This window comes from Chrysoperla carnea, chromosome 1, assembly GCF_905475395.1.
Source record: "Chrysoperla carnea chromosome 1, inChrCarn1.1, whole genome shotgun sequence".
Lineage (NCBI taxonomy): Eukaryota > Metazoa > Arthropoda > Insecta > Neuroptera > Chrysopidae > Chrysoperla > Chrysoperla carnea.
The window spans coordinates 45,442,239-46,494,858 of NC_058337.1; the positions used below are offsets into that span (position 1 = coordinate 45,442,239).

The 1,052,620-nt window shown below is 28.3% G+C and overlaps 16 protein-coding genes, 1 non-coding gene and 1 pseudogene across 29 annotated transcripts; 7 read left to right on the forward strand and 11 right to left on the reverse strand.

Moving 5' to 3' along the window:
• The first annotated feature begins 387 nt into the window (after window positions 1–387).
• Window positions 388–4,857, forward strand: LOC123305227 (zinc finger protein 436-like). Its single transcript, XM_044886889.1, has 4 exons — window positions 388–568; window positions 1,257–2,046; window positions 2,996–3,475; window positions 4,802–4,857. The coding sequence occupies exons 1-4, from the start codon at window positions 401–403 to the stop codon at window positions 4,855–4,857; spliced, it is 1,494 nt and encodes a 497-aa protein (XP_044742824.1). The 5' UTR covers window positions 388–400.
• Window positions 4,858–6,057: 1,200 nt separating this feature from the next.
• LOC123305235 (gastrula zinc finger protein XlCGF57.1-like) lies at window positions 6,058–8,231 on the reverse strand. Its single transcript, XM_044886902.1, has 3 exons — window positions 8,219–8,231; window positions 6,393–8,033; window positions 6,058–6,107 (listed from the first exon to the last, which is right to left on the reverse strand). Exons 1-3 carry the CDS (start codon window positions 8,229–8,231, stop codon window positions 6,058–6,060), a joined length of 1,704 nt encoding a protein of 567 aa, XP_044742837.1.
• A 207-nt stretch (window positions 8,232–8,438) lies between these two features.
• On the forward strand, window positions 8,439–10,158 carry LOC123305256 (zinc finger protein 2 homolog). The gene is made up of 2 exons (XM_044886923.1): window positions 8,439–8,582; window positions 9,412–10,158. Exons 1-2 carry the CDS (start codon window positions 8,439–8,441, stop codon window positions 10,156–10,158), a joined length of 891 nt encoding a protein of 296 aa, XP_044742858.1.
• A 1,578-nt stretch (window positions 10,159–11,736) lies between these two features.
• On the reverse strand, window positions 11,737–12,407 carry LOC123305727 (60S ribosome subunit biogenesis protein NIP7 homolog). Its single transcript, XM_044887527.1, has one exon. It carries the CDS (start codon window positions 12,322–12,324, stop codon window positions 11,776–11,778), a length of 549 nt encoding a protein of 182 aa, XP_044743462.1. The 5' UTR covers window positions 12,325–12,407; the 3' UTR covers window positions 11,737–11,775.
• A 1,070-nt stretch (window positions 12,408–13,477) lies between these two features.
• LOC123303115 (2',5'-phosphodiesterase 12) lies at window positions 13,478–18,624 on the reverse strand. Of its 2 annotated transcripts, XM_044886237.1 has the most exons (6): window positions 18,597–18,624; window positions 17,764–18,516; window positions 17,565–17,704; window positions 15,829–16,280; window positions 15,256–15,376; window positions 13,478–13,757 (listed from the first exon to the last, which is right to left on the reverse strand). In XM_044886237.1, exons 2-6 carry the CDS (start codon window positions 18,465–18,467, stop codon window positions 13,498–13,500), a joined length of 1,677 nt encoding a protein of 558 aa, XP_044742172.1. In that variant the 5' UTR covers window positions 18,468–18,516; window positions 18,597–18,624; the 3' UTR covers window positions 13,478–13,497. The 2 variants fall into 2 exon arrangements, with proteins under 2 accessions (XP_044742172.1, XP_044742161.1); XM_044886226.1 differs by having other exon boundaries at window positions 17,764–18,610.
• Window positions 18,625–18,657: 33 nt separating this feature from the next.
• Window positions 18,658–19,606, reverse strand: LOC123305389 (mitochondrial fission 1 protein). The gene is made up of 2 exons (XM_044887091.1): window positions 19,417–19,606; window positions 18,658–19,327 (listed from the first exon to the last, which is right to left on the reverse strand). Exons 1-2 carry the CDS (start codon window positions 19,459–19,461, stop codon window positions 18,926–18,928), a joined length of 447 nt encoding a protein of 148 aa, XP_044743026.1. The 5' UTR covers window positions 19,462–19,606; the 3' UTR covers window positions 18,658–18,925.
• A 1,588-nt stretch (window positions 19,607–21,194) lies between these two features.
• LOC123306194 (piezo-type mechanosensitive ion channel component) lies at window positions 21,195–97,995 on the forward strand. Of its 11 annotated transcripts, none has more exons than XM_044888096.1 (36): window positions 21,195–21,383; window positions 26,833–26,906; window positions 59,586–59,681; window positions 61,452–61,826; window positions 62,685–62,931; window positions 63,969–64,125; window positions 66,099–66,242; window positions 70,057–70,231; window positions 70,370–70,482; window positions 71,911–72,177; window positions 73,463–73,583; window positions 73,673–73,872; window positions 74,042–74,190; window positions 74,879–75,180; window positions 76,467–76,777; window positions 76,849–77,184; window positions 77,992–78,647; window positions 78,807–79,312; window positions 79,999–80,061; window positions 82,110–82,228; window positions 82,353–82,553; window positions 85,469–85,759; window positions 85,818–85,909; window positions 86,669–86,755; window positions 88,102–88,224; window positions 90,428–90,698; window positions 90,761–90,924; window positions 91,238–91,414; window positions 92,136–92,384; window positions 92,788–92,935; window positions 93,005–93,219; window positions 94,610–94,895; window positions 94,964–95,211; window positions 95,800–95,987; window positions 96,069–96,564; window positions 97,644–97,995. In XM_044888096.1, the coding sequence occupies exons 2-36, from the start codon at window positions 26,843–26,845 to the stop codon at window positions 97,936–97,938; spliced, it is 7,932 nt and encodes a 2,643-aa protein (XP_044744031.1). In that variant the 5' UTR covers window positions 21,195–21,383; window positions 26,833–26,842; the 3' UTR covers window positions 97,939–97,995. The 11 variants fall into 11 exon arrangements, with proteins under 11 accessions (XP_044744031.1, XP_044744032.1, XP_044744035.1 ...); XM_044888097.1 differs by having other exon boundaries at window positions 86,687–86,755; XM_044888100.1 differs by having other exon boundaries at window positions 70,057–70,165.
• Window positions 97,996–105,476: 7,481 nt separating this feature from the next.
• LOC123305265 (neprilysin-11-like) lies at window positions 105,477–117,598 on the forward strand. The gene is made up of 10 exons (XM_044886936.1): window positions 105,477–105,704; window positions 106,750–108,022; window positions 109,038–109,210; window positions 109,688–109,954; window positions 112,186–112,442; window positions 113,972–114,400; window positions 115,156–115,220; window positions 115,500–115,801; window positions 116,816–116,972; window positions 117,278–117,598. The coding sequence occupies exons 1-10, from the start codon at window positions 105,477–105,479 to the stop codon at window positions 117,508–117,510; spliced, it is 3,384 nt and encodes a 1,127-aa protein (XP_044742871.1). The 3' UTR covers window positions 117,511–117,598.
• Window positions 117,599–237,102: 119,504 nt separating this feature from the next.
• On the reverse strand, window positions 237,103–238,751 carry LOC123305486 (transcription factor MafA). The gene has a single exon (XM_044887210.1). The coding sequence runs from the start codon at window positions 238,529–238,531 to the stop codon at window positions 237,383–237,385; it is 1,149 nt and encodes a 382-aa protein (XP_044743145.1). The 5' UTR covers window positions 238,532–238,751; the 3' UTR covers window positions 237,103–237,382.
• A 21,595-nt stretch (window positions 238,752–260,346) lies between these two features.
• On the reverse strand, window positions 260,347–260,527 carry LOC123291146 (annotated as a pseudogene).
• A 4,563-nt stretch (window positions 260,528–265,090) lies between these two features.
• Window positions 265,091–266,083, reverse strand: LOC123299006 (calmodulin-like protein 4). The gene is made up of 4 exons (XM_044881132.1): window positions 265,785–266,083; window positions 265,682–265,712; window positions 265,491–265,621; window positions 265,091–265,380 (listed from the first exon to the last, which is right to left on the reverse strand). Exons 1-4 carry the CDS (start codon window positions 265,785–265,787, stop codon window positions 265,096–265,098), a joined length of 450 nt encoding a protein of 149 aa, XP_044737067.1. The 5' UTR covers window positions 265,788–266,083; the 3' UTR covers window positions 265,091–265,095.
• Window positions 266,084–269,192: 3,109 nt separating this feature from the next.
• LOC123298998 (mitochondrial coenzyme A transporter SLC25A42) lies at window positions 269,193–272,382 on the forward strand. 2 transcript variants are annotated; one of them, XM_044881117.1, is made up of 7 exons: window positions 269,193–269,381; window positions 269,484–269,724; window positions 269,827–270,015; window positions 270,094–270,229; window positions 270,931–271,063; window positions 271,142–271,322; window positions 272,141–272,382. In XM_044881117.1, exons 2-7 carry the CDS (start codon window positions 269,543–269,545, stop codon window positions 272,283–272,285), a joined length of 966 nt encoding a protein of 321 aa, XP_044737052.1. In that variant the 5' UTR covers window positions 269,193–269,381; window positions 269,484–269,542; the 3' UTR covers window positions 272,286–272,382. The 2 variants fall into 2 exon arrangements, with proteins under 2 accessions (XP_044737052.1, XP_044737043.1); XM_044881108.1 differs by having other exon boundaries at window positions 269,193–269,356.
• A 3,175-nt stretch (window positions 272,383–275,557) lies between these two features.
• LOC123290948 (signal transducer and activator of transcription 5B) lies at window positions 275,558–293,084 on the forward strand. The gene is made up of 10 exons (XM_044871336.1): window positions 275,558–275,766; window positions 277,642–277,812; window positions 279,340–279,523; window positions 279,602–279,683; window positions 279,879–280,012; window positions 280,732–281,846; window positions 281,909–282,033; window positions 282,393–282,548; window positions 283,224–283,380; window positions 291,455–293,084. Exons 1-10 carry the CDS (start codon window positions 275,639–275,641, stop codon window positions 291,594–291,596), a joined length of 2,394 nt encoding a protein of 797 aa, XP_044727271.1. The 5' UTR covers window positions 275,558–275,638; the 3' UTR covers window positions 291,597–293,084.
• A 10,291-nt stretch (window positions 293,085–303,375) lies between these two features.
• Window positions 303,376–306,589, reverse strand: LOC123305084 (solute carrier family 25 member 44). The gene is made up of 6 exons (XM_044886696.1): window positions 306,333–306,589; window positions 305,955–306,271; window positions 305,802–305,894; window positions 305,561–305,742; window positions 305,303–305,486; window positions 303,376–303,805 (listed from the first exon to the last, which is right to left on the reverse strand). Exons 2-6 carry the CDS (start codon window positions 306,250–306,252, stop codon window positions 303,486–303,488), a joined length of 1,077 nt encoding a protein of 358 aa, XP_044742631.1. The 5' UTR covers window positions 306,253–306,271; window positions 306,333–306,589; the 3' UTR covers window positions 303,376–303,485.
• A 1,429-nt stretch (window positions 306,590–308,018) lies between these two features.
• Window positions 308,019–310,708, reverse strand: LOC123305273 (cilia- and flagella-associated protein 20-like). The gene is made up of 3 exons (XM_044886948.1): window positions 310,619–310,708; window positions 309,512–309,710; window positions 308,019–308,668 (listed from the first exon to the last, which is right to left on the reverse strand). Exons 1-3 carry the CDS (start codon window positions 310,700–310,702, stop codon window positions 308,019–308,021), a joined length of 933 nt encoding a protein of 310 aa, XP_044742883.1. The 5' UTR covers window positions 310,703–310,708.
• An 11,843-nt stretch (window positions 310,709–322,551) lies between these two features.
• Window positions 322,552–895,903, forward strand: LOC123305283 (neural-cadherin-like). The gene is made up of 11 exons (XM_044886960.1): window positions 322,552–324,088; window positions 554,222–554,230; window positions 558,691–559,129; window positions 559,834–560,050; window positions 560,114–561,133; window positions 563,204–563,395; window positions 566,022–566,212; window positions 569,059–569,248; window positions 569,613–569,795; window positions 570,823–571,012; window positions 895,867–895,903. Exons 1-11 carry the CDS (start codon window positions 322,552–322,554, stop codon window positions 895,893–895,895), a joined length of 4,197 nt encoding a protein of 1,398 aa, XP_044742895.1. The 3' UTR covers window positions 895,896–895,903.
• Window positions 895,904–928,782: 32,879 nt separating this feature from the next.
• On the reverse strand, window positions 928,783–928,854 carry Trnaa-cgc. The gene has a single exon. It is a non-coding gene; the product is annotated as a tRNA-Ala (tRNA).
• Window positions 928,855–1,033,920: 105,066 nt separating this feature from the next.
• LOC123305553 lies at window positions 1,033,921–1,035,904 on the reverse strand. The gene is made up of 2 exons (XM_044887308.1): window positions 1,035,592–1,035,904; window positions 1,033,921–1,035,433 (listed from the first exon to the last, which is right to left on the reverse strand). The coding sequence occupies exons 1-2, from the start codon at window positions 1,035,759–1,035,761 to the stop codon at window positions 1,033,930–1,033,932; spliced, it is 1,674 nt and encodes a 557-aa protein (XP_044743243.1). The 5' UTR covers window positions 1,035,762–1,035,904; the 3' UTR covers window positions 1,033,921–1,033,929.
• Window positions 1,035,905–1,052,620: the final 16,716 nt, after the last annotated feature.

Consider the following 1,052,620-nt stretch of genomic DNA (forward strand, 5'->3'; position numbering starts at 1 on the left):
ACACAAATTGAAGCTCATTCTTTTATTACAATTAAATTTATGAAATTTAATAAATACTATCTACATACGGTACCACGAATAAAAACTTTCCAAAATAATATTTTAATTCGTTATCATACGATATATCTGAAAACTTTTAATAAGGATTTAATGTGGTTAGATTAATTCTTTGTTCGTTGATATTGAGGTGCTATTTTTAAAGTGATATTCTGCTGTATTTGATTAAATAACCATTGCGATAAATAAGTTCAAGGAAAAATATATCCAATCGCCATAAATAATATAAAAATCATTGATTTTTAATCAGTGCAATAAAAAGTAATAACTCATTTTAATGTTATTCAAATTTTTTACACATCCAAACATTTAAAAACTTTGATAATCAAGAGTACCAAGAAAAATGAATATTTGTGATGTATATTCTATGTGTCGAATATGTCTAACATCAAATTCTATTATCAATAAAAATGCAGAGGATCCAATTTTTATTGATATATTTTCTCTAACACCAAATATTGATACATCTCGTTCAATTGCTTCAGTTATAATGGATTGTGCTCCTGTACAGGTATACTAATAATATTTGCTTATTCGCATTTGCACTATTGACTTTGACCATAATCAGTCTAACGACCCTAGAATAGGATAATCTAGCTATAGACCACCAAATAAAATTGTTTGTGTTTGTTAAAAACCGAATAAATAATAGTGCAGGATTTATTAACAGGCCATTGGAATCATTACCTGACACTTCATCAACAAACAAATCCTCTCTGTTTACTCCTTGACTGATACATTTTACATTTATAGATATTGTAGACCTTCAACTAAAATAAAATTTCAAATCCGCTGATTCGCTCCAATGCTTAGATCAATTTTTTTACTATAAATATGTAGATTTTTTTTAGAAACAGTCAGTCAGTTTTCAAAATATTAATTAGTTAAAAAATAACAACTTTCCATCTTCGCTTCATTTTGTTTTGTCAATGTTTTTTAAAATTTGTTTCTAAATCATTTCTTTTGTTGTAAATCTAAGCCTGCAAGCTCCCTTTTATTTTCCTCTGTTCAAACTATCAAATTAAATAAATTAAACCAACGTACCAGCTGAATCTGGTTACCCGGCCTCTGTGTGTATGTGAGCAATAATACGAATTTTCCAGCTAAGTACAAATTTTGTGTCATCTTTGAAAGAATGTATTTCGTCGAACAATTCACTATAAACACAGTCCAAAAATTACAATGAATTAATATTTTAGATAAATCCCAACGATGGTCTACCTGAATTAATCTGCAATCAATGCGTAAAAAAATTACTGTCAGCATATCAATTTCGAGATATATGCATTCAATCAGACGTGTCATTACGACAACAATTCGATATTCCTTCAATAACAATAATTAATACAACTCCTGAAGAAATAAAATTAATAAAAGTTGAAGATATCATTGAAACTATACCTCAAGAAAATATAGTTAATGAAGACAAGTCATTTATTTGTGCTAGTTGCAACGAAGGTTTTACAACTCGACGTGCTTTAAAAGAACATGAAACCATTCATCCAGGACTGCGACCATATGAATGTGATAAATGTTCTAAGACATTTAAACAAAAAAGTCACTTGAAATATCATATAGGTATGCATTTGGGAGAAAGACCATTTTTATGTCATATTTGTGATAAATCATTCACGCGTAATAGCTACCTAAAACTACATATACATTCTGTACATTCTCAAACAAATAACGAGAAAGAAAAAAATATTTTGAGTAATAATTTAACGAATTTATTAGATGATTCGTTACGATATCAATGCGATATATGTGACAAAAGATATAGACATGCCAATCAATTGCGTGTTCATAAAAGAATTCATACTGGAGAAAGACCTTTTCAATGTAATATTTGTTCAAAAACCTTTATGCATAATAGTGTATTAAAAACCCATATACGAACGCATTCTGGAAAACGACCTTATATCTGCGAAATATGTTCCAAGTCCTATTACACATCGTGGGATTTAAAAAAGCATACTAATACACACACAGGTAATCCAAAAGACTTGTTTGATTAATTTGAAAAAATTTTAACAGGACAAGGTTTTATTTAAAGTTAATATTTTGGTGTGTACTTAAAATGAAAAACAAAAATGAAGTAACCAAATTTTGTTTATCAATTCACATATACAAAATAATGATGTCATGGCACATAATCAGTTCACAACCTAAATTGTTAAAGATAATAATTCGAAATTTGCTGCATTAAGTTCTTGGTTTGCAAACAGTATTTTTCTAATCGATATAATATGCAATAGTAATTCAATTCAAACTTCAATCCGAGCAGTTAAAATTGTGAAAACTACTAAATTAAAACATTCTAAATCCGTGTTATTATTAAAATACTATCAGTAAACCCCCCCCCACCCGCTTCGACACATTCGCACTTATCTCCCCATGCATAACACACGAAATATATGTTATTTTTTATTTTGAAACAAAGTATTTTGCTTTTAAAATTGAAATCGTCCATCGAAGCGAGTGGGTAACTGCCATATTTATAAATTATAGCCTATGTGTTATTCTGATGTATGAGCTATATTATTGTCAAGTTTTATTAAAATCCATTCAGTAGTTTTCGAAATCGTCAAGCGAAGCGGGTGGGTAACTGCTATCCAACATTAAAATAATTTTCAATTCGAACCCGAAGTTCCTAAGATTAGCGCGTTCAAACAAACAAACTCTTTAGCTTTATAATATTAGTTAAGATTACATGTAATGAGAACATTAAGAATATGATTTACTGTTGCAAATATGTTGTCACTGAGTATGTGTTGGTAAATATAGATATATTTTATTCGACTACTTCATTTTTTTAAATTTTATACCGAAATGCGAATTTTAATCAAAACCAAGACCGGCTCAGCATTTATTTCAAAAAATATAATCCTAAATATAAATATTGCGTAAATAATATATTTAACTACAAATTTTTCTTTAGGCTCAAGTAAATATCAATGTGATATTTGTGAAAAAAAATTTAAACAACGTGGTTATTTAATTACACATAAACGAACTCATACTGGAGAAAAACCGTATGTTTGTGATGTGTGTGGCCGTGGTTTTACACAAGTTGGACCTTTAACGGTGCATAAACGAACACATACAGGTGAAAAACCATTCTCTTGTACTATTTGTGATAAAACATGCAATACGGATTGTGATCTGAAGAAGCATATGATGGTACACTCAAATGAATTTCCATTTACATGTGATGTTTGTAATAAGGCTTTTAAGTGGAATAGTAATTTGATAAAACACAAACGATTACATACGGGAGAAAAACCTTACCCGTGTTCATTTTGTAATCGTGCGTTTGTTGATAGTGGTCGATTAAAATTTCATTTATCTGTACACTCTGGCGAACGGCCATTCAAGTGCGATTTTTGTAATGCTAAATTTAAAACAAATGCAACGTTGAAAAAACATCAAAAACAAAATATTTGTTATCTTGTCAATTAATTTGTAAATATTTATAAAATAAATAATACATATATCAACAACAACAGCTATAGGGCTTTTCATTTTAAAATCACGATTCACATTTGTTTCGTACTAAATGATTTATAACCAATGTGATAAAATGCATAACAAATATCTTCTATCTTCCTACTTATTGCTGTCAGTACGAAAAAATAAACTCTGCACTTGCGCATATGACATGATGAAAAGGTCTATTGGGAAGCTTTAAATTTTGACTATGACAACGAAAGAAACGAGTCTTTTTTTCTTTGAACGAGAATTTTTTCAGATATCTAGAAAAATAAGTTCCTCAAATCGATAAATTCTTATTTTCCGGAGTTTTCGGAAAATGTATAAAAGTTATTAGCACCATACTGGAATACACCAAAAGCAATACAAACGCATATTTTCCCTATTTATTAAAAATTTTGTTCACAATAAAGTTGTTTTGATTTGAGAGATAAATAAAAAAATTCGTGAGAAGCAGAGCTCTATTAATAATCATTTTCTCCCGCATGGTATATTTCTTATTAAAAGATGATTTTATTGAAATGGAATTTATGCCTTTACCAGTTTTTTAAAATATGCTATATCTACATAAAAGAATGGTAAGAGGGCTAGAGAGTTGGCACCTTTAAAAGACACATTTTTAAGACTAAACAAACTTTCATACCGACTTTCAACCGTCTATCTTAATTTGAAGAGGCTGTAATGAAATACAAAGCCATAAAAACCGCAAAAAACATAATATTTTGAGATTAAGATAGAGGCCAAATCTTTGACAGTAAGCCAACTTATACTTACAGATTCTTAATCCTCCAGCTCAACTGGAGAAGACTGCTGAAGATCAAAGACATAAAAACGGTTTTCCTCTGGGTATCCCCTTCAAATTTCGGGAATCTAACTCCGCTGCATACCAAATTTTAGCTTATTTGAACTAAAGGACGCCCTTTGGAGAAGCCTTATTTTCTGGGAAAAAAAATGTATCAGAAAGATCCCTAAAAACCCATTAATTTAGTTCTAGAAGTCATGAAACTGATTTATAGCACATTCCCACCCTTTCCCTTTGACCTTCAATACAGTGTATAAGTCGGGTAAAATATAACGAACAAAAATAATTTTAAATCAATACTTTTTATTTTTTTAATAAAAATTTAACAATTTTTTTTTTTATAAATGTTACAACTATATTGTACAAATTATTTCACTCTATTTCGCAACCATCCCGCTTTGATTGTAATTGTAGTAATAAAAACATAATTTGTTCTCATTTTTAAATTTTAAGTAAATCGTAAATCATTTATTCAGCAAATAAGTGACTTAATTGAATTGTTGAATTGAGTTCACTATATGCCGCTTTTAGGATTCGTACTCAGCCTTACTTGCGATTATGTGACATATAAATTGATCATCATCTTCTAACGACAATGTCTTCAGGACATTTTCGAAACCATAAATTTAAAAGTATATTATAAAACGTAATATAGCCGAAATAAAATCAACATGTAAACCGCAACGTCAGTATTTGTATGTTATTATTTAATTGCAAACAATAAATAATCATTTCATTCATCATTTCTGCAAGGTCTTGACTCTAAATAGCCAATTTTTTTCTTTCAAAGTTAATTTCTTTGCACTACAAGATATTCGACTGTTTTGCACTACAAGAATTCGACTGGTACTTGAGGTGCTGATCAAGTATGTACAGTAGGCTAGAAAAGAATGCACCGGAGAGTAGTGAAACTACGACCACAGATATCGCAAATATACGAGTAGTATGCTGCTATCTATTCTTTCATTCCAACTACAACATAGCGTTAAGGATATTCGCTTAAATAGAACGTAGAATACCAGCCGAAAAGAAGAAATAAAATCGAAAGTGGAATAAGTTTATTTTTGGTCTGAACCGAAAAACACTTCATCATCTAATTAAACAGGTAAGGAAATATGTTGAACTTTATTAAAGTTTGTACAGGATTCGATTCCCGGCAGATGTATATGTATATAACTTTTTTTTTGATAACTATTATTCTATAGAACTAATTTAACCAGACATTAGGCAGAATAATAAATTCATTTGTATTCTGGAAAAACGATTTATAAAATATGTACTTAGCTTTAGAACATTCGTGCATTCGTACAAGGCATATTTTTTACATTTTTGTTCTATCTCTAACGGTTTACAAGATGAATCCTACGGACCCAAGACTCAATTGACCTATGTTGCTCATTTATGAACTCGACCTCATTTTTTACGTCCTAAGCACGCTATAAAAATTTCAGTTTGTATATTTCTTTTCGTTTTTGAGTTATCGTGCTTACGGACAGACAGACAACTGGAAATGGACTAAATAGGTGATTCTATGAACACCTATACCAAAATTTTGTTCGTAGCATCAATATTTTTAAGCGTCACAAACTTGGGACTAAACTCAATATACCATGTATATTTCATATATACATGGTATAAAAATATTGTATGTTGTGAAAAATTGTAAGTTGCAGAATCTATTCTGAAACGTTTTAATTTTACATCTATTATTAAATTATATGTAAGTTTTCAAAAATCGTACTAAGTAGATTCATCAAATCTAAAAAAAATATTATCAAAAATCTTAAAATAACGTACAATTGTTAATTTACCATATTGCATATATTTTGTTTTCTATGCTCTCTAAGTTTCGAATTTGTTTTAAATTTTGCATCACAAAACTTACACTTAAAAGGTAATTCACCCGAATGTACAGAGAGGTGTTTTTTTAACCTACTGGTATCAGCAAAACCACGATTACAAAACGAACACCGATATGGTCTTTCACCAGTATGTGACCGTTTATGTTTAATTAAATTACTATTCCATTTAAATGATTTATCACAAATGTTGCAAGTGAATGGAAAATCGTTAGAATGCACCATCATATGTCGTTTTAAATCGCATTCTGTATTACAACTTTTATTACAAATCGTACAGGAAAATGGTTTAGCGCCTGTATGTGTTCTTTTATGTACAGTTAAAGACCCATTTTGAGTGAAACTACGACCACAGATATCGCAAATATACGGTTTTTCTCCTGTATGTGTACGTTTATGTCTTGCTAAATCACTAGGACATTTTAATTGTTTTCCACAAATATGACAACAATATTTACATTTTTCTGTATGGAGTTTCATATGATTTTTCAAATCCTCCTCGGTGGATTCTGTAACGTTACAAATACGACATTCAAACCCAGTATGTATTCGCATATGTATTTCATAATTTGTCTCATTTTCACAAAGCGTATTACAAATCTCACATGTCATTGGATTTTTCCCTGCATGAGTTTGACGATGAACTTTTAATGAACCATTTTGCGTGAAAGCACGGCCACAAATATCACAAACATATGGACGTTCCCCCGTGTGTGTCCGATTATGTCTTATTAAATCACTTCTCATTTTGAAATGTTTTCCGCATGCTTGACAACTAAAATTGAATTTATTTGAATGTTTTTTCATATGACTTTTTATTTCATTTTCATTGCTTTTAATAATGCCACAAATTCGGCAGAAATGTGGTTTTGCTTCAGTGTGAGTATTTAAATGAGTTCCGAAGTCATTTTCATTTGAGAAATTTTCATTACAAATTGTACATGAAAAAGCCTTTTTCTGGGTATGTATTCGTCTATGTCCTTTTAATGATCCATTTTGAGTAAAACCTCGCCCACATACATCACACACAAATGGTTTTTCTCCGGTATGTATACGTTTATGTCTAATTAAATCACTTCTCTGTTTAAAATGTTTTTCGCAATAATGGCATGAATGTTTATTCTTGGAATGAGTCCTCATATGACTTTTTAATTGAACTGTAGTTGCTTTAGTGATACCACAAACTCGGCATTTAAATACTTTATCTTCTGTATGTGTACGCAAATGCAATGTTAAATTGTTTTCATTTTCAAAAAATATTCCGCAGATAGTACAAGATAACGTATTGCTTTTGCTAATATGAATTTGCTCGTGAACTTCTAATAAATTATTTTCAACAGATGGCCTTCTTTTGCTATGGATTCTTATATGCTTCGCTAGTTCATTACGCTTCTGGAAATATTTTCCACAAATATAACATTCATTTTTTGATTTTATGGAATGCGTTTTCATATGATTCTCCTCAAATTCAACTTTAGAAGGTATAAAATCCTTACGAACAGTACATAAAACTGACTCATCTTTATTGTTCGTGCCCAGAAGTACTTCGAAATTTTTCCCATTTTCAGAAATTTGCTCACAACTTTCAAGTGTACTTGTTTCAACAGTTTCATTTTCAGTCTTATCATCCGAAAACTCAGATTCAGAATTTTGATAAATTTCACTTTCTGTTTCTACTTTATTATTAGTTTCCAGATATTCCGAAGTATAACAATTTGGTGGATTTATAATACTTTCAGATTTGGTTTCCCCTTTTATTCCATTTTTAATATTCGTTATTTGGTAACTATTTTGTCTTAATTTAAAATCAGTTTGCAAACATAATTCTTTGAATTTATACGCAGTATTTAAATTTTTTATACATAATACACAAATCAATTTTGAATATGGATCATCCTGCTGAATCTATAATCAAAATTTTTGTTATTGTCTAAAAAAATGTAAATAATAACAAAATTTACATTAACTGACGAACACTCTTTTATTAGAAAGTTTAATGCAAGACTTTTACTTAACATATACATATTTTTAATAGAAAAAATATTTATAAATTTTCCATTATATTTTTTTAAGCATATTCGACAATATTTATTCATCTTTAAAATTACGCCCGTGTTAATTCTACGATTACATTATTTTCGTTCACTTACACTTGCCAATTAAAAGTTTGCAGTTTACAACCGCTCGTTGTGTTTTTAAATTGTTTGAAACTTAATGCAATGATAAAGAAAATGGATACAAACAATAACTATTGTCGAATATGTCTCGATGTTGATAAAAAAGGCGAATTTCTAGATATATTTTCGAAAGCCCAATTAGTTCATAATAAAACAGCTACAATAAGCACACTTGTAAAAGAGTGTTCATCAGTAAATGTAAAAAAAATTTATAGTATTATTGTTATTGGTAAAAACTTATCCTCATAGTATTGAAAATTTTTTTAAAGATACCTAGGATATCTGAGTGGCGCAAGATTAATTGCGTGGCCACATACGCCTACTGATACAGCTTTTCTTAAATATCTCGAAAAGGGTTAACTTTTCAACAATAAGTCCCCAGTAATAAATTACAGCTAAGACAATTTTATAGAAATACGCTCAGAAAATTTTTTCTGGAGTAAAGCCATTTGGGTAAAGCGCTTTGAGTTGGGAAGCAGGATTGTAATTTCTCAAACTTAACTCGTTTTAATTTAATAGACTTATTTAAACATTTTGTATGTTATTTTCAATAAAATTTCAAAACATTGAGTGATACTAATTTCCCGAGTTTTAATAATCAAATATTCACGGGCATAGTTCTGAAAATAAATAGAATGCTTTCAGCACCTTCTCAACACCAGAAGATTTTTAGATCGACCTTAAAATGTGGTAAAGCGATATTCTTATCTTCGAGCGCTTTATCTTACAAATATGGTTACTTCTAGAGAAATATAAGTTGGAACTTATTTTATTATTTGTATTTTGAACTCATATTTTTTCTAGGCATTTGTGAGAAAAACGTATTTTGCTACATTTGACTCTATACAATGAATGGAAAGTTACACCAGAATCATGCTCCATTCGAATCAATGGGGAACTTTTCATACACTAATATTAAGAGATGTTTATAAAGTTTTAACCTTTGACAAATTATTTCATTGAAGCTTTAGTGATACTATTTTAAATTTCCTTGAATCGTTTTATCAGTTAATTTTTTTTTTTCTAGATTGAATATGAAGATGAATTTCCAAAGTTAATTTGTGCATTATGTTTCAAAAATTTAAATATTGCTTATGAATTTAAAGAATTATGTCTGAAAACTGATAAAAAATTGCGGGAAAATAACCGTTTAATGAAACAAGCCAAAAGATATGATTCAGTTTTTGATAGTGATGAAGATTCTGGTAACTCTAATGAAATTTTATCCTGTAACGATTCCGAACCAAATATAGAAAAATCAAATATTAAATTTTCTAATTCGAAGAAAGAATTTATAAACGAAACAAAAAGGGATCTGGATTCAGTGCACAAGGGTCCGATCATATGTGAAATATGTGGAAAAGTATCTGGACATGAAGCTAACTTTGAAATACATATGCGAACTCATACAGGAGACAAACCTTTTTCATGTATTTTATGTGGAGTTTCCAAAACAAATGAAGGTGATTTAAAAAGTCATATGAAAACGCATTCAGATGAATGTAAATATAGCTGCCACATTTGTGGAAAGCCATTCAAGTGGTTAAGTAATCACTTACGACATATGCGATGGCACAATGGTGAAAAGACACATAAATGTAATGTTTGTGGAAGATTATTTTTTGAAGCAGGAAATGTTAAGAAACACATGTTAACTCATACAGGAGAAAAACCGTATGTTTGCCGATTATGTGAACGAGCTTTTATTCGTAAAAATTTATTACGAAAACATTACAAAATCATGCACAATACAACCATGCCTTCTGATTATTAATAAAAGAATTTGTTTATTATTTCAAACTCCCTTTTTTAAAATCTAATCTTAAACGATTTTTATACCATGCATATATGTAATATGCAAGGTATACTAAGTTTAGTCCCAAGTTTGTAACGCTTAAAAATATTGATGCTACGGACAAAATTTTGGTATGGGTGTTTATAAAATCACCTCATTAGTCCATTTCCCGCTGTCCGTTCGTCCGTCTGTGAGCACGATAACTCAAAAACGAAAAAAGATATCAAGCTGAAGTTTTTACAGCGTACTCAGGACGTAAAAAGTGAGGTCGAGTTCGTAAATGAGCAACATAGGTCAATTGGGTCTTGACTTATGGGTCCGTAGGATCCATCTTGTAAACACATCTTCTTAAATATAAAAAATGTTCCTTATAAAAAAATAAACAACTTTTGTTTGAAACATATTTTCGTAAACATCACTGTTTACCCATGAGGGCACAAATTAGGCGTAAATTATAAAATATGTATTATATAAATTGTATATGTATGTGCAATGTGATAGAGTAATCAACAATATTTATGAATGGTATTTCAACAATTAACTCAGTCAATTGTTTGTTTTCACTTGTTTTTTTGTTACAAATAGATTATTATACCAGGAATTCTATGGGTTATAAACTTATTTAAATAGTTACTTTTTTGCATCAGAATAAGGCTATAGAGGGTTGCTAGGCTTGATTCATTCGTAACCATATAATCCCCTTCGTTAAAAATTCGTTCTTAAGGCGTAATTGTTTTCTAAAGCCATACCAATCGATTAAATTTAGAAATTGCTTGTCTTTAAGATCTATGAATACTGATAAAATAAGATACCGCTATTTGATTTCCGGCATTCTCATAGCCCATTCGATGGTGGATTTCGTGAGAGCCCTTAACCATACATCTTAAATATCCAATTATTGGCCTAGTATAAAATCTTGGTAAAATTTATTTTAAAAAAAGAAGTTTAACTTACCTGACTGTGATACCTACATTTTATTGTTTATCGTAAAGTTTCGCACTTGATTTTTTGCATCGAATTAGTCCTGTGTTGAATTAGATCTGCGGATCTTAATTTGCGAATCAAGTCTACAAAAGATCTGCGTGGTGATCACCACTGAAAGCTTCAAAAGAGACTGAGTTAATCATGAACAATGATAACTTTAAGGTGACTGGAACGGAGAGCAATACCGTTTATAGCGAGCCACATATTATATGCTTAGTACACAAATAAAAATTATAATAATCTGTGTAGCGAACTTCCCTCAATCGCGAATAAATTAACAGAACTAAATTATGTTTGTTTTCATAGGTACATAAGAAATTTTCCACTAATCATCAAAATAATGAAAGTATCTCTCCAGATTTTGATTTTTCGAAGACTGAAAAAATTGCTAATTTTCGCTTTATTTCGACGTTAACCAAATTCATTCAAAACTCTTGGTTTCATAGATATTGTTATCGGGCTGACACAAGCACACATCCAAATTTATAAGATCATTCAGACACAGGTTCAATACAAAATCCATCAAAGCTTAAGATTAAAGTTAAGGATTTAGAAATCAAAACAAATATATGAAAAAAAAAAATTATATTTAAAAATAATACTAATTACTATCTAATTATTCAATAAAGTATCTTCAGAACGAATATATTCGCCGATATCAGCTTCATGAAAGCAAACAGTGGCCAGTGGATCTGCATGTTTACATTCGGCCGTTGATTTAGCAGCTACTCCAAATCCCAAAGGTAAATCTGCCATACTAAGAACAATTACACCTTGATATCTTGGTGTATTTTCTGTTATTCTTCCTAATCCAGATTTTGGAACGTTGTGACCATATAGAAATTGCTGTTCTGCTGATGGTTTTACCCATATTTTATATTGTGCATGTTGAGCTAAATATGGCAATGCTGTGATGTGTAGTTTGAATTTATTTGATTTTGTAAATTTTCCTAGACACGTGCCTGCTGATATTAAATGATCTGGTGCAATTGTGTTAGCGAGATGTAATATTTTTTCAGGCATGTAATAAATACGATCTTTCATTTCACGGAAACAGTATGTTTCATCGTTTCGATCAATTAAAAATTTTACATTTGTTCCCATATATTTTGCCAATTTTTCAAAAAGTATTTTTGTACGTTCTTCACTTAATTGTTTCATTTTTTCACAGTTTCTATCCAATATTTATTAACATTAAACTTTCAAACAATTGTTAGGTTAGAAACAAATTATCTTTTGTGCATGCTGCAAGCATGAAGAATCACAGACATATATTAAATACAGACTGATAAGTTGTAGCCACAGACTTATTTTTATGTCTATCTCTGATAAACTGTTTAGTTTGAGTGTGACAATTTCAGTAAAATTTTCTTTCCGTTTTTTTTTTTGTTTTAAAAATTAATTCATGTTCAAAAAATGTCATAAACACTATCGAAAATGGGTTTTGCTTTACTTACCTTAAAGTGATCTTCACAACAACAAAAAAATATAAGGATGCTGAATCGCAGCGAAATTGAGCAAGCCATTTTCTACGAATTTTCTCGCTTAGGGCCGAAATAAATTTCGATGGTGCAGTTGTACCCACATCATTGCGTGCGATTCTGGCGTGTTTGTATGTGACTTTTTCAAGGGAGCGTATTTATTGTAAAACAATTTTTTAAATGTAAATATTTTATTATAGGAACCATTTTTTTTCCCTACAATCTATTCGACGTATATTTGGTACATCGAAAAATTTACTGGAAGTCTGGTCTTATAATGCGACTATGGGTTGTAGACATAAGGATCACCAATCTCATGTGGATGTTTGACTAAAAAAGTATAGACAAAATAGCATTAAATTAACGGGCTAGAATGGCGCTCGTGTAGCGACGATTATTATCCATACTAGCAAATAGTATATATGTGTAATATCTTGCATGTATGGTACATGAACAACATCTCAATTTGAGCCAGAGTTATTGTAAATACGCTCTCAATTAAATATATATCAGGCAAAAACAAAAAGAAAATACATAGCCTGTAGAAAAAGAAGATAAATTGTACAAATTTTATGTTCCATAACTTTTCTCATTATAAACATTTCAATTTACATATTATTATTCAAAAAATTCTTAAAATTAAAAAAATGTTAATGGCGAAATCTTCAAAGGAAAATTGCTTTCCAAGAATTTTATCTTATACATCGCTACTCCTCGAACGCGATAATTACGGAACATCGCTTTAATAAATATATTGTATCGTTTTGCCTTACTCAAAATTATCTTGGATTAAGTCGATCGGGTTAGCTTGTTTCTTAATAAAAATTACAAAATTACGAAATAAATTATTTTATTATTGCCATTGAAAATCTGCTATTAAAGCTATATGATCCGATGGAAAAACAATACTTGGCAGCGCAGTGTGATATGTTAACTCTTGAAGTAGTGGCAACGGAACATATTGTATTACAGATACTTGATCACACTGATAGAATATATAGTCCAAACAATCCGCAAAATCAGTTGTATAATTTGTAAATTTCGGTGTACCGCACGCACTAGCCATTTTAAATGGTTGGCGTAAAGATAAATCTTTTATTTGTTCTTCCATATCTTAAAAGTAAAACAAAATGTATTAGTTAAATTATATTTTAGTTATTGAAATAAAAAAATTATTTGAGATTTGTGAATAAATACATTTATAAACTAGGAGTTATCCATCCCTTTCCTTTCCCTTACTTATTCCCTCTTTTGTTCGCAATTTCATGGGTTTTGATTTTTTGGTCTAAGTTACTTCATATGACATCAGCTATCTACTCCGTTAAAATAAATTAAGGCTTTGCGGAGATTAATCGGAATAAACAAACAGACAGAAAACCAGATACTTCGATTTTATTTATATGTACAGATTTTATAGATGTATAGGTTAATTAAATATAATAAATAACATAATTGAAGAAATAATTTTTATGTTCAAATTACTATTTGTTAAATTTATTAATTGAATTACAAAACATTTCATTGAAAAAAGTTATTTGGGTGTTTTTATTATTTAATAACCGAAACCCGCCCACCTTGCTGGACAATTTTTATTACTGCATAATGTCCTTCAACTCCTTTGCCCTTACTTAGCCATCCTCTCTAACACTGGGAATATAGTTAATGCACACAGCCTTAACACCAGCTTTACTTCCGTAAGTAGTACTTGATAAATTTATGTATAATAATAAATATATCAAGTAACGATGTCTATGTAGAGTCGAATCAATGTAAGATTGAAATTTTCCGTCAAATTGTAAACGGGTAACAGAAAATCATTTCAACTAGCTCTACCACAACACGTATTATTGAAAATTAAAAATCGAAAATGATATCAAGCTGGAATTTTTACAGCAATTGGATCTTGGACCCGTAGGACTCATCTTGTAAACCGTTAGAGATATTAAAAAAGTTTAAATAAACTTTTGTTTGAAACATTTTTCCGTAAACTTCATTGTTTAAACGTGAGGGCGCAAATGAGGCGGAAATTATATAGGATGTATTATTTGGGAATATCAGTTATGTGTTTGTGACAAGTATGACTAAAATTGGCTACCTTTCTTTATTTACATGACGTAAAAAAAACAAGCGATCAACATTAAGCAATCAACACTGTTTATATATGGTATTTCAACAATTCACTTAGTCAATTCTTTTTTTCACTTTAACATTACAAACAGACAATTCAATTTTATTCATTTGTATAGAAGTAGATTTAATACGTAGAAAAAATAGCGGTGTTTCCTCAGGATTTATCGTGATAAAAAATATCCACATCTCAGTAACGCCTTAGAAATAATTTATATTTTCAAGCAAAATTTTAACTTCCTAGGTCTTACAGTTTCGGAAATACATCGCGCAAAGTACACTATTATATAAAGAATGTTTTGTAAATATAGTGACAAACTTCTTGGTTAGAAGTCGAGATTGTAAGGGGCATCAACAGTAACATCTAGCCCAAAAATGTAAATAAAATAATAATTTTGTAATACATATTAATTAATATTTTACCGAAAAGCTCGAATAATTTTTTATTTAATAAATTACACTACCAAAAGATATTGAAACTTACTACTTGACCAATCTGGTTCATCTTCTGATACGCTTCCCGTAGTCATTAGCTTATATATTCCACATTCGGGAACTGAATTGAAATCACCACAAAACATTAAAGTTATTCTTTTGTCTTTGTGCTAAAACATACAATTCCAAGATGGTAATTAAACATATGTCGAATTTAATATTAAAAATTTAAATAGGTTCAATTTAAGTATTAAGTTGTTAAGGCAAAAGCTGTATCCACCCCAAAATTTTTTATCTAATGGCTTAAATTGAAAAATAACATTTGAATTAACATGAATTAAAATTGAATTTTTTCAGATTAATTTCCACAAAGTTTCATTCATCATTATCTATTTTATTTGGTCGGTTGAATATTTTCAGAATTTTTTTATAAAAAAACATACTCTGTTTCAAATCAAACAGAACAATCCACAATAAACTGATGTACAAAAATTTAATTTGTGGAATGGAAAAACTAATTACGAATATTGCTATCAGACGCAGCACTTGAGCTAAGTGAAGGATCCTAGTATCTAATTCTAATAATTATTATAAATTTTATTTCTTAGAATTATCTAATTACCTTTAATTTTAACTGTTCAATAGAATGTTGTAAATACGTCATTGCTAAACCAGCTTGGAAAAGTCGAATATGATCAGCATCGGGATGAAAATATAAATGGGTGTTTCCAACAACTAAAATCTCATTATTACAATCAGCAGATTCGAACACATTTACTTGTAAAGCTGTTGTTCTCGGTAAAACTCTATCCATTAATTTTGCATTTGTACGAATTTTACGCCAGTATTCAATAAAAATATCATTTTTATTAATTTGTTCACCAAAAATTATTACTTCTGACGAGATATTTTTAAATCTATTGGAATCGTATAAACAACATAATCCTTCGGTAACAGTACCACCTTTTTTATGAAAAATACCCGAATAACCTAGTTCTGATAAAACCGGTATTAGATCATAAGTAAAAACTTTTTCATCCACTTCTTGTAAACAAATAAGATCAGCTTTATATCCTAAAAAATGTATGCAAAAGATAAATATTTTTGGTTACCATGTAAAATCATGGGCCATGGGCGTGTTTAAAACGGGTGAAACTTAACCGATAATAAAAATTTCGACTGTAGGTTTTTATCTTAAATAAAAAGTGTGTTTTTGTTTAGATATCTATGTACTTTGCATAAGTCAAGATCACAACAATGTTTTATTAGATACCTTTTGTTACATTAACGCACATTACGTCTTCAATTTAGACCTGTAGATAGATGAGAAAAAATTAAACAGAAGACAAGAATCGAACCCGAAAATTCTAGGTATCCGGATCAATCGCTAAACCTAGCTCTTAGTCAATACTATTGTCATTTTATTAAGATATGTATAAGCATACACGTGCGCCTATTAAAAATTTTTTTTTATATTTCCAAAATATTTAATCCCAACTATTCAGAGCAATGATGCGAAGCATCGCTCTATAAACCGGCTGGCTTTTGGTATTCGAAGTAATGTGCGTTGTATTCGAAGTGTTGTGCTAAAGTAATGGAGCTGTAGTAAAAAAAAATTATTTCCTCTTTTAAGCCAAAAAAAAACATTGGTTTAATAAAAGTTTGTATCCGATTTATATAGAAAAGTTTTTTTATCAGGCAAAACGGACTGGCAGCATTTGAGCAAGGAATTTTGAAAAAAGTTTCGCCTTTTAAGCCGCATGAAAGTTTAGGAGAATATTAATTACCATCTCTTCATTGGGATAAAATTGCAATCCTTTGAACCCAAACCTTTGAACTCAAAGTACCTGATGGTTGGTTTACTTCGCGTTCTAGAGGTTTGAGGGGTGTAAAATGGGTTGAAAATTCATTCAAAACGGATGGCATTGAAACGTATTACTCATGAAAAACCCCCAAGAATCGATAACTACGTTTTTGTCCGTTTTAAACAAAATAAACCTTGATTTGCAGGTATATGTTGAATGTAAATAAAAAAATCTCATTTTTTTACGATTTCAAAAATTAATTTTTCAAGAATGGCCGAATAAAAACGGATAGAAATTTTTTTTCTCAAAACCAAATTGGGATACATAAGATTAAATGTAAAAAAAGTTTAGAAATCACCCCAGAAATTCGAATATCAAGTGCCAGCCGGTTTACAGATACAAAAAAGCAAGGCGACTTTTTTCCCAATTTTCTAGATCAATATGGTATTATATAAAAACGTATTTCGACTACCATGTAATTGCCATAGAAATTTAATTCGATATATCCTAGAGTTCTCATTTGATAATATTTTTAGTTATACAAAATATTCACCTATTAGTTCCTTTAAAATAAGTTGCTTCCTATAATCTATATCAAGTGCTTCTGGTGGACAGTATGGATACAACGTTTCACGTGTATAATCGGAATCACAATATAAATCTGCTAAAATATTGTAAGTAACTACTCGGAATCTGTAAAAAATAAATATTTGTTATGATATAGAATAATTTGATTTAGAATAATATATTACTTATTTTCTGATAATTTATTATTTGTAAACTGGTGTCTAGTTTCAAATGGACATAAAGTTGGACCATATTTAACTTCAACTGTTGATTCACATTCAACAGATGGTCCAATGTTCGTATCATTTCGTGGTTCAACTTCAAGTTTTAACTTGTGGCCTACGTCGTATGCTGTAGGAATATAGAAAAAACGATCACCAACTTTAATCCAATCATCGTTTTGTTTCCGATACCAATTAAAGATACATTTTGATTTATCAACGAAATATGCTTCGAATTTAGTGGGATATGTTGGAAACCCACACAATAACGTATGCGAAAGTGTAATTTTCTCTATCCAAGGTACATTAATTTTTACATTAATTAAATTATTATCGATTAATATTCGTAAATTAGGATTATTGGTAAATACCTCTTTACAAGTAAGAGACCTATTAATTAATTCATTCTGTTCATTAACTAAATCCAAAGTGAATTTTATATTATTTTTATTATCAATTGCTAGATCCTTAAATTTTTTCTTTTTTAAATTTTTATTAATTACTTTTTCGATATTTACGCTGATACGATTTAAAAATGTATCTACTGGTTCAGTTAATTGGCGCTTAAAATTGAATTCCCTATCAATTCCTAGTGTAGGATTTATGTACTTCATAACCATATCAAATTGTTCGGCACCATCTAAACAACGAACATATGCATTTTCCATTTTTAATCTTGTTTTGTGTACAAATTTTACGATTGTATTGTGCTTTACTCTAAAATTTTGAAATAATTTAAATTGCCACATTACAAAATATTTATTTTCGATACCATGTGTTCTGTTGATTTAACTTACATGGTGACAGAATAGTGAACATTTAGAAAAGAAATAAAACTAAATAAAGAAAAACCCTAGGTTCTATTATATTCAATCTTTATTTATTATCCCCAATAGACAATATTTACAACATCATGTACAAAATAAAATTAATTAACAAATATTAACAAATAGAAAATACAATTAAAACAAAAAAAGAAATTTTTCAAAATTGGAATTTTTTATTTAAATAATAAAAATACGTTTAAAAACAGCATTTATGCAACTAGAAATATGCAATGTAACAAAGCATGAAAAAATGAATGTGACTAATAAATTCTGAGAAAAACAAAAACTATGATCTAATGTTATTTTTTTGCTAATGCCATTCCTAAACCTACCAAACCCCCCACAGCTAATACAATTCCACTAACTACCGCGATTCCAACCAGTCCTTCTTTTTCCATACGTTTTTTGATATGTGTTTCTAATGCTAAAACTTGTTGATTACCAGGTTCGATATGTAAAAAACCTCTAACATATTGTAAGGCTACTGAATATTCTTTTATTCTTGCATTTCCAACAGCTAAAAAGTATAAATAATCTCGCTTTCCTTCCGTGTGATTTTTAAATAATTCTTCCAATAATATGATTCCTTTTTTAATATCTGCGGGATATTTACTTCGAACCAAACACCAAGCATACTCAAATTGTGCTTTTGGTGTCATATCATTTTTATATAATTGTTCATGGTATACCTTTTCGAATTTCTATAAAACAGATAAAAAAGAAATACGCATTTAAATATTTTAACCAATAAATGTTCTTAAGAATTTATTTAAAAAAATTTAATACTTACGTTTAGATCTTCTGTCGAAACAACTTCGTTTAGAACGTCGTCCATGGTGTTCAATAAATTAAAAATATAAATATCTCGAGTGGTTTGAAGAAGGTGACAGATTGAAATGACACAAACTTTGCAATAGGTCGATAAAGTGTCGACCTTTAATTTAGTAAAACGAGAGTTTCTACAACAATACAAAATTGAAGATATGTCATATTCACAAGATGACTAATAAATACGTCAAATATGACACAACTCTGTAATAATAAAAAATTTCACGAATTCTCATTTCATTTTACAATTTAAATAACCGGAAGTTTGATGCTAATTTTATTGTTTTAAATTTAAATAAAAGTTTTAGATTCTCTCGTATTCAATATTTTATCAGTTCAAAAATTTTTTGTTTAGAAAAAAACCAAATTAATTATGACGTAATATTAATATAATTTTGAGTATGAGGAAAAATTAAGAAACAAGATTGAATAAAAATGATTTTTAATAACTAATTTTTTTTTTATAAATTGATGTTATTCTGTATAATAACACATGGTTGTTTTTTACCGTAAAATGGTTTTACGATCGCATATGTTTAGTATCTCTGGTTTGTTATTTTTCATACATGAGCGCACAAATTAAATATTCAATGGGCAGTATAATCATTTAAATTTTAGTAAATCAATGTATATTTTAGAAAATCGATTTAAAATAATGAATTCATGAAAAGTAAAAAAGCCCATGAATAAAGCACTTTAAGTATGAGCTAAAAAGATAGTAGTAGCTAAAAAGTACTGATAGACCATTGAAAATTTGAATTTATTATTTTTATTTTCGTCAATAAAAAAATTTTTTCCATTTCGTTTTCGTTTCAATATTTAATAAACGATAGTATGAAGAAATATTTCAAACTTGTTTTTCGTTTTTATAAAATAAAAATCTTTTATTTAAGATATTTCTATATCTATATCAACGCCTGAGTCATTTCCAAAGAGTTTGTATATATAACCTTATCGTTCAAATTAGGCATATTTTTGACACTTGAGCCAGGCATGCGAAACATAAAATTTGTATAGCCTATGTCACTTTAACAATTAAAGGGAATTCGATACCTCACATTGGCATACTCCTTCTAGGGAAGTTAGGTAAAAACCACGCGATTTTAATTTTCTTTTAGCCCAATCCCAATGAAAAAGTCCCCAAAACACTCTAAATCTTCTAAATTAAAAAAAAATCTTTACATTAAATTCGGTTTGTTCTTCTGCGCTCCAAATTTGTAAGGACTTTGTGTATTTTCATTCAGTACGTGATACTGAATTTATTTAAAAAAGAAATAATTCTAGAAAAAATAACTTTGCTAGCTGGATGAATTATGCTGATCAACACAGTTTGACATTTCATTACATTTAATATTATTATCAATGATGATGTTATTAAAAAATTATATGACTAACATTTATCCATAAATCCATTTTGAGGTGAAGCCGAAATCGAAAGCTTTACAAAAAACTTTTTAGCAATCGATTTTACAAAAAAAAAACAAACTGTATTTAAGTTGATTTTAGCAAGTTTGAAGCTTGGAAAAAAAAATCTAAAAAATTATTTGGTACGCTTCTGTTCAATATTAATCAAATAATAAAAATACAGCACCAAAATACTGTCGGCATGACAGTCGCAATCAGTGTGCTGAGATACGGCATCGTGCAATGTTGTTTTATCTGCATTTTAATTATTACAATTCATGAAAATATTGTTATGCCGCTATTTATTATTATGAAAAATCGTGGCGAACATGCGTGAAAAGTTTAACGTATTTGTAAAATGAAGATATACAATCTTAATTAAATTATATACAATAATTTAAAATTTTGTGAATATTTATTATGTTAGTGAGAAAATCTCGCTAATTAATTTGTGTAGTTGTAAATTACAACCGATTGCATGGAAACTTTTTTTTCTTCATTTTTCCAAAAATAAATAAATAAAAGGTAAATAAAATTATTGATAAAAATATCGAACACTTTTGATTGTTAGATAAAAATTTGCTTTAAATTAAATAGAGTACGGCACACATGGTTATAAACCTCAATTTAAAGAGTCCAAGTAAAGTAACTAACTTTTGTGATGAATACAATATAAATAATTTATTAAACATTTCATAAAAACAATTTCAATTTCAGTGATGTTTTCACTTTCATTTGAAGATTACTTACCTCCATGCCATCTGAATTAACCTAAATAGTTTGATCTTAATTTCAAACATTCACTACTTTTCTTGTTGTATAATTTCAATCTAACAAGTTTTGTGGGCAAAACAAAACTGATAAACATTATGATTCATGTCCAGTCCAACAATTCATATTTTCAGTCGAAACAAAAATTTCGGCCTTTGCCCTGGTTTCAAGAAACATCGAACGGAAACCTTTGTAGACTTGTTAAAATTGAATTATATCCTAAAATTTTTTTGTATTTTTTCGGGCTATATTATCTAGAATTATTTTCAAAATTTTAAGTATTTTATGTTAACACGATATCATTTACTGTTTTATGTCGTTACTCTCATGCTTTGTTAATTGGACCGAAACCGAAATTTCAAACTTCAGCTAAAATTAATTTTTTGGTCGAAATTAGCCGAGATCGAAACTTCCACTGGAGTCTAGATTCTTCACGGGCTAGGAAGGATATTTTTTTAAAATTTAAAGCAATTTAAACGTTTTTCATTTTAAATTTGTACTACAGATTTTTATTTATTTATGTACATACAAAAACAGACACAATGCCTAAAAAGTTACATAAATAATAGAGTTTTTCTTGCACTAAATTATAGCAGTTAGTTATTTAGGGTATTAGGGTCTTAAACTAGATACCGGAACCTTACTTTTTTTAGTTCTTTGCCATTGAATAAGTCCATGAAATTTCAGTTTTTTTGAGCGGCCTATTAAACGAAATTGCCGGTTTCTTCTACTCATTGTATTCAATTTGGTCCCATAGTCTGAGCGCTTTAAGCTTTTATATACGGTTTTACATTAGTCACTCAGAGAAAAACTTATTTTTTTACTGTGTAGTGCAAACAATTTTAAATTTATGATTATAAAAAAAAAGCAATTTAGTTTACATATTTTTACCATATTTCTAAAATTTTCATGTTATTGAATTCTTAAGCGCTTTACACCTCTCCTGATATTTTGAGCTTTTTATTTCATCGAGAAGTACCTACTTAAATTTTCAAACAAAATGTTTGACAGTAAAAAATTAATAGGTAAGCAAAAAGTAAAGTTAAATAAAAGATTGCAATACAAAAGTAGCCGAAGGCTGCCGTACGTCCTTAAATGAGCTGACGGAACAAATCAATGTAAACCTGGTATGAGTACACTGGGACATTCCAGGAAATTGCGAAGCCGACGCGCTTGCCAAAAATGGCACAATGCTGCCGGACACAAGCATCAATAAATATCCGGGAGTTCCATTTGCGAACTGCAATTTGCTCCTCAAAGAGGATATCTTAAAAAGGGCCATCTTAGATGGAGGAACGTACTTGTGGTACTACAAGACAGATATGGTCTGAGTACAATCTCAGGCGTTCCGAAGATCTTATATCACTTCCAAGGGCCTCTGTTCGCAAAGTTGTTGCGGCTATTACAGGACACTGGTTGGGCGGCAGGCATGCTGAACGCTTGAGCCTGGCAGTGTATCACGACTACTGCAGGAGCTGTCACAGTGGTGAGGAGGAGGAGACAATGTCTCATCTTTTCTGTCACTGCCTAGCTCTTTTCATGAGGAGATGGACTTACTTGAGCCAGCCTCTCTTTGACGACCTCTTCGACCTAAAGTCCGTCGACGTCAAAGCTCTCCCGCTGTTCTAAAACAGCTCTAAATGGTTCATGGAGTATAATTGAGGATGGGCCAATCCTTTTTCGGTATCACAACGGACCCTATGGTCAAAGTGTGTCCCATCCCAGGATAGCCACTCTAACCTAACCTAACCTTGCAATACAAAACCATCTCCAAAAACTCTATATGTCGTGTTAAAACATAATAATAATAATAATAACTGCATACTTGCAGGATGTCAATATATATATCAGGATGTCAAGTAGACATCCTGCATACTTGCACATCAATCTTGGGAGCAATACCAAAAAAATAGATGTGGGCTTTCTGCTCGGCGTTTCGCCTCGACAGAATCCTATAGCCTAATCTGTTTAAAATTGCACCTCTTACCCAGAGATGTGTCACTTTCATGTGACAGGTTGTTCTCAAGGAGGGCACAGGGGACCCCTCAGTCTACGTCCTATTATTACCAAATAAATCTATAATCCATATTTTAGTCCAGTAACCCTTAAGGAAATTTTCTTGAGTGTATCGAAAGGAGTAGTATGAAAATAATTTGTTTATTATTCATAGGCTGTCTTTTTGAACGCAACATCAATGAATAAAATTAATATAAAATTAATAAACACGATGAGTATAAAGAGTCAAGGTTACGTAAAACTAGTTTTAGTGTACCTACATTAAACTAAATTTTGCATTTTTATTTAAATATACCTAAAACGATTATTCGGATCTATGTGTGTGAAAACACATACAGTGTGTTCATTTCAAAAGTATCCACCCTTAATAACTTTTGGCCTAATGTGATTATTGAGTGAAAAGACATCGATTTATATATCGAGAGGAAAGTTAAAAAATGGTACCTAGAGAATTTTAGGTATCATCCATTCCTTCATCCCTAGCCACCACAACTTTAAAATTTCAAATAGCACCCTCTACCTTGTTATACATCATATGAAAGGGCATAAAATTTTCTATTCAATCATTATAAAAAAATGAAATCGATCGATTGGTTCTTAAAGAAGACTACAAAGAAGATGGAAGGTATGAATTCCATCTTTTGTATAGTCTTATCTTAAGAACCAATCTATTGATTTAATTTTTTTTTTAATCATGGTTAAAGAGAGAATTTTATGCCCTTTCAAATGAGGTATCATTAAAATGAGGTGTCACGTGAAATTCCAAAGGTGAAGTGGGTGAGGATGAAGGAATGAAAACTAAAATTCTCTAAATACCATTTTTTAACTTTCCCCTAGTTATCTATCTAAATCGACATATTTTCACTGAAAACAATAAACACACATCAGATCAAGAGTTATTAAGAGTGGATAATTTTGAAATTAGCACACTGTATAGATCTGACTAATTAGTAAATGATTAAATAATACACATATTACCTCTATAAATAGAAAGAAAACAAGCAATGTTTAGGTTTGTTAAAATAAAAGGGCTTTCCTCGCACGGCATCAAAAATTTCTTACTAGTACCTAAATTTGTTCTTAATTTTGACCTTTTACTTGAAAGTAAGTTTTTATAATACCTAAGGTTGTTCTTGATTTTCACTTTTTATTTAAAAGATAAGTCTCTGTAAATTGAGGAAATTATGAGGTTGTATATTACTGCCAGTCAGTGTCAAATTATTATCTTTATTGGCGAAACATTGTAAAAAATTGTTTTTGCTATTCCGTGATATCATCATTCTTTGACGATTTAAGTCGATATCTCAGAAATTACTCTTCCAATCTCAGAAATATCTCAGAAATTACTCTTCCATTGATAAAAATAATTACAAAATCAAAAAGTGAATAAGAGATGAAAAATGATGCAAACAATACTAAAGTATAAGCCATCTTGATTTTGTATGCTGCAATCGCGGATGTGAGATAAATTTGGCTAAAATTTCCAATCTACGTAATTGCTGAATAAGAAATATCTAGATTTTTATGTATAATATATTCAGTTGACAAATAAATATCTTTAATTAAAAATTATCTCTATTTTTGTAATTTTAAATGAAAATGGTTTAAGACGGTTCTTGTCCTTATATATACATTATTAATGAACGTTAAATGTCTAAAGTTGCATAGATTCACCTACAATAATCTATTCGTATGATTACTTCCTATAGAAATATGAAACTTGGTTTTTAGGTATTTTAAGGGCTGTCATTAAAAAATTAATGGTTTTGGAGGGTTTTGCCCATCTGGACCTTTGATCAGGATGACAATATTACCCTGTATATAGAGTTTCCGGAAATATTAACCAAAAGAACGATTCCATGTTGGATATTTAATGGTGGTCTGTGCTTTTTAGTTTTGTCTAAAAAAACGCCAATTATTTATACACTTTTTTTAGTTGGCAATGAAAATTGTCTAACTTGTTGAAAAGTAATTTTAATATAAATTTCCAATGGTAATAAATTCTTTAAAGTGTTTAGAATACACCATAACTTTTTCAAATTTTTAAATAAATATTTACTATCCTAAAAAAATTAGTGTGAAGTACTCATTTATGTCGCTACTACAACAATCTAAAAATGACGTTAAAAGACCTATTTTCAGCGTTAAATTTAAATTATAAATAATGGAGATAGAGTTCCGGAAGTGGAGATTTTTTATTGAAAGTTTTCTTTATGAATCTTTTTTTCGTTTTTTTTTTTTTTTTTTTATTTCTTAAATATTAATATTAATATTTTATGAAATATTAACGACAGATCTTTTTTTTCACCTTTAATTGTTTGTAACTTTTTTATGTGCTGAAAATCGCTTCTGGTACACTTTTCTCGACATCATTTCCAATCCAACGAGTTATCACACGTATTTTTAAGACCAGTATTTCTATATTTCACCAATTGGAATTTGTTGACTAGACTAAGAGCTAGCTCTAGTGATTAAAGGAGTGAATCCACTATAACAAAATCTCACTAAATCTCATATCCGTCTTTTTTAAGAGTCTTTAATCCCAGTAGTTGGATCGCATAATACTTTTTAATATAGGTGATATCGTATTTTAAAAAAAAAATCAGTTGGTAGACATATTTTAGCGTTTTTAGATTTTAAGTTGTAATAAAAATGTCAAAATGTCAACAATTTTGACCTTGCATCGTTTTAATCTGGTTGCTGACAGTATATTTTTGTTTGTACATTTCGGGATGTCATATTAATGACTATTAGCTATTCTTTAATGTGTTATACACAAAACAAGTTCAGATAGTAGAAAAGCTGGGAAACAGCATCGATTTTAATAAAACTTTTCGTAACATGTTTATAGGCCCATGGCGGGCATATATAGCAAATTTTTTTTGAAATGATTATTTTTTTACCTTTTTTTTTGCAAAGAACAAACAAAAGTACTATGGCCTCTATCGTGGACAGCGTGCGATTTTCTACAAAATTGAATAATTTATCTTTTTTTTTTCGAAAGGGAAGATTTTGACCAAAGGATTGTATAAATTTTTTCCATTATTTTTGTACATTGAATCTCGTATTTTTTTGCAATATTAACAACACTCCCCGTTACCCTAATATTAAAGGAATGTAAAACTTTTTCTTCGTAGCCTTTGCTTGTTCATAATTTATTTTAATACAATTTTATATTTGTTTTCAGAAAATTCATAATGGCCAAGTGGTTAGTTGTAGCAGGTTTACAAAAAATTGTTTTACCAACAATACTTTTAGCGTGTAAGTAGTAATTATGTTAATTAAACTTATATAATATAATATAGGCAACGAAGGAGTTAAAAAACTCATTTTCTCAACGCGGTTGTATTTTTGTGTTCATAAGTTGCCAAATTATATTTTTGCATCGTGATTTTATTGTATATAGGTATACTATTTACCTATTATACCTACATTTTGCTTAGTTTTTTTTTTTGGCACGAAATTTGATATTGTTACAAGCATAGTTTTGATGCCTAATTTTAATGCTGCTTGAATACGATTCGACCTAAAAAATCTGACTCTGCATTCAGCGCCTGTAGTAATAAATATTGAAAAAAATTTTTTAATAAAATATATTTTAGACTAAGAAGCGTATCTACAAAAATGGAACGAATTTATTACATAATGAATTTTTAGAATGGATAGTGTTCATTTATATTACTAAATATTAGCATGATCACTGTTACCAAAACTTGATCTGAGAGTAAGAGCCGACCATAACCGTATTTAAATTCATAAAAAGCTTGGAATTCTTAATAAAATGTCGGTCTTGAATTTGTAAATCTTGATTGTAGTTAAGGCTTCTATACAATCTCTACTGACTTACTTGGTTAAAGCATAAACAAGTCCGTACGTGTAATGCTTAGGATATCGGGCCCGATTCCCGCGTTCACTCGTAGTTGTGATCTGGGGCTGTAGTGCAGTATATCTATAAAGAAGGAGCCTCTCAAAATAATAGCAGAGCTGAAATAATTGCGAAAAAGGGTGGTAAAAGTAAACACATATATGAGGGTATCACAATGGGTTTCTGCTGGTGTCCGAGTGAGTGTCGATTTTACCAAACCTGTCCTTCAACCTACTTATCTACCTACCTCAGAAATATTAATCATAATTACTCGAGCATTCGGAAGTGATAACTCTCTGAAAATCTATTGGTTAGAAGAGAAATTATAGTAAGCTGTAAGTCACAATGAGTACCTACTCTACAAGTATGTGTTGAAAGTTTCATTATTTAATAAATTAGCCTAATTTAACAGCAATTACGGCTCTTAGTTAATTTTTATTTTTATTTGTTACAATCTTCGAAAACACAATTTTTCTTTAGATAAAAAATACGACCCTGAATATAAGGATTTGTAACTTTTCAATCAATTCCAATTTTAAAATTATGTAATTAAATATATTATGTTTATTGAGCTATTTATATAGGGTGCTCAGAAATGATTTTATTCCTTTTATACTGAATTTGATCAATAGTAGAACAAATCCCTGCTTGTCGAGAAAATAGCATTACTATTAAATATTTACTTCACAATAGTATTGCCAGCCGGTTGGTTAAAGAAGGGGACAAGACTGGAAGAAAATGATATGGAATTCCACAGACCTTTGAAATTCGAACTTTCGGTGGAAATTATAAATTATTAGAATTAATTTTTTCGATTCTGTAGGAGAGAGAGGACAGCTACTTATCCCTAACCATCCCTGTTTTTCTGTTGATCTAACTGCAGAGTGATTAGAAATTTAAAAAAAATGAAATTCTTAAAGACAGAAGTACATACAATCATTATTTTACAGAAAAATTTTTAAAATCAGATGAATCTGTTTAAATTTTGAAATAAACTCTAGATATAAAGAAATATTACTCAACTTATTTTGACCACCCAATATATTGCAAGGAAAGAAATTAAACAAAAATTTATTTTATACCTACACATCAATTGCAATATTGGCAATTACATCATATCTTAAATATTTATACTAATCTTTGACTTCTTATTGGAGTAAAACAAGGTGCCGCAAAAGTAATCACGCTATTTGGAAAAGTAATGACTACGTGTGTGAAAATTAAAAAAATTTTAAGCATGCTTTTTAGGCTTTCGTGTTTTTGATCTGGAAACATCAAAATAATATCGGTTAAAATTAGCAATGTAGCTTGCATAGATAAATATAGAGAGGTTACCTTCTTGAAAAAACTACTTTCGAGACGATTTTTATTTTACGAATCAATTATGAAATTCTTTTTTAATTGAAATAAACGATCAGTGTCGTTAAGGATGTTCCAGCATGGTATTTGCAGTTTCTATGTTAAAGCAATGGTACAATTTTTTTTTCGACAGAATTTAACGAAAAATTAAATTTAAGAATTTAATAATGCTTACTATTAATTCCCAAAGTTTCAGAAATTTTGACCGTTTAAAATGGGAAATAATTATGCCAACGTCCCAATTTCGATCAATTTACGTCAAAATTAATATCTCGAAAGTGAAAATTAATTTCTAAATTTTTTTTTTAGAATTGTATTGTATAAACATTTTTTTCTACTTTTTCTTCAATATATAATAATATCATAAAAAATAGTTGGAGAGACCGGACATTTTACATGCTTTAAATGGAACATGAACCTCAAAATCGCGAACTTTGTCTTTAAATATCTCGCGATCTAAACGGTCAAAAATTATGAAATTTTAGGAATTCATAAATAAAGCTATTATAAACCCGAGAAAAAAAATTCGGCCAAATCTGTCGAAAAGTGATTTCATGCTGGTACTACCTTAAGTTTAGTTATATGATGGTTTTAAGACCATTTAAATTTGAAATTATTAACGGCCCAAAATCTTCTAAACTTTACCTAGGTAGTACGACCATTTGGTGAGTCTGATTGCCTATGATTAGTAGACTTTTCCTTTTGATCAGTGAGTCTGTTAAAATAATAAAACAGTCCAACTTCGATCCCAGTTTTGCATACCCTTTCTTTCTGGCCAAAAAATTTTTTGTAATCTCTTTTCACAGCAAAATTTCTTTCGAAGCTTGTACGTAAAAAAAATTTCTTTCTTAGACTCCAAAATTTCTTTCTTAAACCCCAAAATTCGAGGGAGGTTTTTTTCCTCCTGGCTGGAAACATCTATTTATCGTTTTTGTTTAAAAACGGTAATAAAAGATAAAATTCGAAGACCTTATATTGGCATTTGTATTAAATTAGATCGTTTCTTGACTTTACAACAAGGAAGAAATGAAATAATCTTATTTTGAAAGTTTTGATTTCTGTTTATTAAGTATACACAATTCTTTGTGTAACTGACTCAATCACTGGCAGATATTAAATTCCCATCTCAATTTATACTAAAATCATGTGATTTTTTGCTTTTCGTGAAATAACGAGAACTTCACAATCATGTTTCACAATTCATCCACATTCCTCCTCCGAAATAATTCCTTAATATCGTCTATTCCTGAGTGGGATCAAATTACATTTTTACTTGTTTTTTAGAGACATTAATGAGAAACACTGAGTGATTATTTCTCAATGACACGGTTGTCTCACGTTGTTGAGAAGTATGTATATCTATCTAAGGTTTGTCTACGTGTGTTCTAAAAACAATTTACGTTATCTTAAAGATTTGACTTATCTTTATTGAGAACAACTAGCAGCAAATGAGACCATCGGCAGAACCCTGATGCCACACAGGCAGTGCAGAAAGCCAAACATTTCTTTGTCGAATTTTCCCAGGATTAGTTAGACCAAAGTTTCGAACCCAAAAATTCCATACTGAATCTGTATGGACTTGTAAAGATGCAAATAATATTAGAAGTTTTATCATTCCTTTCATACCTTACTAGTGAAATCTTCTCGCTCAAATCCAGATTGTGACGAAGGCTGGATGGTTTAACCGAGGATAGTTACTAAATGAGCTATGAGATTATCTAACTTAACCTGCCGGATGTTTTTCGTGAAATTCCGAACATCATTGCTTGCTTACTAAATAGATAAAAAGCAATTTGTAAAAGAATGTAAAATGTATTTGTAAAAGAAGAGAATACCTTTCGACAGGACGATGGTTTTTGCGTCACCTTGTATTAAGAACGAAATTTATGAATATTTTTTCCTTTTTGTCTCTGTATTACATTGTGAGTGTAAGTAGAAAATAATAGTGCTATTATAGTGTTATAATAGTATTGTTTAGTATAAATTACACTCAGTGTACTGCACCGTGCCAAGAAGAACAAACTTTATAAGTATATTAAAAATACTTTGTAAACATAAATATTAGAATAACGTAACAAATAGTAATAATTTATTTTTAAAATATTGTATAAATATTTGTGTTACACACTAACGCGGGTGTTGTTTTACTTTTTAGTCATATTTTTATCTGTAAATATAGACTTATGCGCTGTATCGAATTTCAACAGAGAGGCGTGAGAGTATGAGGGAAATGTGGTAAGTAATTGTTGGCCTTGATGCAGGATATGGCGAGACAATGAAATTGAGTTGTGGATTTTATTTAATATCCAACAATAAGTAATGCACCATCCTTAAACCAATAATAATATGTAAAATAAAAATTTGTTTCCAAAAATATGTACCTTGAGTATTATGTTAAGGTATACTAAGTTTAGTCCCAAGTTTGTAACGCTTAAAAATATTGATGCTAAGAACAAAATTTTGTTATAGGTTCTCATAAAATTAGCTAATTAGTTCATTTTCGATTGTCCGTCCGCCCGTCTGCCTGTCAACACGATAACTCAAAAGCGAATATCAAACTGAAATTTTTAGCTGAGTCTTGACCCATGTTGTAAACCGTGTTAAAGATAGAACAAAAGTATAAATTTTTAAAAAAATGTTCCTCATTAAAAAATAAACAACTTGTTTGAAAAATTTTTTAATAGGCATCACTGGTTTACTAGCGAGGTCGCAAATTAGGTTAGAACAAGTTAGTATGTATACATGTAGATAGTATGTATACATGTATTGTATTTCATCAAGTATACATGTTTGTATATATGCATGTGTTTGTTTATTACTATGTACATGACGTAAGAAAGCAAAAGATTGTGTAATCAACACTGTCTATACATGATATCTTAACAATTAACTCAGTCAATTGTTTGTTTTCACTTGTTAATATCTGAATTGAGTTAATGTTACAGAAGTGCCTTTTAGTAGCGTTGGCTCTCTAAAAAGCCTCTAATAATAAACATGAAATGACAAATGTCCTATTTCAATAAAAAGTCTAATAATAAATAAGAAGCATCTAATGAGAGGGAAATATGATCATATTGATGGTGCTCTGCTGCTCACGAGTTTTTTGTGTGTCTCTGTAACATCATGCATGCATACATGCCATTATATTTTGTTGGCACCACACCCAAATTTTTAATTCGTTTGGTTTAGTTTCCTTTAATTATTTACTTTGTAGCATTTTATATCTCTCTGAATACTTTATTAAATTTTAAGTATCATTTTATTTATGTTAGAAAGGGCGTATTCATTCAAATAACAAATATTTATGTCAAAGCTCGAACATTTGTATGACCACGTCCATAATGTACATTTTTAGGATAATATTCGTTGTATGTGCCGTAGCCATATTGCAATACGAACTACAAAAGCAAACTCGTTGGGTTGAGATAATGCTGGCTGAGTTTGCAAGGATAGGCCTTTTTTGGAAGCCCGTATTAGAAGATTGATTCTATTTTGGCTAGCCGGAACAAAATGCGAAGATATTGTACAGTATTATAGTTGGGAAATCAACGAATCCTGAAAACAGACGGATCAAACTAAAGTCGAAAAAAATGCTCTCAATGGCATTTAAATCATTAATCACTTTTGTTTATAATCCAAGCATGCTTAAACTTAGGAGATTACAAACCAAATCCGAGAACGTTAAAGTTGCTATTTTACTTGCCTATAGGCATAAATGTTTCTGAAATATATTTTTGAAACAAAGTTTGTTTATTTTGACGGAAATCTGCATATCATTTTTAAACAAATTGTTCAATTTGTTTAAACAATTGCAAATTACATGAGATATATAAAAAAAAAAACTGAACTCGTGCTACGCACTTGTAGTGCAAGTTTCGCTTGCGTACGTTAATAAAATTCTATATAAAAATAGTCAATAAACTGACCTCTTCATTTTTCTGACGAAAAAAAGTTAAACCGACCCGCCTAAGTTTTCCAGTGCTAAACAATTGCTTTCCCCTTTTCCTCTTCGCAGTAGTTTTTCTATTTCTCTATATTTTTAACCCACGAACTAAAACAAAGGGGCGTTATAAGTTTGACCGCTATGTGTGTGTGTCTGCATGTCTGCCGTCTGTGTGTCTGTCTGTCTGCTCTTTTTTGCTTTTGTTTGAAAGGTAGTTTAATGGAGAGTATTCTTAGATATGTTTCAAATGCGAGTTAAGGGTTCCGTACCCGAAAATTTGCCGGGGCTTTTTTTAAATGTTGTACATTTCACTTGTTTAATTTTAAAATAGTGCTGTATAAAATACACATTCAATTATAACAGATACACAGGTAAATCTGGTAAATTTTTATCAATTTTATATCTGAAAAATACAGACCTAGCAGATGTATGGCTGCATTTAGCTAAGCTGATAGCTCAGTATTACTAGGAATCCTAGTTTAGTAAAATAGATTAATATCAATAGATTGAGTGGCGATTCTAAGTGAGAGCATGTGACCGCTTAGTTCGGCAGAGTGCAGCTAACAAGAAAAACAAATAACTACATGCCATTTTATACAGTCGTCGAAAAACCATATGCTAGATTAGATATGACTCTCCTGAACATATCTTGATATGTTTCATTGATGTTTCGGTTTCGTAAGCTCTCTGGGGTGTAAAAGGGGAGCCCATAAAGTTACGAACAAGAGGGCGAACTAAGACACCCAGTATAAATACGTATGGTTCATTTAACTTAATACAAATAATTCGAAAAAGTGCAGGAGCTATGGAACAATTTTCGTTTTACTATGCATTTTTCCCATCAAAGCGTTCCTCTCTATATTGCTATTTCCAGGGTATAGCAGTGTGGAGCAGAATACTAAAGTAGAAAAACTAGCGAAACTATAAGATAAGCATAGTTTTTATACCATGCATATATGTAATATGCAAGGTATACTAAGTTTAGTCCCAAGTTTGTAACGCTTTAAAATATTAATGATATGAACAAAATTTTGGTACAGGTGTTTAGAAAATCACCTAATTAGTCCATTTACAGTTGTCTGGCCGTCTGTCCGTCTGTCTGCCAACACGATAACTCAAAAACGAAAAAAGATATCAAGCTGAAATTTTTACAGCATACTCAGGACGTAAAAAGTGACTCAATTGGGTCTTGGCCTATGGGTCCGTAAGACTCATCTTGTAAACCGTTAGAGATAGACCAAAAGTTTAAATATAAAAAATGTTCCTTATCAAAAAATAAAAAACTTATATTGTATGTATTATGGAGATATCTGTTACGTATGTGTGACATGTATGTATGTGTAATGTGATAGAGTAATCAACACTGTCTATGCTTGGTATTTCAACAATTAACTCAGTCAATTGTTTGTTTTCACTTGTTTTTTTTACATTTGTAAAAAGCGTATACACTGATGATTTATTAATTTATTATTATCTTAAGTCGCACTAATGAAGCACATTACATATTTTTTTATATAAATAATAAATACAATTAATCATTATGTTGGAAAATTATTAGTTTTTATTAAAAATCACATTTATTGCGGTCCAATTAGCCAATTGAAAAAGTTAATTGTTTTTTTTTTTTACATTTGTTTTTAGAAGTTATAATAGAATGAGATTTAATATAAATCATATTGAATCAAGTAATCACTAAAATTAGTTACAAATAATTATGTAAATGACCTTATGACATAACTAAAAATCCTTTAAATCATAATTATTTATGAATTCAAATAGTAGATAAGTTATACATAGTCTATCTGTATTTTATACTTTTATAGCATCAACTGTATTATCAGTGACTTCATACTGTCAGTATTTAACTACATATAGTTTAGTTTAAACTTTAAAAAACATGTTGGTTAAACCATATAATTAATAATAATAATAATAATTAACCTCCGTCTCACAGATCACGTCTATAACAGGGGCCACCCACATCATTATTTTTAATCTTTATTTATTTGTTAAACTACATTCGAATGTACAATTAATTTTATGATGTGGGTGGAGTTGATATCTTCGTTCTTATCTAAGCGACGATAGTGTGATCAATTTACCGCCCCCATTAACTTTTATTGTTCACACGGCCGCTACCTGGATTCGAATCCACAACCTCTCAGCCAGTAGTCAATACAAGTAAAGATCATAGACCATATAATTGAGAAGCTGAGGTGGTGTAAGTAATCCACAAAGTGTATTTTGAGAAAAACGCTAATAAAGAGAAAAATAGTTACTTGAGCCAATTTTTATTTTTGAAGGATATCTTTTGCTTCAATTTTTTTGATCTCAAAAAAAATTTAAAACTGTTTATACGCGTAGTTAAAAAGAATGTTTATTTTTAAGCATTTGTATTTTATAACATAAACGCAATAAATTTGTTGCAAAAAATGTTATTCTCTAATCCGAACATCTTCGCTTTTTGCTGATTTATGAGAACATCAGAATACGAACTAGGTTCTCATATTGAAATGTTTTTTTGGTTTAAACGAATTGAACTGAATATTATTTTCTATGTAAGTTGATGAATTCATCAATATATCATTGGTAGACAATAAAAAAAAAAACGATTCACGTACACTATTTTGCCACCAAACAAGTGGTCAGATAGAGCATTTACTCCGTTAGGGGAGCTGCGCGTGTAAATTTTTGGATTCCCAATTTCAGTCGTATCGCAATGAAAGTTTTATGGCATTGAACACTACAAATAATCTAAAAACAAAACAATCGAAGCAAAATGGGCGTATGTATCCTCATCCAAAATGACGTGTAAATTAATTATACATCCAATCATCTATAAATATATAGGAGACTTCCTATAGATATAGATAGATAGATAGATAGATAGTCACTCATCACGATATCTCTGGAACTATAAGACCTAGAGACTTGAGAATTTGGCAGGAATATTCCTCTTGCCAAGTAGAGGTCAGCTAAGAACGGATTTTACGAAATTCCACCCACAAGGGGGGTTGCGGGGGTGTTCATGAATAAAAAATTCATATTTTTCAATTATGGCTTTTAATAGTTCAAAACTTGGTCAGAATGTTTTAAATTACATTTAGAAATTTTTTTAACCTTCGGAGGGTAGAAAGGTGTAGCGAGAAAGTGGGAAGGAAATATCGAATAATTACAAATATACCTAAGTGGGGTATCAAATAAAAGAGTATGACGTGTACATTACAAAACTGTTATCCAACGCAAGGAAATGTGGAGGGAGGGGTGCAAGTGGGGATGTTGTCCAGCAAAGCGGGCGGGTAACAGCTAGTAACATATATACAGGCAAATCTTGTAAGTTTTGATTAATTTGCTATCTGTAACGTGTAAATTATATGTACAGTATCTGTGGTTGTATTTAGCTGAACTAATCGCTTAGTATTGCTAGCTTAGTATCACTACCACATAGACCTTGAAGAAAAAATAGATTATCAATAGAAGGAATACCGATTCAAAGTGTCCAATCATTATGAAAATGTCCAATCATTATGAAAACTTATAGAGGAGGTCGCAGGCATTATGTACACAACTATACTGGAATAGATTTGACTATCCTGAATATACCCCGATATATTTCAGGTTCGTGGACTCCCTGTGGTGCACGAGGGAGGCCCGTAAACGTATTACGAACAAAAGACCAAACTTTTCATTTAATGCCGGCGCTTTGGGCATTAAATCAATCGCTTTGAAGAGCATATTGGAATTATATGTATAATATGCACAAAATTAAACAAAATATCGTCCTTGTTACATCGTCCATAAAAATTTAGGGACCAATCAAAAAGTTTATATGTATCGATTAGTGGTATGTCGAATATTCGTATTCACGAATATTCACTTATTTTTTAACATTCGCAATTGCAAAAAACTTTGCGCAAGTTTTTGACAATAAATCATCATTTTTTTGTACCACAAATTGCAAAATAACCCCCAACTTCACTAATATGTACATACTTTATATCACTTTTTAATCACAGTTAAATTTGACAGATGAAATTATAGCAAACCAAACTAACCTCAAATAAAAAAAACTGAATTTTGTTTTTAATGGACTTACTCTTTTAATGAAGAATTATTAGTATTAATTTAATACATAACAATTTCCGGGCACTTCATTTAAAAGTTAACATTCTCATTCGCGAATATTATCAATAAACATTCGCATTCACGAATGTAGCATCCAATCAAAAGTCTTGAAGAGTATTTTCCAGTAATATATAATACGTAATTACGCGTTATAACTTCATAAACATTAATTATAGAAAAAAATGTTTAAAGTAAATGTTTCCGGAAATTTGAAGATTTAAAAGTCAAGTTATTATAATTTTTTTGTTTAAACAAACATTACAAGACATATCGGTCAAATAGTCAATAAGTAAATCGCCATAGTCGTATAAGTCATAAACGGTTAGTGATTAAAAAAAAAATTAGTTCAACGTTTATGGAGATATAGCCAAAAACGGCTTTCCTTAAAATGGAGGCACTTCCCCCGCTTTTTTTTGTAAGGATTTTGTGCACTTACATTCAGCACGTGATGCTGAACCTATTTAAATAATAAAATAACTCATGTAATTTAGTGCAAAATGGGCAAGAGTAACTAGCTTCTATATAACCTTCATTAATTAGTATAATTTTAATTTTAAAGATTTATGAAAAGTGAAATTATTTAATAATTCTCTTATCACTTTATGCACACAATTTGTTAACTATGTCTTGGTTCAGCTACTTTTGAACTTGTTTTTAATTTAAAAAAAATTCGATTTGAAGGTCATAATATATTATTATTGCATTATATTTTACCGGAAATTACAGTTGTATTATCCAGTTCATAATTTAAAAAAAATTGAATATATATATTACTGTATTTTATGCCCTATTCATGCTATCATTTTAAAGTCGCTGTATATATAGGGTGATACAATAATACGTTGACAAACTGTAGGAGTGGATTTCTTGCATCAAAAGAAGCAAAAATGTTTATGTAAACCTATGGCTTAAAAGTATTCATTTCCGAGAGACAGGTTAATAAAATTTCAAAATAAAAATTTGCTAATGGTTAGAAATTTATTTATTTGAGATTCCTTGCATCAAAATAACATAAAAAGGTCTTATATAATGATAATATGGTTAAAGACTTTTTAATCTAATACGGCCAAAAAATTTAAAAAAAGCATAATGCTTATATGTCTCGATAATGAAAAATCTTTGGCCTTATATATGAGAAAGCATTGTTAGCCTTTTAAGTAATAACAGTAAAATTGAAATTCTTATAGGTAATAAGCAAACTGGTAGCAAATAAAATTTACCACAATAGATAATCACATGTCATTTTCAATCCCAGTAATATTATCGTCAGATTAGCTCTTTGGTCATTATTATTATTTTTTAGCACGAAAAAATAAAGTTTTTTTTTGCTTAAAAAATCCAAGTGAAGTTTCTTCACCGGGATTATCTTTATTCAGATGCAAGAAATGACCTATGAAAAGTCCATTATTTTTTCAAATATCTCGCAAATTATTAAATTTATGGCAGTTTTAGCGATTATAAAATTTGTGTGTTAATTTTACATAATAGTTTTCGAAATATTTAACTGTGAAAAGTAAGAATAAGTCGCAAACTTTACTACACGTAAAATACAGTAGTATATTATAAGACAAACGGAGTATTTTATAAGTAGGTCAAAATGGACCAAGTGTCATACAAACCTTCATTTTAACCCCTTAGGGGATGAATTTCCAAAAATCTCTTCTTAATGCACACTTACATCATTTAAGGAACGTTTGTGCAAAATTTGATGCTCTCGTGGTTTCAGCTGTGCGTAGATGGATCAGTCAGTCAGTCAGTCAGTTAGTTTTTTCTTATATATATATATAAGAAAACACCCTATATATATATTAGGGTGTCCCAAAAAAATGAATATTTTTTTTAAGTCTCCTATGAAAATATGTTAGTTTATCATGTTTTAAAAGCCCCCTCCAAAGTACAACTAAAAAAATATTTTTAAAGGGTCGCTCCGAATTTTTAAAAAATTACAAAAACGTCGAAAACCGGATTTTTTTTTGTTTTTAATTTTTTTTCTCATTATTTTATTTTTTTCTATGAGAAAAATTATGAAAATCCTGAAAATTTCAAGTCGAAATTTTAATATTGAAAGGTTGCTCCGAATTTTTCTAAGGTTCCAAGTCGAGCACTTTATATTTTTTCGAGCTACCTTTGAACATGAATATTTACGAACTTTTATTTTTTTTCTTTAATATTTCATACTAAAGGATGAAATTAAAACACGAGAAACGAAAAAAATGTTTAATGAACATTTTTCACTATTGTGAAAATTGTCAAAAAATCAAGATGTTCATTAAACATTTTTTTCGTTTCTCGTGTTTTAATTTCATCCTTTAGTATGAAATATTAAAGAAAGAAAAAATGAACTCACAAATAAATTTTGTAATAGCTAAAGCTGCTATAAACTTAATGGTTTAAGAAAAAAAATCTATTTTCGGGACCTTTGACCTTTAATACTTTTTTTAGCACACATGATTTTGCTATGGACTTTTCATGAGTCATTTCTTACATCCAAATAAAGATAATCAATTCACTTGGATTTTTAAGCAGATCGGGAGTTTTATTGTCTTATTTATCTCAACTATTTTATATTGAGAGTGTAAAGTTAAATATCTATAATCGTGGCTAGTAATTTATAATCCCATAATTTTTTTACGAACGTATTTCCTGTTTTATTTGGTAGTTATGTTATGTAGTGTATTAAAATAGTGATTACATCATTTTGGAGTATAATAATTATGTTATATGTGGCTATAGCCATATTTTGTGTTTTGTGATATAACCATATACAGCCTCATGTATACATGTATACATATTTGAAATTATTAACTATATTTTATAATAGTTATTAAAACTTCATTACATTTGAACTAGCTTAATTTGTTTGATGAAAAAACGATGTGATATTGTAAAACAAGAGTTCAAAGTTTGAATTTTCTCTCTCTAGAAGACGCTTGTAAATCTAGCCAGGTTTTATTTATAAAAAAAAGGTTGTTTTATCGGTCTTTTCATGAAAAACTGAAACATACACTGCAAAATATGACTCTTCCTGACATCTATTGGTGTATGTCGTAGTTAACGAAATAAAATACATTACCGGGACATTCGAATTGGTATTTGTGTTGAGACATTTTAAACGGTTTTTATATTAGTGATAAAATTCGGTCAACCAGATATTTATAAAATAAATTAAACACAAAATGTGAGATGTCAGAAAAAGTACCTTATTTACTTACAATTAATTACAACTATCAAATATAAGAAAAAAATGAATTGAACCAACTTATTATTTAGAAGATATTTATTTAGGTTAAATTATTTTTTCACCCCCTAAAAATTTAACATTTAAAAGCAATGTGACCTTTATTTTTACTTCACACTACCATATATTATACAGACAGTATAATATTATGTACGTAGAGGTACACTTCATATTTTGACATTATGCTAAAAAACCGCTACCAAGGAATTACGTAATGTTCACTTGTATATTATTAGGTTATATTCAATATGTACAAAATTTCCGACCTGATTTTTCTAAAAATAAACAACAAAAATTAAAAGATGGTAAACTAATATTATAAAAGTAAAAGTTTTGTTTGTTTGCTAATTTTGTTAGTGTAACCTACAACGTTTATATTAACGAAAACTTTGAAATTGAAGCGTTTTCAAATTTGAAAGACGGGAAAGATGTCAATTAAACGACCTATTGAAAAATATGAATAACCGTTTCCTTTTTTCTTGAATGCAAGATAAATTAATATAATAAGAGAGAATAATAGTGGTCTACAAAATTATTGGGCCCATTAAAATTTTTGTTCATAAAATAGCTCAACTTTCATGTGTTTCGTGGTCTACAAGTGTTTATAATAAAACATATCGTCGTTAAATTGACATGTTTAAGGTGTAGGTCTGAGAAAACGGCTCAAGAAATGTGTAGAGCAGTATGAGCATTCAATTTTACTAATATTTATTAAACATTTCTGTAAAAATTAGCCAGTTATTGATAAACGGCCCAATATTTTTGTAGGCCACTATTATTCTCTCTTCATTTATTGTAGGCCACTTTTATTCTCTATTCATTTATCTTGCATATTCAAGAAAAAAGCAAATGGTTGTTCATATTTTGTCAATAAGTCGTTTTATTGACATGTTTTTCGTTTTCCACATTGAAACCGCCACAATTTCCAAAGTTTTTGTAAATAAAAATATTGTAGGTTCACGAATCATACCCTCCTCTGTACTGTAGACTATAAAATCTATAAAGCCACAGAACTGATTGTTCTAAAACTTTCACTTAGAAGCTGCATATATAGCCAAACTTGGATAAGCAAGAGCTCAAAGGATTGGGAATTTTTAACTTAAATTAAAGGTTTAGAAAAGTTAAACTTTATTGAAGCTGTTTGTAATTACCGAGCAAATGTTTGTAGTTTTACGTTTCTTTCCTGTGGTTTCCAATACTACTTAGTCCGTTGTAAATTAGCGAGGGTTTTCTGCATTTTCTTATTCATGTCTCCTTAGACTCCATATTATTTAATAATTGGTATTATTATCGCAGTGTAAATTTAATGTAAATTGTAGACCGGCTAGATCCCATTTTTCGCTGGGATTATATATAATATACGTCTACGTCTGTAATATATATAATTCAGGAATATAACCCAGAAATAAGAAAATAGTGGATGAATAATTATAACCCAGGAATAAAAAAATAGTGGATGTAAAAATTGTAAAGTTTGGAGAAAATACGTATACCTATTATTTTAGGATATGACTCGTAAAAAATCCATGAACCTTAACTTTCTGCAGTTTGCTTAATAAGCTCCTGAGTCGATGTGGGGCATTTTCCCGCATAGGAAATATATGGGAGAGCGGCTATTTTTGAAATAGAGGTCAAGGGTTAAAATGAGTAAAAATTAAAAAAAATTTTTCCTTGCTAAATAAGTTCTCTTACAACCGCGCAAACGTTACGTAATGCTAGCAAACATATTCCCCCTCCCCTTCCCGGCTAATATCAATCAAACCATGTTACCCTTTTCTGGGCGTTTGGGTGGAGTGAGAGGGAAGGATTAGGGTGTTTAGTTGGTAAGGGATAGTAATATTTCTCAATTTTTAATAGTTTTATTTCCCTCTATCTCGAAAATGGCTCCTCTGCTATATATGTGTTCAATGAGAGAAAATGTTTCACATCGACTTAGGAGCTTATTTATCACGCGGCAGAAAGTTAGAAGTCATGGCTTTTTTTTGTGCCATATACTAGAATATATAGAAAATCGCTAACATATCACAATATTGGCTATAAAGATTTTCCCTGGTAGGCGAATCACCCTCCAAATCTTCCTCTCTCTTTAGCTTAATTATATAAAAAATATCTGAACACTAAAGCCTCAAATGGGAATTTTTTTAAATCACGATTTATGTACTGTGTATAGTTAATAGAGGCGTGTTCCGTTCTCCAAATAAATTTTTTATGGACAACACTTATTATGCGCTAAAACTTCACAATTTTTACGGCAAAAAACTCAATTTGGTATTTATTATCAAAAATAATTTTTTTATAGATTGGTGCCTGTTTAATGACTTGAAGTGTACCTTAAAATTTTTTTAAAAGCAATATGTGTAATTTTAAAATATTCTTTACGATAAATAAAAATATGTTATCACAATAATACGGAAAGCAATGAAAATTGTTGATATGAGTAATAATACTTATTATTGTAAATAATAATTTTTGCATTAAAAAATAATACAAATAATATATTATTTGTATTATAAATAAAATTTGAAATGTCTAGTAAATATCATTAGTGCCGGAGCTGTGTTACTTTGTCTATATATAATCACTAAAATAAGAGCCCTCTATAATTCCTTACACCGATTTTATTTTAAAGATAGCGTTAACACAGCTTCCAAAGGATAAAATTTAGATTTTTTTTTTAAATTCCGGGGGAGGGGAGACAATAGTATGACAACGTCAGTAGTAACTAAAGTTGGTACGAATGGCTAGAATTTTCAAAAGAATTAGTATAACAAGTGAAAAAAAACATGTTAATTGTTTATAAACCATGTATAGACAGTGTTTATTACATAATCGTTTGTTTTTTGACGTCATAGAAGTAAAAAAAAGATAGCCACACATGTATAAAAGTCACACGCATATAACTGATATTACCATATAATACATACTATTTAATTTGCGCTCTCATAGAAAAAAGTTGTTTATTTTTTTAAAAGAAACATTTTTACATTTAAACTTTGATTCTATTCTATTATTATAACGATTTACAAGATGGGTCCTACGGAACCAAGACCCAATCTACCTATGTCGCTCATTTACGAACTCGACCTCACTTTTTACGTCCTAAGCACGCTATCAAAATTTCAGCTTGATATTTTTTTTCGTTTTTGACTAACCGTGTTGACAGACAACACATATTTATTACACTAGCTGACCCGGCGAACTTTGTTCCGCCTTAATGGCAATAAATAAGCAGTAGTTCATATCTGTATAGTTCACTTCACTTATTACGAATGGGCAATGGCACTATCATTACATTATAATTGTTAATTATTTATTTAATAGAAATAGTTTTATTATTGATTTCTTACAAATATCAAATTGTCATCCATACGTCATTACATATCTGTCATTATACGTCAATTACATAGCTGTCATTTGCGTTTTGTTATTCCAAGTCTGATTCTTTTTTGTTATACCACGTTTTATAGTGACTGACGTTTCATGTCAAGTCACACGGGAATGCTGTCGAACACACAGGATCCTATGTACTTCTCCTGGCTCTAAACTACCTCCCTGCCAATTTTCAGCTAAATCGGTTCAGCCGTTCTTGAGTTATAAGTGGAGTAACTAACACGACTTTCTTCTATATATATAGATATATACATAGTATAAAAAGAATAAGTGTTTCCCTCATAATATCGATGAAAATTGGTTCTTTTCTACATGGCGAATATAAAATATGAACGGTCCACCGACCCCGGTCCGTTTAAAACAATATTTAGGATATTGTCCTTCAACATTGGCTTTTATAGATGAAAAATATCCCATTTATTTATTTTATATCCTCCTCATAACCAAGCTCCAGTACTAAATACTCACTTGATGTATTAGATTTATAGTTTTAAATAGTACATTATTCGTTGAGTAAAAAGCCCAGATGTTTAGTGCGCAATCTGTACAACACATTTTTGGGCTTAAATTTTTTCCTTCTTCTTTTTCCAGGAAGTAATCGGAGTGTACGAAAACGTTTATAATTTGTGCAAAAATTGTAATATAATATTCATCGTTTTGATAACAATATAACATTGTAAAAATTATGAATTTAATTGGAAAATATTTCAGATAAGGAATACAAATTTTTTGTTATTTATTTACTTTAGTTCTATAATAATAATTTATTTGTTTACGTTGAATTTTATTGCTAATATTTCTTTTTTTGATCGGTGATTCATTCCTTATATGTTCATTTTTAATCTAAATTGTACATCTGTACATACATACATACATACAAACATACTTCACACCTAATGTGTAGATATTAGTGCATCAAAAGTGTAGATTGCAAGTACGTTTTGACAAAAATAGTGTAAACCAAGTTGCACTCAAACACATTCTGTGGGTGTTATGAAATTACTCCAACATGATGGATTACTTTGAAATGCTTATTTTAACCTGTATACATGAAATATATATCAAGGTATATTAAATTTAGTTCCAAGTTTGTAACTGTTGGAAATATTTATGATACGAACAAAATTTTGTTATAGGTGTTCTTAAAATCACCAAATTAATGCAAACTCAGGATGATTAATATTGTCTATACAGAGTATTTCAACAATTAGCTCAGTTAATTATTTATTTTCCCTTGTTTTTTATAAGTTCGCGTCACCATAGTAATCTAAACTGATCAATGTGTGCTGGAAATTCTGTCTTTTTTTTTAAACGCTTATATATCGAAAACGGTGAGTTTTAGTAAAAATTGTCACGAGTTCCGCATTTTTTTTTATTCAAATGCTTATATCTCGAAAATGGTGAGGTTAGATAAAAAATGTCTGGGATCAATTGCTTAAAATTATCCAAAATATAAAATCCAATAGTTTTTTTAAATGGTTAATAAAGAAAAAATGATGTCCGGGAGTAGGAAAACTCCTGTCCATGGGCGTAAATCGAAAATTCACAAGTTCTCATGAATATGATTTTGTTGAAGACACTCATGCACACATTTTCCCTCGGCTCCCCCAAAAAATCAGGTAGCGTGGAGTTTTTCCTGAGTCAAATGCTTCGTTTCCTACATTAAATAGCCCGATCCTAACAAGAAATACTTAAAATGTAGACATTACCACAAAATAGTATCTACATTTTTCATTCTCCTGGGTCTTGAAACTTTCTAGAAAATTCAGGACAGCTGGCGAGGTGGTTCAGTTTGTAATTCTTTAAGAAAAAACTATTTATGTATAGTAAAATTAAGAGAAGTTTTTTTAGTTCATTTTCCCCGTAACTTTTGACAATATCTACTGTAGAATCTACACATATAGGTTATCTAGCGATTGCGCCCATCTACTAGCAATAAAATTCACATTGCATTTCCTTTTAATTTATTTAATTTACATTAAAATTTCATAACATAGTTAATTGTAAAACAAATAAAATCTAAACAAATGAAAAAAATATCTCTTATTTACAAAATGTAAGTTGTATTTACCATAGGACTTACATTAATTATTAAATTGATGAATAATAATAATTAACGGAATATCTGTTTTAGCGGATACTAAACATTGCACAATGTGGTTCATAAATGAAGTATCCTTAATTGACTTGAAAGAATTTTAGATTCTTTTCCAACTTTTGTTCGAATCATTTTTTTCGAAAACGAATACACTCAGCAGAATTTTAATGAATTTTCTTTTTTTGTTTGATTGATCTCAACTATTCGGTTATTAAAAGTTCTTCTTCCTTTTTAAAATAAGAAAGTTTACCCTGAATGACACTGAAAATGATCTAATAAAAAAATACAACCAGTTATACTTCCTTAATAAGAATATAAAGATTTTGGCTCTATAATTCTGTCGGATGTATTCGTTTTGCGAAAAAATGGTTCGAACATAAGTTGTTGGCTTTATTATGAAGAATAACTTTCCAATTTCTAAGTATGCCTCTCTCATCAGTATTGAGCAAAGGTTGTCTTTTAAAAGACCTCGTAAATCCATAATAACTTGTGTGTTGACTCAGTGCAACCTTTTAAGTTTTAAAATTTTAAGTCCACCTTATGTGTGCCCATACCTGCTTCTCGAGAAATTTCAAGTCTTGCAAAGCAGGAAGTGTTTCTTCTTTGTTCTTTGCCCTGTGATCATATTATTGAAATGATCATTCGGCCTATAATTTGCATGGATATAACGAAAGGGTCTTGAAATATTAATTATAGAGAAGACAGATTGATAAAATCTAAAATTAAAAAAAAATGACTTGCTTGTGTAGGTATGCGTGTATAATCTATCACTCTAAATTTCTATATTAGTCGCGGAAACAGAACACTAAAAACAGTCGAAAGTTCGAAAAATTTGACCAGTAAAACGGATTTGAATGCGGTTTTCTGCATTCGATTCAATAGAGCGTCAGGGAATTTTGTGTCATAAATTAATTGATAAGAAATTAAAAATATGCAATTTGCATAAATAATATGCAGTACTTGAATGACCGAGCTTTACTCATAATTTTTTTTATGAAAAAACTCGTAAATTTTGTCACTAATATAAGAACCATTTAAAATGCTTTTACACAAATACCAATAGATGTCAGGAAGACATCTCATTTTACAGTCAATGTTTTAGTTTTTTCTGAAAATACGGATAAAACGATATTTTTTAAAGTGAAACCTAGCTTCAGAAAACCGTATTCAAATCCGTCTTACTGTTCAAATTTTCGGATTTCAGTACTTCGTTTCTGCGACTATATGTCTTCTTGTTCGCTTACAACCTTATTTTATTTATCGACGATCATATTCTAAATTTAATTAATACCGGTTGTTTGGAGGACACATAACAGCACATAAATTATATTATACAAATTAATAGTGAATATCAGAAAGCACAAATTTACTTTTTTAAAGGACTTCTTGTAGTTTTGTCTTCATATATAGCCTTTGTCCTTTCAGAAGAAATAAAATTTATTCCCAATCTACAGTAAATTTCAAGATAATTTAATAAAATATTTAGTATCATATAATATGGAATAAAATAAATGCGCCACTTTGTACTATGTAGTGTTAATATGCAAATTAATATGATAATGTGAATTTTATAAGTAGGTATGATGTTATTCTACATGTTTTGTTTTAAGAAGCATTTAAATAATATAATAGCTGAAGTATGGCGATAAACTTTATCTAGCGCTCATGGGATAGTACCTACCCGTAATTGAAAGCTTTAAAAATCACTGAAAGTGTTTTTGGGCAACAATTGTGATATTACAGCAAGAGATACTTTAATGAATTTTTATACCAAATTATACATCATGTTATTAGGTCAAATTACACACCTTAAAAACTGCTGTCGTTAGAGCTCCGTATCCATCCTTAAGGTATTTTCAGCATGAATCCACTTGTCAACAGATTTACCCAATTTTTTTTCACAGACTCTGAATAATGTTAGCTGTGAGATTCCGAAGTTGGTTAATTTTTGGTCGTTTAGATTGGGCGATAATCAGCTGCAAAGTTCGTGATTTCTCCATTCAAAGCAACTCTAACTGTCCTCTCCTGTAAAACTCACTGCCCTCCCAGCTATTTTTTTATGATATTAAAAAATTTTCTCGACAGAATGGTTAATCGAATAAAATTTTTTTTTTTCGCTTCAAGTGAAGAATTCTCATTGGACGTGAAAAGTGAAGTTGGTTTTAAAAAATCTTAACTAGGATGCAAGATATGAACGTTTAAAATTCCTATTTAAACAGAGAAGAAAAGACCCACTAGTGACGTTATACGTGGTTAGCGCCATAGAGATTACATATAAAACTTTGTTTTCCTAAAAGAAGCTGGAAAACCTTTGAATGCAATCTTTGATTTGCTTATAACTTCTTTGTTTTTTAATAAAATTTAATTTCACTTTCAAATTTTGTCATAATATCAAGCCTAGTTTTACATTTTTATGGGTAATATGGCCAATTTGACATCAGGATTATCCCCTATTAAAGAAAAGTAGAAGAGGAATGTTTTTAGATAGAATGCTTTTGACGTAAATTGGTCAAAATTGAGAACGTAGGAAAAATTATCTCGTGTTTTAAACGATCAAAATTTCTGAAACTTTGGGATTTAAAAGTAAGCCCTATTAAGTTCTTAAATTTAAATTCTGCGAAATTCTGTCGAAAAAATTTTACCATAGCTTTAGCATAGGAACTGCAAATACCATGCTGGACAAATACATTAAACAGAAAAATTTCCAACAAGACTGGCCCTAATGAAGTATGCCTGATTAAGAAATCGATAATTTATGTCACGCAAAAACCAATAGTTTAAGAGAGAGAACTTTTGACCTGCTATAATTTATTATTGAAAACATAATTTCTTTATGGTTTTTTGCCACGTATTTATAGTATCGAAATGAAGAGAATCAGGGGTAAATGTAATCGATTAAAATTTACGAAATCTTATCTTGTTTATGATAAATTTTATTGAAAAATTTGAGGACTATTATTTTTTTTTTAAAGATGTGTTAAGGGACACGAGCTTCTTAGATAAAAACAAACATTCATCAATACTTTTTTGCTTTTTGAAGATTTGCTGTTTTACGACAGGGATTTTTAAATTTTATAAATTTCATTAGTTTAATTCTGACAATTTATATTACAGACCATTTGTATAATAATGTTAAATTAAATCTTTTTCCTTTCCCAAATGAGTCATTCAATTGCATGACTTCAAAAATATGACAATAGCATGGCATGTTAATTACTATTACGTTGAAAAAAAAAACAGATAAATATCTGGCATGAACATCGCCTAACCTCTGTAAATAAACTAGAATACTATTTTATCTAAGGGTTGAAGTGTATTCACATAAATTCAGTTAAAAATATTTTTTTGTGATATCCGAAGTCGATAAATCGAATGAAATACATTAATACATCGTTAAACACCTACTGTATTGGATACAACTATTTGAAATCGATTTAATCGAAAGGTAAATGTTGATTTGTTTCAAACATCGAAGTATATTGAACACCCCTAATTTGCCAACATCAACTGAGTCCTGTATACTTGTATATAGAGGTAAAATATCATGTAAAAATATAAAATAATTATTAATTAATGATCTAATGAATTTTTGCACAAATTGATAATTATTAAAATTAAAATTCCATATCTTATGTAAATAATATATTGATAGAAATTCTACATAGTTCACATATGTAATTTCTCAATTTTTGTCTCAATCGTCATACTTCGTACATTAGGTAGTCGAAACAGGTAGATAAAACTAGAGTATGAACAGTTACGATCCTAGGGTTATCGAGTTGTGTTTTTGACCCAGGCGCACTCATAAGAAGACATTAGTTAACACATCTTGGGCAGGATGGGAGGTGGTCAATGAAATAAATGTAATATTTGTACCTTATTTCAAGAAAATTTCAGAATAAATTACACAGAATTATTAAGTTAATCAGATTTAATGATTTTGTGTAAATTGCTAAGGTACCCTTCTAGGTATTAATAATCGAATGGTTAATTTGAATGTTTAAATCAAATTTTCAGGCTATGGACTTTCAATAATAAACATCAAGTTTTGGACATTAAGAACCTGAAAATAACAGGCAAAATAGTCAGTTAACAAAAAAATACTTTTATAGTGAGTTAACAAAAAAATAATTAATTTCATTCACTCACTCGTATATCATTTCGTAATATTTGAGTTCAGCTCTTAATTTGACACAATAGGGATTATGAATAAATTTTTGTTATCACTTCAGGTAAATAATTCTCACTGGACTCATAGAAAAGTGAAGTTGATTTTTTTGAAAATTTTTAGTAGTATGCAACATATGAAGGTTTAAAATTCATAATTAAACAAAGAGGAAGATATAGTTTAGTGATGTCATTGCACGGTATCACCATAGAAATTGCATATAAATCTTTGTTTTGATAAAAAAAAGATGGGCAACAATCTTTGAATGCTTATAACTTCTTTGGTTTTTAATCAATTTTAATTTCACTTTCATTTTTTGTATTGGTATCAAGTCTAGTTTTTTATTTTTATGAGTAATATGGAAAATTCCACTTCAGGCAACTACCGTATTGAATAATAAATAACAGTCATAGTAATTTCCAGTTGTCCCGTAAACTGTTAATTTGTAAGTCTATAAATGCAGCTAGCTTCATGGCGACTAGCTTGAATGGTGTTATCCATTCAAAAGCCAGTATATTCAGTCGTTTAATGTTTCAATAGAGCTGGAGCTTAAAAGCTTAGCCAAATTTGATGTAGAACGCTGGTGTTGGGTGGCATTCTACGTCACCTAACACTAAAATGGAACTGAACCCTTAATTTAAAGCATATTAAAAATTTAAAATTTAAATTGATTCGCTTGGTTCCATTTATTATTATTAATATCTTTATTTGACATAAATCGAATACAAAAATGTGCACAATTTAAGTAAGGTTGATTAATTAGACAAAATTATTAAGTAATTAAAATTAAAATGAACAGAACAAAAACAAAAACATAGGTAATAAGTAATAAATTTTCACAAGTTTGTATTATGGGTCATAATTTAAAACATTCCTTAGGTCCAAAATACTGAGTGAGCAATTTTAGGTCAGCAATCTTAGATTTTTTCGAGCCTACAGTACCTGGACAGTCTTCTATCATATGCCGCATTATACAAAACACCCATATATTCTAAAATTCGAAATCGTGCTATATTAATTAATTATAATGTACTTTTCTTTTTAATCATAAATAATACATTAATTAATAAACTACATCAAAACCATTATAATAGTAAGGCTATTATTAATGGTTCTGTGAACTAATCTACACAATCATAATTATGCATGGTCATCAAATAACTGTCCGCTAAACATAATATTATTTAATAGTTGTTATTAATATTCGTGTTTATATCTTTTTCGATTCCACAGGTTTGTGGGAGCAATGAAAAATATTACATTAATAATATTAATAGTCCAATAAAATGAAGATTTAAACTATCATCAAAACGGAAGCCTGTAATATTTTTATACCATAGTATTTTTATACCATGTACAACTTAATATATATATGAAATATACATATTAAGTTTAGTCCCAAGTTTGTAACGCTTAAAAATATTGATGATACGAACAAAATTTTGGTATAGGTGTTCATAGAATCATCTAATTAGTCCATTTTTGGTTGCCCGTTCGTCCGTCCGTCTGTGAACACGATAACTCAAAACGAAGAAAGATTTGAGGCTGAAATTTTGACAGCGTACTCAGGACGTAAAAAGTCGAGTCGAGTTCGAAAATGAGCAACATGGGCCCATTGGTTCTTGGGTCCGTAGGACCCATCTTGTAATCCGTTATAGATAGAATATGTGACGTCACACCAACTGGGGGGCTTCAAAAATGTGACCATCTGTAACAAGAAGGAGGGGGGAGGTTTAAAAATCGTAAAATTGGTCTGACTTAATGTATGGATGGCCCGTAGATTTGTTCCATTTAGATTCCAAGGCTTTGTTTATATGCTACCCTTTAAGCTCCTCCTCCCGCTTATGATGTAGCGCGTAGACGAAGCTTTAGAGTCTACATACGTATTAAATATAGACCAAATCTAGCTACATTGAATGTATTTGTGTTGTGCCTTAACATTTTATAACATAACGTATAAATTAACATAAATATTTGAATAATTACCTCAGATAATAATGACACTGACACAACATTAGTGCTGATAAACAGTAAAACGAAAATAAATATGAAGTTCAAACGTTTGTTTGTAAACTATTAACAGGTTGCTGTTAAAAAATAGAAAAGTGATGTTTAAATATAGAAAAATATTTAATCTTTGAATCTAATTTCTAATATGTTTTTTATAAATAGTGAAATAAACTGTATAGTCTAGTCGACAAGTTGGAATTAGTGAAAAATAGAGATAATGCTCTTAAAAATTATATGTGAGCCATAGTTCGTTGTATTCAGAATGATGTCTAGAAAAATATGTTGAAAATATGCAATTACAATATTGCTTAATTCATTGAACTAGTACACGATATGTATATTCAACGAAATATGCCGGAACCTTTTTTTAGCACATAAAAAATTGAAAAAGTTAAAAAATAAACAATTAAAAATGAAAAAAAAATACATAGTTTTTCACCAATATTTCATAAACTATTAATATAATAATAATAATAATGGGGGTTTAACCTCCGTTTTTATGACACATGCCTTATTACAGAGGCCACCCACATCATTATTTGTTAATCTTTATTTATTCAATTACAATTTATTCAACATATTTACAATTACATTTTTGATGTGGGTGGAATCGGTTACTTCGTTCTTATCCAAGCGACGACAATGTGATCAATTCTGCACTCCCATTAATTATAAATTGTTCACACTGCCGCTGCCTGGATTCGAACCCGCAACCTAAGTCTAAATAGTCCAACGTTCTAAGACTAGCGCCTTAGAACACTCGGCCATTTAGGCTCTAAATTCAAACTATTAATGTTTATGAAATTTTAAAAAAAGATTCTTAAAGAGGAGGAAGTTTCCAAAAAAAACTCTCACTCCCGGAGTTCTATTTGACGCGATTCTTTAAAAGTCTTTTATAATTTTAATTTGACTATGAAAATTGGTCTTTTTTCGTCATTTTTAGATTGTTGTAATAGCGTCAAAAACGAGTATTTCACACTAAATAATTTTTTATAGATATTATTAATTACTTGACAATATCACGTTAAAAGAGTTTAAAAAATTTTAATACTTTATTTATAATAATTTTTTGAACTTGTAAAATATATATACCTAAGAAAGGCTCTCCATGGAGCCAAAAAAGTCACTGCAAAAGTTTTTATTTGTGCTGAATCGAATTTGATGGGCCAATTCCATACTTATTTGGCTTTTCAAAGTAATGCTACGAAAAGATGAATTATAATTACTACTTGGAGAAATACATTAATTATAATTTTAAAAAAAAAATTTCTCTTGACCTTAATTAAAAGGTTTTTCTTATAAAATGAACGATAAACTAAAGAAGTTGTGTATGATATATCATAAACTTTTTTTTTATTTGGAGTAGTATTTTTTGGTAACTTGTATGATATATGATACCACCCAAATGTAACCTGCAGCTTCGCTAGGCAGCGCGTTGTGATTAATATTAGGAAAAGCATGCAACATTTCATGTACTTTCGGACAACATTTGCAAATTATTGAAATTTTTTTATTAAAATAGATGTTCAGTTAGGGTTACTTACCGTGTACCACAGGATTTTCATTGGCTCATATCGTCAATTTTACTCTATTTTTTCCGATTAGTAAGAAATTTTTTTGGTATACGAGCCCTTCGATGATGCTGTGCGTTACGTTTGGCTACTAGAAAAAATTCTGTGAAATACTGTTTCAACAAAAGTTTATGATATCTCATACATACACAAGATTTTACTTTTAAAGTCATGACCGTACCCAGGTTTTGGTCCAAGAAAGGAGAGGCGAGACAATTACTTTTGATGTAGAGAAGGGCATATCAGAAATTTTTTGCCTAAAAATTTTATTATTCAACAGTATTTTGGCATAAATGCATACTTATACAACTAAATCAGTGGTAAATCCAAGTTCAGAGGAGAGCAGATTTCCCGACCAGTCCTCCTCTCCATACGTCCATATTTAAAATTCTACCATTTTATATGAAAAACTCAATTCGAAAATCGGAATTTCAAAAAATTTCTTTTTATTTGGTTAATATGATTTTATAAGTTGATATATAATATACCTTCGTCTAGAATTTGCGACAACAATAGAACATTGTGTTTTTAAAATTATACCCACCATTATATAATATTAAAAGATCATGAGAAAATCGAATTATATGAATGAAAAAACATTGACCTAGTTTTTTTTAATAACTTTATCCAGTCTAAATATTTGATGTTGTTAAGTATCTGTACCTTAATTAAGGTAACTGCACCGCGTTAAATGCTCTTTCAATTCAACCAATATTTTGATCAGCTGTTTATCCTTGTGCACTAACTAATATACGAATATGACCCGATGCCTTTTAAGCTATCATGGCTAATTTATTAACCAAGAAATTGTTTTTGCTCTACCCATTTCGAGAAACTACGTACATGATAATATTACTTAAACTTAATATTAAGCTAACATTTTAAAGTTACAATGCGAAAATGGAACTCACCTAATATTTCTTAGATATTTTATTGATAATTTATTACCCCAAAAAAATGTTATTGCTCCAGTCGTTTTCGAGAAACAAGGAAGGTAGCTTATTATATTAAGCTACCATGACCAAGTCATAACCCTCAAATGGGTCCCAGCTCAATAAAATAGCCAGAAACTATGAGCTAGACCCGTTTTGTGCACTTTGAGATTGTCATGATATCTTAATAATATTAAGCTACCATGTACGTAGGTAATTTGTTTTTCAGAAACAGCTGTATCTTGTGTAATAAATTAGTGTAACAACATATCAAAAAAATATTAGTTAAGTCACATTTGTAAGCTGTGGTATTGTAATGGTAGCTTAATATTAAACTACCATGCATAGTAGAATTAGACAAGGTATGATCTTGCGCAGATGGGTTTAGGATGGGGACATTTTCTCACTCTCGGTAATCTCTCTCGCACGGTACCTAGTCACCGCCATATTGATTATTTGTTTACGTTCGAGCTGTCATGTGGTCAATGTTTTGTTTGCATATTTGCAATGTCGAGTTGTCTCATTAATTATTAATTCTTTGTAAGGAACGATTTTTTCATTACTAATATCAAGAAGGATTGTTCACACAAACGTATTCACGTTTTTTACAACATTTGAATCAGGAAGCAGGAACCAGCTAAGATGACGTCGACTGGGTACGTGCGCGAACTGAACCAAAATTCGTCCTCCATCGAACGTACCTTGTCTAATTCTACTATGTTACCATGCAGGTATTTTGTTTCCTGGAAACGACTGAATCAATTAATTTTTGTCTTGGCTAATAAATTAGCAATAAAATATTCAAAAAATATGAGTTAGTCCCCAACATTTTGGAGCCGTAACATTATCATGCTGGTTTAATATTAACCTACCATCTATAGGCAAATGGGGCACAGAGAAACACAGGGCGCAATGAAACAATAGTAATATTAGTAGTATGTTTTTCTAAGTTAAGTTCAGAACAAAATTGCACAAAATTATTAAGCCTGGTTTACTTAACAATTTTGTGTAATTTTTCACTTAAAGTCTGGTCAAAATTATTAAGTCTGGTTAACTTAATAATTCTGTTAATTTGTTCTGAAATTTTCTTGTAATAAGCTACAAATATTACCTTACGGGTGTTCCACTGTGCACCACCTCCCTGCACCTTGTTTTTCGTAAACGGATGTAGTAATAATATTTTTTCTTAGGTAATAAATTAGACTAATCAAATAGCCAAAAAATATTAAACGTTTAAGTTCCATTAATGAGTTGTGGCCGTGTAACATTGTCATGATAACTTAATATTAAGCTACCATGTACCTTGTTTCCCAGAAATGGTTTTCTTGGGTAATAAATTAGCAATAAAATAGCTAAAAAATTTGTGCTAGGTTCCGTTTATGAGTTGTAATATTGCCATGGTAACTTTATAGACTTTTAACTTTGTCAATTTGCTCGTGATTTCAAACTTTAGCAACGCAAAAGTGGAGTATTAAATATATGATTACGACACAGTTCATAAACGATATGATATGATAACGTGATGACACGCTCACTGACAGACCAAATGCTTTTGTGTACCATTTTGATTTTTTTAATTGATTTGCATTGATTTTTCCATTTAAATTAGGTATATGCGTTTATTGTAAACAATATTGCATGTCTATTTATATATAAAAAAGCGAGAAAGCAATTTTTTAAAATATTTTAAGATTCAACATTTCAAAAATCGATCTTATTCCTAATAGAAATTGGCAAATCTCGTGAAAAAAATTAAAAAGAAGCAGCAGACACAATTTTAGTTTTTAAATGATATCCTGTATTTTGATTTTTTTTGTATTCTTGATTTTTTACCTTTCTGCACGCTTCTTTTACTTTCCTTACCTATCTATTTCCTTTAGATTTCGATAAATATTATTAAGTTATAAAAACCTCCTCCACTACGTAGCTCTTAATTGCATTTATACATGAAAGGAATACTGAAAGAAATTTCACTTAATTTTCACTAAAATTGAGACCAAGATGGTATTTACAATTTGACGCGATCACATCTAATAGTACTCATTTCCCTACAATAATTAACCGAAACCTTTTAATGGGTTATACAATTTTTACTCTTTTGGGATTTGGAAAGTAGTCATTAAAATCCCTTTATCCCACTCACCTGAAATATTTTTTCTGAAACCATTTTAGATAGCAGTTGGTTATGACGATACCTTTTAAAGTCTCAAGGATATAAAAGTAAAACCAATATTAGGTTGGTTTGATAGGAGTTAATACCTATCTTACCTATGGTTTTCCATTAGGTTTGCACAAGGTTAACACCGGGATAGTTCCTTAAGAAGTCAGCTAGAGCTACATACTTCCCCTTCCTTTCATTTTTCCCTATTCCTGTTTTATGACATGCTCTGTAAAATGTTTGTATTGTTTAAAAAGAATGCATAAAACTGAAGTGAATTAAAAACTCCCTTTCGCAAAATAAAGTAACATATTGAAAAACAGACAGTGGTAAATTTGAGCAATTCATGGATAGCTTATTATTATATTATACCTAGTTAGGTAGGTGTATAATATTTTATAAATGTATTGTTTTTCTTATTTTGTAATTATCGTTCAGCAATTTCTGTAATTAAAGAAATTTTCAGGGTTATATCTACATTGTTTTCTGAAATAGCTCATTTGAATGCTTACAAATCTTTTATGGGATTTAAACACAACAATTCGAATTTTATACTTCACAAACAATGCACTGCTACTTTAAAAAAAATTGCATTATCAAAAATCAAAATTATTCAATTATTTGGAATGGAAAATACAATCATCAAGATTTATATCGTTAATATAATCGAATTTCTTTGTTATTTTATCAGCTTTATAGTGATATCATATTTTTTCTTTCGATTGATTGTACGTTTTGCAAGCTATCCGCGAGAAACTGGTTATATTGTAATATTGCAATGTGCAGAATTACGTTAGCTGCTTTTACATTTAACTATTTTTTAGTTAATGTATAGCATTCAAGTTGATGATGGAGAGGAAAACTGTTTTTCATTTTCCAATTTTCCAAAAGCTCCATGAATCAAATAAGCTCCTTTCAAATCCCTATAACCAAATTTTCAGGTAATTGCTAAAAATTTTCAAGCTCGAAGAAGAATTAATTTTGTTGAATGCAGTTTTCGAAAAAAAAACTTTCTCAAAATTATTCTGCTGTTCTGGTACTTTTTATTTTTCTAAAACCCCGTATATTATTTTTACTACATTAATTATTATTAAAAAATATTGTTGTTAATACTTATTTACTCTTTATACCTTGTATTATTGTAATATATATCAAGGTATACTAAGTTTAGTCCTAAGTTTGTAACGCTCGAAAATATTGATGCTATGAAAAAAATTTTGGTATAGGTGTTCATAAAATCACCTAATTAGTCCATTTTCGTCTGTCTGTGGACACGATAACTCATAAACAAAATGAGATATCAAGCTGAAATTTTTATAGCGTGCTCAGGACGTAAAAAACGAGGTGGCTAAGTTCGTAAATGAGCAACACAGATCAATTGGGTCTTGGGTCCGTAGGACCACTTTTGTAAACCGCTAAAGATAGAACAAAACTTTAATATATAAAATATTCCTTTTAAAAAATCAAACAATTTTTGTTTGAAACATTTTTTCGTAAACGCCACTGTTTATCCGTGAGGACGTTAATTAGGACAAACCTTTGGTGTCCATTTTCTCCAAAACTATGAATGATAGAGAGTTGAAAATTTCCATGTCTGCAACTAGTGGTCTTGTGAAATTTCGCATTTTCGCAAAACGAGACACAAATCTAGAAAATACTTTCGTAAATTTTCGAATACCAAATAAATGGCGGCCTTTCGGCCGTCATAATTGTATTGGTTTTTTATACTCTTCTAATTTATAAAAAAAATGCAAGCACTGATTTTCAACACTTTATATACCAGGGATTTCAACAATTAACTCAGTCAATTGTTTGATTTTACTTGTTTATTTCGATATCTATTTAAAAAAAAATCAAGTCCTGTTGATTTTAGGACTATATCATTTTAGTGTAAATTGTTAAATGTAACATATTATGACAACTCATTTCTTTGTGTTATATTTAGAAGACTATATCATTTATTTTTATTAGCGTCCTCATTTTTCTCGTTACGATGTTTTCAATTGTGTAAAAATATTGATTATTTTGTCTTGTATACTATGAGAAATATTTCCCATAGACACATACAAACATACATCACATTCATTTTTAACATCATATCACTTTCATTTTCACCGAATTTTCTACTACAAATAATGTATATTATGAACTCTTCCAACCATCGTGATTTATATTATTTTTACATATTTTATTTATTACATTAACTTCTCTTGAAAATTTTTTATTGATATCAAGTGGGATATGCCAAGCTTGACGATAGAATCGAGACTGGACCAACATTAGTTTATCAGGCCTTACCCTAGCTTTATAAATCAATCCTAGGTTTTCCAATCCTTGCATACTGTTAATAAGTCAATTTTTGCAGAAGCCTTGAATATAAATCGAAAATAAAGACTTGATTTTCCAATCTTTGCCGAAGTCCTAACTAAAGCTAATAAATCAAGCCTTGGTTTGCTTGACCAAGTCTTGGTCAAGGGTAATAAATCATAACATAGTTAGCTAGCTCTTGCACAAGCCTTGGTCAAAGCTAATGGCCCAAGTTTATTGTTAATTCATATTCGTGTTTTTGGCTTTAAAGGTATTAGCGAAAATAATCGTGAAACTAAAGTCATGATTCTACTAGACGGCAGAAGGTAAAGCAGATTCATGAATTGAATGAAGCACTATTTCTTAAAATAGAAGCAAAAATATTAATCTTATAAAACAAACTTAAATAACATAAATTTCTTGACAAAAACAATTCTTACCAAAATTTTCATAATTTTCTTTAAAAAATAATAAAGAAAAATTAAAGCATTGTATACACTTTACAGAGAGATTTTTTAAATTTTATTTTCTTGGCAGATTATTCTGGGGTGGTGAGCTGTCCCAATCTGGACATGTACCGACCATACCTTTAGCTTGTTAAGTATGTTTTTATACCCAAATATTGTTGTTTTTTTAAAATTTCTAAACAAGATTCTTTTAATTAAAAAATATTGATTTGCCCCACCTTGGACAAAAACAGGAGGCGCAACACAAAAAGTGTGATAAATTTGCATAATATTTCTTCGATTCATAATTGCTTAATGTTTTATTTACAGGTACCGCATTTCGACCATGTCTATTATCCGCAATATATTTGATTCTTCTTTTGGTGCTTCCGTATATTCCGCTTGCAACAAAAGAAAACTACCATTGTAAGTATTTAATAAAAAAATTTTTAAATGCATATTTGGTCTATTTTGCAACCTCTGAAATTTCATACGTATATTGCTATTACCGGCCGAAAGTTGATAATTTAATGGTTTTCTTTGGAATAAAGTGTATTTGGTCCTTAATTTTTTATTTGCCAACGTTTCGACTTCAATTGAGTCTTTTTCAAGGATCTACAATAAATTTAACAATCAATAAAGTTTTTTTGTTTTAATAATTATAACATTTATTTGCTAATTGAGCTAAATTATGGTGATATTGTGAAAAGAAAAACTTTTCGCTCAATCTCCAAAGAGACACGATTTTTGTATTTTTTTTTGGATCAGAATTACTCTTGAAAATGTTTGGTACCCAAATCGGAGAACAAATTAAAAAAATGTTCATGCTTTTTACAAATTTTTCAAGTTAAAAATCGAATAAAGAAATACTCTTGGTAAAAATCAAGAAAATTATGAAAATTCTCACTTCGGAATTTAACAAAACTTGGAATGTAGGGCAATTTTGACCTAAAAAATAGAGTTCCCTTAAGAAAGGACTGAATATTTTTTAAGATATCGCCTAAAATCCTAAATGAAAAACTTTTACATCGGAGAGATTCTGGTGATATCTTGAAAAATACTCATGTAATCGTCAAGTGAGCTAGTTTTAATTAGCCAGAACAATCTATATAGACGCAAAAATCTATACTATTTTTCAACGAAAAGCTTTTGAGATATAGGCTGAATAAATCGTTCCGGAATAACACTGCTCGCATACAATTTTAGCCAATATCTCAAAAACTACTCCCGATTTTTGTATTATTTAGGTTTAAAATTACCCTAGAAAATACACAAATCGGGTTACTTTGATTATTGAGCAAATAGTTTCTGAGAAATAGGAATATGGAATATGAGTTGTTCTGCAAACTAGCCAGCCCGACTTTTTTGTACCTTCTAGTTGTGAAATTCAGAATACAACGTGATTTTAATCTATGTTAAGTGGAATATGAAATACTTTAGAATTTTAATCAAGATCCCAAGAATTTTTAATAATTAAAAGAAAATAAATAAAAAGTCTTCGTCTAAGCAACTTACATATCAAAACGCTAAAATTACCAATACTATTTACGATACAACTTCCTCCGCTAACTGTGTCGGACTGACTAAACGCTAGGCGAAAAAAAATCGGTGGTATTTTTTGTCTCTTTCGTATGTACAATTGACTCAACTGAACGACAATATCGCTCTGCGTATAGGATACTGAATATAAAATCCTAGGAACACATTCTGAGAAGGGATTGTTTAATATATATTTGGAAAAATCAGATAATATGTCTCCCAGGCAAGAATAGGTAATAAACCTATATATTTTGGTTTAATTTATGGCCTTCCTTAATGTCGTAGCTAATAAATCACATTACACTTTTAACTAGATTTTCTTCGAGGGACACTGCAGGCTGTTGAGAACTTGGTCCTTTGAATGGTATAATTACGTCAAGAAAATAATTTTTAATTAATTTTAGTGGCTTTTTTAATTTTAAATTATTATATATATACATTTTTCATGATGTTTTAACTGAAACGCTGAAAATTCCTTAGTTTGTAGAACCACCCATAAATGAGGAGAAGCGGTTGCAAGATATTTGCTGATTACTTAGAATAGTTGGCTGCCTTACTTTTTGGAGGAGAAAATTTCCCCGATAGTCCCTTTCTATTTCCACGCTTGTTATTGTTTGACATTTTTTATTAAATTATGCTTTAAACTTTTTTTTCTAGCGGTTACGGGGTTTTATTTACGATTAGTGATGATTTTGTCATTTTTAACGTCCATTTCACAAATTATATTCCAAGTGGTTTTATTTGCATTGCCCCCGTATGCATACTTTTTAAGTAATTGTAACGAAACAGAAAAAATTTTAAGACATGTTGGTTTCATTCATCTTGAAAGTATTCCTGTCACCACTGCAGTTATATGGATCATGCCTGAAGTGTTAATGGTACTGGGTTCAGTAGCAATATATGTTATAATTGGCAAATTAGTAGCTACTATGGAAGCTCCACCAACGGGAACTGAAGAATCTGGTGTACAGAATCCAGTGAAATTTAATTCCGTACTTGGTCTCAAGAAATATCGCTTTCTAATGGAATTTGGTAAGTTGATAAAAATCTAAAAACATCGTCTGATTAAAAAAAAAAAAAACTGAAGCCATTTTAACTTTTAGTAGAACAGGAATTTTTATGATATATATCAATACAAAAATTATTTTAAAAAATTTAATATTATTTAGTAATTTTTGGCGTTTGTTACCGTATTTCTACTTCCCAAATTTTGATGGCATTGGAGTAGAGTTAAAACCTACTAATTACTAAGCTCGAATCGTGTCGTGTCAGAAAAAGTTCGTTACTAAAGAGTAAGCTTAAGTAAGATTCAGAATCGGCAGATGATCTAGCTTTATCTTCCGTGCAGTCAAACCAAGCAAATTATGAAACGACATTTTTTTTTATTTATTTGATAATTAACAGTTTATTACGAATGACTGATGAATGATTTGATAATTAAAAGACTGATTATACTCTAGAATTATTATTTGTAATGTTTATTGTTTTGTTGCCTAAGTGTAGGTATAACCATTGACTGATAACAATTTACAAAATTGTTTTTTGTTTTAAAGTTGATTTATATTTATAAAAATTTTATTATTCTTAATTGATTTTGCCTGATCTAGAAGAATATTTTATGTTTTGGTTTCATTTGTCTGATTTGAAGTGCGTAAGTAAATAAAACATTTAAAACATTTTAGTTTTTTTTAAATATCAAAATTTTGATATATATCGGATATATATCAAAAATATCCGATATTTTGATATTTATAATAAATATCGGATATTTTCGAACCCTGATAATTTAGCAATGCAAAGTATATGCAGGGTGTCTAAACAATTTACTTCGTTGATTGTTATTTTTACTTATTTGTACTAAATTATTTTTAATAATTTATAACATTACAGGTCGATATATTTCATTATTAATGTTATGTATTGCTAGCAGTATGAAACCATCTCTGGTTGGTGCAATTTATTTTATAACATTTATTGGAGCTGCAACTTGGTGGGCGAGTTACAGAGAATTACAACGTGGCTATGCATGGATGTTAAAAGTTATTGAACTAATTGTGGTCCTCCAATTACTTGGTATTTATGTTTATCAAACACAATACATACAAGATTTATTACCACAGGATTCTATTTATGCAAGGTATGTATGCTGGGTTGAAGAGAAATCATTTTAGATTCCCTAATTTGGCTACTAAAAATGGATTTATTTTCCAAGTTTAAAAAAATTTAATTTCCATTATAGTTTTCCGGGAAGTAAAGTCAAACTTTCTAATTTTAAATGGAAATTTAAGTATCTTTCTTGAACTATTTTATAGCTCTTTAAAAGATTCTTCACAAAAATTAAGGAAAAACACTTTATAAGAAAACAAAGTTCAAATTTCAAAAATAACATAACTTATTTTGAGGGGCTCCGCTATATAACTGTTTGAAAATAAAATACTTCTTCGGACTTTTATTCTCGAATAAGTTCCCGAGGGTGTGAATTATTATCTATTTTTAAACTTTTATAAGCGATTTGTGATCAAAAGACAAATTTTCGGATTTAGTGAACGCTTAGATATTTGATTACTACCTCTTAAACACTATCGATTAATCTGGGATATATTCCGTTCTACTAATGAAAATAATCTAAGGTGTTCGCTTTCTAACTGAAAGCCTGCTTATATTTCGTTTATCGTTTGTTTCAAAATACCGACGCTAATGGCCCTTTTCAAAAGTTTTAGTAGAGCACAATTATCAAAAGAATTGAGTTCAAATATTGTATTTTTAAAATCATTTTCTTAAACCCTTCTTAAATAATTTTTATTTTTAAATTAACGGAATAATATTAAATTTTGAAGCAAATTTTCGCCAAGGCATTACATAGAATAAGTGTTTGTTAAAAGTAAAATAATTATCAATAAATTCATAGAAAATTTACAAAAATGTATATTCTAACAGTTAAATAAAATATGAAAAAAATACACATCATGTCGGGAATCGTTCTCTGAATCTTAACTTTATTCGGGTTGAACGCTTTACTAACTGTACTATATGATATTTTGTATAATATATCAATCTGGATATACTACTGAATCATTTAGGATACAAGCCGTTGCAAATATTTTTAATGAGTGTATTTTGGTTGAACGCTATACTGTACAATAAATTTGGTACAAAATTAAATTTTGTTTTTAGACTGTTTGGTTTAGAAGTACTTATATCAGTCAATTGTGATGAACCACGTGATTTTATATATACCAAAACCGAATGGACCAGTTATGTTTCACCAATTACAGTATATTGTATGTATTTTATAATTATACAAATTGGATCATATTTAAGAAATCCACAGGTAATTTTATTTCTTTGTATATTTCTATTTTTTAAATATAATAGTTAATAAATGGGTACTAAAATATAACTAATAATTATTTTAGCACTAATTTTTTTTTTTGTTTAAAGTAGTTCAGTGCTTAAGTTTGAAATATAACATGTATTTCATAATTTACCTTTTTATTAAAAATTCTGTTACGGAATCAATTTTAGAAAATTTTTCAAAAGTAATTGTTTATTTTTAAAGAGAATAATTTTAATTCTTTAACTGATCCTAAACAAGAATACTAAATAGAACAAGATATTTCATTAAGTTAGAATAATATGTATGTAATGAGACTAAGCTTTCTGTTTCCGGAGCAGAATCTCCTCGTTTAAGTATGTGTACTAAAGTATATATAATATGTATTATACATATATTACATATTAAGGAATGTACAATGAAACCCCGGTAATCCGGCAAACGTTTTGTAATGCAGTGTCGAACTATCGAATTTGTCTAATTATAGAGTGTTGCTTAAGATTTCTTATAGCCCTGAATTTTTTGTATTTAGAATACCTTATAATCTGACAAATCGCAAATCCAATGATAAGATTCTATATGTTATACTCTAAAGTACAAATCTTACTTCATTATGTACGTCGAATAATAGACATGTCGGATTACAGGGGGCGCCGGATTAGCCAAGAAACGGTTTAGCGGGATTCCACTGTATATACATTTGATCAGTAGTCTTAATTTGAACATTCTGCACAGATGAAAGATTGAAACTCCTACATTATAGATACCTCACCTCGATATATTGACAACCATATACAATGCATTATTCTCCTTACAGTGGCTGTGTTTAGTGATGAGTACAATAACTAGCAATATGGTAATTCGCTCAGTGTGAGCGATAAATGTGATTTTATTATGTTCTGCCAGGAAGGACATAACCTATAGTGTATATGTTGATAACAACAATAACAAAACTAATTGATAAAAATGTCGGTTTATGCGAGCGCTGTCAAATATGGAGGGTAGAGGTTTTAACAGCAGTGCCATCTTTATTTAATGCTTTTGGGCGGAAACTTTTTGATACACTGAGATTGTCCTCCATATTGCGAAACTGAGCGTGTCATGCCGGCAATTTATTCAGCACTTGCGACCCATACCGAGCGATCATCTCCGCTAAACACAGCCAGTGTTCATGATCTTGAGTATGAAATCTTATGCAAAGTTAAAACATTAAAAAGTTAAAGATGGTAGTATTGTAACGTATACCTTACAAACATGCTTAAATTCTCGACTATAGCTTCATCTGCTTAAAATAGCATAATATTTTGTACTAAGAATGAAACTGGTTTCACTTTGCAAAAGTATTAGATCGGTCATACTTAGGAGAATAATTTTGTTAGGCATAGATTTGTACTTTCGAATTTTTCTACATCGAGGAGTAAATAATAGCTATGAAGAGCGACTAATGAATTCGGGTCTGGTTAATGGATAACATTGTACGTGTAATCTGACCTTTGTTTACGTTAAAAAGTTGCCTGATAACTGCTTGCCTTGTGTTTGAAGCTTTGGAATTCAAGTTTGTCTTAGGGTTTATAAGTCAACCGATCATTTTTATTAAACTAAAGTTATGCCACCTGGTTATTGCCAGGTAACTACTATAGAACTAATGAATTAATTATCCATGATTTAACCACCGCCTTCTCTCCATTTCGACGCACTTGATAGCTATTATCGTGAAAACGCATTTACTCTACCCACATAAAACTGTAATAATTAAAATTTAAATTTGTTAAATTAATTTAAATTCTGAACTACTTTGAACGTCTTTATTACTTCAAGGGTGATTTTTTTTAAGTTGATCTATAAAGTGGCTTGGTATGTGTTTTAGATTTTTATTTTCTGTTTGCTTTTTTTGTATTTTGTATTTTGTAATGAGTATGATTAATTAATAAATAATATGATTTGTTTCTTTGTCATTGGCTTCGCTTTAGTTTAAAAGGAAAAGTGGCACATTTTCACGTTTGGAGCGTGCTAGCTTAACTGGACCTTTAACACGTAAAATATCTGGTAAAGGAATGAGTCGACAAAATACGTTACATGTACGACGTTGGCAAAATGCAACCCGTAAAGTTAAAGTAAGATTTCATTTCCAATCAAATTGGATTTCCTCGATTGGATTGCTTTTCGAAACAAATTGCTTGTCATGAAAAATAGCTTTTAAACATTTTGTATATATTTATGTACATAATGATTTGCTGCATTCAGCTATTTCTAATTATTCGGGTAATTTATAATTAATATTTAAAATTAATAAATTTATTCAATCTAATTATTCTAAATTTTATAGTAAATAAAGTAGTATAAAAATTTCTCCGTAATAGCTGAATATATATTCAAATTTTTAATTTAGATTATTTTAAATCCATTAAGTGGATTTAATGAAATTTTGTTTGTTTGAAATATTAAGCTTAAGAGCTACATGCAATAAAAAGTACCATTCTTGCTAAGAGATTCTTAGAGGATTCCATACTGATTAAAAGTATATAAGATATAACTGTACCCTGCTACGCTTTGCTGTGGCACATTATTCTTGCATGGAAATAGATAAGAAGTTTAACAGCTAGTAATATTTACAAAATTTGATAAACCTCCGATAAAAGAATTCACAACTTTTAAACGGCTGAACTAATTTTCATGTACTTACAGTTAACAGTACAGATGAAATGTACTAATCATGCCCTTTTATTTGATACCTTACTTGGGTATTTAAAAAAAAAAAAAACGATTGTTCATTTTCCCTTCCACCGTCATATCCCTTTGCGTTGAGGGTTACAGTTTTGTAATGTACACGCCATGCCTTTTTATTCACTTAGATATGTTTGAAAATATTCGATTTTTCATCCCCAGTTCCAGCTTCCACACCTCTTTGCGTCGGGGATTAAAAATATATATAAACAATCTTTGAAGCGGATTTTATATCGTGTCAAAACTTGAGCCTAATCGATGCAGAACTTTTTTAGTTTTTGAAGATACACAAACCAACTTAACATTTTTATACAGTTTGGCAACCATCTCGTTAGCCATTTAAAGTATATGAAGTTAGAAGGGTTTTTATGGACGTGCTTATGTATAAGACAAAGAGGAAGTCTTCAGGCAATGTATTATGTGTTATGCGCACGGAATCATAACATTTATTAGTTGTTTATAAACATGACGACAGCCGACTTAAATCGATCAGTTATCTTCGTCAAAGTGTCCCTCACACACACAAAACATTGTCTTAAGACTCTCTTTGTCTTATACATAAGATCGTCAATAAAAACTCTTCTTACTTCATATATATTAAATGGCTAACGAGATGGTTGCCTTGCCAAACTATATATAGATTCGCAAATTTGTTTGGACCGTTATGGCTCGGATTCTTAAAATAAAAGATTCGAGGATATTATATTCCTTTGGCATTTTCAAACATTATAATTCAAATAATAAAATTAAGAATTTTGAGAAAATCCGAATTTGAAAAAAAAAAATCTTTTTATATATACCCACAATATTTAATATGATTATAATTTTTTTTTTTTTTTTTTGCATACACATTTTAAACTTTTTACACTCGGTGTTAGTAGAAAAGAATAGTGTCACCTGGTATATTATAAGACCCTTTTCTACTTAGACCGAGTGTGAGAGTGAATGCGAAATGAATAAAAAATTATACTTGGCACTTATCAACATACGGAGTGTTTTCAAAGGTCAACACATCGCTCTCTCAATTTCAGTTATAGATAATAGTTTTAGGCTGTTGTACAGTGCAGTAAGCGGAATTTACTTTGGTTGGAATTTTGTAATTTTTTGTAATATCTAATCGAGCGTTGTACAGAACTTTAAGAACACTTTGAATGTTAATCCAATTCCCATGGTAGTTTTTTAATGCTTGTAGCTCCAAGTATTTACAGAATTTTAGAACTTTTTACTATTATTTAAAAAAAAAAAGTATTTGTTTCTTTTGTTCTAAGCTGTTTACGTAAATTAAATTTCATAAACAATTTCTTGCTTTAAAAGAAAACATGAAAATATTTGCACTGTCGTCTTGTCTTGTATAGAATTTTCTATCACAAACTTTTTTTTTTTTTGCTGTACTGTTTCATACACTTTTCTTTAGTATGAAGTACGATATAAAAATTATATGAAATATTCATGCAAAAAAGCACTTTTTAGCACTTTTGCGAAGACCGTCTTATGCTTTTATTTACAATGTAATATTTCGTAATTTGTTCTATTTTTGAATTTTTTTTGATTTTATGTTCCAGTATTGTGGGGGAATTTGTATGTGTATTTAAAAAATTGTTTTGTTCATTGTTATTTTTATTTTTAAATCGTACTTTTTGGAAAATTTCTATTATTTTAGGTTAATATAGACAATGCTTTTGCACCTGCTTTGACAGCAACGCCCAGAATTCCAGATATTAATGAAAGAATTCCTGTATGTATTTTTGGTTTTCGACATTATAATTTAATAAAAACGAGCTTTGTTCAATTCTTTTTTTATTTGGGATGTATCAATAATAAATATGGAATGATTTTTTTTTTTTTTAATAAATGTTGTGTGCAATTACATTATAATACATCTAACTTAAATTGCATTAATCCTTCGAGGTTTACATTAAATCGATCACTTGTTTTTTCATCTCAAATTCCAAATAGAATGCCTGCCACCTTAAATCAAAGGGTGCAATTATCTCAGTGTATATTTTGTGAAAAATAGTTATGCAAAATTTTATTATATTTTCAAAAATTTTTGATCGAAACTTTTTGAGCGTTGTAAAAGATTTTTTTGATTATACGGTTGAGACTTTATTCAGAACTAAGAAAATATAATTTCTATCCCTCAATTTTTGAAAACTCCGCAACTTCTTTAACATTCAAAATTTCTTAGAAACATTGCTCTCAACAATTTTTCTTACACCTATTTTTCACGTAAACTAAATATTGATGGAGGCAATTGAAATCGACTTAGAAATTCAAGATGGTGGTTTCTTCAAATGAAATGTTAGTTGGGGAAATCAAAATGAAATCAAATGATCTGATATCTTAATTGGAATTAAAATTTCTCTATCTTCAACTTAACGAAAACTTACTATCATATTGCTGTTAATCGAATTAGATTTCTGAGAATAATTCGCCTAGGATTCAATCTTCCATATTTATAAAAATAAATTGTATAGTAAATGTAGTTAGGTCAGTTAACTAAAATATTCTTATATGCTATATTAAAATCATGGATTTTGCAGGGTTTTTTGATACTAAAACTTTTTTGATATACTATATCTCTTTTCAAGGGAGGAAAGTATGAGGGTTGATATTTTGAAGTAGGAGGGGCGTAAACAGGAAGATATTAGAGGAGGATGACACTGATTCAGATTCCTTCAGTTTTTATCCAAACAGTGACTAAAACAAAATTCTGAATCTTTTTCTGTGTTCTTTTTCGTTTTCGGTAGGGGGTACACCTCCTTGCGCCCCTACCGACGCCCATGAGCTTAAAATTGATATAATATGCGGTGAGGACAATGTTCAAATAATAAGATACTTGAATAAAAAATGCAAAAGTCATATTTCCCAAAAAATTAGAGAAAGGAATGTTTGTTGACATGCCAACACCCTGTTTTGCTTAGTATTATTTTATTAATCGAACCCTTTAGCTCATTACAAAAAACTGAGCAGAAAGTTTATTTAAAAAAAATACATATTTTACCTACCTACGACCTTTATTAAGATGGTGAAAATGAAAAATCAGCTACAACACCCCTCTTTATTAATTGCTCTTGTGTAATAAATAATTTTTGAAATCGGTGATTTTAATCCAGCATATAACAAATCTACGTAATATTTTTACTTATCAGACCTAACTATAAATAGAATAGGATATTTACTTCATGATAAAAAAATTTTTAGTTATTGCGTGCAGTTAGTACATCGCATGGAACTGGATCTAGACTAAGCGCATCATCAAGGAGTGGAGGCGATGCAAGTACAACTGATAACATACCGATGCAGCCAATAGGTTCGAAATTTTCTATAAAACACTTAGGGGAGGGTCGCCGAGATACTTTTGGGGGTTTGAAACAAGGTATGTTATTTAAATATGACGTAATTCCTCGGCGAACCTATTATGCAAACGTTTGATATTTTAGTATCAAGCAAACGTTTGAATTTACATTACAAAAATTTTGATTATTTTTTTTAATGAATAATTCTTTTTACGTAGGAGACGAACAAGAAGAAAGTGTTACCTGCTTGGAAACCACGTTTTATGCAATTTGTTCATTACTATATGTTATAATTCGTTCATCATATTTGGCCACGAATATTATCATGATGGTTAGTTAAATTTTTATTTATGATAGGGAAACATATTGTTTCTAAGAATTAAAAATGAAAGATTTTATTTAAAATTATTTTTCCAAATTATTTGAAAAAAAAAAAAAAAAAAAAAAAAGAAAAGTTATTTAACAACTCAATTAACCAAGAGGATCGAGAGTGACAACCGCAGAATATAAATATATAAAGAGAACGATCATAATGTTAAACAAATTTCTTTAAATTTGATACATGCTTCTTTAATACTAAGGAGCACTGAGATCCAAAGGACGGTTTAAAAACTTGCCAGAGAATATTTTTTTGTAAAAACATTTGAAACAAAACTTTCAAGAAACAAATAAATATATTTTGTGGGCTTATTGGCGTAAACTTGATATGGGCGTTGAAGCCCTAAAGTCACCATTAGATTTATTGTTGAAAATCACTTAAGAATTACTTGCGCTTTATAAAAATGCAGCCCACCTAATAGAATAATCATCTGTTCCGTTACTATATAAATAGAATTTTTGGGTTACCCTAATAGGCTGTGGAATACCACGATTTTTTTAAATGATGAATACATATTTTGATACTTCATGAGTGTTTGTCTTTTGAAAAAACGCAGCAAGGAATTTGTCGGACACTAGGTATGACCACTTAAAAACATTAATAACTATTAAACAATTAAGCAAGAGTGAACCATGTATGTATTTAGAAACAAAACACTTAAGAACGGTATGTTCGAGGTGCTCTTACAAGATCATCGATGCTGTATTTTTATCGGGCAAAATATTTTATTGTTTAATGAATATTAATGTTATCAAGTGGTCATAATGTCTGACAAATTCCCTGCTGTGTTTTTTCACAACCTTTTGGGAAAAAATCGTAGAGGAAAGTTTGGTAAACTTATTAAAAGTAAAGCACTCACGAAGTTTCAAGAAATGCATTTATCATCCAAAAAATGGCCTAGAATTGTATGTAATATTTCCGTATAGTAGAGCCCTGAACAACATCACATACCGCTTGAAATAAGAGAGAGATCCTTAGATCTCTTATGTATTAGAACTATAATGTTCAGTCGCTCGACCAATAGCATGAGTCGCACCTCATGGATAGACTTAATTATAGATCGACTTTATTTATGTCTGATCAACAACCGCTCAAATTTGCTTTGTTTTTTTTTATTAAAGAAAATGAGACGAACTGCATTCACTCTGCCCTCTACAACCTCAAGTTTATTTAAAAGCGCTTCATACGTGCTGGCAACAATATTTTAACGTTTAAAAAGTTTTCTTTGGAAACTATTCTAACCAAATGGATATAATGAATGAAGTTCAAAAATTAGTTTTTATTTATTTAAAAATAAATAAAATTATTTACAAATAATTAAATAATTCTTTCACTTAATTACATGACAAAAAATTTATGCATCTTCTCTATTATTTTTAGACTTGGAGTATCACTTTTCATAGTTGGTTAACATTTGTTTTATTATTGTGGGCAAATATTTTATGGTTATTCCCAAATCAAAGACGATCAATGTTACGTTCAAGTCCTTTATTGGTTTTATATGCTATATTTTTGTTACTTTCTCAGTATATATATACTTTAGACTTGAAAGAAACAGAACTGCCTTCAAAAATTCAGGGATATAATTTAAAGCAAATTGGATTTTATCGACCGGAACATTTTAGGTGTTTTCCAATAATTATAAAAGTAAGTTTTTATTATAAAAAACATCTATAATTTAATTTGGAGTTTGGTTTTAAGTTATCCCACCTTTCATGGTATACATAATTATGACGAAAAATTAAAAATTCAGATTTCTATATTAGAATTATTCATTAATACCTTGGTATCTTGAGAAGTTTTAGTACTGTAATTCTTGCATATAAATACAAAAAAAAAAAAAAAAAAAAAAAAAAAAAAACATTTATTTAACAAAAAGAATATTAGTCCTTCTAAAATCCAAAATATTTGGTTGAATATGAAATTGGAGATCTGATACCAATAAATGGGCCATGCTGAATCCCCTGAAACTGACTTATTAGTTTCGTTTTCATAATTGGTATGGGTATATAAATACAGTGTGGCCAATTAAATCGACATCACACGGGAAACTTTTTTATTATTTGTTTTATAGAAAAAAGTTATTTTTGATAAAAAGTCCTACATGGTCTAAAACGCATAATGAAATAATCATTATATCAATATTTTGCATTCGTATACGAGGTTTGTTGAAAAATGTAAATTTTTCCAGCAGTAAAGTATCTTTATTTTTTACAATATCGACAATCTTTATTAAAAAAAGTTGATTCTAATTGTAAACTATGGTCAGATATCCAATATTATCCATTTCCCATGAAAAAACATATTTTGTTATTTTTACTAATTCTTCTCTGTTAGCATTGAGAAGAGTTAGTAAAAATATGTATTTCATGGTAGATGGAAAATATTGGATATCTGACACCTCTGAGTTTTCAATTAGAATCAACTTTTCTTAATAAAGGTTGTCCATATTGTAAAAAATAAAGATATTTTACTCCTGAACAAAATTTACATTTTCAACAAACCTCGTATACGAATGCAAAATATTGATATATGATTATTTCTGAATAAATGTGTTAGATTTTAGAAGGAGTGTACGGATAGTCTGTAACACCTGATATAGTCATATTTCGATGTTGAATTTACAATATATGTGTGTCTAAATATAGGAAAATTGAAATATCAAAGTCTGAGAATCCTCCTTCATTTTAATTAAATTAAATTAGAAGTTGCATAAGATTCTGTTGATTGAATTGGGATACGTTTCGATAAAAAAATCATTAGTTTCACTAGGAAAAGCATATTTCAATTTTTGTATTATTTTCTACTTAAAACTTATTCATTCTAAAATTTAAAAATTTGATTTTTTTCTTATAACAACGAATTCTTAGTAAATCACGATAAAAAAAATTGACAGATGAAAGTAATTAAGTTTATTTAAATGCAATTTTAGAGTCTGTTTACCTGCATGTTTTGGGTAACAATGCGGCAATACATGCAAGAACGAAAAGAAGCAAAGCAAAATTCTGCAATAGCAGATATGGTATCTCCATTACAAGTAACTATGGGTGCAGGTAAATAACCATATTTTAACTATTATTTAAGAAAACATAATTACCTGCATTTAAAAAAAATATAAATATAAATTTGATTATTCCTACAGCAATGAGTGGAAATGCAGAAGAAATGCAAGAAAATCAATTTGTAAAAAATATCGGTATTTGGGCTAAATCGTTGCTTACTAAATATTGGATATGGATTGTGGCTGGTACTTTGTTTTTAAGTGGTATAACTGGACATCGTATTACCGGATTTCGCATTATATATATGGGCTTATTTTTAATATTTTTGTTTTTATTCCAGGTAATTAGTAAATACAAATTTCCTTTTTGCATAACATTTATATAACTGGTTCAATGCGCTTTCATCCTTGTATAAATTTTAATTAACTTCTTTAATTCACGAAAATTAATTTAGGTAATTATTTAAATATATGAGAACGGAGAACTAATTAAATTGATATTGTTTTTAGGCATCATGGCGTATTTGGTGCAAATTTATGTATTCATTCTGGTTGATTGTAATCATTTATTCAATGTTCATTTTAATTACTGTTTATACATATCAATTTGATAATTTTGAAGATTATTGGAGAAAATATCTTTTTATACCCGTTACACTGTGAGTATCTATAAAGGTTAAATTTTTTAGCGAAAATATTTTTGCGATAAACTATTAACACTTATCTCTCAATATATTCAATTATCTCGTCAGTACAAATACTGCTCTAGCGAAGTCATATAAGTGTGCTCTATTGAAAACTTACCTTGTAAAAATTCATGTTTACATGTGTTATTATTTTATCGCTTGATGACAGGAGTTTTTGTTACTCAACGTTTCAAGTTTTCTCTTTTGACATCTGGTGCGGAAAATGGAAACCAATATATGTACGCGTTTTAGGAATGTCTTGTCCATATACTAATATTCTTTTTTCGAAATAAATTCACAAATCAATTTTCACACAATTCAAATGCTAAAATACGATATAATTATCTCTTTTGTAAATTATATGTGGCTAACTGGACATATAAATATTGCTACGCACAGTTTCGAAATTGAGTTTTTTGTAGATCGGCTCGTTTGTTTTGAAACATAGTGACATTTTTGGCATTGTATAAAAGTTTACTTAAGGCATAATTCTATAGAGATTGTTAATAAACTTTACCAATTTTACTGCCAAACATTCTTTAAAATAACCTTACCTAACTATTATCAAGTGAAAATTGAATATTTTAATCGTTGAAATTACCGAAAACCTATAATATACGAAAAAAAAAATAAAATAAAATAAATGTTTATAATGTTCAAGGCAAAATGACATAGGCCTAGAAACGTATGCTACAGCTGAATTATTTATGCGCCTCTTACAACCAACGTTTTTCGTTATTATTTCTGTCATACAAATGCATTATTTCCATAACGATTTCTTAAAAATGACCAAATTCACAACATCAACGGATACAGAACAAACAGATACCAACACTATACAAACAGAATCAAATGCTGAAGCAACAAGGCATGTATCAATATCTGCAGATCCTCGTAGTGAAGGTGAATCTATCAAACATGGAAAAGATAATTCATCTTCAGGAACCCCGACAAAAAAAAGACGTAAGTTATTTTTAATTTGTTTGTTCTCCGTATAATAAAAGTAGCCGAGAAATCGACTGAAATAAAGATTGCTTTCCTGTATCAAAGTTCTAAATTTGAAAGGAAGCGGCAGTAAACTTTATTGATTGATGCACTATCGACAACTTTATTATTTTTGAAACAACATTATTACAAATAATACTGAAATTTATTATTTACATACCGTTTGACTAAAAAGAGACATAGAATTTAGAAGAGACAAGAACATTTTTTCATTTTATATATATTATTACTAGCAGTTATGCACTCGCTTCGATTGGCAATTTTAACTTTAAAAGCAAAGACAACCGCCCTATAGTCTTCACTTCACCTGTCCTCACTTATCTACCCTTTTGTTTTATTCCGCGAGACAGCACCATTTTTGTTAAATGATCAATACATACTTGAAACTTCCTACAAAAATTTTGCTAAAATATCTTTTTCTACAGGCTTTTCGAAAATATCTCGTAATTCTGAAAATGGTAAACTTTTTCACAACAAGCGCTTGGTATTAAATTGAAGTTGAAACTATATTGTAGGTTTACCATATTCTACAAATGAGTTTTTTTTGTAAAGATGTAACTGTTGATGCTTGACGCTGGCTATGGGCGTCAAATTAGGGTTCCACCTAGGTGAAAAAGAATAAAGTTATGCCCAGCGACAAATTGTAAAAATGAGCGACAAAAAAGTTTATTAATATCGAAAGTCAATATCTCGAGATATACATACTAAAAGTAATTTTCTAACCTCTCATTTTTAATCAAATGCAGGGTAATGATAAATAAACAACTATATTCATAATAGCTGGTGAATATGTTATCAATTGTGGGTTTCTCAGTGCCAAAAGAATTATATGAGCTCTGTCAAAGAAAATATACACCAAAGAAATTTGGTCAATCAATCCTGAGAATAAAAAGCTAAACTATGTTTAGCTTATTACGATGTGGCGTTGCTAAGTTTTTTCCAGATAGCACCACGGCCTAAACAGACCTGGAGACTTAATTTGACGAAAAACTCAGCGTCAACATGAAAATGCACATGAAAGTAAACATTTGTGACATATAGCGCTTTCAATGATTAGAATGTTGCGCTCAAGAAGAATTAGTGCTGCCGCAATAAACACAATTATTATAACAAAATAATATTTCATATACATGCAAATTCTGTATTTTTCTCTAATTTATATATCTATCCTTCTCGGTTGCCCTATTGTTTAAAAATATATGATTGTACCGTTTAAAGTTTCATTTATACCTTTACTTTTCTAGATAAATTTAATTGGAAAAAAATTAAAAGTTTATTATGTGATATTGTGGATGTATCATGGGTTTTCTTTGAATTTCACATGATGAAACTTATATTAATCAGTGCAATGATAGTATGTACATATGATGTTGCGGCAATACACTTTCTATTAGTTGTAATGGCTGTGATCGCAATACCATTGGGAACAAAATTGCGATCTACATTTAGAATTGTAGCATTAGGATTAGTTAGTATAATGCTTTTACTGCGTATGATTTACCAGATTGAATACATACATCACAGTAAATGGGATGTAAATTGTACGAGTGAAGATGTAAGTATTTTTCTTTGGATAGATTACCAAAAAATTCATTTATTCTAACTTTAAGTTTTATTTTGTTTTAGAATCTAAACTCTGACATTTCCGATAATAATGGTACTGCGGATATCAATGATGATATTAATCCCAACAATAATTTAGCCAAATGGCTTGGATTTCAAAAATTAGGACAAAATGAATCATTATTCGATTTACTAAAATGGTATATATTATATATCATGATATCAACGTTTGCAACTGTTGTTGACATCAGGCAATTATATCATCGCCAAAGTCGAAAATTATCGTTAATAAGACCGACAGTTATGTTTCCAAATATCTCAAGAGTTGATGCTGATAAGGACACTTGGCATTGTTTGAAATATTTCTGTAATTATGGATATTATAAGTTTGGTGTAGAGGTTAGTTTACGTTATTATACCATGTATATATGAAATATAAATAGTATATTAAGTTTAGTCCCAAGTTTGTAACGCTTAAAAATAATGATGCTAGGAAAAAAATTTTGTCATAGGTGTTCATAGAATCACCTAATTAGTCCATTGCCGGTTGTCCGTCCGTCCGTCCGTCTGTGGACACGATAACTCAAAAACGAAAAAAGATATCGAGCTGAAATTTTTACAGCGTACTCAGGACGTAAAAAGTGAGGTCAAGTTCGTAAATGAGCATCATAGGTTAATTGGGTCTTGGGTCCGTAGGACCCATCTTATAAACCGTTAGAGATAGAACAAAAGTTTAAATGTAAAAAATGTTCCTTATCAAAAATTAAACAACTTTTGTTTGAAACATTTTTTCGTAAACATCACTGTTTACCCGTGAGGACGCCAATTAGGCCGAAATTTTATAATATGTGTACAAACTATACACTAAATGTCGGTCGGTAATGCAGAAACCTATAAAGTCATTTACATATGTACTATACTTTATTAGTTATGTATGTGTCACATGTTTGTATGTGTAATGTGATAAAGAAATCAACACTGACTATGCATGGTATTTCAACAATTAACTCAGTCAATTGTTTGTTTTCACTTGTTTTTATTTTATTGTTAAGATTTTACCCCCACGAAAAATCCGAAAAATAAATATATTTCTAGGAAAAACAAATTTATCGGCCAATGTAATTTTCAACTACGACAGGACTACATTGATTGAATTTAATATAAAAACACTTAAATGTTGTATTAAAAATAATGAATTATTTTCAGTGCTCTCTACTTGGAACGGCGACTGTTGTCTGTTTTCGCACAGATATCTATGCAGTAATTTATGGAATATGGTTGGTAGCATTATGTATATCAAGTCGTGAAAGAATTCAAAAAATGTGGTCTCTCTACATCGGATTTATTGTTATCGTAATACCTTTGCAATACTTTTGTGTGGTTGGGTTGCCACCAAATTTGTGTATTGATTTTCCATGGAGTGATACAGAATTATTGAGACGAATACAAGATTGGTTCTTTTTAATGGATAATAAAATACCACCACCGGCTACTAAAATTATTTTGGACTTTATTCTTTTAATATTATTGGTGCGCCAGAAAATTGTTTTCTCAATTGAAGATCGATTTGATAGAGTTGATGTGGAGTATGCAGGTGGCAGTAATAAGGATATTATTAAAGATGCTGATATCATCGATTTCGTAAATCCTGTGCCAGATTTTGTTACAACCATTAAGAATTGGCTAGATATTTGGAAGCGTGCTGTTTTTATAGCTTTTCTTTGGATTATTTTAGCAATAATTTTCTTAACTGGTACAAATCGTGTGAATGTATTTTCAATTGGATATCTAATTGGTACATTTATATTTTTATGGCAAGGATCTGATTTATTTTTGCGTCCGATTGCAAATATTGTTAAAATGTAAGTTCAAAATCAAATTGAATTAAATTTTTTTTCTTAAAAACTCGCTTTTAAGAAGATTAAAAAGTTAATTACCCAAGTAAATTGTTGATTTGCCAAATAGAAATTCAGATAACACAACCTCTAAAATATTCATGACAAGGTTCGTTACTGTTTTAGATGGGAGCATTTAATTATTTACAATGTTTTTGTAATTATGATGAAGGCAAGTTTACAAATACTCGGGTGTATATTTATAAGAGTGACAGAAAGCTATTCATGTTGGGCAATTGAAATGTTTGGAATTGGTTGCATTCGATATTTTTCGGATCTATTTGCAAATGTTGCACCAGATCCTTTAGATAATGACGAGAGATGTGCAGTTATACCAAACAGCGATGTTAGCTTAAATTGGGATTTGGCATGTTTTGCGTGCTTAATTTTCCAACGGCGTATATTTAAAAGTTATTACTTTTTCCATATCATTGATGATACAAAAGCAATGACAATTTTGGCTTCACGTGGTGCAGAACTGATTGAAGATTTGCGTGGTAAACATGTGAAAGAACAAGAGGAGAAGGAAAAATTGATATTGGAAAATATTAAAACAAAAATGGATCGCATTAAAGAAAATCAGCGAAAAATTCAGGGTCCTACGTACAAAGAACCTGATAGTCATTATGTCGGTGAGTAATTTCTACATTATTGTTGTTTTTATTTAAATATTAATTTAGCCTGAAAATCGTCATGAACCATAATGATTTGTACTCTTCATAAAAAAGATGGTGTCGTACCTCTCGCGCAATCTTCAAGTTTAACATCTTCTTGTACATCACCAGCTGGATATCATACACCTATAAGTGAAGGTGGAACTCCACCACTCATAGCAGGCTCGGCGCTTCAACCGCCCTCTCCTTGTTCGGCACTTATGACTGTTTCATTGGATGGTTATTTAGATCCACAACGTATGTCATTCGAATCTCCGCCACATTCAGATTTAAATCAACGTGCCCCATCTCTTGATGATAGTTTTCCGGTATTTTCCCCACCTCCATATGGCGATGTTGTTAATGAGCAGCCTGCGTCAATACTAAGACGACGAGGACATCATTTACGACAAATTTCAATTGGCCCACCATGGATGGGTGGTTTAACTACCCCACGACAATCAGTTATTTCATACGCATCACGATCACCACAAAGTCATCATACATGTAACGTTTTCCACCGATTTGTTCTAAAAATGAAGCTGTTAATAATGTGCTTCGTTAGATTTTTATTCATTATCGTTTGAATTTCTTCTTAGAGACGTTTTTAATGTTTTTTTAAATTATTTACTTTTTGTTTGTTTCAATATATTTTCATTGCACAGATCATCTGTTTCGTCCACATCGGCCGTTATATCGAAAAAGGGTACCACGATCATACCGAGAGGGTAATAAATATAAATAATATTTGTAAATATAAAACATCTAAGCAAAGCTTTTTTATAACGCTTATAACAGGGAATAACAGATTGCGGCTGTGATTAACTATAAACGTAAGGTGATACTTTAAATTTGCTTTTACTATTTCTACAATCTTTTTCTGTGATTATATGTTTAATTTTTTTTTCTTAATTTACTAAAATTACAATATTTTAAATAATAATTATAAATTTATATTAATATATGCTTAAAATTAACCATTTGTTTATAATCATTGACTGGCTAGACTAAAATTCTTTTTAATATTATTTAATAAATTGAACTTGTACAACTCATCAACAGTTTTTTTAAATAAAAATCTTTCAATGCATGATATTAAACATGTGAGAGAATTGGACACGGCTATTGTACAAGTCTGAAGCTTAGATAGTAGAGCTCAGGCTCAGATTGCAGGCCCAGCAAGTCCGTAGTTGAAGGTTCGATTTCCGCTTATGTATACCTTTCCTCATATCTACAGCAACGTTATCAAGAATTTTAAAGTAATTTATTTTATTTTATCGCATTTTATCTATAATCTAGATATTTTTATAATATCTGTTCGTATTTGAATACAATATAAACCGATAATAAAGGTACTAATATAATTGGTACTCACTGTCTAGTCTGTCAATGACAAACCTAAAACCAGTAATGAAAACAACCAATTATTTATGTATATACGTCGTGTTGTAAAAAAAAAGACCGAAACTCTAGAACTGTTTGAAAAAAGTAATTTTAGAAGAAAAATGTTTATGCAAAAAGGGTCAATGGAATTATGCCAAGTAGTTATTTGGACTTTCAAGGTCATTAAAAAGTGTACTCTTGGCTCATAATTGGAAAGAAATAGACGATAAGTTTAAATTTACAAAGTTAATTTGTATATTTCAATTTTTTTGGTTTTTAAATTTAAGAGGATAATAAGGGGAGAGGAGTAGATAGCAGTTTTAAATTATTTTGTAAATGCATTATTAAAAAATTTTCAGGATTTATGAAATAACAAAGATATGATGTAGTGAGGTAGTGATTTTCATTACTAGTTTTTGGTCAAAATTATTTATAAAATTGTAAGATTATGTACATTAGCTTAATTAGGTTTTTGGTCAAAAGTATAGGTAAACGTTTTAGTGTAATTATTTGAGGTATCGTGAAAATTTGTGCTGCACTAAAAATAATTTCGAAAATCTGGTAGAAGAGTCGAGTCGAGAGACCTGGCACAGGGCATATACTTTTGTCAGGTCTACGTTTTTATATGTAGACATTAAAAAAATGTTAAATTATAAATTTTCTTAAATATAAAATAGATCTCATTATAGATTTAGGTACTATATGATTATTTTAAGATTATTTTAATTTGCATTCAATGATAATTCGATGATTCGATGTACTATTATTATTAAGTTAAGAGTTTGTTAATTATAATTAATTATACCTGTTTCCATGAATGATGAGTGAGTGACATATTCTCTTCGAGGAATCTTATCTAGAAACTGATATATGTTTTCTATATAAATCAATTACCCGAATGTGATAAAATTTTCCGTGATTTCTTATTTACTTTTGAAAAGTAACGTTTCTTCTAATACACATTAATTAATATACTATACAATTCTACGCACTTTTTTGAAGATAATATTGTTAAATTGTTATTTTATGGGTATAATATATTTTATTGGGTTGCATCTTTTGTAAAATATTGTAATTATTATAAAATAATAATAATCATCACTTACGTTCATTTATTAATAACAGTGTGTTTCTCAGCACGATTTAACGGTTCATTTCGGTGTATTTAACATGAAATCACCCTACTGGCATTAATAAAGGAACGCAAGTATAATAAACTTTTCAGTAAAATAAAATCAAGTATAGTTTTTCAGTTGGAGTTTTTTTTAAAAATTTTTTTTACTGAAAAGTTTTTTATGTGATAACTTTGTTATTTTATATTCTGTAAATATGCATAGAAAATATATTATCACACTCTTAAAAATAACTAATTAATTATATTGATTTATTTCAGCTATTCGTTCTGGAGATTATTACATGTTTGATAATATTGAAGATGAGGAAGATATTGATTACATCCAAAAACAAGAAGAAAGTAAAGGATTAAAGAGTGACGATGTAACTTTGGGCGAGGTGAGCAATTTTAACTTTACAATTATTACCTTTACTCTATGATTTCTAACCCAAATATTAACATTGCATTTGTATTACGAGCAGCTTTACTAATTAATAATTAACGAACATCTTTTCTTAACAGCTCATATCAACCGTATTAAAAACTAAAGATTTTTCAACAAAAACAATAATATTGCATGCACGCTCTTTAGAACGCATTAGAGCTTTACGGCGTGCAAGTATGCCATCTAGCGGTGAACCACTTGTTAGGCGACAACAGTCGACAATATCTGCGCCTTCGCATCTCCCATCCACTACCACTCGTTCCGATCCTAATAAAGAAGTGAGTTTATCCTTTTTCCACTTTCAATGTTTTCAATTTGTTTTGCGCTTTATGAATTCATATATGATTTTATTTCAAGAGTATGCTTTAAAAAAATGTTATTCCTTTGTGTGCACTGATATTTAGATAATTTTTAACCAAAGTTCCTAGCGGACATGTGGAATGTATTTAATTTCAGGTGAAGTTTGAATATCGATTTTTTTAACCTGGATAATATTATACAGCTAAAAATATTAAGAAAAAGAATTGTTTCAATTTGTTATATATATTTTTTTAGAAAACAAAAAAAATATTTTTAATACTCAGTGATTTTGTTAAAAATAATTAAAAGTATAGCCCCTTAAAATATCAGATAGCCTCCACATTAACCAAGATTAAGAGATCATATACAAGTCAGGTGTCCTCTAAGGGTTAAAAATTATCCATTAATCCAACCTTTTTTTTTTGTATTGTCTAGTAAAGATGGACAATTTTCTTTTTTAATCATTTATGTGGATATTGGTTTGTATTATTTATTACAGTTTCATTTATTAAATTCAAATTATCTTGTTTGTGGGTAAAAACAAACAATTTTTTTTACATTTTGGCTTAAATAATTTCATAATTTGAAAAATTGTAAATACAGTTTAAAAGAACATAGTTATACATTGTTTGCCTGACACTTATAGAAACAGAAATTAAATTATTTTCTTCACAGAACACCCAAAAAATTTGAAGCCGATAATAATAGTACCGTTTATAATTATACCATGTATATATGAAATATACATAGTATATTAAGTTTCGTCCCAAGTTTGTAACGCTTAAAAATATTGATGCTACGAAAAAAATTTTGGTATAGGTGTTCATAAAATCACCTATCGAGCTGAAATTTTTACAGCGTACTCAGGACGTAAAAAGTGAGGTCAAGTTCGTAAATGAGCATCATAGGTCAATTGGGTCTTGGGTCCGTAGGACCCATCTTGTAAACCGGTAGAGATAGAACAAAAGTTTAAATGTAAAAAATGTTCCTTATAAAAAAATAAAAAACTTTTGTTTGAAACATTTTTTTGTAAACATCACTGTTTACCCACAAGGGCGTTAATTAGGTGCAAATTTTATAGTATGTATTAATATAGGAATATCAGTTGTGTGTGTGTCTATTTAAAAGTGAATATCTTTTGTTATTTACGTGACGTCAAAAAAACAAACGATTGCGCATCAACACTGTCTATACATGGTATTTCAACAATTAACTCAGTCAATTGTTTGTTTTCACTTGTTAATATTTAAAATTAGCTAGTAATATTGCTATTTAAAACTAATTTTATTTATTCTAAGTCTATTTATTACTATTTCCCTTCCGCGCCTTCTGCCTTGAATTAATAATATTGTCATTAAATACAGTTTAAAATGATCGTAACTATTAAAATCCAAAAATAAAAAGAAGAAATTGTAAGTGCAACTCTATAGATACGAAAGGCTGTATGCATTTCGCATTTATATGAAAGGCTAATGCATTTCGCATTTATATACATCAAAAATCAAAATGATCAATAAGTTATTGCGAGGGATTTTTTTTTAAGTTGTGTTTATTTAAATACAAATATTAGTAAATATCTTAACAAAAATAATAAATTTTGTCAAACATAACAAAATCATGTTCACCCACCTGCATTTTCTGTAGGATAAATCTCTTTAATTTTTGAGAGCATTATTGTAAAGTTGAGAAACAAATCCTAGAAACGATTACGACACCATCCGTCGACAGTTAGTCGTTCCGTATTGTGTAACTAATGCATTGTGTTTACAAATTTTCATTTTACTAATGCATTAAAACTTAAAATTGAAACACTTAAAGTTTGATATGAATCCAGGGAATAAAGAATAAATAAAGGCCGAATTTCGGAATAATTTCGGGAAAGCTGGATTTTTGTGTGAACCTTCTATTTTGGTTCTATACAAAATCTCAAAAGTCGTCCCTATCCGTAGGTCACAAAATAAAGTTTTTCGTGAATATTTCTTTAACAGTTGCTGTTATCGAAAAAATAGTGGTTATAATATTTGTAGATCAGGAAATTGCCTATAAAAAATATACAATTACTTTCCTCCGTAAGACTAACGATTTGTAAGAAAATTCGACTCGAAAAGTTGTAACGTTATATCGTTAAAGAGTGCACTTAGTGAAGTATGCACTCCTTGACGGTATCTGGGTGTTGAATATTTATAATTAAATGCTAAATAAAATATAGATGAATGAAATAAACATTACAAAAAGATTGAATGATTAACTTAAAAAATTTTTGAAGTATGAACTAGTTCCATTTCCATTAACCATTATATTGCAAAGACATCCATCGATACAATTATTCGCTAAGCTTAAGCTTGTATCTATCCATCGTGTAAAAATCATATTTTATTTTCACGTGCAATGACCGGTTGTGATACTACATCTATATTTCTTTATGCTTATTTCACAGATATTGTAAAGGAATGCATACTGAACGTTACAACTTTTTGAGTTGAACTTTCTTAAAAACCGTTAGTCTTACAAAAAAAGTAATTATATGTTTTTATAGGCAATTTCTTGATCTAAAAATTCGATAAACACTATTTTTTTCGACAACAGTGACCGTTAACGAAATATTCGCGAAAAATCGTATTTTGTGATCTTTAACCCCGGGTAACTTTTGTACCGACATTCGGATCGATGGGAACTTTTAGTATTTTGTTTAGAACCATAAATAGAAGGTTCATGCAAAAATCCAGCTTTCCCGGAATTTTTCCGAAGTGAAATGTTTATATTCTCTGGATTATATTAGATGAATGTTTTATTTCGTATTTATGTTTTGCTTAGTTTCGCTTTGTGTATTTTGATCAAAATGTGTATTTTATATTAAGTCTATATCATATTTATTAATTTTCCAATTTATAAGGAAAAAGCACCATTAATGTCACCAAGTGGCAGTACGGAACCATCACCAAGTAAGAAATCTGGTGGTAAACTAACTAGGAAAGGATCAGATGAAACAATACAAGAAGATTATGAAGAATACATATTACAAGATGAAACGAAAACTTTAGGTCAAAAATTACATATTGGGCTTTTAATATGTTGGGCATTTATACGAAGTGCATTGCTTAGTTTGACATTGTTATTGAATAAATTTTCCAAAAATTATCGATTTGTATCGAAAGTTTTAACCCAGGAAAAAAAATTACTAAAGGTAGGTAATTAATTTTATATAAATAAAATTTATTGTAAAATATACAAAATTTTTATAGGAAGGAACAGCTTTCCGAGTAGGAATTCGACGAGGCCCAGCACAAGTGTGGCAACCATTGCCTTCATCTTTTGAAATTTTGCATTCAGCCGGGTATGTGCTATTATTTCAGTTTATTTGATTTGCAAGTAGAGTATGTAGGTATTTAATTTGAGTAAAAGAAATGAAAAAATACATGACAAATGAAAAAATACATGCGATTAAATATATTATCGGTAAAATTTTTCAAATTACTACACCATTGGTCAAATACAGGAATATTTTAGTAATCTCAAATGACAAAATTCATTTAATTATATCTAGATATACTTATAGCTTAAATTCTAATTATTGCTATTTAGACGAAATATTGAATAGTACAAAATTGTTTATTTTGGTTGGAAATATGGAACTTTTCTCTTCATTTCTTGTTTGGCAGTTTAAATTCGATTGAACTTAAATTTTATAATGATGTCTATTTTACTAAAACTCTTGTCCATTACTAATAAAATTTCTGTTATTAAATTTTCCAAAACGGTTTTTGAGATATTAAATTTGAAAATTAAAATAAATTTTGACCGATTGTATATTTGTAATTAAATTAAATTGGCATGGTTTTAGGATTAATAAAATAATGTATTATATATAAACCATTTTAGATATTGGGTCTATGATGTGATTAACGCATGATTTCTTTACTTAATTGATTATTAATCAATCAAATCTTTATAGCTTATTAATTTTTCCATAGTATAATAATTTAGGTATATAGAATATAGTTAAAGTAGCAGTAAACTTGAAATTTCGCAAATGTAGCTTTATTTTGTATGTTATAGTTTATAGACGTATTATTTATTAGTGCTTGTTTAATAGAATTCATTCAAATATTAGGATTGATGCATCTTCAAATGAAAATCCTGCAGAACCATATTTTGAATCAACGGAACCACGCCCCTCCAGGTTTGGTATTACTTAAAATAATTATGCTTAAAAAAGTTATTTAGTTTGTATTGATTTAAATTAAATGGCCTTTATTATATCTAAATCAAGGCTACTTTTAAAAGAAAAATAATAATTTAAAATTTCTTAAATAATATATAAATATCATAAAAGGTAGACAAACTCTTAAAATACTATATTATCAATTCTGTTTAAGTACATATGAGATTTTAAGGATGGACGAAATAAGAAATTTGAGCACCATAAAACTAAATTTACTCTCTGATGTGATACTTTCAACTTTTCCTTTGAATACCTACACTCGAAAAATATTAGATTCTCCTACGGAATCAATTGCGTCCGTCATTCGTAGACATCTTAATATGCAATGAAGCTAATGTCGCCTATCTTAGATATGACAATTCATTAAAGAGACGCCCCAGAAAATATAACTGAGCCAATTCGGAACAATTTGAAACACGTAGCATTTTATGGATACATGTGTGAGGTTCTTAAAAAATGATGGGATTTCTTATGACATTGAAGCCTTACAAGATATTCTTCAAATATCAAAACAAAAAGGAACAATTTTTTATTTGTATTTTCTGTCTTTAATAGAACTTTTTAGATTTCGTTAAACTTAATTGCACAAACAGAACGGTGTACGTACTTAACATTTAAATTCGAAGTTACAAAATCTTTGTTGCGTGCCTCAACACTGAATAAAAACAGAATGCACATGTGTTTGTCTACCTATGTTGATTATATTAAACTAGTTTCTATAATTACTAAAAAACTTTCCCTGCTATTGTAATACTAACATAGTATAAAAAAGTAAAACTTATAAACGCCAATGCTAAGAGAATTGCTAGAACTACTAATTACCTTTAAATATACGTTGTCATAAAATTAAAATGCTCATTATATAATATTTTATCCAAAGCAGATTTATTAATTATTTAGTTACATCGCGATCGTTACCATTTTCATATACAAAATCAAATTTGTACAAAATAATTTGTAAATTTTGAACGTTGGTGGTCTGCTAATTCTTAATTCCTTGTATGGAATTATCTTTTTAATTATTTCAAAAAAGTTCAACAATTAACATCGGAAATCCTTAAATAGACCAACTACTTAAATTTTAATTAACCAAAGAAGGTCCTTTTATTTTAAATAAATACAAAATATTTTCAATGTTTCCGTCGCCAAGTGAATCTTTATTTCACACCCCTCTCATCTTCAAATATATAGACATATTTTGCCTTAAAATATACAGACAGATACATATTATTATTAGCTAGGCCAAACATTTTTAAACTCAACTATTATGAATACCCCAGAGATTTTTTTCTTATAATTATTAGGAGAAAATCCAGTAATGTAACTACATTGCCTGAAATTCGTATATTAGCTCCATCACAGGAGCGAGGTCTCGATGAAGATACTGTTTCAAACGTATCCACAGATTCACATAGTACTAACGGAAGGTAATTTAAGTAACTAAAAGGCTTGCATGGTATTTTGCTTTTGTGTTGGTGGTGTTTGATGAAAAAGATTTATGATTTTGTCATTAATTTTATAAGTATATAAAATTAATATTAGTTATATGCAGAGTAGAGTATCCATAATCGAGACTCAATAAAAACAAGGGTGTTTCGATTATTAGATATATTCCGGTTATTGGAATGGTATGGAAAAATTCATTATGACTAAAATAAAGCATTGTAAAAATAGCATTGGAGCACATTGGAGTGTATTTATTTAAGTGACGCTGTACACACAACATTAAACATGTGTTATTGTGATGTTACTGTGTTTTTAGAATCATAATAATGACGTATATAAAAAGATGTAAATAAAAAAAAAAACAATGTCGAATTATTCGATTATCGAGTATTTTGATTATCGAGACTATACTGTACATACAGTAAATAAAATTTGCGGTCAATTTTAAAATAAAAATGCCTTTGTCAACAAATTTCATTAAATAAAGTGCCTTAAACATTTATGGTCGCACGACTATCGTAGCTTCAAATAGATAAAGTTTTGATTTTCTATTTATAAGTAGTTCTAATGCTTATAATCCAACTTCCTGCACTGGGGTAGTAAAATAGTATACAACACGCGGCCAGAATTTTGTATGCTCTGCTGTTTATAATATAAAGCCTCTACTTTCCCCCTGCCATTATATCGCATAAACAAGGAAATTTTATTTTTTGGCCTAAAGGTTGAAATTTTTTGGTTACATTTTCAACTTCGAGGATGAATTATGTTAAAACTTGATGTAATTAAACGTAATTATACAATTTTTCAATGTCTGTCCTAGATTTCGAAATATTAAAGGTTGAATAATTAAATCAAAATTTTCATTCTCCGATGTTTCGAAAATCTTTTAAACGGCTGAACTGACTTTCAGGTAACTTACAGTTTTTTAATGTTCACATCATGTTCTTTTATTTGATATCAGACTTGGGTATATTTGAAAATATTCGTTCGTTCATGCCCACTTTCGCCCCCTCCTTGAGTCAGCGTACAGTTATGTAATGTACCTGTCATGTTTTTTTATTTGATACCCCACTTTTACGCCCCACCTTTCCAACCCACCCTCCGAATTTAAAAATAGATAAAAACAATTCTTGAAGCTGGTTTTATATCGTGTAAAAATTTGGGATTAATCGATGCAAAACTTTTTAATGTTTTGAAACACCCTTTCATCTCCTTACAGTTCTTTTCGCATAAAAAAGCCTACGCCTGTTCATAAGTAGCCTACGTCCTTTCTCAGGCCTTAGATTATCTCCGTACTAAATTTCATTTAAATCGGTTCAAGGTAGGCGTGATTGCGTAACAGAGAGACAGGCAGACAGAATTACTTTCTCATTTATAATATTAGTAAGGATTAATAGTTCATTTATTAAATAAATAAATAAGGTTTTTAAGAATTTTTTCCAATCTTTAGATATTTAATTATAATTATTATCATGTGTGAAAAAAGATCAATTAATTATTTCTTTCAATTTATATACCAAAATACCAACATTGGCTATATATCATTTATGTAACAATGTTGCCTATCTTTTTTGGTATATGAAAATTGTTTTTGTACAGTATGTTGTAAAGTGGTAAAATATGCAAGCTCTGTTCTGCACGCAACGAATATTCAATTTTTCTACTATTATGAATTACATAAATATCAAAATTTAATGCTTTATGTATTTTAATACTTTGCTTTTCGCTAATCTCTTCTTTTATACTTAAAATTTGTATAATAATTAATTCAACTTTTATTATATTTCTTTTTGTACAAAATTCAGCTTAAACACCCGTCAGAAACTATTACCTTATTGATGATGGGTTTTGTTAAAGGTAAAAATAAATTATTTTCACAAATTTTTATTTTTATTTGCAAATCCACTTTTTATTTTATAAGATTGTTGACATGTTTCGGATTTAATCCCATTGCCGAAACTGTCTAAATTTCAACAATGGGATAAAATGCGAAACATGTCAACAATCTTATAAAATAAAAAGTGAATTTGCAAATGAAAATAAAAGTTTGTGAAAATAATTTATTTTTACCTTTAAAAAAAACCCATCATTATAGATTTCCACAAATTAAAGCTCTCAACAATCAATCTATTACCTTATTCATTATTTAAAAGCAGTTCTTAATTAATTTTTTCCCAAACACAGGTATTCAATGCCACATGATATAATTGAGGATAAACCAGAAGAAGAAATGTCCTCAGCAGATCAACCTGTACCAATTCGATTGGCCTTAGCAATATGGTTTGTTATTTTATCCAATTCAGAAATAGTTTGTTTCTTCATGGTATTTTTAAATCAAATCAAATCAGCATCGATTATTTCACTTCCTTTACCTTTAATGGTATTTCTATGGGGGACCTTAACCATACCAAGACCATCAAAAACATTTTGGGTGACAATGATTGCCTACGTAGAGGTAAATATACCAAAAATTTCAAATTTTATTGAAATTAAAATAATTTCCATTTCTTTTTAAAGGTGATTGTAATAATAAAATGCATGTTTCAATTTCAATTTTTACCTTGGAATGACACTGATTTCAATACGAATCCATTCTTTCCACCAAGAATACTTGGTATATTAAGAAAACCACAATATGCAGTTTATGATTTGTTACTATTGTTGGTTATATTTTTCCATAGGTAAGTTTGCATCATTTTTACTAGAGGATGGGCTGGATAATGAATTTATCAGATAATTCAATACCGAATAATTTATAGATTATTTATGATTAGTTAATTCTGATATCTGCTTCATAGTTGAAATACGTATTTATAAAAAAAAAAAAATTATGAATTTGAAATTTGCTTCATTTATAAAGAAAATCGTATTATAATTTATCTTTTAATTATCCGGTTATTAGGCTATATGTATATTAGATGACCTACGAATGTTAAGTGCATCATTAAAATTTACAGTATAAATATTTGTTCAAAAATGAATTATTACATTCAGGTCGATGCTAAAGTCATTGGGATTGTGGAAAACAAGTTATGCTCCCATTCCTCACTTTGGGGCAAATATATTTCACACAGATGCTGCACCACTTGTTACGAGTTCAATCAAACCTTCAACAACTGTAGACCCAGAACCATCAACATCTCAAGATAAAGATCAAGATATAAAAGCAAGGTATTCAAATAATCTAAATTAATTCCTAACATCCTAAAATCTGTTGAAATTTTTTTATTTAAATAAAAATTTTTTACCTTAGTAATAAACAATTTTTCCAAAAAAATCGCTTTACGAATCACATGTACATGCGAAAAATGAAGCTAGATGGCTTAAATGAAAAAAAGTTTAAAAAAATTGTTTTAAAAGAGATCCTCTATTCATCCAGTTTTCCTAAATCCCGATATAGTGTCGATTATGGCCGAAGGTATTTTCCCATTTATGTTCCTTTTTATTTTCAGGTTGATTATAATATTTTAAGTTGTTTATAATAAACATATTTAAAGGATGAGGAGCTAATTTATTATAATATAAAATTTGAGTAACTTATATTCCAGTTATTTATTATTGGCCGCATTTTTGCACTCTGCTCACACCAAAAAGTCTGGAAACGGTCGAATAACTTGAAAAAAGCAAATCGAAAAAATAATGTTTAATGTTCATTATTTTTAGAGAATTCAGATTTTTTGATTCGAAATAAATGGTACTGTAATTGCAAGAAATTGAGAAATACTCATAATAGTATTTGTTGCAAGAACAGCGCATTTAACGCGAATCGAAAAAAAAAATTTTCGAATTAATTCAAGCCATTTTTGATGTGAAAAATAGTCAAAATAAGCACTGTAATTATAGTGTACGGAATAATAGACTGATTATCTAAAACTCAAACTTGATGTTTTAGTGTAAATGTCGATACATCTGATCACGAAATAGTAACACCAGGTGGTTTACGTTTGAGAAAACAAGCACTTCAATCAACAGAGCAAACTGTTGATGAAGATGGTAATACATCTGTAAGTAAAGTAATAACTACAGCGTACACAATGCCAGAATCATCAGACGATCGCATTGAAGAAGATGATGAGTTAGTTTTAATTACAACACAGCCACATGATCATTACGATTATTTTCCAAATGTCATCTGTTTATCGTAAGTATAATTGAATTGTTTATTTTTGAATTTGTAAGCTAATAGGTTTTTATAATAAAACTAAATTGTTAAGTTGGAGGACGCTTGAGGTCTCGGAAGGGGGTTTTACTTTTCTACTGTGTTTAATTTTTGCTCAGATGCCTTCTTGTACTTAAAGAATAATATTTTTGGGGAAAAAGAGGCATTATAATATTGAGGCAAATCTAAGTTACTGGGGAAAACGAGGAGTAAGGAGGCAAAACTTACAATATGAGTAAATTTGACCGAGCCCCAATTTCCATCCAATTAGTGCGGGGTTATTTCGGGGAAAAATGTAACTTTTTAAAGGGTACCGTGTTTTTGCAAGGCAGTGTAGAAATGGTAAACTATAATTTATGGTATTAATTATCTGTTTATTTTTTAGGTTCAAAAAGCATTTTAGTCCCTTCCAGAATTTCTTTAAAGCTTTATATGATCCAACTTTACGTGTGGCTACTGATGTATACGCATATATGTTTATGTGTGACTTTTTCAACTTTTTGGTTATCATTTTTGGATTTTCTGCTTTCACTGTAAGTATTGTTTAGGGCAAATCACTATTATTATAGCAATGTCATATAATGTATATTAAATTATTATAGACTCAGCAAGGAGATGGTGGCGTTCAAGCTTATTTAACAGAAAATAAAGTTCCAATACCATTTTTATTGATGTTAATATTACAATTTACACTTATATTAATTGACCGAGCGTTATTTTTACGAAAATTTATATTGGGTAAAATTATTTTTCAATTTTTCTCAATTATTGGTGTTCATATTTGGATGTTTTTCATATTACCTGCAATTACTGAAAGGTGCGTATAATTACTTCCGTTATTGTACATTTTTTTAAAAATTAATTTAATAATTTACTAATGCATCTAGTCTATATTTGATTACTATAATAAACTATATATTATGTAGTTTTATATTTCCTGCATAGTATTCAAGTACAAGCATGTCATTTATTGTATATATAATGTATTTATTCATTCTTTACATTTATTTCAATTATTAATTTTACTTTTTATATTTTTTTTTTTATTATATTAAAAATAATGATTAAGCCAGTATTTGCAAATTTGTAAGAACGGTATTATTTTAGTAAAAGTTATAGAACTTTGAAAATTGAAACCCATTTACACCCATGTATAAGACCAAGTTTTGAAAATTTTTTTCTCAAAAAGGGTGTAGTCAATTAATTTGAAATTTTGACAGTGATAATTTTATGTATCAATCTTTCACGATAAAAATTTTCAAAACATCGGTATTACTTTGAAAATTGGTAGCAAACCTCCTTAAGGTAGGGATATATGCCGTTTCAGTTGTTACAGTTAAACTCATAAAATAATATTTATTTACATATTCTAATAACTTAGGAGAGTTTGTCTATGTTTTATATTCTGTGTTTTTAATTCCATTTCTTTTAATAACATAATATTGATTAAATTCTTATTTAAATCTGAGATATGGAGCAAATAATACACAATTCGAGTTAATAATAGGTTTTATCATATTTATTTTTTTTATTGGATTATAAATCTGTTTCGAGTCTTACTTAGGATTTGCTTCGATTGTTACTCAGAATATTTCTTCCGAAAGAGTCTCAATCTATTACCATTTTCTGTCATTCAATGATTGATTAATAATTTACTTGATATTTTCAGACTTTTTCTGAATTTTTCAGAGATAGTTTTACTTCATATATTCTTTTTCTGAATTTCAAACTAAATATTATGACTTCCAGAACAGATTTATTTCCACAATGGCGTATATACATAAACCTTTCAAAAATGGTAATATTTTTCTCCATTACGATTGGATTGCTTTTGGAGCTGAGAGATAATTCGATCCTTTCGTGGTTATAGGTTTATTGAGTTTACACTCAGGAAGTTAGGCAAAAATTTCTACTTTAAATCTTTTCAGCAGCTCAAAGCCTAAAATCTCGAAAACATCGGTTTTCTTATCCAAGTATAGAGGAAAAAAAGTCTTATCACCAACTATCAATCTTTTAATCATCAGACGATTATAATACATCTATCCTATTAACATTTTCAAAAAAATACAATTTACTTACTTTGCTCGAGGCTTCGACATTTGAGGTTTACAGAATTATTAATTTGTTTTTTAAATAAAGTTAAATACATGTCAACTCCTGTAATAAAAGTAGCAATTCGCCTTTTAACTTGAAAATTTTATTTTTAGACAATTCAATGCTCAACTGCCACCACAAATGTGGTATATGGTTAAATGCTTTTATTTATTATTATCAGCATATCAAATTCGTAGTGGCTATCCAACAAGAATTCTCGGTAATTTCTTATGTAAAGGGTACAATTACATAAATTTTGGATTGTTCAAAGGATTTATGTTTGTACCATTTTTATTTGAAATCAGAACAATAATGGATTGGATTTGGACAGATACTTCAATGACTATTTTTGACTGGTTAAAAATGGAAGATATTTTTGCAAATATTTTCCTGTTAAAAGTATGACAAATTTATTAACATGAGATAATTATAATTTTAACTTATGTTTTGTCTTTAATGGTTTTTAGTGTAGCCGGCATAATGAAAGTGAATTTCCTCAAGAACGTGGCGTAAAAAAGCCGAGTCTTGTCAAATATGTTATGGGTGGTTCATTTTTAATGATAATTATTTTAATTATATGGTTCCCGCTAGCATTGTTTGCGCTTGTTAAAAGTGTTGGATTGGTGAATATACCAATTGATGTAACATTAGAAATGCGAATTGGACCTTATCAATCAATATATTCGATGTCAGCACAATCAAATCAAATTATTCCGTAAGTATTTCGCATTTACTTCTATAAACAATATTTACGCATTTAAGTCTAATGAAAATCTAATGGACCGATTTTGATGATATTTTTTGAGTGTATTCAAGTAGATCCGATAATGGTTTATATTCACAATTCAGTCTACTACAACTGTTTTTGAGAGTATGGCACCAAAAAAATTAAATTTCATTAAATGGTGGAGCGCACATAAATTATATATTTCATTATTATTACAACTTACTATGTACTATCTTAAAAAAATAGTATTCAGGTGTAATTTATTATTATTCAGTTATTGTGGATAGGTATTTATTAGAACTATAGCTCCAGCCAGGCCAAAAGGTAGGCTGCCCAATACAAAAGATAGGTGTAATATTTGAGTTTAGTGGGATGTAATGGGGTTTAGCGGAATGAGTTTAGCGAGATGGGGTGGGATTTAGCAGGATGGATTTTGCGTCAGGTTATGGTTAGCGGGTAAACTAAGCAAACGTCTGTCGGGTCCGCTAGTACTATTATACAAAGCGACATATTAAAAAAAATGATTGTGTTTGAAACTTAAATCAGTTTATTTAAATGAAATATATTATGTTCTAGGTTTAACCATCAAAAATGGTCAGCATTAAATTCTTTATACGTAAATAACAAAGATCGAGAGGCCACCACATTTTTATCAAATTATGAATTCGATGATATTGCTCAAGTAGTTTTAAGCGGTAATTCAACAGTAGTATGGAATATTTCACCGCCAGACTTGGAACGTTTAATTGAGGAATTAAATTCAAGTAAATTTATTTAATAATAAATTAATTCATTTTTTTTATAATATCAATAAAATATTTAAAATTTAATTTTTACATTTTTAGCAAATACTATAACGGTACGCGCACAGTTTCACATAAAACGAGATCCAGCCGATACGAAAAATATGCCTTTAGATTTAACATATGGATTGAGTTATGATATTCTTGCAAAGAATGAAGAAGGGAATATAAATCCAACACGTGTTGGGTTAATGAAAATGTTAAAAGGTGAACCAAACATACCACCTATTACAATACCATACATGTTGCCAAAATTCTTAAAAGTAACAAATTTGGGCGAAGTAGCACCAGTGAATAGTTTATTACGAAAATTGGAATATGATACAGTGTTACGTAATATTACTATACAATTAAGCAGATCGCCAGCATCGCCTACGAAACCATCCCAACAATGGTGGGAAATACGTGAAGTGTGTCAAGGATACAATTATGATACATACTTGAATGTGTTGCCGGGTAGCGATTGCAATTTTATACAGATTTATATGTTTAATGAAAAGAAGTTCCCAGCAACATTGAGCTTTATTTCTGGAGGAGGGTAAGTTTTAATTTTTATTTTGATCACCACCTTGTATAAGTACTTTATTGGTTTAATATTAAATATTTTAAGCTTTCGGTACGTCTATGTAGTACCGAAAGCTTAAAATATTTAATATTAAACCAATAAAGTATCTCGCTCTTTATTGTTAACAATAATTTTCAATTTATTTTGAAAAAAAGAAAAGTTAATTTAGGTTAGGTTAGGTTAGGTTAGGCTAGGCTAGGCTAGTTTGATAGATTTGATTAATAGTGGTACGGATTATTCGGAGGTTAATGTCAGATTGAGTCAATTTTGTTCGTGCGGGTCGGATTTACAAATTAAAATACAACTAACTGGATAATATTAGTATGAAAACACGGAAAAAGAATAAAATTTGGATAAAAAGGTTCTTTCAATAGATATATAATTTACATTGTTTTATTTCTTAGCTAGTTTTAAAAAAATATTTTATAAACAAATTTTATACCCTGTATATATGTAATATGTATACTAAGTTTAGCCATAATTCTGTTGGTTTTTTAAACTCTTCTAATTTATAAAAAAATAATGCAAGCATTGATATTCAACACTTTCTATACAGGGTATGTCAGTCAATTGTTTGTTTTCAGTTGTTATTGCTTACTACTCTATTTCATATATTTTAGAAGTCGAAAAATCGTACTTTATCGTAGAAAATACTCTGTCTCTAAGGAGCATATTAATAAAGAAATATTTAAGTCTTTTTTTTACGAAAACGTGCAACTAGATTTGGCTTTTTAGGTCTCTTTTCCTACATAACTTTAACTGAAAATATTTTGTTAGTTCAGTGATTTTCAAAAATTAATTTTTATTTATTTTAGAAAACGTAGCATTTGGAAAAAGTTTCTCTTAGAGTAGGTTTCATAATTTCTTCTGATTTTACTTTTCAAATAAGCAATTGAAAGATTGCAATTTTAAAAATAATTATTTTTAGGGTTATTCGTTATCCTGAAAATTCTTGGTTGCCAAATCCTTTTCCGTTCCTGCTATTCCTTCTGTGATAATTCAAATAAAGTGGCATTATTTTATTAACAAAAACATTATGAAATAATTTTCAGAATAATCAGTTTATATACAACTTTAGTCTTCTTTGCTTCCCGATTTGTTCGAGGTTTCTTCTCTGATCAATTTTCAAAAATAATGTTTGAAGATTTACCTAATGTTGATCGTATCATGCAGTTGTGTCTTGATATATACTTAGTGCGCGAATCTCGTGAATTAACATTAGAAGAAGATCTATTTGCTAAACTAGTGTTCTTGTATAGATCACCAGAGACGTTAATAAAATGGACTAGACCGAAATATGAGCTTGAAGGAGATGATTCTGACAGACAGCCAAGCATTGACAATTAAATTGCCTTAACAAATTACCAAATTTTTAATTATGTAAATGTTTTAATATATTCGATATTATTAATATGAAAAATTTTATAAATTTTTATCTATTTATTTATATACATGAAATTTTATAAGAAAAAATGTTATTGATCTTGTGAAACAATCGTATCGAATTGTTTGTTTATATATTATATCGATTATTAGTCCATTATAGTAGTTGTTTATAAAATATTATGTTTACGCGAAGCATTAAAATTTTTCACCAGTTTAACATCGATTTCAGTTAAACTTAATTTTTTGTCAATTATCGATAACAATAAGAACTCTATTAACCAGAACTAAAGGAACAATTTTGTTTGTTATAAAATAGGCCTTTTCAAACAATCGCAATATTTGAATTTTTTAGCTTGAAGCTTTATCTTCAATACCATAACTTTTTATTTATGTTATTTTTTGTCGCTTTTTAAGTAAGAATTTAAAAAAAATGATTGACTAAATTTATAACCATTCGGAGGCGTAATCCGTTTTTAAAGACTAATTAAACTTATAAAACAGTTTGAAACTTTATTATTTCAGATATAAACTCGCTAGTTTTCATGCTAACGACTTCTACTAAAGCCCATTTGGAAATTTTTTTCACATAAGATAAAAATACGAAAAGTTTTCACCAAATAATTTCCCGTTTTTCTATTATTAAATTTTAAATGCTTTGTTACCCGTTTTCTGTGAACGGTATACTATATTCAATGAGCAAATACTCCGTAAATAATATTTTCCAGGAACGAAAAACAAAACTATCTTTTTGTCTGTAAGTTTTTTTTATGTAAAATGTATACTTTTTGAATTATTCGTAAAATGGAGTGATTTATGGAAATTTTAAAAGAACTTATTATTATATGTAGCTTGTTGTAGAGCCTATAACAAAAAAAAAAGTGTTTCTTTAATTCTGCCGAGCAGGCCTTTTTACTAATTGGAAACTGCTTCATAGACCTACTTTACATGGAAAATATCTTGGCATAAAATTATATTAAATCTTTAACTAGTAAAAGTGATGGAATACTAGCAGAATATGTTGTGGAAAATAATTTAATATAATCATTTCAAACAATAATATGTTATTATATGAGTTACAACCTGCCACGAATAAAACAATGATATGCTATTATATTAGTTACGACGTGCCACGAATAGGTAGCATATTGTTGTTATTGATATATATCCATAGTAGCCATGTAAAATAGGGCTTTTCATTTACAAAATGATTCTTTTTTGTTTCGGACTGTTTTCAATCAAGTAAAGACATATCTTATATCTTCTATCCTTATCAAAAAGCGCTGCTTGAAAAAGATAAAATATATTTAACTTTCTTAGGTTGAATAGTTTTTTGACAACTGTCCGAAACAAAAGCAAATCGATGAAAAGGTCTATTTGCCAGGGACAACGATTTGCCAATTAGTTGAGAAATGCCTTGATATTATTTTTGTCACAATTTTGCTATTATTGATAATTACATATTTTCATTCTCTATAGAAAAAAATTTTCGGTCTAATCTAACCCTTTATTCATACAATTAATTTAATTAAAAATTTTTGATAGGAAATTTATGATAGACGTGTTTATAAATCAATAAAATTTCATAAAAATTATGTCTCATCTGGTTATCAGATGGGTGAAGATCGATTTTATACCGTCTCTTAGACTATTAGTACAGAATCACTTACGCGTCTATTTCGTAATTTTATATAATTTTATCTATTTATTACAATGAAGAGTGTGTCGTAATGACCGCATTTGGAGAATATATTGATAATAGAATCATGAAGTATTATAGAATTGTGAAGTACACTACACAATTTTATGAAAAACTCCTGATTGTTTGCAAAGAAACGAAATTTGATATGTTTATTATAATTTATGGTTAAAAAAAAGATTAGAGATACAGATGTAAATTATTAATAAAAATTTTCGAAATTCTAAGCTAAAGTTTCATTAATAAAATATGGTTAAACATAAATGTAATGCAATTGCAATTTAAAAAAAAAAGAATATGATAATTGAAGGATATGATTGTTTATCCGCTTCAAACAATTAATCAATAATTTTATGAATTATGATACTTTAAAATATGTCGAAAAATCGATCCGTGGTATATGTATTACAAATACCACTTTCTTTAATTTCACAATAAAAAATTGAAATTACATCTAATTGGTCATTTGATGATTTTACGGACAGTTAACCGTCAGGTTATTTTATATCCAATTAAGAGTAATTTAGTAATTCGTGTAGTTATGAAAATGCGATTTGACTTAAATATTAAAATATTAAGTAGGTTAATATTTAATATTTAGTAACATTTTTAATGACTTTTTTATTTTGATTATGATTATATACAAAATTAAAAACATTGTCACGAGATACTCGGTTCATCAAATGCGAAAATATAACTCTTTTTTCAAAATTTAATAATATTTGATATCTATGATCTACTTAACTAACTTATTACCAAAAATTTAAAAATTCATCGATACCGGTAATCATTTTTCAAAATTTTCATGCAAAAATCATTTTAATTATAAAATGGCACGCTTGTTAAATATTGTTAAAATAAAAATTTATTTGAAAAAATGGTCTTTTTTAATTTTATCTCCCCTTAATCTCCTTTATCATTTCACATTTCATAAACTTGAACACAATTTTTTATAAATTCAACGATGGACGGGGTACCAATAGGCGAATGAAAATAAGGTTTTCCCTTCAACTTTAAGTTTATATTTAAAAGTGTCTTATTTGATTATGGTCAATAACTAGAAAAATAACAATTGCAAAAAAAAAACAGCATTTATTATTATAATTCTTAGAAGCAAAAAGTTATGTAAGTTGTTGTAGATGGCTCAAAAATTATAATAATCTCGGGGAAGGGGTTTTATAAGGGAGAGTGTATGAACTAGTAGTAAAAGCCATTAAGACACCGCATTGTATATTGTATTACACACATTATTCCCTAAAAAATCGTTTATCTGGCCCTCCATTTTCATATTTAGATTTTGCATACCAAATTGCTTTTATGTCTTTCAGGGCTTAACACCAGAGATAATTTAATTTTTGAATCTAAAATGCACTCAACAATGTTAACGTAAAACCGGTCCAGGTTTCAAGCACCATTCAAGCATATTATACCAGGGTAGAAAATATGTTGATGCAAAGGTGATTGATTCGAGGCAATCCTTGCCATAATAATTTTAATAAAATTGTTTACTTTATTATTAGTCTAGTCTATCTATTTTCAGTACAATGCTAAATTTTCGTAACCGAGAGACAGCAAACCATAAATATAAAAAGTCGGAAATTTTCCGTAGAATTCAATGCACTATTTATTTACACTTTTAAATTAAGGGATCACATAGAAAATAGCGACCATAGTTGGTCAAAAACGGTTCATTCAAATTTTATTTTTGCCTTGTTTAAAGAAAAAGCTTGCTTTTGTGTCGCAACCTGATATTAGATGAAATAGACAAACGAATTGTTTTTAATACTTTAGAAATTTGAGATTGCGAAATTGATACAATTATACACTTCGTTTTCTTTTAGCTTTCCGGGTTTAAAAAATAATATTTTGGTATTCAATGACGCTAGCTGCTTTAATAATACCAATACATCTGTGTCTTTGCCATATATTTTTATAATTTCTTCTTCCTTTTGTAATTCGATAGCGGCAGTTATTATGAGTCTATCGATATCTTCAACAGCTGTCATTACACATTGTATATTTTCTGTAATTCTGTACATAACACAAAAATAATTAAAAAAAAATTTTTTCATTACAAAGTAATTTTTTTTTTTTGGGAGCATTATCAGTCAAATTTCTTTCCAAGAGCTGGTTTTTTCAATTGTCTACGCATACTGACTTTAGTAATCTAGCATCATTCAGATAACCGTCAAAAACAAAAAATGATTTTGTGTGTAGTTTGTAAACAATTTCAAAGTTTATAGCATAGTTTTACTAGATGCTAAACAAATTTGTGTAGAAAAAAAACCTCTATCAATTACGAAGACTTCACTAAAAATTGTACCAACTAGTAGCAAATATACCAGATAAAAAAATTGAAGAAATAAAATATAGTATTTTAAAATGTTTCGCAACCGATTTTTCGACCGAAATTTCGCATATTACCGATCAATTAATCAAGCGCGCAATATTCGCCCATATTCAAAAAATTTTCACCAAGTGTCGTTAAAAAATATAATTTTTTCAAAGAGATACAGGCGTTTCAAAAAAATTAGAGTTTTAACGATTTTTTATTAATAACTTATTAATTAATTTTTTGAAATAGGATTGGGCTACATCGATTCGAAATAAAGAGTTACACATTTTTTGTATGAAACTTTTTCTGTTACGAAGCGTATTTTTAAAAAAAAAAACCGTTTTTGACCAACTTTGGCCGCCAGTTTCTATGTAATTTTTTATAAAAGTGTAAAAAAACTGTATTGCTGTTTTGCTGTATCTTGACTTTGGCCCGAAAAATATAGAAAGACCAATCTATATCTTTATTTTTTTAATTATTTGTAATGAAATTAAGATTTATTTTTTGAATTTATAAATCCTTTTACAAAAGATATTCTGAAATATTAAAAATATTTAATTTAAGATACTTGCTATAACTGTTTAAAAATTCTAGATTAATATTATGTAGGTTATTTATTGCAAGATAACATTTGAATTTTAAAATGTTTAAATTTTATCCTAGCAATTTGGAAAAAATCAATTCTGGAGGCAAGATGTTAATCAAAGAAATATTTAGATATTTAATTAGGGTGTTAAAACGTCGCTTCCGGAATAGTTTAATTTTCATTTAATTATATCAAGCTAAGACGTTTTATTACCTAAACCTTGCCAAGAAAAATCATAATCGGATTAAGTAAACTTTGAGTCATTTGAATTTTTTTTATTTAACTTAATAAACATGTGTCTTGAAAACGAAGTGAAAATATATAAGTTCATATGTGAACGTGCCTTTTTCTTTTTCGGAAATCTATGACCCATTCAATTTTTTGGTCCATAGTTCAAGACAGTCTGTATATTTAGTAACTTGAGTGGAAAAAATATAGTTTAATCATTTGTTTAAATATTTCAGAATTGTAGCAATGTATTGTGGTTCAGTATATGTTATATTTGTGGTAATGAGAAAATATCATTCTTTATGGCCATATCATGTTGATATTGATGAGATGCCATATGTAAATCGTATATATAATTTATGTTTGGCCATATATCAAGTACGTGCGGTAAAAGAATTTTCACTCGAAGAAGACTTATATGCAAAATTATTATTTTTATTACGCTCAACAGAAGTACGAATTTTCTATACTAGATATCCAGAGCATGCAAATGATACAGGTTATTTGAGATGGACGACAAATGAAAGCGAAGCTGATGCCGCTCCTTAGGACAGACCTAGAATAATGGCGGATTAATAAAATAAGATATTAATAAACTTATATGCATATTAATAATTGTTTCACATTATTTATATTTTTTTTACTTTTATGCAATAAAACTATTTATTTTAAATTATTCTTATATGTATTTATGTGTTCTAGGAACGTATAAGATCCTGCCAAAAAGAAACCTTGCATATTTTGAAAATATGTAAATTCTAATGGTGAACTTTATATATATATATTTTTTTAAAACCCATCGATTCCGAAAATCGTATCTACAAAAGTACTTTTTAGGGTTCCGTTATAAAAAATGATAAAAGGAATTTATACAGTTTAGCATACCACGGACATAAAGTATAAACAATCAAGTTCTGTTTTTTTTTTTTTACTTTTGAATTCTAAGTGCTTTGAAACACTTAATCGGAAGTTTTAAGCACAGGCTTGTAAATAAGGCATGTAAGAAAAGGTTGTGTTTAATCGTAATTGTTCTTCTAAGAGAAATGGTGCTCGGGTAATTTGTGAAATTGTCACCATTGAGGCAAATTAAAAATTTTATGGAAACACATCATTTAATTACACATCATAACATGATTGCGAAAATGATCATACTATTTTTGAAAAGAGGGTTAGTATTTGCTTTAATACTTTACCCAGTTAGTATCACATCTTCAACCTTCCTTTGTTATATCGCTAAAATTTTTATGAATTCATAAAGCTAAAGCTCTTATCTTTGATAATTTTACATTTATTATATGAATTTTAACAAAAAACATATCCTTAGATTTGTCTTGAAAGACTATATGAGTATCCTAGGAAAAGACAATGATAAAAGAACAATTAAACGTGGAGGCTGTATTCCTATTCTATAAAGTGGAAAAAATTGTATTTCAACCATTACTGGATGTCTTAGATCATCCAAATACCCTATCCAAAATTCAAAATATGCTGCTTATTGTACAAAAATATAGTCTCCTACAACTTCCGGTCACATTCGCAAGTGGCTTTTTCAAACTCTGTATCGTAATTGATAAGAAATAGAGGACCACTAAATTAAAATGTTCCTCCAAATCTGTTCTTTCATAATTTAAAATATGGCGTTTAAAGTGAAAATAATAATCTCCTAAATTAAAATGATCTTTAGATATTCAAATTAAGATGAGCATTTCTGTGGGCTGTATTATGCATTTTGTTAAAATATATCCCCTTAAGGACCCACAATAAAAATATTTAGCTAGATTATAAAATTATTAATTAGCTAGACCGGTTTCGATTGCTTTGGAAATCCTCTTCAGTAGCATTAAACCTCTTAAAATTAAAACAATCTTAAAATTAAAAAATATTTACAAATCCGAAAGAGACCGCATCACACTGAAACAAATAATAATAAAATATTACATAATAATAAAATAATAAAATTTGTATTAGAACAAGACTTTTTATATTAAATATTATATAAGATAGTATTTTTGTATTGCGAAATGTAACAGAGTGGAATAATTTTTATAATATACGAAATACATATGTCTTATTATTACACGGACCCGTTGCAATTGCTATTCCCTTCGTTGTTAATCCGCCAATTAATGTTCATTAGACTTTTAAGTAAACTTTAGAAAGTTGTATCCACTGATCAGTTCGTGCAGATCCACTACTATTCTTCCACTCTCAAATATAAAAATTTCCATAATATTTTCCGAGTTCAATAAGGTGACCTCAATGGGCTAAATGGTGGCCATCATTCTCTTAAATTTACTTTAGCTATAACTTCGTATTACTTTTACCCGATGCAGGTATCAGCTTTGAATTTGGATTCGATATTTGAATTAATTCGTTGTAATTACAAAATCTATAACGGATAACGGTCCCATATCAGTCGGATATTATGTCGGCAAAATGTTGGCATTTCCACATAAGTAATTAATATTTTTTATCAATAATTTCTAAACCGCAATTTATTAGATATGAAACTAATAAACCAAATAGCGATAAAAAACATTAAAATTTTACATTTGTTAATTGAAATAAAAATCCGTTTTATTTTAGTATGCTTAAAAATTTATTTGTGTAAATAAACAATTTTAGTTGTTAGTGTAGATTAATTTTTTCTCATAATGCCTGTAAGGAGGACTTACGATGTTGAAACATCAAATTTAGAACAGATGCAGCCATTATTAAAAAAAAATCAGGAATATTTTAAGTCATACATATGCATGGTGTTAGTTACTTTGATAATTTGTTTAATATTTTTTTTAATTGCATTATTTATTGCTAATAATAAAAACCAAAATGTAAATCATGGTGATATCGAAAGTGAATCTGGATTTAATGCTTTAGAATTTGTAAGTAATAAGTTTTTAATGAAATTATTTTAATTTTGTCATCTATATTTAAATCTTCCTAGATAAAATTTTTTTAAACAAAGAATTGCCCAAGTGAAAGTTGTTCTATTTGAAGTTCTATCCGGATTCTGCTCAAATGGGTACTAGATTTTCAAAAGGCTGATTAGTCAAAAATTAAAAAAGCGATAAAAACTATAAAATCAATCACAAAAAGGTACCTATAAACATTTAACCAGGCATATAATTTCAAATTTACCCAGGAACTTCCTACCTATTTACTCAAATTTGCAAAATTCGCAAAGAATTTCAAAATTAGCGAAACTAAATGGTTAAAAAACAATTTTTCGAAAAGTGTGAAAAAAACTCTTTCGCCGTCTTTCGAAGTTTTACGCCAGAAATTCATGCTTCAGGGTATTATAAATACCTGAAACAAAGCCTGCGTAAAGCAAATTACCCCTGTATCGAACTAAGATATATATACGATTTGTGGAAAATTTACGTTTTCTCAGGCGTAGAAAGTTTCGAGGTGAAACTTTCTCAAATTTCACCTCCATGTTGTTTTAGGGATCATAAAAAACATGTATCCATTTTTGTTATTATTATTTTTTAATTGATTTTTTTGACACATTTTCGAAACTTCTATAGTTGCTACGCCGTTTTGCTGTATATTTTTTTTTTCAACACAGCAGTTACCTACTAGTCCAATATTTTTTAAACACTTTACAGATATAGTTCGAAAATTAGATAGTTTTATTCATTGACTCCAAGTATTATTATTTAGACATCAAGTTAGTGATCCTAGATGCTTAGGTATGGATAATAAATAGGTAAGTAAATTTTAAAACGACCGTTATAGAACACAAGATTGATGGCAGAGGAGTTCCTATCAAAAGTCGAAAGCCTGGTATCAGACTAATTTGTGCTTTTATTTTTGTTCCTCATAAATACAGAATTCGACAATCAGCTTCCCTGCTAGTAAATTTTTTTACCCAGTTTCATTGAAACTACTTTGTGCAAATTTTAATATCCTAATTGTTTGTTTAAGAATCGGGAGAATTCATCAATTTTAAAAACAACGTTAGAACACACTTCAACAACCAGAAAACATTATACTACTCCTATTTCAATTATTTTTATCAATCGAACAACATCATCATTGCCGATATCATCAAGCAATGATGAACTATCAAGTTCAACCACTGCTTCATCCGCCACAAATGGATCATCTACAGATCAATTACACTTGTCAGAAAAACTTCACCAGCATGGCTCCACTATTACGCCAACGAACATTATTTCCACTACACCTAGTGATGTAATTACAACTGACGGAATTATATATCTGGGTCTAAGAGAAATTTATTCCACTACGCCAAGTGATGTGATAACAACTGGCGTAGTTTCAGATCTGAGTGTAAAGGAATCTCATTCCACTGTAACAAGTGATATAACAACAACTGATGAAGTTACAGATCTGAGAGTAAGAGAAATTCATTCCACGACACTAAAAGATGTAATACCAACTGACGGAGTTACAGATCTGAGTGTAAGAGAAATTCTTTCCACTACACCAAGTGATGTAACAACAACTGACGTAGTTACAGATCTGGAAGTAAAGGCAATTAATTCAACTACATCAAGTGATGTAATAACAACTGACGGAGTTACAGACCTAGGTGTGTTAGAAATTCATTCCACTACACCAAGTGGTGCAACAACCACTGATGTACTTAAAGATCTGAGTATAAGAGAAATTCTTTCCACTACCCAAAGTGATGTAATAACAACTGACGTAGTTAGAGTTCTAGAAGTAAAGACAATTCATTCAACTACATTAAGTGATGTAATAACAACTGATGGAGTTACAGATCTGGGTGTAATAATTCATTCCACTACACCAAGTGGTGAAACAACTGACAAAGTTTCTTTAGCCACCACAGAATCAACACCTAAGGCATCCTCAACTACCAATTCTCCTATTAGGAGAATAGAAAGTTACTTGGTATCTAGTGATGATTCTAATTCAACTGCTTTGAATACATGTACAAGTAAATCCTGCCATTCTACAGCGTCAAGACTTTTAAATTTAATTGATAAAGATGTGGATAAATGTTATAATTTCTACGATTTTGCCTGTGGACAAAGGCATACCGTTAGATCCAACGAGGAGATGTTACAAAAATTTAATTATGATGTTTTTAAAAAAAGCTTGGACAAAATTAATAATTCATCAGACGAAGGGCAAAAAGGATTTCTACAATTTTATAAGAGTTGCATTGAACATGATCCATTAATGGTTGCATCTAATTTAAGCCAAAGTACGTGTACATTTATTTTTTAGATCCTAGTTAAGGACGGTAGAACCATTATGAACCAAGTAACATTTTTATATTTATAAAAAAAAAGAAAATGTGTTTTCAAGTTGTAACGTTTTAAGTTGTGTTTCACATTAAAAAAATCAATTGTTCGGGAAGTAAGTGGTTGAGACTTCTCGGGGAAAATGAAGCTATATGGTACTTGGATGAGTTTGATATGAAAGAATTATTAAAAATTATGTTCTTTTTCTTGCCCACATACCAAAATCTTTAATTTAAATTTAGTATTTATAATATATCCATTTAAATCTTTTTATATTTAAAATCAGAAACCTTTCAGATTGCGGAAAAGTCAATGTTCCAACTGATATATCAACGTCCATCCTTTCAAAATTTCAAACTTCTATCAATAGCAAAATAGGCTGGGCGTTGATATATCAGTCGGGACATTGCCTCTCCCCCCTCTGAAGGGTTTCTGATTTTAAATAAAATAAAATAAAAAACATTAAAAAAAATTATTAAAGTTGGAGCGGCTATTGAGGACTTCCTGAGAATGGCTATTTTATGTATTCCTTGACGCGACTATTTTTAAGATGGGTGAATTTCTACTTACAAAGTAAGTTTTTCATAATTAGCTCGAAAACCATGGGTTAAATGAAAGTAAGTTTCAAACCTTTTTTTGTTTAATATCTAGAGTTAATATGAAAATTGGCTTAGGGATTTTAATTATTATAATTAAAACATCTAAAAAAATTTAAATAAAATATGAATAGATAAAAAAGTTTTGGTAAACAATAATTTTTACATCTGAGGAAATATTTTTTTAAATAGACTTTAGAAATTCCAAGAAAGGTTACGGAGGAGTTGAGTCCTATTAAACATTGACAGTCTTGTTCCATAACTACTTGACTAGTGCCTCGAAAAAAATTGATGCTTTTAGTCAGTATGTACACATTTCTACGATAAGCTTATTTTTAACTTTCGTATTAAAATAAAAATTTTACATTTTAATTTGCAGTATATGAAATAGTCAAACAAAATGTTAATGGCTTTATTTTGAATGAAAATGATACAATACTGGTTGATGGATTGCATATAAGTGAACTAATATCAAAAATGATTTTGTTAAATCATGCTCCATTATTTGATGTTGACTTTGTTTTGGATGAGAGTAGAACATACATTTTTAAGGTAAATAAATTATTTTTAAATTCGGACTCACGGACAATGAGTAGTCCACAAGCCCACGTTTGAAAACTTATTGATTATGTTGAGACTTTGTATATGAGTTCTTTAGGTCCTTGCGGTTAACGTTTTACACAAAAAAAATTATCGACAAAAAGGCGTTCTTTTTTACGGAGCTCTGAAAATTTTTGTTTGCGACCACAAACTTTAAATTAAAAGATATGCTAAACAAAAATTTAGTAGAACAACAATTGAAAATCATTTTACTCGACATTCAATATAATACGGTGTTCTTTAATGCCAGGCAAAATGATTTTTCGTTTTTATTCGATTATCTTTCTTTTAAAATAACAAAAAACGAATATCCATTAATTTAAAGCTTGGAGGTGCGAAATTTTCCAAGCCCTGTGTAAAAAAACACCTCGCTTTTTGTTAGAATAGGGTAATTACTATTTTCTAATATTAATATCTATTCATATTTAGGTAATGCCTCCAAAATTTAAAATACTTTCAACAATTATGGCAAAATGTAAATTTGAATATGAATCTGAATTAAGGTATTCAGAAACTTTAAGTGATTTTTATAGTCAGTGTGTTCGAAGTGATGTGTATAAGAATATTTATATCCAACATATGGATACAATTTTAAATGTAGTGAAGGCTTTTGATGACATTCAAAATGCTACTAAAAAGGATGAATTATTGAAAGAGCTGAAAGTATCTTTTGAAGATTATTATGAGTTCTATCAGGTAAGAGATTACTCTTTAAGCTCTGTGTTTTATCCGATTATGACTTTTGAATTATTATATTCTGGGATGATAGATCTCTTGTGGTGTTCAATCTATTATTGATTTTATAAAAAACAACTTTATTATATTATTTCAGCCCTTCTAAAGCGGCAAAGTGTTAGTTATATCGTTCGAATGCGTGCTACCTTTGATTTAATTTAGAATGCCTTGAGAGACAGACGACAAATTTTTTAATCAATGTCTTGGATTTTGAATCTTTACCAATTTACTAACCAAAAAACGGGATATTAAGGACGGGTTCCATAAATTGTGGTATACGCGCTGCCATTCAGCTGGTATTATACATGGTGGGTTATTTTATCTTTAATGGCTAATAGCTCGTTTTGTAGTTAACCAATAAAAAAATAACTTAAACAAATGTTGCGTAGATTGATGGAGGACATCATGTTCTGAAATCCGATTGGACATAGTTCTTCGAGTTTCTTTAATAGCCAATGTAGATCTTAAACAGTAAGAGATAGAATAACACTTTGAATTAGAAAGATGCTCCTCATAAAAAACTAACATTTTTTGTCTAAACATTTTTCAGAAAATCGTCAGTTTTCGGAGTAAATGTGACTTAAAACATTATTGCATTTAATCGCTAGAAAACTACGGAAAAAAGCTTTAGCCAAAAGTTGTCAAGGGCAATAGACGACATTTGCCTGTGTATCGATATCGATAAACTTTGAGCGTACTTTCTTTCGATTAAATGCAATAACGACATATTTTTATTCATATTTCCTCCGAAAGCTAAGTTTTTCACAAAAGTTAGACTTTTACAAGAGTAAACTCTCTAATTTAATCAACCGCAAAAACCGAAATACCGCCTAAATTAATCAACCTAGCAATGATGACCATGGAAAACACAAAAGCAAAAGTAAAAATTAACAACAAGCTGAGCGAACCCTTTGACATTACAACTGGTGTCAAGCAGGGAGATGGACTTTCAACAACACTGTTTATAATAGCCTTACACAAAGCCATAAAAGACACTGATCAAAGGGGAACAATATTCTACAAGTCGTCACAAATATGTGCATACGCTGATGACGTAGGTATATTTGCTAGAACCAAAGGCAGATTGATAGAAGTATTTAGAGAAATACAGGAAAATGGTAAAAAATTGGGATTGGTAATTAACGAAAGCAAGACAGTCTACATGAAGATCTCGGCCTCACAAGATCGGAGGACGATGGATGACTTGACAATAGACGACATAACATATAAGGCGGTAGCAGAATTTAAATACCTAGGGGAGCTTGTAAACAACGAAGGAAGAACTAGTGCCGCCATAAAAGAAAGGATCCGAAGTGGAAATCGAGCCTACTTTGCTAACATCACACTCCTGAAAAACAAACTCATCTCCCGGAAGACCAAAATGACAATATACAAAACTCTAATACGGCCCATTATTACCTACGGCACTGAAAGTTGGACATTAACATTGGAGGATCAAGAAAGAATCAGGAGATTTGAAAGGAAAGTAATAAGAAGAATATATGGGGCTATCCGAGAGAACGAAGATGACTGGCGTATCCGAACCAACAGAGAAATCCTTGAAATCCTACAGGGAGAAGACATTGTGAAGTTCATTAAATCACAAAGACTCAGGTGGTTCGGACACGTTCAGAGAATGGAAAACACACGAATGCCAAGGGAAATACTTGAAGCAAAGATGTATGCCACTAGAAGAAGAGGAAGACCTCGACTCAGATGGTTGGACCAGGTGCTGGGTGACTTGAAGGTGATGAGAGTCACTGGATGGGGATCTGCAGTCAAGGACCGCTTTGCTTGGAGGCGTATTGTAGAGGAGGCCAAGGCCCACCCCGGGCTGTAGCGCCATTTGATATGATATATGAAACTCTCTAATTTAAAGTGTTATTATATCTCTTACCGTTTAGAATCTAAATTGGATATTAAAGAAACCCATCGAACTAGGTTCAATCTGATGTCAGAACATGATGTCCCTTATCAAACTATGCAACTTTCGCTTAAGTTATTTTTTGATTGATTTGCTACAAAACGAGCTATTAGCCATCATAGATTTAAATAACCCACCCTATTCTCATACCACAAAAAATGGTATGAGAATACCTTTCCGAATAAAAATTTAAATTCAAATCTCATACTCAATTTATTTTCAGAAACATAAAAAGAAACTAAAATATTACTGCTAATTAATTTTTTAGAAACTTCCAAATATTTTGGATCTTGAATATTCTGAAAGAGCACAAGGTATAAGTGATTGTTCTGAAAATGAAAAACTTTATGAAGCAACGATTGAAGAATGGAATACAGTGTTCAATGAGAGATATGATTCAGTAAAGATTGATTGGATTTATCTATTTAAGAATTTAGTTGGGAAAAATATTACACCAGATGCAAAAGTTCAAATATATTTCAAACCCTTTTTTAACGACTTATTTGAAAAGAAGCTAACAGTGAAGTAAGTAAGCAAAATTTTACCTTTTTTACCATGTGTCAATGAGACACGAGACAAAAATTATATATGCAAGCGTGTTAGTCTATATGGTGGAAGCATATACAGCCAACCCCCCCCCCCTCCATTTAACTTGAGATTAAAAAATTTTAAAAATACACTATGAGGTTGATCTACACTTGCAATGTATTTTTAAAAATCAATACTTGCTAATTGTTGATAAGGGATATAGAGACATACTTTCAATTCAAAAGTCATTTTAGCAAAAACTTTTCTTCGAAACATTTTTTCGAAAAATGAATACATTCAACAGAAATCTACAGCAAAATATTGATTTTCATATTAGAAGTAACAGATGATACCTATTCATTTAATATCATGTTTAAGGTTATTTGGGGGTAATCTTTATAGGTGTAAAAAAATGGTGAAACCAATTTTTCAGTAACGAATTCGAATACCGAATACTTGCGATAAATAAGAAATATTCTACAAAATTTTCTCCTAGATTCATGCAGAATGTATTCGTTTGCCGAAAAAATGTTTCGAGCAAAATTGGTTGGCTTTGTTATGGAACACAACTTTTCAATATAAAGTATATCTCTATTTCGTATTAGTACAAGAGTTAACTTTTAAAAGACCTCGTAAGTTAATGTCAATCTCATAGTGCTGAACCAGTACAACTTTTTCAGTTGTATAATTTTTTTAAAACTTCTCTTTATACAATGTTTTTTCGAGGTCTCAAGTTAAATGGTACGCTCAATTAAATTCCCAAGATTTCTAGAGGTGTTTTCTGAATGAAATATAGAAGTAAATTTATAGGTAGCCTTGTGGTTTATTGACTCTAATATCCTATCGACTAGGCCCAGTTTGTTAATAATATAAAAAACAGCGGGTCAAAGTTAAACAAAAATTTCATTTATAAAAATGGTTTTGAGGAATCTACATGATTTCAAATAAGTTTTACATAAAATAATTTTTTGGTTGAAATTCCAAATTTTGTAATAAAAGTAATTCCAAACAAAATTTTTCTGTAGAGAAATTATGCAAAACAATTGTAAAATTAAACAATTGACTGAGTTAATTGTTGAAATACCATGTATAGACAGTGTTGATTACTCTATCACATAACACATACATACATGTCACACAAATATAACTGATATCCCCATATAATAGATACTATACAATTTGCGCATAATTTGCGCTCTCACGGGTAAACAGTGATGTTTACGAAAGAATGTTTCAAACAAAAGTTGTTTAGTTTTTTATAAGAAATATTGAAACTTATGTTCCATCAATAACGGTTTACAAGAAGAGTAATTGACCTATGTTGCTCATTTACGAAATTGACCTCACTTTTTACGCCCTGAGCACCAAAATTTTGTTCATAGCATCATTATTTTTAAGCGTTACAAACTTGAGACTAAACTTAGTATACCTTGGTATATTTCATATACATGGTATACAAATATAAAAGCTTGTGAAGAATAATTCGTATAATTTTAAAAGGGTAATTAGAAATTTTTTATTTTTAGAAAAATGCACAATTTACTTGTTGCAACATTTATTCGCGATTATTATATTGAATTAATGTTACCAGATCAACAATGTTTAGAAAAAACAATTCAACTACATCCAGAAGTAGCATCGAACTTATATCATGATTATTTGAAACGAAATATATCAAAACTGCAAGATACTGTAACAAATATTTTCGATAACATAAAGAATACTTTTAATAACACCGTTTTTAATAATTCAATTGCTTTCGATTTAAACATGAAACAGGACATGTCAACAATATTGAATGATATTCAATTAGATTTTTATAAACCTTTTCCAAAGAATGCCATTGTAAGTGAAGCATGTGACAAATACTTAGATTGTTTTCTACGTGCATCGAAAGAATTCCGTCAACGTAAATATTTGGCTTGGAATCAAAACATTGCAGAATCTAATTACATGTAAGTACTATACAATGATTTTTTAAAGGTCCATCCAACGTTTTACCAGATAAAGTGCTGCGAAAAATTAGGCGATCTATCTAAACTAACCTTTTAACAAAGTTGCTCCGTTTGGGTCTGCACATTGCACAATCCCAAAGTTAGAAATTTCATTTCTTTTATAAAGGAGAATCAAAAGATAGGATTTTGGACATTACTGAAAAGTTAAAAAATTTTTATATAATAGTTTATGATCTTCTGAAGATAGGTAACTCCCGGGAAGCTTTATTCTTTGAACGATTTGTAGCTATTCAGCAAAAAGATTTGACGTTGACAGCTTCTGCAGTATTCCTGCAGCAGTTGTTTACTATCAAACTCAAGCGTTTGGTATACAATAATTCGCATATAAGTCCGTGGAAGGGAGCAAGGATACTTTCTACCTTCTGAACACCACCGAGTTACGCTCCTTTTCCCACATAATATTTGCCTTTTTAAGGATGATTTCATTCAGGAGTTGTATGATACACCTGATTGTTTGGTATCAACTTTGTGGAAATAAATCTGTTCTGGAACTCTGGAATAATATTTATTTTGAAATTCAGAAAAATAATATGTGAAGTAAAACTATTTCTGAAAAAGTCAGAAAAAGTCTGAAAGTATCAAATAAATTATTAATCAATCATTTAATGACAGAAAATGGTAATACATTGAAACCCTTTTGGAAGTCCCAGATCAAATTTATTTTCACAATAGTGCTAATACTTTATTTTTTTTAGGTGGTTTCATACTGCACGTGTTTACGACATGAATCCAGTGACAGTGTATCAAGCTTATAAAATTGGTATGTAAGAACTAAAAAGGGATAAATATTACTCTATAGTTAGATTTGATCTAATTAGAGCGAGATTTGGTCTTGCTGCTTTAGATGAAATGTAAGAAGAACTGTATACTGCTGCAGGTATACCACGGTAAAGGCAGCAGGTATACTAGATTCAGTGGAAACAATTCGCTAGAGTTTGTTTAGTTAGAGAAAATCTCACTCTAGCTATAGTATATTTGTGCCCTAATAAAACTTGACATAAAATTTTACTACATCTTTAATTAAATATTTTATTTGCAGCTATTCCTTATGGAATGTTTTATGGCTACAACAGTAATTTAGAAGAATTGCCATCTTACTTATTAATGTCAACTATTGGCCGAAAATTAGCTTATCATTTGGCAAATTATTTTAGTATAATTGGCTTGGCACTATTGCGACAAAAGTTTAACAAAACAATTAGTTATTTACATGATGTTGACGTATCATGTGCCACCAAAGAATCTTATAAAGAATATGATAACGATATTTTAAGTTGTATTATAAATCAATATAATGAACCACAAAATTTAGAAATCAAATCAAAGCCTGCTTTCTTTGACGTAAGTAATTTTTGTATATTGGCTGAACACGCAGCTGAGCTTGTAATATAGATATAATAAAAGTGATTCTCGTAGAAAATTCAAAAATTCTCTATGCAAATTCTATCAGTGACTATATTTTTTCTTTTAATTTGTATATTCTGTATATCGGTCGCAGCCAACTAGCTTAATTAGCCGTTCAATTATCAGCTTAAACGCCGACAAACGGTCTGAACGATATCACCTATTTAAGCAAACAGCTAGTCAAATAACCAGTATCGATAACGTTTAACAACTTGCCAAGCCTAGTCATTTAAATTATATTTCACTTTCTGCTACCTAGCGCTGAAATCCACTCACTGTCAATATGGCGCAGTCAAGCAACAACATTTTTGGCGTTTCTCACATTTTGATTGCGTTTATGCAAAGAAAGTAATGGATCAGTGTAATGACAAAAAGTGGGAACGAGAGTTTCAGATACAAATTATGGCGACGAAATTTCAAAAAGGTCAAATTTCTTTGACAGAGGCTATTCCAAATCACCATTGGTGGCCAGGGATTTCAAAAATGTAGCTGTAAAAATGCTTTGAAACAGTGTCGTAATAATAGATGTAATTGTTTTAAAAGCAAAGATCTTTGCAGATCAAAATGCTATGGAAGTTAATCTTTCGTTACCAAATAATATTTTACTAACTTGCATGCGTACTTTGTCTTTAAGTTACGCTATTTGATATAGGTATACTATTATATAGGTATGAATGGCCTAAACATCAGTCAGTCAGTTCATTAAATGTCGTATTTTTCAACGCCAGTGGAAGGACACCGTTTAGTAAAAAGTCTTTTAACTGAATGGCTAATTATTTAAGTTGGCTGTGACATACATATAAAATAGATTTTATATGTATGTCAATAACAAAGCAACTTTTCACGACTAAATTGTTAATAAGCCAATAATTGTAATACAAGGTGTCCCTTAAAGGTCTGTTGAAATTTAAGTGGCTATTTTTAAGTAAAATCAGTTTCCAATCTTTACAGGTTACGGTTGATTATGTACTCAATCAAATTATATCTGATGGCTCTGCAATTCGTTTAGCTTATGATACAGCTTTTTCAAAACGATCTGATCAAAAATTACCATGGATAACAACAGAATATACAGATGAACAATTGTTCTATATTTCAGCAGTACAAGGTTTGTAAGAAATTTTGCATTTATTTGTTACTAGTGAAACGATATTATATTGTTTTCGAAGCTCAATTGTATTCTTCGGACAGAAAATGTAAGTCTTCTTGGAAGTTACTATGTCATAGGCAGATACTCATACAGTCAAATTTTATTTAAAAGAAATATGTAGGAGATATTTTCGAAAGATCCCCAATCGATATTGGATTTTTTGATACTGTCCATATAGCCTTCCAAAAATGACTTCGTAGACGCCCAATGTGTTAAGTGAAAGCTTACATTTACAAAGTTAATAAAATATCTTATCTTTTTAGAGTTTTGTGATTCGAACGAAGACGACTTATTTACATTCAGTAATAAATTGTATCAAGATGGAATGTTGCCAAAACAGGTGCGAGTATTTGATTTCTTAAAAAGTGATACCAATTTTGCGTCAATATTCAAATGTCCAAACGGTACAAAATATAATCCAGATGGAAAATGTATCACATTCCCATATCTTGTAAAACCCACACCTGATCCGGAAGATAACGAATTTGTGTCCTAAATTTTGAAGAAACTAGCCTGATGAGCGAGATAGCCTCATGTTAATTTTAATTTATTAAACCAAAAAATGTACACAGTTAATATTTGAATAAAACATTTTTAGTATCCAAAGATAGTAGCATTTTTTAAAAACTTTTACGGATAAAATTTGATTCTGACAGCTTGAATACTATATTAAACAGTATTCAATGAATAATTCATTTTTTATGAAAATATGTATATTTACAAAGCATTCGAATCGAGTGAAATGGACTATCTATATTGAAATACGATATACACAATACAAATATTGAATGAAATACTCATACGCACCTCTATATAAATGTATTATAATATAACATATTATATTGTGGTTAATTTTTAAGGAAATCCGCAATAACGTAAGATAAGGGCTCATTAATAAAAATTGTTTTTTGACTTGTAAAATTGTGGAAGTTATCAACATACACATTTAAAAACTCTTATTTACAATACTAAAAATATTACAAAATATTAATTTTTTTATATAGGTAAAATCTTTTGATAGCGAGAGGGTATGACTACAATTATACCTTCGGTGATTGGGTAATACGAATATTTCGACACCTGTATTATTTACGATAAAATTTTCAAGGATTCGATTATTTTTGGGTATTTTTATAATCTAATCATATTAAAATTTAACGTTGAAGTATTTTCTGTAGAACTGTTTTATATCTTAAAACGCAGCATCTGATATTAGGGAAAAAAATCCATTTGCACTCATATAAAAAACCCTTTTTTTAAAATTTTTTTGCTATTTTTTAAACCATTCATTTTTTTTCGAATTTTGTATAATAAAGAAAAATTTGAAATAATGACCACAAGCCATTACTCGATCCTTATTGGCCTTAGGCGTAACATAAGTTTACTTTTTTTTATACCATGTATATATGTAATAAAAACAAAATTTTGGTATAGGTGTTCATAAAATCAACTAATTAGTCTATTTTAGGTTGTAAGTCTGTGAACACGATAACTCAAAAACGAAAAAAGATATCAAGCTGAAATTTTTCAGCGTATTCAGGACGTAAAAAGTATCCGTAGGACCCATCTTGTAAATCGTTAGAAATAGAAAAAAGTTGTGATAGAGACAGAAAAATGTCAATTGTTTGTTTTCACTTGTTTTTAATTATTAATATACTGTGTGTTTAATTACTAGGGTCGTATTTGCAGTGTCAACGTATACGCAGTGTCAGCAGGTACTATGTTGTCATATTATATTTATTTTTATTATTGATGATATATAATTGAGTTTACTTAAGTTTAATATTTTGAGAGAAATTTACATTCAAAATTTTAAAATACAATTAGTTAAAATTTAGATACATGATAAATAGTTGTAAAATTTATTTTCTAAAACTTTGATCATTATACAAATTTCAATTTTTTCTGTCGGTCAACAAGTGCTTAATAAACACGTTTAAAGTTATTGTTAAACTATCAAATAATGTTATTCGATATCCTTTTGTTATACACAATACTTTGGTAAAAGTTAATGCACAATAAATGTTAAAAAACTTTGAATATTGACCATTGTTTGCGTATATCGTTATGATTTGCTGCGTTCCACCCCTCGACAAGACTGCGTTTGAGCTATAATTTATCATTGGTCATTATATTATGCTGGTGTTGGTGCAGTCTGTAAACAAGGTACAAGTACCATATGGTACAAGTACAAAAAAAAGAAAATATTTTTGAAAATTTTCTTTTCAGAATTCTGTTACAGTGTTGCGGTATCGTGCTTCCTGCAAAAAGAAAAAAGTAATAGTAGCAGTCTAGTTAATCGTGAAAAATGTTTTTTTTAACCCAAAACGAATATATCATCTATTCGTTGTTATCTCAATACCTCTTTATGCCATTTTATTTAGAGGGTTGTATATGAAAGTACCTATAGATATTGTCTCTTAAAATATTTCATCACATTTCTAATATCGTTGATTCCTTGTTCTATGTATTTATCACTTAAAATACTTATAAAATGCTGACAAAATTTGGTAAATATAAATAGAATACAACAACAATTGTATATTTTCAAATAAAAATGACTTTAAAGTCATTTTGTTTCTTAGGCACTGCTTTTACTTTTATTAAAAGCTTAATTAATTACTTTTAAATAGCTAAGTAAATAATATTAGCTTCATGACCGCCCCCAGGATGACATTTAAGGGGGGGGGGTACTTTCGATATCGAAAAAATCGTAACTATGGGTCGAGGTAGAACATTATCTCCAATTATGGGATATTCATATTAATAGAAAGGTTATCCTTATCAAAGTTTTCATATTTACCTCAACCCGTTAGGAAAACATTAATATCTCTCCATTTATTAAACAAAAGTACCTATAGTAAATCTCAACACATATTTTTGTAGAAAATTGAATTTTTTTTCTACAAAAAAGGAATAAAGCTTTAGGTAATTTTTCCACTAATCTAACCATTTAAAAGATATTGATAGACAAAATTTGGGGAATTAAAAAAATTCTTTTGTTTATTTTATACCTCGCTAATAAAACTCATACAATAGGAAATACATTGTTTGTAGAAAATTATCTGATCTACAAAAATGTTCTCTTTTGTTTATTAGATTACTGTAAGTGTTTAAAAGATATTAGTAACCTAAGTTCAAAGCATACCGATTTTCGAGAAAATACGATTTTAAATCTTTTATTTTTGGAAATATTTCTAAAAAAATTGAGTTTACAAAAGCTTTTCAAACTATTTATAGATAGACACAAGTAAGACAAAGTGTATGATGATAAGCAAACAAAAACAAAATGTGATTTGAGAATTCATTACACCATCGTGGAACAAGTGAACCAATAGTTATACCTTGGACCTCTTATAGTTGAAGACGGTAGATGTGCACATAAAATCAAGAGCTGTAGCTTTTAATTAATTTAATGGTTGTTACTGGCAAAGGTAGCTTTTAACTAATTCTACCTTCGCAAGGGTAGTTTTTGATTAATTTAAAGGTTGTTACTAGCAATCAAAAACATTTCTAAAACAAGACAGACTTGGCCGTGCTATGTGTGGCCTGTGACAAAAAGAACAGAATAACCTCTGAAAGCAGCAGAGATGTGGTTTTATTGATGAATTGAGCGTATTTACTGTACGTTTAATGGTGAGACATGGATTTTTTCGTATGGAACTGAAGTGGAAAAGAGTAGAGGAGGACAACCAATTTTTAATCTTATTTTGTGTATTTCACTGCAAGACAGGGGAGTGCAAGGGCACCACTTTGCACCCCTTCCGGGCGCGCATGATTAGCTTAACTAATTTAGATAAAATTATTCTAAATTATATAAAAATCCTCTACGATTAAAAAATAATAGCAGAATAAATGCTTTTTTACTTCAAGCTTTTAACGTAAGTACCAATATGATAAAATGAAGGATCAAATTTTTTGAGGGAATAATATTGTTAGAAGAACGTGAATATTAATTTTAATAAAATTGCCCTTAAATGATTTTAAAATGAACATTTTTCGTGGTTGCGCACTATTATTAATGGGGTTTAACCTCGGTTTCTCTGACATATACGCCTAAAACATAGGCCACCCACATCATTATTTGTTAATCTTTATTTATTAAACTACATCCATATATACAATTACATTTATGATCCAAGCGACGACAATGTGATCAATTCTACCGCCCCATTATTTATAACTGCTCACATTGCCGCTGCCTGGATTCGAACCCGCAACCTAAGTCTAAGTAAACAAACGGTTAAAGTCGGCCACCTAGGCTCTTGGTTGCGCACTAGTAAACGCAACCGCTGTCATTCGCCAGGCGTATTTCATCCCTGCCTAATTTGAATAAGCAAAGAAATAGTCAAAATCGAACTGTCTTGAAGTTAACTTTTTGTGACTTTGTCAACTTTAATACCGTAAGATTAATGAGAGGAAAATGAATCACCAAGTCGTCACATTACTAATAATACCTTGAGGGTATTCGTTGGGCGCGTAGTCATGGTAGGGACAATCAAATCGACGCCAGCGCTTCCAGTGGATTGTATAGTAAATGTCCAATTAAAATTATTGAAAATTAACAATTAATTAAACTTGTTGCATTAGAAATTGTGAAAATAAGAAAAAATATTTTTTAAATGTAAATTAACATAAATATTGATTTAAATTTGATAGAAAATATTATTAAATTTTCAATGTAAACCTTGTATACAAACCATATAATTATATCCATACAATTAAATTAATTAAGTGGTGTATCGTTACCATGGAAAATGCCACCAAGAAAACTCATGTACGGTATGATTTATATCGGGCAACGTCGGGTATAACTAGTAATGTTCATAAATTAGTAACATTAAAAATGTCATCTAAACCCATACAAGTGTTCAACCATGGATAAAAAAAGTAAATATTAAAAAAAAAAATAATTTGTATATTTTTTAATTTGAAGGGATACTCACGAACGCTACATGTAAAAATTTTGTATTATATTAGTATGTCCTGAATGAATATTGTTTTTTATGATTCTATTGTGTATACATTTGTACGATAGAAAAGTGTGAGTTTTTTTTTTTAATAATATGGTAGGTATGTTAGTTATTTACCAGAGAATCATGTTATTGCCATTCATTGGTGTCCGTTTTGCGATGAGTAGCTGATATAGCACGCGCTGCTCAGATTATGAGAGGTACTTCATTGTTACGATTTATGGTTTACAAGTACATTTTTATCGATTTTCACTATAATTTTTACAATAAATACCGTTCCACTTTTTTATATTTATAATATTTTTAACGTATGTAACCAAACAATTGTATGCCAAAGACTTATATATAGTTATAAGAACTTTCGGATTACCTGAGTAAAATTTACTGTAAACTTTCTTTTTTCTACCTTTTGATTTTGCTAGAAACGACATTATTGGAGCATATTTTATTTATGTACGCTGGATAATCGTATAATCGTCTTTGCCAAAATCTACTTTACACTTAGCTTGGGTATCAAAATCAATTTTCTCTCCTCCGAGTGGAAAATGGCAACTTTCGTTCTTCTGTGCTAAACGAAGTTTCCGTTTTTCCCTTCCATCGAGTAGAAAAATAGTATACATACACACCACGGGAGCAAGTAAAACACAAACAAACAAAATAGTCTTTTTACTTTCTCCGGGCGGAAAGTGTTAACTTTCGTCCCGATGTGCTAACGAGGTTTCCGCTTTCCGTATTCGTCGAGTAAAAAAATAGTATACACACGACGGGTAGAAAAGAATGTCTCAAACTAAAGCATATCTCAGATATTATGTTTGTCACCCTCGGGCAATGATATTGAGTTAAGAGCCATTCTTTCCTTATTCGCCCTAAATGTGTAAGACACTATTATCATGATTGCAATTGTTTTATTTTTCAATATATAAAAATTTATAGTCTGAGTGCGTGTCATTATACAGGGCGGATCATCATCATATGCCATGGCTAATAGCTCGTTTTGTAGTAAACCAATAAAAAAATAACTTGAACAAAAGTTGCAAAGTTTGACGAGGGACATTATATTCTGACATCAGATTGAGATTGATTAGATCCTATAAGTTTACTGATAATTGTAGGTCAAACTTCTAGCTAATGTATTCTTTCGATTAAATGCAATAATGACATTTTAGTCGCATTTCCTCCGAAAGCTAACGATTTTCGAAAAAATGTTTTAAATAAAAAATGTTATTTTGATTATGACCAATTTTTTATTTTAAATATCTTTCTTATTCTATCTCTTACCTATTAGAATCTAAATTGAACACTAAAGCAACCCTGAGAACTAGGTCTAATCTGGTGTCAGAACGTGATGTTGCACACCAAACTCTGAAACTTTTGTTTAAATTATTTTTTTGATTACTTCATTACAAAACGAGCTATTAGCCATTCTACATTAAATGGTTAAATGAAATCTCTAGAAATTCTGTTTTCTTTTAAAGAGCCAAGAAATTTTTGATTGCATTACAAGTTTAAAATTGACTAATATGTGTTTGCTTTCTTATTCTAATGAAAATTTAATACAAATGTGATAAGTTGGCCGAACATTCGTCGATAACATGGAGTTTCAGTTGTTCAACATTCTGAAAATGCCAATTTTTTGTATTTTTCAGGGTGTTGAACCATAGCCATCCTGTTAGTTTGAGCGTTTGACAGAATTTTTTTTAGATTTTTGTACATTATTCAATTATTTTCTTATTTGAATAATCAAAATTGAATATTGGTCAGTTTTAAATTTCTAGTTTATTAAAAACAAAACATTTCCCTTAAAAGAAAAGTGGCCCGCTTTTGGTAAATTTTCGTATAGGAAAAATTTGTTAGGCTGTTAAGAAATACACATAAAGTAAAAAACAATAATTTAGGACATGGAAATAAATGTTAATGTTTGCTTGATGCGGACTGATAATATAATCTTCCAGTTTTGATATAGCTTCTTGTGTTTTATAAATTACATCCAGAAAATACTCGATTTGAAAAAATTTCGAGAAAATCCAACAAATCAAAAGTCTAGTTATTTAAAAAAAAAAAGATACAATTAAAAAAAACTATCAAATCGTTATATATATATATTTGTACACCATACTATTTATAGACATAAACAATAAAAATAAATATTAAAAAGGAAAAACGTTTATAGGCGTTCTATGTAAAGTTTAAATGACACAACGATCAAATCTGTATCTTTTACTACCCCATTTATATTTCACTCACACTATTTTAAATTTTTTTTTTAAACTTATTTTCAAAAGATTATAAATATATTTATTATAAAATGTACATGACGAATATTATATTAATGTGAAACAGTCTTTATAATTTAATCTGATTTATAAGGTTTTAAAATGTTCTCGAAGAGAAAAAGACATCTCATGTTGGTAATGATAGAGTATGTCGACTTTCATAAGATGTTTGTTACTTCTTGTCTCGTAAACTCTCTCTTAAGTTTAAACCTTAGAGGGTAGAGAAAATTTGTTATCATATTTTACTATACTATATGTGACATGCAATGTATTTTTTGTAGTTTTACCGAAATGGAATGTTTAGGTACCGTTCATAAAGTAAGTAGGAAAGATTTATTTTTGGGATAGAAAATCGATATTGAGTTTTCTTTGGAGATTGAGTTCTCAGTATTCGATTCGATAAAATTGTCATTATTGACCATAAAGGTGTTTATATGAATGTGCGAAAATAGGGTCTCGAAATCGGAATGAATCTCGGAATCGGAAACTATAATATTAAATTTTAATAGATATAAATTATTATTACTAAAGGGTAAAAATATTTTTTGGTGATGCTTCTTTATGCCAAAATTTTATTCGTTGCTTTATATTTTTGAGAGGAATTCACTCGACACCTACTTGTTTAGACACTTTACTTGCTAGAAATATTTCCCAGTGGTAAATTTCAATGCATTTATATTTCGAATTCATGCTCAAATTCCATAGGTGATAAAAAATATCAAAGTCGTTTTCCAGTGTCAAAAGTAAATCTAATGTCTACTACGTGAAAGTTGAATACTATTTTAGTATAAAGATGGTGGAGGGTACGGGAAATTGACCTAGTGAATGCTAAGTTTGTAATATTAAATCTATACATATAGAATGCTTTATCCTGAATGATTGACTGACGGATCATTGCACAGCCTAAACCGCTGATCGTAGAGACCTGCAACTTGGAGAGTGTGTTCTTAGTTAACCCTAACGGGCGAAAAAGGGGGTGTGAATTTTGTATATGGAAAACCCATGTTAGTAATTTTATAGACAAACAACGTTTGTACAAAATATTTGAAACAGTGATTATACAGATGTATAAACCTCTAACCGGCAGAAAAAGTCGAGGGCAAGACCATTGAAGATAGAAATTTGAATTATTTTTAAAGATTTCTGAAGGAAAAAGAGTATGACAAATTATCTTACAAAATCAAATATATTAGAAAGAATATTTAATACAGAACTACTAATAGAGTTACGTTTCTACAAAATATCTACTAAATTTTTTCTTTTCTCTCATGAACTCTATGTTCCTATATATTGAAGTATTAAAATAGGTATCCAATTTCTGTTCATAAAAATAAATATTATACAGTGGTCTAAGAGACGGTATAAGGTCCATCATAACCCATCTTATAACCAGATGAGAACATATTTTTTACGAAAATTTTGATTTTTGAACACTCCTATTATATTTTGTTATATCGAAAATTGTTCGTGGCTATTTTTAATTAAATTAATTTTAACCAATTTTTTGTCATTAAGGGTTTTTTACAGGCAAGTCCAAATAATTATTTTCGTAATTAAATTATGTTTTTTCTGAAACCAATTTGGATTGGTTAAGAAGTCGGTCGATGTAGTTACCTATATTGCCTTACACCTGTTCATATGGTGTCAACAGATCTAGGCCGATCTGTTAACCAATCGAATTTGGTATCAGAAGAAGAAAATTTAAAAATAGCTATGAACACTTTTTGATGAAAAAATTATGATAGGAGTGTTTAAAAGTCAATAAAATTTCATAAAAAATATGTCTCATCTGGTGTGTGAAGAGCGACCATACAGCGTCTCTTGTACTAAAGGGTATTTTTAAAAATTCATCCTGTATCGGGATCAAAATAGGGTTTAAAGTGATATTTTCTCATGGTTTGAGATAGAATTATACTGTATCAGAATCAACACTCAGAATTTGAAAGTCTCAAATATTTCCTTCATATACTAATTTTTTTGGGAATGTTCTTAAGTTTTTTACAATGAATGCATGATGAAGATTGTAAAAATTTCATTCTCTGATTGTTAAACAACATTAAATAAATAATATTTTGATCAATTTATATTTTAAACGAAGAAAAACAAGAATATATCTCTATATATACGACCACCGATAAATACAAAGTTTGAATGTGTAGAAAATTTCTATAGACAAGAAATACGTTGAAGATTTTCATCTTGTATGTGTATAAAACGTATAAGCTTGAAAACTCGATCAGTCTGTTGTGTTGGTGTGGCATATTCACTTTGCATGGTTCATTGCATCTCTATAGAAGCCTGTATATAATTTAATACCCTTAAGATCTTTTAAGTTGATAGTAGCCACCATCAAATAGTCTCTTTGAAATAACAGAATAATATTATACAAATAAATTGTATTCAGCCGGTACTTAGTCATATTTTAAAAAAAGATTTTGTATGATAGACGTGTATACATCGATCGAGTAAGAGTATCTATGACATGTTTTCAAGTGCTTATGTTAATGGATTTGTGGAGAGAAAGTGTGTATATGTTAAAAGGAAGAAAAATTTCGCGTCATTCCGGAGATTGCGAGAAATATGTTTCCAGTAACATTGAAAAAAAAATTATGCAAAATAAAGTATCGACAAAAATGCACTGGAAAAGGAACTATAAATAGACCTGCTGTATAGATATCTTGAACGGTAAGTACTCACCGGCAGTCACCTAATCGAAGTTATAGTATGTAAACTATAATTAAATCTTTTTTCGCAAATCTAAATCTTAAATCTAGTACACTTTGTGTATTTAGTCTATTTACTCTTTTACTATTGTCTAAGAGACTGATAACTTCAAAATTTAGGTGCATTTCAAGGCGAGTCAAATAACTTTCACTGAACCGCGAAATTTCTTGACGAACTGTTGGCACTTCGAGACTACGGTGACTGTTATCATTACGCATATACCAGTGAAATTCACTAATTGGTCGTAACACTTTTGATTGAAACCGTTGAAGAATTTCGATGTTATTGTTGCTAGTGGTTCCCCATAGTTGGATCCCATAAGTCCACACAAGTTTTAGAATTTTTTTATATACTAGCACTTTATTGTCTATTGATAACTTTGATTTATGGCCTGACAGCCAGCTAAGTTTTGAAAAATTTAAAGTTAAATTGTTTTCTCTTGGACCAGATGTGTTAGCGTTTTACCTAAGTGAATTTCCAAATATTTTTGTATCCAGGTATTATATTCTTTTCCAGTTTCTTTTCTTAAAGTGAATATTGAAAAGTTACTTGACATTAGTTCTTATGGGAATTAATAAAATTACGATTTTTTAAGTTTTTTCTAAATATTAATTGTAGGTAATTTTTAGTAACCATTATTTTTTAAATTATTTTCTATACAGGTAATAAAAAAAACCTTCGTGTTAAATTTTAAAAATTATGACTTTCCCATAAAAACTGATGATAATTCACGGTAACTTATTTTTTGCAAACTTGCATAATTAATTCTAACTAACTTCTTAACATGTTTCAGAAAAATTTAAATTGTGAATACTAGTTTTATAGGCAGACATTTTAATTAAATGTTACTTAGCATTATAAATGAGACATGAGAGTTTAAAAAAGTTTACAGTATTGAAAAAGAAAATGAGCTCACGCTGTCAAACTTTTTAAATTTTCGGTAGCCAAAAATAGTTTAATGCTGTCGTCTATTTAAAAAATTAAATAATAAATTTTACCACTATTGCGCTATTACTTTTACCGTTTAGAGCAGATTCCAATACAAAGCTCAATATTGAAAAAAATTTAGTTAGGCTACTCTGGCTCTCATGGCCTCAAATTAAGTATATAAGTTCTCTCTAAGAATAATTTCTGCCCTTTACATGGCAAATAATAGTGTTTGTTACTTTTATTTGACTGACACACATAACGAAATAAATCAATATCTTGTTGGTACTGAACTAATGAGATGAATGTTGTGTTGGAGCATTCTATGAATCGAATCGTACATCGAATTTACTTTTCTTATTTTATTGAATTATATCGAAGAGAAATGATTGATTTTGACAGTAAAAAAGTATATTGTTTAAAAAATATAAAAATATTATTATTTTTTAGTAGAACATAAACAATTGTTCATCTTCATGGAAAGTAATGATATAATGTGACCCTTTTAAATGAACACAAGGACATGATTATAAGTTGTGTACCGAAGAATTTAGGTTCAGAATCGGTTTCAATCTCCTTTCACTATAAATGGATTATATTATATGTACCAAAGTGACGAAAGTATAGTTGCCACTTTGACTCAATAGGTACCTCAAGGAAGTCGATATATTATTTGGGAGATAAAATGCGTCAAAAATATTTTCTTCAACGTTTTTTACTTTCTTGTACAAGTCAAAGAAGTATTGTCGCTGAGAGAAAAATTCGAAATTGATTGATTTTTTCAACACAAATATCTATTTTGAGCATCCTTGAATCCATTTTGACTAGTTTCGGTGTGACGTATGTATCTAAAAAGTTAAAACATGTCAGCTGTAGAATGTTGAAATGTTGAAATTGGGTACACGGCGTGTTTGAGCACCCGAGTTTTCATATCTTTACTAGTTATATTATATCAAAATTTTATTAAAAAAAAAGACTTGTTAAGAGATTTACCGAGCCATATTAATTAAAACCTATCTTGCTACAGGAAAAAGTGCGTAAAGTAATTGTAATTTTAAGCAATGTACGGAAATTCAGTTTATTTGCATAAATTTTCATACCAAATTGATTTGTGCAAATTGAATGATCATGTAAGCCCAGGTTAAATTTATTAAAAAACTGTTTTTCGAAATAGTTTATATTATGAACCAAACACGGTAAACGAAATCAATATTACTCAGATCGAATTTTTTATCCAGTTCGTTCACTCTCTTGATATGTAAAGGATAAAGTGATGTTTCTCATGGTTATATTCTGTAGTCTAGAACATAGACAATAAATTATAATATAAATATTTATTATATATGGTCTAGAAAATTTCTGGATCAATAAGACGGCTCTATCATATTTTAAATAAGAAATTTTGATATCAAGTCCTATAAGGTGTATTTTCGACTATTTATTTTACACATCCATTACACATTGTGTATCAATAAATGTCATTTGACGGGAATTTTTAGTTCCCCTTTAAGTCCCAATTTCAGTATATATGTTTTTATTTATTAGTATATATTTTCATATAAATTTTCTTTTCGTTTGTATACAGTTAGAAAACAACTTATCTTGAAATGTAGAAACAACAAAATAAAGATTTTTTCGTTGCGATAATAATATTTATTTAAACGGTAACAAAGCAATAAAACACTAAACTCAAATTAACTAAATGTTTTCCTATTTAGATAATGTAATATATCGAACACATAGTATATAAATTGGTACAAATTGGTATGTAAAGAATGCTCCCTCAAAACTTTTTTACTAGAGGAAGTTGACTTGGCAGGTCTATAATTCTGTAGATATCTATTTAGATATATTTTGAATGACAGGGAACTATTTACTTATCTTCCTTTAAAAATTTGGAACATTGAAGCAATACATATATTTCGCAATCACTGTCACATTAGGGAGTAGTTAGATTTAAAAAACGTGTAGAAATTGAACTTTAGATTACCTAATCTAACCAGTCTTAATTGCGTAATCAACACTGACTAGATATGGTAATCAAAACTACGGCAAACTGATAATTTCGGATTAAACATTAAATTACAAAAATTTATACTAATGATGGCCAAAAGTGACTTTCGATGGTTATAACTTATTATATCAGAAATGGAACAGAATAACAACAACCAAAATTGATGTATTAGAGTATATCGATGCAGCATAATGTTAAGATCGCAAAAAGGACAAAAGATAACAAAGTTATAATCTGCAATTATTGTGTATTTTTAACGGCAAAAAATTTGTAGTTTTTTGCGTTTTTATTTAAAATGTAATTAAATTTTGATAGAGAGCGTGATTTTAAGTATGAAATTAAAATTAGGAAAAAAACGTTGAAGCTCTTATTTCACTGATTTTAAACTGATTTGAAAATTATTATTCATTAAAATAAAGCTTCTACATTTAGTTATATTATTAAAAGAATAATTTTATAAATCGAAAGAATGGACATTATGTTTGAACCAGTTGGTATGAAAGTAGATAGAAATTTATCCCCTAAATACTGATTAACAATAACAACATTGACCCCTAAGACTAAGCTAATGAGTTACTATTGACATTAAATTAAGTTATAAGTTAAATGTTTGTCATTAACTTATCGATATTTTGTTGGGATTTATTTTATTTCATTTTCATTAATTTTTTTCTAAGAAAATATATAGAGTTAGAAGAGAAAATGCAAACGTTCAATATGAATTCATTGGTAATAGGTCCTATTCTAATAGTACCAAAGATTACAAAGTAATAGGTCCAAAGAATTACCTTTTTTTCTATGAAATTGTTCTGTATTTACCCTGGTTACATTACAGGGGCCAACCTTCAGTTTAATTTTAGTAGTTTGATCTTTAAACGCTGCTTTAAAATAACTTTTCTTTCTTCTTTAAAAAAATTACAAATTTCAATCAATCAAATTGTACTAGTAGGCTCAAAAACATCTTTTGAAGCTCCCAAGGTTGGCCTTGAATGTTTCCAGAGTAAACTAAATTCGAAAGAATTTTTAAAAACCTACATTCAGTTTTTCTTGAAAATAAAATTTAATATTAAACAAGTGAAAACAAACAATTGACTTAATGAGTTAATTGTTGAAATACCATGTATAGACAGTGTTGGTGCGCAATCGTTTATTTTTTTGACGTCACGTAAATAACAAAAGATATTCACTTTTAAATAGACACACACACAACTGATATTCCTATATTAATACATACTATAAAATTTGCACCTAATTAACGCCCTCGTGGGTAAACAGTGATGTTTACAAAAAAATGTTTCAAACAAAAGTTTTTTATTTTTTTATAAGGAACATTTTTTACATTAAAATTTTTGTTCTATCTCTAAGGGTTTACAAGATGGGTCCTACGGACCCAAGAGCCAATTGACCTATGATGCTCATTTAGGAACTTGACCTCACTTTTTACGTCCTGAGTACGCTGTAAAAATTTCAGCTCGATATCTTTTTTCGTTTTTGAGTTATCATGTCCACAGACGGACGGACGGACAACCGGAAATGGATTAATTAGGTGATTCTATGAACACCTATACCAAAATTTTTTTCGTAGCATCAATATTTTTAAGCGTTACAAACTTGGGACGAAACTTAATATACTATGTATATTTCATATATACATGGTATAAAAAATGTAAAAGCTCAAATTGAAAGTTTTTGTATTTAAAATAAGATATTAGTGATATTGATGATATTTTCATTTTTAAATTATATACACTTTTAGAGGAAAAATATTTCCGTTAATCTCGTAAAAATGATGCAAATCGTAAATGCAGCACCTAGGCAGCACATCACAATTCACAAATTCACAATATACACTTATGTGTATATATATATGGTCGACAGATGTGTGTGTGTGTGTGTGTATGTGTGTTTTGTAAGTTAAGTGTGCTTTGTGCTTTATTAAGTTATAAAGTATTCGTGTTTTCCTTTGCACGTACTCCACAAACACACAGAACCCACATCGACCTGCACACACCAGGATTATGATTTAGACAAAAGCGTAAAATTATATTAGTATAACATAACTTGAAAAAATTGTAGACTTAAAGCTCGAAATTCAAAATCTTAATTACAGGATTTCGTTTATCTCTGGAAAAGATTTAGAACACAAATCTTATAGAAAGGTTTTTTCTAGATGCTGTAATTGCAAGCAGGTACGAATAAAATCATTAATTTGAGTAATAATAGTGATAGAATAGCAATAATAATAATATCAGCCAGTCATCCCATAGGTTGGACAAAAGGCCTCCTCCAGAATACACCATTTGTTTCTATTGAGTGCTTGTTCAGAAATGGGTGTAAGCTCATCACGCCATCTTTTGTTTTGACGACCATTTCTCCGCGTACGGCTATACGTTGTCCATAAAGAAGCTTGTATTGTCCATCTACAACCACTAATCCGCGCAATGTGCCTCGCACATTTCCACTTAAGGCGCTTTACACTTACCACCACATTGTTACCTTGTGTTTTATTTTTAATTTCGCAGCAGCGAATCTTCTCGGCTTTCCGTATTCCTAATATTGAGCGCTCCACACTCCTTTGGCAAGTTAAGAGTTTTTTTTTTGTAATTCTTGTTTGTGAAGTCCAGAGCATTTATTTTAAGACTTAGAGATAATGAGTTTAAAAAAAAATATATTTTAGAGCCTAAAATCTCTTGCGCGTTGCTTGTTCTTGGAATAAAAATGAAAGAACAGAATAGCAATGAATAAGCGGAAAAAAATCCATTAGCAGCATAATTTTAACTTTATAGAATATTTTTAACCAAAGCAGATTAAGCTTTTATTTATATTCACATATACCAACCGAGAGGGTAAGAACGTTAAGACTCACTGCTTAGCGTTCGCTTAATTGGTATTGGAGAGATACATATTCGAAACCTGACACTTAAAAATTTGTTAGTCTAAAAATCAAGTTAATTTATTACCCACTTTATTAGAAATTATAATAAAGTGTAAAAATTATATAAATAATACTTCAAGTGTAGGGAACTTCTAAAACTGGTCCGAATATCCAACTCGATATTTTCAGCATACCTTTACGTTTCATATTCAGAACAATGTATATACACTATTTTTAGATTGAAAGAAAGGTGATAGCAATCTCGGATTTCGCCAATTATTGCGTAATAACATCAAGGTGTGCTGAAAAGACTGTTAAAATAAGCGTGTAGAAATTGGTGAGTTGTTGGGTGGAGGCAAATAAAACTTGAAATTTTTCTGTCAATAATGTTGTAGAAAACCATTTACACAAAAATTTATCCCTTGATCATTTTTTTTTTTTGTGAAACTAATATTTACTAAACTTTAGCGATACTTGATTTGATGAATTCGTTTAACATTAACAAGTGTTGGGTATTGATCTCAGTATCTTTTACAATAAATAATATTGCAGTGTTTTAGGCAGTCAGAGAAAGATTAATGTGTGAACCATAAGGGTTGCACTTATATAAATACCTTGTTTCATTTATTAATTAATCGATTCTATACAATTTTTTTCAAAAAATAGGCTATACGTAGTTTGTCTCAAGGTTGGCTGGCCTCTGTACGTTTAGTTTCTTAATAAGGTAATGTTTTTTCTATATTCATATTTCTAAAATTTTAAAAGGTCACGTAGATAGAAAAGTTTATGTGATTGTAATAATTTTTCAATCAATGTAATAACGCCCTTATTTTTTATAATGCAGTAAGATGGTATTGCTATTTTTTATATTGAGAAATATGAAAGCATGAAATAAAAGAAATGAAAAAATATCAAATTTTATACAATTTTATTATGGTAATGATTTGGAAATATAAGGTGAGATTTTTCACGCGTGGCTAATCTTTTATTGAAAGAAATCGTTTTTGGACACGTACGTTCTTCAATCATACATGCATATGTAGGTATATTATTAGACATATTACGTTAACAGTAACAATACCAAGTCAGTACAAAAATGTATTCTTACCATCTAACAATACAAATATATAGGTAGTATCTTTACGGGGAAAAGACACTGTATTCGATAAAAACTGAACTATGTCTAACAAATATGTGTTTAAAATCAGTGCTATCTTGAATTTATGCCGTGATATATATTTTCCGCCCGTTTAAATGATATTGTCAAATCTTATGGGACTAAACTTGGATTAAATCTTATGATTCTCTTTGAATATTATGTAATATTTTGCTGATAAAAGTCTGCGATTAATTTAACTTCTTTTGTTATACGCTTATTTCTAGATATTTAAGAAATTTTCTAGACCAGAGAAAGACCGTTTTATTATACAGAGTGTGGCAAAATTTCACTGTACTAATTTAGGTGTATGTTCTCTAACTCAAAACAAGCAAAAAAGTTTATATAAATATATGCCCGAGAATAATTTGTTACCGAGATACGGAAAGCTAAATAATTATTTTCTAAATTGAAACATTATCAAAAGTGAAATCAAGTGGTAAAATATTGTCACTTGTTTGGGTGCTGTGATTAAAAATCTGCCAATTTTCTAGTACCTATCTACTGTGCGTAAGTGAATACTGTGGCTGTTTAAGTTTTAAAATGAGAGATCGTATAAATTATGGAATGGTATTAATATTGCATCCAGAGATCCGATCGAAACAAATACCAGCACACCTATTCATACAGCTAATATTGGACCATGAAAACTAGTGGCAAACAACCGATTCTGCACGTGCCCAAATTTATTGCGCAAATTTATTTTGGGGTAACCATATCGATTGAACTTGACTCGGGATAATGTTTATGATAGCTCGCATCTTTATGTAGTTAATGTCGTGGCTTTGTTAATGTCGTGGCTTTTACTTAATGGCCATTGCGAGTACCACTACTGATGTTTATCAGGGTGCCAAATACTAGAATGGTTCATCATTACATCTTCGTAATCGCAAAGTCAATGAAAATTAAAGCCTGTCTGATTTATATGCATGAAGTATATGTATGAATGATTTACATAAACAAATAATCTATTTTTGATCAACAAATTTTTGCATATAAAATTGTATTGGAAATGATTCTTTAAGTGTATTATATTTGGGCATTATCTTTGTAATATAACTTGAGAACTGGATATAGTATTGTTTACTCTATGTAAATACGCACACAAGTATTATCAGTGAATTATTTTTGGGTAAAACATTTTCCAGTAAAGAGTTTAGTATTTTTTATGACGACCTTATTCCTACAGGATAACTTGTGAATGAAGAATGATTTCAATATTGGATTGAAAGCACAAGAAAGGTAGATTAGGGAGAAGAAACACAAAACACAAATGTATTCTATTTGTATTTGTTAACCTGGAATTAAAATCTCAAATTGTGCATCAATAAAAATTAACAAGTTCTTAGTTTAAAATAATCAAAAGCGCTATACAAACGCAATTATTCCTTTTTTTCTCTTTTTGAAGTTTTGAAAGATCTACTCTACATTATTAAGTTTAGCTTTACTTAACAAAAGCCAATTATTAGCAAAATTTAAAATTTCTAGAATCAAGAATATGCTTTACACTCTGATCAAGATTCAGGTAGTTTAGTGTTCAGATAGAACATACCCACCCGATTATGTGTAGCATCTCAATTCCCCATCCTTTTTTGTAAATATAATTCACCATATCTATTTATACATAAATTATTGTTTAAAATTATACATATTAATAATATACGATAAAGATTTTTGTTTACATTAAATGTAAACAATATATTACATAGAAAACGATGAAGAACAAACAAGTGTAGTAGTATACCATGAAATCAACCCAAAATTCACTTTGTAATATGACCAACTATGTCAATTTATATTGAAAAGCCTTATATATACTGAAAATGTAAATTTATTATACATATACGATACTTAGGTACTTAAGTACTTTACTATTTGTTAAAAAAAAAAAAAAGGCCGTTAACAACCAACACATGAGCTTATTATTAAACACACGCACCTTAAATATGTACCCTAACTTGCTTGACGTTAAATAAGGGTACGTTGTACTTACTTTCTAACAAACTAACTTTTTTATAAGCCATTCATTGAATTTTCACCAGACAAGACTTAATTTTTAATTATTACAATTATATTGAGAAATTTCAAATCTTTGAATCATAAAAAAAATCTGACCAAACCAACTACAAGGAGCTTGCAAACTTGAATGCTTAAATGTCATAGATACTTACAGTTATATATTGGGGAAAAAGTTAAATATTTAGAAACAGTATTATTTTCGATTTGAAAATTAAGTTATACTGCACTCTAATGTCTAAATGCAACTCTTTTAATGATCATTTCGCGCTTTAAATAATTGATGAATTGAAATTGAATTGAATCTGAAACTGAAAATTTACGACATTAATAGATTCGAATGCAAAAATTTGAAGTGCTCAAATCTTTTTGATCATTTTAACTAAAGTCTTTGAAACAAATAGTATAGATTCTGGATCAGAAAGTTGGTTTCCTGGCGATATAATTACATACGCCTGGGTATGCAACATTCTGATTTTGGGTTGTGCACTATTTTTCTATCCCCTCATCGAAACCCGGTCTTAAATTTGTACAGTAACTTCCATACAAATTATTTTAAAACAAAATTTTGTGTTTGCTTTTTATTTCAAAGGTTTAAAAAAAATTTACATATTCTTTAGCCAAAAAACACTTTTTTATCTTAACCGAAAGTAGGGTATTCTCGTATTTACACGGAAAGGCACACATCAGGTCAACAAAAAGATGTTGTTTAATTATCACGCTTTAGCTCTTGCAAGCCACACAAGTTGCTATTCTCAAACTTAAGTACGGTTGACGAAAATACCGTACTTTCGGCAATAGGATCAAGAAAAATTATTTTTTTCATACCAAAATTTGGTGAGAACGTCACGAAGAAAAATAAAGTTACATGGGGGAGAGTATACTTTACAAATTTTTCATTAAATAATCTATTTCCAATAACAGAAGTTTCAAAAATTGTTAAATGAAATCTGTTAAAATCTACACCATTTTCGAAAATCTATATTTTCTTATTTATGGATAATCTAAACGTAGCTTAGAACTGTCATCTGATTTATACCGGGTCTGTCGTTTTCAGCTATTTCTTTTATCGGAAAGTGCACTTATGTTCAAAAAAAAGAGTTGTACCGAAAAAGAGACAAGATAGAAAAGAAAGCAAATTATTTTCATTTTAAAATGAAAAGCTTTCGGAGTATGTCAAAAAAAACTTATGTGATAAAATGAATAACAAATAGCTTCTATCTTCGTCCAACTGTTTACTATCTTCACGAAACAATAATGAAAAAATGAATATTAATTGTACTAAACAGGTCTATATAAAGATCGTAAAAAGCTGAGCATTATCAAAAGCCAAAGTCCCTTTAAATTATGTTAGCTTCTTTATATGAATGATAAAACAAGTTGTTAGTGACAATTTTATTTGTCTTATAGACATCATATAAAAATAACTAAATATATATCAAAAATAAAAAGTAGATATATGAAAATATTTGTCAATATTAAATTATAATCAGTAAGTTATAATAAAATTTTTGAGTCTTACTAATTTGTTATTTTACGATTAGAATAATAGGTATACTTAATATATGTACTTATATCTTAATAATAACAATTATCTTTAATAATAATTAATACATATTGAAAATATTTGCTTAAATCAGCAATAAAATTTAAATGTTTTAAAATAATGATTGCTTATATTATTTCCAATGTAAGTAAGGGAAAATCGTACAAATTTTGAGTTCAAAATATATATGTATCAAGTTTAGTATCTTAGCTATCTTAGCAATGTCAGCGAAATCAGTTCCTGAGGTTTTTGATTTTAAAGTGTACAATAATTAATACCTTATACCAAATTGAAAAATCACAAAGAAGTATTTAACTTGTTGTAACTGTAACGTTAAAAGAAAATTTAACTTTCATTTAATGACATTATCTACATGCCGAGAATAATTAGGTTCAAAAAAAAAATTTTAAGGAGAGTTAAATCGTGTTTACATTCGACGGACGTATCGTACAAAGCCTACGGTCAAAATAAGTTGGATTATAATATATAATTAAAAAAATGTTTTTCCGAAGTTTCCGAAATAGTTTTTTTTTTTAATTAAAAAAATTAATTATTTCTCTTCTACTTTTAATTATTTATTTTTGTCTTAATTTTAATAGTACATCAACATCACATCATATAGTTCAACAGCAACAAATATTAACTTATTAAACACTGCTGATGCTGGTAGAAGGCGATGGTTTTGCTTAACTTTTCCCTTTCCTTTTATCGTAGAATACAACTGACTATTTTTGCTTGCTTTTAATTTTAAGAATAAGCTAAGAATACTTAAATTCCAATTTTAAAATTAAGCGATTAATAGTGTACAATTTACAAAACTAGAACATTTTTGGCAGACACAAAGAAAAAATAAAGCCTTAAAACAGTTCAGTTTCATAGTTAGATACCAAATATTACATAATTTTAAATTAGACTATTCATGAGATTTGTTTTAACAAAAACTACAAAAATTTAGATCGAATTACAGGAACAATAATTTCTTTCACTAGTTTCATTTTTAACAGAAATGAATTTCAAAATTGTGTACATTGGGAGGCGACTATCGGGGCATTTTTTAGTATTGTCAATATTGAAGAAAAATACTAACTAATTGGAAATCTAAAAACGTCACAATTTAAATAGCCGTAAGATTTAGTCAAATCTCCCCTAGGTGTGTAAAATTTAGAATTATTTTATATTTTATATCATAAACGGGTGAATTTTAATTTGAGACATTGACTTGAATGAAAATACTAATAACATTTTTTTTCTTACAATCGCTTTATACTCGAAGAATGAACTGCATGCAACAAAGATTAAATTTCGTTAATATGCTCTTTGGCCGGAACTTTTAGGGAATGCTAGCTATTAAAATGCTTATCGAATTTGTAGTATATAATTAATAGAAGGTACAATTCTAGATAGAAATATACTTAGAAATTTTTATTTCATCCGCTGTTACATCCGAGATATACATTTATTAATTAACGTTTTCAATTTTCAAAACTTTTCAATTTATAAATACTAGTAAAATTGAAATTTTTTTATCAAGCGAAGCTGGAGTAGTGTTAAATTTATTATTATTTGATCATTTTTAACATAATATAGGGTCAATGACCTAAAAATAAAATTTTGTAATTTTTTTAAATAATTAAGTTATTGAGTATTGAATGACAGTAAATGACTTTATATAAATTTTATACTTAAAAAATATTAATTGCAATAAATTTTATCTTCACAATGTTCTTAATTATAAAATTTCACTTTGCTATATGAATGCACAAGACATCCTATTTTTAATATGCAACCCTTTTTCAGAGAGAGCATATTAGACTCTCTTTACGAGTCAAATCCTGTTGATTAGGTATACTGTCGTCAGTCCTTAAAACTGCTCAACTCATCCAAACAGACGATTCATTCTCACAATGACAAAACAATAGATATAACAGTTAAGTCTCATTTTTACCAATATAATATACAAGATTGGAATGTTCATGAATTTGCATATGATTTAGAATTAAAAAATCATTTCTATGATCGATTTTCATATATTCACAGTATACAGAATATCCCATTTCATTTTAGGCTAAGTTATAACCTGAAGAAAAAAAAATTTACAAAAAAAGTAAATTACATAAAAATTTTGTAGAGCATAAAAAGTTGTACTGCTTCAGCAATACATGTGAGGTTAACCTTAAGTAACGAGTTCTTTTAAAAGTCAACTCTTGCTGAATAGATAGAGGTATGGTTTAAATTGCTAAGTTTTATGGAAATATCAATTAAAAACGAATACATTCGAAAGAAATGTAAAGCTAAATTATGTATATTCTTATTAGAGAAGTAACTTTAGGTACCAGCTAGTTAGTTCAAGTCAACAGCAAAGTGTTGACAACTTTTTATACTCTACAATTTTCAATCAGTCTTTTTTTGTAGAACCTTTTTTCGAGTTACTTCTAAGTCTCAAGTTTAATGGAACACCCCACATACCTATATGACTAAATAATTTATTGTTATTCTTTTAAAATAAATTTAATTAAAATACATATTTATACTGATTAATAAGTCGTCTAATTCTACAACTATTATTTAATTATAGTGAGCGTTAATTTGTCGAAGTTATAATCTATAACTATTATTCGTTAAGGGGTCTTTCGAAGTTAAATAAGAAGTATTTACAAAATTAAAATTCCTTCTTAATTATCAAATGCCATATTTGGTTACTAAATGGAACATGAAAAAAACTCTTAAAAAAGTTTGTTATGAGCATATCTACCAAAAGTTTTTTTTAGTAATAATACGCTTATGTGATAAACTTATAAAAAAAATAATTTTAAAAGGAAACAAATTTGATTAAAATACCCCATGACATAATAATCCCAACTTTCGGTAAAGCTTTGTATTTTGATTTACAAATACAGATATTATGTTTGCAAATATGACCCTGTCCTCATGAAAAAATTTTGACAATATTAGTTAGAGTTAAGAATTACTGAATTCTCTGCTAAGGTACCTAAAATAAAATTAATTTTTTGACAATTAACTAGTTCAAAATGTTGGAAACAATACAAAAAATAACGACAATTTTTCCATATCGATTAAAAAAACTCAAAACCGTCTTATACCACTTTTACATTGATTAGCGTTTACAGAAAGTAGTAAAATTGTTTTTGTAATGAAAAATTCTATAGGCCCGTTAGACGATATTTAATAAATGTATAATAAATAATATTTGGCTGGGTAAAATCTGATTGTTTTGCGTCATCAACATGCTATGAATATTGAAAATAGGTAGGCGAGATCTTGTTTGAATTTGACTAATTAAGTCAGACTAATTAAGGTTGTGTGAGCTCGGTAGTGGGGACACAAATGAAAAGATATTTTCAATTTTGATGGTGAATTATGTTATAACTTAACAATATAAGACGAAAAGTAAGAATACAATTTTTCGAGATCTATAGTAGTTTTCAAAATATCGAAAATTGAAAATTTCGTTTAATTATTTAGCTTTCCAAGGCAGTTATCGAAAATTTTATTCTTATTTTTCGTTTGCATTCATGAAGTTATAACGAAATTCATCATCAAAGTTGAAAATAAGGTACAAATAATTTCAACCACAAGTCTAAAGTTGCCTTGGCGCTTGTCTATCTAATTTATATTGTATATCTTAATCTATCCAGATTTGTTATATATTATTGTCCCCTAGAATTGTGGTGGCAAATCCCCGAAAAATAGTACAAATTTGTTGAGGCTCGTTCTTATGTCTTATGTTTCTTTTTTTAAAATACATGTACAAAATTGAGATGTATTTTCTAAAAGGTACAAAAATTAGGTTTAACTTGAATAAATAAGTCAACCCCAAAAAGTGCTAACTTATTTTGATCATCAAAGTAAATATGTGTAAATTTATTTAAAAAGCGCTGTCAACAATTACTTGAGATGTTCTTTGGGTCAAAATAAAATAAAAAGATCAGACTAAATGTCACGTGCTATGAGTATCAAAATATAACCAAAACTTATATAAATATGGGTACCTCTCATCTCATCACCACATAAATTTGTTTGACCATACAAACGATGTTTCTTTCAGTGTAATATTTAACGGGATGAATGCATGCATATATGTATATAATTTTTATACAGTGTGTGTTTTTATATTGCTCTCGATTATGTTTCTGTTCGAATTCTCATTGTTAGGTAAGCTTAAATTTTAACCGGTGTGAACATTGCTCTCTGTGATGACAAAAGAAAGTGCTCCTTGTGGCACTTTCTGTTATTCCATACAAGTTAATTTTTTCACTGGATCATTTTCATCCTGTTTCATTTAATACCCTGCCCACTTAAGTCTAGATGTCTTTATTACATATAATACGTCTGACTCGTAAAAGAAACTAATATGATCTAAATTTCACATTTTTATGCTCCTCTTGAAAATGTTTTGAGGAACCTTGTCCTATCTGCACATGACCCAAGTAGGCACATGATCCAGGATTGAGATTCCTCATTAAGTAATTGTTTTATAAAACTCACAAATAGAAGAATTTGATCAATTTTTCTGCTAAAAACGGGAAAAATAACTAAAATATCTAGTGATAAAAATAATTTTTCCCTCAATTGGAATGAAACTTGATATTCAAACTGATTTTGGCATTTGAAAATCTTAAAGCTTAGGTTGGCGAGCAAAATCAGAGCATGTATATTACGGGTTTATAGGCAAGCACAAAAATATCTATCAGGTTATAGGATTTTTTTCGAACGGACATCTACCTCTATTTACTGATTTTTAGTTATTCAAAAGAAAGAATTCATTTTGAAGTTTGTATCTGGCGAATTTTTTGTTTCTGAATGTTTGAGGTCTACAATTATTTTCTCACGGCTATAAATTTTTTTCGTGCGGTAGGTACGACTATTTAGATTGTGACAAATCTTAGAAATGTTTTAAAATTGATTTTCAAGGTCGCTTAGTAATATAAATTGTAACATTGTACATGCTAATGTGGCTTTAATTTTAAAATGATTTAGTTTTATAATAAATGAATGTAATTTTAATTTGCCAGGTGTTAACGCAATTACTTTCAGGTGCAAGACGTATATCCCCATCTAAATTCAATAAGAAAAGAAGTGTCCGAAATTCAGCTGTTCTAAGCACGCTATTTATCCATATTTCACCACGTAGAATATTTATATACTTTCTGTAAACACTCTGTATAATGTATATCATCTTTACACTACTAAATATTATTATGTATTCAACAAGATTGTGATCTCCCTTTGTATAAGCGCTGACGATTGCCTGTTTAAACTAACTGGCATTGATAGGATCCGAACCGACGACCCTTTGGTCAACATTATACTGACCATTATGTGATGTGTAAAGAGGGTGTGAGATGCGTCTATGCATAACATCGTACGAATTCATATATGTATACATACATCCATAGATATATATGTATTTATAACTAAAAGTTCACATTGAACTAAAAATTGTTTAAAGTATTTTCAGAATGAAAGCACTTTTTTCACAGATTCAGAATAAGTAAGCTGTGAGATACCGAAGTTGCAGAATTTTTGGTCGGTGGGTCAAAGCATGTAAAAATCACTGTCCTCCGATATTATAGGTACGATTAAACATTAATTAAACATATTAACGGTATTAAAAAATTCACTCGCCAGATTTGAAAAAAAAAGTAGAAGAGTTAAAAAAATTGTTTGTAGAATAAAAAAATATAAGTAGCACCACGTCGTCTTATTTTCGAGATATTAATTTTGACATAAATTGTCAAAATTGGGAACTTAGGCATTAATTATTTCGTGTTTTAAATGGTCAAAATTTCTGAAACTTTGGGACTTAATAGTAAGGTTTACTTTCAGCCTGTTTTACCGTGGTAGTAACTGTAAATACCTTGCTGAAAATACATTAAATTTTTGCAATATTTCCACACACCTGGAGACTAAGATTTGTGTTAAATATGATTCTTCGATTAAAGGGATTCGTTACATAAAACTTTAAGAAAAACCGCAATATTTCTGGTTTACACGAGGTTTTTTTAATACTTATAGTAATTTTAAAATTTGAGAATAATTATATGAAATAGTCGGGCTCACGACAACGGAAATACTGTATTAAATTTTGTTTAGAAAAGCATTCGTAATAAAATAAGTCAAGTGTTAAACTACTTATTTTAGTTTTTTTAAACAATTACCTGCTTAGTCATTGTCCAACCAATCGCACAAAGAAATCAAACATATCCCGATTTCTGTACTTAGAACATATTAATATAATTGTGGACTACATAGAAGTGTTCTAAAGAAAATTTTTAGAACCTGGACTATTCCTTATGTTTTTGGCTTTTGAACGTCGAAGCTCTATCTTGTTTAAATCGGACATAGGTACATGATGTGAATTCAACCAAGATCACTTAGCAAGTATTTATAGCTGCTTATTTTATTCGATTTTTCGTATTTTGTAAGAATACATTTTGTTCATGAAATGGGTAAGAAATCTAAATGCATGGTCTCCAGACTTTGGACCATCGGACGTTAACCGTTGGCTTGCTAGAATAAAACTAAAAAATCACAGTTGATTAGATCTTTGTCAAAAACATATCTTGAGTTTTTTTATCAACTACCCTAAAAGTTAGAATATTTAGATCAAAATACATATCGGTTATTAAGTATGAAGAGTTTTCAACACTTACATAACAAATTTTCAACAGCAGAAAAATGGGTAAACATTACGGAACGAAACAAAGATTGGAGTGCAGTGTCCAAAACCATAATAAAATAAAACATATTTGAAATGTGTAATACTGACCGCTTAACATGAATGTAACATGTATGTAAAACATATATATCTCTTTACTTGATACCACCTCATTCCTAGGTGGATTTTAACCTCCACAATTCATATTTCGTACAATAATAAATAGTATAACGAACGAGCGAACCACTTTTGTTAGAGTCAGTCAACAGTGGTTTTTAGATAATACTATACTATAAACCACTTTGACCACTGCCATATAATCATCATACCCATACATTCACCATTCCAGATTCTGTCTGATATACATTTACTAGGGAATTTGGAGAGGGATATCCACTCCACGGTATAGCACTTTTACTTTGATGAGACTTGAATTACAAAAATTTCCTTTAACATGTTTTACAGTTTGATCCGAACACAAATCAATATTTTTTTTAATCAGTTGTATTTTGCGTCATTACACATTGTTTGATAACATGTACGGCTTTCGAATTGTTTACAAAACAAGAAAAAAATTCCAAAATTACTAAAAGAACTGCATCTCCGCCAATGTTTATGTTTGAAAGTCGTATAAAAACTTCAAAATAAAGACAATTTCGAAAGACAATTTTTATTTCTTTTTTGAACTTTTTTTTTTAAATGTCATTATTCCTCTACATTCTCATTTGGTTCTCACTGATCTGTTAACGAGGTAAAGTCGTTGGTTTAGGCTTTCGTATATTTTGATTCTATTACTAAAGTTTAAATGGGCAAATATTTTCAATGCTAAAGTTAAAGGGATTTTCTTAATTAACACGTGATTATGATTTATTTCAAAAGACTCCATAAATGTTTCATTGAGAGAACCTAACTTTTGTTTTGAAGCAGAAGCAAATATATATTAATTTTTATATTTCTAACTTTAAAAAGGACAAATTTGCATTTAAACTTACTCCCCCTATTTAGTTTAGTAGCAACTTTTGTTTTGAACCGTGAGCTTAATTATCACTTTTGACATATTTAATATGTAAAAAATGTGACTACAAAATTGATCAAGTTTTATACAAACTTTCAACTCTCATTTTAACGCCTTAGTTGGTGAATTTCCGTAAATTTCTTAGTGCTCACTTGAGTCATTTAAGGAACATCTGTACAAAATTTCATGTTTCTAGACCAAACGGTTTCAGCTGTGCGTTGATCGATCAGTCAGTCATTTTCTTCTTTTATATACATAGATATGAGTCCTTTTGGATATTATTATACTTCTTTTAAAGTTTACAAAAAAAAATGTTGTATGGGTTTCTTCCGATTAGTGCATTTGAGCTGGTGCGACACTTTACTGGCTTTCTGTAATTAAAAAAAAAAAAATTCAAACGTAACACTCAAAACTAGACAATAAACCTTTAAAAAGTAATTTTTTTTTAAAAACATTTCCTTTGGAGTGTATATAAAGGAAACGAATTAAAAATATTTTAGTTTTTAAAGAACGGTGTCGTAGAAAAAAACGTAGTACCAGTTTGGCAAAAGTAGTTTCGAGTTTAAAATTTGTCGCAGAGAACTACTTTGCATAAAAACATACGCAGGTATCGATAGACGTACCTATAATGTTTCTATGATACTAGGTTAGGTTATATTGCCTGCCCACGAAGGACTCACTTGGGCAACAAAGTCCATTGTGACACTATATGCGTGTTTTACATTTATCATCTTCTCAATTATTTTTGAGTGCACCTCCTTCATGCATATACCATGCAATAAACCAGCCCATCAAAACCATTAACTTCATTAATTTTTGGCGTGACGACGGGAATCGGACCCGCTAATCTAGGCATACTGCGAACGGAATTGGTAACGCCTCAGCCCACTGAGCTACTAAGGCTGACTTTTATAACACTAAGAAACATATTTAATTAAAAAATAGATTTTTTGAAAATTTTAAAAGAGAAAGCTCCTGGAAGGTTTCCTGTATTAGATAGTTTAATATCATATTTGAGTCAGGCATTATCCTACAGATAACACATTACTTCTATTCACAAACACATAGCTATAATAATCATAATCATAATCATCACCATAATAATAATTTGATATAAACGGATATACATAAACTATTTTCATGCAAGTGTTCAGTGTTCTTTTACATGATATAAAATGATAGAGAATGTCCGTTTTGTCATCCCTTTTATACAATACTAGCACGTAACACGTTCACGATCCTGTGTTATCATATTTACATGTTCCTTATTTTGATGATCTTCACAATTGGAATGTAAATCATATTTCTGTTTACACATGTCCTTAAAGGGATATATTGTTGTATTATTTATACATCTCATGAAGGTTCATTATGAAAGAAACTTATCGGTTATTTTAAAAGAAAATTTGATCATTCAAATTGATATTTGAAAGTTTTTGCATTTCGTATTGCTGTGAGAATTGCTATTTATAAGTATCACAAAATTATAATTTAATAAAGTAGAGAAACTCAGAATTAAATATGAACATAAAGATGCTCAACTGAAAAGCTTAGTTATATAATAATAACTGGCAGTTAACCCACCCGCTTTGCTGGACAACTGCAATTTTAAAAACAAAGACTATTGCGTTATACAATTTCACTTCATTTGCCATCACTTATCCCCGCTAATTTCGTTGATTTTAATTTTTTGGTGAGAAGTTTTAATTTTTTTGAAAATCAAATACAGGTCATGTTACTCGCTAATAATGTAGCTTTCCATAGGTGTATCCAATGTACCTACACCTATGTTAATGTATCCAAAGACTTCCACCCGCTTTTTCACCACATGAAGAGTTAAATTTTCTAAAATATTTCCTTAGGACAATTAACATATATAATAAGAGTAACATATATAATAAGTGTAATAACGATTAGCTAATTTATACTGATGATGATTACTTGGTAGTCGAAATACGTATTTATATAATACAAAAAATTGATCTAGGAAATTGGAGCAAAAATCGAAATTTATTTCAAAATATCCTAGAGTTCTCATTTATTATCTTTTATAATATTTATATATGATAGGAGTGTTAAAAAATCAATAAAATTTCATAAAAAATATGTCATATCTGGTTATCAGATGAATGAAAATATGCCTTATACCGTCTCTTATGTGTATTTGTTTTTTTTGATATTGGTCTTCTCTGCGCCAACATAAAAAATACACATTTATGCAATCATTATTAATTTATTATTGTTTTATGAGTTGAGTTGGTTTATAAATTTTTTGTCCAAAACTTGAGCGATAAGTCTATTTTTTCCTAGAATTGAATGTATAAAGACAAAATCGGCTATAACAAGATTAAAGAGACCATACAAAGCGATATGTACATTTGTCAATTGTTCTCTACAGAATATTTAACTTCTCAAAGGAATGGCTCTAGGAGGTAATTTGGTGAGCACCAAATTCCTTAGTGATTCAACTATTATATACGATAAATTTTTTTCTTGGAAACTGTAGGGACTTAATTTTTCGTTGGAGAAGTATGATTTTAGTGATCAAACGCTCTCCTATTAACATATTAATTATTCGAAACTAATTCATATTTATATTGACTATATCGTAACCCACAAAGATTCAAAATATCGTGAATCAAAATTAAATGAATAACGATTAAAACTGTGTATGTTGGTTATTATAGACTACTATTTTTTATAAAATAGATAACCTTTTATAGGATGTTGATTAAGATGGTATATGCGCATATATATTTAAATCTTGTCAATTGGGCTCGTAGCACTTTTCAATTGCATTTTATTTTGTTTTTTATGGAAAATACGAAAATTGGAAAACCTTCCTTTCATTAGAAAATTATACTTTTTTTTGGAGTTGAAATGTGATCCTTATATACTTTGAGTGTTCGAAGACACAGCTTTTGTGGAACGTTTTTGTGATTTTGTGTAATTACTAGCCTCTCTGATAATTTTTTGAACGTTTTAAAGTATAGCCTTCTATACAAATGTTTGCTTTTTTAAACAAATTAAAAACGATTAAATAAATAAAAATAAAAATTGAACTTTGGTATTTGATCAAACAGGGCTAACAACACTGCTAACAACTCCTATTATTATTTATATCTATAAGTGAAGATGAACGCGAGTAAAATTTAGTATATATATAAATGAGTATAAATAAAATAAACCAAGATAGATAATACATACAAGTATGGTACATGTACTACACATGTAATAAATGTTATATTGATTGAATATGTGAACAGATTACATAGAAAACCACTAAATACTCACAATGAATAAACGAATAATTAGTGATGATGAATTGAACAACCACTAATACACTCTATATATGTATATTACATACAATTCATATGTTGTAAATATACAGGATGTTCTGTTATTGACTGCAGATCGTTGGTCTACAGAATAAGCTCATAAAGAAGAAAGGGGAAGTTATTTACCAATTTTCGATCTGAGGCCTACTTTGAGAGATAATTAACCAAATAAATTAATACAATATTAATACAAAGTAAATAGTTTTATCGAATCAAAGTTCACTTAGATATTAAAGGCATTACCAGCCTATTATAAAAAATAGTGGGGTTTCTTACATACATACATACATAAAATAAAAATTATTAATATCTTACAAAAATATAATAAAAATATAAAAAGTGGAATAATTTGACCAAATACATTTAAATAATTTTATACTTTTTAAAAAATTCCTTCCATAATTAAGTGAAATTTACTAATATCTATTGATTATCATTGGCTACTGGTTATCGAATGATATCGAATGATGGAAAAGAGTTTTTTGTTGCTCTTGATGAGCTTATTTTGGTAAGCTGGGTCTGCAGTCAATAACAGAACACGGTGTATAGAGTAGAACGGATCTAAGAAACATATAAGTATAAACTGTGATCCGTGGTATGACACTCTCCCATATACTTCTCTAACTTACCATCTTTTGCACCGTTTTGGTAGAAAAAAATTTTCAGTCCAAACTTTCGAAAATTTCTTATTATCACCGAGAGTACACGGGCTATCTTCCATCAACACCGTGAACCAGATCAATGATATTCGTTATATATTTTTTCCCTTTATTTTCACTACTTTGTTAAATTTTCAATAACCATGTATATCTTATTCATGCGAGATCAATAACTGTATTTCAATACAACCCCGTGATAAGGTACTGGACAGTTGTGGAGAAAAGCGCAAAATTTACAGCTGCTTTATACTCGATAGCTTAGTTTTTTAAAGCGTTTTTCATGAAGTCGAATTTTGTGAGATAAATCCTTGATCAGATATTTCCCTGAATATGGATATATCTTGAAATATTTTTTCATACTAGTTGTCAAAAATGATAAAATTTCTCAAAATTATTACTTGCGATTATATACCCCGATAACTCAATTTTATAGAACACCGGTCTGGAAGTGCTGGTCTAAAAATTGGAAATAGGATATCTATCTTTCCATGTAAGATACGAATTTTTCAATAAATGTTTTCACCAAGAACAATTGTTATTAAAATTGGTTATTTAACCTATTATAATTTTTAATAATCTTAAATATTTAAAAATAAAATACAAATTAAAAAAAAAGTCTTTCAAAAATCAAAATACTTGATTTCCTACAAAATTTGGTGGCTGTAATAACTTTTGATTATTGTATTACAACTTGAAAATAAGAAAAGTTAATTTGGGAAATGTGATAAAAGTATTATATCTGATCATTTTTGAATACTCTGGACATTCCTTTAAACTTCTCTACAATGGTATACTCGTTGAAAATAAAACAAATGTTAAATTTAAAAAAAGTTCCAATTGACGCAATATTAAAAAAAAAAAATCAAAAACAAAAAAGAAACACAAACATCACATCAGTATGTTTTCCTCGTTATAGATCGAGAATCCTATCTACATACAATCAAAGAGAGACAGAATAATATTCATAGATAAAGACAGATATTTTCATTTTAGTATATTATATAGTATATAGTAAATGTATAGTAGTATAGTAGTGTGGAGACAGATTCACCTGATTCAGCAGAATTAGACGTCTGTTTGGTTGAGTGTACGAAGGATGAGTATGTTACTACACCAGGGTAGTTAGTTACGGCCGTGGCAATGCCTATACCGTATATAGTAATATACATTCATGTATATACGTGAACTTCTATCTTGTATATTGTAAATCGTATAACGAACACGTATTTCATGGGGTGAACAATGAAAATTTCATTGATTGGTGTCAGTTTAAAAGCATGTTCCAATTTATTATAATTTTTCATGAATTTTGTGGCAGGTTAATATCAAGATTTCGTTTTTGGCCTAAACGTTTAAAAAAATATTTTTATTTTCGTAATCCTGGCAATAGAAGTTAATCCGATGTTTTTGACACAATATTTTCAGTCTGCAATATTATAAAAAGGAAAGCGTGTGTTTCGATCAAAAGAGAGAAAATTGAAAATTTGGATTGTCCGTAAATAGTCATTAACTAATTTTCGGAATCAATTTTATTTTATAAATGGATCCATATTTAATACGAAAACAATTTTTATTACAAAAAAGAAATTAGATAAAAATAATTGTCCACCAGGATACTCAAAGCCATTTTGCCTGAGGATTAATTACATCATTGCTCTTCACACTGTACTTATGATCTTTCAAAATTATTATTATTATTATTGTTATTATTTATGTGTTGAAACTTGAATATGGTTTTGAAAAATTATTAAATAATAGTAAAAATACCATTAAAAATTATGTGGAAAGTAGCCCAAAAAATGAAACGTAGAAGTTTACGAGCAGAATTGGACAAGAACAATCTCAGCTAGCAAAATAGTATGTATATTAATTAATTGATTTAAATGATATTTGCTACTAAATGCGTGTGTAAAATATTTAACTGATAACTCTATTATGGCAGCTTTGAAACATATACTGACACAGTAATGTTTATTTCTTTATAGTTTATTTTAATCTGTGTATACCACAAATATGTGTTGATTGGTTTTTTCAATCAGGTGGTTATCGGTTTCAATATATTAAAAAAAAAAATTGCTATAATTTAACGTAATTAAACATTGCCATCTATCGTATACACATAACTTTAAGTGAATTTGCGATAAGTGTCAATAGCCCTATTGTAGGATTTTTTATCTTCCTTTTCTAAATACCTTCCAGAAGTGAACGAGCTGATAGTTAAATTTTACCACTATGTTAGTTAAAGGTGGGGTATTTAAGGAATAATTCAAGAGCATCGATTAAAATGACTCACCGTGTATATATAAATTTAACTTAAAATCGAATAAACATCAAAACCACTATGTTACACTAGCTCTGGTAAAATAATAAACAAAATTTTATCTTGTTTTATATTATACTAACCTTTAAGATTAAAAACTTTTCTTTGCGAAAGGGTTGGAAATAGGTTTATTTCATGTATATCTCATTTTTCTGTCTTTCCGTCAATAACAAACTTCTTGCCACCAAACACAAAAATCGAAAAACTCGATTTCCATAACAGCGATACTTGAGCAACGATCAATAATTTATATCCAAACTTACTCCATTAATTAAATTGATCGCATCACTCAATTTTTGTCTTAAATGACCTTTGAACGAGTACATTTATCGCATGATAGCTTGAAATATTTTTACTTTTTACCGTTTTACGAATTTTCGTGGCATTTTGGTAAAATAATAATTATAATTTCTCGCTAAGCTTTTACAATACAATTGCAAACAGAACGATTTCATTCTTACTTTAAAAAATCTATTCATGTTTTTCACAACGCACAAAGCATTTTCTGTAAACTGTATATTGAAAACATTAAATGATTATTGTAATAAAATTTATGTTTAAGTATAAAAGCCAAAAATTTCATATACAGGCAGCTATTATATTGTTTTGTTTATTTGTAAGAGAATAATATAAAATAAGAATATTACAATAAAAAAATAAAAAATAAACTATTTATCTATCTATTCAATTGTTATTTGTTTATTATAAAAACCAATTTTATTTTATGACAAACATTTTTTTATAAATAAAATATTGTAAAGTTTTGTATTCTGTTAACCGAATATAGTAGTCGAAATACGATAATATATACATTGAAAATTCAAAAGTATTTTCATATCACATCATTTCCAATTCGTAATCGTTTGAAGAGAATTAGAAAACTTATGTAAAACATTTTTAAATTTTCACAATCAAATAATATGAAACGAATATTTTCGGATATAAACACACATACATATTGTTTTCAAAGTAATTTTTCTTTCAAAACAACATTTACTTTTACTTAATATTTGTCTGTTAGATTAGTTTCACACTGTCAATATTATTGAAGCCATATTTGTGACTCTGAGTAGAATTTCAGAGACAGCATCAGCTCCAAAAACAGAGAAGTAATGGATACCCATTCAAAATACTGGCGGATCTTCAAAAAAACGAGAAGTGTCGTGGGACGTCCGGTAGGAACTATGTTACTTTCGTACAAATAACTATATTAGTAATTTATAATAAATATTAGTTTTGTGGTACGCTACCTTACAGGTTCAGTGTAATTAGTTTCTTTTAATTGTTTTTTTAATTTATTTCGTCTCTCAATAATTTTTGCATATATGCGCGTTGGAAATTTAAGATTTAATTTGTGTTTTTTCATCTTTACACGATACTGTTTGCATATCTTTTGCATTGGTAATTCTGAAAATTTAAACTATCAATTTAAGAAGTCAAATACTTGTTTAATTGTTTAAAGAATTAAATATTATTATTTTATGGATTAATTGTTATATTAGTTTAAAAAAGAGATATTTCTGATTTAGAAGTCAACCTAATATGTTTGTACATTACCCACAATTTAATTGATCAGGATATTTAATTTCACATAACATAAAATTTCCTTGTATTTACTTTAAATTTACTTTAAATTTTCTTTCTCGCAACTCATTTTTTGAATGAAAAAACATAAATGTTGGATAAAAAATACAAATTGGCAAATTGACAAATCATTTTAATTTTCTTTTAAATTTTTTTCCATTCATAGGTATCTACTATTGCAGTTTCATTATATTCTCCAGGCGATCAACTTTTTGATCAAAGTCGATACTCCTTGACGTTATGAGAATAGCTTTACTATTCGTTAAATATAGTGATACATGATGCATTTCTACTTAAACTTGCTTTATTCAAACTTGCTTGGACAATGCTTAGCCTGATTATAAAAGTTGTACGAAAATGCCTCGAATCAGATTATATAGAGATATTGCGTATGCTATCAAATGCATATATTGGATTTCTTGTTAAATTATCTCGTGCACTCTTTCGAAGTTCTTAAAAAATTATAAGATAACTTTTATAATCCTTCCAACTGATTCAAAACCTAGAAAGTAGAATCTTTCGAATAAGCTGTATGATTTGATATTTGACTTTTTTCTCGTAGATACTGGTGTTAGAAATTTCGGAAATTTTTGAATATTTTTAAAAGCGACGCCTTTTTGATAGCAAGTGAACGTAAATGCATAAGCACAAACACTTCGGTGTATTATCTTCTTTGATTGTCTGTCAAGAGTTGTTGTTACATTTCTTCAAAGAATGACGTTAGTATTCGAACATTCTACATAAACAATGAAAGAAGGAAAATTTGTTTTGAAAGATTATGTATATTGTATTCACATAATTAAATATATTTAAATCAAAAACTATACTATCACAGTGGGGCCCTCGTGATTAGATACCCTGCACATAAATACTTAAAGGAATAAGCGTAAACACTGTTACAAAGTTATTAAATTAACAATAATATATTTATTACTTCATATTTCTGATATAGAACAAGGCAATTCTAACAAATATATTATATGTGTAGGCTATTTAATAATAAATCTTTAACCGGATAATTGTATTCGAACGGTTGAGTGCTGTTGCCTCATGCCTCATGCCTCATGCCGCCCCAACTGTTCTCATTCTATGAGATGATTTATTACTATAGGTATATATAAAATGTTAGTTAGTTCATATAAAGTTAACTACGATATCAAAGCTCTACCATTTCGAACATTAAATAACACCAAATATTATTACTAAGGAAACATATATCATTTAAAATTATAATTGCTTTGTTTTCAATTGGTTTACAATTATTTTTCTTTTGAGTGTTTTATTTATTATCTAGTTTTTTGTTTTTTTTTTATTAATTTATAATATACCGTGATAAAATTATTGATAAGGGAGACTTTTGGATTCTCTTTGATGTTGAAATTTTTATGAAGCCTATTTTCTATTATTGCGATGGAATTTTGATAGAATACATATCATTACTTATAAATTTTGACTTCTTGAATTTAAATCTGATATCAAAATCAGAATTCATGACGATACGTTTTCGAACAACTTTTGGGTTGAATGTAAAAAAATCTTGTTTTACGAGTTCTGTAACATGAACAGACAATTAGGCACCTGAAACATAACTTTTAAATTTTTTAAAGGAAACTGATTTCGACATATTTAATCTAGAATAAATTCGTTTTTTTGGCCTCAAAATTTACATATTATTTGATTTCTCGGATTAAATAAGTTTTTAAATGGATTTTGAATAAGAGAATTTTGTTGTGTAAGAGAACTCAAAAAAAGTTTTTCAACTTTTAAAATAAAATTTCTCGAAAATTTGACATGATGGTGCAACTTTGTAGGCCGATTCGACTTTAGCTAACCAAAATCTAAAAGATAAAGTTACATAAAATGAAACAGTTTTTAATAAAAAATCACAGTGTCATTTTAGAAGCTTTTTAAAAAAGCAAAATATCGGAAAAATTTTCAAGCGAAAGTTTCAGTCTAGTAAAAATGATATAAGCGGTGGGAATTTAAGAAAATATTTTATGTTAACTTAGTTTTTAAATGGTTTACAACTATTTTTCTTTTGAGTATTTTATTTATTAAGTAAAGGATATTAATTTTTAATATACTGTGAAAAAATTATTATAAAGGGATACTTAAGGAAATATTCCCATGTTAAAATTTTCTGAAAACAAAGAGACAAGGCACCATGAAGGAAGACCTCACAATTTTGACAATTTTTTTGAATAATTTTTCACACAATCGACACACGAAATTTAAACCGAAAAAAAATTTGGTCTATAGGGATTTCAATAATTAAATGGTGGAGGCAATGGAAAATTAACAATATTATTATGTTCACTGACTTATATTTTTATTATAAAAAAATGCCTCACGTTAAAGTTTTCTCTTTAAACATATTGTTTAACATAAGTAGCCCAAAAAAAAAAAAAAAAATTTTTTTTTAGTCAAAAAAAGCTTAAATGTCTTGAACAGAATTAATGGTTAAGGATATTTACATTTTATATGTTTACATTTTATCGTAAAAAACTTTCAAAAATAAAAAGCGAAAAAAGTTTTAAGAACAGGTTTTTCTATACAGGTGCTTATACCCCAAAGTGTGCCAGTCTGATTTACTAAAATACATTTATCCTATAGCTTAAAATTTGTGTCAATTACATTTTCAAAAGTTAACCGTGAAACAAAGCTTCAAGTATAAGTAGTCGTTACAACAGGTAATCCACAAGGACGCGTACTGTGAAAATTAAATTAATTAATAGTTGTGATGAACTGGTGTAGTGCATGGTATACGCTTGAAGGAGATGCATTCTGTATCTCAAAATAATTGAGGAACGGATAAATGAAATTATCAGCGGAAAAGGTGGTAAAACACATATATAGTATCATAATGGGCTCTAAGTGTGTCTTTCGCGGACAGACAATATAACCTTACCTTATCTTAATTTGAAAAAATAAGCAAGAAAACGGCCCAGTTGGGCAATTTGGCGATTAATTGCAAGTAAATTTTAAGATTATCATCGAAAAAATGTTTTAAATGATAACATTATGTAAACAGCATGTAAATATATCTTTCTTTCTAAAACAATAAAGAATATCAATTTTTTATCGCATCTTACAAATGTTTATCTTCAAATGTTTATCTTCATAACTTATCGTTAGAAAATAGAAAAAGCAAAAAAAATAACATAACGTACATATACGCAATAGTATCTCGTTGTATCATTTTCATGTTACATAAATCAGGGATGTTGGCATTATACATATAGGCGGCACAACGTTTTTTTAGGAGTTTTTCTAACAAAATTTATAACTATTTTCTATTTTGTGTTGATTCTATTGCCATGAATTTCCCATTTTATTTCCTTCTTATTAGTCCTGTAGCTATCATATTGACAAATCTAACAAGCCTTTTGTTATAGTCTGCGCCTTTTTATAGACAACAATGATAATTTTTACTTTAAATTAAACTTGCATTAATACTTGGTGATTTTTTAGAGGAAAGTATCAAGAATTGTTAATAGCATCAGGAAAAAAGACTCAAAATTTAAACTAAAATTTTTGTAGTAGATTGGTATTTACCCTGAAAAAAATCAGGGCACGACCGACTTAACATCACATGTCATTAGTTGAGAATTAGGCTTATTTTAAACAAAATTTTATAGCTAATGTCATTTTAATTCACATTACATCGTGACATTTTTATATCATGTATATATGTTATATATATCAAGGTATACAAAGTTTAGTCCCAAGTTTGTAACGCCTAAAAATTTTGATGCTACAAAAAAAATTATGGTATTGGTATCCATCAAATCGCCTCATTAGTCCATTTCCGGTTGTGCGTCTGTCCGTCTACGGGCACGTTAATTCAAAAACGAGAAGAGATATTAAGCTGCAATAGCGTGCTTAGGACGAAAAACGTGATGCTAAGTTCGTAAATGAGCTACATAGATTAAGCGAGTCTTGGGCCCGTAGGACCTATCTTGTAAACCGTGAGATATAGAACCATTTTCCATTGTCCAAAGTCCTATTGTCCATTTTCTCTAAAACTATAGATAAGAAACTAAGAGATAGAGATTTGAAAATTTGCAGGAAGTTTCTATGGTCTTGTGGAACATTCTGGGAAAAAAAATTCTGGAAAATGCTTGCGATATTCAACAACACTTTATTTACAGAATATTTCAACATTTAACTCAGTCAATTGTTTGTTTTCACTTGTTTTCACTTGTTTTTTTTTTTTTTATCTGAATCTGATCTGAAAAATTTTGATAAATGCGTATGGACTAGTTACTCTTAAATTGTTAATGAATTTTATTATCATGAAATCCAATCTGCATAGAATTTTGATTACCATTTTAATTCTTTGTTGCTAGGGGCTTAGGAGATTGTAACATATCTACAAAATCTACTTTTACCTCTTGCTTAAATTAGGGAGCTTATTTGGTAAGTATATATGTCCTACGAGAGAAAATGCCCCACATCGACTCAGGAGCTTATTTACCACAATGCAGAAATTTAGTTCATGGATTTTTTGATGCGCCATATCCTAAACTTCTTACTGCCTCGTATAAAAACGCGTTGTACTAGGTGACCTTTTCTATGTGATTGATCCAGAACTATATGTACACACAACTTTCAAAACTATTCTTTTTACATACAACAAATGTTTATATAATGAAATGAATCGCTTTGAATATACCGGTCAAACCTATGTCACAATACGGAAAACAAATAACCTTGAACATTTTAATAAAATTTTCTATGTCAAAACTTTTTTCACTTGAAACATTTTGAATAATTTATTTGAAAATAATTTTTAAATTTATGTATTTTGTACTAGTTGCGCTTTTTTTCGAACAAATAATATATTTTTGTTAAGTTAAAAACTAAATAAACTTTTTACTTTGATTTTAGTTCTAAGATTAAAAAATTTTTGAAAACTTACTTGTTGTCAGCTCTAAATACACATATCAGCAAAATCTTCTTGAGATTTATAGAAAAAATTTTATTGAATGGGCACATTAAACAGTAGGCTACCATTATTTCATTTTTAACTTTAACATAGAGCTTTAAATTTGGTAAAAGGCAGTTCTTAACAGTCTGATGAAGTGCTAGTGAGTCGAAAATGATCGAATATCACATTCTATTACCGTATGAACAATTTTTAAGCTCTGCGGACTAATTTCTGTAAATAAAATACAAAAACCTGATACAAAATAATTGGCATACCTAATTTTTTTTTTGTTAAAGTCAATACATTTTTCAACCTATTAAATCATAGATCATTTTGAATTCAAGTGTCAAAGTGAATTGAGCTGCTATTTCAAGGTTTTAATTTGAAGCACAGTTCTATAAATTATCGATGTATGTGCTATTGTTGATTCCATGATAAATTCCTGGTAAAAACAAGGTTAGTTAACTTTTAATTAACTGGCTTGCTCAGAATTAAGTTAATTTCAAGTTCAAGTTAATTTTAAGAAAAGTTCAAGTTTATGAAAAATCCATAAATTGTAATTCAGGTAATCAAATGACGCGTGAACGGATGGAACAATTTCGATAATTCTTTCTTTTTCAAGTTAATTATTACGAGGAAAAGGTTTTCACGAAAGAAAAAATTGGGATTGAGCGGAACATTAGAAAATTAAAATAAAAAAATGTATTAAATGCAATAAATGGTGGAAACGCAAATAAATAACCTATTTCATTTAATATTACTATGTAATATGTATTTATTTGCGTTCCCACCATATTTATCTAAAATTGAGAGCAAGTATTTGAATAGTGTTGAGGTATTATTTATTATTATTCAGGTATTGTTAATAGGTATTTATTAGAGCTATATGCGAGCGCAGCGTGCTCTACTGCCGAAGGCTACAGCCGGGTCGAAGGCCTATCCAAAAAATAGAAGTAAAATTTTTCTTGAAAAACAACTTTTGATATGTAGTCTCTATGACGTCACCAAGTGGTATTCTCCTTTCTTTCTATTTTTAAATTTCAATAGTTCAAATTTTTGTAGTTATTGATTTCACACGATGTTTTGGCTCGATAACGAACGTCCTCTGAAGCAATAAAAAAATTTTAGTATAAAAGGCCATTATTTTCTCAATGAAATTGCAACTGATTTACAATAATTTTTAAATATATTTTATTAGTTGCGAACAAAATGATACGAGTTGTCGTTGAATAGCAGATTAAACTGGAAAACTGGATGCTTCCTTAGTAGCCACTAATTACTTTAATTATCTAAGTTTTAATTTCCTGAATTTTCTTTATCTAGTTTGTTAATATTTAGGCAACGAAAAAAAAGAAGAAAGAAATCTATGTCGATTTATATGATAGGGGAAACTAGTTTACTATAATGTTTGTTAGTTATACCTACATATACAGTTGATGAGACAAGCCATTATTGGTACTAAATTGTGTCCTGCTTTTAAACAGCCACTGTCCTGTTTTTATCTATTGGATAGTTTATATTCTTTTATTATACATTGTTATCATGAAACATGAAGTAAGACAGACCAAAGAGATGGATAATAAACACGGACAAACAGATGATGATATTTTCCAATGTGTTTTCAAAGATTCAATCTAATAATACATAATAAATAGTGCAGTAAGTTGATGTCGTATGGGGTAAGAATCATATACTTTTTGTTTTAAAAATGCAGGATTTGTTCCGGGATGGTTTTTTAAGATTCAAAAATTAGGAAAATATTATTGGCTAAAACTTTGACCAAAGCGTCTTTAGTTTACGGTATGTTAAAAAAATATTCTTTATTCGGCGATTTTTTTAAATATACTAAATCAAAAATTTCTGGCAATAAAATTTTGTGATATTTAACCGTCGACAAGATATGCAAAAAAAATTTTTTTTTTACATATATGTAGGCATTGTTAAAATTGAAAACGCTCCGTAAACGACTATTGGTTGTATGGGAAAAATTGTACACCTTTTCTGCATCGTTTTTACATGATGATAGAAGTATAACTAGAAAAATTTATTGTGCGCATGAAACGAACTACAACAATGGATAAAAAATTTATAAATTTGTTTAAAATGTCTCCAATGTGTCAAAGTTTTAGTCTTTGCATTTTGTAGCTGATCCAAATGTCATCAATCTAGTAGATTAATCACGTATAAAACATATGATGATTCAAAAAGCAGTTTTTAATCGAATTTCCGAATAAAATTTCTTAATTTTTTGCCAGTATGAGAAATTGAAAAACAAAATTTTGTGTGTGTCTCATTTGAAGAAATCAACAAGAAATCCAGAAACCAGAACAATGTAGAAAAGTATTTTGTAAAAGGTTCATGATTTTCTTCTTGGTACCACATAAATGGTACCGTATATTATATTATTTCCAATACTAGTTAGTAAACACTGATATACCTAATAAAATAGGCAATATATACCATACGACCGATATCATTCCTGTAGATTTGAATGGTTTCGCTATATATGTTGAGCTAGACCTAGTGTTCAGTACTTATTTGAGCAATATGTATGCTTTCTTCGGATGACAAAGGTGATTATTAATTTTTTTGTGATTTCTATTATTCTTGTTAATTTATCACACTTTACGGACTTTTATTGAGCTTTCATTCGGCGTAAGCTGAGCTTTCAATGTTATCCTTCAAAATTTGTAACCGATTATATTTGTTTTTGTATCGGTTTGGTTCTTATAGTTGAATTGAAAGATATTATTCTGTATGGGGCAGAGTCTTAAAAATGTACAAAATGAAGAAATGTTGGTAAGTTCATTGTTTATTGTCTACTCATGCGAGAAAAGTACTCTTTGGGAGAAATAACTAATTGGTTATTGAATTCGCAGAGTTTATCAATGGAGAAGTGTTACATGTAAATTTGTACTCATCCATTGGATTTTTATGGAAAGTTAAAAATTCAGTAACTCGTGTAAAATTAATAACTTTATACCCCTTTTGGGGTATGTGAAAAGTATCTTTTAAATTCCATTATGTTAAATCAATTTTTATTTTTATTTTAATGAACTGAAAACCAAAATAGCACCTCTATGGGAACATAAATAATATAAGCTCGATAAATATGGATTAGAAATTGAATAAAGAAATGCAACCTTAAAACATAGATTAAAATTTCCTTACAAATGTTATAATCTAGGTACATAAAATTGGATTAAGTTCCTGTACAAGACAATTTATTATGGTTGGGTTTCATATTTTGCTATTTTAACTCCTCAAGTATGACAAAGGCATAACTAGAATATTGAAGAATCCTCAAGAATGTTTGATAATATTGTAAAAAGTTAAAGATAACTCCACAAAATTATAGAAATTTTCGGAAGACTAGCTAATGCACTAGAATATTTGGAAATTCTTTAGAATGTTCCAAAATATTCCAGATCGTTCTGAACTTTCGAATGGATAATATATCTTACTAGACCTGTAATAATAATAATAAAACAAAAGGCGGGTAAACTTAGAACCTAGACTAAGAGTACTCTGTGCCCTCCTTGAGAACGATCTACCACACGAAGACGCCTCCGAGGCGCTATTAAAATCAGATGAAGAAAGGATTCTGTCGAAATCGGATGCCACATAGAAAATCCACAGCTTCACCGTTGGGATCTCACCCAGCATAGAGATGGATCTAAGGTTTTGGACCCGAAAATTCTGAATATAACACCCTGCAGATTTTTACAGGTGCAAATATCATGTATGGAGATATCGTCGTCCTCCATACAGACCATACAGGCAAGTGAGATCATTTGAGATCCCCATATTGTGAAGGGGACAGTGTCCTGTTCAATCGACAGTGTCCTGTCAAGAGTCCCACCACCCTTCTCAACTGTGCCCCGGTAAGGTTCGGGCGAGCATAGTCCAAATGGTTAGCTGTGGTTATACACAGCTTTTGTCTGTTGCATGTCCTGTGCAAAGTCCCAGTAATCAATATGGGTTTGTCGTAGCCATTCTTTTATTCTATAAATTACAGAGCATCTTGCTATGGGAATGACAAGCTCAGGTGAAATGGCCGTTTGAGACGACCCTTCTCGTGCCAACGAGTCTGCTGCTTCAATCCCTTTAACGCCAGAATAATCCGGAACAAGTACTAGACCTGTAACTGTTCAGCGAAGCATGAAGTGGTATTGGCTACAAATTAAAAGAAAAGATGAAATTAAAAATCTACATTTGCAACACATCATTTGATATAGTGTTAGACCTTAAGACACAATCACCCATATTAACCTATCCACATCAATCTTATTTAATCACCTATATAATAATATAGATCTTTTATATTGTATATTGTAAATAGTTTTCTTGTCGCTAAAAATGAATCTATTGGGGATAACATATATCTACCTACTACCACTGCACTGTAACTATAGAAAAATATATAGTTTGGTCAATCATATAGTTAAACACTGATATGATAAACAAAGATGAAGAAAACATATTTAGGATTAGGATATTTATATTATGTATGCCACCCGCCCATTTGTACTAACTATTTGACTTTAAATATATGTTCTGTATAATATGTGAAGTCAAATTGTTTGGAGCATTGATTCATAACAATAAAAAAGTGTGCTCTAAAAATAACGTAATGTAGTAGTTATTCTTAAAATGATTTGCTTTTGTAAATTTTTGATGTTGTTTTCTACTAAAATGTATCAAAATATGCACTGAAAAAAATTCTTAATATCAAGCGATATGAGGTTGTCCCAAACTCAATGCGAGATCAAATATGGCGAATGGGGCGACGAATATAATGTAACTAGCGTACGGGGTTGAGTGGTTTGTATGGAAGTAATATAAAAATATTGTTGTTTTGAAATGCAACATAGGTTTAAACAATTTTTTTTTAATTGGTTCTACTACTTATAAATATTATAACAAAATACTGATGTGATTGTCACAACTATATGAGCAGGTTTATTGGGTTCGGTGAAAAAAAAATTAGATTCCTTCGAGTCGGATTAACCGTTAAGTCTACCGTTATACAGACTGTGCTACTAATGGTTGTTAAAAATATATAAATATAAAAACATCCTATGTATAATAAAAATCATCAACAACAATCTTCATGTAGTTGACACAATCACATATGGACTAGACATAAAAGCTTTGTGTTCATAAAAACCAAAGTTTATGTTTTAAGCAAACGCAAAGAAATTTTCTTTTTATTCATTGATTCACTTTAAACTAAAATCAATCTCTGTCATAGAAGTAATGATTTTGTTTATTTAACTTCAATGATTTTGTATCAATGAATTCATATTTTAAATTCAATCCTATTATATTGTATATACAAATATTTAGCTATACTGGTTCATTATGAAATTGTTTCATTATGAAAAAATTTCAAGTATTAATTTCTTATACAGTTGGAATGAGATTCTAGACAGAAATTTTTGTTGGAAATGAGAGTATTTTTCAGAATGAATGTACGCTGAAGCCTGGTTGACACTATTCTCGAATAAACGAAAAATAAAAATTGTCTTAAAAATAATGTTTGATTCGTAACGTCCCTTAATTCTAGCAACATAATGTACCATTGATATATGCGCTAATATATATTACACAACTATATTCTTTTTTTTATGGGTTACCAAGTATAGGTAAGCGAAATATATATAATAAGTGAGAAAAAGAAGTCTCATTCCATTCTAATCATTAAAAATATCAGTTCAGCCTGTTACTGGATGCCCCAAGTAGTAGATGACTTTAAGAGAAACTTGGAAGGTTTTCATTCAAGGACATCCATTGTATAATGCTGTTCATAGAGTGAAGTGTAACGATTGCATGTTGAAGAGAACACCTTCTGGTACAATCAGTGGGAGTGATCCTAGTTACATTAGGGTATATACATGATAAATTATGATATTGCACCAAGAAATACACATAGCGTGTAGGAATAATAGTGCTATAAGGAGAGACAATTTTCATAGTTATATTTTTATGCATGACTTTTAAAAATACAATTGATTCATGGTACGTACTAGACCCTTCTGTAATCATTTTTAAGTTGACGTTGTGATGTATACTTCATACATCAGCATTCCTAATTCCTTTCTTCTAAGGTAAGACGTATGTGCTTGAAAAAAAATTCTTTCTTTTAGGTTTTTCTACTGGCTAAAACTTTCGGTCAAAAGTTCTGGGAAGTGATAGTTCCTAATTCATTCTTCTGGTAAATTTTTGTTGTATTTAATTAGCGTTTATCTTCTGGATGGTTTGTTGGAAGTAAAGAATCTAAGCCCAAATAAATCAATATATGATAATTTGTATATATAAAAAAATACTGGACATATACAAGTTATTTGTGGATACAACTGAATAATGTATAAAATGAATATGTGGTATGAGTCATAAAATGCAAAAACTAGAAACTGGACCTGTTTCTACTAAATATCCTAGGCGATATATGTATGACAAATATCTAACTAATAATATATACTCATAAAATTATCATATAAAAATAGCAGATATATACGTAATATATACAAAACCAAAAGATTATTTTGGTAGATATTACCTTAATGATATCGATAATTTCCATGCTATAATCGTTGATAACTTTCGATATTATCAATTAGTTTTAATTGGTTTATTATAATCAATTCTCGTTTATTTTATGATCTCAGACTCACAATAAATGAAATATACTAAATTTTTATTTTATTACATTTTAATTTTGAAACTCTACTTAAAAACGTATTAAAATTAATTTTTGGGTTTAAATGCTAATATGTATAAAGTTTAATTTAAGATCGACTGGAAATTTCCATTTCATCTGATTCTAAAAGGCAGGCAATCGCCTGACGACTTTCTGATATTAAATAAAGCAGCCTGTTCGTAGTCCGACTCTTTGAAAATTGACTTTCAGATATTAAATAAAGCAGCCTGTCCGTAGTCTCACTCTTTGAAAATTGAAAGTATTGGACTAAGAACACGCGGCTTTGTTGGGGAAAACTCTCAGGGAAAAAGAGTACAATTTACAGGACCTAGAACTTCAAAAGCGTAGATTTCTTAATAATATCCTCTCTTATTTTTGTTTTACTATCTAAAGGGTACGTCCACACAAATTTCTGACTTGTTTGTTAATCTTGTCCAACAGACAGGTTGTCGCCCAGTTTTTTTCTTTCTACAGATAGGGAAACTTGATCTGCCCATCGCTATTTCTACTATTTAACTATTACCGAAACATCCTTGATTTTGGTCTTTAATCTAATCGCAGAGCAACGTATTATTTTCTAAATGCCAATAATTACGTTAGGTAGAGTTACACTTGGAGTTCACGAGAGAAACTTTAATGGAGCACACGGAGAGGCTGAGTATACCTCCTTCATGCACTACACTGGCCAATAACAACTATAAATTAAATAATTTATGCAATGGTGGGAATTAAACCAACTACACTAGGTATGCCGCGCACGGAATTGGTTACGCTATAACCAACTAAGCCGCTAGAGTAGGCAATAATGACGTCAATGGGTTTGTCGATTTTAACGTGACTATAATAAAGGTCACAAAACTAGAACCAATATTATTACATTTTATTTCAAAAGCTATTAAATGAATTGTTTACATTTGAGTATTTTATTAATGTTTCTCCAGGTGGCAATACAAAAAAATATTATTGTGAGATTATACATCTTTATTTTTTATAATAAATCTTAACTTCTCAATCATTAATAACAAAATAATGAATGAAAAAGAATGAGAAACACAAGAATGGGATTAAATAGGGTGTCGTTGTATTATGATTGTATGAAAATTTCATAGCGCAAAACACATAAAAACAAAAAGCGATCAAGCGGACAAAATCGATTTCATTTATTTCAACAATATTCAACGTTTAGTTAACTTATTCTGTATGGTATATAATACAACGAAGTTGATGATATAAATGTGATAATCCCAAAGGACATACTGTTTAAGCGGACAATTTGTCGTATGATATCATTAAGTTATTTCTTCTCACATTGTGTGAATAGAATCAGTACTACTACTATATGTATAGAAAAATACTAAACATTGTGCCGCTCGTTACGATCATGATAGCTTACAACAACCAGCCCCATGGCGATCGTCAACAAAATTACTCACTAAACGTAATCCAATCACGCGGTACTACTTTCAACCACCAAAAAATTTCTATACTTATATGTATAGTATACAAGAATATGATTGTGTTAGTAGTATTTACTACAACACAGCTTCAAACATCAAGAAAATGAATGTCGTATTATTGAGAAAAAGAGTATTATTACATTTGCCCAAAGGGCTCTACCTATGCCATGTACATTATCTGCTATTAGTATAGTGTCTGACATAGATATTACTTGGTTGAATTAGTAGTAACACGAGAAAATAATTACGAGTACACTATCACATTCTAAAGGCAACTATTTAAAAAAAAAATACTGAACGCCTATTAAAAAACATGCCTGAATTTTCTAATTTTTTTTCCTGAACAAGATGTGAGAGTTAAAATTAATATAAGATCCAAGTTGACTAAAAGAGTCTAGGTTGATCCATCACTGTAAATTAACAAAATATTATACATACTGAAACGATTGAAGGTGATGAGGAAAATGAAATAATTGATAAATATTCTTTCAATCCTTTTGCTATTTGGCTCAGCGCTTATTAAAAATAACGCCATTAGTCATATTAGAAAATCATAGTCTATGGAAAATTTTACAACATTGTAGACAGTCAACCATTTTAAAAAAACACTACAAAACTCACTTATTTTATTTATGTTTTTTTCCCTTAATAATAGCTCATTCATGTGAAAAACGGAGAAAAATTGTTTTGTGAATAACTATAAAAAGATAAAATTCATCAAATATTTGTTTGTGCCTCTTTCTAACAAAACAGAATTTACCATGGAGTTCTGATGTCAAACATGGTATACGACGTCAAATACTATGTTCGATCGCTTTGTCTAACATCTATCTAATTAGTAGTTTATAATGCTTACATGATGAGTATTTCTTGACCGATTTAAATTTTAATTTCTCTTTTTGACATCTCTTTTAGGGTATTTTCAAATTTTGTTAAGAAATAAAAAAAAACCTTTCTATACTGTATTGGGAACATAACTAAAAAATTGCATTGCTGGCACAAGCAGTTTACTTAGAGTCAAAATGTTTTTTAAGAAAAGTCGCGCGTTTGACTTTGGTATAGTAGCTCTGGAACAAATTTTTTGTAGTAAAAAAGGCTCAATTTTTCAATTTTTGTACCTTTTATCTCTACCCAATTTTTATAAATGTAAGATATGTTATCAGACTCATTTTTTGATTACAAGGGGCCACTCGCTTGCAAAACACGGATTATTGTCTTGTAATTATGACAAATTTTCAATATGTGGTTTCTCTTCTTATATGAAGATTGAAACATCAATCTTCTTATATGAAGATTGAAACATCCATTAAGAAAAGTCTTTCAGCAACAGAACAGTTTTATAATGCCTTAAGTATCTGCATAGTAGTATAATATGCCCAAACAGACATTTAGTCAAAGTTTTGAACTGATTTGGGGGTTATACTTTTATGAGCTGAGTGTGTATCAGGCATAAAATGATGCACACATTTATAAAACAAAGACCAAATAACGTTATGTACAATTCAACTGTCTTTATTTTTGAAGTTGATTTTTCCAATTGTTATCTGTGTGTATCGTAATATCAATTCGATTTAAACATTTTGAACAATACTACCACACTACTATTGACTACTAGTACTACTACAGGGTGGAGCATAATAACCAAATTTTTTTGAACAGGAAGTACGATTATAGAAAATATATATATTTATAGAAAACGTACAGTTTGTTGCAATACATTCATAGTACTCAAAGCATTTCTTTTTTAGCTCCCACATTTTATAGTAGGAGAGCGGGTGAAAAATTTGGAGTAGGTTCTTAATTTACTACGGAGACTTTTATATTTGTCCTAAAAAGAACCCTAAAGAAGATAGTCGAGGTCTGGCTGAAAGAGAGCAGTACCCTACCAACCATTGAAGTTTTTAAGCGAAAAATCTTAATTAAAAATGTTTTTGAGGCATTTCTCCTGGATACTCGATTTGAACTAAATTGACTGTGCTCCGATCCAGGACACAATCTTACGTTGAACAATTATCTTCAGTTCAATAATGAGAAAAATATGTAAATTCATTATTGAGCCTTCTATTCGAAGTACTTTCAAGTAGTATTGAGTTTCGGGCAGAATTATTATTATATTCGTAGTCACCGATTCGTTATTCGAAACAAAACAATAATACCCGAATATGCGTTATAACATGTTCAACATGCTAACAAATTCATTTTAAAAGAACCAATTTTGGAAAAACAAATGCTTTGAAAGTTCATAAACGTTTTGCAACAAAATTTTCTAATAGAAGAGTAATTCCTAATCAAAAAACATTTGGCTATTATGACTCAACCTGTAGTAGTTCTGCTATAAGTAATCTAGATACTTATCGTTTTGTACAAAAAAAAAAAAAAACATTTTATGAGTATACATTTTTATTTTCTAAAACGTCAGAGTATCGAAATTGCTCTCATCGAAATTTTATTTTACGTTTATTGGTTGGTATTGAGTATGGTGTACATACGTAGTACATATAAGTGTTTTTATTTATTTGAGCTTTTATTACCGATACATGCCCATAATCGAAAACTATCGTTTTTTATATGTGTCATTTCTATACTAATCAAGAATACTACCGTGTGCAACCAGTTCACTAGTTTGAAGGAATTTTTAGTTTGAAAAACAAAATTAATAGACTAATGTACATTTCAAAAATAAATAAATAATACTACAGTGATATATCAAGGTGCTTTCTCGCACCTGGTAAGTTGGTAAGTTCATATGGAAGGAATTGAGAATATTTACGAGATGAGAAATGGAAAAGTTTATTTTCCATGGGAAAATTTCAAAAATTTTGCTAAATTTTTTTATCTTTATTACGATTATTAAATGAATTCCATGATAGATATTAACACCAGCGTTGAAATAAGGACGTAATTATGTTCTGAAAAGCTCTTTTTTTCACTTGTTCAATTTTAATTTAATTGAGTGAGGGCGCAAGCTAAATACTTGCCACAAGCACCCTCGTTACGACCGTATAAGCGTAACTAATTCCATACGCGATATGCCTAGCATCCAAAAAAATTAATATAATTTTTTGTAGACTTGAATGGCTTTCGACCTGATAAAGCTTTCCCCATGAGGGTAGGGCACCGAAAACGTTGAAATTATTTACGAAATCACGTTTGTAATAACATACATTTGCACCTTTTATATGATTAATTACGTCTTAGCTACGGCATTGTCCACTTAAACCAATAAGTCATTAGGTTTGTCTCATTTGACTACTTTGATTTTCAGTCGTGCTCAATGATTTTCAATGCGCATGCGAATAATTAAAGGATCGCTGCTTGTAGTCTAAAAACAGTGGACAAATGAATATCTCCAGTATATCAAAATTTTTAGTTTCGTTCGTTTTATATATACCCACTAAGTTTTCAAAATTACAAAGCTCTTAATCTTTTTTAACTCACTCAACTTACACAATCTGTCATAATTAACTTGGCACCTCCACTATCATTAAATAAAATAGCATGCGGGTGGTCATTAGAAAAAGGTTTTTTTTTATATTAAAAAAAATAGTAAAGCTAAAAAATTGAAATAAAATATTTCAAATGAACACCAAAGATTTTCAAACTCTGAATTTGCTCGAAAATTTTTGAAATTTTACTATCCAGTGAGATTTTTAAATCGAATCATACATAATTTACGAATTTATGAACTAAATGTTAGTTTTGAAACAAAAACTATTAATGCTAGTGAATCTCTAAAATTAATAAAATTAAGGAATTCTAAAACCCTAAAAAGAAGAATATTATCTACTCAGAATTCAATTGTACCACTCACACATGTGTTGGTCACAAATTTGATAACTGAATTTAGTATGTACGGATCGTGTCATCCAATTGCTTGTCATTATTAGTATTCTACACGTAATATTGTCCAGAAACCTGGAAAATATCATTACCGCTTTTAATAGAAGTCAATTTTATTTTTGTTACACATGTATATAGGGAGAAAAAAATTCACTATTTTATTTTCTGTCCTTCGATAAAATATTGAAATAACTATCTCTAATTATTTTTTAACATAGCCGCAGTTCGTTTAAAAAATTCTTTTTGAAATAGATGTAAGTGAGTAGTAAGTTATTAGTCTTAAAAAAGGTTTTACTTTTTAATATTAAGAAGAAGGTGGATTGGTCATATAATTAATTTTAAATTTTCAGGATTTTTGGAAGGTGCCATTAGAAAGTTATAAAATTTTTTTTTTTGATAATAGTGGTGCGCCGCATACGTTCATTCTTTTCACAAAATTCAGTCATTTAGAAGATAATTGATTCACACACGATAACTGACTTGTCGTGCCAAAGAATTCAGTTAAAAGAAAAACGTTATATGTGACAACTCAATCTTTTGTAGAAACATACAAATAATTTGCAATTCCATTTGCTAATTTCTTAAAGAATACGTAGTTATACTTTTACCTAACAAATCAGGATTGAAATAATAAGGAGTGAACTAACATGGTTTGGCCTTTTTTGGTATGTTGCATTAGAAGTATGATACATAAACAAAAATATGTAAAAATATCTTGGGACTAAAAATTAGAATCTGTCGAGTCCTTACAAAATTAAGGGTTCCTACCCCCATACAGGGGGTATTATTGAGGAGGAAATTTAAAAATGCAAATTTTATAAATTTGGCGAGTGTGGTGTTATAATCTATGTATCTTTTGCGCTGAATGAGACCATACTTATACTTATAGGATCAATATTTTTCGTGATATAAAGTATTTTTGTTGAAAAAAATGAAATGTCGCGTTAACATTCGACAATTTTGTGTAATATTTTTTTTTTTCATGAAAACCAAAATCAATTCCTTGCAAATGTTTAAACAAGCCATAGAACAATCTTAACATTACTTACCAACAAAAGTTATTCAAGATGTGGATGTGATGGTAATACTCATTGCTCTCAGTGATGTTGAGATGCCTATTTTGTTGCTTAAACCCAAAATTGATCAAGTTAAAAGAAAATTTTCAGGTTGTGACACAACCTGGTGTTAGAGACTCTACACCTACTACTGAAAGTGCGATGCAACACTCTTTCAGAACATGCCATCAATTCCAACAATTAATGGGTGGGAAATAAACTGAATCCTGAAGAGTCGGATAGCACTACCCTAAATGAATGTTGTACTCATGTGTAATATATATAATCGGATCGTCTTTTGAGAATGAAAATTCACATTTGGTAACCAGAAAAAGCGTTTCTTTACCTACAAGATCCAAAGTATATTATGTAAAGATCATATTCATATCTTATACCTTTTTCTTTTTATTTCAATTTAAAAATATATAAATCTTATTTAATCAGCCTTTACATAATAAGGAAGTAGTAGATCGAGAGGAGACGGCCGTTGCACAACAAATAGACTAGATTCCGATATAAATTTAGCTAAAGTTACTCCAGCTTTACTGTGCAGAAACCTCGACAATCGTTACACATTCGCTGTTTAAAACTTTTCCCTTTTATTATTGGGTAGTTAATAAATAACTGTAACAGCAATATAATTCAATTTTCCAATAAATATTAAAAATAAATCATAAAATAAATAAGGAATTTCCGGTGCATATTTTACACACAAAGATAAATAAAAAATACACTACTCATATCTTTATACCGGATCTATTTTAACGCCTATTTGATCTACAGTTTATGTATTTTAAAGGCACTAGATAATACTTTAAACAGGTTTCCTATATGATATATTATATAATAAAATGGTTTGCTCCTCACTATGAACTTTATTTCCAACCATTCTCCCTTCAATTGCAATGAATCAAATACAATAATGTCACAAAAAAAAAAAGAAAATTGTCAGAATAAGTAACAGAAAAATACTCTTGTGTTTTTATATATGCGCCCTGATATCAATAAGATACATTATTGACTATACACAACGGTTCAAAAAAATAATCCAACAAATATGGAACAACGCATCTTATTACACCTGCATTGAAAATGACAAAAAGTGTCATTAAAAATTGAAAAATTGGACGTTTTTTGAAAAGAGTATAGCAAACACGTTTTAAAATATTATAAAGAACCTTGAAAATGAAAAAGGTTCAAGTCATTTGCACCAAAATTAACGGAGCTATAATAAAAGGAAATTTTCTATTTTGCATAAATTAAATTTTAAATTATTAAATTATACTCAACCAAAGGTTTAAAGGACCAAATTTTCAAACAGCTGTATCAACTTTCTAATTTTGGAATCGCTCAAAAATTTTTATCACTCCTTACCTTGCAGAAGAAACAATAGTATAGCAATTCAACAGCAAAATTGGATAGAAATACAAAATAGAGCAATGATGAAGCAAAAAAAGTACAAAAAAAGTTAGCATGAACAAGATTACTGAAATACACAATTGCATTCAACGAATTATACGTCACTAAAGTGACTTAAATATACAAAAAAAATTGCTTTAAATTTTGCTTGAACTGCCAGTATCTTGGTTCAAAAATTTCCATTTTCAGAAAAAATAAGCCAAATTTCGAGTGTTCTTGACAGGCCACTGCTATAAAATAATTTTTTAAATTTTTGTACGCTTTTACATTGCTTATCCTTTCAACTATCAGTAATAAGCGCGAAAGGGTAATAAAAATTTTTGAGCAATAGATTTCTTAACAAGATTTCATAAAACTTATACTTACCCAAAGAAAGTGGGTAAGTATAAGTTTTCAAATGAGCATTATGAGATTTTAGATGTCGATTTTTATTAAAAAATGACAGATACATGAAAAAAGGTCTAAAATATGGAAAATTTGATGAATGATAAAAGTTTGAGTGGTAAAAGTTTTTACAAAGCAGTATGTCAGGGCTCATATGAAAGCAATTTAAGTTTTCGAATGATATGAGTGTCAAATTTGAGTTGGAAAGCTATAATATTTTGGTCCAAAAAGCTTTTATGGGAATTTTTTATTGCTCATTTTCAAAATAAATAAACAATCTTTAAAAATAAATTTGTTGTAAAATAATTTTTAAAATTTTGGTACGCTTTCAATGTTTATATAAAATTAAGGGCTGACATTCCGTTCCGTTTGTCCATTTTAAAAACATGGTATTTTGATAAATATTTTTAATAAAATTATAACATTGAATCATTGTGTTTTACATAACTTTAAATCAGTTCGTTTTTTTGCACAACTTTGTAACTGATATGTAATAAAAATAAAAATATAAACGCATGTAAACTCAACGTAATAAAATTTATCATATCATAGAACATTTCTGATAGGATATGTCTATAATCTATATATTGTTATTATGACCGGAATTTCTGTATATCACTATGATATTGCATACATTCTATAACTACATACCTATTATATAGTCAGTCATACAAAAAGCTAAAAGCTACTACTACCATATATACATAGTATATCATACTAAACATTATTGAGAAGAAACAATTTAATCCATAAATAATCAATAAAACAAGGATATTAAATGATATGATTAAATATATTAGGGTTTTTATACTCATATATATCATATTTTACTCCTTACCTTTTATGTAAAGTACTAGATTTATAACCGCCCGCTTCACTGGGCAAGAGCGGATTTACGAATTTGCCGCCCATAGGCAGGCATCAAAGTGCCGCCTTTTTTATAAACAAAAATCTGTTCTATTTCTTTGGAAATTGAAAAATATTTAATATAATAAATGAATACCTTTTTAATCATTAGTAAGGTTTACAAAACAAAAAAACATTTTTCAATTATTTCAATGTACATTTTTTTAATTTTTATTAAACAAAAAAATTTTTAATAATTGAAACGAATTTTTTACCGCCGTAGGCACAGGCCTACTTTGCCTACGCATAAATCCGCCCCTGTCATTGGGCTTAAAAGTAAAAACCACCGCTTTACAGCCTCCCCCCTCTCTTGATTTCAACAGTTTTCAATTTTTTTAAATGTCAAATAGTCATAATTCAATTCTATTTCAAATTTTTACAAAATTCTTTAATTTATGGTTCAAAATGATGATCTTCTCCATCTATAATCATTATTTTGAACCATAAATTAAAGATTATTGTAAAAATTTTAAAAATGGTAAATGCCAAATTAAATTAAATTTTTTTATTTAAAAAAAAATATCTTTATAAATTATAGTTCATGTATCATTCTGATATATCAGCTATACAGCTGTACAGTTTCATTAAAAACCAATCGCTAGTTTTAGCGTGAAAGCGTAACAAACAAACAAACATGCTTACTTTCATATTTATAATATATAGGGATATTGTATAAAGACAATTTATTTCTATTTAAAAAAAATATGGCTCATAATGTTTTTATGTCATATTAGTTGTCATGTTATATAAATTTGAAATTCATTTTCTGGATCTTATTTCTTCAAATAGTTTTTATTAAAAATTTTAGTCGAAACTGGTCAAGGTAGTTGCAGTATTCAGGTAGGTCTACTGCAATTTCGTGAATTTTATTTGTTTTTTTAATTTTTCTTGTAACAATGAATTGATTTCACTATTCATGTGTTTAACAATCAATGACAATTGAGGAAAAGTTTTTATAAAATCTTTTATTCGTTTATATAGGTAATATGTTATTTTCATGGTAAGTAATGTGAATGTGATGGCAGAATCATCCTTGAAAAGGGGTAATTCAATTTTATAACGTATTTGATTGTAATATTGAGGAAATTACATAATGTCAACAGTCGGGTCATTTTTGTAGTCCAAGATTCATCATCGTTTGTTTTCAATGGAACAAATCATCAATTATGTAGAATGTAACTATATGACGACGACAAAATTTATCTATTGTCCGTTTTTCAAAAAGCATTTCAGAATAAGCGACCAACATGATATAAGTTTAGTATTTTAAATTATAAATCCTATCGGTCTTATTTTATTACATGGACAAGCCATGTAAATGAAAACAATTACAACAAGTAAAAACAAAATGATTGAGTTAATTGTTGAAATACCATGTATAGACAGTGTTGATTACTCTGTCACATTACACATACATACATGTCATACACATATAACAAATATAACCATATAATACTACAATTTGTGCGTAATAAGCGCTCTCACGGGTAAACAGTAATGTTTACGAAAAAATGATTCAAACAAAAGTTGTTAATTTTTTTATAAGGAACATTATTTTCATTTAAACTTTTGTTCTATTTCTAACAGGTTACAAGATGGGTCCTACGAACCCAAGACTCAATTGACCTATGTTGCTCATTTACAAACTCGACCTTACTTTTTACGTCCTCAGCACACTATAAAAATTTCAGCTTGATATCTCTTTTTGTTTTTGACAGACAGACAACAGAAAATGAACTAATTGGGTGATTTTATGAACACTTATATGAAAATTTTGCTCATAGCATCAATATTTTTAAGCGTTACAAACTTGGGACTAAACTTAATATGTACCTTGGTATATTTCATATACATGGTTCAAAAACCAAATTGATCACATAACAGTAAACCAACGTTACAGAAATATTATAAAAGATTCAAGAGCCTATCCAACAGCTGACTGCGGAAGCGATCATAACCTGGTGATAGCCAAAGTGAACATATCTTTAAAAAAGGTAGCCCATATAAATAAAATTAGCCATAAAGTTAATTTTAAATCAAACAGAAAGAAAGAAATTTGAAGAATCCTTGAGTATATAATACAGCGAAATGAAAATTTAAACATAAAAAAAACAAAAGTGGACTTTAATTAAAAACGCATTTATAACTGCAAAAGAAATTGTGGAAGAAAGTGAAAATAGAGAAATTAAACATAAGAAAAATACTTGGATAACTGAAGAAATTCTAGACTTAATGGAAAAAAGAAGACTCCGAATTGACAAAAAAACTGCAATTCGGTACATATAAAAAACTGAAATCTTCTTATACTCATGAGAATTCAAATAATTGTTTAATAGTCAATTGATATTTTATAAATCTTTTGGTTTTCATATTTATTTATTTAAAAAAAATTATATAATGAGTTTATATTTTATTATAAAGTTATCTCAAATTGTTTGGTACCTACACGATAGTGTTTTAAACGATAATCCTGAAATCCTGTTTTCTTTTAATCTCACCACTTAAATAAGGGAAATGTACTTTACAATGTAGTTATAGTATGCAAACGATACTAACATATAAACGGTCACACTAAATCGAATTGCCACGCTTTACAAATTTTACCATGTCAATTACTATACAAGATTTGTATTACCAAACAGTTCGAGTATGACTTTTGATGCAAATTAAATTTAATTTTACAATTACTAGGCCTTGTGGGAACAGGAATAAGAATCAATTACACTATAGAAGTAGAATTAACGAACAGTTTCTAATTAATAAATATATAGATTCTACTAATACGTATAGAAATGTTTCTGGATATTGATGAATCGGTGCATGTACAGAAATTCCAATTGATAATTCGTAAATTAATGAAATTAAACGTATACAATTTTCCAAAACAAAAAGAAACCCCTTCCTCCAAATTGGTCCCCTTTTATCCGCTCAATATTGTTGCAATCTGATCGTTTTTTAGAGAAGGAATTCCACAACCGCTTTGCAAAATTCAAAGGTATCGGATCAAATTGCAATTACTTTAAAATTAGACTTATATAAAGAAGTGTACAATTTATTATCTAAATTTTGGTAATTGGGATTATATATTGGAGTCATGATCATGTCAGAAAATTGGATTTTGCATACGACGTATGCCGAGCACAAATTATTTTACATTTTTAATTTAATTATTGCGCAAAAGTTCTCCAAAATCAAGCATTGGTTAAATTTGATAAACTTTGATTATATAATTATGCATTAGAAATAGAAATACTCACATACTTAATTGTATAAAACTTAAAACCATTACGGTATTCGCCCTCTCTTAAAATATTGAAGAAAAACATGATGCGGTTATCAACAAAACCGTATCCAATTCATAAAAATAGTTCAATATAATACACACATAATAGTTTCAAAAGCCCATACAGTCTTGTAAAAAAATCTGATTGAAAAACAACAAGTGACTAAAGTATATGCAAATTAGGGTAGTAAAATTATGTATCAGGAAGGGTGCTCTTTAAACTGTGAACAACTGGTATCACAAATAAGGGCGACGTGATCTATATAAGGGTGGAATATATGTATATGAGATGCTCGTTTATTTGATACTTAACCACGATGCATAATTAATATGTGAATATTGGGTGTCATCATTGAAAATAGTGGATGAAAGGAAGACAAAAGATGAAGGAAATGTTTATGAATATTATCATTTGAATTGTTTTTCACTTTATTTTGTTGTATTAAAGGTTGGAACATTTTCATTTTAACTGATATTTACCACATATAAATCTGTGTAAAAATAAATTTAAATATTTAACATTTACACCGTGAGCTTATAATGGAATAAAATTTACTTGATTCTTTTGGTTTGCCTTTATGAGGAGTGATAAAATTTGTGGCTCCAATATTTATGAAAACCGAGAGTTTCGTGTTTTTAAATTTTTTTTCTTTCGTGCATGTTAAAAGGACATCCACCCAAAGGATTAATAAATAACTTTTTTTACAATATCGAAATCTTTCTGCCATTTTTTTACACATGCCCTGTAGTCTATATATCTTTCTTTTAACATACACGACAGATAAAAAAAGTCGCCGATAAACTCGAAACATTAAACAGCTCGATTTCCATAAATTTGACACTCTAGGCTCGATTAACATTTCAAACTTACCTTTATCAATCTTCAAAAAACAGACGTCAAAAAGGATAATGAATATTTGACTTTTTTGTAGACTTAAGGTCTTATTGAAGTTGAAGAGATAGTGATAGCTGTTGCGAATGGCTATTTAAAGCCCAATAGTTATGGAATGTTCTACTTATTTATTTTAGGAAAAATATATGTCAAAAATTAACTCTCTTATTTCAGAAGAGAAAATATTTTTTCTAAGAACACGGAGGATTAATATTCAACAATCGAAAAAGAGTTCTCAATCAAAAAAATGATTTTTGTTTGAAAGAAAGCTTATAGTCGAATGGAAATATCTTATGCGGCATTGAATTCAAGATAAACTAAAAGTATAAATCGCAATTGATAAGAAATGGATTGATAAGAGATACAGGAACACTAAAGAAAGACGTTTCATATTAGCAATTAACCACTTTTTCCAAAAGTGATTCAGTGATTTTATAAGAATTCAATTTAAACCTATTCGTATATTTGTTACCTGAAATAGCACAGTTACAAGGATTTTTCAATATTTGAATTTATGACTTCAATTCAAACTTCAAAAATAAAAAAATCATAATAGATATTTCATGGCTATATGGCTATACATCGATTTGAAAACAACGACGACAAAATAAAGAGCACAAGAACGCAAGAAATGTACCTATAGAGAGATAAACACAAAAAATATAATTTTTAATATACATGAACTAACAGCTACCCACTCGTTCCGGTGGACAATTTTAAATACAAAAATTATTGCATGGTAATCTTCACTTCTTTTGCCACCTCCTCCCTTTGTTCACAGTTTCGTTGGTTTTAACTTGTTGGTGCGGAACCCTAATTTTTTTAAAACAGCCCGTTGCATGTAACTCACTTATGATGTAGTTTTCTAGAAAAGAAATAATTTTTAAAATCGGTTAAGTAGTTTTTCAGTTGATCTATCTTATAAACTTGCATTCCATGTTTCACCACCTTAAGAGTTATTAAATCTTTCCTTAGTGCTCGCGCTCAACTGCAGTGTCAAAGAAATCCACATGAAGTATACTCTCTTTTAAACAACCTTTTTCCTTAAAATTTCCGATATTTTTCAGACTTGTTTCTGATGTTGGTCTTATGAATAATCCGTAGAAATTTTCGATTTTGGCGATCATAACCCTAAACAACTAGTTTTTGATGAAACCTTTTCAGAACGTTTTTAAAGTAGACTTAATTTGCTACAATATGAGACCAGAAGGGACTCTGTAGACCCAATACTTTCCGAGATAAAGCCGTTCAAAATTTATCGACGTAACATTATACATCTGAGCTAACGTCAAATCTGGTAGTTTTGATTTTTAGCAGACTTGTTTATGATATTGTCCCAATGAACAATCCAAGTTTGTGACCTCAAGCGACGAACGCAACTTTGCCAAAATCGAAAAAACCCCTAAAAATTTTAGCTTTTCTTCAGATTTTGGCGATTAGAACCCTAAAATTGTAGTTTTTGAAGTACCTTTCTTATTGCTTTTAAAGTAAACTAAATTTACGACCATCTGAGAGTAGAATTGTTTCTGTAGATAAAATAGTTTCCGAGATATAACTCTTCAAAATTCATCATTTTTTCTAACTTCGCAATTTTGTGCAATATTTCAGACATCAAACTACTACTCTGGATCAAAATTATTTCAAAACAACGTAATATTCGCGAAAAATGATAAACTTTGAGAGAATTTATCTCGGAAACTATTGGATCTAAAGAGATTCTAGTCTCATATTATAGCAAATTTAGTCTACTCTAAAAGCATTTTCAAAAGATACTTCAAAACCTACCCCTTTCAGATTATAATCATCAAAATCTGAAAGAAAAAAGCTGTAATATTTCGGGAATAAACAAGTCTGCTAAAAATCAGATCTACCGGTTTTGACGTTAATTCTGATGTATACAGTTATGTCGAAAAGGTTTCATCAATAAACTAGTTCTCTAGGGTTATAATCGAAAATTTTCACGGATTTTTCGTTTTTTAACAAAGTTGCGTTCGGCGTTCGGGATCACAAACTTGGATTATTCATTGGAATAACATCATAAACAAGTCTGCGACAAATCAAAACTACCGGATTGGATGCATATTGTAATGTATAAAGTTACTGTAATATAACAGAACTGTTCTGATAAACAACTAACGGCTACATAAAATAGCTGATTCTGCAATCCATCTGCGACATGCAAATTTAATAAAAGTTTTTAAAGGAAACCTTTGAATGAATGTTTGAGACGGTTCTTGCCCATATACACGTTATTATTCATTATTATTTTTTGGACTTTTGATCAGGATTACAATACCGTCCTGTATCTAGAGTTCCAACAAATTTTAACAAAAAAAAAAAAAAGCCAATGGTAAATGTGCGGAGTAGTTTAAACCGAAATATTTAATGACCAAACAGAAAAACAAAACTTTAATATCTATATGTGTATCTTTCTATCTATCTAATCAAAACAATATAAAATTATGATTTATTTTATCAATCGACATTAAAAAAAAAGAAAGTTACAATAAAGAAAAAACATAAATCGATGAAATGTCTTGATAGTTTTTCTTCTTGTAACAACATAAGGAGATAGCCGAGGTGGGGTATGAGACTGGCCGATCGACAAGTGACCACAGTATACACTGAAATGTTTTTCGTGTGGCTAATTGAGCGTAGAGGTTACGACGATCACAGTTTTTATCAGAAGAACACCCTAAAAATATATATACTACTACATTATTGTAGTTTTTCCATTGTCCCTTGGTCCTTTCTATTCCACATAAATACACATACCTATAGACAGACATGTATAAATAACTACAGTTAGATATTAAAATAATTTCAACAATCTCATCGGGTATATATGTTATCTATATATTTATATGAATTATTTATGTATTTGCTGGTATCGCTGAACAAATAAATTAATTTTTCAATCGAGCTTAAACGAAAATAATAATAATTTATAAAGTCAGAATTGAATTAAATTGAAAAATTAAAATTAGACCAGTAACCTTTCCGTTCTATCAAGTTGTTTCTAAAACTGAAATTAGAAAAAATTTATAACAATATAGCTTCTTAAAAAAGGTTCGCAACATAACAAAATTTTTGTTATAAATATGCTATCTTTATATCTTCCATCCCTGTTTTTCATTTTCTTTGTTTGAAGTTTTTTTTTGACTCTGGCTAAAGATTTAGGCCATTGAAAATTCGAATTAATTGAAAATTTTTCGGTCCGATTTCGGTATTCGATCAAATTAGGTCAAATAAAACTTTAAATAAAAAATACTTTTTAAGGGCAAGCTTATATTCTACTAAAAAGTAGAAAATAATTTTTGTAGCAGTCATTCATACATGACTATTGTAAAATCTTGTGGCGCTCAATATAAAAATTGCGTTGCAAGATTCCATGCGAACAAACATTACATTCATACATTGAGATGTTCCGAATCATTGTTGATATTTTATATTGAACGCCACAAGCTTTTACCATAGTCACGTATGAGTGACTCCTTAAAAAACTTTTTTTTCTACTTTTTAGTACAATAAAAGCTTGTCCTTAAAAAGTTTTTTTTTTTATTTAATACTAAAATGAGTTTTGGTTTAATAAATTTAGTCTTAAATTTTCAATTCAAAACTAAAAACGCATTTATATAAAATATGGTGGAAAAGTGGGGAAATACAGGACACCACTTACCTTATCATCACCATCTAAACTAAACGTGTTTACAAAACTGCTTCAAAGTAGAGTTTGCAAGATTTCACCCGGACAAACATACATGCATACATTGCAAGTTAAATAAAAGCTTGTAAAAAACAAAAGTTCGAAAAAATTTTTTAGTTTACGTGTTCCAAAACGAATTCAGCCTTCTACCTTTTAAAATTTTGTAAAATACCTCTAATAACTAAATTCAGGCAAATCACTTCCTTTCACTCTTTTAATATTATCAGATAAGCTTCATACTATAGATTAGGCACTATATACCATCTCGAGGTATATACAGATTGAAAATCTTCTATCTTTCATAGTTCTGGGAAAAACGTCTGTAAGCTTTGTTACGCAATTAAGTGTCTCGATTCCAGGGACTTTCTTTGAAACCATAAGAGTTAGAACGTTCCCGTTTGATAATAAAGTAATTTTTTTATTGTTCCTAATACCATACCAACTCGATTTGATTAAATTAAATGGGTAAATATTTCGAGCGCGAACAAAACATCGTTGAATTTATCTTTGCCTTGTCTGGGTTAGAGTAAAAAATAATCATTTCTAATTCATTTGGATAACTTTTCGTATTTTTTAGTCGACTTAAATACTAATTATATCCATTTATGAACAATTGAATAAATTTCGTAGGACAAAGTTAAGATGATAAACTGTTAAATTTTTTAAAATGTCATTATGATGTGACTTTTAATAAGGCAGTCTTGTAAAAGATGGTATTTTATATTTTAAAAAAAAGAGTTAAAGATAATAGAAAAACTAATGAAAATATATTTCGATTTCTATCAGAATTTTATATCTAAACTATGAGATAGAAATTAAAATTATCACAATGTATTTTTTATAGAATACAATGTCCTAAACAACTTTGATTTGAAGTTTTACTTGGCTTTTCTCATTGTTTTGATGAAATGCTCAAAACATTTTTTTTTATAGCAGACAAAAAATTAAAATGATCACATTTATTATACAAAACTTGGTGTTCTATTATGGATGATTTGAAGCAAGTATAAACTGTAATGAAATTAACAATTACACGTTACTAACTCTTCCATTGAATGTGTTTGATTTCAAATCGTATATCAATTTAACGATAAACCAAGTAATATGAAAACAAATATCAAAACTTTTACAATACCCGCATCATTATTTCACAAACTAATAAATGAAAAGCTTTATGTTCCATACCTATAAATTTCATCTTTATTCAGCATACCTACAGTATAATGATATATGTCTTTATCCTTTGTAGTACAGACAAAAAAGTCAAATACTCACCTTCAACTCAAAAATTAAATAAAATAACGAAATAAATACCTCGAAATAAAATTGTATTTTAAGAAATTTTATTTAAAAAATATAATTAACATACAACAGATTTATTTCGCTAAATATCGATCGTTTCGCAACCATCGTCAGTAGCTAAATTTATTCATATAACACATTATAATCATTCTTTGTAAAGGTGAAAAATAAACATGTGAAACATTACCAACAGTTACACACAAAAATAAAATAATAATACAAAAATTATCACCAAAATCGAAAAAATAATATCGAAATTTAAGTCTGTTGAGCGCCTCCAGCTCAACGCCTGAGCGCCTCCAGCTTTTACAAATAGGTATGTATGAGACTCATAGCAATAATTATTTTCTACCTTTTAGTACAATAAAAGCTAATACTTTAAAGGATTTTTATGAAATTATTCATGTTATTTATTTACTAACATTATTATTTCTATAACTACTGCCTAGATACAGCTTATAAGTTGATATTCGAGAAAATTAATAAATGTTATCAGTTTTTCGCGGATAAATGGAAAATCTTACAGCAAATCGAGAATAATGTTATAATTATAAGGCTCATAAAATAACTATGAGATTAGAATGATTATAAATTCTATAAAAATAGTAGTTTCCGAGATATGGCTTATTGAATGCTATATTTGATTCGTGGACAGCTCAAAAAGAAACATTCGAAACAACGAATTTTTAAGAGTAGAAACTAGATTATTAGGCAGAAGATAGTGGACTTGTTTTAAATGAAATAGACGTCGGCAGTATGATAACTCACGGAGCTTAAACGAAAATAAACTTGGTTACAAGCTTATTGGATTGCTCCATTTAATGAGCCATAGTAAAAGTCTTATACTTATACAAGTCAAAACAAATCATATCTCTTTGTTATTTTATCAGATTTATGTGACATTATACTTTTTTCGATTTCCAAACATAAATTTGGAATTTCGCACATTAAAGCCTTATATAACGACATGAATAAAGTACTTCATCCTAAAAAGTAGCATATCTTAGCCAATTTTGATGCTGGAAAGTCGAATAAAAAATGTGCAAAATTACGTCCGCTTAAACTTTTGTATTAAACTTTTTCTTAGTTAAATCATACTTTTTGACCTATTTGAGAAAAACTGATTTCTTGATGTTAATTTTTATTTTTCAAATTTTCTCGACAATTCATGATACAGGATCAATTATTATTTTACATCCTACAAAAGGACTGATTTTTTTGTGTAAATTTTTCATTTTCCAAATTTTCCCGCTCCTCCATGATATTTTCATATTCTTCACGTAATTTTTGAGCACAAATTGTCTGTGCTATTATTAACACTATATATCGATATATATAGGATATTGAAGGTACCTACCTATACCATATAACGCATTCAATTGCATTACATGTGATCATTACTTCGGCACGCACACATGGGGAGTCACTGTTATTTGGGTAAGGGGAATTTGTCGATAGTTGATGATGATAACGACACAAAATATATTAATACACTGCTACCAGTTAGTTCACTGTGTCGCACACCCTTACTATTGAGACCATTAGGTAACACACTAACGGTAACTTGATTATACACACGGTCGGTGACAGGTTTTTAGCTTTCTGTTCGAAATTTATTGTTTTCGCCCTAAAACTCTAAATGTCGTCGACATCAATCGAAAATTTGAATGCTATCATTGTGAAAATACTAATAGGCATCTTATTTATTTAACATTGGAACCAATACGCGTTGAACAGCAGACAAAAATAGGCGCCTAATTACTGATGGAAATCATTTCCAACCTTCGTTTGGTCACTAGAAATTTACAACTAAAACTATTTTCCTTATCGCACGTTCTAATTTGTTTGCTGGTTGGGAAGTAAAACCAAAAAATTGCAACAAATAAAAACGACCCTAGGAAACCAAAACTTTTCGAAATCGATTCAGCTGGACATGAATTTTGAGAAAATGCGAAAATATGTTACAATGTGTCAATTTGTATTCTTTCAAAAATTTATGTTTTTTCATTCAAGAAAATGAGTTGTGAGCTATCAGAAGTTAACGATCATAAAAAATGTCTTGACCAATCCAAATGAAGATGGTGTATGTACAATAAATACTTTAAATTTTCAGAATTACCAGTGCACAGAAATGGAAATAGTAACGTGAAGAGAAAAAATTAAAAAAACCATTACTAATTACACTAAACCTGCAAGATAGCGTACCACAAAACTAAAATTTATAATTAATTACTAATACAGTGATTTATATTTTCAAATAATTTTGATCTTGTTGTATATTTATCATTTTTTTGGAATGTTTTTACAGCAATTTAACTATAAGTCGCGCTGAATATTTAAAAAAATATAGACAGAAAAAAAATCTCAAAATGATATTACAAAATTGTACATGTGCATAATCAGTTCAAACCAACAAAAAAATCGAAGCAAATCTAAGTAAAAAAATAAGCACTACATTTATAATAAACGAAGATGCGTAGGAACATAGCTCCTACCGGGTTCCCGCGACACCTCTCAATTTTTATTAAAGTTAATGAGCAAATTAAAATCAATAACCTGTATTTATCACGGGGAAAATTGTGAAAAATATGAACATTTTTAGACAATGAGACTTATTGTTATATTTTATTAAAAAATTGAACAATTTCCTTTATCAGAAAGTGATTAGTGTAGCTTATGAAAGTCGTATCCTCCACAGGTTCATTTTCATTTTATTTTTATTATGTGTATATATAGGTAGATACATACGTACGTATTACTCAACAAGAGTTTCCCAATTTTCCTATGCTCTGTTTTGTGGTCTGAGGTAAATTAAGGGTGTTAAATACTACCACAAATTGTATATATTGTTTTGTATGTGATTTGATTTAATAAATCAATCGAACCAATTTTTTAGTTTTTCTTTGTTATTTAAGTTTTTCTTCGATTTTAAGATTCTTTTTCTTTCAAAAATATAGAAATAGCTCATTTTTTTTTGTTTTATTACTAATGAATTTAATTCAATTTAGTGGTCCCTAAAACAAACAAAAAGTTTTATTTTTATCACATAATAAAAACCTAATACCAAAATCAAAAGATTTTGCTACTAATTTTTATTATATTTTGAAAAAATAACTAATAAAGTTAATTCTACAATATTGTATTTATAAAATCTATTCTTTTATTCTTTTTAAATTATTAAGAAAGAAACAAAGAAACATTTTTTATTGTGAATTTGTTTTCTTCGTGGAACGATTTAAAAGTATGGTTCAACTAAAATGCCAAATCATTTTTTCCTCTGTTGCCGTTTATTTTTGGAAGATATAATCTTGAGTTCCATATTGCCAAAGGTTTAAAAATTAAAACTTTGTTACATCATCATGAAACTTAAAATATTACAAATGAAAACAAACAATTGACTGAGTTAATTGTTGAAATAACATGCATAGGCAGTGTTGATTACTCACACATCACATTACACATACATACATGTCTCATATATATAACTGATATTCCCATATAGTACATACTATACAATTTACGCCTAATTTTCGCCCTCACGGGTAAATGATGTTAAAGAAAAAATGTTTCAAACAAAAGTTGGTTATTTTTTATAAGGAATAATTTTTTAAATTTAAACTTTTGTTCTATCTCTAACGATTTATTAGATGAGTCCTACGGATACAAGACCCAATCGACCTATGTTGCTCATTTACGAACTCGATGTCACTTTTTACGTAAAGAGTACGCTGTAAAAATTTCAGCTCTATATATCTTTTTTCGTTTTTGACAGACGGACGAACGGGCGGACGGACAACCGGAAATGGACTAATTAGTCGATTTTGTAAACTCTCATACCAAAATTTTTTTCGTAGCATCAATATTTTTAAGCGTTACAAACTTGGGACTAAACTTAGTATACCTTGCATATTGCATATATGCATGGTATAAAAATTGTCACAAAAAACTAGGATAAAGCATGAAACAGAAGAATTTTTAAATGAAAAGTAAAAGTTAGTACTTGGCATAGGTTAAAAAGTGCATACAGGGCTTGGCAAATGCTAGGTAAAGCAATAATAAGTACGTATGTGTACATTTGACTTGGATTACGCTCTTTAAAATTACATATTGTACTAAATGTCAAATGAGTTAAATATGAAAAATTTTTTTTAATGCAATATGGTTTTTCGTGTTTTTCAAATAAAAGTGGCTACATAAAGCTCATTTGTGAACTTAAATTTATTTAATTGGAGTAACCATAAAAATTTCTAATTTGCACTATTTTAATCACAATACCTTTTTTCTGTAAACTTGTGGTAGCAAACAATAAGATATCAATCTCTGTTTTTTGAAATTATAAAATATACACACACAATAAGGGAATTGGTGTCTAAATTCATTTTATTTCAGGTTTAGAGTTAAAATAAATAGGTCTTTAGGATTTCCAACAATAATGCGAAAGGGCGCTTTTTAGGCATGGGACCCGGGAAATGTTTGATTATCCCGCCAGCATAAAATTCATTGAATACTCAATTTTTTTTATTATTCTTGGCTTAAATTTTGAAGATGATTTTTGACTTTTTAACAAGAAAAAATGATCATTATCAATTTTCAGTTAGCCGCGATATTTTATAAGGTGGCGAGTTTCGTACTAAAAAAAAGGAATCTCGTACTAAAAAAACAGCACTTGTTTAGCGTTATAGGATTACCTAAAGACTACAACGATATAAATTTTTCACTTGTTGTAATTAATTCCAAAAAATGTACGGTAACTTTATGACTATTTATGCAATATAATTTACATATTAACACATTATAACTTTTCTTGAAAATAAAATTTATCTATCTTAATATATTTTTATAATAATAATAATAATAATAATAAAAAAACGGATATTTAAACCACTTAAAATCATTATTATAATGTTATATTATTATTATTAAAATGAATATGTAGATAGTACACGGTGGTAAACATGCAAACGAGCAAGCGACAAGCGCACACGAGCAGCCCCAAAAGAGCACTTAATAGGCTTATATGTACTTAAATGTGCAGTTATACTGTTATGTAGTATTATTAATACCGATATAGAGGATACCTCCTTCCCTATATGTGACAAATATATTATGTACTAATTCATTTTATAAAATAGGTATTCTTATTATATACCTATATCGAGATGGGTTACTAAAGTGTATTTATACAAGGTAGGTATACTATTAACTAACTATGAGCTTTTCCTAATAACTTGATATATTATTTTTTTTGTAATTTGTAAACAGAAAGAATGTCAGTAGGTTCGTAGTTAAAATTTTAAAGAAACAAGTGAAAACAAGCATTTGACTGAGTTGATTGTTGAAATTCCATGTATAGACAGTGTTGACGTAATCGTTTGTTTTTTGACGTCAAGTAAATAAAAAAAGATATCTACTTTTAAATAGCTACACACACATAACTGATATTCCCATATTAATACATACTATAAAATTTGCACCTAATTAGCGCCCTCGTGGGTAAACAGTGATGTTTACAAAAAAAAATGTTTTAAACAAAAGTTGTTTATTTTTTTATAGTGAACATTTTTTACATTTAAACTTTTGTTCTATTTAAACGGTTTACAAGACTCAATTGACCTATATTGCTCATTTACGAACTCGAACTTACTTTTTACGTCCTGAGTAAGCTATAAAAATTTCATCTTGATATCTCTTCGTTTTTGATTTATCGTGTTAACAGACAGAGGGACAGACAACCGGAAATAGACTAATTAGGTGATTCTATGAACAACTATACCAAAATTTTTGTCGTAAAATCAATATTTTTAAGCGTTACAAACTTAGGACTAAACTTAATATACTATGTATATTTCATATATACATGGTATAAAAAGCAAGATAATATTTCAACTATATTTCAAACATGAGGCTCTAATCAGCTATACTTGGAATAGTTTAATATTTTTCCACAATAAAATAGTCATAATATCCGAAGAAAGTAAAATTCCAAAGACTTAATATCCCTTCGACAAAAATAGAGCCTGTACAACTCTCATATTGTCAAAATAGCTCAGGGATATTTTATCAGAGCATGCGAATTTTTTGTATTTTTATTTCTGTTTTAGATGTTGAAATTCTTGTGTATTAATAAATTTTCTATATATTTTGATATCTGTCTTCAAATGAGGGCACACACCCAAAATATCGTTATATACAGAAATTAATTTTTTACATGCTCATAAAATATTAAATTATAATACGTCGTGAGTATTTCATATAAATATCGCGAGCTGGCAAAAAGGGATTAAAGCATGGTCGCTGAACACACCTAAACTCTAGAGAAGTTAACGCACGATACCTGAGATATAAATAAGAATCTTTTTATGTTATTTATTTATCTATCACGATGGTTCTTAGTCGTGTTTAACATAATTCTAGAATTTTGTGTATCCTGGAAATTTTATCTTTTCAGGGTGTATGCTCACAAAATATAAATTTCGTTACATGGCTTTTTCTCGAATAAATGTTGATATGCCTTACTTTTTCTTTACATAAAATAATGTAAGTGCCTAAAGTGGTCAAGCGGTTAGACTTTGACCGTTTTTCTACTTAGAATTAGGTTGCGGGTTTGAATCCAGGCAGCGGCAGTGTGAACAATTATAATTAATAATTTATAATTTAATATTACCATACCGTCGCTTGGATAAGAACGAAGTAACCGACTCCACCCACATCATAAATATAATCGTAAATATGGATGTAGTTAAATAAATTATTAACTAATAATGATGTGGGGGCCACTGTTATGGACTTATGTCAGGCAAACGGAGGTTAAACCCCATTATTATTATTATTATTATTATAAAATAATTTATACATTCTTCGTCTTTATTTAAAAAGTAAATTTTTGAGTAAATTCATCATAACCATAGCTGTGGATAGTTTCAAATATTAAGCTCGATTCGAAGTAATGAAAACGTTGATTTCAATATTTACAGCAGATAGAGGTAATGAAGCTTTTAAAAATAATACCTATGTATAGAATTCAATCATTGATATGTTTTACAAAGTATACAACCCAATATTTATAACAAAGTTCATTTTCACCCCAACTTAAATACCAACAACAGTTTGATATATGCTCTACAAGGTCATCAGAACATTTCAAATTGTCACCATATACATACAAATAAGAACCTATATTATTATTATTATTATTATTATCAAATGCAATTCAAATTATTCCTATACAAATATATACATTTGTTTGTATAAATTATAAATAATTCGTTTTTAAATTCCGATTTAAATGTTTTTATATTAGTTATATTTTAGTATCCGATTATCTAGTATTTTAGTATCAAGTATCACTTCTTTATTGCGATTTCCAAAGATGACTTCTAAAGAAATAATGCATCAAAATTTCGTACACATTTTCTCACTTCTTGATGGATGCGACGGAAACAATATATTTGCTCTTTTAAAGTTTTGATCACTGAATATTCAAATCATATCATTTTTTATGATACTTTTATTTTTTTAGAGCAAACCGTAACAACCCTTAAACAAAAAATTTTAGCTGATGGTTTTTAGTTTTTGTTACCCAAGACATCCAAAAAAAAAAAAACGTAATTAATATGGAATTGAAGGACTGATTTTGGAGCCCGGTGAGACTTCCAATTGTATTGGAATTAGAGTCAAATTAATGAGTGGAATGAGGAAGTACAAAATTTATTAATCACTAAATTGTCAATATTTCTTTCAATTTGTGTTACAAAGTATTGGATGAGATTTACATTTTAAGATTGTTACTCATTATAAAATTATCTCGTTTCAACGAACAATTTTGAACGTATAGGAGAAAAGAAAGAATTTATTGCCAATTCCTAATAAATTAAAAAGAGTAATTTTTTTAGTATTTTAATAATTAACTAATTTATTATTTTAATAATACCATTTTTTAAAGTAATATTCAAGGTTTAAAATTGTACCCCATTAATCAAATTTTATTTTGATCAATAGTAGGTATTGTATTTCCTTTTTAATCATATTGTTCTGCACAAAATTTGACATAATTTAATTTTCTAATTAATGAGCTTGATATAAGCATATCCTTTGAAAACAAAATATTTTGAAAGCAAAATAGTTCTAAAATTTATTTTAAAATTGAGGAACAAATTAATAATTCAGTAGCATAAAAATAGCACTATTCAAACAATCTTAAGGTCTAAATCTGTCCGTTTCAATCACTCGGTTCACTTCAATCACTTAAATGTTTTTTTATTCCAAAAAAAGATTGTGTTGATTTTTGTTAATAGTTAAACTTCCTTTTCTGTAGGTGCTGTGTAAACCATTGTAGGTGTACAGTTAAAATGCACAACGAGCATAGTCGAATCAAAAAATTGATATATTACAACTTTATTATCGTGAACAAATACTTATATTGATAATAAAACGAAAAATTTAAGTTTGGTTTACAATGATGTCTTGACAATTATATGTTATAATAATATACTGTTTTCTTTAATAAAACGATTTATTTTTTACCCATTGTAGAGTCTATGATCTTATATTAAAAAAATTCAATAACTTGATCTGATACGAATACGTTATATTGCTAAAAAATCTACAAAATTTTACACATAAAAAATTAAAATAAGTGAAAACAAACAATTGACTGAGTTAATTGTTGAAATACCATGTATAGATAGTGTTGATTACTCTATCACATTACACATACATACATGTCACACATATATAACTGATATTCCCGTATGATACATATTATATAATTTACGCTCTCACGGGTAAACAGTGATGTTTACGAAAAAAAGTTTCAAACAAAAGTTGTTATCTTTTTATATTTCCCCTTTTGTTGTATATCTAACGGCTTAAATGTTGCTCATTTAAGAACTCGGCCTCACTTTTCTAGTTCTGAGTGCGCTGTAAAAATTCAGCTTGATATATTGTTTGTTTTTGAGTTATCGTGTTCACAGACGGACAGACAGCCGGAAATGGACTAATTAGGTGATTCTATGAACACCTGTACCAAAATTTTGTTCGTAGCATTAATATTTTTAAGCGTTACAAACTTGGGACTAGACTAAGTATACCTTGATATATATTAAATATATACAGTAGAACTCCAATTATCCGAACTCCGACTATCCGAATCGCCGATTATCCGAATCACTTTCAGAAAAAAATTTGTCCAAAAAAAGTCTAAGTGCGCTATTATTCTTCCCCCCGCGAAGCCAGTGTTTGCGCGTTCGCTCACTATTGTCCTTCCCTCCTAAACTTTCTGCTGATGTTGAAGTAGACGCTGCACCATCAGCTAGTGAAGCATTTGCCGGCCTCGAGACTGCTTTGAAGTGGATGGAGCGTCAGCCCGAGTGTGACCACTTGCAACTGCTCACCGTCAAGCGAATGCGTGACCTGGCTGCCCGAAAACGGATGAAGACCGCAAAACAGCTTACATTGACGGAGATGTTTAAAAAACAATGATTTTTATTTCTAAACTTGTACATAAGTACATTTTATTTATATTTAACAAAACGTAGCTTTTTTTCTCTCCAATGGCAATTTTTTTAAAAAAACTCCGATTATCCGAATATTTGATTATCCGAATGGGTCCCGGTCCCCATTAATTCGGATAATTGGAGTTCTACTGTACATGGTATAAACACAATTTATAAAAATGAATATTGAAGAAAATTTTCTAATCATATTTATTTGTTTAATAACTTTATAGAATAGAATAGATTTAAGGAATGGTTAAAATCTATATAAAAAATAATTCTCAAAATATTGCAATAGTATTCCCTGTTCCTACCTAAAATAGATATTCAATAAATACGGAGATTGGATTTATCTTCTGTGAAATAAGGAAACAAATAGAGCGTGTATGATCCCAACATCCAGATTGTATATTATATATGTATGTATCTTTCATATTATATTTTATACACAAAACGCAGCAAATTGTTCTTCCCCTACTCACCAGCACTGTATCAGAAATGTATATATACTTAGATAAACTTAAACATCTGTGTGGTATATATGTATATATGATAGAAAAATTTATAAGCCACCCTATACAACTGAGCTAAGAAGATGAAGTCGATGGACGTTGTTATATACGGGAAATAACATGAGATCCAATAAAACAAATCCCATTTATAGATTTCACAAAGATTTATTGAGATATCAGCTGTTAAATTTAATACATGACTTTCTATATCAACGACCATGGTTGGGCATATATTATTCGTATACAGGAGAGTATGAGTTTTAGAATCAATTGCACTAAGTATTTAAATATTCTTTTTAATTTTTTTTCTGTTTAGTAAAATAAATGAAAAATTATATCGAACGTATTAATATTTTAAATAATTATAAAAAGTCTGTGTGTGATCGCCATACAATCTCCGTATAAATGAAATAATAACCTTGGATAAAATGGATACTTAAATTCAGAAAAAAAAATTGATACTTAATGTTCCATAAAAATGGAACTATTTACAAAGTCACTACATTTTGTTTTCCAGTCTTCTATCAAATAGAAAACTTATTATATTATTATAAACTTGATTATAATGAAAAGAAAAATAAATAGAAAAAGAAAATCGCGTTTGGTGATATTGAATATTTACCCTCTTTATATATTTGATATTTTTGACAACATCGGTTTGTTGCCATAAAACCCAAACAGTTTGAAGGCCATTGACATTTTTATTTTTGCATTATTTTGGCCTATACTCGAAATTTTTACAAGTTAATTTTTCATTTTATAACTAATGTGCTATGGAATGTAAAAACTTAACAAATTGGTAGTTTAACATTGTCATTTATTTAAATTAAGTATTATAATTTTGAGAGTAGAAAAAAATAATGAACAAATTAAAAATGCGAATAATGCCATGTAAATCGGTATATGGATGTAAAGAAATGTTCTTAACAACTTTTTCTTCTAATTTTTTTTTTTTTTTTTTTTATATCTCTAACGCGAAACAAAATATTAAGATTGGGCTTATTTGTCAACTTTGGTAAGGCTGAATTTAAAGTCCAAATTTCGGTTAAGTATCTTAAAAAATGTGACCCATCACCCTGTATGACTGTGCAAACATTCAAATCGCTATTCATGTATAAATAACGAAACTATGGAGGTGTCTGACGACGTGTCTGCTACAGCGACCAATATTCAGAGCAATTATAAGATGACGTATCGGCTATAACGACCAGCGCATATACATAGGTACTTACATTGCTTACTTTTACATGCTTTGCCAGTTCAACAAAACATAATAATGCTATTTTGCCTTATATACTTTATTTGGGCCTCATTAGCTCATATCTATTCTAGCGACCATTTGGCATTGGAATTATCTAACAATATTTTCACTTTATTAAGACTCTTGTTATTACGACTATCGATTATAACAACCATAATTGTTAGTTCTTTCATTATCGTTTTAGACAATTTTGTAAAATTATTTTGCTCGGTAAATGTTTTTTTATCAAGTATGGTTGATACCGAATTTTTCTGGGATGCTTAAACATTACTCAAGCAGAATAAAAGCGGTCTAGGTGCGACCCGAAAAGTTCACAGGACTAACTTCCCAGTGGAAAGGATAAAAAAATATCATATGTTTTAATAATTATAATTTTTAAAATTTTGTTTTTGTTTTTTATTTTTCCGTGGACCCTTCAGCGGGGGCTTCGCAACCCCATGACGTTAAGACGATAAGAAACATTTTCAGGACGAAGTCTGATAAAATTTTCATGTGAGAAATCTGAACGATTAAGGCCTCACACAAGCAGAGAGCAGCCATAGTACATCAGATAACATGCCATGATAAACTCATCATCGAATTTTCTGAAGAAAATATTATCTCTAAAATTTCTTAGTCTTATCAGATATATACTGGGTGGACCATTTTATTCGATTATGACAAGAGCTCGTTTTTTAGCTAACCAAACTTAGACAAAAATTGTTAGATAGGAACCGCAACGTTCTGACATCAGATTGAACTTAGTTCTCCGAGCTGTTTTAATAGTCACTTTAGATCCTAATGTGAGAAGGTAAAAGATAGAATAGCACTTTAAATTAGAAAGGTGGTTTTCAAAAAAAAAAAATTAAAATTTTTTCGATGATGCCTTCTACACACAATTGGTATTGAAAATCTGCTTTACTATATCGTATTTTACTTTAGGTACTTTAAAAGAGGTTATTAGTTTTAACCAAACAATAATTTGTACCTATATTATTAAACGCGGAATGATTTACAGCAATGAAAAATAATTGATTCTCTCTGGTATTTTATGAGCTTTATATTACACATTTATATTACACTTTTACTTGAATTTACGGTTTTTGATTTTCCCGCGAAAAACAATAACATAAAAAAAGATATGTAAAGAAAAAAGTAACATATATCATTATGAAAAATTACATCAACTTTTAGAGACATGAGATTCCTAAGATGCATAAGAGATATATCCGTTAACGCCACTGGTAAAGAAAGAAGAATGTATTTTGGAAACGAATCGTTTAAAACCATTTCATAAAATTGGCGAAATAATATGCTCTTAAATTTTTTTTTACAACTTTTATAGTTTTTAAGTGAAATGTTAGCTGTAGACAGTTATTTTTATTTTCGTTATTGATTTACCAATTTTTCAAAAGCTCTAATTTAAAATCCTTCTTCCACTTCTTACAATCACTTCCACTTCTTATAATCAACTTTTCAGCAAATTCCTAACAAATTTGAGTTTAGACTTAATTAATTACTTGTGCTCATTTGTCATTTAGCAAATCCATACATCCGTTAAATTCCTAAGATACTCATTAATGCGTACCCAAATACAGGCTAGATATTATAATAAAAATATTTTTTTTTTCTAGATCATCGTAATAAAGATTTATTATTCTGTTTGAAGTAATATAAATACATGTATATTGGAACATCGCTACCCATCGTCGTATGTACAATATGGGTATTTGTGTGCGGCTTCGTGTTATTTTTCCTTTTTAAATAACGTATATATTGACCATTGAAGCATATGTTTTTTATTGGTTTTGCATGATAATAAAATTGCACTGTCCATTCTTCTTCTTTTCCTAAAATTCACTGTCCATTTTGACTCTTTTAGAATTATATTTATGGGGACATACAGTTTGGCTAAAATTAAATCTCCATAATGTTTTTTCCTCTTCTACATGAGAAAAATGCTTAGGAACAGGCTTATGTAATTTAATGAAGCGGTGTACCATTCTATTCCGTTGCATTATTGCAAATTCATTCAAAAAATCTAAGAAACAAAAATATTAATCGCAGTTGTAGCGATTAATCAGAGGTGAATGAGCCCTACTCAGGTGCCAATTGATAGAAGTAGAGGAAAATAATTTATAAAAAACTGAATGATAATTTATAAAAAAAACAACCAGCTTTGATAAAGCTTTCCTACAAGTAATATTGTCTTGAGGAGCCATGTTATTGATCAAGTACAATATTCCACTTGATATATAGAGCTAAAGATATTGAAATCGTCGAGTATAGACTATACTCGACGAATAATTGATATTAATAGTCAAATAATAGTTGAAATTTTTAGTCTATTAATAGTCAAAAAATATTTAGAAACTTGTACTCTTTAAAACGTATTTAACTAATCACAGCAATCAATCACAACTTTTTCGCGAATATAATGTCTTAGTACAATGACCTTATGTGCAAATTTCACTGCCCTCGGGTTTTTTGCGTATTAATCTGTATAGTTATGGAAAAAAGTTCCACAACCTTAAATTACTCTTAAACAGTTCAAGGCAAACGACTGAGGTATGCGTCCAAGGTGCCTAAAATATGGACCGTTTAATGAAAATACTTTTCAAGTAAACTTATCATGTAAACGGGATGTGGCAGAGTAAACTTGTTTAATGGAACGAGAGGGGAAGTCCGATGATGGTATTTTGAAAGGGTTTCAAGAAGAATATAACAAAATTTGGAAAACTTCGCAACGCTTTTTGGTTGACTAGTTTAATGCTACATTCAACACAACACAAATGTACGTACATACTAGAGGGAGTTTGGAATCAATAAATACCGTGTATTTAACGAGCCATGAAATCCATGTCTTTGGTATGACACACGCACACATTCACACACAATCACGCGTTTTTTGCGCAAGTTTTATGATGATTCGTTATTTTCTTGATTTTGATTGGCTTATTTCTGCCGTGCATTCTTGTCTTTGTGTTGTGTTCCATGTAATAACAAACTGCTAAAACAAACTAGCTTAAATCATCAAAAATTCGTGAAAAAAGCCATAGCGAATAAGTTTAAAATCCGTTGTATTCGTCTTGAAAATCCGTTCAAATAAGCCATCACTCAGGCCCGATCCCTTTAAAAAAACGTACTCCACCGCTCTCACAGCTTATGAAAGGACTGTGTTAGTGGTTTTGTCGTTCAACGGCTCATATTGTCGTCATCTTCAATTTAAATGTTCAATCGAAAAAAGGATTTGAAATCGAACCCTTTTAAGAGTTCGAAATCGAAACTCGTATTACGAAATCGAAATTTTAGGGCTTTGCAACTATTTCTCAGTACAGTATATCCTATGACAAGTACACACATAAAAAATACCGTAATTTTTTTACTTTTTTTGCGTTACAACTGTCTGCATCCGAGAGACAATGTCAACAGTATACAGAATATTAATTTTCTTAGTTACTTTTGCGTTTAAGCAAATACCTCAAAGCTACGTAACACTCAAAGTTAAAGGAAGTAGACTTTTTTAATCCACTCTGCAAATATATTTAAGGTTAAAGGAGGGTGGTATCAGGTATGTATATTTTTATTCACCCATACTCTAATCACATTTACATCACCCTATATCATGTCCAGTTTTGTTGTATATATAGTCAATTTTACTTATTTTTATGGGTGGACATCTTTGATTTTCTCTATAACGGTAGTTATTTGCAAATGTGTCCGAGAAAAACTATATCAGTTTAGTTGTTATAATCATTTCAAATGAGGGGTGAAGACTTTTTTATTTTACTTTTTTTTTTTTTGTATATATTTTAAATACATTCTTTGCTTTCAAGTTTATTTAGTTTTTTCGAACCTTTTTTGTCATATCATTTTTTTTACTGGAACCGATTATTTACTTATCAGGCTTATTTTAATAAATTTCGAGCATACGCGATTTTCTTAAAATATGATATATTCACAATTAATAACAACTCTTCGTACTGAACTGTTCGTATCAACTGCCCATACTCAGCCCGCATATCAACTGACTATTATTTTCACCAGGCCATCCGTTATATCACTTTTTCATATATGTCGTTTTGATAAAAACTATGTTCAATTTTTCTTATCCACAGCCATCTTAAACGCCAGTCTTCTTAATTTCATTCTTTTCTAGAAAACTGGTTCGAAAGTTTTGCGCCAAAATTCTGCTTCCAAAGTTTTGCACACTCAATGGAGTTTTTGCAATTTTTCATTGCACGGACATATCATACACAAAAGAAAGACTTACGTGTTAACTCGGCTTTCATGGAAAATTTCTCACATTCGTTCTTTAAAGGAAATACAATTTATGGAACTTCTCAACTCAATTCATATTTGTAAAATTTTAATTTATTATTATCATTATGACGAAATGAGAAAATTTGATTAAACCAGTGAGAATCGATTGAGTTTACATAACATCCGGTCAAAAAAAAAATTTCAGCTACCGCTTAAGGACATACGAGCGCCAGGACAATTTTGGATAAAATCCTTTTTGAATGAAGTTAGACTAATTCTAAATCAATTGTGACAATTTAAAGGAGGGGGGGGGGGAGATTTGCTGATTATTTTAATAAATAAATGGCTTCAAAAGTAGGCATATTTAACAATGTTCTTATGGGAAAACGGTAGATGGATGATATTTTTTCATAGATTTCTTCAAAACCAGTCGGTGGAAATTTAAAAAAAAACAACTAATTAACGGTTGTACCCGACTAATTAACGGTGTATGAGCACGTTAGTGGAGATACAATTGAAAAAAAATAATTTTTTTTAATTTTGATGATGAAAATTTTACAATATAAGACGAAAAGTAAGGATAAAATTTGTCGATGTCTGGAGTAATTTTCAAAACATCGTAAATTTAGTTTCATTATTAACCTTACAATATTTTGAAAACCAAGGCAGATATCGAAAAATGTTCTTATTTTTCATCTACATTCATGAAATTACAACAAAATTCAGCATAAAAGTTGAAAATAAGGTATAAATAATTTCAATCACAAGTTTAAGCTTGCCTAGGCGCTCGTACTACCTTAAACAGGAATTTTAATGGCTAGACGGTAAAATAATATTATATCGAAATGGCACAAGACGTCGCCAAAAATAAATATGTATTCACAAAAAACAGCGCTCAAAAAAGTATAACTAGCTCTCACAATGTATATTAATAAAAAACTTAAGTGTGGTTTTCAAATATTATTTTATGTTCTAGAAAGATTATTACCATTTTTTATGCATCATCAACTGTTTTTTTTATATATTTAACAATAATTAAAAAAGCCCTATAATTAAAAACCTATGCATTATGCAGAAAAAAATTTTAAATTAAAGTTATAGAAAATATTTTTATCTACGAAAATGGCAATTATTTTTGTCGTACGTCGTACTCCCCTCCGTCTCCGTCCCGTCAACTTGGGCTTATATCCTTTCAATAATCAAAATTGCAGAAAAAATACCCGATAATTGACATTTCTTTAAGAAAAATAGCAACTAATGCACTTTTCAAAGTTAACTTCAAGTCGAATTCAGTTCGCATCATACAAGTATTCGATTTAAAAACAGCGAGGAAAGACGTAGTCATAAAAATAAAATCAAAAAAATATTTAAATCACGTAATAAAAATAATGATCGTATATAAAGCATACAACATTTCCACAAAACGCCTTAACATTTTTATGGTCATCTAACTATTATAAGATTTTTCTTTCCTCTATCCACTTTTATTCTGATTCAAATTTATTATTTTCATCTAGGGTAAAAATTACATAAAATGCAATGACATTCACCCATATTGAATACTATACATACATATACTGTCATGTAAAATAATTGTTTGGAAAAAATAAATTCTAAAACGTGAACAGTGATCACATTCGAATCGGTTCAATTAAAATTTCTAAAAGAATATATATAAACCAAAGTTAAAAAAGCTTTGCTTTTCTAATAAAAAGTTGTTATTTTCATCCCGAAAACGTAATCAAAGAAAAATTCTATATTAGCATGTGGACTAAAAACCACAAAATAATTGTTATGAATGTTATAAAAGCGTGGGATGCTTGATATCTGTAAAATAGCCTTATTATAAGAATGCATATAGAAAGTACCCCACAATTATTAATATTGAATAACTGGAACTTTAATTTAAGACTAAATACTACAACTCACGCCTACCTAATCTATTTCTTCCCTGAACCTGCACCATTCAAATTTCTATTTCGTTTCGCAATTTTCAAATTCCGCTATAATACCACGTATGGAGGGGAATATATTCACAGCCACAAGCAACATTAAAATACATAAAATAATATCCATAACGCTTTAATGTATAGTTTATTATTTAATTTTGCTTCGTTTGGCGGACAAATGCCCACTCTACATCTTAGAAACTAAGTGTTTATAAACTTTGAGTCATAATTATTCCAGAACATTTGTACGATCTTGAATAGATAGAAGACAAGACAAGGACAACACATTCTCAAACTGACGAAATGGTTACAAATAGCATAAGATCATCAACTCGTTGGTCGATTCATGAAAGAATTGGTTACGAAGTCAGAGAAGCCAGAAGAAGACTATATCAGCGCACGTAGGAATCCTACGAGTGGTATCAGCGAATATTACAAGCTGAGAAATGGAGGTATGGTACAACCCCCAGGGATGTCGTGGAGTCCCATTCATCCTAAAGAACAAATAAAAAATACCGTATGAAATCAAGAAACACATGAATAATGGCGTTTATGGTTCAGAGAAGGAAAATGGAAAGTCACATATAGTCCATTTCAATCGATTGGTCCCTTACGACGGGAATAAAGTGATCTTTTGGGATGAAAGATCTTACTAGAGGGGCAGTAGAAGGAGTCTAAGAAAACAACGAAGTTATATCTGGCATCAAAAGTGGCTATGGATAAAAAAAAAATTGAACATGGTAATCATGTTCCATGTATGAAAACCATGAAACCATATATGAAAAAGAATAATTATTGATGTGCTGTGAAAATAACTAATAAGATACCTTTGGTTTACAGTAAAATATATCGAAGTTTTCAAGATAATCAACTAGTGGTGTTTTTTTTTTCGTAAGCTCGATACAATAAAACACCACTAGGTGAACTTTTTTCATAAATTTAGCTCTAAAATATGCTCTTAACTTACCCAGTTTTGGAACTTACACAGTATCTTACCCTGTATAATAATAGTTCATTTCACAAAATGTAGATTCCAAAGGAAAAAAACGTGTAGTTTCTTTAAGATAGTAAAACATATTCACAAGAAAAAGCTTTTCAAGATATTCAAGCCTATTAAAGAGTCAAATGTACGAAAAATTAAAAAAAGGTTTTGGGAAAATTTACAAAATTTTCTAATTAAACCCTTATTCAAGCTGAACCGAAAGAATAATATTCTTATTTTTACGTAATCATCTAGCATTATATTTAACTGATACGTGAAAAAAATATTGATGAAATGCAAATATTTATCATTACCAAAATAACTCTGCTTTGCAATATTGAAAAGTAATATTAATTTAACAGGTGGAAATTTTTTTTAAGATGCCGTTTAGCGCTTTCTATACAAATTTTAATTTTGTAAGACATAGTGAAAACAGGTAAAATTCAATTAGCAATAGTAAAAGTAAAAAATTTCTGAACATAAAAATAATAATTTTATTAAGTTCTAGAACTATTTATTAGAAACCTTGTGTATTACATAAAGACAAAATTAAATGTAAATTTTTTATATAGACACATGAAAGAAGTCTTTCAAAAGAGCATTTATTTAAAAACATTTTCACTATCTATATTCTACGGATAAAATATATCCAACCCCATTTGTTATTTTAATAAAATAATGCGATGCTCAAGGGTGAAGTTTCAATAACTTAGTAATTGATATAGCTTATAAATTACAACTGAAGTTGATCCTAACATTAACCTAAATAATTTGTGTTATATAACAATTTATTAAGCGTATTTTATATTGTAGTAGTTGATCACTTTCTAAACAATTTAGTAAGAAGATGAATACTTTAAAAAACTAAGAAAACACTCTTTTTTTGAAATACTTGACTAAAAATTACAAAATAATAATTAAGTGTAAGGTAAAAGGAGTTCCAAATTTAACACAGGAGATAATTTTCGTAGATTACACTGGTTTGTAATTTCTCACTTTTTTATTGTTTTACAAAGTATATTCAGTTATGTGTATAATAGCATATCGGAAAAATTAAAGCAAATTTAAATTCCAAGTCTTGATACACTTAATATATATTTTGTTAGGGTTTGCCTTCACGACTATTGTGTAATGATAATTTTTGAGCTGCGATCGTTCTTTTTCAAGCAACCACAACTTAACCGTTAGTATTTAAATTTATCTTCTAAGAAGATAAAACGTAGCCTATACCGTTATACACATAAGGAACATATTATACAGTTTGAGTTTGTATAAAGTTTTGCTAAAAAAAAGAATAACGTATGGATCTTTTGAAAATTATTTCCCATAGCGTTTTTCATAAAATCATTAATTAAGTTGGAGTAAATTTAACATGCATCTCCATAACCTTGGTAAAACAATCACAATTCTGATTAATTTTTACTTCAAACTCTCTCAATATAGTGACGGTTGTTCTAAAATTGGATACTTATGCTCCTTAGTTCCATAGAAATAATTTCTTTAAAATTTTGGGAGAACACCCATGGGGTTTTTGTGTCAAAGCTTATTGATAAAATGTGCGTAAGAAAGTGCATTTTTTTTAAATTTTATGTCTTATTTTTGATGAAAATTCGTAAAATTTCTTAATTTTTAAAATTATGTAATCAAGCAATATTTGCCATTTTTTTATAAAGAAATAATCATTTTATGCTACAAACGTTCAATTTCATTTTTCTTTAAAAAAAAAAGATTACTGATCTGTTACTAACCGATCAGGTGATAGTTTGGAAATAACTGAAAAATAAAGAAATGAATATTGAATATATTTTTCACCGCGCTCCCACCATATTATAATTTTGCTGTGTATTTTACATGTGGGCGGAAAATATTGGGATTAACATTTTTTATCCGAGAAACAACAACATATGTACAAACGAACGTTGTAGGATAAGTAATGATGGGGTGAGAAACAAGAGAAACCAGACGATAGGATATGTCTGTGAACAAGATTCCAGATAATAATAAGAATCCTGATTTTCAATAATAATTCGATTGACCCACATCAAATATTTGAGAGGTAGTCGCTTAATATTTAAGAGTCGTGTATACTAAGTTGAGTCCCAATAATGCAACTCTTTAAAATATTGATACTACAAACAAAATTTTGGTATACTTGATATACTTTGGTTTGTCCGTCCAGCTAATTCATAATTATTACTTTTATATGAATACCAAAAAAAATTTTAATTCATTTAACGAGACGACGTAAATCGAAAAAAGACTTTTACAAGTCGAAGCAATACAAGACACATGCTATTATCGTCTCTTCTAGTCTCGCGGTAACACTGAAGATAAGTATGAGTAAATATAACACACCTAGAATATTTAATACTAACTGCAATCAATCCAATAGAAACAAAAAATTATTATAAATTATTAAATCATTAGCTTGTAATAATAGAGAAAAAACATATCTCGTTTTTCGATTGCGTACGAATATTTCCATTTACAGAGTCTCATTGTGGGGAAAACATCAAGGCTTTCGCGGCGCTAATCAAATATCAAACGGTATTTCTAATACAATTTTAAAAGTTTCAAGTATTCAAGATTTATTTGTTGCAATAAAATAAACAGTAGCTGGAGATAAGAATTACGTGCGGATCAAGTAAATTATATTGCCTTTAAATATACCGGCCGATGATTATATTCACAGAGCGTTACTTTTGATGTTCATTAAAATTATTAAACTTATAATATCTTCTTTTTTTTAAATAATAATAATAATACTACAAATTATTTGACAAATAAACGTGTCAATTATTTTAAACAAACTTACACTGAAATAAAATGATTTATTATGAATGACCCTATTATTATGTTGTCATTATGTCAATCATTCTACTAACATTGTGTTATCTGTCATTAATATATCTACGTACCTTTATTTCTCCCCTTTTTTCGTACCAAATTTGTAACAAGTAAATATGCTCTCATATGTTCAAATAATAAATTGTTATGTATACTATGACATTTATTATTGTGACCTTGACTGTTGAAGATCTGATATTTAAATAATGTTGACAAATGATAAACCCCCAGAGCTATTATATTTCCTTAAGAATAAGAAATATCTTCAAAATGAAATTTAATTTATAGCGAGAGATATAAGATCCAATTGACCTATGTTGCTCATTCACGAACTCAAACTCACTCGCTACAACCTGATTACACCATAAAAATTAATTCTTGATATCTCTTCTTGTTTTTGCCGCATCAATATTTTTAAACGTGGTTTAAAACTTGGGACTAAACTTAATATACTTTTATATATTTCATATATATAGAATATAAAAATATTAATACTAAATCTATTATCACTTCATATGTTTTTTATTTTTAAATAAACGTATTTATTTACCAACTTCATTATAGAAAATTTGAGAATAGAATTGCAAACTGCAAACGTAAGCAATTAATAGAAATTGAAAACACAATCTATGTACAACCGTCCGCACCGCATTACTAATCCTTATTCCTATAGGAATATTAAATATAATCTTAATATTCATACATAATTAAAATAAAATTTAAACATATTTATGTAAAAGTTTTTTTTTAAGACAATTATTTAATTTTTTTTTTCTTCATTTTTATCATATAAATTTAAAGAAAATTATAATTTCCATTTGTTAAATATAGTAATCAACTTTATAGTTATAATCTTCATCTTCGTAATTTTAAATAATATTAAACAGTTGTTGTATATTGTATATATTATCAAAAACGTATCCAACGTCATAAATTTACTTTCTTTCGTATTTTCGGAGAAAAAAAGTATAATATGGAATTTTTGTTGAATAAATATAAGATATAACAAAAATTTTCGAAAGTGAAACGGTTTTTCAAGCAAAGCAATCACGATTTCAAATAAAATAGTAAAAATCTGTCAACCGATTCGCCATAAATTGGGGTAGGTAACTTGGTGTGGCTTCTTGAGGTGCCCAGCTTTTATAAAATTAAAAGCAATTATCAATTACTTTCCTTGTTGAATCTTTAAAATCTTCTTTGTAGTAGAAAATGTTTTATTCAATTTAGCCTTAAAATTTTCTCAGACAGTTATCTAATTCAGTAAGTAGGTAATATGACTACCTAAAATATATCGTGAAATATTAATATTTTCAATATATATAGTCTAGTCAACAAGTTCAAGTTGATGAAATATAAAAACAGGTGTCGCAAAAATACGTGTGATAGTTCGTTGGATTCGGAATAATGTCTACTAAAATCTGCCAGAAGCATTTTTTAGCACATAAAAATTTCAAATGTTATAAACAATTAAAGATGCAAAAAAACTTATAACAAAAGAAAACCGACTTCAACTAGGTGACTAACGACTAATTAGGTGATTCTATGAACACCTATACCAAAATTTTTTTCCTAGCATCATTATTTTTAAGCGTTACAAACTTGGGACTAAACTTAATATACTATGTATATTTCATATATACATGGTATAAAAAATATAGTCGAATTGATAACCTCCTCCTTTTTTGTTTGAAATCGGTTAAAAAAAGGAACTTCGTTTTTAGCCAATATTTCCGCAAATAATTATATTTCAGAAATTTTAAGAAAAGAAGAGGAAAATTCCAATACAAAACTTTCATTCCCGAGAGTCTATCTCCATTATTTATAATCCAAATGTAACGCTGAAAGTTTATATGTGTAATATCGTCAAGAATAAGTATCTCACACGAAATAAGTTTTTTAAGGTATTAAATATTATTTAAAAATTTGAAAAAATTATGGTGTATTCTGAACACTCTAAACTGTCATTGGAAATTTATCTTTAAGTTATCTTAAAATTTTTCAACTAGTTAGACAATTTGTTTTGAAAACGGACTAAAAAGTATTAATTTTAATGTAAAATTTAAAATGAAAAAGTGTAGAGTGCTCTTTTTACGTTCTTACTACGATACCTGGCACCCCTCACTGTATAATATTAAATTTTACCTTAAAATTAAATTTTTATTTTATTAACAGAAAAACATTTTGTATCAAACAGAGTATTCTAGTGTAAAACTTGTGTATAGCAAATTGATTGTCTTGAATGTAGAGATAGATACAAAGACTGACTCTGTATGTATTTTTAGTGGTGTAATGAAGCTCACATTTAATACATAATCACATTTTTAACACTATAACAGACAGTATTATATAATCGTTATCAAACGTCACAAGTACATTATCATATCCTTGTATTGTACTGAAAAAGTAGAAAAAAATAACGGAGGGTGATGAACGCATAACGAGTTGTCGATTATTACAAGTATATACACTCATTCGACTTATGTCTAATTGAATTGCCGGCTCAAATACAGCAAACCTTAATACAATATTACACGGTTGTCATTCGCTGATAGTTTTTTAACATGTTCATATTATATACAATTGTGGAAATTGTTTGAAAAAAGGGGTGAAAATTATATAGCAATGATGATACTTCATGATGAGTTTTCACTTTTTATAAAATTTTTATTTTACATTAATCAGTAACCTGTAAAACTTGTAAGATCAAAATTATAGTTCATTTAAGAAATAGAAAATTTGTACCGAAATTGATTCAAACAACTGTGTTGATTATTTTGTCACATTACTTATACATACATGTTACCCATATATAACTGATATTCCCATATAATACATACTATACAATTTGCGCATAATTAGCGCTCTCACGGGTAAACAGTGATGTTTACGAAAAAATAGTTCAAGGAAAAAATGTTTATCGGTTTGCAAGATGGGTTCTACCGACCCAAGACCCAATTGACCTATGTTACTGATTTACAAACTCGATCTCACATTTTATGTCCTGAGTACGCTGTAAAAAAATCAGCTTGATATCTTTTTTCGTTTTTGAGTTATCGAATTGACAGGCGGACGGACAACCGAAAATGGGCTAATTAGAAGATTCTATGAACACCTATACCAAAATTTTGTTCGTAGCATCAATATTTTTAAGCGTTACAAACTTGGGACTAAAACTAGTATACCTTGCATATTACATATATCCATGGTATACTCTATCTATAATAAAATTGTCTGTGCTCAATTACTCATGCAACTCCAGTCGATTTAGTCACCCGACTATGACCACTTCTGTTATTATGAATTCCACTTTTATTCACCAATTTCAATTCTCTATATACATTTGAAATCTGAGTACCTTTGTTTATATTTATTAATAGAAAGCAAAAATGAAAATTATTTTTTCATATATTTGCAATAAATTTCCAAAATACGCCACGGTACAATTAAGCCCATCGATTACATTTCATTTTTTCTTTCCAACATTGTTGCTTCGTAATTAATTTTTTAATAATTTCATCTTTGTCAGTTGGATCTGTTTCCTATAATGCCACAAGTAACCACAAGACCATGACCATGTTGAGAATACCATACTATTGCATGATAATAAAAAAAAGTATCGGTCGATGTCGAACTGTTTTTTTTTTGTCTAGCCGCCATCCATCAAACGCGGGATAAGGAACATAACTTCAAGAACTATTAAGTTAGGGAACGAATCGCAAGCCTTTTAACCAATATTACATCCCATTTTAATAATAAGTTCTGTTTCTATACAGAATTAAACAAGACAAAAAAATCGAAACTGGTAAAAAATGGTTCATATCCAAAATCTCCAAGAAGTTCATTGACAATTCAATGAACTTTCGATGTAATCAAACGAACTAAATATAAGTTCTATTCCATTTAAAAGACACGGCATTCTTAAAAGTTCAAAGACTTCTTGAGATCCAATTTAGAAAAAAATTAAATTATTGAGCTAGGTAGTAATTTTAATTATTGTCTCGCAGAACATTGAAACGTTTTAAAAAACAACACGATACGAATTTCATAAACAGGATTATAGATTACAAACTTTGGAAAAATTTATTGTTGGACGTAGTGCAAAAGAAATAAACTAGGTATCTATTCTTTAGATTGAAAAGTTGATTTAGCTACTACTCGAATGTGAAGCTATCTCATAGAATAAAATTTTTTCAACGACTGAAAAATATAAGCCAATATATAACGTTCACTTTACGCGCAGCGGCGCATTGTATTTATATCACACAAATGGTAGGATGTATACATATATATTACTAGATGTTAGTGACAAAACTACGTCAGCGTTTTCCTAGAGAGACAAGGGCCAAACAATCAATATTGTAATACAAGAATAATAAACTACATAAAACATAGGATTATCTTTGTTTATTTCATATACTATAACAATACCTTTATCTTTATTTTAGAGTATTTTTTAATATTTATTAATCCTGCAGCGGGATGTCTGTACACAGTTATACGCCCGGTCGGCCCATAAACCGCGTTACGTATTATTATTTGCATGTTGTTATTTTTTTATTGTTTGGATGATCCTTAGACGAAAATTAAACACCTATTGCAATAAATGACGTTTTTAATGAAGACTTAAATAATAAAGAACACAAATCTAATATCGGAAAGAAGCAAATTATATACATTAAGATAAAATTTGATTCACGATACATAAAGTTTCAAAGGATAAATAATGTATGTATCAAAATTTGGTACAGATATTTGCAAAATCATATCATCAGGGCGTACTATTGGTATATTCGACAATGTTGGTATTCGGGAATCGCACTGAACAGCAAGATATAAAAAGGCACAAAGCAAAACAAAGTTTAATTTGAGCTTAAAATGACCTTGCTTCACCTTATAAATTAGTTAAAATAGAAACAGGGAAAGTCAAAATGATATTTCTATCGAAATCAGGAAATTTGAAATTTTTATATCGCTGCGTAAGAAGATGAATCACACATTAGATTTTAAGAACAATCCTAAATGCAAAATATCAAGACTTAAACCGTAACATTTGAGTTACGGGAGTTACCGAAAATTTTCGACATTGTTCTTAAAGCAAGTACATAAGGAGGCGTGTACACGTAGATGGTAGAACAGCCTAAATCCAAAATTTCAAAATTCTACGACTGATGGTTTGTGGCTGATACTGTGTATAAAAAAGTAAACATTGCCGGAAATAGTCCAAATGAATTCAGAACTGTTCAAAATGAGTTTTTATACTTTAATAAAAGGAAGTTATGAGGAAAGAAAATGAAATTTCCATTTTGAAACCGATGATGAAATTAAAAGTTTTCGATGATGAAGTGGAAAATCAAGAAGAATCAAGAAGTTGAAGGATGGAAGTGAGAATATTGCCTAATAATCACAATGTGCAAATTACTCCCGACACTGGCTATAATTATATGTCCACTGCCATTTATTTTAAATCAAGCAGGCTGTATTCAATTTTTATACCCATTTTGTAGGTTAAACTATACGTAACTATAAGAGATAATACAAATAACAAGATTACACAGCATCTCAAATATTGATATTCAAAGTACCCAGAAAGAGCCCGTTTCAGTCCATGTATTTACTGATACTTTTGTCTGGAGCGTTTTCGCAAAGTTTCAAAAAATCCACTGAGAATTTGTATCCATAAGGGATGTGCGAAGTACCTGCTTTACTCAAATACATCAGGTGCAATGTATTCATATTTTAACCTTTTACCTTAACATATTCGTCCATTCATAATTTTATTTTTTACTTTTTTTATCTCAAACTGCTTTATTTTATCAAAATGTAAGAACCAGTGCTATCTCGATAACTCTGAACTCAGATCAAAATATGCTCTAACCATAGGGACAAAAACTGTGTTAACATAATTTGTGTTAAAAAAACTTACCACTTACGGCCCATGCTTCAACTAATTATCTTTCCAGGCATTATATTGTGCGGGGTATTATAATCAATATTTTAACTACCCTACTGTTAGGCGTTATTTTGGGGATGCTATTTTTTATGCGATCACTCTTGCGCTTTGAAAATAAAGCTGTACAAAATATATTTTATCTGTTTTTTGAAATATTTCGATACATCGAGAGAAAAAAATTAACGCAATAGAATCCAAATTTTATTAAATGAGTCAAACGGTAAATTGAATAAATTCGACTGAGAGCATTTTTACCAAAAATGATAAAGGTCTAATCTAAGACTCGAGGGAAATGGCGATTGGAAATTGAAGACTTGAAGATTGAGAAGATTTTTAAAAAAAAAAAAAGGTTTTTTCCGGCCAATTCGAGTCTTAGAGTATTTTAGAGCAAAGCATCCTTAAAATCAGTCTCGATATCACCTAAAAAACAAAATAATAACAAAGTGTGATTTAAAAGGACTTTTTTTTATAGCAGTTTTATAACGGTTCAAATATACTATGCGAGCTCGAAGTACTGGAAAATTCCTTTTTTGTTACTAATAAGCTAAAAGTTAAATGAAAATCATTTTATAAACGTCATCGGTGATAATAATTAATCATTTATCCATAATCCAAAGTTAAAAATCTATGTATCAATTATGTTATTATTCACCAATAACAACATTAGGTGAGAGATTATGAATTAATTCGGAAAATATATGAATGTAATTGCATAAGCCATAAATAATTTATGGACCTTATATGGTGTGATTTAATACAGGTTTTAAAGAATTTTTATACTTCGCAATATGACACCAACTTAGTATTGTTGGTCGAATGTGAGCAAGCAATAGACTCCCGACAATAAACGTATAAAATATACATGTATTTGTATATCATATCATGTATAGTATATATGTCGTGGTACAATACCAAGGAAATTGCATCAGCAAAATTTCACTTGCAATCTGTGTCTTCAAATACAAAAAAGTACGTATCAGTTCTTGTACAGTCGTATACAAAAAAAAAATTAATATTTTTATTTCTGAAACATTAAAAAAAAAAGTTTATTTAAAACTTTTGCAATAGGGTATTTGGCTTTTTTCTGGAAATCATCTCAAATTATAAAAAGGTGAGCCCATACAAAGTTTTTGTGTTTGATTATGTTTTTCAAAACATAACAAATAAAAATATTCGATTTAAGCAACCCACCACAATGATATTTGTTGATAATATACCTACTCAATAAAATTTGTGATGTCATAAGTACAATGTTTTATTTTTACAACAGTTGTTTAAGCAATACCACTATTTTCAACTAAATAGCTTTGGTACCTATGGTAGTATAAGACCTATAGCCAATCCAGATTTATAGACGATCTAAGAATTAAAGTTTCTTAAGGCAAGCTTTGATTTCTAAATTGTTTGGTAAGTTATATGGATAGTATTATTTGGGACCTATACAACTTGAAAGTTGAATCTTGTAATTATATTTTGCGAATACCTGTTATACTTACGCTCCAAAAACTTTAACCTGCACCACTCATGCGCTCTCGCCATCTTCATAAACATATATTCTTCTAATACAAAATCATGATTTAATAGAACAATACCTTTAAAAAAACAATATCAAAAAAGATTTGGGCCAGAGGCAGAAGTATCTCTCCTATATATACTTACCTGTTTACCTACTTACCTTAATACAACGAATAAGCCGGAAAAAAGTGTCTAAAGTGATAAAGTAGGGAAACAGAACCGATTTTAATGAAATTTTTTGTAACGAGTTTATAGGACCCCAAGGAACATTCAGCCAACTTAACCAAGTCATAAAGGAGCATAGCAATCCAGTGAGGGGTATATGTAGTCCAAATTTTTTTTAAATGCTTATTTGTTGGATTAAAATTATCATCTAGTTCGTATTTTTGGCCACTGATTACGCATCTGATGTCAAATTAACGGAATTCCGAAAACCGTGCCATTTTTGATCAAGAATTTTAATTTTTTATTCCAAAAATTGCAAACTAAGTATCTTTCGTACAAACTTTGCTCTAGAAGGTATATTTGGTCACCATATTATGATTACAAAACATATATTGGATTACACGGATTCCATGATTCACAATCAGTGAACAAAAATACCTATTAAATAATAGTTTGGACTATAAATACTTAATTTTCCGTTTTTATTCCTAAAAGTAAAATTTCGGGTCAAAAAAGGCACGATTTTTGGAATACGTGACAGAATTAGTGTAATCTGACATCGGATTTGTATTCAGTGACCAAAAATACCTTTTAGATGACAGTTTTAAGCCAAAATAAGCATTTCAAAAAAATTGGTTCTACACATCTCTAAAATCTTTTATGATAAAACCCTCAATATAACACTCAAAGCCAAATTGATTGGCATTTTTTTCAGATAGTTGGTTGGTTGAATATTTTAAAAATATTATATCAATACTTCATATTACTAAACTATGTTCATTGGCATTGTATTTCCTTCCAAAGTTTTGGAATTCATTCTATCCAAGTTTTTAGACAGAATACAAAATTTCTGCCTCAATACGAGTCATCTGAAAATCTACTAGAGATGATAATACAATTAATTCATATAGCAACCTGTAAATGAGCAAATAACTGATAACTCAAGCTTACGTTCCAAAAAATCTAAGCACGATATTGCTATTCACTGCCGATATTACTTTTCATTGGACAACATTTGTATTAAAGTGGAAAAATTTTACTAGAATGTAAGTACGCTGAGGACTGGATGGTAATGCAGGTGTGTTTCGAATAAACCAAAAATAAAAATGTTTGCGATAAAAGTAAAAATTTTTTCTTCCTTTGGTTATACTTTTACAAGCTAACGATGGCATATGGCTTTATTAATCATACTCAACGTAAATCACTGGTTATTGAAGAGAAAGTTATTATACCAGATTCTAGTTTTAAACATAAATTTTAGTTTTCAGCAGGTAGAGTTTCAAAATGCGAAGATGTACCATTGATACACGTTAATATGTATATACTAAAGACAATTATATTCTTTTTTTTTACGTTTCACCAAGTATAATTAAGCGAAGTATAAGTGGAAGAAAGCTGTTGCTGTAAGAAAACCGTACAGGATTTTCAATGTTTCATCTGCGTACTCTTTAACACTCGTATGAGAGCGAATAATTAAATGTATTCGAATTCGAACCTTTCAGTCTATTATTTTTGGTAAAGCAATTCAATACTGATAGAAATGGAGATAAGTCATAAATGTAATCTATTTTTTTTCAGAGGGAATTTTATTTTAAGTTGATTTGATGTTTGAGATCATCTATTGCTGTTTTGCGAAACTTATGTTCGAAACCAACCGTTATATATTTTTCGTCCTTTTTTAAACATTTTTAAAACTCCGTACTCCATATTATTTTTTGTGTGTGTTCTAAATATACTAGGTTCCAAGACATATGACATAAGTCTTGATACAAGTGTGTGACTCTTTCTTCATTTAAGTGTTGTCACTTAAATCTGTTGCAATATCCTGTTCTCGAGAAGACTGTTTAATGGTTATATTTTATATACATACTGTATTTAAATATTTGTTTAATTTTGGTGAAAAAAAGGACACGCGTTTTCTTAATCAACAAACAAGATGCTTTAAAAATTAATAAAAAGTCATTTAGATCAAATTATCATGATATCCACTACGGATAACAACAAAACGGTAAAATTAATAAAAATTTGCATGCGAATTTTGTTACAATGATACTATTGGTACTAAAGGTTAATATCTCATCACTTAAATTAGTTTATTTATAATTTAACCCATAGTTGGCCGCAGTGTATATTTAAGAAATTTTTAGAATTGCACAAATTGCCAGACCTAAAATTATCTATATATTATATAAAATAATAACAGACTGCCTGACTGACATATCAACCGCACAGACCAAAATCCTAGGATTGGAACTGTAAAAATGTAAGTTTTTTACATTGTAGTTGAGCACTGTGAATGGATTTTTGTCAATTTAACACCTAAGATAGTGAGAATATGGATGAATTTCAAAAATTGTCCAACTAAAGTAAGGTACATTTACAGTAAGTAAGAAGGGCTGTTTTTACTTTCCAAAAATTTGGATTCAGATTTTGAGCAAAAGGGGGATAAGTGAGGGCAAGGAAGTGTAACGCGGTAGTATTATAGTATATTACACTAGTCCAGTGATGCCAACTTTTAACAAGTTAAAATATACCTAAAAACCCTAAAATATATAAATAAATAAATAAAAACTATATTTAACATTAAAAAATTGACTAATAGCACTGTCGGTTTGTATAAGAGATTTTATGAAGAAGTCAGAGTGCATGAATTGTATGAAGTTTTTGAACTATTTGAACAAATTTTTATTTAATGATATTTTTACTGTCCCTAAAAAATCGGTTTCTGTATTCTTTTTCTGCAAATTTAGTGACAAACTCCCTAAGTTGACAACCCAGCTTGGCCCGTAATTTGGATCTACATAGTCTATACATTTTATATACTATAGATACGCTAAAATTTAATTAAACAAATTCATCTGTATCAAAATCTCTAGATCTATCCAAATTACCAAGTTAAATTTAAAATAAATATGTGACAAAAACTAAATTATTTTAAATTTACTCCATTTTTTTTTTTTTTTTTTAAATTAATTAACCAAAAATAGTGATTTTTATCATTACTCGTAAACTTCATCTCGCGACAACAATAATTAATAAACAAATTAATAACTGTCCTAGAATCAAACTGTAACTAAAGGGTTAAATAGAACATAGTTTGTCAAAGATAAATAAGCTCTTGACATTGAAATTCAGAAATAAATCAATAATGTATATTTGAACTCATAATCAATAATTAATTTCTCTAATTAAATACAATGTTGCAGTTTGCATAAACAATATGATAACAGACACACAGCTGTAAATAAATAAAAAATATATAAATTAATAAAATTATCTAAAAATAAAATTTTATAAAAGTGTGATCTATCACATGATTGTATCATAAAAAAAAACAATTCTAATCCTTTTTAAAGATGAAAACAATTTTTTATGTAGTTATCGTTGGGAATTAACTATTGCCAGGAGTAGTAAATTTACCAACTAAATACTATTAATAATAATTCATTTAAGAAAAAAGGAACATTATAGGTTCATAATATTTAAAATAATTGAATAGTCAAAAATATTTTATGATTTATTTTAAATAAAAACATTAAATTTAATTTGACATTTACCATTTTTTAAATTTTTAGAGAAAAGTTCAAAATGATTATTATAGATGGAACAGATCTATGATCATCATTTTGAAACATAACTTAAAGAATTCTGTAAAAATTTAAAATAGCAAATGTCAAACAAATCATAGCCCACTATTCTGATATACTCAATGAATTACGATTATTGTACATTGAACAAAATTTAAAACTGTGTATATCAAGAGGCTATAAAGCGGTGTATTTCACTTTTAAGCCCAGTGAAGCGGGCAGGTATTAATCTAGTAAAATTTAATATGTATATCAGTTGAAAACAATTTATAAGATAATTATAAAGATACCGTACGATCGGTATCTTAGTTGGTAGAGTGCTGGTTCGGCAGGATAGAGGCTGTGGGTTTCCTCCCTGCTTGAATGTACTTTTCTTCATGTCAGGTATGGATGTTAAAAAAATTGTTGATAAACTTAGCTATAAACTATGATAGGACTATTCAGCCACAAAAAGTAAACTGTTTACGTATCTGTTACTGTTTACCTAATAAGTTTACCTATCTATGGGGAGTCGTAAATTCTTCTGCGAGACTACGCTTAATTTAAAAAAATATCGACAACACACAATACCTACATAAAAAACCAGCCTGAAAATTTGGTTTTTCCTGAAAAACCAAATAGCCTGAAAATTTTTGGCGCTCGAGTAAATACAAAAATCCCTTCTTGGGCTCCCCCACTATATGAATCATAAATTTCTCGGCTCCCAGTTAACGTATAACAGCTGTACATTCAAAAAAATCATATATCCCAAATAAATTGAGAGGCTCTTTATTTTGAGCCCGTACAAAAAGAGCACGAAATCTAAATCATCCTGTATATATTTACTATAAATAAGATATTTTAAATGATTTTTTGTAATAATATTCATTTATTCATTCATTCATGAATGTTTTGATGATATTGGCAAAATATCTACAAATGTATTATTGACATTCAATTCATTCATAATAATTTTCCATAACATAAATCCTTATGAACTTTCTATAATTGAAAATTATTTCGTAATTTTGTATAATAGAGTTTCAGATTTATATTTATATTAATAGTTGTGGTAAGCTGGTGTATTGCATGGTATATGCATGAAGGAGGTGCACTCAGCCTCTGAAATTGAGGAGCTGATAAATGAAATTATCAGCGGAAAATAACCTTGTACTTTAATCCTGAAAAGGGACGAATTTTAGAACTTATAATCCATGTTCCATCGATTTTCAAATATTCAAGCAAATGGAACACATTTAATAGAAAACCCTTACGATTTCTTTTTACGAAAACTTTTTGTGAAAAAGAATTCCACGCTTCTAAAAATTTTAAATGCTATCGACCAGGATTATATCTTTTTTTCCATGCAACTGGTTTTATTAGTAAGAGTGCGTTGTTACTAATCTAGAACATAAGTGAAATACAAAATTCTATATCTTTATATTACTAACTCAATTTAATAGACGTTTTAATAACAAATAAATTGCTTTCTCCTTTTAAATTGGTATAAACGTTCTTTGGCAGTCCAAGATATATCCATTTAAAATATTACCAATATATCCTTCTTGGGCCACAACTGCGGGGGGCAACTGGGCCACCCTAATGGTTTTTGCCTATATATTGAAAAATATTAAAGTTTCCTAAAAAGTTATGACTTACATTATTTTACAGTTTTTGTTAAAGTTAATCTTTCTCAGTCAATAATTGGCCAGAAGTTTGTCATTACTAAAAAAATTTGCAGTTTTTTGAAATAAGCATTTTATACACGATAAGGAAATTTTTGTAAATATCTATGTCGGTATCGGTGTGAACGCCATACTCATTTGACCATTGAGGTAATCGTAACATTAGCAATATAGTTATAGCGGACGAGGATATGCAGTATGGGCGTCAGGTCTATACTGGTTGGTGATATCACAATACTTCTGATGGATAGCTCCAATCAATACTGAGTATAATATAATATTACTTATGCTAGTATAGATACCATTACCATACCATTGTAGTAAACGCCGTACATTTGCTTACCGCATAGCGTATACAATACTTCTGAAGGATAGCCCTATTCAATACTGTAATATTACACAGTATTGAATAGGGCTATCCTTCAGAAGTATTGTATACGCTATGCGGTAAGCAAATGTACGGCGTTTACTACAATGGTATGGTAATGATATCTATACTAGCATAAGTATAACTTTATTACTCATGCTGGCATAGATGCTATAGTATCTGTCTCTATGCCATACTAGCATTGTCGTAAACGTCATACATTTCTTACCGAATGCCTGTTAATTTGTTGTGAATATTTCGAGAACAACCATTTTCTAAAAATATTTGTAGGAAATATTCGTAGATAATATTCCATTTACCTGGCGTAGATCACAAGATAAGAAATTATTCCCATGCATGGCGCATATATTTTATCCACAAAAAAAGAGTTAAGACTGGCGAAAAAAAATATTTTAATAACTTCAAACTTGCGCACCTAATTTTATTTTTTAATGCTAGATTAAATTTAAGGTCCACCTTACTTTATATCAAACCTTTAATTTGAAACAATTTTCAGAATAAAACCAATTTTACGATCTTAGTGTTTGTGGCAAATTTAAAAAGAAGATTTTATAAATTTAAATAAAATAAAGTTAAAGAACTAATTTTGATGCGGAAGTTACCTTTTATTGAATAGCCCTATCGTTACGGGTGAAGAATTCTCATTTCACAGACAGAAAAGTATAGTCGGTTTTTGAAAATCATTAGAACATTTAAAACTACTAATTAAACAAAGAGGAAGATTAAGACTTTAAAGTGGACTTCATTGTTGAGTATCGCCATAGAGATTACATATAAAACTCTGTTTTGCAAAGAAGGAGGTGGGCAATAATCTTTGAATTCTTATACCTAACTTCTACGGTTTTCAATAAATTATAATTTAACTTTCAAATTTTGTTTAGGTATCAGGCCTACTTTTACATTTTTATGGACAATCTGGCTAATTTGTTAATAATAATAAAACTGAAATGCATTCGAAATGTCAATACCTAATAATAGTTTCATAGGGTCTAAAATACGATTTTTTAATTTTTCAATTTTTTAAAAATCTTCTGTTCTTTTCAAATTTACATTTTTCCTCTAAAATTATCCACATTTTAAAAATTTCATTTCTCTGTATTCTCAGAATTTTTTTGGATAGTTCATTTTTTTTTTTTTTTTACTTTTTAAGGACATTTAAAACAAATCACCTTCTATTCAACAAGTGAAAACAAAAATTAAAAAACCCCCGATAAATTTTTCGGGTACGGAATCCTAAACTAGCACTTGAAAAATATCTAAGAAGATTCTTCACTAAATTACAGTATTCCTTAAAGCTTTTTCTAAACCGATCCAATTTTGAATATCATCGCCAATTTTTTAATTTTTTCGGTGTGGAATGCTAAACTCGCATGTGATAACACTCTCCATTAAATTACCTGTCAAACGAAACCAAAAAACACAAAATCGATTCATCAATTTGAGCGCTACGATGCCACAGACAGACAGACAGACACACACACATCGTTGTCAAACTTATAACATCCCTTTTTTTAGCTCGGGGGTTAATATATAATTGAAAATGAATTAGTAAAAAACTCCATGATTTTGAGTCTGACCCCTTCCTTCTGCTGAAAAATCCACTTATCTCTCCTTGCCCCCGATACCATTCTCGATTTGATATCACTGTACACTCCTTAGAATTCGAAGTTCATGTACATAGGTTTTAATATTAGAAGTCTTTTGTGTGTCTTTGTCAAATCATAGACACAAACCAAAATTCAGTGGGATAGCAGGACAATTCAAAATTCGATAAAAAGCATCAACAAATGTAGATATCAAATTAATTGGTAATTTAGATCACTTGTAATATTTACTACAAAAATTTATTTTCAGCTTGTATTTTTAAGTTTTGTGTTATAAAGAGTCACTATAATTTAAAATAAAAATAATTTTTATTTTTTTAAATTATTATTTATTTAATAAGATACACACAACACTGTATTGAACAGTCGAATATGTTATAACATGGTTTCACTATAATTTACACTAACTAGATAGATATGATACAATTCCTCTCACCTGATCTGAGGTAAGGTGGAAGTAGAAAATGTGAGTACGGGAGATCAAAGGTGAGGTCAGGTCAGTAAAGTGACCAATACCGGTAAAGCCGATTTTCCATTGGCGCCTGGCGCCGCGACGGCGCTCTAATAATAACGACGCCCGCATTTCATATATAACACAACAACAAGTATATATGATATATCAAGTTCTCTTTCTAGTTCGTCTATTTATAGATATGTTTGGCTTACTTTATTTGTACATACATTCTATCGTAAGTGTATGTATATTATACACTCTTTTTTATTATTAAGAATACAAAATTCTAAACAAAGTGAACATTTTTACTGTTATTTATATACAAATTGTTATTATTTTTATTTCCTTTTGTTTTTGTACATAAAAATTTACTTCAGGGACGTGGATGGCTAGCTATACTGTGAGGAGAGGAGTGCAGCCAATACTAGCAGAATGTATAGCATTGTCTTCGCTTCACTATCCCATAAATTTTTATATTGAAATTTTTCATGACTGTTTTACATGTGGCTTAGTTATATAGATATAGCTTTCGACCTCTTCCCTCAAGGCGTTAATAATCGCAAAATTGTGTTGGCATAAAGTAAAAATCCCTATGGTGTTAAATCGCTTGATTATGGTGGTTAATTCTAATACATCCAAATCACTATTACAATCATAGTTTATGCAAAAATTGTGACCTGTATCTGTCAAACGTTCATTGCTTTTAAAATATTGCTCAGCAATCAAAACACTTTGTTTTTATTTTATCAACACTTTACGGCACAATTAGCGTAAAATTCAAATTGTGTGTATTTTGTGGGACTTCCTTTGCACCGATTTTAATTAAACTTTTTGTAACGTGTTTATAGGACCCCAAACATTCACCCAACTTAAGCTAATCAGACCTCATCGGGAGGCATATATTTTCGTAATATGTGACAGAATTCGTGTAATCGAACATCAAATTCGTATTCAGCGACCAAAAATACCTACCAGATGACAATTTTAAGCCAAGATAAGCACTTCAAACAAATTTTGGGTTACATATGCCCCCTTATGGCTAGGTTAAGTTGGCTTAATGTTCTTTGGGGTCCTATAAACACGCTACAAAAAGTTTCATTAAAATTGGTGCTGTTTTACGAGTATTAATCAATTAGTTTCACTGTATTAATTACCACCAATCAATGCATAATATTTGTTAAATCCATGCGTCTATATTTATTGGAGAATCATTCAACTGTATTTCACAATTTTTTTTTTTTTTTTTTTTTGCTCTGCAGTTAACAACATGAATTTAATTATCGAAAATAAACATAAAAATCATAAGTGACAGTTAATATTTGAGAAAAACAAGAAACATTTAATAGACCAAGAAAAAATGTATTATCCAATATTTAAATTCAAACATTTATAAATACTGAAGTAATCATACACTATACAAAGTACTAAATTGCAAGATGATTTTGGGCTTACTTGTTTGGTTAAGAACCTACGACCTCAATCCTCGGTAATTATAATAACTATTAGAACAGTTGTTTGATGAAACTGAGACTTCACATTGATAAGAACGATAATTGCTATGCTTCTTTAATATTTCTACAATTTTCCTTCCCTAGCTTCAGATTCTGTCAGCATAGTCTCCTTTAAAATCGATTTCTGAAGCTTGCTATCAATTACTTGTCTTCATCGTTTTTGTCCCTCCGCTGGTTTGAAATTAATATCATGGATGTAGTTTAAGAAATAACACAAACGATTTCTTTCAATGTCTGAAATTTATACGGACATAACTTGATAATCACTTTCAAAATTTTGCTAACTCGATATAGCCCGGGAAAGTCATGTACAGCTTTGGCTGAGATATGATACGTATCAAACAAATGATGATCAAAAAATTTTAACACCATCCTGATACATCGAAACAAAAACTAAAATTATATTTTATATTGTTTCATATAAAAAATTTCATGAATAATTTAATAAAAATTACTCTATTTTTGTATATAAACTTTTGGGCATATATAAATAATTTGATTAACTTAAACAATAAGATTTTAAATATAAAAATTTTATTTGTTTGAAAACGAACAAGTATGAATCAAACTCATTTATAAATGGCTATGTATAGCAAAAACTGCTTACGCAAGTTTTATTGATTCCGTGAAACATGTGTTTCATCATATAACATATATTTTTTCTATGTGCTTTAATTTTTTATAGATATATTTTTTAATTATACAGTATAGAGAATCAAAAAGCTCAAGCTCATTTTTTTGTTTTCATTTCAACTTTATCATAATATGTACTCCTTAAATAGATTTTGGCTTTAAGCTTGCAAAATTTTTTTAAAGATAATCGAAAGATAATGAAGTAGACTGCGAAATATCTGACCATCTTTTCATTTAATACCAGATTTCCTCGACAATCTGCTTAACTATTTTTAATTTTTGATATTTATAAGCCTTTAAAGAGTTAACGAGGGAGAAAACACTCAATGAGTTAATGTTTTCATTAAAACTTCGCCTAATGCAAAATCGCCAAAGAAAAAATTTATTCATATGATCTTAGCTTTCAGAAAAAGAGGAAAGTTTGTTTAGGTAAACCAGCTATCTAGATCTGCCCACTGCCATTTTTTTGCCTGCCTGTAAGTATTGTGTAAGTTGCCTGTAAGTTGATCTCGGTTATAGGTGTCGTTATAAACTTGAAAGGTCTGGCGTGAATTCATCTTAGTATATAGTAGTAGCACTCATCGTTGGAAATTTTTTAAGGAATAAACTCGTGTTTAGTAGTGATTTGAGATTTTGGAAGCAATAAAACAAAAATTGTGACATTAATGATTAACAAAGAGAAAATAAAACGGAAAACTTATACATTGTCCTTTAATGGGGCATTTTACAACAAACGACCGCCACATCGAATAGTCATACATTTTTGGCGTATTATATCGGGATCTTGAAACCATCTCTTGCTACAAGCTACATCATGGAGATTTTCCTTAATTGGATTTTTCTTTTAATTTTAACATTTATTTTTATTATTGAATTATTGATTCAATTTGTTTGTGATACCTATAGTTCAAAGTACACCATTTCTCAAAGATTTTGCAATAATGTGCTTGGATTGCCAAAATTCTTTCTTAAACAAAAGTTGCAAAGCTTTAAACTTATATAGGAACAACGCACCGAACATTACCTGGTAGGGAATTTCCATTACTACTAGCGATAGAAAATCGGATCACTTTGAATTTTTAATTTAAAATATTTATTACATACGGGAATGTTGTCACGGTCGGCTAAATTTTTTACTTATTTTTATAACTTTCGTTTTAAAAAACATTTGAAAAATCAAAGCAAATGGCTACAAAAATTTAAGTAATGTTTTTATACATATTGCAAATTAGTTAGTCAGATATGCTAAAATTATTGGAAAAAGTGTGAAAAATGAATTGAGTGATATAAAAAGCCTAATTTTATTGATTTTTTCTGCTTTATTGTTCGGAATTATAATTCCAGAAAATGAAATAGCTCGCCGTCATAGGCATCCCTAATATTTGTCTATAAAAAAAAACTTGGCTTAAAACCATATAGATTACGTAGATTTTTAAAATTTTGTGTGAATGCAAGAAAAAATATTTTTACTTTTACGAAAAATACATAAATTAAAAAATGCCACTTAAAGTAGTACGAGCGCCAATGCAAGTTTAGACTTGTGATTCAAACTATTCGTACCTTATTAAGAACTTTGATGATGAATTTTGTTATAACTTCATGAATGTAGACGAAAAAATAGTAATGAAATTTTTCGATATATGTCATGGCTTTCAAAATATCGAAAAATAAATAATTAAACAAAATTTTCGATATTTTGAAAATTACTCCTCACATGGAAAATTTTATTCTTATTTTTCGTTTTATATTGTCAAGTTATAACATAATTCACCATCAAAATTTAAAAAAATATATTTTTTAAATTTGTATCCCCACTACCGGACTCATAAATTCTTAACTAGTCGGGCACAACGAGTTTTTTTTAGTTTTCAATAATTAATTAAGGTTTAAGTTTTAATTTAAATAGTAGTTTTAATTTCCATCGACTAGTTTTGGAGTAATATATGAAAACATATCATCCATCTACCATTTTCCCATCAGACCAATGTTAAATATGCCTACTTTTGTTAAATACCCAATGTTAAAAATGCATCCCTATAAATCATTTATTTATTTCAATAATCTCCCTAATTGTTTCAGAATTGATTAAGACTCAGTCCAACGTAAATATAAAAAAAATAAATTTATCCAAAATTGCCCTGGAGCTCGTACATTCTAAACAATTTAAAAAAGTAAGAAATCTCGATGATGTCTACCTAGACAACTCTCTCCTATATTATATTACCATACACGTCTACTATATTATCAAAATATAATATAAATATTAGATTATTATTATAGTTTGATTAATTATAACGAATAACACGTCATTTAGCAACAATGTATAGTTTTAATTTTATATATACAGAAGGGAACCATTCATTTGTTATTGTTTTTATAATAATAAAATAATGAAAAGAAAATAATATTAAAATAAGAAAAAAATAATAATAATAATTTAACTTCTGAATATTTCAGTTAACTGTAAGTTAACATATTAACTCATTATGCCACCTTTAATCATAAATCGTCATCGTTACACATTCACATATCAGTATAAATAAATAATATAATTTTATTTTTTATACAATGTAATCATATACTTTACCCTCCACATACAGACTACAGAGTAGTATATAGGATGTTTCAGGTACATACGGAAAGTTTTTTGATTGAAACTAACTAGTAATATTATAAATGTAGCTTCCAAAAAGGACCAAAAATCACAACAACCCGTGGTAACTCGACCCAGACCAACTAAACACACAGTGACTTGATTTTCGATAAAAGGTGTTGAGTTCCATTCTTATTGAATGTTTATCGAAGAAAATAAATTTTCTTTTTAATTTTCTAAACTAGTCCACAAAAAATTACACTCTGGGATAGTACATGTTAATTGATTTATTATTATTTTCTTTCTTACGTTTTTTTATAATTAGAGCTTTTGTTCAATCAAAAATTATGCTATAATTAAAGTACACGGATATTCTTGATATTTTGTATAGAGTCATAATTTTTTTTTGCGAGTAACTTTTCTTAGTAACATTTCGCCAACTTATAAAAAAGAAGGGTAGTTTACCAAAAATAAAAATAGTAATTCCAAATTTTTGGCTATCCTGTACATTATTAAGAAGTTTTAAATATACCTACATACTTTCCAGAATTAGTTAAACTTCTTATAAAGAATGACTTTTTTTCTTAAAAGTAAAATAAGGAAATTTACAAGTATAGTTACCTCTATCCGGGGAGACACTATATATCATTTAGGCAAGTGGTATGTCCTTAGCCACTTTTTAATAAGGCCTTTTTTCTAATGCAAGTCAGATACAAGAAAATGCTTCAAGCTAAAGTTATTCGTATTAAATTTTTCTCTAGTTGACTTACTTTAGACGATAGCCGTTATTAAAGGGTGGATAAGGTTTGTTCTATACGAAATTGCTGATAGCAGAGAGGGGCTTAACGAATTTCCCAATTTTTTTGTTGTAAAAAGATTGAGTGTTTCTAGAACGGAATTTTTCGGTGAATTTGTTTTGTTCCAAAACTTAACCTACCCCTGGAAACATCTCAGATAGACGCTATTTAAAATAATGTGGCGAATGATATTATAACGAAAATATAACATAGTTTGTTCAGCTACCCTGTTTATCTATGCATCTGTGCATCTGTGTGTCTGTCCGTGGCAACCGCAGCTCCTAGACGGATGAACCCGTTAGGTTTTTTTTTTTTTTGAAAGGTAATATGATCCCAGAGTATTCTTAGCTATTAGCATAGTTTCAAGTTCGAGATTAAGGTTCTATACCCAAAACAACTAGAAAAGAAATTATGATCTTCAAACGACTGAGCAGATTTTCTTGAAAATTTCAATCAAATTACCAAAAAAAGACAAAAATCCAAATGGGTTCATCCGTTTAGATGTCACAAACGAATCGATCAGTCCTTATTTTATGCCGGGGCTTTCTTTAAATTTCTAATTTAATATCACTACATAGTATAAAACAAAGTCGCTTTCTCTGTCCCTATGTCCCTTTGTATGCTTAAATCTTTGAAACTACGCAACGGATTTTGATGCGGTTTTTTTAATAGATAGAGTGATTCAAGAGGAAGGTTTATATGTATAATAACATCCATTAAATAGTGGAGAAGTACTGCTATTTTTGAAGCCAGAGCGGGCCGCTATGTTTTTATATACAACGTTCACAGTTTTTCTGTAGTGTATTTAGTATCAGCATTGCACCCGTGCGAAGCCGGGGCGGCTCGCTAGTTATTAATAAATTTTAATTTGCTGCAACTCTTGTTTGACAATTTATTTATCACTATTTTTGAGAAAATCCTAAAATACATTTTCTTATGACACCTGCTAAGAATTTAATGCAAAAATAGTGGCAGATTCGAGCTTCTGGAATTTGCTAACGATAAAATACGGTCTTTAACAGGATTTTACTAGTCTATAGTATTAGAGTATTCATACTGTTTCCAATCATAAAACTATCTAACAAACACTATGATATAAACAAGGAATATGTATTTTGAAATGTGCACGATGTATAGAGTGGTTCACTAAAAGTAAGGCTTAGAAAATAATTAAAAAATAACGTTGGTTTGATCGTTTTTTCTTATTTTTTAACAATTTTCTTATACATTAATCAAGTTAAAAGTTAAAAGTTACTGAATAGAAAAAAGGATACAGCTTTTTAATTTTCAATAAGTTTGAAATCCAATAAGATTTGGTAGGTATAGTATCTAATAAAATATTAGATATAAATGAAAACGTGGAAGAAGGCAAAAAAAAGTTGAAGCTACTTGTAAATTTGAAGAAAGAAGAAAATCATTTTTAGGTTCATATTTAGGGATACACGGTAAGAAATGTATGGCGTTTACTACAATGCCGGTATGGTATAAAGACAGATATTATAGTATCTATGTTAGCATAAGTAATATTACAGTAAGTATTTTAAGCTATCCGCCTGATGCTCAATCTAGTATGGACCTGATGCCCAATCTGTATTGACTCGTCCACCATTACTACTGCTAATGTTACTATTCCCTCAACGGTCAAATCAATACGGCGTTTACATCGAAACTGACAGTGCTATGCACAAAAATTTCTTACCATGTTTACTCAACGCCACGGGATGTCGTCCAGATAGAATTATAGAATTATAAAAAAATGAATTTTAAGATACCTGTATTTCCACAACTTATACTACGATCTTAGCCTTTCAAATCCATGTACTTTCAACTTTTTGAAAAAGTAGCTCAAAAATTATTGTCTGGAAAATTGACAATTTTTCGTAGAAAATATGAAAACCAATGTTATTTACTTACTGAAAGCTTGTATTTCATCATTTTTAAGTTATAAACACAAAACATTACTAGACAATTAATCAACAGTTAATATTTACCTGCTATATTCTTTAGCAAAGTGCTGAACAAACTTTTTTCTTTTCAAACCTTCCTCCCTTCTTCATTCAGTTCAAATTTTGCCACAATTCGTTCTGGAATTTACGCTTATGTTTTGGGCCTATTTATAAGCCTATGAACGTCCACACTTCATTCTGAATCTTAACAATATTTTTCACCAAATGCATGTGGAAAGTAAGCCAAGTATTCGGTAAAGTATTAGAGTCCTCAAAATATTCAAACACACCTGTGATTTCTGACTGATCCTGACTTTTAAATTTCGGTGCAATTACAAAATATAATCTATAAATATATAGGAGACTTTCTATATAGTCTAAGATCCCAATTAGGATCGACCTTCACCCATCTGTTTACCGGATGAAAGTTATTTTTTATGAAATATAAAATGTTAACAAATATCCCTGCAATGAGTTGCCTATAAAAATGTGGTCCAGACTACTTTTAGTGAAAATATCAAGAGTAAAATTTTTAGAAATTTTTCACTGACTTGCATATCTTACGAATTTTGATCTACTCGAAAGTAAAAGCCATAAAGAATATGCAGCAGCTATGTTGTTTGCCTTTTTTCGTTCACTATTATCGCATTTATACAAGTTGAAAATAGTAATTACGTGCATCTGTTAATTCATTGACTCGCATATCTAAATAAAGATAATTTTGTTACAATTACGGTGGCATATGATTGGCCACAAAATATTGGTCAAAAATAATGTTTACAAGCTTTCCAAGTTTTGATATTTATATTAAAAATGGTCTGGACCATATTTTTTAAGGCAACCCGTTACAGGAATATTTGTTAATATTTTACATTTCATAAAAAATAACTTTCATTCGGTAAACAGATGGGTGAAGGTCGACCCTAATTCGGATCTTGTACTAATAGATCTATATAGATAGATAGTCACTCATCACGATATCTCTGGAACTATAAGACCTAGAGACTTGAAATTTGGCAGGAATATTCCTTTTGCCAAGTAGAGGTCAGCTAAGAACGGATTTTACGAAATTTCACCCACAAGGGGGGTTGCGGGGGTGTTCATGAATAAAAAATTCATATTTTTAAATTATGGCTTTTAATAGTTCAAAACTTGGTCAGAATGTTTTAAATTACATTTAGAAATTTTTTTAACCTTCGGAGGGTAGAAAGGTGTAGCGAGAAAGTGGGAAGGAAATATCGAATATTTACAAATATAATTAAGTGGGGTGTCAAATAAAAGAGCATGACGTGTACATTACAAAAATGTTATCCAACGCGAGGAAATGTGGAGGGAGGGGTGCAAGTGGGGATGTTGCCTAGCAAAGCGGGTATATTTTACGCCACGCAAAGCGGGCGGGTAACAGCTAGTATTATATATTTCTAGTTAGCTAGTATTTATTTACCTGTTTAAAGTTTCGACTTTTAATTTCCCATGATGCACTAGCGGGCATGATGCACGCTTTGGTGCACTAGATCATCGCAACTAGAGATGAATAAAGATCGTAAGATAATGATAGGTTTTTCACTTCAATCTCTAAGGTGGCTGAAAAGTTTTTTAAGATTTGATCAGATCGAGGGAATATTTCCAAGGTTACCGCGTACAGAATTAATTATATGATAGAACTTATAGTTAAAAACAAGGGGATTAAAGGCTGCATGGGACACAAATATTTAAAATAAGGACCCGATTTTCTATGGAACCGTAAAAATTTTCTGCTTTTTATTTCAGAAGTGTTCTACCAATCGGCAATATGATGGAGAATGCAGTAAAATCAACAAAAATGGCAAAATATTTGTGAATGGTCGGGTAAAATTGTTGCTAGCAAATTTCCTTCAATTTTATCAACACTGAAATACTAGGTTCACCTCCTTCTATGGATTAGTGGGCTAGGGCCCTCCATAGACATTATAATTGATATGGGATAATTATTTCAACGAATTGTTTATCATTTATCGTATTGAATCCATATTAGAATTTAAACAAACAAATTAGTTAATAAATATATACACAAAGTATATTTTAAATAAATAAACAATATTTTATTAATCATAATTATTGTTTATTTGTTTGTATTATATTTAGGTAGTAACAACCAATTGTTGTATACATTAGGCTTTATACAAACAATTCATCTACAACAATTGCAACATCCACACCAATATTTATGTACAGAAATAATTTTAATATAAATATATAAATATCCTATATTAATTTACAAGAGGATGCTTTGAGAAATTTTTCAATTATTGTTTAAAATTCGATATAATTAATCCAAGCAGGATTAGCATTAGTTAACAACATGGTTAATAGAGTGAACAAGACACACCACATGAAAAAATCAAACAGTTTTCGAGTACTTCTCTGCAATTATCTCTAACAGCGGAGGTTTTTTTTTAATTATTTACTGACGGCAATTAAAGCACGGTCACAGTGGAGCCAAAAGCCAAAAGTGCGGCCAAAATTACAAAAAAAAAAAAAAAAAAAAAATTACAAAATTACGGAATTTTCTGTTGCAATATTGATGTTCACAAATTTTTTTACGCATTTCACTAGCGTTCAGACGTAAATTTCGTTTGGTTTTGTAGTATTTCCTTTACTCGAAGCATTTTCACACGTTTATGACTTTTGCCTTATTTGTATCTACAATAATATTGGGCTTGGGAAACTTAATGATGAAAAAGCCTTATCAAGAAAATCATGAGGGTTTAGCCATAACAATATGGATTTAATTTTAAATTTATAAATAAGCTTCTGAACATAAACAAATAGTGAATCGTGATTATTAATTTATTCAGTGCAATTTTACGTTTAGACTGTTTTCTCAATTTCAAAACCTGGAAAATCAATCTACAAAGTCAAATCATATCGACCTGTCATCTTAGCACCCACATTGTGTAAGATCTTTAAAAAATATTTCTACAGAAATTAATGACCAGCTACATTGAATGAGTGGTCTCGTAGATCTTAGAAAACCACTAATTAACAAATTGAAACATGCCTTAACTTACTTTACAAATTTAAACAAAAAAATTCAATGATATATAACTGTATTTCGAAATCATACTTAGAATATAAATATTTCCAAGCCAGAATTGAAGAAGAAAAACTACAATTTATAAAATATTAACTATAAACTTTTAAAGTACCTATAATAAAACTAAATATCTAAAAGGAAAAAAGTGTTGCATCGTTGAAATCTTCCACAGTTGTTTATAAGGTTGTAAAACCTAGAAACCACCCTCTCAGGGACGTGAGAGGGGGTAGTTGGAGGTTTTAACCAGTTTTTTGCAAATTACAAATTACATCAAAAAAAAAAAAAAATACAAATAAAAAGTCTAGTTGATTTAATTGTGAATATTTTTGTTTATTTTTTTGACTTTCTAGCTTCAAGATTGGTCGAGACATGCCAATTTTAAAATGGTCAATTTTTGCTCATTCAATCAAATGGAAAAGGACCCATCTTATAAACCCTTAAAGATGGAGCAAAAGGTTAAATATAAAAGTTATTTCTTATAAAAAAATTAACTACTTGTGTAAATGACTTGTGAAATAATGACTACTTGTGAAATATTTTTTCATAAACATCACTGTTCACCCGTGAGGGCACAAATTAGGAAGATACTTGTGCTCATTTTCACTAAAACAATAAAAGATAGGGAATTGAAAATTTGCAGCGAACATCAGTGGTTTTGTGAAACATTCACGAAAAACAAAAAAAAAATATTGAAAAAATTTTCGATACGCCCTCGCGGGAAAATAGGGATGTATAGGAAGAAATATTTCAAACAAAAGTTGTTTATTTTTTTATAAGAAATAACTTTTATATTTAAACTTTTTTTTTTATTTTTAATGGTTCAAAAGATGGGTCTTTTTCATTTGATTGAATGATCAAAAAATTCTAGAATGTTGAAGCTAGATTAGTTTCTTTCAAATTTTCAACTCTCTATCTTTTATAGTTTTGTAGAAATACTAGCAGATATTCATTAACTTTAAGCTGAACTAAACCCAAAACTTAAGGAGTCCGACTCTTTCAATAACACTATTGCCCAGTACCCTTTGACCTACCTAAGGACTACGTTTTCATAAATTTTTCACTTGACGAATTTCAAAAAATATATGCTAGTTTTATGTAGGTACATATAAATAACTTTTTAGGAACATACCACAAATATTTCTGTATTAACATATATTGACAATATTTATTATAACCGAATTGATTAAATAATATTTATTAAATAATTTATAGGTACCATGAAATTAATTATTATTAAACAATAATATATAGATTTAAATATAAAGGAATGTATAAGTAATATAGTTAATTATAAAATAATCTTTATCGTTCATTCTAAGGCTAGTTAACAAAAATGTTTAAGCACACGAGATGTTTTTCAAGTGTTAATTTAATATATTTTCAAATTAATAAACAATACTTAATTTTAATTAACTATTATAAACAAACTTTTCTAAATGTTATATATATTTACTAATTAATAAATATTTAAACAAAACTCAAACAAAAATATTTTTCATTAAATTTATGGAATATGTACACTATGCAAAATAAAAATACACAATATTTGTAGATATGTAACTTGGATGCCCTTTTAAACTCTACTAATACTCATGAGCTTGATGGCAATCGGAAATTCAGGGAAATTTTTAAAAGGAAAAAGGTTAAAGTTTGTCATTACGCATCCCACAGTGTCAAAGTTATTTTATGAAAACTGTTATTTGTCGTTAGAAAGTGCTGCTTTTCTTCTCCAATTAGTGTGCGTCTCAAGATATAATCATATTTGTTAGTTATTCGCTTAGAATTCTAAGCGAAATGACATTTTTTAACGAATAATATTTCTTTAATTATTTAGGTTTTTAGGTTTTATGATATATTTAATCAACGTTTACAAAACGTTCATATCTTGACAACCAAAAATCTTACGGCTATAAAATACACATCAAATTGAGGAGAAAAAATGGAAATCATATTTTATTTTTGCAAAGTGCATTTTACATATAAAAATCAATTTTTAAAATAATCAATAATAAAATATTTTATAAAAAATTTCATCAATTTATTAGAAATTTGAATGTAGAATAAAATTCAAGCTAAGAGCTCCAAGAACAAAAAGTAATGCTTGAATTTTTTTATTTGAATGAATTCTTACTCATATATGTTCTTTCCAAACTAGTATTTATATACATTTTTGCGTTTATTTTCTTCCGATGGAAATACGATTATCCTTAAAAATGTCAATTTTGGATTCCGAAGAAAATAGAACACTTTCAATTTTACTACCACGGAATCCATTGGCTAGTATAGGAATCTTAAATCTATTTATAACCATCTACTTATATCTTGCTGAAAAAATTGGTGCTTGTGTGGATATTTTCGGAAATATGAATTAACCAAAAAAGACCCAAAATTAAGTAGTAAAATGTAATAGTAAAAAGAACAATTAAAAGTTATTAAAAATAATAGCTATTAATAAAAAAAAAAAATTAATTCAGATTGTCGAGACACTACAGAAAAAGAAACACATTAAACAAATTAAACACATCAACTTAAATTCTTAATGGTTCTTAAACATGTTAAAAGTCACAAATAAATTTTTTTAAAGATCATGCTTATAGTTTTTCAAAAAATAAGTTATCGTAAATTAACATTAGTTCTTATGGGAAAGCCATAATTTTTAAAGAAAATTTTAGATTTAACATTGTTAAAACACAATAATTTTCTTTTTTTGATTATATCAAAATTATTTCAGCTTTAATTTTCATAAAAAAATAATTTTTTACTGAAAATGGATGTACGAGCGCCAGGGCAATTTTGTGTAAAAGGCTTGAATTTATTTCTAAGAAGTTGGAATAAGTCTAAATCAATTCTAAAAATTTTAAGAGGGAGGGGAAGGGTTGCCCGATTATTTAAATAAGTAAATGACTTAATAAGTAGGCATATTAACAATGCTCTTATGGGAAAACGGTAGATGGATATGTTTTCGTGGATTTCTCCAAAACTAGTTAGTGGAAATTAAAAAACAACTATTTAAATTAAAGTTTTAACCTTAATAAATTATTGAAAACCTTAAAAAATCCGTTGTGCCCTACCAATTAAGGATGTATGAGTCCGGTAGTGGGGATACAAATTTAAAAAATATATTTTTTTAATTTTGATGGTGAATTATGTTATAACTTGACAATATAAGACGAAAAGTAAAAAGACAATTTTTCGATACCTGGAGTAATTTTCAAAATATCGAAAATTGTAAATTATTTTTAATTATTTACTTTTTCGAATCCAATATTTCGAAAGCCAAGGCAGATTAAATTAATTGTGACTGAATTTACCATGTCATCAGAGAACGTCTTCACGATTTCTCTTTTTGAAATTATGTTACTAAACAGGAACTGTTTGATCGAATCATGGAAATCTCAAATTTACATATCGATGATAAACGTATACAGTCATCAACCTCTTACGTTTTTCAATTGTATGTCATTGGAATTCCCCAAAAATTTAAAAAAAAAAAGATATAAAAAAGCTATTATTACTATAAAGTTCAAAATTCAGGTACTTCAAACAGCAATACTATTTTTTTCGTGAATGAAAGTCAAATAACCCTGATGTTATACGACATTATATCGACATTATATCAGGCCATCAAAATTGAAAAATAATCCAAAAAAAATTTATATATGATACAAAATGAGTTTAAAACTTAAAAAAAAAACTGCATTTTGCAATTTTCGGGGGTCCTAATCATAGGAATTCAATTAGTCTCTTAAAAATTTCCTATTGTTTAGAAATTAAATATAAAATACTTTTAAATTTTTAAGAATATTTTCTTAAGATAATATACGCAATTCATCAAAAATTGTTTGGAGCCTAAGTTAACATTTATTAGACCTAGTGGTTCATTGAACATCGTTTTAAAGTAATGTTTAAGTAAAATATCTAATTTTGATCTGAAAATGTACTCATTTGATACGTTGCACCCTAAAATGAAACGTATTAAATAAAACAAAATAATTTATCGAAAGAATCAAGTTTTAAACTTTATATACTTATTGTTTATCAATTTTTCTTAAATCTTGCAAATATAAGATTCAAATGATATATTTATTGTACTTCATGTGGCCTTTGTTTCAATAATCTGATTGTCTCGAACTTTTCATGGTGATTTAGGTGACAAATTTATTTTTAAATTTTTATCTCATCAAAATGAAAGCCTCTTTTTTTAATTCATATTTTAAAAAAATGTCTGTTCGTAAGAAAGAGATAGAATATTTTGAAAGTGTTTTTAACTTAAAGTTAGTTTCACTACGCTTCCACCATATTTTAATTATACTAATATGTATTGTAAATATGTTTTTTGTAGCATATTTTCGAACGCAATAAGCTAAATGTGAAATAAGATTCCAATCACTTTTACACAAACCTCACAAATGAAATTCTTAGGCATCAGGGATGTATTTAGGCATCAACAGCTGTTCTATATGAACCAAGATTTGTGTATAAACCTTAAAGGAAGTCTGCGTATGATATATATTTCGAACTTTGAAATTCAAAATAATAGATGAAAACAAGGCTTTCGTCTTTCGGCTAGTGTTACATTGATATAAATCCTTAGAGCTTAATAAGTCTTACTTTCTCAAACGCAAAAATATTTATTAGTTATTTCTTTACTTTTGACGACGTCTTATGTTTATTCTTGATATATTATTGGAGTTTAAACTGATTCATTACAATCAGTATGGAAAAACCAAAAAAATATTTTAAATCCTTTTATATTTAAAAAAAAAAATTGAATTTAAATATATCTAACCTGAAAAATTATTCGAGCCACACGTCTGATCTGGACACCCGTCATATCAATTATTGTAGATATTCTTTTAAATTACTATTCTGGCATACTCCGTTAATTTTCATTCAATTGTTACTTCGATACATAAAGATTTAACGATTTATCTTGCAAATTGATTGGTCGTTAAAATTCAAGATAAAATTACATAACTGTGAACTTCAAAAAAGATAAGGGGCGTATTTTTTAATATTTTAGTGTAAGGTTTAGCTTTATATCAAAACTAAATTGAAATCATTTAATCTCGCAACCAGAACAAAAATTACCGAAACAGGCTGTAATTGTTGTTTAAAAAAATACAACATTTAATTTTAGTATCAAGCAGATCAGAAATCCAAGTAATTTTTCGAGCCAAATACCGGTTTAATAGTATAGAACATTCGTAAACTGTTCTTTTTATTAAAAAAAAAAAAATTCTTCGCTATATATTTTATACAGACTGGTATTCGAAAGATGCATATAAATTGGACGGAAATAAATGGTGGTATTCGAATCATCCATCCATTAAAAACGATAAAAATACCTTATAGGTATCTATAATACTATTAAATAATTTCAAAACAATAAAAGAAAAGTTTTTTAAGTAGTTTTCTACTGTCTTATAATTTTGAATCCGGGAATTTTCGAGGATTATCGACTAGGGGGAGCTTCTCTATGAGGGAAGAATAATCGAAGTTACTGACACTTTTAAAATGATATTTTCAGATACGGAGTAAGTTACTTAAAAATCAAAACTAAAATTGCCCTACTTAAATGTATTTCGAAACAAAATGTTGAAATTTTAATAATAAACGGTTGAATGACCAGAAATTATTTCAGAACACCACTTCCGTATATGTATAGTAACATCAAAAGCTTTTTATTTCTTGAAACATTACCATATTTTATTAAAAAATTATTAAATAAAACTTTCATAACAAAATCAATTTTTATAGAACTGTCCACTTGTCCAAACACGTGAGCAAAAAATAATAATAAATTTTTGAGTAATTACAATCCCTTATTAATGAAAATAGATAAAATATAGGAAAAGTTAAATAAATAAAAAATATATTATTTTTTATCATATTTTATGAAATTTATTAATAAACACTTCGATATTTAATTATAATAATAAGTAATAATCTATGTACAAGTAATAATTATTTAATTAATTATCTATATATATTTTTATATTTTTATTTTTTTTTGAAATTTTTGATCATAACATATAACATTCTTTTAAAATTAATAATTATAACACAACCATTTGACGAATTTTTATTTTAAAGAAAATTTGTTATTTTTTTTTAGTTTGATAAGAAATATTTTTGGTTTCTTTTGACTTTTTTATTTATTTTATACAAATAGATAGTGGTTTATTTTCTTAATGAAACTGATGTCGAGATTGAATCGACTTTATTTCGTCTATTTAATTAATTTTTAGAAATGAAAATTTTCAAATTTCTTTTGAAAAAGGTAACTTTGAATTTTTTTATTTTTTATTTTTTATTTATTTTCGGCTTACAATTTTTTTTCATAGAAAAATATAAGTACATTAATATATGGAATTTTTCAGAGAAATTTCTTATGATTAATTTTTACCCATTTTTTTAACTCTATTTTGTCAAAAATTTTTCTTAATCTATTTTTTTTAGGTAAGATATGCTATTTTTTTTTGGAAATAGAGGTTTTTCATTTCCTGTTTAACAATAAATTTTAATAAAATTCAAAAAAATAAATTAATCCAGTTTTAAATTAGAATTCCAGTCAAATATAAATAAATTCCAAAATTGTATTTTCTTTTTTAGTTTGACCTAATTTTTTTTTTAATTTATTTATTATTTTCTTTAATTAAATGTTTAAGAAAAATAAGGAAATAAAAATTTTATATAATAATAATAATTAAAAATAATAATAATAACAATAAACTTTGTGCAAAAATAACAAGAGATATTGTTTGTTTTGTATGACGTCACTAAGACACACGGAAAATTAAAAAAGCATTTAAATTTCTTTTTTTTTTTTAAATAAAAAAAATTTTATTTTATTTTATTTTTTGTATTTATTTCATTTTTTTCCATAAAAATATAAATTTGTATTTTAAGTACTTCACACAATCAATTTGCGTTGTTCAATGTATGTATATTAATAATACTAAAGGATCATTTCAAGGGTCATTCGTGACACTATAATTAATTAGCGTATACCGTATTTTTCAAAAACAAAAAACAAAAAATGTACATACCATTTTGATTTATGGTATTTTTTTGTGAAAAGAGAAGAATGTGATTCTTTTACACAAGAAAGTGTTGGCAATTGTTTAGCAACATTATCGTCGTAATATTCGGTCTCCAAATTTGATATAAAAACTATTTACTAAATTCATGAGCGTCGACCGACCGACGAATGATACCGTCACAGATAAAATTCCGGTGAACTTTGTGAATCTGAATTAAGATTATTTTGTTGTGGGACAACTCCATTTTGTTGTTGATTCAATGGAGGTTGTGGTGGCCCACCACGATTATTATGGCTAATATGTAATCGTTGTTTTAACATATCACGTTCATGTAAAACTCGTTGTAATTCAGATTTTAAACGATTTAATTCCGCTTGTAATGTACGATTAGTTGTCTCTAAATCTTGTTTTTGCTGTAATCGCTTACTTCGACAATTTTGTGCATACCCACGATTTTTTAACGTCCGCCGTTTTTGCTTTAGCCGCATTACATCGTCTTTATCAAAACCATGCAATCGTTTATTCAATTCTCTAACAGATAATTTCATCAATAAATCATCGCTAATACCTAAATCATCGCTAGCACACGTTGAATAACCACTTTCATTCATGTTTAGCCTTGGAGACATTGCACTACCGCCACTACAAACGGATAATGGTCTAGATTGGAAGGGTTTCGATTGGAAGCTTAATCCATGCATTGATGAACCAGAATGATGATTATGAATATTATGATGATATGGAAAAGGTGCTTGTTGTTGGATGTCATCTGGATGTTGTATTTGTACATATTCCCGTTCACGGATCCATTCTGGATCTGAAACACCAGGATTACTCCCCATACAATGTAATGGTCGTAAGTCTAATGGTTGTTGATCTTGTCGTAATTGTTGAGGTAGCCACATCATTTCGTCCATAAGACCGGTACTTGGACGTAATCCTGTATTTATTGGTGAATGACTTACAGGCGGCGTTTCAGGTGGTGTACCGGGATCACCGGCTAATGCCATATTTACCAAAACCGGCTGTGGACCATACATCGTAGGTTCACTGGGCGGTGGTGATAATGGTTGTATTTTACGATCTTCTAGCCATTGTTGTCGATGATTTATTATTGGATGTCTAGGTGTCATTTCTTCGGGATGATGAACCCATTCTTCCGTAGGTGGTTGAATTGGTGTTCGCACATGAGGTCTTGGATCTTCACGTTTAACTGATACATCTTCTAATTGAGCTAAATCGAATACTTCGAGGTATTTCTCAGCTAAATGTTCAGTTTCCATTCGATTTGTTGGATCACTAGAACGTACAGTCACTGTTTGCATTTTTGCAAAGTTTTTATTATACTTAAAATCCACATACAGTTATTTAAGAACTTTTTCACTCTCAAATTAGTTATCGACAATAACATACACGTTAACACATTCACTATATCTCATAAGCATTGTAATCATCCAGAAGCATGTATATACCATACATAGAATATCTTTGCGATATAGATTCTAAGCTTTTACTACTACCGTTAGTATATTATTTAAGCGTCGGTTTTTCATATGCATTCAACGCGTAACGTTTTCACTACAGTACTGATGAATACTATATGCATTAGAGGCGACGCTGCTTGCCGCCTCCAGTACTGCAACCTAAAACGGGGGTGGCAACGTTCAATGTTTGCTCCGCCTTCGTACATTGTTAGGATTGGTTTAAATTGCATTGCGCATTCACACTTGAATACGGTTTTTGAATATTACAATTAATATTATATTATATTTAATATTCATTTTGGTAGAATTTTCTTTATCCATCAACATTCAACATATTTTGTTTGTATCTGTAAAATAAATTATGGCATCCGACCCTTTAAAGCAGACTATAATTAATAACTACCTCATATCATTTATACCTAAAATATTTTCATTTTTTATAATATTTCATTGAAATTATTCATTGAAGCCAAAATGTTTTCTTTTTTAAAAATTATCAATTAAAATTTGATAAGTGATGAAAATTGGTATATCATAAACGGTATAAACCGCATACTTATACTTAATATACCTACTTAAATATGATTTTTTAACATCAAAACAAAAATATTTCAATTGAAAATTGAATCAGAGAAGCCAGAAAAGAAACCCATAAAAGCCAAAAAAGAAATACTCTATTTTATTATAATAGAAAATTTACCACTCAATAGCATTTTCTACATTAAATTTTACAACATAACTTAATATTGTTACATTAAAAAAAATTAGTAAATACTGTTATCGATATTTCACTAAAATTGCGGAAAAAAAATCTTTTCAAATTCTGCTGTAAGGTATAAAAGGCGTATATGTATACATTTTTATTTTTATATTTATTCAATATTTCAAAAAATTATTTAGACGTCTCTGGGTATTTTAACAAAACTGATAATAAGCACTCAACTAATATAAACGCGCTTTTTAAGTACCATGACCAGTTAATTTCATTTCGAGCTTAAAATCTATGAATATTCGGTTTTTTCCGCATTTTTCTGGTTAATGAAAATTAATTGAATAACAACTTCAAAAATTTTACTCCGCAAAACGACCTGTTGGACAACAGATAACCTGTTTTTGTCCGAAAAATATTTTGTTGTTATTCAATTATGTTATTATAATAACAAACTAAAAATAATAATTTATCCATTTTAAGCTGGTGGGGTAATTTAATATTTGCAGACCCTGTGAAAAGAGCAGCTTTCTCTATACAAGCCATTCTCAGTTTTTTACCTTCTTCAAATCATATACGCATATATAGTTTGGTCAATCAATCACGGGCATAATATAAACTATTGATTTAAGGGATTAGTATCGGGAATGAAGGAGGTAAGTTAGAAAGTTATAAAGTTAAGTTATCAATCTTTTTTTTTTTTAAATTTCTTCAAGTAAATGTGTCATGTGTCATATCAATTTAAACTGTTCGTTAGGAGAAATGTAAATATGTATCATTATTTTTCCAAAAAGCATAGATTAAAATTTTGAAGAAAATCTTTGAGTTTAAAATTTGAAATATACAAAAAAATATTTTCCAAAAATTATATTTTGAGTTTAAGGTTTAATTTTGAGGGGCACTTTATTAAGATGAATAAAACTTTTTCAAAGTGTATCATGTGACATATCTACTGAAAAAGCTCTTAATAAGAAATACAAATATATCTTTTTATAATTTTCAAATTAAAAAAAAAATCCTGAAAATAGATTATTCAATGATGATTTTAGCGATACCTTATCAACAAAAATACTAAGTTAAAATTTTGGTAAAAATATTGAATATAGGAGTGTTTTCAAACAGTTTTTATTATGTGGCGTAAATCTGCCATAAAATGTTCATCGTCATACAAACTCACTGTAAATAAAAACTATCTTTATCATTCGTCGCTTATCATGCATTCAAATAACGCGAAAAATTTTTTTCAAATGTCCATCGATCCTTCCTAATAGATGTCAAAAATGAGAAACTTCGGCAGATAAACAAGGGGTAGGGTGCTCAAAGTACAAAATTTTGAATTTAATCAAAATAAAAAAAATATTTGTATTTTTTAATTAGTTTTAAGTAAAAAAATACTCTTGTGGTTTTTTCTTTAGTTCAAAGTTTTCGAAATAAAAATTCTTGGAAAATTAAAAATTAAATATTCAATTTTAAGAAAAATGTGTTAATTTTACAATCTTTCGAATTCGCTTACCTAACGCAGCTCCTGAACTACGAATTTTTTTTATATCCTTTTAGACCACTTTTATATAAAAATCATTTGTTAAACCTTATTTTGGTATTATATGTACATCAAAGAATTTATTAAATTAGTTTTATGTGCACAATCATTTTCATGCAAATACCCAAATATTGAAAATATTTCTAATACTATTAGTTTACACTATTTTACCATTTAACACTATATCTCTGTTAAATTTAATATATTGAGGTCTCAAGGACATACATTTGTAAAATAAAAAGGAAAAATATTTTATACAAATGAATCTTAAATCTATTTTTCATTTCTAAAAACTAAAAATTCTGATTTTGTGTGCAAACAAACTGCTATAGCTAAATCTCTCCTTGATCCGCGCACCCGCCATTAATGGAATTTCGTTTTACGATATCTCAATGCACATGTCACCAAAACTCATTTTTGTACGAACTTTTTCGCTTCAATCAACATGTCTTCTGTATAGGAACTTTAATTTAAGCTTATGCGGCTTTTTCGCCTTTTAATGGGCAAACCTTATTGGCTTTAGTGTAAAACCGTAAGAACTTAACCAAGTATAGAACAACCATTATAGTATAAAAAAATTATATAAAAAAGTAACATATAAAAAAGACAGTATAAGGAACAAGGTTGGATTTGATGAGGGGCTAATTTCCACAATCATCAGCCAGTATGAAAAATTTCAGCTAATAACGAAAATGTGCTTTAAGGATTTTCATTAGGAACTTTTTACAGCAATTTTTAATTGAGTGTAGCACGTTCAGGAGGTGCTGAATACATTAAAGACACTAAAAATCTTCTCAAAAATATAAAGTAGTTTGTAATATTCAATATTGTTTGTAAGTCGCCCATAATCATGCTGTTTATGCGACTATTAAATAAACTAAAATGTAAAACAAAATCAAAAATTTTTAATTTTAAGCAGAAACATTATAAAATATTTGGTAATGAATTGTCCCAACTTGGAGAATTACAAAAAAGGTACAGAATCTACTGATGCATTATTGTATCATATCATCATGGCAATGATTTGCGTTCAAACATTCTCGTTGCGAAATTTTTTTATACCTATCCATGATGGTGAGTTTAAGGAAGTCTTTACGTTTTAAAATCCTAGATTCCAAAATATTATTTTATCCATTGGCCAGTTTATAAACTAGAAAATTGTTTTCTAACAAACGAAAAGACTTAAATCATTCAAATTTCATACATAAGCTTAGCATACAGAACATAAATTTTCATTTTATTTTAATAATTGAAAAAACTTTTTTTTAAATATATCGCTCACTTTAGGGAGCAAAAATCGAGGAATACTAATTTTTTTTAACAAATTTTTTTTTATTAAAATAAATCTTTTAACTGGGTCCATATACGTTATGAAAAGTTCACATCAAACTTTTATTTTGTTTGGTCTTTTAAGTTTTGTTGATTTTATAAATTTTTGAAATCTACTCTTGAACTGTTCGTCTTAAAAGTTCAAAAGAAGATTAATGACAGTAAACCATTAACCGAAATAAAGAGCGCACTTTTATAGCGAACATAAAAACTTACGGGAGGAAATTACTTTTCTATTTGGTGTCGGTGAATTTATATATGATAAAAACTCAGTTACTTCAGTGAAAGAATCATAATATTAGAAGTTCCGTTTTATATATGAGTTAAAAATCGAAAGTAAATACTTTTCAGTATTTCTACAGTTTGTGTTAAATAAAATTTAATACATCCAAAACCGAATCCAAAATATCTTTAAAACTTTTGTCTATGAAGCTTATAATAATAAATAAACTAATTAAGTAAAATATTATTCCAGAACTGTAGAATTGATAATTTAACCCCGGGACCAAAAAAGGGAAGAGTTTTATAAGTTGTCTGTAGGATCGTTGCTCCTAAACGTTTAGACCAATATTGATTTTTGTTTGTTTGCTGGAAAGCTAATTTAATGTAGACTGTTCTTAGCTATGTTTCAAGAAATCACTTCAGTTTGGAGAAGGCTATAAGGAACAGAGGGCTACAAATTTTTCACAGGGGAATTATTGATTTAACCCGTGTATCTGTGTGTTTGTCTGTGGCACGGCAGCTCTTAAATGGATGAACCGACTTTAACTTTTTCTTTTGAAAAGTAATTTGATCGAGTGTGTTTTTAGCTATATTTCAAGTGCGAGTTTTGGGTTCCGTATCCGATAACAACTAGAAAAGCGGTGATGATCTTCTTGCAGAAGAGTAGATTTTCTTAAAGCATAGCTAAGAACACTCTCGATCAAATTACCTTTTTAACAAAACATAAAATCAAAATCGCATCATTTTAGGACCTACGTTGTCCCAAACGAATCGATAAGACCTGATTTTATACTGGGGATATCACTTAATTTTTAATTTAATTTTATTAAATAGGTATCTATAATAATCTCATGTTTACTTTCTTCATGTCATTTTTTTACTTCTATTCATTAGCACACAATTGGAAGATGAGTTTTCAACCGATCTTTACGTTATGAGATATCTTCATTCCAAAAATTTAATTTTTAGCCGTTGGCCTGTATGGATATAGGAATGTGTATTGTCAAATTGTAACACTTATAGTATTAAATACGGATTGGTAGAAATAAACAAATGAGCTTTCTTTGGCGATCTCCATCCTCACCGAAAAATAGGTATGTGATTGACTGATTTGAAAAATATAATTTTATTTGAAAGATTGTTTATTCAAAGAAATTTTTGACTGTCTAATTATTTGAAAATCATCAGCTCTTAGCACAGTAGTGCAAGACTTGAAAGCTGAGCAAAATTACTTCGAGAATTTCTCTAGAAAAATATTTTAAATCATATAAAGAGGCAGAAAAGCAGTTAAAAATGAAAACATTCCTTTTCAATTTTCTGAAAGAAAATGTAGCTAAAGGTTTTAGATCTATGATTCCTGATAGAGAACACCATTTTAATATTTACAAAGATCCTTTTGATTTTAACAATCTATGTTAATATGGTAGATTCAACATAAAATGGGACCGGCCCAAGAAGAGTATAGATATGAATACATTTTTATATATACATACATAAATATTAATACTCTTTCTATCAGTCCCACTTTAGTTACGTGCTTTCCCAAAATTCGCAAAGACAACCTAGTTCTCGCGCTAGTAGTATTCAAATAATTGACTCTGTTGGTTGTCATATTGCATGGTCAATAATTCTGTTATTATATGCGTAGTAAATTATTAGTAGCTTAAAGATTTATCCGTAAAATTTAAAAATTCCTTAGAATGTTTAAAAATCTTTTTTCTTCGGATACAATAATTTAATAATAATAAACATAAGTATATAATAAAGAATAAAAGAACATTTGCACAAGTCTAAAGTTGATGAATATGCAGTAAGTTTCCTGCCATTGAAACTTTTATGCTGACATTGCATTTATATAGGTTCATTCGAAACTGGACAAAGCGCGCGCGATGCTTCCAATATATTCTTCGTGTATTTAAACTCATACATGTATAAATACTATGTTACTATAGTATAGACAATATTCTATGGATATATGCACATAAAATTTATCGTTGCAATCACCTTTTCCTTTTCTTCATAATATACTTTGTCAACGTAATCAACACGTTGTTACACTTACAAAAGATATCGAATATCAATAATTTTATTTACAAGCTAAATATTACTTCACGTTTTTACGTTCTAACTGTTTACATCCTGTTGTTCATATTTTTATTTATCTGTGATATAGTTCTAATAAACTCTGGTATAACAGATAACAGTACTGGAGCTATGTTGAGGGCAATACTCATGATTGTTTCCCGACGGACTTTTGATAAATCGGAACGTTGAACACAGTGAACAACCACAATCGTATCTTAAAATTTGTAAATAATTAGAAAAACTAATTATACCATGTATATGAAATATGCAAGGTATACTAAGTTTAGTCCCAAGTTTGTAACGCTTAAAAGTATTAATGCTACGAACAAAATTTTGGTATAGGTGTTCATAAAATCACCTAATTAGTCCATTTTCGGTCGTCTGTCTGTCAACACGATAACTCAAAAACGAAAAGAGATATCAATAGGACCCATATTGTAAACCGTTAGAGATAGAACAAAAGTTTAAACATTTTTCCGAAACATCACTGTTTACCCGTGAGAGCGCAAATTAAATAGTTTGTATTATATGGGAATATCAGTTAAGTGTGTATGTATGAATGTATGTATGAATGTATCTTTCTTTACTGATATGACGTAAAAAAACAAACGATTGCCTAATCAACTCTGTCTTTACATGGTATTTCAACAACTAACTCAGTCAATTATTTGTTTCCACTTATATTTTGTACATATTTGTGGCAGTTGTTTCGATCAATTCGATCATATTCACACAAATGTCAATATGTTTATCAATATGATCGAAAAGATCGAAACAACTGTCACAAATTTATACAAAATATAAGTAGATATTGCAAACTAAAAATTAGTTGTTAACACGCTTTTATTAGCTTCATACGCATGTTAGTATCTAAAGGAAACTTTGAACATGATTTTGACCCCTTTCAAAACAACGAATTCAGCGAAATTTGTCATACTTATCAAGATGACAATACAATAATTTAATAAGTTTATTTGATTATCCTGATCAAAAGTTTGAGTATTAACGATTTCCATTATTGAAAATATATACATTTACTTGCGCTCCCACCATATTTATACTGAATTTTTGATAAATAAATAATAGTCTAAAAAACTAAAAACCTCCAAATAAATAATAGTTAAAAAACTAAAAAACTCGCTTTCGTAACTATCTGAACTAAAATGTAGAAAATAATTTCTTTAAATTCAAAAAAATCATGTTAACGTAAAAAAGGTTGGGATGCTTTTTAAGATATTTTATAACGACTTTACTTTTACCAATATCTGTCTGTAAAATGTTTACAATAATTGAAATTTAGCACCCCACGCTTTTTTACGATAGTTGATTTTTATGAATTTTAATTATTAACAAATTTCAATATAAAGCTCTCAACAATCAAGCAATCGTATCTAATTTCAAGAAAATTTACGGTACGAGTTACACAGATTTATTATGAGGTCATGTCTTCATTTTAACACAGTAATTTTTTTTCTGTCATAAGTAAAATACTTAGTTATGCTGAAAATATTGATTTTTGAAAATAATTCAGAGTATGATTTTTTTTTCGTGTTTATTAAAGATACTTTCACTTAAAGGTGGATGCTCAGTATTTTCCTAATTATTGGTTCATAATTCTCAAAAAACTTGAAAATACCGATATCCAAATTTGAAAAGATATCCTTAAGATATTCATATATCAAAAGTGGTAATTTTTGTCTACATGCGGAGTTGGAGTTAGGAAGGATTAGACTCCTTAGTTAAATCAAGAAAACTATGAAGTGAAGCAGTCAATTTTTAATAACAGTACCTTCGCTCGGATCATACGGCATTATGTAACTTGGACTAATGGTTGCTGTGATAACAAAAATGCAAATTTTCTGTGCTTTAGAAGTGTAATAGTAATTTTTTAGATAAAATATTCATTATTGATCTGTATCAGTCTTGTTTCATCGTGGTCTTGTATCAAACAGGTGACAACAACTTTCAAAAAAGGAAGCAAAAAAAATTTCTTGCATGTGGCTATTCTTTCGATGAAATTTTTCATCGTACGTTTTCACACAATTGCTTGAATATATGTTGGAGCAATGACGTAGACTTTATCTTTAACGTAGTCCCAAAGAAAAAAGTCTAATGGTGTCAAGACGCACGATCTCGGCGGCCAATCAAAGTCTCCATTTCGCGAAATCAGAAAGCTCAGAAAATTTTTCACGCAAAAGAGAAATTGTTGCACTAGCTGTACCTCCTTATCTTCAAAGGTGTTCCAGAAACCCTACCGTTTTAATGAACTGTAGGATATTACTGGGCGACTCTTCATTTATTTCTCTTGAGTGTAGATCAGCCCAAACAGAATAATGGTATCGATTAAAAAGTGTTTTATAAGAGTTTATTGCTTTGGCTTGGCCATGAAGGCTTGTACAGTAACGGTTGATTCCTTTATCACCCATTTTATTATTTTAGTTTTATTTGTGCTTTTCGGTACCCCTACAAAGTTAAAAGTTTCAGGGGTAATATTTCTCACCTTTGAAATATCTTATGCCCTTACTGTTCGGTTAGACTGAATTCCTAATACGCCTCAGCCTATCCAACAGATTTTTTTGGTGAACTACTTGGCAGGAGCTAATAGAGATTCAGTTACCAATAGCAGCTTCTCTAACTCAGATAGATTATTTTAAATATAACTAGCTGGTTAATTCCAAAATAGAATAAAATAATTCAAACAAATAAATTTATGTAAATTAATTGCTAACATAAATAAATTTTTTGCTTATTAATCAATAATTTTCATATTCACTAGTAATTAAATTGTATACACTATTGAAATTCCATTAGAAAAACTGCGCAAATTAATTAGCCGTTAATATTAATATAAACAATTTTACAGGTTAACTAGATATAATATAGGTATAATTTGGCAAGGTAAATGTACCCAAAATATTTATGTATTGTGTTGATATTCAATAAAAGTATTAATTAGTAGATAATTATTTTGATTGGTTAACATATTTTATAAAACTTTATACAATATGATTTCTTCAAATACATCAAATTAAAAAAAAAATTCAATTTTCATTAGTTTTTCGTTAATAAAATTTTTATACAAGGCTTTTTACACTGTTTAGTAGAAAAAACAATTGCCCGACTGTGTAAACATCGAAAAATAAAACAATAGACGAAACAGTAAATCGACAGTAGGGAAGCCTACAGTTAAAAACAAAATGATGTTCCTTTTAAATAAATAATGTCGCACTTTTTCTCAAATTGGTATTCTGTTTTATCAAATAAAGATCGTAAAGTTTAATAATATGATGTGCATATACCATCATTTATAAAGTCGGCTAGTTTACTGTTTGAAAATTTCGCCGAAGCAAGAACTGAGACGATTGAGTACGAAACTAATCGTGTAAAAAGATAGCGTCTTCTGAACTCTGGCTATGGACTGTGGAATCTTTATATTATTGTGTATTTCTTTTCATACTTAAGGTAGTACAAGCGCCAAGGCAAGTTTAGAGTTGTAGGTGAAATTATTTGTGCCAAATTTTCAATTTTGATGATGAATTTTGTTATAACTTCCTGAATGTAAATGAAAAATAAGAATAAAATTTTTCGATACCTTGGTGATTTTCAATTTTCGATATTTTGAAAATTACTCCAGATATCGAAAAATATATTTGAAAAATTGAAAAATATATTTTTTTAAATTGTGTCCTCATAAATCTTTAATTAGTCGGGTACAGCGGGTTTTTTTTTGTTTTTAGTAATTTATTAAGGTTAAAACTTTAATTAAAATAATAGTTTTTATTTCCACCGATTAGTTTTGTAGAAATCTATGAAAATATATCATCCATCTACCGTTTTCCCATAAGTCTAATGATAAATATGCCCACTTATGAAGTCATTTGTTTATTTAAATAATGGGGCTACCCCTTCCCATTTTCCGAATTGATTTAGACATAATCCAACTTCATATAAAAAAAATCAAGCCTATTATCCAAAATTGCCCCGGCACTCGTACATCTTCAACGGGCGATTGATAAAAATATTTTAGTCAAAATTAATTTTAATTATGATCTGCTTTTTGGATTTTCTATTATAACCGCTCTATTAAAATCAAAATAACTACGCTGCGAATTAAAAAATAATTAGCACAAAAAAATTTAACTTTAATTTATCATTATTTTTCAACTCATAGAGAGTCTATATATTAATGAGAGATTCTATGACTATGACTCATTTAATAGTGGGTCTAATTTCAATTATATCAGGGAAAGGAATTTTTTAGCATACACAAATATACAGTGCTAGGTAAGAGTTCGGCTCAGAACTTTCGACTGGGTGAACCGATTTTGATGATTCTTTATCTATTTGAATCCTTCCCGCGTGGTCCCATTTTATTTTGATCCAGTTCTGCCTTGTCTTATTTTGATCATTAGTTAGTTAGTGTACTTCAGATTCACTAAAAATCACAAAATAAATAAAAAAACTTTTAACAAAAAGAAAACCGACTTCAAAAAAAAACTTGCGTGCATATTAATTTGTTTTGGAAAAGTTTTTCTTTTGAAGTCGGTTTTCTTTTTGTTAAAAGTTTTTTATTAAAACCAAGTACTTTTATGCCATTGTAAAGCCGCAAAAAAAAGTATTAAATCTTTATAGTAATTGAAATATTTAGTCTATAATAAAGGTTACTTTCCAAACATATATACTTAGTATATCCATCACATGTAGTGAATGCGAGTGTAATGCCTGAAATCCCGGGCATAGCTTTCATCGCTCAAAATACAGGAAATCCCTTGATTATTTAAAAGCGAAATGGGGGTAGATATTTTAATGGCTCATTACATTAACAATTCCTAGTTAAGATAAATGCAAATCTGAAATAAACTAATTATCAAATAAATATAACTTAGCATGAACGAGCTTTCAACGAATATTTATAATAAATGTTATATTAATATATCGACGTTTAAGCGCCTGATCAAATACAACGTCTTTTAAACGCCCATCTTTATGAAGAACAACATGCTCAATCTTCAATATTCATTTTCCTCCCAGACAATAATCCGTTCAAATCATCGTCTATACCTTTTAATTGTATTTCCAGTCGTTAACAATAATCCAAGCGTGCGTTAACAAAGGAAATGAGTATTGGTTACTACAGGTGTATATAAATATTCCTATCGGATTTTAAGGAATAGATAATATAAGAAATGAATACATAATTAAAAATCAATCTTTATTTTAAATAATTTTAAAATGTAAAAAGAGTTAAATGAACCACAAATATAATACAATAACACAATATTATTTCATTATTATAAAGTAAACAAATAATTTTATTATAAAATATTATATAAATTAAATAATCAGCAAAATTAAAACAACACATCTACATAGGTATAATATATATGTGTATAATATATATCTATACATCTATATCTATATCTATAGGGTAAGATATAGTACCAAGATTACAATGTACCTTCAATTATTTTGTAGCTTTTAGACAACTGACAAATATAACAGTTTTACAGACAGCATCTGTATTGAAATTAAAATATTTTATCAGAAGCCAGATAGATAAAGGTCGGTTATCAATATGGTTTTGTTATCAAATAAACTAAATATTGAATATTTTTCGAAAAAGTATCTAAAACTAAAATATTTTGATTTTTCTGTCGATTTACAATCATTGCATATTGTTTTATAAAGCATCCTCAAAGAAAATCATTAACTAATGGTGAGTAAATTCTTATACCATATTCCAGTTTTAAGCATAAAGTAAAGTTTTGAGATGCTAAATTTTTTAATTAACAAAATGATGTACCAATCATTGATATACACTAAATATGATATTTATATTCTTGTTTTATGGTCTTCACATTCACCAGAATTCAACAGAAAACACATTCTCCTGCAAAGTAGTTGATATCTGAAATTAAAAGAGTGGCATATACCGTAATTTCAAGCGGTCATATAGTAATGACGAGCTATTTTAAAACTCAAACAAAAAGCTGAAAAAAATTAGAAAAGATTCGACTTAAATCGTTGAAGTTTGCTAGGCATAAACGTAACCAATATCGTCATCCAAAAAATGCAAATTTCAAGGTATCATTTCAAAAAATTTGAATTTTTTCACTCATGCTTTTCTGGAAAATTGTATGCTTTCTTCAAAAGGTTTCACTGCCCGCTTGTATCTCGAAAATAGCTCAAAATTGAGATACTACACGACGTTGAATACTTTATTCGATTTTGAAAATTCTACAAATCCTTTTCTTGAATTTGCGGGAAAAGTAATGATTTTTGGAAAATATAAAATTTGGCAAATGGAAGCTGTGTGCTGTGTAGTTTTTTTTTTTTGATAGCGACATTGATTACGGTTATAAGTAATTTCAATGATTAAAGCTATTTGATTCGTTTTTCAATTCACCAGCTTTTCCTTTGTGTTTTGAAACAGCTCGAAATTACTATCTGACAGCTCGATATTATGGTATATGTCACTTTTCCATTTTTCGGCATAAACTAGCTTACTTCACTGACCTATTAAGAACACATTTATGTGACTTTTGATTTTAGTTACTACACCTTCCCGTATTATATATCTACGTATTATATTTTATTCTTACTTTACAACAGTGAAATCCATGAAGTAAGCATGTCATAAATACAACATAATAATTTATTAAGAATCATATAGCCGGACGTCATAGATCAGTTCAAAATTAGCGTGTATCTCTTCTCTTGCTTGAAAAATTCTTCAATCAGTAAACAGTACATCTGATTAATATTAATAAAAAACAAGTGAAAACAACCAATGGCTAAGTTAATTGTTGAAATTCCACGTATAGACAGTGTTGATTACGTACTTGCTTGTTTTTTACATCATGTAAGTAAAGAAAGATAGTCACTCTGAGATAGCCACAGTCTTGTATATTTATATGGAACACGATTTAGGTTTCACACACACATAACTGATATTTCCATATAATACTTACATAGGTACTACATAATTTTCGCCCTCGCGAGTAAACAGTGATGTTTACGAAAAATGTTTCAAACAAAAGTTGTTTATTTTCTTATAAGGAACTTCTTTTACATTTAAACTTTTGTTTTATCTCTAACAGTGTACAAGATGGGACCCAAATTCATTTACGAACTCAACATCACTTTTTGCATCCGGAGCTTGATCGTGATCACAGACGGACAACCGAAAGTGGACTAATTGGGTGATTTTATGTACACCTATAATAAAATTATACCACCTATAATACAAATTTGGGACTAAACTTAGTATACCTTGGTATATTTCATATATACATGCATGGTATAATAAAGTGCTAAGAAACATTAGTATATTGAAGCTAACATTTCTGAGCTATTTGCAAAAGCCCTTAACTCAATTTTCTAGTGTTTATATGGGACGACTATTTTAATCTCTAATTAATTATTCGGGTCGATCATTCGAATAATTAACATATTCTCTTTTTTCAGTGCGATTCTAAATAAATTTCTATCTTCTATGTTCTATCTTCAAAGACGCCATTATACTTCACGGACACTATAATATGTGTACCTATATATTAATGTACTAGTTTTACTAACTCGCTAGTTATTAACCGTAGCCTGTCGCTTCGCTGGGCAATAACCCTGTATGTTCTAGACCACTCTCCTTCCTCAATTTACCCTTCTTCTAATTTGGCCCTAGAGTTTGCTTTGCTTGAATTTAATTATTTTCTCTAATTGCCCTCTGGTCCCCTCCTTTGCAGTTCTCACTCAATTCTCTTCAATATACCAAAGAAATAGTAGGTTGTTATAAAGTTGACCAAAAATAAGAAACTGCTAAAAAAAATGTATACTTAATTTGATTACAAAAAAGTTGACCTCTATTGGACCATTAATACGTCTCCAAATAAAAAAACCTAAATGCTATATTTTCATTCTCCTCGAAAATTGATAGAAACCTTTTTCGAAATATTAGGGTTGGAAGTAAAAAAAAAAAAAGTGAAAACAAACAATTGACAGAGTTAACTGTTGAAATATCATATTTAGACTGTGTTGATAACTCTGGCACATTACACATACATACATGCCACACATATATAACTGATATTCCCATACAATACATACTCTACAATTTGTGCATAATTTGCGCTCTCACGGGTAAACAATGATGTTTACGAAAAATTGTTTCAAACAAAAGTTGTTTATTTTTTTAAAAGCAACATTTTTTACATTTAAACTTTTGTTCTATCTCTAACGGTTTACAAGATGGTTCCTACGGACCCAAGACCCAATTGACCTGTGTTGCTCATTTACGAACTCGACCTCACTTTTTACGTCCTTAGTTTATTATAAAATTTCAGTTTGACATTTCTTTTCGTTTTTGAGTTATCGTGATGATAGACGGACAGACAGGCAGACAAGCGGAAATGGACTAATTAGATGATTTTATGAACACCAATACCAAAATTTTGTTCATAGCATCAATATTTTTAAGCGTTACAAACTTGGGACTAAACTTAGTATATGGTATAAAATCATCTGTTTTACTTTGAGTGAACTTTATCAAATAAATAGAAGAAAGTACCTAAATGTTTTTGATTCTCATATTACTAGAAAAAATAATGCCCAGTTTATTTACAGATACATAGATAACTTCTTATTATTTTATTATTCTGGTTGGTTGATGAGTTACATCTTTCATAAGAATCATAACAATAACATTAATTATTAGTATACATAAACTTTATTTTATTTATTTATATAAACAACAAAATATATCTGCTACTTATTATTAGTTAACGTTAACTTTAACGTCTGTTATTTATTATTCTGCTATTTTTCTTCTTATATAAACTAATAATTTGTATCCATAGATTTAAACCATTCACCTTTAATTCTTTAACTAACCTCTCAAGAGTTCTCTATTAAAGAAAAAAACTCTAAGTGATATCTATCTTCTATATACGTAAAAAGTAATAAATATAGTTAACAACATACAAACATGATATACTTTTTTTAAACAAAAAATGGTGGAAGCGCTTAGAAAATATATGAGTCAATTAATTATTTCGCTGTCTTTTCTCTTTTTATTGCCATATTCAGAATTTTTCAAGTAGTATTATGTATGTCAATTCGCATTCAATCATGGGTAAATCGTGGCTACAAATGACATGCACTTATAAAACTCTTATACTGCCGTTAGTACGCTTCGATCGACAACTCAACGATTTCGATATCATTATTTTGTTTCACACACACACACACATATACGCATACTTTTACTCCAAATTGATGTTAATGGCTTGTTTGACCATAAAACGTAAAAATAAGTTGAGTTTTTCTATTTTGAAATTCGGACCCACTACCATAACTGCCAATACCAGGAAGTTAATAAAGGTATGTTTGGTAACAGGGAAATAATGTTTTTATCGTGACTAGAGTGTCGAATTTTAGAATTCTTTTTTCAAAATTCGTTTTAAACAATATTTTGTTCTTTAATACTTTCAACAGTTGCAAACCACCTATCACATGTTTCTACATATTGTCAAATGGCAGCCTTTGATATATACGGCAAAAAAACTAGGTTTCTATAAATACAATACTCTATATAATATTTAAACCTTATTTGAGTTGAAATAGAAAACTTCGTGGCATCGATTGAATAAATTGGTCCAGGATATTAACCTTCATACACGATTCTTATTTTTCATCCAATCGTCAAAATCAAAGGGAATAATCATTTTTAAGCCAAAATTTAACAAGTAAAAATTTGAAAAAATCGAGAAAATTCAACACAGAATAATTTAAACCCAAAAAGAGATGGTTTTTGAGATATCGCTAACATCCAGGGCGGAATTTATTTCGGAGTTATTCAGGAAATAGTTTTAATGGAAATTAGCCCCAATGGGCTAAATAAGAATGTTTGCGTCTGTTACCTACATTGCACACTTCAATCCTAAGAGCAATCCCAATGGAAAAGTTTTGGGTTTCCTACGTGTTTCCTGATTCCGACAGAATTCTATAGCTTCATATGCTTAAAAAAGCACCTCTTACCTGGATGCTTTTCGCCTCCTGGCGACAAGTTTTTCTGAAGCAAAACACATAAGAAATTTTGATCAAAAAGAACGATGAAGCAAGACACAAATGAACCCTAGGGACCCATTTTGGGTACCTTTCTTATTTGTATTATTATTATTATGTGGATATTTTGTTAATCTATCAAATGAACTCAAATCGTTTGGTATAGGTAGGTATATAGTTGTATAATAATAATTATTCTATATTATACTTTTGAACTTTGTTTAACAATCATTCTAAATAAATTGTTAAACAAAAGTTATTATTTACTCACAATTAAAATAAATAACATAATTATTTCAACCACACAGGCAGAGGTTTAACCCCTTCAGTACCAAACAAGAGCTACATGTAGGTACATGCTCTCTATGTCTATACATACACTTACTCTCTATGCTGTTACCCTTTTTAACATCAATTTCCGGTGATGCATTCATGCGCATACTATTTGACTACTGTTATAATTTTCATTTACACACTAAACAATATACAGGGATAATGCCCATGTATTTGGGGTAGATATTTTAACCAATTTGTACAAATGAATTCTTTTAATTTTCTAAAGAAAATTATTGATTTCACCACAAAAAAGGAAATCGAAAATTATCTGATCTTTTTCAGCTTAAAAGCTTTAGTTGGCTAAGTATGTGTTTCAGTTGAATTTGTGAAATTTTCCTTTTTTGTTTCCCCTTATCAAAGACTTCTGCACAAAAAGGTGCATATACTTTTTAAAGATTACTTTGCCAAATGACAAAAATGGTCTCCTTTGAATTTTCTCATATGTGTCCCAATAATTTCTTTGAATCTGATAGTACCTTTAGATAAAAAAATTTAATAGGCAGTCTGTACTCAGTTTTTCTTTCCTTCGGACTTTGAACCATTCGACTCATAAATCCGACAAAACTCAAGAAAACTAAAACAGACTCAAGGAAAATCTTATAGATATTATAACACTTAATAAGATGTTTTATTAATGATCATGAAATAAATGCCACCAAGTTTTCTATTTCAACACAAATAAGGTTTAAATAGTATATAGAGTATTGTATTTATAGAAACCTAGTTTTTTTGCCGTATATATCAAAGGCTGCCATTGACAACACAATATGTAGAAACATGTGATAGGTGGTTTGCAACTGTTGAAAGTATTAAAGAACAAAATATTGTTCAAAACGAATTTTGAAAAAAAAATTCTAAAATTCTACACTCTAGTCACTACAAAAAAACATATTTCTCTGTTACCAAACATATCTTTATTAACTTCCCGGTCATATCATCAACACATCATTAATTCGCTCATCTAGAAGTTTAGGCGCTAGAATGAAATTATGGAAGTGGTATCAGGGTATATTAAGGGGACTCCTAGATAACGAGCACAACTTTTGTGCTCGTATATATTTTCTTGTTTTTAAAAGTTTTTTTCTTTCAAAAATTTCATGATTATTGCAGGTATCCTGGATACAGGACACCATAGTATAAGTAAACGGAAATTTCTAACTATCATAAGTTAAGCACCAGAAAATAAATTATAGGTACTACAATATATAAATGTGTACAATAATTTATTTAATGAGAAAGTTATTAATCTGATTACCAATGGTCAAATCCACTATGCGTTTAATATATGAATTAACAAACTACCAGAGATGTGCATCGTTTACTTAAAATTTAACTTCAATAATCGATCTTCTGTTACCCAAAAAATTAATACGTAATTTGTTTAAACGTGAATTAATGAAAAATAATGAGAAATCAAAAACAATCCATTGTTAACATTAGATTGATTTCAAACATTCAATTAGATTGATTTCAAATTGATTAATGACCATTTATTATTATTTTAATGAATACTCATCCCAAATCTAATACGTTTAAACATTCATATTTCGATTGTTCTACAAACGGGTGAATTTTAAGGTACGCTTCCCATTTTGTTTATTAATTAACCCTAATTATTTCAAAACAGCCCGATATCTAAATACACTCATGTTTTACAAAAAGTTGTCATTTTTCTGGCATGCCTTTTCTTGAAAATAAAAGTTAGTGAACGGAGTTTTTTGAGTATGTAAAGAGAAAATAGTGTAATAATTATGTTTTACTAATAGATCAATTTACCTTTCTTAAGTTAACGGACCACTTTTCGAATTTTCCAACTTTACCATACTGAAAATCATCTATAATTTTTTTAGAAATGGGTCTGGTCCGTTTGCTAAATACTAAATTAATGGACCACTACTTTAAGCAATGGAATTATTACCAAACTTTATCATACTGAGAATTTGCCTTTATTTATTTGTAAATTATTTTATTTTTATATTTTATTAAATTATTATAGATAAAAGAGAAAATTTTAAAGGTAAGATAAAATTATTATTAATAACAAATATTTTCCATTATATTTTCTAGTTTTCGCAAGTCTTGCTATCGCGGTCTTATTGCTACTTATGCCTTTTTCCACAACTTACACTGAGATTAACAACCTAAATTCTGCACAATAAATAAATTTCAACTAGTTATAATTGAAATTTTTATTTTGTAGCTTAATTAATTAAAAAAAATCAGGCTGGTCCGCTAACTTAATAATAAGTTATAGGACCACTATTTTAAACAATGGAATCCCATCTTTACCATAGTGCCATTTTTTTCGTTTGTTTTTATTGGTAAGTGGACCAACCTAATTTTTTTTAAATAGTAACGGGAAATTTTATGGTAAAGTTAGGAAATATTTATTCTTAAAGGTTAACGCTTCGTTAGCTTAATGCTAGCGTAACACCCTGGATTGCTTGAAAAGTAAGTGATCGCCAATATCAGAAATTTCACGAATAATTTACGAATAAATAACGGCAAATGATCAGAATGGTAATATAAATCATCATTTTTAAATATTAGGTATTATATACTTTGTTTATAAAATATCTTCTGGTATTATTTATCTAATTTTTTGCTTTTATCGAATTATTTGTCTTTTGCAAAATTGAAGATCGCTATTTTACTATTATAATTTCGTCGTTTATTGAGCCGTGACTTGAGAATTTTGTAATATATGATAAAAGGTTTGACAGTGCTGGATTACCCATTATTCCGGACTAGGCCATGGCCTAGGGCCCCCGACGGACAGGGGCCTACACGAAAATCTGATATGATTATTTTTAACAAAAATTTTCAATTTCAGGTTTTTTTTTTTCAAATTTCGAAATTATCAATTATTTTGTTCATTTTATTTCGTTTATAACCTTGGAATGATATGAATAGGCTGTACGAATGCTATGAATACACAAATAACGATTAATTTTACAATTATTCAAAAAAGGGGGGCCCCAAAATTTTATTGGCCTAGGGCCCCCGATGGGCTTAATCCGGCACTGAGGTTTGATTTTTTCATTAGTTCCCTTTTTGATAAACTTACTTAAAATGTGATTATTTGTAACTTATTCGAAAATCAAGAGTTGCCTATTCCTAGTGTTTGTGTATGGAATTGATTTTATGTCATAGCCTTTATCAATTAATATAACTCAAATAATTTCAAAAATTTTTTGGGTTCTTTGTAAATTACCTACCGATGATCCAGTGTTTTTTATTATTTAAAAAACGCATAGAAAACTTAGAACTAAGATAAAATTATTATAGATAAAAGAGAAAATTTTAAAGGTAAGATAAAATTATTATTAATAACAAATATTTTCCATTATATATTTCTAGTTTTCGCAAGTCTTGCTATCGCGGTCTTATTGCTACTTATGCCTTTTTCCACAACTTACACTGAGATTAACAACCTAAATTCTGCACAATAAATAAATTTCAACTAGTTATTGAAATAAATACCACGATACTCGAAATAAAATTGTATATTAACTTTGTAAAAAAATTATTTGTAATGTGTTATATGAGTAAGTTTAGCTACTGACAATGGTTGCATTGCAATCGAAATATCGATATTTAGCAAAATGTCATTCTGTTGTATATTTCAACTCGAAGTAAACAAAAAGTAATATATAAATTAGCACTGCACATGTTAAGTTGAACTGCACTTTAAAAAAAGTCTAGCGATGATCTTAACATATCTTGGACAATTATTTTTTAAATAGGAGTAAAATTCTTAATTTGTAATTTTGACAAAAGACAAGATCATTCGAGAGCAAGAGCAGTTTCTGGTAGCTCTAATCATATTATTTTGAGTGTGACACTTTATGTCTCTTATTATTCAGTATTTTGTAATAGGTATATAAAAAACAAAAATAAATTACATTTAAAGCCTGGAATATATTTACTAACCACTTTGTTTATAGTACTTATATGGTTAATAAGAATACTAAATATTATTTGTAATTAGAATTGAAGTAATACATAATGATTAAATTTTTTATTATTTACTAAACAGAGATAATAATTTATTTTTAAAAAAAATAATAGAGTTCAGATCGATTCAATACTTAAGTAAACTTTGATTTTTTCCAACTGTATATATCGATTATTTTTTTAACATCCATTAGAATGGTAGAGTATCAGTACGGATACGGGAATGGGTGCTATTATAAAAAAAAAGATGCCATTATTAAAAGAGATTTGTTACTCTTTAACTTGTCGTTAATTTGGTGTGGTTATGGTTAATTTGGCTTGCAAAGTTTGAAGAAATAATAGTTGTTGGCGTCGCGTTGTGGATAAAAGAGTGTATCTCTAGAAAGATTTTTATTCTCTTATAAACTCTACTATATTATACAGGCATATATAGAGTCAAAAGCAGAATTTAAAAAATTTTAGTGATTAAATTTTTATCGAGACACGGTAGACTAAGTAAAAAAAGTATTGGAATCGCAAATCATTTTTGTTTTTATATTGAGAGAATGAAAATATCTATTTTGACCACTAACGAATCCACCTAATTGACCAGTTTCGATTTTCTATCTCTACGTAATAAATATGTATAACCAACATACACAACTCGCTGTATAATGTTAAATTTTTCATCCTTACCCCGTTTGATTCCGTCAAAAATACGCGTCAGACAAACAAAAAAGAAATGTGTTGTGCATAACGTATATTTGTGATCTATCCATCAATATTTGAACCTACTTTATTTATTGTAAACTAGATTGATAGTCGCCCGCTTCACTGGGCTTAAAAGTAAAAACCACCGCTTTATATCCTCCATCCTCTCTTGATATACACATTTTTTAATTTAGTTAAATGTAAAATAGTCATAATTCATTGATTATATCAGAATAGTTGGCCATGATTTGTTTGACATATACTATTTTAAATTTTTACAGAATTCCTTAATTTATGGTTCAAAATGATGATCATAGATCTGCTCCATCTATAATCATCATTTTGAACCATAAATTAAACCCATGTAGGAAAGTACGGCGGGCCCAGGCTTGGCCCAGGCTTGGTCCAACTATGTAGAACTCTGGGCCAGACTTGTAAGCCAGACTTGGCCCAGACTTGGGTAAAGTCTGGAATGATAATGCTGGCCCAAGACTGGTTACCCCGACTGGCCCACGCCTGGTTGGCAGGGCTGGGCCATAGTTAAGTTTTAAGTCTGGCCCATGCCTGGTTGGCAGGGCTGGGCCATAGTTAAGTTTTAGGTCTGGCGCATGCTTGGTTGGCAGGGCTGGGCCACAGTTAAGTTTTAAATCTGGTCAATGCCTAGTTGACAGGGCTGGGCCATAGTTAAGTTTTAAGATTATTTTATGAAGAATCCTATTTTGTGATTTATTTGACAGGGACAATCCCAGCTGTACTGCAACACTGAGTCAACCCGCGGTAGAAGAGGAGCAAGCTCTTAACAAACTACCATGTTCCAAATAATAGTTTAATATACTGGTCTCGCAATGCGAGACGTAACAGATATTAAGCTGACGAGAACAGATCTTAGCTCATTGAGCCGAGAAGCGATAACATTGTACCGGTAAAAATATGTTTATATACACCTTACTAGAACATCTTATTAGTGAGAGGTTTTAAAAATAAATATTATTTTGTAAAAAGGATAGTGACTAAAAGACAGAGAAGGAGGAAGTTATATATCCCTTGCTTTGGATATATAAATATGGCAAACCAATGTTGGCCCAGGCTTGGATAATCATTGGATTGGCCAAAGCTAGGATGCCTAGTATAGGCCCAAGACTGGGCTCCCTTGCGTTGGCCGTTCTATGGCAAACCAATGTTGGCCCTGGCTTGGATAATCATTGGATTGGCCAAGGCTAGGATGCCTAGTCTTGGCCCAAGACTGGGCTCCCTTGCGTTGGCTGTTCTATGGCAAACCAATGTTGGCCCAGGCTTGGATAATCATTGGATTGGCCAAGGCTAGGATGCCTAGTCTTGGCCCAAGACTGGGCTCCCTTGCGTTGGCCGTTCTATGGCAAACCAATGTTGGCCCTGGCTTGGATAATCATTGGATTGGCCAAGGCTAGGATGCCTAGTCTTGGCCCAAGACTGGGCTCCCTTGCGTTGGCTGTTCTATGGCAAACCAATGTTGGCCCAGGCTTGGATAATCATTGGATTGGCCAAGGCTAGGATGCCTAGTCTTGGCCCAAGACTGGGCTCCCTTGCGTTGGCCGTTCTATGGCAAACCAATGTTGGCCCAGGCTTGGATAATCATTGGATCGGCCAAGGTTGGGCAACCCAGCCTTGTCCCAGGCTCGGGCAATCGTTGGGTCGGCCAAGGCTAATTATTTCATCTTGGCTGAAGCATGGGCCAATATCGGGGCGCCAAAGCTGGGCTCCCCAGTACTGGACCAGGCTAGGCCCCGTCGTTCAACTATGGCGGTTCCTACATGGGAAGATTTATTATTATTTTATTTTTTTTAAATACATCTTTATAAATAATATCTCATGTGTTATTCTGAAGTATGAGCTATATTGCTGTACAGTTTCATTAAAAACCATTCGCTAGTTTTAGCGTGAAAGCTTAACAACAAACAAACAAACAAACAAACAAAGTAAGCATGTACTTTCGCATTTATAATATATAGAGATAGAGATAGGGATAGGGATAAGTAAAATGTTAAGATGATTTTTAGTCTTTAAAATCAAATAATTTTTTAAATAATCAAACATTATTGCACCAACCTCCGAGGACGTATGTAATTATTTTTATCCATCCGACAAAAATACAGATTACAGGCAGGCTGGAAGCATCTGTTTAACAATCTATGTTTTTCTATGAAACTTCAATCGTGATGCATCTTACTCGGGTTTGATAAAAATTTGTTCAATCTTTTAAAAATCATAAGGTTTTTTTCCTAATCGGGCAAAAAACAGTAACAGAGCAGGTATCAGTAGTAGATTTCAATTTTAAAATGGATTATTTCCCACCGCTGTTCTATAAAGATTTTTGTAAACATATTTATCCGAAGACTATTAAGCAAAAAAATTACTGACAATAAGTTATGTAATAAAACATTACTTTATTTTTGAGAGGTAGTAGTTTTTTGTTATATTCCCGGATGACAATACACCGGATGATCCTAGAGTAATGATTTCTCTTGAATGTTGACATATTAGATAATCTGTCAAGTACTTATACCTACCATTCATTCATAAATAAATATCGTTGTCATTGTGTCATTCCATGTATGTGGTATTGGCGTATATTATACTGCTATTATACTACAAGCTCTGGTTGTGAGCTAATGTAAGTTGACAATAATAAAGTTATTAAATAATACTTGAGTAAATATATGAATATTTATAATTGTGTAGTTGCTATATACTGAAAACCATGGACTTATAATAACAAATGAATTCAAAATCCTTATCTAACATAATGCTTAAAAAATTTGTTGCAAAAAACAGAGCCGAAGAAAAATGTATATCCTTCTGAGCAATTACGTTTTCAAGTCGACGCTAACCATATGGATGCTCATAAGAAAATTATTGATTGGAGTCGGTACTTTATTAAAATTAATTTTTACCGGTTTTCGTCGGCTCTTTATGCAAAAAATTTTTATTTTATACTTTTAGTGAGTTTTTTTTGTAAAACACAACTAAGCAATAAATCACCCTTAATTTTTTTCCAAGTTATATGAGGCCAACCTTGAGGATGATGAACCTCTTCCAATAGAAATCGAACTACTTGGAGAATTATCGAATCGAAATCGGACTACTCTGTAAAAGTCATAAATTAAAAAAAAAAAAAAAAAAAAAAAAAAAAAAAAGCGTCGACTTGGTTTGATTAAAAAACAAAAAATTCGTCTCTTAAATTCTTATGCGTTGCGTGCAGAATCGCATTTAGTGCAGCCACGTGATAATATTTGTAAGTCAAGCTTTATTCATTAATTTATTAAGATAGGTAAGTTGTTAGTATTCTTTATTAACAATCTAATAATCTTTTATGTTTATATCATGTATATATAAAAAATATCAAGGTATACTAAGTTTGGACTAGGACTAGGTTTGTAACGCTTAAAAATATTGACGTTACCAACCAAATTTTGGTATAGGTGTTCGTAAAATCACCTAATTAGTCCATTTCCAGCTGCCCGTCCGTCTGTCTGTTAACACGATAACTCAAAAACGAAAAGATATCGAGCTGAAATAGGGAATAAATGAGCTTTTATAGCGTGCTCAGGACGTAAAAAATGAGGTTAAGTTTGTAAATGAGCAATATAGATCAAGGTCTTGTGTCCGTAGGACCCATATTGTAAACCGTTAGAGATAGAATAAAAGTTTAAATGTAAAAAATTTTCCTTATAAAAAAATAAACAACTTTTATTTTATATATTTTTTCGTAAACATCACTGTTTACCCGTGAGGGAGCAAATAATATAGTATGTATTATATGGGAATATCAGCTATGTGTATGTGACATGTATGTACCTATATGTGGCTCTCTAAGATTGGTTATCTTTCTTTACTTACATGATGTAAAAAAACAAACGATTACCTAAACAATACTGTCTATACATGGTATTTCAACAATTAACTCATCCAATTGTTTGTTTTCACTTGTTTATTATTAGTTTATTGTTTAAACAAGACTTGTAAGAATTCTTTCAAACAATTATACAGGAAGATCCATTTAAGCGTTTCAGGCATTTTTCTTTAAATGAATGCATTTTTTATATGTTTTGTACAGGATTTTTTACTAAGCCGATTTGTTTTTGTTGATAAAAAATATGAAACTTTTGCTTAAAACATTTTGTAGCTAGGCTTTAATTTTTTGTATATATGAAAAACTCTTACATCCAAGAATTTTTCTTAAGGGTTAATAAATACTATTTAAAAGGCCCTTAGCCTGGAATATCAAAATGAATCTGACGATACCTGAATAAATAAAATCCATTCAATCTTTTGGATTTTACGTCGTACTTTAAAATAGATGGAATACTCATACCGTAAAGTTTTCAACAGGTTAAATATATTCTGCAATTTCTTATAAAATTGAAAGTCAAATTCAAAAACAATTTATAATAGAAAGATTCCGTTTTATGAAATCAATTTCAATGCCGTTTTTTCTTTGGGTCCAAAACCTCTTGGAGTAATCCCGAATCCATAAATCCTGGGAGAAACCCCGGTGAAGAATTTGTGGGCTTTCTGCGTGGCGCCTGGCCACGACACAGAGGAATCCTTGGGAAGAAGGGTACAGAGAAGACCCCTTGGTCTAGGTGTTACGAATCCATTTTCGGTACCCTTCTTATTTATTGATATTATTATTATAATTATTATCCAATGCCGTTTTCAGCATTGTGCAACGTATTCTTCGCGGGAGGTTTTACTGCAAATCCCATTCTTTTACGAGAAACTAGGCACTTATATGACATATATGCAATATATATTGCCTATCTTAAACTTATTAGGATTATGTTAATTAATGAAGAATTGTTGCTTATATTTTAGATACCATAAAATAATCTCAAACACTCTTTTCTCTGATATAAATTTTTTTTAAAGTTATTTCTATTATCTTATGGCAAGCGGAATTTAGTACAATATCAAGGATCCTATTTTAAGCAATCAACCCCAATATTTCGTCGCAGAAGTCTCTAATCAAAACAAGTTTAAAATAAGATTTGGGAATTTCAAATTTTTGCCCATCAGGAACGTTTTAAATTGAAGCCATGTTCATAACCAGTAAAGGTTATGGGGGGTTTTGGTTGGAAACATTTTTTTCCTGTGTTTTCATTCGAACTCTATGTAGATTAGCATCGGAAATTGATTTTAAAAATTTACCGCCCTATATTGTTAAATAGTTTCATAATTTCTGTTCTATTTATTTTTTATCAACCCTGATTTAATCACTACTCTTTCAAATGCTATCCCAAATTGCACTTCCAACTTATACCTGTGTAGGTACCTTACGTTACAAAGAGAAAAAGTACCAAGATGTATGGAAATCAGATAAATGTATATTTAATAAATTTAAAAAAATCCATAAAAATAGACAATTTTTATTAAAAATAACTCAAAGGCATAAAATATATTTGTTAATTGTTCAAATATGAATTTTAAAAGGATATAACATTAATAATAATCTGGAACCGGTGCACAAGCAATTTTGATAAAATCTTCATAATGAACCTGGCCACCATTATGCACATTAGCTTCACGAAATATATTATCTACCTCTCGTCCTGATAAACGTTCACCCCAATGTTGCAACATGTGCCGTAACTGTGATGCTGGTATTAATCCTGATCCACTTTTATCGCCCGCTTTAAAAGCGTCTACTATTTCTTTAGGTAATTTTTCAGCACGCGCATGCACATACATTACTTCCAAAAAATCTGCAAAGCTCATTTTTCCGCCCTGGAATAATGAGGAAAAAAACTTATTCATTTAGAATACCTTTTAATAACTCTAAATCATTGTTTTAATAACTCTTTAGACCATAAAACACTTTTTTATGAAATAATTACCTTCCCTTTTAAATATCCCGTCAATTCTGCAATTGTTGGCGACAAGCCCAAACTTCTCATAATTACAGTTAACTCATCAAGTGATTTAATTTGTCCGGATCGTGAGAAAAGGTAAAAACATTCTCGATATTCTACAATAAAAACATTTGTTATAGATCAAAAATTGAATTTTACATTATTTATTAACTTACCATCTATATCTTGTTCACGAAAATAACGGGCCTGAAATTTTATTTGTTAAATAATAAGCATAAATATTATATTATTAATTATGGGCAAAATTATCAAACTTACCATTTTTATTTAGTTGTATAGTTAGTGTTCACTTTTGTTTACAATCATTGAACTGAAGAATAGAAAGCAGGTTGCAACGTCACCTGAGAGGTTTTGTATAGGTAGGTACGGTCACCTGTATAAACACAGAAGCGTATTAAGTTTAAAATAAAAAGGTCTGTTAAACTTATCAATATTAAATTTTAATATCAATTATTTCTTTTCAATTTTTACAATTATTTTTCATATTTTTTAAATTAAATTTTGTTTTTGTTATGTAAATAAAATAGAACGGATCCAATCTTTTCACAATTTCGATTCCATTTACTTGAAAATTATTCACTAAAAAATTTATTGATAAATAAATTATTTACCAATAAAGATAAGAGTTAAAGATTAAATTATTTATTTTATAAGTACTATTTTCCGTTTAATAATTGAAAATTTAGTAAATTTTAACATTTGTTCTTAAATAAGCTAACGCCACCTATAGAAATTTTAATAAACATCAATATATATTTAGTAAGCTCTGACACCGACCCGAATAATCAAACAATGTTTATAAATGCATATCGAAAGATGGAACCACCGATTTATTATTCGCTTAATGCATGATTTTTATTTTAGGGAGTTACCATTTAGTAACGATACACTAGTTTATTAATATAATTGTGTGGATAGACGTATAAGACTTTGAATTGTATATATATTTTAAACTGAAAATTTAACACTATTTTCTAGCAAATTTAAACAAGTAATTATGTTATGTTTTATGTTTGTAATTTCGTCTCTTATTTTCACAATTTTTAATGCAACAAATCTAATTAATTTTTATATTTCAATAATTTTAATTTGACATTTACTACACCATTTATATGTAAACAATTGAAAATTAGTTACATTTTAAATAAAACGCATGATTTTTTGCAAAGATTATAAGATAGCAGCGCTGCTACTATGCTCTCTGCCAATAAGAAAAACTCAGTCAAAAAGTGTTATTATCGACACCCTACCCCATATATGATAATTCATTTAATCTTTAAGAAACACTAGGTGCCGCTGCTAGCTTTCCAATCAGTACATCACTCATTTCGCCTCCTTCGGCTAGACCTGGCTAGATGCATCTAATACAACGGCGCAGGTAAATTATTTATCTCATCAATTCAGGGGCGGCAATTATGGCAGAAGTATAAGAATAATATATCATCGCTACCCAAACAATTCCATATTTTTAAAGGATGTAATAGATTTTTTTTTCAAATAATAATTACATACATACTTCCTATATGTATTGTATGTGGGAAATTGAAATTTGAAAAAAAAAATCAATTACATTTGATAAGAATGAGTCAATTTAACAAAAAACTTTCTCTTTCTTAACAAGTTAAATTTACAAAAATTAAAAAAACCCCGACAAATTTTTCGAGTGCAGAACCCTAAACTCGCAGGGGGGTTAAAAATAGCATTTGAGAACATTTTATCTATTTGAACTTTGCATTAATATCTTAAATGATGGCGATCAATTATTCTCGCATATATAGAGCCTTAATATTATTCACCCAATTTCATTTAGGGATCCCTTAAAATCAAACAAGTCAAAATCACATACAAGTGAAAACAAACAATTGACTGAGTTATTGAAATACCATGTATAGACAAAGTTGATTGCGCAATTGTTTTTTTTTTTTTGCGTCATGTAAGTAAAGAAAGATAGCCAATCTTAGATAGCCACGCATACATACATGTCACACACACATAGCTGATATTCCCATATAATACATACTATATGATTCGCGCTTAATTTGCTCCTTCACGGGTAAATAGTGAAGTTTACGATATAATGTTTAAAACAATAGTACTTTATTTTTTATTAGACACAATCTTTACATTTAAACTTTTGTTTTATCTTTAACGGTTTACAAGATGGGTCCTACGGACTCACATTTTACGTCCTGAGCACGCTACAAAATTTCAGCTGGATATCTTGTTTCATTTTTGAGTTATCGTATTGTGGGACGGACGGGCAGACGGGTATTCAAACGGACAACCGGAATGCATTTTATGAACACCTATATCAAAATTTTGCTCGTAGCATCAATATTTTTAAGCGTTACGTACTTGGGACTAAAGTATACCTTGATATATTTCATTTATACATGGTATAAAAAGAAATTGTGAAAAATAAAATAATTAAAAACATTTACAAATTGTTCTATTTTTCAGGCTGCCCTAAATCATTGACGTTTACTGTAAGGCGTTCTTTTTTAAAATTATAATAAAGAAATGAATATTTTATACAATTGTATATCAATTGTGACCCCTAAGTTGATTATTAGACTACGGTCCTGGACAATGTCAAAAATTGTATTTGCCTGATTTACAAAAATAAACACTATATTCAATTTGGCACTGTTGTCTTTTAAATCAGAGTCCATGTATTTAAATACCAGAGTAGCGCAAATTCAGCAATTTAACTTGCCTGAAAGTTCTTGTTGGATCTATCTGAGCGGGCTCATATAAATATGCCAACTTGCTAAGCAAAGACGGTTGGTCATGATTTAGTATCTATGTATTAAATTAATAATTGTTTTTCTGTTATTCTTTGAAATTAAATATTCAGTCTATTAAAAATATTATACAAATTATATTCAAATTCTTATAGTTTCACGATTTCCACAGTTCTTAGTGAAAGGTCATAATATAAAAAACCAACCTTACCTAAATGAGTTATATAAAATATTTGAATCGAATTTCTTTAATACACTTTCTTGTAATCGAAACTTTTAAGATTAATAATTAAACGCATCTACCGGCTACCCCACAATAGTTAAAGGCTTATATAAGTGCCTTAATGTCTAAACCGTCCCTTAAAGAATTACTTATACTGTACGAGCGTATAGAACAAAGGCACGTTGATTAGAAAGTGTGATTATACCTTTATGCGTGTTTGCTTAGCAGTTCGCTCAAGCTAATTTTGTTGAAAAATCACGAAATTAGAGAAAACAGCCACTGGACCTTATATTTCGTGCTATTTTAAACCATTTTTTGATTTCTAAGCATTTTTGTCTTCTTAAGCATTTTTTCCTAAATTCACCATTTTTGAGATACAAGGTAAAATCAAGGTAAAAATCATAAAATGGATTACCCTCGGAAGCCAAGGATATCCTCAATGATCCCAGATATTTCCCGAGTCTCTTCAAGTTTATTAAGGACAATGACTTAATTATACGAACACATTTTGTATTAATGATAACACATGTAAATAATGTATAAATCTCTGCGGTCGCTAATGACCTAGACGTTAAAAGCGACCTTAATTAAAAAAAAAAAAAAAAAAAAAAAAAAACAATATTCTCTACAATGCTGCTATCTAGTGAGTAAGCGAAAAAAGTGCGCTACTCTATTTTTTCACTAACTCTGTCAAATATAGTAAATACTTGAAAAATGTGAAAACTTGACATTTTCAGTAAACTTATTAAAATTAGTTGTGATAAGTATTTCTTTCAAACATGTGTAACCTTTGAACTATTGGTTTAATTTTAATTCAAGACCAAATATTTTGAATAACAAATATTATGAGAAACGCTAAGTTGGTGAGTTAGTTAGAGAAGAACTTTGGTTTGTAGACTTTCAATTATGTAATACTAAAAAAATAACTACATTCTTATCTACAATTTGAATTAAACAATTACCCTAGATAATTTACACCATTTATTTTAGGCAACTCAAAACTGTATGCCTAGAATATCATGAGTTGACACTTTGTACCTAACTAAAAGATGGATTCAAGAGAAGTAAAAATATCAGACAGCGTTGATTACAGTGTTAGTTCAAAACCACGAACAAAGTTAACGAATTCTGAAGTAGTAATTACAAGTCTATTAGCAGGGGCAATTGCTGGTGCCTTAGCAAAAACGACAATAGCGCCTTTGGATCGCACAAAAATAAACTTCCAAATAAGGTAAACCAAAAACTACAATTTTTAACAATGTGAATCATATTATTGCATCTAAGTGTGTTATTTCTAAAAAAATCAGGAACTAGAACACAATAAATATTCTAGCCGGGTGCCTTATTCTGCTGGGAAAGCTTTACAATTTTTAAAAGAAACATACATTAAAGATGGGTTTTTTGCATTATGGAGAGGTAATACAGCAACACTTGCAAGAATTATACCGTATGCTGCTATTAATTTCACTGCACACGAGCAATGGAAACGTATCTTGAAACTAGATCAAAATACGAAAGAGAAGTGAGTTAACCACCCTTTTATACCAACCATCACAAATTTTAGATCATAAATTGATAAACCTTTTTATTGTCATTACAGCAGGGATTCACATATGCGTCGGTTTCTTTCTGGTTCTTTAGCTGGCGTGACTTCGCAAAGTTTAACTTATCCATTAGATTTAGCGCGAGCTCGTATGGCTGTTACAGCTAAAGATGAATATTCAACTCTTAGACAGGTGAGTGAAGTCTATTTTTCTTTGCAAAACTTAAAACTCTTATGAAATATTATTTCCCAATAAAAAACAACTAAAATATCCTTGAATATAAAAATCTGTAAAAACGTGATATCAAAAATAGAACTTATCTTAAGTAGTTCATGGTTGAAATATAATTGATAATAAACAAATGATTAAAAGGATATAAATGATGCGTATTTACCGACTACTCCGATAATTTTCATTCGCTTTTACTTCGAAAGAATTCCAATTTTTTCTATTTTTGTTGAGTTTTGACAGCCTCTTTCAACTTAAAATATACAGTGCCCAAGTTTCACTGCCGTACAGTGTTACTGATCTTACAACAGTCTTGTAAGACATATTTTACCATTTCTTGATGGATACGCTTTCATCGTCAGGTGATTCAAGGAATACTAGCTCTTATTACCTGATGAAATTTGGGCTTTTGTTTAATCATCCAACTCGTTTTGAACGTTTGCTAATGATCCTAAGTACTTAAATGTCTGCACGCATTCGAAATTATAGTCTACGATGGTTAAATTTTTTTCCAAATCTACTCCATTTTTTCTGCCTACCGTCAGATATTTGGTTTTCTCTTCGTTCATTTATTTTAACAGTTAAAAATATTTAAATCTAAAAGTGATTTCATTGATATTTCAACGAATTAAATATAGTTGTTGAATAATTGTTTATGATTTTAGGTTTTTGTAAAAATTTGGATTGAAGAAGGTCCAAGAACATTTTATCGTGGCTACGTTCCAACCATTTTAGGTGTAATACCTTACGCGGGTGTTTCATTTTTTACATATGATACTCTTAAAAATTCATACAAAGGTAAATAATATACAATATTCATACAATTAAGTTTGATCGAATTTTTAAATTCTGAATATGATAAAATTATTTGTTTAGATTATTATGGAGCATTTCCTACAAACCCAATGATTTCGCTAGTATTTGGTGCTGTAGCTGGCGCTCTTGGGCAAACTAGTAGTTATCCATTAGATATAGTTCGTAGAAGAATGCAAACTTCGCGTCCAAAAGCCAATATGCCAAAAAAGACAATAATTCAAACTCTAATTAAAATTTACAGGTAAATAAAAATAATTTAAACTTGTCAAGTTTATTCTATAATTTTCTAAATGACGTATTTCTTAATTGAATAGTGTATTTCGTAAGTGAATAACGTATGTAAGATTCTGAACAAAAGTTATCATTGACCCTATTCTAATAGTTCAATCATCTATTGAATTTCTTTTATGATTTGTTCAAAATCATATGGAAAGTTTTTCTCAGTTACTCTCGATTTTAAATTTTTCTAAAAAATAAACTTGATGCTTCCTTTTAAGTTCTTACAGTTCTTACTCTTAAATTTTCGGAATGAATATTATATGTATTTTAGAATCAGCTCAAAGCAATGAGATACGTCCCGCTCTTGAGATCTATATGAGACTTTCATTTTTCAGATAATTTAAAACACACTATGTGAAATATTTTGTGTGAAAAAGATGTGCTGCTGTCAGAAAACTATGGTTTTTGTTACTGTTCGGTTCTTTCTTACTCAGCTCATTTATCACGTTTCTTGTGTTAAATTGCTCCGGGTTTTCACTGAAGTTTTATCGACTGGCTTGCTTTGTACATTGACTAAATTATTTAAATTTCTTTATAAGAATTTTTTTTAATTCGAAACCATGACAATTTCTTTTAGATTTTCTACTTTCAGTTTTTTTTCTTCCACAAAACAATGAAAAATCTTTGAGAACTTACATACAAATTTTCATAAAACTTTTGGCTAAAAAATTTTGTCTATTGATTTTTATTTGGTTAACTACCATTTTATTTGTCGTTATATATTTACTAAAATTTTTGTTTTGGAGTGTACTTACTAAATGATAAATATTTTGTTTACAGGGAGGAAGGCATCATCGGTGGTTTTTTCAAAGGGTTATCAATGAACTGGGTAAAAGGTCCAATTGCTGTTGGTATAAGTTTTGCTACATACGATAGAATAAAAGAATTTTTACGTGATATTGCTTTTAAAGTTGATATTGTATAAAATAATTGTAGTAAAAGTCAATAAGTTGTTATTTCAAGTGTGATGACGTTTTTCTTCATTTAAAGCAATTTAATTTTTATAAATTATATAATGTTTTAGCTCGTTTATTTAATTGTATTATGTATATTATGTTGATAAAATGTTTATATAGAGATAATATATTAATTCTAATATATAATATATAATTTCATATTATATTTTCTGGAAATAAAAATTTAACTTTATTTTTTTGTTATAACATTTGGTATACACATCATGAGATTATATAACATTGTTTTAATTGTGGGAAAAATCGTGTGTAATGGTGTGTTTTGAGAGACGGAATTTTTTTATAGTGGAACTGATCTACTTAAGGAACATGAAACCAAGGCTGCGTATGTTCTTTAAAACCATCACCACAACATCGAAGTATGAAGTTCAATTTATATATAAACAAAAAGAAGCGTGTTTAGCAACTTAAAAATGCGTCTGTGTAAAGAAAGAAATAAATAATTTTGAAATTATATTATTCTATGCGTAGGGAGTGCTAAATTTACAGAGAGAGAGAGAGAGACCGCTGAATAAAAACAGTTTAGTTACGAGTTTTCTGGTGACACGGTCAAAGTAAGTTGAGGAAATTATATTGAGATGTTTTAAATAACAAACGTAGCCTAAACATTTCGGCTATGGAATCTGATGTTTAAAATTTAAACTGTAATATAGATTTTCTTTGCATATTATATTAGTCCTATTATACAAACCTATTCGTATAAGGGATTGCCTTATTTTGCCGTTACTGTGTATCATTAAAAATTTTTTTTATCACCGACTCGCTTGAGAAGGTGTGTGAGTGCGCGGCAGGTGTACAGTTCGGCTTGTACACACCTTAAAAACAAAGGATGTTACTCACTGAACTCCTAAAAATTTTGCGATAAATTCATATTCTTTTTTTTAATTTAATTTTAATATCTGCCGTTGATTAAAAATTTTGCGTTAAAAGTAACTAACTAAAAGAATAATCAAGTATTCAGGTATAGAAACAAAGATATTTACAAAAAAAAAGTTGATGGATATGGCATTTAATGTTTCGAAACGAATACAGAGTTGAAATTATCTATGGACTGCTATGGACCTAAATTAGTAGGTAGTGAAATTAAGTGTTAAGATTAATATATATATAGATCCTTATGCTAATGATTAACTAAAGTTTATTCCAAGCTACTTGCAGGTTCTTATTGATATAAATCATCTTACAATATAATGAACATGCATGATTCATGTTAAAAATGTCATTTCGGGTAGAAAAGAGCGTATGTAAATAATTTGCAATATCATTACAAACTTGTATTAAAAACTATCCAGTATTTAAACGAGCTGAGAGGCTGAGGCTATTGATTGCCCACGAAAATATTTTTGCATTCACTCCACAGACTTATACTAAATACAGACTGATAACACTTTATGGAAAATATATACTGATACAAGAAAATATGTCCTATGTTGCCAATTATCAATAAATAAGAAATGGAAATCATAACTCTTTGAGCCAAGTTATTAGTTTTTATAAAGAGGCATTATATATAATGTAAATAAAAACGGTAAGAAGTTTACAAAATAATTGAATATACTTTTTCATCTGCTTATTCCTTATTCATGCTATAGACATACGCGCGACTGCAGATATCGAAAAGATAAAACTAAATGGACAATGCTGTTATTAAAAATGAAGACAGTAAGTCGCCATTGATTCATCGCGCTATATGTTTATAATACAAGTAAACGTTAAAGGGATATAGTGTTATGTACCACTCTGCTGCACATGAAATACCAGCTAAGTAAACTTTTGCTACTTGAGCCTATTTCATTAGTTGTATTTTGCCTATAACTACATTGAATATAACCCTGTGGTTTTATTGGTGTTCCAGAGGACCATGCATACATATACACACACTCCGTTACACGAGCGCCATCATTGCCCCTTTATTTATTGATATTTTGTGGCCACTTTTTGATTCAAACAGCCATAAGAGATTGTGCTCCTGTATCGCTACACTCCATAACAATCCGTAATCAGTGTTCAGATACTTGTATTATAAAGGGTCTCAAAAGGATCACAAAAAATTGGGACAACTTTTCCATATCGATGTGTAATGAAATAAATACAAGTTACATGCAATATAAATGGATAGTTAATTTTAAAAAAATATATATATATTCCACGCTTGAGACAAAAACAACGCCACCTCATTTATAAAAATCCCGCAAACCGTTTAAGCTGGGCATTTTCGTCATAGGATTAACGCAAGGGCCAAAGAAACATACGGACCCGCCTTGACTCTTGAAATTCATTATAGGGATGGCCAACTGATAGTACTCGTATTAAGCCTATTGCCAAAAATAGATGGGATCCACTTTAGAAATATTTGAAATTTGGAAAACTCGGAAGGCGTCAGTTTTCTGAGTCAAACATGTTTTCTGCGATCCAAATGAATTTTAGGAAAAACAAAATATAGAACGAATAACGCATTTCCTTGAAAATTTTTAAGAAAAATTTGATACAAGTCCGTTTAAGAGGGAAACTTAGAAAAAAAATGATTTTCCTGCGTCGCAGGATTGTTTTCGGCAAACCGCCGAGGAGAACAATTTATTTTTAAAAAAAATTAGTAAAAAAGTTAATAATTGACTTTTATAGCCAAAAATATTGTAGTTCCACTTCTGCATAATTATTAATTACTATCTTAAATTTCCTCATAACTGCTAACAACAGACAGTATTTCCAAAGCAAAAAAAAAAATCGCTTTGTTTTAACTTTTTTCTAATCTATAAAAGAAAAATTTAATAATACAATATATATTATTGAAGATGACAATAAACCTGTCAATTGTACCTAACCAGAAATTGTATTTTATTAATTTAACATAAAAAAATAATAATTTTGTTTAAATAGATTTATTTATCTAAGGTATTTGTTTATATAAATGTTATTAAACATATTGAATTAGTTATTAATTTGAACAAAACTTATATTTTGATCAAGGTCGAATGCTATATGAATAATTATATGCATATGGCGGCCATTTTACGTACGTAAAATGAGCAGTGCAAAAAAAGAGTAGTAGATATAAAAATAAACATGTCCGTTTTCCAAGAATTTTTATCACAGGGCATTTGTTGGAATTGAATTTTAATAAAGTAATATTGATAAAAATCAGTAAAGTTAAATTATTGATAAGTAAGTTTAAAATTAATTAATTATTAATTAAACTAGTTAGTGTTTTTTATTTCATTATAATCGTAACAAAGTTGACGTTAAAATTTACTACTGTGTATTTCCATTTTTGATGTAGGAAAACCTACCCTTCATAACATTAAAAATGGCTATGTGGGCAGAAATACAAAATTTGAATAGTGATATTCAAGTGCAAATTCGAGGCATTTATTCAGAACATTTTCCAATTGAAGTTCGACACTTTTTAGCAGCATGGCTTGAGGATCAAATGTGGTAAGTTAAATTTTATTATAATGTTTGGTATAAACAAAAAATTTGCTAGTTTATTTTTGTATCAAAACATCATTTAATAATACATGTAGAAAAAAAAATTGTGACTCATACTGCGTAAATAATTTCATGTTAAGATTAAGCAAAATTTTCTTTGATTAAAACAATCCATATTCGTGACCATCAGTTGTTCATATTTTGAAATTAAAACATCGTCAACTGTCATCAATATTATTATACCTACTATACCTAAACTACAACAAACTAGTGAAAATAACAACTAACATGATTAATTGTTCAAATACCATGCCTATACTAAATTAGTTGATTATGCTCCCTCGAAACTCTACTACTGCATAAACACCTTGTTAAAATATCTTCTTGATGGAAAGGCAGGTTCGTGAAAAATAGATAAGGGACAAGTAATAAACTTGTCCCTCTTATTACTAAGCGAATCGACCGCACATTTTCCAGGGCTTGAAAATATCCGATATTTATTATAAATATCAAAATATCGGATATTTTTTATATATATCAAAATTTTGATATTTAAAAAAAAAACTAAAATGTTTTAAATGTTTTATTTATTAAGATACTTAAAATCAGATAAATGAAACCAAAACATAAAGTATTCTTGTAGATCAGGCAAAATCAACTAAAAATCATAAAATTTTATAAATAAAACTCGAGCACATAAAACAATTTTATAAATTCTATTCATTCAATGGTCATACCTACATTTAGGTAACAAAAAAAAAGATTATTACGAATAATCAAGTATATTATAACAATCAGTCTTTTAATTATCAAATAAGTCATCAGTCATTCGTAATAAACTGTTAATTATCAAATTAAAAAATGTCGTATTCAAAATTTTGCTTAGTTTGACTGCAAGGAAGATAAAAGTAGATCATCTTCCGATTCTGAATCTTACTTAAACTTATTATTGCGTAACGAACTTTTTCTAACACGACACGATTAGAACTAAGTATGTTTTACACCAATGCCATCAAATTTTGGGAAGTAGAAATACAGTACGCCAAAAATTACGAATTGCAAAAATTACTAAATAATATTAAATTTTTTTAATCATTTTTGTATTGATATATGTATATCATAAAAATTCATGTGATATATATCGGATATATATCATGATATATCCTCGAACTCTGATATTTTCAGCTACAAAATTGAATCATTTTAAATAGTCTTATCAAAACTTGCAGGTAATATTAAATTTCAATGTGGTACAGTACACTTAATGCATTATGTCATCATTTGTATCAAATTCAGTCAAAATAATTTAAAAACACTGCTGATATAGGCATCACATGAATTTGTTGTAGTTAAACAAATAAAAAAAAAAAATCGAATAGCATAACATTCATTTGCATATATCTCTGTAAATATTAGGTTTATTATAGTAAAAAAGGAAATTGCAATCATTTCAAGCCTCAATAAACTATAATTAGAGCACTCACAACGCTCTAGCTGGATCTATTAACATTGGATGTGGTTATAATAAACGACGCGCTTTTTTAAAAAGTACATGGGTGTAACACGGCTCGATTTACATTTCTTTTTTAAGATTTTTGTCCTCATACCAAATTTTCGACACTTATAGAAATAAAAGGTTTCTCATATAAATTGAATAATAAATTATTAATATCCTCTCTTTTAATATTTGAAATATAAAGATATACTGTGCAAGGTTTGCTAAAATTTACAAAATTAATTTTCGAAAATCTAAAAATATATTAAAATTTTTAATGAATTGGTTCAAACACTTCCTGTACTTTCTCTCACATTTGAGGAATTTTTAACCAAAGTATTGTGAGTTTTTAAAAGTAATTAATGATTTTTCTTTTATTATTACAGGGCTGAGGTCAATCCAGATAATCCTCAATACGATCAATATGTGGCTGCATTAATCACTCAATTCTGCGCGGAAATTGATATGAAAGTTGCTTCAATGAATAATTCGGCAGAATCGTATTTAGCCAAAATGAAATTGTCTGATGCTGTTGCTATGTTTCGACAGAAATACAGGTAAATTGTTAATTATAATTTAATATGTTTCATTTTTAAGTTAAATCTTCCGATTCGTTAATTTGCCGATATGTTTTTTGGAATGCACATGCATTTCAACAAATTGTTGCATGCATCTTTTTTGATTGAAAACTTAAATCGGATCGTGAAAGTCCGAAATTTTATTGTGTAAAAGCTAAAAAAGGTTTTTAATGAATTTTACGTATATAAATTATTCATCAAAAGTCAAAATTTGATCCCAAAATCTTTAACGTTTTCATATTTATCGATTGAATAATTTTTTTTTAAATCTTGATAATCTACAGCTGAAACGAATAAAAACATGTATTTCATCCATATAGTTAAATTTTATCATTTTTTCTTGCATCTGCTAGTTTACAGCATAAAGATAATACAAATAGAGAACGCCAGCAGGGTTGTCAGAAAGTTTTTAGAAGAAGTCGCAAAATATTTTCAACAGTCGCCCAATAAAAGTTTGAAAATACACTAGTAGTACTTACATAGCAGATCCAAATTTACCGCGTAATTTGAAATTGATATTTATACCATGCACCATGTATATGCTTAAAAATATTGATGCTAAGCAAAAAATTTTGGTATAGGTGTTCATAAAATCACTTAATTAGTCCATTTCCGGTTGTCTGTTTGTCTGTCTGTGGTCTGTCCGTCTGTCATCACGATTACTCAAAAAAGAGATATCAAGCTGAAACAGCGTACTGAGGACGTAAAAAGTGAGGTCAAGTTCGTAAATGAGCAACATAGGTCAATTGGTTCTTGGGTCTGTAAGACCCATCTTGTAAACCGTTAGAGATAGAACATAAGTTTAAATGTAAAAAATATTTCTTCTAAAAAAATAACCAACTTTTGTTTGAAACATTTTTCGTAAATATCACTGTTTACCCGTGAGGGCGAAAATTAGGCGTAATTTGTATAGTATGTAATTATGGGAATATCAGTTATGTATGTTTGACATTTATGTATGTGTAATGTGATAGAGTCATCAACACTCTCTATGCATGGTATTTCAACAATTAACTCAGTCAATTGTTTGTTTTCACTTGTTTCTAAATAAAAATGCTGAAGAACTAAAATAAATAAACAGCTAAATGTAATTCGGATTTAGTAATAGTATTTTTATCGATAGGTTGGAATTTATTCGTGATATTTGGTTGAAGACCAAATATTTGTATAGAATTGGCATTAGAAATATGTTTATCCCTCGGTTTATACTTTTAAATCGTTGCCTGTACTGAGGAATAAACAGCGTCTAATTTGCGACTTATCGTCCAAACTTAAAAAAAGATCGTATCCATGAAAAAAATAAATTAAACTTTTGTTGTAAAAATGATTGATCTACTTTATCTTTAAAACAAACAAAAAATGTCTATTACTAAGTATTGTTTGAAATTTTACCTTCCTAGACTTCATAGTTTTTGATAGGATAGAATAGAAGGTTGCCTAGTTATGTTGGCTAGTTTAAAAAAATATGATTTTAATTGTGTATTCTTATGATTTGTGTATTTTCAGTAATAATCCCGGGCAATTATTTAATTATATTCGACAATGCTTGGCTCATGAATTAAAAATTGTCCAAGCAGCTGGTATAAAAAGTCATCCAAATATAAATATTGGTGCAATACTAGGTGCAATACCCCGTGCAGATGATGTTGAATTGATACAACAATTGAATGTACTTAAACAACGAACAAGTGTAAGTTTAATTACCTACCAATGTTTTAATAAACTAATAAAAGTTATTGTAATATTCAATCAATTTTTGATTTAACAGGAATCAAGTGACGATTTAAAACGAATTGATGAAGAAACAGAAGCTTTTGCGCTCTTATATCATGAATGCACAAAAATTGGAGGTAAGTCTTTAGTCTATATTATTTTTTTGTAAAATATTTGCCTGTATTGAATTGTTTATGGATTCAAAATGTGACAATAGTTTAGGGCGATAAGGGACTGAAACAGATAAGAATATATTGAATATAGTAAGAATAAACTTTTAAGAAATCATTTGCACCGTTTTTTTAAATATTTATTTTTGTTTATTTTTCAAGCCATGTTGGAACATATTTCAAACAGCACAAAGACTCAACAGATAATCAGTCAAGAACAAACAATGCAGATTTTGAACAAAGAACGAACAATGCAAAGTCAAAAAGAAAAAATTGAAGCAAGTTTGCATCAGAAGGTAATGTAAATTTAAATTATTGCGACAATTAAATGTTACGGACGTCTTTTCTACTAATAGTCTACAAAAAGTACTCAGATTATGGGATAATAGAACCCTGTGCATTTGGCTGAAATTGTAACATGTTGTAGTTCTTCAATCAATATTTTTGAGATAGGCATGAGCAAATTATAAATATTGGTATTTACACTCGTCTTCATGATCTTATATCTGGCCAAGTCACAGAAACTCTTTTTATATTTTTAATATCTAATGAGTCAACAAAATAGTGTACACTTTCTTTACTGACCAATATACTTTAGAAGCTTTTTGAGTATAGCATATGTTTAATTTAAATTTTTGATTTTAAAATGGATTTATAAATTATATACATAATATTTAAATTTTAATCGATCGATATCGATATAAAAATTTCAATTTAAAAAAATCATTTTTTCTCTGGTCTTTTTTGGAGGTTTGGAGGTATTAATTTAAGGATCTGTTTAGATTTAAAAAAAGCCAAAGCACTAGGAAAAAGCAACCTCCGTTAGCATTTGCAGAGACTATTTTTTTAGATGGTCACTTAATCTTAATTAAGTTACAAAAAAAAAATTAAAAAAAAAAAAAATTTTAAAAGGGTTGTGTAACGTTTGACGATACATCTCAGATCATTTACGTGTATTTGAAAGAATGCGTTATTATATTAAATTCTTCACACAATTCTTTTTTTTATTATTTAGATGTCACATTTAGTACAGATGTGTATTGCGTTGGGTGAAAAATTAAAAGAAAATGTGCAAATATTAAACACATTACAAATTCGTGTATTAGATCACGAATTAATACGCTGGAAACGTGATCAGCAATTAGCTGGAAATGGTGCACCTTTTAATAATAATTTAGATAATATTCAAGAATGGTGTGAAAGTTTGGCAGAATTAATTTGGTTGAATCGTCAACAAATTAAAGAAGCAGTTCGTTTAAAATCAAAACTACAAATCAATATCCCAATTGATGTGCTACCAGAGTTAAGCCAACAGATAACACAATTATTAAGCACATTAGTGACATCTACATTCATTATTGAGAAACAGCCACCACAGGTAATGAAAACAAATACACGATTTACATCGACTGTACGATTATTGGTTGGTGGAAAACTTAATGTATGTATGTCATCACCAGAAGTCACCGTTAAAATTATATCAGAGTCACAAGCAATTCAATTGCTAAAAAGTGAAAAATTAGGCACTAAACAAGGTAGTGAAATGGCAAGCGGTGAAATTTTAAATAATACTGGTACTATGGAATATCAACAGACAACTAAACAATTATCGGTATCTTTCCGAAATATGCAGTTGAAAAAAATTAAACGAGCTGAGAAAAAAGGAACAGAAAGTGTCATGGATGAAAAATTTTCATTACTGTTTCAATCGACATTCACTGTTGGTGGCGGTGAACTGGTGTTCCAAGTCTGGACCTTATCTCTTCCAGTTGTTGTAATTGTACATGGAAATCAAGAGCCTCATGCATGGGCTACTGTCACTTGGGATAATGCATTTGCTGAACCTGGCCGAGTACCATTCCAAGTTCCCGATAAAGTACCGTGGGGCAATGTGGCTGAAGCTTTATCTATGAAATTCCGTGCGGCTACTGGTAAACCATTAACTCCGGAGAATTTACGATTCTTAGGAGAAAAAGCGTTCCGTAATCAAATGGTTGATAACAATACACTGTTAAGTTGGGCGCAATTTTGTAAGGAGCCGTTAACAGAACGTAATTTTACCTTTTGGGAATGGTTTTATGCTGTAATGAAATTAACGAGAGAACATTTACGGGGACCTTGGACCGACGGGTAAGTAGGATTAATTCATTTTATAAAGTAAAGTTTATTACATAATAATATGATTGTTATAGTCTCATTCATGGTTTTGTTCGTAAAAAACAAGCAGAAGAAATGCTTGCCTCTTGTCAAAATGGTACATTTTTATTGAGATTTTCAGACAGTGAACTGGGTGGTGTTACAATTGCATGGGTATCTGGTGAGTAAATAATAAATATTATATAAAAATAAGGGGTGTTAACTTCAAAATTCTACAAACCGGAATCTCATGTTTAACAAAATTTTTAATCCGAAGATTTAAGAACTTTTAATTTCTTTATGAAAAATTGTTAATTATATTTGTTAATTATATTAATTTCCCTTCGAGTCTGGATAATTACTTATGTATCTACACTCAGAGACAAATTTCAAAACCAGGGATTCTGGACCAAACACTCGCTCATTTCGATCAATAATTTCAATTTGCTGTATTATTTAACCAATAATAGTTTTATCTGAAGATGTGTTATTTGTTGCTAATTTCATGGATATTTCATAATTATGCCTGTTACTTTTTAGATAAGAGTGAAGTATTTATGATTCAACCATTTACATCGAAAGATTTTGGTATACGTTCGTTAGCTGATCGGATATTTGATCTACAACAATTAATGTATTTATATCCAGATATTTGTAAGGATCATGCTTTTGGAAAATACTACACACCATATACAGGTATGCTTTTTCACAATATATTCAAAAATTCATTTACAATAAAATTTGAACCTAATTGTTAACAAAAATTGTTAAAATATTTCATTTTATAACACAAAATTTCAATTTTGTATTATTTTTAATTATTATAACGTATTAATTATTAACTATCGAAACTAACCAAAAATTTTTGTTTGTTAAAGGATTAAAAAATGATTGCACTTTTTAAAAAAATTTTCACAAATTTTTGATTCAACGAGAATATTTTTTCGATCTTTATAAAATACTAATCGAATTATTATGAAATTAAATGATTTCAAAATAAATAATTTGTTAACTCTATTTTAAATGTAAAATTCCCATTTTTGAAAAAAAAAAAAAAAAATAGAATAGGAGCTATTATAATTTAGTTATGGGAAAAAAATTTTTATTCTTTCTCCAAATTTGGAGTTTTACACTTCAAAGCTCGTAGAATAAAACTCAAGGAAAAAAAAATTCCGAGGAAAAACAAAAAATTGATCATTTGTAGAATTTTTTCAGATAAAAGTTTTGATTAAAAATAAAATATTTTCCGAAAATGTTTGGTTAAGTGAAAAAATTTCCAAGTAAACAAACATACAAAATGAGGAAAAAAACATTTCATTTGTAGGATTTTTTTAAATAATTTTTATTAATAATATTAATTTTTGTTTTCAGATAATCCACCTGCAAATAATGGATATGTGAAACCTCTTTTAGTAACTCACGTTCCATCTTGGGTCGGCGGAGCTGGTTATAGTAATCCAAATACTCCACAACACACATTTGCACAATCACCAGATCCATCCAGGGATACACCATCGGTTGCAAGCAGGTTAGTTCTTTAAATAGAAGAAAACAAGGAAATTTTACATTTTGACCGGAATATGTGATATATAAATTTATATTATTTAGTCCATACTTGTGGCTAATACTTAATTATTATCACTTATTGATTATTCCGGTTTGTAGTATTCAATCATTTGTGTTTACCATACTAATTTATTATTCCGGTTTTTAGTATTCAATTCTTTGTGTTTACCATTAAAGCTCTTCAGTACATATTCATACATTTTTTAATATACTGGACAATACTTTTTTTTATTACTTAGCCTAAGCTTTATAGTAAACTAATCTGGTTTATTTTAATATACAGTATGTCTTAAAAGCCAAGTACTCATTTTAAAATGGATTAACTTCGCACAATGAATTATTTTTTTATTTTTTTCACTTCAGATTCTTAAAGCGTAATATTTATTTTTTTTCTGGTCGCAAAGATTACGTTTTTTTCCTATGTATGGACATGGTAGTATTTATTACCACTTAGCATTCAAACTATTTAAGTAATTTTATTTATTGAGGTATCGTTAGAATTTTTTTGAAGAAACCAAATGTCCTAAGGTATGGGAAGTTTATTTGACTTGTACATTTTTTAATAATACAGCCACCATGTTTATTTTTCTCCACATCACATACGCTTGACCTGCCAAGACAAATTTAATGATACTCATTAAAAAAATGTATTATAGAAAGTTATTCCATTTTAAAACGGGTCCCTGATTTTTGAGCTACTTTTTGACAAAGTAATGACCAGAACAGCGGACACTAAAAGTGAAAAGGTTAAAAGATTTTATTGATTAGTTCATTTCTATGGAATATGTTTTTATGCGTGATTTTATAAATTATAAAAATAATGTCTTTGAAATATTACAGATAGACACTAAATAATAATTAATTATTATGTGTAAGAATTTTTTAAGTAAGTGTAATTGCTGTTTTTGCTATTACAGTAAACATAAAACTTTAAAGAAGGTGCTCGTAGCCTCTTAATTTCCAACCAACTGAACTTTTATACAAAGGTTTTAACGCAATCGGATATATAATTTTCGATATACGTCAATAAATGTAAAATTTTATAAATAAGGAAAACATAACTTAAGACCTTCTCTGTTGCACCGATTTCCCTACAATTAAATCTAATTTCTACTCCAGAAGAGCACAACGCAACTATAAAATTATAAATACTGTACAAAGGTTTTCATTGTTAACGTAAAAGCAGAAGTTTTCTATGCAGTAAAATTTATATTTCCTTAGTTGCGTGAATATTTTTTTGAAGTAGAGAATATTGTAGAGTTAATGTTTTGCTGTACAAAATCGGAATTATTACTATTTTGGGAAAAAGTCTGGAAAAATGCAAATATTTCGAAAAGTAATCAAATTATTTATTTAACGGTGAGAAAGGCTCTGTCTTCTCTACCACTTCAAGAAGGCGATTAATGTAAAATTTTAAGTATTTCAAACGAAAGGAGAGATTGAAAATGATTTTTTTTAAATTTAAAACAGATTTTTCAATATAGTTGAATTTAAAGTTTATTACTGGGTATGCCGAGCAAAATATTTCACATTTTTAATATTTAAAACGCGATGAAAAGAACGCTATTCGAATAAAAATTCATGTATTTTCATATATAAAATTATATAAAAGATCTATAAAATAGCAACGGGTACAGTATTAATACAGATCTTGTGTTTGTGACGATATCTTAATATTCGGAACGTCACTATGTACATTCATACGCTATGTACAATGTACGTATAATAAATCATTCTCATTGTTAATAGATTTTCAATTTATAAAATTAATTTTTTGTTATAACGTCGTTTGACTATCACTAAAGTCGAAACTAACTCCAGCCAAAGGGTAGATAAAAGCGAACTAGCCATCATTACATATCGACTTATTTAAAATATTGGAAACATATATTTTGATATTTTAATTTTATGTTCATTGCTTACTTTTACAATTTAAATTTTACAATTAAAGTCGTATATCTGTGAAGTCGAATGTACAATATGAGCCATTTTTTGACATTTATGAGAGGTTGTCCACAATAAATGTCAAATAGAGCTTATATTTTACATCGTCCTGCATCCGATAGCGTAATTCCAGACTCTTCCCTGTCCTTGTATATCAGAATAATTAAAATATTTAAACTGGAATATAGGATAGCTTTGTTCTAGATGAATACAGCAATGACTTTCCGTGTATTTTTCGTTTCTAATTGTAATCTCAATGTCTTTAAAAATTGATAAAAAAGTATTGTTTGTTTTAAATAATTAACTACTTTCAATTAAATGTTGAGGACTGTCTATTATTCATTACTAATAATTAAGTCAATGATGTTGAATGTTGAATAATATTCATAGTTTGCGGGGATTCTCGTAATGTTCCCAAAAAAATAAAAAATAATTATAATAATATTTATTAGTGTTGACTGTTGACGGTTGAAATATTTATTAAAATTTGTTTTATATTTATTTAAAATGTGTATTTGTTTATTATTTATTTTGGAAAATATTCTTAATTTTTCGTTAATTAGAATTCGTTATTCATGTATTTAAAAAATAAAATAACCAGTATACAAACTGACAAAAAATTTTTTATAACACACAAGTTCATTAGTACATACAGAAAGTTATAACTTGAAATCAATTACATCGAAAATTTTTATTTTAATAAGTTTCTTATAACTTACAAAACCTGAAAATGGTCATTAAATTTTAATAGTATGGTCATATTATTTCCCTACCACTTTATTAATGTACTCCTACTGTTAATATAATAAATGTGATAATTTTTTATTTCAGTATTCTAAATGTGATAAATTTCTTTTGAGATACGATAAATTTCAAAATTCTAAAATTAATTGTGCATTTACGAAATTATTTTATTTAAAATTCCGCTGGAACACATTTTTTACTGACCAGATAAATAAAAAACATCTTTTTATGTTTTCGATCTTATAACCCACCCGTACTTTTCAAGTTTGGATGCGACTAGAATTTTTTGTATTTGAGCGACAAGAAATAAGCGATACGATTTTTAAGATAACACCCATAAATTACAATAACCATTTTTGTTGACTATTTAACCTTTAGAAGTAAAAATTGCTTATCTAATTTCACCCATTTTGGTAAAATAGAACATATTTTGACTTCCCAATGGAGAATACATCTAACATTATTTAAGTTTACATTCGGTTTTATTACGTACCCCTTCCTCTAGAGTTTATATTATAAATATATATCGGCACAACATTCCTTTTGTAAGTATGAGATTCGATTATATGTGGCTAAATCTAGGTAGTCTGCAAAAATTTCAATGATACAGTTAAAACTTTTAAGTGCTCAAAAATGTTTTTGGACCGTCAAAACTACTTTTGAACTTTTTTATTTGTGAATAAATTTTAACGGCTATAACTTCTAGGTCGAACAAAAGGGTTAAAAACCAACCCAACCTACCTCAAATTTTTTGCAGTTGCAGTTAGAAATTGATTTTGATTAATAATGTGCTGTATTTTATTTTAAACTCTATATTACTGTACAAAAGAGTGATATAAGAGTCTGAAATTGACAACAATATTTATCCATCTGTTTTGCGAAAAACTTGAATTGGAAGAATAAGAAAGTGTTGTTAATTGAAGATTAAAATAATGTAAAAAATTTACTTTATTTAATCATGTTTAAAAAGCTCTCTCTGAGACCATTAAGGTTTCTATTTATTTTTTCTTTATTGCATTCATTACTTAATAGACGGTTAAACCATACTTAAAAGTGCAAAATGCGTAACTTGCAATGTCGGCTAATCGCGAAGGCTCTTATGTTTATTAATCGACATTTCTCTATCACTAATTAATCAACTTTTTTTAATGCAGGCTTTTTTTAAAGTAAACCTGATTATTATCCACCATCATCCAAATCTTGACCAAAAAATACAATTGACCAAAATTTTTTATAAAAAAAACTTTATTTTTTAATCAAAATTAATCCCTACCATTCTGTAAAAAAATTTGTCATTTTGTAAATAAATTTTTTGTAACATTTTTTTAATTTTATACATAAATGTGTCTTTACATAATTTTTTTTATATGTGGTGCCATTTTAATCCTCTTATTTGAAAATTTCTTCAACAAAGCATTTTTTCAAAAAATGAACCAAGTAATTGTTGTATTTGAAGGTAATTTCTTACTCAAAACTTGAGTTTCCGAATCGTTTAAAACCCAACTTATGTTTATAAATGATAAGAAATGGAGGAAATTTTCAAATTAAAAGTTATATTGGTAAAATAATTACATACAACATTGGTTGGAAACATTTTTTCGTAAACCTATTAAATTCGATGGAAATCGAATTCAAATACTTGTTTTGCTTTTTTTTTTTTTTGATAAATGTTTGTTTAAAGTCCGATTTAACTTGTTTTTCTTTATTATTATTATTTTTTTAATCACTTTCTAAATAACTTTTTCGTTTATCTCTTGTGATTTATGAACATGAACTGAATTTTAAACAACCCTGAAAGTCAAGGTTAAATTCAAGGTTTACGAAAGATTCCCCTGATAGAACAACATTTACTTGAATCATTTTTTGTTAAAAACGGTTTAAGAAAAAATACAACAGGGGAAATTAAAATGGAGCATTCTATATAAAAATCTATACGTACTATAATTGTTAAATTGTTATTAACAGGCTTGAAAAATAATTGTTTTGTATTATTAAAAGTGATAACAATTAAAAATTGAAACTAAATTAATTTTTGTTAAAATATAATTTCATTGTGATATTTTTACTGTTCTGGTAAGACAGTTTCGGGATAAAATCGTTTAATATTTTAGAATGCGATGTAAGAAAATTTAACTAAAATTTATACAAAAAATTGCTACTTGCAGTATTTCGTTAATGATTTGTATTAATTAGCCCAGTAATTCTAAACAAAATATGGATGATGCTAAAAGTAACCTAAGTAATCCCTCCCATAGAACCCGAAAGGGTAACATATTTTTTTAAATATTTCCACTCTTATGAATTTAAAAAATTTGTTATTTGTATTAAATTGTTTTGCGCATAGAAAATTAAAAATAATTGATTCGATAGTAATTTTTTTCCATTTGCTATATATATGTAATTTGATACTGATCGTTTATCATAATCGTTTGTGTTCTAGAAAAAAGCTCTCTAAGCAACAGAGTGGTACACAAAATCACGAAATTTATTTCAGTTTGTTAATGACAGTAATTGTCTGAAATTGCTAACAGATTGTAGGAAAAATTTGTATCCTGTATAAATAACAAATTCATCTCTTCTTTTTATTAACCAATCTTTAAACAGACTATATTTTGTTATAACAATAAAACTGCAATATTATCTGCATTCTAAATTTACATTTGATTCCAATCAACTTTTGAGCAATGTTTAGAATTACAGGGTTATCACATACATCGAATAATTTTTCAATATTTTTTTTTATTTGAATCAAAACCCTGAATATTCATTATAGTAATGATTATTTTAAAAAGAAATTTCCTTTCAAAACATTCCTAATAATTCATAACTTAGAAGTTACTATCGTGCAAGAAAATCAACCCAACCTGTAATTTTATTTAAAAAGTGATTTAATTTCAAATGTTTTAAAAATTATTATATTTAAAAAACGATTAATCCTTTTTCTATGAAACTAGATAATTTTTATATGCAGCTGGATAGAAATTCGATTTTACCTTTTTTTTTTAATAAAGTATTTTAAAATTGTATGATTGTTAAATAATGGGTGCTTCGGTTTCTTTGCTTGCAAGTGTATATAAATGTTTTAAACATACATCTTTAATTATTTCATATTTTGGCATATTTTAGATTAAGCGCATTTTGGATACAATAATATAATTTTTTTTGTCGTGAGTAAAGCTTCATAAAATTATTTTATGACAAATATCAGACCCTTATACAAAAGCTATGTATAAGCATAGCCATGAGAACGTACAATGCATCTGGAGACCTACAAGTGTTTACTTAAATGTACATTGTAATTAGCATGCATGAACTATGTTTTCGAACGTGGATCGGAAAATGAAAATAATCTTTCATTAGGCAGTGCACGTTTAGATTTTTCTTATTTAATAATTGCGGGCAAAATTCCAACGTTTGCACTGCAGACGTTGAGAATGAATGTTTGAAACTAAAAAAAGACAATATAAATATAAATTCGTATTTAAAGTGCGCTTAACTTTCATAACAAAATTTTTCAAAAATTTACCCAACATATTGTTAGTTTTAAAAATGTTTTACGGACTAAATAATTATTGCTATTAAAATTTTAGTTGTGATAAAAATAAGTGACCTTTACAAAAGAGCTTAAATCTATTAAAATTTATACACAAAATTATAAAAGATATTTTATATTCAAATTATAATTAGTTTAAATTTACAAAAGTATGAAGCTAATTTTTAGTGTGTGCATGTCAACAAAAAAAAAAAAAAAAAAAAAAACAAAACAATACGAATTTAAAAAAAAAGAATTAGTTAGTAAACAAAGTTGATTTTATAAAATAAGAAAACTTATTATGAAATCGATAATAACTATATTTACGAATTATAATTATTACAGGGTATTAAAAAAGTAATTTTTTTAAAGCTAATTATACAGTATTTTTCAAGCCTTCAATGTTCCATGAAACAAATCGTATGACTTACGAAAATGTCATAAATTAAATGTGATGTAGATTATAATTATAATAAAATTCTAGCACTCAGTAAATATTTAAAAAAATTAATTTTTAATGTTATTATATACATATATTTTTTTGCTTAAATAAATGTAAAATATATAGTTTACCTGGTACAATTACTATTTATTTATTAATTACTCAGGACGCAATTGCGTATTATTATTACAAGTAGAAATAATAGTTTAGTCGGAAGGCTTAATTTAAAAAAGTGTATTAGGTTTTCGATTTACAAATATAACGTTTTTAGTATACCGAGTATCGATGGAATCATTTTTCTTGATCTCTTGAAGTAACTTTAAATGATTTATTAGACCAAGTCTTTAAATGAATGTTTAAAAAGCAAAATAATCACTATTTTTTTCATATCAAAACTTATACAAAATTGCCAAAAATACCAATTCTAACAGCATTATTTTCTAGAGAATATTAAATACACCAAATAATGATAAAAAAACAAATTTTACTTCCCATCAAATCAAATGTAAATTGCCCAAATTCTCTTAGAAATGTGAATTAACCGAGGTTTATCTTTATCAATTACTTGCTTGAAATTTTTTTTTCGCATTTATCTTAGTTAAAAGCATATTTGATTTAAAGGCCTTTTGTCTTGCCTGGTTTAATCCATGTTTTTTAGCAAATGTATTTCATTTAATTTTTAGTATGATGACTATTTAACCTTTTAAATTAACAAGCAAATTAAACATTGGCAGATTTCTGTTTAAAATAAGCAAATTATACTAATTTCCGAGAAAATTAACTTTTTATTAACTATATCTACAACCTGAAAATTTAAATTTCTTTTATTTTTAACCCTTATTGTACAATCCGGTAGTAAACTATCAAGCTTAAGTATTAGCCGTCAATGTTGCCGCCAACGTTTCTCTAAAAGCGTTTGAAATTAGCAATTGTTTGTTGGTAATTAAAAGTATGAGAGTGCAAAATGATATTCTATCCAAACTTGGTATACTTTCATTTTTTAAAAACTCCATTTTTATTTTTATAAATTATATTTAGATTTCGAATTATAATAAGAAAACACAATTTGCAATAGTTAAGTCCCTTATCGTTAATTATATGAGACTTAATTAATATTTCTACTTATTCACTTCCTTACATTTTTCTCTTTCTTTTAAACGGCAGTTGCAGACACCACCAGACATCTGTTAATAAAATATATCAATAATAAAAGTGAGATTTTATTAATTGGTTTTTTTTTTAAATTTATTTTTTATAATTTTTATGTATGTGAGTTGTGTCTGCCTGTTGTTATACAAAGAAGTAATTAGTTTCTAATAAACTTGACATAATTATATATTATACTAACGGATGTCTGGTGTATTGTTTGCGCAGTTATATGGGAGTCCAGTCAATGCCAATAGGTGGAGCAAACAGTGCCATGCTTACAGAACAACCAGATTATTTTGAACAAATCGATTTCAAGGATGCGTTGGATGATTTCTGCATTACTGGTAATATGTATACAACAAAATAAGAAGCATATTTTTAAGTAATTTACAATATTAATTAATGCAATAATCTTATTAATTTTTGGAGCTGTATTTGTAAAATGCGTACGCAGTAGGTGTTCAAAAATTCTATTTTACATTCATTATTTTTACTGCTTTATATAAATATGTGTATTTTAAGCTTTCTCTACTTGCACATATATATTTTTATTTTAGTATAAAATAAGCAGATAAAGTTAAAAGTACAAAATTTTTACTTCTCTTTTTCATACTTTCATCCATTTTGGGATTCTATAGTTTCTGTACTGCCACAAAAATATTAATCAAGAATAAGAATTTTGAAGCAAAATTGTTATGGTTCTTCGGAATTAAAGCGAGATTAGCTGTTTTATTTTAATATTCGTAAACGTGTGTACAAAAATTGAGTAACAAGCTGTGTAACTTCAGGCATCAGAAGCTGTAGATGTGCCACTAGTTAAGTAATTTTTATTCCATTTTTTAGTAGACATATTTTATTTTAAAAAGTAGCTCGTCCACACAGTGATTTCGAGTTTATTAAATACATGATAACTTGATAATTTTTGCCATTTAATGGTGATAATTGGAGGCGCATGTATTTAGAGTACCTTTAAGATGTGTTTCGTAATGGTAAATCGCGTGTTGTAAATTTTAATATGTGATAAATAAGTATGTGTCATTGTAAAAATATTATAAAATGATGATTTTCGTTATCTAATCAATTTGTTTGGCAAAAATTGCGTCAAAAGTATTCAAATTTCTATTCATATAGTTAATTTTATTCATATTTTACATACAATTTAAAAAATGGAAATTTGAGAAAAAAATCAAATCGGTAGTAGTATTTTAGTTTGAATCGATTCTCAACACATAAAGCGTTGTAATTATTTTGCAAATCTTACCTAGTAAAAATTACTTTTAATGTAGTCTGGGATCAAGTAATCGACTTGTATATTGCGCAAAATGTTTTCTAATCTCACACGACGCAAATAATAAATTGTGAAATACTCACCCGTAGTTACGCCGTCCAAATGAAAACCTGACAACGATCAATGACGCGATTATTTCTATTTTAAATCAACACATCTTTTTTGGATGATGGTATTTGAAATATAAGTTTTCAACTTCAATTTATTAATTTTTCGAGCATTTTAACCTCAATCACTTTTTATGGACGAGCTCATTATTAAATATTTTTCTGTATATAAACTGTTAATATTTTTAAAAATGAAACCCATACAATTAAATCAGTTTTATAATTTACAAAGTAGAAACAGAATAAATATCAAGGTTATATGTTTGAATAAGGGAATCGTTCTCAATCGACTGCTTTATAAAAGTAATCGAAATTATGATAAACTTGGATAAACGATTAAAAATGATTTAATTGTATTGAAACATGTTTTATACACAACTATGATTTGGAAAATCATAATGTTAATCACAAAAATTAAAAGTTTAATAAATTGCTAGCAATATTTTTAAAATCTATATTTTATAGATGAACATAATGATGTTCTAATAGTACAATAAGAATGATTTAATTAGAAGTGTTATAATAGTCAATTAAACATAAGATGTCACTAACAAAAAAATTAGGCATCACATTAGTCTACTATCAAAATTTAAAAGAAAAAAAGTAATAAATTGTTGATGAATAGAAAAATTAGAAAAAAATGAAATTAAGTGTCTTAAACACAATTTGAGTGATAACAATTGATTATGAATAAATAAAAAGCTCAATCAACCTAATTATTTATTATAAATAAAACGAAATCAAAATTATTTACTGTAGAATAAATTAGAAAATTTATATTAAGCGACGAAAACACGTTTTAAAATTAAAAGTTTTCAAATAGATTACTTAAGTGTTCCATCACGGGTGAAAAAAAATCTTGAACCTCACTGACATAAGTTCACGAGGAAGTGAAACTTCTTTAGTTTATTTTTAATTTTTTACATAAATTTGTTGTGATACCCAATTCGACAGTTTGATTTTCGAGCGTGGTATAACGGTATCAAAATGATCAATTACCGCATTAGTGAGTTAAGTTTTTTTAAGTAAATACTAATGCAGCAAATGTATTAATGTATTACAATCTATTAGAAAAACCTCTCTTTCTACATTAATTGTACAAACTACTATTCCAAATATAAATATTATCAAGGATAATAAATGAGAACTCGTAAATACGTATTTATATAATACAAAAATTGATCTAGCAAATTGGGGCGAAAATTGAAATTGAGGGGATGATTTTCATTAAATTGTTTTAATACCAAATATTGAAAAATAATCATTGTATCAGAATTTTCAAACATTGTTTGCATACCTTCGAAAAAAGCTTAATTAGCTCTTTTTACTTTATAAACACAATAATTTTTAGCAACAAGTTAAAGTGAATATTTATTCCACTAAAATTTATGTGCTATGACTATCTATTTCTCACATACAGTGGCATTATCTTTATCTCACTTTGTCATGGTATATTGTATTTCTCCGCTTTACAGTGCCATTAAATAAATAACAGATACGACACTAAAAAAGTTTCACTTCAAAGAAAATTTAAAACACTCGTGCTATAAACTACTTTGGTAATCCATTGCACTCATTTTTATACAAATGTATTTTTCGATGAAAAATTTAGAAACAATCAAATTAGATAATCAGAAATTTTAGAATATTTTGTCAATTCAGATCGTATACGTAAAAAAATATCTCTAAAAAGTACATAACAAACTGAAATGTTAATAAGAAAATAAGCAAACGTTGTCATTATAAAACAAAATAGAGGCGTTGTTAGAATTTTTTCCGTAAGAAGGGAAGAGTTGTTTTGCTTGTAAGTAAACTGAACCACGAGCTGCGATCCAGGCTTGTGTATTAGTGTATAACATTAGTAAACATTTTATATATCATCATGGCTAAACGAAAAAATCCTATAAACATGGTATATTTTGGAACATCTGTCAGTTTCTATTTACGTATATCTTGCTTTTTATTCAACCAACAATTTTCCTCGGCGTGCAACATATATTCCCCGGAAAAATTTAGTGCAAAAAGCACTGCTTATCTATTACCTCATTATTCCTATGGGAATTTACACTTTAAATAGCTATAAGGACGTGTATATTAGATTACCATTTCTTGATGAAATTTGGAAGGAAGATGTTTGCATTTTGGAGACAGTCAAATATTTCTTTTTCAAACTAATATATAATGAAAAAGTGTTTCTATATGTGCAAACCAACTTTTATGAAAATGGAGACATCTGATTATAATTCTGGCGACAAGCATTAGCTATTTTTTGACGCCAAAAATATCGCATTTGTGGGCATACCAACCCAACCAACGTCTCATTGACATAAGTTTTTGAATAACGCTTCTTGACTAAAAACAGAAAATTAATTAATTTTCCAAACAAAAAATTTGTTTCTAGTTTAAAAAATTCGAACTCAATTAAGAGTTTTGGTCCTTGAAACAATTTTTATTAATTTTTTTACACTTTATGTTTCTAAATGTGAATAAGTGGTTCGTTCTTTAATTATTTTTCGGGTCTCGTTTCTCTCCTCGACAATGAAAGGAGATAAAATACACAACATGGCTTATAAGGGCGGATTAGATTACTTAGTTATTGAAGACAAATTCATACATCGAACATCATACAACACACGAAATTAAAAATATTTGTTTATTAAAAAAACAGGTTCCATATAGATTTTTAGAATAGTTATTCAGCAGTTTAAACAGAGTTTAATATTTTCGAATAAAGTCGAACTCGTAGTTAAGTGCATATTCGCCGTAATCGAAGGCGGAAAATTCTAGGGCCTTAGACTTTTGCATTTTTAACATTATGGTTAATCTGCCCCTGCATAGATTTAAACAAAAAATAATGTTTAGACTTATTTTTCTACTTAAACTAAAAATTCGAGAAAAATTAAAGGAAGTAAATTACTATGAAATAACTCAAAGAACCATTTTTCACATTACATTTAGAAACCGTTTATGTATCTAGTAAATCAAGTAGCGGAGGCTATTAGAGACAAGAAAACTCAGTTTTAACTATATTATCCATTCTAAATTTATACGATAATGCTGTTAAATTGGTGAAATAAATACGTGAAAATTAGCGATGCCCTTTTATGAACGAAATTTTGTTTTTGTAGTTTCGTTATAAAAAGAGAAAATTTATTTTTATTCAATATCTATGAACTTACCTTTTTTAGAAAATAATTAGGCAACTTAAAAAGGTTTTTCTTCTCCTTAAATAGGATATCAAATTTAACAGGAAATCTCTGTAGTGTAAAGAATATATCGAGTTAAAAAAAATATTTCACGAACCCCTTTGTGACAGGCCTACGTGCAAAATTGAATTTATTTTTAGGTTTTTGTGTTTGAATTATTTTTGTCCGAGTAGCGAACTGAAGATAACGTATATTGAAAATTTCTATGGTATATTAAAAATTTACATTAAAAAAACTCTTCTAATACCCCATGCGACAATATACTTCAATTGAAATTTGAAAATGTTTCAAATCACAAAAAACACACCAGATTTTGTTTATTAAAATTAATTACATTGATTATTAAACCTTTTTGACTAGGATAAAATATGGGTCAAAATTATTAAACATTTAGATCATTGGTATTTTCTTTTGAAACAGTAATTTTGGTGAGTAATATGATAAATTTTATCTGTTCAGGAAACATCTACCTATGTTCATGACTACAACTTGGTAATTAAACTAAAATGTTATTGTTTATTTTTTATGAATTCTCAAAGTTATCGCTTAACTATTTTCGGTACTAAAGTAAGTCTCTGAAATTATCAAATGGATAATGGATTGACTCCAACTTATATTTGCAAATCATCCGATAGCAATTAATCTATTATATGCTATTCAATTCAAAAAATTCGCAAAGACTGTGATGCTTCCGGGCGCATGCCGAAATTTTTGCTTGCTTTTGTCATTTAATTTTTTTTATTAAATTGTTTTTAACACGGATATTAATGATTCATAATAAATCAAACACAAAAACAAATTATATAAATATCAATTTTTACTAATTGTTGTCATTATCGCATAATGGATTTTCATTTGAATACATCGAATATAGTTGTAAAATGCTGCCTATATTAATAAATTGTTTATATTTAAAACTGGAATTGTAAATTCGAATTGTGATACCAACGATGCACATATTATAAAAACATATAAATACCGATCGTAAATGGTATTATTTCATAATGAGCCAAAAAAAATAATTAAATTATCCTTTATGCCTATTCTCATGTGCCTTTTGGATTATTTTCAATTACAGATTTGTGATTAAAATCAAGATTCATTTATAAAATAGAAGTGGTTTGATCAATTTTTGTTGTATTATTTGTGAATATTATCATATCAGTTTATTTTCCTTTTAAATAATTTTTATCAAATAATTGTTAAGGCTGTGTATAATATTGCTATATAGATGTAAGTTTTAGCCAACATTAGTTGGATTTAATATAAACTCATTTCATTTGCAAATAAAAATTTATTTTACGTTGATAATCATGGAATGGAAACGGGTAAGAAAATATGTAAGTGATTTGTAAATGGATTGATGGAAATTTACTTGTTAGCTGGAATATTATTTACGAATAAAAATGTTAAAAATTAACTGATCACTAAAAACATTTAATAATGTAATGCGTTCACGGATGGTACCGACAAAGAGGTAAAATATTAAAATTTACTTAAATAATTATATTTCAATACGGTTAGTAACTGCGTTATTTGACGAATTCTACATAATCTAGACAACTAATTTGCTTTAGACTTCACTAGGGAAAGTTGATTAGCATATGAATTTATTCCTTGCAATTATGAAGTGCGATCAATATTTTTACTGGACAATGAATAGAGAATGATTGAATAGACATCAGCGATTTGAACTTATGAACGTAGGTCATAGATCATAGAATCATAGAATCTGTCATATTGCAGACTAACTAACATGCAACAAATCGTTATTTACGTATTTCAGGTTTTTGCATAGTAATATCGTATTCTCTATAGCAGGATTGTATTATAAAAATGACTTTTCGATGTAGAATCAATAATAATTTTTGCCCTTTTGTTAACTCCATCCGCAAACACATTGTTAAGTTATTCAAAATTTTAAATCATGACAAAAATTTAAAAAAACATTTATTTTTTAAATGGTAAGTAAATATAATACATTTGTGCAATATCGAAGTGAATTTTTAAACTAAGAAGATGAAGATCAAAAAAATTGTAAATAAAATTCCATCATACATAAGTATTCAATAAATGTTGCTTCTGTTTTCTCTTTGTATTGGAAAATGTGCTTTTAATGTTTTTAAGCAACAGACACAACATTATACGTAAATGTTATTTCACTTGAGAATGTTAGCAAATTTACTTAATATACGTAATGACAATGTTTTAAAAATAAATGTTACTTCAAAATATATTTTTGAAAAAAATGTATTTAAAATAAAAAGTTTATATGCACAAAGAAAAATATATTAGATTTACCTAAGAGATAAGTGTACATATTTTGTAATGTTTAATTTAACTATTACACAAATAATTTTAGCCCAATAAATAGGTAAGCTATACCATGCAAAAGGTCAAATACAATTATTCTTAGTTGGTTAAATTATTAACAAATATTTTTCAATTTTCATATTGCATTTTTGAAAAAGAATATCATAATTAACTTACGAATACAATATAATTTTTCTATAAACTTTGACAAAAATGCTAAATTCAATATATCGAATATTATTCTCGAAAAGCTGAGTTCTGATTTGGTTAAATTGTTCGATGCTATTCAAAAAAGGCTGACTTATACGTAGGTACTACTTTTTAAAGATGTTTTGATGTCCGCAGACTTTAAAATAAAGAGACAAAACAAAGGAATGCTCAAGATTTTAAAGTTTCTCATAAGATATGGGCAGTGAGTGAATAGATGAGTCATCTCCAATGCACTTCAATAGTCTTTTGTCTTTATATATTGATCTTTTATAATATTGTTTCAATAAGGATGGCATGCAAAGAGTATATTAAAATATCAAGGAGTGTCTGACAGCTTCGTGTTATTCTAGCTAGCTAGTTTAACAATTTCCCAAAATGCTCTTATCAAATTTTCGTTAAAACTTGATAGGGGCAATAGAAACCGACAATAATTTATCGACATCCAAGTAAACAGTAAACATTAATAGCAGTATACTCCAATATTGTTTGAAACACTTCAAAATCGTAAAAAACAACGGTATTGTGAAGTGATAAAAATCTCAAGAACTAACACTCACGAGATTATTAGTTAATTTTATGCTTTACAAAAAATTATTTTAATAATTTTGTTTGACTTTTCGCAAGGCAAAACTTAAAATTTTTGCTCTATTTATTGGGATTTTCAATCTAACATCAAAGCTAAAATCATTTCACTACAAAAATGAAATTTATGCAGTGAAAACAGTTTGTTTTTGGTTCCAATTTGTTAATTAGGTATTGATGGAACTTGATTTTTTTTTTATTTTATTATTATTATAATTTTTTTAATGAAAATATAATTTTTTGTTATGGAAATAAATATGAAAAATAAAATTTAATAATATGATTTATTTGTATTTTGAAAAATATATTTTAAGACTAGATAAATAAATTTTATTGTATACTTTTTATACTACGATCCCCTTAAATAATGCTGCTGTTTTTATTGTTAAAAGGTAAGTGGACATATTTCTTTTAAAATTTTTTTCAGTAAAGTTCATCGAGGAAATGGGATGTACCGTACACTTTGTTTAAAAAATTAACAAATTATCTATAATTTGCAATTGTATAAAAGCCAAAAATATTTATTTGAGAAATTTAACAGCAACGAATCGAACAACGAAAAAAAATCATTGAGACATAATTTGAAAATTAACCGTCTACTGACTTAGAGACTCGTTCAAGCGTAAATATCGTCGGCTCAACATCCTTAGAAACAAAATTAAACTGCCTAGCTACAACTTTTTGGAAAAAAGTATTCGTAACGAACCATTCTGTAGCGAAAGCATATACTGCAAGTGACTGAAACTGAATATTTGCTACATTAAATCATAATAAATCTCAGTACTTCCGCATTCTTATAAAACTTCAATTGCAAATTAATATATTAATAAAATATATTAAAGAAAATAAATTAAACCTTTCCATTATACATCCACATAAAACATATTTTATTGTAAAAATAAATGATGAACGCAGTTTACTAACTTTCGTCAAATTTTTTTGAAATTTTTATAAACAACTAATATTTTGAGTCTTACATAATTTTGTTTTGTTCAACTGTACAATTAATAAAAATTTGATGAATACGAACCTACGTGGTAACATTTACGTTTATTTTAACAAACTACTTAAAACTAAAACTCATGACTAGCAAAGATACATTTTAAAATAAATTACAACCTCATAATAAAAATAAAATAACAAAATGTATGCATCGAGATATAGTTGCAGGAGTATGATTTTTATTATAATTCAAACGATATTTGTTATTGCGACATACAAATTTGGTGAAATTGGGTTACTGTTTGTATTCTTATTAAGTTTGTATTAAAATTATGCGAATTTTTTATATTCAATAAAATGTGGTGATAGCACAGATCGCAGTTATTGGATACTAGAAACATAACAAACGAGAGAAATGGCAATAAGTAGTAAATACGGCAGTAGTAATTTACTGCAAAGTTGTCATGTCTCATTTAAAATATTTGGCTTTCAAATAATAATAAAAACTTTTTTTTAACCTAAATTGTTACAAAAATAGTTAATGATATTTTATCGCATTGTGATTAAAAATTATATTTTTGTAACTTCTTTTCAAGTTGTATACGTTTTATTAGTTGGGCACTTACAACAACGTTTTATACAATTTTTGATTCTTAAATGAAACGTAGTAAGAATTTGTTTTATTCTTGATTTTTACCTCTGATTATGAAAGCAACAATAAGTAATTTTGTGAAGCTACAATTGACCATGTTTATTATTATAAAGATCACATTCTTGAAAATATCCAATAGCATACATAACATGGAATATATCATTAAATCAACAAGTAATTTATTTCTAAATTGCCTTTAAATTAAAATTAATTTTAGCTGAATTTTGCTTAGTACTTTTAGATACATCACTAATTACTGATTTATTTAAATAATTGACAATAATTAATAATAAAATATTTGCGAATATACAGTGATAAAATTAAAACTATTTCAATTTTTTTTTTATGTTTTGCTACTCGGGCGATTTTTTAACGAATTTTATAAGGCCATGGTTGTTGATGAAAATTTATTGTTCAATCATGATTCTATACCATTCCATTGGTAAATTTGTCGTTCATCGCCCGTCTTTCTTTTCTGAATTTACTCTTACAGTAATTCCGTACTTTTTTCGTGCTTGAATTTAAAATTGATTGAAAGATTTAACACTCCGAAATGAGTCTATTTTTATATCTATAAAATATTACTTTCTTTTGAAAAAAAAAACAACTTTTCTTTCTAGCACATTCTTTGATTTTTTCTTACGAAAGATCTGACATCCCTCTTAGATTTTATGCTACAACGTAAATATCCAATTTTTGCGTACCTTTGAAACATGTTTGACGTTTGTGTACTTAAACCACCAGAAATCTTAAGTCTGTAATTTACAATTCGCTTCCTCTTACTATAATGAGGGAATGTAACAAAGGATTCATCATCATTCTTTAATATAAGCCTATTGGTCGCTGACTTTTAGCCTTCTACTGCGCCGAAGTAGATGTTAGACCATTCGAATTAATCTGATTGTTCATTTAAGTATTATGGTAAACTATCTGCACATTTACTAACTTACTTTATCTTGAAATAAAATTTTATTATTAAAAGACAGAGATTATCGAAAAAATGCAAAATAAATTTATAAACGCTTTTGAGCGCGCTTTGAAATATTTGCAAAAGAATTTATCTATATCTCAAAATAAAAAAATGTTACTGAATAAATTTGAGCTTTGAAAGAAATATATCTAAATATTGTAAGGTGAAACGCGTTGTTTCGTTTTCGAATTTTAAGATTCACACAAATATTGATATATAAGGATTTTGAAATTATTTGTACTTGTAAGTAATAATTTACCTTCATGAAAATTGTGTGATTTTAATTTTTCCAACGATTTATAAACGGAATGGAACAACACTAATTGTGAATCCCAATTGAAAAGGATCAGTCTTAAAAATATGCTTACTGAATTTTGAGTGATTGGCCGTTGATAACCACGTTCAAATATCAATGCCCGTTTGTGTAAATTTTAAAAACTAAGAAACTGATAATTTTTAATGCGTAGCGTTTGAGTCATGTTCGAGTAATAACTACGCCGGGTATTTCAGTTAGTATCTAATATACAATAGAATAGAAAATATCTTAAAAATTGTGTTATTTGAATAAATATACCCAATCTAGAAGCCAAAAAAAATTTTATTCGTGATATCCTATGTTAACATTATTTATTTAAGTTAACTGAAAATATATTTGTGCTATTTTGATAATACTTCAATTTATATTTATTGCGATAAAACATTAGGAGCCATTAGCTGTTTAAGTATACACTGAAAACGAATTGTTTTTATCAAAATAAATTGTTATCGTTTCGTTTAGGTGCAACCCTTACAGAATATGCTTTTAATGATATAATTTACATCAAAAATTTAATTCGAATTTCACTGTTGAATTACAACAAGTTTATATGACTGGCATATTATTAGTAATTCATTACTATAATTCTAATTAATAAATCCGAACAAGATCAAAATTTCATCCCTCAATATAAAGATAAGTGGATTCAAGTATTAACTAGTATTCCATTACTTTTAATTAATACTTTAGAGATGTAAATTATATCAATAAAAATCAACGTATGATGGGTATCATTTATTATTGTATATTACCAAGCAATATTCACGTAATGAATAACAATAAATATGAAATAAAGTTAATAATATTAATCCTCTTAAGAGGGCACAGGAAAGTTCTGGGTCTAGGTACTAGGGATCCATTTGCGGTGGCCTTCTTAAGTAATCCTCTCAAGAAGATGTGATTGTCAAATGGAAAAATGTCTGAGTTGTTTTTTTTAAAACTAAATTCAAATAATAATTCGTATTCATCGTTGGTAGATTTAATTTGACACAAGTTGTTCGATACAAATTGCTGATTAAAACGGCTTGAATGATCTAATATTATTTTATAAATAATAAAAATATAAAATTGTGTAAAAATAATGAAATCATGTATACATGAAGTTTACAGTTTCCATAATTGTTAAAACTTTTCAACTTGCAAGTATAAATCTAAAAAGTCTTTTTATCTTTAAACCAAACGAATTTTTCTTGCTAATAAATCACTACCTTTAACGTAAATTTAATAAAAGTTTAAAGAAAATAACCTTTTTTAAAATTCGTAAAATTTTCAACAACTTATATATGTGAAATAATATTCATTAAATTTGCTGAAATGCATAAAAAGTATTATTTATGCACTCTGATTCCATGAATAATTCCACATATACTTAGGGAGGTACATTGTTTTCAATAAATTTAACTACCATAATGTAGTTAACCAAATTATATTCTAATTTTCTTTTACTAATATGAAATTATATTTCATGGCTTAAAATCATTTGTAAACATTTTTACATAAATATTTTTCGAACGGTGTACTATTAAAAAAAATGATTTTTAATGATAATTCCTAAATTCACAATTTTGTGAATTTTCAAAATAAGATAATATCTAAACTAACCTAGCGAAAAATCAAATTTTGTTAATAGTACTAAGTCAATATTAGAGAAATCAATGAATAAACATGATTCACCAGCGTACAAAACCCTTGTATTCCTCTGTTACAGATATACGTTTTATTGTCTCATATCCTAAAATTATACTAAAACTAAAAGCAGCCGATTGAACCAAACGAGCACTTAATCCTTTAGTGAACATCATTAATTTCTCTTCATGCCACAAATCTTTAAACGCTCGTCGCATGGTACCAATCCTTTGTACTTGTAAACGAGCTCGTACTACATCTAACGGATTTGTTATAATAGTTGTTGTAAATCCACCAAATGAGCCCGCAATACTTTGTATAACTAATTGAGGCATAGATTCAGGCATTATACGGAACAATTCATCTAGAAATTAGCAAAGCAAATATTAAAAATAGCAATGTTAGATTACAAAAAGAGGAATAGCAAAAAATAGATCATTGATCAAGCCAAAATTAAAACTCGTTAGGTTTTGACATCGGTAAAATGATTTAGAATATTTCATAAAATAATTAACCTAAAAGTTATGAAATAGACGTAATTCGCTGATTAATATGAAATAAATCAAACAAATATTGTGAATTTTTGATTCAATTGATTACATCTATTCGTTGAAATCCGTAATCATTAATTTTATTGTATAATTCAGTTCTAATTTAGAATTATTAATTGATTACACGAATTATCTGTTTATCTTGACAGCTTTGCTTATCGACCTAATTCCATGATTTTTTTTATTCTATGTATCTTTAAATTATTAGCTATTCTTGCGTAATGAATTCTGAGATAATTTATACCAGTATAATGGCTTTATAGAAAAGCACAATTGATTGGGCAATATAATTTAACTTTTTATAATCCAGCCAATAGGGTATTATCGTTAGTCAAAATAAATCATGAAATTTAAAAAAAATTTAAAATTTATGTAAAAATATACTTAAATATTCTGATTTCGAGTCATAAAAGTACATTTTTCTTTTAGAAAATTAAAAATCGTAATTTTTAAACTGTATATCACATGTCCTAAAACGCGGGTAAGCCCTGCTGTGATGTCATAACGGTATGAGTCATGGACCATCAGTTAGTTCAATGTAGACAGCTGCGTATAATATATACATAAATAATAAGTATTTATATTTATTATAATCAGATGTCTATGAATAATATCTGTCAAACTTATTTGTGTTATTTCGTGTAATGATACCCATAGTATATATACATACGTCATCAAATTGGATGCCCGCGTTTTTGACAGTTTAAAAAAGATTTAAAATTTAATTTAAGTTTTTGGCAAGAAAGCGTGTGTATTTTTCCGAAATAAATTTTTGGTGGCTTTTTATTAGCAAAATCAACATTTTGAAGTACTTTTTCAAAAATAGTGGAGTGCCCTATTGATGGTCTTACTAGTATGTATAACGAAACACAACCACCTATGTTTATTTAATAAATCTGTAGTTTTAGCAAAGTGTGAGTGTACTTTTGCCCTGAATTAAAATGAACGGAAAGCTTTACAAGTGGCGCGAGAACCATATTCCAATGAACTGAATAAAGTCTATGATTGAACCATATATTTTTCAATTAATAATCATATTTTCATACTGTTCATTGAAACGCTGTGGTCTCATTCGCACATCGATCCAAAAATTTCTCTTAAATTCTAACGACATTGCATTCTAGATAAAATGAAATGTTAAAATTCCGTTTAAATACCTAGTCTATTTTTTAGGGCGCCACAATGACGCAGACAATAATAACCAAATTTTTCTTCTCAAATTATGATAAATCAGAAACTTGACTTTAATATTTATTGCCACGGTGTTATAACTTAAACCCGATCAATCGAGTTTCAAAATCATTACATACCTTGGTAAATTTGATAGAATGTCCACCACAATGCTGAATTTGGTACATAAGAACAAAGACTAGCAGTATAACCTCTATAAAATCCTCTAATGCCATCAATTTGTAATATCTTTTTACATACTAAAAGAAAATTTAATGTTCGATTTTTTTCATTTATTTCTATACCCAATGGGTTCATTTCACACTAAAACATAGAAAAAATAGATATAATAAAAATTACAGGCTTGACACCTTCTAAATTGCTAATTAAGAACATACTTTAGTTTTTGTACACGCTCCTAGAACCATTAAATGTTGACTAATTACATCAAAAGGTACAATTATTGTCTGACCGACCACCGAGGCTGCTGCTCCAGCTATTAATGCTTTAGTTCTCATATCGAAACCATGTTGAGTGCATATATACCTTAATCCTTCAAATGTTGATATGTAAAAGAATCCTTCAAACATAAAAAATAATGAAATTATCTCACATTTGTTTCAAACATAATTTTTTTACCGCTGAAAACTTGAACTGATGAGATCCAAAAACCACGATATAAACCTCTAGGTCCTTCAGATTGATAAATTTGAGTTAATGCATCAAATGTGCCTAGATATTACATCAAAATTAGTATTGTTATTTCTTACATAAAAGGATTACTTATAATACCTGAATAAAATGCGTGATTCTTTTGAAGTTGTAACCTTGTTCGCACAACAGTTAAAGGATATAAAAAACACCTGATTGAAAATGAACTTAGCATTGATAACGGAAAAAATTTTCTTTTATCCATCATTTCCCATTCTATAGATCTAATGATAGGAAAATCTGGAGCTCTAGTAGGTCGAATGATGGAATCCTGAACCAAATTAGTTTTAACGATGGAATTGTGAGCTGCAGTAGTAGATTGGATAGATTCCGGAGCTGTAGTAGATCGGATGGAATCCGTAACCTTCGAACCCTCCATATTTGCTTCGAATTCTTATCTAATGAATACACAATGATTATTACATCACAATATTTTATGTAATAGAAAACAAAACTTACTATCTGTGAATAAAAATACTTGAAAATAAATTTTTATCTATCATGATGAATTCATCACTTTACAGAATGAAAATAAAAATTAATCATCTTTTATAAACGGTACTATGATATTGATTGTAGAAATTTGATTTGAATTTGTCTATCTAATATCATTATTCTATCAAGAAAATACGGCCTGTAAAGTGAATGAATGTCAAGCATAAAATATGACTTGTCAGAATATACAAATACTTTGACATAGAATAGTATCGTTATCATTAATAACCATGATGTTTGTATTGACGAAAGCCTATATATAAATATACGCAAGGTTGATTTCAATTACGTAAGTCGAATTTAACAACTGTAAATATTAAAATGTTCCTAAATAACAACTAATCTTTTGCTTTTTTATTTTTAAATTTAATTTAATTTGACTTTACTAATTTATTTTTCATTTCAAAGTTTTGTATTTATATTATTAAAAAAATAAAAATAAACAATTTAATAAATGATTTCATTTGATTTTTATCACATTTTATAAAATACAAAAAATGGGCGGCAAATTTAATTTAAATAATTTCGTGCTCCATTATATATTCCACTCGTTCTCTTTCTCGTTTCGATAACTTTTCTACCTTTTCAGTATCAATCTTGCGTATTCTCTGACTAAATTCTCGATTTTCACGAATACCAGCATAAGCTAATTGTTGAGCATTTTGTTGATGACGCAGTTCTTTTAAAAATTGGTTACTGTATCTAAAACCATCGTTAAACCATCGACGGCGACACGTAACAAAGCTGAAAATTGTCTTTTTAATTTAGGGGAAATAAAAGTAATAAAAACTGCAAATTGACTTACTAGGCATAACCAAGTCTTGAATAACTTGGATGAATGCTCACATCAGAACGAAATAGTTCATTCTGATATTCCGGTGGTAAAGGTGCAATCAAAATGCTGTTTCTTGATTTTCGCATTTTTTAAAATCTAATTGCACAAGCAATATGGTTGTGCATATTTCATTTGAAAGTAATAAAATAAATAATTAAAACATTATTTACAAAGAAAACTGTTTACTTGATCTAAGAAAGTTGTTTTAAAACATTTTCATTATTGCATTATGATTCAGAGGCTTAACAGCTAGTGCTAATAAACAAAATATGAGAGACAGGGGGAAAATGATATATGTTGACATCCTTACTGTTTAGAGGGGAAGATAGATTTTGTACAACAAACTTGACTTTTTGAATGTCAAAAGCATTTTAGGATCCACCAATTTTATCCAAATCGGATTTAAATTGTGGACGCTAGCTTTCGAGAGTTTATTTTAAGAATTTTAAAAGGGATTGATATCTCAAAGATTGTTTTAAAATTTTTTTAAAATCAATAATTTCCGCAGCTTTTTTCGGGAATACGCACTAGTAAACACAGTAATCGCAATCGATTTCAGGTGTTAGACGTACTTCATTTAATTCCTACTTATAATTTCAATAAAAAAGAGATATCCAAAATTCAACCTTGCTAGTAGCTCTTACACCATTAGTGAACGCGTTATTATTAAAGAAATCAAAGTGATTTCATGGAAGATCGAACTACCTTAACTCTGTTTTAATGAAGAAACGCATTGAGTAAAAATAAGGAATTTCATAAATTTTATTTATATAATTTTTTTAAATATGTAAAATTAAAAGACAAGTTAAATTTTTCTATTCAGTTGCTCCTTCTTCATTTTCCACTTCTAATTCATCAAATTCTATGCCTTCAAAATCTGTTTCCTCTATATCACCGGCAAATGATGCAGGGGGTACTACATTTTTATAATCTTCTTCCGTTTCATTGTCTAGTATTTCTGCTTCGTCTTCAGTCAATCCAAATTCAGATAGTGGTACCTCACCTTCATTCATTGTTAACTCGTCTTTTTGTGGAGTTTCTGCTGCGGCAATATTCGTTTCAGTAGTTGACGGAGGAACGGCTCCTGTTACAATGGGTTCTTTTTCTGCAATACCTGGTACTTTGTTTTTTGCAGTTTTACTCTCTTTTTTATTGAGATCTTTTTGTTGTTTTTTCTTGCTTGCACTTAATGGTAAGTATAGTTTAAATTCTTGTGGCATTTCATCTTCATGGTATAAACGATCTGAAAAATATATGCGACGAATTCGAACATTTGCATGAATTTGTACACGTGTTGTTTCTAAATAGTTGGTCCCGTAAGCTCGTTTAGTAAAATCAGATAAATTAAATTGTATTTGATTCCATCCAGGGCTTAAACCGATGGGCATTGTTGTACAAAACGGTCGAACACTTGTTTTTGATTGAAAATTTGACACTCGAAATCGTCGATGCATATCCTTGTCATCTAATAAGTGATTATTTAAGTGTTATAGGTGCAAGATTATAAAGATAAGTTTCAGAAATATTTTACAGGATAAATCAGGAGGAGCACATTTAATTCAAACCCCATTCATACCGGGTAGCTACTTATACTGATAATTGCTTAAAAGTAGTATTGTGTTATTATGTGGACACGTTTTCTTCATAGGAACTAGTTCTTTCCATAAGAATTTTATGGAATTTAAAATTTTTAATTCTATTACCTATTACTTCACAAAAAATGTGAAGACTATATAACCCCTTCCCCCCAAAGGCGTTCAAAGCTGATTTGTTCCTCTAAACTTCTCTGCCCACAAAACTAGTCCTGTAAACTGTATTTCAAGACGATTGGCAATTTCAACGCATCTAATACTTACCATTTAAAGTGATACGAAGCGCTCACCTTGAAATCGATTTTCTAAGAAATAAACAGGATCTAGATTAAATATTTGAGATTTTGTGTGTTGCACAAGCACAGTCTATCCATAAGCGCTTTGAGTAATCGGTGTCATGTCACATAGTTTTTAACTGCCGTTTATACCCCATAAAGAATTGTATATTACCCATCTAGGGAGCAAAATTCGCCTTGGGCGATAGCGAATATGAGATTTGAGACATTTTTTTCCTGCCGTGATGTGCATCAAATTTTTCTGCTCGACAGAGGCGGAAAGCGGCAGCTTCGCTTAGCACAGCGGGGGGGGGGTTAGAGAAAAAACGGGGGTACATATTTTCCCTTTTGTCTTTTTTGTTTCTTTATAATATCATTTTTTGAAAAAAAATTAATTCACTTTTAAAACCTTCCTCCTGTTTCACCTTATAATAATATTACCTAATATTTGGATTTCGAATGTAAAATATTTTTTCATATTTTTAACAATCATAACTAAAAATGGCAATTTTATTCCAAGTGTTTGTCGTGGATTTGCTGGACATGTTATATACGTTGTGACAACATTTGTACCCATTATTTCAATTACTAATGACCGTACATCTTCGTCAGTAATTCTGCGTATATGGCCATTCTTTACCTATTGACAATAAAAGGTATATTCAAACGGTGGCTAAACTTAACTTCTGTGTTTCAAAGTTTTCATGTTTTGGTCATTTTACATTTTTATTTTCATCAAGCATGCAGAATCAAAATTGTTTCGTAATTTTTTGGGATTTTTATTTTGTTTTGCGTTTTTTTTTTGTCATCTATCATACATAATCAATTCCCAAATTTTCTACTGCTTATTTATTAGTATGCGAACAATAGTCTATGAAGATCATATTCCAGAGTATCTTTAAATTACTTACAATTAGCTTCCAGCTAAATTGTATGGATTTTTGATATTTTGTTGTTGTTCATTACGCATTCTGAATAAATTTACCATTTTATCCACTGATTAAGCAATGCTTCATTATCATTTAAGTTGTAGATGATATTTTGTTGTCATGCATTGTTGAATGAAAAATGAATGACTCCCATTCCACAATGTATGAATGTGTTTAATATTAGTTGAGAATTTTCATGATCACATAAAAACACGCATATATGTGCATAAATAATTTTTAGACGTACAAAAGTTCATTATGATACTGATTTCATGGTTCTAAATACATGAACCTGTTATATAATGTAAATTATTACCAACTTTATCAGTTTTTCTTTGAGCTCATTAGCCGAGGCCTTTATTCAGAATGCTTAGAACTACAGCATATATCAAAAATAAGATTGAATAAAATAATTGATTGATTTATAAAAATCGATAAGATTTAAAAAAATAATTTAAACCGTTTTGTAGTAAACGTGAATGAAATTCATCAGAATTGTATAGAATTGTCGTTTGAAGAAATTCTAAAAGAAATAAGATTTGGAGTTAGATTTAGATTCCTGACCTATTTTTCGGGATAATTACCAGCCTAAAACTAAAAATTAAAAAATTAAATTTACCGATTTATCCCAAATTGCCAAAGGATGTGAACCTACACTATACATAATAGAAAGAAAACCACTTTGGTACGTATTTTTAAACATTTTTATTGAAATTTCTAATTAAATATGTTTAAAAATATTTGACAGTAAACTGTAAAAATATATTTGACAGTAAACTGTAGTTTGAGTAGATTTTTTTGTTTTTGTTTTTACAAATTTCATAAATTCATTTGATAACTTTGATACATTAAATTTATTATGGCGGTTTTCCACTAAATGGATAAAACAGAAACTGATGTTGAATAAAACAAAACTGTAACTTTTCGTAAACTTTTTGAAGACTGGCGAGCTTTGCGCCATTTGGGATTTTGTTTTTGGGGTCCCGCCCAGAAGCGATCACATCAAAAGGTTTCGACGTGTTTTGAAACTCGAGCATCATTTTTTCCAAGGATTTCAACATCAACGAGTCACAATACAAGGACTAAAAAAATTTGCTCATAACATGTTAGTTTAATATTGAAGAAAATTATGCTTTGATTTCCTAGTGACAACCAGATAGAAAAGAACCGAAAAGAAAAACAAAATGCAACCCACTTGATGGAAGTTGTTTCAATTTTGTTTTTGTTTTTCAGGTTCTAGAAAACATAAACAAAAACACAACATAAACTCCACTGTCGGTTTAGTAGAAAGCCACCTTTTGACTTGTAGCTTACCTCCGTTAAAGCTGCTAAATCGTCTCTTTACATTTTTTTATTTACATTGGTGTAAGGAGTAAACGAATTAATGTATTTTTCAAAATAAAACGTCAAATTGAGCTCACAATTTCAATTTGGGTCATAAAATAATTTGTGAATAATACTACTCCAAGAAAATGTTTATGGTTCGATTTGAGAAATTGAAGAAATAGGAATTTTTATTAATGGGTGGTACCCTTCCATGTGTAGAATTGAAAATAAAACATCACATTTTCCTAACTAAGGGATATGGCCATGGTCGTGAAAAACTTTCTAATACCTAGTTTCATGTTATATTTTCTAGAAAAATATTATCTTAATTTATTAAATATGAAACTACAGACTTGTTTATATTATATTTCGATTGATGTGTCTATCCACCCACCCTTCGCCTAATTCAATGAACTATAATAATCCAGTTCAAAACTATGTACAAGCGCTATTTGGGTAAAAAAGTAACTTATAAAAGGTCACTTTTTGTAAAATTGTATAGAATAGATTTTTATTTTTGCCAATTTTGCAAGTTTAAAATTTTTAAATTTATAATGTTCTGTGATATTGTATTATTGAAGAAGCATGTTTTTTCTATCTATGCAAAAGGTATATGAAATATGTAATATGTACTGCATATACGAATTCTACTTGTGCATGTCGGGTAGATTGCAATTTGATAGTTAATACACTAGCGCGGTTTTATTATATTAATACAAATTTGCTTGTGAATAGTATTTTTGTAAATAGTTGAAGGCAGTGCTGGCCATTAAGGTTTAGGCCCTGGCCAATTCAAGAGCAATTCGAATTTTTCAATAAAATGTGTTGAATTATCTAATGATTGAATATACCTTTTAATTTGCCGCAATGTTAATTTTTTATCAATTGGCTTTTATAAATATTAGTTTTTATCGATAAATACTATGGGTTAATCGGATCGAAAAAGTTCAAATGACTTTTACTCAGAATTTAATTGTGAAATAACACAGCAAAAAACATCAATAGCATTTTAATTATATTTTAATTTCTAAACTTTAGACATATAAGCTTAATATTTCAAATAATTTTGCTTTAAATATTAATATATATTATATGATGATTCCACTTCTAATATTTCTTCCAATCGTCGTTTTTCTGCTTTTGTAAACTTAGAAACTTTGTCATAATTTATTGTCAGCACACCATTTGCAAACAACATGTTATGTTTAATAGCATCAAAAGCTGTTCTTTGTAAATTTACTTGCAACGAAGCTTCTTTATTTAATTGTTTATGATATTTTACAGCATTGGCTTTATATCTTTTTTCACATGTTAATTGACTAAAAATAATAGTTGTATTATTCTATCTCCTCCAAGTATTTCACGACCAAAGTTGATTTTTGTCACAAAATAAAATTTTGAAGTGGATCACTGACTTAAATTAGTTATAATTTAAGTTTTTATTACCATCCTTTTGCATTTCAGTGTAATATTTGAGTGGAAAACTTTAAAAAAAATTCAGTTTCGATAGAGGAGTGAATGTAACTTTAAATGACTCACTCATGAACTAAATAATACACTTACACTATTTAAGAAAAAAAGAAAATTATGCAGTAATTGCCTCAACAAGGTTTATATTATTCTAAAAGTCGAATTTGTAAACGAAGCTTTTTACTTTTACAGATACCTCAATTATACCCGTAACTCGATTCGTCAGATGACTTCAAATCAGCAAAGGGTTTCATTTTTGTATCTTCTATAGATTTGATTCTTAATTCAGTCATTTTTTATGAAGATGATACAGTTTTTATATAACTAAGGAAGCTTTGTGCCAAAAATCAGCTTTGGAGGAAATTAATGGTCAAAAATATTTATTTATTGTATTACTCAAGTTTTCGGGTAACACATTAGAAATAACCAAATTTAATAGTATTATTAAATACTTTTTTCTCAGCTACCATGAATTTAACTGGTGGATTAACTTTTATCGGTTGACAGATATAATAAAACGCAAAATAAGATTTTTTCTTCATTCTAATGTACCTAATCAAGTTTCAAAGCGTTTGTATGCAAAAGATATTAGTTTGATGTATATAAGGTTGCCTACATAAATAAATAATATTGTATTGTTTACAAAGTGTCTATAATATAGATATATTAATTGTTGCCATTCTTGTTAATGCCAGTTGGCCCAGTACGACGACGTTAGCGTAAAAACAGGACAGCATACTGGAATTAATAGAGGAACGTAAGCAATAATTCATTAAGAGAATATCAATTATTACATTCGAAAATAAATACACACGAATGAGGATCAAATACTCAAACTGTGGTATTTCGGACCAGTGTTTTAAACAACAAAACTTAGTAGCTTAGCACCTCTTATATACTTCTACGGCTCAGTTGGTATCTTTGTTTATAGCGAGGTTAAAAATGATAAATAATTGAATTATTCAAATGTGGAATCGCATGGTTTAAGCAAAACTATCTGTCAGTTATTATGGCTCTAAATTATGAAATGCAGAAAATAATAAAAAAGTTACAGTTCATATATTCATGTGGAATGTAAATGTGACTTCCCAACTAGAGACTTTGTTACAAAAATCAATTTTCAACCATCTAAAACCGATAATAACTTTGCCATTCGTTGTTTAATTTTGATAAATAGCATTTCGTTGGAGAACTCTTTCAGAGAAACATAAAAAGTTTGAAACAGCTTTTATGTAAAAGATACAAAAATTGTGCTTCTCTCCTTTTTTTTTTCTAACAGAGCTCAATAAGGACTTTCAACGAAAACGAGCGTCAGGAAATTCAAAATTGAATTGCAGATACAGATAATTGAGAATTTGTTCTTGTATATAATTTAGAGGAATTATTTTTTTCTAAAAATAGGTTTATTATCACGTACTGAATGTAAAAACACAAAACCATTACAAATTTGGAGGGGGGAAGTGCTGCCATTTCTCGAAAAACCGTGCACTTTAAGCCAAAAATGGTAATAACCTTTTTTGTAAATAATTAAATTTCCTATCTTTTTAGCTAATTTTTTTGTTCTTGAAAAAAGGGGTGGTCACAATCTTCAAGGGGTGGTCACTGCTTTTGCAGGTAAGTAGGCAAATTATTTATTGCTAATTATGCCACTAACATTAACATTTTTTATATATTTATTGAATTTTTATCATTATGCTATATTTACGCTATGTATACTTTTTTATTAATCTTGCACCCGGTGATTGCAACATTAAACGCGCTATAATTTTATAAATATTAATTTTAGAAAAAAAAGTTTTAAGTGATTGTTTTAGAATTTAAAATTTGTAGATTTAAAAGTTAAGTTATTATCATTTTTCTGTTTAAACAAATATTAGAAGAGATATCGGTCAAATAGTCAAGAAGTAAATCGTCATAGTCGTATAACTCATAAACGGTTAGTGAACAAAAAAATAAAAATTGTTTTACATAAAAGTAGGTAATTCAATTATCTACAATAAAGGTTGCTACCATTTTTGGTCTAAAGTGCACGGTTATGGAGATATAGCCTAAAACGGATATCCTTTATATGGATGCACTTCCTCCGTCTATTTTTGTATGGATTTTGTGCATTTAGATTCAGTACGTTATACTGAACCTATTTAAATAAAAAATAACTCCTGTAATTTAGTGCATTATTGAAAAGACTAACTAGCTTCTATATAACTTGTATTCATATACCAATTCCCATAAAATTATTGCAGAGTTCTTTGATCTTATATGGTGGAAGAGCTGTGAAGCATATATTCATGAAGGTTGATCAGATGTATGCACATTTTTAAATTAAAATAAAAACAAAACGGTATAAGATATAAGGCTATTTTCATTTCCAAATTTAATATACTCGTGGTAATCCGGCATCCCTTGTAATCCGACATAATTATATAAACTATATAACGGTATAATTATAATGCAGATTTATTATAGATACATGAATTCTTCGTTCTTATCACTTTGATTTGTCGGATTACAAGATATTCTTTTCAAAAAAATCCGGACTACAGGGAGCTTGTGGCAGTACTCTATAGTCCGATAATTCGACACCACCTTGCGAAACGTTTGTCAGATTATCGCGGGACCACTTTTATCGCGGGACCAAACACATACCAAGCGGTTAATTTTGGTGAATGTGAACGTGATTCATGAAAACGTGATTCATGATTCATGTGAGTGGGTTTATCGTTGAGATGTAGAGAAAGGTTTTTCATAGGTTTTTTTTTTTTACTTCAAATACCTCAATTACTGCGTTTAGGCAGATCCATTATTATATTGAATTAATGATAATACTTATTTTTTGTTCAATGGCTTCGTGATTGAGCAAAATTGCCGCTCACGACACAACAGTAAAGAATACTGTTCATTATTCATGTTTACATACACAAAAATTAACTTTTTCATGTGCTTTTGTGTTATGGAAGTGTAAATGGATTTTCCAAACAAAATATCCTTGTTTTCACCTCTTAGAGACATTCTTTAGGTGAAATACATTCCCTTTTTTCCGTTATTTATTTCAAAATTAATATAAACCCAATTCGATCGTCTAATATATACAAATAATCTTTAATTTTTCAGTGACTAAAGTATGAACAGAAAATAAAGTATGCTTTTAAATTCAGCTAAATGCGAATATACAGGGTTATTTATATCTATAATTTTGGGGCAATCTGTATACGAAATTCAATTATACACAATTGCGACATAAAATGGAATCAACAAGTGAAAACAAACAATTGACTGAGTTAATTGTTGAAATACAATGCATAGACAGTGTTGATTACTCTATCACATGTACACATATATGCATGTCTGACACATGACACATACATAACTGATATTCCTATATAATACATACTATACAATTTACGCCTAATTTGCGCCCTCACAGGTAAGCAGTGCTGTTTACGAAAAAATTTTTCAAACAAAAGTTTTTTATTTTTTTATAAGCAACATTTTTTACATTTAAACTTTTGTTCTATCTCTAACGGTTTACAAGACTCAATTGAACTATGTTGCTAATTTACGAACTCGACCTCACTTTTTACGCCCTGAGTACGCTGTAAAAATTTCCGCTTGATATCTTTTTTCGTTTTTGAGTTATTGTGTTTACAGACGGACGGATGGACGGGCGGACGGACAACCGGAAATGGACTAATAAGGTGATTTTATGAACATCTATACCAAAATTTTGTTCGTAGCATCAATATTTTTAAGCGTTACAAACTTGGGACTAAACTTAGTATACCTTGCATATTATATATATATGCATGGTATAAAAATGGATATTAGCTTAGATAATTTATACGTTAAAATAGCTACTAGGTTTTCAGAAAATGCAAAATATTTTGAACACCGTGAATTTTCAGTGAGGTAACTCTTAATGAAAAACACTTTTATTTTTACCCTAGAACCTGGAAGTATCATTATAGAAAGAATGTTCCATTTAAAAAAATACAACTTTGATACTTTTCTTGTTTTCCGGATATGCGATTCATTGCGTAAATAATTTTAAAATGTAGAGCCAATAACCCTCCATCTTTCCTAGAAACAAAATTTTAAGCAGTTTAGCTTTAATGTTTCGTTTCGAATAAAGTGAATAACTCTGTATATAAAAACTTGTGGGTATAAGGCTTCATTATAATAAAATAAATATAAGTATACAAAACGGTAAATCAAGTTTCCCGAATACTTTAAACTTGAATAACAAGCTTTTATATATGCAGAGCCGTTTGCACTAAAAGCTTGTAGGAACTACAAGTATTTTTTACTTGACTTTTTTCAAATATTTCTATTTTTCCTTAACTTTATGAAAAAAAAATTAATGATTTTAAAGTCATTTTTTTCTTAAATCCGTAGTCCAATATAATATACCCTTTTTCATGAAAAACAGAAATGCTTTTTGAAAATATAAGTCGAGTAGAGCCTGTAACTCGAAAATTACGCATTTTTAAGAATAAAAACACTATGAAAAAAATTGTAAAAAAGTCACAATATTTGAAATAATTTAAAACGATTTTTTTTGGCTCAATCGCACACCTGATCTGTGTGATGTCAATCCGACAAGTAATGACAATAAAACAGTGTCAACAGTCGTATTAATATATCATTATTATCAACTTTAAATGACGTCAAACCAACCTTCGTGTAACATCGTGTGTTTCCGGATCGTTTTCGCCAATTTGAATTTTAATGATTTTCATTGTCTGTTATTTCGGTCATATGGCTCCAAAAAAACCAGGGAAAAAATTAGTCCATTTATCAAGACATTTACTTTCATTTAAAAAAAAGAAAAAAAAAATGTGAAAATGGTCTACTATTATAAACAGTTAATTTTTCGTTTTTTCATATTTTTTCATATTTGGAAATAGGTCGACCCAGAATACTTTTACCTTGCTTACCCAAATTTCTTTTAAGTCATTCAATTGCCCAAGATGAATTGACACATTTTGTATTATTCACAAGAAGATAGAGAAAACCTTTGCACTTAAATTATTCATCTTTCTCTATGAGTATATTATACTACAATGACAGAATAAATATGACGTAAAAATTGCATAAGAAAGAAATATAGAACGTATAATAAATTAATCCAAGACTCAAACCTAATCTATTTGCATTTTATTTTAAAATTTAGATTATTTTTTATTCTTCTATTCCACATGACTTTATAATTTTTAATATTATAGATTTATTAATTTTTATATTTTTAAATTAATACGAAATTATTAAATAATTTTTCTAAAAAAAAATTGAATAACTTTAACAAATTTAAAAAAAATTATCTACTATTTTAAACAAAACTTAACAGATTCGAAAAATATTAAAAGCTTATATGAAAATAATTTACTTACTAATTATCTTTTGGTAATAAATTTTCTGTCATATTTATATTTTTCGGAATGAAAAAAATATATAGTTCCGTTGATTTAATCAAAGATGTCTGACATTTGTTGTAGATGTTGAATAACAATCATAATAAAGAGGGTAGAATGTAGAATGTTTAGTCAATGTTTTTAAGAGGGTTGAATGGACGACGACGCATGGTGGGTGAGATGGACGCTTTGATGCAGGTCGGTGCCTCCAGCTAGCGTAACTCTTAAAATCGTTCAGTTTCGTTACATAGATTCGTGTATGATCGTATCCATGTACAGTGATGTATAGTAAAAACAGTACTCTACTACTATAATATTTTGAATTGAAGTACATTCACACATACACTCTGTGTGTACTGTTTCAAGCAGAGTGATAGATCTTCCCGTGTGTTGTGAAGTTCTATCAAATCACATTAGAGTGAGCTTGTCGTGTTATCATTATTATAATTCATATATTTTATGAGTGTTATGTTTCTAATGTGTGTTTTTAATATAATATTAGTAAAAAATGTCTAATTTACTTTTACAATCATTTTTTTAACGAGAGTGACGTTAAATCAAACGTGCATCGAGGTTTTTTTTTACCCGAAAAATTTTTCATCCTCTAATGTGAATTGAGTGTGTAATTTTAAAATTAATTGTGTGAAGAAAAGTGTGTTTTTCAGTGTTAAAAATTATTAGTTATAAATATTAATTTAATGTAAGTTGACTGTTCATTGTTGAGTCTTGTATTCTCGATTAATTGTTTAAAAAAATCATTTTTCGAAATTTTTTTAACCTAGTATATATAGGGTTGTGATAAAAAACAGCAGCGCTTGCCTAATACATACGATTTTGTATCGCATTCTACCCTTAACGTAACGGTGATGTTAAACGGGGTGAATTTGTCTCTCTCACACGCGGGGAGTTATTGATTTTACCGTGGAGTGATTTCGGTGACTTGTTTTTAATTCTACACACTATAATATTCTATTAAATATGATAAAAGATCTTTTTTATTTAGTTTATTTATTTTTTTTAAATTACATTTTATTAGAAGATTTAAAACATTTATTTTTCTACCCTTGTCATTTTTGATAACAATCATTATTTTGAATTAGGTCTCTCTGTAGGTAAAAATTGGAACTGTAATTTTATTTAAAATACCCTAGATTTATTTATTTTGGATATAAATAAAATTCTAATTTTGTTTTAATTTCGCCTTAGTTAATTCCCGCGCGTTTAAAAAGTTAATCTTTAAATAATAATATCAAAATTTAAAAAAATGTAAACAATGTGATTTTTAAATGTAAAAAAAATGTAAACAAAAATCAAATTTGCTGTCCTGTCACAAATTTTCGCTTTTATACCCAAGTTATTTCGAATAGATTTGATTCTATAAATATAAACAGAAATATATTCAGAAAAATTATTCTAGAAAACATTGAACTTCTGACAAATATAACGTGTGTTCAAGAGTTGTAGTTTTATCGATCGGGAAGGCATTTTCTTTGCATTCAATTTATCAAAGCATGTTGTTCACTGCTGCTGTTTTTCTTTGGACATTGTGTTTTTCCTTCTATAAATAATTATAGAAATATTTTAGTTATGCACATATTTTGTATGCCGCTACAAATTTTTTTTTTTTTAAATATATTAAAACTATATTTACATATTAATACACATACATATATAATCGTTAGTAGACGCGACCCGGCTATTTATAGATCCAATATATTATGCCTTTTAATAATATTTCACATGTGGGAATCTGTAGTGGCCATTTGGCTTGCCTCCTGTCTGTTTATGTTCACTGAGTATAATTTTTTGTTTGTCATATTGTATGTCGTATTTATTTAATTTAAATGCAATTTTATTGAACGGATATTAACAAATGAATGAGAAACGCGATTTTTTGTTTTATTTGATTCAATTAAAATTATGAACCTTTAAAAAGAAAATGCAAATCGCATTCTTTTCTTTTCCTAAATTTTTAACGTTTCCGTTGTAAAAGCTTCATTTATTTAATTTAAACACCAAATATATATGGGATTGCTAAATCATTAGAATTGGCCAACAACTTTTTTTATAAGATTTAATTTGTATCGATACAAATAGTTTTTTCTGCGTTATTCTTATATAAATTTTATTTTTGATGGCAAAAAGAAATTACTTTTTTAAATACAATTATGGTGGAAGTGCATTTGAGAATATATAAAAAATCGTCGAAGGATAAGGAAATAGGGAGTATCTTTTTTAAGAATTCCTTTTTTTTATTTCTATTTAAAACGTTTTACGTCTATTATCTGAAATAATTTTATATTTGATACTGCAACTTCTTTGCGTGTAGTTTTAAATTATTTTTAAGAACACTGGAAAGCTCAATTTTTATTTCATTTTATTTTACTTTTTATAAGGCATAAAGTGACATGGGTTTGTTTTTATTTTATACTTTTTTAATGCATTAAGAGGTATGCACTTTCCCATACCATTTGTAGAGTTCTTATTTTCCTCCGTGTTTCGCGGTAATTGAGTTTAGTAAAAAATCTAAGAATGCATAACATTTATTCAAAATTCAATGATTATTTTTCAAGAGTTAGAAATTATGATCTTAATATTTCATGTTCTAATAATTGTCAGAGTCTATGGTTAAGGTTCCAGTCCTTTATAAAAGAGAAGCAATTCAAATTTGTGCCTTTTTTAGAACAATAAAACCATAAATGAAAAAACAGTCTAAAACTTTCCTGCTAGTTATTGATCTAATATATAATTTCCTTAGAAAAAGAGTTAACGGGAATGTAATATACTGAATAACTATTTGTAGAAAACTTTTGTACGTTGCCGGGTCCCTTTGGACTTCCTTGAATCCCGTTAGTCACAGAAAATAACATTCCAAGAATTATAATGAAACTTGAAACAATATTTACCAAAAAGTAACAGAAATAAAAAACGTAATTTGGGTTGATTTTCGATTTTCCGAAAGGTTTTAATTAAAAATTGAATTTTTTTGATTTTTCGCGTAGGATTAAAACAATTTTACATCAAAAGCAAAAAAACGCATCTTTCTAGCATGTAAAGAACTGAATGCGTATTTTTGGGAGGTTTTTCCGATGTAAATAATGAATTTTTTCGAAGTATTAATTTGACTTTATTTTGGGTCAATTGATAAAAATCCCTTTTTCCTAGCAAGTATAGAACAGACAAACAGTAGGTTCTAGGGGATTTTCTGGAAGTTTCTATGGAAAAGTTGAAGTTTTCCCGTAAATTTTAAGTAATTTCCTGTCGAATATCGAAAACCGCATTTTTCTAGCGTTTCTAGAAATCCCTTTGAATTTGTATAAATGAGTGTATCAGTCAGTGAGTCAGCTTCAAATGGGGCTATATTGCATTTTAGACTAAGAAGATATTGATCTAAGTTTTAGTTCAGATTTTGTATATAATCCTACTTTTTAAAACGAAAAGTAGCTATAATTGGGAGAGCCATTTTATGCGGTCTGTTCTTGAAGTAGAATACATAGTTTGTCTTATCGATACATTTTAGCGTAATAGATATAGGAAAAGTTGCCATTGTTATTATTATCCTACCCACCTAAAAAATACCCTAAACCAACAGTTTTTTTGATAAACAAGTTGATAATTTTTACTGTGACTTCATTAGAAATTCCTGAAGTCAATTTTAATTTTAATGTAATAAATTGAGTCTGATGCGACCTTCGGAGTCCACACGAAAAACTTCCCAGAAAAATAAAAAGTTATAAAAAAGTCTTGTTAACATTTATAGATCATGTTTCGAACATGTTTTGCAGCTTATGCTGAAACGATCATTATCTCCATAGATAAATGATGAGCTTCTTCCACTTTTCAAATTCTGTTTATCGAGTTTTTTCCAGTTTTTTTTATTACCATTAAAAAACGGCTCAATGAATTCTGTTGCAAACTCTTTCACTTCTTAATTACGCGATTACGCGTCGAATAAGTCACGTGTTAATATCATAATTGGTTGCGAGATAATCGAGACGACAAAATCCGAACGGACATATGCACATACGTACACACACACATACAGACATCACATTAAAAAGTTTTGATTTGGATATTAAGGCCTTGAAACCGCGGGAATGTGTAAAACTGGAGATTTTCAAAATAGGCCCCATTACATTATCTTTAATAATACTTATACACAACAAAGCGTTGCTGATTTTTCCATCACAAATAAGCACACCTATCAAAATTTATTTTCAATGAGAATACAATGAAATAGCAATAACAACATCCAACTCGTTTTTTCTTTACAGCATGCTGACATAAAAGATAAACAAAGTACTAAATTTAATGTATGAAAACCTCACTATATAAAATAGTCACAAATATGGCAGAGAAATCCACAATGGGAGTGAAACATCGATCGCAAAATACTGGATCATCATCTGGGAGCGGATCATCACATCGTTGTGGATCAGTTACTTATAGTCATTTGAATATAGTCATCACAACCTTAATAGTGTTTGCATTAACAGTGTTTTTATGTGGTAAATTAGTGACTTGTAATGTTATTAACAATAATGTAATTAATAGTGATATAATTGCAACACATCATCATCCAGACAATAGTTTTAGCCTTTCAGTGATCCCACACGACATTCATCCAGGATACAGTGTTAAACAATTCATAACGAATAAAACACAAAATTTAAATTTTCATTTAGTTGAAACTGGCTTCTCCGAATTCTTTACAATACTTGAGAATGGTTTATTGATGACCACATCTGATGTGAGTCCATTAATCAATCAGCCAATTAATTTAATTGTATTGGAACAGAGTCCAAATACAACATCATCGCATACATTACAAGTATTCGTATTGGATCGTCGAAATATGTTACGTTTTAAAACAACGGAGGATTTACATGGACATGTTCTAGAGAATATGCCATCAGGTACACGTGTTAAAGGATTAACGCTAATTCAAGCGACGACAATTGGAAAACGTACTACACCTATTGTGTATACAATTATCGATGGGAATACAGACGATGCATTTACTTTACAAAATAGTATGACCGGGGAAATTCATGATAAGATTGCAATTGACGAACGTAATGAAGGTGTTTACTTAGTTACTGCTAAAACTTTGGATCGAGAGGCAATTAATAATTATACATTGACGTTAGAGGCTTGTGATCGTACCGGAATAAATAAGGCGAATATTAAAATTCTTATAAACGTAGACGATGATAATGATCACAGTCCAATTTTTACTGAAAAAGTATATAGATTTGTTATCGGAGATTCAGAAAACGTCGAGAGTGATAATACTACGGAAGATAAATGGAAACGTTTTTCAGCAGTTGGTAAAGTCGAAGCTACTGACGCAGATGGAGATAAAGTTATTTATAAATTATTAGTACCAAGTAATATTGTTGTAATCGTCCCACAAACTGGAGAGTTACTATTAACAGGAGAACCCCCACAAAATTTGGAAAATGACATGGAAGTAGAATTATTAGTCGAAGCTCACGATTTACGAGTACCCAGTCGTAATTCCAAACAACCGGCACAAGTTTTATTTGAATTGAAAGCACCACCCAAACCGGTGGAATTAGATGAAGCATTACAGGAATTAGAAGATCGTGAATTGCATCGTGGTAAACGACGTGTAACACGTGCTGTGCGTCCAACGAAACGTGTTGATTTCGCTGAATCGGAAGGTGACACAGAAGGTAGAAATGTTTTTCAATTAGAGAAAGAAACTGATCGGGAGACATTTAAGATACGTGATGAAAATCCATGGGTGACTGTTGAACCAAATGGCGCTGTGCGTGTAAAAAAGAAGTGGGACTATGAAGAATTAGGACCAGAGAAAACTATTGATTTTTGGGTGACAATTACAAATGCTGGAACAGCCGGTAAGTTTTTAATTTTGTTTATACCTATTCTCTAAAAATATAATATGATCATCAATTTTTTTTAGGGGGTATATTAAAACTTTCGAAGGGGGAATATTACAATAGAAACATAAATCAAACCTTATTTATCAAAATGTTTCCCCAATTTAAAAATATTCAATTTTGATTATTTGGTTTGTACTGAGTGTTGTCAATACGATGCAGTGTTAAATCTTAATGGAATAGGTAAAGTCTAGCTATCGTTAGCTAACTCCCCTGTTCTCTATTTGTAAGACATGTGGTTGCGTAATGTCTTCATATAAACATTATTTCTAGTACTTTTAGTTAATGCAACTATTATTCCAGAATGTTTAAGGTTTTATCTAGAAGATTCGATAATGGAAAATGTATGTCCTGTTTATTGAATGAATTGTAATTTACGAAATTTATTTTGTTATATATAACAACTGGAAATTAAGCTGGCTTTGGGGTGGATAAAATAATATCAATAAACGTTATATCTTAAATTGATGGCTTTTACGAGATGTTCTAAGAGATGTTTATATTTACGGATATGAGATTGTATCTACGTTTAACGAAAGATTGTTCAAGAGTCAATGAATATATTGCCTGGATTCACATGGGGTCGTAAAGTTAGTTTATTAAAAATATAATAAGAAATTAGCGTATTCGATATTTTATAGTCCACCGATAGGGGTTCTTATCTTATAGAAAATAAAATGTTTGCCTGGTGAAACAGAGGTGCCCGGCACAATAGATTTTTGTAAATTCTAAAAAAGTGTTTTGTAAATTCAAAATAAACTATTCCTTGAATATTATTTTAATAAAAGTTTTATATGCATATTCAATCTATAATTTAATTTTAAATTTCTGTGAAATTCTTGTATTTGCAGTACTTTTTTTTCATAGAAAAAATTGTAATAAATTGTTTATTTTTAATTTAGAGGACATATTAAAAAAAGTTGAAGAGTGTCGATGTCAGTACATCATACTATTTTCAATTTTCAAAGACGAAAAGACTTTATAAAAATTATGAAATTTTAAAAATATTCAGATTTCAAAAGCTTTAAAAGAATATTTTTATCAAGTTTTAACTTTAATTGTTTCTAAGAAAAACTGATATAAAAAGATACGTTTGCAATATTTGTAGAATATTCCAGAAGGATTTATTTATCTTAAGATTTATTAATTAAAAAATTGAACATCTTGACAACAAATTGAAAAGACAGAAAACCATGTTTTTTTCTATGAAAAAAAAGCTATAACCATATACCATCATGATATAAAATACTAAACTGGGTATTAAAATTTCAAAATGCTTCGAAGACTTTTGTCTCAGCCGAGATCTTTGGTTCTGTATTCAGGCATTTGACTAAAAGTATTACACAATTTATCACGCAATGAAAACTAAAAAATTCTAATATACATAGCGTGCAGAATACAGCTAACGTCAAGGGTAGCAAATTAAGCAAGTTTCTACTACACATGTATGATTTTTTTTAAATAGGGCAGAAATGATGCAACTTTTGGGTATTCTAAAATACTGCAAATCTCTTAGTCGGATAAAGGATACATAAAATAGCCATTCTTAGGGAGTCCTCAATGACAGCTCCGATTTTCATGATTTTTTTTTCCAAAATGATTCCTTTTGTATTTTATTTAAAAATCAGAAACATTTCAGCCCAGCCAAAATCGCTAATGATAGAAGTTTGTTTCGAGAGGATATTGATTTTATACTGTAGGTGTCATTTAAGAAAGGGATTTTTTTTAAATTCATCCCCTCAAAGGGTGAAATAGGGAATAAAAGTTTGTATGAAAATATGTACACACCGTCATTGCTACATTATCACCAATTAGTATGGGTTTTATTTTGTTTTCGAAAAAGTTAGGGTTCCGCATTAAAAGTTGAAATCCATTTTCATTGTTATTAAGTTAAAATACATATTTTGTAACTATTTTTAACTTCCCTTTTGTTTACTATTTAATGGAATTTAACTTATCAAAGAAAATGCGGCCATATCACTTGCTGATAATGTAGCATTCGATAGATGAAAGAATTATTAAAATCGGCTAAGTATTGAACTCAAACTTATACAAACTTTCATCCCCTATTTCACTATTTTAGGGGATGAATTTCGAAAAATCCTTTCTTTAATGACGCTAAGTATAAAATCAATATTCTTTCGAAATTACAAACTTCTATCATTAGCGATTTAGGCTGGCCATCGATATATCAGTCGCGTCGTTGCCTATTCCCCCTCCAAATTATTTCCCCCACCTGAAATGTTTCTGATTTTAAATAATATACAAACAGAATCATTTTGAAAAAAAAAATCATAAAATCGTATGTTATTTTATTTAAAATAAATTTGGTATGAAGTTGATAAATTTACCATCTATGCATGGCGCGTTGTTCTACATGCAACGCATATTTGTGATATACTTAAAACGCTATTTAATAATAATTTAAATAACTTTTTTGTGACCAAATTAACTTCCCAATAAAATTCAGCAATAATTTTCTTTTTAATATTTCGAGTTATATAAGTGAATTTGTTAAGAATTCGATATAAAATAAAAGTATGTTTAACGATATCGTTAAATGTAGATTTAAAATTTCTTAGAACATTCGTGACTAACTTTATAATATTATATAATAATATTTTTCCTAGCATATTTTTATATAAAGTTTATATAATTTAAATGAATATTTGCAGTTGTAAAAATCATTCCACATGTATAGCTATAAATATTAAAGTGGTTTTGGTTTTTTGTTTTCTTATCATAGAACGGGTGATGACGATAGCATGCGAGAAAATTGAAGGATATGTAAAAACTTGTGTGCAATTGTCGGAAAATTTGGGGAGCTGGTTGACTATTATGCAAAAATTTTTTTTTCGTGTTTATACTAAAATATGCAAGTCTAAAATATTTTATTGTTGCTGTGTCTTCACCGATAAAATCAATTCGATTTTCATATTTCAGAGTAAAACTAAAAACAATTTGAATTAGAAATTTTATAAGTTTTTATGTATCTTTTAATATTTCTAGAGGTATAAGCGAGGCAATCGTGGAGTGAAATCTGTCACCGTCTCCTAGGCTAATATAATATTGCATTGAATAACGATTTATTTGAATAATAACGTTTGAAACAAGGAGGTACCGTTTGGTATAAGTTAATGAATTAATAATGATATATAAAATTGATATGAAATTACTTTTCTCGTTTTTGATATTTCATTTTTGTATTTAGGTCAAAATATATTGGAAAAATTTTATTTAAAGATTCGTTTTAAAGTATAGCTATAAGTTCTTTTAAATATTGAATGAGATTGACATTTGTGCATGGTATTGTGAATATTCCATTGGTAAATTGCGGCAAAGAGTGAAGGCTGTCTTCATGCTGTTGTAGACAATCGAAAATGTATACAGCGGTTTTTCTAAAGAAAAGAACAAATTTGCCATTGGTAATATCGGTTTTTATGCTAAATAATATTTGCACTCAGCATTCACTTTTTAAGATTTACAAATAAACAAAAAATTTTCCACCTTTGCAACACTTGGCGCAAAGCGGTAAAAAATGATTGGGGCATTTCTTGCAGAGATACAGATTAATAATTTTATCTGGATGAAATCTTCTGCCAGTGAGTGTTGGAAACATTAGAGGGAATCATAGATCAATTATCTAAGTTAAAGAAACGTAACATAGCTCTTCTTCTGCAAGGGCTCTTTCGTTTATAGTTGCCATTTCAGTATAAAAAATTGCAACGTTTTCGAAATATGATAGTAGAATTAATCCTACAGTCGAGTAGAATTAATACCAGTGTATGAAAAAAATGCATTTGTGAAAATATAGAATGTAGTACTAAGACAGGCTACGTAAATGTCTATAGAATTTGAGTCCTTGTACGTAGTATATCTTTTCTGAGGTTATGTATATAAATTCGATGTTTATGTAATAGTAATGAATTATTTCCTTGCGCTTCCACAATAAAAATAAAAAAATTTTTTACAACTGGTGCAAAACTGTTTTCTGTTTATTTTTATAATTCAACGATCGATCTGTTAATTAATAAAACTAAGTACCATTCCCATTAATCAAGATTAATTATTTTCGAAGCTTCTTTTCCATAAATAGAAATATTCTTTTAATATATAACTCTCCTCTATTTTGTTGGGAAATATTCTTTGTGTACAGTTTTGAAAACTTTCCTAAAAGTATTCATCTAAATCTGGTAAAGAAAATATAAACAACATCTGAATACCTGATAATATAAATAATAAATTGTAATTAAATAGCTGTACCGGTCACGGGTCATAATCAATCATATAAATGTAATTAAAGAAAATGAATTATCGATTTATTTACAAAATAGAAATAAAATAATAAAGAAGATACTTTTACACTTAATTTATAATTGAAAGTAGTATTCAAATGGAATGAATCATCATTTTATTTGGAAACAGTAGTAGTGCAAAGCAAATGCATATAACATTGATTGATAGATGAATGAATGAATGAATGGATGGTTGGAGTTAGAGTTGGATGGCTGTAATAATGTATCTATTACAATGTATATTATTGGTTGTATATGTTACATGGTAATAATATATGTACATATATACATACAGTGCTAGGAAAAACTACGACAACCCACAAATTACTTTTAAACGAGGCGTGGGCGAGTTATTTTAAGTAAAAGCCACCATTGTTATAAGTTTATTGCGTGCCATAAAGTTTACTGTGTTTCTCTTTAGGTAAGTCCGCATTGCTCATAGAGGAGGAAGCGAGACAGATATACGACTCTTATACCTATCTCATAGTTTCTCTAATAGTAATGAGATAGGTAGAAAAAAAATGTTGTCTCTCTGTCTTACACGTATTATTGGTTGACACTGGTTAGGGTATCACTGTCTTACTCGTATGTTAGATACAGAAGTCTGAGTGAGTGGCTTCTCTAAGCCACGTTTGCCCATGGATGTTTTAAACGGTTCAAGATAAAATGCTGAAGTTGTACGATAATTGATAGTACAGGAGACGGTATAAGATCGACCTTTATTCATATGATAACCTGATCAGACACATTTTTTATGAAATTCTATTGATTGATAATATCACGCCTGTGATAGCTTGACTATCGAAAAGAGTCCATGGCTATTTTAAATTAAATTAATTTAAATCAATTTTTTGCAGGAAAACCTATACCATTAATATGGTATATTAATTTTGATTGGTTAGCAGATCCTTTTAGATTCGTTCATACTGTATGAACAGATAAGTAATATAAGTAACTACATCGATCTGTAAATCAATCAAAATTGCTACCAAAAGACAATTTAATTTAGAAAATAATGGTATAGGCTTGCCTCCAAAAAACCGTTATGAAAAATATTGATTAAAATTAATTTAATTAAAAAAAGCCAGCGAACACTTTTCGAAAGGCAAGCTATCATAAAAGTGTATTTATCAATCATTAAAATTTCATTAAAAATATGCCTCAGCTAGTTATCAGATGGGAAAATAGACCTTATTACCGTCTCTTAGATACGAGTTCAATAAATCTATAATAAAGATGAATTCTCAAAATTTTTTTAAACGGTTCTAGATAAAGAATTGAATTTTTTGTAGTTTTGAATTAAAATATGAATCTTTTCACGGCATTACCGCTCTCGTAACCTAATGAAACCGATTTTCTACATGAATATCACGAACTTTGAAAAAATTCGTTTCGACTTTATTTTGCAGAAAAAAAAGTAATTACTACCTTTTTCAAAATCCGTTTTAATTGTCTTGAAAAATCCTTTCAAATGAGCCACCACTCGGCCTCCCGTTACATTAAAAAAAAAACTTTGCTTATTTTTGATCCCCAACAAAGAAAAAACCTGCTTTTGTCCTATTGAACTCATAAAAATTGCAATCCTTAATCTCGAACCGTTTAAAAGTAATTTGAGGGTGGCCGAACTTTTTCCAATCACTGTATATTACAGACATGTATAAATAAATACATTATAGTTTATTTTTGAAAATTCAAAAGCTTCGAAATTATCAAAGCTTTGTAGAATAGTCATGTTTGTTAAAAGGATTGTTGTTATTGTTCCCTTGCCTTCCTACTCCCTGACGGAAACTCCGTTTGAAACAAGTTTATTAAATTTGTACTTCCTTTTATTGTCATCGCTTCCACCATTTGATTAAAAAAAGATTTAACGCACAGATATTACCACTAAACTCTCTTATTATTTATGCGTGACAAAGAACTGTCTTTCGTTAAAAAATACTCTCCAAAATTTCTAAAACCATTACTTAAATAATGAAATAGGATATAAATGTTTTGTGTGCATTTTTCTTTTTTCAATTAAAGTTAGGCAATTCGACTTTGATGATAAAAAACTTTTTTTCAAGTTTATTTTACACAAATACTACGAAATTTGATAAAGGTTTTAAAAATGTTTATTTTAATAAAGATGTACCTTAAGAATCGATGAATATATACTAACTAGGATCAACTACCCATTTATTAACTCACACGCATGCAATAGGCAGGTATAAAAATCAATTGTTCTCCACTACCGAATGTAATAAAACAAATATAAATATCATTTACCTTTAAGATATAATAAATTTAAATTAAATAACTAGTTAGTTAATATGTACTATTATTGTAGATACCTATTTACCTGTATAATTTACTTATCAATTGACTCATTCATTATTATTATATATTTATAAGATATATCTCAATATTGTTATAACTATTCAAATTAATGCCTGAATAAAATGATTTATTTAATTAGAAATGACTGAATAGTGATAGTAACTAACTACTGCCAATATTTATTTAAAACTAGCTTGATATCCGCCCGCTTCACTGGGCTTAAAAGTAACAACCACTGCTTTATAGCCTCCAGCTCTCTAGATCTTACTTATACCCTTTCCATAACTCTCGAAAGGGTTGTTTTACACAGCTAAAATATACGCACAGTTTTCTATTTGTTTAAGTGTAAAATACCTAGTCATAATTCATTGATTAGGTCAGAAAAGATGGCCATTAATTTTTTTAAATTCATTTATTATTTTTAATTTTTACAGAAATCTTTAATTCATGGTTCAAAATGATGATCATAGACGGGGCAGTAAAATGTCAAAATAAATCATTCAAATCCATTCGGTAGTTTTTGCGAGAAATACCAATTCAAAAATAACACCATTTAATGAAATTTAATTTTTTTGGAATCCTCAAAAACAGTTGTAGTGGACCAAATTGTGAATCTAAACCATCCTCGAATCCCCTTGATCTCACACAAAAAATTTCATCAAAATCGGTCCAGCCGTCTAGGAGGAGTTCAGTGACATACACACGCACAGAAGAAAAATATATATATAAAGATTTATAAAATATATAGGGATAGCAATTGGTTCGGATTGGTTAGCATTATTTAAACAGCTCGTTAAATTATATATAGAAGCAAGCATAGCCAGTATATAATCGGGATTTTCAGAAAATAGTTCAGAATTTAAAGAATAAAATAGCCGAATTATTGTAACTCTCAAATGTGACATGTCCTGTATGTTAAAAATATATACCTATAGATTAACAGTTATAAATAGTTTGATACATTCATTCATCCTCACAAAATTTCACATTTATAATATATCCGTATATCGTATACTTGTCTAGATATTGGCATGATTCTTGTGGTTAGGCCCTCTTTTAAAATATCCTTACCTTACTTAGGTGCTACATACATAATGTAATTTAATACAATGATCTTCTTCTACCATCTAATTCTATTTATTTTAGATAGGTACTTTAATCACCCAGGTGGTTTAACGAAATAGTCGATGTTTCATTCACATTCAAAAGTTAATATTCAAATTTATTGTGTAGCATTGTACCATTGATCAATTAATTTATACTTTTCTTTAAAAAAAATTAAGTCAGTAATAAGGTATTTCTTTCCCAGCACTGTAGTAAAAAATTATTGGCTAATTATCTGTGCTATACGCATGTACACAACTATAGGTTTCAACCAAGTTCTTTTACTGCTTACTGTAGTATTACTACTACTAATGAATACAATACAAGTAAGAAATGCATATATATAGCAGGATGAATACATACATACATCCCCTCCATTAAAAATAATACTCTAAATGTGATATTTTATGGAAATTTAATAGTAAATAATTTCACTGGAACAATTTAAAAAAATTTCCATTTCCACACGCTTCTCCTATGTTACGTGTGTTAAAAATTTCATTTTAAATTGGAATTATCTCATGCTAGGCGTGCTAAATTTTTTTAACAGCATGTGCATTAGGCTTTTAATTACTTATATTAAAAGTTTTGAAGATTTCTTAATATTTTGCTTGCGTGACCCAATTAACTACCTTAAATGTTGTTTTAAGACATTACTGGACTCTATAATTGTTGTAGATTTCTTCATGTCCGTAAAAAGTCCAATAAAGTATACAAAGTCAATTAGATTTTGTATTAAACGCAATATAGGGAAAACCAACGCAGAGATTCATTGTAGTCATAGGTTCATATTTTATCTTTCCGGAAAATGTTGTAATATTATTATGATTTGATCATTGTTAAGATCATCGCATGACATAAGTTAAACGAAAAGAGCAGTTTGCCAAATTTTTAAGTAAATCTCTATGAAGAATACCTGCGAAGATATTCTTGCAAAAGAGCGATTTATTTCCTTATTTTTGTTCAGAGATATTTTTAGATTTATATTCGGGAATTTGATTTTTATAACTATCCTAATTCCCGTAAAACGTCGGCTAACCAGGCTCATTGTTATTCTGTCTTTAGTCGGTTTCATTCTATTAATAGTTTGATAATCAACGTGCCAGTATAAGTAATTATAAAAAATACCAAACTTGCATGCCTGTTCTATTTATGTTTATAATAAGAAAACAGTTAAGATAAAATAAATATTTATTTATAAATATTTTAATTAATTTAGGTATATAAAAACTGTTAAAAACTTTTTTAATTATTATGTATTGTTCAAATTTAATTGTTATATCCGGGATGCTTTGAACACAATATTCGCGTTATTTACAATAATTATTCATATTTCCTCATTCGTATTCCAACAATATTATTCATATAAATGATTCAAATACGTTTACAAACATTTCAATGAAATGTGTTGTAGCCTATATATAATACCATGTGTTTCAAAAATTATTTTTCATTATACGGTTGTTAATGTTAATTTGGTGGACGAATATATAAGATTGTCTTAAGTTATTATAGCAAGACTTCGTTAAATGATAGCTCACTTTAAATAAAAAAATGACAATTTCTCGAAAAATTTAAAGCCGTGTAAGCGTCATTTTCTAGATACTTGGAATTTTAGAAAAACAGAATATTATTGTAAATTTGAAAAAGATAGAAATTTAGCACCCAATGCCATAAGCATGGTGCATTGTATTCTTACGTTATTGTATTTGCAATAAAGTAAGTTGCGTTAGTAATTTTTTCTCGAAACGAGACGGTGGCATACCCATAGCACTACCGCTACCACATCAAATTTAAATTTTCTAAGCAGTCATTTTGATAATAATGTAACGACAAATTTGCATTATTTCTACCATTGGATGTCCTGCTGTTTTTGGACCACTCTGTATAAATCTACGCTTCTACCAAATTGACAACGATAATCGTATTTGATAAAATGAATATTTCCTCTTAATTTTTCAAAAGCATTTTGCATTTTTGGAAGTAAGCAAGTGACAATTTTCGAATATTTTGTTTAACAGGAAAATGTATACTCTTCCTATACTTAGACTTAGTAAATATTCAAATATATGCTCGAGCATAGGGGGAAATGGGTTAATTAGAGTTTTGGATAATTATTCATGCCATGGGAAAGATGTTGGACGTATAGTAGCATAGTATGGTTCATAGTATCTGGGTTTTGAGGTAAAGACAAAGATTGAGCAAAATTGAGATTCCCAACTTTAAAAAAAAATCAAATGCAATATTACCTTAATCGAATACTAAGTTTAGTCCCAAGTTTGTAAAGCTTAAAAATATTGATGCTACGAACAAAATTTTGTTATAGGTGTTCATAAAATTACCTAATTAGTCCATTTCCAGTTGTCCGTCCGCCCGTTTTTGAACACTATAACTCAAAAACGAAAAAAAGATATCATGCTGAAATTTTTACAGCGCTCTCAGGGGGTAAAAATCGAGGGAGAGTTCGTAAATGGCCAACATAAGTCATTTGGTCTTGGGTCCATAGAACCCATCTTGTAAACCGTTAGAGAACAAAAATTTAAATGTAAAAAAGGTTCCTTATTAACAAAATAAACAACTTTTGTTTGAATCATCTTTTCGTAAACATAACTGTTTACTGTGAGAGCGCAAATTGAATAGTAATGTGACAGTGTATTCAACACTATCTATACATGGTATTTTAACAATTTACTTAGTCAATAGTTTGTTTTCACTAGAATTTTATAAAATCGTAACTACCTTTAAATATACGCATGTCCAAACAGTTTGATAAAACAAAAACAAATATAATATTCCATCATTGTAATAGTTTGGTAATCAATTATGAATGGCTTACATGTTTGAATAGTATTTATTATCATTATATCCCTTACATTTATATACATAAAATTTGGGATATCGGAAGTAAATGTTATATAAATACCAAAAACTTTCCAGTTGATAAAACTCCTTACTATATTTATGTGTGATAGTTTTATGAATAAAGTTGTTTTATTAGGTTTACGGAAGACAATGTTGGTGTGGATGTGTGTATGTTTTACTCACTCATCCTTTTTACTTTTTAGTTAAATTTGTATATGTAGATTTTTTAGATCATATTTTGTTTTGTTTGTTTTGGTAAAAAATTCAATCTTTTTTGTTTATTGACCTCTTATGTTTGTTTATTGACCTTATTTTCTATGAGATATTGTTCGCTTTTGAAAAAAGAAATATTTAAAATTATCCCTACCTGATGTTTTTTACTCCTTATCTTACTATTTTGCAATTCATAATAATTCTAAAGTGAAGTTACGGTTGTTCAAGATCCTTCCCTGAAGAAACGATAAAATTAGTTATTTTCAGTGTTAGCAATGTTTCAAGTGCGAATTTTGTGTTCTGTACCCGAAAATCGGCTCAGTTTGGAAAAGGCTTTAAGAAAAGAGGCAATTTAATGGAGAGTGTTCTTAGATATGTTTCAAATGCGAGTTAAGGGTTCCGTAGCCGAAAAATTTGTCGAGAGTTTTTTAAATTTTGTAAATTTCACTTGTAGTAAAAAAGTCTTCACTATAAAAATGTTTAACCAATAGATTCCAATAGAACAATAGAACAACAAGTAAACTTTGTTTCTCAAATTTATTCCTATACTATTCCTTAAATTTAGTCTTAAAAACCATAAAATCAGGTATCGAAAAGTCTCCGAACAAAATTTTTCAACGAAAAGTTGATTTGTTGACCATTGTTTGACTCGGAAGGTTCCCAGCGGAAAATAAAACTAGACTCCCTTTTTTCAATCTCCTCGCAAATGAGAAGACCTGTACTTTTAAAATTTCATTTCACATATGAAAAAATTAGCTTAAAACTTTAAAAAAAATCATCCTGTATTTGTTTTTTCTTTAAGTATTGTCTAAATACACGGAAATTATTTTGGGATCTTTATACTGTGTGTGGTATGTCTTCGAAAGACTCTATTTTAAGAGTGACTGAAAGGAAACACCATCATTCACCCTTTTATACAAACTCTAAGATCTTCTGTTTTATGGGTACTTCAAATTGGAATATATTAAAAAAAAAACAAAAGCATTTCCCCTTGTGTTTGTACGTAATTTGACAATAGACAGAAGTATTAGCCTGTCCATCTAATGAATACAAAAAGGGTTTTATTTGACACATGTAAGATTTATACTGTGCTTATGATCTTAATTAGTATGACGTAGTTGGAGCCACGTATTACGTTACAACTTATATTACAAAATATTATTTATATATTTAAGGTGACATGGTGTTTATAAAAGATGGTATTATATATTTAAAGCTACGAAAAATTATAACATATGAAAAATAAAACTCGCGTATTGTAGAGCACCATCACTAAAGTCATATTTTGCTCTCATTATACTGGAGAGTTGACACCTATAAAAGGTATCTCTTTGACCCTAACCAAACCTACATTCCAATTTTCAACCCTCAGATTCATTTTGCAGAAACTCTACGTTTATTCAAAGCCATTAAGTCCTAACAAAAAAACTTAATATAATGACATGAAAAAGGAAAAGAAGGTTGGGAAGATAAGACTCCTAAAAGACTTATACTTGACACCCAACCTACATACCGGTTTCGAGCCCTCTTGTCAAATTTGGGAGGTTGAATGAAGTTTTAAGCAATAAAATCCGCCAAAAACGTAATATTTTGACTTAAGAAAGAAAGCAAGGGAAAGCTATCTCCAAAGAGCACATCCTTGACATTAGTTCCCTTCTCTTGGAAATCCGCCCAAATTTCGGATAAATTCGGATAAAACGTCCTCCAGTTTATAATAGCGATGTTCCTAGTAAAACCCTATATGCTGATTTTTGCCTTATTTAAACTAAAAGGGGTTGGTGGGGAGATGCCCAAAAGTAGCGATCCTATACTCTTCCCCATCGACCTTGGGCACATACAGACATAAGTCTATATTATCGTAGAATATATGATTAAAAACATAAATCCCAATAAACATTAAACTCCTCCTAAACAGTTGACAGTTATTGGAGATTAATATTGAGAAATCATAGTTATTGAATTGTTTAAAAAATTATTATAAAAAATTTAAATCTTGTTCGTAACTAGTCCTGTATTGTAAATAGAGTGGCTCCAATTAATTCTACTAACACTGTTTTACTTTTTTATATTTTTTTTTTTTTTTTTTTTACATAACTATCGGTCTAATTGTCTAAACGATATCAACCAGCCTGTGCCTTACTTGAAGTTTACTTGAAAATTGTTATACAATACCTTAAGTATTGAACAACGTTGTATTTTTGTATTTGTTATAGCTAGTTGGTGTATACAGTATGAAAATAAAAAAATTTTTACTTAGAGTTTAAAAAAACTAAAAAGCACATTATTATTATCTAACATGGACTGAAAATTACCAAAAAAATTCTTATGGTAACGTAAATTACAAAACAAAGCATGGGGTATTCTCTGCATGCATTTGTTATATTTAGTATTTTATGAAGCACAACATGCTTTTTAATATTGAATTTTGCATTATAATTATAATTATGTTGAACCTTTGAACCCACAAGCTTATAAAACGGTAATACTAGGTTTTAATTTTTAAATTTATTTTTTAAATTTAAGGCTAGTGAGAGCTACCTTCTTATCTCAAAAAAACTACTTTTGTACATTTTTCAAAAACCATAGTATATATATATATATATATATATATATATATATATATATATTGAATTTCCACTTATTAGTGAGCATATATCGCCCCAAAAACACATGCAACCATGTGTTTTTGGGGCGCTATATGCTCAATAATAAGTGGAAATTCAATCCGTAAAATGATAAAGTATAAATGTTATGGATAGGGACTTTCTTTGAAGGTTATTTTTTTTAACAGTGAAAAAATCAACCAATTAAGACTGTTATCGTTAAGCTTAATTTTAACTTTTAAGAAATTTAACTCTGGAACTAACATGGGGAAAAGTTTCTAAGACAAAACCGCAGGCAATATGTCTCAGTGTTTAAGCAAATATTATAATGAATTCTATGAAAGAATTTTATTATCACTGTGTATAATTAATAAACTCTCAATAAAACGCGAATAAACAACACGCCTATAGGTACTTCGATATAGTCTGGTATTTGTCGAGAATATTGGATAAATTTTGTATGTTTATAATATTAATATTTTTGCATGAATGTTATTATGTATCTGCATCTACTAACGAGTAACAAGTAACTGAAGATTGAAGTTAAACATAAAATTTTTGTTTATTTTTAATTAATGTATATTTCTTTGAGTTTGTTTATGCTATGCTGTTACGTTGAATGTGTCATACTCAATAAGTAATACCTACTAATAATCTTATGTTATTAATTTATTATTTTGGGTCATTGAACATTCAGTTAGATAAAATTATTAATTGCCCTGATTTTCTTTTTTCGTTTCGTCTTGAGCGACTAAGTTATGGAAATAGAATTTTTCATTATGCATTTTTTTTAAGAAAAAAAAATACCAAAAAGTTTCTGAACTGTCGAATGAATTGAGCAATTTTTTTACAATTGCACTTCTTTATTTTTCAACCCTTTCACAGTTGTAAACTACTTGCTATTTATCTCACATATCATGAAGCCAATATGTTTCTTTTAACACGGAAAAACAAACTTAAAAATTTATTTGTTATAATTTACCTTGATCAATTCTTAAAAAGGCAAAATTCGATTACCAGCTTGAAGATCTAGTTTTATATGAATCTATGATAATGTGGAGATGTTTGAATTCACAATTTTACAATTTTCCAAGTGGTTCCATAAAAAAATATATAGGTATAATTTTTAGCATCAAAATATTACTGTTTTACGTCATTACGTATCTGGTGCATTTTAAATTTTGACTACGTTAACAAAAATAATAAAACAATGATTTTACGACCAGTTTCCACATCTATACATTTTTAGCTGATGATCGATCAACCATAATATTAGATAGATGTCTGTGAATACTCTACATAATAATAAATGATTTTAATTTTAATAAATAAATCATTCATATTTAATAGAAAATTACAAAATCAATTGTTTTGAAGCAAATATTAAATTTTCTACAATTTAATCATTATTGTATCCGTTTAGTTGACAGCTATAGTTCTATATGTGGTAGCTAGTATTTTATAGAGTTGCTATACCTAAAGTAGTTAAAATTATGATTATATAATAATATACAGGGTGCTTTGAATAGTGTGGACAACGCTTTACAACATGTAGTACACCTAAAAATAAGGCGATTACTTACTTTAGTACAAGGTGACTTCATTTTGGTGCTGTTACCTTAACCTTTAAGTGTGGACATCATTTTTTCTTAACACTACTGTGGAACGTGGTCACTGAATCCTATATGCACACATATTTTTTTGGGGAATTTCAAATAAGATCGCTTTAAAACTGATTGAATATTAAAGTTATGGGATTTAGCAATAAAATAACGTTTGTATAGTAAACTTTTATTTCAAAAATTATAGAAATTAAAAAAAAAGATTATGGCACTTTTCTGTCTTTTACTAAGGTTACATTTTTAGGTATTAAACAGCCAAAGGGCCCTAAATAGAACTCGTAGATGGTCGTTTTGATTTAGAACTACCGCATTTATTGTTCTTTGACATTTTGTACTACAAAATCTGAAACAAACATAATCGTTATAAAATATATCATAGACGTGTAGCCTGGCAGGCTTCGGACAATATTTTGACGGTCATTACTTACGTGATATTTATCGAAAGACGTAATCTCCTCCTTCGTAGGTAGTTTTAAAACTTAAATAAAAGCTACTGAGCCGCTCAATCGCGGGGAGTGGAGGGGGATAAGTAGATAAAACTACCAAAATGAAATCATCGAGTAACTTGTGTGTTCAACCTCCATACTTAAAGGTTAAAGTTCAATTATTTTTTTTAGTATTTGAAATCGGAGCTCACGTTTTTCTTAAATTTAACATGAAAGTATTTTTTTTCTTAACTCACAAAACCTATAAAAAATTGAATCCATTAGTTTAGAATGTGGGAATTCATGAACTAAAACCCCAAAAATTTCTACGTAAATAAGGCCATAGGACTCAATTCATTGTCATGGTTTATTCGAAATTTGCAATTTTAATCATTCGAAGCAATATTAACACAAAAATCACAAAAAATTATGTTTAATCGTTTTTTCAAATCTAAAATAGTGTTAATAGCACTTAATTAAACATCCAAATCAAAATCTCTTATTCCATGATTCTGAAATGCTGTTAAATTTTTGTCAATTTTTTAACATTTTATGAGAGAGGGATTTAAACTGCTTTATGAACAGAGTAGTTATCTTAAAAAACAATTAACCATAATTTTTGGTAGTTTCATTTTTTCGTTAAAACTGCTTCCAATGATTCAAATTGCTTATATCAAGTAAATCATGAGAGTAAATCGAGTCCTATCAATATTATACTTTTTGGCAAAAAATTTAATTTTAATATTTACAAATGTTTGTCTTCATTGGTTTTGAAATTTTGGACGTTTTAATATTATGAATCTTGACCCAATTACAATTCCTACACCAATTAATTGATATTTATCCTGATTTTTGTATGGATTTTGTGTGTCTAATAAAACAGTATCTGCAAGTCAAGTTTTAGCCAAAACCTAGACTAGTTAATCTATATCGACTTATTTTGAGGGGTATTATATGTGGTAGAGTGTTGTCCACACTATTTAGAGATACCCAGTATATAGTAATAATATAATATTGAAAACAATTGGGTTTGTTTAATATTAAATAACAAATTATAATTATTGTATATCAACTTCACAAATTATTTATGTCAATATTGATCGAACTATATTGAGTAGTATAAATATATAATATATAATATGAATATAATTTTGAATTTATATTGAAACTATGATCATTAATTTATAATTATTCTATTCAATTACAGTTTACATCTCTATATCTAATATTCGCTCTTCAATATCGTAATTATCACTAGGCTATACTTTTTATTTTGAATCTTAATTAATATTAAATCACGAGTCAGCAGCGAGAAGGGTAAATTTATGATAATCTTTCGTGTTCAGCGACATATTGTTACTCGCAGAAAGTTTAATATTTGAATTACAGATACAAGTGGTTAAGTATTTATTGGAAATTGATAACTTTTATTTTTTGTTATAGTAAAAAGTTGTATGGAATAAATAATAGTTTAAAAAGTTAAAAAAAACAAGCTTTTAAAACTAGCTGAACTAAAAAGTTGAAAATAATTTCTATAAGCTCAAAAAAAATATAGATTGATTAAGAAAAAAATCAAATTTTTCAATGAAACCCATGAATTTTCATTTTTTATGACATGTGCTGATTTAAATTCATGAAAAAGCGTAAATTTCATGTAATACTAAACAAACTTTACTAAATTATATTTTTACTTTTTTGAAAATTTCTGAAAACAATAACAATTAAAGATGAAAAAAAGGTTTGAAGTTATTTAAAGTAAATATGCTCAAAGTCATTAATTACTATTCCATGACCTTTACCACGTAATTGGATAAATAAAAACAAACTGAATAAATATTTTGAGATGAAACGTCAAAATATTTTTAAATCACTAATAAAAAATGATACAATTTTTTAAATTAATCATTTATCTTCTATTTAAACGTATAAACTCGACATATCTCTTTATAACATAAAATTCATGTGGTATAATGTCTTGATATATAGCCATTTTTTTTGAAAGAATAAAATAATAAATCAAATGAAATTTATATATTTCACAATGACTGACCCCCCAAAATTATGGTCTTAAGTTAATCCACCTGACATTGACGAATGTCTATCTTCTAACATTAAGAGAAAAAAAATTCTACGAGAGTGAAATGAAATTTTTTAAATTAAATATACATTAAAATTATGAAAAAAAGATTGTGAGTAATCACAGTATTTTTACGTTTAAACAAATACCACTTACATTTAACTGAAATGTTTTTATTGTAGGTACTTTTTTTTTCTTCTATACAAATTGGGATCTAGAAAGAAAAAAAAAACAATTCCATATGAATTGAAAAGAAACATTTCAAATCAAATTGCTCTGTTTTTGCAAAGCTAACGTTTTTTGTCCGACGCCGTGAATACTTATGAACTGTTCAGCCCGATTTTGTCATTTAAATTTATATTTAAAGCCATAGTAAAAATCAAGGTAGATCTTGATCTATACCCAGGTGGTAACGTAAAATTAATTTTTGTTAAAATCAGATTTTTGGATTGACAAGTTTCGAAAATAATACCGCACCTGATACTCTAACGGAATTAAAAATTAAGACACGAAATAGACATTTTAATGATAGAGGTTACGTGGAAACATATTTTAATATATTGACTAACAAGTACAAAATCTCTGTTGAGGATGTACGAGCGCCAGGGTAATTTTGAATAAAAGTTTGAATAAGTTTTAATTAATTCTGGAAATTTAAGGGGGGGTTGCCCGATTATTTAAATCAATAAATCACTTCAAAAGTAGGCATATTTAACATTGGTCTTATGGGAAAACTTTAGATGGACGATATGTTTTCATGGATTTCTACAAAGTGGAAATTAAAAAACAAACTACTTAAATTAAAGTTAAAACATTAACAAGTGAAAAGAAACAATTGACTGAGTTAATTGTTGAAATACCATGCATAGTCAGTTTTGATTTCTTTATCACGTAACACATACAAAAATGTATAGACAGTGTTGATGCGCAATCGTTTGTTTTTTTGACGTCACGTAAATAACAAAAGATATTCACTTTTAAATAGACACACACACAACTGATATTCCTATATTAATACATACTATAAAATTTGCACCTAATTAACGCCCTCGTGGGTAAACAGTGATGTTTACAAAAAAAAAATGTTTCAAACAAAAGTTTTTTATTTTTTTATAAGGAACATTTTTTACATTTAAACTTTTGTTCTATCTCTAACGGTTTACAAGATGGGTCCTACGGACCCAAGACCTAATTGACCTATGATGCTCATTTACGAACTTGACCTCACTTTTTACGTCCTGAGTACGCTGTAAAAATTTCAGCTCGATATCTTTTTTCGTTTTTGAGTTATCGTGTCCACAGACGGACGGACGGAAATGGACTAATTAGATGATTTTATGAACAACTATGACAAAATTTTTTTCCTAGCATCATTATTTTTAAGCGTTACAAACTTGGGACTAAACTTAATTTACTATGTATATTTCATATATGCATGGTATAATAAATTATTGAAAAAAAAACCGTTGTGCCCGACTAATTAAGGATGTATTTTTTCAATTTTGATGGTGAATTATGTTATAACTTGACAATATAAGACGAAAAGTAAGAATACAAATTTTTCGATACCGGAAGTAATTTTAAAAATATTGAAAAATAAAAATTTTCTTTAATTATTTAGGTTTTGATAATTCGAAAACAGATATCGAAAAACTTGATTCTTATTTTTCAAGTATAATCATGAAGTAATAACAAAAATCATAATCAAAGTTGAAAATAAGGTACAAATAATTTCAACCACAAGTCTAAATTTGCCTTGACGCTCGTACTACCTTAAGAAGACTAATTATAAGAAAAAATGTAAAGAGCAGCCTTTAATGTTGATTTCATGAACATTTTGATCCGCGTGTTAATAAAGGTTTTTTCAATTTGATTATAATTAAATTATTTTCCTCTTGAGAAAAATTGCAACCGTGGTAATCATTTTCTTCGGAATGGATTTTTTTTGTGTTATATAATTTCAAAATAAATCCATAATATTATAAAAATTCAATTGAAATTAGTTTGTTTGTATAAAAAAAAGGATTTATGTGATAATAAAAATCGTGAGTATCTAACAGAATGTTAAGCACATTTAAAATTTAGATATAATGTTTGTTTAAAAAAAATCTGCAAAAAGGTAACAACAACTAGAACAGTGAATACAATAACAATATCTACCATCAAATTTCAAAGAGAATTTCGAATTGAAATAAAAATGAAACAGCATTGAAATATAACGCCCTTTTAATTTACAATTCCTCACTTCTAACATAACATATACATTGTTGTTATATTTTAATTTTTGTTTGTTTATTTTCTTTTTTTTTTAAATGTTTCGTAATACACCAAACGAACAAAAAGGGTGTTCAAAAATAACTTGGCAGTAGGGATTTTGAAAACAAAATTTGTTATTTATTTTCTATTTCGTCATGATAATTTTAAGGTTACAGGCAATTTTAAAAGAACTTTTCAAATGAGAAACGAAAAAGCCTGACAAAAAAAAATTGTAAAAGATCGTCTAACGTCATAATGTTTATTAATAATTATATACAGTGTATACAATTAACATTATTAACTAATGATGTTTTACGAACATTTATTTGGTCGGACGTTTTCGTTCCTCTTTTGAAAAGTTCTTTTAAAATTGTCTCTAACCTTAAAATTATCATGAAAAAATAAAAACAGTTTTGTTATAAAGCTTATATATGATCTTTCCATTTGTGGAAAAAAAATTTGGTTCAAAATCCCAATTCAATTTTGTAATTAAGCTTGTAATTAGCTCTGGTATAAAATTTCGATTTTGCCCCAATTTCCTAGATCAATTTTTGTATTATATAAATACGTAGTCATTTTCAAATATGGATACGAAAAAAATAAAACATTATATGAATAAATTATTTATTAAATCGTGTAGATTACTAGAAAAGTCAGATGATTTTAAGACACCCTATAGCTAGTATAGTGACTGTTTTTCTACGTATATAATATATATAACATACAGAATTTTTAATTGGTGGGTTAAGCTTTTGAATAAAGTTCACATATTAATGAATAACTTATATGTGAATATTAAATGTTTTGGCTATATAGTTTAATTCGTATTACACGAACATGTAAAATGATTTGGACTTGTAAAATATTGATTTAGCTCGGCTTTTCTTTAACATTAACTTATACAATTAAATTTTCTGCTTGTATTCAATTTTTGTTGTATCTGCTTTCGCAGCCTGTTTGATGTTTAAGATACAATGTCCGTAAACCTACTTTTTAATAATTAATTAAAAAATACTCGCTATCAAAGTGGGAACTTTTTGCATGCGTTAAATGTACCAGTTGACTATAACTGACACATTTTAAATCATTACTTAAAATCTTTTATACGCATTTTTTTCAAAAAACTTAATTATACCTTAATTTATGACGAAATTTTGGTACTAAGAATCCGATTGTAACCCCCCTTGTTAAAAAGATCAACACAAAATAATTTTTAAATTTACAGCTGTGTGTTTATACTTTGTATATGTATAAGTTAGGTTCAGTTTGAAATTTATTGTCACAGTCACAAATAGTATCTACAACTGCATGTTTTTACGATTTTGACTATAACGGACATTGTAACCTTAATCCCTCTTCGGCATGTGTATTTAGAATACCGATATTTTCGACTGATATTTTTACCCATATAATTTTTACCCATATTTTGTTTTACAAAACTTCGATGGCAAAACACACACATAGAATTTTAATAGAAATTTCAAATAAATATAGTTAGTGCATTGATCTGCGCTACCGCTCTATGAAAACATTGTAAATCCTTAAAATAACTTGGAAACAGAGAAAAAATTTAACATTGATTCATCAAACGTCCCATTTGTTGTGGTAAGGCAAAGGAGCTTTGTAATAAGTCAGAAGGTGGTTTCTTATGTTCCAATTGCAATAATTAAAGTTATCTTATACATTCCAACTTCATTGCCTTCCCTTCTATATTAACCTTTTTTAGACTACTTTCAAAACGATCATATCTTTCGAAAGACCTATTTTGGTTCAATTTTTATTTGAAAAATGTTCATATTATTTGAACTAATGAATATAAATATAATACACATCATACGTTTCACTACTTATGACTATACTATACTATAGCATACCCTGGTTGGTACCAGTGATGATGTCTGGCGCGAAATATAATCTGCACAAATTAAAATAGTATAATATAATATTATTAACATTGGCATACAACGTCCACGTCCGGTGGGGCTTCACTAATATTATTATACATTTGGTAAGCACGCTGAGTGAGTTTTTTTTTAATGTATTATATTAGTATTTGTAACAGCGAGAGTAACTTGGTTAAATGTATAATTTATATGTGTATATATGGGTAATCATTATATACCATATCATGCCTCCCACTCCTACCATTTATATATAGATATCTGCTATACCTACAAAATTAAATGATATAAATAATAATAATGCATGTGAAATATTTTACTTCACGTGTGTTTTTATACTTAATTTTTTAATAGGTAATTTAAAAAAAAAACGTTGATTTAAATTATATGTTTTAAATAAGCATTTTGGTATAAAGGAGCTAAATTATTTTTAAATATTTGCTTTTGCGCATGTAAAATAAGAATAAGTAAAGTAAGAATCAGCAAAACAAATTATTTTTCGAAGCTGCCTAAACATTCGATCAGAGGTATTCGCACCGTCCGTGAGTTTAATTGGAGGCTTTTCCATGGTAACGATATACTACTTAAATTATAGAATTGCATGGATGCATATATAATAGTATGGATTGCATTTATGACTTACATAGAAAATTTAATATTATTGTTTCACAAATTTAAATAAATAATTATGATAATTTACATTTTAAAAATAATATTTGTGCAATTTGATTTCTTATTTTCACAATTTCTAATGCATTAAGTCTAAGAAGCAAGCAAACAAATATATTTCAAGATTAATCGCTTTTGCCTTCTTTCTGTAGAAATTACTGATTTATAGGACATGGCTAAATACTTATTTAATTTACGCTAATAACTTTCCAAGCCATTATACTTTAAAAATATCTAGTGTTTTGATTCCCCTCCTATTCGCCGAAATTTCTCGATAATTCCATCCGTGCTCGATTTCTTTCATTATTTTTGTCATTTTTTGTAAGTAAATAAAGATTAAAGTACATTCAATTGAATGAAATTCAGCTTTCGCTGATCACATGGACCTGACCTTGTGATTCCTTATATAAACTGGAAACTGTTACATGAAGTGAAGCATGATCAAACTATTGATTAAAATAATTTATAATAGTTATTATGAATAAACTAGATACATTATTTAAAAATTAAAATTAATTGAAACATTTATAATATTTATATTTTTACAAATTTTAACAAATCACATAAAATCATTATATTATACAATTAAAATCAATCAAATAAAAATTTAAATAAAGTTCTTCATAATAAGGGTTAGCTTTAAATTAGAGGATGGGAGGCTTTAAAATAAAATTTAATAACCAGAAAAAATTGAGGGTTAATACGAATAGATATAAATAAATTTTTAACATTGTTCAAAAATATAATTTTAAGATTTCTTTTCGTATTTATAAATTTAGATTTACGAAAAACTTACTTCCATTCAGAATTCATTCTAAAATAAAATTTCTTTTCATTATGTTTTAATATCTTTATGGAAGAACATATGTCAAGTGTATATTCAGTTCTCAAAACTGAAAAACATTTACACGACGTAAAACAGGTTTTGTGTCGTTAATTGTTTTATTACTATTTCGATCATTTCGAAATTTTATCACTTTTAATTATCATAACAAAAAGAATTACAGTTACATGCATATTATGTAATTAATCTACTTATTATAATAGGGAATATTCATGAAATTTAAATTTGGTTCAAATTTTTTTTCCGTAACTTTATTGCCTGAATATTTCAACTGAACCATTAATTAATAAAAGTGCAAATTCAGTGAGAGAAATTCAAAACCGAAAATTCAAATTTTAAAACGGACATAACGTCATAGTATTGGCTTGTCAAATACCATACAGTATGTAAATTATACATTGAACTGTCACCAATTGACAGGCCACATATTAATACGTCATCAACAGAGAGCGCCAAAAGACGGCGTTTAAACATGTCAAAATTATTCTGTATTTTAAATATTTTTTTTACTCTTAATTAACGCATTTTTAAACAGTATTTATATTTTTAACTATGTTATAACGGTGTAAACAATGAATTAAAAATATAAAAAAATACATAAATATTCCCTATTTGAATACATTCAAATTTGTTACCAAAAGGTCGATTTTTTGAATTCCTTACCTGCGTTTCCACCAATATGAAAATATTTTCACTGTAAAAATCTGCATAATGTTGCAATAACGTTAATATACTTTCATTAAAACTGACCAAAAATCACTTTGATTGAATTAGCTTTTAGATAACACCGTGTTTCCAAAATAATACAATCGCTGCAAGCATTAAACTATTTTTTTTTATCGGGGGCTAAAATTCCAAAACCTGCCTTATTCCATTACATTTCTAACTTGTATTTTTAATAAGACAAAAATTTTTATTTTTTATATTTTTAAGTAATATTTTGTTCAATTCATGACTGAAAAAGTGTTTTTAAATTTTATTGTCCATTAACAAAAAATAACATTAATTAAAAATAAAAATTAAACAGCATGAGATGTCATATTATATCTCATATTTTAATTACATTTCTAGAGATACAATCATTGTAATACATACGTTTTTAGTAAAAAAAAAAACGACATGACACTATAAGTTTGACCTCAAAAAAACAGAATCCAAAATAAATAACACACTCACACAATTATATATAATATGTAGAAGCACGCTGCACCATAACAAAATGTCATAAAAACTTCTAAGATTATTATTTAATTTTATTTGACATCGGAATAATTTTGTAGTTTTTAAATTGTACAGTACCTACCTAACAATTATCTTGTATAATTCTATAATGTGGCCATAAAAAGATGGCCCGTTTATGTTTGTGCTTTAAATGTCTTTTAAAAGACATTTTAATAAAACCCAGCTGGAATGTATCCACGTTGAATGTTCAGGTAAAATTTTCTTTGATCCTTTTTTGGAAATTCAAGAATTCCATGAAAAAATTCAAAAAATGCAAAATTTTCTAGTTCAAAGTTTTTTAATATGACTTATGCACTTATATCCAATTAGTACTTTCAGATATTATTTTCTTCAATCGCTTTCAAAAATTTAAGAAGTTTCTAGAAATTTTAACAACCTGCTGGGACATTTTGTAATGTTCGTACACTTTTAACTCTCATACGTGGATTTACTGGGTTTCTCAGATAATGAATGTATCCTAAACTTTCTTCTCACAAGAAACCATGTCCTAAAAAAAGTTTTTTCATACAATCGCATTCATCCACAGATATTCTGTTTGGTAGAATTCACACGTGAAGTATTAATTTATGCTCAAAACATTTTAATAAATAAATATACAGTAGTATCTTCGGGACTCAAAATAAGGGTGTTCTAATTGCTAGATTTGTTCCGATTACTGGAATTGTATGGAAGAATTCATTATAAACAAAGCAAAGCATTCCTAAAAAACCATTGGATTTCTAAAAACATTCACAGTATTAAACACGTGTTATTCTCATGCTATTGTGTTTTAAGAATCATAGCAATGAATCATATTAGATGTATATACAAACAAACAGTTCCATTTTCGAGTGATTGGAAGAGAGTAGTCTGGTAAGTGGTGGCGAATAAAAAGTGTTCCGATTACTGGACGTTTTCGATTATTGCGTGTTAATACCGAGACTCTGCTGTATTAGAAAGTTATCTGTTAAAAGTTATTTATTAAAAGCAAGATTTTCACCACTTATACTGTTACCAAACTTTCGTATTATTATGAGCAAAGACAGTGGCTAGTTGCGGAGAAATTTCGACAATTACCGACGATATTAATTGTTGAGTGCTTCACTTCTACTGATAATTTCCATAATAAAGTATCTTACCAATGAAAATACAGAATTCATTATGATATGTGAAGAAAAGTCCAAAATTTTGTTTTGGAATCAAGAGTATACTTACATTCAAAAATATGAATTTTCTGCATTTCTAGTTTTTTGGATTATATCTCAAAATTAAATTTCATTTTTGGTAATTCTATAATATTTATTCTATTCTGTATTTTGATGATTATTTTCTGTCTGTTCGAATCTTAGAAACATACATTTAAAAGCATGACGTGACTTCTTTTTGTATGGTTAAAAAAGATTCTATATAACTAAATATCTTCAATCAATTATTTAAGATTGTTTCTATAACTATTGATATGATATTTCTATTTATCTATTGTTGTTACCTTTTGAATATGTTAATAACTACCTATCTAATGAATAACAATGAAACTAGATACAATCCTTAGCATTCTATTTTTGAAAATATTATTATTGAAATTTTAAAATACGAAATTCTAATTTTATATTCTATAAAATTATAAGATTCATTTTGTTTATCATGGCAGGGAGATTTATTCACATATTTAATTAAAGAGAATTAAAAAAAATATATTTATACCAGGAGATTCAGGTCTCTTGGATTTATGTCCCAATTGAGCCATATGTTCTTTAGGAATTATTTGTAATCTTTTCAATTCAACACATTTTTTATTTGTCAACATATTTATTATTTACGTTTGTTGGCTAAATTTTGTATAGATACAAATTTTAAACGTCAACGTCTTGCGATTATAAATAACGTTTTTTTATGATACATGGGCGAAAACTATAAAGACAAATAACTTGTCAAGTTAATCTTAATTACAGAGAAATGATTCTCTTGAATTCATACCAAACGCCAAACTGACCTGTACATGCTCTATTGACATACCACGGTAAAAAAGTATTGCTGCATCGTTGATTTCATCAGGTGAAAAATTTTGGTTAAAAAGGCAGATAAATGTTATTTTAAGAACTTTTGCCTGCTAAACGGGGACAATTTCTTTAAACTATCATTTTATTCGAAGAAGGCATTTAAGAAGTAAATCTCCGAATTATTTTATGGAAGAATATGTTTATTTATTTAGAATCGGAAATTTCATACGTGAATTCTATATATTTTTATCAGGACAACCAACTTTAACTCGCTTACAGATTACTTGCATTTAATTTTTGGCGTAAAAAGCTACAATTTAAAAAATAGCTTGGATATCAATTTCTGGAAATCACTAATTTTTGCTGTAACATGCTTGAACTAGATGCATCGTTAAATACTAACCGTCTCGGATACATTGATTTGATTTGTTGTATCGATAGGTAAACATAAATTCGTTATTCTTGATGCATTAACGCAAATTGAACACCATCACTAACAACCCCACGCCACAGTTAATAGTAGAAATTAAATGGTAGGTAATAATACTAAATGGATATTATATGGCCTAGAGTATTTTCGTTACTATGTATTTCCTATTTAAATACCATAGTAACCGTTATTGAATGTAACAACGGTGAAAATAATATTGAAAAATGTATATTGACAGACCAATAATTTCGATATTTCGATAAGTACCACAGATTTAATTCATGAAAATCTGACACTTACGAGACTTTTGTACGCGCAGAAGAATCCTTAAGTAAAATAGTTCCCAGACAACATATGTAATAGTTCCCTTACGTAGCGCGACGACGTAAGGGTGTGATTTTGCTAAGTGTGTTTTTGAGAAAAACTAGAATAAAGATAAAAAAGATATTATGAGCTAATTTGTGTATTTAAATGATTCTTCAAAAATAGAAATAGAGAATTTTATAACATAAACGCAATAAATTTATTGTAAAAATATTATTCCCTAATTTCTAATCCGAATTTAGAAGTTTAGGATTTACGGACGAAACAAAGCAAAAATATTATTCCCTAATTGCTATATTCAAACTTTTTTTTTATTAAACGACCTAATACTCTTAGAAATTTTAACCGGGAGAAGTGTTTTGCATCAAAGATTCTGTTTTTTCCACAAAATTGAAAAATAAGTACAATTTATAGACAATGGAACAAACAATTAAATATTTGTGAGATGTAATTTTAGACTACTTATTTCATTAATGTTACTAAAGTTTTCCGTTAATAATTTAAAAATCAAGTTACTGAATCCTTGAATGATCTAGGTAACATTTAGATATTATACGCATGAAGAACATGTCTTGTCTATAGTTTCTACCTCAAAAGATAATTTAATATTATTTCATCCACCCACAAGAATAATACGCATATCATCATTATACGTACGCATACAATATATTGGAGGTATACGAAATACGAATACGACGTCTGTCTCAAGAGTTATTTAGTCGGTCTATCTACACGTTAGTCAGTGAGTCAATGGCGTTCGACCGACCACCCATAATCATACTGCATAGCAACTCTAATATGTATGTGAGATTCGTATGCAGTTTGTGTGATATAGGTTTTATAAGTAAGAATAAGAATTGGTCCATTTGCTTAGTGCTAACATAAATCTAGACAATGCGATTAGATACCAATTTGTACTTATTTAATCATGATTGATAGCGACAAAATGCAAATTAGACTTGATGAAGCCTATGGGTAAGTAACGATAGGGAATATCAATGATTTTTTTGCGCATAAAAATGAAAAATCTTCACAAAATATGAAAATACCGTTTAAGAACTGTTTGTAACCTGAATGAACTTCTATTAAAGCAAAAAAGTCAGTCATGGGGACTGTCGACGGAAGTGAAAACTTAAAACTTTGAAATAGTTGTATATTTAAAAAAAAATTAATTGTAGCATGAATAATTAAAATTTCATAATAAATAAATTGAAATTATTAACCTGTGTATAAAAAACTATAATAAAAATAAATCATAAAAGTAATGATGTTTTTCAAATTTTATATCAAACGCCATCTATGAACAGTAATCAGAAGTGACCAAAGATCAGAATCAATTAGATAATAGTTAATTTTACAGCTTTAATTATTATAACATAGGGGTCGATTGAAAAAAGTTTTAGTTTTCCTAGGTTACGGTGTGATATCTTTATAGCATATTCATAGCATGATGAAACCATAATATTTTACCCAATCAAATATTATTTTATTATACATACATTATATATCGTCTAACGTTTCCTTAAAAGTTTTCACTAAAAAAACATCGATATTTCGCATTATTTATGAAGCGAAGACGCTGGTAAATTGTATTGATTTTATGTTGATATGTAGGCTGCAAACTAGCTGGAAACTACATTGCTTTTTAATTTTAATTGTAAATAAAATTTTTAAATATCTCATAAAAGTACATTTGCAAACAAAATTAAAAATTATTTAAATATTTTAGTTAATAGAAAGGGTAATAAGAAAGTTGATATGACGGCATTAAACTACATTCTCGATTTTTAGTCTGACCTAAGATATAATAGATATAATATGATACATATATATTACAATGTGGTTCAAATAAATTCTATTTGGATTTTACTTGAAACTCTTATCCTAATTTCACCGTTTGAGTAAAAATCTGAGTGATCTCAATCATACGCCCGTTTCTTCTAATATTCGAAGTATTTCATTGAGTATGAAATTTAATATCTTTTAATTCTAGATTGGTGGTGCCGAATCTATTGGGGAATACCTTAAACTTTGTTTTTCTAACGGAAATAATCTACGTTCATAACTGATAAGAGATGGTCATTTAAAATAAAAAATTTGTTCCATTCAAAAAAGCTCTGATTCGAAATAGTTTTTCGTAAACTGCTAATTGTAGATGATTAAATTCAAATGTTTTCTCTGATGGTTGAATCCAAATATTCTCTTTCATTGCCTATTATCAGGAATTCTTACACATTCTTATATTACGTCAGATTTGAATTAATTGGAAAATAAAGCATTGCCGTTACTAGAACAATTAACGTGTAACATTTTTGTGTACCTTTGTGCTTGGATTAAGTAGTGCATATGTGTGTAGAAACTTGTATAATGTATATTATTAGTGGTGTTTGTTATAATAACATATGATTATTCTAGCCATAAAGGGTCTTCTATAAATATATGGATATTCACGCGTATTCATTAAATGTAAACAAACACATATTATTTTTATACATACTCGAATTTATAATAATTGTTCTGAAACAGTACTCAGTTGGAAAATTTCTTATGCTAAAATTTACGATCCGTATAAATTTGTCGTAGTTTTTTAGTAGTTTCATTGTGTATTCATCATTTTAATGAGTTGAAGTGTCGTTATAACCCTGGGGTTAGGCATAGTATGTGATGATCATTTTTTCTTTCCAACACGGAAATTGCAACTATTAAACGGTATCGAATCATACTTTTGAGAGTCAGAAAATGATTTTTCGTATTTTATTCATTTACTACTTTATAAGAATATCATTTTTCAGCTTGCCACGCAATTAAAAATTTGCGTGCAAATTTTTGCAGGGGAAAAATTTATTAGGCACGACTTTGAAAACAGCTTCTTCAAAATTCCAGCCGTTCTAAAATAATCGTTGAATACTAAACCTGATAGACCTCTTTTGGTTTTTCAGCTATGCGACAATCTAGCATTTTTAAGAAGCGTACATACCCTAGATACATAAATAATCTGTTCACAACAACATCAATAGTTTTTATGCATTTTAAACTTTGTTTAAAATTTTGTTATTTTTTTACCCAAGGAATTAAAAATTTTATTGGTTTAATTTTTTAAAAATTTTAAAAATAAAAGAGTGACGTTTAGAACTGTTAATAATAATTATTAGAAAATATAATAATTTGACATAAATTAATAATAATTTTTGTTCATTTGTTTCAATGGTGTTAAAAATATATTTTGAAAAATCTAAAACCTTAAGCTATTTGATCCTAAATCAAATGAATTCGATAAAAGTGATTTATTTGGAATATAATTATGGCGCTGAAATTTTAATTGAAAAATTTATAGCAGCTGTTGAAAGATTAATTTTCGGGTAAAAACTATAATAATTTTTTTTAAATATTTATTATTAAGATAGGTTCAGTATTTTTTATCGAGATTATACATGTGTAACATGCGTATCGTACATTACGTGAACGAAATAAATATACTCAGTGAGTCACAATCTATACCTATACAAGTTCATTTTTATTGATTTTAAATATGTATTTCTAACATTAATTTCTAACATGTAGTAAATATGTTGCATTGGCGTAGCTGCAAATGTGTTTAGAAGCATGGATAATCCTGAAGTCCTATCCTTGAAATTTCGAATTTAAACGTAAAAACAAATGATATTAAGCATTAAGGTGATTGTTTTGTAATAAAGTTTTGGTTTATTGCACGATACATACATATAAACCAAATATATGCTTTGCAGTCAAGTAATGAGTTATTTTTGGCTTTACAATACTATGCAACTGCAAAAATTTATAATATATTGTGTGCAAGTGAGGCTTATAAATTTGATAATATAGATATCGCTCTTCAATCATCAATACTCTAAATATAGTCGTCTTTGTTCATCAAATGATAAACTCGTAATTGAATTAAAATTTTGTTGTTATATCATCGGCAACCTTATACTTTTATGGTATCATTATAAACTTCAATATTGTCTAAATATTTTAGATAGTTTTTTATCACACTCTCTAGACTTTTTGATGCAGAAATATCCCATTAAAAAGGCTAACCTATATGATTCAACATTTTTTCAGCCAACTTTGAACGATAAAATAATAATAAAAAGCCCGGCGACCTAGGAATTTTTTGTGATTTTTGGAAACTTTGTTAATCAAAAAATGTATTTATAAAGTTTTATTTAAATCCCTAGTATTATTCAAACCTTGCACATTTCCTTAAAAATAATCAAGAAAAACGTTCCCATTTTCAAAATAGCATTTCTAAACGAAGAGTTATCTCGTATAAAATAATTTAAGCTACGCCTTTGTATAGAATTAACGTATAGATTCACATTTTATAATTGAGTTTGTATAGCTCTAATTAAAATATTGTTTATATTTGCGTTTCATTATCGTTTATTCAATGTATTTTTTTTATACCTGTGATGGGTGAAAAGGATTGTTTGATAAGTTTCTTAAAGCTTGTTGAAATAGAATTGTATCTTAACTATGTTTTTTCTTTGAATGGTTGATGAAGACACTCGTTGATGATTTAAAAGATTTCAATTTTATTCAAGATTATCTTAAAAATTTCATAAAAATTACTATTTACGTTTACTAATAATTGTTCAAAAATTTGAAGCGTAGAATCTTTATTTTTATTTCTCAACAACCTTTGGTTTGTAATAAATCTTGCGTAATAAATAGGCTTTAAGTCTTAATATAGACAAGTAAAATTTACAAACTTTAAAAAACCACTGAGAAATTTAACTTAGAACACTCTCCATTAAATGACCGTTTTCTTCAAAACTTTATCCTAATTGATCCGATTTTGAAGATCATTGGCAATTTGTTAGTATTTTCGGGTACGAAACACTAAAACCGCACTTGATACATAGCTAGGAACACTCCTCATTAAATAACCTTTCAAACGAAACAAAAAAATCAAAATCTGTTTGAGCGCTACGATGCAGACAAATAGACAGACAGATACAAATACATAGAGGTCAAACTTAAAACATCCCTTTTTTTTAGTTCGGGGGCTAATAATAAATGAATATAGAAATTGTACGAGCCACCACAAGTTGCTAAAATACATTTACATAGCTACCAAAATGAATTTTCATAGCAACCAAATTTTTAAAGAGATCACAAACTTATTCATGAACTCAATGGTCACTATTTGTAAGAGACAAGCATACAAGTTTTCATGGAGAAAAATATTCTAGATGGTCTGCTGTTGACTCAAAACTCGGAAGTAAAAGTCTACTAAATCTACTTGAACTAAATTTGAGATTTTCACATATAATAATTAGTACTTATTGTTGTTGTTTACTTATAATTATGCATACGATATTTACATCATGGTCTATTCGATTATTTTTGATGTAATATGCTACATACAGGCGTAAACTAAATATTGACAAATATCTTATCTAGTAATCTTAATTAAAGAGAATTGAAAAAAATACACTATTTGACATGAATCCAAGAAGTTCGGGTTCGAGTCCTGGTTCGAGTGTCTTTTTTCAATTCTCTTTAATTAAGATTACTAGACAAGATATTTGTCAATATTTAGTTTACGTTTCCTATATGCAGCATATTACATCAAAAATAATCGAATAGACCATGATGTAAATATCGTATGCATAATTATAAGTAAACAACAACAATAAGTAATAATAATAAATAAGTGGATAAAAAAATTAAAAAATTCATTGAGTTGAAAAAATTGCATTCGTGTCTGGAACTCGAATAGCCTATTTGGTAGGGCGCTTTTCATGAAGTCCGGGTTCGAGTCCTGGTTCGAGTGCATTTTTTTCAATTCTCTTTAATTATAACAATTATATTTTACATATAGTTTTTGAAAATGTCAAAAAAAAAACATCAATATTTTATAGCAGATATAGGAGTTATTACTTATTTTACATTTTTTCTGCGTCTATTATCAGTTATTAATGTAAGTTGACCTCCAAAGAACTATCAAGGTTCAAGTTCAAAATAAAGGTCACTGTAAAATGACCCCCAATTTGTATGACACGTTATATTTCATTTTCCCCTTCATTTGCATTCAATTTTTTTAATTAAAGTAGTCATCATAAACACAGTTCAAATTAGTCAGCCAATAATAAATAAGTCATACACGTATTATTTTATAGTAAAATAATTTCTAATTTGTCTTCATTTATTTACCAGAGAAAAAAAAGTTCAAGGTTGTTCTAATAAAAAAAAAAGTAAAAAAAAAATTAATTGTTTACGAAATACATTAGAATCGTTTATAGCATCTACTTCAACAAACTTATTATTAAAAGTTTTCATATAATAATAAAATAACAATTCAAACAAATAAATAAAATAAATTAATTGGTTTTTTTTGGTATGTTTTGAATCAAAATACATATAATTAAAAAATATTTTTTTTTTAGTATTTAGGTAATTGAATTGAAAATTATAAACTTAACTTGTTCAATATGAGAAAGCACTTCCGATAGAGCTAACAATATTTTTTTTAACAAGTATAGATAATTTTGGAAATTTAACATAAAACTTGTATTTTACTAAGTGTGTTTGAATATGACGTCTGGTTCCTAAATTTTTAAAAGGGAATTTATTAATTTATACTAAGAGGTATAAATATAGCGCACATTTTCGCACAAACTTTCTTGCAACTAGTCATAATTTTTTTGGATTACTTAGTCTACGTTAATTGTTAAGTTTGGGGTTCGGAAAACTTTTAATTGCCTCGCAAACTTAAAGTTGATGAATATTTGCTTTTTTTGATTCTAGTGAAAAAATACTCAATTCTTCGACAATGTTGATCTATTCGTTGTGTGCGTAGTTATGGTAGAGACAATAAAATCGATGCCAGTGCAACCAGTGAAAAATTTTGGCGATAAAGGACGCTGTTATGACTAATTTGCAATTCTTTACAGGTTAATGTAAAAGAAAAATCCAAATTAAAATTATTTAAAATTTGTGGCGTGTCCAATAGGACTCGGAGGTCGATTGTTTTCATATAAGAGTATGTACTAAGATACGAAATTTAAATACATTCAACCAACCCGGCTCCCCATCCCCCGTATGGGTAAGAAAACTCTTGATTAAATTACCTTTCAAATGCAAGTGCTTCATCGTTGATGCCACAAATAGACACACAGATACATATATTCGCAGATACTCAGATAGAAAAGTTACACTTATAACATCTCTCATTTTCGGGGGTTAAAAATGTAGATATCCTTTAATTATGAACTGAAGGGGCATCTAAACATTTGTTGGACCCATAACTTTAAAAACAGTTATGTAGCTCTGTCTTCTAGTTTTTCGGTTACCTTAGGATTATGTCCACACAAATTTTTGACTGGTTACAATGAAATTAAAGAAATATATATACTTTTATAGGTATACCCATTAATTTGATTCGTAAATGTATTAGTATGATTGCCTCTTGTCAAAATTTAAAAATGTAGTTTGCCAAAAATGATTTTTTGATGTGTAGCGCTTCTGAGAATGAATATGAAATGAATCAATCATTGCCGGCTATATTACTAGTTTATTTTACTCCGAGAGTTCACTCAATGTAATGTGTTACCTTGAACTTCTGATTTCATCTAGATTTATTTTATTAATTTCAGTCTTTTGGTCAACTGTTAAAGTGAAAAATTAAAACCATTTTGATAATCTCAAAAAATTATAACCTTAAATTCTAACAAATTCAAAAAATTTTAGCACTTTTTGTTTATTACCTCGCTTTTTTTTGTCTGTTTGGACTAGATGTAATTAATTACAAACTAACTTTTTAAGAACTGGATAACGATGCATGAAAACAATAGTAAAAAGTTAAAAATAATTGAACTTAGATAAGAACTTAATTGTACATAATAAAAAAAAAAAAAAAAAAAAAAAAACGAGCTAAAAAGTTGAAAGTTGAAATTTAAAAAATTTATCCATTTAAATATAACATAATTTCAAAACGGACAAAGGACTAACTATAAACATAATAAAATTATTATATTTCTAATGCAAAATTTAATTATAAAAATCGTTGGGTGTCAGATCTATATTGGGTATACTCTCTTGGTTATATAATAATTTTGTTATTTCATTTTTTTGGGTACATTTTGGAAACGTGGTACATTAAAAAGTCTTTTTTATTTAAATTTTTATTTCTGATACACTCAATATAAATACACAACAAACACACTTACTTATTAAATTAAAATTAGTTTTTTGAATTAGGTATTTTTGTAGGTATATAATGTTCTAAAACTCTGTTGGATGTCTATTATGTGCTGTATTCTGTATATAAAATATTAGATGTTTTAAATTTCACGTTCTTGTAGTAATTTATGTATGAAGGTATTATTACTTAGTACACTTTTTAATGAACCATTACTAATTAATAAACAATTTTTGTTTTATGTATGTAATAAAATAATTAAGTAGATGTCTTATTGATTTCTTTTACCGCCGCACTATTATGTCGGTAACTACAACAAACAATTAGAAAAATATGGTATATTATTTTGTATTTAAAACACATGATGTATTTTGGTTAAATAGTGGTTTTCTCATGATTAATTTATTTGATTATCTTATAGAAAGATTATTATTATAGAAAGGGGATAAGTGAGAGCAAAGGAGGTGAAGGCTATAATGAGGTGGTCTTTCCCAATCTTTACTTTTAACCCAATCGAAGTCGGTGGATATCAAGCTAGTATACATATAAAGTATCGATTGTAGCATTTTAACTTTCAATTTGATTGAAGGATTTCAATGTGCTTTTATTTTTTTGTGCGTAGTAAAAGAAATATTGCATTGATAAAAAAAATTCAGTCGTAAAATTCCAATGCAAATATCTGTGTTGACTACTGTCTGTACCTTACAAGTATTATGTACGTATCTCGCATGATTGATAAACAGTTACCCGTAGATTCTTGTAATTTTGGTTTTAAGTTTTTTTAATATCTTGTTGTTGTTTTAATATCTGTCGAAATTCTTGTTTTTAATATTTGTCTGTAATTTTATATTGTATGAATTACAATATAAAATTTATATTGTAGACCGACGTCTGTTTGTTTAAACAATAATACGGTACAGCCAACTTGATATCAGAACGATAAAAATACGAAATGAAAAAGAAATTTGAATGGTGGAGGTGCAGAGTAGATATATAATTGGTAACCGTGAGCGATGTATTTTGGTCTTAAAGTTAAAATACAATTTGAAATGTCGAAAAAACATACATTTTAATTAAAATATGGAGTAAATATTGCAAAATAATTTAAAGGCCAATATTAAAAAGTATTGAATGTTTGGTATATGCTACGGAATACATATTGAGAGTATTTCTCAGTAATGTTTGATGTAATATTATTCAACCATTGAAAAATTCGGGTAATTTAAAAAATTTTCTTACAAAAATGATTTTTGGTACAATTTTAACCGTTTTCTTTTAAATTTGCTATTGATGAGAAAATGCTTATTCAGTAAAAAAAAAAATGTATAATATTTGAACGTATTTTGTATCCTATCTGTGAGGTACTTTATACATAAATGTATTCTGCACAAACAAACATGAGTAGTTGTATTACCTTTAAGTACAATAATCGCGTCACCCTCTCTTAAATTGCAATCTTTCAAGAACACTACATGCTTGTAAGTACAGTACATTTTCACTTGGGATATAATAAGGTGAATCATCATCGTCTATACTATTATATACTGTTGTACCTACAAATACTAAACCTCCACCATCAGTCATTCTTCTCCAATATATATATATATAAGTGTTTAACCAGAGGGTTACCATGACAACTCTCTTGAACATCATCGTTGCTTTGGTTGGTATCTATCTCATTTTAACAGTTAGTGTAAAGAGTATATTGTATGTAGTACCTAAAACAAATGTTTCACCGATACCAACGACGTTATACGAACGAGAACACACAGATATGTATGTGTATAGGTAGATTATACAGGAGGTGTGAATATACCGGTAATTCGAAAATTTCCGGTCCTTTTATTACAGTTGACCATAATTTTTTCTAATTAAGCTGGTGTAAACGCTACAAGTCTTTATATACCCATAAGGTTATCATTCACCCTTATTCGATAATTTTTTTAAGGATAACAAATAAAATTTTTTTAAATAGTAAAAAAATAAATGAGCTAGTTTCCGAGATTCAAATTCAGAATTCTGGTGTCAAGGTTTTGTATTTTCACCGTTTTGTAAATACCGGCTCAGTGATCGTGCGATCTAAATCGTCTTTAAAACGTTCGGCTACTGACTGGGAGGTTTCGAGATCGAATCCAGGAAGCGGCAGCTTGAGCAATTTTAAATAATGGGGCGGTAAAATTAATTACACCGACCCCACCTACATGATAAAAATTTAATTGTATGTTAATATTAGATGTAGTTTAAAATAACTAAATATTAAAAAAAAATCACGTGGGTTGCATCTGTTATAGATAGATATCTGAAAAACGGAGGTTAAACCCCATTATTATTATTATTATTTAATTTGATATTTTAACGAATTCATGCCTGCCAAGGGGGGAAATAGGATACAGGATTTACACGCCAGAGCCTCCCATCTCCTTTAGAGACATAAATCTTCACAAGGCAGCTACGTCTTTTGAAGAAAGTTCACTGACTTATGGCCTTGTAGTGGGTCCGTCTGTTTTTCGAGTCAGGGATATGTTACAGCAGACCGGAATTTCAGAAAGATTCGCCTCGAGAGTGGGATGAATTCCGCCGAGGCAACCGATATTGAGACTAATATTTGAAGCATAAGCTAACTTATAGATATAAAGTTTAAATTCTAGTTATTGATTTGAAGAAAATTTATAAGAATCCAAAAAATAGAAATTTTTGGAAGATCTTTTAGTCTAGTAGCAATTTGAAAACATAGAAACCGTCATACAGATTATTGAATAAAACGATACTTGCATTAAAGGTCCTTAATACGAAAAAATCCGTTGAAAATCAATAAATTTTGGGTTGGAAATTATTATCATTTAAAGTTGCGTAAACTAGAAGAGTTGGGTTCGATCCAAAGCGGTTGTTTACTTTTTTTTTTCTTCAATAAATAAAGGAAATTAATAAGACTTTGTTAAACTAAGAGTAAACTGCTTTACCGATAAGAAAGCATTCAGAGGTTAGAATCCAAAGTAGATATATGCTCTTTTTCTTTCTTGATTATAATTTTGCACATAATAAAGTGATTCGAATAAAGTTTGCCAATAAATTTTTGAAATAGCTTGTGTAAAATAAACAAAGAATATAAACGCAAGGAATTAAATAATCCAAGATTCTACACTAGTGTTGGTCGCGTCGTCACGTCAGACATTAGGTACAACAGTATATTCGGGTCGATTCGACAGAAAACTAAATCAACAAAATGTTCTTATATTACATCTTTGTCTGTATTAAATTGTTTAAGTAAATTGTCTATCTTTATTTTCATGTGTATAGTTTCGAGAAAGGTAATATTATGTTTCTGTTGAATGTTGAATTATTTAAGTTGATAGCTATATGAAATACTCTAAAAGAGAATGATGGTGTTTAGTAAATGTCTTCAATCACTAGTAAAAAATGTAATTTATTCTCATATAAAGAGTATTTTTTGAAATTATCATCAGTAAATGTATACTTTTACTAAATATTCATTTTAATTATTACAAATGCATGTCTTCTTATAATTGGGTAGAGAAATGTTTTATGTCCATGTTAATTATGATTTTATGTTTATACAATTTTGAAATGGATGAGAATTCTATTTGTAATGAAATTATCCCTGTGATTTTTCTTATATAAAGAGATTTAGAAAACGTGCTGATAGAAATATTGACTTTTTTCTAATTTTCTTATGTGACATAAGTAGATCTAAATTTGTATACCATGTATATGAAATATACCAAGGTATACTAAGTTCAGCTCCAAGTTTGTAACGCTTAAAAATATTGATACTATGAACAAAATTTTTGTATAGATGTTCATAAAATCTCATAATTAATCCATTTTCGTTTGTCTGTGTCTGTCGTCTGTCTGTCCGTCTGTTATCACGATAACTCAAAAACGAAAAGGCATATCAAGCTGAAATTTAAATAGCTTGCTTAGGACGTAAAAAGTGAGGTCGAGTTCGTAAATGAGAAACATAGGTCAGGTGGGTCTTGGGTACGTAGGAAACAAGAAGATTATCTTACCATCTATGGAACTGTTCTACCTATTTTTTGGCTAATGCTTGGCTGTTATGAATAGTCAACTAATATTTGGCTTGGTAAGAAACTGACGAAGTTTCAAGCCAATTTAAAAGCTTACAAACCAATTAAGGTTCATCAAGCATGGTTCAGTTACGGGCTACCCGAACTCTCGAGATTTTTTAATATTTTTAGTTTAGGTAACAAATTGTTTTCGCTAAAAATTATTACCACTTACCATTGCTGTAACTTCTTTAAATGCCTTCTTACAATTCTTCGAAAATATCTTTCTTCTAATTCCTCAAAATACGATGTATATGCTTTTTAACAGGCGGATGAAATTAAGTTTCAGTAGTAGTAAATTGGCCTAATCTGAAGATATGTTTATGTTAATATGCACAGATGTAAAAAATGTTGTAACATATGGTTTATAATAAAGATGTCTTCACAATAATCTATTACATAAGTCAGTTACACTTAATTCACACTACCAAAAAAAAAAAAAAAAAAAAAAAATTGGTATATTATATACCAGATTTCCAAAAATTAGTTAATTAATTATTTAAAAAAATTAAAATAGTGTTTCTTTTTTATAAAAAGTAGTTATTGACTAAAGTTTTATATTGTTAAAACTATAGTTTTTTTTGGAACTATGTTCTTTATCGCGCGATCGGCGGATGGGGGCTAGACATAAAAAAGGGTCCGATACCGACACTTTTTTTTTTATAGTTTATTATCTTGAAATGTGAATCTTGTAGTTACGGTACATGTAGTTTCGATTTACTTTTTTCCGGATCTATTTTTCCGTCGCTATCTTTTCCGTGGCTATTTTTTCCTAAATTATTCTTATACAGGTAAAAAGCCATGTACGTCAATAACTTTTCTTTTAGAATTTCCATAGATTTTACCTGTGTCCCAGGACACCTCTCGCTTTAAACAAAACATAAATAGGCGATATTTATGTGTTATTTTAAGGCGTTATTTTTTTTTTAAATTGATTTTTAATTTATCTCTGCCTACAGTAAATTTAATCGATCCTGAAATTGAGTTTTTAGCGTCTAAAATTTTACGAAAGGATGAAGGCTACTCGAATTGTCACTTACTAATTATAATAAAAAGATTGTATTAATTTCTCCCAGCCACATTTTCGAACACCCGATGTTATATAATCTATTCATTTATATCTTATAAAGTTGTTTTCAATATGTATGTATTTATTATTGTTATTGTATTGTTATGTTTAATAAATACATACATAAACAAATAAACGAACCATGGATAATAAACTGTCAGAATTTAATGTATTACATCTGACGATTATTATAGATTTTAAAGAATATTGTATTGTTTTTTTTATTCAGTTCACAGATTTCTTCTATGATTAATTTTGTCTGCAAGACGTTTAAATGTTTGTTTTCTTTGGAACCAAAATATACGGATAATTTTTTTTGTGGGTAGTAGGTATATAAACATTAACAGGATTGAAATAATTGTAATTATGAAAATTGTAACAAGTGAAAACAAACAATTGAATGAGTTAATTGTTGAAATACTAAGGAAATGAACTAGCTAGGTGATTTTATGAACACCTACACCAAAACTTTGTTCGTATCATCAATAGTTTTAAGCGTTACAAACTTGGGACTAAACTTAATATACTATGATATATTTCATATATACATATAATGTGTATTTATGGTATAAATCAATATTGCACCCTTATTGTTGTAAGTAATATTGAAGTTGTAATATTGACCCTCCGTAAAAATTTCAGTAATGAAAATTTATTGGTGGTGGTATGAAGAATATTGTATTTTTCTTACAATGGGAGAAATTATCCCAAAAGCTATTGTAAAGTTCAATCAAGTTTCGATGAAATCATCGATAACTAATTGGTAAACTTTTAATAATTAATGTGGGGCAACTTATTAAAAGAAACAGATATTATGATTTTTCGAGCTATTAGTTTTTCTAAAAACGATTCTTGCTATAAGAAAAAATTAGTTTATAATTAAATATTATAAGTATTGGTGGTTGATTGTAACGGGTGTTTCTTGTAAGGGAATAAATTTTAAATTGAAAAGGAACCCATAAAAGTAAAATGAATCGCCTTGATACTGGGTTATTTGCAAAGCTAGTTTAATGGTATTTGTGCTTAGGTACGATTTTGGTCCGAAGACTAGCTCCAATGAAGTATAATCTGAAATTCGTTTTGCAACCGTTTTATCGAGCTAATAGAGGCGTATGCTTTCATAAGCAAAAAAATTATGTGTGGTTTATCGGCGTAACCATTCAAAGATGCAATTTTTTCATATTTTTGAAGCGTTGTAAAATATATTGAGCACAAATTAAATTAAATTCAAATTATTAATTATTATAATTTGAATTAAATTAAATTAAATTCAAAATTATATATTAATTTACTCTAAACAAAGCTACTGTCAGTTTGTAATCTGAAAAAAACGAACGATTCTTGTAATAATCCGGTAGCATAAATAACAACTTTTTAAGCAAAAAGAATAACTTGCACATTCAATCATCAATTAAAAAAGACATTTCTTGCCGTAATAATCTTTTTTGAATTTTTAAGGGAGGGGGAAATTTACTTAAAGGCTTAAAGCTCGTTTCAGGTAAATTTCCATCCGCTTACGATGATGGAAGGTCGATTTTCTTTCGGGTATATAAGTTTCATATAAGTTTTTAATTTTACCTACATATATTTTTAAAAGCTTACTTTATCTCAGGGCCTTTGCAAATACTACAAATACCATAACCACATGCGTACGATTACCCTGAATGAGTCTATGGGAAATGAAGTTTATCGAATGCATAAACCACAGTAAGTATTTTTGATGTTTCTTCGTTTTCTATTAATTGAAATCACATTTTTTTTATAACACAACGTATGATTATAGTGTATAAAGGTATAAGTAAGTATATCTACCTATAAAATACTCTACGTTTATTAAGTTAGAAATAATTGAAATTAAATTAAATTCTGATTGTAAAACTGGATAAAATGTGAATAATAAGAAAAAAAATTCTATTTTATTTTATATCCAAACTCTTCAAATTTTATGGGTACAAAAAAATGTAATCAACTAAATACCTAGATTATAGTTTATTTTTTATAAACTTTACGTATCACTTTATTTGTTTTTGTAATAATATAGGCTTTTAAATGTTTACTGATTCAATTAGTTAATAGCAAGACATATTTCCATTCAACATAAGTCTAAGCCGTTATGTAAAGTCGAAATGTAAAGGTCATGCCAGAATTCCTATATAACCACATATAGGAATGTTTCGTCTATAATAACATCGGATTTAACGACATGTTGACTATTGCGACTTATATCAGCTGACATATCGGCTATAACGATTAATGAATACAGTTTTGTTACTTGTACATACTTTTTAGTTATTTCGGATTTATTCAATCATATTTCGGTTATAACGTTCAATTTTCCATGAAATTAGTTAGAAATAACGACCTGAATGAGCTCATATCTACATTTTTTCACTTTAGTATAAAAATGTACTTATCGTTTAAGACGGATATCGGTTATTATGCCCGTAATCGTTGGCCCCTTCAAAGACTTGAAATATATGAGTCTTGGCTCTTTAGAGTTTTAAAGTATCTGAAAAAACTCAAGTTGACTAAAATGTTGATAAGATTCACTTGTTCTACTGAGAAAATAAGTATTGTTGGTTTTGGCGCAGGAAAGTTGTAAAAATCGTTTCATCAGTGATTTTTGTGATTACTTTAAGATGTTACTCCTTTTATTTTTGAATAATATTTTATTATTTTTTGGTATTTATCAGGCTAACTACATATTTATCATTTTTCCTGTGCAGCTTTTCCTTCTGTGTATCATTTTTCCTCCTAACTGCTTTCATAAGCAACTCATCTAATTCCTGTACAAAGATTATATTTGAAAAACATCATTTGTGTGTTAATCAAGCCAGATGGTTTCAGTTAAGCTTCCCGCAACATGTATTTAATTTAACAAAATGGGTCTAAAATTAGTTTTACTTTTAATGCATTTATTTGCGCTCCCACCATGTTTATTAATCATGCTTAATTTTTCTAACTATTTCGAATTTCTTCAAAGCAAAACATGTAATCAAACATCAAGCAACATGTTTTCCATTTAAAATTTACCAGAAAAAATTTATTTCACAACATTGAAAGTAAAGACAAACACTTGAGGACTTCTGCACCTAAAAAGCTTCGTCAGAGGCGAGTTTTACTGAAGATTGAAAAAAAACGAATAGTAGTTAATGTAATGCTTGCCACTAAATTGACAAATTTCCGAGTTTTTTATAGGAGAATGCTCCATTTACCAAAATTCAAGCAATATAGTTTGTCCAAACTAATATTATTAATATAGCGTGATTGTAGCTGCTTGAAAATTGGAGTATCATATGTTTAAAATCAGGGCCGGATTAACAAGTAGGCAGAATAGGCAGTTGCCTGGGGCCCCCGATTTTAGGGGGCCCCCAAAAAATGAAAAAGCCTTCTAAAATTTTCTTACAAACATAAAATTCTAGAGAGTGAAAGGAAATATAATCAGAACTGAAAATAAATTTTACTCAAATAAATAAAACTCAATTGGCCGCATTCAAAAGGCGACGACCGACGAACTAGACAAAGTTCCTAAAAAGGACATTTCCGACTACTTTGACACAACTTATAGTCATTTGTAAAAGATTCTAATGGAAGATCAATTAGCCGATGTATTTCCTAACACAGAAATAGCTCTTCGGATTTTTTTAACATTAATGATCACAAATTGTTCTACCGAACGATCCTTCTCGCAATTAAAAAAAAAATCGAAGCTGCTGAAAGAGCTACAACGCGACAAGAGCGATTCGAGATGTTAGGTATACTTTGCATTGAGCCAGATTAAGTTTGTATTTTTTAATCGAAAAAAGAAGGGAACGGACGTGAAAAAAGGGCCCCCAAGTTGATGGTTGCCTAGGGCCCCGTTGAGGATTAATCCGGCCCTGTTTAAAATAAACATTATAGTTACAAAATACTTGAAAACATCATGTTGGGTATATTAAAACACATTTATCTCACTTTACTGGATATAATTATATTTATAAAAAAAAATTAACAATAGTAGTTATTTTTTTTTTAGTAGATACTGATAAAATATCTTTTACATTCGTTGTACTGAAACTGAACACACAATGCATTCTTGTTATTAAATTATTAGTATAAAAGTCTATGATTAAATATAACAATAATTCAAAAAGTTAAGGTTAGTTTTTTTTACTCTTAAAAAAATGTTTAATCCGGAACCAAATATAAATCATAGATAAAACTATCAGACATTTTTATTGTATAGAATGGATAGTTTTCTTTTATTGAAAAATTTTTTTTTGTGTGTGTGTGTGTGTTCATACTGAGTTGATTCTCGATTATGAAGAATTGTACTTTTTTGTGTGTAAACCATTAAAATTTGTTGGGGTTTTATTTTTCCGGTTTTTTTTCTGTGTCGTATAAGTGGAATTTTTGCTTGGACAGTTCAACGACTGTTGTTACTGTTATTACTACAGTCACAAAACCTTGCTCTTCTCCAACAAATAGAAACATTGTTACCAAATACAAAACTAAGATTATTATACTTATAAAATACCTATTTTTGGCTAAGGGCTTGCCAATGTTTAAAGGAAAAAAAAACCTTAAAAAAATCTTTCGTAAGTATTATATTGGTTATATTTTGTAACAATGTTTCCATTTTTAGGGGAATATTGCGTGGTAGTTTTGTGCCATGTTCGTGAAATAAGTGAAAATTATTTTACGAGCAAGTTTATTCCACTGAACAGTAGAACCATTACGGAAAATTTACATTTGCGATCTAGTGTGAAAACAATATAATAATAATTAATTGTCAAATTATCTACACACACAAAATATAAAAATCCATGGTGGATATTTCCTGACGAGGTCAAACCTATAACTTTCTGATTATTTCTATAACAACTTTTTAAAAAAATATTCCAACAAAATTTACATAGTATTTAGGAAACATTTTTTCTAGGCTCTCTTTCTAAAGCATACAAAACTCTTTCTAAAGCATACAAATCCATCCATACAGAAGTCAAAGTTTGCTTTAAGTAATTTTAGGCAGATCATGATGAAATCTAAAGGCAAATGATCAAGAAGAATAAATATGTTTGATGCCAATGTTTTATCAACTTTATTATATATGACAGGGGTATGAGGACTACCCTTATTGGATACAGTTGAGGTAATTTATACCTGTTTTTTTAAATAACTGTTCGTCTTACCAGTTCGTACACATGGGTACCTTTTGAGGCTAGATATCGGCTCAATAAAAGTAGCTTAATTTGCTTTTAAGTTGATATATTCAAAGTGGAATAAAAGAAAGAAGATAATTTAAAATATTTTTGTGAAAAGGACCTGCAATCGATCTTACTATCAACTCCGAATTTTAAGTACAAATATATAATGCTGCAATCGCCTCGATTAGTTAACAAAAACATTGATAGCGCATAGAGTAGTGTGCCAAATTATACTATTAGCAAATAATACTCATTTAAGGATAATGACCCACGGGGATATATTTTCATTGGGCATGTCATTAACATGTACTTTGTGTAATTTTAATCAGCATGAGAATATATACCATGTGTTAATCAGATATCCCGTCTACGATATGATTAGAAAAAATTATTTATCTGTGTAATATAAAAACTTCCATAGACATAATTAATCATGTCCAATCTACATGGAGATTTTACAATGAGACCAAACTCACAAATGGTTGTCACAAATAAGATGCCAATAATGTTCCTTTTGCACCAAGATAGTGGAGCGAGTGTAAGGCATGAGTTTGATTTGAAAATAATGACGCAATTATGTAGTGTTTCGTTCGTATATTCGTATGTATTTATTTTGCACTTCGGTGCAAAAGGAACACAAGCGATGCTAGCGGTACCAATAGCCTCTGACATTTCGTTAAGCATTTTATTTATTAGGTACTAATATTAACCATCTTAATTGCCCTGTTTTTCTCTGTTAAACCTACGTTTTTACACCGCACTATTAGCCATAATTTCAAATTGATATTTCTATTTTGTTGCATGCACATTTTTCAACAGTTTTTTGTAAGAGAACATTTTTAAGTGAGAGAACATTTTTATTTCTCTTTTCGATAGGAAATCAATAACTTTCTGTTAGGAACATAAGAAAAAATATCGATGTTGCGTGGCTGATTGGAAACGCTGTTATATCAGTTCATCATCTTATATAACGTTTTTTTTTCTTTGATTTTATTCAAAAAACGTTTTGTTGCAGGTACCTTATACGACATACATAATCCAATTTCATAATATTGATCATTTTCTCAGTAATCGGTCATTATATTTTAAAATCATGTCACGTATTTTCTTATTGGTTTTCAAACTATGTAATAAAAAAACCATGAAAAACAAAAACAAAATTTTTTGTTTGTCTCTTTCATTCCTACTATTCATATTAGTTATATATTTTATAAGTTTGTGTGTTTTCCTTCTTTTGTGTTCTTTTAGTTCAAATCGAAAGTCTATTCGGTTGAAAAGAAAAACTTTTACGTTAAATTATTATTAAGTATTGCTTATACATTTAATTTTTATTAGAAAATAAACGTTTATTTAAGATTGTGTTTGTTTTTGAAATGATATTTGAGGTTCTTCAAAAATTTAATTAAAACCATATACCGTAGGTATACCATAATCTAAAATTTGATATTGTTTGTTATTTAATAAAACTTTGTTTTGAACTTCTGTGTTTTCTCAGTCAAGGTCTGTCAAAAGTTTAAGAATTTTCGAAGAATGAGAAAAATAAATCTCCGTAGTATTCAGAATAAATTAATTATGCTTTGCGTTGATACCAATTATTCTTAGAAACTTGTTTTAGTTAAGAAACATTCTCTTTTGCCACTCGCTTAGAGTTACAAGAATCAAGTACAAAGGTATGCCAATGTTTTTGTGCTACTTTTATTCAATTCTGCGTTCAATTCAATTTTTAATTCGTAAAATTCGATTTGCTACCAAATAATATGTTCAAATCATTAATTTACACCTTTTAAATACTTAAAATTTTGAATAGTATATGCAATTTTCTCACTTTATCACCTCATTTTTTCTGCTTTGTTTATAGTTTTTTTATGGTTTTTCATAACCTTTTAATTCAATATCTAAGCGGCTTTTGACAAAAAATGGAAAGATCAAATATAAGTTTTACAACAAAACTGCTTTTATTGTTTCATGATAATTTTAAAGTTACAGGCTTTTTTAAAAGAACTTTCTGCTATCATTAATTTTTTTAACGTATGCTACAATGTACAAATTATTTACCAAATATAGCTTATTATTTATTAATTTTTTAATTGGTCCATTATCTATTTATATTTTTATTATTATAACCGGAAGTATAATGGTAAAATATGTTTAAATGTAAATAATTTAAAATAAAAATATATTTGTTTTTATCTTGTCTTTTGATAAAAAACAACCAATAATATCTCTTTTAGGGTCCTGAAAAATTTAATTTTTGAAATTGCATAGCAAGCTTTAAGGTAATTAATGCCTATTTAGGATATTGTTCAACTAAGTAGATCATAATAACAGATTTTCACATTTTCAGCCGTTCGTTTAGATGACGGTCAAATACTATTTCTTGTTCTAGTCTTAAAATAGACCAGAAAATAATTAAACCTAAAAACATTATCTTGACAGTTTAGGAACAAACTGCGGTTTTGTAGGTTAACCCATTCTAGAAAAAAATTAAACCCTTCAAACCATTGGTTATAATTGCCATTCTAGAGCGCAGGGTTGTTCTACTTTTATACTATTTATATGAAAGTTTCAAAGTATACCTAGTTTAATCTTATTTTAGTTCATACAATCACGTAATTAGCCCATTGCCGTTTGCCCGCCTGTCTGCCGGTTTATAATTAACGCATAAAAAAAGAATTATCGAGCTGTCAACGAGCATTATAGTGCAATTGGTCCATCTTTTAAATAGATAAAACAAAACTTTATATGCAAAAAATTTTATCTAAAAATAATCAACTTTTGTTTGAAACGTCTTTGTTTTCCTCTGAGGATGCAAATTAAGGCAAGGCTTAAGTTTCAATTTTCTTAACAATAATAAAATATTGAGAGTTTAAAATTTGTACGTAGCTTCAAATAGTGAGTCTAGTGATTCTAATTTCATACTAAACCAATGTGATAATATAAGGGAGTCAAAGTTTTTACTGATCAATAAGATCATGTTTGATTTTTGCAATAGGTAAGTTCAGATCGAATTACTTGAAATACTCTACAGTTGATAAATTGTTTAAATTGATATAAGTATAAAATTTTACATAAACACTATAAAATCATTGAAGAGAACATTCTTCATTCTTGAAGAGTTTACATATAAAAGATGATTGACTTTAAAAACTTCAACATATTTCTTGAATTTTATAAATGAGTACAATCTACCTACCTATTGAACATATATATTTATTTTGAAATATGGTTTGTAATATATTTTGAATAGTTCTTATTTAGCTTCGGTCAGCGCGCATAAATCTCTCCATATTACATAAATAAGATTGAAATTTATATATTTATTTTGAATTGAATTTGTATAGAAACTATATAGTATATAGGTATGGTCTTGGCTATAATATAGTACTTTTAGGATTTATATGTATAAAACAACTGTACCTAGTTTAATATACCTAGTCATAGTATTCCTAAAATAAAACACCTGAAATGTACAATAGGGAAAGATGTAGTACCTAAAGCAGGCATGGGCAAACGTGGCTTACAGAAGTCCCTCGAACCCTAACTTAACATACGAGTAAGACAGTGACAACTTAACCAGTGACAATCTAAAATACGAGTAAGACAGAGAGACAACATTTTTTTTCTACCTATCTCATTACTATTAGATAAACTGAGATAGGTAGAAGAGTCGTATACCCGTCTCGCTTCCTCCTTTGTGAGCAATGCAGACTTGGATAAAGAGAAACACAATAAAGTTTATGATACATAATAAAGTTATAGCAATGGTGACTTCGAGTCCAATGTATCTTGAATCATTGTTGATATTGCTATTTACTGAACACTTTAATTGTATTGAAACGAGGTCATTTTTATAAGGGTACCAGTAGGGTACCGAAGACTGATTTGCTAATGTAGTTTTGTTGTAAATTAGCTTAAAAAATTGCTTTCATGGCGAAAATTGTAAATATTTTGAATTCTTCCGACTTACAAGCCGAAATTTGCATATTGTTTTATAAATCAATACTAATCGTTAATGATTTATTGATGAGTATGTTTTTACATCATGTTTTAGTTTTCAACATAACGTTAAAGGGGTAGGTAAAGTTTCATATACGTATAGTGGATGGACTTTGAATTCAACAACATAAATGCGTACATGCAAATACGTATGCATTTATCTTGAGAAGGTGAAGTTAACTGGGAGAAAGAAGTCTCATTCATCTTGAGTCATTAAAATAACCAGTTGTAGCTGTTTCTGGATAGTAATTGTAGCGGATGCTTGTAGGATAAACTTGTAGGGTTTTTAATGTTTCAATCCCATAAATTTAATGATGCTGTTGCGTAGAATGGACCGATTACAAGTGGAAGAGAAAGTCACGTTTATGTCGATAGTTGTTTAATTTTTAAATTCTCTTAAAAAATACACGTAGAGGAATGACAGAGACAATTTCTATTGTGGTATTTTAATTTATGACTCTAAAAATGTAGATTTTGATTGCAGGCACTACACTTCCCCCTAGCAAAACCTGCCATATACAATTTCAATCTTTTAAATCGGAAAATATATTGATGGATGTTTGTTTTTATCTATACTGAGTTTTTTAAATGTATCGGAAACTCACTCTTCCTTCAATTCAATAACTAAAGTAGAAAAAAAGATATGTAGAAAATAGCAAAAGAAAGCCAAAAACAATCAAAAGAATAATTTTGCAGTGAATTTGTGGTAAACGTAGTTTGAAAAATATGTTCTTTTCAATCAGGGAAAATAGCGAAATTTCCTTAAATTATTATACGTTACTGAATACGCATGGAACTTGTAACGGGCACATCTTTCTGTTAACTATTAATTATACAAGTAATTAATGTTATAAGGAAGGCTGTGCCGTTGCATTTACCATAACAACGTAATTTGTATAAATCATTATTCCGATTAATAAATTTATGTTTTGAAGTTTCATATATTATTTCGGGCAATTTCATATTTTCAGAAGAAGATTTATTCAAGACATTATAAACTGTATAAATAATATAGTATTAACACTGTGACTTAGCTTTTCTTTTAGTATAATATATATATATATATATATATTTACAAATCTAATAATATATATCTCTTATATAGCTTTTAGAGTAACTTTATTGGGTGGGCCATTAATTTAATACTTTTTTTTTAATTAACAAATTAATACTAATTTTATTAATTTGTATGTGATGTGAATTTTACTTGCGGAGAATATTTAAACTCAGTCTGAAAGTTTTTTACTAAACACAAAAAAAAAAAAGGAAAAAATAATAACTACAACTTTGTTTACCTATCACTTAAACAAGATAAAGTTTAGGGAAAAAATCTTCGGATATTATTTGTAGAGCATGTCATAAACTTTCATAAATTTTCAACACATTTACATAAAATTTCGCCCTATTAGCTCAGTTGGTTAAGGCATAACCAATTCCGTCCGCGGTATGTATTTTAGTAAGATTAGAAAATTTATAATTATTGAACAAAGACTATAAACACTCCAAACAAATATTAAAGAAGATGATTCTCGAGTACAGACGAATATAAATAAATTAATTTATCAAATTGTTCGTTTAAATAGTTTGATTGATAAAAGCTTTGGTCTTGGAAAAATGGATGATTTAATATCTTTCCAAATAACATACACATATAATGTAACATATGGTCAGCATACAAAAATTTAAAATACTTTGAACAAAGATCTAAATTCTAAAGCTTTACTACTTATATGTATGTATACTGTTATCGTAAATTCGATTCAATATTTTATCATTTTAATTTAGTTGAATGAAAGAAAATGTTTTTAGTGAGTGCATATATTGCAATTTCATTTGAAATAGATAAATGGTACCTAGAGAATCTCTATAATCGGAAAATGAATAACTCATCCTTGTTTTTGTAAAGAAAACTATATAGATTTTTATGAGACTCTTATTATTTTAACCTTTAGAGTATCCATGGGCAAACGTGGCTTAGAGAAGCCACTCGGACTTCTGTAACTAACATTCGAGTAAGACAGTGATACCCTAACCAGTGTCAACCAATTATACAAGTAAGACAGAGAGACAACATTTTTTTTCTACCTATCTCATTACTATTAGAGAAACTGAGATAGGTAGAAGAGTCGTATACCTGTCTCGCTTCCTCCTCTATGAGCAATGCGGACTTGCATAAAGATCCACACAAAAAACTTTATGGCACGCAATAAACTTATAACAATGGTGGCTTTGACATAAAATAACTCGCCCACGCCTGCTTTAAAGTATATATTTTATTTTGTTTTTGAAGGATGGATCTCAATAAAACAGGTGAATTTAGTCCCTAGCATTTCCAGTTCCCGTTTTAGTAAAAAGTTCAACATTAATGCTATAAAATATGATGTGAAATATTGCAAACACTACCTAAATATGGTTTATAGCTAAAGAAGATCCAAATCTACACTCCATTAAACATAAAAATCGATGGTTCTTCGAGTCAAGTACGATTTGCATACGGGTCACCTAGGCAGCGTATCGTATAAATTTTATTGTCATTACTTCATTTTTTTACTCAATGGAACGAAGAATATTTTTATCTTTGTGTATGATTTGATTACATACTTTGTAACATATTTTAACTAGAAAATGCCTTTTGGTGCCCGGTTTAAATGGTTTCCGGCAAAGAAGCCAATAGCAGTACTGGAAAGTAATTTGTTTCTTTGTCCGGTAATTACTAAAAAAGCAGGCTTTCTCCATTGCTTTTTTAGAAAAACATTTCTTATAACAAATGGAAAAATAATTTTTTTTTGTCAGTGAAATTTGGTGCGATACGATTTATGTAAAAATATATTTTAAAAATTTTGAATGCAATCCACCATGTCTTGCTAGAAAATTGTTTATCAGATTTTTAAGAAATATTTATAGGTTATGATATATTCACATAATATGTACTCTTTGCAAAAAGAATCCTGGTAAAACTTACACAAGCGTCTAAAATCAGTAATTGATTTACGAACGATATTGTTTTCACAAACTAAGCACCTTTCATTATAGATCTATTTTGTTTTGTAATTAATAATCAAATTCTAAAAATTGTAAACTTTCCGAAAAATTAATGATTATATTTCAGTGAACAAGCTATGGATAGATATTTAATTCTTCTCAAAACCGTATTTATGACGTTTTGTGTGTGGCTTTACAAATAATAAACCTTTTATTTTTACAATTCATTAGAAATTAAATGTTTCAATACTTTCAAAAGAGTATAAATAACTCACCTCACTATATATGTTGTACACAGAGTGAATCTTCAGATGCCACGATAAACGTTATTTTACCACAAGTTGTTACGAATTAGATAATTATTAAACTTCTAGAGTTTTCATTTTTAAAATTCTAAAAAATATCACACATACGTCTTCCATTTTCAGTCAGTTGGAATGATTGATCGATATATATTTTTTTCATCGCTCTTTTTGGGGAACTCCAGCAGTACCATTTATATTAAATGCGCTGAGGTGTGGTGTTACCAGGTAGATCAATGTTATTAAATCTAATGGTAAAACTGCTTTTTACGCTGTTTTTATGGCATTCCGCATATGCACAGCCCTGCCATATTGAGTCGAGAAGTGTTAATTTTTCACCTCCTTCTTCCATTTTATGCTTAAATATAAAGGATATCAGTTAATACTTTGCACATTTCTTAAGTCTCACAGAAAAAGAAAAAACAAAAATATCATTACAATAACTAAAATTATATTATAACTAGTTTGATATCCGCCCGCTTAACTGGACTTAAAAGTAAAAACTACCGCTTTATAGCTTCCAGCTCTCTTGATATCACTTATCCCCCTTCCATCACACTCTTAAAAATTGTTTTACAAGGCTAAAATATATGCATAGTTTTCATTTTTTTAAGTGTAAAATAGTCATAAGTCATAAAATTCATTGAGTATATCAGAAAAGATGGCTATGAATTGTTTGACATTTACTATTTGAAATTTTTACAGAAATCTTTAATTTATTGTTCAAAATGATGATCATAGCAGTAAAATGTCATATTAAATTAAATTTTTCTTTCTTTCTATATATGTTTATAAATTATAGCCCATGCGTTATTCTGATATGTGAGCTATATTGTTGTACAGTTTCATTCAAATGCCTTTGGTAGTTTTTGCGTGAAAGCGTAACAAACAAACAAACAACATCCTTACTTTCATATGTTTAATATATAGGGATAATAATGAAATTGTGAGAAGAAAATATGACCTTAGCGATGAAGATTTGCTGCTCACGAACTTTTCCTGCAATGTATCATATAAAATGATTTATAAACTACTGACTGTTTAGGAACTTTAAGATTTATAAACATCTGACTGTTTAGGATACTACCCTGTGGAATCCTTTTTTACTTCTCTATTAAAAATATCATCGTTGCACATATGTATAACTTTTACCTTTTTGTTGCCTTATTTATCTCGGTTATTTTTGATCAGTTGCTGTAACTGGACACCAACCTGTACATGTTATGTTGTTTTGTTTGTCCGTATGTATAACATTATTTAGGTTATACGTATACTTACTAGCTATTTGCTTTTTATTTCAACCTAATACTATACTACCAACCAGGAAGAAGGACCATGCACTTCTGATATATTCAAATATATTATTCATGATATGTATGATATAAAATGTTATTCAGAATAACACATATACAACTGCAACTACAACATTTCTGCATGAATGTATTATGTAATATCTGGAGAAGTTTTCTTGGTTTTTTTTATTATCCATATATTATAAAAATAGCCTTAAGTATTTTTCATCAGTGTAAAATTTGTGTTCTATTCAAATATGAATAAATCAGAATTGATGAATTGTTAATCTTGTTATTTCTTTGCAAGATTACTCAATTAGTAGTTCGCTCACACCCCTTCAAAGTATTTCCAATCATGTTTGGCAATGCATCTGTAGTGGTTCATGATGTGAGGAGTACTTTCTAAAACTGGAGTCAAACAAATATTTTTATTAAATTAAATCTCACCTAAACAGAAATATTGTATAAGGGGACCTTAAAACATGAAAAATTATTTTTGGCATGGTTAATATATTTGATAAAGTAAAAAGAGAGAGAGAAATAGTTAATAACAAGGCCAACACCATAGTTGTAATGGTATTGATCTTGAGACTATTTTATCGTCTTGGTATTTCAAAAATATGTCTTGGTTAAAATAGAATCTTGGTCTAGGTCATAATTTATTAATAATCTCAGTCTTAGTTTTGGTCAATTGAGTCTTGTTTCTTATCTTGAATCTATCATGTTTTGCACTTTTAAGTTTCGATTAAGTCTTATTGTATTATTTCCGAATTTTTGGAGTCTTACTTTTATAATTATCGTAACAAAGTTAATCAAATATCTACTTATATATTATTTATAGAAAATGATGAGAACAGATAATCAAATTTTGCTACCCAAACTGTTTTATACCGAAAGTTAGTAGATTAGTTATTGTCCTTTCTTTATTTCTCTGGTTTATGAATTATTTTGTGTCATTGTAAATAAATTTTTTTAAGAAATTTACATTGAAATGCATTGAAGATTTACTTATAAAGTTCTTTAAATATTGATTTAGAAATTTGATTCTATTTTTCAAAATTTAGATTTATTTTCAACAATAAGCTTGGCAAAAGTATTGCTTGAGTCTTTGTCTTGTGAAATGAGCATTGGTTTTGTAGAGTTAGGTCTCGATCTTGCAGAGTTCCAAGACGTAACTCTCTTTGTCTTGATTCTTGGTTCCTTGATATTGATCTTGTCGAATTGATAACTATATTGGTCTTGGTCTTGAAAAATTTGCAAGACCAAGACCAAGGCTGAAGATTGAGACTAAATCTGCTCATCACTAAAGAGAAATTCGAACACCAATATTTCCATCTAACCATCATAAACTTGCGAATTTTTCAGAAAAATACTTTTCAAATTAGTGTAAACGCATTAAAATCCTTTTTTTCACTCTTTAATGAAATTTTTCTAACAAACCTTTGTCATATAACATGACATAACGAGATTAGAAGTAAAGATGATACATTTCGACAAAGAAGTAATTAAATTAAAATCAAATTTTTCTTTGTAATTACAAACGTATACGTATGGACGATAGACGATGTATAATGAAATTCCATAGAGAATTAAATTTTCATTTTGAAATATGTATAGTTAGTAATTTAATAATATTATGTGAAAGATATAAATTTCAAAATCGTTTTGGGATTTAAGAGACTTATCAACTTTAAATGTAATTTAAATTAGGATAAATAAATATATACAAAATTGTAAAAAAAGAAATAAAAAAACACAAAAACACATGATAGAATATTGTATTGTATATAAATCTACACTCACCTTGTTTTTCGTTTCATTTCATAGCAAAATAGTAATTAAAATCGATATCAAGTTACTAGTTATCCACAACATACACGTGAATCTAATGGGAGTTACTATCGCATCGAGTGTGTGTAGGTATTGTATACATATTTAATTATAAAACATATAAATGTCAGTCATTTTATAGGGTGTTCTTTTTAGGAAACACAATATGAATGGAAAAATTTAAGTAGATTCTTAACGGGCAGTAGTTCGAGGTTTGTCATTCGAAAATTTTGGATAATTGTTTGCGTATAATTTCCGTCCTTATAACACAGTTTTCAGTGTCAGGCCATTTCGAAAATAATTTAAAATAATTAGTTAAGGACTGGAATTACTTCAAGGCCTGTAACCTAACCTACGCAACCGTTTGTAACACTTACATTGCTGAAAGGAATTTGGCGGAGGGATAAGTGGACATACTTACCTTTATCGTGAAAAACTGACGCCATAGTGCTTCAAATTACTTTAAACCGGATAAAACCGACTTTAACATCTCACTAATGTGCATCTTTTGTATATTGTTTTTCTTGCATGATTCTTTATCATTAAAAATTCTTTTAAATTATAGATTATTCTTCATTTATGGATAAGTAATTATAAATAGCACACTTGCTTGCATAAAACTTTCGTCTTTTTAAGATTAAAGTTATCGATTCAAAATAAATGAAGAAAGTAGGGCAAAATAAATTTGAATGGTTAAACTACACATACTTCAAAATTATGAAGAAAGAAAAATATACCTAAAGTACAAAAATTGTAAAAATTTGTGGTATTATTTTTGCCATTACAAACTAATTTCGAATTTTAGGTTAGATTAGAACTATAATAAAACTAGTCGAAGTTATCATTCGAAAACATAAAATGTATGAAAATAAAGGTAAAAAAAACGAATAAATCTAACGGCAAAATAAAATTTTACTTACTTTTTAATTATTTTGATACTGATTGCATTCTAGTGGAATCATCATTTTTATGAAAAGAGGTCATTGATCATTGACAATCATCCTATTATTTACGATTAAAATACACATATTTAAATAATTTATACGATTTTCATGTAATTGAATACTTTATTGATCTATTAATAAATGAACAATCAAATGCTTACGTAATACAAATACTAATAACCCTTATTAATAAAACACCTTATAGTGAAATACGTAATTAAGTACAGGGTTGGGGAAAAGTCTGAAAAACTTCAAATATCTTTGAACAGGCGGAAGTTGAAACTAAAGAAATTTTTGCTGAATTTTCCAACGCTTTAGTCATTTGAAGGCGTTTTCTTTATTATGTGTGTATACTTTGAAAATAATATTTCTTCGGAAATTATTTAAAAGAATAATCTAATCAAAGCTAAAAGAATGCAAAAAGCACGTCACATTCTAGTAATCTATTGTTTGCAATAAAAATATTATCACAATCAGTTATACCTGGATAGATTATTGATTTAAAAAATAAATTTGCCATAATTTGGAAAAAAAAAAGATTTTTTATTAAGGAAAAACCAAACAAAATTTTGTTTTGTTTATATCATCTGAAAGAAAACGAAACGACTGTGACATGGGTGGAATGGTTATGAGAAAATAAAAAATTCGATTTTACTGCTCTATGATCATTTTAAACCATAAATTAAAGATTTGTGTAAAAATGTATAATAGTAAATGTCAAACATTTCATGGCCTTCTTTTCCGATAAACTCAATGAATTATGACTATTTTACACTTAAAAAATAGGGCTCGAGAAATACCATCTAATAATCTGTGATGGTTTCCGGAAACCAATGAAATATCTTATTTAACATTGATATCATTTAATATATTAAAATGTGTTAAAAACTATATTCTTTGATTTTTAGATTTGAAACTTAACTCCTCGAATTATTCACATGTTTTAAGACTTTATCTCAACCCTGTATACATATACCTAAGTGTAGGTATATACTAGATATTCGTTTGTATGTAAGGTATTTATTATTAGCAAGCCAATTACAATTATTATCTATTTTTACCATTTCATAGTTCATAGTTAAATTCATAGTTGAATGAATTATTTTCTATTCTATTGTGATACAATCAAATTAGAAATAAACATTTTATATAATGTATAATATCATACAAACACTACCTATGTAATAGAGAGTGTTATGTTATGTGTATTAAATGATAGATATTAGATTAAACAAGTGTAACAATTATAATACAACTAATTGAAACCCGTTGAAAAGTCATTCATGCAATTACTGATTTTTATATCTTTAACATTATAGTTAACATATTTTCATTTAGAAATCATTTATATTTCATAAAAACACCATGTAAATTAGCACATAAATACACCATTGATTAGCGTGTGCTTAAAGAATTTCAATATTTTTCGCTTAGAAAGGATTATTACCAAACCATTTTATCGTTTTTATGAGTATAGGGGTGATTTTTCTAACTTTTGGAGATTTAGACAGGTCCATGAAATTGAAGAATGGGTCACACATAGCTTGTGTCAAATGCACTTGGTTTTCCTTTATAGACGTACAGACTAGTAGGAGTCTTGGTTCTGGAGATCCACGTGAAAAATAGGGAAAAACAACTTTCTCATATAGAGGTTTCTGTTTCTCACTCATGGAGGTTTTGGAGGCTTAAAATGACGGGAGCTGATATTGCTGCAGGAGAAACTTGTAAAGTATTTTAACTTATTACGGTCGCACTCACTCAGGTGTGGCTGTATTTATAGTTCAGTAAAAAAATAAAGTTTATGTTCTTTAGAATCCAACCAGAAGTAAAGTTTAAGGTGAAAAATTTTTGCTTTTGTAAAATTTTTCGAGAATTTATTGTATCCGATTTGATTAATCTTCCATTTCTCTTATTAAACATAGCTTTAACAATTTAAATAGTTATTTCTCCCAGAAAACGTGAATAAAAAAATTAGACTAGAATTGTTACGCTCATGTTATTATCATTTTTAGTCTAAAAAATGAAGATTTAAACTACCATCAAAACCGAAGCCTGCATTTTTGAATATTAGTTCCTTTTGACATAAATTTGAAGTATATGGTTAAAAAATATTGAATTCTATTTTTCTTTTTCTTTTGCTCATTAAAGTCGTGTCGTAGAGTGTTTATACATAAGCCTTTTCAACCAAACTATAAGATATACTTACATTCATACAATATTACAATTTATGATATTGTACATAATAAATTCCATTTACTCAGTGAACCGTATAACATACAATTATTGTCAAAATGTTGTATGATGATCTATTCTGATAAATTAATAGTTTATATTTTCCATCATTTGTTTCAATTAATGTTAAATCAATTTATATTATAATATATATTAATATATCGGACTAGTAAATCCGTACGAAATTTTCATACAATTAATTTTTTAATGAAGATTTAATTTTAAGATATCAGCATGTTATGACTAATGCTAATTATAAAAGCATTTAAACATAACAACCATACTAAAACAATATGAAAGGTTTTTTTAATAGTTAGTAAAACTAGATTTTACAGTTTGTTTATCCCCAGTTTTCAAAACAATTGAAATGTACAAAATTTAAATAACCCCCGGCAAATGCGATTGTTAACTTAGCTATTAAATATTCTCAATAAAGTCAATTCGATTGTTTAAGGGCTACGATACCACTGAGAAACACACAGACGCACAGATAAACACTTTAAACAACTTATAACATCCCTTCTTAAATCAATATCAAAGTAATGGTCAAGGACATCAGATGAGAAGAAAAGGATACTTAGAGAGCTATCATTTTTGGGAAAAATTTTTGGAAATATTTAAATTGAAATTGAAATATTTGAGGTGACCTTGTTCTTTTCAATTATTGTTTTGAATTACCTTATTATTTTACCATTTCACTTTTCGAAATGAATTGAGCCAGGTTTATTTGACCATTCATTTCCATAGTAATTATTATTTATATGTTAAAATTATATGTCATAATCTCCGTAATTCTATGTCATACATTTTTTAGTTTTTTTGGGTAAGGAACCCTAAGATCACACTTGAAATATAGCTTAAAATAGCTCCGTTAAATTACCTTTCAAAAGAAAACTAAAAAATTAAAATCGGTTCATCCGTTTAGGCGCTACGATGCCATAGACAGATACACACACACAGACACACACACATAACTGTCAAACTTATTATAACACCTCTTTTTTTTTAGTTCGGGGGTCAACAAAAATTATTCAGTTAGCATAACTAGAGCTTACCGCATTTGACTACATTAATTGGAAAAGTATTTGAAAAATTTCCGGACTAACCTTATCCATAGGAGCTTTACAAAAACTTATCCACAAGAGCCTAGTTTTTACTCGCACACACTTAGCCTCCTCCGATGTATCTTAATCTTAGAGATACAATTTATACTCAATACTTTTTTGGTATAAAAGCTTATATAATATAGTATAGTAAATAAATAATATCTTCAACTATTAATTTTAATGATATTTATAAAAATATTTCATATTTATTTCAAATAAATTAAAAAAAAAAACAGTAATTCAGTATTATTCTTATCCAGTATTATTATGACTTAAATAAAATCGTGATTTTCAAAAAGTAATTTCTATTATCGCGAGAATTCTCATCATATACCTATATATTATTTTATTAAACTCAATTCAAATTGTGGAATTTTTATATACTCTTTAATATAAATTATATACGTACAGATTTTAACTTGATAAGACAGTTTAATAATGAAAAATTAGATTGTGCGATTGTATCTTTAGAGTCCCGCACCAAAAAAACCATATTTCTTACAAATTTTATGTTTTAGGTGTTAATTGGTTGAGATAATTTGTGTTAAAGACTAAGAGGGAGGGTTTGTTTTAAAAGTTGCAAGTTCGTACTGAATTTGTTTATTTCTATTTTTATCTGAGAGAATTATCTATTAGGGAAGGATTTTTTAAAAATTACTCCATAAATAAAACAAATAAACTTCTTGGGAGTAAGATTCTATGTTTATATTTATAACTTTAAAAATTGAATCCTTAAGCTGCCATGTTATCACATTTCCTAATTCACACCCGTCAAGAGAAATCTATCATACTTCAATAAATACACTGCAACTGCTTGAATGTTAATAATGCAAAAACCATTCAGCACAAAAAAAAAATCTTCCAGAGTTGCGCTTTAAGAATCTGAAATCAAAATATTGAAATTACATAATTAAGTCCAATTTTAAATGGTTGCATAAACTTTTGCGATACCCTGTACTATTGAAATTTACAAGATGTACAATTTTTATAATTAACGGGTGTTTTTTTTATTAGGTACAAATTTGGAATAGAAATTAAAGACTACAAAATAATATCGATTGCCATGATAAAAGGGGTTTAATTACAGTTTTAGGCTTAACGAATCGCTGGTAGCTGGTAGTTTTTAGCGACTTTTCATATCCGCACAGAAAATGATCCAAATGTGTGAGTTCACGTAATTGGGCCAATTTTTCACTATTTTTGAACCTGGAATAAGTCTGTTTGTAGTGAAATAAGAAAACATATTACGCACAAATCATCTATCAGCTATCAAATTAACTCCCACTAGGCACAGTCGTGGATTGTTTCCGCACGGTATCGTTCGGCTGAAAATCATAATTAAGCACAAATGGTATAAAATTTGCTTTCTATTGAACCCAATATCCTAGCGATTGATGTTTTCTGCGATAAATTTCGATTTAAAGTTTATACCTTTATAAAAAATGTTATTTAGTTACAAAAATGTATAATGATAAAATGGATAACAAATTTTCTGGTTTAGTGTATATTATAGAATAGGTTAGCTATCTAGTTTTCTAATTTTGCTATAAAATGATTGTTATACCATGTATATGAAATATACTAAGTTTAGTCCCAAGTTTGTAACACTTAAAGATATTGATACTATGAACAAAATTTTGGTATAGGTGTTCAAAAATTAACTTTTGTTTTAACTTTTTTTTTTAAACATCACTTTTTTCCCGAGAGAACGCAAACTATGCGTAAATTGTATAGTATGTATTATATGGGAATATCAGTTATGTGTGACATGTATAGGTGTATGTGTAATGTGACAGAGTAATCAATACTGTGTATACATGGTATTTCAACAATTAACTCAGTCAACTGTTTGTTTTCACTTGTTTTTAATTGGAGTGTAAACTCATCACTTGCAGATATTAAAAATAGTATCTTCACACATACAAAAAACATAATTAAAAATTTAAAAAAACTTGAATGATAATATTTTTCTATTCCTAGATTACTTTTCAAAAATAAAAAAATTAAAATATATTATTAAAGTTTGTTTTATCTAATTAAAACGGTAAAGTTTGTATAAAATATATGTTTTAACTTTAATACACAAAAAAAAAAAAAAAAAAAAAAATACATTAAACAATTGTTCGGAGAAAAAAAAATCTATGTACATTTGAAACAACAACAATTGTTAAACATTGAACGGAAATAAAAATAAATTTACATGAAATGGAACTTACAGAATGAAATACCTTCCTCAGTATGAGTGAATCTATCTATACCTATAAAACTGCTCGTAATTCAATGAAATTAAAAGTATAGACTTTATTTATTTTTATAGCAAGCGTACCTCTAGAATACTTGTATGATGAACATATTCACACACATACCATTTTAATGTTGATTTTTCATTAAAATCATGTTGTTCGCTTTTATTTCTGTACTAAAATTTATACAGGATGTTCCATTATAATCATTTCAATTTTTACTATATGTATGAAATATATATCAAGGTATACTAATTTTAGTCCCAACTGTTAGAGATGGAAAAAAAGTTTAGCAACTTTTGTTGCAAACATTTTTTCGTAAAATCACTGTTTACGCAAATTACGACAAAATTTTGGTGTTTATTTTCTCTAATACAGTGATATGGAATTGAAAATTTGCAAACAGCTTTAAATAATGATTTTGTGAAACATTCTCCAAAAACAAAAAAGCTTCTAGAAAATACTTGGAAAATAAAAATAAATAAATAATAAATGCCGCCATAATTGTGTTGATTGTTTAAACTCTTCTAATTTATAAAAAATAATGCAAGCACTGGAATTCAACCCTTTTTATGCAGGTTTCTTCAACCATTAACTGAGTCAATTCTTTGTTTTTATTTATTAAATAAAATTTTTGTAAGCTGATCATCATTTTGATCAAATTATGTAAAATAAAAAACTCATTTTCTTACCTTTTTGAGGATTTTTTCTGAAACTTTTAAAGGGAGCTAAACTCTATCTTATATATTTAAATATCAACGATCTTGGAAATGGCTCCAACGATTTTCATGAAAATGAGTATGCAGGGTTTTTTGTGGCGAAAAGACGATCTAGCTAGGTTTCAATTTTAAAAAAACGTCGTTTAATCCGTCTTTTCATGAAAACTGAAACATACACTGCAAAATCTGACTCATCCTGACATCTACGGGTGTATATTATAGTTAATGAAATAAAGTATCGGGACATCCAAATTGGTATTTGTGTGGAGTTTTAAACGGTTCTTATATAATGATAATATTTGTGTATTTTAAATAAAAAAATACCGAGAAAAGCTCGGTCATCCAGATATTTCTATTATATAAACGAAATCAAAACAACGGTTAAAATCTGTAAAGTTACATAAAAATTTCATAAAATTGAACTATTAAAATAGATTGAGGTCAATACTTAAAAGAAGGAACACTCTATACATTATAAAACATTTACAATGAATCTATTAAATAAACATTTATAAGAAAAACCACAATTTTAGAATCATGTTGTGTTTTACAACCCCCATGAACTATTCAATTAAATTTTTTAATACGTTTGAATTTGTATTTTCCGTTTTTTTAAATATTATTTTATTTAGTCGATAACTAACCAGAATTTTTTTTTTCTCAATTTAATATTTCGAATAATTTAAGTATATTGTAGTATTGAATATTTAACCTACTGCTTTCGAATTAAAGTTGAGTTAAAATATTTAAAAGATTTTTGAAAAAAATTGTGAATAAATATATTGACATATTTTTAGTTTTTTTTTAACCATATGTCTACTATCTTAACTATACTATGGAGATTAAAATGTAGATATCTAAAAAGATCTTAATTCGAGAAATAAAATTTTAGAAGTTATTTGTGATTTCCGAAATACAGTACAATCTCACTAGTCCGGCACTGAAATGTTCGGATTACTGCATTGTATGGAAAAATTCATAATAAATATCGCTGGCACGAAAATAATCTTTTTCGTAATTTTTTTTATAAAATTTTATATCCAATAAGTGAGCCTAACCTTCTAAAAAAGTTCACCTAAAATATAATCTCGTCTTGCTTCATTGTTGAGATAGGAATTGTATTTGCAAATTTTGAAAACAACAAGCCGTGGATAGAGCGATCCTTGAGGTGCACACGAATAACTTCTCAACATAATAAAAGTAAAATCTCGCCCAACTCGAAACGAATCGACCGAATACTATGAAATTTTCACGGATCATATTACCGTAGATACGCTTCGATCGACACCTTAACGAAATCGATTAGGATAAAATTTCAGAAAAGCTCGATCGACACGCAACGGGTAGGCCGAATGTTATGAAATTTTTTTCGGATCATATTGCCTATAATTAATTGACGACTAAAAAACATCTACGGACGTACGCATGTACATACACAAACAAATACACACACACATACACACACACACACACATACATACATTTTCTCTAAATTAGAGTTAATGCCTTGTCCTAACTATGGAACGTAAAGATACGTTGGAAATTTCGATATTTAAAATCGGATCCATTACAATAACTTAATAAAGTGGGATGTTAAAAATTTAAGCCACCATTCAAAAACTTATTATGTGTTTTATTTAAACATTTACGAACCTTTTTTGACGGGATACTCTGTCGTTTAACAAAAGAAAAAATAATTATACATATAAAAAAGTTTTATTTAGATGTTAAAAGAATTTTACTGGAAAATTGTAAAACAATTATATTTATCTATCATTAATCACTTCCAAATTACTTACAGATATACAGAAAAATAAACTCATTTTTTGTCGTTAATTATTCATTGTTAAATAACAATGTTTAACCATTTAATTATTACTGAACTGGAACCGATTTAAATGTTTAATTAGTTTTAAATTTGAATTTTTTTTATTATTTACACTTTATATTTATTTATTTATATATATTTTATTTAATACATGGATAAAATATTATTCAGTTAAATAATTATTTCGCATGTTAGATTTTTATGAAAAGTGAGGATTTACAATGAAAAATTTTGGCGATAGAGGAGGTTGTTATGACTAATTTGCAATTATTTATATGTTAATGTTATAAGAAAATATCAAATTAAAATTATTGAAAAATACTAATTAAGGTAGTACCAGCATGAAATCACTTTTCGACAGATTTGGCCGAATTTTTTTTCTCGGGTTTATAATAGCTTTATTTATGAATTCCTAAAATTTCATAATTTTTGACCGTTTAGATCGCGAGATATTTAAAGACAAAGTTCGCGATTTTGAGGGTCATGTCCCATTTAAAGCATGTAAAATGTCCGGTCTCTCCAACTATTTTTTATGATATTATTATATATTGAAGGAAAAGTAGAAAAAAATGTTTGTACAATACAATTCTAAAAAAAAAATTTAGAAATTAATTTTCACTTTCGAGATATTAATTTTGACGTAAATTGATCGAAATTGGGACGTTGGCATAATTATTTCCCATTTTAAACGGTCAAAATTTCTGAAACTTTGGGAATTAATAGTAAGCATTATTAAATTCTTAAATTTAATTTTTCGTTAAATTCTGTCGAAAAAAAAATTGTACCATTGCTTTAACATAGAAACTGCAAATACCATGCTGGAACATCGTTAATTAAACTTAATGTATTAAAAATTGTGAAAATAAGAAATAAAATTCTACAAATATTATTTTTCAAATGTAAATTATCATAATTATTTATTTAATTATTATTATATATATATTATTTGTGAGACAATAATATTAAATTTTCAATGTAAGTCATAAATGCAATCCACATAATTATATATGCATTCATAAAAGTCTATATTTAAAGTAGTGTATCGTTACCATGGAAATGCCTCCAATAAAACTCACACACGGTGCGAATAGAATAGCAGCCTTATGGAAATCATAAAGGTACCGTTTTTGCCACTTTACAATGAAATTTTAATAAGTGATGATGTATATCTTTCGTGCAAAATTTTATGAGGATAATTTTCTCAAAATCTAGTTTATTCTTATCTTGTTAATTTATCTGTGACCATTTAGAAGTGGCTTTTAGAGATGGGATGCCAGCCTTTGATAAAATTGTTGGACGCTATATAATATGAAACACCAATATTCAAGTGGTAAGTTTTTTTAAACTCATTCCTTTTAAAATAACGTTTTTCAACCAATTTCAATATTTTGTAGAATACGCCATACTCTAGGCTCACTCGGTATAAGTTAAAAAAAAATCAATTCTTAATTAATAATGCATTTATTTAATATCTTAATTAAGTCATTTTCATGTTAAACAATGATATGTTTTATATTATCCATTTTTTTTTTTGTATGTGCATTAAAGTCGTTATGTATTGTCATTTATCGATAACTATATTTTCGTCGACCGACGTTTGAAACATCCACAACAAATCAATGATTCGTGACCTAAATTGTATAGTCACTACCGTGGTGCTGTTATATATTTGATGAATTCTCAAGTACTACACACAATGACACGACACTACATGACACACAGAAACACATACATTTCATGTACATATTCTGACTGACACATCAAACATCAAATATAAATAAAGTCAAATATTCTTTCTTCTCCCATGTTACAACGTTGTATTTTTTCATTCTTTTCTTCTTTTTATTACGATAAAAGTTGAATTCAAATATTGATGTCGATGTGTTAGTTTGAAGCATCGAAATCAGTTTTGTCATGCAATTACATTTTTTATTTTTAGGGTTTCGTACCATAAAATAATAAAATATACTTCTCCCTCGAAAGGGAGAGCGATTGCTGTTCGTTATTTTACAAGCAATTATAAAAAAAAAAAACAAACTAACGCAAAAACAATAACGTAAATTAGGTGGAAGTGCCAAGAAAAGAGAAATTTATAGATTTTATAGGTGTATTCTCGGCCATTATAATCAACAAATAACATAATTAATAGTCAAGGCAGAAAAATGTTGTTTTATAAATATTAATTGTGCCTGAAAACGTAAATCGAAAATTTTATTTTTTTATCGCTCTGTTTTTATGTTAAGATTGTGTATTCCAAATTTCATTAAATTTGGACCATATGTTTTTGATAAGACTTACAAAACTAATCTTACTTGGTTCTCGGTGGTTTTTATAATGCATTTAAAGGGAACCGAATGAAAATACAATTTTGTACAATAAACAATAAACAAGTGAAAAAAAAAAACAGTTGATAGAGTTAACTATTGAAATACCATGTATAGACAGTGTTTATTACTATATCACATTACAGATATATACTGTCACACATATATAACTTATATCCCCATAGAATACATACTATACAATTTGCGCTCTGTCTTGTTTTTATAAAGAAAAATTGATCAATGTTGCTCATTTACGAGCTCGACCTCACTTTTTACGTCCTCAGCACGCTATAAAAATATCAGTTAATATCTCTTTTCGTTTTTGAGTAATTGTGATGACAGACGGACAGACGACAGATGGCAGACAGACGACAGACAGACAGACAGACAACCGGAAATGGACTATTTAGGTGATTTTATGAACACCTATACCAAAATTTTGTTCATAGCATCAATATTTTTAAGCGTTACAGACTTGGGAATAAACTTAGTATACCTTGGTATATTTCATTTCATGGTATAAAAAGGAAGACGTTTGTATTGGAAATGATTTTTTACTAAACTTCTTCAGACAAAACTGGTGTGTGTTAAAATGTTTTTTTGGCACAAAAAATACACAAAAAACGTTTTCCTTTTGCCACAGCAATATTTATCGTAAAAAAAACTGTGATCATAGTTAATTTTTTTCGTTTTCTGTACATAATACATGATATTCCAATTTCACACATTACAATTACTTTTGCAGTATGATTTATTTCGTAATGAAATAGATATCATCCAATCAATTCATAATGCTTATATAACATTAAATTTTCAAGAAAATTGTACTATGTCAATTGAAATCAATAATTTTTATTATTTTTACATAATTGATATAATATAACTTAAATTTTACGATTTAAAAATATTATTTTATTTTATATTTATGTGAATGAAATAAAATATAAAAATGTCAACTTTAATTTTCAAATACTTATCTGAATAATATAAAATTATAATTTTGTTATTTTAATCGAAAAATTCTACATGCATGTTAATGAACAACCCTGTATAAAAACTCCGTAAAACATAATTATAATTTTAATTTAGTTTTGTGTTATTTTTTCTCATTATAACAATTCTGCATTATAATAATATTGTAATAAAAAGTAAACTTTTTTTTAAAAAACTTTTAATTAACTACAATAAATAAATATACTTCAATTTTAAAATATATTTTCATTCTTTAAACAAACAAGAAAATACAATAATTATTGTCCAATTATAAAAGTAACTATATTTTGTATGTGGGGTCAATAACAAAAATTTATTTACTATAAGTTTATAAACATTTGAAACATATTAGACCGTAAGCCTATAATCTTAACTGAACAACTTAATTTGTATATATCTATTTATAAGGCCCCATTTACACAAAGCGGAAATGGCTGAAGGTAATTTTTGATTCCACATTTTTCTTAGGAAAAAAAGTTTCTGACAATTTCTGTTTGAAACTTTTTTTCATAAAGTTGGTGGTTTCCGAAATATTGAATTATCACAACCATAGCACTTCCGAGACTGCGCGTTAGTTGGGTCATAAACTAAATACCGAAAACATCCTTTTTTTTGCCTTTGAATAGGTAAGTCCACGCAAAAACATTATTTTGAACGGATTAATATGCCTATAATAAAGTTTTAATCGTGACTCGAGTAATGAAAGTTTTGCAGAATACGTGGGAAAAAGTTTGCAACATTCAAAATGGTTATAAAATGGAGGATAGTAGTAACAAATAAAGCTATTATTCAATCGTTTCGACAGTTGCATTCGTTTTCCAACATTTCCTGTTGTCAATAGCGTTCTTGGGAAAAAAACATGTCGAAAAATACGAAAATTACAAAATCCGATATTTTTAAATTCACACTCATACTTCAAATGTCTTTATTAATGGGCTCACGGTCTATTTCAGAGAAATAAATAAAAAATTCAACCCCCAACACTAGAGGGTTAGGGAGAATGGATGGATAAAAAATATTAGTTATTTGAATAGTGATACTTGAAGCAAAATAAGAACACTCATACTTTAATGCTGAGTCTTTATTGAATATCCTTTTTTTTTGGTTCTCTACAAACTTTTAGGATAAATATGAATGAATATTAATAATACTTTATACTTTATTGTTTAAATTAGAGTGGATCAGGAAAATTATGTTGTCAACAAAGTATTTTTTTATTGATGTGACAAAAATTTTGTGGGAACAATTGTGTGTTAAACATTTGGTTCTTCTTGGGATATTTTTTTTTTTGAAAATACTTAAATTGTGTTTTGAATTAGACACAATTCACTATGGTATTAACTAAAACAATAATTAAATCTGTTAATTTATGCTAACTATTTTTAATTTTTTGTCTTCCCAATCGTTATTCGAAAATGTTCGGATAGATATATCACAATATGCAAGTAAATTATTATTTTTTAATAGTAATTTTTATCTAGAATTATTTCCAGAAAAATAAGGTTCACAAAAAAAATCTTGAAACCAAAACTCAATTTTGTTGATAATAAGAGACAGTTACTTAAAAAGGAGGCTGTATATTTATATTTTTATACCATGTATATGAAATATACCAAGATATACTAAGTTTGGTATAGGTGTTCATAAACGATGAACCAAATTTTGGTATAGGTGTTCATAAAATCACCTAATTAGTCCATTTCCGCTTGTTTGTCTGTCTGTCTGTCGTCTGTCCTTCTGTCATCACGATTACTCAAAAACGGAAAGAGATATCAAGCTGAAATTTTTATAATGCTGAGGACGTAAAAAATGAGGTTGAATTCGTAAATTCGATATTTCAACAATTAACTCAGTCAATTGTTTGTTTTAACTTGTTCAACATAATTTTCCTAAACAGCTTATCACTATGTGTAAAAATAATATTCGAATTTTTATTTATCAATCAATTAATGAATATCTTTTGTCAAATTTTATATATATATATACTCTTTACGGTTTATGAAAAATTATTATATATCAAAGCTAGCATCCTTAATGCATGCAGTGTTCTTATTCTTCAATTATTATTATTTTACATGGCAGTATTGGCAGACGGCAGTATATTAAGAATGCAAAAAAAAAAAATTTCTAGAAATTTTGCAAAAAATAATTTAATATTAAGTAATTGTTTAGTATTAAACATAAGAAATGAGGTTTGATTGATGTATGGCGACTCCACACTAATTTTGCCAAATAATTTGGACAGTCAAAATCTGAAGGTATTGTGCATGCTTATACCCTATGCATTGATGATTGCTGTTATTAACTTAGCAGACTATCATGGAATTATGGCAGATATTTTTAATTATATTTTTTTACTCTTATTTATATTGTCGTTAAATAGCTTATGACTGAACTATTATACAGGGATCTAAAAAAAAATCACATCTCGTTATCTTTGGTAGTTTTTATATAATGCTTATACGAAAAAATAACACATACGCATGGCAGTCTATCCAGGTGTTTATTACATACATCACTCTTTCAAAATTATAATAAAAAGCCCTTGTTATCACATATGAAGCATATAAAACCAACGCTAACGTTGAAAGATTAAATTCATAAATATTATTTTTAATATATTTCTAACCGACGAAAAAAATGGAGGTTATCAATTCGCCGGTATTTTTTGTGCGTGTGTTTCAGCGTTTGACTTTAATGATTATTTTTCCATTGGTTAGAGGTGATTTCATTTAAATCTGAACAAAAATTCCATCCGTAATGGTAGGTCCACACGATACCAAGTTCACACAGACTTCTATAGAATTTTGTTTGCGCAACAAATCAGTGCAAACAAAAGTCGTTATGATGGTAAGGTCTTTACATGCACATTTTTACTCAGACTTTCAGTCTGTACAAACAATAGTCTGTATCGTGTGGACCCACCATATAAGAGGGAGGGGAAGAGATTTCAAAAATTTAATTATTAAATTTTATGAAAAATTATAATTTCCAGTGACTCTAGTGTTTTCTAAGTAACTTTGTTTAAATTTGAAGACAAAACTTCAACCTGCATTTGAGGGGAGGGGTTGGGTATTGTAGATATACAACCCCTACCAAAAATTTTGGGCTGAAAAGTTCCTCAAATTTTTGTTATTTTGGTCATTAGGAAAATAGAAAATTTTGAAGTCAACATCAATAAATCAATTTCCACCTAAGGATATGTTTGTTTCAACATTATTTTTATTTATTCGAAGTCGGTTCTATTAAGAGTAAAAAAGTTGTTATTTTAATGGCGCTTGTAAATTTTTATATTAAAGGTATGACCTTTGTCATCAATATCTTCTATACAAACCTTACTAGTCTCTAGTGCTAGTCTATACCTACTATTTTATAGAAGTATTCAGTCACATAAAATACTACCCTTGTGAATATTATAATAATAATATATTGTAATAATGTTCTATTCTAATAATTCACCCTCACCCCAATCATAAATGTTATTATTGCTATTAATATTCAACAAAACGAATGGACACATGTTTAACCTACGCTGCGTGTAGCTATCAGTCTGAATAAATTTTAACATTTCAACGCATTGTTCTTTTTATATTATGAGACAAAATATCATATGTCAATTTGTAAATTTTAAGTTTTTAACACCAATGTTTGCGTTTAAAAAAGGACACATTTAATTTTAAATAATAATTTCTTATTTTTATTAGCTTCGGTTAGAAAAAAAAACACTTAAAAATTTCGTCACGAAGTTATTACACAATCTTTGCGAATTTTTAAGATTTCCTAAGTAAAAACCTTTATGCATCGAGTAATAAAAATTGGTTGACTTTATTCATGAACTCTATAAGAAATAATATAAATTAATCATATTTGTCAATCATTCATCATTTTTCTCTTATACAACGACAGATAATGACCTCTTAACGGCTGCTCAAATTTTCATCATAAAATAGCTAAAAATCATTTTGATTAAATCTACCAAAGAAATACTACACTCATTTACCTATAAATTAATTACTATAAACTAAGTAGATTTGCATTTTTTGTTTTAATTCTAGGGATCAACATCAGACCCTTGCAAAAATATTTTTTAATAATACAAATTCTTAAGCTATCGTTTAATTGATTTTTTACAACTTTATTGAAAATGAAATTTTAAGTTTTATTTTTCTGATCTCCATCAAAGCTTTGCTTTTTATGCTACGCTTTTGTCAATCTTGCCAACTCATCTTGATGTTATTACGCAACGAATGATTATCACCTTTCATTCATAAGAAATAGTAAACGTACAGGCAAACATCAATCTAAAAGTGGTGTTAATACATTGTAATAACTATGGAATGAAAAGAGATGTTGAAAAATACGATTGGGATTTTCGGGTCGGTTACAAGAACATTCCTAAAAGAAATTGAAAAGGAAAAATTATAAAAAGTATTTTTTTTCCAGCATTTTTTATTACAAAAAAGATCAAATATTCGTAATCTAGAACTTTTACTTTCAACCCAAAATTTTTCATTTTTATCCTAAATTATCGAACGTTAAATAATTTGCATTTTATTCCCCAAACTAAAATAAGGGGTGTTATAAGTTTGCGCCTAAACGGATGAATCGATTTTGATTTTTTTGGTTTTTAGCCCCCGAACTAAGAAAAAGGGATGTTATCAGTTTAACTGCTATGTGTGTGTATCTGTATGTCTGTGGCATCGTAGCGCTTAAACGGATGAACCGATCGAGTTCAAGGGCGAATCTAGGGTACTGTACTCGAAAAACTAAAAATTGGCGATTCTCTCCCAAATCGGTTCAGTTTGCAAAAGGCTTAAAGAATAAAGCCAATTTAATGGGGAGTGTTCCTAGAAATGTTTCAAATGCGAGCTTAGGGTTCCGTTGCCGAAAAATTTTTAAAACCTCCCAAAAATTTAGAGGAGGTCACTTGTCTTTGTTCAATTGACTCATATTGAATTTCAATAAGATAATGTTATTGAACCCTTTTTACTAGATTTATTGTAATATTTAATGATTTTTTGTATTTTTTTAAATTTATGATGCGGAACACTTTGTATAATGCATACATGTAAATTCGTATACAGTGTGTATGAATTGTACTTTAACTTTTTTTCCAAATTACAAACAAGTCAGAAATTAAAGCATTATATGCAAAGTTGAATATATTTTCATTGAAATATCAATCAGTGTTTGATGTTTAATATTTTTAATTATTTGAAGTAGAATAAATAAAAATTTCGGAATATACGACACCGGAAGTTACGGAAATTTTACAACTCATCTTAAGTTTTTGTCTAAAAATATTTTCAGTTTGAAACATTGAATTAATTTTCTATAAAAAATGTCTCTAAAACTTGTGAAAGTGGAATAAGGTTATTATTCCACTTAAAGTGGAATTAAATAATGGCTTATAAAATTGAAAATATGATTTTCAAAGTTTGTAGTCACATCACTGGATTATTTAGTTTTAATATATAAAGCGCATATTCTTGATAAAGGAAAGATTTTGTGTTTAAACTTTTCGTGAAAAAATTAAAATTTGCCTTCTATTGTATCAACTCTTTTTGTAGACACACTGTATATTTATAAATTCAATTATCTAGTATATTTATGAATTTGTGTATTATATTAAATTTAAAATTTTTATATATACAGACACACAATATATAGAAATTTTTCAGATATGTAAATTCAATTGTTGAAACAGAAAAATTTACATAATTTCATTTGAGTATTTTTATTTTTGCCCTGTTATTTGAAAAACGTTTCGTGTTTGTTTTATTGAAGTTTGCAATAATATTTTGCAAATTTCTTTTTATATAATCAGTAATTTATAAATATTCTTATTAAGGATGGGGTGGATACTTCTTATCTAGTCCAAGCTTCCATAAGCAGTGACAGATATGTCTTAATAGATAGTGAAAAAAAATATTATTAATGAGATATGGTTTTTAGAATTTTTTAAAAGTAGCAAATTAAAATTAAGCGGCAACATAATATAATTAATTTTCGAAAAAATTGTTCTATGTATGAAAAATGTTTTTACAAAAATTATACATTATTTTTCAAATTAAAGTGATGTCAAAACCGGTTTTAACGACACGAGTTAAAACAATGAACCAGCTATAACATCGAATCGTAGGTTTTTTCAAGTCATGTAAGTAAAGAGAGATAGCCAGCCATAAATACATGTCACACACACATGACTGATATTTCCATATAATACATACTACACACATACTATATTGTATATATTCGAACCTAATTTGCGCTTTCTCGGGTAAAAAGTGGTGTTTTCGAAAAAATGTTTCAAACAAAAGCTGTTTATTTTTTTATAAGGGACATTTCGTACATTTAAACTTTTGTTCTGTCTCTAACGGTTTACAAGATGGGTTCTACGGACCCAAGACACAATTGTTGCTCATTTACGAACTCGACTTCACTTTTTACGGACAACCAGAAATGGGCTATTAGGTGATTTTAAGAACACCTGTACCAAAATTTTGTTCATAGCATCAATGTTTTTAAGCGTTACAAACTTGGGACTAAACCATAGTATACCTTGATATATTTCATATATATGGTATAACAATGACGATCGCAATTCGTACATATACACATACCTTCAGTTTAATCGCTTTAACGTCATTATAATAGATTTAGACTTAAGTCATATTTTTTACCTAAGGTTCAATTTTTGCGATTATTTCCGAAAATTTTAAAAAAATAACTATTTAATATTTATTAAATGAGTCTTTCGGAATTTTCATGGGCCTTATATGTTTTACTTTACTTTTTATTTTTTAGGTATGTTATGATAGATTTGTTACTGACTAGGAAGCTTGGACTATTAGATACTTTGAAAAAACAAATTCTTTGTGTTACATCGAGCAGAAAACATTGACACACAAATATCGTCCAATGTAATAACATATTCCTTTTATAATATAAAAAGGTAATCTTCATACCTTAATAAAGCTATTTACAATTAACTTTGTATAATATGGGAAATAATTGACAGTTGAATCAAGTTGTTTGAGGAAAAAAAGTTCCATTGTTCAGTGAGTTTGATTAAACGATTATCACTGACACGGTGATTATAAAATTGATCGTATAATTTTTTATCACTAATAATAAGGGAAGTAAATATTAGAACTGCAATAGTTATAATTAAATGCTTAAAAAGTGAATTAAGGCGAGAAAATTTAGTAAAAAAGTTGGTTGTCTAAACACCTTGTTAATACCGATCCTGAATATTTATTTTTTAATAAAGTGACGATTTTTTATCATGTAATTTAAATGCCATGCACAACTATTTATAAACTTTTTGTACACTCTGTCATTTTAAGTGTTACTACTACCACTTAGAATGTTTTGACGGGTGCGGTTTTGATGATACAGAGATACGTATACGATGATTTCACAATTAAACACTGCCGGTTATGGTGAAACACAATCTTTAGCTTCCCAGTTTCTTTGCACAAGTGGAAGTAAGTGATCAAAATTTGAAAAAAAGGTGAGAGAAATGAGAAATATATTTCAATAATTTTACTAATTAAATTCAAATTTTTCACGTTTGATTTCCAAATAGAGTGCGGTGAAAAAAATCGCATTGATTTCTTATGAGAAGTCTCAAACTGTGTTAAAGACCTTAGTATAGGTTTACTAATTACGAAATGTGAATGAAGTGAATATTTGAACAATAACTTTAAACTATTTCGAAAAAAAAAACATAAGTGAATGTCTAAGAAAGTTTTGAAACATGAAATTCAATGATTAATTTTAGGAATTTTTGTAAAACTTAGCTAAAATGTCTTGCTACTTGAATATAAACGTAAAATCATTAATGAATGTTTAAACTTTTCTAGGCAGCTTACACATATTCAGATGGACTCCTAAAACAAAAACCTTCTCTTATAATTTTCTTTTCATTCAATTACCTTTCTTTCTTTATGGTTTATAAGTTTTGATATATTGTTTTTGGTAACATTTATAGAATTTAAATAATTAAGAATTGAAATGACAAACAAAATGAAATTTAATTTGAATATCTTTGAGTGTGAATGACAAGTGACGAATTATACTATCATTAAAATTTAATGAATTCAATGATATTTCTGCCAGCACTCCTACCCCAATTCTACCATCACTTTGTCAACTAAATTTTAGTAATTATAATGGATGAGAGAAGTTTTCAAGACCATAACTATGTGATTACTATACACTTATCATTGTAATCCATTGAAATCATATGAAACCACAACCTCAGGCTTAAAAACTTACTCATTACATCATTCTTGAAAATTTATTTATCTAGATACTGTTGGATAACTTTTGTCCTAAGAATATTCACGGTCGCAGAATGCACTCTTTCTCGGAGACCGAAAAATTAAAAATTGCGCAATACACTTCAAATTAATGTACAGAAATTGATTCTTACAAAAAAAACCCTTCGAATTAATTATGAAAAAATTATTTTGTCTGACATTTTATAAATCGGGTCGTCGGTTGCTTGATTATTGATGACTTGAAAATTGCAATTTTTTGAGTATCAGCTAATGGATAAAGCATTAGTTTCGTAATACCTGAATGTAATGCCTGACATACCTAAGTTTCGTAAATTCTACATAATTACTTACAGAAATTCCTAATTTTTGTAATTAGCGAGATAATAAGAAGGTTTGGGTCAACACTTTTTGTCATGACATTGAAACGCATTCTTTTTTTTTTCCTTGCCAAGAAAATCCTTTATTTTGCTGTCAGAAAATAAAAATTATGTTTATTTCTTTGCAAGATTTGTGATTATTTCCTTGCGCCTCAAATGCATTTCTATGTAGCGTTTTGTAATATTTGAACCATAAATGATACATTTTTGGTAGTATAAGCGCCAAGTCAAGTTTAGACTTGTATTTGAAATGAAACTTTGATGGTGAATATTGTTATAACTTCATGAATGTAGACGAAAAATAAGAATAAAATTCTTAAATATCTGCCTTGGTTTTGGAAAAATCGAAAGCTAAATAATTAACAAAATTTTCAATATTTTGAAACTTACTCCAGATATCGAAAAATTTTATTCTTACTTATCGTCTTATATTGTCAAGCTGTAACATAATTCACCATAAAAAAGACACCATCATCAAAATTTTTTTAAATTTGTATCCCCACTACCGTGCTTATACATCCTTAATTAGTTGGGCACAACGGATTTTTTTTAGTTTTCAATAATTTATTAAGGCTTTAACTTAAATTTTTTTTTAAATTTCCACAGACTTAATAAACATATTATTTATTCATCTACCATCTTCCCATAATACCAATGTTAAATATGTATGCATAATTTTGAAGTCATTTATTTATTTAAATAATCGGACAACACCCATTCCTCCCCTTCTAAAATTTTCAGAATTGATTAAGACTTCATATAAAAAAAGCTAGCCTCTTATCAAAAATTGTCCTACCACTCCTACATCCTTAATGTAAATTAAATAGCAGTAATAATAGTAATTGTATATTCACAGTCCTTTGGAATATAATTATTTCACCTGTTAAGTACACACACATCAACACAACATAAAAACATAATGCGAAATAAATTACAATATGGCGACAAAACAAACAAAAATATATGAAGGTATGATGCCTTCATCAGATTGGTTGGATGTTGATGTGTTGTTAGTGCCATGTAATTTTTTGTTACCATTCTTACCATTTCCTCTTCAAGGAAAATGTGCTATTGGATTACGAATTTAACAAACATTTTTTCAAACATCCCTCGAAGTTTCGGATCACTTTAAAATGTGTATATTAACAAATGTGTCCGCGCATTTTAGGCCCCAATTATTGTTCCATCGAATTTAATTTGTTACCCAAACTGATTTAGTAAAAAAAGTCAAAATGGGCAATATTGAAGTGCACACAAAAAGTGTTAAAAGGAGATCAAAGAGAAACACAATGTTTTAAATTTTTACATAAATATTATTTTATAAGTCTAGAGTGTACAGTTGTACGAGTAAGACAGAGGGACAACATTTTGTTTCTACCTATCCCATTACTAATAGAGAAACTGAGATAGGTAGAAGAGTCGTATACTCGTCTCGCTTCCTCCTCTATGAGCAATGCGGACTTGGATAAGAAGACAAACAATAAAGTTAATGGCACACAATAAAGTTATATCAATGATGATTTCGATTTAAAATAACTCGCCCATGGCTGTATTATAGTAGCCTTTTTTCTCATCAATACCTTAAAAATATTTTTTTTTTATTGAAAGGAAGCTAAACTATTTAATTTATACAATTTCTCAACTAGTGGCAGTTTTCTTTTTTGATTATTTTAAACAGGGAATTCGGTTAGTTAACGCAGTTCCTGCTTGATGAATTTTTGTTTTGTTATAAAAGTCTCTTAAATAATGCATTTTATTTTGTAATTATTGTTATTATTATTCACAATATAGTTAATGTCGTCAGCTTTTATACATTGTGACTTTCATTTTAAAAGTTGGCTTCAGTTTCGTTCTCGTAGCGTTGCTGAAGCTGAACTTTGTTGTTATTTTACATGTATGGTGGGTTGCTTGTATATACTTTAATACATACAATTAACAAACACAAGAGGGTTTTGAAATTATGTTTTATAAATGTTGGTAACAGCTGTTTACTCGTTATTTGCCTTACTCATTTCAGATTGTTGTTATATTTTCACGTTGCCTGCCTTCATTTCATTCGTTGTGTGTTTTGCTACACTGTTTGGTTTTATCGTTCAGTTTATGATTATGACATTATGTTTATTATTTTATTAAGTAATATTTTTATGGTATTACAAAAGTTGGTTCGTGTATTCCTAATAGATTACATTGTTGCCGCTTTGCTTTTATGTGACACTTACTTGTTTTACATAAGCTACAAAATAATTAGAAATAATTGTGTGTTTTATGAAAAGTTATTAAAATTACTTTTTTCTGAAAGTCGTTTCTTACGATTTTTATTAAATCTGTAGCACCTAAATAAGTCGCCCTATTAACTCAGTAAGGTAGCGGATTCGATTCCCGCCGTCGCAACAAAATTTATTTAATTAATAGTTGTGATGGGCTGGTGTAGTGCATGGTATATGCATGGAGGAGGTGCACTCAGCCTCTGAAATTGAGGAACTGATAAATGAAATTATCAGCGGAAAGGTGGTAAAACACATATGGTATCACAATGGGTTCTATAGTCTAAGTGCGTCCTTCGTGGACAGCCAATATAACCTAAAATAACCTAACCTAACACCTAAAGTTGTACATTTCAAGAAAGTGGGCTGTGTTATTATTCTCTAATGATCCAATGGCTTTTATCATGATGCAGTTTTGATTTTAATCTTATTAAATTTCGTGAACGTCAAGTATCGGTTAAATTAATTTACCGTGAGCCCATAATGCCGCGAAAATTCTATGATTGTTTTAAATTAGTTTTGATATTATTGATAAACGTAAATGTTAGAATAGATATAGTTGAAAGTTAATTCATAACTCGAATGTCGAATTTATGAAATTCAAGTTTTCTGTTAGAAGAAAGTCAATAATTTCAATATGACAATTTTTTTGAATGTATACGATAGACATGAGTCATTGAAACATGTAAATTAAAAAACTTTATTTTAATAAATTCGACTGTCCAACCTGCTTGAACGTTAATTTCTATTAATCTTCCAAAATGAAGTTAAAAGAATAGGAGAATTACCTATTAGTTTCACGGTCTAAAACAAATTTTAAGAATGCCATTTTTCTAAAAATGATATTCTCATTTTTCAGAATAATTATTACTGTACCCATAATAAAATTCATGGAATTTCGCATGTATTATTCATTTGTTTCCTATCCAGTCGTATAGTTGATATCTCTTTGGTATTTTCAATGTGCATATTTCGTTTTTATATTATATTTCGCAAAGACATTGCATACCACTGGTTAGTCTAGACCCCAACATTTTTAAAGTATTACTATCAGGTGTTAGTGATTTTTCTGCATTCCGTTTTTCATGCTTTTACGTACAATAGGTTTAGTAAGCATTATTCGTTCAATATTATAGTAAATAATATAAAAATATTCGATAGTGTCGATATATTAAATCGATGCATATCTGTGCAAGGACTTGGGTGAGAGATAAAATCGAAATATTATAGTAAACACAACCCCTCATTGTGTATAAGTCTATTTGCTTTTAGCTTTCTATTCTTATTTTTGCAAAATAAATATAATAGAAAGATATTGTAATCGAACCAGCGGAAAAATTTTTATCATTCCTTCTAAAATTGGCATATTACGTTTAACATCACACAGAAATCGACAAGGAAAAATATTTCTGTACGCCATCTCTTTGATTTTTTTAGTACTGGTTTTCTCCTAAAATATGTTCTGATTCCTGATGAAAATTTTTGTGTTACTTTGCATTTATCTGTTATGAAGGTTTGGGTGGGGGGGGGGGGGTTGGTTTAAAAATATCCCTTATCACAAAAAATCATCTTGAGAGTTAAAAAGCAGGTAAAAAATGAGTGAGATTAACAAAAATTAAAAACACCCTCGTACGTATCTAAGAACACTTTCCATTAAATAACCTTTTTCTTTAGAGCCTTCTCCAAACTGAATCGATTTTGAAAATCATCGACATTTTTTCGCTTTGGAACTCTAAACTCGCACTTGAAACGTAGCTAAAAACACACCCCATTAAATTGTCATTCAAAAGAAACAAAAAAAATCCAGATCGGTTCATCCGTTTAGGCGCTACGATGCCACAGACAGACACTCACACATAGCGGTCAAACTTATAACACTCATTTTTTTGTTTCGGGTGTTAAAAAACTGTTTTGTTTGTGGAGTGTTCATAGTGCTTACACAGAAAATTTTCGATGTGAAAAAAAAAATTATTCCGAGAAAAAATAGTCCGAAAATTAAGATAAATTATTAATGAAGGGCGTATAGGTATATTTGGTGGATAGTTTATAAAATATGAATTTAAAGGTTTTGTGACATAATTGGCAAGAATTTTACGTAAAGATTATATTAACACACAATGACACTCAGACTCTCACACATACATTCATATTTGTATGTAAGATGCGCCTTCTAATGCACGTATTTAGATGACGCATCTGTCTATACGATATGTATTGTAAAGGGGGGAGAAAACAGCAGACATAAAATTCTATTGTTATGATATTATTGGCTGTTTGATACTCGACGGGCTTACAATTTTTCATGCAGCGTATGTTTTTACTTTCTATATAAGAGAGAACTGCATCGATTTAATAGGATATACACAGTTACACTACATAACACAGTAAAACACAGTTATACACAACTTTTTATTATTATGGGTAGGTATACAATGCCAATAAATCGAGATTAGTACATAAAATATTATCGTCAATAATACTTTGATTGTAGTGAAAAACTAACGTACCTGATTTGCTAAATACTTCGCATTCACTATGTTTGCTATCGTTCATACCCACTGCCGAATGGCTAAATTTATCATCCAAGAATAATTGTGGTTTCTACAACAAATATTTCTTACCGTCAAAAACTATATAGTTAACAACTCTTACTTTAATGTAATATCTTCATTTCTGAAAGTAACTCCTTTCCTTTGGTTGCTGTTTAATACTGCTTTAAATAATAATGGAAATAAACAAATTAATGAATCCATTGAAAAAAGTACATGAATCCAATTCGTGGTCGTAATATCAATAAATTTACAGGCATATGCATTAATATATAAGATATCGTGTTAATAAAACTTCTTCTGTTTATTAATGGAAATTTAACCTCTACACCAGGCATGGGAGATTAATATAACGTTATCGTGTGCCATTATTATAACTTTATTGTGTGTCCTTTATCCAAATCCGCATTGCTCATAGAGGAGGAAGCGAGACGGGTATATGACTCTTCTACCTATCTCAGTTACTCTAATAGTAATGAGATAGGTAGAAAAAAATGTCGTCTCTCTGTCTTACTCGTATTATTGGTTCACACTGGTTAGGTTATCGCTGTCTTGCTCGTTATTTAGTTACAGAAGTGTGAGGGACTTCTCTGAGTCACATTTGCCCATGTCTGCTCTGAGAGAAGTAGATCTGTTGTATCGTCTCGACTTGTAAACAATTTTCTATCGACTTGTCTCGTCTCATTTCTATCACTGAATGTTTTCTATCGCATCATCTTGTCTCGTTTTATAGTTTTTTTTTGGTATTCAGATAAAAATAATAATGATCAATATCTGATCATTTTATATGTTTATAGTTTCTAATTAACATTTTCGAAGATTAAAAATCAATAAAGATAGATTGGAAAATTTCTTGGAACATTTATAACTTATTTCTCGAATATATATCGTAGATTTATTTACTATGTGTTGTAGGTCTATCGAATAACAAAAATAGATTTTCTTGTTATCATGACGTCTATCGTTGACGTATCCTCGAATCGTCTCTTTCGACATTACTAGTCCTTCTGACTACAACCACTTATATTTCTAAAATGAAAATGTCGTATTTTAATTCAGCTGTCTAAATTATGTTACTGCGTTGTGATCAAAAGCTCAGGACAGTGAGGTCCAAATAATTTGACTAAAATCCTAAAAAATTTGTTTTGAATGATTGAATTTTGTTTGATGTTTAGGATAACAAGTGCAAACAAACAATTGACTGAGTTAATTGTTGAAATACCATGTATAGACAGTTTTGATTACTCTGCCACATTACTCATACATACATGTCACGCACATATAAGTGATATAAAAATATAATACTACAATTTGTGCATAATATGCGCTCTCACGGGTAAACAGTGATGTTTACGAAAAAATGTTTCAAACAACAGTTGTTTATTTTTTTATCAGGAACATTTTACATTTAAACATTTGTTCTATCTCTAACGGTTTACAAGATGGGTCGTACGGACCCAAGACAGACCAAAATTTTATTCATAGCATCATTATTTTTAAGCTTTACAAACTTGGGACTAGGTTAGGTTAGGTTATATCGACTGTATACGAAGGACACACTTAGTCTATAGAGCCCATTGTGATACCATATATGTGTTTTACCACCTTTCCGCTGATAATTTCATTTATCAGCTCCTCAATTTCAGAGGCTGAGTGCACCTTCTTCATGCATATACCATGCACTGCACCAGCCCAACACAACTATTAATTAAATTAATTTTGTTGCGACGGCGGGAATCGAACCCGTTCTGGATAAATAAAAATTAATAAATATATAAAAAAGTGTTAACAAATATTACTTCCTGAATGTAGCCTGAGAAGATACAATGCAATATAATATTAATATTTGGTATCAAATAAACGGTAATGATTAAACTATGTTTTACAAACATGAAGAAGATATCGTTTGTGAAATATTAGCATTTCATTTCATTTACAAAAAACCAGCAATAAACCACTCTCTTTAGTGATTATACTACCTACACACTCAAGGTATACAACAATATCAAATTTCATCGAAACGAGTTTTCTATTATATAGGTAAACATAACATACCTTCATATATTTTCTGCTAATTTTAATTACATAATATTAAGACAAAATTAAAATTTAATATTTTATAAACAAACATGTAAAATAAAAGTTTAGTGGATAAAACTTAAAGCCTAAAAATAACATATTTTACCAAAAATATCCAAAATATTTTATTATATTTTATCGGTGATGTTTTTCTATAAACTGTGCCTTCTAATTGCCTTAAAGCAACGTTAAAAACACACAAATGTTGATTTTTAAAAGACTTTTATCTGATTCTATTACAAGCACACTATTTTTGAGTTTTGTTCGGTTTTTGATTGAACCCTTTAAACTGTTTTAATAAAAATTTTAAAATAAATTCATTTACAATCAACTATTTCTGCTGGGAAAAGGGTTTGTATTATTTTTATATTTGCTTAAAGATAATTTGTTCGTATCTTTAATAAAATTTGGAGCCAAAAAAGTATTGGGTTGGTTTCTCTTGCCCGGACTTGACTTGCTTAGTAATAAACAAAATATAGTTTTGGACCCAGAACAGAGTGCGGCGCAAGCGGGTCTGGATTTACATAGGTATTGGGCCACATGGGGCAGGGCCCTCGGCGAAAAATTTTGGAAACGGCAAATTTATCACAAGATCAATATATTTTTGCGTATATGTGAATTTGATCTTAGACATGACGAAAAATGTTGAATAAAAACTACGTGGCATTTTTATCTTCAGTTAAAATTGTATATGTATTTTATTGTTTCAGAACTAGCGGAAGAAAGTTAGGGTGGAATTTTTTGCTATTGCCCAAAGGCGACGCTTTGTTTTAAATCCGGCTCTGACAGTGGGATAGACATATAACGGCCTTACTGCAAATAAACAAAATAGTCGAAAAACAAGATACTTCAACATCTCAATTTTTTTTTATCAATCTCTTAACGCGTTCGTAAATATAAGCATTACAGAATTTTAGCATCTTTAAATAGGATTACTGTTTATAATATTGTTTCAAACATCAAGTAAAGTTATGACCGTTTCGTTTATGTTGTAGAAGTAGAAACATTTGTAGAGTTGAAACATTTTGAAAGCGAAAAAAAAAACAAAGAATATTGTAACGCATTTTCAGGCTGATGCTTAGAAAATTTCTGCCAAAAAATCACATTTGTAAAAAATTTCTCTCGTACTGTATTTTCATGTGAAGTTGAAAGAGAAATACAGTAAACTACCTTCATGTTGGAGCTCGGTTTTATTTATGGTGTTCAATTTGTTCTGTTTTATCTTTTCTATTATTATAATAAATATTTAAAATTCGATATATTTTATCACTTCGGGAATTGAAGAGATTTGAATATAGAGCTCGAAATGAGAAACTTTATGTGTTGTTAACTAGGCTTTGAGATTACTCGATCGGAATGTTGCCCAAGTATTTGTTATAAATAATTTCATGTTGTAAAATAGGACTTTGAGCATACTCACCCATTCCTTGGATGATCCAATTGGATGAAATGCAAAATTTAGGAATGAAAGTAAAGAAAAATGTTAATGCATTCATTAAGCTTGGAAGTTTATATCGAATTTATTTAATACGTTAGACGTGCGCCGATAAAGTCGAAATTTTTTGGTTGAACCTTTTTTTATTATTTATAGCTTGAAGTATTTAAAATTATTTTTCAAATATCGGCCTTAAAAAATGCCCTGTATAATAAAAATTTATCACAGTTTACTTCTTCAAATATAAATTTATCAAAAATTTGACTAATTTCTTCGACAACACTGGACGACCACCGTAAATCATTTTCGTGTTTTATTTTTCAAAATTTTGTATCAAACTAATTGCTATTTTGCAGCTTTTCTTCTTTCATGCGTCATAGGCTAATCTAGATCCCATTGGGTAGCCACGATTAAACTACCGAATTGATAATTTTTATTTAATCTACTTGAATTTAGCAAAATTTCTGCATTTTTCTTTAAGAATTAATGGATTATGAATGCATAGAATGTATTAATATCAATATTTGTATCAATATCAATTTTACATATACGACAATTACATGCGACTGCAAATTGATTTCCTAAATGTGTTTACATATATGAAACATTACCGTATAACTAACGTAAAAAAGTAGTGTTGATCACTAATGCAGATAAGTAAAAACAAATCTATTTAACCCCTATTCGTCCCTTAAAGCTGGTTAGACACACACATGTATCCTGTAACACAATAACTGTAGTATTTGTGCCATGATATTCAAAAACTCACTCCCTTGACAGAAATTAAATTGAATTGTTTATGATGTTGTGGTTTGTGGATCGTCCGTGGTATTATGAAAAACAAAATGGACCATCAATGACAAACAATGAAAAAAAAACTTAAACATGTATGTTTGAGTAAATAAATCTACCCTTAAATTTTAAGGGATGTGCAAAATTTAATACACCTATTCAATATTAAAGTTAACTTTTATAGTCGGCAATTTATTATATTTTACATCTGTTTCTGAAAAATATTTTTTATGTTTTAACTTCAATTTCTTTTTTTTTATATAATTTATGGTACTATTACGCCTGCGTAATAATACTGCAAAGTTAAAACTAATATTATGTAATTCTTATAAAATGGATAAATTTTATGGCTATGTTTATACAGGTGAATTAAAAACAACTGCGTGTACAGGCTGAGGCAGACCAGGGTGAGATTAGTTTTGAAAATGCTTTCAAAAGAAATGAATTTTTCAAAATTTCTCATAACCTTAACTCATAACCTTAATTTCTCATAACCTTAAACTACATACAAAATATATATATTAAGAAAATTAAGTACTAACGAAAATTAATTGTGTTTTCAAATAAATTTAGTTATTTCAGTTTAATTTGTTATAAGCTTAGACTCCAATAAGATGACATCCACTTAAGCTTGGAGATTATTGCAAGTGACTAAAGAGTCACCTCAGGTGAGTCTTTCACGATATACCGTAACATTGCAGTAAAATTTTAACAGCTTAAAATGTATTCACGGCGCATTGCATGTGACTAAAAAACTGGAAAAACGTGAAATAGTCGAAAAAAAATTTACTTAAAAACGATACTATTTGAATAAATGCATAGTTAGTATTTGCAGTACTTAATTTTCTTATAAATAATACATATTCTTTACAGCGTTTTCAAAATCGCACACTTCTCTGTTCCACTTTATATTCTGTGCTATTATATAATTTCTTCTTTCCTTGAAAAATAATGATGTTATGTTTATTATTGATTATTATGTATTATCATGAAACCACATGAGATATCTTAATATAGGAATATAGCTCTTCTGTTTTCTAAATATTGCAGTTTCCGTGTAGAGAGTACCACCCCACGCTATTAAACAATTTATTTATCATTATCATAAAAATTATTTTATACTTTATGGTGTACTTGTTAATAAAGCATGTCTTTGGTATTTGAATTTGTATTTTAAATTTAAGACAAAAAACCACCGCTTACAGAAACCAAGTATATGTCATGTTCCCTGCGTCTCCACCATTCAAATATTTTCATCATATTGTTTTGTTCTTTAAAAAAAATTCTTATGTAAAGGTCAAGCTACTAAAAACGTGTTGATAAAAACGAAAAAATAGAAAACGGTAGCGCAAAATGAAACTATCTTGGTCGTAATTCAGTTACTCAAACATTTCAATTACTTAACATTGAATTTCGATTTTCTTAAAACTCTCGATACAGAACAATAAATTAATAAAACCATTAATAAATTTAGTTTTGGAGTTACAGCCCTCAAAATAGCCAAAATCAAGCTTGGTAGTCTATAAATTCAGCTCATAAATACTCGTTGAATAAAAATTATTTATCTACGTCCGTGAGAAAAGAAGTACTTTTCTCATTCAGTATACGTGGGAAAAATAGTTCATTACCGCACCAGGGTGGTAGTTAATTCATTACAGCACTTGTATCGATCGTATGAATTCATTATCATACTCCAAATTACTTTCAAAATCTAAACTAGTTACAAGTTACTGAAGTAACTTTTGTAATTTTCTATTTTTCTCAATTAAGCACCAAATATCTAAAAGGAAAAAAATGATGCAACTTTGAAATATTTCAGAGCTGTTTATTAGGTTGTAAGAAAGTCCACCTCTCAAGTGCCGGCCTAGCCCCTTTTTTTGAGGGGTAGTTGAGGTTTAAATTTTTTTTACAAATTATGAAAAAAGGGTAGCTTCTTCTAGCTTCAAAATTGACCTAGATATAGAAATTTTAAAATGAAATTTGTTTGCCGATTCAATCAAATGAAAAATATCTATCCTGTAAATCGTTAGAGAAATGATAAATAATGGGTCGTAAATCGTAAATCGTAAATCCGGGCCGGATGCAAAAAATTGCAAAGAAATGTTTTAGTGGAAATTCGATCAAGAGATTCAAATTCGAGTTCCTGATATTATTCTGGCTGTCACTTATTCCTGATATAATCTCGGAATTCTTCTATACATTGCTGTTTTTGATACTAACAAATGAACAATTTCGTACAAAAATTAGAAATTCTGTTATTCTATGTTCACTTTCTCTTATACGAATGTACGAGTTTTTTCTCGGTATCTACACTAAAAAAGAAGGTACAATGTACTACATTTCATAAATACATTATATTTTTGTAAATATAAATCAGTTAGTAGAAATTAGTTTAGTTAAATATTTAGAAAGAATATCATTTATTTAATTTAATAATATGGGTAACAAGTATAAACATTGGTTCTTGTTGAAATAAAATAATGAATTGTAATATAATAAACATCCAACTACCAGTAATATTAAATAAAGCACAATATGGGGGATATATTATACAGAGTGGAATATAATAATTTGACGAGCTTAGGATTCAACAATAGTTTTTAGAATGTTTTACCACTTTATTTTTGAAGAATGGCCTTAACAATTTTATGCACACTTTTATTGAAGTGACTTGAAAGGGATTTATTCTCTCGGTTAAGAATTGCTAGTAGAATTTCGTCGTGTACTCACCTATTTTATAGCGAAGTATTTGAAAAACCTCCGTTCTAAAACGGATCTTAATCGTATTTTATTTTTTGACATCATGGCATTAGCACTGTAAAGTATGTCTATAGTGAAACGAGTTTAACTATAGACCTTTTCATCGATTTGCTTTTGTTTCGGACAGTTATAGAAGATATAAGATATGTCTTTACTTGATTGAAAACAGTCCGAAACAAAAAAGACTCATTTTGTAAATGAAAAGCCATATTTCACTTAATACTACTTCCATGGTTTCAAAACAATTCCACAACAAAATATCAATAGTTCTCTAAATTGAAATGAAAATGAAATATATCTTTATAAGCGGATAAAATGTTTAATAGCACCAAACCAGTTCATTGTTTTCTTTGGAATCAGTGAGAAATTTCTTCAGAATACTTAGAGCAACAGCATATTAAAAAATCATACAGTTTAGCTGAGAGCAAATTCACATAAGGTTTGTGCGTTGTTCTTTGATTCTTTCTTTTGCGAATAAATCATTATTGTTCAAAAGTAATAAAATAAAAAAGTCAAACATCTTTAGCAGATTTTATATACCAATTAAATTTTTGGAATTAAATCTATCGAATTTGTACATGACTATAAACCATAAATCAAAAATCAATTCTCCTTTAAAATATTTTATAAAAATGTAATTTACTTTATCTCTAAATAAACAAAGAGTTGTAAAATATTAAAAGTTTAATTACATAAATGTATCATCTAACTTGCTTGTTGTTAGTATTTATTCTTGTTTGTTCTTACATTTTTGATGTATTATGGGTACTTTATTTTATTGTACAAACAATATTTTCCATAGACTCCATTAGCCGTATTATTTTCATTGTAACTTGTAAGTATTTTCAAGGTATATATATATATATATATATATAGGTATGTAGTGTTATATTCCTTAAAACCTATCCTGACTCGTGAGATTTTTAAAATATGAAATGCATTTCACTTGTTTATTACATTGCATATATTTTGAAATGTTATATGTTTCTTTTCCTATCCATTTGTCGTATATTTGAATGTGCATTTAAATGAGATAATATTTCGTTGAATGGATCACGAGTGAAATATACTATCTTGAAGTTCGATATTTGTTACAAGATTTTATTTCATTTTGAATTTATATACTGTCTCATATTCCTACCATTTTTAACTCAATGTGTCAATTACGATATTGGATGTTTTATTAGTTAGATCGTAGTTTTAACCTAAAAATAATCGATGCAAGTAAATCATTGCATGTATGTTTTTTTATTCATTTTAAATGAAGGTGAGGTTAGGTTATATTGGCTGTCCACGAAGAACACACTTAGGCTATAGAGCCCATTGTGATACCATATATGTGTTTTACCACCTTTTCCGCTGATAATTAATCAGCTCCTCAATTTCAAACGCTGCAAATACCATGCACTACACCAGGCTATCACAACTATTAATTAACCATATATTTGTTTTACCACCTTTTCCGCTGATAATTAATCAGCTCCTCAATTTCAAAGACTGCATATACCATGCACTACACCAGCCCATCACAACTATTAATAAAATTAATTCTTTTTGCGATGGCGGAAATCGAAACCGCTACCTTGGGCATACCGCGGACGGAGTTGATTACGCCTGAACCAATTGAGCTACCAAGGTGAAGTTGAAGAATATTAAGAAAATAATTTTTTAACCCGAAAATCTGTTTTCTTCTTGTTTGTAATGTTCTACTAACCTTTTTATATGGTGGTATTTGAAGAAGTCGTAATACTTATTGGTTTTTTAGCCAATAAGTGTTCTGAAAAATGTTACCGTTCACAAAAAAAAAAAAATTTATTAATATAAAATTAAGAAACTGTGCATAAAAATAAAAACTTTTATTTATAAAAACACTTTGATAGTATATTTCATGAAAACCGGAGAGAGAATCGATATGAATTTTTCACAAAAGACGTACAAGAGGATGATTGATTAATTGAGAAATAAAATTTCAAATTTAATTGTTTTCGAAATACCTTACGATTACAAAAAACAAGTGAAAACAAAAAATTGACTGAGTTAATTGTTGAAATACCATGTATAGAAAGTGTTGATTAATCTGCCACATGACACATAAATACATCTTATACATATATAACTGATATTCCCATATAATACATACTATACAATTTGCGCCCCCACAAGTTGTTTATTTTTTTATAAGGAACGTTTTTACTATTTAAACTTTTGTTCTATTTCTAACGGTTTACAAGATCCCCAATTGCGCCATGTTGCTCATTTACGAACTATTTACGTTTTGCGCAATCTATAAAAATTTCAGCTTGATATCTCTTTTCATTTTTGAGTAATCGTGTTGACAGGCAGACAGACGGACAGACAGATGGATAGACAGACGGTCAGACAACCGGAAATGGACTAACTAGGTGATTATATGAACTCCTATATCAAAATTTGTTTCGTAGCATCAATATTTTTAAGCGTTACAATCTTGGGACAAAACTTAATATACTATGATATATGTTACATATATACATAGTATAAAAGAGTTTTCATTTGCTTTTAAACAGTAAACAGCAGTTTGCTTCAAGAGAAACTCAAGGAATAATATTGAGATTTGAATCAGATAATCAATGATCTCCATCCAAATGAAGCATACTGTATAATATCTTTTGTATTGTATAGTAGTTGTAGTAATCGTATTAATTAGGTTTATTGAACCAAAAAACAAATTTAAATGAAGAAGTAGCCTTAAGAATGATGGATGTTAACTTTAAATTGATTTTTACAATGACATTAAATAAAGCTTATCACTTCGTAATGCCTAGATGTGAATAATTTTGACTGTGGGAAATGTTTGAAAAGTTTTTGCACCTACCTGACTGTGTTATATAAACAGTCTCTCCGTCAGATTGTTTTTTTTTTCTTTTTGTTATCCATTTTACTTTTTCCAATCTGTTTATTTTATTTGTGTGTGTGTTTGTTTTATGAAAAGATATGCAAATTAATTTTTTTCTTTTTTATCTTGTTTCCGTCATTTTCAATTTGAAACTAATAATAAAAAGCATTTAAATAACAACAGGTTCGTAGGTAGAAAAAGATTTTTAAAAAAATTTTCACTTTAAAATATTTTATAAGATTTTCTTTCGAAATTATTTTTATTTCTGTTACTACACTTGATTGACTTCTTTTTGATGAAAATAAGTAAATTTTTTGTATAATTGGCAAGGTGTGAATTTTACGTATCTGTCGCATTCAGAGAGGGCAGTACTAAAGACTGTATAGTATTGAGGATAAATTTTTTACCAGAAGGATTTTTGCATTCGTTAATGATCGTTTTTAATTTTCAAAATTGTTCGTTTAATTTATTTTCAGAATGTGAATTATATAGCTAGTATAGTTGTAGAAAATAACACTTAATTATTCAACTTCCTACCTTTTATCTTAAAGTTTGATCGCTGTTGAATACACAAAATTTTACTTTTTATCGACAAATATTTGGTTTTTTTGGAATATTATTCATATTTTCTGCTAATATTAAAAAAGAAAATATGCTAAAAGGTCATTGTAGTAAATTTTAAATGCGAAAACTTGGCTTATTCTTCAAATAGATATAAATTTTATGAATAATTGGGAAATTCTCAGTATTGAAAACGAAAACTTACGAAAGTCTATTTTGTCAATAGTATATCTGATTCATGAATGTCAAAGAAACTTGCTATAATCACATCCCGTATTCGTTGTGTGCGTAGTCATGGTAGGGACAATAACAACGACGCCAGCGCTTGCAGTGAAAAATTTTGGCGATAAAGGAGGCTGTTATGGCTATTTTGCAATTTTTTACATGTAAATATTATAGAAAATGTCAAATTAAAATTATTGAAAACACTAATTGTTTAAACTTAATGCATTAAAAATTGTGAAAAAAGAAATCAAATTGCACAAATATTATTTTTCAAATGTAAATTATCATAATTATTTATTTAAATTTGTGAGACAATAATATTAAATTTCCAATGTAAGTCATAAACGGAATCCATACCATTTATATATGCATCCATAAAATTCTATAATGAAAGGAGTGTATCGTTACTATGGAAACTTTTTCAATAAAACTCACGCACGGTGCGAATAAACTGAGATCTGTTAGATGTGAAAATTATGTGACGCTCCATATGAGACATTTAAATCTTAAGGTAGTCCTTTCACTAGCTTAAACTGTGCATTTTTTAACCACCAAACTAAGAAAAAAGGGGTGTTATAAGTATGACCGCTATGTGTGTGTGTTTGTGCGTGTGTCTGTCTGTGGCATCGTAGCGCCTAAACGGATGAACCGATTTTAGTTTTTTTGGATTCGTTTGAATGGTAATTTAAATAAGAGTGTTCAATGTTTCAAGTGCGAGTTTTGGGTTCCGTACTCGGAACAATGGTCGAGGGTTTTTTAAATTTTCTAAATTTCATTTGTTTAAAATTAAAATTGGCGGCGTAAGGGTAATATAATAAAAGGTAAAAATTTAAGTATGGCAAGAATATATTGTCTTAAATCGAAGTATTTACTTGCTGCCTTAAAAACAAATTTTTCTACCTATTTTTTTTTGCAGTCTGGTATTTATTTCTCAATAACTTTCACGGTAACCTATATATTTTGTGCAAAACAGTAATCTCATATTTTTTGATAAATATGAGAAATATTAAATTTTAGTTATGTTTTCGAAAAATATTAAATTTCAGTTATGTTTTATCAACATTTAACGTTGAATACTTGTTCAACAACTAATAACTAAAACAAAAACGGAGTTTTCATACGGTTGTTTATTTTATATTTTATTTGAGAGCGAATAGAAGAGAATACCAACATTAATGTTATTATTTTGTTAGAAAATAAAAACAACTGAACAGTATTAAAATACTGAAGATAATAAATTGTAGTTGCAGAATCAGAAAATAACAATTCTATGTACGATGAATTAAAACAAGGGGAAGTCAATATTGATTGATGTGCAGGTAAGTTGGTATTACTGTTACGGCCATTTAAATATTTCCGGTCTTTACAAATTAATTGATAAGTGACCATAAATTTTAATAATCAACTTAAACCGTATAAAAAACTCAATGGTAAATACAAAGTTTTTTCTAATTTTTATAGAGGTACATGCCCTAGATAGACTCAAAGCTTCCATTAATAAAGAGTAAATAAATTGATAAAGGTAGCGTGTTTTAAAAAAAAGGGCGTATCTCAAAATATTTTATGGTATATAACGCATAATATCTATTAGAAATATTTATTAAACGTTTTGTTTCTATAAAATGCATTTCATGTTTTCATAAGTAAATACTATATACCTACATATTTATCCATACAATTTCAAATAATTTATTGAGTTGTAACTGCTTTCGATTTATTCAACAACAACATCCAACTGCAATTGTAAACATAAATTGACAGCGTTTATGTACGTTGGAATTTTTATTTTTCGACAGGTATTTTAAATAAGGGCAATAACACTGAGAGAAATTTTAATAAAAATATTTTTCTATTAGTTTTCAAAAATTGATATTTTATCAAACACTTATAGAGTGAAAACTGATCTTGAGTGTTGAAATTTTTGGTTTTACTGAACAACTACCTTAAGAAAATACATAAATAGGAACTTCGATTATTTTAATCTTTGAACAAATACTGAACACATTTTTATAAAAATAAAATCGGCTTTAAAAGCATTTTATAATATAGTTATGTAAAAATCAACACCTTTTTGTTTAACACCAGTTTTATTTTTGTTAAAATGGATGTATCTGATGTGGGAGATATTCGGGAAAATCTGCGAGAGGTGATTACTTAAATATTTTAATACCAATTCAAGATGTTGTCCTATTTACTATTTTGAATTGATATTCAATCTCATACTTCATTGAAGGTTTGTTCGATATGACCTCAACGCGAGACAGGGAGAGCTTGGCGATATGGGCGATAGATGAATCTACCATTATTGGCGATAGATGTATCTACCATTTTGCACCAATTTCTTCCACAAAACTTGAGTCAAACGAGAGTTGGTTGACGGTTGGTTTTATGGAAGTTGATTGACGAAATTTCTCAAATAGTTTCATTACCATCCACCTGGCCATTCTTTATTTTGTTTCCCGCTAATAAGGGTTTGACGATCGAACTTTGATGCAAAACGGTAGATTGGACTATATGTTTGACAAGTCTTAAAATACCGGTACAACAATCTAGCAAATATTTTTCCTGATAATCTCCCGGATCAATACATTGAATTCAAATGCAAGAATAAAAGAATAAATTATTTAAAATGAATCAAAACATACTTAAGGCAGGTAAAAATTTAAATAATTAATATCTACGTTTATAGAACATTTAGGTACGTAAAAATAATAATTATAAATATAATTTACATAAAATAAAAACAGAATTATGTACGGTATAATTGATTTTCTTATTGACAATGGAAAGTGAAGAATTTCTCTATATTTTCTTAACCAAATATTTATTATTTTTCATTTATTTACTTTCTCAAGCATTTTTGTTTTTGTTTTGAATGTTTATTTAGAGACCGTTTTATCATTGTTGTTTCTGAATATGTAAATCATAATATGACTTAATTATAACGTTACTCATTTAAATTTGGTTTTATTTTGTTTTTGAAAGAACCACTAATTGCTTGTTCTGTATCCATTATTCCTATAATTTTCCTACGACCATCCTCATATTTTTTTTTATTAAAAAGTTAGACAAATTTTTTTAATGAAAAAATAAACGATTTTAAAGACATAAACTATTTTCCAAGTTTGGATCTGGGGCCTATAAGGAAAGATACGCGTATGGCAAAACTTGATAAATTTGTTCATTCACCGAATATCATTCGATAACCAGTAGCCAATGATAATCAGTAGATATTAATAAATTTCACTTAATTATGGAAGAGATTTTTTTTAAAAGTATAAAATTATTTAATTGGATTTAGTCAAATTATCCGGCTTTTTATATTTTTATTCTATTATTATGAGAAAAAAATAATGAGTATGAGTAAACATTATATGGACGTCAATGGACTTAAACAATCAAACCACGCCCATTGTCGCATGGTTTATTTGTTTACGTAAAATCTAATGTTTTCTCATAATTATATAATAAAGATATAAAAAGTGGAATAATTTGACCAAATCCAATTAAATATTTATTATTTTGGTAAGCTGGGTTTCTGCAGTCAATAACAGAACACGGTGTATAAACTCGCAGCATCTAAATGGATCACATATGCGAGCTTTTGATATATCAATCGTTATTTTGTGGTTGAAAAATTTATCCAAAAAATAATATTTAAAAATTGGGGACATTTTAAAAAAACCTAAGCGAAATGAGTGCGCTAGATGAAATATACATATAGATAAAATATTTTGAAAGTTAAAAGGAAATTATTATTAACATAAAATTTATTTTTCTGTTGTGATTATTACACTTTTAGTTGACAACTTGTTTTAATTTCAAAAGGGACCTTTTGCATTTTACTTTGCAAAATACGAAAAAATATTCATTTAAAACTTGAATTTGTTCATTAAAAAATGAGCAAATGTTTTCTATAGTAGCTACGTTTTTATGTTTCTCATATTTTATGCGTATATGTTAGTATTTAGTTCTTTTTGAGATTTTGTTGGTTTAAAATTTGATGTTTTGCTACGCTATTAAACACATTATTACGAAGAATATATATATATAAGTGTCCCTGGATTATTGGTTAGTAAAACGTTACATCAAATTTAATTTAAAATTTATATTCATTTGTTCCAATTGTCAGATTAAATTTGAAATTTTCATATCACATTACAAATAGTAATGCTAGAAATATTATACTAAAAGTATTAGAAAATGAAACTATGAAATTTATTGAAGCGTGAATAAACAGTATATTTGTAACATTACAACCAGAATAAATGAATGTTTTGAATCCCAGCAGTAACATTATAATCAAACTATCGCGTTGCCTAGACACATGTTGTAACCTTGTATGGTATAGAGCAGTAAATACTAACTCGCAGAAACAACAAAATTATCCGGACAATTTTCGACCAATTATTTTTATCTGAGGCATAAAATCAAGTACCTCGTTTTTAGAATTACGATCTCAGAACGGGAACACGTGAACTTTACAAAACAATCAAAACAAAATTTATCGAAGTGAGCGATTATGACTTAGTAAGAAACTAATTTAATTAATTAATTTTTAAGGAACAAATCTGTTCAAAACTAAATGAAACCTGATTAAAAATTGTTTAATTAAGGTTTGAACTTTTTTTCGATCGCATCGGTTCGAGTGAATTTGTTAACATCGTACTCGCAGGAAAACGATTTTGACTAGAGCTCGTTTACACACGAGCTACTGAATGCGACAGAGTAGGTTCGATAAAACAAATAAATAATATTTAACTATTATTTTGTATTTTATTTCATATTTATTAATAATTAATATTGACTAAATGAAGGTATTTAAAAATGTCTGTTGGGATTCTGGGAAAAATCCTGAAAAATTTTAAGCAAATCTTGCTTGAGTTGCAGTGAGTGTAAACAGTTAGCTCAAGTGATTCAAGTTGGTAACAAAACGTAACTCAGTCGCATAAATAATTTACAAATATCATAAATATAGAATTAAAACTCGCCCACATTAACGCCTTAAGAATAAGTAACAAAAAATGAAATTTACAATACATTATAATATAATCGATATCGAAGTTGAAATACCACAAACAGCCAGATAATTAAACTTATAATTTAATTTAGAAACACAATATGTTTACATTCGGATGCATTTTTTGCATCGCTTTCACCATATTTTGTGTTGCTATATTTGCTTGTTATCCAAATTCTAGATGTTATTTAAACAAGTGAAAACAAACAATTGACTGAGTTAATTGTTGAAATACCATGTATAGACAGTGTTGATGACGCAATCGTTTGTTTTTTGACGTCACGTAAATAACAAAATATATTCACTTTTAAATAGACACATAACATAACTGATATTTCTATATTAATACATACTATAAAATTTGCACATAATTAACGCCCTCGTGGGTAAACACTGATGTTTATATAAAAATGTTTCAAACAAAAGTTATTTATTTTTTTACATTTAAACTTTTGTTCTATCTCTAACGGTTTACAAGATGGGTCCTACGGACCCAAGACCCAATTGACCTATATTGCTCATTTACGAATTCGACCTCACTTTTTACCTTCGGAGTACGTTATAAAAATTTCAGCTTGATATCTCTTTTCGTTTTTGAGTTATCGTGTTGACAGACAGACGGGCAGACAACCGGAAATGGACTAATTAGGTGATTCTATGAACACCTACACCAAAATTTTTTTCGTAGCATCAATATTTTTAAGCGTTACAAACTTGGGACTAAACTTAATATACTATGTATATTTCATATATATATATGGTATAAATATTTCAACCTAAAAAAAAAAAATATAAATATGTATATAAAAGATAAAATAAAAAATCAAAAAAAAATATCAAACATAAGACTGGAAATAGATCGAATATGCGATGATTTATTCGGAACGTGGAAAACTATTTTGTAATTTTAATTTCCCTACATATAAAAAGCATGTATTTAATGAAAGCAATTAAATATGTTTGTAGTAGTTTATGTTTTATAATAATTATAAGGTTAATATTTATAAAATGAAATGCGTTTCAAGATAAGATAAATTTTCCAGCAGCATAGAAATATGAAATATGTGTGAAATAATACATTTGCTTATCTTTAAATAAAGTATGCCTGTCTTGATTATTATACAGGTTGTCCCAAATAACAAAGAAACATTCAATGATTTGTATAAAAAGTATTGTTAATTGAAATAAAAAAACATACATATTAGTTTGGGAAAAAAATTTAAGCCAAACGGCTGCCAAGTTGTCACACATTAGTTTCACATGGAATTGGACAGATTTTGTCAACTATATATTTCAGAAAAATGCAAAAGAAAAGTAACATCACACAATTTGAAATGATCAATTATTTGCCAATATCAGATTATTTTATTTTAGATGCATGTTTCGGAAAAAAAATCCGATTAATTTTATATGAATTTGCGCTTATGAGAACTTTTGTTTCTATCAGAAAACAATGAATTTTTCGAAAACAATATTTAAAAAAAGAATCCATGATGTTTATTTATAAAAACTAATTTTACGTTCCCTTCTTTTGGGGTACTCTTTACAAACGTTCTGTATATAAATTTAACATTATTTTATATATTATATTGTATACTTTTTGTACTTTATATATTTATTATAATCACCATCTTTATAACATACTAACGATAAAGTCTTGCTTACAACATTATAGAAACATTAAGATACGAAAATTAGTTAAACTTTATGATGCTTTAATATAACCTTTGAGAAAAGTTTTCTGAATACATATCGTTTTTTTATATGTAGGGTAATTGTATCGAATATGACATAATGATGTAAATTTGGATATAACGTGTCAAGTTTCCGCTGTGGATGATGCCCAAAGTTTGTCAACGATGTTCATTTTAAATTATATATTTATTTATAAGTAAGTTTAACCTTAATTTTGATAACAAATATTTGGTCAGTAAAGATTTGACTCCAGAAAGAACGACTTTTGTGGCTTGTTAAAGCTAACGAAGTTAAATCATACTCTGATTTTTGTGACCCGGAAGCATAGCAACATTTTGTGGACATGATCTGTCAAAATTTGAATAAATATAAATAAAAATATAAATTTTATAAGAATAAAAGAAATTTAGTAATAATAAAATGGACTTTTCATCTGAAACATCCATAGATGAGGAAGAAATAATCAGAAGTTTTGACGAAGATGCAAAAAATTTTTTTAAATGAAAAAATATCAATCGGTACCTGCTTCTCGACCCAACCTTGACTCTAGTGCCACTTTTTCTTGATCTCCACTCAATTTCTCTCCCGAAGTTATTTCACAGTGATGTTTTTAATTTGTAACTTTTTATTTGATTTCAACCTTATTTGTTGTATACAGAAAATACTTTATTGACTTTTTCATGCTTGAGTATTGTGAGAATTTTAATTAATTACAAATTTGTACTTATTTTACTTCTGCGCCAAGTAAACAGTTCATATTGGGTACACTTACCATATATAAAATTATAAAGGTGTATTATATATACATTGAAAACAGAAGGGTATAATTTATTATCTTTTTGTAGTACAATTCAATTTTATATGGCTCAAAACTCTTTTTTTGTACTATATACGGAGACTACATAACTTCTGATGTCGATACATTTGTTGCCTCAACTTGCTAGAGCACAATTTTCAAAAAAAAAAAAATTTCTCCCTGAGCTTAATCGTTGATCAAAAGCTAAATACAGCAGCGTTTGCTTTCATAATCTGAAAAAAATGTCATTTCAAAATCCAAAAAAATATCTAGAAATAAACATATTTAAGCAATTTCTGCCTATTGAATTTTTTTATTAAGATCAGTTAAATAACGACCGAGTAAATTGATCTTGATCACTTTCCCTTATATATATGTTGATCCGAAAAAAATTGTCGCTATTATAGTTGAGCTTAGTTAGATAATAAAAGTGTAGAAAAGAATGGGATAAAAATACGTTTTCCATCTAGTTAAAGTGGAATCTAGCTGATCTATTGAAATCTTTATGAAAATAAATACCGATGTGTAGCCAGGTATACCGTTATCAATACAAGTACATACATCTATCTTTATTTTTATAGATATATGCATTTTCCTTCATAATATCTCTTGTCAAACCAGCACCAGGTATGATTCAAATATATTTAAATGAAATTTATGAGTTATAAATAATATATTGAATTATGGGTTTTATTTGAAAATATTATCAGACAGATACTATACCTATAAATTATATGCGCTTGGAAAATAATATATCATTTTTCGTTTTTCTTTTTCCATAACTGTTTTTTTTTCTTTAATATAAGTATAATGAGCTCCGAAATTTTTTTGGCACACTTTTAAAAATCTATACAATATAATGGAAATTGTACATATATTAATGGAAAGTGTTCTTAGCTATCAGAAAGTGTTTCAAGTGATGTCAGGGTTCCGTACCCGAAAAAAAAAATTGCCGATGATATTCAAAATTGGCTCAGCTTGGAAAAGGCTTTATGGAAAAAGTTGCTTTAATGGAAAGTGTTCTTAGATATGTGCATATAAGTGCAAGTTTAGGATTCCCTACCCGATCCATTTTTCGGGGGTTTTTAAATTTTGTAAATTTTACTTGTTCTTCTGAGTAAAAATTATTCAACGTCTCTTTTGGTGTAGAACCAGTAAGGTTTAATCAGGTTTATTAGGGATTCTTTCTTCAATTTTAATCTATTAGGATAATTCACATTTACGGTTATTTTGTAATATATTGGTTTATCATTTTTGAAAGGGATTTAAAAAAGATCGGACCCGACCTATTTTTCAGAATGAGAACCGGCCTATGATATTTTTGATGAAATTAATTTTTGCCATCTAATATACCGGCTTCGCTTTCATCAATCGCAAGGCTTAAACATAATGAATTCTCAAAATAAGAAACCATCGTCCCAAACATAGATGTCATTCATTTACTTTTATAGAACAAACTATAGAAAGGAAAAAACTTTGTTTTAAAATGAAGGAATAATTAAAAAAATATAGTAAAAATGAGACTGAAGTTTGTTATTGTTTAATTTTCCTTTCATAAATAATAGTTAATGACAATAAAATTAGATGGTAATTTTTATTATGTAGATAAGTGACTATACTTTTTAAGCACGCATAAAAAGATTTAGGATTTAATGTATTCAAATGACAAAATATTATTTTTTGTTACATCCTGTAAATATTCAAAACTTTTCCCAGTAAATTACATTTCCCATGCCATGTAAAAAAATTTCAAAAAAGTTATATATATAATTTAGAATTATATGGATATGATTATTGTATTACGTATATATATCGATACCATGCAGGAAGTGCTTACGTTATTGATAAATAAAAACAAAATTATTCAATGTTGATTTGTTTTTGATACATTAAGTTCATTTTTTTTCGTATTTTATATAGACTTCGTGGAATAAGATAGCAGGCACCATGAATATTAATTAACAAGCAGCGATCGTTGTGGTAAAAAAAAAATTATTGCATTATTACAAACAAAATAATTTTTATATGAAAAATATCAAGTTTTACTAAGTTTAGTCACATCACTTAAAAATAATGATACAAAGAACAAAATTTTAGGTATAGGTGCGAATAAAATCACCAAATTAGTCCATTTTCGGTTGTTCGTCCGCCTGTCTATCTGTGTGTCTGTGTACCTGTCAACACACTAACTCAAAAATGAAATGAGATATCAACCTGAGGTTTTCATAGCGTTTTCAAGTTTGTAAATGAGCAATATACGTGAAATGGATCTAGGATCCATAGAACCCATCTTGTAAACCGTTAAAGATAGATCAAAAAGTGAAATGGAAAAAATATTCCATTTCAAAAAAAATAAACCACTTATATGAAACTGTTTACAGGTGAGGGTGCAAATTAGGTTAGAAACATTATACAGTATGTACGTACAGGACCAGGTACTGTATATATTTTAAATTTATACGTGACATATATTATTATGTATGTGTTTTTTTGGCTACAGCATACACTATATCCACTGATGAAGTGGGGAGAATCTCTTATTACTTTGTCTGTAAGAGTGGCTACCTTTCAACACTGTCTAAACATGGTTTTTCAACGATTAAACCAGTCAATTGTTTGTTTTCACTTGTTAAATTTGTTGTCATTTGATTAGAATACATGCTTTAAAAACTAAGTACATACTTTAAGTTAATCAATTAATCAATTTTAAGCTTGTTCTGGTATATTGTTTAGCTAATTTATCTACCCAAAATTTTTGATTTGTTGTTAACATTTTCAAAAAAACGTATCACGACTTTTTAATCATTTTTGTGTATGTAGTGATTTTGAGTGTGAAAGTTCCATGAAAAATAAAGGATTGGTTTTTTGTATTCATAAAAATATATTTTTTTTAGGTTGAGGGGAAAAAAAAGCTTTGTATTTATTATTTTAATTAGTTATTTTTACTAATCATAAATAATATGAACAAATTTACTGAAAATATTAATGATTATAAATATATACATAAATTGTAAATACTAGAAAATCTTTGATCGCGTGTAACATGGAATTGTAAATATTTGACCGACTACTGACTGACTAGTATCGTTTTGTTAGATATATTTAAATATATTCATATGTGTGGTGGTACACAATTCATATAGCTAATTGTCGAATCACTCCCGTAAAGATATTAATTTAAATAACATGTTTAATATACCAAAATACCCTTTTGGGACTAACACATACAATGTATAATAATGTTTTATATTTACATATTTTTATTGTAGCACGCTTTTTTTTGTGGTTGATATAATATTCGTTTATTGAAAAAAAAAAAAAAATGTTATGGACTTATTTCCAATATGATTTTGAATTGATGGTCTGATAAATTTTCTGTCTGAACAAAAAAAAGGGCGTGTTATATGTTTAAAGAATGGTTCGATTTTAATGAATTTTAATTTATTTTGTAGCTCATTTAATTTACATTATCTTAGCCATGCTTAATGAAAATGCTTTTAGTTAGTTCAATTTGAGTTGATCTGCATTATTTCCTCTTTATTTAAGTTGAGATCTGTGATCATGATAATTCCAAAAAGAAAAGAGATATCAAGCTTGAAAGTTTTTAGTGACGTAAAACGTCAAGTTGATTTCGTAAATGAGCAACATAGGTCAATTAGGTCTTAGGTCCGTGGAACCCATTTTGTAAACCCTTAAAGATAGAACCAAAGTTTAATTATAAATATTATCAAAGATAATAAATGAGAACTCTAGAATATTTCGAAATAAATTTCGATTTATGCCCAAATTTCATAGATCAATTTTTTGTATGATATAAATACGTATTTAGACTACCAAGTAGTCATCATCAGTATAAATTAGCTTGATGCAATCCGCCGACAAATTAGCAACGAGTGACATACACAATAAGAGTAATTACGATTAGCTAATTCATACTGACGATGACTACTTGGCAGTCGAAATACGTATTTATATAACACAAACTAAATACTTATTTATATAATTTCAAACTTTAAATGCTAAAAGTGTTTAAATGTTATAAAAAATGAACAACTTTTGTTTAAAATATTTTTTTGTAAACATCAATGTTTATCCGTGAGAGCGCAAATTAGAATATTTTATAGTATGTATTATATGGAAATATCAGTTATATGTGTGTGAGTCTTGTTATATATATATATATATAAAGTCACTGTCTTTTTTTTACTTACATGAGTAAAAAACAAACGATTGCTTAATTAACACTATGTATACATGGTATTTCAACAATTAACTTAGTCAATTGTATGCTTTTACTTGTTTATTTATTAATTAAAATATTTAAAAAACTCTTCGTCAAACTATTTAAAAATTTTTTAGTTTTAATTTATAAAATAAATAATAAGTTAGCCATAAACAATATCAAAAGTTCAGATTTTTATCTATAAATTGTCTGATGAACCTAAAGAATAAAATAAAAATCAAAAATTATTTAAAGTAGAAAAATAAAGGGTAGGTGATCTGTTCGAGAAAGTAGTTTAAAAATTATTCGTTACTTATTATTCTTCATTTCAATAAATTCCTTTATTCTTACTGTCCTTTCAAATTATTTTAATTTATTTGCGCTCCCACCAATAAATTTTATTACATACGTTTCTTCCTTTGAAAATTCACTACTGGAATTGTCAACAGAGTGAGAACCACGTCTCAAAGTAGATTGACAAGGATAGTAAATGTCGAGGCCTGGTCATAATACGCATGTCTTAATATACAACATAATATCCTGGCGCGTATTTAAAATAAGATTATACCACTTTTAAATAAAGTTAAAACAGTATATTTTGTACAAATTACCATTTTACCATTTAAAAAAAATTTTATCATAGAATTAAAGCAAAATTATCTAACAATATTACTCGTTTGAACGTTAAAACAAAATAAAATTTTATTTATTTATTTTAAGCACATGTGAATTTGAAATATAAACACATCATTGAAGCAGCTGATTCCGGTTATTCGATCATGCGCATTGAATAGCAGGCCTCCAAAATGGTGTTTCTCCGTCAGCTGTTTGAATATTGTATTTTTATCTTTGTTAATCTACTCTGTGACGCTAAAATATATATACTTGGTATACACTGGGCTTATCTATTTAAAATATATGATCTAAGGTTTCTTCTCATCACCTTCTTAGGCCTCGAATTGTCATGTTTGTATGGTATTTTTAATTATGATCTGATGGATGGTATCAAAGTATCGGATGAATGATACCAAAGTATTATTATATCTGTCAAGGGAAAACGCTTTTTTTAAAGCAATGTTAGAACGATGACAGTGGAAAAAACTTGATGGTAAAAAAGGCTGTGTGTTTTTTTTCTTTGTATGCAGGATTAATGCTATTTGTAATAATTCTATTACGAATATTAAAATAGAACACATAAAATATTCCATTTTAAAATTAAAAGTTATTATGCATGAAATTATAATTCGGTTATTATGTCCTAAAAAAATAATATACAGTAGCCAAAGTAGTCAAGTCAGTCATATGTCAGTTGCAAGGGTCACTACTCTTTTATAAGGTCCACTGATGCTATTTAGTGGTGACAACTGTTTAGCATAACATGACAGTTATTATACAGCTTTATTATACAGCTAACTAATGCACAATATTTATAGTGGTCGTGGTTGCATGTAAATTTTTCTTATAAAAGAAACACATTCCATTTCATGTATAAATAATAATGTAATATTTTAAAGGTACGAATGCTTTCTTTGAGAGGGTTGAAGAAACTTTTATTATTATTTTTATAAAAATGTTGACATGTCATGTTTCGTGTGTGACATATTGATAAAAGTAAAAGTATCATTTTTGGGAGGTATCAAGATTGTTTTTTTTTTTTACAGTTTCCTTTTGTTGTGAAACACGTGTGTGTATTTATAATCGATATAGGTGGAGAAAATATGTATTCTCCTTTTCTATTGTTGAATATAAATAGAGAATTATTGTTATATTAAACAATTTTTTCTTCTAAGGTTTTTTTTATTGTTTACAAAACTTGATTGATACACTTTATGATATTGAATTTTATTTGAAAATTGTCTATATGATTTTTATTTTAATAAATATTCATTTATTTTTTATCAAACTAATACGTTATTTTTTACCTTTAAAATTTTATGACTATTAAAATTTCCTTAGAAGTAATTATTAAGGAATCTATACTAAATTCTTGACGAATGACAATTCAATGACCGCAGATCTAATAAGTATCTACCTATTTATTAATAATATTAATATTAGAATTAACAGATCTAATTGTTTAAATAAATCTCTTTGTATAAATTATCTTACACTTTAAGAGATAATTTTTTAGTAGGTAAATCTGTTTCAAATTTTAGTTGCTGTATTGACAGGCAAATGGAAATCGATCGAATATTACCTGTAGGGACGGTAAATTAAATTGAAGACATGCACATATATGGAAAGGGCAGTATAAAAAAATTTTCAAATAACAAGTGACCACAAACAATTGACTGAGTTAATTGTTAAAATACCATGTATAGACAGTACTGATTATGCAATCGTTTGTTTTTTTACGCCATGTAAGTAAAAACAAGTAAAAACAGATAGTTACACATATATAATTTATTAAGATATATTAAAAGAAAAAAATTTAAAAATTTTATTAATCTGACATTTTACTACTCCATCTATGATCATCATTTTAAACCATAAATTAAAAATTTCTGTAAAAGTTCAAAATAGTAAATCTTTAACATGGCCACTTTTTCTGATATAATCAATGAATTATAGCTATTTTATTCTTTAGATAATTGAAAACTGAATATATTTTGGCTGTGTAAAACAATTCCTTCTCACTTATTCCCCTTATGGAAGGGGGATAAGTGAGATCAAGAACGGCGGAGGTTATAAAGCAAGGTGGTTTTTACTTTTAAGTCCAGTGAAGCGAGCGGTTATCAAGCTAGTAACTGATATTCCCATATCACATATACTATATGATTTGCGCCTAATTTTCCCCCTCACGGATAAACAGTGATATTTAAGAAAAAATGTTGGAAACAAAAGTTGTTTATTTTTTTAAAAAGAACATTAAACTTTTCTCTTTTCGTTCTTGAGTTATCGTGTTTACGGACTGGCAGACAACCGGAAATAAACTAATTAATTGATTTTATGAACACCTATAGCAAAATTTTGTTTGTAAGATCAATATTTTTAAGCGTTACTAACTTGGGACTAAATTTAGTATAGTTTGATATATTTCATATATACATGGTATAAAAATGTAGGTGTATAAAGACACTATCCACCATTATTCCTCCTGTAGTAAAACATGTAAAATAATATTATCGTTGGCGAAGATAAAGAGTTATGCTATGTGTTTGTATGTAAACAGCGCGAGCGTCCATTCATTCAATAGGTATGTAGTGTAGTAGGTAGGTACTTGTTGTTGTTTTCTATATCGATAACAAACGTGTGTGCGTATGGCGCAAACATTATATTGGTGTGTTTAACTGTAAGTATTGTAAACATTAAAATAACTAGATATTGGATTTATTTTGCCTGTCGGATTAAGTGTAACTTTATTGTGTGTTATATTCATTCCTGCCTTCACTACTGTGGTCTCAGCACTTCCGGTTCAACTGGTATACTTTAGCCCCATGTATAATATGCGCATATATATATATTATTATAACCCATGTACATACAAAGTCAATGGTCAATAATCAATTATAACACGTTAATTTTAGCTATTTGCTCAAACTATTACAGGTTGTTTACGATTGTTGTTTGACACGGAACTAAAATGAAACTATACAGTCAAACATGTAATATATGGTAGGGAAGTTCTCAACTTTTATGAGAAGAGTGTGCGGTTTGTTATCATACATTTCTGAACTGAAAGCATCTCTTTGTTAGTAGACATCATGGAGCTATCACCATTGTGGAGGATAGAATAACGTAAATTTGAGTATGATTGTTTTGATTAACGTAAATTCGAGTATGATGACGGCAGTATAAGAGTCATTGAACTGGAGGATCAAGAATCGCATGGGAATAGAGTCGTTTCAATTGATATTGAGTCTCTGATGGAAAATAATGACAATTGCATGATGGAAACTGAAAAAAAATGTTTTAGTTATAGAATAAACCGCATATCCCGTTATGTTCTAATCACCATGTGCTTAAACGCCTAACTCACGTTTTCTTCGCAGAAAACTTGAGTCAGGTTATAAATTTGATTTCTGATTTTTTTTAAAAGATGGTTTTAAAATATGATACCAATATGGTCAAACTCGGTTAAAGTAGAAATTTTTTTAGTTCTCAAAATCTTTTAATAATTTTCTGGGTTTTGAAGCTTATTTTTAGACAACTTAGAGACATGAATAAAACGGTACTCTTTCATAATAGATTCTTGTTATGTATTATAAAATGTACATGCCTGATCTTCTTTAGGTAGAACCATCCAAAGTTTCAAAATTGAAATTCCGGATTTTTAGCGCTCATGATTCATAGATATTTGGCTCACCCGATTTTTCTAGCCGTAGAAGTAATATTAAATTAAAAATTATTCTTTCGCAATGTACTACTTTGATATTTTGTTGCAAACAGCTATTAGAAGTATACAAATTCGTTTCAATTCCTACTAATTGGAGACGCTAAATAACTCCAAAACAGTTCATTATTTTCTTTGTGGCCATTGAGACATTTATTCAATATATAATATATAAAGATATATATAAAAAATTCAGACCCTTTTACTAGGAACAAATTCTTATAAGGTTTGTGAGTGCTAATTAATTAAAAAAAGAATGAAAGCCGTCGTGGTACCCGGTATGAATTATGTTCCTTTTGAACAAATACCTGTATTAGTAATTAATTATAAATATTAGTTTTGTGGTACGCTACATTGCAGGTTTAGTCTAATTAGTTTCTTTTAATTCTTTTTTTTCTCTTTCGATAGTTTTTGCATTTCTGAGCGTTGGTTTTTAAGGTTTAATTTGTTTTTTTTTTCATTTTTTCTTGCACGATACTGTTTGCATATCTGTGCATTGGTAATTCTGAACCCTTGCACGATATTGTTTCCATACCTGTGTATTGGTAATGCTGAAAATTTAAAGTATTAATTTAATAAGTCAAATACTTGTATAAAGAATTAAATATTATTGCTACTTTAACTCTATACTTTATGAATTAATTTTAATATACGTTTAAAAAAGGCATACTTCTGATTTAGTAGTCAACCCAAAATTTGCGTACATAGATTACCCACTATTTGTTTGATAGGGATATTTAATATGATATTACATAAAATTTTCTGATACTTACTTTAAATTATCTCTATTATGTTTAACTTCTGATAACTCGCAACTCAAACTCATTTTTTTGTAGGAAAAAAATAAATTTTGGACAAAAAATGCAAATTGACATATTGTAAAATATTTTGGCATATTCTCAAAATACACGGCAATTCGATCAAACAGTTTTAGTTTCCTAGGTAACCTACATGTCGGATTTTAGGGTTGTTTTTATTTGTTTCCCCTTTTTTGGTTTTACTTCCCAACCAGCAAACAAATCAAAACGTGCGATAAGGAACATAGTTCCAAAAATTTAATAGTTCTTTATGATTTAATCGTTTGTACTCTTAGTTAATAACGTCTTCTTTGTAATTATGTGACACAATAAAGTTATGTGTAACTTAAACTTGAATTAAATTGATGAACTCATGAATGCTTTTTAAATTAACATGTTTACGTTGTCAATTGAATTGAAGTTTCCTGCAATTATTCATCGTGCATATTCAAAATTCAAATATTGTAGCATCTACAAACCTACCACAAAATTGCATTTACAAATGATGAATACAATTTACAAATAAATGTGTGTTTGTTATACAGATGGATGATAGTAAGTTATATTACTAGCATAACAACATATGTTTACATTCCCTCGTGTCATGATTGAATGCTAACCCATTGTGTATAAGTAAAATGTATAATAACAGGTCTGGTACCAACTGTAGTATTTGTCAGTTTTCTCACAGCTGGAACGATATACAAGAGTATATTACTTTTCCAAAATGAACAATTTGGAAAAATTTGCGGAAAAATTAGGATAAATCCTTCGTTTACAGGACAACCTAATTGAAAATTTTTTTCGGATTGAAAGTCTTAATTTTAAGACTTTTTTATAAATGCGAGCAAAACATTCTTAACAGCATATTTAATGAAGAGCCCAAATATATTTGTTTAGAAGTTTAGAACATAAAGCTTGGAAAATTTTAAATAAAATGTATGAAAATGGACCAAGCTGCCCGTTTTTCACTGAAAATACTGGGCTTAAAATATTTGAGAGATAAATAAAATATGGGGCTTTTTGTTAATAATATTTGTTAATATATAATTTAAAAGAAAAGTTTTACTTATAAAAGAAGTTAAATTTTATATTAAAACAAGTGATAACAAGCAATTGACTGAGTTAATTGTTGAAATACCATGAATAGACAGTGTTGATTATGCAATTGTTTGTTTTTTTACGTCATGTAAGTAAAAAAAGATAGTCACATGTACATATATACATGTCCCACACAAATAACCAATATTTTTAGGCAATATCTTGAAAACATCCACTCAAATTTCAGCCTTTCTGAAATGACTCACAAATTACGCCTGACCCTAGACTTAGTGTAATAATATTTGTATGTATTTAAAATGAATTCTCGCTTATACAGATCTTGCTTGTTTGTATGCTATCAAATGTATCGACAAACTAACGCACCCAGCATACACCGTGAATCCGCTATTGTAATAATAAATGGTTCCATCTGATCGAGTACATTATATACTTTTACTTCTGTATACATTTTAATGTGGAGGATATCTGTTTTTTCTGCTGTATATGTTTAAATTTTCTAACTTTTCATATGATTTGTATTATTCTAAAATTTGGGGATCACCGTCTTTGAAAATTTTCCAAAATTTCTGTGTTTAGTTCCAGTATTTCATAAAAAATTGATGCACATTCTTTGTGAAATGGATTCATGAATAAGCAAAATGGTTGCTTTTATTTGTAGTTTATAATGCTCTTTTAAAAAAATAGAAAAGGGAATATTCATGTATTTTTTTTATATATTTTTAATTCATTGTTTACACTGTTATAACAAAGTAAAAAATATAAATACTGCTTAAAAATGCTGTATTTAGGTGTAAAAAAATATTTAAAATACATTATAATTTTGAGATATTTAAACCCTTTTTTTGGCGCTCTCTGTTGATGACGTATAAGTACGTGATCTATCAATTAGTGACAGTTCAATGTATAATTTACACTTAAAAAAAATGAATTTACAACACAGAATTTACACTCGTTATTATTAAGTTTTCTAATAAAAAGCCGTAGAATAGTATAATTTAATGAAAAACCATATAAAATGTAAGTAATTAATATCATACAGTATGTCAACAAATTTGACAAGCCCGTACTATGATGTCACGTCCGTATAAGAATTTGAATTTCCGTTTTAGAAATTTTTAAATGCCCTCACTGAATTTGTACTTTTATTAATTAATTTTAAGTAATTAAAGAGATATTAATTACTAAAATAATGGTTTAGTTGAAATGTCCAGTCATTAAAGTTACGGAAGAAAACTATTTGAACCAAGTTTAAATTTCATAAATATTTTTTAAAAATATGGGGAGATATTCATCAGCAAAAAAAGGCTAAATATAGAGGTGTGTGGCGCTCACAGCATAATTTTTAATACAATTTGTTTTTATGTTGTTGTTTTATTTCTGTTCTTTATTCAACTTAAATATTTTTTCATCCCAGTTAATACTCTTTCTAATTTTTATCAATATTGATTTTATCAATATAAAAAAAAAAAAAAAAAACGAACGAAATGGTCATAAAAAGTTATTATTCACATAAATTATATTGATAATACAATTGAAAAAAATTTAATTTAATACCAAATAATTAGATATTTCTGTAATAATAAAAGACTTTTAGACCACGAGCCCATAAAAAATAAGTTTGGTAACTTTTCAATTTTTGTTTTTTGATAATTTGGATCTAGTCTACCTTATATTTGAAAAGAAAGTCGTTGGCAATTTCGACAGAGTAGAAGAGTGTAATTTTTAAATCAATTTCTTTTAAAATAAATTAAAATAGCAAAATAAAAATCGATTTCCATAAATTTCATCTTCCGATTAAAATAGGTATGAAACTATCTTACATTGGATAAAAAGTTTTTTTGGGCATAGTCTTCAGGTAGTAAAAAAACAACACTGAGCAAAGGCGAACTTGAGGAAACTGCCGTTCCTACGTCTTACAAATATTAAATTGTGTTCTCAGAAAAAAAATTGAAAATTATGTCCTTTTGTCTTATCTATTGTTTAATTCAATTCAGGGAGAAAGGTAATGAAAGAAACGAGGAGAGATGCAGCTCTGGTTGGCTTTGTTATAAGAAGATTATATAAACTCTTCGGCTATCAAGTCTCGAAATAACAGACAAAAAAAAACATAAAAATTTCGCTGCATTGTGGTATCTTGTATTGATAAGTTACGCTGGCAAAATATATTGAATAGTAAACTTGTCTGATTTGTATCACTCAAAATCACTAGATGTATATCATTGTCTATATCTTTATCGAATATAAATGAATTAGATCACGGTTGAAGGATTTAATAAATCAATCAAATAGTCGAATTTGTAATAATTTAAGTAATCATTTATTCATTAAAATAATTTATTCTCTACTTTGAATCGTTTAAAATTTTAAAGAAGCTGATCATGAACTTAAATTTTTGAAGTATTTCTAACGTTATTCACAATAAATTGCATAGCGAAAGCGAAATTTTGGATTTTTAAAAAGACTGACTCCATTCACGCGTCATAAATCGTCAATCACACGCATTACCTCAGAATAATCAAACATGAAACAGCTTAAAAATTACTGGATTGAAGTAAACGCGCTTACCTGAATGTTATAACAAGTATATATATCTTGAGTCAACGATTTTAATAATTAAGTCAAGAAAATAAGTATTTGACTGTTTAAAATCTGATGCGATCTTCAACGAGATGGGTAATAAATATGTGGCATACAAATTAAAACAGCAAGTGCTATTTTTTAAGTGACAATCTTGTTTTTACAACTTTGAAATCGTAGTTTTCGATACATCATTAAACTAGTCAGGCCCATATCATGTATAACGCTTTAAGACATTAAATGACGGAAATATAAGTTTTGTTTCAATGATATAAATCTGTAAGTTACTGGCTCATAGACTATTATATTTTGTCAATTTCATACTTTGTATTTGTTTCTTAGACTATTTTCTTAAAAAAGACAATATACAAAGAAACTACTATTTTCTGAATAATCAGTTTGTTAGAAACAATGCCAAAATTTCTATTCACGCCCATAAACAGTCAGTTTGACGTGCCAAAATGTTTTCATATTACCGTGTATATACAATAATACTTGCCAAAAAAACCTTCAAATGAACATGAATAAATAAAAACAAAAGGAAAATCGAATTAATCAAAATGAATGTCAGAATTTAATTGATGAAAACATTTCATTTTCACATTCATACCTTGTCATTTAACGTCATGATTAAATTTTTTCTGTACAAAAATAATTCCTTTTTTTTTAAATAGAAAATTTTCACATGAAAATCTGTAATATTTTTATCGCAAATGAAAAATATTTTTACCAAATGTTTTGTCTGGTTTTAGTATGTTTTGTGTGATGAAAATGTATCTCTTAAAAGATTTTGTAAAATATATTGAATCACGTAAGACTATATAGTTTTTTTTTCGAAATATTTCCAACTGGATAACCATGCACTACATTCTTTCAGAATATAGACGGCATTATTCGAACAGAGAAGTGTAGATACATATAGTTTATGAGTATCCTTCAACAAAGTTTTCTAATACCTTATAACAAATAGACATAGGTACTGTTCAATATAACATTTCTTTCACAGTAGTAACATCAAATTGGTTTCTTTCGATTTTCATGATATGTGGTTTAAAAAATTAAATGTTCAGAGTTTTTTAAATAAAATATTTGTGGAATTATCTGACTGCAATGAGAGGTATTCATTGGATATAATTCCACTTTCTGTATGACAATCATCATAAACTTCTAGAACTTATCAAGTTGCAATTTCTAACCACCTAAAAGTTTTGATTTTCGTATCTAAAAATAATTGTAAATTATTTAAATACTCTAACAGCCTGATTTAAAAAAAATTGTCTTTCAAAGATTTGACTTGAAACGATCAGGGTTTCAATATTAAATAGAGCTTCCCAGTTTTTATAGAACCTGAATCTTTAAAATACCAACGTCTTGGATATTTGATTTTAAAATCCTTGGTTGGAAAGTATAATGGAAGAAAGATTTGAACACTGCCCTGTCCAATTAAAAGTGGGTATAGAAAATTTATTGGGCGCAGAAAAAAGGTGTATTTTAATTATTTGTGTTGGTATTGGTAAGAGCCCATAATACAAAAAGACACCCCATCGAGCACTGCTAAAAACATGTAAAAAAATGTCACGCCCGCAAGACTAGTAAAAAAATCATTTTTGAAAAATTTGTCTGGTTGATATCTTTTGCTAATTAACTTCTGACAGACCTTCTGTAATAAATTATTATTTGTTTATGAATCTGACATGTTTTTCTGCAATTTTTGCTTTATCATTTTGAGGTATTCGTGTCTTTTTGTGTTATGGGCTCTTATACTATATCTTTTAATAACTAACACAGATAGAGTAAAAATTTATTTTGTTATTTTGTTAAATAATGATTTTTCTCATAAAAGGACTGTTCTTGTAACATGTTGCCTTGCATTGCATTTTATATTCCAATCATAGGCAAGTCATATGTTGAATAAAGAAAGTTCTAATCGTATAGCATTAAAATTAATAAAGCCAAAACTAAAATCAATATTGTAAATTGATAAACAATAATTGAAATGAAACAAGTTTAAAAATTTCATTAAAAACTTTTCATATATCTTTTTCAAAAAGTAGCAAACACTTGAAACACTTTGTGTGTTTAAGAAAAAAAAACTAACAAAACTTTTCCGATAGAATGAAACAGTTTGTGAGAAGAAAGTTTTCTTACTAACACCAAGGTTTGCAATGTGTAATAGCTAGCACCTTATATATTAACGTTTGTTTGAGAATCTACGAAGAATCTAGGTATCTCCTTTGTCTGTATCGCATCATACAAGTAAGGAACAACATGTATGTGTAATATGCTCGGTTGGATGACATCCTGAATGAGCCAACTGAACATACTACATACAACCAGAAGTATAACAGTTCCTGTATAATAGTGGTATTCGCTATTCTTCGAAAATCATCATACAGTGTTGCTGAATAAGCAATAGTTTTAGCAGTAATACTGGGGGTAGGGGTAATGGATGGAGATGATGTGTACTAGTTAAGAATGACTCATAACGAAGTAGATCTGTATAGTCCGTACTGTGGCATCAAAATTAACAAAATTGGATTTCTATAAAAATCATATTAAATTAAGGTAAAGTGGCGAAAATAGCTCATATATGCGTTTTGCGATCAATTGTCTTCTCTTTCATTGTGATCAATTGCCTTCTCTTTCATTTCGGAGTGATTTTTTTAAAAAGGGTTTTTTACAGCTTAAATATTGCAGAAGTTTTTACCTACTGACAAAACATTTATTTGTTTTGTGATTTCAAGCTTTCATCTGCGATAATCAATAGTATCCTATGATGCAAGGAAGTTTTGCACATTATTAGAATGAGTAAAAAATACTTCGGTGTTTCAAGGGATAACAAATTTTTCGAAACATTTAGAAATGGTTTTCAAAATAAATAACTTGATACTGATTTACAAAAATTACACCGGTACAACTCCGCAATTTCTTCAATTTACGGGAACATGGTTAAAGGGAAATCTACCCCCATGAGAAGGGTGATTAAGAAATATTGTTTGCGTCTCTAAGGAATACTATTAAGTATACTTGAATATGAGTGGTATATTTTTGGTGTCACGGTAAGGACTAAAGTGGTAGTGTTGATAATGACATCACTAGCCGTCTATTACAAGAGTATCTATGGAACTAAAACATAAAGTTTGTCTTTAGTGCAATATTGATAATAAGTAACGCTACGTTTATTTACCGATCACTTCAAAAGAGCATATTGAATGAACTTTTAAATAATTTTTATACTTACTGGTTGCTAATTGAAAATTATGATATTAAAATCTTTCATAGACGATTTTTATTTCTATGTGTTAGTTTTTAATAAAATTAATAAATAAATAAATATAGGGTGGGCAAAGTAAGTTACGCTGTGAAATCATACCAATTTTTTAATTGCAAATTTTCAAATAACTACAACTACATACAAAAGCATATAAGAAAATTAAGTACTGAAGAGAATTAATTATGATCGTCGTTTAGGTCAATATTTTTAACTGTGTAAGAATTGTATTGGTAATCAGTAGAGAAGACATCTTACCATTGCGTTAACACTATGAAAGCATTTTATAAAAACAATATAGAATCACTGTAATACCCGATCCAGGAAAAAGTATTTCAAATCCACTGGCAAAAAACAAACACGCTGTGTCTAGGTGGACGTCATCTTGTTTGAGTTAAAACTTTAAAGGAATTAAACTACATTTGCTACATTAACCGAATTTATTTACAAACCACAATATAACCTTCCTAATAATTATCTTCAGTGTTTAACTTTCTGAAATGCCTTTTTATACAATTTAAGGTAGTGAAAAAATAATTTGTAAAAATGGATGTAATGGACGGCGTTTTAAAAATCATACTTTTCTCAGTTTCACCCTATATTAAATATATATTATCCAATTATTATTATTTAATTAAAATGTCTTTTTCATTAACAATGGCATATTTTTATATAAATTTATTATTTCTTTTTATTATAAAATTAACTTATCTTTATGCAAAGTGGCCCAAGTTAGAACAGCAGGATAGCAGAAAATGATGAATAACGTTAAAACAACTTTTCTAGATTCTATAGACACTTCTAGATAGAAGTGTTGAAATTTTGTGAGTATTGTCAAAACGTATGTCTAGAAAAATTGGACGTAATGACCTAAGATTGGATTTGAGAGACAATATGAGCTAGTTTTCGCAAGATATCACCATAAAATTTAAGTTATGACCTCGCAATATTAAATAGAAAAATGGCTTTCTCACGGCCAAAAAAATGTTAAAAGAGTAGTTTTCTAGCTACTATAGTGATCAGAGCTACTAATATATTGTAGTTTTAGTATATGGCTAAGAAAATGGCTTTCAAACCGTCCCCAAAATGTTCTGCAGATGGTTCTGATCAAAAACTCTCACTGCCACAAAACTTTCAAACGAGTAGCTTTCAAACTACGATCAATCAAAGCTACACATATATTATATTCATAGTACCAATATATGACTAAGAAAATGCATTTCGTTGTAACTTTTTCAAACCCCTCCCAAAATATTTTTTGAGTCGTTCTGATCAAAAGCTCTCACGAATACAAAATTATTTAACGGGTAGTTTTCGAGCTACGGGAAATTAAAGCTACACTTACATTATAATTATATAGCACGTAGCTTGAAAGTTTTTCGGTAAAAAATTTTGTGGTTGTGGGAGCTTTTGATCAGAACGATCCGAAGAATATTTTAGACAGAAAGCCATTTTCCTATCTAATATTGCGGGGTCCTTCCCATTTTTTTAGCAACCGATTTGAAAATACTTTCCGCTTTTTTGTGATAATATGAAATAAATATGAAATGAAACAAATTATTGCCATTTTTCTGCTGGGTTTGAGTGGGTTTATGAATGGTTTTAATTCAAAATTGACACACACAAGAAATTTTTGATGACTTTTTGTAAGAAAAAAAAAAAAATTATATAGTTGACTGACTTTCAAAATTACTTAAAACCTTTTATTTGAATCAATGAAATTGTCAAATTTTTATTAAACATTTTATTCTAACGAACGATTTAAAAAAAATTCAAAATTTAAAATTTCCAATCTAAAATGTTGTGACAATCGTTCTGATTTAATATAAAGAAGGAAAAAAGAAAAGAAATGAAATGGCAGAGAAAAATAAGTTCAAAAAGTTTTCCTAAATGTATATAGATGATAAGTTTCTGTATTTGAAGAATAAGTTTATATCCGACTGGACGACGTACGACGTACGTATCTGTTATCAAATTGCATCATTTTGGTCTGACATAAATATACTTGTTCTCTTCTTGATATAAAGCCCAAGGGTAATCTATCCAACAACATGGTTGTATGCACACACATTACATACAATATGTAATTATGTTGAACAATTTACCTACTTTTCTTTGCTGTCTGTCATTGTATACCTAAATAAATGTTATTTTCAAAGTAAGAAATTTTTATTCTTTTATAATTTAAGTATATGTTTTGTACAATATATACACTATGGTAACAATTTTTAACTGACATCAAAAAGAAGGAAGTTTTATGTTTAATGAACAAGTTCTATAAGTTTTTTTTTTGTTTTTGTTTTGTTTTGTTTTGTTTTGTTTTGTTTTTTTTTTTTTAATTTATGATCTCCGAATTCTTCTCCAATTGTGAGCCAAATTTAAAAAATTTATTTCTGTAGTTTTGAAGATATAGAATTAATGGGGAAGTAACTTTGTTTATACGTGCAAAGGTAGACCTACACTGACTAAAAAATAAAAATTATTTTGCAAATAATGAAACCGATTTCAAAAAAATGCACAAAAAGATAAAATTTAAGTACCGACTCTAATCATTTATGCCCTTGTATGCAATTACGCCTTGAAGTCGACGCCAACTAATGGATTTAAGATAAAGATAAAGGCAAAACGTAATTGCTCATCGACTTCAAAGCGTAATTGCTGACATGGAAATTATTCATTTCAGAAATTTTAGTTTTCAAATAGTATAATTCTATTTTGTACCATATTATGCTAAAAGTATCTATATTTCCACACTAAGAAAATATTTTTTATTTGTAAAGATTTTATGGAAAGTGTTTTAAGCCAAAGTTGTCCTTTTTTTCAAAATGATAGTTTATTTCTTAAAAAATTTTCTTCTGTTTATTATGTTTAGAATAATTCAATTAACTAATTTGATTGTTTAACGACTCAAAGTAATCATTTAGGTCTAGGGAACGTAGATTATCGTTGTGAGTTACCTTGCTCCCGGACAGATGTATAAACTGACAGACAGGCGAACGAATAAGCACGGATACACTATTAAGATAATTTCATCAAAACTTGTTATTTCCTCTGTATTTTTTAGCGATAATCAGACTAAAAATAATAATAAAACATAAAAGGGGTACCGCAAGTGAGTCCCTAGTAACTAAACCAAGGGGTTCTCTACGCCCTCCTTGAGAACAGCCTGTCATCCGAAGACGAGACGTCTAAAGGTAAGATACGCTATTAAAATCAGATGAAGGTATTCTGAATAACCTTAGACTAAGTTTAATGTACTTGTGATATATTACATATTATATGCAGGGCATATGCACTATTGTTGAATATTTGATTAAAAATATAATGAAATATTAATTATACTATAGGGATTTATAGTTTTCGCTGAATAATTAGATTTCATTGTTCATACAACACAAAAATTTTTAATCTAAATATTTCAATGTGTTATGTTATATTTTTATATAACCAATATATACAAACATGTTAAAGAATAAATGCCTTTCTTTTCTGTCTCTATTTTAGCGGTCAAGAATTCACTTATTGCGTTTCCTATGTCTTTACACCTCTGGGTTATTATTTCTATGGTTAAACATAATCTGTAAATGTCGTAGTAGTAATGTTTTACTTCCAGAATCAATGATTAATCAACATCTCTTGCTTGAATGCTTACTGGCTTACTGATTTGTAAATCTTTTTCTCTTGAAATTACTTACACTTAAATTCATTCTTATCAACTATCTCTACTCTCAACTCCGTGCTATCTGGTGGTATTTAATCTGCACAATAACATTTTAATTTAACTCTTCCGGGGACTAGAAGACTATTAGAATAATAAGTGTTTTACACTTTTGTGCTTAATTATTAAATTTATTATCAAATTTTTTATTGAAAATCATCTGAAAGAAATATTTTCCAACAATTTTTAATTTCAGATATACCTTTAATTTAGACTTACATTAAAATATTTAAATGCGCCATTCTAATATAATATGATCATTTGAAGGTTAAATTTAACTATATTGATAGATTATTTCATATAATTAGTGTTTTGTTTTATTCATTGAAAATTTAAATACTGGATTTTGAATTATTAAGGTATTTCCGGCATGATATTTGAAGTTTCAGAGATTTTGACCGTTTAATACACGAGATAATTATGCCTACGTTCCCATTTTTAACGAAAATTAATATTTAAAATATTTTTGATATTTTATTCTTAAAGCATTCTCAGTGAGTTTTACATGATTTAAATGAGGAAACCGCGAACTTTGTTGCTGATTCGCGATCTAAACGACCAAAAATTATGCAAGTTCTTTTGCCAAGTGCATTAATGTTTATAATACCTTAATACATTATTTTGAACTTTTTAGACATCTAAGTTTTTAAAATAATATAAATATAATTTTTAAAATTTGTTTTGATTTGTCTCCCAAATCAGTTTTTCTCGCTCAATAGAAAGTAGAGATACTTTATTAGTAAATTGTTTGTTGTAATTTATTAGTTTAGTATAAAAACTTAACTGCATTTTATATATTGAAAAAATAAAGGTTTTAAAAATTAAAATACTTTTAAAGACAAATTCCCAAATCAATATAATAAATTAAACAGCAACGAACATAACCTTTCCCAATCTAATCAATCGTATTAATTATCCAAAGTTTGCTCTAAGATATAGATATAAGTATGTACGTACGGTATGGTATTTGGTTATAATAATAATTATAATCTTAATATTCTAATTCAGAATAATCTCAATGGTAATGTTTAATCGATTACATCAACTAACTAATCAAGAGAATCATGTTATATTGTGAAATGGATAATTTAAGTAGACATAGATAACCACATTTAGACAAGCATAATATACATTAAGACTTTATACAGACTGAACTGAATGTACTTAAAGATATGTAAATTATATACTGTTACCTAATTGTTGGTTACAATATACAGAGCTACCACATGATTGATAAATGATAAGTACGACGAGTATGCATCTCTAAATTTTATTTAGTTCGTTAAATATTATTATTCATAGACTATCAAAGTATCTCTGTCATATATTGGGGAAAAATCATAATTTGGAAAAAGGACAAAATGAAACATTGTATTCAATTATTTTTTAAAGTATATGGGGAAATAGTTTAACAAAAAAAGTGCTATAAAAGTCCAAAATTATGTATTTGCAATTCGCAATCTAGTGTTCAAATTTTAAATAAATAAAACAAAATACCAATTACATACTAATATATTATTTTTATAGCAGATTTTTCTACCCACACCTTATCTTTTTTATTTCGTTCTCAAATTCTATGATTTACCCCTCAATTTCAAACTTTTTCCATCTTAACACATTATAACATATAACTGCGATGAGATTCTTCAATAGACGCACAATATGTATTATCATTTAAAAAAATAGAAGTAGAAATGAAAAAAAAATACATAATCGAAACTCGAACGAATCAAAGTCGCTGATTTTATATTATGAGTCAAACTATATTTTTTTTACAAATTCATATTATCTCTTTTGAGTGCAATCCACAATTTGATCTCTATATATATTATAAATGCGAAAGTAAGTATGTTTGTTTGTTTGTTTGTTTGTTACGCTTTCACGCTTAAACTAGCGAATTGTCTTTAATGAAACTGTACAGCAAGATAATTCATATATCAGAATAACACATGAACTATAATTTATAAAGATATATTTTTAAAAAAATAAAAAATTTAATTATATTTGACATTTGACATTACCATAAATTACAGATTTCTGTAAAAATAGTCAATATAAAATATTTCACAGCCATCTTCTCAGATATACTCAATGAATAATTACTATTATATATTTAACAAAAATAGAAAAGCATACATATATTTTACCTTTGTAAAACAATCCTTACCATTATTTGGAGTGTATAGAAAGGGGATAAGCGAGAGAAATGTTTATCAATCTTTACTTTTAAACCCAACGAAGCGGATGGGTGGTATCATTCTAGTAATCTTATATATTATTATTCTAGCAAGTTTTTTCCTGTCTTACCCTTATATTCCTTATTCCTTTATCAATTTCCATGATTCACCCCTCATTTTCAAGCTTATTATGTATTTGACGAAAAATATACTCACGGTCTAAAAATGTACCGCTCAGGAAAAAACGAAAAAATATAATAAATTTAAATAATAAGTTTTTTAGCAAACATGTTAGTATTTATAGATGTTATCCTTATACAGAGGACATCATTAAGCCGAAATAACAGATATTTTACAACTATATAGCTATTTTTATATAAAATATTTTTTAAATATGTTCTCCTTATACTAATTTAAACAATTAAGGTGTTTTTTAGCCACGGGTACCGGTAGCACGAGAGCGGAACTACGCAAGGGTCGATCTCATAAATGTTATTATTATTAAACAAAATATGTTCAAATGTGAAAAGCACATATTCTTACATAATTGTACTCTTAGAAAAAATTAAATTAAAGAGTTAGAGTTCCCCAAATAAGAAAACACCAGATGGGATGCTATTTGAAAAAAATATATAGTTTATAATAGTGATTTGTATCGGAAAAGTATTCCAGTTAGTGAAAAAACATTGCAATAGGACTGTTTTCTGGGAATCATCTTAGAAAACTAGATGTATTTAGCGAGATTATTTATTTTAATAAATTTATATAAAACTAAATGTATAAGTCACTGGATTGACGATATGTACCTCTAACTGCTTGATAAAAAGGTCGAAAATACGACTTCTAAATTACGTTTTGTTGGAGCTAGTAACGGTGCCCTTTGAATCAAAATAATATTTAATCACATATGCTGCGCAATGAATTAAATTTCTATTTTAAGTTTATTCCTTTTTAAAAAATACATCCTTTATATAATGAATATTGTAAATCTTTAGATATTTTGGTAACATTTATTTTGCAGTCAATAAAAATATCATTATTAACTTATTGATAAAATGTCATCGGTATGATAAATAATTTTTTAACTTGTTAAACGAAGCGTGTCGTTTTGATATGAATAGCAAGCGAGTAAGTATAGTAAGCAAGGAAGCAAGCAGCTAGCACACACCAGGTAAACTTCGACTATATACTTGTTAATGATAGAGCAACACTAGAATACATAAATAGACACCTCTATAGAACTGATATAATATAAGTATATTAATATAGGAGCAGATCTACAACACTATAGTACATTCATATACCTATAAGCACAGGTGTGTTAAACGTTTTAATATTACCTACATAATGTAATAAAATAAAATATATTATGTATCTTGTGTTTGTTTTGTGTGTGTTACGTGTTGTGTTGTCTGTCCTTACGTTCGTTAGGTACCTACAACACACGCTAACACAAAACTAATATCAACTATCTGTCTATCTGTTGTAGGTATAACGTATTATGATTAAATCTGACATCAGCTTGTTTTATTACATTAATTTACTAATCATTTAGTTACATACACTTTGTAGTATATAAACAATACAAACACATTATCTATACAAATAGTAATTAATAATTAAAAATAAATAAAAAAAATTATTTTATTAATTTTTGTTATTATACTAGATGACCCGGCGAACTTCGTTTCACCTACAATTTATTTCATTATAGCTATTGATCAAGGATTATTAATCTTAATTAATCTGCAGCTCCAATTAATTAATAGCTATAGCATGCTTAGTCCGCCCGCTAAGTACGTTAAACCCATTCGCAAATTTTACAACTATCTCTTGGGTAGGAGTATATAGCTCTGAGAAATACGTGTTCACAATTCTAGATACATATGGTGGAAGCGCAAATAAATACATAAGTCCATAGTAAGATAATAAAATGGACTATTTATATGCGTTTCCACCATTTATTACATGTAATGTTTTAACTTTAATTTTTTAATGTGCCGCTTCCTTAATTTTATATTTTATAAGAACCATTTTCTGACAATAATTAATACAACAAAAAAAGAATTAGCGAACTTTTCCAACCGCTCTCAATTTATAGCATTATCAGGAGAAATAGGGGTTCATTGATATATGTATATATAGATAGTAATTATGTGAAATTTCTATATCAAGTGTACGAAATTTTGTGATACCTTCTGGAGTATTAGACTATTGACACATTATAATCGAATTCAAATAATATTATGATATTAAAACACTCCTTGTAGCAATTTTTCAAAAAAATTATTTTTTATTGAATAGATATGCAGTGAGTTCATTTCAATAGTATCTTCTGTGTAGTTTATCTTAGGAACCAATCGATCGATTTCATTTTTTTATCATGGTTGATAAAACATAAAATTTTACAAAAAATACAAATTGACTCTTATAAAAATATTTTTCATTTTCTCAAAATTGATAGCAACCTGAATCGATTGAAAAAGGTTTAGTTTCCTTGGTATCCTAGATGACGGTTTTTGATGTCTGTTGCAGTTTTTTTGGTTTTAAGTCCCAACCAGCAAACAAATATCGTGCGAAAAGAAACATAGTTTAAAAAAAAAACTATCAATTTTTCTCCATTTTCGACGTTCTACGAACATTTATAATAAATCGCTAAGCTGATCCTTTACCAAAGTTCTTGAGAACAACATCTATTAACATCTTGTTTGAAATATTTTGAAACTTCGTATATTATATAATTAATTTGAAATTTTATCAATATCATCTTTCACGTAAAATCAAAATTTACGGAAACCATGAGGGAAAACGTAGTATTCTGTAGTAACTGTAGTAACCGTAGTATTCTGTACTAAAAGTGTAGTATTCTGTAGACTTCTTTTACCTAGCATTCCTATTATTCTCAACGTCCATGTAACGCAAACTCCTTTATCTTAATCTTTCGCAAGTGTCTGTGTTATCTTTATCTGAGTATAAAATTATCTAATCAAATGTTGTCAAATTGTAGCTACCATTTTTATATTGGAAGGGTAACGATACAAATCAATAACATCCCTCGACTTATTATATTAATTTTTTCCCTAATAAAATTTGTAATACAACTACCTACTCGAAAAAAAGGAGACTAATAAAAGAAGATGTGATTTATTCATGAAATTTGAATGAATTTTTTATCAGTGGGTGATATATTGTCATCATATGGAAAATAACAGTACCTACATATAAGCTATCACTGTGAAATGTGAAACGTCACAGATATATTAAAAAGCATGAAACAAAGTTTTATTGCATATTAAAGAAAATAAGGTCAATATCCTCCTTTATCGTGTGAAAGATTTATATTATCACTTTTTTTTTCTAACCAATATTTCTGGATTTTATTACAATGTGGAGTAGTTCTGCTTCGTCTACCCACTATTCTATAGAGATCGATTCGACAATTTGAAATAAATAATAATTTGAAAAGCTTTGGTTATGTTCATCTTACATATCTTATTTTGATATATTTATTTTCATATTAATTGAATTTTCTTAACAAATTTTATGTACATTTTCTTGTATTGAAACGGATTCTAATGACCTAGTTTAGTTGTAATAAATTGTAATGGAGCGGAGCAAATTATCAATTTTTTAAAGACATCGAAATGTATGTTAAACGGTTATGTTGCTAGATTCAGTGTGAAAATGAAGATGGTTGTGAATTTACAGAGAGTAAAATATCTAGCGTTACAAAAATTCATGTACCTTTCTAAACATGCAGATATCAAAAATTATATCCACAGATAGTAGATAAGTAACTTATAACATTTTGAATTTTTGTATAAATGTATTGGGCAATGGACAATTGATGAAGATATTATGATATTGTAAAAAATGATGATGGAAATTAATTTCCAATTCGCATCCTGGATATTAAATGCAACAACGACTGAGCATTAAAGTCATATTCGTAGCTGAAAATTATTTTTCATTAAATAACATTTTTTGTTCGATAAGTCAATAAATTCAGTGGAAATCGATTGCAAAAGTATGATTACTTTATCAAGTAATATTTTTGCAATATATAGATATGAGTTAATACTGACAGACTCTTCATTTAAAAGCAGTTTTCTTCAACAGCTACTATATTTCTACTTTTCTTGCTCACAATGTTTTTGAATGAATTCTTAACGACCTAGTGATTCTTATTTCTTTTTGATATTTCTCAAGATCAATGAAATTCTCAAGATCAATGAATGATTACGCTTCGCATATATTACTTTGGTTAACGCTCTTAACCAATTACCTTCAAACATCCAGCAGATTGTTTTTCTTTGCTGTCCATTCTAATATTGAGCATATCATGTAGGATCCTTAATCAAAAATTTTTATTAATTATATATCTACATATTTTTAGCAAAAAGTGTAAAGAAAATTCACTTTCAACCCAAGATAAATAATTTTTCAACATAAAAAATTTAATTTCTTTCTTCTATAATATGATGAAAGGAAAATTTTAGGAAAATGTTAGAGTAGAAAATTTTTCAATTATGTTCAAATTATATGAAATACACTATACAAACAATGTAAGTAAATTCATTCATTTTCTCTATACTATATGTAGTTTTCACTTGTTCATCCATAAATTTTTATCACGATCAAATGGGCGGTATTTTTACATTTCAAAAATACAATTTGTTGTTTAATAAATTATAATAATTTATTACTTCGGTTCTGTATTTTATATGGGAAGAATTTTCTATTTATACTACATTTACTGGATAGATAATAAACTTATCGTGTAAATATCGGAAATGGATGTTTTTCGGGAATGTTGATATAATTTTCTATTTGCGAAAAAATTTAAAAATTACTGAGCCATGATTAAGGAACATAGTAGGCGATTTCAATTTTCCTTGGTAATATTGAGGATCACAGTTTTGTTGTAGAAATGGTAAAACTCTTTTAAGATTAAATCTATATAGAAATTGACTATTCTTTGCCAGTGCTTAAAACTTAGAAATGAGAATAGTTAATGCAATTTTGCATATGAGTAAAAATTAAATTGTACTGTAATTGAAAATAGTGACTGAAGTTATCAAAACGGATTGCATGAAACGTGTTTATCTTATTTCTCGTCATCTTAAATGGCGAGCTCGGTATGAAACAGTTCATCAATATGGAAAGAAATTTTTGAAGATAATTTTTACATTGATAAGGAATCTCGCACAATTAATATTATATTTGACTCTTGGTAGAAATTCTAGATACTGAATGAAATTACCTTCTTGATCAAAAGTTCAAATTGGCGAAATTCTCTAAAACCATCCGTCCTTAAGGTAGAGAAATCCAAGTTTCGTTATTCTATTTTAATTAATCTTATGAAGTTTTTAACTAGTGATTGGCTTAATGCAACCATTTAATCTCATTTAATGTTAAATAATAACGCATGTAAGGACAAGAGCCGTCGCAAACCATTCATTAAAGAGGATTACCCTTAAAAATACAAAAATAAGTTTGATTTTTACATAAATGAAGATAATTCTTATTCAAGGAATAGACATTTAGCCACTGAATATGTGTATTGATCACATATTCATTATTTAAAAATTACGTTGATGTGGGTCAAAGTTGAAGTATGTCTGCAAATTAACCACCCGCTACCTTTGTAGTATATCAAATCGAAAGAGCTTTTATTTTATCATTTACTATTGATATATTATTCATCTCTTTACCACTTTCTCACTTCATTACGGATCACAATGAAGTGAGAAAGTGGCAATCACTAAAATAATCTAAGCTAGCTCCTTAACGACCGCAGCCGTTGTTTTTAAAACATAACATAAGATATATATTCAACAAATGCCATTTTTCATAACTTTTAGGCTGCGCAGTACTAAACGCAACCACTTCCGGTAGCCAGACCGCCCAAGCTCTAACAGAAAGAGCAAGGGGAACAACATATCAAAAAATCAGCAATAATAAAATTCTTTTTTTGTCGACGTTGCGAGCTCCTGTACCATTAGAACAGGTTCCTCACACATACATATACCCTATCACCTCTCAAGAAGTTTTTCGTCATCAACAGCATCCGCAGCATAGGAATAGAATAGTAGTTTGATTGGGCTCTTGTCAGTATATACCTCCGTTATTATTATACATTAAATGCTTACTTTTGCATTCATTAGCTATATTATGAATATGAATAATTTATATAGGAATATGGCATTCGGTCTTTGGATATTTTAAAGGTTACTCCGAAATGAATCCTTTTAGAAAATTCCATTTATTTGAATTTTTCATACGAATGAAAAGATTGACTTGTATCTTAAGCTCTTAGCAATTTTAACCAAAAGTAAATTCATATGTTGAATATGCGAGGCCCTTTATCAAAAGATCAAGTGGTATTTAATGATTCTTTTTTAGGAAAATCATAATATTAAGTGATAAGACAATAAAAGCCAAGTGGCATGCTCATTTAAAATTTATCATTTAAACAAAAAAATGTTGATTAATAAATAAAGTTACATATTTGTTGGTTGTTGGTTGATATGCTTGTTATGATTATTGTTATTTCTTCAACGATAATATGCAAAGTACAGTCTAAACTGTTATTATATTGTTATGACTTAAATATAACGACTCTATTGCATGCATAATATAATCCTGATATTATTTTCCATTTTCTATAACATAAGAATGAACAACAAAACACCCCTCTACTACCTACTCAATTCTATTACATTTATTTAACCACCCCACCATCATTCCGCCCTAAAGTTTTGTTTGCTTGCCTTCTGCTTGCATTTATTCCTGTTGTTCACCCCTCATTGCCTTTTCAATTCATTTAAAATAATAAAATGTGGAATCTACAAAATTCTTTATAGTTATGAAAAATATAAATTGTTAATAAAATGTATGGGCAAAAATAAAATAAAAATTTTTGTTTAACTATTTTATATTTTTAGTTCGTACAGTTTACGTTTCGTGACCTACAATTCTTGTCTAGAATGTTATATAAATTTTATACTATTTACATTTATGTTAATAACTAATGTTAAAATGGTTGTGAAGTACTTTTATTCAATGAAACATACTTTTAACCCAAGTTTAAAAAAGATAAAAGATATTTTCACATCATATGTGTCATATTTTTTAATGATTTTGTATGAATATAATTTGGGTAAACTCATAGTAGTTTAAATTATAGGATATCAACGTTAAACTATAAAATAGAGAGGTGTCGTGGGGGCACCCGGTAAGAACTATGTTCCTATAGTGTTATAAATGTAGCAGTTACTTTTTTATCAAATTTACGAGTTTTTTTGCTGGTTTGAATGATTAATTGATTCTGTACATGTTCAATTTTTTAAGATCATTTTGTGCTTTTTTCTGTCTATATTTTTTTAAATACTTGCATACTCTTAAATATGCGATTTGTAGTCGTTAAAAAAAATACAATTTCAATGAAAAATATACAAGATCAAATTATTTGAAAATACAAATGTATTATTAATAAATGTATAGTACTATATTAGTAATTAATTATAAATATTAGTTTGCAGTGTTAGTGTAATTAGTTTCTTGTAAATGGTTTTTATTTATTTTTATTTTTCTCTTACACTACTGTTTGCATATCTGTGTATTGGTAATTCTGAAAATTTAAAGTATTAATTTAAAAAGTCAAATACTTGTTTTATTGTTTAAAGAATTAAATATTATAGCTACTTTAATACTTTAACTTTATACTTTATGAATTAATTGTAACATTAGTTTAAAAAAGACATACTTCTGATTTAATAGTCAACCCTATTTGTGCGTTCGTTACCTTCATTTGGCTTCATCAAGATATTTATTATGACATAACATAAAATTTCCTTGTACTTGTTTTAAATTATCTCCATTATCTTTATCTTCTGAAAAGTCACAACTTTTTTAATGAAAAAACTTAAATTTCTGACAAAAAATACAAATTGACAGATTGTAAATTCATGGCCAGCTGAATCAATTTAAAAAGTTTTAGTTTCCTAAGTAAACTACATGTTGGTTTTTGGGGTCATTTTTATTTGTTGCTCGTTTTTTGGTTTTACCACCGTACGATAAGGAACATACCCGACTAGATATAGTTTCAAAATCGTGGGCAGCAGCAGAGCTCGATCACAAGGCCGTATTTCTCCGTCATTAGGGTCTTCTAATAACAAGATTGAAAAGCTTTTTATGGAAATGACATTTTTGTTTTTCATTTTATGTAAGACGTTAGAGGAAGATAAAATCTTAAAAATCGTAAGAATCCATGACACTTCCGCAAAAAGGAAGAGTTTTTTTTCCTCTCAAATCAGACATTCCTAATTCTTAAAATAGTTTTCATACTACTAGCACACTCTCACTACTTGCCGTTGACCTTTCCTACAGATGCATAAGTCTACATTTTCGTTGAAAGTATGACTAATTAAAGAAGATGGGATACTATTCAAGAATATTAAAATTTTGCTTTAGTACTAATATAATGAAAAGACCCTGAACTTAAAAATAAATATTTCCGTTAGACGGCACTAAATTCGTTGCAAATAATGAATACACTATAACGTATAGCCTATTTTGACTCGACTGGCTTATTCCGTGTAATGATTATTCTAACCCTAATCCAGTGATCGTGCAATATTGTCTTGCAATTTCCAAAAACTTTTCTTTAACATTTTCGAACTTTTCAAGAAGTTTTTAATGTATCCATTAAAAAGTATCCATTAAACATTTCAATTAATCCAAATATTATTTCTTTATTGTCTGCCTTTCCAAAAAGAACTCATTACTGATCAAATCCGGAATAAAAATGTAATGTGAATTAAAGAGCATAGAAGCTGCTCATAGCGAAAACTAAATTTTTGTGTTTATTGGAACTTTTATCATGTCAAGTAAGACTGATATATAATAATTTTTATTACAATGGAATTTTTTAAATTAACTAAAAACATATTTTAAAAATTATGGAAAGTTTATTTTTCTGTTTTGATGCAATAAAGAAAATATGCTGTGTCTTGTGTCTTTTACTGAATACCAAGAAGATACACGAATACACACACCCACATACACACAAACACACAGACACATTTATAACGAGATAATATTTTTGTATAAGTATTGTGCATTGCATCAATGTGAAAGAACAACGCCTAAAGTAAAATTAAATACTGTTGTGTCTTTATGAAAAAATATCGCATCTACTTCTATGTATATGGGAGGAAACAAAACGGGAGCCAATTTATCATTAGGAAAAATACTAATAATAACATATTATCTTGAACAAAAAAATACAAACAAGCCGTAGTGAATATGATCTTTGAAAATTTGACCAATAAATTTCTGATTAAATTAGTTATTATATACATTTCAAACCCATTAAAATAATCCTATTTATTTTACAAATAAAGTAAATCCATCTTACAGTCAAACCTTTGTTACGACCAACGATGGATGGAGTAATTTGTGGAATATGCTATGTTCTATCATCTAATTAATTGTTTAGCATCCAATAAAAAATTTCCCCACCTTTTCCACCAATTTCTACTTTATAGCGTTTTTCTTGATAACCTTATTCGTTGTGTGCGTAGTCATGATAGGGACAATATAACCGATGCCAGCGCTTCCAGTGAAAAAGGCGTTTGGCGTTAAAGGAGGCTGTAATGATTAATTTGCAATTCTTTACATGTTAATATTATAGAAAATGTCAAATTAAAATTATTGAAAAACACTAATTAATTAAACTTAAAAATTGTGAAAATAAGAAATCAAATTGCACAAATATTATTTTTGAAATTTAAATTATCATAATTATTTATTGAAATATGTGAGACAATAATATTAAATTTTCAATGTAAGTCATAAATGCAATCCATACAATTATATATGTATCCACACAATTCTATAATTAAAGTAGTGTATCGTTACCATGGACGCCTCCGAAAAAACTCACGCACCGTGCGAATAACAGAAATATAATGTTCGATGATACATTTGTTATTTAAAGTTTTGCAATAACAATTGCACGAATTTTCAAAGTGATATAATTAATCCGACTGTAACTTTTGCTGAAAAATTTATTAACTATTAATTTTTTTATGATAAAAATTTGTATTTTACTACTATAATCCATTCCACATCAAAACTTCCTTTTTCTGTACCTTAATTTCGTACTAAAAGACTCAAAATCTTAATCAAATTTACGGGACGAAAAAATACAATTTCTATGAGAAAGTTCATAATGGAAGTGGCTTATATAAAAAAGAAACAGAAAATAGAAAAGTTGTAACTAATGTATTTCACTTATTCACTCGCTCGCAATTGAATAATTGTCTGGAACACATTGTTTTATTTTTTTTCTAAAACTAACAATTTCAGTCTAAAAAAAACCTCTTATATAGAGAATGGAATGAAATAAATGTTCCCTCTGCATACAACAAACATAGACAATAGTTTTGTGGTTTCCGTATTCATTTTTCCCTCATAGCTTTTGTGTTCTGTATGTTGTCATGAACAGTCTAAGTGACAGCACGAGTATTGTTTTTAAAAAGTATTTTCTAGTTATAATATCATGCTTTTAATTATTTTTCAATAAAAGTTTACTCTTAGGAATGCACTTTCGAGTTCAATTCATGCATTCTATGCAATCTATGATGGGTCTAAAAATATGTGAAGCCATACTTCCTTATATAGGTTTAATCGTATGCTTTATCTTCTCAACGCCTGTCTCATTTAGACTAAATTTTGAATACAAGATCTATCTGAATAAAATTAAATAAAATTCAAGTTTTTATTGAAAATATCCAGTTATAAAATATTACTCTTGAAATTGAGCACTTTTAAGGTCAATTCATTTTGATTAGATATAGATTCAAGACATTTAAGCGGCACTTTTTTACAGAGAACGATAAAAAAAATAAAAAAAACTTAAATAAAAAATGTTTTTTAGGGACAAACTTTTATTGTACTAAAAAGTAGAAAGTAATTTTTTTTAAGGATCATTCATACACTGTTTGTTAAAGCTAAAGCCGCTCAACGATTATTTGATACGCCTTAAGCTTTAACAAATAGTTACGTTTGAGGGGCCCTTAATAATAATTATTTTCAACTTTTTATTACCATAAAAGCTTGTCCCTAAAAGGTATTTTTTATTAAAAATTTCAGTTTCAAACTAAAAAATGGATGTATGTCAAATATGTTGTAAGGTATCACGAGAATCAAATGTGTGATATCGAAATTCTAGGACAGAAAAGTGAAATTAAATAAAAGCTTTTAAAAACTAAATTTATGGCCAAATAGAAAAAGATGGCCGACTTTGACGACATTCCTACACTATTATTAAAACTATTTATAGCTGCTAAAAACTTTATGGTAATTTAACACCAAATAACTAAATGTTGATAAATCAATTTCAGCATAAATTACCTTTTGGAATCGAATACATTTCCTAGAAAAAGCAAGAACTATTGAATTCTAAAGTCTGTATAAATAAAATGTTTCTGTGTATGCCATTAAAGTTTTTGTGATAAATTTAAATAAATTTAGAGTGCGAGGCCATGGTAACAATACTATTTAAGCTTTAAGTATATCCATATACGAAAATTAAGGACGATATAATTCCAATAACTTCCATATACAAGCATATTCCCTCAAAAATTTATCATTCTATTGAAGTTAAACATAGGAAGTTTTTGTCAAATAAATTCAAATATAAAGTATAATTTCAGGTCAGCAAGAAAACATGCGAACTTGCAACTTATAACGCTTAAATTAGATGAAAACTGGTTGATACATATTATGAAAGTAATTGATATATTAAAGAACAAATAACTGAAGTATTGAACATTATATCGATAAGATGAATTGAAAAAAGGTCAAAGTAAAGTGTTTTAGACTTAATTTGAATTTTCTGCTAAAAATACCAGTTGCCTCTTATAATCTAAGTTTGAATTATCTAAGGCCGTTCTGTCTAGAATGTTTTAATCGACCCAGAAGGGAATGGTGTCGTTATGTACGACATTTTTAGCATTAGGTCACCTTAAAAGATGTAATTTCAACGTTTATTTTGAATGTAGTAAATACAAAACACATACCTACAGTCTATATTTCTTTCTCCGTATAACCGCGGTATGCAGAGGTTATAAACATAAGTTACTATTTAAGTGTCGTAACTTTATGAATAGTTGTTTTAGTCCCAAATCTATTTTACCCCTCGGACACAAACTTTTTCTCTCACGAATGAAACATTTAAATAATTTTAAATAAATTATATGAATATGAAAATGAATGAAATTATTTATGTTAGTTAACAAAATTATTTAGTTGAAAGTTTTGTAACCTACAATAATATCGTCCACCAGAAACATTCACTTGTAAGTACTTTTAATTATTTTATGTTGCATAAACTTTGAATTGGAATAGTTTATGAGATAGATATACATCGGGTGCGAAATGTTGAAAAAATAAAAAATATATTTAATTATTTTTAATCTACTTTGTTTTAAGGGGATATTTGTTTTTTGGTCTATCATCTTTTGTTCATCAGAACCTCACTAAGATCTATATAAGCTTGAGTTATTAATAGTTTTGCGTGGTAGAAGCTCAGTTTGAATAGATTCTTGAAAAAAACGGTAATTTTGACCTGAAAATCAGAGTTCTTCTGCTGATTCACTTGAGAGTTCTTACTCTGAAAAAACATATGAACTTTGAGAAAAATTTTGTTGTTTGGAAGCTCAAGTACTCTTAAAATCTGCAAAATCTGTAGTGGTCCATTTGAAACTTAAAAGTTAATAGTTGGATGTTGTAACTTTTAAGATTTTTTTGGATTACATACCAATATTTTATTTATTTTTCAATTTCGCAACTAACTACAAAAAAAGGTGAGTGGAGCATCGAAAACTGGTCACCTGGTATATAAATATTTATTTTTTTAAAAGTCTATTTGTCCTTTAGACAATTTTTGATACTTCTGCGATAAAAATTGTTCGGGAAAGTTTGCTAAAGTAACGAAGGTGATTTACTCCAAGTTTTGAGCACTCGCACTCTGAGTCTAGACAATGAATTATTTATTATATTGTTTATGTTTAAGAAGTATTCCCAACAAAAAACGCTATATCGCATTCATCAAGATATAATGAAATTGAATTTTCTTTACCTTGTAAATTTTAATAGCTATAAGATAATGCGATGTGATCAATTCACAAAGGTGACGAAATAGTTCAGTCATTTCAACTTTATAAATTCAAAATTTTTCAGGTTAGTTGGAATTTTTTACGAATAACAATTTTTAAAACTACAAAAATTTCGCACGGATCATCTATTATTATTTAATCATTTATAAATTTAAGTTCTAAAGTTCCTAAATCTTGATTGCATTGTAAAAGCGTTCCGATATGAATTTAACGGTGCTGCCTTGGCTAAAAAAAAAGTCACTCAATAACGTACAAATTGGAAATTTTATTAATACTGCTGAAATTAAGCCGTTATTTGACCAAAACCATCGAATTTTAACACAGTTAAACGTAAAAATATTAAATACATAAAAAAGTACCATATTACTGAATTTTTGTTGGAAATTTTACTACACAATTTCTATTCTTACCGCACACGAGTTTTCTTGGTGGAATTTTCCATGGTAACAAAACACTACTTTGTTTAAATTGTGTGGAATGACATTTAATTCTATGGTTTGTATATACGGTTTACATTGAAAATTTAATAATATTTTGTATCAAATTTAAATAGGTAAATATGTTAATTTAGATTGAAACATAATTATTTATGCAATCGTTTCTTTTTTCACAGTTGCTAATGAAACAAGTTTATTTAATTGTTATTTTTCAATAATTATTACTTTTTCTATACAATTTACATGTAAAAATTGAAAATAAGTCATAACAGCTACCTTTTTTGCCAAAATTATGCACAATTACTAGACTACAGCGAGTCAAGTTCCTTATCAAGTATCTTATAAAATAATTATTCATATTTGATAAAATTACAGAGACAAAATAATAACATTGCATTGGACCTGAGTGAAGAATTACGAATAGAATAGAATTGTCCTTATTTATTTATATTATATCCATGACAGATGCCGCTCATTTATAATTATATATGTTAATAAATAATAATTTGAGTGTACGAATATAGATTGTTATTTGGTTTGAATTTGAAAACTTTTGATATGGATGTAGAGTTGATGCTGGAGTAGTAAAGTAAAACAACTCATTAACTCGACTTTAAACATTGTATGTTTGTTTGCTATGTGATATCAAAATATATCATACACCACTTATAATAATACATGAAATGTGGAAACATAACCTAAATATCAAATTGGAATTAAAATCAAGACATATGGAAATAATATGGAATGAGTTTTCATATATTTTACATGTACGGTAAATGTACTAATTGTATTATTTTAATTAGGTTATGCGGTTAAATTATATATAAAATTATTTGACATGTAAAATCATGGTCGTTATGAAAGTTCATAATTCCGAACTATATTCAAAATTTATAAATTCTTAACAATTAACAACCTTCTTCGAAACATATATAATAAAAATAATCAGAATTATTTGTTTTGTAATCCAATCCAAATTAAACGACTTATTGTGATAAGTTGCAATGTTTATACTGCCGTGATAGTTCAAAAGGTCCTGGCTTCAATCCTTTGCCAAATGTTTTGGAATAATGATGTACAATTTTTATAAGAAGAAATTATAAGCTTTGATAGTGACCTCCGATGTCACTCGGAGAGTTGAAAATCAAATAGAACAAGTGAAAAAAAAAACAATTGACTGAGTTAACTGTTGAAATACCCTGCAAAGAAAGTGTTGAATGTTAGAACTTGCATCAATTTTTTCATAAATCAGAAGAGTTTAAGAAACAAGATCACTTGTTGAAGCTACCTGCAAATTTTTAACTTTCTATCTGTTATAGTTTTGGAGAAAATAGACATCAAAATTTGGTCCTAATTTGTGTCCTCAGGGTTAAACGATGTTTGCAAAATAATGTTTCAATCAAAAATTGTTTATACTTTCACAGTATTGTAGCTTATACATCAGAATAGCACATGAGCTATAATTTATCTTGCTATGATAAGTGTGATCGAAGATATAACGATAGGATCAAATTTCTTACAATAAGTATATATTATAAGTTCATTATGCCTTTAAATTCGAAACTGGTGACTATAAATAATTGCGAGCGCAGTGAACTACATCGCTAAAGGCCAAATGTCGTCTAATTAGCTATGGAATTGAAGTAAAGTTGTTAAGCAGGCCCGAGGGATATCGTGGATTTGACTTTTACGATGTCATTGTCTATATTGCGAATCAAAAGGGGAGATAAGTAAGGACAAAGTCGGGTAATGCTATAACGCGTTAGGTAATCTTTAATTTTAAAATTGAAACTATCCAATGAAGCAGGTGGTTAGTTTAATATTCATGTCTATAAGAATACAATAAATTCAGAGTAAAGTTTGTCATGGTTAAAAATGTTGGTTGTAGAAGTAAAATTTTATACATGTTGAAAAATGGAAAACAATGGCAGATAAGAAAAAATTGCATTTTTTTTTTAATTAAATTAAAAATTGCTTGTTGCAAATTTTGAATTTTAAACAATGTTTAAATAAAAATTATGTTTTGGTTATATCTGATAAAATTATTATGAATATTTACAAATAGTCTAGACAGTAGTAATCACTTCTGTTAAACTAAACTAAACTAAACTGTTTACTAAACTATGTTATGGTCAACATAGTAAAACTGCATACATTTCATAATAGGTATAATTAATTGAAAGATTATCGTAACTCTGCATTACATTTTAAAATTAAAATGCATTTTATGTCATGATATTCAATAACAATATTTTGCATCATCAAAACAAGAAATTGGAATAACTAACAGAATTAATTGTTCAAATATTTTGTGTATAAAACGTAGAAAAAAGTCACATTTTATCTTACTCTTACGTAAACACTATAATTTAAAGTGCATTATTTCAATTGAAGATAATTGAAAAAGATACATCAGAATAGTTCATCAGCAATCACCCAGGGCGACTTGGATTCATGTCAATGAGGAATTTTCTTTCAACATTTAATCAATTTTTAAACATATTATCGGCGAATATCCGAAGGGAATGGAGCTATTGCTTTTGTACTGATAATGGAATTATGAATTAAATTTGGTATCAAGAAAGGTTTTGGTGTTTGAAAGGTCAAGTTTGTTCATGAGAAAAATCGACAGGTAAACAAGGGGGGGGGGTGTGCAATGTACAAAATTTCAAAATAAAAAAATAAAAAATATTTTCGTATTTTTTGATCTGAATACTCTTGTGATTTTGTCTCTAGACGCTTAGTTTTCGAAATACAAATTCTTCAAAAATTATATGCAATATTTGATTTTAAGAAAAAGGTGTTTTTTACCAATCTCTAAGGAAATTCGCATAGCTAACGCAGCTCCTCAAAGTCTTTCGATTATTAATTATGTTTTAAGCATAATGGCGTAGACTATATAGTTTGCCGAGTAAATATTAATTGAAAAAAATGTATTGTTTAATTTATATATTTTAAGTTTTTGAGCCAAAATTGTTTAAGTGTACATGTGTTTAAATTATATGAGTGAAAATGTTACTTCAAAAATCATTCAAATATGTATTGTTATCTTTTGATAAACTATTTTCGATTTATTTTTGAAGATGTTAAAAAAACTACACAGATGACAGGAATCGAATCTTGAATATCCCGTTTTGATTGAGTACATTTGATTTAGAAAACAAATGAAAAAACACATGATTTCAAAAGTAAATAAATTACACGTAAAATTGAACTAAAATGTATGCTAAAGCAATTCTCCAGAAAACATGAAGTTCGAGGTTTAATTAATAGTATCAGAGTAATTTTTCCACTTTCTTCTGCGCCATTATTTCTTAATAGAAAATATAGTATATATTCAAAAAATGTAGTAGAAAATCTATAGCTAAGGTAAATAACATGAAGTGAGTTGTTATTCAACAAATCTGAAATGTAATTGGTGTATATTAGTGGTGTGTATTTTTAACAAACCGTTAACTATCAAGTTCACAATTTATCAATGTCGTATTATATAACCTTACACACAATGATACTGCAATCCTATATATAGTACCTACGTAGTACTCTGTATGTTTAGATATACTACCACTATAGTCAAGCAAATAAACATGCACAAACAGAGATCAGACGAATAAACAAGCCCGTCCAATCTACTTGCAATATACGGAATTATGGACATCAAAAACCAAATAAATGAAATTTACAAAATTTTAACCCCCCCCCCTCCACCCATTTTTCGGGTACGGATCCTTAAACTAGCACTTAAAACATACCTCAGAACACTCTTCATTAAAAGCACTCTTCATAAATTCACACTTGAAACATAGCTTAGAACACTTTTAATTGAATTAGGTTTCAAACGAAACAAAAAAATCAAAATCGCATCCCTTTAGGCGCTACGATGCCACAGACAGACAGATACACACAAACACACACACACACACACACATAGCGATAAAACTTATAATACCCCTTTTCCACTTATAACACCTCCGGTTTGGGGGTTAAAAACACAAAAACTTTATAATTGAAGCTTGTGGCAAATGATTTAAAATTTAATTGTCCAAGTATTTCTTTTATTTAAATTTAATTAAAATTTTCCTACAAATTGAATAATATCATGACGCTACCTGTGACTGAAACTATTTTCACATCGTAAGCGTAATCAGTAACCCAAACCACTTATTGGATTGCATAATTAGCCTTTTAAATGAAAGAACTTTAAGAAGTAAAATTTTAACATTCAATTTAAAATTCATTTGAAACTATTTTCAAATTTCTTTTCCAGACTTTAGAAATAAATTACGTGTCTTACAAGTAGATCAGTCATGTTTTACTTTAGTTCGTTCAATTTCTCTTTATTGACTTGACTAATCCCCCCATATCACACAGTTTTCCACCATTAACCAACGACATTTGTGGTGGTTTATATAAAAATATTGTGTGCGCTCGTTTTTTTATATAACTACGTTTGTACTTACTACCAACTGTTAACAAACAAATATATATATTTTGTTGTAAAAATCCAGACAATGTGTTTTTCATTTATATTTTATACAAAAAGAAAATGAAAGAAAACTTTATATTAGTTTATGATTGTTGATCAATATTAAGATATTTTTCTTAATGATTTTTTAACCTTTCAAGTTTTTTTTTAATGTTGTTCGCCATATTAACCACAAAATGTTACTATTTCTGCAAGTGGCTTTGCCCGCTTAAAATATAATATTCTAATACGAATGTGACAATTTCCTGTCAGAAGATACTTTCATATTTCGAGGCTATTTAATCTCGGTTAATGGGCTTTGAAGTGACTTTACTTTTTCATGGTAGTTTCGATGAAAAAGTTTTCAAAATAACAAGATACAATTTTATTGAATTGAGCATGGCTCTCTTTCCGGAGAAGAATATAGAGAAGGAAGATTCCAGAGAATTAAGGAGAAAACTCCTAAAAAATGAACATATATTGAGCAAAGAATAAAATCGTGTGTCAAAGATATAACAAATTTAATACGATTACCTTAAAATTTTGGTTTATTAAATTACTGCTCAGTGTAAGTTTATTCAAATTAATCAAGCTAATTCTAATCTAATAATCTATTTATTTATTTAATCCTATTATTGCTATTTGACCTAAAATTGGTTAAACAAAACAATATTGAAGCTTTGTTCTTGGAAATATTTAATAGGCAGGCATATCAGAAACTATTACTGTTTTGTTTCATAAAAACATTTCCTGCAAATTGTATTCGAATATCTCGAAACAAATTAAAATAAACTTGAATGCATTATGTTTTTGCTAATAAACTTAAATAAATTAATTTTCATTACAAGTTAAATTTTTAGTAAAAATCCATAAGTTTGTCTGATTTAAATAAATTTTATTTTTGGCAGAGCAGCCATTTAGCCAGACAACACAAAATTAATGTCTTTTCAAATAACAAAAGTAAATTTTTGTTAACAGTTCGATGCCCTGGGGTCATATTGTTCTTAAATATAGATAAAAATAATAATCGAAATAAATGTAAAATACGTAATATCAATATACGCAAGAACAGAGCAAGTTCATACAACAGCAAGGTCTAAATAGCAAAAATCAGTTTAAATGGAAAAGTATATTCCGACATATGCAAATCAATACAGCAGGGCCGTTTATCTCATTATGGAATAATCAAAATTAACGCTTTTCATTGGACATAAACTCCAATATTATTGCTTAATAGAATTCATAATACAATAGCACGTATTATCTTTAAAATTCTGTGCGTGTGTATGTGACTGAACTCCTTCTAAGCAGCTGAACCGATTTTGAAATTTTTTGGTGTATTCGAGTTTGGGTTGGATTACCAATTTGGTCCACTAAAAAATTAGAGTTCGCACCAAAAAATTAAAACCCATGAAGTGTTAATACATTATTATTAACAAATTTGATATTTTAATGAAAGAAATTTACTTATGGGGCTATTATCTAAAAAAGTGCGACAGTGTCTCCCAAGTATAGCCCATGCTTCTCATTAGGTTAGATTAGGTTATATTGGCTGACTACGAGCCATTTAACAGCCCCTCAATATTATACACTACATCCATTAATTAAATTAATTTTTGGTACTAGCTTCGCCCTTATCCAAATGAGCTACTAGGGTTGACTATACTCATCAAAAAATTAACAATAAAATTAAAAAACTGTCGATTATACACTTAAAACAACTTCATTCATAGAAACAAACTTTCTCTTGTAAATATATTATAGAAATATAAATATATATATAATGGGGTTTAACGTCCGTTTTTCAGGTATCTATCTATAACAGAGACCACCCACAGCATTATTCTTGTAATGTTTATTTATTTTATTTTAAACTACGTCCAATATACAATTAAATTTTTATGATTTGGGTGGAGATGGGTTATTTCGTTCTTATCCCAGCGACGACAGTGTATTCAATTTTACCGCCCCATTAACTCTTATTGCTCACACTGCTGCTGCCTGTTTCGAATCCACAACCGCTTAGTCAGTAGCCGAACGGTCTAAAGACGATTTTGATCGCGCGAACACTGAGCCGTTTATTTTACTAGAAAATAATCTCTCTTTGTTGTAACAAAAAGCTTAGCAGTCGAATGCCGAAAGATTTTTTTTTTATTTCTGTATTATTATCATATTTTTATTTTCAACATCATGTATAGTCAAAATAAAATATATATATATAAAAATACAAGAATATAATTCAATCCATATATTTGTAAACAAACTTGTTTACGTAAGAATACTAAAGGTATTACGTAGGTGTACATATAACATAGATAGAGCATAAATAGCTCCATCTAATAATATGTACCATATTATTGGATAGTTAAAGTTTTCAACGATAGATGGATTGTATATAACAACAGAGGAAAATCATTCTATACAAAGTTGAGTCTCGAAAATATCTCTGATCTGTGTAGGTAGTCGATAGAATAGGCCATACATGGCATGGTATGTAGTATATATATATGTGTATTATACAATATGAATGGAAAACACACACGTTTTCCATTTTCCATTCGCCTATTTACTTTTACTTGTCGGCGGCTCGTATTGATTTTAGGCCACACCCGACCAACTCTCTACATTCTATAACACAGTGTATATACTATACAGACCTTAAAACACTTCACAATATCATATCATATAACCTATGTATTATATAATATGTATGTTGTATAATATGTCTATATTGCCATCTTTCTTTTATACATGATCTTTGAAATTTTTTTATTCGTGTTTTTCCAACCTTATTTCTTTTTTGTTTTATATAAGAGAATCTCACATGTGTTATCTCACTTGTACAAATTATTCTAGCATTTATTGTTATTTTTGTTTAATCTGGCCAACGAACTCATTTTCAAATAAATATTTGCTTGTATGTGTTATGTGTTTTATTATTATTATTTGTTTATTCTTTTTAATTTTCTTTGCTTTTGTTTTTGTATTCATTATAAGAAGAAAATTTCGGAAAAGTAAAATTGTTGATTTTTTAATGCTTGTGTATTACAAGGTGTATAAAAACACGATTGATTTTAAGAAATGAAACTTCATAGAAAATCGCATTCATATCGTGCCAAAATTTCAAAAGCAGCAATATAAGAATCTAAACAAGTAATTGCTCCATAACTATTACCTTTCCTTTTTTAAGGAAATCTTTGGTCCGATGTACAACGCTAATCATATGTTTTTATTTCTACTTCTGTGGGATATTCTAGGCTAGTTAGAAACCTATAGTCCTAGTCCAGAGCCCTAAGATTTGTACCTTGCAATTCAAAAACAGTCAATGAATCTTTATAAAAACTATGTGACTGCATTATTTAAAGCTAACTAAAAAAGTTAAAAAGAAAATTTTGTGCAATCTTGCGCAGGGGATGGAAAATTTTTTTGCTAAAAATGACAACGAGAATCGATATAGGAATGAATTGTAAGCAAAAAGTGTCATTAAAACATATTTCGAAAAGTCGATAGGTACTTTCCGAGTTATTGACGATTGAAATTCCTTTCACGTATAATGGCAGTTGATAAATATGAACAAAGATGGTAGCTTGAGCCACTATCTGTGCAGAAGTTTCACCACTTTCTTTATACCGTGGACTGATTTTTCATTGGTACCTTAATGATTTATATATGAGTTCAAAATATCGACGAACATTTTTATCCAAAATTCTCTTTCGACGAATGCCTAACAGGAATATAAAAATCACTCTTTATAATTCACAAGCCTAGAGAAATAAATACCTTTCATTTGAAATATCTCAATATACTGGGATAATCTGTCAAGATTTTAAGATACATAATAAACTTTTTATTGTGAAATTCAAAAGAAAATAGGTTAAAATTTAAAAGCTTTTATGTAAATCGTTGATAAGTTACATCTAATTTTATATAGTAGATTGATTTCGTGAATAACACTGTGTAAAATTAAAAAGTTTCTATAAATGTCTATTTTAAAACATGTGTAAAATTTTTCATTCAACAAAAAACACAACATTTTCATCCTATTTAACATTGAAAATTATCTACGTTAAATTTAAAATAAATTTTTATCACTTCCAAGCAATAAATTTTACGCACTTTATTTTTGTATTGCAGAGTATTACAATAAAATTATCCATTCTCCATCACCGACGTGAATTTTTTAGTTTAGATACATAATATTGATATACTTTTACAGAATTATAAAGATTATGATGGATTGGAATTTCTGGTACAATTATTTACCTACTTTAAAAAAAAGCAACCGATCTAGTTTAAAATTGCAATAACTAACTTTATATAGTCAAATACGTTACCTGCCCGCTTCTTTAAAAACTCTTTTTTGTTCCCTGACCCTCTCTGTGTTGATAATTCTACGACACCCTCAGCCTCACGAATCCTAATGCAAAATTTCTAACCTACACTCTCGTTGAGCCGCCAAAATGATGATGGACTTGAAATGAGATATTATCATGTATAGTAGTGTCACTGTTTACTATTCACCAAAACATGTATTCTTAGTACACTTTTTCCTGAGATTTTATTTCATACAGAGGTATCTATGGACACATGTACGATCCTGGATGTTAATACTTTTAAGATTAATCGACACTGCTAATAGAAACATAACCTACGTCCTTTTTAACCGAAAACACAATTTTATAACATTTTTTTCTAATTTACCTTTTTTTTTAATTATTTTTTGTGATAATATTCCGTACATTTACAACATGAACTAAAAGGTATGTGGATACTAATTTAGAAAAAATTGAGCTATAGCTGACTGTATATATAGCAGCCATATTTTCTACATAAACCTTTACGATTTATATTGTGATGTGGAGAGAATTATTTTATCGTTAAAAGCTGTACATAGCTACAATTTGTTGAAAGAATTACCACACATGTCTACGGAGAGATAAATATAACGATGGAGTTGCGAATAAGATTGAAGTATACTAACGAATACTTTATTATTTACGAAATTTTGATTTTCGTGCGTAGTATTATCGTAGGATACCAATATCTCATCATTTTTAAGCATATTCTTATTTATATTTGCCAAAAATAAGTATTTCGGCTTTTGCCCCTATTAAATTAACGCAGAACGCTTTGGAAATGGCTCCAAGAATTTTATGAAAATGAGTGTGCAGGGTTTTTTGGAGGTGGAAAGTCGATCTAGCTAGAATTCATTTTTAAAAAACATCGTTTTATCTATTTTTTCATAAAAAACTGAAACATACACTGCAAAATATGACTCTTCCTGACATCTATTGGTGTATATCGTAGTTAACAAAATAAAGTACATTACCGGGACATTCAAATTGGTATTTTTGTGGTGTTTTCTTAACGGTTCTTATATTAGTGATAAAATTTGTGCCCTTTTAACAAAAAAAATATCGATCATCCAGATTTTGAATATATATTGAGCAAAGAAGAAAATATTGTGTCAAAGACATACAAATTTAATACGATTACCTTAAAATTTTTGGTTTATTAAGTTACTGTTCAGTGTAGGTTTATTCAAATTAATCAAGCTAATTAAAATATAACAACCTATTTATTTATTTAATCCTGTTATTACTATTTGACCTAAAATTGGTTAAACAAAACAATATTTAAGCTTTGTTCTTGGAAATATTTTTTAATAGGCAGGTATATCACAAAATATTATTGTATTGTTTAATAAAGACACTTCCAGGAAATTTTATGCGTTTTTGTCATAAAGAATTAAAAGTCTGTTTATGTCAGTATGCGGTTTAATTTCACAAAAGTACAGAATAAATTTAGGTAAAAACATTTATCCAAATGGAAAATTTGTAGAAAATCAATGTTAATGAATTTAAAAAAGTTTAAAAATAACTGTTACACGAAATTAAAACATCCCTTTCAGATTTAAATTTGCTTTTTTATTTTTACTATCAGCACTTTAGCAGTTTTGCTTAAATTGTAATAATAAAATATATAAGTATAGAGCATTTTTATTATGCAGTCTATTGTATATATCCTAAACCTAAAGAAATGTTATCTAACATGTGCCGAATATCTCGTTATTTTTAAAGTACAGGATCTAAATTTTTATTAACTTATTTAGATATTAACGTTATTTATTAGGTAAAAAATTAGTCACGATTTTTTAGAATTATATTCCGAAAAGACATAATTTGGCATTCTAAGACATATTTTCATCGATGAAGCTGTTAATCTTATAATTTATTTGATAAATTTTATAAATATTACATCTATCATAACTTATTTTAAAGGGAATTCATTTAGAAAAATTCAAAGATTTTTCGATGACGGGTTTCGACATATTATACATTGTCTGGCGCCCATTTACAATGTATATCACAATATATCATAAAAAATCTTTTTATATATCTCCACACATACATTCCTATATACGTTCTTTGTGATATTTTAACCCTAAAAAAAAACGCACCGTAGTAAATACGGCCGTGTACCATTACAAATGAATGTATAGTATTAACAGTATATCATCATGATAGATGCATTATTAATTTGACTTCATAAAAGTTTCAAGCAAAAAATATTTACACAAAATTGTGTTAAAACTGTTAAAAGCTTTTACCATTTATAAATAAAAATTTGTTTTATACAAAATGTCTCAAAGAACAGGAACAAAGGACAAATGTGAAATAATTGTGTAAATTAATCATTCATGTTTTGATGATACAATTTCCTAGCTATACTATGCTTAAGTGCCGCTTAATTCGCCTGCTACACACAAACCTTATTTCTATCTCTTGGTCAGTTAGATGTCCTGAAATCGGGCTAGGCCCCATCAGTCCTGGAACTATTGGTCCCGCTCAACCCACTCGCTAAATACAAACTTTATTTCCATTTCTTGGTCCATTAGATGGTCATCGCCTTGGCTTGAGTCTTTGAAACGAACAAAATTACCAATAACTTCTGATTCTAACATTTGGTGACTTCTGATTGCTGTCTGTTCATAGATGGCTTTCTATATATAAATATAATTTCGGGAAATATTCATTGTTTCAACATCTGCGACTGTGAGCTAATGTCTTTCGTAAAAATTTAGTTTTTTTTTTTTCATTGCAGGATTATGTGTCTGTTGCTTCTTAAGCGGCTATAATTAGTGACTATACATAAAATACTACACTCAAACTTGTCTTTTGAACACCTCGCTCTTCCCCTAGTGACACTCTGTTATCTTCGTCTTAAAAAAAAATCAAAAATTTTCAAAAAATTAACAAGCAATGGCCAAACTAAAATGAAATTTCCTGCGAACTACCAATGTTGGTTTCCTTGAAAACTTTCTCTCAGCTTCTAATGACATATTTCGTTACGCTAAGACGAAGGCGTTCTATAATTAGCCACACGATCTGAGTTTAGAGAAACAAAATATTATAAATTTCTGTGTGAAAATTAGAAATTCTATAGAATTTTCTATATTAAGACACAACAGTGTAATACAATTTTTATTACAATTCATAATCTTTTTTCCTTCAAAGTATTTATAAATATATTTGCATTTAAATGTCCATCGTCTTCCTTAACGAGTTTGAGATATATAAACAAAGTGATAAGCTTTCCGATTTTATTTTAGAAAATTATCTTAAATTACAAAGCTTATACCCATACCAAGAATTGTTTTATAACCTTACTTGAATGTCGCATCATTTTGGTAAACTTACAGTTATCTCTATAACCTGACAGATATTAGTTTTAAAATGCTTCAATGTCTTATTTGCGTGACTTGTAACAAAAAGGGCTCTAAAAATTCAATTGCATTAAATATGATCTGACGGAAATTTGCTATAGCAGATCTTCACAAAACTAAGAAAACATCTGATAAGCAAAGGGTTGAAAATATTTCTAAAAAACATTTAAAATCATATGATATGAATGCATAAACTCAGTATTTGCTTGATTAAATGGTAGAAATTCAATAACACCTATCTTGTTTAATAAAGGTACAATGAACAGTTAAACTAAAGACCATAGACGACGCTAACCTCAAGCATTATCCTCTTTCAAACATACACTCTGAAGTGTAAACAATAGTTGTTTGGATATAAAATCAATGAAACGTGACACATTTATAGTTTAGATGATAACTAAGGCAAATATGTTAAACACTTAAAAATAGTATAAATGAGACCATTAATATATAAAAAATTACTATTAATACAAAAATAGATAATAGAGTTATAATCGAGAAAAGAAATACACAAGTTTGTAATTCACGCGATTGAATGTTCTTATTCTTAGTTCAAGCAAATTCTATTCGAAAATTATCACACAATTATGAAATTCATTCTTACATGAAAAAATTTATATCAAATGACATGGAAAACTTATAAAAAGTAGAGACCAACTTTGCTTTTCGATATTATTCTGAACAAATTATCACCTTAATTTTAAATTTTAACTGATTATGGGGTTGTCTGAAGAATCGGTTTCATAAGGTTTGATTTTCAGGGTAAGTAAAAATTTCAATGGGTAGTACACAAGTATACTAAGTATTGGACTGTTTAACTATAATTTCTCGAGTTCGGACATTAACAATATACAAAGCTATTGGTTTAAGAGACCGTATAAGCTCAGTCTTCACCAATCTGATAACCAGGTGAGAAATTTTTTAATGAAATTTTATTGATTTTTAAACACTCCTATCATAGTTTTTCTATTAAAAAGTGTTCATGGCTACTTTAAATTAAATTGATTTTAATCAATTTTTCCACGAAAGCTTTTTTGTCAAACAAGCTTATACCATTATTTTTGTAAATAAACTATTTCTTATGATACCAAATTCGATTGATTTACAGATCGGCGTACTTACCTATATTGAATCACTTGTTCACATGGTATTTACACCAATCAATTAACCAATCGAAATTGGTATCAGAAGAAAGATAATATAATTACGAAAATATTGAAAAAACCGTTCATAGAAAAACTTGATTAAAATTAACTTAATTAAAAATAGCTATGAATACTTTTCGATAGAAAAACTATGCTAGAAGTGTTTAAAAATTTAGAAAATTTCATCAAAAATCAGATCAGATAGGTGACGATTGTCCTTATACCGCCTCTTGAACTAAATGTGCAAAATTTCAAAGCTCATAGTTTAGCTTGAGTCTCAGTATTTTTATTTCCAAATTTTGAATAGGCACGCGTGTAGACTCTGTATCTATACGTGTTTTTATCACCTCAAAAATAAATTATTTAAAAATACCTATTAATTTTTTTAAAATAATAATTTTTACTTTTACTTTGATCTATTATTCTCAATAATGTGTATCTCAATAATATTATTTAACAATAATACCTACACAAATTTCAATTCAATGAACCTTAGATATAAATGCAGTTTTGACATTTTGACTCCTTGAATCGTCGAGTACAATCATGAATATATAAATAAAAAAACTTGCATCGCATATAAAAAAGGATTCCATTTAGAAAATTGTTATTCTTAAGAAAACGTTTTAACGATTAGTTTGTTGAAGCATACATACACATACCACCGCATGAATTATAAAAATAATAGGGAAATCACATAAGAAAATGAATATATAAGGGAAACCAACAAAACTTGTCAATAATCTTCTGCTTCTGTATAATATGCTTCGATAATGTAGATGCGTTCTATCAATATGTTCTAAACGTACCTTCGAATAAAGGTGATCTGTGTACTGTCACTACTGTGATGTATACGATATTGGCATGTCATTTCATGATCGTTCAAAGCTATTTTGTATATAAAAGAAGAACGCTTTTATTCTTATAGTTCAATATTGTTCGGAACACGATTCCTTCAATGTATTTGTGAATTTCCATTAAATGTCGTTATTTTATTTTACTGTTATTGACTGACACTGTATAGACGGGTATTTAGTCCCAAAAATGAATCATATCTTCATATCATTTTTATTGGATTTCTAACAAACTGCAATTTCTGCCTACTCCAATATGTTTTATTATCTCTTATTTCGATAAACGACTTTTTAGACAAATTGCCTAAAAGATCTTCAATTGCCGAACAGATTTGTACTAAGATCAGATTTTTATGTGGATCAGATTCCCATTCCTCTTTAAAATTCTTCACTAACTTTATTCTAAATGAAGAATGAATTTCCTCCTTAACGAAATGTAGCTATTGATTTTGTATTGATCAGTTCATTTTTCGTATTTTTACATCTACTAGGTAAAAATTAACATCACAAAAATTTATTATATATAATCTAAGGCTCTAAATAAGATAAAATGTGTGAAATTTTATATCTTCAACTAATCATATTTCAAAATTTTCAAAATTTTATAATTTTCGCAATAATTACTTAAGGTAGTACCTACACGAAAGTGATATTCCAAGAATTTCTCAAAACTCAGAATATAAAATATTTAATTCATAATACACTTGCTGTTAAAATTAGAAGATGATTTACCATGCCATACATGAGATATTAGCAATTAAAAGTGACGCAATTTGTACGTGTACATGGGAGAAGTGTATAAAAATACACAAATTTACAAATATTATATTTATTTACCAATGAATGACGTCCACCATCTCTATGAAAAACTAATATAATGTAGAATACTATATTTAGAAAATATATAAATAAAAATAAAAATTATTTACCATATAGTTTCGATAAAAAACTTAAATAAATAACTCGTTTTAGCGATGATTTTTGTGGAAAAGATATGAAGACTAATGTTAAAGGCATGTGCCATAGTGTGTGTGTTTATATGTATACTAGAATCAGTAGTGAGGAACTACAGTCTTTTGAAAATAATATATGGTATATGTATAATAGTCATAGCACAGATAATGCACTGAATGATAGTATTAGTCCAAAACTTTTTGACTGGACGGTCGCGGAGGAACTACCTTAAGATACTAATAAATCCTACATTATAGACGTCAAAAAGTAGCATAATCAAAATTTAATCAATTAAAAAATTTGTTTATTTTTAAGACAAAACGAGAACGAGTAAGTATTTATATGAATAAAAATTAATTTTCTGTTAAATTGGATTGAACGTTGAATGTTAAAACTAACAAAAATTTATTCTTAACATTAAAAATTTGTAACTTTAAGTATATTTTATTGCTTTCAAAATAAGTTTTAAAAGATAATGTATGCTTTCATGTTCCATTTACTACATTCATGTTAGTAAAAACTTCTAAAAGTGTTATGATTAAAATTGATGCTTTAAGTTTAAAACAAGTTTGTGTTTATCTTATACCACCGTTACATTATGTTTTAAATTTTACCAAATATGCCAGTTTGTAGTACATCAAACGTATAACAGACCGTATTGTTTCGTTTTTTACCTTTCAAGTTTAAAAAATCATTATTACTAAATTACTTTATATCCAACTCGTGGATTCTGAGTATTCAACGGTTTCGAATTGCTTATGTAATGCAAAACCACGGGGACTAATTTTTTCATCGCCGAAACGCAAAAAGTCAATAGCAATAATTTTGTCATTAATAAGATTCAATATTACAAAACCTTCCACAAAGCAATGAAATAAAAAAAAATATGACGCGACCATGATCATATTTAGTGACATCTAATGTATGCAGAAAATAGCATACTTGGAAATTTACTATTACTGGTCTATATGAATACTTGCTTTATGCTTTCTGCAGCAATGTGGTGGCTTTTTGGTCTTGAACTTGCGTGTGTATACATCTATTTACCTCATACTTCCACTGTCTGGCATCGTAAGAACACATCGCGTGGTGATGGTTGTACATATAACATGTATAAATACATAAACGAAGTATATAATAATGTTTTCTTCTAACATTTCTCTAGTGAGGGGGGCCTTTGCCCCTTTTGTTGTATTGGCTTACCTATCCAACTTTTATTCACCCCGACCGACGACATAATGTGATATTTGTATTTTACTTTGTATATAGTATATCTATTACAGTTAAAATCCTTAATCAGTCAGAATTGATTCTGACTTACAAAAATAGTCGAATTTCGAATTTGACTAGAAGCTTGATTAAAAATCTATATTGACTGCAAACATCAGCCAAAATCAATGTTTGACTTTCAAAGGTAGCACAGGATTGCCGTGAATCCTTAAATGAGATGGCGGAACAAATGAATGTAAATCTGGTATGAGTACCAAGACACAGAGAGATTCTAGGAAATTGAGTTTGCTAGAAAAAGCCCAATGCTGTCGGAAACAAGCATTAATTGGCATCCGAGAGTGCCGAACTGCAAGCTTCTCTTTAAAGAGGATATCTTAAAAAGGCTAACCTAAGATTTAGGCAGGAACGTACTTGTGTTACTGCAAGACAGATATGGTCTGAGTACAATCTTTTTTGAAGATTTTATATTGCTTCCAAGGGCCTCTATTAGCAAAATTGTTGGGGCCATTACAGGACACTGGCTAGGTGGCAGGCACGTTGCACGCCTGGGCCTGACAGTGTACCATGGCTATTGCAGGAGCTGTCATAGTGTAGGGATAAGGAGGAGACGATGTCTCTGTCCAGCTCTTGCTATGAATAGATGGACTTACTTGAGCCAGCCTTTTTTTGACGACCTCTCCAACCCTAAGTCCGTTGACGTCAAAGCTCTCCTGCTGTTACTAAACAGCTCCTAATGGTTTATGGAGTATTGGCCGAGAATGGACCAACCCTCTTTCGATATCATAACAGACCCTATGGCCTAAGTGTGTCCTACCCAGGACAGTCACTCTAAAATAACCTAACTTAATGTTTGACTAACCACGAGCATTGATTAAAATTTTCAAAAATTAAAAAAGGAAGATAAGAGTTATGATTACGAATTATTAAATTATGGTTTCAACTTTTTTAGTCAAGTCTTACTGGTTGTGGGTTTTGACTGTAACATATCAGTCTATATTCGTATACATAGCTCAAGAAATTATTGTTGAATTGATTTTTTATTTTGCTTAGCATTTTTGTCTTATATGTTATTTATGTTCCCGGTTTAAATATCCTTTCAACCTTTTACAAAGAACTTTTATTGATTTATAATTGCTTTTATCTTTGTTTTTGAGAGACGAGCAGTGAGTAAAGTGATGTACCTTGATAATGTATACTGAATAAACTTTCAGTTTCTTAAAATATATTGCTATTTATGAGATGTTACTTATTGTACAAACCAGAAGGTAAAACAACGAGCGAATGGTTGTTCATGTGCTTTTGTTTTGAAGTAAAAATTATTTATTTCTAAAATTTATTGATTCAACGCGGAAAGTAAAAAATTGTTTTTTCATTTACAATATTTGTATATTTAAGCACATTCTACTTGAATATGCCATTACTAACTAATGAGTAGTTTGTTTATTCCATATTTCAATTTTAAGCATAATGAAAATGTCAAAGCTGAATAAAATATCTATTTTTAACCCCCGAACTAAAAAAAATGGGTGGTATAAGTTTGACCGCAATGTGTGTATGTGCGTCTGTCTGTCTTTCTATCTTTTTTGTTTTGTTTGAAAGGTAATTTAATGGAGAGATTTAAGCTATGTTTTAAGTGCAAGTTTAAATACCCGTACCAGATATATTGTCGGGGATTTTTAAAATTTTGTAAATTTAACTTGTTATTACACCTAAATCTATTTTAACTTATTTTTAAGTGTAAAAGGTATTTAAGTGAAGATATTTTTAAGTGATTTAATTTGTTTACACATCGAATTTTTTAGGGGTTCCACATATATTAGAATTATCATGTCATCTAAGCATAATTGAGTAAAATTACATTGAATGAAATTAAAGTTGAATTTCTAAAATTACCAAGCAGGCTTTCGAAAAGTGTTGTTCATGGAAACCAGGATAATATTTTATACTGCAAGGGTTTTAATCTAAATATTTCAAATTAAAATATCAAAACCAACACATAAAATTTAATTTTAATATAAACAATTTATATAAATTATTAGCGTTGTTTAATTATAGACACATTATTATATGAGGGCTTCACAATACATCGTAAATAGATCGTTGTAAAAAGTATGATAAATTTATTTATTTGATATACAATATGGGCATGAAAATTCAATTATTTTGTAATAAATAAATAATTGTCAAATTCAATAAAAATTCATTTAAATTGTTATCTAATGAGAATGCATTTCTGTAATAATTTTATAAAATAACAATTTAAAAAAAAAATAAAATAAATTGATATGCTACCATGCACGTTGATTGCTCAATTATATTAGAATTATAGCTTTATTGATGAGTGATAATTAAAAGAATATTATTACATCAATTTATATGTGCTTCAATTCTTACAAAATTTCTCAATCCAGTAAAATTTTCAAAAGTTAAAAGAGCAAGAGGTATCGTGGGACACTCGATAGGAATAATGTTCTTTTCGCAACGTAATGACAATACCGCCCTCATTAAGAAAAATATTCATATTTCAATTCACACTAATTTAGAAAAAAAAGTGTGTCGGTCAGTCGGTGATGGGCATTTTTGTCTAGTCTTCATTCGCCGAGCGCGTGATAAAGAACATAGTTTCAAAACACTAAATACACTCCTGTCGAGTGTCTCAAGACACCTTTCGCTCTTTTTATATTCATTTATCTTAACTTTTAGCTTGGTGGTTAAGGAAAATTTTCTTGAAAAAGACATCTCTTGGTATTCAAGGGGTTACACACAATCTTGACAAAAGCCTTTTAAATTTTTAGCTGTTCTAAAATTACTTTCAAATATTACACCTGGTACTAGGCCTATACAATCGACTATAAAATATTATATGTTGTTCGTTCGTATGTTTGTATTTACTGCAATTCCCATAATATCAAACTAGCAATAAAGTTTTGGAAATGAAAAACAATAAAAGCTCCAAACACAGGTATAAGAAATCCAGAAATATCAAAGAAGTAAGTTTTGAATTACAAATGCCATTTTACCAACCATAATGGCGTTTTGTGTTCATATCACTAAAAGAGACATAAGATATTGTGATATCAATATCACAATATCAAAGAAAAATTTCCAATCCGTTCTTATCTCATTTGACAACCGCATTTTGTTGGTCACATGTATTAAGAATGATTTGAGCTCAGAATATTTTTTATCAACTATATTACTGGAACACACTTATCGATAATTTTCTCTCGAAAAAAGTATTTTCAGTTTTATCTTCCAAAATGGAAAATCCTATTTTTAATTTCAGATTCTGAAATTTTTTCCTAAACCTCAATTTTCAATACATAATTTTACGGTTGTATAAGGCAAAAAATTGTAGGAATATTTTCATTTCCCCCGAAAATAAGGAGACTGGTATTTAAACTTTTTTGGATCTAATCTATTCATTTTTTCGAAAAAAATAGTTTTAAACTTTTTTTAAAATCAGCTTGTATAGAATTGTGTATAAAATAAAGGTATACACGATTACAAACAAATAAGGATGTCTATCTAATAATATAAATCACTAAAGCAGTCATGCCTTTAATTACTTAACTAAAGTGTTTATAATAATAGTATAATGATATCTAAGTAGGTATTATTTATTCATAGGATAGGAACATCATCATCTAATAGCACTCGACTTTAATATACCTAGTATACTTTATTGTTGGTCGGGTCGAGTCTAGGCGGCTTCAATCTCTAATAGTGCTTCTTTCTTATATAATTATTATATAGGTATACATTATTTTATTATATAGATAAAAACATACATTCAAAAAATAATATAATTTTTATTTAAAAAAATTTTAAACATGCAAATAATAAGAATATGTTTTTTCTAATAATTATATGATCATTTTATAACTGTCTATTAATAGATTTGGACGAATTTATTATTTCATTATTGAAAGGAATTAAAATAGAATGAATAAAAACGTGGGCGCATATATTTAAATTATGTCAAAATATCCTTAAGCAAATATTCCTGGAAGGGAAGCGCCTAAACTTGTATTAAAGTAGTATTTCTGTATTGTCGAATTATGTGCTGAGTATGATATGCTGAGAATTCATTATAACAACCAATAATGAACAAAACCACCAGATAAGAACTTAATACACTAGACTAATAATTAAAATAAATTGGCAGTACATAATCGGTATGGTACTGAAGTCGTGTGAGTGCGACCCCTGTAGTCCACACGATTAACTTCTCAGAGGGGGAAAAACATTAAAAAAAGGTCTTGTTAGTCTTCATAGATTATTCTTCGGACATATGTACTGCAGCTTATGCTGAAAAGATCATTATTTCCATAGATAAATGATGTGTTTTATCCACTTTTCAGATTCTCAAGTTTTTTCCAGTTTTTTTATTACCATTTAAAAACGACTCAGCTAATTCTGCTGAAAACTCTACCAGTTCTTAAATACGCGATTACGCATCGAATAAGCTCCCTCACGTGTTGTAGATCGCGAGATGATCGAGGCGAAAGCATACGCACATACGTACACACACATCACATTGAAAAGGTTTGATTTGGATATTGCGGCCTTGAAATCCCGGAAATATGTAAAACTGGAGATTACCAAAATCAGCCTCATAACATTAATTTCCTCTGGGAAGTTAACAATGCAGACACGAAATAAACATTCAAAAAAGTGTGTATATCGTAGCTTCAAAACGAACAGCGAATATAAAATTTAATGTTGGAGGTGAAATAATAAGCAGTGATAAAAAAAACTTGCGCATTTAAAAACCGTCTTCTATTAACTAAATAGAGTTACAATAAATTTAAAAATATATTTCAAAATAAAAATATAACTGTATCTCTTTACTTGTATTTGAAATATGGATCTGAAGAAAAATTCGAAATATTTGTTGGAAGGACAAATGAAGAAGTTTTGAATAGAATTAATGTTAAAAGAGGATGAATTGAAAATATTGAAAACAAGATTGCCGCACTTTGCGAGTCTTTTGTTAAGATAAAAGCCTAAAAAGCATTTAATTTTAGATAGAAAAGCAATATATGGTTAAATATATTCCCAGTTTCTCAGTATGATGTGTACGGAATCCTGAAAGAGTATCATAACGTTGTTATATACTACATACATGTCACTATGCCATCATCTATTTAAACTAATTTTAATATATGCACCTAATATGTTTGACCCATTTTTATATAAATATGTAATTCATCACAACAACAAAAAAATATCTACCATCTATATTCTATAATAAATATCATGGTACTTTATAGAAGCATGCATTTAAAATTTAAATTGGGTATCATTTGAATTTACATTCGATAACTTCATTGTTGTATCTTCGAAAATTATACACATATGTAATAAACTGTATAATTAGCTTTTTGTTGTCGAAAACCACTCAATCATTCAAAATTTCAGAAAAAATTTTACTTAATATATTTTGAATAGGTAAAGAAAATATTCTACTAAGAAGAAATGGTTTAAACATTTTCCCCGCTGCATGGCTTTTTGCTGATAATTTCCTTATTCGCACCGTGTGTGAGTTTTATTGGAGGCGTTTCCATGGAAACGATACACTACTTTAATTATAGAATTGTATGGATGCATATATAATTGTATGGATTGCATTTATGACTTACATTGAAAATTAAATATGATTGTCTCACAAATTTAAATAAATAATTATGATTGATTATGCAATTTGATTTCTTATTTTCACAATTTTTAATGCATTAAGTTTAATTAATTAGTGTTTTTCAATAATTTTAATTTGACATTTTTTGTAACACTAACATGTAAAGAATTGCAAATTAGTCATAACAGCCTCCTTTGTCGCCAAAATTCACTGGAAGCGCTGACATCGATTTTATTGTCCCTTCCATGATTACGCACACAACGAATACCATACTACGGTGATGAGAAGAAAACATCAAATATCTCGGTAACTAGCCACGTAACGAGTACTGGATCTTAGTGTTGAGACTCCTTCTTTTATCAATTTTGTGACTTTCACGATGATTCGAAAATGAATTACTATGCCAGGGTCTTAAAGATAATTAAAAATGGATATCCGTCATCGAACAACTTGAAAATTTTTGGTTTGCCGAGTGATTCGGGATTCTTTTAAGTAGCGCATTTAAATCAATTCTAAGATTATGATGCAGTAACAAATCTCCAAAGCTCCGCGGAAAAATATGTAGCATATCCAGTAATCTATCTTTATAAAAATTTTATTTTCTAACTTACGTGCAGATTGGGTCAACTTTCGTCCCACAGTGCAAAACGAAGTGGCCGCTTTCTGCCTCCGTCGGTGAGAACAATAGTATACACACCACTGGAGCAAGTATCAGATCTGAGAAATTCTTTACTTTTGCTCCCTAAATGAGTAATATACTATTCTTGTATTATTTATCTTATATTTTATTATACTGAGAATAAAAGTACCTTTTCACTATTGAGTGATTTTAACAACAAATATTTACTTCTAATTAAGAAAACATACGCATTGTGTAACGAACCATTTTATTTTTTACAAAATATTGGTTGTATTATCTTTATATGATGTCTAAACTACTTAAGTAACATGCATTATCTTTAAAAAAAAAAAACAATATATTCTTACTAATTTATTTTAAGAAAATATAAGTTTATTTAATTAGTATGTGTGTATAGACAAACATACTTACTAATTAAATAAGTTTAACATTTTTTTTTTTTTTTGTAGTTTTTAAAAACCATTTCAAAGTAAATTAGGCACCATGGACTGTTAAATCATGTACACAATTTATTCCTGTAAATTATTTATTAAAAACTAAACGTTATACCTCATTGATCGTGTACGTTTGCTTAAAATATGAGCAGGCTATCTCATAAAAATTTTTGATTATGATTTTTTCAGGGAATAATTTTCTAATTTATAAAACCTGTAGATATAATTTAACAAATTACATTTTAAAATTTTGGGCATACATTTTACACAGTAATTTGGTGAAGAAATTTGATCGTAAATTTTCTCACTTTTACCTCTGAGGATAATGAAAAGTATATCAGTGTTGACTAAAATATGCGGGGCAATCAGCGAGGACATACTTGAATAAGGTATTGAAAAATTTCTTTTTCATTTTGATCGTCATTAATAATGATGACATCTTGAAATTTAACAAAGAGATACTCATTTTCATCCACCTAATATAATCAATCACCTATTCACGTTGCTTTCGTCACTCGTGATTTGGTTAGCTCATTTGTTTCAATTAGTTAATTAATGTAAGTTTTATCATACGAATCGAATCACATTTCAATAAAATTTTGAAGAATGGTATTGTATACATAAACTAAGAAATGATGATAATAATAAGAGAAGGAGAAGAAGTAGGATGTGGTACATTGTACATAGATACAACCATTCAAACTCCTATATTATATCAAAATGCACACAATAAACTAAACTGATGATGACTCAATCAACTAATTCAGACATGCAATGTTGATTGACAATTTTAGATATTTTTTGAATGTTTTTATTTTATGTATGTAAATTGATTATAGGACAACCTCCTACCATTCTCCTATATTTTATTGAACTGTGATTCGATATACTTATTAATATTATATTAATTTATTTTGTTAATTATCTCGCAAATTAGTTCTCAGATTCAAAATTGGTAAATAACTTTTTCCTTCGTCTTTATGAGCTCATTCTGTAGGCCAACGATCTGTACTCAATAACAGAACGCCCTGTATATAGTATGTTTTAAAAACAGTTACTTAAATAAAAATGCTTTAAAATACGTTCATATATTTTATGTAAAGCTATTTTACATTGGTATAGACATTAAAGGTAATATCTAGTAATGCTCACTTGCAAAACTTTATTTTATTGCATTAATATTGCTTATATAATATTTGGTTGTTGGTTTATATAAGAGACGAGAAAATCAAATGATCGTAATATCTATCGTAATATCAGTGAGCAAAACGAATCAACCTATTTTCAAACTATACAATATTTTACGATAAAACTGTGATATCGATATACATAATACGAATTATATATATGTACATATCGTTATATCCAAAGCTATAATTCGTATATATATTATCATAACATCCAAGTCAGATATTCGTCAACTAGAAAATTGGTTGAAATATTTAGTGAGTATAGAAAAATTTGAATTCAAAAAAAATATGGTGTCCAATAATTATTTATATGTTAAGAAACTTAAAAGAAAAATCACAGAAAATTGAGGTTAATAACCTATAACGAAAAAAAAAATAGAAAAATAGAAACAAAACAATTTTATACCATGTATATGAAATATACCAAGGTATACTAAATTTATTACCAAGTTTGTAACGCTTAAATATATTGATGCCACACGTAAAATTTTGGTATAGGTGTTCATAAAATCACCTTATTAGTCCATTTCCGGTTGTCTGTCTGTCTGTCCGTCTGTGATTATTCGTAAATGAGCAACATAGGTCAATTGAGCAAAATAGCTCAAACCGTTAGAGATAGAACAAAAGTTTAAATGTAAATGTTTCTTATCAAAAAGTAAACAACTTTTGTTTGAAACACTTTTTTATAAACATCACGGTTTATCCGTGAGGGCGCAAATTGTATAGTATGTATATTTAAGAATCAGTTATGTATGTCTGACACGTGTAGGTTATATGTGAATAGTGATAAAGTAATCAACACAGTTTATACATGGTATTTCAACAGTTAACGCAGTCAATTATTTGTTTTCACTTGTTTTAATAATTTATTTTAATATATGAACAGTTACTTCTAGTGGTTTTGGAAACATGATAAAAAATATTCTTAATATTTTCATAGCAAATTATATTTTATTGCCTTTTCATCGTAAAATTTACACAAAGCTATAATAAATAAAATTCGCATGTAAAGAATGAAAAAAATGAAAACAGGTTCTGTCACAGCAGGAAGTTTTAGGGGGTGTCAGATTTTTTATGGTCTCTCCGCTTAATATACAATTTGTATTAAATTAAGCAGTAGGTACTGAAAATATTGTCAATAAAAGACAATTAAATTGTTTTTTATTTCATTATTATCTTACATTAAAGCACATATTTCAAAAAGATTCGCAAAATCTGATGTGAAAAGTTGGACAGAATCTTGAATAAAGAAGCATAATGAATATTGTCCAGATTTTCAGAGAATTACGTTTTCTTTCGGGTACCGGATTAAATCCTGATAGATAAACATACTACATATATATTGTTTATTCTAGCTATGTACATGAGTAAACCCTCTTCGTTACGTTCTATATAGAATACAGTAGTTTTCATATAATAGCTTCCAAGTTGTATATTTTATGTTGATCCAGAATTTTCACACGTATCACGGATATTGTGTTAACTGTACATGTAATCTCATTACAGACTTATATACGTGTGCTTAGTAATATTGTAAAAAAATCTACAATATCCTTTCTATCCTAAATGTAGAATTCATTTATTTTAATTTTTTAACCAGACTTAGTAGTTTATTTTTTAAACAAACAATTTTTACAACTTTTTTAATTAATTTTCATATTTATTATTTATATTCAATTTCGACAAAAAAAAATTAATAATAATGATGCGGTTTAACCTCCGTTAAACCGAGGCCACCCACATCATTAGTTGTTAATCTTAATGTATTTAACTACATCCGAATATATACAATTACAGTTTATAGGTGGAGTCGGTTACTTCGTTCTTATCCTAGCGACGATAGTGTGATCAATTCTGCACCCCATTAATTATAATTGTTCACACTGCCGCTGCCTGGACTCGAACCCGTAACCTTCCAGTCAGTATCCAAACGGTCAAAGACTTACGCCTTAGACCGCTCGACCGCTGAGCCGGATAATAAAAAAAAATAAATCAAGTTTTTAAATTTAGAAAAATAGCACATATAACAAGTGAAATTTACAAAGTTTAAAAATTATTTTATTTAAATATTCTCTTTTCAATTCCCAAAAAACTCTCGGTAAAGATTTATTCGGCTTAAACTTGCTTTTTAATAAAAAAAATACTGATTAATTAAATGCAACAATTAAAAGATCCCACAGTTGGTGGTAGTTTTGTTGGAAAACATGGATGCATTAAATCTACTACTAAATAAAAACGAACAGAAACTTTATGTTATATTATCGAATATGAAAGCATACAAAAAATAAAGATGAAAGTATATAAAAGAATTAGTTTCCATGCCTAAGTCCACCGAATAAAATACCGGTAGAAAAAGAGAATATCATATCATGTTTTGAAACCTGTGCAAACCGTACAAATATTTGTTGACGAAATTATATCAAAAGAAGCAAACCTATACTTGATATTGACTTTTTATGCCAACCTTTTCTTTTCAATATTATTTAATGGAAAATTTTCGTTTATCGAAGACATCTACCAGTTTATATTATGTGTGAACATTTATTGTAAAAATACCCAAAAAATATAAACAATTTAAATTACGGAGAACCTTAAAAGTGGAAAAGCTAAAATATCTGTCATGATTAACTGTCTGTCTTATATTCATTTTCAATTACCGTCAACATCAAGCTGAACTTTATGCGGCGCTCAAAAGCAGTGAGGCACAGCCATATCTTTCTTCCAACCGATCTTCAATTTTATACTAAAAGTTTTTTAATGCTAAAAGTTGATAGATAGTTTCTCCAGGTGTTATCAATGCAGCGAAACGCTTTGCTATTAATATTTACCTTATTAATATTTACCTTCATATTAAAAAAAATTCATCCGTCCGATTTTCAACGCATAACTAGGAGAAAAATAGTAGTTTTCCAAAGAAAATAATTTTGTGTTTTGTATTGAATAACCAAAACAAAACTTCAATTCTGTAGCGTAGAGCCTTCGTGAAAAAGCTTCAGATTCATCAAAAATTTCTTTCCAACAAAAGTGTATTTTGAAGTCTTTTATAATCAACCGGGCACAGAAATTTTGATTATTGTTTCAATATTTAATAAATTATCATGGATTTTATATCCATCTTTAGGTCAGGTTATAATCTTATTATATTGTCTTACCTGTCATTCTTATACTTAGGAAACTGTACTATTCGTAACCAACATTTTGTAATTCCAGTGTTCCAAGATCAATGTGCACTTTTACTAAATCATCTATGGGGATGGTCACTGTTTTTCAACTAATTTTGGAGTACTAATATAATACACTACGAAAAACTATTATAAATTGAAAAAGATATAAATACAGTTCTGATATTATCGAATAAAATTTTGTCAAAACTTTCCTTATTTTGTTTTAAAAATTTTCAATTACAGAACTCATGAATTGTTTTTAAAATGTGGTTTTTGTTTCACAGAGACCTATTAGGGCCCCCGCAGACTGCAGACTTTTTATCGGCCGATAGTTTGGTCGGCTTCTTAATCAGTATGGAGAGGAATGCATATGCGCACACTACAGCGATTCGGTATCGGCCGATAAAAAAGTTTGATGGGCTACCCGATTACATTCAAACAAATCTGCCTGCCAACTATCGGCCGACTGTTTAATCAGTATTGGCGCATACACGCCTGCGCATACATGACGATTGTTTAATCGGCCGATAGCTCAGTTCGCTCTGTGATTTGGCTCTTCCACAGGTATAGAAAGTCTTAAATTTGTATCCTCCTTCGCTATTGCTGGTCCAATTAGCTTGAAAAGTTCATTAAAGCTGGTATTGCTCATTCAATAATAGGCGGAATTTTTTTTTGGGTAATCAAGTAATTTGGAATGCATAGTGTAAAATTTTCCACTAACTAATCTATCACTGAGAATGGGATGCACCCGATACTCTCGGAATCTCTTGTTGATTTTCCTCCTCCGGAGTATGATGAGACCAATAATTTTCCTGGACAATATTTTCATTTTCGAGAATAGTCGGCCGGCTGTTGGATAGTCTGCGCCCTGTTCACCAACCAAACTGTTTAGTTGGCTCGGTGTGCGCACTTTCAGCCCAACCCGACTAAACTATCGGCCGATAAAAAGTCTGCAGTCTGCGGGGGCCCTTAAACAATTTATCTTGTCAATATTCGTTATATCTATCGAAAATAGTGTAAAACTTTCATGTATATTCTGTATTATACATATAATAGGGGAAGGTGTAGTTCCTATAGAAGAAAATTTGTAGTTTTATGTTATTTAAGACTCTTTTTGCAATATCACACTTGAAACTGACACTGTTTACAAGACTATTTAATGACTGTTTAACTGACTCAACACTATGTATTTTTTTGAGAAGTTAAATTCTAAAACATAGTAGGTATATGGTCTGGTATTAAGCACGATCAGGAGTCAATAATTATAAATATAAGGTATTAAATAATTATTTAAGTAGTATTTAATGAATAATTAAGGAAACAAACCGCATAATAGAGTGGAATTCACGATTGACCCTGTCTATTATACGGTTTTTTCACTTAATTATCGATTAAATACTATTTAAATATTTATTTAATTCATTATATTTATAAATAATGATCCTGCACTAAGGTACGTATCGACGAGATACTGTTTGTCTGAAAGCTTTATACGTTGAACCGTTTTTGAGATAGAGGGCGCGAAAGATAGAGCGCTCAGCTTTAGTTACTTTATTGCAGGTTCAATATTTATAAATATAAGGTATTAAATACTTATTTAAGTAGAATTTAATAAGTCGATATTATTTAAGAAGTCGATAATTAAGAGAAAAACCGTATAATAGACAGGGTCAATCGTCAATCTGTTATGCGTTTTTTTCCTTAATTATTCATTAAATACTACTTAAATAATTATTTAATACCTTATATTTATAAATAGTGACCCCACACTGAAGTACGTTTAGCTGAGCGCATCATCTTCTGCGCCCTCTATTTAAAAACAGTTCAGCATACAAAAAAAAGTTTCAGACAAAATTTGTAGAAAATTTTGTCGTCTACTACTTTTATATTAAATGTTAATACAATAATATTAACAAATAACTGATTTTCGAGACATTTGACCTTGAATATCTAAGTACGCGCACGTGTGACCATATGTGACTTTTGAGGCAACCTTTGTACTATTAGAATAAGGGTTTGTACAAAAATAGCAATATTTGTAGCAGATACTCTACAAAATCTACAGAAAATTCAAAATACATTTGATAAATTTCTGCATTTTACCCTATTATTATAACGACAGTATAAAATTTATTTTTCCGATGGACTATTGCCTAGTTTAACTATTTAACTAACAACTAGCGACAATGTCTATCAAATGTCATATTAACGTAAATACATTAATGTAGTATATGTATAATATATATATATATATATATATATATATATATAAATAATAAATATAACTATACACTTGAAAAAATCCTGATAAATTTATGTATAATAGCTCCGTGAACTTTTAACCTGTACCACCTACTCCATATGTTTGTCTTCATCATATTATTTTATGCAAAGTAAGTTTTTGTGTGATGTAATTAATTCACTTTAACTTTTTTATTACTTAGAAATCTTAATCAGCAATAGTGTGACAGATATTTTCTAGGAATTGCCATTGAACTAATTTTATCAGTGTTAACAAGTATTAGTAACGGAACTGTGAGCTGAATAATATAAAAATTTGTTATATGCACAAGGGACCGTTAAAAATAAACATGCTATTTGATTTTGAGGAAAAAAATATTTGCAATATCCGCTTTAATTCATTTTGCAATATTGACTTTATTCAAAATCAAAGTTAAATTGTTTTGTGCTTACATCACATATGGCCCAGTTGGTTAAAGTATTTGACATGGATACAAGTGATCTGGATTCGCTCATCATATGTGTGTATTTTACCAATTCTCTTAAACAGTTATATTATTGATAGCTCTGTAAAGCTGGAACTGGACTTAAAAAAGTCAGTTTTTTTTAAATCATATTAAAGTGCAAACCATGCAATGGATTGTAGTGAATCTTAAATGTTTGTAGTAACGATATTTATTTTATTTATTTTAGTACAAAATGATACAAACTTCATTATTTTAATACCTTATAAATTTTTTTTTCTTCAAAATAGTGTGACTTGAAAATTAATTAACACATCACTACCTTAATTTACAAACGACTTAGAGCAGATCTTAAAATTGTTTTTAGTTTCGATATTTGTATCACATTTTGTAGTAAAACTCGATTGTTTTATTACTTTATCTATTTTTTTCAAAATACTGGAGATTGGAAATTAGTTTTCTCTTCACCACATGAAATTACAAACGATTTAAATTTAAACAGATTTGAATAGGATTCACCAAAATCCATTGCATCGTTTGAAGTTAAATATGATAAAAAAAACCGAACTTTTTTCAAGTTAAGTTCCAGCGTGACGTAGGTATTATTGATTAGTCTTCTACCTTCTATTGAGTCTCACAAGTTCTCACAATGGTCGATATAAGCTAAAAGTTACGTTTTAATATAAGCTTCTTTTAAAACTAAATTAAAGAATTTTTTTTTAATGTGAAAAGTGAAATACGAGTGTGTGATTTGCTATATAATTTCAAAAATGCCTGCGATAATTTCAAAATAGTAGAAAAGTTGAATACTTGTTTTATAACACACTTGAATAGTTTTTTAAAACCATACAGATTTAATTCTAGGCCTTATTCATTTTTCTGAACCGAATTTCTCTTCAGTATTCAAAAAAGGTATAAATAAAACGTAAAAACCATTTATAATACAAAATTTGATCTATTGTCATGTTATTTGATATTTTATGAACAAGTATATAATTGCATTTCCTATTTTTTCTTCCCTTCTCATACAAAAATGCCAAACTCAATTATTTATTTGAAGAAAAATCTATGAGATTATTTTTATATACAATTATTGTGGTTATTCAAAATCATTTTCGATGAAAACAGGGAATTTTTGTGTGTATTAAATATAATAACATTTATTTGGGTAAAGTAATTACAAAAATTTAGCTATAGAAATGCGTGTTTGATTCATAATATTCTTTTAACTAGAGTGACTAAGCCACACATGTTAGTAGTATATACAATAATGTCCTGCTGGGTTTTTCATCCTTAATGCGGTAATTGTACAAGAATATGAGTCATTTTTATTGTGTTGAATTTCGGCAATTTGATTTAATGAAGATTTTTATATTACCACAAACATTTAGTTTATTAATTTATACTATATATAGACCGGTATCTCAAGATTCCCAGGCTCATATAATTAAAATTTATCGGAAGAAGTTGGAAAAATCTAGAAAGATTTATTTTATCCAAAATGGATGGAAAACTGGATTTGAGAAAATATTAATTTTTTTATCTATATATAAAAAAAAAATTTGTTTAGATTTTTTATTATATGTAATTTTTATTAAAATTTCCGTTATGAAATAAGCTACAACTAGTTTTAAGAAGCGAGATGAAAGTTTGTATGAAAAAATGTCATTTTCGAATACTCTACTTAACCAAATAAAAAAATTGTTATTGACTTGTTTCAACTTTTATTATCAGCAAGTAACAACGGACGCATTTTATCTAAAAAAAAATTAAAACTATGAAATTGTGTATGAAAAGGTATGTAAAATTAAAATTACCCAGTGAGTGTACGGACAACTGCTGGTGGTATTCCAATTTATACTAACACTTATTTGAAGATCGCGAAAACTACGGAACATCATTTCCAGAGTTGTTCCCAGATTTTTTGCATATGATTTTGTTTATCTTTTGTGCTGGGCCTTTCTCCAGTAGTTGGGATATTTTAGGCTCTTATTATTCTAATTATTATTACATTTTCTGAAAAATTCATACATCGAATCTCTGACGCTTTAGGAGAAATTACTTCGTACACAAAAAAGGATGACTTTGTGATAGTTAATTTCTCCTAAGAAAGAATCGATATGTATTTTTACAAAATATAAACGGGCGCTTTATTTATAAATATCATTTTTAATTTTTGATATGTTTTATTAAACATTAAATACCAACTAACCTCTATAATAAATTCAACGATTCGCTACTGGTTAGTTACTTAACACACATCACACACATGAATATTATTAAACGTTATTATTATCAAAACCAAATATGCTTTAATTTATTAATTTTGAATTATAGAATGTAATAATTTTAATTATTTCATTTATTTTGAATAATATTGTTTATTATTATTATTTCAATAAAACTGATTAAAAAAAAGTAGATGGGTTCGTGTATTAACTACTATTCAAGCATAAGTAATTAATTTTAAATTAATTTGACTTGTTCATTAATTTCAATTAATTTAAATAGTACCTAGTACAAATCCAATAAATTCACATCAAGAGTTGTAGTTGTAGGTTATTTCGGGAAAAATAAAAATTTTATTATTTTACACCTACAAAAGTTTATCGTTGGCTTACGATGAAATTTTCTAAACAATTATGCGACAAAAATGATGTGTTTTCGTCCAAAGTTTAAATTGTTTTCATTCTAAGCCAACGGTAAATAAATTATCAAATTTTGAACCATTGATCAAAACTTATTAGTATACGTTCTATATTTAAATGAAATATTTCATTCTCTTATTGCCGCTCATCCTTTTTAACCCCCGAACTAAAAAAAGGGGTGTTATAAGTTTGACCGACATGTGTGTGTGTCTGTGTGTGGCATCGTAGGGCCTGAAGTGCGAGCTTCCGTGCGAGCTTCCGTACCCAAAAAAACTAAATAATTGGCGATGATTTTCAAAATCGACATTCAAACTATTACTATGGAAATGAATGGTCAGATAAACCTGGCTCAATTCATCTTGAAAAGTGAAATGGTAAAATAATTAGCTAATTTAAAACAATAATTCAAAAAAACTAAGTCAACTCAAATATTTCAATTTCAATAAAAATATTTCCAAAAATTTGTCCTAAAAAATAATAGCTCTCTAAGTATTCTTTTCATATCATCTAATGTCCTCGACCATCATTTTGATATTGATTTAAGAAGGGATGTTATAAGTTTAAAGTGTTTATCTGTGCGTCTGTGTGTTTCTCAGTGGCATCGTAGCCCCTAAACGGTCGAACCGACTTGAGTTAGAAGATTTTTTAGTTAAGTTTCCAAAAATCGGTTTACAAGGAATAAATCGCATCTGTCGGGGGTTTTTTTAATTTTGTAAATTTCACTTGTCAGTATATATATGATAGATATACAGATATTTGTACAATAAAAAATTAAATATTTAAAATTACCACTTAGGTAGAAAATTACCACTAGGTAGAAAACTACCTAGTGTAGAAAAGAGTTTTCTTCCCAAGACTTCTACATCATAAACTTATTCATTTGATAAAACATGGAATTGTGGTGTTCTTTAAATATTTCTACTTAAACAACATTTCAAATAAAACATCTGATTGAAATACTTACAAACCAAGTTATAAATTTTAGATTAACAGACACATTTCATTAAAAGAAGTAATTAACCACCCGTCATATATAATGCAAGCAACGGTAGCTCTGATGTAGAAAATCGCAGACAGTCAATTACGTCTGTGGTGTCTTGGGGAAGAAAAGATGCACTAAGCATTAACCCTAAAGAGAATTCCTTTAAAATTTCTTCTTAATCTAACACTTTAAAAAGAAATACTAACACTTGTTTTATTTTTTATTCTTAGTGTATTGAAAGTTGTAAACCTTTTAAAGAATTATAATGACAAACTATGTTAATATTATAAAAGACTTTATAAAATCAATAATTATTATAATTTTCAATTATTGTTGGTAGATTTAGTAACAAGTTTGATGCTTTTAAATGTAAACAGTTTGGTGTTATTAATGTGAATTCAAACATGTGTGTTAACAGAAAATGAAAAATAATACCCACTCTATTTTGTTATACCCCTGTCTATTTCCACCCTTCAACCCACTCCATTATACCATTGTATAATTATATGAATTAAAGTATACCAAACCCCTTTCAACAAAATTTGTTTTTTTATAATAACAGGAAGGCTAAAAGTGTGGTTGATATATTGAAGAATGAGCTACTGTTGTTAAGTATGAATAATTTTACCTTGTAAACGACTCGATTAAATTCTAATGTGGGTATATTATATTTACTCCACTCAAAATAGATTAAATATAAATTTTGAAGAAAAAAGTGATAATTTCGGAAAAAAGTACAATTTTCCTCAGTGTTTTGCAATTGACTCAAAAACAACGCATTTTAGAAAAAAATACTACTGTTCAAAGAAGAACGTAAAATTTTCTACCGATTTATTTATTTTGACCATTTCCGGCTTTCTTATTTTAAAAAAAATTTACATTTATATACAATTAAGGTTTGCATTTAAATGAAAAACTTGGCATTTGAGGGTAAAAAACTTCAATTCAAAGTTGTAGAACATAAAATTTTTTATCAATATGTACATCCGTTTTTCCAGTTTTTGTATATCTTCTAAAGAACCATGTGTATGTATATCTTGTAAATAAAAATAATTTTTCACTAAATAGGAGATAAACATTCATGTGTTTGTTTTCGCTCTCTAGTGGCGATAATACGAAATATTGAAAAAATTAAAACATACAAATCGATTAAATTTCAAGTTTTATATTATTAAGCACAGTATACATATGCCCAAAGATTTGAAGTGTGGAAAGAATGAAAATACACAGATCAATTGCAAGTTTAACGCTGGTAAAATGAATAACTTATCTAAAATGCTTAGTTATTGAGTAAACTGCAAATAAATATTGAAAATTGTAGATTTATCTTCTTAGATGTAAATTTTAAAGGAAAAAACTAATAAAAAATAATATGATTTCATTTGAGACGCCTTTTTTTAATTCTTTAACTTCGATCTATTTTGAATAGAAAATTTAAAAAAAAACTTTATAAATGAATATGGAAAAATTGACTCGATTTTTCAATATGTTGAGTTATTTCATGTTTTTTTTTCATGGTAAATGCTAGACGATCTTTGATTTCGTTATGAATAAATTATTAAGTATTTTTAAAAATGAGATTTTAAAAAAAAAGTTTCAAAATATAACACGACTATCCAAAGAATTTAGTCATCAGAATAATTAAAATTGTCACTTCATAACTACAATTGTATTGGGTATGTGTGGGCATCTACTAAAGATATTGAGAAGTAATTTTATTTATTTAAAGATTTTGCAGTTATTCACTGATCGTTTTGAGTTGTTTTTAATAATAATACAATTTGTGGATAATTTTCGGCTGTCTAATATTTGCAGCTTTATTCTTCAAAGGTACCACTTCTGGAAATTTAAACATCATATACGATTCCTCCAAACATTAATGCAACAAACAATTTTGATAGTTTTGGTGGCTTTTTTTTTACCTATCGCTACAGACATTGCCTTCATTATTTACTAAGTGAATTTGGAATAAAAATTATACAATGTATGAGTTAATAAAAAATTTTCATAATTTAATCAAAGCAATAAAAAACTAATGAGAATGAAAATAGGATGAAATTTAGCTGAAATAAATGCAGTTATCATTCTCTTTCCTGTTAAAAGTCGGAAATACATAGTTTTTTTTTATCCAACATGTGTAATGCTATATACATATCCAAATCAAAAAGCACCTACACACATATGGTACAAAACCAACCAATCAGATAAATCAATTGAATATATAGGCAACACTGCTCCTACCAACAGAACAGCACTACCTACATCATTTTCATCGCATTCGATTTTGTTCTGTTTGTACCGATATATCTATCTGTTTGGTTTAAAGTATATTTACCTTCATTTTTTATACATAAATATTTTTCAATAGTCGTAGGTAAATTGCGCGAGTTTTATATTATGAATTATATTCTGGACTCAATATTCATGATTGTTTTTTTGCTTTAATAAAAGTTATTCATGTAACAAACGGCAGAGAAAATTATTTTTCGAATAACTACAAATTCAAACAAGATGAAAGCCATAAAAGATTTGTTTGTATATCTTTCTAGCGAAGCTAGAAAGGCGAAATTCTTATGGCAAATATAGTACCTATATGACGTCAAATACGATGCCCGATGTTTCTCGTGGTTTAATATGGTATTATTATCCGTATTCCCTGACTGATTTTAATTTTTATTAATTGTCATCTGTGTTTTTGGTACGGTATTTTCCTATTTTATTAAGAAATGCGTAGAAAAAAACTTCATGAATTCACCTCCTCTTTGTTATATACTATCTTTGAAAATATCGTTCAGCTACCTCTCACACATATATATAACGTTCCGTCGTCCTCACAATTCAACATTCGTATTTTCGAAGTCCGTTATGATGTCAGGTTAATTGTATCTTGTTTTAGGGCCTTTCATTAAAAACATAAGCATGATTTTGACGATTTTTGACTCCTCTCTTTCCCCATGTAAGTATACATAAGATTTCTTGAATCCACCCGCCCAATTCAATCTCGTTATGAAGAATAATAAAACGATATTAAAAAAGGATCAAATACACTAAAATTCACAGTTTGACGTAAATTAAAGATTTTTATTCTTTAGCACATAATTTAGGTTAAAAGTTAGATTAAAAGATAGATTTCTTATTGTATTTGGTATATTGATGGTATTTGCATATACTGCACACAACGAATATTTTATTGTTTGCCTCAAAAAATTGCACAATTTTGCTACGACCTATTTATAATAAACTGATCCACCAAACAAATTTCATCAATTTTTGTTGTTTTTACTTCCTTTTCCATTCCAAATCAAACAAAATTTTTATGGTAAACTATATTTCAAATATGTCATTTTTAAAAGTAATATTGATTTATATTATACAATTTTGTAAAAATATTTTTGGAAATGTTTCAATTACGGTTTGTTGAAGTTTAGAAGTAAATCAAGTTTAATTAAATTTATTAAAAAAACATTGGTTTCATGTAGAAAAACGCAAATTCATCAGGGTAATACCTAGGGGAAAAATGACCATTGTAATAAATATATATGTCATAATTTGAAAAAATGGCAATATTATTATAATTGAATAGTTTTTGAATCTGCTTGCAAATAAAAAAAGAACAAGTGAAAACAAAACAATTGACTGAGTTAATTGTGAAAATACAATTTCAACAGTGTTGATTACTCTGTCACATTACACATACATACATGTCACACATATATAACTGATATTGCCATATAATACATACGATACAATTTGCTAACTCACGGGTAAACAGTGATACTTACGAAAAAATGTTTCAAACAAAAGTTGTTTATTTTTTTAAAGAACTTTTTTTACATTTAAAATTTGACCCAATGGATCTATATTGCTCATCTTAAAATACTATCAATTTTGAACTCTTAACTAAGCTTTCTCAAGGAAAACCTTCTATTGACTTTTTTCACCCGACTTTATTTAAAAAAATAAAAAATAAAAAATTTGATTAAAAAAAAATTTAATTTAGAAGTTTTAAAGTTGTGTTTTGCTAATAGTGACATCTTGTGCGCTTTGAAGCTCTTGTAAAAGTCACGTAACTTAGTCGACAATAAAAATAGAAATTAGTATTTTATATATACAGCTTTTGTAAAAGATACCCAAAATAAGCCCCAAAATATAAATATTCCAGATTCATAATACTATTCTAATGTAAAGATAATAGTCATAAACTAAAAAAAGTATAAAAAGTATAAAAGTTGTCTATAAACTAAGGATATTTCTCACAGAGTAACAAAACACACGACACACACATAATGTCACAAACACAGCACAGCATCTCTTTAGATAGTTATTAGAGATCTTTTCAACTTTTCCTTCTTCAACATTATAAAGATGAATCTCTATAAGATTTGTATCACTATAATTTATATAAATGTAAAATGCGTGTATAAAATTATAATGAAGATAACGCGTTGTCATTTGAATACAGTATGTACAAAATACTTTTATTTCTCCTGTTTGTCTATGTTCATCAATTTAAAATGTATTTATTCAAAATCAAATTTTTATAATAAAGAAAAAAAAATTTTTTTGTTTAAATAATCGCAACAAATAAAGCAACTATAAATTAATTATAAATGTATGTTTTGTATAAATGTAAAGACAAAAAAAGTTTGTTTTTGAACTATTGTTATAACTTTATTGTGTGCCCTAAACTTTATTGTGTGCCTCTTTATCCAAGTCCGCATTGCTCAAAGAGGAGGAAGCGAGACAAGTACGACTCTTCTATCAATCTCAGTTTCTCTAATATTAATGAGATAAATAGAAAACAAATGTTGTCTCTCTGTCTTACTCGTATTATTGGTTGGCACTGGTTAGGTTGTCGCTGTCTTGCTCATTATTTAGTTACAGAAGTCTGAGGGACTTCTCTGAGTCACATTTGCCCATGCCTGATATAGACTGTTAAAGAAAATAATAAATTTATTTTTCCTGAGCATGAAATCGAAGTTGAAGATCACCCCTAGAAGTCACTATTTTTCTCAAAAAATGAAATTTTCAATCATACCTTCGTTTTTAGGTACTAGTGCTAACAGGTTGGCAAACAGGCAGACTTATTTGTAGGAATGAGTTAATAACATTACTTTACGAAGACCAAAAAATGTTGTAAAAGCAATTCTTAAGAAAGCAAAATTTTATTTTTCAATTAATAGGCATAAATTAGAGTCACATTGAAAATATGTACAAAACTAGCCGAAAAGTATTTTCAGTTTTTCATACCGAATTTTAATAAAATTATTAAAATTTTAGGTTAACCAAGTTTTTATCATATTCAAGCTTGAATCTATATCCAAATATTGCCCAATGAATAATGCTTTCTTAGGAATTGCTTTCAAAATTCCTTAAATATGTTTTTTTTTTTTTTTTAACACTTTCAAAATTTTAAGTTTTAAGGGTATTTTCCATACAAACGTTTACGTGTTGTTTCATATTCTTTGGTGTCCCGGAAAAATCGGGAGCTATTTTCTACAATTAACTTTAAAAAGATACAAAGCCTTGATAATAATGAAATCAAAAATTAATTAAATGTCATTATAGTTTAAAGTAAATTTTCCCCAAGATATTAGAATAAATCATTTATTTCAATACCGACAGCTTGTGGGAGAGGCTATATCTAGCAGTCGTAATGTAGTGACGAATATGCGAACTGTATGCAATTAGTAAATCAATTGCCTTTATCTCTGACCACTCTATAACGCCAACACTTCCTTAGGAAATTGAACTTGTTATAACATATATCATCTTTATTCGATTAATACTTGCTTTAGAATTAAGAACTTGAAATTTTTAACTGTAATTTGGATATCTTTTTATAAAATCTTCCCAAAATATTGTTCCATCATGAGTATTTTTTGTATATGACAAAATAATGTTGATACAGAGTATAAAAAAAAAAAACATTTAATATTTAATGTTTTATTAAATATATTATGCAAATCTTTTATTGTAGATTTTTATTGTAATGATAAAAATAAACACAGGTTTTAAGAGGTACATAGAGTTGACTATATTACACATTACTGTAACAAATAAGTATCTACTTGCCCATTTGTATGCATTGCAGAATAAGGTGTTTTTGAAACAGGGATGCGCACACAAACATTTTGAAATGAAAACTTTTTTAGCGATGTTGAGCGAATTTATTGTAATAGTATTTAGTTGGGGGTGAACATTTTATTTTGGTGGACACCATGGTTTGGATCGCCACTATGGAATCATCTTGTATACCATGTGACACACATATCACGGTAGTCTTGACTTGAATAGGAGATCGCTTGAGAACATTTTGTGCTGCTGCATTTCTATTATTTATATAGCTTATATAGCTTCCCCAAAACTAAAAATTTTGACGGGCAGTTGCATTTATACCCCAGAATTTTTATACATATTTTGTATCTCGAAGTTCTCACGGAAACTAGTATTTAAAAATGACTGAAAAAAAGGATGGAAGTCATATGAATGTCAATTATGTTTTTAGACTATTTTTAATTACTCCTCTTATAATTAATATCAGACAAAGGCAAAGTTTAACGTGGAATGTTTAAAATCTTCCTGAGGAAGAGTCATTTGCAAGTAGCCTTTCTCAAAGTCCGCTCATGTATTTCCAATTTATTAATCCCAATCGAGTTATTTCAAATTTTGCAAAGCATCTCAACGAAATTAAATAATTAAATAATTACAACTGAAAAATATATTGCATACAGCCCTGATTTAAATTCAAATAAAGATTTTAGATAAACAATTATTATGGTCTTTATACAATACTTAAAATTTTTATATGAATTCCATTTGTTTATATCTCAACGCATCTTGTTTAATGAAAATTATGCCTTAAATGTTCTTTTCTTTTAATCAAAGAATGAAATTAGTTAAGTGAATTGTTGGATTCACATGCTCAAAAACCTTTATGGTTTCGAAATTTGATATGGTATTCATAGTCCATATTTTTATATAAATTATTTAAAACGAAGAAAATGGATGGGATAGTGCGGAACGACTGAGATTAATTTAAAAAGTTTTATCCATAATCAAATTTTTTTTTCTCAATAAAATGAACAATTTTTTTAATACTATTGTTTTTAAATTTGAACATAATAGAAATGTTGCTAATAATATAAATTATCGATTCTTGACCTATTTTCATTTTTCGTTCCTATAGCTATAATATTATGTATACAAAATTGAGTTGAAAATAGACCATAATGACTTCTTTTGACACAAATTTTAAAAAATTTTCCACATTTTTATCGATGAACATAACATAAACTGCACAATAAATTTAATAATTGCTTGTACAATAAATTTTTATGAAACAGTGATTTCGATCTCTATTAAATTCAATTACTTCAAACAATAAGGTTTCATAAGGAACAAAAAACAAAAATAAATTTTCACTGCTAAAATTACACAGCAAGACAATTTCACTAATATTATCAAAGCATCAAAAAGTCTTTTGAATATTTAATATTACATTATATTGTATACCTGTCTCATTTTATAGCTTAGAATATAATGGAATTCTGTCTTCTTTCACTCTGTATAATAAATTATAATATATGTATATATTGTAAATTGTATTGTGTAAGTTAAAGACAAATTTTCACAAAAACATTTTCTAAGGAAATCCATGAAGTGGTTGGTTGTGATGTACACATTCTGGCTAGAACTCAATTTCCACAGCAAACAAAATTAGTAGAATTATTTGAAAGGGATGACGGGATATAATGTAAGTCTAAATTGCATTTCTTGGCCGTTTAAATTTAAAAAGATTTAAGATAAATAATATGCATTTTTCTTAATTAAAGTGCAAGTGAATAAAAGCCTTTTGAATATTATCCACAGTTTTTTCTATAAGTTCTTGTGATAATTAAAAAATAGTTGGTAATTAAAGTTAAGAAAGAATAATTGATTTGAACTTTTTTTTAATGTTAATATGTATTATTTTCTTGTGCTTCAATAATAAAAGGTACAAATTAACCCTAGAAAAAATTTTTATAATTGATAATAAAGATTTTAGTTTTTGTAAATTGCACTTGTTTTGTAAGTTTTACCAGTTTTGATTTAAATCGACATATAGTACAGACGCTGAATAGAGTTGATTTTACAAAATATGAGGATCGATTCTTGTTCAGAAAAGTTTATAGATTCAGATAAAGTTAATATTGTGGATGTTTACAGAAACCCTATTTGTCCTATTTTTGTATATCACCTTTTATTCTATATTTTTTGGGTCGTTTAACGTCGTTTTTTCGTTAAGCTCACTGTTTTCAAGAAATAACCAGGGGCCTTTTTGATGTAAAATGACCCGAAAAACATAGGGTAGTTTTTAGTTGTCTCAAAAATGGTATTTAACTGTTTCTATGGAGGGGAGCATTTGAAATATTAATCTATAAGGTTTTCTGAACAAGATTGATTTGGCAAAATACGTTCCTCATATTTTCATACTCAACTCCATCCAGCGCCCGGTCTTATATTAATGTAAATTGCTTGTTTAGAAATTCTATTAGATTAAAATGTCAATATTGGTTGCAATGAATTTTTACGATAGAAACTACTCAGATTTCTAAGCATAATGGAATTATTTTAAAAATTCTCTTTTACATAAAGATGTTTCATGTACACCATATTGTATGTCTATAGAATGAATAGTTAAAACTATGTCTAGAATATTTGATAACGTGCATAGTCGAGATGTTAAGTTATTAGATACAACATAGGTAAAGTATAAAAGACACAAACATCTTACTCATCCTTAGCTTTATAGCTTACACCAAGAACATACACAGCATTTCCAACCCATTCTGCACTCACAACCTGATACATACATAGAAATAAATGTAGTTATCTTCATCTTCGTCTATTTATTATTACGTCTATATACAGATTATTACACTGTTAAAAAATTTAAAAAAATAATCTTGGGAGTTCTGGCCCACAACCATTAAGTGAGAACACAAAAATTCTTGTTAATGGTTTTACTACGGTGTGGTTTTGGAAATCAAACGTCCTGATAACCTTTCTGAGTATGTAATAACAGTAGGTATGTACCTATGCCAAAAATGTATGATGATTTATCGTAACTAGATAAACGATTAAACAAATAGTTTGTAAATTTATTATATATTTTAACAGTGTACATTATTTTAAGCGTCCACAGCGTACACAAAAAACGCACGGATTTACATATATACTATATGCAAATCCGTGCGTTTTTTTATGACACAGAGTGTACATTATATTTACTGTTTAAAAACTATGCTTACATATTTAATCACATTTAACGGGTCTTGAGTGTTAATTATACATTTTGGGAACGCTGGTCTATGCACTAGAACACTGGCCTATGCACTAGAACGCTGGTCTATGCACTAGATTATAAAAATATAAAAAGCGCTTGAAACATATCTAAGAACACTCTCCATTAAATTATCTTTCAAACGTAACAAAAAAAATCAAAATCGTCTCATTCGTTTAGGCGCTACAATGCCCAAGTAGGCAGACAGACATATAAAATTTTACCCTCTTACGTTTTTGTGCGAAACTTTTTGAAAGTATTAAATCGTAATCTTGTTCAGAAAAATAATAATATATATAAGTCCTTGGGAAAATGGACAGTTAACGACTAGAATCAATTTAATATTTTGTTGAACGTTTCGTTCCTTTGTTGATTGAAAATATTCAAATATGTTTTTTATCCCTTTATAATAATTTCATGATCATTTTCAACTTAATTTAATAACAGTTTGATATAAGAAGTAACTCGCTTTGTGTCTTTTGAGATGCAAATTTTCTTAGTTTATTTTGAATAAATTAGTGATGTGCTGTATTTTTGGAATCAAAATAATCTAAAATGTATAACTATATTTGTAAAATCTCACTTAAAATTTAAAGTTATTGAATTTTATGAATTTCTTGTTATCTGTATATTGAAGTTACATGAGCAATTACATGGAATTATTTCAGTACATACGATAGTTGTTGTTGCAGTATTATGCTACATTATTTTTTTATTATGATAGAAAAGCACAAACTTTCAACACTTTAAAAAGATTTTCAATATAAGTTTTAACAATTTGTTTGTTACTAATGATCGTAATCTCTCTAATGGAGAGTTCCATGATCTCTTGCAAAGTTTCCCCTTTATTATTAAATATATCAGATATCGAAGCATATCGCTCAAACTATGTGAGTTTGAAATTTACAGTAGTGTGGAGCTACTGTAAATATAACATCAAATAATTGGAGGATTATTGCATCTTTATGTACAATAATTCTCCCATACAATATGTCCTAGAAGTCTTTAGCCACCACTTCAAAGAGATCTTTATTTTAAGATATGTCCGATACAGAAAACTTACTTCAGGTAAAAATTAATCGTGTCAAAGGGGACATGTCATCTTAGACTGACACATCATTTGACCTTGAAGGTCAGTAAAAGGTTAACTCCTTTTCCTTACTGATGAAAGAAAGAAGATTGATTTGAAATATAAAAATTTTTTTATAAAAACCAATATTTTTGTGGAATATGAATACATTTGTCAAAAATTGAATGTCAAAATCTGTCTATAAATTATACCCAATGTCTTGCTTTTTAAACACTCTTTGGTTATGAGAGAAAGTTTATGGGTTGCTCTTTTTTGAATGTGCATGTATTCTGAAACTTTCCCAAAACCCGAAAGTGGAATTCAATATTTGAACCCCTATTTATTCAATCCAAGGTGTCTATTAGATGCTTCCCTTTACTTTAAGCGACGTTTGCTTCAAACATTTTATATATCTGACTTACCTTAGAAGAAAAATCTCATAGCCATTAAAGAGTGGCTAAGAATTTCCGGGACACACTGTTTATTCAAAATCGTAATACCATAAATTTATGTACATTTTTTTTATTGTGATATTAGAAAATAATTGTGTGATAAAATTATTATAATATGAATATGGCTTTCAAAGTAGCTTTGAAAGCTCAACAACAATAACACACAAGTAGCGAAAATTCTTACTTATACGTACCACATATGGTACTTAAATTTAAATTAAACGTTCTTGGTGATATAGTATTTCCATATAAAACTGTTCTACATTGTGTCAATTGATTGTCACATTATTATGTTATTTCATTTATTTGATATTAGGCAATGATTATTAATTAAATGATAAATAACTACAAATGTTTAAATATGGTTATAAATTGTGGTAATCTTTGTTTGCAATACGCTAGCAGTAGCCAATAAGCCAAAACACTAAGCTATTAAGTTTATATCAACGAAACCTTTAATCTTTTGATCTCGTAAAAGTGCGTACGACTCATGCTGAGAATATTACTTTGTAATTTTAGCCAAAACAACTCGAAGAAATTAAATTTGAAATTTGTAAATGGTTTTACAGATCCAAAAGCGAAAACTCTAAGCGACCGAGAATGAGCATATATGTTAGCCTTGGTAAATACACCTGATATTCTAGCCTCAAGTGTATGTTATAAATAAATGTGCAGCCGAAAACCTTCAAAGGCTAAGCTGCGGTCAAAGCCCTTAATCAATCTGAAATAAATTCTGCAAAGCTGTTTTGGAGTGCATCGAATCGCACAAATCTCAGTTAACACAACAAAGTCCTCATTGGCTGGGTGCTTCAACACTCAGGAATCGATAGGAACGACGAAGATGACAATAAAAACAAAATAAAAGCATCTACTCCATGGTCCAGTAATTTTTTTGGGATAAATACAAGCACAATAGGAGCTAAAAACAAAATAATGGATGGTACACAGTTAAACCGTTTCAGGCCAAGACCATGCACAGATTCATAAATAAAAATTTTCATGGTAAAAGGCTTCAGAACGTTTGCAACTGGGGAAAAATTATTTAAGCGCACAATATCAGTCTCACAGAGAACATATCTGCAAATTTTATCATGAAGAAGGAGAAACCGGAATTCACATTCTGTGGAAATGCGTCAGCCTGTCTCTCCAACGATATCGTCACTTGGGTAAGACTGATTTCCACTTAAGAAGTGCCCCGCAGAAATATTCTGAAGTATTAACCTTTGAAGAAAAGAGGATATATTAGCTAATCTAGTATAAAATTCAAACAATTTTCAAAAATAAAGTATAAGAAAATAAATTTTACTGCGCAATTCATAATCTAATGAAGTTTTCTGTATATTAAATATTTAATATTAACGATTTTATTGTTACAAAATAAAATTTTGCTACAATTAATTAATTTTTTATCTGTGAAAAACACAAATACATTAATAAGTAGATCATTCAAATATGTTATAATTTATGCACTAAATAAAAGTGATACTTATGTCAATTTTGATAGCTGTGTGTACCTATTTATAATTAATAACATATTATAATAGGTATTAAAAATTATAATAATTCATAAATAAATACATATAGTCTGGATGCCTGTCAGTATACATTGTCAGTCATAAATACACCTTGCGAAACTCTTGTGTAGCTAAATTATGCTTAGCCAAACTTTAACCTCTATAAAAATTCTAATAGTATAAGGGAAAAAGAGACAAGTTTAAAATTGGTAGCCACTGGTTTGTTTTCTTATATTTATCCGGCACTGGATAAAATTAATTGTCCGTTGGCCGACACCTTGTAAATTATAATTTTCTGCAATTTTCAGAAAGTCGGACTACGAACCTTTTTATATATTGTTGGGTAAAATTAAAGCTCCTTTCATTATTCTATGATTTGTGATATCTTCCCGTTAGAATGACAAAAAAGCGGATCATCAATCCATTTAAATCTTATTCGCCAAGTCAAAGGGACTCCATGATAGAGAACACAGCCCTTCGTAGAGGAAAATATTACCAGACTAAGTATAACTAAAGCACATAAGAATACTTATATGTGTGTTTATCAATGACAATATATGTTCACAGGCACCAGGACTAGTATATTATTGAATATTAATTAAAAATAAATACAATTTTAATAATACTTAACATACCGGTATAAATATTGTACAAAATTTAGTATGGTTATAAAATTTGTAGAGAAATAATTTTATATTAATTGTGTTACAATATTCAACTAATAGGATGATGGCAAAATACTTTATGAAATATATACATAAAATTTTACCACGTTCACGATAATTTTCATTTGTGAAAATGCTTTTAAAATTATAAACTTATAACGTACACTATTATTACTACTTAAATAGCATGGTGTACCTACATGTACTACTTGTAGGAACACATGTGTAAAACATTCATTGCATATCTCATTTTATTAAATCTGAAAATTTTAATTTATTTTTACTTGAGAAAAAATCACATAATTTTTACAAATAGTAAAAAACTGTTTTATATGAAATGCAGAAATCATCAGTATTGATGTCAAATAGATGAAGCTTAAAAAATAATTAAGTTTTCGTTTATTTTTTAGCTAATTTTTAGTTTGAAATATAAGCGCAATATCTAATATTAACACCTTATACATTTATTATCCATATTTTTGAAAAATATTCCTGTTTTATCACCATATTGACGAAAAATCATATATTTCATGATATGATTAAGTTAGTAAATCATTTTTTTATATTTATTTAACAACATATTTCTTGTAATAGATGGGTAATTCTGATAAATTGTAAGCTTAAACCATTATTAAAATTCAAAGGCTTAATATATTTTGGATACAATAATTTAATTTTTTTTTAAAAGTACTATTTTAACGTGTACTAATTGCCTAACATAATAAAAAATATATTAAACTTAATTTCAATGTTCTGGGAGAATACCTTATGTTAAGTTAGGTATCATTCGCTGTCCACAAAGGACACACTTAGGCTATAGAGCCCATTGTGATACCATATATGTGTTTTACCACCTTTTCCGCTGATAATTTCATTTATCAGCTTTTCAATTATTTTCAGAGAGTGTTGAGCGCACCTCCTTCATGTATATACCATGCACTACACCAGCCTATTACAACTATTAATTAAATTAATTTTTGTTGTGACTGCGCTAATCGAACACGCTACCCTAGGCATACCGCGAACAGAACTGGTTTTGTCTTAACCAACTGAGCTACTATGGCTGACAGGAGAATGCTTTACTTACCATTAAACTGTCCTTGGACTTCATTGTGACACGAAATTTACAATGCTTTTACAACTGCTTTTTCGATGATTTTATCTAAAACAAACTTTAAAGAATCGATTTCTGCAGAAGGTAATAGTTTGATCAATAAGAAGACATTTTTAATTCATTTTAATTCGTTGTAATACATTGAGATACTTCCCAGGTTAATCAAATCAGATTATCAGCACGGTTTTCAGGTTTTGTCAATGTAGACGCGCTAAGAAAAATAAAATATTAAGATGAGAGATATTAAATGTCAAATTCCATATTTGAAAAAATAAGCAAAAGCCGTCAAGGCAACGGAATGAAGTCAAATGAGATCAAGGGTAGTGTGTTATACACAGCAGCAAACGGTTGAAAGCAAAAGGCAAAAGCCTACCAACGGAAGGTAGTAAAATAAGATTTAGCATAGTATATGCTAGACATAGATACAAGGAGTTGAGGGAAGCAATCAAATTGATTATAAATATTAAAATTCTAGTCCAGTGAAGTGGCTAGTTCACCAATTACCGTCTAGTTTCATAAACGCATGTTTCTTCTGAACCCACTTAATAAAGACTTAAATTTTAAAATTTATTTTTTTTTTTGAAGAATGATTTGGAAAGTCGATAAAACTGCTTTTACTTTTCAAATAAATGGGGTAATGGAAATACACAAAAATTTAATTAAAAACAATAAATACAATTATTTGTGAAATTTTTAAGTTGATGATATGCACGAACAGCCGAATATGAAGGTAGTAGGTAAAGTACTTGGATTCATAAATTAAAATTTATTTTGCTTGATATTTTTTTATTCAATTTGAAATAAATTGTTGAGTGACCTTTTTCGTTCTTCTATTTTGTAATTTAAATTTCATTTGTTTATTTGACAGATGATATGTTTGTTAACTTTGAATTTACTCCTCATGCTATCTACATATCTATCTATCTCTAGCATAGGTATACACAATACATACCGAGTGTTACAGAAATGTCGAATTAGTCTATGAAAGATAACTACGAAATTTCAGCTTCAAAAAAATCCCGTAATTTGTGTAAAAGATATAAAAATAAAACATATTTTGCTTGAAACATTCTGAAGCAATTTTTAACGAGGAATATTACGATTACCTTATCGTTTGACCTTCATGCTGGCTGGCATTAATGGTTACTTGAAAACAATAATTTATACACATAATTTTGCATACGATTTCGGCGGTACAACAATTATAGTTTGAAGTTGATCTGTATAAAACTTTCCGCGGTCATTTTAAGTTCATAATACAAAGATGTTCTACTAAATAGATTTTTTCACCTTACAACTTTTGCTTGAAACACTTCAAAAAAAAATATTATCCTTATAAGTTCTAACGCCATCCCGTTATTTATGTGACACTGTGTATATTTTTTACCTGTTTGTCTGCCTGACGATTAATGTACTGTACGGTACTATATGGTATAAGAGCTAACAACATCACTGAAAACATGATTTAAAGATGGTCGAATTTTAGAAATTTATTTTCTTATTGAGTTAAGATAGGAATGAAACACGTCTGGCACCAGTTGCGTTAACTGTGATTATTATTAGTCAGGTTGTTATCAACACCGCTATATCCGTCCGCACTATACCATACACTAAGTAATGTGTATAAGAAAGATAATATTATATGTTTTCTTGTTTGTTTTTATAGCTTTGTTTAGTGGCAGTCAATCAGCTTCCATTTGTATGGCTGATTAATTAAAAACGATACAGACACAAAGCGTACTGAATAAATGCATTTGGTGTCTGGAAAGTAGGAAATACTAACCTAGACACTCAAATACATCATTGATATAATAGTATCCTTCTTATACACATTGCTTAATCTATACATATGTATAACATATATAATATACTCTCTCACATTCTGATTGTACTATGCCAGATGATGAATCGAACGGGGTGTCCTAATAATTAAAAAGTATTCAAATTATTTAGTGTGTCTTTTTAATATGATTTAGTTTTATAATTAGAGACTGTAACTCAGGTCGAAATGCAAGACTTTCTTTGCCTTTACCTATTCAATAAGGAAAGAAATATTCGAAATTCAACTGTCTTAAAATTAACTCTCGAAAACGCTACCAACTCTCGCACCAGTACAGTACTACAGTACTACATTAGTACAATATCAGTACAATCAGAGAGTGAAGAGTATATTTATAATCATGTATACAGGCTATAATATATTAGCAGGTACCTGCCAACCAAAAACCTATTTACCTATCTATACCTACCTATATGAATATGCGCGCAAACAATTTTATATTCAAGGGAAAAAGGCTGAAGGTGAAAAGAGAGAAAATGTAAAATTGAATAACATATTATCCAGACAATCTATTTTATATAATATGTGTATGTTGTATCCATAGAAATCTTTATTGTATACAACATACATATACATCGTACAAGAGGAGGTAGACATTGGTCGTTCAATTATAATTTATGTCGTTCGTCTCAGTGACACGTTTATTTATATTTTTTGTTGTTGACAGAATAAGAAGATAGTTCAAGGTTGGATTAAACTTAATCTAGAATTGAATTAGTAAGTTTTAGCTTTGCGCAATTTTATACAGGACAATACAGAAGTAGAGATACAGTGACAACAAATAGTCGTAGTTTCCAAACTATCAAAGGTAACTAGCCATATTTAAAAATTTCACTGGCAAATTATGTCAAAAGAAGCTATTATCTAAAGTGATAGCTGTTCTACTCAAAGGAAGTATTACGGTGATTCCACTTTCAAGGTCTTTTGGATTAAGAAAAAGTTTAAATTAAAAACTTGTTTTCTTCTTACATGTCTTTTTAGCAAGATTTTATTAGATTGACCTGCAAGCAAGTATCAATATTATGGCTTTTTTCAATTCCTTATTAATTCACTTCAAGCGTTTCTTTTCAATTTTCACTCACTTTCGATGATTTAAACTGTTTTATAATGTATTAAAAACGGATAAAAATCTCCAAATATCATATTTCTCAAACATATTTTTTGACAATTCGAAATATCTCAGTTAATAAGTCATCAGTATTCATGAATATGGTGTCATTTTGAAGATTATATTCCCTTTTGGTGACAAGAAATAGGAAGTGGATCTTGCTTAATGATTTTGCTTGTTTATAGGTAAAGAAAGACTGTGTGACAATATCTTTTAGAGCGAAGGTACATTATATTATAATTTTGTTGTAGAATTGATGTGATCAGTGCACCTATCTGTTTCTTACGACTCAACGAACTGCATACAACGAGTTGTGCTTGTGATCCAGAATCTAGTAGATGGATAATAACAATAATAATAATCATAATCATAATCATAATCATAATAATAAGGTACCTATAAATCTGCCATTACCTACCTATTTATCATATATAGAAATATCATAGATAGACTGCCAACTGAATCTATTTATCTAGTTTAGGTACTGCATGTAATATCATGATAAATTGGATTATCCTATATTAAATTTGGATATAGGTTGCAATCATAACATCTGTTCTCTTTATTTATTCAATTAAAAAACCTCGCAATGTTTCTCACACACTTTCTAAAGCCTTAAGCCCTACACAATATCAGTAATTTCTCACCTAGATAACTAATTTCATCTTTTCTGCAAAAATATCAAATAAGTAAGTATTTTTTAACTTCCCTTTATAGGAAAATTTTTGTAATCAGTCGGAAACGCACATGTGTATGTGTGTTCGGATAAATTTTTTCGTTCTAGATTTCTCGTGAACGAAGGGTTATCGGATTTGCACCAATCGCTACGTAATAACATCAAAAAGTACAGAAAATAAAAATAAAACTGAAAATCTCGATGTTAAGAAACTGGCAATTTTGATTACCAGTAAAGTTGTAGAAAATCACATATATAATTATTTATACTACGATAATTTTTTCAGTCAAACTAATATTTACAATAATTGATTTTATTTTATCTCTAAGCTACACAACTACAAGTCTAGTCCAATGCAATAATTTTGCATCATCTGAGAACATGAATGTGGCCTATATGTATCATCCAATCATAAACAGCTTGATAATTTTAGAATAGTAGATGCCTTCTGCATCGAAAAAGATCAAGTATCAGTTAGCTTCTCGGGGTCAATTAGCTTCGCGAGGTTATTCAGAATTAAAATGATTTAATTTTATTCTGAATAGAAAAGGTCCGTGAATATATTTTAAATTTTGCGGACATATGATTTCCCCTCACTTCGCTCTATTTTTTTTTCGCATGGATGATGCTGTCACTGTTCAAATAATGATTTTATTTGATCAGATAGAAAATGAAAGTCTAAGAGAGATTTACTCTCGCATTTGCTTGCTATACTCCCCACTGTCCTGCCGCTTCTGTCTTAAAATTTCATTTTCTATCTGATGCAACAAAGGCACCTAACGTTGAGCTTCTTTTTTTTAAAAGACTCAACGAAATTTTATTTGTCTGTAGAGGTTCTTTTTTTTCAATTTTTACAAAAGGTTTCATTTGTTTTTATTTTTATATTCTAATTGTATTCGTGACTCCAAAAAACTGAACTGATCTCTACAGATTTAAATATGAAATGAGAAGGAGGGTGTAAACATTTTCTTAGAACATACAATTAAATGACATAAAAAGAGAAATTCCGCGAATTCACTTACGAACTAGTGAATAATATAAAATAAATTATATAAAATGTGAATAATATATAATAAATTATATGTTCTATGATTTTTTGTTTAATTATACCATGGAGATAGATTTCTTCCACCGGCATTAAAGTCCCCCTACAGTTTCTTAGAGTCACAAATATACACATAAATTGAATACAGGTCAAAATTTGATCAAATAGGCTCATTTGGTAGGTACTTCGAGCCTGAATTCTGAATTCCAGAAAAACTAGACATGAATCATTCAATAATCCGTGAAAAATTCCAATTAATGCTCTCATATGTAATAAATAATTTGAATAAATCATCAACAACACTTAAAGCAAGTTTACACAATCCAGTGATAATTTTGTAAATAACTTAATTCTATAAATAATACATGCCCCAAATACATCCAAAACTGTTTGATATACCTCGTGCATAAACTAATTGCATTTATATGTAAATTCTACGTTTCACATGGTAAAATAATATCTAATAGTACAGCGTTAGTGGAACCCAGATGCAACCATGATGTAAAGAAAACTAATCGTAAATCTGATGTGACCAAATTGTGTTGACATCTTTAATAATGTATCACCCAAAATTGTCATTCTACATTCGTTTCACAAAAATAGTTTTTAAAAATAGTAATTTTATTTCTTTATGGTACCTATATCTATAATTTAATCGGGGATCTATATATATTATGTTGACTTTCTGATAGCAAATAACTTATTTTCACATCAAAAATCGAAATAATGAATTTTGACCATTTCATTTTACTACAATGTTAAGAAAACACGCTTTTTTAATAAGTGAACTAAAAGTACAAGACAATTTTAATTTGCGTAGAATATCCGATTATATATAGAGTCATAAGTTTCAAACTGACTGGATAATTTGTTTGGAAAAATTTCATTGCTAAAACTGTACATTTTGAAACAGTTAAAAGCGTGTTTTGTAAGTTTATGAGGAATTTTTCCCATACAAATAATCCAATCAGTTTGAAATATTGGACTCTATATTGAATCGATCCAATTTGATTTTTAGTTAATTAGGATGCTAGAATAATGAAAACTGAGTGAGGCAAAATTTGATGTTTTTGGTTAATAATATCTGAGTTAAAATATTATGAGATGTAGACCAATTTTGCTACAGAGCAATCTCTGCGCTGATTTGGAATATTTATTGTGAGCAAATTTTCAGAAAATATTAGTCATAACTATAAACTGATATTTTTTCTAAAGGTTGTATTCACCAGCATGTGTTTAATACTGAAAAATGACTTGTCGTTTACTACCCCCAAAAGTACATATCCTTGTCACATTTTTATTTTGCACACACTAAGCGTAATATATTATTATAGTTTTGTTCAAATTACATCCCCTAAATTGTCTATGAATACATTCACAACTTTTATTCTATTTATAGCTAACAAAAGAATTTTTTTTATTCAAAACTATTCGCTCTTTTTACAATTTGTATAACAGTTTTTTTTGTCTTCAGAATATCATTTTATTCGTTAAATAACAATCAATTTACACCCAAATAATATTTTTTCGATGTGAAGTGCTCGCACTAACATACTAGATACAAATCTTAGCCGAGGCAAAAAAAAACTACAAGTACACTAATTATTAAAAAAAAAAAAAATTGTTCATGTTCGATAGGTTTATCATATTTTAAACAAGTCTATAATAATTTTAACAAAATAAAATGTCAATTTCATTGTTTTATTCTCAGTGTTCTCTCATCGAATATTATAATTAATTTGATAACATATACGGTTTCTATAAAAAAATATTTTAATAAGAACCCAATAAATAATTATAAAATAAAACATAGAAACAAGACAATGCAAAAGTATTCAACCTGTGATGAAGAAATTTCACTCAAATCATTTCGAATGGCATTGTTGGTCATGGAGCCAAACAATCAAGCCTAATGAAATACCCCTCAAAATTAAAATTAATTGCCCCAATTAGATACTGCTGTAATATGTCTGCCTATCTTTCTATCTGGATTAAATCTTGCATTTGAAAATTTAAGTATGATCCGATGAGATAGGGTTGAAAATCACAGAAAATGTATAGAGTGAATGACATTTATTATGAAAGAAAAAAAAATTTATGATGGATGCGTTCAAAATCTAAATTGATTTTATAACCTTTTTATAATCTTAAATTAAAAATTTAAATACTTTTCAGAGTACAAGACTAAAAGTTAAAAAATAAATTCTATAGTACCATTGTAGCGGATTTAATGTAATCAAATTTGTGTAATAAAAAAAATGAATTGTCTATACTCAAATACTTATACGAAGTTTTATTTACTACATATATATTTCACAATACTTTTATTTTAATGTTATTCTGCTAGATGATAAAACTTAACTAGTTCTGTAGTTAACTTGAAGAGTATTTATTGTAATCTGACGGTATCGCACACTGTGTGCTGTTTATATAGTTACAATCAATGGTTACCGTACAGTCTAGCAAATTCTAGAACTGTCACGTTTGTTCTATTGCATATATTTTACTTGTCTATGTTTTCTATCTCTGATTAAGTAATATAAAATGATATTGTTTATTTCTTTTTAGAATTGTCTAGAATTGTAGTTGTACTGTATGTGTGTGAACCGTTGAATGAATATATCGTCGGGTTGTTTATAAGGACGGATTATTTATATTATCTATATTGTCGGGTTAATCGTTAACACCACACAAGGAATGATTGTTTTTTTTAATTAAAATTTTTATATAAATTAATTCATAGGAAAATTAGTGAAATTATTGGAAAGTAGAAATAGTTGAAACTAGTTAAAATAGTTGAAATAGTAGAAACCTTTCGTCATGTTGAAAAAAATAACGAATTAAAATTTCTCATCCCTACAAATTCCAATTATTTATAAAATACATAACCATAAACGATACTTAAATAAGTTAGTTAGATAGATTACAAATTTTTCATACAATGTCTTTTTTCAACGCCAATGTACCCCTGTCTAACTATCTAGGGTGATGACTTTTGCATCTCTTAGTAGAATTGGTTTTAGAATTTAAAGATCAAATAAAGCTTGTAAAAAGAACGAATACCATTCAAATAAAATAAAAATAAAAAAACTTAATAAGATTAAAATATTATAAACCCACTCAATTCTTTATTTATATCCAAGGCAATAGGTAGGTACCTACTCAGCACTCACTGTCATACACTTCATCCATTATTATATTTGTTGAATTTTATTTAGGGACATATTTCTTTATAATAAAAAGTTTATGTTAAAAATGTTTTTAAATAAAATCTTCGTTCAAAGTGATTGAAACGATTACTGTTTAAATAATTGACATAATATACTTATCTTATTGATGAATCAATAATAATATTTTATTATTTATCTAATCATGTACGATTTATTACTGATGCTAGTCATTATACCATGCTTATAAAATATACCAAGATATACTAGGTTTAGTCCCAAGTTTGTAACGCTTAAAAATATTGGTACTATGAACAAAATTTTGGTACAGGTGTTCAGAAAATCACCTAATTAGTCCATTTCCGGTTGTCTGTCCGCCTGTCATCACGATAACTCAAAAACGAAAAGAGATATCAAGCTGAATCTTTTATAGCGTGCTTAGTAGGTAAGAAGTGAGTTAAATATAAAAAATGTTCCTTATAAAAAATAAACAACTTTTGTTAAAAACATTTTTTTCGTAAACATCACTGTTTACCCGTGAGAGCGCAAATTATGCTCTAATTGTATAGTATGTATTATATGGTAATATCAATTATATATGTGTGTGGCATGTATATGAATGTGTAATGTGCAAGTCAATTGTTTGTTTTCACTTGTTTTTAATTTGTTTCTTAATTTATTGAACGATATAGGTTTCTTAATTTATTTTTTTAGCTACAAAATATCAATAAATCCAAATAATTCCATTCTGGATCGAGCGATGTTTGAATATGAAGAACTTGAAATGAAAGAGATATTCTAGTCCTGTTGTTAATTAACCATGTAATAAATTCTAGTAAATAGTGATCGTTAAAGTTGATCATTATTGATTGCTAATGCTGAACGTATACCGATCATTTGAAGATAAGAAATAGCTAACAAAGAATCAATTTGAATTTCAAAATTGATCAACAAATGATAAAAGTTTTTACAATGCGTGTTAAGTCAACTTAGATCTTAAATAACGAATTATTTTGTTAGTTGTCAAATTAGCAACGCTCAGCGTACTTATATTATAAATGTGGAAGTTTTCTATGTACGGATGTTCAAATGGATTATTGGGGTTTATATTATATATTTGGATGTTTGTTAAACATTCAATCGCGTTAATACGGCTGCACGGATTTGGATGGAATAAGCTATATACGATAGTTTGATAACTGGATTAACACAAAGGGTACTTTTATCCGAGAAAAATGTTAAGTTCCTGTAGGGTTATTAAAACGATCTACAGGATGTATCACATGAAATTTCTTATTGATGTATCTTATGGAATATTCTTATGTGGTGATATATAAATGAAAACACAACAATTAAAATCCGGTTGAGTAATATTCACAAAATTTTTAGCCATATAAATGCAAGTATATTGCTAGTTTTCTACTAAACATACAACATAAACATAAACTCAACTGTACGTTTAGTAAAAAACTGGTATAAGTTTTCTTAATAATATTTCCCAAATTGAATAATTTTTTTGATCCTCCAATGAAAAATGAGGGTTATAAACATTATACGATGACTAGTGTGGCATTGTGGCCCGTGGATAAAAAATGAATCAAAATAGTTGTTCGGTATGGGTGATGAAAATTAGTTATTTGAAATTCGCCAGCATTTTTCTTACTAAATTGCAATGAAAGATTATCTGATTTACGTTAGAGCTTTTTATATTTTAAAACAATTACTGTCTTGAAGTTTTAACAATTAAGGGTAGCAAGTTTATTTAAGATGAAAAAGGCGTGTAAAGGGTGCAAATGTAATGTTTAATGTTATGGTTAGTATGAATTATATTTGTTTTCTTTACAAACCATATCAAATCAAAGATATTTTTTAAAACGATTTCGGTTAAAAAATATTTAAATAAAACTAATAATAAAACGTGCCAACAGTATACGTATTTAAAGGAAAGAATTATTTGAATTACCATAACAAAATACAAAACGACACGAGGTCTTTTTATTATACTTGATGTCAAACACAAGAAGAACTCAAGAACTTATGTAATTTTTTTAGTTTGTTTTTACAAGATGTATTATAAGATATGTGTTACATAAGAGAATTCGTTTTTAAAGAAAAAACTACAAAATGGATCTTTGTTATATTTGGTACAAAATGTAAGTCTTGCCCGTCAAATTAAAAAAAAAAAAATGATTGTCACTCATCGGGATTGTCAACAGAAAAATAAAAACTTAAATCTTTGGCATAACTGTGTTTTTTTTTTTTTTAATTTTAAAATAATTAATTATAGAATGATTATAAAGATTATATATTATTTGTAAAGTCTCGAAATAATTATCGTGGGTATAAAAAACTTTCGTAAATAATTTTAAAAACTATTTTGACTGGGTTGGGTTTCGACCGCAAACTTTTTAATTGGCAGCACAGTAGCGCTACCATTAATTCACCAGGCAGGTTGAATATTTAGCTTTTGCTTTTCAGAAAGTTTCAGGTTGACGTATCACGCGAACTCAGTGCCTTTTGCCATCCCAAAAGTGTCCAAGGCGCCTAAACGAATTTTCAGTTCAAAAAACCAAAATAAATAATCAGCTTTTAACAAAAATAAGGCGTTTTTCATATACTTCTTAGTTTGTAACTTCAACACTCGACAAAACGTTGTACTTACTCAGGATTTTATATATCTAGGGAAACTTTTTGTCCACAATCATCTCCAAATATGAAAGTAGTGGCTGAAATTCTTTATTCACGGGCTCAAAGTCCTTTTTTATCTGAAAGTATCATAAAACGTTAAAACTCTAAATTTTTCAGTTTTTAATGAATAATATTTATAATATTTTAGTTTTTAATGATGGTAGTATAAATTAAATAATCACAGTTCTTGCTTCTCACATACGTAACATAAAAAATTTGTTACACTTTATACACATATTTTCAGTAGATATGGGTATTGTATATGCATAGTACAAAATATTGACTGTGACGAACAAATGGTTGAATCACGAAGGGGATTGTATAACTAACTATAGTATTATATAACTCCTACTTCTATGTACCTTTCCTGACGATAATAATAATATAAAAGACACAAGAACCAGGATGTGCTTGGGTTTGTCTATATTTTACGTATATATATATATTTTTGTATTCACTACTGTATGCTATTTTTTTTATAATAAAAAGGGAAAAAAGGCTCAGATCGTTCCATAGCTACTAGAGCTATTTTGTTTTGTTTCACCATCATTGTTTGTAGTAATATTTTATTTTTTATTTTTTAAAACAACAAACATTCCTAGTATTCTTACTACTCTCAAACACGTTGTAATTTTATAAAAGTAGGTAAAAGTGTGACATCTAATATACGTAATACAGCATGTTTGTAGAGCTTTGTGGAAAAATTGTTATATTGTAATATTTACATGAAGATTTAATAATTAATTAAAAATATTTCTGTGTGAATATGCTATTTAATCACCATAATCTAGTTAGCGCCAAATAATAATATTTCAAAAAAAATTATATATAAAAAAATTCCTACTGAAATGGTCTTTCAGAATTCATCAATTGCTCCACTTAAATAATCAATAGTTAATTAATTATTCATAATTTATAATTTTAATTCCCGATTGTAACCATTTACTTATTTTAATCGTTAATATTTAATGACAACTGGAGATGGCGATAGTGGGTTATGTGATAGATGCATTATTTGAAGTATCATACATTATGCATTATTAATTAAGGAATAATTATTTAAGTGAAGCAAGTATATATTTTGAAACAGAATTTTATTTTTGTACAGTTTTTTTCACTTGATGGTCTTTTTGAAATTTTAAGTTCGGGAATACCAGCTTCATTTTTTTATCAAAGTAGGTGGCCATTAAAAGGTGATAAAAATGAAACTCAAACATATTTATAATTTATCAAACGATTCTTGTAATTTTTTCATATATTGCAAATAAAAACAATCTAATTGGATGGTGCCGAAATTTGCATAAATGAAACAAATGAATATTTTTGAAAGTCTATATTCGGAAGTACTAACTTATAACAGACTCTGCAACTTACTACTCCGCTAACTTATATTAATGTTGAATTTGATGTTATTATTAAATATTATTTTAATTAGTATATTCTACGTCTGCGTTTCAAAAACCACAAGTTTAATTTATAAATTTCATAATTGTAAGCTTTAATTATTTCAATTTATAATCGTTATTATGAATTTTAAAAAGGTATATGTAGACATCACTCAAGTTTTAAAAAAGCAAAATATTCGTTTGTTAATCGAGTGAAGAAAAATTTTAGAGGATGTCGTGAAGATTTCTTTTTAAACGACAATTTTACCATATCACCAAGTCACAGGAGCACTTGGAGCTTAGATCTCACATCTAAACATTCTAGTTTAACTTCCACATCACGTTTTTTATTTTATTTTCTTGGAAACAGCTTTTAATGCTTAAGACTAACCAAAATGGGTCACCAAAATGTAAAAAATATAAAAACATTTTATTATTATTGTTTTTAAAAATAAAAAAATATTGTTCTATTAAAACAAGTTTTTCGTAAATTAAAACAATAAAAGTATGAATAGATTAGAAAATCAAGCTTTTTGTTTTCTTCTTTGAGCTTTTTTAATTAATTTTTGGATTGATTGATTGATTTTGGTTGTTCGCGTACTTAAATTACTTTTTAGATGAGTATTCAAATTTCAGCTGGAAATCGTTTTGTTCTTGACTTATCGTCACCGTAAGATGACAGAATTTTTTGCAAGCTTTACATTAATATATTGAACAAAATATATACCTTCATTGACTGTATACATAATCATATTTTGAAAAATGATATCTTTTCAAACAAAATTAATCGATTAACTTATTGTAGTAGCATCATATTCTCATATTTTTATTATGCTTGCTATTTTAAATCTTCTAAACTCATAGTATTTGATCCTGAGAACAAATAATTCAAATTTAAATGGATACTTAACTATTTATCAATTTTTGATAATTTACTACGGGAGCAAGCAATGAATCGTCAGATTTCATTTTTCGGCGGCACTTCGGTAGACAGTGAATCTAAGAGATTCTTTTCTTTTATTTCCTAAGTAGGTGTTTACTTACTACAGAAATTAGCAAAATTTTAGTAAAATTAGAATGAATCGAAGAATGCTTTTTTTAATTAACATTTATGAAGTATGCTTTGTAATTAACAATTTGTCATACAAATCATTTTATGTGTCATCGTGAGCAAGACACATTCATTTCTAGTAAAAATGTATATTTAACATATTTATTTAAAAAAAATAATATTTCAAAAATTAAAAAAAAAAATTAATTAACAATTTCAATAAGCATGGAGAAATACATGTTACATTCACAAAATTTTATAGTAAATTTAATTATCCTTTACATATTTTGGGCATTTATGACAAATGGCGAATATTCTATCATTTTAAAAATATTATTCAGTGTTGCTTTATTGCTACTGACAAGAGAATTAAAAACCGTGGGAACTACAAAATTCAATTATAATTTAGTTACTGATAATAGAACTGTCTGTAATAGTAAACAGTCATCGTTGTCGGGTGATACTATTGCTAATTGTATCGATAATAATTATGACGATGAAAATAATTATGGAGCAAATACTAGTGAAAGCACACCACCCAATTGTACCAACATTGTTCCTCATGGTATATCTCGAAGCATAAACCCAAGTGAATATCGTGAAAAGAACCCCCATGAAATATAAAATACCTAATAATATATTGCAAAATAATATATTGCAAAATCTATTTATAAGGCCTTATACGGGCCGTTTAATTCATTTTATGATTATATTATACTAGCTGCGCCCCGCGGTGTTACCCGCGATTAAAAGAGATTTTGATTTTTTATCGTTACTGTGTTAATTAATCAAGTCTTCTTGAGATAAATGCGCTAAAAATCTATTTGACGAACTTTTACAACACCCTTTAAAAAATCTCGGTTCTTGTATGTCATCCCATAGTAACCGTGCATTTTTCCGTGATAAAAATTAGCTGGTGTCATTTTCTGACCCCTAATCTACCACTTGCTATGCAAAAACTCATGTCGATCCTTTGCTCTATGCAAAATTAAAACTTTTACCGGGATAAAATGTAGCCTATGTGCTATTCCAGACTATAATCAATTGGTATTAATACCTTTACCGGCCTTTGATTTCTTTTTTTTTAACTTGTACTTCCATAATTATCGACAAAAAATAATTGGCTTTGTAAATTATATTCTAAGATTATGTAAGATGGAATAGAAATAAACAATAAATTTTTAAGATAACTGTTTTGGTCAGATCGATTTTTTTTCTTTATTATTAAGTATACAGAATAATCTGATATGGTCGCACAAGGCCTCTATATACGAGTAAAATAACAAAATCAGACACAAGTTTAAAATAATAGAAACTATTAGATTCTACAATGGGCGATGTCACTGTATTTTTTTTCGAACTTTCTACTCAAAATTGTGTGTGAAAGATTGATCTAAGTTTTTGTTTAGTGTTGTTGGAGACTTTGTATATGTGTTAAATATGCCCATGCGCGGTTTACATAAAATCTCGGTTGTGGGGCGTTTTCTTTAAGGGGTACTCGGTTTTTTATTCTAACAGAAAGAGAATCGAATATTAAATGAAGAATTTGTTCGGCTATAGTAATATAGAAATATTGCTAACCTTCCCTCAGATTATTCATTTGTTATTCGATTATAAAATCGAAATAAGTAAAAAAATGAAATTCTTTCAATGTGAAGTTTGGGGGCGTAGACAAAAATTTTCTAAGTCCGCTGACTGCATAAAGTCAACACATGTAAAAAGTCTCAATGGTGGCGTAATCAGTAAGTTTTTTCGGCGTGGGCTTGCGGTATTATTAACATATAAGATAATGCTGTTGAAAAACATGCACCGATTTTGAATTGGAAAAGATTGTCTCCCCCTTACTTCATATATGGGGGTAATAATTACGATAAATACCTAGCCATATAAATATAAAACTTTCTTTGTGTATGGTATTGGTATGGTGTAGAATGTAGATACAATTAATATTGTATTCAAAGACAAGACAATCATTTAATGACTAAATGTACAAAAATAATATAATTAATCAAGAAATTAACTAAGATCTATTCTTTTTAATTAATGAATCATAACACAGTACAGTATACAATCAAACATCAACATCCAGAAAGATCAACCGTTCAGTCGAGTCAAGTCAAACACTAATATTGTAAATTCTAAAGTAAACTCCACACAACCTCTATGTATTACATACTAGTGATTGAATTTACCGTATTCGAGAATGCAAATGATTGATAATTAATTTCACTTTTAAAAATATTTATCTTTTCATAAAAATAAAAGTAATTTTACTGCAAACAGAATTAGTCCTACCGGGTGTTCAACTCCCTAAAGCTAATTCATTAAGTATTCAAAATTTGGCAATCGAGTATTTTTTTTAAAATGTAAAAATTTCAAACTCAATTGAAACTAACAATTTTAGTTACTTAAAGACTGTAAAAAATCTGCACTTGGACCTCACCTTATATAGTTTGGAATAAATTTATTGCATTTTTGATTAGAAGTTATTTTTAGTTTTTATTACTATATTATTGTTGTTATTTATTAAATTTTTTATATTTTAATTTTTTTGTATTATAGCTTACATACAAACCGAAATTTATATTTATGAGTAAAAATTATTACAAGTTTATTGAAATATTTGAATGGATAACACTATTAAATTTTCTATTTGTGTAGTTTTTACATTCCATTGTAAACTAGTTATAAAAGTTTAATTTTATAACTAGTGTGGTATAGAATGTAAAATTTGGACAAATTGATTATTTAATATTGTTATGTATTCAAATATTTCAATAAACTTGTAAATGTGGGCCAAAAGTATAAAAAATTAAAAATGCGAATTTTGTCATGAAAATCAGTATATAGGTATAAAAAATTATTCTAAGCAATTTTTTCTAATAATTTTTTTCGATATCTCTAACCATTTCTGATGCTAGACAAAATATTTAGAATTGGCCCTATTTGCCAATTTGAAGTAGAATGAGTTTAAACTGCTAATTTCTGTATGACTGTGCAAAATTTCAAATCGATATTCCTATAAATAACGAAAATATAAGGATGTCTTCATCTTAAATGCGACAAACTGTATAAACGACTTTTCCAATGGAAAACATTACTTTTATTTAATCACGTATATATAGAGGTAATAATAATAAAGCGTCTTAAAAGAATAGTAAATGTAATATTTTTTTCTTTTATTAATACGTAGCCAGCCTGCAAACATGATTTTTTTTTAACTTTATTGTTTTTAATTATTATTAATAATATTCATTATATTATTGTGAAAACAATAACGCGGTCGTCTTTTTTATGATAATATTATGAGTGTGAACTTTTATAATATAAAAACAATCAAGTATGAAATCGACCATACAATTTATGATAACGTTGATACATTTATTAAGTAATAAACGAGAGATTTTACACACAACAAACTAAATTTAATCAATAAACCTACTTTTCGAAGCTACTCATAAATTTACAACTTTTTTCTTTTATGGTTTCGTAAAAACATTTGGAAATTAAATTTTCGTTCTCTTGGTATGAATTTAAACACAATAGACCAACTACCAATGGATACCAATTTTTAACTTTCCCTCTCTTATAGTTTCGGAGGATTACAATAACGATTACAATAAATTTTATTTATTTATGATTGTATTTAAATCGTTAATATTTTTTTGGAGCGAACATCCTATGTCGCATATTTGGTGTATCGCATTTAAGATGCAGACACCCCCTCATATATTCATTATATGTAGAAATATCGATTTGAAATTCTGCACAGTCATACAAGGTTGGCTCACATTTTCAAAAATACTTTAGCGAAATCTGCTACAAATTGACGAATAGGTCCGATTTTTAATGTTTTGTGTAGCGTCACAAATGGTTAGAGATAAAAAACTTGTAGGAAAAATTGTTTAAAATATTTTTTGATACCCATGAACCGATTTTCATAACAAATGAGCTTTTTAATTTTTTCATTATTTTGGTAAACCATAAATTAAAGATGTATAATAATAAAAGTCAAGTCAAGTCAGGTCAAATGAAAATGTATAATAGTAAATGTCAAACAATTCATGGTCTTCTTTTCTGAGATACTCAATGAATTATTATGACTATTTTACACTTTGTGCAAATATTTTAGCTTTGTAAAGAAATTTCTTTGATGATTTTTACTTTTAAACCCAAGCGGGTGGGTATCAAGCCAGTTCAGACATATTATAAGGTTTCTACCTTGTTAAAAATAATAAATAACTTATTTGTGTGACAGTCCTATCGCATAAATGTATTAAAATTTTCTGTTTCACATCCAAAATTCTAAGTCTTTCAGTGCTGAATGAAATATATATATAATACAAAATTATATTAACCCTTATCAAATAATAAAATCCATAATATATGAAACACCCAAAGCATATTTCTTGGAATGAATGAATTAACTTTGTTGTATAAACACCTACAAAACCATTAAAACAATAAAAACAAATTAAATATGTTTTACTTCAAGTTATAAAATTGTATTTAAAACATTTGGAATACAGACTTTTTATGAGTTTTTCTATCAGTTATACTTTTATTAATAGCTTTCTTTATTTTTGATAATTTTTCAGTTATATTACCAAATATTTTTTATATGAAGAGGCATTAAAAATTTCTTTTTTAATAGATAATTTCAATTGATCGTGATAACAACTTGGTAATAAAATTGATTTTACAGAATTATTACTTTTTATTTCATCTTCTTTGATAGTATTAATACTTTATCTTACTATTGTTTGTTTTTGTCTTATTGTCTTATAATTTTGTTTTAAAATTACTTCAAAAAACAGTTACTTATACTGGTAGCAATCTTCAATATAGTTTTTGTCGAAAATTATTTATTTTAATTAACACCATAAGTATTAACAAATGTATAATAATTAAATTTATGATTACACAACATAGCAGCGTCTTATAAAAAATCACCAAATTTTACACTAGGTACTAAATCTGCCATCAACTAATCAATATTTTACATGTATGTAAACATGGCGTCACTCATTTAATATAGTGTGTTGAAAATCTGCGACTGAAAACACTTTGGCACAATAACATATTTTTGTAAAAGGCCCGTATGTTTTAGCTAAATATGGTCATCTCGAATAAGTATGACTTCAAAATATTCCCATAGTTATATATGGTCAAACCGAAACTACCATGATTTGCAAACAAGTCTAATAGACAGCACTGAATAGTTTATGTTTTTACTAGATTGATACCCGCCCGCTTCACTGGGCTTAAAAGTAAAAACCACCGCTTTATAGCTTCCATCCTCTTTTGATATACACAGTTTTCAATTTTGTTAAATATAAAATAGTCATAATTCATTGAATATATCAGAATAGTTGGCCATGATTTGTTTGACATTTACCATTTTAAATTTTTACAGAATTCTTTAATTTATAGTTCAAAATGATGATCATAGAATTGCTCCATCTTTAATCATCATTTTGAACCATAAATTAAATATTTCTGTAAAAATTTAAAAAATGGTAAATGTCAAATTAAATTAATTAATTTATTTTTTTAATTTTTTTTAAATATATCTTTATAAATTATAGTTCATGTGTTATTTGGATATATCAGCTATATTGCTGTACAGTTTCATTAAAAACCATTCACTTGTTTTAGCGTGAAAGCGTGACAAACAAACAAACAAACAAACATGCTACTTTCACATTTATAATATATAAGGATAAATGATTATTTTTATTTCACAATAAATTAAATCTAGACGATAATGGGGTCGAATAATATATAAAAGTCGTATGTACGTACATAATTCGATCCAAGGGAGGGTAAAATTGGAATTTTTGATATAAAAATTTCATAAATTCAGCATCATTTGGGTATCACCAAATTATTAGTCAATAAAATCAATGGTAAATTCAGATACACGTGGGAGGAGGAAGCTGCTCTAACTTGCCCTCTCCTTGGCATGCCCAATGGAAGGGTGACCATTAGGAGTAAAAAAACACTATCTACCGTTTTCATTTTCCTTATTCCGTAACTAATGTGTCTAAAACTAAAATAATATTTTTGTAGCTATTACAAAAATATTGGTTTTTGTTTTTAAATAAGACATTTATTTACGACCATTTGAAACTTCTAAGATACTTATGAATATATTAAAAAGATAAAAATAAAAATGAAAATAGAAGTTTTCCGTTATTTAATCCATTTAAAGAAGTAAAATTTTCACACAAAACAACAATAAATATTATACCTTTATATTTAAGTAAGTATATAATAATAATAATAATATGATATGATCCTCGAAACTTCTAACAAAATACGATGGCTACATTTAACTTACTTCATATAGTAATACCATATTATATAAAATAGATACTATTTATTTGGTTTAATTTTGTATAGTTTTGAAGTAAAAGATAGAAACAGAACAGATATAATTTCATACTAGAAATTCATTCTAGAAGTATGTTATGCAAGTTATGGTTGGTAATAATTATAATGATTGTTATAAAGTATGTAACAATTCAATGTTGTGTCAAATTAAATTATTCCTTGATAATAATATTCATGTACCTACGGACAGCTTTTATATTATTTCTCGTTTGCTGCCACTTTGCACATAACTTAAATTATATCAATTCTGGATAGAAGTTAGTATTTATATCATTCTAGGAACATTCCATTTTGGTTTCAATTTCAACTATAATAGGAACTCGTTCGCAGTAATCCAATATATTATATAGACGTGTGAGCATAGATTGGATATCGACAAACACAAAAAAGCATAGCGCAGGAGCTGCGTTAGCTAAGAAAATTCCCTCAGAGATTGAAAAAAAGCACATTTTTCTTAAAATCGAATATTTCATTTTTAATTATTCAAGAATATTTATTTCTAACGATAATACCCTATTCGCTAAAAATTGGCTTTACAATTTCTAAGACAGAATCTTTTTTTGTTACTTGAGCTTTAAAAACATAGCAAGCAAAACAAATATGAAAATGTGAAAAAACGAATTTTCTTACATAATAAATAATATTACTATTTTCTGTCACAATTATCAACTTAAAGAAATTATTATTATAGTTTCAACATTACATATATTATGCTACTATAACTAACTTGCCTTAGAACGAAGTTCCTTTACATCCAAAATTATTTATGCATATGCATTTGCATAGTCACATAACTAGTTTTGGATGTAAGTAGTACAAAAATGCAAAATTCTAGTACAATAATAAATAAAAATAATATAAAATAGGTGAACCTATCATGGTTGCCATAGATATGACACACTCACACACTCTCACACAAAGCGTATCTCACACTGTTACGTGATGAATTCAGTTTGCTCACAATGGCAAGTCGCGTTAAAGAATTTCATTCCAATAAAACTTATCATAGGGATTTTCAGCACAAGTTGATGTTTATACTTATTAAAGGAAAATGAACCATGAATGATTCCAAAAAAAATTTTATGGTAAAGCCTTTCAGTACTCATGCTTGGATTTTTGTTATATGCTAATATTCCGTAATTCAAAGATTTTATAATAATTTTTTTAAAACGTATCTATAAACGAGATAAAATAAATGATAAAAATTAATAGAAATTAATTAAAATTTGTTTTCTTTACATGTTTTATATTTTATAATTAAATTTGTCAACATAAAAGTTTTGTTATCATAACAGTAACAAAAATTCATTAATCAAAATTTATTATTTTAAAACAACATTATTAGATTGTGATCAACCATAAACGAATTATAATTAAAATTGAGGGTGGGGGATATATATTTATTAAAAAAAATTTCCTTTGTGTGATTTACCTTAATGATAATGTGGCTTTAATTTTCACTCAAGTCAAACAGAAAACGAAAATTGTTTCATATAAAAAGAAGTTGTTTAAGGATGAACGAGCACCAAGGCAATTTTAAATAAAAAGTTTGATTTTTTTAAATGAAGTTAGACTAAATCTAAATCAATTCCGAAAATTTTACAGGGTTTATCCGATTATTTAAATTAATAAATAAGTTCAAAAGTAGGCATGTTTAACATTGGTTTTATGGTAAAACGGTAGATGGATAATGTGTTTTCATAGATTTCTCCAAAACTAGTCGGTGGAAATGAAAAAATAAAAAACTATTTTAATGTTTCGAAAACCAAAGCAGATATCGAAAAATTGTATTAGTATTTTTGGTCTACATTCATGAAGTTATAACAAAAATCATAATCAACGAGTTACAAATAATTTCAACCCTAAATCTAAAATTGCCTTGGTGTTTGTATTACCTTCAATTGTTTTGGATAATAATAGAAACGCTGCATTGTGTTTTTTATAAGATTGGAAAGCTTAGTTGGTAGCTTTATAAAAAAAATAATAACCAATGTTTTGAAATTTAATATAATAAGACCATTTGATAATGAGTAAAATGGAACCATACGTATACGTTTATCTGATTGATGAAACCCTAAGGAATACAAAAAAGAACGTATAAACAATTAAACACCAAAACTTCTGTTTGACTTTTTGTTTTGCCGTTTGCAATTTTTCGTCAATATTATGAAATTCAAGTCAATGTTATGCAATTTAATATACATAAACGTTTTATAAATCACCCCTAGTATTTAAAGTATGAAAGCCCCATACGTTTTTAATATATGTGGTTATTGAACCATATATAATTATTGCAAATTAAAATTAAAAAAAGTACAATATTAAAACTTACTTGTCTACTCTTTTATATAATTGAAAATAATTAAGAATAATTTTTATGAACAAAATTAATTAAACAAAATAAAATGCCATTTCACAAAATCTTTTCTCTATTTTTTTTATTTAAAGTGATTGATACAAACTTATTGAACGCTTATAATCGTGTTTATAAATAAATAAAATTAGAAATAAACAATTAAAAAAAAAAAAAAAAAAAAAAAAAACTTTTAACAAAAAGAAAACCGACTTCAAAAGAAAAATTTTTCCAAAACAAATTAATGTGCACTAAAAAGTAAAAAAATAACGATAATATAATGTAGTTGAAATTATTGTTATTTTGGAGTCGGTGTCAGCCAAGGACACAACTCTGACAGAACAGGTTGCTACATTTGCTTGGCTGACACCGACTCCTAAAATAACAATAAATAATATTAACTACATTATATTATCGTTATTTTTTTACTTTTTAATGGATATTAATTTGTTTTGGAAAAGTTTTTATTTTGAAGTCGATTTTCTTTTTGTTAAAAGTTTTTTTTATTTTGTTATTTTTAGTGAATCGGAAATACACTAACTAATTTGTCACTAAAAAAAGAATCATCGATATCGGTTGGCGTGATATTGAGTTATTCGTCGTCTTGTCGTGCATACTTAATGCAAATTTAAGACTTTTATGGTTTTCTCATGGATGCCGTTGTCAGAACTAGACCAAAATGAATTACGACCACACGGGAAGCACCAGCTTTCAAATAGATAAATAATCTTTAAAATCAATTCTTTTTTTTTTAAGTTATGAGGTAACAAACATTTAAAAAAATACAGACGAATTGATAATCAATTCATTGATAATCTCAATTTTTTGTTTGAAGTCGGTTAAAATTTTTTTAAATAAAACTTGAATAATTGATGAGAAAATCTGTAGTTTTTTGTATAAAATAATCTAACTTGTAAATAAAAATAATGTATAGAATTTTTTTTTTTATAAAAAGTCAATTTCACAAGTGAATTAAAATTTTTAATTATATGAACTATTTAACAGGAAATTATAATTAATTTTACTCTTTTTATTTTATTTTGTAGTAATTGTAATGTATATTTTTTTAAATTAATGACTATGTCAAACAATATTTAATTAATAATGTCTTTTGTGGTATTGTTATTATTTTGTAGTTCATAAGTACACAATTACGAATTATTTTCTTGGTAGTTTTTCTAAATTGTCAAGTTCTGGGTTTTGAATCTATTTGCTAGGATTGTCCCATAATAATTACATAAATTTTAATTTAGAATGCTTCTGTGCAGTATAATGCATAGCATGTTAAATAGTCATAATAATTATATAAAAGTACAAAATGCTAATAATTATAATTTTTATTATTAACTTGTTAATATCAATATTTACTTGTTAATATCAATATTTATTGATTGTTTTCATACTATTTGAAAATATTTTTTATAATGAAAATATATATTAAAATTTATGAAAAATCATAAGAAACTTTCTATTAGATTCCATCCATAGAAATATAAATACTTTATGCAGATAATGGAAATTTATCTCACCTAGATGAAATTGGAGGGTGGTAGAATCATTGTGATCGAAGTAACATTTTTAACCGACTTCAAACAAAAATGGAGGAAGTAATTAATTCGACTGTATTTTTTTTTGTGTGTTACCTAAATTTTGAATGGGTTAACCGATTTTGATGATTCTTTATCTATTTAAAAGCTAGTGCTTTCCGTATGGTCCCATTTCAATTTGGTCCAGTTCTGACAACGAAATCCACGAGAAAACCATAAAAGTCCTAAATTTGCATTAAGTATGCACCACAAGAGGACGAATAACTTAATGTAACGCCAACCGATTTCGATTATTCTTTTTTTAGTGACAAATTAGTTAGTGTACTTCAGATTCACTAAAAATCACAAAATGTAAAAAACTTTTAACAAAAAGAAAATCGACTTTTCAAAATAAAAACTTTTCCAAAACAAATTAATATGCACTTAAAAGTAAAAAATAACGATAATGTAATGTAGTTAAAATTATTGTTATTTTTGGAGTCGGTGTCAACCAAGCTAATGTAGCAAACTGTTCTGTCAGAGTTGTTTCCTTGGCTGACACCATACTTCAAAAATAACAATAATTTTAACTACATTACATTATCGTTATTTTTTTACTTTTTAGTGCATATTAATTTGTTTTGGAAAGGTTTTTCTTTGGAAGTCGGTTTTCTTTTTTTAAAAGTTTTTTTTATTATATTTAGTTAAAATCAAGAAAAAATGTTTTAAGTTTTAAGGAAATTAAAAATTTTTATTTATTGATTTTTATAAAATGCAAGAGATACTTGGATGAGGGTAGAAGAAATATGAAAAATAACTGTTTTTCGTAAATAAATGCCAAAATATTTAGAAAAATATACATGAATGACTACTATCTTTACTTTATATTTCATCAAATGGTTGTATTATCAGGAATGTGAATATATAAAACATTTTTGTCTAAAATTTTCGAAAAGCTTAGATACTTCTTTGAGAGAGTATATGTTCTGTAACAAAATTGAATTAGTAAAAATTTGTTTGTAACAAAGGTAAAATTATATTTATGTATACCATCGTAGTTTAAAACATTCTTGATTCTCTCCAAACTAATTGAAGCCTCCTTAAACTATCTATAATATTATTTATGTTACAAGTGCCCTGCAGCATCGAATGTCGATGAGTTATAGTAATTAACGATGTGAATAGACATATAATAAGTAAGTCTTAGATACAACAAACGTATAATTATATTCAAACATAAGTAGCTATATTATTTGTAAACATTTTATATATTTTGATTATTTGGATAATTCATAAATGAATTCGTTGTTTATTATCTATATTAGTAAGTTATTATTGGTTGTTCAATATTTGTACATATTGGTACACAGACAGGTACATGTATCTATCTATACGTAAACAGGCGTATTGATACTGTACTTGAATATCAAAATGTTTACAGGGCAAATTATATTAAGGGTACAGGAGAAGAACATACGTTTTCACATTTCTATACCATGTATATGAAATATACCAAGGTATACCAAGTTAAGCTCCAAGTTTGTAACGCTTATAAATATTGATACTATGAACAAAATTTTGTTATAGGTGTTCATAAAGTCATCTAATTAGTCCATTTCCGATTGTCTGCCTGTCTGTCGTCTGTCTACCCGTCTGTCATCACGATTATTCGAAAACGAAAAGAGATATCAGGCTGAAATTTTTATTTCGAGTTCGAAAATGAGCAACATATGTTTTTTTGGGTCTTATGACCCATTTTGTAAACTGTTAGAGATATAACAAAAGTTTAAATATAAATAATGTTTCTTATAAAAAAATAAGCAACTTTTGTTTGAAACATTTTTTCATAAACATCACTGTTTACCCGTGAGAGCGCAAATTATGCCCAAATTGTATAGTATGTATTCTTTGGGAATAACAGTTATATATGTGTGACATGCATGTATGTGTAGTGTGACAGAGTAATCAACACTGCCTATGCATAGTATTTCAACAGTTAACTCGGTCAATTGTTTGTTTACACTTGTTTTTTTTTTAACATGTTTCTTCAAGTAAAAAGTATCCGATGGGCACTTTTCTTATAGTCAATTATCATGAAATATTAATGTTATTTGATTAAGGCAATAATCTTGTGGCTACGGTGCTCGTTCTTTATATTGAGGGTCGTCAGGTGGAAACCCATCCACGTCAAGAGATTTTTTTTAAATTCATATTTGTTAAATAACTTCTGACTTTGATCTTTGGTAACTTTTGATTACTTTTCAAAGTTTTTTTGACATAAAATTTAAAAAACAGTTTTTGTTTTGGTTTCTATGAACAGTAAACAAAACATAAGTAAAATTTACGAATAAAGGATAAAGTTTTGTCTGTAAACCGGCAGTAATTTTTTATAAACATGACAACACTTAATTGTTCAAATTACTGAAAATACAAATTGGTTTCTGAAAGACAAATGGTGGACACAACGCTAGTCATCACTGCTCAATCGCCGAACTGTTAATTAAATTTCGAAGATAAATTACGATTTTTAAACTGTTCGTAAGATCTTTAGAGTGGTTGAAAATCTGCTTAAGCATAGTGTCGCCAACTTATCGATTGCCGCCAACTAATCGTTATACCATTTTAACTCATTAATTTTTCGGGTTTTTTAAAGGCTAACTTTATTTTCACTAATTGTTTTTGTACAATCTTTCTATGAAAAACATCATGTCATACCACTGTTAAATGAAAAAAATCTGAATCTCTGCAGTGATATGACGGCTATTCGGAGCCATCGATAAAATATGTCATGATGAATATTTTTCGAAAACGATAACTGTGAAATATTTCTGATCTCATACAAAAATAGGTTTTTTTATTTTAAACTTTCATTGAACTTTTATTAAACATACTTTTTTATAATTCTATACACTTAAAATATATTTTACCATGTGAGTTAATGTTATTGTTTATAAACAGAAAGCTTTGTAAAAAAAAAATTTATTTAACATTCACTTAGTTGATTGAAAACTCATGTAAAAGTATTAGAAATTTGTTGTAAAATAAATACGTTTTTTTTCTGTTTTATGAAATAAAATAACACTTTTATTGATGGCAAACATCAATAAATTTATAGTTAATTGTTGAAGATGATCGTGAGAAGGTCTTTTCTTCTTTAGATAACAATATCAATATAATTAAATATCTTGTATAATTAAAAGACAATAGAGGTTTATTTTTTTTGAACTACAGCGATTATATTATCTTTTTGTACAGGTAGATACTTTAAATCGCTTTAAAGTTACCGGTTACGATTGTATTTACTATTTGTATACCTATAAATATTAAATACTAGCTGTTACCCGCCCGCTTTGCGTGGCGTAAAATATACCCGCTTTGCTGGGCAACATCCCCACTTGCACCCCTCCCTCCACATTTCCTCGCGTTGGATAACATTTTTGTAATGTACACGTCATGCTCTTTTATTTGATACCCCACTTAGGTATATTTGTAAATATTCGATATTTCCTTCCCACTTTCTCGCTACACCTTTCTACCCTCCGAAGGTTAAAAAAATTTCTAAATGTAATTTAAAACATTCTGACCAAGTTTTGAACTATTAAAAGCCATAATTTAAAAATATGAATTTTTTATTCATGAACACCCCCGCAACCCCCCTTGTGGGTGGAATTTCGTAAAATCCGTTCTTAGCTGACCTCTACTTGGCAAAAGGAATATTCCTCCCAAATTTCAAGTCTCTAGGTCTTATAGTTCCAGAGATATCGTGATGAGTGACTATCTATATAGATCTATAGAAAGTCTCCTATATATATATAGAGATATGTAGTTTTCATAATCTTAAAAGTTACAGTTGCCAAAAACTGAACCTCTGCGTGATTAAAACATGATTACAAAAAATAGTTCACCATTCATAAAATAGGGAATGTTAACTTTTTTTATTTGACACTGTCAAGTAATTTATTCTAACAGTTTAACATAGGAAGGAGACACAATTTTGGTTTTTAAATTTTATCTTAATTTAATCAAACTTTTTAATCTCCTATACTTTTTCTTTCTGCTCGCAGAGCTGCAAAATAAACTGTTCTCAATTAGATTGTTCCTTAGTGATTTGGTTGGTAGTATCGATGAATCCAAAATCTCCACACGGATACTTGCTCTACTACTAACTAGTCAGCCAATCTGTCCATTTCTAAATTCCCTTTCACATCATCGTGAAGCTGGAAACCCAATGCAGAGGACAGACTTTCTGTACCCAAACAGCGTTTCTCGATAACGCATCACCATCGTTGATTTTGTTACCATTGACACTATTTCATTTAATTGAAGTCTGGCTATTTGAGCCAATAATAATTAAAATGCTTACGAGATTGGCTACCTCTTCCAATGTAAAGAATTTCATCTGCAACCACTTTCCAATCTATACGAATTTTGAATGTCAAGCACCCTGAATAAATAGAAAGGACTACAGAGGGCATCGAAATATATTGATGTCTCTTATTCTTCAAGTACTGAATAACTCTCACAGCCCTTGTTTGTTTCCGTGCGTACTTTTAGACTATCTTTAGGTTGACTTTTTGCAGTTCATATTTACTATCTCCAAGCGATAGTCGTCTTAGAAAATCTTAAGGATCTTTCATATTTTCTATCACAGTCTATATCATCAACTGCCCATAAGCTAATTAGATAGTTTCCACTTCCACACATTCGCCTCTCTTATTCATAATATGACCTGTTACTTGTCGCCCTATTATAACTCAGTTGGTTAAGGAGTAACCAATTCCGTCCGTGGTATGCTTAGGGTAGCGAGTTCGATTCCCGCCGTCGCAACAAAATTAATTTAATTAATAGTTGTGGTAGGCTGAATAACTGATAAATGAAATTATCAGCGGGAAGGTGGTAAAACACATATATGGTATCACAATGGGCTCTATAGCCTAAGTGTGTCCTTCGTGGACAGACAATATAACCTAACGTAACCTATTTAGAAGTCAGTACAAATGAAAATAGTGTTCATATCATATTTCAATTCCACTACAACTTGACTTTTTTGGTTCAAATTATAGAGATTGTACTATAAATAAGTGTGACGGAACGAACTATAGGACTAACTATATAGCGGTTGCATGTATTGGGTTTTAATAATCACATGGTTGGATACATTATCAATGGTGACTTTATGGATCACTATTATGTAGTCAGTTCGATTATTTGAGATAGACGTCATGGATGAAAGCAATAATAGATAGATGTTTTAATCTATACATAGTAAAACAGGTATTAAATTTTAATGACAGATCACATAGGTGACTGTGACTGTTATTTGTGTATTTATGGATGTTGGAATTGTCTATCAAATACGAGTATGGTAACACATGTGTGCACTTATACAACTAATAAATGAATGAGTATTGAAAATATTTTCTAAAACATTTATTTCGATACATAAAACCAATTTTAAGTATTTCTGCAAATAACTTAACATTGATAACTGTTTTTTTTTTTTAAATAAATACCTACTATCGGTAATCAGTAAAATAAACTTACCTATAAGAATAAATACTTTTTAATTTGATTAAAAAAGTAAAATTAAATGAATTTATTGAAATTTTTTTTTCGGAAATAAATATTTTTCCCCCCACTAAAAAAATCTCGGACACTTATTATGACATTTGATCACTAATTTTAAAAGTGGTACAATAATCAAATCACCCCTTCAACATAATATATTATATAACTGGTTTAGTAATTTTAACTTCAATAATAAGTTCAACTTCTAGTTTCTATTCACGCAAAACTTCAGAGCATTTTTCCGAAGCTATAAATAATAGAAAGCTAATGTTTTTGGGATAAAGCGACATAAAATAAAAACTTAAATGGTGGAAATTGTGGGAAGACAATTTTGTTGGATTATAGCGTGAGCAATGTTTTTTTACATAATAATTTTAATTTTGATGCAAAATTCAATGTAATATAGCTTAAGGGATGGTTGTTAACTGTTAAATAGACTAATTACATGGATGAGTGTTGAGAGTATACTCATTATCTTAGTTTTTTTTAATTTGCTGTATTTTATTATAAATGATTCGTAGCGCAGGACCTGCGTTAGCTAAGCGAACTTCCTCAGAGATTGAAAAGAATAACACATTTTTCTTAATTTCGAATATTGCATTTTTAATTTTTCAAGAATTTTTGTATCGAAAACTAAGCGTCTAGAGAAAAAATCGTAGAAGAACTTTTTTGCTTAGAACTGATCAAAAATACAAAAATATTTCTTATTTTGAAAAATTCAAAAAAAATATTTGTGTTTTGCGCAGTACAAAAGCAAAATTAACACGAAAATATAAATAATTTTTCCAAAAAGAAGTGACCAACTTAATGGAAGAGACATGTTCAAAAGATATTTCCACTTACATAAGGAAAACGTCTATTTTATGATTATAATGTAAGAATAATATTATAATTACTTACAGTAGTATTAAATATAATTACACGTAAATTATGTACTTAAAATGCATGTCTCCCCCAATGAAGTGGTAACATTATTTTGGAAAAAATCTCTCCTATTAACATCTAAAAACGTAATATCCTACTGAACAACAGTGAATTTAAAAAAAAAAAAAGAAAAAAAGTGAAAATAAACAATTGACTGAGTTACTTGTTGAAATAGTCTGTAGAGTCAGTCAGTATGGATAATCAAAGTTTGCATAATTTTTAATAATGGAGAAAAGTTAAAAGAACCAACCCACTTATGTTGGTATTTCGGCCAACATAAATATTTTTTTCCCCAATCTTTTACAAGACTTACTAGTTGAATCCACCCCTTAATTTTCAAGTTGTTTATTTTTGCATAAGGGACATTTTTTACATTTAAACTTTTCTTCTTCTATCTTTTGCGGTTTACAAGATGGTTCCTGCGGACCCAATTGACCTATGCTGCTCCTTTACGAACTTCAAATTCACTTTTTACGTCTTGATCACGCTATAAAAAATTCGACTCGATATCTGTTTTCGTTTTTGAATTACCGCGCTGACAGACGGATGGACAAACGGAAATGGACTAATTAAGTCGTTTTTTGAACACATTTTGTTGTATGATTTATATTTCTAAATTTTAAAAACTTAGGACTAGAATTATTATACCTGATTAATGTATTTCACATATACAGGGTATAAAAATTATGTACAATTTTTAATCGAATCCTAATGCTTGATCATTATTTATAATAAACACATTCCATTGTTACATTAAATAACAATAAAGCCTAAATATGTTTATATAAAATATAGGTACCTGTAATCTACATTATATATTATTACTGCCGCGTTATGTTGCGTTGCGTCGATTAATTTATTATACCTATAAATTTTACAATGTTAACAGAAAAAAAATTATGTGTATGTTAACGAAACAAGACAATAATAATAATGAAATAAAATCAAAGGCTTTTTTATATTTATATGTGACTACGTTATAATGTAACGTATAATACATGTATGATGTGGAATTATCTATAAAATGAATGTGTCTAATAAATTTTTATTTTGAATAGATAAATAATATTTGTCATTTTATTAAAAAATATACCGAATAAATAAGACCACGTATTCGGGAATTTTTTAGTATTACATCCTTAAGTTTCCAAAAAGGGAACAAGATAATTTGAAAACAATACGAAAATTAAATTGCTATGGAATAGCACCCTTCCTGCTAATTATACGTGTTCCAGCTAATTATACGGGTTCCATCTTCAAATGGTTTAGATTATTGCATTACGCTAGGAAAATGATTTTAATTAGAATCCGACACCAAAGTGTTTTCCAAAGAGAAAATCTATGGAAAAAATCGCCTAAAATTTTTTGTTTCGGAGTATGAAATTTGATATAAAAGTTGATTTTGACCTTAAAAGTACAAAAATCGGGTTCATTTAACGATAAAGTAAGTAATTTTTGAAAAATGGCTTTAAATCTTGTATTTAAAAAAATATTATTTTGGACCTATTATGGAGATATCTCAAAAAAATACTCATCGGCTCGTTTAACCATCGAAATCGAAATCGAAATTCACTCACCGTATGAGCTCAGCTATTAGGTTTATATGTTCTAATCACTCCATACATATTGATTTCCCGATTGAGCGAAGGATACCACCCCTCGCAGACAATTTTAGTTGATATCTCAGAAACTACCCATTCAATGTTTCAAGATCGTTTATCAACAAATTTTTATCAAAATTATACTAGGAAATTGCGTTTAGGTACTCAAATTGGTGACAAATTTTTTTTAACTTTCAGAGGAGACGAGATATCTTACCATATTATGTATCATATAGCTGGAGGATGCAAGTCATTTTCTAATTACTTAAAATAATTAATTTTCTTAATTTTTGGACGGATATATAGTCTTCCTATTTTTTCCTATCTTTCACAATTATAATAAAACGAGCTAAGAGTGGAGCTCATAATTGAAATTATGTTATTGTAAATATTATTTAATTTTCCTATAATTTGAAATTTTTTGCATACTAACTATTTGAAGAAGAAAAGTCTTCGTTAGTTATAAATTTTAAAATGTCTAAAAGGCAATTTGCTTAATTTACGCAGCTTCTACGTGACTTTTGTTTCATTGTATATCAAAATACTCTCTCTGATTGTATAGTTATTAACTAGTCCTTTCTAAGTAATAAAATAATTTGTTATTATATCCTTGTCCTTTTCCTAACATACCCTTTTTAAATCATAATTTAATGTGTGGTATAGTCCTAATTATTAATTCATATCCTTTATATAATTAACAAAAATAATTATAATGATAAAGCAAAATGAAGATGAACACAAAACAATTTTCAATATGCTGAAATGAATAGTAAAGTGTACTTTACCATAGACATCCGGTACAACCAAAACCAATTTATGTTGACAAATTTTTGATTTAAAATAGGTTTATTCAAATGTGTGTGCTTTATATTTTATACAACAACAACAACAACAACAATATATATATATATAAAATGAACAAAAATAATTTAGATGATATATACATAAATTTATAGGTTATGTATTGTCTAAATATTTATGTAAATGAACTCGAATGACTTTTGTTTTGTTGAAATACAAATAAATAAATATGTACAAATGAAAAGCTACATACTAACGTACGTATTAACTTCATACATCATTTTAATTAATGTTTTGTGTATTTACAATGTAATTAATCAAAATTGTAATTATTATACTAATTAATATAATATTGTATAATATGAGTGACAAAATTGTACTATATGTAAATACACATCGATACTTATTTAATGACATTTGACATCGATACTTCGCAGCTAATAAGTGTAATATTATTAACTTCCCAGTATAGGGAAGTCATTGTACGATCATCCCACGCTAGGCATATTGGAAAGTCTGTCTGTCTGTTTACCTGTGGCATCGTAGCGCCTAAACGGATGAACCGATTTTGATTTTGTTTGTTTCGTTCGAAATGTAATTTAATGGAGAGTGTTCTTAGCTATGTAAATGCGAGGCTAGGATTCCGTACCCAAAAAACATAAAAATTGGCAATGATCTTCAAAATCGGTACAATTTGGAAAAATGCTTGAAGGAAAGAGGTAATTTAATGAAAAGTGTTCTTATATATGTATATGCTATCTTTTCACAAATGGATTTCCTTAAAATTTAGCAACCCAAAAGCCGACTTGTCTAGGCTAAGCAAATAACCAAGCAAAAGATATCAGATTTTAAACAAAAGTATTCTTGCGTATCGAAATAACATCTGTTTTGATGTTTCCTGTAAAACATCTAGGTAGAATGCCATTTCACATCTTTTGTCGCCGCTCATAATTTTGCATGCATTCTATTTTTATTAACAGTCTATTTAAGGTTTGTAATAAAAATATTTTTCAAAATGTATATTTTATTAAAAATGATTAATGCGAGTGCCTTAAGGATGTATGAGCATGGTAGTGGGGCCACAAATTTAAAAATAGATATTTTCAATTTTGATGATAAATTTATATTATTACTTGACGATATAAGACGAAAAGTAAGAATAAAATTTTTCGATATCTGGCTTAATTTTCAAAATATCGAAAATTGAAAATTTTGTTTAATTATTTAGCTTTCGATATTTCGAAAACCAAGACACATATCGAAAAATTTTATTCTTATTTTTCGTCTACATTCATGAAGTTATAACAAAATTCATCATCAAAGTTGAAAATAAGATAAAAATAATTTCAACCCTAAATCTACCCTGCTCTTACATCCCTTATATGGACGGAGACACTTGGTTTTTTACTTTTCCATGTCATTGCTGATATGTTTACTTTCTATTAAAAAGTTTTTTTTTAATTTGTTTTCATTCATTCCAAGTGAAAATTATCAAAAACTCTCAAAATATGTCGTTTTTTGAGATTCCTCCATAAGATCTAATGTATTTTATATCGATTTTCAAAGACTTTTTTCTTAAAAATTTGCATGGATACCTAAGCTGAAATTTTAACCACATATTCTTTGAGTAAAAGACTACCTACAAACAAATTTTGAGCCTTTAAATCAAACATTGTTGTCATGCTCATAAATCCTTATAAAAGATAACTAGTACTCATCATTGAATTTATAATTACGGCATTTAGCTATCCATGCATTGTCATTCAAACTAAACGTTTATGCAATATTTCAGTTCAATTGGCTGAGGATAACTGCTCTAAAATTCAAGATTTAATCCGAACAACATACATACATACAAACATTGCAAGTTAAATAAAAGCTTGTAAAAATCAATTTTATCGCCATATTTGCAAAAAAAAAAATTAATTAAATATTATAATTAAATTTAGAGCATATTATTTTGTGGTGATATGTACAGAATACTGAATGAAAGTATGTACAGCGCGTTTGAAAAACTTGATGTAAGCACATTATTTTCAATGTTAAGAAAATCCGATCGATCTTTCTATCGTAACAGTTTTTGATGAATGCCTTTTTACTATTCTTTAATTACAAGGTACCTACATAAAAAATAGTTTTATAAAAATATATCAAGTTTGGAAGGTTCTTTTGATTTTGAAGCATCATGAAAGAACTATCAAACATCCGTTAGAGTCCACAAAATTTCCATAAAATTTATTGGAAACCTTTGTTTATAGGTAGTGGACCGCTACGAAACTTTTCAATCGTAATATATCAAACGAATATAATAATATGAGTGTCTTCGCTAACGGCTCTAGCAATGAGTTTTCTCTAATAATGCCGTAAAACATTAAGAAAATAAATTAAAGCTATTGGGGAAACAATCCTCCAATGAAAAGTATTCAACATCTGGCTTCAAATAAAAAAGCGTAAGTGTAGAGACTTGATTTTTTGACTGTCATCTTTAATTCAAAGAGACAAGAGGCGAGGGTTCCATCTTCACTTTTACGTAAATCCACAAGTCGTAAAACAGCATATTTGCTAACGATTACACATGATTTGCCAAAAAATTACTACAAGCCTTTATTTAACTTCACTTACTGGTATGTATATCCTGGAATCTTACCAGTAAAATTTGACCCACTTCCCGGTTTCCCATTGAGCAGTAATTTTGCATCTGCAAATCGGATGACAATGCATTTTTATAATATGGTCAGATTTTCCCATCGCTTCCACAATATTTGATATACATACGTTTTCTATTTAAATATTAAATAAAAGACACTTTTTTAGGGACTAGCATTTGTCGTGCAAAAAATATATTTTCTTATAAATCATACATGACTATTCGTAAAAGCTTGAAGCGCTCCGAATCATTCTTGATATTTTAAATTTAGCGCTTACAAATAGTCGGTAAGAGCGTAATGTGTAATGTAAGAGTGACTCATAAGAAAATTATTTTCTACTTTAATTAAAGATTGTATCTAAAAAAGTACTTTTACATCTAAGACAGGGCGAGAGTATGTCAGAACTTCCTCTAGGCTAATTTTGATCCCTATATATTATGTGAAAGTAAGCTTGTTTGTTTGTTACGCTTTCACGCTAAAACTAGCGAATTCTTTTTAATGAAACTGTACAGCAATATAGCTAATATATCAGAATAACACATGAACTGTAATTTAATAAGTAATATTTTTAAAAAAATACAAAAATTTAATTTAATTTAACATTTATCATTTTTTAAATTTTTACAGAAATCTTTAATTTATGGTTCAAAATGATGATTATAGATGGAGCAAATCTTTGATCATCATTTTCAACCTTAAATAAAAAAATTCTATAAAAATTTAAAATAGTAAATGTCAAAAAAATCATGGCCAACTTTTCTGATATATTCAATGAATTATGACTATTTTACATTTATCAAAATTGAAAACTATGCATATCAAGAGAGGGTAGAGGCTATAAAGCGGTGGTTTATACTTGTAAGCCCAGTGAAGGGGGCGGGTATGAAGCTAGTTAATAATAATGCATACTTGGGTGAGATGCGCTGTCAGGGTTTCAGATCCGCGCTGGTATAGAAGAAGTCATTTACCGAATCTACGTAGATGATAATCCACATATAGTTTTAGAAGTGTAAACAACAAATAACGCCTTTTTGATTAAAACTGCATACAACTAGTAATAATATAGGTAAATAATAAAACAATACATACCTACCTAGTACCTACAATATGTGCATGGTAGTAGAGTATATAAAATACAATATATTTAACTATTTTGTCGTTTGTTATACGAAGCCACAACAACAAGCATTGATTTATGAATTGTTGAGCAGAGCAAACCAACCTCAAACATTTTATGCAAAATACTGTTACGTTATGTATGAAAAGACGACAACGACATCCACATTCCCCTAAGATTATACTAATATTATACATAGTTTTCAAATAACTATATTTTGTCAGATAAATTGTGTTTGCTTATTTAAATCTATACACAACTATAAACGTGATTTTTATGTCAATATGAGAGTTTTCCAACTTTTTAAGGTAGTTCCATCCGTGTCTACTTGGTTGGGCAGGACAATACAAAAAATATTTTTGAACAATAGTTACCAACCATACAAGAAAATTCGTATGTGAGATTAAAGAGTGATCGGCTTATATTGGCAGTACTTCGAGAGGGGAGCTATTTACGATATATTGTAGTCGAAAGCGTAAAAAACTATTTTTGTTAATTATAAACAATATTAACTTTAGAAGAAATGAAATTGTTTATTAGATAAAGCATTGGAATGAAAAAGGTCAAAAATAATCTAAAAAAAAATTTTGTAACTTGCTAAAATTTTCGAGTTATGGCATATATAACGATATTGATTGCGAATATTCTTTGATAGCATGCATTATGTAATATCTGCATATAGCATACATTGCTTTTAATTAAGTTTAATATTCGATAGCTTAAAAAATATATATTTAAAATTTTGATGTTAAATTATATTATAACTTGACGATATAAGACAAAAAGTAAGAATAAAATTTTTCGAAATTTGGCGTAATTTTGAAAATATCGAAAATTGAAAATTTTGTTTAATTGTTCAGCTCTCGAAATTTTGAAAACCAAGGCACATATAGAAAAATATTATACCTATTTTTCGTCTACATTCGTGAAGTTATTAACAAAATTCACATCAAAGTTGAAAATAAGATAAAAATAATTTCAACCCTAAATCTATCCTGCTCTTACATCCCTTGTATGGACGGAGACACTTGGTTTTTTTTCTATGCCATTGCTTATATGTTTAGGTACTTTTTATTAAAAAGTTTTTTTTTTTAAATTTGTTTTCATTCATTCCAAATGAAAATTATCAAAAACTTCCATAAGATTCCTCCATAAGAGCCAATGTATTTTATATCAATTTTCAATGACTTTTTTCTTAAAAATTTGCATGGATATCTATGCTGAAATTTTCATAACATATTCTTTGAGTAAAAATCTGCCTATAAATAAAATTTTGAGGTTTTAAATCAAACATTGTTGTCATGCTCATACATCCTTAAGATGCTTTAATGTTTTTGGTATAAAACAAGAAAGGTTATTGGATTGCTGTAGCATTAAGAATCTAATAGCTCTTCTTTTCAATATATTTTTAATTCCTAAAACACAATTAATTTCAAATTTCAATATTGTTTTCATTATCATCTTATCTTGTTTACGAATGAATAAATTTAATTTTAAATTCTTATAATATTAATATTTAATATTAATTAAATACCTAAATTAATATTATGGTTATTAAATATAAACTTATTTATCATTTATATTAAAATAAATAAATTCTATAAGGATGCGCCAATTTTAATCGATGACATTACAAGCATTACCCACAGAGAGATAAATTCCAAAACAACAATAAAAATAATAATCAGTTAATTATTCGAAAATTGTTCTGGAGATCGAAATGAACTTGAATTGATGTAGTCACAAAATTATTTTTAAATCCTCTCAGTAAATCTCAGATCTCAACATATACAGCATATAAAAATAGCTACATATAATGATTTTTACGTCTCTTGTTAAATATTAGTATCAAATATATGAATATCCACAAAGACAACGGTAAAAATATCTGAAAGCTAAATAGTTTTTTTGAAATACATTTTGCTCACTTGTTAATTGCGTTATTTAAACCCTGGAAAACACGCACAAAATTGTCTTCTTTTTCTGAAAATGCATTAAATTTTGTTTCATGTTTATGGTTAAAGAAAAGTTTACAGGAAATACAGTCCGGAAATCCTTTATTCATGAGTTATAAGTTTTTATAAACCTTCCTTTCAACATCCTGTGCCTTAAATATGCAGCATTATTAGATTATGTTATGTCAATTAATAGTACCTTCCTGTATTAGTCTAACTTATTGGCTTATCACAAAGGTTGTCTATAATATCCCTTTCAACACGTCGAACCTCAACAACAAAACATATTAGATTCTGTTTCATATCAGTAATATAAGCAATAATTTCCAGTAATTTCGTATATAATTCAATAACTTTTGTTGCCATACAGTAAAACTAATATTTCTATATTATGGAAAAAGACATGCATTCAGAATTAAATACCCAAGGTAATATTATATTAAATAATGTTTAACGAGGATATTTGTCTCATGGAAGACTAACTTACATGTATTATACTTCATACTCCATAATACAGATCTTTCATTTGAGAATTGAATTCACTATATATGTATAATATACTTACCTAGAAATTTCTGTTTAATAGATTTTCTAAAACAATAGTTTAGAATTTAATAATACCTAGATAACGTACGTATTGTAAACCGGGAGTCTCCACATTCATCCATTTTAAAGTCAAATAATTCACTCAATGTGAATGGATCTGTCAATAGTAAATTGAAAGAAGCGAAGATGTTTTATCGATTTATCAGCTTATTTTAACACATATTAACTCCCCAAAACAGCTTATTATTTTTCGTAATTGATAATATATTGAGAAATACTCTTATTTATGTATTAATTTTTGTTTTCTAATTTATGTTATTTATCTGCCTCGTATCTCTTCTACTTTAATTTTGTCGAATGCTTTCCTGGTGACAGTTGAGAGCTGAAAATATATAAAATCGATCCTATTCATTTTACTACTAAGGGGCACTAAATTTCACATTCAACAAAATATTTTCGATTTTGGAAAAGTTGACTAAGTGGCCTTTTACTCTCGATATATGTATAATTATATAATACGTCGTTTTGTATCTAGAAAGTATAATATGCATAAACTTTTGTCTGTACGTAGATGATATCTCTAGGATAATATCTAGAAATAGGTAGGAAATAAGATTTACTAACTTAAAATTTTTACTTATCTGTAATTATTTATATGTTGCACGCAAATACTTAACATAGCCAATGATAAATAAGAAGTTTGTCATTTGTGGTAATTTTTCCCCGTTTTGTGTACGAAAAGGCGAATTAAAGCTGGGATGAAAATAGAGTAACCGTTGATTTTTAAACGGATTTTCGTTTCATACTTGTATGTGATCTACATTATTTATATGATAATAGATCATTTAATTAAATGTTCTTTGAGTTCATAAAAATTTTTTATATAAATTTTTTAATATAAGACAAGTTTATAGCATATTTATTTGATAATAAAAGCATATAAAGTCAAGGATATAAACAAGAATAATATCCATATACCTTTTGTTATAATTTGTAACGTTAGGCAACTTATACAACACAACAATAATGTTTTTACATATAAAAAGAAAAAAACGAATAAATTATTTGAATTTATTTGAATTAATTCAGCCAGAAATAATAATTTGTATAAAACATATTTCAAAGCTTGAAAAAAAAACTATTTTTAAAGTTTTTATATTTCGTTTTGGAGTCGCGTAATGTGTGTATTTTAAATGCTCTTGTTTTAATAAATTTATGAAGGACTTAAATATAAATCATGGGGAGGGAAAATTTTATAGATAAAAATAATATTTCTTTTACTGATATTACGTAGAATTATTTTTTATTCAACCCCATTTTGTAATATTTTTTTAGTAGTCTGGTTTTTTTTGTTAAACTAAACGTTCGCATATATACGATAATGAAAATAACTAAAAAAGAATGAAAAGCAATTACAGTTCTTGTATAGTTTTCGAACTACCACTACATCATTTTTTAAAAATGGTTGACCAAAAATTATGTTTATAATCTATGTTATGTAAGCGTAAAAATTGAGTAGCATATTTTTAGCGGAAGCGTATACGCTACAGTGCTCGATTAAGTTAACTTTCGGTATTTTTTCTTTCATAATAAATGCTGCAGGTTATTTTGTTATAATATAAAAATAGTTTATTGTCCAAAGTTTTCTAACATTTTTTTTTTCGCAACAGTATTTTTTTCCATTAGGCTATTTATTGCATAGGAAAATTGTTCGAAATAATTCAATAAAAACTCATTTCAGAAAAAAATATTATTGTTCTAATTACGTTATTGGCGTTTTTTTAGCAATCTAGTTATCGAAAATTCGACGAGTTTCTTTAAGTTACCGTCACCCGAGCATCGATTTTAAGCTCGTTGGTTAAAATTTTTCAAACTCTGTTGGCTAGTATCACATGTTGTTTAATGGAGTAAAATATAAATTTAAATAGTACCTAAAAAAGAAGGATTGAAAATTTGAATTTATTTTCGAAATTAAATTTTTTTTTAATCACTAAGAATTTCATATTAAATTCTTTACAATAGGTTTAACTCAAAGAAGTAGGGAACTATAGAATCTTCAATTAAGGGTTAATATTATACCATTGACCATTGTTAGTATAAAAATTATGAATTATTCAAAATAGATAGTAATTATATGGGTAAAATAAAACATATATGTACTTCATTTTATTGATCAAACGTTATGTAATATACCAGTAAAATGCCTTTTCTATCAATTTGTATTGATAATTAATAATAGACAAGTTTACTTCATTTAAGTTTCATTATTGGCCTCTGTAATTATTAGTTAATTTAATCAAATGCATTCCAAATAATACTTCCACAAATAATTTACATCAATATAATGCAGATTTTATTCCTTACATAGAAAGAAGGGATTTCACGACGCAAGAAATTTATTTCTTGAGCCAAGAATTTATTTTCTTGAATCAAAAATTCAAAAAGTAGAAAAAAAAAATTCCTTTTTTCAAAAAACAATTTATTTGATACATGGAAAATTTCTTCACGCAGCAAAGTTTATTTTTGTGTCAGGAAAGTTTTCGTTTTCTATTTTAATATTCTTGAGCTGAGTAAACCTTTTTTCTATGTTGAAAAAGTCTTGTACGCAAAAAACTTTTAAAATATCAACTAAAAACAAGAGTCTTAATATAGAGCGTTTTTTTACGAAAAACTAACAGGAACAAAAAGCATTTGTTCATTAATAAAAATATATTTAAAATAAAGTATGAATATTTTTTATTACGTAATAGTCTTAGGTATAGATATACCTGTGCAAGAGACAAGTAGCATATCTCTTGTATTGTATTGACTCATAAAAGTTTTATTTCGTAAGTTTCCTTTTGATCCTATCATCGAAAATATTCTTTGAAATAAAATGAAATCAATTGTGATTGGGTACCGGTTGATATTTTTAAAAGGAAGTCGAAATAACTAATAAAAAGATGTTTGGTCCTTGTACCAGAATTTTCTGCAATCAATAATTCATAATAACAATCACAAAACGAATTAAAAATCTTCAGACATTAGAAGTGATATCGTATCTTTCTCGAAAATCATGATCGTTAATTGGGTAACGTTTCGCGCCTATTTAATCCCGCCTCACTTTGCTTGCAAACATACAATTTTCAGAATTTACACATATAACACAGACCTGCAATTAAAAAACACAAAACTTACTATTAACTACTATTACTTTTAAAAAACTCATTAATAGAAAAGATGCTGACTCAAGAAGGAGTCTTGCAGTCTTAGAAGTTGTCAGTTGATCATATCGCAACGCGGATTAGTTTATAATAACACATTCGAGAAACAGAAGATGAAAAGCGAACACGTACTCGGTGAAAAGTCAGTAAAATAAGACGAAAATGTTTCATTGAAAAAAAAATTAAACTTATTTTAAAGGTAAACTCACAATTCAGGGACCAGTATCATCCAACCTAATTTTAGGGGTTATTATATTATCAGACTAACTCCAGGTTAGCATCATCACTACTTACTCCTTCAACGAATCGAGTTTCCTACTTTTGGCTTTTTTAAACAAATTTTGCAAGAACATCTGACTTGATGGAAGGTTATAAATATCCTAATAAATAAAAAATAACCAATGCGGCTGCAAAAATGTTTGTTTGCAAACCATTGTTATCGATTTTGTTTCAATAATAGCTACTATTTTATAGGTTGTATTTGCTTTTATTGTCAATTGGTATTATTTAAACATGTTGTAAATTATACACAGTAATTGTTATTCAATAGTCAATATTGAAGTAAATGTTACGTATCTCTATATACATAACGTAATCAAAAATCATTTGATATAGAAATAACGCTTGTACAGTCGAATTCATCGAACAACTAGAATTCTGCGTACAACCTCTATCAAGTAGGTATATGTGTAATTGTGTATACTCTTCGATGTCCAGCTTCATATCATATAAGTATGTTATTTTTTCGTTTTCAATTTAAAAAAAATAAAACAAGCGTATATTATATACTTGCACAATCAGTGTTCCGTCCTATAACATGTTGCAGGAACAGATATAATTAAAAATGTACATAAATAATTTTGAACATTCAGTTTCTTATAACTATCAGCCAATTAACATCGACTTTTTTTTGAAAAATGAATGCGTATTATTTTTTTTATGTATAAATTGCATTACTTATGTGTTTGCTAGGTCAAAAAATTATACATTGGAATCATAAAAATATGTTTTTTTTTAGTCATATTCGGCTACAAAATAGCATTTTGAAAATGGGTAGAAGGAGAACCTTTTAATTTATCAGGGCAGGTGTTATAAATTGCTTTTATTAAGTTTATGAGATATTTTGCGAAATCCTGTCCCATGGCTTATTTTTCTTTAAATATCTGTAATTTTTAGGTACATAGACAAAAAAATCACATATAATGTTGAAATGGAGGGAAAAAATTCTGGTTTGAGTTAGTCTTCGATTTTATATTGCTGCCAATCAAAATGCGATGTAATGATACATGAATGTTAAGTTATATTTTATTTTTTACACATTTTAAGTGTATTTTGTCTGTGATCTTCGATTAGCTTTTGAAAATAAAAGTTTGTTTATGTATAGTGCACGTATATTTATGTACGCTTGCGTAAAACAAATCTATGGAATCGATATAATATGAAATTGAGTAAAGGAAAACTTTAAATGAAATTATTATCTGCTGTAGCTATTTTTGATCAGGGATTTTCTATAAATGATATTCGTAAATTAAATTTCTATAGAGTTTTGTTGTTTTCTATTACATTCAGACAGCTTTTATTTCTAAGCAATTTATTTGATGGTAATTTGTTACCAATTATCGATATACTACTGTTAATAAGATCAAACTGAGATGTTGAATAGATAATAATTATTTGTAATTAATTAAATTAAGTATTGATAGTGTTTTATAGGTATCTATAAACATATAATACAATTTTGTTGAAAGATAATCTAACTGGCTTGATTCTGCATTAATTTTTCCGCTTGTACATAAATATCTGACTTGTATCTATGAAAATAAAATTTGCCAAACAGGCAATGTTTAGGTTCAATTTTATTAAACTGTGTACAAATCAACTAAAGAATTATCAAACTGTATAATAAACTACCAAAAAAAGTTAACTCAACTACATTCAACCCAGCATATTTCAATACGCGTATAACTTGCGACTTGTTAGTTATCGCTTGTTATATAGTCTTTGAATCATAGAATATTTATTATACATAGATAATGCAAGGGATATGCTAGACTCTAAGTGGGTGCCATATGATGAACGAGAGAGAAGACTGCCAGTTAGTTCCTATGTGTCTTTGTCATAGTAATATGTCTTAATCATCAGGTTATATACTAAGTACACAATTTTATTTTTCGAAAATATTGTAATTGAAATATTGGTAAATGAAAGTGCACTAAAATTTAAATAATAATTCAACTCAATAAAACTTTTAGTTAATTTTATGAAAAAATCGTTTATATTACGTTTGTTATGTATAGAAAGTTTCTACTTTTTGAATAGTTTTTAATGTATTAAATAATATTCCATAAATCGTTTTTCAACTACCTATTTATTTAATAGCAACAATGTAAACAATATCTAGCCAATGATATATAGATTAGATAAAGGCACATAGAAACTAACCGGCAGTCTTCTCTCTCATTCATCATATCACAAATTTTGGGCCATGGCGTTCTCGTATAATGCTTAAAACTTTGAATTGTAAAGATTTTGGTCGAGCCATAGGAAGTTAAATTGATAAGATTGCTTTATTTTTAATGATCGAGAAAAGTTTTATACATTGAATTATTAACGTTGCAATCGTAATACTATAGTATACCTTTGCAACCTTTTTTATAAACCAGAACACAGGATTTAGACTAAGAGAAGTGATAAAAATTCGATTTAACAAAACCTCTTGTATCCATATGTTTAACTATTTTTACATTATGCTAAAAAATTTAAATTATCCAAAACTTTTGGACGGTAGTGTTTATACATGAAAAATATTATATGTACGTGAAAAGTATATTAAAAGTTCTATAAATTTTTATTTTTTAACGTGTTATATACGTAACTAAAAACAGAGATATGAATAATATTTATACAAAATACAATGTTAATTGTTTGAACGAATTTTGAATTTACGTAATTCACATTTATATGAAATGATATATTTTTATGCTACCATGAATTTTTGTTGTAAATTATTTTTATATTCCACGTTCAAAACTTCAAAAATATTCATTTTGCGATCCGAAAATTGATTTTAGTTTTATTTGAATGTTTTATATAAATGATAAAGACTATATGGTTAAAAGAAAATATAGGAGAACATTTTATATTGGCGATGTTTTTTCTCCAATGTTTCAAATAGTTTTATGAAGTTTTTGATAGCTGCATAAAAAAAAAAAAACTAATATGATCTATGCGGTCAATTATGTATTCTTTTATATAAGGAATATTACAACACTATTTTGTTATAAAAATTATTTATTAGATTTTTATGCAAAGCTATTTTTTTCGGATCGTGTATTCTGCTGTTATTTTCAAACTGGAATACCGCAATCCAATCATAATAAACATATAATGTGTGTAAGGTTTATGTATTATATTTCGAATGAAATGGTCATTTTATTTTGATGTTAAGTTGGAAATTCTTTATTAGATCTCTGTTTTATCCTTAGGTTCATCCTTTCTATCCCCTAAATATAATAAAAAAAAATAAAATAAAATAATGGGGTTTAACCTCCGTTTGCCAGACCACGTCTATAACAAAGGCCACCCACCTCATTATTTTTAATCTTTATTTATTTCTTAAATTACATCCGAATATACAATTAATTTTATGATGTGGGTGGAGTCGGTGACTTCGTTCTTATCCAAGCGATGAAAGTGTGATCAATTTACCACCTCATTAACTTTTTTTTCACATTGCCGCAGCTTGGATTGAAACCCGAAATCTCCCAGCCAGTAGTTTAAGCAAGTTAAGACGCCTTAACAAGCTCGGCTTGATAAGATAAGTAAAAATTTTAAGCAACATTAACAGACAACAGTTTTAAAGTTTTCAGCCGCATATAACCCAACCCTACCCTATGCAACACCATAAACTAAGTATTCTGTTTTTAGCCTCCGAACTAAAAAAAAGGGGGCGTTATAAGTTTGACCGCTATGTGTGTGTGTGTATCTGTCTGTGGCATCGTAGCACCTAAGCGGGTGAACCGATTTTAATTTTTTTGTTTTCGTTTGAAAGGTAATTTAATGGAGAGTGTTCTTATATATGTTTCAAGTGCGACTTAAGGGTTCCGTACCCGACAAATTTATCGGTTTTTTATTTTTTTTATTTTATAAATTTCCCTTGTTAATATTTGGCAAAGGAACTAAAAATTAAAACTACTTTACAACTAAATTATTTTGTACTTTTTAGTCTATATGGTAATTAATGATGTTTTTTATTTTAAGGAAAACAAATTTTATTTTCTCAATAAATTTAAATAAATGTTTTTAGACTTCGTCGATGTATGATAGTACTAGTAGTTTCAAGCCACGACTCCCTTAGCTAAGTTTGATAAATTCATTCACCTTAATAATCTTGATAGAACCTTACGTCTTTACATAAGTAGGTATACATATATACTTGTTATTTAGTACCTTGTTAAGAATAAAATTGATGATCATATTTAGAATAAGTACAGTAAATGTAAAAACAATTATATATATAAGACAACAACAACTTTTTAACATAAATAAAACTAATACTATGTAATATTTTTGTTCCATGCTTTCCTCTATATATTTCTATTTCACTTCACTAATAGGATTACGATGTAAGTATATTCTGTGAAGTCTATCATCTATTTTATGTTGTACAATGTGTATAGAAGTTTATTTCATTATGTATTATGTATGCAGTATCTTACTTTTCATATTTATTTTATTTTCATATTCTAATTTTTCTGTACATATATAGAAGAAAATTAAGTACTCAATTGTCTTGCTTAACCGTAAACGATTTATGCATGAGTTAATAGTAATGATATTTTCGCTTTTCTAATTAAGTTTTGTTTTGTGTTTTACATAGAGTTATTGAATTCGTTTAAATTGAATTTTCAAACAAATCTAAACAACCGTTTTCAAATTTGCATTTCAAATATAAAAATACTAGCTGTTACCCGCCCGCTTTGCTGGGCAACATCCCCACTTGCACCCCTCCCTCCATATTTCCTTGCGTTGGATAACAGTTTTGTAATGTACACGTCATGCTCTTTTATTTGATACCCCACTTAGGTATATTTGTAAATATTCGATAATTCCTTCCCACTTTCTCGCTACACCTTTCTACCCTCCGAAGGTTAAAAAAATTTCTAAATGTAATTTAAAACATTCTGACCAACTTTTGAACTATTAAAAGCCATAATTGAAAAATATGAATTTTTTATTCATGAACACCCCCGCAACCCCTCTTGTGGGTGGAATTTCGTAAAATCCGTTCTTAGCTGACCTCTACTTGGCAAAAGGAATATTCCTCCCAAATTTCAAGTCTCTAGGTCTTATAGTTCCAGAGATATCGTGATGAGTGACTATCTATCTATCTATCTATCTATCTATCTATATCTATAGAAAGTCTCCTATATATTTATAGATTTTGGTTAAAATATAATAAAAGGACCTTGCACTATTCTTATGGGAACGATGCCTCGGAAAAATTTACTCATATTGAGAGATTATAGCTCAATGAGCACGACGATCCAAATTCAAACGTTTTTCAGCTATGAGATTTATGGTTGGAATGTGAATAAAAACAAACAAACAAACAAATATTAACTCCACAAACAAAACATAACATCTACCACAAACTTTTCGTTGTTTGTCAGAGATGTGGGCTCAAAAACGCTGGAGTATCTCTTAGCTGGAAAACCCAATATGTTTTCAAAAATATTTTAAAAATGTGTTTACTATGAGTTTGATTACACTTGTAATACACATACACAAAGTTTGTGTTGTGATTACCTATTGGCATTCCACTCCCATAACTTTTGTATTTATATCGTCGTGTTTATTGAAAATTTTGATCAAGTAGCCATCATCCACATAATATCGTAAAATATGAAAATTTAGCCGAAACCTAATTCCCGTAAAATTAGTGCGAGGTACTTTTCCCAATGTATGAGCAATGAAAAAGTATTGCAGATTATGCAAATGGGACATGCAGAAGTTAACTCAACCAAGTCTTATTTAATATGAAAAAATTAAAAAATCCGCAAACTTAATCAAATTGATCTAGCTTATTCAGGTTAAATACAAACTGTGAAGTACTGTGAAGTATTTCAAGATAAAAACTTGATTACGTGATTTGGCAGAATTTGAATATTCATAAAACAATCGTTTAGAAGGAATAATTTTAACTTCAGATAATATCGACTGAAACGGTACTTAAATACAATAGGCAGACATTTTACTCTTTTTTTTTCTTATATTTTTTTGTTATCAATCAAATATTTAATTTGCACGGGTCTAGTACTTTTTACTTTTTAAATAATGACCTCCAATTTTCTACAATCTTCCAAAAAACATATACTTACTGGATAAAAATAGATTTCTGTTCTGCTTTAAAAATTATTGGAGTATATTCTATAAGTCTCTCTGAACCAAATATTTATGGATACAATACTTATTAAATTATATTTTGAAAAATTTTCCATAAATGATGTTCTTTAAAGAGTTATTGAGCTTTCTCTATGTTTTTCTGCGTTAAATATACTGGCTTACTGTGTTCGTATTTTTTGTATGATGCATGTGTTTGGTCGTTCGCGGATCTCCCATTTAAAAATAATATTACTTATGTACCTATTCAAATTTGTATACATGCAACCGATTACATATCAATGTATAGAATCTTGCCTATAACTGCATTATATGTTTTTTTCAATAAAGAATTATATATAAGGGTGGGTCATTTTAATCTACAATGACTAATAGCTCGTTTTGTAGTTAGCCAATCAAAAAATAACAAAAAATGTAGAGTTTGATGGGAGACATCATGTTCTGACATCAGATTGGATCTATTTCTTCGGGTTGCTTTAATGGCCAATTTAGATTCTAAACGGTAAGAGATAGAACACTTTATATTAGAAAGTTGATTCTCATAAAAAACTAAAAATTTTTTTTTTAACATTTTTTCGAGAAACTTTGCTGTTGGAGGAAAAGCTACTTAAAAATATGTCATTATTGCAATTAATTAAAAGAAAATACGCTTCAAGTATATCGAAAATTGTGGGTCAAAGTCATGGGCACAGGCGAATGTGCGAATGTTAAGCCGCATTTCCTACGAATGTTAGTTTTGTATCAGGATCAACTGTCTAATTTAAAATGTTATTCTATCTCTTGCCGTTTAGGATCTAAATTGGCTAGTAAAGAAACACAAAGAAGTAGGTCCAATCTGATGCCAGAATATGATGTCCCCATCATTTTGATTGGTTAACTACAAATCGAGCAATTAGCCATTATAGATTAAAATGACCCACCCTGTATATTTCAAAGCAGTCCATTATAATTTCTCATCCTCCTCGCCTTTGTCTATTTAAAAATCAATATTTATAGATCGTTAATAATATATTATGTTTTTTTTTTATTCTTTGAATTGAAAACATTTTGATTTATGCTTTTTTAATCCAGTTTATATTTCAAGTACATTATAGTTTTTTGATAAAGATATCATTAAAAATATATTAACTACACAATTATTTTGATATTCAAATAAATATTGGTAATGATTTGTATGTAATATAAGTTATGCATTGATGGTTTTTTGTGGTTAACCTGTTTTATATTTTTATATGGGACAAGTATATTATATACAAATAATACATAATATAAATATTGTTTTAATTTTTATGAATGCATACCACTATTAATATTGATTGAGTAAAGCTGAATACCACTAAATAATTAATTTCAATAGAAATAATAACAATCATTAGTGGTGAAGAGTATGTCAAAATTACAATATTAATGACTACCGTTAGGGAGGTGGGATCAAAAGCTCAAAGTTTAAAAATACCATAAATTTTTTTGCATTTATTTTGCTATATAAAGGCTTTTCGATTTTAGTGCTATTTAAAAAAATTGTTGACAAAATTTTCTATAAAATTGTCCTTTACAAATTTGTAGGATCAACATATACAGTGTGTTAACTGAAATCTGAACTTTAAACTCAGCCTACTACAAATTGACAAAGCCCATTTCAACCATTAATTAAATTAATTTTTTTATGGCGGCGGGAATCGAACACGCATCCTACGCGAACGGCATGGGTTACGTTTTAACCAACTGAGCTACGAAACATTTAAAAAAACATCAAGCTTTTGTTATTACCTATAGTGTATCTTAAATCACTTAATTTTCTTGGATTAATAAATTGTGCATTCTGTGCAATTTATTACCACTTATGGTTCTACTCCCATTCACAATGATACATCAGCTAAAAAAAGTACCCAGATAGAAAAGTCGAAATTTCACGGACATAACACAGGGATCATGTAGTCAATGAGATAAAGAATCAGGTCTGCCGTTCGCTCAAAAAAGTGAACGGTATCTTTGTCCATCGCGTGGCTTTTCATTTTAAAATCACGATTCACATTTGTTTCGTACTAAATGATTTATAACCAATGTGATAAAATGAATAACAAATATCTTCTATCTTAGTCCTACTTATTGCTGTCAGTACGAAAAAATAAACTCTGCACTTGCGCTTATGACATGATGAAAAGGCCTTATCGAGCTTTCATTTCTTTTTACCTATATGAATATTAGTTTTGCTTTGTCTTTATTATGGACATATGTGACATATGTCCATAACATATGTGACATATGTGACATGTCTTTGATTTATCTGACATAGTGTTATTAAGTATAGACTTAAATTGAAAATAGCAGCATACCGATTGGTTCGACGCAAGCTTACCTAATGATTTTATAAATACGATAGATCAATACTTTTCAAATGTAAACAAAGTTTATATTATATTATTGTAACGAACATTCCTTTTTGAGATACACAGAAAATTCAAACTTAAGGTTATCGTAAGTTATTTTAATAAAATTAAAAAAAAAATTAATTCTCCATACCTTTAGAAATTTTTGCATGATTTCTCCACAAATGTTTTTCCCTATGCATGTTTTAACATTTAAACAAGTAAATTGTTGTTTCGTAATTTTTTATTCGTTAAATTACATTCTATTTATTCTTAAGGTTAACTTTTTACTAATGAAAATATTTCTTTTCCAGATACGGATAATCAACGAGTAATTATATTAGTAAAAGATGTCAACGATGAACCACCATACTTTATTAATCGACCATTACCAATGCAAGCGGTTGTTCAATTAAATGCGCCACCAAATACGCCAGTTTTTACTTTACAAGCACGGGATCCAGATACAGACCATAATATTCATTATTTTATTGTTCGAGATCGAACAGGTGGTCGTTTTGAAGTAGATGAACGATCTGGTGTTGTACGAACGCGTGGTACAGATGTTTTTCAATTGGATATGGAGTATGTATTATATGTAAAAGCTGAAGATCAAAACGGACGAGTTGATGAGCGACGATTTCAATCGACACCAGAAGAACGATTGTCAATTGTTGGAGGAAAACGCGCTCCTCAATTTTATATGCCAAGTTACGAGGCTGAAATTCCGGAAAACCAAAAGAAGGACTCAGAGTAAGTATCTTTCATGAGAAATACAATATTCTTGAGCAACAAATAGGTAATCGATTGTTGCGTGCGCGAAATTGGCTAGCGGAACTCAAATTACCGTTTACACGCAATAAGTATTTCATTCATACAAATCGGACACCAATAAAGAATTTATCTCCCATTTTGTGTAAAGTCGGAAACTTCGATCATGTTTCTGCAACAACTAGCACTTGTTACACTAGTCTAGCGGAAAAAGTATTTATATGTAGAAACCTAAGTGCCTTTCTTGTTACACAAACGATAGTATTTTTACTGTTTTCGGGATTCGCCTTTTTTTATTTTAGTTGTCGTTTTGAGAAGAACGTTATTTATGCAATATCTTAGAAAGGACTTTGATTGTAAAACATTTAAAGGACATTTTTAGAAAATACTACATTTACCAGCATCGATCAAATGTCTCCACCAAAATTCACAGCAACGACACTAATTCAGTTTTAAAGTTATTAATTACAGTGTAACTAGTATCTAACTGGGTTTGTAGAAATTTCATACAAAAGCCATTTTTAAATCCGAGATAGAATTATGTTATAAGTCCGAGGAATAAAACAAACGAGGCAAGGCATCCATTCACAATTTAAAGAAACAGTGCTATCCTACCCATAAAAATTGAACATTTTTCTACTATGATATCTTAATATAAATATTTAATAATATTAAACTTTTTGTAGTATAATTTCGGTGAAAGCAAAATCGTTCGCTGATCGTGAAATTCGATACACTTTAAAAGCACAAGGACAAGGAGCAGGAACATTTAATATCGGTCCTACATCTGGAATCGTTAAATTAGCAAAGGAATTAGATTTTGAAGATTTACGACAACCTCACGTATATTCTTTAGTTGTAACAGCTACGGAGGATTCTGGAGGATTTTCTACATCAGTTGAGGTAATTTTCGTAAATATATTCTTTTTTTTTCTTAAAAATAAACGCAATTTATATGTTTTTTAGCTTACAATACGAGTAACAGACGTTAATGATAATGCTCCTAAATTCGAATTACCTGATTATCAAGCCCACAATGTCGATGAAGATATTCCGCTGGGTACTAGTATATTGAAAGTGAAAGCGATGGACAGTGATAGTGGCGCTAATGCAGAAATTGAATATCTCGTTTCGGATGATCATTTCAGTGTTGATTCAAGTGGAATTATTACTAATAATAAACAATTGGACGCTGATAACAATAATGCATATTATGAATTTGTAGTAACAGCGAAAGACAAAGGAGAACCATCAAAAACTGGAACAGCAACTGTAAGAGTTTACACGAAAAATAAAAACGACGAAGAACCTAAATTTTCACAACAAGTATATACTCCGAATGTTGATGAAAATGCGGGACCAAACACGTTAGTAACGACGGTTGTTGCATCTGATAAAGATGGCGATAATGTACGATTCGGTTTTGTTGGTGGTGGTACAAATTCAGGGCAATTTGTGATTGAAGAAATCACTGGTGTTATACGATTACATGGTAAATCCATTTCATTAGATCGAGATAAGTATGAGCTTAACGTTACAGCTATGGATGATGGTGCATGTTGTGCGAACGGTGATTCGACAATTCATACAAGCACTGCAGTAGTAGTGGTGTTCATTACCGATGTTAATGACAATAAACCAGTATTTAAAGATTGTGGTACATATTATCCCAAAGTGGAAGAAGGTGCTCCAAATGGCTCGCCAGTAATTAAAGTACATGCAACAGATGAAGATAAAGGTGTAAACGGTCAAGTAAAATATTCAATTGTACAGCAACCAAATCAGAAAGGAACTAAATTTACGGTTGATGAAGAAACTGGTGAAGTTTCAACAAATAAAGTATTTGACCGTGAAGGAGATGATGGCAAGTTTGTATCAGTGACTGTAAAGGCTACCGATCAAGGTGAACCGTCTTTAGAAGGCGTATGTTCATTCACAGTTGAAATTACGGATGTGAATGATAATCCACCATTGTTTGATCGACAAGTAAGTGTCAATAATGTAATAACCAGAGGTGGACTTTGACTCATGTTAATAATATCATGGGGTAGAAGTAACAGGCCTTGGTAGAGGCACCAAAATAATGACATTTCAGACAAATGTTTTCTTTAAGCGTAATAATTCAAAACGTAATACATGATATTAATATAATTCAATCACATAAAAGTAGATAGCTACAAATTGAAAAACACCAGGAATTTAGGAATTCTACATCGAATTTCCATTCAAGATGTTACTCTGTAGTTTTTTTGATCCAATGTACTATACACGAGATATGGCTTCGTTAATTATCGTATATAAATTTGAAAACTTCTCGTAAACAAAGTTGTAGCAAATAAAATCTACTAGTTCTTGCCGTGCATCAACTTTAATATTTACGGAAATATTTATGTTCGAATCCCTTCGTAAATACCAAATAAGATAAATGTCTAGAGAATAAGCTATAATAAATTTTTTTTTCTACAGCTTTGCATATTATAATATTTTAATTTGACTAATTATTCACTGAATAACTTTCATCGATTTTTACTTAAAATTAAATAAATAAGCCGTATCACGTAAATGATGCATTGCATCCTAAAAATACAATGAAACTTTTTGAATTGTAGGTGTTTTTCTGTCTGTAGTTATCTGGGACATCTTGAATATAAATGCTAGCAAATTTAGTTTTTAATAACATTTAGAAATCTTTTAAGGGTGTGCAAGCGCCAGGGCAATTTTGGATAAAAGGCGTGTTTTTTTAAATATGAAGTGGTACTAAGTCTATATAAATTATGAAAAATTTAGGGGCAGGGCAGCTGCCCGATTTTTTAAATAAATATATGACTTCAAATTAAGTAGGCATATTTAACATTGGTTTTATGGTAAAACGGTAGGTGGATGATATGCATTCATAGATTTCTCTAAAACTAATTGGTGGAAATGTAAAAAAACACTATTTAAAGTTAAAGCCTTAATAAAATATTTAAAACAAAACAAAAACCGCTGTGTCCGACTAATTAAGAATGTATATGGGTACGGTATTGGGGAGACAAATTAAAAAATATATATAGTGTGTGTGAGTGTGTGTGTGTCTGTCTGTCTGTCTGCAGCATCGTAGCGCCCAAACGGATTAACCAATTTGGTTTTTTTTGCAAGATAATTTAATGGAGAGTGTTCTTAGCTATGTTTCAAGTGCGAGTTTAGGGTTCCATACTAGAAGAATTTTTTCAACGGTTTTTTAAATTTTGTAAATTTTACTCTTAATACGAAAATATATGACAATTACAATTTTTCGTTACGCTTTGAAAATAGACCATATGCCACCTGGGCTTAATTTTTGAACGAAAATACAGAATAACGCTAAATTAAAATGAACTTGGGTGACCTTGTTTACTTACAATGTAACTAAGAAAATTACTGATCTCAAATGTGAAGAACCAAAACTATTATAAATATTACGCTCAAGTATAATAATTTAGATGTATTTCGCTCTGATAATTACATAATCAGAAAAAGTGATTTTTTATTTTTATTTTTCTTAATTCCAGAGTGAAATTCAGAATCATGACACCTTTCGACAGTTTCTGAAATATGTCGAGAGAATTATGAGAATTATGAGAATTATGCATATATTAAAATTTCGCACAAATTTAGTTATTTTTACCATGGATCAAGTAAACGGTATTTGTTCTTATACTTTGCAGCGTCTATGTTGGTTGCATTCAAATTAATTATATCATTCAATTCATTTGAGGGCGCAAGCCTTCACTTCAATTTCCAGTTATATATCTAATTGAAAAAATCCTATCTAAGAAAAAACTCCTGTACTTTTTGAATGTTAAAACTATCTGCAAGTTCTTTAATTAGTTATCTGTTTTTATGGACCTGCAATATTGAAATTTAAAATTTTGGGGAATGTGTGCATGTTGCGCATAATGAGACGACACATATTCCACCATATAACAGTCCTTGTCCATCTCTGATGATAATATTTTGTTTAACGCAATTTATATTCAATTTCGATTTATAGTTTTAACAGTATTTAGCAAAATAAAATAAAATTTCTTTTTTTAGAAATACGTTGAAAATGTAAAACAAGATGCAAGTATTGGTACAAATATTTTAAGAGTATCTGCTTCTGATGAGGATGCTGACAATAATGGTGCAATTGTCTATACATTAAGTGCACCAACAAATTCAATGGATTTAGAATATTTTGAAATCCAACCCGAGTCGGGTTGGATTGTACTAAAAAAGCCTTTAGACGTAAGTGTCAAATTTCATTGTGTTTTATTTATTTTTATGATTTTTTTGATTTTGAAGTATTATTTCTTGATGAAAATTAATAAGATGGTATTATTGGTTATATAAAATAATATGTTAGGTTAGAGAATAATTTAATTCAGGTTGGACGTGTGCGTGTGGCCAAAGAAAAAGGGCTAGATTTGTGTGGAACGAGGCAATATTGTGTTCAACAATTCATGTTTTCAACGGCAGAGCCCTGATGTAGATAGCGCTTGTTTCTTCCTTTCAGCACACATTACATTCAGTTGCTCTAATAATATTATAAATCTCACCACATTATTTGATGAGATTTCAGCAGTAAGCACTTTTATCTTGTCCTGTATTGTTTTTATAATCAGTTTCGTTTATACGGCACACCCGCATTTTACAGCTAAAACAAAACCTTTATCAAATAAAACAAAACTATTTGGTTATTATTTTCTAATACAAAAATTTATTTTGAAGCTGCTGAATTTTTTTTTTATAGCGACACACTTCGCACCTCGTTTGTTGTAGTCGTTACGGCAGCATCGAACGGAATATCGGGCATTCTTTGAAATTTTTTTTACAGGCGATTATCAACAATAATTTTTTTGTGCAGCGGATTTTTGAACACATATTTTTTGTTTTTGTGTGTGGAATAATCAATTTTTTTCTTCTGATGATGATTTTTGATTGAATATTTTTTGTATGTGAATTTTTTGAAATGATTTTTTTCCAGGAGCTGTAATTATGTTTGTGGCACTGGCTACCGATATCATAATATATTATCAAAGAAAAAAAATATTTGATAGTTTTAATATATATTGAATTTTGAATCGTGCGTTGCGTTTCCAGAGAGTTTTAGCCAAATTTTTGAGTCCCGGGGTTTTTATATATATGGGCAATGGCACTCTCTGACCACGCATCTCAACGATATGTATAACATAATTGTGACATTTTTCCTTCTGTGTTTGGGGCGATACCGCTAATCGATTTATCGGTATTTCATTCGGTCGAATAAAATACTTAACAAAAAGAAAACGTCCATCGGGTTTTTGAAGGTCGTTGACTTAAAAAAAAAAAAACAATAAATCGGGTCAAGGAGGTCCATGAATTTTTTTTGCACATCCTTCTTGTTCCCAACATATAAACCACCCGCCCCATGGTATAATATAAATAATTTTTTTTTTTTTTTTTTAATTTTTTGGAAAGCTCAATAATAATTTTTTATTCTGAACTTTTCTCAATTTTTTTCAATCTCTGAGTTGCATGCAAAACAATTTTTACCTTCGAGCCTGCTTTAAAATGTTATGATATGATTTTTAAGTTCGATTTCATTTTGTTGAATTATTTTATTTATTTATATATAATGTATTTCTATAATTGTTGTGTATGGTTTTTTGATTTTTGATTTTTCTTTTAATTTAATTGCACCATTTCTGTTCTTCGGCATTGCCACACCGTCCACGCCAGGGATGTTTTTCAGTAAGTAGGTACAGACAAAAAAACGAAATAAAACAAAACAACAATATTAGTTACAGACATTTGGATTAATTATCTAAAAAATTTTCAAACCATCAAATTAAAATACAATGAAATCTAAATTTATTTTTGTGTAATTATTATAAATATATATGTTTAGTAATTCGGAGTTTCAGGCTTTATTTCCAAAGGAAACTTTACTATAACATAATCTTCGATGATTGTGTGATTTAAGGAATATTTGGATTTACAGAAGACAAGAAATAATAACAATACAAATAAAGCCAAAAATTTATATTTAAAAATTTTGCTTTTCAGTTTTTAATTAATTATTTATTATTAAAATTAATTAAATGTTGTATATTTTTTAATTTTCGTTTTTAAATTTATTTTTTATTATAATTATTATTTTTAAGTTATTGTTATAATTTGCTCCATGTTCCCTGACCAATCCCTCTTATGTTTTATGGTGATATAGCGTGACAGGTATCGTCTACGCGTGCGGGCCTCAGATCGGGGCGAGCCGCCCTCCTACGCGGACGTGGACGTTGAATTAGACGTCGTAGACAGGAACAATAAACCACCTCTGTGGGATGCTAGTGTGTACGGCCCCATACACATCAAAGAAAATGTCACAGTCGGTCATGTAGTGACATCGGTGAAAGCCAGGTTGGTATAACGTGTGGAGATGCTGCAGTGATTTTAACAGCGTTATTTTTTACTATTTATATTTAATCATTGTTTAAACGTGTGGTCACAAATTTATAAAATAGTTTGTGAATCACTGTTAAAACAAAACACAATACATGAAGTGTGGACCACGTAGCCGCTGGGATGGGTGCGTTATTTGTTTTATTTATACAAATAGAAATTTAATGGGATGGGACGCGACGCGCTATTTGGGGGAAAGTTACGTGGACCATTTGCTTCATTAAATTATACCCTTTTTAGTACTATAAGTTAATCAAATATTCCCTTTTCTCCATCAAACTACAACTCCGCTCTCTCGTCCGATTAATAATATTAATATTAATAACATTAGTTTGAGCCTTCACACACTAACAAACTAACGGCGTGGTTTTGTATTGTTCCATTTATATATCTACTTCTAAAAAATCAACCAATCAAATACGATATACAATAGAGAGAGACATACAAGCTGGAAGCCATGGCTCAAGACAAAGGGTATCCACCCTTGTCCAGAACCGTGGAAGTACAGATAGATGTTGTGGATCGCGCAAACAATCCGCCCGTGTGGGATCATACAGTTTATGGCCCCATCTACATAAAAGAGAATCTCCCAGTTGGGGCAAAGGTTGTGTCAGTCAAGGCCAGGTCAGACTCAACAGTCGATGTGTTTTTTTATTTTTAATTATATATTTAAATATATTTTTTTTATTATTATCCTGCACGTCACGAATACTTATTATTGGTCTGTTTTTAATTTTGATTTATAATTTTGTCATTTTTGTTTATTTTTATATATTTTTTTTTATATATCAGTGCACGCAAACTACCCTTTCTTTTATAATTAAAATAACATTATTATTAATATACATTTTAATATTCCCGCTCAAAATAAAATATTACTAACTATTTGTCAATTTGAGAAAAAATAAAATATTAACATTGAGATATAATATCACAGTTATGCAACATTGACTGTGATAATAATATTATCCTTTGATTTTCCTGGCACGTATACCGAAATATACATCGACCTATTGCACGTATCCCTCCATATCCAAATACCAACTGTTTACCGTTCCTTACTCACCCTAAATTAATACCCCATGATGGGCATATAATTGGATGTTGTTGTCGCGTTCGCAATAGCAAGTATAGCACGCTCGGGCAGGTCGCAGGTCACGTTTAATGCTTGTGGGGCTCACACATTTTCGGTTTACACTTCTTACAACAACATTCAGTGGTATGTCTTATATATTAGTCAAAGGCAACACTTTTTTGTAAGCCTTATTGTAGATTTAGATAATGATCAACGCTTCACGTTGATGATACAAAATTTTTACTATTTTTATTCAGCATCTACAATAAAATAAACCTCTATTGTGCAGTAATTTTTTTAAAATTTTTATTTTTTATTTTAATTTGTTTGTTTTTAGAATATTTTAGTTTGATTTTTCTTTTCAAAATTTAGTCCATGTATTAAAAACCACGAAAGAAAGTTTTTTGAAATGTTTTAATTTTAGTTAGAGAAAAATATCTGACAATAAGATAGAGAATAAATACCTAAGTCAATAAAAAGATGGCTTATAAACCAAGTAAATGCGAAATTATTCACGGTCGCAATATTAGGAGTCATAACAATTTTCATTAATAAGAAATAATTATTTTGCCATATGTTCATTTATTTTTTATACTTTCACTTTTTTTAAAAGTCTTAAGAACCTGACTTGGATAGGGCGAAGTTTTATTAACTTCTTAGAAATTTAATAAGCTTTGAAATAAATTTTAAAACAACCTAAAAAACCATGACATTCTCTAATCACTTTGCCTGTATCTTAATTCATACCTTAATTTTTCCTTGGAGAATATTTTAATTCCATAACTCCATTTGGTTTCGTTTTGATTATATTTTTTGGAAAATTCCAATTTAGTAAATTTAAATTACAAAAGCACGTTCTTTTGCGTTCTAAAATATAGTCAAATTAATTACACATATACATATTCGATACGATATTTATTTGGAGTGGAGACTAAACTAAATTCTCAGACGATTTTTTAAATTTAGTAATCGTTTTTGGAATTTATAAATTTGACAACAAAATGCCTTTGGCAAGGGCCTTTAGAATTTTCGTAAACGTTTGTTAGAAATTAATTTCAACTTTAAAATTTATAATTGGCTCTGTGATTTAGTTCATTCAAAAATATATTTATTATGGTTCATATTAAGAAAGATACGAAGAAGCGACTTCTGAAAATAATCAAACGGACTGGCTGGAAGATAAAAAATTCCACAATTTTGTATTAAAACTCTCTGTTCTTAAAATTTAAGATTTTCAAAGTGGTTTTTAGTACTCTTAATCGCATTCTTTAATTTGAGTGTGTAATAAACTAGCAAAAATAAGGTTTGTTGTAATATTTAGACATATATCGATAAACAAATTTTCTTCTTTGAAATCCATGAAATATGAAATATATACTTGATTGTTTTACATTTAGACAACACTAACAAATATTGATTTTAATTGCTTCGAATCATGTTTTCCGAATTTTAAGAACGAACAATATCTTAATCAGATTATTTCTGGAAATATTTTTAAAAGTACTTAGATATCGACATTTAGTACACAAGTTCCAAAAAATAATAATCCTAAGAAAACTGAAATTACAGAATACAACAATATGACATAGCGATATCATTCATCATTTTTACTTAATAGTTCAAATTAAATACATATTGTACCTTTAAGTTAAATATAATAATTTACAACTCTAATAATGAAGAGTGTGTATAAAGTTCTTGTACACCAGAAAAAGGTGGTAAATATCCAGTGATTTCGTTTGAATGTTTTCAGAATTTCATTTTTTAAATCTTTGTCAAAATAAATCTTAATTAGCATTTTTAATTTTCAAAAATATTTCGGATAAAATAAATATAAATTTGTAGGTGAATATTGTAGATGCTGAAACAAATATTTTTCTGTTTTTTGAAAAAATTTAGGTTTTAAAAAATTAGTTTAAAAAAAAAATATCATTAGGACTATTATATAAAATATATATATAGATAAATCATTTGCATGTTGCATTTGGTACATGTACGCGTTTGAACAAAAAAGCTAAAATAAATTTTTCAGAAAAATAATCATTTTATTAATGAGAAAATAAAAATATTAAACACAAAAATAAAGTTTTTGAAAAAAAGAATAAACAAAAATTTTTTACAATCATTCAAAAATTTTAACTTTGTTAAAAGCTATTTTGAAAAATATTTTTGGGAAAAGCGCTGCATGTAGCTATGTCAATTTTTTTTTTACATTTTGTATAAATATTACTCATTTGGCTGATTTTTAAAATTTCATATTTTTTTTTTGGCATATTTGACCGAGCATTTTTGATATGCAATTTTTTTCTGAAGTACAAATTTTTACACGTTTTTTTCTTTTTTCTTGCAATTAAGATCGTAGAATAGAATTAAAATAAATTAATTTTATATGTAGTTCTGGTATTGAGAACAATCCAACGGTTTTCTACCGGTTAATGCCCGGTTCAACTGCTCAAACAAATAAATTTCATACTTTCTATCTGCAACAAAGAGCGGATAATGGATTTACTTGGGCGGATATAAAAGTTAATCATCCGCTCGATTATGAAACTGTGAGAGAATACAATTTGACAATACGTGTTGAGGTACGGTATTATTGAAGTCTGAGTCAGCAAGCAATCAGAACTTGAGAGTATGACGTAGCCTGTCGACTATGCCTTTCTCAAAAGTGATAATGATTTATAAATTAACATATATAAAAATTCTAAAATTTGATTTTTTGTTAAAACTTATATTTTGCCAAAATCGACTCAATTCCTGTCAATTTCACAAGGACGTAAAAATTTTTAAAATCAAAGATGTTTCTTCTTTTTTAAATAAAAACTTTCTACATTAAAAAGATCACCGTAGAATGCCTCCATCCAAGCATAAGGATTCTGACTACTTGCTGATTTAGATTATATAAGGCTTTTAAACAAATTCGTTAATTAATACTTATTGGTAATTTAGAATAATGGGGCCCAACAATTAGCATCTGAAGCCACCGTCTACATTATGCTGGAAGATGTAAATGATGAAATTCCACTTTTTACTGAACGTGAACAAGAAACTGTCTTAGAAGGCGAACCAATTGGCACCAAAGTGACTCAAGTAAATGCTATTGATAAAGATGGAACTGGTCCTAACAATGTGGTATGTATTCATTTATAATAAAAAACCAGTTTAAATATTTTGAAAGCATATTTTAATGTCAGCTGCTTTTGCTGAAACGTAGATCATTGTAGACAACGTCCGCATTTTCTACGTTCGTTTGATCCCGGTATAAAAGTAAACTATACATTGAACAGAATAATGGTTAGTGAAAAAGTTGTTGCGTGTAATAATTATTACCGCCGTTAATTGACTCACCTGCGAATTTCCCCGCTTGCTAGGAAACTTCCTCGAAGTAGTTGATAAAACAAGAGCATTATAATAACTATAACTAGCATTTCTTGGACAAAGCATATACAGCAACATCGAGGCTAATAATTTAGTACTAATGTCAATATATCTTTGGTTTATATGGTATCGTTCATCGAGTATAGAGAAATATACAATCCTCCAGCCCGGTTAATGTTAGAAAACATATTGCAATTATCCTACGGGAAATGGTTTTTGGTCTTCATGATGAGAACAAAAATCCGCTGCAATAGATCCTAGAAATTTGGACCTTTGAGATATTAGTGTTTAGTGTTCAAATTCAGGCAATAATACACGTGTTTGGAACGTTAAGCCGGACAGTCACTAAAAGATTTTTTTCTATTCGTAAAGAGTTATTCAAAAATACTCTACACATTGGAATATGTGAAAAAAATTATCCCTCAGTTTTAATATATCAGTAAAGTTTCTTTTCATAAAATTTGCGGATTAAATTTTTGATCGGTCACTTTACTGTGATCGATATTGTTCGGTATGTATAGATTTTCCAAATTGAATAAATGGTATGTATAGGTTTTCCAAATTGAATAAAAGTCTTTTTGTTACTTTTCTTTTCAAGCAAATATTATAGATACAAGCTTCCGAAATGGAGTATTATTTCCTATTTTTGAACTTTGAAAAACAATATATCAAATCTCTAGCTTTTGGGACTTTTTTTGTGAGAGTTTTTGATCTAGTATAATTCAATATCCCGCACTAGAATATTTAATAAAATGAGTAACAATATTGTTTATTGTTTTAGGTATATTACTATATTGTGGACTCACCTCGAAATGAGGGTAAGGATTTCTTTGAAATCAATCAACAATCTGGAGAAGTATTCACGAAGATTGTGTTTGATCGAGAGAAGCAAGGAGCTTACGCATTGGAAGTGGAAGCTCGTGATGGTGCACCTTCAGCTCGTCCCAACTCTAACAACATGCCCAATTCAGGTAGGTGAAATATAATTTTTATTAAATGAAATTCTATCGTATTTAAGTGTTCCACATCTTTACATTTAAATTATTATCTTCGTTCAAATTGATAAATTAATACGTATTCATTTTTTAAATATATTTCTATTATCAATTAGTGATTAATTTTCGAAAAATACATCAAAGGAATCAGACTCCTCAGGAATTTTGTCAGAGTGATAGAACTCCGAAGGCAATAGATTTTTTGAGCTGTTAGGCAAACAACTAATAGTGGAGATAACTTTTTGTCTTCTTAATATATGAATAGCATAAAAGTCTGTCAAAGACTATATTATGTTTACTTTTTAGCTATTAGATTATGTACAAAGAGTATTTATTGGATAAATTTGGCTCTTGCCTTCGTGATCAGAGCCATTTAAGAAATTTTGCGCTCGTAGACAGTTTCAAAAATTAGCGCGTCCCGTAATAAAAGAATATCAATAGAGATTTTTTTAGTTCTTTAGTTTAAAGTTTAAATTTCTTAGAACCTGTAAAATCACTTTGGTTTTTCGGGACAGTACTCCGGCTCGAGCTATCGTTGTTAAATTATAACGTAAGAAAGTAGGAATAAATCTTAACTAACATACTTGCTCTATTTTGAACTTTTTCATTGTTAAAATTGACCAAATTGCTTAAAAACTAAAATTTACTGTAAAAGTTGCTGTACAATTCTCATTTGAAGTTCAATCACAAGTCTGTCTATAATTACTAAATAGACAGTTACTATGAATGTTTCCCAGATAATGAAAATAGTTATATCTTCGGCAGGTTCATTTTCTGCGAGCTTTCTCTTCTGTATCCCTTTTGTGTCATTAACTTTTGAGAGTTCCAAGACTTGCTGTCATTTTTATGAAAATTTTTCCTTTCTGCAGGAATTATATAAATTAGACTACCATAAATTTGAATAACTGTAAAAATAACAATACAAAGGGACTCTAATTTTTTGCATCCTTACTTACACAATTTATTTTATGTTTGTTTAAAAAACTCCACCCGCGCGCCTGTAGGCACATTTATATCACAATTTCCTTTGGGTATCGTTATGAAATTGATCCTACGGTTGGTGAATCATTTAAACTATACAATTCGTCCAAAAACGATTTCAAATTTAATATTTGGCGTAAAGTCTTGTTCAAAACTGGTGAGATATTTCACCCCCGCAAACTAAAAAAAGGTCTAGACAAGTTTGATATAACTTAAAATGAGCAAGGGTCGTACAGTAAATTTTTTTGAGAATTCGAGTAATTTTGGGTGATAGAGTCCTCTAAAATACTTGGAATTTAATTTATTGTGCTTTTAAAAGATATGAATATCCTAGCTTATATAATTAAACTGCTATCACTTCTGAATGGCACCGAAATATTTCAAACTATTTTGAAAACGCTTAGGAAATTTCCAAAAATATTTTATTAAACGGAATATTCGAAAAATCTTTCTTATACTTTCCTAGACTTTCATAAGTGTTTCTTTACATCAACCCACTTTAAAAACACTTTCTTTGTTATAAAATATGAAATCTCCCTACTTTCTTCCTCTCAATACATCAGAATATTAAAATTATTAATGCCCATGGATTACCTACTGTACAAATTATAAATATTTATATGAAATGAAAATAATTATTCAAATACATTTTTAATTGGTGTACTCATTATTGTTTACAATTTATTGTTCTTATATTATATAATATTTTTATTAAATAATTTAATATTCTTAAGATAAATTAATGTAATTTAAAAATGGAGAAAACAAAAAACTCATTATTTATTTCATTTAAAAGATAAAATGCAATAAATACTTTTCAGGATAAGTTTGCTTATTAGACCAAATAATTAATAGCTTTTGATGTTTTGTCAAATTAGGTGTTATTAATTAAAAATTATTTAATTCGGAGACACTAAAATTAAATTATTTTATCTTTATATTTATATTGATGATGGAATTACGAGAAATAGGCCTTGTTTTATATAAATAAACTGTTTGTCAATATTTTAATAGCTCGTTCACGATGTAACGTCGAGGCTTACGTCGAGACTAAGACATAGTGTAATCTAAGAGCCGAATTAAGATCGACCTTCACCCATCTCCTTACCGAATGAAAGCGGTTTTTTATGAAATTTAAAATGTTAAATGCGTTGCCTAGAAAATTATGGTCAAGAATACCTTTAGTAAAATTACGAAGAGTAAAACTTTTTGGAATTCTTCGATGACTTGCTAGGTTCACCATGGGCGTCGCCAGCCAATAGGCCGGAGGGGGTCAACCTGAAAGATACAGAATATGAATTATAAGAAAAAATTTTAAATAGACATTTTGCCAAAATTGCTAAAATGAGCAAACATAATTTTTACGCTTCTCTTACGCATTCGACTTCATTTGACAGATTTAGGGATGGTACATTTTGCGACCCTTAAAAAGCGCGTATCCCGATTACAGTGATGGACGAACCGACTGTTTTTATACTGCAAAAGTACTCTAAAACTTCATTTATATCATTCTATTAATGTATTAATACTTTCATACTAGCTTTTAGGTCGCGAATTTATTTTTTAGTAGATTTGGATAATTATGTGTGAAGCATTTTCTTTTATATAATCTCTCAATAAAAATTGGCTGAGCAATGTTTACCAAATAGACTTAGACTTAGCATATCATTAATTAATATTTTGACAAGTCGATTCAAGTCAAAATATAGGAGAGAAGAAACGCGAAAATGGTAGTGTTTTAAATTTTGATTAATTTTCATGAAATGCGATTTGATCAATGAAAATGAAAGTTTGAAATAAAAATTTTTAATTCAGTAGAATATTAAATTTTTAAATCAAATGAGCAGACTACGAATCATTTTTGGGAATCTCTAGAGGGGGTCCACTCGAAAGTAAAAAGCATCAAGAGTATACAGTAGCTGAGTTGTCTGCCTATTTTTCGTTTACTGCCATCGAATGTATATAAGTTGATAATAGTAATTAAGCTCATCTGTTAATTAATTGAATCGCATATCATAATAAAGATAATTTTATTGCAGTACGCTGGTAAATGATTATCCGTGACATATTGATAAAAAGTGACGTTTAATTGTTTTTGAAGTTTTGATATTTTTATAAAAAATAGTCTTGACCATATTTTTTTAGGCAACTCATCACAGGGATGTTTGTATACATTTTACATTTCATGAAAAATAACTTTCATTCGGCAAAAGGGTGAGGTGAAGGCCTGCCCTAATTCGGATTATGTACTGTTATTTTAAATGACAGAATGATTAATTTTTATATTTAACAATATTTTCAACCTTAATAACAGTAGACTTCCTCTCACCTGATTTTTCCACTTTTCACCTGCAAGTGATTCTTGTTAACAGGTTAGGTAGTTTTTCGTCACAATATCCTAACACATGGGAATTGTGCTCAATAATGGAGAAAAATCACACATTGGAGGTTGGAAAATGGAAAGCAAAATGATAATATTGCAAAAAATGCATTACGTATAAATTGCATAATTGCTTATGAAATGTTAAAATGGCTACATGCATATTATTTACTCATAACGACCGTCGGTTATAGCGTCCGTAATTTTATGAATCCTTTAATGACGTGACAGCCCGGTTTCGACTATATTTTTTTATTACCTATATCCACATTATTTATTATTCAAATATTTTATTCACTGTCGGTATTTATTGTTTTCGATTATCGCTTTCCTGACGAACAAAATAAAATCTGTTTATTAAAAAATTTACATTATTTAACAATTTGCGAAAAGTAGATATTATTTAAATTGATCAATAAAAATAAACAATAAAATCTTATGATTCTTTCAACCATACTTTTCTGATGCTTTCACGAAAATTGTTAAAAATATTCTATTATTATGATTACGTGGCGCCCGATAACTTGATTTATCAAATTATACTTATTTCTAATGAGCATCAATTAGGTTTTGTAGTATGGTATTATTTCGTACAAATATACGTGCGGTGGAAGTAGGCATGTGTAGAATATTGAATGTGACTCGAATAACTGTATATAAATTTGACGATCGTAAAAGTAAGATAATAATAATTTTTCGAAAATTTCAAATAAAATAAACAATTTGACCTGAATTTAAAACATTTGCTCTTTTGTGTGAATGTCATTTTAACTATATTATTTTGAAAAATTTACGCTAACTTTTCTTAGCGTCCAAAAGACATTTTACTAAAAGTGTAATAAAAATGTTACGTACAGGGTGCAAATCTCGAACTCGAGAAAAATATAATATGTTCAAAATGATCTTTTTTGGACACATTTTCTATTAACGAATTTTTACCAAAACAAACATTCTAAGAGATAAAAAAAACCCTAGAACAGACTTACATTTCACTAAATATCGATTTCTCGATATTTCGATAGCTTTTATTCATATTAACACGTTTCATACATTTTTTACAAAGTTAAAAATAAATATGTTAAACATTACCAAAAATTATAGTAACACGAAAGCAAAAATTCAAAATTATCACTAAATCGAAAATAATAAACTTTTCAAGACCACAAAACTTTTTGTAACAGTTGACAAAAAACTATTTAGTGGGACAACGGTGTTGAACACAAAATTTTACCTACAAAGTTAGTTAATCTGTTTAGTTTCACAATAGTTTTGATGCTTACCGAAAGTATTTTAATCCACAAGGCAGGCAATCAGGGCTCTTAACTGAAATAATGACACCTATACTTGACTCTGAATTGATAAAATGGAGAACTGTTAATAGTAAAGTCTAAAAACAATTCCCGTCAGTTATAGCGAACTTGGGTACACTTATTTCATAAGCGACACCGAAAAGCTTGGTGGTCTATTTCCGTCATTCTATCTTTTTTGAAACAGCAACAGCTGAATTCAATAAAAGATAATTCTGACATTAGATTAGTAATAAAAATATGTACAATGGAGATTTTTCTAATGAATTGAATCTAACTCTTCAACATCCGTGAATTATTCTACAATTTTCTTTCTTTGGGCATAATGAGTCGTTCACGCAAGTAGGCACTGCCAAGTAGACCAAGGAGTGTAAAACGAGTAGCATATCCTCCAGTAGGTCATCTGAAAGTATGTATGCATATGTATGTAGGTATTGGACTTTATAATTTAGTATTTACATAATTTACGAAATTTAAATTAGGAAGTACTATACTTCTAACATTCCGAAAAAAATATTTAAGTACCTACACGATGAGGAAAACTGTTTCAAATTCCATTGCGGAGCTTAGAACCTGGATAACGACTTTCTTTTATACTGTGTATAGATTATCGGAAGTTTTTCTATTTTCATTCCAGTGTATTTCAAATATCACATACACAATTCACCACGTTTTATTAAATCATAAAATTCCCATTAAAACTGGAAAATTTAATGATATTTTCATGGTAATATTCAAAATAAATATACCATTTTTATGATAAAATTGATTAAAGTACGTTTATTTATGACGGAAATTCACATCTTAAAAATGTGGCATAGTTGTTTATTACACCGCTTCAACGCTCGACAAGTAGTGAATCCCTTTTGAGATGTGTAAAACAGCCATGGGCGAGTTATTTTAAGTCGAAGTCACCATTGTTATAACTTTATTGTGTGTTATAAACTCTATTGTGCCATAAACTCTTTATCACTGCTCATAGAGGAGGAAGCGAGGCGGGTATACGAATTTTCTATCTATCTCAGTTTCTCTAATAGTAATGAGATAGGTAAAAAAAATGTTGTCTCTCCGTCTTACTCGTATTTTAGGTTGTCGCTGGTTAGGTTGTTACTGTCTTACTCGTATTTTAAGTGAGGAGTTCGAGGGACTTCTCTAAGTCACATTTGCCCATGCAGTGCCGGATTAAGTCCATCGGGGGCCCTAGGCCAATAAAATTTTGGGGCCCCCCTTTTTTGAATAATTGTAAAATTAATCGTTATTTTGAATATTTTGAGTTTCAAAATACATATTATCATGAAATAAATTGGTTGAAAAGAAATTTTTTCGAAATTTGAAAAAAAAAAATAACTTGAAATTGAAAATTTTTGTTCAAAAATAATCATATCAGATTTTCGTGGGGGCCCCTGCCCGACGGGGGCCATGGCCTAATGGGTAATCCAGCCCTGTGCCCATGCCTGGTGTAAAACAAGAATCCCTTAAAGAGTACATGGGATTAAAAACCTTCTAAGAATTTCTTTTTTTTTAAATTTTATTGTCTTCTTCACTAGCGGAACATCCTATTTATAAATAAAAATAAAGAATTACAGTGGAACCTGAATAAATAAGTTTTCAAGGGACCTATGATTTGCTATTACTTATGTAGAATTTTCAGTTTTTGCAAATATACTGAAATAACCAATTTAAGAAATAAACAAGTTAATGCGTAAGAAATACGAATGATTGTAAACAAACGATTTGCCATCTTTCCAGGGAATATTCAAAATTATAAATTGACTTCTACTTTTTCAAGTTATTCAGCATGAAAGTCCTAATTATAGAAAACAGAAATCCCAATTATAAAGGTTTTAAGTATTCCCAGAAACATACCTACGGATTCTAATGCAAAAAGACCTCATTTAAAAATCAGTAGTGGATGTAAAATCACGTATCCAGGGTTCTCTTAGCGAGGTATTTACTACATTAATTTAATTTTTAAGTAGTGCGATAGACTGATTTGAATTTTTTTATTAAAAAAAAAAAACTAAAACTATGTCAAACACAGTATTAAAATTAAAGTATTAAACAGTCTGAGGATTATTTGTAGACAGTCAATGAGAATATTTTCTTTTATTATAATAATAAATTGTAATAACCAAAGAAGTAGAAATCTTTGACAAAGATATTTAATGCCATATTTTTTTTAAATATGATTTCTTCATAATTTTTTTTTGTTCATACAATTTCTCAACGGTCTTATTTTCTCCATTATAATTCCATTCGTTCAAAAATTCATCATTATCTAGAAATATTTATAAATTCATACTCATATATTACTTCACAATATTTCGTTGAGCATCATATTATTATTATCTATTCACTTTTGTTTGCATATTATTCTCTCTATTTTATTATTTTGCAAACAACAAACAATATTTATCATAAATATGAAAAAATATATATATAGATTCAGTGGCGTTCTTCAACTAAAACGAGCCCATACAAATTTGTGCTTGATTTCAGAACACAATTACACAATTTACAATATTTGGATCTGCTATTGCTTCTATACTTTGTAAACTATTAAATCAAGCTCTTATATTGCATCAGTTTTGTGTAAATATTCCAAGGCATGGGTTTGTCTGAGCATGGGTTGTTTGTTTGATCTTTTTTTTTTTTTTTTTCAATTTTATGCGCCCCTGGACAGTATTATAGTATTGAAATTGATCCTACCAGTTGTTTTGTCAATTATATCATACTAGCTTTATAATAGCCCACTTCTTTGGGCTTAAAAGTAAATACCTCTGTGTTATGACCTTCACCTCTCATGCTCTCGCTTATCACTCTTCCATAACACTCAAAAAGAAGCAGGGATTGTTTTACACAGGTAAAATACATGTACAGAATTCAATTTTTTTTAAAATTTTATGTAGTCTTGAGTCTTTGAGTGTATCAGAACGGGTGACCATTATGGTTCAAAATGATGCTCACAGATGGCGTAGTGAAATGACATATACTGAATATAATTTTTAAATTTTTTAACTATATCTTTATAAACTATAGCTCATGGGTTATTCTGATGTATGAGCTATAGTATTGTACATTTCCATTCAAATCCATTCGCTAGTTTTCACGTTAAAGCGTATAAAATAAACAAACAAACATTCTTACTTTCGCATTTATAATATATAGGGGTTCCTAAACTAATACATTAAGGACAGCTGTTAATTTAATGTGACAGCAATACACTAGATGGATTAATTATTTGAAACAATACCTCTACAAGAACACTCAAAGCTAAAATTTTACCTTATTAAGAAATTGTTTTGTGAAAGAGTACGTTTCAAAGGAATGTCAGTTTCCCAAAAGTTAGTTTTTCGAAAAGGCAGGTAATCGAAACCACAACCGTGAAATATTATGCTAAAACTAACAGTTTCTAATTTCTAAACGTCGTCCAAATTCCATCGTCTATTTTGAGTGTAGCGGTTTTTAAGTACACGATATGATGTACTCAGTTCATGATTTTTTTTTAACTATGTCGTTCGATAAAAAGTCTAAGATTCATTTATAGTTTTCAGTAGATACAATTCATTTAATTTTGTTAGTGGCCGGAAAATTCTGCAATAGTTTTGAAAAAAGTTCATTATAATTGACCACTAATCGATAACAAAATATGCAGTTTAATTTAACTTATAAATGTAATTAAGAACTAAAATGTTCAATAACAAATTTTTGAAGTATTTGGGAGGTATTATAGTAATATGGAATTAACTTTCGAGTAAAATTGCCATTTAATATTGCAAAGTTTTCTGTTTAATTTCCAAATAAGTGTGTAGAATCATGATTTAAATATCATAAGTATAAAGAGAAAATAAATAAATTAATGAATTGTACGAAGAAATTACAAAAGAAATAAGATAAAATGGAATTAAATGTATACTTTTATGCATCTGTCGGTTATAAATAATTCTACCTATTTTTCAGGGTTTTGTTTCTGGTGAAAAGCAAACGATTTCATCTAAAATTTTAATGTGTATACAAAATAATTTGTGATTCGGATAACAGATTACTCATATGTTAGAATACAAGAATATTCAAAAAATTCAAACTGACATTTATCCCAAAATTCAATGAAATGTTATTCAGTAGTGAAGGAACAGTACCGAACCTAATATTGCCATCATGTCGCGGTTTTTTCAGTTTGTCTATCCTCTGAATAATTCACCCTATTTGTAGCTGGCCCTGTTATACTTGTTGTAATAACTCTGGCGATTCTTTGAAAAGTATTGTAAACATATTTTTAAAAATGCCTTTTATGCCAACATTTATTTGCTTAAGATAGTACTATTGTAATAGATTTTGCATTCAAAATTTAATGAAACTTGGCATAGCTGTCCATTATTATATCATAGCTAACCAGTTAAATTTTTAGGAGCCTTCAGAGAACTGAAAAAAAGATATTTTAACATTGATCCTTATGGGAAATCACAGATTTTATTTTATTTCACACAACTGGAAGTTCATATATTTTCAGTTCTCTGAAGGCCCGCAAAAATTTAACTGGTTAATTATGATATAATAAGGGACAACTATGCCAAGTTTCATTAAATTCTGAATGCAAAGTCTACTACCGGTAGTACCACCTTAAAAATATTTTTAAGAGTACGTGCAAACCGTACGAACACAGCCATTCGTGTTCTTTATTTTTTTTAAAATAAATTTTAGCTCATATGATTTCAGTTATTTTTCAAAAATGAATATTTTATGTTTTTCATTATTAATTTTTTTTAAAGTAAACCTTAAAAGGAAGTTCCCTCGGCAATAATAGAAAAAATAAATTAGCAGATAAGGATCCGAATTTTTAGTATGTTATAGTTCACGAAATATATTATTATATAAAATAAAAATTTGGGTACCTTGTCGATCAATTAAGAGAATAATTCTTAATTAAAAATACACTAAATAACATAACCATCCTCATAACAGGTTATGTTATTTAGTGTATTTTTAATTAATTAATTCCTCTCTTAATTGATCGATAAGATACCCAAATTTTTGTTTTATACAATAATACATTTCGTTCACTATAACATTCTAAAAATTCAGAGCATTATCTACTAATTTATTTTTTTCTATTTCTGGCGAGTCACCCTCCTTAAGTGTAAATAAACATTTTGAATTTTTTTAAACAGAGTGAAAGCTCTCTTTCTCTACAATTTCTTTTTTGGTACTTTTCTATATCCACCAATTTTAAATTGATATTTCTTTAATTTTCGAATGATACTTTGTAGCTAATAGTCTGGGTTATTTTTGAACTAATAGCCATAAAGTTTGAGTAAAACAAGCGTCCAACATTGATTTTCAATAAATATTTACACATTGTGTAACTTTTCACGTTGGAAATTATTTTTATATCTATCGCATCCCATATAATTTTCGTTTAAATACCTAATAAAAAAAAGCATACATTAACGAAAACTTTACGAACGAGTTAAAAACCTACTTATTTTGTTTTTTATGTGATGTTTTAACAGCCATTATCGTAGCGTTACACAGAGTATTATTTCCTCTTGCTTTTCTTATCAGTTAAATTTGACAACATATATATATATATATATATATATATATAATAAAAACAATACAAAATAACACAAAAACTTAACGTAAAACGACGTTATATCTCCCACCAGCGACATCATACCACTTCTACTATAATAATAATATGAGTGTATAACACAGAGGTCGTCCTCGTCGGTTATATCAAGTACTATAATTAATCTTTTAAATTGTTGAAAATATAATTATATATAATATAAATATATGTATGTGTATATAAAATAATAACCTTTTGATAAAATCAAAAACAAATATAGTTAGAGTTAATATTATTAATGAGAAAATATTTCTTAAATTAACGAAACGGCGCGGCCGCGGCGGTTATGTTGTCAAGAGTTTATTTAATCTGGGCGCTTTAATACTTAAATACTAGATTCACTATTAAATAAAAACTTCATTTAACGTCAACGTTATTGAGAAAATATTATGGCCGAAAATTAATTTTATTATGATTAATCATTAAATTATCTTGTCGGCATAATATTTGACACAGAATGTATTTCTAAATCAATCTGAAAAAGAAACAAATTATTTGAAAGGGCATAGTTTCTGAACTAAAACTGACAATTAGATTTAATCATTTTAAAAATGCTTATAAGACACGTAGGAGACAGGATATCATTTGTCAAAAATAAGCTCGATATTCTTCTCTGATTAGTATAACTCAATAGAAAATGTACATATTCTGATATTTAATTTTATTTGTATGTTAGTTATATTTTCACCACGACTCTGCGCTGGGGGTTTGATGGATATGCAAATACCTTTTGGAATTGGAACTGACAGAAATTCGATCTAGCAGATTTTATTATTTTAGTACATAGAAAAATTTGTCACAATGTTTGACTAATTATATCGGGACGTTGAAGATATTTCATTTGATAGAAATTAACTATATAGTACGTTTTTTGCTTTAAATTTACTTTATTTGAATGAAAGGTTATTTCTTGTTAGTAAGATTTTATAAAAAGTGCTCAGATTGCATAATTATCGTTTCGTAAACGTCAACGAAACGTTGGCTTTACGTCGGGAATCTGTTGGCTTCTTTCATGCTCTTTATAGCTTATATAAATTTTATTGTTGTTTTTGTTTTCATTCATTCAAAAATTGTAAAAGTTTTTAAGACAAACTTATAATGAATGCTCTTTGAGATTATAATGATCTTCATATATGATGAGGAGGTTATAATAAACTGTGTAATATTTTCAAGTTGACAAGGAAAGCTGAATATGTTGAATATTTTTATTTTTTATGAAAAAAAGAAACTCCGTTGATTTTTGCATAATCAAAAATTTCATAGAAATTTTACTGTTAGAAATCGAATAAATGACTTTGTTTGCCTCCAGAATGCAAAATATTTACCTTACAATCTTCAAAGAGTTTTTTTTACCTTACAAACTCGTTTCAATTCATTGACAATTACACATTGAGCTAGTAGCCACACAGATAGGTTTTGTATGGATTTCCGTAGGAAAGATACAACTTCCTGGTAAAAGTAAGCTTCTCTTATTTTATTATAAAGGAAATACTGAGCTATAATTGGGTAGATAACTGATGCTCAATTTTACACGTCAAATTAATAGAAGCATCATTTCTATTAAATCTCCCTATTTGTCTAAATCGGTATTTTAAGAATTCATGATGTGCTTGTTTAAAAAACTGACTTCATCTTCTACATTGAAAATTGAAGACCAGTACTTGAAGTTAGAACGTGAAATATAAAATTCGTCATCTGAAGTGATACAAATTTAGCACACGTTTATGCAGGAAACAAAGAATGTGAACTCATTCATATCACTATCACTACATATTATAAAACAAAGTCGCTTTTTCTGTCCCTATGTCCCTATGTACGCTTAAATCTTTGAAACTACGCAACGGATTTTGATGATTTTTTTTAAATAGATAGAGTGATTCAAGAGGAAGGTTTTTATGTATAATATATCCATATTATAGTAGAGTAAGGGGTTGAAATAGGGGTTGAAAGGGATATGCTTCAAAAACTAAAAAAGTTGTGCATCGATTAAGCTCAAATATTGACAAGATATACAACCAGCTTCAAAGATCTATTGTTTTTATCTACTTTTAACCTTCGGAGGGTAGAAAGGTGTAGCGAGAAAGTGGGAAGGAATTATCGAATATTTACAAATATACCTAAGTGGGGTATCAAATAAAAGATCATGACGTGTACATTACAAAACTGTTATCCAACGAAAGGAAATGTGGAGGGAGGGGTGCAAGTGGGGATGTTGCCCAGCAAAGCGGGTACTTCACAGCTAGTTAATTATAATTTATTTGCGCTCCCACCATATGTGTTAAAATGATATGCTTGAATTTTCCAGGCGAAAATTCAAAGTTAAATTTTTGAATACCTTACAACATTTTAGCCATATTTTCCCATTGTAATATATCTAATAATATTTCGAGAAGAAAATGAAACGCCAAGGAAATAAAAAAATTACTAATGAACTTTAAATTAAAAAAAAAAATTGATTTGGTTTTCGAAAAAAATTTTCGAGCAAAGATTTTTGAATATTATATCGTCTTCAACATCATACAATGCAGAAACTGACTATTTCTAGTTGTAATTGTAGTATAGAAGGTAACCGTGATGTATTTAATAGTGTTTTAAAAAGCAATTAAATCATTCCAGTACTTTTCGGCTGCCCTGTATAAATAGATGCATTGGAAAAAAAACTGCTAAAACTTTTAAAATGAATGTAACTAATTTTTGAAGTTTATAACATAACCTATAAATAATGTTTATCCAAAATATTCGATTCTATTGTTTTAAAAACAGTTAATAAATGAAGGCTTATAATAAAATATACATAACGATGTTATTTCTGTTTTAAAACATAGAAAATACTTGTTTTACTTCTTTTGCTCGAATTTACTTTTCAATGGGATACACACATTCTTTACTGGATAGAAAGTTGTTAAAATTAAGTTATGTACGGCATTTTATTATAATGGCTGTTATCAACAGAACGTGTTGAAAGATAGATGAAAAACTTTTTATAATAATAATAATTATTATTATTATGATATTATGAAACTTGTTTTTAGTATGGAAAACTTATTTTAATAGAATGAATATTTATTCGTTCTATAAATTTTAAATGAATTTCATTCTACTTCTTAATAAATTTTTGTGTGCGTATGATCAATTTTTATTAGGTCTTATGTTTTAAGAATTCATGTTAGATATAGTTGCCCAAGCGAGATTGTTCTGATAATTTTAGATGCGTACTGATCAGTTAACTTTTGGAAATAAGTATATACATATGTAGAATGTGACCTCCTTGTCGAATTATAAATTTATAATTTCCTTCAGGTGATGCCTTTTTTAATGGTCGCTAGATTCACGAATTAAAATAAATTATAACTGGCAAATCAATATCATCCAAAGAAAATGGACAAAGAAAATTTCGTTGAGAAAATTTCATTAGAAAGTTGAAAAATACTTTTGTTTATTAAGTTATTATTTTATTTTGATGTTTATTTTAATATTGTCTTGTATTAATTCCAATATTTGACAACGATGAACTTTATTCACTGCTACTGCTATTGATACTGCTAGTTAACCGAGCACATAACCTAGGTGTAGTGTTTAGCTACATCTAGTATAACTACTATCTGGGAGGTTGCGGGCTCGAATCCAGGCAGCGGAAGTGTGAGCAAAAAAGATAATGGGGCGGCAAATTGATCACATTGTCGTCGCTTGGATAAGAGCGAAGTAACCGACTCCACCCACATCATAAAGTTAATTGTATATTTTAATTGTATATTTGGATGTAATTTAACAAATAAGTAAAAATTAAAAATAATAATGTGGGTGGCCTCTGTTATAGACTTGGTCTGAGAAACGGAGATAAAACCTTATTATTATTAATATTATTATTATATATATTTTTAACTTAATTATTTAATAATTTAAACAGTTTTAAGTCAATAAAATTTTTCGATTTGATTATTAAGTTGTGGATTTAATTTGCAAATTTATAGGTAGGATACCATAAAGAAGGTTAAAAGACATGCGTAATATTTACAAAATTAGGCAGAAAAATTTGAGAATAAAAACGTTTATATTTTAAATATTAGTTTTGAAAATATTAGTTTGCTTACATAATAAAAAGTAACCATTAGTTTTAATTAAAAGTAAACTAAAACATATAGAAATTGTTTTTTCTTCAAAAATTAGGCAGCATTTATTTATGTCCGGTATTCAAAAGTTATAAAAATTATTTCCAAAAGAATAATTTTTTCTAAATAATGAAAAATAACAAGCAAATAAAAAAGAAAACATATTTAAAATGATATTTCTACTACAAGAAAAAAGTAAAAAAAAAAAACAACTATGATATAAATATGAAAGGAACATAATTTGCACCACACAGCAGCATACCATGCATCATAAGATGAGTTAGCTTAGAGTTGATGATCTGTTTGCCACCATTAGTTATATGTTGCGTTCATTCGTAGCGTACGTTGGCTACGATGATGATAAACTTTAAGTAGTTTGTAGAGTTTTTCGATTAAATCGAACTTGGTCATAAATCATACTTTTAATAAGCCTGTGGCTATTAGTTTCTAATTTTAATAATACCTAGTGAAAATAAACACTTCATTGAGTTAATTGTTAAAATACTCAGTATACACAGTAATAAATAAGAAAAGTTTTAAAAAATATATTTATGGTCATTTGATTTAGTTTTAGAAAATTTAGAAAAATATTTTCACCTAATTTTATATTTCACTTTTCGAAAATCAATTACGAAACTCTTTGAGACTTTGGAGAAAATGGACACAAATTTTTGGGCTAATTTTCATCCGAAAACAGTGATATTTACCAAAAAATGTTTCGAACAAAAGTTGTTTATTTTTTTTTAAGCAACAACTTTTATTTTTAAAATTCTGTCCTATCTCTTACAGCTTACAAGATGGATCCCCATGATGATTTTTATGTCTTAAATATGATATGAAAATTTCGTCTCTTTTCATTTTTGAATTATCTTTATGACGGACGAACGGACCAACGAAACGAAAATAGATTAATTAAAGGTGATTTTATAGTTACCTATATCAAAATTTGATTAATATCATTAGTATGTCTAAGCGTTGCAAACTTGGAACTAAATTTAATATACCTTGAATTATTTTATATATATACAAGGTAAAAAATTCAACATAAGCAATGTAGAAATGATTATAAGTCAAAAAAATCACAGAAATTGTAAAACCTATTTTAAAATAAATCGTTTCGCTTTGAGCTTCGAATAAATGCGAATTTTAGTTCATATTATAAAAAATGTCTATGTTTAACTTTCCGCTTTGTTAATGTTATACACAAATACCCACTTGATTTTCCTGCTTCTATGTTTCGTTATAAATTTTTTTACTTGCTTTGTTAATGTATATTATACTAGAGTGATACCCACTCGCTTCGCTGGGTTTAAAAGTAAAGATTGATAAAGATTGCTCTCGCTTATCCCCTTTCTATAACACTAATGGTAAGGATTGTTTTACACAGGTAAAATATATGTTTGGTTTTCTATTTTTTTAAATGTATAATAGTAATAATTCATTAAGTATATCAGATAAGATGGCCGTGAAATATTTTATATTGACTATTTTAACAGAAATCTGTAATTTATGGTAATGTCAAATGACTACTTTTACAGGAATCTGTAATTTATGGTAATGTCAAATGTCTAATTAAATTTAATTTTTTTATTTTTTAAAAATATATCTTTATAAATTATAGTTCATGTGTTTTTCTGAAGTATGAGCTATATTGCTGTACAGTTTCATTAAAAACTATTCCCTAGTTTTAGCGTGAAAGCGTAACAAACAAACAAACAAAAAAACGTGCTTACTTTTGCATTTATAATATATAGAGATATAGAGATAGAGATATTTTGTTACGAATAAACAGCGAAGTCGGCAAACATGTTCTGTTTTAAATACTTATCAAATGATTGTTTTTCTTTATTGATTTGCGTTTTACGTAGTGGGGGAATCTTATTTTTTAAATTCAAATGTTTTTTATCTGTTCAATTATTTTACTTAACTCAATTATTTTATTATATTCAACTTTCACAAGCTAGATATATGTTTTTGTCAAAATTTAATAGCTAACTAAATGCAATTTTTATATCCGATTCAACGGAAATTTACTATTTCTAAAATAGAGATATATGTGCATTTAAGCTAATGTCTACGAAATGATAGCATGTGTATAGAAGAGCTGTGTGTGTGTGTGTGCAGTATATATCTGCATAATCAGCCATGCAGTAAAAATGTCCTTAGCATTATTATTATTCATAAATAAATATGCAATTTTAAATTAAGATACAAAATTTTATCCTGGCTGTTTTTAAATCACGTATTTGAATATTTCATTACATTAGAGATGACAAAAATTAAAATGGTTTTAAAAGTTTAAATTCATTTTTAAAATTTTTTTATTTTTATTATACAAATATAATAAGAAACTCTTGTACAGAATAAATTATTTAACCCAACCTGTTTTGAAAAATAAAAGTTAATATTTAGAAGAGTTTAATATTGAAAATAATATGTCCAATATTTGAAAAAATCAATAAATATAAAGTTGAAAATGAAATAAAATCGTATGTTCTCACTCTATCGTTCACTTTTCAAAAATAAGTCCAATTTCGATGAAAATTGAAACGAAGCTCCGTTTTAGAGCCGATACTATTCATAAATTTAAAGAGAAACGTTAGACTAATAAGAAAGTATACAAGAAAGATCAAGTTTTGTTCCCAGTTCTACAAATCAGAATAATAACTTTTAAGATAAGGTTCGAAACATGAAATTAAAATTTTTTAATCTGCAGTTCAAGCTGCATTGCAATTTTAGAAATTTCAAATCTTTTCGAACTGAAAAAATCGAAAAGACTAAGAATACAAAGCTTTTGTTTTAAATTTTTTTTCTTTTTTAATTTTTGGTTTCTACTCTTCTTTTTAACGCAATTCCTAAAATAAATTATATCTGGCAATTCCTAACTCGTTCTGAAACTTCCCTCATGATTTTAGCCTATAACACAAAAGGTGAGGAATTTTTTTAAGATTGCCTTAAGTGAAATGTTGGTAATAACAGGGTAAATACTACAATAAACTCTTGTGTAAGTCATTTGCAACATTTTTTACTATCTAATTACTCCGTTTTAATAATAAAATGCTAATTTGAAAATTTTTCTGCTATTACAGTAATGAACAATTACTTTTATTTTTATTTCGTGTTTTGGTTACAATGGAAAATCATTTTGGAAGTTTTAATTCAATTTCCAGGTAACGGTAAGATAAATACTCGGGGAAAAAATGTTGTGCACAATCATCATTTCTTAAGATCCCATTGCACTTAAATTGGGATACGCTTTTCCGAGGAAAGCTATGGGATACTTCTGATAAAGACGGCTTCAAGATGTGCATGTTATGTGACTATTGATTATAATTCCGTGTCGATCAAATTCAAAAATATTATTAAAAAAGTAGAATTGATTGCTACGATGAGAAAGCACAGTTTTCTGCCGATTTTATGCAAAGCTATGAAAGAGAGAAGGTTTTACATCAGTAAAAATAGGGAAAGCAACTTATCGATCAATCAATCAAATAATTATTTGGTTATGGCGATGGCAGGGCATCAAAAAAGTTCATCATATCGAAAATATCATCCGTTCTCGGAATATTATACGGAAGTTTTTCATCAGACTAGACATTTACTTGCTCTTATTAGATGATTTCCATTAAAGTTAATTAGAAAAATAAGCCGTATTAGTCATTTATGTAATAATTTTGCCTATATTTTCCAAGTATAAAAGATTTTTAGCGAATTGCCGAAGGAAATGGAGCCCTGTTGCTTTTCTACTGATGGTGGAATTTCGGAAAAATTTATTCTGGTGTTCATCAATCCTGCATACTAGATGTCAAAAATTACCATCGTTAAAATTTATATAAATATACTAGCGGTCACAATTTAAGTCCGATTTGAATAAAATTTGATATCAAAAAGAGTTTTGGTATGTGGAAGGCCAAGTTAATTAATGATAAAAATTGACCGAGAAGGGGTGGGGGGATTTTCAAAGTACAAAATTTTGAATTCAAATAAAAAATATTTTTGTGTTTTTTAATCAGTCTCAAGCAAAAAAATATCCTTGAATTTTCTAGACGCTAATTTTCGAAATAAAAATTATTGAAAAATTTAAAATGCATTCGATTTTAAGAAAAATGTGTTATTTTTTTTTCAATCTCTGAGGGGATTCGCTTAGTTAACGCAGCTCCTGCGGTACGAATTTTTATTAAATATAAGTAATGAACATGAAATATATGAAAATATTTAAAAACTTAGAAATAATTCCGACGCGTTATTCAGTTTGAGTCTGCACCTACAAATATTTTTAAAGCAATGTACATACCGAATTAGTTTTGTAGGTACAATTCAGTTAGTATATATAGGTTATTTATTTGACCGGCTAGCAAATTTTGATAGCCGCAGGCGGTATGTAATAAGGTCAATAACTAAACTCACAACAAATAACTACACTCAAATCTCTCACCGAAAATAACTGAATGCATACGTGTAGTTTTAGAGAAAATTATTTTGTAGTTTGCAATAAATTCCACATTTGATTTATATAATTTTAAACTATTTTAATATACATGCTTTAATTGGTTTTCTAATTACTCCACTTGAACATAAAATCGATCGAACATTGAATTTAATAAATGAATTGCTATTAGAAAATTCAAGGAAATAAATAGGACGGAAATTATTTTGATGTAAATAAATTTTTATACCATGCATATATGTAAAATGCAGGGTATATTAAGTTTAGTCCCAAGTTTGTAACGCTTAACGCTATCAATTCAATTTGATCTTCCGCCTTCGCCGGTCGATAACCGATCAATTATCAATCTATTAGTTATCCCCGCTAGATTTCTACCGTTGTCACATCTCATCCGGCAAACATCACGGAGTAGGGATGAGAACGAAGCCGGTCTCCTGTCTGACGATCAATAAGTCACAAGGCCAGACATTGTCTGTGTGTGGCTTAGATTTGGAAAAACCATGTTTTTCCCACGGACAACTATATGTGGCATGCTCTCGCGTGGGAATACCATCCAGTTTGTTTGTGTTGGCTAAAGACGGACTAACCAAGAATATTGTACACTCTATTGCGCTAAGAGATTAATTTTTTTTTCAACTGCCATAATTGATAGTGAAAATATGAATAATTATTTTTGATATTTAGATAGTTATCAAGAATTGTAATTTAAAATTACGTACTGTGGTTCAGGCATATTTTCTATATATTAATACATATTGTAGTACGTACGTATATGTGTATAGCTAAAATGATGTGTGGTCAGTATTAGTCACGTGATTCTCTGTATAGCTTGTAATAAAATTGAACATGGCAAACCAACCAAATTTAATTAATAACGTTTTTAGGAAAAGTGAGTTTTGTCATTGAATTACTAAAATGCTTTAGATTGACAATATTATTATTACTAAAATGAAACGTGCTTTTAATTTTAATGTATTTTATATAAATAATATGTATCTCTATTTATTGTTTAATGCCATTTTTTTTCCAAATCCAATAATGATATTTTATTGGTTGATGTCATCAAAATGTTTGCTTTTTTATAATCAATAAATGGAATACGAGATTTAAAAAAATTTGTAGCGTAGGAGCTGCGTTAGCTAAGAAAATTAATATTATTTGTTTTGTTTACTTTAATCATGTATACGATATTTTATTTACATCCAAGTCTCTCGATTATAATTGACGATTTTAATATGATACATACAGCGTAAACTAAATATTGACAAATATCTTGTCTAGTAATCTTATTCATGCCAAGCGCCCACCACAATATTTAGTTTAGGCTATATGTATCATATTAAAATCGTCAATTATAATCGAGAAACTTTGATGTAAGCAAATTAATTCAGAGATTAAAAAAATAAATATTTTTCTTAAAATCGAATATTTTATATTTATTTTTAGTTTTTCAAGCATTTGTATTTCGAAAAGTAAGCGCCTAGAGAAAAAATCACAAAAGTTCTTTTTTGCTAGAAAAAATAAGCAAATAATTTTGGTAAAATTCAAAACTTTATACCTTGCGCACCTCCCCAACCCTTGTTTATCTGTTGATTTTTCTCATTAACGAACTTGCAAAAACCCTTTTGATACTAAATTTTATTCAAAACGAATTTTATAATTGCTATAAACGATGGTCATTTTTGACATTTATTAGTTAGGATCGATTTCATGAAATTTTTTCAAAATTCCATCATCAGTACAAAAGCAACTGCTCCATTTTCTTCGGCAATTCGCTAAAAAAACATGTTATTTAATTTTGTACAATGAAATATCAATATGTACTTATGTACTATTTTAGGAATGATGAAATTTCATCATTTTTATATATTTGTTTTCTCACGTTTTTAGAATGCAATTTTGAATGTCATGAGAAATCCGAGACATCAAAATTGAATCATAATGCAGCCAAACATATTCAATTTTTTTTTTGATGATTGAGATGATGGTAAATTTGTTCTTTGCACTTCAGATAAAGAATTTTTCTATTTTTCGAACTCCTTCAGAAAAAAGGGAGACAAATTTGGAAATTTTGGTCTTGTTGGATACCAAAAATTGTATACCACCCTTATTCCTATTATAGACCGTACGAGGCATTAAATGGGCACAGAAATTCAGAAATACAAAGTATATTGTGTCTAAAGTGTGATAAATTTTAAACCTTCTATAAATTTTCGAAAATCGAATAAATGATGGCCGAAAGGCTACCATAATTGTGATGATTTTTTAAACTCTTCTATTTCATAAAAAATAATGCACTGACATTTAACACTTTCTTCACAGAGTATTTCAACAATTAACTCAGCCAATTGTTTGTTTTCATTATTTACTTGTACGATCGGAACAGTAAATTGGAATATTTTCTTTTAAATTAAGTTTCTCTTATGTATATGAAAAACCAGAAGCTTTTTTTGTTCTGCATACGTTGAAAGTGTTGAAAATTAAAATTAAAAAAGGGAGAAGCTGCAGAGATTTCAATAGATATCCCTGTCGTTATAATATTTGGCAATTTAAGAATTCCAAGTAGGATAACGGGTGTTGTCTTAATAATTGTTATGTTAATTTTGTATGTTTTCAATTTAACAACTTCTTGTTGCTAACTAAAACTTTTGACAATTATTATCCCATATTTATTTATAGAAGTTTTATACAACATATTATATAAGATAGACATCATGTCATGCGTATATTTTAACGGTATTCGGTGCTATATAACACATTTCATTTACAAAAAATTTTCACATTTAAATTACTTTCACTTACTTGATAAAAATAAACCATAAAATAATATCTACACTAAACAATTTTTGTTTATTTGTAATAAGTCATGCATACGTTTTCCACGAAGGAAGAAGACATATTTTCTGGCAAGCACATCAATCGAATGACTTGCTTCAAAATATTTAAATTTCAGTAATTGCGTATCTTTCGTTAGGTATTAAAACCATAAAAGGATAAATTTATAATTTTCATATAAAGGAAATACTTGAATAGGAATTAAAGTATATACAAAATATGCTTATAAAAAGTAATTTTTGTATATTTAAATTATCGTATTGCATGTCATACTATATTGTATGGCTTAAAGATTTTTTTCGTATGGGGAGCAGTCTAGTAAATATCTTTCATGTTAAGAATTCCTAGAAATTATAGAGACATGATTTATTTCCCCCCCCCCCCCCCCCATCTTATGTAAAAGTTTATTATAATAAATAATATTTTCTAAAAACTAAAAAAAACACGCTTTGTAAAAAAATCTGCGATGCTAGATTTGAATTACTGTAAATATTTTATTAATGTCATTATAAAATATCTAAAAATCACTCACGTTTTTTTTCTTAGTCTCTATTTTTTTTTTAACTTCTAGAAATTATTTTCTACTTTTTAGTTCAGCTAGTTACAAAAGCGTGTTTTTAAATTATTATTATTCATTTTCTACTATTAAGTTCAGCTAGCTACAATTTAAACTATTATTTATTAATATTAAGGAATGTTATCTGCGCTTCCACTAGAATAATAGATTTTATTATACCATGTATATATGAAATATACATAGTATATTAAGTTTCGTCCCAAGTTTGTAACGCTTAAAAATATTGATGCTACGAAAAAAATTTTGGTATATGTGTTCATAGAGTCACCTTACTAGTCCATTTCCGGTTGTCTGTCTGTCCTTTGTCTGTCGTCTGTCTGCCCGTCTGTCATCACGATTACTCAAAAACGAAAAGAGATATTAAGCTGAATTAAACCTTTCTTCATAAACCGTTTAGAACAAAAGATAGAATAGAAACCGAGATAGAACAAAAGTTTAAATGTAAAAAATATTCCTTATAAAAAGATAAATAACTTTTGTTTGAAATATTTTTTCGTAAACATCACTGTGTACCCGTGAGAGCGCAAATTATGCGCAAATTGTATAGTATGTATGTTATGGCTATATTAGTTATATATGTGTGACATGTATGTATGTGTAATGTAACAGAGTAATCAACACTGTCTATATATGGTATTTCAACAATTAACTCAGTCAATTGGTTTGACTTGTTTTTACTATTTTCTAATGTAAAATGATTTCCTGATACTTCTATGTTAAGAATGAATATTACGATTGGAGTCTTAAAAGTAATCTTATTAAAATTGTAAACGTGGAAAATATATTGTTTCAACTTTACTAATAAGATAAATAAAATGATTGACCTTCAATCAATTGAAAATGAATAATAATTTAAATAGCCTAACTTAACAATAAAATCTGTTAAAATTAAATGAAATAAAATACTTGACTTTTCGAAATCAAATATAATAAAATTGAGTATTTTATTAGCATTTGTTCTTAATATTATTGACTGACAATTTTCAATCACTTAAAGATTTCCTTAGAGAAATCAGTAATGGTATTATTTATTGATATTATCATAATTAAAGACTCTTCTCTGCTATTGCTACCGTCAGCAGAAAAATAACTTGCTAGCACAGGATATAACATGTCATGTCCAGACTGCAGACGTTAAAAGATAATATTAATAATTTTTATCTTTTTCGATTTAATGTAAATTTTATCCCTTTTTTTTGTTTGTATGGGGAAGAACAAATTAACATATTTTTATTACTGTTTGTATATAATCTTTAGGGATTTTTCTATCTTTATTTAACATATAATTTACATAAAAATATATGTTTGTGGTAAAAAATAAAAAGGATAAAAGTGACAGTAAATGGCAGCTAGAAAAACTTCATATACACGTAGAATGGAGGTCGGGGGAATTTTACTGAATTTTTGTTGGTTTAATAAGAGAAAAAAAAGAAATGCTTAATGTATTATGACGCATTATTTAAATCAATTGTGGTGTTTGGTCCTTTTTTGTGAATAAAACATTTTGCTTATGTGTAATGAAATTTAACTTCAATTTCGTTGCATATGGAAGTGTCAAGTTCGAGAATGTGTATTTCTTTCTATTTTCTGCAGTTTAGGTGATGTTCATCATATCCATTCCAGTCCAAGTTTTTAAATTGTCCATCTAGTCAGGTCATCGCCTACCCACTGCTCTTTTTGCTTCAATTTTGCCCATCAATCACTTTGTCCATATTAATTTATGGGAAAATTTATTCGATGTTTATTAAACAAAAGTGGCACGTAAAGAGATATATGTGTATGTGCACTCATATCTACACTCTCTCTATTGCTCAGTGCCACTTTGGTTTGATAGAACTATCGTGTCTCTAGTAAGCAAAAATGATCTTAAGATAATTTGCATTAAAGGTATTTCGAGACCATTTATCTGTCTAAGGAGATCATTTATCAACTTAATAAAATTTGTATATGTTACACAGTATTTGCGTTAACAAAAACGAGTATCATCACCGAATTATTTATGATATTGATTTCACAAGGAAAACATTCATTAAACACCTACATTTAATGTTGAAAATGGAATACTAAATGTACAAAATGCCCTAAATGAAACGGAATTTCCATGATACTTTCTATTTCTATTCTACTTTCTGTTACCTTTTTTTAAGACTAAGAACGTAATATTGAAATTTTAATTGTGGTTTCCATGTCAAATTCATAAAAGTATAAATGGCACACCACGTGAAAAAATGGCAGAAAATTTGAAATTATTAAAATAGTTGAGAAATGGGACGAAAGTTTAAAAAACAAATTCACTTTCAACCTTTTCAACAGTTGCAAAGTTATTCACAACCTTTCTACCTTTTTCACATATTTTGTTGTCAATAACTTTATTTTAACATATAGAGTAGATAATAACAACACATCGTCTAAAAAAACAAAAATCGAAAAATTTTAAACAAGCTTCTTTGTTACCAAACTAACCCTTAGCAAACCTCAAAAGGGCAGAAAGGAAGAACCATTGACATTTCTCTGCTTGGAATAAATACATTATAAATAATAGTTTCAAAAAAACTAAAAAACACGCTTTTGTAAATAGCTGAACTAAAAGGTAGAAAATAATTTCTTGAAATTCAAAAAAATCATTTTATGTTAAAAAGCGTGGGGTGCTAAATTTCAATTATTGTAAATATTTTATAGACAGATATTGATAAAAGTAAAGTCATTAAAAAATATCTTAAAAAGCACCTCGCGCTTTTATTAAATAAAATGATTTTTTTGAATATAATGAAATTATTTTCTACTTTTTAGTTCAGCTAATTATTTATTTTGTGTTTTTTAGTTTCTTAGACCATTATTTATTTATCAAAAATTCAGTGAAAATATGGTGGGAGAGCAAATAAATGTATATATTTCAGATATGGAAATCGTAAATCTTGAAAATCCTGATTAGAATATCAAATAAAATTATTAAAATATTTTATTGTCATCGGTCCTTGATTAACCCAACGTTTTGAAAGGGGACAAAATCATGGTCAAAGTTTTTGTTACACACTAACATACGTGTGAAGCTAATAAAAGCGTGTTAAAAAATTTATTTGTTATTTTTCAACAAAACTTCTACTCTTCCTAAAATAATCCGGTGGAAGTAGCTTGTTCTACTACAAACCACACTGCGATGGGTACATATTGAAAGATAGGTGCAAAATAATGAAAGGATAATAGTCTTTAGTTTTGATACATCTTGCATTTATTCGACAAACATAAAAGATTTTCTAAATAACTAACTATATAAGTAAACTGGTATAGTGCCAGAGATGATACTTAAAGCTATTTTTATACCATGCATATATGTAATATGCAAGGTATACTAAGTTTAGTCCCAAGTTTGTAACGCCTAAAAATATTAATGCTATGAATAAAATTTTGGTATAGGTGTTTATAAAATCACCTAATTAGTCCATTATCGGTTGTCTGTCCGTCTTTCCGTCTGTCCGTCTGTCTGCCAACACAATAACTCAAAAATGAAAAAAGATATAAAGCTAAAATTTTAACAGCGCACTCGGGATGTAAAAAGTGAGGTCAAGTTCGTAAATAAGCAACATAGGTCAATTGGGTCTGGACCTATGGGCTCCTTATCAAAAAATAAACAACTTTTGTTTGAAACATTGTGAGGGTGCAAATTAGGCGTAAATTGTATAGAATGAAATATGTATTATATGGGGATATCAGTTACGTATGTGTGACATGTATGTATGTGTAATGTGATAGAGTAATTAACACTGTCTATGCATGGTATTTCAACAATTAACTCAGCCAATGGTTTGTTTTTACTTGTTTTTAACTAAAAACTATTTGTATAACAAGATTTAAAAAAGTTTTGACATTATACTCTATTAATTTCGTATAATCTTCTTTTTATTAATATGTAAACTACACACAACTTTATAATTTCTTCTTTTTATTTTTTTGTAGTTGTTGCGAAGTTTTTCATTCATTTTTGTTTTTCTTTCAAATTTATGTAAACATGTTTTTTAGTCCATACACAGTCCGTACATTTAAATTTAACAGTAATATTTTTTTTTTATATTTTTACGGATCAAATAAACAATTTTATATGACAAGTGTCTTCATTGCCGTACCTTTGTATAAAGTGAAATAGCTGCTCGAAAATATATTGGAAAATTTCTAACAAATTTCCCATACTAAAACACATAAAAGTTGAAATACCTGGACAGAGAATCATTCGTAAATCAAGCAAACTAAATCATTCCAATCTTCGCTAAAAGGGTTTGAAAACGATCGTTTTTCAGAATATAATTATGGAATTTATGTGAACAAATGCAATCTGCAATAAAGTTTATAAGCTAATTAATACTTTATAATTAAATAAATCTTGTTATCAACCAATGGTAAAAATAAAAAAAAATTTAAGAAGTAAGCCAGTTTTGGTTTGTACATGTTATAATTTAGGTCTATAGAAACTAAATAATTAATGAAAAATACTTAAAAAATTTGTCTTTCTTTTAATCCGTAAGAAATGATGATAAATACAAAGACAAATAGGTTTCTTTCGTTTTAAAAACGATCAGATTTGTTTGAAACATTTATTACAAGGTTTGTTGCGATCGAAAAATTTAATTTTTTTTTCTTTTTAAATCACATGAAGAAAAGTTGAGGGTTTATATATCGTATTAATTTAGGTCTCAAAAAAACTTTGATATGTTATTTTACGCTTTGTTATTTTAACTTTATTTCTTTATAAATAATAATTTATTTAGTCTAGCAGTTCAAACCAGGAAGTAGTGTATTTTTATTAACTGGCAGTGGTAATGTAGACATTTCCAAAAAATTTTTTAGATTATTATGTCAAGTACTACATTGGTACTATATGTTTATATTCTTTGAAAAACATGTCAAGTATCTGATCAAATAGATGATGTTCTAACAGGAAATCTTCAGGATCAATTAACTGTAAATTATGTTTTTATATCTATCTACTTCTCGAATGGAATAATGTATAGTGCTGTACTTTTTTTTGAAGAAGTTTGAATCAGAAAATATAATTTTCTTGTTTATTTTAATTAGTTGTTCACGATGAAAGCTTGCATTATTAAACGATACAATGTTAAGATTTGGGCCACGACAGGTTCCATAATGTTTTACATTAATATGTAACAAATTTCCTCAAAAACCTTATTGAAATTGTAAAAAAAGATTGCATGGTCAGGTCAAGATCAGATCGCCAAAAGTATGTTATTTAAAATTTGATTCAGTGAACATTCAATTGTCATCAAAAAGATATTATTGATCAGCATATAGAATAAAATTTCTTTAGTAATCGAGGCGAAATTATATAATCATTTATTTTATTTTGTCTCGGTATCGATCGATCCGATCGAGGATAGATTGCTTAGATAAATCACTCGGTCACCATTTCAATACGCATACGATATATTCTTATTTAGGAATGCCATGTGTTACAGCTATTTGCGGCTTGAAACGTTAATAGTAAAATGTTACTACTATATTGTAAATAATAATTTTTGTATTTTTTATTTTTACTAACCATACCGTCTGTCTAGAACTACAGTAAGATTTCAATTTTGGGATAGAGTTACAGTGAGATACACTGTTATCTATCAATTATGGGATATAGTAGCTACTTTTTGGATTATTTCGAGTGCCCCAAATTTGATAGTTTTCTACTTTTCGTCCGGCTAACCGTGTGGAAAGAAAGTACTTTTCTTGCAAAAGTGAAGAAATATATTTTTGAATAGTCAGAGATATTATTTTGTAATGAAGATGTTTTAAGAACAATTTAAAACATTATTTTTAAATATTCATAAATTGTGATTCAAAAAATTTAATATTTTTTAAGCAATAAATACATTTTAGAAGAATATTATTTACATCTAAGTTTAAAAAGAAAAATTTATTCGATATGTTAGGGCTAGGCATTGTATAATAAAAACAGTAGGATTCAATAATAAATATGGTTCAGCAACGGCGTCTGTTATTTGATAACCGTTTATTGTCATTTATGATTATTGCATAAATCTCAGTCTTTAAAAAGGAACCTATTTTGTCAAAAATTTTGAAATATTTTACACTACCTGATAAAATATGGACTTTCTTCTCTCTGTATCCAATAAACCGAACTAAGCAAAAACAATGTAGATGTCACTTTTAGTCAGAGATTTTTTTATTTTTTCTTAAGGCTATGTTGGCTTTAAAACTTATTGCTTTTTGAATATTGGAAACAATTGGTGCACTGCTATCAAGAAAATTTACGATGGTCAAGCTCCTGAACCACTACGAGTTGACCTGTGAGTTGTATACAAGGAAAATTCCCTGTATAAAACGTTTATGTAATCATCTTGAATTGATTTTATTTTTAAATAAGAAAACGAACACTTTAAAGATTAAATAAAATGTCATTCACAACAACAACAAGAAAGTTTTCCTTCTCGTTGGAAAAACTCTTTTACAAAAGCATACAAACATCATCACATCGCATAGAAAAAGAAGTATCTAAGTTTATATTGTAAAGATTTTACTTATTCAGTTTAATGTGTGTACTTATCTGCCCACCTATACAATACGTGTATGTATGTATCTTATAAAAGTAAGTAGATAGAAGTAGTATGTATCTTCTATTACTTTTTGTGATCAACTTTTCCTACAAATTCTGGTAAAAGTATCCAAGCGACCAATCAATTTATCTAATAACAAACATCATTATTTTTATCAAAAACGTTGGAATAACATCTCTAGTATAAATATTTATATAAGTTTTAAATAAATATTTATTATAAAAATTTAATTGAATGAAATATAAAGTGCCTTATTTTGTGTATTGTTAGTACTATTTAGTTTGTTATTTTACTATGCCCTAACCTTGAATTAACTTTGAAAGTTATAGCTAATTTATTTGAGATTTGTATAAAGTTATTCAGAGAAAACATGAACAGTTGTTAATTTAGAATTAGCCTTATGTGATCATAAATTTTAATTATTATTGCAACTGCAGTTACTTAAAAACAGTTCATTTTTCTGCCTTTTTTTATGCCGGGACTTTGAATTTTTGCTATACGCTAACTATATTTCCAATAAAAATTAACGAGAATGATATATTTTTGAGTGGATTCATTTCTGAAATATCGCGTGATGGTAAAAAAAATCAAACTCGAGTTTAATTGCGGACCAAAACGGACATCAAAAATAGTTTTTCCTTAGTATACCATTTGTGGAGAATATAGGGGATTTATTTGTACAAGTTCAAGCGTAAGATATCTATCATTAATATTTTCCGTTAGGATTATTTATGTTCATGTCATATGAGATATTAGGCGGACTTTATTAGAATTAACAATTTTTGGAATTCTGATATATGGAAGTAATACAATTTGGCATACACAATATTAACACGAAAACACTGGGATTGACACGAAATCTTCGAAAAAAAAAGTAATAATAATTACAATAATAATTTTTGCGGAAAACTTTGAGTTGCATGGTAATTGAGAAGTAAGTTGCCATGCGACTCGGAGTTTTCCCTAAAATTAATAAATATGTTTTTTTGTAATTTCAATTGTATCACTTTCATATATCAGGATTGCTTTAATTGTAAAATTTTGTATTAAAGTCCGCTTACATATCTATTATGACGCGAAAATAAAAAATCAACGGAAAATAATCAAACTTACTGATAGATCAGCGTGAATTACCACAAATTGTATTTTTCAAGTTTTTTCAAACCATGGTCTTTAAATTTAAGATTAAAAGCAACGTTTTACTCTAACCATATGTCTTTCCTGCCCCTCCATCATTAAAATTTTCTCAATTTCACCCAAAAGTGACTGATAAAATATTTCATTACATGCATGCATACGTGTTAAAAGCAATCAATACATTGTAAATATATTTTATCTTTAACCCCTACTTAAATAAAGAATATCCAATAAGTTTGTAATTTCAAGGTACGAGTATGCATATAAATTATAAAAACTGACATAACAAGAATTAATGAAAGTTAATTTTTCTTGGATTATTTATATGAAGACTTGGTTTCGAAAATGTATTTTAAAAATTATGGATTATTGATCGTTCCATTGCAAGCTCTAAATATTGATAATTTTATAATATAACAGCAGTTATCGATCAGCTTCGCTGGACAATATAAACTACAAAAACAAAGAACACCGCGCTGTAGAAATTAGTTTCCTTACCTTCGCGTATCCATCCTTATGTTCACAAATTCATTGGTTTGAAATTTTAGGCTCGGAACCTTAATTATTTTTTAATTTTTTTTCTTAAATAAAAGTAACCGAAATAATAATTACATTATTACCCTGGAATAAGTTCCATAAGACACATCTGTACCAAATTTCAAGAGGATACGTACTTTAGTTCATTTTTTGATGATACCATGTATGTGTGTTTGGTGTGTGCGATTATTTGTAGTAACCATTGAAAAATTCAAACATCCAAACATTCTGCTATTCGTTGTGTGCGTAGTCATGGTAGAGACAATAAAATCGATGCCAGCGCTTCCAGTGAAAAATTTTGGCTATAAAGGAGGCTGTTATGACTAATTTGCAATTCTTTACAAGTTAATGTTATAGGAAATGTCAAATTAAAATTATTGAAAAACACTAATTAATTAAACTTATGCATTAAAAATTGTGAAAATAAGAAATCAAATTGCACAAATATTATTTTTCAAATGTAAATTTAATTATTTATTTAAATTTGTGAGACAATAATTTTAAATTTTCAATGTAAGTCATAAATGCAACCCATACAATTATATATGCATCCTTACAATTCTATAATTAAAGTAGTGTATCGTTACCATGGAAACGAATCCAGTAAAACTCACACACGGTGCGAATGTCTCACATTATTATAAGTGGGATTAATATCATTGAGAACTGACGAAGAAATAATAATTGTTTTCTTAAGTTTTCTAATACAATTTTTATACCATGTATATATGAAATATACATAGTATATTAAGGTTAGTCCCAAGCTTGTAACGCTTAAAAATATTGATGCAACGAAAAAAATTTTGGTATCAGTGTTCATAGAATCACCTAATTAGTCCATTTCCGTCTGTCCGTCTGTCTGTCAACACAATAACTCAAAAACGAAAAGAGATACCAAGATGAAATTTTTATAGCGTACTCAGGACGTAAAAAGTGAGGTCGAGTTTGTAAATGAGCAATATAGCCGTTAGAGGTAGAACAAAAGTTTATCCGTTGGGTGCGTGACCCCAGCGCCATCTAACGATACAACTTACGGTGGCTCTTTTGAGAAAATAAACATGTATTGGATGTCAAATAGCTATTGAAAAAATAAAAAAAAACTTGAAAAAAATGTTTTTTCAATGTTAAATGTGATATATTACAAAGAGTGGATATTAAATTAAAAATTTTTCCGTGGGTCAGCTAAAAACAGTAAGTAAAATAAATACAACAACTAAAACAAGTCTCAATAAGTGAATTAGGTTAAGCAGCGTTAAAATCTGTCAAGATGTTTATTGTAAAATTAATATTGAATAAAAAATCATTATTAATATTAAAAAACAATCTAAAATAATATATAAAATCCTTGAAACATGTTGGTTATTTGAGTTTCTTGGTCAGCAAACGTTCTATGAGGTATACCACACTCCTTGTTAACAAATTTTTTATTATTTGTAATGATTTTTGACGTCGAAGATTCTAGAATATCTGTTTGTGTCTCAGCATCACATTTGTTACTGGTTACATTACGATTACAAATAAATGTTTTTGATGATACATTGGAGGTAAAATATATATTCGCTTCACAGGCTTGATTCATGGATGTATTAGGTTGATCAGTTATTTCAGACGGTTCTATAATATTCATCACAGGATCTACCTCAGCCGTTGACTTTTTTTTATTATTCTCCTCTCCATGAAGCGTTTGTGTCTAAATTATTCTATAGAATACGGTTGTAGGTTATAGTAACACTTACTTTTGCCTTTTAACAGCAGTTATCCATTTTTTTCGCTGATTTAATTTCTACTTGGCAACCGGAAACTTATAAAATTTACAATTACTATTTCTACTAGAATTTTTGCAATCGACTACACAACAACTTTGATGACCCATTTTATTTTATTTATTTAATTAAACTGACACATGTGTTATTTTTATGGTCATAGATAATAAAGAGCCACCCGTAGTTCTGTATTGTCCGCAGCGGGCGCTGACATCACTTTTGTGTCCCCCACTATGCCTTACGCACCCAGCGGATAAAAATGTTTATAATGTAAAAAATGTTCCTTATAAAATTATAAACAAATTTTGTTTAAAACATTTTTTGGTTAACATCACTTTTTACCCACGAGGGCGCTAATTAGGTGCAAATTTTATAGTATGTATTAATATGGGAATATCAGTTATATGTGTGTGGCTATTTAAGAGTGGATATCTTTTTTTATTTACGTGACGTCAAAAAACAAACGATTGCGTCATCAACACTGCCTATACATGGTATTTCAACAATTAACTCAGTCAATTGTTTGTTTTCACTTGTTTATTTTAATAGTTGAATTCATATAATTTAACTTATCCAATAAAATAGTATCAGCTACTTTTTTTTTTATTGAGCTTCCAATTTGAGATTTTCTTTATGACGTTCGATCGTTTCAATATTGTTATGAATTGAAAAATTAATTGAAAAAAACATTCCTTTGATCGGAATAAAGGAAAATTATTGAAATAGACAAGTTCTTTTTATCGTAAACAATTTATTAAAAGTAAATAAATTTTAAATTTATATCAAGAAAAATATATACGTGTTAGAAATAGTTTTACCCATAGAATAGAAAAATAAATGATAAAACTAGTATAGATAATAGTCTGTAGTTTGTAAATGGGTAGGTACTGCCTAGAAAAGTTCTAAATAGAAATGTGCTTAAAATGTTTTGTACAAAGTCAATCGTATTAATCTCTTAGGAAAATAAATAACTTTGGCTTTTGTTTATAAAACCTCATCGTTTTACGGAAAGTGTAGAGTGTAGTGCCTAGAATAAAAATTTACATTTTGATGTTTTAAATTTAAAATATAACAAGTGAAAACAAACAATTGACTGAGTTAATTTTTTAATGTACGTAAAGAAAAATAGCCACTCTTACGCAAAATGTAATAAGATTATCTTTCTTATCACTTCCTCAGTAGATACACTATATGCTATAAAGAAACAAACACTTACATAATATATATAACGTATAAATTTAAAATACATACAAAATCTGTTTACCATAGCATATAATGTTTCTAACCTAAGTAACATTATGTATCTGTCTGCTATTTAAGATCTGTGATTAGTTATACAATTTTTTACTTTCTGCAATAGAAAATTTTATTTCTAATTGACTTGGTATGTAACTTGATAATCATACAACATGGATAATCATTCTGTTGGTTGCTTGCCATCTAGTAAATAATGTTTATCTTCATATAGTTGCTGTCTTAAAAATTCCAATATTTTTCAAGAATCTGAAGAAAAATCCAAGGTACAACGCCCCTTTGCAGTTTTAGTTGTATTTGATATATTTCCCCGATTATAAATAGCATACACACAGCATAGATGTCAGCAGTATATACTCCGCCTATCACCATCTTAAAACATTTAGAAATCCTTCAAATGTTATACAGTCCTTTTACAGTTGTTTAGTTGTCCTATCGAGTGATGCTCGTGTACATATTATTATTGGTAAAGTGAACAGAAAAAGGATTTAGTGGGATTTGTTACTTTTAAAACACTGTTCCTACTAAATAGATAAAATAAAGTTGTCTGTATATCTGTTGAAAGACTCTTGATATATTATTATTTGTTTTTACAAATTTATTCACTAGATGTCTCACTATTTTATATGTATGATTTATTTTGACCGACAAACATTTTGTTTAAAGTTTTGCAATTCGTTTTCTGTTTTTTGTTTTTGTTTATCAAGATAAACATAGCGACTAGACATAAATTAATCATTTATTTAAAAAAAGGCGAAGGTTAAAGTTGTAAATTGTTGACTGTCTGATTTTTTAGTTTTTATGAATACCGACTAGAATTAGTTTTGTGTGGTTATTTATTCAATCTCTAAGAATTTCTTTAATACCAGCATTTTCAATGAGTGACTTTGTCTGTTAACCCACATTCCAAATATTTACAAATTTAGATCAAAAAGCAGATCTATGGTATAAAGGTATAAAATATGGTAAAAAGCAGATAAATATCTAGAGGTTCTAATACTAGATTTTAGAACAGCTTACTTATAAGAGTCAGCATAACATTTACAGAACTTTTTTTTGATGGATTTGAAAGTAAAATTTGGATGAAATTGAAATTATGTCTGTATCAGAAAAGATATATCTATTATTTATGTATGTTACTCGACTTGTACAACAAAAAATACATCAAAAACGAAAAATAAATATTACTAAAATTTTGTTCGTCTAAAAAGCAAATTGATTGTGGATAAATCTTTTAGGAGTTGCCGACCATTCTAAACCAAAACATCTCGACTGTCATACTATCAAACTAATTCATTATATCCTAACAACGTTAGAGCAATTTTTATCGGCCTAAAATGAAGTAAGTTTTGCTCTAACAATTTCATTTAAACTACTTGGTAAAATACATCTTTTTTAATTGGAATTGAACTACGAGTTGTTGGTTATATTCTTACTAATTAAGTCATTTATATTAGAACATTGTGGTTCTTGTGGGGAATTGAAACGGAGTCATAGATTATCTACTACAATTTTTTACACTAAACGTACATGAACCGTATTTGGTCTAATTCTACATTTGGTCCTCCGAGACTTGAAAATTTGTTGCTGTATTTAATCATTCTTAAGTTTTCATCCAGGAGAAATATGGTAAGCAACATAGATATTTAAAAGCGAAAGCCCTTAAAGATTTCTTTCTTGTTTATTTCACATGTATATATTCAGTCATATGTAGTCTATTTCGGTGAATATTAAGGAATATTGAATACCGGTTATTGTAAATCTTGAAATGTTCAGCGTTAACACCAAAAATCAGTTTCAAAATATTAAAAATAAAGCATTACAAAGTTATTAAGGTCTATAATTCACGATTAGCCATTAAAGTTATTAATTGAGAATCAAACCTAAAAGAGGCGGGGAATTCATTAAAAGTGCACTGAAAATTAGATTTCTATTGTGGGCTACTGCATATCCAGATAAGGCAATATTTTCAATGAAATACTTTGCCATTCTTTATCTAAAAATATTTCTATTTTACGAGCATTATTAATCGGCAAATGATGTTTTATTTCTATTATAACGCTGACTTACTAGTATCGTAGACCCAAAAAAATTTAGGCTGCTAAGAGTTAACCAGCAATAACAATCTTTCTTGGAAATTTCAAGTGCTAGAAAACGGTTGAATTTCATTAAAAAAATTTGCTCGAATTATATTTAAGTATTTGCGCAGTTTGCAAATAAATAATAATTGGGGAATGATTCGAATAATAACTTAATATTGCGGTAATTCGAACTATAATCACATGTTTAATCATACCCTTAAGAGAATAATATCTGGAATAATTTTCCAAACATTTGCGCCACTATTCTCTGTACTATGTTTTTAATGTGGTATAAATTTTAAAAAATGTCACACACTTAATCTAATTTTATAATATGAATAAATTATTAATTTAGCCGATTAAGAAATTTAGGGCTTGTTTCTTTCTAGATTGAAACATAAAATATTACTTTATATCCTTTGTATATCCTTTACGTATTATATGTATAATGTTTAAATGAAGGTGAGGAAGACAAATAATTGATTACATTAAAAGCTATAGAATGAGTTATTTTATTAGCATGGGTAGTGTGTATTGTTTGAATATGTGTATACGTTTTCCGGAAACTGTACGGAAATTTATTGATGTGATTAGAGCTTAACATTAGTAAATTCATATATTGAACAGATTATAATCCTATATTCTTGTAGTCTGCAGGCATATTCCTGACTATACTCTACGATAGATGATGTTAAATATCCATTTGATATGATTGAACCTAAAAAATGATCTATCAATATTTATAAAACATTTTCAAAGACTATGTTAATTGATGAGTCCTTTATTTATGAGTCCTTTTGGATATTAACCGAACCCGAACTCTGATGCTGCAGAAATCCTATTCCAAAAACTACATTTCAGCTGGTGCGGAATTTTGCTGTATGTATGCTGTTGTTATCGGGATAGTCGCTTTACCAAATTAGCCAAAGTTATTCTTTGATGCTTGTATAGTTTTTAAATATTTAACATGCTGGATAAGTCACTTTAACTTTACAATTTTTAAGTCCAGTGAAAGAAGTTTTAAGTTTGAAATGTTTACCTGTGTGTGCGTCGGTTGTAATACCGAAATGAACATTAACGTTGGTTTGATTGTGGTAATTTTGGGTATGTCTCTATTTTATGTTAATACATTTTTTAAATTAAAAAAATTAATTCGTGAAAATAACGTCATTATGCTTTACCTTTAAATTAGTTGAAAATGTAGTTTGGTTATCAGTTTTAAAATATATTTCTGTTTCTTGTATTTTTAGTGAAATTCTCTTGATAATATAGAATATTACAGTACATCCTAATAGAAAGATACTAAGAAATGTTAATATAAAACTTGGTGGAAGCGGCGGTCAAAACTAAAGTAAGAAATATGAAAATATCTACTGTAGTAAATGAAGTTAATTTTTGGTACCTTAATATTTTATACAAAAAATTTTACACAGCCTTTAAAAAGCAGTTAGTGATTTTTGATGAAGTGTTCTTAAGGTAGACAATGTATATTAAATAAGTTATTAATTATACCATGTATATATGAAATATATCCAGATAAACTAAGTTCAGTCCCAAGTTTGTGACGCTTAAAAATATTGATGCTATTATATGGGAATATCAGTTATGCGTGTATGACAGCACAGCCGTGTTATATATACACGACTGTGGCTATTTAAGAGTGACTATCTTTCTTTACTTACATGAGTCGTATTAAAACATACGACTGCATAATGAACACTGTCTATACATGGTATTTCAATAATTAACTCAATTGTTTTTTTAATAAGGTAATGTCAAGTAACCTGTAATTATTTATGTAATATCTCCGATAGACATAAGTTGATTTCCAATCTAAATTGGTTGGTTTTTCCTGTGTTATTTCTCACCAATAAGGCAATAACAATACACAAGATTAATAAAAACGATATAGGTGTATGTTTTTTTCTTTCATATCGATATATTTGATTTTATTAATTTCAAATACCAATACTGTAACAGACCGTACACAATAACGTTTGCTTACAACGCAATTTATCAGAAATATTTATCCTAATATTTATTTTTATAAGTCTTCCTGTCGAATAAACAAAAAAAAAAAAAAAAAATGTAAAACTAATTTTTCGTATTTCTGTCCTGTTTCTCGTATTGTGTACGTACTACGAATAAAATTAATGATTTCAAAACAGCTTTTGTTAATAAAGTATTACACTTGTACTTTTGAACTTTAGTTAATAGTATACTTGAACTTTTATAAATACAGTGTAGCCACAACCATATTGACATAATTGATTGTGAGCCTTGGGATAAAACATAAACATAGCAATATCTCTAACATAACGTTTCGTAGGGCCGCTCTCTTATGAAATTTTCAAAAAATGGTTCGTTTTATTTAAAATATCATCATTTGCTAATTATTTACATATAACTGTTATAGTAAATGTAAAATAAAAAAAACAATTAACTGAACTTGTATTAGAAATTGTGAAAATAAAAGACGAGATTGCATAATAGTTATTTACGAGACTAGTGGCATAATGCGTTACCACAAATATATCGTACTAAACTTTATCTACGCCTCTAAAATGTGAAAATAAGTGATAATTATTATTTAAAATTTTTCATGGCTTATTAAGAAAAATAGAAAATTAAAAGTGTTACTATAGTAACTAAATTCATTAACGCCCTAGTGCGGGAATGAATTAATTATCACAATAGGGCGGTAATGAGAGAAAAGTACATAAACATAATTACTTATTTAAATTTGTTAGAAAATAGTATTCAATTTTCAATGTAAAGTATATATACAAACCATAGACGTATAGTGTGCCATTACTATGAAAACTCCTCAAATAAAACTCATTTACGGTGCGAATATATCAAAGACACGAATAGAGGATAGGACAGAGAAGTGTTGCAATTTTGCGAACTTTGCAAAAATAAATCACATCAATTTTACTAAATAATTCTTTACCGCTTTAAATTACATTAAAAAAAATTCAAGAAAATTAGGAACTGAAGAAAATCTTTAAGCAAATTCATCGTGTTTTTAAGGAAATTAAGTTAATTTAATAAATGTATACTTTATATCATTAAAATCATACAAAATTTAACACTATAAGGGTCATATGTAATGCTACTTAGTAACAGTGATAAGTACACTTAGAAATATTCTTTATTTAATTTTCCTGAATGCTTTTTTCTATAGTGTAAGGTAGTAAAAAATAATCAGGGGAAAAAATAGAAAATTGTTTTTACAGCATTTGCAAAATTGTACATTTCTGTTCAACCCTTTATTTGATATATCAACTCATCAGTTACTTGGTCTCGCTATCTTGAAAAAAGAAACCGACTAAATATACCAAGCTCCTTGCATTATTTCATTTGATTAATTTACAAATATGGATATACAAAAATATTGTTAGAATCGCTTGTTTCATATTTGCTGTCTATATTTATATCAAAAATCATATAATAACCGCACATTTTCGAACAAACATGTTGAAACATACAAATTTATAACAACAAACAACACACGTGTGCTTTAACGCACTCAAACCACAATGAAATTGCCTAAAAACCCATACATCATATTGAATGAATCCTTTGTTTCCTTATTGTTTATACATTTAAATAGTTATTATTTATGTTTACATAAATATGTATTTACATAATAAAACAATAGATAACACCAGTTTAGGGCTCATATTATAACAATAACAAAATGGATAATAATACATGAGTTAATGATGTAATGCAAGAGGAGCTTTATAAATTGTTACAGCTATCACCTGCTGGCGTAAATTCAATTAAAAAAAAAAAACTGCCATATTCTAAAATAATATCTCATGATAGTTTTACCAAATAGTTTAGTGGGAATTATAATTAAATCGACATCGATATAGTATCTGCAATAGAATATGGCCAAATTATTATAATTATTCCTCTAGAATCTTCCAATTGTTTAGAAGGAGCGGTAACCATTAAAGTTGAAAGACCTGTCAAGAAAAAAGTATCGGAAAATTGAAATTAGAACTCGTTCAAAGTCATTTTTTTAAATATATAAATAGCAGCATTACCTAGAGTTTAGAAAGTGCCCAGTGGTAATGATTGTAAGCGAAAAGTTACAAGTCCATTTCCACTGCAACTTCTCTTCCGCAATAACATCATTATACGTTATTTCTTACAAAGAAAAAACCATATTACAAAGATAATAATTTGATACAATATACAATAATATAATACTATAGGTTAGGTTAGGTTATATTGGCTGTCCACGAAGGACACACTTAGGCTATAGAGCCCATTAATATAATACTAAAATTCAAAACAAAAGCTGTGAAGAGTATTAAAATTATACATAATATGATTGGTAACAATATGTAACAATAATCCGTGAGTATCATGAGACGATGAGAGGTATGTAACAATGATTCGTGAATTGAATTCAATAGCAACACATTATGAAGTGAATCCAAGAACTCCGGGTTCGAGTCCTGGTTCGAGTGTAATTTTTTTAATTTTCTTTAATTAAGATTACTAGACGACAAGTTATTTGTCAATTTAGTTTACACTGTATATGCATCATATTAAAAACAATAATGATAATCGAAGAGACCATGATGTAAATAAATATCGTATGCATGATTAAAAGTAAACAACAAAAACAAAGGGAAACACATTATTATTAATAAACTTGTAAATTGTTCATAAAAATTATGGTTTATGTGTTAAAATTTCTTACATGATTGCACACTGGTTTTCAAGCGTCCCTTGACAGTGGCTTGGATAATACAAGTGCGAATGGATAAATTATATGATACCCATAAAAATAATGAAAAACTTAAAAAGGTAATTTACTAATTAAGAATCATCTGCTTACCGCAAACAGGAATTATTAGTACATTTACTATCATTATTCTGTTAATTGTATAAATAATTAGTCAGAAAAGTGCGGCTTTTCCAAGAAGTGCTTGTATAATATTTCTATTATCACATAGATACCTGTTGTGTTCACGAATATTTCAATTCACATTTTACAAGAAGGGTTTTTAAAGATAAAAAAAGAAATAATATGCTCACGGCGAGTGGTAATTAAAGTTGGTACAGTGACAATTAATTTACGAAGCTAATTTAAAAAAAATATTTTCTTACACTTTTACGAGTATTGTTTTGATGCGTATAGTTTTAGAAAAATATTTCCCTAGAAATTTATATGTGGGTTCATTATGCTTAACCTCTATTTTCTATAAATTCTTACCCTTACTCTGTCGCCCTATTAGCTCAGTTGGTTAAGGCGTAACGAATTACGTCCGCGGGAGATGCTTAGGGTAAGGGGTTCGATTCCCGCCATCGCAACAAAATTAATTTAATTAAAAGTTGTGCTGGGCTGGTGTAGTGCATGGTATATGCATGAAGGAGGTTCACTCAGCCTCCGAAATTGAGGAGTTGATAAATGAAATTATCAGCGGAAAGGTGGTAAAACACATATATGGTATCACAATGGCCTCTATAGCCTAAGTGTTTCCTTCGAGGACAGCCTTACTCTATTTTCAAAAATTCTCACAAATGGGGAAACCTTTTCCATGATCTTCAGAACGTAATTCAATTGGCAAAGATGTGTGCAGATATTTTTGCATGAGCTTATAAGGTTATTGAATTGAAATATAATGATCTTGTAACTGATACTGGGCATAAAAAGGGTGTCTTGGAATTAAGACTTCGAAAATTTCAATTTATGAGGTTTTTTAATACAGGCAATACTGTCAACTTTCAGTTTCAAAGGTCATTCGATCAAGTGTATCCTTCTGCAATCAAAAAATTCGCCGTTATTCGATGTATTTTCGTTTTGTAAAATTTAAAATTCTTAATGTTAACTTATAATCACCTCAATACAGAAAATTCACTATTTTTATCTACTTTCTTAATAAAAAAGATTTTATAATAAAGTGAATTAGTTTGAACTATACCAAGTACAAAATTTTAAATGTGATGCTAATATAGTGAGGTAACTTCGTTGAATTGATTTGATTAAATGGATAGTTTATTAGAAACATTTTATAATAGAGTATATTATGTGATTTATGGTAAATTATGAATTCATAGAATCATTAATATATTATGCAAATTTAATATTAATGTATTTTATCTACTCCCGTTAGTAAGAACTACTTTTCTCCCTCACTTTGCGTGCGAGAAATATTCCATTACCGCACTCAGTGTGGTAATGAACCCTGATTTTTTCATTACCGTGAGATTCAAATTGGTGTTTGTGTGGAGACATTTTAAATGGTTTTTATATTAGTGATAAAATTTGTGCCTTTTTAACTCAAAAAATGCCGAGTAAAGCTGGGTCATCCAGGTTTTAAATTAAGAGAGCTATATAAAGTTTTTTAGGATATGCATGTAATAATGCATTATTAACGTACTTGTATAAACTCTATTTAATTACCCAACTCATTTTGCTAATTTCGTACATGTGCGTACGTTAATAATGCTGTTATACCACTTGTATCGTAAATAACTATTGTATGTAAATACAAAATTGTCGAAAATTTGTTCAATATTTTGGTTATATTCAATTGGATGTTTAGTCCTTATATATTATTAATGATTTTCATTAGGTTAGGTTATATTGGCTGTCCACGAAGGACACACTTAGGCTATGAAACCCATTGTGATACCATATATGTGGTTTACGACCTTTCCGCTGATAATTTCATTTATCAGCTCCTTAATTTCCGAGGCTGAGTGCACCTCCTTCATGCAAATACCACTACATCAGCCCATCACAACTATTATTACTTAAATAAGCCGAATAAGTAAATTTCGTGAAATATTAACTAAAATGAGGATTATGATAAATTTTTTAGTTAACGAAATATATCATTAGAATGTATCTTTTGAATAAAATCAATTGAATTGAAGATACAACTGCAATATAATACTTTGGTTCGGAAATTCAAAATTCAAAGCAAATGATTATCAAAACGCTTTGATCTATTTTTTAAAGTCAGTATTCTGATCACAATGTATAGTCATCGTTTGTATGGGCTAGCTTACTGTAATAATTCTCCAAAGAGAAATGTAACAAATTTTGTGACACTTTAAAAAAAAACTTATTTCACAACTTGATCCAATTTCTTATGTTTTCAACTCTGTAAATTAGAACGCTGTGAATATTTTTACTTTTTTTCGTCGTCAAATGTTAGTTTGAAACATTCTATTAACGATGTTAATCATTTAACGAACGGCAATATAATTTTATCACAACTGTGTATAGGTTTTTACGAAAAGATTATGGCCAATTTCATCATTCTAGTGACCTAAGGTTGGCACTTAAAAGCTAACATACGCCAAGTGATGTATACCTCGGGGAAAATTCCTTCAAAAGGCCCAAAGGGGGTCTGGCAACATTTTTGATATTAATTGGGGTATACTTAATATTCGATTAATAAAAATATAACTTGGATAATATGACATTTTATGAAACTCAATTTGGTTCACCTTTTACATTAAGATGTTTACATACTTATTTATTTATTTTTTTGGAAAAATAGGTTTTACCAAAACTGTTTGTTTGATTACAAAATTTTAAACCATGTTAAAAGATATTTTTAATTGCCATTTTATGTTGGCTTTTACGGAATGACTTTAATTTGAAGCCTACAAAAATTCATTTTATTAAAGAAAAAAATAGTCATTCAATTGCTCTTTACCACAGAAGAATTCGATGTTTATTCAATATATAAAGGTTTTTATTCCAGTTTCTTTATGATCAAATCTTAGAAAAATATACAAAAACCAACGCATACATTATTAACGTGACATCAAAAGAAGTATATAAAAGACATCCTTCTTTTATTACTTTTGGTACGATGAAAATATATATCTGAAAGATGTATTTTCTAAATTCAAACTCGAAATAATATCATAAGTCCTTGAATAAAATATTAATAATAACGATATTATACGGAAAAAATAGCATATTAAACATATACACAGAATGTAAACATATTAAGGTTATTCGACTTTTACAAAATAAAATTTACGAAATTTAATACCGTCAAATATTGGCCAATCTAATCAAAGAATGTACAGCATATATCTTTTCTAAAGACAACTTAGTATTTAAATAAGTATTCTTTAGGATTTCAATTCTTAAATTTTAAACTTTTATATTTTCATACTATTGGCTAGCAGTATGTTCCTATCTAAAAAGAAAACTGACAAATAGCTCATTCGTATCATCAAAAAATCTTGTTGAGGATGAGAGTGCCATGCTTGAAAACAGGCATTGACTACCGCGACTTTCCACGCATTCCTATCATATGCCAATCGTACAAGTTCATGACAGTTTTTAAAAGTGTATGAATGAATCTAAGAAGTCCGGGTTCGAGTCCTGGTTCGAGTGTATTTTTTTCAATTCTCTTTAATTAATACCTTAGTATTTAGCTTGATCTATATCCCCTGTACGTACTTGTTTTGTTTAACAATATTCATTTCTGGTTAGTTGGACCTTTGATAATATATTTTGCTGAAAATATGGTTTTATAAATAATTTCTTTATTCTGGGCTTTGTCAAACTGAACTCCGCGCGATATGTAATATTCCTGGACATTCATATTCGTAGACGTTCCTTTGAAGTTATGCGCTCATTCATTATACCCCAATGTAAATATTTGTTAAACCTAAAACTTCTATCTAGCTAATTTTTAGCCCAAAATCTACCTGACCTACTATCTTTAATGAATAAATTTTTCTGAACACGCTGTGCTACTACAAATTTAGCATATCGAGAATTCTTGGTTTTTAGAAGTAAAATAAATATCTTAACTGGCAGTTATATTAGAATTAACTAAATCTCACAATTTTGCTATGCTTTGTTCTTTAAATTTATGAAAATATATTTATATGATGTCGTTACATGTATTATCATTTTTTATAAACTCCAAACGGGGATAGTATGATAACATGTATCATCAAAAGTTAATATATATTTAATAGTGATACTCACCCGCTTCGCTGGGTTTAAAAGTAAAGATTGATAAAGACTCGCTTATCCCCTTTCTATAACACTCGAAATAATGGGAAATATTGTTTTACACAGGTAAAATATATGTATGGTTTTCTATTTTTTTAATAGTATAAAAGTCGTAATTATTCATTAAGTCTATCAGCAAAGATGGCCGTGAAATCTTTCATATTGACTGTTTTTACAGAAATTTGTAATTTATGGTAATGTCAAATGACTACTTTTACAGAAATCTGTAATTTATGGTAATGTCAAATGTCAAATTAAATTAATTTTTAAATGTTTTTTTATTTTTTATTAATATATCTTTATAAATAATATCTCATGTGTTATTCTGAAGTATTAGGTATATTGCTGTACAGTTTCATTAAAAACCATTCGCTAGTTTTAGCGTGAAAGCGTAATAAACAAACAAACAAACAAACATGCTTACTTTCGCATTTATAATATATAGAGATTTACTAGAAATATGCCACTTTTCACTTTCATTCCGAAGAATCGGTTCTTATTTTTCCTTTTGTAATCTTCCTTTCTTACTCCGCCTTACTCCTTTTGTAATTTCTTCCATTGGAGTATTTCCATATTTTAATTAATTTTTATTTGTTTGCGTGATCGAAACAACTTACAGTATCACCCTCATACTCACCAGCTTCATATCTTAGTATAATTATTTTTCGCAAAAAAAGACATCAGAGTTAATTAGTGAAAAGAAAAACTATTCAATGAAATGTAAAAGTAATTACGTTCAAAAAGATTTAATACACCTTTTAACAACATTTTTTGTTATTTTGTTATTTTTTTCGTTTTGTTTTATTTTATTTATTTATATATTTTTTTAACTTTTCAACGTTACAAACAACATCTTCATTCTTAAGTGTGTACCTACCTACTTCTTCTTAAAGAATATTACACAATTCCAACAAAGAATGTTGTAGTAGTGCTTGCTGTTGCTGTAGCCTGATTATTTATGTTGTGTTGTCTTCGCCTCCCGCTTTTTGTTTTCCTTTTATTTTTTATTTTTTTCCAATTTATTATTTTTGTTTCGTATGAATAGAGATGTGAGTAATTAAAAATAATGGATAAAAGAGATATCGAAGTATATATCTTCAGTTGTTGGATATATTCGAATGTACTCTATCGTGTTTACAGTCTCTTAAATGCTATTATATTGTAAAATAAATATACAGGGTGGCCTTTCAACGTGATGGAAATCGTTTGATGATTAAATTTGATCATCTCGATCTTGCAATTGTAAAAAGAATACACATATATTTGGATTTTGTTGTCATTTGAGCGATACACCAGGTGTTCTTTTCTGCATTACCTACATAATTTAACAGAAAAGAACTGTTATTAATTAACATGTAGATAAAAAACGACTGACCTGATTTTAACAACTTAGATATCGTTTGAATTATATCGCTACAAAATGATCAATATTGCGGCCAAAAATTTCCAAGCCCGGAAATTCTGAAAGTATATACATTTATGTTCATTGTTTATAGAATTCAGACAAAAATGAGAAAAAGTCAACATTTACATTTTTATGGTCGACTGTGGGAATGCCAAAAACCTCCATTTATTTCAATAAGTGAGATTATCAAACACAAAATTCGTTGTTCACCAAAAAAGGAATTACGTCGACTTGAGATCCATAAACCGATTTAAACAACTGAGGTATTGTTAGAAATGTCAGAATAGTCCTGGTAACATAATTAATTTTCAAAAACAAAGGAATACTTAGGACGTTAGAGATCATAATATCCACAATAATAACCACATTTGAAGGCACAAAATGTCTTTTATGATTCAAGCTATTAAGGTGCCTGTGCTTTATAACTGTTGACAAAAAAAAATAAATGTAGCAGCCGTGAATCCCCAAGTTCTTCAAAAATGTAAATATCTTTCAGCTAAATTTTAAATCTCCATATATTATAAATGCGAAAGTAAGCTTGTTTGTTTGTTTGTAACGCTTTCACGCTAAAACTAGCGAATGGTTTTTAATAAAACTCTGCAGCAATATAGCTCATACTTCAGAATAACACATAAAATAAAAAAAGATTTCTGTAAAAGTAGTCATTTGACATTAGCATAAATAACAGATTTCTGTAAAAATATTCAATATAAAATATTACACGGCCATCTTTTCTGATATACTCAATGAATAATTACGACTATTATGCATTTAAAAAAATAGAAAACCATACATATATTTTACTTGTGTAAAACAATCTTAAAAGTATATTAGAAAGGGGATAAGCGAGAGCAATCTTTATCAATCTTTACTTTTAAACCCACTGTTGGGTGGGTATCACTCTAGTAACTTATAAAAACTATTTCGGTGTTCAATAACCCGTGTAGTCGGAGTCCTTTAAGTCTACATAATGTAACCTATCGAAATCAGACACTCTAATATTATACAGTAGACTGTAGATTTTTGACATTTTTTTTATGCCATGTCCAAAACTATTTACTAATTAAAAATCGATTTAAAATATGAAAAGTTTCGGTTTTATATTACGGTTTTTTGAGGCATCGTTAATAATAATGACAAAAACTGTCAATTTATTATTTGTTACGTATAGAAACAAATTATATTTCACAAATAAAGTTCGCAACCATAATATAAATGTTCCTTGTTATATATGGATATTTGCTTGATACCCGCCCGCTTCACGGGGCTTAAATGAAAAAATTACCGCTTTATAGCCTCCACCTCTCTTGATCTCACTTATCCTCCTTCTAAATCACTCGAAAGGATTGTTTTACGCATCTCAAAGATATGCACAGTTTTCCATTTTTTAAATTGTGAAATATTCATAATTCATTGAGTATATCAGAAAAGGTGGCCATAAATGTGACATTTACTATTTTAAATTTAATTTTTAAAATTTTTATTTTTAAATATCTAATCTTTGTAATTTATAGCTCATGTGTTATTCTGGTGTATGATCTATATTACTGTACAGTAAAACCATTCGCTAGTTTTTGCGTGAAAGCGTAACAAAAAAAATAGTTACTTTTAAAATCTGATACGTATATATTTAAACGTTCCTGAAAATAATGAATATAATACATAATTTAAATAGTAATTTTATTGTTAGCGGTTAGTTAAATAACGCTCAAGATACGCAAGAAGTTTCATAAACAACTATAATATGATCGAGTAAAAAATTGTTTTGAATTTACAAGATGTAGAAATGAAAAATAAAAGTTTGATTTTCTGAATAAATTATAATAAAAACGAAAATTATAATTATTAAAGATTTTTGCGAAGCGTCACTTAATACGATTTTGTATGTACTTAATATCTCAATATATCGGATATATTTTTTCTTTGTTAAAGTGATAGAAGTCATTCCATCCCCTTAAAGTCTGCATTAAAATACGTTTACGCTACTACTACAAAAAATGAGTATTAACTACATTTTTATACTAAAGAAATAGGTTTTTTTAGTCTACCTTTTTATTTGTGTTTTTTGCTTTTAAATTTTTTATTTGATTTAAATTTTATTTCTTTTCTTTTCAAGAGTGTTATTTTTTTCTATTTTCTTAAATGATTGAATCTTTACTTTTATACTTAGATTCCAGTATCCGTTCAATAAAAAAAATACAATTGAAATGAAAGAGTGATGAAATTTGGAAAAGTTGAATAATGAAGTATTTTATTTTATAAAGTGGATAAGATTTTTCGTGTAACTAACTATAAACGAATGACACAAGCCAAATAAAAAAATTTTATTTAAGAAATCATGATTTGCATAAGAAATATGGATCATACACATATATGACATTTGCATATAATGAGTAACTATTAATTTTAAAAATTTTTAATTGGTCTTATTCCTTGGTGGTTTCATAATTGTAGTTACTCATTATTATTGCTACGTGATTATCTTAAATGCAGATAAGGAATCAAATGCTTTAAGTTTTAAATTATTTAACAAGCACACTACTAGTAATCATTCAACATTTTATAACTTATTCACAAAAGACTTACTGACAAGTTACTGTACAATACTAGAATCAACAAGACTATAAAAGCTGTTTCTGCATTGATCGTTTTTTTCTTTGATTTATCGTCCTTAAATACTTGATTATTTAGCTATTCAAGATGAGAAATATGTCGTTGGTACGTCAGGTACAAAGATTTCAAGGAGAATTGATATCTCGAATATGTTTTTGAATTTTTGAAACATTTAAAAGTCAACTTGGATAATTTGTTTCGAGTAAAATACAGGTTTTTTTTTACCTTTTACTATTATCAAGAAGTGAAGGCAAAAGTATACGTTCATTAACAGTACTAATTGAATATAAATTTTCCCGAAACTGTTTGAATAAATGTTTCCTCATGACATTATCAAGAATGATATTTCTGAAAAAAGATATTTCGTAAAATAAGTTGGGTATATTAAGATTATTTATACTAATTAATCCGTCAGCACTCGCGTTTTGCTCACGCTCGATTTAAATCATTAATAATTTTCATTTTTCAAAAGTAGTTGAAATTTTTTCTGTTTTCATATAATTTTAATTATTTTTGAATTATGAATTTTTCAGATTTTTTCAACCTATTTACAATTTTTTTAATATTTTTTTTTTCTACAAATAATAAAAAAATTTTGAGAATTTTTCTCACCACGATAGTAAAGTTGGTGTACTTCCTTAGTTTAATATAAGCCGTGCTCAGTAAATTAAAAAAACTTATGATAGAAAAAAAACTTATGAGGTGAAATTAGTTAAATGAATTAAATGAATTAAATTATTTATATTATTTCTCTGCTGTAATATTTTCACTACCAAACATCATTTAACTTGATTACATGATTACGCGATTAAATCAAGCTATTTTTAACGTGCTAGTGCTTTAAAAAATAAATTTATATAAAATTATGTAGGAGTTATGATTTACAAAGTTAAAAAATATTTAACGCGTGAGCAAACATCTCATGACGCGACAAAATATTACCGAACGGTTGACGCGAATACTGTACGGTTTAACAGCTTATGGTGTCAAAACATGTTGACTATTCCGAAATAATTAAACTCTAAATAGCAATATATTTATTGTATAGCTTGTTTTTGAAAAATTTCTTTAATAGCTATTTCATAATAATGTATAGTATAAAAAAACTTTGGTCTGCTAGTTAATTGATTTTATTTCCAAACAATTTATTTTGGAGTATTAGGTTTATTATGGGATGTCAAAAAAATTAGACAAATTCATCGTTATCAATTAATATAAAAATCAAGACTTTTTGTTTTTATTCAATGTAAAAATTGTCTATTTTGTGCTCTCAATAAAATAAATGAACATATGGTCTTTATTTTATTATATGAAATCAGGATAAGATTGTTGACTGGGCTCGTGCATACATATGTACGTAGATACACGTATATGTGACGTTCTAACCAAACAAACATCATTAATCATGTTCAAATCATCATTGTGTCACAGAGTGCCTTCAACCAACCATTCCACCACTATCCGTCTATCATTCCATCCATAGACAATGAATGATCCAGTTACGATATTACTATTATTATCTCAATTTTACCATGCATGGAAGAGTGTTTTATCTCGGATCATATAATTTGCATTTATGTGTTTTTGAAGCTATTCCTCCAAACTATGTATTTTTTTGAGCACAAATATCAAACATATATTGATATAAGTAAATATTTTATTGAAATGTGCTATATTACGTGACTATAGTGCTAAGTGGATCAGATCGTAATCTATTTTTGACCACTCTAACCGATTAAAGCCTTCAGTGAACAGAGTAGGAGGTATGTGAATGAAACATTGAAAACTCTTCAAGTTTTACATATTCTCTTTCTTTTCTGGGACCATATTGTATAGCAGGTGAGATCGTTATGTATCTTGAACTACCTCAATCGATTCTACGCCCCAAGGAAGTGCATAGAAGGTATGTGAATAAAACATTGGAAACTCTTCAAGTTTCATCTTTTCTGATCTTCGCTTGATCCAAAGTACCTCGGTAACATACTGACCTATAATAAAATAATTTCCACATTAAGAACTCATGGCTGTTGATGACTAATACAGGGCGTTGTTTTGATTCATGGAACATGAAGATGTGTCTTTGGAAACTCTACTCTATCAACATTATGTTTCAAACCTATAACAAATTAAATTATCAGCCAAAAGTATTCATTTAGGTAGCTTATAGTGCAAATTACAAAACACTGTAGTCAACTTATAAGTAAATGAACTGTGGAAGGAAAGCCTCACTCATAGCAATTCAAGAAACTGAAAAATGATCTCAGGCACAACACTTTACCATAAGTAATATGACGTAATTTAAAAATGATTTTAACTTCAATGAACACAAAAGAAATATGTAACCATATCAAATGATAATAATAAATGTAATGTCTACATATTTGTTTGTACAATAGGCTTTCAAAAGTGTTTTATTAATAATTATTAATAAACAACTTTTTATACCATGTATGTATGAAATATATCACGATATACAAAGTTTAGTCCCGCAAAGGTGTTCATAGAATCACTTAGTTAGTCCATTTCCGGTTGTTTGTCCGCCTGTCTGTTCGTCTGTTAACACGATAAATCAAAAACTTTTGATTTATAGAATGCATAGGACGTAAAAGGTGAGATTGAGTTCGTTAATGAGCAATATAGGTCTTGGATCCGTAGGACCCATCTTGTAAACCGTTAGAGATAATACAAAAAATTAAATGTAAAAAATGTTCCTTTTAAAAAATAAACAACTTTTGTTTGTTCTAATTTTTCGTAAACATCATTGTTTCCCCGTGAGGGCGCAAATTATGGTCAAATTATATGGGTATATAAGTTATGTGTGTTTGACATGTATGAATGTGGCCATCTAATCTTTTTTTACTTACATGACAAACGATTGCTTAATCAACACTGTCTTTACATGGTTTTTCAAGAATTAACTCAGTCAATTTTCTGTTTTCACTTGTTTTTTATTGTGTTTCTTTCTTTGATTTTTTTAAATTTTAAATATATACGATATGTTAACTGAAAGGCATCATTAATTTAATGCTATTTTTGAAGAAGGATAACGAAAAATACAGGCCAACATACACCATATTTCGTGCTAGAAATAGTACGTTTGGTAGTTATTTCTGTCAACGATTTTAACTTCTGAATTGAATACATTAAACTTCCAGATTCGAATAGCTCGTGCTTTTTATATGACTTACGAGACTACACGTAAAAATCAGTTGAATAATTCTCGTATGAGAATATTATTGATATTTCAAAGAGAAATAAACGAGAAGACACCATATAAAAGAGAAATAAAATAAAATTCGAAAAATAAAACGGTTCAAGTAAAGATAGTTCATCTTGTTACTGTTTAACTTAACGACTCAGAAAATTACTCCTCTATCACAAAATAACTGTACTTCATCAATCTATTATGATTTTTTAAGTTTAGAAATAAAATAAAAAGTTTTTAAATATAAACAACAATCTATTTAAGTCTGTTTATTGAATTCTTTTTTGATTAAAATCTACATTTTGATTATTTCAAATTTTAAAGTGTCGGATGGTTTAGTACTGAACAAAGGCTGGAAGTGTCAGATAGTGAATCATTTTCTTATAAAAGAAAGAGAAGATATATTATTCAGGCATGGGCAAATGTGACTCAGAGAAGTCCCTCACACTTCTGTAACTAAATGACGAGCAAGACAGCGACAACCTAAACAGTGTCAACCAATAATACGAGTAAGACAGATAGACAACATTTTTTTCTACCTATCCTCTATGAGCAATGCGGATTTGCATAAGCAAACACAATAACAGCAAACACAAACACAATAAAGTTTATGGCACGCAATAAAGTTATAACAATGGTGACTTTGGCTTAAAATAACTCGTTAATGCCTGAATTATATATGCATGAATTTTAAGTGTGAAGTAGAGGGCAATTTAAGAGTCTATAACTTTAAGAGACCAGTTTTCTCATTATCGCTTTCCAGTGTTGTTAGACTACCTACTTCCACAAAATTTTTTGCAAAAAAATGGTACGGTACAGCTTTAAGAGTCTTGAATAAATGTTTTTCTAAAAAAAACTGTGAATTTCATATAATTCAAGAGAATGGATCCAAGGGCCTAAATATAGCATGTTACGTATAATAATAATTACACTTGGATGTAGGTGGATACGGTTACTTCATTCGTATCCAAGCGATGCAAATGTGATCAATTCTACCGCCCCCATTAATAATAATTGTTCACACTGCCGCTGCCTGGATTCGAACCTGCAACCTACGTGTTACGCTACGATGTTACGTATAAGAACTTCTACGACAAGAACTATTCTCCACTAGTAAAAAATTCGTAATAAAATACTTACCTGCACAGTTCTATTTTATGGTTGTTATGGGTGTTTTATGCTTTGTCGTTAGTTATAACAACAAAAATGATGAAATATTTTATGTATTTCATAAAACTTTTGATACACACATACATATGTGTTTATGTTCTAACATGGTAAAATATTTGTCATATGACCTTTTATTTTCTATTACAATACCACATTCATTTATGTGTGTATAAGGAGTGTCCTGATTTAAGGGCGTAAACGTCAAAGGTTTATTGTTCAACTTTCTACGAAAAATGTATCACTTTGTTAAAGAAAATATTTGTTGTTTTCAACGCTTTGAATGAAATCAATACAATTTTTACTATTTCACCGGTTTTTATTGTAAGAATACTAAAAAATGATAAAAACTTTTTGTACACATTATTAATTTTTTGTATGAAATACTAGCTTTTGACCACGGCTTCGCTCGTGATAATGACTCATTTCAATGTATTTAATAAATGAACCGTTGATTCATTTAGAGAACAGACTTTACTTACATTCCCTTGGAAAACAACGTGGCATTTGTTCATGGAGTTCGCTTTAAAGAAAAATTTATTTCATTAAAAATAGCCATGAACACGTTTTCGTTATAAAAAAAATATAACAGGAGTGTTCAAATATCAATAAAATTTCGAAAAAAATATGGCTATTCGGGTTATCAGATGGGTGAAGATTGACCTTATACAGTCTACTTCTCTGAATTAATAAAAACTGGAGTGATTGATTTTCCTTTTTTGATAAGTGTGTATGTATATGGGAATATCAGTTACATGTGTGTGGCTGCCTGAGAGTGAATTATTTACATGGCGTAAAAAAACAAACGATTGCATAGTCAACACTGTCTATAAATGGTATTTCAACAATTAACTCAGTCAATTGTTGGTTTCACTAGTTTATTATAACATTTAAGACACATAAAACTTTGTGTGTTAGGATGTTTAGAGGAATGTGGCCCGCCATTTTTTGTATTAAAATCAATTGAATTGGAAATTCACAGTGAATTGACCTGTAAATGACAGTTAACAATGAACTGACCTGTAAATGACAATTTACAGCTTAAAGTGGTGCTAAAAACAACATATTATGAAAAGCTGTTCATCACGAACAATCTTTCACAGCTAGTAAACGCAATAAATGCAGATACTCTCGTTAACTTACTTAATCCCCACCTTATTTCAATAAGAAAAGAAATATTCAAATATAATCGTCCTTAAACCGCCTTTTTCGTGACGTTAAGCATTTATACCGTCAGCAAATCACGAAAAGTAAAAATTACGTCAAATATGTTACTTTACGGCAGGCAAAGGCGAGTTATTCTAAGTCGAAGTCACTAATGTTATAACTTTATTGCGTATCATAAACTTGATTGTGTGTCTCTTTATCCAAATCCGCATTGCTCATAGAGGAGGATGGGAGACGGGAATACGATTCTTCTACCTATCTCAGTTTCTCTAATAGTAATGAGAAAAAAATGTTGATTCTCTGTCTTACTCGTATTATTGGTTGACACTTGTTAGGTTGTTGCTGTCTTGCTCGTTATTTAGTTACAGAAGTCTAAGGGACTTCTATGAGTCACATTTGCCCATGCCAGCTTTACGGTATATTGATTTTTTGAATGAAATTCCCATTTGTGTTTAAATAATTAAGTTGATACACTCTATATTTAAATTTATTACCTTATTAATGTGCGTCGTTACAATATTCATATTTTAAAACTCCATATGGCAACATATAAATTGAAACTAACACAAACCATAAAAAATATTAGGTATATGCTAAAACTTTTCCATATGGTTTGTTATTGTAAATATGGACCGTTATGGCAGTGTAGAACCTTTTTCAGCTTTATTTACAGTTGAACTGTTATAATTGATAAACTTTTCCTTTGTAATATAAATTCTGAAATTTTAGTGATACGAACATCAAAATTTATAATTTATCTCCTTATAAATTAATGAAATCTTATTTTGTTCGATAGTTATTAATATTCTACCGGAATTCAAACAATGTTCCCTAGTGAACTGAGCAATTTGGCAACGCAATATGTTTATTATATTACACGATAATTTCAATGATCAAAATTAGAGCACTATTAAAAGTTTATAGTCGCATCAATGAATGTTTTTATTCGGGAGTTCTTCATCCTCCACCGATTTTGATGATTTTTTTTCAAAATGATTCTTTTTGTATATTATTTAAAATCAGAAACATTTCATTGAGGGGAAATAATCTAGAAGGAAAAAAGGCAATAGTGATATATCGACGCCCAGCCAAAATCGTTAATGATAGAAGTTTGAAATTTCGAGAGACCATTGATTTTATTCTGTAGGTGATTTTTCGAAATTCATCCCCTAAAGCTATGAAATAGGGGATGAAGGTTTATAGGAAAATATGTACATACCTATTTGAGTTCAGTACGTAACCGATTTTAAAAATTATTTCCTATAGAATATTACATTATCAGCAAGTGAAATGGCCGTATTTTCTTTACAAAATAATTACCGATTCGCACTAAAAGTTAAAATCCATTAATTAGTGAACAAAAGTGATGGCAAGAGAATTGGAGGCTATAACGTAGATAACTGCTAGTTATTTATATTGTTTAAACAATATTTCTGCAACTTATATAAAAAAATGTATTTTAACTTAATAACAAGAAAAATGGATTTTAACTTTTGGTGCAGAACCTAAAGGTGTGTTACTAAATATTTGATGTTACATTTTCCTTGCTGTTTAACAATGAATTACTTGTTGTTTAACAATGAATACTTAATATAATGTAACAAAAACTGAAATCCTACAAAATGTAATGTTATTTTGATTCAAAATAAACAAATATCTACTTGAAAATTTTTAAAAGAATTGGATATAAAATTGAATTGATAATTACGTCAAGTAGTCAATGTGAAGGACATGCGTGTAGGCTTAAATTTGTAATATAGTGGTCTATTGAAGGACTATTTTTTACTAGACGGTTCATTAATATATTTGAACATTATTCTTGTAAATTAGTATAATTTATTAATATGGGTACATCTATTGTATCCGCCAATTGAAATCCATCTTAGGTCTGTTAAAGTACCTAAGTTATTTCCTGTTTTAAGCGTGGTAAAATGATCTTTTCAATAGGAATAAGTTATTATAAACTGTAAAATATTGTATGTATAAACGTTTAATTTGTTTTTACTATTTTTTTCAGGTCAGTACACTCAAATATTGCGTTAATGGTAACCCCACTACACAGTACGAAATTAAGTATTATTGAATGTGAGTTATTTATTTTTTTTAATTATTTCAAATTTTGAAAGAAAAAAAAGCTCTCAATTTTGTTTATTGATGTAATAGTAGTATAGAGCGCATATATGGCCCAGTTGGATAACGCACTTGGCACAATTCAAGAAACTTGGGTAACCGTTTTATTTATAGTAGTAAATATAAAGCAAGATTGGATAATAGTGCCACGTTAATCGAAAATATGAACGTACCTTCTCGGAATCGGATATGGCCATAGAATTTTCGACAGCCTTATTGTATCAGGAAAAGAGCGGATATAATGCGTTAGCATTTCTTTTTATAGAAAGATTTACCGAGCGAAGTGGACAGTCGCTGGCTATTATTTATATTTTGTATAAAATCTTGGCCAGGCTATAAAAAGCAACGATATTTTACCAAAACATTGGTATGAAATAGTAAAATTTCTCGAATTGAATGTCTGATTGGAATGACTTAAGGAGAATTCCAACAGTATGTAACAACACAAATTTTACTTTCTAATAAATTACAGATATATGTAACACGACAAACAAGAAATTTTCATACAAATTTAATGAGGCGGGCTTGCGAAGATGAATGTTCAATAGCTGCATCTTTTATTTCCTCTCCCAATAATTGTTCCATTTGATTTCGAGCTATACATGTAGAATACAAGTCGTAAATACTGTTTTTATGTATACCATGCAGTTATAATATAAATATCGTAAATTGGTGCTTGAGTGAAGCAATTTCTTAAAGTTCATAAATATCATATATTTTCTGAAATATTTGTATAAAATATATGACAGAAACATTCATAGCATTTCATAAATAGATAACGGCCTTTGTTGTTAGTCCGGTCAATGAATGCTGAAAATATGGTTAAATTTCAGAGATTCAACAAAAACTATTATAAATAATAAAAAACGCCATTTTTGAACAGTAATAAGAAGTTATCAAAGATCAAAATCACTTCGTTAATAATTAATTGTACAGCTTTAATTATTATTACATAGGTGTCGTTTTTTATGATTAAAAAAAGTTTTAGTTTCCTAGGATATGACATCGTACATGTAGCAATTATATTCATAGCATGTTGATGACGCGAAACCAAAATATTTTACCCTACCAAATATTATTTATTATACATACATTATATATTGTCTAACGCGCCTATTGAAGTCTTCAAAAAAAACTGAAGAAAATTCTTATTATGTAGCCATCTTATTTTTTTTGAAGCCTATTCATTGATTGGACTATACCGTATGTGTTTTATGTCCTTACTAGTCAATCGACATTGAATAGCTTATATTAGGTTACTAGCACAATATCGTTATATAATGACCCTAGGCGATGTGTGTGATCTTAAAATAAGAGATTATATATTTTCATCATTCATCAGAGCAAACCACGATATCAAATACATATAATAGATAAAAATATATCTGTAATAAATATCTACTACAGATACTGTTTATTGTAGTGTTGAAAAGATATTATTTTTATATATAGATAAAAAGTATTGCTATAAAGATTGAAAAGATATTTGTATAGTAAACGCTTTGGATCAGTTGAGTTTTCTTGTCTTTTTTTTTACTCTTGGACGTTAAACAGGAGATATATTATATAGATTCATTCAAAACCATTCAGTTTAGATGAAGATATATGAGATACGAACTGACATATTCATATAAAGATATACCCACATAGACATGCAAGAAATACATTCATTCATACACATACAAAGACATCACTTCTACCTCTTGGGGTAGTTAGTTTATGTGGTCAGTGTATAAACTTAGTCAACCACCGCACATTGAGAGTGTATTGGTTGTTTAGTATGTTGAAAAAAAATCCCCGAATGAATTCTAAAATACGTTTATACCATATGGTACACAAAAATATTTACCATCTACTTAAAATCAAAGAATCATCAAGACATGGATTTTTATATTCCTAAAGACTGTAGTTACACATAGCTGCTAGATTGTAAAGCATTATTGCGATGAAAGTGTTTTAAATTTGTACGGATCTATTCATTCAAGTTATCTACTTATGCTTTTGTTTCTCTTTGTATACTGCACTGGAAATAAAGATCAATTAAGCCGCAACAATTTACAAAGAAGGAGTTCTTTTTCTTTTTAATATACTTTCAGTATATTCTTTTCGGTAAGCCATATCTAGTAACGGTAAGCCATAACTGAAAAATTATACTATTAATGTTACGATTTTGGGGAACTTATAACAGCGAAAATCATCAAAATATCAAAACACATTTACGATAATTCGACAGTACCTTGCAAGCTAATAAATTGAATACACAATATTGAAATCGACAAAGTGGTCGTATATCGAAAGATTACACTTGTGTCATTCGTCATCTTTACTTATGGAATTAAAAAGTTCTGCATCGGTTGAGTTTAAATTTTTACACGGTATACCACAGGATGGTTTTTTTCTATATTTAACCCCGAGGGATGCAAAAGTGGGGATGAAATTTTGTATATGGAAACCCCATGTAAATAATTTTATTGGAGAAATAAAGATCAATGTTTGCCAAAATGTCAAGTTACTAGGTTGTTTTTAATTTCATGTGATTTATAATATTTACAAAAGAGAATTTTAATGATTATTCTCACAAGTAGTATGTTAGGAATGTCTCTTTATTACTCCAAAATCTCAAGTTTTTATCGTTGTATGAAAAATTTGAAACAATGGTTATAAAGCCGTCAGAAAAGTTCGAAGCGTCAGAAAAAAGAGCAAACCATTATAGATAGAAATTTAAATTTTTTAACAGATTTCTAAAGGAAATGCAGTATAAAAGATATTCTTGCAAAATCAAAGGTCAAGAATGAATATTTGATACAGAATTACTAATAATACGTTTCTATAAAATTTTTACTAAATTTGTTCTTTTCTCTCATGGACACACATGTTCTTCCTATTCATATTTTCAGTATCAAAATTGGTATACAATTGTGTTGATAAAAATAAGTATTTCTAATCAAAAATGAAACTAGCAGATATGGTCACTCCAAGTACCACATCTGCACGTCAAGTGTAATGCGTGTGAAAATGTTATGATATATTATGTATAACACTAATAACTATATACATAAAAATGTTATGTTCGCTTGTTTGCGCTTCAAGAACCTAAAAAACTCTGCATTGATTGAATGACTTCAAGTTTGTATGCGGCGTCCAATCCGGTTCAAGAATTCTTTTTATCTATTTTTAACCTTCGGAACTTGGGGGGTGTAAAGAAGGGGCGAGAAAACGCAGATGAACAATCGAATATATTCAAATACACCCAAGTGGGGGTATCAAATAAAAAAGCATGACGTGTACATTGCAAAACTGTAATCCCAACGGAAGGAGTATGGAGGGAGATGAACGATATAATATTTTCATATATACCCCAAATCTGGCATCAAATAAATGGCTTTGATGTGTACATAAAAAAATTGTAAGTTCAATCAGTTCAAATGTTGTTTAAAAGTTGTGAAATTTTTTATCGGGAGTTTATCAAGTTTAATAAAATTTACTAGATACTTCTCATCTACTACCATACACCCATAATGTCCCGCAGCGAAGCGTGGTAGGGTACAACTGGGTATTTATATTTCTGAAGGCCAAATAGTTGATTGCATTGAATATATTCGCCTGATAATTGCAGAAATGGTGCATATAGTACATATAGTTGATTACCCCGGCGAGTTAAATTGCTTACATTGCTTTGCTTTATAAAATCTGGACTCAAAAATATTTACCCTATGTGTAAATCTGGGAATCAGAATTCGTGTTTCATCCATTTTTTATACGAATAAAATTCATTGTAGAATCGACTCTGTAGGTATGTAGCCAAACACATGGAGAATATGAACCATGGGAACCATTCTGTGTAAATACACATTTGTATAACGACAGTAAAAAAATTGAATGATAGTATGGGAATTAAGGTGTAAGTAGATTGTGTATGGCTATCTTTTTATTCTTTTGGTGTTACTCAAATAAAATTGATAGATTACGTATTTTATACACTTCCGTTCTCTTTTTTTTTCTTTATATTTTCAAATCAAAAAATGTTTATAAAAAATTTATTTTCTGAAGAAATTGTCAATTAAGTATTTACTTTTTGATTTGTAAATGACACATTAAAGATAAAAAAAAAACTATTCATTTATTCAAATATTCTTGAAAAGACCATGGATTACTTAAATTTATGAAAAAAAAAAAATTATTAAAAATTAAGCGTGATTGAAACAGACGATTCTTAGCATTCTGTGACGGCACTGTTATATACTTGATATTTTATCACAAATTGGATAATTTGTTTTAGTTATTATCAGTTTTAGTTCAGTATAACTAAATAGACGAGGAAATTTAAATTTTAATGTGAAAATTTCAAAAGTAAGATGGACCGATAATTTTCCTCGTCTGTGCATTAAAAAAATGTATTTTTTGTATATATTTGGAACATAATTTGTATCTACATATTTTGTACAAATAATATAGTAAATAAAAATATGAAAAAGGAATTTTTCTAATCTTTACGTTTCATTATCATTACAAGGTTTTTATGAAATTTTCCTTAGTTTTGCTTTTGAAATCCAGGATGCCCATGTCCCCAAGTACTTTGAGGAATTTTTTTAATATCGGATTCGTGTTCAGTGAGCCCCAAGATAGATGAGCAATATAGCATTTGAGGAAAATTAGCGGTTAACCAGTCACTTGCCTAGACAATTTTAACTCTAAAAATAAAGACTACAGCGTTATAGCTTTTACTTCCCATGCTCTCACTTACTCCCCTCCCCATTAATCACTATTTTACGATGTTAATTTTGCGGAAACCTAATTAAAAAATCAAAAATAAACTTCAACCCATACGATTCGCTGATAATGTAACTTTCTATAGGTGAAAGACTTAAATCGGTTCAGCAGTTTAGTAGTTTAGTAGTTTTTGAGTTTATCCATTACAAACAAACACACAAATATGCAAATAATCAAATCTTTTCTCATTATAATATTATTTTAGATTATGTTTAATGAATTGAAAATTTAGATTAACTAACTAGACTTTTAATAAAAAATCTGATGAGTTTTCGATAGATAATAAAATTTACATTTCCTTGATATACTCATATAAAATGTCTGCTCTTGGTTATGTTTCCAAAATAATAAAGATTAGTGAAAGTTAATTACCAATTTGTGTTAAACTTTATATTAGGCGTTAAAAGAACACACTTTCTTTTTTTTACTAACAAAACGTGATCCCAATAGAGATAAGAAAAAAAGTTGAAGATAAAACTTCATTTAATGACAAAATCAATGTTTTTATAGTCATTATATAGACATTAAAATTTATATCTTAGTTAAAAAAATGTAATAAGGAGCGTAGCTTGATATAAAACCAAGTTTCCTATAAGATCACAAGAATCACACACATCGTATACCTAAATACCTACAGATTAACTTAATAGAAGCAAATTATAAATGTTTGGAATCATTAATAAATTTTAACGAATGGATTCAAAAACTAAATAGATTTTGAAAGTTATATACATGCAGTCACACGTACATGCAAAGGAAGTATTGCATGTAAAAAATTTTTTGTTTTAACGGTTCCATTTTGTAGAAAACAAGACTTTCACAAATTGGTGTTACAACAGATCAAAATCAATAATTTTAATATTAGTGTGATCAAATAAAAAAAAAATGGCGTCAATTTTTAGATAATTCTGAGTTCGGAGAAAAAAATTGAATTTAGTAGATCATTATGTTACAAATTGAGGAAACTAAAATCTAACATTTTTTGATGGTCGGAAGGGGTCCAAAAAAAATGGTAAAGTGGCCTAATCCGGTCTTTCGCGTCAGACACCGTCGGATTGAGTTAAAAATAAAAAAGTGTTCAATAAGCTTACGCACCGTAAAAAGGCGAAAAGAATGAGCTGCGAATGAACCCGATTGGTCCATCGATGTCCCCACAAATTCCAAAAAACCATCGATTTTGCTCGAAATTTCAAAACTTCATAGCTCTTGTTGTTTTAAAGATTCAAAGCTGAGATTTAAATGGATTGTAGCTTTTGTACCCATGAAGTATCACACACAATTTCAGCAAGATCGAATGTATACGTTTTGCAAACCGCAGCTGAATGCAAAAAACAGGACTTTTGTAAAATGGCCCTAAAAAAGTTGTGGTGCGGTAACGCGCTATTTTTTTTACGCGATCATATGCTTCAATAGTTAAAGTAATATCTACTAAAGTGTCAACCTCTCATCTTAAGTAAAAGTTAATAAAATATTAATTTTAAATTACTATTATTTTAAATTATAACATTAAAAATAGGATGGGAGTAATGTGAGCAATTATTAAGACTATAATGTCACATAACTTCTGTCTCTTAATAATTGCTCTCATTACTCCCATCCTATTTTTAATGTTATAATTTAAAATAATAGTAATTTAAAATTAATATTTTATTAACTTTTACTTAAGATGAGAGGTTGACACTTTAGTAGATATTACTTTAACTATTGAAGCATATGATCGCGTAAAAAAAATAGCGCGTTACCGCACCACAACTTTTTTAGGGCCATTTTACAAAAGTCCTGTTTTTTGCATTCAGCTGCGGTTTGCAAAACGTATACATTCGATCTTGCTGAAATTGTGTGTGATACTTCATGGGTACAAAAGCTACAATCCATTTAAATCTCAGCTTTGAATCTTTAAAACAACAAGAGCTATGAAGTTTTGAAATTTCGAGCAAAATCGATGGTTTTTTGGAATTTGTGGGGACATCGATGGACCAATCGGGTTCATTCGCAGCTCATTCTTTTCGCCTTTTTACGGTGCGTAAGCTTATTGAACACTTTTTTATTTTTAACTCAATCCGACGGTGTCTGACGCGAAAGACCGGATTAGGCCACTTTACCATTTTTTTTGGACCCCTTCCGACCATCAAAAAATGTTAGATTTTAGTTTCCTCAATTTGTATCATAATGATCTACTAAATTCAATTTTTTTCTCCGAACTCAGAATTAAATTATTCAAAAAGTTAATTTGATCATATCATATCTTATGGTTAATGATTATTGAACTATGTAAGGTACATACTTGTATACGAACGTACGTATAGACGCAGCTGAAACTACACTGAATTTAGGTATGATAAAGGTATGATAAAGAGTGAAATAACAAGTAAATTTCGTCGTTAACCATTTTCGAAATTTATTTTGATCTTGTCAACACCTTGCACTACATTAGTCCCACTATTTACACTGATCAAATTGTCACCTTTATGTTATTAAACACGCATCTTGGACCGCCCAACCTCATTTTATTTGGATTAAAAAAGTGCGAAATAATTAATTATAATTTAAGTATGTTTATGATATATTTTAATCGAGTAAAATAATTGAAATTGGAAACAGGTAGAACTAAATATTTTACATAATATCCTGCATGCTGTTTTGATTTTATAAACTATATTTTATTGATTATAATTATTTTTATTTTTATTACTATTTTAGTAAATCAAAATTTCAAGTTGAAAATTTAATGAAAAAAAAAAAGATCGAATTAAAACTAGGGAAAAAAGGAAAACTAGATCAAGCAAAATATAATTATTGTCTTAAAGTATTAAAATATGGTATTTATCTAGATGTGTTTAATTTGTGAATAAAGTTTTTCAATCGATTGTGAAGTGAGATCTTACAATTAAAGTTCATATAATTAAAATGGTAAATATACGGATAACCTATAACCAAAGAACATATTTGTGAATATCCGTCTGATGAAAAACTGTTTCTTACCCCATTGTATGTATGTTTGTATGTATATTTGTTTGAAAAATTTTCGTATTACTTCGAATCTTCCAAACGGCTCAATGGATTTCAACACTTAAGGAACCATTATATTTGCCACAAAAACCCAAGTGTTCTTAGATAGGTTTTTTATAAAACAGAACAAAATGGCGGATTTTTGGATAATACAAAAAATTAACAAAACCTATCGAGTAGGATATCAAAATAAAGGAAATTAAAAGAAATTTACAAAAATATGTTTATGTTACCTAATAAGGAATAATAAATTGGTTGAAAAGTTTTAATATAGTATAATGAGAGGGTTATTTTTAGTGCTGGGACACTAAAAAGTCTAAAATAAAATAAATAATTAAAGAAGTAAAAAACGCGACGACTTAAAGAAAGGATAAAATCTGAAAAGGAAGAAACAAGTCCAGTAGTTTACTCAGACACTTTAATAGTCGGTCCCATTAAAAGCTAGATCGTCTTAAGTCTTCCCAGTAATGGGTTCCGACTGTTAATGTCACTATGTAAACTACAGGACTAGTTTCTTCATTTTCAGATTTTATTTAACGCAGTCGTATTTTTTTTTTAAAATTATTTTTAGGGTTTTTAATAATTAGGAAAATTTTTAAATGAAAGACATTTGTTAGTTTATTCGAAGAATAAATAAAAAATATATATTATTAATAATGCAGTTGCGTGTTTATTAATTATATATAGTTACATGACTGTTGTCACATATAGTGCACGAATATAAATGAGATTATGTTTTTCTCGAGTGTAATGGCAAAACTTACTTAAATAATTAATAAATTTATATATCATACTCAAAATATTATCCAGCCAAGTAGTCCATTCCATCTCTTATCTAGTATATCTACAATGGATAATGAACTTAATGAATATTTGCAAGAACAATCAATGGTTAAGTTTGTGGAGAGATGGAAAGAATATTATTTAGCTGAATGTCGGAATAATTTTTGTATGCTGATAAAAGTATGCCAGAACATCAAAACAACATTAGAAACTAACCTTGAGGGCTTGATAGACAGACATTCAACTAAATTATTTATAGATGTTATACATATTTACAATTATTATGCAACAAAGTCTCAACTTATTGTGTTAGTTAATATACTGTGTATATCCCTAATATTATTTAGTATTTTTGGAACGCTCGTATGTGGATGGTTTGTGCAACTGAATTTGATTATTTACAACATAACTGTGTTGTTTCAAAGGATTTTATTTATATACTGGTCCATGAATTTAAATAATTATTATATCATCTCGTATCTACGCCGTTCAAATATATTGTCAAATTTATTCTCTTTGAAATATAAATATGAATTTTTAGTGAAATATAATTAAGTATTTATTTGATGGTTTCAATTAAAAATTGCAACTCAGTTTTCTACATCGATATAAGCCTTGATTATGTATTAAATGTTATTTGAAGCAAATCTTTTTAGAATATCATTTTCTAACACCTTTTACGCTATCTGTTGCTGCCATTAACAGGAGAGCTGAAATAGAAAGAAAATGATGTCTTTTTGGCTTGCAGACATATACTTTAGCAATAATTCAAATAAATCTGCGTACAAATCAACCTTGCTGTTTTTGAGCTACGAAATACTTGAGGCTCTTGTGAAAATAAAATACCCAAGAAATTAGCTTATATTTCGGACTTTAAAGGATGTCTCATAAATTGCCACACGAACCAGCTAGCACCAATTTACATTAGTTGTTACCTTTTCAATTTTCCTAATTTTTCTTTTCTCAAATTAATGGAGACATTTTTTTGATATTCTTTTAGGAAGATAATTGAACAGTAAATACAAAAACCATTATATCCCACATCCGTCGAAATGAAGGCTTTGGTATTCTACATTCCGAATATTTTAGATTCCCGTTTGTCTGATTTATTTTTATTATTTGGAAGTTTTAAGGCGAAAAAGAATTCGATACCCTAACCACCTCATGTGTCTCATTTACAATTATTATGTTTTTTTTTATACATTCTTAGTAAAGTAATCTGCCAATAGTATATGGATTGTATTTCGCAACATGTATATGCCTAGCAAAATCCGAATTTATATGCAACACAAAAAATATTATTGGAACTAGCAGAGAGTAATTTTTACTTTTATGCCAATATTTCCCCAAAATAACATCTTAGTTAGAAGTAATTTTTATATGCTAGTTGATTATTAGTTTTCAATCATTGCCTTCCTGATTAGATTGATGTTCAAATGTGCATTTCCTTTGACATCTGTTTATAATCAATAAAAAAAAGTTCAAAAAACTAAAATCACAATGACTTCAAAATCTTGCTCTTAAAAGTGTGAAACGTGGAGATAAATAAGATTAAAGATAAGATTAAAAACCAAAAGTTATTTTTTTATATTTTCTCATAAATGGAGAGAATTTTTTGTTCATAGAGTTTCAGCTGAATATACACAAATATAGGTATTTCCTATTCTCAAATTTCGTGGATAGTTAAAATTATCAAATGAAAGTCAGATTGAATTTAAACTTCACATACTTATCAAGGACCGATGATAATGCAATAATATTTTTTATTAATTCAAATTCATGGTTATTGATTTATTTAAAAATGTTTGATAGTGGAAGCGCAGATAACACGATATTAATAAATCATAGTTTAAAAATCTAAAAAACACGCTTTCGTAGGTAATTGAACTGAAAAGTAGAAAATTAATAATAGTTTAAAAAATCTTAAAAAACACGTTTTTGTAACTGGCTAAAACTAAATTGAAAAAAATAATTTCCATAAGTTCAAAACGCAATTGGAGTGTTCATTTTATGGTTAAAAAGCGTGGGTTGTTTTTTTTTAAAGATTTTTTATAATGACTTGAATTTTAACAAAATATTTATAATAAATGAAATCTAGTACCCTAGTACCTAGTAGTTTCTAAACAAAAAGAATTTTTTTCTTAATCAATCAATTTTTTTTGCACTTAATCAACTAATTTATTTGTTACTTTTTAGTTTAGATAGTCTTTTTTTAGTTGTTTTTTAAACCAATGTTTATTTTTCAATAATCTATGTCTCTCGCATTGTCGAACCAAATCCAATGATACCACACACATTGAAGTCTACTGAGTCGTTTGAGCAAAGTGGTGGAACACACCCTCAAATATAGACAGTCTGCTAAAAATATAACTCTCTTTTTTGGTGTCGTCAAGCAAAAAACATGACAGCTTGTATATTTGATTTTTTTTTTTTGTAATAATTTGTTTCATGGTGCTTGTTCGTATATAGGTATCTGAATTCGCATATTGACACTAACATACAAAACAAACGTATTGATAAATGTATTTAGATATATCAATGGTTTATTTGGTATCGTAAATTGTATATTTGGATTATAGATTGTTTAGTTATCGTATTAATATTTTCATTATATGATTCCATATATATATATGTACATGTATAATAGTATAATATAAATTATTTATTTTATTGTTATAATGTTTATTATGATTCCCACTTATGATTTAATCTCTTGATATTATTTCTGTGATTAGTTTATATTTGTATTGATTTCTTATTTGTTCATTACTAATTCACATAATACTTGAATTTTATGAACACTCATTTATTGCAGTTACAATAGTTATAAAGTGCAAATCACTCTTTTCCAAAATGAGTCAAAGGATCTTGTTCATTTAACATTGGTATAGTATTTTGGTTAACATTTCTTTAAATTCAAGATACAGGACGATATTGTCAACCCGTTTAGAAGTCTAAATGGGTAGAACCTCCTAAAACCATACGTTTCGCAATTAAACCTTTAAAAAGCCCAAAACGAGTTTCGTGTTTGTCTATGAAATAATCATATGAATAGGTTATTGCAGTTAAATACATGCAAACTAGGATCTTTAATGTTCACCATAATATTTAAAAGAATAAGAACCGTCTTAAACCGTTCATTTAATGAAAACCTTCAAAAAGCCAAAAAAGAGTATCAGCTAAATATACACAAATATAGATATTTTCTCTTATAAAATTTCGTGGAATGTGACCTCAAATTGACCTATCAGTGTCCATTGCAGAATGAAAAATTAACAAACCAAACATAATTCCTGCTTTTATTATTCATTTAATCACCTCTTTCTCATTTCTGATAGCATTATATAGGTATTTTCGAGGATGAGCTTCTGAATTTGGAATATAAAACGTCTAGATTTGTACATATTCAGCTGATTACTTTTAATAAATTTTTCTTTTATCTATGTGAAATTACATAAAACATATTTTTGAACTTTTTAGGGCAACAAAAATAAATCTTTGAAACAGTTCTTGCCGTGACTTATATTATTATTAAATTTTTTTGTCGAGCTATAATATTTTTCATAAAATTTTAAACACGACTGAAGCTAGCTTGTTTATACTACAAAAAATTGAATGAAAATCGGTTCATGCGTTCAATCAGTTCAAGCTATCATGGCACTAACAATTAAAAAAAGATCGACTATTGTTCAAATCTGAATCCTTCGTTAATAAATTCATCGAGGCTTAAATATGAAGGCATTTATTTCGCAGTTTTTCTGATAAACAGAATTGGATACTAATTATAAAGATGCGAAACTTTTCAAAGAATTACTTTAATGATCAAATACTTATAATAAATAAATGTGTTAGTTATATTTAGTTAGGGAAAGTAAGAAATAAAATTTCTAAAAACTACTCGTGTCGGTATAGCTGTAGAAAATACACAAGATAAAATTGGAATGTGTTTAGATGATATAAATTGTAGATGAATTACGATCTCATTGTTTTTATCCACAACTTCAGTCAAATGGAAAGAAGTTCGAATAAAATTGATGATTTATAAAATTTATTGCTTTTTAAGTTGAAAAATTTATTGAAATTGATCGTTCCATGCTGTCTCATGTTTGATAATTTTAATTGATTTTTTATATTGACATTATTTGATGATAAAACCATATTTTCTCATTTCTATTAAAACTGAATTTTTCTATCATGATAAAGGTAATCGCAAGTAATAGTTAAAACAAGAAAAAGTTCCAATGAATTACGACATGGGAAAAATTTATTTTCCATAAAATGCCCTGGTAATGGAATTTAATAAAAAAGTTTGGTTGTAATACATTGTTGGCGTAAAGTAAGAAAACAAGATAATATTTCTATTTCAGTATCTGATGTATCTCAAACGAATTTTCCAGATTTTCTACCCAAAATTTCCGTGTAAATTTATTTGATAGATTTTTGTATTTGTTGGACAAAATCAAATTTGCCAATCTTCTTAAAATACAAAGATTTACCTATAAAGTAGTATTTCCATCCTTATTGAGTAAGTGAAATTCAAATTTTGAGCACATAATCGAATAGATAAAACTAACTTTAATAAAGATAGTAAGACATTTCAATGGAAAATTTTAAAAATTATAGAACCGGTTATTATTGTAAATTAATACCTCGAAAGTTTTAATATTTTCAAAATATGAAATTCCAAAATGATTGCCCGCAATTTTAAGTAAAATGCTTATTTTAGATTTGATATTCCGCATGCCTGCGTCTTAAAATGTGGTAGCCTGTATTAATACTGCATGACAATTATTAAAAACAACACGGCTGTTTTAGGAAAATATTACAGTCAAACCTGAGTGAGAGAAAATTGGCTAAGCGAGAAAACTCTACAAGTGAGAATATTTCTCAGGTCCCGAACTTTGACCTCACAAAAATATCTCTATATAAATGAGAAACAACAACCTGTATAAGTGATTTCTACTCTGATCTCTGTAACTGAGAGTCTCTCTTGCTTGTACTTAAGCGACAATTCAACATTTGCTATGTATAATAAAAAATTATAACTAAATATTTTGAATATTATTAGTAGACCTCTCTAAGTGAGACAGATCTCTTCAGTACCTCTAAAAGCTAGAAACGAATTAGTGAGAAACCTATATAAGAGAAAAATAATTAATTAATAACGGTTCCTTCAACTCTATCTTAAACAAGTTTAACTGTATATGGAGCAGGTATTTTGTTATACATATACGTATTATAAAATTTCTAATAAATTTTTTTCAATAGACATCACTTGGTTTTGTGTATTGTTTTTCACGGTTGTATTATTACCAGTGTTGTCAACTTAGTAGTTTTACCACTAAAACTAGTGGTTTTTTTCTACTATTTTTCTATTTTTAGTGGGAAAATAATTTAAATAATTTAATATTTTAATATCATTTCTGGCAAAATTATTGCTCTCGAGTTGTTTTTTAGTGGTTTTCTATTGCCTGTTTAGTGGGCCTTAGAGTTGAAAGTTGGCAACACTGATTATTACGGTACATTCTGTGATGTAAATTGAATAAATTGTGTAAATTGATTCTAGTACTTCGTGTTTTCATTACAAAATATAGACAGCAAAACATAATAATGAAACAATGCACAATCGCTTTTTAATTTTAAAAACATTTTTAGTAAATAATGTATATTTGGGAACATAAATAATTTAGTACATCGATTTAATGGGTATGGTTTTTAATGTGGATAACCCCAAATTTAAATAACATATTTCATTTACAAAATAACTATCATCACTATCATCCACTTATTTATTGAACAAGTACATTTTGTTCACATAATACCGACTACGTTCAATAGAAATTTATTATGAAATTTGATCAAAGTTTATTAATTTTTGAATGATCTAAAATTAATTCAATACAATACTCGATTGTTATTAGTTGCAATTTATTACTTTATCCCAATCACCTTCGAAGCTTTCAGCGGTGACCATTATACATCTTCATGGCATTTTTGAACCCTGAATTGCACAAAAGAGCCATTCTGAATGGCACATTTTCATTTTGATCCATAAATTTATTGTATCTCGCGATTAAAAAAAAATGTATGTGCCTTTAAAAATTGTAGTAATATTTTGTTAAATAAAACCATTAAAGTACATTTATTAATGTCAAAACAAATATTAAGGCTTCAAAAAAAAGGATAAAATGTATTATTCATGTATAATTAGAGGATTGAGTTTGTGAAGTCTGTTCCATTTAAAATGATATAATTTTTAACTAAAATTAAATAGTCTGTGTATTAAATATCATAAAAATATATGTTTATGATACTTATAGGGTACTTATAGGGAAGTCCGTTACTCTTGTCCATAATGTACTAAATTACAGGAGCTATTTCTTTTTCTTAACAGGTTCCGTATCACGTACTGAATGTAAATACACAAAGTTATTACAAATGTAGAGAGGGGTAGTGCCGTTATTTTGAGAAAAACCTTTTCCTATCTGTTTTATTGAATATTGTTTTTTATATCATTTACCGTGTACGACTATTACGATTTATTTCAAGGTTTCTTGACCTAATATAAATCTAACCTAGCTTAACCTACTGAAGAAATTTTCTATTATCTGTAGTAATGATGCAACATTGAACGCGTAACAACTAAAAAAAAGTTGTTTTAGAAAGCCGATTTTTAAGTAAAAGTTGAAGAAAATTTGAAGGTTGGTTATTAGCATTTTATTGTTTAAACAATTATAAGAGGAAGGTCAAAAAGTCAATAAATAAATCGCAATAGTTGTATAAGTCGTAAACGCTAAGTCATAATACAAACATTCATGAACGAAAAAGATAGAAAATTTAATTATCTACAATAAAGATTATTACCAATTTTCTTCCTAAACTACACGTTGATAAAGATATAGGCTGAAACGATCTTCCTCAAGATAGCGGCACCTCCGCCCTTTAAATTTGTAAGGATTTTGTACATTTACATTCAGTATGTGATACTGAACCTATTTAAAACAAAAAATAACTACTGTTGTTTAATAAAAGAAAAAATTATTTGTATCTGTATTAATTTGTGGGACGATATGAAACTATCCAAATTTTATACGCAGCTTTGGCGAGCAACGCGATATTGGGAAAATCATGATATGCAACATTTCATGCAATTTTGAAAAATGCATACAAATTTTTTGAATTATGATTTCCTTCTCGCATGGTATATGTGAACCGACCTTTGCGTAACAAATTGTGAATCACCTGGCTAAGTAAATAATAACCCAACAACATACGAATGTTTTGCTTGCATGATCAGCGAAGTTCTCGTTCTCATTGTAGTTGCGGGTTACATTAGGCTGGTATTGTATATCAAGAAACTTGTCATAAAATATTTGTAAAATAAATTTTTTTCAATGTTTTCTGACATAAAAGTTATTTAATTTAATTCAAAGTTCTATTATTTTAAATGAAAAGCTTTTTATTAAAGTGAAACGTTTATCGTTTAATTTTTGATAAAAATTATATGATAACGAAGTTAATTTCGTTTTACAATCCCATTGATAATATTATATGAGCATTAATTATTGAATTCGATATGTATAAATATTTAAACTATGTGTGTCATTATTTTTATCAAAAATTTTAAACATATTTGAATCGATAAACCTGATACCTATAGCAATATAGTAAATACACATACAAACCGGAAACTGATATGGTTTGATAAGAGTTTTTTTTTACTTGTACTCACATTTATTGATTGATGTTGTTATTATATACTTTTGTTTGCTGATGAATACATCAACCAATAGTGCGAGACCAATATAAAATTCATTGGATTTTAAATACCAAATACCTAACAAAAAAAAAACTATGATCTATTATATATCAAAAATGCAAAACTGCACCATTACATATAATAATCCCCATTAAATTTTCTTAAAAAAAATATCGACAAAAGAATGGAGAGTGATAAAATTTAAAAAAGTACGAAGGAAACAAATAAGCTAAATTTTTATATCGTGTTTGCGATAAAAAAAAAGAGTACATAAATAAATTTACCCAAAAAAGAGTGAGCTATTAGGTTGAAATTGAGGTTTCTGTACCATCGGAAGGGTGATAATTTGGATGCATGATAATTTGACGAAATTTAAAACACCAAAGAATTGAAAAAGAAAGTTCGGAAATCTCTTTCAAAACAATCTCAGAATCTTCGAAACTCTCAAAATACATAGCAGATTTCGAAAAATTGATTATTTATCCTTAAGTGGGGCGAATTTGGAAGAATTGTCACACCTCGCAGTTTCCATATTATACAGAAAGAAACCTTACATGTCTCTTGCCGTCGTTACTTTTTATTTTTGGAAAAAAACGAATTTGTTTATAAAAATCGAGACTACGCAAAGGGATTGAGACTACCTAAAAAAGGATTTAAATAAATGTTGATACCATTAGCACATTACACTTTTCTATATTCAATCGCATATCGAAGGACTGATGCACGTTTCCTTTTAAATATAAATAAATCGATAAAAGAATAATTTTTGCCTGGTATTGAATCTGGATCTCCAGCCTAAGCGATTTACCTCTCTCAGCTACCACTGTATATTGAGTTTTTCAATTAAGATGTCAGCTCCATATGCCATCAATAGACCTTTTCATCATGTCATATGCGCAAGTGCAGAGTTTATTTTTTCGTACTGACAGCAATAAGTAGGACTAAGATAGAAGATATTTGTTATGCATTTTATCACATTGGTTATAAATCATTTAGTACGAAACAAATGTGAATCGTGATTTTAAAATGAAAAGCCCTATATCAACCATTGTCGTCTCTAATAATAGGTTTTTTATTTACAAAATTGTGCGTCTGGCCAACTAAATCAATTTTATCGTATTCATTTGTAATCGAATTTATTTTTGTAGTTTTAAAAGTGATAATAAATTTTATAATCACATAATATGCCTGTATCACATAAATTTGGAATGACAATAACATGTTTTAATTATGTTTGTGACATTTTACAATAATTACTAATACAAAATATATAATTATTATTATTATTCAATGATTTTACACGTTATTAACGTTCTATTGTGGGTATTTACGTTATGAACAGTGAACTGGCCGACCATGACCCATCTCACCCATTTTTATCACCCACATATTATAGTGCCTAATACTAGTACAACAGCCCAATGAGGTACTCATTACACATTGGTTTTGGTTATACAAAATATGTAGATTTTTTTTGTACAAATTTATTGTTTTTAGCGTGCATTTAATGAACAAGAGAAAAATTTCCTGTTGGAAATTCATCAGTATTTGAAAATATTCGACTATTTTTCATTTGGTGTTTATTTTGTTATCTAGATATAACATTGATATTTATATTTGAAAAATTTGACTGCCACTGACGTTTTTCGCTAAAATTTTAACCGAAAGTTGAAAGTAATAAAACCTACTATTGATATTAGTTTCATTAAAATCAATCAAATATTTTTCAAGTTACAGTCAAATGAACTGTTTTACCATATGTATGTATACATATATATATAACTGGAAGGGGAAGGGACGAAACCCCCCAAAAAAATATGAGGAGTAGTTCTTAACATTGACTACAAACCTACCAAATTTGGATATGCACCGATGTCTCCTTTTGCGAATATAAAATAAAAGTGATAAAATTTCTGAAAAAATTCCATTTTTGACGCCATTTTGTTGGTTAAACATGTTGCACCACTCCGGGAAAGTTAAAAATTTCAAAAAATACTTATTTTGATGTGAAAAGAAAAACCTCAGTTTCGGTTCCCGAACTTTTAATCCATACACAAGGCGTAATTTTACTCTACTATAAAGCTGTTCCTTGTTTTTAAATAATTTTTACAGTTGGCTGCTTTCAATCAAAATATTACAAGAAAAATATATCAATTTTATAGTATAATAAAGTCTTGTCCGATGTTTCGGACCGTTTATTCTTATTCCACTATTCCTGTATGTGAACAATGAAAATTGGAAAAATTAACAGGATTTTCTAAAAATAATAGTACCCAGATGAGGTAGAATATGAATACCTCAAACATATCCTTTTAAATCGATAGAGTACAGACTATAATCACAGTGCTTGAAATTCAATTGTAACTTTAACCAATATTATATGGAAAACCACTTTTCTTTATAAATTTTTTTTCCTCTAATGAATATTTAAAAGGATTTTTAAAAAAATTATAAAATTTCACGCCAATCAAAAATGTGTATAGAACCGTCTTAAAATTATTTTACTTTTTCGTGCATTTAAAAAAAAATGTTTTTTTCTTATTTATTATGGAAATGAAAGCAGTAAATCATGTACTGATTTGATGACAGCCAACTACTAACAATATAAATCGTATGTGTAACTTTAAATATAAATATGATTTCACGAAGCTAAATGATGTTTAATAAAATATGGTGTATGCGGAGGAACATAGATTTTTCAAATATTTTACATTCATATATTGTGGTAATACCAAAAATGACGGAATAGAATGCAACACATTTTAATTTGACAATAGTTGTGGTTTATTTAAAATAAAACTAAAAATTGTTTACGAATATTTTTGTTAATTGGGGTTATGTTGTTTTATTCTTCAATACGTTCACTTGAAAAATACTCAAATTAATCAAGAACGGTCGCCCAAGTAAAATAAATGAAAAATAAAAGGTTCCTTTATTCATGTCCTAGAAAAGAGCCTTAGACCCTCTTACAAGCTAAGATTATTTTTTTCCCTCTTTTTAAATAGAAAAAGTAAGGTAGAATATAAGTCATAGTAGTAGGTCTTTAAAAAATATTGGAAAGGAAGAATATATACAACGACAAATAGTCTTGCCAACAAGTTCAAATTGGTGATATATATTATTATTATTATTATTATTTATTTTCACCATAAGATACAAACGTACATAGGTATAGTCAACATGAAAATTAAATAAATTAAATTAAACTATAAATAAATTAAATTAAACTGTATGGGCACGACGTTACAATATGCTTCTTCAGCTCACGTTTAAATTTTGGCATGCTCTCTATGTTTTTTAACTCTCCGGGAAGATTATTGTACAATTCACTTCCAATAATTTCCGGAGAGTTTTTGAACTTTTGCAATCTGTAGTTTGCAATATGCAAATCATTATTATGACGAGTGTTATAATCATGTATTTCATTTCTAAGTGGTAGGTTTTGATAATTTTTTCTGATAAATATTAATAGCTCGTAGTAATAAATGCCATAAAATGTTAGCAAATTATTCCGCTTAAAATGATTAACACATGATTCTCGATAATCAAGATTAAACATGAGCCGAATAATTCTTTTTTGGAGTATAAATATTCGTGTGCAATCTGAACATTGTCCCCATAATATTACACAATACTGCATGGCATATACAAACGCATAATACACAGCCAATAAAGCTTCAGTGTTATGAGTTTGTTTTAATTTTTTGATATAAAAATAAGCCGTGCCTAACTTTTTACACACTGTATCCACATGTCGATTCCATTTCATACCTTCATCCACAATTATACCTAAAAATTTCATTTCGCTTACTTGCGTAATCGGATATTTTATTGATGACGTAATAATTGATGCATCAATAACTTTATTTTTAAAAACTAAAAAATATATATAGCAATAATGGCCGTAAAAATACGTGCGATAGTTTATTGTTGTTTATATTATTATTATAAACAAAGTATTTAATTTTTTTAAACTCTTTGGATGTGATCTTGTTAAGTATGTATGTAAGAAGCGTTTCACGAAGCTATATTATTTTTCGCCAATTATTTGAAGATTGTTTTTAGTTTACAATAAAAACAAAAATTAGAGAAAATATTTGAATAAACACCTGTATAATTTGTTTAAAAATTAACTTTAAGATAAATTTCCCAAATTTTTAAATTAATATTTAATAAATAATTAAAATATTTAAAACTAATTTTATTATTAGTGTATGACTACAAGTTTTTTATTTGATCTCAAATCTTATACAAAATTTGCTTATTATATGAGAATGAACGCAAGTTCGAAAAATTTTGAGATCAAATAAAAAACTTTTAGTCATACACTAATAATAAAATTATTTTTAATTATTTTAATTATTTATTATAATATAGTGTGTACTACCAAAAACCTAATATAAATTCAATTAATAATATTTAATAACTAAAAAACTTATTTAGTGTCAGATACTCGTTTTTGATGTTCTAATAACAATCCTAAAATTATAAATAACGGAGATAGCCTTCCGAGAAAGGGAGTTTTTTATTGGAAATTTCCTCATTAAATAAATATACCTTTTTTTCATCTTTAATTGTTTATAACTCTTTCCATTTTTATGGGCTGGAAAACGCTTCTCGCACATTTTTTTAGACATCATTCTGAACGAGTTATCGCACGTATTTTTGCGACCATTATTTCTATTTTTCACCAATTTGACCTTGTTGACCACACTTAAAACTGTGAGTTAGAAAATCGAAAATGTGGAATATGATTTAACACTGATATTTATTTTTCTTGTCTTGATTGAGCTGATGTAAGGAATTTATTGAATTTTAATAAGTGCCAATAATACAAAACTGGTTAAGATTAAGGTTTATATAAGCAGAATACTTACGTCATATTATTTATAAATTATTAAGTACTTAGTGTAAGTGACATTTACTTGATATTATTTAAAAACCATTTATGCACCATTTACATTCACTTTATCCATCATACATGGCGATGGTCTTGAAAGTATGCGAATGAACATGGTTTGTATGATGAAAGCTATAGCAGCATAACATCGTATCATGAAATAAAATATAACATACTTGAGGCAAATATCAAACATTATTGATGTGTATGTACATTAGTTGATACATAATGTGCATATTTAGCCAAATGTAGTTTAAGATATGTTTAATGAAAATTCTTGTCTTGATTAAGAAGTAGGCTAAGGTAAGTTCAAGAAAAAGGTCAGTATTGCTACAAATGAAATTTACAAAACTTAAAAAACCCCCGACAAATTGGATTTATTTTTTGTAAACCGATTTTTTGAAACTTAGCTATAAAACACTTTGAGAAACACGCATACGCACAAATTAACACTTTAAACTTAGAACACTCCTTCTTAATCAATATCAAAGTGATGGTCTAGGATATCAAATGAGATGAAAAGGATACTTAGAGAGCTATCAGTTTTTGTGGCAAATTTTTGGAAATGTTTTAATTGAAATTGAAATATTTGAGTTGACTTTGTTGACTTTTGAATTATTGTTTTGAATTACCTAATTATTTTACCATTTTACTTTTCGAAATGCATTGAGCCATGTTTTTTTGACCATTCATTTCCATAGTAATTATTTATATGATTTTGAATTTTATTTCTGTTGTCTTTTCTAAATCGTAGTTCAGAAAATGACACTGAGAATTTAAGTTCAATATGATGATCTTAAATTATAATAATTTTATACAGTATAGACACTTTTTGCTTATTAGCATGTCTACTTTTCTTATTGCGTAGATTTCTGCTTGAAATATACTGCTAATATTTTTCAATTTTGTGTGCCTTTTTAACGTCGAGTACATTTGAGTGAAGCAGTGGCAAGTCGGAGGAACGTTGGAGTCCTGTTCGGAATTATTGAGCTTTTATTAATGCTATGTTGAGGGTATGTGTATAAATATTATATCCACTGTGTAATATAAAATTTGAGTTTCGTTTTTGAAAATAAGTTTGTCAGTTATGTCAATGGTAAATCTAAAAGTGCTTAATCACTTAGTAAATTAATAAAAGAATTAAAAAAAGCTGAGTTAGTTTTTAAAGACAGCTGACAGGTTTTCTCATCTAACGCGCCTTCGTACAACAATTATATGGGTTTTCTTTGTATAATACGCACATTCAAATTACCATCCATCGTTGGTGATGTCGGATGGTTGTCCAACGTGCTTATAGAACAATTCACTTCAAAAATCGTTATGTAATCATTAAGCATTGATTCTGGGCAGGAGTAGCGCGATTGGGAGTCAAAACCTATGTTTCGTTCTAAATACTAATCTAAAATATTAATTTCATTATTTCGTTATATCGATTTCTTTATGCTTATGAGTTATTGTATCCAACCTGAACTGTTCTATTGTTTACTATATAAGAGAGATATTTAGGTTCTTGTATTTAAGGTTTTAGATGTACATATGTTGTGTGGTATATTTACATGTTTGACATAATCATATTACAACAATGTTCACAAACAACTCAGTTCATACGATAAGAGAGAGTGTAGTACCATGAATAAAAATTTACATTCCATTTACCAAATTTTTATTCCTACACGCTATGTATTTTATAAGACTTTTAATATTAAAAATGTATCGATAAAAACAGGTGATCCATTGTGCATGATGTGTGCACCATGGTACAATATTATAATGATATGGAACACCCTAATGGAATCATGATTACTTGCTCTGATTGTACTTGATTGGGGTCTTTTCAGGATTTAATCGTTACAGTTCACTCGAGGGAACAAATTACGTTTCTCTTACAGGAATCTTTTATGTATGTGCCTGAGTTTACACCAACAGATTCATCTGATATCTATAATAACTTGGGAGGAATTTGATTTCTTTTATCCTACAATACTTCATTTGCTTATTATACTTCGATAACCCACAACAAAAAAGAATATAATTGTAAAACTAAGTGCATACATATTGACATGTATTAGTGGTTCATTATTTTGTAAGATTTATGGTACATGACTTTGCGTATTTGAAACTCTACTTTCTCAAAATTAACACTTTTATGTTTAAAATTCAAAACTGGCATAACTTACAATGATAATCATAATTTGTTAATTTTTTTGCAAAATAATTTTAATTTTAGTTTATTTGAAAGCAAAATCGTATTAACCACCTGTATATGGATAAAATATCTTCATTTCAATTTAAATTTCAGTAAATAGCTTTTCAGTAAGTAGCAACATCTACTAAGAAACTAGAGAATGATTCAACGTACATTGTATTCTTGGTGTTTCGTATTACCCTACTATAAACTATAATACCATACAATATATACATAACACAACAGAGAATATAATAGAGAATGGAATCATCTCTTCTCATGCATATCAAAACCAATATTCAATAATTAATATATGTAGATGTTTAGTAGATGTTTTAGTAGAGACAAACATCTTTACAATGTATTATTAATTAGTGAAAAGTTGTATGTTCTCACTACAAAGGAAACTGACTGTCGTCTTCCAAACTGATTGTAACTTTTCATTAATCTACATTAAAATTAAATGTACACTATGTTACAAATTACTTTGTATTTATGTTTCATTTCGGAATAACCCTGGTGGCTGAGTCTGTTAAAGTGTGTCCATTTCTGCATACTGTTTTTATCATTTCTACTTCATACGTCTAAAACTAGAAATAGATTTTTAGACAACTGTCGAATATAAGCATGGAATTATGAAATCTTTTGTAGAGTTCATCCGTACCTTTCTGTTTTCTAATTTTTTAACGTGGTTTACATACCTTATAGCTTACTGTTCTGCTAGTTATAAGTATCCCATCGATTTGAAAATCTTAAAATTATGCAGTTTTGTCATATGGTAATGACTACACATAAAAATTAGAGGCTTTAAAAAGCTACCCTGACTTAAAAAACTTGTTTTTTGCTTATAATTATATTTTACACGTTATTATTATATTTGAATTATATTTACATTATAATTCCAAAAATTTTTTATTTTTCTAGCTAACTATTCAATGATGCAAAAGAATATGCAATGCAACACACCCAGATTAATTAATTTTCCAAAAAAATTACTTTCTACAGAGAAATTAACAAAAACTTCATTAAAATCATTGTGAATGTAGGAAAACTATATTTGCAGCAATACAACATTCGTAACAATGAATTTAATTCCAATATTTTATAGCCATAGATAGATAGGTATTTAGAGCTAATAAATTTATACCGGAATTTTAATTTTTGTATTCCGTAGAAAATGATAGCGTTATTGATAAATTTTCAGAATAATAAAAAAGAGAAAAAGACTCAACTGCTGATATCAGAATACTTTGTATGCTCAATTATAGGATGCCTGGAAAGGATTCAAAAGGGAAACAATGGAAATGATAGTTAGTTTAGAACAGTGGAGTGATTTCTAGTTGCCTCGTTAAAAAAAATTTCATTTGCACATTTGCGTCCTCACCGGTAAACCGTGATGTTGGCGAAAAAATGTTTCAAACAAAAGTTGTTGATTTTTATAAAAGGAACATTTTTTACGTTTAAACTTTTGTTCTATCTCTCACGGTTTACAAGACCCAATTAACGTATGTTGCTCATTTACGAACGCGACCTCACTTTTTACGTCCTGAGCACGTTGTAAAACTTGCAGCTTCATATCTTTGTTCATTTTTGAGATAACGTGTTGTCAGACCGACAGACGGGCAGACGGACAACCGAAAATGGACTAATTAGTTGATTTTATGAACACCTATACCAAAATTTTGTTCGCAGCATCAATATTTTTCAGCGTTACAAACTTAGGGCTAAATTTTTAAAAACTTAGGACTAAAATTTTGATTTGTTTCATATATACATGGTATAAAGTTCTACCCTAATTCAGAGATTCTAAAGCAAAGCTAAGAAAAACATTGTTAAAATTATAGACACATAGAATCTAATGAAATTCGTGTTTTGATAGTTAAAAAAATTCATGAGAACTAATTTGTTTCATTTAGTAACGACAATGTTTACATTTCATTAACAAATAATAATCCGTATTATTTACTTAATAGTTGTAACCATCGCTATAAATGTATCAAGTTTCCACTTTTCATAGGCATGAATAGGTCACAGATCACTAGCCTTTAAGTCTTTCAATACAATTTAGAAGATATCATCAAAACTGACGAATAATATAGAAACATATATAGCGAAGCAAGACCTCTAAATCATAAACCAATCTTTCTTTCTTTATGTTAAAGTTTTACCGCCTGTTTGTTGTACAGTTTGATCACAACATTAGTCTCGTGCATAACCAACACACACAAGCATTTTACAATGTACAGGGTGTAAGAGAAATTAGTTTATTATATAAGCTATAGCTGAGGTCTTATTTAAATAAACTAACTATTAATAACAGTATTTTATACACAAAAATTTGGCATAGTTAATTTTCAATACAAAATAAATCAAAAAATGCGTTGCTTCAACGTATATATAACTGCTGTTTAAACAGACTTCTAGCATAAAATTGGTGCTGTAGTGGCGCAAGTTATCTGTATAAGAATTCCATACAAAGTTGGAAATAGCAAAGTATGGTTTTTTGGAATTACACTCTCTTTTTATATTAAGAAGTCGATTGATAATATAACTACTTGTATCTTCAAAATATCATTGTTCACATTAAGAAACAAATTACATTATTTTACATAATTCATAAAATACAAATTTTTTAAAATTTTTTTGTACTATTAAGCAGGAAGTGGACCGCTTTTTTAGTAGTTCCAATTTAGACCACCTCATTACTTACCTTTATCAATATTCAATGGTACTGTATTCTGTATCTGTCTTCAGAATCTAATATAACTGCAAACTGCTATTCAGATACCACAATAATCATCGAGCGAGTATAAAATTTTTTCGCTGTAAATATAATTTTTAACATTTTATTGTAAATTTAACCTCAATATAAAATTATACATATCTGTTAACTTACAGTAAATAAACTGACAGGAAATAAATATTCTCCCGCCTTAAAATTCAATACAATTTATTTAGTTTTCTTACTCTGGTAAGAAGATAAGCTAGAACTCTCCGGCATTAACCTCTTTTGTCCGATACTCAACAAAGCAACTGGTTCATAGTTCATAGTTCGTATAACGGATTAGAGGCTTGGAGGAGTTTTGCCAGAGTCACTTAATCGTCTTATAAGAATAGGAAAACAAGCAGATATTAATCTATTTTAAGAACTATTTAAAACATGCAAGATCTGGAACATAAAAAGACTACCTAAAAAATCTACGGTAGTCTTATATCTAAATTGCATCTCGTTTATAACTTTATGTATACCTTAAGCCGTCGATCATATTCATTAAATTATTTTTGCTTACGAATCGTTACTTGATATACTTTCTTTATTTTGCATGCGTGATATTTGAGAGCTATATTAAATTTATCCTAAAGCTTATATTGCTTCAAAATATGGACGGTAGAAAAACAACTTTGATATAGATGTTCTAATTATTCTATTTTTGTTAATATACATGCCATGACACCAATAAAATTTACTAAAAAGTTTACCCTTTAAACTAGACGAGTTATTGTTCAATTGAAATTCAAATAAACAATCATTTTTGTATTATAAAACAAACTAAAAATAAAATTGAGAGATGCAGGTTTTTTGGAACCAAATTTTAGTCAATGGCGTTCGCGTACTTATTTATCTAGTATCATAAGCTGCAAGATAGTTTATCTACTTTTGTTTCTCATTTCTTAATTTTATTTTTCACGGATTTTTTAAAATTTTGATAAATAGTGCCTAGAAGTAGTCACTATTTAGTGCCTAGAAGTAGTCATAGTGTAACAAAAATTGACCGAAAACGGTTTTCCATAAGAGAAGTGTTAGAAGAGTTTTTGTTTCAAGGCATGTATTAATTTAGTTTTCTCATAACCTTTGCTCAGAGGATGTTTTCTCTCCCATCCTGTATACAAACAACATGGTGAGTAGGTTTAGGTATCTCGTAGTAGTCTTTCTCGCTCGTAGTATATATCGTAGTACTAGTATAATATGATATATTATAGTAGTTATCTATAACATACACTACTCATTTCTCATTGATTTATAGGGCTATTATAAAATATACGACATTACAGACATTACATAACATATATAATACACATATAAACATCATCCTTTACCTCACCAAAATACGTAGCAGCGTACCTCATACCTCATACCTCATACCTCATGCCTCATACTTCTTATTTACATTATATAAATAATATTTGTGTGAGCTTCAAGTTGATTACAATGATGTTGTTTTTTGTAGTTGTTGTTGTTGTTGTTGTTGTTTATAAGTTTGAACAATATAAATTATACTTACATTATAAAAATATGTATGTCAAAAATATACACAATATATAATATGGGGCTAATAATATTATTCTGCTTATTTTTCATAATATTTATTAGTACCAACGAACGAATGGTTAGCTATGAGAAAAAAAAGTACTTTTGCAAATTGGACAATATTTTAATTTTGTATATAGTGGTTGTCTAGGCAAGCAAAGTATTTTACACTATATGAGAAGATCGTTAAGGTCGACCGTACTCTTCACTATGGAAAATCCAAGAACATTATTGAAAAGATCTGAGGCATTTTGAGACCATTTATTTATCTAGAGTATCAGATGAAATTTGTATGCTATTCTCGTAAGTTTTTAACTTCTAAATAATAAAATGTTAAATTAAAAAATAAATAGAAAATTGAAATGTAAATATTATGCCGGTTTTCCACAAAGCGGGCTAACAAAAACAAAAGTCATACTCAAGTAATAACTAAATTTTTCGCAAACCTTTTGAAGATTGGCGTGTTTTGCGACCGAATCGACTTAAAATTTTAAAAGAAGCTCCTTGAAACTCCTTAACATCCCAGGCCTTAGGCTGTAGGCCTAGGTCTGTAGGCCTTAACCTGATTCTGAACGCTAAGTTTATATTCAAGGTGTCTGACAGTCACCTTCCCCCTTTAGACCACCTTTTTTTAAGATTCAGAATACGCTGAATCGATTGAAGAAAACATATTATATAATATTTTGTTAAGTCTACTATTCTTAAATAATTGGTTTGGTTATATTGGCTGTCCATGAAACACACTTAGGCTATAGAGCCCATTGCGATACCATATATGTGTTTGACCAACTATCCGCTGATAATTTCATTTATCAACTCCTCAATTTCAGAGGCTGAGTGCATCTCTTTCATGCATATACCATGAACAACACCAGCCCATCACAAATTTTAATTGAATTAATTTTGTAGCGACGGCGAGAATCGAACCCCCTACCCGAAGCATACCGCGGACGAAATTGGACACACTTTAACCAACTGAGCTAATAGGACGACAACACAAAAACCTAGTTTTGAATAAATTTTAACGTCAATACCCGTGTGGAATTCAAAAAATTAAGAATGTGTTATCTTTTTAATTTTACACACTTGAATGTTAAAGAAACACATGTTTTATCTAGTTTTCTATTCTGATTTAATAAGTAAATAAAGACAATCTAAATTTTCTTTTCTTATTCCCAAATTCCTTAATTGGAAAAAAGTGAAAAAGTAATAGATATTTAACAAATCGAAATAAAATCAAGGTTGGCTCGAAAGGTACCATTAAAATGACTAAAAAATAAAATATTTCTAATTTTACGTTGTCTTCTTTTAGTAGCATTAAATATGATTTACCAATTTTGATTACAAAATCCCATTACCCTTCAGCACAACATAACACGTTATAAAATAGAATTCCTTTTTTTTTTATATAAAAAACCGCCACTGTATATACAAAACTTAACCAAGCTTATTCCATGACTTTAATGCAAAACACAAAAATATTGTTAAGATTTTGCAAACCTGTTATGATACGAATAGAACATAATACCAATGGAAAAGATTAATTATCAAATTTTTCGTCAGTTAAAAGAAAAACTAAAAGATTCCAGCGAATCAGAAGTTTACCTAGATTACTTTTCCCTACATATTATGTATATAAGTATGTGTATGTAAAATAAAAAAAAACGGAAATGCAGAGAGAAATTAGTGAAAATGAGTTTTTACATTACTGTAATAAATTTATCTTTACATCATAACCGTTTATGATTTTTTAATATGGATCGTATTATTTATATGCGGGTATTTTTTTTTACCGACTTTAAACAAAAAAGGAGGAGGTTATCAATTCGACTGTATTTTTTTTTAATGTGTGTTACCTCAGAACTTTTGATTGAGTGAACCGATTTTGATGATTCCTTATCTATTTGAAAGCTGGTGGTTTCCAGTCCAGTTATGACAACGGCCATGAGAAAACCATAAAAGTCTTAAATTTGCATTAAGTATGCAAAACAATAGGACGAATAACTCAATATCACGTCAACCGATTTCGATGATTTTTTTTTTGTGACAAATTAGTTAGTGTACTTCGGATTCACTAAAAATCACAAAATAAAAAAAATACTTTTAACAAAAAGAAAGACTTCAAAAGATAAACTTTTAAACCAAAACAAGATAATAGGCACTAAAAAGTAAAAAAATAACGATATGAAATCAAAATTATTGTTATTGTAGAAGTCGGTGTCAGCCAAACTAATGTAGCAAACTGTTCTGTCACAGTTGTTTTTTTGACTGACACCGACTCCAAAAATAACAATAATTTTAACTACATTTTATTATCGTTATTTTTTTACTTTTTAGTGCATATTAATTTGTTTTATAAAAGTCGGTTTTCTTTTTGTTAAAAGTTTTTTTTTATTTATCATAAATAGTTATACACTAGCTGTGGCACAGCATTGGTAGTCTTATAATACAAATATTTTTGAATATGTTATCTGCACCGTGAGTTTTCTTGGAGACGTTACCCATTATAACGATAAACTATGTTATTAACAGCCACTTTTGTCGTCAAAATTCGAAATAATCTTCACTCATTAATATTCAATTTATATTTGTTTGTCTCCGATTAGAGTTTGATGGTAGAAATAAAATTTTGGTAGATATATGTGTTCAAAAAGCACCAAATTTTGTATTTCTGAATACCCATCCACCTGTCTAATCCACATATAAAATGTGATTTCAAATTGGCTCACAAAAAAATCTTTTAAATTGTTAAACAAAATTTTGAAGGAAAAAAATGCTTAACTTTTAAAATGTCGAAACAAAAAACTTTTACCCTAACTCTTGGATCGTTCAAATTTTTATGTTATTTGGTACTGAATTCTAAGAAAAGATTAAATATTTGTGTGCATTGAAAGTAACGTAACAAGAAAAAATGTCACATTGAGCAAACGGGGTAACAAATAAGATTTATAAACAGATAAATCTTTGTATGTATAAGTGTTTGTCGAGTGTAAAAGGAAATATTTCCTCTGTTAGTTTAAAACAATTTTGTACTCATTTGACTACAAAACACGATGTGAACGTATAATACTTAAGCAATGCCCGGATGAGTAACACAACGACAAATAGTCATAGGGCTTAGCAAAATAAAACTGCATTTTATGCAGAAAGCAAGCCACTTCGCACAGTGATACTAGGGACCAAAATAAATGATTTCGTCCGAGGAAACACAATTTTCATCCACTGGAATTCAAGATGGCGGCCATTTTCCAAAATGGCAGATGTATAATTTAAAACATTTACAGGATCAAAACGGTTGCACCGATTTAAGCGAGTGAGGTGTCAATCAATTCGTATTGACACCTCTAATCAAAAGAAAAACATACCATTCGAAAAATTAAAGATGGCGGCCAAATATTAAGAAAATTGTGTAATTTATCAATTAATTTTTTCATTATAGTGAAAATAACAGCTAAATATCCTATGATGAAGGTCAAATATTTTTTGTTTAAATAAAACTTGAGAATATTACCTACAAAATAAAAAAAAATTCGTCACAATCCGTCGAGTAGTTTTTGAATTATACGCATTACAAAAAAAGGGTGGTTTTAAAAGCCTTCATTGTACGTAATGTAATGCATTGTCTAATCAAAACGAATTCACTGATTTCAGTAATTTAAATAGGAATTGATTTTTCATAGTATTGTCATGATATGACGTCTGTGAAAACCGGCTTAGTGCAAGTTGAACTCGCGCATAAATTCGTACCGATACACACACAATGTTTTGGTCACAATTTACAAAAACTTCAACCTAGAATGCTTTTCGGAGTGGCAACAGGGAATTTCTAACAACTTTTGGAGGAATTAGAGAAATATATATACATATAATAAATATCATATTTTTCCGCTTATTCGTACTCCTCTTTTTCTTCTTCGTCCGATATGGTTAAACTGAAAGAAGAGAAAATTCATATTAAATCAGTTCAAAATATACCTAATATAATTTATAAACAGTAAGTAAAAAATTATATACCTTTCGTTTTTGCAGCTGCCTTTACATATGATGCATTGAACTGTGCAGGGTAGATTCACTCGCCGACACGTGCAGCGCATTGTTTCGCAGCCTTTTTTACAGCCGCAATGGTCCAAGTAAGACAACTCACGCCATATTTCACTGACTTCCGACCACTGCGGTACCCAGCTATCATTAAACGTCTTCCAACCCCAAGAGGATGGTAATGGCACAGAGGCATCATCAAGAGTAAGGGCATTGCCCCATAAGTGGCCCGCTTGATATACAACACGGAGTGCATGTTTTTGTAATGCTGAAAATGTTGGTGGGATATTGGTTACCAATTTATTTTTTGTTGCAAATAGTTCTTTGCGTACCAAGTTAACCGACGAATGTGTTGTTTGAGGATCATATAGGTAGCAAGTGAACTTTTCCAGCATGGCCATTATTCCTTCAGGAAGGCTTTGTAATGGCTGCGATATTTGTTTGAAAGATGGTGTTACTTCAGGGTGTGTCAACCACGTTTTGAAGAATGATTTATTCCCTTTTGTATGGAAATAAGAAGTAGTTATACACCCTGTAAAGGCATGAAAACCACGAAGAGCAGTCGATCTGTCCGGACCTAAAGTATTAGCTATTTTGTGAACTTCCACAAAACGGCGTTTATTTTCTATTCTGGTCAATAGCCATAGCTCTTGTAGGCTGCTTTCAATTAAAATTTGGTGAAAATATGATATTAATAACACCAAAACGTCTGTATCCGATGATCTGATCAAAATACGCGTTATTCCCTGTTCGGCCATATCTTTAGCATGAAGTACGATGCGGCCATCAGCTTCTTCTGCATGTGTTCCTATTTCTTTTCCAGAGATCGTGGTACAAGTGTAGTTTGAGGAAGTCAATTTATTAGCAAGATTGGTCACCACATTAGCAGCATCAAAGTCACTTAGGAAGGCTTGCCCTAGAAAATGAAAACGCTCAGCTTTATTTTTTTCATTTTTCTGAAAGCTGATGGCCGCATCGTACTTCACGCTAAAGATATGGCCGAACAGGGAATAACGCGTATTTTGATCAGATCATCGGATACAGACGTTTTGGTGTTATTAATATCATATTTTCACCAAATTTTAATTGAAAGCAGCCTACAAGAGCTATGGCTATTGACCAGAATAGAAAATAAACGCCGTTTTGTGGAAGTTCACAAAATAGCTAATACTTTAGGTCCGGACAGATCGACTGCTCTTCGTGGTTTTCATGCCTTTACAGGGTGTATAACTACTTCTTATTTCCATACAAAAGGGAATAAATCATTCTTCAAAACGTGGTTGACACACCCTGAAGTAACACCATCTTTCAAACAAATATCGCAGCCATTACAAAGCCTTCCTGAAGGAATAATGGCCATGCTGGAAAAGTTCACTTGCTACCTATATGATCCTCAAACAACACATTCGTCGGTTAACTTGGTACGCAAAGAACTATTTGCAACAAAAAATAAATTGGTAACCAATATCCCACCAACATTTTCAGCATTACAAAAACATGCACTCCGTGTTGTATATCAAGCGGGCCACTTATGGGGCAATGCCCTTACTCTTGATGATGCCTCTGTGCCATTACCATCCTCTTGGGGTTGGAAGACGTTTAATGATAGCTGGGTACCGCAGTGGTCGGAAGTCAGTGAAATATGGCGTGAGTTGTCTTACTTGGACCATTGCGGCTGTAAAAAAGGCTGCGAAACAATGCGCTGCACGTGTCGGCGAGTGAATCTACCCTGCACAGTTCAATGCATCATATGTAAAGGCAGCTGCAAAAACGAAAGGTATATAATTTTTTACTTACTGTTTATAAATTATATTAGGTATATTTTGAACTGATTTAATATGAATTTTCTCTTCTTTCAGTTTAACCATATCGGACGAAGAAGAAAAAGAGGAGTACGAATAAGCGGAAAAATATGATATTTATTATATGTATATATATTTCTCTAATTCCTCCAAAAGTTGTTAGAAATTCCCTGTTGCCACTCCGAAAAGCATTCTAGGTTGAAGTTTTTGTAAATTGTGACCAAAACATTGTGTGTGTATCGGTACGAATTTATGCGCGAGTTCAACTTGCACTAAGCCGGTTTTCACAGACGTCATATCATGACAATACTATGAAAAATCAATTCCTATTTAAATTACTGAAATCAGTGAATTCGTTTTGATTAGACAATGCATTACATTACGTACAATGAAGGCTTTTAAAACCACCCTTTTTTTGTAATGCGTATAATTCAAAAACTGCTCGACGGATTGTGACGAATTTTTTTTTATTTTGTAGGTAATATTCTCAAGTTTTATTTAAACAAAAAATATTTGACCTTCATCATAGGATATTTAGCTGTTATTTTCACTATAATGAAAAAATTAATTGATAAATTACACAATTTTCTTAATATTTGGCCGCCATCTTTAATTTTTCGAATGGTATGTTTTTCTTTTGATTAGAGGTGTCAATACGAATTGATTGACACCTCACTCGCTTAAATCGGTGCAACCGTTTTGATCCTGTAAATGTTTTAAATTATACATCTGCCATTTTGGAAAATGGCCGCCATCTTGAATTCCAGTGGATGAAAATTGTGTTTCCTCGGACGAAATCATTTATTTTGGTCCCTAGTATCACTGTGCGAAGTGGCTTGCTTTCTGCATAAAATGCAGCTTTTGATGAAAATATCACCGTAAGCCCTAAGACTAAAAAGCAGTACAAAAAGATTATAAACACCTAAAGTGAGGAATATGCCGTTAGAAGGTCAGATCTATATCTTACCGTTAAAGGTAGTTGTGGAAAACATTTCTTAATGACTGATAGTGTCTTATTTCTACACTTTCAATAATTTTTTCAACGGATTGGATTACCTGCTATGGTATAGTTCCACACATGCGAAACTCAGTTTGCCAAACGACAACCTATGATTTAAAATAGAACTACGATACATAGCCTTTCCATAGACCACTTCTGTTTTTTTATAAATTTAAGCCTAGGTACTGCATTTTTTAAATTTTGATCCCTGGACGTTATGCTGGAAAATCTTATTATATTTCATTCAAGTTCATGTTAAATTCGACTAAAATTTATTTTCTAAAATTTTTTATGATAAAATAATTTATAAGAAACATAAAAAATTTCTGTGTGTTTAATTTTTTTAACGTTAGTACTACTGCAAAGGAATTTTTTTTGAATAGTAGCTTCTAGAATTGTAGAATATATTCTTTATAAATAAAAATGTAAATATTTATTTAACAAAAAAAAAAAAAACTTTTCTTAAAAAATTTCCTGTTTTTTCTTCGTTTACCATAGAAAATCTTTATTTATACGATTAAATAAAAATAAATACTGAAGTTTTATTTATTTAAAAAAATTAAGATAAATTATTTCGTATCTTTTTTCCAGTATTTCATTTGATGTTCCCTATACTCCTAAATTAGTTTTGAAGTTATTTCAAATTTTTTAATTTTTCAGAAATAAATAAATTTTTATTAGATTTTAAAATGTATAGATTGTATGTCTGGATTTGGTCAATTAAGCATAAATTAAAATTATTATTACGCTAGTATGTATAGAATAAGTGCTAGTAATTCTATTTCTATGCTCAATTAGAACCAGAATGTTTTTTGATTGGGAAAATTATTTTTTCATAAAAACTTTTTACAAAATTGTTGCAGAGTTTATAAAAACTTGGAAGTGTGTGTCTTCGCCTCACAATTTCTTTTCTTAATAAATCTCTTATAGTTTATTTTTTAGGGGCTCCGAAAATGATTTGAAAATATATTGAAAATTCAAAACTATTTCTTAATATTCAAAAAAATGGCGCCTGTTGTCCTTATATCTGCAAAAGTTCAATTTCCATTATATTAGATTGTGAATATTCTGTTTTCTTGGATATTTACGCCCTAAACTAATATTTAGCCAGTAAATAAAGCTTGATGAGGAATTAAAAATTTTTCGTTCTCTGTAGTCTCCGGGTATGAAAACTACCAAAATTTTATAATTAAGTAAATATGAACAAATATATTTAAGTAACTGTGAGCATTTTAAGATCAGTTGAGAGGGGAAAAGGGATCAGTAAGAATGAGGATGTATAATCTATGTCTCAAAACAAGCGTGTACAAAACAATGAAAGTGAAATAAATAATCTTTTAAACTTTGAGAAATTTGTCCATGAGTTAAAAAAGCGTATTAATATAAATGAAAAGCGTACTCTTATTTTTAAAAACAAGTCAATTTTATTATTTTATCTGCGCCATAGTGGATATTTATATAACTTGATATAGATTACCTAGAAAATTTACGAGGCATACATAAAAAAAAGTAACAATTAAAAAACTTTTTCATTTAATAATATAATACTTGGGTGAAAAATTAAGACAAACTTTTTTTTTCTCCTCTCTTACCATAAAGTATGTAGTAATTTAATAAAATTCGATAACCGAACGAACAAAAGAGGAATGCTGTATGCTGTAATGATGAAAGGAAAAACCTTTTTTGAATTAAACCGCATGCAAAATTTATATACCTACTCCACTCATATACAAACGCTTGTATTATAGAGGAGAGTGTTGTACCAAGGATAAAAATTTACATTTATGTGTTTTTACCCGACTCTCAATGAGTGATTATGTTTTTTGCCAGTATCCTGTTTGAATGTTCGTATATGTGTATTTGTTTATAAAGTGCCCTAAGATATGAGTTTGAAAAAGAAGATTGATTTTTGGCACGCAATAGTAATAATACATTAAATAAAATTATCTCAATCTAAGTCTCGAATAGGGTATCAAATAACAGAAATTGAAAGGGGGTTACAAAAATATATATAAGTTATATTGTTAAATTCAATTAGGAATAAAAAATTTGTTTACATAGTTTTAATATACGTATAATAAGAGAGCTATTTTAGTGTCGACTGCGTTAAATAAGATATGAAAAGATGAGAGGTGAAGAGGAACAAGTGAAGTAACTTACATTCCAAGCTCTAACAGTCGGGGTCTATTAAAATCTAGACCATCTTTCCAATTATGTGTCCCGATTGTTTAAATCGCTATATACTGGATTTGTTTCTTTCTTTTCAAATTTTATTAAACGCAGTTGGGTTTTTATTTTTTTATTTACTTCTTTATAATATCATGGTAGAAATAGTCTACTGCCACTACTAAAACTTATGTTTTTTTTTTTAAGAGTTTACATATTAAGCAGCTATCGATTTGCATTCCATGGCAAAGTGTGATCCTAATAATGTACCATAAATCGAACTCATGGTAACGTAGAATCAACCTCACCGATTGTATCCTGATGGTGCTCTTTTCAACACGTTATCTTTACAGTTAACTCCAGGAACACATAATGCTTTTAAATCAACACATTTTAACATATAAGAAAAGAAAAATATTTTTAAAATTTAGTGGGTATCTATGTATCGCACGTTTTCTTGTCATAGAGTCATGATAAAGCGTCTTTTAAAACTTTACCTTCTCAAAATTTACGTTGTAATTAAGACTGAAATACTGCCTGACAAAATACCCACCAGTAAGTTTTATCTTGTAAATAAATAATTAGTAAAATCAAAATTGTGTACTTTGCTTGCTTTTCTATAGTTTGCACCTTTGATACTTCACATTACCCTGTACATTTATACACACTCACACACACGTATATTCCCGTATTTTTGTTCACATGTACCTATTTAACAACAAACTAACTTCAATATTTTTAATATTGATGATAATTTTCATTCAGTAAGTACCTATTCAGAATACGACGAAAACTATGCGAAAAGAGACGCTGTTACCATTATATTTTTCATATATCTTAAATTTCATAATGATATAGGGTGGTCATATTCACATTTCTTTTTGAAGTACGTTTATTACATATTTGTTTACCAAAATATTACTATTATTAAGTTAATTTTTAGTCTCTTTTTAAGGATATAATTATCACTCATAAAATTTAAAAAAAAAAATGTATATATGCGAGAAATTCATTTCAAACTCGCTGGTTCTAAAATTCATTGCAGTTTTTACCGTCTTAATAATATTTGATTACTTGAAAAAAGAAAATATAAATCAACAAATTAAAGCTATAAATGAATATCTGTCTTTTAATCCATGCGATCTAAAAAGTATTCAATATTCAATGTCAGGAAAAATCATATCACCAGCGATATTTAATTTATATTACATACCATAAAATATGTGCTCCCAACAATGTCCGTATTATACTTTTGTCATCCTACTTCTTTACCTCATTACAAAAAATTCGTAGCTCAGGACCGGCGATAGTTATGCGAATTCCATCCAGGTTTTAAGAGACAGTTTTCTTAAAGTCGAATATTGCTTTTTTAATTTTTCAAGAATTTTTATTTCGAAAACTAAGCGTATAGATAAAAAAATCACAAGAGTACTTTGCTTAAAACCGATCAAAAAATATAAAAATATTTTTTATTTAGAACACTCACCCCTTGTTTATCTGTCTATTTTATCATTAACGAACTTTACTTTTCAAATACCAAAACCCTTCTTGAAACCAAATTCTATTCAAATGGAAATCACATCTGGCAAGCTCCTTTGGAAATTTTATTTTAAATAGGGCCACATGCCCCCCCCCCCCGAATGGGTGTGTGCACTATTAAACATGTCCTTCTGATCCTATCTGATCCAAACTAGCCTTAATTGATAAAAATTTCTAAAATTTGATTAAAAAGCAAGCAAGTATACAATGCCACTTTATATACTTATTTGAACATGTTATTAATATGATTATACATAAGTAAGACCAGGCATGGCATACCATGGGCATGGAAGTTTTCTTTATTGATGTACGTCAAAAAGTTTTACAACCACGTAAACTGTAATATTTGAACATTGTAAAGTATGTGTATAAATGTGCTTTGAAGAAAACACAAACTTTTTTAACTCACTTTACAATTTTTTTTGTTCAAGTGTAGTAAGACACTCACCCTTCACACTTTTGTGTCAAAAAAAACTTTGGTTTCTTATGACTGGTGTGCGATGGTGTGTGGTTTAGTTGGCCCATCCATGGTTGATACATAAGCAAGCGCCTCTTGTTTATATGATGATGACTACTGTGAAGATACTTTGCGTATTTTCTGTATTAAAGTATTATACATATTTATTGAAAGTATAAATTTCTTTTTCAAAGTTTTTCTTATTTTTTTGTTGTTGTTCTTAAGTATGATATTTAAAAAAGATTATACAATTTTTTTATAACAGTATTTGATGTACTTATCTTCACCTACCATTTTTAAATTTATGTAGACAAGTATTGGATTTAAAAAAGGAAAAAAGTAGTCTTCGATTTATCTAAAGAAGCTGTTAATCTAGTTCGAAGAGTAAAAGCCCAAAAAAAATCAGGACAAGGTTTCGGGCAACCATAGAAAAAGTCAGTGCGGCATTTTGCCGATAAATTTTCTAAAGCCTTTGCCGCTAAATACATTTTAGCGGCTAGTTTCTAAATTTTCCCTTGTATCTCGCTTCAACTGAGGTTAGTTTCTGTACAATATAAAATCATGCCAGTATCACTTTGTGCGTTCTCTTTTCTTAATGTGAACACTGAAAGTTCCAAATAATAATAATATATAGGAATCTGAAGGTTTGTAATCTATGTTTCAATCGATCACGTAGGTAACTTTTGTCGTTATTAACGATTTAATATTTTTCGAAAACTTTGTGATCTTTATGAACCTTAATCGCTTAGAAGATTAAAAAACCATATACGATTCACAGGACGTCATATATACTCAAACACAACGAAAGTGCTGATTTTTAGAGACACTTTTTGATCGAATCTCCTTATGAATCTGATACAATAAACATAATTAAAATTAATGAACAATTCAAGAATATTTAAAAGTTAACTAATCGTTTTTGATAAATAATAAATAACAAAAATAATAATTTAAAAAAAAAAAAAAAAAAAAAAAAAAAAAAAAAACAGTTTAATATTTATGTTCTCAATACCGAGCACTCCGTCAACAATGTGAACTGTGAGGAGGCTTAAGTCGCATCCTGGGAAACAACGCCCACATTCTGTGGTGTTGTGAATAACTGAATAACTGTGATATTGAAATACTTTCCTGGTGATAATAACTTACCTGTTGCGTTCTAACCGTGCCGTTTTATCTTAGAATTTGTCTATTTTTTATTATTTTATTTCATATACTTACCTGAGTTATTACTCATCTGCTTTTTATTATTGTGTTGTTTATCTAATCGAGTATTTTATAATGATGTTCATGAATTTTTACCTTCAACCGTATGTTTATATGGTCTAAACTGGTTATAATGACATAATGATGAAATTGAAGAGTCCCAACTGAAAGAAATAACGGTTATAACGACCTCAACAATAAAAAAAATATCAACATATATACATTTTTTATACATACTTTCACTTTAAAATAAAAATGCAAATATCGTTTATAACGACCATAATTGTTGGTCGTTTAATATAATTACTACAGAATTTGACTGTATAACTTGTTTTTTTATAGTTTTGGATAAGGAATAAAATTTGTTTCCAACCACATTTCAGTATAATGATGTTTTTATAAAAACATTTTTCTGTATAATACAGCTACCAAAGTTACTATTTAATTATTGAGCATTATTGAGCAATTGCTTTTTATTATTGACATTCACCAAAATGTTACACCATTCAAGTTGACATAAGTCAGACAATTTAATCATATACCTATTGATACAAAAAATATCCATAACATGTATAATAGACTCGACTGATGACATTGATATCGTTTTAAATGTACTTATAACGCGTTAACAAAACGCCCCTTACAAAATTATATTCAAATATGTTATAATCCCATGTGTCAATAAATTTTTGATCGTATGATAAATATACTTACAAGCCCAAATAAATACATGTTCATGCTTGTTATTACTTAAAGGTATGTACTGTACTGTATAGGGCGGACATAGAAGTGTGCGATTTTAAGAACGCTTTAAAAGAAAATGACTTAAATATTTTCCAAAATAGTTTGTAGACGCTTTAAATTACATAAATATGCATTTAAGAAAACAAAATATTGACGAAAATTAATTGTGTTTTTTGGAAATCACGTTTTTCTTGCCTTTCTTTTAGTAACAACAAAGTGTTGTCAACGCTAGTCTTACAATATGCATTTTCATCTTGAATTTTACCCCTGTAAAAGCATTTTATCAAAAACAATATTGAAAGAGTGACAAGTTGCTGAAATTCCAATGGGAATGCCTAGGGCTTGTGGTAGCTTTTAAACTCACCCGAAAACATGTCTATGTGAAGGCGAACATAATCTAATTGGAATTAAGACTTACAATTAAACTATATTTACTAAATTTTTTTCACTCCAATTAATTTTCTTAAATGCCTTTATGTGTGGTTTGGGGTAGTAAAAAGATAGTTTGGAAAATTTAATAGGATTTCCTTTTACAGCGTTTTCAAAATCGCACACTTCTATGTCCTACCCTATATATATTTGAAATATAAAATGCTAATAACATTATTGACATTATTGACATAATATAGTATGTACCTATCAATATCGAAAAATTCCCGATACGATGACATGATACGATATCGTTATTTTTCAACGTGGAATGTATCGCATTTGTGATGTATATACTTATAGACTGTATAATATTATTCCATCCATTTATCCCATCTGTTTACAATGAAAGCCATTTATAATGTCCTATTTCTAAGAAATTTCCTGTGTACATCGTATAAAATATATAACAAATATGTTTTGAGGAGATATAAATATAAAAGAAAATAATTTTTTTAAGCCAATTTAACTTTTTCAGGGATATCATATCCTTAAATTTTTTATAATTAAAGGTTTTGTTTTTATTATTTTTATTTTTAATCTCAAAATATTTCTATTGGAATTTCCATATTCTTTAAATTTCGCAATACTGTGTTTAGGGACCAGCCATTAAATACGTTACACGTGAAGGGAGAGAGTGAGAATTAATGAAATGTTACATTGTTTGACATTAAATTGGTGTGATGTAAATTAGTGATGGCCTCTTATTCGCTTTTCTATAATAAATTCATTGATGTCTGAATGTAAGCATATGTGTGTGCACGTTGGGCGACATTTTGAAATTTCTCGTGAATGAAAGGCCATTGCATATTTGTCCCCACCCTTTCGTAATAGCACCAAGATGTGCTGAATACACTTTTGAAAGCAGTGCATATAAAGTGGGCGTTGAGAAAGAAAAGTTGTTTGAGGAGGAAAAAAATGACTGTCACTGAAACAATAATTTTTCTCGTTTTACGTATGCTTAGATCTTTAAAACTACGCAACGGATTTTGGTTTTTTTAACAGATATAGTGATTCAAGTGGAATGTTTAAATGTATAATACATGCATAATAAAGAAGAGAAACACTGATAATTTTACAGGTTTCTAATGTGATGTCCTAAATAAACACATTTTTGTGTATAAAGACATTCTGTAGAATATTTAGTGTCAGCATTGCACCCGTGCGGAGTTGGGGCGGGTCGCTAGTAATTAATATTGCAGTGTTTTAGGCATTTTTGGAAATTTAATTTTGCCATCTGGAAAGTTGAATGTGTGGACCATAAGCGTTGCATTTACCTTATTTTATCATTTCTCCATTTACCTATAATGTTATCATAGTTTGTTTGGGTATATTCTACGTTTTCTCAAATATTCATGTCATACAAAATTACAATAATTGGAAATAATATGCTTGATTGATTGGTTTATAATAATGAATTAGTTAATAAGATCTCTGTTCGATAGTACGATATGACGGCTTAACTAAAAGGTTATAATATTTTTGATGAAGACGTTTATTTGAAGATGTTTTACATAACTTGAACTGTACAGGATATTATTACAACGAACGAATAATATCAAACTATATGTACTGTGCATACCTATGAAATATTAGTTCTATTCACTCCACAGCGCTGTATACCTAACGTATATGCATCATATATACTGCATCAAAACATTAACGCGACAACGTTAAGAAGAATGTAAATAAATAAATAAATAAATATAAAAAACACACACACCGCATTTCATATGCAAACAAAAACATATCTTTTTAAATTCATTTTTATGGTCCGTAACATCTAAGAAAGGACCCTGCACAACCGGTACTAAAAATGGGTCTATAATATAATTTTTCAAAAAATTTGAAAAGTGTTAATTCTTGATTTCCAAGGTACTATCCGTAATTGCGACCCAAAAAACCTTCATGAGCTCTTTTTTAAGGCAAAATATCGATTTATTAAATTTTAGAACCGCGACTACTTTTTGGGGTGCTTTGGGGCAGCGGAGGGTTAAACCATACGTATTTGCAAAAAATCCAATTATTAAAATAATTTAATGCTTGCGGTATTTAAAATATCCAACTTTAATTTATTTTTTTCACAGGGAAAGGTAAGTGAGAATAAATGTTCCAGGGGTCTAAGGGATTATTTTAAATTAAATTGCTGCTTGTTTGCAACTTTTCCAGATTTTCCGGCTTATTTACTGCACTACATAGTGACATGTTGTAATGTGCAGCGTTGGCAAATAAGTGTGCGACTTTAAAAACACTGAAAAGAATTTATGATAATTACATAAATAACATAGCTTTTCTTTTCAAGTAAAATAATTTATAAATTGTATTTTAACTAAATTAATAAATTGTATTTTTAACAACTTACCTTGTAAAATTACATAAAATTGCATTCATGAAAAGTTATTAAATATATATGAATTCAAATAAAACTACAATTACATGACCAAAATTCAGACATAAAAATTCTTGGGGGCCAAGCTTATAAAAACATTCCGCAGAATGTGAACCACGTTTTGTTAATTTCGTTCTTTATTAGTGCTTCAAGTGTTGATGATCGGTTATTCTGACACAGCTTCTCACTTCTGATACTTTTTTTCTAGTAGCACTCACAAGAAAAATATCCAAATAATTTATGACTTTATTCAAATAAAAATACTATTTACAATTTAAAAAAATTATTCCTTACCATTCCTACATGCTATTTGAGATTATAAAATGTCCTTTGTCCCACCATGTGTAAAAAAATATGAGTTAAATGGTTAACTATACCATGAACTGACCTTATAGAACTTTCTTAAACCTTCTAGAACTTCTCTTTACAGCATTGGTCTACTTCGATAAACAATACAAAATGCATGACTCCCAAAGACTGCCTGCCTGGCTGAATTTAATAACAATTTTTTCAATGTTCCTAAGTATCTTGGTACCTGTGGTTTATAAAATGCTTTACTGATGTTTTATAGTATAATTTTTTATTCTCTGAACATATATTATAATTATATATATATAGTTTTAACGAGATCGTTTTTAACTATTATAATTTATACCATTTACCTTCTGGTATAAAACGTTTAAACTTCAGTATAAAACTATCTCAAAGAGATTCATGGCACATACTTTTTCAACATAAAAAGTAAGAGGTTTTCTTTCATATTAACAAAAAATAACCTGTTTCAAAATTTCAGAATAAAATAAAATGATTTAAAAAATTGTGTCACGACCACTTCGTGGCACATGTCACCTTCAGACAACCAGTTATTTAAAGCAACTCAAAATTAAATAGCTAAATACTATCATAAGCTATAAGTATTAAAAATTTTCCAAAAACTAAATATGCGTATATATTTTGTCAAATACAATTTGAGGTTAACGACATATAATATAATTATTTTTTCATCTAATATTGTGAATGTACAAACAATGACAGTTTTACAGTCAGTTTTGAATAATGTTGGTAATTTATTAGTTAATAATAATAATAATAATAATAAGGTACATAGCACACACATGGGTATAAGGATTTGTAAACCTTTTATGTAAAGGAGTAAATATTTTATCATTACTATCATACTGAAATTACACTGGGAAAATTTATGTTGCTAATTTTTATAGCAATAAATTCTATATATATAATATTTATTGGTATAAAATGTATGTAATATTTTACAAATAAAGTACTTTTCTGAAAAATCCCTCGTTAACTCGATTGTTTTATTAAGACAGTTACGTATGACAGGTTAAACTTTTCAATAATGCCTTAAACAGAAATAAATAAAATTGGTTCTTGATTTCGATTGATCTCTTATAGTTTAATACAGCAACTCAGCAAACCCACGGGCTACACCTTTACTTCAAAAAGCTGATATTAATTGGTTTTTGAGACCTGAGCTTATTAGGAATTGAATTTGTTTTAAATGTTTTGTTTAAAAAAAACAAAAAAAACTATTTGTTTTTATTGTGTTTATTTAAAGTCGCTCTGACAACCCAGGTCCAAAACACTATTTTTTTTTTCAAAACTTTCCTTCGATACAAGGTGGTTCAAGTTATAACAGCAAGATTTCTTCAAATGATAGATTAGTTAAAAGAATGGCTATTTTACAATACACTTAAAGTTTGAAAACAGTTTTTTCTGGGATTCAGGGTTTGTAATTATTGCTAATAGTTGACGTTAAAGGCCAACTTTTTTTGGTGAAGATAGCTCTCCATGGTCATCATTCAAACGTAGACTGTGAGATCGTGACATAAAACATAATACATTTTTTACAATGATAGAGGACATAAACATATACAGACCCAAGCAACAGTAAAATTTATAAAATAACATTCATTACAAATTATTGCATTTTAAAAATTAACATTTGTTTGTAAATCAAAGAGCAGAATTTTTGATCTGCCAATCATTTGAATAAGAGCCAAAACTGTTTAATACATACTATAAATTAATTGACAGATGGTTATCTCGCCTCCAAACTTTAACTTAACCAATATTAGCTAGTAAAAAAATTATTGTTTTGTTAAAGTTTATACACGAGAAAACCGTCTGCCAGTAAATTTTTAGTGTTTTGAACAGATTTTTAACTCTGAATAAGTTTGTTATGAATGTTATTTTATACATTTTTCTGTTTCTTGTGGCTGTATATATGTTTTCTATCATTGGTAGACTTTAAAAAATGATTATGTTTTCTACCACGAGCAGACAATTTGACGTTGAATCTTAATAAAAATTAAATCATTTGAAAAAACCTTTAAAAGATGGATTTAGGGTTAAATCGTGGGAATAGTGTAAAAATTGACTGGAAATTTTAAAATTAAAACAAAGAGTCTCAGACATTTTTAAGATCGATTACAACCCATGACACGTCCTACGAGCTATAAGATTACTATCGAATATTATTTGCAAACTATGATAATCTTAGCTCAAATAATTTGAATGCTCAAGTCATCCTGAAATACTCCGATGGATCAGTGTTTTCATCCTTTTCATGTGTTTTCATCCTTTCAAATTATGAACAATGATTGGCGCCTATTACTCTTCAAATAGCGAAAAAGCTTTATTATCATATAGAAATCGCTTCGACATTCATGGGCCAATATTTTTTATGTGCATTATATGAATTTTTGTTGAAATTGTGTTAAGATATAATAAAATGAACACCGCAAATAAATCAATGTCCACATTTAAATATCCTTTAATAAATAACGCTATTGTAGTTGCTGATACTAGTTTAACTTTTTTTTTGTAATAAAATAAGCAGTCACACACAATATGCAGAATCCGATAACATAATACATTCATATTCATATAAAAAAAACTTTCAGTGTTGGATATGACCACGTGGCGGATATAGAACTCAGACCAATAACTTTTTAAGATCATGTGTTAATTTTAAAAAAAGACTACAGATAAGACACATTTATGTGTCTCATTTCCTCGATTTTTCCTCGGAAGAGGTTATGTATTTCAGTATTGGCCAAAGTAAGAAAAAATTTACTGGTGAACTTTGTACCGTACATTTGTGGGTGAATTGCGAACCTTAAATCTTTCTAAATATCTCATATTTATCCGGATAGCTACCAAAAAACTATCCACGATATTAATTTGAGTATCTACTATAATTTTCAAAACAGGTTCTGCAAATTGTGAAAAAAATTGATTTAGTTAGAACGTTGATTATTTTTATTGCAAAATGATTAAATCTCATTATTCAAAGAAAATAATTAAGCTTTCAATTTAATAGGAAAGTCCAATAATTTAAGATAGATTGTAGCGTATCTTCATGGCCCAGGTTTTTATTCATCACCGTGTGTTGTATGTTCTCATGGTCGCTAAGGGAGTTTGTCCCATGTTCAACACAATAGTATTATTATTATGATTATTGAAAATAATTTCATAATTGCTGATAAAAAGTATTGGATCGATTAGTTTTTATTTTATTATAGAATTATATTATCGAGGTGTAAATATCATGATAATTATCGCAATAATTATCAATGATTCTATTCTAAAACGGTATGTCAATATTTTTTCAGAGCATATGAGCCTACCATATTTACGAGTTTTTGACTTGACAAAAGTTAGTAAAATCTAATTTCTCAACTTTAATTGTAATACAAATATTCATTTTATCAGCAAAAGTCGCAGAAATTCCAAATTTTCTGTGTCCATCTAATGTCACATGCTAGCCTGAATCGACAAAAAATATGACTAAAATTAGTTGCTAAATATTTTCGTTGTACGGGCCAATCATTCAAATTAATCATTCCGTTACTCAAATTAAATAAAATCCGCCTCAAAAACACTATAGTTATCCAAAAACGTAAATAAAAAATAAAATTATAACTTCTTAAGTGAAAACAATGACTTTCTACCGGAAAGTTAAAAAATTCTCTCGGAACACATATTTTATTCTATTTTCGAATCTTTTTTTATGTTGATATAAATACATGAGACCAAATGTGTGAGTGGGTGTTTTTGTGTATTACATGCTCTTCCAATGACTTCTTGTCCTTGCTCAGCCGTCCATTCTCAAGGGACATAAAGGAATCTTTATTGAAGTATAATAACTCTCTATATACAAGAAGCCTGTTTGATACTTTTTTTTTAAAGAGAGATAATGTGATTGACGGGTAAAAGATTTAAAAAAGGATAATCTGGATATGAGACTATGTATTATGGTTATAAAAAATGTCATGTTTTGTGTAAAATTTATACTTACGATAGAGAAAAGTCTTGTATGTGGGTTTTACTAAATTTTGTAGAGCTGATTTGTTCAAAAGCCTAGAAGGTCCTAGATTTTTTTAAATGAGAAACTGGGTTTCACCAGGCATTGAATAAATAGACGAAAATTAAGAAACACAAGTGAAAAAAAACAGTTGACTGATATATTTGCTTAAATAATATGTATGGACAGTGTTGATGACGCAATCGTTTGTTTTTTGACGTCAAGTAAGTAAAGAAAAATATCTAATCTTAGACATTCATAACTAATATTCCCATATAATATATACTATAAAATTTGCACCTAATTTGCGCCCTCGTGGGTAAGCAATTATTTTTACAAAAAAATGTTTCAAAGAAAAGTTGTTTATTTTTTCATAAGGAACACTTTTTACGTTTACAAGGTGGGTCCTACAGATCCAAGAGCCAATTGACCTTTGTTGCTCATTTACGAACTCGACCTTACTTTTTACGTCAAAAGCATGCTATAAAAATTTCAGCTTGGTATCTCTTTTCGTTTTTGAGTTATCGTGACGACAGACGGACAGACAACAGACAGGCAGAAAACCGGAAATGGACTAATTAGGTGATTTTATGAACACCTATACCAAAATTTTGTTCGTAGCATCAATATTTTAAACATAACAAACTTGGGACTAAACTTAGTATACCTTATATAAAAATGGTATAAAAATACTGTTGAAATGTTTGAATGTATGTATGACTGAATCATTTCAATAAAAGTAGCCATGACTTTCGAATGGCATTCTATAGACCCTTTGAAGATTGAAGTCATCTTATTACTGCCATATTGATTCCTAGGCGTCATCAGTGATATTTCATACTTAAATTATTATTGATCTAAATACGTGGATTTAAAAATTACACCCAAAAAAATCAGTAACTGTTTTTTTTTACTTTCGCTATGAATAGAAAATATTAAACCGTGGTACTATCGGCGAAAGTTTACTACATTCAACTCTTGGATCAATAAATTTTGCTACGTGTCTGATGAAAATTATTCAAAGTGTTAGATATGGTAAGCATGGATTTCTCATTCTATAGAATATTGTAAAATATCCTTTTACTTGTTATTCAAATAAATCATAAAGTAATTCTAGTGATTTTTCTACTACCTATAGCTAAAATTTTCATATTGTTAATTTAGTACTGTTATGTTATATAGACACTATGAATATGATAATTATTTAATTAATATTGAATGAGTGTTATACGAGAGTTTCTATTGTATTTAAGAATTTAACTATTAAGGAAATTATTATTTAAGAGCTATACCACAGTTTCTGCCTATATTAACTTGTAGTTGTATGGTTTATTTAAAGCAAAGTTCCATTCCATTATGTAATGTTGGTAGAACGTAATTTTCTTAGTTATTATTTAAAATTCATGAGCTTAACGAATTATTTGAAGATATATTTCAGGAAATTATCAGCTTAGTAGAGATGTGAAATAACTGAAAAATTTTACTATTAAAATTGAGAGCTGGTAAAACCTTTCTAGCGGGATGTTGTCTCTTTTCATTAAAAAAAAAAAACATTTATAATGTAAGCATGTTTGAAAGTGTTGAAAATGATGTCTTCTACTCATGTTTTTCTAAATTTATTAAAAAAGTATCCTAAGAACTGAAAATAAATGGAAATAAATTGAGTCTGGTGCGAACCTCGAGAGCCACACGAAAAACTTCCCAGTATAATGAAGAGTTATAAAAGGTCTTGTAAACATTTATAGATCATGTTTGGAACATGTTTTGCAGCTTATGCTGGAACGATCATCATCTCCATAGATAAATGATGAGTTTCATCCACTTTTCAGGTTCTGTTTATCGAGTTTTTTCCAATTTTTTTATTACCACTAAACAACGGCTCAACCAATTCCGCTGAAAACTCTTTCAGTTCTTAAATACGCAATTACGCGTTGAATAAGCCCGTGTCACGTGTTAATTGTTAATGTCATAATTGTTTCCCGAGATAATCGAGGCGAAGGAATCCGAACGAACATAGGCACATACGTACACGCACACACACAGATATCACATTGAAAAGGTTTGAATCGAATATTAAGGCCTTGAAACAGAGAAAATATGTAAAACTGGAAATTTTCAAAATTGGCCCTAGACATTAATTTTTTCTGGGAAGTTTATAACATAAAATTAATGTTTCCTAAATTCTTTGCAAACCATAGACTTAACACTAATATTGTCATCAATAAAATTTATAATTCGTAATTTTTATAAACTTATATTTAGTTCTTTGAGCATATTATGAGCTGTATCCCCAAAGCACATGGTTATAGAAGGGGATATTAAAACTTTTAAGCTGAATATATAACAACTTCTAATATTAAAAAGTTCTCTACAATGCGAAAGCTTTTGAAGAAATTGGAGATGTAGTGCAACTAAGAATATTTAAAATCACGCTTGAGCGTGATAAAAAAGAACGTGGTTAATTAATCACACATAATAACCTAAAAAGTGATTGTTTTATTGGCAATTAAACGTGTAATATGCTAACCATTATTGTCGTGTCTTTGCAAAAACTTGTGTATGGGAAAATATAATCACCCCTATAAATTATGTCTAACAAATCATCATTTGTTATTCTGTGCCAGGCACATCACATACGTACTTCATGTAGCACATTTGTCTTAGTTAGTTTCACATGTAGGTAGGTGCCTTTATATATTTATTGTATTTATTGAGGTATATTTTATTATGAACCATATTGTAAATAAGTGTGTGTACATAAAACATAATATTAAAAGATGATAATAATATATTTGAGAGTTTGTTGTAAGAGACAACGTTTGCTTGTTATAACAATTTGTTTCACTTGAATTAACCAACCACATACATAACATTGAATACATACTACACTACACTATACGATATTATATAGCATATAATACCTTAATACAAAAACTATAAACCTAGGACAGTATTCGTAAACGATTCTTCAGTAGTGACTTAAAAATTCTTAATATTCTTCATATACATATTGTCCGAACAAATTATTATTAACCCCCGAACTAAAAAAAGGGGTGTTATAAGTTTGACCGCTATATGTGTGTGTCTGTCTGTGGCATCGTAGTGCCTAAACGGATGAACCGATTTTTAATTTTTTTAGTTTCATTTGAAAAAAACCAAAAAAATGGCGAAGATCTTCAAAATCGGTCAACTCAAATATTTCAATTTCAATTAAATTATTTCCAAAAATTGGTCCCAAAAAATGATAGCTCTCTAGGTATCTTTTTCATCTTATCTGATGTCCTTGACCATCACTTTGACATTGACTTAAGAAGTGTTATAAGTTTAAAGTGTTTATCTGTGCATCTGTGTGTTTCTCAGTGGAATCGTTTCCCCTCGATCAAACGGTCGAACCAACTTGACTGAGAACATTTTATAGCTAAGTTTACCTAAAATCGGTTTACAAGAAAATAAATCGTATTTGTCGGGGGTTTTTTAAATTTTGTTAAAATTTGTTTATTCCATACAATAGAGAAGTGGGTTATAAGTTAAAAGCGTATTTTTAAGTAAGGTTTAATTGAAATGGTATAAACCTATCTACGATATTCGCCAAATTTACGAGGACGTGATTGATTGGTTCCAAAATGTTTTCTTGTTCCAAAACGTATCGTTAGAATGAAAATAAAGATTTATTTTCTCTATATTCATTTAAATTTCACGTTCTTAATATTTTGTAGAAACAAAAACTGCAACTCTAACTAAACAAATTTAATTTAATGACAGTCAGCCTGGTCTCATTGCTTTACCCGACAACAGTGAATGTTGGCGGTTAATTTGGAGCAGTATATTTTTAACACGATACAATAATTTAATTATTTGATTATCCAGGAATTTCAGGATATTATCAGAATTTTCAGGAATAACGATTTCCATATCTAAAAATATATGCATTTATTTGCGCTACCACCATATTTATAGTGAATTTTTAATAAATAATTGTCTAAAAAACTAAAAAACACAAAATAACCAATAGTTTAGAATAGCTAAAATACACGATTTTGTAACTAGCTGAACTAAAAGGTAGAAAATATATTTTATTTATTTCATGATATTTTATAATGACTTTACTTTTACCAATATCTGTCTATAAAATATTTACAATAATTGAAATTAAGCACTCCACGCTTTTTTACGATAAAATGATTTTTTTGAATTTAAAGAAACTTTTCTACCGTTTAGTTTAGCTTGTTAAAAAAGCGCGTCTTTTAGTTTGTTTAAACTATTATTTTTATATATGAGACTCACGTTACATTCACAATACTTACCACAATGATTCTATGATTCTAGAATAGTAAAATAGAATGGATTATATGAGAGCTTATTGAGTTGATTAGTTGTAGGCTTAAGTCGGCTTTTGATTAAAATAATGCCCATATACATCTGCATTGCGCAAAGAAAAAGTTTGAAGAGAAAAAAATCATTTTTTTCTTGCAAAGTAACTCAACAAGAGTCTTAGTAATTAACCATTCGATTATTTATAACTTTCAAGTGTCAGCTGTTAAGGTTTGTAACCTCCAAACTCTAGGAATGCAATGTGGAATTTTAGCACGTATTGACACTTGTCTGAGTATCGTCTGTTACAAGCGTGCCTCTATGTATAGTTTCCATAAAATAATAAAGATTATATTATACATCCAAGAACTCAAACCGTTGGTGTCGATGTAATGTCGATCAATAATAATATAACTATCAATACACATAGAATATATGCTCATCACAAAGATTACTTTATATAAAATTAAATGGATATGTATAGTCTTTTGAACGCTACGCTGCACTGAAGCAAGAAAATAATATTGAATGAGCTGGTGGAGAATGCACTTCACGGAGTTCTTATAGATATAATATACAATTCAAGTATGTAAATATGAAAATAAAAATTTTTATATTTCGAAAGCATGTGAAATTGTGATATGAAATTCATAAAATTTTGATTCAATTTCATGTAGTTATACCGATTATAATTTGTTTAAAACAAAACATTAAATTTTGTAGCCGTTTATTTACCACTTTCGCTTTTAAATCTTCTAAATTTGCTATCATTCCTTTGCATTTTTTCAAAATAAATCTCCTTCAAGACCTAAAGTAATCCACAGGACCTATAAAATATCTTTATATATTATAAATGCGAAAATAAGCATGTTTGTTTGATTTTTTATTTGGTTGTTTGTTTGTTACGCTTTCACGCTTAAACTAGCAAATGGTTTTTAATGAAACTGTACAGCAACATAGCTGATATATCAGAATAACACATGAACTATAATTTATAAAGATATTTTAAAAAAAAATAAATATTTTGAAATTTAATTTGACATTTGACATTACCATAAATTACAGATTTCTGTAAAAATATTCAATATAAAATATTTCACAGCCATCTTCTCTGATATACTAATATATGAATAATTACTATTATAGATTTAAAAAAAATAGAAAAGCATTCATATATTTTACCTGTGTAAAACAATCCTTACCATTATTTCGAGTGTTATAGAAAGGGTATAAGCGAGAGCAATCTTTATCAATCTTTACTTTTAAACCAGCGAAGCGGGTGGATATGACTCTAGTTATAGAATATATTTTCTTCGATCGATTCAGCGTATTCTGAATCTTAAAAAAAATGGTCTCAAGGGAGGGGGCTGTTAGACACCTTAAATATAAACTTGGCCTTTAGGATCAGGTTAAGGCCTTCAGACTTGTTACCAATAAGAAATAGGCAAACCAAGAACTCAAAAAATAGAAAATATACATTTTGTTCAAAACATTGATAATCGCTTCCCTCTGTTTTAACAGAAATTGAATAAAAAAGCAAACATTCTACCAACGATAGTAGTTTTTTTTTTTTAATTTTAATAAATAGTCAACAATGAATTAGTATAAAATATTTAGTTACACAAGATTTTTAATGAAGTCGTTATTAATCATTAAATATTAATAATAATTAGTTACCAATAGCTCTTGTTTTTATTATTAAATTTTTTATTTTTTTGTAAATAATTGGCCTTGGTTTATTTGTCTATACTATTTTCAATTACACAACTAGTTTCAATTTCTCTTAAATGGAAATTATTTGTCTCTGAATTCTTCGAAAATAAACAATAGTTAATAGTTTAAAAGCGAAATTTATTTACTCCTATAATTATATAAATGTATAATTCTGAGGAAAATTACAGAGAAATCAAAACAAGTTGTGGAACAAAATATCCAATAACGTGGGAAAACTAATTTTGCTAATAGCTTTAAATGCTAAGTTTCTAAAGCTTAAAACGTAATTAATAATTATAAACAATATGTGTGTCTGCTAAATTGTCTACATGTCAAAACATCACTATTAATGTTAAGTTGAGTCAATTATTAAACAAATTTCCATGTAAATGAGATAACTTGAGACAAACATCATCGCGACAATATACTTAAAATATGGCGGTGAACATATTATGTAAGTACACACATTGTGATAAAAATAAATACGTACATAACACTGTTATATAATAAATAAACAACATAGAAAGGAAAAATGTTACAAAATGTAACACCCAAAAATTGGTTTGGAAGTTTTTTTCGTAAAAATATGAAAATTTTTGTGAAATAAAAGAATGGAGTCCTTAAGTATGCATAGCTGTCCTATGCTTGTATGACACGTGCATACACCAGAAGCAATAGATAAATTCGAAGTGTTAAAATTTTGAATTTTGAACGAGTACCTACCTACTTATCTCCTATTTTGAGGAAAATCGAGAAAACTACATGCATGGATTACAGGAGATTTGTTGACAAACATGACCAAATAGATTTTTTTCAAACTTGTAAACATAAATTTATACTATAATTAGCTAATATTATAGCAAATATGACATCAAATATGGCAACTTCTAGACAACATTACATCAAATATGTAATTTGTATTGCATAAAGAAAATGACCTTTGCAGAAATTGCCTATAGTTTAAAAAAAAATCTTTTTGAGCGACTTTAAAAAGAGCGCTGTTTTACCAATTTCTCAGAAACTACTGAACTACTGTACTGTACCAAATAACGAATCATGGAATAAAAAATTAAAAACAAAAAAAAAATGGTTTTTTGCGTTTTACTTGAAAATGTTGAGGCTATGTTAAAAAATGATAAAAATAAAAGTTCTAGATTTTTTTACTGCCTAGAACTTTTATATTTAACTTTTTTTGATAAGACGAGTATTTACGCCGTAAATCGCAAAAAACCGTTTGTCATCCCTTTCAACCCCCACCCCTCTTCACCGGCAAACATTCAGCTGTTGAAGTTTTGACCCAACATTTGTGATCTCTTTTTCGATCCTTTCCCGGTTAATTTGCCCTGTAACGAATTTTTTTCTTTAAAAAAAGTAGTACGCTTACACTATTAGTACCTCTCGACGTTGTATATTTGTCATAGTAAATTTTTGCAGGATCCTGTCTATGTGTTTACTCTGATAAGAACTGGTGAAATATTTGTCTTTAGGAAATAAGCATTATTATTATTATAATTTTACACTAAAGAAAATTTTGTTAAAATGTATACGAAGTGTAAACACTTGATATAAATTATTCTCTTAAGTACTGAGGGTGTACCAAACCACTATCATTTAGTTAGTAATAACACAACACTAACTACAAATGTTATTTATTTTGTACACAATTTGTTTATTAAATAATGTTTGTGGATGTGAATATTATCATTTATATAATATTATACCTACACTTATCTCCTACACCTCCTCTACAATATCTACCTTTCTATGTTTCAAATATGAATTAAATAATTGTTTGTTTGTATAAAAGGGTTTTTCTCTCTAAATATGAGAAAATTTCTGTTCTATGCGCATATAAGTATGATTAATGTTTTTGAGAATTTATACTATATAGTACAATATTCTGCTTACTTTAATGGAAATTAGAATTCATCAAAATCTTTTGTTACTTTTGATTCATTTTCAATAATTTTAGAATAGCAAATACAGCACCTTAGAAATTATTTTCTTCCATTTGCCTAATGGGTATTTTCGAATTGTTTAAAATGTCGTAAATGATATCTCATCTTGATAAAAGATAAAATTTATACATTTCAAGCTTTATTCTGAGTATTTAATATTTCATAGTCTTATCTGATACGAGAGCTGGTAAAGTTTTTGACAGTTTATTTTAAAACATCTGAATTTCGGATTTTCTTATTACATTTAGGTGAGGATGAAGAACGCTTTGCACCTGGTATCGGTTGCGTTAACATACACTGTAAGCACGCTAGAAAAAGGATCAGATTTCTGAATGGCATCTATACATATAGTAGAAAATCGCTTTTCGCGTTTGTCTGTCTCTTTGTTTATCGACCAACTCCTTCGAAACCACGCAACGTATTTTGAAAAAGTTTATACAACTGTGTAGATGTGTTTTGGGAAAAAAAATCCTGCCACTACAGTCTATTGTTCCAAACTCTCGATATTTTTTCGACGTTTTGGAATTTCTGAAGACTGTCTCCTGTGGTACGTGAAAGTATCGATTCACAAGATACTCATTCTCTAAAAAAAAAGAAAAATATAAAATAGGAGAAATTTTCAAAGGATTTTATTATACTGCAATATAAACCGGCTCAGTGGCCATGCGAGTTAAAGTGCCATCGACTTTGTTCGCTTAGCTACTGGTCAATTATAATTATAATGAATGAGCGGTAAATTAATCACATTGTTTTTGACAAGACCTTAGTAACCGATTCCAACCACATCATAAAGGTAATTGTATATATGGATGTAGTTGAAATAAATAAAGACTTAAAGTAATGTTGTGGGCGGTCTCTGTTATAAATGGGTATCTGAAAAACGTAGGTTAAATCCCCTTGTTATTATATTTACTATTATTATTACTGCAATATAATTATAATATTTAATATAAAGGTAAATCAACAATAATTCCAGTCAACAGATAGATGGTCGTCAAGCACTGATGGGTCAAATCTTCCATATGTCAGAAATTCTTAAAAAAACTTAACTATCGTTTCTGGACGATATTCAGAGCATAACATTTCACGTTTAGATGTATTATAAAATTTTTATTAATAAATTAAAAAAGGCTTTGTATATATGTGTATAAAATATTTCACCTGCAGATATGAAATGTAAATTGTAAATTGATTAAAATATATTTAAAAAAATTACGTTTTTATAAACAAATGTTTTTTAAGTGAATACAAAAAAAAATTTAATGAAAATATAATGATATGCCTATGTTTGTTAAATAAATAATAAACCTAATTATTGAAATGCCGAAAGGTCTGTATAGTTAGCGGCTTATAAACTCATTACTAAATAACGAGAATTAATTACTAATTACATTTGTTTGTTTTGTTTAAAACTGTTGACATGTACACAGCTTCAAGTAGATTGTTGAATGCATCACATTAGGAACAGTCAAAGTAATTTCTTGACAGTAACTCGAGTTTTGTGGTTATTTTTTACCTGTGATATTATAAGGAAAGAAGATATTAATGGCAAATAAGAGAAAATTGTCAAGATTTTTCCAAGTGTTGATTTTTTTTGAAAAAAGAATTAATTTAATTGTAAAAAGAAGTTTTAACCCCCTTCAACGATTGCAAACTTTTTGTCATTTTTTGCGTGGTTAATTATTACCAAGGCTTTTTATATCTTGACATAAAAACTAAAATCTTCACCAAGAAAGGATTTTCAAATCAAGATAAATAAAGTAAGAAACGTAAAAAAGATAAAGAACAAAAATAAGAATGGCTTACGGGCTTTTAAAAATTTATTGATTCATCACATGGTACCCAAAAAATAAAAAAGTTTAAAAAAACTCAAAAAATTCCAGGAAAATTTATTTTCAAAGTAAATGGAGTTTACTTTTATTTCAAAGGATTTCAGATTTTGAATAAGATAATATACATTTTTTTGCATAATATTTTGATTAAAATTTCATTCATATTAAAATATATTTTAAAGTTATTTGTATTTTATGTAAAATTAATTAACTATAATGGTTAAATCTTAAACAATGAAATTAAAATAACATTAATTAAAACAAGTCAATTCTAAAACAGTTAATCTAAATTGTTATTTACATACCGGATGTTCATTGGGAAACTTTAATTAAATATACTTTTAAAACAAAATAGAGTACATTCATAGAATAGTTACAATTTCAATTATTATAGATAATTTCAGTTAGTTGTTTAAGATTTCGTAGAGAACGAAATCTTGAAAATAACATATTGAATCAAGAACACAACCAAAAAACGGAGTAGTGCTATCTTCTCACAAAATTATGACCACCTTAGAGTTTATTTTATTATTATTTTAATCAGGCGAGTATTTTAATCGTAATACCTGTTAGAATATATTGTCAATGGTAAATCCCGATTACTGTGTGGGGAAATTACGCTCTTCTTTTTCAAATATTTTCTTTTTGTGAAATCAACGTGCATAGTGGTGCTCCGGTGCATGCACACGGAAAATTTACAAATAAGTGGTAAAAGTGTTTTGAATATCCTTTTTGAGTTTGTTTTTCAATTCTATTACCTGCTAATAATATTTTATCTGTAATAAAGGAAAATGTATTATACTATAATCTTCTTATGAAATAGATAATTAAAAAAAATAAAAAACCCGACTGTTTTAAGTAAAAACTGAAAAGAAAGGATCAAGTCCATTAGTTTATATAGCGAATTTAACATTCAGGGTCCATTAAAACCTAGACTAACTTATATATTTTTTTATTCCACTTTTAATTATCTTTATTTTGATACTCTACTCGATAGTTTGCCTATTTTTGGAACTCTGCACGATATTTGTTTGCTGGCAGAGAGTTAAAACCAAAAAAAAAAAAAAAAACGGCAGAAGACACCAAAAACTGACATCTAGGTTACCTAGGAAACTTAAACTTTTTCAATCGATTCATGTTGCGATGAAATTTGAGAAAATACAAAAATTTTTTTATAACTGTCAATTTATATTTTTGTCAACTGTCAATTTCTTTTATTTAAAAATAAATTGAGTTGTGTAAGTTATCAGTTCAGTTAAAGAAACAGAGTTTTTTTAAAGTACGATGCAATTTTTATGTTATGTTATAATAAATATCCTAATAAAACCAATCTTAATGTTGACTACTAAATCAAAAGTATGTCTTTTTTAAACTTATACTACAATTATTTCATACAGTAAAAACTAAAATTATCTATAAAATTTAATTCTTTAAAGAATCAAACAAGTATTTGACTGCTAAAATTAATACCTGATCTTTTTAGAAAGATATCTTTTAAATAAAAAAAGTGAGCACTGCATTTATAATGTTCTAAGATTCGAATGGAATATAGTTCCTACTGGATGTCCCACGAGACTTCTGTTTTTTTTATAAACGTATTACTATTTCGCGCCAAAAGTCTATCCTTTCTTTCCGCCATTTAACGATACCCTAAGTGTCGAATACCATCGAGCCGTTTGGAAGATACATCGTAATACAGAACACGTCTTGACAGTCTGGTTATAAGAGAAAATGGATTCACAGATTTTAATCTTACCATTTTATTGAAAATTTTTTTTGCGTGATAAAAAGTTTCTTTTCCTACAAGCATGTCTTTAGAGAAAAACATGATAGACTCTGTACACCTAAACCACACGAGATATTCAAGAGGTTTATTTATCATAGATAAAATATGCAGATGAGTACGTACGCTAATAATATTGAGGGTAAAACATGTCAGACAATAAATGATCTCAGTGAACAACTGGTATCATTCTATATAGGAATGTATTGCATGTATTATTATCGTACATTGTTACACCTATGTAATAATGTTAATAAAGATAACGTTTGTTACTTAACGTTAAGTAAATTGATTCATTAGCAATATAGTTGTGTAGTATAATGTAATTTATTACATTTAAATTATAATGCACATTTGTGTATTTATAAAGTTTAGTAAGACAACCTAGAAAGCTATGTTTCTACAGGATAATTCTTCAAATATTTTCCAGCTAATTAATAAAAAATAGGATTGTAATATAAAACAAGTGAAAATTGTTTAATATTGTTTAATTAATTGTTGAAATACCATGTTTAGACAGTGCTGATTACGCAATTGTTTGTTTTTTTACGTCATGTAAGTAAAGAAAAATAGCCACTCTTAGATAGTAACACACACATAATCCCATATAATACATCTTGTTGACAGACAGGCGGGCAGACAACCGAAAGGACTAATAATAATTAGGTGATTTTATTAACAGCTATATCAAAATTTTGTTAGTAACATATTTTAGTAAAAGTTGATTTTTTTGAGAAGAATCAAAATCTGGTACAAAAGATATGTTGTCCATCAACTTGACCATCGTTTAAATAGAATGAAATCCTCGGGAAATAAAACATTTTTTTCATTTTTCCGAAAAAGGCAGTTTTTCTAAATTGCAATCCGTTCTTTTAAAGAATATCTGGAAACTTACAAAAATCATCCTTTATGTATAATGTATATAGTTACACATGGAAGTTATTTTTATGAATATTCTATGTAAATGACTACATAATTGTAGATAGCTAATATATATAGAAATTATCAAACGATATTTTTAATTTACATAGAATGACAATATTCTAAGTGGATTTTGGTTTATATAAAAATTAGTTTGTACTTTTCCGAATTCAACTGACAGTTTTTACGAATAAAAATCGCGTTGCATTATTGCATACTTATGAATTTTATTTTCTAAATTAGTATTTAATTTTGAGAAAAATTGAAAAGTTGTCCTACCAGAAAGTAAAGCGTAAGCCCCACTTTCGACCGCACCTCAAAGATCATAATCTAATTTTGTACGCCTTATGCATGACTTTGCAAAAAGTAAAATGTTTTTTCCTTTTTATTTATTTCCTATTTAGCTCACAAGTCTCCGCCTATTGGTGAAACTTCTGCCAAGGGAAACTTCTTGAAAGAGTTTGAAAATTGAGAAAAACTAATCTGTGCATCTTTTCAACTGAATTCGAATAAGTATTTGAAATTGTTACTGTTTGCTTAGAGAAGCTTATAGGATTATAAATGTTTCAATTACATTTCTCCTATGATATGTTCACTATAAACATTTTACTATATGTTCACTATAAAACTATAAACATTACAATATGAAGGAAACGATTCGACTTATAATCAGCGGAACTGATCCATGGTACATTGTAATGAGATCTATTTTACTCATGATCTTGTCAGTCAGTTTTTATCCATAACCGTTTCATTTTTACAATTAAAAAAAAAAGTTTCTATTGCATATTATTCATTCTACTCCGGTATAAATTTATAATTTTTCACTGTTTTTTCTCGAAAATCACTATAAGAAACGTATAAATGACAATTATGTCCCAACAAGGGCACAACAGCTTATCATGTTTCAAAAACAATATTGATTTAATTTGACATATAGTTACAATGATTATATATTCTACTGTAACTATTTTATAATAACAGTAAAGACAATTGTTTTATGTATGTCAATGTTCAGTTTCTGATGGATTTACCCTTGTTTACAAATCAAAATAATCTCATTCCATTAGGGTTGATGTCACTATAATTAATTGATATCAACTAATCCTAGTTTTAAGATAAGCCAATCTATATAGATTGAGAAATAATATATGGTTTGTTACTGTTAGTATCTGCAAAGTAGAATGGTATAGTTTTTGGTTTTTGGATCCGATAATTAATTTATTTAAAGAAAAATGGGCATTTAACTAATTTTTAAGAGGTAATTTTGCAAATTTTCCATCTCCTAATTGATATCGTCATTTACATCATTTTTCTCAACATTTAAAAAGCTTCTTTTCATTGTAAATATATCATTATTTATTAGTAGGTGGTAAATTGAAAAATTTTATAAACTTTAAACTAGGTAATTCCTAAAATGAATATTCTTCAATATAATTTAAAACAAGACACGTGCAGTGCACATTTTTCACTTTTCTGGAGTATATTAATTGAGGAGCTTAATCTTTTATTATAGAAAACTTACTACGATTTGTGAACAATTATTATTATTATTATCATCGTAATTGCTTCCTATTACTTCCACCAAATATTAAATTTATATTTCGTACTTTCGAAACGTAAACGTACTTACGAAGTCCATAATAATATGAAGCAGATGCTGTTGTAATATAACAAAAACGACTGTCAATAGAATTGCAAATATTTTTAAATAAAACATGAATTATTTTATTTTTTATTTTTTTAATGCAAAAGTAAAGTTTCTGAAAACACACCTGTTATACAGAAGCCCGAATGGCTCACTGTCAATTTATGGAAAAGTGCCGTTACACTAGCTTTTTTTTTTAAATGTGTGCTACCCGTAAATATAAAACCAACTTTTAAAAAAGTCATTAGTTCACTTTAAACAAGTGCACTTGTGACTTGTGGCATTATGGAAACGAACCTTTTTGAATATGTCGGTATTTTGTCATGTGCAGATTAGATTTCTAATTAAACGTCATAATAAACACATAATAATACTTTAAAAGGTTAGAAATTAGATATGTGTAAGCATTATATTTTTTAAATAATACTTTTAACAAATTTTTAACTAACTACATAAGACAAATTATGAACATTATTTTATTATAAATCCGGACATATAATTATTAATAGTTCCCGACAGTTTCGGAGTTGTCTAATTAAAGGATAGTCATCACCGATTGACATCGTCAAAAGGTTCGTTTCCATAATGCCACAAGTCACAAGCGCACTTGTTGAAAGTGAACTTTCTAATAAATTGACAGTGAGCCATTCAAGCTTCTGTACCGTTATCTTAAAAGGAATTTTTCAACTATTTTTGTTAAAATCACAAGCTTGATACAAAAATTCGTTTATGTATCGATGGCATCATGTAACGTATATTCTTATTGCAATGAACTGTAGTAGGACGAATAACAAGTGAATTTATCTATGAAGTTTTGTAAGATTATATTATTTATTATTAGTAACGTAACTGTGCAAACATATTTCATGTTGCAAATTCTTGGTGCATCCATCTTTCAACACATACACTAATACAGGCGCTGGAACCAGTTGATTATGCAAAATTTTCAGTTTTTCGAACAGCAAATTTTCCTATTCAAGCCATAGCAAAATTGTTTATTGAAGCCCTTAAAATATTTGAAAACCATTATTTTTTATTAAGAAATACATTTTTCTCGCACATCTATCGCCTTTTAATTTTAGATGCGCGGTGGGTTACCACTTGATTCAGATTGTTTTAGTTCTAGATTAGCAGTCATTTTTGACAACAAATGTAGTAAATATTGGGCACTATTGTTATTAATTAGTTCCTATAAGGTTATAGATTTTGAAACCTACTTGATCCTAATCATCTCTAATATGTGAAAAATTCAATCCGGTGATTTTTATTTATTATATTCAATTTCATCCAGCGCTTGCACTATACACAATTATTTAAAAATGTAATATAAATTCTCGTAGATGTTGCATTTTTCTAAATATTTTATGAACCATATGTTTTTAACTTGTACGTATAATAGTTAAACGTTTGTATTACAAAAAAAAAAACCTGCACATACGGTATGGTTAGTGCAAAGATATAGCGAGAGTTAAGTATGCATTTTCTTCGTATGATAATAATATGTGACATTAAGTATTCTCCAACTTTTTTTTATGTCATACAAGTGTTAAGCTACGATGGCTTTTTAAACCTTTAAAAAAAATTTGTTTTTCCTTTTACAAGATGTGATAAACATCAAAGATGAAGTAATAATAGTATAGAATTATGTATTAATCTTTCATTTCATTTGAAGCGTCAATCTTGTTAGTGCCATGCTTGCTTTTGGTAATCTACTTAAATTTTTAGGTTCATATTCATTCAGTTGTCTAAAGGTTAGGTAAGGTTAGGTTAGGTTATATTGGCTGTCCACGAAGGATAAACTTAGGCTATTGAGCCCATTGTGATATCATATATGTGTTTTACCACCTTTCCGCTTATAATTTCATTTATCAGCTCCTCTATTATTTTCCGAAGCTGAGTGACCTCCATAATGCATATACCATGTACTACACCAGCTCATCACAACAATTTTTTTTAACTTAATTTTTGTTGTGGCGGCGGGAATTGTACTCGTTTCCCTAGGCATACCGTTAACGGAATTGGTTACGCCATAACCAACTCAGGTACAAAGATTGACTTGTCTGTACAAAGCAAAAATTACTGGATTGAAGTAAAGACGCCTTTGGCATTTGGTTATTTAATTTTGCGTTTTAGAACAAGTAGAACCGACGACGGATTATATTTTTTCTTAAAAAGACTAATACAAAGTTTTCCATATGGGACTGATTTAATGGGACACACTGTATTTAATATATGAACGAAATAGGAAAATATAAACTTAGTTTAACGTCTGCAGCTCTAACGAATACTGGTAATAGAAACAGTATTTTAATAAAGGTGTATCTTAAATCCTTTTATTACTGCATTCCTACCGGTCTTGCGTGTCCGCTGATTGTCTGTCCGTGTAAATTATAATTAAAAAATGAAACGGGATTCCGGGATGAAATTTTCAGGTTCTATATCTAAAAATTAACTTAATAATAACAATAAAATGGGTTCAATATCAGCTCAAAGTTAGCGGGGTCTAAGGCGTTAGTCTTGGACCGTTTGGCTACTTAGACTAAGATTGCGGGTTCGAATGCAGGCAGCGGCAATGTGATCAATAATAATTATTGGAGGCTGTAGAATTGATCACATTGTCGTCCCTTGGATAAGAACGAAGTAACCGATTCCACCTACATCGTAAATGTAATTGTAAATATGAATGTAATTTAATGAATAAAGACTAACAAATAATGACGTGGGTGGCCTCTGTGATAAGGCGTATGTCAGAAAAACGAAGGTGAAACCCCTTTATTATTCATAATTAAAATAGTTAAATACATGCACTAGAATAATTCATACGTATGGCGTATTATATGGACAAAGTTTTTTGGGTCAGTTTATAAATTTAATTATAATAAACAGTTGAAAATTACTACTCATGAATATGCAAAGTACTTAAGCAGTTAACTCTGTTGGTTGTTATTATCCTCACTTTGTATTGTTACATCTGCTGTTGGACAAATAACAATATACATGTTAATATTTATTATATGCATTGAGATAAATATTAAAAATTAATTTTTTTTACTTTCCATGTATTTAAATATTTATTTTTAATTTTCACGACAAATTTTTTATTTCTTCATTATTTATTTTTATTTACATAAATATTTTTAATTAAAATTTTTATTATTTTTTTATTTATTTTATTTAGCCAGGTGGATTCCCTCTATTTGGGCTGTTTCTACACTTTAAATGTGAGTAAGTGAAACCAATGTAAAAAAAAAACTAGTGAAAACAAACAGTTGACTGAGTTAATTGTTGAAATACCATGTATAGACAGTCTTGATTACTCTATCACATTACACATACATACATGCCACACACATATAACTGATATACCCATAAAATACTACAATTTGTGCATAATAGGCGCTCTCACGGGTAAACAGTAATGTTATCGAAAAAATGTTTCAAACAGAAGTTGTTTTTTTTTTTTTGTATAAGAAACATTTTTTACATTTAAACTTTTGTTCTATCTTTAACGGCTTACAAGATGGGTTCTACGGGCCCAAGAGTCAATTGATCTATGTTGCTCATTTACGAACTTGACTTCACTTTTTACGTTCGCTATAAAAATTTTAGCTTGATATCTCGAGCTTGATTTTGTTTTTGAGTCATCGTGATGACAGACCGACAGACGATAGACGACAGACAAACAACTGGAAATGGACTAATTAGATGATTTTATGAACACCTATACCAAAATTTTGTTCATAGCGTCAATATTTTTAAGCGTTACAAACTTGGGACTAAACTTAGTATACCTTGGTATATTTCATATATACATGGTATAAAAACAGATATTTCAGTTTACTTTGTGACATTCTTTTTTATTTATTTTTTTAAAACTAAACTGATTATAACATGTACAAACGAGAAGAAAATGTAGCCTTGAGGTTAATGAAAATTGTTTTTTAACTCTATGTACTATATAAGTATAGTTATAATATGGAAACATTTATTCTTCCAGTTTATGAAAGTATTCTAATAAAGGTAAATATGCAAAAAATGTTATTTTATAGACAAAGCTGGGAACTACCCGCTTTGCTGGGCAACATCCCCACTTGCACCCCTCCCTTCACATTTCCTTGCGTTGGATAACAGTTTTGTAATGTACACGTCATGCTCTTTTATTTGATACCCCACATTAGGTATATTTGTAAATATTCGATATTTCCTTCCCACTTTCTCGCTACACCTTTCTACCCTCCGAAGGTTAAAAAAATTTCTAAATGTAATTTAAAACATTCTGACCAAGTTTTGAACTATTAAAAGCCATAATTGAAAAATATGAATTTTTTATTCATGAACACCCCCGCAACCCCCCCTTGTGGGTGGAATTTCGTAAAATCCGTTCTTAGCTGACCTCTACTTGGCAAAAGGAATATTCCTGCCAAATTTCAAGTCTCTAGGTCTTATAGTTCCAGAGATATCGTGATGAGTGACTATCTATATCTATAGAAAGTCTCCTATATATTTATAGACAATGTATATCCATATGTTTTTACTAACAGGAATATTCTAAAAAGTGCATATTTTTAAATTTTAGAAAAACTTTTACTGATGAATAATAAATGAAACCTATTGAAAAAATTTTGTATCTACTACGTTGTAGAATAATTTCATATCTATCATCTTATATCTCTGGATAATTAACTTTCTATAAGTGTACTTTATTGAGGGAATAGTAGCATTTGCAACATTTATGGCGGACGAGTCAATGTAGTCTGGGTGTCAGGCCCATACTGATTGGCGATAGTCACAATTCATCTGGCGGATAGATCTGGTCGATACTGTACTTAATAGTAGCTATGAAAACAAAGATACTATAACAGAGTATCTGTCTCTAAATTGTAGTAAATGCCATGCATTTCTTACCGTGAAGATTTATTGACAATCCTGTATCAGCAAAAAGCATCCATATAGGAAGGAAAAATTTGTATGCGAAGAAAAAAAGTCATTTTATATCATTAAAGGTAAAAATAAAATTTTTTTGAAAGAAATAGATAATATAGTAATCAAAAAAACTCTAAAAGACTTAAATTTAAGTTAACGCAAGAATTGTATAAAGATTACTCAAATTAGTCATTGTTATATGAGACAATTTAAGCTTTTTCAATTAACTACAATAAAGCTATAAATTATTTATGCGACTTTTATTTTTATGTTACAGATAAAAAAAATATCTTTTTTTGCCTTACTTGAAAAAAAAAATGAAAAAAAATAGATGAAATATTATATCTAATTCGAAATTGTAAGGAAACTGTCGAGGGTATCTCGGGCTTGGCCATACTGCTAACTCATGTCCACTCGTGTATTGAGAATATCTCAAGCAATCCAAGCACATTACAGATCCTTGCTTTCAGGGCTGATTTATCGGTAGTAAGAAACGAGATGCATTTTAAAGAAATTAAAAACACTTCTGATTGAAAAAAATCTTACCGTCTTTTGGCTCACTTATTTACTTTTTAAATCAGCGCCGGTAGAGCCTATAAGACCAACGACAACATAGCTATATGCATGCTAATATTTCTTCTCTTTTTTTTTTTCAAAAAATATATGGTATAGTTTTTTTTCTTGAGTGCAATTATTTTTTAAGGGAACTCTTGCAAAAGAAAATGCGCCGTTTGCTTTCGAGAGTATAAATCATTAATATGTGACAACGTCGCTTTTTCAACGCATGTGAGAGTATATACACAGAGTACACACATACATGCGTAATTCATTTAGAGAGTGACTTAATTCATTTTGTTAGTGACTTAAAACTATGTGGATATTTTGATATTTTTTTTATAATTGATTATGAAAGAGTGGATTTCCAATACTTGTATTTCCGATGTGTAGTATATATCTAAAAATCCAAAATGTCTACATTTTACAATTAAACTCTAATGTAAGAGACGTCGGTTTTAAAACAAAATTTTTGACATACAGTACTGAAACTTTGCACAGATGTATGAAATCTTTATTCAATTTTTGTGTGTAGATTTTTCATGCAAGAGCTCCCTTAAGGATAAGATCAAAATGAATGTTATTTTTGTGATAAAATACGATACAAAACATTCTCAAAAAACAAAAAAGTGGAATGAAATGGCGATCTTATCTTTAATTTTCGTTTAAAATGATTTTCTAAAACTCGTAATTGATGATAAGGTAATAATAATATTATCGATAAATGTTTAAATTTGGATGTTAAGTTTTATATGAAAATTTATTATTGTTTTTTCAAATATTATTTATTACAAGTTATCACTATGACTTAATGTCAAACACAAATTCAAAGTTGTAAAAACTATTTTCATAATCATTTATTTTACTATAGTTTATTCAAGAAGTTTTATATCAATTTATTATATAAACTTTTATATTTGTCCTCTCCGCGCCTCATTACTTTTACAACACTTTAACTGTTTTTACACTTTAAATATGAATAAAATCGTAGAAAGAATTCCAATGAAGTTAAATTTATTACATAAAATATTTGTAATTCTAAAATTTTATAAAACTTAAATCATTGCAATGAAAATTTAATTTGAGTTGAATATTTAATATAATTATTCTGACATGCTTATCGAATTAATCTCAAAATCTAATCAAGCCGTGTGTAGGGTCTGGTGCAACCGTTGAGAAATGCGGTCAATTGTGAAAAATTGAATACTGATTTTTTACATAAAATTGGCCATGTGATTGTATTAAATATAGAAGGTAGTAAAACGTGGTTTACTGAACAACAATAGAAAATTAGATTCGTATTGCCAAGTTTTTCTGCATTTCTAACGTCAGGCAATATGATGATATGAAATAATCCTTACATTTTGAAGTATGAACGATTTATCATCCAGTTTTTGGACTACATACAGGGTTTAATCTATAATGACTAATAGCTTGTTTCGTATCTGAACAATCAAAAAATAACTTAAACAAAAGTTGCAGGGTTTGTAGTGAACATCATGTTCTAGCATCAGATTGGACCTAGTTCTTCAGGCTGCTGCTTGAATAGCCAATTTAGATCCGAAAAGCTATGGAATAGAATAACACTCTCAATTAGAAAGTTGATTGTTGTATTTAATGAAAAGAAAATAAGCTAGCTTTAGAAACATTTTTTACACAATAGTTATCCAGAACAATAAATGTCATTCGTCTGTGTCAAAAAATAACTTTTAAAATCAAGTATATTTTCCAAGGAAATCAGTTGAAAATCAAGGTCAAAGACATGGGCATAGGGGAATGTCCTCTATTGCCTTCGAAAACTGTTGGCATTTTTCTGTTGCTAGCGCGTTTTCTTTCGATTAAATGCAATAATGACATATTTTAAGTCGCATTTGCTCCGAAAGCTAACAATTTCTGGGAAAATGTTTTATATAAAAAATGTTAGTTTTCTATGAGGATCAACTTTCTAATTCAAAGTGTTCTTCATTCTATTTCTTTGCATTTTGGATCTAAATTGGCTATTGACGAAATCCGAAGAACTAGGTCCAATCTGATGTCAGGACCATCAATACTTTATTTTTTTGATTGGTTTACTACAAAACGAGTTATTATAGATTAAAATGGTAAACCTTGTATACAGTAATGTGGAGCAAGAATGCATACTTTTTATTTTAATTGTCAACTAAAAATTTGAAAACGTAAAATGAAATAAAACAAAACAACGTAATTTATACCGAAGCTCACATACCTAATTAATCTTCTTGTGATTTCTTAATAGATAAATTGTTCATATAGTAAGACAAAAAATATATTACACTTTTCTGTACCATAAAAATAAAAGTCATATAAATAATTTATAGCTTTATTGTTGTAAATTGGAAAAGAAAAAATTAAAAATTAGTACATATAATAATGAGTAATTTGAGTAATCTTTATAAAGTACGTATACCATTAAATCTTTATGGTTTATATCCACAAAATATTGTTAAGTTATTAAACTTGGATAGTGTCCATTTGCTGAAATAATGTGTCATTGTGATTTAAGGAGAGAAACTACACTCTACTATTTTCATTTATTTTTGGCACAGTATGAAAAACGCAAAACATGAGAAAAAATTCACAAACCATATCGTTCATGTATATAGTAAACGTAAATGAAAAACGAATGATCATACAAAAAAAAAATACATCCCTCACTAATAATAAAGTATAGTCACCGAAAATAATTTTGTAAAATTGCCAAAGGAAAATCTACATTTTCTGTTTTTCTTATTCAATTTTTTTTCTCTATTCGTCTTTTACGTAAGTTTTATTTATAAAACTTTAATTAATTTATAGTTTATTGGAAAGACATTTCTTAGAAAATACCTTCTATTATAAATCATTGCAAGTTGTGAAACAAAAGTGAAAGAAAATAGAGAAAGATATTAGAGTAGAGGTAGTACCGATTATGTTCAGATGAATTATTTAAATTTATTACTGAAATATTTTTTTGAATAAACCGCGTGTAATAATATATTGTGTTTGATATTCAATAGTACCTACCTAATGTGTTATGCGAACAACAATTTGTCATCATACACGCATACCATACACCTTTATTTTATTTATTACATTTCTTTTTTCTCTATATTTTCTAAAATCGTATGGTATGGTTATTGTTTTCATCGATTGAACATACTCTTTGGTCCTACTTATGGAGGGTGGAGTAAGGACAAACATCTAAGTGTATCAAAACAAGTGAAAACAAACAATTGACTTAATTGATGAAATACCATGCATAGATAATGTTTATTTCTCTATCACATTACGCATATATCTATACATGTCACACTTTGCGCCCTTTATTGCGCCAAAATATTTCAAACAAAAGTTGGTTATTTTTTTATAAGGAATATTCTTTACATTTAAACTTTTGTTCTATGTCTAACGGCTTACAAGATGGGTCTTACGGATCCAAGCCCCAATTGACCTACGTTGCTCACTTACGAAGTCTACCTCACTTTTTACGTCCGCTGTCCGTCGAGTACGCTGTAAAAATTTCAGCTTTATATCTTTTTTCGTTTTTGAGTTATCGTGTTGACAGACGGGCAGACGGACAGACAACCGAAAATAGACTAATTAGGTGATCCATAATTTTGTTCATAGCATCAATATTTTTAAGCGTTACAAACTTGGGACTAAACTTAGTATACCTTGCATATTACATATGTGCGTGGTATAAAAAGTTCGTCGTTAAATATAAAAAAGGGATGGCCCTGTTGTGGGTAAAATTTGGTACTGGTTTAGGCGTGTGTTGTAAAAGTGTAAATTTTAAAAGAAGTTCTCAATGTTATAAGAGTAGGAAAGAGTATTTCACATCAAAAAAACAATCATCTAATATTTACAGCTATACACTTTTTTTTAACACCTATTTAAGATGGTCCTCCTTAATAGCAAAACCCTTTATAGTCCTACTCAAATTATGGTAATTTAGAAGAAAGTGTATCTAATCCTACAATGCATGGTGGAAAATGTATAACGACGTAAATAATACTAGTTTTTATCTTATTTACTAGTTTAATGTCATAAGTTAATAGAACAATATTACTTGCTTTTAGTTTTTAAATTAATACCTAAAACTTATTAATATTGGAAAATACTAGAATACCTTCTCATATACTATCCTTATTCTGCTTAAGAATTGTTTTCTAACTCACCGAAGACAACATTATATATCACATTGTTTATCCTTCAAAATAGTATGCCAAAATCGCATTTAGCCAAACAATTTAAGATTTCGCCAAGGGAATTATTATTAGTTACATATAAAATTAGCGGGCTTCAGGCCTCAGAGTGAGTGTTGCCAGGCCTTCAGCCTACTTATCTATCGATTCGTGAATTCTCATATTTTTATTTAAAACTTACAAAAACATATTTTTAACAATATATGATTGTTTTTATAATTTATGCGTTTCAAAAATATTTTTATATAGCCTTAGCAGCCATAGCCTTTCTACCACAATGTTAATTATGCGAACTCGGTTTTTTGTATTTTTTATCCCCTGAAGGAAACAGTTGAAATTTATGAAAAACAGATTTCAAAAAACGTGACATCGAATGAAATAATATATAGAAAAAATAATAATTTTCGAAGAACTTATTCGATGCAAAGACAAATTTGAATTCGTGAGAATCATTCAACATACCTACAGAATTCCGTTAAAAAAATATTTTCAACAAAGTCTTTAACCTTACTTTTATATGTTTTAGAAATTTATTACTTTACTTGCATTCTTTTTAGAAAATTATAAAAAATCCAAACCAATCAATGATACGCAACGCTGTAATGGCTGAAATAGTATTTTTCATCTTCAACTTTTTATTCTTATCTCTTTGTAGTTTCTACTCAGCCATATATTCAAATCAGATAGGAATTGTTATCACCTGCTCCCTACACATTAAAGTTTGCTTCTTAAATAGTGATATAATATTGCATTTGTTATAAGTTACTTATTCGAGATCGGAAATTGTAAACAGAAATCGTAAATGGTGTAGTTTTTTTCCAATAAAATGTCAAATCTATATCAAACTGTGAATTTGCAATATTTCGCATGTTCAGTTTTCTGATTTCATCAATTTATTATTTTTGTTATCAGTGTATATACAGTACATAACCGTAAAGATGATAGGTCGTGAGCCCATGTAAACTTGAAAATTGTTATTTCCTCTGTTTTTTTAAAAGATTGATAAAAATATGACAGTAAATGGTCTAAGAGACGGCATAAGGTCACCCATCTGATAACCAGATGAGACATATTTTAAATGAAATTTTATTGATTTTTAAACATGCCTATCATATTTTTTCTATCGAAAAATGGTCATGGCTATTTTTAATTTAATTCATTTTAATTAATTTTTTCCATGAACGGGTTTTTTTCAGGCAAGAATAATACCATTAATTTCGTAATTAAATTATTTTTCTTCTGATACTAATTTCGATTAGTTAACAGATTGATGAAGTAAATTCATCAAGTATGGACAGGTAAATCAATATAAGTAACCACACCGATCTGTTAGCCAATCGAAATTGGTATCAGAAGAAAGATAAATTAATAATGAAAATAATGTTACAGATTTGTCTGAAAATAGCGTTCAAAGAAAAAATATGATAGGCATGTTTAAAAATCAATAAAATTTCATAAAAAGTATGTCTCAACTGGTTAGGTATAAAAAAAAAAAAGTTATAACCTTGAACCGAACGTATATTGTGAAATGGAAATCGATTTTTTAACCTTTTTTTTTTTTTTATTTACCGTATATATTTACATTAAAATAAAAATTATGGGAAAAATTGGTTTTCATTATATACAATTCGTATTATAACCTTAATTATTAATGATGCAAATTTGCCTTAATCAATACTTTCAAAAGAATCACAAAATTGTAACGTCATTATGGGCTCACGATGTATATCCACATAAAATGAACAAAACAAATATGTTTTTATTATTTTCTATCCATATTTATTTAAATTTTTTCACCATATATATACATTGCAGCTAAATATATTATGTAATTTTTGTTAACAACTAATCGGCTTATCACGAATGAAACAAAACAAAAAATTGTGCAAACAGAGAGAATGAGTCTATATACCTATCCAATAGATATATGGCAGATATATCGATATATTTATAAATGGTTTTTCACTGAAAATGATAGAAATTGTAACTTAAATGAAACAACTTGTATATGTGATTTCATAAATATTTTATTTGAAATTGGAATTTTCTGGAAATTTGTATGACATATAATACCAGCCAAATATAACCCGCACTTTCTCTGGACAGTGCAATGTAATTACAATTATAAAAGTCATCTACCAACATTACATGAAAATCTTGAACGCATGAGTTGAGCTTATTACCGTGTACTACGTGATTTTCCTTGACTCTTATCGTCGTTTTTATTATATTTGAGTTAGAAATATTAAATCAAATGGTTCAGTAAAAAATCAAGTAACATATCCACGATGGTTTTAACGTAAAGATTGATCAAGTGACCTCCAAAGTATGACAAATTGAATAATACTGCATATACAGAATGGGATTTTTATCTAGTATGGCTCGTAGCTCGTTTTATAGTTAACCAATCAAAAAATAACATGAAAAAAGTTGCTGAGTTTGATGGGGGATATCAAATTGAACCTAGTTGTCTAGGTCCAATTTAGATCCTAAAACGTAAGAGATAGAATAAAACTTTAAATTAGAAAGTTGATCGTCATAAGAAAACTAACTTTGTTTATTTAAAACATTTAGCTTTTGGAAAAATATGTCATTATTGCATTTAATCGAAAGAAAAAATGCTACAGAAAAAGTTCTGTTGCAGAAAAATGCTTTAGCCAAAAGTATTCAAAATATCTTTAAAATTTTAATGGTATTCAAAGTTATTAACGTGGACGAATAACCGCTGGCGTATTTTTTCGATTAAATTATTTCATATTTGTTAATCGCATTGCTTCAAAAGATTAACGATTTTCGAAAAAATGTTTTGATGTTAGTTTTTTATGAGGATTAACTTTATTCTATCTCTTACTATCTAAACTATTCTATCTCTTAGTAAGGATCTAAATTGACTATTAAAGCAACCCGGAGGACTACTTCCAATCTGATGTCAGAACATAATGTCCCCCAATCTCTGCAACTTCTATTTAAGTTATTTGATCGGTTAACTACGAAACGCACTATTAGCCATAATATATTAAAAAGGTTTACCTTGAATATGTTTCCACATTTGCTCCTCCTATCTCTGGCCTTGATTTGCCTCACGATACTTTTGGCTCTTAAACACAATAATTTTAATAATTTAAGTTTAAAATCTATGATTTTATATGGACGCCCTTTATGCCAATGTAATGATGAAACCAATATCACAATACACAATAGTTATAGTTATTTTTTAGTTAGCTGCCAGCTACTAGTTAGTACTTATGCCGTACATAACTATTTTTATTTATTTATTCATTTATTCATGGTTGCATTTTCAATTGTTTATTTACCTATAGTGGTATTAAACTAACATAAAACATAATTAATATTTTAACGAAATAATAAATGTTGAATTTGTAACTACCTTCATTCATTCTATTTTTGTATAGCAGTCCGTACCATTCGTCATATGTAGCTTTATATTCGTTGCATGTAGCTTAATATGCGTGCAGAATAATCGACGTTTTGCGCCGAGTGCCAAAATATATATGAGTTTCATATCTTTTTTCTCAAACACATCATTAACACGGGCTTTTAACCCCCGAGCCAAAAGGGTTGTTATAAGCTTGAACGGTACGTGTGGCATGTGACCTCGTAGCTCCTAAACGAAGGAATCGATTTGGTTTTTTTTTTTTTTGAAGGAAATTTAATGAAGAGTGTTCTTAGCTATGTTTCAAATGCAAGAATTAGATTCCGTGCAAACAAAAATTAAAACAGAGATGATGATCTTCAAAATCGGTCTGTTTGGAAAGAAGTTTATATCAAAAATTAATTTAATATAGAATATTGTTAGCTTTGTATCAAGTGCCTGCCTGCTATGGGTTTCATGCCCGAAACTTTTTTCGGGGGTTTTTAAATTTGGAAATTTCACTTTTCAAAAAATTATTTCGTTACGAATAATAAATGTAATAATAATGACTATATTAAGTATTGATGAAATTATTGATTTATCAAAAGCCAAGAAAATATTTTTACATAAATGGTAAAATCGTAGTGTGAAAATTCATATTTATAAAATAATGAAAAGTATATAATTTATAAATATTTCCGCTCACGATACTAAATTCGGTTCTGCATGCAACGAATATACATGCATTCATTTTTTAACTAAGAAAGTATAGTTTCTACAGGTGCTTTTATTCTATACAAAGTGCATTATAAACATTCAAAAAATTGCATATAACTTCTTTTTTTATTATTTATTTTGTAGTGTACGAAAAGTTGAAAGTACGGCCAATTACACATAAAAATAAGCAAAAATAACTTACTTTTTGATCGCGAGTATTCATACTGCCAGGTTTTCAAAATCTTAAAGGTGTAGTAAATCAACCAGAAGTTACTTTAGCCTGAGATCTTAGGTGTCCCACAATAAATGACCCAATCTAAATATAAAGAAAATTTGTTTACACCTTCTTCAGTCTATCTTTTGAGATTGTACAGGAATTTCAAGGATCTTTGAAGTCAGAAAGTGAAAATTAACATTTGATATCTGACCGGATCATAAGTATAAGCCAAGACATTGTCTAGCCGAAAAATTGATTCCTTATAAAGCAATTTAACATACATTCGAGTGTATCTTTTATGAACTAAGCGATTTTTGGCAAAAACTCTCAATAATAAGAAATATTATAGAATACCATTTTAATTGTAACCAGACCATAGTCTTTTTCTGATGTTTGGTCATTACTATCAGAGCTTAGCACGAGTATTTTTTTCCTATAATCTAGATTCTCGTATTTTGCCGATTCTCAACTCGTATATCGATACTGGTTCATAAAAAATAATGTGTGTCTATTAATTATGAGAAAAAAGAATTCCTGTAAAATCATTAACGTATAACATAATTTACCATTCTTCATAAGTAGCTTTACATTCATCTCGTGCAGAATCAACTAATAATATTACATAATAGAACGATTTTAGAAATATTCACATCTTTAGGCTTCTGAGTTATTTTTACATCAGATAAAATAGTCTAAGATCCCAATTAGGATCGACCTTCACCCATCTGTTTACCGGATGAAAGTTATTTTTTATGAAATATAAAATGTTAACAAATATCCCTGCAATGGGTTGCCTATAAAAATGTGGTCCAGACTACTTTTAGTGAAAATATCAAGAGTAAAATTTTTAGAAATTTTTCACTGACTTGCATATCTTACGAATTTTGATCTACTCGAAAGTAAAAGCCATAAAGAATATGCAGCAGCTATGTTGTTTGCCTTTTTTCGTTCACTATTATCGCATTTATACAAGTTGAAAATAGTAATTACGTGCATCTGTTAATTCATTGACTCGCATATCTAAATAAAGATAATTTTGTTACAATTACGGTGGCATATGATTGGCCACAAAATATTGGTCAAAAATAATGTTTACAAGCTTTCCAAGTTTTGATATTTATATTAAAAATGGTCTGGACCATATTTTTTAAGGCAACCCGTTACAGGAATATTTGTTAATATTTTACATTTCATAAAAAATAACTTTCATTCGGTAAACAGATGGGTGAAGGTCGACCCTAATTCGGATCTTGTACTAAAAGTATTATCATTAATTGGGGTATGCTAATAAGATTTACGGATATCCCCTACTATATAAACAGATAGTATGTGAACAAAAATTTTTAAAAATCAAACTACCAAAACAGAAATTGATATCATCATACACACTATATCGGTACTATTTATATAATAATTAATCAATTTATTTAGCCAAAATTTAAATTAATATGCATTCAATTAAACAATCCAATTATTTTTTAATTGTCAAAATTATCAATATATTAAAGTTTATAAATTCAATAATTTCCATCAAAAAAATTATCAAAATAATAATCAATAATTATATATTCCGTTCAACATTCAATATATCAAATATTTCAATAATATTTATTAATTAATTTTATAAATTGTGAGTGATATTTAATATATTCATTTTATGTATTTTATATTGTTTTAGGTGAGTTCAAATGGACAAATATTATACCTAAATCCATCAATATATGGTAGGTAAATTAAATTTGTTTAATATAAAAATACCTTAAATGTTCGGGAAAGAAAGTATGTATATTGTTACGGTCCTGCTTAGTTAAGGGTCCTGGAAAGATGCTGCTACCAACCAATCTTAATTATTTTACAAGGAAAGGATTGGTAAAATCCTTGAGGATAATTTAACACAAACACTGAATTTCGATTAATACTTGGTATGTCGTTTATTTTGAAATTGTATTTCTTGATGACAAATTTTCAACTTTGAAATCGTAGTATAAGGATTAATGAATGATTATTAATTGATCCCAATTCCAATGTCGAATAATAACTGTATGAATTCTGATCATTAACATAAGCGAGCCTTTAAATACAAAAACTTCAAAGTCAAAATATTAAATACTGTGACGTAAAATTAACAATATTAAATATTCATTTTGCTGACTAGCTAAATGATCACAAACATAATTTGCTCTACTAATTTGCTACAAATATTAAAATTGTGTTATTTACAATACAAAATATTATTACTTAATAATAATATTATTGATTTAGTGTGTTAGAACTACGATTTTAAGGATAACGCCGTCCAGGGCCTAACAATATCTGCAAGCGAGGTCTTTACGTCTAAGAGTAACAAACTACTTGAAAATAAAAATTGTGTGCTTTACTTAAAGTTTTTCTAAAGCATGGCACTGGAAATCATCCAATTTTTTGTACCTTCTTGAACAACACTTAAGTGAACACTGAAAGGACCCCGCAATATTAGGTAGAAAATGGCTTTCTGTGAAACTTTTTCTAACCCACCTTTAAATGTTCTTTGAGTCGTTCTGATCAAAAGCTCTTATGGCCACAATAATTTTTAACGAGTAGTTTCCGATCTACGTGCGATCAACGCTACGAATATATCCTATATAGTATTAGTAGATGAATAGGAAAATGGCTTCTGTGAATTTTTTTCAAGCCACCCACAAAAGGTACTTCAGATTGTTCTGATTAACAACTCTTACGGATAGAAAACTTTTTAAGGAGTAGTTTTCGAAATACGAAAACGTCCGTCATACTGATTTTGGAGATATGCAAAAATAATTCTGGCAAATATTGATGCAAACTTTGAATCCTTATTTGAAACTCTTTTATATTTTGAACATTTTCACAAGTTTTTGCAGCTTCCTTTAATTCAAAATTTGTTTCTTTCAAAAATTCCCAACAAAAGTTGTTATAAATATTGCTTTCAATAATTTTGTACGTAATGATTTTTCACGCTAAAATCAATATTTACGTACGGAGAAATTTGTGGGAAGGTGCCTAACCAAGTTTTCTTAGAGAACTAATATCCGAGGCTTCATTTTCAAGAAATTTTATGATTTAAGTAACAATTACATTGTTGTACATATTAAAATATGTTAGCTACAATGTCTAGAAGCTGACTGTAGCTGATTTTTTAAGAGGAATATGCGAATGCAAGCAATGATGAGAATAAAAACTTGCGTTAGCGTTGTATTGACCGGAGTTTAAGTAATACAATAAACAAAACTAACAACTTGAGATACAAATACCTACGTAGTATAGTTTTTAACAAGTCGATACAAAGCAATATTTTCTGTTGATTTTGATTATAAAAATTCCGATAAACTGCCAAATATTCATCCTATGATTAATAATTTGCAGATACATATTATATACATATATTTATTCATCAGATCTTCAAATACATTTGTTGTGTTGTTAAAAAAAATTGCGTTTTCCCCCTTACAAAAAATTTGATACCCAGATGTTGTATATAAAAAATACAATCAATTTTTGTTTGAAATGGATTAACTTTATCGAATTTTGTTCATACGGTATTTATATTTGTATATATTACATAAATTCTTCTAATATCTGGGATTTATAAATATCGAGGGAATCGTATCTGGTTTATATGTATTTGATAAGAAATTTGATTTTAATAATCAAGCTGTATACTAGGGTGACCCAAAAAAACGAATATATTTTTATAAGTATCTTATGATAATATGTTACTTTATCATGTTTTAAGAGCCCCCTCCAAAGGACCCTAAAAAAAAAAAATTTTTAAGGGTTTTAAAAAATTCCAAAAACGTCGAAAACAGGATTTTTTGTTTTAAATTTTTTTCTCATTATATAATTTTTTTTCTATGAGAAAAATTATGAAGATACTGAAAATTTCAAGTCGAATATTTAATATTGAAAGTTCGCTCCGAATTTTTCTAAGGTTCCAAATCGAATATTTTATATTTTTTCGAGCTACTTTTAAACATGAATATTTACGAACTTTTTTTTTCTTTAACATTTAATAGATACTACAGATTGAAATTAAAACACGATAAACGAAAAAAAAGTTTAATGAACATTTTTCACTATTGTGAAAACTGTCAAAAAATTATGACAATTACACTAACATATTTTCATAGGAGACCTAAAAAAAATCATTTTTTTTGGGCCACCCTACTGTATACATTTATTATTTTTATTTCATGTGACAACTTTTTAACGATTTTTTAAATTACGCCTTTCGAAATATAAATTTTATTTGTTTCTAATAAAACGAGGTTAATCAATTTTTATTTAAATGTTGCAATACGGTAGTTGTCTAATGTTGAATTTGCCATATTACCCATAAAAATATAAAACTCGACTTGATATCATAACAAAATTTGAAACAGAAATTTAAATTGGTTAAAAAAATGAAGAAGTTATAAGCATTCAAAGATTGTTGCCCATCTCCTTTTAAGGAAAAATGTTTTATGTGTAATCTCTATGGTAACCCTCTTTGTTTAATTAGGAATTTCATTCACGTTCATATGCTGCATGCTACTAAAAATTTTTAAAAATCAAATTCAGTTTTTTGCCCGCTCAACAAGAATTTTTCATCTGAAGGGATAAAAAAAATTTTGTCAACATCCCTATGGTTAATCGAATCTTAGACAAAAATAGTAATATCAACATTTCATTAATATTATACACAACCTAATTATAAATAATCTATCCCAATTTCAGAAAAGCTATGTAGTAATTCGGCTTATTCGGGTAGCTAGGAAACGAAAGGATTTAAGTAACAAGAGCATTGATATAAGTCTTGAAATGCTTCTCTCCTTTACAGGTACAGATAGTATATCTTGGTGTAGCGGCTTCAAACAAAAGTTTGCAAATCAAATTTTGTTCTATTTTATAGATTCTTAGCGAATTAATTGTTTGTTGAAGTAAAAGATTTAGAGATATAAAAAACTATCCAAAAATTGTCACAAGAGGCAGCAAAATTGAAAAAAACAAAAATGTGTCTCGTAAAAATACCAACCTCAATTATCTTTTGTTTGAAGTTTTTTCAATAATACTATCATTGCGACACAAATCCTAAGCAGTTCACGTAGTTTTTTAACACATATTCCTTGTACTCTAGTTCTTCTGTCAATATATTATTGTAATCAAATTTCATAAATTAAAATTTTTTTCAAAAACACTTTACAGACGAAAAATTAACATATTTACGGACTTTTCCTCTCTCGTAAATATCTGTTAAGGCTATTTATAATCAAAGTTTGACTAAGTTTAGAAAAAAATTAATGATGTTGCTCCTCCTTTCAAAGATCTAGCTCATAAAATTTGTTAAAATAATTGTTTTATTAAAAGCTTTTCAAAAGACGAACAAGTTACATACAAAATTTTAATCTAAAAAAATTATGTATAAATAAGTTATTCGCATTCTGTTGAAGGAAATTGGTATTGAAATTCAATCAATATACCTACCTATAAGAATTTTTAGAGAAACTTGATTATTGACGCGTACTTAGAAAATATTTTTTTAATTAAAGGTATCCACTCACTACTATGTAGCTGCAGTACGTTCAAAATAATTACAGTTTTATTACAACTTCTTCACAGATTTTTCCTTGGACTAACGAAGTAAATAATAAGTACAGACTTCTAGTTAATTATTTCTGTGCAACTATTTAATTTTTTTAAATCTTATTTAAAAGAAATATCAACAGAGGATATCATGCTTTATATTAAATAGATAGAACAGGATGTTTCAGTTTGCATAACAATACCAAGATGAGGCAATATTTTCAGATTTTGGTACCCAATTGTTGAAATGTATGTTTTGTCAATGTATGATACTTTTCAAAAAAGGGAATGGTGGTAATACAACCACTCCGTGCCTATTTTATAAGATAGATATATCATAAGACTAGGCGAAACAAGAGTTGCATGTCTCATATATTTTATTCACTTGTACAATTTGTCCTTTATTTCTAATCGTCTCGTTTCATTAATTGTAGATTTCTGAGTTAAAAAAATACAATTTTAAACATCAAAATCTTTTTATATACTTCATACTTTTCAAAAGAATACCGCCATCTGTCTATAAGCGCTTTTCGAAAATTATAATTCTATTTGTTGTCCTGTTCAGCCTCCTCCTTTGAAATGAATGTGTTTTTTTTGTTAATAATTTAGTGTATGTAACATTCGGTACCTGCATATTATATAGAGTAAAATTTAATTATTAATAATTAAAATATTTTTTTCTCGTTCTACCTCCCAACTGAACAGATGTCAGGTTTATTCATGTGTTATTAATAAAAATATCATAGCAGAAGTTAGTTGTAAATGTTGCATGACTTTTAAATTAAAAGACCGTACAAAGAATTTTTTCTGTTATCTCTTCACATACACGTAACACAATCTACGGATACAGAGTGATTAGTTATTTTCGTTGCAATAAATACTTGAATCAATATCAAGTTTGGTAATAATTTCTAAAGTTCTATAATTTCGAGATGTTGCCCCACGAAGTTAAAATATATTTTCGAAAGTGTATCAAAATAGCGTCGAATTTAAAATCTTTAATTCCCTATTAGTTTTATGTTGAATTTTATACAAATTTGAATATTCGTGACTGATAATTTCAGTTTTATTATTTTGGTGGAAGCGCAAATAAGTCATTGTTCATACTTATAAGTGATGCATGGCATAATTTTAATGCGCTTCCACTATCTATATATTGAAATTATTATGGAAGAGTCAGGCTAAAAAAGAAAATTCGTTGAATTTAAGAAAGCTGATCATTTGAGGATTGGTTATAGTAGTTGTATACACAAACATACTGCGGTCAGTCAAGCGAACGATAGAACTAGGATTAGATATATGCTATTGAAACGGTTAAGTTTTACGTGATACTAAATTGAATTTACTAAAGCTGAAAATTGTTATACAGATTGTATGTTAGAACAGGGCTGGTCAGTCAGCCGTTATTTATGAACAATAAATAAATAACATTCATTTATGATTTCCGTGATATTTAAATGAATTTATTAAAACTGATAATTGAAACACAGCTTGTATATTGCATATAGATAAAAGTTATGACAGTCAGTTAAGCATCTTAGCAGGGCTGGTAAGTCAGCCCTTATTTCTAAACAATAAATATATTTTTTTGGCCTGCCTCTTAATCCATTGTATGTACTCAATTATTATTTAGTTAAGTAACTGCCTTAATCTCAATTAATAGTTTCAAAATCAAATTTACTCGTAAATATCACACAATCGATAGAATTTTGTGCAGAAATTCATAATATTTAGAATATTTCAATTGCATTTTTTTTAATTAATCCGTATTACGTGTGTAATACTTATAATCAAGAGATTTTAGTATTTCAAACCTTAATTCGTACAGCGCTTGTACAGTTAAAGTATAGTTTATCTTAACATTCAAAGCCAAAATTTGTTTTTATGTATATGAGTTATTAAATTTTTTCGATTTCACTTGTTAGTAATGATAATATTTTTTCATTTTTATTAAAAAAAACCTCACTGTGAATGCGTGTGGTGAAGTTGGGGGGGGGGTTGCAAAAATACTTATCATAATGACAGTTTATTATTATAAAGCAGACTTTTAAGGAGTTTATTTTTCAACGGAAAATGAATTACTAAATTATATTCCAATAAAGCAAATGAACCATTCTGTATGATATTTCTTCTTTATATATCAAACATATATTCGTTATATATGTAATAATATATTTCAAACACAACATTTTTCAAAACATTGTTAGTTAGATACTATATTTGTTATATGTTATATAATCAAATATAATATAGTAGTACTATACTACGGTACATACATATTGTAAAATGTATGTATTTTTCCATCAAGTTTTATACGTAATTATAATGGAACACATTTACGGATATGAGTTCATTAATTTTAACGTCATGTTTTCTAACATATTTTGAATTTAGATAATAATAATGTTAAAATGCCTTTAATTTTTTTAAACTATACATATAATAGTATAGTGTTGAAAAAAACTTTATCTGTGATTAAATTTCATGCTTGTGACTATAGGAGTAACTAACTGTGTGTTATATAATAACTTAAGGTAGTTCCTCCGCGACCGTCCAGTCAAAAAGTTTTGGACTAATACTATCATTCAGTGCATTAACTGTGCTATGACTATTATACATATACCATATATTATTTTCACAAGACTGTAGTTCCTCACTACTGTTTCTAGTATACATATAAACACACACACTATGACATATGCCTTTAACATTAGTCTTCATATCTTTTCCACAAAAATCATCGCTAAAACGAGTTATTTATTTAAGTTTTTTATCGAAACTATATGGTAAATAATTTTTATTTTTATTTATATATTTTCTAAATATAGTATTCTACATTATATTAGTTTTTCATAGAGATGGTGGACGTCATTCATTGGTAAATAAATATAATATTTGTAAATTTGTGTATTTTTATACGCTTCTCCCATGTACACGTACAAATTGCGTCACTTTTAATTGCTAATATCTCATGTATGGCATGGTAAATCATCTTCTAATTTTAACAGCAAGTGTATTATGAATTAAATATTTTATATTCTGAGTTTTGAGAAATTCTTGGAATATCACTTTCGTGTAGGTACTACCTTAACTGACCATTTTTAATAAAATAAATAAAGAATATATTCAAACATGTAACTTTATTTTACTGACTTAAATTAATATAATAAATTCTCACAATTATATAATGTTTTATCGCTAAACCCTCTGTAGATTCGATATAATAAAGTCAACTTTACGTTAATTCTTTAAAAACTCTAGTTTATTTTACTGTTTCTAGTAAAGGTATATTAAATTATTACCAACAAAATCAATTTGCTATCTTAAATTTCCAAATATAATAACAACTTATATATTTCTAGAACAAGTTTTACCTCTGTACCGTTGTATAAACCGTATGTATGTTAGAACTGTTCATAGTAAACTAACACGCCCATGCTTAAATTTTTCGGGTGAAATGAACCACAAGGAATCATATTTTTTTTTAAATGCTCCTGTATACAAAAGTAAGTTTGAGCACCATGGCGTGATTTTTAGCACACTTCTGCACCAGTACTAACTCTGCATAAGTATTCGATGCGTATAACATAAATGCCATACAGAAATAAATCCGTTAACCGTGAGTTAACAAAAATTTTAGGTTTTCTGTCAATTTCTGAAGCCCTACGTGATTTATTTCTGTACGGAATTTATGTTATTCGCTTCGAAAACTTTTGCAGAAGTAATATCTAACAACGCCGTACATATTATGTTTAAACTAACATTTACATGTAGGAGCATCTTTTTCAACATAATTCCTGGTGAGATATTTCGTTCGAAAAATTTTGGCATAAGCTAACTAAATAACCCTGAATTTTGTTGTGCTGAATTGACTATTTTCTTACAATGACTACTCACCAAAAAGTTATTATTGAGAAGTAACTCTGCGTCAGTTTTGTCCCCTGTAGAAGAATGGGCCTTGATTGCAATTATATTTCATTATTTTAGGTGATCAAACTACAATGGTTTTGTATTTTACAGTATCATAATTCTAAATTCAACTTCAAATTCAAACAAAAGTTATTGAAAGTGTTTTGCAATTTGTATGTTTGGTTTTCGAGTTCATCGTGGAAAATTTTTTTATGGTAAAAAAACCACGCCCTCACCCTTCTTACAAATGGTAAAAGTAATCTTGTAACGAATTCTAATTATGTGCAAAAACGCACATCAGCAAAATAAAGCACACAGTTTTGTCAAATGCATGACTCAAGCTAGTATTCTAATCCGTTGATAGTTTACCTATTTTTTACATCTTATTACGGTCTGGATGCATTGCATTGAGTGCTAGCCTATATCACATTTATGTCTTACAAATGAATACGATACAGTACCGACACCAACATGCTAGTCAGTAGAAATATATCTTCGTATCTATTCTAAGTAATAATAATATTGTTTGTTTACAAAAGGGTCGTTCCGGTTCTAGACGTTTCATATGCTGTGTTGTTGTATACAAAATGTATAGAATTGAATTTTCTGTTATCCATTAGAGTGAGCTGAAGTTTTCGGCAACAAAAAGACTTCTCTTCTACAAATAAACTTGTGAATTCATATATGTGAGTGTATCTATTTTATATACGCTAACTGCATCAATGGAAGTACATGATGCATCTATCTGTGTATACAACGGAATCGAAAATACTTGTCTAGAAATATAAAGCAACGTTCTAAACAGTTGGTTGTGAGTAAGTGTGCTTTCCTTCATATTATTAGGATGCTGGCAGACACGTTTTTTTTGTTATTTTTTGTTATTTTTTGTTTTGTGTTTGTTTTTTTGTTTTTTTGCTTTTTTTTTTTTTATAACTGGAAATGAATACACTATCACAAATATGGTTTAAGTTTACTTTTTAAGAAGCTGATAAAAATTTATTGTTACTATAAAGTTTTTATATTAGACGAGAAATTTCAAAATTTGTGGAATCCGTTTCCCAGCAAAACTTTCAATTTTCAATATCTTCACGTTTGTATTCACGTTGGTTCTAGATTGGTACTTATCGTTGGTTCATTGAGATCAATATCATAACATCATTTTTCACAAACAAGATGCTTTACAAAAACAAATATCTAGGCACGCACTTACGAGCATCATTCTGAAAGTAATCTTTTTACACTCTCTTAGTAATGAAATACTGCAATAACATGCTTTGTTCGAAAATTTTATTATTAACATTTTCAGTGGAATTACCATAAATTCTTTATGATGGAAAGCTAAATAAGAATTATAAACCTTTTTTTAAGTAATAATACATTTAAAGATCACTAGATTTATTATTGATTTGTTAGTTTTGCGCTCTCAAAATAATTATTTATCTATGTTTTATTCGAGTCATCTGAAGTAAAACATATAGATTCTAAAATATCACAATGTTAGTTTCTTATAAAAACGTAGGGCGCAGAAGATTTTGAACATCTCTTTTTGAAAGCGTATTCTTTGTTTGCACTGATTTAATTGGTATGACCGATTCAATAGTAGATAGTAGTTTAAAATCTAGAAATGGTGGCGTCTCCTTTAACAGAAATCAATCTTTTTACTTCTAACTGTTAACTGCATGTTTTTATGGATCTTTGTAATTTTTTGTTTTTTTATTCCATAACTTTTTTATTAATCTCATATTCAATAATTCTCAAAAAACCTAAAAAACATATTCTCCGTAGAATGCAGAGTCGAATTTAGAGCCGCGATTTTATATAATAATTATGCTCACACGGTAAGAAGTGTATGGCGTTTGCTACAATGCAGATATGTTTTAAAATAAGATACTATTGTACCTATATTAGCATAAGTAATATTACAGAATTGAACACGGCTATCCAGCAGAAGTATAATGGGTATCGCCAAACAGTATGGGCTTGACACCCATATTGTATTGACTCGTCTGCCGATACTATTGCTAATGTTACTCTACCCCCAATGCATTACACAGTATGGCGTCTACACCGATAATAATATTATTAATACCGTTTTTTTGCAAGCAAGCATATTTCATTATCTTTCTTCAAAAAAATAATTGTTACCTATGTTGAACACTTGGGCTTACTTTATGAATAGTTTTACACTGATCTGTTAACTAATCCATAAACATTTTTCGATAAACAAGCTTTCTATCATAGGCGTTGTTATCAATCAAAATTTCATAAAAATTGTGTCTCATGTGTCCATCATATGGGTAAAGGTAGATCTCAAACCGGATATTTCCATACCAATACATGTAAAAATGTGTATAACGGTTTAGCCAGAGAAGATGAGGTACGTATTGATAATTGGAATAGGTGCTAAATAGAGGGTTAAATAGTATCAATTCCACTGTAGACTGCTCAAAAAGTAAGGATAACATAAAACTATTCGTGATGAAAAAATTTACTAATCAGAGACTTAAATATTTTCTACAGTAGGCTTTTAAGATTTCATGAACTGATTAGCTACTAATCTGCCTGCTGTTAACATAAATTTATTAAATTAAATTCCAAATAAAATTATTGATTTAGGAAAATTAATATATATAAGTATTAAAACTACTTGAATATGACATAAACCGGTTAGAATGATGGATGATTTTTGAACGAGAATAGAGTGTGCTGCTTTCGCTGTTAGTAGGTACACACCAGCATTATAATATTATAGGAGTAGCAGAGAATACTCTACAATTTAAACACAAGTAGTTTTGTATATTTGAGCAATAAGAGGCGTACCTATACCTATAACATCATGTACTAACTGTACGGGTTATATGAATATATGCAGGTAGCATGATTCGCACATTTTTTTCCGAACAATTAATTTCGTATTAACTGTACTACACTATTTCTGATTCTTAGTTTAATTTCAAAATTAAATATTAATTTATAGAGCGTGAAAAAGTCTTATTAATATAAAAATCATTGCATATCAATTAATTGGTTTTAATTGTTCAAGGTGTTGATGAATGGATATTTAAAAATAAATTTAAGTAGAAAAGCTTAAATATTTCTTAAAAATTTCAAAGTAATGGTAGTAGAATTGTAGAATATAAGGCTTTTGCAACTTCCCTGATCATAAACTGTAGTAGGGAAGAAGTGTATCATTTATTAAACAACAAAAATTTAAATGAACATAATTTCTCATATAGTCGTCGTAGGATTATAATGTTTTGGCATAGAATAGCGTGATTAATTACAAAAAATTCGTAATTATACACAGGTAAAAGTATATTTACAATTTTTTCCGCCGGATAGTATTGTAAAACATGCTGTGCCAGGAGGGTCAAATATGGCAGTACCAAAATTCAATAGTAACACTTTATTATTGACCATATTAATTATATGTTTCATATTAAAGATCCGGGTTTTAGTCGTACAGTCTATATTCGAGATAAACCAATCTGTGAAATTTTTATAAAATACGTTTTATAGGATAATAATTTCATACATTTATTCATTTAGCAGAGCTTTTTCCGGTTATGGAAAACTAAACTATTAGCAAAATTTTATATGTAACAAGTGACATTTCAAGTTTTGTAACAACTATCACATCCCCATACAGTTAGATATTGATCCAAAAAATTTTAACTATTACCCGAACATCAAAGCCAATAACCTAACGATGAAACTTGGTTATCAACGATTATTTTGATAACACCAACTTTTTTATGTCGTACATTTTCCGATGTAAAAAGAAAAAGCCAACTTTAAAATGTTTTTATTATAGTTCAACAAAAATTCCCTGATTGACAAAATATCAAACTAAATGGTGGCCATCTAACATTTGGAGTTTGAATTATAGGTTATTTTGATGTTGGAAGGTTTGAAATTTACGATCGGAAACTTGATACATGCAATTGAAATTGTCATTGTCGAAATAGTGGTCCAATCAATGGAAAATGTACTGGAAAATTGGGTCGACAGAATGGGCTACTATAGAGCCAGCCGTGGCAGTCGTTTGGAAGATGCTGTGTAATGTTTAATTTAAAAGTGTACTCTTTTCAATAAACATCCATTTAAAAATATCCATGCGTTTTCATTTGATAGAAAAATGAAGTATTTTTAAATGACGCATTCGTCAGTTACAATCCATAATAAACAAATGCAAATCTAGCTCGGTATAATAGATTGTGAAGTATTACCAGTGTCATACTTGGCGAACTGTAACAATTATTACACCTCTCTCTTATACATATTCATCGTTGAGAATTAATCTTAAATAAAGATAGAAAAAAGATCTATACCAGCTGTAGCAGACAATTCTGGAAGAGACAATTATTAGAAAATTAAAGCACTATGCTCCTGTAGTTTTGGGAAAATGGTCTTGGTGATAGTAGTGGTATAGAATTATAGTCGTCTTCGAAATCAAGCTAGAATTACGTTTTTTTATCTCAACGGAAAACCTGATCTAGAATTTTTCCATTAATCTCATGATTGAACGAAGGTTTTTAAAATAGTACCATTTTCGGTAAATTCTGGGCCATGGTTTGCCTTGGTTTATTAAATATGATTATGGAAAAATAATCATTAGAATATTCATAATTCCAACGTCCAAAACATAGGTTTTTCGTGAATAATTGTAAAAATATTAATTACGTACCTGTACAGAAAATAGGTAGTGTTGTTCAACAAAGAGTACATACTTGAAAATTATGAACGAATGAATGAACGAGAACGAACGTATCCAACTATACATGTAGTATAATATATAGTATATATTCGTACTATATGCATGTATACTGTATAGTACATTTGAACATGATACTCTACAATATCCTCGATAATGTGTTTCGATAGACAAGAATGAAAATCCGGTGATAAACATGTATCCAATGTACCAAAAAATTGTACATTTACCTTTTAAGTATTAATAAGGAATTGTCTATAATCTTCCATAATACCGTTATCTTATCTTATAGCTTTAGTAACCACTCAGATCATTGATAGGGGACCATTCATTAATTACGTAAGCATAATTTTGACAATTTTTATTCCCCCAACCCTATCCCCCACGTAAACATATATAAGATTTCTCGAAGAGCCTTTCCTCCCCTATTTTACGTTAGATTCAATCTCGTTTTGCCGAATAAAAAAACGTTGATAGAAAAGGATCAGTTACATTAAATGTCAACTCATAAAATATTACGTAAGAATGACTCACAACATTAGCACATGATTAGATATTTTAAATCCCCCCCCCCTTAAAAGCTTACGTAACTAATGAATTATGCCCCTAAGCGCAACCAATTCATTGCGATTCTTAAAATAATTACATAAGAATTACTAAATATTTTTTTTATATTTAGGAGGCATCTAACATTCCTGAACAAATTTGATTGCTGAATTCATTTTAAAGACATTTTTGAATTTTATCGCAGAAATGAAAGAAAAAAGATTAAACTTTTCTGTAAATGCTTATTAAGTAAACTTGTAGGAAATTAATTTAGCAATAATTTGCCCTTTTTCCTGAAATATTTTTGAAGAAATTTGATTTAAAAAAACTCTTTAATTTCTAAATAAGCTTAAAAAAACGAAACAAAAAGTTCCTTACCAAATTTCGATCTGAGCCCTAATTTCCGAGATAATTAACCAAATCAATTATTAAATTTATGCAATTATTCTCATTTTTTTTATTAAGCTCCAACTAGTTATTACCACGGTATGTAATAATAGACCTAGGTTACTAGGTTGGTAAAAATTTAAAAAAGTGAGATAATATTGTATATATAAAAAATTTAGGTTGGTAGACATTTTTTTATCACTTTAGTTGGTTTTAAAAATCTTTACTAGTATGCAAGATATGATCGTTTTAAATTCCTAATTAAAGAAAGAGACTGGTGATGGTCTACGTGGTTATCGCCATAGAGATTACATATAACACTTTGTTTGGCTAAATGGAGATTGGCAACCTTTGAATGTAATCTTTGATTGCTTATACTTTCTTAGTTTTCAATCATTTTTAATTTTCCTTTCAAATTTAATCATAGTATGAAGTCTAATTTTACATTTTTATGGGTAATATGGCCAATTTTACATGAGGATTATCCTATTATTTAACATAAACATATAAACATAAATCAAACTGATAACCATCCTGAATATTTTATTGTAGTATTGTATTTTATATGTTTATATGTATGTATAATCACATGTCAACAGCCGGTCTGACCTACCACATTCCAAAATATTCACAACAAAAGTTTTTTGTTTTTCGAGTTCTAGGTTTCGTCCTTTCTTGCAAGAAGTACTTTTTGCATGGAAAGCGGGTGCCTATACGCTACACATTTTTGCTATTATATAAATTAATTTAGACTGCATTGGCGGCTATGGAAAATTATTTTCTGCATAAATATACATACATTCGATACATTCAAAGATACATTCATATCGTTAATGTATCATAAAGATACATTCAAATCGTAATTTTTTTCTGTTTTAAATTATTAGATGTTGATGGTGTGAAATATGATGATGCTAGGTGGCGCTCACATGAATGTCTTGCTATCATTGGCACTAGCTCTATTTCACAACAAACTTTTTTTTTAGCAACGGGTATTTTCTAGTTGTTTTGTCGCTTATTTACAACACGTTTTTTTATTAATTTAAATGATAATTTTGTTGAATATATAAATCGCATTTATGAACATTCTGTACATTGCATACAGTGTAGATATGATAGAAGTAAAATGAATCGGTATTATATATATATATATATATATATATATATATATATATATATATATATATATATATATATATATATATATATATATATATATATATATATATATATATATTGTATTCGTTGATTATTATTTAATGAGTCAATGAGAGACGATTACACGACATTTTATTATAATTGATGGGCTATGATGAGAGTGATTGAGATATCTTTATATCTATCTATATGTGTATAAGTGTAATAAACATAATGCTTGTATGATATGTGTGTATGTATGTAGGTATGTATGTATGAAAATGTGTTTTGTTCAAGCTCTAAAAGCAGCAGTGTAGTAATAATGATGATGTTACTTTCACAAATAACAATTATTATTATTATTATTATTATTATTATTAACGGATTGAATTCTGTTATTTAATTATTTAATAATGTTATATAATATAATAAAGATTAGTTTTACTTCAACAATTAGATATTATATTTATTGTTTCTATCTATGAATATGTGTTTATATCAGTTGTTTGTATTCTAAATATAGAGCGATTTATTTTACTGGTTGATAAATTTATGAAAGCTGATTATATGATCGAATGATTTATATTTTAGAAAATTATTTTAGATGTCAGCGCTTCCAGTGAAAACTTTGGCGATGAAGGAGGCTGTTATGACTAATTTGCAATTCTTTACATGTTAATGTTGTCAAATTAAAATTATTTAAAAACACTAATTAATTAAACTTAATGCATTAAAAAATTTGTGAAAATAAGAAATCAAATTGCACAAATATTATTTTTCAAATGTAAATTATCATAATTATTTATTTAAATTTGTGAGACAAAAATATTAAGTTTTCAATGTAAGCCATAAATGAAATCCATACATTTATAAATGCATCCTTACAATTCTATAATTAAAGTAATGTATCGTTACCATGGAAACGCCTCCAATAAAACTCACACACGGTGCGAATATGTGTTAAATAAAAATTCTTAAAATAAGCTCTAGCATCTGAACTTACAATAGGGTATGAGAGAGAGATTCCTGCTATCTCAAATTATTAACTAGTTTTTAAAGAGCCTGTAAAAAGTGCTTACTTTTAATCATTTCATGTATTTCTTCAAACAAAAACATTCGAATTAAATGATCCATCAAAGCGGTATTTCTTATATGTACCTATGCACTAAAAATTGTGTTGCTATAAGCATAATATTTAATATTTAATAGAGTCCAAAGAAGAACTGAGGGAATACCGTCATTTTCAGCCAAATATGTACAGTATAAATTGTAGTATAAAAGAGGTGGCCATATGATTTACTGATGGTGATGTTTACGATCTGCTGACCCCTAAATATGATAGTAGGTAATGCGCTTAGTAATCCTGTACGGGTCCGAGAATTTCTACGTGTAATATACTCTCGCTAGGAAGGAGCTTGAAAAACTATCACTAAGTGTTGGTGCTGGAAACAGTCTGCTTGTTTGAAAAATCGACATTTTCGGTTTTTGGACATAATTTGGGCTTGAGATCACTTGCTTGACTCAAACTTTGTGACTACACTCAATCGAAGGCCATTGGATCATTTTGATATCCTGCATGAGTTTTTCTTCCTTTTTTGCAGAATATTTCAAGGCTCCAAAGTTTTTTGAAAGGAGAAATACTCCTTCTTTACGCATGTACAATGCATTTCACAATATCATCACAAAGTAAATTAATTTTTGATGTGACGATTGAACAAGCTTGTAAATTAATTTTTGATGTGACGATCGGAAATTCGCTTCCCTCGAACGGTCTCGTGACCTATTAAGATTAACTAATATTGAATTAGAATAATTCTTTTCTTCCGACAGTAAATTTCGTTAAACCTTTTTGTTTCTGATTGTTATAGAAAGATTTTGTTATGAAAACATAAGACATTATATAATATCAACAACAATAAATCATCATTCTATAAAACATTGAAACAAATAAATATACATTCGGATTTTAACTTTAATTAATAATTTGACACTTAGTTAATTAACTTAATTAAATTTAATTGAATACACAATATTGTGTTCATCTTCTTCCGTCTTTAGCACTAGTCATAAAAATAAATAAATAATTATGTTTCAATGAAAACTCTTGTTTTCTGTTTTTTGACACAAATTATGTTACGTCCCTATTTTTTTTTATAATTGGTCATGAAAAACCTGTTTTATATCGAGTTTGTATATTTTAATGGGCTCTATAGCCTAAGTGTGTCTTTTGTGGACAACCAATGTAGTCTAACCTAACCTAACCTTGTATATTTTACTAAAAAAATCTATTTTCTTCGCTCTCAATTCGCAATAAGTAAAAGTATCGCAATAGTATTTGTAGGTAAATAGAAGTGGGTGGAGTTTTTAGAAGGAGGGGGGGTTGAAATGAAAAAATTAAAATTTTGATTTCCCCGTAGGTTTTATGCACGTGTCAAATGAATAAGCCGCATCTTTCTAGTACGTCTAGAAGTGCCTCAGAATTTGTATAGATTTGTCAGTCAATTCGTAAGTGTGCTTCAAATAGGGCTATATATTATACTAGCTGGATGCTACCCTTCGCTGGGCTTAAAGGCCACCCAGTTATAACCTTCTCTTTCCTTGCTCTCACATTTCCCCGTTTTTTAGCCCATTAGGGATAAAATTTCAGAAAATCATTTCTTATTGGATGCCTAAGACATAATAGAACATACCCTCCAAATTTCAGATCTCTACGATCAGTAGTTTAGGCCGCCTACTTCAGTATGTAGTGTGATATTATATTCCCGCAAAATGGCGGTGAAAATCGCTTAGCTAACGATTACAGCATGTAGTAACTAATACTTCATCTTTGAAGTAAATGAGTCTGTTTGGAAATGTATTATGGAGTGGGTAGTAATCTTTTCTGAATAAATAATTTTGTTGGATCCCAGAAAGTTTAAGCATTTTTAGAATGAATTCGTGAACAGAGAAGCGAATATTTTGCTTGAAGAAACTGACGTTATACGAATATAACCGTACATCGAGGGGCATTTACATGATAAAACTTTCAAACTTACAATGTTATTTGATTCAAATTAAAATAATACCTTAACTTTAACTTTACCATTATATCGATAAAATATGATAGTTTTTGAATTAGATCAGCATTTTATCGAGATGAACAAAAAGTTTGTTATTCTATGTAACTATTTAGAAAAACAAAAACAATAATGAATATTAATATTATCTTATAAAACAGATACGTATTTGTTAATACTATTTTTAAGAAACTTAAAATATAACTTCATGAGTATCTTTTGTATTTCTGTTTTCCACAGCACTTAAATATAATGTTATACAATCATAGACAATCGAAATGTTACAAAATGTAAGTCGATTTTGATACATGTGAGAGAAAATTTTTATAAGAATGGTTTCAATGTCAAATTTTATGGCATTATATGGGATACTATTATAAAACCTATTATCAGCTATTTAAATCGTGCTTGCTTCTGGGGAAGGTATTTTATTAAAAAATGGTTTCCATGAATATGTTTATTTAACCTTTGAATATCTCTTAAAAAAGCGGTCTCGGTGCGACCCGAAACGTCCACACGACTAACTTCCCAGTGGAAAGGATAAAAAAATAAATATCAAATCTTTTAATTTTTTTTTTTTTATTAAAATTTAACGAGTGCAGATCCCCTATTATTTACCATGTATATATGAAATATACATAGTATATTAAGTTTAGTCCTAAGTTTGTAACGCTTAAAAATAATGATGCCAGGAAAAAAATTTTGTCATAGTTGTTCACTAAATCACCCAATTAGTCCCTTTCCGGTTGTCCGTCCGTCCGTCCGTCTGTGGACACGATGACTCAAAAACGAAAAAAGATATCGAGCTGAAATTTTTACAGCGTACTCAGGACGTAAAAAGTGAGGTCAAGTTCGTAAATGAGCATCTTAGATCAATTGGGTCTTGCGTCCGTAGGACCCATCTTGTAAACCGTTAGAGATAGAACAAAAGTTTAAATGTAAAAAATGTTCCTTATCAAAAATTAAACAACTTTTGTTTGAAACATTTTTTCGTAAACATCACTGTTTACCCGTGAGGGCGCCAATTAGGCGGAAATTTTATAATATGTACTATACTTGATTATCAGTTATGTATGTGTCACATGATTGTATGTGTAATGTGATAAAGAAATCAACACTGACTATGCATGGTATTTCAACAATTAACTCAGTCAATTGTGTGTTTTCACTTGTTATTATTACTTTTATTATTTTATATCGTTTTTATTATTTTTTGTGTAAACAATTTTTTTTTCATATCCCCGAACCCTGCATCCGATGACGTTAAAACTATATAAATGATAAATGATAATAATGATTATACAATTTTCATTCGGTACAAAATACGGCTTGACCGATTTTGCTCAAAATCTAATCAGGTCTAAGTTACATAATTATGCCCATGGTCCCATGTCAATATCATCATTTGTTCTCGAGACACGCGAGGCGAAAATTGAATCCGAACATACATACATACATATATACATACATACATACATACATGTGCATACGCGGACATCCTTTTAAAAACCATACTATTCGACTCTAAATGCCTTGAAACGTGGAAATATGTCCAAATTTTCAATTTGCAAAATCGAACTCATTACAATAACTTCCCACTGGGAAGTTTATAAAATTTATTTGAATTAACTCGAGTCTCATCCCCGGTAATTTCCCATTCCCGACATTGGACCAGCTTATGAGAGGATTTATTCTAACCTAAGAAAAAACCTTGTGTCTCCATTGTCTTATATGAATTATCATAAAATTATCTTAGCTTGGTAAAATTTGGTTTGATTTAAAAAATGTTTATAAAACTTTTACAACTCTAAATATAAAGTCATTTATTTAAAAATTGTGTATTATATATGAGCACTTATGAAATTAAAGTCAATAATTAAAATAATTGTTTTTTCAAGAATACATTTTTCAACGACAATTGCTAAAATTTTCTAGATTCAAAGCAGAACAGAGTTTATAACCACAACTTTATTTAACTATGCAAGTAGGTACACACATAAATGAACAAACACAATAAGCAAATGTGTGATGAACAAAGACAAAAAGTTAAGGAAGTGAGCTTTCAGTTGTATATGTATGCTCATAAAGATCCAATAATGGTTGTTTTACGAGTTTTGGGTTCACACGAAGATGATTTCTTTATTTTATGTGTATACACAACAGTAAGTCTATTTCAACACTCAAATTTATATAAAATAAAGCTACGAATGCGCCATTCAACTATAGTAGATATCTACTTAACTCGAATTTAACTTACTTTACATAATACATGTTCATTTATTTTGTTTAAGAACGAATCAACAATTATTGTTTAAATATTATATAATATCCTTCTTTGTTACCTCCATATACAGCCGACATCAAATTACAACATAGACTTAAAAGAATAAAAACTTTGAAAGTGTTATTCAGAAAAGAATATGAAACCTACCATAAACTTAAAATTTATTATGTTTATTTCTAATTTGTAAAGATTAGTATACAATTCTTATCATAATGTCCCAAATAACAAAATAATTCAATCGTGGAAAGACAAATGAATTTCAAAAAATTCTAATCTCAACATAAAAAAGCAAATCAGTGAAAACAGAGTAATAATGAGCGTTTGTTTTTTAGCTTTGTATTAGTTATTCCAGATAAGCTGACTATAAAAATACAGGGATGATTAACAAAAGCTGAACATAATATTATATCAACATCTTTTTGTGTCAACTTTTGAATCTAGTTATTTAATATCCATATTTTTGAAAACATATAAAATAAACTCCTGACGTATAATGTCCATATAGGTACTTTTGATCGGGTAAATAGGTAGGTATACTCTGTGTCAAAAAGAAATGCATGGCTTTACATACATACTATAATGTTTTCTCTGGCACAGAGTATAGCTTGAAGAGCAGGTCGGTGCCAAAACGCCCATCGTGATAACCAACGTATATTTACAATCTTTTTTGCCGATTAATTCAGCTACGCAATCACTTGCCAAGGCTAAATACACCTCCTTCATGCGTCTACCATGCAACACATCAGCCCATTAAAAATATCTATTAAATTGAGTTGAACTCGCTAACCTAGGCATACCTTGTGCGCGTACAGTTTAGTTAATGAATAATAGATAATAACAAATATTAACAGTGTATTTGAGTTGAATCGTGATATGTTATTTTTTACAGTATTAAGCCGTTGTCAGGATTGAAAGCTGACTACGCTTTAACCAACTGAGCCTCTAGGCTTGGACTTTATGACATCATATATTGTATGATTAAATTTCAAATTAGCTATGTTTAAATAGCATGATTCGATAATTTTATATTGTGGAACTTTTTGCTGAATAAATAGTTAAATATCGAGAATAAATGTAAATTTTAACACTTCAAAATTGGATAAAATTTACAAAATACATTTTTATTGTTCTGTAATTAAAAAATTATTCATTTTCCACTATATGACTGCTTTAAATATAAAGGAAATTAAAATTTTCGTTTTAATGATACAAGATTGTTCTAGCCTAAGTGAAGATTTTACATATTTTAATTTTATTTGCTGTGTACAGAAGCTTAATTAGCGGTGTTCGTGAAAATACTTATAACTTATATATCGTTTTATTACAAAGATTATTTGAAAATTCAAATTAGTAATATAATGAAATGAAATAGATGTTATAAATATTAATTCCGTTCTGCAAGCAACAAATATGTGACTCAAGGAAAAATTTATATTTTACTTTTGATACTATAACATTTTGTTATTTTTATTTATTTATGAAGTGAATCAGGTTAATTTTAGAAATATTTCTTATTTGCTTTATCTTCGGTGAAATTACTGAAAAAAAAAAAGATTTTTATATAGAGGTCACATGATTAGTTTAAACTATATTTGTATATATTGTATAAAAGGTTCTTCTACAAATTTCTATGGTTGTATCGTACACTGTTCTTCACTATACTATATATACTTACTATACTATACTATTATTATTATTATTTTATGAACTAAAACTGCATTATAGTTAAGTAATATATGTATAATCTGTTTATATAAGTTTTCATATAACTATTCCTTATTTTCATAAACAGTTTTCTTTAAGATAAATTTTACTTGTATTATATCTACAACAAAATATCATATTTTTTATTAAATTATTAAAACTGAATTAAAAAACTATTTACTATCTAAAAGAACAGCATTATTTTCGTTATAAAAAATGGAGATAGTAAAGTAGAGCTAATGTTGTTTGTTTTTCTTTAATTTAAAATTAATTTTAGATCAAAATCAATTTAGTATGCATGATTTTTATAAATTTAATTATATAATTTAGCATCAATTATTATATCCCCTCGCTCCCCTATACCACTTTGCATTAAAAGTAGTATAGGGGAGCGAAGGGATATTTGTATTAATTTAAAAGTAACCTTATTGAAACCCTGTGCTCATGGATGTCCCCACACGTACCACTCTTTACTAGTACCTGGATGACCGACTCCGCTCAAATACCAATTTGAATGTCCCGGTAATGTACTTTATTTCGTTAACTACGATATACACCAATAGATATCAGAAAAAGCCATATTTTGAAGTGTATATTTTAGTTTTTCATGAAAAGACGGATAAAACGACGTTTTTTAAAAATGAAACCTAGCTAGATCGACGAGCCCCAAAAAATTCCTAAATACTAGACTTCATAAAATATATATATATATATATACAAGAATTGCTCGTTTAAATATATAAGATTATTTTACCCTACAATGAAAACTAAAATAAATAGATATTAATTTTTCAATTTCTATTTCCTTGGTCGATTATTTGATATGCATGCAATATTTTATTGTTAATGAAAATTATAAGTGCACACAAGCTTTCAAAACAAAAAAGCATTTATATTCCGTAAAGCTTGAAAATTATATAACAAATTATTATCCATGAGCCTAACTAGGCCAAAACATTTTCAAAAAATTTTACGATATTTTGTCAACTTAACATTTTTATTTACAGAATATGAAAGAGTTTCGACAGAACAATTTATTTTTGGAGGGAATGGATATTAAATGGTGTTAAATTTGATGGTACTTGCTAGTATCGAGGGAACAGTAACTGTCTAAATATACCCTGTTCACTTTTAGCATAAAAATACGTCTATCGAAAACCTTACCACTCTTGTATTAAATCGGAACGGATTAACATACAAAATATTAAAACATCTCCTACTTCATAACAATAATTTTCCTATTGGTGCAGCTTGCTCTATTGGGCTAATAGTTATATTAGGGGAAGGTTGTCAAAATAAAAACAAATTCAGCTTTTATACATATTTATGCTAAAATTTTATTAATTTCCTTGATAACATAAATTCATAATATATTCATAAATTCATCATTGAAATAAAATATGAGGAAAATTAGTTGGTAGCTTCTGAATTTCAAAAACCAAAAAGAAACGAGATTATATTACAATATTTTAAGAAAGTTCCAATTAAAAATAGAGTTTTTCAAAGTTTTTTTTTTTAAAACAATGAGCATTGAAGACGTTCAATAAATTAGTAAATTAAATATTATTTTCTTTTATCTTTAAGTAAATTAAAACATTTTAATTAAAGAAACCCAAATGTATTTATAATCAACGTGAATGATACTAGGAATCATATTCTTCTTGATTTCATGAATGATTCTTAGAATCAAGGTACTTTGAATTATTTCATTTTCTTAACATCCTACAAGATCAAATACAAATTAAAATCCTGTGTCCCTGAGCCCTGACTTCGTAACTGTTGGCTGTACCCTATAGAAAAATAATTAAAAACATTCATATAATTAGCCATTATAATCCACAATTCCACGACCTTTAGCATTTTTTTTCTCCATAACTAAACATATTTGGCCTTAAATATAATTATTTTCCTGCAATATTTAAAGTTAAACATAAGTATATTTAAAATAGCCAGGTAGGAGTATAATGCTTTTCCAACGGATTACCAAAAAATGTAATGTGTTCGAATCCTTGATTGCTAAAAATATTCATCTCTTAAAAATAATAGGAACAAGTGAAAACAAACAATTGTTAATTGTTAACTGAGTTAATTGTTGAAACACCATGTATAGACAGGGTTGATTACTCTGTCACATTACACATACATACATGTCACACATTTATAACTGATATTCTCATATAATTCATACTATACAATTTGCGCATAATTGGTGCTCACACGGGTAAACAGTGGTGTTCACGAAAAAATATTTCAATCAAAAGTTGTTTATTTTTCTATAAGGAACATTTTTACATTTAAATTTTTGTTCTATCTCTAACGGTTTACAAGGTGGGTCCTACGAACCCAAGACCTTTATTGCTTATTTACGAACTTGACCTCACTTTCTACGTCCTAAGCACGCTCTTTTCGTTTTTGAGTAATTGTGATGACAGACGGCCGACAGAGGACAGACGACAGACAGACAGACAATCAGAAATGGACTAATGAGGTGATTTTATGAACACTTATTCCAAAATTTTGTTCATAGTATCAATATGTTTAAGCATTACAAACTTGGTACTCTGTATAAAATGCAATAATATTCTAAAATATAATTATTGCATATAGCATTAGCTCCTATCTCCGAAATTTATAAAACACCACATAGTTTATTTGTAGCATACCAAAATTCTTGCTACATGTAGCTAGCTTTATGTAGACAAGTACTCGTACAGTACAGCAAGTGAAGATATGGAACGACATACCTTTAAATTTTTGATTATTTAGTTAGATATGCAAATGAACAATACAAGGTTATACCAATGGAATAGAGTTATTATTTATTCAGTAATCAAAGTTTTAAATGCATGCTTCAGGTTGATTTTGGTTGGTCTGTGCTAATTATTGTAGTAAAAATATTGTACTAGGAAAAATAATGTTATTGTCAAATCTTTGTTATGTCAAATGAAATTTTAAACATGATCAAGAGCTAAACCAGGTTAATTTTGATCGTCCACGAAATTCTTGCATTATAATATCAAAATATTAGTATATTACGTAACTTTTCATTTTAATTGATTGATTGCAGAGCTTATTGTGCATACAAAGTAACATTATTCATGTTAAAAAAATGTAATAAAAAAAACTTTTTAGGGACAAGCTTTCATTGCAATAAAAAGAGAAAATATTTTTTATTGTGAATCACTCATAACATTACTATTTGTAAAAGCTGGACGCGCTCAATTTAAAATAATGATGAGTTCCTCGAGCTTTTACAAATAGTCGTACATTAAATATTCTTAGTTGTAACTTTAAAATTCAAACAGCTCCGAACACTACTTGGTATTTTAAATACGCTTGACATGATGTTTCCTAGTCGATCAAACTTTCAACAAAAATTCCATGGATAATATTATACGACATGTTGAAAAGTTTCGACGTTATTCGTTATTCCTTGAGCGGACACAATTAAAATTACTTTGTGAGGTAGGGTTCCTTGTAATGTAATGCTAAAGCTCCCTCCCTCCAACAAAATACCGTTATTAGCCAGGTTATAACATCGGATATTTGTCAAACTATCTTTTAGTTTTTTCTGCCAGATACATACAAATCATAACTGAAAAAATTCAATCAATAGAAGCCCAAATTCAGAAATCAAATGTTAACAAAGTTTATAGCTATATAATAAAACTAGCGGACCAGACAGATTTTGTCCTGTGGAAACGTTACTCCAATTTAATAATGCCTATACTATGTTTAGTCTGCCCGCAAAACACATCCCACTAAGTCTATCCCACTAAACCCATCCCACTAAACCCATCCCTCTAACTTCCATCCCCCCCTGCTAGACAACAGTTTTACTTCTATCTATACACTCGAAATATATATAATAGATCTATTGCATGTTTTTGTTTGAGTCCATTTTCACTCTATAAAATCTTAATTACGTAGCTGAAAAACTAGTTAAAAAAGTTACATAAAACAGTCCATAAATTGACAATGGATATTACAAACAAAACAAAAAATTCATCAAAAAACGTTTAATTAACTTAAAACAATGTTTTTCAATTTAGATTCAGTAGATCACCTTTTTTTAATGTATGTATCGCCATCTCGTTCATTTATAAAATAAAAATTATTTACTGTGCGTCGTTACTTTCGACTTTATTGTGAAAAAACAAATCTCCTACAAAAGAGTCTCCTACAAAATAATTTTATTAAGACTTTACTAAATTGATTGTGCCATCTCGTAGAATTTTTGGTACTGGTTCTATATTAACCAAATGACATTTGTAAATAGGTCATTCCATTTCCAGAAGTAGGGAAGAATAAAAACGGAAAAAGCTTGGCCGCTTAGATAAATGAATAGTTATCTTTAAGAAGTATATTAAAATGCATGAATGGAAACCTTTTAATAATGATGCAAAGTCACTTAATATTGATATGTTTACACAACCATTAATATCTATCTAAAAATTCCATACGATTTTGATATTAAATCAATAGAAATAAAAAACAAATTAATTAAATACGAAATATATATAGAAAAATAAAATATTAAAAATAATAAAGAAAATGCAGTCAATAAAAACCATAATATATCTGACAGTAATCAATCATTTTGAAATTAATATAAGATTTTCTAGGCACGTTTATTACATTCTTTATAAATATACACAACATTTTCTACCTTTTCGTCTTGACAATAATATATGAAACCCCAAATGCTACCACCAGCGATGTATGTTGTGAATATAGAAAGTATTTTGTTTAATACATCATTTAACTTCTACATATTTCCTCACCTTTGTGAGATCTAAAAAAAATATGATGATGTTATTTAAAAAAGAAAGTAATTTTCTTAAAAAGTAATTCAATTCACTTATGGGAATCTTTTAACACTTACTTCGCAGCAGCTGTATAGCTGAATTGAACCCAAATATCAAAACATAGCCTAAATTGACAGGCAAACGAATATCGATTACTTATCCTGAAATTTTTAATTGAGATATCAAAATTAGTCAGATAAAGGAATACATAAAATAGTCATTCTTAGGGAGTCCTCAATAACAGCTCCGATTTTGATGATTTTTTTTCAAAATGATTCTTTTTGTATATTTTTTAGAATTAGAAACATTTTAGGGGGGGGGGGTAATCTTTAAGGGGAAGGGCTAATGTCGCGACTAATATATCGACGCCCAGTCTAAATCGCTAATGATAGAAGTTTGAAATTTCGAGAGGATATCGATTTTATTATTTTATTTTAGAAACTAACAATTTTCATGATTAACTTTTCATTTACTTGCTTTAGAATGCTTTTGTAGTGTTTTGTCGGCGCTCGAGGTCATGAACTTGTATTATTCATTGGGACAATATCTCAAACAAGTCTGCTAAAAATCAGAACTACCGGATTTAACGTTAGTTCGGATGTATAAAGTTACGTCAGTAAATTTTGATAGGGTTTATCTCGGAAAGTCGGGTTTTCAGAGTCCATTCTCGTGTCATATTGTAGCAAAATACTAGTCCATTAGGGTTATAAGCGTCAAAATCCAAAATTTTTGCGGAAGTTGCGCTCAACGCTCGAGGTCACAAACTTGGATTATTTATTATACAAACATCATAAACAAGTCTGCAAAAAAATTGGAACGACCGGATTTGATGCAGACTACTCCTTACTTACAAACGACAAGGCTACTGAATTATCAATAATCGCATACCGTCTATGGCTACATATTATAATGGAAGTGAAAATATCCAAAAAATATATATCATATTGAACTTCTATAATAATAATAATCATAATAATTCAGTGATTTTTTACAAAAGATAGACTCTCTTATAAATATGACTGGGGTACGTACGGTTTGCTTTATACGTGAGTATATATTTTATATGAAGTTGCTTGGTCACGTTTATTTTCTGCAAATAACTTCTGAAACCAGCTTCTCATACCAATGTTCAAACGAAAAAAATACCAATAAGTCATTTCACACACATAGATTCACACACATATGTGTATTGTATTTATTGTATATATTTCATGTCATCGTCTTCCTACCTTCTACCTTCTGAACAATTTATTTAACATTCTGTGTATAACATAATCATGCAATTAAGATAAAAAAGAATGCAGCGGGGTATTAAATATCAAATGATATAATAATCTGAATGCAACCAACAGCGATTCCAAATAAAATATGGAATATTTATTTACTACAATCATGAATAATAAAAAACTTTTAACAAAAAGAAAACCGACTTCAAAAGGAAAACTTGTCCAAAATAAATTAATATGCGCGAAAAAGTAAAAAACAAAATAATAAAATGTAGTTAAAATTATTGTTATTTTTGGAGTCGGTGTCAGCTAAGGAAACAACTCTGACAGAACAGTTTGCTACATTAGTTTAGCTGACACCGACTCCAAAACTAACAATAATTTTTTAGTGCATTTTAACTTCATTATATTATGGCTATTTTTGTACTTTTTAGTGCATATTAATTTTTTTTCATAATTAATAATTAAGCATAATTAAGTTTTTCTTTTGAAGTTGGTTTTCTTTTTGTTAAAAATCTTTATTTTTATTTTGTGATTTTTAGTGAATCTGAAGTACACTAACTATAATTTGTCACTAAAAAAAGAACTATCGAAATTGGTTGGCGTGAGATTAAGTTATTCGTCCTCTTGTCGTGCATACTTAATGAAAATTTAAGACTTTTATGGTTTTACGGGAAGCACCAGCTTTCAAATAGATAAATAATCATCAAAATCGGTTCACCCAGTCGAAAGTTCTGAGGTAACTTACATAAAAAAAAAAAAAATAAAGTCGAATTGTTAAAAAAATTAACAAATTTGTGAGAGATTTGAAGTTGTGATCTTGGACAGTTTATAATACTTTTGAAAACTCTCACGTATGGTATGGCACCGAATTTTAATTAAGTAAAGTTTTTCATAGCAATCCGTCCACGAAACAGAGACTACTAATATTTAATATTTATAATCTTAACTACCAGAAAATTATTGAAAGGTATGCGTTGTTGCAGATATCGAGTCGCTATTCTATAAATTATAGTAAATAATAAACGATATTTTTTATTGTTAAAAAAGGAAAAAATAAGGCATGAACAACATACACGTTGGTCACATACATTTCGAATACTGCTACTATGTTTAACTCACACCTAGATATTTCTGGTAAAAATTTAGTTTATTTAGGTTTATATATTTTTTATATCATCTTAAAATGATATATTAATCTTTAAGTTTATTTCTTTTTTCATCGTTAAAGATAACACCATGTGTCAATTACTTAACCGTGTTTTTTTTAAATGTATCTTTTACGGTCTGGGTTATCTTTTTATCTTTTAATTTTTGTATGGTACTTTACGTCTAGAAAATACTCTACCTAGCGATTAAAAACGAACTAATATTGCTATGAAAATATAAATAATATAATTTGATAACAGATTACTATTTTAAAAATAAGGCTATCAATCAATAAAAATACTGGTGCTTTTGCTAATTGCAGTGCATATATTATGTCTCTATGGAATCAACATGGCGGCGATAAGGAGATATCATGTGTGATGATCACCATTAAGTTTTTAATATATAAAGTAAAATTAAAAATAATAATAATATTATATACAGTGTATGTTACTTTGTTTCCTGGATACCGGTTACGCTTTGAAAATGACTTTTCCACCTATTTATTTGAAGTATGATGGAATTGACTTCCGGTATAAATAGAAAATAACCACCAATATTCTATAGAGATGAAAAAGTTTTAGAAGGAATATTCTATAATTTTTTTGATTTAAAGTTTCTTAAATTAGGGGAATAACTTTTTTTTCCTGTTATTCCGTATCATATTTTTATAAATTTCTACTTGTATTCAGCTGATAAAATATTGTTCTATACGTTTTCATATAATGCATAAATATGTTGTTAGTTGATTAATTAATAACTCTGATAGTTTAAGATTGCCGAGAAGAACTTGAATGACTTTCATTTAAAAAAAACCAGCTTAGTAAATGATACGAGTGCAAAATTTTTAGTCTGCACCTATATTTTTTTTTTACATTTTGGAAGTATTCTTAAAATTTGAAAATTAAAAAGAGTTGATATTTGAGCAATATTTTATTTTATATTGTATACCGAACCATGGAATCTTCATTTAACGACATATCCGATACTTTATCGTTTTATTTTCTTCTCATTTATTTCATTTTTTTCATCCAGAATAAACTGTAAATATTTATATGAAAAAATTGTTTTTTAAATCGTTTTTTTTTTTTGTCTGTCATTTCTATTTATTTACAGTTACGAAGTATTTTCATGCAACTGATAACGTTTTTCATTTTATATAAATGATTTTAAATCAATCTTATTGTTCCGATTGGATATCATTAACTATAAAATGTATTTACCATCTCTGTTTTTCCCAGATGAACGAAATAATTTAATATATTAGACCTTTCATTGATCTAATACTTTGTAACGCGTATTTTTTGGAAAACTGTGCGGTTTTTATTGAAAAAAAATTTTCTTGTTCGAGATACCTACAGTTTCAAGTGGTCTCATTTTTCACAAGGCACATATAATTGTAATATAAAAATTATTCACTTCACAAATTTTCGAGTCTGTTCGTGGACTTACGGTAGTTTGAAGATTTATTATTATGTCCGCTAGGAGCTGTTAAGAAATTTGTTGTATAAATAATCAAATGCCAACAAGTTTTTTGATTAAAGTATTTTTGATAATAATAACTATTAATTAATTTTAATAATAAGCTTAATAAATGTCGATTTTATAAATGTTTTATTTTATTTATATTATAATTTTGTAAGCATTGGTATTTTGAACCTAACCTATAATATTCACTCAATTCAATATATGTTTACCGTATAATTTTGATGAATAAATTTCCATAATTTAACTAAAATTAATCATTTTCTCATAATGTTTTATTGTATTCGCTTACTATCATTGGGACTTATTTGACAATTAGTCAAATTGGAAAAGACAATGCCTGGCCAAGATATTTTAAATTCACTTGAGCTCATCGAAGTTGAAAATATACTATTTTTAGCTTTTTGACGTTTGCGAACGTGTGAACGGGAGAACGGGAGAATTTGTTTCCTCTTAAATTCAATTAACTTGAATTTTGCAAATGGTGTTTCCAACATCGGTCTCGTTCAATAAGTAGTCAATCTACAATTATTATGATTAATTTATGTGTTAAAAATAGTAGACATTCGGAAAAATTATTAAAATAAGCCAATTAACCTCGAAATAAAAAAATTTAAATCATATAAAGCTCAATTGTTATAGTTACTACGCAACATCTGAACACATAAGGTATAAAAAGCTTTATGAAAACATATTGGAACTTTCTCCGTTCATTTCATTGGAGACACAGACAGAGCTTCAGGGTATTAAAAAAACTTTCCTTATGACAATTACACACTATAGGAAAAACTAAGTTACCGTTAGTTTGTTATTTTCTTAAGAACAACTTCTCTATATTTTTTTTAAACTCATTTAAAATTTAAAGAAAAAACATACTATTATTTTTTTATTGCAATTGTTGGTTTTTTTCGAGTGGGTAGTACCCGTATGGTAAGTATTACAAGTAAGTTTAGTACATAAGTTTTAAATTATTTGAATGTTTAACGACGGTAATTTATTCCTATAGATGCAACAAAATAAAATAATTGACAAAAAAAAAAAAATAATATTTTTTTAAAAACTTTCATGAAAAAATTAAATTCTTCTTATTGCACTAGTTAAACATTATTTATGGAAATTATATGAATAAAAATTGTTAATATTACCATAAATTTATAACTTTTGTAAACACTTATGGTTCAGATGGATTAATTTTACAGCGGTATACTAATTTGAAAAAAAAAAAAAAGATTGCGTATAGTGTTGAACTTTTGCCATGTATATTAGATAACAGCAAATACATGAAGAAAAAATGTACTCCCAAGAAAGCAAACATTCGGAACATTTTTTCTTGTAAAAAGTAATTTTTTATGATTTATTTAATTTACAACTCAAACCTCATTCTGCCAAAATAACGGCTGATTAATTTAAACTATTATGCTATATTTCAGTTATAAATATAACATGGAATGTTAATGTCAAGGTCATAATTAAAATATAAATAAAATTTTTGTCGACTGTTTGAGGAGAAACTGTTTCCATAGCTATTAAATAAATTTTTTTAAATGGTCTAAAAGAATATAAATTTAATATTGTAATCCAAGTGAAAATCATATGAATGTAAATTGTGACCGCATTCTAATAAAATTTATATTACCTACACTTATTTGCTATAATTTTTATTGATTATCACTTCTTCAAGATTCGTAAAACTCTTCTTTATTACAACAGAGTAAAGTTTTATTATTGATATACAGATAGATATAAATTTTGGAAGAAGACAACCTATTTGCGAATTTTTTCTCAAATAGACTTTAACTTAAGCAAAATAACTGAAGTCGAAAGTTCCAGGAGAAAATTCACTAAAATTAAACCGTTTTGAATATATTGTTTCTAATTAGTGCACACTATTAAATGAGATAAAAATACTAAAACACTGTCTACATAATATTAAATTAAATACAGGAGTTGTGTTGTATTTATATCAATGTTTTCGGAGAAAATAATCATTTTCATGAAAATATGCCAATTTCGAATAATTTAAGTATCTTCAATAACGTCAACACTGTTGGCCAGAACACGTGATGTGTATGCTAGTTATTTTACATTGAACTCCCTTTGATATTGACATCATTATTTTCACAAAAGCGCACAACACCCACCTACATTTCGTTACATATTTTTAAATATAATTAGTATGTATAACAAAACACAAACATCAAATGCATTTCATAATTGGTATTTACGGTAGTACCTACCTATGCATTCCTTTTATAGTTAGTTCGATTGAATTTTACAAAATAAAATTTTGTTTGAAATAGAAATTATTCAACATTCAATATTGTTTAAATAATAAATGAAAAATGTTACTAATTTATTATTTTGAAAAAGGCGTTTCTAAAATAAAAATTTATTTAGGACAAAATAATTTTTTAAGTTGATTTTTATATAATTTAATTATACAAAAAAAGTTTTGTCTAGCCCACTCATAGTACAAGTACTTCAGAATACAGATAATATTTTTCTGCATTAACTTACAGGAGTTATTTTTTTATTTAAATAGGTTCAGTATCACGTACTGAGTATAGAGGAGCATGGGGTAATTGGCACCATCTAAGGAATATTGTTAATAATACTCATAATTTCTATAATTTAAATTTTTATTTGTCATGAACGTTAGTTATACTTATCTGGTTACCAGAAAATAATAGAAAAGTCTTAAGCCTAAGTAACATTTAGCGAAAATTTAAAAAAATCTGGATTTGCTTTCGCTCCAATTACCCGAAAGTTCGGGAAATAGGAGCCAATAAATGTACCATAAGTCGAATGGGAGCCATTAAAATTTTAATCAGCTAGAGTAGTCTCATCTTTGATTTCAGTCAATTTCAAATAAATCTAATCTTATGTATTAAAAGATTAAATAACAATTGGAATATTTGGTGACAAAATGGTCTCGTTTGTCCAATCATTATGGAAGTAGGTGTAGATAGCTCCCGGTGGTCCATCTTTTTCAAGCTGAGGCGAGTGACATTGGCGAGGAAAAATAAAAAGAAGTGCGATGAACATTTCTGGAGCACTCTTGATACATATTACCCTCATAGTTTTTCCTTTCCATTAAACGAAATTTCAAATTATTATAGGTACGAGGAATAAAAAACCTGCGATGGGGTAATGAGAGCCATACAGCTCTCATTACACGCTTAACCTTCAATCGAACAAATAAAATTTCAAAATTACTTCTCGTAAACAAAGTTCTATAGTCATACCTTAAATTTTGTAGATTTAGAGATATAATTAACGTAAATACAATATTAAACGTATTTATTTTAATGCTGACCTGGGACGTTATTCTTTTGTATTTTTTATAACAGTGCAGCAAAAAAAATCTTCTCGTACAACCGAATGAGTGCAACTAAGCCATTGTGCGTTTTAGGCTAGCTCTATCAAACATACACAAAGACACTCGAACTTCATTTAATAATTACGGGCCTTAGGGAAGTCCATTTTGGACTCGCTCCCATTACCCGCTGGCTCTCATTACCCCATGTTCCCCTAAATGCACAAAATCCTTACAAAAATAGGCGAGGGAAATGCTTCCATTTTAGGAAAAATCGTTTTGGGCTATACCTCCATAACTTAAGACCAAAAATGGTAATAGCCTCGTAATGATTTTAACAATATTGTCTTAAAATGATTTAAAAAAATAAACGCAATCACTTTTAGACTTCATTCGTATCAAATTTCAATTAAAAACCATCCAAAATCCAACTGTCTTGAAATCAAATTTTATCTGGCATGCTCTAGCTCTTATACCATTGGTCTTTGTAAGCTCTTATGGAATAAAGTTGAAGTAAGTTCATATTTTCGACAAACTTTATTATCTCTTAGGATTTGATCAAAACTGATTGTCAAATTATTAATAAAAATCAAAATTGTCGACATCCAATTCTTATCGACACCCGATTATATTTATATAAAAAATCAATGTTCAAAGTCAGTTAATAGATTTAGCACAGTAAAGTCTTAGAGAGTATAAGGTGATAAATAAATCACATACAAGTGTAGCAAAAAAATAAAACTTATGAATATATCGCATTTTTTAGTTTATATACAGAAATTTTTTTACGGTCTTCTGATTGATTTTCGATTACATGTCATCAATTGTTGTCATCATCAAGAGATGTCAAAAATACTATATGTGTTATATGAATCATTCATTTCGATACCTTCCTTCTATTTTTTCCTCTTTTTTTTTTGCTTATAGATTTCAAATTCAATCATTTTATTTATTGTTGGTACCTTTCGAAAAGAAAAAAATTATTTGAATATAGATATGAAAAACTGAAAATACAAAATTTATGAGGCATAAGTTCTTGTTTTGCTTTGTTTTGTATTGTTTGTTTTTTTTTTTTTTCAAAACTGTTTACTTTTTATACTATGTATATGAAATATATACTAAGGTATACTAAGTTTAGTCCCAAGTTTGTAACGCTTAAAAATATTGATGCTTTGAACACAATTTTGGTAAAGGTATTCATAAAATTACCAAATGAGTCCAGTCCGTCTGTCTGTCTGTCTGTCGTCTGTAGTCTGTCTGTTTTCATCGCGATTACTCACAAACGAAAAGAGATATCAAGCTGAAATAGCGTACCTAGAACGTAAAAGGACGAGTTTGTAAATAGGTCAATTGGGTCTTGGGTCCGTAGGACTCATCTTTTAAACCGTTAGAGATAGAACAAAAGTTGAAATGAAAAAAAAATCCTTCTAAAAAATAAAAAAACTTTTGTTTGAAGCATTTTTTTCATAAACATCACTGTTTACCGGTGAGAGCGCAAATTGTATAGTATATATTATATGGTAATATCAGTTATATATGTGCAACATGTATGCAAGTGTAATGCGTTAGAGTAATCAACACTGCCAATACAGGCTATTCAACAATGAACTCAGTCAATTGTTTGTTTTCACTTTTTTATATTTCATTTATAATATAAAATTCTTTTTAACACTCCTTTTATAAAACTTCGACTGTCTGCTTAGGGCTGACAACTTAAATTTTCACTGGCTATACAATGAAGTAATTTTTTGTCAAATTTCAAGAATATCTTTGTAGATATGTCTGCTATAAGTCGCCCGTAAAGTAAAAAGTTCGCGATTCGAGTATCGAACGAAACATAGAACTGGAACACTTGCATATTTTTTTATAAAAAAAATATTTGTCTTTTTAGTTTTCTTTTTGTTTTTATTTAATTTTAAAGTCCCTTGAAATTAAATAAAAAGTACTATTTTTTAAATTAATTAATTTTTATTAATGTCATAAAATAATGCGATTAATGGAACACTTATTAAAAAATGAAATTTACTTCGTCTTTTTAGTGTTTCTGTTTCAATAAAGAATTTTTCGTATTACATCACCAATTGATAGACTACGTTTTCAAAACGTACTAAAGACTTCAAAAACAATACCTCATGTATAAAAAAACTGAACAAAGCTGTTGTGGGCAAATTGAACAATAATTATTTGATAAATCAAATTATGGCTTGACTCTGAATCGATTATAAAAACAAAATATATGGAATTTAACTTGATTCTTAGACATATAGACACAGTGTAACACTATGCAGTAAAGTTTTACATCGAGAAACGATTCATATTCATAATGTGTTTTTTTTAAAATTCAACAAGTATGCTTATTTATTACAATAGGGTATTCTACCATATTTGAAAAAGTACTTCAAAATGTTGATTTTGCTAATAAAAAGCCACCAAAAATTTATTTCGGAAAAATACACACGCTTTCTTGCCAAAAACTTAAATTAAATTTTACACCTTTTTTAAATTGTGTGACAACTAATTATAATAAATACAAATATTTATTATCTATGGATATATTATACCAAGCTGTTTACACTGAACTAGCTGATGGTCTGTGGTACATACCGATATGACATCACATCAGGGCTTGTCCGCGTTTTATGTCACGTGATATACAGTTTAAAAATTAATACTTTAAAAATTTTAATATTATATAAGAAAAAAGTGCTTTTATGACTCGAAATCAGAATATTTAAGTATATTTTTACATCTTTTTTCACATTTCATAATTTATTTTTCACTATCGAAAGTGAAAAAACCCTATTAAAGAAATTTAAACTCAAGGAGCTATAAGTAAGATATTTAATTTTAGTTGCTCATATAATACGGATGATTTATTTTACATACTCTATTTTATATACTCTGTTTATGCAGATAAATATTGTCTCATAATACACTATCTGTATCTAATCGAATCAAAAATAATAAGTAGCATCCATATGCATAATTTAATTACTAACAAGCGAATAATTATTGTTGGCGGGGCTATGATATCAAAATTAAAATTCATTTCTTTGTATTTCCGCCAAAATCGAAGTATCACCTAAAAAAGTAAACTCGAAGAAAATAATCCCTATATAATAGAAGCAAGTAGAAATCGATATTCTTTTCATAACAGAGATAATGTAGATATGAAGGTATTAGAATGACCCTGCATTCCTTAACATATAGTTTGTAAATTTTATCTCATATTTGTATAATATCATCGTAGAGATGAGAATATCCATCTATAGAAATATGTCTATAATAAAAATAAACACAATAAAAAATTTTTTTCTCACGTAAACAAATTAAATTCTTCATCATTATTATTATATAAAATTATTATTATGAATATGTAAGGTAGATTGTTGTACCTTGAATTTACATTCAGATTCTTGAAAAACTTGAAAAGATATTAAAAATTATCTACAAGACAACAACTATGTAAAAAAGATTACAAATCAGATTGACTTTACACATTCAAATAATATAATAGTTGCCCATTATCATCGAGATACGCATTGTACCTTGAGTCAATGAAATAAGCAGTTGGAGCTGTTGAAGGGAAACATTGAGGTGGATGCTTTTTAAAAAAATTTATTGATTTCTTAATGTTCCAATCACATATTGATGCTCTCTAAAGTAAATTGTAAAGTAGCATAGCCATTGAAGTTATTATCTACGGAATTAATTTCTCCTGAAAATGGTCTTTAATTACCTTATCGAAAAATCCATTAATTTACATTTGAAATATATTTGTTAACATTGTCAAATACAAAGAAATGAAATTACTCGTAATAAACCTGCTATTACCACGACATACATCTAAAAAAATTATATAATATATTTTATAAGCCGATGGAAGTTTTGGAAAAAAATCTCTTGATATTTTCAAAAAGCTGTCCATTTTCGAATTATATAGTACCATTTTCAAATCTGAATAAAATGCTAAAAAATTCCGAAGAATAATTTTATTGTATGACCTAAATTTTAAATTTCTAAAAAGATCCTATAGAATATTTTCTTATCAAACAGTGCATACTAATATAGTTGTATCAAACCATGGATAGACATTACACTTTTTGATCCTATGTAACTTGGATTTGTTATTGCACTGTTAGAGGCATTTTAAAAGTTCAATTTCTCGGAGATTGTAAGTGCTTTAGGGATTTCGTTGTAGAATTTTAGTTCCTTTTCCTTATTAAACATTTTCAGTTAATAAATCAAAAATGTGACTTAGTATATTTTCTTTCCGCGTGTTTTTCAATTGTTATCTATGGTGCAACACTCTTCTGTATTTCTATATATATAACCGACTTCAAACAAAAAAAGAGGAGGTTATCAATTCGACTGTATTTTTTATGTGTGTTACCTCAGAACTTTCGACTGGGTGAACCGATTTTGATGATTCTTTATCTATTTGAAAGCTGGTGAGAAAGCCATAAAATTCTTAAATTTGCATTAAGTATGCACGACAAGAGGACGAATAACTTAGATTACTTCAGATTTATTAAAAATCACAAAATAAAAAAAATTTTAACAAAAAGAAAACCGACTTCAAAAGAAAAACTTTTCCAAAACAAATTAATATGCACTAAGTTGTTTCCTTGACTGACACCGACTCCAAAAATAACAATAATTTTAACTACATTATATCATCGTTATTATTTACTTTTAGTGCATATTAATTTGTTTTGGAAAAGTTTTCCTTTTGAAATCGGTTTTCTTTTTGTTAAATTTTTTTTTTTGTTTGTCTATGTATTTATGTATATTTTAACAATTGAAATGGCCTTAAGGCATAATAATATACACAACACATACACAGATAATATTGTCATGAAAATCGGGAAAATTTAATATAAATGTATGTGTATTGTGTTATTTATATTATTATAGATGTGGTAGTTTTTTCACATACGAGAAAAAAAAAGTTATGTATGAATTCATATATATTCACATACTGGGTGTCACATAAATCAAAATATTTTAATATTATATTTGTTTAAATTTAATCATAGTGGAGTGCTTCTTCATTTGGTTACACAATATATATATATATATATATATATATATATATATATATATATATATATATATATATATATATATATATATATATATATATATATATATATGTATTTCTTCAATCGGAAGAAATATAAAAAAATATTTTTCGTCTATGGGCAAACAGGAATCACAGGCTCAAAATTAAGACTACCAAACAGATTAAAGATTGATTTTTTCTAAATGACTTGTTTTAATGGTGAATATATTTTAAAATTTTTATGCGGTCGCTGATGTCTTTTAATTACATAAAATGTTAAAATTTGGGTTTGAATATATTGTTGTTATGGACGAGAAATCCAAAAAATAAAAAATCTTGCTGATAGTACATAGATTAGAAAAAAATAAGCATCACCGTCAATGTAAAGATTGTACTAGATGAGGAGAAACTTTTCAAATAATATTTATTGCTTTGATGATGATGTATACGTACCAGACTAAATTGGATTACAAGTACGAATAAAAATTTGCGACATTTCCTATATTTAAAAAAATTGAAAGCTTAAGGAAAAAGGAAAAATCTTGCAGGATAAAGAAAAATTGTTTATTGCTTTTCGTCAAATTCTATCAAATTTGTTTCTCTCTGAACTTTATCATGGATTCTTAGATTGAGGCAAGTTGTAAATTAAGGAAAGATTAAGGCAAGTAAACGTTATTCGTGTATAGATATTATGTGGCATTCACATTTCATAATATTTGCAATTATATTTTTGCAGGGTTTTAAATTTTTTATTTGTAGAATTATCTGAAGTATACTCATTATTCTATTAAATATTTCAGGATTAATTGCCATTGTCGTACATCTAGATAGCAGATTGAAAAAAAAAATTGAAGTAAATTTAAGAATTCAAATAAAAACCGCAAATACATCCATTATTATCGGCAGGAGGAAAATTTCATCACTTAAGTAATAATTTTTTTCATTGTTTTCTTGTAGAAATACCGGCACAAAACATTGCTAGAAAGTTGAATCCTTCCCAAAGTATATTCTTGACCCTAGCTCAAATACCATTTTCAATTATTTTACTCCGTTAACACTATAAATCTAACCCGTTTACAATATAAATTGTATTCTAGGTGTCATGAAACAATTTTCTCACCCTTTTTGTAGTGATTTGCCATAAATTAGTGCATCAGTTTTTATTTTAGGGGAAAAAATGACTCGAAAATAATGGTTAAAGAAATTATTGTTTTTTATTTATGGATTGTACCTAATTGAAATAAATGAAAAGTATAAATAAAATATAATGACAACACAACACTACATACAGAATAGAATCGCACTTGATATATTGATTAATTAATTAAATTTAATAACGTATAAAACAATATTTTATATTCATTTATTTGTATTATATAAATACGTAAATAAATATGATGTGAAAAACTTTTTTAAAGAAAAACGACTTAAAAGAGTACTTAAAATCTATACATACAATAAACACAACAGAAGTCAAATATAAAATAATTAATTTTGTTCTTTCGTCTTTTAACCAAAGCTGACTTGGGCTTGACTGCGTTGGTTTGGTTTGACTTCCTTCTCATCATTCTGCAAATCAAATGGTAGCTTTTAAAAACGTTCATTCTATCATGGTTGGGTGAGTTTGTATGTATGTTGATACTACTCCCTAATTTTAACACTCCGATACTAAACTATTGCGTACGTACCGAAAATCAGAATTGAAAACTGTATGTATCTTTTCAATGATATATCGAAAAATTTTAAAAGTAAGTTAATTTTTAATGTTTAAAGTAAGTTTAACGTCTCAAAGGGAAAGTTAAAAATTGATGAACTACGTACTACGAAATATTTTATATTTAACCAAAAAAATAATAATTTTGAGTTTTTCGTTTCTTTTTTTGTCTATGGGAGATCTACTGACTTAAATGTGTGTTCAAACAAAAGTTACTTGTTTTCTATGCTTAATGTTAAATCTATCCATAATAGTTTAAACAATTTTTTATTGCAAAAAACGGAAATTTCACTTTGGTCTTTTCTCACTCATTGATCCTACAATCAAAAAGAAAAACCAAGTTTAAAACGCATTCAGTCACATAACACTGAAATAAGTGAAAATTATTTGCGACTTTTTGCGAATGAGCTTCAAGATTCTAGCTCCAAAGAGTCCGTAGCAAAATTGGCCAGTTAAATTCTTTCCCGCGTGCAACCTTTGTTGAAAAGAAAGTTGTTATATAATAATACTAAGTGATACCCACCCGCTTCGCTGAATTAAAAAGTACAGATTGATAATGATTGCTCTCGCTTATCCCCTTTCTGTAACACTCGAAATAATGGTAAGGAATGTTTTACACAGGTTAAATATATGTATGGTTTTCTATTTTTTTAAATGTATAATAGTCGTAATTATTCATTAAGTATATCAGAAAAGATGGCCGTAAAATATTTTATAATGACTATTTTTACAGAAATCTGTAATTTATGTTAATGTCAAATGACTACTTTTACAGAAATCTGTAATTATTAGTAATGTCAAATTAAATTAATTTTTAATTTTTTTTTTAATTTTTTATTAATATATCTTCAGAAATTATATCTTAAGTGTTATTCTGAAGTATGAGCTATATTACTGTACAGTTTCATTAAAAACCATTCTCTAGTTTTAGCGTGAAAGCATGACAAACAAACAAACATGCTTACGTTCGCATTTATAAAATATATATAGAGATAGAGATAGCAATCTTGACTTGGTTCATTGATTGATTCTCAGAATCAGTTAAAAATATGATAAGTTGATTTATGATCTCATCAGAAAAACCTCGAAATACGTTAAGTTTTATCTCAATACGTTTTGTATAAAAGCATTTTCAACGCACTCTTACAAATGATTAATATTTTATACAAAACACCTGTATGCAAAAGTCAGTTAAAAAAAATTTTATAAAAAAATTTTTATTTTACAACGTTTTTTGTCCTTAACCTGTATCAAGTCGCGTTGGACCCAAACTACTTAACAAATGTTATTGGTCAGATCTTTAAAAGTCAAGTTCACCATCGCTTGTTTTATATAAAATACCAACTGTTTATGATTGATGTGTTTCATAATATTATATTTTATTTTATTTAACAACGTCTTTTGTAAAATTAAAACTTTTTTTTTCACTCACTCATATCAAAATTAATTATTTGTATTGAATTCTCAAGTACCATTAGTTTATTTTTAAAACAATAAAAAATGAGTAATAAAACTATGATGTATGAGATTTAATGAGAAAAGTTCGTGTGTGTTTTTTGTGGAATTTTAAAATTGAAATGTTAGAACAACATGATTATTTTTATGGTTTTCATTTTGTACTGAAATACTTAATACACACAATTTTTATAATTTAATTATTAACAATTCGTTTGTGGTCAATTTATTAAATAAAATAGTTTATAATTTTTTAAATTATTCACAGATTAGCTTATTTAAATTACTTAATTATGAACGACGGAACATATTTTAAAGTGAGTTATTTGTTTATATGTACTTAATCGGAAAAATGCTATCTGCCAATTTCATCTGGGATGTTTTTTTTTTCAATTTCAATGGCAATGCAACTTTTTACTTTGAATGGCTATGCAACTAACTTGTTTTTCTAAAATTTTCCAACATTTGCTAAAATTTACAATTTTAATAGTTAAAAAAATTGCTGATATGAAGGTTTATAAATCAGCCATTTTTAGAGATTCAAATTTGGTGTTTGTAATTTCAGGACTAATATTAAGTATATACTAAAACAATGAAAGCTTCGTAATAGGGGATAATCTTAATTGGCCATATTACCCATAAAAAAGTAAAACTAGGCTTCATACAATGACAAAATTTGAAAGTAAATTAAAGTTGATTGAAAAACGAAGAAATTATAAGCAATCAAAGATTGCATTTAAAGGTTACCCATCTCCATTTAAAAAACCAAGTTTTATATGTAATCTCAATGGCGATACTCAAGTATGACGTCACTAGTGGGTATCTTCCTCTTTGTTTAATTAAGAATTTTAAACGTTCATATCTTGTATGCTAGTAAAGATTTTGAAAAACCAACATCAATTTTCTATTCGTGAACTGAGAATTCTTCATCTAAAGTGATAAAAGTGATATTCTTCATCTGTCACAGAGAGTTAAGGGAATGATAAATACACGAAATAGGGTAAGATGCGATACCTAGAGTGAAATGTACCTTGCAAATTTCCACGGCAGATAATGATATTATCTGAGCAGCATTTGCGAAAAAAGTTTTTATTCTGATTGTGTTGTCTATTACAATTAACTCAACAATAAATTGTTGGTTACTGGTGAGTAAGTTGTATTACAATATTCCAAATTCCAACATAACATTAAACTTTGAAGAAGTAAAGTTTCAAATAGGGATGTACCTTGAATATGATGCACCTTTGCTGTCTGTATCACAAAATCGCTCCTGTTTACATGGAATATATACTGAAGTTTGAGTTTTTTTGGGACACAAAGTATAACTTGATACATTGGATTGGTATATACAAAAATCTGTATGCTCTAAATTATATTATTGTTAATTTTTTATGTTATTTTTTGTGTTGTTTACTTTTAATCATGTATACGATATTTATTTACATCAAAGTCTCTCGATTATAATTGACGATTTTAATATGATACATACAGCGTTAACTTAATACTGACAAATATATTGTCTAACAATCTTAATTAAAGAGAATTGAAATAAATTGAAATAGGATTCGAATCCGGACTTTTTGGATTCTTGCCAAGCGCCCTACCAAGTGGGCCATTCGAGCACTCGACGCAGAGTGCAATTTCTTCAACTCATCGAATTTTTATTTTTACTTTGTTTATTTACTTATTTTTTATTTTTATTTTATCGTATTTATGAATATTATTGTATTTATGAATTGTCAGGTATAGGTAAGCGAAGAATAACCTCATCATAACTAGTAACTTAGTTTATTTTTACATCACTTGATAACTTTAGTCCCAAATATGGCACATTCATTTTTAATTTTAAATAACGAATGATATTTTATGTGCCATGTACGGTAAAATTTGAAAAACAGTTAGGTTAACTTTATTTTTAAACTTATCAAATTATCGGGTTATCATGATATTCAACTCAAAATTTAAGAAAAACAAATTTTTTCACATCTGCCAATTGTGCTCAACGGTTGTAAAATATTTTTTCCCATATAGGGGACGAAAGTTATCATGAGGTTAAGTAGGAAAAAAGAGTTGAATGCACTCAGAATCAATAAAATACCAATTGAAGTGGGTCTGTCAAGGCAGTGATACCTTTAAGAGAAACGTGAGGGGGTCTTCAATGAATCAATTTCATTTATTCTATGATAATATTCCCTAGAGTAAGCTAAAACGTTTATATGTTGAAGAGAGCGATTAAATCGGTGGGTTCATTCTGGGTAGAGTATGAACCACTGCACATTATAATGGTGTACCATGGTTGATAATCATGTGCCATGGTTTACACGTTTTTATCGGTAGTTGTTTAATATAATTCTCAAAAATATACATAATTTGGAGGAATAACAGTGCTATAAACAGAGACAATTCCCATTGCGATATTTTGTATTGCTTTAAAAAAAAAACATAAATGTATATTTTGATTCTGGTTACTACACCTTCCCCTATATTTATACATAATAATTAATTAACAATTATTACACCCTTATTTTGTTTTTAATACACAATCAAAATTATTTATTTATAAAATATCAAAATGAATAGAAAATATTAAATTTAATAATAAAAGTAATTAAAACATATTGTTTTGTTAATTGCATGATAAAATTCAAATCACGTGAATTATTAACTTTTTCGATTTGAATATACATACATTGATGCTCATTTTGCTATCTACTATCCTTAGATTGCTTTAAATTATATTAGAGATGAATAGAAGATGATCATACATCTCAGATATCAGGATTAACTTTACAAGAATTCATCTTCTTATAACTTGATTTATATTAGTATTATGTGAATACCAGGATATCTGAAGTATATTTTACTATTTTACATGCCTGCTACAAATACTCTTTTAAACCTTAATTCATAACTCATGATCAAATTATTTGTATTGATTAGGTACAATTATAAAGTAGTTTCAATTAAGATTTCATCAAAATGAACCAAAAATCATTATGAAATCCTTGGGCTCAATACTTACCGGGCCAAAAAATGTTACACAATCCATCTTAATTAGATTCTATATTTATTGGATAATAGAAGTTGTCGATAGCATTAGTTGGAATCCTTAAAGAATAAATTCAAGTTAAACAAAAGTTGAGGAATCCGTAAGAAATTTTTTGTTGCCATGTAGAATTAACGAGATATGGTTTTTCTTATTAGCATTTTCAATTTCCAGATATCTCGAATAATATTAGGTAAATTAAAATTGTTGCAATGAGCAAAGTTATAGAAAGTAACTGTTACAACAATGTATCATCAAAACATGTTTTCCCTAAGTTTAACATTTACGGAGATATTTGAGACTTTAAATACATAATTTCAAAAAAATTACAAATTTTGTTACAATTGACAGTGAAATGACAATTTGTAAAGGTAAAAAAAAAGTTAGCTGTTATGTTTTTAAATTTTTAAATTTTTGCTAACTTTACTTGATAATGTGAATCAGACATTTCGTGTAGATTCCACGTAGACGTAGCAATGACTTCTACAATTGATGTCTACATTGGCATATGTATGTTTTTTTACTCAGAAGTAAAATGTAAATGATTTTGAATCATTGTATTGTGACAACCAAATAAGGTACGAAACGTGAACTCACTTGAAATACACTACCAACAAAAAACTGAATTTTTTTATTTTTTCCAAATATACTTATATTATCTGTTTAAATGGATTTACATAAATCTTAATGAAAATATCGAATCACAGCCTTCAGAAATTTTGCCACTCTTGATTTCTCTAAGTCTGCAAAACTATAAAAAACGAAAAACGTGGGTAATTTTTAGTAAATAAATTCATAGCTAATATAATTTGTTTCCCAACACTTTTTTTAAGGTGGGATCTCGTACCCTTAGAATGTCAAATGCACGCTTCTATTCTTTGCTTTATATATTTAAATATAGAAAATATTAGCAAAACCTATAGGGGATCGGACTTTTTATTACTTCAAATCAAGAATTCTCACCTAACGAATAGAAATGTGAAGTTGGCAAAGAAGTTGGTTGTAAACAAAGAGGAAGATGCGCACTAGTGACGTCAAACGTGGATATCGCCATAGAGATTACATAAAAGACTTTGTTTTGCTAAAATGAGATGGCAATCTTTGATTTCTTATCACTTACTCAATTTTTAATCAATTTTTATTTCCCTTTCAAATTTTATCATGGTATCAAGTCTAGTTTTACATTTTTATGGGTTATATGGCCAACATCAGGATTAATCCCTATTTGTATCGTTAATTTTAAAACTTGTACTCAATTTTTATTGTTCTTAAAAATAATTAAACATATAATTATTGTTAAAAGTTAAATATCCAATTCACTATAATGGGTTTCCTTATTAAAATGATAGAGCTTGCGATTACATATAGACCACAATAGCCATTTATTTCATTATTTACTGAACCACTTGATTTAGAATTTGTTTCCAATAACAATGAAAAGTTGATTCATATTTACGAAATGAACCTATGAAAATCATGTAGTACACGATAAGTAGCTCAGATTTGAACACAGAGGAAAGAAATTCAATAATTTGCATAGGCTTAACATTGCAGTTAATATACCATGATTTTCCCACTATTATATCGTGTTTTGCAGTGAAGCTGCGGATTGCATTTGGCTGGTATCATATATCATACAAATTTCCATAAAATATACCTAATCTTTTATATACAAAATTATGATTTATTCATTGACAAGTTGTTCAAAGAAAAACTGTGTATTATATATTAATAATTCCATTTGTTTCTATTAATTATTCATAAAAAAAGTTATGTTTTTGAATAAAAAAAAACGGCTTGTTTTTGGTTGTGAAGTATTTTCACCCGTTGAGACTCCTTGCCAATCGAAATCACGCTAAATTCGCATTTTCGGCTTTTTTCTAGGAAAAATTACGTTTTAATATAGTGAAAGCAAGTTGAGAGACAAACCATTTACCATTCTGTATGCTTTTAATCATTTTTTCCTGCGGTGTCTACTAACGCGATGTGTTGATGTCAGTGTTATTTGGATTTATAGTTTACAACAACCATTTTCAATTATTGAATTACATAAAAAAACAATTAAAAAAACAAATTTTTTAATTTTTTTTAGTGACTTTGGAGAAAAAAAGAATTAAAAAGCATGCAACTTCTCTATTGAAAACAAATATACCAGGAATCGAACTCCTGTTTCCTGGATTGATGCCAATTTGACTCTATATCATAAAGATTAATAATAATCGAAAGTTTCTGATGTTATATTGTAAAGATTAAAATTCAGTACACAAACAAATGTAATAAGTTTAAAAAAAGTCTAAAATTATTTTCGTAATTAGATAATATAAATTTACCCGTTTTAAAAGTTTAATAATAATATTAAATATAAACATAAAAATAAATTTTCTGTGATAATTCAATTACAATTTTCGTGATCAAATCCATACTTTCATAATTGAATATGCATAGCTTTAATAAATACACGAAACTTGAACACCAGAAAAGCAGTTAGAGAAAATGTTATTTCTATTTAAATTAGTTTCATGTAAATACCAAACTAAGGTGTTTCAACAAAACTTTATGACAGTAGTGTGTATCTGTGTGTGCGTCTGTTTTGGTTGGTATAGGTAAAGATAGATATTACCCACCTCTTCTACCTATAAATGTATAATCATAGTATTATTATTAAGCTGGTATATCTATCTACTCAATAGAAGATACCTATATGGTGTGTGTTGTTCATGCACAGAGGTAGATACTATACATTTACTATATATCTACTACTACTACCCACTACCTACTTATTTGAATAATCTAATTTGATTTCTGAATTGAACATTGACGACTGATCGTCAGTCGGTAAGATCATTATCTACAATATAACTATTTAGTTTATGATTGTACAAAATGTCTTACAAAAAATATTTTACAAAAATATTGATTAACTAGCAGTTAACCCACCCGCTGCACTTTTAAATACAAAGGACTATTCTGTTATAAAATTTTACTTCCCTTGCCAACACTTATCCCCGCTAATTTCGTTGGTTTTAATTTTTTGTTGCGGGTCCTAATATTTGAAAGCAAAATATAGCCCATGTAACACCATGTACACCTATATTAATGCATCTAAAAACTTTCCTCCGCTTTTTCACCACCTTAAGAGTTAAATTTTCAAAAGTCTATCCATAGAATCATCTATATAGTGTCAAAAAAGTTACATGCTCATTTACATGGTCCTCCCCAGGAGTTTTGGCTGTGTGTTGATGGATAGTATTTATTTGTCAGTCAGTCAGTTATTCTATTATATAACATAATAATATTTTCACACCCGCTGAAGCTAGCTGCACTGGACGTGCAGATTTTGCATATAAACTACTGGAGTGATTGACTTTCGTTTTTGATAAGTAAGACTTATTTTTATGGGCAGAAATTGCAAACCAATTTTATATTCATAGCATGAGGGAGAATAAAGTGTCCATGAGAGGAAAGAAATATTTTAGAGGATATTTTATACGACCGTAACTATTAATAGTTCCGTATCAAATATTCATTCTATGATATTTGATTTTGTAAGAAAATATTTTATACTAGCTTGATATCCAACCACTTCACTGGGCTAAAAAGTAACAACCACTGCTTTATAGCCTCCTGCTCTCTTCTTATCCCCCCTTATGCCCTTCCATAACACTCGAAGGGATTGTCTTATACAGCTAAATTATACGCACAGTTTTCAATTTTTTTAAGTGTAACGTGATCATAGCACATTTAGTATATCGGAAATGATGGCTATGAATTTATTTAAATTTATTTATTATTTTAAATTTTTACAGAAATCTTTAGTTTATGGTTCAAAATAATGATCATAGATGGACCAGTAAATTGTCAGATTAAATTTAATTTAAAAAAAATACATCTTTATAAATTATAGCCCATGTGTTATTCTGACGTATGAGCTATATTGTTCTACAGATTCATTCAAATCCATTCGGTAGTTTTTGCGTGAAAGCGTGACAAACAAACATGTGAAATATATAGGGATAGTAATTGGTTCGGATTGGTACGAATGATTTAAACAACCAATTATGTATAGAGGCAATCATAGCCAGTATTTAATCGGGATTTTTAGAAAATAGTTCAGAATTTAAAGAAAAAATAGCTGCCCACCCGCTTCGCTGGGTTTAAATGTAAAGATTGATAAAGATTGCTGTCACTTATCCCCTTTCCATAACACTCAAGAAATAATGGTAAGGATTGTTTTATACGGGTAAAATATATGTATGGTTTTCTATTTTTTTAAATCTATAATAGTAATTATTCATTGAGTATATCAGAGAAGATGGCCGTGAATCATTTTATATTGACTATATTTTTACAGAAATCTGTAATTTATCGTAATGTCAAATTAAATTGATTTTTAAATTTTTTTAATTTTTTATTAATATATTTTTATAAATTATATCTCATGTGTTATTCTGATATATCAGCATTATTTCTGTACAGTTTCATTAGAAACCATTCGCTAGTTTTAGCGTGAAAGCGTAACAAACAAACAAACAAACAAACATGCTTACTTTGGCATTTATAATATATAGAGATAGAGATAATAATGTTATGAATCGTAGCTTTCTACATTTTTGTGATGAATATGCATGGCCACCCTAGCAAAATAACATCATAATATTATTCTGTACTAAATAGGTATTTTTATAGATTTTTTTTGAATACCAGTTAATTGCTAAACAAATGACATAATGAATAGGTAATGATGCCTACTCCGAACGAAGCCTGTTCGTCTAGATTCTAATAAACGAATTAACCGTACAACCGTCATACTGAAATAAATGTTTTAATTCGTCCCAATGTTTATCTCAATTTGTTGTGTACAGTGGTAAAGCTATTTCGTATCACCTTAAGTGTATGTGCTCTTATAGAGATTACTTTTTACAAATAATTTCTAATAACTTTATAGTTTTACTAAAGGCGGATAGTATTTAAATACCAAACTGTTTTTATTGTTGCTATTCTAATAATAATGTTACATATTTCTCAATATGTCCTCTACATGACACTTAACTAACGAAGATCATCATCAGTTTCAATTGAATTTCATATATGTCTGTATGTATACACCGTACAGGTTCATATATTGATCATAATATTAATATTTCTTTAGCACGTACCGACTATTAAATTCAATTATTTAAATTTACAATAACTGGAATCACTCTTAATAAAAACTTCCCACGATAAAATCATCCGTTTGGATCTCACTTAATATTAGAGGGCTTTGCTTCACAAATTAGCTTCTTGTTCCAACTGATTTTTTTTTTTTTTTTGCTTATCCACGTTTGAAGAAAATTTTCGTCTCAATTTCAATTTCATAGATACACAAGTTGTAGATATGTTTGCTTTAGATATATTAATGGAATGAAAAAAGCATATTGGTATAATAATTCAGGTAATAGGAAAGTCCATTACTCTTGAAGTGTAATGCACTAAATTGCAGTAGTTATTTTCATTTATAAATTGGCTGAATGTAAATGCACAACATTCTTAAATTAGAGAATTATAAATTCTTTGAATTAAAATATGTAATTCAAAGTGCTTATTTCATGACTTTCTCTTTAAATTTTAACTCGTATATAAAAACAAGTGAAAACAAAAATTGACTGAGTTAATTGTTGAAACACCATGCATAAACAATGTTGATTACTCTATCACATTGTACATGCATACCTACATGTCATTTATAACTAATATAACTGATATTCCCATGTAATACCTACTATACAATTTACGAAAAATTTGCTCCCTCACGGGTAAACAGTGAGCTCGACCTCAGTGTTTACTTCCTGAGTGCGCTGAAAAATTTCAGCTTGATATCTCTTTTCGTTTTTGAGTTATCGTGTTGACAGACAGACAACCGGAAATAGACTAATTAGGTGATTCTATGAACACCTATACCAAAATTTTTTTCGTAGCATCAATATTCTTAAGCATTAGGTACAAACTTGGGACTAATTTTAGTATACCTTGCATATTACATATATGCATGGTATACAAATATACGAGTTAACCACCGCTCGTATATAAAAAATATTTTCAATATTGCTTTGCTATAATATTTCGTTGTATTATACAATCTAAAATTTTCAGAAATAAAATAACAATTTCCCTTTAACATATTTTTCGAACGAAATATTATCATAAAAAATAGTTTTTATATTTACTTAAGCATACACAACACGTTTTGTCACAATATATGTAACGGAAAGTAAAAAAAAAAATTAACAATATAACGTCATAAATTATACCAATGACATTACAATTTGGCAACAAGACCATTGTTGTATACAAAACTTATTTTCCAATATATATATATTATACCTACATACTCGGTATACATTTAATTTGAGTATATTTTCACGAATGATAAAAATCTGTTTCAATAAAATAAAGCAAATAAATAAAAAAGGCAAAAAAAATGGCTTAACGAAAAATAGAAAACCATGAAATCAAAAGCTACTACTACATATTCTAAAATATACCTTTCTCTATTATTATTTATATATGATCAATATATATTTATCTTTTTCTTACTGTATTCAGATGATACGTGTATTGAATGCAAATATTACGAAAATAATACATAGTTTTTTTTCCTTTTTTTACTATTTAATACCTCTGTTACATGGTTGCGCGAATGAAGAAGGTAACTGAGCCAACAAGCCACTACTTTACAGTTGTATTAAATTGTTATAGTTTATTTTACAGTATGTTTAAATCATTTCTAAATTTTATCATTCATTTTAACTAAAAATTCAAACACGCGAACTAATTTCGCATTCACTAACAAAGACTCATTTACTACAGCTATTCACTTACGTCGCATTCATCCTCACAACCCAAAACTAACTTAACTTAACTTTACCTCTACATTCTCTAATTATTAGTTGTGTGAAAGACCAACTCAGCAAATAATCCGACTGTGAAAGAGTCTTGAATCACAAACTTAAGTTTTAAAATTAATTTCAGTAATGAATCGTGATCACGTATAAACATTATTCCAGGCCAGCGTCTTGGAGTAAATAATTATATTCAACACCAATGCCAGTAGAATTTAAACTATCTTGAGTACGGTTCACTAGTTCCATGCTTCTATTTTTAGTGATGTATTCTGGGTATCTCTCTTGGTACAGAATACTCTTTAATTAAGTAATATTTAAAAAAAATAAAATATTTTTTGATCTTACGATTTAAAAAAACCTGTGACAATTTGTTTAAGATATTTCCATACAGAAAAACAATGCAAATGTTCCAAAAAATTTTAAATTTTATTTATCAATCCTCTATACGTCTTTCGTGGAAAATGCGATGCCGATTCTCTGAACGATTTAAAATTAAAATTAACAATCAAAGTCAGTGTTTTTATTAATACAGAAGATGTTTCAAAATAAAGAAGGCGTCTTAAATAGTCATTAATTTACACACAAATTTTGAAATTTTTGGTAACACTTACGTTTTGGTATCAAAACGCCTTAACGTAAAGAAATAATATTAGAGAATAACCGTCTCCTTGAAAATTCCTAATTCAGAATTTTTTATATATTAAAAAAGCTACCTAAGCACTGTCAAAGTTGGAACTTTTTGCATAGATTAAATGTATAAATGAGCCAGTTGACTAAAACTACCACATTTTAAATCAGATCCTATAAAATATTTTTACAGATTTTATTCAAGAATAAATAAGTCAGAACGTACTATGACTTTTATGTTCCGAGAAAACGGTTCTTACCCGTATTGTTTAAATGATAGACCAAAAAAAAAAATATATAAATATATATTTATTTATAAATATATATATATATATATATATATATATATATATTTATAAATAAACAATACGAATAAACAATAATTTACAAATATATATATATATTTGCTACAACAAGGAATCTGATATAATTAGTACATTTAATAGTATAGTTAACTCTTCCCAAGAAAAGTGTGTTTACTTATTTTCAATCAACTGTTATTGATGTATTTAGTAAGATCGATTGTGTTGAGCTTTACTTTGTGGAATTGCATTTTAATAATTAAAATAAACACGTAATATATTTTAATTATTATTTAATAAGAGTTTAATCCATCTAAGAAGAAACAACTCATACTAACAATCAACTTTTCTAGTAAAATATACATAGTATACTATTCTATAAATATTCATTTGTTTGGTTTTGATTGCGCCATATTTTTTTCCCGAAATAAACCATCCTTTCATAAGCATTTTTTATACAAAATCATTTCGATGATTCACTCAAGAATCTTTTCAAAATCACTCTTTACTCTGCGCCACCTTGCATAACGTCAATCAAATTTTCATAACGAGATTATAATGAATCCTCATCTCATATACTGCAGGAAAGTAAAGGGTTTGTTAAAATACCGCAAGTGTATCGATCACTGCCTCTTAAACAAATAGGAATGCAATTAATTAAATATTTAGTACATCCGGTGTACTCATACATTTACTAGTTTACTAGAACTGAATAAACGTATAGATACTTTTCGACTACATTTGAAAATGAAACGAATGATATTCGAAACGATATCGATACGTACGTTTTACGTTTGAACAATTGGATACAAACGGAATATTGTTATTTTCTTTCTAAAAGAAAAAAAAAACCACTGCTACTATTTCTAGGAAACAGTTGTTGTTATGTAACATATTCTATAAATGAATCGTTTTCCTTATATATGGTAGAACGAGTTAAGAAGACCCTTTATGAATGTTTTTCATACATTTTTATTTTTGTGTTCTTATAAGGTTTAATAATGCTATTTTTATACTAGGCTTTTCTTTCAAATTTTGTTCGTTATATTATGCCTTATATTTTACAGTTCAATGAAATTTTTAATTAGTTGAATTGAAAAATTGTTCTTGATTTTTTTTGATATTTTGAATGAAAAAATATCGTTTTTTGTCACGTAGTTAATAACCTAGTTATTAAGTATATTTTATATCGTATTTATTTAAAATAAATTCCGAGAATTATGAAACGGTTGAATAGCTCTTCTGGAAGCTTTCTCTTTTTCCCGACGATTAAAATTTAAAAACCGATAAATATTATATTGAAATGGAAAAACAATAATAAAAAATTGATACAGTTTAAAAATATAAAGGTAAATTTCAAACAAATCAATTTCATAAAAATGGTGTAAAAAATACAAAGAAAAATAATATCTTCCACATGATTATTAACCACGACTTTACTTCCAAGCCTTAATTTAAATGTCGAAATTTTTGAATTATAAAAGTTTTGAATTTGTGGCTGATATTGAAAAAGTGGAAAAAAATTATTAGTAAAAGTATGTGAAATCCGCGTGTTACATTGGAACGACAGTGGTGTACAACTTCGTTTCATTTCAATAAGAGATTTTAATTAGGTCTCATTAAAAGAAGTTCATTTTCTAGCAGCAGTCACCCATCCACTTCGGTGCATAACTTATAGTTTAAAAACAAGGAATACTACCGCATTGTAGCCTTCACTTCCCTTACTCTCCTTCGCCTCATTCGTACCAATTTCATGGATTTAAAGCTTTTTAGTGCATTATCGTAATTAGTTTTCTGAAATTCTATAAGAGCATGTATTAAATTATTTATGTGCCAAGTTTCATCCAGATCCGCCCAGCCGTTTTTGCGCGATTAAACATCAAAACTGTTACCTTTATTAAATAGGTAGGATTTTAAAATAATGTAACTGAAAAGATTCGCAGTCAGGAAAATCTTCTATAGAAAAAAAACTTTTCCAAAACAAATTAATATGCACTAAAAAGTAAAAAAGAAAGGATATTATAATGTAGTTAAAATTATTGTTATTTTTGGAGTCGGTGTCAGCCAAGGAAACAACTCTGACAGAACAGTTTGCTACATTAGCTTGGCTGACACCGACTCCAAAAATAAAAATAATTTTAACTACATGATATTATTCTTACTTTTTACTTTATTATATTATAAATATAATAAATTATTGTGATCGAAAAAAAAATCGATATCGGGGTTTCAACGGAAATACACGTTTTGAGGGTAGCTGATTCCAAAAAAGTGGTTTTTAAAAAATGTTGCGTCCGTCGGTATGTCGGTATGTCTGTTACCAAGCTGGAGCCTTCAATTTTCAACCAATTTTTCTCAAACTCGGTAAAAAGATTCAGTTTGGTCATAATTCCAGACGGCCAAAACAGAATTTTTGGGGTTTTCTCAAAAACGGCTCTAACGATTTCGATTAAACTGGGCACAAGCCTAGCCCTTAAGGTGTTCCTTGGATTGGTATAAGCCACATATCCGGGAAAATTCGAGAAGGCCCACATCCTTGGGAAAAACTTTATTTTTTGGAGTTTTCTAAAAAACGGCTCAAACGATTTCAATTAAACTTGACACAAGGCTAGACCTTAAGGTGTTCCTAAGATTGGTATAAGCCACATATCCGGGAAAATTCGGGAAGGCCACACCCTAGGGAAAACATTATTAAAAAATCGCATGATAAAATCGTATAATTATTCAAATTATTCACATAATCAAATAAATCAAATAAAGAAATAAATAAAACTTAATTAAGCCAAATTTGTGAAGTTAAGAAACTAAAGCTTTTCCTTGTTTTTAAATAATTCTTACAATTGGCTGCTTTCAATCAAAATATTACAAGAATAATAAATCAATTTTATAATATAATAAAGTCTTGTCCGATGTTTCGGACCGTTTATTTACTTTTTAGTGCATTTTAATTTGTTTTGGAAAAGTTTGAAGTTGGTTTGTCACTAAAAAAATTTAAACTATCTAATTTGTCACTAAAAAATAATAATCGAAATCGGTTGGTGTGATATTGAGTTATTCATCCTCTTGTCGTGCATACTTAATCCAAATTTAAGAAATGGTTTTCTCATAGATGCCGTTGTCAGAACAGGATCAAAATGAATTGAACCACACGGGGGTAGCACCAGCTTTCAAATTGATAAAGAATCATCAAAATCGGTTCACCCAGTCGAAAGTTCTGAGGTAACAAACAAACAAAAAAATACAGTCGAATTGATAACCTCCCTCTTTTTTGTTTGGCCGGTTAATAAATTATCAAACTTTCTAATATTTTCTGCGATTCAAGGCTATAGAAGAAACGTTTGGCTGTAAATGTTTCTGATGCTCAAAAACTGATCAGCTATTAAATTTTTTTACAAATAAATAGTAAAACTGAGTTGCTACAAAAAAATAAACAAATTTTATGTTTAAAATGCACATAAATTTCGTGCGTATTAAATACTAATTAAAATTGATTGAATATGATGAAATGAACTTTATTTTATAATTAATTACATTACAATTAAATTATTTTCTCTGATATATAATTCATAAATGATAAAAATAATTGATAATGTAATTATTAATTTTATATTAACGTGGATCATTAGTATTTTGAATATAATTATTAAAATTTGGAATGTACCTAATTAAAATATAACAATAGCATAGTAATTTTCTATAATTATAATATTAATAACGATATTATTAGTATTTTATTTATTAAAAAGCAATTTTGTACAATTAATTTATAAAAGCTGGCACAATAAACTAAGCAGATTATTAATAATAATTATATTTAAGATATTGTCATAATCGTTCGATTAAAATTGAAAATTTCGAGTAGATAAGCAATGAATGTAAAGAAGCTTACCAAGTCTTTTTTACAGAAATATAATGGCTAAAAGCTTCGACGAGCGAATAATTGAGGCGATTATATTTTTAAAATCCCCCACGCTAAGGTATTATGGAATAAATACTATACTGCCGTCATAAGTTAAAAAGCTCTATCTCCAAAAAACAAAACGTTGCAGTTATTAAGAAAAGCAAATTCCTTAATCGGCAGAAATTTTTTCAGAGAGATGAATCAATGTTTTTGATTTGTTAGAAAGGTTTTAATGTCCAAAAATTTGTATAAATAATAATATGTTTAATTTTTTTTCTTTCAAGAAAAATTGATTTAGTAGGTATCCACCAAAACGGTTTTAAAATGGCATTAGGACACACATTAATTTTAAAATAACTCGTCAATATCACCCGGATTTTCAGATTTCAAGTATCATATAAAGGTGCATCTTTGGGATAGATTTGGAAAGCTTAAAAAAGTGTTTGGAAGATGCTTGGATCTAGGGCCTTTTGATTTATCACGATTAGTTCAATTGATCTAAATTTAAGAGTTATTTTTCACATAATTAAGAAGTAATTATTTATTTCGTTCTATAACGAATAAATAATTCCAATTAAAATAATTTAAACTTTTCCCTTAAATCACCGAACTATATTTTGATTCATTTTGAAATTTTGAATCCTGCTACAGTTTGGCTGTATATTTTTACAACGGTAACTATAGTTTTTGAGAATGAGATCATGTGGATAATTGAAAGCATGAATTTTTTGGTACATACTACATATTGAAGAAAGACGTAACGGTTATGTTAAGCGATTTTCGTTTGTATAAGACTATTTTTATATGACACAATTACCTAAGAACCCATACCATGATTAAACAAAAAAAAAAAAAATTTGTAAATTCAAATTAATCATCATATTAAAAACATTTTTTGTCACATTGTTAAATAAGGAAATTAAACATAAAAAAATTAATTGTTTTCAAGCAAAACTAGATTTGTTTTTATCACATTTAATCATAAATAAACAAAAATCCATAATTATGAACAAATAAAAATAACAAAACAAATTTCTAACACAATTTATTTCAATGAAATACTAGCATCACAACTCTTTTTAACTCATGTATAACCCACCCACGAAACACAAGGCTATTACAAAACAAAACATTTAATTTTTTTTTTTTTCTGTCATATAAATGAAAATTTATTTCAAATTTATATTCTTTATTGTTTATATTAATTGATTAATTAATAATAATAAAATGATTTAAACAATAATAAAAGACAAAATAAATCCCTGGAAACGTTTGTTTGTTTTTTTTTTTTTTTGGATGAAATTTTTGTTTGTCGATTATGGGGTTAATTATTCCAAACCATTAAATGTTATTTCAATAACAAAGAAAGATTTTTTCGAATATAAAATGACAGTATCATATAATTAATGAAATAATATTCATAATTATTTAGAAAAAATTATTTTGTTTAGTTAATACATGGCTAGTTATTGTAAATTATTCTTTCTACTCCCGTGAAATAAGAACTACTTTTAATGAATTTATTAACGCAAATGTAAGCTAATGACAATTAACTTTTAAACTTTCTATTTTTCTCAATTCAAATTGACAAACCTTAAATAAAAATTACCTTTTATTTTCACATTTTAGAGGCGTTGATAAAGTTTTGTACGATATATACATGTGATAATGCATTATTAGCGTACTTGTTTCGATTTCCAAATCGTGCTACGTTCGTAGTGCAAATTTCGCACACTTACGTTAATAATGTTGTTATCTCACTTTAGTCTTCAAGTAGAGTAAAGTTTTAGGAGGGTATAAAGACATCGATAGAGAGTTTTAAGCATCTGTAAAATATCCCCGTTCTTGCTTAACTCTTTAAAAACAAAGTTTTATTTTTATTTATCTGACGATAAATATGTGTTTCGTATGTCTGTAAATTTTTAAAGTATAGACCAAAAATATATGAATAGATTTAAGGAATGTGGTGTCGTAATTAATGGTATTAATTACGATGACAATCCGTGGGTGTCGTATTATACGTGACGTTATAATACGACAATATCATTATAATTAATATGGCATCTGTCAGGTCCAAAACTGTTGAGGTGACTTTTCTTTCCATGTCTTAGCATTAAATATGATAATATGATATAATAAAAACCTCAGGACACGGTGTTTGTATTTGAAATCCTCCAAAACGGCTGGTAGGTATCAGAATAGTTCATACAGTACGCTCCTACGCCCACTCTAAGGTGGCGAAAAATGGAGATTATAGATTGTATACGGAAATCCCATGTAATTTTATGTTATTTTATAGACAAATATAGATCAATGTCTGGTAAAATGTCAATGTTATTAATACTTTCATAACTTCATGTGGTTTATAATATTACAAAAAAACATTATTCTCACAAGCAATATGTTAGAAATGTTAAAATGTTAATTTTAATAAATCAAATCTGATCAAAAGCTATAATCAAATAAATTGTAGATGAAACGAAGTCCACGGGGTGATCTAGTAATATAAAAAAAAAGCATTTTTCACGGTCATTCCGAAATAATATTTTTTATGTAAAGTGCTTAGTAACAGCATATTTTCGTTTTTGTTATTCTCCTATGAAACCTACGCACATTAACTGATTTCCAAAATTGAAGTGCATATCTAATATTGTAAATGTGGACTTCATAATGCATAGCACGCTGACACATTTTGGAGCCTTAATACATTAACTGATTTCAATAAATGATGTACAAGCCGCATAATATAGAATTCTCAAATAACTTATTATTTCGGAAGTTAGCGTCCATTACCACCATAATCTTTTCTAATGTGAGATAAAAATCTATTCATCGTTTGGGTGTTGGTGATAAGTTAGATAACACAGACTAGGTTATGACAGACTTAACTTAAATCAATAGTGGTACAGCTAATTTTTAAGGATTTATTTGAGACGGGAAATGACAAACTATACAAAAATTAATTTTGGGACTAGATTCGATGTTTTTTTTTTTTTTATTTTTTTTGAAACAAACAAACAATAAATAAATTATTTTGATTAATTAAATGAAAGAAAAAACTATGATAGTCTGCTGATATGATTGTAATATAAACTCAACATTCTTTTGTCTATTCTCTATTTCTCTATTTCTCTATATTGTATAAATGCGAAAGTAAGGATGTTTGTTTGTTTGTATGTTTGCTACGCTTTCACGCTAAAACTAGCGAATGGTTTTTAATAAAACTGTACAGCAATTTAACTCATACAGAATAACACATCAGCTATAATTTTTAAAGATATATTTAAAAAAAATAAAATTTAATCTGGCATTTACTATTTTAAATTTATACAGAAATCTGTAATTTATGTTTCAAAATGATGATTATAGATGGAGCAGATCTAAATCCTCATTTTGAACCATAAAGTATTCTGTAAAAATTTAAAATTGTAAATGTCAAACCATTCATGGCCAACTTTTCTGATATACTCAATGAATTATGACTATTTAACAAAATTGAAAAATGTGCACATCAAGAGAGGTGGAGGCTATTAAGCGGTGTTTTTTACATTTAAGCCCAGTGAAACGGGCGGGTATCAGGCTAGTAGGAATGTAAAGTACTCTATATGTTGTTTATTGAAACGAGAGCTTTATAAAAAAAAAGATAAAAAATTTATAATTCCTTTTGTATTGCATTTGCAAAGCAATTTAGTTGATTGAATGTGAATTCAATTGAAAACTTTCTTTTCAAGTACCTATATCTGAGAGTATTTAAAAATCAACGAATTAAAACTTTATTCACACTTAGGTATATAATGTTTCAATATGGTTTTTTTTTTATTTCTCATTTCTATGAAAAATTATTTTCTTGTCCATAGAATTCTATTATTGTCAATAGTGATCAAATTTCATTCAATTAACAAATTTTAAATAAGGGATTTATTGAAAAATATTTCAAATAAAACTGATTGATAATAAAGGATTGATTTACTTATAAAGTGGGCATATTTGAACAGCAAAGTCAGATTCGGGTAGAAGACAATACATAGCTAAACATTTTCGGTTCGAAACATTTATTTTGTAAGACGGATAAGTTCTGCAGACCTACCTATGAAGAAGACTTAATTTTAACTTGAGACGTATGCCATTCTGAAATGATATACTGTAAGTGTTGTCTCTGTAAATGCGTTGTCGCAAAATTGGTTTTTTTCGCAACGGTTTCGATTTTGACTACCGTAAAATTGGCCTAATTCTCTTGCATTTGATACAAAATGATTATGCCTTTAGCTAATAGAAATAAAATTTAGGTATTATTGGACACATTCATGTATAATAAATATCGCCTAATATTGGTATTCTTCCGCAAAATATAGAAAACTTGTTGAATTTGAATTTTATCCTTAAGTATTATTTTTTGTGTATAATATATTAATTTTTGTCTGTTTGTTTCAGGTCAGTAAACTCAAATGTTATATTTTATGGTTAACTCTTCTGCATTTTTGTTGTAAGTTGATTTTTTATAATTATACCTTAAGATTTAAAATATAACATCATTTTTTAGAAACCAACAAAACAAAGGGGTTAAATTTAGAAGTGAACGTATTTATTTGTGCATCTGTTTCTCTAATCGTATCTCCCCAAAACCGATTTCAATGCTTTTTTAACTTTGAAACTTACTTGCATAGTTACGGGAATAAACAAAGGATTTTGGCTATTTTAATCCGACTCAGGAGCTTGGCTCGGTTTTCAAATATAAACTCTATGGCGTCTGGATTTTGGATATTTCTTTTCTTAATAAAATTAAGAAGGGATAAAGTTGACCTGGCTCCTGAGAGTACTTGGGTTTAACAAGTGCGCATCTACTTTAAGTTTAAAAAAAATAGTTTCCTTTCCTTTTAGCAATCTATATATGTAACTCAACTGGAAAGTAGGATAGTATCTATCTGGCGCAGAGTCAGCAACGATAAAACTATCTGCAAATTTTTATGTAATTATATTGTTAAAATAGCATAAAAAATTATTTTTAAAAAAATTGTCAAATTGTTAAAATCACGGAGGGGGAATGTGCATAAGTAAGCCGCTCTTATTTTCTTGACTTGCTCTATCCCTATCTAATGTCAACAATAAATTAAGAAAAATCTAAAATTCAGTTGATCTGAAATTAACTTTTTCGTGACATTGCCAGTTTTTATACAATTATGAACCTAATTTAATGGAAGCTGACTTATAGATTATTTTACTTTAATGAAAGATTACTGATCAATCCAATAACAATCTCATTGAATATGAAAACGGACATTCTTTCCTATTAGGAGCATGCCACATTTATAATTATTTTCGTGGAGAAATTAGTTGTAAAGCGAAGCAAAAAAAACTTTATTTACAATAATTTTTGAAGTGTATTTAAGATGTAATTCTTCTTACAGAGAAATAGAAATGTAAAATACATCTGTAAATATTGTTTAAATGAAAAAAAAAAATTAATTTCAATAATACTTTTCATTTGCTTTTTTCTAATTCTAATAATTCTCAAATTAAAATGTTATTTTATTTTCGTCAAAACAAAATAATGTAATTCCACAAATAACGGACCTTATGGTCTTTATGTGTCCCAACCCAGGACAGCCACTCTAAACTACCCTAATTCCACAAATTAAAGCTCTCTACAATAAATCTATAATTATCTTTATAATAAAAGACAATAATTTTTAGAAGTGTATTTATCAATTAACATGCATTGCTAAAGAATTTCAAAAAAAAATAAGATATTTACATCTATATATATCACTATAATAAAAGAATTGAATATTTTTATAATCACATCTTCATTTTAAATTACATTTACAATTTGATCAAAATTATGAACTCTGATTTATTATTAAAAGTAGGTCAGATAATTTGAACGTAGTACATATTTTAACGTTGTTATAGTGAACATCAGACAATAAACCATAGTCTGTATATATTATAATACTAAAACAACAGTCTTACTTAAACTTCATACACCTAACCAAATTTCTATAATGTATACCTACTTATCTATAAAATAGTGACTATGTTCAGGCTGGTGCAGATAAGGAAAAATTTTGAAAACGCTGTAAAATAAGAAATCCAAATTGTTTTTAGCAGCATTCTTTTCCAAATTTTTTTATAGCATCTTCAAATAAATAAAATTGCATACATTGAATTTTTAAGCCAATTGTAAATTTATAAAAGCAACAATTTGCAGCTTTTTCTAATAAATTAGTCTCAAAAGAGTTTCAAGAGAGAAAGCATCTTTACAAGGATAACTTGCTATTAGCAGTTGAAGCATCAAAAGACGAAGCTGATAAAAATTATTATTTCAGTTTTATTAATCGATTACATTAGGTTAATTTTCTTGAATGATTTTTTATGTTATTTAACAAACTAAATTGTTAAAAATACATTTTGTATTTATATAATTTTTTTTATCTATAAATTTGGTTAAAACAGTTATTTTAATTATCTAACAGTTATAGCCTCTATTAGGCCTTATAAAATAATGTTTAGGTTAAATTAAGGTTTAAAAATGAGTTTCATTGTATTTTTCTTAGCTGAGATCTGAAATAACAGGCAAAACTTTTAGTTGATTTCAAATCCGTTTTGAATATTTTTTTATAATAAAATTAGAGTCAGCTTTTTTAGCTCAATATAAATGGTTTTTTTTTTTTTTTTTTAATTGACACCGATTGTTAAGTTTTCCATATGGTGTGACATAAATTATATTTTGTTTGATAAAAGGAAAATTATACCTTTTTACAAAAATTTCAAAATTTCGTTAGTATTTCAAAGTATTTTGTGAATAATTTCTTTATGCGAAAGTGACTTACACGTGTTTCGTGGTTTAGAAATTTCTATTTGAAATTTAGAACTCATAATTAAAGTCTTGTGCAATAATTACGTTTTTCTTCTATTCACAAATATTTTTCCTTCTCTTATGAGTCATATATATTTTTCAAGTTTGTTTAAAAATTCACTAATTGTTTTATCAAATAACAGTCCCTTATATCCTCTCGTAATTAAATGCTGTGGTCTGTGAGTAAGCTGCAACATTTTTTTTATTTTGGCGTTCCGGATTCAAATATGGATAACATTTTATTGGTTCACTTTCCTCGAATTCGAATTTTGATAACATAATATTTGGTATATTGTTGAATTTGAATGTTGACATTCAAAGATATTATTTTCGATTTCATTATTTGAATATTTGAAGTTAAATTCAAATCGTTTTCATGAATAAAAATTTAAAATTCACTTAAAAATAAAATTTATGTAATTTTTTAATTACCTTTTTTACGTATTTTAAAATGGTATAATAACAACTTGATGTATATTTGTTTTACGGCGTTTTCAAAATCACATGCTTTTCTGCTCCACCCTATATTTATTAGTTAACTAAAATACTGTTTCTAGTCTTCTCATGTAAATGCTATTCTATAGCGTATGTAACGAGTGATTCAATTTAAGCTTCGCCATATTTGTACTGCAAACCATTTTTTTCTTCGTTTCTTTTTCGGATCCAAATCCACAACTTAATTTATAAGCTGCAAAATTCTTACAATTGTGTTTTCCCCCATCTTTTCCCTCTTTTATAACCCTTTTTTTAGAAATTCAACTTCTAATAATGTAAATGTTTTATGGTTATCATTTTTCATATTTTGTAGTATTTATAAACGCATGTTGTGGTATAAAAGAAAATGTGATTTTAGTTGTTTTCCGGGTGTCACGTTAAAAAATCACTTGAAATTTTTAAAAAATTATCTTTTTACAAGGATACTATGGACTGATGTATTCTTTTGCAGGTAAAATGCAAATTCTCTGTATAGTAAAACTCTGTATAGTATAGTTGAATTATAAGATCCAATAAGGTATTCTTTTGTAAACTATCTTAGATTGTTAAAGCGTATTCAGAGAGCCCATAATGAGTGTTTACTATAAATTATTTGATGTGTTTTTCAAAAAAAAAATAATCAAAAAATTTCTCGATTTAAATAACTTATCAAATTGGGGAGTAAAAAAATTGTATTAATAATGATAGTCAATCCAAACAGTTTTCAATCACGGGATAGGAGAGGATTTGTTTGGTAATTTGAATAAATAATGGGTTTTTTTGTGCCAAATTACGGTAAATCAATTTTAAACTCATACGCTATGCAGATATCACTAATTATGATAACATTTTTATAATAGCCAAAACACACCAACACTTTTATAGCGAAAATTTGCGCACGGAAAAATCCTTTGTCGAAAATATTCAGCAATCCCACCAATTTGAATCACCCGATCTATGTACCAGTACCTGTTCTATTTTCTGACAGTTCTGACTACCTACTATTTGTAACAATGATTCTCTATCCTTTTTCGATCTACTATCTACAATGAAAGTGATGTTGTAACAAACAATTTAGTTTGTCAGAAATGTACAACAATACAGAAATATATATTTTAGATATTTATTGTATACATTCTGATCTTTAATTGTATTTTGTTATTCATTCAAATTATTTGTATGACATTAGATACCATTTAATGTTTATAAAATCATGTATATTTACGTCTATATGCAGTCTAAAATATGCGGAGCTAAGTTTATAGTGACGCAGAGGTTATATACATAGACAGAGAATATTTATAAGTTGTTGTGCCAGATAGCGGAAGTACCATTTTCCAAAGTTAAAGGTTAAGCTCGTTAGAAAAAGTAATTCTATGAAGCAAACCCACATGTATAAGACCTTACATTAACATGCCACTACATATTTCTTATTTATTTGAAAAGTGTACAGGGAAATTCAAATGCTTTGTTTCCGGTTTGTTTCATCTTATTAGTCAATTCTGTGACTAAAATGTACTATCCCAGTATGTCTTAAGTGAGTAAATTAATCGATTTTTTAAGTAACTTACTCTCTAATATTTTCTCAAACAAAAATTTTGCTAAAAAAAATCGAGTGTTGTATGACTATTTACTCTTTGACCGCAGGAAATACATTCGGTATATACTTTTCTTTCCACTTAGTCTTAATTTCTACCAACAGATTGCGTAAATGGTTCGTATTTAAGGGATATGATGTGCAGTTTCAACAATTACGTAAAATATATGTAGGGGAAAGATTTTCTTGTCCCTATATATTATAAATGCGAAAGTAAGCATGTTAGTTTGTTTGTTTGTTTGTTTGTTTGCTTGTTTGTTACGCTTTCACGCTTAAACTAGCGAATAGCTTTTAATGAGACTGTACAGCAATATAGCTCATACTTCAGAATAACACATGAGATATAATTTATAAAGATATATTAATTAAAAAATAAAAATTAATTTAATTTGACATTACCATAAATTACTGATTTATGTAGAAATAGTCAATATAAAATATTTCACGGCCATCTTTTCTGATTTACTCAATGAATAATTACGACTATTATACATTTAAAAAAATAGAAAACCATACATAAATTTTACCTGTATAAAACAATCCTTACCATTATTTCGAGGGTTATAGAAAGGGGATAAGCGAGAGCACTCTTTATCAATCTTTACTTTTAAACCCAGCGAAGCGGGTGGGTAAGTACATTTTCCTGTCCTTATGAAAGCTAGTTTTAAAAATTTGTATTAAAAGCTTGTTTTACCTCAAGTGTCAAGAGAATGGAAAATAAAAAACTTCTACGGGCCAATTTCTTGTTTCTTTTTTTCGGCCATGCACAGAATATGTCAAATATTTAGATGATCATTAATTGAAACTGAATCATTTACTTAATCTTTAATTAACTTTTTCTAACAATAACAGTTTTTAGTTTCGTAATAATAATTAAAATGTTATAAAATAATTGACCTATTAAATTTAAACTATTCTATTAAACTTTAAATAACAGGAAATGAATTTAAAAGTTAGAGGATTAACTGATCACCTATGTTAATGTATTGTATGATCATAAATGATTCTAAAGACTACTGAACCTTGAAATTAACAATTAGTTACGTATTAAAAACAACACTGAATACTCTGAACAATACAAACCAATGGATGGATATTGTACATATCTACCTATAGGTACATGAATATAGATAGGATAAACCTTGTGCGGTTGATCGGTTGATGCCTAATGCTTTTTGGTTAGTACATTTCTGGAACGTAATACAAAGCAGCTATCCTATGGTGTTTAAATTCATTTGATTTACTATGAAATATCACAATTTCATACCACAGATTTTTATGCCATGTATATGAAATATACCAAGGTGTACTAAGTTTAGTCCCAAGTTTGTAACGCTTAAAAATATTGATGCTACGAAAAAAATTGTGGTACTAATTAGGTGATTCATAAAATCACCTAATTTGTCCATTTCCGGTTGTCTGTCTGTGTGTCGTCTGTCCGTCTGTCATCACGATAACTCAAAAACGAAAAGAGATATGAAGCTGAAATTTTATAGCGTTTTTACGACGTAAAAAGTGAGGTCAAGTTCATAAATGAGCAACTTAGGTCGAATTGGGTTTTGAATCTGTAGAATCCATCTTGTAAACAGTTAGAGATAGAACAAAAAATCAAATATTCCTTATAAAAAAATAACCAACTTTCGTTTGAAACATTTTTTCGTAAACGTCACTGTTTACCCGTGAGAGCGCAAATTATGCGCAAATTGTATGTATTGTGTGGGAATATCAGTTATATATGTGTGACATGTATAGGTAGGTATATGTGTAATGTGATAGAGTAATCAATACTGTCTATATATAGTATTTCAACAATGAACTCAGTCAGTTGTTTTCACTTGTTATTCTTAGTATTGCACTGTTGTTAAAAGCCTCTAGTAACAAAATGACACTATTCGGAAATCGTAAAAAATAGAACGAACTTCTTGATGAAAAAAAATACGTTGTGCTTCTTTAGATATTCGAAGCATTGATTTAAGAGTCATAATCACTTGAAAGGGCTTTGAGGATATATTCAACTATAAAAGTACTAATTGGATCAAATTTCATTATAATAAATTATACTGGTTCATTTTCATTAAATAAACAAACATTTAATACAGATAGTAGAAATAAATGAAATTACTTTGCATCCCATTAAATGAAAATCATATACTTTTAATTGAAAGCACAATATCACTGAGTACAACCTTGATATTCAATATGTAAATAATACCCAAATGTATTATTCTCTTGAAAGAAGTTTAACACATTGGTGTTTATCAGCTTGGGCTGAACATGCAAGGAGACTTTTCGTTGTCGTGAGAGAATAATTACTAATTGAGTGAAATATTAATTAATTTTTTTATCCTTTTTATAATGTAAATTTTTGTTCCGATGTTAGTTTTGTTCCGAACGAAGTTATTACGTCAGTCAAATTCTACATTAAATGGCAAAACGCGTTCTAAAGCTGCTTTTTTGGTATTTTATTTGAGCTCTTAGAGGAGTGTGAAACTATGTTTTGCAAGCAATAATTTTTTAAGATATGATGCTTGAAAAATTTACATGGTTTTTAGAAATATTAAAATTTGGAGTTTTGCTTATGAAAGAACCGTTAGAAGTAGAACAAAAGTTAAAATGTTACATCAAAGGTTACAACAAATTTTCGTAATCATTGTTTTTTCGTGAGGGTGCAAATTAGCATAAACCATTATTGTCCATTTTGTCCAAAAATATAAAAGATAGAGAGATGTAAATTTGTATGTAGCTTCAATTAGTACTCCTTATTTTTAAAATGTTTGGAAAAAAAAAATTCAAAAATTTCGAAAATTAATACAAATGGTGGCTGGAAAGTTAAATGTAAAGATGCTTTTTGGTATGCTATTTTGAACTATTAGGGAGATGAGAAACTTTATGAGTTTATATTGAAATAATGTATAATCTTTACTATACTGTACACCTTAACTGTTTCTATAGATACAATATACAAGATACAATGAGCTTAAAATTCTACTAATATAGTTATTTCTCTTCAACAAAAATCTTCTCACTATAGTTATTTCTGTTCAACATTAAAATCTTTTAAGTTTGCGTTTAAATATTTCCACAATGAAAGGTCAATAATTTTGGTTTTTCTTTTTAACTGAGATAAATATATCAATGATTAAATAGTTTTTTTATTGATTTATTTTTATTTTTAGACAGTTTCAAAGACGGTCAATCGACTTCAAATTTTTATTGTTCATAATTTCAAAAGCAGCCATTTTTGGGGTAGAATTACTTTTCATTACTTTAACAAGATATTTTATTTTACCATTCAACAAAAGGATAAAGGCTAATCGGCGCTTATTTTGTAACTTTTTCTCAAAAATTTTTTAATTTTAAGAAAACAGTCATCTAATTAGTAACAAGTAATATCTGTCAGCAGAACAATAACGCTGAGAAATTGATCTAGATATTGAAGCGTATTTGAAATTTTTTTTCAAACTTCTCATAAATTATCTTTGATAATTCTACATTGTCCATGATTAAAAAACGTTTCAAATTCCGCCCGTGAATAATACTAACAATTGAAAAAGGTTAATAAACAACTTCAGAAAATCTCAAATTAATTGTTAATATAATGTAATATTTCTTTCATATGCTACCTCTAAAAAAAGTTACTGTGTAAATATTTGTTATTTATTTGTGAACGAAATAAGTATACTATGGAATTCTTTTTCAGTGAGTATATGTATATATCGACGATTCTAGGGATTCAGTACTTAATGAATATTTAATGTGTGTACAAATATTATTTGTTTACTCTTACAGTATGTGTAGAAAGTTATTGGATATCGTAAAGGCCTCTAAAGAAATTTTATATATATCATAAAATGAAAAAACGAAACAAAAATCGTACAGCTATGAATAATTGCTGCTTTTGAAAATGATGTATTTTTTTCCATAACTAACTACAAAAATTATTTAAATATAAAAACTTTGTCTATTAGCTTTGGAAAAAATTGAAAAAAATATATTACTCAAATTAAGTCTTAATTAAAATTCAATGCGTAAAGGTACAATAGTGGAAAGCGTATTATTATTCAAGAACATGATTACATTATTCTGTTATTTTGAGTTTTAAATAAAAACACCACATAAATTCCACATAAATAATAATCAATAATTCATTGTAAAAGACCGGTATAGTAAAAAAAAGTTGTATTCAAAATGTACTGTTTTTAAAGATAAAAATATTACCTTTTTACTCTTTATTACCTGTAATGATGATGTTTTGGTTATCTTAGCTATTAACTGCAAATCACAGGATCTTTTGGCAAAACCTGAAAAATAATTGTGATTTCTTTATCTAAATCGATATTATATTGTTTGATTTTTATATACAGTTTATATGATATTTTACTTTAATGATGATTAAATTATTAATTTAGTTTTAAAATATTTGAAATTTAAATTTCAGTTTTTTCTTATTTTACTTTTTGTACTTTACTGCTCTTTATCAAAGCACTGCAGAATAATGATAAAATGATAATTTTTATCCAAATTTCAAGCAACTGTATCAGCTGCGAAAAATACACGAGCTTGAATATTTAAAATCTCATTTGAAAGCTTTTAGTTCTTAGAGTTTGAAGCGATTGCTTTTTTAATTTTTATTATTTTCTTTCTCAAAATGCTGAAAATGCTGAAAATTGTTTTGTAATAAATCCGATACAAGCAATCGAAAACTTAAAATTCTTTGGAAATACGTACACAAGCATTCCTGTTGGAATTTTTTTGAACATTTTTGAGTTTACTATTATATCTTTGGAAATAATGATTGAAATTTTATTTTTAATCAGTCCCTCCCAACTCAACTGCAGACATGAATTTTGTATTGATTTCTTCGATAAGCCAACTTGAAAATAATAGTTTATAGTGTACTGAAGATCAAACGCTTCGATAGATGTTTAACTCAGTTCTACATCGATCGCACAGTGTAGATCCAGAGACTTCCAATAATTCCTTATAGAACTTATATGTGAAAGTTTTAATCTCTTTTCCACATTCTTCTATACTCTACACTTCGCTGCCATATGTTAAAATTGGAGTGATTATTGTTTTAAACATTTTTATTATAATACTGACGAACAAATCTTTATATTTATATATAAATTTTCTGACAGCCATTAATGCCCTATTCGCTTTAGCTGGATGAAATTTATATTTGAAATTTGATTGAATTTATATTTGAAGTTTAGTTGATACCATGCCAAAGTTGAAACTGCCTTACTCTGGAGATTGAGTACAACAATTTCTCGTAGAGATACATTTTGAAATGTATATTAATATTTTCTCTTTCTATACCCAGTTGACTAAAGACAAAATATGTATTTACAAACTAGTTTTTAAAATTGTACTTCTAGTTTTATTAGTGAAAATTACTTGATTTTGATTTCTTAATCTTGCAGGTATAACATAAATTTTTTCGAAACCTAATTAGAGTACTTTGATAAGTTTTTAAATAACTACGAAAAACTATTTACATATAATACATTTTATTCTTGACATTTATCGATGTTTTAAAACCGTTGCATAACGTTAGGTTAGGTTAGGTTATATTGGCTGTCCGCGAAGGACACACTTCGGCTATAGAGCCCATTTGACATCATATATGTATTTTACCACCTTTCCGCTGATAATTTCATTTATCAGCTCCTCAATTTCAGAGGCTGAGTGCACTTACTTCGTGCATATACCATCCACTACACCAGCCCATCACAATTATGATTTAAATTAATTTTGTTGCGACGGCCGGAATCGAACCCGCTACCCTAAGCATACCGCGGACGGAATTGGTTACGCCTTAACCAACTGAGCTAATAGGACAAAGAACAATAAAATTATACGTCAAATTCTCAACATTCGGTAATATATTCATGAAAAATCTTGAAAATAAAGACATAATATTAAAGAATTATTCCCGAACATAAAAGTTGGTACACACACATTACAGGTGTAAGAAAATAAAAAACAACAAACGAAAGAGTGGAACAGTGTAGAGGTAGTAGATTCGATACAAAAAGGTGAAGCGTATAAATATGTTATCGACATTCAACAAAGAGACCATTAACTTTAATAAAATAAATACACTTTCTAGGTACACACACAGGTATTACATGAAACAGTTACTTCAGATGTGCTTGCTTACCTACTTACCTAACAATTCTGTATACCTACCTATTTACCAATTCTACCTACCCAATGTATTGTAACACTATTGTGTTGTTCTTTTCTATTTATTCCCGGTGTTTTGTTGTTTTGTTGTTGTTGCTGTTTTTGTTGTTCTGTCGCATCCAATTGTTAAATTTTATACACCGATATTTTATTTTTCCTTTATTATTTTAGCGTGGTGTTTGAAAACAAGTATATATGAACTTATTGTACAGCTAACGATATATAAGACGTTATATAGAGTTCTATTTGGAACAAATTTATCTTTATTTCAAACTTTAAAGTGTGTATTCGATTATTTATCACTGGAAATAAATTTTACAATTCGATTTTGACCCTCTTAATATTGTCGTATACATTCGCTTTGAAATTAGAAAAAAACTACTAAATTTTTTAAATGTATTCTAAACTAGAAATAAGTAAATAAATGGGCAAAAAATTCTCTAGCCTTAACTTTTAGCGCACACAGACGATTATAACCGCAATTTATTGGTTTTTGTCGTGGTTTACGTTACTACTAGCATGCTTTGGCAGCACTCTTCATGCCAACCTCAGCACTAGCATAACTAGTTAGCTCTAAACAAAGAACAGCTACACTCTCACAAAATCAAACTTTTTTTTCTTGTTTTTTTATATACAATAGTAAACCTTTGGGCCTGGCAGTGCAGCACGACTACTGCAGGAGCTGTCACAGTGGTGAGGAGGAGGAGAAAATGTCTCCTCTTCTTTGTCACTGCACAGCTCTTTTCATGAGGAGATGGACTTACTTGAGCCAGCCTCTCTTTGACGACCTCTCCGACCTAAAGTCTGTCGACGTCAAAGCTCTCCTTCTGTTCTTAAACAGCTCCAAATGGTTCATGGAGTAGTGGCCGGGGATGGGCTAACCAATTTTTTGGTATCACAACGGACCCTATGGTCTAAGTGTGTCCAACCCCAGGACAGCCACTAACCTAACCTTATAAACTTTTAAAATTCTTTCTTTTATCGTTATCAATCGACAGAAATGTAGTTTAAAGTTATAATAAGCGATTGGAGTCAATATAAAAAAATTGAATCATTCTTTATCTTCTACACTAATTCGAAATATGTCTCTATGTATATCTAACAAATTCATTTGTATTTTGTTATTTTCCAAACTCATCGCCATATTATGATATCTTAGAAGGTTCCATGGTACGCCCCAATTTAGGGGAATAAATTTCTATGACTGGGAGTCTTAAATTTCGTTTGGCCAGTGGCATTTTGAAGATTCAAAAAGTTCCTGAAACAATCAAACTTCTCAAAACGAAAAAAATGTTATTAGGAAAGCCAAACTTTTCCGTAATTTTGTGTAGAATATGAATGTACTTATAGTTTTCGATATATACCAATACAAAAAGTTGAGCGAAGGATCAAAATTTGGAAAATTTGCCTCTTGGTATAAAATGACATGCTATTATTATTAATTTGTACAAAATCGTACCATGACAAAACGTTATATAAATATATTTTTCAATTTTCTTTTTTATAAATACACAGCACTTCAATTCTCAAGTGTATATCTAATACTACAAAAAAAAACTAAGGATTTTTTTTCTATTATAAGAAAAATAAACATATATATTCAAAATTTTATTTTTGAAAAAAACGGAATTATTTTATTTCACAAATATTTCCATTACATTAAAAGACACTCTAGTCTCTACGTAAACATATCACATACCTACAATAGGAACGTGTGAAACAAATGAAAATAGCGTTGAATCAACAAATATTTGCGGAATAAAATCATGAAATTATTTTTAAGAAAATACTTTTTAGAAACAAATGGAATCGACTATATTTGTTATAAAATATATAAATAAAATTATATTTTAGTAACTGAATATACTTTTAAGAAAAAAAAGTTTGTAATTTATTTTGTCCAATAATACCGATAGATTCAGAATTATGGAAAAAATCTGATATTGTACTTTTACTCGTACAATTGAATTTCGACTTTCCGTTTTAATCAATAGTTATAATTTATGATTTGGTCTGAATGATAGTATTAAAGCACTTATTGAAGTAAAAATACCACCATTGGAAGCAAAGAAAATGAGTTATAAAGCACTTTTTATTACAGCCTGTGTGATTAAGCGTGTGCGTTAATTCATGTTTTCTCCACAAAATTCCGTTATTGATCCTTTTATATTCGAGCTATTTTAAGAGTATTGTTGTACTAAAATGATTATATACTTTCTTCGTTGCTATGACTTTCATATGGTTCAAATCGGCCATTTTGATTGTAGTTATCAACACAAGAGACTTTCTAAGGAAGTTCTGTTAGTCACGTGAAAAGGATGGAAAACACAAATGCAGTATCTAGACAATATATCATAATTTAAAACTTTGTATTTTATATGTGTCTATAGTAAGGCGCGAGGCCGGAGACAGAGAAAATTAGTAACTATTAGGGGAGGCATTTGCTCAACCATTGGGCTGATTATATGGCTCTTATTGTATGTGTCCATAGCGAGTGTGTGCATAGGAGTGTGTATAACGGTGTTTGAGGATGTGGAAGTAATGAAACCGGTATCGAAAAAGAGGTTACCTTGAGGTCAAGTTCCAATTCAAGGAGATTAGAAAAAATTTTTCTGTGTTTGACTTACCTTAAAAGAAAGATTTCATTAAGAACTCCTAGGAAAAATATGTACAGTATATTTCGTTCGAGTAAATTCAATTTAATAAGCGCTACTTATTTTTTGAAATTATCATTTGCTTAGAATATTAATGGAATACCTTTTTAAGCATTTAGGTTATGTGTACAAGCAATTGCTGAAACAACTTGGTGATTAATGTCACAGTCCTTCGTCTGAGTTTTTGAAGTAAGTTAATAAATACTTATGATTCGTTACAAAAAAAGTTTATTATACACATTTGATTATATATGTATATTTGGTATTAATATTTTACACAAGAAATTGAGTCGGAGATGTTTGTGAAATTTTGTTATTTTAGTTTTGCCAATTCAGAATTAAGTAAGAATATTTTAATGAGAATGATTATTATCAAAGTTTTGTTAAACTTAATTTTCAAGTTCTAACAATTTATATATTATAGATATATTGTATAAATGCTTTCTTTACACACCCAAGTCTATTACAAGTTCAAACATTGTTCAAGAATATTGTTGATTTCATATACGTCAGTATAGTAAACAAAAGTTCTGTTCAATATAATAATATTTCGTTTAACGTTGATGTCTAGAAATTTTCATTTCAATTATATCAAATAATACTTTACGTACACATTTCAAGTTAAAAGTTTTCATTAGGGACGTTTAACATGGTAACTTAAATTATTTCGTGAGAAAAGAGTACCAATTTGAATTATAACAAGCTTAATTTAATGATACTCTGCACTAAACAAACTTTCATTTTTCCGGAATTAGTTTTTTTATCGTAGACAATTTTATCGATTATGTGAAAAAATTTTGGGCGCCACCAGTATAGTGGTAATTTTTTATTTTTTGAATATATTTTCGATACTGTTTTCAACGTTTTAAAATAAAAAAATAAAAATATTTATATGTTGTTTACCACGTCAATAGGAGATTCAGATGTTATGTTTGTATCTCAATAAGATCTTACCACGTCAATGAGAGATTGTTGTTTCAAAAGGTTACGATTTAAATGAGTAAGACGTGTATTAAAAGGATTTTTTACAATAATTGTTTTAAATTATATACAATGGTGCCGAATTGTCAGACCAAATTGTCAAACTATAGAGTACTGTCACAGGCCTTCTGTAGTCCGAAACTTTTGAAAAACCCTTACCTTGTAACCCAACAAATCACATTTTCAACAGAACTGAGAATTTGCAAGCCCTCATAGAGTACCGGCAAAATATCTATCCATAATCAATTTTTTCATTAAAATATATGGGAGGGGAAGCTAAAAACTAACAACCAAACAGTAAAGAGTTAGGTTAACGCAGCCATTAATTCCTTGAAATTATGTTCGTAGGATAATTAATTGTTTTCCTTAAATTATTTTATGTAATAACAATAATAATAATTAAATGGATTGGATTTATCGTATTACAATAATTGATATTAGTATGTTGTTTTAACCTTTAGGTATAATACTATTACTAGTTTACTCATTGGTTGTATCAAAATAAATTACTTAGTATTGGACTAGTAACAATACAAAATCTTAAACGAAATGTAGATCAAATAATTTTCATGCTTTTCAGAAAAGGACGTGTAATTGTAAAAGCTTAACTTAATATTAATAAATTTTATTAGTATACAGTATGTCCCAGAAGTTCTAATCCATCCTTAAATGAAATCTTTCTTTAAGGAAATCAGATACAGGTAAAAGTTTAGGTCACTTTAGTTATTTGAGCCCTGTCATCTAATCACTTTAAAATTCTAACCACTTCAATATCTTGAAAACTATTTACCGTATAAAAAATTCCTTTCTTTCACTTCCCGGAGCCACCACCACGAAAAAATCAACAACGGAAACTAAGAAACTCGGAGGGAAACTAGAGATTTAAGCGGAAATTGTTAGTTTTGAGCAAACAGAAACGTTTAAAAAATTGCGAAAATAAAAAGAACAGTTTTGAAAAATAACATAACACTTCCCATCACTTTCAACAAATTCACTTAGCTACGATATTCATTGCACCGACACAAAAAATTTAAAATTATATATGTTATACAAGATGACTAGCTAAGTTGGCAACATATGGAAAACTTTTTTATAATAAGGTTTAAGACAAAAATTTATTCTTTATAAAAAGGCCTTCTGTCAAAAATATTAACATTCAGCTAATCATTTTTGACATCGAATTTACAGGGTGACCACAAATCGAGAAAGTTCGATTTGAATGTTAATGGTGGTTTAGAAATATTGACCATTTTGAACAGATAATAAGGGAAAAAGTTCAAGAAATCATATGTGATGCAAAAAAATCGCTTTGATCTCCAAATTCACATTTTTTTAAAGTTCCGCTTCAGTTCTATTTACATTATAAAATTTTGATCTGTTTATAATTAGTTCAAATTATTTTCATCATAGGAAGGAAATCTTATCTTAAATCTTAATACTTATTAATAATCTAAATGATATGATTCACCAATAACAGTTATTAGACATAAATTCAATAGATGTATACTGTGTACCACACAGGCATATTTCCTCGTCCATTATTTCTCTTTGACTGCATTATCACTACAATCGACTTATGTCTGAATGAAATGAAGTATAATTAGCCATCTTAATCATACTTCTAACGAACAAAGCTATTACATCGACTCATGTAATCGACTCTCCACTCACACCATAAATTTAATTGTATGTATACGGATATATTTTCATTAAATAAAGATTAAAAATAATGATGTGGGTTGCCTGATAATGTTGTTATAAACGTGTATGTCCGAAGAATGGAGGTTAAACTCCAGTATTCTTTATATTTATCTGATAACAATATCCAGGATTCTAGAGATTGCAAAAATTTTTTTGGGCGACTAAAGGATTTATACACAGTACAATATTTAAAAGTCCTTTGAAATTCTTTAATATTAAATCCTGGTTTTTAATAACAAAAGTCAATTCATTAATAATAAACGTATGTGGGAATAAGTTGAATATAGCAAAATATAATACAAATTCATACAGATAAGAACTAGAGTACCATTTTAAATTAAAAAGTTGTTTCATAAAAATAATTTTTCAGCAGGACTCGATTTAAAATTCTTTTGAATTTTGTAGAAAGAAATTTTTTTATAAAGACCAATTGTATAAATTAAAGTTTTTGTCTATGGTAAAGATATTACAAGAAATATATTTTTTTATACAAACTAATTTTTGTACTAATGCTCACAAGTCTGCTAAATTTGTTAAATAAAGAAATACTTAATACAAAAAGTGTAAGCATTTTATTAAAGAACAACTTTCTAATTAAAACGGAGAATCTTATTTACTGAAAAGTGAAAGTCAAATTAAAGCTCTTACTCTATCTGACTCTACTCGAATATATATCATTAAACTATGGAAAAGTATTTTTTAAACAATTTTAAAGTCTTATATAAACGTGATTCAGCAAAAATTTAGTTAACGCTTTTGAATGTAACGATACTTCCTAAATATTACTTTTTTTACTTAATTCTTACATTTAACACTTCTATATCTTCTGAAAGTATCTTTAGTCTATCATATTTTGATAAAACGGCGTATTTCTAAACTATCTTTTGCAAGTGTCTCTTAATCTTTTTATTTTACAATGATGTGTAGAGTATAAATGTAATGGTCTAAGATCCGGTTTAAAAAAATATCCCCGCATGTATGAATTAATGAAAATAGTATTGAAAAGGTTCATTAAAATATACAAAATTTAGGAATGTAATCTTTACCAGGATAGCCCTGCTGTTATTAATATTAATTTTTAAATTAGTTCATAATCAATCATTGTATAAAACTTTTTAAGAATTCCACAAATACCATACCATAGAATTTTACCTTATAAACCAAATCATAATAGGCAGCGCTGTTTATTACTGTTACGGTTATCTGTAGCTTTACATGCTTACATATTGCTGCAACTAAGGGTAGCAGTAATAAACAGCGCTTCCTGATATAAGGTTTATAAGGTAACACTCTCTGGTATAGAAGTTGTGCAATTCTATCACAAGTGAAATTTAAAAAATTTTTAAAGACCCCCTAAAAATTTTTCGGGTACGGAACCGATTCGCACTTGAAACGTAAATTCGCACTTGAAACATATATAAGAACATTCTCCATTAAATTATCTCTTTCCTTAAAGCATTTTGAAGATCCTGGCACATTTTTTTGTTGGTTTGTTTTTTTTTTTCGGGTACGGAACTCCAATCTTACTTGCTAAGAACACTCTCCCTTAAATTACCTTTTAAACGAAACCAAAAAAATTAAAACCTGTTAATCCGTTTAGGCGCTACGATGCCGCAGACAGACACACACACATAGCGGTCAAACTTATAACACCCCTTTTTTTAGTTCGGGGATTAAAAAAGCAAAATAATTGATAAAATGATAAAATAATTACTCATTAAGTAATTTAATAGAAGCAGGGTTATTCTGGCAGAGATTTTATTGCTAATTTGATCATGTTATAATAAATCAAATCAACGCTATTTTCATCAATTAACAGATGACGGAATATTTTTTTAATGAATGATATTTGACCATAATAGAAATAATTTTTTTGTAGGTACACCCCCTTAACAAAGTGAGCTAGAATTTTTAAGTACATGATTTTAAATAAAAAATAGACATGGAAATAAAACAAGTTAGCTTTTAAAAATTGTTCTATTCAAAGCTTGGTCCCCAGAATAAAAAATACAAATTTTATTAACGTAAATTACTAGAAAGTATTTCAATATACATTTATATATAACTTAAATTGTACGATAGAGAAGTATTTTCATTAAAAATTGAACCAACATAGTTACCCAGAAATAACTAGTTTAAACTAATTTATTATTTGAACAATTTGTACGTGTGATGGATGTAAAGTACATTTGTTATTTATTAAATGATATTCATATGCTAATTAATTATTAACTATATCTTGAGTTATAGTTATGAATATGAACTATTTGAATATTAAAGCAGTATTATTTATGAGTCTTGCTTTGATTGTATAATTATTATTTAGTTTAATTAATATTCGTGTTATTGATATGAGTTACAACAACGTAGGTACTATGACTATGTCAAAAAATTTAATTAATACTACCTATAGTTAAAGCAAGTTCATAATCAAGGATACAGTGACATTCGTTTAATCCAAGTTTTGTGTTTTTAACCGACTTCAAACAAAAAAGAAATAGGTTCTCAATTCGCCTGTTTTTTTTTTTTTTTTTTTGTTACCTCACAATTTTTGATTGGGTGAACCGATGTTGATGATTCTTTATCTATTTAAAAGCTCGTGCTTCCCGTGTAGTCTCATTTCAATTTGGCCCAGTTCTGACTATGGCATCCATGTGAAAACCGTATAAGTTTTAAATTTGCATTAAGTATGTGCAACAAATGGACGAATAACTCAGTACCACGCCAATCGATTTCGATGATTATTTTTTTAGTGATAAATTAGTTAGTTTTTTTATGTTTTGCCTTTTGAAAATAAACATACTTTATTCGAAAGGGGTTAAATGAAATAAAATGCCCAATTCATTGATTTTTCTGCATTAATATCCAAAACTTTTATTCGGTCGCCTTCATTTCCTTATATTTCGATGATAATTTTGCTACAATATAGTTCATGGAAGAAAAATTAGTGTTGAAGAAGGTTGAAATGGGAAGTGAAATAACTAATACTATCATATTTAGTATATTTAATTTTGACGAAAAAAATATTTTTATGTCCTTTCCAGAGTGGCTTGTTTTTTCGTTTAACACATAAAGTAGACAAATTCGAGCATCCTGTTATAGTCCCAATTTTCTCGAATACCAAACAAGCCATTATCAATCCTCGCAAAGACAAAAAAAAAAAAGAACGAAGTTATAGAAACTTTGATACACAATGGAATCTGTTTTTACTAACATTAATATAAATCGCATGAACATATCAACAAAAAATGTAGTCGTAGTCAATGACCTTCTTTCGCGTTAAATACTATTTTGTTAGAAAAGTAAGCCTAACTATTCGATGTAAACATGGTAAACATAAGTATATTAGAAAACGTAGAAAACAAACATAATTTTCTCATTTTTAACTTAAACAACAAATAAAAAAAGGTAACTTTCTCATTAATAGTAAGTAGCAACTAACCTCTGTAGGTACATACGTATGTAAGTATTTATACCTCTTAACTGTTAAAAGGTGGTAATTTTATTTGATGCACTAAAACAGATAATACGAGAAGGTATAAAAATCTTATTCAATGTAAAATGTGTTTGTTACAATACATGATTTTCTAATACCTAACTATTTTTAGTAGAACATAACCCATAAAAGTTTTTCGGTTTTCTTTTTTTGTTTGTTTTTTTGTTAAGACAAACTTAAAAACTAATATTAGTAAATCTTTGAAAAAGTATGATCGTGTAAGAGAAGTATGTACATTCTTTTTATTTTTACAAACGATATGAAAAATAATGGATATTTTTTGTAAGAAAAAATATCCTTAAAGGATTTATACACAGTACAATATTTAAAAGTCCTTTGAAATTCTTTAATATTAAATCCTGGTTTTTAATAACAAAAGTCAATTCATTAATAATAAACGTATGTGGGAATAAGTTGAATATAGCAAAATATAATACAAATTCATACAGATAAGAACTAGAGTACCATTTTAAATTAAAAAGTTGTTTCATAAAAATAATTTTTCAGCAGGACTCGATTTAAAATTCTTTTGAATTTTGTAGAAAGAAATTTTTTTATAAAGACCAATTGTATAAATTAAAGTTTTTGTCTATGGTAAAGATATTACAAGAAATATATTTTTTTATACAAACTAATTTTTGTACTAATGCTCACAAGTCTGCTAAATTTGTTAAATAAAGAAATACTTAATACAAAAAGTGTAAGCATTTTATTAAAGAACAACTTTCTAATTAAAACGGAGAATCTTATTTACTGAAAAGTGAAAGTCAAATTAAAGCTCTTACTCTATCTGACTCTACTCGAATATATATCATTAAACTATGGAAAAGTATTTTTTAAACAATTTTAAAGTCTTATATAAACGTGATTCAGCAAAAATTTAGTTAACGCTTTTGAATGTAACGATACTTCCTAAATATTACTTTTTTTACTTAATTCTTACATTTAACACTTCTATATCTTCTGAAAGTATCTTTAGTCTATCATATTTTGATAAAACGGCGTATTTCTAAACTATCTTTTGCAAGTGTCTCTTAATCTTTTTATTTTACAATGATGTGTAGAGTATAAATGTAATGGTCTAAGATCCGGTTTAAAAAAATATCCCCGCATGTATGAATTAATGAAAATAGTATTGAAAAGGTTCATTAAAATATACAAAATTTAGGAATGTAATCTTTACCAGGATAGCCCTGCTGTTATTAATATTAATTTTTAAATTAGTTCATAATCAATCATTGTATAAAACTTTTTAAGAATTCCACAAATACCATACCATAGAATTTTACCTTATAAACCAAATCATAATAGGCAGCGCTGTTTATTACTGTTACGGTTATCTGTAGCTTTACATGCTTACATATTGCTGCAACTAAGGGTAGCAGTAATAAACAGCGCTTCCTGATATAAGGTTTATAAGGTAACACTCTCTGGTATAGAAGTTGTGCAATTCTATCACAAGTGAAATTTAAAAAATTTTTAAAGACCCCCTAAAAATTTTTCGGGTACGGAACCGATTCGCACTTGAAACGTAAATTCGCACTTGAAACATATATAAGAACATTCTCCATTAAATTATCTCTTTCCTTAAAGCATTTTGAAGATCCTGGCACATTTTTTTGTTGGTTTGTTTTTTTTTTTCGGGTACGGAACTCCAATCTTACTTGCTAAGAACACTCTCCCTTAAATTACCTTTTAAACGAAACCAAAAAAATTAAAACCTGTTAATCCGTTTAGGCGCTACGATGCCGCAGACAGACACACACACATAGCGGTCAAACTTATAACACCCCTTTTTTTAGTTCGGGGATTAAAAAAGCAAAATAATTGATAAAATGATAAAATAATTACTCATTAAGTAATTTAATAGAAGCAGGGTTATTCTGGCAGAGATTTTATTGCTAATTTGATCATGTTATAATAAATCAAATCAACGCTATTTTCATCAATTAACAGATGACGGAATATTTTTTTAATGAATGATATTTGACCATAATAGAAATAATTTTTTTGTAGGTACACCCCCTTAACAAAGTGAGCTAGAATTTTTAAGTACATGATTTTAAATAAAAAATAGACATGGAAATAAAACAAGTTAGCTTTTAAAAATTGTTCTATTCAAAGCTTGGTCCCCAGAATAAAAAATACAAATTTTATTAACGTAAATTACTAGAAAGTATTTCAATATACATTTATATATAACTTAAATTGTACGATAGAGAAGTATTTTCATTAAAAATTGAACCAACATAGTTACCCAGAAATAACTAGTTTAAACTAATTTATTATTTGAACAATTTGTACGTGTGATGGATGTAAAGTACATTTGTTATTTATTAAATGATATTCATATGCTAATTAATTATTAACTATATCTTGAGTTATAGTTATGAATATGAACTATTTGAATATTAAAGCAGTATTATTTATGAGTCTTGCTTTGATTGTATAATTATTATTTAGTTTAATTAATATTCGTGTTATTGATATGAGTTACAACAACGTAGGTACTATGACTATGTCAAAAAATTTAATTAATACTACCTATAGTTAAAGCAAGTTCATAATCAAGGATACAGTGACATTCGTTTAATCCAAGTTTTGTGTTTTTAACCGACTTCAAACAAAAAAGAAATAGGTTCTCAATTCGCCTGTTTTTTTTTTTTTTTTTTTGTTACCTCACAATTTTTGATTGGGTGAACCGATGTTGATGATTCTTTATCTATTTAAAAGCTCGTGCTTCCCGTGTAGTCTCATTTCAATTTGGCCCAGTTCTGACTATGGCATCCATGTGAAAACCGTATAAGTTTTAAATTTGCATTAAGTATGTGCAACAAATGGACGAATAACTCAGTACCACGCCAATCGATTTCGATGATTATTTTTTTAGTGATAAATTAGTTAGTTTTTTTATGTTTTGCCTTTTGAAAATAAACATACTTTATTCGAAAGGGGTTAAATGAAATAAAATGCCCAATTCATTGATTTTTCTGCATTAATATCCAAAACTTTTATTCGGTCGCCTTCATTTCCTTATATTTCGATGATAATTTTGCTACAATATAGTTCATGGAAGAAAAATTAGTGTTGAAGAAGGTTGAAATGGGAAGTGAAATAACTAATACTATCATATTTAGTATATTTAATTTTGACGAAAAAAATATTTTTATGTCCTTTCCAGAGTGGCTTGTTTTTTCGTTTAACACATAAAGTAGACAAATTCGAGCATCCTGTTATAGTCCCAATTTTCTCGAATACCAAACAAGCCATTATCAATCCTCGCAAAGACAAAAAAAAAAAAGAACGAAGTTATAGAAACTTTGATACACAATGGAATCTGTTTTTACTAACATTAATATAAATCGCATGAACATATCAACAAAAAATGTAGTCGTAGTCAATGACCTTCTTTCGCGTTAAATACTATTTTGTTAGAAAAGTAAGCCTAACTATTCGATGTAAACATGGTAAACATAAGTATATTAGAAAACGTAGAAAACAAACATAATTTTCTCATTTTTAACTTAAACAACAAATAAAAAAAGGTAACTTTCTCATTAATAGTAAGTAGCAACTAACCTCTGTAGGTACATACGTATGTAAGTATTTATACCTCTTAACTGTTAAAAGGTGGTAATTTTATTTGATGCACTAAAACAGATAATACGAGAAGGTATAAAAATCTTATTCAATGTAAAATGTGTTTGTTACAATACATGATTTTCTAATACCTAACTATTTTTAGTAGAACATAACCCATAAAAGTTTTTCGGTTTTCTTTTTTTGTTTGTTTTTTTGTTAAGACAAACTTAAAAACTAATATTAGTAAATCTTTGAAAAAGTATGATCGTGTAAGAGAAGTATGTACATTCTTTTTATTTTTACAAACGATATGAAAAATAATGGATATTTTTTGTAAGAAAAGAATTTTCATCAAGTGATGGTTATTTTCATTATAAAATTTTTCAAGTTTATGTTATGAAATCTATTTATTCGAAAACTATCAAAAGTTTAAGTCACATCAAACTGTGAAAAATGTCAATCAAGCTTTTAAATTCCCTCAGTAACTTATTCATGTTATTGAAACTTGAATTTAAATCTTTATGGTTTGAATCATACTCTTTTAAATGGTCTCTAAAATTATGTTAAAAATCTTGATTTAATCGAAAAAATGACAGGTTTTTTCCATTCTGTGGAAAATCTTGATTTAATCGAAAAAATTACGGTTTTTTTCCAAAAAAGCAGTGTTACCATTTTTATAACAAAAGTTTTAACTTCAAAAGTACTAAACAGAACAAAATTGTCAAGAGGGAAAGAAAAGAAGGAGAGGTGTTTTGGGATAGATGTTCCCTTTGTTATAAATTAAGTATTATTGAATATCAAGCACAATGAAGGAATGGTAATAATATTGTAATCAATAATTTTTTTAAAATTTTATTTTTAAGAATCAGGAGCTTTTGAACAAAGTAGAATTTTATAAAAATCTATTGAAATGAATGGGTTTTGACGTTCCGACCATAAAATTTTTTGTTACGTACAGCTCCGTGAGCTATTATAAAGGTACAAATATAATTTCCTCTAAGATTATGCTGAGCAAAAATTTATTCCTTAATATTAAAATAAAATCCAAACATGGGGATCGTTTAAAGATAATCGTTCAAAGAATTAAGTTTAAGAAAGAATTAAATCTATAAGTTTGAGCTGTGATAGCTTAATATAAACCATATATAACAAGTGAAAATAAACAATTAATTGAGTTAATTGTTGAAAACCTGATACAGAGTATTTTCTCTTTTGCGTTTTTTTTTCGTAATCGACATGTTTTGAGACAAGTTTTTCTTGAAAATTGACCTTGACTCCCTTAATTTCATTCGATTTGGTGAGAAATTAAAACCAATACACTCACCAACTGATACAACCTACAAATTTGAGCCTTCTATTATACCTTCCTTATGAGAAAATTATGAAATTTACTAGAAAACATTTCTTACAAAAGTTGTTCTTCTTATATAAGGAATTAAACTTTTCTTCTTTTACGGTTTAAAAGAATGATTCTAAGAACCCTCGATTAACTTATATATTTGCCAATTACGAAATAAAAGCCACTTTTTACCCTTTATTCATAAGTAAGAGCTAACTGACCAGCCCTGTTCTAACGTTTAACTGACTGACCCGTCATAACTGTTATCTATATGCAATATACAAGCTGTATAACAATTTTCAGCTTTAATTTATTCATTTTAAATACTACGAAAATCATAAATGAATTTGATGTATTTATTGTATATAAATAAGGGCTGACTGACCAGCCCTGTTCTAACACCTGACTGACTGACAATCATAGCTGTTATTATATATTTGCAATATACAATATACAATTATGTGATTGTATATTTGCAATATACAATCTGTATAACAATTTTCAGCTTAAGTAAATTTAATTTAGGACCACGTTAAACAACCGTTTGGATAGCATATATCTGACCCTTGTTATATCGTTGGCTTGACTGACCGCAGTACGAGTGGGTACACAACTACTGTAACCAAACTTCAAATAATCAGCTTTAGTATATTCAAAGAATTTTTTTTTGGTCTGGCTATTATATGGTATATTTTTTATATAAGAACTATAAAAATTGGTAGATAAGGGCTTGCAACTTTAAAGCAACTAATATATTTAATTAAATAAAACCTACGAAAAAGATAATTAAAAATCGTCGCACCTACTGCTAATTATTTAACGAGTTTAAACTACAGATATTATAAAATTTATATAAGTAGATAGGAATACTAAAATATTTGGATTTATTATATTTAAAATAGTTTAAATAGTTATCTTATGAACCTATACTATTTACATTTAACAATATTTCACTTGTACTGATTTGATGATAGAAATATGTTTACATTTGTTTAATTAATAAATCAAATAAATACCTTACTATGGAATCTATTAAAGTTTTATTTTACAAAAGAATGTTGTACCTTAAATCTGAATATATATTTATTGGCTTACATAAAAAATTTTTAAAGAAATGTACGTTTGCTTTCATAATAAAAATATACCTAAATTTATGTGCGTTTTAAAATATGGCAATAAAAATTACACATCTCTTCGTACTACAACATACAAGATTACTCTTAATGATTATATTTATAAGCGCTCTATTCAACGTGAAATTTTTTAAAGTGCACTCTTGGGAAAAGCATATCGTGACAGAACAGATCGTATGCATTATGGAAAACCCTACACGTGTCGTCGTCTTTTAATAAATTTGGGGTGAATAGAAAATAACTATATTATTTAGTATTAATATAGTTATTGATCAGTCAACATCATTTTTAATTATGCTAAAATCTGTTATATAAAAATATAAAACAATATGTATTATAACCAAAAATTTTAGTATAATGTGATTTATACCACAAAACAAAATGGTCAACTTGTAAATAAATAAACAGTAAAAGCAAAATCTTTTACTTTTTGTACCAACAATTTTTGTTCTACTTTAGGTACTTGAAAACAAATGCACATGGATCCGTTTCTTTACTTATACCTTCTACTTCTCTAACAATAACTTACAAAAAAACTGATCTAAGATGTATAGTTCCCGAGGTACAATAACTTACCTTTACAACTAACATTATAGAATTTTTTTATCAATATTTTATAAATTTTATTTATAACAACTTTGCGTGTAATTTTTCTATGTTATAAAAATTTATTAAATTTATATTTTCTTTTTATTAGTATTTTTTAACACGAATGTTTGTGCATTGAGGTTTAACGAGTGTTTAAAAGCCACAAGCTTTAATAAATATATTTTAATATTTTTGGTTGTATTCTTTTACGAAACATTAAATGATTGACTTTCATCTAAGTTGATTTATCTAGTTTATATATCTTATTTAAAAAATTCAAACTGACTTTATTTATATTCTAAAGCAAAATAAAATATATAGATTTAAAAAAAGTTGATAGAACTAAATTTTGCTGGTATAAAACAAATGGAAAGAAACAACAATTTGTCATTGAGAACAGAAAAATTATCACTGTTTCTTTGAAAATGGAGCTATATTTTATTTCCTTTCAGATAATAAAATCTTTATAAACATAATTTAAATAAAAATTTGAATGATCGAACCAGTTCAAAAATCAATTCACCAAGGATCAAAACGTGTAACGTTGACGTAAAAATAAATAAAATATTGAAACCAAGTGAGCCAAGCCAAAATAATTTATCAACCCTTATGTCAGTGACGAAATATCCGGGAACCTGTTAAAATTTCAATTAAAAGAGAACGTGAACTCCGTCAACCGATTCCCAATATTTTGAAAGAGCTAAAACCTTTTTTGCTCGCGAAATAGAGTTGCACGGCACCCGCTTACCTTTTGCATTTTCAATTAAAAGAATAATTAAAAATTGCGAATTTAAAATAGCTGCTATTTATTGAGAGCACTTCTTGTCAATAATTTTTTTAATGGTTTGATCCCATTAACTCATACACAATATTTTGAAGAAGCTAAAACATTTTTTATCCACATAGAAGAGTCGGGTACCTGTCCTTCACTAATAAACAATTTATAAACTGAATATGATTTTTTACATTACGTCAACTGTATTTAAGTACCCTGGGGCCTCATCACTCTGATGAAGTTATTTTTTTTTTGTCCTTCATAAAAAGGTTAACTACTATCTGAATCTAGTTGTCTCTTACTACCACGTGGTTCAGCTTATCGAATTCGGTACATATATGAAAATATATGTAATATATTGAATTCAACGATCGCGAAAATCAGGGTTAAATTGAAAAATTCGTTGCTGAAGAATTACTCAGCGGAGGAGATGGAAAATGGTGCATCCTATATAAATAATTGTTTCTTTACTTTGGTATTGTACAAAATAATTAATTTGGAAATTGTAAAACAAATAAACAATTATCCATTCCATTAAGATAAATTTTGTTTTTTTTATGAATGGTATACAGAGTGTGGCATAAGTCATGATGAAATTTTTCAATTCCACGTAACATTAACGAGATAAGGTGAGACGTGATAGATTGTTAATTATCTTTTATAATTTTGAGAAATTTTTAATTAATATTAAGAAAACGTAATTTTTTTGATAAAATTTTACAATAATTTATCATTTGACAATTTTATTTCTAAATCTGACATTCTACAGAGAACTTTCTACGTTGAAAGTTCTAAAATACAAGGTTTGTCGATTTATTAAAATTAAATTTTAAAAATTGAAAGTAAATATCTCTAAAATATATAAATTTAAGAAAAAAAAATTAGTAAAATTTATTTTCCACAACTTTGCATATTACGAAATTTTTTTTTTACTGGACGCGCCTAACTGCAACGTCCACGAGTGTGGACTGTATGCTAAGGAAAATTAAATTTGATTCGAGACATAAAAACCAATTATACAAAGTAAATATGTTTTGGACTTAACTTTAACAGAATTTTACCGGTGTTGATTGGTGATTTAGGATAAACCCGGGAAAAAGGGAATTGTGGGTAAATCACCACTTTTCGGCTGATGTTATTTTCCCGCTAATATGTTGGATATGGTCCAAGTTGACTTTTCTTAATATAATGTATTAAAAAAAACAATGTTTCTTATCACTAAAATTCCTTCGGTATTTAGAACTAAACTCAACTAACTGAATTTAATTTCAAAAACTAAATTTATATTTAAATATTCCAAACTAACTGGAATAGATTTTTTAAATATACAAAACCAACTAACTGGGATCGATTTTTTTTTTAACTTACTGATTTTAAAATGTACAAAACGAAATTTGTACAAAAAAAAAAAAAAAAAATATATATATATATATATATATTTTTACCTTATGTGTCGTTACTACTTACAGTTACTAATATCATTCGAGAAATTCTAAAATTAAAATCTATAAATAGCGAACCCATATCTGGTTAATGATACATCGAATTAAAAAACTTATGGGTCTTGCCGATTTATTTTAAATTATCTAAGCGTTCTTCGTGCACTCCCTGTATGTAAGTCTCTACAATCAACCGTTGAAGCTGTTGTAGGTATTCCTTGGCTTGGCATATTATATAGTCAAATACTTTAATGGAAAATATTGATAAATAAATATAAATATAAATATAAATGTACCGTAGACTAAAGAGTAACTGTTACGATATACACATAATATTATTTCTTTACTAATTGAAAATTGGTAATAATCCTAAGTAAATAAACCTTTAAAATCTAAATAATTCCTAATATAAACTTTATAAGCCATTTTAATTAAAAACATACAAATTGTTTTAATTTTATAACGTAGCTATCAAAAAGCGTATAACCAACCGAAAAGTAACTCTAAAATGGGAAAAGAGACCACATACCACATACCACAACACATCATCCATGATCTATCAGATCAACTTATAAAAAGACAGATGAGATCATATTAAATCTATTTGTTGGTAATCATTATTATTCAATTCACATTGAAAAAACAAATCCGGTATTTTTTTTATTAATTATAGCCTTTTTTATATTATTCTTATACCTTTTGTAATAAAATTTTAATTTTCTTTTTCTGTATCAAAATATTTTCTACCTGAAATATCAGAAAATTTATTTTTAAGGTTTAGTCATCCGATAAAAAAACGTAAACCTTATAGAATCATTCCCATATATATCTGTTTGTACTTTTGTCATAGCATATTTTCTTCGATTTAACGTAGTGAAAAATTTTGAATTTTTGTATAAATACGGCACTATGTGGGCCAATCACACACATACGAAGTATTTTGTGATGCGAAAAATTTTAAAAATATTAAATATTAAGTATTGGCCCTAAAAGTGTAAAACCATAAAATCGGGAAAAAAATTACAACCTCGCACATGAATGAAAATCTGAACAAAAATCAAAAAGCTTTCCTAATTCCCAAAAGCTTTTCAAAAATTCCCCAAATTAAAAGAATTTTTTTTTCATAATTTTGTTGATCTCAAATAGTAAAACAAGTTTTTATAGATATATTTTTTCATTTTATGTTTATCGAAATACCATAATGTAGAAAAACTGCAGTTTCGTTTACTTATTACAAAGTAAATTGGATAAATCCATCGGATAAATTCGTAAAATATTGAAAAATGGCTAATTTTTTTAAATAGGGTTCTTTCTTTGTAAAAAAACAGAGTTTTTATCTCTACATTGTTTTCTTTGATGGCGTTTTTTTGAATATCTCTGCTTCTATTGATCGGATTGAGAAAAAAAATTGTTTGATGTTGAACCCTTACCTTAACATAGTAAAATAATATCAAAATTTCAAGAAAACCGCAGTAACCTCATGATCACAAAAAAGTGCGATCAATATATCAATAGAAGCAGAGATATTCAAGAACAGGTTGTGCGGATCGTTCAAGAACCGGAAACCTCCTTTTTTCAATTTTTTACAACGAAAGAAACGTATTAAACAAAACTATCCATTTCCCAAAATTTTACGAATTTATAATCGAAATTCGACAAATTTACCCAAGTACAAGAAAGAGTACAAAATATATAAATCCCAAACGCACATTGTAAAGTCAAACGATCATGATTTTGTAGCTTAATACATTTTTGGGAAAATATAGTCGCCAATAGAGTAGGTACTCTAACACTTAAATATTAAGTAGGTAATATTGATCTAAGAAAAGATTGAGCAATGAGAACTTGCTTCATATTTACCGAGTAACAATTAATGTCATCCGCGAAATAATTTTCTTTGAAAGTATTGTCTAAAATTTTGTTAGATGTTTGATCGAAAGTTTGGAAAGTCGAAGGGAAGGAAAAAATTTAATTTACAATTTTGAGACATAGATCTTCCCCAATACTTACTAAAGAGGATATATTGAAGAGAAATTGTATTTAATTTTGAAATACTTCTGTCTGATATTTGTCTAACAATATCAATTTCATCAGAATCCAAGAAAACTAACTGGACGAAAATATACTGATTTTATTTTTAACAGCAGTATTTAAACTGTTATAGTTTTTTTGTGCAGATTGAAATGACGGTTATTTTTGTAGAATGCTAATTTTGCGATATTTGAACCATTTTCCCGCGAAGTGTTGAAAAATTTAAATATGTAGGTATAATTGAGTTAGCGTTGTTTAGGTACCTCTACCGGCTATTCAAAAAACATCTTCCACCTAAGAAAACTTAAGCACCTTCAGTAAGGTAAATTCAAATCCTTACACGATACTGTAAGAGAGTTTTCTTTTTACGGAAGGCGCAATATATCCGTGCATGGATAATGTACATTTTCTTTCCGAGTGCTTAAAATAAAGTATCTTTAAAACGATGTAATTTAATTTTTTTTCTTTTTAAATCAGTTCTGTCTATCGAAACTAATCCAATTGAAGCTTTAGATCAAGATTATCGGTGTATTAAATGCATGCAAAATACTCTATATTGTTTTATTTTAAAAAAATGTGTGTGTAGAGATATTTAGTGCTTTTATAGTTATAATAAAACATAACATCTACGATAAAATTTATTCTTCGTAAAATACAACGCTTTTAACTGCTACAATATTTATGACTATTTATGTGAGACAATGCCGTGTTTTACTATAAAAACTTTTTACAAATTTATATTTTTAATATGACCTACATAAAAAGTAAACTTCCTATTTGTTTAGCACTTTAAACATACAGAACAATTAGTTTGAACTTAAAATGAATTTACGGCATTAATATATAAATTAATAAAAAGCTTGTTTTAGCAGTGGACAATATGATACTGCCGCGAATAACTTCTCAATGGCCTACGTTATTTTGATAGATCCACCCAAATTTTAAACTCCTAAACATAAATTTTGTTTGTATTTCATGTTGCTTTTTATAAAAAAAAGCTTACGAATAACCAAATAATATATTACTCGAAATCGAAAACTAAGCTTTAGGGAAAAAAACACGACGGTAATTTTTTGTTTAAAACTTAGAAAAAACATTATTTTGTTTAGTTTAGTGTTATTACATCTGGGATCGTCTGTCCTATTGCCGTTCGAGTTACACTTATTTGCAGTGTAACATTTTTCTTCTTTCATTATATGTACTTCACAAAAAGGTGATTTTTCCTAATTTGTTTTTTAATTTTTACAAAATCTTCGACTTACAAAAATATAGTTAAATGTGTCCAATTACTGTACCCAGGTCTAAACAAAATTAAGACAATTTAATATTTCAAAATGATTTTGTTTCCTTTTGTTTTGCATTTTTTTTTCTGAAGTTTGGACTTATATAATTCTGTAATTCTGTCTCTATAGTTATAGCAATCTTACTAAAAGCACAATTATTATAAACGTTTTTTACCGTAAGTTTTTGTTTATTTGTAATACGTACAAAAAAGTAAATGAATTTATATGATGTAGAATGATTTAAAATAGCAATACTTGAAACTATGCACATAAAAAAACGTATATTAGTCCGGGAGCAGTCATGCAACCTCATTTTGTTATCTTTGCTTTCTATGAACTAGTTTGTTCTAGTAAAAAGGAATTCTGGCGCTATATTTTTATACATTAAATAAATCCATATTGCTTATCAATTTCTTACAAAGTAATATGATAGTTTTTGAAAAAATGCATAATATATTATAGCTAGATTTAAAAAGTTTGATTGCTTTGGAATAAATGCATTGATTGCATTGAAAAAATTGATATGGAATGCATTTCTTGAATTTTCTACAATGTTGTATTTCATCACATTCGGCCACAAGATTGAATCTGAAATGAATTTGAATATATATACGTCAAATCTCTAAACACATACATACACACATAATTTAGAATGTAATATTTTAATTATAGCTTAAGTATTCTCTGATTCGTATCTAAACAGAATTAGTAGAATATGGCATATTTGAATGAAAAAGGTTTTTATTGTAATAGATCCAAGATCTTTTGAGGAAACATTTTTGTGTAAATTTTCTTTTTTTAAATGTAATTTTATCAAATAAGAATCGAATTTGGTTTTATCCTAAAGGCTCAGTTCAAATTTCATGTCAAATTAACAATTTTTTCGTGCATTATTTTCTGTATGTAACTTTCTTTACGTGATATTTCTTATCACGGATACAATCAATCCCCAAATATATTACAATTTTCTTAGAAACAATAATCTCTGCTCACCCTTTTCTCTATGTTTGGTATATATAGTTTTATTTTTTATCACATATTTATTTATTTTCTAGTACATGGATGACCGAGCATTGCTCGGTATTTTTTGAGTTAAAAAGACACAAATTTTATCACTAATATAAGAACCGTTTAAAATATCTCCACACAAATACCAATTTGAATATCCCGCTAATGTACTATATTTCGTTAACTGCGATAAACACTAATAGATGTCAGGAAAAGGATTTTGCAGTTTGTTTCATGAAACCTAGCTAGATCGATTTTTCGCCCCAAAAAACCCTTTCATATTAATTTTCATGTAAACCATATATACAAGATTTGCTCGTTAAAATATATAAGATTAGAAACTCAATGTGTCAATAATTTTTTTTAGTTTCACTTTTAATAACAAACGCTAGATATGAATATAATTATGATGAGTATCGTAAATATAATCATGAAAACCTTAAGGAATACCTTCATCGATGTTATTCAAATCAATTTGACTGTTGGACTATTATAGTATTGCAGTATTTTGATAAAAAAAAACAAGCTAACTGATGGTGAATGGAAATTGTTTCGCATATAAAACTTTTCATAAGGTCTTTTAATACTTTTGAATAGAAATAGGTATTTTACGAACAGAACAAGCATAGTAAATATATAGTTTTTTTTATACTATACTTCTTGATTCTTTTACCCATTTTATGATGATATGTTCAAGTAAAAGTCTTAAGATATTCAAAAAGTTATTTCTATATTTAAAATAAATATTTTAACATTAATGGAATTTTTTTGAAATATTACTAAAGTAGGTAAGTACCTACTGATAGAGTGAATATGAGGTAAACTGTGATTTATATTTTTGAATGATTTCGAAAATTTTCATAATTCGTTACTACACTAAAAAACAACGAGAAAAACGGTGAGGATTTGCGAGTTTATAAATAATATTTTTGGCTTTAATAAAAGTTGCAGTTGATGACACCCCGGCTAAGATATATTTCATACTAAAAATGAAACACTATGAACAGACTCAGCTTGGTACACATAGAGTCCAAGACTGGTATTCCGAATTAACGATGATCTCCACAAGATCTCGAGTGACAAGTAAATTTGTTTTATCTATTTGATTTTCAGCACGAGTAACTATGAGGTAATGTTGAAGAAACGGAGGCAACTTGCTTTTATGTATTTTGACATTTAGCTCGTCTTTGTTACTGCTCTGTTCTTCTTGTATTTATTAGTTTTCGTTTTACTTATTTACATATTTTGTTTAGTAAACCTAACGGTTTATTCCACCTATTATTTTTCAAGATGCCTATTTGTAAGTTTATGCCTTTACTGCAAGAAGTGATTTCTCAGCAATCGAATTTGAACCTGTTGTTATCATGGCGATCTCTTTTCATTTTGGATCCTCTTTTAAATATTATTCTTAGCCATTAACACATTCTTCTTGTAGCATCCTTTAGATTTTATTTTAGTTTTTTTCTATTATAGAATGTTCGAACTTTTCAAATTAAAAACTTTAATAACATTTCTACAATTTTTTTCTTATGTATTCTCGTTTAGAATGGTATTTGAAAAGTCAAATGTATTTGTAACGGTATTGTAGACCAACCATAAGTTAAACAATCAATGAAATATTTAAATTATTTTTCACTTTTTTCACTGTTATTATGTATTGGAATTAATGCGAAGTCTATTTCATCTGAAAATACCTGAGCAACTGCATAATTAATTATTATCCATGTAAAACATACACAATTTTTTTTAAATTTAGTCTCGCTACTTGTTTGAAACGTGTTTGTGTGCATGATAGTAGTTTTTGGACATCGACTTTTTTCCTTTATTCAAATTCAGTATTACTTGGAGAAAACTAAAAATGAGGATTTGTAGTTAATAATTGGGTCTAAATTGATAAGGCATTAAAGTTTTGGTAATTAAAAATATTTGAATAAGAATCTCTTTATCAAGCGACATTTAACGAAACTGTTTTAAAAAAAGTGAACTTAACAATAAAATGTTATTTTGTATAAGAAATTGAACGAAACTCATTTCGAAAGTTCTAAGAACATACCTGAACGTAGACGAATACAGAAAAAGGGAGAGAAAAATTATCCAACAATACGCATGTTTTTGTACGTGTCTCTTAGTTATCAGGAGTTTTTTCCCAATTTTCACTTACCCAAGAGAAGAAACGAGCAGTTGTAGAGTGAAAAAAACGACTCTTTAATATATTTGAGCAACTGGGAACTTTGTAATAAGGGACACCTTCGAAAGTATATTGTTGAACTTGCATTAGAAGCAAAAAATTTGATATCAATGTGTGTGGACTATGGAGCTCTGGGAAGTTGCTCAGCTTTCAGATTTTCAAGGTTCTTCCTAGACTTAAAGAGAAAAAACCAGGACAAGTGAAACTTTTTCGAGCTGATAAAACTCCTCACGCTTTGTTCAGAATTTGCTGTATGACCAAATTTTAAAAATAACGTTATAACTTCTGCCATTACTTTTTCGTTAAACGCCCATTCTTACTTTGCCACAAACGCCAGAGCTAACGATTTTAGGGCGAATGCATACTATTGAGCGGCTTTACCATACACTTCTTAATTTATTATATCAAAAATTTAATCAAATTAATAATTTTTATTTAACATCTTAAAATGTTTCGTTAAAAAAATAATAATTCAATTAAAAAATTTGTGTAGGAAAATCATTTTAGAAACACTTTTTATTACACGGAACAGAAAATAATACTTTCTTATTAATTAAAAATAAAAATCTTTTAATTGCATTAAAAAATAAAAATTATTAAGTAAAAAATTTTCCCATCAATAAAAGTGTTTTTTTTTTCTTTCTTTTTTAATGTTATTTTCCTCTCTTAATAAAAAAGTTTATTTGTTTATTATATGATTGTGAAAAATGTTTTTCTCTAATTTTCAATTCCCTTTCCTTAAATTAATGGTTGAAATAGAGACGGTGAAAGTTACATACAGAATGTCTCTATCGATCTAGTTCCTTACAAAAAAGAACCTATTTTTTAAAATTCTATGACAAAAAATACTTTCTATATAAAAATTCCTGCTTGTGGAGAAAGTAATTTTGTTGTATTTGTATGGTTGGACGTTTATTTAATAATATGGTTGAATTGTACATATGATTTACATTGAAAATTTAATACTATTAATTTAAATATGTAACTACTAGATTGATACCCGCTCGCTTCACTGGGCTTAAATTTTTTTTTTTTTTGAACAATTTGTTTTTTTATTTTTTATTTTATTTTTTTTATACAAAGTTTGGTATACGACAACCTTCCTTTTCCTTTAAACAAGGATTTTTATAAAGATTGGCGTTTTGTGATGATATTAAAAATAATGGATCTTTAGTCGTCTTGATAACTCTATCAATGGACATACTATATATGTTGCATATTTATTCGATAAACTTTTTCGTTAAATAAAATGGTGTAAAAATAATAAGTGGAATACAGAAAAATCTGGGTCACATCTATTAAGTGTAATGAAATTGGAAAAATAAGATGTGACCGTGAAATGTTAGAAAATATTATGACTACAATAATGTCTTCATTAAAATTCATTATTTTATTGTATTATTGTATATGAATTTTGAAGTTTCTAGTTTTTGAACAACAGAGATGATTTTATAATAGAGACAATTTTAGAACAGTCACACAAACTTCAATTCATTATACAGTAGAACTTGGATAAAAGAGATTTCAAGGAATCTAGGATTTGTTATCACTTAGAGAATCGTTTTCGGTTTCAATATAGGAAAATTTTTCTTGGGAACTTGGACTAAAGAATTTGTATGTTAGATTTTCAAAATTTCCAACGTTTCTGTGACTTTTTATTTTTCAACTTTATCAGGGTAGCTACAGCAATATATTAAACATATAAAATTAATAAACAAAAAATGATAATTACTCAAAAATGAGGTTACATGCTCGTTATAGGAAAATCTCTGGTTCATTATATAAAGTAAAAAATATATTGAGATAAGATATAATACTTACAAATATTACCGCAAATAAATTTCTCAAACTATCTTTGGCAATTAATAAATAAGATGAACAGAGAAAATAATGAAACAATGAATCGTTGTAAATTTTGAAAATATAAAATACAGATTATTTAGTCCAAGTTTTCAAGAAAAACTTTTATTGTTTGTAGCATGGATGAGATTCAAAATATGGATTTCTCAGTTTTCTGAATAGCCAAGTTGAAAAAGTTTCTCAAATAATTGGTGTGGAAGAAATCCGAATTTTTTTAAATAAACGTGTCGCAACTTGTCCAGACCAATACTGAAAATGGTTAGTTATTACCTATTAACCGTGGTACTTATATACGTTTTTGGGCTAAACGGTTTTTTATTAGAGGTAAGCTTCGGAAAAATGAAATGTCAGTTTCAATAGTTTTATTATTTCCAATAAAAAAGGTATTATGATGCAAAAGTGTTGGAACGTAGTATTAATTGTCAATAATAGGAGTTTCTCACCCAATATCAAGGACCCACTTAACAAGGTTCCACTGTAAAACTTATAATATTATTGCTTTGCAGAAGGTGGGGTAGTTGCAATGTTATGTTTTTTATATTTTTCTAATATTTAGTCATACTACTGATTCAGACAAGGTGGAATTTCGTTAAAATTTTTCGTTTTGTATTAATATTTTTTTTATTTTTTTGTTGCAGGTTAGTACAAATACCTATAAATCTTGGAGAGTACTTAGAGAGAACCTTGGTAAGTTTTATTCAAACAAATTTTAAAAGAGAGAATATTAGAAATATGTTTCCATGGCAAAATATTAGTTTTGAAAAATTTTAATTTAAATCTTATGTCAAATTGGCTTTATTACTCACATTAAAATTGATTTAAAAACGAAGAAGTTATAAGCAATCAAAGACTGTATTCAAAGGTTGCCCATCTCCGTTCAGCAAACGTATGACTTCCCTAGTGAGTATCTTCCTCTTTGTTTAATTAGGAATTTTAAATGTTTTTATCTTGCATACCATTAAAGATTTTTAAAAACCAACTCCACTTTTCAATTTATTTCATTTATTTTTTGTTAGGGATTGGTTGTTCTTGAAAACATAATTTTCGTTAAATGGAACCCGAAATCTACTTCCCTAGGGCATATCGTTTAAAAATACCTCATGTACGTCTTTGCATATAAGTAAATAATTGGTTAAGTAACTGAAAGTTATTTTAAATTTGTGTTATAATTGAAGCTAATAAGAGCACTAATGAGACTAATAATGAAACAAGTAGAATAAAATATTGACTTGAGTTAATTGTTGAAATATCATGTGTAGATAGTGTTGATTAGACTTTCGTTTTTTTTTTACGTCATGTAAGTAAAGAATAAGCAAACAAACACATACATAATATATGTAACGTAAACGAGTAACGAGTAAATAGTGATGTTTACGAAAAAATGTTTAAACAAAAGTTGTTTATTTTTTATAAAGAAAATTTTTTATATTTCAAATTTGTTCTATTTCTAATGGTTTACAAGATGGATCCTACGGACCCAAGACTTATGTTGCTCATTAACATACTCGATGTCACTTTTTACGTCCTGAGCACGGTATTTCAGCTTGATATCTCTTTTCGTTTCGAGTTATCGTTTCAACAGACGGACAGACGGACGGATAGACGAAAAGGTAACCGGAAATGGATTTTATGAACATCTTTACCAAAATTTAGCCCGTAGCATCAATATTTTTAAGCGTTACATACTTTTGACTAATCTTAGTATACCTTGATATATTCCATTTATACAAGGCATAAAAACAATACCTACCTATACGTACTCTAACCTTGAATACTATCAAAAATAAATATATAATAATAAAAATAAATACGTTCATAAGGTAACCATGTATACATTTACGTACTTATGTAACATATGATTGTTCTCTTGCTTTTATGTAACGAGTCAGGCGTAGTATTTATCAGTCTTTTTCTCCTACGAAAATTTGCATAGTCGAGGAGTTATCTCTGAAGGCCTGGAAAATATTTAAGGCGTGGTAATCCGAAAATTAATTAATATTTATTGAGTAGGTAGGTACGTTTTTTTAATTAGCAGTCCCTTCTACCACCAAAACTCAATTTCAACAATTTTAAAGTTTTTGAAGATGGATGTAAGGTTTATGCGTACTCCTGCTTTGTTGAATACTGGGTAAAATGATTTTTATGTTTTGGAAGTGAAAATTTCCATACTCGCGATGTGCGCTTTTATTATAGTTTTTTAGTAGAGGGTAAGAATTTTAGTTTGGTGGTTGCCATGGTTTTAATCCTCATCTCTGAAGGTTCATAAATAACAACGTGAAATGCATACCACGTTGAAAATACTGATTCATGACTGATCACTGAAGTTAGGCAATTTTGGACACAGAAAGTTCTTGGATGGGAGACCGCTTGAGAATATTGTGTGCTGTCTCCTTTTTATTATTTATAAGAACCTTTTATACAAAATGTATATCTTATGTATAAAAATTTAGCTTCCCTATGTTTATGGCCGAAAAGCAAAAAAAAAAACGAATTCATAAAAATGTCAAATGTGTTTTTGGACTATTTTTAATTACTACCCTAGTAGATACTTAATATCAGAAAAAGCCACATAAAAAGATCGGGCTAGGCCAGGCTTAGCAGTCATATTAATAATTTTAATTTTAAAATCATGAAATTTTAATTATTAATTTAAAAATAAATAAAAAACACAATTATTTAAATGCTCTTAGATTTCACTCTTGTCGGCAGTCCCTATGACTGCTTTTTTTCTTCAATTAACTTCTTATTTGAACTTCTCAATAAATTTATTGAGATTTAAAATGTTCTTTGTAAAATTTACAGTAAAGCTTTCCGAATTTTGAGCCATTGTGAACTGACTGCCAAATACATCATTCTGAAATGATGCACAAATACTACGTCTGATACTAGACTTACTATACTATATCGACATTGCAAAAAAACGATAAAAAAATTTGCAATAAAAATTCATTTGAATGTAAAAAAAACTGTCGCATTTCATTATATAATTAGAAAATATTAAATACCCTTATTATTACTTTTAGATAGTAACACTTTCATGTTGAAAACGATACCGATAACGATTATTATAGAATATAAAAGTTTTGTGCTCTTATCACCATGCACACTCAGTAACGTCCGTTTTACCGTTCATTCCTACATATCCATATATGTGAATAACTAAAGCATCGCATCGTATAATAATGGCCTTTTAAGAGATAACTTTATTAGATAAATACTAACATTTAAAATCAGCGCTATAACTTTAGTAGGAAACATGGAACTGAAGCGTTAGCAATATGCTCTTACTTATTTTACAAGTTTGAATGGTGGGTTTTACTGTGTATGTGTATACCTTCATTAATCCAAACTTAAAAGGATTAATTTAATGACAGATAATTATCATTATTGGGGTAAAAATGTATTTAAAAAAAAGTTAATATCTACTATATTACATATCAACAATATAAAACGGTACAGGGGACAAATGTAACTGAGAAATAAATAGGTACAGGTAACTAACTCTCTAAGCTCTTTAAAATAATCTTCATATTCGGTGCTCCAGTAAACAAAAATGAAACCTCTAAATTCTTTCCTATAGCTCCGATTGGCCTAAAAATTTGACGGCAAGCAGATAAAATCCCAATAAACAAAGTTTATTGAGTAGTCCATTTGCCCAGGGCGTGTTCACCACCCCCGTTTCTAGTGGTTGGAAACATATGTGTTGTAAATGACAACGGGTGAAATCTAAACAAAAAGTCAAGTATATTTCGAAAAGGCAACACTTTTCGAGTTATTCGAGTTATTGGCTGTTGAAATTCGGAATATTTAACATCAAATAACTGAAAAATTTGATTTTTTTTTAAGTATATCGTACTCCTTTCAATGTACTTTGAAAACCTTGAAAAATGAAAACAGTTTCAAGCCATTTGCACAAAAATTAACAGAGGATGAAAAGAAAGTTACTCGTATCTCCTAATCTTTTTTTTATATATTTTTACTCCGCACCAAAACTGATGAATTTATCACGGGAATCCTTGCTGCATTTCAATTTACTTTACATAGGTACTGAAAAGTCCTAGCAATCATTGTTTATGTACTAAAAATAGATTTTGAGGTAGGTAAGAAAAATCGCATAATTAGATTCACGAAAATTGTATACCGAAAAAATGAATAAACATTCTTAAAATCGTGTTAGTTATTGATATTTTATTACTCACAAATTTTATTGCATTGATTATATTAAAAATCATTTTGATATAATTGCTTTACTTCTAAAACATAGATTATTATATCGTTCGTAGCATGGATTGTTGGTATTCCTTCAGAAAATAACGGACTTATAATTGTTAAAAAATGTGGCTTTTTTACTATCTATGCGTTTGTTTTTGTAAACAATTTTTTTTTTACAAAATTTATGCCAACTATTTGACCTTTAAGTGAACGATATCTATTTATTTCTTACTTAGTAAAGTTTCAAAAATAATAAAAAAAAATATTACGTATTATTGCGTAAAACTTTTCACATTATACCTCATTAAATTATCCATTAAATGGATGAATGTGTTTTTTTGAGAATATTTTTTTCTAGAGAAATGTTTGGAAAGTATGTATCTCTTCTTTATTATTTGTTTATTTTTAATGTTGTTTTTGAACAAGGCACAATTGCCGTGTGTTTGTTTCCAGATTCGTATTTTCAGTAATATCTACTATAAAAATAAAAATGATCTAACTAAACAGTTTGGAAAAGATAAAATAATATTGTATGAGCAGAAATTGTCTAATTTGGAAAAATTATTTACAATTTTGGCTCGTAGATTTTTAATATTCCTTTAAGTATGATGGTGATTTTCAAAATTTGAACCTTTCAATGTTTTGTCATTTTTGAATTTTTTTAGCACGTTGGTATATTTCTGTAAATACCAGTTAAGATTTGTTACTCAAACAATAAGCCCAGCTTCGCATGATAATTTCAATTTATTTTAAATAAAAACAATTACTAAAAAAATGACGAAGTTTCATAAAAGTTTTTGTCCTCTTGTTAACCCCCTAGAATTTTCATTTAAAAAAAAAAGATACAGTTAACTTTCGTCTCAAACCATGAGCACATAAATTAATTTTTATATTTCTCACTTAAAAAATTACAAAGTTTCATACAAACTTCCAACCCCCATTTAAACCCCTACAGTCTATCAATTTCGAAAAATTCTTAGTCATTTAAAGAACGTTTGTGTAAAAATGCTTGCTTCTAGACACAGCGGTTTCAGTGGTGTGTTGATCGATCAGTCAGTCAGTTTCTTCTTTTATAATAATAATAATGGGGTTTAACCTCCGTTTTTGTGACAATCACAGAGGCCACCCACATCATTATTTGTTAATCTTTATTTAATCAATTACAAACATATACAATTACATTTTTGATGTGGGTGGAGTCGGTTACTTCGTTCTTATCCAAGCGACGACAACGTGATCAAATCTGCACTCCCATTAATTATAAATTGTTCACACTGCCGCTGCCTGGTTTTGAACCCGCAACCTAAGTCTAAATAATCCTACGTTCTAAAACTAGCGCTTTAAACCGCACGGCCATTTAGACTCTTTGTTCTTTTATACAATGTGGGCCATTTTAATATATGCATCTGAATATTTAGCCTATTAAAAATGACCTATTTAAAAAATTGTAGAGTTTGATGGGAGACATCATGTTCTCATCTTTTGATGTTTTATATGGTTTGTTATTTTAAATAATTGTGGGCTAGTTAGACATTAGAAAAGTATGGATCGTATACATTTTTTTATTATCATTAATTTTTTTGTTAATTTATACACTAAACAAACCTTATTATTATTTGGCTGTTTTGTATAAAGTTCTTGTAATCCATACCAGGGCGAGTGTTCATAGTATGGGGAGAAATATTGATCATCTTCGATCGAGACGTTCGTATAATTACGATCGAGCGTCGCTCGTTTTCGGTCAACTCGTTTGATCTTTTGAAATACAGTTGATATGCCTTTCTTAAATGTAGTTTAGGATATGGTAAAAAAAGTAAAACGGAAAAATTGATAAGATTTGTTTTACAGCTTTTTTTAAATCGCATATTTGTTTGCCCCATCCTATATACTTATATATACTTACTGCATCAACTAGTTTTAATAAACTTTTAACTTTTTTGTAAATCAATTTTTCTATTAACTAATGTATTGTAAAATAGTTCTATATTTATATTTTTTAAATATTTAAAACCCACGGGCTACATTTAAAAGTTTTTAAGTGCGTCAAAAATTCTAATTCATACATTTAAAATAAAGAAATAAAAGTTTTTAATCGTAGAAACGAGCAAACGATATACAATTTGAAACATTGTAAAACGTTGTACATATAATTGAAAGATACTTAGATACACTATTATATAATCGAAAGTTTACATTTATTGTCGTCGTTGAAAACTTTTATGTACAGAATTTAATCATATACAAACTCAATAAAACAACTGTATATATGAGACACAAACTAATGGAAATTTTTTTACATCAATTGCTAAGTTTTCTCATATAAGAAGTAAGTATCTACTATACAGACTGATCCATTTTAAATCATTAGTGGAAAAATTTTGTTGGGTAGCTAAAATTCATTTCAAACAAGCCGTGGATAGACTCTGGTGCGACACTGGAGGTCGACACGAATAACTTCCCAAAATAATAAAAAGTCATAAAAAATTTAAAAAAATAAAACTCGACTGACTCGAAACAACTAGACCGAAGGCTATGATATTATTTTCGGATCATAGTGGCGTTAATATGCTTCACTCAGCACCTCACCGAAGTTGATATAATTTTTTATAAAATTGATAAAATTTTTTATATTGCCGACGAAAAATTTATTGCCTTATATTTTTTATATGACCACACACACACGCACATATACTTCTTCTCCGAATTGGTGTTAATGGCTTGTCCTAACCATGAAACGTAAGGGTATGTTAAAAATTTCGATTTTGAAAATCGTACACATTACAAAAACTTCCTATACTGGGAAGATAACGAAAAATGTGGGACTCCATGATGTACATCTTGAAATTAACCTTTCACCTTCACGGTCATCAAAAAATCATTTCATGCTCAGGAAAGTTGGTCCTGTTATAAAGCAATAGAAAGGAAGCAAATTAGAAAAGATATGGCATGCACGAAAGTATAATTGGCCAATCAATTTCTGTTACTGGTTATATACAGGTGGAAGCTTTAATTTGTTAGAATCATTTTGTCGCCTTAATCCTGTATTTACTGATTTACTGATAGAAACCCAAGGTTCATCAACTTGGTGATTAAGATTATGCTCCCTGTATATATGATAGTATCGAGTATCGAAATGATTCTTTTCATTCCAAGTAAACCACTTTATAGTAATAAGAAAACTCTCCGAGGAACGAATAGTTTACTAATAAAGGAATAGCATTGAATTCAAGTTAATATTTAAATTGGTTGACTAGGTCAATTTTAAGAAACTAAAAATAGAATGTTGGAAAATAGAACTAAAACCATTTAATAAAACAAAAATGTCCTTCTAAACAATGATAAGGGTTTACCTTAAGTCAAGCCAAAACGACAACAATCCCTATATACCTATTATAAATGTGAAAGTAAAGATGTTTGTTTGTTTGTTTGTTACGCTTTCACGCTTAAACTAGCGAATGGTTTTTAACGAAACTATACAGCAATATAGCTCATACTTCAGAATAACACATGAGCTATAATGAATAAGGATATATTAAAAAATAAATATAAAAAAATAAAAATAATCTGACATTTACTATTTTAAATTTTTACAGAAATCGTTAATTTATGGTTCAAAATTATGATTATAGATAGAGCAGATCTATAATCATCATTTTGAACCATAAATTAAAGATGTCTGTAAAAATTTAAAAAATTAAATGTCAAACAATTCATGCCAATTCATATACTCAATGAATTATGACTATTTTACATTTAACAAAATTGAAAACTGTGCACATCAAGAAAAGTGGAGGCTATAAAGCGATATTTTTAAGCCCGGTGAAACGGGCGGGTATCAAGCTAGGCGGGTATCAAGCTTCAGAAAGAGTGTGAAAATAATCATTTTCGGATGATTGTGAAACTTTGTCATCGCAAAATAAACATTTTGATACGATTGTAAAAAAAAAAGCAATCTGTTTCATCCGATGCTTCTTTAGTTGATCTAATGAATCATCAAAATCGGTTCACCCACTCAAAAGTTCTGAGGTAACAAACACTAAAAACAAAAAACAGTCGAATTGAGAACCTTCTCCTTTTTTGTAGTCGGTTAAAAAGATAGCCTTCATTGTAACAATAAAAGAAATTTCATAATAATATATATCTAGAAAATCTAAGGCCTTGTTAAGATGAAATTTCATTTCCTAATTGAAACATTGTATAATATGATATTTACCTTTTAGTGCGTATGCGAAATACATTGGAAACAAATATTATCCAAATTATGGTTCAAAAATCTCATACATAGTTCAAAATATTAATAAAAAATAATAATTTTCCAAACAGTTCGTTTTGAAAAATTACAATCAAAACTCGTAAAATTTTTAATGTTCCTCGGGGAAGAATTTTTTTAATTCAAATAATAATTTTCATGATTTCATATCGTAGTTTAATTTTTCTATATTTAAAACCAAGTTTAAATTTTCAAGTGAGAGTTTTCACATATACAATATAATATGAAATTAGTGCGCGCGCGATGAACCGACGCTGTATAAGTTGTGATGCGACGCATCGCAGTCGACCGTTGCCATTCACTCTAGAGAGACATACCCAAGTTAAACTGAGGAAGAAAATCATATTTTCATCTAGTGAGTATTATATATACTTGAATCAACGTATTTTTCAAACAAGTAATACATCAAAATTATCTGACATGCGACTACAATTTGATTGAAAAATTGAAATGATCCATGAAAAATGTATTTTAAGTGTTTTGTTTTGGTTTTTTTATTTAAATTTTAATTAGTTTAACTAACTATTTTTGATCGCCTTTTTTTGTTTAGTGCTTAGTTTTATTTGAAGAAAACTATTTAGTGTTAAAAAAAAAAATTAATATTGGAAAATAGTTCTAAGTGTGATTGTTTGAAAAAAAAAGAAATATTGTGAAAATATTATTAAGTGTAGTGTTTACAAATTAAAAATTGTGGTAAAGTGTTTTAGTTTTAGTGTGTTCTGTTATTTTTACAGGAAGTCGATTGGGCGGGAGAGGTTTGAAAATAATTTGTAAATAGTCAGATGAAAATATGTTGAAATGTTCTTAATATATTTTCAAAAGCAATTTATTTTAGAATACTAATTAAGTATTATATAAATTTTAGGTTTTGGTATATAATTACATATATTTAAATTAAATTACAGTTGGCATTAAGGCAACTAAACTATTATTTATAATTATATAACTATATATGTGGTTTGGCCTCCTTTATGGAGGAGACAGTTGTATGAATATTATATTTTTTGGGTATAAGTTTGAAAACATACATTACTCGTAGTAATACTTTGTACCCATATTTGGGTGTACTAAAGTGGTAGGGTTGGAAACCATGTATCTCTTCTTAAAATAGGTCATTTTTAGTACGAATACATATATTAATTCATTTTCACAAAAATAACATATTTTGTCAAATACAACTTTTGGTGTAGAATGTTAAAATTAAAAAAAAAATTATTTTATACTATTTTTTTTCTTAAAATTATGTCCATAAATTAAGGAGTTTCGAGATCAAACAGAATGCAATACCATAAATTTTTTGTGTATCATTTAATGAGTTCTTAATAAGTTCTCTGTTAAAAGATTTAATTAATTCTTAAAAACAGTATTTTAGGCTTACTTCTATACGGAGGAATGGTAATTAGTGCTGTCTTCAAGTTCAAAAGTGCATTTTAAAACGTTGCCACTTAGGGAAAAATATAAAAGTCTTGAGTTACTCAATTTTATATTTATAATGTATAATACTACAATAGAAAAATATAAAGTTTTTTTAATTTATTATTTTAATATTTAGTAGTTAAAAGCTTACTAGAATACCATACATATTTTATTTGATCCCCTAGAATAGATAAATGCTCTCGAATTGCTTAAGTGGAATTTCATAATTTCTTAATATGTGATTTGTTTCGTTGTACAAAAAATTATTGAAAATATTTTATCATAATTTCTGAATATACCTTTTTTTCGTTATACTCAAATATGTTATATTTAAATAAATATTTATTTATAAAATTAACTGCTTTAAAAAATATATATTAATTTATGCAATAATTATGACAATTTAACAAAATCTTTTATTTTTATTAATAAAAAAAAAATTTCCAATGAATGTTGTCGACTATTACTTATTTGAGTATATACAAAATATCGAAACAAAATTTGAAAACAAAAACTTTTAAATTGCCGCTTAAACATTTTAGAAAAAATTGCCTCTTATCATTTCGTAAAATTTACTGTATATCTTCGAGCGTTCCATTTTCGTTATTGGAGTATTGAAGTAGAGTTTTATTTCAATCGAAAGTAGAAAAATTTACTTGGAAAACTGTCTTCGAAAAATTCTTTCCAATTTTTTAAAATAATAAAATTACTCCAATTATCAGCACCGATTTCCCTACTCGAATATTAACAATAGTTGCATAATGAAAAATAATAAGGAATTTTTTAATGAGGCTCTTATTTAAAAGACTTGTTAAGAAGTTTTTTTGAAAGTAAAATCAACAAATTGCTTTCAAACCGTATGAAGATTAAGTATTATGTTCATTAAAAATACACCTATAATCTTTTGACAATGGTATATGAAAAATAGTAAGCTTTCGTATTACCGAGCAGGTTTTTCATTATATCAATTCTAATGCTGATTTTTAATTAATAAACTATTATAAAATTTAATTAATAAAGTATTATAAAATAACTAACTCATTATTTGCTACAATTTTTAGTACTTACATCAAGTATACTGAATAATTATTAGATTGAGAAAACATACTTTTATTATGTATAAGGTAATTCAGAGGCTGTAATATGACATTCATTTATTTGATATTTATTAAAACCTAAATACATACACGCAGACACGTTTCTGAAGTTACCAAGTTCACTTGATCACCTAAGGTAATTCAAATCACCTAAGGTGATCAAGTGAACCCTTACCAAGTTCACTTGATCACCTTAGGTGATTTTTTTTAGGTTTTTAAGGCTTTTAATTAGAATATTTTATCGAAATATTTTTTCAGACATCTAAACGGTTGCTTAGCAGTGAAAATAGTCAAATTAGTGAATGTTTCAAAGTATCATGTTTCAAAGTATTTATTATCACAATAATCATATCCACATACTATGCCAAAAAAAAATAAGCTAACATTGTATTTATTTTGAAAATTCTTTATTTATTCTTACAAATCAATTTCATCCCCTTCAAAGTAATTCCCTCTCGATGCAATGCACTATATGCCAACGGATTTTCCAATCTTCGAAACACTGGTTGTAGCTACTTTCCGGGATTGCCTTCAGATCCGTCTTCGCTGCGGCTTGAATCTCCTCTATCGTATCAAAACGGTGTCCCCAGAGCTGTCTTTAGAGCTTGCTGAACAGGTAGAAGTCGCACAGCGCCAGATCAGTTGAATGCGGTGGTTGCGGAACGATATGTGTTGAGTTTTTGACGAAATGATTACGAATTATGAATGCAGTGGCATGGTGCATTATCGTGGTGTAAAAATCATGAATTGTCTTTCCCCAATTCCGGCCTTTTTAGGCGAATAGCGTTACGCAAATGACGCATAACGTTCAAATAATATTCCTTGTTGATTGTTAGGCGGGGCCGAAGGAATTCATCATGCATAACAAATGCGCGCAGTTTAAATTCAAATGTCACCTTATTTTTTGGACACAGTATTACATTAAACATGACCCACTTGGTCAAGTGGTTTTAGATTTCTTCTTACAAATATTGAGGTCTATGTATAAAGATTAGTAAATTTAAAGGAAAAAGAATTTGATTTATTCAATCCTACATTTCACTTCTTCGGAATTTTATATCATTTATCTCTTTAAAATTATATTTTAAACAAATTAATCAACGAATTTTTGAATCAAGGAAGCTTAAATAGTCGTTGTGAAGTATTCCTATACAATTTTATTCACACTAATCTACATATGAATAACTTACTCCACTATTTGATATTTTGCTTATATAACAATAAATTGAGGTAGAGAAAAAGAGAATGAAACGCAAAAATAAAAGTCTTATTTTTACATTATTATTATTATATGTGATTTTCAACATCATATGTGGAAAACAACAAAAAAACAAAAACAAAAAGTTTTCTCATTATACGTAAAAAAAAAAAGGAAAACAAAACATAAACCAATGAGAAAAATAATGATTTCACTAACAATGTCTGTACATACAACATACGAAAACAAAAGAAGTACAAAATCTATCTCACACGGCTTACGATTTTCTTCCATTTTTTTCCCATAATATTTTTCCTGTTTACGGATTATTGTCTGTATGTATGTAAACACTAGTATGTTGAAGAGTGATACCTACTCATATTAGAGAAATTGTATTAAAATATTTCATCATCATTAAATTTGGACCTGAATAATACCATGCATTTTCATTTAAGTCAATTTCTATTCGGTAAACTTTTCTATAAAATTATTTCGATAGAGACCATGAAGCAAAAATGAAATAATCACTGGTCAACAAAATTTGAATGTTTTTTTTTTGTCACATTGATGCGATAGACATTTCTTCTTATAGGTTTTCAGGGTGGTGAATTCAAATTCGAATTCAGAATTTCTCTTATACATAACGTTTTCGAAATATTTTTAGCTAAAATAGGGAAAAGTTCGCTTTTTGGTAATATTCGAAATTTCGTATCACCATTATGTAATTATTTTTTCAAATGAAAAATAGGAAGATTTCCTTTTCCTTCCCTCTTCTTTTAAAATACTTTTTGAATCATTCCGATATTCTTTTTGCTCTTCGAGAAATCATATGACATAATTATATTATAGTTAAAATACCTATATATTGTATTACTACTAATATATATTACTAACTAATAAGTGTTTATGTATAATTACTTTAGTATATTTAACTAATTCTATACTTATATATAACCTATATATTTATATATAACCTATCCTATTTCTTGGAAAAAGATTTTGGAAAAATTCAAAATGGCTTTTGAGAGGGAATTAATGGTATTTTCTGATGGCGTAAATTTTTTCGTGAGAATAAATTATTCACCGGCGAAATATGGCGTCGAATTAAGAAGGAAAACAAGTTTTTTCCATGTCAATGTTTTTTGGGACAAATTTCTCGATGAGGTGACGTGCTGAAGCAATTTTACGCTCAGATTCTTATTCAGCACTGTAATAAAAAAAAGCGATGAACTCTCATATGAAAATTGTTAAATTCAAGTTTAAAGTTTTATCATTTTAAATGGAAACTCTAACACATAAACAGTGTAAAATAACGGAATTGGACGATATTTCTGTTAAATTAATTGTTAAAACTTGTATATTCAATCAATAGAATTAATTCAGTTACTTATGTTAAATGTGTCCACTTTAAAGCATACTTACTTATTTTTTCAAAAAAAAAAAAAAAAAAAAAAAAAAAAATTGGTTGCCAAATAATTGACTCTTGGTTTATATGACCTTGTTTTTCCTTATGTATAAATGTCACTTTCATTTATTTTTGGCAATATTTATAAAACATCGTATACATATACATCGTATTTATGTAATATAATATTAAATTTATATAATTCAATGCGCTTCCTCTCAAATTAATTTTTCTCGCTTATATTTCGTACTCTATTTTTAATTTCAAATTCTATTGCGGTATAAAAGATCATAATATCTGCATTACCATGATAATATTGTAGTTCAATAATTCAAATCAACACGCATCTGAGAAATGAAGCAACTAATTTTCTACTTTTCAAAGTTTAAAAAAAGAAACACAAAACGGACAGTCAAATTAATAATCTTTGTTTAATAATCCTTGGATACCGTGTACGAAATGCGTGTGGTTTTATATCCGGCGTCCTTGCAACGAAGAACATTTTTCAGTTTTTCTAAACAGATAATAATAAAAAAATACTTTGTGTTAGGATTCTGTTGAAATATGTAAAGAGGGCATATAACAAAATCTAAAAAAGTGTAAAAATCGATGTGCATAAATATGTTATATACTTTTGGTAATTCGATAAACAATATTAAATTTATTTTGTTCCAATATACATTTTTCAGAGTTATACCGAGTGGATCAAAATAGGTAGTCAATATTAAATCGGGTATTAAAGTACTTAAAAATAAGAATTTTGATATAGGAAACCTTTAAAACTACAGACGTTACTAGTTTTGCATATCGTGTCGAATTTACGCTAAACGTGTAAGATTTTCGAAAAATTATTGCAAACAAAAGTTGTTGATATTTTTACGAGAATCATTTTTGCTACTTAAAGTTTTACTGTTTCTTTAACAGATTGTGAGCTATAATTAAAAAAATTGTTAAAGAAAGAGCAAAACTAGGTCTTTTAACAAACCATTAGAGGCATAGAGTTTAACTTGAAATGGCAAAAATGTTTTTCATAAAATTTCTTTTATTCAGAACAATCTTCGAGAACCCAACGGATTAGGAAAAAATTCTACATGGCACGCAAAATTTTTCCACATTTCCCCCTATATCATATACACATTTCCCCCTATATCACAATGCCCTTCCCCCTATGCCCTTCGATTATTGACCATTATTCTGATACACCCGGAATGCATATGTACTTGACAAGCTTAGTTTTTGTAAATATTAAACAAATTTTCAAAAAAAGTAAAGCATTTGAGTAACACAACAATACAAATAAAAATTTATAACATTTTTTTTATTATTTTAAAATGTTGTGTTTACCACATATTGTTATATTTACTACATATTGTGGTTTATGTTTTATATTTGTGTATACTTACGTCCTTAGATATAAAATCCAATTATATTAAAAATTTGAAAGTAACGATGTTTGTTTGTTTGTTACACTTTCACGCAAAAACTAAAGAATTTATTTAAATGAAACTTAACAATAATATAGCTCATACATCAGAATAACACATGAGCTATAATTTATAAAGATATATTTAAAAAAAAATTTAATTTGACCGGACAATACCATAAATTACAGATTTCTGTAAAAATAGTCAATATAAAAATTTCACGGCCATCTTTTCTGATATACGAATGAATTATGACTTTAAATTTTACATTTAAAAAAATAGAAAAGCGTACATATATTTTACCTGTGTAAAACAATCCCTATCATTATTTCGAATGCTATAAAAAGGGGATAAGTGACAGCATGAGAGGTGGAGGCAATAACACGGTGGGGTTTATCAATCTTTACTTTTAAACTGAGCGAAGCGGGTGGGTTTCACGCTAGTATAAATATTATGTATTGTAAAATTTGTATACAAAAACAATTGGAAATCATGTTATACTTGATACTTATATGAATTAATATTAATGTAAAAACTTTTATTTTTACATTAGTACATAATTTGAAAGAATTTACCTCTGATATAACTGGCTGTACATATGACTAGCTGTTAAACGTGCAGCCGTTATACTAACAACAAAAAATTCACATTTAAAAATTAAATTGTGAAATTTTTTAGTTTACAATCCAATATATGTTTGTAAAAGAATGAAATGTTTGTTAAAATTACTACAGTTTGTCAAATTTGTGTCTTAAATTCTGAGATCTATATTTATATATTTTAAAATATTTTCTTAAAAATATATCAATGGAAATATTCTCTCCATATACCACTTATATTCTTTTCACACATTATGTGATTTTCTTGAGAATTTAAATTTTTAATATCTACCGATAAAAAATTAGTGTTTCGATGTTCAATATATATATATATATATATATATATATATAATCGATGGTACAAAATGATAGTAGTCTCATGACCTAATCTACCAAAATCACCCTCTCTAATTGCATTTGAAGGCGTTCTTTACAACTTTCAATCTCTACATCCACTCTACTAGGCAACAGCATTATGAAATGCATATCTTGAAGCATTAAACCCTATTCTTACAGGCATCCTTTTCTTTGAACATCTGATAACCGTTCCATGCTTCTTTTTTATTGACTCTGTCGATAAGATTTCTATTCCGCCACTGGTGCTACGCTAACAAAAAATATTTTGGAATTTCCTAAATAATATTAGTTAGCCTGAAATTAAAGGATAAGCAAGTATACCGACAAAATCGTTTTTGAGTTATAATATTAAATTTTTATTATTACTAAATAAATGAAAATTGAAGGGATGAAGATATTTTGAATCAGATTATGTTTTTCAAGGATCAAAATAAAGTTATTTAAATTCTCATACTTGAAATTTTCAATTTTTTCAGTACTGTTTATAAGAGCTTCTTCAATAAATTTAAATTAAACACATAGGCGTAGATAAAAAATTCATTTTAGGTAAAACTTATATTTTGTAACATAAATGTAAATTTGTTGTAAAAAATTACTCTGTGATGTATAATCCGATCGTCTAAGGTTTATGATGATATATGGAGACATCGACATACGAAATAAGTTATTATATTGAAATGTTTTTAAATTTAAACATTAAGAAAATAGCAACCGCAATTGTCCCACACTATCTCCCCGGCTGTCATAATAAGTGGATATCTATGGAAGATATGTGTGTGTTCAGATATTTATAAATAGAGATCTCAATTTGCTGCTCATTTTGAGGTTTTATTCATTTAACTCATAAGTGAAAATTCATTTAGTTGACACAGCCTTCTGGAAGGAACTCTTTTAACGCTACGTTTTACAACTCACACCCATTAAAATAATGTATTATCAAAAAAAATTATATGATATTTTAAATAATATACTTTTATTTAAAAATGTTGTATAAATAGCACTTAAAACATATTTTTCGAATGAAGGTTAAGTGAGATATTATTCAATATATATATACATATAGTTTTCACAATATTACCAGCCAAGTATGTTTATATACCTATATAATATAATAAAATATATCTGGAAATGTAGTTGAAAACTTAACCATTCTTTAGCCCTTTGGGAATTACGAAACCACTACTTATGTTTACTATATATCTACACATATGTATGTGAGAGTGTTTGCGTGTATGGTTTGTGTTTATTGTACGTGCCAAAATTGGGTTTATGTGATAGACATACGAAGGAAATTTGACGTGTGAATATCAGTCAGCAGTATCTACACTCTACCTACCCAGTAGGTAGGAAAATAGAGCCGTGTGTACGAATAATATATATTTGCTATTTTTATGTGTTGCTACCATTGCAGGCAGTATTGTGTAATGATGAAAAATTATATTCCTGAGGTTTTTCTTTTATAGCAAGCCGCGGTGGGTATGATCTTGATGGGCCGAACCAAAAACAATGAGAAGCAAATTTCTATCCCTTCAATTAATTCTTACAATCACGATTTTAGAAGCCTATAATATAATATACAAAAAATAACTAATCGTTTTGTATACTTTTTTTTTATAAAGTTCTGCAAAGCTGGTTCTTCCATGAAGAGAAATTTATTAAGTGCATGCAGCGCACATATATTCATGCTTTTTGAGATTAAAGTTGCATAGTAGTTTTAAAACAGGTTTTAAACGTGTTGCAAAATGAGCTTATAAAAACCATTTTGTAACCAATTGATTCTTTAATCATTGCTAACAATAAAAATTTCAATTTTGGTATAATATTTGTTGATAAAATCCAAATTTTGCGAACCTCGTAACAGACAAATTAATGATGTAATCACTTTATTTAACAACCAATGAGATTGATAACGATCAGTAAAATTTTAAACCGTATAATTTTTTCGCAAGTTATCACGTGCGATAGATTTGAGTCAGACAAACATATATACAAACGCTCACGCATAAATTTTACTAAGCAATATGTTCACAATACTTGAACCTCCAAAACGTAAAAAAGTTATCATAAAATTAATTATTTTGTTTTTGAGCTGAAAAGCAATTACTTCTTACCTGTACGTGAAAAGGTTTTGGTTAGCCTACAACTCATTTCATATATATTTGGAAGGGTTTATGCAGTAAGTGTAAAAGTATGTTTTTCATATGCAACTTTTCCTTTTTAAATCACACATCTTTAACAAATGATGTAAATCGAATTAATGAGTAGGTACGAGTACAATTTTATAACTTTTGATAAATTAAATAATTAAATTCCATTATACCTTTTGAGATATGTGGGTAAATTTTGTAATAAAGTTTCCCACGAAAAATTAATTCTACTTTATTTATAAGGTGAATGTAACATTAGAACAATTTAAACAAAATAGTTATGGATTTAAACATCAGTCAAGAACTTACTTAATGTAGTAATAACAAACGATAAAAAAACAGCATAGGAGTAATATTTAGTTTTGTAGAAAAATGGGGTGCCTTTGGTAGAAAAAATAAGCGTTCAAGAATAAGCGTCAAAATACATGTTTACGCATAGATAAAAATAAATTAAAAGTAGGTAGGCATGAAACCAGCAAAATACTTCCAAAAACTAAATGTTGAAACCACAGCTAGTATTTTAAACTTTGAATCGGATATATTACGTGATCATTTTTGTCATACTATTTCATTTAAGAATCCGGAAAAAAGTAAAATAGTCTTTCTTTTAAATAGATTCTTGGTGTCAAGAATTCATTTATCCATTCATACACATTGAAACTTTCGGCTCAAAACATACCAAAGCCTAATAGCGTAGCCACAATAATTTTCCATTTTTATTCCGTAGTGTCTTTGGGTAAAATCTTATATTCCTCTACTCCATCTTGTATAAAGAGGTAAAATTGGCACATATTTTAGGAACAGATCACTGAAGGCTCCACGTAGATGATTTTGAAAATTGTATATTTTAGAGTATATAAAATAAATAATAGTTAAAAAAAGAAAAACAGCTAAAAAAAAAAAAAAAAAAAAATATTGGTAAAAGTCAAATCATTAAAAAGCACCCCACGCTTTTTTTTTGGAAAAATGTATTTTCTATTTGTTGCCAGCTAGCTATAAAAGCGTGTTTTTAAATCATTATTTATTAATAATATGGAATGTTATCTGCGCTTCCACAATTAATGTTAATGGTTAATCCTGAAAATCCTGATCAGGATAATCGAACTACTTATACAATTATTGTATTATCATTGATTCTTGATAAGTGTGCGAAGTTTCAATTTTGCCAGACATTCGGAAGTGGGCGATGACGTTCAAAGATTCCGTTATATAGATACATAGAATCATACCATGGCAAATAAAAGGGTGTTCAAATCACTAAATTGGTCACTAGCAAACAGCAGTATTTAAATGATATACCGTTCCCGGTAGGTTTACAGGGAAAACAACAAGGAGACTTTCAAATATAAATGCATAAAAGGTGTCAAATATATTTATCATTTCATAAATAAAATTTTTTTCTTTGTTTTTAAATTTTTAATATTAGTTTAATATTTTAATTAAGTTTTTTTTTTTATTTGTTATAAAACGAACGAATATTTTATTACACAGGTTTTTGTGTCCTGTATGTATTAAAACGTATACATTTGAATATTTATGGCGTTAATTTTTTTGTAAACAGATAGTTTTTATTGCATCCATAAATTTTTAAAGTTGATATAACATTTGTGATATTACTCTCCATTGTTTTTATAGGATTTTATTGGGAAAAAAAATTTTATTACTCACGCTTTTATCTAATTTTTTTTCCATTCACAATGTGTTCATTCTATTGTGAATACTTTACATTTTATTTGAACATTTTATATACTTTTATATGTATTATTGAATACTACTATGCTTCGTATACGTTACTAAAGCATTTTGTGCAAAGATCGGTTTTTATAAGCTTTCAAAGATAATAAAGTTTGATGAAAATCTTTTGAATGTTCTTATATAAAGAAATCATTTTTATTATGCGTCTTCTTGGGACGCATGTACTTTAAATACACTCAAAGTTGTTCAAAATTAATATTGTGTATTTTTTAAATTGATTTTTATTCTGTTTATTATTTTATTTTATTTATATTTCATTTGATTTTCAATATTTCAATTTGGAGGGTTTAAGTGGCGTTCTCGTGATTGAACGAAATGTGTTGTCAGTAGTCAAAACCATTGTTGTTTCAACGAGTTTATCAACTTTTTATTTTAGAATCTCTAAAAAATGTTATTTTGTATAATTTATTGGTTGAAAGTTTTCTTAAAATTGAGGCCAAGGAAAAAAATGTTCCTACAAAATTTCCTTGTTTTTCAGCAAGGAACAAGAATCTAACAAAAAATCTGTAGTTCTATTTAAAAAAAATAGGTTGATACATGTTTTTCCATGAAAGTGTGTGTCCCTTATAAAAACAAGTAAATACAATAATTTTATTTTCCCCAAAAATGACCCGACATGGAATTTTTTTATCATTGGTTTTCCATATATAAGGGTAAACATTTTTTTTTTAATCATTCTGAAAAGAAATTATTTTTTATAAATAGTATATTTGAAACTTGAATAAATTAATTCTTGGAAACAAGAGAAAAAACTAAAATTCTCAGCAAATAAACAAAAATATTTCTAGCTGTTTGCTATCATATTTTCGTATCCTGAAATAAAATGCAAATAATAATGTTTTCCTAGAATTTCGATAATGAAATACGAACAATTTTAAAATATTTAACTAAGTAATATTTTAATACGTTTATTGGTGGCGTACATTTTTCGAACTTATTTTCAAGTAAAAAAATTGTGTGAGTATCCAATACCACTGAAAAGTAATATATCGTTTCTTTTCTTGGACTCTTACGACCCTTTGCTGACAGTCGGATGAAGTTTGATAGTGACAGAGAGTCGATAATTTTTTTTATCAGAATTAGATAAAGAATCAGAATTAGGAAATATTTGATAAGTTTAAGCTGGAGGGGGACTATTAAAAATTTATCGGGCACATACATGAAGTATTACAGCTTTCTCAATATCGCCCTTACTCAGAGTTGCTTGCCTACAAAACCTTAGGACAAAACACACAAACTTCTAGACTTTTTACAAATAATTTTACCAAATATTGTGTAATTGTTTTATTGGATATAAATTCTGTAAAGTCTTTCAACGATTGCCATGAAACACTTGCTTATAATACCTCCAATTTTCAAAACACAATTTTTTTTCATTACAATTGTCAATGCTTACATGTTCTTAGCCTCGAAACTCATTTTCAGAAATTGGCTCCTATCGAATTAGATGCATATGCAAGTATCTTCATTCATAAACTAGGCAATGAATCAATGAACTTGAAAGAGACCAATTATAAATTCCAATTTAATAAAACTTAAATTACTTACAATTTGAGACTCATTCGGGCTTAAAATATTTTAAATGCTTTTTAAGAATGAGATAAATTAGAAATTTTTATGTTCATTTGTTTTCATGTGCACATCGGTGCGAAGTATTCGAACTTTTTACTTTAATTTTCGATAGTAGCAACGTAAAAAGTTGTGCATACTACCATCTGATAATTTATAAGAAGATAACATGTTAATCTGATTTTCCCGGGCAAATTAGAATGAAATTTATGATGCTAAAAAAAAAAAAACCAAACCACTACAAAACCATCTGTTGGGTATAAAAATAATTATTGTATAAAAAAAATGAAATAAAATTACTAGACCACAAAAATAGATGATACAACAATCTATCTTTTGAAACAGAAACCATGGAATCATTAAAATATATACATTGAAAAAGGAAGCAAATAATATTCACTGTAACATTTTTATCACTATGCGCAAGAAACAACGAGCCAGAAAAAACATTATCATAACTCTTTGTTATTTTTTAATTGTACTACAAATAATGTTTATAAAAAACCACCCTCGACCATCTATATCTGTAAGAAAACAAAAACTACGCATTAAACAAAGATATCATATATACATTTGTTTCTTTTTCGTTTTATTATCTGTGTATTAAATATAATTAAATTTTTTCTTTTTAATGACGCGTTAATGGAATTTTTTGCTGTGTACATTATGTCAAATGTATGAAGAAAAAAAAATTGAAAATGAGATACGTTAAAAAGAGTTGCGTTAACTCGTAGGGTCGAAGCAGCTTTAATATTGCCGTTTTGTAAAATCAATTTGTTAATTGATCTTGTATAACGATATATTTTCGAGAACAGCTGAAGGTTAGATCAGATAATTGCCTGCAGAATCTAGAAAATTGTCTGCAAGAATGTTGTGCGTCTGCAGGTATGTTTTAGTTCGCTCCCTACTCTGATTTTACTCTAATCGTCCTTTACTTTACTTCTTGACCTCAATATTGTTTTCATTTGTTTCTAACTTTCAGGTTTTCAGCTACTCTGAAAGCAATCGAACCAATGTTTAATTGCTTATTTTAATCACAAGAGCGTCGATTTTAACCAATTTTATTTTCCCAACGCTGCAAAAAGGCTATTATAAGTTTGATGCATCAATTTATTTGGTTCTATGTTTAATGCAAATCTGTTCATCTATTCTTAGACCATCAACCATTCTTGGAGTTGTCTGGAAATATGTTTAATGTGGTTGCATCGGAAAGAATTAACCCTGTTGTGTCGGGGATACACACAAAAAATGTAGTTATACTAATATTTTATACATTTTATAAACATTTGTATTACTTATTGTTGTTGTTTACATTTAATCATGCACACGATATTTACATCATGGTCTATTCGACTATATTTTGATATAATATGTTACAAACAGGCGTAAACTTAATATTGACAAATACCTTGTCTAGTAATCTTAATTAAAGAGAACTGAAAACAAGTGAAAACAAACAATTGACTGAGTTAATTGTTGAAATACCATGTATAGGCAGTGTTGATTACTCTGTCACATTACACATACATACATGTCACACATTTATAACTGATATTCTCATATAATGCGCAAGTGTTGATGCGCACTCGTTTGTTTTTTTGACGTCACGTAAATAACAAAAGATATTCACTTTGATATTAATACATACTATAAAATTTGCACATAATTAACGCCCTCGTGGGTAAACAGTGATGTTTACAAAAAAATGTTTCAACCAAAAGTTTTTTATTTTTTTATAAGCAACATTTTTTACATTTAAACTTTTGTTCTATCTCTAACGGTTTACAAGATGGGTCCTACGGACCCAAGACCCAATTGACCTATGATGCTCATTTACGAACTTGACCTCACTTTTTACGTCCTGAGTACGCTGTAAAAATTTCAGATCGATATTTTTTTTCGTTTTTGAGTTATCGTGTCCACAGACAGACGGACGGACGGACGGACGGACGGACAACCGGAAATGGACTAATTAGGTGATTCTATGAACACCTATACCAAAATTTTTTTCGTAGTATCAATATTTTTAAGCGTTACAAACTTGGGACGAAACTTAATATACTATGTATATTTCATATATACATGGTATAAAAATACACTCGAACCAGGACTCGATCCCGGATTTCTTGGATTCATGTCAAGTCCAATTAGGCTATTCGAGTTCTAGACACGGATGCAATTTTTTCAACTCAATGAATTTTTTTAAAATTTGTTTATCCACTTATTTGTTATTATTACTTATTGTTGTTGTTTACATTTAATCATGCACACGATATTTCTGGAAAAATTGTTCTCACTTTAACCAGATTATTAAAAAAAAAAGAGTTGGAACAAATACCTCTCGTAAAATCTACTGAGCGCTAATTATTTCTGTGTAACAAACTTTTTTGCTTTATTAAATAAAAGGTAATTTTTACTTTTAAAAATTATTTTTTGTTTTATTGAAATTCAATGTAGGAAAGCATGTGGAATTAAATTTGATGTTGGAATGATGGTGTATATTTTTTTTGTAGGTAATCATTTAATTGGATAATTAACTGTGGATCATAAAATAAACAATAAAAGTAATGATAGCGTAAACGAAAAAGTATGTTTAGTAATTTCAATTTTTTTTTCTTTCGTAACAAGAAGTTGTCTATATTTTTTATACTAATTATCTCGATCCCTAAAGGAACTAAAAAGGTGTGTTTTGCGACAATGCGTAATTTTTGCATGCAATTTATCGTGATATTTAGAGACTTCTTGTCTTTATGTATGTGTAAATTTTTACATACATGAATGTAGTAAAAACTTTTTTATGCTCGTAACGAAATTGATACATAAATATAATTATTTTTTTATTTCTGTGCAAGTTGTCAACAAGCTCCATTGATAAATTAAATTAAAAAAAAAATAATAATAAGGTACATATTTTAATTTTGTCTCAGCTCTTATGAAAATTGAAGAAACAGATATGTATTTGTCATTTTTAAGCATAACTCAACAACATTCAATAGTTGCTATAAGAACTTCGTTACTTTCTAAAAAAAAATTATTTATGATGTCTAATTAATAGTCGCAACAATGAATGATTTTAGTCGGGAGCTCCGATTTTTATATTTTTTTTCAAAATGATTCTTTTTGTATATTATTTGAAATCAGAAACATTTCAAATGGGGGAAATAATCTGGAGAGGGGATAGGCAATATCGCGACTGATATATCGATCGCTAATGATAGAAGTTTGGAATTACAAGAAGATTGATTTTATACTGTAGGTGTCACATAAGAAAGGATTTTTCGAAATTGATCTTCTAAAATGGTGAAATAGCGGACGAAAGTTTGTATGAAAATATAAATAAACCATTATTTTTGCTACTACTAAACCAATTTTAATAATTCTTTCATCTATAGAATGCTAAAATGTTAGGATTCTGCAGCAAAAGTTAAAATCAATTTTTATTGCTATTAAGTTAAAATGCAATTTTTTTTTTTGGAAACAAATCAAGCAAGAATGAATTTTTTATATAAGTTGCACAAATATTGTTTAAACAATATAAATAACTAGCATTTTTCCATCTCATAGAAATCAATTCTTTTAACTATCCATTTGTTCCCTATTTAATAGATTGCAACTTTTAGTGCGAATCCCTCATTTTAAAATCGGTTAAGTAGTGAACTCAAAGGGTCTATATATATTTTCATACAAACTTTCATCCCCTATTGCACTCTTTTAGGGGATGAATTTCGAAAAATCCTGTCTTATGTGACACCTACAGTATAAAATCAATCTTCTCGAAATTCCAAACTTCTATCATTAGCGATTCACGTCGATATATCAGTCACGGCATTGTCTATTCCCTCTCCAGATTATTTCCCCCATTTGAAATGTTTCTGATTTTAAATAATATACAAAAAGAATCATTTTGCAAAAAAATCATCAAAATCGGAGCTGTCATTGAGGACTCCCTAAGAATGGCTATTTTATATATTCCTTTACCCGGCTATAACGAAACCATTGGACTATTTTACGAGCCACAGACCTATGTACAATGATCTCGTGTGTTATTTAATCGAAATTCAAAATAATTGGATAGATAAAGTACAATGAAACCTTATACTATATTCATATAAAATATATAGATTGGTTACTTTGTTGAGGTTTTACTTTTAGCCTAGAATATTATACATTTAACCTCAAAATGTTATTTATTTTAGGCTGTACTATAGTAATTAACATAATACTCATTAACAATTCTATTATTTTCAATTAATAAGCTCTGTGTGTGTGTGTATTGTCAATGTAACCCAGATATTACTATTATTACCAGCCTAGATCTCATTGAAAGTTATAATAGTATTATAGAACATAGCATATAGTATATGACATATTAGCGCATTTGTTAGGAAAATTATAAAAACAAACTTTTGTTTGCTTGGACAAAAAACAAACATAAAAGGTAAAATATTTCCAAGGCATAATTATTCTATTTTATGTGATGTGTTATTGACTGATGGCGGATCAGGGTTTTGATTGTAATAAATAAGATCATGCGATGCCTCCCTTATTTTAAAAGGCTTTTATTACCTTGACTTTTCTTGTTAAGTTAATCCATGTGATAATAACGAAATTTTCGGTACGTAATAGAAATTCTAATGATGGAGATGCAGGGAAAACATCATTTTGTTCTCTTGAGAGATATTTTTTCCATATTTTATTCGTTCATTTTCGTGAATTTATAGGGAATATAATGACAATCTCTTCAGAATTACCAAGCAAAATTTGATAAGGTAAATTTTCCTTAGTTTTGCACTAACTTGTCCTGTATTAATAGCTGGTCTATATGATAATGTCGCTATATTGAACTCAATATATTATCCAAAAAGCCACATAAACTAATTTTCAAGTATCATATATGTCAACAAATATATATTATTAAATAGTAGGTACATTAATTGAATACTGGCTGGATTAGTTATCTATGTAATTTATGATAAACTTTCAGTTCTGTAATAGGATGGTTTCATAACTTTATCAATAAAAGCTTTTAAAAGCATCTCTAGGTATATACAGAGAAAATTTGTGTTTGCGACAAATAGCTGCCTCTTTCTGCGTTTCCCAGCTTTAATATAGCTATAACACATTTGGTTAAGTTCAATTTTCGAGAAAAGCTACCATACTTCCGTAAAACTACAAGATCGTGACATACGTCAACCTTCGCTAATCGAGTTTTTTACGAAAATGAAAATCATATATAAAAATGTATACAGGGGTTTCCCTGGAGTTACGGACGCACCCTTGTTGCATGAAATAATACGTACACGCATGTGTAACGTTCAAGCTTTCGCGTCTCACTCTCGCAGTTTCTTACTGCTCCCTCTCCCCGTCTTGACGCTGTAACGCCCTTCTGATTTTCTGCCTATTTTAATTAATAGTTTATTATTCGTGGATCGGATCTACAAGTGGAAGAGGACTTTTGGTCTTAGAATTATATTTTATAGCCAATGCAACAAGGGCGTCCGTTATTCCTAAGAACCCCTGTATACAAATATTACAAACCTAATGGTATAGATTTACTTTGTAAAAGTAAACAAATCCTTGGGCCGTCGCAATTTTTAGTTCAGTAGTTAATAGATAGTAAGTTATCCTATCATCACATTTCCAAATAAATTTCAAAATATACCACTATATCACCGGATCAAACAGATACTGTATATATCATACAAAAGACTATAAGCGTTTTTGAATCTGACTCACCGTTAACAATCAAGATCTAGTTAACTATCGTTTTCAATTTGAAGAATTTCTCGAATGAAAATCTAAATTTACTATTATCTCAAGCATAATTATAGGAATTAGTTAGAAATTTAACTTCTATTATTTATCATCAGACCATTTTTTCGATATGTTTCATATTAACAATGAAATTCATGTTCAAAGCTCTATACAATTTGAGTTCACAACTTTGAAACGACTGACGTGTTTTTCATGTAACTAGTCCCAAGATTTGGATAATTTGAGTAAGACCATCCTATACTATCCTACTATAAGTATTTTATATATAAAAAGTATAGAAATTCGATGAGGGTAATCATCGACTACCATTTAATTAAACGATATAAAAACTAAGCATAACCTTGCAAGGATATGGGGCGGAAATTCTATCACTCATTATAAAATATTCTTTTCATTCGATCTGCAGAGTTCAACCTAGATCAACATATTAAACAAAGAGCAAGTAAGTCAAAATTCTATTTTTAAAAATTTCGAGAATTTAAAGAAATAATTAGTGTAAGGAGGTAGCAAACAATATCTTTTTTGTGTTTACGTCTTGTGTCTATCAATTGAAAGTATTGTTAATGATTTTGTTCGATTAAGTCAATAAGTAAAAATTTTTGGCAGCTTTGTACTAAGCTCATATATATTATGAAAATTCTTCAATTTTAAGTCTTACAAAAAATTTAAATTCAAGCTTTTAACGATCTGAATGGTTATAAGAATTACTAACTGAATTTCATCTTATATAATACATAATGTAAAGCAGATGAAGATTGTTTTAAGTATAAAATATCTTTTACATAATTAATAATTGTATGAAAAATTATCTCTCGCCTACCATTTGGTACTTTCACTGAACAAACAAGCATAACTCTAAACAAAATGGTATCTTGACAGACATATGATGTAAAACACAATTTTCTGCATACTCTCATATATCTAACTTCAAACTACATATAAATATCTATACAGTATAACATTTCACATTCATAATATTCAAAATTACTTCAAAATATGGCAGTTTGTAGAACTAAATTTTATGTTATGGCATTTACTACAAATACAATAACTATCATATTATATAATATATATCTGTTTCTGTTCCATAACGTTTTATAAGACAAATGTGTACACATATATCACTTTTCTATATTATATGTGTTACTATATTAAGTCTAGGTTCAGTCGTTTCAATACGGATGAAAATTTGAGAATCTCTCTTCAAGGTCGTTCTTAGACTAAAATTGATGTATATTAATTGACAACAATAAACAAACAAAATGTCTCCGAAAAGAGCAGTAACTCAACCACAACTAAAAGAACAACATCATTCTTGCTGATACCTGCGTATATGACCATAGTGGTTAAACACGCAGTATAATATTTAAAAAAAAAGTATATCTGTCATCTAGCAAAAACAAAAAAAACAAATGTCAAACATTATGTTTAAATTTTTTAACAATTTCAAGTTAAATTAGATGGTTTTATACATGCTGAGCAGTCTTTGGCGACTGCTGATAGAAGTGAAAACTAAGTAACTTGTGAATTGTATGTAATTTGTATTTATATGCGTTTCCACCATTTATGTCATGGTTTTTAATTTTCTAATGCGAAAACATTTTGTAGTGGACCGGATTGTGAATTTATGTTTAGAATTCATGTGTTTAGGAGGAGTTCAAATAAAAACATTTGCGATGACGGTTCGCACAAAAAGTGCTCAACAAGCCCAAAGAAGTTTCCACTTCAAAAAATGTGTCTGTAATAAAAGAGCGAGAGTTTTATATCGGTAAAAACTATGTTCTTTTCGTTATAATTTATGTATTTAAAAAAAAATTCATTGACGTGTATAAGTTTTGACTTGATGACCTTCTTCATGAGGAGCGAGCACCGTAACAACAAGGTCACGGCCTGATTTAGAATAATATGTATATTTAATGTTAATATTAAAAAGGTATCGGACCACACCCATCAAACGCGTCACGAGGAACATAGTTTCAAAAATCCAAAATTATTTGTTTATAATGCAAAATATATTGTATTGAAAAGTTCAATGAACAAATGAAAAGATAAATTAGGCATATTAGATGATCTTCCCAAATGTAATTCCTAAATGCTGCTATGTAATAGCATGGTGCACGTAAAAATTTTGGTTAATTTGTAAATGAAATGCTGATGTTGTATAAAGATAAAGAATGTTTTTTACTATTAGTTAATGTTTCGTTCATGTGCAATCAAAAAAATATGATACAAGTAAACACAATAAGTTCAAAATTTTAAGTACATATTACTCCAATATCCTGTCGCCACCGAAAGTTATCGTTCGTAAATTATATCATATTCAAAAAAGAACATAATCAATAAACAATGAAATTTTTTCGTATTCCTTGTTGATTTTCAATAAGCTTCATATTTTTCAATTTTAATTAAATAATTTTCATATTTGAATATCATCCTTAATAAATAGTCGTCAATATTAAGCTCAAAAATTTCCCGACCATACTTTAGTGAAGCTCCCACGTCCAATAGCGTCTCAATTTGGCAACCGTTCTGAAATAACTGTCAAATACTATGCCGGGTCCTAGACCAATTCAATCAGTCAGCTTATTTTCAGTTCTACAATATTGTCAAATACAATGTAGTTATATTTTAATAATGTTACCAAGATACTCATTTTTGTGTACAAAGAAGTAGTATTACATCAAAGAAAATTATTTTGCCAACAACTTGCCAAGAAATTTATCAACCAAAACACTCTTATGTCGAAAATAAAATTTCTTGCATTTTCGTTTCGTGTAAAAATTTAAATTATTCCAACCAGGCCATTATTGTAAATAAGACGATACTTTTAAAGAAGTGTTGTTTTTCATTCGTTCGTTGCAAATTGTATACCATTTTGTACCAATATTATTAAGTGCCGTGATTTTGATGAATATATCATATGTGGCAGGGATAAAAATCGTAGAAAAATGTGCAAATGGAAATGGATAAATATTTCCAAAAAATTTTACACATGAGCCATGGTTAAAACGTCAATTTTCGTTATAATTAAACTTCCATTTTTCAATGCTCAAATGTATTCATGGTTTATTAAACGATAATAAATTTACACTTAAGTGATGTATCCAGTTTAAGATTGTTTTAAGTCATTTAAATGCTACATAATATTTAGTTACCCAGTGTTGTAGTCGCATTTGGTATGATCTAACTTATACGTACCACGTAGACATGTCTAAACACCGTAAATAATATTATCTGGTGATATATAAACAAATATACATGTACATGTTTAATGTGATTTAAAACAAACAAAAGTTTTTAAAAAGCTTATGAGCAACTTTTATAACATAACTGCAGTCCAGACACCAAATAAAGTAACACATTCTTAAGACAGGAAGCAAAAATTATGTAGGTTTAAAACTAACTCTTCTAAAAATCCAAGAAATGTTTTGATGTGAAAGAGGTTTGTTGTAGTTCATTCTTCATACTTTAAGGTATTTTTAGCATGGTATTTGTAGTTCCTACGCTAAAGCTAAAGTAAAATTTTTTTTCCGACAGAATTTAACGAAAAATTAAATTTGAGAATTCAATAGGGCTAACTATTAAATTCCAAAGTTTCAGAAATTTTGACATAGGATAATTATGCCTACAAAACCATTCCTTTGAACTCTCCTACTTTTCTTCTGTTGGGAGAATTTTTATGAATATCGTTAAAAGACAGTGAGTAATACACGCTTTGAATGGAGAAATTGCGAACTTTGTAGCCAAATCTATCGACAAGTGAATTCATTCATCATCTTATTTATTTACCGGCATGTGTGTTGTTTAACTTACTTTTGAGAGAGAGAGAGTGCAAGAATCAAGAAATTAGAAAAATTAACAAACTTTTGAGAAAGATTTTTTTTTTTTGGCAATATTGTATTTAAATTTCTTTAAACTGATTTCCACTATGTTTTTCCTTTTATATACCTGATATTTTCTGAAAATTTTGATAATTAGTTCTAAAGATTACTTAAAAAAATAATTTATCCACCCCTGATCATTTTTTCTGCAAGACTAATGCTTACCGAAATATCTACGATCATTGATTTTATGAATTGTTATAACAGTATTTTTCAAGTACGCGTTATTGATCTTAGTTGACCACTTGAATTGAAAGAACTTAATATGCAATCTACACCAATACTTTAATAATTCAGTGTCTTAGACTGTTACGGAAAGCTATTTTTATCATCTGGGAAATTATATCTGTGAATTGACTAGGAGAAAACATTTTTTGATTCTAAAACGTTAAATCGTAACCTGGAAGGTTAAAATATTTTTTAGGAATTAAACTTTGACCAATGTAGCAGCTACCTTTAAATACATGAAATCATATACTATGTAAGTAATATTCGTAATTTAATGCCCTTTTAAACATACACAAGAATCATAATAATAGAATTTAAAACATGTTGGACATAATTTAGTTTGTCAACAAATTAAATAATATAACACATTACATAACACAATCAACAAAGTGTTAATACATAATAAAACAATACAATAAAGAACTTTGACTCTAACACACTCAACACACAAAAGGAATATAATTTCGTTATTTTCAGGGTATTTATGGTTTTGGCTATGGGTGTTTAAACCAACACACAAAACATTTGGAGATGATGATCTTTATATATGTTATAACCACCATACTAATACAATCGTTATGTTAGTTTCCACAAATAGTTTATCACATATTATGTTCCTTCTATTGTTTGAGGCTTTTGTTATTTGGTTTTAATGTAGTAGTCTGAAGTATTCGAGTTGGGTCGGTATGGGAGAGTAGTGTACCTTAAATCAAAATTTATATTTACAAGAGTTTTAAAGCTTTTTATAACATCATTCTTCTACCATCTTTATTCCTATGCTTAGGGCATTTTTTTGAAGAATTTTAAACACCTATCGATGAACACTTTATTGTATTTTATAAATATGATTTCTGGTACAAGATCATAATCTATCGTGAACCTACTTCACTTATAATGTATTCAGAGGTGTAAAACAATCCTTACCATTATTTCGAGTGTTATTGAAAGGAGATAAGTGAGAGTAATCTTTATCAATATTTACTTTTAAACCCAGCGAAGCGGGTGGGTATCACTCTAGTAATTATTATATTTTACTGATATGGCAAAGTAATTTGTATAACAAAGCACAAAACAATTGCTACAATAAGATTGTTCAGTTACAAGATGATGCTGATTTTCAAACTTTACCTCCTCAACATTCTATGTAAATATGTGATATTAACCAAGAATAACATAGACCACTTATAAATACAAATAAAGACTTCTTACATTAGCACTAAAAATTTTTATTTCTATTTTGCTTGATGACAAAAGCACATTTCAATGATACTTTTGGTTGGTTTCCCTCTCTTTAAATTTTGGCTTTATATAATTTAATTCAAATACTTTTCACAAAACTATAGATTGAACCAAATTATGTAATCGTAAAGGTACAACATATTACCTTACTTACCATATAAGTATTATCGTTAATAGTAGTATTGCCAGTAGCTATGCCAGTAGCATATAGATCAAACGACATATTAATGCCTATTATTTGTAATTTAAATTCAATTCAGTCGTCATCTATACTTCGTACTATGAACTTTGAAGTGTTTATGTGCATGTAAATATTACGAATAATATCAAATATTATTATCCTACGCACCGCAAACATAATCGTTCTGTAATGTATTTTAATTTATGGATTTTTTTTACGTTCGTTTTTCGAAGGGTATTCCAAGAAAAATTTTAATTCAGTAAATATATTCCTACGATTTATTTATAGGATGATATTCGAATACTTTCTTTATGTGTTTCTTTGCATGAATATGAATATAATGTTTTGTCACTCAATAGGCAGACTTCAACCACGAGAAATGGGTTAAGACTCTAGGCTGGACGTCACTCTCATTAATTGTTAGAATTTTTCCAAGAGACATTCCAGCGTGTAACATTTTTCATTCATGTTTACCCCAAAATATGATAATTGAATTTTTATAACATGCATATATGAAATACATCAAGGTATACTAAGTTTAGTCCTAAGTTTGTAACGCCTAAGAATATTGATTCTATGAGCAAAACTTTGGTATAATATATAAAATATTATAAAGGTGTTCCAATGTATAAAATCCTTTCCGGCTGTCCGCTTGAATATCCGCCTGTTCTACAACAAGATAACTCAAAAATATTAAGAGATATCAAGCTGAAATTTATAGCGTGCTCAGGAGGTTAAGTAAAAAGTGAGATTTAGTTCATAAATGAGCAACAAGTGAGGTCATTTGAATCTTGGCTCCGTAGAACAGGTCTTGTAAACCGTAAGAGATTGAAGAAAATTTCAAATGTAAAAAAATTTTCTTTATAAATAAATAAACAAGTTTTGTTTGAAATATTTTTCGTAAAACATCACTGTAAATAAAATATCTGCGAAATCAACACTGTCCACACATGGTATTTCAAAAATAATTGTTTGTTTTCACTTGTTTTTCTTAAATCTGCGCCTCTTATGTTAATACAAAACTAAAATTACTTGATTACATGCTTAAATATATGATTATGTGATTACACATTAGCTTTAATGGCTTATAAACCGTATGTTATTTGACTTAAATTTCAAACCGATTTGAAAAAGGATTGAGAATGTTATGCATCTTTTATCGATACTATAATAATAATAATAAACTTTATTGTCAATTTTGATCATTACAAATGATTTAAGACAGTATAAACCACCTAAAGATCCAATTTTCGTAACAAAAAAACGTTGAAGAATATTGAAGAATCTTGTTTGAATCCATGTTTCAGAAAAAATGAATTATTACCGTTTAATATAGCACGTACATAATTAAAGTATCGTCTCGTTATGATGACATCAAAAGCAAACTTTTAAAAGACTTTTAAATTCCTGGAAAATCGAATCAATTTTATTAAAGCAGGAAGTTTAAATATGAGGCTGAAAAATACTTTCATACAAAAGAAATAAAGAATGGAAAAAATTAAAAAACGGTTTTTCTGTTTCTCGTTATCACCAACAAGTTGTATACGATGACACACACAATCAAGTATGAGTTTCTCTGTCGCTTTGAAATTGAAAACAAATAACATATTACAAAGAAAAGAATTCAATAAACGAATAGGATACTTGTATACACAGAAAAAAATATGTCAATTGGGTGGGTCAATATACTTTCAGATTATAGTAACCTTTTTTCTTTATTAAATTTTTTTCCTTTCGTTATTATGTAACTGTTATCTACATATAGAAATAGAGTTCGTTATTTAAAATTCTGTATACTTCTTAGAATCAAGTACCAATAGAAGTGTATAATACTTGTTAAACTTTCTATAATAACTTAAGCTGATCATGAAAATTTGTCAGAAATAGTTCATTTCAACTTCTAAAACATATCTTATCACTAATTCAGTCATAAATTTTCTTTAAATCTCAATTTATATTACAACAAGGAAGTTATAATTCTAAGTTGCATAAACATTTAAATAAAATAATGAAAAATGTGATCAAAATATTTAAATTTTACAATGATTTACTGGTATTTTGTCAACGCAATATAAATAAATAAAAACACTTTTAAAACTTAACTTAAAATTCTACATGAATATGAAAAAACAATCTGATGGCAACTTTGTTTCAATTTCTGGTTGACTGTCGGACATATTTGAAATTTAAACCACAAAGTAATTATTATAGACCGTTATCTCTTAATAAAACGAACTTTATACAATTCTGGTCGAAATTTGTATGTCAGGTCTTTTCGGTTTTCGTGTTTCAATTTTAATATTTCGATGATGTTTCCATTGCTTGCCGCTTATATTTAAAGAAAATCTTTGACAGCAGAATAGAAAGATACAAAAGGCAGTGTGTTTGAAACAGTTGAAGTAGTTTCAGAATCGAACGAAATTAGTAGATTTTTCGAAATATTTTTCAACTGACGAGACACAAACATCCTTCTAATACGAAAATCGAAAACCTGATTCCCATAAAGTCGACACTCGAGAAAGGTTAAAACTTGATGATATCATAGAATTTTCACTTCATTGCGACTTCTTAATCTATTATGTTAGGCTCTCAGTGAGTACGAACTTTATTAGTAATTTAATATTTAATGATAGAACAATAGCTCTTTCATGCTGACGAAAATTAGATTTTGTTAAAGCATTATTTATTTATTAGATTTTATTAAAATTAATTTTGTTAAAATTAAATTTATCTTTGATCAAACCCACATTTTATTGTACATCAGTTAGTTATCCATATAATATGATGTAGTGTTGACTGCCATCATGTATGTTATTGACAAAATATGGGTGTAACAATTGTTCATTTGTGTCAAAATAAATTTGAATTTTACAAAATATAACACACAGATATATACTCTTAATGCATTTTAATAGGTTTATACACATTCAATGCGTTTTAATCGTTAATAGTACAATGTCATTGTCCTTCGAGCATACATTTCATTTTAACAATCGTACATATATGTATTTATATAGTATCTAACTATCCTGTACTGAACCGAATTAGACGCCACTCCACGAAATATAAGAACAGTGTCCACAATCATTTTGAGCATTTTTCAAGCACTTTTATTAATATAACTTGGATCAGACAGTTTTGTTGTTGCTAACACTGTGCCAGATTTTATTATAATAATAAAATAAAGTCGTTTTTAAATTATTTAAGTGTGACTATAATTTAAGTATTATTTCCATACAGAAATTAAGTTGCTTTACTAGTGATTCAGTCAAATTATACATGAAAAGGGAGTGAACCTTGCATCATGTATTCTTGTTTTTTAAATTTATACTTATGTTGTTTTCAATGTAAAAGCAATGTTAAAACCTAGTTTTCGACTTTGGCCAACGACCGAATCATGACGAAAATAAAAAAAACTGAAAGTTTTGACCATATTCCATTTTTTGCTGATTTTGACCCGGAAGGACTGATTTATCATCAAAAATTGATGTACACATTTTTAAAGCAAGCTAAATTTGCAACTATTTCAGATAAGACCGGTTTTTATAGATACAGCTTTTTAATGTTTGTTTATTTTGTCAAGTTACATGATTTTACCGAAAGTTTCATCTTGTAAACCGTTAGAGATAGAGTTTACGTGTAAAAAATGTTTTTTATAAGAAAAATAAACAACTTTGGTTTGGATTTTTTTGTAAACATCACTGGATTTCGAAAATTTAAAGAATTTTCGAAAAATTGCTTTCCAGAATCTTTTCAGACTCTTTACACAATCACTAGTGGAAGCTACCTGCAAATTTTCAACTCCCTATCTTTTTAGAGAAAATGGTTACCAAAATTTGAGCCTAATTTGCGGCTTCACGGGTAAACAATGATGTTTACGAAAAAATGTTTCAATTCAAAAGTTGTTTACTTTTTTATAAGGAACATTTTTTAAATTTAAACTTTTGTTCTATCTCTAACGGTTTACAAGATGAAATTTGCGAAAAATCGTATAACTTGAAAAAAAGGCAAACTTGGCTTGATCTAAAATTGTTGCAAATTTAACCTTCTTTAAAAATGATTAATGAAAAACCAATCAATCTTTCCAGATCAAAAACGGCAAAAACTCAAATAAGGAAAATTTTTTGAAGGCTTTCTTATTTTTCGGCATGTTCCAGTCGTTTCCCGAGGTCAAAAACTTGAATTTAACATTGTCTCTACATTAGAAACAACATGGCAAAAACCTGATTTGATTGAATTATAGCGCGAATGCAGTGTTAATTAACTGTTATCAGTTGGTAGGCGTACTACGCTAAAGAAATATTCGGAATTCAGGATTTTTACTATTATACATACCTACGAATATCGGAAGCAATTTTAACAAATGCTGTTTAAGCAATTAATGATAACAATTTGCCCATTTGAAAAGTTATAAAAATAATAATTTTATTAATATTTTCGCGAAACGGCGCAAAATTTGGTTCTGCACACAACCAAATGGTCCATATAACACGCAACACCTTCAATTTATACCCAAAAAGTTCATTTTAATGACTATTATTCCATTTGACATATAATATATGGGTTAGGTACTATGTTCTGTCGTATATAACCCAGTTAACGTGTCATTCTAATTCACCAAACAGATTTTAATATCCTTTTTCTGATGATACATAAAAGTTCTCTTATGAGATACATATAGATTAAATAAAATATTCATTGGATAAAAAAGAAAAATTTTTAGATAAATTCACGATGCATGACTAATGTAATTTTTAAGAGATTCGTTCATAATTTGTTTCACGTAATCTGTATGTTAAAGTAAAAGTATTTCAAGCAATAGAGTATGGCAGCTATAAAAATAATAAAATTTGGAAATATCTTCCTAAAACGTATAGGAAATTTTAACGTACTATAAAATATTGTTTCTTATAATTTTGTTTTATACATTTTTATACCATGTATATGAAAATATACCAAGGTATATTAAGTTTAGTTCCAAGTTTGTAACTCTTAAAAATATTGATGCCACGAACAAAATTTTAGTATAGGTGTTCATAAAATCACCTAATTAGTCCATTTCGGTTTGTCTGTCTGTCGTTTGTCGGTCGTCTGTCCGTCTGTCATCATGATAACTCAAAAATGAAAAAAAAAATCAATTTGAAATTTTTACAGCGTGCTCAGGACTTAAAAAGTGAGGTCGAGTTCGTAAATAAGCAACATAGGTCAATTTTATCTTGGGTCCGTAGGACCCATCTTGTAAACCGTTTGAGATAGAACAAAAGTTAAAATATAAAAAATGTTTCTTATCACAATATAAACAACTTTTGTTTGAAACATTTTTTTGTAAACATTACTGTTTACCCACGAGGGTGCAAATTTAATAAAAATTTTATAGCATGTATCACATCTTTACTTGCCTGTCGTCAAAAAACAAACGATTGCGTCAGCAACACTCTCTATACATGGTATTTCAATAATTAACTCAGTCAATTGTTTATTTTCACTTGTTTCTTAAAAAACTCGTGTATATTGTTAAGTTGCATTTTAATTCTGCCTGTGTAAGTTTTCAAAATCTAATAAGCATTCAGTATTTAGAACGAAGAAATTTTTAGAACGTTAGAAGTTGGAGATCAAATCTGACCCTAATATGTGTATTTCTTTGTATTAAATATGAATATTAGAAATGCTATAATTTTCGAACATCTAAAAATACGTTAACACTTTAGGTAATAAAGTGAAAATACAAACTTTATAAATATTATTCTCAAGTAAACTCATTTATAGAAATCAATTTCAAAAAAATTTGACCTTCGTTTAAGAAAATTATTGTCTTGGATAAGAAAATTATAAAAAGGTACGTTTATTTTTCCATAGTTTTCGATCTTCGTATAACTGGAATAAAGTTCAGTAAACTTACTTAAAAAAAATTCGCATTGCAGGAGCTGTGTTAGCTAAGCGTATTTCCTAAGAGATTGAAAAAATGAAAACAAATTTCGAAAACTTAACGCCTAGAGAAAAAATCATCAGAGTACGTACTTTTTTGCTTAAAATTGATGAAAAATGCAAATTAATTTTTATTCAGAAAAAATTCAAAAATTTGTACTTTGCGCGGAAATTACCCTCCCCCTCCCTCAACCATTGTTTATCTATCGATTTTACCCATTAACGCACTTAAATACCAAATACTAAATACCAAAACCCTTCTTGATACCAAATTTTATTCAAATCGGACTTAAATTGCGACCGCTAGAGAGGGTATAGACACATATATATATATATATATATATATATATATATTAACGATGGTCATTTTTGACATCTATTGGGTAGGATCGATGAACATTTGACGAAATTTTTTCAAAATTCCATCTTTCAGTACAAAAGCAGTATAGCTCCATTCACTTCGGAAATTCGCTAATAAGTGGAATAAAGTTATTGATATTATATTAAAATATTATTACATAATCTACATTTCAAGGATTTTTGTTCAATTGATTGGTGAAAATCACTAACTAAAGTATGATGATCACGTTTTCCAATTGCTCTAGTTATTGCTTCAGAATATTGAAGAATATACTTCTATGATAGAATTTTCTCTTACATATGTAGCTATTTAATAGCACATCTAGGCTACGACGATGTGTATATACCTACCAAGCTCTCGATAAATGTGCCGAATATTATTTTCCATTGCTGTATTGAGAGTACAAATCACATACATTTTTTGTTATGTAATTGTAATTGTACACAAGGGACACATAATTTTTATTTGTCGTCATTGGTATGAACTGTCAATACTCGACTATTTTACATATGGCAATAAAAAAAATTAACATGTGTGACTGGAATATATAAAAAATAAAATAATATTTTTCGCTGTTAATAATGAATATGATAAAATTCAAGAACAAATTTGGATCACAACGCCCATTCAGTAATTTAAATAAAAATTGAAATATTTATTATTCGTAAGGCGCGTACTATATCGAGAATTTTTAATCTTTATTCGATATTCTTACTAAGTTTAATGTTTTTGAAGTTGATCCATGTAAAAAGTTAATTGAAATTTGCGGTAGAATGTAGAAAATAAAAATGGTGCATCTAAATTTTGTAATTATTCCAATATTTTCAAAAGACAAAATTTGTTAGTTGGCAGTCGTAACTCATTGAAATGAAGTAAAGAAGAAAAATATGATACCCTTATAATTCTCTATTGGTATTAGTTAAATATAATTTTACTTGTATAAAACCAAAGTGGTTAACAATAAAATTTTACACTTTGATACCATGTATATATGAAATATACATAGTATTATAAGTTTAGTCCCAAGTTTGTAACGCCTAAAAATATTGATGCTACAAAAAAAAAAATTGGTATAGGTGTTCATAAAATCACCTAATTAATCCATTTCCGGTTGTCCGTCCGTCCGTCCGTCCGGCCGTCCGTCCGTCCGTCCGTCTGTGGTCACGATTACTCAAAAACGAAAAGAGATATCAAGCTGAAATTTTTACAGCGTGCTTAGGACGTAAAAAGTGAGGTCAAGTTCGTAAATGAGCAACATGGGTCAATTGGGTCATGGGTCCGTAGTACCCATCTTGTAAACCGTTAGAGATAGAATAAAAGTTTAAATGTAAAAAATTCCTTACAAAAAAATAAACAACTTTTGTTTGAAACATTTTTTTGTAAAGATTATTGTTTACCCGTGACAGCGCAAATTAGTTCAGAACATAATTGATATGTCATATATATATAACATAAGTCAAGTATCAACACATAGTATCAATTATTTGCATAGCAACAACAGTGTTTATTTCAAACATATACGTCACTTATAAGATTGTATTATTTGTTTGTGTATCCGTCTGTGGACACGATAACTCAAAAACGAAAAAAGATATCGAGCTGAAAGCTTTTTACAGCGTACTCAGGACGTAAAAAGTAAGGTCAAGTTCGTAAATGAGCATCATAGGTCAATTGGGACTTGGGTCCGTAGGACCCATCTTGTAAACCGTTAGAGATAGAACAAAAGTTTAAATGTAAAAAATGTTCCTTATCAAAAATTAAACAACTTTAGTTTTAAACATTTTTTCGTAAACATCACTGTTTACCCGTGAGGGCGACAATTAGGGCGGAAATTTTTTAATATGTACTATAACTTGATTATCAGTTATGTATGTGTCACATGTTGGTATATGTAATGTGATAAAGAAATCAACACTGACTATACATGGTATTTCAACAATTAACTCAGTCAATTGTTTGTTTTCACTTGTTATGTTTTCAAAAGATTTATATTTATATTTGCAGTAAATTTAAGTTTAAAAGTAATATTTCCGTTCAATATCGCAAAATAACTAAACGATGAGATTTATTAATGTTTCACGGTTTCTTCAAAAAGCCGCACTAGGTTAATTTGTTCTTACGCCGGTCAAATTCTAAATTAAAATCGCAAAGCGTGATGTAAACCTGCTTTTTTGGTATGATATTTGGACCCCTGAAGGGAGTGTGAAACTACGTTTTGGAAGCAAGCTTCTTGCGTAATACGTGAAAACCTGCAAAATTTTCGGACTTTTTTCAGTTCATATACAAGAACAAAAGTTATAATGTAAAAAATGTTTTGTTTCCAATAATTTTTCGTAAACATCATTGTCTTTTCGTGAGGGGGAAAATTAGGGTAAAACTTTCCATTTTCTTAAAAAGTAAAAATTTTCGGGGCTTCCTATGATTATCAAATATTGAAATATAAGACACGCACAATATTTACACTCATGAAAAACTTGTTAATCTGATAAGTTAAAAGAAAACTCAAAAGCTCAAGTGTTTTTTTTTATTAATTAACAGTTTTTTCATGACCTGCTAAACAAGTAATAATATTCAATTCTTGTATGAAAGCTTCTTGATCCAAGGGTACTTGATTTCACACTTAATTAACATTTGATATTAGCAGTATAAACATTTAAACTTTTGTATCTTCTGTATCAATTATTTTCGGACATAAATTAATAAAAATTTTTTGGCTTATTATGAGATAGAGAACTCATACTTTAAACAGTGCCATCCATACAAACTTGTGTATAGTCACAGATTACTGAATACAATCAGTTTTTATATTGTTTGTTTGTAATAAATCCTCCTGTTTTAACCGCTTATTTTAATTTGTATTAAAACTAAAAAATGTGTTTAAAAAGGCCAATAACATAAACATTCTTCACCAAATTCGTATAAATTTTTGTTACAAAATCTCAGAATTTTAACCTGATGTTCAAGCGATTTTTATCTATCTGTTTAAATAATTTGTACCGAACTAACTTTTAGGCAGGTAAGAAAACAAATAATAAAAATGCTGGCTGTATTGAAGAATGCGTAATATATCTAACCATCGATAACTATAAATAAATCGTTTTCACTGTAATTAAAACAGTATATCATTCTTAGAACGATTGAAACACTCTCTCATTTCTATTAAATTGAAATTTTGGATACTATTTAACGGTATTATATTGATTGTTTCACTCACTCCGATTTGAATATGACACCATAATTATAGACCACAAGCCCATGCTGAAACTATTCGGGTGAAATGACCCACCAGGTCATGTTGAAAATCATTCTCTTATATTTTCATATAATGAAAAAATGAATTTATCACCCCTGCACCAGCAAATATGTAACTTCGGTTCCGGAAGTTATAAAGCTTTTGATCTCCCGTCAATTTCCGAAGCCCTTCGTGTTTCTGTACGACATTTATGCTATTCGCTTCGAATGATTTAGCAGAGTTAATATTTAGCAACGACGCATGTATTTACTGGAGTAGGAGTTAAATACCAAGGGCTGTGACATCCATATTTTCACCTGTACTCACATGTACCGCGCAAAACTAACTCCGTGTTGCTTAAAAGTTCTTTTACATATAGGAGCGTCTTTTTCAACAATGTTTCCTAGTGGGTCATTTCATCCGAAAATTTCAGCTTGTGCTTGTTGTCTATTATTGGAATGAACCAAATTTAAACCTTGCAACCAAGTATTATATTCATATGCATGCATATAAATAGTTTGGCACAGTTTCCGAAATATTTGTAGGCATTCTATAACATTTATCACTGCAAACTATGTACATTGTACAAGGGGTACTGGTGTATAATAATTGACAATTAACGTCCATTAGTTCGAAAACATATACAATAGAACGCGAAACTATTTTATGTTTAATTTGTAACAAATTCGCCAATAGGCTTTACTTGTAGTAGAAATGTATATGACAGTATCATGTTGGACCTGTTTAGTGGCGTTGTCTATTCCTATATACTTTCTATGTGAACAAATAGGGCTCTAGCTACAGGGTAAATATGGTGTACAATCAGCTATGCTTTTGTTTAATCAACAATTTTTTGAGCAGGATTCATGTAGAAAAGAAAATTCTTGAAACATCGAAATAGAAACCGGTTAATTGTAAGCCGAATTCACGCGGCACAAACTTTGTACACGTATTTAACGTTTATCATCAGCAGAATTTAACTCTGACAGTTTACAAGATGAATAATACTACGGATCCAAGACCCAATTGGTCTATGTTGCTCATTTACGAACTCAACCTCACTTTTACGTCCTAAGCACGCTATAAAAATATCAGCTTGATATATCTTTTCGTTTTTGGGTTATCGTGTCCACAGAAAGACAGACAGACGAACAACCGACAATGGACTGCTTAGATGAATTTATGAACACATATACCAACATTTTGTTCATAGCGTCAATATTTTTAAGCGCTACAAACTTGGGACAAAACTTAGTATACCTTGATAGTTTCATATATGCATGGTATATATAATAAAAGAGTCTTTTTGATTGATTTCATTAATATACATATGTAACAACCAGAGTTAATAAATATAAATCAATCAATCAATTTAAGTAATTTGATAGAAAAATCCAATTTTGCATGATTAAATTCTTCTTCTTTCGTTTGCAGAAGAGATGGTATGGGTTGCATCTTTTAAGTATAACCTATCTTCATTAAGCTTTTGTATCAGTCGGAGAGGAAACGAATTTAATCGGTTTGGTTTGGAGCTGTGATGCCCTCTGAGCAAAGCGTTAAATCATTAATGAAATAGGGGACGTTTTTATCATAAAATTTCGTGAGGAAAGTGAATTCATGAAGCTTTAAAAACTCCATTTGAGTGATCATGTAAAAAAAATCACATTTATTGAAATAGAAAGTCCTCCACGCCTTTTAAGAGTATATAAATTGTCAACGTTTTTAAAATGACTTTTGTCGTTATAACCGGATTGTATGAAATGAATTTGCAAAATAGTTACAAAAACTTAAATAGAAATCCGTCGTAATATTATAGCTATATGTTCAGAAAAATTAACTTTGGTAGTTTATTTTTTAATTATAACGTGTAACACAATTTATTTCCTTATAAAGTTAAAAGATTGTAACAAAGTGAGAAAAATTATAAACTTCCATAAAGTTTTTAATTGTAATACATATGCATAGTACAGTTTGTTAAAACATTTTTTCTTTCTTCGACTTAAGCCCCACTTCTAATTAAGGTGCTTAATTTTTCAGAATAAGTTTATTAGAATATTTTTCAATTGTTTGTATTTTCTTATTCTTTTTTATTCTGTTTACTACTCTTCAAACAAATACTACTACAATACATAAAATATGAAGAAATAAGTATAAAAATAAATAAATAAAGAGTTATAATCAAATTATAGTTTTGCAGCATTGAATTTTAACAAGAATAGTTTGTATTACAAGTGTGCAAAGTTCAATTTTTCTTATTACCTACGAATATAATAAGATACGAAATAGATACGAGTGTTATAAGCAAAACGCGTGTAATAATCGATAGGCAAGTGCGATTACACTAAGTAACTTTAACACAGTATAAGCTGATCAAAAATATGCATAGTTAAGATAAACGAAATTTTTCCACGAGCTAGGAATATGATTTTTTTGTAAAACTTATTACGAAATTTGGAAAAAATTAGAAAAACAAAACAATGTCAACTGTTAGGAAACAAGAAATACATAAAATCATAGTAATTGATGTTGAAAATTTGAATAGCTAAATAATAGATGGATTAAATTTTCGGATTAAACTATTTTTAATTTCAGATGAAGAATTCTTACTACAAGAATAGAAATGTGAAGTTAGTTATTAAAAATCTTTACTAATATGCAAGATTTGAACGTTTAAAATTCCTAATTAAACAAAGAGGAAAATACTCACTTATGACGTCATCCGCCGGTATCGCCATAGAGATTATATATAAAACTTTGTTTTGTTACATTGAGACGGGCAAACTTTGAATGCTTAAAACTTCTTCGCTTTTTAATAAATTTTAACTTCGCTTAAAATTTTGTATTCGAGTAAATTCATTATATTTTGGAATATATTTTGCATTCAGTCTTTACCACACTTTGTTAGTGGAAAAACAAAGGAAATTCACGATTGTATATTTGATAATTTAAGTAAACAGCAATTCATCACTGTTTAAACGCTATACTACGCTTGAAATTTAAACTTTCGGTAAGGGTATTACAAAAATATGTTTTGCAGCATTGAATTTTAACAAACTAAAGTTACAATTCAAATATACTGTCACAAGCAAATACGCTAGTAAAATAATAGTAAACCAGAAATAGAGCCTCCAGTGATTACTATAAATACAAACACTTTACGTTGTAGAGTGGATAGATAGATAAATAGATATATACAATTTCTATATTATACATTATGTTTGTGGTTTTAGCTTTGTTTTTAATTCCTTCTGCGTTCTTCAAAACCAAATTATACAATTTTAATTATTTTTATAGAACAAATATAACAACTGTGTGCTAGCAACTTCACGTATAAATTCGATCGATGCCCAGGCAAACTGAATTTATCTAGAGACGTCCGTGACGTTATATATAAGAATATTTCTAACGGTCTGACAAAAAAAACTTGTTTTAGAAATGAACTACATAAATCATTTAAAGGTGACGAGATTTCTAGCAGTTTGAGGTGCTCAGTTAATACTGTTCAGAAGATTATTGGAATTATAGTTTTTACTCCAATAAACTGGAAGAAAAAAGACGAAATCTCTAAAGTTTGACCTATTGCACTGATTTTGACGAACATTATGTATTAAGCTCTAGAACAGAATCTAGTTATATGGTGCCTAGTGGTACTTTTGCCCCGGAGGTTGTAACCATCCCTTCAACCGGGTGGAAAAATATATGTTGAAAATGACAAGAATACTCGATAGAGCGATGAAAATTAAGCGAAAAGTGTAATTTAAGTATATTTCGAAAAGTCAATATTGTCCGAGTTATTTACGATTGTAATTCGGAGTATTTAAAGTAAAATAGCTGAAAAATTTGACAAATTTTCAGATCAATCGGAGCTATAGGAAAGAATTTAGAGTTTTACCTTTGATTACTGTAGTATTTATCATAAGTATACTAAGCACTACAAAGTTTAATTTTAAATTTGAATCACTTTTTTTTTCTTATGTTTTTTTTCCTGACATATTGTTGTGTGGCCATTCCATTTATATTGGTCCTTTGATCTTCAGCTCCGGCATCACGAAAAGTACAAATTAATTTCACACAGTTTTCCCCATATTTGTTTTATATATTCTTAGCTTCTTATCTCAGTAGGAAATACCTAAATTTGGAAACAAAAGATTTGTACCCAACAAGCAAACAAAGTGTCTCGATGATGTCTACGTATACCTTGATGTTTTCTTTTTATTACGATTTTGTAGATAAAATTATAACAAAACATCAAAAAACATACGGTATTTTGAATAGTGATGCAATCAAATGAAATTTTGACTCATTCCAAAGTTTAACAATGTGTATACATCGTGTATTGAGTTCATCTGTCAGAAACATCGGTTACATCTACTCATAAACTATTTGAAATGAATGGAAATTCTTATACAACATCTTTACGTTGAACTGAAATCATCCATAAAATGTATAGAATCAAAACCATGTAAAGTCAGAGTAATCGTTATAATTATCATTATATTCAGCAGGAAATTGTGCAAAGAGGTAGAGCTTTCAACGATATAAAGTTGTTAGCTGCTATAAATTTTAAAAATTGAAGATATTTAGCACTTTAAACTAGAGCCCTTAAACTACCAAATTGAACGAAACAATAATAGACAAAGAAAACTTTTTAGCGAATCTTTAGTCTAATCTAGAAATGAATTGTAGAAGCAACAACGTTGTTCAATTTATTTATGTGCTATGACCATGAGCAACTTGAAATAGGTTCCTCTTCCAAATGTCTGTAAATCTAGGTATATAAGTTTAAACTTTTACCGGTATTTTTTTGCGCAAATCGAGCAAAAACTATTGAAGATATCAAGATACAGTGTTTATAAATTTATCTGTATTTCATATTTGATAATTTGATTACTGTATTTCATATTTGATAACTACAGAAAATAACTAAAAATCGATTAAAGCGAAAATGCATTGTCTGTCATTTCTTGAGCATTATGCATATATTCTCTTCATTTTATTTTTCATAATTGTGATAAGTTGCAGATATTTTTGGGCATCATACTCACAGGGCAGGAGATATTACGGAAAAACTTTCCATCACATAGGTGATGGAAACTTTTGATGCTGAGCATATATCGCAGTAGCTCAAGGTTCAAAAATATTTTTCATTATTGATTTTTGTTAGAAATGATTGTCAAGTAGATGCAATGATTATTTTATATTATTTATAAGTGTGGCAGACAATACGCAGTTTTCTTCCCTTATGCTGCAATATTTTGTAATTCATTTTGAGAATTGTGTGTGCAATAAACAAAATCTAAGGAAAAAGACGAAAAGTTTTAAGTGATTTATTTATTTTAACACACAACAGAAATTTTTTTTACTATATTATCCATACCGTTTTCATTTCAATTTTCCGGTTTGTGATTCAGGAAAATTGGAATCAATCACATTTTGTTACTTTTATATACTTATCCATATATCATATAATATTTACGTTACCATATAATTCTCTTTTTTTAATGCATACTTTTTGAAATGGAAAATTTATATTTGATTTTCATAGGAAAAATAAAAGTGTTTCAAACAATAAAGTTTATGTTTTTTAATAAAATATTATTAATATTTATTATCCCCATCTCAGAATAAAAAATGCGCCCAGGGTTTTTGTTTTCATAATTTGGTTGTAATTAAAAAATAAATAACTGGCTTATTCCAGAATACGATTTTGAAAAAAATTATGTATTAATTTGTATAACCAATAAACACTTTTTTGAAAATTTCATTTCTCAGACTTTCCATTTCTCAGATAAAATTGCTAACGATCCCCAGTATGGAGAATTTTAAAATTATAAACTGTTCATTTTTAATGAAGATTAAAATATTTACTGATATTTGCTCTGATTTTTAACCGAGAAATAATCAGGTATAAAAAATGCATATGGAAAACATTAGAAATATTCCTACCATTGCAGAAATATGTAAAAATTGTCTCACATTATTTTAAACCCCGAACTAAAAAAAGGGGTGTTATGAGTTTGACCGCTATGTGTGTGTGTCTGTCTCTCTGTCTGTCTCTGGCATCGTAGCGCCTAAATGGATGAACCGATTTTAATGTTTTTGGTTTCGCTTGAAAGATAATATAACGAAGCGTGTTCTTAAACATGTTTCAAGTGCAAGTTTAGGGTTTCGTACCCGAAAAATTTGGCGGGGGGTTTTGTAAATTTTATATACTTGACTTGTATAATAATTAGTCCAGATATAAATTATTGTTCATAGTTTTAAAGTTATAACGTCGTGTGTGAGCAGTTGTCAGTCTTGTGTAATTTATATCGATTTTTTAAATAATGAACTACAGTTTGATTGATTAACTCATTTATTATGATGAGTAATAATTTTGTATTACTACCATTCAGAGGGATAAATATCTCAATTATATTTTTATTTTTTTCCGTAAGAAATTGTAAACAATATTTTGACGTCAAAAATAAACTGAAATAGAGTAATCATGTATCTTGATGTATTGCCAAAATTATGGAAAATATATTAGCTATTCAAGGACCATTCAAACAAAATTTATTTGTTAAGTGGTATTATTAACTATCAGAATGTCTTACAATTTTCCAACAATTAATTATTGTAACCTCCTCCTTAAATATAAAATGTTTTATGCATAAAATAAAAAATATATTTTACTTGTCAACAAAAATTTATTTATTAGTGAACTCTGAATAAATAAACTCATAATATAATCTAAACTTTTGACTAGATTTAAAATTCAAAATGTATTCATGAGTGGCTTATCCATTCCATGATGAAAATCATTTTCGCTTGAATTAATTCGAAAATACCTATCGAACTATTGAACGAACGATCGTTTGTCTTTATTTTTTATTAACGAACTATTATTTGTCTTTATAAAATAAACATTTTTTATTCTTAAACATTTTCTGTAACTCTCACCGATTTAAAGTTTTTAACTTTTGGTCTCCTATAAACTCTCCTTCCCCTCGCATATATATTACGAATTATATTATGAACAATCAAATGGTATGGCCTTGTTCACAAAATAAGTGTTATACGTACACATATTATCAAAATGAGAAAAAAAATCCAAAACACTCCAAAAAGGAAATTTTACCTAAACTTAAAAATTGTCTTTTTCAGAAATATAATATCATATCTATAAAACTGAAAAATTTGCCTAGGCATAGTAGGTTCTTAAAATATGAAATATTGACAAAATTCGAATTTTTTTTTGCGCTATTGCTAAACTTTACTTAACTTTGTACCTATATGGAAAAGTAAAAATTGTTATATTGCTAGTTTTAAATATTACAGAAATATATTAGTGTTAAATATTCTTCACTATTAGGTGAATAGTTCTCAATACTGTTCTATATGGCCTCAACTTATATATCAAGTGAAATGAACAGCTGTAGTAGCTTTTCATATCCCATATTTCATATTTGAAACCAATTTGACAGTACCTACTGTAACATCTTTCTATTTTTAAATAGGAATTTAAAAGAAAAAATTATTTTACCAGCGCGATCCATAGTATATATATATTTTTTTTTTTTTTGAATTTTTAACTTCCTCTATAGAAAGTTTTTATAATCTGACCGATTTTCGAAATCTAAATTTTCAACAAATATTTACATTGCATGGCATTAACATCAATTTGGAAAAAATTAAGTATGTGTGAAGTGTGTGTACGTACGTACGTTCGAGGTAATTTTATTCGTAATCGATATAGCGCGAAAAAAATTATATGAACTTCGTTGAGGTGTCGATCGTATTAACGGCAACATGACCGGAAATGAGTTTCATAGCATTCAATCGATTCATTTCGAGCCGGACGAGTTTTAACTATATTTTATTTTTATAACTATTTATTGTGCTGGAAATTTATTCAAGTAAACCTCAAGGGTTCCACCAGACCCAACTTCGGCTTGTATATTTTTTGTTTTTATAATAAACTTGCACATAAACACTAATGTGATAGCAAACATGTATCCTCGTAGATAAACAATAAATAAAAAATTCAAAAAAAAAAGTTTTAAGTTTATGTTTTCCTTTGATAAAAGTTCATTGTGACATTTTATTTTAATTTAATGTAATTTTATTAAAATATATTCTATAATAAGTCTATCATACGAAAAAAAAAATGAAGGGAAATTAATATACGGAGAAGCTTTAAATTCTCATTTGAATACATAGAAATATACTGAAATAATATATTACATGGTAGGTATATATATTCGAATAAAAAATATATAAAAAAAAGCTTTTTGTCCCCAAAAATCAGCTTTATTCATTCTTTTATATAAAAGCTATCACACACATATTATACCTTGTGCCAATTTTATAAAATTGAGAAGTGAGACTTCCAAATTTAAAAACAACCTACCTCATTATTCGACGAAAAATTGAATCAATCAACCACATGAATTGTAAATTATATCCGCATGAAATTATTGTAATTTGAATATAGTTTCCAAACAATTTCAATAAAAGTTTCATCGAGATTCTTCATTTCAAATTTCTTGCTTTAACTACCCACGAAATATGTCTACTTCAGCTCATCTTATGTTTTCTACTCTCTATTAACTACTGGCACATTTTTTTCGTATGAAACATGGTATGGTTTTTTGCGGATTTAGATTTTATGAAAATTTTATCATCAATGGAATTTTTTGTTGATTTTAAAATGATCACTACTTTAGGTTCTATTCTAGAAACGTCTAGAAACGTATTTGGTTTGGTTTAAAAGTGTTTTGTTTATTCGTAATTATCGTAAATATTTCTGTAAATATCAAGCTTTGGAAAAAGAACTGTACGGTAACATTTTCTACACCCTTACTTCATTTCTACAAAATTTTTTGTTGTTTAATGTCAACAGGCATGTTTCATGCATAATTTTTTCCTCCTTACGCCTCTTAAGTCCACTTAGATGTTATTACGCAATGATTGGCCCGCCCTAATCTGACATATCCGGTGTATCGCCTTCTCGATATATCGTGAACAAGAGAATGTCTACAAACGAACGAACACACAGCCATTAATCTATAAGTTTTGTAATAAATGGCCTTGACTAAGAAATGCGTAGATATGTTGAACGTTTCACTTTGGATAATTAAACCCATTATAATAACTTTCCTGTACTGGAAAATTAATAATTATTATTCATTGACATGCTGTATACATATTAAAAGTATACCAACATTGCTTTACGATTGCTTTACTCTTGGTCGAGATGGTCTCTTGGTCGGTTGGTTGGATGCCATTCGAATGACGATAGTGGTCTAACAGTCGTCGCAATGTAGCGAAAGCATTCAGCATTAGTTAAAGATTTATTACTCAACGAGAAACTATTAAGATAATACCAGGAAAAGAGTATACAAAAAAAAAAAAAAAAAAAACACACACACACACACAAAATAGAAAAACTAACATAGAGAGCACACATTTCACTTTAACATAATTTATTTGTGATAAAGTTTTCCGTTAGTTGTTGTCGACTATTACTGTCTCTACTATTTTCCCTCCGCGTCATTGTGTATAGTCGAGTTGAACAGATTCCTTCATTTCGATATAACAGAAGAATTATTTTTTTACTTCCATTGTACCAAAATTTTATTCATTTAATGTTATTTTCTTATTAATCAGGTAGTTTGTTTTATTGAAAAAATTTCCATATTTCTACATATTATTTCAATTTAGACACTAGGGATTTTCTTTCGGTTGTTTCACAGCATTTCGACCCTCTCTTCCAAACACCTTTTTCATAAGTTTACAACTTTGCTCAATAACATTACTATTGTCGGTGACAAATGTGAGACGCATGGTTTTCTAGGAAGATATAACAATTTATTATATACAAGAACGAAAAACATTTCTTTCAATAATATTTTGCTTTGTAGAAAATTCAATTTTTAAAACAGTTACTGCAATTTCATTTGAAATTATATTTCAGAAAAAGTTACGCTAGCGAGAATTGGGTCAGATCGACTCATCCACAACTTTGAGGAGGAATAAAACACTATTTTTCTATGATCATATCAAGCTAATAAATGGCAGTTGTTCAATCAAGCTTAGTTTGAAAGTAGACGGTTTGATCGATTTTATCCAAAAGTATCCCTGGATCAAATCAGCTAAATGTTCCCACTACCGGGATAACATTATGTATTTTTAACCCCCCGAATTAAAAAAGGGGTGTTATAACTTTGACCTCTATGTCTGTGCCTGTCTGTCTGTCTGTCTCGTCTGTCTGCCTATGGCATCGTAGCGCCTAAATGAATGAACCGATTTTGATTTTTTTTCGTTTGAAAGGTAATTTAATAGAGAGTGTTCTTAGCTGTGTTTCAAGTGCGAGTTTAGGGTTGCGTATTCGAAAAAACTAAAAAATTGGCGAAGATCTTTAAAATCGGCTAAATCTGGAGAAGATTCTAAGGAAAAAAGGTAGTTTAATGGAAATTGTTCTTAGCTATGTTTCAAGTGCGAGTTTAGAGTTCCTTTTCTAAAGTTCTTAGAGTTCTACCCGAAAATTTTTTCGTGGGTTTTTTAATTTTTGTAATTTTCACTTCTAAAAATAAAGAAGTGACGTGATGAATTGGGCTTAGTCAGTTTTTTGTTTTTCGAACAATGTATTTTAATTTTTTTTATTTACTGTTTTCGTTCCACGTGCTGTTTATAATAAATTTTTTATGCTGACATGTAAGATTTAGTTCTCGTTAAAAATTATTATTTATTTATTTATATATTTTTTTTAGTATTTTTAACGTAGCTAGTTCAGGGAATAGTCTTATTCTTTTGTAGTTTATAAAGAGTTCCTTTAATTACGAATTTACAAAATATGTACATATTTTATATGCATAATGAAAAAGTGGATTTTATTTCCGTTTCAGCAGTAACTGCAAAAATAGTTACTAGAAGTTTTAACGTTAGATATGAACAGAAATCTAATAAGTAATATTTTCTTTTCGCTACAGAGATTTAAGTAGTCGTTGCGTTCCGTCTAAATAATTTTATCAGTTCATCAGCGTAAACCGATAAGTGAAAGACTTAAATATATCCAAATGATCCAAAACTTTTTCATCTTTTCAGTTTATTTAGTCGATTCCAAACTTTGTGCTTACATAGATTCGCGGTTCATTTAAATTTCAGAAGTAAATCAATAAAAGAATTTGGACCGATAAAATCGATATTTTAGTGTTGAATTAGTAACGTCATAAAATCAAAGATTGATTTCATGGCTATCTTAGGTAGAATAAGTTATTAAAATCGTTCAGTGAAATCTGTGATTATTATTGCATTCCATCCATCGGGCTATTATGATATGAGTATAAGTTTGTATATGTGAAATGTATAATAATTTCTAAGAATTTGTATCTTGTTGTGCTAATGAATGGTTTCTTAACAATTACATCCAATTTTCATTCAAGTTTCCTTGATCTTGATATTAATTTGTTTTTAACTCGAATTTGCATACAGCCTTAATGGGAATGGTTCATAAAGAACAGTGGTTTATTATTGATGATGGAAATTATTGAAAACGATAAATTATCCCGCCATTTACATCTTTTTCAACAATTGAGGTGGTTGATACATGCTATTTTAGTCACTTTTCCTTGAATATAAATTTTAAGATCTTTGAAATTTTAAGAAATTTTGTTGGAAAGAATCTATATAAGAGTCTCAAGCCCTTTTGCAGCATAGATACATTTTATTTACCGGTCTGCAGGCATAGCATATCCCTACATATTCCCTCAATTCATGAGAAATCCCTACATATTCCCTCAATTTATAACAAATTACTTTGTTATTTCGGCTCATGTTTGCATGATTTGTATACTGACGTAATAAAAACTGCCCCGTTCATTATGAAAATTCTGTATACATATGAGTTGTCAAAATTCGTATAGCTTAATCTATAATAAAACTTCGTTTGGTTATTCAGAAGTAGTGCCACATAATATTTTAATTGATATTTTTTAATGTGTTATTTTTAAATATATTGCCATATAACTTTTGCATCAAAGCTTTTTCCATTCCAAATGCTCAAGAGAATCAAATATCATTAATTTCAGAGATAATTCCACATTCACTAAAAATAAGAAAATAATCTGTGCAGCGTGATTAATCTAGAAGAGCTTTAAACAATATTTAGTTATTTAAAATACGATTTCGTTGAATTTGTAGAGAAAGGTCTTTAATATGAAATGTATTTTGTGATGTATATTATTTGTGCATCCTTTTTAACTTAGTTAAACAATAGATAGGAGGACATACATTATAAGAGGATGTACAAATTATAATAATTTTCATTTAAAACTATTATGATATTGCTTTAGTAAAAACAAAATAAACATGAAAATCAAACAAACTTGTTTACACACACACGACAAAGTACAGCTACAAATAGAACAAATATTTAAATAAAAAGAACTTTTTAAACTACTAGTTTTATTATTATTATTATAATTTTTATTTTTATTTTTTTTGTAGCTAAAAAAAATTGGAAAACAATTATTTTTATCAGTTACTTATTTTCTACTACATGATTATTTTTAAATGCTTGAGGGACTCCGAATAATCCTGCATATTTTAAACTAAGCGTCTCCAGCTCTTACAAATAATCATGTGAGTGACGCATAGAAATAATTTACACTTTTTGGTATGTACTATTTCGCATTTTTGAAATGACGATAAAAATTTGTGCATAGCTAAGGTATGTGCTGAATTATTGGAAGACTTAATATATCCGTTATAATTCAACTAGTTGTATGATTCGACAACCTTTTAAGTTTTTGTGATCACCTTAAGCAAGTTTAGAAACTAAAAGAAAATGATTTTGTTGTATTTACCAATGATATAATGAAAGTGGAAAATGGAATTGTTCGACATAGCAGGCGATCAATGGCAAGCTAAAAATGTATCAAAAATATAAAAAATAAAATGAAAGTAGTCTGAAGAGCGTTAAATTTGTTTTTGACAAAATAACTATTATCCAAAGATTGTAGAGATGTTTTCACTTTTTTCATGGTAAAAATAGATAGAAAAATGGCTTTCTGTAAAACTTTTTTAAACCGCTCCCAAAATGTTCTACGAATCGTTCTAATCAAAAACCCTCACGGCCATATAATTTTCGAACTGCAAGGGAGAGCTTAGCATATGACTATCGTCATAATAATGATACATCTTCCCCAACTAACAAGACAACCCAATACAATACAACTACACACACACACACACACACACACACACACCACACACACACACACAACCCACAAACATACATTATACGGTAGTCATATCCTAAACTATAATATATTTGTAGCTTTAAACACCCGAAGCTCGAAAACTATTTGCTAGAAAGTTTTTTGGTGGTAAGAGCTTCAGAATGTTCCGAAGAACATTTTGGGGGTGGTTTGAAAAAAGTTTTACAACAAAGCCATTTGCCTATTTAATAATGTGGGGTCCTTTCCGAAAATTAAATGCTTCACTTTGATTGTAGATTTCACACCCAAAAGAAGGTAGTAAACAAAAAGGAAACCATTTGACCCTTAAATTGTATACCAGATTAAATTTTAATGTTATTGAACGGTACGTACGAAGTATGAATCACGACAGATTGTACACACTATTACTTGCGCTTTGGATTCTGGTTGTTGGTTGATACCGATTATTCTTCTATATTTATTACGAACCACATATCCAAATAATAGTATAAGCTTTTGACCTACATTATAGCTTAGTTTATGTTTTCTAACAAATAAAATTGTAAATATTTTTATTGGTATAGGCATGTAAACATCCATACTGTATAGTTCACCATAATAAATTTGAAAATATTATTAAAAAGGGTAGAGCTTGTCTATGTTATTAACTGTACACAATTTATTGTAAATGTTTTGTACCGATATATTGTACAAGATATCTCATACAAGCAGGCAGCCAACATACCAGGCTTGTTTCTATACATATAATATAATATGTATGTATGATGCATGACAATGTGTAGGTTGGTAAGAAGAGGTCTTTACTGTATGAAACGTGATCTTCCATTTAATTATTGTATTTAGTAAATATAATATAGTTGTGATTATTATTAAATTCATATGTTGTTTAGCGATTACTTTGTAATAGTTTTATATTTTGTTTTTACATAATAGAGCTTTTTAAATATTATATAATACTGTCTTGACTATACCTACAGTTACAATCATCTATTTTAAAAGGGTCTATCGAAATATTTAGGTAAAAAAGTCACTTTAAAATTTATCTAATCTGTAGTTTAACTTTTTTTTTACTATTTGTATTAGGTGGTCATATCGTTTCAATTCCTTAGTATCAGGATTTGTAGCAAATTATGATAATATGACGATGATGATGATTGATTGCGAGGCGAATGATTATGATTGCAAGGCAAATTTGAAGAAAAAAAATATAGCCCCATTTGAAGCTGAAACGGACTGACTCATTGACATATAGATACAAATTTCAAGGCACTTCTAGACTTGCTAGAAAAATGAGGTTTTCGGCATTCGACGTGAATTTGCTTTACTCTCACCCCAAAAATGTAAAAAACCCACGGAAACTACGTTTAATGTTCTACACATGCTAAAAAGACGAATACTTTTCCACAATCGACTCGAAGTAAAGTCAAATTAACAGATTTTAGCAAAATTTTATTATCCAGAAAGCAACCCTCCTGAAAAAAAGTAAAATCATCCCTAAAACAACTCTTTTCTTTTTTACAAGCTAGAAAGACCCGGTTTTTTTGTTTTTAATGTAATGATTTCTTATGTGACGCGGAGCCAAGGAAGACTGTCGCCATGGGGCTCAAAGAGGGATTTTCCTTGTGAGCAAATCGAGTATAAAATATAAGAGTTGAAAGGTTAGGTTAGGTTATATTGGTTGTCCACGAAGGACACACTTAGGCTATAGAGCCCATTGTGATACCATATATGTGTTTTACCACCTTTCCGCTGATAATTTCATTTATCAGCTCCTCAATTTCAGAGACTGAGTGCACCTCCTTCATGCACATACCATGCACTACACCAGCCCATCACAACTATTAATTAAATTAATTTTGTTTCGACGGCAGGAATCGAACCCGCTGCCCTAAGCATACCGCGGGCGGAATTGGTTACGCCTTAACCAACTGAACTAATAGGGCGAAGAGTTGAAAAGAAATTATTCTTTTGATTTTCAAATGCACTGTCTGCTAATTTTTTTAATTTATTGAAAAAAATACACCAATTTGTATTCACAAGCAAAGTAAACGTAATATTATTACACAGTACAGGTATTAAAATATTTTTATATACGAATGTTGTTATAAAATATCAATTCTAAACGTAAACACGTTTGACATATGTAATATGTGAATTATCTTTTAGTTTTTTATACACAAAATAAATGTATATATTTTTGACAGGTGAAATATTTGTATGATAAACATATCAAAATAAAATATTATTTGTGAATTCTTTGAATAAATAAAAAAAACTTTTAACAAAAAGAGAACCGACTTCAAAAGAAAAACTTTTCCAAAATAAATTAAAATGCACTAAAAAGTAAAAAAAATAACGATAATATAATGTAGTTAAAATTATTCTTATTTTTGGAGTCGGTGTCAGCCAAGTTAATGTAGAAAACTGTTCTGTCAGAGTTGTTTCCTTGGCTGACATCGACTCCAAAAATAACAATAATTTTAACTATATATTGTCGTTATTTTTTTACTTTTTAGTTCATTTTAATTTATTTTGGAACAGTTTTTCTTTTGAAGTCGGTTTTCTTTTTGTTATAAAGTTTTTTTTATTTTGTGATTTTTAGTGAATCTGAACTGAAGTACACTAACTAATTTGTGACTAAATAAGAATCATCGAAGTGATATTGAGTTATTCGTCCTCTTATCGTGCATACTTAATGCAAATTTAAGACTTTTATGGTTTTCTCATGGATGCCGTTCTCAGAACTGGACCAAAATGAAATAGGACCAATCGGGAAGCATCAGCTTTCAAACAGATAAAGAATTATCAAAATAGGTTCACCCAGTCAAAAGTTCTGAGATAACAAACATAAAAAAAATACAGTCGAATTGATAACCTCCTCCGTTTTTGTTTGAATTCGGTTAAAAAATAAAATAAAAAATACGCCACAAAATACAAATTTGAAGATGAGACAACAAATGAAAGAAAAATAGACGAAAAAAAAGGCGTAATAAACTAATATTTCATAAATATTCTTAGTTTGACTTTTGAAGTATGTGATGAAATTTTTAAAAATATTTAAAATATTTCAATCCTAAATACTTTCCACATTTTATACTCAGAAAGGTTTTATTTGATTTTGGAATTATTTAATTCTTAAGTGGTATATTAATGGCTGTTTTCTGTTACGCAATTTTTGCAACAACTTATTGTTGATGAAACTATTTTGCGATCCATTAAATCGTTGACTCATTAAAAGTTAACTCATTATATATTTTGCGTTGAGTGTTCACAAGTGTTCAAGGAGAAGTCTTTTTATCGATTATTTCTTTACCTATTAAATTGTTTTCGCATTGCATTTTACCTTAAGCTAGTGAGTTGAAACATTCGTTAAAGTGGGTAAATCTATTACCTAATGGTTTTAACAATAACTTAGACAGATTTCTCTGGCACTAATAATTAATTCAAGGCAGAAAAGATTTTTTGCCTTGTAATTTATCACGCATTTTATTCATAATTATGCCATAGGGAAGAAACTGTGATTTCGAAACAATTGTCGCAAATAAATAATTTTTACGAATAAAACAAAAATTATTTTTTATTGTACAAGTTTTAATTCATTTCAATTGCACAAAATAATTCCTTTTTAATTCAGCAATACTTTTTAGCTTCTATTAATCTATATGATATATATTATTTTTAATAGCAAGTAGACATTACGACATAGAAAATCTTCTATTTTTCAGCTCTTATATAGCATTTAACATGATGTAGAAAGTAGTATAATATGCTTTTAAGGTACCCCGTTAATTCAATAATGGTCGTTTTAAATTTATTCAAACTACACACATAACTTATATAAATCTAGTAATTTTCTGGGCTGAATATTTAAATAATAATTCGTACAATGTTGTAATAGGTAATATGGTATTAAGCTTAAGGCTAAATCTAACCCAACCTTCGCATTTTGACTTATCTACATAGAAGTATTATATAAAGAATATTATTACCTATGTTAGGTAAATAGTTAAAATACTAATTCCAATTTACAATTATTAAATATAATATAGTATATACTTACTGCTGGTGTAGTGTACTGTAGTAGTGTATGTAAATATAGTCCGGGAGGTAGATACATTCAACGTCTTCAAGTTTCGAGATGCAATGATTTTGTAGATATATTTCGTTTGTAATACATTTACGTATTTGTAAATTTTCTTTTCAGGTAATAGTGTTGTCGCGAGACGAAAGAATGGTCTTGTACAAGTTTTGTGTCAAATTTTCTTGAAAACATATTCTATTTTTTGTGCTCAACTAAGAAAGTGTTATGACCTATTTCTCGAGTATTGAAAATCAATATTCTTACTTTCATAACGTCTGTCGCCGACATATTTTCACCTTCTCTCGTTTCTCTTGCTCTTCGCAGCATCACGAGTGAGAATCACTGTAACTTTTCCATTTATTTTAATAAGCGTAAAATATATGAGTTGGTGCGTACATTACGTAAGTACTGTCAGATAATGTAATAAAACTAACTTGGATCAATAGAGTTATTACTGGGGTTATAATGATAGAGCAAAAGTTTCAAACGCTTAAAGCTTGATCAATATCATTGTTACCAGCGATCTTAAAAATATTTTAATACGTTCTACTTGAATGGATTTTGAAGTATCTCAACCAATTTCAAATTATTAATGACAGCCAATATGGTTTTCGTTAAAACAAGTCTACTGAAACCACACTAAATTCTTTAATTGATGCTTAACATAACAGCTGCACAAGACCAAAGAATGTAAAAGTCAATAGAGAAAATAATCTCAAATGCTGTAAGTAAGTGAAAGTTTTTAAAATAATAAATTATTAATTATATAATCGCTATACGAAAATTGACGCATGTTTAAGGAATAGTTTTTTTCGAAATAATTACGTTTTATATGTGTGTAATTGATATTGAGCAAAGTAGTACTTATACCGATATGTTTGGGTACCGATAATATAATTAATTAAAATTATTAAATTAAAATACCTTTTCTTAAAAATAGTATTTGAGAACATTTTGTCTATTTGACAGTAGCAATAAACTGGCGAATTTTTCTCACATATACATGCCTCTAGTAGAACCTAAATTATGATGACTTTTTGATATAGACTCCCTAACTAAAAGTATCATGTTGTATAAATAGTTTATACAGTATGCTCTAATTAATTATTATAACCATACGCAAATTATTGTTATTGTTGTACAATTCCCAATTGGATATTAATGTTATACGATTATTTGTATAGCGTTAATTTTCACTAGGGAATTGGCATAGCAAAATTTTAATACTAAATATTGCAATGTGTGAAACTATACAACTCAAGGACCATTATTATAACAATAGTTTTTGATAAATTTAAAAAATAATGTATGCGCACAACTACGAATGTATAAGTTGAAAATTTCTTTAGATATTATCGAGCTGTAATAGCATAGACCTCAAATATATGAATCGAGTTACAAATGTATTCTTTTGTAATAGAATATGCCTCAAATATATGAACCAAGACAAGAATTTCATTCAAAACTAGTTAAATACACCTATAGAAATTATGTGGCTATGCTTCCCTACTTATGGATGTCATCATAATACACTAACAGACCCGGCTCCGCGTTGCTATGGTATATTTCAGTCTAAGAAACACGTGGCCAGCTATGCTAAAACCAAAAATTGATTAAGTAAGAACAATTGAATTTCATTGTATTTCGTTTATTACAAAATAAATTTAGGTTATACAACACTTAGTGGTTATCTTATATGAAACTTTTGTATTTTTAACACAGCGCCATCTATTGAATATTTACTCAATCTAGTCAACAGATATCGCCATCTTCTAGAATCGTTTAGAGCTAACAGGTCATTGTGACTGTCAAATAATACTAATACTAATAATCTAATGTTTTCTTGCAAAAATACAATAAAAATATAAAAAGTAGGGATTTGACAAAAACCAATGAAATAATTTTTTTAAATGTTTTTCAAAATAATATAATCGAATGAAATCAGTTGATATCCCTTCTTAAGTTGAATATTATTAAATTCAATTTACTAATATCTACTGATTATCATTGGCTGCTGGTTATCGAATGATATTCAGTGAATGAACAAATTTATTAATTTTTGTCATACCTGTAGCGCCCAAATTAGGGCTCAGATCCAAAATTGGTAAATAACTTTTTCCATCGTCTTTATGAGCTTATTCTGTAGGAACACGATCTGCAGTTAATAACAGAACACCGTGTTGAAAGATTATCATAGATTGATGTTATCATATTTGATAAGTATTTCCGTAATATAATATACTAGTGGAATTTGGTATAACTGTGTTTATTCGTATTTATGATAAGTATACAAGTTTGATTTCATTTATTAAAAATATAACCAAATATACTTGATTTTAGTAATACACTCTGTATAAATATATTCAGTATCACTAAATAAATACAAATGTATTAATACTTATGTATGCCATAATATATAATCTAAAATTCATATTTATTAAGTATTTCCGTAATATAATATACTAGTGAATTTTGGTAAACTTGTATTATTCATATTTATCTAAGGCCCTTTTATAACTGTATATGGTGTATGATATAATAATAATCACTTCAAGTGAAATTCGTGAACGAACACACAATATTAAAATTAATTATCATTTATTTATTAAAGTCATGTATAATACTTATGCTAACATTCTTATTATTAATATTCATATATAGATAGGGAGATTTAGCTAATATTAAAAGTGAATTTTCCCTTGTTCATGTTAATTATTATAATTAAAATAATAGCCAAAATGGTTGTTTTCACTTTCATATTAAAAAGCGTGGAGTGCTCGATATTTACTATAAACACTAACTGCATGAAGAAAAAAAAACCGAAATTTGTTATGCCAATAAATTTTTATTTTTTGGTTCACATTTAAATATAAAACTTTTCTGCTCGCTAGTCTTTGAAAACTATAAATTTGATTTAGAAAAAATTTTCGTGAAATTTTCTTAGATTTTCAAACCTGAATATCTCAAATATAAGATGAAAATCAGCTCTCACGCTCACCAAATATCTGCCTTCCTGTCACTTTCATAATTTTTGGGGTTTATCCATAGTAAAACATAAGATTTTAACATTAAGTTCAGATTGTAATACGAGTTTATTTTTAGTAATTTAAAACTCTAATTTTTATTTTGTGATATTTTTCCAAAATGTACATTTTCCCTCTCTGAGAATTTTGAAGGGCGAAGTTAAAAAAAATATAAGATTAGATACCAGCGCATATACCCATCAGATATTCATCATCCCGCCACCTTCACCACATAAAATTATACCTAATGTCTTTATTATTAAACAAACTTTCTCGATCCTCTTTATGCAATTAAATGGTAGACCTAGTTTATGTCAAATAACATTCGTTATTTAAATTTTGAGCCATGTGAAGCCAAATATTCATATTATTTTTATCGATTATTTATGAAAATTTGTGACTTACCTCAAGCTGATATCGTTCGTACCTCAAGCTATATATCATTTTATAGAAGTTCTGATTATTAATTATTGTTCATTTAATGATTTTCGGTGATAAGAGAATCTTATCGAAAAAATACACTTTGTATTTTCCAATGAAATACACTGAATACACATTCCATGTCTGTCACTGACATACACGAATCTGCATTCAATAGTAAAGAAAAAAACATTCTATAGTAAAGTTTTACAAAATAATTTGACTAAATGTGCAGTTACTAATAAAACTAACCGTGATAAGTCTCATTCAATTGCGCCCGACGGAAGTTTAAAAAATTATTTTAATATTAATTTAATGTTTCATTTTCATGTATGTTAGTCTTCCTGTTTATGGTTGTTAAATTATGAATGTATACTTCGGAATAAATATACATAAAGAATAAACAAAAACTAATCTCAATCTTGGGGTGTGTTTTGTTCTTATATGTGGATTTAGTGTAACCACTTTTTAATTGTATTATTGCGTATACACGCCCTCATCGTGTACATATTTTTCACACTCCAATGCCATTGAGAATTATAATAATATTATATATAAACGTGTTTATTTTTCACCAAAAAAGTTTAACATATTATTTAAGTTAGGTTGGTATGCTTTTATAACTTAAAATAGCATTATGAAAGATTTAGTTATAACAGGAAATTAATATTATTCATATTTTAAAACTAGCATTAGTCTCTCTAAATAATTGAAGAGCTTAAATAAAAGGTGATAATTATAAAAAGAAGAAATTATTGATTAGTGTACCTAAAACAGAAGAAATTATTAATTAGTGTACCTAAAACAGAAGAAATTATTGATTAGTGTACCTAAAACAGAAGAAATTATTAGTTAGTGTACTTAACATGTTTATTTTTAAGCCCACTTTGTTATAACAGGAATAAATTTTTTTTTTCACGTCCGTATTATAGTAAGCAGGCAACTTTTAAGGGTATGGAAAAATTTGTAAGTACATGGTAAGAAATTTTTTGTGGATATCACAGTCAGTCTCGGTGTTAATGCCATACCTATTTGACCATTGAGAGAATAGTACCATTGGCAAAAGTTATGGCGGACGAGTCAATACAGTAAAGCCCTGTTTAATACTCTAAATACTAATATTATTTATGCTAACATAGATACTAAAGTATCTGTTTCTATTGTTTCTATACCATATCAGCATTGTAGTTAATAACTAACACCATGCATTTCTTACCGTGACCATGGATGCATTGAAAATTTTTTTTGAAGTGTTGAGTATTAAATTCGTAACGCATCATTCAATCATGCAAAACTCTGGCCATCCTTTGATAAAATCGTTTGATAAATTGTGGAAAAGCCTCTTATATTTGAGCCAAAATCGATATATTTACTATAAACCGTTTTTTTTTTTTTTTTCGATGAACTTTTACATTGGTCGTTTCATTGAATTACAATTTGTTTATTTATTATCAAATATAAACATTTGCACCGCTAGATAAGCAACTTTTATGACGTAAATATTTGGTGTTTGTCACTTCAGAAACACATTCCATGAGGTTTTAGCAAAATGAAAGCGGTTTCTTTCATTTTCTTTATTAGCCGATTTTTGTAACATCTTTTACTGTACTACTCTTTTAACTCTAAGAATAGGCGCCTTTTTTTGAAAAGACAAATTTCTATATATTCAACTTTGCTCAATCATAACCAATATTTGAAAGAATCCCACAATCTATGTTTGCAAAAAAAAAATTACATTTCCACACAAAAATTGTTGAGAATACAGGATTTTTAGAAATTAACAATAAAACGAAAATATATTTAAGAAAATTTAAAGAAAAAGCAATATTATAAATTACCAGGTATATAATATCAATGAAATTTTAGAAAAGTATATAAAGTCTACGCTGATCCGATTCATCCGGCGTTTAAAAAAATTAATTTTAAAAATAACGTACAAAAAAAAGTGTCAAAAAGCAAACTTATAAAAACACGAGAGTTTTCACTGTATTCACAAATATGGTAAAACTCGATGGCAAAAGTTTGATTCTCAACGGATGAGTAATATTGTCTGTTCAACACTCTTTCAACAAATTTTATGTTTTACTAACTATATCGACATTAATTTCATGGTGTAAAGTTGTAGTTTCACATTTTCTGCTCTTGTATATGTTTCAATTATTCAGTGTCAATTTAGTATGTACTTTGATGAGAAAACATTAAAAAATACCAACAGATACAAAACAATTAATTCATCAACATTAATAAACAAAAGATACTCTGACATTTCCTCTTCACAAAACACAACCAACAATATCTACAATTAAAAAAAATAATTTTTTTTTTGTTCCTCTACAAAATGGTACCTATACATTAGTACCTACCTTTAATTTTTTTCACTTGATTAATGATATTTTTTAATTATTTCCCAAGAGTCAGTAGTCATATTGCTTTTTATATTTTCATAAATTATACAACCGTTGTTATAAAGTAATATTATGTTATGCAGTAAATATGAATGCCTACACAATTACTAAACTGAAATAAAAATGTATCATTAATCATATAATTGTTATAAATAAAAACAAAAACAATTAACTTTTTGATTCATTAAAAAAAATTATGCCAATGAAAATATTACAAATGTCATTTTAACAAGCCCAACGAATAATTCTTAGTCCTATAATAAAAACAAGTGAAAACAAACAACTGATTGAGATAATTGTTTCGATACCATGTATGGACAGTGTGGATTACGAAATCGTTGTTCATTCACGTCATGCCAGTAAAGAGAGCTAGCCAACCATACATTCATGGCACACACACATGACTGATATTCCCATATAATACATACTATACAATATTCGAACCTAATTTGCACCCTCACGAGTAAACTGTGATGTTTTCGAAAAAATATTTCAAGCAAAATGTTTTTTTGTTTTTTCTTACATTTTAACTTTTTTCTATCTCTAACTCTTTACAAGATGGATCCTACGGACCCAAGATCCAATTGACCTATGCTAATCATTTACGAACTTGACCTCACTTTTTACGCTGTAAAAATTTCAACTTGGTATCTTTTTGCGTTTTTGAGTTATCGTGATGAAAGACGGATAGGCAGACAGACAGACGGACAACCAAAAATGGACTAATTAGGTGATTTTATGAATGCCTAAACCAAAATATTTTTCAGAGCATCAATATTTTTAAGCGTTACAAACTTGGGACTAAACTTAGTATACCTTGATATATTGCATATACATGGTATAATAAGCCAACGGATGTTCATTCATCAAGTTAGAGAGAGAAGTTCTTTGAGAGTTTTTAAATCCATCGAAGAAACCCCAAAATGTTTGTCAGAAAAAATGGTTGGAATACTTCGCGAAAGATTGGCCTATCTAAAAGTGATTGACTATAAATTCAAAGTGGTCGATAGCTAAGGACTATGGTAGCCGTTAGAATAATGAAATTAAATATTATTCTTTCAGGCGTCTAAGTAATATTCTTTCAGACGAAATTTTAGAAAAATTACCATTCAATTCCCGTTGGGAAAAGCCTTTGTGAACAATATGGAATTTGTCGAATTCAATATTTCGAACATCGTTTTTTTTTAAACATATCTACTTTTTTCAATTCATGAAAATTTCAAATAGCTTGTTGCCTTTTTGTAAAATTTTTCGAATTTTTCAGTACAAAGTTAATTTTTGTTCTGAAAAGGGTTACGGAAATGATTAATTCAGAATCCTAAATGTTTCTAAATCATCCACTGATAATTTGTCAATTGAAAGAGCAAAATTTAAAGCATTGAAAGCAAAATGGACATACAATAAAATTTTACAACCTTCCCCCTCCCTTAAGTGTAGCGTTGGTTCAATACCATGCAAAAAGTGTATGTGGTTTTGTGAAACATACTATATAAGTAGAAAGCCAGCGTATTATCAAGTTAAAAGACAATTGTCGACCACACATTACGCTTAAACAAATAGAAGTGTTTTTACAGTTGCAAATTTTTGCCATTTGTTTTAACGTATCGCGTTATCTTTATATCTTTCTTTTAACATTAATTGAAATCAAAATTCTGATTTTTATTTACTACCAAACTGAGGTTATCAACCATCCACCAGAATCATAAAAATTTTGCTTGGTTATGGGCTGATAGGATGGTATGTTTTTATGTAAATAAAAACATCAAACAGTATAAATGACATTTTATGCTTCTAGATATCCTTTTTCCCAGTTTTAATAAAAAAAAATTTGTTTTTTATATTAAAATATAACGAAATATTTTTATTTACTTTATAATAAATTTGTAAAATATTTTTATTTCCCTATACATTTTAAATATTTAAATTCATATTTTCGAAATAGAATTTTCAAGCGAAAAAAATTATTCGAAAATAGTAGGAAAATTCTTTCTGACAATAAAGATAGTCAAAAAAAGTAGAAAGTTCAAATAAGAAAATAAAGTATGGAATTTGCTTTGTAAATATATAAATATTTCTAAATAAATAATATTAAAATTTCTTTATTATTATATGTGTTGAGGAGTGAGCTGGAGCTCGATGTACTGTGAACAGGAGAAGAGATATGAGAGATAAACACATATTTCAGTTTATCAATATATTTGTGTACTATATACCAAGTGTTTCATTATAAATAATCCGGCTCAAAAATTCCAAAGAATAGGGTATTCCACTATTTTTGAAAAAGTACTTCAAAATGTTGATTTTGCTAATAAAAAGCCACCAAAAATTTATTTCGGAAAAATACACACGCTTTCATGCCAAAAACTTAAATTAAATTTTAAACCTTTTTTAAACTGTCAAAAACGCGGACATCCAATTTGATGACGTAATATGGGTATCACTATACGAAATAACACAAATAATTTTGACAGATATATTCATAGACATCTGATAATATAAATACTTATTATCTATGTATATATTATACCTAACTGTCTACACTGAACTAACTGATGGTCTATGTCTCATACCGCTGTGACATCACACATCATTTAGGCCACGTGATATACAGTTAAAAAATTACGATTTTTAATTTTAATATTTTAAAAGAAAAACGTGCTTTTATGACTCGAAATCAGAATATTTAAGTTACATAAATTTTAGCTTTTTTGAAATTTCATGATTTATTTTTGACTTAAGATAATACCCTATTCAGGTGACTTCCTACTCGGAAGCTGGCATGTCACAGATCTTTCACTTGACTATAGATCCATGCCGTCTAATTTATTTTTTGAAAAAAAAGTGGGAGCAAAATTTGTTTATTATTTGGTAATGAATATCCTAAGTTTTAATCGCCTATTAGTTATGATAATGACCTGATTTGTAAACAACCTTGCCAATCAAAATAAAATTTTAGGATTGTATGAAACATTTCGATTAAAAAATTTTCCTATGGATTGTTTAAAATTGGACACCTGGTATACAAAAATATTTGTTCCATTTGCTTTATACCATCTACATGTTTCACAGCATCTAACGAATTTCGAGTATAATACAATCATGTATGATTGGATTCAAAAAAACGTTGAAAAACAATATAGACTTTTATATTTTTTATCTACGGTTACCTGCCCTCTTCGTTACACATACGCCACGTAAAATCAAAGGCCGCAACGCAATATTCATCTACTTGACCTCTTCAATAGCATACTAATTGATGTGTGGAAGTGTACAGAAATTTTGTTGTTGAAAAGGGTAATCGATATATTGGCTATCAGTATAGTATTTCCAAGAACTTCATTGTTGGTGCGTGAAACACAAGGACGCAAAGATTTCGTTTTCAAACTAAATTAGTTTATAGTAGATCTGTTTATCATTTGTAGAAGAACTAAGTAGAAAAAAATGGCTCATTATCCATAACAACGAGCATTTCAAAACAATAGACTTCTTACTGACCTTGAGTAAAGCCGAATTTAGAGCTACCAATCGAGTTATGTAATTTTATAATAATTATTTTAAATGACAGTATTTTCTATCCTGTCATATAAAACCATCCATTTTTTTAAATTTTCCAAAGGCTAGCTAGAGCAATGATCTATTGTGCTTGAAACAAATAATAAAATTATTGTATCACTTTGTATATCTTGAAACTAAGGTATTTTTCTTAAATGTAGTTAACGACAGCTGTCGACTATTGATATAACCATGCTTAGTACCTTATACAGTAATAATATATTCTTCATCATTTTCTTTTTATTTTAACTAGTTTTACTATTTTAGAAAATATCATGTGAAGATGCAATATGGAAATTTTCAAATATAAAATATATTATAGTGTGCGGAGAAGAAGTATTTATTAAATTCATACGGCAGCGGGAATTTTCTACGATAATGCTTTTTGTTCGTGTCTTTGTCATTTGATGTTAGAAGTAGGAATATTTTTTTCTTGGTGCGTACATATACAAGACTTGTAAAATAATAAGTTGATCTAATATACACCAGCAAACAAAGTCTTAACGAATGTAAATCTTTCTTTGAAATGACATGTTTTGTATTACAAAAATTTCTTGATGAAAATTTCATTTGTATTACGCATAAATATGTCATCAGGCTTTTTTAACCTCAAAATCACAACAATGTCATGTCACTGTCATTTTTGTGATTCTGAAAATTGTATAAATGTGTTTTTAACTAACACCATAGCTTCTGTAATATTTATGTATGCATGTTTTATATGTATCCAAAGTATCTACTATACATCAGCTTACAAATACAGGGTGTTCTATAATTCACTGCAGAACTTTCGCTTCCTGAATAAGCTGAGCTTAATTAACCCACTCTTATTTTAATCAATTAATAGAAAATTCATTCATCAGAATAAAATTCATCTAATAAAACAGTACTTACACAGAGGATGTATTTTATCACAGTGTGAAGGATTGATCTAACTGCAAAATTACTACCAAAAAAAAAAAAAAAAACTCTAAAACAAAATCCTATACATCTTATCAACTGACAACTTCAACACAATATACATAGTTTGGTTTGTCTGTGTGTACACTGTCTGTTTGACAACACGATTACTCAAAAACGAAAAGATATATCAAGCTGAAATTACAGCGTAAATGAGCAACATAGGTCAACATATTGGGTCCGTAGGACCTTCGTGTAGCCGTTAGAGATAGAAAAAAAACTTTAAATGAAAAAAAATGTTCTTTGTAAAAGAATAAACAACTTTTGTTTGAATTTTTTCGTAAACATCACTGTGTTATGTGACAATGTAACCAACACTGTCTATACGTGGTATATCATGCATATATAAAGGTCAATCTATCCATGCATGTTAAGTATATAATCAAATAGATATATGAATTTATGTGAAGACCTAAGGGCTAAGGGAAGACAACGCGGGACCTTAGTCTTGAGCATACCAAGTTGGCACTCCTCATATATCAAGAGAACCTTTTTAAAGATACTCTCTTTTTTCAATACAAAACAATGTTGACATTTTATTTCATAGAATATCGATCAACTGGTTACCATAGCTTGAAATCTAATATGAATCGCTGTACAGAAAGAGAGAGTGAAATTCATTTTAATTTCTAAAGGAATTATTTCTTCAAAAAATGAAAAAAAAAATGTCACTTTAAACCTTGAAAATAATATACCTACCACAAATTTAATATGATCATCGTACAAAGAAGAAGAAAATTTACATAATTTTGGTTATGCTATATAAAAATAATGTGAAATATATATAATAAAAGGAATACCATAATAAGTATTATACATATAATAATAATCATAAAAATACTAAAAGATATAGAAAAAAAAATTTTCCGAAAAAAAATTCATAACTTATTTAATAATTATTCGAAAAATTTGAAAAAATTATTTGATAATTATTATTAAACCAAAAAATCGAAACCGCTTTTCTTTGGTTATTTAATCTAAAAGAGATTCCTTTAAATTTACAGCTATTCGCGTCACAAGAGTGTCCATGGTATTGACAAACCATTTTGTCAATATAATTTTATAGATGGATATATAAGTCTATGGATTGTATCTATATTTAACCGGCTTCAAAAAAAGAGAAGGTTCTCAATTCGACTGTATTTTTTTTTAATATTTGTTACCTCAGAACTGTCGACTGGGTGAACCGATTTTTATTCTTTTTTTTTTTTTTTTGAAAGCTGGTGCTTCCCGTGTGGTTCTATTTAAACTTAGTCTTGCTTTGACAATGACATCCAGGAGAAAACCATTTAAGTCTTAAATGTGCATTGAGTATGTGCGCGACAAATGGGCGAATAAATGAATATCACGCCAACCAATTTCGATGATTCGTTTTTAGTGACAAATTAGTATATTTCATATTCACTAAAAATCAAGTACTGTTTCACACAGTTGTTAACTTGGCTGACACCGACTCCAAAAATAATAATTATTTTTTTACAACCTTATTTTTTTACTTTTTAGTGCATATTAATTTGTTTTTTTTATTTAATAAATTTAATACTATTTTCTAATTTAATTGAGTTATTATGTTCATCCAATGCAACACGATCAATTAATTGTTATTATTAAATAACTTTATTTGGCATTCACTTTACCAATAATATATTAACAATTGAAAAATAGTCACTCACAGTTTAAATAGGGCCTGCGATTCATTGCAAATTTAATAAGAGAGCAGAGCTGCGATCGATTCAGTTGTTTTCTCCTTTATTTTGGAAGAAAGATACTGTGCCTTTTAAAATAAAAATAACTAAAATTGAGTTATGCTTCGTTGTTTTGTGGTTCGATATGCCTTATGAGGAAAAATTACTCTTACATATATACATTTAAATATGATATTGAATAAGTAGGTCTATGAGCAATCGCAAAATTTTTCATTTAATTTTACCAAAAGTGCTAAATGTAAATTTTGAAAACTAATGCTACCATGGTTTGTCGTGGAAAGCCTATTTTAGAAGTTCAATAAGTAGGTAGAAAAATGACTAGTGAGAGACTATGAGAAATTTTTATCAATTCTCCATGTTCAATGTAAGCCCAAAATTTAAGCTCATCGCTTTTTCTTATTCCACATATTCATTAGTGATAATTTTACTAATATCTAGTTCCGGTCATTTTAGTATTTTTATTATGTTTAAATTTATAAGAAACTTAAACGGCAGTTTAAGATATGGTTGTAGGTATCATCATTATTATTCATTAACCACATACTTCCCACTTTTATATTTTACTAAAATTCAAACTTTGATAAATGAATTAAATCTAGTAGCAATTTGAGCTAAATACGAGTAATAATTTCTTGTCTCGCTCAAAATGTATTATTATTCAAAGGTAATATAAAACATTTTCAAATTTTCTATCAATTAATCTTTTTTCAATAAATACATAATTAGCTATAAGAATCTCTTTATATTTACGAGTAACTATCCTTACAATAACCAAAACAATTAATATGAAACAAAGTACTATTATGATACAGATAATGATGTTTTTCTTTCCTCCTTATCAATTTTGATTATTATAAAAGAAATCACTACTACTTTGACTTGACTCTTTTATTTACTTTCAATATCCAAATACCATATCATATAATACTTAACAATATTATAAAAGTTTTTCTGTCAGTTTATGAATTCCTTTTTTTTTTTTTTTTGTTTAGTAAAATGTTGAAGTGTTGTTTTTCATCTTTAACGAAAATCGTATTTCTTCATTTTCTTATGTTGTATTTTCTGGATATTTTCTGCTGATATGTCAAATTACTTATATATATGTACATTTTGTAACCATATCATAGAATAAAAAAAAAACAATAGTTTTGCAAAATGGAAAACAAATATACAGAGTATATTTAGCAAAGAAAATGTTACGTAACTTACATTTTATTTTCAGTTTCAAATAAAATATTGTATTGTTTGAATTTGATCTATTCTTTATGTACGTATACGTTTTGAGCATATTTATATGTTTCGGAACTATGTTCGATAACGCTAATTTGGCGAATGGGTTCTAGAAAAAAACAGTAAACGGACCAACCGACACTTTTTTACTATGTCTTTTCCTCATTGAGAAGGTCATTAGATTGAAATCAATTCAAGCATGTAATTTTTTTTTTAATTTTTAATCCTGGGAGTGAGAATTTACAAATTAAGCAAATGTCTTTAAGGACGTCCCTCGGGATGGACCAATAAAGTCATGTTTTCTTAGAAAAATTTTTAATTCTCGTTTATGCATTCTCTTTAATACTCTCTGTATATAAACAGGTAAATTTTTAATACTCCTTGCGGTGTTAAATTTACAGATTAAAGATCAAACAGTTAACATGTTGATTGTTTATTTTTATTTCCGTATTCTAAATTTAAAGAAAAAACTAAATAATCTGCCTTTATATACTGTATAACCTCATTTTTTATAATACACTTTATTAGATTTTATTAGATTGTATTTGTTTTGTAAGCAAAACATAATACATATTTACTGTTGGTATATTATTCAGTTGGAATCAGATTCGGCAGAAAAAAGAATTATAATTTAATTTTTTATCTCAAGAGAAACAGTCAATTCTCTATTTCCATCGGTCATTGGCATTGTTGAATGAAATTAAGTATTTTCCGTAATTATACTTCGGTCATCAAAAAAGTTTATGGTTTTTTTTTTCTAACAACTTTGAGAGCAATTTAAGAATCTTTAAGTATTTACGTGATGAACGGTAGGTATCATCCAGTGCCAATATAAAAAAAAAAATTAATAAACTTTATTGATATGCCAATTGGCTAATCAAAGTAATACATAGTTAACATTATATAACTTATACACAAAAAATCAGAATAAAACTGAAAGATAACATATTACAAAAATTAACATCATGAAAAATATAAATTTTAAACCAAATGTCTAATCAGAAATAAATGAATAAATAAAATAAAATATGGTCACAAGTACAACAAGGCAAACTGAAATTCAAAGATATTGTGAGCGCTTGTCCAAGATGAAACGCAAATATTTATACACTGCTTTAAGATCTGCAATATTCTTAGCGTCCAAAATCAATTTCGTATTATTCAATCCGCGACTGTAAAGATCGTCTCTTTCATTCCCTACTGTCCCATAGCACTCCTCTATAAGATGTTCAATTGTTTCAATTCCGTTACACAGAACACAAACCCTATCCCCGCTTCGGTTTTTCTTATTTTCCCAAGCAAACCTGTTCATTCTGAAAATAGCAATAGTTCTTCTTACATCTCTGTCTGTTAAATTTACATACATTGCTCCACCCTCATAGTGATCCAATTTTGAATACAAATGCAATGAAACCTTATTCCTCACATCCAATAGCATTTCTTTCAGGAAGTACTCATACACTGTACTCTTGACATGTTTCCTGATCTCCAAATAATTGTCATGAGCTACATCCATCGCATTAAATCCTAATTCCAATAATTTGTTTTTAATTATTGCAGTTGTATCGTTTAAGCTGTAACAATTTCTCTGTAATATTTTGTTGCTTAAATGAATTCGACAATAATAGTTTATAAGATGTTGTAGTATAGTAGCTTCGATCGAGATTTCCCCTAACTCCAACTTAACCGCACTGTTTGGTGATGATTTTGCAACTCCTAAAACTTCTTTATAAAAGCTATGAACAAATGTACCGATAGACTTTTCACATTTTTCTAGACCCCAAATTTCTTTCCCATATAATAAGATGGGTAGTACCATCACCCTAAACATATTTAATAGAATTTTAGGTGGAAAATTTTCATAGCTATAAATTTTTCTTCGAATCACCATTAATGCTTTGTTGGCTTTCTCAATCATTTTGCTTTGATGCAGACCCCATTTTCCGTTGCTACAAATAAAAAGCCCCAAATATTGAAAGTTATCAACTACCTCGATTTTGAAACCATTATACATCCAATTTTCGTTCCTGCCCTGCTTGCTACCATTTCGGATTGTTAGCATTTTCGTTTTTTTCACATTAACCGTTAACTTCCATTTGTCGCAATAATCTTCAAGCCCTTTTAAAGCTCTTCGCATTCCACCAACTGAGTTTGACAACAGAACTGCATCATCGGCATATAACAGAATTTTAATTTCATCCCCTTTGATACACGGAGAAATAGTTTCAAGGCCTTCCATATGATCAACAATATCATCGATAAATAAAACAAACAATATAGCAGACAATTGGCATCCTTGTCTTAATCCTTTCATAGTGTAAAATACGTCCGACACATGATATTTATCAATACGTACACAGCATCCAGGTTCTTTATATATTGACTTTAAAATTTCCACCATATTTACAGACATTTTCATTTTTAACAGTTTTTTCCATAATAAATTTCTATCGACAGAATCGAATGCCTTTTCAAAATCAATGAAACAGCAATACAATTTATTACGTTTTAATGTAAGTGTTTTTTGAATCAATGTTCTCATAACTAGTAAATTGTCCAGTACCTCATACCCCACTCTAAATCCTGTTTGATATTTAGAAATTTTCTGTTCAGTCTCAACCCATTCTTGAATCCTCATTGACAATAGTTTAGTGTAAATTTTACTGATACTCGGCATTAAAGTCAATCCTCGATAATTATTTGGATCCAGTGCACTTCCCCTGCCTTTAAATAAATTACAAATTATACCGACATTCCATTCCTTTGGAAATATTTTGACTTCCATCAACTTGTTTAATAAATTCACAAAAATAATCAAAGCTTCATTATTATTCAAAAACCCACACTTTAAAAATTCATTCACAATACCATCTCTGCCGCCAGCTTTATTTGATTTTAAATTACTTAGTACCAAGCGAACCTCTGAAATATTTATCGCTGCATCCAAAACATCGCTGTAAGTGTTATATTTTCTTTCATCGCTAATTTCCCCCAAGTTAACTTCCGCATAATCACACTGTTCGCCGTATAAATTCCGATAGTGTTGAATCCATTCATGAGGTGCAATATTATTAAAATTATTATTATTATTGGCTCTATGATCATTATTTTTCAATAACAGCCAGAGCCCTTTATTGTCCTTTGCCTCTAAAGCTGCATGTATTTCCTGAATATATTTTAATCCGTGCTCTAGTTTTTTCGTTCTGCATAAATTTTTATAATATTTTCGACATTCTACATATTCTATAATGCTTTCCTGATTTACATTTTTCCTCATGATTCGTAATTTACATTTTAAATCTTTCTTCTTGCTTTTACATTCAGCATCAAACCAAGTGTTTTTGTTGTTTGCATTTGGCGCTCGAGCAATAAACTCACTTTCCATTTCACTTCCCAAGAAACTAAACCATTTATGCATAAGCAAAACTGTATTGGTTATATCATTTGATTCAAGCATCCATTTTATGCCAATTAAAAATAACTCAGTTTCATTTCCATTCAAATTACATAAAAAATTATCCCTCTCATTTTCCTTCCATTTAAACTTTCTGATTTTAGATCCTACTGAGCGTTTTTCTCCTTCCGTTTTTATCGAATTCAGTTGTACCTCTACAGGAAAATGCTGTGATTGACTTTCATCTCCCACTTTTAAATCAATGCCGTCGTTCCACAATGCGGGCGTTACAATAACATAATCTACTAAACTGCAGCCGTTTTTCGATACAAAAGTCAACTCGCCCGCCTTATCACTTTTAGTTCTACCATTTAAAATTATAAAATCTAAATCGCGTACAAATTTTAAAAATTGCTTACCGTATTTATTCAAAACCTTATCCTTACTTTTCCTGTCCCTTATTTTAGTATTTAACACATCATACGCAAAAGAACAACAATATCTATCCACTTCAGTTTGATCATCACCTTCTGCATTTCCAGTTCGAGCATTCCAATCCCCACCCATAATTATTTCTGCCTTTGGATACCTTTGAGACAAGCTTATTATTTCTTCTTGCAACTGGTTGAAAAAGTCAATATTGGCCAAAACCGAACTTTCTGGATGTAAGTAAACTAATCCCAACAGAAAAACTGTGTCACAATCCTCAAATAAAACCCACATTACCTCTTGTAAACTACTAATAATTTCCGTAACTTTATTTTGAAACTGCGAACTATAGAACACCGCTAATCCACCCGGAAATCTACCTCTTTCTACAACTCTACTTCTATTTTTAACTAAACATTCATACCCATCTAATTCGAATTTCAAGTCGCCTTGTGACCATGTTTCAACTAAACAAATAAAAGAAAACTTTTTTATATAACTAATAATACTATTGTCCTGTAACTTAGATTTTAAACCCTCTATATTCCAGAACACTACACTTAAGTTTTTCTTTAAATCAATTAGTTTTTTGGTAGTTGATTTTTATTGGATCTAGATCGGAGAGTTCGCCCTAAAACATCTCTTCTTAAACCATCAGCCGTGCCTGCATTTGGTGTTAGGCCAAGGTCCTCATCAGCTGCTGTCACATCATTGTACGATTTATTTAGCTCATTAACGTCATACGAATCCTCATGCACCACAATTTTCTCACCTCTGATTGATACTCTCTTACCCTCCTCTCTCAGTCTTTTAGCATGAAGTTGTAAGTTTTTGCGAGTCTCTCGTTGCTTTGGCGTTAGATCATCATTTACAAAGATATCTGTTCCCCTTAGCTTGCTCCTGTTTGAGATTATTTCCACCTTCTTCTTATAACTAGCAAGAGCAATGAAGACAGGTCTAGGAAATCTACCATTGCGCTTTCCAATACGATAAACGCTTGCAATATCGTCAGGTTTTATGTTAACTTGTAGCTTATCAGTTATTAAAGATAAAGCTTTTTGTTCCAAATGGTTGGTAGTTTCCTCATTACCTTCATCTATTCCAAAATATATTAGGTTGTTCTTTTTTAATTGTCTCTCCATAAATTCAACTTTCGACTCCATTGTTTCCACTTTTACTCGCAATTCTTGATTTTCCTGTTGCAAATCCAGGATACCTTGCTCTATGGCAGTGATTTTATCATTCGTCTCACTACAAGTTTTCTTTAAGCATCCAAACTCAGCCCTGCAATCATCCGCAAATTTCTGGAGCATTTCGCTTAAACTCGCGATGGTAGCCATATTAATTAATTATTTACAGATATTTTGCACTGTACAATTAATTTTAGCGCACTCCACTATTTATTAAAAAAATAATTTTTTTTAAATTTTTATTAATGCAAAATTTATATACGTAAGCTATTGAGTCTATTTTTTAATTAAAATTGATGATTAATCAATTTGCCAACTACACAATTTTTTACTCTGAATGAAGCACGTACAAAAATTTAAATTAAACACTTAAACTTTTAAATAAATCAATTAAATATTCTTCTTATTTATTCTAAATTTAAAGAAAAAACTAAATAATCTGCCTTTATATACTGTATAACCTCATTTTTTATAATACACTTTATACTTTTATTAGATTGTATTTGTTTTGTAAGCAAAACATAATACATATTTACTGTTGGTATATTATTCAGTTGGAATCAGATTCGGCAGAAAAAAGAATTATAATTTAATTTTTTATCTCAAGAGAAACAGTCAATTCTCTATTTCCATCGGTCATTGGCATTGTTGAATGAAATTAAGTATTTTCCGTAATTATACTTCGGTCATCAAAAAAGTTTATGGTTTTTTTTTTCTAACAACTTTGAGAGCAATTTAAGAATCTTTAAGTATTTATGTGATGAACGGTAGGTATCATCCAGTGCCAATATAATATGTATTTGAACTTTATTTTGACTTACAAATTTGTATTTTAGTTTGTAGGTAAACGTGTATTAGAAATTTAAATAATTTAACAAAGTTGGTGAGAATGGTGAAGACGATACTTTATAAATGTATTCTGGAATATGTGGTTCGGACTACCGGTTTTTCAACAAATTAAAAACTTATTTAAATTATTAACTAGAGTCACTAACTATGCAAATATGTGTTGGTACTTATTTATAAATAAACTTATAGGATTATAATTTTATGTATTGTCTGTCTAGAGACATACAAGAAATTTACTAGAAATTACATCTTAAGCAAATTGAGAATTATTTATTTGTTAATTATTGAATATGTCCATCATAAAGGTCCACAAGTTGACCATGCCTTTATTGCGATCGAGTAAGCAAGGGGCTGTGGGTGTTTTTCTGTGATTGCGTTCATAAAGTGATTCGGGTGAGTCGTTTTTCTACCGAGTTGTTTTGCCGGAGTAGTAAGAACCGAGTTGTTTTGTATGTAGCCGTATTATTATATCATTCAAGTTATAGAAAATGCAAATTTAAGTCAATCTCATTTTATTTATTTATAAAACGTACACTTCTAGCTCTAAACAAAAAGGGGTGCTCTAAAAAATACATTTATTTGTAACTCTCAAACTGCTTCACTTATTCAATTCATTTCTCTACTTAAATAACTGAGTTTAATTTCAATGAATTAAAACTGCAGTAGCAATGATGAAATTTTTTTATTAGAAATTGAAGAAAATCTTTTTTCTCACCGTTTCCATAAAAAAAAATGATTTTTAACCGACCTCAAACAAAAAAGAAGAAGGTTCTAAATTGGAAATTTTTTTATGTTTGTTACCTCAGAACTTTCGATTGGGTGGTCCGATTATGATGATTCCTTTTCTATTTGAAAGGGTGCTTCCGTGTGGTCCCATTTCAATCTGGTCTGGTTTTGATAATGACATCCATGCGAAAAGCATATAAGTTTAAAATTTGCATTGAGTATGTGCACGACAAATGGACGAATAATTCAATATCAAGTTAATTGATTTCTATGTTTTTTTTTTTAGCGACAAATTAGTTAATGTATTTCATTTTCACTAAAAATAAAAAAATAAAAAAATTTTAACAAAAAAAAACCGACTTCAAAAGAAAAACTATTCCAAAACAAATTAATATGCATTAAAAAGTAAAAAATAAATGCGTATTCTTCTGAGTAACAAACAATAATAAAAATATTTTTTAGAGTTTTCCCAAGTAAAATGAAATAAGAAATATACTACTTAAAAGTTACTTAAATTGTTACGATAATATAAAGAAGTTACAATTATTGCTGTTTGTGGAGTCGGTGTCATCCAAGTTAATGTAAAAAACTGTTTTATCACAGTTGCTTTCTTGACTGACACCGACTCCAAAAATAGCAATAATTGTAACTACATTATATTATCGTAATAATTTGATTAACTGGGAGAACTCTATAAAATATTTTGATTATTGTTTGTTATTCAGAAGAATACGCATTTTTTTTCACTTTTTAGTGCATATTAATAGAATTTTATACAAACACTGAAAATTTTTTGAAATACCGTATGCACTCTTAATGCTGTATTAAAAAAGCTTCTAGACTTTTACATTAACTTAATTTAAACTTCCTCGAAAGTTATATTTTGTATATCTATGATAAAAAATATCACATAGAATTTTAATATTATTTTTGGTTTAGTTAACGAAACAACCATAAAGTTTTATTATGACATATAAAGTTATAAAATTTTACAATGTTGTAGAACAACATAGTATTTTACCCTATATATATATATATATATATAATATATAGGATAGGATAGGATAGGTACCTATTCATTTCATTTGAACAAAACTCAACAAAAAGAGTGTTATAAATTCTAACTATTTATGTGTAAGTATATTATTCTCGAGTATCTGGAGTACAAATACAATATAATGGACATTTAATGTTCATTTTTATTGTAATATAACTATTACTTAGTAATACATTTGTTTCTGTTTTATTAAAATGTATATGCTGGAACGTACAATGTGCTTATTCAGCTGAAGAAAATCTTTTTTTATGAAGAATTAACTGCTTTTTTTTCTAATGTAGAATTAACTACATTAAGTAACTTAAGATTGGATCCGGTTGCCTGTAGAATGAACTACACAACCTTTTTATACATATAACGTACGCTTTCTATGCTCACCTGCACCAGAAAATTGTAAGAAAATGCCAATCGGAACACACACCAAAGTGTAATCGGTATCTATTCTGATTGACAGTTAACATTGACAAAAAAAATTTTTGCATGGCGTCCAATTAATAATCGAATGCATGGTAATCCTATTTCTACCGACAGTGCTTATGAGAAAATAGTAAATTGATTAGGTAAAAAAATTAATACACTAATACACTAATTTGTCACTAAAAAAAGAATCATCGAAATCGGTTGGCGTGATATTGAGTTATTCGTCCTCTTGTCGTGCATACTTAATGCAAATTTAAGACTTTTATGGTTTTCTCATGGATGCCGTTGTCAGAACTGGACCAAAATGAAATGCAACCACACGGAAAGCACCAGCTTTCAAATAAATAATGAATCATTAAAACCGGTTCAACCAGTCGAAAGTTTTGAGGTAACACGCATAAAAAAATACAGCCGAATTGATAACCTTCTCCTTTAAGTTTAGAGTCGGTTAATAAATGGTTTTGTTTATGTCTTGTGTAAGCATTATTGCTGGTAAAAAACTACAATAAAATTTGAAAATAAGATTTTTCAAATTTCCATCGTCTATACTCTTGTAAACTATTTATTTTTAGCGTATTTCCTCCAAAGAAAATGAATCTTTCCCTCAAAAGGAAGGGGAACTATTGCTTTGGTAGCGATGATGCAATTTTGAAAAAAATTCTTCAATTGTTGATCGATTCACCATAATAGATGTAAAAAATTAGAGATATACTATATAGTATATATATATATATATATATATATATATATATATATATATATATATATATATATATATATATATATATATATATACGATTTAACGATGGTTATTTTTGAAATCTATTGAATGTAATATGTATATGCTCATGTATATCTCTATACGTTTATATGTCTCTACCCTCTCTAGCGGTCACAATTTCAGTCCCATTTGAATAAAATTTGGTATCCAAGAGGGTTTTGGTATTCCAAAAGTCCAGTTCGTTAATGAGAAAAATCGACAGATAACCAAGAGACAGGGCTGTGGTCTTATGGTTACGGTGCCCGCTCCTCATTCAGAAGATCGAAATGCATCCACAACAACAGATTTTTTTCACAATTTAACAAATTAAATTTCTCGTTGTAATTTACATAAACTGTCCCTCGACACTTCTTGCCCTTTTTTATTTTAATAAATAAAATAAATTTGTATTTATGAAAATTAATTGATTTTAAAACTTTTAAAATATTCTTTGGTTTTGAGGTGATTTATCAAATGGTTTGTAATAATTTTTAAATGATTTATATAATATTTATATTTAAAATGTATGTACGTTTGTTTTTATTTAAAATAAAACTCTTTTATTTAAACTGTTTCACATTTAAACAGTTTAAATAAAAAAAAGCATTGATTATTATAAATATGTTAACAATGAAAATTTATTAATAATTATTTTCTATAATAAACATAAATTTCCATTTATCTATATATATTTTCCTCTATACGAAGGAGTAATAACAAATGGTCCATGTGAGTTCAAATTTTTAAACTATATGGGACAGTGTCGTATTTTTGATCATAATTTACATTTGTACTTTTTGTAGTGATTGTTATAATATTACAATGAAAATTATCTCTATTTATGGCATTATACTTTCTTCCTACACTACATGTTAAACATTAAATAACTATCGATAAAAATTATATTTATATTTTTCTCGAATCTTGAATTACCCCTTCCTCCACCAAATATACCAACCTTAAGGAACATAAATTTAGAAAGAAATGTGATTGAAACATAAATATTCCTAGACTCTCTTCCCTCATCCACGCTCCCTCGCGTCCAGTAACAGCTTCAACTGCTTTTTTAATTGACTGATTGAAATGTAAACTTTGTCTTGATATAGTCGTTGACTCATAGATTATAATATCATACAAGGGCCAGAGTGATATTATTGCCAAGATACAACAGTTTACCCTATTTTTGCTTGCTAATTAACAATAATAAAATATATTATTGAATATGTATAAATAAATGATTTAGATAATATAAATGATTTATTATATTAATAAATAATATTAATAATAATTATATTTGACTGTTTGTAATATTGATTTAATAAAATAGTTGAAGCGTTAAAAATGTTCATAAATAATGCTTGTTACAACATTGTTTGAACTAAGGTGGTTTTTGTGGTTATATATTAAATTATACATTCATACTAGTTAGCATGTTTGAGTAAAATATGTCTGTATATATGTATTCTGTAGTTGTGATTCGAATAAAACTTTAGAGAACTCATTAATTTACATTAAAATCAGAATTCTATGTGCTTAGGTATTAGACAGAATTTTAATCGTATATGCTATCAAATACTTAGAATAAGCCATAAAGTAGATATTAAAACTCTTTTGATAATTTACTACACCAATTTTGTATCCATTATGAGTTATGGTATTATAGTTTGGAGCTCTGATAGCCATGCCAAAAAAAATTGAATACTCAATTAAAAGTTCTCAGGATAATTTTTACGTTAAAAAAGAATGGCAGCTTTAACCATTTTTTTCAAAATGCATAAAGTACTCACTTACTAGGGCGTGTATTTACTAGAAGAGAATTATTTTATAACAAAGAAAAAGTAGTAGATTTAGGCTGCAGATTAAAATGAACTAAGTTCTCGAAATATGGGCATCAAATATTTTAATTTTTGGACTAATGGTAAAAAAAATTCATAGTTCAGTTCAATCTAATAATGGTAGTTTCTTGAAGGCCGTTAAAAATCTACTTTTGGGCGTCACTTCATAAGATTGGAGCAAAATTTGTTGTACTTGATATGTAAAGCCTTGAACCGATTTTCCTTTTCTTTTTTTCCTTTTTTTTTGACTATCGACGATTGATTATACATATATTTTTATTTACTTTATAATAGTTTTCGAATTATTCAGATGTAACTACTTCTAATGTCTTTCAAATGAAACTCGATGCATCGATGAATTTTCAAATTGTATAGACGAAAAAGCCATCAGGAATTATATAAGGTTATTTATTACAGCTTTTACATTTTGTGCCTATACTCGAAAATAAGCCTTATTATTAACACCTACCCGCATAAATATTTATCCAATTGATATAAAAAGTAACATTTTGGTCTTTTCGGTTTGCATGATTATTAAATATACACAAATAAATATAGTTTTAATAATTCATCGTTTTTAACTCTAATTGAATGTTGTAATATCTAAAACTTGGTATGAATAGAACATATTCCAGAAATACCTAAAGGCATGGTAGATATTATAAATCTATGAAAGTATTACTTCTGTACATATATGTGAAAAAGCACTCTACTATTTTAAATATTTAATAAAGCTTTACAATTACACTTTACAAGGTGTACGAACGGGTAAAAAGCTTCGTTCATTTCTTATAAAATATCTTTTTGTCTTATATTATTTCTTATAATATTTTTATCTTTAAGTGGTATAAATTACAATTGTGTGTTTGGGATATGAATTATTTAATTTCTTTTGCCAGTACTTCGACGCAACTTAGTTTTTCGAAATAAATTTTTAAATAGTTTCTTTGTGGTTTTAATCCCTTCAATAAATTATTTTCCCTAATCTGATAATTTTTATGTAACGACTACAAAGTTAAATTTAATTTAAAAAAAGGCCAAAAAGTGGATCTACATAGATTTTTCTTAGTCTGTGCGCCCTAAAATATCTTTTATTAATAGTATAAATTTGCTTCAGTATTCAATATTGCCTAACAAAAACAAAACATCTGTTAAAACTTTAATTTTCGAAGTATATGTGAGGTTTTTTGAAGTTTACAGCCTACTTCTTTGTGAGAATTTGAGGTAAGTCCGTATAAGAGAATCAACTCATTTTCGGGCCTTAAGGATTGGTCTATGAAGAAAATAATTCATTTAATCTGTAGCCATAGATTTGCACGTACTATAGATAATAAACCGTACGCTAGTGACTAAATAATAAGGATATCGTATTTTCTCACTTGTGTGTGTGTCTCATAGAGGGCTTCACATACCCTGCCATAAATTTTTAGAAAAAAATATAGCCTAGGTGATTTTCTGACAATGTAGCTTTGTCAGTTATATTTGGTTTTAGTAGTGCGTACAAAAAAGACGGATTATCACACAAGCTTTCATCCCCTGCATTCTGATATCCGGGTTGGGCGCTGACAAATCCGACAAAGCGGAGATCATTAATATCGGTTCAGGAGTTCTTGAGTTATAATAAGTGGACTAAGTAGCCTTACTTTGTTTTATGTACAAAGATCACTCTCACAAAATAACCTGAACATCATCAAAGAACGTGAATCAGTGAGCCAGCATACAAATAAAAAACGTAAAATATTTTTTAAATGAAAATAGAAATAATTAAATATTTTATAATAAACACAGAACTACTATATTAAAAAGTATTAAAAATTTTTTTTCAATAAACCATTTATAGTTAAACTACAGGTTGTCCAAAAATGAAGGACAGCAAAAAAATGATGATCTTTAATTGTTCGAACTTTTCGATTAATATTAGGAAAAAAGAAGTTTTTATTAAAAAAGTTGAAGCACATAAAATTTACAAAAATTTCCTATCGTTATTTGTCTAACCTTATTCTTTACTCATCATTTTTTTGCTTAGGTAAGCATTACCAGAGATATTCTCGTTCAAATTTTAAAACATGAATTTTTCCAAAATTTGAAATTTTTCCCAAGTAAATTTTATTTTTACAGCTACCGTTCTAATTTCGATAAAGTACAGATATTAAATTTTAAAACGCTTTGTATGTTTATATAGTTTTTTAAAATGATTATAATACTGATTATTAAAAAGGAAACTTTTGTATCCCAAAATTAAATTAAAATCACCTAAGCTCTTAAACGGTGACTTAATCATACATTGAACGTTTAACAATTATTATAAAATAAATCATCATTGAATGAAACATGACTAATGTTTTTCATGCCATGAATAATAAGCATTGCTCATTATTTTGGATGAATTAAATTTAAAATTTGACAATTCTGTTAATTATTTAAACATTTATGATTAAAACAACTGATGAAAATATTTGTTTAATTTTGTGATGCTTGATATTCTTTCACGCAACGGTTAATGACAACCACCTCAAAAATTTTCCCACATCTATTATAAACATTCTTTAACATTTATTTTGAGCCATTCAAATTACACGGAAAGTTAGCTCAAAATAATTTGGATATTGAAGTGGTAGTGAAGCATACAGCTTTTGTATGGATATATACCTTTCGATTTTTTCCTCATTATTACTGGCTATAACGATTAATATTCCATTTCATATCTGCAGGGTGATTTTAAATTTCCCACGAAAACATATATTGGCTCATTTTAAGGAGGACTGAATATACAGTAGAAGTTTGTTTATATTAAGGGACGTAACATTGTTTTTTAAATGAAACTACATATTTTGTGTAGTAAATACTTGTTTATTTTTTTATTTTTACAATGTAAAAAAGAATTCTTAAAATAAATTATTATTATTTGAAGAGTGTGATGATGAAATACTTTTTTGGTTTTAACTTTTCAACCTGAGAATATATAAAACAATACCAATAAATTGGCAGTACCTACATAGTCGGTGTGGTAATGAAGTCGCGCCAGTGCGACCCCTGTAGTCCTTTCAGTTCTTAAATACGCGATTACGCGTTGAATAAGCCCAGTCACGTGTAAATGTCATAACTGGTTCGCGAGATAATCGAGGCGAAATAATCCAAACGAGCATACGCACATACGTACACACACACGCACAGACATCATATTGAAAAGGTTTGATTCGGATATTAAGGCCTTGAAACCACGAAAATATGTAAAACTGGACATTTTCAAAATCTGCCTTTGTTTGACTGTTTAATCTATGAAGACGTCAGCGCATAAAAATACTGAATAAAGTATTTTCATTCCCTCTAAAAATGAGCGTATACATTTTTTCACGGTTTTTAATATTCCATTCCGTTTTCGTAACATACTATTTTAAGAATAGTATGTTTCGTATTTTAAGAAAAACCACCGCTTACTTATTTGCATGTAATGAATGTAAGCTTTTCAAACACCTGGTTGATACATTCAATATAAATACAAGCATATTTATAAATGTATCATATTTTCTATACAATATAGCTCTGTAATATGATATTTTAAACCACTGATATATGTTATTAATAATGCAATATCCTAATATAATATCATTCATGTATTGTATGCAACAAAATATTGAATTATATTTAATACCACTTGGGATTTTTCTCATTGAATAAATAATAATATGAATATACATTATTCATATTATTTATGATATGAGAGGTGTATTTATAACTCTTCAATGATCATATTATTAATATAAGCTCAATAAAATACTTTATATTTGAATAAATAGAAACTTAAAATAATGAAAATAATGATTTTCTAAATTTAACATTAGTTTTTCATTAATGTAACTAAGGTAAGGTTTCTAATTTCTTCTAAAAGACCTTTCATTAAAACAATGTCAAAAACTTCGAGATCAGAAGTCTATCACAGTATCCTGTTCTTGTTGGGCTATCTTTATAGTTAATTTGGTCCGGTACAAGCTAAATTAATTTTTGTGTAATTAATGTGGCTTGAATTGACGGTGGCAATCGAGACCCTTAGCATACCGCTTGTGGATGCTTTTATTTTCTCTAATGCACGAATATTTAAAGAACATGTTTAAGAAGGACAAACTTGTGAGTATAATGAGAAATCATATAACAGGAAACCGACTTGGAAAATTAATATTAGTGGGTTCGCCATGACCCACCACCTCCAATTTATTAATAAAAATGACTTTTTACCCACTGTTAAAAATTACATTTGTTTTCTGTGAAAGTGATGTCAAGTAGAACATTAAACTTATCAATAAATAAAATTTATATCAACCCAGCCCTTTCACATATTTTCATTGTGCTCGGGTAGGTAAAGAAAATCTAATTAATGTAGTCTTTTAATAAATCGTTTGCTTTGAAACTACTCTACAGGGTTGATAACACCCTTTATATTGGCTGAGAGCTTAAAATATGGTAAAAAATTTAAAAAACTTAACCTCTTTCATCTAAATGTCTCAATTAGATTCAATAGGTCTTATAAACCACTAATAAAAACCAAATTTTTATTCAACCGAAAAATACCAATCAAATGCAATTAAATTTTACATTATTAAATTTCGTGCGAAATTTGACAAAAGCGCTCGAATAATGATGATTAATTGCTGTGTGGTCATGGTGTCAGTTGGCTATGTAAACAAATGTAACAAAAATTTGTATAATTGTGTATAATTTAAACTTTTTTACCTGAAAACTTTGAATTGGATTTTAAAATTTAATTTGTTATTTTATGAACAAATACTAACATTTTCCGATTTTTTTGTTGTCTGAGCTATTTCAATAATATATTTTTCATATATTTTTACATTTTTTCTCATATAGAGGAAAATAGTCTATTGGAATCTAGATGGATTATTTCGAAAATTTTTCTATGAATGATTATGATATAGAATACAGTCAAAGGTTCACGGTGGATGCGTTAACGGTCTCAAATTTATTGTCCTTTGTAAATTTTGAATTTGCTTGTACCTACAACATTTTGATAACTTAATATGTGCAGTTTCGTAAATCATAGTTTAAATATCTTCACTAAAAAAAGAACAAAATCTTTTAACTTCATAGAGATGCATCCTCGTCGTCGTCTTGTTATTTCCCCAAAAAAAGGACAAAAAACGGAAACGGTTTTAAAATATATTTCAAAATCACAATGCATGCTTCTGCTCTGCTTGTATGTTCATATTACAACATGAAGTAGGTTGATATGTAGCGTTCCTATGTATTAACCATGATGCAATGGTATAGAAAATGATGTTACCATATGGTTATACATTGTACAATATTCCGGTACATATTAATACCTCTATATACACCCTTAAACTGCTTCAATCCACACTTCCAATTTGGATTTATACAAGTGAAATTTACAAAATTTGAAAAACCCCCGGCAAATGCGATTTATTTCTTGTAAAAATATTTTTGGAAATTTTGCTATGAAATGTTTACAATAAAGTCAGTTCGACCGTTTAGGGGCTACGATGCCACTGAGAAACACACAGACGCACAGATAAACATTTTAAACCTATAACACTCCTTCTGAAATCAATATCAAAGTGATGTTCAAGGACATCAGATGAGATGAAGAGGATACTTAGAGAGCTATCATTTTTTGGGACAAATTATTGGAAATATTTTAATTAAAATTGAAGTATTTAAGTTGACTTTGTTATTTTGAATTGTTGTGAATAACCTAGTTATGTTAAAATTTCACTTTTCGAAATGAATTGAGCAAGGTTTATTTGACCATTCACTTCCATAGTAATTATTTATATGTTAAAATTATGTCTTTTCCAAAGTGCACTGGAACCCTAAGCTCGCACTTGAAATATAACTAAGAACACTCTCTGTTAAATTACTTTTCAAATGAAACCAAAATAAATGAAACCGGTTCATCCGTTTAGGCGCTACGATGCCACAGACAGACATACACATAGCGGTCAATTTTATAACAACTCTTTTTTTAGTTTTTATTCGGGGGTTAAAAACAGTAGTACGCTATTGAAACCAAGGTATTGGAAACACAATCTTGCAAAGATATAACATCTCAATGAATTCGTACTTTACTGAAAAGTATTTAAATGTTAAGGCAGAAAGGAACATTCAGGGTTCTGGCTGTAAGGCCACTCCTATTAAACTTACGATAATTGATCAATTATCTAAAATTTTCCAACAGTTATTTTTCCATAACAATCAAGTATTAAGATTCGAATTTGTAAATCATTTTTGAATTCTCAAGTGAGTTTATTATATTTCTAGGGAAGCTATATTGCCAATATTTTCCGTTAATCTATTTTTTGATGATTTATTTTACAAAACCATGTAACACTATGGGACACCGTTGTTCATTTAAATGCAGAAATTTTACTAAGAATCTATTCAAAAGTCCAACAATTACCAAAATCATAATTTCCAAAGTATCACTATATTTCGAATCCCAATACTGATATATATTAAAATCAGATCTGATCGATTCGTTTGTGGCATCGTAGCTCTAAAACGGATGAACCGTTTTTTTCTGTTTGATAAGTGTTTTGATCGAGAATGTTTTTATCTATTTTTTCAAGAAAATCTGCTTAGCCGTTTGGATATTATTCTCTCTTGCTTTGCTTTGTGTTTTTTGAAACATAAATAAGAAAATTCTCGATGAAGTTTTCTTTAAAAAAAAAATTAGAACCGTTTCGGAGCTACGATGCCACAGACTAACACACACACAGATACCCAAACACGCTAAATTTATAACTCTTTTGTCTGGGGATTCTCTCTTTTAGCCGGGGATTCAAAAGGCATGCAGATCGGGTCCTGATTTTTTTTCCAGACTAGATATTGGCCTATAATTAATTTTGAAAAGGTTTGTTTAAATAGAATTTTCAAATACAATGTGAATTTGGTGTTGGAGGTCGTATGAGTGTGTTACAATCTACATTTTTCTATGAGCAATATGTTTTTGGCGGTACTTGCTCGCATCCATAATAATAATACGTACAATATGTACAATGGTGAATTGATCCAAATAATAAATTTTGTTCTATATTTCTCATTTTTCACATACACAAAAAAGTAAAAATATGCTGGATAAAAAGCAAGCACAAAAAAAGGTTATTTATAGTATGTAAAATTTTCAACTTCCCGTTTGGAAGTTCTTGTATTGAATTCGAAAATTTAAATTGGATGTGTCTTTAGGTTTCCTGATCAGACCAAATGGATCTAAAGAAACAAAATGTGCCAATCCTCTCAAAAAAGCGTTGCATAGAAATTGAAGAAAGATGAAAAATAAAACCTGAAATTTTTCTTTAATATTAATGGAAATTTTGATCTTTATAGTAAAGTTATAGGAAATCAATTAAACCATAATTTATGCTTTGATCATTTTTTCTGTAAAACTTAAATTTACAAAAATGTTTACGAATAGAATTGGATTTTATGAACTTTCATAATTAAAAAATTACACCGTATGTTGATCTCTGGACTTCTTGCATACATAGCGCGTGTTCATTAAAATTAAATAATTAATTTGTTAAATTAATTAATTTTGCAATGTTTTAGGCGCGAAAGTAATTTTTACTATTTGGGAAGTTGATGATGTGGATTATAATGGTTGCATTCATGAACAGCATGTTTCAAAATCATTTTTGTACTTTTATTTTTGAAGTTTTAGTACACGTATGTTGAAAAATCTACAGGATATTGACAATTACTGAAAAAATATATATAAGCAACTCTGCTAGTATTAGTTTTTTATTATGTAAGAATTATAACAATTTGGATGCCAATTTGAATATCAGATAATATAGACACTTCGTTATCTCTAGATAGGTTAAGACTGCGGTATACTAAACGATGGAAGTATCTTTATTGATTGATCATTACAAAATTCTAAAGATATCAAGTTTAAAATTAGAACATTATTTTTTAACTTATCAAATAGGAATAAGAAATAGGAATACGTGTATAAAGAATTTTATCCTGCTTCGTGGCTTCTATGCGAAACTATTTTTTAAATCTTTGTGATGGGTTATAGTCTAAGAGCCGAATTAAGATCGACCTTCGTGCATCTGCTAACCGAATAAAAGTTATTTAACGGAATAAAAGAAATATAAATCGTTAACTAATATCTCTACAACGGCATGCATAGAAAAATGTGGTCAAGATTACCTTTAGTAAAACTAACTACAGTAAAATATTTCGCTGACTGGCTAGGTTAACGACTTTTGATCTATTCGAAATAAAAAATAATAAAAAATATGCAGCAACTTAACTAGAATTGCCTCTTTGTTCACTTTTATAAGTAGTCTTGGCCATAACTTTTTAGGCAACCTATTAAGGGTAGGGGTTATTTTTGTTAACATCAACAATTAAAAAAAAAAAAAAAAAACAGAAAAAGAAAAAGAAAAAGAAAAAGACAAATTTTCATTCAAACAAACAAATGTATGAGGGTCGACCCTAATTCGACTGTATTATTAATGATAATTTCAATTTACATTTTTTGATAACTCGACCATAGCTAGTCATTGCAACTTAAATTTAAAACTTAAAAAAGACTTAACAGTAGTTCATTTTTTAGTAATATTTCATCATTTTGCGAATTAGAATTTATAATTTATCTCTAGTAAAAAAGGGTAATTTCTCTAGTTTCTGGCTATTATTAAGTGATCTATTTTTCCCATCATTTTAATGAAAATTAATATTGCATGCGTTCTTGCTCTTACTTTTCATAGTCATCATAGATTGACAGTCTTATATCTGCAAATATTATTCCATATATAAGATTCAAATTGATTTTATAATGAAAAGGAGACAAAAAGTTCGTTGCTCACTTACAATTTTAGAAATTACAAAAATGAAGAAAATTAATTGAAAAAAAAAATAAATACAATAATTCAAATATTCTCTCTTTAAAACCAAAAAAGAACAAAATATAATATTCCATTGATGATCATAATCAAAAATACGTTCACTAAATGAATGAGTATATTAATTAATTACTTTCGATAATAATTTTTTAATAAAATAGGCTTAGTATAATAAAGAATAGCTGTATCAATTTATTATCAACTGAACTCAGTGATTTGTTTACAAAATCATTATTTTTAATGATTTTGTTTTATGATATTAAGGTCATTAAAGAGATCATAATATCATTCATCCATAAAATCTTGATATCCTCATTCATTTTTAAGATAATATTATTACTCTCTATATGTTTTTACGTTATTTTATCCAGAGGTATTAATTTTTTTTAATGACTTGATTTTACGCCAACACACAAACACAAGTGAATGTTAATGAAGATGTTCTCCACTCTTCATCGTGAAATAAAAATGTCTTACTAATTTTTTTATATTTATTTTATTATTTTATCAAACATTATGATTTTTTTTTTATTTTATAATTATTATCATGTAAAAACATTTTGTTCTTTTATTTTGGAATTAACAAGATAAGAAAATGTTCATTAATGTTAACTTTTTCAAAAAAAATTAATTAATTTTTTCATTGTTTGTTTCAGGTTTGTTTCAAGTTAAATTTATCAATTGATTTGGGTATGCAATTTATATTTTCATTTAATCGTAAAATGTTTCAAAACAAAAAGTATATTGGTTAAAGAAAAACTAATAGTAAAAATAGTACGGTCTACGGACACATATTATTTTAATAAACTAAATTGGTTAGAGGGAATTTTGAAAACTTTCCAAAAAAACTTAAAAGTTATTAGTAGTAGTTTTATTTAAAAAATATATATCATAATATATATTTTTATTTAACATTTCACCATTTACAAAAAGAGGAAGATAATGGAATTGTAAATAGGGTGAAAATGAGTTTATGTATGATTACAAATCTTGATTTTCAGAAAACTCAGTATGTATGAGGTATTTTAAAGCAGCTGCATTGAGAAGGTCAAAGTGACATAGAGTAAAATACAAAATATTAAATTCTAAAAGGAAAGTGCTCGTACATTTTTTGAATCCGATATACCATTAGCGTTATAGCACTTTGCTATCTCTAAATAAGGAAAGTTATCGATTTATATAAGTACTAGCTTCGATAACAGTCGAAATAGGGGCAGGGTTTGTTTACACATAAAAAATATGTCTTCAATTTTTTAAATGTACTCATGAAATTTACAAAATTTAAAATACCCCTGACAACTTGAAACACATCTATGAACTCTTTCCACTAAATTACCTTTCATCCGATACCAAAAACAATAAAATCGCTTTATCCGTTTAGGCCCTACAATGCTACAGACAGACACACAGGCAATCACACACACACTTAGCAGTCAAACTTATAACACCCCTTTTTTTTAGTTCGGGGGTTAAAAATAGTCAAAATTCATTGAGTATATCAAAACACGAATTGTATTTCGTTAACCATTTTTACAGAAATCTTTAATTTATGATGCTCGTAGATGGGGCGCAGTAAAATGTCAGATAAAATTAAATTTTTTAATTATAAATTTTTTTTAAATATATCTTTATAAATTAGTGTGCGTTTATAAATGTGTTAGTCTGATCTATGAGGTACATTACTGTACAGTTTTATTCAAATCCATTCAGTAGCTTTTGCGCGAAAGCGTAACAAACAAACATTCTTACTTTCACATTTATAATTTGTAGGGATTGACTATTAGGTATAGTATCCAAAATTAAATAATGTAAAATTAACAAAAATTTAATTTCCCTGCATTTTTTTGTTTAAATATGATAGAAATATTTAATTTTTTAGTTGTATTTACACAAAAAATGTTCTGCCAGTTATGAGTTTTAATATGGAACGTAAATATCTTCGTTATTATGAAACTTGCTCTCTCTAAAGAAAAAGTACTGAGAGTATACATTTGAGTGTATACAACTACAATGAAAACTTTGGTTCCTATAAAAATTTCAAATTGACTATTATTTATCGTGTAATTCTTAAAATTACAAACGATAATGATCTAAAAGCCACAGGTAATTTTGTTTGTAAAATTTAGTCACCCTATTATTATGGCATTCCAATATGATGGTTTTGGAACACTTCGTGTTATTATTTCTTAAAACATTTAATTAATAATCACAATCCTGCATAGTTCTAACACAAAAAAATTTTTTGAAGTGGTAAATTGTAAATTAATTTTCCTGAATTATAAATATTATTTTTTTTTACAAAAAATTACGTGCACTTGTGCACTCGACTAACTATGAAATAAAATACGAGCGTTGATATATTTTTAAAAAAAATATTTTTATTGACTTTATTTAATTTTGAAATAATTATACAATTAAAAAATATTTAATTATTGAATTGACCAATGAATATAGCAATTTACAACTGTTCCAACTTATGATCAATCGCACTCTGATTTACTTGATTTGAAACACCTTTAATGAAAACAAATTTGTCGATATTGCAAAATTGCGATATTCGTTGTTCATACATCCTGCCTCGTGTGGCATACAAAGAATATTCTAGAACAATTGAAATAATATTGATAAAATGATTAATAAGCAAATTCCTTTGTAACATTTTGTAAAGAAATAAGAAATATTATAATTATAAAAAAAAATATTATTTGAAAATATTAATAAAATATATTATTTGAAAATATTATATGATTTGATTATTTATTTAATATAAGAAATATGGAAGAATATAATTCCCCCATCGTTAAATGGGCGACGACCAATTGAGTTTGAATTTGGACTCGGTTGTCGGAGCACTTGAACCATTTGCGGGATCGTTGATTTCGATTGACTCTTTCGGCTTTAATTTCTTCTTTAAAATTTTACAAGTTCCATAAAAAATAATCAGGGAAAGTATTGTAACGGTACCAAAAAGCAAGTAATCTCTATGTTGTCCTTTTGTTTGTAGTAAATCGATAGCGTGGTAATTTTCCATATGATAATTAGATAATTTTTCCAGACTAATTGGTTGAATCAATTTTGTTGCGTTGATTTTCGAAAATGAAACTGGTATGAGATATATAGAATCCCAGTATTGATTCCATTTATTTGTATATTGTATTTCGTTTATGGTTATCGAGCAATTGACATAATGTAGCAGTAATGTTCCTTGGATTATTTTGTTTTTAAATCCGCAGGTAGTTAAAATATTTGTTTCAGGAATGTTTATAAGCAGTATATAATTTTCTTCAGGTTGTGATATGGTTTGGATTTGTGTATGTTCGGTTAGCGAACAATGAGCCTTTTCGCTTTTCAATATATTTCCAATACAGGTTGAATCATTAGTATTTTCTTGTTTGTCAAATTTTGAACAAATAAACTGTTGTTCGATATTTTTGCATTTTTCGGTCAGATAATAAATTTGCTGCTTATTGTATAGAATGTAAGGATATGGATTATCTATGAATTTTGTAAAATTGATGGGTGTGAGAATTGAGTGAATGAATTCGAATGAACTATTGTGAAACTTAGGTATTTTAACATTGAATATAATTTTGTTATCTATGAAACATGCCTCAAGTTCTAATATTTCGTAAATTTGTTCTGAATTTTTAATATGAATTGATTGATTTGTAAGTATTGAATGAATTGATTCTAATTCTGAAGGGTGTAAAATTTGTTTAGAAATTACGTTTAATTTTGCCAAAGTGATTGATTCTAGTATGTCGTTTAAATGATTAGTTAACATATCTATATTGTAATTTACTTGATAAATGTATTGCATGTATCTAAAATTTTCTTCTTCGTTTTGAATTTTATTAGTGAGTATTTTACTGTTAAGTTTTAAATTTTCACTAATTGTTTTTTGTTGATTATCAATGAAATTTGTAATATTTTTAAATCGATCTATCATTTGTTTATTTAAAGCAATTTGTGAATTAAATTGATTATTTAAATCGTGTTCGTTAAGTTTAGTTGCTTCTATAAAATTTTGAATATTTTGTGCATCTGTATCATCCATGTTTCCTGTTATGCCCTTGATAATTGATCCAAGTCCGTTAATTAATCCTCTTTTAGTCCGTACGTGGGGATATAACATTTTAAATTTATTGCGTAATTCGATAAATTTCAAGTTACTAATTTCTTTTATACTACCTAGATTATCGTTGTTATTTGCTATTTTCAAAGAATTTTCTATGTTTTCTAAAGTCAACTTATAAGTATCTAAATCTACAATATGTATTAATTTTATATAATCCTTAACTAATTTTGCTTGGCCCAGCTTCATCGGGACCATGCCTTGTGTGTTCGTCAGGTCTATTATTTCTATCCTTTGAGAGTATGTTTTTGTCAGGAGGACGAGTAACCTGAAATGAACGTTTCTTTTTAACTTTTGATTTGTGTATTTTAGTATTATTTGGTAATTTAAGAGTAACAACTTTATTTTCGGCTACTAATTCTTTTCGAAATTTTGGATTTAATTTATTATACTTAAGTCCCTGTCTAAATACGTTTTCACCTGGTTCTATATCTGGTGGGTTTTCTCTATTAGCGTTTAATCTTTCTAATCTTTTTGCTTTTAATTGTGCTTCTTTGTGTTCTTGTCTTTTAAATAATTCTTTTTGATGCTTGTTATACGTTTTAAGGTACTCGTGGTAATTATTGGGTGTAATATCTTTATCAAAATTGTATGTTCTACCAGTAAATAATTCGAAAGGTTTAAATTTAGTAGTGGAGTGGATTGAGTTATTATAATGAAGAATACTTTCGTCTAATAGATCTTGGGGTATTCTATTTTTGTTTTGATTATACAGAATTCGATAATGTTCTGCGAGAGTTGAATGGAATCTTTCGATAGGTGAATTACCTGTACTGTTACCGGTTGACGTATAATGGAGTTCGATTTTAAATTGTTTTAAGAAATCTTTAAAAATCATTGAACTAAATTCGAGACCCGGATCGCATACTAATTTTCTTGGTATACCGTGTATACTTAAGAATTTACGTATTGATTTAATAACGTCAATCGAATTTTTCGTTTCTAGAATAAATGCGTTAGCGTATTTAGAAAATTTATCGATTATAGTTATTATATTTTGATTTTGAATATGAAAAATATCTGTGTGTATTATATCTAAAGGTTTCTTTGCTGTTTCGGTTAGTTCGAATTTTAATTTGAGGGGCTGTCTGTCATATTTTTGTGTTTGACAAATTTCACAATTATTAATATATTTTGTGATTTTTTCTTTTAAGTGTGGGAAATAACTATTGCGTTTGATTTCTAAATTAACTTCATTTATACCTCGATGGTTGTTATTGTCATGTTGTTCTTTGATTAAGTAGTCCTGTATATCTTCGTTTTCGATATCATCCAAAAGAGTTTTACATCTAATTAACTTGAAAGATTTTTTATTACTGAAAAATTGCGTGTATATTTCTTCAACTAATTTTAGAATTTCATCGCTACAGAGTATGCCTATTGTTTTCTTCGGCGAGAAATACTGTTTGAATATATCTATTAAGTTTTGTTTGGAAAAGTTTTTACAAGAAAATATTTGCCTATGTTTTGTTTTGAATAAAACTTTTAAAATTCGTTTTGGTGTATCGTTTCTATTATCAATTTTAAATATTATTTGTTCTGTAAATTCATTCAATGATTTTTCTGAAATAGGTATGAGGTCAGAGTTGTCCTCATCTGCACTGTGTTGAGTTTGATTTGAGCTATTATTTTCATTTATGTGAAATTCGGGATTTCGTGAAAGTGCGTCAGCTACGACATTAGTTTTACCTTTTATATAAATAGGTGTGAATTCGTAACCGTCTATAATATCTTTCATTCTCATTAGTTTGTTATTGGTGTTTTTCATTTTGTAAATATTTTGAAGCGGCTGATGATCAGTTAATAAATTAAACTTTCGGCCATAGAGGTAGGGTCTAAAATATTGCATTGACCAAACAATAGCCAAAAGTTCCTTCTCTGTAGTACTATAGTTTTGTTCAGTTTTGTTTAGGGTTCGTGAAGCATAACAAACTGGTTTATCGCTACCTATAGCACCTTGGGAAAGTACAGCTCCAATTGCATAATTGCTGGCATCTGTAGTTAAATTGAAGGTTTTCGAAAAGTCAGGATATTGCAACAATGGATCGTTCATTAAAAGTTGTTTACACTTTTCGAACGCTTGAATGTAATCAGTTTGAAAATCAATTACTGCACCCTTTTTCAGTTTGGATGTTAGTGGTTTTGTGATTTTTGCTAAATTGTGAATGAATTTTCGGTAGTAGCCTACCAATCCTAAAAATCCTTTTATTTCCTTTGTAGTTTTCGGTATTGGGTAATTTTTTATTGCTGCGATTTTGTTAGGATTAGGTTTGATACCATCGATGGATACCAAATGTCCTAAAAATTCAATTTCTTTTGACATAAAGTATGATTTGTCCAATTGTACTTTAAGGTTAGCTTGCCGGAGTTTATTGAACACTCTTGTAAGTTTTTCAAGATGTTCTTGCAGAGATACACTGAATACAACTATGTCATCGATGTAAACTAGACAGTCTTTTCCTATTAGATCCCTCAGGACGTTGTCCATTACTCGCTGGAACGTACTAGGGGCGTTTTTAAGACCAAATGGCATACGAACGTACTCGTAGTGTCCATTGTCTACACTGAAAGCAGTTTTCTGTATATCTTTAGGGTCCATTTCTATCTGGTGGAACCCGCTAGCGAGGTCAAGTGACGTAAAGTACATACATCTACCAAGTTTGTCTAAAATTTCAGATATATTAGGCAGAGGATATTTGTCGTCAATGGTTTGTTCATTAAGTTTCCGATAATCAATAACTAGACGCCATTTTTGTTTACCCGACGCGTCGATTTTTTTTGGAACTATCCATATAGGTGAATTCCATGGAGAAAAACTTGGCCTAATTATACCTTGTTCTAACATTTTGGAGATTTGATCTTGAACTTCTTGTTTATGAATATATGGGTATCTATAATTTTTAGTGTATATTGGTATATCATTTTTTGTATGGATTTTATGTTTCATTTCGTTCGTGAATGTAAGATATTGACCTTCTTTGAAAAATAGATCTTCGTATTCCGTACACAAGTTTAAAAGCAATGATTTTTCTTGAATATTTAAATGGTCAGTTCGGATTAAATTTGTGATATTTTCATCAGCTTGCATCGGTTCTATATTACCTATTTGCATGTTAAATTCGGAATAATTTTCTAGCGATTCTACTTTTAATGGTTGATCAACAAAAATAGTTTGTTGAAAATTTGAAATATTATCAACGGGTAATATAGCATGCCAATTATTTGCTGTGTATAATCCTTCAGGTATTATTAAAACATTGTTTAAGTATGTTTCTGATATACAAATATCGCCTGATTCTTTATCTACAGGTAGTTTATGAAAAATTCGAGTGTGGGGTTCAATTAAAGTTTTATTCGACATGTAACACGGTTTTTCCAAAATTGGAAGTTCTGCATATTTAGTTATAAATTTTTTGTGAACTTTTGCTGTGAGTGGCATAGCTTCTAATCTGTCTATCAAATCATTACCTATCGCACCATCGAAATAGTTATGAAATTTTCTAACGAAAAAGGGAAATGTACCTATTTCATTAAATTCTTTAAATATAGGTAGTTCGATTTTTAAATTTGCATCAAAAGTACCTAACGCTGTTTTAATGGGTATGTTTTTAATAATTTGACAATCGTCTTTATTAATGTGTTTGGGGTCTATAAAACAATTGCTAGAACCAGTGTCAATTAAAAATTTTAATGTTTTTTGTCCGAATGATTTTATTTCAATATAGGGTAAAAAGTGTCCCTGGATATTGAATTCTAGCTTTTCGTTTGGTTCGGGCAAGAAAATTGAAAATTTACGTCATCAATTTCTGGTGTGTAATTTTCGTCAACTGTTGCTTCAATATTTCCGTCTTTGTAATCGTAATTGTTGTAATCGTAATTGTTGTAATCGTAATTGTTGTAATCGTAATTATTGTCGTCTGGTAATTCATTTTGTTCAGTATTGTGTAATTCTCTGTTTGTATATGGAGGACCAGGTGGTCTAAAATATGGTGGTCTATTGGGTTGTCGCGTTTGTACACTTATGTCCATTGGCGTGGGATTAGGTAAATTTGGTTTTGCTGTGGATGGTTGGTTGTGTGGTTGGGTAAAAACTGGCTTGTTAAATTGAATGGGTTTATAATGGTTAGGATTTTGAAAGGGATTTGGTTTATTGAATTGTTGTGGTGGTGGACGTTGTTGATGCGAGGGTCGATACATAGGTGAATTGTTGTAAGTATTGTTGTATGACGTATTCGGTCGATTTTGTGAATAGTGTGGGGTATGTATTGGAACGTGTGGTCGAATTGATTGTCTTGTATTTGATGCTAATCTACTTCTATCTCTGACTGAATTTTGCATGCTAATTTCATTTAATGCGATATCGTACGCTTCTTTTACATCTTTTGGTTTGTTAGAACGTACGATGTATCCTAATTCGTGACTTAAACCGGCTATAAATGATTTTAAAACAATACCTAAATAAACCTCCATTTGTCCATTTTTATAATCTGTACTTCTACTAGTATCAATTGAATTTATTAATGCCGTTTGTAAATCGCATACTTCGGCGTAATATTGTTCTAATGTTTTCCCTGACTGGCATATTGAATTTAATTTATTTAAAATAGTTTCTTGTGTTCTTCTATCCGAAAATTGTGTTAGTAAATGTGACCTAATCGAAGTCCAATCGCTTGGATCTCCTACTGATACTAGAATTTCATCAGCTTTTCCTATAATTTTTCCTCTTATTAAATCGGTAAATAGTTCTATGGTGCTTGCATTTTTATCTGATAATGCTGAAATTATCCTATCTATACTTCTAATAAAACGGTTAACTGTTCCAGCTTTACCGTCGAACGGGACCATAACTTTTATCAAGTCCATAACATTTATAGAATCTTCGCGAGACATTTTAAAATTATTTTCTTTAATATTTATATTTTTAATAGATTGATTTAAAATTTCAATTTCGTTTTCAATATTATATTTTAATTGTTGGCAAGGGTCTGCCGTACTTAAACCTAACTCAGTTTCACTATATTCCCTAGTTATGCTGAGGAGAGTCGGATGAGTTGGATTTTTGGATGTATTATTACTATTTGGCATGGAAATACAATAAGCAAAGCAAATAAAATTATTTTGACTTACATGTAAAATATCTCCATAATATCAACAATCGTAGATTCAGAATCCGTGAAACCAATGAATTCAATTCTCCAACGTACGATGTGCCCTCGATTGTTGTGTTTCAGTGAACGGTGCGTTATTACTGCTTTCTCGATATTCCCTCGAGTTGTTGGACTGGATTCCAATATTCGCTTGAAATTTTACCAACCAATAACACAAAAATGTCTATATTTTAATTTTGACCCGTTTTCACTTGGATCCTACCGACTGCGCCAATAAAATACGAGCGTTGATATATTTTTAAAAAAAATATTTTTATTGACTTTATTTAATTTTGAAATAATTATACAATTAAAAAATATTTAATTATTGAATTGACCAATGAATATAGCAATTTACAACTGTTCCAACTTATGATCAATCGCACTCTGATTTACTTGATTTGAAACACCTTTAATGAAAACAAATTTGTCGATATTGCAAAATTGCGATATTCGTTGTTCATACATCCTGCCTCGTGTGGCATACAAAGAATATTCTAGAACAATTGAAATAATATTGATAAAATGATTAATAAGCAAATTCCTTTGTAACATTTTGTAAAGAAATAAGAAATATTATAATTATAAAAAAAAATATTATTTGAAAATATTAATAAAATATATTATTTGAAAATATTATATGATTTGATTATTTATTTAATATAAGAAATATGGAAGAATATAATTATGATTATGACTACTAATTGTTTCATTAAAATGACAAGTTTATTACCAAATAATTGATCGGGGAGTAGACTAAAGATGCTTTCAGAATGGTGATCTATTCGATGATTTTATCATATTATTGTTTTATTTTATTTATTTCGTTCTTTTTTTTTGTATTTTTTTTTTAAATTTCTATTCTTTGATATCGCGTTGTATATAATCAGTCAAGCAGTTAAATATGATTTGGGTTACAATGACTCTTCGAAATAAAATCATTCTTTTAAATAAAAAAAGGTCTTTTATAAGACGGCAACATACTTTTAAAAGTATTCATCTAGAAAGAATAAGATAAAATTGACACAAAATTAAAAAGAAAAACAAACAAATACACACATTCTTATTTATTTTACTTAAAAAATGATATTTAAAAAATAATGAAGAACATAAAAATGAGAAAACACTTTTACCTACTTACCTACTATAGTAAACAGTTTCATTAAAAAAGATAAAGAAAACCTTTAATTGTGCGTACATAATGATGGAAAAAAATACATACCTACCTATATTCATTTTATTCTTTCATTTTTTTGTAAAAATAAAATAAACCTTACATTACTCTACAAAGTTTCTTTTAGAGTATTAAACCAGGCAGAATAAATCTATGATCTATGAGCTGTGCATTGAAGCCTTTATAATACTTTTTTCTTATATTTTTTCATTTTTGTCAACCGTGTGTGTGCGAATTACAATTGTACATAATCCTTCTTGACAATTCCAAAAAAAAAAAAGAATAAAACGCAGAAATTATTTAGTTATATTGCATTTGCAAAAACCTGTTCAGGAAAAGAATCAAAAACAAATTTCACTTCATAAAGAATAAGAAAAAAAATTACTTTTCTTTCGTTTATTTTAGTCTGGATTACTTTAACGAATGTATGAAGGACTACAAGACATTTTCAGAAGGAATTAAGGCTTTATTATTAGTCTGTATAAGGTTCGTCTTATGAGTACATTATAAAAGTACCTATAATGAAAGAGCCAGGCCAAAAAACATTCGTTAAATTTACTAAAGCTGATAATTTGAGGATTGATTATAGTAGTTGTGTACACACACATACTGCTGTCAGTCAAGCGAGCGATAGAACAGAGGTTAGATTTATGATGTCGAAAAAATTAAGTTTTATGTGGTCAAAAATGCACATGTTTTTGTGAAAAAAGAAAAAAAAAATGGTCTTAGATAATATTGATATAAAAGGGGTAATAAATTAATTTTTAGACGGATTTTGGAACTTTGAGTCTAATTTTAGCTTTTTTCAACAGGTTGCACAAAGATTTGTGTGGAAAGGTCAAATTTTTTAGAAAAATTTGTAAAGCCACATACCAAGAAAAATGTTTTTTTTTTAGGTTGAAAATGAATTGAAATAAAAAAACACTTTCGGATCTTTTCATTGTTGGTTTATCATACACTCCATGAAAATTTTATGCTCTAATTGTCTAATGTATTTTTTTCAAATACAAATGTATATATTTTTCTGAAGCAGTGAAAAGTAAATATTAAAAATATAATTTTGGTATCAAAGATTTTAGTTAAATAAAAAAATCCGAACAACGTAAAAAACTTATTTTTAACCCCGAACTAAAAAAATAGGGGTGTTATAAGTTTGGCCGCTATGTGTGTGTGTCTGTCTGTGTGTCTATGATAGCGCCCAAACGGTGAACTGATTTTGATGTTTTTGTGTTTCGTTTGAAAGGTAATTTAATGGAGAGTGTTCTTAACTAGGTTTCAAGTGCGAGTTTAGGGTTCCATACCTGACAAATTTGTAGGTTTTTTTTTTTTTAAATTTGTTATTTTAACTTGTATAATAAATAAATTATGATTTATCTAAGCGATACAAAATATGTATGTGTGTTGGTATTTAAATTCATAATCTCGTAAGTGTATTGATAAACTACAGAACCTTAGTACATTATGTAGCTATAATTTTATAATAATAATAATAATAGCCTTTCTTTTCCGAATTGTACGTCATTTCTTAAAAGTTTATATAATATCTCTTAAATCGGTAAGGCTTTTGGCATAGGCCTCCTCCAACTGTATCCACTGTGTTCTGTCTCCTGCAACCCTTGCCCAATATGGTCCTAAAGTGAGGCGTATTTCATCTTCCCATCTTTTTATTGGGCGACCATGTTTTCTTTTGCTGTCTCTTCTATACCATTTAGTAGCCTGTTTGCTCCACTTGTTTTCATTACACCGTAGCAAATAGCCGGTCCAACCCCATTTTTGGTGATCAATGCGGTAGAGTACTTTTGTTCGGTTACTTTTGTTTTGTTCCTTTTTTCAGATTGTCTGATTCTGTCTTTGATCTTTACTCCAGACATACTTCACTCCATAGCTCGTTGGCATCTTACTAGCTTCAGGCGATGCTTTTCAGTGAGTGTCCAAGACTCACACCCATACATAATGCAAGGAAGAATACACGTGTCAAGTGTGTTTCTTTTAATTCTGCGGCTTAGTGTTTTGCTCTTCATTATTCCCTTAATTGACCAGAACTTTCTCCAACCACTTTCTATTCGTTTGTCGTCTTCCTTGGACATCATGTCAGTGGGAGCAATTATTTGTCCTAGATAAGTATACTCCTGAACATATTCAAAACTAATATCATCTTTTTTATGTCTGCCATTGCGGAGTTTGTTATTAATTTTGTTTTAGTAGGGTTCATTTCTAGTCCGACCTCTCACTTTTCATATCTTGTAATTGAATCATTTGCTCTAGTTTCTTGGTATCTTCTTCCATTAATAGTATATCGTCAGCGAACCTCAAGTATATACATATAATTTTATTGTATTATTTAAAAATTTTAGGAAATACCTTATGTTGAAATTTCTTTTTTTATTAAAAGTGGAATACTTTTTTTACAATAAAACAAATAAATCGTTTTATTTAAAAAAAAAACCAAACGGAAAATTTGGGTAATGGAAACATGCAAACATACAAAACCGTATAACTTCGTGCTTTACAACAAATTAGTACAAATATTAACCCACAAAACGTAAAATGTTAAAATTTTCAAATGAGTAGTTTTATGATCAGTTAAAATTTGTAAATGTGTATTGTGTATGTATATTGTATACAAATACAATTGTGTTATATACACTGTTAACTGCGTTTAAATATTTTATACAACCTGATTTCCCCAACGGCTTGGAAAATATTCTAAACTTATCGAATGAGTGAAATGAGTATATATAAATAAATCAACGTGTGGTATGGTGTTTGGTGTGCGATACCACTTCTAATACTTACTACTAAATAGATACCGATTAACTTTCTGATAGAAACTTTTTATATTCATCTCAAAAATTACATTACAAAAAGTATATGATATCTTTGCATAACGTCTCTTATTTTGTGATAAAAAAAAAATCCTCGCGATCTCATCTATTGATAATAGACAGACTTTGTTTGACAAAAGACCATCCAAATAAATTGGCAGTACATAGTCGATGTGGTACTGAAGTCGTGTGAGTGCGACCCCTGTAGTTCACACGACTAACTTCCCAGAGGGGGAAAAAAACATTTAAAAAAGTCTTGTTAGCCTTCATAGATTACTCTTCGAACATGTACTGCTGAACATATGCTGGAACGATCATTATCTCCATAGCTTAATGATGTGTTTTATCCACTTATCAGATTCTGTTTATTCATTTTTTTCTAGTTTTTTTATTACCATTAAAAAACAGCTGAACTGATTCTGCTGAAATGCTGATTCTGCAGTCTCTTTCAGTTCTTAAATGCGCGATTACTCGTCGAATTAGCTTAGTCATGTGTTAATGCCATAACTGGTTCGCGAGATAATCGAGGCGAAAGAATCCGAACGAAAATACGCCCATACGTTCACACACACACACAGACATCACATTGAAAAGGTTTGATTCGGATATTGCGGCCTTGAAACAGCAGAAGTTAAGAAGCAGAAAATCTGACGACGTCCCCTGAATATTTCAAAATCAATGAGAAGTTTAAAACTTAATTTTAAACAAGATAGTCAATGTTTGATAGAAAGCTTTCACAGTTCCAACTTTTAAAGTGGGAGTCCAAGTTCTGTTATTCGTGGGAAGATGGGAAGAAGATTTCTATGTTTCCGAAATTATTAGATTTTTAGTTTTTAAAAGCTCGTTCATACATTATCATAAACCGCGCCCATAAGGACTTTTGATTATCTCATAAAAACGTACAAAATAAAAAATTTGAACTTAATTTTTATGAAACCATTTGTTAAATTAATCATTTCGTGGTTTGCAAATTTTGTAGGCTTTCGTGGGACTATGGAGCCAAAATATGATAATAATTTACTTATCCTGAAAGTTACAGATCTAATATTTCAGGGCATACTATCTACGATGTGTTTACGTGCCGTTTGTAGGTATATAGGTAACATTTAGAGGTACCCACTTAAAGTATATGAACACACATTAAATGTAACAACAAGAATAGCAAGTAAGCGGTATAGGTAGGTGTATGTCTATCTAGGTATCTAGTGGTATAAAGGCAGTCGGATGTATATACAACAATTTTACCATTTTAAATACCTTCACGAAGCACATAAAGTATTATACAATTTTATTGTGTGTTTGTATCTGATAAAGGCGAAGCATACAACAAAATTATACTATTTTTCCTGTTGTTAATTAAAAAAAATTTAATTTAATTTACTTTTAGCATAAATTACATGTTTAGATTCCCAGATTTCTAGACAATATTCATTCTTTAAGAAAATGAAATATACGGTGTTGTACACAAATTTGAAAATGTTAAAAACTTTCAGATAAAAAATATTTTTCTATAAAAAAAAAAAAAATCTATTTAGTGTTCTTTGAAAATGATGCGTGGGAATTTTGAAATCTTGAAATTAATTAAGCTGTGTATCTCTTACCTGGCAAATACTCTACTTAGGAATCAGTCAGATAATCGTGTACTAAGTTTATAGCATAGTCAAATAATCGTGTAACTTTTTGAGAACAAGAACACGTCGTACAAAGAAGCATCTTTAAAGAAAGTGTAAATATATTTTTGGACTTATTTTCATAATAGGTAAGCATTTCAAAAAAATATAAAATAAATTATTTCTACGTTAATACTTTTGAATTCAACAATTAAAAATGATGTTTTCATTTAAAATTTCATAATAATCTACTTAGAAAGGAAAGTAAAGAAACGGGTAAGAATGTGGAAAATGTTTTTCTTTAACAAAAATTTAATTATAATCGTAGAAAAAATTCGTTATTTGAATTAAGACATGTAATACAGACTTTATGTTAAAAATATTTTCTAATTATTTACTTCTTCTATTCATTTCATTTCATGTTTGAAAAGAGAATTTTAATTTAAATACGTTAATAACTCAAAGTATTTGCCAGGTCTTTAAATATTACTTCCATCAGCCAATTCACTGTGAATGAATGATCAGTCTAAATATTCAATGATCGCGTCATGCCAAGAATGAAATAAAACTCAATCGATGCTAAACAAAGAAAATATAATGTTATAAGAAATATTATGTGCATCATGGTGTATGTTTATTGTGTTTACTCAGTTTTAATTTTGTGTATTTTTACGCATAGTTCATTTGTATAATGAATCAACGTACCACTTTATGAGAAAAACAAATGTAGAAATAATTTTTACAAATAACAAAAAGGATTTTTTTTTCATTTTAAGGAAAAGGAAATTTTTTTCATTTCTATGCCAATTTAAAAGCTAAGCTAGCCAAAATACTGTAAATATAATGAAATGTTTTGCATTCCACGTAACTAAGCCTGTCCTCAAACCTCAACTGTGGTCATATGCATACTTTCACATATTTAGACATACAATATAGCAAATGCAAAAAATTAATATTACAGAAATTTGAAAAAGCACCATATCATAATGTTATACCAGAAAAAAAGTGTTTTGCATAGTTTTTTCCTAGGCTATTAAGAAGAAACCCCATGTATCATCAAGTCAGTAAAATATCCAATTTTAAAATGTTTACCTGATATTATTATAAGCAAAAAAATTTTGAGACAATTCTTTTCTTTAGGTTTGCCTGTACTTATTTTGTCAGTATAGGTTGGTTCCACTGAGCTTATGGATTTAAGTGTATTTCACGTGGATAGCCATTATAACCTAATATCAGCTAACATTTTTCAAATCATTATTTGAAAAATTTTATAAAATTAGAGCAATCATGTTTAATAATCGATTATTATAGATATGTGAAGAGAATTTCTTTTTTAATTTTCCAATTTTATTACTACATTATAGTAATTGTGGTAAAAATGGCTAGTTTCAGATACAATGTGTATAAAAAATTAAATGAATTGAAAAACAAATAAACATTAGAAATGTCTTTTGTTGTTTTATATCTTGGTAGATGCCATTATTATTATTATTATTGTATTATTATTGTTATTACTTTTGTTTAAAAACAATTGTTTTACCTTATTATATTTGTATTTTTTGCTCTTTTGCCTCTTTTATTATTTTTCTATTTTATATTTGCTGTACTAACTAACCCTGCATGATATGGACCGTGTATTTGTTTATATATAATGTTTGCTTTATTTTAATAATAAATATATTCATAATAGTATTTATACTATACAAAGTGGCTCGCCAAAACTTAAACAAATAACTCGACTTTTATGGTTCACGCCAACAACTCTCACAAATATTTAAAAAAAAAAGAGTGTAAACAAACAATTGACTGAGTTAATTGTTGAAATACCATGCATAAATAGTGCTAATTACTTGATCACATTGCACATACATATACAATTTATATATTACATACTATACAATTTACGCCTAATTTGCGCCCTCACGGGTAAACAGTGAAGTTTACGGAAAAATGTTTCAAACAAAAGTTGTTTATTTTTTGTTAAGGAACATTTTTTACATTTAAAATTTTTTCTATCTCTAACGGTTTACAAGATGGGTCATACGGACCCATAGGTCAAGACCCAATTGACCTATGTTGCTCATTTACAAACTCGACCTCACTTTTTACGTCCTGAGTACGCTGTAAAAATTTCAGCTTGATATCCTCTTTCGTTTTTGAGTTATCGTGTCCACAGACGGACGGACGGACGGAAGGACAACCGGAATTGGACTAATTAGGTGATTTTATGAACACCTATACCAAAATTTTGTTCGTAGCATCAGTAGTTTTAAGCCTTACAAACTTGGGACTAAACTTAGTATACATTGCATATTACATATATGCATGGTATAAAAACAAAAATAAATATGTTTTTAATGTATCCTTTCATGATAAAAATAACTACCTTCAAGATCCTTCAAGAAAAACTTAATTATATATCAGGATATTTCCAACGATTTTTTTTTTTTGAAAACCAAAATTTTCAATTCAAGAAATATTGTCATCAATACCAAACACATGTAATTTTAAATCTGTAGATATAACTGAAATAGGTTACCACACTTGCATTTACCCGGCCTCAACTATAGAAAAATTTATGTTCATATCAATAAAACGTATTTAAAGAGGTAGTAAAAAATCATAGCAAATCCTTGGGGATCATAATAAAAATTCCTCAAATAAAATAACTTACAATTTTAAATTTGAAAATTTTATAATTTCTCATTAGTTTTCCCTGTAGAAAACAAAACCAAATGAATGCAGATTTTATAACTTACAACTACTTTGAATAAACGGCTGCCGTTGAAAAATGATTTGATCCCATCTATCAATAAGAATTTTGCCTGTTTATAAAATTTCTAAGAAAGAACTCGGATAAACAGAAACAACAAAGTGGTAAGCAAATTTTAAGCTTCAGGTTCAGAATTAAAACTGATAAAGCAGGAACAGACTCCAAAGTTTCGTTTGGTTGACTGTAAGGTATTTATTTGTTAAAACATTTGGTCTTTACCTTAAAAAACGAAGAAAAAATTTAAATAAAGTTATATTCAAAATTCTTAATCCATATCCAAAAATAAATAGTTCTCATATTCTGTAGACAAAAATTTTTTAACTTTCTTATATTTAGTGATTATCAAACTTATTTCACATTTTTTTTAAGGTATTTCTAACAACATACGACTAAAATTAATTTTGCACAAAAAATTGCAAACATACATGCAATTTTCAAAGTTTCGGTATTTTCCATCGACTCCAAGGATAGGAATCGATTCTATTTAGAAATATTTTTAGTTTGCGTTTTTGAATGGGACAAATACGACATAGGTCTAGCTGTCCTAGAAGCGGGAGTGTAGTTAGCGTTTAGTGAGCATCCTAAGCGGGGATAATATGCTAGTGGCTGGGCTAAGCTCAATTAGCGGAGCTAATGAATAATTAGAACTGCAGTTGTGTTATTTAGAATGAATAAACGCTCATCAAAGTTATAATCAAATAAATTAATTATTGATCAGCTAGTTTCGGTTTAGGGTTTGTTTCTACGCATTTAATGTCTGAAACAAAGAATCCGGAAAACGAAAGAGACACATACGACATTAAGTATAACTTTTTTAATATATACTATATTTTAACTTATTTGCGCTCCCATCAGTTCTATCGAACTTTTAGATATTACAGAAAATAATAATGCGTTGAGTTTCTTAAAATCTCAAATCGATTTCTTGACAAATTTTCTTGCATTAGAAATATCAACATTAATAAAAAGAAAATATTGTGTCAAAGTTATTAAAAAAGTCCTGAAAAATGGCCTTAAAAAATGGCCTTATGCAATAAATTAATTATATATTTTAATTTGTTAATCTAACTAAAATATTTCCAACCTTACATATAAAAATTATTACCGATTTATAAACAATTGTCCTTAAAAGCACTAAACATAAAATATACAAAGCTCCATTCATACTCTTTCCAGAAATTAAACCAACCCCTTGATTAACAGTAATATATTTTACAAAATATAATTTCAAGTTTTTTAGTATATAATTTATATACAAGTGTGTTCTGTAATTATATTTGCGGTTTTTTATAAATAATAATATACATTCATTCAGTGATAAAATTTGGTTTGAAATTAAAACAGTAATTGTGTAAAACGTAGTTATTTAGTCAAGGGATTTTTATCCTCATACTCTTTTCTTACAATTTTAAATAATTTTATGTAAAATGTAAAAATTTTATAGCATTAAAATATTTCCATGAACAATGTGTGTGATAATATTTATAACCATACATTTGTTTATACGAGTGTTAAGGTATTAATATTTGTATAGATGTTTTTATTTATGACAATATATCTTTTACGGCGGCTTTGCCCGCGTTTTGTCCATACATAACTGGCAAAGATAATTAAAAAGTAAATAAAATAATATGAAATAAACAGGATGAAGGAGATACAGCTTATGGACATCTGTTCAATCAAAGTTATCAGAAATACTTGTTACAAAAAATTAATTTGTTTTGAAACATAATAGCTACTGCTTAAGAAATGGAAATAAATAAAAAATATGTGATAATCAAAAGCATACTTCTTCGATTGTTTTACACAGATAAAAATATATGTATCAAATAGTCAGTTTTCAATTTATTAATTTTCAATTTATTCCGTGTATTAAAAGAAGAATGTACGATAACCTTGGTGGAACAGATGTCCATGAATTGTATCTCCTTCATCTCGTTGATTCTGTTTATTAAGTTTGTTTCAAAAAGTCAAGTGAGTGACTAGCACAAAACATGAAATAATCGCACATAAATCGCACATTTGGAATCTTAGTGTGCCATTATTAGTAATATTCCAAGCGCATCCATTTTATACGTAAATTAAAATAAATTTTTTGTCCATCACAAATTTGGTATCCTTCTTTAAAGATTTACATTTTTTTTAAATTTGTAACGCGATACTCACATTTAAACATCATAGTTTAATAAAATATAACATTTTATTTACTTAATCTTTAAACTTAATAATATTCATAAACTATGTACATAAATGTTCTGGGGGGTGATGAAAAATCCAGTAGCTGTATCTTTACAATACTATGGTAAAAACACGTTCGTTTTATTATACACTTTTATTTTATAAAACCTACTTCTTCCAAGAAAATTGTTTATATTTTGCTAAAAAAACTCTCATTTTTCATGAGCAAAAACTATTTATGGACTCGTTGCGAAGTCATTTTAGGGAGAATCAGATCGACGCCAACGCTTTCAGAGTATAATTTTGGCGATAAATGTTTGTATGATAAATTTTCAATTGCATACATGTAAAAAACCATTAACTGATATGTCCATTCATACAATTATATTAATAAGAAGTCTATCGTTACAACAGAAACGCCTGAAATAAAATTGCACGGTGCCAATATGTTGTTAATAGTTGCGGTAATGTTCTGAACATCACCAATTTTTTTAAATTTGTTCCTTGGTGTGATCCATTTAAAATAAACAAATTTTTATCTCTATACGATACAAACCCCTAAAAAATGTATATATTGTAAAAAAAATTATTAATTTTTCATTTAAATATTGCTTTTAACATAATTAATAAAATAATATGGATGGATTTCCGAGTATTATGCATAATGTTTTATTAATTTTTTTTATTTATTGAATAAATATTTTAAATTTTTAGTAATAGTTTTTAATAGTTTCAAAACATATTTATTTTCGCATATTTAGTAGTAAAAAAATTAAGTTTTTTTAGCATCTATCTATATCTTGCAGGTATTTGTTATCGGTATTAGATATAGAATCCCTGCGTATTCTATAGACTGACGAAAACGTTCAAGCATTCTATAAAATATTATTTATTTCCTTCTTTACATATTCCTTACATTGCCAAACGCACAGTCCACAAATGAAAATAGGCTGCTTAGTACATTTAAAAAACAATTATATTCCTATTGGATAACTATGACATTCACGAAAAAAGTAAAATTTTATGTGAATTCAGAGTGTTATACCATACCAACTCATGTTAATTCAAGCGAACTTAAAACGGGTTGTGGTTTTCCTTCTTTCCATCTTTCCATTTTTTTTTTTACTTTGCACTCAATTACGAGTCTATTTTGTAAGATTAATGAAACCATTTGATTCAAATAATGAATGAATTTATCTTGTGAGAATCAATAATCAAATTTTGGTATTTGGATTTATTGCTAGGAAAAAAATAGCAAATAACAGGTTCGTTAATAATTTTATAGAATAGACTATTTTGTAGAATTCCTACATTACATACTCTACCGGTAACATTTATACATATAATACATAGTATACAATTAAATAAAAATAAGAAGATATAGTTATTTTCTTCCAGAATATTATATTTAACTAACAACAATAGCAGTGATTTGTTTCGTTCTTTTTTATTACACATCCACAACTCAAGACAAATTTCATTTAATATTTTGCCTTATTTCTTAATTAAATATCATTTATTTGTCGTTATTTCGTTTCTTTTCTAAGTCACGTACCAAATTATTTTCTTATATTTGTAATTTTGAAGTATTCACAGACATATCTTTCTCTTATTTTGATTTATGATCATAACTTCGACAGCTTTTATAGTAAAAGTCATTACTTTGTAAAAACTTAAATTTCATAGTATGACTTAGTAACTAAAATAAAAGTTTGTTCTGAAGCACATGTGACCTTTAGTACTTACAACATCAGTACTTATTCCATTCATTTTTTTAAGAATAAAAAAATAAATAATAATATTTCGACTCACTCAATGCTAAACACGAAGTATGTCAATCTTTTTCTCATAAACCATAAAAATACAAAATAAAAAACTGATCGAATTGAAAATGGTATGGCTTTTGTTTCTGTATAAAATATATGATAATGTTGACAAAACTGAACAAAAAAAAAAGGAAAACTGTTTCATATTTCCCCAAACAGATAGAAAAAACTAAAATAAAAATCAATTGATGTTACATAATTCCTTTTTCAAATACGAAGAAATATTAAAGAATTTGTTGACATTTTATTGAAAATATTTATTAAAAAATAAATAATCTATATTTGTTTTAAAATATTGTGAAAATGCACTCTAGACTTACCCTTGACGCTTTTGATCCCAGACGTGCAATTCTTAAAAACTTCCTCGCCATGAAAAATCGTTAACTACCAGCTTCTTTGGATAATTTTATTTTATTTCACTGAAAAAGCACCCTTAATTGTGGCTTTTATATATATATATATTTTTTTTTGGAAAGCACAGTTTTCTAAGTGATTCAAGATATAACAACAGTACATCATGGAATAGTAGAGAACGTTAATAAAAGTTTAAATAAAAAATACTTTTTGAAGGAGATAAAGCTTTAATTTTACAAAAAAAAGTAGATAATAATTATTTCTATGAGTCACTCACACATGAACATTCATAATAGTTGGAGGCACACGAATAAAAACGACGATTGGAAGCGCCACAAACTTTTACAAATAGCCTTGTATGAGTAAACTTTTTTTGTACAATAATAAAGCTAGCCCTTTAAAAAGTATTTTTTTTTTTAAATTTTAATTTAAAATCGAAAAATTATATTTATCAAATATGGTGGAAGCGATGTGAAATTCAAGCAAACCGTTTCATTTGATATACATATCATGAGAATATATAAAAAGTATTACTAGCCCGCCATCTATGGCAGTTTTTAAAGGATTTAGAAAGTCTTCACTTAGCTAACAATGAATTATCACCCAAAATAAATATTTATGCAAAATTTCAGCTCAATCGGTTGAGAATAACTGCTTAAAATACAGTTGGAAGATTTTTTAATAAAATACTGTTAATTTTTCAATAAACTTAGAAAACGTCCTTTTATTAAGACGCTTTTTTAAAGGAATTGAAAATTTGACAATAGAGCTTAGGATCATCGTTCAAGAGTAAAGGCTTATGGTAATAAATTACGAAATCCTTCTGTGTGCTCTCGCCTCGTTTCGAGAAACAAATTTCTTGCGCCACTGACTTAATTGCAAATAAAATAACATTATGGTAAAATGGTGAAAACAATAACATGAATGGAGCATTACATTTTTATACTTTTCAATTATGCTAAGCATCTGTTTATCAAATATCTTTTTATAAAATTTCATCCCTTGGTATCAAATAAACACATTACCACTCATCGCCGATTTTCCATCCATAAGAATGTCCATCCATTATGAATGTTTATTTTCTACTATTTGATGAAGACCTGCTGTTATAACTAGGACCACCTTGTATATATTTTGAAATGTGCTCTTTATTAAAGTTCTATGGGTGTCATATATAATTCATACCCAATAAATTGAACTAGAGCCAAAAATATCACCAAATTTATACAAACAAAAATTTTTCCAATTGTATTTTTATTTTCCATTTGTATTTTTTTTGTCTTTACAAAACCACGCCCTTGAAATATTACACCATATTATGTTAGCGTAACAATTCTCATTATGTACGCACCAAATCTGTGGCTACGATTAAGAAAAAAGTTTAACAAAGAATATAACGACAACTCATTCCTTCAATGAAAATCTTTTATATCGTTAGTTAACATGAAAGTTGAACTAGAGAAAAAAAAATTATTTAAGAGAATCTTAAGAGAAAAAAAATTATAAAAGCTTCGGGCATTATTATTATTATTATTTTTATATGTATGTAATAGCATTAGTAGTGAAAGCTTTTTTTCCTCTTGTTATATTAAATAATAAAGCTATTTAATAGAAATAGAAAAACGAGACATTCGTTCCATTGGTGATGGTGTTACACGGCCTGAAGGTGAATACACACACATAGTGCAAAAAATGTGAATGAGGACGTTTTTTTATCCATCCTTAAAAACAATGATATTGTTTTGTTAAAATACGTGTGTATAGAAAGTAGAGAGATAGATATTTCTACACCCGTTAAATTATTTTCTCTCTGATATAGTTATACAGTCGACAGTTTTCTCTAACATCTGTATAAAAACAACCCGATCGACTAGAAAACCAAACCACTAATGTGGGTTTTAACACAGCACAAATTGTATAATAATCGTTCCAACCTTTTTTCACACATAACAATTTTATTTCATTTATATTTAATGTTGATGGTAAACTGCAATCTTCCTAGCTTTTAGTCGTGCAATATTAGTTTGATATAAACTGTTTTCACCTTTCAATTATAAATATTAATATATATCTACCTTCAGGATAAAATTATAATGATTATTTTATTCAGTGATTGTCATAGTTTATTAAACATAAAAAAATAATATCTATAAAATACTAGGTGAATTGGTATTTGGTATTTTCCGGATAAATAAATTTGAATTAATTTCAATACCATCGTAAAACAAGTGAAAACAAACAATTGACTGAGTTAAATGTTGAAATAACATGTATAAACAGTGTTGATTACTCTGTCACATACATACATGTTACACATATATAACTGATATTTCCATATAATACATACTATAGAATTTGCGCATAATTTACGCATTCACGGGTAAACAGTGATGTTTCCGAAAAAATTTTTTTTATAAGGAACATTTTTTACATTTAAACTTTTCTTCTATCTATATCAATGGGCTTATATTGCTTGTTCACGAACTCGACCTCACTTTTTACGTCCTTAGCACCCTATAAAAATTTCAGCTTGATATCTCTTTTTGTTTTTGAGTAATCGTGATGACAGACGGACAGACATACAACTGGAAATGGACTAATTAGGTGATTTTACGAACACCTAGACCAAAATTTTGTTCATAGTATCAATATTTTTAAGCGTTACAAACTTGAGACTAAACTTAGTATACCTTCGTATATTTCATATACATGGAATAAAAACTTATACCTTGGTATATTTCATATTCATGGTATATAAACCTAGTATACCTTGGTATATTTCATATACATGGTATAAAAAACAAGCACCACGTGGAAAGCTCTTTAATTTTTACTCAATTATTCAGTTTCTCATGCTCCTTTCAATTATGTAGGTGGCTGAAACTAATAATTATATACATTAAATATGCAGAAAATTTGTTATTTTTATCTGTAATTTCTATAATCAAATCTTCGCAACATAATCGAAAGAAAATTGCACGAAAGTCCGTAATAAGCCAATGTAACCTAATCTAACCTAACATTAATCTTCTGGCAAGAAATGAAGAATTTATTGCCATAGATTTTACTGAGAAAAATTTAATGTTATTGAATTTTTTATTCACGTATTTACGGTCATTTATCATAAAAGCTCTATTTTAACAATGGCATAATAAATATTTTTGGTATTTATTCGGTGAAAAGTACTAACAGTCTTTTTTTAATTTAAACTTTTATCATTGTACACATAAGATGGGCACTTAAACAAACATAAAATTATATATTATGTGTATGCTTACTACATTCTCACGAGAATTCAATAAAAACAAAACCAGAAAACAAATATTCAAATAAATTGAAACATATTTTCAATATTCGAATTGAATTCCCCAAGTATTATATCTGCCACTACCACATACATCTAAGCTGATATCTATATTCCATGGTTATTAATCAATACAGAACAAACCATGGTGAATATGAAACTTTAGACATAAGATCAATAATAATCTAATTAGCTTTGTTTATGATAGATATAATTTTAGTTTTCTTACTGACAATTTAAAATTTTATTAATGATAGGTTATTTTCTGAAGATGTGGAAATTATTTGATCGTGAAGAACTCAATGTTAGTCTCAATGGCCACAAATCTCTTAGTTTTTGATATATTTTACCTACTTCGGAAAAATTTTTGATATTTCTGTATTTTAAATGAAGTATCATGAGTACTTTTGATCTTTGTGGTCATTAAAACATTTGTTTAACTCTAAAATTTTGAAAAACTATTATGCGAATCATTTTCTATAAAGATCCAGGGGCTTTCTTTGTACATTTTCATCTAAAAAAAAAATAATTACATGACAAACTTTAGAAATTTATATTTAACGATTTAGCTGCATTAGTAAACGCTCTCCAAATGGCTACTGGTTCACGATAAATGTTTTAATATTTTCTTATTACGATGGCAATAACCCAAAAACGCAAGTTTAAAACCTCCAATGTTCGCTTGTACTCTCAACATCTCGCTCATCAGGGGAAATGATAATAGAATCAATTAAAAAATACCTGAATCTTATCTTATCTTATATATTTAACGAGCTATTCTTGTATATATATATATATTTGTATATAACAACGATCTTGGAATTGGCTCCAACGATTTTTATGAAAATGAGTATGCAGGGATTTTTTTGGGCGAAAAGTCGAGCTAGTTAGGTTTCATTTTTAAAAAACGTCGTTTTATCCGTCTTTTCATGAAAAACTGAAACATACACTGCAAAATATGAAAATATGACATCTATGGGTGTATATCGTAGCTAACAGAATACAGTACATTACCGGGACATTACAAATTAGTTTTTATGTGCAGTTTTAAACGGTTCTAATAATAGAGATAAAATTTGTGTCTTTTTAACTAAAACGATGCCGAGCAAACCTCAGTCATGCAGATATTTAAAATGTTATGGAGCTTCATTATCGGATAAAACTTCAAATTGATTTAATCATCTGTTCCACTTTGACAACTTTGACACAAAATGATGATTTTCTCAATAATTTTTTTGTATTTTACTTTCATGAGTCAAACATCGACTTTCTGTCAAAAGTAAAAAAATTCATAATATGTATAAATAAAAAATTCGTGGCATTAACAAATAAATTCTATTCATCACACAAATAAACAACACAAGGGTGGAAAAAAAAAGAATTAAATACCAATTTTTTTTAATTAAAATTACAAAACAAAAAGAAGTATTTTATTGATTTTATTGACACTTTTTATATTGAACAGATAAATTAATATCAATTTTATTACAAATTTAATTTTACATCACAATTGGTTGATTGTTTTCATATTTGGATGTCTCTTCCCTGTTTGCTTTCTGAATTTTTTTTAAAATTAGACTTGGAAACCATTAATACGTAATTTTTTTCATCATATTGTCTAATTGTTTTTTAAGTGTCACATTCATTCTACATTTCATAAAAACACACATAAAAATAAATACAGTCGAATTAATAACCTCCTCCCTTTTTTGTTTGAAGTCGGTTAAAAATGTGGGCTATGTTTTAAGTACTTGTGTACAATCTCACTTATCCTGTGAGTGTAAAAACTAATATGAATCAATTTCCACAAAACAGTGTACGATAACGTAGGTACTTTGGATGATTTTTTTTTGAACTTTTGAATATTAACTTTTTTGCATCTGTAATCTGTAAGTTTTGAGAAGGGGTCTAAAATCTTTTAAAAAACATTTTAGTTAAAAATATATACAGCCAGAATATGCGCTTTGTATAATTTTCTATTCTTTCGTTAATGTAATATTGGAGCGTTTTCAAAAACTTTCCTTTATAAAGCAAAAAAGAAACAATTGCGGTTATTGTAAATGTCTTCCATTTAAATATTTTAAGTAAGAGAAATAAAGTTAAAAAAAAAACTATTTGTAATTCATATCAAGTATTTTCATTATAGAAAATTATTTTAAATTTAAATTAGATTTGCATACTTTTACAAATACTTAAAACGTTATTTGGTTTTCTATTTTAAACACATACAAAATACCGATTATAGGCTATACTTTTAGGTAAATATATAAAACTTAGTATAATAATAAATTCAATTGAATTTATTATTATTCGAGCACAATATTACACAAAAACAATATTTAAAAAATTTCTACAAAATATTTACAAAGAAATAAGATTCTTTTCAAAAACACTGACGCAAAAAGAATTTATGGAATCAATACGTTGCGTTGTATCATTAAGTAGGTTATATAAGATAGTATTGATAAAAATGTCTTCAATGGTGTTTAATTCAAGACGCAAGAAGCTTTTTAAGTATTCAAATCACAACATTTCTTTTTAATTGCACTTGACAAAAACAGTTTTTATATATATATATACTTTTATACTTTACAAGTGAATAACCACAGTTATTTTTTACTATTTTCATTCTAACATTGTTTTACACTTTACGAAAGGAAAAATATGCAATTAATCTTACAATTTTGTTTTATTTAAAAACTTTTTCTCCTTCAAACAAATAAAGGTAGATATTTTTTTCATTAAAACAAGTTTAAGAACAGTTGAGTTCTTAGCTAGCAAATAAACGTAAAGCCGTTCCTTCTGACCTATTTGATTACCTCACCAAAATGAAACTATTGATTGTGGAATTTTTGAAAGAACGTGTTTCAAAAAACCTTGGAAAACTTAGATTAACCTTGTTGCTAAGGTTAACCTTAGTCTAAGCCTTAAATTTACCTTAACTGTTGAAGATTCAAAATAGTTTTACCGTCAAAAATTCTTGCTTAAACCAGACTTTAAAACGTCATGATTCAATATATTTACGCCTCTAAGCGTATCTGTTTGAAGCATTTGTCCATTTTCCAAATCCAAGATCCATCTTTCAAATCCAGATCACTTCGATGTTTTTTTATTATTGTTAGGAATGATAGAAATTTCTACACGGGTAGGTGATTTTCTCAAAACTTGTCAAACATATTTCTTCGCGGAAGTAAATATAGTTTTATGTTAATAAATTTGTTGTTTTAAAGTCTACTGAAACAAGTTTTTGTTAAATTTGATGTTTTAAAGCAGAAACTCAATTTGACCAATGTAAGCGTGCGTATGATAATCAAACGCGTTAATTTTACAAAAAAAAAATTAAAATACTTCTACATACATTTAGGTAGATATGTTAGTGCAGTTGGATAAATCAGAAAAGGCGTGAAAAAAGAAACAAAAACAAAAAACAAAATTGAAATGGGATGCAAAAAATAATATAGAAAACTATAAACAAAATTATTCGCATTACTGGTTTATAAAATCTCTACCTATTCGTTAGAATATAATATAAAACGACATACAAAGCAGAAAAAATTATAACACACACAACACTTTAACAGTATAAAAATGTTTTATGTTACACCCTTAATAATAAAACTATATCGTGGTTGCTTCCTTCTTATTTTTATTATCTATCTTTGTCTATTACAGGATAATTTCATACTCACCTCTAGGTGTGGATTATTAGTCTATTGTAAAAATTTGAGAACGCTAGCACAAAAATTGATGAAAAAAACTGGCTGCAATATTTTCATTTTCCTGGAAATTCAAATGGCCACTATTTTAAAATTTAAACTTTAAAGTTATTATTAGTAGGACAACGACAAAGATATTAGAAATTCTTGTTTATTCGAATACTTTAACATCAGCCTACAATTATTCTGAACTTTCTTGAATTCTTGATTTGGTTTTTGTTCCATGAAATTCTTACTTTATAGAATGTTATAGGAAATTATGAGCGTATTTATAATCAAGTGGCCAACGATACATTTAAGATACAGAAGTTCTTCAACCAATCCTATACCGTAATTTTTTTTATAAAATAGTGTTATTTGTAGTTTCATATCTCCCGCTTACCTACATGAAGCCTGTAGATTAATTGTATACCGCCAACTTTGGTGTTTAATATTAATATACTAAGGCAAACGTGATAAAAATTTAGTATGTCTGGCTCTTTGGTTATTTTGAACGTGCTTCTTCAAGATTGACCTCTATTGTTTATGTAAGTATAAGCCTAATTAGTCACATAATTGAGAGAATTCTTAATTTAATCTTAAAGCTGATCTCGATCAAAGATCGTCTTTTGCCGATCTTCGATAAAAATTATGAGGACGGCTAGGAAGTTTATGTTATAATCTGTAGAAGTAGAAGTTCGTTCATATAAAAATTGATTAATATTTTTGTAGCGACTTACTTAATGGCGCGTTTTCGATTTATCCTATTATCAAATAATTATATTCATGCCCGGAATATAACATCTCCGCAGCAATGTACTTACTAACTGAAGTGATGAAAATTAACCTGTAATTAAAATAAGTATGAATGTGTGCTATCTTGTAATCATAGCTTGAATATATAAACGCTCAATTCAAATACTCTAAATTCTATTTTAAAAGCATTTAAGCATTTATGTTTGTATTTTGTTTTCATGCACCACACCGATGCGACGTGCGACAATCATCAAAATGTGTTTTGTACATATTAAATTGTTCTTCTCTACACTTTGTGTTAAATTTTTATACATGAAATAAACCATTCTATAAATAATTACCTCCTTTTCATTTTTACTTGGATTTTTTAATGGTTTCAATTTTATTTGTTTCAACACATAGATAAAATAAAATTATTTCTTTTTTCAAAGGACAAATTTTGCTTATTTTAAGTTTAAGAGGCTAGGAAAGTACACACACGCTTTTTAAGTACAGAATCGGGGAGTTGTACTGCATTCTATCTTCGACAAATTGGCAAAATCTCTATTTTCAAAAAATACCATCTGATATTTAAAATTAGATATTATTTCTTATTCAAATGACAGATAGTGTGACATTTTTCAAAATTATTTGCCATGAGTAAAAAGCTCTGACGCAACAAAATTAATTGTACTGATAGTTTTGGGCTCTGGTGTAGTGATTGGTATATGTATAAAAGAGGCGTACTCGAGAAGGTTATATCATCTGCGATATAGGTGGTAAAACACAAATGGGGACTATTTAACAGGAGTGAGTGTCAGCATTGTTGAACTAGCCCTCCAACCTGCCTACCACTCGACAAAGCAGGCGTATTCGTATTTCTAAAAATTCATGGAGTGGTTGATCTAAAATATTTTTAAATCATTCAGCGGTCTAAAAATTATCTTTAGTGGAAGTATGTGTATATTTGAAATTGGTTGTAACCGATATATGAGTTAAGTAGGTTTAAGTAAAGTCGCGAAGGCTAAAAATAAAGTTTTTAGGGTTCACAATAGTAATACGATATTGTTTTGTTTAACTGAAAAGGTAAGTTCATGTAGCAAAAGTATTTATGTATATGCGATGGTTCGTTCGTTATAGCCAATTAATTGTATATGTTTATAAAGGAGATAAGTCGAGTTCTTTCCAATTCGTCGTTATAACCGGTTTGTCGAGTTTTGTCTGTGAAAATCTATTACCCAATATTATTAATAAAATAAGCTAGAACATTTAATTAATTAATTATAAATTCTTAATGATTGAGCACATAACTATTAAATTATACTTTCAATAATTGTTTTTTTATACCATGTATATGAAATATACCAAGGTGTACTAAGTTTAGTCCCAAGTTTGTAACGCTTAAAAATATTGATACTATGAACAAAACTTTGGTATAGGTGTTCATAAAATCACCTAGTCCATTTCCGGTTGTCTGCCTGTCTGTCGCCTTTCTATCCGTCTGTCATCACGATTACTCAAAAACGAAAAGAGATATCAAGCTGAAATTTTTAGAGTTAGTAAATGAGCAACTAGGTCAATTGGGTCTTGTAACATCTTGTAAGCTGTTAGAGGTAAAACAAAAGTTTTAGAAAATTTCCTTATTAAAAAAATATACTACTTTTGTTTGAAACTTTTTTTCGTAAACATCACTGTTTACCCTTGAGAACGCAAATTATGCCCAAGTGACAGAGTAATCAACACTGTCTATACATGGTATTTCAACATTTAACTCAGTCAATTGTTTGTTTGCACTTGTTTGTTAACTAGAATTTACAAAATTTTAATATTCATTTGTAACATTAATTAATATGAATACTCTTGTTTGAAGATCTGTCATGCGTCTTTATTCATTAATTACATACTTCAATAATATCAGAGTTCATCTTGCCATTTTCAATGAAGTGAATAAATTTCATTTGATTCAAAACATTTTATTTAAAAATAATCAATTTTAAAATTAATCATTATTTCGATTGTTGATATCATCATTTCTTGTTTAAAATACATGAGAGAGAGTTGGCTTTATCATACCAACAACTAAATTATCATAACATTTGCATATTTTCCACAAAATAAAACAATAATTGGAATGAAAACTTTTTGGCAATTGTTGACGACTGACTGCATTGACGTTGTATATTGTAGCATTGCTTGAGGGTTATTACTGTAAGAAAATCATTAAAATATATCTAATCTGTTGAGACGAATTATATTTAACGCCATTATAAAGAAAATAAAACTACACACATTTGTTTTATTCACTCCAAAAATAAGAAGACCGATATTAACCGTTTCTTAAGATGCCAATCAGTTATCGAAGAAATTGGCTGAAAATTTTTTATCACCCTGTACATAATGTGAATGAACAAGTAAATCATATCCTTATACGCAGTAATTCTATTTACGTTCTATAAAACTTAATGATATTTTATCTATATATAGTCTGATTCATGTTCGAAATTTACGAAAACTGTATAAAATTATCATCGTATTGTATATTTTTATGTTTATTAATCAGCATTTTTGTCTGCAATTACTAAAAAACAGCATGATCATCGTTTACGTGTTCGTTAGATTAACAAAAACAAAAATACGTAGCTTTCAGTTAATTCAATATTTTCTTTACCAGATTTTTTCAAGAATTCTATTTCGTGTTAATTTTTTTATTTGATTTATTTTTTTCATTCGTTACATGCAATAAATTATACTGAGTGATTTCAAAAGGTCTCTCAAAATATTTTTAATCAATGAGAATAAAAATTAATATTCAAGGTCTTTGAGGCATTTTTACATTCGAGGGTTAATTTGGCTTTTGAAAAACTACATAGTTTCTCACTTACTTTGTTTATATAATTTATTTTTTTATTTGCACCCTTCTTCAGAAACAGATTTTTATCTTCAATTAGTAACTAAAATACACAATTTTAAAATTTCAAAAAGATAACTTTTTCGACACATATTTCTATGACGTCCTTTTACCCGATTTGTATGTATATTTGTATGTAAATTTCTTTATTACCTCGTATCTTCCAAACTATTCAATGGATTTCAACATTTAAGGTATATTATATTTATCTCAAAAACCTAAGTGTTCTTAGGTAGGTGTTTGAGAAAACAAAAAAGTTCCAAAAATTAAAACTAAAAACCTGACTGCGTTTGCTAAAATCTGCACAATGAGAATAGTCCATTCGGGACCCATTTAAATCCAGTCGGGACCCATTTAAATCTAGATCGACTCAAATCTTCCCAATAATGGGCCACAAGCAACTGTTAAAGTCGCAAATTAAATTACTGGACTTGTTTCTTTCTTTTCAGATTTTTTTTAACGCAGTTGGGTTTTTAATTGTTTTTCCATTGTATTCTGAAGTGGCAAATTCTAAAAAACTAAAAAATTTTTATTTTTTTGTTCATTTTCCCTTAAATGAAAATAATTATGGCTATGTATAATTATGAAATGAATTTAAAAATAAACCCAATAGGGATATAGCGCAAAAAAATTATATTTCACCTGGATCGAGATGTTACTCACAGGTAATTACGATTGTAATCATTTTATTAAATAAATCCATCATAAATTATGCAAAAATTTAAAAAAGCTTCTAATTATGAACTCAACAAACTAGATGAACGGTTGACTTTTGAACGAGAACAATTGAATAATGTTAGTTTATTAAATACGTTCAATAATAAAAGATAACTTGAATGCGTTGAGTGGCATATTAACTATTCGAACAAAAACTAATGATAAACTATTAAAAAATCCTAAGATAAATTTGGAGGAGCTGGGATTTGAACCCAGGACTTTCCGCATGCGAAGCGGACACTCTACCACTGAGTTACACCCCCTACGTATGTGACGGCCAATATTTTTATTTAACTTTTTTTATTTCGTTTTTATTCAAAAATTTTTTGTATCCTGAACTATTATTAAAAAGTAATGATCTACAGAAAAAAAAAACCATAGCATAAAAAACTGATGATTACACTTTTTTAAATCCGTTTTTTACTTAGTTTGATTTATATGCAAGGAAACAATAATTTTGTTATAATAAATTCGAACATATTTAAAAGAATTAGTCACGTTTAGTGTAAAGTAAAGTGAAGGATCATATTTGTTATACAGAAAATGACACGAAAATATCATATTATTATTCAATTTTAACATCCATCCATCCATCCATGTACATAAATATATGTAAAGGATATTACAACTTTATCTAACTACTTATATTCTTCTTAAGAGTTTCTAAGATACGTGGAGAGTTCTTAAAATTGATGATAAAAGGAGATGATATTCTTAATAATAGATTTTATGCTATAAGGTACATTTCAGTTTATCTAGTTCAAAGTGGTTCATAAAAATATAATTAAGTCTGTGCTCTGTTGGCGTGATGGTTTTAATTTCAATCCCATATAAGTTCTGGAAAATAATTCAATAAGAAAGGAGTCTAAACTTGAATTTCAACCTTTCATTGTTGCCATACCAATGCTAGAAATCACATTATCATCAGTTGTTTCGTAAATGATTTCTAAGCAATGGCTTCTTTTCCCATCATTAACTATTAATAAATTTGTTCCATTAACCTTTTTTATGACAATAAATAATAAATTATGTTTTCTTTTGAACCATCATGTATCTTAGCATGGCTACAAAAGATCATTGGTTGTAATTCATAACTGTAAATCGGTGTATATTAATGACTATAAAATAATTTTTAGATTTATAAAAATTAATACCCAGTAGCTAATTCAGATATTGATTAAAAAATTATATTATTTTGTAGACGATGTTCGTATGTCTACTTTTTTCCACATAGATCAAAGTTTTATTGCCAAAGAAATCTTTTGAGTGCTTACTATTACAATATCTGTGGCTATAACCATTATGAAAATTTTATATCCGCAAACGCCTACAAAAAGAGACGTTTTAAAACTCTTGAATATTGTTGTTTGTGCCATTTCCATGTATCCAAATCGCTCAGGGATGGTCATAAGAAGCTGTTAGTTTTTTCCTTATATTTTAAAAATATTTGCTAACAAGGAAAGGTATTTTAGTAGAAAATCCAGTTATTAATTTACTAATGAGCACCAAGACCAAAACAAGATTAATTTGACTGCCTTTATCTTTCACACATAGGCTTGAACTTTGCACTTTATCTTACACTTTGGTCTTGGTTCTTTTGTAAATGCTTTTTTCTAATATACTTGACATTGTACTTTGATCTTGTTCTTACACATATGCAAGACCAAACAAGACTGGGTTTTGGTACAGGTACTGGTCTCGCTCACCACCAATTAATTTTATTCTAGTAATTTAATTTTTACATCTTTTAATAAGAACAATTTTAATTCAATATTTTTTCTTCATGGAGGCTCGTTAAAAATGACATAAAATGAATTTAAATCGATTTCCTTATTCTGTACGTTTCAATTTTTAAGGACTATTCTAAGGACTGTTTGTATCATTATGCCTCACATACAGGTATATGTAAAACTTGTGATCAAATAAACTGCAGCTATTGGTGAACATGCATATTAGAATATTTGACCTTGGTCATGGGCTAGGTCCTTAGATCATATATTTTAAATAGATGAGCCCAGCGTATACTAAGTATGTATATTTTGGCGTCACAGAGTAGATTAACAAAGATGAAAATACAATATTCAAACAGCTGACAGAGAAAACACCATTTTGGAGGCATGGTATTCAATGCGCATGATCGTATGACTGGAATCAGCTGCTTCAATGATCTGTTTATATTTCACATTCACATGTGCTTAAAATAAATAAATAAAATTTTATTTTGTTTTAACGTTCAAACGAGTAATATTGTTAGATAATTTTGCGCTAATTCTATGATAAAAATTTTTAAAATGGTAAAATGGTAATTTGTACAAAATATACTGTTTTATCTTTATTTAAAAGTGGTATAATCTTATTTTAAATACGCGCCAGAATATTATGTTGTATATTAAGACATGCGTATTATGACCATGCCTCGGCATTTATTATCCTTGTCAATCTACTTTGAGACGTGGTTCTCACTCTGTTGACAATTCCAGTATTGAATTTTCAAAGGCTAGGTCTCTATAAGTGGTTGAATTCGCCATGAATATTTATATTTAATAAATATATATTTAATGGCTACCAACCATAAACAATTAAATATGTCATAAAAAAGAATGCAATTAATTTTTAGGTTGCCATGCTAATCGACCCCGACTATACAATATATTAGTTGCATATTAATTTATTATTTTAATTAAATTAAATAAGTATGAATATTCAGAGATAAGAATAGTTGAAGAAAACTTGAACAAAATACGGATAGATGATAGTATATTCATTATATATTACACTGCACTGTCAACTCAATATTAACGCTTCGTCAATTTCTGTTATGAGGTCGATAAGCTAAGTTGATATTATTATTAAAATATCGTTTGAACTTCACTGTAGGTACACATCCTACGTTCAAAATTAACTATGTTTCCTAGAAGGTATGACACGTTTATATTGCAACATGATTTTCTAATAATATTATTCCTTGTGTAGCTTGACCTTGTTTGTGTAGAACGACTATTTTATTTACTGTAAAAATGTACGTATCTTGAAAAAAATGAACTTGAAACAACATTGAACTTGATAACAAGAAAAATAATTTTGGGTTTTTACAGCTGATATTATTTCTTTTCATTCCCATTGGTAGAATAAATTTGTATGTTACTATTACAAAAATAATTTATGTAAAAAATACCGAAGTAAAGCCGAAGTTACTTGAAATTGTCACTATATGGTTTTGTGCTACCTTTATCACTTGAACTTCTTCGGAGATGCTAAAAATAAAAAAAACTGTCTCATTCTTCGAAGAAAGCCCTACAAGTGAAGCTCCATTTGAACATTTCTTAAATAATGAATTATATTTGAGAAAACTTATCAAAAGTAGCTTAGTTCGATAAAGAAGTTATTTCGGTAGCAAAAACCCTATAGTGCTAAAATCATTGAAAATGATGTGGAGAGTGAATTGAATGCGACTTATATAGCAAAATTATTTTTTTATTTCCCTTTTTCATTTCGTAGAATAAGTCGATACCATAAAATTCTTGCGCAATTATATGCATATGCTGGCCGTCATATTCCGAAATTTTGACAATAATTTTACTAAATAGCTACGCAAGGTAGTTCACTCAATTTTATATGGTACATACAAATAGGTTTTCTCAATAAAAGCAACTCACAGAAAATAAATGACGTATCTTCTGAAGTCGTTCTTTTTGTTAGTATTTTTAGATAATATTTACGTGATTGAAACAATTTTTTTTTATCGGCTGATTGTATGCATAACGATACGATTAAATAATAGATTACAGCTAAGAGTTTTTCTCAAGATGTATAAAAGGGTCACTTTAAATGTTCACAATATTAAGTACTTAATAGTACTTTGTTCTTTTCCTATTAGAAATTTCTTTAATCATAAAATAATTTCATAAATCCATATAAAAGTAAAAACAATTCTTAATATGTAGGTTATAAAAAAAAAAAAAAATGAATCATGGAATTATTCTTGAAGAAATGTAATATGGGGTATGGCTTGGGTTGGTATGAAGGGAGGACGGAAGCATTGTAAAGAAAGGCATTAGGATATCTGAAACTAATATCTCTGAAAACAAGACCAGAAGAACATATTGTAGAAGTGCTTGGCATACTGAATTCTTTAATGTACCGCAAAGAACGTTTACGAATAGAGTTTAGTTATAACAGACATATTGTGTGAAATGGGATTTATGTAGCGTCGATTATAATATGGCGGTGTGAGTAATGGATGTAGATTTTCATCACTTCTGTGTATATGAATAAAGATCGAACAGTCGAACACACTACATCCACCCATCCACACATACTTACGAACAGCCCTATGTGATGATCATATGATGATCATTATTCGTTCAATTGTAGAACAATAGTAGATTCTAGAAACTATATATGTGTGTATTCGAACCTATGTACAGGATAATTCATAATATAAAATGAATTCTTGTTTGAGTAAAGATATAACTATTGAAATCAATACTTCGATACTCGAAAGAAAATTGTATATTTAAATCATATTATTTAAAAAATAAAATTAAAATATACAACTCATGTATATTGCGCTAAATATCACTCAAACACTTAACAAAAACAAAAAGATCTTTTCGTGTAGTGGGAGACCCTTTGAAAATACACTACTGGAATTGTTAACAGAGTGAGAACCACGTCTCAAAGTAGATTGACAAGGATAATAAATGCCGAAGCATGGTCATAATACGCATGTCTTGATATACAACATAATATCCTGGCGCGTATTAAAAATAAGATTATACCACTTTAAATAAAGTTTCAAACAGTATATTTTGAAAAAAATTACCATTTTACCATTTTTAAAAATATTTTTTATAAAATTAACACAAAATTATCTAACAATATTACTCGTTTGAATATTAAAACAAAATAAATTTTTGTGCAGTTGTGAATGTGAAATATAAACAGATCATTGATGCAGCTGATTTCGGTAATTCGATCATGCGCATTGAATACCATCCTTCGGTATTACGTGTTTCTCCGTCAGCTGTTTGAATATTATATTTTTGTCTTTGTTAAACTACTCTGTGAAGCCAAATTGGTATTCGCTGGGCTCATCTATTTAAAATATATGATCTAAGGAGAGACCGACATAAATTACGTTTTTTTTTATTCATGTATTTTTAATTAGGAAAAAAATGTTAATCTATTGATTTGAATGATTTTGAAAAGTTTGTGGTTATCAAAACGTAGTAAATTGCAATGTTATCTATTTTTCCGAATTACCATTCTATAAACTTAAACTACAAGAAAAAGCGTTTACGGAAATAAAGAACTAAGAAAATTGAACTAATGGCGTTAACTTTTTAAGGCAATTAGGTAAAGTATGTAAATTGTGTGCAATTATAAAATATAGTATTTGTTTTCCTGTCACCTGTTACGTTTTTCATTCAGCTTCAATGAAACTGGATATCCTAGCATGTCGCTAACTCGTTGAAACAATTTTATCAAAACAATATTACGGCACTGAAAGAGCATTTCACAAGTCGTTCAATCCCACAGGCAATGCTGAAATATCATAGGCAAGAATGTGGTGATTAGCTTCTCAAGATTCACCTGCCATAATATCTATTTTTAGGCGGAAACTACCTAATAGGAATTTTAATATAAAACTGCTTAACTTAAAAATGATAAACAAAAAGCTGTATTTAGAATCACTCCGAAAATTTCTTGTTATCAAAACAATTCATTTTCTCACAGTGGATTGTAATCTTAGAGAACAACGCTGAAATTTGAGATACGTCGATAAGTGTTGATTTTGTGTATATTTACAGGAAAATACGGAATGCGAGCATGCGGGTTGCATCCTCCTGACAAATGAAAGACTTCTTGACATTTTTCATGAATAGACCTGTAGCTTAGTCGCTCGCATGGCGAAATCTGCTAGACACTAGCTTGATTTTAAAATATTTATATTAGAAACTTGAATAATTGGAAGCGAAATTCAAGAAAACATATGAAATATCACAAATATGATCGAAATTATTTTTAAAGCTACTACCAAAACCGACCCTTTTGTTTAAGTGTGTCCCACTCCAATACAGCCACTCTAACCTAACCTAACCTAACCTAAAATTGCTATCAAGCGGATTTTATAGAAATGTGACTGGTCAAAAATAAATCTGGTATTATATTGATTGAATCGCCTTGTATAGTTAGTTATATATGACTGTTGGCCAACATAAAAGGTTTCATTTCTTTCCCTCATCTCATCTTCTTCTTTTACTTTCTCGTTTAATATTACTTAAAACGAATATTTATTTTTGTACACAAGGGATAGATATGAACTTACCTACATAATAATATATCCCATGTCTATGGTTTCTAAAAATATTTTCATCGTTTTAATACCTATTTGGACATTTTTTGAATACTTTTATATAGAAGAAAGTTGTTGTTGAGTTCAATTGTTAAAGAATTTGGACCTTTACTTTTTTGTGAAAAAAACGTAGGAATAGTTATTTTCATTTTAAAAGAAATTCTTTTTTAACGTAGTTCAGAATGTGAACTGTTTACACTACGAGAGTATTTGCTATGCAACGGTCTTAAATATAAATAGTTCAATCCTTATTAATTATTTTTCATAGGTTACGGGCTTACTTGGTAGCCAAGCCGAATATTCATAAGAAAAAATATTTCCGAAATGAAAACATACTAAAAGAAATGTAGAGAGTAACCTACTTCGAACCATTGTTTTCCAATATTAATAAAAGTGTGTTAATATGTTAGTTAGTTGAGCTTATTTTCCGAAGGCACATATTTTTAGGTTTTTTCGAAATAAATATCGTTTGCTAGAAAGTTGGTATATTTGCTTGAGTAAAATGAACCAGATTATAAATGATTAAATACGTATATTTTATTCAAAATTTCGCATCTCAAGAAAAAAGGAGGTAGACTGATCTTGGTGTCAAAATCCTTACTCTATCGAAGACACAGTTTTCTTCGTGATCACATTGTGATTTGAATAAAAAACTTTTAACAAAAAAGAAAACCGTCTTCAAAACTAAAACTATTCCAGAACAAATTAATATGCACTAAAAAGTAAAAAAATAACGATAATATAATGTAGTTACATTTATTGTTACTTTTAGAGTCGGTGTCAGGTAAGGAAACAAAAGTGATAGGACAGTTTGCTACATTAACTTGGCTCCACCAACTCCAAAAATAACATTAAATGTAACTACACTATACTATCGTTATTTTTTTACTTTTTAGTGCATATTAATTTGCTTTGGAATTGTTTTTTTTTTTAAGTCGGTTTGTTTTGTTAAAAGCTTTTTTGTTTTCTGACTTTTAGTGAACCTGGCTACTACATTAACTGATTTGTCACTAAAAAAATAATAATCAAAATCGGTTGGTGTGATATTGAATTATTCGCCCATTTCTTGGGCACATATTTAATGCAAATTTAAGACTTATATGGTTTTCTCATGGATGCCATTGTCAGAACTGAACAAATTGAAATTAGACCACACGGGAAGTACCAGCTTTTGTATAAAAAAAAGAATCATGAAAATCGGTTCACCCAGTCAAAAGTTCTGAGGTAACAAACATAAAAAAAAATACAGTCGAGTTGACAATCTTCTCCTTTTTGCAGTCGGTTAAGAAGCTTCAAATCAATTACCTATTAAATAAAATTTCAAAAAAATTGAATACTCAAAGTAATTTCAAGAAACCGACAATTTATATTTAAGATCACATTTATAACCAAATTTACTTTTACGAAGGGGTATACTCATTATTTTTCGTTTTTTACTCATCTACTTCAAAATAATGATTTTTCTTAAATTAAAACTTTTTGACAGTAAGCAAAGCCGACTTTGAAAAAAATACATAAAAAATTACAGAATAATTTAGACTTCCATCAATATTTTCCGCCCGAACAATTACGTTCTAAGGTCGACGCCACTGAATTGATTTTCTGCAACTAAGGTAGCCGCCAATTTCAAAACGCAATTGCTTACCAAGAAAATATTGACAGAAATTATAAATTTCAAAATTTTTTTGTTTGCATTTTTTGAGTCAGTTCTATATTTTGTTAAAAAAAATTTATTTTATAATCATTGCTCGACATGCTATAAATATGATCATAACGCGCAATTTTTTCAATCCACCGATAAGTTTAGATTGTGATTGTAGTTTACATGTCCTTAACTAAATTTGTTAGCAATTCTTACTATGCTAACACAAAAACTTGGAAATTGTAGTAACTTGTTTTCTTGATTATCATTTTGAAAATCAATTATATCTTAAATTGTATCTAGCTTATTTTCAATATTTTGTGGGATGCTCTCAGGCATAAGGACGATAATCACTTTTAATATTAATTTTCTAAAATTATGAATATTTGTTATTTTTGTTAGTAATATTTAAAGTAAGTATAAAGTTATCGCTTGGGTAGTCCATTTTATGAAAATTCATTAATTCATTTTACCACTAAAATTTAAACAAAACAGTATTTAGGTTAGAAGAAGTTTATGAATTTCATTGGTTTCAAACTATATATGTTAAAACTAAATATTGAAAGTAAATAACTAAAATGAAGATAATATGTTTTATATCTTCCAGTGAATAACTTCCAATGTTGAAAATACTAATTAATTCCTACGTCCCTCCTTATAAAATTAAAATCTGTTATTATTTAATTATACGTATTTGGTTAAAGTCCCTAATCTTATGTTTACTGTAAAATTATTTAAAACAAAATTTCAAAATTATTTTACTTTAGCTTTTCCATTTAATGATTAAAACAACAAAATAAACACGGTGGTCCAGTAAGTTTTGTTTTTAAGAACTTTGATATTATTCAAAAAAGTTACATATCTTAATTTTCAACATCACGCTTTCATTCTTCAAATGTTGGTAAATAATTATTGTTTTTAAGTAAATCCACGAAATTAAAAATAAAATAAACAAGTGAAAACAAACAGTTGACTGAGTTAATTGTTGAAATACTATGTATAGGCAGTGTTGATGACTCTTATCGCATTACACATACATACATGTCACACATATATAACTGATATTACCATATAATACATAGTATAAAATTTGCGCATACTTTGCGTTCTCACAGGTAAACATTGATGTTTACGAAAAAAAATTTCAAACTAAAGTTATTTATTTTTTTATAAGGAATATTTTTTACATTTATAAAAACTTCAGCTTGATTTCTGTTTTCGTTTTTGAGTAATCTTGGCGGACAGACAGAGAGACAACCGGAAATGGACTAATTAGGTGATTTTATGAATACAAAAATTTCGTTCATAGTATCAATATTTTTAAGTGTTACAAACTTGCGACTAAACTGAGTATACCTTGGTATATTTCATATACATGGTATAAAAAGTCAAAGATAAATTTCAAGAAAGTCACAAATAATATATTAGAACTCTCTGCTCTGCTCCAATTCGATTATAATTTAGGAAAACATACGTCAAACATCAGACAAATCAGACCAAGTAGAGAGTACACGCGTAGATAATGTTCCATCTAGTAAATTGTCCTCTACTTATTACACTTTCAGTTTCCATATATTATTTTTCAAAAATATTTTAATTTAATTTTTTTAGCTCCCATTATACTTCGTCCATTTTAATGAATGTGCCATTTGCAAGATAATTTGCACTGCTTCATTTTCAAATAATGTAATTTTAGTAAGTAACTACAAAAATATGCCTGAGTTTCCCGCATTTAAAAAAATAAAGTGCTAAATTGAATGAACAGTCTTGAATTCAGCTTTACGTATGCTGTTGACCATCATCCAGGAATATGAAATAGACCATCATTCAGGAATAAAAGACGTTTATAATAAAAAAATTAATATCTTCTTACACCTGTATATCCGAATGAGGGACCTTTCACTCGTTTCTTATACCAAAATTATTGTTTTCGATCATCTTCAATAGTGAACAAACCGGGTGTGTTAAAGTTTTTAGGCTATATTAAAATATATAGTATTTTTGATACTTTTCACTCGAAATATTTTTTTTGGACCATTATGTGTATGTATATATATATATATCAGAATGAATAGCTTAACTAAAACAAGAAAACTTCAATAGTTTTGCTGCTCTATAAGCTTTTCTAAACTACTTTAGATGGTTCCATGATATATATTATAATATCTGCGTAGGTACTTACTTCCACATTCATGCGCATATTATATGAGAATCACGGATATTCAGAATAGGTAAAACTTTGATTATGTTGGCACAGTAAAACATAGTTTATGCTAAAATTGTGCCGGACACATTCTCAAGTCGCCAACTTCGTCACATTACACTATAAACTATATAATATTTATATCTTTGTAAAAGATGATAGATTCACTTAGTTTTAATTTTAAACAGAAATCAAAATGAGCTGCTCGTCGACTTTTCAAGAGCAATCTATTTTTGTATTTCTAAGTTAGCTGCATCAATTGCATTTATTTTCCACACAGACTCAAACAGACTTCTTGTAACACTTGTTGGATGGTTCAACATTTTTCCGTGAAAAACGTAGATTTGAATTTAGACAGAAACGGAAGTTATCATGTAAAGCATATCTATTTGACATTAAATTGAACTTAAAATAATTATGCTGAATCTGTTTGTGTGTCTGATTATAACGTAGAAGGTTTTATAGAAAGAGCAATATGATGACTCTTAGCTAAATTTATCGTTTTGCTTAGTCGTTTAAAAATCGTTCCTTGCGTAGAACCATTTAAACATTTTTTAAATTTTAGACAAATTACAGCCATTTCTTTTTTAACCAAGTACGAGTATATGTGAAATATAGTGAGGTATGCTAAGTTTTGTCCAAAGTTTGTAACGCTTAAAAATATTGATACTACGAAGAACATTTTGGTATAAGTGCTCATAAAATCACCTAAAGAGTCCATTTTCGGTTGTCTGTCCATCTGTCTACCTGTCCGTCTGTTAACACGTAAATAAGCAATATAGGTCAATTGGGTCTTGGGAACCGTCAGAGATAGAACAAATATTTAACTGTAAAAAATGTTCTTTATAAACAAATATACAACTTTTGGTTGAAACATTTTCTCGTAAACATCCCTGTTTATTCACGAGGATACTTAATTAGGTCAGAAATATTATATAGTATGTGTACAGGTATTTAATAAATTTTAAATTTACGATGATACATTTATTGTGTATATGTTTCTTTACTGTTATATCCACTGAGAAGTGAGAAGAAATATATTTTTATTTCTTTGTGTGTAAAAGTGGCTATCTCTATTTACTTACGCGAAGTAAAAAACAAACGATTGCATAATCAACACTGTTTATACATGATTTTTCATCAGTTAATTCAGTCAATTGTTTGTTTTCACTTGTTTCATTTATAATTTAGACAATTACGGCACAAACTAGAAAAATTATTCATAAATAAGTTGTAGAAAATTAATTAGTTACGAACAACTTAACGTTAACGAGCAAATCAACGTAATGTTACGAATTACTCGAAAATTATTGTTTAAAACCATAAATATTCCACAAATCATTCTAGCCATAAGAAATTTTTTCATAAAAAAATCTGTATAATACAAAATTATTTTTATAATCATTAGCCTACTTTCTAAAACTTAGACTAAAATATTTTATTCAAATAAAATAAAAAAATATAAAATTTATAAGAAAAGTTAAAATTAAAACTAATAAATCAACTCAATTTAGGTTAGCATTGCTTCAGTGAACTTTGTTGGCTGACGACTACTAAGTAGATGGCGTCTTTCTATTGTTGTTGATTTACTATGAATGCATATTATCTTTTTTGTTTGTTGCAATATATAATATTATGTATATCTACAAACAGAAAGGGATGGTAGGTTTTTTGCATTGAAAAGCCATTGGATTTAAATGTCATCAAAATAAAGACAGCATAGCGTACAAGTCGGATATAAACCAGCAATGAATATATCATCCATTCATTCACTTTTATTTTTATTTATATGTTTTTTATTTCTAAAATTTGATTATTGTAACTTTTATAACAGCATTAGCTGTCTAATCTCCAGCTTTGCATACGAAAATTTTTACGGATGATAATTTTTAGTTTTAAAAATAATTTTTAACGCAGCTAATCCAAAAATATTCATTTCAAATTCAGCTATCGAAAAACTAGAAATGTGAAAAGTTGTATTCATGAGAAAACGTTTGCTCCGAAATTAGATCTATATTTTATAAGCGTACAGTTTTAAAAACACGTACAAAATTTTCAGTACAGATACATAATAAAGTAAAGTAAAATAAAGTACAAGATTCGCTTACAAAAACAAATATAGATACTCTTCAATCGCGTTTGCCGATTAAAAATTCAAAATCTTGGGAAGGAATTTTAGTGAAATCGTTAGTCGAAAAGTATAACTTTCTCAAAATAATTTTGGAGATTTATATTCACAACAACGACTTACCACAGAATCCTTTATTCTTTGCAAAGTTTGAGGACTGATGTATCGTGTATTTTTCTACAGCATAGTTTTTATTTATACCATGCATATATGCAATATATCAGAGTATATAAAGTTTATTCCCAAGTTTGCAACGCTTAAAAATATTGATGCTACGAATAAAATTTTGGCATAGGAAATAATAAAATCACCATTTCATTTCCGGTAGTTCGTCCGCCCTTATATGATTACCTTATTTTTTTAAATTCTTGAGTAGGTATATACTCAAGAACTGTACCAGGTGAAAAAAAGATTCATATACCATGTATATATGAAATATACATGGTATATTAAGTTTAGTCCCAAGTTTGTAACGCTTAAAAATATTGAAGCTTCGAAAAAAATTTTGGTATAGCTGTTCATCCGTCCGTCTGTTAACACGATAACTCAAAAACGGAAAGAGATATCAAGCTGACATTTTTAAACCGTGCGTAGGACGTAAAAAGTGAGGTCGAGTTCGTAAATGGGCAACAAAAGTTTAAATGCAAAAATATTCCGTATCAAAAAATTAAAAACTTTTGTCTGAATTTTTTTTTCTTAAACATGACTATTTATCCGTGAGGACGTAAATTAGGTTAGAACAAATATAGTATGCATACATGTATTGTATTCAGTATACATACTTTGTTTATATGTTTGTGTTTGTTTATTACTATGCTGACTGGGGAAGTGAGAAGAAAGATACTCTTATTACTTTTTGTGGAAGAGTGGCTATCTTTCTTTACATACATGACGTACAAAAACAAAGGATTGTGTATCAACATTGTCTGTACACAGTTTTTCAACAATTAACTCACTCAATTGTTTGCTTTTACTTATTAATATTAAGGCTGATTAATCACGATAGCGGAAAGTTGTGTATTTGAATGATAAAATTATGGTGATGACATTGAATTTGGAAATATGTCAGTTCTTTTAAGTGACCGCTATTTTATCCCATTGTCCCCATTATCTTCAAATATTTTGATACAAGAGCAACCAACGTCATGAAAAAGTTCATTTCAAGAATGCATTTTGAATATTTCCGTTTTTATTGAAAATAGGCTAGTATGAAGTACTTACGCCTGGCTATTGAGAGCGGTTACCTTCATTGCGTTTACTAGTGCACATTCTCCAAAACTGGGAAAATTGGTGATTTTTATCATTTTTCATGTTATTTCAGAAATAAATTATAATTAGCAGATAATTTTGCCATTAATTATTTTATAGTTAGCAACCCCTCTCAGCTATGAAATGTATTTCATCTTTACCTAAGTTCAATAATGAAAGAAAAACACGAAATTCAGTCGTATTAAAACAAAACCTCGAAAACTTTGCCAGCTCCCAAACCATTTGTGTTCAATAATATTTGATCAGAAAATAAAATAGTACATCAATTCCATTTGTTATCACGAATTACATAAAATGCAAAAGTCAAAACCTTTTCTTCAAATACAAAAATATTATTCACTATCGATCGAGTCATGTTTATAAATAGCTACAATTCATAACAATCACTTTTGTGTTATCTGCACGTTCAATTTGACCAAATATTCGTTTATATTTATGTAATGTCATAAAATAATAAATTTACTTTTTTTATTATTCGTTTCGTCATTTATTTTTCTTAGGTTAAATAGCCGGAACAAATTTTTTTAAGAAAAGAAAAACAAGTTTTTGCTATTTATAATAATTTATTTAAACATATATCATATATTTTATTAGATTTAAATTGATGTTCAACATTCCATATAAAAATACATAGAAAAGGCGATTGCCTCATGTAACTATACCAATTTCTAGTTTGTTTAATCAATCGATTGAGTTAATTGTTGAAATACCCTGTATAGACAGTGTTGATTACTCTGTCATATTACACATACATACATGTCACACACATATAACTGATATACCTATATAAAAAATACTATACAATTTGCGCATAATTTGCGATCTCACGGGTAAACAGTGATGTTTACTAAAAAATGTTTCAGACAAAAGATGCTAATTTTTTATAAGGAACATTTTTTTATATATAAACTTGTTTTCCATCTCTAACGGTTTACACGATGGGACCTACGGATCCAAGACTCAATTGACTTATGTTGCTCATTTACGAACTTGATTTCACTTTTAACGTCCTAAGCACGCTATAAAAATTTCAGTTATTTTCGTTTTTGAGTAATCGTGATGACAGACGGGCAGACAGACGACAGACAGACAACAGACAGATGACAGACAGATGACAGACAAACGACAGAAAGACGACAGACAGACAACAGACAGACGACAGACAGGCAGACAGATAGACAACAAGAAATTTAGTAATTAGGTGATTTTATGAACACTTATACCATCAATTTGTTCGTAACATCAATATTTTTAAGCGTTACAAACTTGGGACTAAACTTAATATACTATGTATATTATAATCATATATACATAGTATAAAAAAGTTTAAAAAAAAATTCATTTGCAAGACGCTCAATGACATCAGATAAATAGAGGGCTCTATAAAGATACAATCATTAAATAGGTTTAAAATCGTTTAATGACTTTGAAATTTTAAATACTCTTTTCTTTAGTATTTGTCTTTTTATTGGTGTTTTCGTATCTGCTAGTAGTTTAACTCGAAGACCAAAATTAAAAAACTCTTTCACTGTGTCAATATCTAGAGATCTTCAAAATAGTCTTATGGATTGCACGAAGTGCACACAACAATTCATTTCATCAATTTAAGAAAAAAAAAAATTGCCTAATTTTTATTTCGAACACGCTGTATAATTTAAAAATGTTCATAAAAATAAACAAAAAAAAAAAAAAAAAATCCCTTATAATTTTGAATTGTTATTAACAGTTCTATAATTGTATTATATTACTTACAGAAAATAATAACAATTATTGTTAAATTGAGGGAAAATATTCCACCGAAACGATTAAAGGTTAAAACGACCTTTACTATGCTCAAGAGAAAAATTACATACAATAAATTTGAATAATTTTGCCATTAAAAAGCATACATATAAAAAGGAGTAATATAAATAACTTTATTAACTAAAAAATAAAAATATAATAATTATATATATTACAAGTCTTCAGCATTTTTTTTTGAACCATTCTTCCATCCCCTATTCAATACAGAATACTTCAAAATAATAAATTAACTTTATTATTTTGGTGTTGTGCGGATCATTATTTAATATAATATTTACAGACTTATAAAATGTTTTTTTATTCTGGATTCAATTACTCAACTTTGGAATTCATCGCGAATTCAAATTACTAAAAAAATTAATATACATATACATATAAATCCCTATGTATTATAAAATGTGAAAGTAAGGATGTTTGTTTGTTTGTTTAATTGTTTGTTTGTTACGCTTTCAAGCAAAAATTAATAAATTTATTTGAATAAAACTTAACAATAATAAAGTTCATGCATCAGAATAGCACATGAGCTATAATTTATAAATATATTAAAGAAAAAAATTATAAAAATTTAATTTAGTTTGACATTATCATAAATTATAGATATATATTAAAATAGTCCATGTAAAACATTTCAAGAAGAACCGTACATATATTTTCCTAGTGTAAAACAATCCCTGCTAATATTTAGAGTGTTATGGAAAGGGTATAAGTGAGAACAAGAGGTTGAAAGCCACGATGGTCTTTATCAATCTTTACTTTTAAATCCAGCGAAGCGGGTGGGTATCACGCTCGTACTGTATAAATAGTCCTTATAATTCTATCCCTTTTAGTCTTGTTCATTCTCTCCATTTAATAATTTTTCTCAAATAATTTTAACAGAAAATGAATTTCAAAAAAGTAAATTTCAATTCAGATTAATAAAATTGTTTTTGTAGCAAACCTTGCATTGATGGAATACATTTACATTTTACAAAAATCGAATAGATTTAACAAAATTTTATCTATATATGCCTTTTTTTTCTTCTTCAGATTCAAGGAAAACTGTTTTTAGCAACATTTGGTAGTTTAAATAGATGGATTTGATACCATATAAAGTTTTCTTTTGTTGAAAATTGAACATCAAAAAGCAAACTGTCTTTTAGGTCAACATACATTTTTACAGTGAGTCGCTTCTATTTTCTTTTAACAAAACATTTGTAATATCTGGTAAAAGTTAGTTCTTACATAGCTTAAATATTATCTTTAAGGTAAGTACTAAAAATAAGCCTGAACATATTCAAAAACTTGTGTTATCTGTTATTCGCTTTCATTTTTATCATTTTGTTATAAACTTAATTTCTTGGCTATCTGGCTGGTACAATTTTTGTACTTGAAAATTAGTTGAAAGTTATCTTACGATGGGACAGTATTGCAAAATCTAGTTTTAGTTCCGCCCCCCCCCCCATCGCTTTCACTATCTTTTAGTATAAATCGGATTTTTAGTGGCATAATTTTTCGTACTCGCTTCATGTATCCAACAGATATGAAGCTCGCGCGTTAAAATAAAAACTTTTAATGTTTTAAATTAAAATTTAATATAATAATTCGATTATTTTATACATTTAGTTTTAAAAAACAAGGAATGTTAAATAATATGTTTTTTTAAATTGGGAATATTACAAAGTACTTTTTATTTTTTTTTTGTCGGTCTCTAGTTACCATGTCACAAAGATTAATTTCCAAATTGACGTTGGTGTTCGAGTTAGACAAACCGTAACTAAATTTTTTGTTTGTTTTCGAATAAAACAAAACTACTATAAAATTATCAATTAAAGTTTGTTTTTAATTAAAATTAGTTTTTATTAATAAATATTGTGTTTCTGTGAAATCTCAATCCAGTATAATATTTTAGTAGTCAATTAAAAACTTTCCCAAATAAAAATATTTATTATATAAAACACAACTGTGCACTGTTATAATGCGCAACGGTACTGCTGCGGTGGTAACATGGATGGTATTGTTATTATTTGGTTGTTGATAAAATTGCTTGCCATATTGTGTATACTGTATAGTTTTTCATTCGAAAAAAAGAAAGAAGCAACCATTATAAACATACATATATGTGTATGTAGATATTATTTTCGTTTCGAACATCCAGAGTGTTCCGTCATTGTGTACATAGATTTTTGGTAGCCTAAATTTATAAAAGAATCATTCCCATTTCGATTCCATTAACCTATCATCTAGTGCAACTATTGCATTAAATCATCCTTATTTGAATTCGAAAATATAATTTTATGTAGTTTTCAGTAGGCTATTGCTGAATAGAAAATAACAAATAGAATGTGCAGCGTAAATTTTGCTAGTAAATCTGATTCTAATCTAAAGTAATACGTCTGTATGGTACGTATCATTTCATGTTTTTTGGTCTGTCAAAGTAATGAAAGAGTTGCAGGTATCCAAAAAGTTTGAAGATTTTTCAGAATATGATCCTCTCTTATAAGAAAGTCATATTCAAGAAATATTTAGCCTATTTTTTTCAACGATGTTATTATAGCGTGGCCACTACTTATGGCCAAGTCCAAAATAGATCCGAATTTGTAAAAGCAGCTAAAACTCAAGCATCTTACAAAAAGTTATTCATTTTTCGAAAAAAAAGAATGCATCGGTGTGTTATTTCTGTTAACATTAGTTCAATTGGTTAATATTCATTTGAAAAAGGTAAATAATACGAGCTCAGAGCTTGAAAATGGTTTCTCGGAATTTGACTGGGTTAAGTTAAAATGATTGGTTGGTAGTGTGACATTCACTCGTTGATTTTGCTGCTTTTCATTAGTCTTTGCTTTGAATCATTTCAACCTCTAAGCAAATGAATAATTGTGAAAAAGTAAGTCTAAAGTGTTTTTCTGCGCATTCCTTGCAATATTCGAATCTTTGATATCGCATTGTTGTTGCGTGCATTAAAATCCCTATAAATTAATAAGAGAATTACGGGTGCGCTTGTGTTGAATGAATTAACTAGTTACATATACTAATAAAATGGTCTTAGTAGAATTTTGAACCATTATTGTCTCATATTCAGCTTATGATTATAATCCCCCACATGAATGGTTTGTGTTAGTCTCCATTTTAAAGCAAAATGCATACAATTTTCTTAAGCCACCTTGTATAATATGCTTATATATATATGGTATTAAATATTATAGTAGGTGTAATAATAAAGGTGAGCCCTACGTATTACAACGCTTACATGTTTTGTTGGTGCCTAGCTCTCTTTAGCCAGAGCTAGTATCATCTACCACAGTTATACTATTCGAATGTAATAATACAATATGAACATATTATATACACCTAGCTATATAGTAGACACCAGAGAGGTAATAAATCAGAGACTATATGGTATACGACATTAAATACCTATTTTATGAGCCCTATTTCTGTTTATATATAAATAAAAATTAAAGTTATAGTGAAAATGAGACTTAATGAGCTAAATAATACCGCTAGTAATATACAACTCTACAAAAAATCTGTGTACTCCTTTTATGTAAAATAATTTTTTAAATTCCGGGTTCGTAGAAAAACAGTTCTTTTAAAAAGGAATTCTAGATACTATATTATAAATATGGAACGAATAATTGTATAATTCTGACTTTAAAATAGTAAGAAAATATTGAAAAGTCTATACTACTGAAAATTAATATTGCAAGAGATTCTCAGCCAATATAGATCATGAATCCTTAATGAAATAAAAATTCAATGGTTAGTATTATCTACTTATAGGACTGAATGAGGATTTACAAGTTGCAATTAAAAAAATTTCATATATCCACATGTTAATAAGCGTGCTTTCTGCCCCTCTTTCAGTTTTTAAAACATTGTTTTAAATTTGAGACCAGAAACCACTCACTTACGCTAACAAACGTGCATTCTAATATATTGCTTCCCATGACCTCCACCATTCAATCTAACTTGTATTTTTATTTATAAATTCTGTTATATAAAGTGGTCATGGTGTTCGATTTACATCTAGACATAATATAACTATCACAAGTATATGACAGAGTACATGCGTTCAACAATGCATCTATGTAATAGGTATTTTAGGTGTTATGTGGTGTTATGCTATGCAAAACTGACTTGTATCGTGGCTTGGATGCCCTTTAAGCTAAACGACAGTTCTTCTGTTGTGTGCCTCCAGAGAGTGAGAATTTCAACACATGTATATAATACCTCTCACTTAGATTCATTGCTTAACGCATGTATTCTGTCACTTGTGATAGTTATATGCCTAGATGTAAATCGAACATCGTGTATAATAGAATGATAATAAAATTATTATACGTCCAAAAAATGTCAGGACATAAAAGAATCATTGAGAGGGTTGAACGGTGACTTCTATGAATATAACGATGATCAGCTATTTCCTTTATTATGTAGCAATTCGTTTATGATGTGGAAGAGCTAGGAAGGGTAAAAAATCTATATTTGTAAATTTTATTTTACTGAGCTCTTCAATAAAAACATTTTTAAAGTTCAATCAGCGGCATCCACATTTTACTGTAGAATAACATGTAGTATCCTGAATTAAATATCTTGAACCTTCTTTAGTTTTTCTATATACTAGACAGAGGATATTTCTATTTAATAGACAGCATTTGTATTAAAGTGAGGGTATTTTATGTAGACTGAAAATTTTTGTTTGAGATGTAAATGAAAAATTTGATTCTTTTGGATATCTATTTACTTAGGTGACCATTGATTTTTTTCTCATGAACCATGCAATAAGTGTATTGAATTTTATACTAGCATTTTTGTTTTTCATGGGTTTCCAAGTAAGCGAAATATAAATCAGAAAAACATGTCTCATCCACCCCGAGCTTGTAAGAGAATCGTATAGAGTTTTTAATGTTTCAATCACACACATTCTATGGTGTTGCCCCCTAAAGTGAACTGCAACTATTACATGTTGAATAGAGCTTTCAGATATAACATATCTATGAACCTTGGTTCAAACGATTTTATCGATGGTTTTTCCGGATGGCCTTGCAGCCAATCAATATGCATTCCAATGATCTTCTGAATGTTTATTTGTTAAATTATTGAATCTGGATGTATCCTTAAAAGTGTTGCCTTTTTTGCGAGAGCATCCGCTCTTTCATTACCTCCAATTCCTACATGGGACGGGATCCAGGCAAGGACCAATTATTTTTTACTGTATAGTATTCGAAGAGCTCTTTTGTATATCGGTTATTAGGGGATTGTTTGATTTTGTATTACCTAATGCTTCTATATCCTATGCCTCTTTATCGATACATGTTTAATATTTAATTTACAAAAACACACAGTGTTGAGGAATAACAATACTCCACCTGCAACAGTATTACACTTTCCCGTACTTTGTAACTAATATACTGTATAGATGGCCGTACTTCATTACTTTATAGTTTATTTTATATTTTAATATGTTTGTAAAGCTACACATACGATTATATACGTTTTGTAAATTTTAATGTTCATTTTAAGTGCTTTTAAAGCTCTTTGACTATTATCAGATGTGATTGTACGATGTTACGATGTTACGGTGCAATGTCTGTCTATAGATGTATGCAGACATTTATATTATGCAATTTTATTTTATGAGTGAGAATTTTGTGTGCAAAATTGTAATTTACAATAGATGAGATGAGAATGGCTACAAATATGTATGTAATAAGCTTTTAATTTATAGCTCCCGCCTTTTATTATGTCATATGAAATCATGTGTATGTGTGTATGTGGGTTTTATAAAACAATAATATTATTATTACTATATTGTTGTGGTATTGTAAGTATTGTTGTTTTTTTAGAAAGTTATACGAGAGATAATGTAGCTATTGAGGTTGCACTAGTTACAGAATTATAGGAAATCAGTTTGTGTATTGGAACATTTTAGTGTTCCAATACACTACTATTTATTGGAACATTTTCATAGGTGTATAATAAATTTTAAAATCAATTTTTATGACGAAATTCAAATACGTCGTTACGGGTAAAATGACCCGCTTTATATAGGCTTAAATGATCCCTATTTTGTGTGTAAAATTATAATAGATCCCCTAACATGTAACGGGTCTTGAATGTGTAGATTTAGATGAACTTACCAGTGATTTTTGTTTTCATACTAATCGTTGATGCAATGTAAAAGAACAGTTAATATTTTTTGAGATCTGTTGCAATGGGATCATTCTACCCACTATCCTTACGATTTTTTTTGAGAAATATTGAATAGTTCTAAAAATTTGAACAGATCAAAAATTTACATACCAATAGTGTAACATTTTAATAACGAATTCGAAAATATTTGAACGTTGTACATATGTCGAATAGTTTGGATATAAATTACATTTTGTCTTAGGGGGGTCATTTTAGACCACCTTCACTTAATTAATAATTATTCCCTTACCACCCGTGGCTCTCGCCGTTCTGTACAAGCCGATGAATTCGGTTGATTGTTATAAAGTAATTTTTTCAATTTATGTTTTCCTAATTAACTTTCACAATATTTTAGTTTAGTAGCATCTAAAACAGGCAACATTGACGACAATCGACATTGTCTCATTATTATTTACCACAATCAAACATTTTGAGGGAATGCATAACACGTTTAGCATATTTTAAATATTAGTTCCCACAATTCATTCACAATACTTACCTTTTGATGAAGTTAACTGAGAAAGAAGAAAACTGCTTAAAAAAATTTATAAATTCGTATACCACTTATTGCAAAACATATCCCTGGCTTAGAAAATCCAAAATTGTAAAAGGAAAAGAAAAGAGTTTTTCTATCGAACAAACCAATACAATGAGGACGATTTTAGGTCCAATTAAAAACTCCGCTAAGTCTTCGCATGCCCTGAAAAGGAGTGAAATTTTTTAAACTGTGTTTTAATATTTTATAAAATTTTGCAGAACATTAAAATTACAGAAAAATAAAAAAATTAACGACTACATAAATACAGAAATTATTATTATTTATTATTTTTTTAATATACTCTATTCAATATTAAAGTTAAATTGCTTATATAATGTTTAAATATAAATTATCATGTCCGTCTCTCTAGCTAGTGTACATTTGAAAAAATTGTGTATAATCTCTTTTTACATAACAAAAAGTATTAAATATGTTTTGAAAACAGTTAGAAATACTGTTGTTATACATCTTTGTACATCTCTCTATGTACTTGTGCATAGTTCGTTTTAATAGCTTTGAAACATTTTATTTTTTAGCACCCCCCCCCCACCAAAAAAACCGGGGTATAATTATTTTGACCGCTATGTGTGTGTGTCTGCCTGTCTGTCTGTCTGTTTGTGGCATCGTAGCGCCTAAACGGATGAACCGATTTTAATTTTTTTGGGTTTCGTTTGAAAGGTAATTTAACAGAAAGTGTTCATAGCTATGTTTTAAGTGCGAGTTTAGGGTTCAATAGCCGAAAAACACTTAAAAAAATTGACAACGATCTTCAAAATGCTGTGCTAGTTTAGGGTTCCATACCGGAAAAATTTGTCGGGGGTTTCTTAAATTTTATAAATTTCACTTGTTAAAACAAAACATTTCTAAAATTTCCCTCAAAAATACGATAATTTATAGAAAATTTTCAAAGACTTCATTGCAGTTTTATAGTCCACACCGTAAAAAATTGTTTTAAGAGCTTCTTTACTTAAATCGAATTAAAACTTGAATTTTAAAGCTTAGGCACCACAGTGGTACAAAAAAAGCCAATATAATTAATCAATTTGACTATCCAAAGTGTAAAATGTCTTTTGAAGAATTATTTAAACTGTTAATTTTACATGAATACACATCCTTTTTATACTTTTCTCCAGTAGTGACATTGATGAAATTAGTTTTGATTCTATAATCCGTAACTAGCTTAAATGTTTTACGCAAATCTTTTCTTCGGCCGCCTTTGTTACTTTTTTGAAATTTTATTTAAACTATGTAACTTTCAAAATATTCAAAATATTAAAAATAAACATTCTTGTTTTAAAACTTATGTATAATCTTTTCATTTTAATTTTTTTTTTAAATTTTTAATATAAATAGGTACAGCAAATATTTCAGATATTTAATGTCTAATTCAAAGAATAAATAATACAGTGTAAAATTCTTATTTCATAATAATTTCTTAGTTCATAATTTTTATTTTACTTTTACTTTACTAAAAAAATCCCTAGGCTCGGTTCGTACAACATTCTGTACAGCAGTTATTGTCATTCAAGCCTCGGCTTGAATCCTACAATTTCGTTGTAGGCATTCAAACCGAGAAATATATTTTCTTTAATATGCATACGAATACTAAATATTATAAAAGCTCTACTTTTTATTTCGGATTGTAAAAAAAATGAGATACAAAAAAATAAACTAAAAAAAGAGTATATTTTTTTTCACAATTTCACATTTTCTTCCTGTTTCGTTTGATAAATAATATAGTTGACAAGAAACTACGTAGAGGGAGATTATTTTACATACACATTACATCAGTAGTACCTAGTTTTATTTTTATTCTATTTGTCTTCATTTGTCATATTTATTATATACCCAACAAAAATATGGTGTTATCTTTGTTTACTTTAAAATAAAATTTACAATAAAATATTGCAACTTGATATTATATTTGAAAAAAACAAAAAATAACTAAAAATATGTTTTTTTTCGTATTTGTTTATGATACTAAAAAAATACCGTGATGAGATTGATGCATATATATAGACCGTGAGCCCATAATACATCGAAATTTACATGATTAGTTTTATCTTACCTTATTGATAAAAGTAAGTTTGGCAAGAAAATAATTTTAGGCTATAATCGTTGCTCCAGTTTCGAATTGATTGAAGTGGAGTTTCTCGATACCATTTTTTCTATCTATCCTGTCGTTAATAACATTGTTTTAACATATAAAGAATACAAAAAAAAGTCGTGGAAAAACACGAAAAGTAAAAACCAGTTTGCTACAGATTCGACATTCGATCCACTGTTAAAATTTTAAAAATTTTATAATTTTTCCAATTACTTAACTTACTTTAATGAATCCTCAAAACGTCAGATAAAAAGAATCAAGAAAATTTCACTTCCTTGTGAGTTCACGATCATACGGATACAGTTATAAAAACGGAATACGATAATCGTGAATTCTATTTCTTAAACTTTTTGTAAATTATTTTAGTTTTTTTAACCATTTTGAAAATTGTACTCACCAAATTTTATTACTTATTTTAAATATAAAATAAGAATCAGTTTTCGTTGCGTGGGTTTTTAGAATTTTGAAAAATTACTCTATTATGTTAGCGTACACACAGAATTATTTAAGTTAGTCGTTATGCTTTGTTATATAACTTTTATTTACTCTTTTATCCATTTTACAAAGTGAACTAATATAATCCCTATATATTATGTAAGGATGTTTGTTTGTTTTTTTGTTTGTTACGATTTCACGCAATAACTAGTTAATGGATTTGTATGAAACTGTACAGCAAGATAGTCCATACATCATGTGTTATTCTGATAACACATGAGCTATAATTTATAAAGATATACTTAAAAAACATTTTTTTAATTCAATTTGTTCTAACATTTTACTGCTCCATCTATATTAATCATTTTAAACCATAAATTAAAGATTTTTGTAAAAATTTATAATAGTAAATGTCAAACAATTCATGACCTTCTTTTCTGATATACTCAATGAATTATGACTATTTTACACTTAAAAAAATTGAAAATTGTGCAAATATTTTAGCTGTGTAAAATAGGGGGAATAATTGGTTTTTACTTTTAAGCCCAGTGAAGTGGGCGGGCATCAAGCTAGTGTTGTATATTTCCAATGAGCAATAATTATTATCAATAAATTATATGACTTATATTTAGAATAGCATAGGCAATACTTTGAATTTTAATACCTTCATAACATTAGCAAAAATATAATAAAGTAACCTTTGTAATAAAATGTCAATTTAGAAACTAAGGCACTTAAACAATAATCCTATCAATCGACATTTTGTACAAAAGAAGAATACATGTACCATTTTTTAGCAAAACTTGTTAATTAAGGAAATATATTTCAAATTTTTGTCAATATGTTTATTCGTTCATTGTATGAAATTTTGGTTAATTGTTATTAAGAAATAGTAGGATCCTGTTTTTTACCAAATTTTTTATTCGGTTGGTTGTATAGTAAAAAAAGGGGAATATTTTTCAATTTTAGGGCTTTTATCTTGTATTACATTTACCTACATGATATGGTATGACGTGGGGATGATCACATAGACATTTAATACGGATGTGACATGCTAAGAAATATGATGCTGGGAAATAGAGGAATATTATAATAATTTGGATAGGGCAAGATTTTGAATAGAATATGATTCTCAAATAGAGGAATAATTTAGAAAGGAAAATCCTTAGTAAATATTATTGTTTTTAAATTTATTTTAGCACAAGAGTTACTTACCATTCAAAGCAATACTAGCAGTTTTGTCAGTTTCAATATCAGAATTTATTACGTAATAAATAAATACGGTTATTAAAATCTATATTTAATATTCAAAATATTAAAAAATTGAGACGCCGATTATTGCCGTATGTTGATTTATAGGATGATTTTTTTAAATTTATCTCGAAAAAAAATGGAAAATATAATAAACGGAAATTGGCGTGAAGGCTCATTTTTTAAGCAAATAGAAATATATTTTGTTTTCTTTACATAGAGACGTGTCAACAGGGATCAACAATTTTATCCTTGGCCTAAATTCTTACATGATTTTAGATATTTTTAGGTTTAAAGTTTCTAACAAAAAATTTGTTAGTAACTCTTGCCTACAAAGTACTTTTCCTATTTCTTTTAATCATTTCAAAATTGTAAAATCAGGTGCCGAAAATATAGGAAAAAAATTAACGGAATCTACATGAAAAAATAAGTTGTTCGTTGTAAAAAATGAAGTTGATCATCTATTGTTCCGACTCTCTAAGAAAATAAAACTAGACACATTTTTTCCATTATCTCCGAAAATCAGAAAATCCATGTTTTACCGTTTTTCTGGTTTTTCTAAAGCATTTTAAAAAAATAAGTTGGAAACTCTTAAAAAAATCAGCCTGTATAAAACTATTTGAAATGAAAAATTGATTTACAATTTTTAAAAAATAATAAAACATACGTTTCCTTCATGTTGTTTACAAATAAATCTATAGCAAAGGTATAATAAATATTTTGCATGACTTTTTTGATGAATAATGGCACTCGCTAAAATCCAATAAACTGCAAAAATACTACAAATAAAACAAAAATTATTCCTTGTTGGTAATAAATTAATCAGTCAACAACATAGTTTTTAACCGTATTTATTGTGATTAGGGAACAAAGTAGGTAGGTAGGTGGTAGGCAAAAATAATTGTACCTGCTATTTTATTTAAAAAACAATATAAAATAACAACCCGAAGATTTATGTTTAGTTCCATATACAGATTTGGTACGGGGATAAGTGGTGACAAAGCTTTACTCGAATAATCCTGATACTTCGTTACCACTATCGTCAGTTGACTTCACCTCTAATAATCCTCTACAATTCAATACAAATTGAGGACAAAACTGTCCAACTATAGCTATAACCTATAACAACGCCAACCAATAGCACATAGTATCCGTGTGGGTGGTTACTGAACTAATTTACTTGTCCATTTTATCTCACCACAGATATACACATATACATGCCAGAGATAAAATATATATATCTACATACGATAAAGATCGATTTTTAAATGAATTTAATAGTGTGTCTTCTATACTCGATACAACAGCTTAATTGGATATTATGTATCGACAATTTACATAACTAATTTAAATTGACAATCAAGTTTATATCTTATCGAGAAATGCCATTCATTAAAAATCTGTCTTAGCTGTTTGATGGAAATTTAAGAAATAAGCAGAGTAGCCCCTTTCAGTAAAAGGCTAGATTTTTTAACACGCTTTTATTAGCTTCATACATATGTTAGTATGTAACGGAAACTTTGAACATGATTTTGACTCCCTTTAAAACGTCGGATTAACTCGAAATTTGGCACACTTATCAAGGACCAATGATAATATAATAATTTTATAAGTATATTTGATTATTCTGATAAGCATTGTCAGGACTAATGATTTCCATATCTGGAAATATATATACATTTATTTGCGCTATCACCATATTTCTACTGAATTTTTGATAAATAAATAATAGTTTAAAAAACTAAATAACCCAAAATAAATATTAGTTGTAAAAAAACTAAAAAAAACGCTCTTGTAACTAGCTGAACTAAAAGGTAGAAAATAATTTCTTTAAATTAAAAAAAATTCTTTTATCATAAAAAAGCTTGAGATGATTTTTAAGATATTTTATAATGACTTTTCTTTTCTTTAATAATTTAAATATATTATTTAAACATATAGTTTAAAAACATTTAAACGAATGCTGAATATTTGTAGTGGAGGCTATCAGATTATATAGGTAAATTAATAATTGACGTTAAAAATAGGTTTAGGTATGAACAAATGAACAAATTATAGACCTCCCAGGAATGAAACTAACTAACTTTCAATTTCCGAGCTCTCGTTGAAACCACAATGCCATAAGGTATTCTGAAAGAATAAGAAAGCTTTTTGTTTTGATAATTAACACCTCTTGAATTGAAAATATTAAATTACAAACTTATACGTATTACCTACCTACATACCAAAAAACTGTCAAGAATTGATTTTAAAGTTTTCGCTTTATATTTATCAAATTAAAGGTTGAAAAGTCACTGTTGTCTATATTATAAGTGTAGACAAAGACAAGCCGTATAAAGAAATTTCTAGGAAGTTTTTATTTTGAATGTTTTTTCTTCCGTGAAGCAAGTTCTGGTATGTTAAGAAAAAATTGTAAGGGTTTCATTAATTTTATTGATGAAAAACAACTTAGAAGTCGTTCCATCACCTTTACTACTTGTTAAAGAGAATTGAAGAAAATACACTCGAACCAGGACTTCATGTCAAGCGCCCTACCAATTAGGCTATTCGAGTTCTAGAGACTTATTTATTATTATTACTTTTTGTTTTTGTTTACTTTTAATCATGCATAGGATATTTATTTACATCATGGTCTCTTTACTACTTGTGTTCAAAGAGTTGTTTCGATAGTTTAAGCATAGTCTATCTAAATTATTACAAAAATATAGTGCCATCTCATAAGACACTGGAACCATGGCAGCAACCATTAAATTAAAGTTTTAAGCAAAACTTAGTTTTTTTATTTGATATTAAAAAAAGTTGAAATATGATACTGCAGTTTATAAGTTGTATTGCAATATAAAAATAATTTAGACAAATTACATAGATAAATAATTTACAATTTTAAGATTTATAAATAAGATATTTTTAATGTCTGTTTTTTCAAATAAAAAACCCAATATTCACAGACATATGAACCTTAATAAAGTAAGGTTACTTATTACTGTCTTGGAAAATAAATAAGTGTTGTTAAAAATACTTGTACAATGTACATACATGTATATATAGAGAGAAGTAAAAACTTTAATGTTATAAATAATATCTTCAAACATAACATGTTGGTAGATTATTTATACTAGAGGTACTATTTTTGTTTATATAAAAATAAAATAATCATTCTGGTCGAATAAATGTCGTCATTTATTTCATGTCTAGTTTTGGTTTTTGTCTATAGTTCATATCGGATACGATAGATACTATAGAAGAAAATATATGGTGGTGTCGTCAAGTATATTTTTGTTACCGCAGTAACTTTAAATTTTTACCTGTGAAAAATTTCATTATAAACTTATTAGCATATTTAAATTGGGAAATCTGCCAAAGGTGTGGTAGCATATGTCGACACCTCGACAGAGAAATGAAAATAAACGGTTTATTATTTAAGTTACTCTGGACTGATAGGCAGACAGATTCCACAATACAAAAGTTCTTAATAATTTTATTTAAAAGATGAAAGGGCGTAATCACAGGGCTAATTTTTAACAGGTAGGCCTGGTGGTGAATTGAATACCTGTTTTTATAATTAGAAAAAATATAATAAATTATAAAAATAATTTTAAGTAACCCTTTTAAAATATACTAGCTTTCAAAAGTTAAACTTCCTTTGTTTGTTTAATTTTAAGTCCGTTAGTTGAAGTATTTGAGAATCTCCACAAAAGAGTTTGCAAAGTCATTTTGTTTTGTTTTACCGCAAAAGAATTAACATGGGGAACAAATAAGATATAAAAACATGATACTGTCTGCACACTTACTTTGCTGGATTTATTTCTATATTTAAAAGACTTTTTCCAACAAACGTACCTAGACCGTTGCGTCGGTGGGTTTTAAGCTAGCTTTTAACCTGAGTTATCAATTTAAATAACTAGCAGCACTCAATTGAAACAAAAGTATCCAATTTAAAAAATGTTCACTGAAAACTACAAACTCTGGTGAAGTGAAATCAGAAGATTAGTCTAATCTTAAGTTTTGCGGAAGTTTGTAGTTTTATAAATCAATTTAGATGAATATGGGTTCTTTATGAACTCAAAAAAAAGCTTTCGGAAATACTTTGAAACTTTTTATCGATATGTTTTGTTTTTCTTTTGGGGTATATATCATCTTTTTTATTTCCTTTAAATTGAAATAAATAAGTATAGAATTAGTAATTTAAAAATATAATAGGCTTTTATATACACAATAAATTCTTTATAAATTTTCATTGTTTTCTTAAAGTACATATAAAAAGCATTGTTTTATATTTAGTTCAAAAATTTTATGATATATTATTTTAATGACTAGAACAAAGAACCGAGCGACGCAGCGGTAGTAACTGATTTAATATTTATTGCTAATAATTTATTATTTGTTATGAGAATAATATTTTGTTTCCTTAACGATTAAATGAAAAAAATTTATAAAATAATGTATATTTGGTAGATTTTGTTGAAGAGGATTTACATAGCTACTTTATATTAAAGGATACTACTATTACTAACAGTAAATTTTCAGGCATTTTAAAGTACGAAGTTAATTATATGAATAATGACACTACCAAGGCTTGTCACTAAATCTGCAATTTATCATCAGCCAGATATTGGGGAAGGTATAGTAACCAAAACCAAAATTTACACAGTACACAGTCTATACGTACTCTTGGAACATTTATGTTACACTAACCCTTGGCACTATATCTTGGATATAATTTTAAGTTGGATCTCAAGATCTATTTTTAACACGCCTTTATTAGCATCATAAGTATGTTAGTATATTGGTATGTTATAATATGTAACGGAAACTTTGAACATTATTTTGACCTCCTTCAAAACGTCGGATTAACTCGAAATACTTATACTTATCAAGGACCAATGAAAAAAGATATTTTAATAAGTATATTTCATTATCCTGAAATCAGCATTTTCAGGAATAACGTTTTCTATATCTGCAAAATATAAAAGCGTAGGGTGCTTTTTAAAATATTCTATTATGACTTTTACCAATTTATCTGCCTATAAAATACTAACAATAATTGAATTTTTTTATTTTTAATTTGAAAGGTAGAAGCTATTTTCTACCTTTTAGTTCAGTTAGTTACAAAAGCGTGTTTTTTAGTTTTTTTTAAACTATTATTTATTTGTTATAAATATGTACTTATAAATATGGACTAGCTTATTGTTATTAACGCAATGAATTCTGAGTTTTTATGTATAACACCGGTTTAAATTTATAAATCTTACTTCGTTACAAATAATTTACCACAATAAAACATACCAAAAGTATAAAAAATAAATTAATAAAAATAAAAATTAAATTTTCATTTTAAATTAAAAAAATTTATAAAGAAAAAATATGAAATTCAATACTATTAGTTAGTAGTTTAAATATTATTTATTAGATATTTGGATCCAGAATAATGAGTTCCCCAAACTCAATTAAGTAACGAACACTCCAATACACTCCAATACTAATTTATTTTTTTTTTCACTTTTTTAAGTGATACATATAAGGGAATCTGTTAAATTTATAACTTTTATATGGACCATTGTATATTTATACCAACCATATTGAAGTATTTGAATTGTAATTAAAAATAGAGTACCTACTACAAACAGATAAATAAATAGGTATATAAGTATGCAGATATAAATATTTAAATAAAGTGTCTCGATTGGAATGTTCCAATTTTAAAATAGGATAACACGACAATATAACGGTGCTCTATTTATTCAAAAGGATTACCTTAATTGACATTATATCAATATATGGTATGCATGCATACATATAAAATACAGTTTAAATCCAAGGACATTACACAATAATCTATAGAACGGAGCCACAGCTTAATTAAATTCATAATTTACTTAATGTAACACACTCTTTAGATGCGTTAAACATTACAATTTTTACGTGAGACTATTTTTTAACTTGTAAAAAAACTTTTATATTCCATATTTTCTACCTAAACCTCTGTGATAGTTGATTTAAAAGGACCCAATATGAAAAGATAATAATCAGTCAATTTTGTTTCCTATAATAATCAGATTCGAATGAATTTTTCCATAACTAGAAGGTTATTGCTCTTACTGTTCTACTGTTTCTGGAATTTCAGATTGTTAAATGGTATTTCTAGAGCCCATAAAAAGTGTTTAGATAAGAGATATGAACTAAAATGGGAAAGACTTTAACTAAGTAATAAACACAGAATGTTTCATAAAGAATAGAGTTATTTTAGGGAGAGATAACTTCGCCAAATTCATTCAAATAAGTTTGATATCTACGGTAATATAAAAGCTATAGTCAATCGTAGGTTAAGCTCAGGTTTTATATGGGCAAACTGAAAATGGAACTGGGTTACCTTGGCTCTGCCTAAAACAACTCGCTACTTTGTTACTTTATCATAAAATTCAGTCAATATAAACCCTTTTCGATCTTTTAATATATCTTATATCTGAATCAATTTCAATAAGTCTCAGGGTGGAATTTGTTAATACTATGTACAATATCTCGAATAAATCAAAATTTATTACCCTCAGAGTGTAACCCGTTTAATACGCTCTTGTATGTAACGATGTCAAACTTTTTCAGATCCCATTTAAATTCCTATTTTGATTATCCCTGAATACTTCACAATGTAACTTGCTTGTTACAAATCGATTTAAAATAAATATATAATCAATCAACCAATCAAAAATAAGATAGATACTGCGATAAAATTTACAGAAGAAAATCTAGCCATTTTATATGCCACGTGCCACATCTCTCTAACCGACTTTAGGTTAGTTTATTTTGACTGTCCAGGAAGGACACACTTAGGCTATAGAGCCCATTGTGATATCATATATGTGTTTTACCACCTTTCTGCTGGTAATTTCATTTATCAGCTCCTCAATTTTAGAGGCTGTAAACGACTTTAAAATAGAACTTTTTTCTGATTTTGAATATCACGGTATCTTCATCATGTACACAGACATTGATCAAAAATATTATATTATTTAAAGCTAATTCAAAAATTTAATATAATGTTTAAATGACTTTATGATTTTATGAATACATTTTTTAATTAAAAACTAATTGACAATTTGAAACAACCAAATATGATATAAAAAAAAACATATTAAACGAAAATTGGTTAACACCAATTTTATTCGAAACAAAAACAAACTATTCTAATAAATCATTTTATCGCCATATTTTTTATTACACTCTACAACTACACATATATATGAAACGGAAGACTGGATGTGATCGGTGGTCAGTAAAACTGACATAAGATAGGTAATAAAAATGAAATTAACAACATATTTCTTAAATTATTTTTATATTGGTTGATATAGTATGTATAGGGCTGACTGGGCTACATTCATGTACCATCCAAAATTTTAATATGTATCATATCATATTCAGCTATCCAATAATCAATACTTTCAATCATTGTTATTTATCGTTATTATGTTGTATAAATGTATACTGGGTGATCGATTTATCACTTACTAGATTCCTTTTTTGAGCAAATTTCGTTTTCTTTGACAGGGAGGGAGTGAAAACAAAAGTGAATAGAATTGTTTTTATTAAGATTTGTTTTTGAATGATTGTAAAATATTCGTTATGGCCGATGAGAATTTTTCGTCACTCAGTTAATGAGTCAAGTGTTAAAATAAAACATGCTCAAATATTTTTTCACTATTTATAAAACCAATGGGGTTACAGATATTTTTATCTTTCACATATTATTTGCCAAAAATCAAACGTGAAGCTATACATTAATGCTCAAAGTATATCCTTAACAACCTATAACGAACGGGTGATTTTTCTTTCTGTTTGATCTTATGCAAGGTCAATGAGATCCATGTTTACCTTCTCGCATATATTACTTCGGTTACGCTAACAACCAATTACCCTCAGAAAGTGAACTTCAATCTATCAAGTTGTTTTCATTTCTCTCCACGTTTCAGGATTTCTTTGTAAGAGCAACCTCTTACTAACCCATTGTGTTCAAATTTAATTTTTAAGTAAGCACTTACACCCATTCTCATGCTGCTGTCAAAAATTCTATCATTATCCATAAAAGGCTAGCATAGGCCAGGATACATCTTAAGAATTTATATTTGAATAAGTTGTTTCTTTGAGTACATATTTAAATGAAATGCGGCATACAATTAGAATTTTTTGAGTAAAACTTAAAAAAAATGCTTAGAAGGATATTATACTCCATTCAAAGAAAGGTTATGAATTGTTTTTCTAGAAATTGGAGTTCTACATATCATTTATAAAAATTTCTCTTTTCATTTTGAATGAAAATTTGAATCTGCTATTTTAGAGTGTTGAAACCCTTCTGAAAATGGGATGAACATCCCTAAAGGTAACCTTTTAACTTTATTTAATTCCAAAATGCCTTTTGCTCAACCTTCCAATTACCGTCTTTAATAAGATGCATGCCAGAAATATGACACTTTTTATGTTATACGTTCAGTTAAAAATCATAAAAATGTTTTTTTTGTCAGAAAAACTTTATTTCCTCCCAAAAAATTGAGAAAATCACGATGAGTTCCTTCAATTTACAACTCCGTTGTGTATTGAATGCATTTTCAATTCAGTTGAATAACAATTAAATATTATTTTATTTATATTTTTAATTGATTTTAAATATTTTAATATACATAATATTATAATTTTGTTGACTATCCGATATCCTTTGCCCTTATTTTCGGCCTCATAAAATACATATAATATATAAATTGAAACTTCTCACGTCTCATCATAATATGGGTAGTACTTCGTTTTCTTTTCTCTTCGTTTTGTGTACGAAATCCAAGGGTAGAGTATAGGCAATGAAAGGACACATCTATGATACAATACGTTATTATTATTATTACTATTTTTGAAATTTACTTAAAGATTCTCATATAACTATAGAAATTTTACCCGAAATTTATAAATAAAATCAAGCTATGAATAAATTCTAATTAATTTTCCAACGGGTTTTTCGGTAACATTGTAAAGTACTATTTTACATAATAATTTTTTATTATTTATCTAAAATCGATGAATTCAGTATAAAATTATTATTATTAATATTTTATTTAAATTTGTTTAATTTATTAAAACTTTTATTGGTGAACATGATTGAGTTAAAATAATTTTCTAAATTAGCTTTATGTTTTAATAATTTATTATAAATGATTACATGAATATTAACTATTTTAATTTAGTTCATAGAATAATTAATTGGAATTTTATTGTTGTACTAAATTGTTTTAATTTTTGTTATAACAACAATAAATATCGTAAAAACATATTCGTATATTCAATTAAATAGCCAGGATATTATTTTAAACACTTGTAATGGTTTTTTTTATAATACTTTATAATCCTCTCGTCCAAATGACTTGTTGTAAGCGGGTACATCAACTGAAATTGTATATAGCTTAGGGGAATAAGGTTAGTTACCATGAATGAAAAGCAAGCAACTACTTCATTCTAATAGTAACGGTGGTGGTTCTTAACTTTCTTTCTTTATATCTTTAAAAAAAATTCTAATAGAAATGCTTCAGTCTTAAATCGCTAGATTTTTAACTTCCCAGTGGGATAGTTATTGTAATGGGTACGATTTTGCAAATTGAAAATGTTGACATATCTCCACGTTTCAAGCCCTTTAGGGTCGAATAGTATGGTTTTTAAAAGGACGTTCGTGTGTGCACATGTATGTATGTATGTATGTATGTATGTATGTATTTATGTATGTATGTATGTCATTATAAAATATCTTAAAAAGCACCCCACGTTTTTTTACGAGAAATTGATTTTTTCTGAATTTAAAGAAATTATTTTTAGTCAAGTTACAAAACCGTGTTTTTTAGTTTTTTAACTATTATTGTTTTTAGTTTTTGTATATTTATCTAAAATTCAGTAAAATATGGTGGAAGCGCAAATAAACGTATTTTTTTTCAGATATGAAAATCGTGAATCCAGAAAATTCTGATATGGATAATCAAATTAACTTTTTAAATTATTGTATTGTAATCGGTCCTTGATAAGTATGCCAAATTTAGTTATTCTGACGTTTTGAAGGGGTCAAAATCATGTACAAAGATTCCGTTACAAACTAACATACTAATATGTATGAAGCTAATAAAAGCGTGTTTATAAAAATAACTAAAATTATGTTTTTTTCTTTTCTAATTCAACCAATTATATGACGAATAACATTATTTTTATGAAATTATTTTATTTTAACAATTATAATAAAGAAGTAGCTTTTATGATTTGTGGATTTGAAATAAATAAGAAAGTTATTGAAAATAATTGTATACGTTAGATAATATATTTATTGTAATATAATAAGCATGGAGTTAAAAACAATATATTATAATATTATAAAATTTATACTTACATTACTACTAAAGGATCAAAACTAATTGTTTATTCTCGAATGCGCAATCATGAATGCACAACAAATTTTCATAATTTCAAACTTAATAATTTATGGATGAAAATTTTATTATTATTACTACTATTATTATTGTTATGAAATAGTAGAGTATTTCTTGCTTATTCAATTTGCAAAACCTCTCTTATAGTCCTATAGCGCATACAATTTTTCCACTCACTCGCTCTTCTACTGTAGAAAATGAAGCATTTGACCAAGAAATTGTCTCTTCGTCAGTTGATTTTTATGGAAGCCGGTGGAAACTGTTTTTCTGAGTGTACTCAATAAAGTCATATACATTCATACTTGTGCTTTTTCGATTTACTCCCATAAGGAGGAACAGAAGTACCCTACTTCCGGATTTAACTTTTTCTTAATTTAAATTAACTATTGGATTTCATGCTTGGGACAATTCTCGGAATTTTTTTAATCCTGGTATTTTTACCTTACGTCACCGTTTTTGAGATATAAGGATTTGAAAAACCAAAATGTGAATTTTCGCCGACAACTCGTTTTTGACGAAAATAAAGATTATTTTATGGTTCCGATCAAAAATATAATTTGAAAGCAATTAGAAATTATATTTTGGGCAAGTTTAAGTATTATTTGACTAAAACTGACCATTTTCGATATATAATCGTTTCAAAAAACAAGAAAGTAAGGATTTTTGTCGAAAATTGGTTATTGATAAAAATAAAGGTTATTTAGTGGTTCTGGTAAAAAAATTGATGTGAAAACTATATGGCTTTATATTTTGGACAATAATTTTTAACTCATGAATTTTTTAACCTTTTTTTACCGTTTTCGATATATCAGCGTTTGAAAAAAAGGCTTTTCTGAAAATTTGTTATAGTTAAAATATTAAGCTTGACATTTCGTGCCGAGCTTGATATTTCAGCCCTGTTTCAATTAACTGTAAAACAATTCGTTCATGTGAGTGCAATTTCTATTGGTCCTTTCTATAATTTAATATTTAATTGTAACAAAGATAGTTTACTTACACTGTTAATTAAAGTAATCTTTTACGAATAGAATAATTGTCCCAACGGACATACAGTTCAACACGGGGCTCTGCGACATAGGTATTCAAATTTTAAAAATTTGCCTGTAAATTTAATTACTCATGCATAGAATGCGAAGCAATTTTCATGTACCTATTTCATGATTAGCTTTTATTCGATCTTTTCATCAAAACAAAAAGCTTCAGTTTTGAAAGAAATCTATTCAGCTTCAGATTTGAAAGCTATCTATTCAGCTTCGGTTTTGAAGCAAGCCCTTACAAAATCGGTTAATGTCTAAAATAAATTTTATTCAAAGAATCGAAAAAGTGAATCGATTATATTATAATCAATAGTTAAAAAATAATTCAAGTATGAGGAAATCAGTTTTAATTTCAAACTAAAGACATCAATTCATTTTAAAGTACTTAAAACAGCAACTTAATATACGAATAGACATATTGGTTATACAACAAATATAACTCTAACAATATTAATTGTTCGATACTCTTTAGAAAATCGTATTTTATATAGAAAAGCCAATTTATTGTCTTCGTGTTTGAATTAACTCTCTATCGAAGCATACTGCATAGGTGCATAGGTGATGATTTTATTAAGTAAACTGTTTAGTAATCGAAAGAAGTGTAATATCGATTTGTTTTTCTTGTTCATTATTAAATTGTACAAAGATATTCTCTCTAACGTATCACAAAATTACATTTTCACAACACATAAAAGATTTTCATTAGAGAACACATCTAATTTACCATATCGCATTATTTCAAAATGGTATAGATGCTTGGCGTCTTTTGACATGATACCAAGTTTTTTTTAACCCCTCCGCCAGAGAAAGATGTTATCAGTTTAATGTATGTATTTGTGTGTCTGCCTGTGACATTGTAGCGCCCAAACGAATGAACCGATTTTTATTTAAATAAGGTTTTTTCATACTTTATATGCCGAATCTCGTGGCCGAATAAAATTTGCCGGTCGGTGTTTTGAAATATACTATGAAATTTACTACCAAATACCACTTTAATAAAGAATCAACTTCCACAATGTACATTATTGCTACTAAATAATAATTATCTTAAACAAATTTTGGTTTATCATGAATCCATGCATATTGTGCTTATTTTTTTGTGTTATTTCGATTCCGCGACGATGGAGTTTCGGTGTTGCCGATTCTTGATCCATAATAACCGTAGGTAGGTAGTTCCTTCATCAACAAATTTTTTTATTTTTCATGCAAATATGATAATTTAATGAACATAATTTTTTATGGAACAGAAAATCCAATTCTAATATATGAATTCTATTTTACAAAATATAACAAAACCCCTGTTGTTAAGAAATTTAATTTTAGACTATTTTATTATATAATTTATTGTCTTTTATAATATTAGTAAAATAAGTAATAATTGTAGTAAATGATTTATGTATTTTTCGTTTTAAATATTATTAATTTTCTTATTTACAAAGTGGTAATTTTCACTTCATAAAATAACCCTTTTTTTGTTATCGTTACAAGATGTTACTCGTTTTACTTACTTTATTTTATTGTTACTATTTACTTACATGATAGAAAATTTTTGCATTAACTTTTCACATCTTAAATATCCATTTAGTGTTTTGTATTATTATTGCATAAGTCAGTCATCTGCTGATGTGATTTGTATCTATGAACTATCTGATCGAAAGTTCTTACGTGTACTTCAAAAATAAAAACTAAAAGTTGTATTATATCTGCATGCTTTGAATATAAGAGTGCATCTAGATATTCTCGATTAAAGTTTGGCATATATGTCACTGCTCCCTATCTCAATCTCGCACTATTCCCCCAATGTCTCTCAGAACTAACAACGGCACCATGGTTTACTTTAAACAGTGTTATTGCTGGTTAAACTTCTCGTAATTTTTGTGTGAACACATTTAAATGATAAAAATGTCAGAAAACGGGTATTAGATTGACTACAGAAAATTGCGATTTTCAGGATGTGTAACGACGAACAACTCATTTTATGTGTCGAACAACACAATTTTTGAATTTTTTATTATTTTTCTCTTTACCGACCAACAATGAGGGGCATTCGTTTTACGTACCTACGTATTTGTGTATCTGCGTGTCTGTCTGTGACATCTCGTAACTTCTAAACAGTTTCATTGATTTTGATTTTTTTTAAAGATAATTTCATCGAGTGTGTTCTTAGTTGTGTTTCAAGTTTATGTTTCGTACCTGAAAATAAATATTACATTTTCTTGAGACACAGCTATGAACACACTTGATCAAATTACCTTTCAACGAAAACAAAAATCCAATTCGATTCATTCGTTTCAGAACAACGATACAACAAACGAATAGATTATACCTAATTCTATTGCAATGTAGCTCCTAAACGGGTGAATCTATTTAGGTTTTTTCCGGTTGTGAAAGATAGTTTGATCGAGAATGCTCTCAGCCATGTTTAAAGTTCATTTGTAGGGTTCCGTACCTAATAAAAAACTTAAAGAGAGAAAAACAAAGCTATGAACACTCCCGATCAAATTATCTTTCAAAGAAATAATAAAATGAAAATCGGTTCATCCTTATAAAAAAGTTTTGGCCTCTAATAAATATCATAAGGTTCTTATCTTTACTACTTCTTACAATTTGTTTTTCCATACCTATTTTATCATTTATTTTCACATTTTATTATCTTATTATAAGTTTTATTAATTTATTTTCTTTTGATTTTCGTGTTGAAGTTTGTTTTGTAACAAATGTAAACTTATACATATATATATATATATATATATATATATATATATATATATATATAAATATATATAAATATATATATAAATGTTATGTTTTGCACTAATTACTTTAAAACACTTTATAATATCCAGTATAAGAGTACACATATGTAACTCTATACTTGGTTATTGTTGCTTATACATACTAAATTTTGGTAAAAGATTTCTTAAAGTTTTCATCTGTGTATTGATTTTCACCAACAATAATGACTTAAAAGAAAGTAACTTATAGTAATTTAAGGAAAGTTAATTCTATTTGCTTTAAGATGGAGTTTAAAAAGTCAGTTAAAGGGTATACGAACGATGTTTTAAAATTTCATTGTCGAATCAAATACCTTGTATGATTCTACACATTAATAAACACAAATTTTCAAACATTTTCGGTGCCCATAATGAATTACCATTGTTTTTTACTGCAAGTTCTATTTCACCGATATAAAAAAAACCGTTTGAAAGCAACCCTGTTTTTTCTAAAAAATATTATTTCATATTGTAAATTCAAACGGGGAGCTTTGCAAGAAAGTTTATACATTTGTTTTAACATGTTCTTTTCAAAAAATCCTTAATCCATCCAAGTCCATATATCGATTTAAATTCAATTTATTTAGTTATTATGAACATTAGACTTTATTTAATCTATGTATAGTACGAAAGAAAGTCGCTATCTGCGTCTGTTTGTAGGGATGTCTGTCTACTTATCCACTTACTCATTTTAAACCACGTACGATTTATAAAGGGCTTTTACCATCATGTAGGCTATTTTTCCAGGAAGGTTTTTACAGACTGTTTTTATTTCCTTATATTCAAATTTCTTTAATTACAAAAATAATAAAATCTAAAATCTTATGCATATATATACGCAACATTGCGCAGTGGCAGTACTTGCCAGGACAGATGACTGCTTGGAAATACTATGTAAAATAACCTTACAGTTTTGAGATTGCCTTCGTGAAGCGAAAGCTCTATGCCTTCTTAGTGGTGCTTACTTTGTGGTTCAATTTCATTTTTATTAGTTTTTCCGTTTGAAGCCGAACCGGGACACTAGTAAGAAAATAAATAAGGTATTCAAGCTTTTTAGGAATTACTTGTATAGTTGCAATTAATATTTGTTTGAAAAAACAAGTGCTTTAAGGAAAGCCTAGCTTATATCTTTCAATGCATCACAGAAAGCTACGAGCTAGCAGAACAATCCTTAGAACACCAAGTGTTACAGTTAATGTTTTCTTACAGCCACTTACCAAATGTTAAATTGGTGAATTATGTGAAGATGAAAGATTTTTAGATAAGGCCAATCATTTTTAATAACCGGTGTATTACAAAAGTTCAAAAATACAGAAATTTAGCATATAAAACAAAAAAATTTAATAAACCATGTCTGATCATGTAAAAAATGACTGTATATACGTAATTGATAGGCTTCAAAAATTTTTGATGGCAAACAGCCTAAAATTTTTCCGGCTGTAAATCTTCTATGAGTAATTAAGGCCCTTAGTAAACGGAATAGGTTTATTTTTGAAAATTAGCACCAGGATATGAACTCGGGTCAATTTATGATTTTTCAAGTTTAACACAATATCTCACAAAAATACATTAATGTTGAAAGCCAACAATTTTCTAAACTGTACTTCTTATTGTTATGCTTATCATTTTTTCTATTTTATATACCATGATAATGTTGATATTGAGCTACAATTCAATTTGAAGAATGTCTCTTTTTATTTGAAAATTATAAATTTTTTATCATTTGTATACTTTATGCAAGTATGAGTAAGTCAGTAAAACTCTCTATGAATTTTAATTATTATTAATTAAAAAGTTCAATGAAGTATATATAATTTGTAAAATAGGTAAATAATATAATAATTTAATTGAAGTTTCATTGATTTGTTCGAGTTCAATTGTGTTCGTGTTACACGTGATATTTGTAAAACACCTACATTTATACATATTTGAACAACCAAATAAAAGGGATTATTTCACAGCATAGCTAACATTTACAGTTCATACCTAAATACTCACCAACTATTGTAACTTTGCCTAACAACTCAACTATACAACATTATAAATTATAACGCTAATTAAAATTGATTATTTACATCGATTATTATTCATAATAATATTTAACATGGACAATAAAAGTGTGCACATAGTGCAATTACAAAAATTGAACCAATAAGCACACCAAATTTGACTGAAAATCTTGAAGTCATTGCGATACATCCAATAAAGTCAAACAAATTGTTTTCACTCCTTTTATTTGCTTGCCTACTAAAGCTGAAAATTGTTATGCGGATTGAATATTGCATATAAATAACAGTTACGATTATCAGTCAGTTAAATTTAAGAACAGGGCTGGTCAGTCTGCCGGAATGTATGTACAATAAATAAATTAGATTCAGTGATAATTTTCGAAGTACTTAAATGAATTTATTAAAGCTGAAAATTGTTATACATTTTGTGTATTGCATGTTAATAACAGTTACGAAAAACGGAAATCATAGCTAAATCTTATTTTTTTGCCCTGTTCTAACATTTAACTGACTGTACGGCGAATCTACAGGATAATCTATTTTGGTAATAAATTTTGATTATGTTGACTTATGATATAATTAAGTTTTTCAACGAGTTTCATTGACTCATAATTATAAATTACGTAACTTTTATGTTATTTTGGTATGTATGGTGACTGCTGTTTTAAACTATAAAATTTGTAATAGACATATAATAAAAGCTATAACTGGAAATAATGTGGCTCTAGATATTGCTAGACTTGCTATTTATGGTAATTTAAAACTTTTGAATATTTGTTTTGTTTCCTGGTGTTTATTATATCGATAATTGTTGAATAGAATTTTAGCCATTCGGAATTGTAATAGAGATTATGTTTTCAAACAAATATAGTTTTAAATTAATTTTGTTTCAGATATTGTAATTTAAAAATAAAAATTCTAGTTTGTTGATAACAAGATTTCGAATCAATACAAATATTTGTGAATTGAAATCGATTGAGAAATAAAAACCACTGACAGGAAATTTTGAAGTTGCTCAGTTGTGCTTTCAATGTGTTACTAAAGAGTTAATACTTTTTCTTGATTTGTAAAACTGTAAAACTATTTTTAACAAGAATTTGTTGCAAAAATGAATTACCATCGTATAATAAATATAAGTTATTTTACAAATTCGTTGACTACATCGTAAAAATATCTTCGTTTTATAACACAATTAATTGTAGTTCTCTGTACTATTTGAGAATTGGAGAGAATTTATATATTAAACTTTATTACCAAAAAGTATAGTCTTAAAGACATAAAATTTAACCCTTGTAATAAACGTCGTAATAAAAATTGTCAATATATAATTTGTTATTATCACTTGAATTTTCAAATAATTTGTTATAGCCGTCCATTAATAACGGCACTTGGGAAATCTATATAATTTTTACAAATACCCACCAAAAACAATGACTTCAATCAAGGAAAAGTCATAACGAATTCCAAATCTAAGAAAAATATTGTCTTGATTGTATAAATAACTTCTGTTATTAAATTTAAAAAAAACAAGTGAAAACAAACAATTGACTGAGTTAATTGTTGAAATACCATGCATAGACAATGTTGATGACTCTATCATATTACACATACATACATGTCACTCATACATAACTGATATTTCTATAACTACACACTATAAAATTTACGCCTAAATTACGCCCTCACTGGTAAACAGTGATATTTACGAAAAAATGTTGGTTATTTTTTTATAAGGAATATTTTATACATTTAAACTTTTGTTCTATCTCTAACGGTTTACGGACCCATCTTGTAATCTAGTCTTAATTTTTATTAAGACCCAATTGACCTATGTTGCTCATTTACGAACTTGACCTCACTTTTTACGTCCTAAGTACGCTATAAAAATTTCAGCTTGATATCTCTTTTCGTTTTTGAGTAATCGTGATGACAGACAGACAGACGACAGACAGACAGACAATCGGAAATGGCCTAATAAGGTGATTTTATGAACACCTATAACAAAATTTTTTGCTTAGCATCAATATTTTTAAGCGTTACAAACTTGGGACTAAACTTAATATACCTTGCATATAACATATGTTCATGGTATAAAAATATAAATTGTATATGTATTATAAATAATATTTGGTAGGGTAAAATATTATGGTTATCAACATGCTGCGAATATAGCTACAGGTATTCGCCATAGGAACTGATTCTAGCGCTGCCTGGTGGTAGAAAATAGAAGCTGCCTATGACAAGTTAAAATTTCAACAGAAATAAGAAAAAAATCACATCACATAGTTTAAATAATCATACCTATGCATAAATTTGACTTGTCATAGACAGCGCTAGAATCAGTTCCCATGGCAAATAACACCATAACCTGGGAAACTAGAAATTTTTCAATCTTAAAACGACATTGGTTACTTCTGATTATAGTTCATAGATGACGTTTTCTTCAGTTAAGTTTTTTTTATAATTAATTAAACAAAGTTTTTCAAAGTTTTAAGTTTTCACTTCCGTCGACAGTCCCCTTGCCTGACTATCTTTTTTTTATATATGCTATTTATTTATTTTTTAAATAAAAGCTGTAAGGATAACTTGATGTTTATGGTTAAATAACTTTATCGTTAAATCACGTTAAATAAAGAATTATTCAAGTATACATTAGCATTTCTATGTTTTGTATTTTTGTTAAAATATATTCCCTTCAGGAATAAACATTCGTGAAAAATAAATATTTAACCAAAGCAATCAAAATCAGTCTAGCTAAATGGTTGTTAAATTTTTCTTAAAGTAACAATTTTTATTATGCATTCTGAAGGGTGTATGCTTTAAAACACTACGCGTTTAAGAAAATACTTAAAAAAGGTATAAATTTCAAAGCTTAAAAAGTCAACGGGAATTTAAATAGAATCATGCTTTTAGAATAAAAATAAAAGATTGTCCACTCTTGTTAACATATACTGCAAATGACGCAAAATTTTAAATATAAAAATATGTTTTAATCCGTCACGTGGAATATTTATATGATACTGACAAATAGCACGTGTTTAATGATACTAATTCATTATAAACAAATATGACATGTTATATGGAATTATTCGTAAACGCCATAAACAAACATTAACACAAAAAATTCATCAAATAGACGAGTACAAAATTTTAAGCTTAATAAACAATTGAGTTTATTCGATATGAAGATATGATAGGAATATAGGATTGATTTTCAACTTTCTATTAAGCACATGTATCAGTTATCGATTCTCTGTTAATTACAATTATGCTTAAAGAGCGGAATGGTTATTTCAAATTTATGCTTGAATTTATGCAATAATGCAAGTTTACAGGAGGGTATATCTCACATTTAACGAGACTCAAAAATTTTGTTGCTGCTATATCTGTATAATAATGCTTCATCAAGCATTGTGAAAATTCGTAATTATGACAGTTTTATCAAAACACATATTCCATACGAATTGTCCGGGGGTCTTTGTATACCGTTTAATACCAATATATTTTAAATATTAATGGATATTTTTTTAAAGGAATAAACTTTTAATCGAAATGGAATCCATGAAAATAATATCAATCGCAATAATATAAGGTTCACTGGAGAGCTAATAAGTAGTTTTACGCTTTTGGCGTTTCATTATGTTTCGAGACCTTAGAGTACTGTGACTGGCTCTGATGAAGCGCCATATTTTCAAGTTTTTTATTGAAAAATTGGGGGTGTTAACCAGAAATATCGTGGCAAATGATTGAAACCAATTACTGTTATATATGTGGTTTATCGGCGCAATCTGGCGACTTCACTAATCCTTACAGAAAACAATTCGAAAACGTTATCCTCTCGTTGGTCTTTTAACGGTGGAATAAGAAACCAAATTGAACACAAATCACCTGCCACTTTTCAAATTGACTATTCTAGAAGCAATAATTTATGGTTTTTGTACGCTCTACGCTTAATTCGAGACACGGTTCTTTAAAGCAAAAGTCATATTTTAAGACGAAGGAATAAGCTTTATAATTAACGCAATATTATAGTGATTGATATTATTTTTATGTGTTTTAATATTATTATACCATGTGTGTTTGTACCATCTAGGCATATACATATCTGTAGTATGACAGAATACATCCGTTTAGTAATGCATCTAAGCGAGAGGTATTACATACATGTATTGAACATTAGCTGGAAAACGCTTGGAGTGTACAGAAGATCGTATCTGTACACATGTATATAATACCTCTCGCTTAGATGCAATACTAAACGGATGTATTCTGTCATACTACAGATATGTATATGCCTAGATAGTACGAACACACATGGTACCTATATTATTCACTAGCTAATGTGGCTTTGTAGACTTTGGAGTCAAATGATTATAATTTTGATTCAACTAGTTATATTTTTATGACACTTGGTTAACATTATAAATTTATGACCATTCATTCAATATGATTTTTACAAATTTTAACTCGAAATAACAATCGAGATTTACAACTTCGAATGAAATTCTTTTTGAACTACTTTGTATTGCTAAAGATACGTATAATATATTGAAAGTTTCTTTTAGGATTACTATTATTATGAGTTTTTACAACATTGGTTGGCTGGTTATCTTCTTCCCGATTACACTACACTATATTTCTATTATACAATAAATGATTTCCTTATTCAATTTTCAATAGCTTATTCGAGTAAAAAAGTGAGTGTAAGTTTCCTTATATATGTGTATCATATTGGATCTCATATTATTATATAACATCTACTTATCTTTATCATATATAATACAGTTGTATGTTTCACTTATACAAATATATAGATAAACGAAAATATTGGAGTTAAAATAAATGTGTCATGAAAATATGCTGTATGAAAATTTTTACTTTCTTCATATCAATGTGTTGTCAGTATATTATCACCAATTTTCTTTCAATTTTTCCTTTCTTATATTATCTCATTGATTTACATACTTTTAATATTTTTTTGAAGATAACTTAAATGAAATGTAGTAAACAAAAAGCCTATATATTATTTACTTTTTTCCATGCTTAAAATTAAATGCACATTATTTATGTAAGATGGCACCATAGTGAAAAATAATATCACAACGCAGTAACTAAAGTAAAGTAGGAATTCATTGATCAAATGGATGTATTGTCAAAAGTTTGAAGCTTTTAACTGTGAGATTTCGGGTTTGTTTTTCGACAGTGTTAAATTATACATTATAAATGCCAGCTTTAAGCACTGATAATTAAACAAAACTACAAGACTTAATAATTTCACGCTGATAATTTCATTTAACAGCTCCTCAATTTCAGAGTCTAGGTGCACCTCCTTCATGCATATATCATGCACTACACCAGCCCACCACAACTATGAATTATTTTGTTGCGATGGCGGGAATCGAACCCGCTACCCTAAGCATACTGAGGACGGAAGTAGTTACGCCTTAACCAACTGAGCTAATAGGGCGACTATCCTGCGATAACATTGTTATAAAGTTGGTTGATATACTAGGCTGTCGTTGTATAGTAATTGCCTGTGCTTGTAAATATTTCTTGTAGTCATTAACAAATCGCTTGTACCAACACGGCCAAACATTCTTAAGTTTAATGCTATGAAAATTACTAAATAAAAAAAGTTTTAATAATAGTATGGATTGCTTTTGTTAATGATTGGCCAGGATATTTTGTTAACAAGACAATAGTTCACAGTCATTATTGAAATGACATTTGGTTCCTTTTCGTTCCAAGAAAATCAGGCAAACAGTATACTTTCGACACTTATACGAAGCGTTGTGTCATCCTGTTTTTGACATCTTTCAAACAATATTTGGAAGGATGTTCATAGCCATAACAAAGGCATTTTGTATTCATAATTTATTTTTGAATTTTTAAAAAACAAAAAGATCCATTGCTAAATGAATAAGAGTTTAATTGTGACATATCAATGAAATTTTTCGCTTCCCCAATATAGTCTTATAGTCTTAACTTTTATAAAATAATGTTTGTTAAATAAGTTCTTCAATACATTCAAAAAATTATTAAAGTAAAATATTGTTACTAAAAATAATAAAAAAGGGAAAAAGTAATCTTGACCTAAATTTGTAATTTATATTTTAAATGAAAATAAATTATTTTCACTTTATTAAAGTATTGTTTTGGAATAATAATAAATTTTTATATTTCTGACAATATTTTACTGGGCATCTGTATTTGACATATTCGAATAATTTCTTCATTTAGCGTACAAAAGCAGAAGCATATTGTAGTAGCAGTAGCAGTCAATTGTTCCTTCCAATATACTTGTGATGGTGTGATGGTGATAATAACAAAACATTACCAGAAAGGACGACTGAGAATAATACAAAGTGAATTCAATTAAAGATACACCCGTTTGTTAAATGAAGATATAGAAATTACTTACTCTTTCTTTAACAATTGAAATACAAAATAATAAATAATAAATGCCACTGATTAGTTTCAAGGGACACAATGAAATGTTTTCAAAAGTGTCTCTTGAAAAGGAACCAATATTTGAAGGCAGAGAAAGCATTCTTGTTAGAAACTATCTACACTTTATTTAATTATTCGACAGTGAATTTTCAACAAACAAATATTCAGTTTAAGACGAGAGACAGACAAGTGTAAGACAGAGATATTTGTAATTTGACCAATAATTACATCAGTTTGGGAAACTTATCTCTATCTCTATATATTATAAATGCGAAAGTTAGCATGTTTGTTTGTTTGTTTGTTTGTTTATTTGTTTGTTTGTTTGTTTATTTGTTTGTTTGTTTGTTTGTTACACTTTCATGCTAAAAGTAGCGAATGATTTTAATGAAACTGCACAGCAATATAGCTCATACTTCATAATAACAGAATAACACACGAGATATAATTTATAAAGATATATTAATAAAACAATACAGATTTCTGTAAAAATAGTCAATATAAAATATTTCACGGCTATCTTTTCTGATATACTCAATGAATAATTATGAATATTATACATTTAAAAAAATAGAAAATCATACATATATTTTACCTGTGTAAAACAATCCCTACCGTTATTTCTAGTGATATAGAAAGGGTATAAGAGAGGACAATCTCTATTAATCTTCACTTTTAATTCCAGCGAAGCGGGTGGGTATAGTCCTAGTATTATATAACCCCGTGTATCTTTCTATCATAACTTCTTGTTACTATGAGTTATGGAAAAAATTGTAACAGTGTAGTATTGCAGTTCTTATTGGCGCAATTAATTGAAATTAAAGAAGAGTAAACGCGTTAGTATAAAATCGGATTGAAAAATATTATTTAACGATTTATATTTCTTTCTGTGTTTCATTGTGTTGCCTGAATGCGGTCATTACTGGTTAACTCTTTATATAATGCTTTCTACTGTATCTAAATGAGAAAACTTAAGTTTAATTCACCGTGTATGTGTACACCTTCTATAGGTTGTAATATATTATCCGTAAGTGCCGTGAAAATATTTAAGGAATGCATTGACCCATGAAAATAATTTTTTTTCTCTCAAAGCAATAATTATTTATTTTCATTCTTGAATTCCATTTATATTGTGTGCTAAGACATTTATTGTGTAGGAGACTCTCATGGTTTATATTGTGAAAATAATTAACACAATATGTGTTATGTGTATTTATATGTTTGTGTGTTTCTATGTGCCTATATATGTGTGTGTTTATTGTATTTTCCTTAATTTTCATTTGGTCCTTGCAGTCATTTGTTAATTTTCCTTTATTCTTCTGTTTTTCTTGCTATATCATTCGATAACAATATACGCAGTCATTATTATTAGTGGGTAGTAAACTTTGCATAAATGATCATGACAAAAGATGCTTGGTATAATAAAATATGTTTGACAATCTCGTTTGAATATCTTTCCGCAGGCACTTTACGAATGATGACGAATTTGGAAGTTGTGTACCTTGAAAAAGTTTTTCTTACCATTGTGCACAAAAAAAATATATTTTATGATATTACTTATAGCTATTTACATCAATTAAATTTCAAAATTTATTTAACTCAGACCACTTAAACTTATTTTATGTAGAACATATTCTTTGATCTCTGAAATAATTTAGCTCAACGTACTTCAATTGTAAGACATGGTTCTTTTAAGAGTTTAACATTCATACCTACTTTTCAAAGTATATCATAATTGTAAACAATAATTATCGTATTAGGAACTTCCTCAGTTTGATGCACTTTTTATCTTCGGTGCGTTTTAATTATATAGCTAATAACTATGTTATGAGGATCCGATATCTGTTTCAAGATCATAACCTTTAGTCTACAATTGTCCACATTTTACTTTTTATACAATGAATTTACATGGAAATGCTGTAGTAAACTAAAATTATAACAAAATAACAATTAATAAAATTTGTTGCATTAGAAATTGTGAAAATAAGAGACGAAGTTGCATAAATTTTATTTTTTAAATGTAAATTTACATTATAACTTATTTAATTTTTTATAGAAAATAGTATTAATATTTCAATGTAAGGCATAGTTCATAGACTTATATGTTCATCCATACCATTATATTATTCAAGTAGTATATCGTTACCATGGAATACGTCTGAAATAAAACTCAAGTATGGTGTGAATTCTGGGTGATTATTACAAAATTGTTGATTTGAATGTGATGTTAAAATGATCAAATAAGATCAATTTAACTATGTATTTATTTCCCTGTAGTGTGTAGAATTTACAGTATAAATGCGCAACGACAACTACAATACATTTATCTTAATAAAATTATTTATTTTATGTGTGTTGACTTGTTGGCGGCTACTGGTTCAAACTGTAGTAATACTTTATTGTATGTTTGTTTATCTCAAAACTATCATATTATATAATAATACTAAAAACTTTATGCTATACTATCACTCTAATTCAATTCACAGTATTCCTATTCATGGTATGGAACAGTGCTGTCAGTACCTTGGCTAAAAATTAAGATACTTTTTAAAAAATAACAAGGGAAGAACAGATAAAAATTATGTATTTTTAAAATATTTAAACATTGTCTAGATGTAAAACCATTTTTGCTTTATTTATATGTGATCCAAAGCACATGACCATAATGTACCATGGATACCTTTATAGTGTACCTTTGACCACTTCTCCAGATTATATTTGGAGATTTTTCCTTCAGTATACTTTGTTACACTTTTCTGATGTTCCAGCAACTACTTCAAGTATTATTTCAGTCACTCTGGAAGTCAAAAACAAGAATTACAAAGTAATTGCGTACGTATTCAATTTTTATTCAAGGTGTATTTTTTCAAACTTTACGATCTAAACAATCTTCATTGAATTAAAAACTGAAGTACGCAATAGTAAAGTACCTACCAATATGTAGTATCTTTGATATAATGTGAAAAAGAAAACATAATTATCAATTTCTAAATAAATAGGCAGAAAATAAAATTTTTGTACCAAAACAGATATACATGGTCAACTATTGTCTCAACTTTTTGTTCTATAATAATCAAATTATGTCAGTTGGTATCCTATCGATAGCAATACTTTTCAAGAAACCAAAAAGAGATACCAGATATATGGTCACCAAGCTACAACACTTTACTTTATGCATTCAAGCTATGTACCAACGAATAATAAGCAAAACTAAATGTCACTAGACATAGTACTACTTATTTGTACAGTTTGTTACATAGAGAATTGTTTTCATGTAGGAAAGGAAATGTGAGAAAATGTTTAACTTTGCTCCACTTGTATGTATTTAATTTTCTCAATAGATCTAAGATACTGTTTTTGAGTGTATTTTATCGTTTTTATCTATTGTTTTGTTTATGTATGTAGTGAATCTGGAATTAAGATCTGTCTTGTTTAGTACATACAAACACAATGTATTAACTGTATATTCGTTTTGTCAAGATGCTAAGTCTGCTTTGAATTACATGAATATCTATTAAAATGTCATAAAAAATAAGCTTGTTAGATCTTTATAGTTAAAAAGGTGGGATAAAATAAATTTGTAGTTCCGTTCCTGAGCAGTTTATATGATGAAAAATTGAATTTTAGTCGTGTACAAAACGACATTCTCCGTCGGCGACATTCTAGAAATTACTTGACTTTCTCAACATTTTTTTACTCTTGTCCTTTTTTTATCCTTTTAGCGTGGTGTGGAATTTATTCCTTGTTAACCAGTTAAAGCTACTTTCATAAAAAATCTTGTAGCGTATAAAATTTGAGTGCACATGTCACACCTAGCAAATATATCATTGTTTCGAAACTAAGGAGCCAATCTGACCTTGATTTACCTAGTCTGCATCAAAAACTTCCAAATCTACACATTGATATAGTGTAGATTTGTCTATGTCCATTTGAAAAATAGGTGCACAAATTATTTTAGTTAATAAATAAAAAAACTTTATTTTTTTATATTCTTAAAGTGTCACGATTGTTGACATAAAACATTAGTTAGTGTGATAATGGACTGTTACGCTGAAATTCAGGATGGTGTCTACTCATATTGAATTACTTTAGATGAAACTTAAGTAAAGTATAAAAGTGTGAACAAGGCCATTTTCTACCTACCAGTGAAAACCTATACATTATAAGGTACTTACTTTCTAAATTTTTCAGAAGCTTGGAAGTACCAATTTCCAGCATGCAAAATTTCAATCCTTATCATTGCTACTTTAGAGGATGCATTTTCAATAATCCATTCTTGATTGGTGAGGATAAAAGAGCATCGATTCAAGAACTGAGAATTTTATGTCATTGATTATTGAATTTTTTAACTGGATAAAATAACAATCACATTCCTCGATAAATGTTAGTTTAGAAATTAATTTAATTAATTTAATTAATTAATTCGATTCCAAAAATTTGCATTTAATTATTGATAAAGAGCCTGAGAGAGTCTCTCTTTTTCTACTTCTACTTCTATGTTAAGTATCCAGACAATAGAGAATGAGAATGAAAGGTAGAGTAAATAACAAACTTTTTAAAAGTGAAAATAACGTAGGTAGAACTAAATACCTATATTTATTTTGTAAAATCACTTTCAATTTTCAACAACCAACAATAGATAAAACATCCGTTTACCACTAGTTTCTACCACCATGCTAGAGTTTGTTTATTGTCTATCATGTTTTAATTACTCGAGTTTAGAACAAAGAGAAGGATCTTTGATTCTTAACAAAACAAAGATTTTCCAAATTATCAATGGTGTATAATCATTACAAGTAAATATAATTATTCAAACAACTCGTCTTCTAATAAACACTTCTCCTACATGTCTCCTAAAGTATATATCTTTATGAATATAGTGTGTAAATTTATTAATTTTAGTTTCAAATAAATCTACCAGAGTATAGTGATTGAGTAAATATTCAAATTACTCAATACAATATCCTTTCGGAATCCTGTTAAGAGAGATATTGTTTGAGTAACAATATGCAATTACATTGCATTGTATCTGCAAATTAAGACTCAACCTAAGTCAAACCATATGATGAAATCGTGGCTGATAAGTAGATGGTTATCCTGCATAGAAAAATCATAAACACTAGATCCACTTAAATTTTTAAGCAGTTAAATTCTTATATTCTTAAATTAACTATTAAGATCGTTAACTCAAAAAATATTTACTAGTTATAAGTAAACGCGCTTACAGCAATTTCAGTAATTTTTTTCGATGAACGCGTATGCGAGGAATTGTAATAATTATTCTTGTGGTTCCAGAATCAATCGCTAAAATTTCGTAGCGTTTATGTGACGAATTTTTATTAAATTAATAATTGACTTACTGTATTCTATATTCTTAGATGACGAATAATCTATATAAGATTAAACAGTTGAATTAGTTTCAAAGATTATACCTATAGGTAGTTATCAAAATTATCTGTATCATAGCATATCATAAAATCTTTGTGATATCTTCTTCTTGTTCGTCATGGTGTTTAATAAATGTAAAATGTTGAATTATCTTCACTACAACAACTAATTTTAAGCTTTATATGATGTAATGTATGTCTATACATAATATATAAGTTTAATATAATATAAACATTGATGAAGAAGATTTCTTAATGTTTAGTCAGTCAAGGAGTCATCAAACTATACCTTGTTGAAATAAGATAAATCCGTCCATATTGAATGTAAAATATAAGCCACAATGTACATTATCCTTAGAGAAAAGATCATTTACTTTCTTGCTACGAATATTATGCAAAAGTATTTGATTTGAGTATGAAATAAAAGAACTATTCATAGGACAGGACTTGAACCTTGGGTTCGAGTCTATAACACAGGCCACATACTATCTACACTATATCCGAATATATTCAAATTAATTTCGATGTGGGTGGAGTCGGTTACTTCGTTCTTATGCAAGCGACGGCAGTGTGATTAACTTTTAACTTTTTGTTTCACACTGCTGCTGCCTAGATTCGAGCCCGCAACCTCCCAGGCAGTGATCATAGCAAGTTAAGGCGCCTTAACAAGGACGGCTATTAGCCAGTGTGACTTGTAAAATACAAAAGTAGCATCCACGTTATAGCTTAGATGTGTAGCATATGTTTGGAATGTACGAGATGGTGAGTTTCTTTTATCTAATCTCGCTAAGCTATACATTTTTTCATATTCCTACAGTACTTTATAACGTAGATAAACTACACTTTCGAAACAGTTATGCAACTGTCAATTTACCATATGGCACAATTCTTCCATCGGCTACCTTGAATTATATAGCAGCCATATTGAAATATTAGCTCATTATCAAAGTTCAAAATCAAAATATACATATAAAGGATCTTATATAAGGAAAAATCTCGAATCACTTTTTGATTATCATTGCGTTCAGTTCATATTGAGAAATATGATGATCTTGAATTTGATAAGGTGTACAGATAGCTATGAATACATACTTATACATACTCCAAGGCAGGGATGCGATTTTACCTGTAAAATATGTATATTACTTAATTTACCAATAAACTGTTGGTAAATTATCGGACAACTAACCAAATTAGTGAAATGATACCAGATGAACAAATTAGGCTTTGACATATTTTTAACTTCTCACAATCTTCACGAACCGGTAAAAATAACAGTATAGATTTTATTTATCATTGCCTTTGAAGGTTTGAAGAAATAATGCTCCCTATGCATTTTAACCAAATACCTTACCGGTAAATAAACAGATAATTTTCCCCTCAAATGATTACTCATTCGAGGATCACCATACATACACATCTCCACACCACATATATACACATCACCACACCACAACCACAAAAGTATTAAATTATTAATTTCTATTTTCAGTCTAAAAATTAAAACTTTCGATAAGAAAGTTAATAAGCCAGCAACGGAAATAAATGTAATAAGACTTGATGGTTTATACAATTAAGGTTAGAATCGATATTGTAGATAAGTTTTAATTAAAACTGTGCATACAATTGACAGCTTCGTATGTATGATAATTAATAATTACTTTTAACTTACAGGCTATTAATAGACACTTTATGAAAATATGTATAAAACTTGTGAAATATTCAAGATCTTGTCTATAACAATATCTGTGTGGTATTTTAAATCACATAATTTTTAAAATTTTAAACCATGGTAAAGAAATGGTATATTACGAGCTAGAAAATTGGATTTCCTGCTGTTTGTGAAAAAAAAGCGAAGCGAATTTGAGCCTTAATGTCACAATGATTGAAAGTTTGTTTACCAATTATTTCTAACTTCATACAAATTATAAAGCAACTGAAATTTACAAAATTTAAAAAACCCCCGACAATTTTTTTGCTTACGGAACCCTATACTTGCACTTGAAGCATATTCAAAAACACTCTCCATTTAATTATATTTTTCTTTAAAACCTTTTACAAACTGAACTTATCTAGTAGAGTGAGATTTTCTTGAGCCTAGAAGTCTAAGTCAGGTTTATTGTCTGCGTATGTGCGCCTATACACTCAAAATTTAATTTTTTGCTTGACGCTTTTTTATCGATAAAGGTTACTTTTCGAGTTTCTAGCATATGTCAACTTTAAAAAGCACCTTGTATGTATACGTATTGTATGTCACTGTTGATCATTGACTTAGTTTATGGAGACAAGGATGTGTTTGAACGGATATATTAAGATATGTTGAAGCGGAGGTAAAGTGGGTGCTGGTAGGAGAGGCATGGTAAGGTTATAGAAATTATTGCTTGCCTCTCTCTGTACTATTAAATGTATTAGATCATTTACGACATTAGAATAGCAAAGGAGTTTAAGTGTAGTATAATATACCTACACTTGGTTATAATACACTTGGCTACAAAAATAACAATCCAAATTTGAACACCGTAAGTTGTTGAATAAATGGCCGTTATGAAAGGGCCATTCATACACACAAAGGGTAATTTTTGCTTTCTTGCATTCTATTCAACAAAAATAGAGACAATTGCTTGAAAACTGTTAAGTATAAGTAAAACGCAAAACCTTAAGTAACAAAAATGTTTCCCTTAAAATTATAAGCACATTTGGCCGAAAAGTTTCTTCGATAACCCTATGAATTTAATTAAAAACAGTGTTCGAAGTTTTTGACTGTTGCATCTCCCTTGTCGTCTTGGTAGCTCAGTTGATTAAGGCGTAACCAATTCCGTCCGCCGCGCGGTATGTCTAGGGTAGCGGGTTCGATTCCCGCCGTCGCAACAAAAAATTAATTTAATTAATAGTTGTGATGGGCTGGTGTAGTGCATGGTATATGCATGAAGAAAGTGCTTTCAGCCTCTGAAATTGAGAAAGTGATAAATGAAATTATCAGCGAAAAAGGTGGTAAAACACATATATGGTATCTCAATGGGCTCTATAGCCTAAGTGTGTCCTTCGTGGACAGCCAATATAACCTAACCTTACCTAACCATCTCCAAACACATTTTTTACAAACCTAGAGATGCTTATCTTGGCGCTACTTGCAAGTCCTTTGATATTTACGCAATTGACCAAGAAAAGAGGGATATGTTTTTGGGTTCGTGTATACATTTATATTTCTTTATTCTACCAAAGCGACTGTGCCTGAGTAGAATACTTACCTTTCCGAGTGAATCTGTGTATATAAGTAGAAAAAGTAAACATTTCCTCGTTGGCTTAACAGATAAATAAAATTCCCCAAATAGGGTCCTCTACTACAAAGACTATTTTCTTTGTCGGTTTAGTTAACGAGTAAGTTTGTCGCTCCTTTCGCTTTGTTTACATAATTCAGCAAATGCAACTTTTTTCACTTCTTAGTTGGTTTTTTGGCAGGGATGTTCACTTTTCGAGGAGAAAAGTAAAAATGGAAGTTTTTATATTTAGTAAGGTTGTAGAAAATCAATTAAACAATAATTAATCCTACGAAAATTTTTCCTCTAAAACTAATATTTTCCGAAATAAATATTTACGAATATTGAGTTTTATGAATTCTTTTGTTGAAAATATTGTAAAAAAATTATATTTTGTTTAAAACTGTATATTATATCGATATTGTATGATAGTTATGTAGCTCACATATTTTGTTTAATAATATCGTCTCTAGTTTAAACATGCATAAGGTATAATATGTATTACATAAGAATAGAATGGTTTATCCATGTACAAACTAAAGATGATGGTATCTGCTTCTATATTAGTCTAACTCTAGCTCTAAGATATATATCTATGTCTTGCAAGATACCTACATACATGTATTATATAGTCAAATGAATATTGCCTTGGGAATAATCATTTTGTTTAAACAGAATATAGCTCTTAACTAACTTCACTTAAGATAAACTTATATTCTACTTATTTTTACATTTTTCATTTCTATAAATTACGATAAGAAAATATATATTGTATACAAATTATGAAATATTAAGAATACTATTTATTATATTTTGAATAATAGCTTTTTAATAGCATTATATTTTTATGGCATATTTATAATATTTTATTTTATTTTACTATTTTTTAAATATTTCTTTTGTTACAGGTACTTCTTTTTAAAAGTTTTATTAAATATCGATGTGTTTTAAGGTAAAGTTAATTTTTGATCAATATTTTATGAACGTCCCAAAAGTTTTAACATGGTTAATTCACTATGATTTTAAATGATTGTTTTTACAATGTTTCTAAAAAACTACTTGACTGATTTTGAATTTTAATTTATTTAATAACGTGTGGTCAGACTTTAAATGTGATAGCGCTTAATCTCAAGATAACGGTGATTGGAGAATCAACGATAAAACATTTACTCATATTATCTTTATAGTCTTAAACGTGGTCTTATTGTCCAAGAATTGAAATAAAGCCGGCGTTTAGGGAGTAGGCTAAGCCGAAGCAAATGAGTTGAAGAAAAGCATGCGCTAGATTTTTTTTAAGTTGCCTTGTCATTGTCTATATTGCGAGGGTTATAGGAGGGGAGTAGATAAATAACAGTACAAAAGCTGAAGGATATAAAGAAATAGTCAAAGTTAAATAATAATATTTTTGAAAGCAGAGCTTTTTATAAAGAATACATTTTTTCCGTAAACCTTATAATAAAAAAGTTTATCATATGTAGCCAACTTAGCTAAACATCCTGTATATATAATTCAATAGTTTTAATTTTATTACGTCCATTCACTAGCAGACAAAATTGAACTTCATATGACAACTAAAAATGGCTCTACCAAGAATTACCAGGATCTGCTATTTACATCCTTCCTTGAATTAATAACAATGACCTACAACAGTAAAGCAATATCTTGTACTGGAAATATCCGAATAAATGTCGTCTTAAATTAAACATATTTGCGGCAGTCAAACCAGACGCTGTTTGTGCTCAGATTTTATCACCAATATTGATTTCAATTCTAAGAATTCTTATTTTAAATTAAGATACTTTCTTTTGTACTAAAAATCGAGGTAGATACTTGGTTTGAAATATAGCATATATAAATACAATCAATAATTTCTATAATAAAAACAAATTCAATTTCACTCGAAAAAAAATTTCATCTCAATAAAATCTAAACTTAAAAGAAAATATACTTCTTGTGATTAGAAGTATAAACTGATATTAAGTAGCATGGGGTACTATCTTCATTACTATGCTCTTAGCATTAAATTCAATTTCGCCATAAAAATTATTTCTTACTTTTTAGCTCGCGAGTTAATAAAACGAGGTTTTTTTTTCAAATTTAGAACAAAACACCATTGCTAAAACTAATAAAATATTTGTCTTCCCTGCACGCCACCATTAAAATTTCTATTTCATATCATGTTTTCGACTTATTATTAATTAGATGGCATTGAACCTTCTAGAAGTGAAAAATTTCTTTCATATACATAAATACAAAGTTCAAGTTAAAGTAGGCGGGTTAAAAATATACTAATTTTTCCTTTTGGGTCTAATAAACTAGGTATTTATAACTTTTTTTTATTATCACGCGCAGGTTATCAACTGATTTTATACACTTTTCAGCTCAGAAATAACGAACAGTACTATTTAATAATTTTAATAAATGCACATTAGCAGTTTAGTAAGAAGTATATATAACTTTTCTTGCTATATTTCAAAATTGTCATACTCTTAACTACGTCTACATCATCAGAGCTTATATTGAGTGTTGATAAAGATAATGTTGTGTTTGTTGCATTTTAGTTTCAAAAGAAAACTGGCAGGTGTGAGATTACAGCTTATATAGTTGGTTTATGTTTATTGTTCAAATGTGTGAAAAATTATTGATTGCATTATGATAAATAACAGAAAATATACTTTACTTAACAATATACTTATATTTGGTTATTTAGTAATTCAATTTGGCTTCTTGCAAATCAAAATATTATATTAGTGATTAAATTTAAATTTGAACGATTAAAAAACAACAAGTTTTGTCGAAAAAATATTAAAACAAATAGAAGAAAAGAAATACACCCACGCAGTAGTGCGCTCATCCAAAGATCTATTTGGAGCGTGTGTAACATGTGCGATATCTGAATGTATGTAAATACATACATGATATGCTTATTCTGCAATGGTTTACATGTAATTAGTATAGTAAATGTCGAATAAAAATTATTAAAAATTACTATCATTGAAATTGTTGTGTTGAAAATTGCAAAAATAAAGCCTGAAAGAAATAGTAAAAATCACATTTTGTTTTAAATATAATTTATAATTATAACTCTTTTTTTTTTTCAAAAAGTACTGTTATTTCCAATTCAAATTCATCCACAATCCATCAACTTTTGATGAATTCATATTTCGTTCATATGGAAATGCATGAGTAAAAACTGATGCATGGCGAATATAATGTGGCACTTTGTTGTCAAATTCGTCTTATTTCTTTATTTTGTACACTCTGTCACTTTTAAAAGTCTTAAATTAAAACTTTCTAAGAGTCATTACTATAACATTACATATGATGGTTACACTAAGAATGAGACTTACTATTTAAAAATATTCAAATTGCGTATACATGAGACTAGCTTCTTCATATTGAGAACATAAACAAAAGTAAATTGATCAAATTAATAGTATTAGCAAAACTTGGATTATTTAAAAATTCTTAATGGCCCTTCATTCCCGCCAAGGAAGAAATAATGACAAAGGTATATTTTTAAACCTTAATTCACGTATTTACAGACTTTTCACGCTGTATATTTTCAAAAGTTACATTTGAGGAATGAAAAAAAAAGTTTAATCCAAGCTTTAATTTCATCAAATATATCAAGAAAAATATCATCAAGTAGTTTTGCAATACATAGAAATGTTTGGCTTAAAATTTTTTAAACTTTATACAAATTAATTAAATTTTAGGAGGTTGCTCTAGAAAACGAAGTTTATTCAATATCGTAAATCATCTCATACTTACTATTATCCGTAACCACCTGCATAAAGAGTACTTAACGTTCAACATTTTATGACGAAATTAAAAATGTCTATTAATTATGCAAATGTTTACATAATGAAACCCATAAAAAATAATTTAATATCCATTAAACTAGAGTATCAAAATACATGTTTTTAATGTTTCATTTTTGTTTTTTATGTATATTCATAGAACTGCATTTCCAATAATTTTTCAGGTTAACAAATTTTATTAATCTGTTTTTATACGGAATCTTAAATAATTGAATTTACTCTAATAACTTACTCACATCCACTTTCAACAAATTGTTCAAAAAATGTGAAAATTGTGACAAAAAACGAATAACACAAATCATTTACAGCTCGAAAAGTTATGAATATATCGAAATAAGCAAGCCAATTGGCATTATTGGGCTTTTATTACACTTGAGTTACAAAATTTTAAACTTCTTTGAATCACAGTTTTTGTGAATATTAGAAATTTGCGATCAATAGTTAGTAGTTCGTACCCCAGCGCCGCTTTGGCCTTTGTTTCGAAAAAAAAAAACACAACAAACAACAGTTACAGCTCTTCAACACTGCACAGCCTTTCTATGATCATTTTTTACTTCTTTGTTCAAAGTAAAATAACTATTGCAATCTCAAAATACGGTGAGAAATTTAACAGAAACATATCTATCCTTAGTAATTCCAGAATTCATTTGGACAAATTGCGACATAACATCTATACCAATGTATCTCGCATTACTCAAAAGCCATTATCAGAAAAACATTAAAATTTTGGATGTATGTCTGTTATAACATCTAGTTACTTCGTTACTTCTTTTTTGTGCTGTCTTGTACATAGTGAAATTATAATAACGAAAGTTTTCAACATTTCACATAATACTAATAACCATTAGCTTAAAAATTGTCAACGAGTGTTCTATCGAATCTAGTTGTACAACTCCTATTTTGTACACCACACATTTTGTAATTTTCAGATAAATAGAAATATTCTTTTATGAAAGTAATGTGTTATCCAAACGAGATTTTATACAGGCTGATATTTTAAAAAGCTTACACTCGTTGGAAAGCACAGATTGACTGGTTTTTAGGGAGAAAGAAAATATAATATTTAGTTATTTATATGGGGAAACTTGTCAAAAAGGAGCCGTCGTTTTCTTAAATGGAACTAAACACTTTTTGTAAATTATTATGGTTCTAGGGCGCAAAAAAGGATCATTTGCCTAAAATTTTTCCAAAATTGATGATTTTTCCATTATTTTCAAAATAATAGCATTTTATAGAATCATATTTTTTATCGAAAACCAAACAATTTTTTTTCTATTGGTACTATTCCAATAGTTTTTAGCCTCACTGGAGGAAAGAAAATTTCCAGCGTCTTCGGAAAATAAGTCTAGACCCATTTTTTTCGATTCCCCAAAAATAAGAAGACCAGTGTTTTACCATTTTTTGATATTATATCTGTTCTCGAAAAAAATAGCTTTAAACTTCATAAAAAATCATAGTGTATATTGAATTACCTGTAATACGTTCGTACCTACATGAAATGAAATATTTATTTTTCCTTATTTATTTGTTAAGTTTGTCAAATGTTTGTCAAAATTGAAAAATTGAAAAAACACACTCAAACAATTCGATTTTTATTGTTTTTGATGTTGTATTGAAACATAATAATTGCTTTTTATTTTTCATAAATTGAATAAAAAATATTTTCAGGAAGTGATCGATACGTTTCTAAAAAATTATGTATTATAACAAACATCTCTTAGTATCAAAATATCTACGTACTGCGAGAATGCCCAATCTTTACCATTTTTCAACGCTTTCGTTATTTACTAATTGATTTGATGATGGTTTTTTTGCTGTTTCAATAAAAAATCAATTATCAATAGTTATTTAAAAAAATCGAATTAAATAAAGAATATTTTAAAGCTTCTTTACTCGTTTCAAAAAGATATTAAAAAAATTTACGATTTTGTACAAAAAAGGACTTTCTTAAGGTTGTAATAACACTTCCAGTTGTTGAATATAAAAGTTTAATGTTTGATAACTCCAGTAATAAAGAAATTTTATTGATTAGACATTTTATTTTAGTAGTTATTGCAACTTCTTTCTCATGGAATTTGTTTCTTAGGTGTCAAATATCATTATTAACTCATGAGTTAATGGTGCAAATGTTTCTATTTGTTAATAAACAATAAATTTTTAATTCAATGGAACGGTTAATGTTTAAATTGACTTACAAAATTAATCAATAGGTAACTTGAATTACGTTATGACGTATACGTTATAAACGTATAACAGTTCGATTTTTTGACAAACACTAAACATTTACGTCATACAAGTTGCTCTAGTTACTAATTTTTTTAGTGAATTTTAACATTGATCGTTCCATTGAATTAACAACTTATTGTTTATTAACAAATAGAGATATTTACACCACTAACTCATGCGTTACTAATGATATTTGACACCTAATAAACACATTCCATGAAGTTTTAGCAAAATGTGATCGGTTTCTTTCATTTTTCTTTATCAGCCGATTTAAGGTAGTACCAGCATGAAATCACTTTTCGACAGATTTGGCCGAATTTTTTTTTCTCGGGTTTATAATAGCTTTATTTATAAATTCCTAAAATTTCATAATTTTTGACCGTTTAGATCGCGAGATATTTAAAGACAAAGTTCGCGATTTTGAGGGTCATGTCCCATTTAAAGCATGTAAAATGTTCGGTCTCTCCAACTATTTTTTATGATATTATTATATATTGAAGAAAAAGTAGAAAAAAATGTTTATACAATACAATTCTAAAAAAAAAATTTAGAAATTAATTTTCACTTTCGAGATATTAATTTTGACGTAAATTGATCGAAATTGGGACGTTGGCATAATTATTTCCCATTTTAAACGGTCAAAATTTCTGAAACTTTGGGAATTAATAGTAAGCATTATTAAATTCTTAAATTTAATTTTTCGTTAAATTCTGTCGAAAAAAAAATTGTACCATTGCTTTAACATAGAAACTGCAAATACCATGCTGGAACATCGTTAAGTAACATTTTTTACTGTTATTACATAGGTGTCGTATTTTCGATTGAAAAAAAGTTTTAGTTTCTTAGGTTTCTTAGGTAGCTACATTTATAGCATGTTGCTGGCGATGATAATGATTAATATTATTGCTGATGCGAATCTATAAGTTTTAAAACTATCAAAAATCATATAAGGCTCATATAGAAGTTTTCACTTCAAAAATTTTGATTCTCAAATAGCCTTAAATTAATTAAAAATATTTCCCAGTTATGTATTTTTTGAAATCACCTGCATATGGATACCTCATATTTCTTCTGTGTACATAGGCAGTTGTATTTCAAATGATTGGTTATATTTACCTTAATATTTTTTATTACTAAACAAACAATTAAAAATCTAACTGACTACACAATTTTTCTCACACAATAATAGTTGTTACAGCAATATAACAAGAGCAACAATTTCAAACATAGAGCACACAATAAAAAAATGCATAAATATTCATAAAGTTTTTGTTTACATGAAGATATGTTATAATATAATGACATAACATTTAACAATAACAGCAATAACAGTTTGTAGCACCATATTAAACAATAGTTTGTTAGTTATTGCATTGTGTAAATGTGTATAAGTAGGTACAGGTTACAAACAATAGCAGTCATAGAGTGAGGATACCTACAGTTACATTGCATCGATAAAACTGGGATTACATGTTGGATACTTCAATTATGTGCACAATTCAACTGGATTATGTAGTTAGTATTGCAACAAACTGTCACTTGTAGTGAGTAACATATTTGTACCACTTTTGAAATTTCAATTATTTTAAGAAACAGAGCGAGATTAGAAGTATATTCACAAGTGAGTAATATAACTAGTTCCCATCAGTAGAGAATGTAAATTGGAAGAGATAAATTGATTCGAAAAATTGTTTAAAATAAATATATGTCAATAATTTGAATTTGAAAAACTCACTTTACAGTTGTCATAAGCACTTGACATCGAAGAACAAGGAAAATAAATAACATACCTTGATATATACAGGTATCGGAAAAATCGTTTTGCTTTGCGCACCATGTGGCTGAAAATAAAATTACGATAACAAGCTTGAACTGGATTTCTGTAAGCGTTGAATAAATATGAGAACATTATCATAGTGACTGATTTACAAAAGTACTGTTCACATAATAGCCAAAAAAGGATTGGACTTTTTCCGAAGGAAGGTGCCAGTTTAGCGAACAGCCTTTATTTGATTTGGATATTCTACATTTCTTGATGTTTAATAAATACTTGTGTTAAAATACTCATTCATTATTTATTCAATAAATAGTTAAATACATAGTAGGTAAAATTGTAAAATACTTTGTTAAAGTATACTACAAATATGAAACATTAATAATAAATCATTTCTACTTGAATTAACATGAAATATATTAACAAATATATTTCAAACATAAATAGTGCTTATACATATATGCAGGGGGAGGTGTTGTACTCAGAATCGAAATTTACATTTATGTGGCTATGAAAATGGACAGTAAGAATAATCAAAAGTTTACTTTTTTTACGAAAAAAAAAATTTTCAGATTATTCTCTCTCAAAACCATATTGAAAATCTGTATTAATCATTTCTGCACTCTTATAAAATACCCTCAGTTTAATACAGATATATAGTCTAGGTATAACATCTTGCCCTAGCATATAGATATAGCAAAAATATACATATGTACGTACAAATATTTATGTTCTACTGCGTGAATTTTTTTATTATTTAAAATTTTCCGCACACAAAGGCCGATTTGACTTCGTTTAAAATCATTTTGACTATGATAAACTGGTTTAGTTTTTGTTATATGCACAAACACTAGCTGCGCCTTGCGATGTGAACCGCGATTAAAAGGCAGAGGTGTTACCGGTGATAAAAGTGTTTTTGAGAATTTTTACGTTACTGTGTAAAATAGTGAAGCCTTCTTGAGAAAAATGCGCTAAAAATCTATTTCACTTTTACAAAACTCCTTTAAAAATACGACTCCTAAACAACACTACCCATTCAAAAAATCATGCCGATTCTTTGCTCTATGAAAAATTCGGACAAATCGGACATTTAAGTACTTCCTAAATAAAACCATCTTGCAATCTGGCACATTTTGCTTCCATTTTATATCTCTTTCTATATATAAAACATTTAATTAAATAAATTATATAACTAAGATTAAAATCGAAAATGTAATTTTCTCTCTTCATTTTCATTAAAATTCAACATTTTATAGGTAACAATAATTTTTAAAAGCTTATGAAACTATTAATTTATGTTAATGTACATGAATACCTTAATATTTTGTTCTTAGAAAATCTGATTTTAATGAGCTACCACGTGGCCTTTATACAAAGCACTATAATATCGTCTGTCTATGTTTATATAATTTTGAATAAAAATTCTGATATTATATAAAATATTACTCTAGTCACGTTAACGAATGTTTTTCATCGGAAGTCCTCGTCGAGAACAACTGCAATTTGGATGATTATTTATTTAAAATGTCTGTTTTTTTATGTTTTTAAATCAGAAACCTTTCAGGGGGTGGGAATAATGTAGTTATTATTTTTTTAATATTATATTTATACAACTTATATAAAAACTTCAAGTTTTCGTGATCCACAAAAATCTTGCATATATTAATTGCAATATAAGTACTAATTGAACTGTGTCAAAAAGTCCATCGATGTTGAAATTAAGAAGATCTTAAAATTCCTCTTTTGCTTAGATTCATAATTGTTTTAATTGAACTAAATCATTATTTGGATACAAAAAAAGTGGAACAGTATCACAAATTATCTGTTGTCACCTCACATCATCCTAAGAAAAATTATTTGATGCTTCTTAAAATCACCAGAAAAGACTCTTCTTCATTACTTCTTTTAAGAACAAATTCTGTTAATGCTTTTATACCCTTAGTTGCAATATACAATGATACCATCGAATTTTTAGAAACAGGAAATTTTAAAACAGGAAAGACAATTGATCGACGCATGGTAAATCATCAAATAATAAATAATAGTGATAATCATTATGGATTTTCAGTTTCCTTGAACCAGTTCTTGAATATCGTACCGGATAATCCGCCTGCTTATAAAACCATCAGATGATTACCTCTAACAGAGGATGCAGAAAAACTACATATAAGAACAAATACAACAATGTAAGTATAATTCATAAACACCTCCTGAAAATGGGGTTGATCGAAAAAGTATTTGAAACCAATTAAAATAACACAGCCTACAGCACCGAAGAATATTTAAAAAACTAAATTTTACTCTTGCATAAGAGCATGTGGGGCAGCGTGTGACTGCAAGACCAGTGGCCTTCATTGCAAAGTGTTTGCACTGTATGCAGTGCAGAAATTAATATTTTATATAATTACAAATAATAGTTTTAATCTTTCGTTTTGTGGCAAAAAAAATTTTTGTTATGAAAAGGATCTATGTATAGTTTAAACAAAACAAATAATTAATTTTTACTGAAAGAAATTTTCTATTTTGTCTGAAAGGTTTCTGATTTTAAATTATATAAAATATATTTTTTTTTTAAAAGATTCATTAAAATAGAAGCTGTTCTCGAGGTCTTTCGATGATTTCCTTGTATGTATTCATTGACGTGATTATACGTATCTTAAACGATGATTTTATCTGTAGAATAATATTAAAAGTTTAGACATGAAAACAATGTAAAAAATTGTGCATTGTAAACAAAGCTTACATTATATTGCAGTTTTAATTTGGAAGAGCTTGGACTTGCTTTTAAAATCAATGAATTATAATATAGAGAAATATACATCGGCAAAAGCAATATGTTGTACATCTCGGTTACTATAAGCTGGATTATTATAACTCTTATACAAAATCTTGTAAACATATTTCTGAGATAAGCGAGATATCATTATCCACTCAATACTTAATACCCATATGGATATCATACTGCCACATTTGCTCTCATTTTGATGTTAACTTTATCGAATCTTACCTTTTATAAATTAATGATGGGGGATTGTAATAACAAAATGGATAATCAATAAGCATTCTTGAATGGATAATCAATAAGCATATTGGTATCTGCTAGCAATTTTCTATTAAGACTTGAAAACTAATGAGACAAAATATATCTGTTATGAACCTATTTAAGAAAACCGTATTCCATTTTCTAGAGAATTATACTTATAATATATTAGATAACCCGGTATACTTTTTGTTTTTCATTTACAATTTATTTGGTTTTAACTTTTGGCCAGCGGTTATTAATCTTAATTTCAACTGATTAATAGCTATACTGTGCTTAGCCCGCCGGCTAAGCCTGGTTATCCCACCCGCAATAATCTCCCAACAATCTTAAAAGATTAAGTAGTACATGCCATAAACCTGTTTAACAATCCAATGGATAAAATTGCAGGATTACAACGAACTATGAACTATAACGTTAACTCTAAGATTCATTAATTTGTAAATCAAAATTATAATCCATGATAGCATTTAAAAAATACTTCATGTCACATGTACGGTAGCAATCATTACACATTCATTTAAGGACAATTCAATTTTGACACAATATTTATCAGAACCACTTTGTATGCCTATTAGTTTAACAAGCTAGTTAAAATATCAAAGTACGACACACAATATATTTTTTGGAGGTTAGTAAGTAGAAGAGAATTGGATGATACTTTTTTGTACATTAGATTGATTGTAGTAACCATGTCACGTTTAGTGATGACCTATTTTGTTTTGAGCCTAATGTGTGGATAGATCAGACAGCTTAGATAAAATGGACAAACAGACTCTTATATACCACATCATTTTATAATAACTGAATGAATAAGTATAGAATAGGAAGGAGGCCATTGTATTACAATTTCTTATCACGTTCTTATCTACAACACTGGCTAAAAATATTGTTTTTAACAATGTATATAGTGGTTGTTGTATTTATTTGATCATGTTATTTATAGGCAGAATTTTTTACATCTATCTACAAACTGAACTATGTAGTGAGTTCAAAGCTTGAATGCTGTAAACGGAAAATGAATTTAATTATAAAACATACTACAAAAATTAAGAAAACAACAGTATTTGTTTGTTGTATTCTAGCTATTATTTACTCAAATTTATGCTATTGGGAAAATTCAAACTTCAGTGGTTGTGTAAATATTTCGAGGAACGAATAATAATAATTAATTAGGCATTAATAGCTTAAAACATTTTTAATAAATTTTCGTTCGGATGAAAATCTTAACTCTGTGTGTAATTTGTAAAGTAAATTAGTGTATTTTCATTATTTTGTACTATTATTGGGCACTAAATAGAGTTAAGATTTTCATGAAATATCGAATGAAAATTTGATCGATATTTTTAACTATTAACGTGTAATTTTGTATTATTGTTCATAGATGGCATAAGTTTGTGTAACTAATAGCAAATAGTTTTTCACATTCTAATTTTGTTTTTCATATTTGTAGTATTTTTTATAATTGAATTCAAAAATGTATATTAATTCCCAGCTCAAAATTAAATATTTTTATCCTATGACTGTTGGAGTTGTTTAGCATTGAAGTTGAAGGTTTCTTGAATTTACCGAATAAAATTAAACGATTATATGTAATATTTCCGTATATAGAAGTTGTGTTGAATGTTACACAGGTTTTTTTTCTTTAGAAACATTTAATATAACTTGAACTGGTACCAAGCAACTACTTATGTATTTATATCATATACATATAAAGTCAAACTTTTTGGGTACCCTTAGGTATATATTTTGTTCTATCCCGACAGCCTATATTATTTGGATAAAACAAAACAGTGAGCACTGTACAAATTTTTAAGTTCATGTATAGTATATGATTTCGGATTTTTCCCCAGATCAATACTATGCAAAATTTTTAATGTGTCACTATTGGCCACGACAATCTTTTAACTTTGCTTAGTCTAAGATTCTTTAAAACAATCTTTACGGTTGAATAATTTAAACTTTGTTTTTGCCATGAATGCTATTGTTTATGTAACCTTTTTTCCTTTCATTTTAGCATTTTTTAGGACAGACAGGTTGATCTATCGCAAACTTCGTATTAAAAATATAACAAAGATATTGTTCTTAAATTTTATACTAATTTTACTGAACATCTTAGATTAGAATTTTTAGGGTAAGATGAACATTTCAAGAAGAGGGTATTTATACTCTAAATCTATAATTACATGCAAATAATGGCATTATTACTGCAATTCCTCAAATTAAAGTATTGAAATAGATAATTTTATCTTAAAATTTCTTTATTTTCTTTTAATTTGTTCCATTAATGAAGCAACCGAATTTTTCCGAGTTAAAAGTGGAACTATTTCTTAACTTGAGCCTTTTATTTATTCTATTAGACCCTAGTTATTACTATTTGTTATTTTATATTATAATTGAAAGTACGTAAATTCAATTATTTTATTTTTTGAATAATTTTATTACTATAAATAGAATAAGAAAACAAGACCATAAATATTACAATATTTGCGTCAACACTATTTTGCATTCCAAATAACTTTTATAAAGCTTTTCTTGTAGTATATTATTAGTCTCCGTTAAGTGAGCCCCTGTATTTTTGGTCAGAATTTAAACTACATGGATCAATTGTACTCGCAAAAAGAATAACTGTTCTAGCAATTAGAATATAAAAGAGCAAACCGTCTTTTAACTTTAATATGTTTTTCTCTTTCACTGACTGCGACTTCTAAAATATTCTGCCCAGAATTGATTGAAATCACTCTACACAAAAATCATTTCAGCCCCTCCTCTCTCACGAAAGCTCACCCTTTCCAAACGCATATTGATTCCTCAAAATTTTTATACCTTCAATTTATTCTAGATCCCTTCCATTTTCGCTAAAACTATAAATTACTAACAAATTATATATTTTATAGAAAAATAAACTTTTGAAGTAAATTTGTTACATCGATATGCTAAATTGTTCATAGTAAGAAGTACTTTTAAACGCACATTAAATATCTAATCGACCTACCTTCAATCTTTTTCGAATACAAAAAAGGACATATAATGGTAATTTGTAACATGACACATAAAAGACCATTTAATATATTTATACTAACGATAGTACCTATATGTATGAGCGAGCATACAATATTTTGAACATAGTGTTTATGGACGAGTTAGTTTTCGGGACAGAATGTTCAAGAAGAATCTCAAATAATTCAAGTATTTGTCTGAATAGTGTTTTATTGTACTTTGTAAATAATAAAACATAATTCTAAAACTAATGAATTTCATTATGTTTAAAAAGGCAACCGTTTTAGAAAAAAACATACTTTGAATTGTTTGCAATTCATTGGAGCTCATTAAACTCATGGTGTATCAACAATTTTAAGTGTCACTTAATTATGTATCTCCGCACATACAGTCTTCGTCATATATAAGTAGTTAATTAATGTATCTTAAATAAATGCTAATGAGTTACGTTATAAAAGACCTCGCGCAAATTGGATGTAATCTGCATTTCGGTCAAACTTTTTCAAATTTTGGCAAATGATAGTCATTCTAAAGAAAAGTACCCATGGCCACAAGTCATGAAAATGGTAGGATTTAATGTTATAGCCCAATTAAAGTTGGAAAATGTACTTATTTGTATAATATATGCTTATGTGTGTATAGGTAAATACATATACAGACATGTATAACTACATGCATACGTGTGGTTTTTAATGTAAGGGTGTTGTTTTTTAATTATTGTTTTTTTTTGAAGAATATGCTATGAAATTCAAAGAAGAAGCAGTGTTAAATGTTCAGTGGATCAATAATAAGAATTGTTAAGATCAATATTTTCATCTACATATATACGTACATGATTTTTGACAATTAAATTACCATAATTTTTTTATATAAATGAGTACATTTTCCAATTTTAATTTAGCGATAGCTTGAAATCCTGTCATTTTCATGACTTGTGACCACGGGAACTTTTGTTCAGAATGACTTCAACTATCATTCCCCAAAATTTGAAAAAGTTTGACCGAAATGCAGATTACATATAATTTGTGCGTGGTTACATTAAAACATAATTTTGTGAATCAGATCAGATGTTAGCCTGCCTGGTCAGATCAGATATTGGTCAGGATTGTTTATATGAAGATTTGAAATAAAAAATTTTTTTCGCTCTACAAAATGTTTAAACGCTTTTACCGATTCATTTTGTAAATCAAAATGTGAATTGTATAGTTTGTTAGGGTCATTTGATTTAAATAATGTTGCTGAACAAGCAACATTCTAAGTATGTAGGTAGGCCTAGGCTTGGTGCTGGTAGGTACTAATAAAGGCTTTAACGTTCATTTCATTTTACACTCACTATGCTATGATGATTTCTATATCTCTGCTGTATGGATAAAATACATTCAACGGACCGAAGAATTATTACCATCAAATGATTGTTGATGATGATGCTGGTTGTTGATGGAGGCAGCAAACAAGAACAATTTCATTTGTTACCAGTATTGGTGCGGTATGTAGTGTACCTCGAAAGTAAATGTTCAGTTGCTTGCTCCAGTTTATTTATGATGATCGTACATCATTTGTTTTTTCAATGATAAATATCTACTCATCAAAAATATTGTTATGTTCGTTTCATTTATTTGCTACGATAAAAAAATCTAATGTGCACACTAGATGACTTCCTTGTACGAAAAAAAAAGTTTTCATATCTATTTTGCATATTATAAAGATTTACATTAGCAAATAATTCCTAAAATGTAAATAAAATTTGGTTTAGATTCTACGGCAAACTAATCCTGTTACATACGCCCGGATTTGTTCAAAAACTAAAGATGTGTCTCACTAAAAGCTAGACAATACCTAAATTGAAAAAATAAAAAAGTTTTTGAGCCATTCGAGATACATTCGTTCATTCGGTACTGCAAGCGTAATGTCGAAACTAGAAAATGGATCCATGGTCAAAATAGATATCTCCGTTTAATCTCTACAATAACTTAAATAATTTTTGGTGCAAAAATTCAATGGGGAAATTAACTGTTTCAAATAAATTAAATTCAATTTAACTGTTAATCGAATCAATCGTGTTAAGTCCTGAAATAGTGATAAGAACATATCCCAACAAAATGAGGTATAATCATCAAGGTCATACATACAAGTCCTAGAGTTTCCGTTCTCATTAAGAATTATATTTTCTGTTATATACTGTTATATAACAGAACACACAATCATAGAAACGTGTAGAGTTTTTTAATTGTTCAGTTAGAGATCAAGGGATAAAGCAATGGCAAAAGATTCCCACATCAAATTTTAGTAGTGTTATATGGTACTTAATATTCTTTTTTATACAAGAAATAAGATATACAAAGACTTTGTAAGAAAATGAAAATTAGAAAATTCAGTGAAACTCGAACACATTTTATCATTTACATATATTAGAAGACTTAACAACATCATTGCATGCATATTCTAGAGAGTGTAATTCATTTTATTCAAACATAAAACATATCTTCTTAAGGAAGAAACACATTATGCAAATTTATTAATATCTCTGTTCAAAATATAAATTAATTAAAATTTGTATTGCAGCTTGCTGTTTTATATATGAGAGAGGGAGATAGAATCATTTTATAGGGTAATGTGCGAACACAATGTATCTTAAATCAATCACCCTATGACTTCTTAACGAATATTATGTTACAAGAACTATATGAAGGCAGAAATTATTTACTAGAAGGGAAGTAACCAAAATAACGATAATCCATGTGCATTTGTCTTCAAGTAAAATAGGAATAAAATTTAGTGATTCAAACATTTGTTTCATTAATTTACAAGATGACAATTGTGTAATGTGTTTAATATTACTTTATACTTAGCTTCCTGTTTTTTGATGGTTACTGTACAAATTTTTATATGGCGCATAATGTCAGTCAAAAAATTTTCTGTCAGTGATGAGGCTTAATAAAGTAATTGGCTTAATAATTTGGCTCGGGCCAAGTAATGGAAGTAAGCATATTTGAACTAATAATATTATAGCTAATATCTAACCATGATAAACAGTTAAAACATAAAAAAATGTACATACGGGCGCATTCACCGGGGAAAAATTTCAGATTTTTTGAACCAATTTAATCTATTTTAGGTTTTTTTAAATATTATAATTGAAGACAGTACGTAAATATACCATCACATTTTTATCTACAGCTACAACTCATAATAGAAAATAAATTGAAGTATTCCTGTAAGAATTTGAATGCATAATTGTGTTATTCATATTACAATTTATTTAATAAGTAATAAGAAATTTATGTTTACAATATATACTAATTTAATGCTTGTCACAAACAGAGACAACTATGTAATAATATTGTGACATCATTGTGTAATTTATCACGACGCGACTCCTTCTTAGTTAATGTTGGTTGTATATGTTGTGTGTAGTACTAGTATGTTTTACAAGTAACTACATTGTTCAATGTACACCACATTGGAAATTTATTAAAAATTCTAATTATTTTCTAATACCTTTAAAGAAAAACAATATAGACCAGGCTTTGGATGGGGTTGAGTGTGCAAAATATGAGACTCCAAAAAGACCATTTTAAAAACTGAAAAATGGGTCTTAAAATTATATTTTAGAGCTTAACAAAATTCCAAAATAATGTTTGAACATCCTTTATGAAGTTCTGAAGAGAAATTACAGATTCCTTAATTCTAAAGCCTCAACTTTTAATTCTTTAAAGATGTAATAATTCTTATTAATAACCGTGTGTAAGACTAAATATTTAGTATCTCTGTCTTACTCATTGTTAATAATGGGAATTAAACATCTAGAATGAAGTAACCTGTATTAGTTAGTCTTTAGGTCTTTATTAAAGGATGTTCAAACATTATTTTAGAAACTCAAAAATCTAATTTTATGCCCTTTTTTTTAACTTTTAAAATGGCATTTTTGGAGTTTTTCCAAACTGTCAATATCTCGAAAACGAATAAGCTTACGAAAAAATCACTAATAGCCTTTTTGACGTTAAATAACCCATAGAATCAATAGTAACTTTTACTTGATTCAAAAAAATGTCATTTAACTGTTTCTTTGGAGGGGGGGGGTACAAAAATTGGACCAATAGGGTTTCTGGCAAGATTCACAATTTTAATATATAAGCTTTTCTGATCAAGAATCCATTGAAAAAATACGGTACTCATATTTTGCATCCAGCGCCTGTTCTAATATGTAAGTTTAAAATTATGAAATTATAAGCATTATTCATTACCCTGGATTTAAAAGTTTTGTAAACTTGTATGGGCCAGACTCAATTCAATTTGTATTAGTTAAGCCCTATGTATATGTACGAGACTCTGTGGTTCCGCTAAAAATAATATGCTTTATTGGCCCAACATTATTTAACCACGTTGAATGAATTTTAAAACAAGTCTACATTACCCAAGTAAATGATGTGTGTCTTTATGTAAAATAAAGACAGCCAAAGTTCTTGTCTTATTGTTGTATACTCCATCGGTGTATTTATTTACCAATTTATCTATTTCACTTTTTAAAATTTTTATTAAACCACACCCAGTCCCAATTGAGACACCCTTCTGTTTCTATTAATTGATTTGGTTACTTATGTATCTCGGAAACGGAGGCCTTAGATCGAAATTGGGAAAAGAAATTTATCGTTTTTCTTTATTCGTAGAGAGCACGATGTAAACGTCATCTGACGGTAACATTAAATCATGCTCTTAAAACATTAGTTAATATGTTTTGGAAGCCAATTATATATTAAAAAAGTTGTATTTAAAGTAAAAAATATATTCTTCCCATATAAAAGGAAGTGGATTATCAAATTGACTGTTTTTATCTGTCAATTACTGTTATTGATAAATTTATTAAATATTTATTTTCTGTATTCAATTTTCAGATATAAAATGGAATTTATTATATTCAAAATATTAATATAAAATTTAATTTAATTCTGAACGTGAGTATGATTTAACGAAATTTTGAACGCATCGACCGCTCTGACCGACTCAGTTAATAGAACATACGGTGTGCTCTTTGCAAATAAGCTTATTTAGGCAGCCAAGAGTTCTGCAGTCAATTATAGAACACTCTGTATAGGTATGAATATTTAAGGGATTCCGTTTTTGCTTTCTGAAAATGATCTCTAAAATCTAAATCAGTTCGGAGTTAATGAATGTAAGGAAAATAATGGGAAAAACTCGTTGGATATTTAAAATTCTATGTAGATATTTAGTGCATGGTCTTCACAGAAGTAGCTTTATTGATAATTGTTGTGCTTACTCACCCATCTTAGTTTTATTTATGAATATTTTATAAAAATACTTCCTAACTAAACTAATAAAAAAATGAAAATTTCGTTTAAAAGTACTTCAAGGGTAATATAAATGAAATAAAATAAATTAAGATAACTTTATTAATATTATATTTTTTATTAAATGATGCTTATTTTTTTCATACGATAAAAATGTAAATAAGAAAACGCCAAAGGGAAACAATATCCCCTCACACGATTTTTATGAAATTTTTTTATAAAATTAAAGAAATGTAAAAAAATGAAATTCATTTGTTGACTGCTAATTTATTTTGAATACATTTTAACGATGAGAACACTTGTTTACATTGTGGGTTAAAAAAAGTTTCCACTCTTGATTGTTATACTGAATATTTTATTAAATGAATAGAAAAATAATTTGAAAAAAATAAATTTATTTTAATAATTTGATAGTTTAATTTTCGAGCTTGAAATAGCGATAGCTTAGTAACCAATTTAACGAAAAATAAAGGATCAAATTAGAATTCTAAATTATAAAATTGGAATAAAAACAAAACGATGTTTTTTTATTTATTTTACAAATTTTATCATGACATTTTATTTATTAGGATAATCTAAATTTACGCATCTTTGAGGTAATGACCAAACTATTTGCATTTTCCAACAAAAAATTCAATTACGCCACCATACAAAAATCTACACCATATTGTAAATTGTAGTGAATGTAGTCATTCACGAAAATGTTGGCTTAACCTAGAGAGACATGCGTGATAACTTAAAATTTTTTCAATAAATTTTCTCAATTTTAATATTTTATGGCGATTTTTTTATTTCAAATTAAAAACGTATAATATAAATTTAACAACTATGTCAGTTATTTGAGTCTGCTCAAACTGCGTTAAATAAGAAATTGTGTAAGTGGTCTTTGTTATAATATTCTTATGCATTTTTATATCTCATTAATTATAACCACACTTTCAACACTAGTGGTATAAATTACCATTTAAAAGAAATATTATTCCTTTTTTTAATAGTAAAATTTTTGTTTAATATTGATGAACTATTAACAAACACGCTGTCCATTAATGAATTAATGTTTATAAATAAATATAAAACTTCGATTTTACTCAAGCTAAGAAGTAATTTAACAAAAACGGATTTTAAACGTTTTGAAAATACGTTTGTACCTAACAATTAATAAATATATAAATGCGCATTTTGAATATTTACCTATTCAGAATGTTATTTTACAATACGGTTCAAACTGTTAATATCATTTAGTTTATATTTTGTTTTTTTCTGTAATATTTATAAACATTAATAGGCTTTTTTCCATAGAATGTATAATAATAACGATATTTATGTCAACTGCAGTTATTGGATCTAGTTTATGACAATATTTTTCACATAAATGTGTTATAACTAACAGTTAATTTTTTTATGCGACAAAATGTATGAAAAAATGTTAAGTTCAAAAATTTTTTTATGCAAGAAAATATTGTATATAATTTTCTCCTTTTTATAATTTTTCCTTTAATTATTCAACTTTTTTTCTTATAAATATATTTTTTGTGGTAATATTTTCCCCAAAAGTATAAACTGACGCACCGTTTTGAAGGGCAATGGAGAAAGGTGTGATAATTTAGTTTTATACACTTTTAGTTTAGTGGAACTTATATGGTATATATCTCTTTCCGATGAGCTGAAATGACGTTTATTGGGTCTTTACTAGGCGGCTTGATGTAATAAATACGGAGTCATTTAATTTCAGCGCTTTGATTATTGAGGATTGTCTTTTTGGTGTAAACTTTTACTCCCCTTTTTTGTATTAAAAATATGATTGTATTAAAAAGTTAAGTAAGCTCAGGTTAGGGCAGTGCCATTTGGTTATCCTAATTCTTAAAAATTGAATATTAAAAAAAGTAAGCATCTAATAATAAGAAATGGGGAGAAAACATGACTTTAGTAACGGAGCTCTGTGGATCAATTTTTTTTTTGTTATGTCTAAGCTTCTACTGTTCGTTAATAAAACCAATTAAAATTCAATTTTAAATTAGAAAAAATTATCTTAAACTTCACTGCTATAATATAAAACTTAAGATGAAGAAACAAATTTTCTTCTACAATATATAAAATAATTTTCTGTTATAAGTTAATAATAATAAAATGAACAAAAGTAGATAGGGTACCTATACTAGGGTAGTAAGGCGCATCAATCTATTATTTTTAATTTAACTTTAATTTATGCATGAATTCTTTTGACTTTCAAATTACATGGATGTAATACGTTGGCATCATAACTTTACATTTTTTAATAGATTATAATATATTCTTATGTGAGATGCTTCGATACCGAAATTGTATCTTTATATCCATCGAACATAATTGATGTTTATGACGCAATATGCGTAAAATCAACTAAATTTCGTTATCGATCGATATCTAGTTTAAAGTTATGTTTTATACCTTCTGATGTCAATGTACGTTTTCCTTGAGGTATCTGAGAGAGTCTATCAAAGATAATCAAATTTTAGACAATTCAAATTGTTATTCAGTATTAAACCACATAAATGCACAAAAATATTTGCAGAAATTTTCCAAAGAAAGTTGATTCAAAAACTGTTTAATTCGTTTGTTTCATTACTAAAAATTCTGATATCAAACTAATCAAATTTAAATAATTTTCTATAAAATTAACTTACAATACATCACATCTCATTTTTTATTTTTGCTTTCATAAAGTGTGCTCTTTAAAAATTTATAACCCGAATGTAGTAATAGGGGACCTCTTGTGTCCTTAAGTAGATTCTAATGAAAGAGCCTGGCCAAAAAAAAATTCGTTGAATTTACTAAAGCTGTATATAGTATTTGTGTACACACACATACTGGCGATCAGTCAAGCGACCGATAGAACAGGGGTCAGACTTGTGCTATCGCAACGGTTAAGTTTTACGTGGTACTAAAATAAATTTACTAAAGCTGAAAATTGTTATACAGATTGTATGTTGCATATAAATAACAGTTATGATTGCCAGTCAGTTAGGTGTTAAAACAAGTCTGATCAGTCAGCCCTTATTTAGGAACAATTAATACATCAGATTCATTTATGACTTCCGTGGTATTTAAATGAATTTAGTAAAGCTTAAAAATGTTATTCAGCTTGTTTATTGCCTATAGATAACAGTCATTACAGTCATTCAGTTAAACGTTAGAACAGGGAATGAATCTTATTTATTTATTATTCATAAATGTGACCAGCCCTGTTCTAACGCTTAACTGACTTACTATCATAACTGTTATCTATATGCAATATACAAGCTGTATATATGAATTTTCAGCTTTAATAAATTCACTCAAATGCCACGAAAACCATAAATAAATTTGATGTATATTTTGTTCATAAATAAGGGCTGACTGACCAGCCCTGTTCTAACGTTTAACTGACTGACAATAATAATTGTTATTTATATGCAATATACAATCTGTATAACAATTTTCTGCTTTAGTAAATTCATTTTAGTAGGACGTAAGACTTAACCGTTTTGATAGCATACATCTGACCCCTGTTCTATCGTTCGCTTGACTGACTGCAGTATGTGTTTGTACACAACTACTATAGCCAATTGACCTGGCTCTTAATCCATTATAAAGTACATTAAATCATCCTATAATATGACAGGTGCATTGCAGTATAAAAATTATCATATATATTTAATACTTTTATAGACAATACAAGATTCAGTATGCATAAAGTAATAATACTATTTGTTAAAAATATTTTACTCTAATTTCTTTTCGTTATTTATTATAAATTTTTAAGACAATCTATGCCTTACGTACTTAAAACTAAATATCTAAAAAAATTTATTAATTATTTTATTCATCATCTTGTATAGAATTCTATTTATTTTGTCGTGTAGTGAATTTATCGAATTGTAAACGATATAAATATTGCTCTTTGAATTTTTAAGACGATCTTCATAATTGATAGAGCAATCACTATTTGCAGATTAATGTTTACAATCAGATATATTGTTTTTAATACACTGATGGTTTCATGCCGATAGAAGAAATCTTTATTACAAAAAAAAAACTAATACTAAAAATCCTGATCCGTAGTAGCTCTTCGCAGTAGTTTCTATAAACCTCTCCAATAACTATCGTCGGAAGAGTATTTAAAAATAGAAAAAAACGTCTAAAAATGTTTCTCCTCGTCTAAAACACTAAATAAAACTTGGCAATATGTTTTCAATAACCCAATTACTCAACTATTATGAACTTCGATAAAAGTTGAGTATTCTGAACTGTTGATAACGTAAACATTGAAATTGTAAGTATTTATACCATGCATATATATAATATGCAAGGTATACTAAGTTTAGTCCCAAGTTTGTAACGCTTAAAAATATTGATGCTACGTACAAAATTTTGGTATAGGTAATAATAAAATCACCTAATTAGTCCATTTCCGGCTGGCCGTCTTAATAACTCAAAAACGAAAAAAGATACCAAGCTGAAATTTTTACACCGTACCCAGGACGTAAAAAGTGAGGTCGAGTTCGTAAATGAGCAACAAAGGCAATTGGGTCTTGGGTCCGTAGGACCCATCTCGTAAACCGTTAGAGATAGAACACAAGCTTAAATGTAAAAATTTTTCTTATCAAGAAATACACAACTTTTGTTTGAAACATTTTTTCGTAAACATCACCATTTACCCGTGAGGCCGCAAATTATTGTATAGTATGAATATCAGTTATGTATGTGTGACAGGTGTAATAGGAGAGTAAACACAGTCTATGCATGGTATTTCAACAATTAACTCAGTCAATTGTTTGTTTTCACTTGTTTTTTATTTTAATTATAATAATTTTGGTATAATATTAAATTTTCGAATGTAAATAGATACTATCAGTAAATATATTACATATTTAAAATTATTAGTAATTAATAATAAATATGTTGGAAAACTAAAATATTTATATTCGTTTTGTAAACATTGAATTTCTTAACATTTATTTTCAGAAAGTAATTTTAATATAAAAATTACTACCTATATAATATTCAAAGCAAGTTTAAAAGAACATTATTGACTTTAATAAAAGTTAATTGTTTGTATATCTTTTACATAAGCTTTGACATAGTTGAGGTGTATTCCTGAAATAAGGATCATGTCTATACGAGAAAGAATAAATATCAATTATTTTTCAATTAGATATGTTATGCAAAATTTATCATAGACTAGAGTGATACCCACCAGCTTCGTTGGGTTTAAAAGTAAAGATTGATTAAAATTGTTCTCGCTTATCCCCTTTCTGTAACACTCGAAATAATGGTAAGAATTGTTTTACACAGGTAAAATATATGTATGGTTTTCTATTTTTTTAAATGTATAAAAGTCGTAATTATTCATTGATTATATCGTAATAGTTGGCCGTGAAATATTTTATATTGACTATTTTTACAGAAATCTGTAATTTATGGTAATGTCAAATTGATTAATTTTCAATTCTTTTTTTTTTATTAATATATCTTTATAAATTATATCTCGGTGTGTTATTCTGAAGTATGAGCTAATGAGCTATATTGCTGTACAGTTTCATTAAAAACCATTCGCTAGTTTTAGCGTGAAAGCATAACAAACAAACAAACAAACAAACATGCTTACTTTCACATTTATAATATATAGCGATGACATCACTACACAGCTTGAGGTAAACAAATAAATCGTCTTTATAATATATTCATTCTTTTATTGCTTTTCTTTTATTTATTTAACATTTTTAATTTGGACTCTTGATTTCATTATTTGTTTATTATACGTATTTTAACAAATATTCGTTTCCGTTTCGCTTGTATCGCTTGTCATCAAATATTCAGTGCAGTTAATTTAATTTATATGTTTGTAGTTTGAATTGATTATATATTTGTTTTTATATAAATACTAGTTGATGTCGAACTGCCTCACTGAATAAATCCTAAATCGATAGAGCTTATGAAACAGAGTTTATTTTTCTTCTGCAATTTGTCCCGTGTCCTCTGCTCTCTGTTATCTGGTCATATATTCTCCTTTTTTTTCCAACTTTGTTTTTCTTTTAGTAATTTTATAATATTTTTCTTTAAACTTAGATGCATTTAATAAAAACAAGTGTATTAAAATTGTTTCGCAGTAAGCTTTTTAAAAGTGAGTCACATTTTTCTATGAAAATTATTAGTGTAAAATGTACCAAGAGTTGGGCCTCAAGAAGAGATACATATGCCTGTTAATCTGTCGCAAAGTTTGGATATTCGATTAATTCATGTGAGCATTTCTGGAAAATATTTCAAACCTGCTCTAGAAAAAATCGTTTTTCTTGATGACTCTTAATTTATAATGTAGCTAAGAGTTATTTCACTAGTGGTACATCGAATTAAAACACTTCTAAATACATCTGTTTAGAGTTTTTACCGCTTTATTTGTATTTTACAAGCTTTTATTAAGTTTCACCTGCCCCTTGTTTGTAATTAAATCTTTCAAGTTAATCTGACCCACTTCGTGTTTGTGATGGAGCTAAAATTTTGCATGCACAAGTAAATCGGACGACAATGAATTTTAATTGTGAGTATGACCATTTACCTATCGCTTCCACCATATTTGATTAACATACGTGTTTTTTTTTTCAATTAAAAATTTAAATAAAATATTCTTTTTAAAAGAAAAGCTTTTATTGTACTAAAAAGTAGAAAATAATTTTTCTTATGAGTCGCTTATGACTATTAAATTGTTTAAGTATGATTTATTAGAAAATTACGTTCGTCTAACTTTTACAAATATTCATTGCATAAGTTATTCACAAGAAAAATTTTCTACTTCTTAGTACAATAATTTTTTTTTAAATTTTAAAATTAAGCTCCATCAACTATTCTACCACAATTTTTAAATCTTATATCCTGATGTTCTTAATATTCGTAATTTCGCTATATGTTCTCGCATTCTTACTGGTCAAAAGCTTGTTGTTCCTGTATTATATGGAAATACTTAAATTAAAATTAAGAACATATTGTAAATCTTGTAATTTTATAAAGTAGCACAATGTATACATAAAGTTGTGAGGGTATAGTAGTTTGTATGCTACATAAATTATTCTAAGAGAGATTGTTATTAGTTATACTTTAAAGTTGTCAAAACTATGTGAATGTGATATAGGTTGTAGATAAGCTATTATTTAGCTATAAAGTTTAAGATAAAAGTTTTGGTTATTATTATAATTCATAAATATGTAGTACGGTACGGTACCTACTACTTATTCAGTAAGTCAAGTTATTCTACTCTTCATAATATAATTTAATTAATTATTTTAATTAAGATGAAGATATTTTATTAATATAATGGTTTGAACTATATTAGATTGGACGATTTGATTACATGAAATAAGTTGGCAGAATACAGGATTTTGAATAAATAAAACGAATTTTCTTTGATTAGTCCACTATATTTTTTAATATTTTAATAATTTAAAATATGTTGACTTGTTTCATCTACCATAGACATTTTCAAAACTTTAAAATATATTTCATTGTTTTTGGTTTATATAGCAAAATTATCGTGACGTTTTTTACTTAAAAACAATATAAATTTATGAAGGTTTAAATAAATCATAAAGCACTATTTTTATTTACATTTTCGATCGCCGATCAGGCAAGAAGATGAGTTGAAGTGACTTTTTACTTACCTAATTATCACTAGGAATCGCACATGGACTCATCCATTTTTTATACCATGTATATATGAAATATACATAGTATTATAAGTTTAGTCCCAAGTTTGTAACGCCTAAAAATATTGATGCTACAAAAAAAAAATTGGTATAGGTGTTCATAAAATCACCTAATTAATCCATTTCCGGTTGTCCGTCCGTCCGGCCGTCCGTCCGTCCGTCCGTCTGTGGTCACGATTACTCAAAAACGAAAAGAGATATCAAGCTGAAATTTTTACAGCGTGCTTAGGACGTAAAAAGTGAGGTCAAGTTCGTAAATGAGCAACATGGGTCAATTGGGTCATGGGTCCGTAGTACCCATCTTGTAAACCGTTAGAGATAGAATAAAAGTTTAAATGTAAAAAATGTTCCTTACAAAAAAATAAACAACTTTTGTTTGAAACATTTTTTTGTAAAGATTATTGTTTACCCGTGACAGCGAAAATTAGTTCAGAACATATTTGATATGTTATATATATAGTATAACACTTAGTATCAATTATTTGCATAGTAACAACATTGTTTATTTCAAACATATACGTCACTTATAAGATTGTATTATTTGTTTGTATCCGCCTGTGGACACGATAACTCAAAAACGAAAAAAGATATCGAGCTGAAATTTTTACAGCGTACTCAGGACGTAAAAAGTGAGGTCAAGTTCGTAAATGAGCATCATAGGTCAATTGGGATTTGGGTCCGTAGGACCCATCTTGTAAACCGTTAGAGATAGAACAAAAGTTTAAATGTAAAAAATGTTCCTTATCAAAAATTAAACAACTTTAGTTTGAAACATTTTTTCGTAAACATCACTGTTTACCCGTGAGGGCGACAATTAGGGCGGAAATTTTGTACTATACTTGATTATCAGTTATGTATGTGTCACATGTTGGTATATGTAATGTGATAGAGAAATCAACACTGACTATACATGGTATTTCAACAATTAACTCAGTCAATTGTTTGTTTTCACTTGTTTTTTATTTATATACCGTGCGTTTGAGAAGCATCTAGGGATAGAACTTTATGTCTGTAGTATGACTGAATACAGAATACATTCGTTTAGTAATGCATCTAAAAGAGTAAGGACTACAGATACGATAAACAGATACGATAAGTCAGTAGCACTGATGATTGACAAAAAAATTGTATGCAACAAATCTCCCACTCTCTGGACGCATACAACAGCTTGACCTATCGTATCTGTTTATCGTATCTGTAGTCCTTACTCTTTTAGATGCATTACTAAACGAATGTATTCTGTATTCAGTCATACTACAGACATAAAGTTCTATCCCTAGATGCTTCTCAAACGCACGGTATAGTAAAAAGTGGAAAAAACATTCATATTAATTGACACATCAAAAGAAATTTTCGATCATTTCTTGTTTTTAAGGAGGTTGATATGATTTTTCACAATTTATCGAGAATAGATAACTTGCTTAGAGGATAATATAACCAAAACCTACCCTAGGTATTTTCTACAGGGAAAAGTTTATGTTATACATACAACATTTATATAACAATAATTGCCCGTTTTATTTAATTTCGAAACTAACTACCGTAGTGACATCCACTGTTTCAAGTATCAATTATTTAGAGCTCATCATATGGTACGAACTACTGTTTCGTAGAGTTCAATCAAACCAAAGTGGCACCGAGCAAAAGAGAGTGTATGATGTATATGTATGTGCACTCGTATCTATACTCTCTCTTGTTCAGTGCCACTCAGTTTTGATAGAACTCTATCTATAATATACTATATTGTCATGGTGTGAAAGTTATGGATGGGGTAAACAACTGTATAATGAATGGCGATTTGCACATTAGGCTCAATGATGTTTTATGTTAAATATTTTGTCGGTTTAATATTTTTTATATATACATAGTGTTTGAAAAACATTGGCGATATTAAGTAACAATAAATTGGTTTTACCCGTAAAAAAAGACGATGATAAGTTTTCAGTGTAATATCCATCTGTGGACATTGTGAAATATTCACAAATATTAATTGGATTTAATTTAAACATGAGCATTCATTTAAAGTTTTTTTTTTTTTTTTTCAAAGCAAAGGTGTTTGATGATAGTCTTATAAGTCCTTTAAGGTCATTTGCTGTTTTTGTACCTACACAAGCAAGGCTCTGGAAGTAAGGTTGAGGAATGAAAGTATTAGTAGCTTGTACTTGCACAATAAAAATATTATTCACTAATTGCAAAGAAATGACTGTTTTAGAGTCAAGATTTTCGAAATTTTATTAATCAAACTAGTTACGAATGTGCAATTAATTGAAATTTATCCATCACTCGTTAATATCTGCCGTCACCCAAATGAAAATTACAACCACCCGAATAATTTATTCAAAAATATAAAGAACATCCACAGCCAATAAATTCATATTTTGTAATTAATTGTGTATGGGTTACGTTCTTTTGAATAATAACTGAAAATAACTATATTTAAAAGTACATTCTAAAGTACGGTAACGAGGCATGGTTCAATTGAATTTGATACACTAAAAAGTAAATAAATTAAATAGATAGGAGCAGATACGATCTCATTTACATTTGTTGTTATTTTCATTAAAGTATTAATATCAACTATTTACAATCATCTAGCTGGTTGTTCAAACAAAAATAACACATTGAGATCACCCAAAGAGACTTTGAATTATTGACCGTTAAAAAAGAGTCCTAAAAAGGGGACCATCTTCCTCTTTGTCTCGCAGCCTATCAAAGCGCGATATTAATACGCTTCCTCTTTTGAATTATTGTATAAACACGTGCATGTCTGTGTATTTCATAAAGGTAATATAAGACAGGCGAAGGCCTATCTCTATAGCGATCAACTGTTTGGATGCCACATTACGGCTTTATGTTATTACTTCTATGGTATCACCTGATATGATAAAGTAACTACTTGGCTAAGGACACAGCAAAGAAGACGTAGTGTCTAGAAACTAAACATTGTATCTTTGCATCGTTCTTTATAAATCTATTTAGCCAAATAATTTTTGTAGTAGCTATATTTTCAAAGTTATTTTAATCGAATCCAATATGAATGACTGAAAATGTAAACAAACTGTATATGATAAATTTTAATAACATAGTTGCTATTTACCTAATTTGCATAAAATACAAAATAAATAAATCATTCTTTTTTACTTGCATTTTATTCGTTTATGTATAAAATATACACTATTTTCATTATTTTAATGTACATAAATACAAATATTTTTGTATTCTAGTTTTTTTGAAAGCAAGCCATAATTGTAATTACCACATTTCATTTAAAATAAAAATAATATTGTATATTATTTAAATACATGTTTAATGTTATGTAAGAAGGCTGCCAAGGTCAGCTATAATTTTGAATTTTTGTTTCCAGAAGAATTTTTATAGTTCCAGCATATTGTTGCAAAAATATTAATTATTTATACAACCAATAATAGAAATCGAATTCGAAAAAAAATCTGGAAAATGTGAAAGGAAATTTATATGTGTCCCCGGATAGAGGTAACTATACTTGTAAATTTTCTTATTTTTCATTTTAAGATAATAAGACATTCTTTATACAAAATTTTCTTATTCTGAAAAATATGTACGCATATTTAAAACTTCTAATTAATGTACAGGTAGCCAAAAAATTGAAATCACTATATTTTTTTGTTAAACTACCCTTCCTTTTTATAAGTTGACAAAATGTTATTCAGAAAAGTTGCTAGCAATTAACAATTATGACTCTATACAAAATATCAAGAAGATCCGTGTACTTTAATTATAGCATTATTTTTTATTTGAACAAAAGTTGTAAATACAAAAAAACGTAACAAAGAAAATTATAATAAATCAATTAACATGTACTATTCAAGAGTGTTTTTTGTGTGGATTAGGTTAGAAAATTTAAAATAAAATTTTTTTCTTGGATAAACATTCACTAAGAATAGAATTGTCAAAGTTGGAAAGTCATGAATTTGAATCTTGAGTCATAATTGTTAATTTCGAGCTTTACTTAAAAACATTTTGTCAACAAACAAAAAAATATTAAAAAAATAGTGGTACCAAATTTTTGACTACCCTGTACATTATTTAGAAGTTTTAAATATTCCTACATACTTTTCAGAATAAGCTAAATTTTTATACCATGTATATATGAAATATACATAGTATTATAAGTTTAGTCCCAAGTTTGTAACGCCTAAAAATATTGATGCTACAAAAAAAAAATTGGTATAGGTGTTCATAAAATCACCTAATTAATCCATTTCCGGTTGTCCGTCCGTCCGTCCGTCCGGCCGTCCGTCCGTCCGTCCGTCTGTGGTCACGATTACTCAAAAACGAAAAAAGATATCAAGCTGAAATTTTTACAGCGTGCTTAGGACGTAAAAAGTGAGGTCAAGTTCGTAAATGAGCAACATGGGTCAATTGGGTCATGGGTCCGTAGTACCCATCTTGTAAACCGTTAGAGATAGAACAAAAGTTTAAATGTAAAAAATGTTCCTTACAAAAAAATAAACAACTTTTGTTTGAAACATTTTTTTGTGAACATCACTGTTTACCCACGAGGGCGTTAATTAGGTACAAATTTTATAGTATGTATTAATATAGGAATATCAAAGTGAATATCTTTTGTTATTTACATGACGTCAAAAAAAACAAACGATTGCGCATCAACACTTGCGCATTATATGAGAATATCAGTTAAATATGTCAGATATGTATGTATGTGAAATGTGACAGAGTTATCAACACTGCCTATACATGGTATTTCAACAATTAACTCAGTCAATTGTTTGTTTTCACTTGTTTTATAAAGAATAATTTTTTTTTTCTTAAAATTCAAAATAAGACAATTTACAAGTATAGTTACCTCTATCCGGGGACACACTGTATAATATGACAAAATTTTAGTAATCATATTTCAAGAAAACTTTTAACAATCATCACCGTAGCTCATGGTAGGTAAGGCGAGCTTGTTTTTACTCACAGTGACATTATTTCAAACAACGTCATTTTATATACATACTACATAAGATTTACCACGTGGATTCCATGGTCCTAGCCTCGACAGTGCACTTACCTTGATGACTTTCCTCTACGTATCCAATGATAATTTTAATGTACATTTTAACTAATAATTTTAATTATTGCAGTGTTGAATAATTTAATTTGTTTTCCACATAAAAAATAATAATAAGAATACAAAAAAAAAATTAATACAAATGTAAATTCTCTGAAAATAGTAATAGTTAAAATATAAAATAATATTGTATAATTCATATGTATTTAACGAAATCCCACTTGCAATTTATTTATTTTTAAGTAATTATAGCCACCATTTTTTGAAAAAAGTGTTTGAATAATACATGAGACCTTAAGCAACTCTACTATAAATATTTTCAATGAAAATTTTACTTTTTTGAGCAAAAAAAAATGTTATATTGTACACCCGCCTAAAGAAAGGATGTTATAAGTTTAACGATTCTTTGTGTCTGCGTATCTGTGTATCTGTCTCTGGCATCGTAGCTCTTAAATGAATGGACTGATTATGATTTTTTGTTTGTTTGAAAACTAATTTGTTTGTGTAACAGCTACAGATAATTGATAATTTTTTCTTCCACTAATTTACAGGATTTATTTTGTTCTAAAAAAAGGTTTCTTATCACGTACTGAATGTAAATACACAAAAGCAATACAAATTTGGAGGGGGGAAGTGCCACCATTTTGAGCAAAACCGTTACGGCTATAACCCCGTAACCGTGCACTTTAAGCTAAAAATGGTAATAACCATTTTTGTAGATAATTAAATTTCTTATCTTTATATAATTTTTTTATTTAATCTTATAAAAAAGTTTTAAGGTGTGGTCGCTGCTTTTGCAGGTAAGAAGGCTCGATCATAATTATATTGATAGTTTCGTTCGAAGAGATCATTCCCACCCAATATGTCCCCAATATATCACCCTCCCAGTGATCTCTTCTACCTAAACTAATGCAAAGCTGAACTGAATGAAGAATAAATAAGCACGTCGCCATGGATACTAACTTAATTTTAATTTACTTTACAGTGATCTCTTCGAACGAAACTATCAATATAATTATGATCGAGCTTCACCCGCCTTCGGTGTGGTCGCTGCTTTTGCAGGTAAGAAGGCTCGATCATAATTATATTGATAGTTTCGTTCGAAGAGATCACTCCCACCCAATATGTCCCCAATATATCACCCTCCCAGTGATCTCTTCTACCTAAACTAATGCAAAGCTGAACTGAATGAAGAATAAATAAGCACGTCGCCATGGATACTAACTTAATTTTAATTTACTTTACAGTGATCTCTTCGAACGAAACTATCAATATAATTATGATCGAGCTTCACCCGCCTTCGGCGGGCTCGCTCGATCTTACAATATTATGGAAAAGAGTAACTAGCTTCTATATAACCTGTCTTATAATATATCTAACAATTAAGGCGTGAGATAGACTGTTATTTTCATAAATCCTCCTACTCTTACTGGTTGTCATGTTTTCTTAAAATTGAAGAGGAAACAGCTATTTTATTTCAACATTATATATAAATATTTAAAAAATGCACTCTTGATAAAATGTGAAATACAATACAGTCTAACTTAATATTATCTTTCAATTTCTTATTTTATAGTTTTTAAATAAACGAATAGATGAAAGCACATAGAAGATTCAATAAATTCACATAATACTTCAGACAAAGTAAAATATCTGTAAAGAAACAATAAAACATGAAAATTTAAAATATATAAGACTTAATATCCAATATTAATAATACAGTCAAACCTGAATAAGCGAGAGTTCAAGGGAACACAATCTCATTCTCGCTTACAGAGGTTTCTCACTAACCTGAGTTTCTCGCTAATGCATGTGCATGGGTAGCGTTTCTCTCTTATAAAGGTACGCAGTAACAAGTCACAGCAAGTGCGAATGTAATTTTATTGTAGCTATAGTTCCTCCTAAATAATATAAATAAATAAAGCTCGACTGTCGCTTATATTGGTATAGATAAGTAGCAGTGTCACTTACGGAGGTCCATGAGGGAAAAATGACTCTCTCCTACAGAGGTTTCTGTTTCTCGCTAATACAGGTTTTGGGGGCTTAAAATGTTACTCTCACTTATAGAGTTTTCTTACTTATCCAGTTCTCACTTACTTAGGTTTAACTGTATTTGAATAAATGTTTAATAAAAAGGTTTGAATAAAAAGAATTACATGAAAAAAAAAGTCAAAACAGCTTATGAAAAAACATCTTCACTAACCCAGACAAATATTGCCTAGAAATTCATTTGATCTTTTTACATTTTCTCAACAAATTATTAAATAATTTCGCAATGTTCATCCTATAAAATGCGTGAGGCACGTTTTGTATTACTTTTTTTTTCATTTCTAAAAATGAGTTTTGTACATTTCTAAAATATTTGTGACTGAAACACAAAGAATATAAAAAAACGTTAACAGCACAAAAATGTCTTAAATAAATTAAATTAAAATTTTTTGTCCTATTTGTCAAAAAAAAAAACATTCAATGAAGTTATATGAAAAAATTATATGATAGTAAAAGATAATGTATGTTAAAATACATGGTGGAAGCGTTGAAAAGAAAAAGACATATAAAATTGATGACGCGTGAAACAAATTTTTATAAGTTTATGTATCATACTATTAATAAAAAATAATTATGTTAATTGTCATCAGATTTATATATTTTATGCGCTTTTCAGTTCGTTATATGATCGGCTTATAGGATGCAGCTGCATTTTCGAATATAAGAATAATAAAATATCCATCAATAAACTTTATTGAATAATATTCGACAATTCAACACTACGTGATCAAATTAATGTCGTATGTCAATATGTCATTTCACAGCGAATAAAATAAATGATAAAAAGTTATTTCATTGATGAAATTAGTAACAGTTCTCGAAATCGCTAAAATTGATGAAATCGCCCTCAGTGACATCTAAATAGGTGATTACCAGAATTTTACCGTACTGAAGGTTATCCAGAACGTAGTCATTTTTATTAGATAGAAATTCTAAATAAATGTTGTCTAATATATAAAAATTCCCATTTGTTTCATTTATAAAAATTGAATTCTATTCTTAGAAACATTTTCAACCATCGGTATCAATTCAGAGAGATGATGGAGGCGTGCAAAGCTTTTTACATCATGAAAATCAATGATACTTTAACAAAGAAGGGGGAGGAAGGCGTGGAAACTTACAAAGGGTACTTCTTTGATACTAGCTCAATTTACATTACAGTTAAACAGCCTAATCCAATAAGCGGTTGTGCAGATTTGTTAAGCTAGAACATATCGGAAAAAGTATTTTTCCATGAAAATCCCCTGCAAATAGTTGAATTCAACTTTTATATGATCGTCATGACCAAGTAAATAACCACACCCAAGGAATTTCTTATTTGATACATAAGTCTGTATTAAACAAGTTACTACAAACAGTTGACTGAGTTAATTGTTGAAATACCATGTATAGGCAGTATTGATTAATAGTAAATAGTAATAGTGTGTATGCTATAACACAGAAACATAATATATGTAGCGTATAAATTTAACGTATTTAATTTGCCCTCTCATGGGTAAACAGTGATGGTAACGAAAAAAATGTTCTAAACAAGAGTTTTTTATTTTTTATAAGAAATATTTCTTACATTTAACTTTTTTATCTATCTTTAGCGGTTTTATAATGGATCCTACGGACCAAAAACCCAATTGACCATTTTGCTAATTTACGAACTCGACCACACTTTTAATGTCCTAAGCATGCCATAAAAATTTCAACTTAATATCTCTTTTCGTCCTTGAGTTTTCGTGATCACAGACGGACAGACGGGCAGAGACCCGGGCAGACAGGCAGACAACTGTAAATGGACTTTTTAGGTGATTTTATGAACACTTATTCCAAAATTTTAAGTTGTAGCATCAATATTTTTAAGCGTTACAAACTTGAGACTAAAGTTAGTATACCTTGATAGATTTCGTATAAACATGGTATAAAAAAAGAAATTTATATGACTAAAAAAACTAAAAAAAGTTTTGATATGGATGATATTAGTATAAAATATTTGCAGTGACATTATTATTATTTTTATACATAAATTTCAATCCAGTTGTTTGAATTTCAAAAGTAAACTAATTAAAAATGACTAATGATACCACTAACTCTTTTTAAAATGTACAGTTCTTTTACATATTATAACTTATAATCATGTTCATCATCTGTGTGTTTTAAAAAATATAATAAGAAAATAAGAAAAAAAAAATAAAAACTCAACGAACCAAGTAATGAAAATTAGCATACATATAGAGTTTAGTATTTGTATATGTTGATGAAAAATTCTTTTTAATTTTGACCATAAATATAATTAATTTAGACGAATATCATAAATTTTCTTCATAATTTATTTTTAGATCCATTTATTATTTGTCATAGAAAAACTTTGTGTATCATGTTTTTTTTTCTTTTTATTGTATCGTAAGCTCGAATATTTCATTATGACCATTTAGATAAATGTAAATGTAATAAATACAATGAACCTTTACTCCTTTAAAATTTATAATTAGTTAAAAAAATATTGGTTGCGTTGCTAGCAAGCCTTGTATATTTGTTCTAGTACCTAGAAGATACATTTTATAGTATCTTGATACTTTTTAACCGACTTCAAACAAAAAAGGAGCAGGTTATCAATTCGATTGTATTTTTTTTATGGTTCGTGTGTGGTTCCATTTTATTACAAAATGAATCGCTGAATGTGTTGCTAAGCGCAAATCTCGAAAGCAGTGGAACCGATTTCGCTAATTCTTTTTTGATAATATTCCTTGAAGTACAAAGATACGGAGAGAAAAATTTAAAAATTGCCTGAAAAAGTCTTAAAACAACACTTTTTTATATTCCCATACAGAATATTCGTAATCATAGTTAAAAGTCAATTTGAACTTTAATACCATACCATAAAGTGTTAGTAGAGGAGTTCCGGGAAAGCAAAGCAATTGAGTGATGTTAGTATCGTATAAATATTAATGTCAATATTTATCAATATTGTAACGTTACTCAAAAACAAATTATCTATGGTAAAATGTAAACTATCTGTGGTAAATGTCGATTGAAGTGTAAACGTCTCTTTTCTGTGCATCTATAATATTACTAAATCTAAAAGCTACAAATTTTAATTTTAAGTGTTTTATAATTTTTATTTTTTGACATAATGTAATTGTTGACTTGACCCGAATAGCAGAATAAGTATTAAAAAATAAAATAAAATAATCGACTGTTAAGCGATACGAAGTTCGCCGGGTCAGCTAGTTAAAATAAAAATTATTTTTTCTAACATTATTTTATGATATATCGGTGATGTTATGGGAGTTTGCACTTAAAGTTTTATTGCCATATTAAAGAGTAGTGCTTAATTATTATATTATACAACGTTAGTAATACATGAACATGATCTTAAAATAGTCTCTCACACAATATGATACTTTGAGTATCCTTATGTACATATAATAACTGCCACTTACTTACAAGGTATGCCATTTATTAACTTAACCCTTTATACAAAACTCTAGTTTAGGATTGCGTAATTCAGTTGTTGAAATAAACAAAAAAAAGTCTATAACTCAAAAATTTGAAATTTTGATATATTTTGTGTCAGCGTCGAACATTCCGTTAAGAAAATGTAGAATTTATGGAATACTTTATCGAGGAAACAATCCTAAATTTTCGTCTTATAATTTCCTAAGGATTTCATACTTTCTAGTTACGGTTGCTAAGGGAGCTGCATTCCTCACGGATCGAGCTAGTATATGATAATAGTAATTATAAAACATACAAGGTTTAAATATGCAATTTCATTTTCTATTTAGGAAATTATTAAAATTAAATTATTATTTTCCGTTATTAAGAAAAACTTAATTATATAATTAATTATTTACAATTATAATAAGCCCACAAACCTATGAAATTATAAATGAATGTTATTATCTTTCAAATATATTTTATGCGTAATTTAATTTTCAATAACAGCCGGCTAAAAGGAGGTTGATAGACTAGATCAATAAAAAAAACTTATAACCAGTACAATTCTCGCCAATTAGTGAAAAAATTATACGTACATTTTTTGACCTATAGGTTTTTACAACACTACGTGAACCAGGTATGTGCTAAATATCTTTTAGATTCAGGTAATTTGGGAGTACGTCAAAATCTACATCATATATCATCATAAAAATCAAAAGTAGAAATCAAAATTGTGAATATCATCACTCTAAGGAATATGTCTATCTATAAATATAATAAAAAACAGCTTTGTAACCGACTCTTAGCGCTTCTAATAAAGTTTCAAGTGCTAGCTTACAGAGTTGTTAAGCTTGTAACTGTTAATTGATTTATTATGTTTTGTGTTTTACATCACATTCAATATTAATTAATCACTGTTAATTGGTTGGAATATTATTAAGTCATTTTTCAAGTTTTAAACATAAAAGGTGTTACACCGGAGTGAGTCAGAGAAGTGGATGATTTTAGCGCAAATTTCTAGGCTATTCTATGCCTCATTACATTGTTGGTATATCCATCCGCGATATATTATAATATTATAAAACGGATCTCAAATTTTATCGATAAGTTCTCAAAATTCTTAAAAAATAAATACAAAAGTAGTGTTTAAAAAAAAACATAAATCGTTGGTACTATACATTCTTCACAATAGGGTATTATCGTTAATCAAAAGTAAATCATGAAATTTGAAAAAAGTTAAAATTTATGTAAAAATATACTTAAATATTCTGATTTAGAGTCATAAAAGCACTTTTTTCTTTTAAAATATTAAAATTAAACATCGTAATTTTTAACCTGTATATCACGTGACCTAAAATGCGGGTAAGCCCTGCTGTGATGTCATAGCGATATGAGTCATAGACCATCAGTTAGTTCAGTGTTGACAACTGGGTATATTATATACATAGATAATATGTATTTATATTTATTATAATCAGATGTCTATGAATATATCTGTCACACATATTTGTGTTATTTCGTATAATGATACCCATATTACGTCATCAAATTGGATGCCCGCGTTTAAATTTTAATTTTCTATAGCATAACACAATAACATAGTATTTATGTAGGTAATTCCATGTGGGAATGTTTATTCTAATCTCTGACGATGTTTAATTAGTGGCTTTAATTTATATTAATTATATTAAATGTAAAATGGTACAAATCATAACATAACACATTTAATATGATATTAATTATTTAATACAAAATATTTAATTTAAATAAATTCAGTTTATTCAGAGAAAAAGAGTTTTAGGGATGCTATATATGACTTTAAAGTTTATTCAAATATAAGTGACATGGGTTTGTATATTAAATGTAGGTTTTGAGAAATATTTTAATCCTTCAATTAAATTTTTGAGTTTTAGAAGAGTTGAACATTTATAATTTGATTTCTCGAAACCCACAGTTTTGTTTCGTAGAATTGAACAAATCCTTTTTTATAAATTATTCACAAGGTTTTGATAATTAATTACATTTTTTACTAAAACTGGTATAAACTCTACGTTGTTAATAAATAAGATTTGTAACTGTACTATAATAAAAGTGAGCAAAAATTTCAAACTCAGAATAGCACATCACTTTCGAGGTACCTTAAGAAAAAATTAAATTTCATGTGTGTCTAGGCATAACATTTCCGACGCGACGAGGAGAAAACAAATTGTCTTTATATATTCTTAGTGTACTAACATATATTTTTTCTGTTTTTCAAAAGTCAAACCTAAAAATAAAGCTTATCAATGCTCTGCATTGCTTGAAAACACATCAAAATAGTATCCAATACATAAAAAAATTATCGGATTGAAGTAAATGTTTCTACTCTACGTCTCTCTATGGCAACGTTCTTATAAATAAATATATCTTAGTCTATGATCTCAATACTTAATTCAAGAAAACAAATTCAAGCAATTCACTGGTGTTGATCCACAGAAATATTTACTTGCTACCATGTAAAAAGTATATTTTCCCGCAACTAATACTTTTTAGAATTCCATACCCGAACGTTAATCACCGAAAGGCTTCCGTCTACCTACGCGTCACCTACGCGTTCGTCCGTCTGTCTGTCAACAAACTATACCCATAAACCGCAATGGTTTTGCGGCTGAAATTATTACAGAGTGCGTATTACTATTGCCGCTATACCAACGAATAATTAAAACCAGGATGACAAGTTCCAAAAACGTTGCCACGCAAATAAAAAATATTTATATTTAACATATTGTTATGTTTTACCCCCCTTGTTTCTTTTATATACGTATTTAAAAATCACATAGTGCTATATCGTGTGCGAGTCCTATTTCAAATATGTTTCAAAATGAATTTTATTTATAATGTTACAACAAAAGGATAATCTGTAACCTATCACTTAGCAGGAATTTTTTCCTTTCAATATTTGACGAGAGAACAAAGACCCTTGCTGTTCCGAAATTAAGTTTTATGCAGTTACTTTAACTTTTTTTACTTTTTAACTGTTAAAACCATGAACTGTTAAAACCATGAAATTAAGGATATATGTTTTATAGTTGTCTAAACACTGCTATGGAAATCAAATTTCTTCTAAATAAAATTATGCTGATATATTAAGGTTAAGTTATATCCAATTACAAAATGAATCCCACAATCAAATATAAGAGAAAACTAATATTAACTAGGGCATGGCATGGCATATGAATTGTAAAATTTATTATAATATAAAATTTCAAATATGTATACAAAACCATAATGATTTTCTCTTAAATTTGAACAATAAAACAAACTCATGTACATAGGTAATATAAAACAGTTTATATTATTATTCAGTAGATCCAATTTAATACTTATGTATATAAATATAATAGGGTTGTTGCTCATTTCTGTAAATACCAATTATACAGACTTAATTATAGTATTAAAACTATTTATATAGTTCAGAGTTAGTACAGTTATATTAGGCAAGATAAAGAGCAAAGATTACAAGTGAAATTTACAAAATTTAAAAAAAATCCGAAACAATTTTTGGGTACGGAACCCTAAACTTGCACTTGAAACATATCTATGAAGACTCTCCATTAAATTACCGTTTTCTTTAAAGCCTTTTCCAAATTGAACCGATTTTGAACATCATCGCCAATTTTAAAGTTTTTTCGGGAACGGAACTTTAAACGCGCTCTTGACACACACACATAACGGTCAAACTTATAACACCCCCTTTTTTAGTTCGAGGGATAGAAATTATAAACGCAAAAGCCTCTGATAGATTTGAATTATGTAAGAGCTATAAGAATAAACGGAAAAGTTGATTTTATGATGCTTATATTCCTGATATTAATTATTTTCATATTGAAATTACCTATATTGCAAAAATTTTAAAATATTTTTTAGATAACTTTTTTAAAATCATTTTTAGATATCTTTTTTAAAATCATTTTATTTCTCTTTTTAGCAATATAAATTATGATTGCAGACATATTTGTACTAATTTGTAATAATAAACAAACAAACAAATTTCATCAGTTTAATGTGACTCTGTAACTTTAACATGATTAAGTTTTAGAATTAAATAATGTAATTTTAATATTCCAGACAAACTTTCGATTGCTTTACTGGCACGAATCCAGCCTTAGCTATGTAACCTAACCTAATCTCTAACCGAACTGATATTCTGCGTCTATTGATTTTTTATTTATACCTGATTCCTTTATGTAGTATACACTCGTCAAACCAATGATTGTAGCCAAAATCTGAAAATTTAGGTTGCGATTTAAATATTTGCAAATTCAAATACTTGCATTAAATACGTGGAATCTTAATTATCCTAATTTCATTTCCTATTTTATTTTCCTAATTTTATTTCCAAAGAACACATGAATGAGTTCAAGCAAACACAGTTTACAAACTGCATATAAAGTGTAAACAGCGTCTACGGAAGATAGGTAGGAAACATGATATTACCAACATTTCATCTTTAGATCGTACTGAATGAATATAGTTGCCTTAGGTATTGTATAGTCTATTTTTCTCATGAATTTGTTGTAGAATCTCATATGTCTTAACAGGTAATACCTGAATATTTACTTGTTACTGTAATAATAATATACAGAATAAATTATGTATGCATATTTGTATAACTGAGATAAATTGTTGCAACGAAACTATATAAATTGATGTATTTGTTTAAACATCTATAATAAAAATGAATCGCTGAATGTGTTGCTAAACGCAAATCTCGAGAGCAGCTGAACCGATTTCGCTTACTCTTTTTTTTTAAATAATATTCCTTGAAATGCGGGGATGGTTCTTACGGAGAGAAAAATTTTAAAAATTGCCTAAAAAAGTCTAAAACACTTTTAGACACTTTTCTATATTCCAGACAGAAGATTCGTAATAATAATTAAACTTTAATACCATACCATAAGGTTTCAGTGTTAGTAGAGGGGTCCCGGGAAAGAAAAACAATAGAGTGACGTTTGTATCGTATAAATATAAAGTACTAGCAGACCCGGTTGTCCGAATAGCAGAATAAGTGTTTAAAAAAATCGACTGTTAGGGAGTATGAAGTTCGCCGGGTCAGCTAGTTTAAAATAAATGTATAATTTTACTTTATGATACATAAAAATACAGAAAAACTCGTAAGAGATGATAACTCATCTCATTAGGAGGGAAGAGAAAGAAATGGAAATTTTTTTATATTGGGTTGAGGAATCTAGCTCAATTTGGAGAGATTATAAGAATGGACAAAGTCTTAAATACTAGAAAATATGATGATTGGACATAAAAACAAAGTTAAGAGAAAGGTTTAATAGGTATTAGAAAGATATAAGCCCTTGATGTAGCAGAGAGTAGAAATCCTTATAGGCACGTTAATAGCAAATCCAAAAAAAATTTACAATATATGCAAACAAAAAGAAAAATATGGAAAACCAAAGTTGTATAATATTTTCTGGTTAAACCGGAAATAAAATGTTTTTAAATGTGTAAATATATAAGCAGAAATATTAGTGAGCAATTTTTTCATAACAAAAGATGCATCAATATTGAATGTTTCTTTTATTTTTAAACGCTACTGTAGAAACGCTACATATTTTCCCGGAATTCGAATATATATTATTTCTACGAACTTTACTATGCGAATCGATAATTATAGATTTGCACTATTCATATAATTCTATTATATCGTACTTATTCATTCTAGAATATAGGTAAACACAAAGTAATTTCACAATTCCTATAAATAAAAAGTCATCAATCAATTGAATATGCAACGATATCCAAATCAATTATTTAAATTGGTACGTATCGTACGATAGAAAACTGCAGTTACAGATTACCATTGTGGATGGATGGTATATGTATGCGCTACCACTATATATAAGTAATTGAATATAATTGAATTTCGAAAATACATTTTCATGGCTATAAAATATTTGACCGAGGGCTCATAATGATATGATATTTCGATAGTTCTCTTTATTTACCATTTGGAAGATTGGTATATTGGTATATCATATCAAAGACGGTTTTTTTGTTTTTTTTTTTTGCTTTTATTTATGTTTATAGAAATTCAATAACCAAATAATCCTCAAAAACGACGGAAGGACTGCAGAAAGTTTGGAACTCTTTAAAAAACATTTCTTAAAATTGAAGACTTATAAGCCACATTACAACCCGTTCGATATTTGCAAACGAACCACCATTTCTTTTTACTCATTGCTTTAACACTGCATTTCTTTAAAAAAAAATTAAGACAGAAACAGCATACCGATATACGAAAATAGAAATACAAAAACCAAAAACCTCATTTTTCACGGCTAAAACGTCATTTTTTCGTCGTTTGCAAACATACCTTAATTAATCTTCTAAATAGCATACAAAATGAATCACTGAAATTTTGCTATATTATGGTCACAAGGTCTACATAGAAGTATGAAGTATATAAAAATACAAAAACCAATTAAATTTGAAAAGTATATTAATATAAAATATCGATTCAATTGAATAAAATACTAGAAAAAGAATATACAAAAGTTTTTATCTAAGCAGATATAATAAAATATAAAACTATGTCAATGTGTGAGATTGTAGATTGTCAATTCGGTTCTTTTTTGTAATGGCTTTATCCTACACAAATGTATATGTGCTATTAACCGACTTCAAACAAAAAAGGAGGAGGTTATCAATTCGCCTTTTTTTTTTAATGTGTTATCCCTCAGAACTTTCGACTGGGTGAACCGATTTTGATGATTTTTTTTTTTATTTGAAATCTGGTGCTTCTCATGTGGTCCCATATCATTTTGGTCCAGTTCTGACAACGGCATCCATGAGAAAACATAAAAGTCTTAAATTTGCATTAAGTATGTACGACAAGAGGACGAACTACTCAATATCACGTCAACCGATTTCGTTGATTCTTTTTTTAGTGGGTGTACTTCAGATTCACTAAAAATCACAACAAAAAAAACAACAAGAACAAAACCGACTTGAAAAGAAGAACTTTTCCAAAACAAATTAATATGCACTAAAAAGTAAAAAAATAACGATAATATAATGTAGCTAAAATTATTGTTATTTTTGGAGTCGGTGTCAGCTAAGCTAATGTAGCAAACTGTTCTGTCTGAAATGTTTCCTTGGCTGGCACCGACTCCAAAAATAACAATAATTTTAACTACATTTTATTAGCGTTATTTTTCTACTTCTTAGTGCATATTAATTTGTTTTGGAAAAGTTTTTCTTTTGAAGTCGGTTTTCTATTTGTTAAAAGTTTTTTTTTTGTATATGTGTAGGATACTATTACATACTTTCAATAAATGCTTGTTTGAAAATAAACACTTATAAAAATCAAATTTACAATTGGAATGAATTTCCAATATATATGAAACAATTAAGTTTTCTGCGTCGGATATTGGTTTTTATACTTTTATTATGAAAGCTCAAGATAATAATGGACTCATTTTGAAATTGAAAATATAAAGCTTTCGTTTTTCCCAGCGCTGATATATATTATTGTATAAGTTTCCAATCACGAAAACAGACAACAATTATCAAATGATGAATCTAATATTGATCTAAAATCAAAAATTGTAATTAGATAAACAATAATTTGAGCAAAATTTTTTAAAGAAAAAAACTTAAATATGAAAATGTTTACTAAAAATAATTTTCGTTAAAAAAAAAAAAATAAATAAATAAATAAGTTTTGGTAAAATTGAAAAAAATTTATAAAAATAGAAAGGAAATGAAATAGTCTAATATTCGTCTCATACATGGCAAGTCTCAAAACTTGACAAAATCTGGAAACCTCTGGACACTAAAATTCTGACCGAGACACTTTTCCTTGTGACCAAAAAGTACGTTTCACCGAAAAACCAGATTTTTTCACAAAAACTAAGAAATATATGATTGTAAACTTGTAAACAGTTTCGTGTTATTGATTTATTTTGCCTTATTTTATATCAACCTTATCTAATAATGATAAGGATGTATAATATTTAAGAATCTGTAACTCGAAAACTATTTTCTTTCCTTTGTCATCCCAAATCACCTACCAGATAGTAGTAGGATATCATGATGTTCCAAAGACAATGAAGTCTCATCTTAGACTTGTTTAGAATTGCTGTATTTCAAGTATTTATAGTTAGAATAGTATTTGTACTTATTCATACAAAGACAAGAGATTTTGAGGGATTATCGTTGAAAATCTTTTTCAATTCTTTATTTTAAAAGAATTTGTCTGACGTTCTTACGGTAAAAGAAGTAAAGCTGGAATTATTATTAAATAAATAGAATTTAAAAAAAGGAATTTAAAAAATCAATTGTTTTCCTGTTTTAATAGGCGAAACCTACAATAGGGACCGAGCTGCAACTGTAGAGGCAGCACTTTAGCCGAAGCTCGCGCGCTCTAGTGTGAAAAGTATGAACCAAATGGGCAACAATTTAGTAAATGAAGTAAATCTTGTAAATGATATTTGGTAAATGAAAATAAATTTAGTAAATGAAAATAAATGAAAAAAAATGGAAAAAATAATTAAGTACGGTTTTTTGCCAATAAACAACAACCATAATATTCGCGGTCAAAATGATTTGAAAGGACAGATGTTATTTCAATCAGGACATGTTTTGAATGTTATAGAAAAAAGGCATTCAAATCATCCAGTTGTCATAACTGCAAATGTGGTTGCTCAAACGAAAGTATCCAAAGTTTATAATGTCAAACTAACAGTATGTATGAATTTATCTATTATTTTTACTATTTATTGATTTAATAAAAATATCTGGATGACCGAGCTTCGCTCGGTTATTCGCCAATAGATGTCAGCAAGAGTCATATTTTTCACTTTAGACTACTCAAACGCCTCCTTTTTGTTGTGTTATAATTTGCATTGTATTTCATTAACTACTTTATACACCAATAGATGTCTGATTAATTTTTATTGAAAAGGCGGATAAAACGAGATTTCTGATAAATGAAACCTAGCTAGATCGACTTATCGCCCCAAAAAAAACCCCTACATACTCATTTTCATGAAAATCGTTGGAGCCATTTCCAAGATCGTTGATATATATATATATATATATATATATATATATTTATATATATACAAGAATTGCTCGTTTAAATATATAAGATAAGATATTTTGTTAAATACATTAAGAAATTGATCTTAACAAGTTTATTAAATTTTCTTTTGTTTAGTTGGATGATGATCGTCGAGTAAATCATTGCGTGTGTAGTTGCACAGCTGGATTGTCAAGAAAATGCAAACACATTTTTGCTGTTGTTAATTACGTTAATTCACCAGAAACAGCTTCATCTAAAACTAGTGAAAGTCAACAGTGGGGTAAGCCATCCCAACGACAGTTGAAACAGTACCAAAAAGGAGTAAAAATTAGAGAAATATTTCCTCCACCGCCTTTTTATGAAAATGAGTTTTCAGATGTTAAAATCTGTAAATTAGAATCTCTTATTTATCCTGATTCTCTTGTTGGTGTACCTCTTCAAGCTATGATTAATCTTGAAAAAAGGAGTAAAAAAGAGATAATAGCTGCTGAATCACTTGTTACGTTTATAAAAACAAACGAAAAAATTAATTCGGAGATTAAAGTAAAAAAATTAGTAACAGATATAGTGAGTCTTCAGTCGTGCAATCGAGTTTACTCCGTTGAAAATTCTGTAACTGAAAATTTATATAATTTTTACGTAAGGGAAGTTTGTTGTGATATTGACAAAATAATTGATATAAGTATTAAAACTTTACATCAATCAAAATCAGATGAATGGTTTAAGCAGCGCGTTTTAAGAATAACAGCTAGTAATGCTCATAAATTAAAAGGAGATCGTTTTAACGTAGATAAAGTTATTTCTGACTTACTAACTCCTAATAAAGTCGAAACGTCTGCAATGGCATACGGTAAAAAAATGGAAAATACCGCTTTGAAAGAGTATATAGGACTAATTAGTCCAACACATCATGTTGTTAAAGTTGGATTAATCGTGAACAGATATCAACCTTGGCTAAGCTGTTCACCTGATGCTGTGGTAGAATATGGACCAAATATTGGGCAGAAGCGGCTAGTTGAGATTAAGTGTCCTTATAAGTGCAAAAACATACCAGTGTATGATCGACAAAACAATGTATGTAATGTGCAATATTTAAAATTGGATGAAAACGGTTTGCAATTGCGTCAAACCCATTCAATTTATTTACAAATTCAAGTGCAAATGTATGTGACAAATATTTCATTTTGTGATTTATTTATTTACTCACCGATTGGAAGTATTTTGATTACTGTAGCGCGTGATGATATCTTATTACAAAAAATTATTCCAAAGCTTGAAAAATTTTATTTTACTCACTATATCGAAAAATTAATATTGAAGTTTAAACAGTGAATTTTATATCATAAACTGCAAATATAAATGATAGAAAATAATTACGAATGCTATTTGTTGAAATGTATTGATTTTTATTTTTCAAATATAAAAGATATAATATTGGTAAGAGAAAAAGCAAATACAACCAAATGTACTCAAATAAAAACTTATTTATTTTAATGTATGTCAGTATTATGATAATGTTAACAATGAAAATAAATTTTCACGTTTATAAAAATGTTTTTATTCCATGCTTATAGGATGTTTAATCTTGTTCTTTGAATAGTGGTTTCTGATTGTTTATAATAGCACAAATCACGAAAAGAATTTCATCAATATGAGGTAATAGTGACACTGGCACTTTAGAAAGAATTTTGAAATCCTTTATTCTCTGATTCACTCGTTCAATATGTATTCTAACTGAAGCAATATTATATGTTTCGTCGACTTCTTCAGGTGTAAACTGATCTTTATTACAAAATGGAGGCATTACGAAGATCGCATTTTTTTCTTCTACTTTAGTTTGTATTTGTGGAAAACCTTTATCCGCAAGAACAACATCCCCGGGCTCAATTAAATCAATTAGTCCACAATCATTAGTAATGAAGCAATCACTAGCACGACCACCATAACCCTTTGACAAAAAACTGATAAATCCATTTGGAGTACACCCAACTAAAAATTTTGTAGTGTGACGATGCTTATAATCAGAGTACATTAAAACTCTGTGCTTAACTTCTGGTGGAACCTCAGTGTAAATCTCAGTACAGTCAATAATTACACGTGTCTCAGGGTAATGTAATTTAAAAGCTTCAGGCAGAGATGCTTGAACTGTAGCTTTAGATGGCCAAAATATAAATTTTTCCATTGCAATATACAGCTGCCGTAAATTTTTTATGAAGATACGATTAATAGAAGTACGATGAACATTGAATAAAACAGACAGTGCAGTAAATGTTAAGCCGGTTTTAAGTTTCATTAGAGTTATTAATAATTTCATTTTTTTATCAACTTTATAAGTTTTACCATCTGGAAGGAGGTTTAAAAACCATGAAAAAAGAGTCAATGTAACACCAGTTAAGCTGCTCATAGTCTCATCAGAAGTAACAGAAGAAATTCCATGGAAACCTTGGCAGTTTGCTTTAATAGATTCAACATTGATAGGATCACAACCAGAATCCTTGACATTTTTATTCGGAACTGATATTGAAGCCTCACACATTTTGTCAGCTATTTTTTTAACTGATAAATGGACCTGTACTGCAGCAGTACTTACACCTTCACGACGATCCAAATTACAGAAAAAATATGAATAATCGTCTGACGAATGATCTGGTTGTTTGTCTGTTTGGCAACTTATGCTTCTATATGCTGGACGGAAATAATTTAAGTCACTCACTCCACTATTTGTCTGTTGTTGAAACTCAATTTCAACTGGGTCTTGCTCCATTCTTATGTCACTTGTATTATTATTATTATTATTATTGTTGTTGTTGTTGTTGTCTTTTCTAGCTAAATTATTATTTTCTTGATTTTCATTTACATTGTCAATCATCATTAACTCCACATTATTATTTTTCTTTGACTGACGTTTTTTCAAACGTTCAAAACGTTGCAAAGATTGAATTGAATTTTTAGTATTTTTTTTTTCCGGAAAAATGGAAGGAACATAGGATGGATGAAGTGGATGCTCAGATTTATTATTATTTATAAAGTGAGCACTACAAATCCTTGTATTTTTTGTCGGCTTCCAGTCTTTCGGATTTTTTTTGAAATAAAAAAATTGTAGGTTAAATTTTGTATGATTTAATGTATATTTATTTCATGATTGTTTACTACTTTTTATAAACTAAATATCAAGATATTTTTATATATACTAACTTAATTAAGTCATTTTTATTGTTTACAATAATTGTTAATTACTTACACATATTTGTTTACTGCATTTATCCATTTGATACGCTTACTCTCCTTCCATGGTACACCACAATTATTTTGTGGAAAAGTATAAAATTTTATCGGTAAATTTATTTTTTGCTCTCTACGGGATTTTTCTGTACAACCTTTTATGCAACATGACTTTATTGATAAAGACATTGTTTATTAATTAAAAAATTTATATTGATAAAAAAAATCAACAGAAAATCACGTGCTACTGGGGAATAGTCTTACTATTATTATTATTGCCCAAAAGGTTTACGCTTTCGCCACTAGTTGGCGTGACACTCTAGAAGCTCGGTCCCTATAAGACTTCAAAGAAAAATCAAAATTACGTCTCAATTGTAGGGAGTTGGATTTTAACCCAAATTGGTACCCGTTTGGCTGAGCAACTTTGACTTTATAAACAAATATAAAGTAAACAAATACGTTTTTGGCTTAAAACTCTTCATTTATGAATAAAAATCTAATCTAGATTTAGATCTAAATTTTATCTAAATATGAATAACTGAATGAATAACTTTTGATATTTAAAATAGTTTTATAAGAAATTTTAAACTAATTTCACAGAAAACACGACATGTTTTAATTTTTTTCACAATAAATTTTACAAGATTGAATTCAAACAATCAAACATACTATATGTTTAATAAAGATTGTAACTCGTTACTTACCTCATAATAATCCATGAAATTGATTAAATCCTTTCAAACATCATATATACATGGAACATAAAAGAATATACAATTTTTAAATTTTTTTGATATTAGAATGAATTCAGAAGATTAAATATCAAACAAGGAAGCATATAACATAGGTATGTTTAATAGACGTTGTAACTCGTTATGTAACTCTGAAAAAGAATGTGGATGCAACATTGTATAAAGTTAAGTCAATCAATAAAATGTAATTCTACATTATATAGTATTGTTTGTAATTCTAGAAGAGTAAATATTATTAGATTTTTACAAGTATATAAAATAAGAAATGTGTAAGTGGAATATCATGTTATGTAATACACATACACATCTGTACACAAACATACACACACTTATCAAAACATAAAAAATAAATTTTTTTCTCGTAACTAAGAAGATAAACCTGGCGCCATCGAAAATTATTTCATTGTAAGAATATTTGAATAATTAAGAATTTAATATACAAACCAGAAGAAGAATCAATATTTTCTAAAATGATGTGAAAAACACAAAATGTTTTATTATTATTATTATTATTTTTTTTTTTTTGTAGGTTTATTTAGTTGATTCGTGAAAGTGTTCAAAAATGACAATCGAATTAATAAACATTGTATTTTCCGATTTTAAGATAGTCATTGACACAAAACGTAAATAAAAACATAGCAGAAAGTTTGGTGTTAAAAAAGTGGAAAAGAAAGAGAGAATGTGTGAATATCATTTTCAGCTTTTTCTATTGCAATATTTCAGCTGCTATTACGTCTTTTTTTGTCAGCTATACTTTTTTAGGGCTATTCTTTAAGCATAATCGAAGAACAAACACATGAGTTGTCGCAAAACATGAAAATCCAAAGCCAATCTTACGTTTATCAATCACCAAAAAACCAAGTTGATGTTTTGAAGAGCGTATTTAGGTAGATATGTGAATTTGTTCAAAATTATTCTTGGACAAAACTATACGAAGTTTTCAGAATTCTATTGTGGTGGGTCATTCCGTTACGATAAAAAGTGAAACAAACTATAGTTTGAAAATATATTTTTTATTTCTTATTTTATATTAACGTTAGAGCTCATTTTCAAAGTGTTGTGTTAGTAGATATTTCTCTTGATAACATATACAATTTCCTTCAGATTTCGTTGGTGCATCACAAAAGTTTCTTCATATAGTTTTTCTCAACTTTTCTAATATATTAATTTTAAATGATTTATGTTACACGTCTCTTTAAATAAGTTGATTTTAAATTAAATATTTTCAAAATATAATTTCAATATCTAATAATTAAATAACAAAAAATTGATAAATGATTATTGCTAAGTGGTTCTTCGAACTACGAAGTCTAGTTACACAAAATGTAACTACTCTAAGGTAACCTAATAATTATGTTGCCTGGTGGTAGATAAAAAAACTCAATTGAAATGTACAACATACATACATTTACAAGTATCTTCCTACTGATACAAATTATGACTGAAAATCTGAAATGTGAATTGACAGTTTTTTAATAAAATTGTAATTCTTAATTAATGAAATCTTCATCTACGACATGTATTGAGTAGATATAGATAATATAATGGGAGAGTTGAACAAAGTAGAGTAGAATAGATAGTATTAATTAATTCTATACAAGGCCTATTAATTATCAACCAATTTATAAGCATTTGAAGCAAGTTAAATGTATTATATTTATTGACTGACAATATAATATGAACAAGAGATAAGATTTGAATTTAATCTTATTAAGCATCTTATACAACATGCATACCGGAAGTACATAAAATAGTACCCCGAATTTCCTGGTAAAATTTTTGAGCTCGATTCATTTTTGCTGTCAAAAATTAATTTTATCACTTTTTCTATATTGATACAAAATATTTTATGAACTGATATCTTTCCATTTGATATTTTTGCTTGATTTTTTTGCAGTGGAAAACTTTGGTATCATATTTTGAAGTTCTGAATATATAGAATTAATAAATGTTTCAAACATTATAACGGATCGCCATTTATAAACATACTAATAAACACTTAATACCTTATCAATTTCGGTCAATTGCTTCAATCACAAAGTAAAGATGTAACGGAGTGTTCTCCGATTTTGAGTAGTTCTGTACAAATATATCTATATGTATAAAGAGGATATGCTTCTCTTAATTCGATAACAAAATTAGTTAATTAAATGTAATATCGTACATACTTTACACATAAGACAATGTTATATCTGTCTAACCTCTCTCTAACAACAAACACACTGACATAACCATATGAACCAATAACAAATAGGTAATATTATAGATTTAAATCGATCGATAATAATTATTGTTATTATCAAACATATTGTTTGATTTGTGTTTGGTGTCTACACATATGCTTAAATGTCCTCCTTAACGATTCAAGACAATTTTAGTGTTGATAGTTAACAATTATGTATGACTAATTTCTATTCATTAAAATCGGCTATATTGTATTAATTGAATATAATAGTAAGATAAATAATTCCCAATTCTTTTCTCAATGATATTGTTTTTACTTAAAGCAGGGTTTAATATAAAGTTATATGTAATTGGCAATGTTTTTCACTTACTATTAACTGAACACTGAACTGATTTCAATTTACAGATTTATAAAAAGTTCTTAAAATTCTTAACAAAATGCTTAATAAACCTTGAAAAAGATAGGAAGATGATAGTGATTTCAGAGATTTTTGCATGGTTCGACGTAAGATGAACAGACACATTCACTATCTTGACAATTACGAGCCACGTTAGACATTACGGCCAGTATATTCTAAAATGCTTGAAACAATGGTTTTGTAATTCCATTTTTTCATTCAAACTACTATAAAGCTAAACACTGATAAGAAAACATTATCCCAACTGTTTATACCATGTATATATGAAATATATCAAGGTATAATAAGTTTAGTCCCAAGTTTGAAAAGCTTAAAGATATTGATGCTAGAATATTGTTATATATATTATATATTATATTGATATATATATATATATATATATATATATATATATATATATATATATATCAAAAAAAACATGTAACTAGTCCATTTTCGGTTATCTTCCCGTCTATCTATCGGCATAATAACTCAAAAACGAAAAAATATATCAAACTGAAATTTGCATAGCTCTCGGGGCGTAAAAAGTGAGGCCAAGTTTGAAAATGAACATCTGGTAGGCCGTTAGAGATAGAACAAAAGTTTAATTATAAAAAATGTAAATATAAAACAACCAGCGATTCCGTAATCTACACTGCCTTTACATAGTATTTCAATAATTAACTCAGCCAACTGTTTGCTTTCCAAATGGCAGAGGTTCTGATTCATATGCATAAGATTCCAATTTCACTGTCTATGTTCATTGCTTTTTTTTAACATAAGACGCGGTTTCAGGTTTGATTTTGATGGTTTACCTTTTAAAATCCGTTCTGGTGAAAAATGTGAACTTAAGATCAATTAAATTATTATTTCTGAATATATTCACATAAGTGCGTGCATGTATATTGGACCAAGAATTTTTATTTTTTAAATTTGAAATAAATTATGAGAGAAATTGTTTGTTTACAAATCAAATTAAAAATTATTTCAATTTTTAAGACAATAACTACCTAAGTTTTTATTATGAGTTGAGTAATTTTAAATGCGTTCTGATATTACAGGCGCTAGCATACAAAGAAAATAGTCCATAATGAAATTATGTAGATTCTAAGTGCAATATATATATATACATTAATTTATATTATTTCTATAAAGTAAAGTTATATAAATGCATTACTAATAAGCTTAAATCATTCTATTCATGAAATTGTATATGAATTCAATTATGCATATCGGGTGTCCAAAGGTATGCACTTCACAACTGTTTTACGACGAAAGATTTTAAATTAAAATATAAAAATAAATAAATCTTTTTCCTGGAGTACCTCGAAATTGCATCGTGAAAAGTTTCTGGAAAATTTTTTATTTCAGTGCGTATACTTTATTTATAGTATACATAGTATATTATTTATAGTGATGGTAGCTCGTCGTTCAAGGCTTTTGATTTAAGTGGATTATTTCGCACTGTTCATTTCAGTGTAGATTGAAAAATTAGCAACGCTTGTAAGGGAAAAATAATACAAGTTTTTGCACTTAATAAAATTTTGTGAAAGGTTTTAAAAGAGGACCATGACGAAAATTATCTTTGATTGCTTCTTTTTTTTCTAATCAGTGATAAGAATATATTTTATACCAATTGATCAACACAACTATTTTCCATATCAATTTTCATTGAATCCAAACAGGATAAATTTTTTTCCTTTAAGATAAGTGTTTATCAAATAAAAATAATTCTTGAAAATCTGGTGAAAAACTGATACAATTTATTTTTAATGCAATCTCACTGAACCGATTTGAAATGGTCTATTTTTATTTTTTTTAATTATTAGCAATTAATTTATATTATAATTGAAACTGTGTAGCATTTATATTTTATGTTACTAAAAAAACAAACAAATTCAACAAATTAAAATCTTTTCGCTTCTTTTTTCGGCAATCAAAGCCAACTGGTATCAGGTGACAGGCATATTTTTTCCCCACCAAATTTCAATAAAAAAATAACTAACCAAAATTGATCCGCCTTTAAATCAACTTTATCGTGACGTTCCTTTTACTTGTACCATGATCTTATATTCCCAGTATATATTTAATTATAATTTATAGAAGGAGGCTTAATTCATGGTCTACAATTGCATGTAGCGTTAGGGCTATCAAAAGTAGAATTGACTCTTCTTCCAACGATTATGGCAAAGTCTAGTTCTGTTCCGACGATAGTACACATACATTTCTATTAAAACAATTTTAAAAAGAATCAATCCATTGATATATAATATAAAAATCTTGATAGACAATTAATTTAATACAAATCACATAAATTGAAAAACACTTAAAGCTATCTTGTACTAAATAAATAGGTAGTATATTAAACTCTCAAACTGAATGACAGTTAGATAGCCTAGAAAACAAACCAATATGAATTATGTGTAAAGCAATGTAAGAATGTATGTGATTGCAATGTTGTACCATACAATTCTAGATTCTAGTTCTAATATTGTAAATTGTAAGGATATAAGTTTTGTTTGTGTATATTAAAGTACTTAACTATATATCTAGGAATGTTTCTATATTGAATTGAACGTATATCCTTGTGTTTTATAAAATGATAATAGTTTGATAGCGACAATTCATCGAAGTAAAACTATTCTAATACAAGAATTCATTGAACATACATACATCAAAAGTATGTAAGCATTAAGGTAGTTGCATTGGCAGAGTTAAAGGACTTCACGTCACATACGGCTGCAGCATAACTTTGTTAGAAAATAGAAAATGCTTAGTAAAACACATTAGAGCACTTCCTTAATAAAACTTTAAATAAAAGAGTTGAATTTTCATAAACTCTATTTTAAACTTTGTGAAATTGTATCAAGTTTACACAGCGTGATCTGAGAACTCTACCAGTCAATTTCTCAAATAGATTTATAGTTGGGAATGCATTCTTTCCTAGATACAAGGTTTTGAAAATTTAGAAAAAGGGAAACTGATAAATTAGAAATTTGGCACAAAATTTCCCCAAGCATGGGGTATTGTTTAATATTATTGTAATTTGTATAAAATCAGCTATACTAGAGGTTATTTCACGAAATGGGGTGATGGCACGCGCATATTTTTACCGCTGGTTTTCGTAATTTATGACCATGAGGTTTAGATCTTGGAGGATGTCTAACTGATTCTGTTAAATTTCTTAAACTTTTCCAATAAAGGGTTTGGGAAAAAAACAAAAACATATATTCTTTTTAAAATTTCAAAATTTCCTGTATCTTGAAAAAGACGCTTTCCGCACTATAGGCCGTTTGATGAGGTTCTGCTGTTATAACTTGGACCTTTCTGTATATTGCACCACCATGCCTTATGTTACGTGGCTTTGATGTAGAGAACTACTTGGAACAAACATACATTGCATACATATGACTGTGTGACGACATCATTGATGGTGCTATGTTTGTGGTGGATAATCGAATATAATTACTGGTTCAAATGAATAGATAATAGAGGGAAAATGAAGGGTGTACCACATTATAAATTTTAATGTATTTTGGATTTAAATTGAATTTATTGTGGTTTATTGCATACTTTTTGTAATTACGTTTTTTATTCAATTTTTTTTAAATTAAAATTATATTCAATGACAAACATTTAACTACCTATTTTTCAATGATTTTTTTTTGTTGTTGTTGTAAATGATGTCGAAATGCGAATAGACAATAATTTTACAGCTGCGTATATCAAATTTAACATAATCATTTTAAAAGTATTTAAGTATTAAGTTTACATATTTTTTCTGAGCTAAGTTAAGCAAACCATTCTCGAAATGGCTATTAAGTTGATCAGTTAAAAAAATTTCGGAATAGATATTGAATTGATCAGCCAACAAAATGCAAGCAGGTTCTTACAAAAGTTAGTTTCTAATCATTTTTAAGTTTGAATAAAAAAAGAACACAAAACATAATTAGTTGACTTATTGTAATAAAATTTTTACACTTTATTAATCATTCATTCAAAAATTAATTTTTATTGATTTTTGTTCCCTTAATTTTAAAAATCATAGGCCTAATATTACCGGCTTATATTTAACAGAATTCTTTTACACACCTTTTTTAAGAAGTTTTTGATGGATTATTAATTCGAATCTCAATAACGTAAGCTTAAAAGTTTTTTGTCTTATTAAGTGGTTTAAAATGTTTTAATAAAAATATATTTCAAAATGTGGCGGAAAATTATTAAAACAACTTTTACACCTTATTTTTCGACTTATATACACATTTCTTTAATAACATTGCACAAAGTATAAATAATTCATTCAAACACTTACTTTTTGAAGATTGCTCCTGTTGTCATTTTACATGTTGATAATGTGCTTGCAAGACCCAAGTGTGCATATAATATCAAAATTCGTATTTATATCATATATTTCTATTTCTGACTTTACCCCCAATGTCTTAATATGCTGTTAGCACCTCTTGTAAATAGTTGTTATTTGTTCAAAGTTCATTGTATCATATAATATAATTAGTTCAGTATTCTGGAGATGAAACAAAACTATTGATAAAATAACGATAGTGTCGTTTTAACAAATAACAAACTTTCTTTGAAACCATATTAGTGGTAGTACAAACAGATTAAGTAAGTAATTTTAAAGCTTACATGCTTACTTAGTAAGTACTTTACATGCATGCATTGATGTAAATATTATTATTTTTATAATATAGTTGAGAAGTGAAATTTGCTAATCATAATATTTAAAAGACATCCATTGCAAGGGTAATTCTCACATTCTAATTATATAGTTTAACTATAATATCTATAATTCTAGACACAACATGAGATGATACTTAATACCAATAGCTCTAGCTGTTAACTACAAACAGTAATTATCTTAGCAGTGAATCTATTTTGTAAACGCTCATTTTGAGTGTATCTATCCATACCTAAGTTATACAAACCGTGCGACAGATAGATACAATGCTTATGTGACTGTACAAGCACACAATCTATATAATTTCTTAAATGTTCCTTATGGCTTACTTTCTGTTTCAGAAACTTGAAATGAAACTCTAAATCTGATGCTAGCGTAAATATTTTAAGTTAAAATTTAGGTGCAATTGAAATTAGAGAAGTTGAAAACAATCACTAACGTAAAATAGTAAATCCTTTTGTGTTGAGAGTTTTATTATGGAATAGCCAGAAAATAACAAATAACAATACAACCCATGCGAAGAATAATATATTTTACTTTTACCAACGCTTTCACGTTTTTATCGGGTTTCCACTATTAAACCCATATTTGGCTCGAAAAATACATTGTGACTTAAATATAGCCGTCATGAATATTGACTGAGAATATTGACTACTTGGACGTAGGTTGAGGATTGAAATCCAAACAAATGTTAACATCATTTATTACTTTGTTTCAAGCAGATTTAGTTTTCGTATAAAAAACGAACTTAATGACATTTGCATCTCTTACAGAGGCCACCATCATCACTATTTTTAATGTTATTTATTTAATCTACGTTCGGTGGCCTCTGTAAGAGATGCAAATATCTGAGGAACGGAGGGTCAACCCCATTAACTTCGTTTTTTATACGAAAACTAAATCTGCCTATCTGCCTGAAACAAAGTAATAAATGATGTTAAAATTTGTTTTATTTTTTAGGCTAGAAAAAGCTTCTATGTTGATGATTTTCCCCGATTCTTTATAAATTCGTGTTAATTAAAATACCATGTATTCATTAAACATATATTAGGAAAAGTTTATCAAGTCAGACTCAGACATGTTTACAGAAGCCCCTTCCCACTAAAAATGATTAAAAAAAAAACAAAATTAGGAGAATTTAATGTTTTCGCAGAAATTATAAAATTGTTAAACTAATTTTGTTTCAAATTGTTAAACTAATTTTGTTTCACTAAAATTAATATATTTTATTACTTTGCTCCGAATGTCTTTCTTTTGTTGTTTTGTCAATGACATATGCCGTCAAGGCTTGATAACAATAAACCTAGACTTTGAACCAATTGTGTTTTGTCTTTTGACATTTAAAAATTCGCGAGGCTAAGCGTAAAAAAATTTTTCGAAACGAAAAATTTTGATTGATTTTAAACGCACATTTTAGATCAATTAAATGTCACTTATATTTTTATTTGGACATTTCCTACATATAATACTTACCTGTATATAAAATGATTTCATATACTTTATACTTGCACAATAAATATTATGGCATCGGATCTTATTATGTATGAGTCTGCGGTATGTTCAGAACCCAGACCTTGGCGAGCCCGTTCCTACTATTTATTACCAGATTGACTAGCTGTTCAATTAGTTCTGACTCATCCACCCTATTATTCAGACGATGAATGAGACACCTAAAATTTTTGGAGCCAATGTGTTATTTTTTTTAAACTGTCAAACATTTACAAATAATAAGCTATAGTTGTAACTATTTTGTCAATAAGTTAAGATTGTATTTTTGATGTTTCAATGAGTTTCATCATCTTCAGTTGGAAGCTCCTCAATTCTTTCATACTCAGTTGGAAGTTGGACAACAACTCAGCCGCCATGCCATGTCATATTATAACCTATTTTGTATTAATGATCGTATATTAGTGTATTATTATAGTTGGTTATTAGATATAACATATATATTGTTTATATTACTGTTTGTACTGAATAAACATCAATTTACATAGAAAATTTGTAATCAACATAAATATTAATGATTTTGTCTTCTGTATAAATATTGATAATTATTATTTTAGTTTATTTATGAAAAATTTATAAACAGATTAGATGTTATGAGTTCACATGCATTCGATACATCCTATGAGAATTTATATCATTGTATTCTGTAATAAGTCGCTTGATAAACTTTTTCGTTCAAATAGATTGACAGACACAATCACAAAATTTCGAACGACTTATTTAGAACGATTAATTATAAAAATTTTCCTTGTAATTCAAATAACTCCTACAATTTATTATTTGAATTCGTTCGATTGTCCGGCTCAGTAGTCAGTTAAAGCGCTATCGTCTTTAAAGTCTCTAAAACACGTTCGGCTACTGAATGAGCCGATACATAACAAACAATAGTGTGCATTTTGGGATTAAAAAAAATAAAAGTTTTATCATTGTTAGTAGGTAAATTAAGTAGTTTTCTCTACGAACTCGATTTTAAGATTTTTGGCAACATCGAAACTACAATATTCTTTTTCCAAACAGACAGAGTTACTTTCGAGTTTATAATATTATTATGCTAAAAGGTTGCTTGTTATTCTATAGGGAATTACAATTTTACTTAAATCGTCCTTTTTTTATAGTTTATGAATATTATTTTACCTTTTTTGAAGAAATAATAATCGATTTTTTAAATGAGAGAATAAAAAACCATAACCATTAAAAGAAATAATACAATAACATATTTTTTTATTGGAAAAACATAAAAAATAATACATACATACTTTGATCTACCCACTTCCAGACTCAAACGTGTTCATAAAATATAAGCTCGCCAGTGATAAGTATAAACGTACACATATTATTTATATTGGATACTGGAATCTAGTTATCCGTTTAAGTGAACAGTACACAATAAAACAAATAACAAATGGTAAAAACCACAGGCTAATAGAATTCGATTAGTACGTGACAATAACATAATAATTTAATGATTTATATTGTATATATGGTTAAACATGATTCACATTTAAAAAGTTTTATTAGACTGTGAGCCAATACTGACGCAAAATTTCCATGATTAAAATTTAATTTTTTTTAATTGTATGCCTTTCGAAAAAATTCGAAAATTGAAATCTCGCTTCTATGACTTCGACATTCAAGCTATGATAAAAAAATCAAATTCGTTTATTATCAATATTATCTCTATTGGTTCTCAAAAAGATAGAAGGAAAAAGAACAATAGTTTCGCTTCATTGTGCGCTCACGGTCTATATTTATTATTTCATTCATTTATAAATATAATTTATTGCTTACAAATTTTAACATTGAAAATCTTGTATAGCAAAATTTATAATTGCGCTCCTTAATTAATTGATTGTTTAACACATAAATTATATTATATTGTTTTAGTGGCTTTTTTTATGTTTGAATAATTATTGAATAAATTAAGACAATATAAAATTCGACTTTTATTTCCCATTTAAAATTTTTTTTCGATTTTAAACATGACAGACAATTAATTAATGATGAAATTGAGCTGTTTATTTCATTAATATTCCCTTACTTTTAAATATGCGAATGAATGAAAACCGAATGAATGTTTACCAGTTTTACCTTGTTTGTTAAAAAATCATAAACGTTTGGTAACAACTCTGGTTGTAGATAGCTTCAATACCAAAATAGAAATAAAAGATTAGTTGAAAAGGAAGACACAATGAAATAAAGACCAATCAAAGAAATACCCCCAAATTTATAAGATCATCAGATGAGATTATAGTTGTTGTTGTGGTTTGTGATTGTTGAACGACAAGCAAAAACGAAAAAAGGGAAAGGATGGGACGTTTACAAAGGGAATAAAACACTAAATTCGAGGCTATGCGACAGTTCAACGAAATATGTATTTTCCGCCCGTTTAGAAAACTATATTACTCACCGAAACTTGTATTTTTAAAACTTTAACACTATAAGAAGTGCATGGCGTTTACTACAACGCTGGTATGGTATAAAGACAGATACTATAGTATCTATCTTAGTATAAGTAATATAACAGTATTGTGATATAGCCACCCAGTATGGTCCTGACTACATTGAGTTATCCGCCATAATTGTTGCTAATGTTACTATTCCCTCAAAAAAATTTCTTACCGTTCAATATTTTCAATAAAGGTATTTTTAAAATCTTCATACAGTAATTAAAAAAAGACAACATTCTTCAGACGTGTAGACAATCTTTTTTGCTTACCCATTTATTGAAATTAGAAAAAAAATCCTTTCGGTAAATATGAAATTGATTAAATAACAATATGTCTTCTTCTTAAATAGAAGAAATAAGTACTTAATTTTAATTCCATTGGAAGTTACAAAAACATGAAAAAAAAACTAAAATTTAATAAAAATGTAATAATAAGCTTTGTTATACTTAAATAATGAAGAAGTAAATAATATAGCATTTAATGCAGTTGTGTATGAATTGTGTGAAAGCTTCTTATAAGAAGATTAACTACAAAAGCTCATCATATTGTTACAGACAAAACAACATTATTGTATTAGCTTTGTTTAATAGTTAGATAAGATTAAAAAAAAGTAGGTATTCGATTCATTCAATCGTATCAAATACAATTAAAATTATTTTTAGATTTTGTTTCTCGATTAGTTGATTAGACTTTTGTTTCTAACACTGTTTTTAGTATTTTTCTACTCACGTGTTTATGTATTTTTCGTTAAATTAAACGTGGCATTCAAAAAATATTTTATACTTTATGACTCGAATTTTCATGAAAGCTCATTTTGCGTCCTATTACAAATTCGAAAAAGATCTACAAATATATAAGCGTCTTTTTCTGAAGACATCATTTGTAAGGATTAAACATGATGTTTTGTAATCAATACTTTGAAAAACTCTATAAATAAGTATTCACATACAAAATATTTTTAAAGCTTGTATATATATAATATAATTCAAGGTATACCAAGTTAGTTCCCAAGTTTGTATCGCTTAAAAATATTGATGCTACGAACAAAATTTTGGAAGAGTTATCCATAAAATCAACTAAAGAGTCCATTTTTGGTTGTATTTCAAAAACGAAAACAGATATCAAGCTTTGACAGCGTGCTCAGGACGCAAAAAGTGGGGCTAAGTTCGTAAATGAGCAACAAAGGTTAATTGGGCCATACATCTTGTAAACTGTTAGAAAAAAATTTTTCTTATAAAAAATTCACAGATTTTGTTTGAAACATTTTCTCGTAAACGTCATTGTTTACCCGTGAAGGCAAAAATTCAGACAAAATTTTGGTATCCATTTTCTTTAAAACCATAAAAGATTTGAAAAGTCTCAAGTTGTCTCAGCTGGTGGTCTTGTGAAATATTCTCCAAAAACGAAAAATAAATTCTAGATAATACTTTCAAAATTTTCCGAAAACCAAATAAATGGCGGAATTCAGAAAGAATAGAAAAAACTCAATCTGTCATCTCAAAAGCATAATATTGCTATTCCATTATATTACGGCTCTGATATCATGGCGCAGTACGCATTTTTGTTATAACTTTCTCTTTTTATAACCAAAGAGAGCAGTCGACTTTTGTATCGCAGGTACAAGCTGTTTATATGAGTGCAACCCTCATGGACTACACCATCAACTTCCCAAGGGATGAAAATAATTAAAAGCGTTTTTAATACATTGTCCTGACTAAACATACAATATGTGTTGAAAATTTCAATTTGAATTTTCGGTCCCATTACAATAACTTTCCTTTGGGAAGTTTATAAAATCTCAAAACTATAACCGTATGGGTGAATTAAAATATATACAACGTTCCATCAAATTCTAAATTTTTTGACGCCTTGATCATATTTATTTGTTTATGTTACATTATAACGTAACACATATTTAAAAAGATATTTAGTTGAAGTTGTTATTAAAGTATTAAAACTACGTAAAACTACAAGAAAAAAATGTGTGCTTGAGATTGAGATATAAGACGCGTTAAATAAACGATATGTATACGATAAAAGCTCCCGCATACATAAAATATGTTTTTTGATATATTATATTTTATATTAAGCTTTTCATATACATATTTTAGCCAAAAATGTGTATCCACCTAACACAACATATCATTTTCACAGCCGGTGCGTTAACAGCAGAAGCATGTAAATTTTAAAGCCGAAGTCTTTTTGTATTATTATACAGAGTAATTTTTTAATAAGCTTGCACCCTTTTATTTCGAAAGTTGTTTGGGAAATCAAAAATCCTGAAAAAACCGAATGGCTCATTTTAAGGGGAATGATAATGCAGTATCTAGTTTTTGTAAAATGTATCGCATTTAAGAATAAGACACCTTTACATTATCGTTATTTGAAAGAATATCGGTTGGAAATTTTGCACAGTCATACAGGGTGATGAGTCACATTTTAGATACTTAACCAAAATCTGAACTTGAAACTTAGACTACTGCAAATCAACAAATAAGGCCGATTCCTAATATTTTGTCTAGCAGCAGAAATGGTTAGAGATATCGAAAAAAATTATTAGAAAAAGTTGCTTACAATATTTTTTTATACCCATATATACCTTACTCAAAATTAATAAAAGTATGACTGTGCAGAATATCAAATCGGTATTCCCATAAATAACGAAAATATGAGTATGTCATCTTAAATGCGATACACTGTATAGAGGACCAACTTCATGGTCCACCAATGTGGGCCAACAATGGCCACAAGGGCCACAAAGTGGACCAACAATGATCCACTTTGTTTTGATCCACACTAATTTTACGGTTATTTAAGGTTTAGACTTAGGCCAAAATTCCCCGACCGCAAATGATTTGTTTTTCAATATAAAATCATTGAAAATGTTTAAAAATGTTTTAGGAATTTCGTGGTTGAAAATTTTCTTGGTGGAAATTTTTAACATAAAAATATCTCAAACCATGCGCCAAAAATAAAGGACTAGGAAAAATATTATCAAACAACAAAACTTTGCTACTAAAAATAAGTCAGTATCATTTAAATAAAATAGACCCTTTTTTGATAAGAAGGTATCCTTTAATATAATTAACTGAATACTGTATTTTTATTTCTAAAAGTGACCCGATGTCTGTTTTCGGCCTTTTTGATTTTTCATTCTATTTCCAAAATATGCAGATGGAATCTTTTTTGAAAATCACTTTGTATGTGCTACAGGCAAGCGGCATTTGCGTATAGAATTAAAATGTATTAACGTTTCATTATATTAACATGTAACATATTTTATACATAATAACACTGGTTGGATAACATGAAAATATAGTTTAAGAAGTTTTATTTTTGTCCGTATTCATATTATTATCACTGCACTGTCGTCTCATCATTTTGTAGAGTAGTAATATATTTTAATAAATATTAAAATTACGTTTTGTATAATTTTTAGCTATCACAATGCCATCTGTAGCAAAGAGAAATAAAAGCTGTAAACCTGAGAATAAAGTATGCGTTAAATTCTTCAAAATTTTAACTGATTTTAATCACAAAATAAAGTAAAGTTAAGAGTCTTTCTGGTCAGTTTTAAATGAAAAATTGTTCTCGAAACATATTTGTCAAAAAAATTATATTTGCCCAATCACATTTGTCATAGCTTTTCAAAAATTAAATTTACAAAATTTAAAAAACCCCCGACAAATTTTACGGGTACGGAAGACTAAATTCGCACTTGAAACATTTAAAACATATCTATGAAGATTCACCTTTAAATTACCGTTTTCTTTGAAGCCTTTTCCAAATTAAACCGATTTTGAACATCATCGACAATTTGTTTGTTTCTTCGTTTATGGAACACCAAACGTGCACCTGAAAAGCACCCTTCAGCCCAGTTAAAAACACTATTCATTAAATTACTGTTCAAACGAAACCAAAAAAATCAAAATCGGTTCATCCGTTTAGGCTCTACGATTCCACAGACAGACAGATAGACAGACACGCACACAAAGCAGTCAAATTTATAACACCCCATTTTTTGGTTTGGGGTTTAAAAATATCAGCAATGCAACAAAAATATGTTCAGGGGCAAAAATGTATCGAGTAATTAAAAGAAAACTATTTTTTATTTTCTATTTACGTTAAAAACAAGGATACCTGTGAATACTTGAAATTAAGAACGTGGACAAAAAAAATTAAAATTTCAAATATCAAATAATATTTTGGAAATCATATACAGTTTACAAATAAAAATAAAGTTTAAAATTATTATGTATTTAAATAAACATTTTTTGTTCAATAACTTTGATCAAACAATATTTCAAAAACAGTAACAACATTTTACATAAACGATCATCTCGTTAAAGCTCTGTTATGTAATAATATCAGTATACAAAGACATAGATATTACGTTCATATGGATGATGTTATATAATAATGACTTCACGAGAAAATAAAAATGGATCTTGGGTTATACAGAAAATAAAATAAAGTACTGTTTTAATTAAAATTAACAAGAAATAGAAAAAAACAACAAATTGTAATCAAATTTAATAATTTATTTTAATCAAATGTTGTGATAGCCGTCAAAATTTGTAAAGATTTGTTAGTGATATCATCAACGAAACTACAATCGAAATTCAAAGTTTGTAGTGTATATTTTTTTTGCGTCCTTATATTGAAGTATGTGACATGGATATCATTCAATCAGATGAAACATATTTTTTTATGTTTTTTATGTTTACATAAGTTTTATTGATTTTCAAACACGCTTATCATAGTTTTTCTATCGAAAAGTGCTCACGATATTTTTAATTAAAGTAATTTCAATCAATTTTTTTCATGGACGGATTTTTGCAGACAACCCCATACCATTATTTTCGTAATTAAATAATCTTTCTTCTGATATTAACTTCGATTGGTTAACAGGTGTAGTTACCTATATTGATATACTTATTCATATGGTGTGGACAGATCTACACCGATCTGTTAACCAATCGAAATTGATATTAGAAGAAAGAAAATTTAATTACGAAAATAATGGTACAAACTAGCCTGCAAAAAATTGTTTATTAAAAAAATA

Coding starts and splice junctions, on each gene's coding strand:
- LOC123305227 (XM_044886889.1), top strand. CDS start 401: ATGAATATTTGTGATGTATATTCTATGTGTCGAATATGTCTAACATCA. Junction 569..1,256: donor TGGATTGTGCTCCTGTACAG/GTATACTAATAA, acceptor TTAATATTTTAG/ATAAATCCCAACGATGGTCT. Junction 2,047..2,995: donor GCATACTAATACACACACAG/GTAATCCAAAAG, acceptor ATTTTTCTTTAG/GCTCAAGTAAATATCAATGT.
- LOC123305235 (XM_044886902.1), bottom strand. Junction 6,108..6,392: donor TCCATTCACTTGCAACATTT/GTGATAAATCAT, acceptor TATTTTTTTTAG/ATTTGATGAATCTACTTAGT.
- LOC123305256 (XM_044886923.1), top strand. CDS start 8,439: ATGGATACAAACAATAACTATTGTCGAATATGTCTCGATGTTGATAAA. Junction 8,583..9,411: donor AAGAGTGTTCATCAGTAAAT/GTAAAAAAAATT, acceptor TTTTTTTTCTAG/ATTGAATATGAAGATGAATT.
- LOC123305727 (XM_044887527.1), bottom strand. CDS start 12,324: ATGAAACAATTAAGTGAAGAACGTACAAAAATACTTTTTGAAAAATTG.
- LOC123303115 (XM_044886226.1), bottom strand. CDS start 18,548: ATGTGGCAATTTAAATTATTTCAAAATTTTAGAGTAAAGCACAATACA. Junction 16,281..17,564: donor TATTTTAAAGGAACTAATAG/GTGAATATTTTG, acceptor TACATTTTTTAG/GATATAAAGCTGATCTTATT. Junction 15,377..15,828: donor TTGAACAGTTAAAATTAAAG/GTAATTAGATAA, acceptor TGTATGTTTTAG/CACAAAGACAAAAGAATAAC.
- LOC123305389 (XM_044887091.1), bottom strand. CDS start 19,461: ATGGACGACGTTCTAAACGAAGTTGTTTCGACAGAAGATCTAAAC. Junction 19,328..19,416: donor TTTCGACAGAAGATCTAAAC/GTAAGTATTAAA, acceptor TCTGTTTTATAG/AAATTCGAAAAGGTATACCA.
- LOC123306194 (XM_044888096.1), top strand. CDS start 26,843: ATGGCCAAGTGGTTAGTTGTAGCAGGTTTACAAAAAATTGTTTTACCA. Junction 70,483..71,910: donor CCACGAATATTATCATGATG/GTTAGTTAAATT, acceptor TATTATTTTTAG/ACTTGGAGTATCACTTTTCA. Junction 73,873..74,041: donor TATTTTTGTTTTTATTCCAG/GTAATTAGTAAA, acceptor TATTGTTTTTAG/GCATCATGGCGTATTTGGTG.
- LOC123305265 (XM_044886936.1), top strand. CDS start 105,477: ATGCCTGTAAGGAGGACTTACGATGTTGAAACATCAAATTTAGAACAG. Junction 109,955..112,185: donor ATTATTATGAGTTCTATCAG/GTAAGAGATTAC, acceptor TTAATTTTTTAG/AAACTTCCAAATATTTTGGA. Junction 116,973..117,277: donor CTATATTTCAGCAGTACAAG/GTTTGTAAGAAA, acceptor TTATCTTTTTAG/AGTTTTGTGATTCGAACGAA.
- LOC123305486 (XM_044887210.1), bottom strand. CDS start 238,531: ATGCAAACAGTGACTGTACGTTCTAGTGATCCAACAAATCGAATGGAA.
- LOC123299006 (XM_044881132.1), bottom strand. Junction 265,622..265,681: donor TCGTGAACAAGATATAGATG/GTAAGTTAATAA, acceptor TTTTTATTGTAG/AATATCGAGAATGTTTTTAC. Junction 265,381..265,490: donor CGGGATATTTAAAAGGGAAG/GTAATTATTTCA, acceptor TCATTATTCCAG/GGCGGAAAAATGAGCTTTGC.
- LOC123298998 (XM_044881117.1), top strand. CDS start 269,543: ATGGATTCAAGAGAAGTAAAAATATCAGACAGCGTTGATTACAGTGTT. Junction 269,725..269,826: donor AAAATAAACTTCCAAATAAG/GTAAACCAAAAA, acceptor TAAATATTCTAG/CCGGGTGCCTTATTCTGCTG. Junction 270,016..270,093: donor GATCAAAATACGAAAGAGAA/GTGAGTTAACCA, acceptor TTGTCATTACAG/CAGGGATTCACATATGCGTC.
- LOC123290948 (XM_044871336.1), top strand. CDS start 275,639: ATGGCTATGTGGGCAGAAATACAAAATTTGAATAGTGATATTCAAGTG. Junction 279,524..279,601: donor TACTTAAACAACGAACAAGT/GTAAGTTTAATT, acceptor TTGATTTAACAG/GAATCAAGTGACGATTTAAA. Junction 279,684..279,878: donor TGAATGCACAAAAATTGGAG/GTAAGTCTTTAG, acceptor TTATTTTTCAAG/CCATGTTGGAACATATTTCA.
- LOC123305084 (XM_044886696.1), bottom strand. CDS start 306,252: ATGGAGGGTTCGAAGGTTACGGATTCCATCCGATCTACTACAGCTCCG. Junction 305,743..305,801: donor ATCAGTTCAAGTTTTCAGCG/GTAAAAAAATTA, acceptor TTATGTTTGAAG/GATTCTTTTACATATCAACA. Junction 305,487..305,560: donor GAGCGTGTACAAAAACTAAA/GTATGTTCTTAA, acceptor TCTATGTTTTAG/TGTGAAATGAACCCATTGGG.
- LOC123305273 (XM_044886948.1), bottom strand. CDS start 310,702: ATGTTTAAAAATACGTACCAAAGTGGTTTTCTTTCTATTATGTATAGT. Junction 309,711..310,618: donor TGGCAATTTGGGATAAATCG/GTAAATTTAATT, acceptor TATTGTCAATAG/GTAAAGAATGGCCATATACG. Junction 308,669..309,511: donor ATTCGAAATCCAAATATTAG/GTAATATTATTA, acceptor ATCACTTATTAG/ATGACAAGGATATGCATCGA.
- LOC123305283 (XM_044886960.1), top strand. CDS start 322,552: ATGGCAGAGAAATCCACAATGGGAGTGAAACATCGATCGCAAAATACT. Junction 560,051..560,113: donor GATTTTCTACATCAGTTGAG/GTAATTTTCGTA, acceptor TATGTTTTTTAG/CTTACAATACGAGTAACAGA. Junction 571,013..895,866: donor TAACAACATGCCCAATTCAG/GTAGGTGAAATA, acceptor TGTTTGTTTCAG/GTTTGTTTCAAGTTAAATTT.
- LOC123305553 (XM_044887308.1), bottom strand. CDS start 1,035,761: ATGTCTTTATCAATAAAGTCATGTTGCATAAAAGGTTGTACAGAAAAA. Junction 1,035,434..1,035,591: donor AATGCAGTAAACAAATATGT/GTAAGTAATTAA, acceptor TTTTTATTTCAA/AAAAAATCCGAAAGACTGGA.